This window comes from Microtus pennsylvanicus, chromosome 1 (genome assembly GCF_037038515.1).
Source record: "Microtus pennsylvanicus isolate mMicPen1 chromosome 1, mMicPen1.hap1, whole genome shotgun sequence".
Lineage (NCBI taxonomy): Eukaryota > Metazoa > Chordata > Mammalia > Rodentia > Cricetidae > Microtus > Microtus pennsylvanicus.
The window spans coordinates 106,101,245-107,254,677 of NC_134579.1; the positions used below are offsets into that span (position 1 = coordinate 106,101,245).

The 1,153,433-nt window shown below is 45.8% G+C and overlaps 7 protein-coding genes, 1 long non-coding RNA gene and 2 pseudogenes across 18 annotated transcripts in view; 5 read left to right on the forward strand and 5 right to left on the reverse strand.

Annotated features, from left to right (window-relative positions):
- The window catches only part of Galnt17 (polypeptide N-acetylgalactosaminyltransferase 17), a 422,314-nt gene extending 64,509 nt beyond the window's left edge, over window positions 1-357,805 (forward strand). Inside the window, exons 2-11 of one of the 2 annotated variants that reach the window (XM_075977683.1) lie at window positions 96,615-96,798; window positions 134,509-134,675; window positions 160,408-160,582; window positions 166,281-166,478; window positions 270,813-270,930; window positions 326,653-326,838; window positions 333,119-333,256; window positions 336,768-336,863; window positions 351,949-352,116; window positions 353,373-357,805. In XM_075977683.1, coding sequence (XP_075833798.1) covers window positions 96,615-96,798; window positions 134,509-134,675; window positions 160,408-160,582; window positions 166,281-166,478; window positions 270,813-270,930; window positions 326,653-326,838; window positions 333,119-333,256; window positions 336,768-336,863; window positions 351,949-352,116; window positions 353,373-353,501 — 1,559 coding nt within the window. In that variant the 3' untranslated portion in view covers window positions 353,502-357,805. The remainder of the gene's footprint in view (window positions 1-96,614; window positions 96,799-134,508; window positions 134,676-160,407; window positions 160,583-166,280; window positions 166,479-270,812; window positions 270,931-326,652; window positions 326,839-333,118; window positions 333,257-336,767; window positions 336,864-351,948; window positions 352,117-353,372) is intronic. The other variant, XM_075977693.1, reaches the window with a different exon arrangement.
- Window positions 357,806-386,264: 28,459 nt separating this feature from the next.
- Window positions 386,265-880,578, reverse strand: Caln1 (calneuron 1). 5 transcript variants are annotated; one of them, XM_075977723.1, is made up of 7 exons: window positions 880,399-880,578; window positions 827,792-827,981; window positions 728,907-729,031; window positions 618,819-618,962; window positions 564,607-564,719; window positions 407,891-408,047; window positions 386,265-393,978 (listed from the first exon to the last, which is right to left on the reverse strand). In XM_075977723.1, the coding sequence occupies exons 2-7, from the start codon at window positions 827,908-827,910 to the stop codon at window positions 393,851-393,853; spliced, it is 786 nt and encodes a 261-aa protein (XP_075833838.1). In that variant the 5' UTR covers window positions 827,911-827,981; window positions 880,399-880,578; the 3' UTR covers window positions 386,265-393,850. The 5 variants fall into 5 exon arrangements, with proteins under 5 accessions (XP_075833838.1, XP_075833828.1, XP_075833820.1 ...); XM_075977713.1 differs by lacking the exon at window positions 880,399-880,578 and adding an exon at window positions 862,996-863,123; XM_075977705.1 differs by lacking the exon at window positions 880,399-880,578 and adding an exon at window positions 862,996-863,118 and having other exon boundaries at window positions 827,737-827,981.
- LOC142852670 (uncharacterized) lies at window positions 863,254-866,220 on the forward strand. The gene is made up of 3 exons (XR_012910977.1): window positions 863,254-863,394; window positions 864,196-864,269; window positions 865,536-866,220. It is a non-coding gene; the product is annotated as an uncharacterized LOC142852670 (long non-coding RNA).
- A 32,314-nt stretch (window positions 880,579-912,892) lies between the features above and the next one.
- On the reverse strand, window positions 912,893-991,495 carry LOC142852678 (S-adenosyl-L-methionine-dependent tRNA 4-demethylwyosine synthase TYW1). 2 transcript variants are annotated; one of them, XM_075977752.1, is made up of 16 exons: window positions 991,225-991,495; window positions 989,617-989,747; window positions 986,464-986,586; window positions 982,550-982,651; window positions 980,910-981,104; window positions 980,111-980,380; window positions 974,715-974,837; window positions 973,305-973,422; window positions 971,939-971,991; window positions 966,105-966,223; window positions 964,735-964,844; window positions 958,192-958,369; window positions 957,433-957,568; window positions 933,176-933,286; window positions 922,433-922,600; window positions 912,893-913,449 (listed from the first exon to the last, which is right to left on the reverse strand). In XM_075977752.1, the coding sequence occupies exons 1-16, from the start codon at window positions 991,226-991,228 to the stop codon at window positions 913,228-913,230; spliced, it is 2,163 nt and encodes a 720-aa protein (XP_075833867.1). In that variant the 5' UTR covers window positions 991,229-991,495; the 3' UTR covers window positions 912,893-913,227. The 2 variants fall into 2 exon arrangements, with proteins under 2 accessions (XP_075833867.1, XP_075833868.1); XM_075977753.1 differs by having other exon boundaries at window positions 980,144-980,380; window positions 991,225-991,364.
- A 1,635-nt stretch (window positions 991,496-993,130) lies between these two features.
- Window positions 993,131-1,000,134, forward strand: Sbds (SBDS ribosome maturation factor). The gene is made up of 5 exons (XM_075977754.1): window positions 993,131-993,485; window positions 994,437-994,566; window positions 997,206-997,406; window positions 997,645-997,809; window positions 999,440-1,000,134. Exons 1-5 carry the CDS (start codon window positions 993,358-993,360, stop codon window positions 999,566-999,568), a joined length of 753 nt encoding a protein of 250 aa, XP_075833869.1. The 5' UTR covers window positions 993,131-993,357; the 3' UTR covers window positions 999,569-1,000,134.
- Window positions 1,000,135-1,002,539: 2,405 nt separating this feature from the next.
- Tmem248 (transmembrane protein 248) lies at window positions 1,002,540-1,023,342 on the reverse strand. Its single transcript, XM_075977755.1, has 7 exons — window positions 1,023,212-1,023,342; window positions 1,016,892-1,017,069; window positions 1,014,435-1,014,720; window positions 1,009,354-1,009,504; window positions 1,007,997-1,008,180; window positions 1,006,026-1,006,169; window positions 1,002,540-1,005,057 (listed from the first exon to the last, which is right to left on the reverse strand). The coding sequence occupies exons 2-7, from the start codon at window positions 1,017,048-1,017,050 to the stop codon at window positions 1,005,037-1,005,039; spliced, it is 945 nt and encodes a 314-aa protein (XP_075833870.1). The 5' UTR covers window positions 1,017,051-1,017,069; window positions 1,023,212-1,023,342; the 3' UTR covers window positions 1,002,540-1,005,036.
- Window positions 1,023,343-1,041,664: 18,322 nt separating this feature from the next.
- Window positions 1,041,665-1,044,004, forward strand: LOC142840714 (splicing factor Cactin pseudogene; annotated as a pseudogene).
- A 4,916-nt stretch (window positions 1,044,005-1,048,920) lies between these two features.
- On the reverse strand, window positions 1,048,921-1,100,062 carry Rabgef1 (RAB guanine nucleotide exchange factor 1). Of its 5 annotated transcripts, none has more exons than XM_075977758.1 (9): window positions 1,099,955-1,100,062; window positions 1,080,614-1,080,799; window positions 1,076,596-1,076,762; window positions 1,068,066-1,068,235; window positions 1,058,220-1,058,301; window positions 1,057,061-1,057,193; window positions 1,055,856-1,055,947; window positions 1,053,705-1,053,961; window positions 1,048,921-1,052,656 (listed from the first exon to the last, which is right to left on the reverse strand). In XM_075977758.1, the coding sequence occupies exons 2-9, from the start codon at window positions 1,080,790-1,080,792 to the stop codon at window positions 1,052,258-1,052,260; spliced, it is 1,479 nt and encodes a 492-aa protein (XP_075833873.1). In that variant the 5' UTR covers window positions 1,080,793-1,080,799; window positions 1,099,955-1,100,062; the 3' UTR covers window positions 1,048,921-1,052,257. The 5 variants fall into 5 exon arrangements, with proteins under 5 accessions (XP_075833873.1, XP_075833876.1, XP_075833895.1 ...); XM_075977761.1 differs by having other exon boundaries at window positions 1,099,980-1,100,059; XM_075977780.1 differs by having other exon boundaries at window positions 1,068,066-1,068,232; window positions 1,099,955-1,100,048.
- Window positions 1,080,823-1,081,542, forward strand: LOC142850820 (eukaryotic translation initiation factor 1 pseudogene; annotated as a pseudogene).
- Window positions 1,100,063-1,113,839: 13,777 nt separating the features above from the next.
- Window positions 1,113,840-1,129,095, reverse strand: Kctd7 (potassium channel tetramerization domain containing 7). The gene is made up of 4 exons (XM_075977791.1): window positions 1,128,503-1,129,095; window positions 1,125,575-1,125,744; window positions 1,119,615-1,119,793; window positions 1,113,840-1,119,178 (listed from the first exon to the last, which is right to left on the reverse strand). The coding sequence occupies exons 1-4, from the start codon at window positions 1,128,644-1,128,646 to the stop codon at window positions 1,118,802-1,118,804; spliced, it is 870 nt and encodes a 289-aa protein (XP_075833906.1). The 5' UTR covers window positions 1,128,647-1,129,095; the 3' UTR covers window positions 1,113,840-1,118,801.
- Between the last annotated feature and the right edge of the window lie 24,338 nt (window positions 1,129,096-1,153,433).

The following is a 1,153,433-nucleotide window of genomic DNA, read 5'->3' on the forward strand; positions in this document are numbered from 1 at the left end:
AAATTTATTTGCATGTGTATATGTGCAAATGCATATACAAAATATATGTATATTTGTGTGTGCACATGTGCATAATATATTTGTGTGTGCATTTGTGTATGTATGTGTGCATATGTATTTGCGTGTGTATGTGTGCAAATGCATGTGGCCACTGTGTACATGTATGTGTGAATGCCAACCTCAGATGTTATTTCTCAAGCCCTGTCTGTCATAGACTTTGGAAACAGTTTCTCCCACTGATGAAGAACTTGTCAAATAGACTAGGCTAACTGGCTAGCAAGACCTTGGAATCTACCCATCTCCACCTCCCTAATAGTGGATGGGGTTATAAGCATGAGCTACCAGGCCTAACTTACTTCACATGGCTCTAGGTATCCAACTCAAATACTTCTGCTTGCGAGGCAAGCAAGTTACCATCTACACTGTGCTTCTAACATATGATAACATATAGTTTATATTTTAATGTCAAGCCTCCATACTTCAGAATGAGACTGATTTTTGAAATAGTGATTTTAAAGAGGTAATGAAAGTTAGATGAAGTCATCAAGGTGGGCCTTGGTGTGATCTGAGTGTGAAATGTCCCCACAGGCTTGTCTATGTGAGCCCTTGGGCTCCAGCAGATGGCGCTGTTTTGGTAGGCTGTGGAATCTTTAAGAGGAGGGGTTTTGCTGAAGGGAATGGATCACTCTGGGGTGGGCCTTGAGGCTTTCTAGCCTGACCTCACTTCCCGTTAACATTCTGCTCTCTGAGTGCAGAAACAATGTGACCACTGCCTCACACTCCTGCTGTCACACAGTCTCTTAAGCTGTGAGTCAGAATAAACCTTTCTCCTTCATGACATGCGTGGTTCAGGTATTTGGTTACACAAAGAGAAAAAAACCTAGTGCCAAAGCTAATCCATAGAGGGCATAGCTAGGCATTATGATGTACACCTATAATCCCATAACTTGAGAGGCAGAGGCAGGAAGATCAGGAGTTCAAGACCAGCCTGAGCTACCTAGTGAGACCCTGTGTAAAAATAAACAATGGGAACTGTGTGGGATAGTATGTGCCTGTAATCCTAGGAACTCAGAAGGCTGAAGCAGAAGGCTTGTGGGTTTGAGGCCAGCCTGTCATACGTAAGGCCCTGTTTCAAGAAGCTGCACATCCCAGAAATAATAATAATAATAATAATAATAATAATAATAATAATGAGGGAGGAAGGAAGGAAGGAAAGGAGGGAGGGAGGAAGAAAGAAAGAAGGAAAGAAAGAATGAGGAAAAGAAAGGAAAGTGGACAGGGAAGAAAAAAAGAGAGTGAGTCGGTTGAAAGAGGAAAGTAAAGAGTAGGGAAGATGACCTACTTTTTACTATATGACCTTTAGGGGGCTGACCCAAATCATAGAAGCAACAGCAGAGGACTAGGGGCATACCCATTCCCCATTCAGACTAGCAACTGTGCTTTTAAAAATGCTACATGTATTTATTTGTGTGTACACTGTGTGCATATCCATGGCTTATGTGGAAGTCAGAGGGCAACTTGCTAGACTCTGTTCTTTCCTTCTACATTTCAGGGATTGAATTTAGGTTGCTGTGTTTCATAACAAGTGCCTTTACCTGCTGAGCCATCTCGTTTGCCCCAATGATGCCCCAATGATGGGGGTTTCTCCCCAACTCCACAACATTCTCTCACCGTCTGAACCTCCTCCAGGTGATCCTACACATGAATTTGCATCTCCCTCTGCAGTCCACTGGGTCCCTCTCTGCTGCTCCTCCACCAACCCTTCTTTGAAAACTCCTCTCTGAGCCGGGTGATGGTGGCACGCGCCTTTAATCCCAGCGCTCAGGAGGATCTCTCTGAGTTCAAGGCCAGCCTGTTTTATAGAGCGATTTCCAGGGCAGCCAGAGTTACACAGAGAAAGCCTGTCTGACTCCTGTGTGTAATCTCTTCTTCATTTTCTCTGTGTCAGTGGTGTCAGGGATGGAGACAAAGCTCCATGTTGTCATCTAAAGCCATTTGGAGGTCAGAGGACAGCTTGCAGAAATTGGTTTTCTCCTTCTACTATACAAGTACTTGTTGGGGGCCTGGCAAGCCTCATGGCTGGCAGGGAAATGGTCCGCATGAGATGAAGAATTCTCTGTCCTGCTGGCATTGGGTCGAAACTTCCAGAATTTGACCTCAGGATTTATTTTGTATACATCTCACCACAGTAAAACTTTTGGGAAAAGGTTTCCACATGACAGTTATCACAAGAAGCTCTAGGCATAGCTACGCAGAGACTCCCTAGTGTCGTAACAAAACACCCATAGCCTTTACAATAATGTTCTATTACCTATACAGTATGAGTTCTATTGACTGATAAACAGTGCTCAAAGAAAGGATTTAAGGAGGAGGGGTCTATAATAAGCATCAGGATAGATTCTACTGGTGGGGGATGCCATGTAATCGGGACCTCTTTCATAGGGACAGGTCCTTTTCACTGAGAGACAAAGCTCAGGATTGGGGCTCAGAATGAGAGGGCAATTCAGGAAGGCTGGCTCCATAGACTAGCCAAAAGACCACCAAGTTGTCAGACAGTATTCAATTCAGCATCCTGGGTGACCAGGCATTAGTCATGTCCTTCCTTTGAGCTGCGCCTTCTACAGGTACTGGGAATCGAATTCGGGTTGTCAGGCTTGGTGCAAGCTCTTCCCGCTGGCCACCCACTGAGCAGCCTTGCTGGTCCAACTTTGATAATTTTGAAGGGAGCTGGTTGGGTTTCTGGTCACTATGACATAATGCAATCCTTATTTCTGATGTCTTCTCTCGGTATGTGTCGTTTTCTCTTCTGCATTCCGTCATGAGTTGAGATAAGATGAGGTCCTCCCCAGATGTAGCCACCTGATTCTAGACTTCCCAGCCTCCATAACCGAGAAAGAAACGTCTTTCTTTTTCAAGCACTTAGCCTCGGGGTTGCAGCAGAACATGGGCTATGACAACAGTGCCGGAAAGGAGAACCACTGTTTCCAGTTTAGTCAGCCTTTCCCCCCCGCAGTGACAAAAAACTGCTGAATACAACGAAAGGATGGGTTTCTTTCGCTCACCAGACAGGCTCCATTGCTCCTGGGCTCAAGCAGAGGCAGAATAACATGGCAGGGAACACATTGCAGGGCACAGCTACTCATCTCATGCTGGCCAGGAAGAGGAGAGAGAGAAAGATAGATGGCGGAGGGTGGGTTGGGGGAGTGAGAAAGAGGAAAAGAGGTTGAGGAAGAGGAGGGTTCAGAGAGGAGAGATATCCTTCCTTCCTGGACACACGCCATGACCATGCCCTCAGCAGAGGAGCCTTGGGTGGAGGACGCTTCACATCCAAACCCCAACACTGTGATAGGAGCAACAAGAAGACAGGTCCCCCCTTTCCTAGGGCGATGACGTGTTGAAAACAGGGCAGCTGGCTCCGTGGCAGCCACTCTGTCATTCTGAGTTCAGAGAGAAGTCATCACTGTAGTATCTCTGGGAAGAGCCTGGGAGTGAAGCCAACCTTGGTTGAAGGAAGCAAACCCAATGAATCTCTCTGGGTTTTGTTTGAGTTACTGCTATAGCCTCCTTCAACACAGCCCACTCATGGACCGAAATACTCCCTTTATGACTGTAGCCAATTTGCAAAGCTTTCCTGGCACCTTTGTTAGTAACTAATATGGTTTTTTTTTTAATGTGCGTTTTTACCTTAGGTTTGCAGGCAGAATGCGCGATGGTTTATTATATCTGAATCGATCTGCAAATATTTTGAAGCAAACACATCTTATTCTCTTTCTGTGCCAGAAAGAGCTTTTTGCTGCTTAATGATGGCAAAAATTACATAGGAAACTGCCTTTGTTTGACATCTGAGATGTTCAGGGTTGTAAACTCCCCGCCACAGGCCTTCTCTCTGTTAGAAATGCCGATTAAGTTCAGTCAATAAATAAGGCTGCATGGTAGTCTCCACGCACAGAGCAGCACTGTACTGTGGCGCTGAAGACGCTTCTAGAAATACCTTGTTGAGGTGAATAACACAGCTTCCTTTAGATCAAGACATTGTATCTTGGGAAATTATTTCAAGAAAGTCAGTGCATTAGGACTCTGTAGAAAAACAGAAATTATTAGAATGGATTTATCTATCTCTCTACCTATCATCTATCCATCTAGCTATATCTATATTTAAATATAAATCTATAAATAGACGATAAAGATAGATATAGATAGAAGATAGATAGATGATAAATGATAGATAGATAGATAGATAGATAGATAGATAGATAGATAGATAGATAGGAGAGAGAGAGAGATAGGACTTATTAGAATGACTTACAGGCTGTGATTCAACCAGTCAGTCCAACACTGTCTACCAACAGAAGGTCCTAGAATCCGGTTCAGTCTACAAGGCTGGATGTCTCAGCTAGTCCTCAGTATACACCAGAATCCTGAAGAAGGAGTGAATGCCGGTGCCCATGAAGGAATGGACTTGCTAGCAAGAGCCAGAGCAAGCAGGAAAAGAGAGAACCATGGTCTTCCTTCTGTATCCTTTATACAGGTTGCCAGCAAAAGGTGTGGTCCAGATTAAAGGTGGAGCACCATACCTCAAAAGATGTAGATGTCATAGGTCAGATAAGAAGTGGGTCTTCCTACTTCAAATACTTAATTAAGACAAACTCTTTCACAGGTGTGCCTCGTCATTTGGGTTTTAATTAAGTCCACATGTAATTCAGTTGACTACTGAAAACATCTGTCACACTAAGTATACAGTTGTGTTACACAGGAGGGAACATACACAGGCTACTCTGGTGCTAATAATACCCGGAAACATTTGGGTATTGGGAGAATGTGACCAATAAGGGCAGTTTGTTACATTAATTACCACATATTCATGTGTGGGTGTACAATGTAGCCATTAAATGGTGATGTTGATGTTTATTTTTGACATACCAAACAATGTTTATGGCATTCTGATGTGTTAGAACAAAGACAAGTTATACCACGGTAAGAAAAGTATGACAGCATCTAAAAGAACATTGTGTAGGCCGGGAGAGATGACCTAGCAGGTCAAAGGACATTACACTCTTGCAGAGGACCCAGGTCCAATTCCCAGCACCCACACATGATTCTGTAACTACAGTCTATAACTGCAACTCCAGGAGACACAATTCCCTCTTCTGGCCTCTTTAGGCCCTACCCTCACATGACCATACCATGCCCCCCCCCAAGTAAAAGGCTTTCGAGTCCTCCCTGTGTGTGTGTGTGTGTGTGTGTGTGTGTGTGTGTGTGCGTGTGTATTCACAAGCACATGTGTTCACATACCTATGGAACCGTGAGGATGACCCCAGGTCTTATTCCTCAGAAGTAGTGCGTACCTTTTTAGAAGAAAAGGTATTTCCCTGGCCTGAAGCTCAAAGCCTTGTCTAGTCTAGGTGGCTGGCCAGTGATAGTCCCTGTCTTCACCTCCCCAGGATGGAGATTATGAGCTCATGCCATCGTATGTGGTCTTCTCACGTGGGTTTTAAGAACTGACCTTAGATCCTCTTGTAAGACAAGAACTTTAGAATGACCCATGCTTCACCCAAACCCTTTTTATGATTTTTGTTTTTAGTTTTTCTAAGTCAAATTTATATTACTTATGAAATATTGCATATTAATAAAATTACTTAAGATAAAACTAGTTCTATGATACTATGGCACTACTCTGGAAACCTAAACATTTTTACAGCAGTGGGCATGAGGTACCTCATTAATATTATATAAGTACCAGTACATTCTTAGAGATCTGTGGTTTTGATATCGTATCTACCCCACTCTGCTCTGGGGTCAAGATGGCTTGCCCTCACCAAAATTCATGTGGAGGTTTGGTTCCTAATACAGCAGTTTTAGGGAGTGGGCACTAGTGGAAACTGCATGGAGACCATGGGTCAAGTACTAAGGAATGGATTAATGCCTTTCTTGTGAAACTGGGTTGGTTACCTCAAGAGTGGGTTGGTATGTTTTCTTTCAGTCATAAGATTGCCATTTTGGAGTAGAGAGTACCATGGCCTTGTAACCATGGCAATTAGGTCTCTAAATGAGACCTACTAGAGGCATCTCAGTCTACAGTAATAGTAATGGAGCTATTGACACTCTCAGGTAGATCCAGGAAAATTTAAATGACCCTCACAGTTTTCAGTTATTACTCCTTTGTACTGCAAGGCTGCAAGGCATCTTGGCAGATATTAAAATATCTAGGAAGTGGAAGGTTAATGGAAAGGGGGACTCCAAAGTGCATCTTTCATGAGATCATCACCAATGATGGGGTGGGACTAAGTGGTGATGTAGCCACTTTGGGGTCACCCACATACCTGTACGTGACCCCTTCCTCATGCTCTGTGCATAAACCCAATAGGCTCATTCACTGGCTGAGTTGGATTTTGGTGGAGAGATTACTTTGGTCTGTCGTCAGAGCCTTATCCGTAATGAGTAGATGTTTGCGAATGTCTCCCCAGGAAAAGTTAACCCTGTCCTTGTGTTCTGTTACCCTCTCATAGTCCAGCTCATCCTTACTACCTCAAGTTGAAGCCACACCTGGACCTCAGCAAGTGCGGCTGTCTCGTCTTGGGCTTCAGGGCCTACAGACTGTGGAGCCTAAACAAATACCTATCTTAAAGATTACACCCAGGCATTCTGTTAGAGCAATGGCAAACACACAAAGACACACTCATCTTGTTCTTCCCAAGGGCTGGCCTGGGAACTCTGGGGTGCACATAGATTGTTTTTGAGACAGCATTGAAAAGTCTTTGAAACCCACCAAACTTTGAGTTCATGATTGCTTAGGTTGGGGAGGTTCTCACTGGAGTGCTTTCATTTCATTTTTTTCCTTTCCTTTCTTTTTTTGACAGGGTTTCTCTGTGGCTTTGGAGCCTGTCCTGGAACTAGCTTTTGTAGACCAGGCTGGCTTCGAACTCACAGAGATCCACCTGCCTCTGCCTCCCGAGTGCTGGGATTAAAACCACTGCCCAGTGAGCGCTTTCATTTCTAATCATTATCAGTCCTATATCCTCTCAGGACAAGATGAAGTGGGCTTCTCCTATTCGGTACCTATGCAATACTAAATGACTTATAATGTGCCCCGTGAGGTCATCAGCTATGGTGGTTTCCCTGTGAAATGTCCCTCATAGGCTCATGTGTAGGAGGAACACTAGGTTCTCAGCTAGTGGTGCTGACTGCAGAGAGGATGGAACTCTTAGGGGGCGGGGCTTAGCTGGAAGAAGTGGGTCTTCAGGGTTGAAGGCTGGTTCTCTGTCTGGTCCCAGCTCTCTCTTTCTGCTCCCTAACAGCTGCTATGACGTAATCAGCCACTTAAGTCTGAAACTGCCCCTTGAGCAACTTCTGCCACCAGGATGGACTGCATCCCCTGCACTATGAACCACGATGAATCCTTCTTCCTTCAGGTGTTTCTGTCACCGTGAGACCAGTAACTAAATAAAGGAGACAGATGGGGAAGGGTTTCTGGTCCTCTCAGGTCTCGTTTGGAAATGAAGCTGGAATGTCTTCCTTTGCCGCTCATCTCTCTGAAGTCAGCAGATGCACACAGCTTTGTGTGCTGGAAGCTGGAGCGGAGGGTGCGCATGTCCCTCTAGCCTGGGAGACCCGCCTCGGGGTCTGTGGTTAACATCTTCAGGTGTAAACACTGGGGAATCCCCTGGGCTATCTGGATGCTGACTTATTCTTCCATTAGATGCTCTGAAGAACCACCTTTCTGCCGTTTTTCTCCCACTCTCCTGTGGACACACAGTTAGATGCACTCGACTCTTTTTCCGTAAGCCATTGATTATGCCTCTTTGGCAAGGGGCCTCCGTTATCCCTCCTGCTCCTTTGCCTGATGGCTTCATTCTGTCGGCTCCCACCATTTGATTTGATTTGATGGCGTTGCAGCATGAGGCTTCCCACATCATTTCTGCCTGTTAAGCAAACATGTATTTCTGGGATGGATGTTTTTAATTGAATGAAACACAGTCTAATGAGGGTCAGCTGCAGCCGTGAATTTTTTATAGGCCATTTGCTGAGCAGCACATCCACTGCAGACTTCTGTGTTTGGCCAAGAGAGTCAGGTTGAGTCCGTATGGTAGCACGTTGGTCAAGGTTTTGCTGGCTTTGGTGTGCTGGGATTTCTGGCTGTGAGCCACCATGGTGATGGCCCTGTGACATGCCTTATTCTCTAGGCTCCCCTTTTCTTGGTATAAACAGGAAGTAATTCACTCAATAGAGGAGAGACAGTGGTCCTGGGAGACCTCAGTTTGGAACATGCTCCAAAGTCCTCCTCCAAGATACAGCTGGGTAAGAAGGGAAGACCTTGCTTGGTGTGTGTGTGTGTGTGTGTGTGTGCGTGCGCACATGTGTGTGCACATGTGTGCATGTGTATGAAATAGGTGAGTTTCAGAAGGTGAGTTGGGAAATACTCTCTCCTCACCATTTCAAAATGTATGTGTACCCACATGTGTGCGTATATGAAATAGGTGTGTATGTGAGATAGGTGTGTGTATCAGGAAGTACTATGAGACTAAGTATGCATCAGGAAATGAGGTGGAAGACTCTTCCTCCATGGTCTCAGTGTGCGTATGTCTCTGTATGTTTGTGTATGTATGTGTGAGTGTATACACATTAATATGAAATAGGGCTGTGTCAGGAAGTGAGGAGGGAAACCCACCCCCTTCGTAGTCTCAGTGAAGGAATCTGAGGCCTTTATTTCCGATTTAGAAGCCATTGTATAGGTTTCCTGTAGCCATGGTAACCAATTACCACATGCTTTGTGGATCAAATAACAGAAATGTATTTGCTCATAGTTTTGCCAGAAGCCCAACTTCAGCACCGCTGTGTGAAAGCCAAGGTGTCCCCGGTGTCACATTCCCACTGCCTGCCATGGAAGGGAATCTGCTCCTTGTCTCTTCCAGCTCTTAGTGCCCAGGCATTCCTCAGCTATCGCCCACATCGGTCAGTTCTTCAAGGCCAGGGTCTTCAAGTCTTGGCTTCCTCTTTGCCTGTTTCCTTTTCCTGCGGGTGTCTATTGACTTCTTCTCTCTTTAGAACAGCATAAGATCACATTCAGGGCTACGTTAGTGATGTTTTATCACAGTGACAAACATCTGACAGAAGCGATCTAGAGAGAAAGGAAGGATTCTTTTTGTGCACAGTTCCAGAGGCCTTGGTTACCATGGTGCAGAGGTCCTAGCAAGGCTCTTGTACACTGTAAAGGTTTGTCACTCATATTGGTTTAATAAAATTCTGATTGGCCGGTAGCCAGGCAACCAGACAAGGAGAATTTTGGGAAGAGGAAAGGCAGAGACACAGTCGTCAAACAGACACAGAGGAAGCAAGATGAGAATGCCTTACTGAGAAAAAGTACCAAGTCACATGGCCAAATATAGAATTATGTATAATTCTATAGTTGTAAGAACTAGTTAGTAATAAGCCTGAGCAATAGGCCAAGCAGTGTATGATTAATATAAGCCTCTGTGTACTTATTTAGGACTGAACAGTTGTAGGACTGGTCAGGACAGAAACATCCATCTACACAGGGCCTTTCACATCATGGCAGACAAGAATCAGAGAGCTTGACAGGAAAGTGCGGGTGTTAACACACCTCCAAGATCATGCCCCCAGTGCACTACTTCCTGCAGCTAGGCTCACCCTCCTTGAGTTTCTAGAACCTCCCAAGATATCACCACCTGCTGGAGACCACATGTTCAACACATGGGATTGTGGGAAACATTTTGTATTTAAACCATTAGAAGAGTCCACACAGCTCAGGCAAGTCAGTCCTGTCAGCCAAGGGCCTTCATATCGCCACACCTGAACTGACCGCTTCCACATGAGATGACTCTGACAGGCTCCAAAGGTTAGGACTAGCTCTCTTTGGGTGGCCGTTTCTCAGGGTATCACGATCCACCTTTATCTTTAGCCAATGCAGGTTGAATAACCTTTACACTAAATTACTTGGGATTAGAACTGTTTTAGACTTTAGATTGTTTTTAGATTTATATTATTATTATTTTGGTTTTTTTTTGTTTTTTTAGAGACAGGGTTTCTCTGTGTAGTAGTCCTGACTGTCCTGGAACTAGATTTTGTAGACCAGGCTGGCCTCGAACTCACAGAGATCTGCCTGCCTCTGCCTCCCAAGTGCTGGGATTAAAGGTGTGCACCACCACCACCCTGCTAGATTTATTTTTTTATATTTTGAATATTTGCATATACACAATGAGAAATGATGGGGCAGGATACACATTGAAAAGACACAGTGCACTAATGTTTCATATACATTTTACATATACATGCAATGTTTCTTATATGTGCTTCAACACAACACCTATATGTTGCTGGAAGGTACTTTCATTTCTTTTGTGTATGTGCATGTGTGTATGTTGGAGAGAGAGTGTGTGTGTGTAGGTAGGTATGCATGCATGTGTATGTTTATATGGAGGCTAGAGGCCGACCTAGGACACTGTGCTACCCTGTTTTCTGAGACAGGGTCTCTCATTGCCCAGAACCCATCTCTAATTCACCAGGCTGGGATGAGAAGCACATGCTACCCTACCACGTGCATCTTCTTTACAGAGGTGCTGGGTTGAACCAATGTCCTTGGGTATGTAGCGGGCCCTTGACTGACGGAGACGACTCCCCAGTACCCCCAGAAGATAAATTTGCATACTACTTTTAGTTCACCTGGGTTTGGGTTGTGAACCATCACAGGAGAGCAGGTGTGGAATTTTCCACTTGTGGAATCGTGTTGACCTTCAGAAAACTTTTAATTTTGGAGTATTTGTGGTTTCACCGTTTCAGGATAGAGATGCCCAACCTATGTCGTGTGTGTGTGTGTGTGTGTGTGTGTGTGTGTGTGTGTGTGTGTGACAGAGAGAGAGTGTGTGTTCATGGCCACTTTCCTGGCTTACATGGCTCAGTTCTGACCCATGAGATGGAAGCGCAGTTCATTGGCGGGGACCCAGGACATACTCCCTTCCCTGGCAGAAAAAAAATTGAGAGAAGTTCATACCATCCACATATTTAACCATATATATGTTCTCTCTGTGTGCACACGCATGCACGTGTGGAAGGCAGAGGTGAATCTCAGCTGCTATTTCTCAGCACCATCCTCATCATAATTTTTGAGACAAGCTTTCTCATGGGTCTGAAACTCAGCAAATAGGCCAGACTGGTGAAGCCCGGATGTCTGCTTGTCTCTGTCTCCCAGTGACCAGTGTACAAGCTCCACCATCATGCCTGGCATGTTTACAGGCGCATGGACTCAGGACCTCATGCTCTCAAGACCAGAAGCACTTTCCCGACTGAGCTGTCTCCCAGCCTCACCTCTTCCTCAGGATCTCCGTATCATTACCAAGTTCTATTTTCAGGCCCTGACTTGATTTCCTTATTTTGTTCAGCTCTTGGTTGTGTGTTTTCTCGAGCTTCAATCAGTTTGTCCCTGTCCTCTGTCTCCGTTCACCCAGAAAGTCTGTTTCTGGCCTCTTTAGCTTCTCTGAACATGATTACAATCACTCTATTAAGTTCTGTGTCTTAAATGCCATCTAAGCCTGTTCTCTTCGGGAACCCTTGCTTTTTAACTTGTTTTCTTGCTATTGCTTGCATTTCTCAACTTAGACCTGGACATATGAATTTAGGTTGTTGCTTTTGCCTTTTGCTATGTGTTTTCAGCCCATCTGGCCAGGCCAATGCCTAGAGGTAGCTGGTGAGACTGTAACATTTAAGGGAGGATGGAATGGAGAAAGAGTTTGTTGCCGACAACTCTCTTGCCAGGTCTCTGCTAGCCTGGGACAACTAATTGAAGATAGGCTGTAACAAGCTCCTAAGGCCAGATAGGGTCACAGGCAGTCTGTGCAGAAGGATTTTACCTAGTCCCTATTGGGTCCAGCAGAGCTGCATGGGGCCATTCATCTGGGGCATCCTTCCAGGTTTGTGGAAGAGTGGTGGACAGTGAGGGTGGATGATTCCATCCAACACACACATGCACACACGCGCACGCACACACATACATCACACACATATGCACGCACACACACATGCGCACACACACATACACACATACATCACACACACATGCACACACATACGCACACACGCGCGCACACACACACATACATCACACACACGCACACACACACATGCATGCACGCACACACACACACATACATCACACACACATGCACGTACACACACACACACTTCATTTTTCATAGACAAGTTTTTACTTGTAACTCATGCTGGCCTTGAACTCAAGATAGATCCTCCTGCCTTAGCCTCCCAAGGCCTGGGATTTCAGGCTTGGGCCACCGTAGGAGTTCACATCTTCCCTGTCTTCTTGTTCGGGTGCTGGGAGTGATGTAGCCATTTTACATCTATGGAAGGTGACCAGGAAGATCACCCAGAATCTGGCCTAACACCCAGTGCTGTGACTGAGTCCTATCTTTCTGGCTTATGCCACAGAGAGTCAAGAGTTATAGTAGAGCACTGTTAACTGACTCAGGCCTCCCTTGGAAGGCTCTTCTTGTTTTTGCTGGCAGGTGGTATTGGTCTGAACAGGCTTGGGGTGACAATAAGACAGGCCCAATCTGGGCCCCTGAGTCATCTCCCAGAGCATTTTCTGGCACTGCCTCAGTCACAGCAGATTTAAGCAGCTGCTGGCCCCACCATTTGGCCAAAGCCCGTGCTGTGAGCTCCACACTCTGGTAGCCAGTGGGTTTTGAAGAGCAAGGTCAAACCGGGGAACTTCATCTGCATGCGACCTTGGGGACATCTATGATGTGTTTCTGTTCTGGCTGTGAGTCTAGCAACTGCCCCCAATGATCTTGATGTTTTGGTGCAACAGAGGCACAGGGAGGCTGGAATCTACTAAAAGGTCCCAACTCAATTTAGCAGTTTAAGTCTGTGCACGCAGTCATCCCTTAATCACATCTGGGACCCATGAGAATGTAGCTCAGGCTCCTGAAGCATTCAAAGGCTCAGCAACCTGTGTCATTATGCTAACTAAAGAGACCAGTAGGGCCTGGGAGATGACCCAACAGTTAGGAGTGTATACTGCTTGTCTGGAAGACCCAAGTTCAGGTCCCATCATTCATGTCAGATAGGCTCACAATGTAACTCTAGCACCAGGGTCCCTCTGGCCTCTTCTGGACTCCACAGGCACCTGTGCTCATACATGCACATACCCCCTCCCCACATATACATATAATTAAAAATAAAATAAATATAATCCTTTAAGAAAGAATGGAACTGGCTTCAAATCTGTGGAACCCATGTACATAGCCAGGGGCCACATGTCTATAGTCCCCGGTACTGGAGAGGTGAGGGGGCAGAGGTAAAAGCATCACTGGAGCCCTTCTTAAAAGATGTCAGACTCCAGATTTGTGAGGGACCCTGTCCTAAAGCAATAAAATAGAGTGTGATAGAGCAGGACTTCCCACGGCCCTCTCTGGCCTCTGTGTGCACACGTGGATGTCCACCCGCACATTTGAACGCTTTAGCTTTTTTTTCTTTGGTGGAACGCAGATGCCTCTGGCCAGCATCTGTGACCTGATGCCACCCAGGTCTCCAGCACCCCAATGTCTCACATGCCAGCGTTGCTCTGGCACAACTTTCTGATGTTTGTATTTGCTAAGGAGCTGAGGTGACTTGGATAGAAGTATGGCTGGAATAAATGACGTATGAAATGAGAAATCTTTGTCCAGGGCCGACAGGTGAGGAGAGACAGAGAGAGAGAGAGAGAGAGAGAGAGAGAGAGAGAGAGAGAGAGAGAGAGAAGCAGGGGAGCCCCACACAGAAGCGATTGTTTGGGATTAGTCTCTCGATGGTCAGAAGCTGCTCAAGGAAATGATAGAGTCATCGGTTTGCTTGTTTGTTTTTACATTTACTGAAAAATCAGACATTTGTCAATACCCTTTCACTGCTTTCAGGCTCCCAGTGGTGGAAAATAGACCTTATACCAAGTGAAAAACTATCTCCCATCCAGTCCAGCCCAAGGTCTGTGTGCACAGAGGTGAAGCCCAGGGGAGGATCAGCAGGAGATGTTTTCTAGGTCTGGGCCCCTCCTATCCCTTCAGGGTGACACTTCCTTCTACTTGTTTTTGAGTAGCCCCATTCTTCTGGTCTTATGCACTACTTAAAATTTTGCTGTCAGAGAGCCACAGATATTGTTCATTTGGTAGAGTGTGTGCCAGGCATCCAGAAAGCCCTGAGGTCCATCCCAGCACCATATAAAACAGGCATGGTGGTATATACCTGTAAACTCAGCATGTAGGAAGTAGAGGCAGGAGGATCGAAGTTCAAGTTGTCTTAGTTAGGGTTTCTATTTCTGTGAAGAGGCACCATGACCACGGTAACTTTTATAAAGGGAAACTTTTAATTGGAGTGGCGCTCTTACAGTTTCAGAGGTTCAGTTTTAGTGCATTACGATCATGAAGGGAGGGATGGAAGCATGCGGGCAGATGTGGTGCTGGAGCTGAGAGTGCTGCTTCTTACAGGCAACAGGGAGTTGACTGAATCACCCTGAGGGAAGCTCGAGCAAAAGAGACCTTAAAGCCCGCCCCCAAAAGTGACACACTTCCTCCAATAAGACAGCATCTCCAAATAGTGCCACTCCCTTTAGGGGCCATTTTCTTTCAAACCACCACATGGGTCATACTCTGCCTCATATCAAGTTTGAGGTCAGCTTGGGCTACATGAAACCTGCTTCAAACATCAAAACCAAACAAGAAAAAAATTATGTGTTAGCTTGGGATATGCCTCAGTGATACAATGCCCTGAGTTTCATCTCCTGCACTGCAAAATAAGCAATGAAAATCCAAGAAACAAGATAAAGATGAACTTAATAAGATGGTTCAGATGAAGGTACTTGTCAAACCTGAGGGCCTGAGCTCAATCCTTGGACTCGTGGTGGAAAGTTCTACCTTCCAACTCCTGAATCCGGCTTCCGTGAAGTTCTGTTTTGGAACCTCATGGACTATGTCTCTGATCTGCAGCAACAAATCCAGGCCATCCCTCAGCAGGAGCCCCCTCCCCACCCCGCCATCCTTGGCCTCTTTGGCTATCAGCTCCAGAAAGGTGTCTTGCGCTCTGCACATACATGCATGCACACACGTGTGTGCGAGCACACATACACACTAGTTGTTTAAGGATATAGCTCTCGGATAGAGTACTTGTCTAGCATGTACAATACCACAAATTCCATCCCAAATGGAATGGAAGGAAAATTTGTAGACAAAGGGATTGTTGTTGAATGGTATGAAATTGAGTTCTGGGGCCAAGTCAGGAAAAGAAGAGCTTTGTGTAACAAGAGAGAAGGCTGAGCTGGGGGTTTTGTTAGGTGATAGAGCACTTGCTTGGCATGTCAAGGTCCTGGGCTCCATCCTCAACAGAACAATACAATCCCTGAGTGGGGGCTGGACTTCCTGAGCGCTGTTAGCCATGAGTTTCATCACCTGGCCATCCACTGCACGCCTGCAGCCTCGCTGCTGCTGGATGGGCCACATCTCTTTGTCAGGACTCTGAACCACACATCCAAGTTAGTAGCTCTTCTTCCTCGGGGTTCCTATGGCTGCGATGAAACACCATGACCAAAGACTAAGGTGGGGAGGAAAGGCTTAATTTGACTGATACTTCCACATAGCTGTTCGTCACCAAAGGAGGTCAGGGCAGGAACCTGGAGGCAGAAGCTGATGTAGACACCATGGAGGAGTGCTGCTCACTGGCTTGTTCCCCATGTGATGGAGGAAGGTCATTGGCTAATAAAGGAACTGCCTTGGCCCATGTTATTGGTTAGGACATAGGTAGGTGGAGTAAACAGAACAGAATGCCGGGAGGAAGAGGAAGTGAGGTCAGACTCGACAGCTCTGCTCTCGGGAGCAGACGCCTCAGAGAGACGCCATGCCCCGCTCCCGGGAAGACGCACGCAATGAAGCAAGCCGCCAGGTCAGACATGCTGAATCTTTCCCGGTAAGACTGGTGCTCACAGATTATTAGAGATGGGTTGATTGGGATATCAGAATTAGCCAGTAAGGGCTAGAGCTAAGGGCCAAGCAGTGATTAAAAGAATACAGTGTCTGTGTAATTATTTCGGGGCATAAGCTAGCCGAGCAGGCGGCTGGGGTGTTGGGGACGCAGCCCCGCCACTCCCTATTACTACACCCATGCCTTACCTGCCTTTTTATCGAACCCAGGACCACCAACCCTGGGACGGCCCCACCCCCACTGATCACTAATTAAGAAAATGCCTTATGGCCAGATCTTATGAAGGAGGCAATTTCCTCTACTGCGGCTCCTTCCTCTCAACCAATCTAGCTTGTGTCAACAAGAATCAGCCAGTCCAGTTGCTATTGCCAGGCTACCCTTTTCCCTGCAGTTCTGCCTTGCACCTCCTGCATCCTGCTTTTGTGCTGAAGCTCTGTTTTAGAAGTCATGGACTGTGCCCCTGATCTGCAGCAACAAATCCAGGCCATCCCTCAGCAGGAGCCCCGTGCCCTTGGCCTCTTTGGCTATGCTTCTGAGAGGTATTTGCAAAACCCCACTTCGGCTGCAATTGCTGACAGTTCACATTCGAGAAAACGGTCAACGGAAGCCTCAGGAGGAGAGAAGCAATGCAATCCAGGCCGCGGAAGGCACTATGAGGCACTAAGGGAATGATCCCCATGAGGTGTTATCTTTGTCTTGGTACAGGCTCATGGGGGTGTCCTTGAGGGAGTTGCCTGACTGTTCCATCTCCATTACTGTCCTGGCAGAAGCACTCACGCTGTTTGCCAGGCTCACAGAGGATCCCATGCTTCTCTGACAATGTATGAACACACTCTTAGGTTCTTCTAGGGGTTGGATGCTGAGACCAGAAGGTAATGTTCTAAGTCACAAGAGGAATGGTAGTCTTCAAATCATAGGCCGATTGTGACCTTCAAATCACTGCCATTTGGAAGTAGCTTCATTGACTCTGTTTGTGACCCACATAACCTTATAGACTGCCAGTAAAAGAAATAACTGGAACTTACTGACTGCCTACGGTATATACTTACTTAAGCATAGCCATTCCCTTGGTCCCCACCCACACCCATTGTAGTCCAGGTTGGCCTGGAACCTTTAATACTCCTGTCTCACTTTTCAGGGTACTACAATTAAAAGCATGCATCACCACCTCACTTCTTTTTATTTTGTTTATGTTTATCCTTCCTTTGATATAGTGTGTGTGTGTGTGTGTGTGTGTGTGCGCGCACGCGTATGTGCATGTTTGTGTGAATTTGTGTGCATGCATGCGTATGCATGTATATAGAGACCAGAGGTTGACACCGGTTGTCTTCCTCAATTTTTCCTCTGCCTTATTTTTGAGACAGGGTCTAACCCTGAACTTTGAGCTCATTTAAGCAAGGCAGGTTGACCAAGAAGCTCCAGGAATCTTCCCGTCCCCACCCGTCACCAGGGCTGGGGTTACAAACACGCACCTTCAAGCCCTGCTTTTATTTGGGTGCTGGAGATTTGAACTTGGGTCCTCACGCTTGTACAGCAAGGCCCCCAGCCTCTGAGCCATCTTCTCAGCCCCTAAACTCTAAGAATTTGGACCAACTCTTTATGCAGCAATATAAAAGAAACATACAAGTCTCTTCTCTTCTTGCATGAAGTCATGGCGATAGTTTAACCTCTTACTCCCAGGAGCAGGGCAGCCTGCCCCTCGGGAACATCAGCTCAACCGAACAGTGCTCAGACATGGTTTCACCGTGAGCCTTAGACTAGGGACTCAGACAAGCTGGGACACAAGAGGAGGCTGTGAAAACAGGTTTAAAAATAACTTTGCCGGCTCACACTTTGAAATTTAGGCCATCCATTCCGGAAACGCCGAATGTCGTTCAAAAATGGACTTTTTTCTTTTTTTTACATTATTACTCTTCAAGAACAAAGTGGCACGTGATGGAGGAATAGGAGGAAGTGGTTGTGCGTAGAGTTTATTAAAAACAAGTTGTCGTCTTCGTCCTAGATTACATCTGAGGCCCTGGGAGTTGTGACTTGGCTCTGTTATATTGGCATCCTTTAAGAGACCCCGAATATACAGAAGGATAGCATCCAGTTGCACAAAAGTGACATTTTGCAATTTCTCCCCTTAGAGTCTGGAATCTGTAAAGCTTTGTTAACTCCTTTGTGTTCCTCTTAAGAGGTCACAAGCCAATGGGGGATGTTCTCGAAATCGACAGGTTTCGATCGATTACATCCCGCCCCAGCCACCTCAGCAGACAGGCGCTATCAACTGTGTTCGTTTACCATGCTTTGTGTTGTTGATGTAGGGTCTCCTGTAGCCCATACCAACCTTGAAGTCTCTACTAGACAAGGATGACCTTTGAATTTCTGATCCTCCTGCCTCTGCCTCCACCAGTGCTGGAATTAGAGACATGCACCACCATGCTTGGTTTAGGAGATGCTGGGGTTGGGACAGACAGAGCTTTGTGTATGCTAGGCAAACTCTCTACCCACTAAGCCACACCCCCAGCCATGTCAATTATATTTAATTAAGGCATATGCACAGATGCCAAACTCACTTTTTTTCTTTTCTACTTCTTCCCCAACCCCAGTTTCCATTTTATTGTATTGGAGATGGAACCCTATTGTTTGTGTGTGTGCTAGACCAACATTCCTGTGCTAAGCCAGGTTCCCCGCTCTTCACTGGGGCAGTCTAGGCAAGCCTTCTACCACTGGGCCACGAACCTAGAAACAGCTGTGAGTGTCTGGAGGTTTAACAGTCTGTGGACCGTGGAGACTGGTTCTGGCTGGTTGGGTTATTTTGGATGTTCTATGTTTTGACATTCTGATGGGCCAGTACGATGAAGATCAGTAGTAGCAACAGATCTGTGGCTCAACGAATATCTCAGACTAGTTCTGGAGACGGGATATTTTAAAAAGTACCACCTGAAAACAGAAATCTACAGGGACAGGCTGGCATGAAATTATGAGAAATTGTCAGAGAGATTTTTTTTTTAGGAATCTGTATTTTCATCCCTGTCCAGTGTGGCTGAGGTCCTGCCTGGGCCTGTGGGCTTCCAGCTACCTGCTCTTCTGTGTGATGTGGTCAGTTGTACATCAGAAATCCATACCATGAGTCATGGAAGCATCGCATTCCTCTGAACTAGTCATTTGTCTTCTGAGGGCTTATCTTAGGGACATCAGTGTCAAAAGAGAAAAAAAAACCTGCCCGATTTTAACACCAAGAGTTTAGGAACCCCTAAAGGCCAGTAGGTGTGATGTAGACATTTAATGATACCTCGTGGGGCTGGAGAGATGGCTTAGAATCTGAGAGCATTTGCTGCTATTGCCCAGAACTGGATTAGATTCCCAGTACCTATGTCAAGCACTTCACAACTGCCTGTAGCTCCAGAAGATCTGACGCCCCTTCTGGCCTCTGTGGGTACTGCACTCACAAGTACACACCCCTGCCCCATATATATAATTAAAATAAAATAAACCTTTAAATTCTGATAGGTTGTATTTGCCATCACTGCATTATGAATTCCCTATGAAATCTATTTGAATTAATTGCCTTTTATAACACAAATGAAACAAAACATAATGCAAAATGTTGTCTTCTCTGATTTATATATAAAATATATATGTACACACAGGTCAATCACAGGGGGACACATCTGTAGTCTTAGTATTCTGGAAGCTGAGGTAGAAGTACTAAGAGTTTGTTGCCAGCCTAGGCTACATGGTAAATTTGAGGCTAGCTTGGGCTGTATAATGAGACCCTATGTTGAAATAAGTAAAGTTAAGCATGATAGTAAACTTTTGTAATCCCAGCACTCTGGAGAGGGAGGCAAATAATCAAAAGCTCAAGGACATTTTGAGCTACATAGTGCATTTAAGGCTAGCCTGGACTACATAAGACCTTGTCTTGAAAAACAAACAAGACAAAAAAAGACACATAAAAATAAACACTAACAGGTAGTCAGCACATGTGCACACACAATATACACACAGAGAGACAAGGTCTGGAAGGAACACACACACAGAAAAGGAGAATGATTGATGGGCCCCTGTGGGGACAACAAGAGCGAATTTCTTTCTTTTTAAAAATAGATTCAATTATTGTTGTAATGGCTCTGAAAGTCAAATCCTGCCTTTGTTTATGAATTGCTTTGTTTTTTGCAACGGATAAAGGGATATGATAGTTCATATATTAGCAGCCTGTTTCCCTCTAGCTTGTATAGTTAAGCCTGCCTCTATACTGGCTTGTTCAGTCCTTCCTACCTTCCACCTTTCCTCATTTAAGTTGATTGTTATTTTTAATTTTGGCTGTGTGTGCATGCATGTGCAAATGTGTGCGTATGTGTATGTGTGTATGCATGTATGCATGTGTGTGCACATGTAGGTATGTATGTGTGCATATGTGTATATGTGTATGTGCCCTCATGCGGACATCAGAGGACAGCTTCAGGTGTCTACCCTCAAGCAGTGTCCACCTTGCTTTTTGAAACAGTGGCCTGGAACTTGCCAAGTCACCTGGGCTGGCCAGCAAGCCCCAGGAGGTTACCGGTCTCCACCTCCCTGGCTCTGGCTCTACCACTATCCCACACCCCAGCCCCTCACTGGGGGATTCTAGGCTAGGGCTCTACCACTGAGCCATACCCCAGCCCCTCACTGGGGGATTCTAGGCAGGGGCTCTACCACTGAGCCACACCCCAGCCCCTCACTGGAGGATTCTAGGCAGGGGCTCTACCACTAACCCACATCCCAGCCCCTTACTGGAGGATTCTAGGCAGGGGCTCTACCACTAATCCACACCCCAGCCCCTCACTGGGGGATTCTAGGCAGATGCTCTACCACTGAGCCACACCCTAGCCCCTCACTGGGGGATTCTAGGCAGATGCTCTACCACTGAGCCACACCCTAGACCTCTGGGTGAGTCTAGTTAGTATACACCACTGCTCCCAGCCTTTTTCATGTGGCGCTTGGGCCTTGGGGGTTCTCATGCCTTCAAAATTTGATTTTTACTGACCAAGCTGTCTCCCCAGACCTCCATCCCACCCTCCTCGGTACTTACAGACAAGCTAGAGAGCTTAGCCACCTTGCAAGGTTATTCCGAGCAGATCTGGGCCTTCAAAACGCGTGGCTCAACGCTGAAGGTGACGCGCATCACACAACGTCCCATGTGTTCTCCTTGCCCCTGGCTTAGCTGCCTCTTTCCAGATGTGCTCTCAGTATCAGATAACGCGCATCCCCCGTGGGCCTGGCATTTAGCGACAGTCCTGCTGATCGCTATCCGCATCATCATAACATTTGTGTAATGGAGTCACGAGAGAAAGCAATGAAAGCAACATTAGTGCCAGGAAGGTCGCAGTTACAGTGAGTGGAGCTCAGAGCTGGTATCTCCAGGCACGGGCCTCGCTTTAATGGGTTTTTAAGGTCGATTTTGAAGTTAGAACATATATTACTGAGCTACTCTCTTATGGGTTAGATGTGTCTCTTGTGATGGAGATGCCGGCTTCCCAGTTCTGTAGAACTCCCTTTTCTATTAAACAAGTATTTTGCATATTTATTCCTTTGCTCATTAGCATGGTGAGATGTGTGGGCGGTTTCCAGTTTTACCTATTTCTATTTTCCCCCTTATATGTTTTTTCTTTTCTTTTCTGTTCTTTTTTGTACACTCTACTGATAAATTAATATTAATTAATACATTTTGATCTTTTTCTGTTTTTGAGCCTAGGACCTTAGACATGTTAGGGAAAGACTCCACTACTGAGCCACATCCCAACCCCTCACTGGAGGATTCTAGGCAGGGGCTCTACCACTTAGCCACACTCCAGCCCCTCATTGGGGGATTCTAGGCAGGTGATCTACCACTGAGCCACACCCCAGCCCCTCACTGGAGGATTCTAGGAAGAGGCTCTACCACTAAACCACACCCCAGCCCCTCACTGGGGGATTCTAGGCAGGGGCTCTACCACTAAGCCACACCCCAGCCCCTCACTGGGGGATTCTAGGCAGGTGCTCTACCACTGAGCCACACCCTAGACCTCTAGGGGAGTCTAGCAAGTGTTCTGTTTCTAAGCTAAGCTCTGAGTCCTCATTTTCTTTCTATGTATTAAGGTTTCATTTAGTTGTACTGAACTGAATTCATTCTGTGGTACTAGCTACCAGTGAACTTTTTCTCTTCCTGCCTCAGCTTGTGAAGTGGCTCCTATGTCAGGCCTGCACCAGCAGGCTCTATTCATGTAAACTTTTGAGTACATTCCTTCAATACCTACATATTTGCTTATTTATAAATTATATGTGTGGGTCATTAGTGGATTATACATAAGAGAACAAACTGAAAAGATGAAGTGAGGCAGACTGACAAAGTGACTTCTGTCATCTATTCTTTAACGGCACAGAAATCCTTTTGTGTTCTCTTTACAGTGCAGTTACTGGTCATATTTTCAATGAAGGCCATCTTCATGAATATGCTTTATTATGTTTGACAATCTTAATGTAATACTGCCTGATATAATAGTCCAAATGTCTGGCTTCAGTGCACTAGTTTTTGCTTTTAATAGTGAGAAAGAAACCCACTAAAGATATATGGATCTGGGTTGGAGAGGTTTGAAGTTCATGGTACTAACTAAATTGTGACAGTCAGGTTTTTCAGCACCATGCATGGATTGTGCACAGATTCGGTGGAAGGAAATTCAGCTAGCAAATTTCCTTTTCTCAGGATGCAGCAATGAATGCCTTTCATTATTTTTTTTCAGACTAACTTTTAATTTTTTTATGTGTGTGTGTATGCATGCCATGTATGTAAGTATATGTATGCCATGTATGTAAGTCATCCCTCCAGCCCCTCTATCAGTGTTTTTAACCAGTGAGTCAGAACTTGCCAACATTCTTTGTTCGAGCGGCACTGCCGAAGCCACACAAAACCCTTTCCAGGCTTTGTAAATATACACACGTGAGTTTTTAGTAAGCCGTATTCCAAAATTTTCCAGAATAAGTCATTAATCAGTCATAGACATATTTTTTTTTCAGAACACGTCTCTGACGGTACAGACTTTCGTTCTTTTTCTCATCCATTCTTAAAATGCCATCCTTGGGGGAGATGGCTTAGTGGTTCATGGCACTTGCTACCCTTACAGAGGGCTTTGAATCCCACTTCCCATGACAGGAAGCTCACAACGTCCTGTACCTTTCACTCCAGGACATCTGATGTTCTCTTCTGGACTCTGTGAACATCCCCTTCCCACACGAACATACACATAAATAAAAATGAAAAATTAAACCTTAAACATATTTCTAAAGTGCTTTCTCTTCCTTGAAGAAAAAACACGTTTTTATTTTTTTTTCTGGAACTATCTGCTGGATGCTCTATGCATATTTCTATCTGCCTGTCTTCTTCTTAGGCTATCAAATTATCTGCTTAATAAGAATGCCAATTACTGTTAAATTTGCAGAGGTTCTGAGTTCTTTGAGAGATGACCTGCAATTTCTGCATGTTTCCTAACGGATATAGGTTATTTGTTAAAGGAAATGTATAGCATTATGACTACATATTAAAGTACCTATTATATGATGGGAGTCAGTTTTAATTGTCAACTTGGCGTAATCTCAACTTGTTTGGGAAGAGACTCTCAATGAGGGATTATCTGGATCAGGTTTGTCTATGAAGGGTTGTCTCTATTACACTATCTGGGGTGAAAGGATGTGCCCACTGTGGGTGGCACCATTCCCTAGGTTGGGGTCCTGAACTGTATAAGAATAGGGAAAGTAAATGGGGTGCAAGCAAGCATTTATTTATTTGTTTCTTTATGTTCTTGACTGTGAATGCAACTAGCTACTTTGAGTTCTTGTTGTCTTGATTTCCCTTCAATGTCGGTCATAAACCCATTCTCCTTTGAGTTACTTTTGTTGGTTACTATATTTTTGCCACAGCATCAGGAAAAGAAACTAGTATCGTAGCCTCCTGTGCTCTTTGCTCCAGTAAGTTTCTGTGCTAGTTTTTTGTCAACTTGACACAAATTAGAGTTACCTGGGAAAAGGGACCTGAGTTGAGGAATTGCCTCCATCGGATTGGCCAGGAGGCAAGTCTGCTGGGTTTTTTCTTACTTAGTGATTGATGTGAGAGAGTTCAGCCCACTGTGGGTGGTGCTACTCCTGGAACCCTGGTCCTGGGTTGTACAAGAAAGCAGGCTGAGCCAGCCATGAGGAATAAGCCCAAAAGCACTGATCATCTGTGGCTTCTGCTTCAGTTCTTACCTCCAGGTTCCAGCCTTGAGTTATAGCCCTGGCATCCTTCAGTGATGGACTCTAAACTATAAGTCAGATAAAACCTTTCTTCCCCACGTAGGCTAGTTTGCCTGGCCAGAGAGCCCCAGGGATCCTCCCTTCTCTACTTCCCAAGTGCTGACATCACACATGTGTGGCACCATGGTCTGAATTTTCTTTGTGGGCTCTGGGAATTGAACTCAATGCGTGTGTGTCAAGCACTTAATTGGCTTAACTGACTGATTCATCTCTCCAGTCCTCTGGGGATTTTTGTTTTTATTTTTGTTTTTTTTTTTTAGTTTTTGGTTTTTTGGTGTGTGTGTGTGTGTGTGTGTGTGTGTGTGTGTGTGTGTGTGTGTTGAGGCCAGGTCTTCCTCTGTAGCCCAGGCTGATCTCAAATTCATAGCCTTCTTCCTGCTCAGCCCTCTCAATGGTTGGGATTCCAGATGTAAGCCACCGTGCCTGGTATGTTAAAAAGCCATTTAGTTTAGCATGTAAAATTTCCGCAAATCTTTTGTTGATGACTCATAAAAATAGCATTTAATATATGTCATCGTAGAGATGGAATCTAGCAAGTAACTCAGGTTCCACCAGCAAGGATGCCGTGAGCATCGTGTTCACGTGCTCATCCTCTCTGTGTGGGGCTCTACCGGATGTTGTTTTCTAGGGAAGGAGCACATCGAACTCACTGCCAGGGTGTTCTCTGTGTCTGGATGAAGCCTAGTCTTTTCTCTCATGTGTCTTCTGATCTTTTGAAGTCAGCTGGGAATCTTGACAGAGAATTAAAATGCCCATTGTTTAGTTTGGGGAACAACTGGAAGTTACTGAAATCACTTCTGGTATGGTGATAAATGTTACTGGAGAGAACAGCAATTGTTTTTCCCTTTCTGTTTTGTTTTAAAATGCCACGGTAGGCTGGGGACATGGTTCAGTGGTTAAACTGCTTGCTGTACAAGCGTGAGGATCAGAGTTCGGGTCCCCAGAACCCATGTAAGTGCTGGGTGCGCATGGTAGCCCACCAGTAAGAACCAGCCTAAAACTGTCCAGAGTCAATGCATATGTGTAATTAGAATATACCATCTTTAAAAAATATAAAATATTGATTTCGAAACCTGCCTGGGCCCAGTTCTTGGGCATAAATCTGACCCTCTATGTTCCTCCCACTGCCCTGTGGATTTTTCTGGAACTCATCAGTATATAGCAAGTATATAGCGATAACCCTGACTCCCAAGAGAGTTGTAACTTGTTCTAGAGATCTGGAAACTAGAAGGCCAGTGGAACGCAGCCACAGCTGTCTGTCCAAGTCACACCACACTGCTAGTCTGAGAGGAAGGTTCTGGGTGCGGCTTAAAGCAAGAGCTTCCCTCACGCAGTCCAGATAGTCATAGTCATGGACTTCCGCCAAGCGAAGTCTTCACTCCCTGCCAGCATCAGCTGTGCGAGGCAATGTCGGCGAGCGGGGGGCGGAATCACAGACTGTCATATTAGTACGTTTGTCAATGTATTACCATCCCTGTCACTCACCCATCCCACAACATATAGAAAGGACCTGGGCCAGGAAGGAGCTCAAGCTGAAGTTCTTGAGATGCAAATAGCCTGCTGCCATCTTTCCGCCTGAGAGCTGTGACAGACAGCACATTGCCCCGATGCGGTTCAAGTCTGCGGCAGTGGATGTGTGTGACTGCGTTAGCTACTTGGCTTGTTATTCGTGTTCCTGCCGCTGCTGTTGTTTTAATAGAATATCTTTTTGACAATTCTGTGCATGTATGGCATGTATCTTGATCATCTCCACCCCAAACCCTTCTACCTACCCCCCAACACATCCCCTTTTCCCATTAATGTTTTCTTTTTGGTTTGATTAGTACTGTCTGCTAGAACGTTAAGTGATCCTGATCTTGTGCACGTGACCATAGCTGAAGTGAGTTTGAGTTCAATGGCCTTGGCGTGCCCAGAAGAAAGCACATCACAGCGCTCCTCCCTAGCCTTCAGTGCTTACATTTTATTCCACCTCCTCTTTCATGATACACCCTGAATCTCGGAGGGGTGGGGTTAGTATAGATGTCCCAGTTCAGCCTGAGCACCGAGTGGTCACTATCTTTCAGCACTTGGACCAGTTATGAGTTTCTGCATTCACTGCTGACCACTTCAGAGAGAAGCTTTTCTGGTCAAGATGTGGCTCATGTTTTGAGGAGACACGCTCCGTCACAGTGAGGAAGACCTGGCAGTGGGAGCAGCTTGGGGCAAGAGCAACAGCAGCAGCCACATGGGGTTGCTTGCTAACATTTTATAAGACCAGAAAGCAGAAAAAAATGAATAGTAGAATCCAGTTGGACTCTTCTGTTTCCCACACATGAAGGCGGGCTTCTGGCTCCTGTCAATATCTCTGAATGTTTGCATCACAGCAAACACACTATTTCTCTAGGCTGTCCTTAATGCAACCAAGCTAGTAATTAAAAATTACCATCACATGGCCTTACAGTGGACTGGGGAGAGGAATCCCCACCGGGAGTGTTATCCACAGTGTGGTCTCAGAGAAGGTAACTCCTGAGTGGGAGCTCAGAGGTTAACCAGGACTGTTCCAGCTGAAGGCCATGCTGGTTGAAGGAACAGCGTTGGCAAGGGCTTGATCTTGTCTACTTAGCTCAGCATCCTCAATCTTTCTGTCTTTTTTTCTGATATTGAATAAAAATTTATTCATTTCAGATAGTTATAACATTTTATTTATTTATTTTTATTGAAAAAAATTTCCGCTTCCTCCCAGCCTCCCATTTCCCTCCCCCTCTCCTCACTCCTCTCACCCCCTCCCACTCTTCTCCCCCTCCCTCTCCAGTCCAAAGAGCTGTCAGGATTCCCTGCCCTGTGGGAAGTCCAAGGTCCTCCCCCCTCCATCCAGGTCTAGGAAGGTGAGCATCCAGACTGGTTAGGCTCCCACAAAGCCAGTACATGCAGTAGGATCAAAACCCAGTGCCATTGTCCTTGGCTTTTCATGAGGCCTCATTGTCCGCCATGTTCAGAGAGTCCGGTTTTATCCCATGCTTTTTCAGTCCCAGTCCAGCTGGCCTTGGTGAGCTCCCAATAGATCAGCCCCACCTTCTCAGTGGGTGGGTGCACTCCACGTGGTCCTGACTTCCTTGCTCATGTTCTCCCTGCTTCTGCTACTCATTTGGACCTTGGGAGCTCAGTCCAGTGCTTCAATGTGAGTCTCTGTCTCTATCTCCATCCATCGCCAGATGAAGGTTCTATAGTGATATGCAAGATATTCATCAGTATGGCTATGTGGATTCAGATGAGGATGAACGAGGTGGGGGATGAAACTAGGTTGAGCGTTGGGTGTCTTATCCCTTAAGCGTTTGTCCTGAGGGGTGTATATATTTCTTAGTGTTCTGATACTGCAGGCCAGCCTGGCCTACAGAGGGAGTTCAAGGCTAGCCTGAGCAACTCAGTGAACCCCTGTCTCAAAGCAGTATTTGTAAAAGGGCTGGGGGCATATCTCAGTGGCAGTGTGTTTGCCTATGTGGGCATGACTCTAGTAGAGAAGCTAAAATCCCCCAGTGAGGGACTGGGTGGTATGACTCAGATAGAGAACATTTCAAAGCATCAACGAGTTTCTTTGAAAGTGTGACCCCTGCCCTGCATTGCTGTAGAAATTCCTGAGATACCATCTGTGTTGGGTGGCTGAGCACGCAGCTTGGCCACTTCTGGACTATTTGATTAACATAGAGAAATTAGTTCTTTTGTGTGGCTCAGAATTTGTAGGCTCCACTAATTTGAAGAGCTGATATTTAAGGACTCTGGTGTAACTCCAACTTGTTCTTTTTTGGGGGGGAAATGGGTGCAGGATATTTCAGTTTAATTCATTCTACCTTCTCATTTTTCACACCAGTTGTCTTATTATTCTTAACTATTATTAAAAGGAATGATAAAATGTAATTAACCATCTGGGACATATTCCTGCTTCCTATTAGTCAGGGCATCTATTATAAAACCTCTCTAAAGTTCAGCTTTGGAAATAAATTCTCTAAGTAGGTGGATTAGCTAATGAATTTTTCTTCTCTAAAGATGATTGGCTACTTTTTTTTTCTTCACCCAAGATAGGACTTCCAGTGGCCATTCATCAAAGTGGGGAAAAGTAGAAGCAAAAAAAAAAAAAAAGGACCAAGTTGTCCGTATAATATACTGTGTAAAAGCTGTGGCTTTGACATGATTTTTATAAGGCTTCTGTATCATGCTTTGCCACTCATATTTATGGATTTAGCAGTTAACCTTGGCTTCAGGGAGATAAGTCTGTATTCATACAGAATGCTTGTGTGAGGTCCCTGAGCAATCAATATTTTTATTCATTCCCTTCTGTGGGAGTGGGAAGACTGAAGATGGCTCTGAACATTGGAGATGTTGGAGATCCCTGTTATTTCGTGGAGTTCCCACGGTTGATTTTAGGCTTGTTTTGAGATGTGATCAAGAAGGAATCATATCATGGGCTACTGTCTCCATGCCATCTGTTATGTGACTTTTCTTGTGGAGGTGTAAATGAATGTCTATTTACCCCAGATAATACATCAATGACAGACCCAAGAAATGAGTCCAAATGCAGTGAAACAATGTGTTTATTTGACTTATTCACAGAAGGATTGATGAGGGGTTTCTTACAAGAGTCTCACTGGGGGATTCTAGGCAGGTACTCTACCACTGAGCCATACCCTAGCCCCTCACTGGGGGATTCTAGGCAGATGCTCTACCACTGAGCCATACCCTAGCCCCTCACTGGGGGATTCTAGGCAGGTGCTCTACCATTGTGTTACACTTACCCCCTCCTTTTTTTTTTGTTAGTTTGAAACAGTCTCTTTAAGTTGCTCCTAGTAGACTTGAAGTAGGTATGTAGCTGAAGCAGCGCTGGAACTTTCCAGTCTCCTGCCTAAGCCTCCTAGTATGAAAGGCCTGTACCACCAGGGCTTCACTATCCTAGTGAAGGGTTGCCCTGGAATTCACATGAATTCAGACCCTAAATCCTTTCTTGTCTCTGTAGGTGCTTCTTCTAGGGTAGAACACATGATCATGTCTCCTAGAATCCAGAGGCTCCTGCCCTGTCCCCTGTCAGAAGAAATTTGTGACTTTTGCCTGCTCCATCTGAAGCTGTGTGCTGTTCTCTGGGATCCCCAGAGCACGATGCCGAGTCGTGTCCAGGAGAGGGCATTTCATGCTCCGTGAACCCTTTCATGACTTCTCATTAGCCTGATAAGGTTTAATTCATTTCTTTTCATGAAAGCCCTGATAAAGGTAGCTTACAAGTCGGCTGTGTTCAACACATAAAATCCCTTTTGTGTACCAAGCCCCACACTAGACTCTGAAGACCCAGGAAGGAGTGAAGTATGAACCTAGAAGTTCTCCGTGCTCGTGATAAAGACAGCTATGGGCTTGTAGTAACAGCACTGCTCACAAACGAATCCGCTTAACAAAGGGTTTATATCATGGTGGGGAAGGTATGGCGGTAGGAGTGTGAGGCAGCTGGTCACGTGGCAACCACAGTCAGGAAGCAGAGAGGGATGGAGGCTGGTGTTCAGCTCACTTTCCCCTTTTCATTCAGTCCAGGAACCCAGACCGTGAGATCATGCCGCCCACATTCAGGGTGGGTCTTCCTCCCTCAATTTAAACTGTAGAAACATCTGCACAGACACACGCAAAGGCTTGTGTCTTCAATGATTCCCTTTCCTGCTGCATTGACGGTATTAACCATCATGGAGGATATCAGAGGTCCCAGGACTTAGGAGCCTGGACAAGTCCCTTTGGAGGCATGGGAAATTTCAGAGAGGTGCCGTTAGTGCTGGGATTTGATGTCCTCACAGGTATTTGACAGGTGAAAAGCCAGGTGAAGCAATGGGGAAAACACATAAGATCGAAAGGACATAGACGAAAACATGACTTGGTGGGTCATGGGGTAAGGGCACTGGAACTATGGCTCAGCAGTTAGCAGAGTATATTGTTCTTCCAGGGGACCCACGTTAGATTCCCAGCACCCAGTTTGGGCAGCGCACAGCAACCTACAATTCCAGCTCCGGGGACCCACACTTTCTTTGGGCCTCCGTGAGCACCTGCAGTCACATTCATATGAACACATACACTACATCCATAGTTACAAAAGATAAATAAATCTGTAGGAAAAAGGAATGCCATACATGGGGATTCGTGTTTTTCTTTCTATGTGTATGTGTGTGTGTGTGTGTGAGACAGGCTGTGAGGGTGGAGCGCAGGGCACATGTGGAGATCAGAGGACAGCTTAGCATGTACATTTTTGTGTTTCCACCCTTGTATGGGTTCATAGGATGGAACTCGGCTTGTAGGGTGAACGCCTGTACTTACCGAGTTACCTTGCCCGCCTTCATGTGCTTCTTGCCCCTGATACTCAGGCCGTGAGTCCCCAGGACATAGGAGAGGAGGCTGAGCAAGAAGCCCCTCCTGGTGATATTTTACGTTAGAGCACATGCCTTAGACTCCAAGCCTGGGATGCAGGGCTCAGTGCAGAAGCAGCAGGGAGTCCCCACAGGTGGGGCGTCTAGGAACTTTATGCTCAAATAAGTGTTGAAAGCCAGGAATTAAATAAAGCTTCAGGTGTCTGAGTAAGTGGGATATGGAATTTGGAAAACACGAAATGTGTTGTTTTAGCCACAGAACATTGGTTGTGTTTCTCTGTGCCTTCATATGTATGTATGCAAGTGTGTGTGTGTGTGTGTGTGTGTGTGTGTGTGTGTGTGTGTGTGAAGTTGGTTCTGTCCTACTATGTAGTTCTGGGGCTCAAACTCAAGTCATCGGTCTGCTAACAAGTGCCCTATCCACTGAACTATTTCACTAGAACCCTGCTTGTATATTCTTGTTTTGTGCAAGGAAGCATTTTCTCTCCAAACCGAAGGAGGAGAAATGGTGTCTGGCTGCCATTCCTACCCAAGATTGACTAGACAGCATCATCTTGCACCGGTTGCCCAAGATTATAGAAATTGAAGATAACAGCGTGTGGATACACAAAGTGTGTCTCATTAGAGTGTTCAAGGAGGCCAGCAGTGATAACCTGTCATCCCAGCTACTCAGGATCACACGTTCAAGACAAGGTTGTGATAAAGAGTGGGTTCAAGACTAACCTGGACAAGTAGTGAGACTCTGTTTCAACATAAAAAATGAAAAGAGGCTGGGCAATGTAGCTCAGTGGTAGGCACTTCTATGGCTTGAAGGAAGCTGCATGGTCAATCCTTGTAAGTTCAAAACATAGAAAAATGTTTATGCAGAAGAAGAGTCCTGCAGCCTCTTATTTTGTCCTATGTATAAAAATATTAAGATGAAATGCCAAAATTAACACTAACATTAAGAGAAAATGGGAAAGACATCTCTCTCTACTTCTAAGCCATACATCCAGGCCCTCCCTAGGGAATTCTAGGCAGGGACTCTACCACTGAGCCACACCCAAGCTCCTCACTGAGGGATTCTAGGCAGGAGCTCTGCCACTGAGCCACACCCCAGTCCCTCACTGAGGGATTCTAGGCAGGAGCTCTACCACTGAGCCACACCCCAGCCCCTCACTGTGGGATTCTAGGCAGGTGCTCTACTACAGAGCCACACTCCCAGGTCTTTAGATATTTCTAAGCACAAGAAGAATTCTTCTTGCCCTGGTGGCCTTAGGGACAGTCACAGAATGCAGTGGAATGGTTCCCCTTGAACCACTGTTGTTGTCTAGTACTGTAACAGATTGTTCAGAAAGAGTGAAGCTGCCTACATGGGGAGGTGAAGACATTAAGGTCATTGTCAAGGGGATTTGTTTCTCTTGGCTGTGGGTTCCACCCAGTGACTGGCCATGTCTATACCCATCCAGAACGTCAACAGATGTCTTCATTCCTCTGTCATTCTCCTTTCCACATGGCCTCCAGGATAGAGCCTGATCTGGGAAGGCACCAGAAGTTAGTTGAGTAGGCAGCTGATTGACAGCCAGCCTCTGCTTTCATTATTTCAGTGGGCGGGATCTACCTGCAGGCTAATTTGAGGAAAGTATTTTTAGTAAAGACAGATGTTTTCCAGGGACCTAGGTTCCTCGAAATGCTCTGCTCCTCCTCTTCTATGTCAGACTTGATCATTGGGTAACCTTCCCTCCCTCCCTCCCTCCCTCCCTCCCTCCCTCCCTCCCTCCCTCCCTCCCTTCCTCTATCTCTCCCTCCCTCCTTCCTTCTTTTCTTTTTTTCCTCCCTTGTTCCTCCTTCTCTGTATCTCTCCCCTCTTGCTTCTCTCCTCCTCTCCCCTCCTCTTCTTTCTCCTGTCTTCTTTCCAGTTCTACCTCTCTCGTTACTCTTTCCCCTTATGCTAGGACTCTCAGCATCACAGCTGTTGAAACCACGGCACCCTGTGGAAACCAGCATGCCTTCACTAAGTACTACCTCCACCTCTGAATCATTTTCTTTTTCAGCTCTACACGAGTTCGATTCTAAAGGGTTTTAAACCATGGTGTTACATTTTAATATCTAGGGCTAGACATGGTGGCATACATCTGTAATCCCAGCATTTGCGATGCTGAGGCAGAAGGATTGCTGTGAGTGCAAGTTCAGGCTGGACTATAGAGTGAGCTCCAGGCCAGCTTGACTGTATGACAAACCTTGTGTCAAACAAACAAAAAACCAACAATGTAATAAAAAACTTTCAGTGTATAAAGACAACATTCTGTTGAGTGTCAAACACCCTAGCCAGTCCTGGTAGTACAGACCTAGAATTCTGCCCAGGAGACTATGGTGGGAGGATTCCAGTCTCAAGGCTAGCCTGGGCTAAGGGTGGTGTTCAAGGCTAGCCTGGGCATCTTCGTGCGAGCATGTCTCAACACAAAACGTAGAAAAGAAGAACTGAAGATATAGCTCAGCGGTGGAGTGCTTGCATTACATGCATCCCTGGTACGGTAAAAAACAACAATGCAAACCCTTCCGGTCCCTGATGGGCTATCCTGGGAATGGTTCTCCTATTTGTCTGTGAGTACCTCAGAGAGTTTGATAAATTCCCATGTCTGGTTTCACCTTGTAGTATCAGACCATAAAATTGATCTTTGAGAGCATCAAAAGCTTTGAGAGTGCTTTCTGTGATTTCAACTTGCTGCCCACTCCAGTCCCCCAGCCAGAGCTAGTTGGCCTCAGTTCCATTTTAGGCTGTAAAGAGGTTGAGCTGTGCAGCTTCCAGGCCCAGCACCTGCAGGCTGAGTGCCCCAGGGAGTGTTTTGATCCTCTGGAAATAAGCTCTTTTTTAAAAAAAAAATATTTTTCGGTGTGTGTGTGTGGGGGGTCTGTGACCTTGTGCACATGAGTATAGTGTCCACTGAAGCTTGGCTTCAGGTCCCTTAGAACACTCAATGTGGTTTCTGCAGGTCCTCTGCAAGAGCTCTTATCTGCCAAGCGATCTCTCCAGTTCTAGGAGCACTTTTAAGCTGATGTCATAATCCCCGAGTCCTCGGAATGGTGTCTGGTCTTTCAGTTGTGACAGTAGTAATAATAGTGGTGATGACAGCCAGGATCCTTTTCGAATCTAATTCTGTTTGCACTTGGCCTTCTGGTAGGGGTTGGTCTAAACCAGTGGTTCTCAACCTTCCTAATGCTGTGACATTTTAACATAGTTCTTCATGTTGTGGTGACCCCCAACTATAACATTGTCTTCATTGCTACTTCATAACTGTAAACTTGCTACTGTTTTGAATCATAATGCACATAGTTGTGTTTTCTGATGATCTTAGGCAACCCCTGTGAAAGGGTTGATGGACCCCCAAAGGGGCCATGACCAACAGATTGAAAACCAATGGTCTAAACTCTCTTACTTATTGTGAGAATGGGCCTCCTGTGACACAAGGCTGGCCTTGAACTCCTAATCCTCCTACCTCCACCTACTCAGTGCTAGGATTATAGGAAGCACCACCATGCTCCTTTTTTATACGGTACTGGGGATTGAACCCAGGACGTGGTACATACTAGGCAAGCCGTCTAGCAGCTGAGCTGCTTCTCTAGTGTTGTTTTTGGCTTTGTAAGATGAGGTTATCCTCAAATTCATATAGGGCTAAGGATAGTCTGATCCCCTTGCTTCTACCTCTTAGGTGCTGCAATTAAAGGCATGCCCTACCAGCCCCGGCATGCTCTGTGATCTTTGCACCTGAATTCTGTTTCCCTCTCTGAGAAGCCATAAGCAGTGGTTGCTATATTTATCTCAGCTTGGTCCCACTGACACCTGTGTGGAACTCAGTGACATTTGTGTGTCGTGCTGGAGTAAAAGTGAGGCACGGGGTGATGATGAGAGAGTCTTCCGCTCCATTCTGGGAGCCCTGGGCATGGATGGGGTATTCCTATTATTCCAATTTACACCTAGGGAGATCCGCCGTCCGCACACAACGGTGATGAAGAAAAAGTGCATGACGGGATTGGTAAGACGGTTCAGTGGATAGGAAGGTGTACTACTCTTTACAGACAGGACCCAGGGAGCTCGCAGCCAGTGGTAACTCCAGCTCTAAGGGATCCAATGCCCTCTTCTGGCCTCTGAGGGCACCTTATGCTCATATGCTATAAAGAATTTTTTTCCATGCACACATCACTCACCATGACAAGAATATAGAAGTTGTTCCCAGATGGGTATGGTTTTGATTCTCAGATTCCGTCTCTGCCCCCCAGGTGGCATTCTCTGCAATGTATCAAAGTCTCAACTTCTAGGTCCTCACAGAATGTGTTCGTTTTTTGTAGGTGAGGTCTTTAAAGATGGTTACAGTGAGACCCCTGGAGTGTGACTGGCATAGCTCTTTTTTCATGACAGATCTGACTGTTAAGGACCTTTTAGAGCATTGATGAGACGCGCCTCTGGGCTGAGCTGGGCTGGGAGGGTGTTACCAGAAAGGTTTAAATGAACAGGGCAGACACATGCTAACTGTAGGCGGTGCTTTCCCGTGGGCTGGATCCCTGGACTGAATAAAAAGGCAACTGTGAGCCAAGCAATAGCATTCCCCTCTTGTTTCCTGGTGGTGAATCTAACGTGACTATACGCCTCACACTCCCACCACTGTGCCTTCCCAACCAGGAGGGACTGTGCCCTTCAACTGTGAGCCAGCACCCTTCCTTAAGTTGTCTTTATCAGGTAATACAGCACAGCACTGAGAAGAGTAACTAACCCAACTGGCCTCCTTTATCTTGGTCAAGCCCACCAAGAGAACAAGTTCCAGGCCTTCAGTCAAATGTAGTCTGGCTTAATCTCCTGGCCTTTGAAACTCTGGAATCCTTCTCCGGCACAGAGATGTCTGTACTCACCAACAGTCACCAAGTTTCAGAGTCAGGCTTTGATACATAGTTGTCATCCGTTAGTCTGGAAGTCGCTAGAATATTGTGTACGTGTTTGCCAAGGGGAGACGTTAGCTCTGGGGACTTCATCGATTCACAGGTAAACATTTGGGTGTCCATGATGAGGTCAGGGAGCCAGGCAATTGTCTGTTGCTAGGACGCACCCTCTCCCTGCTACCCTGGAATAACAGTGACTCTGTTAACCTTGGCTAAGCTTGGTTGATACTTTATTTCCCTCTCTTCTGAGAGGCTGTCGAGTCTTGAAAATGGGTGTAGCTCCACCTCAGAGCTGGAAATGACTCTGAAATAATTTATGAGGGACGAATCATTGAACTGGAGATATCAGGCAGCAAGCTCCTTGCCTGTGTATCACCAGAGATGGGCTTTTCTTAAGGTAATGGTTCCTGTGTCTGTTCCAGTAGCATCTGCTGATGGAGTTTGTACCTCTCTGTCTCCTGTGACTTCTGCAGTGTATGCTTTAAACAATATTATCCTGTTTATTCTTTATGACTTAGAAAACAGTAGATTTCTATGTTTAACAAGCGGTCATTCCCGAAAAGATGGCTCTGTTGTTAAGTGCTCCTCGTGTCACTTGAGAAACTAAGTTTAATCCCCAGTACTCATGTAAAGGCGAGAGCAGTGGCGTGTCCATAATCCCACAGCTGAATAAGCAGAGACAGGAGCCTCCCTGGGGCTCCCTAGCCAGCAAGCCTAGCCAAACAGTTAAGTCCTAGGTCCCAGTGGGAGACCCTGCCTCACAAAACAAGGTGGACAGTAGCTCAGAAATGACCCTTGAAGGTAATCTTTGCCTCCACACTTATGTGAGCACTCGTGCATACAACTCCCCACCCCACCCCCCACGCACACTTGTTGCCCAACCAACCTAGGCCAATGGGTGAGCTCCAGTTCTCAGAGACACTCTCAAAGGTAAGATGGATGTCACCTAATGAATGACGCTTTTACACACATGTACACACACACACACATACACAGATGCAGTCACGGCACACACACACACACATACATACACACACACCACATACACACACACCACATACACACACACAGATGCAGTCACCACACACACACACACACACACCACATACACACACACACACTCACACACACACACACACAGATGCAGTCACCACACACACACACACATACATACACACACCACATACACACAGATGCAGTCACCGCACACACACACACACCACACACACACCACATACACACACACAGATGCAGTCACCACACACACACACACACACCACACACACACACACTCACACACACACACACACACAGATGCAGTCACCACACACACACACACACACACTCACACACACACACACACACACACAGATGCAGTCACCACACACACACACACACACACACACAGAGACCTAAAGCCATGCAAGTTCGGAAAATAGCATGATGGAGTTAATCTATGCATTACTGAGCCTCAGCAATTCTCATGCCTTCCAGCACGCCGCATGCTTCTTTCTGCCTCTTTCAGCAGATTTGTTTGAGGTAGTAGCTGTTTGCTGAGTGGACAAATAAGGGAATTAAAAAAAAGTGTTAAAGAGTAATTGCCATTTGATCTATAACAGAAGGCCTCGGCTTTCTTTGGTTTAAGATACTCCTTCTGAACACACTCTGAAGTTCAACGGAAGAGAATAAATAAATGAAAAGAAACTTAAGTAAATTAAAATCTGCATGCTGAGTTAGTTTTGTCCTTGTCTTATGTGACCATATTTAGTCAGGCCAAAAAAAAAAAAAGAATCAAAAGAATGCAAGACATGTCCTTGATTTTTTCAGAAACAGTTCTTACATAAATATTTTTTGTGTTTTATTTTTATTATTTTAGTTATGTGTTCTCCTTACAAACAATGCAAAAGAGTCGTGGTCTGTGGACCCAAAAGTCCTCTAAGGGGAGAACTGATATCCTCTTAGGGTTTTCCAGAGCTGTTCATGGTGATATGCATTTGTCATTAATATGCATTAATGAGGAGGCTTAGGCAGGATTTGAAGTTCAAGGCTAGTGTGGGCAACGTAGTAAGACCTGTCTCAAACTAAAGAATCAAAAGAAGTTGCAGGGCATGGCTCAATAGTAGAGCATCTGCCTAGAATCCCCCAGTGAAGGGCTGGGATGTGGCTCAGTGGTGGAGCACCTGCCTAGAATCCCCTAGTGAGGGGTTCAGGATGTAGCTTAGTGGTAGAGCACCTGCCTAGTATGTCTCATCACCAGGGGGACGTTGACAGTATATACAACTGAGTATCTATGAGCACAGTTAAGATACAGAACAGCTAGGCTTGTAATCTTAGCTACTTGAGAAGCTGAGGCAGGAGGATGGTTGAAATCTTGCTTGGGCTATATAATGAATTCAAGTTCATATGGACAACTTTGTTATTTCCTTCCTTAAAAAAGAAAAAAAAACCATCATTTCAACCCTTTTATATATGTAATGCATATGTTTTCAGAAGTGTCTGTGGTAGCTTGTTTCTATATGACTTCTCTGAAAGGTCTTTAAGTGTTCATTATCCTTCCCAGTGTTCCTTCTTATCCCCTATCCAAATTTAACCCTTCTTATTCCATTACTCCCTTCAGCTCTTTGAGGCTCTTTACACCACTGAATTCTTTGGGAATCCCTCTCTACAGCACCCTCTATAAGTTTCCCACCCTCCATGGGTATCCTAGACGATGCATATACATCTGAGAATTCAAAGCTAATACCCACAAATGAGAGAAAACATGCTGTGTTTGTCGTTCTGGGTCCTGGGTTATCTCACTCAGACTGATGGTTTCTTGCTCTATCCATGGGCCTGTTAATTTCACTGTGATCAAGGTGCAGAGAATGAGACTGGTATGCTTGGCCCTAAACCACACACACACACACACACTCACACATACATACACATTATACACATACACACGTATACACACATACATACACATATACATACATGCATATACATACACACATACACACACATACATACACACGTACAGACACATACACACATATACACATACATGCACACATTCACACACACACACACACACGCACACACGCACACACCAGGGATCATTTGAAAGAGGCAGAAAGACTGTAAAAAACCAGAGGCAGAGATGACTACAGGAAGGCAGTGTTTTCTGGACACCGCAGGCCAGCTGCATGAATGGAGTCTCAGTGGTTGTGGCAGCATATGCTGCACAAGACCTGCCCAAGCTCAAGCCAGGCAGAATGCCAGCAGGGACAGAGAGACGAGAGCGTGAAGTCCCAGTCTTAGCTGAGGAGCTCTTGGCAACGGAAAGCTGCCGAGAGAGGGAGAGGCAGGTTTCTTTAAGGATGTGGCCCCTGGCAGGTCAACCATGCCGCAGTAGACACCACACATTCCAGAGTATAGAGGCAACACAAAGTGGAATCGATCGAGTGAAATAAGAAAGAAGAAAGAAAGAAAGAAAGAAAGAAAGAAAGAAAGAAAGAAAGAAAGAAAGAAAGAAAGAGAGAGAGATGGAGGGAGAAAGGGAGGGAGGAAGGGAGGGAGGGAGGAAGGAAAGAAGGAAGGAAGAAGACACAATGTTGTATGGGTAGAAAAGAATCTGGGGCTGGGAAGAGTTTGGGAGGAATATCATTAAAATACATTGTATGAAATCCTTAAAGAAATAATTAAAACTTGCAAGCAAATAAAAAAGACCGAAGATGCCACTCATTTGTAGGGTGCCTATGACAAGTGTGGGGTCCCTTCCCAGACACCCCTAGAAACCTATTTCTCCTGCTAGTTTCTCCCTCCATTATCAGAAAGTGGGCAGCAAAATCTCTGGGCCCGTGCCTGCTCTTTGCCACTCCTCCTTGAGGCTCTTCAACCAAAACCTGGGTTTGAGGGCCAGGCACAGTAACAGGGTAGATGAAAGATGTGATATGCTGGGAAGAATGGGGTGAGACTCTCCCCTACTCATTGCAAGCTGGTCCCTGCTTCTTCAAGCAAGTGCCCTCTCTGGACCACCCTGCTGGAGAGTAAAATAGCCCTCACAGGAAAAATTCAACCCAGGGAAGAAAGGGCATCGTCATTTTCACTGCTCTTGAGTTCTGCTGGCTCCAACCTCAGGACCAAGTAAAGCCTCCTTGTGATTGCACTGAAGGCTGAGGAAACTGTTCCTTTACTCTCTCTCTGGTTTTTGTTTATTTCGCGTGTATATAATCACACAACCGCGCGATGAAGACTGCTCAGGAGAGCAGCTGAAGGCCCGCCTGGGCCACTGGGATTTTTAATATAGAATCTGTTCTTGCGTCTCACAACATCCTGCGGCCTCCCTCCCCACTTCCTCGAATCCAATCCCCTTGAAATGTTATTGCAGACCTTGATCCAATTTCAAACACTGTCAACTCTTGCTCATAAAAGAAGCTGTGTATATAGCTTCTAGATTGTTCCTGTCCCCCCACCCCCGCCTTGGACCATTCATTTTTACAGCTCAATGCTATTCCCAGTTGCCTCCGACAGGAAAAATGGGAGATGGTGAAATGGAGAGGGCATTGCTTTCTCCTGGTGAGAGCTCGGATGAAATTTTGGCTAAAATGTAGTTTTTTGGGCCTGTTCAGGGATTTGAATTATCCTTGCTCTCCCTGCTTTTGACTGTGAGCAGAGTCAGCAAAGGGTTGGGTGAAGGTGAACAATGGGGTATTTCTGTTTGTGGTCTGTGGTTTCTGTTCTCTTAGACTGCGTTCCGAGTTTCTATGGAACAAAAATTCTTAGGATCTGAGTTCTCACTTGTATTTTGGAGCCAACAAATGGTTCTTTTTTGGGGGAAGTGAGGGGATAAAAGGGGAAGGAAATAAAGAGCCTTTGGCAGAGCATTCCTTTGATCGGGCATGAAAAGTTTTATTGTTACTGATGGTCAAATACAGTAGTGACATTTCTCAAAAACCTTCTCCAACGATACAATGTGCGTGAGAGTGTGCTTGCGTGAGAGGGGACGGCGATATGAATCAGGAGCCTCCGCTGCCTGCCTTCCACTTTTCATTTTCCGAGGTTTGTTTCAGAGATGGATACCCACTGGAAAATGCCTGGTTTGGAGGCCTCGCAAATGCTGTGGTTTGTGTTCATGGGGTTTAAGTGCTGTGGTGTCCATGTAGTAGCTTTGGCACGGCTGTGAGGCTATGCCTTGACCATTTCTAGGATATCAGTCTTCCCACCATGCTCTGTTTTAAGCAGTGCTGTTGGGTAATCACTCTGGGGCTAGGGTGAAGGCATGCATTGGTTATTTCTGACTTTGCTAACTTTCCTGGTATAAGCAGTCCTAAAGGAGGTCCATTATAAGCTGTTCTGTGTTGGTAAGCAGCTTTGGATCTCAAGTTAGGGTGTGCACTGGTGATGTGTAGCTTTTTGTCAATGTCCCTGGTGTAAATACCCCCACCATGGTCTATTTCAAGCTAGCAATGCTTGCCAATGTCTTTGCATGTGGCTTGAACATGTGACTGCCAGCTCCAGCGTACCTTCCCCCCACGACATTCTTCCACTTCTTACATGTGATTTTCCCCACACATCCCTTGTAAGATACCAAGGGTGTAGCATCTATATTAGTATACACAGTAGCATTATAAAATGCATCACGAGATGTGGCCTGGCGGCTCCAGATCTCTAGACTCCTGTGCGTTTGTGCAGACTCACAGACCTGCGGATGCTCCAGGTCATAGAAAGAGGCCCTCAGTAGAACGGTCTGGGTGACTGATAACTCTGGATTTCTTTCTGACTTGAATTTCAGAGTGAGGATGGCAACTCTTTTAAAGCTAAGTTAGTTATTCAGCCAACAACAGCGTCACGAGAGGGGTGTGCTGGGGACCGCGCTTCCCCCTGGAGGTATAAAGAGGAACAGAGCCCAGGCCTTGTCCTATAGCCCTTGGCTGATATGGGGTCGACATGTTATGTCTGAGAGCAAATCTTCCAAATGAAGTCTGTGCTGGAAGGTTTTGCCTCTTGCCATCTCGGTCACTGGCTCATCCCTAAGATTTCAGTTCCCTCCTGGGTCAAGGAAGTATAGCAGCCTTTCCTTTGTAGCAGGGTGTAGGGGCCGTCCCTGCCATAATACTTGTCGAAGGTGTGATTTCCAGAGCCCCACCTCAGTTTCCAAGATTAGAAGCTCTGGGGTGGGCTCACCCGTGGGCTTGTGTTCAACAAGTCCTGCAGGTGATGCTAATGCTGTTGTCAACTTTCTAGAGACTCACTGAGGCACAGAGCTCGTTAGGGTTCCAGTAGGGGGATTTATAGACACAGCCCAGCTCCTGTCACATAAACTGTTCCATGTTATGACAGTTCCACCGGGATGCAAGAAAGCAAAGAGCAGTGTGTATGTGTGTGTGTGTGTTCACCCGTGTTCACCTGTGTATATGTGCCTGCATGTGGAAGCCAGAGAACAACCTCGGGTAACATTCTTTGGGTTCCGCCCACTAATTGAGTTTATGTATTTATTTTGATATAGAATCTCTTACTGCCCCTGGAATTTACCAAATAGGCTCTGGTCAGTGAGTCCCAGAGGATCCACCTATCCCCACATCCCTAGCTCTGGGATTACAAGTGTATGTAATCAAGCCCAGCGTCACCTCCCCACAATTTGTGTGTTTGTGTGTGTGTTTGTATGTGTATGTATGTGTGTTTGTACGTGTGTGTATGTGCGTATGAATGTGTGTTTGTATGTGTGTGTGTTTGTATGTGAATGGGTATATGTGTGTGTGTTTGTGTATGGGTGTGCATGTTTGTATGTGTGTATGAGTGCGTGTGTGATTCCATGTGTATGGGTGTGTATGCACCTATGCACGAATACCTATGAAGGCCAAGGCTGATGCTACAAATCATCCTTCCTCATTCTTCCACCTTGTTCACTGAGGCAAGGTCCGTCAACCAAAAACCAAACCCTTAGAAATCCCTAGTCTTACTACAGCTACTGCATGTAGCTCTCGTATGTCTTCGTCTTCCAAGGCTGGGGTCACAGGCAGGCTGCTGCACCTGCCCTGCATTTGAAGTGATTGTGTGGAAAGGGTTTTAACCACCACATTATTGTTCTTGCCCATGCCGAAACTTTTTTACATTGTTTGGGGGGCGGGGAGTCAAATTCGGTTTCTTATGCTGCCAGGCACGTGTAGTGAGTCCTCTCCCCAGGCCCAGCAACAGACTGTTCACAGACTTGCTGCTGGCGAGTTTGCCTGAAGTTGGTGAGGGAGAGAGAAAGGGAAGCAGAGTTGCTTCTTCAGCTCATAACTAACTGGCTTTGCGTCCATCACTCCACTTCCCTCGCCTAAAATGGGACCATTTGTTTGCCTGGATTCTTGCTTTTGAGACTTTGTCTTCCTGAATAGAGGAGGAGTAATTGAAGTAGGTGCTGGATTCTTCTTCCTTGTACAGCTGCATCCAGTAGCTCCCTCCCTGCGCATGGCCTTTGTAACACTTGTTAATGCAGCAACTTAATGCCTCTGTACTATAATTCACACTTATCTTCGGCTTCTCTGGTCCATCAAACCATTAACACACGGAAGCAGAGAGCATTTCTAATACTGTCCTCTCCAGATGCTTTGACTGACAGCCAGCCCCTATTAGGCCGTAGAAGGGCTTGGCAGCTGGGCAAGTGGAGGGTCACTGGAGAGTCAGGGGTCTGAGGTTAGGCGTGGTCCAAGCCTATAATCACAGCACTTTGGGAGGGTGAGTTTGAGGCCAGTCTAGGCTACTATCAAGAATAAAACAAAACAGAACAAAACAAGGATCTAGAGAGATGGCTCAGCAGGTAAGAGTACTTGCTGCCCTTGCAGAGGAGACCAGAACTCAGTTCCCAGTACCCACATCAGGCAGCTCACAACCAGTTCCAGTTCTAGAGGATCTCGTGCCCTAGCTTGTCTTCTGTGGGCACTCGCATACATATGATACACACACACACACACACACACACACACACACACACACAGAGAGAGAGAGAGAGAGAGAGAGAGAGAGAGAGAGAGAGAGAGAGAGAGAGAGAGAGAGAGAGGTGGGAAGGAAGAAAAAATATATATCTTAAACCTAAAAATAAAAAAGAAACGGAGCAAAATTAAACAAAAGGTATATGGTATTGGGCAAATCTGGACTCATTACAGATATGCTGAGAGGGTCAGAATGAGTTCCACAGTTTGCCCAAAAGTTCTTTGGAGTTCTCGAAGCTCCAAGAGAGACCATTAAGAGTAGACATCTGTCTCAAGGAGCAGGGGGCATTTCCCTTCTAGGAATAGTGACTGTTATTGTCTTTATCACCCCAGTGCCCATCTGTGGGCTCTCTCTCCCACTTTCTGGCATGCTACTTCTGCGCTGCGGGTGGCCCTCCCTGCAGGAAGACTGCCAGTCTTCAGGGGAGAGGGGAAACTGGAGATCCGCTGTTGCTTTGCAATTTGGAAACAAAATCTCCGTGCAGAATCTGTACTTAGAATCTCCTCTAATTGAACATTTGCTTTGTGCTCCTCTCTGAAGATGCTTGGGAGAAGGTCAGACACGGAAGCTCAGCTGAGCTTTGCGGTGTGCTCAGGGGAGGAGGATTAAGGCTACAATAATAAACCATGTAGAGATTAATCCTGATGATCAACTTAATTGGATCAAGAGACCCCCCCCACCTCACTCCAGGATATGTGTAAAGTATACTTCTGGGTATGTCTATGAGGCTGTTTCCAGGGAGGATTATGTAGGTAAAGGTGGAAGACCCGCCCCGAGTGTGGATGGGATCATCCCTTAGGTTGGTAGGAGAGGGCCAGAGATGGGTCAGCGGTTCAGAACACTTGCTGCTCTCAGTAGACCTGAGTTTAGTTTCCAGCACCCAGCAGCTCACAGCTGTAACTCCGGTTCCAGAAAATCAGACACTCTCTTCTGGTTTCCACGGGCACCAGGCATATACGTTAAACACAGACATCCATGCAAGAAAACTTTATATGTATAAAAAGGGTGGGCTGGGGGAGGAGAAGGTCAGCCAGCATAAGGTCAGAGTTCTCTCTGCTTCCTGGCTGCTGTGAGGTGAGCTGCTCTGCTTCCCAGAGTTCACTCTCTTTGGATGCCCTGAGTGCTGGGATGAAAGGCATGTGCCACCATGCTTGGCTTTGATGGTACCAAAGTCTCAGAGCCAGCGGACCACGTACCAACCTTCTCAAACCATGAACCAACCAAAACAAATCCTTTCTGCCTTAAATTGTTTCGTATACTTTCCACAAGAATAAAGAAACAACCCAAATAAGAACAGCTACAGCAAGAACAGCTGCTTCTTTTGTGTTCGTTATCATGTTTCTGCTTAATCTCCATAGCAGCCCTATCAACAGGTTCAGAGGGACACACACGTATTCTGTGTGTATGTGTGTGTTCATGTTGGTATGTGTGGTACATACGTGTGTGCATGTATGCGGAGGACAAAGGAAGATTGCACGTTTTGTTTCTCAGAAGCTGTCCATCCTGTTTATTGAGACAAAGGCTCTATTGGCCTGGAGCTCACCCAGTAAGCTCGGCCTCCTCCCTAGTGAGCCCAGGGATAGCTGTCTCTACTCCCCATCACTAGAAGTGATGTGTCACAAAGCCTGGATATGTTTTTGTTTTTTGCATAGGCTCTAGAGACCAAGCTCAGGTCTCTGTGTTCATCAGGTGAGCCTTTTCATTATGAAAGTATCTCCTCAACCTGTCAGAGACGTGTATTGTCTTGCCTCAGGTCACCTGCACCCTTGTATTAATTTCTCAGGTTGTTTTCCACAAATTGCCTTATTGAAAGCTGAAACTACATGGCTCCAGGAAACAGAGACTTCTGTCTTGCTCACACGTTCTAGAACTTAGAAATCTGAAATCAAGACCGGCATAGGACCACATTTCCGCTGAAGTTTTCCTAACCTCTTCTAGCTTCTGGTAGTTGAATGTCTACATTGGGTTGACTGTCTACATGTCTGTAGAGATGGCTTCAATTAAGTTAATGTTGTGGAGAGACCCAGCCTACTGGGGGTGGCATCATTCCCTAGGCAGTGGGTCTTTAACTGCTTAAGACCAGGAAAATCTAGCTGAGCGCAAGCAAGCCATCAGGGGAGCACCCAAGCATTCATGTCTCTGTGGATGTGATGTGACTGTTTGACTTCTAGTGACAGACCATCACCTGGGCTTGAGAGGTAAACTATGCTCTTTCTCCTTCCCTAAGTTGCTTTGAACAAAACTTTATTTTTAAAATTGTGTGGTTGCACATGCATCATCTGTGTGGGTGTAAATATGTGAGAACAGTGCCAGCAAAGGCAGGAAGAGGGCGTCCACTGCCCTGGAGCTGAAATTACAGGTAGTCGTGAGCCACCTGATATGGGTGCTGGGAACTGAGCTTGGGTCTCTTAACCACCTAGCCATCTCTCCAGTTCTCTAAGTTGCTTTCTGTCAGGGTATTTTTATCACCGGAATGGAACTGAAACTAGGCCGTAAGGGAAGAGGCAGAGAGAACCCTTGTCGTCTGTGGTTGTTGTTGGATAAAAGAACTCACCACAGCTCTCCAGCTCAGTTATCAAACCAAGGAGGCAGAGGTAAAAGATGCCATTTGGTTCCAGCTCCTGTGGAGGCAAGCACATCATCACTCTACTGGCCTCTGCAACCCCCAGATGCACGAGATAGAGCAGGGCTTCTCAGCCTTCCCAGGGCTGCGACCCCAACCATAAAGTTATTGCCATTGCTACTTCATAACTGTAATTTTTCTACTGTTGTGGATAGCATTTTAGGAGATAGAGGTTTGCTAAAGGGGTCATGACCCACAGGTTAAGAACCACAGATCTAGAGAAAGGAATTCCAGGGCCGTGGCTGCAGATGTGAGTGCAATTGGTCCCCGTGTGTTGTGGTCCCCAAAGTGTCATTGGACTGATGAACGCCCTTACTATAGAACAAAAATAGCAACAAGCATTGTGTAGAAATAGGGAGACTTCCTTTGCCATCTTCTGACACCTCTCACTTTTGGCTTTGTGACCTCATCACTGAATCAAGCCCTTTCCCTGAAGCCATGGCAGCCCCTACATGTTGCCATTTCCTGATGCTGGTAATTGCACCTGTAATTTTGAATTTGTGAGAAAATTATATACATTTTCTGATATCTGAAAAATCCATTTTGACCTAACCACCTCTCAGTGGAACTATTTATGACTCTCTACTTGATGTTTTGAAAACTCATTTGAAAGATACAAGAAAAAAATGACCCATAAATTTCAGGTTAGCTTCCTGGGATAAATGTGGCCTCCCTGTCAGAGACAGTTCTGTCCAGGAACACATCCAATCCCTTCCCACCTTACTACAGCCCAGGTCATAGGTTGTTATCCTGTGAATTTTCTATGTCTTCCCCACCCAGCTTTTGCCTAGGTGGTAAATGAGAATACCACTCCATGTGGCTGCCTGGGATATTCCTTAAAAATTGCTTCCTTGGAGTGTATTAGTTATTTTTCTTATCACTGTGATCAAATATCTGACCAGAAGTGACTTAAAAGAGGATTTATTTAAGTTCGCTGTTTGAGGGGATACAGTTCATCACAGCAGGTGTTCTAGTTTAATTTGGATTGCTGTGATTAAACGTCTTGACCAAAAGCATCTTGTGTGTGTGTGGGGGGGGTTATATTGTTTACAATCCCAGTCCATTGCATAATAATTACAGTCCATTATTGTGAAATAAGTCAAGGCAGGAACTTAAAGTACCTCATACAGAGTTAGGAGCAGAGATGCAATGAGTGCATGGATCTTAGCTTGCTTGCTCCCACCTAGCTTTCTCCTGTCATAAACAGTTCAGAACCTTTCACCTAGGGAATGGTGCTGCCCACAATGGACTGCCTCCCCAGCATCAATTCGCAACCATACTATAGACATACCCACAGGCTAATAGAATCTGGACAACTCCTCAACTGAGGAACGTCTCTCAGATGATTCTAGGCTGTGGCAAGCTGGCAACTAAAAACTGACAGCGGGGAAGGCATGGAAGGCTTCTCGCTGTGACAGAGGGAGCTTGCCCATGTCTGGGTGGATCAGGAAGCAGGGACAGAGATGATTCTGATTCTCAGATTGCTTTGTCCTTTTCCCTTTCATTCAGTCTGGTACCCCAGCCCATGGGATGGTGCTCTTCCTGCAGGGTGAGTCTCCTCTCTCCAGTTTAGCCTCTTTAGAAGCAGCTTCACAGACACCCCAGAGGGATGCTTTATGAATGCCCTAATCTAGTCAAGTAGACACTCGGAATTAACCATCATCATATGAGACAAATCCTACAAACATCCGTGGGTTTCAGGAGGCTCCGGGAAAGCCAAAACCCATTTTGTAAAATGCTTTCTTGCTTGAGCTAAACCCCTGACAAAAGCCTGTTTCTCATAATGACAACTGGCAGGCTCCTGGCTCCCGACAGCGAGAGAAGGACCTAGGTGGCCTGCCTGATTTTCAGTTCAGCTTAACAAGCATTCGGAGTTTGGGACGCAACCAGATGGAGACCTTTGTGCTTGGTGGGATCAACAGTAATCGAATTCATATAGTGAAGTGAAGGGGGATCAGACACTAGAGGCAAAAGAGAGGGTCTTATTATTCCTTGCCCCTCCATCACTTAACCCTCTGCTGTGCACTAGTAGGTGCTCGCTTTCCATTTTTAGGATAGAGGAATGAAAAATCTTTTAGCAACTCAAAGAGCTTGGTGCATGGTTAGCAAAGGGCTTGGTGCATGGCTATTTGACAAAAGGAGACTCAGCGAAGGGAAGAAAACTGTGAGGGTCAGCTGGGGTTGAGAAATGATTCCAGGAGGTGCAATGATTGAGGGATGAATATCTCAGCTTCAGGAGAGGCCAAGGAGCCCCTGGGCATCTGTTGGGTTTCACGGGAAGCCAACAAGGTGGTAGAACTTTCCATGGGAAGATGCCAAAGCTACCAAGTTGCACCTGCTGTGAGAGTGTGTTTGTGATTTTTATCATTGCTGTAATAAAATACCTGGCAAAAAGCAACCCAGGGAAGGGGATTATTTCTGGCTCATGGTCTAAAGGAATACAGTCCATCATGGCAGTGAGTTCCCAGCAGTGGGAGCAGGAGGCAGCTGGTTGCATTGCCTCTGCAGTCAAGAAGCAGAGAGACATACATGATCCTCTCTGTTTTTTCTTCTTTGTATTCAGTCTGGGCTGGCACCTCCTTGTTGAGGGTTTAGTTAGACCCCTCTGGGAACTCTCTCACAGACAAACTCAGAGCTGTTTAACATGCTCCCTCTAAGTCCAGTCAAGATGACAATGGAGATCTCTGATGGAGATCTTAGAGGTGACCTGAGACCGCTGGCCAGGAGTCATGAGGAGACTTGGATGGTGGGTGAGAGGAAGCTCTGGGCCACAGGAATGTGGGATTTGGGAAAGGCAGACATCAGAAGAGTGGCCAGGAGACTCAGAAAATGGTGCTTGAGCTGAGGAAATGCTCAGATTTACAGATGTTCTGGAGGCACGTGGCTCCCAGAACTCACTTCTCCATGAGGCTCCCAGAACCCAGTTCTGCTCATAGCTTCCAGAGCCCAGCCCTCCATTGGCTTTGAGAACCAGAAGAAAAGAATCATGCCCACGTTCCCTGGAGCTGCAGTTACTTTGTGCCAGGAACTAACTCTGGTCCTCTGTAAGCGCACACAGCAAGTGCTCTTAAGCACTGAGCTGTTTCCCTGGCCCATCTTCAGAGTTCTTAAAAACCCTTCTGTTAGGATGGCCTCTGATCCTGTGGGGCTTTGGTTAGGACCCAGTTCTAGTAACTCTAAACACTGGCCCGTGAAACTGATTGCCCGGCTGCGATCAGTCTTCTCATCTACGAGCAGTCCGTGCTTCCTCGTTGCTTTCAACACTTTATTTCTTTCTAGACGTTTATTGCTTGAGGTATTCCTGGATAATTATTATGTTAATATTTTAGCTTGTATTTTTTTCTCTCATGCATTCTAATTGCTATTTCTTTAGGAAAGTCGGTGGCTTTCATTTTCTGTGTTCTACATACCTATCTCCATATCACTGGATTTCTATACTTAACTTCCAGAATTATTTTGATTATTCCATGCTTTCTAGGTATTTAATCACATATTTGAAATGCAAATCATGCTAACATTCTTTGCCGTGATAAGTTTGAATTTCCAAATGATCATAGTTTTTTTTTCAACTTTTAACCATTTCTTTTACTTTATTCTTCTGTGTTTTGATTCATTAGGTTTTTTTTTTACCCTCACTTTTCCTTTCCTACTTGCTTTCTTTATTTCTTGGCTCCATCAGTAGAGAATGCTGGGTTCATTTATTATAATATTTTCTGGTTTAATACCAAACATAATTAAGGCTGTGAATGTAACTTTGTCATAGATTATTTCCTATATATTTGGATGTCATATTTTTATCCTCGTTTGTAACTAGATTGGATGAATCATTTTCCCAATTTCTTTTTTCTGCACTGATGTCATGGGAGAGGGAAATCAATAGCAAATAAACAGTCTAGAAATTGTCACTAGAGAGCAAGTTTCCCAGCCAGGCTGAGAAAAACCATGAATAGGAACAGCACAGATAGCCAAGAGGTATGGGGTTGGATCTGAAATGCACAATGGGCTCGTGACGTTTCAGCTCTTCTTCTCCGAATCATGGTGTTCTTTTAAAGGCTGTGGCACCTTTAGGAAGTGGAGCCTAGGTGGAGGAAGTAGGTAACTGGACTGGGCTCATGATTATACCCAGCCCTGGCTCATGCCATGGTCAGCCCGATTGGCCATGGTGTCCATAAACACCTGCTTCACGCTCCTGCCACCATGCATGAGCCACTCTGCATGGGTCTCCCACCATGGTGAATTGAGACACCCGAACCGTGAGCCAGCATCCATCCTCCCTCTCACGGTGGTTTCTATTGTGGGTTTTGTCCCAACAGCGAGAAAGGGAGTTGGGCGAGTAACTCAGCAGAGCGCTTGTGCTGCGAGCGTAAGACCTGAGTTTGGATTCCTGGAGCCCACAGCAATCTGAATGTCCTGCTTGTGCTTGTACTCCCAGGGATGGTGAAGCAGGACATAGAGACAGGCAGATCCTTAGCAGTTCCTTGGCTAAATGGCTTAGCTGACCTGGTGAAGCCCCAGGCCAATGACAGGCCCTGTTTCAAACAAAAGATGGAAGGGGCCTGAGAAATAACCCCGGGGGTTGTCCTCCCACTTCCACACATGTTCATGCATGTGCTGTTGCTGTGATCACACACCCTGAGCAAAAACAACTACAGAGGGGAAAGAATTAATCTGGCTTATACCTCCAGGCCACAAACAAACAAAAACCAGCCGGACATCAATTTAAACAATTAAGCAAGAAACCTATCAAGTAACTAACTATCCATCCAACCAACCAGGAAGTAGAAAAATTTTTCTTAATGGAGGGAGTACTTCCTACCCGGGGATTTTGTCTACTTGGAATGTCTTCTTCCAACACATATCCATCACCAGTGTGGCTCTCATAAATGGTTTATTTCTTCTCTCCAAAATCTCCTTGTAAAACCTATTACTGGTGGTGGTAACAGTGTATTTCCAGTTTACTGTCTGGCTGTGCTGGTAGTGGCTTAGGGAGTTTGTTTTGCTTTTTGGCTTGCATCTGTAACAGCTCAATAAATCCTTTGCTCTAAAAACATCTTAGTCTCAAAAGTCTGAGTTGACAATACAAAATAATAATAATAAAAAGAAATATAAAGGGCTAGGCTCTGGTTCAGAAGTTGAGGGGAAGTTTTGACACCTCCAGGGGCTGTTCCTAGATAGAAACTCTTTCTTTTTGTTTCTGGTTCACAGCCCATGACTCCCTCTGAGCTGGCCTCCGAGGACCTCTAGACAGATTGTCCTGTCTTTTCCCTGTCTTATTCATAGGTGGCTGCATCTTTCTAGTTCCAAGAGCAAAGTTGTGTTCTGCTCACTATATATAAACTTTATTTAGTTCCTTCAGTTTCATGCAACATCCACCTACCCCTCCTGCGCCCTGTAAGATTATAGGATATTGGTAGACATTTATTTTGAATGAAAAGGAAGCTTATAATGATTAATCTGGATTGACAGACTGATTGGGTTAAGAGGCACTGCCCTAGTTTCCTTTTATTGTTGCAACAAACACGATGACCAGAAGCCACTTGGGGAAGGAAACAGTTTATTTGATTTATACATCATAAGTCACAGACCATTGAGGGAAGTCTAGGCAGGAGCTGAAGCAGAGACCATAGCAATAGACTCCATAATGGTTTCCTTCCGTGGCTTGCTTATTCTGCTTTCTTGTAACACCCAGGACTTCCTGCCCAGGATCTGCATCATCCCCTGTGGGGCTGAGCACTCCCACATCAATCATTGATCAAGAAAACGCCCCCACAGGCCAATCTTCTGGAGGTGTTTTCTCAATGAAGGTTCTGGTTTCCCAGATGGCTCTGGTATGCGTCAGGTGGATAAGAGAGCTGACCATCATAGTCTCCCAGGAGATTCAGAAAGCACCCCTCTGGGCACGACTGTGGCCATGTTTCCAGAAACTGTTCCATCCTGGAAGATCTTGTCTCCCTAATCAGTGTTTCCTCTTGCTGGTGGATGGGACCATGAGCAGACTGTTGAGAGGTGCTCTGACTATGGAAAAGGGGTCCTGGTTGGAGGAAATGATTCTTTGTGGGTGTACCTTGGAAGTGTATTTCTTGGCCTTGACCCCCTCTTGTTCCTTCCCTTGGAAACCATTATACTATCTTCATTTCTACGCAAGGCCTCCCATGATGCTCTGACTCAGAGTGGTCAAGAAACTTTGTATCCAGTTGACCACAGATGGAGCCTTCTGAAACTAAGAGTCATATAACATTCCTCCCTTTAATTATGTTGGGTCCTTTGTCATAGTGTCATACAGTCCTGCAGGAGGGGGGGGTCAGCTGAAGGACTCGTGAACTCTAACAATAGTACTATAATCTCTAAGCAGCCTACCTGCCTGAAGGTTCCAAGCTGGTGGGTAGTGCTGTGGTGTGGGACAATTGTCTATATTCTGTCAATTATGTTTTAAATAAACACTGATTGGCTAGTAGCCAGGCAGGAAGTATAGGCGGGACAACCAGACAGGAAGTAGAGGCGGGTCAATGAGAACAGGGGAATTCTGGGAAGGAGGAAGCCCATTCTTCCCCAGTCCTGTCCCAACCACAGAAGAAGGAAGATGTGATTGCCCCAATAAAAAGGTACCAAGCCATGTGGCTAACATGGATAAGAATAATGGGTTAATATAAGTTATAAGAGTTAATAAGAAGCCTGAGCTAATGGGCCAATCAGTTTATCATTAATATAGACCTCTGTGTGATTTCTTTGGAGCTCAATGGCTGTGGGACCTGGTGGGAAGACAGAAACCAGGCAGGACAGAAACCCAGTCAACAGTGCTGACAATGCCCACTGGGTTTGCACCTCTCTGTAGACAGGCATGTAAGGGCATGTGGACAGACCATGAGCTTGCAGAACCAGCAATCCCCACTCAGGTTATTAACTAGTAAAGTTATTACCATGTATTAGGGGTATGGCTTACAGCAAGCAGCTGAGAGGCTAGGTAGGTTCCTCCTACAGTGAGGTTGGGACACCAGTAGGTTCACTTCTAAGACCTCATGAGCCCCCAGTTAGCTAGGATATCCCTGGCTGACTTTTCATGTGTGTATATGTGTTCATGTGTGTGTGAGTGAATATATCCATGTATGTACACATGTTTGGAGGCTACAGGTCACCCTCAGATGGTATTTCTCAAGAGCTGCTCATCTTGGTTTTTGTTTCTTTTTTCTTTTGCTTTTCTTTTTATCTTTTTTGAGACAGAGTCTCCCACTGACCTAAAAGCCATCAACTAGACTAGGTGACCAATAAGTCCCAGGGATCCTCTTTGTGTCTTCCTCCCTAATTCTGGGATTACAAGCTTGTGCCACCATGTCCAGGTGTTTTCACAAAGATGTGAGAATTGAACCCAGGTCTTCTTGCTTACCAAAGCCCTTCATCAAGGCCCTGTCATCTCCCCAGCACCATGGTTATTTTTAACACCAACATTTTCATGTTTCTTCTGGACAGCATTTGGAGTCCTCTGGTCTATGATGTTCTGCCACAGTGTGTGAGAGTATGGGAGCTACTGTTTATGCCACTTTATCTTGGTAATATGGCTAGGAGGCCTAAAATAGTTGTGCCATTGTATAGACAAGGAAACTGAGGTTTATGCAGTTAGCACTTGCTATTTTGCATATTGGAAAGTATTGGCTGTGTGCCTGCTATGCGCAGTACACTACGATACTGTCTAGGATGCATTAGTGTGTGCACGAGTGTATGCCTGTTTTTCCTATGCTGTCAACGATAGCATAGCATGTGCCTGCCATGACAGGGTTAATGATGAAGTCTAGGACTTGTTAATGTGCATACTCATTTGTCCTATGCTGTCAGTGATAGTATGTGCCCACCATGGCGGGGTTAATGATGAAGTCTAGGACTTGTTAATGTGCATGCTCATTTTTCTTATGCTGTCAATGATAGCATGTACCCACCATACCGGGGTTAATGATGAAGTCTAGGGCTTGTTAGTGTGTGTGCCCATTTTTCCTATGCTGTCAGTGATAGCATGTGCCCACCATGACGGGGTTAATGATAAAGTCTAGGGCTTGTTAGTGTGTGTGCCCATTTTTCCTGTGCTGTCAGTGATAGCATGTGCCCACCATAGCAGGGTTAATGATGAATTCACTTGGTTAAACACTGTGCAAAGCAACTTCAGGAAGGAAGAGTTGATTTTGGTTCACAGTTTGAAGGTTCAGTCCATCCCAGCGGAGAAGGGATGGGGGAAAGGTATGTGATCAATTGGTCACACTAGGTCTACGTCAGGACACAGAGAGACAAATGCTGGCATTCAGATCACTTTTTTTTTTCTTTTTATCCGGCCCAGGTCTCTAACCCATGAAATAGTGTTATCCAAATTTAAGAGAGGTCTTTCCTCCTCAATTTATCAATTCTAGAGACTCTTCCATTGGCCTGTGAAGAGACTCGTCACCTAGGTGACAGTATATCCCATGACATTGACACTTAGTGCTAACCAGTGACAGGACTTAGTCTGGGAAGACCTGGATAGTGAATGAATACCATGGGTTACACGTGCTGTGTGTCCAGGTGTCACACCGTACTGTGTATCCATGGGTCGGCGATTTTTGACACCCTGCAGGCCTGAACACTGGAAAGCTGGTCCCTCCTTCATGCCCAACCATGAGAGTACAAATGACGGCTGTGTTCCCTACAGCTTCTGAGGAACGATGGGAACTGCTTTGATGCCGCCTCTGGGAGTGGAGACTCCTTTACTAATTCAGGATGGAGGGAGCGTGCTCTCGTTAAATCAAGGAAGCTCTGGGCCTGGGGTGTTTTTCTCTCTTCAAGGGGATTTGAGTTTTAAAACTGAGGCAGTACCTTTTGGAGTGCTGGAGATACCAGGAGAGAAGTTTTCTGTCCTGAGTTTCTCTCTGCCAGAGCAAAGATAGCTGATATTTTTCTGAGTCACCAAGTATTGGAGGCTCATGAGTTTAGACAGGGTAACACATGGAACTGGACTATTTTCTGATGATCATAAGTGGGAAACAGCTGTTCTTCCTAGCTTCAGAGATGCTGTTTGCTTTTCAAGTGTGTATGAGTGCGCTCGAGCACACGCACACATGAGTTATCAAAATGCTGTTAGAAAAATCAAATATTGTACACAACTTTCCTAAAAGGAGACACACAAAAAGAGTCAGGAACCCAGCCATGCGTCTACTCACAGAATAGACCTTCTGCTCGTATGTCCAGGATCCCAGCCATGCGTCTACTCACAGAATAGATCTTCTGCTCGTATGTCCAGGATCCCAGCCATGCGTCTACTCACAGAATAGATCTTCTGCTCGTATGTCCAGGATCCCAGCCATGCGTCTACTCACAGAATAGACCTTCTGCTTGTATGTCCAGGATCCCAGCCATGCATCTACTCACAGAATAGACCTTCTGCTTGTATGTCCAGGATCCCAGCCATGCGTCTACTCACAGAATAGACCTTCTGCTCGTATGTCCAGGATCCCAGCCATGCATCTACTCACAGAATAGATCTTCTGCTCGTATGTCCAGGATCCCAGCCATGTGTCTACTCACAGAATAGACCTTCTGCTCGTATGTCCAGGATCCCAGCCATGCGTCTACTCACAGAATAGATCTTCTGCTCGTATGTCCAGGATCCCAGCCATGCGTCTACTCACAGAATAGACCTTCTGCTCGTATGTCCAGGATCCCAGCCATGCATCTACTCACAGAATAGACCTTCTGCTCGTATGTCCAGGATCCCAGCCATGCGTCTACTCACAGAATAGATCTTCTGCTCGTATGTCCAGGATCCCAGCCATGCATCTACTCACAGAATAGACCTTCTGCTCGTATGTCCAGGATCCCAGCCATGCATCTACTCACAGAATAGACCTTCTGCTCGTATGTCCAGGATCCCAGCCATGCATCTACTCACAGAATAGACCTTCTGCTCGTATGTCCAGGATCCCAGCCATGCATCTACTCACAGAATAGACCTTCTGCTCGTATGTCCAGGATCCCAGCCATGCATCTACTCACAGAATAGATCTTCTGCTCATATGTCCAGGATCCCAGCCATGCGTCTACTCACAGAATAGATCTTCTGCTCGTATGTCCAGGATCCCAGCCATGCGTCTACTCACAGAATAGATCTTCTGCTCGTATGTCCAGGATCCCAGCCATGCGTCTACTCACAGAATAGACCTTCTGCTTATATGTTCTGGATCTGCAAAGCACATTTGTGCAGGTGTACTTGGGATCTGCTGTGACGTTGACCTTCTCCAGGCTCTGTTCCCTTCTGACCACAGCTAAGGAAATAGCTAAGGAAATGCCAGCCTTTGGAACAGCCTCAGCAGCAGGACTGCCTCCTTTTTTGTTGTTTTTCCCAGGACTCTTTCCTTCTGTTCTCCAGAAGCCATTTTAAGAATGAATAATACCCAGCCCATTGCCTTCTGAAGTATTAATAGTGAAGGACTTAACACTGTCTTTTTAGTCTTTGTTTTCTGTCAGTTTAAATATGGAAAGAGGTCTTCTGGGGCTGTGTTAGTCAGCTCTCTGTTACTATAACAAATGCCTTGAGGTTTTCTACTTTTTGGAGACGCCAGCCCATTGGCAAGAGGCTCCATTGCTTTGATATCTGATAGAGAAGCTATGTGGATACAAGAGAAGGAGACAAAACCACTCACACCATCAGCCAGGAAGTAAAGAAAGGGCCTGGGGTCCCACAGTCCCACCTGAAGGCATGTCCTAAGTGGCGTAAAGACTTACCATTGCTGGGCAATGGTGGCGCATGCCTTTAATCCCAGCACTTCAAGACCAACCTGGTCTACAAGAACTAGTTCCAGGACAGGCTCCAAAGCTACAGAGAAACCCTGTCTCAAAAAACCAAGAAAAAGAAAGGAAGGAAGGAAGGAAGGAAGGAAGGAAGGAAGGAAGGAAGGAAGACAGGAAGGAAGGAAGGAAGCAAGCAAGCAAGCAAGCAAGCAAGCAAGCAAGCAAAAGATTTACCATTAAGGTCTGTCCCTTAAAAGATCCATTTGCCAGGATGGAGAGATGGCTCAGTTAAGAGCACTGACTTCTCTTCCAGAGGTCCTGAGTTCAATTCCTAGCAACCACATGGTAGATGGCAATCATCAATAATGAGATCTGGCACCTTCTTCTGGTGTGCAGGCATGCCTACAGGCAGAACACTGTATACATAATAAATAAATCTTAAAAACAAAAGAACCATAGCCTCCCTATGGTGCCAACTCAGTACTGAAGACTTGGCTTGTCAGGATTTCTTTCTGTTACTTCTATTTTTGTTGTTTGAGAATTTCATTCACAGTTTGATCCTTGAGACCGGGTCTCATTATGTAATATCCAGGTTAGCCTTGAATTCTTGGTCTTTCTGACACACTTTCCTAAGTCCTGGGATTGAAGGCATGTGCTGCCACACCTTGGGAGACCCATTTTTTTTCTTAAAGCATTTGTATATGTTTATGATTTCAGGGCTGACCACTTGGTATTAGGTAACCAGTTCGGGGACCTCATCCCTAGAGGAGACTATTTCTCTGGTTCTCAGCAATTCTTAGTTGCCTGTGTTCTTTGACTATGGGTGTGGCTCTGTGAGATTTTTCTCCTTCCACGTGAGTATGTCTATTGGCATTGTCCTTGTTCAGGTCTTGTTTAGGAAGCCATATTGCTGAGGAGTCATGGGTGGAGCATCCCTGTCATTTCCAGGAGACACAATCTCACAGCAGATTTACTGGTCCTAACAGTTTTTCTGCCTCCTCTTCCACAATGTTTCCAGAGCTTTAGGTGTCAGAGTTGTGTCCATTGGGGATGGTCACCCCACAATCAGTTGTTTTCGGGATTTCTAACCAGTTGTAGCCTTCTGTAATAGTCTCCATCTGTTGCAAAGAGAAATTTGTTTGATGGTGAATGAGAGCTCTAATTACCTGTGTGCGTGAGAATGATTATTTAGGATGCAGGTAGGAAGTGGTTTAGTAAAGTGGCTTCTGCCCTGAGGTCCATGAGCTCACTAGCCATGGGGAGCTGGCTAGGTTTCCAGTACCAGGCATGATCCTGCTGAATGAGTCTTAAGTTCCATTAGACAAATGTTGCTTACAGACAGATAGGAGACCCAACTCTAAGCATCTGTACCTTTGCCCGCCAGTTACCCAAGCCATAGCAAATGTGAATAGAGTTTCTCTTGGGCACGATGGCTTCGTCCTAGAGATCTGATGAACAGTCTGTCGTTGACAGTACAGTGCTGTGCACTTGAAAAGCTATGGAGAAGGCAGAGTTCACGTGCAGTGTCCCGCGGACAATAAAAGGAAATGAAAATGCATGATGAAAAGTTGAGGCGAACTGAAGAGTACACACAGGCACAAAAAGAATGTCACTGTCTATTCCATTAACCTCTTCTGAATGGCTTCTCTGCTTTTAACCCAGAGGAGGAGGCACAAAAAACCGACCTTGACAATGACTTTGAAAAAATCATTTAAGTAGATACAGGAGCAGGATAGTAAACCACGAAAGCTTGTTATTAAACACCAAGGTTTGTGTTTTGGAGGAGAGTTGTAGCACGGTGAGATGGCTCTGTGGGTAAATGCGCCTGTTTCCAAGTCTGATAACCAGAGCTTCATCCCTGGGACTCACATGGTGGTGGGAGAGAGCGGATTCCTGAATGTTGTCCTCTGCCTCCACATGCACAGATTGGCAAGTGTACACACACACACACACACACACACACACACACACACACACACGCCTGCACTCAGTGAATAAAATGTTTTAAAAATAAAAGAGTTCACCAGGCATGGTAGTACACTCCTTTAACCCCACTCCTTGGGAGGCAGAGACAGGTGGATATCTGTGACCTAGAGACCAGTCTGGTCTACAGAGTGAGTTCCAGGACAGCTAGGGCTGTTACAAGAGAAACCCTGTCTCAGAAAACAAAGTAAAACAAAATAAAAGAGTTCTGTAATTTTATACAAACAAAACAAAAGAATTCTGTAATTTTATTTTGTGTGTGTGCGGTTGTGTGTGTTTGTGCGTGTGTGTGTGCACGCGTGCCCATGCATGTGAAGATCAGAGGATAACCGTGAGTATTTTTCAGCTGCTGTTAACCTTGTTTTTTGAGCCAGGGTCTCTCACTGACCTGGAACTTGCTGGTTCAGCTCGGCTGGCTGTCTTGTGATCCCCAAAGATCCTCCTCTCTCCCACCACCTATGCAGTTCTGGCATTACAGGCCCGTGTCACTGTGCCCAGCTTTTTTTTTTTTTTGATGTGGGTTATGGGGCTCAGTTCAGACTCGTACGCTTCCACAGCAAGTACTTTACCAAGTAAGTTGTCCCCTCAACCCCGAGTTTTACAGTTTTAAATGCTCACGTAGGAATCCTGGACACCCAATTCAGAGCCTGAAAGATATGAACTTGCTGCTCTTGCAGGGAGCCTGGGTTCATTCTCCAGCAGCCACTTTGGCTGTGTCGAAACCACCTGTTGTCACTCTGGTCCCAGGTACAATGCGCTCCTCTTGTCTCGCAGGTACTGCATACGCCAAGATAGACACACCAACAGATTTAAATACACTTTAGAAAACCGTTTCTTCATTGTCCTCGGCACTGTCCATCTGACTTTTGCCGCTGAACCTTGATAATATGGTATCCTAGAAGGGCAGTGTCGTGCCACTTGGTGGGGAGTCAGAAAAGATCTTCTACTGAGCCTTACTGCAGCATCCCTTTCAGGAGAGTAGCAAACCTCTGCTGCAATTGATGAGGGCTGGAGAGGAAGCTCAGCAGCTGAGAGCCCATGGTACTCTTCTAGAGGGCCTGAGTTCCGTTTCCAGCATCCGTATCGGGTGTCTCCCAACTGTCTGTAACTCCAGTTCCATCGTATCTAACAACATCCTCTGACTTTTGCGTGTGCACACACAAACACACGCAAATTAAAAATTGATAGAATTCAGATCCTAGGCAGGGCACTCAGTTGTTACAGGAATAGTGATTGCCATGCGTGTTATTAATAGACTAAAACCCTTACACATATGCTCGCTTCAGTGGTTTGGACGTTCTGAACTTACTCGTACCATTTCGTTGCTTTCTTTTCATTTTACTTAGAAATTATTTGCAAGAAAAATTAGCCAATCCATTTTGAAAGAGGGAATCCCTTGGTCGGGGTTAATCGTCTGGTGTGTGGATGAGAACTACGTGAAGAGACAGCAAGACTCTTGGCGGGAAGGAGGCATGGTCAGGCACAAAGACCAAGTGCCGGGTCCTGAATGGGGTGGTGAGTGTTGGTAATCCACCCGAGGCAGGAGAATTGTGAGCTGGAGGACAGCCTGGGCTACACTGTGAGAGTCTGACTCCCAAAGAGGGGTATGCGTCCGAGGAGGCAGCTCGGTGGATACAGTGCTCGCCACACAAGCTTTAGGAACTGAGTTTGACTTCTGAGAACCCGTGTAAAAGCCAGCCACTATGGCATGTGTCTGTAATCCTCTCACTCCTACAGTAAGAAAAGCGGGGAGTGGGGATGGGGAGCAGAGACAGAAGAGCTCCTGGGAGCTCCTGGGTAGATAGCCTTACGTATACAGTGGCCAACGGCAAGAGATTCTGTAGCCAACAAGGTCAGAGGAGGAGACTGACATCTGAGGTTATCTTCTGATTTTTGACTCTTGCACTGTGGCTTGCACACCCCCTGCCCACAAGCAGCAAAATAAAATAAAAACCTCAACTAAGGGACTGAAGAGATGCATCAGGAGTTTTGGAGGGAGCATTATTCTTGAAGAGGACCCAACTTTGGTTTTTAGTAGCTTACAACCACCTGTAACTCAGCTCCAGGTGATCCAGCGCCCTCTTCTGGCCTCTGCAGGCACCTGCATTCATATGCAAATACCCCCACACAGACATAAACATACACAAAATTAAAAATAAAATAAAATCTTTAAAAGTTAAAAATAAAGTCTTAAAAAAGAACCCAGTTGAATTTAATATACTTCTGACTTATGCCAGGAAGATGTCAGATCCTGCCTCTAGTGTTTATTGTAGTGATTTTACATACTTAGTGTCATTATTTATTCATGATTGTTTCTTTATTTCTTTATGGTAAGCGATTCCGCTGTTCTGTGTTGTTGGGAAATCACCGTCGTTGTTTCTTGGTGACTCACAGTGACTGGAGTCCCAGCTAACGCAGCTCTTCTGTTTGATAAAGACCCACATTCCATGGAGGACTTGACCCCGAAGATTTCACAGTAGCCCTTGAAATCGCTCTTTCCCAGAACTCTGACAACACAACGCTGCATTTCTCTCTGCGGTATCCCAGTAGCAACTAACTCCCCGCGGGCAGCAGTGAGGCAAATATCTTAAAAACAGCCGTGCTAAACTTACCCCAGGACTGGGAACCGTAGACGGCTTTTATTTCTCCACCCGGGATTCAAGGTGCACGTGCCTGTGTTTGCGTCTACTAATCTGCCTCTCAAGAAGGGACACCGTGTTTCCCCCTCCAGTTTCCCAACTCCTCCCTCACCCCCGTTAGCACATCTCATTGCTTCGGATGAAAACACACGTTTCTGATCTTTAATCAGCCCTGTTATTGATATTTGAAAGCATTTCAATTCAGAAGATCGGGGGGTCTTCATTCGTTCAGTGATTCATTGGTTCTTTGACCCACTTTCAAGAGTTTGTGGTGTACATGTTTGTGGACATGCTTGTGCATGTGTTTGTGTGTGGAATGGCCATGTATGTGCATAGAAGCTAGAAGTAGCATGGGCTCTCTTCCTCTTGGTCTATATTATTATTATTATTTTGGAGACAGGATCTGTAATTGAGACTGGAGCATGCTTTTGGCCTAGACGAGCTTGGCAGTGAGTCTAGGCATCCTCTTGCCTCTGCCACACCAGTGCCGGGAATACAGGTGGGCCCCACTGTGCCCGGGTTTTACTTGAGTGCAGGCAATTAAACTTTGGTACTCATGCCTGGTCTGCAGGTGCTTTAGAAACTGAGCTGTCTCCCCAGTCCCACATGGTTTGGGGGGCAACCTCACGTGTCTCCAAGCTGGCCTTGAACCTGATACAGTCACACTATGTAGTCAATTGTGATTTTGAACTTCTGATTTTCCTGCCTCTGCTTCTTTTATGCATGCATGCATGTATGTGTGTATGTATGTAGTCATTCATTCACTTACTTTGTTGTGCTACTGGTCAAACCCAAAACCTTGTACATGTCAGGGCTATCAGATTCTTCATTGCTGTAGTAAAGGGTTTGTGTTGGTTCATGGTTTCGGAGGATACCATAGTGGGGAAGGCAGTACAAACCTCTACAGAGCAGGAAGCAAAGAGGCATACCCAGGGCTGCGATATAACCCTTAAGGGCCTCTTCTAGCATCTTACACACTCCAGAAAATCCCTGCTTCCCAAAGCTTCAATACCCTCCCCAAAGAGGTCCACCCACTGAGAACCCAGTGGTTTAAGACATGATCCTATGGAGGACAATGCAGACCTAAGCCATAGCACTAAGAAGAGCCCAATCACTGTGTCTGGCAGATTTCTGTGCCTATGACTAAATACCTGAAGCAAACAACTTAGAAAAAAGAAAGATTTCTTTCAGCTAGAGATTTCAGTGTCTAGTCACTTACAATGTATCTGAGTCTGTAGCAAGGAAGAAGATGGTAGATAGAAGGTGGTTAAGCTGCTCATGGAAGCCAGGAAGAAGAGGAGGGAAAGGAGAGAGACAGAGAAAGAAACACACGGAGAATGTGAAACAAGTAGAGACACAGAGAGAACGAGAGTGGGAAAGATAATTATAAGGAGAATGAGAACCAAAGATTAAGAGGATGAGAGGCAGAGGCAAGAGAATGAGAAATAGAGATCCAGACAGACAGCAGACACTAGAGACAGAGTGTGACCTGCAGAGACACTCTCAGCCACCCATTTCCTCAAACTAGGCTCCACCTTCCCAGTGCCCCCTTAGGGTGACTCCATTACTACATCCATCCATGGGTGAGGTTGGAACTGTTAGTATCCAGTCACTTCCCGCAAAGTTCCACTTCTCATCCCTACTGCCACCGGGACCATGTCTTCACCAATTGACCTTTGAGGGACCCTCGTAAATCATACGAAGACAACCACTGAACACCATTGGTGGTATTTCTATTGAGTAACTTTTGAGTCATCACAAGCACCAGTGTGGATTGTTCTGTGTGTGAATGTGTGAAGCCAAATGGGAAGGGATGCAGGGATGGAGAGGTGGCATCCAGATCAATCAGGTGACTAAAGGCTCAGGGGAAATGAGGACTTGCTTGATAAAGCTTATATCGCTTAATTGGGATTCTTTATAAGTCTTCTATAAATGTTTGGCAACATCCAATGGATGGAAAAGCCACTGAAGATGGAATGCTACCTTCAGTCCTGTTAGGACATTCTCTGAGGGCATCACTGTGGGGCAGCATTGGTTTCAGTCTGTGGGGAGCTGTACTACTTCCTGACTTTTACCATCATTGTGAGAAACTGCCTGACAAAAGCCACTTAAGGACGGAAAGGTTTACTTCACCCACTGTTTGAGAGATAGCTGGTCCCATGGCATCCATTGCAGAAGAGGCACAGAGAGATGAATGCTGGTGTTCAGTTCACTTTCTCTCTTTTATTTGGTACAGGACCCCAGTTATGGGATGGAGGTGCCTAAATTTCGGGTGGTTTTTCCCTCCTTGGTTATTTCTCTCTGAAAACCCCCTTACAGACTTGGCCAGAGGTATCTGTTCTAGGTGATTTGAAGTCTAGCCAATCCGACAGTGAAAAGTGGCCTACACAATTAACAAGATAAAAATCATAGGCTAGAGAGATAACTCAGTACTTAAGAGCACTTGCTGCTCTTTTAGAGGACCCAGGTTCAAATCCCAGAACCCATGTGATGCCTCACAACCATCTGTCACTCCACTTCCAGGGAGATGCAATGCTCCTCCAACCTCCAAAGGCACTGAGCGTGCCCATGGTGTGCAGATACACAGCAGGCACTCACACATACATGCAAAATCAAAATAAATACATCTCTTCTAATGGTCTGTGTCTCTGCGCTAAGGGTGTCTTCACAGCCTGAAGTGCTTGTATTTCTGTTCCTTACCCCCATGTTTGGGTTGGGACACCATCTGCTACGTGAGACCCAGTTGCCAGTTTTACCTGCAAATCCAGTATTTCACTTATAAACCGCTGGGAGAAAAATCAAAAGGATAGGCTTGGGATGGCGTTAGATGAGATATACCTAGGGGCACAGCTATAGATGGAGTTATGGATCATAAAATTAAATGTCTGAATCCCTAACTCGGTCATGTATCTTCTATCGAATGTAATCCGATTTTAAGGCTTGTAATTTCTCTTGTTCCTTCGGGTTCTTCCCCTTCACAGTCTCGCTTGTAGGATTAGGAGTGAATTTTAATATAAATTTTCTTATACTAGCCAATTTATGCATTCGTTCTTCCTGAGGGTTATTCTACAGAAATTGTAGAACAGATCCAGCTGCAGGCTTAAGTACTGTAATTTTTATCTAGGGATGATCCATGGCTAGAATCCAATTTTCTATCCCGGAGGGCAGGGTGGCAGAGTGTAACTAGAACGTTCTCTAGAGTGTAATATCATTAGCAGGTATGTGTTGTGGAATATTATTTTAACTGTGTAAATATGTGTTACATTTGTTTATGCTACATTTGTTTGATGATGTAAGGATGTGTGTTTAATTATGTAAACATGTGTTGCATTTGTTTTACCTTGCCTGCTTAAGGGCACCTGATTGGTCTGATGAAAAGCTGAATGGCCAGTAGCTAGGCAGAAAAGGGATAGGCGGGGCTGCTGGGCAGAGAAAATAAATAGAAGAGGAAAAAAGAGAGAAGAAGGAGACAGAAGAAGAAGAAGAAGAAGAAGAAGAAGAAGAAGAAGAAGAAGAAGAAGAAGAAGAAGAAGAAGAAGAAGAAGAAGAAGAAGAAGAAGGAGAGAGACACACCTGGGGCCAGAAGCCAGGCAGTCACCAGCCAGCCAAAGATAGCATGAAAGTTAAGACATACAGAGAGAGAGAGAGAGAGAGAGAGAGAGAGAGAGAGAGAGAGAGAGAGAGAGAGAGATAAAAATTCTTGATGCAAAAGGTAGATGATAAAGAAAAGCAGGTTATGTTTTAAGAGCTAGCACGAAATAAGCTGACTGAGCATTCTTAACTAAGAAGCCTCTGTGTCATGATTTGGGAGCTAATTGGTGGCTAAAAAAAAAAAGGCCTGGGTCAAGTATGTTGGCGGGTATTTTTATTTTACTTTTGTCTTAGGACTGTGTCTTATGTAGCCCAGGCTGCCTTGGAACTTACTGTGTAGACAAGGATGGCCTTGAACTCCTGATCCAGCTAGTGCACGAATTGCTGGAGATGGAACTTGGCAGGCACTCCACCAACTGAGCAGCGAGCGGCTCTAGAACCCTCATTCGCAGGTTTCTTAAAATCTGGGTCTGCGGTCTATTCTGCTATGTCTCTAGTGTCTATGTGGAAACAGAAAGTCCGTGAACCCGTCTCCTCCCTGCCTGGGCACTTGGTGGATAGCAAACAGCACCAAGGAGCAAGGGAAAGGCCCTCTTGGATGCTGGCCTCACTGTTTCCAGGGCCGATAGTTGAAAAGCAATACTGTTTGTCAAGCTGGTAGCCTGGTGTCTCAGGAGTGAAAAGGTGTCCATTTATAACTAGAATGTTCAGGAGATTAACTAAGAGTTCATCAACTGATGGCCTGGAAGTGTTTCTTCTCTTATTTTTTTCTTAACAGGCAGCCCTGGGAATGCATGCATGCTAGACATGTGCTTTACCACTAAGTGACACCTCAGTGCCTCCTGGGGGATTCTAGGCAGGGGCTCTACCACTGAGCCATGCCCCAGCCCCTCACTGGGGGATTCTAGGCAGAGGCTCTACCACTGAGCCACGCCCCCGCCCCTCACTGGGGGATTCTAGGCAGAGGCTCTACCACTAAGCCACTTCCCAGCCCCTCACTGGGGGATTCTAGGCAGGCATTTTACAACTAAGTTGTATCCCCAGCCTCCTTCTGGCCTTTTGTTTTGGCAAGGGATCCCACTAAGTTGCCCAGGCTGGCCTTGAACTCAGTCTATGGCCCGAGATGCTCCTGCCCCAGTCTCCTGAGCTGCTGAGACTCTAGACCTGCACTGCAAGACCCAGCTGTTTTGACACTTTAAAAAAATTGTAGAATTTGTAGAAAACTGCTGAAAATTTAAGCAAAGGAATATTGAAATTTGTCTCCATTAAGAAATAAACCATGGTAAAATACCCACAACAGAATGTAGCATCTTCCCTGTTTCTGAGAATGTAGGTTGGGAGGGCTGAGGGTATTCGCTGCTGTGAAGACATCTCCAGACGCTTTCTGTCTTAGAAGAGGAAACTCTGCCAAGTCACAGCACCTTGTCCTTTGTCCTCCCAGAGCTGGACAACCACTCTTCTACCCCCTTTCTCTACACATTTGACTACTCTTGGTATTTCCGATAAAGAAAACCCCAGTGTTTGTCCTCGTGGGACTGGTTTCTTTCTTCAACTTAGAATAATGTCCTTGAGGTTCATTCTTGTTTTCACGAGTCAGGGTTCCCTTCCCTTTTGTAGAGCTGAATAAAACTGAATTATATAGATGTATCACTTCTTGTCTGTCCGTCTGTCTGTCACCTCTATCTCTTGGTGTAAACAGCTCTGCTATGATCATGAGTGTGTAGAAACATGTCCAAATTTGAGCTGTAAATTTTATTTGGACATATACCAAGATGTGCAGTTGCTGGGTCATGTGGTCTTTTTTGTTTTGTCCGGAATATAATCGTATTTGCCCCAGAAGCTGTATTATTTCACATTCCCCTCATCAGTGCACAAGACAAACATCCTACATCTCTACATCCTCACTATCGTAATTTATTCTGTGTGTGTATGTATGTATGTGTGTGCGTGCATAGGTGTGTGTATGTGTATGTGTGTGCTTTTGTGTGTAGCACAGAGGACAACCTTGGGTGGTGTTCTGTCTTATTTTTTTGAGGCAATGTCTCTCACTGATCCCAAAGCTCATTATTTGGCTAGATTGCATGGGTGTGGGTCCCAGGGGAGTTTGTACATGGGGACAAGTGTCTGGAAGGCCCAGTGACCGGGTGGCAAGTCAGAAAAGAGATTCCCAGTTATGAAGACCTGCCTTTTAGGAATGGTGCTGTTCTTGTCCCGGTGACTCCCACTTCCCAAGTTTTCAAGGATCCTTACAAAGGAAGAAGGCAGCCAGGAATGGCGGTTTAGACAGACGAGGGAGCCATCTGGCTTCCAGGGTCTGTGGTCTCACCTGGGGTTCGGAGGCTTTATCTCCATACCCAGACCAGCTGGCTATTTCCATTTGCATTCCCCTGAGTCGCCTCTTACAGCACACACAACCTTCATGCCTGAGATGGGGTGGGGAGAGAAAGGGGGAAGAGGAGAGGGAGAGGAGGGAAAAAAGGGAGAAGGGGGTTAAGAAAGAGGGGAGAAAGAGGAAGAGGAAAGAGAGAGAAAGAGGAGGGGGGAAGAAAAGAGACCGGGAGGAGAAAGAGAGAAGGAGGGAGGAAAGAGGGAAGAGAGGACTCATTTTTTCCCATCTGGGACCCCAGCCAGCTGTGTGGTACCCACATTCGGTGAAGTTCAGTCATTTCTAGCAAAGAGTCTCTCTTCCCTAGCAATTGCTGCTGCTTTGTATAAGCTCAGCGAGGCACCTTGTGCATATTGTAAGTTTCTGCTTTCTGAGACTTGTAAGGTTTGTGTATTTCCTGAGCCTTCTAGGAAGACTTCCCTCCAGGAGAGATTGCTACACAAAGGTGTGTGTTGTGTTTTGAATGAAGTGTCCCTCATAAAGGTCACATGTTTGAATATTTTGGTCCCCAGTGGGTAGTGCTGCTTTGGGAAGTTGTAGAACCTTTGAGCTATGGGACCTAACTGTCTGTCCACAATGGTGGGGTTTCTACCTACATTTGCACTGCTATAGACAGAGCGGCTCCTGCAACCATGCTCCCCCTCACCTCCTGGATGGACAGTACCCTCTGAGACTGTGAGCCAAGACAAACCCTTTCTCTCCTACCTTGATTCTACCAGGTATTTTGCCATAGCAGCGAGAAAAGTATGTATTCAATACAATTGATGTTCTCTCATGTGTTTGACCTGCAGTTGGCAGAGCCTGGCTGGGCTCACAGAGCTCATGCATGGGTGGGTCACCCTAGATGTACTTACTCACCATCTCTTGTGTGTATGGGGCAGAAGTCTGGGAAGTATCTGTTTTATTTGTGGCTAAATTTCTAGGTCCAGGGTATAGAAAGAGCACACATTGTTTGAAGTATAAACGAGCCTTTTATGTTCTGTTGTATTCGCTGCATCCTTGTTTCTTTTTCCAGACCCCTTATTGTGACGTTCTCCTCAGTGGTGCTCACTGAATGCTGTCGGGCCTTGGCAGGTGAGGGCACTCCATAGAGAGAGTTGTGAAATCTCAGTGTGGCGGAGAATCACAAATTATTTTCCTTTTAAATGTGTATGCATGGGGATGGGGTGGGGTTGTTCCATTGTATGCTTGTGCCCATGAAGGTCAGAAGAGAGTCATTGACTCTCTGGAGCTACAGTGATAGGTAGGTGTGAGCTACCTGTGGATGTTGGCTGACAAATTTAGGTCCTCTGCAAGAGCAGCTAATACTCTTAACCAGTAAGCCATCTCTCCAGCCCCACAAATACTTCTCCATTTGTTGCACTCTTTATTTCTGCTTTTTGTTTTTATTTGCTTGTTTGCTTTTATTTTTTGAGACAGGGTTTTTACGTGTAGTCCTGGCTGTCCTGGAACTTGCTTTGTAAACCAGGTTAGCCTTGAACTCACAGAGAGCTGCCTGCTTCTGCCTTCTGAGTGCTGGGATTAAAAGTGTGTGCCCCAACCACCTGGCATTTTTTGGTTCTTTCTCACCATGTATGGCTCTTTCATTCTGAGCCATATTGACCTCTCAATTCTCATAATAAAAATCATCATAAAAATTATCCTCAGGGGCTTGCATTTTTTTTTAAACCAGTTAAGTGGTACAGATATATCTCAGGTCCCGTCTGGACTGTAAATACCAGGCCGTCATGGCTGCATCTTCCTGGGTGCCTTTACTCTCTAGATATTTATTTGAGTGATTACAAAGACACTGTTTTAGGGTGGATTGAAAAAAAAAAAGCAAAGGAAAAAGACACAATCAGGGAAGGGCAGTTTCCCTTGTACTCCAGCCAACTACCCTACCCAATGAAGACACTTAGCAGACAATGCTCTGGCTCCTTGTTAGGAAAGAATGATTACCAAAGAGAAAAGCAGCTTTGGGGAGAAACAGAAATCTTCTGTGTATCAGGTTGAATTCCTGTAAAGGGGACTTTTGACCCTAACAAAACAGTGAGCCAGTGCTTAATAGGAGCTAAGTGGGGAAGAGGGCAAACTGGCCTGGGAAAAAATGTATATTAGACTTCGAGCAGAGTTTTGCATAGGAATGCAGTTTGCATAACAATAAAGGTGTCTAGTTCCAGCTGTCACTGTCCTGGGAGCTAGGCCAGAAGAGTCACACTGTGCCTGCCCAGCCCCTCAGAAACCCAGCTTTAAAAGGAAATTAAATGTGAAGGGTTGAGTTCTGTAGTTGTTAGTCTTGGGAAGGGATGGGAGGGGACATTTCTATGGCTTGGCGTGCAGTGCCTGGGAAATGCGTGAGGACAGCATTGGGTTTTCTGCTTGGAGAAGAAGTGTTCCCCTAATGGATTTTGAGAAAAAGATTATTTAGTATCAGGTCCCCACTGGCCTATGGGAAGGGAGGGAGGTGGGGCTTTGCATTCATCCTCATAGATAAGCTGAGTGTTGTTGCCTTTTGGAAGTCTGAAGTATTTATTGCAATGCCTATTTTTGTCTGTAATCTATTGCTCTGCAGACAATGGAATGGAAAAGCTGTAATAGTTAATTATTCCTGGAGAAGAGAAAATTGGGTGTGTGTGTGTGTAGCCATGACACCAGCTGCTTTCAATTTGTTTGAACTAAGCAGCATAAACAGAACACCTAGAAACTTGAGTTCAATGAGGAATGTATGTATTAGGTGTGGATAGGTGTGTGTAGGCATTATGGGTTGATAGATGTGTATAGATCATGGGTAGATGTACATATAGATTATATGTATATATGAATATATATTTCTGTATTGCAAATAAGTATACTTATATACATGTGTGTGTGAATGGATAGATAGGTATATTCATGTATGGATAGAAGATAAATGGATAGATGAGTGTATTTATGTATGTATATACAGTTATATAGGTGGATGGATGAACAGTAGATTATGTATATATGTATATATGTATGTATATAGGTGATAAGTGGACGTATGAATGTATGTGTTCATGTGAGGATGGGTGCACACATGTATGATATGCATATGTGTGTGCATACATGCCTGAATGCATAAATAGATCAATGAATGGATATAGATAGATAGATAGATAGATAGATAGATAGATAGATAGATAGATGATAGATAGATGAATAAATGTATGTATGGATCAATGTATGTGTGTGTCTTCAAGTATAGATGGATAGAAGAATGGATGCTGGATTAATGGGTGGATAGATGGATGGATGATTGAAGGATGGATGGGTGGATTGAAGAATGGAAGGATAGATGGATGGGTGGGTGGATTGATGGAGAACAGAGTTATCCAGAGTTGGATCCCCAACGAAGACAGAAAGGGTCAGGGGTTCCTGTGTTAGTGGAGACTTTTTTTTCCTTTTGAGCTCACTGAGTCTGATTAGTGCTATCTGTTAGAATGGTGGCCGATTTTGTTGGCTTGGTCTTGCGCAGGTCTGTTTCTGAATAGAGACATTCTAAGTACACTCAGTCATTGTGGCTCTTTGGGGCTGGAAACTGGTGTTGCTTGTTTTTTTTTTCCCCCAGCATTGAAGAAAGGTGTCTATTGAAGATAAGGAAACACATGCACACAGCGGACATACAGACAAAAAGGCCCTCTACAAAACCGAGGGGGCCTTGAAAAGCTGAAAAGTCTAGTCTCTTCTCCGAGGCTGGAGTTTTAAAGCCCTCGAAGAGTCTTCCTCCTCTAATTTAGGGTTCATCAGTTTTAAAGAAAGAGGATAGTTGATTGACTGGCAACTATTGGGTATCGTGTCCTGATCTAGGCTTGAACTTTTTTACGCCAGCCCATCAGCAGAGGACCTGCTGGTGGGAGACAAATGCCAACAAGCTTTGTTTTATTGTTTATTTTTCTCTATTTTTCTTTTATATTTTTACTCATACAATATATGGAAAAAATTTCCCCTCCCCCAACTCCTCTGAGAGCCTCCCATCTCCCCTCCCATCCAAATCCACACCCTTCCTGTCTCTAGTTAGAAAGCAGGCAGACTAAAGAGTACTAATAAAATGAAATAAAACAAGAACAAGCAAACAGTAATAGGACAAAACAAGCAAACAGAAGAGAAAGACCCAAAGAAAAGGCACAAGAAACATGTATAGACACAGAGACACACATGTTTGTATACATAGGAAGCCGATAAAAGCGCAAAACTGGAAATCATAATTATGTATGTGTGTATATATATGTACATACACACATCTATACACATATACATATGTATGTATATATACACATACACATATAAACTGTTAGGATTCTAGCATTATACTGACCCCGCCCACTGTCGGCTGGCAGGATCTGCCCACTGGCATTCAAGTAAATACTTAGCCCAGAGGCCCTGGAGCTGTGTAGGATACACCCCGCGATGTGTGGCTCTGTCGTAATTGCGTGGCTGCGTAAGGCTCTGTAAGCATCCGCGCACAAAGTTTCCCTTTTGATCAAGCTATGCCTACCAATTCCTTGACTTCCTTTCTCCATCAGTAGCAACAACACTCTCTCACCCCTCCCTCTCTCTAATAAATTTCCATGTGGGTTTGTTATACTTTGTGACTCATTCCTCACCACCTCAGCCAAACAACACACACACACACACACACACACACACATATTTGCATGCAAAGGACCTGTAAAGCTTTTTTAAAAATGCCCTGAGACAAAGTCACTGGGTTTGTTTTGTGTTGGTCATCTACTGTTGGGCGTGGGGCCTATTTTTTGTTTGCCTCTTTGTTTTGTTTTCTTTTTGAGACAGGTTTTTTTCTGTAGCTTTATGGAGCCTGTCCTCGAACTTGCTGCGTAGACCAGGCTGACCTTGAACTCATAGAAATCCTCCTGCCTCTGCCTCCTGAGTGCGTAGCATGATAGCCTGTACCACCACTGCCTGGCCTTAACAGTGGTGAGTATCCCCAGTGATACTCCGTAGGAGAGAACTAATTTTTCCTTTGTAAGCTATTATCAGTTGGAGATAGCTTCTGGTTTAGAGTGCTGGCTTGTGTCCACATGTCTCAACACTGGGACCGCATTTGGGGCAGACTTATGCAGGCCCTGTGCAGGCAGCCACTGTCTCAGTGAGTTCATATGTGCTTTGGTCCTCTCACAATTAGACGGCCTTGTTTCTTTGGTTTCTTCCAACCCCTCTGGCTCTTAACAATCTTTCCGCTTCCTCTTCCACAGGGTTCCCAGCCCTGAGGGGAGGGATTTGATGGAGGCATTTGTCCAGTCCTTTTAGGACTAAGTGTTCCAAGGTTTCTCACTCTCTGCACATTCTCTGGCTGGGTCTCTGTGTTTATTCCCTTCTGCCACAGGAGGAAGCTTCTCTGATGATGCCTAAGGCACTGATTTATGAGTGTAGCGGAACATCGTCAGGAGTCATCTTACTTGCTATGGTCCTTTAACAAAAACGCAGTACTTGGTTTTCTTCTGGGTCCCTGGCCTATCTGGTCTCAGGCTCTTGGACATGTGAACAGTGTTGGGGATGGGTTCCATCTCACAGAGTGGGCCTTAGAGCCAATCAGATATTGGCTAGTTACTCCCACAAGCTTGGTTCCACTGTTTCACTTGCGTGTTATGTGGGTAGGTCGTCCTTGTGGATAGAAGAGTGTGTAGCTGGATTGGTGTTCACCTTTCTCCATTGTTAGCATGCAGAGTACCTTCCAGTACTGTGAACTGAAGGGGTAGAGTCTCCAGATAGGCATCATCTTAACTTCTGTGTTCAATGAGTTGCTTAGGTGTTATCTTCAGCAAGAGGGCCTTACCATAAACTTGTGGAGAGCCACCGACAGCCTTGACAATACACTAGGTTGTTGGGGGGATCCCATGGACCCCTTTGGCCAACAACTCATCAGATGTTAACACAATCCTGGTACTGGAAGCTTTATTTGATGACAAGCAATGTTTGGTTTGGGTCCCATCTCCACCATTATTCTGCGATTTCACTTATATCAGCTTCATGTATGTATATAATTTAGGAAGCTTCTACTGTGTTGGGTGAAAACTGGCATTTCAATATGGGCTTCTCAGCATGATTGTGTTCTATAGGTCACCAATCCCCCACAGGCTTCCAGAACCGCTCCAGCCAAGCACAAGAAATGTGGAATGTTCATCATGGGTGGTTCCACAAATCCGGACCCTCAAGGTCATTCGCTCAGAAGTGGGAGGGTGTTGTGGTTTGAATGTGAAATGGCCCCCACGAGCTCACATGTCCCAGTTGGCAGCTGTGGTGAGTGAAGTTGCAGCCCCTTCGGGAGTTGGAGCCTTGCTAGAGAAGTGTGTCACTGGGCTAGGTTTGGGGTGTTATATGGCCCAGCCCTGCTCTCTCTATCTCCTGCTTATGTAGTGATGAAATGGGCTCTCTCTGCACCCTGACTGCCAGGCTGGCCTCATGCCTCTGTGGCCATGTCTTCCCCACCATGAGAGATGGGCATCTCCTCAAAAACTGTAAGCCATAATAAGTCTTTCCCTCCCATAAGATGTTTCTGTTAGGGATCTTAACACAGCAACAGGAAGGAGCCCAAGAGAGAAAAAGTTCTCCTCTCTGTATCCTCAGGAGTCTCCCGGGGGTGATGTATCCAAAGGTTCCACTTATTTGTTCATTTAAATTCATCAGCAAGTGAAGAGAGATGAGAGGAAGGCATGAGTGTTTCTTCCTGGAATTCTTACCTCTAATCTGTCTATGTTTTTATCATCTGGTGCCTCCAACTGTGGAAGGTCATGATGTTTAATCTTGATTGACAACTTTGATGGGATTTAGAATCACCATAGGAACAAAGGATACTCCCTGGGTTCCATCCGTCTAAGTTTATTGAGGTGGGAAGTGGTACCCTGAATGTGGTACATCACTGTGTGCTGAAATTCTGGACTGAGTGAAAAGGAGAAAGCGAGCTGGGCACCAGCATTCGTCTCCTAGGACAGCAGCATTTCCCCTGCCTTTATGCACAGAAGCATAGTGAGTACGGAGCAGAGGGTAGAAGCCAGCGCGGCCTCTGTTTAGAGAACACATGAAGGCACTCCACGGAGAAGGCTGCTTCGCTGCGCGAGGCTGGTTCCCAACCTGCAACACTGTGGAAGACAGACGCATTGCCAGCTCCAGCACCAGAGTGGCCCATTCAGCAATCTAAGAGCCTGGGTGTTTGTGTGCTTGCTCATTTTGTGTTTCGCTAGGGCATTATTGTGGCTCCTCTTAAATTTATCAATTCTCCGAGAAATTGGATTTCACCATTCGTAAATCTGGTGGATAAATCTTAGGCTTGTGCTTATATTGCCTTGTCTGGGAACCCAAATAAGGAATTTTGTAACAGGCTAGGGATGTGCTTCAGTGCTTGATAGAATGCTTACGTGTCATGCAAAGAACACTGGGGTGGGGCTAGACAGGCAGCTCAGAACTTGCTCTTGCAGAGGACCAGCACCCACTCACACTGGCTATCGCATAACCATCTGTAACTCCAGCACAAAGGAATTAGATGCCCTCTTCTGGCCTCCTTGAGTGAGGGGCCCACCCAAACACACACACACACACCCCACATACACACATTTGGAGACCATGTCTCAAAAATCAAAAACACGAAAAAGGCTTGTTTATTTCAACTCAATAATAAGGACACAATCAATAAGTGGACTAATGAAGTAAACAGACAGTTCTCAAAAGATAAAACATACATGGCCAATACAGATAAGGGGAAAAGCTCAACTTCACAGAAGTCACAGAAATGCAAATTAAGCACCCACCAAGTGTCCATCTCACCACAGTCAGAATGGCAGTCATTAAAACAACAGGGGTTGCAGACTGTTATGCCCAAAGTCCAGCTCCCCAAAACATCACCGTAAGATCGTATCAGATGCAAAAGCAAAGAGTCTTTATCGCAAGTTAACTAGGGTTCCTTTGTCTGTCGGACGCAGCAGCAGTAGCAGTGACAATGACTGTGCAATAGAACAGTGTAGGCGAGACACCCGACCCCCCAGCAGCAAAAGGTGGGGGTTTATATAGGGGAAGAGACTTGGGGCATTCCAAGTCCCTGGGCTTGTGATTGGCTGCCTCTATAACATAAGGGGGAATTCCAGACTTCCAGGCTTGTGATTGGCTGCCTCTGAGTGGGATGAGGGGAATTCCAGACTTCCAGGCTTGGGATTGGCTGCCCCTATGATTAAAGGGATTTTCAGGCCTAAGGAGAATTCCCAATTACCAGTAATTGCTTGAGGGGAATTTCAAGCCTCTAGAGGCTCGGTGATTGGCCCTTTTTCCCTGCTCAGGGATTGGCTGGTTTTGTGTCAGGGGCAGAGATGACGCTGATTCTGGGGCCAAACTGTGTTTCTTTCTTTGGTTCTTTTTACCTTTTTGGACTCTAGTTTTGGGACCAGGGAAAATATCTTTGGTACACTCTGAAGCTAGGGGCTTAGTGTGTTCTTTTGGTTCTGTTTTCAGATGAAGCAGAACACATCAGATGGGGGAAACACGAATCAAATAATCCCACACTAGCTCCAAATAGGGTTTTTCTTTATTAAAAGGAAAACTCATGGATCACAACAAGGAAATAGGAATGAGGTCCGACATCCATATATAAAGCACAGGAAGAGGGATGAGTGGGCAGGACCATCGCTTTTCGATACCTAAAGCCACACCACCTGGTCCAGCATCTCAAAGGTCATTGGCTGAAGGAGTTCTCCATCATTCAGGCTCTGGGAATTTTCCTCCAGTTCTAGGTTCTGAGGCAAAGTGTCTCTTCCTTGGGCTCTGGTCCCATTCTTAGGGTGTGTTTCTTTCCCTGGCTCTGAACCTGGAGCCAGGCTGCTCAGAAGTTGTACTAGGGCTATAGACTCGCTGAATCTGTGCCAGCCTGGGATTCTCAGAGACATGGCTTGATAGTTAAGAACACCGGCTGCTTTTGCACTGGACCTGAGTTTGGTTCTGTGCTCCCAGGTCAAACAGTTCATCCATTGTTGGAAATGCAAACTGGTCCAGCCACTATGGAAATCAGTACAGCCATTTCTGGAAAAACTAAAATTAGGACAACCATATGACCCGACTGTACCCACTCCTAGGTATTTACCAGAATGACCCCAAGTTGGTGCATCACATAAAAACACATCACTGTCAGTTGCAATGTCACTACAGCCAAATTGTGCAAGCAGCCTAGGTGTGCAAAAATGAAGGAGTGGATAAGGAAAAAATATGATGTATGTAATGGGCATGCAATGGACTTTTTCCTACTTTGTAATATTTTAAAATGTGCGAATGTGTGTACACATGTATGTGAGGATGCAAACATCTATGTGCATGAGAGTGGATGCAAGAAGAGGTGTTGGGGGTTTTCCATTTCTCTCCCTTAGTACAGGTCTCTCAATGAACCTGGAGCTTGCCATATTTTGTGTTAGAGTTGAATATGACCACTCTTGGCTTTTCACATGGGTGCTGGCTGGGTATCTGGAACCAGACCCTCATGCTTATACACCAAGTCCTTTTTACTCACTGAGCCATCTCTCCAGCATCCCACAGTGGATTTTTTTAAATACATACAAAAACAAAGTTATGTCATTCATAGAAAATGGATGTAACTGGTGATGATCATTAAGTTAATTAAGCCAGTCTCAGAAAGACACATGTGATATTTCTTCTTTCATTTGTGGTTCCTAGATCTTATATAGATACCATAAAATCACAACTTGAAAGATCTGAGGCTGTCTGGAGAGGACGAGGAACTAATGGGAGTGGGAGGGGCGAGAGAGGAGAGAGGAGGTGAATTTGGAAGGATGTACAATCCATGTAATGTGAAGATGTCAGGATTAATTCAAAGAGGAACTTGTTGTTTCTCTGTCATGACACAATGTTGGGAGGCGTGAATCCAGGGTTGAGACCTCATGATTTCCCATCTGTCTGGGTCACAGGGAGTCACAAAAGAGACAGCTTTCAGAGAAATCTGCTGATTTCAGACATGCACTTGTATGATTCCACACGTTTCATCAGCTGACAAATGAGCCCTTGAATCTTGAGTCTGTCTCCTGTTTTCACAGGGGAGCCATAGGGCCAGAAGAAGGAAGGGTTCTAAGGAGGCTTCCATCTTTTTGATTTTGGTCTCCATTGGAAGCCTGCACTTTGAGGAGAGTTCTGTCTGCAGCTGTTGTCTGAGCAGAGTGGAACAGGGCGGAAGGGTTCAGCCTGGGATCTGGGTTTCTGGACCTCCTGACTCCTCTGTGCTGCTGATGCTGATATTAGACCACTCCCGACCTTGCTGAGCTCTGACCTTCTTTCCTGGTATTTGTTTTCCCAGAACACTGCTAGAATAGAAGCGGTTTCCCCCACTTCTGTTGTCTGTGGAAGACTCCTGGGGAAAGCTATGGACATAGGCTGCTTTCTCATCTTTTAAATAATGTTTTGGAAATTGTATTTTATTTATTTGTTGTATGTAATGGGCTGTGGACAGTGCACATGGAAGACAAAAGACCTCTTGTGGGAGTCAGGAGTCTGCCACGTGGGTCTCAGACATTGAACTTAGTTCTTCAGGCTGGTCAGCAAGCACCTTTATCCATTAGCTCACCTCACTGGCCCTCCCTGCCTTTGCTTTTTTAACCATCTCTCCTCTGCTCTCCTCACCTCACCTCTCCATTCCCTTCCCCTCTGCTTCCCCTTCCCTGCCTCACTCCTTCCCTTTTCCCTCTTTTTCTTCCTCCCCCTCCCTTTTCCCCCTCCCTCCATCCATGCCCCCTCCCTCTCTTCCTCCCTCCCTTCCTCCCTCCGTTTCTCTCTCCCTCCCACACTATAATGTTTTTATTATTATTTTACCCAGCACTTCTTCAAGTGGTGCTTATGAATGCTTCTTTTAGAGTGGGTGTTTTATTGTTTCCAGTTCTATAAGTCAGTGAGGAATGGCCTTGGTTATGTGTGACACAAATGGCTTAGGGAAGAAGGCAACAGAAGCTCTGTCCTCGGCTGCCTCCCTTCCCTTGTCCTTCCTCTTCCTCGCTGGGTCAGAAAATACTCCCCGTACTACAATTCTCATGCCCCTTGTTTTTTTGCCTGGGACCAGATGTGTTTCCGTTTTCATAGTTTTTCAGATTTACAAATATTTGTATCCACGTTATCAGTTCATTACCCCTAATCTGAAAACTCACAAAGAAAAAGGCATTAGGGAGGCAATGGTGGCACACAGCGGGGATCCCTGTCTTGGGAGGTGGGAGACCGATCAGGGCCACTCACTACTGCCATTGGGCGACCTTTTCTGGGGAGACGCCAATACATATTTGCTCCACACAAAGAAAGAATAACAGCCTAAAGAAAAGATTTTACCCACATCTGGTTGGTGAACCAGTCTATTGAGGTTACTTAGCCGCATAGGTGAGGGGTTACTGACAGAAGCATGAGAGAGAGGTTACTCCCACTAGCTCGTGTGACTCAAAGGTAGCTGTGTCCCCCATAGAGCCCAGCCAAGCATGGGTAAAGAGTCTGGCTTCCCTGGAGTTCCCTGGACAACTTGCAAGCAGCCCCGCCAGTCTCTTTCTCACCCACCCTAGAAATTGTTACTGTGTGTATAACTCTGGGGAGAGACCTTGTGAATCTTCTAACTTTCTCAAGTTCCTGAGTCCAGAAGTTTGAGTCTTAATCTCTGCTCAAGAGGGAACGCTTCACTTCAGAGCAAATAGCTGTGTGACAGCTACATAGGAACTGATGCCAATCCTGGGCTCTTTTTTTTTTCATTCAAAAATTTAGACTTCCTCCCCTCCTCCCATTCCCCTCCGACTCCCCTACTCTCTCTCCTCCCTCCCCCACCCTCCTTAAGGAGTCCAAGGCCCTCCCCCCTCCATCCAAGCCTAGGAAGGTGTGCATCCAAATATACTAGGGTCCCAAAAGGCCAATACATGCAGTAGAAACAGGTCCCAATGCCTTTATCGATGGCTTCTCAGTCTGCCACCATTGGCAGCCACATTCAGAGAGTCCGATTTGATCACACGCTTGTTCAGTCCCGGTCCAGCTGGATTTAGTGAACTCCCATTAGATCAGGCACATTATGTCAGTGGGTGGACCAACCCCTCATGATCCCGACTTCCTTTAATCCTGGGCTCTTAGCATGCTTATATTACATACTTTCGGTTGCCATGACCAAGGCAACTTATAGGGAAAAAAGAAAAAGGTTTATTTGGGCTTGTCATTCTAGGGGTTGAGGTTCATAACAGGGGGGAAGGGACAGCATGGCAACAGGCGGCAGATGTGGTGGCTGGAGCTGGAAGCTGAGAGCACAAACTGGAAACAGAAAGTGCATCGGGAATGGTTTAAGCCCACCCTCAGCGACAGACTTCCTCCAGCAAGGCCGCATTTCCTAAACAGCGCCATCAGCTGGAAACTAAGTATTTCAGTATTGGAGCTGATGGGAGACAGTATCATTTGAACTGCCACAACCCTCATTTCAAAATGCAAAACCCGCAACAACAAAACAAAATTGGATTTTTTTTTTGAGCATCTTCTTGGCATTCACAAGGTCTCATATCTCAGAGCACTTGGAATTTTCAGATTAGAAATGACTGTCACTCATATGTGGATTTACATATATGCTAATAATCTACTGATGAAAACTAGTGTTGCTCGCACACAGGCATCCCTACCTAACCTCTCTCCCCAGAATTAAAGCTAGTGTGTTACTGCAAGGGAGTCTCCTCCGGAGCTCGTGGGACTGGGTGGTGTTGAGCCCATCTGGCATATGTGTGTGATTACACACGCACGGACACCTGCAGATCTCTCACGTCCAGGTAGAGAACTGTCTTCACAGCTGCGTTTTCCTACCCTGGCTCAGTTCTTTTCTCCCTTGTACGCTTCTCTAACCAACATGAGGCTAAGCGATACAATTAACCTGTGTGATACAATTAGCCTGTATGATCCATGTTCTTCATCCATCTGCTCCCAAGCAAGGCCCGATGACTGCCAACCTCTTCCTCTCTTCATTAGAAATATTCATTTCACCCACACACTTGGCAGGTTGGCAGCCGGAGTAAGCCAGAGGCATATGTTAATCACTTTCACACACAGGGTGAGGCGGGAGGGGGCATGTTTGTGCCAGCGTTTGCTTGGCAATGAGAGTGAAACTCAGACCCTTTCGGTCCTCCACATCACAGTCAAGAAAAAGCTGAAAAGTTTATTTCACTTACCATAATGATCTGCAGTTCCTTTTATTTCCCTGCCAAGGACCAAATTTTGTTTTTGAATGAAACTCATCTGTGTGGGTACACCCCATGCATCTTTATCTATCCATCCATTGGTGGGCATGTTGTCTGGTTCCCTGTCTTGGTTATGGTAACCAGTACTGCAATAAACAGGAGTGTATAAATCTCTCTGTGGTGTACTGACTTAACTTCTGTCAAGCGTACACTCAGGAGTGGCATAGCTGGGTTATGTGGTAGTGTTATTTGGGTTTTGATTTCTACAGTTGCTTTGCTCTGTTCATACCAGCAGCATGCAATATTATTTCTACCAACATTTTCACAGTGTATTTCCTCCCTCCCTCTCTTCCTCCCTCCCTCCTTCCCTTCCTCCCTTCTTCCCTCCCTTCCTTTCTTCCTTCCCTTTTTCCTTCCTTCCCTCCCTCCTTCCTTGCTTCCTTGCTTCCTTCCTTCCTTCCTTCCTTCCTTCCTTCCTTCCTTCCTTCTTTCATCTCTTTGGTTTCCCTGAGATAGTATCTTGCTACATATCCCTGGCTGGCCTGGAACTCACCATGTAGGCTAGCCTTAAACTCACAAAGATCTGTCTACGTCTGCCTCCTGTGTGCTGGGATTAAAGGCATGCTCCATCCTACCCGCAAGAGTACATTCAATTAAAACTTTTGTGTGTCTATCTGTTTTGACAGCACGCATTTCTACGTACCATATGCATGCCTGGTATCCCAGAAACCAGAATTGCATGTCAGATCTGCTGGGATTGGAGTTACAGATGGTTGTGAGTCACCATGTGGGTCCTTGGAATTGAAGCCAGGTCTGCTAGAAGAACAGCCAGTGTTCTTAATCCATGAGCCATCTTTACCATCTCAAAAGTGCATTTTCTTAAGATGCACTTGATGAGCAAATACAGAAACCCAAGTTCAAGATCCTGGCTAAGTAGCTTGAGTGACTTCACCATATTTCGTATCCTCATGGACTCTCAACGTTCTCACCCACTGAATGAGGATAAAATGAAATAATCTTTGTCGCAAGATTCCAGGAAGTACAAAGTTCATAATACATGTAAGACATGCCATTTTGAATAAAACAGCAGTTTGGGAATTTATGGACGGTTTGTTCCAAAGGTACTTGGAGCACATCACAGTGATTCATCACTCCTGGAACGGAAAAGGCTGCGTGAACAGCTCAGCTAATGGACAAAAATGTACTTCTAGTGTTCCGAGCTGCAGGGGATGCACAACCAGGGAACCTATTATTCATTGTGCTGTCTTCTAGGCCACAATCCAACAGTGCGTGGCCATGTGTTAGCAACTGAATTTGTCCCCCCTCAGATTCTGCGGTGAAGTCCTGGCTATCAGTGGGACAGCATTGTGTGACTGTTTTTTGAGACGGGAATAAGCATCTATTCATCTCAGATGGGCATTGACAATGAATCAAAGAAATAAGCTAATGCAACCAGAGCTCACTGAACCGTGAGTTTTGGGGGTGGTTTATAGGAATGTGGATATGGTGACTCAGAGGCAGCTGCATCATTCCAAACCCCTCCCTGAGCATGAGTGACAGCCCATGAGAGCCTTATCCCTGAAATTCCCTGAACAAGCTGTAGGCAGCTCAGCGGTCAGAGAGCCCTCTCTCCCCAATGATTGTTACTGTTTTAATAGTCTTGGGGAAGTGTGGTAGGATTTTTTTTCCCCAGCTCACAAATAATGACATGGAGACTAATAATTAATTATGAAAACTTGGCTTTAGCTTAGGGTTTTCCCCAACTAACTCTAATAAATAACTTAAATTAACCCATTTATATTGATCTATGTTCTGCCACATGGCATCACCTTTCTCTGTATTGCCCATCCTGCTTCTCCTAGTCTGATTGATAACTCTGCCTCTCTTCTTCCCAGAGTCCTCTCTGTCCCCGGAAATCCCGCCTAACCTCTTCCTGCTTAGCTATTGGCCATTCAGCTCTTTATTACACCAATCACCGCAGTACATCTTCACATAGTGTACAATTATCCCACAACAGGGAAGGGCACTGTGAATACTGTAAGTTTGGGGGACTTCCTCTGTTACTGTTGTGTTAGCAGTTTCCTCTGAGATGAAAACCTTCCTTCCTGGAGTTCCTTCATACATTGTGTTGGTAAGGAGGGGAAACAATAAGGATGTTTAAGCTTGGGAAGCAAAGAAAGCAAAGCAGCTCCAGGATGTGCATGAAACATGAAACTCCCCCACCCTCGAGTCCATATATGAGCAGTAAGGATGGCTTATGTCTAAGCCTGTATATGAGAAGCAAGGACACTCTTAGATAAGCTGACCTCCATGGAAGAAATAGAGACCACGTGAACTGCCTAGAACAGAGGTCTTCAGTCTGCCTAATGCTGCCACTTTTTAATACAGTTCCTCATGCTGTGCTGACCCCCAACCACACAAAATTATTTTTGTTGCTACTTTGTAACTGTAACTTTGCTACTATTATTTTGTTTGTTGTTGTTGTTGTTATTTTGTTTTGTTTTTTTGAGACAGGTTTCCCTGTAGCTTTGGAGCCTGTCCTGGAACTAGCTCTTGTAGACCAGACTGGCCTCGAACTCACAGAGATCCTCCTGCCTCTGCCTCCCAAGAACTGGGATTAAAGGTGTGCACCACCACTGCCTGGCTACTATTATGAATTGTAATGTAAATATCTGTGTTTTCTGATGTCTGGAAGGGTCTTTCAACCCCCAAAGTGGTTGCAACCCATAGGTTGAGAACCACTGGTCTAGAAAAAAAATACAGAGCAGATAAGCTGCCTGAAGAAGGCACTCTCCTGCAGTCTAGGTGGTGCTTCAGGTCCAGTTTTATGAACTATCATCCATGCTGGGGTGGGCTTTGGTGATACAGCTATCTTTGAGTCATTGCTGTTCCTGTAAGAAACCCCTCACCCATATTCCTGAAGGTTGCCTTAAAACTCATTGATTCATTAAGTTGGACTTCAATGATATATGTACTGCTGTTGATTCCTTATCTTGGGTGAGTAGACAGTTATTCATATCTCCACAGGGATGGTGTCACACAACACTTGTGAGTTTTATTTACTTTCTGAGTCTTAACAGAATGTTTTACATTTTATGAAATAACAGCAGGACAGATGGTATTTGAAGGCTAGCCCCTTGGGAATTTAGAAGGTATTGATGGTGGAACTAAAAAATAGAGAGGGAGAGAGGCAAGTGACTTAGTGGTAGATGCGTGATAGGATGCACGAGGCCCTGGGTTCATAGTTTGAGGCCGCAGTCCATCATTGTAGGGACAGCATGGTGGCAGGACCATGAGGCTGCTGGTCACAACGCACCCGCAGTCAGGAAACAGACGAGAGATGAATACTGCTGTTCTGCTAATTTTTTTCCTTCTTATTCGGTCCAGGATCCCAGCCATGGAGTGGTGCTGCCCTTGTTTGGGATGGGTCTCCCTACCTCACTGGACCCAATGTAGAAACTCCAGTGTTCTTAGAGATGATTCTAGATCCTGTCAACTTGACATTAGCTGTCACAATAGCCCAATTTAACCAAGGCACAGTGGCACACACCTGTATCCCAGAATTAGCAAGCTGAAGCATGAGGATCATGAGATTGAATCCAGCCTGGGCTACATACTGAGGAGCTTTGGGTCAGTCCAAGCAGTATAGAGCAACCCTATTTCAAAAATAGTCAGAACCATAGAAAATGAAAACAAGACCAAAATCTGCCAGCAGCTTCAGGTGTTATGCTGGTTGCTTTTTTTGCCAATTTGATACAAACTTAGACATACCCGGGAAGAGGTGATCTTAATTGCAGAATTGTCTGCATTGAACTGTCCTGTGAGGCCTTTTCTTGATTAATGATTGGCATGGGAAGGCCCAGCCCACTATGGCAATGCCATCACACAGGTGATCCTGGGTACAAGCCGAGCAAGCCACAGAGAGTAAGACAGTAAGCAGCATTGCCTCATGGTTCCTACCTCTGCTTTTGCTTGCTTTCCTGCCCTTCCCTCACTCAATAATAGACAGTGATTGGAGTGTGGAAGCCAAACAAATCCCTTCCCTCAGCAACTTGGTCTTGTTACTGTTTTATCACAACCACAGAGAAGCAAACTGAGGCAAGCCTCTGGAACCATGAAGTACTAATGAATACCTTAAGCCAATAATATTGTTATTGTAGCCCAAGCTGGCTCTACCATCACAGGGCACTTGGTAACACATGAATATCAGGATGAAGTTTAGCCTGGGACCAGAGCAAAGATGAGAAGCCATATCATAGTAATGGCTTAGATTGAAAATAGAAAAGAAACTTTAAATTTTAAAGTTGTAGAAGACCACCACATAGATGAAAACAAGGGGTGTTATTTTAAGGGTAGCCCTTTGGAGCTATGGTACAGAATCTATTGCACAAAGAATGAGTGCTTTATCCTTGGCAGAGTGCAGTGCGGTAGGTATGGCCACCTGTCTGGAATTGCTCCACCAGATGAGGTGCCCTGTTGGCTGGTCAGCCCTTCCTCCCAACTCAAGAGTCTATGTTATACCACAGATGTGCTGTTGTCTTTGCACATAAAGGACATTTTGCCTAGTTTTCTTTCACCAAAACAGTGCTTGGTACAATTGGCTTTTTTAATTAAAGAGGTTTGTTTTAATTGTTAAGTGTGTGTGTGTGTGTGTGTGTGTGTGTGTGTGTGTGTGTCCGTAGAGGCTAGAAAAGGGCATTGGGTTCCCCTGATGCTGGAGTTCCAGCTGGTTGTAGGCCATGTGATGTGAGTGCTGGGAATCAAACCCGGGTCCTCTACAAGAACAACAAGCTCTCTTAACTGCTGAGCCATTTCTCCAGGCCCCAGTTAAATTGTTTTCGTTTGCATGTGTATTTGTGTGTACATGTTTATGTATGTGCAGATGCACACACATGTGTATGTACTTGTGTTTGCACACGGAGACCAAAGGTTGACTTCAAATGTTGTACCTTGGTGCTGTTTACTTTTTTGGGTCTTGCCTGTTCAATGAGGTTGGCCAGTCAATGAGCCTCAAAGATCTGTCTGCCACTGTCTAGTGCTGGAATTGCCAGCATGTACCACGACACCCAACTCTTTCTTAAGTGTTGATTCCAGGAATTAAACTCAGGTTCTCCTGCTTGCAGAGCAAACATTTTACCAACTGAGCTATCTGCGCAGCCTGTATTTGAATTTTTATGACTCCATTCGTTCTATTAAGGCTAGGATAACCTTCGGACATCGCAGCTAGCAAGCTGGGAGGATGCAGGATGGAAATGTCAGAATCACCATCATCACGCAGCTGCCAACAAATGTCAAGATCACTGTGCTAATATATGAACTGGGGGAGATCAATGATCTGACTGAGTTCATGAAGTGATGCTGGCTGAGTTCTGCTGTGTCACCAGGACATTTTGGTGTCAACCTAGATTCTCAACCTTCCGAAGGCTGCCACCCTTTAATACAGTTACTCATGCTGCGGTGACCCCCAACCATAATGTTATTTTTGTTGCTATTTCATAACCATAATTTTGCTACTGTCACAAGTTGTGATGTAACTATCTGATGTGCGGGATAGCAAATAGGCAACTCCGAAAGGGGTCAGGACCCACAGGTTGAGAACTGCTGACCTCGAGCATGGCGATGTGTTTCACCAGTCCAATACACAGAGCACTCATTCACTTCTTCACAGACTTGCTTTGCTAATTCAGCGGCACATTCATGTGCATAATATATGTGCTTGCTGTGCACCAGGCTGTGTGCAAGACACCAAAGGATCACTCCTCTCTGTAAGGGCCCTGCTCCTATGTGCATGACAATCAAAGGCTAATAAATAGCTATCAGCCACACCATTTGATTGAGACTGAGAATTCATTGCACCGTAGAGCACATTTTGATAGTCTAGATTGAGGGGTGTTCAAAAATGGTGACAAGCTAGGCCTACTGCTGCAGGTCTATCAATCCCATTTTTAGGGAGGCTGAAACAGGAGGATTACAAATTCCAGATCTGTCTGAGATACATAGTAAATTCAAAGCCGGGCTGGACAACTTAGTAAAAGTCTGTCTAAGAAAGAAAACAAAGGCTGGGCATGAGTCCATGATGGAAGAGTTGGCTAGAACCCTCCAGTGCAGGGTCGGGGTATGGCTTCTTGGTAGGGTGTTTGCCTGGCATGCATATGAATCCCTAGATTCAGTTCCCAGTAGGCCTCAGTGTTGGGTGGAGTCATTGGAAGTTTGTAATCATCAGGAGGGCTTGGGATAGTTTAAACAAAGAATGAACTGGAGAGGTGAGTTAGACACAGCACTGGGGGTCTGCTAATTGCCACTTCCAGTATGTGGACTCTTTCTGGCTGTCTTCCAAAGGCCACATGAGTGTTACTCAAGTAAAAATCATGTCTGCATGCTGAAAGACTTGTTCTGTAGATCACTTTGAGAGCCAAGGGTGGTAACTTGAGCAAGAGCTTTTCCAAGTGGAGCACAAGTGGAGAAGAGGAAATAAGTCAAGAGACTTGTTGGGGTTTGGAGAGATGGCTCAGAAGTTAAGAGAGCTTGTTGCTTTTCAAGAGGACCTGGGTTCGGTTCCCAGCACCCTCATTGAACAACTCAGAATCAATTTTGACTCTAGCTCTGGAGTATCCAATATCTTCTTCTGGTCTCCTCAGGCACTGAGGTAGATTCACACACACACACACACACACACACACACACACACACACACACAGAGCAAAAACAAGGCGACACATCTACAAAAGGACATCTGATCCTTTTTGACACATTGTATGACACATGGTCTTAATGCCACCACATTGGCTGTGAGTTGGAGCCTGCCTAGGCAACATAGTGAATTCCGGCCAGAAGGGGCTACAGAGAGATCATGTCTAAAAACAACAACAACCAACAAAACCAAGCCTAAAAAAAAAAAAAAAAAAACAAGACAAAAGACACCAACAGAAAAGTATACTTTTGGACTGCAGGGGTAGTGGTAGAGGCCCTGGGTTCGATCCCCAACACCAAAATGAATGAATGGCTACTTGACTTAAGTAGAGAATTTAAAATATTTTGCCATACATGCGTGCATGTGGAGCAAGCAGATTAGACTATGACACTCTTGTGTATGTTCAGCCCGTGTATTAAAGTACCATTTGCTGCTGTGTGTATAATAGACTCTTGTCAATTGAATTAATTATCACTGTTGTTGGTATCCAGAATGTTGCTAAACACTCTGGCAGCAATATTTCCCGACTCGCTTTTCTGTGTCTCCATCTTAATTATCAGAGCTGTTCCTTATGCTTGATAGAGAGGGCCGTAAGCTTCATTTCCTTAATCCATTTGTGTGTGTGTGTTTTGGAGGCAAAGTCTCACATATTCCAGGATGCCTTCAGACCTGCCGTGTAGCCAAGGACAACCTTGAACTCCTGGTCCTCCTACCTCTACTTACTGAGTGCCAGGAGTACAGGCAGGCATCACCATGCCTGGTCCATGCGGTGCAGGGGATGGAACTGCAGGCTTTGGACGTGCCAGGAAAACACTCTACCAACCGAGTTCCCCTGCCTTTACTGCAATTATTATTCTGGCTTCTGAAAATAAAAGGCTTCTCCTCATAAAATAGTGGAAATTGGCCAGGAATAAATGTGGAATTCTTGCTATTATGCACACAGCTGTGTTTTCCATGGTCTATCATGTTCCAAATGCTTCAGCGTAGGTGGAATCTGTCCCGGCGCTGGGACTGAAGGGGTAGCGGAGTCTCTCCTAAAGAAACATGTTTAATCTGTGGAATTCAACTGAACACTGGAACTTGACATGCTTGGCTTACTGACTAAGCATGTTAATGTGGTGTGTGTGTGTGTGTATAAATGCACATTTATAAGGGCATGTGGAAGTATACATATGTACATCTGTGTATAGATGAGTGTGTGAATATATTTTTGTGTAGGAACGCATGCATGTGTTTGTGCATATGGGAGTGTGTATAAATGTGTCTGTGCACTTATGAGCTGAGTGCATACAAATGTTTTAATTGTTTTTGTATATGTGTGCACGTGTGTGTGTGTGTGTACACGTACTGTTCCGGCTGAGTTACTTTGTGAGCCGCCAGGGCCCCGGATCACACCAGCTGTGTAGTCTCTAGTCTGGAATGTGTGTTTGTTCTAAGTCTCTTTCCTATTTCTGGAAGAGTAATGCTGCCTATTGTAAACACAGAAGTTTCAACTGCAGTCCCCAAGAAAACAATGTCCTCGAGTGTGCGCAGGGCGGCGATGATTTACACTCTGGGCTGTTTGTGTTTGCCGCCACGCTAGAGCTGCTGTAGCTCGTTTGGAATCTATGGCCAGTGTGGACTGGGAGGATTTATTTTTCGCTGAGAAACTGTAAAGCCTTTGGACCTCACAGGATTTCTGGACCCTGTAGGATAGAAGGACCCAATCCATCACCTATGTGAAAGTAGTCCTGGAGGGCTGGAGAGGCTGCTCAGTAGATAGCATGCTTATCTAGTATGCCCGGGGCCTAGGTCCCACCCCGGCACCATGTTAACCTAGTGTGGTGGAGCGTGCCTGAGATCGCAGGACTCCAGATATGGACACAGTAGGCCGAAGGTTACCGTCATCTTTACGATGTGGTGAGTACAAGACCAGCTCTAGAAGATGTGGGACATTTCTTAAAAAGTAAGATAGTCAACTGGGAAACATCTTTAATCCCAGCACTCGGGAGGCAGAGGCAGGCAGATCTCTGTGAGTTCAAGGCCAGCCTGGTCTATAAGAGCTAGTTCCGGGAGAGGCTCCAAAGCTACAGAGACACCCTGTCTCGAAAAAACAAAAATAAGATAGTCCCTGATCTTAATAAAAGGGAGTATCTTCCCTCCCTCTCTTCTTTCTTTTGTTTGCTTTGCTTTGCTTTCTCTGTGTAGACCTGGCCATCCTGGAACTTGCTCTGTAGACCAGGCTGGCCTCAGACTCAGAGATCACTCTGTATCTCCCTCCCTAGTACTAGGACTAAAGATGTGAGCCACCACTGCCCAGATTCTTTTTTCATTCTTCTTTTCTCCTAATATTTCAAAAGTTTAAAGACTTTACTCTCATTTTTACTGTTTCATGTTTGGTAAATATCTGAGAAAAAGAAATCCCTTGGGCTGGTGGTGGGATGGCCCAACAGGTAAAAGCAGTTGCTTGAGCTCCATCTCTAGGATCCCCGTGGGGGAAGGAGAGAACTGAAGACTGGAGGTTACCCTCCGTCCCCCATATGTGCTCCACGCCATGGGTGTATATGACTATCACGCAAACTAAATAAAGAAATGTAACAGGAAGTTTAAAAAGAATGATTTTCAAGTCTCACTTCCCAGCAAGCGTTTGAATGTCTTAGCACTGATCAAATGTGTATTAAATGTATTTGCAAGACTGTGGTCAAAGCATCTGCAAAGCAAACTAGAACAGGGAAGATTTTTGGGGGGCCCCGGATTTCAGGAGGTTACAGGCCGTGGTCGCGGGAGCACAAGCAGAGCACCATGGTGGTGGGGGCGTGTGGCAGAGAGAGTGTTCACTTCCTTTCCAACAGGAAGCAGATCAAAAGAGGTCTTCAGCTCAGTTACAGTCTTCAAAGTCATGTCTGAAATGACATCCTCAAGCCAAGCCCCACTCCCTAGAGTTTCTAGAACCATCCAAAACAGCACCCCTAGCTGGGAGCCAAGCATTTAACCCCAGCAATCCTCCCGTCCCAGCTCACTGCAGGGCTGGGGTTGCAGACTCATGTGCACTTATGTCTGGCTGTTTACCTGGGGGCAAGGATCCGAACTCAGGTCCTCTGACTTGCACAGCAAGCATTCTAGCCCATAGACTCATCTCCACAGCTCAATTTCTCTCTTTTGAAAAAATACAATTCTTCTTACCGTTACCTTATTCTAAGTTAATCTTACTACCCTTTATTGTCTTCTCGACTTAAGTAACAGCACTAGCAAAAACCAGCAGAGACTGGAGAACTGGCTTGCTAGTTAAGAACATGAACTACTCTTTTATAGGTCCTGAGTTTGGGTTCCAGTACTCATGTTGGGTGGCTTGCAATTGTCTATAATTCCAGTTCCAGGCATCTGATACCCTCTGCTGTTCTTCACCGGTACCTGCACTTTTATGTGCATACCTACACAGATACACATACTTAACAATTAAGGGGATGCTGGAGAGAGAGCTCAGAGAGTAAAGGCACTTGCCACCAATTTGAACAACTGAGTTCAATCCCTAAGACCCATATACTAGAAGGAGAGAAACAAACTGTCACAAGTTGTCCTATGGCTTCTACACCTACACATGCCACACTCACACACACTCTCTCTCTCTCTCTCTCTCACACACACACACACACACAAATAAATAAATTTAATTTTAAAAGATTAAGAAGAAATTGGACTTGGAGTACAGCACAGTATGAGTGTGATTGCCCAGCTAACATGCGCAAGGCTCTGAATTCAAATCCCATCACCCTTCCCAGGGAGGGTAAGTTGTATTGTATAGTATTGTATGCTCCTACTGCTCCGTCTTCCAATTAGGAGACATCTTCATTGCCAGTTTATGTAGGTTGCTTTTTATTCCCCTTAGTAAAATGTCCTTGTAGTCTTATTGGTTATTGCTGGAGCTGATGCAATATTGTTGCTGTTATAAATAGGTCCCCTGCAATATCATCTATTCTGGTTAGTTATTGTGGGAATAAAAAGCTCTTGTTAATACAAGATAGTTACATCTTCCACCCAGGCATCCTCACTGAGAGGCAGCGTTGCTTCCTCCTCCTTTTCTTTATTACCCTGGGGATACTTCCCTCCCTAGCAGGGCTGTCTTTAGTGCCTCTAAAGTCCTTTCTGCAATACCCAGGTGGCCTTTTTTAAGCTTGATTTCTCTGTGTCACTCATTAGTGGCTGTTCTCTTCTTCATGAATATAGATTCATTATTATATTTACTCTTAGATGACTTCTTCAGGGTTACTTAATGTGAGTGTGTGTGTGCAAATGTGTGTGGAAAAAAAGAGATCGAAATCAGATGTTTTTATAGAGACAAGGTCTCATTAGCTTGAAACTGGTCAAAAAGTCCAGGCTGACTTGCCAGTGAGCCCCAGGGATTCATCTCCTCAATGCTGGGGTTATGGCTGTGTTCTGCTGTGCTGGCCTTATATATGAGGGTTCTAAGGAGCAAACTCAGGTCCTAGTGCTTTAAGTGCTTTATGCCAAAGACCAGGGGGCCCTTTTGTCCCTTTGAAAAAGAAGCATCTCTCTCTCTCTCTTCCTCCCTCCCTCCCTCCCTCCCCCCCCTCTCTCTGTATTGACTGATATTGACCGTCAGGTCAACTTGACCTTATCTGGAATCACCTAGGAGACACACTTCTGGACGTGTCTGTGATGAGGTTTCTAGATTGGGTTAATTGAGGAAGTAAGACCTTCCTTAAATGTGGATACTACAATCCCATTGGATGAAGTCCCGGACTGAATAGAATGGAGAAAGTGGGCCAACCTCTGTTTCCTGGGGATACCATGTGTCCAGCTGCCTCACACTCTGGCCACCATGCCTTCACTTCCTGGCAGAGTGTACTCTCAGCCTCTAAGTCAGAATAAACCCTTCTTTCCTTGAGTTGCATTGGTTAGGTTCCTTCCTTGAAGCAGCAAGGAAGTGACTAATACAATGGGGTCATCTCCACAGATTCCAGTGACAACATCCTGGGCCCAAGACTAACGTGGCCTTCATCCTTGGACTTGAACTCTTATTTGTCTTTGCCAGTGGTTTCTGGGAGTGTGCTAAGTAAACACATTAAAATTCTGTGGAAATTTGTGCTGCCTTGTTGCATATCTCTGGCAGATGAAATTGGGGGGAAAATGGGAACACATGGACCACGAAATATATAATTCATAGCTTTCACATTGTGCTGGGTGGCATGGTGTTGCTTTTGTGTGTGTGTGTGTGTGTGTGTGTGTGTGTGTGTGTGTGAGTTTGCTAAGTGGGAGTGTTTCATCCTGGGAAGAAATCATTCCCCAGTGGGGAGGGACATTGCATTAGGAACCAAATTCCCCGCATGTCCTTAATTGAATGGACATGTATTCTTAATTTTATTTCTGTTATTTTGTATGTATATGTCTGTGTACATGTTCACGTACATGCGGTTGTATGTGAATGGCAGAGGTCAGCCTTGATCATCATTATTGAGGTGCTATGAACCTTGATTTTAGAGACAGGGTCTCTTACTGGGGCCTAAAGTATACCAGTTTGGCTAGCCTGTCTAGTCAGTGAGTTGTGCCCCCATTCCTTCACTGAGGAATTCTAGGCAGGTGCTCTACCATTAAGCTACATGCCCAGCCCCTCACTGAGGAATTTGGAGCTGATACTTTACCAATTGGCCATGCCCCCAGCCTCTCTGGGGGATTCTAGGCAGATGCTCTACCACTGAGCCACACACCAGCCCCTCACTGGGGGATTCTAGGCAGGTGCTCTACCACTGAGTCACACCCCAGCTCCTCACTGGGGGATTCTAGGCAGATGCTCTACCACTGAGTCACACCCCAGCCCCTCACTGGGGGATTCTAGGCAGGGGCTCTACCACTAAGATATACCACCAGTCCCGAACTGACAGATTATAGACAAGTATTCTATAATTGAGCCAGATGCCTGCCCAGTTCTTTTACTATAGTAATAATGATAATGATAATAGCAATAATAATAATAATAATAATAGCAGCAATCCATGCTTCCTTTCTAAGTACACTCTAATGAAATCCTGATTTTTACAGATACATCTGTTTAAGTTTTATTTCTCCAGGGAACTTGGAGTCCCCCCACTCCATATATCAACCTTTAGTCAATGATTAACTCATCTTTCCTTTCTCGACAGACTGTCTCCATTTTATTTTTAACTCATTCAGGAGTTTCCCTTTCTTACAAGCGTGGCTCTGCATTTTACACAATTTAAAATCATTTTATTGAGTGTTTCTTTGTTTCGCTGGAAAGTTTTTATGTGCACCCTTACATTTTGTCTTGTTAGGAACAGAATGGCTGTTTTTCACAAGCTGTGTGTTTATGGCTTTGTGAGGGTGTTTTATAGATCTGCAGTATTCAGCTATTGGAAGTGTCCTGTGATCCCAGCTCTCAGGAGACCATGTGGCTCTGCTGCACCCAAGGAGCCTGCCTTCCTTCTTATATATATGTATATATATATATATATGTGTGTGTGTGTGTGTGTGTGTGTGTGAATATATAATTATATGTATATACACATATTTACATACACATATCTGTGTATGCACATGTGTATATATAGAACAGCTCTATCATCTATCATCAATCTATCTATATATCTACATAGCTACCTAATCTCCGTTGATCATGTATCTGTATTAATATATCTGTGTTATTTTTCTACCTGTCAATCACATATCTATCTACTTATCTATTATCTCACTTCTATTTTTCTGTTGCTTATCATCTACATATCAATCATACCCCATCATAACCTATCTGCCTATTTAGCTATTGTCTGTCATAGCTATTATCTATCATCTATCTATCCAACATATGTCTATATGTCCAACATCTATCTATCTATCTATCTATCTATCTATCTATCTATCTATCTATCTATCTATCTATCTATCTTCTATTATCTATTATATCATCTATCTATTTATCATCTTTCATATATAGCATCTATCTATAAATCATATATAGATGTATTCATCTAGACAGGGATCTCTGTCTCCCTATTTATCTACTATAGGTAATAATATAAACCACCACGCATGGACACTTTATTCTTTTTTTGCCTAGTACTCCACTGTATGCCAACGTTACAATTCACTTACACTTGAGTAACCAGCTATGAGCCATTGGTTTGAGTTTTGTGTGAATATACATATTTATTTTGCTTTGATGTACACCCAGGAGAAAGCCCCTTGGTCTTATGATCACTGTGTTTGGCATTTTGAAGAATTGCTCAGTTCTTTTCCATTTTCCATTCCTCTAGTATTGCTCTGTCCCTAGTGACTTATTTTATTTATTTATTTATTTTTCTGAGCCAGGAAACTGAAGTCATGCTCCTCCTGTCTCCACGTCCTGAGTGATGGGATGGCACGTGTGCACTGCCTTACGGGCACTGCCTTGTGTGCACTGCCTTGTGTGCACTGCCTTGCGGGCACTGCCTTGTGTGCACTGCCTCCTGTGCACTGCCTTGCGGGCACTGCCTCCTGTGCACTGCCTTGCGGGCACTGCCTTGTGTGCACTGCCTTGTGTGCACTGCCTTGTGTGCACTGCCTTGTGTGCACTACCTTGCCTTGGCACCATAGGATCTTAAACTCAAACCCTTAAGTGCTTGAGTTTGACTAAGGCAGCTGTTTGAGCATGGCGAAGATGATGATATCTGGATCTTTTTTTTCTTCATCAAAGTGGAGTGTGAGACTGATGAGGAGGACGTAGGTAAGAAGGGAAGCTCTCAGTTGATGAGGTGTCTTCTGGGATGGGGGCTAGGAGCTGAGAGCCCAAGTATGAGAACCATAGGAACCATTCACAGGCCGCACAGTGCTGCCCTGGGCTGAGCCATGCTGCTTTGATTTTGACGTTGCACGAATGCATTCCCGTTTGCAGCGATGCCTGGAATAGACGGTGCACCCTGGTGGTTTGTGATGTTGAATCCCACACGGCCCAAGAAGAATCGTTGGCTTTGACTTGCCCGAGGATGTCTTCCTGTGAAGTTTGGGTCCACTTGAGATCAGTAGCTGCCGACTTTTAAAACTAAAGTGATCTATATTCGTGCTATCCGTCACAGAAATGAAGGGCTGGGGATGTGGCTCAGTGGGCAAGCGGTTGTGTGGAATCAGCTGCTGAAGGACTAGAGACCTAAACCAGCAGGATAGAGCCTGCCTAGAATCCTCCAGAAAGAAACTGAATACGTGATTCAGTGATAAAAAAAAGTTGTGTGTCAGAGGTCCTGATTCAGTTCCTGGGGCTCCAGTGTGCATGTGTGTGTATAAGTGGCTCGTATATTTACAACCAATGAGAGCCATAAGCACACATTTTCCTAGCTAAGTAATTTAACCTCTCAGAGCTCTGCCATCTATGCTTACTCGTCATGGTCTTTATGGGATTCTACGACAATGGATAGGGACCTACCATCATCCTGGGGGCTGCAGCTGCTCAGAGACGGTTGCCATGGAGGGCTCCTTCCTTGTGTATTGTTGGTTATCATACTTCCTGGCATTTTTTCTCTTCTTTGCAATTTGTTCTCAAGCACTTTGTGTTTCCCTTTGCCACTGAGATGGAAGTTAAATAAAACCATTAGGCAAAGAGTCACGTCAAGACCTAGCTTGTGCTTTTAGCTCATGGTGAAATTAACCTGTTTTTTTTCCTGGTTCAACTGCAGCAATTCTCATCCCCCCCCCACACACACACACTGAACCCATCCACCTGCTGCCTGGTGGTTCCCTGATATTTATTAAATGTGTTAGGTTCCCGGAACCTTCTCCTTCCTGCAGACCTAATCTGGCTGTGACTGTCCCAAAGAGAAAGGGGAGATGGACATGGATAAGGTCCCACATTCATTCCATTTCTTGGCTTCCTCTTGGTTTTTATTTCTCCAACTCTCAGTGGTCTCTGTCTCCAAAAGAAGCATGAGGCTCCCAGTAAATATTCAGATGTGAACCCCAGAGCTTGGCATAGCCTGGGCCTCTCTCTTCTTTGAAATATCCCCACTAACACATGAACTGGATACTTGAGGTACAGCCCTGTAATGCCAGGACACAGGAGGTGTGGAGGCAGAAAATTGGGAGTTCAAGGTCATCCTCAGTTACGTAATGTGCTCAAAGTCAGCCCGGGCTACAGCAGACCCTACCCCTGTATACATACCCTCCAAGCATATATACAGACTGTGTAAACTGAGGTCATAATTTTTTATGTGCTAAGATATGTTAAAATCTTAATCGAAGCTCTATCGGAGGTCACATGATGTATCTAGAAGAGGTGTTTTAGAGTAACTCTTTGTCCTTCTTGTTTGTAGGGTTATCCAAATCACTTGGACTCATCGAAGGGTATGGTGGGCGGGGCAAAGGAGGCCTTCCTGCCACCCTTTCCCCCTCGGAAGAAGAAAAAGCCAAAGGACCTCATGAGAAGTACGGCTACAATTCCTACCTCAGCGAAAAGATCTCCTTGGATCGGTCTATTCCAGATTATCGTCCAACTAAGTAAGTTCCAGCTAAGCCCTGGCAAGGGGCTGGCTAGCTTTGTCTTGATCTGTGATACGTTCTCATCTATTTGTAACCACAGAGGGATCTTCTATTTTGAACTCTCTCTTCTATAATCAATCAAGGGCTCTTGTTGCTTAGGAAATACTGGCTAAATAAAAAGTTAAGGGCTGGTGATGTGGCTCAAATGATGTTGTACTTGCCTCCTATGAGTTCTGGAATGAAGCCCTGGGTTCCATCACAGACACTTCAGGAGTGGTGGCACAGCCCCTGAATCCAGCACTGGACAAGTGGAGCCAGGGGTATCAGGAACTCAGGACTGAGGTAGGAGGCCAGCATAGGCTACGTAGTTAGTTTGAAACCAGTCTGGGCTACATGATTCCATCTCAAAAAAGAAAGAGTACCACTGTTATAAAAGTAATAAAAATATAGAAAGATACTCAATATAAAAATTCTTAAATTTAAAATACCACCATGGTATCCTTACCTAAGCGTGGTAATTGTTGATGTTTTGATGTCTATTATCCTTTATCCATCATCTATCTGTCTGTCTGTCTGTCTGTCTGTCTACCTATACCTGTCTATCCTCTATCTGTTGAACTTTATATTTTGTATTTGTTGGTTTTCAAGACACTGTCTTACTGCATGTAGCTCAAGCTAGCTAGAACTTACTATGTAGCCCAAGTCAGTCTCAAACTCATAATCAATCCTCCTGCCTCATCTCCCCCCCCACACCAGATGATGGGTTTACAGACATGAGTCAGTATGCCTAGCATATTGATAATATCTATCACATACTATCACATACTAATACATGATAACACTAAAATATTACCATTGAGTCTGTTTTCTATAGATTATGAGTGATGTATCAGTTTTGTCTTTTTGATTTGATATCATAACACAAGCGCACGTGTAAATGTTTATATATTTATGTTTGTATATTTGTACACATATGTGTGTAGGGGGTGTACGGGCAAACATGTGCATGAAGATGTGGAAGACAGAGGTAGATGACAACTATCCTCTCCTACCTCTCTCCACCTTAGTTTTTGAGACAGGCTCTCTTACTGAATATGAAGCTTCTGATTCAGCTGGGTTAGCTGACTGGCCAGTGAGCCCCAGACTCCTGCCTCTGTCTTCTCAGGGGTTGTAAGAGCATGCTGCCAGCCTTGGCACTTTCATGGGTCCTGGGGATCAAATTTGGATTCTCATGCTTTCACAGCAATTATCTCTCCAGCCCCAAAAGCATGTGGGTATAGAGACAGCCACTGGGGCACAGGTAACCTACAAGTTCATATACCCAAAGGATGGTGACTCTCCCACCCTTAGCAGCCACCAAATTCCAATAGCTCCTCCACTAAGGGTGGGCTTGACACCCTCCCCCATTGAACTAGAGCTTCAAAAGTCCCTATTTACTATGTAAGAGCTCACTCTGGTTTCTCAAATCTCCATTTTCTTTAGATTTTCAATGTCTCCTTTTTATTCCCATTTAGAATGTGCCCTCGCTTGCGGTAGATTATTTCTTTTTTTTCAAATGGGTTTTGTGCAAATCAGTTAAGTATCCTGGTTACTGAGAAAAATAAATTCAAGATAAAGAAAATTATCTTAAATGGATTTAAAATTACAGCATTAGCCGAGAAACCCGTTAAATCTCTCTCTCTCTCTCTGCCTAATAAGCGCACATTCATTTTGAATCACTGGGAAAAAATATACATCACCCCCTTTGCATGCTATTTTGTCTTCCTGGACTTGTGTTCTCAGAAAACATCTGGCGGTTTTCACTTCCTGGTGCTTTCTGATTAGCCTTTCTTATTTCCATGTTGGCAAATAAACACGGCCCCGTGTTTCACTCTCTGATGAGCCTGGAAAGGCCTCCAACATGTGGTGTATTAGAAATGGCTCAACTGAACAGATGTCGATGAGTATCTATGATGCACCCAGTGACTGGCGGCACCATGGAGATGCAATCTTGCAAGGGACATAGTCTTAGTTGACTGACTTCTTGTCTGGGGAGGGAAACAGGCAAGCAAGGCCGTCATTCCAGTGTAAGGTGACCTATGTGGTATGAGACCCTGTGGTACGACATTTTGTGGGGAGCTTGACAAATGTCTGTTCTCTCGAGATATGAAGGCTTTTCTTGTTGCTGTGGCAAAATGTCTAATAAGATGTTTAGGGGAGAAAGAATTCATTTTGGCTCACAGTTCAAGGGTACAGATCATCATCATGGGGAAAGCATGGTGGCAGGAGTGTGAGACAGCTGGTCACATGGAACAGAAGGGGGGAGAGAAAGGGAGAGAGAGACAGAGACACAGAGAGAGACAGAGATGTAGTGAGGGGGAGCTAGCTGGTCAGATGCCATGGAGCCAACCACCAGGTCAGACATGCTGAATCTTCCCCGGTAAGCCACCACTTCATGGTGCTACACAGATTATTAGAAATGGGTTAAGCAAGATGTGAGAAATAGCCAATAAGAGGCTTAAACTAATGGGCCAGGCAGTGTTTAAATGAATACAGTTTGTGTGTTGTTATTTCGGGTGTAAACTAGCCTTGCAGGAGCCGGGTGGGACGAAAAGCAGGCCCGCTCCCCTTCACTACAGAAAGATGAATATTGATGCTCACCTCACTTTCTCCTTCTTATTCAGTATGGAAACCCAATTCATGAGATGGCCCCACCCACATTCAGGCTATGTCTTTCCACCCTACTTAACTCTGTCTAGAAAATCCTTTGCAGACATGTCATGAGAATTGTTTTCTATAGTCATTTTGAATCCCATCAAGATGGCAGTAGAGATTAACCATCCCAGGCACTAATGTCAGACCATCAATGCTTGGTGCACAATGAGATTACTTGATGTTATTTACAGGAGCATGGGTAGCCTCCAATGGCAACACTACCAAAGAAAATGCCTCCCTTCCCCAGCAACCATTAACTACCAATAGATCCTCAAGGAGGAGTGGGACCTTGTGAGCCTCTCCCCCCAATGATGGAACATTAATCCATCCCATCTAACACCAGTCTCTTGCAGGGAGAATTCAAGGAAGCAACACGCATGCCATTCCTGGAGAACAGTAGCCTACAGTAGCCATGGCAACTGTACGCACAGGGAGTGGAGGGAGGGTCTGAGCATCTCTTGCTTGAGGTGATATCCCCAAGCTAAGGAAAGCTTGAAGGATACGTGGGATGAAGCATCTAAAGAGGAGAGTAGGATAAGAATGGACCAGACCAGGAGGACAGCAAGCTAACTTTGGATGTGGTTCTCTGCAGTAGATTGTCTCAGCATCTCCTAGTGGTGTAGCTTGGTGGAGTGAACCCACATTCACTTCTGGATCCTCCTGAAGCGGCTAAAACAATGGGAAAGAGGCTCAGAGCACAGAAAGCGAAAACTATGTAAGATCATTGGTGTGGCAATTTGAATGTAATTGGCCCCTGTAGGGAGTGCCACTATTAGGAGGTATGGTTTTTATTGGAGTGGGAATGGCCTTGTTGAAGGAAGGGAATCATTGTGGAGGTGGAATCATTTGAGGTTTCCTGTGGCTGGGATACAACCCAGTGTCTCAGTCGACTTCCTGTTGCCTGCAAAATGTAGGACTCTCAGCTACAACTCCAACGTCACTTCTGCCTGCGTCTTACCAGTCTCCCTGCCATGATGATAATTGATTGAACCTCTGAAACTGTAAGCGAGTCACCACAATTACATGTTTTCCTTTATAAGTGTTGCCATCATCGTGGTGTCTCTTCACAATGATAGAAACCCTAAGACAATTGGTGGCATCACCCAGCAAACACATACAGGACTTTGGAAGATGGAAAGAGGATGGATAAATGGTAGTTAGCAGATAGATAGAGAAACCGAGACCTAACTTTTCACGTGAGACGCATTTAAGTTTGCTTTAGTTTTATTTCTATGGCTGTGATAAATAACCTTGCAAAAAGCAATTTAAGGAAGAAAGTTTTTTTGGCTTATAATTCCAAGGCACAGTGCATCATTTCAGAGGATTTAAGACAGGGACTCAAGCAACTAGTCATGTCACATTCATAGTCAAGAACAACAACAACAAAAATTCATTCTAGCTAGCTTATTTGGTTGATGGTGGTTCTCAGCTACTTTTATACACCCAGAGTCCAGCCTAAAAAGTACTGCCCCTCATATTGAGGGTGGGGCCTCCCACCTCAATTAACAATCAAGACACTCACACACATGCCAACCTGATATAAGCAGTCCCTCAATAGATTATCTCCTAAGGTGACTGATTCTACATTGTCAAGTTGATAGTTAAAACTACCACTCACCAGACTGTTAGAGCAGAAGAATACAACCTGATCAGATCACCAGTGACCCTCTGTTGTAATCGCTTTCCAGGAGAGACACGATATGAACAATATCTCCCATCCTACGTAGGTCTATGACACCAGGCTAATGATTCCACTGAACTCCAACTTGGGCAACTGATGAGTATTTTGGGTGTAATTTCAGAGCACAGGTGACAGGCGACTAACAGGGCCATGAATGACCCCAGAGCAGCTGTTCCACCAAAGCCCATCTCATAACAGATGGCAACCTCAATAGATGCTGTACCATGGAGACACACCTTCATCTTCCACTTCCGAGATAGTCTAGCATCCCTCGCAGCTGGTGGTGAGCCAGGAAGAACAATGGCCAGGATCCCTGATGATGGTCCCAAAAGCCTCCCCTCCCTACTTCTGTTAGGAAGTGCTAACTTCATTACTACTACCACAGACCTAGCTATCTATCATCAATCACTGTGTTTTTGCTCAAGCTGTTGTCATAGCTACCAGGGCAAATATTGTCTCTACTTCCAAAGGAAGACAGGATGGTCATATGATTTCTGGAAGAAAAGCCATGTACTACCACCCAGTACCTGGATGGGCGAAGACAGGTTTTTCTTTCGACTGGATGTGGGTAGGAATGGGAGGATTGTAGTCGGGTCCCTATTTTCTGTTGTTCTAGTTTCTTTTCTGTTGCTACGATCAACCATTCTGACCAAAATCAGCCAGGAAGAAATGGTCTATTTCATTTTACACTTTCAAGTCACAATTTATCATCTCAGGAAGTCAGGGTAGAAATCCAAGGGAAAAGCTCAAAACAGAAACCATGAGGAACACCACATGCTTGATTATTGGCTGTTCATACTCTTTTAGATACAGCCCAAGACCACCTGTCTAGGAATGGTGCCGCCCACAGTGGGCTGGGCTCTCCTACCTATATCAGTGACTAATTAAAACAATCCTCCCACAGACTGCCTCCCCCCACAAGCCAGTCTGATCTGGGTGATCTCTCAATTGAGGCTTTCCTCTCCTAGGGCTCTAGGCTCTGTCAAGGTGACAATTAAAGCTATCCAGGACACCTGCCTTCACATCTGCATAGCCAGAACCTGTTCCTGTCCTTTGACCTCCAAACTCTATTTTATAGAGGTAGCCTACGTCAGAATACACTCAATAGCTGGGTGGTGGTGACGCACACCTATAATCCCAGCACTCAGGAGGCAGAGGCAGGCAGATATCTGTGAGTTCAGGAGCAGCCTGATCTACAGAGCTACTTCCAAGACAGCCAGGGCTATTACACAGAGAAACTCTGTCTCAAAAAAACAAACCAACAAACTAGCGAACAAAAAAGAATATACTCAGTGTAGACACTTTCCAGCCTTGTGATCTTTCCAGGCTCTCACACTTCTGTGTGTTAAAGTTATGGAATCCACTTGGCAGAAATGAAGCCGACTTAAGGAAGAGGCCAATGGATGACAGAAGGGGTGACTCAACCTGTTGTTAAACTTCATCTTTATACGGCGTTGCTTATTTTTTGTTTGTGATGTGTGTACGTGTGTGTGTGTGTGTGTGTGTGTGTGTGTGTGTGTGTGTATGTGTGTGTATTTGTGGATGATGCAGGTCAACCTCAAGTCTGGTTCCTCAGGTGTTTTCCGCTTGTTTATTTGAGGCAGGATCTGTTCCTGGGACCACGGCTCACCTCTATAGGCTGACTAGCTAGCAAGCCCCAGGGAGCCTCTTGTCTGTCTCCACTTCCTCAGTGTCCCATTACAGGTGTGTCCACTGCCCCTGAGTTCCTGTGTGGGTCCTTAGAACCAGACTCAGGTTCTCAAGCTTGCACGGAAAGCACGGCACTGACTAAATCATCTCTCCAGTCCTAGCACACTTCCTCTGAGACAAGAGAGATAAACGCCCCAGACATCCTTTCAAAGAGTCCATTATCAACAAATAAACAAACAGCAACAATGGGGGGAGGGGGGAGAAGCCTTAACAATAATAACAAATGGCATTTGGAGGAAGCGAAGAGACTCAAGGCTTTAAAACTATAATTGACTCCCAGGGATCACAGGCTGCTTTGTTTACGAAATGAGAACATTTCTGCTACAGAAATAACCATAATCAAAATAAATCCCATAAGTTTAAAATTGAGCAAAAATAGGCAAGTCTGCGAAGGGCTGGAAAATAGCACCGAGGAAATCATTTGGATAAGTAGCGATAAAAGAAGTTGGGAAAAATGGAGAGGGGGTAAAATGTAGTTCTGCCCACCTGTATCACCCATCATTCAAGGCCTAGGGAACGTGGCGGAAAGGGGTAAGGAATGTAAGAACTGGAGGATGGGGAGAAGTGTTGTAAAATGCTGTCTTGTGGACAGGAGTTGGCTGCTGTGCACACAAGTTCACTGCGGTTCTGGTTATTTGCAGACCAACAAGCCAACACGAAGTCAGATTCCCCTGGGCAGCAGAAAGTAAACTCTTTGGGTTTGAAATAGAAGGAAAGGGAGTGAGGTCAGGTGCATGTGGAGGGGGTAACAGACTTGTTGCTGGGTGTTCTCGTTTCATGTTCGTTGTTGTTAAGAAACACTCTGACTGAAAGTCACATGGGTGAAGAGTGTTTATTCAACTTACAAGCCCAGATCATCATCTGTCACTGAGGGAAGCCAAGGTGGGAGTTACGGTAGGCTTTCTTATTATTCTATATCTATATCTGTTATTGCGTCTTATCGAGACACTTAACAGCCAACAATTACAGAAGAAACCATGGAGGAATGCTGCTTACTGGCTTGCTTGCATGGCTTGCTCAGCCTATTTTCTTATAGCAGAGCCAGACCAGGGGTGGCACCACCCATAGTGAGCTGGGCCCTCCCGCACCAATCATCAATCCAGAGCATGCACCACAGACGTGGCTACAGGCCAATCTGGTGGGGATCTGTTCTCAAGTAAGGTTTCCTCTTTCCAAATAGCTCCAGTTTGTGTCAGATGGATGTAAGACCCTGAACACCAGAGAAACAAAGTAAAGCCAGGGCTGGAGAGAGGGCTCAGTGGGTAACACAATTCAGATCCCCAGCACGCACCCAGATCTGGGAATGGAGGCATGCATCTGGATCCAGGGAGAGACCCTGTCTTCAATAGTAAGGTGGGAACTCACAGAAGACAATCAACATGGATCTCTGTCCTCCATCTGTGCAACCACACTTTTGCACACATGTGTGCACACACAGAGGTTTTTTTGTTAAATAAAGTAATAGCAAACAATCAAAAACAAGAAATGGCACCTGAGTCATTGTTGTTCGGAAAAACAGAATACAGAAGTGATATGAAATAGTCTATGCTCTGTTTTAATAAAATTAAAGTTCTACTAAGTCAAAATATGTCTGCAGAATTCCGTGAAACTGTAATAGAAATGCAGTATGTATAAATATGATATGTGGGCTGGCAAGATGGTGCATGTAGTAATGTCACTTGCTCCCAAGCCCAGTGACCTGGGTTTCATTCCTGCAAGCCACCTAATGGAAGGAGAGAACCAGCTCCTGCAAGCTGTCCCCTGACTTACACACACACATAAATTAATAACTGCAATTAAAAGTAAAGATGAATATTATATGCAAGGCAATTAGATACAGTGAGGGATGCTAAAATTTTTATTGAACAGTGCTATCCCATGTTCTCTTGTTTATTTTTGGAAGCTCTTTGTGGGATAAATCTGAAAGTGGAATTGGGGTGATTTGGAGAATTGTCCACAGGCTATATAAGATAAAGTCACCCTTTGCAAGTTCTGGGAGCCGCACAAAAAGTGACCAAATTAACCTGTGTTGTCTGCAAATTAGTCCCCCCTATCAAAGAGTGGCAAGGGGCTCTTTGTGGAATAAGCTGCTCCAAAAATGAGTCCTGGGGCGCAAGAGAGAGAACTGCCTGGGATTCTAACATCTTCTCTCTTCTAAGGAAGTGGTCTCCCAGAGGTGGCGTCCTGTGTTAAGTCCCCTCAGAACTCTCCCAAGGATCCTGTTTGGGGAGCGGATTAAAGTAGATGGATTTTATTAGAGTTTTAAGCAGAACTCCAGTTGTCTTCATTCTAACTGCACTTGAGAAAACCGTTTTCCTAATACATATGAACGATATCGAGGGTAGTTGCAAAATTAACCCCTTGCTTGTCAAATCTCCTTCCGGAATGTGTTTCCTTTTTTTCCTCTTTATTTGAATTCTACAGATCTCTTCCTATGGCTTGGACAGGCACTTTAAATTCGTCTGAATCTGGAACTGTCAATCTTTGCATTTTTTCATTTCCCGAGTGCTTTAAAGCTGAGGAAGATAGCATCCCTCCCAAGGCTTATAAATATTCCATTCCGGCTCGGTCGTCTCTGATTGTCTTACGTTTCACCCTCCATCCACACAGAATTTATTGTAGAATGTGACACAGGTTTGGGAGCTTTTGTTCCAAATGTCTGTACTTATTTATTTATTTACAAAGTGGCCTTTTCAGAGTAATTCTGCAAGCAGTCCCCTTTCCCTCCTTGTGGGGGAAGAATGCATTGCTTTTCTTTTTTTTTTTTCATACAAGTGGTTATTTTCCAGGTTGTACGTGTATTCTTTTGGCCCATATCTCTTATTTTCCTTTTCCATTTTTATTTGTTTTAAAATAAATTATTAAAAATGGTTGCATGACTGATGTCCCCTGATTGTCACAGAGGAGCAAACCTCTGATGTCCTAGGTCTGTAGGACATCAAAGATGGTGGGAAGGCAGGTATGTGGGCTGTTTAAAGTGCTTTGGGCCAGGTCCAGAAAGACAAAGATAAGAGACCGAGGGGTCCTGGGAGCAGAAGAGCCCTGCAGAAATGACCTTTATTTTTCCCATTGTATCTTACTTATTTAATTCTGTATTCAACACAATAATCATTGTGTGTTTATGGAGTGTGGGATAATAATTAGATGCATGTATACGTGATGATCAAATCGGGGTAGTTGGGATTTCAGATTCATTAAACGTTGCGCATGTCTCAATGGGATTCCCTAGACTCCTCTTCGCTGGCTCTCCATGAGATGTGTACCAAGCCACCACTTCTGGCCATTGTGCTGCAGCAAACCAGTAATTGTGTGGAGATGGGACTGGAACCCAGGGCCTCACACATGCAGACAAGTGTTCTGCCAAGGAGCTGCATTGCCTGCACTTGTAGTGGCATTCTTTAAGGCTCTGTGTGTGTGTGTGTGTGTGTGTGTGTGTGTGTCTGCCTGTCTGCCTGTCTCTCTCTCTCTCTCTCTCTCTCTCTCTCTCTCTCTCTCTCTCTCTCTTCTCTCTCTCTCTCTCTCTTTATTGTTCAGGATTTAACCCATGGATATGTGTGCACACACAGGTGTATGCATGCGTGTGTGTGTGTCTGTCTATTGCTGGGGATTTAATCAATGGATATGTGCACACACACAGGTGTGTGTGTGTGTGTGTGTTTGTGTGTGTGTGTGTGCATGCACATGCTCGTGCGCATGTGCATGATCAAAGGACAACCTCAAGTCTTGATCCTCAGTCTCCACCTTGCTTGAGGTGGACTCTCTCACTTTTCTCCCCATTAGCTGGCCTTGGAGCGTCTGAGAATTCCCATCTTAGCTCCCATCTCACCTTAGGTACACTGGGATCACTGACAGGTACTGTAATCTAATCCTGAACCACACTCCTAGCCCCACACTAGGGGATTCTAGGTGTGTGCACCATCTCTGAACTACACTCTTAAACCCAGCTTTATATGATATCTGAGGATTTGAACTCAGGTCTTTAGACGTATGCAGCAACCCAACAAGCCACCTCTTTAGCCCACTTGACTGAAGTTTTGGTTATTTCATTCATTTATTTGCTGACTGTGTGCACACGTTTGCATCATGGTACATTGTGAAAGCCAGAGGATGACTTGTGGGTGCTGGTTCTCTGCACAGTCCTCATGCAGGTCCTGGAGATTGAACTAACTCAGGTCATATGCCTCAGCACCTTTCCCCAGCCTCTTTATTAAGTACTTTCGCCCTCCCTATTTGATGAGGCCACACCCATGTATAATTGAGAACATGTAGTATTTGCCTTCCTGAATCTGGCTTATTTCTCTTGACATGCTATTTTCCACTTCCATGCCTGCTGTAACCATTAAGGGAATTTGATTTTCTCTCTGGATGCATACTACTCCACCATGTAGATATATTACATTGTCTTTATGTACTCATGATAACGGATAGCTCTGCTGCTTCCATGTCTTGGTCCTCTGCAAGAACAGCAAGTGCTCTTGACTACTGAACCATCTTCCCATCCCTCTCCTACATTTTCTTTCAGTAGATGTGTGTTTTACAATGAGGCCGTTGATTGATTTTCATGGATATTTTTTGTATGCGATAAGAGAGGGGTCTCTAACTTCATTCTTTTGCACGTGCACAGTGACCTCATTGAAGATATCGTCTTCTCTCCAGTGTATATTTTTGACACTTTGGTGGGTAGTCAGCTCTGCCTGGTGCTGCATCCCAGCCACTGAGGAGCTGAAACAGACAGGTAGAAACCTCAAGGACTGCCAGACTTACAAAGTGAGTCCTGGGACATATGGGGAAAATAGTAAAACATTGTCTCAAAATAAAAGGAAAACAGGGTTTGGAGTGTGACTCAGCAATAGGGCACCTGCCTAGAATCCCCCAGTGATGGGCCAGGACTTAATCTTAGAGTTGTACGGCATGTGCACAGCTCTGGGTTCCATCCCCAAAGCTAAAAGATTTGGAGGAGGAGGAAGAGGAAGAGACTTCCACGGAATCAGCAAAAGGCAGCAGCTAACTGGATATGGATGGGAGGTGCATGTAGCAGTTTCTCGAAAGGTGAATTTGCATTTGTGGTACTGCGGATTGAAATGCGGGTTTCCCATGTAAAAAAGCAGGCACCGCAACACTGAGCCATCATCCCCTCTTGTGATGGTTCAAGCTTGGGGGTGTACAGTGGAAGTAATTTTCCTAATTGGGAGTAAGGATTCTCCCATGGTTCATATTTCATAGAGAAGATGGTACCTCTGCTTGACCACGGATGTCCATGGTTACAATTTCCTTGAGATGACCACATGATGTACATCTGTCCAGCTTCGTTTACTGTTTGCCAGTGTGTATGAGTGAGGGTGATGGCTCCAGCATCCAGCCAAAGCTTTCTAACTCCTGGATCCTATCCCTTGTCGTGATGTACCATTCAGGTGATGCTGTGTTTGTTATCTGGGTGTTCGGTTATCCCATAATCTGGGAGAGAGACCACCTTGGTGAAGGGAAGTCTATCTGCTTATTAGAGCTATTACTGCGACTCCTGTGCAGGCTTTAATACCACACCTCCCTGCTCAGACAGTGTGTGTTATTGGTGAGCAACTCCTGCTGTTGTTATCGCCAGTTTCTCCTCTGGCCTCCTGTTTAATAAATCCACATGGCATTCATTTTGATTCACCAAGAAAGGGTCCTTGTCTTTTTATCCCTCTCATCGACCCTGGTTCTAGCCAATCATATCGCAGCAATGTCTCTTCTATGCACGCGTGTGTGAGGCATCTGTGGGATGCCATCATGCTGAGCTTGGGTGCATGCAGGTCGGGTCTGGATCAAGCATGGGGGGATGCAGTCATACTGGCAAAAGTGGCTTGTCTCCTTAGTGTGACAAACACCTGACAAATACAATTCAAGGAAGAAGGGTTTATGCTGGCTTGTAGTTTAAAGAGACAGCATGTCATGGCAGGGAAGGCTAAGACACAGGAATGTGAGAGGCCTGATCACAGAGCGTCCATAGTTGGGAGGCAGAGAGAGATGGATGCTGGTGCTCAGCTCACCGTCTCCTTTCTATTCATCCAGGGATCCCAACTCATGGATCCTATACACTATACACTAAGAGTGAGTATTCCCACTTCAGTTAATCCCATCTAGACCCTCACTCATAGGCATGCCCAATGGCTTGTTTCTATGGTGATTCTAGAGCTGGTTGAGCTGACAACCTCTATTGACCAGGTATTTTCAGTGGCTTCTCTGGGCCTATGTGGATTGCGATGCTATGTTTCAATGGGATGAGACTTTCCAGATTTTCCTCCCATGAAAGAACAAAGAACATGCATGATCATTGGTCACATGACCAGACCCTTTCTATCTGAATCATATCTCTGATGATTGGTATACCTTGGTTAGTTTCCCTTTGCACTCTCTCTCTCTCTTTTTCCTCTTTCTCTCTCTCTCTCTCTCTCTCTCTCTCTCTCTCTCTCTCTCTCTCTCTTTCTATTTGAGTATTAGGGGATTCTAGGCAGGTGCTCTACCACTGAGTCACACCCCCAGCCCCTCACTGGGGGGATTCTAGAAAACTCTATGAAGGTACTCCACCATTGATCTATGCCCCAATCCCTGGTTTTCACATGGCTTCAAAGTGACTTACAGAAAGTGAAGCATCCTAGGTGCGACTTTCTCTTTCAAAGACACTCACCCAGAGGGAAGCTGTCCAATAAATACTCGCTGGTTGAAATAATAAATAGGTCCAGGCTCAGGAGCCTGTCTGATTCACTGAGCACGATAATTATTCCCTTTTATTGACTGCCTTTTATGTTTTTGTCACTGTGCTGCATGTTTTATTGATCTCATTTTAATTTAACCACTCTCTGAAGTAGCTGTTCCCATCTCTGTTTTATAAATGAGGCCAGGGGGGCTTGGAGAGGTTCAGAAGCCTGACTTAGGTAACATAGGTACAGTGGAGCCCTGACCCATGCCCACCTGTGTGCTGTGTGACTATGCTCACAGCTTGTGGATGCTGCCTTTCCCATCATGCATTCTCTCTAAAGATGCCATGCCTACCCTCACCTCCCCCATCTGCTGAATGGAACCTTTTAATCACACTGGTATTGATAACCTTCCATGCCTGCAACATGGACTCTTCTACTCACACTGGTAGAATCTCTTTATTTCTATGTCTCAGACTGTCTGTCCCTCTGTCTCTCTGTGTGTGTTCGTGTGTATGTGTGTGCCTCTCTCTCTCTCTCTCTCTCTCTCTCTCTCTCTCTCTCTCTCTCTCTCTCTCTTTGTGTGTCTGTTTCTGTCTGATCCCTCTCCCTCCATCCCTCTCTCCCTTCGTGTGTGTGTATATTCCACTGCTTTAATTTTTTGTGTTGATCTCCTTTATGTCATCTAGCTAGCATCTTAATACCAAAAGGGCTGCATGTGAAATCTGATGAGTTATATGTAGTTAAATGAGTTATGTGTAGTATATGTAGTATGTTGTATGATAAAGTTTAAACTATTTACAGGGCATGATAATTTTTACTTAGCTCTGGAAAGAAATTTACAATAATACTAGATGTAGGAAATGTTTTACAGTGGAATTCATTTAGCCAAGAGGTCTATGATTTGTAATCTTCATTGTCAACGGGATTTAGAATAGCCAAGCAACACATCCTTGGGAGTGTCTCGTTCTAGAAAGGTTTAGCTGAGGAGGAAATGTCCCCCCTAAAGTTGAGTGGCGCAGCTCCATGAGCTGGGATCCTGAGAGAGTGCAAAAGGAAAAGTGAGCTGAGTGTAAGCTTTCATCCCTCTCTGCTGGTCCAACCTCATGCACCTAACATGTAGCCTTTACCGCAGAGCTAGGATTGTCAATGTATTTTTCAGCTGACTTCAAACTGATGCTCGAATTGAAAGTAGTGGCTAGCCTTGTGTCTGTAGACCTTTAGTACTTGATGGCAACATTGCAGGCTGTTGTGTAGCAATTTTTACCTTATGTCCTGGAGGGAGACTCATCAGGATTCAGGAAGTTAACAATTTGCTAGTCTCAGGAAGTTTCTGAAACTTACAACTTTGTATCCATTGAAGACTGCTGAGGAGAGGAGAATCTCCCATCATATCCACCCTGCTTGCAAGGAGCTCCAGGGCTGCCGCTTTTGCAAGTCATCACCCCTTCTTGAGTGGGTTTTACAGTCACAAAGGCACCTGTGAATTATGTGTGCTTTTGTAAGTAACTCTTCAACCATGCTCCCATAAATAACTTCAGAAAACTCATTCTTGTGCTTTGGTAGAATTTTTTGTTTGGTCTGTCATTGGTGCCCTGTGTGGTACCAGGAGATGTTTGTTCAGGTCCTGCTCAGGAAACGTACTCAAAAGATGGATTTGCCACTGTGAGAGGGTATTCAATCCTAAAGTTTTCTCCTGATGGGTTCCTGGGGAGTTCCATAACTGGTGATTCGAGGGGTGGGTGGGGGTTCTTAGTGTCTCGTTGTAGTGTTAAGCTCTGTGGAGGGGGGGGGGACTTGATCCTAAATTAGCGATCATGTGTTTACCTCCCTGCACCTACCTAAAAGAGTAATGATCTGCTCAGTGAAGAGCTAGGTGAAGGACTCTCCCTCAACCATGTATCTCCTAGTTTCCTTTCTGTTGCTGTGGCAACACCATGGTCAAAGGCAGCGCAGGGAAAGGAGGAATTTACTTGCCTTCCACTTTCAGGTCATAGGTCGTCATGGAAGGAAGTCCTGACAGGAACTTGAAGAAGGGATCTGAGGGGCAGAAACCACGGAGGAACACTGCTTGCTGGCTGTCTGATAAGGCTCAGACTTAGCTAGATTTTTTTTCTTTTTTAATGCAGCTCAGGACTACATGGCTAGGGAATGGTGCCAGCCACAGTGGGCTGAGTCCTCCCGTATTAGTCAGTCACCAAGACAAATCCCACAGACAAGGCCACAGGCCAATCTGATCTAGGCAATTCCTCAATCTAGACGTTCCTTTCAGATGACTGGAGGCTGTGTCAAAATGACAATGAAAGCCAACTGGGTCAATACCTTTCTCTACCTAGAGAATAATCAATAGGCCCCAGTGTCTGCCAGCATGACAGACATTTTATGTATAGAGACCTCCAGTCTTTATGATCTGCAAGTACCGTGGAGATTCCTCAATGTGACAGCGAGAGAAAACCATGGAGTGCTGTGGAAAAGATGAGATCTGCATCGGAGTCAGACTGGACAATAAGGTGGGCTTCTGCAAGAACAGGAGAGATGGACTAAATTCATGCATTCATGTGAACACCCTTAGTGTGACACACATGGAGAAGCAGGCACTTTACACTGCAGATGGCATGTTCTTTTAGTTAATTTAGAGAAATAAAAAACCTGATCAGCCAACGGGGCTTTGAAGATGAACACAGGGGGGAAATAAAAGATCAGGGCATATGGAGAGAACATATTTGTTCTTGGAAAATCAGGAGAAAATGTTTAATGTCATCCTAACCTCATCTGCATAAAAATAGTCTTACACGGTGAATCAGAGGAAAGCAAAAGAAGACTATGTGACTGAACCCGTCCTGTTCCGAGCATCGTCTCATTACCAAGAGTGTAAGTAATTCAGCTGAATACATAAATTCAAAATCGTGTCGAGGAGATGTCCTAAAGTTATTATGCCTTAGGGATTTCTTCAGTGATGATAACATAATGTGATATGTTTGCAGGGGTAGCACTTTTGCTGCAGGCTTGACCCCTGGTTAAACAAAATAGCTTGTTCTAGCCTCATTTCTGTTGCTGTGATGAAATACCCTAATTAGGAAAGAAATGGTTTCTTTCAGCTCACAATTACAGTTATTGTGGGAAGTTTAAGTTAATGTAAAGCATCACCCTTTTCTTGTCAACAGCAGGGAACGAAGAATGAGAGCAGGCATCCTTGCTTGCCTCACCTCAGCTGGCTTTCTCCTTTTTTATAGAGTATCAGGACCACTTACCTAGGGAATGATACCACCTACAATGGGCTGGTCTTTCTATATCAATTAATAATGCAGACAGTCCTCCACAGATATGCCAGCTTGATTTAGGTAACTCCTCAGGAAGACTCTCTTCCAAAGGAACTCTAGGTTGTGTCAAGGGACAGTTAAGACTGGTACCAGGCTGTCTGTAGCTCTCAAGTGGTTTCACGAGCATGGGAGATTTTTACTTGCACAGTCTCATTTATACCACTGACTCTGAAGAAGTTTTACATCAGCCCTGGCTGATCCATGACGTACGTAGCCCCACTCTGCACATAGGAACAGCTGAGGATTGAACTCAGGTCATCAGTCTTGTTGCCAAGCACCTTTAATCTGGCTGTCTCACTAGTCCCCTCAGTTGCTTTGGTGGATGTAGGTCATTTACACGATTCAAAGATAACCTGTTGCCCACAGGCCCTAGTGTGATTTCGTTAGTGGGTGTCTTTGTGTGTTTGCGGAGGAAAAAGAGTACTGATACTTGATGTTGGGTCTGTGTGGCTATTTAGGATTCACTCAGGTTCCCCTTTATTTGGTTTTCCAGTCCTGCTGTGTGTCCATAGGCTGCCTTTTCTGTCATCTGGTCCTCTCTCAGTCCAGTGCCTCTAATGCTCACTCACTTGCAGGCCATCATTGCTGCAGGTGCTTGACATACCAGGGAACTCCATTTTTTTCACATTGTCACACCTGAACTAGACTTTCTATTCATTCATCCATCCATCCATTCATTCATTCATTCATTCATTCATTTATGATCCATCCTGGCTTCTTGCTAGATTCCATCTTTGTCCCATACAGGGTTTCCCCATCTGTCCTTTCTCTGTGAAAGGTGACAGGAGGGAGTAGGGGAATGAACAATTACTCGTAGTCTATGATTATTTTTCTACTTACATTTGAGGTTTTAAGGAATCTATATTTTATCACAGTGCTGTAGTTTGGGGGGAGCTGTTTTTTGTTTGTTTGTTTGTTTGTTTGTTTTGTTTTATACCTGTGTAATGTGTTGAATTTATGGACCAGTAATTTATCATTATTGCTTAAAAAACAAACATTTGTTTGTTCTCTCTCTCTCTCTCTCTCTCTCTCTCTCTGTGTGTGTGTGTGTGTGTGTGTGTGTGTGTGTGTGTGTGTGTGTAGGATTTGGCACACACATGTTATTACACACTTGTGGCAGTAGAGGACAACTTGCAAGAGTTAAGTTCATTAAGATCATGTATGTGTGCACATCTGGGAGCCACAGGACAAGCTTGGGTGCCTTTGTCATTCCTCAGCATGCTGTTCAGCAGCTTTTTGTTTTGAAGCAGAATCTCTCATTGTCCTGGAATGGACCAAGTAGGCTAAGCTAGCTAGGCAGTGAGTCCTGGATACACATCTGTCTCCACCTCCTCAAGACTGGGTTTACAAGCATGTGCCATCATACAGCTTTTTAATGTGAGTTCTGGGGTTCCAGCTCCCAAGGACAACCTTGAACTCTTGATCCTTCAACTTCTGCCTCCTGAGTGATGGGATCAAAAGCATAGACTCAGTGTATGTGGTACTGAACAACAAGCAAGCACTCTACTGACTGAACAACTCCTTTCTTTCCCTCTTTTTTCCCTTTTTCTTTTTTTTTTTGAGAGCTATGTAAACATTAATCTTTATTTATTTACTTTTTTTTAATTAATTAATTTATTTATTTATTAAAGATTTCTGTCTCTTCCCCGCCGCCGCCTCCCATTTCCCTCCCCCTCCCCCAATTAAGTCTCCCCCCAGCCCGAAAAGCAAACAGGGTTCCCTGTCCTGTGGGAAGTCCAAGGAACCCCCACCTCCATCCAAAAGAAAGTTTGAGGCAGGTTCTCTCGATGTCCAGGCCAGCCTCAAAATTTCTAAGTGGCCAAGGGTGACTTTGGGCTCTTGAGTTTCTTGCCTCCACCTCCCAAATGTTGGGTAACAGGCATGTACCACCACGCCCCACTGGACCAATTCAGTTCAAACACTGGAGATCACAAGAGGTCTTTATATACAACTATGGTGTTGAATTGTGTTCAGTAGGTTAATGTCAGTGCTGTGTGGCTTCCATTGTATCTGACCGCATTGTATGAAATTGCTGGTACTTGTCCCGAAACGACAATTTCATCCAATACAGTTTCCTGCTTCCATCCTTTGACATTTGGCCCTGCATACCATTGAGCTAGTGGCTTCATTAATGACAACAGTCAGGTAGCTACACTCTTTCTCTTCATCATGGGTGAATTATTTATTTAGCTTCAGCTTGTCAGGTTTTTTAAAAAAGGAAGTTCTTATGTCCCGAGGCCAGGTGAATTATTCACATTTAACTGAAAGATCAGTTGTGGCTTTAGCCGTGTCCAAGTGCTTCTTGACTTCTGGGGTCACATTTCAATGAGCCATGGTAAGCTGAATATATCATAAGTTAAAATGAAAGTGCAGGGAAGAGGAGATGACTCAGTGCTAAACGTGCTCGCTTGCTAAGCAGGCGTGAGAACCAGAGTTCAGATTCCTGGAATCCTCTCCATGCTGGGCAAGCGTGTCTGCTGCTTATAATCCCAGCCTTGTAATGGGAGCACAGGAGATCCTCAGAGCAAGCTGGCTAACAAGATTAGCCATATTGGGGGGCTCTGTATTTGACTGATAGCCCCTGTCTCAATGAGTAAAGTGGAAGAGCAATGAAGGCTGATTCTTGACATCAACTTTGAACTTCTACATGCATGTACATGAGTGCCACACACATGCAAAAATTTGTGTACATTCATGCACCTCACACACACACACACACACAAACAAAATGGAAAAGCAAAAAATTAAAATGCATAAGCCTGAATTCCTAATAGTGAGAAGGTTGAAACTGGAGAGTAGGTTTTAGGCCAGCCTGGGCTACATGAAACCCTGTCTCAAAAATCAATTAAATGTAAGGGGCAAGCATTATGAATAGAGTTTTCTCTCCAGAACTCACAAAAAGCTGAATATATGGTGCATATTTACCATCTCAACCATCCTACAGTGAAGTGGGGGGAGTGTGCAGAGTCAGAAGAATCCTATGGAGTCTTTCAGGCTAGGTAACCTGGAACACAACACACAACAAAACCAAGAGAGACCATGCCTCCCAATGGAGGATGATGAGAGCCAATTCCTGAAAGGTGTTTTCTGGCCTTTCTCATGTCTACCATGGTGTGTTTTCACATGGGCAGAGGCCCCCGCACCCACATTGGGAGGCAGAGAAAGGACAGTGCCTAGCAGCTTGGGACCAGGTAGCCTGGCATCCATAATGGTGAGCACTAAGAGACCTGGTCTGAAGCAAGGTTCAAAGTGAGGATGCAATGGTATCTGAGTGCCCCCACAGATCAAGGAGTTCGTGTGCGTGCACACACACACATACACACACGCATGCATGAACGAATGCACACATGTACAAATCTGTCTGTCTGTCTCTCTCTCTCTCTCTCTCTCTCTCTCACACACACACACACACACACACACACACACACACCTACCTCTACCACATGGTACATGAGTCTTGAATTCTAGTTGAGATTTGAGAGGTTGTATGCTTGATCCTCATGGCTTCCTTGGGGAGTGAGCCATCGGAGAGCATCGACTCTCCTTTTTTTAAGCTGACAGTCTGGGCCAGACCCTCTCCTCTGTCTCCTCTGCTCTCTTGTGCTCATCCCCCAGTTTTAAGAACCCTTCTTCAGTGAAGCTGCTGTGCAGTCGACACACTAAGAGACTGAAGAGAGGGAGAGTAAGACGGGCTACCCCAGGGCAGGGGCTTCCGGTCTGTTTGCAGAAGCTTGTGGGTCCGACTGGACCTCTCAGTGGAATGAAAGGACTATGAGCCCAAGATCCCACCGAGCTTCCAGACAGAGACATGCAGAGACAGAGAGACAAGAAAGAAAGAGAGGAGAGGCAGGGAGGAAGAATAGGAGAATGGAGAGGGGAAAGGGGAAGAGAAAAGAAAGAAAGAGAAAGAGAGGAGAGAGAGAGCGAGTGGAGTGTAGGAATGTAACTTGGTCATTTGTTTATGGGCTTGAACTATGGCTGGCATCAAGTGCCGTTCATGCCTTCAAGAATCGGGCTCAAGGAGCAGGGCAGATGGTTCTATGAGCATCACTGCCTGTTATTAAAGCGAAGGACCTGAATTTGAATCCGAGAATCCACATTTTTTTAAAGGAAGATGTTAGGGATGGCTGGCTGCCAGCCTGTCTCCAGGTTCAGTGAGAGGCCCTGTTTCAGGGGAATAAAATGGAGAGGGATTGAGCGGGACACCTGACACTGTCCTCTGGCCTCTGTAATGGCGCACGTGCACACGCGCGCGCGCACACACACACACCCACACACCCATGCACGCACATGCACACACAAACACACACGCACATGCACACACTCAGACTTTGCTCAGGCAGGAGATTGTTATTGCTTTTGTGCTTACACACTTCTGGGTGAGAGCTTCAGTGTACAAACTTAGATTAAGCCCGTGAGCGCATGTGGGCATGCTCAAGCGATTTGATGGCTCCATCCTCCCCACCCTCCGACCACATTACAGCAAATGTACTTGACAGCCATTAGAATGTGTGCGCTCGCTCCGTACACATCTCCCCAGAACACAGAGCTCTCCTCAACAGCAGTCTAAGGAATTCGAAAGACTAAAGCTGCTGATTTGCAAAGCTCGGTGGTTCATTTGCTTCCTGCAAATATCGAGATTAACAAAGAAATTCACTGATCATATTTTGTTCCCTTGGACCGTGTGTGCAGGCCTGAGGAAGCACGCAGACAGGCACGGCTGCAGGGCCCAGCAAGACTCCAGACTCTTTATGGCAAAGAGGTGAATTCACTACCATTCCTCTTAGAAAGGCATCTCGGGAAAACATCTATGTATGTTTATTTGTACAGGAAGTGCTTCAAGCAGCCTTTTTCACTAACACTCATGGCCAGTTTGTGAGCATTAAAGGGACAGCTTAGGTCTTAAAGGCTGCATACAGTTGTCATTGGATGAGTGTTGGCCACACATTGACTCTTTCTCCCAACTCTAGAGATAGGATCCTGAACTAGTTGCTTTCCAACTTTCCTTCCCTGTCTATCTTAATTTTCTTCCTGTTGTTATGACAAAACATTCTGACCAATAGCAACTTGGGGGGAAAGGTTATTCATTTTATACTTCCATGTCACAATCCATCACTGAGGGAAGTCAGGGCTGTCACTTGATGGAGAAGCCCAAGGCAGAAACCATGAGAGGAACCCTCCATGCTGGCTGGCTCTCAGACTCATGGGCAGCTAACTTTTTTATATAGCCCAGGACTGCTTGCCTAGGGAATGATGCTGCCCACAGTAGGCTGGGCCCTCCAACATCAATTAATAATCAAGACAATTTTCAAGACAATCCCCTACAGGTATTCCCAAAGGCCAGTCTGATCTGGGTAGTCCCTCAGTTAAGACTCTCTTCCCAGAAGATTCTAGGCTGTGTGAGGTTGACAATTAAGGCTAACCAGGATAATGTCTAACATGTTAATTTGTTTAGGAACTAGTGTTCTGGGAGCATGAGTGCGTCCCAAGTTGACCGAGGCACAGGTAGACAAATACAGTGGCAATGAGTCAAAGCCCTTGCCCGTAGAGCAGAAAAATGTTTTCCAAATACTTCCTGGTTACATTTAAGAGACCAGTAGCCAAGGATGGCTGCCATATTGGATGACTTTCCTGGTGGAGCTAAGGTTGCCATTGTGTGTGTGTACATGTTGCATGTATTGTGTGTTGGTGTATTCACATGTATTCATGTGTAGGAGAGGAGGCCAGAGGTCTATAGCAGGCATCTTGCCTCAGTTGCTCTTTGTTTTTTATGTGCATGTTTGTGTGTCTGCATATGTGTACGAAATATGTATGCAGGAGCTCAGGGAGGTCAGGAGAGGGCGCTGGGCCCCCTAGAACTGGAGTTCACAGGCAGTGGGAAGCCACTTGGGAACTAAATTGCAGTCTTCTAAGTGAGTCCTTTCAGCTGCTGAACCCCTTCTCACTGGCCTAGAGTTAGGCTAGGCTGGGTGACAAGTGAGCCTTAGGGAGCTGTCTGTCTTTACCTCCACATTGCTGGGGCTATAGGTACAACCACACCCGGCTTTGCACATAGGCTCTGGGATTGAACTCGTAACCTCATGCTTGCAAGGGAAACTCTTTATGACTGAGCCATTTCCCCAGTCCCTGGACATCTTTATAAATGTGTTTCCTGGGAGAGTCAAAGCCGGCTTCCATTCTGAATGCTGAAGGAACTGCTGGTGAAGAGTCAGGCCACTACTTGAGATTTTTTGTTTGTCTGTTGTTTCGTGAGTCACAAGGGTTGCTCTGATTTACCTTCTCAGCTTGAGTTTTCCTCCATTTTCTGACTTCTTTGCTTGTCTTCCCTCACTATAGTTAAATAACTTTTCAGCAGCTCAAAAGTGACAGACCCGAGATTCAAACCCAGGATTCAACCGGATTTTCTGGTCTGCTCTCATTTCCTGATGTTTTGGGTCTTGGTGGTGGTATGTGATTTAGTTCTCCCTTATTCTAAGTAACTCAGGTGAAGTGTCTGGTGAAACCCTCCGTTTCAGACGCTTACTGTCTTCTTACCCGTTATCTCTGCTGGGGCCCTGCGCAGCTCTTCTCCCACAAGACCACAAGGTCTCTGGGTGTGAGGGACACAGGGCCCGAGATCAGCATGGAGTGTCTTCAATTGCTTTGCGTCTCATTTTCTGAGACCATGTTTTTTTTCAGTAAATCTGAGGCTTACATGTTAAGCTGGGCTGACTGGCTAGTGAGCCCAGCCCCTGCCCCTAGTCACCTGGGATTTCCCTGTCTCTGTTTCCAGTGCTGGGTTTACAGGCATGTCCCCCTATGCCTCGCTTTTTACATGGGTGCTGGGGATCTGAACTCAGGTCCGTATTCTTATGCAGCAAACACTTCAATCCCAGAGCCTTCTCCACAGACTCCCCATCCCAAAGTAGTTGTGATCGTATGAATTCAAAATGCGGTGTAGCCTTCAGGGAAATGGCAACCTTTTTATGCCAGCACGTTTAGGTGAGGTGGCAAAATAAAACATTTTAAGGATTTTCTTTTTGTAGTCACATAGCTAAAATGCTTTTCGATGGAGTCCTTCGGCTATCACTTGCGACAGCAGATTTTGAACCACACATCTGATAGGAGTCAAATGTCTTAGGAAGGAAGGCGGCAGAGGTTCCAGCACAGCCACCCTGGGGGTGTCGCCATGCTTCCTGCCTGCACTCTTACCTGCTGGTAGACTGGGTAAAAAGACTCCCGAGCATGGAGGAGTTGAGACAGTGGGGCCTATGCATTGGGACTGAAGACCTGGTGGGGACTCTTTTTGAAACTACTTATTGGGGCTAAAGAGATGACTTAGTGGTTAAGAGCCTTTTAAATTATTTTTAAGTTTTTCATGTGTGTGAGTGTGTGTTTGTGTATGTGTGTGTGCATGCACACATGCATGCATGTACATGCAGGTGACCACAGAGTCCAAAGAGGGAGTTTGGTCAAGGTTTCAGTCCATCTTGGCAGGGAAGGTTGAAGCAAGTGTGTGACAGAGACCATTTCTATTGTGCTAGACCAGGGAGTAAAGAGGAAGTGGCCAGTATGGATGTGATTCTGGGGCTCCAGCCCATGCTAACCTACCTCCTATAGTTCAGTTCTGCCTCCCCTGGATTACCCTGCCTCTTAAAATAGAACCCTCATTTGTGAACCAAATGTTCAAAACTTGAACCTGTAGGGGACCATTCCAAGTGAAACCACAAGGCAGGGAGTGTCTGTTTTCACTTGTTAGTTCATATTCTCTCTCTCTCTCTCTCTCTCTCTCTCTCTCTCTCTCTCTCTCTCTCTCTCTCTCTCTGTCTCTCTCTCTCTCTCTCTCTGTCTCTCTCTCTGTCTCTCTCTCTGTCTCTCTCTCTCTCTCTCTCTCTCTCTCTCTCTCTCTCTCTCTCTCTCTCTCTCTCTCTCTCTCTGTGTGTGTGTGTGTGTGTGTGTGTGTGTGGTATATATTTGTGGGTCTGCATGTGTCATAGAGCATGCATGGAGGTCAAAGGACAATGTAGGGGACTCAGTTCTCCCCTTCCAATACGTGCGTTCCAGGGATTGAGCTCAAGCTATCAGACTTGATGGCAAGTGCCTTTACCTACCGAGCCATCGTGCCTGCCTGAGGTGATATTGCCTTTCCTTGTAGCATGCAGTCTCTGAAACCCCCATTTCTTGTTGAGATTCTGTACTTTTTCTGCCCTGCTTTTGCACAAAGCTCCTTGTCTGTGGAGACAGCCCCCCTTCTCCCAGCTCTCTATTTGCGAGCCATCTCCCCCCTGGAAGTTACCACTGGTGCTTTACAGTCCAGATCATGTTTTATCTCCTGTGTCAAACTTTCCTGGGTCCCCATCCATCTCTCCCAAACAGAAATTAGCTCCCAGAGCCTCTTGAACAAACCTCTTGCGCGGCATTTATCTTTCATTGTCGTGATCGTGACTTACACGCTTCTTTTCTTTTATGGAACCCTAAGCTTTTCCAGGAGGAGACAGTAAAGAAAAAAAAGTAAGTTCTGGAGCCAGAGAGATGGCTCACTGAGCAAAGGACTTGCTACCCAAGGGTGAAGACCTGAGTTCAAATTCCCAGAACCCACATAAAGTTGGACAGGGTGGTGCGTTGCTTGTGATCCCAGATCTCCTAACTGAGAAGGGAGATGGAAGCAGGAGAATCCCCCAAAGCTTGTGGTCTAGCTAATCTGCCATATATGACAATGTGCAGGAGACACTTACCTGAAGAGATAGCACAGCATTCAAGAGCGCTTCTTGCTATTGCAGAGGACCTGTGTTTGCTTCCCCACTTCCACATATGTCAGCACACTAACACTGGTAACCCCGACTCCAGGTGCTGCAAGATCCTCTTCTGTCCTCCAGGGATGCCCACATGCCTGCCTTTACTCACATACACACATATGGACATAAATTTAAAAAATATTTTTTTTAGAGAGAGAGAGAGGGGGGGGGGTCGAGATTGTCTCAAACAAGGTGGGAGGCAAGGTGCTATTATCCAGGGTGCTGGGGCGCTCATGCACCCAGCTACACACAGAGATTGGTGGTGTTAATTCTGCATCCTCAGCACCTTGTAGGTCCATGACAGATGCTAGCTTTTCAAATGTCATGGCAAAGCTAATGTCTGTGGATGATGCAGACATGCCTGTCCTTTGATCTGTTCAAAATGAAGGAACAGGGAGTCCTCTCCCATCTGTGATCAGATTTGAGGCATAGCTGCTCTGTGCCATTTCCTGGGATTTTTTTTTTTAGCCAGTGGGATGAAAACCATTTAGAAATAAATAAAGTCACCATCCCTGGGAAGAGGAGATACTTCCCCAATGATCTGATGTGGCATCTTCAACCAGGCATAACAGGTACCCTGGAGCGGATTTAGTTTTCCTACAATTACAGACCCCTCGTTAAATCTTTGACGTCCCCAAGCTAAATGCTCTGTAACCCATTGCAGGCACAGGCCACCAGAATAGTGTATTAATCAATTTTCTGTCACTGTAAGAAAATACCCAAGGCAAATTGACTTATAAAGAGAAGGGATTTATTTTATCTCAAAAGTTTTAGAGCTTTCCATTTTGGATTCATGGTCCTCATGCGATGGTTTGAATCAGAAATGTCTCATAGGCTTCTGGCTTCTGTTTTGAATGTTTGCTCCCCAGTTGGTGTGGTGCTGATTTAGAAGGTCCTGGAAACTTCAGGAGATGGTACCTGCCTGACAGATCTAAGCCACTAGGGGTGGTTTGTTGGTTGAGCCTATTATCCTAGCTGTGGGTCCTGACTCACTTACGTGTCTGGGTTGCTTGGTGTGCACAGCCTTGGCCACATTCTCTTGTCTGGCAATCAGCCCATGGGCCTTGGGAGGATGTTAAGATCCATTCTCAGGCCAGAATGAAGCTTGGTTGAGAGAATGCTCAGTTTACAATCATAGGACCTGTGTTCCACCCCCAGAGCCCAGTCGAGAAAAAGCCAGTTGTGAGGGTGCATGCTTATAATCCCAGTGCTGTAGTGGTGGATATATACAAATGCACACACACACACACACACACACGCCACACATGTGTGCGCGTACACACATACAAGCACATACGTGTGTGCACACATAGACATTTTATGCATATACATGTACACATGCATGCACACATACATGAGCACGCATGTGCATGCACACACGAATGCACACATGCATGCACAAACATGTGTGCACGCACGTGCATGCACATACATGTGCGTATGCACACATGTGCATACACACGTGCATGTCCATACACACATATGCACGTGCAAGCACTTAAATGTGATCCAGAAAGAGTTTTTTAAAGACAGGAATTGTTAGGGCTGAAATGTGACATTTAGTATTGCCAGCAGGGACCCTGCTCTGTGTGTTTATTACATATTACAGCTTCTCTACCTCCCTTTCCATCCCAAGACATGAGGAGCTGAGTCTTTTCAGCTAACTTCAACTCTGTCTTTGGTGTAACCTGCTGCATTTTATGAAGTAAGACAGCAAGTCCTGGATCATTAAGCAGAATAAAGATTGTATTGTGAATGCATCTTGGGGGGAAGGGGAAGAATTCTTGTAGACAGAAAAACAAGGAGAAATTAACGTGTGTGTGTGTGTGTGTGTGTGTGTGTGTGTGTGTGTGTGTGTGTTCAGAATAGGGCATCAGATTCTCTAGAACTGGAGTAAAGGGTGGTTGTAACTTGCCCGACTTGGATGCTGCAACCTAACTCTGCGAAATCAGCCTATGTCTGCACTGTTGGGCCAGGTCTTGAGCCCCTCTCCCCCGACTCCACTGACAAGCATGGGCTGTACGTCAGGTTGGTGTTTACTCAGACTTCCGTTTCTAACTGTGGTCACAGAGGCTGATAGGTGGTGACAGGGCATGTCTCTTCATGACACTTACGTCATGCCATGTGAATGTCTGAGAGCTCAGTCGAGCATGTCAGGTCCCTGTAATTTTGCATTGAGCCTTTATCATCCATCAATTCATCTGCTCCAGTCATTTTTGCTGTGATATATTGCTCATTATCACAAAGTAAGAACAGAGGCTTGGGACATGGCTCAGTTGGTAAGAGCCTTTGCTGTGCAAGCGTGAGCACCTGAATTCAGATCCCCAGCATCCGCCTAAAATGCCAGGTGTGAGCACACAAACTTTTAACTCTAGTGTGTGTGATGTGGGGGTGGGGAGAAGACCGGAGGATTTCTGGAGCTTGCTGGCCATGAGTCTAGCTCCAGGTTCAGTGAGAGACCATGCCTCAGGAAGGTGGGGGGTGACAAAGTAGGACATTTGACATTTCCCTCTGGCTCCCATGAGTGTGCATCTCCATACACACATGTGTATACCACAATACATACATGCATACGCAGACACACACAGAAAGACACAGGACGAAAACAGAAAACGATACAGAAATGATACAAATGACATAATTTCTACTTGGAGACAAAATAATATTTGTTTTACAGTGGACATCTTATGACCATGGAGGTTTGACCGGCTTCTGTAAGGTTGTTTTTTTAGTTATATCTTCTGCTTCCTCATTTGTTTGTTTAGTCTTTTTAGCTAATAATTCTTTTTCAAAAACATTTATCTGTGTGTGTACATGCCTGTAAGGGCAGTGCCCATAGGGGCAGAAGAAGGCATTCGATCCCAGGAACTGAAGTTGCGGTGTTTGTGAGCTGCCTGATACAGGAGCTGGGAACTTTACTTGGTGCGATTGCTTTACTTTACTCGGGTGCTGTTAACCGCTCAGCCATGTCTCTGGTCTTAATTATGCTTCTTGAATTTTCATTTTTAAATGATGTAAGGCGGTTTTCTCTCCAGCTATTGCTGTAAATTATTTTTCATTTGCAATTTGCTGTATCTTCATTTTCTTTGCGGCGCATGGATCTGCGCTATTATTAACCTACTATGTTTCAACTTGGGAATTCTTTGACATCCAGAATCTGTAGATACTCATATTTTCTCTCATATTTGGAGTTCTAAACTTAGCTTTTTAAGTGTAAAATTAATCTCCGGGTGTGTTCAGAGGGTAGATGCTCATGATTTTATCCGATAGAGACTAGAATCCCAGCACCCTTGATGGATAAATTCTCTCCTTTGGTTTGTTGTCAGTCCTTGACATAGATTATCTGAGACGCGTCTGTCTCTTGGTTCTGTTTACTCTCTCAGAACCCACAATGTAAATGAGGACAACCTTGAATTCCTATCCTCTTGCCTCTGCCTCTAGTGTGCTGATTGCTGGCGTGCACCATCATGCCCCCTTGATGTAGTGATGGCTGTGGAACCCAGAGTTTGCTAGACAAATAAAACTAAAACCGAATCAAACAATAAAACAACAAAACCTTTAGAACGGTTTGGATTCCATGAGAGTGTTGGAGAAGGGGCAGATTTTCTTCCGCTGAAAAGAGAGAGTTTCATGGCATGGCCTTCGTTTCTGGAAGGAACCCGACTGGCTAAGTACGAGGCTGGCTGGGCCTTAAAGCAGGCTATTTATTCTTCCCAGATTGCATCATTTCTTAATGTCCCTCCAGCCCTCCTGCTGCAGTGGGGCCAACCCCCTCCTTCTACTGGGTTTCAAAGGTACCAGGTTAGCTGCCTCCTAGGAATGTTGGGGGCGTCTCTCTTGCCTTGAGTGTGTGGAGGTTTTCTTAGCTCTGACCTAAAACTGTCTGCATCAATTTACTCTTAATTATTTCTGCAGATTCTATTCGTGGACCACTGCTTAATAAAACTCTAGGGGTTTTCTTGTCTTTCTTTTTTACTTTGGTACGATAAAAATCAGCTGTATCAGACCCAGGTGGAATCACCTACTAAACTGAGGGTCTAGTGGCTATTCCCCTACACCCACTGCATGCCTGTGTGTGTTTTCCTTTCTCTTTCATAAGAGAGAGAGTGTCAACTATGGTCAGAACCCAGAATAAAGGTAAATCCACACCCTTTCATTAAAAGAAAGGAAGGGGGAAGGACGGAAGGAAGAAGGGAAGAAAGGAATGAAGAAAAAGAGAGAGGGGGACGGAAGGAAAGAAGGAAGTGAAAGAAAAAGAGAGAGGGGGAGGAAGGAAAGAAGGAAGGAAATGAGAGAAAGAGAGGGGGGAGGAAGGAAGGAAAGAAGGGAGGGAAGGAAGGAACGAAGGAAGGAAGGAAGGGATTCTGCCCATAGAGGTGTGGAAGTTTCTTACCTATACCAGAACCTCCCACTGTACCTTAATATGGCTAAGGTGAGTTGGGTCTCTTGGATTTGGGGACTAAAGATGCTTGTCCTGTCTTTAGAGAAGCAGCTCTTTATGACTCAGAGAAAAATACTTCCTAGGTAGCCATGGAACCAGGAAATGAGCCATCCAAGAATAAAAATACCTTGGGGGAATATTCCAGAATAAATGTTTGTAGGACCCAGGCTGTCAGGGAAGACTCGGGGCTTTGTGTGATCTTAGCATGGTGTTGCACACCAACAGAGGTGTTCTTTGGGCCCTGGTTCAACCCTTCCCAGCATTCTCCAGAACTGAGCTATCTAAAGGTACCGATTCCCTCCCCAGGATGCTAAGACTAACTGCATACTCCCGCAACCTCATGCTTTAATTTCTGGAGTTTCTCTGGGGGTCCCTGGACCCTAAGATAAGCACTCATATGATGGAGTGGACTGAACTTCCGTTGCTGAGAAGGGCATCGCCAAGATGGATAGGGCCGACCCAGGGAGCTCTCGTGCTAGAGTAGGCAGTTTGTCAGGAGGCCTAGCTAATGAGGTATGTGGCTCCTCTGATAGGAGCCGTGGAGCTCCAGAGGAAATTAAACCACCCTGCAAAGTGTGCATTCTCCCCCACCCCCCAATAATGAGAGTGCCAAGAGAGGGACAGCGCGGATCTGTGCTATTCCACCCCAGGTCTCATTTTGCAAAGTCTGCTGTTGCTAAAAATGACACTGTTCTAAGATACAGGAAAGGCTTGATGAGGAGGGATAAGCGTAACTAGAGCGCCCGCCAGGCTGAGGGATGTACTTGACCCAAGCAGCGTGGAGCATTTGAGCCCTGATTAGTAAATCAGGAGAGACAGGAGCACGGTTGTGCCAGAGACGTCTTTTAAGCCTGGAAGAGCTGTCACCCACATCGTAACTGTGGTGGAAAATAAGTGATACCTTTGATCGAGCGAATAGCAGCTGGAGTAAATACAGAAGGGGTCGGGGGAGAGTTTTTCTTCTGCGTTTCATATGGAGTTCTGGGAAAACTAAAAGGAAGAAGATGGATGGTTGCCCCCGAGAGAGTGAGAAGAGCACTGTGGGAAGGGATAGAAAACAGCAAAGGAGAGGCATTGGGAATCAGGATGGAGGGCTAGGAACACTGCTAGGTGTCAGGGCTTAAGGACAGAGGAGTAGGTGGATTGAATGATAGAGTATTTTAGGCAAAGCGAAGTTTGTGTGCACAGAGGGGCAGCATTCCTGGGTGTAGGACTTGTGCATATTTATAGTACTGGGCAGGGAGGAGAGATGGGGTTGGCGAGAAGGGTTGGGGCTCAACCTAGGTGCTGTGTTCAGTTCCTTCTCTGTACTGTGACCAACATCTAACAGAAAGAACCGAAGAGGGGAGGGGGCAGTGTTGGCTCCTGATTGTATCAGTCTTCAGCTAGAGCTTGCACGGTGGACAGAGCATAGCAGTTCACAGCACAGCAGGCAGGGAGCAGAAAGAGAATGCAGGAAAAAGCTGAGATAAAGTCTAGCTCCCGGGAACCTCAGTGACTAACCTCTCCCCTTTCACCACCTCCCTATAACGCCATGGTGTCATGAATCCATCAAGGGACAAAGCCACGTATTAAGACAGAGCCTTCATTCTAGTTTCATTTCATCTCTATTATAAAAAGAAACCTAGAAAGCAAAAACAAACAAAAAAAACTCAAGGCAGAAGAAATTCATATTTTAGCTCCCAATTCCTGGTCACTGCCCATCACTGTGAGGAAGTCTAGGCAGGAATCTGCAGCACCTAGTTACATCATATCCACAGCCAAGAACACAGAGAAATGAATTCATGCATCCCTTCCACTCAGTTCACTCTCTAATTGTAGACTTTTCAGGACTCACCCTAGGGAATGGTGCTGCCCACAGCGGGCTGTGTCTTCCCAAGTCAAGTAATGCCTTCGAGGCAATCTCCCACAGACATGCCCACAGGCCAGCCCTATCTGGACAATCCTTCCTTGAGACTCTCTTTCCAGATGATCCCAGGCTGTATCGAGTTGACAATTAAAACTAACCGTCACACTACTGATGCTCCTGCGGCTACACCTTCCCCTCTTCTGAGCTGACTGAGAGGGAGGTTTAGGGAGGTTCCTTCAGAGGGAAATATCCATCCGGAATGAGAGCTGAGCACCAGCGATCACCTCTCTCTGCTTTCTAGCTGTGGATGCAACTGATCAGCTGCCGTCTGCTCCTCCTGCCATGCCTTCCCCATCCTGAGTATGCCAGGAAAGTGTGATTAAAGTAAACCCCCTTTGTCTGAGGTTGCTTTTGGTAGGTAATTTAGCACAGCAGTGAAGAGTCACTGACACACACGGCAAGGGCTACCAGATGGAGGGAAAAACTAGAGCAGTCCCGGAATTGGAGGTCTAAGAGGGTCTCATGGGAGAAAGGAGAGAAAACTGTTAGGCAGGGAGCCTGTGGTGGTCAAGGCTGAGAGGAGCTGCCTGCAGCATTTCCTGCATGGCAGGGGAGGCCAGTGAAGGCCAGGGGAGTGTGGAGAGGATTGCATTATAGCAACAGTATCCCTAATAAGGTGGTTCTGAGTATTCCTCAGGGTGGGTCAGAGGCTCCAAGGCTCTGAGAGGAAGGAAGGGTTCCAGTGACAGTGTTTCATGAGGTAGGACACTCCAGTCAGTTGCAAATCTCTCTCCCAAAGTAGAGAGCAGTGCGCTTGTCATGGCTCCTCAGAGGAAGGTAAGCAAGAGGGTGTGTATGTGTGTGTGTAGGAAGAGAGAGAAAGAGGATAGGGTATATTTGTATATGACACACAGGCAATGTGGTATGTGGTGTGTGTGTGTGTGTGTGTGTGTGTGTGTGTGTGTGTGTGTGTGTGTGTTGAGAGAGAAAGAAGGAAGAAAAGGAAGTAGCAAAGTGAGAGAGATGGAGAAATGGTGGTGGAAAGAGAGAGATAAGATAGACTGAGAGACAGATGGCAAGAACGGTAAAAATGGAAAGATGGAGTTGGAGAAAAAGACAGAGGAATGTAGAAAGATGAGAAATAATGGGGGAGGGATAAAGGGATGGAGAAAAACAGTGAGGAAGGTAGAGAGAGATGAACAATGGAGATACAGATGCAGAGAGAAAGGAGAGACCAAGAGATCAGACAGAATTAAAGCGGAGGGAGGGAGAAAGATGGAGCAGTAGGGAGATAGAAAGAGGAGGGAAGAAGGGAGGGAGGGAAGGAGGGAGAAAGGGAAGATGAAGAGACAGAGAAATGGAAAGACAAAGAGGTTGGGGAAGAGAGATGGACTCCACCCCCTTTCTGCTTTTTAAGACAGGGTCTCATTATGTAGCCCGGAATGAACTTGAATTTACTATGCACCCCAACCTGGCTTTGAACTTGTAGCAATCCTCCTGCCTCTGCCTCCAAAGTACTGGGGTTGCAGTTTTGTGCCACCATATCCACCTTGAATTAGTTTTTTTCCCTTCTGGTTAAGTTACCATCTTGCCTTGTTTAAGTGCACATCCTCATGTTTTGAAGCAAGGCCACCACTTGTCTCTAGAACTTCTTCCGTCTTGCAACAAGAAGCTCAAAATTCACTAGAGGACTCTATTTTCTTCTATTTCTCCTGTGGTTTGCCCTGGTGGTCTCTCAAAGGAGAGTCTATGTCTAGGTCACCATCAGTGATGTGACTCTGGGCATTTTGGTATCAGGTGAACCAAGTCTGGTGGCTTCCTTGGGAAGAGGAGAAGGAGATGGTGATGGTTAACAGAGTTGATAGTCACATCCTAGGGTCACAGCCAGAATGGACAGGGGCAATGAATGTGCACTGTTCCAGGAGCCTGTCACCAAGTTCTTCCATTGCTACTGTTGTCCAATAATTCCGTACACGTTTATAATGTCCTTTATTGACTGACCCCATTGTCTTTTCTCATTTCACTCCCAATCCCACTCATCCCTGCCTCTTCCCACCCCCACAAATCCATCTCCTATTTTCATGTCTTGTTTGTTTGTTTAGCTTTTTTGTGATCTGCTGAATTTAATTGGTCCTGTTCCTTGTGCATGGTGAGGGGTTATTATAGGGGCTTAAGAAACTTACCAGTGTCTACACTACCAAAGAGAATGTCTCTCCCCCCAGCAAGCCTGTAGGTCCTCAGGGAGGGGCGGGAACTTGGGAGCTCCTCCCCAGTCCATGCTGGGATGTTTCCCACCTTGATCTTGTACAGGGAACCACAGCTTCCGTGAGTTCGTGAGTGCCATGGCCATCTCCAGAGGACAGCATTTCGTTATATTCTTCCTCATCTTCTCTTGGCTTCCTTCTGTGCCCTTTATCTTTCCTTTAGTTTCCTTTCCCCAGCATCATTGGTAATTTATTCCACCCAAAAGTCCCCCATTTTTTGGAGAAGAGAAACTTAGTTTTTACTTTCTCTGGATCCTCCGTTAGGTCTTGAGCATGGATTAAAATTGACCCCTCCCCCCAAACACATGTACTCACTCATGAGTGGTTTTTAAACATAAAGCAAAGAAAATCAGCCTACAAATCACAATCCCAGAGAATCTAGACAACAATGAGGACCCTAAGAGAGACTTACATAGATCTAATCTATATGGGAAATACAAAAAGAGGAGACCTCCTGAGTAAATTGAGAGCATGGGGACCTTGGGAGAGGGTTGAAGGGGAGGGGAGAGGCAGGGAGGGGAACAGAGAAAAATCTAGAGCTTAATAAAAAGAAAAAAAATGACCCCCCCCCCCACTTAAGACTCTGTGATGATTTGAATAAGATGTCCCCCTTAAGTCTCCAACATGTGAATATTTGATCCCCAGTTGGTGGCTATTAGGGGAGGCTCAAGAGGAGTGGCCTTCCTGGAAGCAGGATGTCACTGAGGGTAAGTTTTGAGGTTTCAAAGGCTCATTCTATTTTTAGCTCTCTCCACTTGCTGTTTTGTGGTCCTAGATGTGAGCTCTCTCTGCTCTCTGCTCCAACCTCCTCTGCCTGCTTCCTCTGATGTGCCAACATGGACTCTAACCCTCTAGAATCATAAGCCTAAAGTAAACTCTTTGTTTTCCGAGTCGCTTTGGTCATGACGCTTTACCACAGCCATAGAGAGATAACTAATGCAGATCCCTTCCCTACCAACCATCTCTGTTTACGTAAAGGACTGTTTATTGATAACTGACTAGTTATGGAAAGGAGATACATTGTTTTGGAGAAGAGATTTGAGACCGTATTGGTACAAGTTACGCCTGGCACACTCCGGGATGGCTTCTGGGCTGTTTGCTATTTGTGTGGAGTGTTTTCCATTCCCCATGCTAGTGTCTTAGATTTAGCATCACCTCTAGTTCCCTTTCTGTTGCTGAGATAAAACACCCTGGCCAAAAGCAACTCGGGGGAGGAAAGGTTACAGCCCATTGCTGTAGGGACTTAAGGATTCACATCCGCAGTCAAGAGCAGTGAGAGAATAAATACATGATCTTTGCTTGCTTACTTGCTCTCTGTTGGCCTTTCTCCTCTCTTATACTGTCTGGGTCTCCCTACCTAGGAAATGGTAACTGCTCAGAACATGAGACTCGATGTTTCTGTAGTCTGAATGGTGAAGGCCTAGGGGATTCCTAGAGAGCCACATTAGAAGGCTGAAGAAGCTGATGTCAGGGAAGGGTGGCTGCTGCCACAGTGGCCTGGTATAGATGCACTTGCTAGCAAGGCATGAAGGAAGGCAAACAGTGACGCTTTCCCATCGGAGTTCTCTATATCCGGGCTGCTGTAGAAGGGAAAGCCTGCTCTGGAGAAGCGTCTGCCCACAGAATGTCTCTTAGTTGATCCCAGATCCAATCAAGTTGATATCAATGAACTCCATACTGGAGAACAACCAGACTCCACTGGTCATGGGTAGAGACGGCTCAATACAGAGAGTGCTCTGTCTTTCCTTCTTGCCTACAAGGACTGGAGGCTGTTAAAATAACAGACCCACACTGGGGACATTGCTCGGTTGGTAGAACGCTTGCCCAGCATCCCCACAGCCCTGGGTACCATTCTCAGCACTACACAAACTAGCTGTGGCGGTGCACACCTCTAATCCTAAGCACTTGAGAGGTAGAGGCGGGAAGGTCGAACATTCAAGGTCAACCCTGGCCACCCCGAGTGGCAGGAGACCCTGTATCAAAATTAATATAAAAATTAAAAATGAAGTCAAACAAGACCAAAGAAGTAAGCATGCAGAGCAGCTAGGTGTGAGCTCCGTGGGCTCTCATCTTCAGGATGGAGAGTAATGGGCTGAGATGGAGCAGCTGCCAGACTCCCAGGCTGAGCATGCAAGAAGAAGTCCTGAGAGGCCCTCATTCCTTGGATCACCACCCAGTCAATGAGATGGCTTCCACCAACAGCTCATGAGCCTATCAATGAATGGCCATTCATATCCCTCCTGTGTCCCTCAGCAGTGGATTTATGGAGCCATAGCAAAAATAAGGCCATGTGATCCATGAATCCCCGAACATTCTCTTCAGGAGGCAGGGATGTATATCGTAAGAAAACTTTATTTTCTTCTGAAAATTGTCAGTGTGATTCATGCGGCCTGACACAGCCCAAGCTGTTCGGCATAAAGAAACAGACGTAGCTTGTCCTCCCTCCCCGGCGTGTCCCTCCCACTCCATCCCTTCATCTTATTTCCTTTGTTCAAGTCCTCCACTCTGCCTTCTATGCCCCGTGCCATCTCCCAGAGGCAGGATGAGTTGGATCTTTGTACTCCTTGTGTGCATGTACGTGTGTGCGTGTGTGCATTCACGTGTGCAAGCAGAGGCCAGAGAACAACCTCAGCTATTATTTCTAGGGTGTTGTCTGTCTTGTTTATTTTATTTCCTATTTAATTTTAAAGTTTCATTATGTGAGTGCATGTTTTTGTCTGCATGGATGTCTGTGCACCACATGCATGCCTGAAGCTCATGAAGACCAGAGAGGGTTCAGATTCCATAGAAATAGAGCTACAGACAGTTCTAAATTCACATGGGGGTGCTGGTAATCAAACCTGGCTCTTCTGTAGGAGCAGCCAGTGCTATTGAGGCATCTCTCCGGTGTGTATAGGGTATACTTGTGTGTGTGTGTGTGTGTACATTGTTCGGATGTGTGTGGGTTCATGTGTGTATGGTTGCACATGTATGTGCATACGTGTGGAGGCCTGCTGTCAGGAATCCTCCTTCCTCACTCTTCTACCTTATTCACTTTGGCAGGGTCTCTCAATCAATCCCAGAGCTTGCCGATTCAGCTAGTCTCTCTTGCCCACTTACTCTGGGGATTCTCTGTCTTTGCCATTTGTGCATGGAATTACAGGTGCACTGCCACACCCAGCAGGCATTTACATGGATTCTGGTCCTCAGGCTTGTACTGCAAGAGAGCACCTTCCCAGCCCTTAGTTAGTCCATTAGTTTGTTTTTCAAACACAGTTTCTTACTAGCTGGAGCTCACCAAATAGGTAGTTTGAATAGTCGGTGAACCCCAGGGAACTTTCTGCCTCTGCTTCCCAGCACTGGGATTATAAGCATGGACCACCACACCAAACTTTTTTTTTCTTTATGTGGGTTCTGGAGATTGGAGTCAGGTCCTCGTGTCTGCATGGCAAGGACTTTACCAATTAAGCCATCTACCCCCAAACTGTGGGTTTTTTTTTTAAAATAAACCTCTCAAGACATTAGTCTGTGGGGACATTTCAGATTCCAGCTATAACAGCACAGAAGCATGGATGCGGTGCAGGTGGATGTATTCCCAATACAGGTATTTTCTTTTTCCTTTGGGGTGATAAATTTGGATGTTGTAGGCTGGATCTTTTAACTCTTTATTGCTTGGGGTTATTTCACAATTCTTAGAAAAGAAGACTAAAGGAAGGCCAGACACATAGCACAGTTGGTAAAGTGCTCTTACTGTACACCAAGCCCTAGCTGCACCCCCACAACATATAATCTGGGTCTGGTGGTACACAGCTGTCGTCATAGCACCAGGGGGTGAAGACAGGAGGAAGACCAGTAATGCAATGTTATCCTCAGCTCCATGGTGAGTCTGAGACCAGCCTGGGATACCAGAGGCCTTGTTGAAGAGAGAGAAAGACAGACAGACAGACAGACAGACAGACAGACAGACAGAGAGGGCGCTAAGGGAGAGTGATGGTTTCTTGCCTTGTCGAAACCTGGTGAGAAACTGGCTAAAATCTTCTGTGTTCAGCCACATCTTGTGTGCATTCGTTTTCTATTAATTTTTTTAAAGTTTCATTTCATATGTATGCGTTTGTGTTCCTGAGGGCCTGTATGTGAGCCACATGAATGCAGGTGTCCATGGAAGCTAAGAGATGGCATCAGATCCCCCCCTTGAGCTGGAGTTGCGGACACTTGGGAGTAGCTCCGTGTGGTTCTGGGAACCAGAACCTTGGTCCTCAGCCTTTAACCTCTGAGCCATCTCTGCAGCCTCTCGAGTGCTGGCCTGCTTTCTCTGACAGCCTTCCTGTTCTCCCTTCCCCAGGTGCAAGGAGCTCAAATACTCCAAGGAGTTGCCCCAGATATCCATCATCTTCATCTTCGTGAATGAGGCCCTGTCTGTGATCCTGCGGTCAGTCCACAGTGCTGTCAATCACACCCCCACACACCTGCTGAAAGAGATCATCCTGGTGGATGACAACAGCGACGAAGGTACGGGGGAGGACAGTCTGCCTGCAGGACTCCGTGCCAGCAGGAAAGAAATGCCACTTCGGTTCCCAAGGGAACCATGCTGATGTCCGTGTCTCTTGCTCCCTGGAGCATATGGGAGGAAGGGAGAGTCTTGGCAAATATGGATACATGACTGTTTGGGCCCTCAGTGGATCTATGCTTGCTGGTTTTAACTGTCTGCTTGATACAACCTAGAATTACCTGAGAAGAGAGTCTATTATCTAGAACAGGTTGGTGCATGGGTATATCTATGAGGGATTGTCTCGATTGTTAGTTAATTAGGAGGGACCAGCCCATTGTGGGTGGCACCATTCCCTAAGAAAAGGATCCTGAACTATATAAGCCAGGAAAAAAGGTCAAATGAAAACAATCGAACAAGGTCCATCTGCTTCCTCTCTTGACTGCGGGTAGGATGTGACTAGTCCTCTAATCTTGAATAGGAAGCTAAATAAACTTTCTTCTTCTAAATTGCTTTTTGGTCTTTAAGGAGTTTTATCATAGCAGCAACAACAACATGGAGCTAGAACAGGCTCTTATAAAATTACTAGGTGGATGTCCACTGGGGAGAAATATTAGTAGGTAGAGTGCCTTCCCCACAAGCGTGAAGGCCTTATTTTGATTTCTCAGAGTCTGTGTTTTTAAAAAGCCACGTATGGCATGTTGACACGTGCTTATGGTGCTAGCATTGTGGAGGCAGTGACAGGAAGGTCTCTGGGGCTCAATGTCCACCCAGCCTCACCCAATCAGTGAGCGCTAAGGCAGTAAGAGACCCTGTCTCAAAAAACAGTGTCCAGCTCCTGAGGAATGATACCCGAGGTTGTCCTTTGGCCTCCACACACATCCACATATGTGTGCAAGTGCATTTGTGCACATACAACAAGTGCACACACACACACACACGAAAAATTAAATAAATGGATAAATAAAGTTACTGGAGTTGATCATGATTGCCCATGATACCTCTAATCCTAGCACTTGGGAGCCTGAGGGAGTGTTTTAGACTAAGCTGGGCTAAATGCAAGTTTTTCTCAGCCTGGGCTACATAGTGAGACCTTACCTAAAGAACAAAAGAAAACCAACCAAACAAGAGTGAATCCCTCAGCTTGGATCTATTAATTTCCCTTTCATGTCACCAAAACAACACAAAGAGGAAGGTCTAAATTCTTCCGACTCCACCTTTTCCAACAACAACAACAAAATTGTCCTTAGAACTGGTGAGATGGTTCAGTGTTTGCTGTGAAAAGTTGAAGACCTGAGTTTGATCCCTAGATTCTGCCTGTATGTGAGGCTTGGTGGTGTGCACCCATAATCCCAGGGCTGGTGGAGGCAGGAGAGGGCCTGGAGCTTACTGACCAGTTAGCCTAGCTGAATTGGTGAGCTTCCAGTTCAGTGAGAGGTGAGGTCACAAATGAAAAGGTGAAGGTTGAAGACACTCCACCTTAGCATTTATCTCCGGCCTGAACAGCCCCTCCCCCGTGTATGTGTGTGTGTGTCTGTGTGACTGTGTGTGTGTGTGTGTGTGGTTCTGTATGACTCTGTGTGTGTGTCTGTGTGGTTCTGTGTGACTGTGTGTGTGTGTGTGTGTGTGTGTGGTTCTGTATGACTCTGTGTGTGTGTGTGTGTGTGTGTGTTAAGAACACATTTTATTTTAGAATTCCCCTTTTGGGTCGCTGAGCCTAAAACGGTGGCAGGCGAAAATGTCAGGTCAAAAGACCTTTTGAATTCAGCGCACCTAAAGACAGTGTGTCAATTAAAATAGAAGGCAAGCAGGAATTTTGGTATGATTGCAGGACTCCTAGGATGTCCTGAGACAACATCATACAAAAGTACATTGACCAGGTGTGCAGACATAGGCACTGATAATCACGCTCTTGTATCTGCTCACAATGTGCTCACCACAGGGAGAAATCCCTCTGAGCTCAGGACAGACGTGACAAGTACAGAGTGAGCCTGTCGAAGGCCCAGGAGGCTAATCTTCCAAGTGTTCATAGGATTAGGGGTACCTAAGCCTCTTGCACTGAGTAGAGAGATTACCCCACAAGGTGCTCTAGGGTTTGAAAGAAGATGAGCTCTCTTTGGTCATTTTGGTAGCCTGATCTCCAGGAGACCGGGTCTGGATCAGCCCAGAAGCAGGGAGTTTCCCTCAGGGACACTTCAGAACTGCTGGATGATCCCCAAAGACTTGGTGAGCTGTGCTCCTGGGCTCAGTAATCTGTTTCCTCTGGGTCATCATTCAATGCATATGAGTTGATCACTAACTAGATTTTAGTACTATAGTTTTTCTCCCTTTACCCTTTCCTTCCCTCCCTCCCTCTCTCTCTTTTTTCTTCCCTCATTCCCTTCTTCCCTCCCTCCCTCTTCCTCCCTCCCTCTTTCCCTCCTTCCCTCCCTCTCTCCCTTCCTTCCTTGACAAGGTCTCATGTAGCCCAGGCTTTCCTCAAACTATGTAGCTGAGGATGACCTTGAACCACTGATCCTCCCGCTTCTACCTCCCAAGTCTTGGGATGACAGGCATATGCCAGTATAACCAGTATAGGAAACTTTATGTCTCATAGTCGTGGTAGTAATTTGTGGGTGAGAGCATGGGAATCACATTTTAGAATCCCTGGATGAAATAACCAGTCCTTATGCCTGTTTCTGAAGGTGCTATTTAGGGTGGTGTTTCAGGCCTAGATAAAGCTAGTGGAGGGGCTGGTATAATGTCGTAGTGGTAAAGAGCACTTGCTGCTCTTCCAGAGGACTTGAGCTCAGTTCCAGGGGATCTGATGCCCTCTTCTGGCCTCTATGTGCACCTGCACTCATGTGCACATACCCACATGCAGACATGCACATAATTAAAAAAAATAAATTTTTGTACTAACAAATAATCATTACTAGAAAATAAAGAAAGGAGAGAAGTGTTTGATTGAGTCAGACAATAAGGTTAAGTCCTGTTTATTATCCTTTATTGGCCTCAGTGACCCAGGGGACCAGAATTGACTATATGAATACCATTTCTTTCTTATCATTTCTGGCTTCTAGTCTCCATATTTTCTCCACTCTACAAACACATTTTTCCTTTCACAGAATTCAGTGCCCTCTCTGTTGTGTTTGTTTTACTGAGACATTCTTCATATCTGCTGTTATGTAGATGCCGTATATTTAATAACCCCACATACTATAATAACAATGCTAAATTCCAGCTGAGCATCAGTTGTGTGTGTGCTTGCTTAGATAAACCCTGAGCTGAATGTGTGTTAAGAATCTGAGATAATGATATTTTCAAATGTCCCACAATGACTGCTTCTTTGTTATGGCTCCGGAATAGTGTCTGTTTTTAGCTGTTGTTTGGTAGCTGCAGGTCTGTACCCATGGGCCTTCTATGTCCACCATAGTTTTAGCTTTCACCATTACAGAATGTTCTCTTGACCTTAGAAGCATTTTTTTTCACTTCAAGTTTAGTTCTTCAAGATTCATGGTGTTAATCTCATTTAGCGTCTGTTCAAATTTGATTAAAACATTCTCTGTTTCTTCCAGACTAATAATTGTTTTCTGATATTAAAGTAATAAATATTCTTTGTAAGGAAATGGAGACATATCAAAAAGCAAATATAACTGAAAAAACAGACACTAACCAGAGATGAATTCATTCAAACTTTCTTCCTTTTAAGTGTCGGCTTTATGTAGGTGAGATCTGATCATGCAAACCAGTTAATATTCTGCCTTTTTCACTTCCTCCCTGTGGTGTTAAGTGTAATCACTTCTGTTTTTATTATAAATGTGTCTACAGACATCATTGTAAGGAGGTCTGAGCGGTCCATCATGAAGTTAGCTGGTCTCAGGCAGTAGGGCAAATAAGGACGGGGATACACAGCCCATGTTAAACTGTTTAATTTTTTTAAAAAAATTTATTTCCTTTATGTCTATGGATGTTTCCACTGCATGCATGTCTATGCACTATGCTTGTACCTCAGGCCTCAGAGGCTAGAAGAGGGTATCAGATCCCCTAGAACTGTAGTTACAGATGGTTATGAGACACCATGAGGGCCCTGGGAATTGAATTCAGGTCCTCTGGAAGAGTGGCCAGTGCTCATTATTGCTGAGCCATCTCTCCAACCCTGATTTAAAATTTTTAATTATATTTAATTTTTTTAGAGGTGGCACGCACACCTGATAATGTGTATTTGAAGTCAGAGGAAACCTATGAAGCTGGTTCTCTCCTCCCATCCTGGGACTCCCAGGGATATAACTTGGGTTGTCAGGCCTGCCAGAAGGTGCCTTTACCCGATGGCCTATCTCTCCAGCACAGACTGTTTTATTTTTATGTGAGGTCTTTCTTCATTCAGGATGCGGACTGACACTGTATTAACCTTCAATGGCTTTGTTCATCATTTTGAGAAATTGACAGACTCCCTTACCCCATATCTGCGGTATGTAAGTTCGAGTTGTGTGCAATTCCTGTGCTTGATTTATCACACCAAATCACTCAAGCAAAACGAGTCAATGCTTTCTCCTCGTCAGATCCAGTTTCTGCTCCCTGACCTCATAGTATTTGTTAGTGAGAGCATATGCCTCCTTAAAATAGTTCTCTTGATACCTCCACGCCATTCTGATTCCATAGCAAACATTCATTAGCCATACCAAGGGAATAAGACCTAGGGGAGGCCTACAGAAGACTCCAGGAACAAGAGAAACTGAGGAAGGAGGATTGCAAGTTTAAGGCCTGAATACATTACTGAGCTGATAATCAGCCTAGGCAACATAGTCTTAAAATTTTTATAAAGCATAAAAGATTTTGGAATACAGATAAACAGTAGAACACCTGCTAGAATCCCCCAGTGAGGAGCTGGGGTGCGGCTCAGTAGTAGAGCCCCTGCCTAGAATCCCCCAGTGAGGGTCTGGGGTGTGGCTCAGTGGTAGAGCACCTGTCTAGAATCCCCCAGTGAGGGACTGGGGTGCGGCTCAGTGGTAGAGCACCTGCCTAGAATCCCCCAGTGAGGGGCTGGGGTGTGGCTCAGTGGTAGAGCACCTGCCTAGAATCCCCCAGTGAGGATGGGGGTGTGCTCAGTGCTAGACAGAATTGCAGGAGACACCTAGAAGAAGTGACACCTAAGTAAGTTTACGGGAAGTTCCAAATACTTGGCCATAGAGTTGATCTCTGTACCACTGCCATTTTTAGCTCCTTCCCCTGTCCTTCTGGAAGTTTCCTGCCTCCTCTCCAATGCTTCACCCCATGCCTTTATTCTTCTCCATTAGCGTGCTTATACATGTAAAGCACCACCTCTAGAAGCTTCCTGAGAAAAAGACTTCAAGGCAGAGAAAATCATTTGAGATGCAGGCTAAAGATGGCATTCTCCCTGTCTTCTGTATGATAGGTGGCACAGTGGAGTTAAATGTCACTTTAAGAATTTTGGTGGCTTTGCTCTGGTATTTTCCTTCTGCCGTGTGTGTGTGTGTGTGTGTGTGTGTGTGTTTTAAAGAGGAATCAAAGACATTTTAATCCCTGATCTTTTGCATGCCCCCCCCCCCTTCTTCCTCTCTGGAAGCTTGTAGAATCATTTTCTTCCTAGATGTTTGAATGTTACACACATGAACTGGTACAGGTCAGGTTTAATCCAGAAGACTGGCCCCAGTATAACTTTAGGTTACTTTTTCTTGTCCATTTTTCATGTATGCTTACCATACACACACACACACACACACACACACACACACACACACACACACGCGCTACTTGAGTTTTGTTAGCTTGATACAAACCTAGGCATATCTGGGAAGAAAGTATCTTACCAAGGAAAAATGCCTCTGTAGGATGTTTTCCTAATTAGCGATTGATGGGGAGAGTCCACTGTGGGCGGTGCCACCCCCAGGCTGCTGGTCCTGGATGGTATAAGAAAGCAGGCTCAGCAAGCATGAGAAGCAAGCCAGTAAGCAGCACTCCTCCAAGGCCTCTGCTCCGGTTCCTGCCTCCACATTCCTGCTTCCAGGTTCCTGCCTCCAGAGTCCCTTCACAAGAGCTGTAAGCTGAAATACGCCCTTTCATTGCTGTGTTTCTTTTGAACAGATTGTTTTATCAGATCCATAGAAACTCTAAGGCAGCACATATGTAATGTGTGTGTGTGCATGCACATGCATGCGCATGCATGTATAGGCTCAGGATTGCTGTGAGGGATCACCCTCCATTACCCTCACCTTATTCACTGGGGCAGGGTCTCTCTGTCAAACCCAAAGCTAGGCTGGTCAATATGTCTCGTCTCCTTAGTTAGTTTACTTCAGGGATCACCTGCCTCTGCCTTTCGGCGTCAAATTGCAGGTGGGCTACCAGGGCCACCATGTTGAGCTTCTGGGGAGCCCAACTCTGCTCTTCGTGGGTGTGTGGCAAACACTTTAACTTTTAAAAACCAGTCTCCAGATTTAAAAGAAATAACAATCAATTTTATTTTCATTTGTGTGTGTGTGTGTGTGTGTGTGTGTGTGTGTGTGTGTGTGCATGCATGCATGTATGTCCACATTGTAGGGACCTTGCAGGTAGTCACCAGGGCCACCATATTGAGCTTCTGGGGAGCCCAACTATGCTTTTCATGGGTATGTGGCAAGCACTTCAAGTTTTTAAAGTCTCCAGATTTAAAAAAATCAATTTTATTTTCATTTGTTTGTATGTGCGTGTGCAGGCATGTATGCCCACACTGTAGGGACCCCTCTTAGGCCTGAGAAAAGCTTTGGATACCCCGGGAATGAAGGTATAGGCAGTAATGAACAGCCCGTTGTGGGTGTTGAGAACTTAGGTCCTCTGAAAGAGCAGCAAAGGCCCTTAACCACTGAATCAGCTCTCCAGCCCCTACTTCTTCCCCCCCCCCCCCAGACAGGGTTTTATCCTGTACTCCAGGAAACCCTCATACTCATAGTGATCCTCCTGTCTCTCAAGCGCTGGAATTACAAGAATGTTGACTGTATCTGGGTTGATTGTTTTGGTTTTGAGGATTCTCACTCTGAAACTCAGTCTGGCCTGGAACACCTGGCCTCCTGTCTCTGCCTTCTGAGCACTGTGACACAGGTGTCCATTACCACACCTAACTGGGCCACTTGTGTGTTTTCATTAATGTGTATTAACTGTATGGAGGAATGGGTTTCGTCATACCATTTTCATACATGTAAATAATATACTTTGGTGACAGTCACTGTCCTAGGACTCTGCTCATCTCCCCCTCTCCTCCTTGGCCCTCCCAACACCCCTGGGAGTCCCCCCTCTACTTGTGTCTTTCCCCTGCTTATCAGTTCCACATATGAGTGATTACACCTTATCCTGGTCAGTTTGAATTCTCAACTCAACCCAGCCCATGAGCCTCTGACTGGAGCACCTCAAGGGACAGAGAGCCCAGGTCAGACTGGCCTGTGATCCTGTCTGTGGAACATCTGTTTTGGCTGTTAATTGCTGCACAAGGGCTCAGCCCATGAGGAGAGGCACAGTCCGCAGCAGGTGCTCCTGGACGATATAAGAAAAGTAGCTATGCACAAGCCGTGGTGTGAGTCAGCACAGTGTTCCTCCAAGGTTACTTCAGGTTCATCTCTTGAATTCCCTCCCAGGATCCCTCGACAGCAAACAGTGACCTGGAAGTATAAGGCAAGCTTCTTCCTCCTCAGGATTTATTTTAGTCAGAATGTCTTGTCACAGCAACACATAGCAAACCAGAATACTCTCTCCTTATGTGTTCTTCCAAATCTCCCTTTGCTTCAGCCTTGGATGTCTTACCTCATAGGTTCTCAACCTGTGGGTCATGACCCATGACCTCCTTAGGGGTCACATATGAGGTATGCTGCATAGCAGATATTTACATTATTGTTCATAATGGTAGCAAAATTACAGTTATGAAGTAGCAATGAAAATAATTTGTATGGTTGGGGGGTCACCACAACATGAGGAACTGTATTAAAGGGTTGCAGCATTAGGAAGGTTGAGAAGCACTAACTTAGCTCAACCCTCCAGTTTCCCCATCTTTTCTTAGAAAAGTCCTTTTCTTCTGCTTCCTTTGCTTTTTCGTTCATTTTCTTTTTGTTCCCCTCTCTACCACTGTCTTAAACTTTTCCTGCTCTCATAACGTTAGTTCCCAGTAGTCTTTTTTTTAATTCCTCAAAAGTTCCCTTCTATAACATATTGTCTTGACTTAATGGAAGCGATATGTTTTCTTATTCCCTGCTGGATGGTAATACTGTGTGTGTGTGTGTGTGTGTGTGTGTGTGTGTGTGTGTGTGTTTGATTTTACTTCCCGGACAGTCCTTTCCCACAAATGGCCTTTCTCTCTCTCATCTTTACTTTTTAATCTTCTGAGATGGCAGCTTGCCACAAGTGTCTAAGATGTCTGTTGAGCCTCGTTTTCTACTCATTGTGACCCCTGAAATGATACTTGCACCGAAGTACAGTGAAGGTAAGCGAAGTCATGGAGACGGTAGCAGTTGCTGTACAGCATTCTGTGCTGGTGAACTCAACACTTCAGACAGCTAAACTATGAGCTTTCATGCTGTTTTATCATAATTTTAATTTATTTTTTATTCTTTCTATGGTGCTGAGGATGAAATCTAAAATTTTGCTGTACTATGCCTTCAGCTTCTCACAGGGAAGAGTCTAGACTAGTACTCTGCCCCGAGCCACACCCCAGCTCCTCACTGGGGGATTTTAGGCAGGTGCTCTACCACTGAGTCACACCCAGGCTCTCACTGGGGGATTCTAGGCAGGTGCTCCACCACTGAGCCACACCCCAGCCCCTCCCTGGGGGATTCTAGGCAGGTGCTCTACCACGGAGTCACACCCAGGCCCTCACTGGGGGATTCTAGGCAGCTGCTCTACCACTGAGTCATACCAAGGCCCTCACTGGGGGATTCTAGACAGGTGCTCTACTACTGAGCCCCACCTCAGCCTCTCACTGGGGGATTCTAGGCAGGGCTCTACCACTGAGCCACACCCCAGCCCCTCCCTGGTGGATTCTAGGCAGGTGCTCTACCACTGAGCCACACCCCAGCCCCTCACTGGGGGATTCTAGGCAGCTGCTCTACCACTGAGTCACACCCCAGCTCCTCACTGGGGGATTCTAGGCAGGGGTTCTATTGATGAGCTACTTCTCCAACCTTGATTGTTTTTGTTGTTTTGTTGAGACAGAATCTTACTATATAGCCCAGGCTGGCCTTGAGCTCATGTGTCTCCTGCCTCAGTTTCCCCAGTGCTGGAGTTTATGGGTGTATCCTACTTTATCTAGTGATTATCACACATTTTATAAAGTTGATTAGACAGAATCATGGACTAAAAACTAAAACTGTGAACCAAAATAAAGCTTTTCTTTCCATGTGTATAAAAAAAAGATATGCATTTTATTGCCAGAAAACTGACTAACACCCTATCTGCAACCAGGCATCATCTTGTGGGTTTCTGTGATCGGGTTGGTTATATAACTTGTCACTGACACCTTCTTTAGAACTAGCACACCTGGCGGTGGGTGGCCTCTCTTGTTCAGTTGTGTTCAAAAGTTGAAAGCAGTGTGGCTTGGGTTAAAAAACTTTTTTTTTTTGAGGGAAGGTTCTACCCTCTGGTCTTCTAGAAAGGATTTTGGGAAAGCATCCACCTGGCATTGTTCGCTTTTCTTCTGGGTTTATAATTGCAGTGATAGAAGAAGTCTTATGTTTGGGGGAGATAGCATTCTCCCTGTGTGGGTGAGGCCCTGATTGACAGAGGCAGGAGATGCCCTGTTATCACACAGCTCCATGCTTGGCCAGGCACTCATCCTGTGAACATCACCTACCTTTCCTCCTGCCTAGAAAGAGCTTCCCTAATCATAAACGATTCTCATTGTTGCCCCCCAGCCAGATCACTGCACTATGACAGCTCTTGCTCAGTGGCTGTGTCACCACGGTTAGGTGACACATTTGCATTTCCATACTTGTGCTTTTAGGCTATGTGATGAAGAAAACGGAAAGGACCATGTATATACGAGAGAGAGAGAGAGAGAGAGAGAGAGAGAGAGAGAGAGAGAGAGAGAGAGAGAGAGCCCTAGCCAAAGCCTTCTATGCCACCCGACTCTAAAAAGAAGAATAAGGGCTCAAGAGTTGGCTCGGTGGTTAAGAGCACTTGCTGATCTTGCAGAGGAGCTGAATTTGAGTGGCTCACAACTACCTGTAACTCCAGCTCTGGGGGATTTGACACTTTCTTCTGACCTTCATAGGCATCTGCACCCACTTGTATGCACCCACACACCCACACACGCACATCCCCCCCCCCCCCACACACACACACACACAGAGAGAGAGAGAGAGAGAGAGAGAGAGAGAGAGAGAGAGAGAGAGAGATAAAAATGTTTATTTTTTTTTAAAAAAAGGTAAACTGGACAAATGCAGCAGTAACCAACACTATTTAATTTTGAAGCAAATATAAACTTAGTGAAATGATGCGCTAAGTCCTTTCTGCCTCTAACTTAGTAATGTCTGCCATTATATTCAGGACTTCCATCCACTCGAATTTGATCTGAAGATCTCATCCTGACTTCAACTGCTCTGTGGCTGTTGTGTTTTATTTAGTTCTATTGTGGTTTTCATTTATTTGTTTTTCAATTTCTGAAGAATAATCCCTGGGCTTTGTGAAATCCATCACTGGAAGACTCTATGCCAGTGCTCCACTGCTGAGCAATGACCCCAGCCCCTCACTGGGGGATCCTAGGCAGGGGCTCTACCACTGATCCACACCCAGCCCCTCACTGGGGGATTCTAGGCAGGGGCTCTACCACTGAGCCACACCCCAGCCCCTCACTGGGGGATCCTAGGCAGGGGCTCTACCACTGATCCACACCCAGCCCCTCACTGGGGGATTCTAAGCAGGTGCTCTATCACTGAACCACACCCCAGCCCCTCACTGGGGGATTCTAGGCAGGTGCTCTAACACTGATCCACACCCAGCCCCTCACTGGGGGATTCTAGGCAGGTGCTCTACCACTGAGCCACACCCAGCCCCTCACTGGGGGATTCTAGGCAGGTGCTCTACCACTGGGCCACACCCCAGCCCCTCACTGGGGGATTCTAGACAGGTGCTCTACCACTGAGCCACACCCCAGCCCCTCACTGGGGGATTCTAGGCAGGTGCTCTACCACTGAGCCACACCCCAGCCCCTCACTGGGGGATTCTAGGCAGGTGCTATAATGGTGGGATGTGCACTGAACCCCTTACAGAGAGCTTCAGTTCCTTTGCTGCTCACTTCTGTTGCTGTTTGTTTCTGAGACAGGTCTCTAAGTTGTTAGTGCCTTGGTAAGAGATTAGACTGGATCTCCAGCGCACTCCAGGATACCAGTCTCCACCTTTCCTGGCCTAGGATTCCTATTAAACATTACCATGGCCAGCATTTTTTTTTCAATGTAGATTCTGGAGAATTGGTCCTGATACTTGTAGAGCAGTGGTTCTCAACCTGTGGGTCATGACTCCCAAAGACCATCAGAACATACAGCTATTTACACTGTGATTCATAACAGTAGCAAAGTTAAAGTTATAAAGTAGCAATGAAGACAGGTGGGGGTCCCCACAACATGAGGAACTGTATCAAAGGGTCGCAAAATGAGAAGGGTTGAGAACCATTGTTGGAGAGTAATTATCCTAACAGAGTTCAGCCCCCCCCCATCTCTGTTACATATATTTTTGTGTTTCCCTTCGTTAGAAGAGATGTGTCCATTTCTACAAGCAGTTTATGGAACGCCAGCCATTTATGGAACACCGTGCACCACTTCAGCGTGGACATTTCCTGAAAACTCACTGGGCATTTTGCATAGGACTTTCACTAAGAGCCCAGACCCTCTAACACCAGAAAAGGGGAACTGGTCACATGACTTGCTTTAGTTATTCCATCCTGGACTGTCAAGTGCATTTAAAGAAAACTCAAGGAAGAAGCAGCCTGGTGCTGAGACGCCTCCCTGTGGTCTCGGGAGCTTTTCCTGTCTTTGATTTGTTCTGCTTTCACTCCTTAATGATGGCAACTCCTGCTATTTCAAGGGGAGAGGTTTGCTGGCTTCAGAGCCTTCAGAATCAATATCACAGTAAATAAGAAACATAATGAAAGAAAAACACACTCCAGCCTGTAGACAAATTTTATCGCTTAAGTTCATATGTTGTTAGGGTCGGCTGCAGACACCAGATTTTTGACTGCTTGTGTCCCCCTTCTCCGTGTGTGTGTGTGTGTGTGTGTGTGTGTGAATGTATAGGTCAGAGGACTGGCTCAGATCAGATACCATTCCTCAGGGGCGAACTACTTTTTTCTTTCTTTCTTTGTTTCTTTGTTTCTTTCTTTCTTTCCTTTTTCCTTCCTTCCTTTCTTTTTTCTTGCTTTTCCTTCCTTCCTTTCTTTTTTTGGGGGGTAGTATTTGCTGCTCATCTGGAACTAGTAAACCCTGTAGATCTGCCTGTTTTGGCCTCCCAAGCACTAGGATTACAAGTTTGTTCTGAACATTTTTTTTCTTTAAAAAAAAAATGACTTCTGGGCGTTGAATTTAGGTCCTCATGACTGTATGGCAGGCACTTTACTCACTGAGAGGTCTCCAGACCTTGACTGTTTTTGTGTGGATAGAATGGCAAATGCCATCTTAATTTGTGATAGCCACTTGGAGACGGAATGAGGCTTCCTTGTCAGTTTTTGTAACTTGTACTTATCTACTATTTTTTTTAAAAAAATAAACATGTTTATTTATTTGTGGGCATGCATGTTGCAGAACATGCGTGGCAATCAGAGGACAATTGGTGGGTCAGTTTCCTCACATGGGTGTCAGGTTATTAATGGGAGCAAGTGCCTTTATGCACTGAGCCATCTCACTGGCACCCAAGAGGAAATTCTGAATGGAAGAAGCAGAAAGTGGGAACTTTTTGACAATGGAGTTCAAAGCCACAGAGGTTTTCCTTTACCCAGCATCCCTCTTCATGGATTCACCACTCGGAGTAATGGATTGAGTTCAGCCCTTTGGTATTCTGGACCTCGTGTCTCTTCTATGTCTTCCGTGCCTTTGGATTTCTTATTTCTTTCCTTTTATCTCATCATATAGCATTGCCTGTAAATGCTTTCATATGCCACAAAAAACATTCCTTTTAAACCTTCTCCAGTCTTTTCTGAAGCTTCTGACTCTTGCCTCTCCCCCACTCCCTTTTATTCCAACCCTTTTCTTCGTAGTCAACAAGTACATTATTTAAGATGGTAAAGCTGGGGGATGCTCAGAGAATAAAATATGTGAGATACCCTTCTTCTGTGTTATTACATTCCATGTGTGTGTGTGTGTGTGTGTGTGTTGTGTTATGCATGCAGGTATATACAGGTATATATATATATATATATATATATATATATATGTGTGTGTGTGTGTGTGTGTGTGTGTGTGTGTGTGTGTGTGTGTGTGTGTGTGTGTTCATGTGTATATAGGCACACTTGTGTGTACATGTTCATACATACATATGTGTGTGGGGGGGTAAGAGCTGATGTTATGTGCCTTCCTTGATCATTCTCCTCTTTATTTACTGAGGCAGGGTCTCTCACTGAACCCAGACTCACCAACTCCAGCTAGTCTGACTAGCTAGCTTGCCTCAGACATCCCTTGTCTCTGCCTCCCAAGTACTGCCTTACAGGTAGCTACCATACATACCTGGTTTTTACTTGGGTTCTGAGAATCTAAATTCCAGTCTTCCAGTTTGTACACAGCAAGCATTTTATCTGCTAAGCCGTCTCCACAGTCCAATATCAAAGAGTCATTCCTGTGTGTGTCCCTGCTCTGGATCTACTTTGATTCTGAGATTTCAGAGATGGACACGTCCAGGTCTCAGCAATGGGACTATCATAAGACTTTTGTGTCAGTGTGTGGGTGCACCCCTCGCAGTCCTGAATTCCTTGCTCATGCTCTCTCTCCTTCTGCTCCTGATTTGGACCTTGGGGTTTCCGTCCAGTGCTCCAATGTGGGTCTCTGTCTCTGTCTCCTTTCATCGCCTGATGAGCGTTAATATCCAGAAGGATGACTATATGTTTTTCTTTGGGTTCACCTTCTTATTTAGCTTCTCTAGGATCACGAATTATAGGCTCAATGTCCTTGATTTATGGCTAGAAACCAATTATGAGTGAGTACATCCCATGTTCCTCTTTTTGGGTCTGGCTTACCTCACTCAAGATGGGGATGTTCTATCAGGAATTCACCAAGGCCAGCTGGACTGTGTCTGAAAAAGCATGGGATAAAACCGGACTCGCTGAACATAGCAGACAATGAGGACTGCTGAGAAGTCAAGAACAATAACACTAGGTTTTGTTCCTACTGCACATACTGGCTTTGTGGGAGCCTAGGCTGTTTGGATGCTCACCTTAGTAGACCTGGAAGGAGGTGGGAGGTCCTTGGACTCCCCACAGGGCAGGGAACCCTGACTGTTTTTTGGGCTGATGAGGGAGGGGGAGTTGATTGGGGGAGGGGGAGGGAAATAGGAGGCGGTGACGGGGAGGAGACAGAAATCTTTAATTAATAATAATAATAATAAATAAATAAATAAAATAAAAACAAGACTTTTGTGACATCACGACTCATCCAGTTTGGTGACTGTGAGGTTCCTCTTCATTGCCAACTTGAACGTATTGCTCCCCACTGTTCCCCTTTCTCTGCTTCTGTATCCACTACAATGTGAACAGGCAGCCTCATGCTCCTCCTGCCATACCCTCCCTACTGTGACAAAATAAATCCTTTTAAACTGTGGGCCAAAATAAAGCCCTCTTCTTGTGAGGCCTTGGTCATAGCTCTGAGAAGAGTAACTAACACAGTGGTGTTATCTAAACCCCACAGTGTTCCCTCGATACCCCCAAACTTGTGAGCCATCTTGATTAGCCTATGTGCCACTAGTACAGGAAGCATTGGCTGCTGTTAGCAGAAGGCAACCCAGAAGGGTCAATAGCCACTTCCAATCCAGAACATGAACCTGCACTCCTGGCCAGCATCCTATGAGTGATGGAGACCCCTGTAGATAGAGGCTGCACTTTTGTTTCCCAGCCACCCAGGCCTGAATAATTACACAAAACTTTATTAATTACAACATTGTTGGGCCAACAGCTCAGGCATATTCCTAGCTAGCTCTTACATCTTAAATTAACCCATTTATATTATTTTATATTTTACCACGAGGTTTGTGGTTTGTTACTTCACATCTTGCTTCTTGGCTACATGACATCTACCTGACTCAGCCTTCTTTCTCCCTGCATTCAGTTTAATTTTCTCACCTAGCTATTTTCTGCCATGCCATAGGCCAAAGCCGCTTCTTTATTAACCAATGGTGATAAAACATCCATAGCATACATAGGGGATTCCATATCAGACCCCTATCCCTCTTCACCATCAGGATTTCAGGTTCCAAACGGAGTGCTGTGGTGGTTAGCTTTAATTGTCAACTTTTACAACTTGAATCACTTGTGGGAGAGTCTTAGTGAAGGATTGTCCACAATGTCTGGGCTGTGGATATATCTGTAGGGGGGGTAGTCTTGTTTTTTAAATATCTTATGTTTATTAAAACTTTATTGTAAAGAACTTGCAAATAAAAAACTATCACACAATGAAATTGACCAGACCCAAAGTCTATACATCTCAAAGACAACAATGACAATAGCAAAACTTCCATATAGTTGGAATTCCCATTCTGAAGCTTTGGGACTTCACATTGGATTTGAAACTTCTAATATCGATTATATTTTTATGGCTACCCACCAAGGAAAAGAAACAAACAAAAAAAATGAAAAATCCGTGACAGAGTTAAAACTAGAAAAACAATTCATTTTACATCTTCTTTCATGACTCAATACACATGCCCACCATATGTATTCAGCCCTTCCTTATCACCCAATATTTACCTGTACTTATTTCCTTTTATGCATGTTATATTATACATGTGGGGGATTGTCTTGGTTGTTAATTCATTTGGGAAGACCCAACCCACAGTAGGTGGCACCATTCTCTAGGCAGGGGGTTTTTGAACTGAGAAAGAGTAGAGAAATAAAGTTTGGCATAGGTAGGCAAACAAGCATGCATGCATGCATGTATATGCATGCATTTCTGTCTGCTCTTGACTATGGATATGATGTGACTGGCTAGTTGAAGCAATGATAGACTGTAATCTGGATTGTGAGTTCAAGTAAATCTTTCTTCCTCTAGGTTTCTTGATGACACATGTTTTATTATAGCAACAGAAATATAACTAGGACAGAGGGCATGTATTTTTCCGGGTATTTTACACTCAGTCGCATTTGTTCTTCATATATCCCTAGGTGGGGAGCAAGACAGGACACGCTGGTAATTTCTCCAAATATGCTGCAGAGCCTCTGAAAGGAGTGTGTCCTCAAGACAAATCTATGACAGGTGTCAGAAGGTTCCTATGAACAGAGAGATGCCAAATCTCATAACTTCACAGGAGTAAGATGTGCGCAAATACATCACTTACAAATGTCATAAGCTTGGAAAGGTTACTGGCTCTTTCTTAGCCCCTTTGCACTGCTATGACAAAACCCTGGAGACTGGATAATTAATGGCAGTGTAGAATTTAGTCTTTGTGGTTCGGAGACCCAGGAAGTCCCAGCTCGAGGCACCAGCAGATTAGGTGTCTGGTGAAGGCCTGGTCTGTATTTGTGTCTTTACATGGCAAAAAGGGATCAGCTAGTTTTTGTAGCTCTTTTGTAAGGGTATGATTCTGATTCATGAGCCTCCCTGTTATACATTCATCTCTCATCAAGGAAGATAACGTCTATCGTTGTTGTTACACCACTGGACCTTGAAACAGAGCCTTGTGCATGATCAGCAAGAGCACAATAACTGGGCCACAACCCCAGGTCATCACTGGAGCAATTCGGCAGGTGATCAACCACTGAGCCACAACCTCAAACCCTCTCTGGAGAGTCTAGGCAAGAACACCACTGCTGAATCATGGCCCCAGCCCCTCCCTGGGGGATTCTAGGCAGGTACTCTACCACTGAGCCACACCCCCAGCCCCTCACTGGGGGATTCTAGGCAGGGGCTCTACCACTGAGCCACACCCCAGCCCCTCACTGGGGGATTCTAGGCAGGGGATCTACCACTGAGCCACACCCAAGCCCCTCACTGGGGATTCTAGGCAGGTGCTCTACCACAGAACTACATCCCAGCCCCTCACTGGGGAATTCTATGTATCTTTCTACTTCTGAACTATATTCTTTGTCCCTTTTTAGATTTTATTTTGAGACTTTGTCTCATTATGTAGCCTAGTCTGACCTTGAACTCACAATTCTCTTGTCAAATACTGATGTTACAGACACATTCCACTATGCATGGGCAGGGGTTTAGTTCCCATCTTACGTCACTGGGGTGACACACACCCTCTCTGGGCCTCCACTTCCTTATCTATAAAGTGATTATCAGAACCCTTTTACTTAAACAGAGCTGCCAAGAGGGCAGGAAGAGTTGGAACAGGTAAAGTCATAGTCACCAATGGCCCTCAATAAAGTCTTGAGGTACATTAAAGAAAGAATCATGGCTTGCTAAAGTCTGTGAGACATTCTCATTAGATTATGAAAGGGGGTCTAATCTCATTGAATGGTATATTCTGGAGTCTTTCCTGATTAGCTGACATTTTTACTCAGCTTCATTAGAAATTTGGGAATATAAATATTTCATTAGTGATACATCCAAGCCAAGTACTTGAGATGTTAAAAAAAAAAAACAATGGTTGTCAGGGTAGAAACTCTGTCTTTCCAAAGCCCCTCTCACCAGGCTTACAGTTTTGACTCCTCCTTGTTCAGGATACACTTCACAGCCACCTATAGGTTTATGTATTCTATAAAGAAATTATCTTATTTTATTTTTAAATTATGTGTATGTCTGAGTGGGACATGTGCATATGTGAATATAGGTGCCTGTGGAGGCCAGAAGGGGGGTCAGATCCCCTGGAATTGGAGTACAGGTGATTCTAAGTGTCCTGACATGGAAATAAACTTGGATCCTCTGCAAGAGCAGTGTTCACTTTTAACCACGGAGCCATCTCTCCAGCCCATACTTTTGTAAAAGTATAAAAATAAGAGCTTTTGTTTCTTGTATAAAAAGGAATCTCCCAACGTATATAAATTTCAGTCCCACAAATCTGAATTTATTTATTTTAAAAGACAAAAACAAATCCTAATTTTTAAATATTCTTTCATTTATTTGTATATATATATATGTGTGTGTGTGTGTGTGTGTGTGTGTGTGTGAAGGAGCACTTGTGTGTCAGGATGTGTAATCACACATACAGGAGCGTAGAGGACAACTTTAGCTGTTCTTCAGGCATTGTTGGCCTTGTTTTGATTGTTTTTGAGACAGTGTCTCTCACTGGCTTGGAACACACAATCCACCAGTCTCAACCTCCCTAGAGCTAGAATTATAAGCCACGATACTATGCATACCCGGCCTTTAAAAAATACCAAAATCCATTCTTTTTAATTGTGTGTGTGCATGTGTGTACATGTGCATGTGTGCTCGTGCGTGTGTGTGCACACGAGAATGTGAGTGTTCTTGAAGTCCAGAAAAAGGTGCTGTATCTCCCAGAGCTGTGATTACAGGTAGTTTGCGAGCTGCCTTGTGTATTCTGGGAATCAACCCCCAGTCCTCTGTAAGAACAATACATGCTCTTAAGCGCCGAGCCCTCTCTCCAGCCTCATGCCTGACTTTTTGATCCCCATGAGCTCTGAGGATCAAAATCAGTTCTTTGGGCCTTCACAGTAAGCAGTCCACCCAGCAAGCCGTCTCCGTTACCCCCAACCCCTAATTTTGAAGATAATATTTAGAAACATTGTTATTGGTATATCACAGAGGGGAACGCATGGTGGCTAAGGGGCTTTTAGCTGAGGTGGTCCACACGGTAGCTGGAGGGAGCCTGTCAAATGATAGAGGGCAAAGGGTGGCTCACTCTGATCCGGGTGGAGCAGGAAGCTACGGAAATAGTGCGTCAGCCTTCACCTGGCTTGTTTTTTTCATCTTCTTCCATTTTAAGCGGCCTGCATTGTGTGTGACTTTCCTAGACAGACACAACACATACATCTATTCACTCCAGAAAGAGAATACATAGCAGACCAAAATAACGATTCTACCAAAATCCAACTGGTAAATGAATGAGTTTTCTTGGTGTTATTAATTGGGTTTTCTAGGTGTTATTATTATTGGGTGACTGGTTATGTACAGGGCAGGGATGACGCAGGTGTAGCTGCATCACAACAAGCCCATCCCCAGAGGGATGGCAACTCGGGAAAGCTGAAGCCCCGGAGTTCTCTTGCATGGCTTGCTGGCGATCCAGCGGTTCTCCTCCCAGCAGCTCAACTATCCTCTCCTCTCCCAGTGTTTTTTACTGCTTCTGTAGCACCAACGGGGAAGGGTCTGGTGACTCCTGAGTCTCATGCCCCCTACCTCCTTCATGCACAACCATGGTAGGGTGCCATTACCATTAAAGATGGGCTCCCCCACCCCATCTGTTAATCATCTCACTTCTGGAAATTTCTACAGACATACCCCAAAGATGTGTCTCAGGAAATCTTAATCCAATCAAGGCGGCTGTGAAGATTAGCTAGGCATTGGTCCTGGTTTGGCTGCATTTTTTATAGTTAGTGGGCTGGTTATTTTAGGCATAAAGATCTTTCCTTGCACACCTGGGAATCTAGGATTTTTAAGTCTGTTTTTTTGTAACTGATTTGCACATACATAAGATATGAAAATATCTCAGGAAAAAAATGATGCTCAGGAAATGTAAAGTATCCTGATGAGTGTCTATGATAAAACCGTGTCTTCTGAGCTGAGTGTCCTTGAACCCCGGTCTCGGTGAACGGGGAGCCCTCACCGCGGGTACAATCAAAGGCTGGTATGGGAAAGTTATGAGAGCTAACAAGATGCAGGTACGCAGTGCTGCAATCCACTCACCCAGCCTGAAGGGATTTTGTTTTGAGGCCAAATTCACATAGCTGAGGATGACCCCAAAGTCCTGATTCTTCTGCCTCTACCACCTGAACACTGAGATCTAAGTAGGGATCACAATGAACACTTCCCATTGGAAGGTCCCATTGGGAGGAAGAAGCTTATCTAAGTGTTATATTAGATCCTTCCAGATAGGTGGTAGCTTTTGGGTGACCCAGGAGAGTGCAGAGAGCTGACCAGGAGCAAGGATCGACCATGGAGAAATTGATCGGTAGTGTCTTACTTAGCTTTAACTGTTAACTTGACATTGCCTAGAGCTGCCTTAATTAAGGGACTGTCCGGGTCAGATTGGCAATCGGCATGTTGCAGGAAGGAACATTCTCTTGATTTCTATTGATATAGGAGAGCCCAGCCCACTGTGGGTGGCCCCATTCCCTGGGTAGGTTGTCCCGGGCTGTATAAGAAAGCCAGACAAGCATGAACCTGTTGGAGATGCAGCAAGGAGCATCCCTGGTGATTCCTATTGTACTTCCTTGGCTGAGAGTGAGTTCTCTGGTCAGAGGTGATGCTGCATGGAATTCCAAGCAGGTCTGCTTTCAGGGTTCTGCTTCAGTTCCTGCCTTGGCTTGCCTCAGTGACAGCCTAGGAATAGGAAGTATAAGTCAAATGAATTCTCTCTCCCCTAAGTTGCTTTTGGTCAGAGTGATTTCTTACTGCAACAGAATGAAACTAACACAAATTGGAACACAGGCATGCACGGGCGCACACCCACATATTTCAAGATGATAAAAAATAATTATCTTTTTAAAAGTGACTGAGATGGCAAGACAGCTAAGCAAGGGAAGGTCCTTGTTACACAAGCCGGTGACCTGAGTGCAACCCTGGAGCGCGTATGCAGGTAGAAGAACAGAACCAGCTCCACACCGCTGCCTTCTGGCCTCCCCACACATGTGCCATGGCACACACGTGCGCACACACACACACACACACACACACCTCTCTTCCCTTCCACAACAATGGGAGATAAAATGTCTTTTAAATACTTTAAGAGTGAGCAAGGCTAGCAGACACAAGAGGCGAACTCTGAGGCAGAAAATGGTAATATCAGTGGTCACCAGGGGCTGGGGCAGGGGAAAATGACAGTCTTTAGAACAGTGGTTCTCAACCTTCCTAACGCTGCGACTCTTTGATACACTGTGGTGACCACGCCCCCACACACCAGCTATAAAATGATTTTCATGACTTTCATAACTACTTCATAAGTGTAATTTGTTAGTGTTAAGAATCACAATGTAAATACCTGATATTTCCAAAGGTCTTAGGCAACCCCTGAGAAAGGGTCATTCTACCACCCCAGAAGGGTTGCAACCCCCAGGTTGAGAACCACTGCTTTGGCAGACTTGGGATTTATGATTGACATGATCAAACATTCCTAGGACACTTTGGGTGTGCTTAAGACTACTGACCTAAACATTTTTTCAGACATTTTCAATGGTACCTTTTTGTTATGTGTGCTTCTGAAACTTCCTGTGTTGGCATAAGACCCCTCAGCAAACCCCACTGAGGCTGGCTCTATTACACCAGCTACAAGACAAGCCAGGGAACTTGCACTTTCCCAGGCTCCCAGGTGACTCGGACTCTGAGGATGCCTGGCTTGGAGGCAGCCCCCGTTGTTCTGTTTTCTAATTGGAACACACCATATGCGCTGTTCGCTCAGTCCCAGCTGCCACAGCCCACACGTTCCCAGGGAGCAGCAGGTCCCTTATCTCAGCAGCTGTCGGCAGGGAGTGATGTCAGTAATCAGATGGGGGGGGGCTGATGGCAGCAACAGTAATAGAACCCTGATTTGGGCATGACAGTTGTCACCCACCGCTTATCTGAAATTTTGCATTCTACAGTTTGGGTTACTTTCAGCCAATTACAGTGCAAATATTTTAAAAATTAAGTAGAAACTTCCAAAAACAAATAGTCTGTATATTTTAAAGATTTGTTTTGTTTTGTGCCCATACTCACATAGACACAGACAAACACACACGCACCCAAACACACACACAAACACAGGTGCACGCGCACACAACTTCTCAGGCTGTTACTTAGACCTTCCAGTGACAGCTATGCAAATTCATTCTCTAGAACACTCTCAAGCTCAGACCAATTCTTTATGCACCCACAGGTTGCGAGATCAGAGGTTTGATTATTCTCAGCCTGCACCCCTAACGACTGTGAGGGTGGAGAGGTGAGGTTGTGTGCAGTGTGGATCCATGAACTCCATTCAGTTCCTGGCCGAATGGCCACCTCCCAAGCCCATGTGGCCCAGGACTTCTTGCATTGCTTTTGAAAGTAGGTGGAGTGAGTCTCCTGGGTTAGCTCTTTTTCCTGAACAGGATCTTTTTTTTTTTTTAATCTTTTTTTTTATTGAGAAAATGAGAAAAAAAAACAAGTTTCCACCTCCTCCCAGCCTCCCATTTCCCTCCCCCTCCTCCCACCCTTCTCCCCCTCCTCCCACCCTTCGCCCCCTCCCCCCACTCCTTTCCCCCTCCCTCTCCAGTCCAAAGAGCAGTCAGGGTTCCCTGCCCTGTGGTAAGTCCTAGGTCCTCCCCACTCCATCCATATCTAGGAAGGTGAACATCCAAACTGGCTAGGCTCCCACAAAGCCAGCACATTACGTAGGATCAAAACCCCTTGCCATTGTCCTTGGCGTTTCATCAGCTCTCATTGTTCGCCATGTTCAGAGAGTCCAGTTTTATCCCATGATTTTTCAGTCACAGTCCAGCTGGCCTTGGTGAGCTCTGACGAATATCTTGCATATCATCATAGAACCTTCATCTGGTGATGGATGGAGATAGAGACAGAGACCCACACTGGAGCACTGGACTGAGCTCCCAAGGTCCCAATGAGGAGCAGAAGGAGGGAGAACAAGAGCAAAGAAGTCGGGACCACAGGGGTGCACCCACCCACTGAGACAGTGGAGCTGATCTATTGGGAGCTCACCAAGGCCAGCTGGACTGTGACTGAACAGGGTCTTGAGACAAGGGAATACCAAGGGAGTATTCCGTAACACTGAGGAGCATTAGGAGTCTGGATAGAATTCCATAATAACAACCTCCCTGTTAGTTTGAACCCTTCTTATTTCCAGTTTACACTAAGCCTGGATGGCAGTTGTTGCTTTTATTGCTAAGAAGCAGATGCTCCCCTCTTTGCTCGTCCCTTCTGATTATGGGTGGCATCTGCTTCCTCCTTCCCCTCCCCAACTCCCCCAAATACTGTTTATCAAAACCCTCAGCCACATAAGGATTCCCAAATGGCACCTGGCCAATTTAGTATTGGATTTCCTCTAGTCCTGGAAAGTAAACATTTATCTCTGCAGAAATAGGTTTTTGTTTTCTTATTTGAGTTTGTCTTGAGGAAAAAAGAAACTTACATCAAGTGCTAGTCTTTCTTAATTTATTTTTTTTCCAGTGTTGGGAGTGGAAGTGCTCTACCACTGAGCAGCACCCCTGGTCCTTTTTATTTGTGTGTGTGTGTGTGTGTGTGTATTATATGCATGTATATGCACACATATACTCCTGTGTAGGCATGTATTGAGGTCAAGGGTTGATGCTGGGTGTTTTTTTCCTTAATCTCTCTCCACTTTAATCCCTTGAAACAAGGTCTCTCACTAAACCTGATGCTAGACTGGCCATCAAGGAATCTTCTAGTATCCACCCTCCCCCACCTACTATTGGGATTACAGGCTCATGCCACCATGCCTGGCTTTCTAATAGGTTCTGGGGAGCCAATCTCAAGTCCTCACGCTTGTGCAGCAAGTGATTTAGCACAAGCCATCTCCCCAGGCCCATTTCTTTCTCAGAAGCTATTTTCAAATGAATAGTATTTAATCCATTGCCACGGGCAGGGTTTCCTCTAGGCCACCTTATTAACCGCTTTCTAGTAGGCTTATCATTCTTTGCCCAGGTGAAAGAGTTCACCTGCCCTGCAGTGATAAATTTCTCTGCGTGTCAATGCGTGGTGGAATAAGTGCGTGCACGACCCCCTACCCCCTGCCTATCTTTACCCTGTCTCCCTTAATTCTCCCAATCCAAATAGCTCCTTTCTGTGGCTCGCGGAAGCACTTTCATCTGTGGCCATTTTTTTTTTGACATCTCTGACACGGCTTTCTCAGGCTATCTGCCCAGTTCTGAAACCCCCATTCAGATCCCTTTAAACTGTGGAGGAAAAGAAGAGAAGTAAGCATCATTGTGAGAGGCTAAGAGATGGCTCACAGATAGCAGAGCTTTGCCAGCCAGTGTGACATTTGAGCTCCCTCCTCAGGCCCGTATGCTGGGGAGAGAGAACCCCTTCCTGCAAGTTGCCCCTCCGACTTCTGCATACACACCGTGGCCCGTACTGGAGTGAGGAAGGGTTAGCGTTTAAACAAAAGAGTTTGGGTTTGGGGTCAGGGGACCAGGCGCAGACCTTCTCTTCCTGTCATCCCAGCCCTGACTGACAGGAATTTCCATAACGCTCTGTCTTTTCTTCCTTGCTTCTCCCTGTTCATCAGAACACCCCATCCTCTCTTCTTCCAGGAGCCACAAGGCTGTACCTTTAAGGAACAAAACCCACAACACAGAGAGGCCAGCGTGAAAACACATGCCTTTAAATTGGCAAAAGCTGCTGGGTATCCTTAAGGTGCAAGGGAGGTGCACGAGATCTATACAGTTTCTGCGAAAGGAACTGTTAGAGCACCATACAGCAAAGCCACATTGAAGAGCTGTGTACAGTGGTGCATGCCTCTGGCCTACCGCTGAAGGGGCAGAGGCAGGAGGATCCCCACGTCTAGCTGAATCAGCAAGATCCAGGTTCAGCAAGAGATTCTGTCTTAAACAAGCAAGCAAGCAAACAAACAAACAAACAGAAAGTACAAGGTGGTGGCACACCCCTTTAATCTCAGCACTAGGGAGGCAGAGACTGGCTTCTTGCCGAAGAGGATATTGAGTTCTCCATGGAACATCTTTTCTTCCTTTGCACCCTGTATTAGTTACTTTTCTAGCGGCAATGACAAGATACCTGATAAAAGCGATGTGAGGAAGGAAGGGTTTATTGTGGCTTACGGTTTGAGGGTGCACAGTCCGTCCTTGGGAGGACGGCATGGGAGAGTGGGGCAACTGGTCCCATTGCACCTACAGGCAGGAAGCAGAGAGGGATGAAGGCTGGTACTCAGCTCACCTTCTTGTTTTCTTTCAGTCCGGGATCCCAGCCCATATGTGGTGCCATAGTATGGGGCTTCCCGCTTCCACCAACCTAAGAGGTTACCTCACAGATGTGCCCAGATGTGTGTCTTCCTAGATAAGTCTAGATTCTGCCAAATTGACAGTCAGTGTTAACCGGTTACATGAGTCACAACACAGCCGTCTTAGATGAGGATGTGGAGATGTATTTCAGCTTTCTAACTGCCAGAGAGTTAAAATTCTTCATATGCCAACTTTTTTTGCAATCAAGAAACTTTCTAAAGGTGTATAAATATCCTGATGTTTTATAATATCTATTTTCAATGCTTTTAAGCTATGCATATTTGTATATTTGCGTGTGAATATGTACACATGTATGCAGATGTCGATGGAGGCCAAAAAAGAGCATCGGGTTCCCTGGAGCTGGAGTTTCAGGTGGTTTTGAGCGGCCAGTGTGGGTGCTGGGACCTGAACTCTGGCAGTTTCCTTGAGGTGTTAGGACTCTGAACTACTGAATATCTACCCAGCCCTATTGCAGTGTTTGGCATGCAAGTCTGAGGTGATTTATTCACTCATGTCTTGTGTTTTGTCATTTATAGAGGAGCTGAAGGCCCCCTTGGAAGAGTATGTCCACAAACGCTACCCTGGGCTGGTGAAGGTGGTACGCAATCAAAAGAGAGAAGGCCTGATCCGAGCACGCATCGAGGGCTGGAAGGTGGCCACTGGACAGGTCACTGGCTTTTTTGATGCCCATGTGGAATTCACTGCTGGCTGGTAGGTCATGGGCCAAAACGTATTATGTAGCAAGAGCTGAATCTGGGAGGCGGGGCATTTCACCTATTTCTTCTGGAGTCACTGGAAGAAGGGAGAAGGGATGCGTGGTGAGAAGGCCATTGGGATGAAGTTCAAAAGCAAGAAAATGAATCATGGGCTGGCTTTCTAGACACTGTTATTGTTATTATCAGTCTGTGAGTTACTTTTCTCATCTCTGTGACCAAACATACCTGGCTAAAGCAACTTACAAAAGAAAGAAAGCAACTTTAGCTCCTGTTTGAGGGTGTGGTCCATCATGATGGGGAAGCCACGGCAGCAGGAGTGAGAGGCAGCCACAGTCAGGGAGCAGAGAGAGATGGACACTGGTGCTCAGCTCACTTTCTCATTTTTATTCAATCTAGGGCCCCCGCTCATAAGATTGTGCCATCTATACTGAGGGTATGTCTCCCCACTTTAGGTAACCCAAGTTAGAAGCTACTTCACGGGCATGCCCTCCCAGACATCTGTTTTGGTTCTAGATCCTGCCAAGGTGACAATTAGGATTAACCATTATGATCATTGTGGTGGTTAGTAAATTCAAAGCCAGCCTGGGACACATGAGTCCCTGTCTCAAAAATAAGTCATTTCTCTAAAACAGTAGCAACAGATAGGGACTGGAGAAATGACTTGGTGGCTAAGAGTACTAACTTCTCTGGCAAAGGACCCAACTGTGTCTGGGTTACGTATGGGGTAGAGGGAGCCATGTATGCGTGTACAGATGTATGTGTGCATGCGTGTTGAGGTCAGAGATAACGTCAGGTGTCATTCTCCGGGTGTCGTCCACCCTAGTTTTCAAAGCAGGGTTTCTCACTGCCATAAATCTCACCTCGTAGGCTAAATGACTGTCCAGTGAGTCTCAGGGATCCTCCTATCTCTGCCTTCCCTGGGCTGGGATTAAAAGTGTGTGCCACCACGTCTGGCTTTTTTTACACGTGTTCTGAGGATTGAACTTGGGTCCTCATGCTTGCATGGCAATTTCTTTGCCGATTAATCTATCTCCCCATCCCTTCTGTTAGCTAGAGACTGGCCTCTACCCCCTGCCTGTCAACCAGTCACCTCCCCTCCGTCACTTTCCCTCCTAACCACTTCTCCCATCTGACACCCACTCTGCTGGGACGCCCCCCCCCTCTACCTCGGTGTGGTGCATTCTCAGTCACCCTCAGGAATGCAATGGATCTCTGAATTCATTCTTTGGTGCATTTGGCTACGTAATCCCTAACTGGCCTAGAATTCAATACGTAGCCCAGGCTAGCCTTGCATTTACAGTGAGCCTCCTGCCTTCATCTCCTGAGAGCTGGGATGACAGGGGTGCACCACCACACCTGGCCACTTACTGGATCTGTGACCCTGGTCTAGGCTGGGGACGTGCCTGGTTCAGATGGCTCCTCCCTGGGAATTTCCCATTGTCACACTGAAACAGTCCCGTCAGTCAACACAATAGGCATTCCAAACTGGCAATATTTGGCATCTTCCCTGTAAGGTATCATCTAACTTGGGCCAGCAGAGCCTAATTCCTCTGTGGTCTAATTCTAACGAGGCTCTGATGTCAGCCTTTGCCATGCCGACTTCCTTTCTACACTGCAGCCGAAGGATCCCATGTCCCTTTCTGAATTAAAACCCTTGTGTGTTTTCTCATTAGAGACAGTGTGTCTCACCATTTACTGGGTGAAAAAAACCTCCACAGTGGCCCAGGACACTAAAGATGCCTCTATTCTCCCTGTGGCATTTGAACTGGGTGTTTCTGTGGCTCCGTTTGAATGTCTTCCGTGTCCTTCAGCCCGGGTGTGGAGAGAGAGGGAACTGTTAGTAAGGTGTGCGAGCAGCTGAGTTAGCACCTTAGAACCCAGGTGAAAAAGCCAGGCTGGTCGTGCACACTGCCCTGGGGAAGCTGGGAAAGGAGCTAGCCTAGCCTTGTTATGAGGCCTCAGTAACAAGAGAGATGGGGATGGAAGAATGACAGTTGAGGCCGTTACCTGACACACATGAACATTTACATGTGTGTGCACACGCCTTCTCTGCTGGTTAATTTTTATCAGCTTGACACCAACTAGAGTCACCTGGGGGGAAGGAACTTCAGTTGAGGAGTTGCCTCCGTCAGATTGGCCTACGGGTATGTCTGTAGGGCCATCCCTGGTTAGGTGATGCCCAGGATAGAAGTAGATTATAGGCCATAGAAGAAGGTAGCTAAGCAAGCCAGGGGAAGCAAGCCAGTAGCACATAGCCCATGATAATTTGGCTCTGGGCCGTCAGCATCTCAACTCTCCACAGTCACATGCCAGGGAGCATGTGTGGAGATCCAACAACACCTTGCAGGAACTGGTTCTCTCCTCCTTCTATCTGGGTCCCAGAGATGGAACTCAGGTTGTTAGGCCTGGTGGCAAGCGTCTTTACCCACTGAGCCCCCTCACCAGCTTAGTCATGAAAGTTCTAGACAAGCGGTCATACTTATAGAGTCTCTGAGCCAGGGGAGAGCTTCAGTCCACCCTTGAGACGGCTATCCAAGTTTCCCCTCAGCCCTGACACTGTTACTTATGTCCACATCTCTTTGGCAGAGCAACTCACATGTGGAAACCCCCCATTAGGGGGATCGAGATTTGTTGGGTGAGTAGAGGACACACAGTAGGGTCCCAGGACACTCCAGGATGGAGTTGGGGATCAGGAAATGAGAAAGGTCCTGGGTTGTAGAAACGCTGTTTGAAGGGGATGGGGGATGGGTCCCCTGAGAGAGTGCTTGCTGTGTAAGCTTGAGGGTGTGCATTCAGATCCCCAGCACTGATGCTATTGAAGGAAAAAAAAAAGGCCAGGGATAGCCCCGTGTGTGCCTATAACCCCTACGTTGTCATGGGTGGAGACAAGAGGTTCGCTGAGGCTCACTGGCTGCCAGGCTAGCTCTAGGCTCACTGGCAGACTCTGTTCTGAGTTACTAAGGTGGAAAATTATGGGCAGGACACCTGACGTCCTCCTCTAGTCTCCACTTGGATGCACAGGCAGGCACATCTGCATACACACGTGCACGCGCACCACACACAGAGAGAAAGAGTAAAATGTATTGTCGTCGCGTGTGTGAAAACATCACAATGAAATCCATTACTTTGAAGGCTCACTTAAAATATTAATTTTGTTTTTCAATTAAAAGCACAAAAGAGGGACTGGAGAAATGTTTGGTCGGTTGGGGTCTTGTGATGCAAGCATGAGAATCTGAGTTCTGATTCCCAGCACCCACAAAAAAGGCTGGGTACAGTGGTGAGCACCCATAATCCCCACTCTGGGGAGGCAGAAATGGGCAGATCTCTGCTGTTCACTGGTCATCCAGCCTAGTGGGATCCATGAACTCTGAGTTGAATGAGAAATCCTGTCCCAATAAATAAATAAATAAATAAATAAATAAATAAATAAATAAATAAATAAATAAATAAATAAATAAAGATGGAGGGCCCAGACTGGGAAGATGGCTTGATGGTTAAAAGCGCTTGTTGCTCTCCCAGAGGACCTGAGTTCAGCTCCCAGCACAAACATCAGGCAGCTCACAACCAGCTTTCTCTAAGGCCAGCTCCTGGAGAACGCAGTCCCACACGCAGACAATACACACATATACATAAACAAAAATATCTTTTAAAAAAAACAATAAGGAGAAGGTGGATCAGGATCAAGAATGACACCTGACAGTGACCTCTGGCTTCTGCATATGTGAGCACACCCATGTGTACTTGTACAGATATGCTCTCCCACACATGACTACATACACACAAAAAATCACCACACACCTGCAATACCATATTTAAAAAATTAAGAAGTAAAAAGGTTTTTTAAAAGTGCAGAAAGTGAGCTTCCTTACTTAGAAAAAGGAGGCATGGTTTCTCCAGACAGGTGACATTGGCGCTAAGCTCCTGGTGGCTCTGCTTTCTGCTGACTGCCAAGAGCAGAACTCCCCCCCCCCCCACACACACACAAAGAGAGACTCTCTCCAGTGACGACATGAGGGAGAACACTGTAGAAGCTGAGGGGAATAATTTCCCTCTGGCTTCCACCATGTGTGTAAAAAGTATCGGAGGCAGTCAACGGCCCAGGGTATATTTTATTGCTCATTTTAAATAGAAAGATGAGCTGAGCCAACAGGTAATTCAATAGCTGCAAATGAAAAGAGATTGTTGCCGGCTGTAAGTTCTCATTATTCTTCCAAAGAGCACAAAGAAATGGGATTTTTCCACTTGACTCTTTTCCAAAGTCTATGCTCTGGTCCAAGCTGCAAGATTAATGTCTCGGCTTCCAGGAGCCATCTTTAGCTTCTAGGATGCTGAAAGTGATTCCTTCCTGTGATCAGCCTCACAGACACACGGTGGCTTGACCATCTGCTCTGGGTTAAGCCAGCCAGCTAACACCTTGAAACCCGAGCCTGTTCTAGCCAGGCTGCAGCCTTGCTGGAGGAGGCACAGCTGGGAGTCGAGATTTGCCTGACTCTGGGTTTAATTAGTTCCAAGCCTTCTGCTGCAGACCAATCAGATCCTTTTAAGCAATCAATTAGATAATCAATTAAAACAACAAAAATAGTCGAGCCCACACAAAGAAACTAATGAAGCTGCTTATTAAATCCAGCATGGGAATGACCTATTTGAGGATAGGAAATTTAGTACCAGCAGAAAGAAAAAGAAAAACGAAAAAGACATCAGCAAGAAGTGGCAGACTGTGCTCTGAGAAGGAAACCATATAGAACTGCTGGTCATGCAGAGATGGGAACTGTGTTTATGATGAAAAAATAAATAATATATTAAAACGGCTCGGGGCTGGAGAGATGGCACAGCATTTAGGGCTCTGATAGAGGACCTGAGTTTGGTTCCCAGGATGCACACCAGGGGGCTTACATCCACCTGGAGCTCCCTATTCTGCCCTCCAAGGGCACTGAAGTCACCTGCACACATCCACAAAATATTACTGCCAGGCTTCTCCTGTCCACACAGGCATCATGATAGCGATTTTGCTATGAGTGAATACTGCTCACTTGAAAACACATCCAGACTGTTCATGAATAGGGATCGTTGGTAGAGGGCTTTCCTAATATGCACTAAGTCCTAAGTTCCATCCCGAGCACCATATAAACCAGGCATTTTAAATCAGAGGCTGAGGCATGCTTCTAATTCCAACAGTAGGTAGAAGCAGGAAGATTGGCAGTTCTAGACCAGCCTGGGCTACATGAGAGTTCAGGGCCAGCCTGGGCAACTTAACAGAACAGTCTTAAAATAAAAACCCCATCAGGCTAGGAATGTAATTTGATTGGTAGACTGCTGGTCTAACATGCAGGAGACCCAGGGCATGATCCCCAGGCTTACATAGAAGGGCTGTGGTGGCGGGTTCTTGCTGTTGCAGCACCAGGAGAGTCGAGGCAGGAGGACCAGGAACTCAGGTTCCTCCTCTTCTACACAGCCTTTGAGGCCAGGCTGGGGCACATGAAAGTCTGTCTCAAAACAAACTGGAGAAACCAAACCTAGAAACCGTCATGGCCGTCGCTACTCAAAACTCTCGTCAGTCACATGCTTTGCGTACCTCGGTTTCCTCCCCAGTTCCAACCTTCGGTTTGTCTTCATTTGGGGCAGTTTTAGAAGCCTGCTGGCTGACGCGGGCCCCCAGGGGACAGAGTTTGATGGTGCCTTCTCTGCTTTTGCAGGGCTGAGCCTGTCCTGTCCCGCATCCAGGAAAACCGGAAGCGGGTCATCCTCCCCTCCATCGACAACATCAAGCAGGACAACTTCGAAGTGCAGCGCTACGAGAACTCCGCCCACGGGTACAGCTGGGAGCTGTGGTGCATGTACATCAGCCCCCCGAAAGACTGGTGGGACGCCGGCGACCCCTCTCTCCCCATCAGGTCTGTGGCAAGTAAGCTCTGGCGGGGCTGGGAAAGATCTGCGGGACAGTGAGACCCCAGGCCCAAGGGTCAGCTTGAGCCACGGAGCAGGGCTGGGAGAGGCTGGCAAAGACTGGTGCGGTACTGTGAAAGCGGCTCCCCGAGGAGTGATGGTGCCTTAGGACCATCATTCCTGGCTGAGGGAGACAATTGCAGTTTATTGCAGGAGCTACACGTCTTAGGCGCCGCTTTCATATGGCTGCAATGAAAGTTTAAAATTGGTAATAATCCAGTTTTTCATCCTTCCTCGGGTGTTACATGGCTTCACAGTCTATGATCTTACCTACCCTTGGTTAACCTTTGTGAAAACACTAAATTATCTCAACGACTCGGCTCACCATCGGCAATAAAATCGCATCTGCGAAGGTTTTTCCTATAGTGTTGCATTGACAGGTAATAGAGATCGGGGTACGGCATGGGGGAGGGGGCAGCATTGTTCTACCTAGCGTCACACGTGTGGAGGTCAGAGGACAGCTTTGTGGAGTTTGCGCTCCCCTTTCACCTGTGTCTGGGTTCTGGGATCAAAGGTGGGGTGGATGGCAGGCTTGAATGGGAAGCACCATTGTTTGCTGAACCATCTTGTCAATCCCAAGCTGACACACACACACACACACACACACACACACACACACACACACACACACACACACGTCAGAGGATGTCTGCCATCTTCGTCAGGCATCTTCATTTGAAACAGTGTTTCTTATTGGCATGGAACTCTGCCACGATGCCAGGCTAGCTGGCCAGCGAGCTTCCAGAGAACTCCTGTATGTGTCTCGCATCTCATCGTTACTGAGATTACAACGGTGGTGCCTGGCTTTTATGTGGGCTTTTGGGATCAAATTGGGGTCGTCACTTTTGTGAGACAATCACTTTACCAACTGAGCCATCTTCCCAGTCCCCAACTCTTTTTTTTTATTTGTTTGTTTTGTTTTGTTTTTCAAGACAGGGTTTCTCTGTGTAACAGTCCTGGCTGTCTTGGAACTCCCTTTGTAGACCAGGCTGGCCTCAGACTTGCTGAGATCTGTCTGCCTCTGCTTCCCAAGTGCTGGGATTAAAGGAATACACCACCACTGCCCAGAAGTCCAGTCCCCAACTCTTAAAATAGGATTAATTCTGTCTTCAGTCTTTAGAGGTGGGAAGGGCAGCTTCTCCAAGTCTGACTTTAGTGAAAGTTTTTTTCATATCAAGCAGGAAAGCAAGGTGGGTGCAGGCTCTGTCTTGGTTTGCAAATCTGTGATAAACAAAATATGTTAGTTTTTTAAATTCCCATGACAAGTATCTGAGAAAAAGCAATTTAAGGAAAAAAAGATGTACTTTTTTTGGAGACAGGGTCCCACTATGTAGTTCTGGTTGTTCTGAGACTCACTAGGTAGACCAGGCTGACCTCGAACTCACAGAGATCCTTCTTCTTCTGCTGCCCAAATGTCGGGATTAAAGGTGTGTGCCACCACACATGGCTGGAAAACAAGATTGGTTTTAACTCAGCATTTCAGGGGCAAGTCTGTTAAGGCAGGAGCAGCATGGTAGAGAGGAGCAGCTCACAGCCTAGAGGCAGGAAAGAGGGAGAGAGAGATTGTCTGTTCCAGCTGCCTTTCTCTTCCCACCCCCTTCTATTCCAGCAGGTACCCAGCTTTGTGACACGGTGCCACTCACATTTAGGGTGGCTCTTCCCTCTTTCTCACTTCTGTCTGGAATGCCTTCTCAGATGCATCCAGAGATGTGCTTTAATAATCTCCTAGATGTCTCTCGAGCCAATCAAGTCAACGGCCAAAATTAACAACCTATCCTAGCTAGCTTTAACTGTTAGCTTGACACAGCCTGGAGTCACCTGGGGAAAGAGTCTCAGTTGAGAGATGGCCTAGATTAGATTGGCCTATGGACCTATGGTGGGAGATTGTCTTGATTGTTCATTTGTGTAGTAGGGCCCTGTCCACTGTGGACAGCACCATTCCCCGAGCAAGTGGTCCTGAACTGTGTTAGTAAGCTAACCAAGCATGGACCAATGAGCATGCCAGTAAGCAGCATTCCCTAAGGGTTCTACTTCCGGTTCCTTCTTGAGCCTCTGCCCTCAGTGATAGGCTGAGATCTGGAAGTATAAGCCAAACAAACCCTTTCCTTCACTAAGTTGCTTTTTGTTTGGAATATTTTATCACAGCCACAAAAAGAAAACAGGAGCATCATCACATCGGAGAAAGGGTTTGAGAAGTCTTTTTGATTTTCCGTCTCAAACCAAAAGCTGAAAAGTTGCCCGATAGTGGTACAATCAATGAGCAGGTTCAAGAACCACGAAGGTGGACTTTGAGGGCCATCTCAAAGGAAGCTGTGTCGTAGCCCAGTTCAGCTCTTTCTGCAGTGTTCCAGAATGATCCCTCAGCTGTCTGTAAGTCATAGTGTAGACTCATCACTGAGAAGGCATTACCTGTGAGCCAAGGTACAACCCACAGAGATATTTAAACTTTAACAGAGAGTATGTGAAGACCCAATGACCTTCGGAACTTAAAGACATTACGTTTCATATTTTAGTGAAATGATCCTTCTTCCCTTGTGTCCTTCAGACACAGGGAGAGGCTGGTCCCCCGCTATGACTGAAATAATGAGGTGATAATGGGGGGGGATTGTTCACAGTGAGGAACTTTGATGGCCTAGTACCTTTGTGTGTGTGTGTGTGTGTGTGTGTGTGTGTGTGTGTGTAATAGTGGCAATAGAACAAGGGCTTAAACAAAATTTCTGCTGCTAGCTCTTCACTGGGGTATTCCAGGCACATATTCTTCCTCTCAGCCATGCCCCCAGCCCCTCACTGTAAGATTCTAGGCAGGTGCTTCTCCTGAGTCATGCCCTCAGCCCCTCAATAGGGAATCCTCATAAGAACTCTACTGTTAATCCATATACCTCCAGATATTCACTGGAGGTTTCTAGGCAGGTGTTCTTACACTGAGGTGTTTTTGCTTTCGCCCCTCAACGGACACTTGCTCTGCCTCTGAGTCACACCATCATTCCCTCACAGAAGGATTCTCATCAAAAGAGCTACAGCTGAGCTACACTCATAGCTAAGGTGAATTGGCCGGCAGACATGGGCCCGTCTGCATAGGAAGGCTCTGTGTGAAACAGGACCTGGCATCCCTCAAGTGGCTGCCACATTACCAAATGATTAATATGCGCTTTAAAGACTCAAGAACATAGAGTTGTGATCCTGAGCCATTAATATTACACGAGTTTCCGATGTACAAAATGGAAGCATGCACCAGCGGTCTCCTCTTTGTGCGTCTTTACTTACCAGACACTTAATTTGTTAATGGTTGGTAGGGAGATTTAATTGTCGGAAAGGAGTTTTATGGGCCTGCTGATATTATTAAGCTGATAGAATGTGCTTTCTTAATCATGAGGACATGGTCATTTCTCCTCCATCCAGTAATGCCAAGATGTTAGTGGTTATGATTATACTCCATTGAAGGGTACAGGGAGCCTGTCATATTCCAAATAGCATAGTCTAAATAAAGCATTGCATACTAGATTTCCTGGTAGGGGATGGAGGATAAGAAGTTTCACCCCGGGGGCCAAAGAGCACTTGCTGCTCTAGCAGAGGACCCAAATGCAGTTCCCAGAATCCACGTTGGGCAACAGCTCCAGGAAATCCAATGCACTCTTCTGACCTTCCCGGACACTGTATTCATGTACAAAAACCCACACAGGCACACATCCATGCATGTAAATAAAAACATCAAAACTTTAAGGAAGCTTTGCTTTAGGGGAGCATAGTCCGTTTCTTTTGTTCTAGTGTTGAACACTGCAGCTAGCGCTTCATGAGTACCAGGCAAGGGCCCCACCACCGAGCCACCTCACAGCCCTTTCATTTTATTTTTTCACTTTTTGTTTGGGGATAGGGTCTTTATAAGTGGCATATGCTGGCCTTGAACTTATTCTTTAGACCAGACACGAACTTGTGATCCTCCTGCCTCAGCCTCTGGGACAGCTAAGATGACAGGCCTGCACCACCACACCCAGCCTATTGTCCCCCTCTGACCTAAGGAGCTATTCGCTAAAGTTTCCTGTTGGTTTTCTCTCCTTCATTGTCTACAGCTGAGACTTCAGGTGAGCGTGGGCAGTGACCTCAAAGAAAACAAAGGCCCCATGTAAAAGCTGTAGTTAGGGATGGTTAGAAAACACATCATGCCCAAGGAGGCACCTGCCTCCAGCCCCATGTGTTACTATACAGAGAACCAAAATGACTGGCCCCTAGCCTTTTGAAAAATCTTCTTTTCGTGTGTATGTATATGTTTCTGTGTGAGTTTATGTCACATGTGTGCAGGTGCCCATGAAGTTTAGAAAGGAGCATCAGTTCCCTTCGATCTGGAATTACAGTTGGTTGTGAGCTGCCCCACCCGGATGCTAGGAATGAAATATAGTCCCACTGGAAGAACAACAAGCTCTCTTAACCATGGTGCCTTCTGAAACAGGATCTAGTGGAGAGCTGATCTTGAACTTGCTGTGTAGTTAAGGAGGACCTTAAATCCTTATCTTCCTACCTCCACTTTCAGAGTGCTGAGTTTATGTGATACTGAAGATAGAACCCAGGGCTTCGTGTACGCTGGGCACATGTCACATGAGTTGAGTTATATTCCCAGCTCTGTATTCCTAGATCAGAACTTTTATGAAGGCTTCTGACTTCAAATGTCCAGGACTGCATTGTCTTGTCAGAGTTTCTATTGCTGTGAAGAGACACCATGACCATGGCAACTCTTATAAAAGTGAACATTGAATTTGGGGTGTCTCACAGTTCAGAGGTTTAGTTTATTATTTTCATCATGATGGGACATGTGCAGGCAGATATGGTGCTGGAGAGGTACCTGAGGGTCCTACATCTTGCAGGTAACAGGAAGTAGTCTGATGTCACACTGAGTGAAACTTGAGCAAAAGAGACCTTAAAGTCCACCTCCACAATGGCATACTTCCTCCAACAAGGCCACACCTACTTCAACAAGGCCTCACTTCCTAATAATCTCACTCACTTTGGGGACCATTTTCTTTCAAACCATCACATGTACCATGCTTCAAGGTGGCCTTGTGGAACTGGGGAGATGGTTCAGTGGAGAAAGCACTTGCTGAGGACCTGGGTTTCATTATCCAGAATCCATAAAGCTGGATGCAGAAGCATAAGTCTGTAACCTCAGCACTTTAAAGAAAGACCTACAGACTTTTGATTGTTTTTATTCTTACATGAACGTGCCTGTAGAAGTTTGTGAGCACTATGTCCATGTCGGAGCCTTTGGTGACCAGAAAAGGGCATCAGATCCCCTGAAGCTGGAGTAGCTGACAGATGTGAAAGCCCGACGTGGGTGCTGAGGATTGAGCCTGAGTCTTCTGAAAAAGCAGTAAGCATTCTTAACCTCTGAGCCATCTCTCCAGAACCCCATCCCAGCACTTGTACAGTAAGATGGAGACAGAGAAAGGAAAATCCCTGGATCTTCTTGTGGTGGTCTGAATGAAAATGGGTTGCAAAGGCTCACAGGGAGTGACATTATTGGAAAGGATTGGGACACTTGGTCTTACTGGAGTAAGCCTGGTCTTACTGGAGGAAGTGTGTCACTGGGGGCATTTTTGAGCCAGACCCAGTGACTCACTCTCTCTTCTTGCTGCCTGTTGATCCCGCTGATCTCAGCTGCTTCCCTAACAACATGTCTGCCTGCACACTGCCATGTTTCCCATCAGGATGATATTGGGCTAAACCTCTGAACTGTAAGCCAGCCCCAATTAAATGTTTTCTTTTATAAGAGTTGCCATGGTCATGGTGTCTCTTCACAGCAGTAGAAACCCTGATTAAGATACTCATGTATCATCTAGTCTGGTGTGTGCAGTGGAAAACAACAAAGAGACCTGTCTCAAACAAAACAAAGCAGAAAGTGAGGATTGACACCCCAGGTTGTTCTCTGACCTACACCACACATACACACACACACACACACACACACACACACACACACACATGCATTGATTAAAAAGAAGAGATGGCATTTGGCTAGTTAGGTCTCTAGAGTGAGTATGGTCCTTGCTCTGTGCTTGCCCCATGGATACTGCACCATTCCCAGGATGGCTTTGACTTGTGTTTCTTGTATGGGAGTTGTAGGCTTCTACAATAGTTGATTTATTGTGGGGTTGAAAGATTTGGGAGAAAGGTCACAGAAAGATATAGGAGAAGCATAGTAAGTCTTCTTGGAGGCTCTAGAACCCAATCCCATGCACATGTCCAAAGTCTTTTCTTCTGAGATTTCTTGGTAAGAGAGTTTGTAATGCCCTAGAATAGCTCTTGCATCTGTGCAGGAAAGGTCCAGAATCTCTGTTTTAGTCTCCAGTGGTTTTCCAGAGAGATGGCGCTTCCATCCATGTTAACAGCACCAATGGGTGTAATAAGTGAAGAGCCTCTTTGATAGCTTGATGAAAGTCCCCTTTACCCCGAAGCTGTGTAAGTGGTGAGGACATGGCATTTACATTCCCTTTGGTTTATAAATGCCATCGAGCCAGTGTCCTGGGAAGCTCTGGGACTCCTGAGGTGGACCACCATTCAGTGTTTCCTTCTAGCTTTCCTAGTGGGGTAGCCTTTCCTTATCCACTCATCAGTGATGGAAACATTACAAAGACAGACCCACGGCTGACTGTTGTGTAGCTGGTGCTCTGGTATCTAATGAACACCCAGCACTTAAACATTGGTGGATACATGGGCAAGTGGCAGATGAGGTTCAGGAGAGAGGTCAGGTCTCATAAATAATTAGAAAAAGATTGAGGGCTGGAGGATGCCTCCTTCAAGAAAGTACCTGCCATGTAAGTGGGAGTAAGCACCTGACTTTGGGGAAAAAATCTATTTTTGTTGCTTTGGACTTGTAATCCTAGTCCTGGGAAGGAGGAAGTAGGGAAATTCTTGGGGCTCAGTGTCCAGCCAACCTAGCCAAATGTATGAGCTCCATATTCAGGGAGAGACTCTGTCTTAGAAAACAAGGTGGATGGTATCAGGAAGGACATTTGGGGTTGACCTCTGTGATGGGGGAGGCCCTTCTGTCTGTGTGTTGCTTTTATTGGTTAATGAATAAAGAACTGCTTTGAACCTATGGCAGGAAAGAACAGAACTAGGTGGGGAAAGCTAGGCTGTATGCTGGGAGAAAGAAGGGTGGAGCCGAGAAGACACCATGGAACCACAGCCGTGCTGAAACTTTGCTGGTAGGCCACGATCTCATGGTGATATACAGATTAATAGAATTATCTATTAGGGTTAAATTAATATATAAGAGTTAGCCAATGAGAAGCTAGAGCTAATGGGCCAAGCAGTGATTTAATTAATACAGTTTCTGTGTGATTATTTCAGGTCTAAGTTAGCTGAGCAGCCGAAAACCAACAAGCAGCCCTCTTTGCAATACCTCTCTGGCCTCTGCATGCATGAGCACACACTTACATAAGCAACTACACACCACACACATACACACACACACACATGCAATCCTTTTGAATGAACTAATTCTATTAGTCTTAACATTGTGTGAATGGATGTGGAAAATCAGCCAAGATGAGCGTGGAGGGGAGCGTACGTCTAGCCTTGAGGGTACTAGGCTAGGTACACCATGTATTTACAAACACCTGGCTCAGTTCAGCAGCTGAGTGCCAGAGCTGTCAGCTTTACATCTGCTAATCTGAGAGTCTCTCTCCAGCTGTGAGACCCCCCCCCCCCAAGACTCTCACCAGGAAAGGACCGGGGACCTGAGGTGTTGTGATGTCTGAAGGGAGAATTTCACTGCACCCTGCTTGTGGAGCCTCCTCTGCATACCGCGCCAGGCATTTTCTGTGAATTGACAGTGGGGCCTCCCTGTTCCGTGTTAGGTGACCTTGTAATTAGTGACACTGCTCGTTAATAACCAATTCAAGATGATGAGTAACAATTAGCAATCCTTAATCCAACATATAATTTGATGATAAATTATAAGGTACCGGAGTGTCAGAGCCTGGGAGAATCATTTAGTCGCAAGAATTGCCCTGGGTGTGCATAGCTGCTGAGATTTCACTTTCTGTGCTGAGATATATGTAAGGGGAGAAGGCTACTTTTTCCTTCCTGGGGGAACGTGACAAGCTTACACAAGAGGAAAGCTTTAAGTGACAAAACAGACCTTTTTCTTAAGGCTTTAAAATAGACATCTTTTTCTATGTATCAGCATATATATTTTAGGCATTAACTGTGTTCAGCTTTATGGTAGGTACTTCCTTGGGGACAGTCCTGGTTAAATGATAAGACTCTTATCTTGAAAGGATCTGGAGACTGAGTGGGGAGACGGCTCAGTGGGAAAAGTGCTTGCTGTGCAAGCATGGGGACCTAGGTCTCATCCTCAGAATCCATGTTAAAAATCCCTGGCCTGATGGTGCAGACTTCTAGTCCCAGAGCTGGTGGAGATGAGGCAGGAGGATCCCTAAGGCTTGCTGACAGACCAGCCTACCCATATCAGGAATGGGGGGAGGGGTCAGTGAGAGACCCTGTCTCAGAAAACAAGGTAGACAGCACCCGAGGAATGAAATATGAAGTTGACCTTTGGTCTCCACATGGACATGCACACACATGTACCTGTGCATACCTGCATACCCACCTCCACACACACACACACACACACACACACACACACACACACACACACAGAGCTTGATTGGAGACACAGACCCAAGTTCATGTGATAATCCTGGTTAGTGGGGATTGTGGAAGGAGGGTAGTAGATTTTTGTGATTGTCTTGGAGGGAAATCTCATACGAACCTCATGGAATTTTTGTGTGCAGTGTTTGCCATTTATATAGCAAATATCTCTACCATCTCATGGGTTGAAGGTTTGGTCCCCAGATGTGGCATCATTGGAGAGGTGGTTTCATTAGCGTCATAGATGGGTTGACCTGTTGATGGGTGTGTTGATGAATGGGCTCTTAGGAGGTAGAGGCATTAGGGGTATATTTTGTACCTGGTCATAGTCTTCATAGTCTCTCTCTCTCTCTCTCTCTCTCTCTCTCTCTCTCTCTCTCTCTCTCTCTCTCTCTCTCTCCTGCTCTCACTCATTCTGTTTTTTCTTTGCCTCTCCCTTTCTGTCTATCTCCTTCCTGTATGTACTTGTGCAATCAAGATTTCTTGCCTTCCCCCCATCTATCCCTTCCTTTCCCTCCACCATAACATTTTCCCTCACCACAGTCTAAAACCTAACAGGTCAGTCAGCTACGGACGAAGAGCTCTAAAACTTGATCAGGATAAATCTTCCCTCCTTTAAATTATTGTTGCTTTATAAGAGTGACAAACAAAACAAGACAAAAACAAAAGCCCTAAGTGGCAGAGTCAAGTGTTTTACACAATGCAAATCCACTAATCCCCATAGCATCCCTAGAAACGCTGCTTGCTTGTTTGTTTTTGAGACTGGGTCTTATGAATATGAGGCTGGCTTTCTAGTGGCTGAACTCTCTAGTAGCTGAAGATGACCTTAAACTCCCGAGTCTCCTGTCTCCACCACCCCCAAGTGCTGGGATTGCAAGTATGTACCGCACCCCTGCTTTATGCGGTGTGAGGAAAGAACCCAGGGCTTCTTGAATGTTGGCACAATGCTCTACCCAATGATCCCAGCCCTACTCCTGGTCCTTGTTTCACAAACAGGCCTTCTCAGGTCCTTGCCCATAGTCACTCACTGGGTAAGAGGTACAGCTGGGACTCATGGAGGAGCAGGCAGAACAAGGGATGAGGGAAAGATTCCGGACTGAAATTGAGTGTTACATAGAAGCCATACCACACACTGGCAAGGGCTGTTGGTATTCCTGGTGTTGTGTATGAGGCTGGCCAATCTCAGAGTGGTGAGGAAAGGGGCGTTGACCTGTGCTTAACCAAACGAAGCCTGTCATGGTTCTCCAGATACCTGGATAACTTTTAGCCATGGGTCTAGTCTACCCCGCACAGCGTATTCCACAACCACCTGCTCACAGTGCTCAGAGTGTAGGTGCATGACTTCTCCAATGGCAGTGAGTACCTTCCAAAAGTCTTAAGTGTCAGCTGCAGGATGCGAAAGGAAGAACAGAGCCTCAGGTACAACAGCACATTTTTTAAGATTTTAGGCACATTCATGGGGTAGCCTGGGCTGTCTTTCCACTTATAACCCTCCTGCTTCAGCCTCCTGATAGCTAGGATTACAGGCTTGAAAAAGTAGAAGTTCTTTTAAAAACAAAACAAAATAAAGAAACCAAAAAACCTTACTTGGATGTGCATGAGTGTTTGCATGTGAACATGTGTGCATGTGTAAATGCACGACTGTCATAGCTCTCTCCTACCAAGTAGGTCTTTGGAATCGAATTCATGTCCTCAGGCTTGGAGGCAAGCACCTTTACCACTGAGCCATCTTGGCTGTTCAAAGGAGAGATGGTCTTTAGTGTCAAGGGATTATTGTGCAGGAAACAAAAGGATACCCCCTCCTCATGCCAGCCTCTGCAGAAACTGTGACAGAATGGAGGCGTGTTTGTAGTCATGGTGAAAACAATTCTTTGGGGTGAAGTCAGTTCAATCCCCTGACATCATCTGGTCCCTTGAATCATAGCCCGGATAGCTCACTATTTCTTTTTGCACTGAACATTCGGGCTGCATCTACACAGCTTTCTATTGGAGGCAAAATTCCCAGGCAGTGCCCTGAGGCTACAGCAGCATCTGTAAGGCAATCACTCTTCCATTTGACAAGAGGAGAGGGACCTGTCTTCATCAGCCAACATGGGCCTCAACAGCTCGCAGTAGCAGGTAGATTAATCTGAACCATGTAGCGGCAGAGATGGTCCTTTATCCCAGTAGAGAGTTCTGATGTGGTGGGCTGCCTCAGAGTAGACAAGCTTTATTTAAAACTGAAAGAGTTTTTTTTTTTAAATGGGAGATACTTTGCCTTCAAGTTAAAAGTGAGATTTGTGAGATATAGTTGTCCATAAATTGGGGAAGCAGGGTACCATTAATTTCATCAAGTTGGTTTGGCAGAAGGGAGAGCAGTAGTGTTTAGATCCCTCTCTTGCAGCAGATTGGGAGATGTAAGCTTCAGCTCTTTGTGGGGTTTTTTTGTTTTGGTGTGTGTGTGTGTGTGTGTGCACGAGAGCACATGTGCATGTGTGCATGCCTGTGTGATGTATGTACACATGTGTACAGGTTTGCAGAGGCCAGAAAAAGACATAAGGTATCCCACTCTACCTTGCTTGCTTGAGGCAAGTTCTTTTACTGAACCTGGAGCTAGGCTGGTGACCATCAAGTCCCAGGGATCCTCTTTTCTCTCTCTCGCATGGTGCTAGAATTACAGGCTAGGGTAACAGGCTTATGTGTATCTGCTACACCAGACTTTCTATGTGGGTGCTGAGGATTCAAACTCAGATCCTTATGCTTGTGTAACAAGCACTATTAGCCACTTAGCCATTGTGTTAGCCCCTATAGCCTTTACTTCGTTAGCTCTTCATTTTTTGGTATAGTATTGGGGATTGGACCCAGGGTCTTGTCCCACCAAGTTATGTTGGTCTCTAGCCCTTTGCTTTATTTTGAGATAGAATCTTACTAAGTTTCCCTGCCTGATATCATACTCACTGTGAAGTTCAGGATGACTTCAAACCCTTAATCCTCCTGCCTCCGTCTCCCAAGAAGCTGAAATGACAAGCCTGCACCCTACACCTGAACTTTAATCCCCTTCCCAGATTATTCCAGAATGTGTTATGTTCCTGGCCTTCCCGCATGTTTTCCTTCTCCTTTCTTTTCTTCCTGTTCCTCATTTTTTCCTCCACTGTCAAAGCCCAAAGTGTATGTTTGGGAGACTCTCAGCTTGGGTTCAGAGTAGACTGTAACTTTGACTTTCTTCTTACAAGTCTCTCTTATGAAAGAAAGCTCCTTGCTGAGAGGCTCATGCTTAGATCTAGCTGTCTTACATAGCCCTATATCACCTGCTTAGGGAATGGTGCTGCTAATGGTGGGCTGAACCCTCTTGCATCAATTAACAGTCAAGACAACACCCTGCACACATGTTCACAGGTCATTCTGATGTGCACAATTCCTCACCAGAGGCTCTCCTCTCAAATGACTCTAGGCTCTGTCAAATTGACAATAAATCTAACTTGGATTTCAGGTATTTGGCCCCAGCAACCTAGAAAGCAGCTAACAATCCTCTGATGAACCTTACAGTTGGAAAGCAGGTGTTACAGACACAAAACTGGGTTTGGAGAAGGTATGACCGTTTCACTTCTGTTAGGTCAAGAAGAAAGCAAATAGACCTGGGAACAACAGTGGCACACACCCGTCATGCCAGCTCCTTGGAAGGCTGAGGCAGAAGACTGCAAAGTAGAGAACAGTGTGGGCTACAGAATGGTGTCAAGAACAGGCTATATAACTTCCAAAAATCAATGGATATACCTTTGTAGTAGAGCCCCTGCCTGGACTCCCCAGTAAGGGGTTGGGGTGTGGCTCAGTGGTAGAGCACCTGCCTAGAATCCCTCAGTGAGGGGCTGGAGTGTGGCTCAGTGGTAGAGCCCCTGCCTGGACTCCCCAGTGAGGGGCTGGAGTGTGGCTCAGTGGTAGAGCACTTGCCTAGAATCCCTCAGTAAGGGGCTGGGGTGTGGCTCAGGGACACAGCACATACCTAGAATCCCCTAGCTAGGGACTGGAGTTTAGCTCTGAAATACAGTACCTGCCTAACATGGGCAAGGCCCATGGTTCAATCATTAGTATTGGAAAAGGAAGAAAAAAAAAAGCATGGGGAAGAAAGAAAATGGAGCTTTACTTTAATACCCGGGAATGTGGTAAATTCTGATAGCAGATCTCCCAATGCCTTTTCTAAATAACACGGGCTATTTTCATCCCATTGTCCCAATTGAGTTTTTAAGGCCCAGAAGAGTCCAGCCGACTTTCTCAAGATAAGAAAATGTGGGCTGACACCTCGCAACATCTAGTTGGAATTTTAGGTTATAGTCTCCCTTCTTTCTTTCTTGTTGCCAAAGTGACTCTAAAAATAACTGTTGCTACCAGGCACACGGGCAGTCGGGAGCCGTCTTCTTCCCTCCTTGTGAGAAGCCTGGGTTCCTGTAACATCAAGTCATCCTTCTGGCACGTTCTCAAACCAAAGAAAGACTGTGACAAGCTTGTTTAACATTTAAGAACAGCATAACCACCACACGTACCTGCTTGTGCAGTGGACCCTTCAAAGGGCCTGGAGCACAGGCAGCTTGTGAGGCCCTGGGTAGCTCATCCTCACGGGAGGCCCTTCATAGACTTGGTTGGGTGCCCCGGGGCAGCATTTTGGAGTCTGACTTCAGTGCAAGAAGTTCAATGGTCTCGGGAATGCCTAAGAAGTTCCCCGTTAAAGGAAGAAGCAGAGAAACGTTGCTTCACTGTCTCTCATTAATTGAGCTTCCTACCGCGGTGGCTGTGGTGAGCGTGGGAGGGCTGGGCTTGCAGGTGAGGGGCTCCCAGGTGTGAGCAACACTGAAATCTCCCCAGCGTGGATGAGTTCTGAGAAAGGTTTTCCTCTGGAAGTCGTCTTCGTCTCCAGTCTGAATTCAACCTAGTCCCCTTTGTGAGTTTGATTTCTCCCCCCCCTTTCTTTCCTTTATTTCTTATTTTATTTTATTTATTTGTGTTTGAGTGTTGGTTTTGATGCTGGGTATTGGACTGAGAGCCTTGCACTGCTAGGCAAACACTTTACAGCTGAGCTTTACACCCCCAGCCCCTCAAAGGTGGATTCTACTTAAGTGTTCTACCACCGAGCTGTGCCCCCAACCCCCGCGCTCCCCACACCCCAGCCCTTCACTGTGGTATTCTAGGCAGGTGCTCTACCACTGAGCCACACCCCAGCCCCTCACTGGGGAATTATAGGCAAGGGCTCTACCATTGAGCCACACCCCAGCCCCTCACTGGGGGATTCTAGGCAGGGGCTCTCCCACTGAGCCACACCCCAGCCCCTCACTGGGGAATTATAGGCAGGGGCTCTACCATTGAGCCACACCCCAGCCCCTCACTGGGGGATTCTAGGCAGGGGTTCTACCACTGAGTCACACCCCAACCCCTTACTAAGGGATTTTAGGTAGGTGCTCTGCCACTGAGCCACACCCCAGCCCCTCACTGGGGGATTCATGGCAGGTGCTCTACTACTGAGCCATGCTCTCAGCCCCATATTTGTAAACCTATATCCATAATGCCTTAGAAATTCCGAGCCTGACTCAGAGAGATTCTTGGCCTCTTTGCCTACTGTCTTTCCTAGCTTCCCTAGAAAGCCTTCCTGGGATGTGGGGAATGAGTGAGTGTATCACACCTGTGACCAAAGGGAAATCTCAAGACTTTTGCTTGTAGCATCCTTCCTTCTCTGGGTCATTGTCCCTAGCCAGGCTGGTTATCCTTATGCCGCAGTGTTCCTGGCAGACATTCACAGCTGGCTTCATATGCGACCTTGCTCCAGTCTGATGAGAAATCCTCTCAGTTCTTCATAGCTGCTCCTGTCTGCAGACCCCCTCCATGAACCTCAGCCATGGTCCCCTGTCATTCCATCCTCAGCTGCAACCTCATTTCCCACTCAGGGAAGAGCATCAGCTGCTCCCTTGGCTTCCAGCTCCACCCCCGTCTTCCCTCCCCCAGGAATGGAGCAGGAGGATTAAAGCACTTGGCCTCCTGCCGCATGGCTTCTGGAGCATCATGTTCCCCTTCGTAAGGATGCCCCAGATGGAGGCTGTGAGGCCATCTGTGGGGCGCACTCCATCCACAGCCCCCATAGAGAACAGCAGAATAGCCCACTCTGCTCTGTGCACAGAAGTCACTGGGAGGCGCCTGCATTTCTTCCCATCTGCTTCCTTCTTCCATGGTTCCTGCAGTAGAAGAGCAACATACAAGCTGCCCTTGCTAAAGCACTGACCCCTCGCTCAGTCCCAGAAGGTGAAATAAAAACAACACGGAGGTCTGGCCTCTCCACCTTCATCCTGTGCTACCTCCTTCCTGATTCTGTACAGATGTGTTAACACCCAAGGACCGAGTCTTGCCTCACCTGCCTCATCCCCCTTCAATGCTGAAAGCATGAAGAAGTCATTTTCCTGCTCATGCAGTTACCCTGGATACCTCACGCAGAATCCTCTTGGGCCAGAACACCTCCAGATGAAGACAGTTGTCTGCTCTGGAGACCCTGCATCTGGAGCAAGAGTGGTGGTCTCCCGAGGACTGGTTTATCCTTGAACCACAATAAGAACTTTCTGGAACTACCTTGCAGGGTCAGAGCTGAGACAATGACGATCATACCTCAGTTTGACCAGGACTTCTTAATTATGCCTAGCCCCGCCCCCTCCTGCAACTCTTTCTCTATTTTATTTATCTGCTATGTATATAGTGGTCAAGCATGTTCGCTTGAAGGCCAGAAGAGGGCACCAGATCTCATCGCAAGCTCTGGTTGTAAGCCACCATGTGGTTGCTGGGAATTGAACTCATGATCTTTAGAAGAGCAGCTAGAGCTCTTAACCTCTTGAGCTATCTCTCCAGCCCTATCTCCCTCTATTTTAACCTAAAGCTCAATCAGAACCCAGGGATGAACCTGGACTCTCTGGACTCCTTTATCTGCTCCTCTTCCCGATGTCTTGATTCAGTTTCCTTCCTCTGTGTTTCACTGTTATTCCTGTGTTTAGATGGCCTACTGGGGGAGCTCTGGATTTGGCTCGGTTAATAAAGTGTTTGCCTAACATGCAGGATGCCTTGGGTCCCAAACCTCACATCAGAGTGAGCAGAGTTGGAGCATTCCTGTAATCCTAACACTTAGGAGATGGAGGCAGAAGGCTCAGGAGCTCAAAGGCATCCTCAGCAACCTAGTGACTTTGAGACAAGCCTGAGCCACATGACATCTTGTCTGAAAAACTAACAGCAACAACGACAACAACAAAAGGTAATAGGATATTGGATAGGAGGTGACCCCACGCCTAGCCTCTTGGGGACGCCAGAGTCCTAGCTTTTATCTTATGTCACAATTATGGTTACACAAGAATATTAGGTGGGAAACTGTGGACTTTATCCTCCCCCGAGTCTTAGGTGTGCCACGCCTGTTATTTCTATGTAGGCAGAGCCCTAGGCTCTGGCTTCCCCATCGTTTCCATTATCTCTTAAACGAGGAAGCAAAGGAGGAGACTGGGGAGATGGCTCAGGCAGTAACACGCTTTCCATGTAATATGGGGACCTGGGTTCCAGCCTCCAAACTCCCACAAAAGCTGAGCAGTGCACAATTGCAATGTAGAGCTGGGGGGAGCGGGGGGGGGCTCCATCCCAGTGAGTGAAGCCGAGCCAGGCGCATCCAAGTTCAGTGAGAAACCTTGTTTCAGAAATAGAGGAAGGTATCAGATGCTGACTTCTGGCCTCTGCATTCACACACACACACACACACACACACACACACACACACACGGACAGGTAAAAGAACTGAGAAACACAATAACGAGCTAGCTGTATCTTCGAGCAGAGGTCACCCCGCCCCAACAGAGAAAGTCACATGTACAGCTTCCCAACTGTGGCCTCATTTCCAGACGGAAGAGCAGGATATCCCTGAAGACAGTAGCTTCCCCCAGGCTCCTCTCCAGTGCCAGGGATCAGAGGTAGAGGGGGCACGGCGGTGAGACCTCTTTCATTAACATGACCTCATTCTTTGCCCTGATTCCCAGAGACATCCTCTTTGCTGCCCCTCTCTCTCATCTGCATCCTGTAGCTCAGCTGGGATCCTGGTTAACCATCGATAGGACTATCTCTGACCCTGATGTTGTGAGCTGGGAAGTGGCGCTCATTGCTTCATATAAAACTGGGTGTAGTGGAGACAGGAGGATCACGAGTTCAAGGTCACTCTCAGGTGCATAGTGAGTTTGAGGCCAGCCTGAGATGTATGCTACAATGTCCCCAAAATAAAAACAGTTGGTATATCTATATCGGGATAAGTGATTTTCAAGCCTCGCCTGTTAGGGCAGCCTGAGTCCTGGCTTTTGACACAAAACTGCTTATAAAAGAACCTTAAAAGTGGAAACTCAGGGACTGGGTTTGAGGGCTCACCTCAGGACTTCAAAGCCTTTTCTGCACCAGCATTTTGGTCCTCAGTGGGTCTTGTGTGCAGCGCCCTGTCTTCTTGCAGCTTGAAGCATCTCTTCAATCCCTGGCATCAGCCCCTCTTTCAGGTCACCTGCACTGCGCCTCAGATTATTAGAAATGGATGCATATCCTGAAATCCACATTTCTGAGCCCCGTTTCTTTATCGGTCTGAATGAACTTCTTTTAGTCATGCTTAGGATATAAATAGAAGCTTTAAAGGTTTGGAATTTTTTTTAAACAATTGTTTGACAGCTTCATACGTTTATATAATGAGCTTTCGTCGTTTTCACTCCTTCCCCCTCTCTCTGCCATTTGAACACTTCCACCTAGAAACCTAGTGTTTAAACACATGGGCCGATGGGAGATAGTCACATTCGGACCACCGCACTAAATAGTAAAGTAAATAGGGAATGCCCCTTCCAGGCACAAAGCCTACCTCACCCCTTGCACCTCTGCCAACAAAGAATACAAAGAAGAGAGCCCCTAGGAACTCAGATCTTTCCATATTTTTTTCCATATCTCTCACATCACCTTCCTTGATTATCTTTAACTTACATTCTGGGAAAAGTATGGGTGCAGCTAGCTCAGTGGGTAGTGTTCACCAACATGCATGAAGACATGGGTTCCATCCTCAGCTCTGCATAAACAGGGCGTGATGGCACACACCTGTAATCCTAGCATGCAGGAGGTGGAGGAAGGAGGAACCGAAGTTAAAGGTCAACCTTGGCTACTTAGCAAGCTGGAGCCCAGCCTGGGCTCAAAATTAGAAAAGTATGTTTCTTTTTCTCCCCCATTTCCTTCCCCTAGCACCTTAACCGTGGTGCTCAGAGCATTTGCTCTCCTGGGTCAGTAAGTTAACCTGTAGACTTTTCTTAGTCCACGCCTTCAATTCTTTCATCGCCAAGACCAAGAACTTGCAAAAGGAACTCAGCGTGCCAGCAGGATTGATTACCAGGCTTCATGGGAAGGAGGATGTCTGTACCCTTGTTCATCAAACCCTGTAGGATTTTCTTAGGAGTTACTGTGCACAGGAAATCAAATTTCTCTACAGTCTGTCATCTCCAAGAGACAGGGATACTTGCTTGAAGAAACTTCAAATCGCAGAGACTTCAAAGCTAAAGAAGATGAGGAGGGTGGAGAAGAGACTGACAGCCATGGAATTAGAGCTCCCTAAATTGTCTGTAGAGATTCGGAAAGGGGTGGCTTTTTTTTTCAGATGTCATCTTCCAGGCCAACTGAAAAGAACAAGGGTGGGACTAGGAGCCCAGAGACTTTTAAAATCATATTGTTAAAACGGCTTGTAATGATGTATTCGTTGTAAAATTTATACTGTGTTCATTGTAAGTTTAATATTCATTGTAAAAATTAAAAATACAACAGAGGATTAGCTAATCAGTCACCACGCAGTCCAGTGATAACCACTGTTAATATTTTATGAAGATGGCACATATTTTACATTTTTTTTGCTTCTATAAAAAATTCATGCACATGCTCAAAAGACAAGTGAGTGTTCTCTGAGTCTCTACCTGCTCTCCAGAGGGACAGCTATGGTTTCTTTAATTTGTGTGTGTGTGTCTGTATAGGTGTTCCCAAGTGTACAAGTACGCATGTGCGTATGTGCGGTGTGCGTGCGTGCGTGTGTGTGTGTGTGTGTGTGTGCGCGCACATGCGTGTGTGTACAGGCCATTGTCAACCTTGAATGTCATCCTTTAGGCAGTCTACCTTGTTTTTTGAGGCAGTGTCTCTTAATGAACTGGAGCTTACCAAGTAGACCAAGTTGTCTGTCTAGCCAGCCCCAGGGATCTCCCTGCTTCTACCTCCCCAGTGCGAGGCTTATAAGAAAGAGCAGTCAAATCTAACCTTTTCAGCTGGACTCTGCTGAAGCCAGGTCCTCATTCTTCCAAGGCAAACAGTTAACTGACTGAGCTATCTCCCTAGTCTTTTCCCCCGCCTTAGGTTTCTGAAGCAAGAATTCAGTATGTGACCCAAGCTGGCTTTGAACTCAAAGCCATCGTCCTGCTTCAGCTACTTGAGTGTGGGGACTACAGTCATGAGCCCCTGGGCTGCGCTTTATATGGTGGTTTTGTTCACTTCTGCGTCTCTACCATGGCTCTAGTTGTACATTGAGAGTTAGAAATTGCTTCTGAACTTTCTTCCGTGGTGGATAAGGAATTAACTCTGGCTCTCTGTCTGACACTAATTGGTCTCCCTACGATTCTATTCAATTCTGACACTAACCCCCAGAGTTAGCTTCACACTCCAAAGGTTTAAAGACTCAGTCTCGAAAGGAATGTCTTCATTTCAACACCCTGGATGAGTATCTGGTCTCCAGAGATTTAGCGATGTTTCTGTGTCCATCTTGTAAGCATTCAGGAGTTCCCACATCTCCCTTCAGGCTTCACACTTTGCTAGAGTGATACAAGACTCCAGAAAACAATTCCTGAGCCATCGCTAGTTACTATGAAATACAAAGCCCAAGAAACCAATGGGAGTGATGCTGTTGGGTTTTGGATGAGCGATGGCTTCCATAGGCACGTTCGAACACTCACTCTCCAATGGTGGAACAGTTTAAGGTTGTAGAAAACTTAAGAAGGAGGTAAGTAGATTCTTCCTGGAGGAAGGATGTCACTGGGAGCAGACTTTGAGGATTTGTAGCCTGGCCTTACTTCCTGCTCTTGTTCCCCCCACACACACTCCCCCCCACCTCCATCTGATGGAATATAACCTCTACTCCCTGCCAGGCACAGTTCATTCTCCTGTTCTTATGCTGAGGGCTCTGTCCCTCTGAAACTGTGGGCAGAAATAAACCCTTTCTACCTAAGGTTGCTTTGATCACAGCAAGAGAGACGCCTAGGGAAAAATCTAAGGTATAAGAATGGAGCTTCCATGAGTTTTGAACCTTATCTCAGGATATTTTTAAGAAGGGGTTTCATCAATTATGGTGGGCCCAGTGCATGACAATGTAATGTAATTCAGCGTCTAGCTCCTGTCCTCTCTCTAGAGGCTGGGGAAGGGGTAGATCAGCATATCTTTAAGTAATTTAGTATGTGCCTGTCTGAAATGCTTGAATGACATATTCCAAATCTGAGTGATTTTATCTCAGAATCTGAGACTCTATTCCATTGTGTTCTAACATCACGGCCATCGTGAATTCTAGAGCCACCCTGTTTCCCTGTTATTTGGATGTCTTCTGCCCCTCCCTCTTTTGAAATCCTTTTATTCCAGGTATTCTGAGATGCTCAGTTTTCATGATGATGGGTCCTGGAGTAGACTGTGTTTATCCGTTGTGCTGGGCATCTACTAGAAACATTCCAATGAGAATTTCTACACATTCTTTTTTTGCATCGTGTTTATGTTCGTGTGTGTGTGTGTATTTCATTTTTGGAGCTTAAATTTGAATATTGAACCTTATGAACTGATTGTTGAGTTTTGGGGGGTATTTTTTTCTCTTTTGTCCTTCAGCTGTGATCTGGGGTGTATTGTTAACTTTGTTTTCTAAACATCCTATTTCTGCTTTTGTGTTTTTGTTTGCAGGAGTCTTTTAAATCTCTACTAGTCCTCAGCTGGGGTCCCCAGTTTTTACTTCATGAATGCAGTATTTTATGAAATTATCTGAGGATATGAATGTCATTTTTCAAAACGAATACTATATTACACACATACACTCACACACTTATATATGTGTGTGTGTATATATATATATAAAAAATATCTAATCAGAGAATCTAGGAAGACTTGGGTACAAATGAGTACATAACATAATTTGATTCTTCTTTATAAGTTTCCAAACTCATGTGTCTGCAATTGTTTATGAGTCAGTCACACTTCAATAATGTGCTTTTTAAAAGAAGTAAATATCAAATATAAGACAAAATAATCTGCAGTGTTGGCAGTCAGCGGCCAGGAAATGCCCAGGAGAGGCCTCCTGGGAAAGTAATCCTCTTTGCTTCCTGGCTTTGGATACTGGTTGAAAGCAATGAGTTCAGGCTGTGGAAACTGGAGGATAAAGCACCTGAGGCGTGTTCATTCCCATATACCTGTTTCACTCTAGTCAAAAATCTTTAAACACTTCTCACTCAAGCACCGGGACCTGAGTTCAGATCCCCAGACTCCACATAATACCTGCTCTCCCATAGGGAGATGGGACACTTGAGGGCCAGCCAGTCTGATGATGCCATAGTAAACAACCTGAGGTCCTATCTCAAACAAGGTAGAAGGTGAGGACAGACACTGAAGGTTGTCCCCTGTGCCTGCTGTGGCATGTGTGTACCCACACAGACACATAGGAATGAACATACATACATATACATCCACATACATTACACATACACATTTTTTTTTAAAGGAGAAAGAAACAAGAACTGGAGAGATGGCAGAGGTTTGGTTCCCAGCACCCATATCTGGCAGCTCACAACCACTTAAAACTCCAGCTCCAGGGGACCCAACACCTCTCTCCTCTGCTGACACCGGCAACACAGATAGGCGCAGAGATATACACACATTACATGCTCTAAAAGAAAATAAGACTAGAAAATAGCCTATTTCCCAAACTCTGATTCATTCCAATAATTCTTGTTGTTTTTCTTGTTTCTTGTTCTTTCCGGGAAGTTAATCGCATTATGTACGAATAAGTGTAATTTTCTCCCTCCGTCTCCTAGCATTACGTTTTAGCAGTTTTTGTCTTAACTGCAGTCTGAAGACCAATATTGAGTATTAATGACACCCTCACATCGTCAGCTTGTTCTTGACTTAATGAGGTACCTTGAGTGTGTCGCTGTTACCACCCACCCTGGCTGTTTGTTTTAAATAGACACCAGGTTAGGGAAATTGTCTTTCTAATTTACTACGAGGTGTTCTTGAGAACAACAACAAAAAAAAAAAAAATGGAGAGACTTGTGTGTTTGGGTATTTATTTAACAGATTCTATTTTTCCCTTTATTAAAAGTCTGAATTATGTTAATAGACCATCTAAAATGTATTGTAGCTGGAGAGGTGGCTCTGTGGTTAGGAGCACTTGCTGCGGAGCCAGCTCTCCAGCCACCTGGGCTCCGTCCCCAGGTTCCTAGCACGCAAATTGGGTGGCCAGTAACTCCGGCTCTAGAGGGTCTAATACCCTCTTTTGGCTCACAAACCACCTCCCCACCCCTGCCCACACTCATATATATATACATATACACACCACCACCTCCAACAAGCATACACACATATGCACCCTTCTATACACATACACAAACACACATATGCACACACACACACACACACAAGAATGCTCATGTCCATAACCCATATAAACATTAAAAATTAAAATGTTTTTCTTAAAAAAAGATGTTTCCATTTTCTTCTTTCTTTTCTTACCCCCATGTTTGTATGTTGGGGACAGAGGTAAACATTGGGTGTCTTCCTCAACCTTTTTATTTTATTTTATTTTATTTTATTTTATTTTTGAGATGGGGTCTCTCACTGAACCCCTTTAGTTCAGGAAGCTCCCTAAGCTGCCTGGCCATTAGCTGGGGATCTTTCTGTCTCTGTCCTTCCAGTGCTGGTGTTACAGGTGTGCACAACCACATGGGGCTTTGTTCACCTGTGTTCTGGGGACCAAATACAGGGCTTCACATTTGCAAGGCAAGTGCTATGTCAGCTGAGCCTTCTCCTTACTCCCTGGTCTCCTCTTCTTCCTCCTTCTTTCATTTTTTCCCCGTTTTGTTTTTCAAAGGTGCCTGGCAGCTTTAAATTATGTAGCGTTTTTCTATCTTATGAGAATGGACCTATTAAATTCTTGGTCCCACTGTGTCCAGGGTCTGTGTGCACTGGGATGCTTGACAGCCTCCATGGGAGTTAACGCTTCCCTCTGTGCCCATTTTCTGCTCTCTCAGAATCTTCTGTTTGGACATTTCTTCCCTTATTAAAATATTTGCCTCTTTACGCATGGCTGAAGCTCTCCTCTCCATCCCAGTGGGTATATATATGTATACACGTGTGTGTGTTATGTGTGCATGCACACATGCATGTGTGTGCGCACCCGCCTTTCTCCTCTCTTCTTTTAAAATGAGATCGAATTTTTAAATCTTTCCACGGGAATAACTCTATTTATTCATTCCTCTCCTACTCTGTATTTGAGTTCTACAAATTTGTTTTGTGCCTCCCCCTTCCTCGCTCTACTTTCTGGATTGCTAGCTCACTTTCCACCCTTTCGAATTGAAATCCTGTTTTATTTATTTTCATTTTGTTTTTCTTAATAGCTAAAGCATTTAATGCTTTGGATTTTCCTTCGAGTGCTGATCTGCCACCGCTCATAAGTTTCCACACGGAGTGTTAGACTTGTCACTATTTTTTAAATAGTGTATGATTCCAGGTTTTATTTTTTTGACTTTGAGCTAAGAGAAATTTAAATATATTTTTTATAACCGAATGGTCTGGTTTTAAAATGTAAATCCTTTATTTTTTTTAATTCCTTGCTAACCTTGAGTTATGATGATTTTCTTTACAGTGTTAACAACCATGTGGGGTGTCTAACATTTTTGATCGATTATTATAATATTCTTTTGGGAAAAAATAATGTGTTTGAATTCTATCCATTGGGTAGAAAAATGCGTTTGCATTTAACAAAGTCATTTGTGTTTACTGCCACGGTTTGTCTCCAAGGAGCAGAGAACCGAGCAGGGATACAGTGTTCGTTCTGTCAGGGTGTCCTGTGGAAGGAGCATGGGTGGAGGTTGCTGGCCCAGGAACCCTGAAGCAAGCACAAAACTCCCTGCTCTTTTGTTCCTTCATTTTATTTACTTTCATGTGCTAGGTGAGCACTCTACCCCCTCACTGGGGGATTCTAGGCATGGGCTCTACCACTGAGTCACACCCAGCCCCTCACTGGGGGATTCTAGGCAGGGGCTCTACCACTGAGCCACACTCCAGCCCCTCACTGGGGGATTCTAGGCAGGGGCTCTACCACTGAGCCACACCCCAGCCCCTCACTGGGGGATTCTAGGCAGGGGCTTACCATTGAGCTACACCCCAGCCCCTCACTGGGGGATTCTAGGCAGGGGCTTACCATTGAGCTACACCCCTAAACATAATCTTCAATATTTTTTTTTTGAGACAGGGTCTCACTATGTAGCCTAGGCTGGCCTCAAACTCACTATGTAGACCAGGCTCACCTCAGTGTTATGTCAGTACACATGCCCTGGTCTCCTAAATGGTGGGACTACAGGCCTGCCCTCCTAGGCCTGTTCTGGCTCTCTCCATTCTCCCTCCCTCCCTCCCTCCCTCCCTCCCTCCCTCCCTCCCTCCCTCCCTTCTTCTTTCCCTCCTTCCTCCCTCCCTACCTCCCTTTCTTCCTTCTTTCTTTCCTATCTTCTTTCTTTCCTTCCTTCCATCCTTTCATCCTTCCTTCCTTTCCCCTTCCCTTCCTTATTCCTTCTCTTCCTTTCCTCTGGCAAGCCTTTTGCAGGCTAGCCTTGCCTTTCTGTGTGTTGTTACCTGGTAGCTTTGTTCATGTGTCACCCAGACTTAAATCAACTACCATTTCTGGCGGCATCTGGACCACTCTGGTTTTTAAGATGCTTCTGTCTGGTCTTTCCATGTCCCCATCAACTCGCAGAAGACCTAATCCCAGTTAAGAGGCTCTCAACTTCATTCCAGGGTGGCTTCTAAAGGCATAGTCTTTGCATGTGAGTAGATTGTATTAGGCAGTTGGGTGCATCTCCTGGTTGAATATAGGTGGCTTGAAGAAAGGAGGGAGGTACCACATAGTTATATATATGTGTGTGTGTGTGTTTCCACTCTTCTGATCTTCTGATCCCCCAACTATAAAGTAAGCAGGATGACTGGCGTTGCCAGTTTGACAGAATCTGGAATGACCTAGCAGATGGACCTCTAGGTATAACTGTTGGCAGTATCTTGATTGAATTAATTGAGGTCTAGAGGCCTGTCCACTGAGGGTGGCACCATGCCTTGGTTGGAGTTATGGACAATATAAATGAAGAAAGGTTGCCAAGAAGCAACATGCTTTCACCACTCTTTGTTTTTCGAGTGTGGGTACAGTGTGACCAGCTACATCAAGTTCCTGCTGCACTAGTTAGCCACTGTGATTGACACTACCCTGGAACTGTGGCCTAGAATAAACCCTTTCTCCCTTAAGTTGCTTTTGTTCAGTCACTTTACCATAGCAACAGGAAAGAACCTAAGACATTAAGTAAAATACCCTGCCTCGGGTATTAGGTTATAGTCATAGAGAGCTGATTACCACATTGGCCCTGGATTCTTCATCAATGTTAATATTTTGCATTGCAATATTCATCATTTTCTTTGTTCCCATCTAGAAATATGTGAACCCCAGACTGGAAAAGTCCAGGAAGATGAAGTGTCATGCTTACCTTATTGGTGATCTATAACATGAAACCCATACGTTGGTCATAATAAGTACAGTGTTTCACATTAATTGAAGTGGAGAGAGGATCCCTGGGCTATGGAGAATACAAGCTAGATTTCATTTTGAATGTCATTCATAATTATATTCCAGCTATTCTCTTTGCCTAGCATAACTGAGGCGAAGGGAAAACTGGATTCCAAAATATTCGTGATTGACATTCTTCAACACGTAACCTTTGTGCTTAAGATAGCAAGGCGGGGGCAGATGTGACGGAGGCTGTGAAGTCTCCCGCACATGTAGAATGCTCTTCCCTGCTCCTCTTCTTGGTTGTTTCTCCCCTTTCAGCTGCACCTTCTTCTCCCTTTGCAAAAGTCCTTAGAGCAGATTAAGTATTGTCCTTATTGAATTTCAGTTACTGTGATAAAATGCACCAACAGAAAACAAGTTAGAGAATAAAAGGTTTATTGTAGCTTATAATTCTAAGTCATGGTATCGTTGTAAGTCACGACAGCAGGACATCTTGTGCCTTGTAGCTCATAATTCTAAGTCATGGTCCATTGTTGTAAGTCACGACAGCAGGAGGTTCCAACAGCTAGACATCTTGTGTCCATAGTCAAGCAGAGAAAGAAGGAATGTATGAATGCTTTCATGCTTGCTTGTGCTCCACTTGATGTCTCCCTCTCTTCTAGACCAACATGCTATGCCTAGGGAATGGTGCCGCTCACCATGGGCTAGCAATAGCCCATTATGTTTATAGCTCTGACTCTGCTACATCCCAGCGCTCCACAACCACAAAGTTCCAACCAATCACCCTTGTAGAATCTTTAGTACAGGTGTGACTTTTTACTTGGGAACTGTAGCTTACAAGTCCCCGGTGGCCTATCCGCACTCCCTTATGAGAGATCTCTTTGTGTCTGGGCTCTGCTCTATGACTGACATGTACCCATCTCTTAAATCCATTCATGGTATAATTTAGAAAGTTCATGAAACAACTTTAATGTGTCCCAGGGTATGAATAATTTCCAGGTGTCAAAAGATAAAATTACAATAATTCCATTTTAGAGATCTTAATTGACTTTACCTGAAATCCTAGATCCAGCCAACACTTGTTCCCAGAATGTCAGGCTAGCAGAAGGATTTGATTTTACATACCTAAAGGAGCCAGCCGAGACAATGGAAAGCAGATGGGTTCTTGTAAAGAGAAGGGGGTGGGGAGAATTACTAGATTGGTTGCAGTCAGGCTACATCGGGCTATTTTTCTATAAGGATTAAAGGAAAAGAGACTTTATTAACGTCTTGCTTAATACTGGCTTGTTGAGAGAAATTTGGGTATCAGCCCACTCTTGATTTCTCAGCAGGTCGGGGAAACAACTTAGTTCCATTTTGGTCATTGCCACGGACCACCGAATTACAGTGAGAGCTCAGTGAGAACTTCAAAGGTCAACCCATCAGAGATGCATAGCTCGTGGAGATGGACCTCATTTAGCAAGACGATAAGGGATACCACCACCAGAGATGTGTGTGTGTGTGTGTGTGTGTGTGTGATGGAGACACCGTATGTAGCAGGGTGATTAGGTTACTGCCTTCTGAATGTGCTAGCTGTCCTCATCATGGATTTCTTGTATGAAGAGCTCTTTCCCTCACACCATAGCTTGGGGATTCTTCCCACAGCACTGCAGTGTGTTAACTGTTTGCTGGGCACGATTTCCCCTATGTGCTGATATATTGGCTGACTTCTCCCAGCAATGTGTGATTAGGCAAGAAAGTAATCACAGTCAATAAATACCCTTACGCTCTCAACCAGGTCTTTGTGTAAACTTAGAAGTCTGCCCTCTTGAAATTATTTTCCCTGGCAGAGAGTTGGTCAGTGTTAGTGTCCAGGCAAAGAGACATCTATCGAGAAATTCACAGGAGCCCAAGGACAAGAATTAGAGCATATCTGAAGTTGTTGAGCCATAGCTCCCTTGTGTTGCCATGGCAATGGCTCTGCCCTTATCACTTAGCCTAGGAATATGCTTCTGACCAATGAGAGCTATTCTTGTAACTCCTTCTTTGGCTTCAAGCCTAAAGCGTGTGTGTGTGTGGGGGGGGGGGGGTGTTGAGAGACTAAAGAAGTAGTAGCTGGAGAGAAGCTAACAGAAATGAGCAAAGATGTAAAAGGATAAGAATGTAGGAAAAATATGAATGTAGAAAAATGAAGAAGGAGGAGGAGGAAGAAGGGAGAAGAAGCATGGAGAAGTTAGAAGTAGAACAAAATTATTAGAGTAGAGACAGAACAGTAAAGAGCACATGAACAGAGAGAAGATTCTTTTTCTATAGCCCTCAGACTTTGGTTCTGCTTATCGTAGCCCCTCTTTTGGACCCTGAGTGAAGGCTTTTAAGGCTGAACCTTGAAAGGTTCAATAGGTCATGTATGAATTTAGCATGAATGATCTCATCTTGATATGTTTGGTCTATTAGGGGCTTGCAGTGATCAGTTTTAATCGTCAACTCTACACACTCTACCTACAATCATCTGGAAGGGAGTTTCAAGGAGAAAGCATCTAGATCAGGTTGGCCTATGGTGCATCTGTGGGGGCTTGTCTTGATTGTGTTCATTGATGTGAGGGACCCACCCTGGAAGTAAGTGACACCATTCCTTTGGCAGGGCATCCTGGACTGTATACCATGGAGAAAATGAACTGAGTGCTGGAGTGCATACATCCTTTGATCTCTGTTCCCTGTTTTGGATGAGATATGACCAGCTACCCCAAGCCTCTGCTGTTGTGACTCCCTGGATGTGAGGGACTGTAACTTGGACTGTGAGCCAAAGCAAACCCTTCCTCCTCTAAATTGCTTATGTCGGAGTCTTTTATCATAGCTGCATGATAATAAACTCACCCAGGACACAGTGTAAGAGTCTCATCTCTAACAGTGGACTCCCCCACACCCCCTCTCTCCAGAGTTTCCTTATATAATTGGCCTCAAACTCTCTATGTAGCTCAGGCTGGCTTCAAAATCACTGTATTGACCAGGCTAACCCCAACCTCAAAATCCTTCTGCTTCTACCAACCGAGTGTAGGGTTTATAGGTGTGTATCAGCCCTTCTCAGATAATAGACCCTCAGTTGCCACTGAGCAAACTTCAGTGAGCAGGAGATGAATTCTTATGGGGAAGAGTCTGTTGTTGGAGCTATATTTGAATCTCCTGCACAAAATAGATAGATGGATGGATGGATGGATGGATGGATGGAAGGAAGATAGATAGATAGATAGATAGATAGATAGATAGATAGATAGATAGATAGAGCAAAAGCTAATCGGACTAGATTCCATCTTCTATTTAATTCAATTTAACTGTTTCACCTTTGACCTGGTTAGATCAGCAAACCATTGATATGCATGGAAGTCTCAGGAGAGATCTCCAATGCCTGGGACGCCTGTGAAAGTTCAGCTAAGCACTGTGTCTGAAACCGTTCCTCTGTGTTGTAGGATTCTGCGGACTGTTAGCTGTGACTTAGACTTTTGAAAATCAAGTGTTGGGGCTGGGGAAAAAATGAGTGCTGATGCTGTTGCCTTTACATCTTTTAAAAACAAAGTCTCTTTGTGGAAAGGACACGTTATCCAGGGCCACAGGCATCTACAAGACTAGCCTCATTTCTGTTGCTATGATGGAACAAAAGCAACGTTAAGGAGAGAGAAGGTTTAGTTGGCATACGCTCTCAGGTCACAGTCCACCATTGAGGGACATCAAGGCAGGAACTCAAGCCTGGAACCCGGAGATAGGACTGATTGCTTTCCCACACAGTATGACCTGTGGCCAGGGAACTCATTTCACAACCAGATTAACATGGCAGAAACCATGAAGGTTGCTGTTTGCTGGCTCACTCATAGGCCCATACTCAGCTGGCTTTCCTATATAGTTCACAATCACCTGCCAAAGGAATGGTGCTGCCCACAGTGGGCAGACCCTCCTATGTCAGCTGATAATCAAAACAGTACCCCATAGATATACCCACGGACCAACCTGATAAAGACAATTCCTCAGTTGTGCCAGGTTGGCAGTTAAAATTGATGAGTACAATCCTCACTCAAGATTGCCCACAATTATGATAAATACAAGAAAGGATATCTTAAAGTGGGAAGGATTTTTTGGCTTATTTTTTCAGCTGTGATCTTCTTGGTGCATTATGTGTGGCTTATGCTAAGATAGAGCATAATAGCAGCACTAGTGTGTAAAGGAACATAGCTACTCACTTCATGGGGTTCAGGTACTAGGGGGTGATGTAGGAAGGTCATCTGTCTATGTGTTGCTTTCATTGGTTAATAAAGAAATTTCCCTGGCCTTTTGATGGGATAGCTCTTTGGTGGGTGGAGGAGACCCAACAGAATTCTGGGAGAAAGAAAGCAGAGTCAGGCAGACGCCATGCTTCTCCTACCCAAGATGGATGGTGGTTAGACTCATGGTAAGCCACAGTCAAGTGGCAATACACATTAATAGAAATGGGTTAATCAAGATGTGAGAGTTAGCCTGTACGAGGCTAGAGCTAATGGGCCAGGCAGTGTTTGAATGAATGTAATTTGTGTGTTGTTATTTCGGGTGTAAAGCTAGCCATGTGGGGAGCAGGACAGGACGAAAAGCAGACCTGCTCACCTAGTCACTACAAGGGGTCAAGATTTGCCCTTCAAGGGGGACCCCAGTGACTCACTTTCTCTAAGTTTACTCCACCACCCACAGTTCCATCACTTTCCAGAGTCTGTTTAAAATCTGAATCCATCAATGGATTGAGGTATTGATTAGCCCAAAGCCCTTGTGATACAATCATCTCTGGACATACTCTCCAAGACACTCCAGGCTTCACTTTTTTAAGTTTACTTGTCTTCAGAAAACTTAAGAGATTTATCGAAATCATACAGGTTCTTAAAGGAGATCTAGTTCGAGGGCCAGTGTGCTATGGGGTTGCACTCTGTCTGCTTAATTGGCTTTTCCAAGAGGCCCTAAGGATGCTACAGACTGATTCAAGAGTTGGGCAAATGCCTTCCGTAATAACTTGTTTATGGAATGGCTATGTGTGTCCCCAGCGGTCTATAGATAGAAATCCTAAAGTCAGTGTGATGATTGATACAAGGGGGTGGGCGCCAGCCATGATGAATGAGATCAATGCTCTTCTGAGACAACCCACACAGTTCCTTCATCCATTCTGTTAGGTGAGGGAAGAGAGAAGATGCAATCAGTGAACCAGGAATCAGGCTTTTGCCAGATACCAAATCCATCACATACTTAATTGATCCTTAAATTCCTAGTCTTTCTATTTACAAGACACACAGTACGTAGTTTCGTGGCACAGCCTCCCGCAGTCACCAAGATAACCTACTACATTAAAAATGAACCATAACGGGGATGGGACTGGAGAGAAATCTCAGCAGTAAAGATAGAGCACTGGTACTTACAGAGGGCTGGAGTTGGGTTCCCAGCACTCACATGGTGGCCTATAACTGGTAACTCTAGTTTCAGAGGGATCCAAATACATATTGTGCACACAAACAAATGCAGGCAGGCACACATACACATATGTGTAAATAAAACAAAATAAATAAATATTTAAAATGAGCCACAAGGGGATGGGGATATAGCTCAGTAGGTAAACTGGTAGCCACGTACCTGTGAGGACCTGGAGTTCAGTTCCCAGCACACACAGTTGTGTGCACGGGCAGTCGCGGCCTCCAGGGCAGGCAGAGGTAGGCAGGTCTCTGGGGGCTTGCTGACCAGCAAGTCTGCCTGGAACCAGTGACCTCCAGGTCGGTGAGAAATCCTGTCTTAGAAATACACAGTGAACAATGCCTGAGGACCCACGCCTGAATCTGACCTCTGGCTGCTACACCTGCACACACATGCACCCAACACCTGCACACACACATATCCATAAGAAAGAAGCACAGATCAGCCCTCATGAGTATAGACCTGAAAAGGCACCTGGTGGGAGAAACGCAGGCTTTCCTCTCCTCCTTCGGAATCTAATCATAAAATGTAAATATTAGGATAGAATCAACACACATATGCAAACTGAAAAATAAATACCTATGATGGGAAAAATAAAAGGCTATTTGTTGTCCATAATTTACAACCGCGGAGGAGGGACCACTTAAAGGGTGTTTTGTTTGCTAAATAGGATGCCGAACTTCAAAACTAAGATTGGACAATCCAAGAAGTGACCTGCTTAGCATAAGAAGTTCTAAAAGAAGGGAAGCAGGAGGAGGCGGGGCTAGAGTGGTGGCTACTTTTTAGCTGTCAATTTGATACAACCTTGAGCCACCTGGAAAGAGAATCTTTTTTTAAAAAATACTTATTTATTTATTTATTATGTATACAATATTCTGTCTGTGTGCATGTCTGCAAGCCAGAAGAGGGCACCAGACCTCATCACAGATGGTTGTGAGCCACCATGTGGTTGCCAGGAATTGAACTCAGGACCTTTGGAAGAGCAGGCAATGCTCTTAACCACTGAGCCATCTCTCCAGCCCCCTGGAAAGAGAATCTTAATGGAGAAATTACCTACCTCAAGTTGGCCTGCAAGCGTGTCTACAGAGGAGTGGCAGGACTTTTAGTTGATTAAGGGAAGACTCAGCCCGCTGTGGGTGGTACCATTCCCTGGCCAGTGCTGGGGGGCGGGGGAGCTGAGCTGTATAAAAGAGGAGAGAATATCCAAGTACTTTTGCATGCATTTATTTCTCTCTGCTCATGACTGTGGATATTACATCATCAGCAGGCTTGAGCTCCTGCCAATGTGACTTCTCTATTGTCATGCGCATTAACCCAGGCTTGTAAGCCAGATAACCCCTTCTTCCCCTAATTGCTTTGTGTTGGAGTATTTATCACAGTACCAGAAGGAAGCCAGGAGAGCCAATGAGGAATAGAGCGTAGACTTGGGTAGTTAAGAGCAGCTGTATTTTTGTTTTACTGTGAAGCATTTCCTATACAGCCTTATTTGTCTACCAGAAGCTTAGGCTAAATGCTCCAGATTTTTCTATTTTAAAAGCAATGAATTCTCTTTTTTTATTAATCTTGTTTACCAGTTAGTAGTAATTGTTTGTTTTCATTAAAAATAAAATAAGCCAGGTGTTTTAGTTTCTTTTCTTTTATTCTTTTTCTTTTATTTTTCTTCTTTCTTTCTTTCTTTCTTTCTTTCTTTCTTTCTTTCTTTCTTTCTTTCTTTCTTTCTTTCTTTTTTCCGTGATAAAACCCAAAAAACAGCTTAGGGAAGACAGGGTTTATCTGGCTTATCCTTCCAAGTCACAGTCCGTCATTGAGGGAAGCCAGGACAGGAACTCAAACAGGCAACCATAGAAAAATGCTGCTGGCTCACTTTCTGCTCATCTTCTAGCCCATGCTCAGCTAGTTTTCCAGGACCACTTGCTCAGGGGATGGTGCTGCCCACGGTGTACTGGACCTCCCTTCCTCAATGAACAACTAAGACAACCCCTTCATAGACCAATCCATCTGGAAATTTCCTTAGAAGACACTCCCTTTCTCAGGTAAATATAGACCATTGTCAAGTTGACAGAGCTAGCTATAATACCAGTTATGGTGGAATGTGTAACCAGAGGTTTCTCTCCCGCCCACCAGTTTCTGAACATCTACTCTGAGACTTGATATTAATTACAAACTGTTTGGCCTATTGGCTCAGGCTTATTATTAACTAGTTCTTACAACTTAAATTAACCCATTTCTATTATTCTATATTTTATCACAAGGCTTGTGGCTTGTTATGTCACATTTTGTTTCTCCAGCAGCTGCTGGCATCTTTCTGACTCCGCCTTCTTTTTCCCTTTATCTTCGCTTGGAGTTCCCACCTGGCTCTATTCTGCCTGCCTATTGGCCAAATCAGCTTCTTTATTAACCAATGGTAAGAAAACATATTCACAACATACAGAAGGGCATCCCAGATCAGGGAGGTAACTGCAATCCTACTACTCAGGAAGCTAAGGCAGGAGAACTGTGGGTATTAGGTCTCCATATGCATGTGTATAAACACACACATGAAACAGGGAGACCCAATGATCTCGCTGTGCAAATACATGATAGGACCTAAGTGTTATTCAATGTGTAAACCGCTCACTCTTGCTCTAGATGTTCAGGATCAGATACCAGAGTCGGTCTGTGGTTCCCAAATTCTGACTTTGAGGATCATAGAAGTCCTTGGGTGTCTGTAACTGGAGTTCTCCAGCCTGCTCTTTTTCTGGTTCTTTTGACCTATACCTAGCCACCACAGCAAGAGAGGTGTAGTATCTTCTGCACCTGCTTTGGCCCACCTGTTGCAAGTGTACAAACACCATGTTGGCCAGAGTACCACTTTTCCAGGTATAATAGCTGACTTTGAATACCTGCCAAGAGATGCCAAAGCCACATTCCCCCGTGAGCCCAGGAAATCCTATCTCACGGGTGTTAGACAAACACGTTTACAGATCATCGGAGCAGTGAAGGGAAGGAAAAGGTGGCATGAGGGACCTTACGTCTTTCTTAAGCAAGAAGTGTTGAAATAAATAGTTGACCTCCTGTGCTCTTTTCTCACTAGGAAACCAAGGACTTAATGACTTCTCTGGTAAGTACTCAGGAGAGGGAGGTGATGATAGGAGAGTTTCTCAGAAGCGGAGCATAGCATCCTTCATCCAAAGTGACTCCGGAGACCATGTGAAGAAAGACAGCTGAAGGCTGTGGCTCTCTTTCATGTGTACATTAATTCAGCGTCCTTTGTCCTCAGTGGGGCATAAATATACATCATTTAAATTAATACGGGAAGTCAGAAATAAGACCCCCATTAACATATCCACGGGGGAGGGATGGGTGAGTCCCGCATGACTGCTTGGTTCCTGCTGTTTCCTGGGAGCTGAAACAGGCCAGGCGGAGGCCTCCTGCTGACTGCCTCCTGCCCCCTTGCCTTCTGCGCTCCAGTTCTGAAGGGTCATTCCCAGCCAGTCGCTTTATCTCAGTCTCTCTTTTACACGTGTCCCAACAGGTCTGAGTTATTGTGTGAAGGCTCTCTACCAGCTGGAGACCCTCTGGGGTAGGACATGAAGTGTATCTTTAGTTTGGAATGCAGTTGAAGGTGGCTTGGTTGGCTAGATGATCTATCTTCTTCTTCAAGGAGGCAGAGGGCTGAGAAGGCAGAGCAGATCCTGACACATCATCATAGTGGGTGTGGTTGCCTCTCCAGGCTATAGATACATCTTTCTAGGGTCCACTAGGTCTATTGGCACCAACTGGAGCAAAAGACACAGCGCTATACCTGTAGCAACCTGAGACATTCTCCCGACTTAGGGACCTCCGTCCAAGTAAAGATACATCCTGGACAACAGTGCAGAAAAAAAATTTCAGGACCTGTGAGCATGAAGCAAAGTTAAAGTTAGCAAGCTTATGAAGGAGAGAGAAGTGTTAGGTCCAAAAGAAACAAATGGCTGTGGTACCTATTAGCATACCAAAGCACATGGCAGCCTCCAGCCTTTCAAAGCATCACAAACACCTGTCCATGCTAGCATCCTGGTTCTTCTCACCCTCCCCCTCCCCTGAACTGCTGCTCATGGGCTTCCCTTCCCCCAGCTTTCCATTCCTACACAACCCTGCCATTAAAGCCGTGGGCTCTCTTGGCTCTCCAGGTCCCCCCCCCACCAACCCCCCTTGGTCCTCCTCTCTTGCATTCACCTCCCCGCTCCTCTCATATTCCCTTCCACTTTGCTGGCCATGTTCAGTTGCTTTCTCTCCCTGCTCTGGACTCTTCCAGAAGCCTCTGGCTATGAAAGACTCCCGAAGTGGGGAGACTCTCACTCAAGTCTCGGGATAACACAACCCCCCAAGAACTCACGAGAGACCGTCCTTGCTGCAATCACACGATTGACAGGAACCAGCATGCTGGAGCCGAGACTCATATCCCACGCAGGGGTAGAGGAGTTCAACCTCGAGTAGCTGGGAGAAGGGGTATTTAGGGGAAGAAACCACAACCCAAAAGGGGTAGGAAGGGCTTCAATGGAAAATTCTGAAAATACCAGTGATAATCACAAGGGGGTAACTTCCTGTTTCTCAAAATTATTCTAGATTATAATCTAACTTTATGGTCAGCTAGTTCCTGGAACAGAGTCACTGAACCAGATAACCTAGATTTTTGGCTCTTCTCTTCCTGCTAGATTTTTGGCTCTATTCTTCCTGCTTGAGGGGTCTGGATTTATCCAAGTCTTTCATCTGTACTCTCCCACGTGTCTATAATAAAAACCTTCCCCTCAACCATACTTTGGAGAGGTCATGCCCTTCCTTTATACAATACAGGGTAGAACATGTTTCAGATTTAAATAGGGAGGGAGGAATAAGACAGCACACGTTCCTTCCATACCTGCATGTGGGTTCCTTTAGAGAGGGTTGTGTGTGAAGGAGACGTGGCATCTTGAACTGCTCAAGGGTCTCTAATTGATAAGCATCACAGCCCAGTTCCAGGAGTCCTGAACCGTACAGGATGTCTCATCTTGCAAGAAATCTTTTGGATAAAGATCAAAGATATACCATGCCCAGTCTTGTAAGGCATGTCAATCATCTGGAGATCACTTGGGATCACCAGCTTGTTAGAGACTTTAGAAGTAAGATGAAGCCCATCAAAACTGTAGATTGCCACCATGGTCCCTTTGGCCGTGGTCCATCCTCAGCTCTTGAGAGCCTGCTCCGCTCTATTCTGCCATGCGCGTTCTCTGTCTTCTCCACTGCTCTGTGTGTGTCACTGAGTCCTTTCAATGTCTCTCACAGAGATGCTTCTCTCCTTGTTACTTTCTAAGTCCCTTCCCTTGTTGTCACCTCTCTGTCACCGGGTTTGTTTACACCCAAGGCTTCCTAGTCTCACATTCTCCCCGAGGTCACCATCTGGGTTACCTCTAGGTCAAAGGCTGAATCAGAACAAACTGTTGAGCAGAGTGTATGTTGGCGTTGCAAATACACAGACCCCTTTCTACGATATGAAGGTGAGATTAGCTCTTGGGTTATAGAATGCAAAGAGCCCCTGTCTGCCCTCATTACCATCCCTTCAGGGGATGTGCTTGAGAGGGACCAGCCAGACACTTAATCTGGCAGCCTTTCTCGGATGCCCCCTGCTGTGCTAGCTACTGTTCTGCCTCAGTAGTAAATCTAACAAAAATCTACTTAAAAAAAGGGGGGGGGGTATTTTCCTAGCTCACAGTGTGAGGGTACAGCCCATCATGGTGGAGAAGCATGGCCGCAGGAGCATGAGACACTGTATCTACAGTCAGGAAGCAGAGAGAGAGGGATGCTGGTGCTCAGCTTGCCCCCTCGCTGTGTATCCCTGACTGACCTGGAACTTGCTATGTAAACCAGGCTGGCTTCAAACTCATGGAGATCCACCTGCTTCTGCCTCCTGAATGCTGGGATCAATGGCATGTACCTCCATATTGGCTTACTTTCTTATTTTTAATTCAGTCCAAGTCCCCAGATTAGGAGATGGTGCTGCCTGCATTCAGGACAGAACTTCTTATCTTAATTAACCAGTCTAGAAACGCCCTCACAAACATGCCTGGAGATTTATCTCCTGATGATTCTAGATCTCAGCAAGTTGACAGTTGACATCAGCCATCACACCAGTGTTGGGCAGAGATGTCGTGAACACCTTTCAAGGCGTACCTTGGCTCCCCACCTGAAGTTGGTACCTGGTCTCCAACATCTATAGTGCCAAAGGTGAGGAACTTGTCTCTAGGTTCAGAGTCCTGGAAGGGCTCTTGGAGATGGTCAAGTTCAGAGAACTTGTAATGGAATCTCCAGGTCACTCAGGGTCAGATAAGGTAGGCCCAGGAGCTATGGGATCCCAGGGGCTGCAGGGGGTGAGTCTGTAGTAGCTCTTCTTACTTTATTATCTACGGACTATTTTAATAACCTGGATGCCTCTGCTGTCCATAGAGCATGGAGGTAATATCCCGAGTAGGTCACCAGGGCAATTTTATCTGGAAACTGAGCCATTTTTAAAAAGTGTGAAAATAGTTGATGGTTTTTTACTCCTCCTTGTGTATTTGAACAATGAAGATCTGGCCATGGGTCTTAGGTCATCCACGGTGCTAGGTAGGAGTATGCCATCCTGGCTGCCCCTACCGAGCATCCACTGGAAGCACACCAGAAAACCACTGATGTGTAAGACTCCATTGTCTGAAAATCTTTCTGGCATGAACTGGTTTGATTTCTGACCACAACACATGCATTGAAGTAGATACAGTAAAGGATCTCGTTACTGAGGGGCTGGGGAGCTGGCTCAGCAGTTTATAGTGCATACACAAATCTCACAGAGGACCTTAACTGGGTTCTCACACCCACATCAGATAGCTCACTACTGTTTATAACTACATCCCCGGGAGATATGATGCCCTCTTCTGGTCTTTATGGGCAACTGCATGCACATGCATAAACCCACACATAGGCATACATCTCATTTAAAAATAATAAGAAAAAGAATGTTGTTGAGAAGACTTACTGTGGTATTTTATGTTTAGCCTTACTCTGCTCTATTTAAAGGATACAGAATTCCAGGTTCAAATTATGCTATTTCTGGAAGTTGGGGTTTTAAATTAACAACAGCTATCTTACTTATGAACATAATTTTCTTGTGTGTTTAAGGGAGTTCTACCTTGTGTGTTCTGCCTACTTAGGGCCAAGTGGAAACCAGTCTTTCTGTCTCCCTTGCACCCAAGACCCAGCCTGTGAGCCTGGCTTCTCTAATCAGACCTACATGTATAGAAATAAGAGAGGCTATTAATGGGTTTTCTGCTGTAATAATTGACTGTCTGAGGCCAGATACTTATAAAGAAAGAAGTTTATTCAGTATGATGCCATTTCTGGTGAGGGTCTCTCCTAACTACACCGGACAGTAGTAGATATCATCATGATGACAATGTGTGGGAAGGAGAAAAAAATGGCATGGCAATATCAGGCGACCTTCTACCAAGTCCCAACTCCTACAGAGCCTATCACCTGTCATCTTTGCCACAGGGAGCACCAGGTTCCCAACGTATGAGTCTTGGGGGGCGGGGGGAGGACACGCTGGGTGTGGCCACATCCCAACTATAGCAGAGAGGTTATGGGGGAGAAAGTCTAACTTCATTCGTTCCTTCCAATATTTTCTTATGGACCCGAGACTGACACCACCCTCCACGTTACTGAGGAATGACCTTGAACTTCTGACCCTCCTATTTCTACCTCTGGAGTACTGATGACTGCTATGCACTACTAGGCCGATTTGTACCAGGTTGGGGACTGAACTCAGGGCATCCTGAATGCAGGGCAATTCCTCTACCAACTGGCTGTAGTCCCAGGTTGAAAGGCAAGAGAGACTTCTCCTTAGCGATATTTGGTTTGGGGCCTCCTTCACTGAAGTTCTTTTTTGTTAATTAGGCAGTGTTGGTCCTGGAGACTGTAGCTGGAAGCAATGCCTGATGAAGGAGAGATGTTACCATAGAGACATCTCATAGATCAAGTTTCGGTTTTATGACACCCTTACTGTAACCACCAGACACGCCATTCCCACCTCCTCTACATTGTCTGCACTAACGAATAGGTTTTGAGAGATTCCACCAATAGTCGTGATGTAAAATAGATGAGATGTTGTCCTTTGTAGTCATGTTTGATCAGAGTTTTCCAAAGAAGGGCTTTGCCCAGATCACAGTGGCCAAGTCCATGATGGGGCGCATCACTTTTTAAACGGGCCTCTGCTGGAGAGGCAAAGACAACTGGACCTCTGGAGCTCCCTGGCCAGCCGGTCTGTACTTGGCAAACTCCAGCCCCCGGTGAGACCTGGTTTCAGTGATGGGTTCTTTTTTGCCATCAATTAAAAGAATAAAATGCAAGGAAAAGTAAGGTCCATTACACAGCCAAGTTTCACTGAAAGCAGAAGCGAGTGTGTATGTGTGTGTGTGTAAACACACACACATACACACACATACACATACATACACACACATACACACACACGCACACATACACACACACTGGGGCAGTGAGAGACTTCCCAAGAGTGTAATGGGGATGGAGGTGTGTATCTAGGGGTAGGGTGGCTCCTCCTTCTCCCTCAAAACTAGCTGATTTGGGCTCTATCAGGGAATCAGATAATCTGAAAAAAGGGAGTTTGCTGATTCTAGCCACTGAATCCCACCATCGGAGAGACCCACTGAACAATACCCCTGGCCCTAAATATCCCACCAGATGTCTTGGAAAAGAATCTGGAAGTTAGCTGTCCTAAATGTTTAAGTGAAGAATTCCTTAATCTGCCTAGAGCCTCTTTTCCCTGACTGTCTGCCTGCTGTAGATCTGTTTGTCTGACTCACAGTCTCACGCTTACACACATACACACACACACACACACACAAGCATACACACCAACCACACATACAAGCAACAAAACAACCACACAAACCAATCACACACACACACCAAACACATACCATACACACACACTAACCACATACCATATACCCACCATACACACACACAAGCATACCAACCACACACACCAACCACACACACACCAACCATACACACTCACCAACTATGCATACACACCAACCACACACATACCACACATATACACATAACACACCAACCACGCACAAATACCAACCACACACACACCACATGCACACACACATAGGCACACAAACCATATACACATCAACCACACACAACATACACCAACCACACACACAGGCCTGGGTGTATCTCAGTGTTAGTTTTTGCTATCAGTGAGGTTCTGAGCTCAATCCTTATTATCTCCCCACAAAAAAAAAAATCAAATAAATTAAAAACAAAAACTAATCTCCTACAACCCAGGATATCGCCTTATCAGCCTGTATCTACCCGAAATATCTACTTGCCACAACCTAGAACCACCGGGAAAGAAGTCTCACTGAAGAATTTTCTAGATAGGGGTGGCCTGTGGGCATGCCTGTGAAAGACTGAAGACCCAGCCCTCCATGGGTAGCACCATCCCCTCTGCTGGTCTCTCACCTCTATAGGACAAGAGTAAGCAGGATAGAAAGAAGCAGGCATCCTGGGTGCAGTTTGCTCTGCTTTTGACTATGGATGTGACAGGACTAACGGCTTGGGTCCCTGCTTTGATGTCCCTGAAACGACGCCCTGTGGCCTGGAAGTGTAAGCTGAAATAAACCCCTTGATTTTTCCTTAAATTGTTTTTGTTGAAGGTGTTTTATCACAACAACGGGACTGAAACTAGGACCATTCAGTGGCGGCTATGTCCTAAAAGCTTCTTGGGCAAAAACCACAGAGCCGAGAAGATAGGAGAGACAGATTCCCTGATGAGCGCCTAGCGTGGCTTCCAGCGTCATTCAGGCAGCTAATTGATTCAGGCATGAGAGTTGGCCGCTGATGAATACCACGGCCCTGCCGTTTTCATCTGGCCCTTCAGAAAGAAACCTCTGTAATTCTATTTCAGTGAGTGTCTCCTCTCTTTCTCACTGGAACTCATTTGCTTGCAATGAGAAGGAGGGCAGTACCCCTATCAAAATGCACAGACCAACAGTAAGACTCCTGGATGATGTTAGGAGAGATGGCCCCAAGTTCATGGTCCCATCAGTAAGACAATCGCATTCAGATGGGCCTAGTCTTAAAAAGCTGCTGGTAGCTTCTGAGTCAAGGGTGTCTGGTGTTCCACATCATGGCCGCTGTGGAGTCGCTGTTCTAGGAAGTGTCACGTGGGAAATACCATGCCGAAACTACTGTCCTGGCCTGATATCAGAGTCTCTTGCGTGACCCGGATTGAACCATCATTTCTTTCCTTCTCCTTTGTAATTGTTTCGAACACTTTTAATCAATCTATGGAATGAACTCTTCATCAACTGGAGAGTTCTGACCTTTGAGAAGCTGTCTCTGCCATGGTGTGTGCGTCTGTCACCTGATAATTTTATTCATGATTTCCAGGTCATGGTAATACCAGTTGAGCTGCCAGCTAAAACAGTGTCTCCAGGAACAGTCACAGGTCTAGGATTCTTTGGAAGTGCCTCTACATCTACTCCTAGTGGTATCTCTCTTGGGCACATATATTAGTTATGTTTCTTACCGCAGTGACCACAACACTTGAACATTATGGTGAACAGGAAGTGTACCATCTCACATCATGATGGTGTCTTGGTTAGGGTTTCTATTGCATGAGACACCATGACCACTGCGGCTCTTATAAAGGAAAACATTTAATTGGGGCTGGCTGACAGGTTCAGAGGTTTAGTCCATTATTGTCATGGTGGGAAACATGGTGGTGCATAGGCAGACATGGTGCTGGAGAAGCAGCAGAGAGTTCTACAGCTCGACCTGCAAGTAGCAGGAAGAGAAAGTGAGATGCTTGGCCTGGCTTGAGCTTTTGAAACCTCAAAAACCACCCCCAGTGATATACTTCCTCCAACAAGGCCACACCTACTTCAACAAAGCCATACCTCCTAATAGTGCTGCTCCTTGGTAACCAAGCATACAAAACTATGAGCCTTTGGGGCTATCCTATTCTTAACATCACAGGTGGGCAGGAAGTATATCAGCTCACATCATGGTGGACAGGAAGTAGATCAGCTCACATCATGGTGGACAGGAAGTATATCAGCTCACATCATGGTGGACAGGAAGTAGATCAGCTCACATCATGGTGGACAGGAAGTAGATCAGCTCACATCATGGTAGACAGGAAGTAGATCAGTTCATATCATGGTGGACAGGAAGTAGATCAATTCACATTATGGTAGGGAGAAACAGGCAAGTTCACAGCATGACAGACAGGAAGCAGCTTCTGATGGTGGCCAGGAATCTCCTCTAGCTTCTTCTGCTTCATTTTTATTCCTTCCTGGTTCCTGGCCTATGGTTTTGTGCCACCCACCTTCAGGAAAGGTCTTTCCACATCCATCAGTCTTCTCTAGACTCTCCCTCATGTTGCCAATGGAGATGAACCATCCCAGCAGGTTCTGGAGTTGATCCTCCTGACCTCCAGCATGATACCTTTTTCTGATCTTCTGTTTTTCTGTCCTGTTCCCCACGTGAAGTTCTTGGATGCCATAAATAGCCAGTGTCATAGGTGGCACAATGCCTACAGCATTCAAATCTGTCTGTGGCCCCTAACGATGCTTTGGTGACAACATGTTGGCTGCTACTGAAAGCCCATAGTGTCTCCAGTCAAGGACTCTGTGTCTTCTCAGTGTCTGGTGCCTGCTGAGGCCTTGTGCTTTCAAACCTCTGAAAGAGCTGAAGAGCTGTTTCACAGCTACCTGGGATAGCACAGCCCTTCCTGGAACAATAACGGAACACACAGACCTCCTCTTGAGCGGGCTGTTCACCTCTCTGCATGGAGTCCTCCTACCTTACGCTGCCTCTCAGTGGGGAGCTTGGAATCCCAGAAAAGACCACTGGAGGAATCTTTTCAAAAGACTCATCTGGTCAGGTTGGCTTAGGGCAACTACACTTCCCAGAATTGCCTGCCTTAAACGTTTGCCACTGCAGTGGTCCACAGAGAGAGATGCTAGGGGAGATGTGATGTGGAGGATGGAAGTGAAGGGCAGTTGCTTTGGAACTCACACAGTTGGCATTCATCTGTCCCTAAGCCTGGCTGGTGTGTTCAGCTCTGTGATGAAAGCTCTGGCCACAAGACTCCCAAAGCCATCAAGCCACCTTCCTGTCTCCAGCTCAAGTTTGCGAGTTTCAGTTTGTCCTTATTCCTTATTTTATATACATTGTTCTTGTCCCTTCCTGGATGTTTCCCATGTAGACTGCTAGTGCCAGCATCAGATGAAAAGCCTTCAAGAGGTTGCTGAGATCAAAACCCTGAAGCAGGCGATAGACATAAGCGTGTATATCCCCATAGACGCCTGTACTGTGTGGCTATTTGTATACATGTTTTGAGCTTGTTGGTGCTTTTTGTTCCATATAAAATAGGCACGGATTGCCTGTCGTCTCAGTCACTGTCCTGTTGCTGTAAAGAGACACCGCGACCAAAGAGCTCCCTTATAGTTTCAGAGGTTTAGTCCATTGCTATCTTGGTGGGGAGCACGGAGACCTGCAGGCAGACACTGGAGCAGTAGCTGAGAGCTGCATCTTCATTCACAGTCTTAGAGAGAGGAGAGGGGAGGAGAGAGAGAGAGAGAGAGAGAGAGAGAGAGAGAGAGAGAGATTGGGCCTGGTGTGGTCTTGTGAGACCTCCAATTTCACCTCCAGTGACACACTTCTGGCCAACACCTCCTAATTCTCCTAATTCTTTGAGTCTTTCAAATAGTATCACTCTCTGGTGACTGAGCATTCAAATGTCCCATCCTATGGGGGTGGGGCACATTTTTATTCAAACCACCACACCTACCCACCTTCAATAGGCCATTTAAATAGTCTAATAAGAGTGGAAAGTAGAGCAAGGAGACTGGCAAAGAGATTCATTGAGCCCCAAGTCCATCTTTGAGATACTGAGAAGTGATTTAGGTTTAAGTGACTAGGCAAGAGGTATGCATAACTAAGCCGTCCTGATCAAGGTGTGGTCCCACCCATCACTGAGTACCCATCATTGTCTCAGCCCCAGTCTCTCCTGCAAGGTGGTCTGACAAGTTGTCAGCACTGTGCAAAATCTCTTTCCAGGAGATAAACTCCCGTGTGTTGTCTGGCTCCAGGCATCAGCCTCCACCTTCTCCCCTCATGCCATGCCTGTCAAATGCCCAGTTTCTTGGGGTCCATTGATCCAGTGGTCTGAGAGGCAAAGGGGAGGGCATGGATCTCTTTAGGATACCTTCTTTCCTACCTGGGCTTTGGTTTTGTGTCAGGGTTACAGGGTTATAGGACCTAACACTGCTCAATTAAGGAGTGGCTGGAAAGAGTAGCTGGAGGTGAAAGAATTGGTTAGAGATATGGTTGGTTGTCTTGGGCAGGGTTGTGTGAAGCTCGTGGGGCAGCTTCTTGCAGCTGGCGGCCTTTCCCAGCTAATGATTTGTAGTGATCTCTGTCTTGGCCAGAAAGCTCACGCCATTACTTATGTTTGTGCGCTGCCTTGTTCCCCAGAAGATTTAAAGCAATTGCACACCCCAGAAAATCAATCCATCCTCTGAGCTCTGGGGAGAGCAGGGCTCTGTTGTCAGCACAGGTAGGTCAGCTTGGTTAAACGGTTGTGGTGGACTGGGCCTACCAGGGTAACAGGAAAAAGATTGGCAGGCGGTTGAAGAATTCACGTGTTAGAACAAAATAGGAATGGTAGATTTTTTAAAAAATGATATATATATTTACATGTGTATACATATTGTTGTGCATACAAGTACAGCATCTACAGAGGCCAGAGGTGGCGGGGTACCAAACTTCGAACCACGCACTTAAACACTGAGCCATCTTTCTTTCCAATGGTTTACTAAGTACATTGTAAGAGGGCATCAAGCATGCAATAACTTGAGTAGCAACGACACAGCACAGGGTAGTGGGTTTTGAGGGTCTCCATGTGAGAATGACTCATGGTTAGTGTAATGGTCTGCTCTGTTCCTTTAAGAGACAAGCCATGCCCACTCCCTCCCCTGTCCACCAAGGCAAACTCATCTTCAGCTTCCAGCCTGAGACCTTTCCTTTTCCATCTTTCCCCCTGAAGAGGCAGCTTCTGTATTACCCTGTATAACTTGCCTATCCATCTCTGTCTCTCACCCACTAGAGCTGCAGCTCCCTGCCTGGGAAGCCACTTGGGGGATTGCACCATCCCTGACTGGGACTGGCTGCTCTCAGGACCTGCTGCCCCCTGCCTGGCTGCCTGCCCCTGTGGTCTTGTGGTCTTATGGCCTGCAGGCAGCCCATTGAGACCCTCAGGGAACCAGAAGTATTTTTATTTTTACCATTACAGTTAGGGTGAGTTTTCTTTCTGTGGTTTGTATTCAGTTTCCTGGTATATAATCAAGGGGAGGAGGGCAGTCTGAGCAGCAGGTATACAGTTCTGGGAGGTTAGTGTGACCCCACTGTGCAGGTAATTACCAGTATGCCATCTCTAACATGCAAATGTGGGGTCATGTAAATGAGGACCATGCAAATAAGGCAGTGCTGGTCAAAGTCCAAGGACAAATTACCCACAGTATTCCATGGATAGCAGTTTGGAATTCTTAGATCATGCTTGTGACATTTTCCTAGTGGGAGCAGTTCTATTATCTGCTCTCTTATTTTCTCAACCCTTGGTGCACCCCCCACCCCGGAGTGTGTGCATCTGTGTCTGTGAGTGTGCGTGTGTGCACATACATACACAGACACAGGACAACTTGTGGAGCTTTTTCTGTTCCAGGGATGGAACTTAGCAGCTCAGTCTGTGGCTTCAATCCACCGGGTGCCCCTGGGCTTTCATGGGCTTGTCCAATGGAGAGCAACTGCAGAGGGAGTCTCTCTGCCCAGCGAGGCTATCAGGTAAAGTAGATTGCTACCCAATTGTATGGATGTTTTTTATTTCATATTTTATGTGTGTGCAGGTGTATGTGTGTCAAATATCAACCTATGATGATGTTCCTTTTTGAGGCACGAGCTCTCCCTGGCCAGAGGATGACTGATTAGGCTAGGCTGGTCAGTCAGTGAGGTCCAGAGATCTGTCTGTCTCCACCTAACCAGTGCCGGGATTACAGACACATGCTGCCAGGCTCAGCTTGTTACATGGTGTTACATGGGAATTGACATCAAGTCTTCATGCTTGTAAGACAAGCACTCTACTGACTTCACCATCTTCCCAGCCCTCCGACTCTTTTTCAGAACTAAAACTGGGATTATTAATCCCACAGATATGAAGAGAAAGATGACCGATCCAAATCATTGTGGCCAAATTAATTAAAGCAAACTTTTTTATTTGTAGACATGGGCTGCCCCCTAAAGGCAGAGTTCAAGAGATCAGCCTTGGGCATGGGTAAGATAAAGGTATTTATAGTTCAGGGTAGGTTTCCAAATGAAAAATTTGACAAGCAAATAGGTTACAGAAGCAGAAGATAAGCGTAATAAGTCGGCCATAACAACCCCGTGAAATAAAGACATGGTTGGAAGGTGGTCATTACAAGGTGGTTATAACAACTTTTTAAAACAAAGGCATGGCTGTTTCCTGGAACAGGCAGTACAGAAACTTTTTTGTGCGCTCTAATCCTGAGCCCCATTTAGGAATGTGTCAGGTTGTTTATTTCCAGGGAAGAATGAAGCCTATCAGCCTTTTGATAAGGGTGAGGGGGAGGGAAGAGGCCAAGGATAGACTTTTCTCTGTGCCCTACATCAAACAATAATAATGACAACCAAAAGAAAGAAAGAAAGAAAGAAAGAAAGAAAGAAAGAAAGAAAGAAAGAAAGAAAGAAAGAGAAAAGCTGCCTTCCTTGAGCTCCTACTATATACCAGGCACTTTGCTAACCTCTATGATTCATAACTTAGCTATATATAGCTGTATATCTACCTTCTATCTATCATATCTATCCATCCGCTAATTAGCACATTAGTTAATTAATTAGTTAACTTATTGAGACAAAGTTTTACTATGTAGGCTAGACATGTAATAATCTCCCTGCCTTGCCTCCCCATTACTGGGATTAGAAGCAGGCAGGACCACGTGCCACCAAACTTTTGTAATATATTATCCCTTAAAGTAGTGAGGACTCCCCACCTCTAACCGAGGAGCTGTTGACAGCTGATGGCTCCTAGGGAAAGGGGATCAGTTTTCTCTAAAGGTGTAGCCCCTGGTAGGTCAGCACTCCAGTGGGTAGCCCCACACTCATGAGTATCCAGGCAGAACAAACTGGCCTCAGTTTAAAAGAAGAGGAAGTCTGTGGTGGCGCACGCCTTTAATCCCAGCACTCAGGAGGCAGAGGCAGGCGGATCTCTGTGAGTTCAAGACCAGCCTGGTCTACAAGAGCTAGTTCCAGGACAGGCTCCAAAACCACAGAGAAACCCTGTCTCGAAAAACCAAAAATAAATAAATAAATAAATAAATAAATAAATAAATAAAAGAAGAGGAAGATAAGAAGTTGAGGAAGGAGTGGGGAAGGGAAGGATCGTTCTAAGAGGAGTTGGGGACAGAATGGAGGTGGTGGTGAACATGTGTGAAACTCTCAAAGAATTAATTTTAAAAACCCAATATATTAAAAACTAAGCTAGTGAGGGAAACATAGTCCTTGCATTTTGTTGTTGTTGTGACTTTATAGATGGGGCTGGACATGGTAGAGCAGGACAGCGATACCCAGGTCCAAGCCTGGGGCTCTGACTAGGTCTGGGAAGAGAGTATTTTATCTTAGTTCATCCCTGGCAAGTGTGTATGCTTGTAGGTCAGCAAGGCTGCTTGCCTCTCTACTTACATTTAAAACTGGTAATAATAGAGGTTGGAGAGATGGCTCAGTTGGTAAGAAGAGCCCTTGCTACACAAGCGTGGAGACCTGGGTTCATATCCTCAGCATCCATGTAAATAGCTGGGTATGGTAGCATGTAACTCCAGTGCTGTTGGCTTTTGGAGAAAGAGACAGAGGGTCCCTGGGGGGCTTGCTCAGGCTTCACATGTAAGACCATGTCTTGGGAGAATAAGGTGGTGACTGATAAAGCAGAACACCAGACACCTTCCTCTGGCCAACACACACACACACACACACACACACACACGCACACACTACTTTTCTTGTATCCCCCTTCCCAACTTCTTATCAGGTATGTGGGACTTTATCACTATGGCAAGGAAGAAGCTCTTGGGTGGGTGTATTTTCTAATAGAGACGGATAAAAACCAGAAGCCAGGGACCAGAGTGCCATCTAGGCAAAAGGGACTCCAAGAAGCAAAAATCCCAGTAACGGGGAGGCCTGCCTCTGTTTCCATGTTTTTGGTGCATGAGGACAAGGTTTCAACACATCTTGGAATGTCCATATGAGGGGTATGAGGGGTCTTACAGATGGAGGGGCTAGGTCTCACTGGGATGGGCAGGTGACCACAGGGACCAGGAAGAGGACACCTGACCCGGAGCTGTGCAGCCAGAAGCACTACTGATGGGGCCAGAGAAGGTATCACTGCATTGTCTCTCACTGGTAGGATGGAGAACCTACAGCACCAGAGGATGGTAGACCTGTCTAAGGAAAGCTTCAGGCTGCACGACTCAGCTGGCCACACCTAGGTGAGGGAACATGACATGGGTTGAACCAACAGGAGCCTCAGTGGGGACAGGTCTTCTGTCTGGCCCCAGCATCAACGCTAACTTCAGCCTCTTTCCCTGCCATCTGCTCCCCTAGGACAATCCTCCAAGTGTAGGTGAAGTAGGCTGGATAAATAAGAGAGGCAGAAGAGATGTTTACAATCAAGCACACTTAGCTTTCCTGGTCCAGGAGAAAGCGGTGTGATGGGGGCTTTCATGTAGAACATCCCGCTTCAGTCATTGAACAGAACTTGTGAGCTTGGAAATTTGCCTGTTGAAGATGACAAGGATATGTACCATCTCTTTTAGTTATTTTCATTCTTAATGATACTTAACAAAAGCAACTTAAAGAAGAAAGGCTTTATTTTGGCTCACGTGCCAGCCATCATGGCAAGGTAGGCGTGGCAACAGGAGGATGAGGCAGTCAATCACATTCCACCCACAGTCAGGGAGCAGAGAGAGATGGACGCTAGTGCTCAGCTCACTTTCTCCTGTCTATTCAGTCTGGATCCCCCAGGCCACGGGATGGTGCTGCCCAGATTCGAGAAGGGTCTTCCCAGTTAGAAACTTCCTCACAGATAGTTGACATTCAAACCATCCTCTGATCTATTTAGAAGCAAAGGCTGAAGAAACAGACCCTGTGTGAGAGGACCTGCCCTTCCTTCACACACTGGTGTATGCTGACATCCTGTGGCACCAGTGGCTGTTCTAAATAGTGCATATGCTTCTTCCGGTCTCTGGTGGCTGGAAGTTCAAAATCAAGGTGTGAGGTTGTTGGTTTATTCTGATGCCTGCCTCTCTTTATCACTTGGAGATGGCTGGATTCTCTGTATTTTATATCATCATCAGTGTGTGTGTGTGTGTGTGTACGTCCTAATCTTCGCTCTTTTTTCAAGGGCACCAGTCACATTGGGTTAGTTTATTAGTCTTCTTTCTGCCATTGTGGTAAAATACCTGAGAGAAACAACCTTTAGATTAAGAAAAGGTTTGTTCTGCTTCATAGTGTCAAAGATTTCAATGCATGGTCATCTGAGCGGATTGCTTCAGGCTGGGGTGAATTAGAATTAGCACCATTGGGGTAATCATTTCCTGGGAGGAGAGAGGGGGTGAGGCGGAGGAGGAGGGACAAAAAGAGGAAAAAGATGAGAGAGAGAGAGAGAGAGAGAGAGAGAGAGAGAGAGAGAGAGAGAGAGAGAGGGAGAGAGAGAAGTCGGGGAGAGTAAGGGACAAAATAAAACCCCAGGAACATCCCCCAAGGACCCCCTTACCTTCTGTTTGTCCACTTCCTTATGTCCATCACCTTCCAATAGTCCATCAAATTATAAACCTATGAATGGGTGAATCTTTCATAACATCATAAGCTTCTTGGTTCAATCAGTCTCTTCCCAAAGCCCTGCCTCTGACATCATTTCATTGCGGATTAAATCCTCCATATATGCATCTTTGGGGGACAATTCCCATTCAGATTGGACAGGATCTGCTTTAATGACCTTGTTTTCATTCATTTTCATCTTCCTAGACCGCCCTCTAAATATAGTTCCTCTCTAAGGTACAAGAGACCAAGGTTCCAACATGTACATTTTCAGACTCTACAGTGTAGCCTATAATAGCAGTGAGATAGATACAGGATGAGTCACTGTGGTCCACTGGGAACTGTGCTGTTTTTCTCTAGAGCACACGCAACAGCCTGCTAAGTGTGGTGATGTCTGTTGCTGCAGCCCACACTTATTACAATTCCTGAATCTGAACATGGTCAGGAGGGACAGGCACACCATCTCAGGGGCTCCGACAAGAGCAGGCACCTAGAGGAGGCCAAGTGCCCTCTGTATTCATCCTACAGATGGCTGAGCATGGTGGGAGAGACCATTCACACTGTATCATTGTTCTCCGGAAGGGTCAGTGTGCGAAACAGAAGGTTTAACACAAATCTATTTGAAAAAAGTGTGTCTGTATGTCTCTGTGTGTGTGTGTGTGTGTGTGGTGTGTGTGATCATGTATCCTCTCTTGTCAAGCTAAGAACTATGAGTGATAAGTGAAGACAGTGGTAGCCTGGATCGCAGTGTGAAAGAGGATAAGCAACCACCATTCAAAAAAATATTGTGTGTGGGTATGTCTGTGATCTATGTATGTGTGTGTGTACCGTATATGCATGTGTGTGTGTGTGTGTGTGTGTGTGTGTGTGTATGTGGAAGCCAGAGGTTGGCCCTGGGTGTCTTCCTTAGTCCCTCCCCCTACCTTACCTTTTGAGATAGGGTCTCTCATTTAATCTAGAACTTATCTATTACACTTGGCTAATTGGCCCATGCCCCAGGGTTCCCTGTCTCTGCTTCCCCAGTGGTAGGGTTACAAGAGTACACCACCATATCTGGATTTTTACATCATGGCTGCTTGGGATCTGAATTCAAGTCCTCATGCTTACCAAGTAAACCATCCCTAGCCTGTTTCTGTTTTTGAGTTTAGCAGTGTGCTTTAGTCAAGACCCCATCTCATTATATTACCCAGGATAGCCTCTATCCTACCAGAACTGAGATTACAGGCATATGCCATCAATCCTGGCTCTTAGTTGTTTTTGGTTTGTTTGCTTTGTCAAAGTTTCTCCAACACATTTATACTTAACTTTGTGACACACACACACACACACACACACACACACACGACCATGCTGGAGGTGTAGCTGTATGGGTACAGTCCTTGCCTAGTACCCAGCTCAGTCCCCAGCACCACAGGGAGGGAACGGGTATAGAACAAAGAAAAGGCAAAACTGTAGAGAAAGTGGAGGCTTAGCCTTGCGTTGTATTGATGGAATTTGGATTTCTGCACCAAGTCTTAGATATTAAGAAGTGTGAGGTATGAGTGTAAAAGAGAATGCCCTGCCTAGGGCACAGGTGAACATTCTCTCAGGGTCAAGACAGACAGCATTGCAGTTTGACAGTATCTTGCAGATGCTGAGCTGGAGGGCACCCTAGGTCTATCTGAGAAACAACACAGAATTATTGGGCGGCATCAGAAACCCCCAGAGATGGATGTTCTAGACGGAGAGAGAGGACTGCATCAAAGAGAAGAATAGTATAGGAAGAGGTGACATTTAAGGTCCCTGCTCACCCCGAAATACTGTGGTCCTGTAAAAATGCAGACGCTCTGAGTTAAGCTATCTTTGAGGACACGGTGACATTTGATGCTAAGAGCGTCTGTTGATATTTTCTTTGAAATCTATGCTGTACCGTCTCTACCTGTAAGGGTGACCCACAGGACGGTGGGATGCTTTGTTAAGTCTCCATGGCAACCCTTTCAGCAGCAGTCCATGTGTCTGGAGGGTCTGGAGACGGAAAAACAGCGGAGCATTATTTTTTCATCTCCAAAGCTCACGTAACTACCGTTTGATCAGGCGGCACCATTCTCTTACATCTCTCTATCACCTGCAGCGAGAGGCACCCGTTCTGGCGGGGTATGTGGCGTGTGGCCGCAATGCACTGGTATTTTGCGTGAGCCAATAACATTTCCAGTCTCAGACAGTTTATAGACTACGTTGTCAGTGGGGATAATTAGAGCAACCTGTGCCCAATGCATACCGAATGTAGACTCAGCTCCCTGCCAGGAAAACCACGACCCGATCCTTTCATAGTGAACACTGCGGAGCATTCCAGGAAAGATGTCAAAATGCTCCACTAGTAAGAGTGTGGGCAAGGCCCTCTTGCCCTTGGTCTTTGCCTACTGGAAAAGGACTCCCAATCGGACCCTCCCTAAGACCCCAGAGTGGTTTCCAGTCCACAACCTTCCTCTGTAAGCCAAGCCCAGCTCACTCATTGCTCCCCACTGGCTGCTTTCCCTAGAGAACTTCCCAGAAAGATTCTGGGCAATTCCTTGCAATTTTTTAAAAATAGTTTTTTATTTCACTCTTGAATGCCTGATTTATGGTTTTATGATGCTTCATAGTGTTTCACAGAGTGCTCCGTCCATCTGTCCAAAGCAGCAGCTCAGGGACGCTCTGATTTCTCCAAAGAGCCTTGGTTTTAACTCCATGATTTTAAACTTTGAGACATACTTTTACCTCGGTTTTTCTCTGACCCCCCTTATCACCATTGTCATAGTTATATTTAAATAGATAATGTTGCAAACTCCACACAGTTTAGAATCTAGGATGCAAGCCTCTTAGACATGTCTGTGGGGGAGCTTCTAGAATGTGCTAATTGAGGTGGGAAAACCCAGCCTGAACTCGGCAGCAGCATCCATAGACCACATAGACTCCTACATCTATAGACTACATAGAGCAGAAAGGAGATAGTAAGCTGAGCACCAGCGTGCATCTCTGTCTGCTTCCTGACTGTGGACACAATGTGACCAGCCACCTCACATTGCCGTTGCCATGCCTCCCCCTCCATGATGAGCTATTCTCTCTAGATTGTGACCCCCCTAACAAACACCTCCTTTCTGCTATTTCTGTCATATCACAGCAATATAAATATAAGGCTATAGGTCCCTTGGAGAAGTAGGAGTCTCACATACATTTAGAAGGAGCCAGTAATGGATAAGGAGAAGGAAGAGTTTGCGAACAAGGAGACCCAGGAGGATGTGAGCGCTTTGACTCACCCTCTGTCTTAGTTGGGGTTTCTATGGCTGTGAAGACACACAGCCACCTCTTACAAGGGAAAACATTTAATGGGGTGACTTGCCTACAGTTTCAGAGGTTCAGTCCATAGTGGGACATGGCAGCATGCAGGCAGACATGATGCTAGAGAGTTCTACATCTTGCCAAGGCATCAGGAAGTGGTCTGAGACACTGGGTGTGACTTGAGCATATTTGACCTCAAAGTCCACCCCCAAAGTGACACACTTCCTGCATCAATACCATACCTACTCCAACGAGGCCACACCTCTGAATAGTGCCACTCTCTATGAGCGGATGGGGGCAATTACACTACCACACCCTCTATGTCCCCTGTCTGGAGTGTCTTTCCACCTCTCCCCCCCTCTGCCACTCCCACTTGAGGTTGCGTCACTGGCTTGGCTCCCTCTAGCATTCTCCTGCACACCATGGCCTGCAGACTGGCTCACCGCCATCCCTCCTTGGCGCACTCTAATTTATATCCTACATGGAAATCCCAGGGTTTTGTGTGAGTACAAATTGGATCAGCTCCCACCCCCAGCTTGAGCAGTCTCACACTAAATCCTACAGTGGCTTCGCTTGGCTTTGGGGATTATGAATCTAATCCTTGACTTGGCCCACTGTGCTCTGTGCGCTGTGGTCTAATCTAGTGGCTTCTGGCCCACCTGAGTAGTCTCACCCTTCATTTTGTCTCTTACCTTGAGGCCTCCCTGTCTCCACCCCGCCCACTCCTGCCACAGGGCATTTGCACACATAGCTCCACTGCAAGGTTGGCCTCTGTCCCACCAGTTACATTCTCCTATTCACTCAGAGTGAGACTGTTCTAGAATATGAGCATTCAAAGCCAGCTTCCTCTAGTGTGTGCTGTTAGACATCACATGACCCAACCGAAATTGGTTGGTTATTTGATTACCGACCTTATTAGTCACTTACTTTGTTGTTGTGACAAAAGCAACTTAAAGAAGAGTTTGTTGTGGCTCACGGTTTGAGGGCACACAGTCCATCATGGCAGGAAGGTGCGAGCATTGGGCCAACTGGTCATATGGCATCCACAGTTAAGGAGGAGAGACACAGAGAGAGAGAGAGATATTGCTGGTGCTCAGTTCACTTTCTCCTTTTTATTCAATCCAGGCATGGTGATGCCCACATTTAGGGTGGGCCTCCCCAAGTCCACTAACTCATTTTAGAACCACCCTTGAAGACATGCCCAGAGATTTATTTCCATGGGTGATTCTAAGTACCATCAAGGTGACAATCAAGATTAACTGTCATACTTCCTCCCCCTGAAAACAACTCCCTTGGAGCCTTTCTCTAAGTGTCCAGCTTCAGAGAGCATCATTAAAAATAAAAAAGTGAGGAGCAGAGAGGAAGGAAGGAAATTCACTGCGCGTCTGCAGCACCAAGCACGTATTTCTGAACACTGGGCTGGCATTTCTCTGCACTGAGCCTTCTAGACACTCGAAATGCCAAAGCCACAGGCTCCGTGTCTGTGGAGAATTAAAACAAAACAGGCAGACACCAGCTGGACATAGGCAGGTACCCCAAAAAGTTTAGGGTTAGGTCCTGTGGATTGAATGTGCAACATTCCCCTCCCATAAAGTCTCAGTGCTTGATGTGTAGTAGATGACGCTGTTGCGGGAGGTTATAGAACCTTAGGGATGTGAAACCTTACTGAAGAGAGGGCATCATTGCAGGTTGGAGGGTTTGTAGTCTTACTTCCTATTCTCTCTCTCTCTCTTCTTGCTGAATTTTGGACTAGCCTCACACTCCTGTCACCATGCCCTCCACATCCTTACTGGCTATATCTCCTCTGGAACTGTGAGCCAGAATAGGCCCTTTCTTCCCCAACTTGCCTTTTGTTGGGAGATTTTTGTTTATTTGTTTGTTTTGTTTTTTGAGACAGGGTTTCTCTGTAGCTTTGAAGCCTGTCCTGGAACTAGCTCTTGCAGACCAGGCTGTCCTCGAACTCACAGAGATTTGCCTGCCTCTGCCTTCCAAGTGCTGGGATTAAAGGCATAAGCCACCACTGCCTGGTATTTGTCAGGGTGTTTTTTTATCACAACCGCAGACCAGTGACTAATACAGGTCTCCATCTCTTTCTCCTTTCCTGAATACTTGTTGCTTGGTTTTGAAATTCTTTGCTAATGCTATGTTTTAGACAATAAAAATTAAATGGAGGCACTGACTGGGTAATGTCTCCATAAAGCTTGCTCGCTCGCTCGCTCTCTCTCTCTCTCTCTCTCTCTCTCTCTCTCTCTCTCTCTTTCTCTCTCTCTCTCTCTGTGTGTGTGTGTGTGTGTGTGTGTGTGTTTGGTTTTATGCAAGCATGAGGTTCTCAGTTTCTATTCCCAGTATCTACATGAAATCCTGGGCATGGTATGAATCTGTAACCGCAGCACAGTGGGCGGATGGAGGCAGGAGGATCCCTGGAACTTGTTGACCAGACAGCCTAGCCAAATTGGTGAGCTCCAGGTTCAATGGGAGACCCTGCCTCAAAATCTAAAGTGAAGAGTCATAGAGGATACCCATTGTCCATCTCTGGCACGCCTGCGCGTGCACGCGCGCGCGCGCGAACACACACACACACACACACACACAAATTGTAAAGTAAATTAAATTGAACTCCAATGAGGGAAAGCCAGGAGATATATGAGTTCAACCTGGATGATTTCTGCAGAAAACCTCTTCGATGGTCCCAGGGAATATGGAGAGGGATGGCCCTGACAAAACTGTTGAGTGCCGAGGACACACACAACACTGAGCACACACACAACACTGAGCGCGCGCACGCACACACACACACACACACACACACACACACGCTCCCACAGCCGTCTGGCCTGTGAATCCTTTCTGCCCGATGTTTTGTTAGCAGCATACTAAGAAAACAAAACCGGTGGATGTAATGGGCCCTGAGCCAGTCAGTTGCCCCATTTGTGAGCTGTGTCCTTTTAATGGCTGGCATTTACATCTTCTGATTACCTATTTATTACCTGTCAGATCAAAGAATGACCTAGAACACTGCTCCCCTTTTCCCCCAGAGAAAGAGCTGCTTGGCTGGGAAGCTGTTTGGGAAGAAGGGGAGGTGTCTCCCCCAGGGTAAGCCTAATTGTTTTAAGCAGGGGGAGCCGGGTGCTGCACACCTTGGATCAGCATTCAGCTGGCGGGCTTCAGTTAAGCTCCTATGACAGGATAATCTCCTTTGTTCTGCGCCCAGGGAGGATATTCTCTGCGTTATTAGACAAGCCAATGAAGATAAAACAAAATATTAACTATTTTAAGCCGTGCCAGTCCACCCCAAAGAAATGAAGCCGCCTCACCGTGTGTCGTGTTTCTTCTCCTAATGAGCTGGAGGCAGTGCGGTTGGCTGATGGCTGCAGCGCCCCTGATGGCTGCAGCGCCCCCTGGAGACCATAAGCTTCCCGTCCCAGCTTTCCTGGAGCCCAAGTTTGAGACTACAAAACCAGAGCCCAGCACACACCTTTAATTTCAGTACTCAGAAGGCAGACGTAGGCAGATCTCTGTGAGTTTGAGGCCAGCCTGGTCTGCAAAGCAAGTTAGAGGACAGCCAGGGCCATACAAAGAAACCCTGTCTAGAAAAAACAGCAAAAAAAAAAAAACCAAACAAACAAACAAAACAACAAAACAGAAACACCAGAGCAGGGACAAACACACCCTATGTGGTGGCTGGCAAAGACTAGGCACGTCATGAAGGGGCTGGGCTCTGTTACCCTGTGTGCTGGTTGAGGTCATTATTTCAACTCTCTACCTACATACAGCAGTCCCAAAAAATGGGTCCCACAGGGACACAGCTCCTGCACCAGCCTGTAGCAGAGACTCTCCTCATCTTCTCAGCCTCCACTGTCCTGATGTCCCCACTGGTATATCTTTCGTTTTGTAACTATAAAAAGCCCATGATGGCACATGGTATCGGGGGCACCCTCAGTCTGCATCCCAAGCTGTGGGCACTCATATCTGGCCCTAAATCAACTCGTTTTCTCACTAAAATGGCAACTGTTTTTGTTTTGAGGTTTTTGGTTTCAGAACTTCAGAAGTTTCTAGAAAAAGATTGAGTGCACCTTCCTGGCCCTTGTATAAACACAGGTGTCTGTGTGTTCATCTGTGCCCCGGTATGTGCATACAAGGATATTGCCATGTGTGTGCAGGCACATGTCCGTGTGCGTCTGTGTGTTTCTGGGCCAAGATGTATGCACACAGCCCTCCAGCTTTATGTCCCAGGGCTCCTGTGTACTGGAACCCCCCTTCCTTTTGCCAACCCCAGCATTCAGCCCCACAGGCGGCATTTATCTTTGTTATCTTACTTAATCCACAGTCAGATGTTTACCAAGTGGGGTTATTATCCTGTTTGTGGCCGAGGGAACTTGGGTCTTTCCTGAGCCTTCAATTTACCCGAAGTTACAGGACTTTCAAGATAGGAGCAGAAGCTGGAATGTAGGCTTAGAGCCTATTCCCTGGCTGCCATTGTCCCCCAAAGACCCAGGCCTGGGGATGTGAGACAAGGGAGCAGATCCTGAACAGTGTGCGAGGGCAGGAGAGGAAGATGACGCTGTGGCTGCTTCTAAAGAGGGGATGGCAGCCACAAGTCACCAGGACTCACCTGCCAGGGACCTTGAAAAACTGTGTGCAGTGCCCCTCAGCATCTCCCTGGGAGAGGAGAGGACCCTGGGGATCCTCTGTGAATGTTTCTATTGTTTGTGAAGGTTTGTTTGCTGGTTTGAGGTGGGGCCTGTTGCTTTGTTCTTTCTAGGAGGCTCTATCATGTTGCCTTAGCTACATCAGACCTCACTGTGTAATCCAGGTTGTTGTGAAACTGGTGGTCTTCCTGTCTCAGCCTCCTGAGTGCTAGGGTTACAGCTGTGCACCAGCTAAGCCCTCCTACCTCCTTATTCTTCCCTGTCCCCAACCAAGTGTCCCGTAGTAGCTGTCCTCCAGCTATTCTCTGTCACTTCTTTTAAGTCACTGCTTCTCAGCCTTCCTAACGTTGCAACCCTTTAACACAGTTCCTCAGGTCATAGTGACCCCCCCCCCCAGCCATAAAATTGTTTTCGTTGCTACTTTATAACTATAATTTTGCTACTTTTAGGAATTATAATATACATACCTGTGTTTTCTGATGGTTTTAGGTGACCCCCATGAAAGGGTCATTTGACCCCCCAGAAGAATTGCGACCTTAGAACCGCTGTTCTAAGTGGTGATGAGCCATGTTCTCTTAGGGTGTTCTTTTATTTGCCCATCCTTTTTTAGGTGGGCAGGAGGATAATGCAGAATTGGATCATAGGCCTCTCTGAGTTGAGCCTAAAACAAGGAGATTGCACCCTCCTGGCATTTTCTGGGAACACCCTGAGCTAGGGGATCTAATATGTGGACAGGGAGTTGAAGCTAGCTTAGAATGAGCAAGGATCAGATAGGGAGCTAGAGCCTGGAGTGTGGGGATTCCGGGGAGCAGGATGAAGAGGAGGAGAAGGAAGTGAAGAAATCCTCTACCCATGCTGGGGGTCTGAGGGAGAAGTTTGGGTTTCACCCAGCATCATAGTGTAAGCCTGTAATCCCAGCACTTAGGGGGCATCCTTGGCTACATAGTTCAAGGCCAGCCTGTACTACCAGAGACCCTGTCTCAAAAAAAGTCAGAGACAAGAAACTTAGATATTAACAATGAAAAGAATCGATCACACACAAATAACAGGCCAATCTCATCTGTACAATCCCTCAGTGGAGACCCCTTCTCAGGTGAGTCTAGGCTGTGTTCACTGACCACGAAGGCTAACTAAGACATGCTCCATCTCCCTAACATTGATGAGGTTACCCTTTCTTGCCAAGCTGGACCAGGACATGTGATCATGACAGTAGCTCATTCAGGGTAGCGGTTTCCTTCCTGGCTCCTAGTATCTTTCACCAGCCTAAATGTCTACATGTCACAAAAGGGCTGTAGGTTCCCCCACCATCTTACCTAGAGAGGTACCTGCGCTGGGGGAAGGGGGGACACTTATGTCTATTTTTTTTCATCAGCCAGAATATCCTGGAGGGTTAGCGTTGTTTCTCAGCTGCCTCAGTTTCCCGGCTTGGAATCCCTTTGGAGCCTGGTGTGAGATACCATTGATTTTGATCTTCTTTTGCTGTCCCTTTGGTGGGCCGCTCCTCATCTAGTTGTTGCTCCCAGGCAGATGCATCCCGGAGCCTGGTCCTTAACTCTCCTCTGACACTCTTGGCTCCCCGCCTGTGGGGAGGTTGTCAGTGGACGACGATGAGGTGGTGACCAAGGGGAGAAGCCAGCCTGGGGCTCAGGTCTGCTGCTGGGGGAATATTTCACTCTCATCAAACAGCCCCAGACCCCTCTAGTGACAGCCCTACTTCCTTTTCTGAGCGCTGCCATTTCCCCAAGACAGCAAATGGGAAGTGAAACACTACATTAAATAGCATTTCTATGCAATTAAAACACATTAAAATGGCAATTAAGTTTCGCAAACAGCCTTCTCTGTGTTCTGGGTTGATTGAGCTGTTTGGGTTACTTTCCAAGTGTGCTTGTTGTAACTAAAGGCTGAGCTGTCTGTTTTTTTATGGATGGACTTTTTCCATGGGAGACAAGGGACTCTCCGTTCCAATTATTTTTCTCTCCCGTGGAAATGACACGTTGTTTTCATTTTCAGTTCTTAATTGTGGAAGAGTTCGAGTATGTTTGAAATTGCAGAGCATGGCCTGCTTTGTGCGCTTGTGCGCGCGCGCGCGCGCGCGCGCACACTCACACACACACACACCACATTAGTACTGACAGAATGAGCATCTCTAACTCTTGAATTTTCCTTAAGTGAGCAAAGACTGACCTGAGCCTGGGGTCCCTTATGCAGAGCATAGGGCAGGTGACACGGTGACCTCACAGGTATCTACTACAGGAAGGAATGAGAGGACTCATCACAGGACAGCTTCGGAAAGCTCTGTGAAAGATGGTGTTTGACCCCCTTCTGGGGGCTACAAGACAGCCAGAAAGGTCAAGGCAGGGAGGGTGATGTGGACTATTATCTTCCCAGCATGCATTGCTGGTAAACTCTTGACCACTCAGCTGCTGGGATGGCCCACAGGACACCTGCCATACACTGAGTCCTTTAAAGTTCTGTTATGGATAGGGAGGAGGCCCATGATAGAAGTGCCAACCCTCCCTGAGGATCTGTGAGAAGTCAACCGTTACTGGGAGAGTGGTTTTCTTTTTTTAGTGATGTAGCTGCCCACAGGTTACTCCTGCTCCCATCAGTGACTTCTCAACACCAATACTGTATCAACCCTAGCAGAAGCCACTTGCTTTGCCCTCTCTGAAGTGAGTAGATGTTGGCTCGTGTCTTTCAGCTAAAATTCTTTCACTGGGGGAAGAGGGAGGAAACTTGAGCAGGGAGGAAGTCCAAGCAGGTCATCTGGGCTTCCCTAAAAGGATGAGGCAATGGCGATTTATTCTTGGCCCAAGAGAGAAGCTCCGCAAGGCCTTCAGTGCGGCGATGACACAAGGCAATTGAGTTTACGAAAACAAAATGCATCCCGAGGTTCCCCTGCCCCCCACCTCTTTATGTGTCCCTCTCATTTTCTACAGAGTCTCCTAATTTTCAATTTCCCTTGATTTCTGGAGGAGATAATTATCTGATCTCATCAGCATTGTTCTTAGGGAGTCCTTCGTAGGATCTAAGTTCTAACCAGAATTGCCTCCCCAGGGAACCCGTGGTGGGGGCTCACCCTACTTAACAGCTGTTCTGACCTTCTGATATCTATAATATCATGTTTCCTATGGTCCTCGGTAAACTGTACACGAATAAGTCCAGTGGATACCAATAGTTACTCTAGAGTCACAAGCCTGGCAGGTGATACTCAAGTCAGTATGATTTGAGACTGAGTTCAGGCACATAGGAGTCACTAGGATGCTTTTGTACATTCGCGCGCTCTCTCTCTTCCTTCTCTTTCCTTCCTTCCTTCCTTCCTTCCTTCCTTCCTTCCTTCCTTCCTTCCTTCCTTCCTTCCTTCTTTCTTTCTTTCTGGAAACAGGATTTTTTCTTTTCCTTTTATTCCCCCGAAACAGGATTTCTCTGTGTAGCTCTGACTGTCTGGAACTCACTCTGTATACCAGACTAGGCTGGTCTTTCTTGAACTCACAAAGATCTGCTTGTTTCTGCTTCCTGAGTGCTGGGATTAAAGGCATGCACCACCACTACTGGACTTTTAATTTTTTAATTTTTATTTATATTTTTTTTTAGATTTTTCTTTTTAAAACCAGCTTTCTTCTGAGTACACAATCACCTTTCTTTTTGGTGGAGATTCAAAGGATGGATGCCTAGAACACTGTATATATTCATTTTAAACTTAATTATTTAATGTGTGTGTGCGTGCACGCACATGTGCATATGTAAGCAGCACATGTGTGCAGATACTTGCAGAATCCAGTAGAGGGGATCAGATTCCCCAGAACTGGAATTACAGGTGGCTGTGAACCATCTGGCGTGGGTGCTAGAGATTAGACTCTGACTCCGTGGAAGAACAAAACGTGCTCTAAATCACCGAGTTATCTCTCTGGCCCCCAGTATTTAGAACTCTTATTAGCATATGTCTTAATTGGGCTTACTGTTGCTGTGATGAAACACCACGGCCAAAAGTAACCTGGGGAGGAAAAGGGTTTGTTTGGCTTACGTATCCTGAGTCACAGTTCACTGAAGGAAACAAACGCAGAAACTCAAACTGGGCGGGAACCTGGAGACAGGAGCGGATCTGCATGCCATCGAGGGATGCTGCTTACTGGCTTGCTCAACCTGCTTTCTTATTGAACCTGGACCACCAGCTCAGGGACAGGCACCCCCCATGATGGACTGGGCCTCCCCCAACAATTACTAATTAAGAAACTACCCTACAGGCTTGCCTGCCTATAGCCTGGTCTTATGGATGCAATTTCTCAATTGAGGTTCCTTTCTCTCAGGTGACTCTAGCTTGTATCAAGTTGATATGAAACTAGTTAGCACAGCATATAGTCATTGTATAAACAATAGGCTTCATTTTGATTTTATGTATATTGTAGAGTTTGTTTGTATTTACTCTGTTTCCTCCCACCTACTCTCCCAGTGGTTCCAAAGAGTCTGTCTGTCTGTCTGTCTGTCTATCCATCTACCTACCTACCTATCTATATCTATATATTTATGTATATATATATTTAAAAGTCTCTAGATTCTGTATATGAGAGAAAACATGCCCTCTTTGTCTTTCTGAGCCTGGCTCATTTTGCATAACAAAATGATTGACAGTTCCATCCATGTCCTGCAAATATCCTGGTTTTATTTCTCCTTAGGGCTAAATAGAACTTCGCTGAAAAGACATCACATTCTCTTTACCTGTCCGTATATTGATGGCATCTTGGCTGGCTCATGGATGTCTTGGCTACTCTGAGTAGTGCAACAAGGGACTTGGATATGCAGGCATCTCTGTTGTCTGCTGACTTAGGTTCCTTTGGGTGTATACCCAGCAGTTTTATGGCTGGGTCATATGGTTGGTTTATTTATTCTAGGTCATAGTTCAAGGTTCAGTCCATCATGACAGGGAAGGAAAGGCCAGAAGAGCTTGAAACAGGAGCTTGAAATGAGAGCTTTGAACATCACAGCCACGAACAGGAAACAGAGAGGGATGAAGGCACTGTCTCTGCCAGTTCCAGTCTAGATTTCTGAGCAAACTTTATACCGATTCTCATAGCAGTGACACTAATCCATTGCCCTTTTTTCCCCTGCCTCCTTCCAGCATTTGTTTGAACATCATTTATTTTTAAAATGGTTAAAAACCTTTGGCTGGAAGCTGGAAGATGCTCTGGGTACCAGTAAATAGCCCTGCTTCTTGACTGGATTCAGTAAGTGATTTCATTAGTGAGAGTTGCCAGGTCCTGCCTGTGTTCTCAGGTTCACTCTGTCTGATGGCTGGGCTGGGAAGGAAAAAGAGACCGTTTTTATCTTCAGGAATCTTCAAGGTATTGGCTAAGGAGCATCTTTTATTGTGTGTGTGTGTGTGTGTGTGTGTGTGTGTGCAGACCAAAAGTTGACTCCTTTTTCATTCTTTACCTTACTTTAATTTATTATATTTTATTTATTTATTTGTGCGTGTACGTGTCTTCATATGTATATTTGTGTGCTCACGCACCCACTATTTTATTCTAGTTTATAGTTTAAGATCCAGTCCATCATGAGAGGAAAGGCGAGGCAAGGCAAGGCAACACACTCAGTCATCTCACAATACCTATGTGGAGGTCCGAGGACAACTTTTAGGATTAGTGGCCCTTCTATCATATGGGGCCCAGGGATTGACTCACGGTGTTGGACTTGATGGCAGGTACCCTTATCCACTGAGCTATCTCACTGGCCCGTTACCACCTCATTTTTGGAGACATGGTTGATTACTGAACCCAAAGCTCACCAAGCAGGCCAGGCTGACTATTGAATTCTGCAGAGCAGTGAGTCTCGTGGCTCTTCCTGGCTCTGCCTCTCCCTCAGCACTGGGTTGCACCTATGAGCCACAGAACACACCTTTCAAAAACAAAAAGCAAAGCATGGGTTCCAGGGATTTGAACCCAGATCTCTGTGCTTGCATGGCAGGCACTTTCCTGGCAGCCATAGTCCCTGCCCTTCATCAAGACAGATTCCTAATGAAAATGGTACCTCCCTATGGTCTAAGGGCAGGGAAGGTGAAACAGAACCTGGCATAATACATTTGACTCTCGGGGTATGAGAAGCCTGATCCAGGGCCTAAAAACTCAGTTATAGGAACTCCTATATACACACACAATGATGAAGCCATGGGGATGTGGAATCGGAAATGTCTGTGGCCCTTAGGCAAGCCAAAGGCATGAGTATTCATGAATCCACCTAGATATTCCTCCCTGGAGCAATTTATTGAGTTCTTACTATGTGTGGAGTTTTATAAAATCGAATAGCTCAGCTAGAGATGCTCCAAGCGTTCCTAGAGTTCACATTCAAGGAGAAAGACAAAACGTAGGCAGGTCATTGAATACTGTGAGGTTTGATGGTGACTGACCTACTGACCTACACATTGAGACTCCTAGGAACCTGTATTTGGAAGACCTCTGATCCTGTGTGGGCCTCTTCGTGATCTCTTCCTGAAGAAAATAATGCTAGGGTTCCACATAAAGGGGATTTGAGCTGGACTTCAGAGCAGACGATTCAGCATGGGGGAAGGTATGTTTGGGGGGGGGTGCTCCTGACAGAAACCAATAGAATAGACAGTAAGGAAAGACAGGGTAATGGGGAGGGCTACTTTGTCCTGGAATTCTAGTAGGCTGGCCATTTTATTCTCAGCAAGTGCGGTTCATGGAAAGAAACAGACAGGAGGCTGGGTTTGGATATTGCACAAGAGGATGAAGACCAGAGATGCAGAGACATGGCAGAAAATGCTGTGCAGAAATGGGACAGAGTCAAGCGGTGGTGGCACGTGTCTTTAATCTTAGCACTTGGGAGGCAGAGGTAGGTAGATCTCTGAGTCTGAAGCCAGCCTGGTCTACAAAGCAAGTTCCAAGACAGCTAGGGTTGTTACACAGAGAAACCCTGTCTTGAAAAACAAAGCAACAACGAAAGCAGGACAGGCATAACTGGATATCACCATGCAGATGAATGAAAATAAATCCACATCTATCACCATGCACAGAACTCAAGTCCAAATCGATCAAAGGCTGCAACATAAAACTAACCACACTGACCCTCATAGAAGAGAAAGTGGGAAGTACACTTGAATGCACTGGTACAGGAGACGACTTCTTAAATATAATCCCAGTAGCACAGACACTGAGAGCAACAATTAATAAATGGGACCTTCTGTAAAGCAAAGGACACGATCAACAAGACAAAACAGCAGCCTACAAAATGGGAAAAGATCTTCACTAACCCCACATTAGACAGAGGACTGATCTCCAAAATATACAAAGAACTCAAGAGACTTGACATCAGAAGAACAAATAATCCAACAATGGGTACAGACCTAAACAGAGACTCTCAACAGACGAATCTAATGGCTGTAAGACACTTAAGGAAATACTCAACATCCTTAGCCATCAGAGAAATGCAAACCAAAACAACTCTGAGATTCCATCTTACACCTGTCAGAATTGGCTGAGATCAAAAACACTGATGACAGTTTTTGCTGGAGAGGATGTGGGGTAAAGGGAACAGTCTTCCATTGCTGCTGGGAGTGCAAACTTGTACAACTGCTTTGGAAATCAGTATGGTGATTACTTAGAAAATTAGGAAGCAATCTACCTCAAGACCCAGTGATACTGCTGCTGGGTATATACACAAAATATGCTCAATCATACCACAAGGACATGTGCTCAGCTATGTTCATAGTAGCATTATTTGTAATAGCCAGTACCTGGAAACAACCCAGATGCCCCTCAAGCAAAGAATGGATAAAGAAAATGTAGTACATTTACACAATGGAGTACCACACAGTGGCAAAAAAAATAATAGCATCTTGAAATTTGTATGCAAGTGGATGGATCTAGAAAACATATTGAGTGAGGTAACCCAGACCCAGAAAGACAAATATCATATGTACTCACTCATAAGTGACTTCTAGACATAAAGCAAAGAAAAAAAACCAACCTACTGCCCAGAACCCCAGACAACCTAGACAACAAAGAGGACCCTAAGAGAGACATACATGGATCTACAAAGGAAGAAGAAAAAGATAAGATCTCCTGAGTAAATTGGGAGCGTGGGTGGGGGTTACAGGAAAGGATATAAGGGGAGGGAGAGGAGAAAGAAGGGTAGAAAAATGTATATCTCAATAAAAACAATAAAAATATTTAATAAAAAAGTGGGGCAGAGTGACAAAGAGCAGGAAAGCCAGGGTGGACCTTAGGCTGAGTTTTGCTGGACGGCAGCTGGTGTTCTCTCTGTTCTGGCTCACCACACAGCCTCTAGTTGATTCTACAGATGGGTCAGTACAAGATTTTGGCACTTTGAGATCAAAAGTGTTCTTCACAGGGAGTAAAAGCTGCCCATGGGGAAATCAGCGAGGACCCCCAGGACTCACTGAGCATCTTGGATGTGTGTGTGTGTGCATGTATGTGCGTGTGTGTGTGCAATAAGAGCTGGAGAGATGACTCAGTGGCTCAGAGCCCTTGCTGCTCTTCCAGAGGACTTGGCTTCAGTTCTCAGCTCTCACATGGCAGCTTACAATCACCTGTAACCCCAGTTTCAGGGGTTCCAGCTCCCTCTTCTGATTTCCGTGGGCATCAAGCACACAAGCGATACACAGACATCTACACATATGTAGAAAATAAGGGTTTTTCATTTAGAATATAGAAATAAAAAGCGTTAGAATTATTTGTGTGTGTGGTGAACATGTGTTGGGGAAACACGTGGAGATTCAAGGTCAGTGCTGAGAATCCTCCTACCTTCCTCACTGAGGTGGGACCCAGAGCTCACCAGTCCGGCTATTCTCACTAGCCAGCTTGCTCTGGGGAGTCTCAGTCGTTGACACCCAAGTCGAGAATCACAGGCAGGTTGCCATGCCCAGCCAGGATTTGATGTGAATTTCTGGGGGAACTCTGGTCCTCATCTTTTTGGAACAAGTGCTTATTAACCTCTGAGCCATCTCCCCTGCTCCTAGTCTTTATTTTAGAGACAGCTTTATTTCTATAAACTTTGTACTGGCATATGTTGTACGTTTGGAGTATTGTCCCCATGCCCCCCTCCATTTTCTCTCTCTTTCCCACTCTCTGTAGCTCCCTGTGCTCCCTTAGATAGCTTCAGGTCTTTCATGGTATGCGAATTTTTATGATTTTATGTAGCTGATAAGATCCAGGAGCCACAAGTGATTTACGCAAAGGACCCCAAGCAGACACTTCACAGAAACTTGTGCATCCATCTTCATGGCTGCACTGTTCATAATGGCCAAGTTAAGGAACCAACCTTACTGTCCAGCAGCAGGCATGCCTGCCTACACAATGCCTAACACCACCTATAACTCCAGCTCTAGGGCAGTCTGATGCCCTTCTCTGGCCTCTGTGGGCACCCACACACATATTGTATATACTCACATAACACACATACACAGAATTATTTTTTAAAAAAAAATTAAAGCAGAATGAAGTTTTATTGCTCGAGGGAAAATGGATGCAACTAGAGAAAAATCCTATTAAGTGAATTAAGTCAGTCTCAGAAAGAGCCGTCCTGAGTCTCCACACCTCCTCTGTCAAAACTGCGGTAATACTGTGCCCAGGCAGGGCTCACCTGCCAGCTCCCCTGTTTGCCTTGCATGAGGACCATGGTAACATCAGATCGCCGCTGCCGCTAAACCCAGCTCTGGGCCAGCTGCCCGCTTTCCCTCCCAGCTCCGTTCGTTCTTTCTAGACTTCTACCCAGGCTCAGAGCCCAGCACTTGCTCCATGCTGGCTTGCTCTGCTGATTGCTTCTTGCTGGTACATTGGATGGCACGCTGGATGCCATCCATCAGCCTGTAAGGAAAGGACAGAGATTCCCCAGCTGATGCCACTGTGTTGACGACACCTCCGAAATAGTGACAGATGGTCTGCGTTAAGAGTGTGGCTGTGGGGGCTGGGGAGATGGCACTTCGGTTAAGAGCGCTTGCTTCTCCAGAGGACATGAGGTTGTTTCCCAGCACCCATACTGAGCAGATCCTAACTGCCAGTAACTGTAGCTCTAGGGGATCCGACTCGTCTTTCTGGCCTCTACTGGCACCAATACCCATATTCACATACCACCCCCACCACCCACCCACCCTCACTCATTCGAATACCACCCTCCAAACCCACCTCATTCACATACCGCTCTCCACTGCCTGCAACAAACACACAGAGATACACATAAATCCGCAGGTCTCAACCTTCCTGATGCTGTGACCCTTACTTACAGTTCCTCGTGTTGTGATGACCCCCCCAACCATAACATTATTTTCGTTGCTACTCCATGCCTATAATTTTGCTGCTGTTATGAATTATAAAGTAAATATCTGTGTTTGCTGATGCTTTGAGGTGACCCCTGTGACGAGGTCACGGCCCGCAGGTTGAGAATTACCGAAATAAATAAAAAGAAGAAAGACTTCGAAATAAATGTCCTGCGAAGAGAAACCTCTCATTGCGTGGATTGTTTACCTCGCCCTGAGGTCTGGATTCTAGAAGAAGTCACAGAACATTAGTTCATGAAGGTCCCCGAAAAGCTTTCCTGTCTAAATGTTTCATTTCACAAACAAAGCCCCAAAGCACACTGGGATCGACCGACCTGCCAAGGTCTCGTCTCTAATTAGTGGCAGCAGGAAAAATACAATCAGTGCTCTTTGCACAGAGCCACGGAGCCTTCTGCTCTGTTTTTCTTCTCTTGGAAGAAAGAGTATGCCAGAAACCCACCAAGTTGGCCAGCGCTCCTTAGCACACAGTCGATTCTAGGCTTCAAATAGCCCTCCAGCCTCCCTGAACATCTGAGAATTGCTAGCTTTTTTCCACTTCGTCAGTGAGCTACCGTTCCAGCCCGTGCGTGGAGGGGGGTACACACATGTGTGCACACACATGTTTGCATATGCTATGGAAGTCAGAGGAAGATCTAGGGTGTCATGCTCCAGGTTCAGTTAATTTTCTTATTATGTATCCGTATGTCTGAGTGTTTGTGTGTTTATGTCCCTGTTTTCTAGTGTCTGCAGAAATAAAAAGAAGGCATTGGGTTCCTTGGAACTGGTGAGTGTGAGCCACCCTAAATGGGTGCTGGGAACCAAACTCTGGTCTTGTGCAAGAGCGGTCTGAGCCTCACTCCAGCCCTCCTGCCCACCTTTTGTTTTCTTTTGGAGACAGGCTCTCTCATTGCTTTGCAAATCACTAGAAAGCCTAGACCTCCAGGCTAGCAATCCTCAGGGACCCTTCTGTCTCCACCTCTCAGGAGACCTTTGGGATTATAAGCATGTGCCACCATGTGCCCAGTTTTTTTTCCCTACATGTTCTGATGCATGAGCTCAGGTCACACTTGAGCACCAAGCATTTTACCAGCTGAGCATTCTCCTCAGTCCCAGCCCTTGATTTTTTTTGGGATAGACTCTCAATATGTAGGCCAAGCTGACCTCAAACTCAGGAGCTTCCTGGCTCTGTCCCTTGATCACTAGGATTACAGGAACGTGCCACCAAGTCTGCCTTTTTGGTCATTTCTTGATTCATTCGGGGATGTCGGGCTCACCGAGAGCCTGTTGTGGAGAGCAGCAGTTCTTTAAACTCATGTCCTAGATCATCTTCATGAGCATCCGGAGTGGAGCTAACTAATCAAACTCTAAATGCCGACTCCAGGGCTATAGCCCAGCAGCCTTTGCTTTATCCTGCTGATTCTGACATCGCTTCTGTTAGAGGATCACTTGTCACGCACACCTCGACCAGCAAGGATGACGCGACACTGGAGCTCTTCCTGCTAGCAGTTTATTCAGGACCTTGTCTCTCTTTTTCTCTCTCCCCCTGGGCAAACCTCTCCCAGCCCTTAAAAAGGCACGGGCCGCCAACCCCAGATTGCCAGGTGGGCACTGCCCATAGGTCCATACATATGCAAGCAGCTGACAATCATTGCGTGATCAGGCCTTAGCCAATATTAGGAGCTGATTATCAGGTGTGGCTCCACGCAGCTCTCTACAATCACTGATGGCAGCTCTCCCTAGTAGGTAGGACTCTTCCCATAGTCCATGCATGGTTCTGGTAACAGCCCCTGGTATACCAGATGCCTCTTTCAAGCATTTGATCCTCATCCCTGCTAAAAGATGTCCAAGAAAGTAAATGTGCTTGATCTCTGAGAGGATAACATTTCTGTTTTGAACCTAGGAAAAATGATGAGAGGAACCTGTCTGTGTGCATCTGATTTATATGGAGGTGACAAGAAGTGTATTTTATCTTAATACTGGCTGGCTTTCTTGTTTGTTTTTAACCCATTTTTTTTTAAACCTTTCTATGTCATTTTGATTTGTGTCTGCATTGGTTGTTTGCTTTTTTTTTTTCACTGCTATGGCAAAATACCCAACAAAGCGACTCAAGGAAAGACGAGTGTCTTGGCTCCCACTTTGAGGGAATAGCGTCCATCATGGTGGGAAGGCATGGCAGGGGGATACTGAGGCAGCTGGTCACATGGCTCCCACAGTCAAGAAGCACAGAGAGAGAGAGAGAGAGAGAGAGAGAGAGAGAGAGAGAGAGAGAGAGAGAGAGAGAGAGAGAGAGAGAGAGAGAGGAATGCTGGTTGGTGCTCAGCTCACTTTCTCCTTTTTATTCAGCCCAGGACTCCAGCCCATGGGCTCCACTTAGAGAGTATGTTCCCATCTCCATTAATCTAATTGAAAAGCTCTCTTACACGTGCCCGGATTCCCATGGTGATTCCAGGTCCTGACAAGTTGAGCATCAGTATTAACCATAACAGTGCATATTGTCTGTAAGAAGTAATGCAATTATTGTTTTAGAACTCAGGGTCTTGTAGGTTACAAGTCTAAATAGTATATACGTTTATAGACAAATATGATTAACATTGATCCAACAATCTGCTCTGTCTCTCTTTTTAATTTAAATTCTATTTCTGAGAATCTCATACAATCAATCTAGAACACATTCACTCTCCAGTTCCTCCCAGATCCAACCCTCTTCCCTACCTTCCCCCCAGTTTGTGTTTTCATTGAAAGCAAAACCCAAAAATATGGAGTCAAATTTGTGCTGCCAATATACTCTTGAATGTGACGCCATCACCAAAATGTGTACCTACTAGGATTTGTTTTTCTCTTATGTATGCATATGTGTATTTGTGCCCACTTGTCCGTATGGGCACCACATGCATGAAGATGCCCGTAGAGGCCGGAAGAGGGTGTCGCCTGCCCTAGAGCTGGACTTACAAGCAGTCGTGCGCTGTTCAAAGTTAATACTGGGAACCAAACTCAGGTCCCTTGAGAGAGCAGCGAGCAGTCTTACCTACTGAGCCGTTCATGCCCCGTGCCTCTTTCTTACACATGTCTTGACTTAAACATTTTCTTTCCTTTCGCCTGTCCTAGTTTGGTTTCTGATGCTGTGATAGAACAAAAGCGCTTTGGGGAAGAAATGGTTCATTTGGCTAATAGATTGCAAGCTTGTCATCTAGGGAAGCCAGGGCAGGAGCTGGAGCAGGGGCCATGGAGAAGCACTGAGTACTAGCTTGCTCACAGGCGCACGTTCAGTTCTTTCTTATACAGCCCAGGCCCACCTGCCTACAGGTTGGATGGCACTGCCCACAGGAGGCTGGGCCCTCCTACATCAGTTAGCCATCAGAAAACGCTACACAGACATGCCCATTGGCCAGTCTGATGGAGAGAATTCTTCATTTGAGGTTTCATCTTCCCAGGTTGTGTCAAGTTGACAGTGGAAGCTGATGACGATGTCTTCTCTATCGTCTCTGAAACTTTGGAAAACACTTGTCTTCTTAGAATGTATTTATTTATTTATAAAAAGGGCATCATGTAGTTCAGGATGTACATGAAATCACTATGGAGTTGAGTATGACTTTGAACTCCTGTCCTCCTGCCTCTGCCTTCCTAGTGTACCATCATATACACATTGGGGAGATATATACCTCTGTGCTCAATTTCCACAGTTCTGGGGATGGAACCCAAGGTTTGGTGAATTCTAGGTAAGCACACCGTCCACTGAGCTACCTCTTCACCTCTTATTTTCTGGCACAAACTCTCACTGGGAAGTCCAGGTTACCTATCGCAGCTCTCTGTGTAGATCTGGCTAGCCTCAAACTTATAATCCCCCTGCCTCAGCCTTTCAGATCCCTTTTTCTGTCAGCCCTCTTGCTTTATATTTGCAAGCACATCGTAAAGTGTCTGTATCTTTCAATATATCTCCACTGTCAGGTCTTCTCTATCGCCTGCCTTTGCACTAAATAAAAGTAGTGAGCTGCTGTAAATTCATCCTGCCGTTTCGTCTCCCCCTTCTTTCCCTGCTCTCTTTTGACAAAATATAAGACTTGAGGCTTACATTATTCTGTTAGTGATTAAAATTTACACCCTGTGAAAAATGGCATCGACTTCCATAACTGAGCAGATAATGATTATTAGATCCAGTAGAGGTAGATGTTTTTAATGCCAAACTGAATATTTTCTATAATGCCTCTCTCTCTCTCTCTCTCTCTCTCTCTCTCTCTCTCTCTCTCTCTCTCTCTCTCTCTCTGTGTGTGTGTGTGTTCATATGTGCAGGTGTGGCTAGAGATCTAAAGACAACCTTGGGTATCATTTCTCAGATGTTTTACTTGTTTGTCTTTAGATTCATTTATTTTCTTTTATGTATATGAATGTTTTGCCTTCATGTAAACAACATTTGTGCCCGGTGCCCACAAAGGCTGAAGAGGCATTAGATCCCCTGGAGCTGGAGTTATAGATGGTTGTGATCCATCATGTGGGTTCTTGAAATCAAGTCTGGGTATTCTGCAAGAACAGCAATTGCTCTTAACCACTGAGCCATCTCTCCAGGTCCCCACCTTATTTTGGGGGACAGGGTCACTCCCTAGCCTGGAGCTCATCAAGTAGGCTATGATGGCTGGCCAATGAGCCCAAGAAATCTTCCTGTCTCTACCTTCCCAACCCTAGGTTTACAAGTACATGCTACCATACCTGGATTTTACATGGGTCATGGGGATTAAACTCAGGCCCTTATGCTTATATGCCAAGCATTTTACTGACTGTCCTGGTTAATTCTAAATGCCAACTTTCATGACCTAAAACCACCCTGATAGAGAGCCTCACCTGAGGAACTGTCTAGATGAGGTTGTTGTCTAGACCTGTCCTATTTGGGGGAGACTGTCTAGTTTGTTAATTGAAGTAGGGAGCCCACCGTGGGTGACACCATTCCCTGGGCTGTTCTGATTCTTGAATAGTGTAGGAGAGGAGAAAGCGAGTTGAGAACAAGAAAAATCAGGCAAGGGTATGCTTCTTCTCCCTCTGCTCTTGACTGTGACTGTGATACTTTGAGTTGCTATTCCAAGTTGCCTTCAAGGAGGAATTATAACTTGGAGTTATAAGTCCCTCTGCTCTCCTAAGTTGTTTTGGGCCAAGATGTTTTTATCAGAGCAACATAAATAAAGCAAGAACACTGCCTGAGCCCCGTCCCAGCTCTTCTGTCTTCATTTGATTCTTCCTTCAGAAGGATGTTAGCCATTTTCCCAAGAAGAACATTTTCCCGACTGCCGATTATCCACAGGAATAGAAACAAGGACCAGGCTTATTTCAATTTCTTTTCCTCTTTCAAGAAATTGACTTCATTTTCCAAATCTGTAGCAAATTCCTCCCAGAGAGGTCAAACCCACTCAGAAGCTGGGGAAAGATTTTTCAGATTGAAAATGCAGATTGCAGCATCTCTTTTTACAGTGTGCTCTCCACACGTCCAGATAGTCTCAGGCTGCATGGCTGTCCTGCCGCAGTCACATAGGTCTGAAGTCATCCTGTTGGGGCAGGTAAGATGGCTCAGTGGGAAAAGGGGCTTGCCGCCAAGCCTGAGAACCGAGTTCAAGCCCCAGAACTCACATGGTAGAAATGAAAACCAATCTTACAGGTTATCTCTTGGTCTCTCCAGACACACACACACACACGTGCACGCACACACACACACACACACACACACGATGTAAATGTAATATAAATAAATAAAGTTTTAAATAAAAACCCATTCTTATCCATAATTAAAATATGTGAATAAAATGTTTTTTAAAAATCCCTGGGAAAAGTTTACACTGGCTATTAAGGACTACTAATTAACAGAAGAGGACTATTTAAGCAAATTCGCGAAGAAATGCCCCCCTTTGAAATGAGAGGAACTGCCATGTGCCCAGGATGACGTGAGCTCAGCCCTCTGAGAGTGGCATCGGATTCCCAGGGACCTCAGGAAACCCCTTCAGCCCTGGATTTCAGAGCTGCATTCTCCTCCTCTCTGGCCTGGCTCCTCATGAGCTGGTGGGGAAGGCTGACTTTACTCTCGACTTCCCAGGCCCCTGTCAACTTCTAGCTGTCTTTTCCAGCTGCGCTCATTTCAGAGCTGGTTTGTTAATATTTGCCATCTTCATCCATCTCAAAATGCGGCAAAATCTTACAGTGTTTGCAGTCCAAGTGAGATGGGGAATATGGCTTTTATCCAGAGATCTCAATCTTATTTTCGAAATGCCCATGTGTGTACATACACTTACACAAACACACACTTTCATGGGACACTCACAAGTGCCATACCCACTTTGTATGCACACTGCATGTGCACACACGTTCTGTTCAAAAATATTTCTTTTGTGTGCACACGTGTAGAGGCTGGGATAAGGCATTGGGTCCTCTGCAGCTGGAGTTATAGGTGGTTGTGAGCCCCCTGATATGGGTACTGGAAAGTCAACTCTGGTACTTTACAAGAATAGTGTTCTTAACCACCGAGCCTTTTCCCAGCCCCACACAGAGATTTTCTTCCACAATCCTCTTTCTGTATTTATTTTTTTTTCTTCAGATTGGAATAAGGTTAGTGTGACTGAGGTTTTTTGTTTGTTTTTTAAACAATTTTTTTCTCAGTTCCAGGCAAGCCAGTCAAATCTGGTGCCAAATGTAAAGACTCTTCTTAGGCCAGCTCATGCCTTGCAAACTGTGGCGTAGGATTTCATGCTTCTATCTCTGTGTGTATGTGTCTGTGTGTGTGCTTGGGTCCATACATGTGCAGAGACTGCATGCGTGTGCCGAGGCTGGAGGTCAGTGTTGGGTGTTTTCCTTAATCGCTCTCCACTTTGTTTTAATTTTCTTTACAATACTATGTATGTTTATGCAGGAGTACATCAGGGGGTAGTGGTCCCCACTGTGACCAGAAAAGAGTGTCATAATCCTTGGAGCTGGAATTACAGGAGGTTGTGTGCCTCTTATGGATACTGGGAGCTAAACTCGGTCCTCTGGAAGAGCATCAAGTGTCTTAACTCCTGCGCCATCTCTCCTGCCCTCTCTACCTTATTTTTTGAGGCAGGTACTCTCACTGAATCAGGAGCTCAATGACTCAGCTATACTAACTGGTGAGCAAGCCCCAGGGACCCTCCTGCCTCTGCCTACCCAATACTAGGATTAACAAGTGTAGGCCACCAAGCCTAATTTTTTTTTTAAGCCTAATTTTTTTTTACGTGGATGCGGAAGATTCAAATTTGAAACTGGCATTTCACCAACCGAACCATCTCTCCAGTCTTCATGTTGCTATCTTTCATATCTTATTTCTCTACTATCTGAAAAGCAGATCAAAAAGGGCTGGGAGTTCTTACTATTCTGTGTAAAAAAAAGAAAATCTGTTCTCTTCCATAGAAGACTTTGGTCCTCTGTAACAACTCAGTTTCTCTGCCTTCGATTTCAGACGTGGTATTTCTTGTGTTTATCTCCTCTGGGAGTTAGTACTCCGTTAGATACGGTACTCCCCGAGGTCCCTTTCCATCAGCAATAGAGGTGCAACAGGACAGCGCTTTGCTCAGTTCTGCAGGATCAGCTGTGATCTCCTATCCCCGTGGCCCCCGAGGAAGTGCCACCGTTGCTCTTGTTGCCTGTCACCCACAGGTTGGGGGAGATGCTTTAGCTCTTGCGACGCCTATTGACTGACCTGCTGTCCGTCCTCCGTGACGCTCATTGCTCACTTACTGTTGCAAGAACTCGGGTGGCGTTCCGATGGCTTCCCTGCCCTCTCCTTCCAGGAGGGAATATAAAGAACCTGCAAGCCCCATTGTGATGGACTGTTGGGAGGCACAGCTGATCTCAGGATGACAGCGGCTGCTCAGCACAGCCGCTGCTCAGCATGGAGGCTCACATTCTACAACACTTCCCAACCAGGGAACAAACCTAAAGACCACAAAGATGACTGGTGTCACACCCAGGAAAACAACAGCTCTTCACATAAACAGACAGGAGCAAATTAGAACCAGGCACAGGGGTGCATTTGTAAGTCTTACCTGTAAACAGTCATTGCATCCGTCAGTTCCCCTGGGAACAATCTGACTCAAGAAACCACGTCAGAGCAGCTCTGCTTGGTAAATACCAGCCAGCTCCACTTAGGACTCGGATTGTTGTGGTCTGGCTTCGTTCTGTTGCTGTGACCAATGCCATGGCCGAAAGCAGCTTAAGAAAGAATAGGGTTTCTGCCTGCTTACAGCAGCGGTTCTCAACCTGTGGGTTGTGACTCCACAGGGATCACATATCAGATATCTAGTATATCAGATCTTTACATCACAATTCATAACAGCAGCAAAAATTACAGTTATGAAGAAGCAGTGAAAATAACTTTGTGGTTGGGAGGGGGGGTCACCACCACATGAGGAAATGTATTAAAGGGTCAACATTACAGCATTGTCCTTCATTGAGAGATGTCGGGGCAGGACCATAAGCAGGACACCGAAGCAGAAATCACTGTTTGCTGGCTCACTCTCTGGCTCATGATTAGCAAGCTTTCTCATAAATCCCAGGGCCACTTGTCTATGACTGTCTTCAGACTCCAGTGGGTCAGGCGCTCTTGTAGAACTTGACAGTCAAGACAGTCTTCCCCAGGAGTGTCCATGGGCCATTCTGGCCTGGGAAATGCCTCTGTTGAGACACCCTTCTCAGGTGATTCTAGACTCCAGCTACCAGTTAAACCTGACGAGGACAGAGAGGGTGTTGGAAGGCCTGGTGAAAGTTAATTACCAAGCAGTAGCCTCCCACACAGCAGGGAAAGATCTTTGACTGAATGGGTAGACGAATTCATAATTTTCAGGGGAAAAAATGATGATGCTCTATCCAGGAAAGGCATAGCAACGTAAAAGTTAAGCCATGCGATATCAGGTTAGATGGGAAATAAAGTGTCGGCTCACATATCAAGTGGCTGTATAAGGCTCCAGTGAGTGAGATGCTCCACGTAGCAGTCAGAGCAAAGAGAATGAGAAAGTGCCTAGCCTTCATTTGGTGCCGGTGAGATGTGCAGACGTATATTATGAAGGACAACGTTTGCCTGCTCTGAGCTTCGGGAAGCATTCTTCAGCTCTAGGGATCCCGCAGCATCTTAAGAAATACCTTCTGGAGGAGATTGTGTATGCGGCCTGTGTCTCCTCTGCTGCGGAAGGTTGAGTGCAGAATGTTGCTGTGTAGCCTGGTGATTAATAATCCGTGAATTGTAGTCCTGTTCGCTTCAGTATTTGTAAAGATAATTACTTAATCAAGAATTCATTGTTACCAACGTGTTAAGTTTGGCTCCTGGGGGTTCTCTAGGGAAAGCTTTTGAAGTATAAATACCTACAAAATGCAAATATATTTTTGCTTTAAAATAAAGATTAATTATGATAATTATGGTAGAAGTCTTTCACTAAACAAATGAGATTTATGATTAGAAAGATAAACAAAAACACACAATTAATTAGTTGGTGAGTGTTCCAGTTAGGCCCCACAGGTATTAGGCGACTGGTGGCTCCTCCCACTCACCTGGCCAATCGCTGCCTAAGGACAGGGTTTCAATGAGAAGGTGGGCAAATCCTGGGTCCCTGGTGTCCCCTGACACAATTTTTGCCCCAAAGATTTCAGCTATGAAAGTTTGGTTTCAGTTGGGATTGTCTCTAGCCTTTTTGGTTTCTAGTATGTTGCTTAACATTGAGTTAATTGTATATGTGTCTGTCGGTCTTCTTTGTAACTCTTGCTCTCCTCTCTCTCTCTCTCTCCCCACCCCCCCTCACACATGCACACACACACACACACACACACACATACACACACACACACACACACACACACACACACACACACACACCTATTCTCCAGATTAACTCCCCATTCCTTTGTTACACCCACATAGGGAAAAACAAAAGGATTGGAAAACGCTGTTCACCTTTGCTTTCTGTTGCTGCGACAAAATGCTCTGAGCCAAACCAGCATGGGGAGGAAAGGGGTTGTCTTGTCCATTGCAGGGCTCTGGGGACAGACCAGACTGGGGCAGCGAGGGAATGAAGAAAAGACAAACAGAGACAGACACACAAACAGTAAAGTTGGGGATCAGGTGGTCTGGGGCTCTTTGTTGGGAAAAAAAAACAAAAACAAAAACTCCACAGAACCTGAAACTCTGAATGTTTATTGGATAGAGTTGGGTGGGGAGGCAGGGCGAGTGTCCGCAGCTGAACAAGGAGGCGGGGTTATGACACACAGATAAAGAGGCAGGGTTTATGTTACACGGCTAAAGCAGGGGTTCTCAGCCTTCCTAATGCTGCCACCCTTTAACACAGTCCCTCACGTTATGGTGACCCCCCCAACCGTAAAATTGTTTTCGTTGCTACTCCATAACTATAATCTTGCTACTGTCATGGATCCTAGTGTAAACAAATATCTGATGTGCAGGGTGTATGCTATGTGACCCCGTGAAAGAGTCACTCCACCCTCAAAGGGGTCACAGCCCACAGGTTGAGAACCAGTAAGCTAGATTAAGGAACCGGGTTTAGCTAATCTTTGTAAAGAGTAGTAAATATCCTGGGGGAGGGGTAGAAAGCTATGGTGGACATTTTCTGCACACACTATCAACATCTCTACAAGGACCGGGTGAAGGGTTTGACATTTCTTCACGAGTCTGAGGCTTTAGAGCTCTTGACATGGCCTTCCCTGTGTCAACAATACGCATTCCTTTAGGACTTCACACCCTACACTTCCAGGTCAGTCTGTCATTGAGAGAAGTCAAGGTGGGGATTCAAGGTAGGAGCTGGAAGCAGAAACCATAGGGGTGCTACTCACTGGCTTGCTTGGCCCCTAGACATCAATTGGCAATTTAAAATTTATTTATTTTAGGTGTATTGCATTCTATCTGCACGTACACTTGCACACCAGAAGAGAGAATCAGATCACATCTATCCCATGTGGTGGCTAGGAATTGAACTCAGGACTTCTGGGAAAGCTGCCAGTGCTCTTAACCTTGGCGCCATCTCTCCAGCCTCCTAATTAAAAAAAAAATGGCCCACAAGCCATTCTGATTGAGACAATCCCTCAGTTGAGATTGGTGACTGAGCAAAGTGTGCCCATTACTCCATCCACAACCCATATGAGGGGGAGAGGTAGGACCTCTCAACACTCAAAACCAGGGTGTTTAGAAATATATCTCTCGATGACAATTTAAACTAGTTCAAAGAATCTGAGATTGTCTCTTGACTTCAAAGATCTCCCATAGAGGACAAGCTGAGGAATACAGACAAGAGCACACACAAGTTGGTAATACAATATTACCAACTCATGAATTTATTAAACTATAAAGGCATGCATCTGCCTTCCCTGCCAGAAGCCATAAAAATCAACACGAAGCATAATGTATTAGGAAATTGGTTTGAGAGGCCGTCACACGATGGATTCTTGCATCTTGTACAGATGATGATACACTTTTTTTTCCTCTGTTGCATTTCTGGTTGCTCTAACAATTTCAGAGTTGCACCCATCCCCTGAGACATCCAGAGGAAAGTCTCTTTCTCCAGCAATTGCAGTCTCTTCACAGATTCCCCTCCTCGGGAGAGGTTCTGTGCAGAATAAGGTCGCTTATGTTAGTCTTGGCTTGATGGTGGGAACTGGCTGTTTTTCACTGGGAGCCAAGAGGCCCAACACTGTGTGTAGATCACAGGAGTGCTTCTCTACACTTCCTTCAGGGGCTGTGTGATGTCATCATCTGCTTACCCAGTTTCAAAGGTCTCTAAGGCTCTTCAGGTTTACTTTGCTTGCTTATTTGGGGGTTCTGCAGGTTTGCTTCCTCTGTGTGTGTGTGTGTTGTGTGTGTGCATGCATGTAGAGGCCAGAGGTCAACATCACATGTTTTTCTCAGTTGTTCTTCACACTTAATTTTTTCTCAGACAGGATCTCTCACTGGCCTTGAAGCTAATGGACAAAGCTAGCTGGCTCGTGAGCTTCAAGGATTCACTTGTCTCTGTTCTCTAACTCCCGAGCATTGGGGGTGCCTTCATGATGACTCAGTTAGCTTTGACTATCAACTTGACACACCCTAGGGTCACCTGAGAAGAAAGTCTCAATCGAGGGATTTTCTACAGGAGAATGGCCTGTGAGGAAATAGCTTGATTGTTCATCATGTAGGAGGATCCGGCCAACTGTGGGCGGCACCATTCCCTGCGCAAGCAGTGGTGGGCTATGAAAGAGATAGTTCAGTATGAACCTTCAAGCAAGGGACAAGCCAGCAAGCAGTGTCCTTTCATGGTTCCTGCTGTACTTTGTGGCTAATTTCTTGTTCAGAGGTTGTGCTGTGTGGAACAGCAAGCAGACCTGACTTCAGCATCCTGTCTTGAGCTTTCTTCCCTGACTTCCCTCAGTGATGGACTGTGACCTCAGAGTATAAGCCATATAATCTGCTTCTTCTCCATATTGCTTTTGCTCAGTGTTTATACCATGGTAACAGGAATAAAACTCAACTGATGGATTCTCAGGGTCCATGCCAGGTCCCCATGCTTGCCTGGCAGGCACACTGAGCACCCCCTCCCCCATCGCCTGTTGCAGTTCTTTACATGCATGGTTTGTTTTTTTGCATTGAGTCTCTGCCTCAGACATGGACTAAATGCGACCTTTTCCCTCTCCTTTCATTGGCTGAAACCACTGCTGGGACTTGGGGCACCCCTCCATTATATTTCCAAACTATTGTGATGGGGGGGTGGAGTTTAATGTTTCTATTTTTGCAGTTAGAAGGACAAGTGAGTACAGCTCAGGGTGGTGTTTCCCAAAATAATAGGAGCCAAGATGTCTTAGCTATTGATTTATTTCTTTCCTTGAGCCTCAGAGTCAAGAGAAGGTTAGGTAAGATAGGGACAAATAGAATTTATGCCATCCTCCACAAGGGCAAAGGATGCTGTGGTCTCTTGTGTGGGCGGCCACAGTTGTGTTTCTTCACCCATCCCCACAAATCTGAGGCCATCAGATATTTCCAACAGAACCCAAACTCACACTTTAGAATGACTGGGAAATTTTGTTTCTTCTGCATTTTCACCAATTTTAGCACTTGAAGAGATGGTGGCATGAGTGGTTGCTGGCCAGATGTGACTGAACATCTGGATCGAGGGCCTATTATTCTCTGTCCCTTTGTCTGAAATGTTATGCAGGTTTGCATTTTCTGGGATGTCAAGGAAACTCTAGTACATTTCTTCTATGCTCTGTGTCTCTGTTTGCACATTTCATGTATTTGCAGGTGTGTGTTGTTACATATGCACATATGTGTGCTCCTGATGGTAGAATACAGAGGCTAACCTTAGCTTTTTGTCCCAGGTGCCTGCTACCTTGTTTGCACTAGGACTCAGAACTTGCCAATATCACTAGAATTGGTGGGCAGTATGCCCAGGAATCCACCTGTCTCTGCCTCCCCATCACTGGGATTACAACCATACGTTGCCCAGCTTTTTTTTTTCTTCTTGAAAGAGTGGGCTCTAGGTATGTGCGTGGGAAGAAATTAGGTCCTTATGCTTACAAAATGTTCTAGTTTTCTCTCTGCTGGCATGATAAAACACGCTAACCAAAAACAACTTGGGGGGGGGGATGGTGTATTTGTAGGATACAGTTCATTGTTGATAAAAGTCAAGACAGGAACTCAAGAACTTAAAGCAAAACCACAAATTGCTTTCTTGGCTGTTCTTAGGGTCACACTTGGCTAGCTTTCTTATACATACTAGCAGCCCAGTGAATGTTGCTGCCCACAGTGGGCTGGGTCCTCCTATATTAACAGTCAAGTTAACAGTTAACAGTCAAGACAGTTCCCCACAGAGATGCTCACAGGTGAATCTAACTCTAGGCTGGTAAACCAATAGTTAATACTAACTCGGATATATAACAGCACTTTACCAGGGCCATCCCCTCAACCCCATTTTCCCCATTTCTAAGCATTCACACCTGCAGAATCACACACACACACACACACACACACACACACTGTATTTAAAGACCACTGAGTTCTTTAACCAGTATGACTGGTCAAACAAAGTCAACCCATGTGGTCATATTCCTTTCTGACATATGGCCTGGACCTGGCATTGCTGTCGTTGTCTCCAGAACTCACAGCAAGCATCTGTGCTGGGAATCAAGGCAAGTGTGCAATTTCAGTCCTGTGGTCATGATTTCATTTTATCTGTTCATTCGGAAGACAGATGTCATTTGTGGGACAAGCGTCGAGATCCAACAGGGCCACTTAGCATTTTGACTGCAAGTGGGTAAATATTGAATGTTTCAGCACCGGAGGCTCATCTACCCCAAGGTAATCTAATTTGTAGAAATAGATGCATTTAATTTTCAGTAGCTGGAAGTTTTTGCTCCATGTCCTGCGACACCTTAGCTGTGTCTCTTTAACACCCCAGTCAGGCCATTATCAGGGCTTGTTTAGCAATAAAAATCAATGAATTCAGTGTAGCAACTCGTTTTATGACTCAACTGGTTGTGTTAACAATTGGTCTATTTGGGCATTTAGCTCTCAAAGATTAAAGACCAAACATCGATGAGTGTTCGCAGCCAAGGAGAGTGTTTATCAGTTTTAGTGACTGCTATTCTCTGTAAGCTCTTCTTCTGCAGAGATAACGCTGGCGGCTAATCACCATTAATAGCAGTGTTTACCTGGGTTTCTGATGGCCTCCTATTCTGCAACGGCTTCTCCCTCAGCTTCCCACCCTTTCTCGGGCACAGCTTGAGTAGAGAGAGCTCCAGGCTCCAAACATCGCAAAGACGTGAACATCAGCCAGGGCTAAAAGTGGGAACAGAGGAGGCGAGCCATAGCAGTGAGCTGCTCCTCATTGAATGAGGAAGAGAAAAACAGAAAGTTTGCACTGTGGTCCAACAAGAAGCTTGCCACCAAACTTGACCTGAGTACAATCCCTAGACCCATCTGGTAGGAGGAGAGAAGCAATTCCCACTCCTATGACCTCCAAATATGTTCTTTGGCCCACATACTCTCTCACAAATACATATGCTCACATACAGAAAGAAAATAAAAATATAATAAATAACAATAAAAAGAAAGTTTGCCCTTCGATGATTAGGAGGGGACAGACGGTTAGTACATGGTAGCACGGATTGTTCATGGACTGATGCTGTATGTTTAACCCTATCTTCTCCCTCTCCTTAAAACTAGGACCCTAGGACCCTCTGTTCTTGTCATCTTTTGTTATTCTATATCTCTGGCTATGCCATGTCCCCTGGAATACTCTGTTATAATCCAAGCATACCATGTCCCCTTAGGCTCCTTTGTATGCTCTGGGCACATCATGTGGCCCTGGGTTACTCTATATGCTCCAAAGACTACCTTGAGTTCATCATTATGCTCTGGACACAAGTCTCCTTGGGTTACTCTGTATGTTCTCGGCACACCATGGCCCCTTGGGTTACTCTGTAAGAGCCAGTGACTCCATGTCCACCCAGGCCTCTATTCCGTCTGCTACGGACACTCCATGTCCTCTTGGATTATTTTATACACTCTAGACAGGCCATGACCCTCGGGTTACTTTATGTGTTCTGAACGTGTCATGGCTTCTTGAGTTACACTGAATGCTTTGGACATGTATAGAGTAACCCCTTGTGTTACTCCTGACTCCGTCTTTGCCCGCTTCACAATGCCCGAGGCACTCTCTAAGGTTCAGCCACATTCTACTTCTACTTATGAGCTGTAAATTCAATCTCTCAGAATCAGGAGTTTTCCGTCCATGAAACTTTTATATTGTGTGTTGCATCGCACCTCCATTCTTACTGGACATTGTCTATTAGTTGTTTTAATATAGCCATGACAAAACATGGCAGACGCTACCTGTTGGAGGAAGAACTTATTTTGGATCATGGTTTCAGTCTATTGTGCTGGGAAGGCATGGCAGCTGGAAGAACTCGGGGCAGCAGCAGTGTGTGGTGGAGCCTGTTTACATCATGGTAGATGGGGAGTAGAGGGTATGACCAAAACCAGGGTCCATGTATAAATTTCAGTCCTCACCTCTAGTGGCTTACTTTTATATGTGAAGCCCCAATTTCTTAAAAGTTTCACAGTCTCCCCAGTGTTGCCAGCTGAGGACTAAGTACTTGAACATATGAGACTATGGTGAACATTTCAGATTCAAAACACCAGATGCTGAGTAACAGATTACGAGGGGAATCTCTGTGCAGGCATCTTTGGATACACAGGACTTTGCATAGTGTGGTAGGTGGCATGGTGGCGCTTGGGAGGATTTTCCCATACTCAAATCCACAGAGCCCATGAATATGATTTTGTTTGGAAAGGGAATTTTTTCCTGTAAAAATGATTGGATTGGGGGACTAGGAATAAGAGCATTTCGTATTATCCAATTGGATTCCAAAGCAGATAATAACTATCCTTATAGTGGCCTAGGAAGAAAAGGCTCATATTTAGAAGAGGATCCACGTGAGCATCAGGACTAGAGTTAAGGTATTCCGCCATAAACCAACGAACAACTGGAGTAGCTGGAGGAGGCAAAGACAGAGACTCCTGTGGACCTGCAAAGACAGTACGCACTGCTTATACACTCATATTGGCTGTATCATCTACTCAGAACATATTTCCCCTTGAGACGAGGTTTCTCACTGGCCTGGAACTTGTATAGTAGCTTTGCTATCTAGCTAGCAAGCCCCGGGAGAACTACCTGTCTCTGCTTCCCCAGTGGTGGGATGAGAAGTGTGTGCCACCATGCCTGAATAATCCACCTGAGTTCCTAGAATCAAATGCAGTTCCTCAGGCACATGACCGAACCATCTACCCATCCCCCAAGACAAAACATTTTAATGTAAGGAGACACATTTTGGGAGGGGGTTAAAGTGACCCTAGGAAGTTGTTATTATTATAAATCCCTCAGTAGCTATAGATGGTTGGTCCTAGCCCCTCTCAAAGGTACTCAGATGTATGTATGGATGGCCATGACCACTATGTGAAATGATCAGTTCTACATAGAACCTCAGCACAGATAGGTGAGGTGGAACATGTCTGTCATTCCCAACACTCAGGGAGGCTATGACAACAGGATCGTGAAGTCAAGTCAAACTCAGGCTACAAAGCAAGGCCCTATCTGATTTTTAAAAAAAGGAAAATGGAAGAATATCTGCATGTCTCCCTATCTATTTTCGATTGTCTCTAGGTTAGTTATAATTCCATGTGCCTGTTGTACAAATAATTGGTACCCTGTGTTATTGGGGAGGGGAGTAACAGCAAGAAATACCATGTCTATGCACCCTGTTCACTGTAACATAGTATTTTCTTATTCCAAATTTTTGTTCGTGTAGCCTGAGACAGAGGCTTAAATTTGTGCCCAACAGCTGGGTAAACAGATGTACACCCTAGAGATCTTAGAGGAAGTGATTTGAGGTAGGAGCATTGTTTCTGACTCCCAGTTTGAGAGGATCTTGTCCATCGTGGTGGTAGGCATGGTTTCTAACTCTGACAGCTATAATATGCAGCTGCTTAGTCTCATCTCAGTGGACCTGAAGGCAGAAATAAGTATGGGGCATTCCATTAGCTTTCTCCTATTCCCATTTGTATTCCATCCTGATCCTCAGTCCATAGCATGGTGTGTCCACTATTCAAAGTGAGTCTTTCCTCCTCGGTTCATCTTCTCAGGAAATACCCTTCACACTGGAGGTAATCATCACAGTTACATTGTCTGGGTCTTTTGTTCTGAGTGTTTCTTGGCCTGTGGTTGGTTGAGTCTATGGGTGTAGAAGCTTGTCTTAGTCAGGGATGCTGAGACGGGACACCATATTTAAGAAGCAAGTTGGAGAGAAAAAGGGGTTGTTCAGCTTATGCTCCCACATCGCATTTCATCATCAAAGGAAGTCGGACAGGAACCCAAGCAGGGCAGGAACCTGGAACCAGGAGCTGATGCAGAGGCCATGGAGAGATGCTGCTTAAGCGCTTGCTTCTTATGGCTTACCCGGCCTGTTTTCTTACAGAACCCAGGTCCACCAGTCCAGGGTGGGCACTACCCAGAATAAACTGGGAACTCCCCATCAAATCATTAGAAGAAAATGCCCTATAGGTTTGCCTACAGTCTAATCTTATGGAGGCATTTTCTCAACTGAGGCTCCCTCCTCTCTGATGACTCTAGCTTATATCAAGTTGACATGACACCAGCCAGGACAAAGCTCCATGCTGGGCAGTGTCACGCTGTACTGCGATTGGCACCAAGCAGGCACTCAGCTCTGAAGCGCTTGAATATTGAGCATCTCATGCTTGCCACACATGGAGTGCGTAATGAGAGCCAAGAGCAAAGAGAAATTCTAAACATACCTTCTGCTCTGAGCGCGTGTCTATGATGTTCTGGGAGGCAGTTTAGAGATTCTATTTCAAGCACCCTGCTCCTACACAAGGGATCAGGCAGCTTGCGATTCCCTCGGCCCCGAAGCCAGCAACAAGAAGCTGCAGTGTGGGCCTCTGTGCTCCCGGGTCTCAGCAGGGGTGAGGAGAACCAGCGTTCTACTTCCTGCAGCTTCCTCTGACAGGACACAGCAGATCACAGAGCAGAAGAGCCCAAAGATACCATCAATTAACCTAATAAAACTGATTTACAAGCCTTTAAACTGGAGAGTGAGCTCCGCGGCTGAAAAAGCTCTCTCTGCTACCTTGAAGTGAGGGAATCAAATGGTCAATTGTCCTTCACAACCTTCCATTTTTTTTTTTTTTTGGCTATGCCTTAGCGAGATTACCTCTTCCATTGACAAATTAACCTTTGTTATGCCCAAACATAACAAAGTCTCCTCAAGGCCAACAAGGAAACCAAGTCCCATATGTAACAGCAAAGAGCCTTTATTTTAATCAAATTTGCACACTCTCGGTCTTCCACATGTCCAATGTATTGGAATAACCGGAGAGTGCGGAGCTCAATTATAACTGGGTTTTTTATAGTAGTAAAGGTAGGGGTGAGAGGGTTTCTGAAGTTCAGGACCTCTGATTGGCTGACATCTGTCTAGGAATGTCCTGGTGAATGTGCACTGGCAGGTGATCCTATCTACAATGGTTGGAATGCCAAGCATTTCCTTTGAATGGTCTGTTCTCGAGTGGGAGCAGGTTAATCTCAGCTTGTGGTTCCTCCTGCAGCCAGGTATTGTCTCAGGGTAAACTACCGAGACTCCAGCCTCATTAAATTTATCAAAGGCCAAGTTCTACTCTTGCAAAGGACTTCCTTTGGGTGACCTGTCTATACTTAGCTTATCATGGCTGGCCCCCACACCTTCATTTGGCAGAAGGGTTCCCACAGCTTTGCCTTTTTCAAGTTCCTTCCTGCTGCATCCCCAGCCTCAGGTTATGATACCAGGAAGGGGAATAGTTCTGGCTCAGCAGTAGTTTCGGACTATACTTAATATAAGCTCAAGACCTTTGTCTAAGGAAGCTTTCCCAGAGACCCTTCCTAATGCTGCAACCCTCATGCGGTGGTGACCACCACTATAAAATTATTTTTGGTCGCTACTTCATTCCTGTAATTCTGTTACTGATATGAATATCATGTAAACATCCAATATGTTGGATATCTGATATGTGACCTCTGTGAGAGGGTCATTCAGTCCCACAAATGGGTCATGACCCACAGGTTGAGAACCACAGCTCCATGTTGTCCAGGGTGGTCTGGAACTCATTGCAAAGCCTGGGCCAGCCTAGGACTCTGGTCATTCTCTGGCCTCCACCTCCTGCCTGCTGAGATTATGGGCATGTGCCACCCAACTAGTCTAGACTGAGAGTTGTTTTTTTTTTTAAAAAAAAAGATTTATTTTGTTTATGTGTATATAAATGTGTGTGTTTACAGGTGAGTGCAGGTAGCCTTGGAGACCAGAAGAGGGCGTTAGATCCTCTGGAGCTGAAGTCACAGGCAGTGAACAGTACAGTGTGGGCATTAGGAGCTGAACTTCAGCAAGATACACTCTTCACCTCTGATCCACCTCTCTAGCTCCATAGGCAGAGTTCTTTGAAACATCGTTTAGGTTATAAAAATGAAAAACGTGCACTGTCAAAAGAATTCAAGCCCTTGGGAATTATATAATCTCAGAAAGTCCCTTGTCTCGTTCTCGTCTTCTGAACAGTTTTAGCGATGGCTCTTCAAACCCTGTTCTTTATGTGTTTATAAGTGTGTATGTGTGCGTGTACAAGCATACTTATGAACATGCATAGGACCTTTCAAATATATTCAACCCACGTTTTCAACAGATATCCTTTAATTTTTTGTTACATTTATTCATTTATTTAGTATAAGTGGGTGTGTGCAATCACGCATACCACAGCACATCTGTGAAGGGCAAGGGACAAATCGCAGGAGTCAGATTTCTCTTCCAGCCATTCAGCTCCTGTGAAGATTAAATTAGGCCATCTCTGACCCTGTTCCTTGGGCCCCATCCAGTTTGGCCTCTGGTGCTGACTGGAAAGCCTGGGAGATTCTCAGAGAGCCAGCCACTGGTCTTCAATCTACATTGGAATCCTGAAGAAGCTGGATTCTGATATCAGTGAAGATGATGGTGGCGGCAGTAAAGTAGATGCTCTTACCAACAAGAGACAAAGGCAGGCAGGCACACTGCTTTCCCTCTGCCCTCTTTATATCTGGACTGCTGCGGAAGGTGCCGCCAACACTGTGGGATAGTCTCCTCCTCTTGGTTAATCTCCCCTGGAAAAACCCTCAGAAACCAGAGGTGTGTCTCTCGGTTGATTCCAGATCCAGTCAAGTTGATAGGCAAGATTAACCATTACACTTGGAAGCCTTTTTCAGAGAGAGCTCTGAGAAACATTGCTGGAAAGAATGTGTCCTAAGGAGACCCACTCATTCATTCACCTTAGATGAACAAGATAAAATAGTCCCATGCTAGCTCAGAATGGAGTATAATAAAGGGTTCTTTATTTAGGGGTAGACTCACAGATCTGCATGATCAGGGAACAGGAATTGAATTCAGCAGCCGAAAGAGAGAGACAGGAGTAACTGCACAAGCGTTATATCTGCCTGTATAGTACCAGAGACCACACCCCAGTAGGCTGACATCTTAAAGGCTGAAGGAGTTCCCAGATTCCAGAAATAACTGCAGACCGCCTTCTAAGGGAAAGCCATTGTGTGGAAGGTGGCCACGGCCCTCAAGGGAACTAATGAGAAGAGGTAGGTGGTGTCACGAATAGCTACAGTATAAGACAGGAAGCAAGGAATTCTGAGGGGCAAGACCCTCACATAGTATCTTGAAAATAGAGCCCATAGTTTGAAGGAATTTCATTTGCTTTTCCTTTATTCCTCCTTGTGGTGGTTTGAATGAGAAATGTCCTGATAGGCTCATGTGTTTGAACACTTGGCTCCCACTAGGTGGTGCTGTTTGGGAAGGTTATAGAAGTTTAAGGAGGCAGGGCCTTCTAGAAGAAGTATATCACTGGGGGCAGGCTTACCCTACTTCCTTTTCCTTCTCTGTGCTTCCTGTCTGTGGAGGAACTATTGTCAGCCAGTTTCCTGCTCCTGTCACACGTTTCCCACGTCTGCAGCTACCACAGACTGCCTCCCTCTGTGACTGTAAGCCAGAATAAGTCTTTTCCTCCTTTAGGTTGGTTATTTTATCTCAGTTACAAGAATGTAGCTAGTCATTCACAATCGGGTTTTGGTTTCAATGCTCAGCCAGGAACACGTTTCTTATCTGTGTGCTGCCTATGTGCTAGATGCCGACCTATGCAATTTAATGGGGGAAATGAACTATACATGGCCTCCCCTCCTCCCACCCCCAAAAGTGATAAAAGACCGCTAGAAACTCACATACCGAGAAGCCCAGCTTTCTGCAAATCTTGTCTCCTTCCATTGCAACCGCAGGCTCCGTGTGATCAGAAAAAGGAGGCGCTCAAAACCCAGGCAGGAAAGTCACCTTCTGCTCTGGGCTAGCTTTGACCTGACAAAGTAGAGAATCCGATAACTTCTAGAAGTTTCCTCCATTAGCGCAACAGCATCTACACTCCTTTTTATCAAGGTGAATAGCTATCAGGAGGACATGTAGGAGAGGGAAGCTGTTTTAATTGCCAAGTTCCCTTTTGATTTTCAGTTTCACCCTTGTCAAGTGATACGATTTCCTGAAATCTGTCTGAGCTCAGTGTCTTCTTCCCTAAGATGTCGAACTTAATACCCTTCACCATGAGTGACGTCTACGAGGAGCCAATGAATCGAAGGAATTAACCTCACCGTCCTTCCCATATAAGATACAAAGCTTTGAAGGTGCTGCGTTAGGTAATTCCCATTCCTGTTGACAAGGGGCAGAAATTGACAAGCTTCTGGTGACTTTCAGATGGTATTTCCATGCAAGGATGCAACCTCCCTGGGTCTTTATCTCCTTTTCTTCTCTCCCCATCTCTTTATGTGCACTAGAGATTTCATTGCATCCATTCCTTTATTTCATTTGTCATTTATTCTCCTCAGCTGTGTGCGATCCGCTTGGCTTCCCTTCTGTGCTCGAAATTCCAAAGGCTGCTTTTTTTCCCCACTTCCAGAAATTTTGTTTATTTTGTTTTGCTTTTTTAATTTCTGCCTTTGACCCAAAATATCAGGAGAAATATTGGCATGAAACTGGGTCTCATCTTTCAGCCGCATCAAAGGAAATGGTGTTAAGATTCTGGTCCCGGGCCAGTGAGATGGCTCAGTGAGTAAAGGCACCTGCTCTCAAGCCCAGTGGCCTGGGTTGATCCCCAGGACCCATTAGGTAGAAAGAAGCGACTCCTGCCAGCTGCCCTCTGGCTTCTCTATGTACACTGGTGGCATGTGCTCACCCACACGGCTCCCCCTGTGCACACACAATATATTAAATAGCTGTGAAATACAAGCATGTGCGATTTTGGTGTGTTCGTAATACTGCCATGCTGGGAGCTTGTTTGTTTTTTAACCTTCTTAAAAGGTTATTTGGGAAGGGTATGTGCATGTGAGTGCAGAGCCCATGGAGGCTAAACGTGGGACTTGGAGCTCCTCTAAATGAAGCTACGGGCAGTTGTGGGCTACTCCATGTGGATGCTGGGAACCATACTTGGACCGTCTGGAAGAACAGCAAGTGCCCTTAACCACTGAGCCATCTCTCCAGCCCCTTGACTGCTTGTTCTGGGAGACCTAATACAATAATGAAATTACATCTATAATTAATACTGACCAAATAATGATGTTTGATATTGAGATCTGGGTGGTGATTTTATGGTTACAGTTACTGTGATCAAATTAATAGGCCTTAAAATTGAGGAAACACCTGCTTTCAGTAATAAAAATATATTAGGTTATATAAGGGCTCTGACATATTCTTTTGTGTTATTTACTTATTTATTTTAGTTTGTTTTTCAAGACAGGGCCTCACTATGTAGCTCTAGCTGTCCTGGAACTCACTGTGTAGACCATGCTGGCCTCAGACTCACATGTGCTGGGATTAAAGGCGTGTGCCTCCAGGCATGACCCTCACTATTTTCTATAAGCACTTAACCCCACTGTAATTTTTAAAAGATTATTTCTATTATGAGTAGGTGTGTCCTTATATGGTTTTGTTCAAGCAGTGCAGTACGTACAGAGGCCAAAAGAATTAAGTTTTACACAGTGGCTTCTTGAGGATTTTTGTTCTGATGGTCTGAGTTTAGTTGGGAGAAATGCGGAAGAGGTCTAAGCTCCTAAGGACTGTCAACATGCAAACCTCACCTCAGAGATGACAAACATAAGCTCATGCTGGAGCCAAGTATAGGTGGACCACAGTCTGGGAACACACACACAGGTTACCCCACATTCTGCGTTCCATTGCGGTAGTAGCTTGATGATGTTTCTTTAATAGAAAAACAAAGTCTTTAGTTAAGACACTTTTTCTTTGGAAAGAAGATGCCATTACTTATGCATTTGGATCTTTTGTTTGCATGTTCATCTGCACATCAGAAGAAGGCATCAGACCCATGCTGGTGCAAGGGATTGAACTTAGGACCTCTGGAAAATCGACAGTTCTCGTAACTGCTGAGCCATCTCTCCAGCAACGTCAATTAAGACATTTCTCAAATACATTGCTGGAAGCATGGGCGAAGCAGGAAAATCTCTGTTCTTGGCCTCACTCACACTTAGCCTTTTAATTCGTAGACGTAGTGGTTTGTTAGTACATTTCAAAATGCCTTGCCTGAGATTCAAAATGATGTTAGGACAGACACAGAGGAGGGCAAGGGATGGCTATTTAGAGGGCTGAAAATAGCCCAAGATAAACTGTGACTGGCCCCTGCACCTTCAACATCCCAACCTCCTCATGTTGATGATGTTCTAAAGTACTGGTTCTCAACCTTCCTAATGCTGCAACCCTTTAATACGTTTCCACATGTTGTGGCGACCCCAAACCATAAAACTGTTTTTGTTACTACTTTATAACATTAATTTTGCTACTGTTATAGATCCTAATGTAAATATCTGTGTTCTCTGGTGGTCTTATGTGACCCCTATGAAAGGGTCATGAGATCCCCCCCCCCCCGAAAGAGGTCGCAGCCTTCAGGTTCAGAACTGCTGTTCTAAGGCATTAAATGGCTTTGCAGAAGGCTCACCAGAAGGTTCAGTTCTTTCTAAGGAAATTTGTTCACAAGATTGAGAGTATCCTTCACCACTGTAGTACTTGAGTGGTTGAGAGGCATCACTGCCTTCCTCCACCTACAAATGGAAATAACCACAAGCTTATCTTGGGTTCTCTTGCCAGAAAGTTCCATAGGCTTTGCCCTATGGCCATGGGCCCTGCTGTCACTGGCCGACTGGCGGTCAAGCTTTCTCTGTGATTTTCTCTGTAACTTAGAACCAAGCGTCTTTTCAGCCCTTCTCTTGGACATGTACTTTTTAAAGGGTTTACTTGATTTGTAATTCTGTGTGTCTATGAGTCTATGTATATAGGTACAGTACCTGTGGAGACCAGAAGAGGGCGTCAGATCCTTGGAACTGGAGTTATAGGCAGTTGTGAGCTATGCAATATAGGTACTGCAAGAAAAGTGTGTTCTCTTAAATGCTGCACCATCTGTCCAGCCCTGTCTCTCGCTCATCTTTAAAGAGATTAACTCTGCTGCCTTCTACACAATGCAATATATAAAATATGTGAGCTTTGGAAGCATGGCATTCACTAAAACTGTCAAGAAAATAGATCAATTGGGATATTATACCATCAATATCAGAAAGTGTGTAGTAAGTGTAAGATCGTGAGCTTAACGACTTTCCTTAAAGCAATCATCTTTATTGAGGTATGGCCTAGTTACCTTCAGAGATCAACTTGACACAACCTACAGTCTCCAGAAAAGGCAGCCTCAACTGAACAATTGCCCAGATCAGATTGGCCTCTGGGCATGTCTTGGGGTGATCTTTATTCTTAACTGATGCAGGAGTGCCCTGCCCACTGTGGGCAGCAACATTCCCTAGGCAGGTGGTTCTAATCTTTATTAAGGAAGCTAGCTAAGCATGAGCCAACCAACAAAATTCCTCCATGGTCTCTGCTTCAAGAAATGGCTTCAGTTCCTGCCCTGGCATCCCTCAGTGACAGACTGTGACTTGGAAGTATAAAGTAACCTCTCTCCCTCTACGTTGCTTTTTTTAGCAGTAGAAAGAAAACTAGAACAAGGTATTTTAGTTGATGCACGGTGAAAGCCACATTTGATCTATGTAATTTGGTGACCTTGACATACATACATCTGTGACTGTATCACCACCCCACGGTCAGGGCAATGAATGTACCCATCTTTCCCAGAAAGCGTCTGGGTTCCTTTGGCACTTTGGCAGGACCGTTGTTTGATTGACTTTGCTCTTCTCTTAATGGGTCTCTACAAGGTGGGGCCAAGTCAGAAGCAGTAAGTCCCTAGGGACAGCCTTGCAGGTTACACCTGCCCTCCTCCTCTGCTTGGCTTACACCACCATGTGAACAGGCTTGCATCACCCGTTCCCACACCATGGGTGCAGCACCTCCTGCCACCACACCTTCCCCAACGTGATGAACTAAAATATCTCAGAAACTGCGAGGTCAGAGGTCAGTGGTACCCAGATTGGCCCACAAACTCCAGAAATCTCTTTGTCACCAACACTTCAATGCCGGGGCTGCGGGAGCACACCTCTGCCCCTGGCTCTTTCTGTGAGCGCTGGGGATCCAAACTCAGGTTCTCGTATTGATATAACAGGCTCTTGGCTCTTGGTTGCGCTGTCTCCCCAGGCTCTGTCATAGCAGTAAGCTTTGTAGCCCTAATGCCCAAAGATTGCTCAGCCTCACCACCATAATGCTAAGTTATTTTCCAGAAAAATGTTGGGGACCCAGACTCACTCCATAGTCAAATATGGCCTTGAGCTCTTATGCCTCTTGCCTTTGCCACCCAATAGTGCTGAGATTACAGGTATCTGTCACTCCACCCATGCTGTGTGATGCTGGGGGTGGACCCAGGGCTCTGAGTGTGCCAAACAAGCAGTCTCTGGCTCCCCGAAAAACCCAAGCCCTCCCCCCCGAACTTGATTCTGTTTTTCTTTTATCCATCTTCCTTCCCTTTTTCTTCTTCCCTTCCTTCCCTATTTCTTTCCCTCCCTCGTCCTTTCTCTCTTCCCTTCCCTCCTCTTTCCCTTCCTTCCCTCCCTTTTGCTCTAGTAAAAAAATAAAAAACACTCAAGGCTTTGAACATACTAAGCAAGCAGCTCCTCCACCCCCTGAGCTGCATCCTCTCCCTTGTGACTCCTGTGTCCTTGTCTCCTTGCTTTTCGTGAGTGTGACGATGTCTTGAGCCCAAAGCACAATTTCAATTTCAATCCCAAGTCAGATATATATATTGACTTTATTTCTCCACATCTGGATATGGCTTGCTCTCCAGCTCTCATTTTCACTCATGATAGAAAAAGAAAACTCATCTAGTTGTTTCAAGGTAGCCCCCATTTCTCCAATTGGAACATGATCACTTTCAGGAGAATTGCTCTGTTAAATTGGGTTTAAACATGCTATTCTCTGTAGGCACCATTCTTCCCCCTCCCTATCTTCCCTCTCCTCCCATCTTCAGTAAAGATTACAGCAGAGCAAAGGGAGCTGCTTCTGCCTTGTGCCCAAGGGAAATCTTTTCAACAACAGGTCTTTTTTCAAGGATCTTCCTGCTTCTGCTAGATGACCTCACACCTTGCACTTCGGGTTGCTTTTTCTTTAAAGATTTGTATGATTAATTACATGTCTTTGTCTATGTGGAGGGTGTGTGCAAAGGTCATAGAGGTCATCAGGTCACCTGGAGTTGGAGTGACAGGTGGTTGTGAGTCAGCTGCTGTGGGTGCTGGGAACGGGAATCTCCAAAGAGCAATACATATACTCTTAACTGTTGAGCATCTCTCCAGCCCCATGACTGCAGTTACTGGGGACTTTTTCCCCCCTCTTCATAGCTGATCCCTTGTCATGAACCCCAATATTGATGTCCTTTCATCTCTCCCCCCAGCCTTCTGATTCTTCTCTTGACCCTGTTGAGTTTATTTCCCCCTCCCCCAAGGCTCTGCAGAAACATCAGGGCTCCTTGCATATCCAGAACTCTGTTCTGCTTTTGGGCACTATGAGCATTATTTAAGATCCACTTTCTGCCTGAACATCAATCCCTTTACTATTTCTGCTCTCCTGCCTGGATGAAGACATCTGTCCTCTCCCAGAAGGCACAGCGCCAAGCATCCTGTCTCTCACCTTCCTGTCCTTTAGCCCATTTGCTGGATTCCTCCCCGGTCTGTGAATTCCAGTTTGAGCAGTATAGCTGAGTGGCCTTGTCTTTCTTCTTTCTTCCAAGAAGAAACTTCAAGTTGGGTTTAGAGATGCGCCCTGCGTGTAAGCCTCTCAGCCATGGTTGTACTTCAGATCAAATCTGAATGTGGAGTGGTCCTAGCTGGGTACGGGTGACTTTCGAAGCTCTCCAGACGCCGGGGAGATGGTTCAGTTGCTAAAGTGCTTGCTGTGTGTTCTGGTTTCATTCTGTTGCTGCAATAAGACATCTTGAACAAAAGCACCGCAGAGGAGGAAGGAGTTTATTTCAGCTCACTGTTCCACTCATCAAGGGAAATTCGGGCAGGTTCTCAAGCAGGAGCTTGAAGGTAGGACTGATTGTTATTCTATGCATTATTACCTCAGAATAAGGAACTCGCCCTAGCAAGAGAAGCACAGCTGAAAACCTAGCGGAATGCCGCTTGTTGTCTTGCTCTCGGGATCATGCTTAGCTAGATTCTTACACAGTGCAGGACCACCTGCCTAGGGAATGGGGCCACCCACAGTGGACAGTGCCTTCCTACATCTGCCAATAATCAAGACAATCCCCTATAGACATGGCTACAGGTCAATAGGATCTTGGCAACTCCTCTGTTGAAGCTCTCTTACAGGACTCTAGACTGTGTCAAATTGACACAACTAACCAGGACATTATGCAAGCATAGGACCCCAGTTCAAGCCCCAGAACCCACATAAATAGCCAGGCAAGGTGGGACATACTTGTAATCCCAGCTCTGGGGAGATGGAGATGGGAGCATCCCTCGGACTTACTGGTCACTCAACCTGGCATACTTGGTAAATTCCAGACAAGTAAGTAACCTTGTCTCAAAGGAGGTAGGTAGCATTTCTGAAAGATGGCATTAGAGAGTATTGTCCTCTATTTTCCATACACATGCACATATACACATGTATACACACCTGTGTTTGCACATGTCTGCACGCAGGAATACACATACATTAAAACAATAGTAACAAATCAGACTTCCCCAGGTCATCCTAAGATAAGCCAGTATTGACACCCACTGCGGGGTCATACCCCCCTTTCTGTGACTTCCTGTGGTAGCCATCTTTGATCTGTAAAGAGGATTTAGAGATTTATAAAATACTTCTCTGTGTATTCTCTGGTGCCTGACTCAGGCACTTAAGACCCCGTTGAGACTGCTGCTTTAAAAATCAGTCTCAAATGTTGGCTTTGCAGTCACAATAGACAATCTCCTTCAGTTCCTTCCATCCCAGAGCTGGCGTCTTTATCATCTCAAGGTTGTGGCTGCCTCCAGATGGCAAGGCAGGTGAAGGAGAGAGAAGCCCACACACACCTTTCAAACTAATTGTGGTGTTGTTCCACTCAAACCCCTTTCTTAAAGCGACATGGGCAAGGCCACCTGAGCCAGCGTCTCAAAAGGACGGTATTCAGATTCCGAATACAATTCTTATTCTTGGGCACACAGAGAGCTGATGCCAACAAACACCTAAAGGTTGGTGAAGTTCGTGGTGTTTGCTGAAGACTTTGCCAGTCATTATCTCTTGGACCTCAGTGGGCTGAATAATTGCAACCGTGTGTGTGTGTGTGTGTGTGTGTGTGTGGTGTCTGGGAGATGCACAGCTGTGCAGAGGGCAGAGGTAAACTTGAGTTGTCCTTCCTCAGATGATATCCATGTTGGTTTTTGAGACAGGGTCTCTCGCTGGCCACAAACTCATTAGTTACATCGGGCAGGTGGACACTGCGCCCCAGGGACCCACCCATTTCTTCCTTCTGGATGCTGGGATTACAAGCACACATCACTGTATGCAATTTTTTCTTTTAATCTGGATTCTGGGGATCAAATTCAAGTTCTTGTGCTTGCAAGATGAGCATTTCACGGACCGCACCTTGTCCCAGTCCCAACTGTACCTCTCTTAGAAACATCTTTTAGAGGCGACAGAGGAGCCCAGTGACTCTGCTTGTAGTAGACGTGAGGAAGCTTGGAGCTGAATTTGTGGCTGCGTTGGTTGCTTTCGTCACTGTGAGAAAACACTCAGGAAAAGCAGCCTAGAAGAGGACCCTTTGATGTTGGTCCTCCTTCACTCCTCTCTGGGACTCCTTATGGTAAAACTGGTGACTACAAGGAATGCATTTTTGCTCCATGCAAGAGATTCTGCCTCAAAACAAGGTGAACACGCACACACACACACACACACACACACACACACACACACACACACGGCTTTAAGAAGTTCTGATGGCTGATAATGGCTTCACAGATCACGTCTTAGAACCCACCATGTTTTTACAAAAATACTCTTCAAAGACCTATCAGGGAATCAGTTCCTCAAAGACTAAATCAAATGCGATTAGCAAAGAACAAAAGTGTTATGCTGAGAAAGTGGCTCCGAGGAAGCATCTCACTGGAGAGGGTGGAAATGGTCTTTGTTTCACTGAAACAAGCCTAAGCAAAATCAGTCAGCCAAGGAAGCAGGCATCGGAAACTGACAACTTCAATCCCCACTGAAGGGTGGGTTTTTTTTTTCTTCCTCCATCTATGAAAAATCACACTCGAGGAGAGAGGAGATGAGCCTTTCCTTTATCCCCCCACAAACAAAGGCTCTTAACACCCAGGCAGTCTGCTTCCCCCGTTGGTTCAGAGAAAGTTGTTCCAGGGTGAATTATCTCCCCAGCAACAAACGCGAAAAATGCTCCCTCCATTGAACCGCAAAGCTTTGGCCTTTGGGTCCGATCTGTGAGATATGTGTGTGTCGAATACGGAGTTTGATTTTTTTTTTTAAAGGCAGGGGTGCTAACCCTTCTGGTATTTATATGTGTAGCACAGACAAATGGAACTCTGAGTATTAAATTACTCTCCCGTGCAAGCTAAAACTCTCCAAGCCTGCCAACTCCTTCCCCCAAATTATATTTTTAGTGTTTAGCAGCCCGCAAGTTCCCCCAAAAAGCTTCAGAATGGGACCTGTTGGTTTATGCGGTGGGAGCGCTCTTAGCCGCTGTGGGTTTTAGCTTATCTGGTTGAGAAGGCAATATGTACCAAGGAGTGGAGGGGATTCTGCCACGACCAGGTAGCTCTGGGATCGTCACTGCTCACAGGAATGGAACTGTGCTTGGTCAACTCTTTATTATTACCTCGACTGAAGTTTGAGTTGGAAATATTCCCTAAGTCATGGGTGTTAAAGGCCTCTCCCCAGCGAGCTGGTAATGGAAAGTCATGGAACCTTTAAGAAGTGGACTCTGGGGGCTGGAGAGATAGAGGGCTCAACAGTCACGAAACTTGACATTTAGAATCAACCTGAACAGTCAGTAAATTGCTTGCCATGTAAGCGCAAGGGCCTGAGTTCAATCCTCGTAACCCGTATATGTTGTAGAATGTGCTCGTAATCCCAATGCTGGAAAGGGAGAGACAAGAAGATCCCTGCGGCTACACTGACCAGCCAGCTTAGCCTACTTGGTGAGCTTCAGGCTAGGGAGAGACCCTGTCTCAAAATACCAAGGTGAAGGCTGGAGAGATAGCTCATCAGTTAAGGGCACTTGCTGTTCTTGCAGTGGACCTGAATTCAATTCTCAGCACCCATGTGGCAGGTTTGAACTATCCATAATTCCAGTTTCAGAGGATCAAATGTTCTCTTCTGGCTTTCATAGGTGCTAGGTACATGGTGTACAGACAGACATGTGGACAAAACAGGGTGTGAGTGTGTGTGTGTGTGTGTGTGTGTATAAAAAAAATTTAAAGAAAAGAAATAGACTCTGAGAAGATGGATTTTTTTTTTGGTAAAATACTTACCCTTTAAGCATGAAGACATGAGGACCTGAATCTCACTAAGGACAGACCTAACAATGCCATCCCTTGGGGCTAGAGAGATGTCATTGGTTAAGAGCACATACTGCTCTTTCAGAGGACTGAGGTTCGACTCTCAGTGCCCACATGGTTGCTAACAACCACCAGTAATTACAGGTCCAGAGACTCTTGAGTCCCTCTCCTGACCTGTGAGCACCAGGAAACACATGCGGTGGTGCACAGACACGTGTGTAAACAAAGCACTCTTACACAGTGAAAAAATCTTTTAAAAATATTCTTTTAAAGTGGGCAGCCAAGACAAGTGGATCCCTGGGCCTCACTAGTTAAGCTAGACAACTTGTCCAGCTCGAAGCCAGTGAGAGCCTCTCTCTCAAAAATAAGTTGGACAGCCCCTGAAGAATGTCACCTAAGGTCATCGTCTGACCTCCACATCTATGTGCGTCCGTACACACACACACACACACGTTGTTGGGGGATGCCCTTGGATAGTTTTTTTCCTTTCTTCATGCCCTCTGGCCAGGAGGCAGTTTTTCTCTGCTGTACCCTTGTTATACAGTGCCCTCTGCTGAAGCTGGCCGCCAGGTGGCTCAGCAGATAAAGGGGCTTTACAGCAAGGCTGACAACCTGAGTTCATTCCAGGGGACTCACATGATGGAAAGAGAGAACTGGCTCTTTAAAATTATCCTCTGAGCCCAATAATAGTAATAATAATAACAACAATACGATAATAAATACTAAGAAAGCAATGGAACCACTAAGTATAGGTTGAAATCTTTTAAGCCCAAATAAACTTTTTCGCTTTGTAAGTGAATGATCTTGGGTGTTTTGCTATAGCAAGGGAACACTAGATAAGCACAGTCTCTGAGTGTCAGGTCCCTCGGACAGGAAGTGGGCTTAATAACATCTCTAAAGCAGTGACACTTTGAAGATTAGGAATCTCCCCAAAGTAGTGAGGTTCTCAATAAAGGGCTTTGCTGGACTGAGAAACCTGCAGCAGATAGTTCTCCACCCTCCTCTGTTCTACCAAGCTGCAGCAGTAGAACTCCTGTTTAGAATCCCCCAGGGAAGGCTGGTGGCATGGCCAAGTCATAGCACACTTATTTAGCAGACACAAGACCCTGGTTTCGATCCACAGCATCCTCAGAGCCATCTCTGCGTCCTTAACATCCAGCTTCTGGAACTGATCCCTTCGTGGACCTCACACTGTTTACGGGGTAGCATGTAGAGAATCATTGGGGCATGATGACCTCACAACGTGCACTGTAGTAACTAGGATGCTAACAGCGAAGATGCCTATTGCCAAAGAAGTTGACACGGTGCTCCTTCAGTTCTGTGCCTGGAGGATCAGTCCTAGGACCCATCACCGCTACCCAATCTAGTATGCTCAAGTCCCTTACATAGACAATGTGGTGTTCCCACAACACTGACATCTTCCTAGGCCACTAATCATCTCAATACTGAAAACCTCGGCACGATATCAACGTGCAAGTGTGCGTTACAATCTTAGGGACTAAAGGTGAGAAGGAAGGTCTGGACATATTCAGTACAGATGCAATTTCATTTTCAAGTGTTTCCAGTTGATGAAGAACCAGGTCCATGGGTGTCAAGCCTATGAGCAGAGGGCTGATAACAACTGCTGAAAGCCCCGGGGTTGATAATACTCTGAGAGCAAGAGTCGCTGAAGCTGATGCAGAGATGTCTGTGAGGATGCTGTGGATCGAAACCAGGGTCTTGCATCTGCTAAATAAGTGTGCAGTGGCTAGGCCATGCCACCAGCCCTTTCCTGGGGGATTCTAAACAGGAGCTCTGCCTGCATGCCACCCTGTCCCACTATAATGATAATGACCTAAACCTCTGAAGGCCCCCAGTTAAGTGTTTTCATTTATAAGAATTACCATGGTCAGGGAGGCTCTTCATAGCAGTAGAAACCCTAAGACATCTCCTCAAAGAACACAATTTAGAAACTCACTCACAGACATGCCCAAAGGTTTGTCTCCTAAGTGATTCCAGGTCCCTTCAAGTTAATAATCATTGTGATTCATCTTGGGTTAAAGATAATCTTTTGGCCCATGTGTTAGAAGGTCTCATTTCTTCTATCATGACTGGGAAAACATTGAGGAGTTCATGGTGGGAGTTTGTGATAATAGAGACTCCTTACATTATAGTGGACCAAGAACCAGAGGTTGGAAGTCAGGTCTGAGATATGACCTTCAAAACTCCACCCCTGTAGTGACCTACTTCTTTCACCTGGGCCCCGCCCCCTAAAGGTCCTCTCAAACAGCCTGTGGGGGATATTTTAGGTTCAAACCATAGAAGATGTGGAAGCAAACAGCGCCAAGCTCTTGGTCAAACCTATGAAAAGGACTAGCCTGAAAACCCGGAAAGCTTGAGCCCTCTGAATTCTCGTGGCTACCACCCATTCCTGGCTGACTCTCTCTTCCTTCCCGCCTCTCTCTTTGTCAGCTGGACTGGTTGTGTGTGGTGCATATATTTTGTATAATAGCAACAATAAAAGTGATTGTTTTTAATTTCTGTTCTTCTTCTCTATAATGGAGCGATTAGGGCATTGGCAGATTCCCTTAATATGATTATCATTTTTGAATGATTTTGAGTGGAAATGTTTGTGCTAATGGTAGTAATTGCCGTTGAGTTTGAAAAGATGAGGATGTATGCAGGCGTTCAAGAATCTCATCATCCCCGGCATGCTATTGACTACGGCTCACATGGCTGGACAGGTGGCATGGATGCCTATGGTGGAAGTGAGGCCACACTTTGTTCTCCGCGCAGGATGAGGATAGTTCACCTGACACCGGACACAGCAGGTCTCATTATGTCAAGCGGCAGCTTCCTGCCAGGGAACTGTTTCTCCCAGGCAAGGACAGCTGATCATGTTAAGTCCATTCAGATGGTCCCAGAATAGCAAGCGGTTATGGTCTGAATTAACTGGCAAAGACAATGCTGGCTGGCCCAGCCTCAACTCATTAGCGTAACCTAGGCTGGGTGTGAATTAACTCAGGCTAAACTCACTTAGCACCCTAGATAGGCCTTGTACATACGTTGTGTTCTAGCCTGGCCTTAAGTTCACCACGTAGCCCAAGCTCTCCTTGAACTCACTGTGTGGCCCAGGTTGGCCTTGAACTTATTATACAGCTCAGACTGGCCTTGAACTTGAGGCGTAGTAAAGGGTTGCCTTGAACTCTCTCTGTAGCCAGGCTGTCCTGGAATTCACAAACCCTTCCCATATCCACCTTCCTCCTGCTGGGATTTTAAGTGTATACCACTATGGCCAGCTTGACTGTGTGTCTATCTTTTAGCTACTAAGTCTCCACATCTTTTACCAACTAGTCACAATGTTTGGCTAAGAATGTCACCTGTTCCTAGCATTATGAGGTTACCCCCACAACGCTTTGTTTACATTTGTTTCAAAGGGATCCTGCATCCTGGAGCCTCATCCTAGGGCTCCTTTCAGCCTCGCCTTCCCACAGTCTGTCAGACTCCTTGACACTGTGGCAGATTCCAACCACAACTTCTTCACAAGGTGCTATCAGCAGTGGGGTGACACCATCAGGACCAGCCTCCCAGCCCTTGTCTCCAAGTTCTGATGAAGTACCCAGGATGCAGATGAACAGGACAGGCTTCCTCTGGTCTCCGGAGGACTCACACCTGCCTGAAGAGCTGTCTTTCCTTAGTCCTGTTTCAGTGAGGAGGCATTTCAGCTTTGTTGGAGCAATGTCTCGGATACCCGGAGACACGAGTACTTTCCCCTCTGAGTCTTCTCCCTTCCTAAGACACCAACTTCCATGTGTAGTGTCTCCAGACAGAGCATGGATACTGGATCCTTTGGATTTTGGACTCTATGTTAGTTATTTTACCCATTGCCGTGACGGAACACCTGACAAACACAACTTAAGAAAGGAAGGGTTTATTTGGGCTCACAGTTTGAGGGCACAGTCCATCCTGGCATTGGGAGCACGAGGCTCCTGGCCACACTGTATCCACAGTCAGGAAGCAACTAGAAATGATGCTACTGCTTACTTTGCCCTCTCTTTTTTATTAACACCAGCCCATAGGATGGTGCCGCCCTCCACTTGCGGAGGTCAGATCCTTTCTTCCTCAGTTAAGCCCCTCTGGAAACACCCTTGGAAGCACAACTGTGGGTGCATCTCCTAGGTGATTCCAAACCCAGCGTGTTAACATTGAAAATTAACTGCCTCATATCCTCTCGTTTACCTTCATGCTTCAAGTTTAACCATTCCTGTCTGCTTCCTGGGTTGAGCAGATTAGAGCTGTGGCTCATACTGAAATTCCTTTACACAGTCGCTGGTCCTCCACAGAGTCACCTCTCTTTTGGGAGTACAGTGAGAACCACTCTCCATGTGGTAGATGCAACACCATGCATGAGACTGGTTTTTACCCTATTTATCAGGGTTCTGGGATATCCCTAGTTGCAAACACTTCCTGTCCCTCTGCATTAAAAGGCAGCCTTATGGAGAGATGGGGAGAGAGGAAACCGAGGGCTCAAAGAGGACTAGAGCAGAAATCCCTGCCTACCTTATGAGTGTCTGGGGAAAAAAAAAGAGGTCACCTACCTACACATTGACAATCTTGCTTCTTTCTTTCTCCCACAGGACACCAGCCATGATTGGCTGCTCATTCGTGGTCAACAGGAAATTCTTTGGTGAAATCGGTCTGCTGGACCCTGGGATGGATGTGTATGGAGGAGAGAATATTGAACTTGGAATCAAGGTGGGTAATTTGGCATGCCTTCCTCCTGGTTTGTGATGTGAACTTCATCCTTGAGGTATGTTCCAAGCTTCTTAAACCTATCAAGTGTGGTTTGTTTATCCCAGTCCATTCCAGCGGAGATATTTAAGCAGAGACATTAAGACTTCTTCTTGGGTGTGGATGACTTGGGCTTTCCGTCTCTAAAGACTGACCAGTGTATTTCATGTTTCAGTGACCTGCTCTGGATGCTAAGTAGAAAGCCCGGCACTTTTATCTTTTTAATTTCTTCTGAAAACCAAGTAGTCTCCTGAATTAAAATTTCTATCCAAAGCGTTTTGATGGTGTTGTAGGTTAGTTTTAATTGTCAACTTGATACAACCTAGAATCACCTGGGAAGAATCTTCATGAGGAGTTTTCTAGATAAGTTTGGCCTGTAGGCTTGTCTGTAGAGGATTGTCTCTGGTTGTTGGTGGGTGAAGGAAGACACAGTCCACTATGGGAGGCACTATTCCTTAGGCAAGGGACCCTGAACAGTGTATGAGAGCTGAAGGCAAGCGAGGAATGGAGGGTGTATTTGTCCTCTCTCTGCCCTTGGCTATGGGTGCAATGTGATCAGATGCTTAAGTTCTTGACTTGACTTCCCCCAGATAATGGCCTATAACCTGGAATAGTAAACCAAATAAGCCCTTCCTTCTCAGTATCGATTTTGGTTAGGGTATCTGTCACAGCAACAAAAATGCAATCAGAACAACTCTCTACCTTATTTTCTAGAGACAGGGTCCCTGGCTGAGCCTCCAGCTAGACTAGGCCAGCAAGCCACAGCAGTTCTCCTTGGCCTCGCTTTACACAGTCCTGGAGTTACAGCAATGGCCAGCTTTTTACTTAGGTGCTATGGATTTGAACTCAGGTCTTCATGCTTGCACAAGTGTTCTTACCTCCAGATCTATGTCCCCATTTTTTCCGTGAATACAAGAATGATATGAATATCTGTATACACTCTGATAACAGTGCCAATGAGGGGTAAAAGGTTACATCAGGAGAGAAAGTGTGGGGATGGGGGTGAAGCACTGTCCTTGCAGGAGTAGTTGTGTGGCTGAAGGGGTCACCAGGGACAAGAGGGGCCCCTCATATTTGAGGCCAATTCAGGCTGTTCTCAGTGGCTGCAAAGCATGTTGCTGAAGTTCATTAGAGCGATGCTTCTCTGCCCATACTCACAGACGGGTTTCCTTTCCCTTTTCTTTTGACTCTTAGGTTTTGCTAGGCTCTCCTTGAAGCTGTATATCTTAAAGGTGTTTAGTCTGTGATGTTTTGATAGATGCCCAGTGTGAAATGGCCAGTATCATGGAGCTAATTAACATACCTGCACCTATGGAGTTGCTGCTAGCAAGAGATGAACATAAGATCTGATCTTCATATCAGTGCTTCTCAGTCTTCCTGACGCTACAACCCTTTAATGCGGTTCTTCATGCTGTGGTGACCCCCAACCATAACATTATTTTCATTGCTACTTCATAAGTGTAATTTTGCTACTGTTATAAATCATAGTGTAAACATCTGTGTTTTGTGGTGGGCTTCAGCGACCCCTGTGAAAGGGTTATTTGTCCCTCAAGGGGATTGTGACCCATAGGTTGAAAACACTGTCTTAGAAAATTAGGAGCGTTTTGCTTGTTTGTGGCACCCAGAATGGAACCCAGGGCTTTGAGTGCCAGGCAAGTTTGCTGTCAATTCTTAAACTTTTTTGGTGTGTGTACAATGGACTCATTATAACTATACATAAGTAAACAAATCTTTTCTTTCTTAAATTGTACATTCAAATTTTTTCCATTTTTCATGAATGTGTGTAGCATACATGTTTTTGTATATGTATGCACATGGAAGCCCCAGGTTCATGTATACAATCATCTTCTATCATTCTTCCACCTTATTCATAGAGGCAGGATCTCCCTGTCAAACCTAGAGTTCACCAATGTGACTAGTGTTGCTCGCTAGCTTGCTCTGTGGATCCTCTGCCTCCTCCTTCTGAGGCTGAAATTACAGATGGTCTTCCATGCACACCTGGCATGGGTTTCTGGGGATCTGAACCCTAATCCTCAAGCTCGTGAGCCAGGCTTATGTGAGGTATTTTCATCACGGCAACAAAAAGTAGCTAATACACCAGAGCTCCCTGTTTTTTTTTTTAAATTTATTTATTTATTAAAGATTTCTGTCTCTTCCCCGCCACCGCCTCCCATTTCCCTCCCCCTCTCCCAATTAAGTCTCCCCCCCAGCCCGAAAAGCAATCAGGGTTCCCTGTCCTGTGGGAAGTCCAAGGAACCCCCACCTCCATCCAGGTCTAGTAAGTTGAGCATCCAAACTGCCTAGGCTCCCACAAAGCCAGTGCATGCAGTAGGATCAGAAACCCATTGCCATTGTTCTTGAGTTCTCAGTAGTCCTCATTGTCCGCTATGTTCAGAGAGTCCGGTTTTATCCCAGGCTTTTCCAGACCCAGGCCAGCTGGCCTTGGTGAGTTCCCAATAGAACATCCCCATTGTCTCAATGGGTGGGTGCACCCCTCGCGGTCCTGAGTTCCATGCTCTTGCTCTCTCTCTTTCTGCTCCTGATTTGGACCTTGAGATTTCAGAGACAGAGACCCAAATTGGAGCACAGAGCTCCCTGTTAAGCGAAAGAAATGGATGTGCACTGGTTTATACAGCATGGAGCAAACACTAGCTAAATAATAAATGCCCTGTTAGGAAATCGATTCCCATTCTACCAGGTCTGGTGGTATGTGCCTGCCATCCTGGCACTTGGAAGGCAGAGCTGGGAAGATGATGAATTCAAAGCTAGCCTAGGCTACAGAGAGAGCTTGTGTTGAAAAGAAGAAAGGGCAAGAAATAAAAAGGAGAGAAATAAGGGAAGGAGGGAAGAAGATAGAATGGAAGGAAGGAAGAAAAAAGAGGGGCAGAGAGAGGGGAGGAAGTTGGGAGGAAGTAGTGGAGAACTTTCTACATACACTAATACGATTTTCACTCATTGTACACGTTCACGTGTGTATGTAATTTCACCTATAAAAATTACACAGAGGGCCGGCAAGATGGCAGAGTGTGTAAAGGGGTGCTGCAGGGAGCCTGACAGCCTCCAGAATCCACACAGAAGTTGTCCTCTGACAATCACACGTGTGCCACAGCACGGGCATGCCTCAGAAATAAATCAGTACATTTTAAAAAGGAAGGAAATAGCATAGACTCCCCAGGCCTGTGGGGTATTTTGATGTCTGACTTGCTATGCATTCTACACTTTACAGCATTGTTTGGTATGCGAACGCTGTCTTTTCTTGGCAGTTTTTTTTTTTTTTAAACAGGAGCCAGGTCCTTCTGAGATCTTTCTAAGAACCCTGTGAAATCTGTTCCCTCCTAATCCTGTCCTCGGTGTGTAAGATGCATCAGAACAGGGAGTTTTCCTCTGGTTCAGAAAGCTAAAGGAGCAGAGCTGGCTCTTGAGCGAGCGGTTGCTTCCATGCAAAGCAGCCAGATGCCTGGGACTAAAGCAGTCAATGAAGTGGCAGGGTCAGAGGCAACCAAGACCACACACTGCTCAGGGCTGGGAAGGGAAATAAGAGCAGAATTTGAAAGATTGGGTGTTTTTCCTGAGTAATGTTAATCAGAAACCACTGACAAAATGTGACAACAGCATCTAGATCTTTTCTTATTATATTGTGTGTGTACACATGTGTATGTATATGTTTGTAAATGTGTGTTACGGTGTGTGTGTGTGTGTGTGTGTGTGTGTGTGTGTGTAGCGATTAGAGGACAATTTACAGGAGTTGCTTCTCTCCTTCCACCCTGCAGAGTTCTGGGAATGGAGCTCAGGTTGTTAGGCATCGGGGCAAGCCTTTACCTACGGAATAAGCCATCTCACCAGTCCAAATCTCCGAATCTTAAGAGAGAAAAGATTTCCAAGGAAAGGAGAGATAAATTACTTTTAAATAAGTTGAAATGAGGTGTTATTTGATTTTTCCACTGTATTAGTTAGTGTCCAGAGAAAAGGTATAATGTATAATGAACCCTTACAATATAGGAGTATCACTAAGCCTTGTCCTGCAGCTGTCTCTAAGGGGAAATGGAGAGAGATGGTCACTTCCAGGCTACCAGAAAATGGATGTTTACTATCTTATTCTCCTTTATTCATGAACCTAAAGAACTCTCTCAAACAGTACCACCAGCTGGGGACTCAGTGTCCAATCTCATGGACCCTTGGCAGAGAATTCTTATTCAAACCATTATATATGTTGAAGGAGGAGGGCTTGTTCATCCTGGTAGCCCAGAACTGAAATAATTACACAGAAAATGTATTAATTAAATCACTACTTGGCCATTAGCTCTAGCTTCTTATTGGCTAACTCTTACATCTTAATTTAACCCATTTTTATTCATCTGTGTATCACCACGAGGCTGTGGCTTATCTGGAAAAGTTGCAGCGTCTGTCTCTGGCAAGGCTACATGGCTTCTTCCTGACTCTTCTTTTTTTCTCCCAAGCATTCAGTTTAGTTTTCCCCACCTAGTTCTGTTCCCCTATAGCTCTGCTATAGGCCCAAAGCAGTTACTTTATTAACCAATGATGTTCACAACATACAGAGGGAAATCCCACATCACCTCCCCCTTTCTGTTTAAATAAAAAAGGTTTTAACTTTAACTTAGTAAAATTACATATACAAAACAGGTATCAAGCAAGAATTATAGTTACAATATTTATTTTGTATATATATGTATATATACATATATATACTTTATCTTTTATTATAACTAGGGAAAACCATAACTATAAATTCTTCAACTCCATCAAAGACTCCAAAAGGATATAATATTACCTAAGTAAATAATAAGTTCATTGTAAGCAACTTCCAAAACTCTAGAATTGACAGAGACATCTCACTGTCTGGACAGTCACCCAAAGTTCTTCTGTACCATTGGAGCATCCATCTTCAGCCTACAGGCCCATAATATCCAGCAGACTTTTCTGTGAAGCAGGAAATTTCAAGGACAGTTCTGCCTATATTGGCAGTTTGTCAGTAACTTTCTTCTGTGTCCTGCAGAATGTCTATCAGACTCTTTCATGAAGCAGGAACCCCAAAAGATCATCTCACCTTTAGGCAAGTTCAGCAGCCATTTCTCTGTGGGTCCTGCATGTCCAGTTCATCAAGCAGTCCAGGCAAGAGCAGTTTCTTGGCCAAATGGCCAACCAACTCTATAAGGAGCCTCTTCGATGCCTATCTTCTTCTTGAAGTAGATTGGTGCTGCCAGGTGCAGATGAGTCTCATTGTCATGAAAAGTCCTAAATTCTTAAAACACTTTAAATGCCATATTCTGTAGTCTTTGAAAGATCTGAAGAACCCCTATCCATCTGAAATTCATCTCTGTACATCTAAAAAAATCTAACATGACTACAAGCTTGACTATTATAGATGATTATCTATTAACCTATATTTTTATTATAAATTACATTTTAAAATGAGCTGCACAAACACAATACCTTAATCAAGAGCAGAAATATATATATACATATATGTGTGTGTGTGTGTGTGTGTGTGTGTGTGTATATACAGTATAACAAAATTGACCTTAAGTTTGTATCCATAAAGCAAGATCCATACCAATGAAAATCTCTATAGCATATCTCCCTTTAAATGTAAAGAAACATTTATAAACAATATTTGGGAATATGGGTGTAGTTATTCTCCAAACTGCTTCCTGCTGTTTACTGGTCAAAGTAACTTTTTGAAGGGTGTTCAAGGCAACCTTTCAGGGGGTCTTGGTCCATCAAACTGCATTAGTCTGGGATGATTCCATAGGTTCTCATTCTCTGTGGAAACAAAAGAAGAACCTTTTTTCCAAAGCAAAATATCCTTAGACTCAAATTCTGAAGTCAAGATACCTTTAAAGTATATATGTTGGTTACTTAGCTCCTTTACAGTCAAAAAATTCAAAGAAAACACAATAATTTACATAATCCAGACTCTGTGAATTTTTCATCTTTCGATGGCTTATTTTTCTTTACTCCTTTCAATTTGACTGTCTATTCTTTTTATAACTCTATACTCTTTTTCTTCTCTCTCCCAAGCCTATGTACATTTATTTAATACTGTGACCCATTTAGAGGTTTTTTAAGTCTGAATCTGTCCTATTGTGTATCTGTAATTCTTTACTGTCCAGGAGCACTTCTTAAAATCCTAAGTGCTTCTTAAAAACGTATGATGTGCCATTACTAGAGTATATACGTCCTGCCTGCTTGTTCTGCCCAATCTGACATGGCAGAGGAAGTCTGTTCACTGCCTCTGAGCTGCGCACACCACCCCAGTTCCAAGTATTCAAGGGGTCTATGTCGAGACATTAAGCAGTTTGTAACATGCTGTTACAAACCCCATTTAAATGCTCAGCCTCCTGAAAGAGCCAGAGGTTGTGCTGACAGCACAGCCTAGAAAGCTAGTATTTCAAAATGGCATGGATTTTTTTCTGCTACTGCTGAATAAGGAAAACCTCTCTTAAAGAAGCCATGCCTCTGCTTACTTCTAGCAAACAGATCCCACCCAAGAAAATGCCGCTACCAAGCCATGCTTAACTCTGTTCTTTTGTGTTTAGAATTCCTTTTAAAGCTTTTTCAGGTTTTACATGGATTTAGTCCACCATATTGGCACACTAATTTGTGGAAGGGGGCGACGTTTATGTGTGTGTGTGTGCGTCATACATGCCTGGTGTATAACTGTAATACACACACCAAAGAACCCTGCCTTGAGAGAACTTCCAAAAAACATGAATAAATAGAAATCATTTATAGAACAAACAGGATTCTCTTGGTAGGATGTCTACAATTATGTAGAGTTAGATTTTATTATTTATTTATTATCATGTGTATGAGGGTGAAGCATGTGAGTTGTGGTGTGTGTGTGTGTGTGTGTGTGTGTATGTGTGGAGGTCAGAAGACAGATTGCAGGAGTTGGTTCTCTTCTTCTGTCACATGGGTCCCAGAGATCAAACTTGGGTCATCAGCCTTGGCAAAAAAGCACCTTTATCTGCCAAGCCCTCACACTGGTCCCTAAAGTTGAATTCTAGACCAGTTGGGTATTCCTTCTACCCTGACTGAGTAAATGGATCTAGATTTCTTTGTTTCTTAATTTTCTTCTACCCCTTCAAGATAAATTGTGATTGTGATATGAACTAACTTTCTTCCTTCCTTCCTTCCTTCCTTTCTCTTTTTCTTTCTTCCTTCCTTCCTTCCTTCCTTCCTTCCTTCCTTCCTTCCTTCCTTCCTTCCTCTCTTTCTTTCTTTCTTTCTTTTCTTGTCTCTCTCTCTCTCTCTCTCTCTCTCTCTCTCTCTCTCTCTCTCTCTCCCTCTCTGGTCTTTCATTTCTCTGTGTAGCTTTGACTGTCCTAGAACTCCTCCTGTAGACCAGTTTGGCCTGAATCTCACAGAAGTCCACCTATCTTTGCCTCCCAAGTGTTGGCATTAAAGGCATGTGCTACTAACACCTGGCCATTTCTCTCCGACTTTCTTTCTTTCTTTCCTTCCTTCCTCCCTCCCTCCCTTCCTTCCTTCCTTCCTTCCTTCCTTCCTTCCTTCCTTCCTTCTCTTTTTTGGTAATTTTAATTTATTCATTTAATTTATATGTGTGTTAGTATTTGACCTGTGCATATGTTTGTGTGAGGGAGTCAGGTCCACTGGAACTGGAATTATAGTTGTGACCTGTCATGTGAATGCTGAGAATTGAACCCAGGTCCTGTGGGAGAACAACCGGTGCTCTTACCCACTCTCTCCAGCCTCCATTTCCTTTCTTTTAATTCAATATTTTCTTAGGGAAATTTGAAACACACTAACAAAAACAGAACAATATAATGATTCCAAGTGCATGAATTACTCAAGTTAAATGAATGTCAACATTTTGCTGTGTTTGGGATCTTTTTTCTACTAAATTCCTGGTGTTTTAAAAGCAAATTCACAGACGTGAACCTAAACTACTTTTAGCTCTCTGCTAACATATAAAGACTTTCTTAAAACATAATAGACTTGATGTAACATGACACTTAACAAAATTTAATATTCGTATTTTCACAAAAATATTCCTCAAAATGCTGTCACATTTTCTCAAACAGCACATTGTTTTAACACTTGGTTTGTTCAAATGAGACTTCAAACGAGATCTGCCTACACATCACACTTCCTTGGTGTCTCGTAAGTATCTTTTAATCTCTTCCCCATATAATTACACACTGTTCATTTTTTCGAAGATTTATTTGTTGTTTTTGGTCATGTGTTTGTATGGGGGTACATGCATGTGAGTGCAGATGTCTGTGGAGGCCAGAAGAGGATGTTGTGACCCCTGGAGGTACAGTTACAAGTAGTTGTGAGATACCAGCACGGATCCTGGGAACTAGACATGGTTTTCTGTATGACCATTGAATCATCTATCCAACTCCATTTCTCTTTCCTATTTTCAAAGAAGCCATCATTTGTCTTATAAAGTTTTGCACAATCGGGATTTGGATAAATCGATTCCCCTTGGCGTTTTTAACTGGTGACTCTAATGTCTACTATCTGCAAATCATAAGAAGATGTAGAAAGGTTTTTGCTTGCTACTTCTGTTTCTGCTTTCTTCATCTCCGTTGTATGCCAGAAATCAACCATAAAAACTCTGCCCCTGAGTCATATCTCAAGTACTTAGATACAGAAAGCTGATTCTAGTCATTCTTTCCATTTCTCTCTACTTCCTGTCCCCTTTCCTCCCTCCCTTTCTCACTTTACTCTTGTCTTAGTCTATGTTTTGTTGCTGTGAAGAGACAGTATGACCACAGCAGCTCTTTACAAGAAAGCATTTAGTTGTGGCTGGCTTACAGTTTCAGTTTAGTCCATTATCATGACGGGGAGCATGGTGGCACACAGGCAGACGTGGTACCAGGAAGTAGCTGAAGTGGCTGGGAGTTCTACAGGCTGGATCCACAGGCTTCAAGAAGAGAGACACTGGGTCTGGCTTGGGTTTTGAAACCTCAATGCTCACCCCTAGTGACACACTTCCTCCAGTAAGGCCACATCTCCTAATTCTTCTCAAGCATTGCCACTCTTTGAAGAACCAACTAAGCATTCAAATGCACGAGCCTGTAGATGTAGAGGGGACATTCTTGTTCAGACCCCCACAGTTCTTTCCTCCTTTCCTCCTTCCTGCCTTCTTTCTATTGTTCTTTCTCCCTCCCTCTCCCCTCCTTATACCCCTCTCTTCCCTTTTTACCCTACCTCCTGCCTTCCTTTCTTACTCTTTCTACTCTCTTACTTCATTTCTTCCCTTTATTTCTTCTTTTCTTCCCTCTTCCTTTCTTTACATCTTCTCTTCCTTCCTCCCTCTCTCCCTTTCCCCTTCTCTCACTCCCTCACAGGCCAGCAAACCATAGATCATGCTGCGCTCTTCCTGCCATGCACATTAGTAGAGCTAACACAGTTCCCTTTGTCCTGTTTTAGTGGTGTTAAGATGCAATGCTGGACTCAGGTGTTGTCAGCTTGACTGATGCATTATAAAATTCCCCCATCAACCTTTCATCTAATTAATGGTGTCAGCAGCACCAGCATCTTCCCCTACATCCATTATTTCATTAGTGCCTGGGAAATAGTGATTTTCTTTTTTAACAATCTGCATCCAGTCTGCATTGCTAAGCTGTAACTCTTCATCAGAAAGCTCTCCTCTTCAGATGTTTGGGTAGCTGACACACACTTCAAGCCAGAAAACCTTGGCAAGTGCTCATTCCTTCTTTATACTTAAACAATTTTTAGAAAGATGTCGGTGCCATGGCAACTTCTAAAGTTGACCAAAGAGGTCATTTTATTTCCTGGTAATTTGGTGTCAAAAATTTTTAAATATACTTTTTATGTGTCTAAATCCATTATAGTCATTTTCCCACCCTATATGTATTTTTATGAAGGCATAATTTAATATAATAAAACCACAGTGATTGTCATTCTTAAGTGGAAGGTTCCCACATTTGCATAAACCTCTACAATCATCTCCCAATGTGACATTGAGCATAATCTGCCTGGGAAGAGCCTTCTTTGGCTCCTCAGTTCTTTCTGCTTCCCCAGACCCTTCCATTTAGGCTATAATCTAGGTTATAATGTTCTGATACCCTGTGCTACTGGTCAGTGGAGAAGATGCCAGAGCCCACTGTAAATGGCGTCAGAATATTTAGACCGTATTGTAGCTAGCCACAGTCAACTCAGTTCGAGTTTCTGAGATTCTCGTGTGGTTGCTGCATGAACCAGAAGCTCTATTTTTTAAAAAGACAGGCTCTCACTTTGTGGACCAGGCTAGCCTTGAACGCACAGAAACCCACCAGCCTCTGCTTCCTCAGTGCTAGGATTAAAGGGGTGCGCCACTACATCCGGCTTCGTTCTTTTTTCACTGTGACTTAGGTTATTACTATCATTGTGTTTGTGTATGGGGCATTGTGTACAATTTATGGAGTCAGTTCTCTCCTCTCAAATCTGTGTGGGTTTGGGGGGTTGAACTCGGGTCGCCAGACTTGCTTGATAGTCACCCTTGCCCACTGAGCCGTCTCCACAACCCCTAGGTGGTGCATTCTTTGGATTGTTGAGAAGGAAAGATTTCACTGTGAGAATACAAGGTGACCCTTTGTTTTCATTTCCCTGCTGAGGAACGGTTGGGTCATTTTCAATATGGAATTATTATGAGGATTCCCCTACAAACCTTTTTTGGGTGCATGTTTTGATTTTGCTCAAGTAAACACCTAGGGACTGAGTAACGGGAGTAGTTAAGAAGATGCCTGTTTAAGGTTGTAAGAAGCCATCAAGCCTTCTAAGTTTGCAATTTTTAAGACAAGCATGGTGATACATGCCTATAATCCCACCACTCAGGAATCAGGTACGAGAAGATCAATGGGGCCTGCCTGCTAGCCAGCTTAGTCTAGTGCGTGACCTCCAGGTCAGGGAGACGCTCTGTCTCACACAGAACAAGGAGGACGGTGCCCGAGGAATGGCAACTGATGTTTACCTCTCTGGCCTCCACATTCAGGCACACACGCAAGGACGCTCACATGCATGCATGCAAACATGCAAAAGTCCCGTTGATCAGCACTAACCCTGTGACGCTTCACAGACAGCACAGACTCTTGTGCTTCCAAGACACCCGTTAGTCACTGTGGATCTCAGGTTACAGATGGCAACAGTGGGGTGGACAGACATCAAGTAATTGTCCAAGAAGACTCGGAACTCAACTTGAAGTTCCACAATGGTTTCCACAGACTGTCTGAAATACTTATCTTTTCATGACTGGGGCAACTACGCCAACACTGCTGATATACAGTGATGTCAGCATCTAGTACAATGGTCCTCAGCCTGTGGGTCCTGACCCCTTTGGTCGGGTCACCTATGAGACATCCTGCAAATCAGATATTTACATTTTGATTCATAACTGTAGCAAAATTGCAGTTATGAAGTAAAAACAAAATAATGGTTTGGGGGTCACCAGAACACGAGGAAATGTATTAAAGGGTCACAGCATTAGGAAGGTGGAGAACCACTGATCTAGTAGACACTCAGGGTTAGATAAATATATCTCCTAAAACAATCCTATTTGTAATAGATAGGATAGGATGTTGGCCATCTGCTGTATTCACACATGGCTTCGGAGGCTTGGCCCTGACTAGGGGGGTGAGGAAAGGCAGAAATGACTGACAGACAGACACCCAGAAAAGCTGGGGTGTGGTAAACTGGGCTCTCTGCTGGAGAAGAACCGCACCACCCTGGAAATTCCACCTGTGTATCGTATAGAGTTGAACAGGGAGGCAGGTTTATTACATACAGGTGAACGAGAAAGTAGAGCTCACGTTTTACAGCTGAACAAGGAGCCCGGTTTGGCTAGCTTCCATGGGAGCAGTCTCCAGGCTGTGAATAACCGGGGAGAGAAAGCTACTGTGGACACTGTCTCTACATGCATTCAGTATCCTCACACTGACCAGAACTGCAGGCTCCGCCATGTCCCTCTGAGCCTCACCCCTGAGGAAAAGGCTGTGCCATCCCTCCAAGGGTTCGAGGCGCTGGGGTCCTTGGTAGGACTGATCCCAGATCAGCAACACACTCAGGATTTTCCTCACTCAGGGCTCCCCCTACCGCAGTCTTTATATACAGGCACCGGCATGTGCCATGCCCGCCCCGCACAGTCCGTACCACACACTCTCTTGTATATGAGAACTGTCCTTACGTAATAAACAAAAAATGTGTTTGAGATGGCATGAAATTGGATTTCCTCATCCATAAATTGTGTGATGTTTATGTCTAAGCTATAGTTCAAGAAACAGAACTGCTCTGTTGATATTTTTATAAATGGCGCCTAATGTATTTCTATTAAGAGGAGATACATTTGCTCTGCCAGAATGTGTTATCATAATAGCCACGCCGTTTACTCTACGGCTGGAAAATTGTGTGGGTTATTCTGCTTGGAATTTCCCTCGCCCACTCCCCGGCCTGCCAGATTCGATCATAAATGACCTCGGACGTGTGTGAGTTATTTTATAAGAAGCATCCATCTATTTTTACAACTCCAGAAACTCTGTCACTCTTATTCATCTCCCTGGGAATAAAGCAATAATTTGATTCCCTGTAAACGTGAACTTGAATTTATACCATTCTCTCCACTCAAGACTTCACTGACGGAGAGGAGATTTATACCTGTGTTTCTGGGCCAGGAGACTAGAAGGTGGTATCCTGGTGTGTTTCTTGGCAGTTTAAACGATTTTCCTGGAGAAATCAGAAATGATACTCAGAGTGCTACTGTTCTGTTTTGGATAAAACTATTTTATTTTCTGTTAGTGTAAGCAGCCCTCCATCGACTGGAGAGGATGTACACAGAAACGCTCTGGGCTCACACCCCAGGGGACTTCTAATCCAACTGTTTAAAATCCCAGAGCTTCCTCAGCAAAACAGAGGAATGCCTCGGAGTCCCGTGGGCCTTTGATACCTCTCAGGAAAGCCAATGGACTCCATCTCTGGTGTTCCGTCCGTTGGCCCATGGAGACGTGCTTGTATGAAAAATCCTGTCTCCTCCCTTCTTTGCTTCCTCACTAAGAGGGAAGTTGTCTGTCATGTTTGCAACTGTGAAATGTCTCCCACAGACTCATGTCTTTGAACACTTGGTGACCAACTTGTGGTGCTATCCGAAAGTTTGTGGGATCTTTAGGAAAAGGAGCCTATGTCACCAGACAGGGGGTGAGCCTTGGAGGTGATAGACTTCCCTGGATACCACCTAAGGTTTCTTCCTAGCCCACTAAAATATGAGCAGCCCCAGTCACACACTCCTGCCACCATGGTGGACTGAAGAAGGAGCTGTGGGCCCTTCCTTCTTAATGGTACCCCGTTGCGTATTGTCACAGTGAGAAGACAAGCCACACACACAGTGCCATGTCAGCTGCCTAAGGTCCTGAGGGAGAGCAAGGCTATTTGTGCTTAGAATGGAGGGTTCTCCCAACATTATATTAGTCACTTAAGTTTCTGGCACTCTTTCTACTTCTTAAACTGTAGAACAGAGTCTCAGGAGGTAGTGTAGGTTGTCCTTGAACTTCCTGTGTAGCCCAGGCTGATTTTGAACTCCTTGAACTTACCATGTAGCCCAGGATGTTCTATGTCTTTTTAGTGGCTAGAGTTGCAGGCATACACCACTAGGCCTGGCTGGTTCCTCTTCTTGAGTCCAAGTGCCCCCACCCCACCTTTAAGTTGTGGTCATGGCGACATCTCATGGGTCCATGGTCTAATAAAAGCGACATGAGAATAATTATAACAGAGAGCGACGTGCATCACTCTGCAAGTCACAATGAGACTCTGTCCCATCTTCTCCCTGGCTCCTGGTGGTGACCACCAGACACTTTGTACCCCTGCCTTGCAGCAATATCCCTCCTTGTCTGCTTCTATAGTCACATGTCACTCCCTATCTCTTTGTGTCTCCTCTTCTGTGGTGGTTTCAATGAGAAATGTCCCCCTTAGGCTCATGTGTAAACACTTATTCCCCAGCAGGTGGCACTGTCTGGGGTAGTTGTAGAGCCTTTAGGAGGTGCAACCTTGCTGGAAGACATACATCACTAGGGATGTGCTTTGAGACGTATCTAGCCTGACCCCACTTCTGTTCTGTCTCTCTGCTTCCTCTGTGTGGTTGAAAATGTGATCAGCCAGCTTCCTAATGGCTGTCATGCCATGCCTTCACCACCATGATGGACACTGTCCCTTTGAAACACGTAACTACAATAAGCCATCTCCGAATTGCTGTTGGTTATGGCATTTCATCACAGTAGCAGGAAAGGAGCAAATGCATCTTCTTGTCAGAATGCCAATCTTACTGAATTAGGCCAGCTTCCTCCTGTTAACTTGATTGCAGCTGCAAAGACTAGCTGCAGATAAAGTTGCATGCATAGCCCTCTGAAGTAGGAGGCCATCCTGTCATCTGGGCATCACATGGCAACCCCTGTGTACTATTTCCTGTCTGAACTTATGCTCAGGGAAGAAAATAATTGCATGGGTGGAGTGTGACGCAGCTGACACTGGAACATGGAATAACGTGACACTCATCTTGTCTGTGTCTGTACCCCGGTTGTTGCTCAACACCAGGAGTGGGTTCCTCACCTACTCCAGCCTGGGTGGCAGCCTCTTTCTTTCCCCCAAGCTCTTCTGGTCTTGAAATAGCCTGATGGCTTTAGAACATCCTGCATCTCTCCCTGTCTTACCATGAGGCAGTTTCATTCCTTACTCTGAGGACAGGTGTGGTTTCCTTATTCATAAGATGCTTACATACATACTCCCCTGTGATTGGGCTGTCTCTGTCCTCTGCAGCAAGAAAGTATGTCATTAACACACCATACTTTGGCTCTATCAACTTGACAGCCTGGAGTCAGCTGAGAGGGGAGTCTCAACTGAGGATTCCAGATGAGGCTGATCCGTTGCCTTGGCTGTGACAGAATGTCTTGAATGTTAATTGATGTAAGATGGCCCAGTCCATTGTGGGCAGCACCATACCTATGCAGGTAGTCCTGAACTATATAAGAAAGCAAGCTGCTCACTAATCTGAGATCTGAATTAGTCAGAGGTATCTGACATCATAACAATGACAATCTGGCTGGAGGCTAGATATTAAGTAATTCAATCCATAGATAGTAATAAATAGGGGATATTACCCAAAGGAAGATTACTGAGGGTTCTGGAAAAGAATTTGAGTTTGAGGAGGGGGGTTGGGAGCTGGAGAAATGGAACAGCAGTTAAGAGTGTATACTGCTTCATTTCCCAGAATCCACTTTGGGACTTCATAACCGTCTGTAACTCCAGATTTGGGAATCCAGTGCCCTCTTCTGATCACCATGGACACAGAATTCGAGTTCATGTGCATACCAACACACAGATGCACACACATGCACACAAATAATAAACTCAATCTTCAAATTTAAAGAATGAAATGATAAGGATGGGTGTCTGGGGAGAGACTGGAACATTTGTGGTCAGGAATGACCCTCACTCAGGTGTGACATTGAAGAACAAACCGAAAGGAAGAAGAAAGTACCTGGGGTTGGGCTGATTGCATCCCCTTCACATCTGCCTTAGAGCAACTGCAGAATGGGGCAGGAACAGGCTTGGCTGCACAGCCTCAAATCGACTTTTCCAGCCACCCCATGCCAGGCTGGCTCAGCCAGATCCTTTCACACTTGGTTAGCAAATCCATATGCTCTTGGCTTCCCCTGGGGCCTGTTTCCAGAGTTCTTTCTTATCCTAAACTGGTGATCTTTTCAGGAAAGAATTTTACGATCATCCCTTTAATAACACAGACTATTTCCCTGCCCAAACTATACATCCACAAAAAGCAGGGATGCTATTTCATGTTACACTTTTAAAAGGTATTGCTGTCTTTTCAGACTCCAAAGTTTTAGCTATTTTTATCCTCACATGCTGCAGAGAGAGTCTGGTTTCAGGTCTGAAGGGCGTATCGCTGGGTTAGTGGAGCCCAGACCCTGCCCAGCATGCACTTTAAAACAACTTGACCCTGCTTTGATGGCCAGTGGTAACCTGGGAAGGCTCTAAAAGTTGTGTCTTTGATGTTTTCTCTTTGAAGAAACTTTCTGTGATGTGTGGCTATTTGGAGAATTTCAAATTAAGAGTGGAATTCTTATATAAGTGTGTGTGTATATGTGTCCACATGCGTGTGTGCAGGGGTGTGTGTGTGTGTGTGTGTGTGTGTGTGTATGTACATATGTATGTAAGTGCAGGCATATACATACCATAATATATGTGTGGAGAGACAACCTCTGGTCTCTGTCTTCATATTCTGCAGGATTTCTTATTGTTTGGTGATGAGCACACCAGGATATCCAGCCCTCCAGGTTCCAGAGAATCTCCTGTGTGCCTCCCCTCTCACTGGGCAATAACAGTGCTGTGTTTATAGACACGCACCACAGTGTCTAGATCCACATGGGGGTCCTAGGAATCTGAATGCAGGTCTTCATGCTTGCACACGTGGCAAGTGCTTTACCCACTAAGCCATCAAGAATGAACTTACGCCCATGGAATCTGCAATGTTGGTGTCTCCCAGATGTTTCTTGCGTGTCCAACTCTCTCCCATTTCTCCTCTCCTCCCTTCTCCCCCGCCCCATTTGAATCCATATTGCAGGGGAGACCATCATCAAAGGAGACCATTTGCAGGTTCATGGTAGAGTTCTGTTGGAGAGATTCCCTTGTTCCTTGTCAGCTAGCCGGAGCGCAAACCTCAACAGCAACAAGACATTTGCCATTTTCTCTTCAGTCAATGCCCATGTTACAAGCAAGGACCTGAGTCCAGAGGACATCTGCTGAAATGTGCAGGTCTCTGTGTTCTGGAAGAAAGAAGTGAACCGGAGAAACACGGATAATGAAATAGAGACAGACCTGGAGGAATAGGAGTGGGGTAAAGAGCTGGGGGGGGTAGTGGAGGGGATGGAGCTGCAGATGACCATAACCCTTTATTGGTTCTTTACATAACATCCACCTTTTCCAGTGCTAGTGGTCACTGGCTTTTTTCCATACATGTTCTGGATTTGGGATCCACATTCTTTAAACCAGACCTACTCTACTCTTCAGTGCTAATGTGTTTAACCTTAAAGAAACGTTGGCTTGGTGACAGCATTGTTTAGCCTTCTCTTACTCTTTCCGTTAATATATTTATTGCTTAGTTACAGCAGGGGATTGATTCTGAGATACTTCACCCCTTGGATTTTATCTTTATATAAATCTTATAGAGTTAGGCATAGTGGTTGTGATGTTAATTTTAAAAGCCAAGTTGTCAAAACCAAAAATCACCTGGGAAGATCATACCAATTGAGAAACTGTCCAGATCAGGATGGCCAATGGGCATTTGTGTAAGAGACTGTCTATTGTTAATTGAATACAGTCCACTTGGGTGGTGCTATTCCCTAGGAAGCTGATCCCGAACTATATAAGAGAGAAGGTTAGCTAAGATTAAGCAAGTAAGGATCTATGTATTCATTTTCTCTCTGCTCTTGATTATGGGAAGAGTGCGACTGGCTGTGTGAGTCCCTGCCTTGACTTGAGTCCCCGCATTGATGGACTGTAATTTGGAAGTGTGAGACAATAGGCCTTTGCCTCCCTTATGTTGCTTTAGTAAGGGGTCTTTTATCACAGCAGCAGAAAAGAAACTGGGAAGGGGGGGGGAGATGATATAGGAGGCTACCTAAGAGTTTAAGACTAGCTAGGCTACAGAGTGAGAATTCCTTTCAAAAGAAAGAAAATTTTCTTTGCCTGTATTTGTACGTAACTTCTAACAATCCTCTCATATATGTTTAACCATCTCTAAATTTGTAAATCACATGTAATAGAATCTAAGTATTATGTAAATAGTTATTGTACCATACTGTTTCAGGGGGAAAAAAGGGGGCCTTCTTTTTTTTTATTACTTCAGTTTGAGCTGGGTTGGATCCATGATTACAGAACTGGGGGCTGATTATGTTTACAGAGTAAGAGTGCACCTACAAGGTTGAAAGCAGAGAATGTGGGGTTTTTAAGACATGTGATGGACAGTATTTTATACTAGGCTATTAACACTAGACTTTGGGGAACAAGCACATGGAAAGTTATGGCTTCAAGTGATATGTTTGCATGTCAGGTTGACAAGGAGTGTATCATGCTGGTTAGTTTTAACTGTCAACTTGACACACACTGTAGACTCACCCGGGAAAGAGTCTTAATGAGGAATTTTCTAGATCAGGTTGGCCTATGGATATGTCTGTGGAAGAGTTGTCTTGATTTTTAATTGATGAAGGAAGAGCCAGCCCCCTGTAGCAGGCACCGTTATCTAGGCAAAGGGTCCTGAAACCTAGCTAGCTGAGAGCAAGCGAGCCAACAAGGGAAGATGTGTTTATTCTCTTTGCTCTTGACTGTAGATGTGACGTTACCAACTGCTTGAGTGTGTGCCTCGAATGCCCTTCAGTGATGGACTGTAACCCCAATTTATAGGTCAGATAAACTCTTGCTACCCTAAGTTGTGATTTATCAGGGTATTTTATCACAGGAACAGAAAGGAAACTAGACCAGGATAGAAAGGTGAGGAGGTCCAGCTGGAGAGTGTCATACAGGCTTGCAGTGAGAGCTACCCATGAAGTGGAGGCAGAAGGATGAGAAATTCAGTACCTTCCCAGGAAACTTAGTGCGGCCGTGTCTCAAAAGAAAAGGTATAAACAGGACAGGGATGTAATGCAGGGGTAGGGTGCTTCCTTCAAATGCACGAGGCCCTGTGTTCAACCCCCAGTATCAAACTCTCTCTCTCTCTCTCTCTCTCTCTCTCTCTCTCTCTCTCTCTCTCTCTCTCTCTCTCTCTCTCTCTCTCTCTCTCTCTCTCTCTCTCTCACACACACACACACACAGAGACAGAGAGAGAGAGGGAGAAAGGGAGAGGGAGAAAGGGAGAGAGAGAGAGAACAAAAACCATTAAAGGTAAAGAAATCAAGGGAGAGAAGAAGAAATTGGTGATTACCATGAGGCATAAAGAGACATTGATTCAGGAGTAGGTGGAACTTTCTGTTATTTCAGAAGAGGACTGCAGAGTGTGTGGGATCCAGACTGTATCCCAACTATACCTTCAAAGACCAAGAGGAGGAATGACATTCTGTGGGAAGAAAGACTCATTAAAACTGAGCTCAAGCACAGAGAGTTAATATAAGTTCACAGTGGAACAAGCTCAGAGTTTATGGTCTGCAATTAATTCATTCACGCTACTGCAGACGTTCCCCTCTCTATTGTGGGTCTGTCCTGTGTGTGACCAGTGTGCTCAGATGGTAGGCTCACAGCAGACAAAGGTCTGGGCAGCTCTCAACAGCAATATATTTCAGTGAAATTGTCCCATCTTTCACCATAAGCATGTCTGATTTTATTGACCTTTTGTGGCATCTAAGCTTATCGCTGGGACTAACTGCTCCTTCCTGTCTCCAGGAATGCTGTTCATAGTCATGTCTTCCTGCAGTTTTCCATCTCCTAGTGGGCCTGACACCCTCCTGCCCCTCCGCCTTCTGTGTTGAGGAATACTTCTTGGTAGGCCCTTGGGATTATGGAGTTGATGCTATATCCTCTGTTGCCTCATCTTCCTTAACCCTTCTTCATCCATTTACACACAGACACATACACACACACACACACACACACACACACACACGAGAGACAGAGATATGCACACAGAGAGATACGCACATACACGGGGAGAGACACACACAGATACACACAGAGATGGAGAGAGAGACAGAGATACATACACAGACACATATAAAGGCAGAGAGAGACAGATAACACACAGAGATACACAACAGACAGAGAGAGACAGAAATACACGCAGAGATAGAGAGACACACAGGGACAGATATACACACATAGACACACACACACACACACACATATATAGGGGGGGGACATACTATTTTGATTCATCTGCTCCCAGTTTGGTTACACAAAAGGACAAAATTATACACTAAATATAGTTTAAAGATTCAGCTGAATGTGATAGCTAATGTGATAAGTCTCAACTTGACAGGATTGAGACTCACCTAGGGGACAGGCCTCTGGGCATGGCTATGATTGGGCTAACTGAGCTGAGAAGACCTCAGCTGTGGGTGGCACCTATCCAGTTGACCAGAGTCCTGGACTGAACAAGAAGGAGAAAGTGAGCTGAGCACCAGTGTTCCTCTACATCTGCTCCATGGCTGTGGATGCCATGTGACCGGCTCCTCATGCTCCTGCTGCCACACCTTCCACCACGACACCCTGTTTCCTCCAACTGTGACCCATGGTCAACCCTTCCTCCCTTAAGCTGCTGCGGACAGGTGTTCTCTCACTACAGCAATGGATGCAATCCAGGAAAAGGATCTCACGTCTTTCTGAAAGAAAGAAAAGGATCAAGTGCTTTCATGGATTTTTAATTGCTATGAAGAGACACCATGACAACAGCAACTCTTACAAAGAAAACATTTAGTTGGAGTGGCTTGCTTACAGCTTCAGAGGTTCAGTCAATTATAATCATGATGGGGAACATGGCGGCATGCAGGCAGATGTGGCACTGGAAGAATAGCTGAGAGTCCCGTATCTTGCAGGCAACAGGAAGTTGACTGAAAGCCACACCGAGGGAAGCTTGAGCAAAAGAGACCTCAAAGCCCGCCCCCACAGAGACACACTTCTTCCAGCAAGGCCATATCTCTTAATAGTTCCACTCCCTTTGGGGGCCATTTTCTTTCAAATCACCAGTTTGTAACTCCACCTCCAGGGGTATTTCATGCCCTCTTTTGGCCTCTTCTGGCACCATGCTCATGTGCAGATACCCATGCTGAGATACAAAAGCAAAGTCAAAGTTAACAGCAGAAGCGATTTTCTTACCGTGTTGGCTGAAACTGGTCAGTTTAGGATCTTTGCCTGTTTTCACTCTCTGATTTCCCAGGTCAAACCTACAATTTAACTTTCCCTTGGCACTGTGGAATTTCACCCGTGAATGACTCTGAGTCCATCTGAACCAATGCAGAAACTCAATCCAAACCAATCTCCTTCCATTAGTTTTATTTAAGGAATCATGATATCTCTCATTAGGGTGAGAAGGTTTGATACATCCAGGATGCATGTGCAGCAGAAATGGAATGGATGGTTGAGACAGCTACACAGCTGCTTCTAGATGTCCAAGACGGAGCCATGGTAGAAAGATTATTAAAAAATACTTCGTATGGCCTTAGAATCTAAGAGTTCCATTGTGAACTCATTGAACTCACAATAACTTGTGGGCAAATGGTCTATCTAGAGCCCAGAAAACATTTTATAATTCAAAAAGTACAGTTGTGGGAACTTGAAGATTCAACTAACTTATTCCTAACTCAGGTTACAAATGAGAAACAAGTTATGCATTCCCCATCAGACAGAGAATATTCTATCCATAATGAACATGTGCATTCATAAGAAACAGGGTGGCACTCACCAGAAAGCAGAAGCAGTGCAGGAGAAACTGGGTCCTATTTCTTTGAGTTGCACTGAAGAGTAAACTACTGCTGCCAAAGAGCAGGGGAGGAGGGGCTGGGGCGCTGAGGCAGGGGGATGTGCCAAGTTTGAGTTCACTTTCAGGATGATCACTCATAGTCTCTTTGTATTGACACAGCCATGCAGTCATTTGAATTTCGTGGTGGTGAATCATGATTGCCAAATGGGTAAGCTTGAGAGACGTCTAGGAGATCAGTACACACACCTCTGGGTGTCTGAGAGAGATTTCCAAAAGACAATCAGATGAGGGCTCTGAACTAATCAGTGACTTAATTTTAAATATATTATTGAAAGGGGTGGAACTTCCTACCTGGTGTTCTGTATGAGCCAGAGAATGATCGATGGTAACTATGCTTTCTGCTCTGAATGAGTGAGTTTGTTAAATGTATGGTAAGACTAAATAAAAGAATTAATATCAAAAGAGAGAAGCGAGAGACAGAGAAAGACAGAGGGCAAAACATCATCAGGTTGGGCACTTACAACATCTTAGGAAAACCAATTTGGGAAGTCCCATTGAAACAGTCACCTGAAGTTCCTGATTGGGGGGTGGGGGAGAGAGAGAGAGAGAGAGAGAGAGAGAGAGAGAGAGAGAGAGAGAGAGAGAGGGAGAGAGAGAGAGAGAGAGAACTGTACCCTCGAGTGAGGCATCCAAATGGCAACAGGGCGAGGCAGCAGCCTTAAAATCAAATGTTCACAGCATCCAACAGAACCCAACTGTGGAAGCTGCAGCCGTCAGCTAGATTCCAGACTGGGTTCTCCCTCTCCATGGCTGAGTTTCCCATGGCCGAATGTCCAGCTTCTCTCGCCCACTGCAGGCACTTTTATAACTTTTATATCATAGGACAAACACTAGTGACCTCTGTTGGAAATGGTTCACCTTCTGGCTGTTCTCAAGGACATGATGTTTTCACTCTTGGGCTGTTTTTTTTTTTTCTCTTCCCTTCCTGTCACTAAGTCAAGGAGGCCAGCACTTCCTCAGACAAGGGTGTTTGAAGGACAGTTTGAGACAAACATGCTTAAGTCTGAAATGGGGACCAAGGAAGCAACCTTGATTTCAGGGCCAGCTTTTCAGTGAGCTCAAATATCACGTGGCAGTTTACCTGTATAATGTATGATTACATCTGATTGGAAGAAATAGGTCCCTTTTGTGGGGCAGGCATGTCTCATACTTCCCTGGGCCCCTTGCTGCTATGGTTACATTCTATTCCCCATCTACCCTAATGTGCAGGGTTTTGCCGTGCACCACAGCCCTCCCTTCACTGTGGATAGAAACGAAAGCTAAAATAAATGCTCCCTGCTGTTGCTTTGTCACAGTGGGAATAGTAACTAACAGAAACACCGGGGGCTTTCTGATAGAAGCTATATAGTCTGGGAGGCGCTCACTCCGTGTTCTCTACTACTTGATTGCTCTGTCTCTCTGGCATGTTGGCTCAGAAATAAGTGAATTTATTCTGCATATTTTTCTTGGATTTATTTATGAAGTTTGTGGATTCAGGATCAATCTACACCTGAGAAATCATCAGACATCAGTCAATGGTGTGAGACAATGGTCTGTATTCTGTCAATTATATCTTAAATAAATGCTGATTGGTCAGTAGCCAGGCAGGATGTATAGGCAGGACAATTGGACAGGAAGTAGAGGCGGGTCAATGAAAACAGGATAATTCTGGGAAGAAGGAAGCCCGTTCCTCTGCAGTTGCCACAGAAGAAGTAAGATGTGACCTGCCTCGCTGAATAAGGTACCAAGCCATATGGCTAACATAGACAAGAATAATGGGCTAATACATGTTATAAGAGTTAATAAGAAGCCTGAGCTAATGGGCCAATCAGTTTATAACTAATGTAGACCTCTGGTGATTTCTTTGGGACCTAATGATTGCGAGAACCAGGTATGACAGAAACTCAGTCAATGGTTAAACCTTAAAGATGACTGGAGGTGCAATGTCTCAGTGAGCTTCAACTGCCAATTTGATACAACCCAGAATTATTCAAGAAGAGAGAACTCAATTGAGGAGCTTCCTGGATCAGATTGGCCTGTGGCCATGTCTGCAGATGGATTGTCTTGGTTATTAATTGATGTAAGAGGGCTTAGTCCACCGTGGGAAGCACCATTCCCTACACAGTGGTCCTGAGCTGTATAAGAAAGCTAGCTGATCATGAGTCTGCCTGCCAGTCAGCAATCAGCAACCTCCATGGTTCCTACTGTGCTTCTTTGGCTATAAAGTGAGTTTCTTAGTCAGAGGTTATGCCGTGTAGAAAAGCAAACAGCCTTGGCTTCTGGTTCCTGCCTTGAGCTCTTCCCTTGACAACCCTCAGTGATGGGCTGACTGTGGCCTGGACTTGTAAGCTCAATAAACCGTTTTCTCCACAAGTTGCTTCTGATTAAGGTGTTTTATCATAGTAACAGTTAGGAAACTAAAACAACCCCTTTATATTTATTTATTTGGGATTTTGTTTGTGTTGGTTTTTGTTTTGCTTTTTGACACAGGGTATCTGTGGTTACAGCTCTGGTTGTCCTGGAACACACTCTGTACACAGGCTGGCTTTGAACTCACAGAAATACACCTGCCTCTGCCTCCCAAGTGCTGGGATTAAAGGTGTACACCACTGCCCTGCTAGAACAGCCCCCTTGTAAGTGGTGACCCCTGAAACAGGCAAAAGAGCAACCACCATGGTAGGAAGAGTCCTATATGTCAGTCACCAAAACAATGATACGCTAAGCTGCAAAGTGTTCATAGATAGAAAATGTAGAAAATTTGCAGATATCATTGTCTGATCTCAATATAAATGGATGACAGATGATTAAATACAAAGACCTGTGAGGGGAAGAAGTTCTAGACCTTTGAAAATGTTCCCAGACACTGCCTCCAAAGATAAAATAGATATCCAAACCTATCCCAACAGTACTTAGCAGAGCTAAAGATCTTTATGTGCCAGCTGACTCTCACCATAAATCTTTATTCATATCAGCTCCCCTGTCAGGTTTGGCTTGAAATAGTATTTTTTTTATTTTGTTTCATTTTTATAATACTGAAGATTAAAGTTACTGCCTCACATAAACAAGGCAAGCACCTCCATCCTTCACTGGAGGAGTCTAAGCAGAAGATCTATCACTAGCCACACCCCAGCCCCTCACTGGAGGATTCTAGGCAGGTGCTCTACCACTGAGCCACACCCCAGTCCCTCACTGGGGGATTCTAGGCAGGGGCTCTACCACTGAGCCACATTCCAGCCCCTCACTGGGGGATTCTAGGCAGGGGCTCTACCACTGAGCCACACCCCAGCCCCTCACTGGGGGATTCTAGGCAGGTGCTCTATCACTGAGCCATACCCTAAGCTCCTCACTGGAGGATTCTGAATAAGCAGTCTACCAATGAGCTACAGCCCCAAATCTTTTTATTTTGAGATAAGCTCTCCTTTAAGTTGCCCAGTCCGACCTTGAAGTCACCCAGTAGTTTAGTTATCCCTTGGACTTGTTACTCTCCTGCCTCACCTCCTAAACAGCTGAGATTACCAGCCTGAACTTTCAGGCACAGCTGACACTGTTATAACCTAGACAAATGTGTCTTTCACTTGTCTATTGACTAGTTACTTTAGAGCAGGCCGCCACTGTCTCCATAAATGCCTCTGCTGGTCCTTTGCCCCACTGCAATGCCTGGAGCATAGAAATACAGAACAGGTGTTTCTGGATGTCAGATATTCCTTCTCAGGGCCTTGAGCAGCCATTCGCTAAGGAAAATAAGTGAACAAACAGTATTTCTTTTATTTTGGGTTTAATACATCAACTCTCCTTTCCCAAGAATTGTTTATTTTCCTTTGTGCATGGCTGTGAAGTTATATTGTTAGTCTTTTATTACTATGATAAAAGGCTATGACTACAAATAGCTTAGAGGGAAATGGGTTTATTTTGAGCCACAGTTCCAAAGGGATAGAGTCCATAGTGATAGAGAGTAATGGAAGGCAGAAACTTGCGACCATTCTGGCCATTTGAAACAGACAGATCACATTTCAGCTGTACACAGGAAGCAACAAGAGAGAACAGGAAGTAGGGTGAGGCTACAGACCCTCAAAGCCTGCCTCCAGTGACGTACTTCCTCCAACAAAGCTGCACTTCCTGAAAGTTCAGTAACTTTCTTAAGCAGTGCCCCCAACTGGGCACCAGGTGGTTTAAACATATGAGCATAAAGGGGATATATCACGTTCAGACCACCATAGCAGCACACTCAGATCCAGCCAGAGCTTGGCTTTTCATAATTTCCCTAGCCTTTCTGTTGAAGCAGTCAGGTGCACACATGTTCTGAGGAGATTCAAAAAAATGTCTGCATATCCCCAGATAGGGCATGAAGACTAGAAACAAATTATTCCAACCAAGGGTGACTTGGTGAAACACTGAGTTTCTCTGGAGTTGGCCTTCTAAACAGGCTGTGCATATGGAAATTGCCTGTTAGACACTCAGGACTGGCCTCTTCATAGTCTGCCTGTGGGTTCTTTTTTGTTTGTTTGTTTTAGCATGGGCAGCTGGCCTCCAGCTTCATGCTGTTCTTGCATTTTTTTTTAATCAAATTCAAAGGGAATGCATGGAGAAGAGATCGTGATTAGCAAGCCATTGTGCAGATATTCAGATAAAGCACAGACTGTTCAGCATACTGGCTAGATGAAAGGTATCATTGTGTTAATAAGTTTAATTTGACATAATTATTTCATGCACCAAGAACCTGAAGTGATCCATTCCTTCCAGAACATCCATTGTCCTCCACTGTGACAGACGGTGAGAGAATACATCGCTGCTTCTATTTCCCGTTGGAAAGGAAAGGACATTTGGGCTGTCACGTTGATGGAAAACCAGGATAATTTCCCTCTGTGATTCCTTTCATCCCTTCCCCTGCCCGTGTAGACATCAGCTGGGTTGGGGGAGACCTTCTGCCTGAGTTACTTGGCATTCTCTGTTGGCCGGTCCCCAGAAACGACAAGCATTTTTTTTTCAGGTCAGAGAATGAAAATTCTATTTTCCAAGCCATCGGGGTCCTCAGGTATGAAGAAATCCTCCCCTGGGAGCCTAAAGGTGGATGACTCTAGTCACCCCACTCCCCTGTCCCTAGACCAGAGCAGCCATTGCCGATGCTGGGAGGCCCCCCTGCTCTGAATCCAAGCCAACCCTGGTTGCTGGTTCCAATTAAAAAGCAATTGCATTCCCAGCAGTTCAAGACTACAGCCAAAAATCCAGCCTGTTCAGAAAAAGCATGATCTTTTTTTTTTTCAGAAGCAGTTATTCCACAAAAGGGCTAGATGCTACTCACGAGAGCCAGCGACAACACAGACGTCGTGTGTTGCACAAATTTTAGACGTTCGGAGACAAAACCAAAACAGAGATGCCCTGGATTCTCTGGTGACTGCCGTGAGACTTTCTGTTGGTCTTGGTGGTTCTTTTCCCCCTAGCCTTCCCCGTTTATTAGAGAATAAACAGGAGCTGACCTTTTGTCAGGCAGCAAGGAGCCAGAGCAATCGAATTAAGGAAATCAAAGGCGAGAAGGTCAGGGGGTCAGCATTAACCATCCTGGGGAGTTGTCACCCAAGGCTGCCTCAGCCACGTGGGCATCCATCCCTCCAGGAGCAGTCTGTGCTGGGAGCAGTGAGCAGGCAGAGCTGGGAAGAACACTGAAGACCACGTGTTCAGCTTTCTTCGTGGCTGGGATGGTGGCTCCCAGATTCCAGAAAAGCCAGGTATTAAAACGCCCCCACTTAGAAGTTAAGAACCCCCAAACAGATATGCGTGCCTGCTTGTAAGGTCAGCATGTGGGAGGCAGAAGCAGATGGATTGTTAGTTCCATGTCAGCCTAGGGTACGTAGAAATACTGTTTCAAAAGGGAGAGGAGAGAAGGAGAAAGCCGGTGTAGACAGAGGGCGGTAGAGGAGGAGAAAGAGGACCAGACAGAGGAGGACCAGACAAAGGAAGTCTGTGTTTATTTATTGGTGATATGGGTTGAACTGGTCTTATCATAAAAATCCTAGATCACTTAGATGAAAAATAAAACTCTTGATGCTGGAACAACGGCTCAGAGGGAGTGGTTCTCAACCTGTGGGGTCACGACCCATTCAAATAGTTACATTATGATTCTAACAGGTAGCAAGATTGCAGTTATGAGGTAGAAACAAAAATAATCTTTGGTTGGGGGGTCACCACAACATGAGGAACTGTATTAAAGGGCCACAGCATCAGGAAGGTTGAGGTGCTCCGGCTTAGAGGTTTATAAAACACTTGCTGCTTTCTTTTCGTTTTTTTTTTTTTTTTTTTTTTTTTTTTTTTTTTTTTTTTGACAGGGGTTTCTCTCCCTGTCAAAAAAAAAAAAAAAAAAAAAAAAAAAAAAAAAAAAAAAAAAGAAAGAAAGCAGCAAGTGTTTTTAACCTCTAAGCCGGAGCACCTCAACCTTCCTGATGCTGTGGCCCTTTAATACAGTTCCTCATGTTGTGGTGACCCCCAACCAAAAGATTATTTTTGTTTCTACCTCATAACTGCAATCTTGCTACTGTTATGAATCATAATGTAACTATTTGAATGGGTCGTGACCCACAGGTTGAGAACCACTCCTCTGAGCCGTTGTTCCAGCATCAAGAGTTTTATTTTTCATCTAAGTGATCTAGGATTTTTATGATAAGACCGTTCAACCATATCACCAATAAATAAACACAGATCATCCTATGATCTGTAATTTGGGAATGGGACTCACTAAAGTTCATCACCCCCTTTGTCTTCGTCTGGAAAGGACACGGAGATTGGGCATGGGGACACACTTGTAATCTCAGCTCAGAGGATGCAAAAGCAGGAGAATCATGAGTTCGATCCAGCCTGGGCTCTTCAGGAGAGCAGGAAACCTTGTCTAAAATCAACAACAAAAAAAGGAAAGAAGAAAGAAAGCCTTTTATTTATGCATTTTCCCTCTTTGAGACAGGGTCTCATTATGTAGCCCTGGCTGGCCTGGTACTTGTTATGTAGATCAAGCTGGCCTCAAACTCAGATAGATCAATCTGTTTTTGTCTCCTGAGTGCTGGGGTCAAGGGTATATGCCACCTTGCCTGGCAAGAAGGAAGGGAAGAAAGAAAGAAAGAAAGAATGATTTATTTTGGCTCAGTTTCAGAGGTCTGGTTCATTGGAGAATGGCTCCCGTGTGCTTGGGCAAAACATTGTGGCAGTGGAATGCGTGTTGAAGTCTCTTCTTTCCTCTTTAGAAGACAGGAAGCAAGGAAATGGGATACACAGAGGAACCAGGGCAAAATATAGTTAAGGCACACACTTCCAGTAACCCACTTCTTACAAAAGCCCCATCTACTTACCACTACTTCCCAACAGCATCATCATTGGTTGTTACCATGTGTGAGAATGGACCACAAGATACACAACGAAACCCACTTTAAGAGTTGTATTAATAAAGAGAAGGAGGAAAGAAGGGCGCACACAGGCCTACTTGAAAGCAAGCTAAGGCGAAAGCATGGAGCGGGCGTGCCGGTTCTTAAAGGCCATCTAGCTCATGCGCATAGGGGCTTACATAGCCACGTCACGCATAGATTACGTGATGACGCTGCACATAGATTTAGTAGGGCGTAAGGCCCTAGGGTGACTGGGTTTTTTTTTTTTTTTTTTGCCTGAATGCTGTTGGCGCCTGCGCAATTGTGAGACCAGGAAGTGCTAACGCCTGGGGTGACTAAGCATTCTGCCTGAATGCTGATGGCTGTGGGACCCCGGATGTGATGGACAAAGCAACAGCCACGTTATAAATCGTTCAAGGAATCCGTTGATTAGCTCAGAGCCCTCATGATCTTTCATTGCCCTTGCCGTTTTCCTCATAGCCACACCATGAGGGTGTGCTTTACTGATCACCTAGGTATTCCTGGTCCAATCAAATTGATCAGCATATGCCCTTTGAAGAGGGCACCCTGCTTATCTCCAGCCATCACGCTGACATAGCCTAGAGTCATCTAAGAGGAGTCACAGTCAAGGGATTTTCGAGACCAGAGTGGCCTGTGGTCATATCTGTGAGGGATTCTCTTGATTGATAATTGACTCTGGGGAGCCCAGCCCATTGTAGGCGGCACCATTCCCAGAAAGATGGTCTTGGCCTATCCAAGCTGAACAAGAGAATGAGACTGAAGCAGAGAGCGTGACAGCAATCAACGTTGCTCCACAATTTCTACCTCCGTGTCCTGGCCCTGATTTTCCTTGATAATGGGATGTGGTCTGGCTGTGGATGATGAAATAACATCTTCCTCCCCTAAATTGCTGTTTGACACCGTGTTTTATCACAGCTGCAGGAGAGGAAGTAGGACAGAGAGAAAGCTGAGCCCAGTGCATGGCCTATCATGTGTTGTCCATAGACACATCCACCATCCACAGCATTCCCTCTTGTGTATGGATGCCTTCTGGACTGTGTGGGGAACCCTGGACTCTGAGACTCCAAGGTAGCCTTACAGATTCTCTATAGAGTCATCACGTTCCCACACTTAACAACGAAAGAACAGCAAACGCTATGTTCAGCAGATTCTCAACCCTCAGTGGAGATTGTACCTATGGGTTGGATACTTGAACCATCTCGCTGGCCACCATAGTCATTCTCTAAGAAACGAATCAGGAAGTTGACCATGGTCAAACAAGAAGACCTTCTCTTAGGCCTCCTCTGCCCAGGAATGTGAGCTGAGGCCTCAGCCATGTTCCTTACTTTTCTTGTCTCATTTCTGTGCTGTAATAAAGCACGGACTAAAGGCAACTTAAGGGAGCAGAGTGTTTATCTTCATTTTTGTTTTCAGGTCACAGAGCATCGATGAGGGAAGCCAAGGCAGGAAGCATGCAGGAAGGATAGCTTGCTATTTGAAGCAACAGTAGCTACAAGCAGGAAACTCATTCAGCCAAGGAGTTAGAGCAGAAAACATGGAGGAATGCTGCTTGGTGGCTCAGTCCCAGGCTCACACACAGCTTGATTTCTCATGGATCTAAGGCCCATCTGCCCAGGGAATGGTGCCGCCCACAGTGGGCTAAGCCCTCCTACAACAGTTAACATCAAAACAGAAACATGCACACAGGCCTTCTCCTCTCACATCTATCATTGTGTGTGTACGTGTGCTCATGTATGCGTGTGGCTGACAGTCAGTGCCAAGTGTTTCCCTGTGTTGCTCTCTGCTTAGTTTTGAGATGAGGTCTCTCAGTGAACCTTGAGTTCAGTGAACCTTGAGTTCAGTGATTTGAATATTCTGGCTGCCAGGCACTGCAACCCGAGAATCTTGCTGTCTTCACCTCCCATAACCCTGGGATTACATCCACACACCACCGTACCCAGATTTTATATGGGTGCTGGGGATCTGAACTCAGATCTCACCCTTGAATAGCAGGCATAACAGACTAAGCCATATCCCCATACGTCCTTATCATTTCGTAGGATGAAGGAGATTCCAAAGAAAGGGGTGAAGTCCCATCTATTTCTCCTTGCTCCTAAGCTTTGTTGGGGCTGTCACGTGACGCTGTGGCCGATTGCTTCCCTTTGATCTTGGTGTTCTGTGGGAAAGGAGCATGGGAACTGATAGCTTTTATCTCCCATTCATGCCCTGATTGTTTTACACAATTTCTGAACTATTTGCACCTGGGAATCATTTTTAAAATAAGGTGAGATTTGTAGGGGTTGGGTCAGAACATTTTAGCAGGGGAAAAAAACATAACTGCTAGGAGCATAAAGCTTAGCGTGTCGCCTTCCTGCTGACCTCTTCTGTTCTTCTGGCTGTCATTCTTTTCTGAAATCAGCAAGGACTTTTTCCACTTTGGATAAATACCAGGTTTATCCCCGAGTCTCAGTTCACACCGACTTGCAAATTCAGATCACACTGAAATCCAAATGACTGCCTTTGAGACAATGGCCTTTGTGTGGTTGCTAATGGAGGGCTTACTATACAGCTCCAGAGACAGGATTTGGGTCTGGGATTTCACTGGGTTGCACTTTATTGTGAACTCAGTTAATTATGAGCTAAAGTCATATATTCAAATGCATATGCAAGAAATACAGCCTTGCTCTATTTTAATTGAATCTTTCCATGAAGAATTTTAGCTGAGTTTTCATGCAGTCTGAACAACTCTGCTGTTCCTCTTTTCTGAGCAGCATTCTTCTCTCTCTCTCTCTCTCTCTCTCTCTCTCTCTCTCTCTCTCTCTCTCTCTCCTCTTGCCTTATGTCTGTGTTCCCACAGCCCCCTTTATGTCCCCTTTTCTTCTCAGTGTACTTAAAATATTTGTAATTGCTTCATTAGCTCCTTTCTCCTTTGGATTACAATAGAGAACCTCTGGTGAGTTTGTTCATCCGTTTATCTCCAAAGTAACCTACCATGGTTTCTAGAATATTATCGGTCTTAAAGAAAACCATGTAGGATGGATGGATGGGTGGGTGGGTGGATAAACAAATGACTTGATAGATTAATGATTGGGGTGATCAGACAAATGGCCATATAGTTGGGTAGACATTTGGATGGCTGGATTATTAGATGGCTGGGGGGTAGGGTAGACAGATGGATAAATGGGTGGATGAATGAATGGGTGAATGCATAGATAAATGGAGAGGTGAATGAATGAGGTGATCAGATTGATGGGTACGTGAGTAGATGGATGATTGACAGCAGATGATGGATGGATGGATGGATGGATGGATGGATAATGAATTGGTATCTGGATGAATATAGATGCACAGGTAGATAGGGTGAACGGGAGCGTCGATGGACAGGTGGATAGATGAGTGAGTGGATGGGTAGATGAAGAGGTGTGGATGGCTGGATAGATGGATGAACAGGTAAGTAGATAAAGGGATAACTGGGCAGTAGATGAAAACAAGCATTTCCCTCTTGTCCCTTTCTGACAGCATAGAACACAACACCCTAGGACAACATTACACCCTTAGTCATGCAGTTAAAGAGGACCTTACTCTCCCTGTCTTCCACACTGGTCATATACTGTGTCTCTAGGAAAGAACTCTTGTCATCATTCCTTAGAAGTTCAAAAGATTACCCTTTCTTTGATCATGATCATTGAAGCACTTTTTATTTGTTCTTCCTGAGGGGCCTGTTTATCTTCCATTCCTTGGAAACGAGGGGCCAGTGGACCCTGCATTGTAGTCTAACCAATTCCTTTGCTGTAAGAACTTTACTCCTACTTGATATTTTGAAATCAGGGTCTTTCAGCAAAAGAACACGGTGGGCAGGACCACAGGCTTCACATCTTTGGAGTGCAACCTACAGGAAACAGGGGTCCAGTACAAACTCTTTATGCATGGGTGAGGACCTCAGACTACTTCAGCATGGCATGCCATGCCACAGGGCAGGCAGAGGGCCTACTCTTGGGCCAACACTAGGAGACCATCCATTGTATTAATTATGCTTCCCTGGGCATTTATTCCTGGGGCCTTCCTCGCCTTGAAAACAGGAGCACACTTCTCTAAGCTTGGAGAGCTTCAAGGCTTGCTGAGATCAGTAGGAACGTAGGTTCTTCAGAAGTCCTGTTGTCCTTGGGATGTGCAGCCTGGCCTGTGACTCCTCTGTGGGCTCATTCTCATTCACACCTGCGCTTTTGTGAGCTTCTGAAGTCTCTACCACATGAGGTGCCCTTCCGTGGCACATTTGCACCTGATACTTCCGGCATGTGACATCTCCCAAGAGCTGACCTGGCTCTGTTGGATTGTCCTTGATCACTCTGTCATCATGGCAATGAAATACCTGGCAGAATAGCTTAAAAGGATGCTGTGTTCCTTTTTGCTCATGGGTCCTATTCAAGGTCTTTTAAAATGAAAAGTCTTGTGTGTGTGCACAGACATCAGGTCAGACGGAGGGGGCACGTGGGTAGCATACGCTCATGTGGAGATTAGAGGAAAGCCTCCGATCATCTCCATCTTGTTTGAGGATTAAATTAAAGTTTCTTTGATTGTTTATAGCTAATGCACCATATATGGGCTGACTGGCCCATGGGCTTCTGGGGTATGCTAGTTTTTTTTTTTTTTTTTTAGTTTGACCAAAGCTAGAGTCATCCAGAAAGAGGAAACCTCACCTGAAAAAATGTTCCCATCAGATGGCCTGCAGGCATGATTGTGGGATGTTTTCTTGATTAATGATGATGTGGAGGCCCCGCCCACCAAGGGCAGTGCACCGTGTAGGCTGGTGGTCTGGGTGATAGAAGAAAGCAGGCTGAAAGAACCATAGGGAGCAAGCCTGTGAGCAGAGTTGTTCCACAACTTCTGCTTCAGTTTCCCGCCTTGATTTCCTTTCATAATGGACTAAAATCTGTAAGCTAAGATAAACCATTTCCTGCCCAAGCTGGTTTGCATCATGGTGTTTATTATAGCAATAGAAGCCTAGCTATGCCACGGGGGTTCTTCTGTCTCCCCCTCCCACACCATCACGGGAGTACTGGGATTACAGGTGGCTCTTCTGCACAGATCTTAAGGATTCAGGCTCAGGTCACCATGCTTGCTTTACCCACTGAGCCGTCTCTCCAGATCCAAGTTCTTTCCTCTAGATGTGTGCAGTGTGGGATCCACAACAACATCCATCCATCTCCCTGTCCGACTCCCTTGGTTTGGACCTTGTCTGTCCTTTACTTTGGAGGTCCATGCTCCCTGTCAAAGGATCTCACATTGTCCTGTGCACAGGGCTGGGGTGAGCACCAGGATTTCCGAGTACAGCACTTCTCCCTCTGTGGGTTATTAGCTGTGTGGCTTGGAGGAACGTTACTTCATATCCCAGTGCCTTTTCCTCCTGAAGATAAGGAGGTTAACAAGAGCACCTACTTCCCAGGAAGCTCCAAGAGAGCATAAGCTGCTGTTATAGCTCTCAGCAGTAGTACATCTCAGCAGGGATGCACTTGGGAAATAAGAGCCTTTCTTGTGAACAAACGTGCATACTCAAACGCATGCCAGCTACTCTGGGTATAGAACCCAGGGCCTTCTTTGTACACTCTGAGATATCACCCTACCCCTGAGCTAGATCTCCAGCCACCATCATCATTTTATAATTTGGGGAATGGTACCCAGGGCTTTGCACACACTAGGCTAAGGTACACCCTCAGTCGTCACCACCACCACCACCACCATTTTGTAATGCTGGGGATGGTACCCAGAGCCTCGCATATACTAGGCAAGCACTCTTATCTCTGAGCTACATCCTCAGGCATCATCATCATCTTCTTCTTCATTATCATATTATTATTATTATTATTATTGGTAATGCTGAGAATGGTCCTTGGTTGTACGTGCCAAGGAAGCATTCTACCACTGAGCTCCATCCCCAGCCTTTACTTTTAAACTTTTATTTTGTCTTGGGATCTCATTATGTCATCCTGGCTGACCATAAGCTCTGTAGCCACTAGTCTCAGCCTCCTAAATAGCAAAAATTACAAAAGTACAAGCACCATATCCAGCTGCAGTGCTAAAAATGATGGAGGATCCCAAGGCTGCGTTGTGTCCATTCTATCAATATCTGTTACTTTACATTATAAAATTTTTATATTAAATTATCCAAATCTAATAATTATAATTCATGTCAGTATTACAGCACATTTTGTCAAAAAAAGTAACTTTTTTAAAACATAAAAAAGAAAATTGGCTAAGCCAGGTAAGCTAGCTCATGTCTCTAATCCATGCTGCACAGCCAGACCCCATGTCAAAAACAAGAGAAATTAGAAGGTGTGCTGGTTGGTTTTAACCATCAGCTTTACACAGCCTAGGACACGGGGACACAGGGACTCTATGGAGGAGTTATCTAGATCAGATTGGTCCATGGGCATATCTGGGCAGGATTATTTTGATTGTTAACTGATGTAGGAGGACCCAGGCCACTGTACACAGCACCATTGTCTAGACAGAGTAGCTTGAACGTTACCTGAGAAAGGAAACTAAGAGTAAACAAGCAAGGATCCCGGCATTTATTCTCTGTCTGCCCTTGACTGTGGATTTAATGCTTTATGTCCCTCCCTGATTTCCCACAATAATGGGCTACAGCCTTGAATTGTAAGCCAAGTAAGGCCTTCCCTTCTCTAAGCTGCTTTCTGCCAAGGTATTTTATCATAGCATCAGAAATGAGACTAATACAGAAGGAGAGTAACACCGTTTGATCTTGTAAAACTTGGTTTAGCCTTGCTACTTCATATATTCCACTCATCACTACAGCAGCGACATTGTCCCACATGACAGTGGTATCTAGAAGATTCTACTATTAGCCCATGAGACAATGAAAGTTCAAAGAGGGAAACAGGTGGACCCTTTCATTTATGTCATTTTCCTTTATTTAACTTTTGGAGCTGGGGGATCTTTGCTATGTTGCCCAGAGCTGATCTCACACTCAACAATCCTTCTGCCTCAGGCTGCTCGGTGCTAAGATTACAGGCACGTGCCATCACACTGGCTTCAAGAGACCCTGTCAAAGGTCTGTGATCCCGTGGGCTGTGCTTTGACAATTGCAGAGCACAGGCGTACTAATGTTGCTAGGTTAGCTTTTGTAAGATTAGGAATTGAATATCTGCCTCATCTTCGGGGCACTATGTATTCATTTCTCCATTCTTTCTAAATTGCTAATCACCTTTTGGCGGCTTTGCGTTCTCACCAAGGGCAATGAGGAGGAAAAAGCCTAGCAGGTGCCTAGGAAAATTTCTGAACAGACACCCTCGGGAACACTGGGTTTCAGCCTTGAGCCCATGAACTGGGTTATTGTGAGCAAGGTGCCTTTCCTTTCTGGACCTCTTTGTTTCGATAGATGAAATAAACGAGTTCAACAGGCCCCAGAACCCAGTCGTCTGCATTTCTTAGAGACTCTAAACCTTCCCCATCTGATGCCTTTCCCATCTGTTACAGGATAATTGTGCCCTCCAAAAAATGTCTGTGTTGAAGCTTTGCTCTCTAATTTCCCATAATGCAACTGTATTCAGAGATAGGGTCTTTAATATAAAATAACGTCACTAAGGTGGGTTCCAATCCAATGTAATGGATGTGATAACCACACACACACACACAGAGCCACAGCCACAGGAAGGCACAAAGGGCACAGTCAGACAGAAACCAAAGAGAGAGACATCAGAAGAAACCAACCTATCTACCAGCCAGTTATGTGGCAGGGTAAGGCACGAGGATCACAGTTCCAAGCCTACCCTGGGCCACAGAGGAAGCTCCATGCCAGCTTGGATAACTTCGTGAGACCAATCTCAGCACAGACTGTTAAAGGATGAGAGAAGGTCTGGGAGACAGCTCAGACTAACCCCCAACTGTCACTCTTCTTGCCTTGTAAGAATCAGGATCTAAGTCTGATCATCAATTTCTGTTTAAAACGCCAGTCGTGGTGATTAATCATTGTAGTCCTTGAGCTGAGGGAGGCATAGATAGGTGGATCCTAGGGGCTCCCTGGCCAGCGAGCCCAGCCCACTTTGTGAGCTTCAGACCAGTGAGAAACCCAGACTCAAAAGACAGAGTGTCCTGTATCTAATAAAAGACACCCAAGGTTGACCTCTGGTCTCCTCATGCTCACATATATGTGCACCAGTGCGTACAGTTCTCCACACGCACACACACAGAAGCTTAGAGCAATAGGATTTGGGATGCAACTCACTAGATGTGACTGTATAGCTCATTCTCTGGCTGCTAACACAGGGGACCAAGAAAGTGAGAAATTATGGGTGTATTAGTTATGCCTTTTATTGCTGTTGATCTTAATCTTCAACACCATAGAAAGAAAGGGTGAAGGAAGGAGAGGAAAAGAAGGGAGGAATGAAGGAGCAGAGGTTGGCTGCTGACACATTTATTATTTTCTCGGGCTTCTCTGCTGTGAGAAAACACACTTCTGTTACATAAAGCCACCAGTCAGCAACATTGTGTCATGATGACCCTGGAACAGGCGTGCGCTGTCCATGTATTCTGCTGGCCTGAGACTTGGCATCATCTCAAATCTGTTACTGTGGGCTCCAAGCTACCTCTTTGTTTTCAACATAATTCCCTGGGGGAGAAAGAATGATCACTGTGTAAGGACATAATCGGAAGAGTCTTCTAGAAAGAATCCACAGTCTGGGCAGCTCATGATGTGTAGACACTAAATTGTGACTGTAAAACTCATTTTCTTTGGCTGCGAGTCAAGGCAGGGAGCAAGTGGGAAATTATGGGTGTATTGTTTACTTTTTTCAATACTGTGGCAACTGACTGGAAACAACTTAAGGTTAATTGAGGCTCACTGAGAATACAGTCCAACCTGGTGGGGAGGCATGGTGGCAGGAGTGGGGGGCATCTGGTCACATGGTATCCACAGTCAGGAAGTAGAGTTTAAAGACCAGTTTTATATGGATTTGACACAAGCTAGTGTCATTTGGGAACAGGGGCTTCAGTTGAGAAAACGGTCCCACCATATTGGCCTATCGGCGATGGGCATTTACTTAATTAATGATTGGTGTAGGAGAGCCCAGCCCATCGTGGATGACATCACTCCTGGGCAGGTAGTCCTGTGCGGTATACGAAAGCAAGCTGGGCAACACACGAGGAGCAATCCAGTCAGCAGCACCCCTCCATGGTCTCTGCATCAATTCCTGCTCCAGGTTCCTGCCCTACTTCCCTGAGTGATGGAGTAGAGTTGGAAACTTAAATAAACCATGTCCTACCCAAGTTGCTTTTGGTCATGGTGTTTCATCACAGAATTAGAAACGCTAAGTCAGAGATGAATGCTGGTGCTCCCTTTCTCCTTTTTATTCATCAGTCTGCAAACTGATGAACAGTGATTTGCCCAAGGCCACTCGCTCAGAACCAGAATGTTGCTGAGATCTCTCAGGATCACTACATATTTGTACAGAATGTGAAAATGAGTTAGCCCATGGCCGTGGACCCAGAGAAGCAGCTGGTAGAATTGGCCATAACCAACACACAAGTGCTCTTCTAAAAATACAGGGGGCACCCCAGAACTCAAATGGCAGGCCCAAACCTCCAGAGACGGAGACCAGCAAAGAGCAAACATGTTTGGATCCTTCAGAACAAGCCAGAAATTATAGAGCTGAGTCAGGTGCGAGCTGAAGTTGCCAGGGAAAATCAGTTTATTGTAAAAGCCTTGCCTGTGTTAAAGATCCCGCAAGGCTGGTTGATTGATTGGAACTTCTGTGATTGTGGAGCATTAGCATGTTTCGGATCCAGAACCGCATTATCTCAGGCTGTCTCTAGCCTGCTTAATCCGCCCCTCATTGCATTGCCCACCGTTGTGTGTGACCTAACCATTGTGTGACTGTTAAATAAACCCTTTCAGAAATGTACAAACAGGCCCTGGGTGTCCACCAACTCAGAAGCTAAGAACATCATCAGACAGCGTCTGACTTGGCGCTCTGCTGTAGCCCAACTACCTGAAGGTCCCACCAATGCGTTTCTTTAAAGTACTTTGGTTTGCGATTTTCTTTCTCAATTACTGCAAAGGTTTCATGAAACTATTACTCCATTTGGGGAAACCAGAATCTGTGCTCCTAGGCCATGGTCAACATCTTTGGATCCAGAATCAACTAACTCCTATTCCCTTTGAGGCAGGAATTTTTCACATCAGCACAAGGGGAGGTACCGTTCAGGATTTAATACAAGCAAATCAGATGGAGGCAACATGGTTGGATTTCAGTGTAAGAATTCTGAGTCAGTGATGAACTCAGCCAGATGCACTTCAAACCTCACACTGAGCTAAGAGTTCTGGCCGTCTCCACCAGGCTGTGCTCTGGCACTGGGGACGCAATGTGGGAGAAGAGCGGGGCAGAAAGAGAGAGAGAGATCAAATCAATGTGGAAAAGCCTAGTTACGGGGCGGGGGGGCAACTCCTTCCCACCAAGGCTAATAATAAGGGGCAGAGCATGCACGAGAAAAGCAAGTGGATATGCAGATATGAGAGCAGGAGACACTATGCAAATGACCCATAAAATGTCATGATGCTGCCGGGAGCAGGGATGCTGTTGAGCTCTGACCTAGTCCATCTCTCCAGTCCACTTCCCTTCTCAGGAGTGTCTTTGTCTTAATAAATTGCCTGTTTTATCACTATCCATATGCCGTTGGTCCAGTTCTTCATCCAGGGCACCAAAGGCTGGAAATGCCAGCCTGTGTCCTCCATACTCACATCCCTGAACATAAAAACAGGAGTGAACAAAACAGGCCTAGGCTGTGGAGGAAGAAGGCAATTGATATATAATTTGAATTAGGGAGACAGATGCTGGAAGTGGGGTAGATTGTTTTAAATGGCATGGGCAGGAGTGAGGAATAAGTATTTATGTAGTTGATGAAAATGAAGGCAAAGCCATGGATTTCAGAAGGAAGACTATCCCGTGCATGTTGTCTGAAATTTCTGTCCTGTCGGATTCCCACAGTCATTAAGTCCCAAAGAAATCACACAGAGGACTACATTAGTCATAAACTGATTGGCCCATTTGCTGAGGCTTCTTATTAACTCTTATAACTTATATTAGCCCATTATTCCTGTCTATGTTAGCCATGTAGCTCGGCACCTTATTCAGTGAGGCAGTCACATCTTGCTTGCTCTGTTTCTGGGTCATGACTGCAGAGGAATGGGCTTTCCTCTTTCCAGAATTCTCTTGTTCTCATTGACCCACATCTACTTCCTGACTGGTTGTCCCTCCTATACTTCCTGCGTGGCTACTGGCCAATCAGCGTTTATTTAAAATATAATTGACAGAATACAAACCATTGTCCTACACCGTCTTCCATGGACAGACACATGAATCTCAATACTTGGTCTCCAGTTGGTGGTGCTGTTTGGGAAGATTGAGACCTCTAGGGGCTGTAGCCTTCCTGGAGGAAGTGTGTCATTGTGGGTGGGCTTTGGGGGCATATATCATGGCCCCACTTCCTGTTCTCTCTGCTTCCTAAATGCAAATGACTTCCTAGCTACTAGGCCAGCTTCATGCTCCCATGGCTATGCTTTCTCCACAGTGATACACTGTACCCACTCTCTGGAACTGTGAGCCAATAAAATAAAATAAATAAAAACCTTTCTTTCCTAACTTGTATCCTTGTCAGGGTATTGTGGCAACAAAAAAAGTAACTAGTAAATATAGAAAGCACAGCCAGTGCAGACATTGTGTGGCCCGGTTGTGGAGTAAGAGAGAAGCCAGTGTGGCTAGACCCAGAAGGCTATAGAAGGATAAAAGACCAGATAGTGGAGGAAGGTTCCCAATAGGGAATTTTCACCAGCATGGTCCAGAAATCTCAAAAGCTAGCCAAAGGATGCTGTAACCTGGCACCACAGAGTGGCAGTCCTTCATGCTGTGACCATAGCTTTGGACCGGGACTGAGCTCTGGTTTGCTTTGATTTGCATGACTTATTTGCATAGCTCATATTTGCATCGCAGAGATTTACACAACTGGAGACTGTGCGCAAACAGCTCATGCTAACCTCCCAGCACCGTACACCTGCCAAGCTGGACTGCCCTTCTCTACACTGAGGGAATTACTGCACACAGACAAACTCACCATGCTGTATTCAGCTCAGCTACAGCTTGAGAGTCCGCCCTTTGCATGGGGCTGGCAAAATGGCTTGTGGTTAAGAGCATGTCCTGAGCTTGCAGAGGATCCAGGTTGGGTCTTGGCCCCTCATTGGGTGACACACCACCACGGGTAACTCCAGCTCCAAGGGATCTGATGCCCTCTTCTGGCCTTTGCAGGCAATTACACACAAGCACTCATGCATAGCCTCACACAGATAAACAGGTACATATAATTAAAATCAAATGTAAAAGATTTAAATTATAGGAAGGGACATTCAAATCATGCTCCCTTGTACTGATGCTTTTAGAAGGCCCAGGCTGAGAGTCATGGGCGGACGTCAAGTGTGCTGGTGTGTTTGGGTAGCACTCCCCTGGCATCTCTCTGAATAAGGAGGAAAGTTCTTTGACCAGGCAGTGAATGTTCAAGGGGAAAGGCAGCTGAGGAAATGAAGGTGGCGGCCAGTATTTACCACCTCATCATTTATTTATTTGGAAAGATTGCCTGCTCTCGCTGCTAATCTTCATATAACATGCCTCATTGCCCTCTACAGGCCCCCGGAGGACTCGCCTAGCATTTGTTTGCTTGAATGCGTTCTCGAAGTCCTGTTTTCTGGTTGCTCGTTACTTGCTTGCCTGGAAATGCTAGAGAGAAAGTGAGCAACGTGAGAACCGAGCCTTTAACTCATTCGTGCCAGCTGGTGACAGAGCCAGGGTGCAGCTGGCATTTGCAGTCCAGAAGCTGAACAGAAAACCCCATTTGTATGCTTGGTTTGGAATGGCATGATCATTTCTTTCTCTATAAGTATGAGAGCAGCCTGCTCCAAGTCTGGTAGTCAGGTATTCCTCAAAAGGCAAATACCCAAGCGGGGGTGGGGCTGGAGAGGTGGCTCTGCAGTTAGGGGTGTTTGTACTTTTCTGGAGGACCTAAAATTGTTTCCCAGCACCCACGTCAGATTGTTTACGACTGCCTGTCATCCCAGATCCAGGGCATTCGATGTCCTATTCTGGCCTCGTGTGCATTTACATGTACATGTGCGCGCGCGCGCACACACACACACACACACACACACACACACAGAGAGAGAGAGAGAGAGAGAGAGAGAGAGAGAGAGAGAGAGAGAGAGAGAGGTGCATGCTCACACACTTAGTCACGCGGGATAAATCCTTCCAAAAATGAAAGAAGCACTCTTTTCCTCAGAGATCTACTTCTTCCAGCTAGATCCCACCAGGCATCTTCTCCCACACCCCAGGTTATGAACCATGCAGACAGGTTATGAATCTGTTAGTAGACGAACCTATGGATGAACTTGGAGCTTTTATGATCTAATCACCTCCAAAGATTTGATTAACCTGCTCAGAATCAACAACCCACGAGCCTGCCGGGGCCATTTCGTATCATACTACATCAGAAGGCAAAGTGGCACTATAGGAATAGAAGTTTGTGTGTAGGACCTAAGCTCGACCCACACAGGGCACCCACATCACAGTGGAGTCTCCTTAAAGGGCTCCTCCCTCTCTTATACTCGGGTCATCGGGTCTCCCCTTCCCCACCACTGGTCTTAGCATCCACCCCAAACTCCAAATCCCAGTTCCCACCCGTATTGGTTATTTCTCTTGTTGCGGTGACAACCTTCTGAACAAAAGCAATCTTTCTTCAGAAAGAAGGAAAGGTTGAATCCAGGCTCACACTTCAAGAGTACTGCCGTCCATCCTGGCAAGGAAGTCACGAGAGCGAGGCATGTCGTCTCCTAGGTGACTGTAAATGGAGACAACTCCACGAGCTCCAGTCCTTGCCCTCTCCTTCCTTAGGGAGCTGCATCCTTAGGTTCAGCCTGTTTGCTTCCTCCAGTGTTTTATATTCTTTTCTCTTAGGTTTATTTCCTATGTATAGTGTTCCGCCTGTATGTAACCCTGCAGGCCAGAAGGGGGCACCAGATCTCACTATAGATGGTTGTGAGCCACCAGATGGTTGCTGGGAATTGAACTGAGTTCGATTCCCACGTCACAACCACATGGTAACTCCAGCTCCAGGAGATTCAACACCTCGGGTCTCCTCAGATACCACAGTACTTAATGTGCATATCAATACCTAAAAATAATAACTCTTTTTCAAAAGAGTCCAGTGGAGCTAGGGCGATGGCTCAGACAGTAAAGGACTTGCCTTGTGAGCACCTTCAGAACCCACAGAAGCATGATGGTAGGTGTTTGTAATCCCCATGCTGGGGAGGTAGAGACAGGGAGATCCCCGAGACTGGCTGGCTACTCAGCAATCCTGGGTGTCTCAGCAATCCCAACGTGGGACCAAATATTTGAAGGGTTCCTAGAGAGACACTCACCTTCAGGCCATGTGGGAAGCCCAAAGGGGTTTCTAATAACAGTGGAGTTAGTATAGCAGTAACAGGATAGGTGGACCCACCAGCAGGAGTGAGCACCAAATGGACAAAGAAACAATGATATCTCCTTCCATGACAGAGGTAACACCCAATTTAAGGAAGGGTCTTCCCTGTCAAAACAGCCCCCTGCCCAGAGACTCTCTCTTCACATGATTTTTCTCGAGGTGACAGAGCTGTCCATCACAAATGGAGAGAAGAAATAATCCCACTTTAAAATGGGCAGGTGATCTGAATGGATTTATATCCAAAGAAGAAACTAAACCGCCTAATAAGACTATGAGAAAAATCCAAAGCTTCACTAAACCTGGGAAACACAAGGCAAAAATCACAGTGAGGGACTGGAGAGATGGCTCAGTAGTGAGGAGCACACACACACATGCACACAGACTTATAACCACCAGTTATAATCCAGTTCCAGGAGATCCAACACCCTCTTCTGCTCTTATTATGTGTACAGACATAATGCAGGCATAATGCAACACATCCATACTTAAATAAACAAAAATTTAAATAAAACCACAGTGAGATAGCACCATCCCAGTAAGTTATAATAGTAGTCTACTTTTATCTCTGTTGTAACAAATACATAGGGCAGAAAGGGTTTATGTGGCTTACAGTTTCAAATTGCAATCTCTCACTTTGGGGAACTCAAGGAACCCAAACAACAAGCCGTATCACATCCGCAGACAAGAGCAGAGAGAAGAAGTTCACATCCTTGCTTGCTGGTGCTTCACAGCTAAGTTCCTCCTCTTGTATATTGTCCAGGGTCACCTGCCCAGAGAATGGTACCACCCCCAGCGGGCTATGGTACCACCCCCAGCAGGCTATGGTACAACCCCCAGCAGGCTATGGTACAACCCCCAACGGGCTATGTTACCACCCCTAGCGGGCTATGGTGCTACCCCCAGCGGGCTATGGTGCCACCCCAGCGGGATGGGCCCTCCTCCATCATTTAATAATCAAAGAAATGTCCATAGGCCAATCTTATAATTTTTAGGCCATCTCAGATTAACAGTTAACATTAATTAGAACAGAAGTAGAGAGAGAATAGGAAAAGGAAGGGAGAGGGGAGACCACAAAAGGCCATAGAGGGTATGTAGCATTCCAGTACACTATGTGTCTATATGGGAGTATCACAATGGAATACCTTACTCTGTCCAGTTAATATACACTGATGATTAAAAGGAAGGCTGAGTCAGTGAGCTTAGTTGGTAAAGTTCTTATCGTGCAAGTATGAAGACCTGGGTTCGAGCCTCAGACCCCTTGTAAAAACAAGGGCGTGCTTCTAATCCCAGCGATTGTGAGATGGGAAGTAGAGACAAGCAGATCCCCGGAAGCCTGCCGGTCAGCTAATGTGGCCTACATGACCAGGTCCAGGACAGTGAGAGACCTGTCTCGAAAGAAAACTGGAAGACACCTGAGGAATGACCCCTGAGGTTGTCTTCTGGCCAACACACACACCATGACACACACCACTACATGCCCCCATACAAAATTATTAATTAATTTAATTAAGTCCAAAGACGAGTACTACTAGTAAAGATGGAGAGCTATAGAGAAAAAAGGTTGTTTTTGTTTTTGTTTTTGCTTTCAGTGTGTGCATGCACGTGTGTGTGCTGTGGTAAACATATTCAGATCAGAGGACAGTTTTCAGGATTCAGTTTGCTCTTCTGTCAGATGGGTCCCAGGGATGGTGCGCTTCAGGCCATTGGGCTTTAAAGCGAGGATTGCTGAGCTTGCTCATGATCCCCAAGCCAAGGGATGTCCAGCACACTGTAATGGGGATGGGAATTTGTAGTCACTGTGGGAACACCATGAGTCAGCTGACAGTGAGATGAGACTTCCGAGAGCCCCTCCCATCCGTGGAGTCTTGCTCTCCTCTCTCCTGCCCGCCGCAAAACCCACCATTTAGCAAGGCTCCGTTTTCTCCCAGAATGCCTCTGCAGTGCCCGCTCCTGTCCCAGAAAAAAAACAGATGCCCATCTTCTTGAACTGGTGTCTCAACTTTGCCTCCAGAGACTCCCACGCTGAGTAAGTTCAAAAGGGCAACTCAGTGGGGGTACGGACACAGTTCATCTCCGATATGTGAAGCCGAGTGCTCTGTCCCCTCAGCCACACAATGGGTCCTGGTGACCATGGCGTATAGCTGAAAACAGCCTGCAAGACATGCATTAAGTTATCAAATCCTTGTCACGTACACGGAATCCCATTAACCCCAGGACGGATCAAAATGCTAGCTAGAAGTAGCCAACCCTCTGGCGACCCTGAAGAATCGGTCCTCCTTGTCGCATGGAGATTTCTGTTATGGGTCCGCCCACTGGAACAATTTTCTTGGCGTCTCAACAGAAGAGACAAGATCTGACAGGATGAGGAATGGACATTGGCTGTGGGAAGGCTGCAGCCCGGTCCACGCACCGCACCGCTGGCACCATTTTCTCTAAGTCAGGGTAATCACGCTTTACAACCGAGAAACTACGCTATTTAGGAAATTAGGGTACTTATGAAAACAAAGGCAGGATGGGGAGGGTGAAGTAGTTGCCAGAAAGATAAACCGTGATTCGTGCTTCCTGGCGGAATTGTTGAGACTTTGGATTCCGCTGGTTATTCATCAATGCAAATTTGTATTTTAATTATTATTTAATTTTTAAATTATGTGTCCATTGGCACATAAGTACAGTGCCGGTAGATAGAGGGTGTCAAATGCCAGGCATCTCGTGAGTTGCCTGATGGGGGTGCTGGGGACAGAACTCACGTCCCCCGCGAGAGTGGCACATGCTCTTGACCCTTAAGCACGGAACCATCTCTCCAGACCCCGATGTAAACTATTAAGCCAATCCTTTATCACAAACCCTCTGTAAAGAATAGAAAAGGCTCAGCCTACATATAGTGGGGAGGGCCTTGGTCCTGCCTCAAAGCAATGTGCTAGACTTTATTGCCTTCCCACTTCTCTGAGGAGTGGATGGAGGTGAGGTGGGGTGGGGAGGGGAGGAAGGTGGAGGGAGCAGAAGGAGGGGAGGGAGTGGGAACTGGGATTGGTATGTAAAATGAGAAAAGATAGTTTTTTAAATAAATTAATTTTTAAAAAGGATAGAAAAAGATCAAAACGTCTGCAGACTTCACAGCTGGATGAAGGTCAGGGGCCTCTTTGGCTTGTTCCCACCTCGTGTAAAACAATAACAAAAATCATGTTTGTGAGGACAGAAAAAAAAATCTCCCGAGATCTGAACTCAAAGATTTGTAAATAGAGCTGAGATTGGTGGAACAGGCCTGTTGTTTCCATACTCAGAGGTTGGGGCAGGAGGATTGCTGTGAGTTGGAGACCAGTCTGCGTTACAGAATGTAACAAAATTTTAGGGTCTGGCTTGATAGCTCAGCAAGTAAAGACATTGGCCACCAAGCCTGAGGTCTTGAATTTGATCCCAAGGGTTCAAAGGAGAGGGTCAACTCTTGAAAGTTGTCTTCTGACCTCCCCGTGAGTACTGTGGCGCAAATATACACATATATTTACACGCCCGCACACACATAAATAAATGTAATTTTTAAAATTCTGAATACAAAAAATACTGCCTAAGCTCAAGCAAGCGTATTCATCCTTTTTACACAAGGAAAAATGAAAAGTATTACACCAAAGAAACTAATGCAGCATCCTCCCTGGGTCCGCTTTGAGCCTAGGAGCAAAGTTTGCCGTTTTGATCATGCTGGCTTTCATTGTCAAGGAGCTGTCTGTGAGTGGATGGCACACCTGTGCTGTCCACCTCTCAGACACTGTGGGAGCCAGACGGTCAGCCCTTGGCAGCGGCAGCAGCAGCAGCGGCGGCTGTCTGTACGCAAGAGATGACATTTCGGACCCCCGGTCCTAAGAGATACACAGGACACAGTGTTAGGCGAGCCAAAACAAGACAGCACCAGAAAGAACTGTTTAAACATTTAAAAGACCGTGTCGCCTTCAGCAGCCTTGCCACAGGCTGCCTGTTCCAACAGATTTCTCAGTGTGAAACTGGTCCCCAAGCAGGTCCAAGAACTGAATGGAATGGGAGAGGTCAGGGAAGTTGGCAGTATCCTAGGGCAGGATCCCACTTCCACGGACAGTGGGGAGCAGATTGCTTTCCAGGAGAAAACCAAATGAAATGACTCAAAGTTCAGTGAGGCTGTTTGCCTCTGGACACTAAATCCTTCAAAAGCCAGGGGCTTCTCAAATTTCAACAGCTTGCAGTTCAGAGTAAGGACTGCGGAGTGCCTGGGGCAAACCACTCAGGTCCCTGGAACATGCTCAATTCCAAATCTCCTTGGTTTAATGTGGAAAAAAAATCTGGGCTGGAAAAATGGCTCAGGAGGTAAAGGTGCTTGCTGCCAAGGCTGACGATCTGAGTTCGGTCCCTGGGACCCACATGTTGGGAAGAGAGAACCGACTCCCATACATTGTTCTGTGACCTCCACATGGGCACATTCCTCCTCCAAATAAATAAATAACAGGTTAAGAATCCATGGTGAGGCTGAGCTCGTAGCTCAATGGAGAAGCTATTGCCCAACATTTATAAGCAAGGCCCTGCATTTGGTTCCCCAGCACTTAAATTCATGGAGGGGAGGGAAATATGGCTCAGTGGTTCCATTACTTGCCTTGTCATTAAGAGGTCCCGAGTCTGGGTCCCTAGCACACATTCAAACAATATGAGCATAGGGGCTGGAGAGATGGCTCAGAGGTTAAGAGCATTGCCTGCTCTTCCAAAGGTCCTGAATTCAATTCCCAGCAACCATATGGTGCCTCACAACCATCTGTAATGGGGTCTGGTGTCCTTTTCTGGCCTGCAGGCATACATGTAGACAGAATATTTGTAGAAGGAGCTGTGGGGCTGCGTTCCTGCCACCCAGCTCCTGGCTGCCTGGCTAGCTTATGACCCGAAATAACAACACACAAACTGTATTCATTTAAACACTGCCTGGCCCATTTCTATTAATGTGTGTAGCACCAAAGTGTGCTTACCAGGAAAATTCTAGCCTACATCCATCCTGGGTTGGAGCTTCATGGTATCTGCCCCAGAGAGGAGACTATCGAGTCTGAGCTCACTTCCTCTTCCTCCCAGCATTCTCTTCTGTTTACTCCACCCACCTATGTTCTAACCTATCAGGGCCAAGCAGTTTCTTTATTAATTAACCAATGACCTTCCTCCATCAAATATTGTATACGTAATAAATAAATTAAAAAAATATGAGCAGGCAGTATGTGGTTGGAAATCTCAGAGACAGGATGCTCTGGTGCGGCAGATAACTGTGCAGACAAATCTTGAGAACTCATTGACCAACCAGTATAGCTAAATAAATGAATTGAGGGTTCAGTGGGAACCCTGTCTCAGAACAATAAAGTGGAGGGTGATCAAGAGAGACACCCGATTAGACCGCTGGCCTCCACATGCACACACAAACATACACATATATACATGCATATGCACACATAGCCACACTTAAAGACATACATACATATACCACGCAGGCCCAAAATACAAGTTCATGATAGATATTGGCAGGGAACCTAACATGTGATCATTAGAAGGTCTCAGCTCCTTCCTCACTGTGGCTCCCATCCTTCAGTGGGTAGCTTCTGAGTTTGACCATGCAGTGGGGAACGGGATGGAGTCTTTGAAGCCACAACGCTGTCTTCAAAGCCACCGATGGTGAATGATGAAAAAAGAAGAGCCTATGGCCAAGCCAGCTAAAAGGGAGGCTGAGAATTGGGTGCCCAGGAGACTGACGCCCACACTTTGGTTGCTGTCACTAGCCGGAAGCAGACACTGCCTGTCACTAATAGAAGGCATCGGATCCTTACACAGCTTGTCATATGTTGCTAGACTGGCTCGTAGATGGAAGGGCATCACTGAGGCCTATGCTGGCTAGTTTTCTAGATTGGAATGTGGGTGTGTGTATGGGAGATTTGACTTGTTAGTTAACATAGGGGGACGCAGCACATTACGGGTGGGTACCAGCCTCTGAGGAGTTAATTCTCTAACCCCCACTGCACACTTTGGAGGCCATGGACCATAGGAGTTACAAAATCAAGCTGATCTGGGGTGAGCGTGCGCTCATTTCTCTCTTTGCTCTTGGCTGCGGATGTGATGAGCCTGCTTGAGTTCCTCCCTTGACTTCCAGGAAGCGGTGGATTGTACCTTGGGGAACTCTAAGTGGAAATAAACCCTTTCTCCCTTCTCGGCTTGGCAGAACGTTTTCTCATAGCAACAGAAATACGGCTAGAACGGGGACCCAAAGTGAAGTTTCTACTAAATAAAGCGACTGGGATCTACCATAGTCTCAGGGTAGGAGGGAAGCACCCTGTTGAGGGATGTGTGAGTCCCTGAGAGGTTATGACATCAACTGATGGAACTCACCAGCAGGGGGCGTAAAGCCACTAGACCCACAGCAACTGAGGTCTTAGAACAGCTCTGAGAATCCAGGCCTGTGGGAAACCTGTACTGGTCTTTGCTTCAGCTGTGGCCTTTGGTTTGAGAGGACATAGTCCACTGTAGGAAGACATGGCGGCAGGAGCGTGAGACAGCTGGTCACATGGCATCTACGGTCAGGAGGCAGAGACTCCTGGTGCTCAGCTCACTTTCTTCTTTCTGTTCAGTCCAGGACCCCAGCCTAGATAAGAGGATGTCACCCTGATTCAGGGCAGGCCTTCCCTCCTCTGTTAAGGCTCTCTGGAAACATGCCTGCAGACACACTCAGAGGTGTGTCTCCAACTGTCCAAGTTGGCAGTGGCGATTAAACATCACACACTGTCTAAAATCTCTATGGAAACGGGGACCGGAGAGATGGCTCAGTAATTAAGATTGTAAATGCTCTTATAGAGGACCCAAGTTCTGTTCCTAATTTCCGTGTGGGGCAGCTCACAATTGCCCAATATAACTTCAGATTCAAGAGTCCTGTCTATCTCAACTGGCCTCTGGATATCAAACACACACACACACACACACACACACACACACACACACACGAGATCAGTTTTTTAAAAAATGTAAATACCAGCTTCCAAGTCCCAGCATACACTCTCAAAGCTGTGGCCTTTGGCGTTGAAGATGGAATTAACAATAATTCACTCTCCTGTGGCTGAGCACAGATTATCTATAATTACACTCTAACAGCTGCTTTCTAATCCTCAGCAAAATGCACACTAAATGGCGGTAGAAGGGACGATAATATGCATAGATAGGAAAGCGAATACAATGTCATCACCCACCTGCCTTCCGGAGACTTCCATGTGAAGGTGTTAAGGCAGCTTGCAGCCCTTTCCCGACATTTGCTGTAGCGTTCGGCACTGAGGAACCGGTGAAGGTTGTGGGCTCTGTCAGTGGGCTCCTTGTTCTCTCACCTTCCTGGCCCTGGCAGCATTTCACTCAGAATTCTGGCCCTCATAAACCCTATGGTGTAGGGTTCCATGACGGAAGGCAAATTGTTGTAAGTTTACCATCAGGTTCTGGGAACACAAAGAGCAATGAAATGCTTCGTGTTGCTGTAGGGGAAGGGAGGAGGGTCTGTTTGGATGGACGCCCTAGTTACTCTTGTGCGGCTGTGATAAAAATACCTGGACAAGGGCTGGAGCGGTGGCTCAGCGGCTGAGAGCATATACTTCTCTTTCGGAGAACCTGAGTTTGTTTCCCGCAACCCATGTTAGGTGGCTCACGACCAACTGTAAATCTAGATCCAGGCAATCTGATAACCATCCGCTCACCTCTGCCCAAGCACACAGACACACATAAATATTAAAGTTAATTTTTCAAAATAGCATAAAAAGAGCAGTCTAGGGAAGTATTTTGACTTACATGTAGAGAAACATTCCACCATGGTGGCTAAGTCAAAGCCACAAGGCACGTGGCAGGCAAAGTCGGGAAGAAGAAAGCAGTGAAGGCATGTGTTCAGCTCACGTTCTTTGTCATTGTTCCCTGGCCCATGGTCAAGATGCATCTTCCATACATCAGCTGAGCCCATCAGGACCATCGCTCACAGACAATCTCAGAGCTAACCTTAGTCTAGAGCAGTGGTTCTCAAGCTTCCTAATGCTGCAACTCCTTAACGCAGTTCCGCATGTTGCGGTGACCCCCCACACATACCACACACACCCTAAAATTACTTTCATTGCTGCTTCATAACTGCAATTTTGCTACTGTTATGAAACAGAAAGTAAATATCTGATATACAGGGTATCTGATATGCGGCCCCTCTGAAAGGGTCATTCACCCCCCCCCCCCCCGAAGGAGTCGCGACCCACAGGTTGAGAACCACTGAACTAAATGATGCCTCAGGCATGCCAGGAGGCTTATCTCTCACGTGATTCTGGATCCCATGAAGATGGCAATTATTAAGCATCACAGTGTGGATTCGAGTTCCGAGCAATATCAATAATGGTTTTATGTTTTTGTGTCCAAAATGAAAAAAAAATGTACTAGAGATACACAGTTAAAAGTAGGAATAGAGATGGTTTATTAAGAAAAGGGATCCAGGCCAGTGAGATACTAAGATTGTAAGGACACTTGCTAACAAGCCTAATGCCCTGAGAACAGTCTCCGGAACTCAGATGGTCGAAGGAGAAAATCAACACCCACGAGCCATCCCCTGACCTCCACCTGTACTGTGGGACATGTGTAAGGACACACGCATGCACGCACACACACACACACACACACACACACACACACACAATAATTTTTAAAGTCAATGGTACTCCCGAAGCTGAAGGTGGTCTATCAGGATGGACAGAGGGTATCCACTTAAACATGCTGGTCCAGGAGGCGCAAGACTCATTTCCTTCAGAGCTGCCTCTCCAGTGGGCTTTTCTCAAACACTCTGATCCTCATAGCTCAGGTGGGAAAGAGATTCCAGTCTCTGCCAACTGCTTCTTTCGTGGGCTGATCTTAAAGTTTTATTATACTTTATTGACTCTGCATGTGTGCACAAGTCCCACAGTGTGTGCGGGGGTCAGTGGACAACTTGTGGAGTCAATTTTCCCCCTCGGCCTGTGGGTCGCAGGGAATGGAACTCCTGTACACAAATGCCGTCAGCTACTGAGCCATCTTTTCAATCCTTCGTATGTTAATAATCTTGATGCTGTTGTCCCCGGTCTCCACCACAGCACAAAGAGAAGAAGGGATTTGAAGCAGGAACGGGATTGTAGGCGGGAGAGAAGGAGGGAATGGAACAAAAATGAAGGGATTTGAGGAAAGAGGAAGACAGAGCAAATAGGACTTAAACATGCATAAAGATTACATGGGATTTTAACTGGTAATAAGTTCAGGCCAGTATGATTCTCCTCTCTCTCATATAGCTTGTCTTTTAAATACAAAAGCAACAAAAATAAAAAAAAAGAAGAAAAAGAAACCCTTTCAGTCCCTGGTCTCTGCTCAATGAATCTGGCTGCTTTCAATAATGCCTTTCTTTCCTCCTTGGAATCTCATGTCACTTACCAAGGTTCATTTTAATTCCTCAGCCTGTGCGAAGAGAAATGGCTTGCATCGACCCAACCGGCAGTAGAATCTAGATGTTTAGGGGTTCTCGCCGCTGCAGTACTTAAATTGAGATATGTCTCAAGATTTGCATTTGTAAATCCTGTTTCTGAGAAACTGTAATAAATAAAGCCCCAGATTGAAATTGAATTTTTGTAAAAAGGAACGTAGGAGGAAAGCTACGGCGCATCCATCCAGGTGTGGAAGAGAAGATGCGTTTAAACGGGTCCAGGGGAGACACAAAATACTGGGGGTCATTACCAGTGGCAGGGACTGGGATTGGCAAGTGTTCCCAAGGAGTCCCGAAGAAGAAAGGATGAACAAAACAAACTATTTTCTTAGCCAGATACCTAGTTATTTTTTTAGTCATATTTTACCAAAGTATAGAAGGCTAAAATTTACCTAGACTTAGATGACCCAATGGGATTATCTGTTCATGAGTTTTGCATTGAGAGATCCATCGATGTTACTTTCTATTGTTATTGTTACTAGTGTGTTGTTGTTTTGTCCATGGCCCAGGACCTGGTGCAGACGATGCAGCCGCTTTACCGCCAAGCCCCACCCCAGCACTGAGGGGATCGCAGGCAGGTGTTCTGCTACTGAAATACACCCCAGCCCTCTTACATTTTACTTTGAGGAAGTCTCACTAAGTTGCCCAAACAGTACTTGGAACTTGCTGTGACCTCTCTGCCTCCATCTCCCAAGTACCTAGGAAGAATAAAGTGTGCTGCTAGGCCCCGCTTGCTGTTGCTTTGATCCGTAGAGATGAATTTAGATGGATTTCAGAGTGACCTTATCATGGACACAGACGACATTTGGGAGAGACGGTCCTCAGATTTCAGAAGTGCACACCCTTAAGGGAAGGAGGAGAAAGCCCTGTGTGTGTCAACAGCCTCAGAGACCATCTTTAGGGCTAGTGTGTGAATGAAGAACCTGAAGAAGGTGGGGTGAGCCCCACACTGTTCCCAAAGTCTCAGTAGACTGTTGTAAAGTCAGTGACATCCTGTGTGTCGCACAAACACCAAGAATGTCACACAGGCTGGGCATAGGGCTCAGTGCTAGAACACTCACCTAGCCTGCACAGGGCCCCAGGTTCCATCTCTCACACCTCCAAGAGATGAGGTGTTCATTACAACCTGAAGCCCTTCACTATTACTTAGTTCCAGGAAATGAATGAACCCCCCCACACACACACACACACTCACCTTTCCTTAAGAACTGAGCGTGATATTCTTTATAAGTTTAATTTTGTGTGTGTGCTTGTGTTTATGTTCATGTATGTGCCTATGGGTGTGGAGGCCAGAAGACAACCTTGGGGTGTCCACCAGATGTTGTCACCTCTTTTGTGGGACAGAGTCTCTCAGTGGCTGGAGCTAAGCAAGGAGGCTGGGCTGGCTGGCCAGTGAACACAGGGGCTCCTCCTGCCCCCCACCTCCCCATAGTTGGGATTGCAAGCACAAGCTGTCAGGCCTGGCTACCCAGGGCTGAACTCTGCTATTCATTCTTGCATGGCAAGTACTTTCCCAACTCAACAACTAGCCCCAACCCTTACATTTATTAATTCCTTAAAAAGACATATTTTTACTGTTTTTATTTATGTATTCACATGTATTCATATATGAGTGAATACCACTTTTGTGCAAGTGCCCACAGAAGCCAGAAGAGAAACACACACACACACACACACCACAAAGAAAAAAGGGGGAATGAGAGAGATGACATCAGAGGAACCACAGCCAAGTTCTCCCAAAGGCCTGAGCTAATAACAACAACAATGTAGCCGAAGGAGAAATTGGACAAGCCAGACATATTGAAATGTATTAGTTACTTTTTCATCGCTGTCACCAAGTACCTGACAAGAATCAACTTTAAGAAGGGAGGGTTTATTGTGAGTCACAGGTCAGGGATTCAGTCCATCGTGGCGGGAAGGCGTGGCGGCAGGAACATGAGGCAGCTGGTCATGTTGCTTCCTCAGTAAGGAAGTAGAGATGAATGCTGGTGCTTGGCCACTTTCTCCTCTTTATCCAGCCCAGGACCCCAGCCCATGCAATGGTGTCACCCATGTTCAAGGTTAAGCCTCTCTTCCTCAGTCAACCCAGTCTAGAAACTCCCTTACAGCCATGCCCATGGGTTTGTCTTCTAGATGACTCTAGGTCCATTCAAACTGACGGTTGTATTAAATGTCCTAGTGAGCTTTGACTGTCAACTTGCTGCAGCTTAGAGTCTGTGAGAGTAGAAGCATCAACTGAATAATTGCCTAGATGAGACTGGGGGATTGTTAATGTAGGAGGGTCCAGTCCACTGTGGGTGGCACCATTCCCTAGGCAGGTGGTCCTGGGTTATATAAGAAAGCTATCTAAGCTTGACCCTGTGAGTGCACCAATAAGCAGTATTCCGTGTTTCCTACCTTCAAGTTCTTTTTTTAAAATATTTTTATGGTTTTTATAACTTTATTTTATGTGCATTGTGTGAAGGTGTCAGATCCCCTGAAACTGGATCTTTAGACAGTTGTGAGCTGCCATGTGGGGTGCTGGGAATTGAACCTGGGTCCTCTGGGAAAGCAGTCAGTGCTCTTAACCACTGAGCCATCTCTCCAGCCCTGCTTTCAAGTTCTTGCTAAAGTTCCTGTCCTGACTTCTCTCAGTGATAGGCTGTGACCTGGAAGTGTAAGCCAGATGCACCCTTTACTCCTTCAGTCGCTTGGTCAGAGTGTTTTATCACAGCAATCGAGAGGAAACTAGGACCTGTGCTAAATGTGTTCAATCACTCTGGGATATCCTCTGCTGCACTGATCAAGTCTCTTGCCTCCAGGTGTGGCTCTGTGGCGGCAGCATGGAGGTCCTTCCGTGCTCGCGGGTGGCTCACATCGAGCGGAAGAAGAAACCCTACAACAGCAACATCGGCTTCTACACCAAGAGGAACGCGCTCCGGGTAGCCGAGGTCTGGATGGACGACTACAAGTCTCATGTGTACATAGCGTGGAATCTGCCTCTGGAGGTAGGAGCAGGCGCCTTTCCCTGTCAACCTAGCCCTATCAGCTTGGCACTCAGGCAGACCACAGATCTCCTTAAATAAGCCAACGGTTCTTCCACTGCCAAGGCTAACAGACGCCTGCGTGTTAGATCCTCTTAGCACCAGGGCAGCAATAGGAAGGCATCAATCCACTTACAAAGACGGACAGGTCTTGTTGCTGTGTTAATCCAAATCTGCCAGCGACAAGCCCTTACTGAAAGCTGTGACTCTTGCTTCCAACCTTACCTCTCTCATACATTCTGCCTGTGGCTCCAGGAAAATCCCTGGCTACTACAGGCTCTCAGCAGGCACCCCATGGCTGTGCCCACCTGCATCTGAATCCCACCTCTGCCTCTTGATGGATGAAATCGTTGCTGACCACTTCTCAGAGAGTAACAGTAAAATGGGATGTTGCCAGGTCTTCCTTCCCGTTTCAGTAGGCGGCAACAGAGCAAGAGTACAGTTGAATGTGTACAAGGTTTGAGTGAAAGATAAACACGTATAAATTGTATCATTGTTACAGCTCCCCTCTCCCCAGTACCTGTGGTTGAACCTCGGGCTTCTGTATGCTAGGAAAGCACCCTTCAGCCCCTCCCTGGGGGATTCTAGGCAGGGGCTCTACCACTGAGCCAAACCCCAGCCCCTCACTGGGGGATTCTAGGCAGGGATTCTACCACTACACCACACCCAGCCCCTCACTGGGGGATTCTAGGCAGGGACTGAGTCACACCCCAGCCCCTCACTGGGGGATTCTAGGTAGGTGCTCTACCACTGAGCCACACCCCAGCCCCTCACTGAGGGATTCTAGAAAGGTGCTCTACCACTGAGCCACATGCCAGCTCCTCACTGGGGATTCTAGGCAGGTGCTCTACCACTGAGCCACACCCCAGCCCCTCACTGAGGGATTCTAGAAAGGTGCTCTACCACTGAGCCACACCCCAGCCCCTCACTGGGGGATTCTAGAAAGGTGCTCTACCACTGAGCCACACCCCAGCCCCTCACTGGGGGATTCTAGAAAGGTGCTCTACCACTGAGCCACATGCCAGCCCCTCACTGGGGATTCTAGGCAGGTGCTCTACCACTGAGCCACACCCCAGCCCCTCACTGAGGGATTCTAGGCAGGGGCTCTACCACTGAGCTACACCCCAGCCTCTCACTGGGGAATTCTATAGAGGGGCTCTACCACTGAGCCATGACCTCTGCCCCTGGTCCTGGGGAATTCTAGAGAGATGCTCTACCTCTGAGCCATACCTCCAACAACTGTTTTTCATTTTGAGACAGGGTTCCACTAAATTGCTCAGGTTGGCCTTGAATCCCTCACCAGGCCAGGCTAATCTTGAACTTTTGACCTTCCCACCTCAGCCTCCCAAGTAGCTAAACTGACACTGTACCCCCATCCCACCTCACATTACAGGTGTTGAACTCCATCCTGAAGAGTTGCTTCCCCCTCCTTTCGCACTGCATCATCATTGAACGTGTATTGCCTTTACATATGTTTATCTTACTCTTATTTACATAGGGGAAAGGATGCGACAGTGGCATTGTATGGAGGTCAGAGAACAGCTTGTGCAAGAGGGCTCTCTCCTTCCACCAGGCTGGTCCTGAGGTGGACCAGGGGTCATCAAGCTTGGCAGAAAGCCCTTCTACACACTGAGTCATCTTGCCAGCCCAAGCTTTCACATATCCCTGTTATGTAATGTTAGGTAACCTTTGATGAGCCCTCAGTCCATCCCAGATGCTTGATGAATTTCTTATTTACAACAGCTCGTTTAACCTCACGACAATGAAGAATTCTGCCTAGATTTTCTACATCTGTAGAACATTAATTGTTCAGTTGTTCATACTCACCCCACAGAGCCCCAGTGGCAAACAAAAGAAGCACAGAATAGCGCTTAGGCTGTCTTAAACAGTCTGTAAATGCGCTGTTCTGCCCATTTTACAGACAAGAGACTTGGTAGTTTGGAAGTCTCGTGGCACTTGTTTAAGGTCTTACACAAAGCTCAAGAGCAAGAATGTGAGCTCAGGGTCGGAGAGATGTCTCAGTGGTTAAGAGTGCTGCAGCCCTGCATAAGACCAGACAGAGTCTAGTTCCCGGTGCCCATTTCAGGTAGCTCTTAATCACCTGTTATTCCAGCTCCAGAGGATCTGTTGCCCTCTTCTGGCCACCGGGGGCATTGCACTCATGTACATATTGTCACATACATACATACACATTAACTAGGAGTAAATTTTCTTAAATAAGGAATATGAGAATATTTACTCAAATTATCAGGCAAGGGAGTGAACTCATACCCCTGGTGAGTCAGCGTTAGGTTATTTATGTTTTCTAGAGAAAACTCTAGAATGATAAGTTTTATCTGTCTTACGGGTTACTATTCCTTTTCTAGAATAAAACACCCAACAAAAGCAACTTATGGAAAGATCTTGTCAATGTTTTGTCTGTTTCTTCAAGGCAGGATTTCTCTGTGTAGCCCCCAGTTGTTTTAGAACTCACTTTGTAGACCAGACTGGCCTCAAACTCACAGACACGCCTGCCTCTGCCCCTGGGTGCTGGGATTAAAAGTGTGCACCACCACATCTACTTTAGAACGTTTACTGTGGCTCAAGAATGTAAGGGTCTAGTCCATCACGTTGGGGAAGGCATGGTGTCAGGAGCCTGTGGCAGCTGGTCACGTGGCATCCACAGTCAGGAAGCAGAGAGAGATAGATGCCGGTGCTCAGCTCACTGTTTCCTTGGTATTCATTATGGAACTCCAGCACATTGGATGAAGCTATCCACGTTCAGAGTGGGTCTTCCTTCCTCAAGTGAACCCAGTCTAGAGACTCCCTCACTGACATGCCCAGAAGTGCTGTTCTAGATCCTGTCAACCTGACAGTCAATGTTAGCTGTCACTCTTCAAGTCACAAGAGCCGAGTTCTGGTCACTCTTGCCCAGTGCCGTGTCCTACAATCCCTGCTTGGCCCTGGGGTGCTTGGAAGGAAGTTTTAAAGACTAGAACTCATACACAGGACTGAGCACCCCGGTGAATACCTCTTGAACACCGTGTTCAAAATAACAGACTTGGGAGAATTTGGTTTTCACTTGAAGGATGTTCAGCCAATAAAAGTTATACAAATTATTCTGTGGTCCAGAAAAAAATTCTAAATCTTCTTTTGGGGGAAGCATTGAGGCTGTCTCATTATGAAATGAGCCCTGGATGGTTGGGAACTAAATCCTAAATCTGAACTGAAATAAAAACACATCTGGTCCTAAGGCATTCTCTTCATCTTTCTTTTACTTCCTTCCTCCTTCCCTCTCTCCCTCCCTTCCTTCCTTTCTCCTCTTTCCCATACTTACTTCTCCTCCCTTCCATCTGTACCTTCTTCCCCTCCTCCCACCTCTTTCTGTGCTTTGACAAGATCTCACTGAACAGCCCAGGCTAGTCTCAAATTGTGACGCTCTTCTCTCAGCTTCCCGATACTGGGATGACAGGCCTGTGCCACACTCCCAGCCTAAGCACTGGGACAGATGAAACACATGCACACTGTAGATGCTGCCCCCCCACACATACAGACTATGACCAAGTTTTATTTATAATAACTTACATAATAAGAGACCAACAGCAATGTCTAATAACAAGATAGCATGATCAGAACAAAATCCTTTGATGAAATTTACTTCAAATTTATAAATTGTTTGCTTCTGGAATTTTCCATTTGGAATCTTTGGACTGTGATTGATCATAGGTAAGTGAAGTCAAACAACATGGAAGAAGAGTTGGTTGGCTGGTTCCAGATCACTAGGCCATAATTATGAATGTTATCTTGCCATGTTTTAACAAATTACTCATTTCAGCCAAGTGTATAATCCCTACACTGGAGAAATGGAGGCACCAGGATCAGGAGTTCAAGGTCATTCATTGACCTTGACGTACAGACAGTTTGAAACTAGCTTAGACTACTTGAGATCCTGTATTTAAAAAGGGGGGAGAAGGAGGGAAAGAAGGAGGAGGAGGAGAAGAGAAGAAGAAAAAGGGCCATTTTCTGCTAAGTATGTTGGCACCAACCTGTATTGGATGAATACAGAGGAGATGAATCAGGGAGGGTTATGAGGTCAAGGCTAGCATGGTCTATATTTTATGAGGTTATGACTCAAACAATCAGACTAATAAATTAATCATGGAAAGTATATTCAAGCAAAGAGCTACATATTGTTTTCAGGCTTGCCTTGAAGTATTCATAAGTATGATATTTAAAGAATTTTTCTAGAGATTGTTCCATGGGTAAAAAAGCACTTTTACTGTGGCAGAATGAGGACCTGAGTTCAAATCCCCAGCATCTATGTAGAGCCAGCCATAGCCACTCATGAGGACCTGAGTTCAAATCCCCAGCATCTATGTAGAGCCAGCCATAGCCACTCATGAGGACCTGAGTTCAAATCCCCAGCATCTATGTAGAGCCAGCCATAGCCACTCATGCCTGGAACCCCAGCATTGAGGGGAGGAGACAGGCAGATCCTGCAGTTATTTTGGCCAGTGGGCTTCAGCTTCAGAGAGATTATGTGTCAACACAAGAACAGAAAGATGAGGTTGAGAATGATAGAGAAAGACAACCAGTGTTCTGCTGTTGGCCCTGCATATGATGTATAGGCACACAAACCACACACACACACACACACACACACACACAACAACAACAACATAAATATACCCTACACAATATAAACACACCAGCATCTATATACACACACAAATACACACATACTTAAATACATTCACAGACAAACACACCCCTACACACAGACATATACATGTATACACACCCACTTAAAATCCTTATCTGAGGACTGAAGAAACCTTGATAGAGTTACCACTTAGCTGTTCTCAGTGCCCCCAAATCCCACCTGACTTCCCTTCCCAGCCTGGCCGGTGTCCTTTGACTCACAGTCGTCTTGGGGCTGAGACCGAGGCTCATATTTCAGATACTTTATTTCCCCTGTCATCATCCAGCAACCCATTACAGGTTCATTTCAATAAAAGCAGAGTGAATTATTCATCAGAACATCATCACACGGAAAATTATTTTCTCCTCTGCATATAATGAGCTTCGCAGAGTGCCCACAAAGAGGGACGTCACGCGCAAGGGAAAGACGAAGGAGCCTAGACACATTTATTTTCTTGTCACCCAAAAACAATTCCTGCAATAATTGTCTTGGATAATCACCCAGGGCCTGTGAAATAGAAGAATCCCAGAGGGTGGGTTGTTGCTATCCTTTGTGTCCTGGGGTCCTTAACCCCGGGGGTGATAAATATGGAGACCTGTCTAGAGATGTCTGTCCAGTCTTCCTACATGTGCTCCATGGGACAGGTATATAATCTCCAGCTTAGGTTTAAGAGACACGGCGCATCTGCTGAGGCCAGCCTTCTGAGCACTACTGGGCCCTGGGCAGGGGATGTAGCTTAGTCGATTGGGTGTACGCTAGAACACACAAAGCCCTGGCTTCTTTCATTTATGCCGCATAAACCAGGTGTGGTGGTGCACACTTGTAATCTCAGCACTTCAGAGGTGAAGGCAGGAGTTCGAAGCCATCCTTAGCTATATAGCAAGCTCTAGGCTAGCCTGAGCTACTACACAGGACCCTATGCAATGGTTGGTTTTTAATGTCAACTTGAGACAGTCTGGGAAGAGAGTCTTAATGGGGTGATTGTCTAGATCGGGTTTGCTTACAGGTATGTCTGTGGGGGGGCTGTCTTGATTTTTAATGGAGGTAGAAGACCCACCCTGGAAGTGGGTTGTGTCATTTCCTGGACTGGACCGTGGACTATGTAAGAGGGAAGAGAGCTAGCTGAGGCACCATGGACTGTGTAAGAGGGAAGAGAGCTAGCTGAGGCACCATGGACTGTGTAAGAGGGAAGAGAGCTAGCTGAGGCACCGTGGACTGTGTAAGAGGGAAGAGAGCTAGTTGAAGCAGCAGGGATGCATTGTTTTCTTTGCTCTGTGGATGTGACTGGCTGCTGAGTCCCTGCCTTGACTTTCCCCCAAATAAAGAATGATAGCCTGGAGTTATAAGCCAGATAAGCCCTTTCCTTGCCCAAGCTGCTTTTGGTCAGGGTGTTTTATCACAGCAATAGAAATAAAGCTATAACACTCCTCAAAAAAGAAAACCCAAAAACCAGTACAGGCTCCGCTCCAAATCTCCTAGATTCCTCTCTAAAAGTAACTCTGTCGGCACAAGCCCCTGGCTGGCATTCCATGCTACTAATGCCCTTTGTCTCTTTGCTTGCAGAATCCAGGGATCGATATAGGTGACGTCTCGGAAAGAAAAGCATTAAGGAAGAGTTTGAAGTGTAAGAATTTCCAGTGGTACTTGGACCACGTCTACCCGGAAATGAGGAGATACAATAATACTATTGCTTATGGGGAGGTAAGGTGGACCACACTCGAGGGACAGCAGAGCCTTCCTCCCTTCCTCTCCTCGGTGATGCCTGGAGGTCCAAGGCTCAGGCAGGGATGGGTCTGTGGTTGTCTTCTCTGCCCAAGAGATGATGGTTTTGAGATGTTTGGACACTGAGGGCTTCTGGGCCATGTAAGTAGAGACACTGAGCAGGAAGCTGGACACAGCAAGAGCCAGGGAGCAGAGGATATGGCTCAGTGGTAGGGCACTGGTTTAGCATGCTCTGCTTGATTCCCTGGGTTAAATCCCCAGCGACAGACAGACAGACAGACACATACACAATTGTGTGTGTGTGTGTGTGTGTGTGTGTGTGTGTGTGTGTGTGTGAGAGAGAGAGAGAGAGAGAGAGAGAGAGAGAGAGAGAGAGGCAGGAAGCTGGGTGTGATCTACATACCTATAATCCTAGCAAATAAGGACACTGAGGCAGGATTGCCATGAGCATGGGTTATATATTGAGTTTCAGGCCAGTTTAGATTATTTAACATGACCCTATCTCAAAAGAGGGGAGGCTGGTGTGAAACTAGAGTTTCTATTCCTCACTGTTGGGGGCTGGCACCAAGTAGTAATAAAGAGAAGAAGAGGAAGGGAGGAAGGAAGGAAGGAAGGAAGGAAGGAAGGAAGGAAGGAAAAAAGGAAGGAAGGAAGAAAGAAAGAAAGGAAAGGAAAGATGGAATTCTCAGATTTTCTGTTTTGAGGCATTTAACATTCCGAAACAGTTGGGCATGTTAACACATGCCTTTAATACCAGCATTTAGGAGCAGAAGCAGAGAATCAAGAGTTCACAACCTCAGCTACATAGTGAATTTGAGGCTAGCACTAGCCACACAAGACTGTACCATCCTAGACAAACTCAACAACGACAAAAACATGTCTTTTGCGCTAAAGGCTAGACTCCCGTTCTAGTAAGTTGTTGCCAGTCACCTGGCTCCTCCCAGATTTCATTTCTTAGTGTATAAAAGCGAGTGGAATGAAATGGGGGTGCTGGGCAGAACGATGAGCCCGGTGTGTAGGGTCTGTAGACCCACAGACAACATGTGGCAGTCATTGTTAATGCATGCTAACATTCCCCTCCCTTCTCCGAAATAAAAGGGTTTGAAGGAAGATCAAGTGTGAAGGAGACATCAGAAAATGAGCAGGGATTTGTCTTAGTTGTGTAAACGGCTTAGCTCTTTGTAAAAGAAGCCATGGCTGGGGAGGTGGCACAGTCAGCGGAGCACTGACCCCACACATGTGGAACCCTGGGTTCCATCCCCTGCGCTGCATACACCAGCATCACACGACTGTAATCAGTTTGAGGTTATTGCCGGCTGCATTGTGAGGTCAAGGTTGACCTAGGCTACAGGAGATCCTGTCTCAAAGCCTCCCCCCAAAATAAAGATATGAAAACAGTCATAAAGCCATGGAGATAAATCTGACATATCCAAATGGAGATGGGCTCTCTAAGAGTGAAAGCTGTAGGAGGAACAGCAGAGAAAACAGATAATTGATCTGAGCTCATAAAGAAATATAACCCACACTCCAAATGTGGAAATGTTCTGCCAAGCTGAAAATTTATACATCACAAATCTTACAAATGAACAGTAATTTATGTAGTAGTAGTGAGTGAGCCCTACAATTCAATTTAAATAAAATAATTGATTTAAATAACAAAAAAATCCCCCAAAGAAAAATTGACCAGCTGTCTTAGTTATTTTTCCCAGTGCTGTGAGGAGACACCATGAACAAGACAACTTAGAAAGGAAAGCATTTGTCAGGCAGTGGTGGCACACGCCTGTAATGCCAGCACTCAGAAGACAGAGACAGGTGGACTTCTAAGTTTGAGGCCACCCTGGTCTACAGATTGAGTTCCAGGACAGCCAGAGCTACACAGGGAAACCCTGACTTGAAAAACAAAAAATATAAAGCAAACAAGAGAAAGAGGAAAAAGAAGAGAGATCATTTCATTGGGGGCTTGCATACAGTTTCAGAGGGTAAGTCCATGACATTGAAGAGGAAAAAGAGGATGTTTAAACCAGCCCATCACACTCTGACCCTGGGCTGTTGTCACAGGACAGACTGCAGAGAGACACAGCCGCAGCTGTTGCCCATGGCAGACCTATAAACTGTTTGGGTGGGGATTTGAGAGTTTTGTTTTTAAAGATTTATTTATATTATTTTATCTATTTGCATACACGCAAGTAAGTGTGTGCAGGTGCCTTCAGAGCCAGAGAGAATCAGATATGGGTGTCCTGGAACTGTAGTTATCAAAGGTTGTGAGCTACCTGATGTGGTTGCTGGAAAGCAAACCCAGGTCCCTTGAAAGAGCGGTGTGTGCTCTCAAATGCAGAGCCATCGCTCCAAGCCCTAGCAGTTTTTTCATAAATACCATTTTCACAATATTCTTGTGATAACTTCATAATTAGAAGGAAAATATTTTTTAAAAATCCAAGATTGACGATGAAAAGTTGGGGTTAGAGAGGCTAGGGAGATGGTTCATTTGGTGAAGTGATTGCCTGAGTTCGATCCCCAGAACTCATGTAAACAAACAAGATCAAACATAGGGCATGGTGGTGCGTACTTTTAATCCTTGCAGCACTGGGGAGGCTGAGACAGGAAAATCCCTGGAGCTCAATGGTCTAGTTTAAGTGGCGAGCTCCGGGTAGTTAGAAACCTGGTCTCAGTAAATATCACCTGATATAGTCCTCTGGTGTCCACAGGAATGTGCACATACATGTGCACCTGCACATTCATGAACAGCACATGCAGAGTTCTCTGATATCTTCTTGTTAAAGATTTATGTGCTTTTATTTTATATGTATGAGTGTTTCCATGCATGCCTGTGTACCATGTGCATGCAGTGCCTGCAATGGCCAGAAGAGGGCACTGTAGATCCTCTGGAACTGCAGTTATAGATGGTTGCTATCTGTTCTGTGGGTGCTGAGAGCCAAAGCTGAGTCCTCTGCAAGACTTACAAGTGCTCTTAACTGACAAATCATCTCTCCAGCCCCTGTCTCCTTAAAAAAGATTATTTTTTTATGTGCATATGTGTTTGTGTGGGAGTGGGTACATGCATGTGAGTGCAGTGCCTGTGGAGACCAGAAGAGGGCAGCAGGTATCCTAGGCTGGAGTTACAAGTGGTTGTGAGCCATCAGACTTATATTCTGGGAACTAAACTCAGGCCCTCATTAAGAGTGGCTAATGCTCCTAACCACTAAGCTATTGCTCTAGTCCCCTGACATGTCCCTTGATGTAGGAGATGGCAGAGGGTCAGGGGTGGAGGTCAGGCTTTCCAGGACCCAGACACGGGGCTCACACCCAAGACACCCACTGCATGGCTGTGGGACTTATTGGCTCACAGATTCAAGCACCAATCTTTACTTGGAAGGACTGTGCGTGGCTGCTCTATCATGAAATCACAGCCAAGGGACGGTCAAGGTGGTGGCTGGGAAAATGCATTTCTCCTAGATGGTTTCTGATGGGTACATTTCATCTCCTCCTGCAGCTCCGTAACAATAAAGCCAAGGACGTCTGCCTGGATCAGGGGCCACTGGAGAACCACACGGCAATCCTGTACCCATGCCACGGCTGGGGACCACAGGTAGGACCACATGTCTGACCAGGAAGTAAAATCAACAACCCCAGGCTCATAGGACTTCTGGAAACATCTCTTTGGGAATCACCAAAGAGACAGCCCTCTGGGTGTGTCTGTGAGGGAAGTTCTAGAATGGGGTAGTTGGGTTTGAAGGCACACACAGGAATGTGGACAGCACCATTCCATGAGTCGGGAGTCCCAGGATGAGTAAACTGGAGAAAGTGAGCTGAGCACCAGCATCCATCTCCCTCCCCTTCCTGACTGTGGATGTGACATGACCAGCTGCCGCAGGCTCCTGCCACTGTGCCCTCACCATCATGATGGGCTGCACCCTCAAACTTCGAGCCACAGTAAACCCCTCCATTCTTCTTCCCTTCCTTCAGCTGCTCTTGTCAAGCGCTCTGTAATGGCAGTGCTAAGAGTAACTACATATCTAGTCACATCCATACACATGTCCAGGAGGTCGATGTGTCAATGTGTATGTTACAGATAGAAAAGAAAACTATGATAAACTTTAGAGTCATTTGCTAACAGAGAGAGATGTACCATATTGTGTCATTCAAATCAAAATTACCTACCTACAACCATGAAGAAACAACAAGGACCCTTCTTAATTATTTTTGTTTTTCAAGACAGGGTTCCTCTGGAGACCCTTTAAAAATATGTGTGTGTTTGTGTGTGTGTGTCTGTGTGTTTTTTAGTATGAGCACCAGGGCCTGCAATGCCCAGGGAGGTCAGGAGAGGGCATCAGCTCCCTTGAACTTAGAGTTAAAGGCAGTTCTTAGTTGCACAACATGGGTGCTTGGAATTGAACCTGGGTTCTCTGCAAAAGTAGCAAACACTCGTGTCTACTAAACCAGCTCTTCAGCCCCACAGAGACCCTTCTGAGAAGCCAGCTGCCATGCCCACCCTGAAAGTCCTTCCCTACTTTGTTGGGTAAATACTAGTACAAGGGCAGAGCCCTCACTAAGAAAGAAGTGTTCTCAGGCTGTCATAGAACACATAAGGCAGCTTGAAAGGGGACAAAATGAAGAGGCTGAATAAATAAATCCCCCTTGATAACTTGGCGTGAGAAAGCAGAGAAAAAGCATGTGTGTGCGCGTGTGTGTGCGCGCGCGTGTGCGCGTATGTACGCGTGTGTGTGCGCGCATGCATGCTACCTCTAAGGGCTTGGCAAAACTTCCCAAAGAACAGGGAGGAAATACATACCCAAACACCATTAGACTTGGCTTTCACAGACAGACTAAATGTTCTGTCAGTCAGCCATCACAAAAGGCAAGTTACAAACTGGGAAAGCGTTCATGCTCCCTTCCTGAAGACCGAGAGTCAGTGCTAAGTTGACGTATTAGTTACTTTTCTCACAGCTGTGGCCAAACCCTGACAAGAAACCATGTAAGAGCTAGAAAGCTAAAGAGAGGGTCCCTGGTGGCTTTCTGGACAGCCAGTCTGGCCAATCATTGAGTTTCAGGTTTAAAGAAACCCTATCTCAAAAGACAAGGTAGAAAATGATAGAGGAAAAAAAGCCCAATGGTGACCTCTGACCTCACACGTATGCACACACCCTCACATGCACACAAACTGCACACAGAGAAAAGACTGTTCGGTGGTAGATCATTTATCTAGCATGCTCAAAGTCCTTAGTTAGATACACTGCACCCTAAATGATACATTTTAATTAAAACATACTTTAAAGAAGGCCTAAGTAGACCCAGACATGGTGGTGCATGCCTGTAATACTAGCAGCTGGGAAAGTCAGGATCTTGAGTTTGAGGCCAGCCTGGGTGACATAGGAAGACTACCACCACAACAAAACAACAGGACCTCATGAGATGGCTCATGGTTCCTAGCAGATTTTGCTTTGTGGAGTTTGGTTGCCAGCATCCGTGTGTGTCAGCTCACAGCTCCGGCTTCAAGGGAGCTGTCACCCTCCTCTGGCATCCGTGGGAAAGTCCATTCCCATGTGCACATCCCGCGTCACCCCACAGACCAATAAATAAACATTTACAAATGAAAGAATGCATCCAGGTGGAAATGGCCATCCACATTCTCCTCCCTCCCTCATAGGAGCCGGAGGAGCCGGGCACTGCTTTTCCTTCCTTGTAGAAGGTGACTGGCGGGGTACAGTCCCAGGGCTTCTGTTGTGAAGTAACTAGACTTCATCTTTCGTCCATCCCACCTGTGAACGTGATGTCCCCGTCACCTATTTGATTGCTGAAGAGCACTAGACTTAGACTTAGAGCACTGCCATCACTAAGCCACCCTTCTCGGGTGAACTCCCCTAACAACATCGGCTGCTTCTCTGAACTGATTTTGAAAGCAGGACTAACGGTGTTTGCAGTTCCTCCTGCAAGCTCTGAGTGTGTGTTTGGCTCCGTCCTCCAGCTGCCAACCAGGCTGAGCCTCCGCTCCCCACTTGAGGTTCTCTCTTTCCTGTTCAAAGGTGTTCCTTCAGATCGAGGGGCTCCCTCTCTCCCTACCAGGCACACTGGCATCTTCCTCCACTGCTCCATAAATACCACGGGCAGGGGCTGAATCATGCTTCCAGACCCAGGCAAGTCCCAGAAGACAAGACGGGCGTTCCACGGTCATTGTTAGCTTAATTAATGGACTCTATGTTGTAATTTATTATCAAGCAGCAATTAAACAGAGATAAAACAGGCACCATGGAGGATAATTTCCTGTCTTGCAGCATGTGTTTATCAACAAGATGGAAGTAGTTCCTGGCCACTCAGAGTGCCTGCTTGCTCTGAAGTGTCTGCTACAAGCTCATTAAGACGCTCATTTTTGTCTGATTAATAATTTGCATTAGACAAAGATCCACATTGTTCTTGAGCCTAAGCTTTTTCTAAAGATTTAAAAAAAAATTATGTGCATGCCTGCGTGCATACGTGTGTTTGTGAGTGTGCCTGCCAGTGCCCTCACGGGCCAGAAGAGGCTGTCAGATCCCCTGGAGCTGGAGTTACTGGTGATTGTGAGCTGCCTGATGTGGGTGCTGGGGACCAAGTATGTGGGAGATATTTCAGATTCAAGTCATAGCAGTAGGCCATAGATCCCACCCTTATGCCAGGACCAGGCTCATGTCTAGGGTGGTCACAGGAAAACCCAACAAGAGTACTAACTGACCACGATGTTGGCTTCATTTGTACCCTCTTGGTGTGTGTGAGTGTGTGTGTGTGTGTGTGTGTGTGTGTGTGTGTGTGTGTGTGCATACATGTGAATAAATACCTGTAGAGAGCAGAGGTCAACTTTGGTATCATTCCTAAGGTGCTGTCCACCTTGCCTTTGAGACAGGCTCTCTCACTGGCCTGGAGTTCACCCAGTAGGCAAAGCTGCCTGGATGTTGAGACCTGGGGATCCTCCTATCTCCACTTCCCCAACACTAAAATTACAAGTGTGCAACATCACACCTAGATTTTAATATATATACATATATATATCTTATTTATTTATGTTGTATATGTGTGAAGGTCTGTCTGTGTATGCATCATGTGTACCCAGTCACACAGAGGTCAGAAAATGGCATTAGACCCCCGGAAGTAGAGTAACAGGTGATTGTGAGCCACTTGACATGACAGTAATAGGTTCTGGTATTGAACTCAAGTCCTCATGCCTACACAGCAGATCAACTCGGCCATCTCCCTAGCCCCTTCTCTGTTGCTTCTAGTCTAGCCAGTCCTCCTTCCCCAGTTAGAGTCTCCAATTACCCTGAGAGGCAGGTCACTGCCCCCAGGACCTCAGATCTTCAGTCTCCTAGGGCGTGCAGGTTGCTCCCTCAAATCCCTCCAGCTTAACCAGGATGTTCACAGAATTTGCCTACACACCCAAATGCATGGAAACTGAAAACATCACAGAAGGTTGTGAAGAAGCCCCACAGACAGGGCATGTCCATCCCTGGTGGGATTTTAGACTGGCTTGATCCTGTGTAGGCAACGGTAGCTGCTGGGAGATCTTGGGTACAACAGCCACGTCATATCCAGGGGATAGCATTCTGAGCTCTCCTCCCCATCCTCTGGCTCGCGTACATTCTTTCTGCCTCCTCCACTTTGGAGGGAGGGAGGGAGGGGGATAGAGCTGTCTCATCGGTGGTTTAGTCTCAGAGACACACGTTCTCAGCGTTTTGACTAATTGTGAGTCCCTCCATCCACTACTGCCCACTGTGGAAAGAGACTGGCCATTCTAAAAGCAAGTTTGCATGGAATTGGTTCCTCTTTGAGGGGTGTGCAGCTCTGCCCTGGGGCGTGAGGGGCAGGGGACGACTTTCTGGTCAGATGGAAAGAGGGGTTTACTCTGACTCCAGCTCAAGGGTACCACCCATCATGACGAGGAAGGCATGGTGGCAGAAAGGGCTGTGGGAGGTGGCAGCGGGGATGTAAGATTGTTTATTCACTTCTTGGTGGGTCTGGAAAAAAGAAGGGGAATTACCAGTCTCTCTCTCTCTCTCTCTCTCTCTCCCTCTCCCTCTTCCTCTCCTACTTGTAGGAATTGTGGGAATTTGTATACATGTGTGTATATATATATGGAGAAACCCCACCCTGTCATCATGAGGATTACAGACTTTTTACGTGGGTTCTGGGGATCAAACTCGAGTCCTCATGCTTGCATGCATGTGTACTAAGTGAACCACCTCCAAGGCCTAACTATCTTTTTATTCCCACTTTAATTCCCTCTGGGACCCCAGCCTATAGGTTGGTGCTGCCCACATGGTGGATTTTCTCTCCTCAGTTAACAACCTTCCTGGGCACACCCTTCCAGACAAACATAAAAGTTTTCCTCATTATTGCCCTTGTCATTTATTTATTTATTTATTTATTTATTTATTTATTTATTTATTTTTACTGTGTGTGTGTGCACATGCACACGCATGCCTATGCGCTCATACACAGAGTCAGAGGAAAACCTACAGGAGTCATTCTCTCTTCCACCTGGACTCCAAGAATCGACTCAAGTCCAGAGGCTTGGCAGCAAACACCTCCACTAAGTGAGCCATCTTGCCAGGCCCTTTGGCATTGCTTAATCCAACTGAGCTGACAATAGGAATCAGCCATTCTCAGGGCCAGGTCCATCATTGTCCCCTTTCCTGTCCTCTCTGTTGATGTGCCTTACTCTCTCACCCTTCTTTTCTGAGACACTCGCGTTCCTTCTCTCAGTTAATCTGTCACCGGAATGACACCTAAGAATTCTTTTTGTCCCCTAATTAAATGTAATCTGATCTTGGACTCCCTTTTCAGTGGCTTCATCTTGGAAGCGATGCATCATATAAATGCCTTGTCATGATGATGCATTGTGCCAATAAGACATTCACACCCTGGTGGAATGGCATGGCCCAGTGAGCTATTAGCTCAGGGAAGGCAGAAGCAGAAGCGAATGACAGCCAGAAGGCTGTTGCCTTTCAAATACAATCCTGTGAGTGCTGAGGGAAGGAGACAGACGTGGAGAGAATGGTGAAGCAAGCTCCCAGGGAAAGATGCTTTTGTACAGAAAGTAGCCTTAAGATGCCAGGACTATGCCTGTGCTATTTGGTAACAATAGATGTCCCTTTTGCCTGGGACATGCCCACTTTATGCTTGCTTCATTTTTTAAGATTTATTTTTTTTAATTGTGTGTGTGTGTGTGTGTGTGTGTGTGTGTGTGTGTATGAATGAGTGCAATACCTGTGGAGACCAGAAGGGGGTGCCAGATGCCCTGAAGCAGTCTGGCAGTTGTGAGTGGCCTGACATGGCTGCTGGGAACCAAACATTGCTCCTTGGGTTCTCTGTAAGAACAACCACTGAACCATATCCCCCCCACCCCCACCCCCAGACCTATTAACTTCATCTTTAAAAATGCATAACCTTATCTCGGTTTTATATAATTGCATCTTGAAAGTTTTTTTCAAATAAAATGTAGTCTTTATGGTGTGTGTGTGTGTGTGTGTGTGTGTGTGTGTGTGTGTGTGGTGTTCCTGTGTATATATGAGCATTTACGTGTTGGTGTGTTGGAGTGTGCACAGACATGCATGTGAAGGCTTGTGGAGGCCAGAGATCAGCCTTGGATGCTTTCTTCCTTATGTTTTGGGGTTTCTCACTGGCCTGGGGCTCACCAAGTAGGCTAGGCTGTCTGGCCAGGGAGCCCAAGGGATCCTCCTGTCTCTATTTCCCTAGCCCTGAGATTACAAGTGTTTACCGCCAGACCTGGCTTTTTGTACATGGATTCTGGGGATGGAATTCAGGTCCTCATGCCCACAAAGCAAGAACTCCACCAACTGAGCCATGTCCCCAGCCCTAAAATGCACTCAAGGCAGAAACCCGGAGGCAGGAACTGATGCAAAGGCCATGGAGGGGCGCTGCTTACCAGCTTGCTCCCCCTGGATTGCTTCATTTATTTTCTTATAAACCTCAGGATGAACAGCCAAATAAGGACAATTGCCACTCATCTTTTTGGTTGTTGCTATTGCTTGACTGGTTTCAATTTTTGTTTTGTTTTGTTTGAGACGGGGTCTTGCAATGCAGCCTCATATTTCGGGTGACTCCTCTTACCTTTGACTCTAAAATGGTGCCATGACCACTGAGTCCCAACCCCAATGGCTCATGGGGGATTCTAGGCAAGTACCATAACCACAGAAACACACCTCCAGTCTCCATCTTCCTTTTTCATTTGAAATAAGGCTTCACTAAAGCTAGCTGTAAAATCGTTCATCATAGCCTTGGCTCATCTTGAACTTGAACCTGCCTCAGATTCCTGAGTTGGTAAGATCCCAGGCCTGTGTCACCAAGCCCGTATCTGTGCGAGGATAATTTCCAAAGACCTTATTCATTTGAAATGGAAAGGGTTTGAGTCCGCAGCGAATCGGGATGGGTCCTAAAAAGGTTGGTGCTGGTCATTTCAGCCAATGGGTTCCCACCAGACGAGGCCATTGGAAGAGGAATGTGACCGCTACCTGTAATCCGAGCATTCAGCACACAGAGACATAGGTGCCCCAGAACAAGGTGGATAGCTCAACTCTGTTCAGTATGAAGTGGAGGACAATTGAGGAAGACTCCCAGCATTAATCCCTGGCCTCTTCATGCATGCACACACAGATGTGCCCGTAAACATGCGTACACACATGCACATGAAAAATGAAAACCAGAGACATCCAGTAGCAGTAGAGAGAGATCTGGTAGGAGGAGAGTAGGGGCAGAGGGACCTGGTGCAAAGCCAGCCCACACATGCAGCCTATAAGTGCCCAGTGGGAGGGAGTCATTGGAATCTGCTGTCCTGCAGGGCTGGTGAGGCACGTGGGACATCAGCTCTTGCACAGGGGACTTTAGGCCAGAGCAAGAAACTCAGAGTGTCCACGTGCAGCTGGGAATGCTCCAGAGCTAGGAAACACCAAACATGTGAGGCCACACTGCCATCTATGAAGACAATAGCTAAATGACGAAATAATCAAAGTGTTGGGCTGGAGAGATGGCTCAGAGGTTAAGAGCATTGCCTGCTCTTCCAAAGGTCCTGAGTTCAATTCCCAGCAACCCCATGGTGGCTCACAACCATCTGTAATGAGGTCTGGTGCCCTCTTCTGGCCAGCAGGCATACACACAGACAGAATATTGTATACATAATAAACAAATAAATAGTTAAAAAAATAATCAAAGTGTTTAGTGAAATAGAAGCAAGGCTCCCGTTCTCCAATGGTATGTATTATTGTTTTAATGCTGAACCCAAATGTAAATAGTGCCCAGTGTAGAAAGTTCCTGTCCACTGCTAGCCTGCCACTTCCACTTCAGAGCAGTTCAGGAGAGGTTCTGGAGGGACATCTCAACATTCACAAGAGTCCTTGCTGCTCTTGCAGAGGACTCAATCTCAATTCCTAGCATCCATATTGGGCAGTACACAGTTGCTTATCACTCGGGCTCCAGGGGATTCGACGCCCCCTCCTGGCCTCTATGGGCACTGCACTTCGGTGCACATATACATGCACATTACTTAAAAATAAAACGTTAGAAAAAGACCGGTGCTGGAGAAAACCATTTCTGTATTCAGGATAGACAGTCACAGTCGAAAAGAAACCATTCTTATCACATCTCAGGTGAGCACTAAGCTCACACAGTGGCTGAAAGAGCAGGTTGGAATCAACAGGACACACCCCCATCTCCTGAACAGAAGGTACACAGTCTTCATTCTTCGCTGAGCCTGGCTCTCCATGCTGACTGTGCCTGATTTTAAAGTGACGGGAGGGCCCCTTAATGGCCAAGGCTTTGCGAGCCACGTTTTTATCGGCCATTTAATGGATTTTTCAATGCGTTCCAGAGCCATTTCGCAATTATTGTCAGATTTTTGTTTATCTGGCTGTAACCTGAATATTTCAGCTCTCCCTCAAGGCTGCTAAATCTGGGTTAATAGTTGTGAGTCTCTCTTAGATCATCTCAACTAGAAAATGCTTTTCCCCTCTAAATGAGAATTAATTGTATTTGATGGTGGAGGTTTTGGTTTTTCTCATGCATTAGGGTTGTGGATAATGGTGTTCATTTCTTCTCCTGGGCCCAGCAGGCAAATCTAGAGTGATCCTACCCCATTCAAAGGTATTTAGCCAGCATTGGCTCTTTGTACATACTTTTCTTGGTGCTCATGGTATTAAAAAATGGGAGGGATGTTGTTAGCTTAAAAACTACCAGGGCTGGGGAGATGACCTCATCACTGAAGTGCTTGGCACACAAGGACGAGCACCTGAGTTCAACCCCCAGCACCCACACCAAAGAACCAGGTGTGGTGGTTCATGGTTTTAATTTCAGCACTGGCGAGATGGATGCAGGGAGAGCCGTGGTGTTCATTGGCCAGTCATTCTTGCCTATTCCGTGAGTTCTGGGAAAGTGAGAATCCAATCTCGGAAAGTAAGGTGCATGGCACCTGAGGGATGACACCCCAGGCTGACCTCTGACCGCCACACGTACGTGCACACATGTGCATGTGCATCTGCACACAAATGCGTGCACCCGCATGAACACATGCACACGGAGACAATATGGTTATACCTGTGGCTAGAGTAGAAACATGAACTGGTCGAGAACGGCTCACGGTCTGCATAGTGGGGCCAGGGGGTCGAGAGCAGAGAGACTGGGAGAAGGTGAGTGAGGCAGATTTCGACGAACCGGAAGAGACCGTCTAAAACAAATGGAAACAGGGCCCAGGTTGTGGGGCAGGAGACTGCAGGGCAATGGTATCCCCTGCAGGTATGGAAGAGATGCCATCTAACAGAGTCATGAGATGACGATGAAGCTGACGGAGACCCGGGCATATTTGGGATGTGAGTCCGTGTGGATCTGCTCAGTGGGCCTGACCATACCCTTCAGAAAGCAGTCCTTAAGGAAACATGCAGAACCCATTGTTCGGTGTGGCCATGAAATCCCAGAGGCCTGACTGTGCTCAGAGAAGCTGTCTAGACAGCAGCTGTGCTCGAATGGTAAAAATCCTGGCAGTGGAATGTAGAAAAAGAACAGCAACAAAGAGCAAGGGCTGCCGAGATGGTTCAGCAGGTGACGGTGGTTACACCAAACCCAACAACCTGGGTTCCATCCCCATGACCCACATGGTGGAAGGAGAGAACTGATACCTGCATGCTGTCCTCTGACTTCTTCTAGTCACTCCTGTCCACTCAAGATTAAATACAATGCTAAATTAATAAATACATAAATAAGAATAATACTAGCTGCCGCAGCATTAAAAAAAAAAGACAAAATGCTTGAGAATAAATCCAACCAAAGACACACAAGACTTATCCACTGAAAAATATAAAACATCATAGAACGGCATTACAGCCCCAGGAGGAAAGATCTAGAAGCATGGAGTAGAAGAACAAACACTATTAAAGTGGATCCCCTCCTCCAAGACAGTGCCCAGGTGCAATGCAATCCTGCCAGAATTCTACCTACCTTATTTTTTCCGAGAAATTGAAAATGCAATTCTAAAATTGATTTGAAAACATAGGAGGCGCAGCATAGACAAAACAGTGTTGATTGCAAGGAATTAAATTTAAAACATGCACTCCAGTTCTGAACTCACTCCAGAGCTGTGGCAATCCACGCTGTGAGGGCCAGAGAAGTGGGCCAGAGGTGAGAGGGCTTTCTGTACAAACGTGGAGACAGGAGGTCAGGCTCCCAGAACCGCAGAAAAATGCCAAGTCGACATGGTGATCCATTTGTAACTCCAGCCTCAGAAGGCAGAGACAAGCAGATCCTCAAAGCAGGCAAGCTCGCGAGAGTAGCCACATCCGTTTTGACTAACAGACCCTGCCTCAATGATTAAGACAAAATGCAATCAAGACAGATGCCTAATGTCAACATCAGTCCCTCACATGTATATACCTTCAAACATACCCTATAAATGCAAAAACATTCATGCATACGCACATAACACACACATATGAACACACACACACATACACACAGAGGCGGCTATAATGGAAGAAAGACCCAGAGATCAATGGAATGGCATTGAAAGCCCCTAAGTAAATCCTTACATTCACAGGCAACTGATTTGTGACAAGGGTGACATGAGAGTCTTTTCAACAAATGGCACCGAGACAACTAGACACACACATGAGAAAGAGCGGATTTGGACGCTTCCCTTAGATCATCTGGAAAAAGAGCTCAAAATGGATCAAAGGCCTAACTAAATATAAGAGCAAAAATGATGAAAGCCATAGAAAACACAGGGAGGGATAAATGCTCCTGACCTTGGCATTGTCGATGGTTTCTTAGATACATCAAAAGTGCAAACAAACAGAGAGAACAAACATTATTACCAAAATTAAAGACACCCTGCTTCAAAGGACACTTGTCAATACAGTGAGAAACTCACAGGACGGAGGGAAGTGTTCAGTGTTCCGTCATCTGAAAAAGCTCGAGTGTCCAGATGAGTGAGGAATTTTTGCATCTCATGGAAGAAAAGGAAAGAAGACAGGAGAGGAGAGCGGGAGGGAAGGAGGAAGAGAAAAAGGAAAGGAAAGGAAAGGAAAGGAAAGGAAAGGAAAGGAAAGGAAAGGAAAGGAAAGGAAAGGAAAGGAAAGGCAAGGCCTGTGGGATGGCTCTGCGAGGGAAGACGCGTGCTTTCAAGTCTGGCTAATTGTATTCAATCCCAGGACTCACGTGTTGGAGTAGAAAACCTGTTTGTCCTTTGACCTCTGCTCACCCATGCACATGTGTGCATGCACACATGCACATACACATGCACACATGCACATACACATGCACACATGCACATACACATGCACATACACATGCACACATGCACATACACATGCACACACACATGCACACATGCACACACACATGCACATACACATGCACATACACATGCACATATGCACATACACATACACATGCACACATGCACATACACATGCACATACACATGCACACATGCACACATGCACATACACATACACATGCACACATGCACATACACATGCACACATGCACATACACATGCACACATGCACATACACGTGCACATACATATGCACACATGCATATACACATGCACACGAAGAAGCACAACTCAGACAACTCATTTTTAAAGCAGACAGAGGTCCTCAGTGGGCATTTTCCCGAAGAATATATGAAACAGCCAATATGATGTTTAACCCTGTAAATTAGCAGAGAAATGCAAATAAAAACCACAACGGCCAATTCTCGCTCTCTAGGATGGCTAAAATAAAAATCAAAGCAGGCAGTCACAAGATGGGGTCAGTATGTGGGAAATGTGTACCCCAGCTTGTTAAATGGGAGTGTAAAGTGGTGTCGTTGCTTTGGGAGACAATTAGACAGTGATTGAGATTCCACAGAGAGTTGCCATATGACCTCAAATGAGCAATTCCAACTACCGCTATACACCTGAGAAAAGGGAACATCTGTGGCCTGTGTCTTACTGGGGAGATGTGAGCAGACTCTACCCACCCCAGATAGGGGTTACAAGAAACCAAAGAAACTCTCGGTGAGCCAGTGAACCTTTGGGGGTGACTGCAGAGTTGCCGATGAGTGGGTACTGCCAGCAAGACACCCACCCACCTGTTTGTGTGATGGCTCATGAAGTCACCGAGTCCAACAAACAGGCAGCTCAGCTGGTTACAGGCTTTCTTCTCCATTGTCTGTTACTGTTCGTATCATCTCCCTGTCCCGCTTTGGAGTCTCCTGAGTTTCGGGAGCTTTCTGGAATTTCTATTTTGTTTCTTTCCTGAGTTTTAAGATGCTTCCTTGGGAGGAAGGGATGTTTTCAGTTTAGAGAGAATTAGTACACCACATGTAAAGACCACACACACACACACACACACACACACACACACACACACACACACACAATGACATTCCATGCCAGTGAGAGTCATAATGCCCAGAGAGGAAACAACCCAAATGCCATTGAGTGGTAAGTGAAGGCAAAAGACTGCGGTTTAATCACATCTGAGAAGGAGGGACCAGGGTGCCCGGATCCATGCGCACCCAAAGAGTTGTGGCCGGAACAATGAAAAGATTCAAGGAGGAAGAGAGAACCACACAGGGGGCTTGGCTTGGGAACGTGAAGCCGGAACATTCTGGAGGAAAGCCAAGGAGTATTCTGTCCAAGCACAGAAATATCTGAAGCGATGTCTTAAAGGCGGGGAACCACAGCATGAGGAATGTGGGTTAGAAGCCACAGCAGTAGGCAGTCTACACCAAGATAGCGCCCAACCTAGGCCTGAGACAAAGCAGACTTTGACAGCGGGTCCTGGGTCCTCTACTCTCCTACCTTGCAACAGAAAAGTAGACAAAAAGTGGGTCTGATGACATCGCTTCCTTTTCTCATCTCTGCTACAAAAATACCATCCACAAACGCGGTAGTAGATGGATTCGTTTTGACTCATGGTTTCAGAGGGTCTTAGGGCATCACCATGGGAGAAGCATGGTGGGGCAACTCACATCCTGGCAGATGGCACACGTAGAAACCGTCTACGTCATGACTGACCATAACCCAGCGTGAGGTAGCAAGCAGTCAGGGATAACAAATCTGCAAAGATGTGCCCTGGTGACCCACTTCCTTCCTCTGGCAATGCCCCTACCCCCTAAATGTTTGACAAGCTCCGAAAATGGTGTCACGAATGGGAGACCAAAGCATGAACCCCTGAGTCCATTTCAATCAAATCCGTAACATCTACCATCTTTCAGGCCATGAAAGCATTCTGGGTAATGGCCCACGAAACCAGCAGAACCTCTGTATATAGATGTGAAAATCCCACCAAGAGCTTATCTGAACTTAACTGTCTGCTTGGCACAGCCTAGAGTCGCCTGAAAAGGGAGTCTCATTTGGGCGGGGGGGGGGGGTTTGCACATATTTTATTGGCTTGTGGGTGTGTCTGTGGGAGACTGCTAATGGATGCAGGAGGGCCCAGCCCACTGTGGGCGGCTCCATTCCCTCGGCAGGTGGCCCTGAACTGAGCACAGACCTATGAGCCGTCCAGAAAGCAGCATTCTTCCGTGGTTTCTGCTTCAAGTTCTTGCTTGAGTTTTTGCCTTACTCCCCTCAGAGATGAACTGTAACCTGGAAGTATAAGATGAAATAAACTGTCTTCCCCGTGTTGTTTTCCCCCCTCTTCTTTCTTTTTTGGTTTTGTTTGTTTTTTCAAGACAGGATTTCTCTGTGTAACATCTTGACTGTCCTGGAACTTGCTTTATAGACCAGGCTGGCCTCGAACTCACTGCGATCCACCTGCCTCTGCCTCCTGATTAAAGAGGATGTACCACCACAGCCCGGCTCCTTAAGTGGCTTTTGGTCAGATTTTTTTTTCCCCCGCGACAGCAGAAAGGAAACTAGAACACGGCCCCCTTGCCTGCCCTCTCTGGGGCCAGCATGGCTTGGACTAGTATCTGATTTTCACTGGTTGTAGTACAGTGGGTCTGTCTGTCATTCCCTAGCAGTCCTCAGAAGGGAACCTCTCACTCCGAGCCGCATTAAGCGCTGCTCTTTAAACATCTGGGTCACAGATATGCTCAGTTAATTAATGTTCTTAGCGCTGCTCATTTGCCTGCTGGATAATAGATTGATTCATAATTTCAATAAGCAGCTGTGTATATCTTTCCCTGGAACATAAAGGCGGCCTGCTGTCATTCATCAATTTGCATTTGGGTGAATTGAAACCTACTAGGGGCAATGTTGTTTGGGGAGGGGAGGGGAGGGCTTCTGAGTTTCCCACCACTTTGCCACGAACAATTACTCTGATTTGGAACTAATTTGCGTGTAGAGCACACATTCATAGCATCTCTCTCAAGGACACTTAATAAGCTCGCTATTGCCTGTGCGAGGGGAGCAGCAAGGCTCCCATTGGGGATCAGAGCCAAGGGTTTCTGAGTAGCATTCACCGAGAAATGAGAACCCCTCCGGGAAATCTCAGCACCTGAGAAGAGTCGCTCCCGCTTCTGCGCACAGTTCTCATGTCTGGTCCCTTCGCTCACTGCTGTGACAAAAACACCTGACCACAAAACATAAGGAAGAAAGGGCTAATTGGGGCCCCCAGCCTAAGGGACAGTCATGCTGGCAATGGTGTGATAACAACGGGTCACATGGAATCAGGAGTCAGGAAGCAGAGGAAGATTGGATGCAGGGGCTCGGCTCACTTTCTCCTTTTTCTTCAGCTCAGGATCCCGATCTTAGAATGGTGCCACTCACATTTAAGGTGGGCCTTCCCACCTCAGTTCACTCCCAGAGAAACCTTTACGGGCATGCGCAGAGGTTTGGGTTCTGGATGATTCTAGATCCTGTCAACTTGCCGTTCGATATTACCCACTGTCTCTCCTACTATCGTCTTGGCTGATTCCTAAGCAGAAACTCCCAGGCTCTATAGAAGGTTCAGGGGTTTTCCAGAAGTCTAAATAGTCACTTCTGCTGAGCTATAGGGCCAGGGAGGGAGGAGTTGTTGTGATGTGGTGTATCAGTGTCTGGGCGCAGCTAGCTCATGGTTCTCCTAGAGCAGGCTGTCCTGTGTGTTAGGCATTCTGGAACAACTGTGGAATGGGCAGAGAGTTGAGGTAAAGCTGGGGACCTGAGCTATGGTGCCTCTTAGGGCCTCACCCTTTCCCTCTCTCTTGCCACTCTCCCTCCTTCACAGCTTGCCCGCTACACCAAGGAAGGCTTCCTGCACTTGGGTGCTCTGGGGACCACCACGCTCCTGCCTGACACCCGCTGCCTGGTGGACAACTCCAAGAGCCGGCTGCCACAGCTCCTGGACTGTGACAAGGTCAAGAGCAGCTTGTACAAGCGGTGGAACTTCATTCAGGTGAGCTCTCTGGGGGCAGGGCTGAGGGAGGAGCAAGATCCTACCAACCACAGGGGAGGGGGTAATGGTGCTATGTCCCCAAGGCTCCCCACACCATGCCACTGGGGAGTCAGCTCTGCCAGTCCTGGGCCAAGCTCACAGACTCGTTTCCAGGACCACTGGAGGAAGGGTTTCTGTGAGAAGTAGCCTGTCTGATTCCATTGTCAGTGTTGGGGCTGCTTTGGGTAAACCCATAGAGAGGATTCCTGAATGCTGCTATGCACTCTCAAGCAGGGTTGAGAAAGTCAGCTCTCAGATAGCTTTGGAAATTTCTGTGTATGTACACACACTCATGTATGCAAGTATGCATACATATACATACTTATAGAGGTCAGAGGGGAACCTTCAGCTACCTACTACCTTGATATTTTTAAGATTTTATTTTATTTTCAATTATGTGTGTGCGCACATGAGTGCCCTGTTCATAGAGGCCACAAGGAGGCGCCAGATCCTCTGGAGCAGAAGTTACTACAAATGGTGGGAGCTGCCCATAGGGTGGGCTGGGAACTGAACTTGGATCCTCTGGAAGAGCAGCAAGTGCTGTTAAGAGCCTTTTCTCCAGCCCCTCCAACCCCGACCCTAGTGGGTTTTGTTTTGTATTTGTTTTTGAGACAGCGCTCTGACCTGCTTGGAACTTGCCAAGTAGGCGAGCCTTGCTAGCCAGTGAGCTCCAGGGATCTTCCTGCTTCAGCCTCCCCAGAACTAAGATTACAGATACACATCGCTATGCATAGCTTTTTAATGTAGGTTTTGAAAATCAAACTCAGGCCTGCATGCCTGCATGGCAAACATGTGCACGTGCATACACACAGGTACACACACACACACACACGTGCGCGCACGCGCACACACACACAGCTGCCAGAAGACAATCTGAAGGAGTTAGCTCTTCTCTTCCAAGATGGACTTCCAGTCATCAGGCATGGCAAGCTCTCTCCCCATCCTGACCTCAGGAAATCTCTATCCTGCCTCAGTCACCACCAGTTTCCCCCACCTGGTTCAGCCACTCGAACACAGTGGCTCCCATGTTCCCTTCTACTGTGGGAGAATGTGGGTGGAATTTGTTCCCTGACAAGAAGTCCCAAATACAGGTGCTATGATGGTAAAAGCTCTGTCTGACACTCTCTCTCTCTCTCTCTCTCTCTCTCTCTCTCTCTCTCTCTCTCTCTCTCTCTCTCTCTCTCCCCGCTTGTTTTTTTTCTTTTCTTTCCTCCCAGAATGGAGCCATAATGAATAAGGGCACCGGGCGCTGCCTGGAGGTGGAGAACCGGGGCTTGGCCGGCATTGACCTCATCCTCCGAAGCTGTACGGGACAGAGGTGGACAATCAAGAACTCCATCAAGTAGATGGAAGGGACGAGGGCATATGGAGCCCAGAGCCAGGATGGGGCCTGGCGATCCTCAGAACCAGCCACATGGTGGAGAGACAGCAGGCGCCCAGAGAGTGCTCAGCGGACCTCCCAGGGCTCCTTCAGGACAGCCCTGGATAAAGATGCTAAGTCCCTCTCAGGCATTCAGCCTGTACACTTCAAAGATCTCCCTTCACTCTTGTCTGGGAGACCAGGAGCTGCATCTGCTGCATACCAAGGGGCGAGACTGCTCTTCTCTCTCTGCCATATCATCTCCCACCCAGCGCCAGCAGCTGGGTCTGGCAGGGTCTCTCTCTCTCTCTCTCTCTCTCTCTCTCTCTCTCTCTCTCTCTCTCTCTCTCTCTCTCTCCCCCTCCCTCTCCCTCATCTCATTCTTTGCTGCAGCTGCTTGTGAAACTCACCCTGGCCCTCCAAGAAATGAGGGGTGGGCATTGGGGCTTTAAACACATCCTAGCTCCCTCTTGGAGAAGGAGGAGGCAATGAGACCCTGAGACTTCATTTCTGCTGAGGACACTTTGGCCCAGATACCCGGTTGTATGCCAAGGCAGCCACTACCCAGACCATCCCAGCAAGGTGGATTTGGGACAAGCATTCTGGACTTCTCTGGGTTCCTCATGAGGCTCCCTGTCTCCGTCACCTGGAGTCCCAAATATGAACAGCACCTGCCTGCGTCTAGAAGGAGCCAAATCGACTAAGCATGCAAGATGTTCCCAGTACCTAGTCAGTACAGCCAAGGCCAAGGTGTCCTGATTTCAGGGAGCAGCAAGGGTCCTCCGTGCAGGACAGAAGGGCTGAAGAGTCAGCCTAGCAAAGGGCACAGGACCCTCTGCGATGCTTAGCCCTCAGCTCATATCACCCCATGCTCTGCTGGCTGATGGGGGACAGAAGCAGCAGTCTCCTCTTGTAAGAGTGATGGCTGCTTTCCGATTGCCCTCTGGTTAGGGTGCACTTATAAATCAGAGTTAATATATGGATGTGTCTGCATGCGCGGGAAAGCGAGAGTGCGTGCCTGCCTGGGCGATGCGTGTGACTGGGTGCCGTGTTGGTGTGCCTGAGCGCGTGAGTGTGCTAGCGCAGAAGTAGCAGTGTGGTCTTGGGCTTGTGGCTTCATTGCTGACTGGATGGGGATGAGGATGCCTAGATGTACGGGGTGGGTGGTCCCATGTCCCTGGATCACTGGCCCAGAGGACGTGGCTGGGTTTTGCCTGCTAGGGTACCCCTTCTCTGAATCCCCACCCCCATCCACTCCTGCCCTTGGCCAACTCCTGCCCAGAGCCAAATCCTGTAGGTGCCCAGTATGGGATCCAGTGTCTCATTTGGTGGTATCTCTGTTGGGGATCATTCCTCAACCCATCTCCCCTCCTTGTGAAATAAATGTGTTAGCAATCCCACAATGCATACGTCAGCCTCCCCTGCCTTTTGGTTTTCATGTTGGTGTTTGCTTTTGTTATTATTTTGCAATTGTGGATCACATCCAACTCAAGCACTCCACCCTCAAACTACATATCCCCAACACTTAGGCTTCATTCTTTCCATACCCAGTGACTGCAGGAGAATTTCTGAGACATAGGGTGTTTCTTTGGCTTAGAGGCAGTTAAGTTTGGTTTAAGACAAAGCCCTGCTCTATAGACCAGGGTTAACATCCTCTGACAAAAAGTACATTCGGGAAGGAAATGCATAAGTGGCTCACAATTCCAGGTTACAATCCGTCATTGCAGGGCAATCAAAGCAGGAATCTGCAGCAGCTAGTCGCCTTTATGCCCAGTCAAAATCAGAGAGAAAGGAACGTAGGTGTGTTAACTTGTGCTAAACACAGTTTCTCCACTGTCATATAGTTCAGGACCCCCTGCCTAGGGAATGATGCTGCCCACAGTGGGCTGGGTCTTCCCACATCAATTAACTTGAGACAGTCCTCACAGACCTTCCCATCGTGCAATGCAGTATAGACAATCCCTACTGAGATTGTCTTCCCAGTGTCAAGTTGACAACTGAAGCTGGTCACGTCTGGGTTTGGTCTTACTAAAGATAAACAAACAAACAAACATCCTCACATCTAGGTTTGAGACAAAGCCTGCCTACTCATCCAACATCTATTCAAACCTGCATAGAACTTGACTTTTAACCCTGGCTCACCCCCACCCCCTTTGCTGACCTCAGGTTATGAGGTCAAGTTGTTCTGGCACTGCAGACCTGGCCTGGCCACCTCACCTTCCCCTTCTATTGCCTCCAGCAACTTCCACCGTCCTTGGTGCACAGAGCGCCTACCAGGCATTCATAAAGAAGCTGAATCCCACAAGATGCCTTGTTGTGGTAATGGTGGGCCCTGTGTCATGACTCTTTTATAGGAAGAAACCAGGAAGGACTGTCTTCGTTAATGTAGAGAGACAGAGAGAGGGAGAGGGAGAAGGAAAGGGAGAGAGAGATGGATGTAGCAGTTACCATATTCCTAGTGTGTTCTTTGAGAACTGGGCTCTGACTGTAGACTCATGGAAAATGTTTATCTTCAGCTGTCACCTTAAGTACCCTTGTCTCAGGGTAACTGAAGGGCAAACAGCTTGAGAACTTTGGGTTTGGGGAGCGATGGAGAAGGGGAGAAGACAGTGGCAGGCCAGAGACCATGCAAGCTTCACTGGACTACTGTACAAAACCTCCTGAGGCAGCATCCGTGTGGGGAAGAACGGCTGGTGTCCTGGAACTTCAGTGCCGTGAAGCATGGGGCAGGGTTGCCGTGTGGTGGTGAATGCTGGGCTTGGTCTCCTGGGAGGTGAATCTCCTATGGGCATCAGCACCCAGGCTTTAAATCTGAGCAGTGGTCTTTGGTCCCAGGGTCCAGGAGCCAGGATGGCAATTTTCATAAGCACTATGTCATCAACTTCCTCCCAAAGCCTGGGGTCAGCAGCCAGGTCATCCTGTGGTTCTGCCCAATGACACAGGTTGCAAGCGGCTGGAGGTCAAGGGAGAAAAGAGGAATTGGTGAAGCCGGAAAAGGGGGGAGAGAACAGAAAGATCGGCTGAAGTGGATTTGAATGGGAAATGTCCCCCAGAGGGTCATTGGTTTGAACACTTGGTCCACAGAAGGTTCTTAAACCTCAGGAACTAAGACCTTGTCAAAGGATATGAGCCACTGGGGACAGGCTTTGAGAGCTTTTGTTCTCACTGGTGTGTGTGACTGTGCAGAGGTCAGAGGACAGTCTGAGTGTTAGACCTGACCTTCTACCATGCTTGAGGCAGTGCCTCTTGCTGTTCATATGCCAGAATACCTGGCATGTGAACTTGTGGGAACTCTTTTGCCTCTTCTTCCCGGCTTACTATAGAGTGCTGGGATTACACACATGTGTTACCACAACCAGTTTTGCATGGCTTTTGGGGAACCCTGTACTGCATTAGCTATCTCCCCAGCCCTGTGATCCCGCCCTCCTGACTGAGCTTCTTCTCTGTGTATACCAGGCTGGCCTTGAACTCAGACCCTCCTGCCTCAGCCTCCCAAAGGCTGGGATTTAAGGCGCATGCCACCACACCCAGCTAGCCCAGCCTCTCTTCTGGTACAGACCTCCCTTCAACACTCTGCTTCTAGACTGTGGATACAATATGCCCAGACCGCTCACAATCCTGCAGCCATCCCTTTTCTACCATAATGGACTATACCCCTTCTCAAACCATGAGCCAACATTGCTTTTAATCAGGTGCTTTGTTGTAAAAAGGGAAAGTTGAGTGAATCTTTGATCCCAAGTCCTTTGGGAGTGTGGGAATATCCCAGTGACGCCATTTTGCCCAATAACAGCAGAGCAGCAAGCTCCAAGCACTCAGCTCAAAGAGAGCATGTGGTCTTCCACCAAAAACTTGTGCGTGGCATAGTCAGAGACACAGCATATTGGTTTCTTACTGTCACCCCATCTTGGCCTCAGAGGTGGCTATGGCAGGGGGTGTTGGACTCTAAATCCCTTTCACTGTCCCCTTCTTTCTTCCCACACTGACCACACACACACACACACACACACACACACACCACACACACACAGACCTGTTTTCTTTTCTCCAACTGATCCCTTAATCTCATAAATAGTACTTCTGAGAAAAGCCCAAGCTGTCAAAGCCTGTGCCTTTGAATCTGTGTGTTATGTAGCAAATATCTTCATTATGGCTGTGCTTAACTCTGGGGCCTAGAAAAGGGACAACATGAAGCTGGGCATGGTGACATAGATCTGTAACCCCAGCATTCAGGAGGCTGAGCCAGGAGGTAAGCTGTGAGTTTGAGGCCAGATATATTGTTAGTGCTAGGTCAGCGGGGAGACCAAGTTTCAAAGGCCATAGAGGAGAAACAATAAAAGGGAGGGAGGGAGGGAAAAAGGGAAGGAGGATGAGAGATGGAAAGAGAAGGGAAGAGAGAGAAGAAAGAGGAGAGGAAGAGGGAGAGGGGAGGGGAGAGGAGAGGAGAGGAGAGGGAGAGGGAGAAGAGAGGGGAGGAAGGGGAGGAGAGGGGAGGGAAGAGGAGGGGAGTCAATGCCATTTGACAAGTGTATTTAATCTCTTCTCCTGTGAGGGAGAGGAAAGGGGAGGGGAAAAGAGGGAGAGGAAAAGGGAGGGGAAAAGAGGAAGAGGAAAAGGGAAGGGAGGAGAGGGAGAGGAGAGGGGAGGGGAGGGGAGGGGAGGGGAGGGGAGGGGAGGGGAGGGGAGGAAAGGGAGAGGAGAAGTAGAAAAGGCAGACGCAGCAGCGTGGAAACTGGCGGTCATCTTGCCATCTACTGTGATTTCTAAGCCCACTTCGTTCACCTGCTACATTTCCCGCTATACTTGAAAAAAATCCTGTTTTACAAAGTGAGCCCCACAAGACCAGGCCACGCTGCTGAGACTGTGCAAGCACCCGCTGTCCCCAGTTTCTACGCCATGCACCTTTCTTGAGCTAAATGATAGCTGGCTGGGGCCAGGGCTGTTGGAGCCTGCTGAGGTAGCCAGGTGCCCAGAGCCTGCTCAGGGCCAGCCTCCCGTTCTGATCTGGGCTCCAAATCACCAGCTCCCAATCCTCTGGCTTCTCCTCTCCTCGTTTGAAAACTGCCTTTTCATTGATCATGTAAGTTTTCTAGATCTGAGTTAGGGGCCGACGGGAAATTTTTCATTCTGTAACACCACTTCAATGCCATTTGACAAGTGTATTTAATCACTTCTCCTGTGGGGGAGCTTTGTGCAATTTCTTCTAGAAATTAAAGCCGGGCAGTGTTGGTGCACGCCATTAGTCCCAGTACTTGGGAGGCAGAGGCAGATGAAGATAGCTTGCTCTACAGAGAAAGTTCCAGGGGCAGGCTGGGCTACACAGAGAAACCTTGTTTTGAACAACAACAAAGAAAGCTAAAAAAGACATGTACAAAACACACACACACAGAGAGAGACAGAGAGACAGACAGACAGAGAGAGAGAGAGAGAGAGAGAGAGAGAGAGAGAGAAAGAGAAAGAGAGAGAGAGACGTTAACTGATAAAATGTTTAAGGGACTGGAGAGATGGTTCAGCGATTAAGACAACTTGCTGCTCTTACAGAGGTTTCAATTCGCAGTACCCACGTGGCAGCTCACAACCACCCATAACTCTAGTTCTAGGGGATCCAAAACTGTCCCCAGCCTCTGTGGTGTTGTATGTATACAGTGCACAGACATATCTGCAGGCAAAACATTCACATATATAAAATAAAAATTGTTAAACGTTTAAGATAAACCCCTGTATGTGTGTGCATGCATTGGTGTGTGGGTATGAGCATGTGACTACAGGTGCTTGCAACAGCCAGAGGCATCAGGATCCCTGGAACCGGTTGATGCAGGTGGTTGTGAGTCATCCAATGTGGGCGCTGGGAACCAAGCTCAGGTCCTGTGCCAGAGTACCAAACTCCCTTAACCATGGAACCATCCCTTTAGACCCTATTATTTTAAATACAAACCTAGGCATACCTGGGCATGATGGTGCCCACCTTTAAACCCAGCACTCAGAGGTAGAAGAAGATGAATCTCTGTAAGTTTGAGTCAGACTGGTCTACATAGTTAAGTTCCAGACCAGCCAAACATACATAGTCAAGCATCATCTCAGCAAAACAAACAGAAATCAGCACACATAGTAATTTGTTCTTGTAATTCCGCACTGGGAAAGAGAGAAAAGGTTCCCTGGGGCTTGTTGGCTGCCAATCTGGCCTTTTCAACAAGTACCAGGTCAATGAGAGTACTGCCTCAAAACCATAGTGGACAATACCTGAGGAACTACAGCAAGGGTTAATCTGTGTGCCACTTACACATGCATTAATATGTGGACATATATGCACCTGCCTACACACACACACACACAAATTTGTGTACTCTTAATTAAAAGTGAAAGAAAGAGCAGAAAGAGGGAAGGGGAAAAGAAGGCATGTGGGAAGGATAAAACCACAGTAAAATGTATTGAGAATTTGCAAGTTGTGATGACAAACAGATGTCAATATCTCTGTCTTTTGCAACTCATATCTGAGGGGCTCGAGAGAGGGTTCAGTGGTTAAGAGCACATTGCTGTTCTTCTAGAATTCATGAGTTCAGTTCCTAGCACCCACATCAATCACCAATCAGTTCACGACAACCAACTCCATGGGATCTGATGCCCTCTTCTGGCCCCTGGAGGCACTGCACTCATGTGAACACAGCCCGTGACATGTATGTAATTAAAAACTTTAACAGCTAAAATCTTTAGAACTCATACTTGAGAGATAAAAACAGATGCAATTACTTAAAGTTCCTATTCCAGGGTTGGCATGGGTCTGGAAGGAGGAGGGGGAATCAACCTAAGCATTCAACATCAGCAGATTCTCTTACTCTTGCCCCTGAAAAGGCCAATTGATGGGTCTTGCACATAGCACTCTCAGCTTGACGCCTCTGCTTCCAGTTGACAGTGGCTCCCAATGCTCATTTCTCAAGCAGAGAAGGCCAAGGAGTAGAAGAAGAAGCCAGAGGGGAAATGTGGATACTGCAGGTGTTTTCTAAACTCAGAAGGCTGCCATCCAGACTCTTGTTACCACTGTCCTTAATAAATTATCAAGGGTTCCTATTACCACAGGATCAAAATATCATCTAACTACCCACCCTGTATTGGTTTCTCTCCTTGCTGCTGTGACAACATGCCCGACTGAAGCAGTTTAAGGATCTGAGGGCTTGCCGTGGCTCTCAGTTTGAAAGGATACAGTCCCTCATGGGATGGTTGGCAGCTGGTATTTAAGGCAGCTGGTCACATGGCATCCGCAGTCAGGAAGCAGAGAGAGATGGATGCTGGGGCTCGTTTTCTCCTTTATATTCTCTCCAGGACCCCATCCCATGGGATGGTGCCACTCACAGTTAGGGGTGGGTCTTCCTCCCTCAGTTAACCCAGTCAGACAACTTCCTCAGAGATGTAGCCAGAGGTCTGTTTCTATAGTGATTATCAACCCTGTCAAGTTGACAAAACTAACTATTATGTTCCCTGTGTGTGACTGCTCACCTGTCCAGGGCCAGCCTGTCATATTCTGGAGACAGGTTACTTTAGGGCAGAAAGTCTTTTCCTGTCAGGAAGCTGAAAAGGGTCTCTTCTCACTGCCCAGTCCTCTGTGGTACCAAGGCCTCCTCAATTTGTCAGTAATTCACTGAGGCCAAAGCAGGCCAGATGTGATGAGATCCACTTGGAATCTCAGCACTCAGAAGGGTGAAGAATAGAGTATCAAAAGTAAAAGTCCAGCCTGAGCTACATAGTGAGCTCCAGGGCATCCTGGGCTATAGAGCAAGCCCGTGTGTGTGTGTGTGTGTGTGTGTGTGTGTGAGAGAGAGAGAGAGAGAGAGAGAGAGAGAGAGAGAGAGAGAGAGAGAGACCGTTCGATGTGAAGTGTCTCCCATAGGCTCTTGTGTGTGAACATGGGAGTCCCAGCTAGTGGTGTGTTGGGGTAAAGTTGTAGATAGAACCCTTCCAGCATGGGATTTGCCCAATGGATGGAGGCGTTGGGGGTGAGCCTGGAGGTTTGTAGCCCAGCCCCATTCTGGTCCCAGTTTTGGTTCTTCCTCGTCTACCATGGGAGGCACCTCCACCACCTACTCCTGTCACTATGGATTCCACAGTGTGTAGTATGAGGCAAGCAGGCTGCATCCTGCCGCCCGGCTGGCTTAACCCCGAAATAACCACACAGAAATTGTATTAATTAAATTATTGCCTGGTCCATAAGCTCTATCCTCTTATTGGCTAACTCTCACACATTGATTCAACCCATTTCTAATAATCTGTATGTTACCACGAGATCATGGCTTACCGGGAAAGATTCAGCATGTCTGACCTGGCAACTTCATGGTGGCTCTCTCTGTCTATCCTTCTTCCCAGCATCCAGTTCTGTCTACTCCGCCTACCTAATTGCTGCCTTAGCAAAAGGCCAAGGCAGTTTCTTTATTCAACCAATGAAAGCAACACAAATACAGAAGGACCTCCTACACCAACAGTGTCTTCCCTACTGTGATGGGCTGAAGCCCTGAGCCAAGATAAAACCTTGTCCCTTTAAGTTGCTTCTGTGAGGTGTCTTGTCAGACTCGTGACAGAAGTAAAGCAAAAAAGGAATGCTTCAAGGCTGGGTGTGCCTTTTTCAAGCCACTGCCCATACCTGGAAGGGAGACAAACTGTTCTACTGACAGCAAAACCATCAGGGCATCAGTCTGCTTCTCCCCCGTGGAGAAAGAGTTAACTGTCCTTGATAGGAAAGCCACCTGACATTTCCTGCTGGACTAAGCAGAGATGGTGGAAAAGTTTTAGCTGAGTTTCTTAATTGAAACAGAGTCTGTGCTTAGACTCGGTTTCCCAGCAATGGAAGGCCTGGCAGGGGGACTGGAGAGATAGTTTATCAGTGGGAAGTGCCTCCTGCTCCTGAAGAGGAAGTGAGTTCAGTTCCCAGCACCCTCAGGAGGCTCACAACCACCTGTGACACCACCCCCTGCAAAGGAATGGTTGCCCTTTTCTGGCACACCTGCATTCACATGCACACACCCAACCCCCACCCCAACCCTCCGAGCACACCTGCACTCACGTGCACACACCCAATCCCCACCCCTCTGAACACACCTGCATTCACATGCACACACCCAGCCCCCACCCCTTGAGCACACCTGCATTCACATGCACACACCCAACCCCCACCCCAACCCTCCGAGCACACCTGCATTCACGTGCACACACCCAATCCCCACCCCTCTGAGCACACCTGCATTCACATGCACACACCCAGCCCCCACCCCTTGAGCACACCTGCATTCACGTGCACACACCCAACCCCCACCCCACCCCTTGAGCACACCTGCATTCACATGCACACACCCAACCCCCACCTTTAGAGCACACCTGCATTCACATGCACACACCCAGCCCCCACCCCTTGAGCACACCTGCATTCACATGCACACACCCAACCTCCCACCCCTCCGAGCACACCTGCATTCACATGCACACACCCAACCTCCACCTTTAGAGCACACCTGCATTCACATGCACACACCCAACCCCCACCCCACCCCTCCGAGCACACCTGCATTCACATGCACACACCCAACCCCCTCACCCCTGCCCTGTATACATAAATAAAAATAAAAACAAATCTTTTCTTAAAGCAAGAGAAATTTAGCTGAAGATATGAGTAATTATCTTGTTCAAACACAAAATGTGGGACCTGGGGAGAAGGCTGAGGAGGCTAAGCCACTTGCTAAGAGGCCTGGCAATCTGAGTTTGATTCCCAGAACCCCCGCGGTGGAAAAGAGACCACCTGAAGGCTGCCCTCTGACTCCACGTGTGCACTGTCACAGGTGTCACCCTTCACACACAAAACACATAAATAGATATAAAAAACTTTTGAGATATGTTCACACATGATTTTTTATGTGACTATATAAAGTCTAGGAACCACACATCAGGAAGGACATATTTATTAGCTGTCTCTCTGAGACTGAGTTCACTTAATGATTCTCCTCCATGGCACAGATGGGATCTATAAGGAATAGAAAAGTAAATAACTCACAATCCTCAGGTCAGGATTGACCCTTACTTATTATTGTAATGTCTTATATAAGCACAAGATGGCTTCTGCTTCTAGGTCTGTGACACCTATCAAATAAAAATAAATTTGCAATTGAATACAAGCATTGCTACAACGCTAACAGAATTCAAATTAGCAGCGTCCATTACACCTGCCTGCATCGTGACTCGTTGGAGCCAGTTACTTCTTATGCCATGAATGTGGTACCAACCAATGGCACCAGAGTTTCCTCTATGCCTGGTGATAATGGTTCTTCCCCCACTTTCCCACAGCTCACAGATTTTGAGCATTTATTTATTGAGTGTCCACTATCCGTCCATCGCATGGCTAAGGATAATGGATAGGCATGTCTCTAATGGGACAGAATACATTCTCATATTGTACTGCTAAGCAATCGTGTCATTGTGCATATGCCCTGAAGTATATGTAAACACACACAGCAACAAACACAGCTGCAATGTCTGCAGGAGAAATTAATTGGTCACATCTTTGCGTGAATATGGTGGTGAGGCGAGTAAAGGGAGTGAAGTGGACAGACCCTGGTCTCTGGGGATTTGTCTCTAATGGTGTTTGTTTTAAATGAACACATTTGTATTGCAACCTCCACTCTCAGGCTGGAGAGATGGCTCAGTTAGGGTGCTTCTCAGTTCTTTTGTCAGCTGGACATGGGCTAGAATCCCCAAGAAAAGAGAACCTCCGTGGAGATAATCCCTCCATCACATTATCCTGCCAGCAAGTCTGGAGTGGGCATTTTCTTGACTGGCCATTGATGTGGGAGGACCCAGCACACTGTGGGCTTTCTGTCCCTGAGTTGCATAAGAAAGCAGGCTGACTGGGCACGAGCACTGGGTGCTTTGCCAGAGGACTCGGGTTCAATCCCAATCATCTCTGTGATGGCCCACAGCCAGTTACATCTAGTTCCAGGGTGATCTGACGCCCTCTTCTGGCCTCTTTTGGCACCCGACACTGAAGTGATAGACAAACACAAAGGCAAAACAGCCATACACATAAAATAAAAACAAAATTAAAGCTTTTTTAAAAAAAATTGTTTGAAGAAAGAAATGAAGGCCAGCGGGCTGAGCAAGCCATGGGAAGCAAGCCAGTAACCATGCTCTCTTGTTTCAGTCCCTGCCCTGAGCTCCTACTTCAGCTTTCCTGGAAGCCAAATAAACTGTTTCATCCCCAAGTTGCTTTTGCTTAGTGTTTTATCACAGCAACAGAGACACAAAGTAAGACAGCTGGTAAGGTTCTTGAGGGCCTGAATTCAAACCCTAAAACACATACAAGAAGCAGGGTATGCTATAGGCCCAAGCTCCGCACATATGGGTTGGAAGAACAAGTGAGTGAAGGGTCTCCCACCTGAACTGCCCCAACCTCCAGGCCCTAAGCCAGGGTACATCCCGTGCCCCTCCCCCTCCTATCTCAGCCCCAACAAGGCAGCTGAACCCTGCCCTCCACTCTGGTGGACTCCACTGCTCTTGTGCAGTCCCCAGCAGTTGAAAGACCTCCAAGCAGGCTGCACCACCACTGCGGCCACCCATTGGACACTGTTTCCACAAGACCCACTCCACCACCCAAATCCACCTACCCCAGCATCCTCCCCATGGGCAGCCCTTCCCTGCAACATCAGCAGACCCTATAGGTACAAGTACTACCCACACTAGTTGGAAGAACAGTTCCCAGCAGCTGGTCAGCCGATCCTACAGGCACAGATACCACCTACACCAATTGGAAGAACAGGTGGAACAGGCACAAACCACAGCAGTTGGAAGAACAGACTCCACAGGCACAAATAAAGACCACATCAGCCAGAAGAACTAGAGGATACGATGGATTTAGGCACCCAAATGCTCACGAACCTCATCTGAGACAACCTTACTGGACCTGACAACCAGCCAATCACCAGAACTCTTGGTCATTCAGGCCAAAACACAATAAATGAGACAAATAATAAAGGAACAAAAGACCCATCCAACAAAGACATTGTAAGAATCAACACCTGTGCCTATAATTGCCCCAACCCCAGATGGGTAAATGCCAGTGTAAGAATACATTCAACAGGGCTGGAGAGATGGCTCAGTGGTTAAGAGCACTGGCTGCTCTTCCAGGGGTCCTGAGTTCAATTCCCAGCAACCACTTGGTGGCTCACAACCATCTGTAATGAGATCTGGTGCCCTCTTCTGGTGCAGGCATACATGTAGACAGAATATTATACATAATAAATAAATAAATTTTTAAGAAGAATACTTTCAACAACATAAAGGGTGGCATGGAACCACCATACCCAGTAGTCCTACAACAGCAAGACTTGGACATCCCAATGCAGTCAAAGCCGAAGAAAAAAGCCTTAAAACTAACACTAACTTGATGATGATAATAGAGGCTCTTAAAGAAATTAAGGAAAAGACCAAAAAAAATTGGAAGAAATCAATAAATCCCTTAAAGAAAGGCAAGAAAAACACTCAAACAGATGAAGAAAACAGTTCAAGACTTGAAAATTGAAATATAGAGGCAATATAGAAAACACAAACTGCCGGGTGGTGGTGGCACATACCTTTAATCCCAGCACTTGGAAGGTAGAGACAGCTGGATCTCTGTGAGTTCGAGGCCAGCCTGGTCTGCAGAGTGAGTTCCAGTACAAGCCCCAAAGAGAAACTTAACCAAAAAACAAAAACAAAACACAAACCAAGGCAAGTCTGGAAATGGAAAATCTGGGTAAGCAAATAGGAACTACAGATGCAAGCATCACCAACAGAACACAAGAGATGAAAGAGAAAATCTCAGACAATGAGGATATGATAGAGGAAATAGATTTATTGATAAAAGAAAATGCTAAATCTAAAAAATCCTTAACACAAAACATCCAGGAAATCTGAGACATCATGAAAAGACCAAATCTAAGAATAATAGGGATAGAAGAAGGAAAAGAAGTCCAGATAGTTCAAAGACACAGAAAATATATTCAATAAAATCATAAAAGAAAACTTTCCCAACCTAAGGATGGGCATGCCTATAAAGGTACAAGAAGCTTACAGAGCACTAAATAGATTGTACCAAAACCAACAACAACAAAAAAGTACCCTCGCCACATAATAATCAAAAATAAAATAGCCAAGTAACATATGAAGGCAGACATGTCAGAATTACACCCAACTTCTCAATGGAGACTCTAAAAAGCAAGAAGGTCCTGGACAGATGTTTTGCATACACTAAGGGACCACAGATGCCATCCCATACTTACAGATTTACAGCCAACAAAACTTACAATCATCACAGAGAAAACAAGATATTCCATGACAAAACCAGATTTAAACAATACCTATTCAAAAATCCAACTTTCCAGAAAGTACTAGAAGGAAAACTCCAACCCAAGGAAGTTAGTTAGCTTCCCATGAAAACACAGGCAATAGATAATCTCACACCAGCAAAACCCAAAGAAGGGAAACACACACATACCATCACCAACAAAACCAAGAAAATAACAGGAATTAACAACCACTGGTCATTAATTTCTTAATATCAGCGGACTCAATTTGCCTATGAAAAGATACAGCTAACAGAACGGATACGAAAACAGGAGCCATCCTTCTGATGCATACAAGAAACACACCTCAGCCTCAAAGAAGAACATAAAGGGTTGCAAAAAGATTTTCCAATCAAATGGACCTAAGAAGCAAGCTGGTGTAGCTATCCTAATATTTAACAAAACAGAATTCAGACTAAAATTAATCAAAAGAGATGGAGAAGGACATTTCATATTCACCACAGGAAAAATCCATCAAGATGAAGTCTTGATTCTGAACATTTATGCCACAAATACAACGGCACCCACATCTGCAAAAGAAACATGGCTAACGTTTGATCACACATCAAACCCCATACACTAATAGTGGGAGACTTCAACAACCCACTCTCACCAATGGAAGGATCTGCCAGGCAGAAACTTAACAGAGAAATAGGGAACTAACAGATGTTATGACTCAAATGGACTTAGCAGACATCTACAGAACATTTCACCTCAACACAAAAGAATATACCTTCTTCTCAGCACCTCATGGAACCTTCTCTAAAACTGACCGCAGACTCTGTCACAGAGCAAATCTCAACAGATACAAAAAAAAATTGGAATAACCCTCTGTATCTTATCAGATCACCGTGGGTTAAAGTTAGAATTCAACAACAACACAAACTACAGAAAGTCTACAAACCCATGGACACTGAACAACTCCCATCTGGGTCAAGGAAGAAGTAAGAAAGAAATTAAAGACTTCCTAGAATTCAGTGAAAATGAATTCACAACATACCTAAGTTTATGGGAACTATGAAAGCAGTGCTAAAAGGAACGGTCATAGCACTAAATGTTAAGTTTTTTTCAGCCCAACAAACCTCTCCTCCAATGCAATAATCCAAATCAGACCAAATCAAATCAAATTAGAAGAAGCCCAGGTTTAACAGATGCCAGCACTCTCCAGGAAAATAGGAAGGTGGGGGAAGGAAAACCAGGAAGACCACATATTTGTTCGGGGGGGGGGGCAGCTTAAATAACCCATGGGAGTGGTCTTGAATCTCCCTGGGGAGGGTCACCATTTGGCCGGCTTTCTTGGAGGTGGAGTCTGGACTGTGGCAACTCCCAGGGGAGGGGGGCTTGGAACTTTCCACCAAACATTCCAGACTCCTTGTGTAAAGGAGGTGCTAGGGAGCTGAGGTGTTGCTTCCAACCAAACACTAAGTGCCTATATAAAGAAAGTGGAGAAATCTCACACTAGTGACTTAACAGCACACCTGAAAGCTCTAGAACAAAAAAGCAAACTCACGCAGGAGGAGTAGACGGAAGGAAATAATCAAACTCAGGGCTGAAATCAATCGAATAGAAACACAGAGAACACTACAAAGAATCAAGGAAAAAAGGAGTTGGTTCTCTGAGAAAATCAACAAGATACGCAAACCCTTATCTAAACTAACCAAAGGGCAGAGAAAAAAAAAGCTGAAACTAGCAAAATCAGATGTGTTCCATCATACCCAGTTTTATGCAACACTGGGGATCAAACCCAGAGCCCTGTACATGCTAGGCAAACACTCTACCAACTAAGTAAACTACATCCCCAGCCTGGACAGATGGCTCAGCGGTTAAGAGCACTGGTTGCTCTTTCAAAGGTCCCAAGTTTAATTCCCAGTAATCATCTATAATGGGATGAGATCTGGTGCCCTCTTTTGGCCTGCAGACAGAACACTGTATACATAATAAATAAATCTTTGAAAAAAGCCGAGCAATGATGGCACACGCCTTTAATCCCAGCACTTGGGAGGCGGAGGCAGGCAGATCTCTGTGAGTTCGAGGCCAGACTGGTCTACAAGAGCTAGTGCCAGGACAGGCTCCAAAACTACAGAGAAATCCTGTACCGAAAAACTAAAAAAAAAAAAAAAAAAAACCTTTGAAAAAACAACACAACAAAATCAGAAATGAAAGGAGGGAACATAACAGACACTGAGGAAATCCAGAGAATCTTTAGGTTATACTTCAAAATCTGTTCTGCACAAAATTGGAAAGTCTACAAGACATAAACAATACCAAAATTAAATCAAGACCAGGTAAACAATTTAAATAGACCTATAACCCCTAAGGAAGTAGGCGTAGTCATTAAAAATCTCCCAACCAGAAAAGCCCAGGGCCAGGTGGTTTCAGCATAGAATTCTACCAGAATTTCAAAGAATACCAATACTCTTCAACAGAAACAGAAGAAACATTGCCAATTCTTTTTATGAGGTTACAGTTACCCTTATACCCAAACGACTCAAAGAAAGAGAATTACACACTAATCTCCTTCATGAACATTGATGCAAAAATACTCAATAAAAACCTGGAAAACTGAATCCAAGAGCACATAAAAGAAAATCATCCACCACGATCAAGTGGGCTTCACCCCAGAGATGTAGGGATGGTTCAACACAGGAAAATCTGACAATGTAAACCACCATATCAACAAACTGAAAGAAAAAAAAAACATGATTATCTTAGTAGATGCTGGAAAAGCCTTTGACAAAATCCAACATCCCTTTCTCATGATGAAAGTCTTGGAGAGATCAGGAATAGAAGGAACATACCTAACCATGATAAAAGCAATATACAGCAAGCCAACAGCCAGCATCAAAATAAATGCAGAGCAGTATGAGGGGAGGTGGGTTAAACCAGTTGATCCAGGTGCCTCCTCCCAAGGTAGTCAGAAGGAAATACAGCCTCTGATGGGTGCTTGGGGAAACAAAGAAGCAGGACATTCTCAGGTCTGCTGATGGGGGCACCACACCTGCCTGAGCAATCTCTGTTTCCTGATCTCATCACAGAAACGTTAGGACAGATAGAATACCTGCATAATTAAATACTACATATAACTACAGAGGTCAGTAATACACCGCTATTACGAGGATTAAGTATAACAGAAGATGATTTGGGGCTTTGATTTGCAATATTCCAACTCTCTCCAATCCCAAGTCAGTCATCTCTCAGCAGTCAGTCATCTGCAGGATATACAATACAAAGGTGGTCTTTCCAGAGAACTTCAGTTCCCAGAGGCTAAAGATGAATAAGTAACTTTACAAAGAGGTGTGTCTAGTTCCACGGGCTTTTAATCTCAGTTACTCCTACTCAGGAGGGTGAGGCAGGAGACGACAGGGAATTTTCAGCCATCAAGAACCCTGCAGAGGATGTAAGCTCCTTTCCTAGGTCTCACTTTGGATGGCTCACAACTGCCTGGGACTCCAGCTTTAGGGCATTTGATGGCTCTGGCCTCTGAGCACACCTGCATTCATGTGCATGTACCAGACATAGGCAGGCACATATGCCCAATTTTAAAGAAGCTAACAAGAAAGAAGAAGAAGAAGAAGAAGAAGAAGAAGAAGAAGAAGAAGAAGAAGAAGAAGAAGAAGAAGAAGAAGAAGAAGAAGAAGAAGAAGAAGAAGAAGAAGAACAAGAACAAGAAGAACAAGAACAAGAAGAACAAGAACAAGAAGAACAAGAACAAGAAGAACAAGAAGAACAACAACAACAAGAACAACAACAACAAGAACAACAAGAAGAAGAACAAGAACAAGAAGAACAAGAACAAGAAGAAGAACAAGAAGAAGAAGAACAAGAAGAAGAAGAACAAGAAGAAGAAGAAGAAGAACAAGAAGAACAACAACAAGAAGAACAACAAGAACAAGAAGAAGAAGAACAAGAAGAAGAACAAGAAGAAGAAGAACAAGAAGAACAACAACAACAACAACCTTGGCTGCAGAGTGAGTTCAAGGCAGCCTGGGGAGGACTCAGTGAGACACTGTCTCAAAAGAAAAAGGAAAAAGAAAGTTGGAGATGAACTCAGTGGTAGAGCATGCTTAGTACGTGGGGAGCTTTGAAGTCCACCCCTAACACTGGAGGAAAGGAGGAAGGGGAGAGGAAGGGAGGAGAGGAAAGAGAAGAAAAGAGACGGGAGAGGATATGGAGGAGAGGAGGGGATGAACAGAGAAGGGAAGAGGAAAAGGGGAAGAGACGGAAGGAGAAAGAAACCTGAGAAAGACAATTTCCCTCCCTGGCTCGGCAGACATCTGCCTGCTCACCGGCTCCCCCTGTTGGACACTCATGTTATTTTCAACCGCATCCATCTAAACCCCACCAGCTGCAAAGCAGAGCACGTGACCAGAAGCTGGGTCTAGTCCCGAAGTCGGGTGCAGTGTGGAGGGTACCAAGGAAGATGATGCAGTGTAAAATGAAGGGGCGGTGCTCAGTCCTCCTTTCTAGGGACTCGTCTCGGGAGCCAGAGGACCACGCGCTAAGAGAGAGATGGGTGCTGAGAGCTTGGGGCAGCCGAAGGTTTGAGAGTGAGTCTCTGGCACCTCCTGCTGGCACCTGAATTTGATGTCTGCGGCTTCCTTTGCTCTTTTAACTTCTGAGCCACCCCTCCAGGCTCCGACTTTGGACTTGGGACTTTAGATTCTCCTGCCTCATTCTCCTGAATAGGAGCAGCTGAGATGAAAGCCCGTGGAACTAGACACAGTTCTCTTTAATTTATCCATTTGTTTTTAGTGCCCGTGAACGGATCTTCACTAAAGAAGCCGCCTCTGCGTTGAAAAGCCTGCAGGCTGACATGAGAATTTTGTGACTGTGCAGAGTTGTAATATTGCAAATTAAGAATGAAATTATCTCGAGTTATTCGCAAAAAAAAAAAAAAAGCCTGGTGGTTGCGATGCCTCCTGGATGGTTTCTGGAAGGGAATGATCTGTGGAGAACAGAGCCAGGTGGGACCTCGGTCTTGGGCTCTGACTGAGTTGATCTCCAAGCATTTATGGAAACCTTCAGGCATACATGCACATGCCTCGTGTGTGTGTGTGTGTGTGTGTGTGTGTGTGTGTGTGTGTACATGTTTATGTGTGTGTGCGCATGTTTATGTGGGTGTGTGCGCATGTTTATGTGGGTGTGTGCATATGTGTGGAGACCAGAAGTCAGTATCAAGTGTCTTCCTCTATTGCTTTCCAGCTTATGGTTTTATTGTGTATGTATGTATTGTTATATGTGCATGTGTTTATGTGTTGTATGTGCATGTATGTATGTGTCATATATGCATATGTGTGTACCTGTTGTGTGTGCCTGTATGTGTGCAGGTGCATGCATGAAGGTTCAGTAGAAAATGTTGGGTGTCCCGCTCTATCTACCTTATCCTTTCTTAAGACAGGACATCTCTCACTGAGCCTAGATGAGGCCAGCAGCCAGCAAACCCCAGTGACATGACACCACCCCCCACCACCCCCATCTCTGCCCCAGCTCTGGGATTACATGTGGCTACATCAGGCTTTTTCTGTGGGTGCTGGGATCTGAACTCAGGTCCTCACACTTGTGCAGTGAGGTATCTCTCCCCCAGCTCCCAGCCACCTCTCCAGCCCCTCCAACTTATTTGAGATAGCATCTCTTAGTGAATCTGGAGCTCATTGGTTAAACTAAACTAGCTGGGCCCCAGGGATCCTCCTGCTTCTGTTTCCAGGGATGAGGTTACAAACGAAGGATACTGTGCCTGGTTTTGTTTGTTTGCTTGTTTGTATTTGGACCCCGAGGACCACAACTCATGACTGCATAGTAGACACTTTACCATTTTACTGTACCATCTCTGCTGGTATTTTCAAACATTTTTAACCTTTTCCATACCATAGACACTTTGCAAGTCTGTTGATGCCTATAAACTACCTTCTTAGAAAAACTTTTTTTTTTCATTTCCTAAAATCATAGTGGCCTTTCTTCTAGACAGAATTGGTACTCTATAGCTCTTATGACAGGGAGTGCATCTACCTGGGAGTGGCTCTGGTTATTCTTCCACCCCAGCGTGGGCTCTGACTTTCTGCCTGTGTAGACAGAAGCTTCTGTCTTGCTCAGTCCCACAGTCATTCAGTTCCGACAAAATACCTAGAGGCTTATATTAATTATAAACTCTTAGCTCAGACTTACTATTAACTAGCTCTTACAATTTAAATTAACCCATAATTCTTATCTATGTTTAGCCACGTGGCTTGGTGCTTTTTTTCAGTGCAGTCTTCTCATCTCGCTTCCTCTGGTCAGGGTGGTAACTGACTCTCTGCCTTCCCTCTTCCCAGAATCCTCCTAGTCTTGTTCCACCTATACTCCTGCCTGGCTACTGACCAGTGTTTTATTAAACCAATACTGGCCAATCAGCATTTTATTAAAGCAATACGAGCGACAAATCTTTACAGGGTACAAGAGCCTGTCTGCAGCAATAAGTCTCCTAAAGTAAATGGTAAGTAAAAAGAGAAGCCAGGGGTCTCCTCACCCCTAAGCCTGGATTCCTCACACGCCGGAGGTTGCATGCTGCACCTTTTGTCCACTAGATGTCGCTGCTGTGACATTTGTTCCTGGAGTAAGGAGACCTTCTGATCTGCAGTTTAAGGCCAAACCGAATTACATAGTGAGGACCCACCCCCGACACACACACACACACACACACACACACACACACACACACACACACACAGAGGGGGGGAGGGAGGGAGGGAGGGAGGGAGAGAGAGAGAGAGAGAGAGAGAGAGAGAGAGAGAGAGAGAGAGAGAGAGAGGCTTTTAGTTTATGAGCCTGGGGTTGATCAGTGAGCTGGTCAGAGTGAGTAGCTAGTTCTTTGAAGGTCCCTTAAGAGAGCGGGGAGGGTGGAGAAGGTGTCTTGCCTAAAGGTAATGAGTGGGGCCTGCCACCATCTAATGGGACTTAGGGACTTTCTTGGCTCTCTGGCTGAAGCCAGTGTGGAAACGGTCCTGAGGGTACTTCTGGATAGGGGCATCCCAGATAAGGAAACGAGCCGAGTCGAGTGACTAGATTGTTCTCTCTGCAGCTCTTCTTCGTTTGTCTGGAAATACTGGATTAGGGGTAAGGTTAACAGTGGGTGGATGAGACTTACCTGTTAAATGATGAAGAAAAAAGGAGGGGAGGGTAGCCGTCATCCGTGAGGCTCCTTGCAGCAGCTAGAGAGGCTGTGACCTAACATGCTCCGTGGCTAGAACAAGCTGCCTGGGATCCCCACAAACAGGAAAGTGCTTCAGACCCACCTACCAGGGTGCAAAGCAAGCCCACCAATGAGGGCAGTCTTCCGGGATTTGACTTCCTCCAGACACCGAGGGCCACATAGTTTACGCTGAACTAAGAGAAGAATAGTGGCGCCCTGGTGGAAAGAGGGGGCGAGCGATAGATAAAGGGCCCAGCAGCCACAGTAGACAACTGGGGTTTCATTCCAAGAGACACACCACTAACATCGTTGCTGGAGCTGGGGCTCACCACCAGATGTACGGTGGTACACCTGGTCAGTGAAGCCCGAACTCAGGTCTTCTCACGTGTGCAGTGAGTGCCTTACTCACAGAGCCGTCTCCCCAGTTCTCTCTCTCTCTCTCTCTCTCTCTCTCTCTCTCTCTCTCTCTCTCTCTCTCTCTCTCTCTCTCTCTCTGTCTCTGTCTCTCTCTCTCTGTCTGTCTCTCTGTCTCTCTCTCTCTCTCTCTCTCTCTCTCTCTCTGTGTGTGTGTGTGTGTGTGTGTGTGTGTGTGTGTGTGTGTGTTTTCTTTCCATCTAGACTCCATGAATGAGATAAAACTATGATGCTTGTCTTTCTCAGTTTGGTTTATTTCACTTAACTTGATGATTTCCAGTTCTATCCATTTTCCTGAGAATGGCCTAGAAATGCCTCGCTGAGCCTGTGCACTGCGTCTTTTTATCCATTTATCCATTTAGCAGTCACTGAGTATCTTGGGTGGTTCCGCATCTCCATTATTATGATGCTGGTTCTCCTAGAAACATCACTGAAACAGTTCTGTAATAGGTGGGTGAATCACTATTAATAAAAACTCAGAGACAGAAACTGGGATTCAACCTGAAGGTCAGAAAAGCAAAGCAGCCAGCCACTGACTCTTGCCTCAACCTCAATCCAAAATGGCGATCCTGCCCCCAGGAATCTCAGAATGAGACTCTGACTAAGAGCTGTCTCTTCCCGTTTTATAATCCTCTCTAGTTCTGGGATTAAGGGCAGGCACCACTACTGCCTGGTTTCTATGACAAGCTAGTGTGGCTACTGGCATTAAAGGCGTGTGTCATTGTTGCCTGGTCTGTAAGGCTGGCCAGTGGAGCTGTTTTACTTTTCTCATCTTCAGGCAAACTTTGTTTATTAAAACACAAATGAAATTCCACTTACAGGTGGGGATATTTGGCTCCAGAAGAGGCTGGGAAGATGAGTTAATGTGTTTGGGTGGCAGGGGTGGAGCCTTCGCGGCTGAGTACACACATGCATTCACACACACACACACATACACACACACATACACGACTGCGTGTTCCAATTATCCAATTACTTTGAGAGTGGTTTTATAATGTGAGCCAGCCTTCACAATATATGCATGCATATATATATATATATATATATATATATATATAGAGAGAGAGAGAGAGAGAGAGAGAGAGATCGATCGATTGATCTACTTGTTTTTGAGACAAAGTCTTATCCTGAGACAAAGTTGGCCTAGGCTAACCTTAAGCTGGTGATCCTCCTGCCTCAGCTACCTAAATGCCAGGTATACAAGAGTGCACCATGATGCTCCTTCCCTCCCTCCCTTTCTTCCTTGTTTCCTCTCCCTCACTCCCACCTCTACAAAACACACTTGTGAACTCAGGTGATCCTCCTGCCTCAGTGCCTCTGAGTAGCAGGGATGACAGGTGTGTGATACCACGTCTGGTGTGTCTGGCCTCCGATGTGCCCTCTCGCTTTTCCACCTTTGCCCATAGTTGAAACAGAATGTGATTGGCGCAGCAGGAATGAGGATATTATAAAGAGACCCTGGCATCTCAATCTGACTGTAAGACAAAAAAAATGTGAATTTCTCCAGGAATCTCACGCTGGGAAAAGGAAGAGGCACCAGCCAGAGGAGAGCATCTGGGAAGAGACTCATAGAGCTAACTTACACCGTACAGGACGAGACTGAAGCCCAGACAAGGATGGGTCACTGGAGGACAGGACCACACCTTGGCCGGGACAACTTAGGGACTCATACCCCTAGCTCTCTACTTAAGCTTAAATTTAATTCAGAAGCCCAAAGACGGACATGAGGCGTCCTAGTTAGGTTTCTATTGCTGTGAAGAGACACCAGGACCACGGCAGTTCTTATAAAGGAGACCTTTTAACTGGGACCGGCTTACAGTTCAGAGGTTTAGTCCATTCTTGTCAAAGTGTTCCCACTATGACATGGTGGCCTTTGGGCATCTGGGTCCTCAGGCAGCAGGAAGAAACAGTGACACACTGGCCAAGCCTGAGTCTGACACTTCAAAGCCCACTCCAGTGTCACGCTTCCTCCAACAAACCACACCTACTCCAACAAGGCCACAGCTTCTAACAGTGCCACTCTCTAGGGCCTTTGGGGGCCATTTTTATTCAGACCACCACAGGGGCTCACCAGATCTTTTTATCCTTCTTCCCAAAGTGTCCACATTGAATAAATATTCCTTTTCTGCTGCTTTCCACCAAAAGTGTGGCTGTCTTAACTGGCTTATTGAAGATATGGATTGGGGCACAGGCTGTGTTCCCCAAGTTCAGGGTCAAGCACACAGTCCTGGTCATTTGTACCACCTCACCATAGACCCCCCAACCCCCGCCTCCCCATAGACCCCCCATCCCCCACCTCACCATAGACCCCCCATCCCCCACCTCACCATAGACCCCCCAACCCCCGCCTCCCCATAGACTCCCCCAGCCCCCACCTCACCATAGACCCCCCAACCCCCACCTCACCATAGACTCCCCCAGCCTCCACCTCACCATAGACTCCCCCAGCCTCCACCTCACCATAGACCCCCCATCCCCCACCTCACCGTAGACTCCCCCAGCCCCCACCTCACCATAGACCCCCCAGCCTCCACCTCACCATAGACTCCCCCAGCCTCCACCTCACCATAGACCCCCCAACCCCCCGCCTCACCATAGACTCCCCCAGCCTCCACCTCACCGTAGACTCCCCCAGCCTCCACCTCACCATAGACCCCTCATTCCCCACCTCACCGTAGACTCCCCCAGCCCCCACCTCACCATAGACCCCCCAACCTCCACCTCACCGTAGACTCCCCCAGCCTCCACCTCACCATAGACCCCCCAGCCCCCACCTCACCATAGACTCCCCCAGCCTCCACCTCACCATAGACTCCCCCAGCCTCCACCTCACCATAGACCCCCCAACCTCCACCTCACCGTAGACCCCCCAACCTCCACCTCACCATAGACCCCCCAGCCTCCACCTCACCATAGACTCCCCCAGCCTCCACCTCCCCATAGACCCCCCAACCCCCACCTCACCATAGACTCCCCCAGCCTCCACCTCACCATAGACTCCCCCAGCCTCCACCTCACCGTAGACTCCCCCAGCCTCCACCTCACCATAGACCCCCCAGCCTCCACCTCACCATAGACCCCCCAACCTCCACCTCACCGTAGACTCCCCCAGCCTCCACCTCACCATAGACCCCCCAGCCTCCACCTCCCCATAGACCCCCCATCCTCCACCTCACCATAGACCCCCCAACCCCCGCCTCACCATAGACCCCCCAGCCTCCACCTCACCATAGACCCCCCAACCTCCACCTCACCGTAGACCCCCCAACCCCCACCTCACCATAGACTCCCCCAGCCTCCACCTCACCATAGACTCCCCCAGCCTCCACCTCCCCATAGACCCCCCAACCCCCACCTCACCATAGACTCCCCCAGCCTCCACCTCACCATAGACTCCCCCAGCCTCCACCTCACCGTAGACTCCCCCAGCCTCCACCTCACCATAGACCCCCCAGCCTCCACCTCACCATAGACCCCCCAACCTCCACCTCACCGTAGACTCCCCCAGCCTCCACCTCACCATAGACCCCCCAGCCTCCACCTCCCCATAGACCCCCCATCCTCCACCTCACCATAGACCCCCCAACCCCCGCCTCACCATAGACTCCCCCAGCCCCCACCTCACCATAGACTCCCCAACCTCCACCTCACCGTAGACTCCCCCAACCCCCACCTCACGTAGACTCCCCCAACCCCCACCTCACCATAGACTCCCCCAACCCCCACCTCACCGTAGACTCCCCCAACCCCCACCTCACCATAGACTCCCCCAGCCCCCACCTCACCATAGACTCCCCCAGTCTCCACCTCCCCATAGATCCCCCATCCCCCACATCACCATAGACCCCCCATCCCCCACCTCACCATAGACCCCCCAACCCCCACCTCACCATAGACATCCCATCCCCCACCTCACCATAGACCCCCCAACCCCCACCTCACCATAGACCCCCCAGCCCCCACCTCACCATAGACTCCCCCAGTCTCCACCTCCCCATAGACCCCCCAGCCCCCACCTCCCCATAGACCCCCCAGCCCCCACCTCACCATAGACTCCCCCAGTCTCCACCTCCCCATAGACCCCCCATCCCCCACCTCACCATAGACCCCCCAACCCCCGCCTCCTCATAGACCCCCCATCCCCCACCTCACCATAGATCCCCCAGCCCCCACCTCACCATAGACCCCAACCCCCACCTCACCATAGACCCCCCAACTCCCACCTCACCATAGAACCCCCAACCCCCACCTCACCATAGGCTCCCACAGCCTCCACCTCACCACAGACTCCCCCAGCCTCCAGGACCCAGGCACGAGACACATCCCTTTCCACCACCAACTTCCCAGTCTGTGACAGTAACAGGAAACAGAGTGGGAGGAGTGTACCCAGAGCAGTCCCTGGTGGCATCAAATACTTTGTAGCATTTCTTTCGCCCTGGTCTTCAATTCTCGAAAGCACAATTACTAAGAAGTGAGGAGGAGGGTGTGTCCACCCCGTTAGAAGTTAGAAATGGACGACAGAGAAACTAAGTCTCAGCCCTGGCTGCATTGGAGCTGGTTGGGCCACGTGTGTGACTCAGGCAGATGGGAGATGTTCTGTTCTGTGTATTCTAAATGAGATCTGTGGGTGTGTCTCGGAGTGGGTGACTTCTGTTTGAGTCAGAAAACCTCTGTCTTGATTTCCTCTGTGCCTGCCTCTGTACCAGGTTTTTTCTTTTGGGCCACCAACCGGCTCCTAAATCATGACACCGAGACTTATTATTATAAGTTATGAATGTTCGGCCTCACTTAGGCTAATTTCTGGATTGCTCTCTTTAACTCAAACTATCCTGTTTCTCTTCATGTACCTTTTGTCTCAGGGCATTTTACCTTTCTCTCTTTCTGTATGTCTTACTTTCCAGCTTCCTCCAGTGTTTGTCTGTCTGGCAGCCACTTGGCTTCTGGCCATAGGCATGTCCCTCTCTTTTCCCATTGTTATTTTCTCCTTCTCTCCTCTCTAAAATTCCTCCCATTTATTCTCTCTGCCCCCCAGCACCACCCATCCCTCTCCGGTCTAGCTATTGGTCATTGAGCTTTTTATTAGTCCAATCAGATGCCTTAGTCAGGCAAGGTACAACAGCAACACACCTTTACATAATTAAACAAATGCAACACATCTTTATATAGCTAAAGTGATATTCAACAATATGCCTCAGATCTTCTGGCAGGGCCATTCCATCTCAAAGGCACACCAGTGTTTGTAGGTAGGTAGGGGGCAGACAGCACAAATATAGCATAATCCAATAAACCAGGAATGATCGGCATTTAGGGGTTGGATTCAGAACATAGCATGCGTCTCCATAGCTGATCTCCCTTTGGTCCTGAACGGCTTGCAATCCCAGTACTCAGGACCTTTGACCCTCCTGCCTCCCAGAACATGGCATTTCTATGCTGGACACACAAGAACGGTGACCTCCACATGACAGAAGGAGGCCAGGACCAACGATTAAGAGAGGCCAGGGGCAGGCTCTCAGGACTGAGGTGCAGACAGAACCTTGCTCATTGTGTTCCCAGAGGTTTGAGAGACCAGAGATTCATGGGAAGGGACTGGGGGAGTTGCTCATCATAAATACCTGACCACCTGTGTTCCATTCCCAGAACCCACATGGTGTGAGGGGAAAACGGGCTCTCAAAGGTTATTCTCTGACCTCCGTTCACATACACAGACATATAATAGATAAATAACTATATAGACAGATGATAGACAGAGAGACAGATAGTCAGAAGAACACCTGCATACGGCACTGTGGAGGTCAGGGTGTGTCAGAGGGCACGACTCTGTAATTGGTAAACACTGCACATTCTGATACACTGCTCCAGTCTAGGTTAACCAAATATAATCCTCTCTCTGCTTTGGGCTGCAAACTGGTTAAAGCTACCCCCCAGCACTCCTGTGATTATATCTGCAACCTGGAATTCTGATTTGCCTTAACTGTGAAGTGTTATTTAATAACTGCATTAAATAAAAGTTTCCAAAGCTCTGCTAATGAAATGCAGTAAGAAGCAGCGAGAGCCTGGAATCAGTCCAGGGTAGCGTGTTTCTTGAAGACTCTTCAGCATTTCCAGCCCTGAGCTCCGCCACAAGCAGCCAGTCCCCCACTCAGAACAGGCAGAGGGATTCCGCAATGACAGCTCTGTGCCACCAGAGGGCTGTCGACATGCGGCGTACAAATGCGTCGAAGCTATCGGTAGGGGGCGCGCGCTGCCTGCAGAAAGTTCCCCAAACAGGCCAGAAAGATTAGTTGTGTAACCCTCAGACAAGCGTCCCATCTTTCTAACTTTATGTTTCATCTGCAAAAATTCTAACTTCAGGACTATGATTTTCTGAGTCTCTGGGAAGACCTAGGAGGGTGAGTTTTGGATGAAGGCCATTTCGGGAGTAAAGGGAAAGAAAAAAAGAAGGAAGGGGGAAATGAAAAGGGAAGAAAACAGTAGAAAGTAGGGAACAGAGAGATCCACTCCAGTCACCTCAGCTACTTGGAAACCTGAGATTGAGGCTAGCCAGAGAAACTTATATGCCCCTCCCGCCTCACCTCCTTCCCCCCTTCACCAGGCCGTGTGGGACCGAGGATGAGGCTCAGCAGTAAGGGGCTTGCCTAACATAAACAAGGCACTGAGTTCGACTCTCCACCTCCACCAAATAAAACAGAAGCAAGAGAGAAGACACCTCCACCGACAATCTAACCCTGAGTTAGATGTGGTGCTCACCTGTCATGCCAGCATTCTGGCTTGAGGCCGAGAAAATAGTGAGTTCAAGGCCAGCCTGAGCTACATAGGAAGGTCCTGTTTCAAACAGCAATAAAACTTTAATCCTGGCGAAGCCCCTCATGGTGGCATCATGAAGATGCAGTGGTGAATCTGGAAGCTTCTTTTTAATGCCAGCTGTTGGCATTTCCATATGCCCCGCCCCTACACACACCAAGTCTTTTTTAGCATCTCCTCCCTCAGTACCGCACAGCCAGGGCATCCAGATCCAGTCCTGATAGAAAGACAGTGTGGTCCCTCCATAGATTCCCTGGCCTCAGTTTCCCCATCTGAACATAGAATAAAAAACCAACTCCATTGGTTTTTACCGTCCTTTCTTTTTGCCTTGGCATTTCAAACAGTCAGGGTCCTAACCTTCCCCCAGCTCAGACGTTAGCAGTGCTGGGGGAGTTTTAGACTATTATGACCTAGACACTCCCCCCACCCCATCCCTGCAGAGCAGAGGTAATTGGTCTGTGGTGGAGCAATGCTGCAAAGTTGTTTTTTTGGGTTTTTTTTTTTTTTTAAAAAAAGGTCCCTGGGTGACTCTGGTGCACTACTGAGTTCAGAACCTCTGGCATCAAATTCCCCTGCTGGGAACTCTGCAAACTGGTGAGTCCCTGTCCAATGCATCTCCTGTGTGGAAACACAGCCTGGGATGGATGCCAGCAGCAGGGCGTTTGGAGGGCACATTTGAGGGCAGCGAGTGAACCAGTCCCGGGGCACCCAAAAATAAATCGGCGTCAATTGGACAGCCGTGGATTTGGTCTTCCTACCTGAGGATTAGATTTTCAGATTGAACACCGTGGTGCATGTGTGTGGTCCAGGAAGTCAATCACCTTGCAGGAGTTGATTCTCTCTGTCATGTGGTTCCCACAGTCCAAAATCAGGTCACCAGACTTGTGTGATAAGACCCTCTGCCCCTGAAGCCATCTTACTATAGTTCATTTCATTTCTGAGACTGGGTCTCAGGTAGGCCAGACTGACCTCAAACCTGATATGTAGTAGACACTGACCTCGAACTTCGGATCTTCCTGCTTCCACCCTCTATGTGCTAGGGTTACAGGCTTGCACTTCCATGCCAGTTTTATGTGGTTCTGGGGACAGAACCCAGGATTTCTGCAGGGACCCTGCCTGGTAAACCGGAACCCCTCCTCCACATAGCATGACCCTGAGTGTGTCTATACTGAGAAGTGACTGCAAACGGAATTTTGAGTCATTGGATGTGTGAACATGCATTTGTCATGAGGACACTTAGAAAATCTTCCCGGGCTCTGTCAGAACCATGCTGAGAGGGAGCAAGGGGTGGGGGGCACTGTGGCCACACTGATTCAGCCGGAGACATCTTTTTGGGCTTTGTTATTCTGTTTTCTGGGGTTTGTTTGTGTGCTTTTGTTTGTTTGTTTTGTTTTTTCAAGACAGAGTTTCTCTGTGTAATTGAGAAACTGGCTATCCTAGAACTTTGTAGACCAGGCTGGCCTCAAACTCACTGAGATCTGCCTGCCTCTGCCTCCTGAGTGCAGGAGTTAAAGGCATGGAACCCCCCCCCCCCAACACACACACAGGGTTGTGTGTTTTTAGCTGTGTGTGTGTGTGGTGTTTAAACACCTGGGTAGAAAATTCAGCTATGTTTTATCCTCCAACCTTCTTCCCCAAAGCCTGAAGAAAGTTCCTCTAATGATAGACTATTTGGCTTTTCATTTCTTGGGCAAGATTTTTTGTATGGGTTGAGCTGAGACTTTCTTGCCAATCGGCTTGGATTTAAGTGGGCCAGCTGACCTTGGGGTTTTTGGAAGTCAAAACAACCAAACTTGCCCCAGTCCAGGCTGTGAGACCTTCCAGAAACCACAGAGAAAACTCACAGGGGGGAAAAAAGCCAAACCACATGAGATCAACTTCATCTCAGTCCTGGAAGTTCCTGGAACTCATGTAGGAAAGCCCAGGTTTGGCAATGAGTTGGTTCAGCTACTGAACGAAAGGTCACACTTAGTTCCACGCAGGCTGGGGCGGCAGGAGGCTGGTGCCACACTGTGTAGCCATGTGAGGCATTTGGAGGACTTAAGATTATGCGGCCCCAGGTCCTTCTCAGAGTTGAGCTCTGTCTTGTCTGGGCTCGGTTCTTAGAGCTTACTGAGAGAGGCCCTTGCTATGTAGGTCAGGGGAGCTTGGCGTTCATCATGCAACCTCATTTGGCCCAAGCCCGTGGTTCTCCAGCCTCCTTCTCCAAAGCATATCCTTGGCCTTTGGGGTGAAGGCGTGACTGTTACCAGGGCAGGCCTACCAAGCCGGGTTTGGCCACTTAGTTCAGATGAAATGCAGAGAACAGACATTTATCCAAAGAGGGACAAAGAGGTCCAGTGACCCCCACCGAGTTCAGGGCCCTGACATGAGATTTAGATTTAAAGAGAAGGCTAGAGGGCTGGGCGTAGATCACTTAATGGGTAAGAGAGTTCACTACATAAGCATGTGGCCGTGAGTTCTAATCCCCAGCACCCAAGAAACAAAAGCTGGGCATGCTCACGCCCGTGCCTGTTGCTTGTAGGGCTGTGTGGGGAGAGATGGGAGGTACTCTGGGCTTGCTGGCTGTCATCTGAACTCCAAGTTGAATGAGGGACTCTGCCTCAAGGGAATAAGGTAGAGAACGGGAGAGGACACTGGACATTGTTCTCTGACCTCCAAATGCATGCATGGGCGTGTCTGTATACACAGATGCACACACACACAACACACACACAGCTAAGCAGTTCTTGGTCAGGTGCAGTCTCCCTCATCGCCGGCCCATCTTTGCTCCAGCTCCAGTCTCTCCGGTGCGCGCGCACACACACACACACACGCATGCATGCACACATACACACAACTAAGAAGTTCTTGGTCACATGTGGTCTCTCTCATCGCTGGCCCATCTTTGCCCCAGTTCCAGTCTCTTCCGCAAGGTGGTCTGACCATTTTCAGAACAGTGTGTAATGTCGACCTGGGAGACAAGCTCCCCGTCTAACTGGCACCAGGCATCAGCCTCTTCCTACTCTAGCTTGAGATTCCCTGTGGGAAATGCCAATTCCCTGGGGTCCTTTGTAACAGTCCACTAACCAGAGGAAGGGCACGTGTCTCTCTAGAATACCTCCTGTCCGATGGGGAGGCTTACCCAGCTCCCAACTCTGCTTGACGTGCTGAGTCTTCTTCACCTCGGTAAGTCTGTGACCGCAGAGAGGACACTAACAGCCTTAGGTTCTTCCCTGAGGAGGCACACAAGGTCAGGTGCCTCCTGGAACTAACCTCCTCACTCTTGGGGGATGACTTTGCTTTGATCCCTACCATGCAGGCTCCCAAGGATCCCTGGTGCCTTCCTGTACTCTCTGTTCGTGAAGAGGAAGGTGACAATCTATGGTAAGAATCTACACACGCCCCTGCAAGGGGGAGAAGGGAGGAAGATGTGGACAGTGGACACAGACTCGAAACATGAACTCTGAGACTGAGGACATGGCTCAGTTGGTTAGGTGCTCACCTGGCATCCAAGAAGCCCCAGATCCCATCGCAGGGTTCTAGAAACCAGGCTGGGTGTCACATGCTTATAATCATAGCACTATGGGCAGCGAGCAGAGGGGTGACACCCAGGAGATCATAAACTATAGATGATCCTCTGAGGCTCCATAGAGACTCTGAGAGCTGCCCGGGCTACATGAGATCTTGCCTCAAAACAAATAAGCTTAAAGCTGGGGGCCATGACACGTGCCTACTAAATCCAGGTCTGGGGAAGCAGGGGTAACAGGACATCCTTGGCTACATGCAAGTTCAAAGGCAGCCTGAGCTACACACAACCATTTCTGTAAATAGAAAAATGAAGCAAACAGTCTCCAACTTTTCTGGTTGGTTGCAGTTCCCTCTTGTCGCTGCTTCCTGCCTCTCCTCCGGCTTCCTGGTCTGCTGCGATATGGAGAGACACTTCACAAGACTTCACACGCTGCTGCTATCACGCTGATGCCCACTCAAACACACAGGGCTGGGCCGCCAAGGATTGAGCCCTTTAAAACCAAGAGCCAAAACAAAAGTCTCTCCCTGGAGTTGTCCCTGGCAGGTTCTTTGGTGACAGGAATGTCAAAGTCACGAACACAAGGCCCCACTGGCTGTCCTCTCTCATCCTGTTTTGAATCGGTCTTCCTGTGTGCACCCTATTTCTGCTGGGTAAGCTCAGACACCCACTGTGTCTCTCATGGTCTCTTCATGCTGTGCCTCTGTATCTCCACATACGCTGATCCCCTGCCTGGTAGTCGCTGTGCCAGCCTGCCTTTCCAGGAAAGCTTGCCTGTGGGTAGTCTGTCATAGTGAGTTTAGCATTGTGTGTGTGTGTGTGTGTGTGTGTGTGTGAGAGAGAGAGAGAGAGAGAGAGAGAGAGATAGAGAGAGAGAGAGAGAGAGTGTGTGTGTGTGCGTGCTACACTCTCACCCTGGTTTGTGTGTAGTTAGAGGACACACTTATAGGAGTTCCTCTCTCCTTCCACATGTCTGTTCTAAGAACTGAACTCAGATCAGCAGGCTTAACCTATTGAGCCATCTCTCTCTCTCCCTGGCCCTATTATTTGAGACACATCCCTCACTGATCCTAGAACTCATCAACTCACCTAGAGTACCTGACCCATGAGCCCCAGGCAGCCTCCTGTCTCCATCTCCCCCAGAGTGGAAATTACAGGCATGGGCCGCTAAGCCCTCTTTCTGATTTAGGTGCTGGGGATGGCTCAGGTCCTCATGTTTATACAAGCGTTTTACTGCCTGAGTCATCTCCCCAGGCCCAAGGTTGTCTTGATTACCATGTCTGCTCTGAAGCCAGGAGACAAATCATATTTCCTACCATATGTTCCGCCACCGTCAGTTTATTTTCTGGATGCCAATCATCCCGCTTCAGAGTCCCTCCGCTCAATAGGCTGGGCCACCTTCTGTACCCGCTGCTCCTCAGATTTGTGGAACTGTCTCCTATGGGGCCCTGGGAACACATCTCAAGACCCACTGCAAACCAGATCGTCAATAATGAACCGATTCTCTCATCAAAAGGAAAAAAAAAGAACTTTTATTTTTTTTCTATTGCATAAATAATGGTAAATTAGACTCTTTTTAAATAAGATTATATATTTACAGACAAGATTAGTTACAGAAAACACCTGGTACATATATGGCAGTCATTTTCCCTTTATACAGTAAGATAACATGTGAATAATATCGCTTCATTGGATCACTTATGTTGCATGCCGAGTTCATTTATATTAATATTTACATTTGATATAAAGATAATTTTTTTTATTTCACTAACCTGCTGTCTCACCACTTAATAGCAGAAAAATCACCAAACTCACACTACATGAAGGAAACAAAAGAATGTAAATGAGGTAAGGTGGGAAATCGAGATGCATGATTGACATCTGACTGGAACATTCTGGAAGGAGAGGCAAGAAGCTCCTGTTTAGAACAGTCTTTACCTGTGCTTCTGAGACACCCGGCATGTAGGGGTCCAAATCCCAGCCATTTACATCTGTGCTTTGAAAATTAACTATGTCAATGACCTGTCCCCACCTGTGGGCTAAGCTCTCCCATACCTGGCAGGACCAGTCCTTCAGAGTCTGAACAGCTTCTGCGAACATGACCTTGGATCAGTCCTTGGCCAATTAGCTTCTTTCTGAATTCAGAATTTGGGTCAGAGAAATCACACACACACACACACCCAGGGCCTGAGGAGCCACTGGACAGCTCTCAAATGGTCCCAGAGTTTTCCATCTATGTGAACTTGTACCAGGAGCTGAGTGAATCTTTTCTCAACAGGTCTTTTCAGGGAAGAGCAATGGGGTCGCCTGTGAGCATCAACTGGATCTCAGACTGCTTCAGGGATCAAGAACTAAGAGCAGGAAGAAGGAGTTTATTATTCCCATGGTTTTGTTTAGGAGACAAGGCCACCTGCTTTACCCCTGACCTGGAACTCACAGGCTACTCTGGAACTTGCCACACTCTTCCTGCCTCTGCCTCTGCTCCCATGTTTTGGGATTGTGGGTCTACGCCTCTGTGCCTGGCTCAAACAGGCTCGGAGGTGGCATGAAGAAGAAGGGACAAAGACTTGGGTACCCGCGAACTGCTGTGTCCCTGCCTAGGTCTCTTGCTATGGTTGGAGCATTGCTGTGGCAGGCATCTATGTCCAACCCCAGTCTTGGCCATGTAAAGAACAGCTTCAGATCGCTGGTCCTGCACCCCAGACTTGTCATTAGAGATGGTAGCTTTCTGCCCTCTGCAGGACCACATCCTCCTAAACTGCTTCCAAGTCCAGTGGCCAGGGGAAGTCAGGTGGTAACTAATGGTGGGGAGACAGCATGGGCATGCACACTCTTTATTTGGGGGAGTTTCCAATTAGACATCCTCAGAGAGATTTTGGTAGCATCGTTTTTTTGGAATCTGGATTTTATCTCAACCTACAATCTCATAAATTCAGATTCCATATAACCTTTATCGGGAACCAAAGCTCCTTCATTGTCAGGCTGGAAGACAAGAAGACATAGAAGCTCATCTTGATTCAGCAAACTTTTGGACAACAAACAAAAATGCATCTCCCCTGTGTGTGACATGCGACATGTTGGCTGGGAACCAGAGGGCACAGTTTCCTTCACAGATAGTAGACACCGACAGGAACACACAGCTGCCCTTGGGACTCATGCCACAAAACAAGCTACCCAGAACGATATAACACACAGGACTTCGCAACCTTCTCTACTGGAGATGGACTTTCCCCTGGCTTCTAGCAGCAAGGATCCTATTTCTGGTACCCTCCCTTTGGTTTTTCTATTCTGTTTTCTGGCCTTTGTTCACAGGTTTCAGAGCCTTGGGCAAGACCTGCTGAGGCTGGCAGGAGTCAGCATCCACCCAGAGGAGGTACTACCCTCCTATTGGTGGCATAGAGCTTGTGATTTGGGAACATGCTAATGGGAGGTGCATCCCTTGGACATTCCCAAAGTAGGCCAGATATACAGGGCCTAGAATCTAGCAGCCCTTAAAGAACATTCTCTGTCAGGTCCAAGGATGGAGCAAACATCCGGGTGAAACCTGCATTCTCTGAAATATTCTTTCCCAATTAGCCCATACTTTCTGGAAAATTCTAGTACCTGCCTACTTTCTAGATATCCCCTCCCTCTCCCTGCCCCTCCCCCCACTCTGTGTTTGCACTCGTAGCACAGTCCAACTTGTTCTGTAGAAGAGGATGTCCTTGAACTCCTATTCCGAGTTCCTGCACCTCCCAACCGCTAGAATTATAGGCATGCCCTATTAGCCCTGCTTGGATAACTTCTGAAAACATATGAAGGACTGGTTTGGAAGCCAAGACATCCACCTGAAGAAAAGGTTGACCCTATAGCCAGAACGTGGGATGTCTTCTCTTGACAAACTCCCCAAGGGAGGAGCTGGATAAGTAATGTTGAGATACAGGGGGCTGTTTTGTGAAACTGATTTTTCTTTCCCCTTTGAGTGGGAAGGAGTCTTATTGTGGTAGCTCATGCTAGCCCAGAACTCACTATGTAGCCCAGGCTTGCCTAGAGCTTAACTATTTAGCTCAGACTGGCCTTGAACTTGCTCCACAATCCAGGCAAATGTTGAACTTCAATCCTCCCACTTCAGTTTGTCAACTGCCAGGCCCTGCAAGCATGTTCTCCTGTGTCTGGCTGAATCCACCACTCTTTGTAGTATTTTTAAGACAAAACCAATATTAAATATAAACCATTGGCATTAACATGACGGTGATGCATTTGCAGGAAGCAAAGGATCCAAGGAGAACGCCTAGTTAGCTGGTCCACCGGTCCCCTTCCTCCAAACCAACTGTGCGTGGCAAAGGCCACATAGCTGAGAACAGTCCCCTGAGTGTTAGTCAAAGCGTGGATGGAATGAAGCTAAGCAATTGTGACATTTACATGATCGTGGGGATGGGGTGGCCTAGCGTCTCCTCTATTCTGTCCTGACTATAAATAATTCAAGTGAAAAACTCTAATGGCTGCATAGCTCGTCTACTGCACATGGATTTTTCTCCTCGTGGAGGAGGGGGAACCGGGGAATTAACATGGAGGGAAGAAAAATGGCTGTGAATTCTGGACTCTCAGCCCTGCAGGGCATCCTGGAAGAGGCCAGTGAAAACTGCTGATCTGAAGTTGTTTGTGACGGGTGCTTCCCAGGGAATGGAGTTCTGTGGTCTTCCAGATCATTATAAACAGTATGTGCCAAAGTCTAGAAGATCCATCGGAGCTCACCGGTTATCGTTATCATAGCGTTATATAAAAATAAGGACCCTTTTCATGAGAAGGTTCCAGACTCTCTATGCATCTTAGGTAACAGGGTAGATCGAGTCACTGTGGACCGTTAGTGACATAGTATAGGGACAGGACCTATTATGGTTTGAGGTACAAAACTTAGCACTGTCATCAAGGGCACACGAGGAAACAGTCCACATATGACATGCAGCCAGACATAGCCAAGCCAACCCAACCCAGGAAGCACACCCAACAATCTCCTTGTTCATCTTCTCATGATGCCCTCATAGGGTCCCGGGGACACTATCTTAGATTCAAAAACAATGTACACAATACTCTTTGATTTATGACCTGAGTCTGGATTTGAGCCCATAGCAGGAGACTGCAATAAAAGCCAGTTGTTCCTCTCCCTGCTCTTAGATTTTCCAATCCCTTTGAAAGTCCACTGACCTGGGACAATGAGGACTGGGACTGGGACTAGTTGCTGGGGCTAGAAAGGATGCTCTCCTCAACATTCTCTGCTTGCCTTCCTTCCTTCCTTCCTTCCTTCCTTCCTTCCTTCCTTCCTTCCTTCCTTTCTTTCTTCCTTCCTTTCTTCCTTTCTTTCTGATTCCATCCTTTCAGATACTAGGTCACCTGTCATGTAAACTTTGAGACAGGAGCAGGTATGGCAGACACCTAGTTGATGTCCTGGTCCCTGCATATAGGTCACCCAGAACGTCTTGCAATCGCTGAGCTTGTCCAAGAACTCCCGAGAACTGTGGTTCACTTCAATTCTTATTTCTAGCTTACAGGATGGGAGCGCGTCAACAAGCAAGCAAATGCTATTATTAAAGATTACAAACTTAACGTGTTTTGGCCCGCCAGATGATGTAGGGTGGTTTTACCCCTCCCATATGGAGACAGTCTTGTTCTTCAAGGTGAGATAAAGGGTAGAGGTGAGGAGGCTACCCATGCAGGGCTTACTCCTTTTCTCCTGAGTTGGGGCAAGGACTCTTTCAAATACAACAGGGAAAGGTAGGGAAGTCATGCATATTCTTAGGAGGTTAATTCTCCATCCCAGCGGGAGATGGATTCTGGGAGTCAGAGTGCAGGCAGGTAGGATATACAGTGTCTTCTAAGAAAGTGTTCCCTATGTTTATATACCTTAGATGCAATGTTTCCATGGCAATCTCTTATAGTTGTCATGTGGAACTTGTACACTTTCTGGAAGCCATCGTTAACAGTTCCAGGGTGGAGTCCTGACTGGGGATTCCATCTACCTCCAGGGACAGTGAGGGGGATAGCTTGTTTGAAGGTGACAGGGTTCAGAGGCAGCCTGTCTTTCTGTCCCAAGTCAAATGCTGTCCTACTGTCTGACATTCATGGAGGCCTGGGGGTGTGGAGCTGAGCTGGTAGCAAGTATGAGCCAGTCACTGAGTCACCTCATGGCTGGGCAGCCTCTGTCACCGATTCCTAAAGCAGCAAAGGCTGAGGCCCCTGCCTCTCCTACAGAGGGTGCCTTAGCGAGTATGGGAGACAGAACTTTCTGGAACCATCAGCCAACCAGCTCCTCCTTCCCAGTTACTGTCCTGAGAATGTTAGGGGGGTCATGAACCTCGGGGTAGCATTTGTGTGAACAGACCTGGGAGTGGGGCTGCCTGGAAAAGAATCCCGACACCCTAAATACGTCAAAGGCAGATAATACAAGCAAAGCAGTTAGCAGGCAGGCCAACGAAATGCCACTAGACCTGGTTTCTTGCCCTGCTGTATTCAGTCGCTGGGTGCCGCAGATGAGGAGGATGCTGGGAGACTAACTTCTGGGCCATCGGAGAGAATCTGATGGCTGTTTTCCTATCATTTCTTCCATGCAATCGGGAAAGATGCTGGAGGGTTCGGTTTTGCTTTTTGTTTTTAAAGGGAATGGGTGCTCATGCCCTTTATATTATTACATCTCCACTCATTGCTGAAGGAATCTAAACTCTTCATCTTTGGGGATCAGCCTCCTTCGGTATGGGGCAGATGTTTCAGAAAGCAACATTTGAAGACATCTGTATGTCCCCCCTCAGTAGCTAATCTCAGCTGCAGCATGGCTTCCGCCCCCTTTCGGGTCCTTAGAATCCTGTACTTCCAGATGCATTCGCCTGGCTTCTCCAGCATGCTCCCGAGAGGATGCAGTTTGGAGTTTCAACCATCAGCAAGCGATAGGGAAGCATGCCACTGCCAGCTTCTCGCTCACACCCGGCAGAGAGAAGGCGATGGCTCCAGGAAGAAACTTAGGGGGTGGGAAGTTGTGCGGTGTATTAATATTCTGTGTCTCTTCCTGTTCTAGTGCATGAGTCTGGTCCTATGGGGACCATGGTGACTCAGCCTAGGGAAGAAACGGAAAGGGCAGGTTTGCAGAGGGCACCGCGAGAAAGGCAGGCAGGCTGCTGCCTGGATGTGCCAGACTCCAGGCAGTTTTAGGAAGTGACTCTGTGCCCCTTTGGGCTCTTGGGACCTCTGACTTGCTCTCTCTTGCCTATGCTATGGCTCAAACCTAGTTTGACTTGTGCTCTTAGTGAATATTCACACCCTACAGTGGGAAAATATCACCAGCCGCCCTCCACACTACTGGGCGGAGGGCTGTAGAGGTGAGCTAGAGGAAGACCCTAGAAGGAGAACTTGCATGATCCAAGTCTAAGGCGGCAGTAAGGAGGGAGAAGGGAGGGAAGCTAAGCTAGAGGAATATGCATCGCACCAGAAAAACCCTACCCGGCTGCAGGAGAGAGAGAGAGAGAGAGAGAGAGAGAGAGAGAGAGAGAGAGAGAGAGAGAGAGAGAGAGAGAGAGAGAGAGAGGCTGTTGGCCTCAGTGTGGCTGGAAGAAAGGGTAAGGAAGGAGGAAGGAGAATCAGGAAGCTTCCGCCTGAGATCCAAAGAAGCAGGGGCAGGACGATATCACTACAGAGATAAAGACTTGGGCTCAGAGAAACACAAAGGGAACTAGCACATCTATAGATGACAGGCAATCTGACCACTCACACTTGAATTCATAGTGAATCTAGGAAAACTGAAAGAAATGAGTCTCAGCCTGCTGCTGAAAACAGACCCCAACAGAAGTGTCCTGTGATCAGGAGTCAAGTCTCCATCACATCAGCCACGCCTACTAAACACCACGCGCTCTCTCTCTTTTTTAACGAGTCACTGGCACAATCTGAATATCTTGAGATATTAAGCAAAATCCAGCCCATACAGCCAAGTAATCCTTCCAGCTTTTCTGCTCCAGGTTCTAGGTCTCTTTCTTTTAGCTGGGGAAAGACTCACTAAGAAAGTCCGAGATGAGGGAAGGGTTTATGTGTACACCAACCTTAACTTACAGATGTTGTCTAGCATGGAGACTCAGAGGGGCTCTGTTACTTTGGATGCCCGGGGTGTGGGCCTCCTTGGGACCAGGCTCAATTCTTCCCCTCCCCCAGTAGCTTCACCCTTTGCTCCCAAGAAGCAGGGATGGGTGTGAGTTAGAGAACAAATTCCCGTCCAAAGTAAGCGGTTAGGGAAGAACAGCATCAAACACGGAGAAGTCTCTTGTCTGTCTATGCTTCTGGGTTACAGACACACCCGGGCTATGAATTTTATTTTTCTTTTCTCTAATGGTGGCACAGGCAAGAAAAGCTGGGAGCCAGGCTCTCTGCAGATTCCAAGATGCTGGTGCGGGATGGACTTCAGAAACAGAAAGCCAAGTGCCAAGGAAACCAACCGAGAGCGCCCCAGCTCTTCCGACAGGAGTCCTGTAGAAAAGGCAATTAAGACCAGCAGTGCTGCAAGGAGCTTGAGCCCTGCCTAATGGCTTTCCCCCTCATGCCTTGGGGGGAGGGGTCTCCACGGGGTGGAGGAAGGAAGCCAGGGTGAGATGGAAAGTCCCCTTTCCTGTCGCAACCCAGAGGTCAACCTCAGCAGGGAGTTTCTTTGGGTCCCTGGGTTGAAAGAATCGGGGCATGGATGGAGGTGAGTGTTGTTCATACTTGTCTTTTCTTTCTCGCTCTGTGATGCCACCGCGATACTTGGATGGCTACTGGAATTCCAAGACGAAAAGAAAGCAGTATTTTTTTCCCCCTTCGGAGTTGCTACTGGCGGTTGAAGCAATAATTGAGAACTCCCGGGTATTTATTGCATTGGGAAACAAAACCATGAAAGCATTTGAAGACAGCCCTTTAGTGTCCCTGCCAAGGAGATGGAGTTGATCCGTGATCCCGGTTACCCTGCAAACTTGAGTTCTTTACTGAACTGTACCAACGACTGCATCCATCCATAGGTCCAGATCTCCGGTGTGGAGGAACAGAGTCTGCCCGCGGGGCATGCACATGCGCAGTGAGCTGGCAACGCGGTTGTGGCTGGTGGGAGGCTGCTACTCCATGCCGCTCCGCAGGATCTGGTTGGCTGCAATCAGCATGACGCTTATGATGAAGGCCATGGCGAAGGCGCATATGAGGCTCTTGCGGACGCAGGTCTGCCGGTTCTGCTTCTGTGAATGAACTGGGGGAAGGGGTGGGAGGAGAGAGAACAGAGAGATAGCTTGAGACAGCTGTATGTTTTCTACACAGCATAGACTGTGGCTGGTCTAACCAACTCAGGGGATGGATACTATGGGGCTCTTAGCAACTGCTGAGCAGAAACTTCTGGCGAAAGGTATATGATGGTAAACCATCCCTACCAGAACCGTGGTCCATGAGATGTTTAGAGAAAGGTTTAGACATCTGGATATAATAGACCTACAGTGAGTCTCAGAGACAACGATTTCTGTAACATTCTAGAACGAGTTTCCGAAAAGACACCGTGCAGCCATTATCACCCCCTTTCTGTAACCAGCACTGATAGAATGAGGTCTGGAAGCTTTCCGGCATATGGTATGTGTGTGTCTTGTTTGTACCTGTCACATGGCTGCCCAAGAGGACAGTCCATCTTGTTTGTTGATACACTCTGACCAGCTGGGAATTTGCCTAGTAGCCTAGGCTGGCTGTGTAGCGAGCCCCCCAGCAATCCACCTGTCTACCTCCTCAGTCCTGGGATTATAAGCACACGCTACCACAGCTATGTGAAAATCAGGTTCTCCTGCCTGCAAGGCAAGCATTTTACCAAACCAAGCTTGCTCCCTGGTGTGCTTTTGGAGACTCAGTCACCCCTCAATAGTGCCACCACTTGGGGACCAAGTCTTCAACATAGGAGGATCAAGAAGACACCTCCTAGCTAAACAGGACATGGTGGGAGGTTGATCCCAAAGGTGCTGTCCTGTTCATTGTGGAGTCGCTGAACCAGGTCACCGGGAGGGAGTCTGGGAGTTCGCATCTTAATAAGCTCTCCCAGGGTCTGGGCAACTTTCGGTTGATTTGATAGGCCTGGATGGAGGTCGGATTGCCAGAGACAAAAGAGGGGTGTGTGAGCATGCGTGTGTGAGTGCGTGTGTAGTGTCTGTGGTTTTTGCTTGGGCTGTTGGGAAACATGGTCTTTCAGATTTACCTGCTAAAGAAGACAAGGGACTTGGGATAAGACTTGGCTAGGAAAGTGTTGGCTGTGCAAGCATGAGGACCTGAGTTCGATCCCCAGCAACCACATAAAGAACTGGCCATGGTGGCAAATGCTTGTGGTCCCAGAGCTGAAGAGAGAGAGGCAGGTAGGTCCTGGGGCTCCCTGGCCAGCCAGCCCAGCATACTTGATGAGTTCCAGGCCAACCAGGCGGGTGGCCTCTATGTACTTGCACATCCACACAACACACACTCACATACGTGTGCGTGTGCACCAAGAAGGCTGGCAAAGCCAGATATGGTGGTGCATTACAATGCTAGCCACATGAAGGCAGTCAGGAGAATTGTGAGTTTGAGGCATGGGTTGGCTACATGGTAAGACTCTGTCTCAAAAAAAAAAATAAAGCACTTTTTGAAAAGTAAGAAAGAGAGGGAGGGGAGAGAGAGAAGAAGGAAGGGAGAGAGAGAAAGAGAGAGAAGGAGGGAGGGAGGGAGGGAGGGAGGGAGGGAGGGATGGAGGGAGGGAGGGAGGGAGGGAGAAAAGCAGGCTAGCAAGATGGCTCATGGGTAAGGAGCTTGCCATCTGGCCTGACCACCTGAGTTTGCTCCTGGAGACCCACATGGTACAAGAGTGACAACTGATGCCTGAAAGTTGGCCTCTGAGCACCGCAAGAGCGACCTCCCCCACACCATTAGCACAATAAATTAAATAAGTAAATAAATAACGTTTAAAGGAAGCAAATACATAGAAGACTGGAAAGAGGAATGGACCAGTCAGGCCTCTCAAGACCACGAAGCCCAGTGTCATGCTCCGGTGTCTTCCGCCGTGTTGGGACTCCCCCGGGCCCTGTGGAAATAACAGACTAACGAGTAGGAATCAGGCCATGTTTTCAAAGCCAAAAAGAGCCTTCCATGGGAGAAAGGGCCCAAGGGTTTATGAAGGATCTCTGAAAATTACTGTCAAGCCAGATTCGCCATGAGCCTGTGCCCCCAGCCATGGCTCTGGTTCCCTCTCCAATTTGCCGAGATCCTCTACCCAGAATCCCCTAAGTCTCGTCTTGTTATCGTTAATCCTCCTGGATCCACCGGGCTTGTGCTTCCCCTGGGTGATTTAGGAGTGTTTCTGTGGTTCGATTCTCCAATTCCTGATTAACTCTGGGTTTTAAGCTCTTAGCTGAAGGAGGAAGTTTTGTTTGGTGTGGAGATGGGCTTCTTCTGGGAGTGGGCACACTGAAGGAACAAAATGCCAGCTCTTAGGGCAAAGGAGATGGCGTTTAAGAAGGAAAGGATGGGGCTCAGTTGGTGAAGTGCTTGCCCAGCATGCTGACGCCCTGGGTTCCTCAGTGCTGCATTAAGAAAGGGTGGGGTGCACACCTGCAAACTCAGCACCCAGGAGGTGGAGGCAGGAGGGTCAGTCGTTCAAGGTCATCCTTGGCTATGCATTTGCAGTTCAATTTTTTGTATTCCCGGGGATACAGGAGACCCTAGCTAAACAAATGATGAACCAGGCCAAAAAAACCAAACCAAACCAAACAAAAAAACTGCAAATGTGTTTGTGGCTTGTTGAGGACCAGCTGAGGTATTCTGGGCCTGTGTAAAAATTTCCTGCCACACTCCATCCTGAAGGTCTGTGGAAACCTTCAGCCACAGAAAATGCTGGCCCAAGGGGGAATGTGTTCATAAAAACCTCTCTTTTTGAAGGATACTCGGGAAACAAAGTAACAGGCGACAGGCTTTTATTCCCCTGTTAAGTTGTGTCTATGATGTGTCTCCTACACACTGATGTGTGTGAACACGTGGTCCCTTGCTGGAGGTGCTGTCTGGGGACCCTTCGGAGATGGGAGTGAGTCACTCAGGGGGTGGACACAGCCACACTTCCTATCTTCCTGATCCTGTCCTCCCTAAGCGAGGTACTCATGTCTGCAGTGATGAGCTGCCTCTACCCGGAGCCCTGCCCCTCTGAGAGACTGTATTAAACCCTGAGACCAAATAAATCTGCTCTCCCTTAGATGACTTCCTGTGAGGATTCAGTCACACAGAAGAGAAAGGTGACTAACATATTCCACCAGGGCCGCTTCCTCTTTGATCTCGGAATCCTTCAAAGCCTGGGAAGGGAGAGATAAGAGATGCCTGAGAATCCAGACAGGCGTGTCCAGCCTTCTGACACCCTGGAACAATGCTGTCATCTATAAAGTTCATGCTAGACAACTGTGCTATTCGTTGTTGTTGTTGGTTTGTTTTTTTTTTAAATCATGCCCGCAAGCGATACAATGTTTTAACTAACTTCACAGTTTCGTGTTGGGCTGTGTCTGTAGCTATCATCAGTTGCAAGCCGGGCATGCCAAATAAGGTAGAACAGCTGCAAACTGGGCATGCCACAGTTAGAACAATGTCCTATAAGCGGAGGAGGCCTTCTAGAACATTCTGAGGCCATAGTAACTTGGAAACAGATCTGAACTGAAACCTGTAAGTCCAGCTCAGTATTGGGTGGAAGATTGTTTTGCAGTGAACCCGGACATCACCAGAGCAAAAATATACGGTGGAGCAAAAATATAATGTCTTTTGTGGCTGGACCTAACACTCAATTTCCTTATCTATAAATTGGGAATGATAAGAGTCACCTTGGAAGAGATTTAAAGACAAGAAAGAATTTAACATCGAGAAAGGATATTGCTTGTGCCCAATTCCAGCTGACTTTCTTTTTTAAAAACCCAAGCTGGTTTATTTCATACGTGTGGGCATGCGTGTGTGTGCACTAGTGTTTGAACAACCACCTTGGGTGTCTTTCCCCAGTACCACTCACCTTCTTGTTGAGACAGGAACTTGTCATTTAGGTTAGACTGACTAGTCGTGTCCCTACTTCTGCAGCATGGGGTTACAGGAACATGCCACCATGTCCTGCCTAGTTCACGCAGATTCTGGGGTTGGCATGTAGGTCCTTATACTTGCAAGGCAGATACTCTATAGACTGAGCCATCTCCCTAGCCCTAGAATTCATGCTGAGTTATTGGACATCCCTCAATGAGTTGATTATTGTGCTGATTTTATGTGCATGGTGCATGCAGAGTAGGATCTCGCACAGGCTGAGTGTGGTGTCTTTCGACAGATGCAGGGCCTTCAGGGTCAAACAGCAAACGCCAAAGGCATTTGACAAATCACAGAGATGAGATTTGAACCCATGATTTGCTCTGCCTTACAAGCTCAAAACCTCTGTATACACTCTCCCTGACCCTCTGCTTGGTGACAGCGAACAGGTATCAGAGACTTGGTGTGGCTGGCAGGGGCCTGAGCCAGGACCTGGTTCATTTTCTTGCAACTCTCTTAAGGCCCATCATTGGCAATTTTATATTTGCTTTGCATTATATTGCATCAAATAAATATTAGGTATTCTTAGTGTCTATTCTTTTCTTTCTGAGTCCTGGCCTTGAACCTAGAGCCTCTTGTCTGCTGGAGAAGTCACTGCCGCTGAGCTACAGCCTCTGAGCCACAGTTTCACTCCTTGCTTGTTTTACTTTGTAACTTGATATCATTGTTTTGGAGACAGTATCTATCTTACTATGGAGTCCAGGATTTCTTTCAGCTTGCAGCAACTGAAGCCAGAGGCTGCCTCAGCCTCTCAGACTGGGATTTAGGCACGAGGCACCACAGCATGTTTATTTACTTAAAGATTTATTTTTGTTTTATTTATGTGTATGCCTGTGTATAGCGTGTAGTTGTGAGTTCCCAAGGAGGCCAGAAGAGGGCGCCAGATCCCTTAGAGCTGGAGTTGCAGGAAGTTGTGAGTCACTCAGTATGGGTGCAGGGAACTGAACTCCTTTGCAAGAGAGCAGCATGTCCTCTTAATCGCTGAGCCATCTCCCCTGTCCTTTTCTTTAGATCTGTACTTATTAACCTTGCTATGTCCCCAGCAGGCTTTGAACTCACTGTGTCTCTCAGTCTGGCACTTAGGAGCTCTGAAAAGTCTAAACTCTGAACTTTAGTTTCCTTTTCTGTCAAAGGAGCTAACAGTAGGAGTCCTAGGCACTAACAGAATTATTTCAGAAGCTGGGGACATGGTTCATTCCATCGAGTGCTTGTCACACATGTGTGAGGACCTGGATTGAATCACCAAAACCTATGTAAAAAGCTGGGCCGGATGGCACCTGAAGTCCGGTTTCACAGGCCTGAACTCCCAGTACTGGGGAGGCAGAGACAGGTGCATTCCTGGGGCTCACCTGCCAGTCAGTGTAGCTGAATTGCTAAGCACCAGGCTAGTGAGAGAAACCTAGCTCTAGAAAGGTGAAGATGAAACCTTAGGGTGACCTTTGGCCCACACACATGCATAAAACTTAAAAATAATCAAATCGTCTGGGCAGTGGTAGCCCATGCCTTTAATCTCAGCACTCGGGAAGCAGAGGTACGTGGATCGCTATAAGTTTGAGGCTAGCCTGGTCTACAGAGTGAGTTCCAGGACAGTCGGAGCTACACAGAGAAACTCTGTCTCGAAAAGCCAAAATAAATAAAATAAAAATAGTGAAGCAAAACCAAATCACCACAAAGACTGCTGAGCTGTCCCAACTGAGAGCTATGGCCCACCATGAGTGGCTAGAGAAACACCAGCCTGCCTACTTGTCTCCCTTGGGGCTGAAGGAAATGCCTGCTTCTTTATTCTCCCATTCGCTGAGGCTTCCAGTGCAGAGCCGCGCACACCTCAGATGCTTGCAGGCCTCTCCCGCACTTCTTACCTTCATCAATTCTTCCTGAACTGCCGCCAGGCTCACCTTCCCAGGGCCCTGCTTGGTATGCAGCCCCGCTCCCTGCAGACATCCTGCACATCCCTGCGCTGGCTGCCATCCCAGGAGTTGCAGTCTCCAGCTGCCCCGCTCAGCTGGAAAGGCCACTTCTCACTCCTAGACCCTTCTTGCTGACTTTCCCGCATCCCTTCCCTTCCCTACTCCCTTTCTCCTTTCTTATCCTCTCCTTCCCTTCCTTCTTCCCCTTTTCCTTTCCCTTCCCTTTTTTACCCTCCCCTCCCATTCTCCCATGTTACCGTGGTGCTGGACTACTGAATCTGGGGCCCCACACATCTTAAGCACACTCCGTACCATCTAGCTCCCTCCTTGATTTTAATAATCCGATGCTAAATATCTTCTTATTAGTCTAGCTGCATAGTTCACACATCAAAAACCACACACTTCTAAAGCTGTGTAACCATCCTCACTGTTTAACACAGAAACATTTCCGCTACCCGAAGGAGAGACCCAATGCTCAGGAACATCACTTATATTCTCCTCTGTCCCCAGCCCCAGGCAGCCACTGACCTTTCTGGTCCTGTGGATTTTTCTGCTGCACGGGTTGTTGCGTGGCAAAACACTGCAGACTATGGACTCTTGTGTCTCCTTCTGTCTACTTTACAGACTGGAATTCTGTCCGTATTGGGGGTTGCCTCAGCATTTCATTTTTTTAAAACTTTTGAGACAGTGTCTCATGTAGCCCAGGCTCGCCTCGTTCTTGCTATGCAGCCAAGGATGACCTTGAACTCCTGATCCTCATCAGGTCTGGCATTACGGGCATGAACCTATATGCCTGGCATCATCCCATTTCTTTCTACTGATTAATAATATGACATGATACATTTTTTTTAAGTTCATTATTTTAGGGCGTTTGGATGGTTTTGATTTTTTTGGTCTATTTTGAACATTTATGTACATGGGTTCTTTTGTGTGTGTGCTTGTGTATGTATGTGTGCAAATGTACAGGTGTGTAGGTGCTTTCTGTTTGAGGGCCTGTGCACATGTGTTAACATGCACATGGATGCTCCAAGCTAATATCGATTTCTTGGGAAGCATTTTATCCACTAAATCATCTTCACAACCCTCATGTACATGTTTTCAGATAGCCCTGCCTTCTGAGGTCCCCTGGCTACACACTTAGGAGTAGGATGGCTGTTTTATATACTAATACCATGTTTGACCTTGGCTCTGTCAGGGGTCATGCTATATAGACTGTTTTATGTCCATCTTCCCCTTATATTTCAAGCATTCTTTTTAGTAATTGACAGATCAAGTGAGCAAGTGGGCTTCAGGAGGCTGTGCAGGGTGTACCAGTTGAGCTTCTGTTTTCTTATCCCCACCCCTATCCCCCAACTTGTTAACCAGCTCTATAAACCAATGGACTCTGTCTGCTGGCAGGACCTGGGTTTGCAAGGGTGTCCTTTAGAGACAGTCTGTCTTTGCACTTCTTATTTCACACCAACTCACACAGCTCCACTTGGCAGATGACAGGGTGGCTCTGGGATTCTTCCCTTGGACACAGGAGTCTGCACAGATGTTGACATTGGCTAGCTGAGCAACTTACAAGGTCTAATGAGTTTGCAATCCCTCTGGTTCAGTGTGGATGCTGGCAACTGGGCAGCTTGTCTGTAGAGCTAATGGCTTGAGGGTGAGGGGAACTGATTCATGAACCTGGTGCAGATCTTCCGCACTAGCATTCCAGTAGGAACTCTGAGTTTCAGGAATGGGTATACGAAGTGGGTGAAACCAATTCCAGCTCCTGTGATTCTCAGGATGAGCAGGGACCACCCAGTTTGGAAGCTATAATTGCTTTCGGATCCTTTTGGTTAGATACTTTGAGTGTCCTTGAATTTTGAATGTGAGATGTCCCTCACAGGCTCTTGTGTTTGAACATGTGGTCTCCACTAAGTGGTGCTATTCAATCTGGGGGAGAGTGTGGAACCTTTAGGAGATGGGCCTTACAGGAGGGATCGAGTATTGGTGGGAGGAGACATGAGGTTTTGAAACCAAGCCCCACTTCCTGTCCACTCTCTGCTCTTTGGTCTATTGAGATATGAGGTGTCTCAGACACAGGCACCTACTAACATGAACAGCATCATGCCCTCCCCACCCTGGCTCTTTAAACTGTGAGAGAAAATAAGCCCTTCTCCATCAACCTGTTTTTTCTCAAGTGTTTGATCACAGCACTGAGCAAAGTAATACCCGGTTTAGGAAATTGGCTCTTGACACAAATGGAGCAAACTGAAAGGGACTTTTCTTTTTACTTTTAAAAAATAATTTATTTTTATTTATGCACCTGTGTATATGCCCAAATGTGCAGGTTGTTAGATCCCCTGGAGCTGGAGTTACAAGTGGTTGTGAGCTGCCCTCAAACTTGAGCAGTATGTGTCCTTAACCACTGAGCCATCTTTCCAGTAAAGATTTAAAGATTTATTTTGTGTGTGTGTGTGCGCGCTCACGCGTGCATGCGTGCATGCGTGCATGCATGCCTTTGCACACAGAGGCCAGAGGAGGGCATCTGATCCCTCAGAGCTTGAGTTGCAGGTAAGCATTTGGAGCCAACGTGTTTTGGCCCTGGGATCTAAGCTCCAGTCCTTACGATTCCACAACAAGCTCTCTTAACCACTGAGCTATCACTCCAGCCCGGGAAAGGGAAAATAGAACTCTATCTTGATGATATTAGGTAGCATTACCAGGGGAGACCTGCAGGGGGAGATAGAGGATGGAATTGTAGGGTGTGGAATGAGGTTGGCGTTTTATGATGTTTTTGTGCATCATAACCTCTGCTTGTACAATTCAAAGCCAGTTCACTTGGTACCACAAAACCTCACTCTCCTCCTCTTAACTCCTATGCTGTTTAAATAGCTGTGCCTCACTTCTGAGGGTCCTACCCTGGGCTCCTGGTGTACAAGTAGCACTTTGTGTTGACCTAACTGTCCTTCCCTTCCTGTTGATGGTATCTTGCACATTCTGTTTCTGGGATCTGTACTGCTCCATGCAGTGAGACTCTCATCCCAAGACTTCACCTTCTACTCCATCACAAGCCAGAAGGACAGAGAATGGTACACAGCTCTGGGGGTGGACATGGGGGTCAAATAGGTTTGAGAAAGGGCCCTTTGGGGGGATGAGGAAGAGTCCTGGGAGGGGGAATCCTGTTATCTTCTGAGCTTGGCCAAGAATGAAGCCAATAGAGAGGAAGGAGAGGAAGAAAGAGTGCCAGTAAGAAGATAAGATACAGGGAAGGAGGGGGGAGAATGGAGGAGGAGGAAGGGGGGGGGGAGACGGGGAAAGAAAACAAATGAAGTTACGGAAGATGAGGGAGAGGAGCTGTTTTGCATACTTATCAAAAACAACTCTCTGGGTCTTTGGTGTCTTAGGATCTCAATTGGTCCTCAGAAAATCTGTGTACAAAGTTGTTGTAGAAAACCTAGTGGGGTCCCAGATAGAATAAAAATAAAAATTCCTCACTCTCCAACTGACACCCTAAGTCTGTTTTCAAATATTCCTTTGTAAGTTTTCCACAGGCTACCAGGGTCAGCTTCACATTTACCTCCTGCTCAAGCCAAAGGCTTAGGTTTTATTTCAGGAAAGTCACAGGGCAGGCCAACTGGAAGCAGATGGTCTGGGTGACATCTTGTGCCCTTTTCATTTGGATGGGCCCAGCGCATCCATAATGAATTCCCAGGTGACAAGGGAGGTGGCATCATCCAGGTGAGCACTTGCTGACCGGACAGGAACATTGTGACTTCAGAAGGGATGACTGCCCTGGTGACCTTGGATTTGACTACAGAATTCTCCCTGATCTCCCATTGTGCCCGACATGTTTGTATCTAAGTATAACTGCCACTGTAAAATATTTGAATTGAATAGATAAAAAGAAACAAAACTCAGAGAGACCAAATGACAAGACCACAGAGCATATTTCATTCCTCATCAGTGTGACTATGCTGGCTAATATTTATTGTCACTGGATCTCCAGTGAACCTCTGGGCACACCTATGAGAGATGCTCTTGGTTATGTTAATTAAGGTGGGAGGAGTCCTAAAAGTGGGTGGTACCATTCCCTGGGCTTGGGTTTCATAAAGAAGGGAAAAGCTAGGAGAACAAGAGCATCCATTACTCCCTGCTTCCTAACTGCAGGTGCAACATGTCCAGCTGCCTTGCGCTTCTGTTGCCTAGACTTCCTCAACATGGTGGACCGTACCCTGGAACAGTGAGCCCAACCAACCCTTTCTTCCTTAGGCCGTTTTGGCGAGAATATTTTACCACAGCAACAGAAAGTGAACCAAGTAGCCAAATGTCTGACAGAAACAAAGAAAGACAGGTTAATGGTGGCTCCTGGCTTTGGAGACTTCGGTCCACAGTCTCTTGGTCCCCCATGCTCGGGCAAAACATTATGGTGTTAGAAGTTATGGCAGAGGAGAGCTGATCACATCATAGCTGATTAGAAGCCCGGAGTGAGCCAGGAAATGGCCAGAGATAATATACTCCCAAGGACCCAACCCCGGTGACATACTTCCCTTTATGTCACGTTACCTCAGGTATGATGTCCCAGACTACAAACTTTCTAGAACTCCACAAACAACATCACCATCTGGGGACCAGTGTTCAAATTGTGCGTCTAAGCCAGGTGGTGGTGGCGCACACCTTTAATCGCAGCACTCAGGAGGCAGGCAGATCTCTGTGAGTTAGAAGCCAGCCTGGTCTACAGAGTGAGTTCTAGAACAGCCAGGGCCACACAGAGCAACTCTGTCTCAACAAACCAAAAACCAATGAAAAAAAAAGGAATAAATAAATAAATAAGAAGAAAATCATGAGTCTATGTGACCTTCATGTTCAAGCCGTATCACAGCCAGGACAGAACTGTGTCCGAGTACTCCAGAGATCTACCTTCCTTGACCTTTGCTCCTCTTTAATCAGATGGAGACTCAGGGGCACAAAGAGGTTCAGCCATCTCTTCCCCAGAAACTACTTATTTCTCAGTGTCCTAATTTCATCTCTGTTGCTGTGACAGATACCTGCAGTAAAAAGCAACTTAGAGAAGGAAGGGCCTGCTTTGGCTTCCAGTCCCCAGTTATAGGCCAGTGTTGTGAGGAAGTTGCAGGAGGCACTCGAGGCATCATATCTGCTATCAAGAGCAGAGAGAGAAAGTGCCTGGGTCCTTGCTTGCCTGTTCTCAGCTAGCTTTCTTCTGTTTTATAGTTCAAGACTCCGTGCCCCAGGAATGATGCTGCTCACAGTATCTGGGTCTTCTCCTACCAGTTGGCTTAGTTAAGACAATCCCCTGCAGACGCCTGACTAGATAATCCCACACTGAGAATCTCCTCTCAGGCGACTGTAGGTTGTGGCAAGTTGACAATTAAAAACTAACCAGACGGGACAGAGGTTTAAGAACGTGTACTTCTACACTACAGTTTGACCAGGCAGAGGTGATGCACACCTTTCATCCCAGCACATGGGAGGCAGAGACAGGTGGATCTCTGTGAGTTCGAGGCCAGCCTGGTCTACAGAGTTCCAGGACAGCCAGGACTGTCACACAGAGAAACCTTCTCTCGAAAAACCAGAAAACAAAACAAAACCAAAAAACCCTACAGTTTGGTTCCAGCACCCACATCAGGTAGCTGCCTGTAACTTCAGGGGACCAGATGCCCTCTTCTGGCTTCCAAAAGCACTCTACTTATATGCACACAGATACACACACAATTGGAAATAAAAATATTAAAAAAGCTAACCATCGCACCCAGGCGGTGACTTTTGTTTCGCTTCCCCTCCTGTGCCTGTTGTCAGAATGTCTAGGGGAGTTCTGCAAGGTGGGACTCCAATGACAGAAAACAGAGAGCAGGGAACCTTTCCCGAGAGGATCACACAACCCTGCTGCTCTTCTCTACTTGGCTTCCAGACACCATTTGGTTCCACCAGCCGTAAGATGGAAAACGGAAAAGGACGATGGGATGCTACTTGACAGGGAGATTTGGGAATGTCTGGGGCAAAGGACCTCTAGGGACAAATGAAGAAACCAGGGGACTGGGGAGATGGCTCGGTCAGAAAAGTTCATGGAGACCTGAATTACGATCCCCTAAGACCCATGGAAAATGCCAAGCATGACAGCACACATCTGTCATCCCGCTGCTGAGGAGAGACACGGCAGGATCTCTGGGGTTTGCTTGCCAGTCAGGGTAGCTGAGTGAACGGACTTCAGTTTCAGCAAGAGACTCTGACCCAAAAATAAGGTGGATAGTTACAGGATGTCAATACCTGGCCCCCACATACACACACGTGCATGCACAACTCCCCTCCATGCTCACATACACACATACAAAAATAATATTAATTAAAAAATTAATCAACCTCAAGAAGCCTCAGCATTGAGTATGTAATAAAAACTCTGCTGATGGCTAAGTATGATATTTTAATGTAATTACCACATACCAGTTTGCTTCTATTCATTAGACCAGCTGTTTTCCTCTAAAATACTTTTTTAGCTGTGTGTGTGTGTGTGTGTGTATGCGCACGCGTGCGCGCGTGCAAGTTTGTGTATATGTGTGTGCGGGGGTGTGTGTGATGCGAGCACAGGTGCCCTCAGAGTGCACAGGAAGGCCTTGGATCCACTGGAGAGGAAGATACAGGCGGCTGTGATACACCTGCTGTGGGTGTTGGAACCCAACTTGGGACCTTTGCAAGCACCATGTCTTCTTAGACACTGAGCCACCTCTCTAGCCCCCCAAACAGTTGGTTTTCAAAGCCTGAAACAGGGATAGACTTTTAGCTTCCCAGGACCTCTTGAGTGACTAGGAAATAAGCTTTGTGTTCCCCTCATTTTTTTTTCATGAGGCCAAGAAATGTTGACCCTCCCTGTGTCTCTTCTTGGAGTTCAGATGACTTGCTCCTTCTGATAGCCCTTTGGTCAGGTTGCTGAAAGGGCTCCATCCCTGAGCTCTTTCTGCTCGATGCAGCTGAGAAGCCCAGAGCTCATCCTTCCCAGTGATTCTGTGAGGCAGATGTAATTAGCCTGACATATGTAGATGAGGGAACACAGAGGAGCTACACAGCCTGCCCAAGGTCATTCAATTAGCCAATGGCAGATTCCACGGGCTCCTTCCACCATCCCTGAAGCAGCTAGCCTCCGGTGAGCAACAGCAAATCTCCCCAAAGCCACAGAGCCGACTCCAGACTCAGAATGATCCCAGAAAGGACAAGGTCCATACAAGATCTTCTGAAACTGGAAGTCTGAGCCCTATATAGTGGGATGTGCAACAATCTGAGAGCTCTAGGGTTTGAGACAGGAGAATCTTGAGTTTGAACGAGTCTAAGTATAACCTAGGCTACATATGGAGACTATATAACACAAGAATGCCAGATAGCAGCAGCAGCAAGAACAAGAAAATCTAACAAAAAGGAGGAGGAGAAGGGAGAAGAAGAGGAGCAGGAGGAGAAGAAAGCAGGAGGGGCAAGAAAGAAGGGAAAAGGAGGAGAAGAAGGAGATGAAGAGGAGGAGAAGAAGGAGGAGGGGAAAGGAGGAGAAGGGGAAGGAAGAGGAGGAGGGGAATGGGAAGAAAGAAGAGGAGGAGGAGAAGGAGGAGGAGGAGGAGGAAGAGGAGGAGGAGGAGGGAAAGAGGGACTAGAGCGATGGCTCTGTGTTGGCTTGAGGTGCCTGCTGTATAAGATGAGGACCCGAGTTTGATCCCTAGCAGTCACAGAAAGGCTGGCCCAGCACCACAGGTCTCTAACTCCAGCACTGGTGAGGCAGCGAGGGTTGGGCTCTAGGAACTCACTGGTCAGAACCAACCACACTGAAACAGTGAGCTCCAGATTCAGTGAAAGACCCTGTCTCCCTAAACAAGAACTTAATAGCGGAAGGTGCCTGGCACCAACTTCTGGTCGCCACAGGAATGGGCGTTTGTATTCCATTCTCATGCACCTGCACACATGTGTGTACACGACCCCAACATCTGCACACAAAAGGAAAAAGAAAGGAGGAAGAAGTGAAAACAAACCCATAAGGCAGAATTAGAGACACTGTATGTTCTCTGAGCTGATCTGTTAACTTAGCCCTGATTTTTTAAACGTTGGGACAAGGCTGCTTTTTGTCCTGAAGACTGGTAACTATAGGGCATGTGGAGGCCCTGGGTGAGCCACCCAGGCAGGTTCACCTACCTCCTTCGAACTCTGTCTGGCAATTCCCCGAGGTCTCGTTCAGACTCTCCTCCTCGTTGATAATGATGTTCTCGATGTCCTTCATCGTCAAGTGGTCCCGGAAGGCGTGGTACAGGATGTGCTTCAGCTCCTCCAGGGTGACCCTTTGCATATCAAACTGCAGAGATAAAGAACCGGAAGAGGGCTGTGAAAATGGGTGCAAACTCAGCTGGGGTGCCATCGGCGTGCCCGGAAGCTCCCCCAAGAAAATGAGTTTCGGGACACCAGATGAGCAGCATTCCGTCTGCTCGGCTCTCAGCATATGTGAGGTCTTATTGGGGACAGAGTGAGTGAAGTATAGCGTCCTTCATTTAGGAGACAGAGTAAAAGCTACTTGCTGGCTGGATTGATCATCGGCCAGCCATCTGTGTCAACCCTCCGCATTTTAGGTACTATAGCGTGGTGCCATACTTTAGACGGCGCATATGTTTCTAACATTCTATCATTTCGCAGGAAACCAGCCATTCCCATCTTGAGTTTCCACTTTGGACAATGCATATGTTTCCGTTTTTTTTTCTCCATCATTTCCGAAGGAAGCAGCAATTCGATTTTGCTTTAAAGTGTGAACTTAGACATGTCTGCTGGGGTTTGACTGTGAATTCCCTCCCCACCATCCCTCCAACAGCATTACGTGTTGGAAGTCTTGGTGCTATGGTGCTGAGGTAGGGAAAACTTTAAGAAGTGGGACATGGGGCTAGAGAGCTTGTTCTGTGTTAAGAACACTTTCTGCGTGTCCAGAGGACCTGAGTTTGGTTACTAGCATCTATGTTGGGCAACTCACCACTGTCTGCAACTCCAGCTAAAGGGAATCAGGTTCCTTCTCCTGGTCTCTGAGAGTGCATGCTCACGCATGGTACACATGCATATATTGAGGACCACATACATACACAGATAATAAAGACTGGATATTTTAAAAAAAAAAAAGAGGTGGGACTTGGTGACTGGTTAGGTCACTGAAGGGTGCCTCAGTTCCAAGCTAGTCTCAGGGTTTTTTTTTCTGGGTGTGTGTGTGTGTGTGTGTGTGTGTGTGTGTGTGTGTGTGTGTGCAGGGATGCACACAAGTGAGTCTATGTATGTATATATATGCACACACATATATACATGGGTGCACATGCATGTGGAAGCCTGATGTTGTCTGGAGTCATCCTCCACCACTTTTCCACCTAACTCACTGAGGCAGGCTCTCTCAATCAAATTCAGAGCTTGCCAATAGGGCTAATCCCCCTAGCCAGCTTGCTAGATTCCCTGTCCCCACATCCCCAAGGCAGGATTACAGGTGTGTATGCCACCATGCCAACTGAGCATCTCCCTGGGTACTAAGGCACTGGACACTGGTCTTCAGGCCTGCATGATGAGGACTTTAACCACTGAGTTATCTCCCCAGCCCCACAAGTATAACTGTTATAAAAGCCCGAGTCACTTTCTGACCTCCTGTCTTTCCATATGATCTCTCCTGCATGTGTTCCTGCCATTGTGATAATGTCTACCTCAAGGCCTTCATTAGGGGTAAGGGAGCAGCGGTACCCTGCTCTTGCCTTCCCAAAGCTAGAGCCTGCATCAGTGTCTCCTCTGCAGAAGGGATTCCACTAATGACCTAATACAGTAGAGTCATTATTTTTCTCACTGCTATGACCGAACACCCGGCAAGGCGACATAAGGAAGCATTGGTTTATCTGAGTTCACAGTTCAAAATGACACAGTCCACCAAGGTGGGGGGAAGGCACGGGCAGCAGGAACTTGAGGCAGCCAGTCACTTTGCATCCAGAATCACAGAGAGAGGGATGCTGGTGCTCAGCTCACTCTCGCCTTCGTATCCAGTCTCAGATCTCAGCCCATGGGATGGAAGGTGGATTCAGCTCCATCAGTGAACCTGACCTGGGAACTTCTTCCCAGACACGCACCAGAGGCTTATGTCCTGTGTGAGTCTGCATCCTATCGAGTCGGCAGTCAAGATTAATTAACCATCACACGAATGGGGATAACGAGGGCCCATGGTTGAAATGAGTACAAACAACACTGAAAGCCAAGTCCTACACATTTTGCTCTCCTTCCTGTCTTTTCAAGCATTTAAGAAGCATGCACCTAGTTCTAGGAAATTAAACTGAGTTACTGAAACTTGTCGGGAAGGTCAAGATGATTCAAGTCGAAAGCCCTGTATGAGTCAGAGCAACAGATGGGCATTTGGATGTTGGATGTCACAAAACTAGGCACAATGTCCCCCTTCACATTGGATAAACGAGGAAAGTAACCCATGTGCAGGAACGAGGCACAAAGAAGGCAGAGGAGAATAATTCTGATGCGGAAATGGGATCCTCCTGTCTTAGTTAGGCTTAACTGTCAACGTGATACAGCCTAGAGTCTCCTGAGAAAGGAGTCTCAAAGGGAGGGATGGTCCAGATCAGATCAGCCTGTGCAAATGTTTATGGGGAACTGTCTTGACTGTTAATGTATGGTGTGTGTGTGTGCGCGCACACACACACACACACACACACACACCACTGTGGGTGGTACCATTCCATGGATAGGTGGCTCTGGGGCTATGAGCAAGCCCAGATAAGCCCTTTCCTATCTAAGTTTTGGGTCAGAGTGATTTATCAGGGCAACAGAATAAAGTCAGAACAGCTCCTCTGCCATGGTCAGAGATGAGTAATGTTGACGTCAATCAGATTCTTTGGGGGAAGAAATGAGTCATTACTTCTTAGAAGACCAATGCAAGAGGTAGAGTGCTGCCTGGAAAAAAAATTAGACTACTTTTAAGAGCTTTCTGACATTCAAAAACTAGGCAAAAGGATTGACCAGAGGCTAGGAGATGGGAAATAAAGATACAGGTTCCCTGGCTCCACTGTTTAGTCTGAGTCTTATAATCATTAGAAAATACTGTGGCATGCTGGGCAGTGATGGCATGTGCCTTTAATACCAGCACTTGGGAGGTAGAAGCAGGCATGTTTCTGAGTTCAAAGATAGCTAAGGCAGCAGAGAGAAGCCTTGTCTAGAAAAACAAGACAAACAAAATACACTGTGGCTTGTAAAACAAATGTTCCTCAGCAGCAATGGGTAGAAGACTTGGTATCCAGCTGCTGGTTATGTTGAGAGGAGACTGGACATGAAGGCATTGACTTCATCAATGGATTAATCTATTAATCAGACCACAGCTGAATGGATCCTGTAATGTGAGGTGTGTTTCTGTATATGTGTTGCTTTTATCGGTTGATGAATAAAGCTGCTTTGGCCTAGGGCAGAATATAGCCAGACTGGAAGAGATATAGAGAGAGAGTAGGTGAAGTCAAGGAGGTGCCATGTAGCTGCTGAATGAAACAGACATTCAGCAGCTACAGAAACTTTGCAGTAAGCCACAGCCTCGAGGCTATACACAGATTAATAGAAATGGATTAATTTAAGATGTAAGAGTTCGCTAGAAATATGCCTGAGTCATCAGTCAAACAGTGTTGTGATTAAAATAAAAGCAACTGCTGAACTTTCCAAAAGATGGGACAGTCCTTCGGGTTCCTGATTCACAGAAGAAACTGCCAGACATTCTGCAGGACATAGAAGAAAGCAACTGATAAACTTTACAAGGTAGAATAGATCTTCAAATTTCCTGCTTCGTGGAAAAGTCTGCAGGATACTATGGGCCCATAGGCTGAAGATGGATACCCCAACTTCACAGAAGACTTTGGAGAATTGCCCAGGCAGTAAGATGTCTCTGTCAATTCTAAAACTTTGGAAGTTGCTTACATTGTACTTCCTGTTTACTCAAGTAATATTATTTCCCTTCTCAGGTCTTTGATGGGGTTGAAGACTAAATAGCCATAGTTACTTTCCTCTCATGACTTAGCCAAGTCATTTTTAATATAAGACTTAGACTCCTTAGAATAGGATACTAGAGTATATTTCTTGCTTGATGTTATTCATACTGGCTGTAGTTCTAATTTTATGTATGTTTTTGCCTCTTCTTTCCCTTGGACAATACTTTATATTTGTTCTTTTTTAAAAAAAATATTTATTTTATGTACATGAGTGACCTGTCTTCATGCACACCAGAAAAGGGAATCATGTCCCATTATAGATGGTTGTGAGTCACCATGTGGTTGCTGGGAATTGAACTCAGGGCCTCTAGAAGAGCAGCCAGTAGTATTCTTAACTATTGAAACATTTCTCAAGCCCCTTTTTGTTCTTATTGTATATAGTTTCTATTAAGCTTAGACCTCTCTTATTTAGACAAAAGGGGAGGTGCTGTGGGGATTCCTTCAGCCAATAGCCTTTAAGATACCGGCCCACTTTGAGTGTGGTCTCATGTACTATAAATGCAGACAAAAAGCGTGTGTGGCCCTCTTGGCTGCTGGATTGGATTCCAGTTCCCAGTGCATTCAGAGGACTGTGGGTCGCTACCCCTTCTGTGAGTTTATCCCCAGATAAATAAACCTTTGTTATACTCTGTTCTGGCCTATTGTGGAGCTCTTTTGTATGCCAACAGCCCTGCTTGGTGAGTCACTGGAAGTCTTCTTCTGTGAGTTTCTGTCTTTCTCTGTATTTTCTTCTTTAAGTCTCTGTGCCCCCTCTCTCCCCATTCCCCCCCTTTCCATCTCTATCTTTATTTCATGTTCTCTCTGTGTGTCTATGTTTACCGTTGTTTCTCTGTCTCTGACTGTCTCTCCCTGTCTCTGTCTATCTCTGACACACTCTCTCTCTTCTCTCTTTTCTCTTTCTCTCCTGGCCATCATGAGGTGGGCAATATCCATCTGCCACTCTGCTCCAGCTTCATCTCAAGCTCATATTAACAGACTCAGGGGATCATGAACCGAAACACTTTCAACCTCAAGCTCAGACAGACTCTCCTCCTTACAATAGTGTCTCTTGACTATATTTGTCACAGTGACACATGACTGTCTAACATAGGGTACGAACACCAAAACATACCTGGCAGAGCAACTTCCCATATTTCATCTATATTGGCAGGGTACCACTCATCTCTTAATTTTTTTTCTTTTAACAAACTTTAAAAAGTTTATAGAACAGGAACATGGCACCAAGAGGTTCTTCTCCCATGATGACCCACCACTTCAGTTTTCATATTTTTCTTGAGTTACTTTTAGAATTTTATCCACAAGCTTCTCATTATTTTTAGCATGTCATTATGCACAGTAGACCCATATTTTAAAATTCCTCTCAAGACTGACAATAGCATAGTGGCTGTGGCACAGTTGGTAGAGTCCTCACTTAGCATACACAAAGCCCTGGGTGCTATCTCAGCACTTCGTAAATCATGTGTGGTGCCCAATCTGCCCATAACACCAGCACTAGGGAAGAGAGGCAAGAGGATCAAAAGTTCAAAGTTACCTTTGGCTACATAGCAAGTTTGAGGTCAATCTAGGTAGCATGATTTTTTTCTAAAAAAAAAAAATCATTTATACCCTATCTCTTATAATTTTATGTGTTTCTCTTTTCTATTTTTGATGTAATTGTGTTTTGTTTTGTGGCTCATAGAGAATGCAGCCCTTACATATTCATGCTTTGGACAGTTAAGGCATTTTCCATTATAGTAAATCTCTATTAAACTAATTTATAATAATTATTTTATCTTTACTAATTACATTATGTAGTCATGAAATTGTACTCGTTCCTTCCCATACCCTTATTTTTATTTACATGTTTATCAAAAACTGTAACATTTCATAGCCTGTGAAAAGAAATGCCTGCCCATTAATTATTCTTCTAGTCATAATACTGTTTCCAATGAGTTTGTCCTTAGTGTGAAATTTTCGCCTTTAATGAAATGAACAGCTATGGAGGATGGCACTGATATAGAGAAGCAGATGTTTCTGTTGCAAGTTATAGAGAAGCAGATGTGAGCAAGTCATAGCAAACCCTACTCACAAGAAAATTTAAATTCAGATTGGTACACATTGTGACAAGAATGGATGGATAGCCCCCAGTAAGTCAGAAATGAATCACAGAAGGTTTCTTAAAAATGTATCTGGAATTGAAGACCCAAAGTAAATGTTCAGAGGGAGATGGCTCGGCCCATAAAGTGCTTGCTGCACAAGGGTGGGGACCTGAATCCAAACCCCAAGACTCATGTTAAGAAATGGACACAACGGTTAGCTTTGTCAACTTGACACTAACTAGAGAGGTGGTCTTACTTGCGGAACTGTCCAGATCAGGATGACCTATGGGTATGTCTGTGGGGCTTATCTTGATTGTTGACTGGGATGGAAGGACCCAGCCCACCGTGGGTGGCATCATTCCCTAGACGAGGGGGCCTGAGCTGTTTGAGAGAGGAGAAAGCAAGCACATGAGCATCCATGATTTACTTTTCTGTGCTGTAGACTATGGGTGTGGCATGACTTCCTGCTTCCCCTAAGTGATGGACTGTAACCTGAATTGTGAGCTAAAATAGATCCTCTCCCCCCATAAGTCATTGTTGGTCAAGTTATTTGATTACAGCAATGAACAATTAAATGGAGCAGTTGGACACAATTGTGCATGTAATCCCAGCACTGGTGAGGAAGTGCGTAGAGACATGAGGCTCACCCAGTTAGACTGCTGGGTGAGCTTCAGGCCAATGAGAAAGACAACTGAATGAAATGTATGTCCTGGCAATGCTGAGGCATGCATGGCAGCTCGTGTATGGCGGTTCTGTTGAACCTGTCCATATTGGGCTTCATGGTCTAAGTTGATGAGGATAACTGACCAGGTCTCTCCTCCCAATAGGAAACCTGGTGGATGGTGTTCCTGAGGAAGGACATGAGAAGTGGTCCTCTGACCTCCATACATGTGTGCACGTGTGTGTGTGTGTGTGCACGCACACACACACACACACACATAAAAGCAGGAAGGAAAGAAAAAAGGAAGGGATGAAAAAATGAAAGGAAGAAAAAAGAAGAGAAGAGAAAAGAAAAGAAACAGAAAAAGAAAGGAACAGAAAAGGAAAGAATAGAACAGAATAGAATACAAAAGAAAAGCAAGCAATTAGAATTCCAGGTATGTTAGGATGGGTGGCACACTATTTATCTTCCATTGTCCTCTTGACACACCTAGAGTCTTTGAGTCCCCTGAGAGGAAAGCCTTGCTGGAGGACTGACCTGAGCAGTCGATCTGTGGACATCTCTATAGGGACTATCTTGATTCTTAGTTGATGTAGGGCCCAGCCCACTGTGGCACCATTCTCTGGACTGATGGTCCTAGGCTGTATACAAAGCAATTGGCTGAGCATGGTCTTTGATCAAGGATGCTCTATGGTTCCTGCCTCCAGTCCTGAGTTCCTGCCCTAATTTCCCTCCAAGAGGATTATGACCTGCAAGTATAAACTAAAATAAACCTTTTTCTCCTGTGAGCAAGTTGCTTTTTTTGTAACTGGAGGTTTCCCTCCTGCCTGCCAGTTCCAGAATAACCACTCTGAGACTTAATATTAATTACAAACTGTTTGGCCTACTAGCCCAAGATTATTATTAACTAGTTCTTACAACTTAAATGAACCCATTCTATTTCTCTATATTTTACCATGTGGTCATAGTCTTACCTCACATCTTGCTTCCCCAGCTTGCTGGCATCTCCTTGACTCCACCCTTTTTCTCCCTGTATCTCTGTTTGGATTTCCACCTGGCTCTATTCTGCCTGACCATTGGCCAAATCAGCTTCTTCATTAACCAATGATAATCAAACATATTCACAGCATACAGAGGGCATCCCACATCACTTTTTGTCTTTTGTTTTGTTTTGTTTTGTTTTTGTGGTTGTTGTTTTAAGGGGGGGCATCCCAAGACCCAGTGGTGCAGAAGCCTGGGCATAGTCACTGACTGGTCAAACCTGGGTCCACATATCCCTCAAAGGCCCATGTGTTAAAAGCATGGTTTACTGTCATGATGTTATTGAAAGGTGTTGGAATATTTTAAGAGATGGACCTCTAGTAGGAGGTCCTCTGGTTACTACAGAGGGATTACAGTCACTTTAAGAGGATTGCAGGACTCTAGGCTCTTCCCTTCCCTTTTCTTTATGACTATGGGTGGGCATTTTATACCACTACCTATTCCCTACCATGACCAGCTGATCTTCCCGCAACCACAGAAGTGCCAAAAGTACAAAAGTGTACTGGCCTTAAAGGCCACTGAAGATGGACCCCCACCTCCTGTGTCTAGTCCCCTGGTGACATTGAAAAGGTCAACATCACAGTTGCTCCTAGGTGGAGGAGTCTGAGCTGTGTTGAGGTCCATTAGGACAAAGCTACTTCTTCCTGGTCAAAAGAACGATATCTGGGTGCTGGAGAATGGTTCAGCTGCTAAGCATAGATATGCTGCCCTTACAGAGCACATCGGTGAGGAGGCTCACAACTCCCTGTAACTCCAGCTGCAGGGGTTTGATGCCTTCTTCTGTCCTCTTCTGGTACTGCACTCGAGTGCATACATAAATACAACTAAAAATAAAAATAAGCATTAATTTAAAAAAGAATGAAATCTAGCTCTGGCCTTAAGCAGAGACTTTATTTTGAAGCTATTCAAATTATTATTTCATGCTATTGTTTTCTCTTTTAAGAGTCCAAGCTGGGAGATGGTGATGCATGCCTTTAATCCTAGCACTTGGGAGGCAGAGGCAGGCTAAGGAGATGAGATGAATAACTATCCCCTTCGTGAGGCCTAGCATCCCCATTCCTTTCTCCATACAGTTGCTCTCAGAGCATCCTGTAGCACTGTGGCTGACCTACTTTTCTGAGTTACTTAGAAAAGTGTAATTTTTTCTTTATCTTTGAAGATATAACTATCATCATTAGTGTTTGTGTGTGTATATATACCACATGTTGTATGGATCCCCATAGAGTCAAGAGAAGGGCATTAGGTCTCCTGAGGCATGTTAGAGGTGTCTGTGAGCTACCCAGTGTGGGTGTTGGGGCACAAACTCTGATCCTCTGTAAAAGCTGCCTGTGTCATAACCACTGAGCCATCCTTCCAGCCCCCACCCCTCTTCTTCTTCTTCTTCTCTCCTTACTTCCAGAAAATGACCAAAGCCTGATCATGTTTCCCCACACACTCTCCTCTCTCATCCTCTGCCTCTGACTTAGAGAGGGGTGACAAGGTAAATTTGGGGGGTGTTCCCTGGCGCTCCCTGAGCGACAATTCCCGCATAACAACTAGGGGATAGAGTGTAGACGTGACAGCCTAATGATACAGATTTGGAAGCCACTTGTGTTAGGTTGACAATAAAAGTCACCTGAAGGATGACTACCCCGAAGAAGAGTATATGAGCATGAAGATGCCTGGAGAAGGGCTCAGAGGTCACAAAGGTCAGCAGGTGAGCAGCCTCCACCACAGAACATTCAGGGAGTGTCTTAGATGCAACACAAAATATCTAAAGGTTTCTTGAAATGACCTAGGCTTTTTGCAAAATGCTACACTGACATTGGGACAGACACGTTGTTTTCTTTCTGTATGAATTTGTTGCAGCCAAGCTTGACAAGTTCCAGGCTGTGGCAGAAAAGCAGACAGCACTTGAAGAATGACAACTAAGGTTGTCCCTTTTCTGGTTCCCAACCTCCTCATGTGTTTTACAGGCATAGATTTAGAAAGAAGAACAGCGTTCATATAATAAATTGGAATTGGGTGTGGCTGCCGCTAAGTTAGTAGAATGTTTGCGTAGATGCACGGAATCCTTGGCTCTATCCCTAGGACCCCATAAGCCAGGTTTCCTGACACTCACCTGTAACCCCAGGCCCTGGGATGATCGGAAATTCAAGGTCATCCTTAGTCTGAGGCCAACCTGGGTTATGTGGGACCTTATCTGCTTAGGACACAGAACTCAGATTATTCTAGCTGGATTGAATCTGAAACCACCTTCCTGAAGTCTAGCTTTGAGAGTACCAGACAGGATTGTGCAAGTTGCTAAGGGAGGAGAACAGTTAAAAGTCCTATCCAGCTGTGACACCTAGGGACCACATTAATGCCCAGCATGGCAAGATCGCCACAAAGGCACAATAGTGGCACCCGCATGCTGGCAGTAACCAACAGTTGCCTAAGTGGGCTTAGGGTCGGCCCAATAGGAAAGGAATTATGCCAACCATGACCAGCATCACAAGATTACCACCAAGGCGCAATAGTGGCACCTACATACTGGTGGTAACCAACAGTTGCCTAAGTGGGCTTAGGGCCTGCTCAGTAGGAGGGGAATTATGCCTGGTTTAGTCAACTCCCCAGGGCTAGTGTGGTCATGGACCTTAGAAAAGAATCTACTATTGCCACTTTGCTAGATGAGTATAGTTATTAACTACATCCTAAATCTTATCCTTATACCCACAGATACATATAGCTACCACCTTCCATCAAAGAAGTCTTTTTGTAGCAAATGGAGACCATCCCAGAAAACTACAACTGGGGACATCGGGAGTCAATGTGTTGTGGGGTTCCCAGCCCCTATGGATACATCTGCAGCACAGCTCCTGCATCTACGGCTCAAGGAAGGAGAAGGGGACAGAAGTATGAGGACATCTGCTGTGTGTCTTTCTCTCTGCACAAACAAGGCCTGAACAATAACAATATCAAAAGACAGACTAATGGGAAAGTGGGGACTCTCACAGGGTCTCAGCCCTACATAAAAATACTGCAAACAACCAATAACTGCCTAGAGAGGAAAAGTTCACCTCTCCCAGGGATGAGCCTCTTGATTGGTTATCCAATACGGAGTGGTCAGCTCTGAAATCATGTATGTGTGTGTGCACACAAAATAACAAAAGTGGACTCAGCAGTAGGGTTTATAGATTTGTCCACACATATATGCATATATATGAATGTATAGGTAACAACCATAGTGATAAAGGCTATCAATCTGACAGCATGGTGTGTGGCGGTGGGAGAAACATGGGCGACTGAAGGGAAGAGAGGGAAGTGAAACAGTGACAGAATTATAATTTAAAATGTAAACTAAACACATTAAAAATTAGCCTTACATTCTCTGCTTCCCAATAATGGGAATGCATGCCATTTTCAAATATTAATATATGCACGCTTGGTTCTACTTTGTTTGCTTCTTCCTGCTTGCCAGATTTTCCCATCCTTATGTCTTCCTTTTTCTTTTGTGCACAGTGCCTATGGCTGGCTTCATTTTGATTAAACTAGGAGGCCTCTTCCTGGTTATCAGATAGATGGCTTAACTGGCAATTTCATAAGATCAAATGCAGGAAAATGGAATTGCCTCTTTCTCCTCCCTGTGTGAGACGAGAAGTTTCACTCCCCTTACTTCCAGACTTCTTCCTGCGCCTCAGCCATTGGGTTTGACTCGAGATTTGCTATGACACAGTGAGGGTATTCCTGCTAGCTGGGCATGGTGGTGCATACCTCCAGTTCCAGCATTCCGAAGGCTGAGGCCAAGGCAGGTAGGTCTCTATGAGTTTGAAGCTAGCCTGGCCGACATAGCTAGTTCTAGGACAGCCTGGTCTACATAGCTCATTTCAGAGCAGCCAGGGATATATAGTGCATTCCTGTCTCAAAATAACACATCTCACCCCAAAACATACCCCTTGTGTCTTTTTTTGCAGAAAAATACTGATTCTGCACTGAATTTGGGGATGCAGTTTATAACCACGGGCTGCTATCTCAAGATGCTGAATGGATTGCATCCCTCGCTTCCTTTTGTCCAAAACCGTCCCACCTCAGGGCACCCAACTCTCGTGGTATTAAAAACAACTACAAAGGGGGCATTTGTGCATGTTACCTCTTCTGAGAGATCTCATAACTATTTAAACATTTTGTTATCTCTACTAGTTAATTAACTTAGCGTGTTTATGTGTATGCATGCACATGTGTCTGAACACAACCTAGAGGAACTGGTTTTCCCCTTCGAACACGTGGGTCCTGAATATGGAGCTCAGGTCACTGGGATTGATGGCATGTGCCTTTACTCCCTGAGTCATTTTTTCTGACCTAAGACATTATGTTTTTCATGGTATCTTTCAAAAGTAATATGGGTGTTTTTTTAAAAAAACTATATAGGTGTATTAGTCCATATGTACGTCAGTGTATCATGTGCATGTCATGCCTGGAAAGGCCAAAAGAGGGCGCCAGATCCCCTGAGACTGGACTCACAAATAGCCGTGAGCCACCATATACATTCTGGGAATCAAACATGGGTCCTTTGGGAGAGCGACAGGTGTGTTCAACCTCGAGCTATCTCTCCAGCCCTACAATACTTTTTTCCCTCCAGTCTCCCGTGATAGAAACTTTGTCTTAGAATAACATCCTAGAATTGCCCAGATGTCCCCTCACTGATGCCTGAAGAGGTGGTGTGGGTACAGCTGAGTTAGTAGATACCACATACTTGCACACACACATACACACACGCACACCACACGAGATGCACACTCAAAGTTGAGCTGCTATTTCTAGCTCTTTCTGTTTGGCATTGGATGATTGACCCAAGTTTTCTTCTTCCATATCCTTTATCCGTTTTCCAACCCCAGTAGGGATGTTTATTTGCCCTTGAAATTTAAAAACACACGCGCCCTCTGTGCCATATTTGGACACATGTTTCTGCATTCATCTTGGCTTGAGCTGAGTCAGGGTTTTTCATCTTTATACCAACATTGTGTTCTGCTTCCTGTGTGCTTCCTCGCAACCATTTCAACAACGGCTTCCCCTTTGTTTGAGTTTGATTTTTCCTCTGGAACACAAATTAGTCTTAATTAGCTGTCTGTCCAGTGCCCCCACACGTTTCATCTCTTCCCTAATCATTTGCAAGACTTTCTTCTGGGTGGTACAGTTCTTTTTTTTCTCCCTCCCCATAGATCATTCAGCTTCTTTAAGCTTTTTATTTTTATTTATACATATATGTGTATACACTGTGCGTGTGTGCACGTGTGTGTGTGCGTGCATATGTGAATGAGCATGCACTCAGATGCCCTCAGAGTCCAGAAGAGGGCATTGGATCCCTTGGAGCAGGAGCTACCAGTGGTTGTGAACCATCCAGTGTGTGTGCTGGGAACCAAATTCAGGTCCTTTGCAAGAGTATTCCATGCTTTTAACCAGCGTGCCATTTCTTCAGTTCTTTCCTTTAAAAAAAAGGTTGATATTATATTTACCAATGTGTTCATGCCCCCTTTGTGTGTGTGTGTGTGTGTGTGTGTGTGTGAGAGAGAGAGAGAGAGAGAGAGAGAGAGAGAGAGAGAGAGAGAGAGAGAGAGAGACTGCAGTACCCATGAAGGCCAGAAGAGGGCATCAGAGTCCTAGGAGCTGGATGCAGGTGACTGTGCTTCCTTGATGTGGGCGCTAAGCATTTATCCCTGGTTCTCTGAAAGAGCCATGAGTAGCCTTTCTCACAGAGTCATCTCTTAAGTCCCTCATTCTGCTTTTCATTGGTTGAGTCAAAGACCAGCTCTGTGCTTTTATTTTGATTCTGTGCATGCTTTCTCTGGTAATCCTAGTCTTCTTTTCTTGCTCCAAAGTGTCAACATTTACTGTCTTTCTATGTTTTTCTTTCATATAAATACATGGTGGATACACATTTGTGTGTGCTGATGCACATGCCCTCAGGCCAGAGAAGGAATCTCTTGTCTTGCTCGATCACTTTCTACCTTATTCCCTCATGGCAGGGTCTCTCTCTGAACCTGGAACTAGACTGGCAAAACCTGGTGATTTTTCCTGTCTCTATCCCCCCAACAGTGTTGAGGTTACAGGTACACATGGCCCAGCTTTTTACGTGGGTGTTGGGGATTTGAACTCAGGTCCTCAAACTTTCATGGCAAGTGTTTTTATCTGCTGAGCCATTTCCCCTGCCCTCTGCCCCCCCCCCCCCCCACATAAATTCCAAACAGCTTTTTATGCATCATCTTTTCAGGTTAAAGTGTGAAAAGGAGCCATAAGGGTACCTTCTGCAAGTTCTCCCTTGATTCAATTTTATTTTGCTTTTCTATTAATATAGTTTTAACTTTATTCATTTATTATTTCTATACATATGTGTGTTTTGCCTGTATATGTGTCTGTGTACCACATGGCATGCAGTGCTCACAGAAGCCAGAAGAGGGTGCTGCATTGCTTAGGATTAGAGTTACAGATGGTTGTAAATTGCCATGTGGGTGTTGGGAAATGAACCCCCGTTCTCTGGAAGAACAGTCAGTGTTCTTAACCATCTCTCCAGCTCTCTTGATTTAATTTTCAAAGGCAAGTAATTCTTTTTCTCTGGGACATAAGTGAGGTGTGTGTGTGTGTGTGTGTGTGTGTGTGTGTGTGTGTGTGTAGGTGCACATGTCTGGAAACCAGAGGAAAACCTTGGGTTATTTAAGAACAGGTGTTACTCCACAGCCCAGGCTAGCCTGGAAATCACTCTAAAAGTCCAGGCTAGCCTCAAACTCTCGTGCTAGGATTACAGGCTCAATCACCATCCCTAGCTTTCAAGTAAATTTTGTTTGCTTCTGTGTCCGCCTCTTCCAGTTACTGAAGAGCCCTGGGAAGATATGCACCATCTCTAAAACAATGCCTAGTCATAAGCATGCAGACACACCATATATGTTTGTTGAATGAATACATGTTAGCCTTCCATTTCTTCTTCCTCCCTTTCCTTCCCCTGCAAATTCATCAGGAGGCCAGGAAAAGTATCTTCTGCAAGAAGACTCCCAGTGGAGACTCACAGTGGAGAAAAGAAATTGAACTCCTGTTCTCACTGTGATAGGAGCCTCAGGGGGCCCAGGCTGCAGTGAAGTCCTGAATTCTGAACAAGATGAAAGCCAGGCCACTAAAAGGACAAAGCCTGAGGCTCGCGACAGGCTGCCTGTGAGGTCTCCCCCATCCCTGACTCCCACAGAGACCAGCACTGTGGGGGATCGCATCTTCTCTGACCAGCTTTTAGGTTAATCCTCCACTGGTTCCAACTTTCATGGGCCTGGAATTTACTTCATGGCGCAATTTAATTCACCTTGAGGGAGCTGGAGACAGGGGTCAAATAAGCTCCGGAATATTCAATAACCTTTGTTCTTCCCTCTGCCTAGTTAAAAAGGTGATATTCTACTGTTGTGTGGTAATAAGTTCTTCCAATTGGAACATTTCCTCTCGGAAGAGAAGCTCATGAGACTCCGGAAGTAAGTAAACTTCACATATTTGGGGAAGCTGGATTCTGGTCAGCAGCTCCCCACAGTTTTGGAAGCAATGGCCAGTGCTGGGGAGAAGACTGTGACTATCCCAGCGACCTGGAGGAGATGCTCTAGCATGTCCAGCTGCCTGCAAATCCTGCAGAGAGAGCTCTGGGGCTTCAGCTGTGCTGTCAACCATGCTGGGGTGGGCGTTTTGGTGACGTGGCTGTTTTTAAGTCATCCCTATTCCTGTAGGTCACTGCTCACACATACTCCTGAAGTAACCCCAGGGAACTCATCTGTTCTCCAAGTTAGACTTTGGCGGCATCATTACTTTGGTCCATCGTGGGCTCCCTACCAGGGCTGAGCAGACATTTTTCTCATGTCTCCCGGTGAAAAGCCTCACCTACAACATCCATCTGCCAAGAGCAAGAGCTGCCCAGAAGTTCAATACGACAAAACACCACCCCTTGGAAGCAGGGCTCTTTCCAACCCACTGTAATGACCTGTAGTCTGGGCATACTTACAGTACCTGGGGCAGCTGAGTGCCACCCGCGTGGCTGAGCCACCTCATAAGTTTACCCCGGCACAACAAAAATGACTTAAGAAGAAAAGTGTTCCCCAAGCACCACATAGGTCATTTCACCCACATTCTGTGGTCTTCCGTTCATCCTTGGCTACACACCGTCAACAGCACACATGCCTCTGCTACACATCTACCCCACTGTTAACGGCTCTCTTCAGCCAGCACAGGAAGCCCCAGCATGTTCAAAGGAGCTTCCAGAAGTTTCCCTAGCTCCAGGCTTTCCCCAACACAGAGCATTAAGCATTGAGCCTGAAGTGAAAGTATTGTGAAATCTCTGAGTTTATGATTCTCACCTGATACCCAGCAGGAGCAACTTAAGCAAGGGTTGGCTTTGGCTCACAGTTCAAGGGCACAGTCCGTCATGGAGGGGAAGGCATGGCAGCAAGATCTGGAGGCAGCATTGTGCTCACACTCAGGAACTGTAGTAGGGGGACTTGGGGTTGGGCTATAAAACCTCCAGCACTGCCCCTAGTGACCCATTTCCTCTAGTCAAGCACCACCTTCTAAAGGTTACAGAGATTAAAAAAAATAAATAAAAATAGGAAAACAGTGCCATCTGCTGGGTAACAAGTGTTAAAACATGTAAGCCTGTGGGGGACATTTGAAATTTAAGCCATAAGACTCCTTTGCTGCTAAGAATGAAGACATGGAGTCACAAAACGCCTATAGCCCAAGCTGTTTAGTCAGACCAATGAGATGAGGGAATTGAGGGTTGATCCTGAGAATAATTAGAGTTGGTGCATGGGTCTATCTGGGCTCAGGTGTGTCTGTGATGGCCAACTGTGTACTGCCAACCTGACAGGATCTGGAATCATTTAAAAGACACTCCTCTAGGTGTGTCTGTGAAGGCACTTCCAGAAAAGGCTTAACTGAGAGGAAAGGAGACCCACCCTGAATGAGGGCAGCCCTGTCCACTGGGCTGGGGTCACAGACTGAATGGAAAGGAGACAGTGAGCCGAGACCAGCATTCATCTCTCTCTGCCTTATAGTGGATGTCATGTGACTAACCGCCTCATGCTCCTGCTGCCATCCCTGCCTCACCACCCTTGAGCTGCGAGACACAACAAACCCTTCCTGCTTTCTGTGGCTTTTGTGACAGCGATGAGAGACGACACTAATGAACCATCTCTCCCTCACCTGGCGTGGGGGTACATGAACAGAAGGACAGGGACATATTGTATTCTTTGACCCTGCTGGGTACCACCAGCTGAATGGGATTCAGTTCATGCTTTGGCCTCTGCCAATTCCCCCAGTGCCCCAGCAGGTGATAACAGCTCTGGGAAAGAAAGACTCTCCATCAGACCCAAACAAAGATTGAGCACCTATTGACTGCCACGGTCTGGAAGAAATTTCCCACCAGCTACGAGGCCCATGGAGCAGGCACATCATTCAGAATCTTCGGCTGACACTGGAGGTGTGAAGTTTCCCTCAGAACATCATTTGAGGGAAAGCAAGGGGGAGGCTGCACTGGCCTCACCAGGCCCCCAGTGAGGACCACTGAGGTAAACTCATACGGAGATCCAGTGTGAGCTCTGAGCCCCTCTGAGTCGGCGGCAATACTTCTTCTCTTCCACAAGAGAGCCTTGGTCAAGGTGACACTGCCCGACAGTCCCTGAGGAAGTGGGGGTGAACTGATGCCTCCTGGAGGTTCGGATTTCTTTATGTGAGTGTGGGAGGGGGTGCCTATGCACACATGTGCCTTCATGTGGAAGTCAGAGGTTAACATCATTGGTCTTCCTCAATCATTGTCTACCTTGTCCTTTTTCTTCAGACGGGGTCTCTCAGTGAACCCGGAGCTTACCAGTTTGGCTAGACTGGCTAAAGAGAAGCCTCAGGGATGTTTCTTGTCTTCCCGGTCCCCAAGAGCACGAGGGTTACAGACAAGTACTGTTAAATTGGAAGTGTAGACCCCAGCCTGTCGCATCTATCCCAGCCCCCAGGCCTGAGAGCTGTATTGGTCTGGACTCCAAATCCCAGCATGCCAGGGACCACTCCCATGGGTACTTAAGTGAACTCCCAAAAGAGGAACACGTGGTCCCTTTTCCTTCCTCCTGGTGGTCGCATTCTCGGCCTCCCGGTTCCCCCTTGGGGCCATCCAGGAGCGCAGGAATCCCATTAAACCTGGATATTTCTTAATTTGGTTTGTTTTGATTTGGCTTGATTGGGAATTTGCGTCGGCAGAGAGCTTGCATTCCTAACAAGTACCACCAGGCCTGGCCCTAGACTGTGTAAGGGTGAAGAGAGCTAACTGAGAGCAAGCGAGGACACACAGATGTGTTGATTTTCTTCCCCTCCATTCTCGGCCGTGGACATGATGTGGCTAGCTGTCTGAGTTCCTGTCTTGACTTCGCTCACCAACGGCTGACACTTGGCAGTGTAAGCTATTAACCCCTTTTCTCCTTTAAAACTGCTTTTTCTCAGGGTGTTTTATCACAGCAAACAAATGAAGCTAAACGGCAGAGAGATCCACTTACAATCCTGACACTTTGGCAGTTGAGGCAGGAGGACTACCCGGAGTTTAAGGCTAGCCTAGGTGATACAGTAAGATCCAGGCTAACCCCAGTCAGTGCTATCAGTACCAAGTTTCAATCTCAATGAACTAAAATCTACAGGAAGACAAGTTTTGGTCACATGCAAATAGTGGACCATTGTGTTAATAAATAAGAGGCTTGAAGAGCTAAAGATTTCATCAAAGGGCCAGTGAGAGGGTTCAGGAAGTAAGAGCCACCAAACCTGGCCACCTGAGTTCCATCCCTGGGGCTTCCATGAGGGAAGGAAAGAACTAACTCCTGCAAGTTGTCCTCGGACCTCTCAGACACACTGCGGATGTACGCATGCCCCTCAAAAAAAAATACTTAAAAAAAAAAGATGAATCCCTTGACAATTTAGGAGGGAGACAAACGTGTATGTGAAACTCGTAGGTCCTACTTGCTATAGACAGTGCTGGGACACTTCAGGAAATAAAAAAGAGAAAAATACTTGTTCCCTGCAAACCTTACAACACAACTGGGGAGACAGAAAATACCCAAAGAAACACCTAAAATAGTTTGGCGTGGTGGCACATGTCTGTAACCCAGGCCCTTAGAGAGCTGAGGCAGGAAGACTACTGTGAGTCTGAAGCTAGTTTGGACTGCATAGTGAGACCCTGTCTCTTATTCCATGATCCCCCAAAAACACACAAAATGGTGAGACAGGCTTAGGGACAAAAGGAACCATAAAGGACACTAGGAGAACCTGGGCAGCTGTTTGAAGGAAGGAATTCAGACACAGGCTATGAAAGGAGTTGACTTGTGGATGTGGGAGTTCCCGCTGTGTGCTGTGATTACCATTAATGAATAAAGAAACTGGTTTGGACCTATAGCAAGGCAGAACTTAGGTAGGCAGGGAAAACAAAGCTGAATGCTGGGAGGAAGAAGGGCGGGGTCAGAGCTGGAGATAAGCGCAGTAAACTTTACCTGGTAAGCCACAGCCACGTGGCCATATACAGATTAATAGAAACGGGCTCAATTAAGATGTAAGAGTTAGCCAATAAGAAGCCAGAGCTAATGAGGCAAGCAGTGATTTAATTAATACAGTTTCTGTGTGATTATTTCAGGTCTAAGCTAGCCTGGCGGAGGGGAACCAACAAGGGCTCTCAACTACAACAGACTTGGAGTGCGGGTTGTTGGAGCCAGAGAGGAGCACACATTCCCACCGAATACGCAGCACTAAAAATAAAACAGAAGTGTCTTCTTTGGAATTAGAGCTAGAAGCACTATGGAGGAGTGTCCCGGTAAAGCAATAGGTGTAGTTTGGGAGTACCGGTCAAAGGGGAGGCCCGTTACAATGCTCAGTGCTCAGTTTCAGCGGCTATTTATGATGGAAGCCAGAGAGCAAACTAATAACTCACTAACATGTTGTCACTTTGCGCAGCACAGCCTGTCTCCCTGGAGGGTGTGGTGAGTGTGCAAGGCGACAGAAAAGGCAGCGGCTTCCGTTCTCTCGAACTCCATTTGATGACGGGCTGAACTGTGACCCAGAAGATACCAACATCCCAACCCCAGGAGCCTCGTTTGGCATTCGGTTAATTTTATTCTCGCTTGCCACGATCTAGAATCTCCTGGGAATGGTCCCAACGAGAGACTGTCCAGGTCAGGTTGACCTGTGAGTGCGCCTGGAGGGGACAACTGTCTCGTCTGCTAGTGGATGTGGGAAGACACAGCCTGCACAGCACCACTTGTGGGCTTGGGTCCTAAACTGGGTTCAGAGCAGAGAGTGAGGAGCACCAAGCTTGCTCCTGACTATGGGTGTGGCTGTCCCAAGCCCTGCCACTGTGACTTCTCTGCAGGGATAGACAGTAACCTGGAATTTTGAACTAAGATAAATCTTTCATCTTGAAGTTGCTTTTCCTTGGCGACATCTCACTCTGATGCTCAGGTAGCCCTGAAGGTCACCGTGTAGCCCATGAGGTCTAGAACTTACTATATTGCTCAGGTAGACCTAGAATTCGATTATGTAACCCATGATGGTTACAATCTTACAAACCTTGTGACACAGCTTTTCAAGTACTAGGATTATAGCTGTGTACCATCACACCTGGCCAAAAAAATGGGGAGGCACACAGTTTTCTATAGCATGCAGATTTTGGTACCCTGGCTTTTTGTTGGATTGAGACCCACAAGTGAAAAGTTAAGGGTAATCAAAACCACTTGGTTAGTAATTTTAGAGGTAACAATGAATGAATGAATGAATGAATACATACATACATACATACATACATACATACATACAAACAACAAAAACTCCTGATAGGTCTACACACAGTATTTGTAGAACACGACTTATGTGTGTGGTATATTAACATGTATTCTATGTTTAAATGTGTTTTGGGGGTTATAGCTCTATTCCTGGTTATATCTGCTTGACTCTGTGGTTATAAAAATGTCTCTGACAAGATCGCCTGACAAAATTGGGAGCATGAGGGTGAGGGGAGAAGGAAGGGTGGAAAGGGAAGAAGAGAAGAGAAGGGGAGGAAGGAGAACTTGAGGGAATGGGATAGTGGAGATGGAGGAAGGGCAGAGATGAGAGCAAGGAAAGAGATATCTTGATTGAAGGAGCCATTATGGGGCTAGCAAGAAACCTGGCTCTAGAGAAATTCCCAGGAATCCACAAAGATGACCCCAGCTAAGACCCTAAGCAACAGAGCAGAGGGTGCCCAAATTGGCCTTGCTCTGTAGTCAGACTGATGACTATCTTAAATAACACCATAGAACCTTCATCCAGCAACAGATGGAAACAGAGGCAGAGACCCACATTGGAGCAATGGGCTGAACTTCCAAAGTCCAGTTGAAGAGTGGGAGGAGAGAGACTATGAGCAAAGAGGTCAAGACCATGATGGGGACACCCACTGAAACAGCTTACCTGAGCTAATGGGAGCTCACCAACTCCATTCAGCCAGACAGTGAAGGAACCAACATAGGACCAGACTAGAACCACTGAATGTGGGTGACAGTTGTATGGCTGGGGCAGGCTGCGGGGTTATAGGCGGTGGCACCAGGATTTATCCCTACTGCTTGTACTGGTTTTTTGGGAACCTATTCTCTTTGGATGGATGCCTTGCTCAGCCTTGATATAGTAGGAAGGGTCTTGGATCTTACTCCAAAGCAATGTGCCTTACCGTCTCTGAGGAGTGGATGGGTTGGGGGTAGGGGGATAGAAGAAGGGGATGGGAAGAAGGGAGGAATTGGGAACTGGGACTGGTATGTAAAATGAAAAAAAGATACATTTTCTTTTTTAAAAAAATAAAATAAATTATAAAAACTCTCTCTGCATACAAGCTTCTGGTTTCAACTATACACGAAGGACTATGGAACTTACTACAGTGAAGTCCACTATGACACATTAAACCAGTTGATGGGGGCTGGAAGGATGGCTCCGCACTTACTAATACTTGCTGCTCTTGCAGAGGACCCAAGTTCGGTTCTAAGGATCCACATTAGGCAGCTCACAACCACTTGTAATTCCTAGTCCAGGGGACTTGATGTCTGCTTTTGCTCCCTGTGGACATTATTCTCTCTCTGTCTCTCATCTATATATCTTTATATCTCTCTCTTTCACACAAACACACACACTCTTTTAATTTTTTTAATAAACCCCAGCTGATATTCTGATCCACACCCAGAGTCCTTTCATAACACCTCAAAGGACAAACATGGCAGTTCCAGAAGGCGAGGTGACCTCCCTCAGTCCTCAGCCTCCCCACGCAGATATATGCAGGGGAGGTCAACAGGTGCCTGCTGGGGGCGAACAGACTCACAGCCGAGGAAGGGTCCTTCTGTTAACTACCTGGGTATCCCCTCACAACTCGCGGGTCATTTCCCAGCTTAGATTCTGTAACTCTATCCACTTAATAGATAATCAGAATAATTTTTTTTTAAAAAAAAAGAATATGGGGTTGGGAGGATGGCTCACAGGTACAGTGATTGCTACACAGATGTGAGGAGCTGAGTTAGGGTGAACCAGATGTGGTGGCGCACATCTGTAATCGCAGTGATCCTTTAGAGAGACAGGAGGCAGAAATAGGAGAATCCCTGAGAGCTCGCTGACCATATGCAGAAGATAATGGAGACCGTGTTTCAAACAAGGTGGAAGGTAAGGACAGATACCTGAGACAGTCTTCTGACCTGCAAACACATCATGATGCAGGCATGCTAGTATTCACAGACACAAGAGCACACACACACACACACACACACACACACACGGATAAAGAAAAAGAATAAGAATAGAAATAATAAGATAATAGAGTAATGGTGTCTTCAGTCTTACAAAAACTTGATAAGGCTCAAACACAATGAGAAATCTTAAAGGACATAAAAAATGTCAAGCAGTACAGATAAAATATGCAGTTTTAATAATCCGCTGGTGACAGGATAGTCAAATTCATCTCTTTTTAACTATTTTCTAATTTTTATGTGTATGCGTCCTTCCCTGAATATGCGTGTGCATCCCATGTATGCAAGTATCTGCAGAGGCCAGAAGAGGGCGCTGAATCACTTAGAAGTGAAGTGAGCCGCCATGTGGGTGCTGGAAACCGAACCCAGGTCCTCTGCAAGAACAGAGTGTTCTTAACCACCCAGTCATCTCTCCAGTCCTAGGAAAAACTCAATGCTATTTATTCATATGTGGATGTGCCTGTGTGAGTTTCTGTGCATCCTGAATCCACAGGCGCCTGCAAAGAGCAGAAGACGGCATTGGGTCACCTGGAGCTATCAAAGGAAGTTGTCAGCTGCCGGGTACCAAACTCGGTGCCTCTAAGAGCAGTGAGTGCTCTTAACCGCTGAAGCATCTCTCCAGCCCCTTCTCTTCATACCTGTGACTGTATCTTTCCCCAGAAGACCAAGGGATTCAACAGAGAATTTTCTCTGAGAATCATGAAATTTAAGCTCTTCTGAGTGAGAAAAGACCTGCTTTTACCTCCTTGAAAGAATGTCATTCATACTTTGAGGCTTTTCCTGATAGTTTCTGTCTGGCGCTCCACACGGCGGCAGGATGGATAGCTCAGTATTGCCTCCTTCAGCACATCCCATTTCCCCGTCATCCAAGACAAGCAATTACTTCTGAGATGGCTCATCTTAAGTAGTCTGGACTAGACTTGAATTCAAGAACCTCTTGCCTTTTTTGGCATCATTGGTGTCTCCCTCTCTCTCTCCTTTCTTCTCTCCCTCCCTCTCCCCCTCTTTCTCTTTGTCTCCTTGATCCCCTCTTTCTTTCTTACTTTCTTCCACATGCATGGCAGGTGCTCTACCACTGAGCCATGCTCAGCCCCTCACTGGGGGATTCTAGGCAGGTGCTCTACCACTGATCACACCCCAGCCCCTCACTGGGGGATTCTAGGCAGGTGCTCTACCACTGAGCCACACCCCAGCCCATCACTGGGAGATTCTAGGCAGGTGCTCTACCACTGAGCCACACCCCAGCCCCTCACTGGGGGATTCTAGGCAGGTGCTCTACCACTGAGCCACACCCTAGTCCCTCACTGGGGGATTCTAGGCAGGTGCTCTACCACTGAGCCACACCCCAGCCCCTCACTGGGGGATTCTAGGCAGGTGCTTTACCACTGAGCCACACCCTAGTCCCTCACTGGGGGATTCTAGGCAGGTGCTCTACCACTGAGCCACATCCCATCCCCTCACTGGGGGATTCTAGGCAGGTGCTCCATCACTGAGCCATATGCCCAGTTCCATATCAGGAGATTTTAGGCATGTTCTCAACTGCTGAACCACGTGCCCAGTCCTCCTTTTGCATTTGAGGCAGGGTCTCACTAAATTGCCCAGGTTGATCTTGAATTTGCCATCCTCCTGCCTCAGTCTTTAGAGGTGCTAGGATCATAGGTTCATGTCTCCAGGGCAGAGCCTACAGCTAACATTTGCTGAATAAATGAACACACCGTCTTGGAAAATGTATAAAATATCCAATATATTGTGAAAAAAATTCTCCTTATAAAAGAAAAACAAACAGCAAATGGAAGGGCCCAATGGAATGGGTCACAATGACGTAAGAACATAGAAGATGGCCTCTGGCTGCTGATAATGACGTCAGAGTGATAGCGACGACACCAGGGTGACACCAGAAACAGGAAGTGGATAAAATCCAGTGACAATCGTCAAAACATAGAGAATTCAGGAGTGCATGATATGGACTCTGCATGAAGGAAAAGAAAAAGGGACCACACAGAGTAGAAGGAAAAAGAAGACTGGACAGGATGGCTTTTTCCACTCCAGGCTGGGTGGAGGAAGAACTCCCATATGGAGCTGGAGTTCTGTGCATCTTATCCACACTCCAGAAATGCCATCAACTGTGTTAAAAATGAGAATAAAGTGTGTGGTTCTGAATTAAAAATTGAGACGAAGGGGCCAACGAGTGGGTAAAGGTGCTTGCTGTGAAGCCCAGCGACCCAAGTTCAATTCCTGGGAAAAGAGCCCTGACTTCTACAAATTGTCCTCTAACCTCCACATGAATGCCCGGACACACACGCTCACGTACATATGCATAAGAAATAAAATATACCAGAGACGGCTCGGTCAGTAAAAGCTTGCCGTGCAAGAGTGAGGATTTGACTGTACACCTAGCGCCCGTGGCTCCCATATAAAAGCTGGGCATGGCAATGCCTGTCTATAGCTTCAGCAGTAAGGGGCAGATGGCAGGGCCTGGGGGCTCTGGCCAGTCAGTCTGGCAGAACCAAGGAGCTACAGATTTAGGGTGAGATCCCAACTCTAAGAAAGAAAAAGTAGTAAAGTCGTCAAGGAAAATACCCAGTGTTGACCTCTGAGGCTTCCCATGCATGTTCATAGGAGCAAACACACACATACACACACCCATGCACACACACACACACACACATACACAACACACCCATGCACACACACCCTTCAGAATGCAAAACCAACTTGGCTATGTCTTTTCTTAGAACCCAATCTTAAGACTATGACGCCATCTTGGTTCCCAGATGGAACCCCATGGGGTCAGCAACCTGTCTTTCTGGCTTCGCGGTGGCCCTCTGATCTTACCGGGCCATTAACGCAGAATTGGTTTTAGTCACTGAAACACAGATACTGCATGAGGGAACATGGCCCAGTTCTCTATTTGAGGAACCCAACCACAAACATGGCCCTTGGTGGCTCCCTGCCCTCTGCTTCTACGGTATAACCCATGGCTGAGCTGTGCCACTTCCTGTTGTTGGAACCAGACTTGGGATCCAGCATGCATGCAAACGATTGTCACTTCTGCTGGCTCCATTGCTTCTTGAACAAGGCCTGTGGCTAGGAACAGAGATCTTGTGCCTGAAGGATGATGTCAGAAACATAGCATGTGGGAAGCAGTAGAATTTGTCATTTTTGAAACAAGATAAGAAAATCAGACTTCTGGGTAAGTTATGGTCTCATCTGTGTGCATGTGTGTGTGTGCAAACACACACACACACACAGCCTCATGGGCCCAGAAGATGACTTGGACCTTGGGCTGCTACTGAGGAGTTATCTGTCTACTTTTTATGTACAAGATTTTGTAAATACTTAAGTATTTAAGTATGATTTATTTATTTAGTTAGTTTTTTGAGACAGGGTTTCTCTGTATAACATTCCTGACTGCCCTGGAACAACCTCTGTAGACCAGGCTGGCTTCAGACTCAAGAGATCCTCCTGCCTCTGCCTCCCAAGTGCTGAGATTAAAGGCATGTACCACCACCACCTGGCTAAATATTTTTTACATATAAGATTTTTTTTTAATCAACCTGGAGCTCACCAATTGGCTAGAATGGTTTGGCTAGTGAGTCCCAGGTATTCTTTTGTCTGTACCTCTCCAGCATTGGGGTTACAACCACAGTGCCTGACTGTTCACATGACCCCTCTGCTTGGATAACAAGCACTTCCCTGCTGAATCATCCACAAAGTCCCTAGCCTGCCTCTGTTAACAAACAGGTCATAGCCACAGCAGGTGGCATTGCATCTGAGATCCCGAATTGTGCCTGAGGCTAAGCTGTATAATGTTGTATTTATTGGGTTCTATTACACATCCTGGCCTCATCTTTTTAAGTTTTATTTGTTGCCTGTGAAATTTTAATCAGCTACAGCAAAACAAACACATTATAAAAGCGAGCTAATGGAGGCCATAAAACCAACAGCTCCATATTAAATACTTAAAAATAAAAAGGAAGGCTGTGATCACATCTAGAGTGTCAACATGAAGGGAATTATGGACGAAATGCATCAACTCTGACAGATGGGGCATTGTGAGGGCTTCAGAGTCGCCATGGGGTAGACTGAGGACCTTTCATCTCAAGCTGCTGACACTGTGTATCGCTGCAGGGGGAAACAGCTGGGAGTTATAATTTGGAAGATAAACAGGATGGGCACTATTTACCACCATGTTGACAGGATCTAGAACCATGGAAGAGATAACTCTCTGGACATCTCTAGAAGGGATTATCTAGATTAACCTGTCTGAGGTAGGGCGACCCACCCTAGCTGTGGGGGGACCCATCCGATGGGCTGACATTGTGTGACATCATCAAACAGAGAAAGGAAGCAGCACTGTGCCTCTTCCAGCTTCCTGTAGTGTGACCAGTGATGTCATACTGTAGTTGCCCTCACATCCCTCACCATAATGGACTATACTTTCAAATTGTGAGCCAAAATTAACCCATCTTTAGTTGCTTTGGTCAAGTGTTTTGCTGTAGCAGTGAGGAAGGAAAGTGACAAAGCCAGGCTGTTGCTGTCCCATTGGTACTGGGCATGACCATGTGACTCTCTTTGGGTGATGGCGTATAAGCACACTTGCCTTGGGCAGAGGCAGTGGGTGAATCCTCTTGCACCAGTCATGTCTCCATGAGAAAAGTGTTCCCTGGATCTCTCTTACTGGGCATCAGAATAAAGTCATGGAGGCAATGAGACCCAAGGAGCTCTTGAAGAAAAATGACCCAGCCAAGCCCCCTGGGTTCATTTAGTTTGCAGATCCATAATCATTAGAATAAATGCTTCTTGGGACAGTCTATTGATTACTACAGTGATTCATTGCACAATATCGTTCTCAAGGTTTGTATGTGTAAGGTTGCCCACAGGCTCCTGTAATGAACAGTTGGTCTCCAGCTAGTGGCAGGGCTTGTGGGAGGTTCTGGGGTCTGGATGGAGAAGAGGGGGCAATCCTTTGCAAAGCCTAACCTGGTCCTTGGTTCCTCTTATCTTTCCCTGCTTCCTGTAAACCACGAGGTGAACCACTACGCTATTGCCGCCATTATACTCTCTCATCACAGACCCAGAAGTGATGCCACCAACTGGGATCTCCAAAATGGTGGGCCAAATTGAATCTGCCCTCCTTTGAAGTTATGCCAGGCACACTTTGAGACTGAATACATCTATTGATTAATTAATCACTCAGTCTTCTTTACTTGATGAGTTCCAAGCCAGTGAGAGACCCTGTCTCAAAAAACAAGAGGGACAATACCCGGGGAATGCTAACTAGGGTTGGTCTCTGGTCTCTATAGGCATGTATACATTTCTTCAGCACACATATAGACACATTCGTGGAAAAACTCCTGGCTTACTTATTTTGTATGATGGAAAATCCTATACCATCATTTAGTAAAGCTCATGTACACGAAAATAAGTGAACACAGAGTTTGAAATCAATGCAGGAGATTTAAACCATCAAAACCGCAGGAAATTGAAGGCCTTTGGAGACGAAAGAGACCACGTTTTGAAAAGCAAATCTAGGAAGTAAAAGTAGACATGACATAACAATTGCTCTGATGGCTACACACACGATTAATCCTTCACACATGTGCACAACCCTACACACGTGTACACATACTCACACGGGTGCATACGCACACACACAGGTTACTTTTAATTGATGACTTGACACAACCTGGAGTCACGTGAGAAGAGAGAGTCAATGAGAGGCTGTCTAGATTGGCTTGGCCTGGGGCATGCCTGTAGAGTTGTCTTAAGTAAACCAAGGGGAGACCCAGCCCATGCTGAGTGGCATCACTCCCTAGGCAGGGGCCCTGAACAGTGTAACAGTGGAGAAATTGAGCTCAGTTAGAGAGTAAGCAAACAACCAAGCAAGCACACACTCACATCTCTCTGCTCCTGACTAGATTTGATGCGATTAACCTTGAGGTTCCTGCCTTGACTTCCCCACCATCATGGCCCGTATTCTGGCCTTTTAAACTGAAATCAACTTTCTCTCCTAAGCTGCTTTTGATCAGGGCACTCTTCCACAGCAGCAGAGCTGAAACTAGAGCACACGCACAAATGTGTGTGTGGGTTAGAAAGAAAACTAGTTAATATATAAGAAGCGATGTATTTTAGAATCCAAAGGAAAGCAATAGCAGAGCCGAGAGCCAGCGAAGGAGAAATTTACAGCTGAGAAAATAGACTCAGTGCCTCGGGTGGCAAAATAAATATCATTAGTTCTGTCGGGCGGAAAAGAGAGATTGAGGGATAAGAAGATATAAGAACAGATGATAGGCATGAAGAACTCAGGATAGAAACGTAGGGAAGATTAATCTCTCTGAATAGCTGTGTTGAAATGCAATAGAAACAATACCCTAAAATGTCCTTCAATTGAAAAAAAGAGTCTCCGGGGCTGGGAAGTTGGCTCAGAGGCTAAGGGGGAGGTACTGTCCAATTCTCAGCACCCACGTCAGGAGTCACCCGCCTGCAACTTCAGCTCCAATGGATTTGACGCCCTCTTCTGGCATCTGAGCAACTGTATACTATATAATTTTTTTTTTAAAAAAAGATCCTAAAACTCTGCCTGTCAAGTTTTTATTGCTAATTAGGTCACATAACTTAAAAGACGTCTATCTTAAACATATTTTGAGGATTGAGATCTTTGTAGACCAGGCAGGCCTAGAACTCTCAGAGATCTGCCTGCCTCTGCCTCCCAAGTGCTAGGATTAAAGGAATGCATCACCACTGTCCGGCAGATTGAAGTCTTTCTAATGGAAGAAGAAAAACTTCCTCAAATATATAGATATAAAAATGGGCTGTCATTTCTCCCCTTATGGCTTCTTCCAGGGCTGCTACATACAGCGGCCAGCTGCCAATTTCAGAAGATGCCACCCCATAACGATTCGAAAATAGGGTGGGCTTTACCCCCCAAAGAAGGAGCAACAGTTTTTGACGGTGTGCCTGTGTAATTTTGGATGCCTTCATGTGATGGAGAAGGGGACTCCCTCGGGACCTCAGATCTCTGGCAGCAGCGACTTTCAGCATGTAATGTATGCAGGGCCTCTGACATGAAGTTCCTAATTAGAAAACTTCAGCTCAGGTGGCAAGAAAGGGTGGATTCACTGGGGATGGGGAGATGGTTTCGTGGGTAAAGTGCTTGTCTCGCTACACTGGGACCGGAGTCTGGATCCTCCACACCCATATAAGGTCCAGGCACAGTGCTGGCAACCTCTAACCCCAGCACTGGGGAGGCAGAGGGAGGTCCCTGGGAGCTCACTGCCCAGCTAGTCTAGTCTAATCGGTGAGTTCTAGCTTCAGTGAGAGACCCAATCTTCCCAGATGAAACGCAGATAAGATGACTCTATGCTACCAAGCCACCAAGCCTGAGTTCAGTTTCTGGAACCCCCATGGTAGGAGAAAACTGACTCATGTAGGTTGTCCTCTGGTTCCCCCATATATACTACAGAACACACACACACACATGCACACACATAATACCACACACACCACACACGCATAACACATACACACCTATCACACACATACGTGCACACACACACACATAACTGGATTCACTATAGGATAAGAAAAGCTTTCTTGGACTTCTCCTTGGCATGCCTACATCGTAGGAACCAATAGAGAGAGAGGCCACTGAGATTTCAGTAGGAGTGTGGCATCTGGCAAGGTGATGATTCAGCCACAGAGGACAACAGACTATGACTCAGTCGTGCACATGGTCACAAAGCATGGCGTGCATCCTCTGCCCGGCCTCTGCAAGTCATATAAAATGTGCCGTGGCCCTGGGGGAGATGAATCAGCATAGATTCCACAATTAGTGGGAAGCCTGGCCTGGCGGTACACGCCTGTTATCCCAGCTACTGGGGGAGGTTGAGGCAGGAGGATAGAAAAATTAAAGCCAACCCTGTCAACACAGGGAGCCACAATTTCAGAATAACGAGTGAAAAGAGGTTTAGCTGTTGCCTAGCTTCTGCCATGCTCTGGGTTCAGTATGTAATGCATTAAGAAAAGGGTGTGTGTGTGTGTGTGTGTGTGTGTTGTGTATATTGTGTATGTGTGTATATGTGTGTATGTGTGTGGGGTATATATGTGTTGTGTAAGTGCATATGCGTTGTGTATGTGTGCATGTGTGTGGTGTGTGGTGTATATGTGTGCTGTGTGTATGTATATATGTGTTGTGTATGTGTGCATAACATGCTGTAAGAATTTAGAACCATTGCAATATATTATTTAATTAAATGCTAAAACTGAGAGTCTAGGTGCAAATAAGATGGAAATGTTTTGAAAAGGAAACATACCATGAAAACCCAATAACCATGGTTCAAGGGCTCATTTAGTTAGCCACAATCAATCACCAATTCCAAGATCAATGGCTCCCAGTCCAACTTAATCAAACAGCTACCCTCAGTTCTGAAACATCAGAAGATAACACCTGCCTCACCCTTTTCTTAGAGGGGCTATGGATGGCTAGATACATCAAAGACTTCCTTGAGTATGAAGGACAAAATTATTTGAAGGACGATGTTGGAGTTTAAACATGAAACGTCTCCCATAGGCTTTTGTCTCTGAAAACTGGTCCCCCACGGGTGGCACTGTTTGGGAAGGTTGCAGAACCTTTAGAAGGAAGTGGGCCACTAAGGGAAGGCCTTAAGGGTTTATAGCCCAGCTTCACTTCCTGTCTATCCCCTGCTTCCAGACAGAAGATGTAATATGAGCAGCTTCCCCTACTCCAGCTTCCCCTCCATACTGATGATTAGATTCTCTAGAACTGTGGTCCAAAAGAATGCCTTCCTCCCGCAAGTTTCTGCTTCTCAGGTATTTCCTCACAGCAAGGAGAAATGTCACAAAACAGATGAGAGTGACCCAAGGTAGCACGGAATTATAGCTGGGCCACGGGGAGGGGGATATTAGAAGTTGTTAATGTCACTACATGAGAAGGGGCTCTTGCCTCCACAGAGTTGATTCCCTGTGGCACCCTTCTAGAATTCTCCTCTGCTTCTCCCCAGCTGTCATCTTGCCTGAATTTTCAGAAACCAAGACCCCCATTCTCTTAGGGACATGGCATTCGTTTTATAAAATGAGGAAGGTGGACAAGGCTATATGCTGCTTTTCCCTGTGGCTTAGCCAACTGGGAAGCTGGTAGCCTGACTAGTGGGGCCCCAAAGCGAGATATCCAGTTACAGTTGATGCTAAATTCAGAAAACCTCTGTGTTACCTGGAGCCCAGCTAGAAGCAAGCAGTGGTGCATTCGCTTCTGAGCGGTGCATCCACTCACTGTGCAAGGATGCTGCAAGCTGTGTCTGCCACTCATCCCTGGATAACATGCTGATAACCTCAGAGAGGCAGGGTTTCTTGGAGCTTTCCCCTCCTGGACCCTATCACTGTTTAAACTTCCGTATGTAATTCTCCAAAGGAGAAGATAGGTCAATTCTAAAACCTCAGTATTGCCGAAATTTGGAGCTATAGGTTCTCCTCATAATGCCACTCAGATCGCTAACTTGATTAAGTTAGCGATGACACTGCACTTTAACCCAAAAGTATTTCTGCACTTTATAATGCCGTTTTGATAATTGGCGAAGGAAAAATTTTAGATCTCCAGAAATCTAGAACAGGAGGAACTTACTTAAGTTTTTTTCTCAACTCTGTGTTTGTTTATAATGGTAGAAGCCAAGTGTGGTGGTGTGTGCTTGGAACCCTGACACAGGCTGATGCAGGAAGATTGACACAGTGGAGGTCAATTTGAGTTAGGTAGTAAGACCCTGTCTCAGAACCATCATAAAGAATACGTAAATAAACAAGTACATAAATGCAGAGGTATGAGCGTGCATACCAGACATCTCCAAAGGAATACATGGGACAAAATCCAACTGGGTAGTGAGGAGATTTCCCAGAGGTTAAAACGCTTGCTCCACAAGCATGAAAACCAGAGTTCAGATCCCAGAGTCAAGTAAATGCTTGGCAAGTGGGCTATCCTGCCTGTAACCTCAGTACTCAGGAGGCAGACACAAGACATCTCCAGAATTAGTTACGCTAGCTGGATGGCCGAGTTCCACTTCCAGCAAAAGACACTGTGCTCACATGCCTGCTCCCATGTTCCCCATCATGATGCTCATGGACTCACCCTCTAAAACTGTAAACCCCAAAGACACCCTTTCTTCTATGACTTGACTCTATCATGGCATTTTGTCATAGAAAAGTAACCAAGATAGTGATAGGGGTGCAGAGATCCTGATAGTACAGAATCGAATGGTTGAAAGCAAAGGTTCTTAACCCAAATATCTGATTATTTATGTATGTATTTATTTTGTATTTGTAATACTGAGGCTTTAGAGCAAATACCAGTCAAACTTTCCTATATTTGAAAAATACTTCCATTTTTAGAGTCTTTTAAAGGACTACTCTCCTAACTCAGACATCTGGGTGGGGATGGTGGGCAGGGTCATGAGGACTTGTGTTCCACCCCCAGAAATCACATAAAAAAGTCCGAGTGCATAACAAGCTCTTTACACACTAAGCCATTTCCCCAGTTCTAAATATTATATTTTTTAAAAAATTATGTGTTTGTGCACATGAGTGCAGTGTCTATGGCCGGAAGAGGACGCTAGACCTTCTGGGGCTGGAGTTACTGGTAGTTGTGAGCCACCCGTGAGGATGGTGGGAACTGAACTTTGGTCTTCTGCAAGAGCTCTTAACTGCTGGGCCATTTTTCCAGGCCACCCTTAACATATTAGATTTTTGACCATGCATTCTTTATGTATCTCCCTGCCTTAACACCATTGAAATCAATGCTGCATTGCTCCGAGTTAAGAATTCAGTGCAGGAAGATGGTGAAACACAGTTAGAATGAGAATTCAGTCTGTGAGTCAAGGGAATTTAGTGTGTCTGGACGTGTTGAATGGGTGCTATAGCTCCCATTTCTGATTGCTAGTTCTGCCTTGGGCACTTTGCAGTTTTTAATCTATCTGCAAGTCTTCAAAGGAGGTTTGCTCTCACCATCCCTTCATTTCCATCTACAGCCAACTGTCTCCTGCGTTCCTTTGTCCTCTCCTCCTCCTCTTGGCCCAGTTACCCACGCTCACTTAATCAGGCCAGAGGCTGAGGCAGAGACAGGCCGATAGCCCCAGGCAAAGGCTATGTGATTCTTCATTAACATTAATGAAAAAATAAGCTGCTCTCCTCATTCCTTCCGTTGGAGAAAGGTCCAAGGACCAAAGGATCCTTCACTGAGATGTTTGATAAAAACACAAAACAATAATTAGAAATGGAAAAGGGTGGACTAAGTAATAGTTATTTTCCTGATGATTCAGTGGCTACGAGGAGAACGCCACGTTCACAGGAACACTGGCTCCTGCATTCACGTTAGCGAGGAAGCGAGCCAAGGAGCTGCAGAGTCTTGGCATGTAAGAATTCACATCAGAATTTTACAGGCTTCAACTGAACAAGCCTACTCGAGTTCAGAGCAGAAGTGCTTCTCAAGTTGGGCATCATTTTTCATTTGTTTCTTTGTGTCCCAGTTTAAATACGAAGCGCCCCCAGGCAGTCACATGTCAAAATATAGGGTCCTAGGGGGTGGAGCTATTTTGGGAGGTCACAGGAACTTTAGGAAGTGGGGTCAAGCTAGAGGAAGTAGTTATCTTGGAGGGGGGAGCAGGTCTTATCACAGGCCCCCTTTCTGTCTTGCTCTCTTGATACCCTTTTTACCATAGGTGTAGAATACCCTCCACCATATGTTCCTGCACCATTACGTTCTGTCCACGCATGTAAGTCACGTGATCATAGACAAATTCTCCAAAATCATGAAGTAAAACAACTCTTGGCTCCTATAAGTTGCTTCTGACAGGTATTATAATGATAATAGTAACCTACACATATCGAGCCTCACCTGAGCTCTGTCCTGTGCTTGCATCACTTGCAGCTATCCATCTGATCCTTCTATGGACTGTGATTTCCCCTTCATCTTCGGACCCCTGGTTGACCTCATGGGTACATGAAATCAAGACTCTTAAGTGTTGATATCATCCTGAGAGACTCCAAATTCATGAGATCTCCCGGGTCCTCCTCTCATTCCAAACTTGACTATATATCAATGAAGGATGTTTGATGGTCAATAGTGACTGTTGACTTGACAACCATCACCATGGAAACCCACCACTGAGTCTGTCTGCGAGGGATTATCTGAACTAGGTCGACTGAATAGATGACCCACTCCTGCGGCTGGTTTTAATGTCAACTTGCCACAAATGAATCATTTGAGTAGGGAGCCTCACCTAAAGAATCATTCTGACTGAGTTGATTGATGTGGAAATATCCACCCCAGTTTTGGATGGTACCTTTTGGTAGAAGTACAGAGATAAAAGAGTTTGTCACGAGGAAGGTTATTTTGCCTTCTGCTTACTTGACCTTGCTCTTGCCACAGAGTGGAAGTTCCACGCTGCTGCCGCTATTCCTTCACTGATAACAGAATGAGAGTATCCAAGCTTTTAAAGGGGGCTAGAGGACTAGACTCTATGATTCTGTTCCTCCAGAGAACCCCGGCTAAAACACTCACCATGAATATGGGCGGCACCATCCCACAGGCTGGGGTCTTGGACTGAATAAAAAGGAGAAAGTGGGCTGAGCATCAACATCCGTCTCTCTCTGCTTTCTGACTGCAGAGTCAAGGTGAGCAGTTGTCTCCTGCTTCTGCTGCCACGCCTTTGCCCACTGCGAAGGGCTCGATCCCCTCAAGCTGTGAGCCACAATAAATCTGCCTCCCTCATGTTTTGTTGTTGTTTGGTTTGGTTTTTGGTGTTTGTTTGTTTGTTTGAGATAAGGTTTCACTGTGAAGCTCTGACTGGATTGGAACTAACTACGTAGATCAGGCTGACCTTGAACTCAGAAAGGCCTGCTTGCCTTGCCTCTCTAGTGCTAAGATTAAAGGCTTGTACTATGTATGCAGTAAATTATTTTTTGTTGGGCATTCTGTTGCAGCAATAAGGAAAATAACTATGATAGATGTCAGACCAGAACCAATTTTTCCCCAAAATTATCTTTTCTGGCAATCTAATCCTGGATCCACGTGAATGCATTTGGGTGAAGAGAGGATGGAATGACCACCCTGGGTCCTAATTGAACCCGTAATGGTGACATAATAGTCCCTATGACATAACATACCAAGCATGCACCACGCGGGTAGTCAAGAATGGGTCAGCAGGCCAGCATCGTGTCATGAAACGTTTAAGGACACCCAGGCACTGCCAAAATGGAAAGGCAGAAGGCAAGGGGTTTGGAACAATCTCCCCAAAAAGCCTCTATCCAGAGAACAAATGGTCACAGCCACAGATGAGCAAGCATGGCTGGCCCCATGGAAACACAGGCTGACACGGAAGTAAATCCTCCAGTTCAAGGTTGTCCACCCATCCCGTGTGCATTGCTGCAGAGAGGAAAGAAACACAGGGCATCTTTGTGACCCTGTGTGTGAAGATGGCCTGGGTCAGATACAAATTGCTGCAGAGAGGAAAGAAACACAGGGCATCTCTATGACCCTGTGTGTGAAGATGGGTGTCTGACCTTGAACACAGGACACCACTTTCCATGAAGGACAAAAAGTGCTACCTGTATACATATGTGCCTACATATGTATGCATATTACATCAAGAAAAGAATATTTGTGACAGTTTTGTCATTTGGACACAACCTAGAATCACCTGGGAAAAGGGTCTCAGGGAGGAACTGTCTAAGGTCAGGTCGGTCTGTGGGAGATTATCTTGACTAGGCTAATAAATATGGAAAGACCCAGCCTGAAAGTGGGTGGCCCCAGACTGTGGAAGAGTAGAGAAAGCTAGGCTGAGCATAAGCATTTGTTTTCTTGTTGCTCTTGGCTGTGGTTCCTCTGTGACCGGTGGTACCAAACTCCTGCACTGTTATTGCCATGCAGTGATGGACTGTAACCTGGAATTATGAGACAAAGGAAACTTTTCACTGCCTCAAAACTGCGGACATTTCTCATTCAGACCACTGTTGCCTGTAAGTTGCTGGCTTATGGCATGTGCCTGACTCCTTAAAGGTTGGTGAAACTTTACCTACTATGTGACTTTCTGCTGTGTCTCTGACTTTGGGGATCTAGACAAGAGAGTCCTAAGCCCGATTTTGCTTCTTATAGCCAGCATAGGATCGGCTGTAAGCCACCTGGGCTCCCAGACTTGCTCTGTTCCTAGACTTCTAGGGTAGAGCTGAGAAAAGATCAGCTTATATAAACAGCTCTTAAAAGAGGGAGGACAAATGCCAATGAGCAGGAGAGCAAGTGTTGGAAATGCAAATGAAAACTCCACTGAGATTCCATCTCACCCCAGTCAGAATGACTATCATTAAGATAATATACAGTAAATGCGGGCAAGACGTGGGAATGAAAACTGCTAGTGGGAGGGCCAGGGACTGAGATGTGCCTCAGAGGCAGGAGGGCCTGTCTAGAGATCTCCCTGTGAGGGGCTGGGGCCTAGAATGAAGGAGACAGCAAGAGGGAGGAAGGAAGAGAGAGGGAGAAAGGGAGGGAGAGAGGAAGAGAGAGAGGGAAGGGAGGGAGAAAGGGTGAGAGGAAGAGAGAGAAAGAGAGGGTGGGAGGGAGAGAGGGAGGGAGAAAGAGAGGGAGGGAGGGAGGGAGGGAGGGAGGGAGGGAGGGAGGGAGAAGAAGAGAGAGGAAGGGAGGAAAGGAGAAAGGAAGGGAGAGGGAGAGAGAGGAAGAGAGGGAGGGGAGGAAGGGAGAGAGGAAGGAGAGAGAGGTTGAGGGAGGGAGAGAGGGGGAGGAGAGAGGAGCGGGGAGGGAGAGAGGGAGGGAGGAGTTCAAAGACACACAAATGCTTAAGGAGATATTGATAATTAATGGATGCTAAGTATTTACTAATTTGATCATTATGCATTATGTGCATAAAATATATTTGTAGAGAATTACCACCATACCCCATAAACATCTATAATTAATATATAGCAATAAAAAATTAAGCAACTGAAAACAAAGGTCACCTTTAAACGGATCAGAAAAATGCAATTACAATTACTTCTTTACATCTGCCTTGGTGTGAAATGTTTCCTAACTAAAGATTAATTTTTAGGGGGGAAAAAGGTAAAATGATGAAATGTCAACAGTGGCTGTCTTTGAGGAGTAGAATCCTTTTTCCTTCTACCTCCTCGTTTTCAACATCTTTCAAAAACATTGAATCTTCGTTACTTTCATAATTAGGAAGAAAACACAAACTCCATTTTGAAAAAGTCATATAACCAATCAACCAAGGCAAATGGGAAAGTACTCAGGAGAAAAATGGATGAGGGATGCCTCTGATGAAACGGAAACAGAAAACACAGAAGATTTGGTCAAATCTCATTAACTGGTGCTTTACTTATTCTGAATTAATTAGTGGGCAGTTGGGTTAGGGCCTTGCACTGTCAGCAAGGACAGATTATTTGGTACCCAGTGGAATTCCAGTTTTAATGACATTTAAATCCTGTAGTTTGATGACATGTGCTTTTTCTTTTAATTAGGTTTTTTTTTCTTACTATGTCACCTTGGGTATCCTTTAACTTGTGATAAGCCTCCTGCCTCAGCCTTCTGAGTGCTAGAATGAGAGAGGAGTGCCACCATACCTAACTGAAAACATACAAAGCTTCAATTATGTGTCAAACAAAAAGCACTTTTGATTTCTTACAATAATGATAGCAAATCCAGGACCCTGTGTGTAAGATTTAATGCAAACACTAGAGTGGTACACCACTGAACAACACCTGGCTTCTCACCGGGGATTGGAGGCAGGGCCTCTACCACAGAGTCAAACTCTCAGCCCCTCACTGGGGGATTCTAGGCAGAGGCTCTACCACTGAGCCACACCCCAGCCCTTCACTGGGGGATTCTAGGCAGGGGCTCTACCATTGAGCCACACCCCAGCCCTTCACTGGGGGATTCTAGGCAGGTGCTCTACCACTGAGCCACACCTCCAACTCTCACTGGGACATTATACATTATTCTACCACTGAGTCATGCCCCCTAGGCCTTTAACCGCGTGTGTCTTTAAGGCAGGGGACATGCTTTCTTCACATTCGTTTCCTCTTTCCATCCCTCGGTCTAGACCCTTGACTGGCGGCGGAGAATACACACCTGTTGAAAGGATGATTAAGCCAACAAGGTAAGCAAAACTGCAGGGAGATTTGTGATTCACTTAAGAGAACAAACTCTTTAATAGCTGTTGGCTCATTAAGTGTTGAAGTAAATATTGTAGCTAATTAAATACAGCTTTATTTATTCGCTTTCACAAGACCCAGCAGAACATCAATTACCAAATAAAAATTTAATGAATCAAACAGCTTTAAAATTATTCAATGTATTTGCTAGTGCTCACTGACCACCTTTTCCAATTAGTGTGCAATTATCATAAAGTCTTGTTTGCCAAGGATCTCTAACCTATGGGAGTTTTCTCAAATACTGGCTACATCATTCAGGTCTTGAGTTATTCAGATCTTTCACCCACCATACCTAGATGTAATGGGAGAAGAATCAGTCCACTGGTTGAACATATGCCTGTTTTAATTTCCTTGCTGCTGTGAAAGAAAGAGAGGGGGGGAGGGAAGGAGGAGGGAGGGAGGGAGGGAGGGAGGGAGGGAGGAAGGAAGGAAGGAAGGAAGGAAGGAAGGAAGGAAGGAAGGAAAGAAGGAAAGAAGGAAGGAAGAAGACCCTGACAAAAACAACTTGGGGAGAAAGGATTTATTTGGCTCACAATTCCAGATGTAGTTCATTATGGTAGGGAAATCACGGTAGGAGAAGCCAGGACAGTTGGTCACATGACAGGCAGACTCAGAAGACAGCAATAAATGCACACATGCTTACTACTGGGCAGCTCCATTTCTCAATAAAAAGATTATTTTAACTTTGTGTATTTCTGTCGGTGTGGAGTTTGCGCCCTTGTGTTCATGGGCATCAGACTCCCCTTGGCGCTGTCTGAAGTGGGTGATCGGAATTGAACTTCGGTCCTTTTGGAAGAGGGTAGGTGAAACTTGAGCCAATCTGGAAAACAAGGACTGGATCCTTTAAGAAAGGCTGGTTCTGGTTCCTGGGTCTCCAGAGTCCTCAGGAGATGACCATTGTTACAAAGTGACCCAAAGGGGTAAAAGAACATATCCAAGGGAGCATTCTCTGGGCAGGACCGATCAGGGAGGAGAGGAAATCTGGAGCGATAAGGGAGTCTAGAAAATGTCTTACCACAGCGGAGGTGGGGTCCATACTTCTGTGGCTCCTCCCATGGCTGGGGTGGGAACTATTTGTTTGTTACAATAAAGTCTATCATTTTGTTCTCTTTTATCCTCCTGTGTTGACTGGTATTTCTCAGTTCCTGTCAGTTTGCAACTGTTGCTTTCATCCCATCAATCATGCCCAGGATCTGAAACTGTCGCTTTCTGTCAGAGACCTTCTGCTGGGGGCCTCTGCTCTCACGTCCCCTGCCCGAGGTCTCCATGTGTCACAGTCTCTCGGGGGTTTACTCTTCAACTATCACTTTCCTTTGCTGCTTGAGTGGCTCTTAGTTCTAGAACATAAAACTCTTTGGGTGATACCACCGAATGGACTGGACGGTACCACCCTCACCCAGGATCCCCATAATACTGCAACAAAGGTATTTTATATCAATGCTGAGCCAAATCGGATTTCTCCACTCTAATACAGTCCAGGATCTCTCGAATAAGGAATGGTGCCATCCACAATGGGCCAAGTCTTTCAACTTCAATGAACATAACCAAGCTAATGTTCCTTAGGCATGCCAAGAAGTCCTCTCTCACGATTGTAGATTCTGTCAGGTTGACAACACTAAACGTCACCATGACATTGTAAATCCGTTGTCTCATCCTCCACAGTGCCCTCGCCACTGCCCAGCCATGAGATCATAATCAGACGTTATTCCCAAAGCCTCTCCCTTAACAACACAGCTCACACAATCTCCTGCCCCCTACGCCTACTCCACTCCACTCTTCCACCCTTTTCTTCTGTAGCTAACCAGGGCCTTCTATTTTGTGGAAAAACATTAAGTCACCTTGTATACATTTACCTGCAAATTTGTCAATGCCTCAGCTATGAGATGTGTCCCCCCAAAGCTTTCTCTATTAGAAACATGGTCCTGAACTTTAATTCAAATGTGGTTTGTGCACCCTACAAGGCAACATCTGTCTAATGGAAGCTTGGTCCCCAATGTGGTTGGTGCTAGAGGGAAGTGGGGAGGCTTCAAGAAGAGTCCATACACAATGAAATCTTATTCAGCTACAAAGAAAAAGGGAATTCAGAATTTTGCTGGAAAAATAGGTGAAATTGAAAAATATTACATTAAGGGAGTTGGCCCCAGGCTCATAAAGACAAAGCCCACAGCTTATCTCCCATATGTGAATTCTAGCTTCTAAGTTTTATATATGTGTGTTTTTGTGGGAGGCCAGGAAACTAGAAAGGGATCAATGAGAGGGAAATAAAGAGGCTTAAAGAAGGGAGGTGGGGGATGGAGAGCAGAATATCTGACAGAAATATTTAAGTGGAGATGAAGGGCAGGAAGGTGATGAAGACGATGGACGGAGGAGTCAATTAAAACAAAGGAAATGTTATACAGACTCATATCTTGTAAGATAATTAAAAATAAAAAGGAAAAGGGGTGGGGAAGAAGTGGGGCCTGGTGGGAGGTGCTTAGGAAATAGGGTGTACACTACTTAGAGAGCTTCGTGCTGATCCCACAGCATGAATTAGTACCCCAGAAGGTGAAGTCACATAAAAGAGCAAAATGGGTAAAATGGATAAAGTGGCTATTCAAACTTGGAGAACCAACTCCAGTTGGTTGTCCTCTGACCTCCACACACATGACATTGCACAAATAAGCAAGTAAATAAATAAACAAACAAATGCTATGAGACGGTAACAACAATAACAAGCAAATAACAAGGATGGGGAGATGCCTCAGCAAGTAAAAACATCTGCCCAGATCCCTGGAGCCTATCTAAAAAGCTGGATGCTTTGTCAAACATCTGGAATCCCAGCACTCCAAGATGGGAGGAAGAAACAGGAGAATCATGGGAAATTGTGGTCTGTCAAGCTTTGAGTATATAAAGCAGCAAAAGAAAAAAGAAAACAAAACAACAGGAGACCCTGCCTCAACAAGGTGGAAGTTACAAACTGACTCTTCGGTCAGGGAATCCTGATTGCTCTTCGAGCTGATGAGGGAGAGGGACTTGATAGGGGGAGGGGGAGGGAAATGGGAGGCAGTGGTGGGGAGGAGGCAGAAATCCTTAATAAATAAATAAATTTAATAAAAAAAAACAAAGTTGTTTTCTAACCTCTACATATGTGCCATGGCATGTACATTCCTCCCTCCCTCCCTCCCTTCCTCCCTCTCTCTTAAAAGATTCACTTGATTTGCAGGTCTGTATGGTGCATGTGTCCACTGAGGCCAGAAGAGGGCATGCATCCCCTGAAGACAGAATTTCAGGTGGCTGTGAGTTGCCCAGTGTGGGTGGTAGGAACCAAACTTGGACCCTCCTGCAAGAGCAGGAAGTGCTCTTATCCACTAAGATATGTCTACAGCCCTGAATAAATAAATATGAACAGGAGCAATACCCATCCTTTTCTGCTCCCTGGCTGCTTCTCTTGCTGCAGAGTCTCTTCATCTTGTACAAGTTCCCACCATGGTGCCACCTACGATATTGTGATGTGTGTGTGTGTGTGTGTGTGTGTGTGTGTGTGTGTATGTGTGTGTGCCTAAGTTTGAATTTTGTTCCACCAAAACATTAGGATCAAGCCTTCGTCATGAGAACTCTTAGAGTTCACCCAAATACGGCAAGGATCAAGGCTTCAAGACAGCACTTTGCCATCCCTTCTTCACGTCCTGCTAGACCCAGTCTTCCCTTTCCCTGTGAGACAACTCAGCCTTACTTGTTCCTCTGGAGTTCATTTTTCTTCCCCACACCATCGGCTCTCCCCTTTACTGGGTCTTCTCCATCAGCATACAAATGAGCTGTCATTTTTCTACCATTTCAAGAACGAAAATAGAAATTTAAACTCCTCGTCACCCTGTGTCCCTTCCCATCCTGCCTTTCTTTTGTCTCACCTCAACAGCTAAATTCACCCCAAGAATTCAGGGTGCTTATTGTCTGACGAGTCTCTCGCACATGTAACTCATCACGACACCCAGAACTCTTAGTCGAGGTCATCAACGAACTCCATGGTGATATGCAATGGTTTGTTTGTTCTTCGTTTGTCAGTAGGTAGTAGGACCAGTAGCTTAGCTTCTGGTCCTCTCTCTGTTTCCTGCCACAGCCACCACAGCGGACCACATCCCCTCAAACCATCAGCCAAAACAACTTCTCCTGCTGTAAGTGACTTTATGTTAAGTATTTGGTCACAGCAACAAGAAAAGTAACCAGTAGAAGTTACATTGAACTTCTAGCTTTTCTTACCAAGTCCTGGCAGCTCAGTGAATTCCAAGTCTGTCTCCGCAGTTGCTCAGGTGCAAATTTTAAATTTTAGTTTAGTTCAGCCACGACTCGCTTCTGTTAGATGCTCTTATCTCTTTCCAAATGTATCCAGCATCTGGCCATTCCTCCCTACCTCATTGCTACTCTGCGTGCTGGACCAATTTCCTCAGAATGGAAACATTACTTCCAGGAGGGAGGCCTATGAGACTCAGAAAGTGAGCAAATGCCCCAAGTTCAGTGAAGCCGCAATTTTATCGATGATCCCTGAGGGCATCTCAAGGTCATAGAAGCAGCTAATGAGCTGGGCAGGAGACTCCAACCAGCCAAGCTGCTACAGGTCATGCAGGGAGCTCCAGGGACACAGCTCTTATGAGTCAGGACTCATGTTGATGTGGGTGTTTCATTGATGCAGTGGAAATCGCCACTCCTCTAACTCTTCACCCACACTCCCACCTGTCACCCCAATATAAACCCATCGGTTCACCAAGCTAGATTTTGGAGTGATTGCTGCTTTGGTCTGTTGTGGGTTCTCGGGCAAGCAGCTAAGCGTGTGTCGGATCTCCTCGGGAAAAGTCTCACATGACACAATGCTGGTTCGAGTCACCAGCAGCTCCCGTTTCAACTATACTGTCAATGATGTCTGATGGGTCCCCTGCTACCACTCAGAGTCCCTCTTAGTCCACAAAACAGTGGACAGTTAGAGTGATCCTGTTGGTCTGTGTCTAGTTACGTCACTCTCCTCCGAGCAGTGGATTTCCTTCTCTAGCATGAGATGAAGTCCTGCCCCTGAAAGCCATTTTCCCCACCTTATACGTCTAACTCAGTCTAACTCATCAGCTTTCTCAATTGGTCAATGCTAATTGATTTGCATTGAGCTTTTAATTTATATGTAGCTTGTGGTCACTGTATTGGTCTCATTAACTCTAGAACTTATTTTCAGAACTTATTTTTGTTTGTTTGTTTTGCTTTTTTGTTTTTTTCGAGACAGGGTTTCTCTGTAGCTTTCAAACCTATCCTGCAACTGGCTCTTGTAGACCAGGCTGGCCTTGAACTCACAGAGATCCGCCTGCCTCTGCCTCCCGAGTGCTGGGATGAAAGGCATGTGCCACCATAGCCCTGCTAGAATATTATTTTTGAAAATAATATTGATGGCAGACTTATCTCCTTCTTTAGAATATGAAAGTCTATGAGACGAGCCCTCTTCTGCTGTGCCAGCACACACTGGGTGCCCAGTAAACATCCGCTGAACGGATTTTCTTTACCTTGAGTGTAGCATTTTAAGAGCCAAAGTTTGCTTTTATTTTAATTTTGTCATTAGAATTATTTAACTTCTGTGTGCATGAATATATGTGACCATGTGGGTGGGGGGCACCATGTGGCACAGTGTATGTGCTGTGGAGGTCAGAGGACAACTTGTGGGAATCAGTCCTCTTTTTCCACCATGTGGTCCTAGAGACTGAACTCAGGCCATCAGATTTGGTGGGAGGAGCTTATCCACTGAGCCATCTTGTGGGCCCTGTCTTTATCCACCGAGCCATCTTGTGGGCCCTGTCTTTATCCACTGAGCCATCTTGTGGGCCCTGTCTTTATCCACTGAGCCATCTTGTGGGCCCTGTCTTTATCCACTGAGCCATCTTGTGGGCCCTGTCTTTATCCACTGAGCCATCTTGTGGGCCCCGTCTTTATCCACTGAGCCATCGTGTGGGCCCTGTCTTTATCCACTGAGCCATCGTGTGGGCCCCGTCTTTATCCACTGAGCCATCGTGTGGGCCCCGTCTTTATCCACTGAGCCATCGTGTGGGCCCTGTCTTTATCCACTGAGCCATCGTGTGGGCCCCGTCTTTATCCACTGAGCCATCGTGTGGGCCCTGTCTTTATCCACTGAGCCATCGTGTGGGCCCCGTCTTTATCCACTGAGCCATCGTGTGGGCCCTGTCTTTATCCACTGAGCCATCGTGTGGGCCCTGTCTTTATCCACTGAGCCATCTTGTGGGCCCCATCTTCTTCTATTTTAAATATTCTCAGAATTTGTTCTCTGCGCTCTCTCCATCCTCGCCTTAATTCATTATAAAATCTACTGTTTCCCTGAAACAAGAAATGTCACTTTTCTATATTAAATTATGTCACAAAAATCGTGTCATTAGAGACAGTTAATGTCATCCTTTCATTAAGTGTACCAGATTGCTGGGCTTTTATAGTCTGTCTGCCAAAAGACTGTTTATCATGAACTTTTCCTTGCTGACGTCTCCAGGTTCCTTGCTTGATTTTGAATAAAAATAACTGCAAGAGTTTGGAGAGTTCTTCTAATCTCCCAGAGAGATGGACGAGGTTTGCAGCACCTTTCTCTGTGGGCACATTCACAGTGTGGTCAGCCATTGCGTGGTATTATAATTTTGTTCTGTTGCTGAGTTAATACACTATGGCTGTGAATGGCTTGAGGAGCAAAGGGCTTTTGTTTGTCGTCATCTACTTTCAGGTCCCAGTCCATCACTGAGCTGGGTGAGGGCAGAAACTCAAGACCAGAACCCAGAGGCAGCAACCACAAAGGCATGCTGCTTCCCGGCTTGCTGTCCACCTCACACACGGTTCATGCTCAACTGGCTCTCGCATCTAGCCTAGGCCCGCCTGTCTAGGGATGGTGCTGCCCACAGTGGGCTGGGCCCTCCACAGCAATTAACAATCAAGTCAAGACAGTTCCACGCAGTCATATCCACAGGCCAGACTGGTCTAATCCGGTCCTTAACTGTGGCTGTCTCCTCTCAGAGGACTCTGGGCTGTATCACGGTGACAAGTAAAGCTGACGGCACACTTGCCTATCGGTGTCCTCTTCATGGACCCCCGCAGAAACAAAGACAGTAGTCAGTGGCCCTCCTTCGAGCGCACACGTGAAAACAAACAGAAGTCTGGTTTGGGGAAGACAGCTCAGTGGAGATATGAATTTGAATACCCAGAATCGATGTAAAAAAAAGGAATGTTGAAGGGAAGCCGAGTCAAGAGACTCCTCAGAAGCTCTTGTGCCAGCTAGCCTGGTACACGTCACAACAAGCAAGGGGCCCTGCTTCTAACATGGTGGATTCTCCTCCGACAGCTACATATGCAGTATGGCACCCATGCATCCCCCCAACACATCACACACATGCTGCCCACATACATGAATACACACACATACACACATGACCACCCCCACACACATGCCGCCCACACACATGAATACACACACATACACACATGACTACCCCCCCCACACATGCCGCCCACACACATGAGTACCCACACATACACACATGACTACCCACACACACACACATGCCGCCCACACACATGAGTACCCACACATACACACATGACTACCCCCCCCACACATGCCGCCCACACACATGAGTACCCACACATACACACATGCAAAGACAAAAGAGATTTGGAAACCTGAAGCTACTGGGCTGGAATTAAAATCCAACTATTTGCCTCTGAGACCAGGCGTTTCTCACCAAACGCACCTTAAAAATGTGCTAAAAGTGCAGAAACATGACGGGCACAATGACTGAGCAGGTAAAGGCACTTAACACTGGGCCTGATGACCTGAGTTCAATCCCAGGACTCGGTGGAAGGAGAGGGCTGATGCCCATAAGTTGTTCTCTGACTGCCGCTGCACGCTGTAGCACAAGGGCACCCTCACACACGTATACAGACACAAAGAAACGGACGTGATACAATTTTAAATACGTCAGCAACTGGGGGTCCCTCTTAGTGGTGCTGTGGACAAAACCAGGGGCTCACACACACACCTGGCAAACGCTCAACCACTGGGTTACAAAACTATGTGATACTTATTGAAAATTGGCATCCCCAGGCTTCTCTTTAGACCTCCCAACTCAGAACCCTGGAGGGTTCAGAAATCTATAGCATGAACACACAGTAGACTCAGAGACCCACCATGCTGCCTACTTTGTGAAGAGAATACGATACTACATTCATTCCTCTGTATCCATAGCAGACGGACCCAGAAACACCTGTGGAGACCTACTGTGATGATGCTTCCTTTTCCAATAAAAGATCTATTCTTATTTTTAACTGTGTGTGTGTAGGAGGGTCTGTACACACGAGTGTTGGTGCCCAAGGAGTCCAGGAAAGGGTGTTAGTTCCCCCGGATCTGGAGTTACAAGTGGTTGTGATCCACCCAGCGTGGGTGCTGGGAACTAAACTCAAGTCATCTGGAAGAGCAGACGCGTTCTTAATGGCTGAACCGTCTTTCCAGTCCCCCGAGGACGCTTATTTATACAAAATGGTGTGAATTATCTTGCAGGGTGCGTATCCTCCCATATGCTTTAAATTATCTCTGTATAACTTATTACAGCTAATGCAATGTAAATGCGATGCAAATAGCTGCTATACTGTATTGTCTAGGGAATAATGACAAGAAAAACTGCCTGCGCACGTTGAGTACAGACATAATTATATCTCGGGATATATTTGATGCATGGTTGGTTGAACCTATGAATACAGAACCCACAAATACAGAAAACCAACTGTCGTCTCTTGAGATTTTATTCCATAGGGGAAGTGATACTACTTAAAAATTTTTTTAATTGTGTTTATTTGTTTTGTGTCTGTGTACTTTGTGTGTGTGTGTGTGTGTGCGCGCGTCTATGTGTCTGTATGTGCTTGCACACGAGTGTAGGGGGAAGTGTGCATGCCATGGAGAACATATGAAAGGCAGAGGACAACCTGTGGGATTCTTTTCTTTCCTTCTACCATATGAGTCCCAAAGACTGAATACAGGGCATCAGGCTTAAAAAGGAAGCCTTACCCACTGGGCCATCCTGCCACCCGAGACTATCCTCTGTTATTGCGGTGTCCCTAACTTACAGCTGCTACACGGTGGAGAGCCAAAGGATGATCTTAGTCAGACAGACTCACATGCTGGATGAATCTGAACTACATCACAGCTGAGCTGTGATCAGTTAACAGACGCATTCCATCTAACACCAAAGGAGGTCAGAGGGATGTGGGGAAAAGGGAGCCTCATCTGCTGCTGGTCGGAGTGCAAACTAGTACAGCCATTGGGGAAATTGATATGGAAGTTTTTCAAAAATACAAATAAAAATTGAACTATTATATGACCCAGTTCTACCAGTCCTGGGCATACAACCCAAGGGTTCCATATCTTATAACAGAGATACTTGATCAAGTACCTAGAACGAAAACACCTCTGTACATTAAATAGCACCAAAGCATAGCTATAAATATTATCACAAGTTGGAAAGGGAACTAGGAAGGCTCAATTTTATTTTGCTTTTTTTATTTTCAGTGACATCTGGAGGGTCTAATATTTATTAGAAGCATGTGCTAGCTCGCTTTAACTATCAATTTGATGCATAGAGTCATCTGAGAAGGGAGTCTCAATTTTGGAATTGTCCAGATCACACTAGCCTGTGGACATCTCTGCATGGGATTGTCTTGATTGTTAATTGATGTAAGAGGGCCCAGTCCATTGTAGGTGGTACCATTCCCTGGGCACATGGTCCTAGGCTGTATAAGAAAGCTACACATGAACCAAAGAACAAGACAGCAAGCAATGTTCCTCCATGGTCTCTGCTGCAAGCTCCTTCTTGAGTCCTTTCCCTGACTTCTCTTGATAAAAGACTGTGACCTGGAAGTGTAAGCCAAATAAAATCCTCTCTTTTTCTAAGTTGCTTTTGGTCATGGTGTTTGTCAAAGCAACAGAAAGGAACCTAGAACACATTAAATAAACCAAAAAGAAAGAAATACAGAAGAAGAAATAAAACTATGTTTTTGTAAGCCAGGTACAGACGGCGGCACACACCCTTAATCCCAGCACTCAGGAGGCAGAGACGGGTGGAGCTCTGAGTTTCAGGCCAGCCTGGTCTATAGAGTGAATTCCAGGACAGCCAGAGCTACACAGAGAGACCATGTCTCAAAAACCAAACAAACAAACAAAACAAAAACAAAACAAACCAACCAAAAAAAACCAACCAAACAGGGAACCAGTCCCCTTGCCCTTCAAAAATAACTATGGTTTTGCTTAAAATGTCCCCACTAAAGCATGGCATTTGAATAAGATAAGGTGGTATAAAGCAACACAAATACTTAGTTTACCTTACATTTTCCCTTCAATTTTAGAAACAAATGCATAGAGATATAATGGAAAAATTACTTAATATCATGAGCTAAAAGAATAAATTACCATGAATAAATTGGCAGGAAAGTTGACATTATGAAAAATGGCAACAATAAAAACATAATTGATGGAGAAATGAAGAAGCATTTATCCTCAGACATAAAGACTGAATGTCATTTTTTAAAATTCCAGTTTTTGAAGGGGGCGATGGCTTGGCAGGTAAAATTTGCCACCATGACTAACAATCTGAGCTTGGTCTCTGGGAGCCATACAGTAGGAGAGAAACAACTCCTGAGAGGTGTCTGACCTTTGCTGGTTCTCAGCTGCACAAGTGCACTACTCCCCCACATACATAAATAAATAAATGTAAAAAATATCAGTTATTTTAATGTTAATGTAACATTAGTCTTCATTATCAACTTCACGTGTTAGAGAGTCCCCTGGGAGACACACCTCTGGGTGTGGCTATGAGGGTGTGTCTGGAGTCCCCTGGGAGACACACCTCTAGGTGTGGCTATAAGGGTGTGTCTGGAGTCCCCTGGGAGACACACCTCTGGGTGTGGCTATAAGGGTGTGTCTGGAGTCCCCTGGGAGACACACCTCTGGGTGTGGCTATAAGGGTGTGTCTGGAGTCCCCTGGGAGACACACCTCTGGGTGTGGCTATGAGGGTGTGTCTGGAGTCCCCTGGGAGACACACCTCTGGGTCTGGCTATGAGGGTATGTCTGGAGTCCCCTGGGAGACACACCTCTAGGTGTGGCTATAAGGGTGTGTCTGGAGTCCCCTGGGAGACACATCTTTGGGTATAACTATGAGGGTACCTCTGGAGTCTCCTGAGAGTCTGGAGTCTCCTGGGAGACACACCTCTGGGTGTTGCTATGAAGGTGTTTCCAAAGAGGTTTAGCACCAGAGCCTATTGGAAGGATAAGTATAGCAAATGGGACAACTTGGGCCTCCTCTCAAACACTGAAAAGAGTCTCATAAGACCACAGCTCAGAGACAGAGTCTGCTGAGGTTTCACACCTACCTGGTTGCTAAGTGTTCACCATAAAAGGGAAGGGAATGTGTTGGGTGTTCTTTACTCCTAGAGATTGGGAGAAAGAGCTAGGGTGACCTCATAATTCTTTACTCAAAATAGGATACACTTAAAAACTATTCATTCTCTCTCTCTCTCTCTCTCTCTCTCTCTCTCTCTCTCTCTCTCTCTCTCTCTTGTTTAAGTTGTCCTGGAATTTGATGTGTAGCTGAGGATGACCTTGAGCTTCTGATCCAGGTGGTGGGATTACAGGCATGTTCCCCCATACCCCACCATACTAGGGATTGAACCCAGGATCTCACACATGGTAGGCAAAAACTCTACCCTATGAGCTCCAGTTCCCAAAAGAATACATTTCGCGTGAAATCATTATAGCTGGACGAGAGAAGTTTTCCATGAACCAGACCACTCAGGTGGCACTCTCCAGACCATCACTGAGAGAGTACCACATGCCTCAGGGGGAAGCTGTGGGTGGCACCAAATCCTTAGAGGTTGCAGCAGAGGGAGGTGACCGGCTGGAACAAAGGTGGTTCTCACTGGATGTAGGAGGCTGTTGGAAAGCAGTCCTGAGCAAGTGAAGGGTAATGAGTGTCATTGAAAGTGTGGAAGTACCCAGGTGAGAAAGAGGTGACCTTAACCATCTGCCAAGCACAGAGAGCCGGGACACTGGATCCTCACAGCGGTTCATTGACTAAGAATGATGACCACCGTCCCTGTCCCTGTCCCTGCTGCTGTCCCTGGGGTGGGTGCTATGGAAACCACAGGTTTGGGGGCTTCAGGGAGGGCAGGAGCACTGATGAGGAAAGAAAAACCAGTCAACCAAGCCTGTTCAGACAAACTGGGGAAGGGAGGGCATGCGGGCAGCAGTGAGTTCTTAATGTGTGGTTTTGCTCGTGACACACTTCAACAAGTGATCGCAGCAGAATGTGTATGCTAGTGTACGTTCATGTGTGTGTGTGTTCATGTGTGTGTGCTGGTGTACGTTCATGTGTGTATGTTTATGTGTGTGCGTTCATGTGTGTGTTCATGTGTGTGCGTTCACGTGTGTGCGTTCATGTGTGTGTTCATGTGTGTGTACTGGTGTACGTTCATGTGTGTGTTCATGTATGTGTGTTCATGTGTGTGTTCATGAGTGTGTTCATGTGTGCTTTTGTGTTATGTATGTTCGGGTATGTGTATGATTATGTGCATATATATGTGCATGTTTATATGTCCCCCTGTGTGTGTGTGTGTGTGTGTGTGTGTGTGCGCGCGCGCGCAGGCCAGAGATCATCCTTGAACTCATTCCTCAGGAACCATCTACCTTGTGTCTTGAGCAAGGGTTTCTCACTAGAATATGGGGCTTGCCGGTTCTTCTGGTCTAGCTGACCAGATGGGTCCCGGGGTCCCACCCTTGTCTCCCCCTTCGCCCATGCTCTAGGATTGCAGGCGCACACCCCCATGTCTGGCTTTTGCTTGCCTATCATGCTGGAAATGAAACCTGGGTTTTCAAGCCTGTGTGGCCAGCACTTTACAGACTGAGCCATCTCCCCAGCTCACAAAGAACTTTCTTCTCTTTATTGCAGACGTATAGGCTGTGTGTGCAAGCCCCAGCAGGCATTTAAGGGCCAGGCCACGAGTGCTGAGGGACCATGACAACTTTTGGGGAGTAGGTTCTCTTCCTACATCACGTGAATCCTTGGCAGCAAGCTCTTTTACCTGCTGAGCTGTCTTGCTGGCCCACAGAGGACATTTTCATTACCCAACTGTGACCTGAAAGATCTGAGCATGCAATCATTTGATGAAAGGGTTAAAGGAAAATTAAAGGAAAAGACAAAAATAGAGTTGCTTTATTCCAAGAAAGCACTTGTTCCGTCTAAGAATTATGTAATAATGTAAGATATTTAAACAAATAACAATTGGAAATTGTTATTTCCAATAAATAAAAGTTGGAAATACTTGAGGAGTGCCCCCCCCATAAGAAAAATGTTTTCTCTGTGCTCAGAGTAAGGGACACCATGTCTTGGGCCATGCTGACTAGTTTTGGTACCTTAAATGTCATGGTGGGGCGCTCACAGGATAGCCTAGCCAAATTCTCCTGTAAGATGTATGAGAGGTAGGAACTTCCTTAGAGAGGGACAGAGGTACTTTCCAGGAGGGGAGAGGAAGGGGCAGGGAGACAGTTCAGTGGGTAAGGCACAGGACCTCAGTTTGATCCTTAAAACCCTTGTTAAAAACAAAAAAGCCAGGCATGGTGGGACTTGTCTGTAATTCCAGCACTAGGGAGGCAGAGACAGTCAGATCCCTCAAGCTTGCCAGTCAGACAGTCTAAGCTTCTTTGCAAACTGCAGGCCAGTGAGAGACCCTGTCTCAATAATCAAATGAAGAACAACAGCAAACTCTGGCCAGCACCTAAGGAATGACACCTGAGGTTGTCTTCTGACCTACACATAAACACACGCACACAACAACGGGAAGGTAGTGAGATGGCACCTGTCACAAAGCCTGGGAACCTGCATTGCTCCCTGAATTTACATAATAGAAGATTAGAACCAACTCTTAGAAGTTGGCAACTGATCTCCACACCTGGGCTGTGACATGTGAGCCACTTCTATGCATGTGTGGATGAATAAATGCAATAAAATTTTGTTTGTTTTTGAAACAGTTTCTCTGTGTAGGCTTGGCTCTCCCAGAACTCACCAAGGAGACCAGAAGTCTACCTGCTTCTGTCTCTCGAGTGCTGGGATTGAAGGTGCACTCCACTAGCTTCCTTTGCTTGTGAGGTTTCTGAATGTTATAATAACCCAGTCCCTCCCTTGGCTATTTCCCCAGAAGCATCAGGAGAATAAGCAGGCTGATCAGTCCTCAAGCTCAGAAAACAAATGGAAAAGATGTGCTGAGGACCAGCAGGGTTTGAGGCATGTCAAAGAGGCAACATAGCATCAGCAGCAGCAAAGGGCAAAACAATTACCATGGCAACCTCTGTAGCACTCTGGGTACCACTCTGATTCCTACACACCCCTAGGGATGAAACCTGAGTCAGAATTCCTTGCCACTCTGCTTAGGGGAATGTAGAGGTGGGCAGAATTTGGCTGAAGAACACCGTGTATTTGGGCTATAAACATCTACGCACCACGAGGCAGATCTGAGAAAAGCGGGCATTCGAGATTCTTGCATTTCCCCACAATTGCTCAAGGTTGATTAGTTTGATCCCTAAACTGTGCTCATCAGTGTTAAGGTGAGACTTGAGGGAAGAATTAGCCTAACTTGGTGCTAATTCTACATTCTAGAGCATTCTCCTCGGGTCAATTCTATTCCCTCTGCCAGCTCGTCTTCCGGCTTGGGAGGTACATGATTACCTCCTCATTACTCTCAAGTGTACTCTGATCTGCCTGTCTGTGCCCGCGTGTCCCCCAGCTGTCCTTTAAATTCAGAATCATCCGAGATTCACACACATCTGTTAGCATTCTTCCCCTTGGCCTCTCCTTCCCTCCGTTGCTCTCCCCTCTTTCAGTTTTTTTACAGCAGGATCTCACGTATCCCAGGGTGTCCTTGAGCTCATTATGGGTGAACGTAAACTCCTAATCCGCTGCCTCCATCTCCCAAGTGCTGGGATGACAGGTGTGCACTAACACACCTACTTTAGCTTTTGCTGGGGACTGAACCCAGAGCTTTGTGTGTGCCAGGCAGACATCTCATCAGACATTTAGCATATGCATTAACAGTTGCATCCTCAGTGTCTAGGAAAGTACACGGCCTAAGACAGGGCAATCTAATGTATCAGTGCATTACAAACATGTGATCGAGGTCATGGTTAGCTAGAGTGTGTGTGGGTTGAGCAAGAGCTGTCTTTAAGGGTCCTACAACAAGAGCTCTCTTAGTCTCTAAAATGTAATTTTCTTTCTTCTTCTTCTTCCTATTAACTTGGGAATACAAAGAACAGGGAAATGTCCATGTTTAACTCTTGAGGTCCAAATCTTGGAAGATATGAGCCCTCCACAGAGCCACTGGACATGGCTGAAGATATCCCCTACCCTCTGAGTTAGCCGTAGCAACTTGACAGAGGCTAGACTCATCTGAGAGGAAATAGCTCAATTGAAGAACTGCCTGATCAGATGGGTTATGGGCATGTCTGTGCAGGATCATCTTGTTAATTGATGTAGGAGGGTCCAGCCCACTATGGGTAGCAACATCCTTAACTAAGTGGGCCTGGGCTATGTAAGAAAGTCATCTGAAGATGCGCTAGCACGTGAGCAGCAAGCAGCATCCTCCATAGCTTCAGCTGCACTTCCTTGGCTGTGAGTGAGATCCCTGGTTAGGGACGATGCTGCCTTCAGCTTCCTGCTTGAGTTTCTGTCCCAATTTCCCTCGATGACCTGTGACCCAGAAGCAGAAGCCAAATAAGTCCTTTCCTTCCCTACATTGTGGCCAGGGTGTTTTATGACGGCGTCAGGATGAAGCTAAAAAGCATACCAAATGACAACACCTATGGGAATTTAAAAAAAAATTGGGACAAAAGCTACAGAATCTTGGAGGAGAGGCAGTGGACAATGAGGAGTCACTAGGACCCCAGTTTGAACCAACTGGTCTCGGGGGGGGGGGGGGTTGGTGTGTGTTGGAGACAGTTGCCTTTTAAAAACAAACGTGTTTTTCTCTTAGAAAGTGAGTTCTGTGTGGGCTGGAGCGGAGCACTCAGGAAAGTGCTGATCTTAGCACATGAAGTCTAAACAAAAACAAGCATCCGTGATCCGCTGGACTGGAGGAAGGAGCTCATCTAGTGTTGTGGATGATCACACACTGGGGTGGGCTGGCTCTGCGATTCTATTTTCATCCTGTCTCCTCTTCGGGGAGAGATTAGCCAGAGCTCTGCAGAAGTTGCCCTTCAGCCTAAACCTGGGGAAGGAATTAGAAAAGAAACAAATCCATCTCCATGGTAACAGGCAGGTGACCGCCCTGGCCAACAGGAGCATGAGACGACTTGATCCACTCCACATCATAGATTCCTGGCTTTAAAACGTTGAGAGGTGAAAAAGAAGCTCATTCGAGGGTCCAGGAAAGGCAGCCCAGAAGAATTCAGGATGGGTTCCAGAGCCTCACAAACAACCCAACACAACTCCAACAGGACGCTCAAAGAAAGTAGCAAGTTCTCTCTGCTCTGATGGGAGCCAGCAATGCCTCATTCCCAGGTGACTTACAAAGCCCTTACTCCCTGTGGCTAGATGTCTTCTTTGAAAGACTCATCATTAAACCCAGTTGGATCCAGCTGACAATCAGGAAGTCAGAGAAATACAAAGAGATTGTGTAGTCTGAAGTGCCCCAGAAGGGAAGGGATGGGGCTGAGGCAGCTCATCCATCAGCATCAATAGTGGGAGCCCATGTAGGTTCAACTGCCTGGTAGATACCCATGGTCCTGTACGTAGCCCTAAGAAATCCACTGGTTCACTTATGCTAGACTGGAATGGAATCATTTCTTGGCTCCGTTATCTGTGCTCATTCTGGGGCAAACAGATATTTGTCCACGTCTCTGCAGGAAGTCACAGAACAAGGTGCAACGTTCCGGCTGCTCCTGTCCCTTAGCATGCCATGTGCCTGCTTTAAAAGAGTCAAGGTGAATCTTGTGGGCTTTGTCCATTCTTATCAACAGTGACCGCATGCTTGCTACCTTAGAAGTGTGGTGTCCTGCCCTGAGGGTCCCTAGGGACTGAGTGTGAAGGACTGTTTGTTCTTGAAGCCATTCTAGCCTACTGGAGGACAAAGATATGCCTCCAAACCACAGTTCTGTGAACACGACAACACAGCATTAGATAAACAGTGAACTTAGAATTTATGAGACAACACAATGACTCCACCACAGTGGCGAGGAGCTGCTTTCAAGGGTGAGATTTTGCTATGGGAAACTTATAACAGAGAAAATCCTTTGTTTTTTGTCCTTTCAGATCCACTCCCATCTCCCAATCTCCACTCCCTCCCAACTTCAGGTAAACTTAAAAAAAAATTCAGCCAGTTGAATCCATGCTGTCCGTATACTCATGGGTGTGGGCTATAGCTGGGGAGCGCAGTTGAACCACCAGGGCCACCACCTTAAGGAAAATTGACACCCCCTCTCCTAGCAACCATGAGCTGCCCATAGAGCCTCAGTTAGGGGTGGTGGTTCATGAGCCCTCCACTCTCCATGCTAGAACTCTGACTGGCTTGATCTTGTGCAGATCTTGCATGAGCAACCACAGCAGCTGTGAATTTGTTCGACAGTCAAGAAGATAATGTTCCCCTCAGGTCCTTCCTTCCTGACCTCTGGCTCTAACGCCCTTTCTGCTCCCTCTCCTATGAGAGTCTTTGCCACTTGGGAGGAGAAATTCTAAATATGAGATGTGATGGTTAATTTCCACTTGGCTGGATTTTAGAAAGGCCTAGTAGTGAGGCACGCCTTTGGGTCTGTCTTCCATCTTGTTTCCAGGAAGGGTTAACTGAGGTTAACCCACTGTGGGAGGGCTGCAGGAGTCAAAGCAGGAGGCACTTACAAGTGTGGGTTACGGAAGTTGCTATGCACGTGAGAGGGAGCAGGGGCAGGGAAGAAGGATCAGAGAGGTCTGGGGTCAGCTGGAGCTGGAGGGGTGAGACAAGGATGATGAGGCCTACCCCAGGTGATGGCGACCCATTATGTAACCCATCATGTGTGCACACGAGATGGGCTGCCACTGAAGGAGGACACTGTATAAGTTACCTGTCTGCTGCTGTGAGAAAACACCCTAACGAAATTAACTTAAGCAAGAAAGGAGTTCCTTGGGCTTACCATTCCAGGGGGATAGAGTTTATTCTCGTGGGAAAAACAAGGCAATGGTAAAAGAAAGCATAATGCCAGAGCAGGAAGTTGGCTGAGCACCTTTCCACGCACGCATAGGAAGCAGAGACAGAGGCAGGAATTGAGGCCAGGCTATAAAACCTCAAAGTCAGTGCCATACTTTCCCCAGCAAGGCTGCACCTCCTAAAAGTTCCATAGCCTTCCCAAACAGCGCCACCTGCTGGAGATCAGGTATACAAATACATGAGCCTATGGAGGACATTTCTCATCAAACTACAGCAGCTGCATTAGTTACTTTCTTATTACTGTGACCAACTACCTGGTAGAAATCATGTATGGGGGGATGATTTTGGTCGCTTTACTTAGCTGGGTACCATGACCATGGGAGCACAAGGCAGAGGAAAGCTAACAGGTAAGCAGGGACTCAGGCAAGAGGCAGCTAGGGATAATATCCCCCATGACCCACCCCAAGCGACCTCCATCCTTCAGCTGGGCTGACCTTGTAGTAGACGTTCCATACTTCCCCAAATAACTACAGATCAAGCATTCAAAATACAAGCCCTAGAATATTTTATATCCAAATCAGAGTAAAGGGTTTGTCTTATAGTGAATGGATTGGAATGTCTATGGAAAAACTAGTGTCAGTATGAGTATCTTGAATGTACTACAGCAAGCATAGAGTTGAGGTCTCAGGCTAAACACTGAGCCAAGGGAGTTTTAGGAGTTAGTCCAGTGTGAAGCAACAAACTTAGATAAGAATCCATCCTTCACCCAACCGGGAAAGGCCATCTTTAGCCATTGTGATTATCAATCACTAACTCACAACACCTGCCCTGGGCCAACATATGAATGGCCATGCCAACAGTCACAGGAGGAGGAGGAGGGCCTCATGGGTCCCTGTAGCCAGATTTTGGGAGAAGGGATTTAGTCATAGGTCCATGGTTGAGCCTACCAGCCTCCAACATATTGCTCTACACTGTCACACAGATGCCCCTGGTTAAACCCAATGGGTCGTAAAACAAAACGAACAGACATGAACATGAAAAAGAAATTCATAAGGAAGTGGAGTAATAGACGGGTGGCAAGAAGGCAGGTAAGGTGAGGGATATGAGCTATCTGTATGCATTGTGTACACACGTAAAATTATCTTTGAAAGTTTAGTTAATACAATTTTTAAAAATTATTCCTAAAGTGTGGAATGACAGGTTAAGGACAGTATCAGAGAGTACAAACAGGGAAAGTGGTGTTGAAAACTATTAAAACTGTTAGTAGGAAACAAGAGCAATAAGCAACAGGCAGATGTTCCCAGAAAACCAAGAAAGAAATGTCCACGTTTTAACAACCAATGAAGTTGCCAGGCATAGAATCACATGCCTGCAATCTTAGCAGTTAGAGAGAGTCTCCGGTGGTCACAACTTGAGATGCTCTTGGCAACTAGGCAAGGCTGGGGTACCACTGAACACTTATGAGTCCTCGCAAGCCTCGGGCACAGAGTTGTCCAGAGCAAATGCCAAATAACATGAGGTCAAGAAACCTGTTTGAACCAGAAGAGGGCACGATTGTTGAAATGAGAAGCTCGCGGGAGGCCAAAGCTAGGTTGGAACGACAAAATAAGACTGCGACACACTATTGCACCCCCATCGCTGCTCTTTTCTTCTCAGGATTGGGGCGGTGGGAACAGAAGGGCAGCAAAGGGGAAGGAAAGGCCAACGTGGAGGATCTGTGGACTATTTTTTCCCCTTGTGAATCAGTCTTCGATTGCTTCCCGTGAGGACGCCCCAGCAAGACATCGAGAAGCCGATACAATCTGCCAAGATTCATCAAGCTTGGCAGAGCCTGTCTCCTATCCAGCCAAGCTCCCCAAGAGCCAAATTCCCATAGCTACCGAAACTGCCTTCTAGAAGCTACTTGTTACTTGATACCCCGATGCTCCAAGTCCTTGTGAGGTGATCTTACTGGCTGGAGCTCTTATTTTCACAGCTAGTTAAATTCTAGTTTAATTCGTCATTCTATCTTAAATTGCTTTTGTTATTTTAATCTCAGCAATAGGAAATGAAGCTAAGACAGCCACATTGATTTTAAAGTGTATTTTGTTTTCATTTATGTGTACATATGTGTACGCCATGTGTGAGCAGGTGCCTGAAGAGGCCAGAAGAGGGCATCATAACCCCTGGAGCTGGAGTTAGATGCACCCCACTTTTACTTTAATTCCCACTGTAACTCTGAAGCTACAGAGCCTCCCACTGTGGGTGGAGGGAACTGAACGCCTGTCCTCTGCAATAGCAAAGGGTCTTTTAGCACTGAACCATCTCTCCAGCCCCTGAATTCTCTCTTCATCCCAGTAATTACCCGGAGTGCGTCTCTTGCTGGCCATCTCATTTTAATTGCTCTGCTTGCCCTTCCCCTTTGTTCTCAGAAGTGCTTCCATCTTGCAAAAGACTGTAACTTTTCATTATTTAACAATGGTTATTTGGGGTTGAACACTATCATATTTAGATTAAGGGGATTTTCCTCACTTCTTAACAAAATCTCCAATTTATTGTTATTGGGGTTAAGCTTTCTCTGATGTCAATGTTGCATGCAACAAATCTCTCCCCAAGAACAGAAGAAGGCCAGCAAAATGATACAAAGGACAAAAGTGACTTTGTTTACATTTGTGTGTGTGTGTGTGTGTGTGTGTGTGTGTGTGTGTAAGAGAGAGAGAGAGACAGACAGAGATGCAAGAGATGCATCTGCAGAGATCAGAGGACAACTTGAGTTGTTGGATTCTCTTCTCTCTTTCCACCACATGGGTTCTGGTGCTCGAAACCATACCCTCAGCATTTTAAGTAAGCGCCTTTCTCCACTGAGCCATCTCTCTGGCCTGAAATGCCCTTTAAAGAAAGGCAACGTAGCTGGGCCGTGGCACGTGCCTTTAATCCCAGCACACAGAAAGCAGAGGTAGGCAAATCTTTCAGTTTGAGGCCAGGTTGGTCTACACAGTGAATTCCAGGACAGCCTGGGTTACACAGAGAAACCCTGCTTCAAACAAACAAACAAAAAAAAAAAAAAAGAGGAAGAAGGCTGGCAAGCAAAACTGTAGATGCGGCTTGGTCAGTGAAGCCCCCTAGTGTCCACTCTCCGGGATGCATAAGCCAGGTGGGGTGGCTCACGCCTGTGAGTCCAGCACTAGGGAGGCAAAGATGGGGCCATCAGAAGTCCAAGTCACCCCCAGCTTGATGTTAGCTGGGGCTACATGAGACCCAGATTGGGTGTGGATGAGGAGAAGGAAGGAAAGAACCAACTAGCCAGATAACCGTGAGTGTGCGCAGTAAACTCCAGAGACTAGAAACCACACCTAACCAAGTCCCTGGCCTCATCATCTTAGATTCAAAATAAGCTGAAGATATGCTAAACATTCCAATTGTTAATAAACTCGGCACCACGCTGGCCATGAAAAAAACATATTTTAATGTGCCTATTTCCTGAAAGAATAAGGGCCTCAGTAAGTGATCTAAAATAGGCAGGGAGCTGCCTATATAATGACCCGTGTCTTAGAGGCACACGAATTCTACAAGGGGACCAATTATTCTGAAAATGACACACACACACACAATTATAGATACGTTAATGTTTTAAACAGATCATCCATTCAGAGTCATTGCCCAGATGTGTGAGAACGGAGAGGTGCCCCGGTTTGGTCTGTCCCTCTCCTGCGCAGGCCTCAAGCCTCACACATGGTGAATAACAGGGAGTCTGTGATTTCTCTAAGTTTAACAACCGAGGGCTGAATTGTCACCGAAATGTCCCCTCTCTTTATTAATTCAACATGTTTCCAGAGAAGTTCTTTCTCTCTTGCAAGATCAGCACTTCTTCATGTTTAATAAAACATTAAGTTTCTCTGCACCAAAAAGAAAAAAAAATAGCTGAGCAAGTTAGAATGGAGCTGTGGGGCTGTGCCTATAAAATCGGATGCAAAAACTTTCCTAGAATACTTCCCAAATAACAACAACAAAAACAATCAACACTGAACACAGACCACAGTCTTTGTATGTTTGTGCCGAAGGAGATGTGTTTATATAGACCAGAGGTCAACAGTCAATCAGTCTCCACTGTATTTTTTTTTTTTTGAGACAGAATCTCTCACTGAACTTGGAGTCCCCTGATTCAGCTAGACTGGTTGACCAGTAAGCCTTAGAGATTTTCCTGTCTCTCTTTCCCCAGCATTGGGATTATGGGTAGATGCAAAGATGCCGAGTTTTTTATATGGGTATAGGGATCCGAACTTGTGTCCTCATGTTTGCACAGCAAGTGATTTAAGATCCGAGCCCTCTCCCCAGCCCCAGGCCCAGTCTTGAAGGACTTCACAACTAGAAGTTCTATGGTGCTGGGTTAGCACACATCCTAGGAGCCCTGACTCAAACCCACTGAGCTTCATTCCCCTGTAAACACGGGCCAGGCATTGGAGGGCCTTCAGCAGCTCTCCCAGACCCTGGAAGCCGAGACTGAACCATCAAGGATTGTGAGCCCACACATCTCAGTGGAGCCAGCCCCAGGACTGGCTGTTCTGCCCCAAGTCCACACTTAGCCTAGCCTGTGCTATAGTTTGAATATGAAGTGTCCCCATACTTAAGTGTTTGGTCCTCAACTATTGTGGAATGTGGTTCTCTATACGAAACAGCTGCCGTCTTCATGAGACACGCTATGCCTTCTTGAAAGAGCACCCCAAAACTATGCTTCTTGATTCTTGACACTGAAGGAGGACATGTGGAAGGCCCCTGGAGATTCCAGTCATTCCTCCCAAACATTTGTGTGCAATTCTGCCCCGATTGCATTAGGCTTCTTGGTTTAGGCCAGAGGATGGCATGGGAGGGATGGGGGACCTCGGAGGTGAGCATATAGGTAGGGGAAGGTAAGTTGAGGGAGCCCCAACATTGTGCCTCTGGAGAAACAGTCACCCACACTCTATAGGCGAGTCTAATAGACTCTGGCTCCCCAGAGGGAGCTTTATTTTGCCATTGGGACTTCATGAGGAGGAAGTAGATGTCCTTGACATCTATATCCCTTGGGGAAGAGTTCTCACCACGCCAGCTGGTAGTACTCTTGTGAGAACTTGAGAAGTCAGTTTGCCAGAGGTGGATCATTGAGGGTGTGACCTTGGGGGGTCTGGCTTTTGAGGGTCACATCCTGGCCCTGTTACCAATCCTGTTCTGTTCCCTGGTCCACAGTCTTAATGTGAGCATCACACCCTCCTTCAGCCGGGAAGCTGCTGCATCATCTGCTCTATGATGGCCTTTGGTTTTGGTTTTGAGACAGATTCTCCTTTCCTCCAAGCTGATCTTAAACTCACTAGGTAGCCAATGGATGACCTTGAATTCCTGATCCTCCTGTATCCACTTCAGCCAAAGAAAAATAAGCTAGCTTCGCAGAAACAATAGCTAGATTGGCAGCTGACAGTTGACCTCGGAGGAGCAATACGCAGTCAGAGAGCAGTTATCCCAGCAACAGTCCAAGCAAGAAGCCAGTGATTAACAGCAGTTTCGCCGTGAGTGGGGAGGTGATTATTTGCCTGGGAATTCATTCCGGATATAAGGGGCATCACCCTCAGAAATTAGAAGGCCAAATTACTATGATCAACTCTGTAAGATTGGACATCTCTAAATCCAGCTGATTAAGATCCAATAGGATTGGTACAATTCAGCAAAACCCAGTGGCTTCTCTACAAATGACACTAAAATACAAAGAAACCCTACTCCCAGCACACACAGAGACACAACGCAGACAGAACAGAAGGAAGGTGAGATGGAGAGAGAGAAAGAGAGCCTTTCTCAGAATCTCCTCACCCAAACATATTACTCTACACCTTTTACGAAATGTCAAGAAATAAGGCTAATAAGAAATGTATGAAGTGCTTAAGGAAATGTGAGAAAAACCAATATTGAAATTTATAAAAGAAAAATAAATATTTCAAGACCTATCCCCCTGTCCCTGGATTGCAAGAACCTGTATCTTAAAGTTCCTCAAAGGGACTTAATAAACATCTCTATGATATTTATTTTAGAATCAGAAAAAAAACACGCTAAAGTTCATGTGAATAAGTAAATAGGGAAGGGGCTGGGGAGGTGTCTCAGTGGTTGGGAACACGTTCCTGCTCTTTATTTTTTTTATATAAACTTTATTATATAAAAACATCTTGCAAAATCTGAGTTAAGTTCCCAGCACCAACCTCAATAACTCCAGTTCCAGGGGAGCCCAGTTTCTTTTTTTTTTTTTTTTTTTTTTTTTGGTGTCAGCCATCCTTTTATTACCTCTTCCCTAGATATGCGACTGAAATCAGTGAAAACTTATCTTTGTCAAGGCTGACCGTCTAGACGGAAGCATTCAACAGTCACAGTCACTGTGGATTTGGGGACTTCCGTAAAACAAGTTAGTGTTTATTAAGGGTCTTTTATTTTTTTTTATTTTTTTATTTTTTTTAATTTATTTATTTATTAAAGATTTCTGTCTCTTCCCCGCCACCGCCTCCCATTTCCCTCCCCCTCCCCCAATTAAGTCTCCCCCCAGCCCGAAAAGCAATCAGGGTTCCCTGTCCTGTGGGAAGTCCTGGGAACCCCCACCTCCATCCAGGTCTAGTAAGTTGAGCATCCAACCTGCCTAGGCTCCCACAAAGCCAGTGCGTGCAGTAGGATCAGAAACCCATTGCCATTGTTCTTGAGTTCTCAGTAGTCCTCATTGTCCGCTATGTTCAGAGAGTCCGGTTTTATCCCAGGCTTTTCCAGACCCAGGCCAGCTGGCCTTGGTGAGTTCCCAATAGAACATCCCCATTGTTTCAGTGTGTGGGTGCACCCCTCGCGGTCCTGAGTTCCATGCTCATGCTCTCTCTCCTTCTGCTCCTGATTTCATGAATTTTGCATACAAATGGATGGAAATAGAAAACACTATCCTGAGTGAGGTAAGCCAGACCCAAAAAGAGGAACATGGGATGTACTCACTCATATTGGGTTTCTAGCCATAAACCAAGGACATTGAGCTTATAATTAGAGATCCTAGAGAAGCTAAATAAGGAGAACCCAAAGAAAAACATATAGGCATCCTCCTGAATATTAACCTTCAGCAAGCGATGAAAGGAGACAGAGACAGAGACCCAAATTGGGAGCCCAGTTTCTACAAGCAATGTACTTGTGTGTACAAACACATACACATACAGACACGTAATTAAAAAAACAGGAAGAACCATGTGGCAGAACTAGACCCCTGAATACTAAAGTGTATAAAATATAGCAGTCCCCTTCTAGGCTCAGCTACATCCCAAGACCGACTGAAACCACAGGTTGTACTGAATCCTCCAGATACTTTGCTCCTTTCTGGGCATACATATCCATGGTAATCTTTAACATCTGTTACGGTTTGTGTGTGAAACTTCCCCCTCTCCCCCAAGCTCATGTGTTTGACACTCAGTACCCAGTAAATGGTATTGTTAGGGAAAGCTGTGAAATCTTTAGTGGGTGGACCTGTGCTGGAGGAAGTAGGTTATTAGGGTGGAGCTTGATGTTTTATAACTGGCACCTACTTCCTGTTCAGCCTTTGTTTCCTGAATGTATAATGAGCAAGTCAGTCTCCTGTCACTGTCATGTCTTCTTCATCATGATGAACTATATGACTCTGGAACCATGAGCCCCAAACTCATCCTCTGTCCTTCAAGTTGCTCTGTCGGGGCACTTTACCCAGCATTAAGAAATTAACTAAAACATCAGCTGATGTAAGAAACCACATTGGTTGGATTATCAAGTGTTACTCAGTCCTCAGCCCCCAGTTCCTTTTTCTTTCTTGGCTTCTTTTTTTTAAAAAAAAATATTTATTTATTTATAATGTATACAATATTCTGTCTGTGTGTATGCCTGCAGGCCAGAAGAGGGCACCAGACCCCATTACAGACGGTTGTGAGCCACCATGTGGTTGCTGGGAATTGAACTCAGGACCTTTGGAAGAGCAGGCAATGCTCTTAACCTCTGAGCCATCTCTCCAGCCCCCTTTCTTGGCTTCTTGTCTACCATGAGGAGAAAAACTGTCTCCACTGCACAATTGGGCTGATGTGATGCTCTGCCCAATTCCATGGTGCCAAGTGACCATTGGTCAAAACTCTATGAAATGATGAGCCCAAATGTATTTCCTCTTTAAAGCTGTCCTATCAAGTACTTTTGTCCTGACAATGATAACTAACTGTCCTGGTTAGTTTTGATTGTCATCTCCTTGAGTTGTCAAGTTGACATAGTTCAGCATCATCTAAGTAGGAGTATCAGTCGAAGGATTGCACAGATTAGATTGACCTGTGGACATGTATGTGGTGGGAACATCTTGATTGTTCATTGACGTGGAAGGCTCCAGCCCACTGTGGGCGCCATCATTCCCTGAGAAGGTGGTCCTGGGCAGCATAAGAAAGCGAGGTGTTCTTTAGTCTGAATGAGGCATCAAGCATCTTTTTTCTTTGGATTTTGCTTTAAGTTCCTGCCCCTAACTTCCCTCATGGACTGTGACATGCAATCTCAAATAATCTCAAATAATCCCTTTCCTCCAATAAACTTTTTTTTGGGTCAGGGAGTTTTTAATCACAGTCACGGAATGAAACTAGAAGCGCACGATTTAGCTTTGTCAACTTGACACAAACTAGAGTCATTTGGGAAGAAGGAACCTTAGCTGAAGAGATGTGGACACCAAACTGGCCCCTAGGCAAGCCTGTGTGGGCATTTGTCTCGACTCATGATTGATAGAGAAGGGACAGTGTAGGCAGTGTTATCCTTGCTCTCGTGCTCCTGGGTGGGATAAGAAGTCATGATGAGCAAGCCTTGGTGAGCAAGGCAGTAAGCAGTGGAATATTTTTGGAGTACTGGATTGGAAAAGTCATTGAGTTCTCAGAACTTAATGAGCTATATTCTACGGGAACTTGGAGGCAAGGATACTGAGAGCAATGTAAACCATGGAGGCCTGGCATGTAGGTTTGTGAAATTTCAACATCCTTTCAAAACTCTATTAGGAATTTGTATTTTTTTTGTAATAAGTCTCTGTGGCCTCTGGTCAGCTGGGGCAGAAGAACCAGTTGCAATTAACAAAAGACCACCAGCACCAATAAAGTGAAACCTTGGATTTATTGGGACACTTGATGTTGGTTCAGCTAAGGCTGAAGAAGGAACTGTGATTGACAAGAGACCAGCATCACTGAGGAAAATCTTCTTCTGGAACACTGGGCACACAGAAGCTGTGGCACAGAGTGGACCAACACTACATCCCCAGATGGTAGTGGAACTTGGTAATATGTGAGGGTCTCCCAGGCGGTACTAGTCCTAGTGGCAAGTGGGCTGGATGGAAGAACTCATAAAAAGTGGACGAGGTAAATGACAGGATTAGCATACCTGCAGAGAGGTTGGGAGGCCTCTGGTGAAGGTGAAGCCTGAGTTGTAGTGGAGGCCCCAGGATTTGAAAAGGTCCTGGAGAGAAGCTGAGGCTTGTTACCATGAGTCAGGTCCCTGAAGAGAGCCCAGGAGAGGTTTCAGTGGACATCCCAGGGTACTAGAGATGTTAGGATTCTGGGATGACCACCAAGGACAACTGAATGTATGAAAGTCAGCCTGAATTTATGAGATGAGCTACATGGGCTACTAAGAGCAGAGCTGGCCCTTTGGAGCCCAGAGGACAGTGAGTGAGTCCCAGATGTTGTACACAGAGCTATAGCGATTGATGTACACTGCTGGAAATTGTTTTCTTATAAATTTGATTGTTACCATGTCCTGGTACAACCCTTATAGAGTAAGAAATCTTTAACATATTTTATTTTAATTTATAGGATCCCACAGTTGAGAAACCTTGGCCATTGAGAATTATATTATATGTTTTACTGTATTACTCATATGAGATCTTGGAGGTGAATGATGAAGGAAAGGTTATGGGCTTATTAGTGATGTGGTTGTGTGTAGGGTTGACAAGAGGTCAATGGTGCTGGTTAGTTTGTTTTGGTCAACTTACCACAAGCTAGAATCATTTGGGAAGAGGAAACCTTACTTAAGAAGATGCTTCCATCAGATTGACCTGTAGTACCTGATTGACAACTGACATGGGAGGGCCTAGCCCACTGTGAGTGGTGTCATTCCTAGGCAGATGGTTTGGGTTGCTGAAAAATCAAACTGAGCAAGCATAGAGCCTGTTTCCAGGATCTCTGCTTCTGTTCCTGGGTACTGGACTCCAGGCTCCTCCCCTGCTTGAGTTCCTGCTTCGACTTCCCTGATGATGAACTGCAAAGAGAAAAATGAAGTAAGCCCATTCCTTGGTTACGCTGTTTGTCACGGCAGGAGAAATGTAACTAGGACACCAGCATTGAAATTAGCAATAACGGAGTGAAATAATTATAATAATATATCATAATCATAGTTACGCAGATGTCTCCTTCCTCAAGAAACTCAAGAGGAATAATATTTTCAGACCATGATTGTCAATGAGTAATTGGATTCTTGAACATAAAGTCTCATATAAGGAGCAGGTCGTGTATTTGAGTATAATTGGGACAGCGGAATAATGAAAAAGTAGTCCACATGTGTATCAAATGGCACGGAAAATGTGAAGACAGGAGCTATAGGAATGGCTTCATAGCTAAGAATGCTTGTTGCTCTTGCAAAGGACTCAAGATTGGTTCCCAACAGGGAATGCAAAATCCTCTTCTGGACTCTGTGGGTACTATACATGTGACATGCATACACACACACACACACTACACATAAATAGAAATATATCAAATATATATGACCCATTATTTATAATAAATATATAACCCATTATATATTATATATATAATAACCCATTTGGTTATTTGATTTTCTGCGAGATGAAATAATGCAATTTTCCATGACAAGGGAAAAGGAGGACAGCCAGAGTTAAGCGAGCTTCTAATTTACAATTCGAAGTCCAGCTACGCATGGTGGTTCACATCTGGAAACCCAGCACTCTGGAGCCTGAGGCAGAAGAATGATGAATGTGAAGACAAAGTTGGGCTACAGAGCAAGCTCTGGGCCAGCATGGACTATAACAAGATCTTGTCAAAAACATACAAACAGGTGTTGGAGAGATCAGTGGTTAAGATCATTCACTGACTTTGTAGAGGACCTGAGTTCAAGACCCAGCACCCATATTGGGTGATTCACAATCTCCTATCACTCTAGATCCAGGGGATCCAATGCCTTCTTCTGGTTCAGGAGCACTAGGTCACAGGGTACTTGCTCAGGCACAGGACAAGTTCACATGATCTCTTTCTGCAGATAAAATTACCCATATGTGCTTTTGTGTTGTTTCCCTTTGCTGAAACAAACCCTCACTGTGTAGCCCAGAATGGCCTAGAACTCATGACCCTCCTGTCTCAATATTTTAAGTGTGCACCACTGCATTCACTACATGGATAACTCTGCTCCCTTTACTGCCTCCTACATTAGATTTGGGGGTGTCCAGGCTGGCTTGAATAACAGAGGAAGAGTGGCGGGTCTGATGCGGGCCTGGTATCTGTAATGTGTGTCCTTTCTTCTTGAGCTGCTTATGGAATGAGTGTATGAGGTACAGGCTTCCCCTGGCTTCTCCAGCATTGAATAATTGAACATTCAAGTGATTGTTCCACTTCATAAACCAGGATCCATGGAGGCACTGTGCAAATTGCTAAATCAAATTAGTCTTAAGCAGGAATGGGGTTTTATTTATTTAAAAAAAGACAGAGAAATGAATTGAATGAAGCCTTGATTTGCTCCATGACAAGGATCTGAAGAACACAGACACACACACACACACACACATGCACGCACCAGAGACATAATGGTCACTCATGGTTGGGAAGTATACTGGTTATTTTTCTCATTGCTATGATAAAAATATGGCAACTCAAGAAGAAGGGCTTACTGTGGCTCACAGTTTAAAGGTACCACTAATCATGGCAGCAAAGGCATGGTGACAGGAGGGTTGGGGCAGCTGGTGGCATTGCATTCAGCCAGGAAAGAGAGAGACAGAGCTGGTGCTCTGCTCACTTTCTTGTTTTTATTCAGCCCAGGACCCCAGACTGTGAAACAATGCCAGCCACATTAAGGTCTTTGCACATCAATAAACTCAGTCTAGACATGCTCAGCTATTGGTTTCCACAGTGCTTCCAATCCTATGATGTTGGCACTCAAGATGAATCATCACCACCAGCTAGCCTGAAAAAAATGCACGTCATGTCCCAGGTATAACTTCTGATGCCCAGTCTGTCAACCCTGAGACACAAACATCCCTTGAAGGAAACAATTCTGTCTCAGATGGTGGCAGCGGCCAGATGTGGCAGCACACACTTATAATCCAAGCATTCTACAGACTGAGGCAGGAAGACCATGATTTTGAAGCTTACTTGGGCTGAAAATAAGACCCGGTCTCAGTGTTGCTCTCCTTACCTCCATGTTAGAATTGGCATTAGCAATGTATTAGTACATATTGCTCACATTTGTATCAGTTTATAAAGGGACACATTTGAAAGAAAATGGCCCCCAAAGGGAGTGGCACTAATAGGAGGTGTGGTTTTGTTGGAGTGGGTATAGCCTTGTTGGAGGAATGTCACTATGGAGGCAGGGCTTTGAGGCCTCTTATATGCTCAAGTCACACCCAATATCTAAGACCACTTCCTGTTGCCTGTGAATCAAGATATAAGAACTCTCAGCTCCTTCTCCAACACTATGTCTGCCTGCATGCTGCCTTGTTTCCTGCCATAATGATAATGGACTAAACCTCTGAACTATAAATGAGCCACCCAAACTGTTTTCCTTTATAAGAGTTGGCATGGTCATGGTGTCTCTTCACAGCAATAGAAACCCTAAGACAACATTATACCATTTTGTGGTCAAACCATTATTATAAGAGATAGGTTAGTTATTAGAGAAGGGGGTTGATTGCTCCCTTTAGAGTGGGCTTTGTTAGGGGAGAGGGCCACAAGGCCACTAGGGGCAGGGTGGCTATGATCAGGACATGAAGCTCGGGAGCAATGAGGAAAGCTCTCGTTTCATTCTGTCCCTATGACAAACCACTCTGGCTGAAGACAACTTAGAAGAAGATTTAGGTAGCTTACGCTCTCAAGCCAGTCATTGAGGAAAGTCAGGGCAGAAACTCGAGCAGGAGCTTGGAGCAGAGACCGTGGAGGGACATTGCTCGCTGGCTCACAGGCTCACACTTAGCTACCTTTTTATACAGTCCAGGGTCACCAATGCAGGGAATGGTGCTGCCGATAGTAGGCTAAGTCTGTCTTCATCAATTGACAGTCAAGGCAATCACCCCACAGGTTTACCCACAGACTAACTTATATAGGTGTGTGTGTGTGTGTGTGTGTGTGTGTGTGTGTGTGTGTATGAAAGTCACTTGAGATTCCCTTCTTAGATGATTCTGAGCTATTTAAAGGGGAAAATCAAACTCAAAGCTACCTAGGACTGGAGGTTAGAGATGTGTGACATTCCTTAAATGGAGAGAGAGGCTTCCTTTCAAAAACCTGGAGAAGAACTGCATTAAGAGAGAAAGACAGCTAAAGCAAATGAGTAAGAGAGATGACCACCATGGGTAACTGGCAACAGGGAGTGTGGGGTGCACTGAAGGAGACAGTCTTCAGAGAAACCTTCCAAGCGACAAAGACGGCCGACGTTTACAACCCTTTAAAGGGAGGCAGGAAGTTTCATGTACCCCGCCCAGCCTTGAGATTTAGCCTGGCTTATCTATATGACAAGGAGCACGGAGGATGGAGGGACTGGGCTGGACCATCTTGCAGTTGCCAGGGGGACAGATGGGGAGGAGCTAGGCTTGGGCTTTTCCACAGAGATCCACAGAGATCTGTGTCCTCTAACCTTCACAGCAGGAGCTGTCCTTGTGTAGGGTGTGGCCTGATTTAAGAGAGAGAGAGAGAGAGAGAGAGAGAGAGAGAGAGAGAGAGAGAGAGAGAGAGAGAGAGAGAGGAGAAAGGGCCAGAGGGTCTGTGGTCTAATACAAATGTGTTCACTTTGATAGGCTAGCAGAAAAGTGCATGCATGAGCGCACATCTGCTCATGTGTGGGAAGCACAGGCACGTGTGGATGTGCAGACATGTCAAGTTAGTGCACTCTTGAACCAGCAGTCTGTTACAGACTATCATGGGTTGGCCGTTGAGATTTCAGTTGATTGCCCAAAACAATATTCCTTGGTTCCGTTCCTAATCGGACAAATGCTTTATTATTTTTTTTCTTCTTCTGACTTTGTACTTCACGTCTACAGTTGATTCAGAAGAAATTCTGTCTTCTACGATTTAGGGAGTTACTCCATAGTCCTCGGCGACCCCCCAAAAACATCCGTGTTTTGATCCTTCACTCTCCACATTTGAGTTTCAGCAGGAACTTTACACTTCTTCTACAATCACACCATACACTCTTTTTTTAAAAAAAAAAAGCTGTTCTATTTTGGGATTATCTTTCGTCTAATTTAGACCTAACAACAGCGTGCAAGTGTTTGTCAGGGTTAGCCACTTTCAATGTCAAGCAGAGACAACATAAATCAAAAAGTTAACATCGAAAGGTTTCCAAGGAGCCTGGAGGAAAACCGAGCTAAAAGGAGTGACTGGGAAGGTTGGCTGGGAGTGGGAGATAAAAAACCATGCTGTTTAATTTTCAAAGTCCACGGGTACAGTAGAAAAGCAGGCGCATTCAAAGGACACATTGGGATGCATTGAGAAATAAACACACCAATGCATAAGCAGGCTGTTCTTATTCAAATCCTTCTCTGCTGTGCCTGAGCTGGTGCCTTTGCCACACTCCCAGGAAGGAAGGAAGGGCAAGCAGAGCCATGTCATTATATTGAAAGGAAAGTTCAGTAGATGCCCCTATGGTGGTCAGTGTGTTGACAGCTTGCAGGGGACCCAGAAACCCAACTGTGTCTAAGTTTAGAACTAATGAGCTAGCTCGGTCTTTTGATTCATGTAAATTGGGAATATGCATTACAGAGACCCAGAAGCTTCTAATAGTATGCTTCTCTCTCTCTCTCTCTCTCTCTCTCTCTCTCTCTCTCTCTCTCTCTCTCTCTCTCTCTCTGTGTGTGTGTGTGTGTGTGTGTGTGTGTGTGTGTGTGTGTGCATATGTGTGGAGTGTGTGCAGGTGCACATATAAAAATGCAAATACAACATATGCAAATATAACGTTGGGTGTAGTTCCCCAGGTGCCGCCTGAGACAGGATCTCTCACTGGCTTGATTAGTGATTTGGCTAGACTGGCTAGCCAGCAAGCCCAGATCTCAGGAGACCCACCTCTCTCTTCAATGCTGGGATTAGAAGTGCATCCTGCTGGGCCTAGCTTCTTTACATGGGTTCTGGGGACAGAACTTAATCCTCAACACTTGCACAACAAATACTTTACTCACTGAGTCTATACTCCAAGCCAGTGGATTCCCTTTGAGATGATTCTCTGCTCCAACTTGGATCAGCAACACCTCCAGGATGGTCTGTCTGTTGAAGGCTTAGTCCTCTGCTTGTAGCTACTGGGAGGTAATGGAGCACTTAGGAGGCCTGGTAGGAGGCTGTGATGCATTGGGGTGTACTCCCAAAGGAGATTATGGGGTGTTAGTCTCTTCTCCTTTCCATGCAACGTGGGGGGGGGGAGCTTGTTCTGCTATAACAAGTACTCCAGTCAATCTGTGCTGTCTGGAACTAGCTTGGAAGTGAAAGGGGACAGCTAAGGCACATGGAAGCCTCTAGAACTGAGCTGAATTTTTTTCTCTTCTTGAATTGATTTATCTCAGAGAATTGTTTCAGTAGTGAAAAACGGATGTGTGTGTGTGTGCAAGTGTATTGTATGTGTATGTGTGAGTATGTGTGTCTTTAGTATTGAGGATCAAGCCCAAAGAACTGTGCACATCCCTCTCTGGGGGATTCTAGGCAGGTGCTCTACCACTGAGCCACACCCCAGCCCCTCACTGGGGGATTCTAGGCAGGGGCTCTACCACCGAGCCACATCCCAGCCCCTCACTGGGGGATTCTAGGCAGGGGCTCTACCACTGAGCCACACCCCAGCCCCTCACTGGGGGATTCTAGGCAGGGGCTCTACCACTGAGCCACACCCCAGCCCCTCACTGGGGGATTCTAGGCAGGGGCTCTACCACTGAGCCACATCCCAGCCCCTCACTGGGGGATTCTAGGCAGGTGCTCTACCACTGAGTCACACCCCAGCCACTCGCTGGGGGATTCTAGGCAGGTACTCTATCACTGAGCTACAACCCCAGCCTTATTTTTACTTTTATATTTTGAGACTAAGTTGCTCAGCCTGGTTTTTTAAACTCACTGGTAAACCTCGACTGTGTGGTCCTCCTACCTCAGCTTCCCAAGAAGCTAGAGTGACAGGCTTGAACCACCAGTTCTGGCTTGGGATCCTTTATATAGGTCAGTTTGGTACCTAGGAAGCATAGGAATCCAACATCTATACAAGTCTGTGACCTAATAATCTTAATATAAATTATCTTAGAGCCCAGATCATCATTGATGAGTAGGATACCAAGAGCTAGAGACTGAGAGAGAGAGAGAGAGAGAGAGAGAGAGAGAGAGAGAGAGAGAGAGAGAGAGAGAGAGAGGGCGCACTAAGCACCTCTCTGCAGGTGGGTGCACAGATGAAAAATGAGATGACTTCTTCTGAGAACGAGTTTCACCTCTGATTAAAATAATTCTGCCTAAGACGGAAGAATGATGTTCTGAGATAAGAATGACTCACTAAATCAGAAAGCCCTCTCTGCACACATTATTCTTCCCACTTGCAGCCATGGTCGTCTCTCTCATATTTATATAAAAAATTGTTTCAAAAAATGTGCATGGTGACTCACATCCATAATCCCAGACCTGGGGACACGGACACAGCAGATTTCCACAAGTTCCAGGCTGGCCTGATCTACAGAGACCTTGTCTCTATAAAAAGTATTTTTTAAAGGTTATCTTATCCTGGTGAAGTATAGTTAGTACGAAGGGTTTTTCTAAGCTTCAGAATGTAGATCCAGGGAGATGGCTCAATGGGTAAAGAGTTTGCCTTGCAAGCATAGTAACCTGAGTTTGATTCACCCATAACTCAAGTAAGGATAAAAAGCATATGGGCATATACTTGCTAGCTCAGTGTCCAGAAGGTAGAGACAAGTATAACCCTGGGGTTTGTTGAGCAGTCAGTCCGGCCTTCTTGGTGATCTCCAGGTCAGTGAGAGACATTTCAAAAAACAAATTGGGTGTTGCCTGAGGAATGACAGCTGATATTGTCTTCTGCCTCAGTGTAGAGAATCACCTAGAGAGGGGCTGGAACTGTAGGTCAATGTAGGGCACCTGCCTAGAATCCCCCAGTGAGGGGCTGGGGTGTGTCTAAGTGGTAGAGCTCCTGCCTAGAATCCCCCAGTGAGGGGTTGGGGTGTGGCTCAGTGGTAGAACACCTGCCTACAATCCCCCAGAGAGGGGTTGGGGTGTGACTCAGTGGTAGAGCTCCTGCCTAGAATCCCCCAGTGAGGGGTTGGGGTGTGGCTCAGTGATAGAGCACCTGCCTAGAATCCCCCAATGAGGGGATGGTGGTGGGTCAGTTGTAGATTATGCATCTATGGAAAGTTTGTATATTCAGCAATCTCCTAGGGAACATATTTCAGCTGAGGAGATAATCAATCCGCCTAACAGGTACAAATTTCAGAACTACACCGGCTTCATCTTCTTTAAATGTTTTTCTTTATACAAGAGAAGGATGGCAGTGATAATAATCCTTCCATCTACAGAGAGCAATGGAAGTGATGATAATCTCAAGCATGCTGGCCATTGGATTGTTTGCCTGTAGGACATCTGGGGTGTGAGTCATTGCCCCTGTTTGATGGATGATGAGATGGAGTACAGAGGTCAGGTGACCAGGAAAGACAACAAACAACCAGGAGTCAGAGTTAGATATCATTACTACTATTCTCAGAGGAAAAGAAGTATTCTTAAGATGCTACAACAGCAGCATGACTGTGGATCGGTTACTTTTCTCACTGTTTTAACAAAATATCTGATAAAGAAGCTTAAGAAAAGAAGTGTTTATTTTGGCCTGAAGTTGAAGGTATAGTCCCTCATGGTGGGTCAGGGATGGCAACAGGAACGGGAGGTAACTGGCTACATTGCATGCATGGTCAGGAAGCAGAGAGAGAGTTGAATGTTGGTTCTCTTTGTCCAACTTACTAAGTTCATAGCCCCAGCCCAGGGAATGGTGCCAGCTATACTCAGGTAGGTCTTTCCTACTTTGGAAACATTTTCACAGAGGTGCCCAGAAGTGTGTCTCCTAGGTGACTCCAAATCCAACTGCGTTGACTGTGGAGGTTAACAACCACAGGTGAGAACAGGAAAAGCACACAACCACTTCTTTGTGGAGCTAACGGGAGACTCAACTAGAATTAGTTCCTGGCAGGAAAGCCTTCCACTTCACCTCAGTTTTCCCCTCATTGCAACCTTAATTCTCTGTCATAAGTGAAATCACACTTACTCTTGGGTTCAAGCTTTTTAGCACAATAAGGGCCCTCGCGAGGGTGTCATTCCCAATGACACCTGTTCTTCCTTAGAACTGAGAAAATAAATGAGGCCATTTCAGCTCACTGGCACTTCCTTTCAAAGAGAGAGGAACCAATTTGGTTTTTGACAGCCTCTATCTTCCTTTTCATTTGTGCCTCTCAGCCTAATCACACGAGGCTCCGAAACCAAGTGTGTCTTGTGGGTGTTCATCAATGACAAAGTATAGATAAGAGAAACCAATCTGACAAGGGTGGAGTAGGGGATCTGAGGGTGAGAAATCACTTTCTGGACACCCTGCTGGGGATTCCATCACCAGACAGCTTATGTAACTTGTCTTTCCAGTGCTCAGAAACAAGAGACTCTGTGGTCATTGACAATGTTCATGAACCTGTGGATTCAAGTTTCTCCTAGTCTGGGGACTAATAAAGCAATTGTATGCTCTTTTCCTTTTGTGATGGTTTAGTATGAATTGCCAGACTGACACAGCCTAGAATCACTTGGGAAGAGTGTGTGCTACGTTGGATTGGCCTGTGGACATCTCTGTATTAAAGTTAATTAATACAAGGAGACCGAGCCCATTGTGCTTGGCACCACTTCTTAAGCAGGGGCTTCTGCAATACAAGAGAAGAGGAGCCAAGGTGATCATGGGCAAGCAAGTATATGAGCATCCATGCATTCATTTTTATCTGCTATTAACTGTGAATACAATGTGACTGTTGGAAGTTCTGATTTGACTTTCCCACAATGACATACTCTATATAGGAGTTGTAAGAGGAAATAAATCCTTCCCTACATTGCTTTTTGTCAGGGTATTTTATCACACCTGAGACGCTTCCCTTAAATTCTCCTTCCAGCCCCATCCTCATTTCTAGTGTGTGTGTGTGTGTATGTGTGTGTGTGTGTGTGTGTGTGTGTGTGTGTGTGTGTATGTAGGAGGTTGAAGGTCATGAGTGGATATTAGATGCCTTCCTCAATTGTGCTTGCCTTACTTTTTTTGAGACAGGGTCTTTCATTGAACCCAGAGCTCATGGACGGGCTAAACTGGTTGATCAGTGAGCTCAGAGATTGACTGTGATGACTAGTGTTACTACCATGCCTGGGTTTTTAAAAACCTTTTTATTTATTGTTAGTTTGTGCATGTATTGTGTGTGTGTGTGTGTGTGTGTGTGTGTGTGTGTGTATGTGTACCTATGGAAGTCAAAGGGCCATTTACAGAGTCTGTTCTCTCCTTCCATCCTAAGGTAGGTTCCAGAGATCAAACTCAGGTCACCAGGCTTGCATGCAAAGTGCTTTACCTACTGAACCCTCTCACTGGCCCCAAACCTGAATTTTACTTTATGTAGGGCTTTACCTAGTGTCCTCATGTTTGAGCAGCAAGCAACTTAGTGATGAAGCAGTCTCAGCATTCTGATTTAATTGAATGAAATGTACTATACTATTTTGAGACATTGCCTCACACTGTCTCATTGTGGCCCTGCTTAGTCTTGAACTCAAGACCTCTGTGTCTTAGCCCCAAGACTGCGAGGAGTACAGGTTTACGTCACCACACCCGGCTCATGTGCGTGCAAAGTGGGTACAGAGCCAGAGATCTGTGGCTGCCAGGCAAGTACTCTACCACCTGAGCAGCACCCCCAGACCCTGCTTGCTTGCTTTTGTACATTAGTAGTGGAACGCGAGATCCTAGAGGAATAACAGGTAACCCTAAACCTGAAACTCGGGAATTAAGTCTGGGGGACAAAAGACACCTACCCTAACCTTGTCAGGAAGAAAATCCCTATGTCTAGAATAGAGGTTAGCCTAAACAAGCTTACACCAAGGGTACTGATTGAGAAGGATCATTTATGGTGATCAACAGGAAGAAGTCCAGCTACTTTTCTGCTTCAAAACAGGGTCTCAAGTAACCCAGGCTAGCCTTGAGCTCTTGGGATCACCTTGACCTCCTGATCCTCCCACCTACAGTTCCCAAGCATTGAGATTACAGTTGTGAGGTACGATGACTGACTTCCAGACATTCCTTTCTGTCTTTTCTTTTACTTTTAAAAGATGTACTTGTTTTCATTTGTGTGTGTCTGTGTGTGTGTGTGTGTGTGCGCGCGCGCGCGTGTGCGTGTGTGCTTGCATGTATGTCTATACACCACTTGATTGCTTGGTACCCATAGAGGCCAGCAGAGGGCATTGGATCCTCTGGAAGCGGGGTTTCAGATGGGTGTCAGCTACCACGCGGGTGCTGTGATTCAAACAGGAGTCCTTTGGTAGAACTGCTGAGCCATCTCTCCACCCTCTTCCAGCCATTTCTTAAGTAGGCCTCCTCACTCAGAACCCAGTCAGGACTCTTCCTTCTCCCAATTACTTTCACTCAGTACCGGACATCTTTATAGTTCATCATATTTTATTATTTGTGTGCATATTAAACTTTTCTTCATTATAAGACCCCAAGAAAGTAATATGTATTTAGCCAAGGAATCAAGGAGCCAAGGAATGCCATCTAATTTGAGTTCAGCATCACACAGTCCCCTGAACTACTTAGACCTCTATACCATCTTCTCAGAGCCTCCTTGGGGAATTTATTGGTTGGTCCTTTTACTTATTCTCTTTTGTATATGTTTTTCTTTCTATGTTAAATGTCTATTCTTTTGTCCTACCTTACCATATCTTTGATAAAACCTAAGTTCTGGTCTCTCTCCTCCACACTGCAGGCTAACTTAGTATCTTAGTGTCCTTCCGATACCCATGATAAAATACAATGGCCAAAGCAAGTCGAGGGAGAAAGGATTTCTTTGGCTCACAAACCTAGGATGCAGTCCATCACTGTAGAAAGTCAGGGAGGCAAGAATAAGTCATATCACATCCATATTCAAGTGTAGAGAGAATGAACATACATGCTAAGTTCTCAGCTCAATGTCTCCTTTTCATTCAGTCCAGGACCCAACCTCTGAGACTGTGCCTCCCGTATTCATTATGGATCGTCTCACTCAACTAGCCCAATCAAGATGATTCTCCATAGACTTGCCCATAGCCCAATCTAATCTAGACAGTTCTTCATTGATACACCCTTCTCAGATGTGTCTAGGTTATGTCAAGTTGACCTATAAAACAAACCATCACACTTGAGTATTGACTCTTCTATATTCCAGTTTCTCTCAGATCGAATGGTAAGATTCTCTGCAGGCAACTCATCAGATGGTGACTGTACTGGTCGACATCCAGGACTGGGTCATTGTTGTAGAGAGAACTCTACCTCTGTGCACAATGCCTGGCCTATCGTGGATGCTCAACCAATGGTTACTGGGTGGATGGATGGATGGATGGATGGATGGATGGATGGATGGATGAGCAGAGGAATGAATGAATCCATTGACGATACACCAATCAGAATCATGCATTTGGAAATGTGTGGGCTAAATGAGTTTTGACCACTGATTTAAGCTGAGGTATCATGGCACACGCATACAGTCCCAGAACAGGGGAAATGGCAATAGGAGAATCAAGAGTTTGAGGTCATCCTCAGTTATAAAGTGAGTTTGAGGCCAGGCTGAGCTACATGACTCCCCGTCTCAAAACAATCCAAGAGTCCATGACTGAACAGGAGCTGGTTTGTGCGGAGCTTCCCAGTAAAACTTTGACAGTTTTACATTACCATGTAGGCAGTGGGAAGCCTGTAAAAGGTTCTGAGTGGTAAATTTGAATAAGGTGGTTTACGACGGCATTTAAAGAAGATGAATGGGAGGCCAGTCTGAATGTAAGATCGGTCTCTGTCAAGAGGCACTGCAGCCTGCAGATGTCAGGTGCTTGCCGGCAAAGATATTCTCCATCACGTGTCTGTAGAACAGACTTTCGGTGGATGGCGGATTGAGAGAATCGATGAGTCTCACCAAGAAAGGAAGATGCATTCTGCAGCAGTATGTGAGGCTTCACTTGGGGGACAGTATATCTTATTTCGTATTTGTTTAGACTTCTGTCCTGTCTAGTTGCTTTGCGGACATTTAAGTTAATACTTTTAAATTAGCTAGTATACAAGGTGCTTTATGCCACTGCAATATTTTCAAATAGTTTCTTTAAATTCTCCTTCCTTTCAGCTCTTCTATCCCACATCACCCCTGATTCCCTCCTCCCTAACCATGCTAGTTAATTTTTATTTTCAACTGAATTCAACCTGGAGTCCCCTAGGAAGAGAGAACCTCAGCTGAAGAACTGTCTCCATCAGATTGGGCTGGGAGCATGTCTGTGGTGGGGAATGGCTTGACTGATGATTGATATGAGGGTCCAGCCCACTGTAGTAGTGATACTCTCAGTATCACTGATTTGTTTGAGAGTACTATAAGACAACAATGGCAAGAATGTGGAGAGAGAAGCGCATGTGTACAGCTCACAGCAGTCTTGTGAACAGCTCAGCTGACACCTCAGCCAGTAGGAATAAATGGGCGTTCCTTTAATAGACACCACAGTTGGCCTTATGGAGTCCATTGAACCACTCTGAAGAAAGTTTATTTTATGTCCTTTTAGAGTCACGTGAAGTATCCATCAAAGATGCTAAATAACTTGTCCAAGGTCAAACAGTAACTGCTCTGGTTTCCCTTCTGTTGCTGTGATAAAATGCTCTGACCCAAGGGGAAGAGAGGCTTATTTGGGCTTACAGTTCCTTGCCACACAACCATTGAGGGAAGTCAAGGCAGGAACTTGGAGGCAGAACCCACTTGCTATCACACACAGCATGACCCCACGTCAAGGAACTCACTTCACAGCCAAGAACTAGAATAAGGACCATGGAGGAGAGTGCTCTTTAGCTGACTTGTTCTTAGATTCGTGCTTTGCTGGCTTTTAAAAGCAGCTTAGAGCCACCCACAATGGGCTGTGTCCTTCTAGATCAACGAACAATTAATACAACCTCTCCATAGATATAACAGATCCATCTGATCTGGGCAACTGAATCCATTGAGGTTCTCTTCCCAGATAATTCTAGATTCTGTCAAGTCGACACAACTAACTAGGCCCCGCTTGGTAGCACAGGCCTTTAATCCTAGCACTTGGGAGGCAGAGGCTGGTGGATCTCCAAGTTCAAGGCCAACCTGGTCTATAGAGTGAGTTCCAGGACAGTAGAGACTACATAGAGAGACCCTGACTCATTAAAACAAAATCAAAACAACAAACAGAAAAAGCTAACTCAACAGTGCTCATAAGTCAAATCTTTCAGAAGATGTCACTGTGAATGAAAAATAAATCTTTGCTCATTCAAATTGTTTGTCACAGATAGCCTGTCATAAAATGGAAAACCAACATTGTGTGTGTTTCACTTTTACCATGCAATATCTAGGCCTAGAAAAACGAGTCATTGGTCATTGTATTATAATTCTAGTCCTTCATGGCTACCATCTTCATCCACATAAGTGGTTTCACAGTTGATTTTGTTGTTGTTTTTGTTTTATGCCACACAGTGTAGAAAACACTATCTACAATCATTTGGTCTCCCTGACAGAAAAAAACCAGCAGCTAGCCTCAAGAATAAGTATGCCTGCGCGCTGTTGATATGTGGTTTTATTTGGCTGTCTGGTTCTCTCGGAGCTTGTTAAATCACAGCCACAATAAATGTCTTCAACGCAAAGCCAGCTAGAAGGAAGAACGTACTGGATCTGGGAGCCGGTGGCCTCCCCCTGCAATTGCGATTTAAACGGGGAAAGGAAACATCGAGGCTTGATCCAATTAACCTCCGCAGCATGCTGTTCAAGCAGGGCCCAGACACAAGTCTCAGTCTATTATCCCAGAGCCTTCATTAAACCAATTCCGTCTGCAGCCAGACACTCTCCTCCCTTCCTGGTGTGCTCTCGTGATTACTTAATTTAAATAAAGAGCTCACTCATTGTGTTTCCTGGGTGTCGAGAAGATTCAGAGTCATGACCCGAATCGGGGATAATATTCTCAAATAATTTTCAGAATCTATGAAAAATTAGTAAGTTCACATCAGGACAGAGTATCCGTCATGCAGACCGCCAGACAGGGATGTGCGCATTTTTGTTAAGGTGTCGGAAAATATAGCCCCAACCGTCCTCCTGGTTCCCACCGTGTGTGTGTATGTATGTGTATACATGAGTACGGATGCACATGCATGTGCGCCCATGTATGTAAGGAGGCCAGAGGTTAATTTAGTAAGGCAGCGGCTCTCAGCCTGTGAGTCTCGACACCTTTGGGAGTCGAACAGCGCATGTCAGATCGCCTGCACATGGAATATCTACATTACAGTTTATAACGGTAGCAGAATTACAGCTATGAGGTAGCAACGGAAATAATTTAATGGTTGGGGGTCACCACGACATGAGGGACTGGATTAAAGGGTCATAGTAGCATTAGGAAGGTTGAGAAGCACCGGTGTAATATATCTTGCTTAGGTACTGACCACATCAGTTTTTGAGCTAAGGCCTCTCATTAAATCTAGAATTCCCCAATTCAGCCAGGCTAGCTGCTGTGAAAGCTGCAGACTGGCCCCCCACAACCCCAGATGCCTTCCCAGTACACGGGGCCATACCATGACATTTGCATTAGGATCTGAACTCGGAGCCTCAGCCTCAGCACGCACTTTTCCAGCTGAGCCCTCTCTCAAGCTGGGGTTCAAAGCATGCCTTATCACTCCAGCTGAGTGGGTGTGGCTTCTGGGGATGGAACATGGACGCTTGCACCTTACTGAGTCCTCTCCGCAGCTCCAATATCACGTTTTTAAACACTCAGCTTGTCTGTGCTGGACAAACCAGGGCTGCGCTCCGGATTGGGTTCCTGGGACAGCAGTTTGCAACTTGTACCTTAAGTAATGCCCACCACAAAGAACTTTAGTTTCCCAAGGAAGAACATTGTAACCTTCATTGGCAAGGGTGGGGCCCATCTCTGGTGTGTGTTTGCCAGAATGTTTCCAGGCAGGACTAATCAAGAAGGGAAGAGCCAGCTTCATTCGGGGTAATACCATTTCATGAGGGCACCAGTGGAATTGACTGGATCTAATTGATTAGTTTATTTGTAATTGTGTGTATATTTGCGTGGGGGTATATGTATATGAGTACCTATAGAGACTAGAGGAAGGTATCAGATCCACGGAAACTGGAGCTAGAAGCAGCTGTGAGCCACTCAGTGTGGGTGCTGGGAACTCATCTGGGGCTCTTCAGAAGACCAGCGAGAGATCGGAACTGCTGGGCCACCTTCTCCATGCCCTCTCCATCAGAATGTAAAGCTCCCATTTCCCTGCCTCCTGGCACCACATTGTGAACGTTCTCAAACTGCAAACTGCTCTGCTCCACGCCATTCCTCTCGGTTATGATGGGTCAACCCCTGGAACTATAAACTACACAACCTCTCTTTTCTATAGCACTGATCCAGCTTCTGCTATTCTGTTCCAGTAGCAGAAAATGAACTGTTAGAGAATTGTTTTTAGATCTGTAGTCCCATGATGTCAGGGATAAAACCAATCTCCATTTGCACGTTGAGATAAAGAGAAGAGGTTTAGACAGTAATGGTTTATAAAAATGAAGGAAGAACCGGTGGCTATGGGTGAAGAGAGGATTGGTAAGAACAGTTTATTTGACTCACAAGGCATCAGCTGCAGATGAGGGGCTGAAGAAGCCCCTCTTGTCTCTTAGCAAGAAGCATTGCTTCTCTTTGTCTGTCCCTCCCCATCCCACCCTATCTCGCTCAGCTGTGAACGAAATGAAGAGACCCAAGCCCGTGGGCAATTAAGGTTTCAGGGTCCTCGGCCATAAAATGCAATAACCAGGTGAGTGGTAGCCCCCGTGAGCATCTGCCCTTTCTCAGTATTTTCCTTTAGCCTCCTGTTGACACACAGGCAAGTGGGGAGTGTCGGGCCCATCAGTGTAGTGCAGGATCCCAGGTGTGCAGGGTGAAGTCGAGCAGAGGAGTGGGGAGGTCTTAAAATAATACCCTTCGAGTTCTTCTCTGCGTGACCAGGAGCCATGTCAGGTCTCTAATGGCATAGCCTGCTGAGTTAGAAAAAGGCTTCCAGAAAGTGCCGGTTTAATCTCACAATAAACAGCTTCTAGGGGCCTCTTAGGCATGGCTGCATAAATCTGACTGCTTAAAATAGTTGCACACAAAGCTGCCTTCTAGTTGCAGGCACCATATGCTGAGCTAGAAGGGCCACCAACAACAAGGGGATTATCCTGGGGACCGCTAGGATCTTCTGGTGGGAGACCAATGTCAGCGCTGAGCCACAAGGCAGGAGGACTCTGCTGGTTAGGGTCAGGCATGGGCTGCAGCCAAGACTCAGAGGGATTGGGTCTGTTTAACTAAAATTCTCTCGCTTCCAATGTATTCTGCCCTCTGTCTATTTCCCTAGATTTCATTCCCAATTCTAAACTCTACCAGCGTGACATTTTGACTCTAAATCATTCCGTGAAGGCTCCTGCGTTAAAAGTTTGCTCTCCCAGAAGATGACGTTTGGAAAACAATTGTATCAAGGGCACAGTGACCACAATGATCCACGCCTGCCTTGACAGAGTCATAAAAGGATAGTTAATCCTGATCTGTGCCTTGCTGCCATGAAAACACTCTGAGAAAAAGCGGCTTGGGGAGGAAAGGGTTATTTGGTTTATGAGCCCAGTGCACAGCCCATTTCTGCGGGAAGTCGGGGCAGGAACCACAGAGGGATGCTGCTTGCTGGCTCACTCCATGGCTCCTCCATCGGCGTTCATGTCAGTTTGCCTTCTTATACAAACCAGGCCCGCCATTCCATCCTGGACTGCAGAGGGTCCCAGGAGGAGTCACCCGTCACTGAGAGGCTATAGGCGGTCACCACTCAAGGAGCAGGCCTGTCATATTCTTTAAAGGTGTAGTCCTTGTTCCACTGAATAACCTTCCATCGGCTCAGGCAAGGGACTAATTAAACTCTGTGGGCCGCACACAAAAGGCAGACATCAAAGTAAGGAGGGCTTATGGAGAATAAGGAGTCCCAGTGGAGCTGGGGAGATAAGGGAGGGAAATTGGGGCGAAAATGATGGAAATTCATTACATAAGTGTTTTAAACTACCAAGCAATAAAAAAAAGGAGCTATGGGATTTGGATGTCTTGACATGTTATATTTTCATTTTCATTTGGTTCGGAAGACTTGTTAATTTGAATACTTCTTTTTGATTCACGATCTTGTGGCTCGAATGAGAAATGTCACCCATAGATTCATGTGTTTGAACACCTAGACCTCTGCTGGTGCCACTGCAGAAGCTGCGGTCCCTTTAGAAGGTGGAGCTTCACTGAAGGAAGTGGGTCATGATAGGTGGGCCTTGACACTCTGTTTCTGAACCACAGATGAAATGGGGCCTGCTGCCACATTTATAATCTTTCCACATCAGTGGATCACACCACCCCCTAAACCCTTGGCTAAAACAAACCCTTCCTTCTTTCCATTGCTTTGGTCAGGTACTTGGTCACTACATGGAGAATTGTAACTAATACGTGTGGCTTCACTTAAGAGCAGATGGGGATTTAACATTTTATTCGTTTCCGAGCTTAATTCCACGTGGCCAGAGAATACATTTGATTTCAGTCTTGAAATGTATTGAGGTTGGCTGTACCATCCAACATATGATGTATAGAGTGGTATGTATTCCATGTGTATTTGAAACCAAGGAATAATCTGTGGTCATTTGATGTAGTGTTCTCTGCTAGTTAAGATGGTCAGGCATCTTACCTCCTCGTTTTCATTTGACTTGTTTTTCTACTAGTTACAGAAAAACACTTGTTAAGGGTCTGTTGAGATGGCTCAGTGGTTAAGAGAACTGGTTACTCTTCCTGAGGGCCCAGGTTCAGATCCCTGCATCCACATGTTAGCTCACAACCATCTGTCACTCCAGAGGTATCGGATGCTGTCTTATGACCGTAATGGGCATGAGGCATGCATATGATGCACACACACACACACACACACACACACACACACACACACACACACACACGTAGACAAACTCATCAAAACAAAAATTTTTTAAAGGGGAGAAAACATGCTAAGGTTTACAAATGTAACATTGGGTTTATTGATTTTTACTTTTTATTGAGGCAGTTTTGTTTTATACATTTTGAATCTGTGTTATTAGTTGCATATAGGTTTAAGATTGTTACAAACTTTGGCTGAGTCAGACATTCCGCTTAGGGTTATGACCCTTGTCTTTACAAATCCACTCTGATATGGGTATAATTACACCACCGTTTTTTCCACTCACATTCCCCAACCTCTTCTCCCTCTCTTCCCTTCCTCCTTTCTGTGCCTCTGTGTGTGTGTGTGTGTGTGTGTGTGCATGTGTGCACATGTATGTGTGTGTGTGTATGTGTGTATATGTGTGCGCGCACGTGCGTGTGTGCAGGCATGTCTATGCATGGATACCACGGTTCATATGTGGAGGTCAGAGGACAACTTTCCAAAGTCAGTTCTCTCCTTTCACCGTATGCCTGCTGGGGACGGGCCATCGGGCTTGGTGCCTCTACCCTCTGAGCCATCTGCCATTTCCTTGCCCGATGTTTTGATTTTATGTTCACAGCATTTCTTCATCTGAGCCTGAAAACTCCCCTTCTCTAGGCTAGCATATTCCTCCCCATCAGCTACTGTGATTAATTGATGTATCTGAGCTTAAATGTACCTTGTTAATCTCACCCTAGAGGTACAGATGATCCCGAATTAGCGTAAGTAGCGTTGGTGAGAAGATGCGAGGGATTTCAATATTTTAAGCCACATGATCTCCGTTCTTGTTGTTTTTATCATCGTCAAGTTTTAAGTGTGTATACCTTAAGCTCTACACTGTTTCTTATCGGCTTTAGCATTCAGTATGCATTATGTTTAGCCATCTCGACCACATTTTAAATCTCTTTAAGCTGCCTTCATTCCTTCCTCAGATACGGCACTTCCATCTGGAATCATTTCTTACCTGCCAGGAACAGCTCTTCTTGTGACTCTGTCCCGAAACAAAACAAGTCTTTTAGGTTCTAGGGGACTACAAATGTCTTTATTCAACTACCACATCTGAAGGATGTCATTTATGGTTATAAACACTTACAGTAAACTTCATTCTTTATTAAAAACTTTAAAGAGTCTATTGCCTTCTAATTTGTACCATTTCTACAGGAAAGTAAGCTGTAGTCATTGGAAGTTTTTTTGACTGTGATTAGGAGTGTGTTGTTGTTTGCTTATTTGTTTTCCAAGACAGGGATTCTCTGTGCAGCCCTGGTTGTCCTGGAACTCGCTCCGCAGACCAGGCTGACCTGGAACTCATTGAGATCCATTTGCTTCTGCCTCCCAAGTGCTGAAATTAAAGGTGTGTGCCACCACTGCCTAGCAACTGTTTGGATTTTAAGATTTTGTTGGTCTTAGTTTTCACTAGTTACTATGATCAACTATCTCATTAGTGACTTGTTTCGCTGCTGTAACAAAAGACCTAACAAAAGCAACTTAAGGAAGAGACAGTGTACTGTGTCTCACAGTTCAAGGGCACAGTCCATCACGGTTGGGAAGGTGTGGCAACAGGACCAGGAGGCATCTGGTCACCTGTCATCCCCGGTCAGGAAGCAGAGAGAGAGGAATGCTGGGCTCAGCTCACTTTCTCCCTCTTATTTCTTCCACGAACCCAGCCCGTAGGATGGTGCTAGCCACATTTAGGGTGAGTCTTCCTACCCCAGTTAACCCGACTTAGAGAACCCCAGCATCTACATGCCCAAAGATTTGCTTCCACAGTTAGTCTGAATCCCATCAATCTGGCAGCCATGATGAACCACAACCATGAGGCTCACTTCCCCCATCATAATGACCAATACCTATGAGAACTACAAACTAAAGGAAGAAAGATTCGTGGTTTATGGAGCAGAGGCTTCAGCTCATAGTTGAATGGTTTCCATTGCCAGGGGGCTGAAGCACCATCAGTGAACAGGAAGGCAAAGGAAAGTTGCTCACCTCACGGCAGCTAGGAAGTCAAGAGAGAGGAGGACATGTCCAGAGATGAGAGGCAGCCTTCCAGAGAAAGCCGCCATAGACTTGCTTCCTCCAATCAGATTCCACCCACAAGTTTCCCCGCGCTTCCCAGCAATGCCATCCAATTACGAATCTACCGATGGGTGATTCATTAATTGGGTCAGAGCCCTCGTGATCCAATCACTGAAAGGTTGTTAGATCCTCTTGCTAGCGACCAGGCCTTTCATACAGGGAGAATGTTATCCTTTGGATATCATCAACAGCCATCATCTCCATCAGAGAAGCTGGGGCCATATGTGAGAGGCCCTCATGATCAGCCTCATTGTCTTTTGACATTCCTTCATAGAAGGACTGGGGAAGGTCACTGGACCCTCGGGCCACTCACTCAGCACCTCCTGGACATCTGTATGCAATTCTGCCCTAACCACATATGGCCCCATGGTCTCGGGGAAATGCTAATATATTGGGTGCAAGGAGACCTGAGCAGGGCACTCCATCTGTAAGGAGGTTGTCACCCAAGCTAGAATGACTTTCTTTACAGGAAGTCAATAGGAACTCACTGGTTCTGCAAGACTTGGATGAAATCATACTTTGGCTTGGCATTGGAGCCATATAAGGCACAGGTAGATGTGCTCAAAAGGGCAAAACAGGAGCCAGGGCTGTAGCTCAGCAATATAGAACCTGTGTAGATGGCCCCCTGCCCAGTTCATGAAGGGTTGTGGGTGTTGGCTCAGTGGTTAGCACCCCCTTAAGATACTTCAGTGAAGGGCTGGGGCATGGCTGAGGGGTAGAGTGTTCACCTAACTTATGCAAAGTCCTAGATCCCATCCTCGGTACCATCAGTGATAACTCTCATGCTACCTGCAGCCCTCATTCTCTGAGGCCATATTTCAAGGGTCCCAACTAGAAGCTTGGGATATGCATCAGGGTCCACCATCCCCCTGAGATCCTGAATTCCATTTTTGTCTCCCTCACACTCTGAGCCTGATGTTAACAATCTAATGAGCTTCCCCTTTTCTCCTTAGACACAAAGATGCCCAAACTGGCATATTTCCAAGTCGACAAATTGGTGAATGCCTTGTGGTGAAATGCAATGGGTTCCTTCCTTCTGGGACCGAGCCTTTCAAGTTCAGTCTGGCTTGTTAGCCATGGGCTCCAATTCTGTGTGCTCATCCCCAGGAGACCAGCGCAGCATCAATGCCAATCTCTTCTGTCTCCTCCAGGTGCATTGCAGAAAAAGTCCTGAACATAACGATGCTCTGACAAGTACCAGGGAGAGTTCGACACATCCTCCTCTCTGCATACTTAGAAGCCCTCATCGTCATGGGTATCTTCTAGATCCCTCAGAGGGTGGTCTTGTTTTCATGCTACTTTTAGGGCTCTTAGTAGAAGTGTAGTCTGATATAAATTACTTTGTGTAACCAATAGTAGATGTCTAAGGGACTTTTTTGTAAAAAGTTCAAATGATGAAAAAATAAATAGGTATAATTACACTATATTGCCAATATTATGGGTTTTCTCCTTCTCTCTCCCTCCTTCCCCTACTGCTTACATGTCACTACTTTCCTTCTTCTCTCTCTCCCTTCTTCCCCTCCTCTTTCCTTTCTTCTATTTTTCCTCTTTCCCCTTCCTTGTCTTTCCCTTCCTTTCTACCCCCTTCCCTTCTCTTCATTTCACCATGTAGCCCAGAATATCCTCAAACTCACGATTCTCCTGCCTCAACTCCCCGAGTCTAGGATTAGAGCCACACATCAGCAATCCGGGTAGAGATTTCCATCTAATAAAGGACACCATAGATGAAATTAACTGGTGAGCAGAAGCTTAGAAAGTCAATATTATATTCCTCTAAAATTAATAGTGTATCTAGATCACAAGGTTGGTCGTATAATTTACAAACTGTTTGACCCTTAAATATTTATGGAATGGAAGTTTGGTTGCCAGTGTGTGGTGCTAGAACCTACAAGAGGTGGGGCTTAATGGAAGATAATTTAGTCATGGCTAAGGAATGGACTGGTTTGTGGAGTTTGCATTAGTCTCCCCCAAAACAGGCTATTATAAAAAAGCAACCATGGCCCTTCCATGGTCTCATCCTTTCTTGTCCTTGCCCTGGACCTTTTGAGTGTGGACCACCCCCCTTTTTGTTTCTGCCATTTTGAGACATATGCTGCTTTGGACATTCTGGCCCCTGAAAAGTAAGACAAATAACTGAGCATCACGGGGATACAAAACAGATGAAGATGGAGACTGGAGAAAAAGGGCAAAAGTCACAAGTGCACAACAGCGGAATCAACCAGAGGAACAGGTTCATGAGAGATGCTCTGATCCACGAGCAACTAGAGAACCGTGAAGGAAGAGCACTTGGGATACACTTCCTACCCATCAGCCTGGCCAACGAGTCATTAAGCCAGAAGCATTTGGAGAAAGAACCCCCAACCATCTTGTGGAGGGCTTGGTGTCTCTTGGTTGTGATTGCAAGTCGTTAGATCTCAAAAACAGAATGCAGGATCAAAATTAAGGCAGAAGGGGATATATATATATATATAACATACACTGGCCCTATTTATAGCCTGTAATTTGTTTTTCACTATTTCCTCTCTATTCATCCCTAATAATTTTCTTTCGACTTTTGTGATTCTATATGAGAGGAAACACAATGTATTTCTACTACAATCAAGAAAATGTAAATGAAACATTATACATAATTTTATCTGTATATTTAAAATACGTTCATCGACATATATTAAAACTTGTTGGGAGCTGGAGACCTGGCTCAGTGGTTAAGAGCACTTTGCTGTTCTTGCAGAGGTCCTGTGTTTGGTTCTCCGCACCCACATCAGGTAGGTCACAACAACCTGAAATTCCAGCTCCAGGGTCTTGGATGCCCTTTTCTGGCCTTCATGGGGAACTGCTCTTATGGTCATATACACATAGACAATGACATACACATAAATAAAAATAAACCTAAAAAATTTAAAACTTGCTGAGTGAGTGTAGCATGGTGGAAGATAGAACCCCATCATTCAGGAAGCTCAGTTAGGGGGGTCATGAGTTCACGGCCAACTTGGCCTACATTGGAAAACCAAAGTCTGTGGTGTGGCTCAATGATAGAGCTCCTGCCTAGGATGCTGAAGGCTGTAGGTTCCATCCCCAGCACTGCAAACTAAACAAAAGAGCAGACCAAGGTGGTGGGTCATACAGATTCCATTTCTAATACAAGCACTTTCTGCATCTTCCTTCTGAGTGGAGACCTAGAGGTTCTATGACACATCTTTGGAATTCTACAGCCTTGCTGAGAAAAGCCATGCAGTCATTCCTTTATTGTGTCTGATTGAGTTGTCCTTTTAATAACTTGCTCCTGTTAATGTGCTAATGGCTAATTATGAATTAATTACCGGATAAGCCTCCAAGTCAAGGAGCCACTGTATTTAGAAACAACGGTGGGCCTGGGGTGATGGCTTAATGAGGAAAGCACTCACTTCCTAAGTGCGGAAACCTGAGCTCAGATCCCTAGAACCCACATAATGGTACACACTACATTGTGTGTCCGTAACCCCAGGGCTCCTAAGATAGCGGGTAAAAACGGGAGAATCCCCCAAATCTCATGGACCAGATAGGTTGATGTAGGCAGTGGCAAACAACAAGAAACCTCATCTCCAACAAGGTGGAAGCTGAGGAGAGACCCCTGAGGTTGTTCCCTTCCCACTGAGGCACATGCATGTCTGTACTCACACAGATCAACGCATACACATGTACACAATCACATACAACACACACAGACATGCACTGCAGAGGGGGCAAAGGGAGAGGGGAGGGAGCAAGGGGGCAGAGAGACTGAGTCTGGAGATGTAGCTCACCAGTTAAAGCTCTTGGCCTGAAAACATGGGGACACAATGCACAGATCTGCAGAAAAATCACATAAACGCCAGGTAGGCTAGTCGGCCCTCAGGCAATTCCAGTGTCAGAATGTAGAGACAAAAGCCCCCAGACCAAGCTAACTAGTAAGACTAGTCATACTGGCAAGCTCTGGATTTGACTGAGACACTGTCTCAATAAATAATGTGGAGAAGTGATGGAAAATGATGTAGACATCAACCTCGGGCCTGTACACACATGGGAAATATGCATACACACACACACACACACATACACACACACACACACACACACACACAAAGAGGAGGAAAAGAAACGTGCTAGCCTCCATCAGAACTTGTGTTCATGAAGAGATTGGAGCCCATTTGGTATATGCCTCCTGGAATCCTTGGGAAAGAGTTGGGGGAAGCTGTGAAACACTTTTTATGTTTTTTTTTATGACAGAAGTGAAGCACAGTAAACAAGATATACACATAACCAAAAGCTCAGGGCATCAGGGAGGCAAACACACACACACATTCATGCACACATATGCACACACATACACACACATATGAACACATGCATACATACATACACACACCCTCATCCACACACATACACACAGATGCACACTTATGCACACATATGCACACACAGAGACGCACACACATACACTCATGCACACACACACGCACACTCATACACACACACACACACACACACTCCACAGGAAAGAAGCACCCTTCACACATACGCATACACACATATATACACACATACTCATGCATATATATATATATATATATATATACACATACAGTTACACATATGCACACACACATACACACACATACTCATGCACACACGTGCACACACACACACATACACACTCCATGGGAAAGAAGCACCCTTGAGGCAGGAAGCTGTCCTGCATGGGCTTTCAGGAGACTTTTCCTGTGACAGAACTCAGTTGAAGAGAGGCAACGAGGAAGGTCACCTTGGGGACAGCCCCTGGCAGCTGCCCGCTCCACAGCTTTTGTAGATCAGTGAGACAGTCAGATTTCAAAAACAATTTTAGAAATCATAAACTTTAGGGAAATGGTTCATTTTCTTTTAATTAGCTGAACAACCTAACAAGAGGGTGGGGTAGGGGAGTCCTTCCAAAGGAGAGAAGTCAAGGGATCTTCGTATGTTTCTATTTTTGTCTGTTTGCAAAAGATCTTGAATAATAAAACCCAGTATAAAAATAACGATGATGAGGAAGGAAGCCTGGGTTTGGGTCTGCCTTACCTCCAGAGGCTACAGGAACTTTTTATATGCGCAGGTAATTTTTCCACACCTGCCTTAGGAGAAAGCCTGTCAGAGCTTTATTTCCCCCTATGACATGGGAAACAGTCTGGATAGAATAGGGTGGGGGTTACTCAACAGTCCACAGCCAGGTTTACTGATATCGAATGCAGGATTACGAGAGGTGGACAAGGAAGTGCCCCTGTTTTACTCCTATGACACCTCAGATGTGACCAACCTTTACTAAGTGTCTAATATAATGCAGTACACCTCTGCTAGGAGGTCTTGAGTATGTAATCTCAGCTCATGTTTGGAACTTAAGTCATCATTCCAGAATTAACCTGCTTAAGTTAAAATACAGTCTCATTCAAGTGGCTGAGGTACCTTATCAGATAAAGGTCCATGGCCACCAAGCTGGACAGTCCCCAGGATCTGTTCAAATTGTTCTTTGACCTCCACACATGCACCATTGTGTACACATACAAACATACACGAAGATGTGTGTGTATGTGCATGTATGCACACACACACAGACACACACACTAATAAACAAATAAATGCAAATACAGTGTAGTTTAGTTTCAACACTAACCTGTTATTTGTTTTTCTTGTTGCACTGTTAAAATATCTGGCTAGAGGCTCGAGAGATGGTTTGTTGGTTAAGAGCACATGCTGCTCTTCAAGGGGAACTGAGTTTGGTTCCCAGCACCCAGACTGAGCAGCTTACGACCACATGTAACTCCAGCTCTAGGGGATCTGATACCCTCTTCTGGCTTCTGCAGGCACCTACACTCATGTGCACATACCCACACAAAGGCACACAGACACATAAATTAAAAAATAAAATTAATCTAAAAATGTATTTGGTTAGAACAACCTAGTTAAAGAATTTATTTTTGTCTCACAGTTTACAGAGAGACAGTCCATCCCATCACGCTGAGGAAGGCATGGTAACCGGATCAGTTTGAGGCTGCAGTAGTGTGAGTAGGAGACTGTTCACATCTCAGTGTCTGACTAGAAAGCCAACTCAGACTATAAACCAAGCAGGACTATAATTCCCAAGCCCCTCCTCTATGCTTCCAGTCCTTCCAGCTACACCCATATACAACAGGCTGTAAAACCTTTAGAAAACAGCACCACCAGCTGGATAACAAGTGTTTGAACATATGAGCCTGTGGGGGACATTTCATATCCAAACTACAAGAACTAGAAATGAGAATTAGACCAGACATTTAAGCCTGAAACTCTCCCACCAGCAACCATTGTTATCAGAGTTGTTTTGGGGGACTCTGAAAAGATAATTGGATTTAAAAATGAGGGAAATTGTACTGGAAGTCTTTTTTTCTTCTTCAGCTATAATTCTCTGCACAAATTGTGTCGCCTTCTAACTGTTTTCATGATACAGTTATAATTAGCTACATTCCCAGGTGTAAGTGGCCCTACACGGCTCAGTTCACCTCTTTGGCGAAGTTCTCGGTGACTCATTTCTGCTGAAATGTCACTGGTTTTCAGGGCCAACGTTCAGACAGATTGAGCTTGCTTTTCTGTGTTCTTGTTTTCAGACAGGGTCTTGTTAGGTACCCAGGCTTGTTTCAAACTGTTGTGTAAGTCTCCCAAGGGCTGGGGTTACTAATGTGCGCCACACCCAGACATTCTAGATTCACTCTGTTGTTGTAAAAAAAAATCACAGTGACCAGAATTAACTTAGGAAAGGAAAGGGTTTAGCTCATCTTACAGGTCACGCTCCATCACTGAGGAAAATGGGGCAGAAACCCAGAAAGGAAACTAAAGCAGAAACAAGGCAGGGGTACTGCTTTTTGGCTAGCTCCTGGCTCATGCTTATCTGGCTCCCTTATACAGCCCAGAACCACCTGTCAGAGGAATGGGGTCACCCACAGTGGGCTGGGACCTCCTCCCACTACAGACATGCCTACAGGCCAAGTGTGACTGTAGGTTGTGCCAAGTTGAGAATAAAAGCGAACCAGGACACCAGCTATGCTTGAGAATTTCTTAAAGAGACGTGCCATGTAGCCTATGCTGCCTTCAAACTCTCTATGAACAGATTAGCACTGAACTCATTCTTCTTGCCAAGTAGCTGAGCTCACATGACTCGATCGCTTCCCGCAAGCAAGGCAACATTGTTGATTGCATTCCTCCATCTTCCTCCCCTCTAACCCATCGCTAGCATCCATCTTAAGATTTGCAAGCATGCCTTAAACCTGGCCTCTCCTCCCCACACACATTGCTACCACCCTGAGTCAAAGCGACTCACACAGGCCAACTGCCTGACCCAGAATAGTCAAGATTAGTCTCGCTCTTGCTCCTTGAGGCCCTACTGCACACAGTCACCAGAGTCAGCTATTGATGCCACAAAACCAACTGGAACGTATGTCTGTTTAAATGTATGGCATCTGCCCACAAACGATTGACCCATCCTCCTGGTTCCACTTTCTACACACCTGCATAGCACTTGCCCCATCGGTCCTTACTCACCGCCCCTCACCATGCTCTACCCGCACCTGCTGACTTGCTGTTTTAGGACCTTGTGATGGTTAACATTGATTGTCAGCTTCACAGGAATAACAAGATAAGCTCCTGAGTGTATCTGTGATGGTATTGCTAGGTTAAATGACGTGGGAAGACCACCTTGAATGTGGGTAGCAATGCCCCATGGGCTGGAGTCCTAGACAGGATAAAAAGGGAGAGAGCGAGCCAAGGGTCAGCATTCATCTCCCTCTGCTTCCTGAGTGCAGAAGTAATGACCGATGTCCCTGTGACTAGATATGCTCCTGTTGCCATGACGTCCCCACACTGTGGACTGTACCCTCGAACGGAGCCAGAAAAGCCCTTCCTTCTTTAAGTCGTTTCACCAATGTTTCGTCAGAGCAATGAGAAGTCATACGCAGACTCCACATCCATTGCTCCTTCCACACATAGGCCATTCCCGCTGCACTTCATCAGATCACATCTATCCTGTCAGTGGTTCCCAGACAAACCACCATTTCCCAACAGTCTTCACTCAACAGCTAATCCCAAGCATCCTCTAATTGTTACACCATCCTACAGTACCATGTTTGACTCCCCCCACGGGACTTATGAGTTAGTGATGTTGCTTTCTATGTTAGATTGTCTATATTGTCTATTTCCATCATCTCATTGCCAAGAGCTTGAAACCTGTCTGGTACACAGGACTCTTAGTAGATATCAGTTTAGTTACACTAGGCAATAGTCACTACTGTCAGGGCTAGAGAGATAGCTCAGTAGTAAAGGTGCTTGCCACCAAGCTTGTCAACTTAACTATGTTCCCAGGAATCCACATAGTGAAAGGAGAGAATCTAAATCTTCAAACTGTTCTCTGACCTCCATACATGTATAGTGGGGTGTGTGTGTGTGTGTGTGTGTGTGTGTGTGTGTGTGTGTGTGTGCATGTTTGTGAGCACACACACATGCATGCACAAACAGATAGAGAGAGAGAGGTTGATAGAAGAGAGAGAGGGAGAGGAAGAAAGAGAGAGAGAGAAAGAAAGGGAGGCAGGTAGAAAGAGATAGATAGATAGATAGATAGATAGATAGATAGATAGATAGATAGATAGATAGATAGATAGATAGATAGTGACCATGTAGTTACATGTGGTTGTGAGTCACTTGACATGGGTGCTGGGAACCAAAGTTGAGCCTTCAGCAAGAGCAGATGCCAGGAATCGAACCTGGGTCCTCTGCAAAAGCAGCCAGCGCTCTTCTCCACCGGACCACCTCTATAACTCCCCTTGTTTGATTCATCTGCTAGGATTGTTTCCCTTTATAGATTTCACAGATGCTTTGGATGATTTTATGTTTCACTGTGGTACACTTTTGACCCTAACTGGTGGGCACTGAAACGTCTACTTTCTCTACTTAATCTATCTTTCTATTCTTCATGGAGCCTTATGCCCTGTGCTGTTTAAGTCATTGCTACAAGCACAACTTATATTAAATCCCTCTTTCCCTCCTTTCTACCCTGCTTTATACGAGGCTTTTGTGAGCACCTATTGTACACTTGAATATATAGTCTTTCCCAAATGCTTTGAGCTTTCTGCGGTACTTTCACATGTAATATGGCATTTTCATTTTCCTAATAACTCTCCTAAGAGGCAGGCAATGTGCTTTGGAGACAAACATGCATGGCTGAACAATGGAGATACATTCTGAGAAACGCCATGTTGGGTGGGTTCCATCATCGTGGGGCTCTCATAAAGCAAACCCAGACACCCAGATGGTGTGAGTCGCTTACTCCACAAGGCCTCTCGACACGATCGAGAGAGGCTGTAAGCTCAGACTGTGGGAGGCAGCTGCTGGCATCGTAACACACTGCTTTACCGTCAACGCTTATGAGTTTTGCTAAGTAGAAGGAATATGTGCTGAAATAACAATAAAAGTACAGCAAATATAGAGGAGCAACAGAATCTTTTATTATAATTACCAAGAGTTATGTGCTGTGCACAACTGAGCAGCCCCTACTTGCATACTGCCGGTGGTTGGATGGCTGTGTTTCTACCAGCATCAATAGACGTAGAAGTGATGCAGTATCCTAATGTGTATGTAGGATGTCAGTCAGTCACAGGAACATTCCAGTTCCGTTACAGTCTACACAACCACCACTGTATACACTGGTACTGTGATTTAGGAAAAAAAAATTCTGACAAAAGCAACTTAAGGGAGCAAGACCTTATTTGATTCCTAATTCCAGCTTAGAGTCTGTCTTTATGGGGAGGGCCAGGAGCAGAAACAAGCAGCTAGTCACATCACACCCACAGTCAAGGGCAGATAACAATGAATACCTGCATGCAGGCTGGTCCTTGGCTCACCTTCTCCGTTCAGACAGGATGCCTGCCTAGGGAATGATGCTGCCTGTGTGGGTGTTCCCACCTCAATTCCCAGTCAATCTGATTCTCAACAGATATGTCCACAGGCCAACAATCCCACAAGGACACTCTCACGAGGTGACTGTAGACTGTACTGAGGCACTGTACTGTCTGTGACTGGAGCAAAGAGACATCCAGGGGTGAGAGCTTTTCACCCGGGAAAGTGGGTTTCCACCGAACGGGCACTGCTAGCCACAAGTCTTGCTCCCTGCTCCCTTCCCTGCCTCTTGCCGGGGAATCAGTGTTATGAGAAGGGACTCCCAACTCTGGCGGGTGGGCCTGATTCTCCTTAGCGCCCCCGCGATGCCATCTCTCTGTGTCCCTACCATTCTGTCACCCTCCTGTTGTCTGTCCATGATATTCGAAATGACTCATCCACAACATTCCACTCAGTGTTCCACTGGACCCCACATCTGGAACTGCTCAGAGATGTTCTAAATGCTAGCATTCTTGCCTCTTTTTAGATATGAAGGTTGTACAAGGCACTACCCCACCCCTTCGGCTACCTTCTTTATTGGTACTCAAGGAGATATTTAAGCTATCGTCTCTAAATGCAAGAAGAACAGAATTCTGATAGGAGCAAGAGTCTTCTGCATTAGTAACAACGATGGTGGGCTGAGCACTTCATGCATGGGCAGCAGTTTCAATTGTGTCGAACGTGTTTTTATATCTGTTATTATGCTTCTTCCTCACGGTGTCTCCAGGAAATAGTCATGAGGTGGACTTTCCAGCTCATTTACTTAAATGAGACCATTGGGATGAAGGATGCCAAGTTCTCTTTCCATTTAGCAAAAGGGACCCATGAAAAACAATTCCATATTACAATGGACGTGAGCGAGCTCAGGAGAAAACTGACAGAGGGGAGGGTGGAAATGAATGCCCGGGTGGGAGGAATGAGGGAGGCGCTTGTAGGTTGGAGCGCACCGACGCACGCCTCTGCAGAGTGGGAGAGAAGAGCTCAGACGGTCCAGCGGACCCAAGTGACTGAGGATGGGATATCTAATACAAGGAATTCCAGAGGCCAGAGAGTTCACTCCACGTGTAAAAACACTGTCTGTTCTTTCAGAGGACCCAAGCTCAGTTCCCAGTACCCACATGGCAACTTGACCGTCCAACTCCAGTCCTAACGGATCTGATGCCCTCTTCCGGCCTCACCTTGAGCTATGAACTAAAGCAAATCCTTTCTTCTCCCCTTCCTTGAAAAATATATTTTAAAATATATTTTATTCATCCTTATAAACAACTAGGTGTGTTTTCTCTAGTGTCCATTTACTGCAAAGAGTCATGTGTTTCATTGTGACATTTCATACATAAAGCAGATGTATTTTTATTATAGAGCCTCTCTCTGTATCTCTGCAATGCCCTAGCCCTTTGGCTCACGTCATCATCTTCCAAAATATATATCACACTTATGTGATATATATATAGTATGTGTGATGTATGCGTGTGTGTGTGTGTCTATCGGCTGAAATACACGGGTGGGTGGGTATACATGCCTGTGCTTATGTGCAGAGGCCAGAAGAGGGCATCAGGGGTCCTCTTCCGTCGCTCTACATCTAATCCCCTGCGGTAGCTTCTTTCCTGAGCCCAGGGTTCACATCTAAGCTAAGCTGGAAGCCAGCAAGCCCTGGTGATCCCCCTCTGTTCACTCCTCATCAGAGCTGGGGTTCGAGGTACTTGTGAGGACCAAGCATACTACTTGGGTGCTGGGATCTGAACTCCAGTCTTCATGACCGTGAGGCAGCCCTTTTAATGCCAAGCCATCTCTCCAGCCCCTGGAAGGACTTATTTGTCCAAGGTGAGACAAAGTTCGTCATGGTGGGAAAGCATGGAGACAAGAGCATGGGCCTGCTTGTTCACATCTCAGTGGATGAACCAGGAACCAGAGTAGGGACTGCTGGTGGCCAGCTCATCCCCCCGCCCTTTGGATGCAGTTTGGGATCCTAGTCCACGGTACGGTGCCACCCACACCGAGGGCTGGTCTTTCCTCTTCAGTTAAACCTTGTGGAGACAGCCTCACAGATGGGACCAAAAGAGGGCGTGATGCTTTGAGAGAAAATGGCCCCCAAAGGGAGTGGCACTATCAGGAGGTGTGGAAGACGTGTGTCACCGTGGAGGTGGGCCTCTTTTCTCAAGCCTTACTCAGTGTGACAGTCGAGTTGACTTCCTGTTAGCTCTGAGTCAAAGTGTAAGACTCTCAGCTCCGTCACCATGTCTGCCTGCACGGCGCCATATTCCCCATCCTGATGATGATGGACTGAACCTCTGAAACTGTGAGAGAGCCATCCTCATTAAATGGTGTCTTTACAAGAGTTGCTGTGATCATGGTGTCTCTTCACAGCAATAAAAAAAAAACCCTAAGACAGCGAGTCTCACCTCTCACCTAGGCATTTCTTAGTACAATCAAGATGGCCATCAGGATTGAAAGACAGATGTTCAGCCTGTGCCTGGCTAGTCGTGTCCCACCCCCCCTCCTGTGATCTCTCCACAGGCAACCGGCAGGCTCTAACTGTGACGTGTGGGCTGAGCAGTGTGTGCTCTCGATCTGAGTAACAGACAAGAACCCTTTGGGGGGCTGGCTAGGGGCACATGTATTCGCTGCGAGGGAGGACCTGGAGTCGAGGGAAAGATTGCAAGTGTGGGTGCTGGAACATTATTATTCTGTGTTATTCTAATTTAAAGTTCTGGGTGTACTAAGTAACTCAGAAAAGGCAAGCACACAATAACCCAGAGAAGCTTCTATCATTATTATTATCATTATTATGACAGCTTGTTCCCACTGCCCCCTTCCACAGAACTTTATGAATCGGTGGAGAACGGTGGAAGCTAAGTAAGATTCCGAAACTCTGAAATTAATCATTTTGTTTTTTATCTCGGCGAAAGACAAAGCCTGGATACAAGAGCTATTTCCCAGGCACCTGGCTCAAAGCAAGATCTCTTTTTGTTTTCTGTGAGGGAGAGAATTGTGTTTTCTCAGGAAGGTTGGCATCAGCTGGGTAAGACTGTGGATTCGTGTTTAAGCCTAATGTTTTCCTTGACTATTAGAATCCAATTATTGATTCGAGAAAGACAGAATTGGGCTGGAGGGATGGCTCCTTGGTTCAGAATGCTTCCTGCTCTTGTACAGGACCTGGGTCATCCATGTTGGGTTGTTTACAACTGACTGGAACTCTGGCTTCAGGGGATCTGATGCCCTCTTCTTGCCTCTGCCAACTCCTGCAAGCAGGTGGTACACATTCATGAAGTCACACACACACACACACACACACACACATTAAAAAATAACTCTTAAAGTAGATGAAATCAATCTCTTTTTTTATTTCATCTTTTTTAAGTTTAGTGATTTATTTTTTGTTTTTGTTTGTTTGGTTGGTTTGGTTTTTTGATTTTTCGAGACAAGGTTTCTCTGTAGTTTTGGGACCTGTCCTGGAACTAGCTCTTGTAGACCAGGCTGGCCTTGAACTCACAGAGATCCACCTGCCTCTGCCTCCTGAGTGCTGGAATTAAAGGTGTGCACCACCTGGTTTTCAGTTGTTTTCTAATGGATGTAAAAAAAAAGATGAAATCATAAAGAAATTAAATTTAAAAAAGCACAGAGACAAGAAAGTTTTCAGTACAAAACACATTCATTCTTTGGTTGTGGGAAACTCAACAATGAAGTATTTCACTGTTCCAAAACACAACTCTCATCAAGACGGTGGCTCCCAAACCTTGACACTCCTCCACCCTACTGTGAAATTCTCAGGCTGCTACTGCCACCTGCACTGATGAACCAACACTCGGTGCCCCATCTTTAGCTCACAAATCATAGCATCTGCGACTTAAAAGACACACCGTTCTATTCCCCAAAGTAACTGTAGCCCTCAGATGTGTTGCTAGAATTTATAGGAGCTGAGTTAGAAGTCAATCGAGTTGATTCTGTAAATGTGCTCTTGTTGAATAAAGGAATAACAGAGGCAAATTCTCATTTTTCACGGCAGGAATCTTTCTTCAAAGCAAACAGGGCGCCTTTAGATGTGGAGGTGTTAGATCAGGTAATACCGACTGTCATGTGTTCCACTGTACCCTACAGTATGTCTTTTTCATTGCTTCATCATATTCCAGTGGGTGGCTACACCAAAGCCTGTTTCTTCCTTTGGTTCAAATCTTGCTTTGATAGATAGCTGGGTTGTTTCCAGCTTGATGCTGGGATGGTACCTCTCTGGGCTCTCGAACATGGATCTTGGCACTCCTCTGCAAGTTCCATGAAGGCAAGCACTCTCGTGCAAAGGTTTTTATAACATGAAGGAAAGGCACAAGAGAATTGCACACAGAGATACACACAGAGAATTAAAATAAAATAAAACCTCTAGAAAGAAAAAAAAAGCAGTCAGTCTCTTACTTTACATGACTTTCTCATCACCACCAGTCACTAACCTTGGAACTGGACGTCACACCAACTGGACCGTCCTAGAGTATTTAAGTGAACCGACAAATGCTCAGCCCTTGACAGCAGACACTGCGCTCGAATCTGGGTATAGGATGGTGAGGAAGGCAGATGAACTGGAATCAGAGTTCACCTTGCCCCTTCCCACAATGGGTAAATTGTGGCTGGCACGTAGTTTAGTTGGTAGAATGCTTGCCTAGCAGGTATGAAGCCCTAGGTTGCATCCTTAACACTGTACGAACCAGGCATGGTGATGCATGCCTCTATAATCGAAGCACTCGGGAGTCAAGGAATAGAGGCAGAGGATTAGAAGTTCAAAGTCAACCTCAGCTATACAGCCAGTTCAAGACCAATGTGGGCTACAGAAGATCCTGTCTCAAAATAATACACACACACACACACACACACACACACACACACACACACACCAGAACAAGGCAATTAAAACTTTATAGAAAATTACCTACAGGATGAATTTATAAATAGAACCTATTAGTGCTCAGTGCTAGGACGTTAGAGTTATATTTGTGGAAAATGTTGGCTAGATTTCTACCTTGGGAGACTTTCTCACAGACCAGTAATTCCTAATCTCTTTTCTGCCCTAAGACACACAGGGGATTATGTTCACATTTGTACGGCAGCTCCGAGGGGACCGTTACAAGGAATCCTCAACCCTCTTGCTCTCCTTATTAAACAGGAGAAAGAACACAGAAATGTGTGTTTGCACCTCTGTATGAGCCATCTTCCCGCTATCATGGGCCCTGGCTTGCCAACCTCTCTGGGCTGTGACTCTGATACAGCTCTCTTGGCTGGCTTTGGGGTGGGTTACGGACATGAAGAGAAGAGCATGCAATCTTAGTGAAGGCACAGGTCTTTCTTTGGTGTGGTTATTTTATTTATTTATTTTATTTGAGACAAGACGCCACTCTGTGACCCTGGTTGGCCTATATATTAGTATGTTTTCTGTTACTGTGATGACGTAGCTCGACAGAAAGCAGCTTGGAGTTGAAAGGGTTTGTCTCAGCTCAGAGGTCCAGAGGGACAGAGTCTCATGGTGAGGAAGACATGCCACCTGCAGGGGAGATGTGGCGGTAAGAGTACGCAGACCTAGCTGATCACAGTTCATTTGCACTCAGGAAGCAGACAGAGAAGCGGATATGAGAGCAGGCTATACACATCTAAGCCCACCCCCAATGCCATACTTCCTCCAGCAAGGCTCCACCTCCTAGAGAGTCCACAGCCCTCCCTGCTGCAGGATATTTCATTACACTGTGAACCCAGCGATTGCTTTATTTACTGGGGGGGAAACCTGTTTCTAGTTGTGGTGTGGCTCAGCCCTAGCACACACCTTTAACCCAAGTGCTTTCTGCTTGATTGTGAACAGGATTAAGAAAAGTCAACCATAGGTGAAAAGGTGGAACAAGCAACCAGTTGACAGGAAAAAACCATAGAGAGTAAGAGGGAGTCAGAAGGATGGATAGAGAAAGATACATAGGGAGTAGAAAGGAGGGACATTGAGTTTGAAAGGTTTTGGTTTGAGAGTAGGAGAAAGGAGAAGCTTCTGGGATGTTGGTGGAGGAGGAAGGTTAGCTGGGTTCTTTCTCCACCTCTCTGAGCTAGCAGGTTTTTACCCCAGCATCTGGCTCCTGAGCCTTTATTGGTAAACTCAAATGATTGAGATTTTGATAAAAGCAACACTTCCCAAACAGTGCCACCTTCTGCAAACACAGTGTTCAAACACGTATATGAACATACATTCAAACATCAACAGCCTAGAATAGACTATGCTGATCTCAAAACCACAATCCTCCTGCCTCATTGTACCAAGGGCTGGAATCACAGGTATGTACCACCACCATGCCCAGTTTGAGCTTTCTTGCCTGATTTCTTCCATACTAAGTTTATTCTTGGAACATTTTTAAAAAAGATTTATTTTATAGTTCTTTTTTATATTTATATTTTTCTCTGAGTGTGGTGTATGTGTATGTGTGTGTGTGTGTTTCTTCAGCAATCATATAGGGTGTCAGGTCCCCTGCAGCTGGAGTTACAGGTAGCTTTGTGAGCTGCTAGATGGGGGTGCTGGCGGTTGAACTCAGGTCCTCTGGAAGAGCAGAAAGATCTACCCTATGAGCCATCTCTCCAGCCCAGCAGCAACTTTTCTTTCAATGTTGATTTTACATCCAGTACTTTACAGAATGTGAGCATCCACTCTGATAGTCTTTTTGTGGGGCCTTTGGGTTTTCTCATTGAGAATCACATCATCTGCAAATACGAATAATTTGATTTCCTCCTAAAATGGTGAGCTGTATCTCAAAACGCCATAATGAATTATTTCCCCTCACCTACAGCCACAAAACAACAGTGTGAGTGATGGAAAACTACTCTCCCGTTGCCTTCTGGAGATGCTTTTGTCTTGGCAGCCTTTGAATGAACCGATCAGGGTCTCCTTCTGCTTCGGTGTTTAGAAGACTGGGCTATGGTAGTCTGAAAAGCAGCTTGGATGCTAATTTTCCCCTTTGTGTCCTCTGTAGCTCGGGGTGACATTGAGCCCCTTATCTTCCTGATTTCCCCTCTAAGTGCTCGGATGACAGGCATGCACCACCATGGCTGCTATATGCCATGCTGGGGAAGGCTTCCTGCTGGGCAAGGCACTCTATCCATCAACCAAGCCACGCCCCCAGCTCCTCTGTGCTTTCCGACCTGATTTCCCTCTGACAAACTGTTTCATCTCAACATGATCTATGTTCTCTTCTGAGACGAAGTATGTCTTAATAAGATGTAGCATACATCACCAGGCAAATGTATACATAAAGCAGATGTATACAAGGGCATCTTCACCTGACACGCATAATAAGAGTAGGGGCCACAACGCTAATTCATTCAAGCCCGCCACCATGCTGCATCTAACATGTTTTATTCATTTCCGGGCTTTTCTCTTCGTGAGGAATAAGGACTGAACAGCATCACGAGAAGAAAAGACTTCTCCAGAAAACAGAAGACCATGGAATTGTATCTCACAAATGAGCGAAGATCATGCAGATGTGACCACTGTCTTCAAATACTTCATAGATTGCCAAGTAGACAGCAATAAATTAACTGACCTTCTCTATTGGGTTAGAAGCGAGGCTAAGCATTGCAGACTATCAAGGACCATGTGAGCCTTCTTGGGAATGTATTTCTAATGGGGCATGGCTCAGAGGCAGTGTGTTCTCTCAGGGAAGATAGAGGCTCAGGCATTGATGAGAGTCACAGAAAAATTCACTTAGGAAACAAAAATCTTAAATGGGGCTCGTAATTTGTCTCAGTGGTTAAGAGCACTTGCTGCTCTTGCAGAGGGGGCCCAAATTCAGTGCCCAGTGCCAACACCAGGTGCCCCATGACTGCCTGTTACTCTAGCTCCAGGGGATCTGACATCCTCTTCTGGATTCCCTGGGTACCCGCACTCATTTTCACAAACCCACACACAGAGACCCAGACACAAACACATAATAATTAAAAATAAGGCCAAGCAGTGGTGGTGCACGCCTTTAATCCCAGCACTTGGGAGGCAGAAGCAGGCGGATCTCTGTGAGTTTGAGGCCAGCCTGGTCTACAAGAGCTAGTTCCAAGACAGGCTCCAAAAGCCACAGCAAAACTCTTTCTCGAAAAACCAAAAAAAAAAAAAAAAAAAAAAACCACCCAAAATTGAAAATAAAATAAAACTTACAATAAGACCAAAATTCATATAAATAAAACATTGTGCCTTATAATCCCAATACCCATGATTATATTTTTAGCTACTTTTCCCATCTCTATAAGCAAACAGTAGACAGGAAACAGCTTCAAGGGAAGATGTGGGCTCAGAGTTTGAGGGTACAGCCTATGGCTGCAGAGGAATGGGGGCAAGAGAGTGAGGGTGGCTGTATGTTCACATGTCAGGAAACCAGAGGGCATTGGAGGAGAATTCTGGTGCTCAGCAAGCTTTTCCCCTTCTAATTTTTTATTTAGCTGGGAATTCTACTTTGTGGGGTGGTGCTGCCCACACGGAAGGGGCTTTTCCTCCTCAGTGAAACCTCTCTAAAAACACCCCAAAGACATACCCAACAGTGTGCTTTGATGGGCATTTTTTAGAAAGATTTTTAAAAATTATTTTTATTTATTTACTAGTGTGTGCGTGTGTGTGCGTGCGTGTGTGTGTGCGTGCGTGTGTGTGTGTGTGCGTGTGTGTGTGTGTGCGTGTGTGTGTGTGTGCGTGTGTGCGTGTGTGTGCATGTGTGTGCGTGTGTGTGCATGTGTGTGCGTGTGTGTGCATGTGTGTGTGCGTGCATGTGTGTGCGTGTGTGTGTGTGCGTGTGTGCATGTGTGTGCGTGTGTGTGTGTGCATGTGTGTGCGTGTGTGTAGGGAGCTAGACAAGTGCATGAATGCAGCAGCCAGCAGAGTTGAGTGGAGTGGGAGTCCCCTTAAGCTGGAGTTACGGGCAGTTGTCAGCCTCCTGATACAGAGTCATAGGACTTGAACCTGGGTCCTCTGGAAGGGCAGTATATTCTTCTTGCTTTTTTTTCCTTGGTTTTTTGAGACAGGGTTTCTCTGTGGCTTTGGAGCCTGTCCTGGAACTAGCTCTATAGACCAGGCTGGTCTCGAACTCACAAAGATCTGCCTGCCTCTGCCTCCCGAGTGCTGGGATTAAAGGCGTGCGCCACCGTCGCCCGGCTGCTAACTGAGCCACCTCTTCAGCAGCTCCTAGGCATCTCTTAAGCCACAATTGAAATTCAGCACACCAGTTCTTTATACCTATGAGTAAATTTCCAATAGCAAACGAACTTATTTTGACTACCCAAACACTTACTGATTTTATTACGTTACAGCGACTGGGGGAAGAACGGAGCACAATGAGATTGTTCCAACTATTTTAGGATCAGGCCCTTAAGAAACGGAATTGCAGCCCAAATTTCAGGGATTGTAGTTTTGAAATATCCCCATCCCCCGTGCAGCCAAGCTGCCCTTCTTTGCCCTCTGGAAATAAGCAGGCATTACAACATTCTCAGGATGAAGGTTCGGGCGATTTCCCACTCTGCCCTTGTGCTTTAACACTTAAGCAATAAAGCTCACGACACTTTCAATAAAGAGAAGGAAGGAAACGCTCCTTGCAAGGAACCGCTCCTTATTCATGAGTGCTCACAAGCCCCGCCATGCACAGCTTGACAAAGCGCAGTTAAGCAGCCAGACCTGAGACTTCAAAATCGCTCCCTTCACCACCGGGGAACTGAGTTGATAGGTTATGCAAAACTGACAGCCAATTTCATGCCAGCTTGAATGCCTAGATGCCAGGGCTGTGTTGGGATTGCTTAGTTTTCCCAGTACAAGCAAGCAAGGCCCTAAAGATATCCGTGTATGTGTGTGTGTGTGCGTACGCATGTATGAACCATATACACATGTGCATACGCTTGTGTGTGTTGGTGCAATCATCATGTAAGTACATGTGGAAATCAGAGATTGACATCGCAATGTCTTCTTCAATAATTTCTCTCCCTTAACTTCCAACTATCTCATTTTTTTATTTGTATTGTAACTTACTATCATCTAGTGTGTATGCACACAAGAGTTATGGTGGAGGTCAAAGGACAACTTCCAGGGCTCTCTTTCCATTGTGAGTTTCAGGGATCAAACTCGAACTTTCTGGGGTTTGTGGCAGGCTCTCTTATGCACGGAGTCACCCCACTGGTCCTCCTCCTAATTTTTTGAGGCAGAATCTCTCAGTGAACTTTGTCATTTTGGCTAGAGAGGGTGACCAGCAAGTACTCGGGCTCTGCCTGTCTCTGTTCTCCACACTGAGGTTATGGACATACACAACTTCTCCAGGCTTTTACATTTTAACTTTTAGTTAACTTTTAAAAGTTAAGGTGCTGAGGAATTGAACGCGACTCCTCGTGCTTGCTCAGCATTTTCCATACTGAGACATCACCCCAGACCTAAAGATATCACAAGTATGATAACCTAACTAGAATAGAGCAGAGAAATGAGAAAACAATACACCAAAGCAGAGATGAGAATTGAAGTGTACGTCTGTAAAGAAAGTATCAGAGGGAGGGCTCTCCAGTTAAGAGGGCTTGCTGCTCTCACACAGGACCCAAGTTTGGTTCCCAGTACCCATGTCAGACAGCTCCTAACCTCCTGTAACTGCAGCTCCAGAGGGATCTGAGATCTTCTTCCAGCCTCTGAGAGCACCGCACTCATGTGCACAGACACATAAACATAATGAAAACAAAAAATAAATGTTTGAAAAGAAAAATCCAAGAGTGAGGTTGGAGCTTGGCTGTGTCCCTGGGAAGTAACAGGATACAACACCAGAGGAAAGATTCAGCTGATGACCTCTGTATGAGCCCAGCTACCATACCCACCCCAGCCCTGCACCTCTCCCATATCCAAAAGGAACTGATCCACATAGGACATGTTTGATGTTGATAACTCTGTGATGTAAAAGGAGCGGCAGGTTGTGTCCCCGCCACCCGGCTAGCTTATGCCCAAAATAATCACACGGAGATCAGTAGTAATGAAATTGCTGCCGTGGTAAGTGTTTGCAGTCTGAGCATGAAGACGGGGTTCTGAACTCCAGAAACTGATGTCAATGATGGGTGGTCTGGGGGGATGCCTATAGTTCAAACCTCAAAAAGCAGAGGCAGGAGAGTCTCCAAAGCAAGTTAGCTAGCAAACGTAGCCATATTGATGAACTCTGGGGCTTGATTAAAAGACCCTGCATCAATGAATAAGGGAGAAGAGTGACTGTGTAATTTCCGACTTCAATCTCGAGGCTAACCACAAGCACACACACACACATGCACAAACACCCACGCAAGAACCCTTCTACCATGCAAAAATATGTGTATATGCATACACAAACATGCACACCATATACATATAAAAGTGGAGAAAAAAGTAAAGAAACAAAGCAAGGATGTCCCACCACAGATGAATATTTTAAGGGTTTCTTAAGAACTGCTCAAAACCAACAAATGTTAACTAAGCACTTACTATGTGCTCAGTCCCAACTATTATACCCCATTTGGTCCTCACAAAAATGTGCAGTCAGGGATGTTCTATTCTCCCCATGGCGTGCCTGACAATAAGGAGGTTCTGGGAGTTTACACCATTTGCCCAAGTTCATCTCATCTCAAGAGAAGAAATATAATTTGAATGCCCACAAATGGATCCAACAAGCACACACCAAATAAATGGGCCTAAGGATAGTTGAATCTTTGTATCACTCCAAACCCTTTAGCCCAGGGGTATACAGACGAAAACTCAATGACAGCATCCAGCTACATGTAAGCATTCCAGATGATGTGAATCAAGGGCTGGGGAGATGGCTCAGCTGACAAAGTGCTTGCCTTGTAAACATGAGGACCGGAGTTTGATCCCTAAAACTCAAGCCAAAAATCTGGCATCGTGGCATGCTGATAATTCATTCCAGTGGCTAAGAGGCAGAAGCAGGAGGATCCCTGGGGCTCACTGGCCAGCTAGCCTAGCTCAGTGGTTAATCAATGAGAGACTCAGTCTCAAAAAAGAAGATGGAGAACACCCGAGGGATGATGCCCAGCGATGTCCTACGGCCCCCACATGCATGTAGACCCATGTGCGCATGCACAAACAAAACATGATAAGTTGGTCCAAGGCCCATCTCCTTCTCTGCTAGTATTTTGATAAATGACATGGGACAAGATTGTCAGATGAGATTAAAGGCCTTCAGGGAGAAAGCCATCCCTTTCCAACGTAGTGAAATTAATGTATTCTAATGAGTTACTCTGTGTTGAATAGCAAACAGCTTTTGACTTTGCACCTCCCTCACACATGTGCCCGGCAGTGACTGACAGGCATTTCGCCTCTCTTAATTTGATTCCCATATAGCCAGCTGTCACCAAGGTGACCAGGAACAAGTGATTTGTAAGCTTCTCAAAGGATGTGGGCACAGGAAGATCTCGAAGCACCTTCTGTGATAGAGACGGAAGGAGAGGGAGAGAGGCAGAAAGTAATGAACGCAAGAGTCATGTGTGTGTGTGTGTACTATGTATGTGAAGGCTAACAAGCATGTATGCCGTGCTTCAGGTACCGCCCAACTTCTGTTTGAAACAGTGTTCTAGTTTTATTCCATTGCTGTGTCACATATCATGGCCAAAGGCAACTTGGGATAGCAGAGGGTTGATATGGCTAATACTTCCAGCTGACAGGAAGTCAGGACAGGAACTCGAAGCAGACTATGGAAGAATACTGCTTGCTGGTTAGGTAGTAGGTCTAGGACCACCTACTCAGGGAATGGCGCTGCCCACAGTGGGCTAGGTCCTCCAGCATCAATTAATAATCAAGACCGTGTCCTACAGACACATTCATAGGCCAAGCTGGTCTGGCAACCCCCCAACTGAGATTCTCTTCTCAGGTGACTTTAGGCTGTGCTCATTCAACAATGAAAGTTTAAGTAGGACAGATAGGGTCTCTTTGTCCTGGAACTCACCACGTAGACTAGGCCAGCCGGCCAGTCAGGGAGCTCCAGGAATCAACCTGTCTCCACCTCCCTAGGGCTATGACATGAGCCATTTATTTTTTTATGTGGGTGCTGGAAATCAAATTTAGTTCATCATGCTTGCACAGCAGACAGTTTAGCAACTGAGCTCTCTCCCTAGCATAACAATGTAGTATTTAAGAAACTATATGAAGCTACCGGGATATCTCAGTGGGTAAAGGTCTCTTCTGCCACGCCTGATGGACTGACTTAACTCCCATGGCCTTGAATGGTAGAAGAGATCCAGCTCCAGTAACTTGTCCTCTTTTGTCCACATAGTGACAGAAGCACCACCCCAACTCTCTCTCTCAATCAATAAATAAATGTAAATAAAACATATTCTTCAAAATAAGTACGTAATAGGTGCACTTTCTGAGATCTACATTCTGCTGGAAGTGTTCTCTGCACCACATCATAGATAGAATGGTGTTGCATGGCACTGTCCTCTGAGATAAAACCATCCATCTTAGAGGAAAGCTTGTTAAGACACAGGGATATTAAAGGGAAGATGAACCAACAAGATGCTCTACGGTGGAAACCCCTTGAGATGCAAGAGGTTAGCAGGAAGATGAAACAAGATGGTCCAAGGGGAGGTGAAACATCCTACCCTCTAGGGACGCTCCTTAAGCTCGGGAAGTAAGCAGCTCCAAAGCTTCAGGGAGTCCCTGAAACTAGATGGCCTTCTCCTTCCTCTGGCACATGTGAGCTGTAAGAACTGGGAGACACTCTCAGACAAGGTGTCTGCAAAAGGCGTAGGTCTAGCCTGTTGAGCTGCCTGCAGTTCTGCAGAGTGCCAGGGAGTGCTAGTTTCCGTGAGCCATCTCACCTGTGCTGAGATAGGTATTTCATGATATGGCTTTTTTTAAAGTCAGTTCTGGTCCTGTAAGCAACCCCTCACTCCTATGTCAGTAAATAAGCCCAGTCAAACTCACTGTTTCACCCAGTGGGATTTTGGAGGTCCTTGCTTTGGTCTGTCACTGGTCCCCTATAGGGGATGAGTAAATGTTTGTTCACAAGTCCCCAGGGATAGTGTCATGCAATAAATAACTAAGTCAGTAGATTCAGGCCTGTAAGCCGGTACAATTGGGTCTGCTGTTGAGAGCAGAAATGAGTCTGCTCCTTGCTCATGATAGACACTTGCAAAACCGAAGTACATTTGTTAACAACTCATTTAGAATTTGGGGTCAAAGTTGGGCAAGAAAGATGATTCAGTGGTTATGAGTGCATACAGTTCTTTCAGAGGACCTGAGTTCAGTTCCTAGCAAAACCATAAACAGTTTCCAACTATTTGTAACTCCAGCCTCAGGGGATCTAATGCCCTCTACTGGCCAGTGTGAGCACTGCGCTTCTATACTCATGCATATACCTACACACACACACACACACACACACACACACACACACACACACACTTTCTAATAATAAAAATGAATCTTAAAACATAATTTTAGCAAAATTAAAATGTATAATTAGTGGATGCATCTAGGGCCCTAAGACTTTATGTTCCTTATCAATGAGACAGAGAAGCCTGGGCAAACAAACAGAGTAAATAAAATGCCAAAGCGATGCTTAAGTAACTACAGAAACAAAGAAGACTGCCAAAGACTTCAGCAATTTAATTAAGGGTGTAAAAGCATGGTAATTACCAACGTGTCTCAGTGCTTCCATACACAAACACTTTTTTCTAAAGTAGCACTTAGTTCCAATTACTTTAGATACGCAAAGCTGTGGAGAAATACTGTAATAAAGCCCATGTCTTGAAAAATGCCTCAATAATGAGATTTATCTAATTCAGCCAGTCTGGCCTTCCCTAAATAGTCTGAAGTAATGCAGTTTAATCAAATATGTAGTAAATACAATAAACTTTATTAATTTGAATCATCCTTGTAATAAAGACAGAGATGCTGGGCTGGAGGGCGTGACTCAAATGTATAACACTTGCTTAAAATACCCCAGTGAGGGGCTGGGGTGTGGCTCAGTGGTAGAGCACCTGCCTAGAATCCCCCAGTGAGAAGCTGGGTGTGGCTCAGTGGTAGAGTCCCTGCCTAGAATCCCCCAGTGAGAAGCTGGGGTGTGGCTCAGTGGTAGAGCCCCTGCCTAGAATCCCCCAGTGAGGGGCTGGGGAGTGGCTCAGTAGTAGAACACCTGCCTAGCATGTGTGAGTTACTAAGTTCAATCCCTAGCACCACAAAAGAAGAGAACAAAACAAAAAGTCCTCCTCAGAGGTCCTTGGGGGAGTGTGGTGGGCAACTGTGACACTGAGATCTGGGTGAGTGGACATGATGTACCCAGGGAAGTCTGAGGAGCAAGGCCATCAGCAGAGACAGCTGTGACTTAATGGCGTTTGTTCTTTCCCCTGGCCCTGCTGTCACGTGGAGAGGATGCTCTGGCTCTCGGGGAGAGGCGAGTCGCTCACCACCTGGTCCTCAGCTCTCCTATTGGCACTGCACAGCACCCATCCCAAGAGGGCAACAGTCCTGTCCGGCTCAGCCATGAGGCTGGGAACCAGCACTGGCTCTGCATATGGGCCCTGGTCCTCAAACGTGGGCCAAAGCCTCCCAAGACTTCGCTCTCTGTTCCCATCAACCTTCTGTCTGGGAAACAAAGTCCTATGCTGCGGCCAGAAGCCGACAGCAGGACTTCATGTGGGTCGCCCAAGCCCACCCAGCCAGATGGGACTTTCATTAGATCCAATTAGTCGGTGGCTTCATTTCCTTCCTGGGAGGGAGGGATTGGTGTATGCAGATGTTTCCCTCTGGATGAACCCACTCCAAGCAAGCAGGTTTGGAGGCGACAGGTCCCACCACAGAGGCACATAAGCCAGGTTCCTTCTGGTGCCACCAACTCGACATTGGCTACTTCAGCTGGTGGTGTCTATATTCTAAGAGTAAAGTTTCAATGTGTCCAACTGACCCACTTAGAACAAGTGATTTAAAAAAAAATGTTCAGGGAGAGGGATTTTACAACTTAATTTTTTTTCTCTTTTATTATTTCTGCTTATAACTATATCAGGTCGTGCTATTATAGCATTATTTAAAATGTAGACTGTTTTGCTATTAATAAAATAAAATCTAGTTTTTCAATTGAAAAAATAAATGTTTTAATAAAATATTTAACAACATAAAATGGGGGAGAGAAAATTTAAGTGTAGGGTTAGAGAGACGGCTCAGTCAACAAAGTGCTGGCTGTTCAAGCTTGAGTTCCAGCATTGGCACCCATGGAAAAAGCCAGGCTAAGTGACCTGCACTTGAAATCCCACTGCTGGGGAGGGAGAGCTGGGGAGGTGGAGCCCAGGCCCTCACTGGACAGCCAGTCGAGCCTCATCAGTGAGCTACAGATTCCAGTGAAAGACCCTGTCTTGAAAAATAAGGTGGAGGTGGGGCACAGTAGTACACAACTTGATCCCAGAATTCTGGAGGCAGAGGTAGGTGCATCTCTGTGATTTGAGACCAGCCTGGTCTATATAGTAAGAGCTTATCTCAAACTATCCAAACAAAAACAACACAAGTCAGATGGTTGGTTCCTATGGATGATACCAAGGTTGATCTCTGGCTTCAACGCATGCAAAACGCGTGTGCACACATACCTGAATAGTCACATGCTCTTTCATGCACACACACGCACACACACACTGAAGTTTTAATACAAAATGTCAGGGTGGGTTTTTAAAACACTCTTTGTCCGTTTTTGTCTGGAAAGAACCATCATGATCAGTGTCTCCATAAGAGATACTTGTCTTCTGGAAGATTCTGTACTACTAGGTCCCTCATATACACACAAACTTTGACTTTCTCTCTCTTTGCAGCATCCCTTCCAGTACATAAAGACTTATATATTAATATCTTTCTATTTGTGATCTCAGATACTAATTATGCCAGATGCAGGGCTGGAGAGAGGCAATTTTTAACTGTGTACAATCGATGGAGAGGGTTCTCTAGATAAAGAGGTTTTTTCCTTCCTGGTAATTAGACCTGGGTCAACCACGGAGTTTGGAGATGGCCTTTAGTCAAGAAAAAGGGAGCTTTATTGGAAAAATTGAAGATAAACACCAGGTTAGGCAACAGTGAGACTGACTACTTCTTCCTGGAGAGAAGCGAAAGGTCACAGACAGGGCATGTCCCAGACAGAACTGGCTGAGAAGCTAGAAGGCAAGCCAGTGTAGAGATGATGTCCCGTGCTGAATCTCACAGGTGACTACCATGGAGATGATCTTAGGACACACATTCCCAGGGCTGAACTCTGCCATTCTTCCAAAAGCATCCCTTCCCTAAATGCAGGAACCACACTATCATCTTTAGGGAATCTAGTGCCCTCTTCTGACCTCCATGAGCAATTACACTCACATGCACATGCACACAGAGACGTGCATTTATTATTCACATAAACTAGAAATGAAGTTTGACTCAGTAGATCAGACTGAGCCCAGCTATCCAACTACAGGCTCCTGGAAAAGTATAAGGAATGAAATAAGAGAGGCAGAGGCATCACCAGTCTCAGGAATGTGGCTCATCTTCTGACCAAGGAAGGGAGACTGAGTTCTGGAATGATTGACAGCCTGTGTCCCTCCCTGTTCTTGCTCTCCACTCTGGCTGGAGCTGAGACAGAAGACAGATTCTCAGCATGCTAATCCTTTGTTTTCTCTGATTGCCAGCATGGTTTAAAGACTTCAGTCCTGGTTTGTGAGTCAGACAAGAGGAAACTGGCCACACAAGGTCTCCTCTAGCTGCACCCACTGTGAGCAACAGACATCATTTGCATCCAAATGGCTGTCACTGCTTGAGATCCTGTTCCCTCATAGGAAGGGCCTGGGTGGGAAGGGTCGCTGGCCCCTCTCCTGATCTCAGTCACCCCTGCATCTCCTACCGCTTGGGTGTAACTCTGTCATAATTGCACTGGGACTTGTGGTGTCTGTGGTGCTAGTGTCTATAAACCGTAGGAGGTTAACTGTATCAGGGACTCCATCTATGCATCTATGGGGAGATTGTCATCCATGTCGGGGTGAAATGACATTCTTAATGACGTTGACGCTTTGGATCCATGCACACTCTTGGCAGTTCCCTCTTAGCTATGCTCCGTAAGCAAGCTCAATAAACTCACTGGTTCCCCAGCTGGACTCTGGCGGAACTGAACTCTGGTTTGTTGTTGGCGTCTTATAAAGAGTGTGTACATGTGAGTGTAGTTGCTTATATCCATAAAGACAGTCCTAAAAGTACATACTCCTCCTCCATGGAGCCCCAGCCCAGGCTCCATCCAAGGGGGGACTGATGAGGGATGTGTGAAACACTCCCAGAGATGGCAGGTGAAGGAGGACTTGCCTTGACACTGAGGATTGGCAGGCTGACCGTTCTGCCTACTTCTTCCCACCAGACCCGATAGCCAGGGGCTGGCACGGGTCATTCAGCTCACTACCACACCTGTCCCTTTGTATAGCAGCCTCCCCAGAACTGAAGCACTCCTGCCAGGAGGGAGGGGGTGCTCCTGAGACTCAGGAGGTAAACCACAGAGGAGTCTCCATTGGGGATTGTCTACACTGGGTTGGCCTGTGGCATGTGTGTCAAAGAGCCAAAGACTATTTTACTTACCTTAACCTCTGTGGGAAGAGTGAGCTCCATTCTTTAGGTGGGAAGGTCCTGAACTGAGAGGAGAAACTGAGCTAAGCACAAACAAGCAGGTGATTATGCATGCATTCAGTCTCTATTCTTAACTAAGGATGTGATGTGACCAAGGCTTCAAGTTCCTGCCTTGACAGCCCTGCTATATATGATGAACTATAACCTGGAAGTGTTAGCTAGCATAAATCCTTTCTCCCCTAAGTTGCTTTTCATCAGGATATTTTCACCTCAGCAACAGAACCAAAGCCACGACACTATGCCGGTAGTCTTTCTTTGCTTTTAAGTCTATCCTGCATCTCTAGTGACTTTTATGATTTTCTTGTGCCTCTGGGATCCAGGCTGAATAAAAGGGAGAAAGCAGGGTGAGCACCAGCGCTCACCTCTCTGCTTCCAAACTGCAGCTGCAGTGTGACCAGCTTCCTCAGCCACCTTGATGACATGTCTTCGCCAGCAGGAAGGACTGTACCTCAAACTCTGACTCTGTTTGCCTGGTGACATCCTATGTGAATCGGGGCTCATGGAAACAGTTAAAATGATGCCACTGTGGCTGCTACTTGGTCGATGAGGTCCTTTTCTTTCATCTGGGGATCTCATGTTTTCTACGGCATCCATGAAACCATGAAGGCTAACCGGTTAGCTTGCAAGTCGTGAGATATCTTATACACACTGTAAGTCTTCCAAAATGATGTGTATGCATGTATGCATGCATGTATGCCAGGCGTATGTCAGTGCCCTGGGCCTGGAGTGACAGACCCGTGTGAGCAGCTTGATATGGATGCTGGGACACCAACATGGGTCCTCTGCAAGAGTAATATGTGCTCTTAACTGCTGAGCCATCTCCCCTGCTCCCACATCGTACTCCTTGTAACTCCTTTATAGGATGCTCCTAAGAAGGAGAGCCGAATGAGAGAATCAATTCTGACTTCCAAGGGATGCACAGAGCTGCAGCTGTGCACCAGCCACTAGGAGAGCGTGCGTAGAACACCAGTCCCACCTCATCCCTACAGAAACAGGGACAAGGAAAGGCTTGGTCCAGCAACGAACAGATGGACTGTGTCTTGAGGCCCAAAATGGACCTGACGCAAAAAAAAATTCCCGAAACTAGTAGGGTCAGCTGGTGGCAGATAGAGAAGTAGAAACAAAAATTTGCTTCTCTCCTGCTGGGGAAAGCTCTGAAATCATCCAGTGTGAAAGGAGGAACCTGGGTTCACAGCTCAAAAACAGGTACCAAGAGCAGGTGTCCTAGCGCTCTCTTCTCCAGCCCTGCGTTGACACAGAGCTAATCACAGCGAGGCAAAGAAAGCGGAGAAGCTCATCCCAGGGCCAGGGATGAGCTGCAGCTGGCGCTCTGTCTATGACGCCATCAGGGTCGCTGACGTGGCAAACAGCAACAGTCGAGAGTGGGAAGGTCATCCTAAAGATGCAGAGTAACTCTGAACTTGATTTCAGACCAGCTATAGCACATACAGGTATGCGCGCATGCACGTGCGCACACACACACATGCATGCACGCACACACACGGTGGACACGTAGGGTGGATGGTGCTAGGGTTCAAGCCCCTTGTATATGTATGGTAGTGGGCTCCATCACTTAGTCATGTGCCCAGTCCCTCACTGGAGGGCTAGAGGGAGGCACTCTATTACCAACTATATTCCCAGCTCCCAAAACGTCTACTTTAATCATAAGAGTAACCTCTAAAATAAGACAAACACACTTTATAGCTCCCAAACCAATAAAGAAAAAGAAGTGGGGCTGGAGAAGGGTGTATTATAACTACTCAGCAGACAGACAATGCAAACCTATCTAATGGAAATCAAAATATACAAAGTAAGATAGTATTGATCAGGTTTGGTGGTCCACTCATAACCCCAGCACTTGGGAACCTGAGGCAGGAGGCTGCAAGTTCAAGGCCAGCTTGGGCTGCATAATGATACCATGCCTCTAAATAAGCAAATGCAGAATAAGAGGAGGAGGAAGAAAAGGAAGAGGAAGAGGAAGAGAAAAATCACATAACAGTAAGCAGTATAAGATGGCCCAGTGGGCAAAACCTGATGACCTGGGTTCCACCCTCATATCCCATGGTAGAAGGAGAGAATCAAGTTGTCCTCTGACCTCCACACACATATTATAGCACTCAAATACCTGTGCATGTATACACACACATACATATACTTACACATACATACACATACTTACACACATACACATAAATAATAATATGTATTACATATTAATATATCATATATATTTTATTATATGAAATATATTAATATGTAAATGTTATTATTATTATTAAAACAGAAAGTAAGTGACAAAGAGGGATGGATCTCATTCATTTTCTAACAACCTTAGCAGAACTAACCCAGGGGTCTCATGAGAATTAGCTTAATCCCTTCCAAGGACCTGGGGACCTCCCACTACCTCCCAACCTCTGCCCACCGAGTACCAGTATTCCAATACATGAATCTTGGGACACACTGAAATCATATCCAAGCCATAGCCCAGGGGGAGACCTCAGGGACTATATAGAGGGTTCATTTGTCCTCGTTGCTTCCAGGATCTGACGGGGCTGTGCCAGTGGGCTCGTCTGTTTTATTCAGCTCCACCATGCTCCATTCTGCTACTGGGGAAACACGAACGGCCTCTGTCTCCTGGGGATGTAATGAGTTGGCAGCCATCTAGGCAGGCTGCAGCTAGAATATTCCACCTTTGCCGCGGCTCAGGAACACTGAGTCACCCAGGGGCGGGCAGACAACGATGAGTCAAAAACAAATCAATAAAAGACAGACACGCTAGCAAATTAAAAACTTGGCAACGACTAAGAACAGGCAACACTCCAGGGGGCAGGGAGAGAGAGAGAAGAGGACAGGAAGCAAGGGGGAAGTGGTCCCGACTTCAGCAGGAAAGGCAGAAGAAACGAAACAAAGCAAACATGAAATACCATAACCCTGTCAGAATTCGGGCGAAGAACAGGTGGCAATGAGGCGGATGGATGCTGGGCAAGACGGTATATAATTGTGATCTCAGAACTCCATATGCAGAGGGAGCGGGATCACCAAGGGTTCAAAGCCAGCCTTGGTTACTGAGGAAGAAGCTGGCAAGGAGAGGAGGGGAAAATGTGAAGGAGAGATGAAGGAAGGGAGGTGAGGAAAGAGGAAGGAAGGAGGAAAAAAAAAGTAAATCATTGGACAACTCTTCGGGTTGACCTTTGGTTTTGGTTTTTGAAACATTGTCTCACGTATCCCAGGCTGGCCTGAACTCTGTTGCTCAGGCCTTAGGGGTTCCTCAGTTTTCTGTGGTGGGGTGGATGGAAAGGAAGACCTTCCCACATGTTAGGCAAGCAGTCTCTGATTCACCAGGTCTTCGTGGATGCAAGTGTGTCCACACTCCATAATGTAATAATTCCTGCTCCCAGGCATGTACCAAGAGCATCTCACGCATGAGCACATAAAGAGACTTGAACTGCAGTACCACCTGCAGTGACGAACACTTGGGAGCGATACTGAGTGATCAGTAACCCAAGACTGAATGTATCAATGACTACACAAAGAAGTTCGCTTATCCCTCTGTCTGTGGGCTCTTCCTCTATGAGTTCATACTACAGATAGACATGATCTCTAGTTTTCCTTCTTTTTTAAAAAAATTATAAGTAGCACCTAATTTGGGCATAGTAGCACACACCTCTAATCCCAGCACTTAGGAAAATATGGGAGGAGTGTTGTGACACCGGAGTCTTTCTGCCCTGGATGGTGTGAGCCTGTCTCAAAAGAATAACAAAAGCTGGAAACAGTGGTGCATGCCTGCAATTCCAGCAATGGGGAGGGTGAGACTGGAGGATTGCTGTGAGTTGAAACCCAGCCTGGGCTATATAGTGAGTCCCCATATATAGCTCAGACTGGGCTGCATAATTCCAGGTTGCATTAGACCAGAGAGTTCTAGGCCAGCCTCTGCTAGATAGAGAGTTCTAGGCCAGCCTCGGCTAGATAGAGAGTTCTAGGCTAGAACAGCCAGACCCTGTCTCAAAAAGAAAAACAGAACTGCACCTGTACTCAGTGTGAACAACTTATTTTCTCCTCGTGATCTTGAAAACAATGCAGTATAAAGTGTTAACTGCACAAGGTCACGCCTGTCATCTGAAGATGATTTTAAACACACGGGGGCTGTACAGAAGCCCTGCACAAACACTCCACTCCACATAAGGGGTCTGGGGATTTTAGTATCCACCTGGGTCTTGAGACAAACAGCCAGGCATGACTGTACCTTGCAGCATCTGGAATAACCTAGATAAACACCGTCCAAGTAAATAAGCTTTGGGAAAGCATTTATTTTTTTCATACCAGGGACTGAATTCCAGGAGCCTCACATATGCTACCCAAGTGATCTATCTCTTAGCCATGAGCCTTGCCCCTCACCAGGGGATTTTAGGCAAACTCTTGTTGAGCTCTACATTTTTCTCTGTTCCCCTCCCTGTCTCTCCCCTCCCCATTTCTCTCCTCCCCTCCAACCCTCTCCCAAGGTCCCCATGCTCCCATTTTACTCAGGAGATCTTGTATTTTTCTACTACCCATGTAGATTAGATCCATGTATGTCTCTCTTAGGGTCCTCATTGTTGTCTAGGTTCTTTGGGTTTGTGGTTTGTAGGCTGGTTTTCTTTACTTTATGTTTAAAAACCACTTATGAGTGAGTGCATGTGATAATTGTCTTTCTGGGTCTGGGTTACCTCACTCAAAATGGTGTTTTCAAGCTCCCTCCATTTGCCTTCAAAATTCAAGATGTCGCTGGATCTCACTAAATGCCTAGGCTGGATCTCACTCTGTATCCCTTTAACCTGCGTGCCCTCCACTCCTCTGAGTACCAGGATAGCTGGTAGGCACCAACACTGCCTATCTCAAATTTGTCAGTTAAATTAGAATAGGATCTTGTCAATATTCACTGTGAGGGGAAAGATGCTGAGGCTGTGGGTACCACTTCCAGTTGAAGCTTCTGTGTAAACCAGTCAAACATATTCATTACTGTTTACAGTCCATGTATGCAGAGTTAAAAGACAAACACATGGCTAGAGAAGATACGAAACCAGCGTTGGCATTGTGAGCTCATGGGACGCATGACCAGGCAAGCAAGCAAAGTCAGCACTACATTGTTAACGTCTCCAGAGATTCTAAGTCTTGCACGCTGTTTGTGTTGGTTCACCATAAGTGGTCAGTTTATCATGCAGCCTTCATTACATTTGCAATGCGCTCTTCTATATGACTGAAATACTTCATTCTGGGACTGGAGGGCTGCTCAGGGGTTGAGAGCACATACTGCTCTTGCAGAGGATATGTTCTCTGTTCCCAAGGACAGGAGATCTGTTCCCAAGGACATGAGATCTGTTCCCAAGGACATGAGATCTGTTCCCAAGGACATGAGATCTGTTCCCAAGGACATGAGATCTGTTCCCAAGGACAGGAGATCTGTTCCCAAGGACATGAGATCTGTTCCCAAGGACAGGAGATCTGTTCCCAAGGACATGAGATCTGTTCCCAAGGACAGGAGATCTGTTCCCAAGGACAGGAGATCTGTTCCCAAGGACATGAGATCTGTTCCCAAGGACATGAGATCTGTTCCCAAGGACAGGAGATCTGTTCCCAAGGACATGAGATCTGTTCCCAAGGACATGAGATCTGTTCCCAAGGACAGGAGATCTGTTCCCAAGGACAGGAGATCTGTTCCCAAGGACATGAGATCTGTTCCCAAGGACAGGAGATCTGTTCCGAAGGACAGGAGATCTGTTCCCAAGGACAGGAGATCTGTTCCCAAGGACACAAGGACAGGAGATCGGTTCCCAGCACCCATGTCATGTGCCCTACAACTCTTGTAACTCCAGCTCCAGGAGATCTGATGCCCTCAGTTGGCCTCTGTGGACACCTGCACGTATGCACATGCATGGGCACACACACTCACATGTGTATGTGCACACAGAGAGAATTAAAGTATTTTAAAATAGAATTTTTAATCTTCCAACTCTACTTGACAAAATAAAAAGACTCAGGCTTTCCAGTCTTTCCATTTGTTTTCATTAATGATCTCGTGCATATGTCTGTGTGAGTGTATGCCAGGTGTGTGTGTGTGTGTGTGTGTGTATCTGTGTGAATATATGCCAGGTGTGTGTGTGTCTGTGTGAATATATGCCAGGTGTGTGTGTGTCTGTGTGAGTATATGCCAGGTGTGTGTGTGTGTGTGAATATATGCCAGGTGTGTGTGTGTCTGTGTGAGTATATGCCAGGTGTGTGTGTGTGTGTGTCTGTGTGAGTATATGCCAGGTGTGTGTGTGTCTGTGTGAGTATATGCCAGGTGTGTGTGTGTGTGTCTGTGTGAGTATATGCCAGGTGTGTGTGTGTCTGTGTGAGTATATGCCAGGTGTGTGTGTGTCTGTGTGAGTATATGCCAGGTGTGTGTGTGTCTGTGTGAGTATATGCCAGGTGTGTGTGTGTGTGTGTCTGTGTGAGTATATGCCAGGTGTGTGTGTGTCTGTGTGAGTATATGCCAGGTGTGTGTGTGTCTGTGTGAGTATATGCCAGGTGTGTGTGTGTCTGTGTGAGTATATGCCAGGTGTGTGTGTGTCTGTGTGTCTGTGTGAGTATATGCCAGGTGTGTGTGTGTCTGTGTGAGTATATGCCAGGTGTGTGTGTGTGTGTGTGAATATATGCCAGGTGTGTGCGTGTATGTGTGAGTATATGCCAGGTGTGTGTGTGTGTGTGTGTCTGTGTGAGTATATGCCAGGTGTGTGTGTGTCTGTGTGAGTATATGCCAGGTGTGTGTGTGTGTGTGTGTGAATATATGCCAGGTGTGTGTGTGTCTGTGTGAGTATATGCCAGGTGTGTGTGTGTGTGTGTCTGTGTGAGTATATGCCAGGTGTGTGTGTGTCTGTGTGAGTATATGCCAGGTGTGTGTGTGTCTGTGTGAGTATATGCCAGGTGTGTGTGTGTGTGTGTGTCTGTGTGAGTATATGCCAGGTGTGTGTGTGTCTGTGTGAGTATATGCCAGGTGTGTGTGTGTGTGTGTGTGAATATATGCCAGGTGTGTGTGTGTCTGTGTGAGTATATGCCAGGTGTGTGTGTGTGTGTGTCTGTGTGAGTATATGCCAGGTGTGTGTGTGTCTGTGTGAGTATATGCCAGGTGTGTGTGTGTGTGTGTGTGAGTATATGCCAGGTGTGTGTGTGTCTGTGTGAGTATATGCCAGGTGTGTGTGTGTGTGTGTCTGTGTGAGTATATGCCAGGTGTGTGTGTGTCTGTGTGAGTATATGCCAGGTGTGTGTGTGTGTGTCTGTGTGAGTATATGCCAGGTGTGTGTGTGTCTGTGTGAGTATATGCCAGGTGTGTGTGTGTCTGTGTGAGTATATGCCAGGTGTGTGTGTGTCTGTGTGAGTATATGCCAGGTGTGTGTGTGTCTGTGTGAGTATATGCCAGGTGTGTGTGTGTCTGTGTGAGTATATGCCAGGTGTGTGTGTGTCTGTGTGAGTATATGCCAGGTGTGTGTGTGTCTGTGTGAGTATATGCCAGGTGTGTGTGTGTCTGTGTGAGTATATGCCAGGTGTGTGTGTGTGTGTGTGAATATATGCCAGGTGTGTGCGTGTCTGTGTGAGTATATGCCAGGTGTGTGTGTGTGTGTGTCTGTGTGAGTATATGCCAGGTGTGTGTGTGTCTGTGTGAGTATATGCCAGGTGTGTGTGTGTGTGTGTGAATATATGCCAGGTGTGTGCGTGTCTGTGTGAGTATATGCCAGGTGTGTGTGTGTGTGTCTGTGTGAGTATATGCCAGGTGTGTGTGTGTCTGTGTGAGTATATGCCAGGTGTGTGTGTGTCTGTGTGAGTATATGCTAGGTGTGTGTGTGTCTGTGTGTCTGTGTGAGTATATGCCAGGTGTGTGTGTGTCTGTGTGAGTATATGCCAGGTGTGTGTGTGTCCTCGGAGGCCAGAAGGAGGTGTAGGATCCCCTGTGGGTGCTGGGAACTGGACTCAGGTCCTCTGCCACAGGATCTAGTGCTCTGAAATGCCGAGCCATCTCTGTCGCCCCAACACGCCAGTGTCTTTATCTGGGACAGAGTAAATTGATCCTGGCTCAGGACACAGGAAGACAGGGATAAAGTTGGGCCTTGATGATGTTGCAAGTTGCGCTTGCTCAAATCCTTTATACATAGAGATTACTGGTTGGGGACAGCAGTCCATGTGTGGTGACATAAGCTCCGAAGGACACTGTGGGGCTTTGGGAGAGTGTCCTGTAAGGGGCCTGGCAAGCTGCTCGCTCCTGGGCCAAGGACAGAGAGGGGCAGTAGGCTCTCACAGGGGTGGGAGGAATCAGGAGAAGGCGAGAGACACAAGGAAGATGGGCAGACGTGAACAGGCAGAGGGGTGAGTGGTGTTGGAAGCGTGTGGGGTCAGTTTCGTAGGGTATTGCTGGGGATACTGCTCTCAAGACAGATCATAAAGGGTTCTGTAATTTGCACTCTGTCCAGAGGGAGATGTGGAGTCTCCACAAGATTTCTAAGCAGACGATGACCTTGAAGGAGCCTCCAGTTCTATTCCGTGCCTTGGGGCAGATAAATGTCTAAATCTTTCTGAATGTCGGCTTGTCTGTTTTTTATGTGTCCAAGGACAGAGAGTCTATGGTCCCCATCCTTCATCTTTTACAAGGTAGGGCAGGCGTACTCAGGTGTGGGAAGGTGACCACGAGGGCATGGCAGATGGGCAAGGGAGCAGGTGTCACTCCGGGGATCCAGTTGGCACAAGGGGAGCGGGCAGAGTCAGCGTCAGTGACGGGTGGAGGCTAGGGCAGGTGAACGGGAGCCGGGGTGACCTGCTGCTGAGATGACAGGAGACAGCATAAGAGCCACAGCAGGAGAGCCGAGAGCAGTGGTGCTGACAGTGATGACGGCCACAGCTCCCTGAGTCACCATGGCCATCCTGGTTGTCACTGCCCTGGACACTGAAAGTCAGGAGATAGTCTGAGTGCTGTGCACAGTCCCAGTAACCCCACAAGGAAGACATTTCATGATATGCATGGCATTATTATTGTTGTTGTTGTTGGTGGTGGTGGTGGTGTGTGTGTGTGTGTGTGTGTGTGTGTGCGTGTTCGTGTTCATGTATGTGGAAGTACCTGCACATGCCGGTGGGAGGAGGCTAGAAGTCTATGTCCAATGGTGTCTTCCTCAATTACTTCTCCGCCTTAGTTTTTGAAGCGGGATCTTCCACTAAAACTAGATCACAAAATGGCAACACTGACTGGCTGGTGAGCCCCGGGGCCCTCCTGTCTCTGCCCTCCCAGTGTGCACTGGGATTCTAAGTGTTTACAGGCACACCACCTTGCTTCTCATGCCCATAGTGGCGACTGCACTCAGGTCCTCACGCTTGTGCAGCAAGAACTTCACCAACTTAGTCATGGATGTAGTCAGTCCCAAGACCCAACTTTTTTTTTAATATTTATTTATTATATGTACATATTTCTGTATGTATGTATGTCTGCAGGCCAGAAGAGGGCACCAGACCTCATTACAGTTGGTTGTGAGCCACCATGTGGTTGCTGGGAATTGAACTCAGGACCTTTGGAAGAGCAGGCAATGCTCTTAACCACTGAGCTATCTCTCCAGCCCAAGACCCAACTTTTTATGTGGGTGCTGGGAATTGAACCCAAGTCCTCGAGGGCTTTCCCAACTGATCAGTCTCCCTGGACCAATAACCCAAATCCTAGTGACTGGAAAAGTTAAGGAGATAGGATCTGAATATGGTCACACAGCTTAGAAGGGAGAGAGAGAGCGATCTGGGATGCAGAAGCAGCCGGTGGCTCCTGAGTACGATTCTAGCCACAAGGCTGCCTTTTGAAAAGGAGTGTCTACAAGCCAGAGCCAGTGGTGAAAATCTACCAGTACTCCCAGTACTCAAAAGGTAGAAGCAGGAGGACAGAGAGTTCAAAGCCATCCTCGTCTCCATGGTGACTTCAAGGCAAAGTAACATAGGAAGACCCCAAGTCTACATGGGTAAAGCACCAGTAAAACAAATACGTCAGAGGACTCTTAGGGATGCTGAGCATCCAAAGCCCACAATCCAGGCAGACTATATCTGAATAAGGAGCAAAGCCCTTACTCTGAGAATAGAGCCCACATCTAGGTCTCTGGTCTGGACCAAGACATCCTGGCTGGTTGACCAGAAGTTTAATGCTTGACTGTTTCTATACAACACATCAGCAATGAGAGTGAAAGACATGGAACGACGTGGCCCCGAGTGCACCACACACTGCACTTGCTCTAAACAGCATTAGCATCTAAGATTCAGACAGACACTGCAATGGAACCAGCTCCTTCAAGCTCCTGTGACTTCGATTTCCCTACCATGAACCACAAGCTAATCAAGTCTTTGTTAACTTACTTTGCTAGGGTATTTTTTATCAGAGCAATGAGAAAATGAACTACAACAGTCAGTAAAGTGTTTTTCCTGTTATTGAAGGGATCTCAGTTCAACCCCCAGAACCCAGGTGGAACAAAAGTCTGGATGTGGTGGTACAGGCTTGTAATCTCAGTGCTGGAAAGGGAAAGAAAGAGGATGTTTGGGGTTCTGAGAACAGCCAGCCTAAGATGCTTGGGGTCTAGTGAATGACCAGCCTGGCCTACCTGACAAGTTCCAGGTCAGTAAGAGACAGTGTCTTGATAAACAAGGAGAAAGTTGCCTGAAGAATGATGGAAGGTTATCTCCTAACCTCCCCAGGCATGCATGCATAGAGTGCGCGCACACACACACACACACACAGAGAGAGAGAGAGAGAGAAAGAGAGAGAGAGAGAGAGAGAGAGAGAGAGAGAGAGAGAGAGAGAGAGAGCATACACATATACTACAGAGGCAGAGCCGTGGATAACTTATAAAAGTCCAGTACTTTTTTTAAAAAAAAATCTGTTTCTATTATTCGCCCTGGGAATTTTCCAAATAGCCATCAACTAGATGTGATGGCTGGCTTGGAGTCAGCTAGACATCTGTGCTAATTTCCCAGAAGAATTCCCACAGAAGTATAGATTTGTACGTGCCAACAGTAAGCCAAAGATAAGAGAGATTACCGGCCAAAGTGTGGGGAGAGTTTCCATTAGTGGTCACATTCCTGGGAATGATCTAGAAAGAAACCAAGCACACACTCTAAACCACAAGAGGAAAACATAGCCCTGGAGAAACTGAAAACTCACACCAAATATCTGACCTTTGGGCTCTGAAAGAAATTCCAGAATAGTAGAATGACATGAATTGGGGGGAGGGTGGAGAAGAAAAGAGAACATTGCACTTTTGAAATGAAGGTAGTTACTGCCGAAAAGTAAACATTACCCTGGACCAGAAAAGCAAAAGAACTTTGATAGGTACCACATGCAAACCACACGGAAACCAGCATCCAAACATCTCTGTGAAGGGACGCGGCGACAGTGAACAGCGCCGTGATACCACGGGTGGCTTTGGTATGTTGACTTTGCTGCCTTTGGATGTGTAGCACAGGAGTGGGATGATGGGTCTGTTTGGAAGAGCCAACATTTTCATAGCGGGAATGATTCATTCTAATTCACCCCTTGAGGATCATCGTGAGGGTTAGCTTAATTGAAGCCTTCCTTCGGGATCCTGCTCAGGGCTGTTTAGTGTACTGTTTCTCGGGTGATGAAGTGGCGGCAGTGGCATTCCTTTCTTGTGCTTTTCCTGTCAATACAACGAGCCCTCTGCGGCCACGGATTCTTGTTCTGGTTTTGTGTTAAATGCTTTGACAGACACCGTGAGACACAGCAATACAGAAAAAGAAAAGGGTTTATGTGGTTTCCAGTTCCAGGTTATAGTCCGTCATTCCAGGAACTCATGCAGCTGGTGATATGCCATCCACAGCCAAGAGCAAAGAGAAAATATCTCAAAGCTGACTTTCTTCACTCCCACACAGCTCAAGTTTTCTTGCCTAGGGAATGGTGCCGCCTGTGATGGGCTGGATCTTCCCACACCATTTAACAATCGAGACAGTTCCTCACTGACATGCCCAGGGGCCAGTCTAACCTAGGCAATTTCCAATTAAGACCCTCTTCTCAGGTGATTGTAAGTTGTTTCATGTTGACACTAATTACCCTGTGGTTTCAGGGCACAGTCTATCAAAGGTAATTTAAAAACTCCATGTGTAAGGAATACGTATGAACATAGCACTTTTGTTCTATTGGGAATTATAGACCGCCTAGAGAGTTTCTTTGAGACAAGGACTTATGATGTGTGGATCTAAGCATAGTTAGCCAAGAGGACCCAACTGACACATATAAAATACCTCTTTAGTAGCAGAAACAGATGTGTTTTATAAAGTGTCCCTGTATGGGCCTGGGGAGTCATCCAGCTGCATAGGACCTAGCATGGGTAGGGGTTGGGTTTAGTACCCAGTATTAGAAGGAAAAAAGGATAAGTCATCCTTAACATTCACCAAGACTGATCATATAGGAGGGTATAAAATAAACCACAATATAGCAACTAAAGCCACAGAATATGTTCTTTGGTCAGGATGGAGACAAGCTCAAAACGAGTGACCGAAAGACACAAGAAGTCCAGTTATTCCAGATGTTCTGAGACTGGGACAGGAAAATCTCAAGTTCTAGACCAATCTGTACCACAGAGTGAGTTCAAAACCACACTGAGAAACTTAGGGAGACCCCGTCTAAAGAAGAAAAGAAAGAAAGAAAGAAAGAAAGAAAGAAAGAAAGAAAGAAAGAAAGAAAGAAAGAAAGAAAGAAAGAAAGAAAGGTGATGAAAAGTAGCCCGGGACAACAGCCCAGCGGTAGAATGTTTACCCAGCAAGTTTGAGGAGAAGAAAGGAGAGAGAGAAGAAACAGATGACAGAATATTCTAGACACTAGGAAATTTCAGATTTGGATAACATTTCTAAATGCATGGTCCAAAGGACCCATCTAAACATAAATAAATACAGATAGTTGAACGGAAGTGAGGAGACTGCATCAAGTCAAAATCTAAGTTTCTGCCTTAAACAGGAGAGAGAAGGGAATGAAGCTTAGGAGGAAAGAAAATACTAAAGACAAAAAGAAGTTCATAATAAGGGTAGGAGCCCAAAAAATGAGGGAGACAGAGAAAAAAAATTCTTTGAAAGAAATAAATAAAATTGGCAAACTATAATCAAATATACAGAGAAAAACACACCAACCACTAATACCAACAATAAAATGTATTTTCATTCAATTTTTTGTTAGCATTCAGAATAATGAGACTCATCATGCCATGCCACATGGGAAAAATCATCTCAACCTTGCTCAGAGACTGGGAACACCGCAGTCAATCCTGCAGCCATTAAAGGGGTAAGGGAATTCTGTGGGCCATTTTATACCCAGAAATTCAATAACGTAGCAGAATTGGCCGGTTTCTGCAGGGGAACCTACTAAAACTCAAACAGACGAAATGGCATAATCCGAGGGGTACCATAATCATCAGAGAAATTGAGTTCGTCGTTTCAAAGTTGCTGAAAAAGCACCATGAAAAGCAGTCAACCCCGGCTGCCTTCTGTGAGGAAGTTGTCCATTCAAATATGAATTAACACCAATTTAATGTAATTTCCACCATAAACAATCTTCTACGATCTCCCCAACAACACAGTAGAGGCAGAAATATTTCTCAACTTATTTTATGAGACCTTATAAAAACCAGGCAAATAGTACCAAAGGGAAGAAGGGGGAAAAAAAAGAATGGGAGGGGAAGGGAAAAGAAAATGAAGGGGAGGAAGGTAATAAGGAAGAAGGAAGAGGAAAGGGAAGGAAGAAAAAAGAAACAAATGGAACAGAAAAAGAAAGGCAGAGGAGAGGGAAGGAAAAGGTAAGGGAAGAGGAAAAAGAAGGAAAGGGAAGAGAAAAAGAAAGAGGAGAAAAAGAAAAAAGCCAGCTGTGGTCATTATACCAACAATCCTAGTACTCAGGGGACATACGTGCGCGCGCACCCACCCACCCACACACACACACACACACACACACACACACATAAATCTTTTTTTAAGATTTAAAGGGGCTGGAAATAGCTCAATGATTAAAGCTCTTGCCACACAAACATGAGAATTCAAGCTCAGATCCCCAGAGTTCACATAAATATCAGGTAGTCGTGGTAGCCCACTTTCAATTCCAGCCTCAGAAAGTGGAGAAGAGGGATCCCTAGGACAAGCTAACTAGTGAGACTAGCCATATCAGTGAGCTCTGGGTTTGATTGAGAGATCCTGACTCAGGGAATAAGGTGAAAGAGTGATGGAGGATAATTCCTGACAACCTTGGGCCTCCATATATCTATATACACACATGTGCACACACACATACACACACACACATGCATGCACACACACCCATGCATGCATGCATGTGCACCCACAACATACATACACAAATGGAAAAAGAAAGACTTATTGTACTACATGAACCAAGATTAATAATGATACTCATATTTTTTTAGTTGCTAAGACAGTAGCTCTTAAATTACTTTAATCACTGAACAATGTTAAATAGGGAAGGTTAAGTCAGCTAGCTTAATTTAGACATATCAAAATGAGTGCCTCTGCGTATGTAGACAACACACATGTATTCATATATACCGTATATATCAGATCATGAACACTGTAAGTTGAATTGTACATAATTTCATTTGTCAGTTAAAAATAATTCTCTGGTACCAGAGAAATGGCTCAGTTGGTAAAATACTTGGCTCACAAACCCAAGGACCTGGCTCAATCTCTAAAATCCATATTTAACACAAAGAAACAAACAAAAAACCCAGGTATGGTATTGGGTATTTATAACCCCAGTGCTGCAGAGGCTCCTGGGGCTAGCAGGCCGGCCAGCCTAGCCTTCTTGGTAAGTCCCAAGGCAATGGGAGAACCTGTCTGAGAAAAACAAGGTACATAGTATCTGAGAAACAACATTTGAGGTTGCCCTCTAGCCTCCACACCCCTACACACACACACACACGCATGCGCACACACACACACACACACATCCCAAACAAATAAAAATATTTTCTAAAATTCTGAACATAGGCCTGGGAATATAGCTCAGCTATATGCAGCATTTACTGTGGACAAAGCCCTAAATACTCAGCAACATCAGGCAAATTGGATCAACACAACAACCAGGTACATTTCTATTTACAAAAGATGACCAAGGTACATTCTACAAGGAAGACTAAATACTTAGACATAAATGTAACAGTGTAGCTATAGGATCAGTGTATTCAAAATCATAAGATCTGAATAAAAGATATCAGAGCCCTAAACAAACAGAATAATAATCATAAGTAATAAGCACACAATTCCTCCAACTTTATCTATATGTCTATTCCCATTAGTATCCCAGGAAAAATTTTATGGACAAAGTTGAAAGAGATATAGAGTGGGCAAGTTCACCCTAGAATTCACATAGGAAGACAGACCTTAAAATGGTTAAAACAACCATGATGAGGAAGAAGAAAGTGGGTGGAACCACTTAGCTGATATGAAAACTTAATATATAGCTACAGTAACTTAAGCTGCACAGAATCGGCAGAGAGAGCTGTAAGAATCAATGAAACAGAATTGAAAACCCAGAAATAGACCCATATACATATACTCTATTGATTTTACTGCAAGACTGTCAAAGCAATCTTATAGAGAAGTGGCAGGCTATTTCAACAAATTGTGTTGAAAAAGTAGGCATCCATAGACCCTCTCCCAAAAAGAACCTTGACTTAAACACACCTTATACAGAAATTAACTCACAGACAGTGTCTGCTGTTGGGGAGTAGTTTAGAGCATCTACTGCTTTTGCCGTAGACCGAAGTCTGATTCCCAGTACCCAGTTGATGGCTCCCAATCACCTTTAACCCCAGCTCCAGGGGATCCGATGTTCTCTTCTGACCTCCACAGGCACCTGCACTTGTGTACAAATTCTCCCACACAAATATACATGCATATACTTAATTAAAAATAAAACACTTTTTAAAGAAATGTCTGGTAGGGGTCAGGAGAGATGACTCAGTGCTCAAGTGCATTCCCTGAACTTCCAGAAGAGCAGAGTTCACTTCCCAGCACCCATGATAGGTGGCTCACTCCTATCTGTGACTCCAGTTCCAGGAGATGTCTCTGGCACCCTCAGGCACCTGCCCTTACACGCACATACTTACATGTGCAAACACACACACCTATGCATAGTTAAAAACATGAAGAGGATTTTGTTGTTATTGTTTAAGAAATGCCTAGGAGAGCCGGGCGGTGGTGGCGCACGCCTTTAAACCCAGCACTCGGGAGGCAGAGGCAGGTGGATCTCTGTGAGTTCGAGGCCAGCCTGGTCTAGAAGAGCTAGTTCCAGGACAGGAACCAAAAAAGCTACGGAGAACCCCTGTCTCTAAAATTAAAACAAAAAAAGGAAATGCCTAAGACATTGGTGAAACACGTCTCTAGGGATGCTTGTAAGGACATTTCCAGAGAGGATAAGCTGAGTACAGAACTCGCTGTGAACATGGGAGACACTGTTACATGTGCTGAGGACATGGGATAGAACAAAACCCAGATGAGCCCCAGAAGCCCCGTCCCCTGCTTCCTGATCCATCTAGATGTGAGCAAACAGCCCTGTATTCCCACCGCCACCACCAAGAGCCACTCTGCCCCTTCCCTTCCACTTTACTCCTAAGCAAAAGAAAGCTCATCCTTTTAGATCACTTTAGCCAAGTATTCACAGCAGTGAGTGTGTAACAGAAAAGGCCAGAAATTCCAGGAGAAAGTAAATATAATTTTATTTTAAAAAGGCTATGCCTTACTACAAAGGAGTAGCTTTTCCTTTGGCAAACCTTGTTAACGCAAAACAAAACAACACCAACAGAGACTAGCTTTCCATGTCTCTACTCTGATGTAGCCTGTTCTTCCTATAGGAAGCTCCATGTGTGTCAACAGAGGTGGACCAGGGCCCCGGTTGACTTTGACTGTCCATTTGACACAGTTTAAAGCAACCTGAGAACAGTCTCGGTTGAAGTAACGCCTACTAGAGCATGTTGACCTGTGGGTTTGTCTGGGGGTGGGATTTCCTTGATTGTTAATGCTCACTGAGGGCGGGCCCCATTCCCTTAAGTTGCAAGTGTTTGGTCGGTGTGTTTTCTCAAAGCAACAAGAAGAAAACTAAAACAATCCAGCAAGCCCAGATCATGTGTGCTGGCCCTCACCCCACTTCCCTTGGTGTCTTCCTTTTCGTATTCAGTCGGAGACACAAGGCCATGTGACAGTGCCATCCATACCACATATGATTCCTCCTCCCTCAGTCAGTACCCTCCAGAAACACCCTCACTAAGGCTCCAGGCATTGCCTAATCTAATCAAGTTGTTGTAATTAACCATCACAACGGCAAAAGGTACCACTAGTGATTCAGGGGCGAGATATGCTGGCAGTTAGACAGGACTCTCCGGTAGAGAAATGAAAATTAAAATCCTATTGAACTATAACTTCCGAGCTATCAAAATGACAAATTAGAGAATAAAGAAAGCATGATAATACCAAAACTAGAAAAGAAGGGGAGGCGCTGAGGCTGAGGAGATGGCTCAGTGGTTAAGAGTATGCGCTGTTCTTACAGAGGATACCAGCACCTACACTGAGCAGCTCACAGCTGCCTGTAACTCTAGCAGGGGATCTAACATACCCTGGTGGTTTCAAGGGGTAACTAAGTGTATGTGTGTGTGTGTGTGTGTGTGTGCGTGAGTGTGTGTGTGCATGAGTGAGTGAGTGTGTGTGCATGAGCGAGTGAGTGTGTGTGCATGAGTGAGTGTGTGTGTGCACGAGTGAGTGTGTGTGCATGAGTGAGTGTGTGTGTGCATGAGTGAGTGTGTGTGTGCACGAGTGAGTGAGTATGTGCATGAGTGAGTGTGTGTGTGCATGAGTGAGTGTGTGTGTGCATGAGCAAGTGTGTGTGTGCATGAGTGAGTGAGTGTGTGCATGAGTGTGTGTATGTGCATGAGTGAGTGTGTATGTGCACGAGTGAGTGAGTGTGTGCATGAGCGAGTGTGTGTGTGCATGAGCGAGTGTGTGTGTGCACGAGTGAGTGTGTGTGTGCATGAGTGAATGAGTGTGTGCATGAGTGTGTGTATGTGCATGAGTGAGTGTGTGTGTGCATGAGCGAGTGTGTGTGTGCACGAGTGAGTGAGTGTGTGCATGAGTGAGTGTGTGTGTGCATGAGTGAGTGTGTGTGTGGATGAGCGAGTGTGTGTGTGCATGAGTGAGTGAGTGTGTGTGCATGAGTGAGTGTGTGTGTGCATGAGTGAGTGTGTGTGCATGAGTGAGTGAGTGTGTGTGTGCATGAGCGAGTGTGTGTGCATGAGTGAGTGTGTGTGTGCATGAGTGAGTGTGTGTGCATGAGTGAGTGAGTGTGTGTGTGCATGAGCAAATGTGTGTGCATGAGTGAGTGTGTGTGCATGAGTGAGTGAGTGTGTGTATGAGTGAGTGAGTGTGTGCATGAGAGTGTATTGCATGAGTGAGTGTATTGCATGAGTGAGTGTGTGTGCATGAGTGAGTGAGTGTGCATGAGTGAGTGAGTGTGTGTACATGAGTGAGTGAGTGTGTGTGCATGAGTGAGTGTGTGTGCATGAGTGAGTGTGTGTGCGTGAGTATGTGTGTGCATGAGTGAGTGAGTGTGTGTGTGCATGAGTGAGTGAGTGTGTGTGCGTGAGTATGTGTGTGCATGAGTGAGTGAGTGTGTGTGCATGAGTGAGTGTGTGTGTGTATGCGTGAGTGAGTGTGTGTGTGCGTGAGTGAGTGTGTGTGTGCATGAGTGAGTGAGTGTGTGTGTGCATGAGTGAGTGTGTGTGTGTATGCGTGAGTGAGTGTGTGTGTGCATGAGTGAGTGTGTGTGCATGAGTGAGTGAGTGTGTGTGTGCATGAGCAAGTGTGTGTGCATGAGTGAGTGTGTGTGCATGAGTGAGTGAGTGTGTGTATGAGTGAGTGAGTGTGTGCATGAGAGTGTATTGCATGAGTGAGTGTATTGCATGAGTGAGTGTGTGTGCATGAGTGAGTGAGTGTGCATGAGTGAGTGAGTGTGTGTACATGAGTGAGTGAGTGTGTGTGCATGAGTGAGTGTGTGTGCATGAGTGAGTGAGTGTGTGTGTGCATGAGTGAGTGTGTGTATGCATGAGTGAGTATGAGTGTGTGTGCATGAGTGAGTGTGTGTGTGCATGAGTGAGTGTGTGACATGCATGAGTGAGTGAGCGTGTGTGCATGAGTGAGTGAGTGTGTGTGTGCATGAGTGAGTGTGTGTGCATGAGTGAGTGAGTGTGTGTGTGCATGAGTGAGTGTGTGTGTCCATGAGAGAGTGTGTGTGTGCATGAGTGAGTGAGCGTGTGTGCATGAGTGAGTGAGTGTGTGTGTGCATGAGTGAGTGTGTGTGTATGAGTGAGTGTGTGTGTGCATGAGTGAGTGAGTGAGTGTGTGTGCATGAGTGAGTGAGTGTATGTGTGTATGAGTGAGTGTGTGTGTGCATGAGTGAGTGTGTGTGTGCATGAGTGAGTGTGTGTATGCATGAGTATGTGTGTGTGTGCATGAGTGAGTGTGTGTGTGCATGAGTGAGTGAGTGAGTGTGTGTGCATGAGTGAGTGAGTGTATGTGTGCATGAGTGAGTGTGTGTGTGCATGAGTGAGTGTGTGTATGCATGAGTGAGTGTGTGTATGCATGAGTGAGTATGTGTGTGTGTGCATGAGTGAGTGTGTGTGTGCATGAGTGAGTGTGTGTGTGCATAAGTGAGTGTGTGTGTGCATGAGTGAGTGAGTGTATGTGTGCAGAGTGAGTGTGTGTGTGTGCATGAGTGAGTGTGTGTGCATGAGTGAGTGTGTGTGTGCATAAGTGAGTGTGTGTGTGCATGAGTGAGTGAGTGTATGTGTGCAGAGTGAGTGTGTGTGTGTGCATGAGTGAGTGTGTGTGCATGAGTGAGTGTGTGTGTGTGCATAAGTGAGTGTGTGTGTGCATGAGTGAGTTTGTGTGCATGAGTGAGTGTGTGTGTGCATGAGTGAGTGTGTGTGTGTGCATGTGTGTGTGTGTGCATGAGTGAGTGTGTGTGTGAATGAGAGTGTGTGTGTGCATGAGTGTGTGTGTGTGCATGAGTGAGTGAGTGTGTGTGCATGAGTGAGTTGTGTGTGCATGAGTGTGTGTGTGTGCATGAGTGAGTGTGTGTGCATGAGTGAGTGTGTGTGAATGAGAGTGTGTGTGTGCATGAGTGTGTGTGTGTGCATGAGTGAGTGAGTGTGTGTGCATGAGTGAGTTGTGTGTGCATGAGTGTGTGTGTGTGCATGAGTGAGTGAGTGTGTGTGCATGAGTGAGTTGTGTGTGCATGAGTGAGTGCATGTGCGTGCATGTGTGCATGAGTGTGTGTGTGCATAAGTGAGTATGTGTGTGCATGAGTGAGTGTGTGTGCATGAGTGAGTGTGTGCATGAGTGATTGTGTGTGTGTGCATGAGTGAGTGTGTGTACGTGCGTGTGTGTGCATGTGTGTGTATGTGTGTGCACGCGCACGCGTGTAGGATCTCATACACATATATTTGCAGTACTAAGGGCTGAATGCAGGGTCTCATGCATGCTAGACAAGCATTGCGTTCTAAGCTCCATTTCCAATTATGCTTATACAAAAGTTGTGAAATTTACATAGGCCAGGAAGATGGCTCGGTCACATCATTAAAGTACTTGTCATATTGAACTATAACTTCTGAGCTACCAAAATGACAAATTAGAGAATAAAGAAAGCATGATAATACCAAAACTAGAAAAGAAGGGGAGGCGCTGAGGCTGAAGAGATGGCTCAGTGGTTAAGAGTATGCGCTGTTCTTACAGAGGACCAAGCTCAGATACCAGCACCTACACTGAGGACTTGAGTTCAGCCCTCCAGCTCCTACATAAATATTCCAGGCATGGTAACACATACCTGAATTAATAACACTGGCGAAGCAGAGACAAGAGGATCCCTGAGCCTCACAATCAGCTACTCTTGCCTAGGAGGTGAGCACCAGGTTCAGTGAAAGATCCTGTCTCAGAAAAAACAAGGCAGAGAGAGACTGAGAAAGAAATCACAATCAAGATACTGAGTCACTTCGTCACTGTAAAAGCAAGGGTTCCACATGTCACCCTTGAATAAATAATCCATGCCACTGGGACATGAGCAACCTACCAGTGGCCTTCTCCCCAAGGGAATATGGCTTTCCCTTCCTGGACTGCAGTCATCAACTGCCTCTCTCTGCTTCCTGATACAGTGTAACCAGCGGCCCTGCTGCAGAGCTTCTCCCACAATAATGGACTGTGTTCCCTTGAACAGAGAGCCAAAACCAACCCTTGCTCTTTCAAGTTACTTTTGTCAGTGTGTTTTATCAGCAGCAGGGGGAGAAACAAACACAGATAACATTAAAGGACATACTGTAAAGTAGACAAGGCTCCTTCTTGCCAGCACAGATGAGTCTACAGCATTTCAGTTTTAAAAAACAGATTCGGAGTTCGAGACCAGCCTGGTCTACAAGAGCTAGTTCCAGGACAGGCTCCAAAACCACAGAGACACCCTGTCTCGAAAAACCGAAAGAAAAAAAAAAACAGATTCGGGGTGGGAACAGATAAAGTAAACTTAAGCCAGATTCCTTTTAGGGAATTGGAAGCTATGTTTGTTTGTTTCTTTTCTTTAACTAAGAAAAATGTAATTTTAGACACCTATTTGACAAAGTTAAAAACAGGCAACTGTAAAGGGATTATAGCAAGGATTGCTAGTCTAACTAAGTTAAGAGGATCAAATACATAAAGCAATTGATAAAGCCAAAGACAGGAAACAAAGAAACCAGCTTAAAACAAAGCTATGTCCATGAAACATCGAATCTTGAATAAACGGTAGATATGAAAGAACTATCAGGGGATTACCCCTCAACTAGAAGATAGACTGTCCCACACAGGCTCATAAAAATGAATCCGACAATATGAGTCCTACAAAGAAGACTGAGACCAAAAAATGTAGAATTATTAAAGGAAGTAAATGGATAAAGGTTTGTCTACCCCAAAAAAACTAAAAATAAAAATGGATTTAGGTATGATAGCTATTAAAAAAGAAATATTCATAAAAATATGTGGGTTAAAAGGGCTAATTTTGGGTTTGATAATAATAGATACGTAATAAAAATTTTTAATGTATTTTATTTAGCGACTCCCTCTCAATCCTAAGACCTGTGTTTGTCCTCTTTGCACCACAGTTGGTTCTGTCCAAGGGAAGCCATTCAGGATTTCCCCCCAACCTCTGGCACACATATGTAAGTCACATCTAATCCCTTAGTTAGTAAAAATTAAATAAATTAATCCTTTAATAAGAATCTTAGGGAAAACTCACAAGATAAAAAGATATGAGGACTGAGTATAAGAAGATAAATGTTAAAGATATCAGAATAGAAAACATAAAGGAAAAAGAATTATTTATTAATTAGAGGAGCATACTTTCTCCAAAATCACTAAAATCAACAATCATTTTGATTAATAAATATCATAAACATGAAAGTGTATGCTGTGCTAATATATTAAAGTAACTTTGAGAAAATGCTGACTTCCTGAGGTTAGCATGCCTTTTCAAAACAGACTGAGGAATAGCTAACTTTAAATGCTTATTAAAAGGGTAGGTATAGCGGCACACACCTTTAATCCCAGCACTCTGGAGGCAGAGGCAGGTGGATCTCTGGGAGTTCAAGGCCAGCCTGGTCTACAGAGTCAGTTCCAGGACAGGGCTGTTACACAGAGAAACCCTGTCTCAAAACAACAATAAAATGCCTATTGAAGAATTGTTTCAGAAGGTGGCCAGCTCACACCTGTACTCCCACTAGCTAGGAGGCAAAGTGTGAGGTCAGCTGAGCTACACGGTGAGTTCCAGGCCAGACACTGATTCCAAACAAGAAAAGAAGTACACAAGTTCAAGGTTAACCTGGGCCGCATATGGAGGCCTCCTCTGCAAACAAAAATCGAACAAAAACTGTAACGAAGGAACAATGTTTCCAGTAGAATGAGGCCCTGTGTGGAGCTGCTCAAAACCAAGTTTGTAAAGTCCTCAGTATATGGAAATTACTATAGATCACAAAAATAACTTTTAAAAGTAAACAAATTAATTTTATCATGCTATGATAACTATGGCTTAAGACTAACTGATGACACATTAATTATGAATATGGATGAAGAAAAAATCAAAATCAATGGTAAATCAAAGTTTTAAATTGCATTATAAATTCAATGTTAAGAAATGACCTGGTGAGTCTTATCAATCATAGCAATGTTGAGTTTATTTAATATTAGGAAATTAGTTGGCTACTGCATCATGTCAATTAATTGAAGCAAGAATAAACACATGCTCCTGTTATCACGGACTCAAAGGACATTTGATGGGAGCAATCACATATTCGTGATTGCAAAGTCTACCGGGGCCCAACTCCAGATGAGCGTTTTTGAGCTCAGCATTTATCAGAGACGCTTCCAGCTCCAACAGCTGGTGTTTAGCTCAGAAACCCATAACTGACCAAAGCTCTGAGAATAAATGTTGGTGGAGTTTCAGCTCTAAATGAAGCAGCTATATCATCACCCTCCAGGGCTCAGGGAAGGTCGTGGAAGGAAGGAAAGAGAGAATGTAAAAGCCAGAGAAGGGGAAGATGTGCAGTAAAAAGGTTCTTTATAAAAGTGGCACAACCATTGCACTCAAGAGTTCTGCATCTGTGCTGATCTGCAGGATACCTGTGCAAACTGGGACAGGTCAACATTTCATCAAGGATTGGGGGAGGAGGGGCACAAGGCTTCACCCCTTCCCAGGGAACTATGGGCAGTTAGTGGCTATTGGAAGAGGAGCTTCATTTCTTCAGTGATGGAGCCACTGATGAGCTGCCTTTGCTTAAGTCAGCAAATCCTCACCAGCTCCCAAGCAAGAAATCCTAAGCTCAGCGTGTCATTTAAAGAAGATATAAAATAGGAGGGGGCCTGCTGAGGGTTCTAGTGGAAGACAGAGGGCGATGGAAGAGAATGGGTGTGGGGGGACATGACTGAAGTTCAGTGTACAGGTATAAAACTATCAAATAATAATAATAAAACCCGTGGGTTAGAAGTTATTTTACTAAAAATCAAACATCCCCTTATATTTTTTGTAATGAGCAGATTCTCATCAAAACAACTGGAACTAAGGTGTGCATTGCCACAAAGACACAAAGCACTACACTTTGGAGACAAAGTCATGCCAGACACAGAGAACCTAACCCCCAAACATTGTGTGTGCTTTCCTAAATGCATTTATTGGAACTCCATCCACCATGGTGCTTATTCTGGGATGCCAACTACTGGGATGTCCTCACGTCATGAGGGTAGAGTCCCCACAAAAGACATCCCAGTCCTTATAAAAGAGACTCGTGTTTGCCTTGCGAGCATGGGGATGTTGAGTTCGAATCCCAGAACCCACAGTAAAGGCTAGTGGGGTGGCACATGCTTTCAATCCCAGAGCTGGGAAGCAAGAGAGGAGGATCCCTGGGGCTCACTGGCCAGCCGGTCTAATCAAACCTGCAAGCTCCAAATCCAAAGGGGAAAGAGAGAGAGAGAGAGAGAGAGAGAGAGAGAGAGAGAGAGAGAGAGAGAGAGAGAGAGAGAGAGACTGTTTCAGAAAGCAGGAAGACACCTCTGGCTTCCACATATGCACATATCAGGCTCACCCTTCTCGTCTTGTGAGCGCTCAGGAAGTCAGCGCTCTACACCCTGCAAGAGGGCATCAGCAGAGCTTGATCGTGCTCCGGGGCAGAGAGCACACCTTCTGTGTTTTCTAGCCTACCCAGCCGGTGGTATTTCTGCCAGAGCAACAACAGACTAACACTTGCTGATGTAAAACGATTCAGAAGGTGGCCAGAAAAAGTCCCGATTCCCAAAGTTCTTCCTACGACACTAGCAAAAAAGAGTTATAAGTATGCCCTGAAAAATTAAAGTAATCAAAGGCAGAAAAATAAAACACTCTTAGCACCACAAGACAGTGTGGGGTCTGCAGCTTTGTTTCAGCTTGAGAGTGTTTAGCTGCGTGAATCCCAACCAGTTTCCCACAGGCAACTGACTCTTTTTCCTCTGACTCCTGAGCATAAACCATAACTAGTTCCAGGACAAGACAAGATTCTCATGCTGTCTCTGTCTCTCTGTCCCCACCCCCACCCCGCCTCTCATATTTTATGTAGGGAAGAATTTGATCATTTTTGCTTTTGTGAGGCTGGGTCTTATTATGTAACTGTCTTGGAACTCACAGCAATCCTTCTGCCTCAGCTTCCCAAGCAGCAGGATTGCAGGCATGCACCACCTATTTGCATAGTCTCCATGAATATTCTGTGCCTTCTAGAAATCTTATTTGCATGACACACTGTGTGCCAGGCACGTGGAGGATATGACACACTGTGTGCCAGGCACGTGGAGGATACGACACACTGTGTGCCAGGCACGTGGAGGATATGACACACTGTGTGCCAGGCACGTGGAGGAGATGACACACTGTGTGCCAGGCACTATGGAGGATATGACACACTGTGTGCCCGGCACTATGGAGGATATGACACACTGTGTGCCAGGCACGTGGAGGATATGACACACTGTGTGCCAGGCACGTGGAGGAGATGACACACTGTGTGCCAGGCACTATGGAGGATATGACACACTGTGTGCCAGGCACGTGGAGGATATGACACACTGTGTGCCAGGCACTATGGAGGATATGACACACTGTGTGCCAGGCACGTGGAGGATATGACATACTGTGTGCCAGGCACGTGGAGGATATGACACACTGTGTGCCAGGCACGTGGAGGATATGCCACACTGTGTGCCAGGCACTATGGAGGATATGACACACTGTGTGCCAGGCACGTGGAGGATATGACACACTGTGTGCCAGGCACTATGGAGGATATGACACACTGTGTGCCAGGCACGTGGAGGATACGACATACTGTGTGCCAGGCACTATAGAGGATATGACACACTGTGTGCCAGGCACGTGGAGGAGATGACATACTGTGTGCCAGGCACGTGGAGGATATGACACACTGTGTGCCAGGCACGTGGAGGAGATGACACACTGTGTGCCAGGCACGTGGAGGAGATGACACACTGTGTGCCAGGCACGTGGAGGAGATGACACACTGTGTGCCAGGCACGTGGAGGAGATGACACACTGTGTGCCAGGCACGTGGAGGATACGACATACTGTGTGCCAGGCACGTGGAGGATACGACATACTGTGTGCCAGGCACGTGGAGGATATGCCACACTGTGTGCCAGGCACATGGAGGATGAGTAAGCTGAATGAAAGAAATTCTTATGTGCTTTTCCCCAGAAGACTAGAAAGTGACTTTCAGTATAACTTGGGAATGTTTTGGTTACTTTTTCTTCCTCTGCCAAAGCCACTCATCAACTTATTCCAGCCACCAGCTTAAAAAACAGTCAATATTTATTTTAAATGGATTTTTTTTTACATTGCCTTCCCCAACTTTGGAGGAAGCTGGCTTCCAACCCAATTTGCAGGCAGGATAACCTTAAATTTCTGATCCTCCTGCCGCTACCTCCCAAGCGCTGGGAGTGACAGGCATGTGCCAGCATGCTCAGTTTATCCATGTTATTGGGGATTTAACCCAGGGCTTCTTGGTGATAGATACGCACTCTCCCAACTGAAACACAGTCAGAGCCTTTAGACAGCTTTGAATCCCTCTTTCGATTAGAACGTTAGTTCAGACAGTCTCCTAAAGTGTGAGTTTGCCAGCACATTCCTTGGGTATGTGTGGAGCCCCATCTGTTCACTTGGCAGTGGGTTTGCCGTGGCCTCCACAGCTGAAGGCCACATAGCAGCTTCGGGTGGGCAGCTGCCACCGAGCCAACGTCACTCAGTACCTAAACCTTCTTCTCTCCTGGCATCTGGTGGCTGTGATTCATTTGGATTTCGTGTTTGCATGCTTGGACATCGATTTTGTGCATTGGGCACCACACCCACCGCGTGGGCTTCACACATAAGACAGCCCTTCCTATCCAGCTCCTCTTTATTTGGCCACGACAGACAGTTGTTTTATAATGCAACTCATTACTTTGGGATTTCTTTAACTTTATCAGAAACAAAGCAAAACAGAATTGCCAGGCATGCCCATAATGCCTGAACTTGGAAGGCTGAGGCAGGAGGACCCCCAAAAGTTCGAAGCCAGCCAGGGGTATATAGCAAGGCCTTAATTTAAAAAAAAAGGGGGGGGGAGTCTGCGAGATGACTCAGCGAGTAGACACTTGCTGTAAAGTTGACGTAAGGGCTGGCAATATGACTCAGCAGGTAAGGGTGCTTGCCCCCAAGCCTGAGCTCAAACGCCAGGACCCACAAGGAGCAAAACCAAGACTGACCCCTAAAAGTTGTCCTCTGGCTTACGCACATACCAGGGTGCATGATTCCCTCCCCAAATAAATAGATAAATGTAATGGAAAAAAACAAAACAAAATATTCCATTCTGCCTAATTAGAGAAAGTTTAGGAAATTAAAACCAGTATAAAGAACAAAAACGATCTTCAATTTTATTGATATAAATAACAATAAGTAGCATTGTATTTATTACATTTCCTGCAGCTTTTCTCTATGACTATAAATGGATTTAACAGATGACTATAGAGAGTTGCATAATAGATGAATATAAATGAATTTATAATAGCGGTAGAACATCTATGTAATTACACCATAAATCCAATCTCGAGAGTGGCTTCTCCAGTGACTAAAAGGTGATGACATTATTTTTAATAATTGTACAATATCCCATCCTTACAGCTGCACTTGCTGACGGATTTGGGGTGATAGATCTGTAGACACAGAATTAATTTTACAAGATTTATGTATGTTTTCTTTTATCATTTATTTGTGTGTGTGTGTGCGTGCACACACAGGCATGCAAGCATGCCTGTCCAAGGAGGCTGGAAGTAGGCGTCAGATTCTTGGGAGCTGGAGTTACAGGCCTTCGTGAGCTGCCAGCCAGGGTTACTAGAATTCAAGCTCCGGTCCTCAGGACCGAACAGCAGCCTTTCTTAACAAGTGCAACTGCCTGGTAGTATATGGGTTTGCCCATTTAACTCATTTAAAAACTTATTGGATTGTTACAGTTATTTACTTGTGTGTAGGTGCACACGTGCAACTGCGTGCCTGTGGAGACACGCGGATAAAACCTCGCAGAACTTTGTTTTTCTCCTTCTGTTATGTAGTTCCGCGGGGTTGAACTCAGGACAGCCTTGGTGGCAGGCACCCCTACTTGCTGAGCCATATTGCCAGCCCTTAACTCACTCCTAAGAGCAACTGGTGGCGCAAAACCAAATCCCGGAGAGGATGCAAGTGTGGACCACATACCCACGTTACGCAGATACAGTCACACCGGTTAGAACTAAATCACAGACACTGAACTTTCATGGGCTGCAAGAGCTCCTCCCCCAACAGCAAATTAACTGGGTAAGCTGACATCAATTAATGCTAAGCTGTAAATAATTGACCAGCTGGCTGATGAAGTTTCAGCCAATTGTTTTCCACACTCCACTTCCTGTTGCTACGCCACGCTTCCAGTTTTCCACACTTCTTTTCTGGTTTTCCGTGTTCTCCCACATGCCCCCCCCCCACCTCTAGATTTTCTACCTGCTGTTTGATGGCATTCTTGGCCGGAGTTCTCAAAGCCAGCGCTAGTTCAAATGGCTGTCCCACACCTGAATCCCAGTTTTATGTTTGTTCACACACGCTCTACTCAGTTTAATTGGTCAGAGGAATCTTCTTTTTAGCAGTGATTAAGGAGAAAACTCTTATCGTGTTATTTTTCGATTATTGCTTTTTCGATACTTTTGCCCTTTCCCCTGCCTCAGCCTGGCAGCTGCTGGGAATACAGATGCCCGCCAACATGCCCAGCTCACGGACTGTTGCCCGCTGTATCTCATGGACAGGGGTTGTTGCCCTGTGGATAGAGCGTACAACTGGATTGCATGAAGTCCTGGGTTCCGTCCCCAGCATCTCATATACCACAAGGGCTAAAATGCTGCACCCCTGTAATCCTAGCACCCAGGAGGTGGAAGCAGAAGGATCGGGAGTTCAAGGTCATCTTTGACTACACAGCCAGTCAAGGTTATCTTGGAATACATGAAGACTTTGTCTCCAAAACGGAGAAAATTTCAAAGGAGGTCTAGAGGGATAGCTCAGTGGTAGAATGCTTGGCTAGGATGTGTAAGGCCCTGAGTTCAAATGCCAGTGTCACAATAAACAATCTCCCAGTGGTCCTTTGTTCCTACACGCGTGTCCCTATTGTCCTAGTCTCCATTTTCACATTGCTTTAACAATGCTCTTTACATATGACTTATTTATATTTATCAGTTGCTGTGTTCCGGTCTATTTGTTTTCTGTTACTTTTCAAGTATATAATTTTTATGTCCATCACTTCAATGCTTAGAAAGCCATTAACTATTAGAAGGAAAATTATGTCAACCAATTAAACTTGAGTTTAAGCAAAGAAAAAAAACACAGTTTATAAATTAAAAAGGTCAAAGATCAGAGCTCCTGCCTCATCCTGCCAGGTGATGGGCTTATAGACACGTACCAACTGCTAATAAACTATTTCCACATATGTATTGAAAGTATCTCATGGGCTGGAGATGTGACTCAGTAGGTTATGTATTCGGTTTTGAGTTAAATTTTTGGTCATTGGTCAGAATCTTTTTACTGCTGCCAGTTTTCTTTTGTCTTTTTGTGATCCCCACATGCAGTGGACCCCATCTAATGCCATAACCCACAGTTTGAGAAGTGGTAAGTCTATAAAACACGACAGTCGCAAACTCTTGTTTTTTAAAAATATTTTAAAAATTGTTTTTAATTAACTCCAGCCAAGTGGAGGTGGTTGCCAACTGGACAGTGTTCATAGAAAAAAAATGGAAGTGAGACAGAAAACAACTGAACTGGCTACAGCTTATTCAATTAAGTAGCCAGTTGGTTATAGTTTAATTAGCTATGCGGTTGCAGGACTTCCGGCAAGCAACCACATCAGATATTGGTCTGGTCTGTGGGGCCTAGTTCTGTGCCAGCACTGAGTTCAGATCTATGGCTCCCTGCTCATTTTTCTTTAACCCTTCCCACCAAGAAACTAACGAGAGAGCTGGGGAGATGGTTCTGTGGTAAGCGGATGGCAGCACAAGAATGAGGACCTGAGTTCGAACCCCAGAGCCCACCTAACAAAGATAAAATTTAACCTAAAGAAGCTAGGCATTGTGATGTGTGCTTATAATCTCCACAATGGGAAGATACAAACAGGAGACTCCCTGAGGGTTCCTGGCCAGCCAGCTCATCTAGCCGGGGAGCTCCGAGTTCAGTGTGAGAGTGTCTCAGAAAAGCAAGGTGGGCCGGGCGGTGGTGGCGCACGCCTTTAATCCCAGCACTCGGGAGGCAGAGGCAGGCGGATCTCTGTGAGTTCGAGGCCAGCCTGGTCTACAAGAGCTAGTGCCAGGATAGGCTCCCAAGCTACAGAGAAACCCTGTCTCGAAAAACTAAAAAAAAAAAAAAAAAAAAAAAGCAAGGTGGACTGTGCCCAAGAAATGACAAAGTTTGTCTTCTGGCCTCTAAAGTCATGCATATACATATGCAAATGAGTACACATCCATAGGTATACCTGTGTACAAGAACACACACAAACATACAAGGTTAAAGCACACTGTCACATAATTTCTCTATACTTTAAAGCCAAATTGGGAGGCTGAAGAGATGGCTCAGCTGTTAAGGGCACAGACTACTCTTACAGGAGCTCAAGCCCCAGCACCTACACTCTAGGCCCCTCGTGGTCATCTGTAATTCTAGCTCCAAGAGATCCAATACCTCTAGCCTTCCAAAGGGATCCTATAATCACACACACATATCCCTACACAAACACAAATAATGCAATTTTAAAAATCTTTAGACAATACAACCATATGAAACTATTGTGTTTTATAGACTCCTGGTTCTCAAACTGTGGGTGTGACACTAGATGGGGTCAACCGTATGTGGGGACCACAAAAAGCCAGCAACAGGAAAAAGATTCTGACGAGACAACAGCCAGAAGATTAATGCAAAATCCAACCCATGATCAGCTCCATGTGCTTCTGGATGCATCGATCCGGGGTGGGACTTCCCTGAAGCCTTGGTTCTGCATACACCAAGCATGCACCGTGTGTGCCATCACACCGCAATCACCAACCTCCTGAGAAGCCCGGGCTCTGACCGGAGAGCACGGCGTGTTATGGACAGCAGCGTTTGCACTGTGCACGCAAAGCCTTCTGCTCTTCCAGAAACATAATGGCTTCATTACTGCCGAGAAAGATCTGTTAGATTTTCCAGTGTCACTCCTCAGCACGCACGTATCTAATTAGTATACGCTGGGGTTGTAGGGTTCTAAAGCATTGGATTTTAAAAATTGATCTTCACGTTGATGACTTAAATTTCATTTCTTTAAAAAAATGCACTGAATTTTGGCTTGGAATTAAGACAGCCTCCAGCAGACTTCTCTCCTTCTGAATGACATGTTGATGCAAAGTGGTGTTCCTATCACATATCAATTCTGGAAAAAAGTTTGACACTGTGTCTTGCGGTGTCAAATGCTCACATAACATTTAATCCTTGTGTAAAAACAAACAGGCACATTTATCTCATCAATATGCAAATTTGCCTTTCCTTTAATAAACGGTAAAGTGATTATGTACAAAAGTTGTTTTAAAACACGTTTTTTTTCAAGATTTAATTTTAATTATTTCTATATTTGGCACGGGCACGTGTGCACAAGTGCTTGCAGAGGCCTGAAATGGGTTTGTCCCCTGAGCTGGAGAGCCAGGCAGTTGTCAGCTCTGCAGAGGCCTGAAAAGGGTTTGTCCCCTGAGCTGGAGATCCACGCAGTTGTCAGCTCTGCAGAGGCCTGAAAAGGGTTTGTCCCCTGAGCTGGAGATCCACGCAGTTGTCAGCTCTGCAGAGGCCTGAAAAGGGTTTGTCCCCTGAGCTGGAGAGCCAGGCAGTTGTCAGCTCTGCTGGGAAGCAGATTCCTCGGCAGGAGCAGTCAGTACAAGTTCTTACCACCACGCTAGCTCTCAAGCCCCGTGGTGCATTTCTTCAGGATGTACCTCATAAACAAATGCTTGATTTGTACATTTCTTTCACCCATCTATATACACGGTGCACATAAAAATAGTTGAGGAGATGACAGCCTGCCTCTGAGGCCCTGGGACCCACATGGTGGGAGGAGAGAACGCCAGAGGGGCTGTCCTCTTACCTCTACACAGTGTCAAACACATACCTAAATTTAAAAAAAAAATCACTTAATCCATTAATTGAGGGGAAACCCTCTTAGGGGAGAAGGGTTAATGAGTAGAAACCCCTTAAGAAGCCTTGATGCTCTTAAAATGTAGTAAATAAGGAATAATTAAAATTACCAAGCTAGAAGGAAGCTATGACCACATTACAGTAGATAAGGCTGGCTACTCCATTCCTTGAAAATCAGAGCCTCTCAGCTCCATCACCTGGGGGCTGCAGACACCAAGCTCTCCGGTTTTCCGATGCTGATATCCTGGGGTGTAGGTTCAGGATATTTGCCTTCTAACAAGTCCCAAGTGATGATGCCACTGCGGCTGCGCTCAGAACACCACGGTGGGAAATGTGCCATTTCAGACACCTCCCATTTCCCTAGTTCACACCTCAGAGAATTACTTTGGGCACTCGGGAGATTGCCGTCGGTCTACCAGGCGTGGTGACGGACGTTGCCGTGGAGAGATACTCGGGCACCATCGGAGGAAGAAGGAAAGAGCTGCGGTGTGGAAGCAGGACTCGGAGAGAGTGACAGGTTGACACAATATTAGAGGAGAAACACCCAGCTGGTGCCAGATGTGAGGAGTGAAGGAGGTGCTAGAAAAAGCTAAGTTAATTCTAAAGAGAAAAAAATGAGGCCATCGCAGCAGCTCACTCCTGTCATCTCAGCTACATAGGAGGCCAAGGAAGAAGTACCCCAAGATTGAATACAGTCTGGGTGCAGAGGGAGGTCAAGGTCAGTTGTAGCAACTCAGCCAGGCCCGACACAAAGAGTTGGGGATGTAGCTCAGTGGTGGATGGCTCACTCAGCATGTGTGAGACCCTGGGTAAATCCCTAGCACCCTCCACACAGACAGAGACAGAGACGGTCAGAGAGACAGAGAAAGGAAGGAGAAGAAAAAAGGAAGGCAGGGAGGGAGGACAGAGGAAGAGAAGAGAGAAGGGAAGCGGAAGGAAGGAAAGGATGGAGGTGAGGAGGAAGGAGGAAGAAAAGAGGGAAGAGGAATGAAAAGGGAAGAAGGAAGATCTAAAAGAAATGTTCTGATGTTTTCCAAGCCTTAGGTCCATGCAACAAACCCTTCACAGAAACGAACACCCGTATCATATCACACGCCTATTTCCCCTGCATCTCCCTCAGCAGCCAGCCTCAAGCAGGTAACCTCTGGTCTTACACATAAAAAACCCACATAGCTATTAATAGACACGACTAGCTGGAGTCTGCTGCTTCTTTCCTTTAACTTTTCCTCTCAATTATGGAAGTAACATATGCCCACTGTTGAAATTTTAGAAAACACCTCCATCCTCCTACCACAGAGAATGTCACTGTCAACATCTTAGCCCATATCCATTCAGCTCTTAAAGGCAGAGCAGATTTTTCATGTTAATTAACATGCAGCTTTGTAAATTGTTCTTACATTTCATGAACACTGCGCCTTGGGAACTCTTAGCTGCCTGTGAGTCAAAAGTTCCGAGCAAAGTTTCCACTTATGTCTACCATAGCTATAGAGACAGCATGTCTAAGATCCCAGGCAGAATCAAGGCTAGGGCTTGGGAACATTTGTTTTTTAATTAGGGTTTTAAAAAAAAGATTTAATTTTTAATTGTGTGTATTAGGGCGTGGGTATATGTACATGTGAGTGCAGTGCCCATGGAGTCCAGAAGGTGTCCAATCCCCTGCAAGTGGAGTTACAGACAGTTGGGAGCTACCCAACATGGGCGCCAGAAACCGGACTCTGGGTTCTTAATAAGAGCAGTACACTCTCTGAACCATGGAGCCATCTCTCCAGCCCAGTGGGTTTGGATTACCACAAAGACCACGAGTTCAGGACATAAGCAGAAATGGAAAGGTAGAGGAGGGGTAGAGAAGAAACAAGACAAAGCGATACTTGGGGAAGGAGGGATAGAAGACAAGTCTTCTTGGGGAGCAGGTACAGGTACTATACGATTTCCCCACAGATGGGGAGGGGTGGGTAGCTGAGAGAGGCATCAAGCAGTCCTGTGGTTAGGTATTCAGGCATAGAACAATCAATTTGGTAAGCAGGTCTTGTTTGATCCCATTATCTAGGGATTGTGATTTGGGCATGCATATGAGGGGGTCAGAGGTTACTCTCAACTGTCATTCCTCGGATGCTTTCTATCTTGTTTTCTTCAGACAGAGTCTCCCACTGACCAAGAATTCACCAAGTAGGATAGGCTGACTGGTCAGTAAGACCCCAGGGATCCACCTGTCGCTGCCGCCCAGGGCCCAGGATGGGGTTACTAACCACTATGCCAAGTTTTGTTTGTTTGTTGAGACAGGGTTTCTCTGTAGCTTTGGAGCCCGTCCTGGAACTAGCTCTTGTAGACCAGGCTGGCCTCGAAGTCACGGAGATCCACCTGCCTCTGCCTCCCGAGTGCTGAGATTAAAGATGTGCACCACCACCGCCCCGCTGTTTTTTTTTTTTTAACATGGGTTCTGGGAATCAAACCTCATGTTGATATAGCAAACACCCTACTGACTGAGTCATCTCCCCAAGCTCCAACATGTACACTTTTATGCTAGGACTTTGTCTTGGATACTGCACAGATCTGTATAACAAGCTCGACATTGTCACAATCTAAGAATGAATGTGAACCCTGCCCACTCCACCCTCCCCTCGCCCCTATCCCCACCCTGCATCGAATGTTGACTGCTCAGTATCCTGTTGGTGGTGTTATTTTGGCAGGATCTGGAAAATAAGGTCCCTGGAGGGTCCATTAACTCTGGCTACTTCCTGCCTCATGTAGAGATTACAGGTGTGTAGCACTAGGCCTGGGCTTTTATGTAGTGCTGGCAATCGAAGCAAGGACTGCATGCATGCTCGGCTAGTTCTTTACCAGCAAAGCCACGCTTCCAGGCCCCCTGTTCAACAATTTAAGTCCCACAAACAACTGTCTCCTAACTCAGTGTAGAAGCCTTGTCTCCTTTTCTTAAGAAAGAAACCAGACTGAGGGGGCAGCTATGTGACCACTGGGGTCAACAGTGTTGTTTAATCCACTGAAGACCTTGTTGTTATCCTTCTGACTGTTTGTCATCTACAGACTAGTAGAAAATCCCAGCCCAGGTCCAGAGGTCAAGAAGGAGATAATGTAGAAGGCTTCTTGTAACAAAAAAGCTCATATAGACACTGAACAGTAACTGGCTCTCCCCTTCCCCATCTAAGGGGCATCTCTATGAGACATTCTAGCCTACAGCTGTGGTCCTGGTGCATGATGCAAAGGATATATTAGTATCAATAGTGGAGTGCTGAGGACCACATCCCTCAGTGGTCACAAAGCAAACAGCCTTGTCTTGTAACCATTTCCCTCCTGGAGGGAAGCCTCTTAACGGGCAGGAAGCAAAGGAAGCTTACAAGGCTCAGAAAGTTCCTGAGATTTACAAGATTCACAAAGCCTCACTACTCAGGGTTAAATAAACAGTAACAGTTGCAGGAGAGAGGAGTCTCTTTACTCCGCTGAGCTGCTTGCAGGTTCTGAATGGAGTTCCAGGGATGCAGCTTGTTTGAGCGGGTTTTCCACTAACACAGGAGCCTTTGAGCTTTCCATGTCCCTCCCCCACATGACTGAAGTAACCCCAGGAAGCTCATGAGGCTGCTAAGTTGACTTTCATCTGCCATTGGTTCCCTGTCTGGGATAAGTAGTCATTTGCTGATGTCACCCCGGGAATGCTGAGCATGAGGGCCATCCTACAGTCCTGGATCCAAAGCTTTTCAGCCTCTTCCTTTCTTCCTTCCCATCCCTGCAATGCATCAAGCCCCAAGGTCAACTTCAAACACAATTTCACATTTCCTCCCTCACAATATCCCGCAATAACCTAAAATACCCTGAAATCTGATACACGGAAAGGGGAAGACTACAGTAAAGTTTCCAAAGTTCTCAGCTCAGTGTGGTGGTAGGTGTCTATAATTCCAGCATTCGGGGCTGAGGCAACAGAATTAGATACACATCAGGACCCCGTCGCCAAAAGATAACAAAAGCTCTGGCAGGGGAGATAGCTCAGTTGCTAAAGCATTTGCTGTGCAAACAGGAGGACCAGAATTCCACTCCCAGGACCCTTGCAAATCTCCAGGTGTGGTAGCAGGTGCTTGTAGAACCCCAGCACTGAAGCAGCAGAGACTCACTGGCCCATTAGCCTATGGTGATTGGCAAGCCCGTGAGAGACCCTGTATGGGGACGGGGGATGTAGGACAACACCCGAGGTCGCCTTTGGGCTCTATATGTATACAGCCACACACATACACCAGTTTTACAAGTTATAACTTGCTATCTAAGAGGGTCCTATACTGGATGTCAGGGACTCCGAGTCTCACACACAAGCACAGGATACCCTCATTGGATTAGACAGATCATCTAGAACATGACTTGCAGGCTATGACCTTTAGGAAGGAAGCCGTGGGTAGAGTAAGTTACATCCCACCATCACCAATACCAGTTCCCTGCCCAAATGCAGCAATGCAGTACGTCATAATTTTAGGACTATTACCAAGTGATAAACAGTTGCTTTTTTTTTATAGAATCATACTTGATTTTATTTTACCCTTGGCAATGTAGGCTAGAACACCAGGAAGGCAAGAACATCAGAAAACAGATTTAATTAGGAAGCTGAGCTCAGTGCTTACTCAGACTTCTTGTCCAGGATGTAGAGAAGAGCATCCCTACCTTTGGGTGTTCTCTAAGGTAGGAGGAATTCAAAGCTTGAGAGAAAGCAAGGCTTGTGGCAGCAATATCAGATCAGGAGTGGAAACTTGGGCTGGGGGATAGCTCAGTCACTAAGTCCTTGCTTAGCAAGCCTGTGGGCCCCAGATCACTTCCCAGCAGTCATGTTACACATTAAAAGCGGGGCAGGTACGTCCTTGTGATTCTGCGATGGGGGAGGCAGGGACAGGTGGATCCTTGAGACTTTCTACCCAGTTGGTCTAGCCTAATTGATAAGCCCCAGTGAGAGACTTTGCCATATAACTAAGTGGCCAGATGCTGGGGAACAATGCCTGAAGCTCACTTCCAGTCTCCACACACATATGTGCACACTGGAACACATACACACATGTGCACACTGAGAACACATACACACATGTGCACACTGAGAACACATGTGCACACTGAGAACACATACACACATGTGCACACTGAGAACACACGTGTACACTGGGAACACATACACACATGTGCACACTGAGAACACACGTGTACACTGGGAACACATACACACATGTGCACACTGGAACACATACACACATGTGCACACTGAGAACACTTACACACATGTGCACAATGGAATGCACACACACTAACACACAAACTAAGTCTTAAAGTCCGCACTGCACTCTCTTCGACCCTCTCTTTGCTTTAAGAGAGGCCAGCGTCACGTCAAGATGCTCAAATGGCACAATGGAGAGGCCCTTTGGTGGGGACCTGAGGACAGGTTGCCAGGTAGGGCATCGAGGCAGCCGAAAGTACGTCCCTGTGCCTCAGCCAAGCCTTCTAATGACCACCGCAGGCATCCCGAGGGCAAGCCACTGAGAGAACCACAGCCAAAGTACCCAGCTGGGCTACTCGCAAATTCATGACCCACTGAGACCGTGCGACTTGCCAGATACTCATTGCAATCTTCTACTCCTCGATTATGATGCCATGTGAGGAGCCACGGCTGAGTCCAAGTACCTTTGCTTCTGTGAGAACTAGATACCAGATACCAGCTATGACAGGAAGAGGTGCCAGTCTCTTGGCCTGGTGTCCTTTCTACAGCACTACCCCATCCTGGAATACTAGAGGCAGAAACCTGCCTTTCTGCTCCTTTCTTAGACTATCGACCATTGTTGTGGACTAGATAGATACATTCATGCAGACGTACCATTTGTGTGTGCACACAGGTGCATGGCCTCGTCTTAATGCCCCCTCCCCTAGCCACCCAAGCGTAAAGGCTGTGAGCATCTCTCCCCGCAGGGATGGCTGTGGCAGCTGTTTCACAGTTTCCTCATGTGACTTCTCTCAGTGACCGGGCAGCGAAGCATGGCTGTTGGGGACCGAAGTCTGTTCCTCTGCTTGTTTGCTAGTTGGGGAAGTAACTGCTGGAGAGGGAAGACATAATCGCAAGCCTCAGCATGCCAGGACCCATTTAAATATTACAAAGTGGGGATGGGGAGATTGGCTTGGTTGGTAAAGTGCTTGCCTTACAAGCAGGAGGACCTGAGTTTGATTCTCAGACTCCCCCCACCCACAAAACAAAGCAAACAAAACAAAACAAAACCTGTGTATAGTGTCCTGAGTTTATAATCTGAGCAACTGGGGGAGGCTGAAATAGGAAGGTCCCGAGAGCTTGTTGATGGTCAGGCTAGCTGAATCAGTGAATTCCAGGCCAGTGAGAGACCAGCTCCAAAGAACAAAAGTCAATGGCTCCCAAAGGACACTTCTGTTCACACACACTCACTCGCATGCAGTCACACAAAATACATAAAATAAATAATCTTAGATACAATTTCCCCCTTGGTTCACTTTGCTCACCCATCTTATCACTCCAGGGGTGGAAGACCTACGGTGTAACAAACCCATAGATAATCTGCAATCATATTAGCTAGCATGGCAGGACCATGCTAAAGAGAGTCAGTGTCCCGTCAGAAAATGTGGCCATGGCCTGGTCCTGGAGATGCCACACTGTGAAGAATCTGTGGAGAATTGGGGCCTCCATGTAAGATATGGATCTGCTCCCACAGTTCCTTCCTTCCTCTCTGAGATGGCTCTATTTTAGATGTTATGGGATCTTGAGAAGATAAGTCATTAGAGTAAGGTCCTTGGGGGACATGATGCCCAGCCCCTTCCTGCTTTGCTCTCTGCTTCCTGTCCCTGTAAAGTGAAGGAAAATACCTCCTGTGCCGTGTGCTCCCACGTCCTGCCCAAACACAGAGAGCCAAGTGGCCATCTGAATCCTCTGAGACAGGGAGCCAAGTGACCATCTGAACCCTCTGAGACAGGGAGCCAAAGTGAATCTTTCTTCCTCCAATTGGGTCTGTCATCTATTATTGGCACAGCCAAAGGTATTTGTATACTTATTGCCTGTGTGATAGATGAGGAGTACCAGAGTAAGAAGAGAGATGGGGAAAAGGATTGCTAATCTGTCTTAGGAAAATACAGTTACTGAAAAAAAAAAACTCTATTAAGAAATCAAAAAAATGCTGTGCTCGGATGGTGCTTGTATTTTTTTAAAATTTACTCTTTCCTAATTTTTCTTTTTGTTTGCTATTATTTTAGTTTGGTTTTTGGTTTTGGGAGACAGAGTCTCACACCCTGTAAACTTTGTAGCTCAGGCTGGCTTCAAATTCATAGCAACCCTCCTGCTCCAGTCTCCTGAGTACTAAGACTCCAGGTATATTCCACACTGCCTGGTTTCAGTCGTGTTTTAGACACCTAAAAAGAAATTCAATTCGATTGAACTTGACAACTCGTCCGGCTCATGTTTTAAAAGCAAAGATTAATAACTCATTCCCCCAATTCCATAACCATGAAATAACGGTTACATTTTAGAACAGAGAAGTGATGTAAAAGTGATTAAGTGGCACTCTAATAATTAGAATGTAGGCATCAGTAATCTCCAACCAGAATTCACAAGACAGTAAATTGACAGCATTGGAAGCAGGCCCTTAGATAAGGCCGTCACGTCATATGAAGAGCCTCAGTGCTGATGGGATCCAACACGAGCTACCAGATACACTGTCAGCAGGGAATCTCAGGGTAAGCTCACCTGCACACACCTCAAAGCTGCTGTAGAGGAAACGAAGCCACCATGTTGTGATCGTCTGAGAAATCTGCAACCCTTCTTTCCCAGAGGAAGTTTACTGAACACCCTAAGCAACCGGACACTACAGGAATCACGCCCAATGTAATGGGCACACAGTAACTAGAGAGACCAACTTCTACCACTGAGGCAGACACAATCTGACTGCGAGCATATGCTACAAAGCCCTCAGCGAGCACATGGCATAGGACCAACACCTCCACTCTGGCTCATGGAACCAAATTCTCCTCAGAACTCCTCTAACGCCTGTTCACCTAAGGCGTTAGCAACTCTCCCAATGACCCTCTTACCTAAAAGGATAACCTGTCTCAGTGTCTCTCTTGAACCCCTAAACTGAGAACATTCAGGGAGTTAACCCAAAGAAAGAATTTTCATAGATACCACCAATGTCCCCTTTTCAAGGTCCCCAAGACAAAGCCTCTCACGAGTTGGACTTGGAAGAACTTCACTCCCACAAATTCAGACTCTCTCTGCTCCAAGGAAAAGATACAAGGAGACAGCACACTTCCCTAAGCCCGAACTGAGAATGGCGTAGACTTCAACTGAGACATCCGATTCGAAGAGCACCCATCACTCCAGTCCAAGAGAGGTCACTTCAGTCTGAAGAGACACTCAAGACTTCATAGTCAAAGTCAGCTCATCCTAAAAGGCATGGTACTGCCAGACTGAATCGTATATGAATATCTCACTTACCTGCCAGAAGATGCTGTCTATCGTATTTCCAAGGAAACCATCACGACCTTCTGATGACACCAGCTTGGGCCCAAGAATTGTCATGAATTCATCAAAATCCACCTGCCCGTCTCCTGGAAGAAGAAAAGAGGTATGAGTGGAAAAGTACCAGAAGTGTGATCAACAGCCTCTGATGCAGCAACACCTCTGCTTTTTCTCCTTGACATGACCTAAATATAATAAAAACAGCTGGTGATGTAAATGATAATTGTTTAACACTGGTTAATTTTTTCCCAATTTTGGCAATTGAACCCAGATGCCCAAGCATCCTAGGAAGGTGTTCTACCACTGAGCCCCTAGCCCCTCACTGGGGGATTCTAGGCAAGTGTTCACCCCTAAGTCACAACCCCACCCCCTTACTGGGAAATTCTAGAAAAGCATTCTACCACTGAGCCATAACCCCAACTCCCCACAGAAGGAATTTAGATAGGTACTTGTCCTAGGTAGGTGAAATTGTTGCTGTTCACTTGAATCAAGCTTCTTTGGGAAGAGAAAACAATTGAGAAAATGTCCACAGAAGATAGGTCTGTAGCCAAATCCGCGAGGCATTTCCTTGATTAATGGTTGATGTGGGAGAGTTTACCCCACTGTAGGTGATGCTACCCCCTAGGAAGGTGGCCCTGGATGGTATAAGCAAGCAAGCTGAGCAAGCCATGAGGAGCAAGCCAGTAAGCAGCACTCCTCCGGGTCTCTGCTTCAGTGCCTATCTCCAAGTTCAGGCTTCTTCCCTGACTTCCCTTCATGACTGATTATGATCCCGACATATAAGTTGAAATAAAACCTTTCTTTCCCAACTTATTTTCGGTCACGGTGTTTTATCACAGCAATAGAAACCCTAAGACTATACTAAACCAAATTCACCCACATATTCCAGGTAGGCACCACCCTACCTCTGGACCACAGCCCTAGGCTCTCATTGGAGGATTCTACATAACCACACAAGAGCTGAGCCACACCCCAATTCCATCCCCTCTATCTCTGAGCAGCATCCCTAGCCCTCTTTATACTTTTTGTTTAGAGACATGACCTTCAACTTGCAAGCCTTCAGCCTAGGCTCATGAATAACAGGTCTTCACTACCAATGCCCGCTTTGTTTTAAAACATCAAAGTATCACAAGAAAGTGGCAAGAAATAGTATATATAATAGTATGAATTTCCACTCCTCTCTTGAAAAACAACCTGTAAGATTGTTGTTGTTGTTGTTGGATGTCTCATGTAGCTAGGACCGGCTCAGACTTAGAATGGAGCTGAGGGTGACACTAATGTCCGCTCATCTCATCCCATCCCATTCCCCAAGTGTTAGGAGCACATGTGTGTGCCATCATGCTGAGTTTACTCGGTGCTAGGGCTGGACCCATGGCTTTGTGCGTGCTCCACAACAAGCTTGGTGGGATAATGCAGTCAAGAATCAACACCTGCATTTGGGATTATGACACCATAATGCTGTCTCCAAACCTAATCTTCCATAGAATTGGAGGTTACTTTCCCCAAAGATAATTCAATACTGCTTTACAAACTTCAGTGATAGTTTGACCTAAAACCAAGAAAAACACCTCAACGTAACCGCCAAGCCTGCTTATCTCTTTAGTAATCCCTCCATCCCCACCATTGCATAAAGAGTAACGTGTTGCTTTCACCGTTCCATGTACCGGTTGCTATGGCCCCTGGGGATGTCTTTACCCATGGTCCACCTGGCACCTTGTTCTCAGAGGAGGAGCTATGATGCTCAGTTGTTTTATTGTGCTCCAGTTATGGACTGTGGGACTCGCACCTGAACTGAATTATGTAGGGAAAGAGACCAAATCAGTTGAATAACTATTTCCTCTGAAATGAAACATTCCCTCTAGGAGGGAGAGTCATTAAGACTAGAAGAAGTCAACAAAACTTACATGGCAAAGAAAGTCCCTAGAACTTACAAGACTCAAAAAACCCCTGTCAATGTTACATAAGCAGTTCCTAGGCTGGGGCAGGGCATGTTTCCAACCTGTTAACTGAGTGCAGGAGCCGCAGGGATGAAGCTGTTATGAGTCCTTGCCCATGCTGGGCAGACTTTTGGTGATGCAACTGCTTTGAGTCCCTCAAGCTCCTGTAAGTAATCCCAACTCACTGGTTCCCAAAAGTAGACTACAGTGGAATCAGTCTTTGGTTTGTCATCTGTGCTCCATTTGGGACAAACATACTGTTCATGCCTCACCAGGAAAAGTCACCCAACAAGGCTTGAGACATCTATGCACATTGATTGCCAGAACAGCTATTCAGTATGTCCTTGTAGAATAAGTAAGCGATGTCTCTTGTCTTCCCTTTGGTCAGCTAAGTATCACCCGTGTTTCTCCATGCCAGAGCTGATGCTAACCAGAGGGTGCTGTCAAGTCAACTTCACAGGCCAACGTGAACCTTCAGGGCATTGAGTGACCCTCAGCAAGTTGTCAGCATGGCATTAGGGACCCTTAGAACTGTTTAAACTGGTGACACAGCCTTATCTTAGCTCCAGATAGTGAACACACACATAGCAGTGTGCCAAAATTCAGAGTCGAAGATTAATCTACTCTCCGAATATCTGTGTATCCAAAGAGCACTCATTCAAAACCTATGCCCAAAGGCCAGGTGATTGTCATCATCAAGATGTCAATAACTCCGTACAGATAGTCCAGGAACACATTTTCTCATAGATGGATCTTCTGGGAGGATCAGGGAGGTGTGGCAAGCCGGCGGGAAAGGGAAGATTAATCCACCAAATGAGGTGGAGCAGTCAGTGAACTGCTGAGTGGAAATCATTTTTTCTCTCACCATTTGACAAGACAGAGGGAGCTGGGATTTCACCCTTGCTGGTGTGTTAAGGATGTGCACACAAACAAGGAGTTCAGATTAGCAAGTACTTCTAAACAGAAATCTCCCCCAGTGCTGGCCAAGACACAGAACGATGCCTTCTGATGCATTCCTGGTATATTTATTCTTGGGTATAAATAGGATCTATCAAGACAGCAAGAGAAGAAACAAGAAGAGAGGAAAGGAGGAAGAATGGAAAACTGAAAAAGAGGAGAAAGAAGAAGCAGGGAAAAGGTTAGGTAGGAAAAGAGGAAGAAGAAGAGTAAGGAAAAGGAAGAAAAGACAGGAGAGGAAGAAGGCAGATGAAACAGGAGGAGGAACTGGGAAGGGAAGAGGAGAAAGAAAAGGAAGGAGGCGAGTATAGTATGAAGATTAAGGAGGGGAGAAGAAGATGGAAGAAGAGAAGTAGGAAAGAGCATTAAGAAGCACTGGCTCCAACATTCCCTGTGTAGACACAGCTCAGAGTCACCATCCTGACTCACCCAAGGTGAGCTCTGACATTTATAAAGTCTTTAAGCATCAGCTCAAGGACACAGGTCTCTTTGTGTGCAGACCTTACGAGATCTTAAGATGCTGGACAGTCACATCCCTGTTCATGGGCTAGTGGGCGCTGTTCTCTCCCACTTGCAAGGCCAACAAGGTGGCTGACTTGCCCATGCTTCTCATCCTGGGGAAAATAAAACTGTTTGGAAAATGCACCTTTCGTTTAAGAGAGGAGGGACCACCTACTTCTCCACCTGCAGCAGAGGATCAGAGGAGCAAAGCACTGTGCATCTCAAGGATCCTCTGGGAGTGCTGGTCCCACTCACTCCAGCACCAGGCAGCACACGAGTAGATGCTATTTGGGGCCAAAGTCCCCATCCGAGCAGAAGCCGACCAGTAGAAGTGATGTTTCTAAGCTCTACCTTGGCCCAGGAAAAAACAAGCAGCTCATTTACCACTTACAAATCGTAGTCTGCCTGGAGGAACTAGAGATGGCTTAGTAATTAAAGTGCTTGCCTTGCAAGCATGGTGTGAGTTTGGGTTCCCAGAAAGCATGGCTGCCTAAGCCTGGGAAGGTGAAGACAGGGGTTCCCCAGAACAAGCTCAGCACAACCTTGCACTCCCCAACATGCAAGAACACACACATACACACACACACACACACACACACACATACACACACAGAAATGGCTGCCTCATGGGCTGGGAAGATGGTTTAGGGGTTAAGAGCACCCACTATTCTTCCAGAAGGCTTAGATTCAGCCAGCAACAGCCAAAGCAGGTGGCTCACAAACAGCTTTAACTGGAGCTCCAGAGGATCTGACGCCCTCTTCTGGACTCTGAGAGCATCTGCAAGCATGTGCACAGGCACACTCCTGCCACACACACAAGTGTACAAAACTGGAATACAAAATAAATCTTTGAAATGACTCTTATTCCTATGGGTTTTGCTTACTCATTGAAAAGGGTAATAAGAAAGAGGAGATAGTTGTGTGGCATTTTCTAGATGCCCGGTATACGAGTATTACATAAACTTATTTCAAATCCAACACTATGAAGAATTCTCCCAATTCATTTCTTACCAGTGGTAAAAATTAGGCAAGAAGGGGTTAAAAGTAATGAGTGGAAAGATGCCAGAGAGACAGCACACGACCGACCTACTGAGCAAGGGCTCATTTAGGATGCCAGTATTAACTCTGCAGCAGACCACACCCCCTCTGCATCAGAGACCCCAGCATGCATCTTGATAAGGTTCATGTTGCTCTCCAGAATCTGAGAGTTATAAGGTTTTCTGCTCTTAGCCCCAAGGAAAGGTTTTGATGAGAAATTGGGAAAGGTGACCTTTGGGAATTTTAATGTAAATGGCCACTGTCTAAAAGCCACATGCTCCCCAGATTGCTCTGCCTGCACAGAGCATCCTTAGCCATCCTCACAGATGGTCGGTTCCCAGAGGATCCAGGACACTCACGCACAAGCCAGTGCACAACTCAAATTTCTTCTACCCCGAAAAGACTTGGTCTGATAAACAAGTCTAATGAGGACAGGGTCACCGCAAACAGCCAGTATCGGGTGTCCCCAAAGGTAAGTGTGGAATTTCTAGACCAGTCACCTTTTCTGAAGTGCAGAAGGTTCCCGTGCAGGTTTGTATGCATGTGTATGGTATATGTGTATGTGTGTGTGCGTGCATGTTTGAGGAGACCAAAGGCCAACGTCGATGTCTGTCCTCAATTTATCTCCACCTTGTTTATCTGAAACAGGGTCTCTCACTGAGCCTGGCGCACCCCAGTTCTGCTAGACTGCCTGGGATCCTCTGGTCTCTGCCTCCCCCATGTTGCCGTCACTCATTGCCTGCCCTGTGTTGGGATTACAACCATTGATTGCTGCTTTTTATATTGGTGCTAAGGATTCAAACTCAGATCCTGGTGGCAGGCACTTTCCCAACCGAGTCATCTTTCCAGGCTACATGGGGATTACCTATTTATTTATTTATTAGCATATAATATGCAAAATAATAGAGTCACCTTGAGACTTTTCAGACACACATAAGATGATTGCCCTCCCCTCTCCTCCTTCTGGTCCAGTTTCTCTCACCAAATAATCTCCGTCTACTTTCATGCCTTATTTTACAAATCTAGATTCCACGCACAGGAGGGCCAGGGATCCAGATTTAAAAAAATAATAAGAAGGTATACAAACAGACATGAGACAAACCTAAATTCATCTTATTTTGCCTTACAAAGGATTCTTAACTGTAATATTTTAAAAATTGCATTTGAGGGGAGCAGAGTAGGTACCCAAGCATGTGTGGAGGTCAGAGGTCAGCTGGCGGGGGCCAGTTTCCACCCTCCCATCATGTGGGTCCCAGGAGTCAAACTCAGATCATCAGGCTTGGGTGACTCACACCTTTATCCACTGAGCTATCTCACCAGGCTAGTGGTAAGTTCTTTTACTTAGCAACAGCTTTATACAATCTTGACTAAGAAAGGAAATGCAGAAAGAATGAAGCTCACTCATTCCAAGCTGGTCCTCCCTTCAGTAGCTTCCCCTTCCATCGTGATCCACTTAGCAAGAGGTATGGGAAGCCAGCCAGCCGAGGACCGCATCTTCTGGACTCCTACCGCTATGTGAGTCAAAGTAATAAACTTGAACTAGGGCGCGAAGCAGCGGGGGTGGGGGGCAGGACTGCACACTGCTCATTAAAAACAGCCAGCTGAACTTTCCAGGAAGATGGAAAAGAATCATAAACTCACTGGAAATATTAAAGGAAGGAAAGGAATAGACCGAGACCAAAGTTGGTGAGCACTGACGGGTAATGAGGTGACAGTGGAGAGGGACGTGTAAAAGACGTGTCTGAGTATCCATTCCAATCTGTGAAATCCGCCCCAGGGTGACAAATATGTACGGTCGGCATATTCCTATTCCAGGCTGTAGAAGCTTAACAAGCCACTACTTAGGACCATGGAGGATCCGTAAAATCACTGTACTGCTGCCACAGGCTCCCAAGATGCTGTCCGCAATAGTTTTCAATAAACCGTCGAAGGGGTAGGAGCCTAGCAAGCTGTAAGGGAAACAAGGTATGAGGGCCAATCTTCATGGTCAACTGAAGCTTACTTGAGGGACAAAGTCTTTACTTTGGCTTGTAGTCTAAGGGGATGTGATCGATGAGTCTTACGGGGAAAGGCACGGCAGCTAAGACACACTTGATTCTAGCAGCCAGAGCTTAGAGTACAGCTTTCTCACACCGAGGCGGACCAGGAGATAGAGAAAGGCTGGGCCTTGTACAGGGTTATAATTTTCAAAGCCTAAACCCGGTGATGGCTCAACAGCCATGTCTTGGCTCTTAAAGGTGCCACAACATCCCCAAACAACCAAGTGTTAAAACACATGAGCCAATTGGGGCCATTTCATATCCAGACCCTAACAAGGGGAGAACGCAGAACTGGATCCCAAGATAATCCAGAATGAGTCGGACCATGGATTCTAGTCCCCTTCTGTGAAGGGCTCAAAGGAGATGGGGGTGGGCAGGAACTAAGGTGCAATGCATGTTGGGTGTTCTCGCTCTCTTTTATATGTGTGTGGAGTGGGGGACAATGTATGTTCCCGTGGGGAGGTACGCATGTGTGTGCGGATGCACATTCACAAACATATGTGAGTGTGAAGGGCAAAAGTTGACCTTGGGTGTCTTCATTGATTGGTCCCTACCTTATAACCTGAGGCAAGGGCTCTCAATAAAGCACACTGATTTTGCTAGTCAGGGTAGCTTTGGGCATTCCCCTGCCTCTGCCTACCAAGTATTGGATTATAGGTAGGTCACTGTACCTGTCCAGCATTTATATGTGTGCCGGGAACAAACTGCGGTCTTCCTGTGTATGTGACAAGTGCATTACATGCTGAACCCTCTCCCTAGCCCCTCTGTTTTAATATATTGCTTATCAATATATAAATCTTAACCTATCATTTAATCATAACCCTCCTATGTTATCAGATTTAAAGAACTGACAAGTGGAAGATGGGAGAAAAATCCTGTTGAGAGCTCTGTGTTGTGTGTGTGTGTGTGTGTGTGTGTGTGTGTGTGTGTGTAGGCATGTGGGTGAGTGAGTATGTGTAGGGAATGTAGGTGTGTATGTATGTGTGTGAGAGTTAGTGTGTGTGTGTGTGTGTGTGTAGGCATGTGGGCGAGTGAGTATGTGTAGGGATTGTAGGTGTGTATGTATGTGTGTGAGAGTTAGTGTGTGTGTGTGTGTGTGTGTGTGTGTGTGTGTGCACGTGTGTTGGAGACAAGGTCTGAATATGTAGTTCAGGACATCCTCTAACTCACAATCCCCTTGCCTCGGCCTCCTGAGGGCTGGGATTACAGACATGTGTACCACATCCCAGCCAGCATTCTTTTACTCACTACTTACTAGCTACCCCCAAGCAGCTATGCATGCTACAACCCAACAGCTGGATCATTCTAAGACCAACAAGAGAAGGAAAGATGGTCCATGATAAACACACTCACCAGTGGTCAGTCTATGGTCAACCTCGTCTTCAGGTAAGCAATTGAAAACAGAAATAACACAGAGACCAGTGCCAAAGAGAGGAGAGGCACAATGTATACCTGAATACAATAAAAATCAGCTCCCCAATTACTCACTCCCAGAGGAGAAGGCTTAAGAGACATTTGGATGCTGGGGATGCAGCTTGGTTGGTAGAGTGTTAGCCTAATATGTACAAAGCCCTTGCTTGTGCCATCAAAATTATGGAAACTGAGTGTAGTGGTAAGGCCTCTTATTCTGGCATTCTGTGTAAGGAAATCATTTAGAACCTCGCTTCTGCTGAGCTCACACTACCTGTGGCAACTCTCCCTCCTTTCGCAGACACCGCACACTCTCTGTGAATCTCCAGCTCACAGACATTGTAGGAAGTCTGGTATTGGTGGCCGTACATCCAGCTCCCAAGGCCCTTCCTTCCCTCCTGCCTGGGAATCAAAGTGCCTGGCTGTGGGCTTTTGCTCTGAAACCATCCCCATCCTCAGAGTGCAAAAGCACTTCTGCCATCTAAACTTTGATTCCTCCCTTAAGACATCCCATCATGCTTTCTGTTTCTGAGGCCGGGGCCTGGACTCTTCTTGGTGCACCCACCATGCTCCCTGCCTGCATTAATATCTTTAGTATCAGCTGCATTAATAGCTTTTCTAAAAATACTTTATTCCCTAGTAATCCATCTCAGGGCCCCTCTTGAACACATGCCCCCATCCAAAACCTAACACCCTGGGAGACAGAAGCAGGAGGGTCAAGAGTTCAAGGTTCTCATAGGCTACACAGTGACTTTGAGGCTAGCCTGGAATACTTGAGATTCTATCAGAAAGAAGGGAAGGGGGAAGAGAAAGTGAAGAAAAAAGAAAAGAAGAAAGGGGAGAGAGTGAAAGAGGAAAGAAGAAAGGGAGGGGAAGAAAATGAAATGAAGCACTTCTAAAGAACAAAGGAGAAGAGTTTAGGGTCAGACTGGAAGAATACAGCCCTCTGTGAATGAGGGTATGTCTAGACACAGAAGGCTGCAGCTACTGGGAAAGATAGAAACAGACAGAGTGGAAGAAAACGGGGCCTGGCTTCCACATGGGGCAAGGCAAGGGCACCATCAATGCGCTGGCATTGATATCCATTGTCAGAGAACTGCAACTTCTAATTTAAATTAAAAAATACACAAACCCATTACAAACCAGCCATTGTGCCAGACCCTGGGGACACTGCAGGGGACAGGGAAGGCATAGCTGTCATCCTTTAGAAATTAAGTTGGGAGGAGAGACAACCGAGGATTTAAAATTCAATATTCAGATATCTGTTATAAGAAGGGAAATGGCACAGCTGCAAACAGGCTGTCTCAGACAGTGAGTCTCTAAGGTGTAACCCCACTGTGGAATCACACAAACCGTCTTTCAGAGCACGGGCCATGGCTGAGATGTGAAGTACTTCTCCTAAAGGCATGTAGACCTGATTCCCACACTCACGTGAAAATCCAGGATTATGGCACTGGGGAAATGGGGACAGACAGGAGCATCCCTAGGATGCATTGGCCAGTCAGTCTACTCGGCTTGGAAAGTTCCATGGCAAAGAGACAGTGCCTTTCAGTTCTTTCTAACTGAACTGTGCTTAAGAAAGGACAGCTAAGATTCTCTCCTTGTACGTGTGCACACACAACCACGCCACAGCTTAAAACCCGCAACCCCCTGTCTCGCCCTCCCAAGTGCAGGAGGACAGGTGAGCATCACCACACCCAGCCTCGCCATGAAGCTTCAGGTCATTTGGAAGAATAAGCAGGCAGAAAAGACTTGAAAAATAATTAAGGATGGAAATCTATATCTGATGCTACCGTGTATTATAGAATTAGCATAATGAAAAATGTTCTCAGGTAAGAATGGGTAGGAGATAACAGTAGGCGGTTCGGAAATAAGCCACAGTAAATACAGATAATGCAACAAATCACCGAGTGGGGGGAAAGGCTTCTTTCACAAATGGTACTGGGAAGATAAGGATTTGGGGAGGAAAAGGGGTTTTGCTCTTCACTGGATTTTATTATAAAATATTCAAAATATAAGCCACTCGGCATTATGAAGAAAAAGATCATAAGTTCAAGGGCAAACTATTAATTTAGTAAGACACCATATCAAGATGAAAAAGTAAAAAGAAGGCTAGAAATAGAGCTCACCATGGTGCCCTTGCCTAGGATGCCCCAGTGAGGGGCTGGGTGTGGCTCAGTGGTAGAGCCCCTGCCTAGAATCCTCCAGTGAGGGGCTGGGGTGAGGTTCAGTGGTAGAGCCCCTGCCTAGAATCCCCCAGTGAGGGGCTGGGGTGTGGCTCAGTGGTAGAGCACCTGCCTAGAATCCCCCAGTGAGGGGCTGGGGTGTGGCTCAGTGGTAGAGCACCTGCCTAGAATCCCCCAGTGAGGGGCTGGGGTGAGGTTCAGTGGTAGAGCACCTGCCTAGCAAATACAAAGTCTTAATGCCGCTAGAAAAAAAAACACAAAAGAATAAACCTTCATAATGCACTGTGCATGTTAAATAATGACGAACTAAATTAAACATTTAGCAATAAGCTGGCGCAACGCTATGCAGAGAACCTGGCAGTGGGCTAGCATTTTTCAATGCCAAAGGACTTCATTAGAAGATTAATATAAAGGATGAGATCAGACAATTCACAAAGGAAAAAACATAAACATGAAACATAGGGAAAACATCCAAGTTCAATAATATGAAAATAAATGCAAATGAAAGCAGTAACAAGAGCATTTCCCCACACACCCAGGAAGCTAAGGTTTTATTAAGAGAGGAAGGGGCTGTTGGCTGAGCCTTCTCACACTTCTGGGAACGGGCATTGGCGGGGTCTTCGTGATGACCGTTCTGTTTGTGCCAAGAGTTCTGCTCTAATGTTATTTTCCTTTGATTTGGCCATTCTTTTTCTGGAATCCGTCCTAAGGAATGTGATTAAGAAATTGGAAAGATTTCTACACTGTGCTGTTCATCACAGCACCGTTTATAATAGTGGGGGAATTTAGGGGAGAATAAAGAACAAAAATAAGAAATAAAAGTTCAACCCAATACCAGAGATGAACATCAGTGGATCACCTTGCATTTTCCTATAAATCCACACATTTAATAATTAAAATAACATGTTCCTATCCATTTATTTCATATTGCTCTTTTTCATTACTTGTTTGGGGAGAGGGGTATTTGAGTGTTGAACACTAGACCTAGGGCCTCAAGCATGCTAGATTGTTGCTCTATTGCTGAGCTACCTTTGCAGCCTTACTGGGGGATTCTAGGCAGGTGTTTTATCACTGAGCCACACTCCAGCCCCTCACTGGGGGATTCTAGGCAGATACCACTACTGAGACATGTCCCAGCCCCTCAGTGGAGGATTCAAAGGCGAGTAGTACACCACTGAGTTATATCCCCTAGCCCCTCACTGCAGGACTCTAGACAACTTCTCTACCCCTGAGTCGCACACCTAGGCCTCTTTTTCACATTTTAATTTTGAGGCAGGATCTAATTAAGTCACCCAAGATAGCCTTGAACTCACCCTGTGGTTTATTCTGGCCTTGAACTTGTGAACCTCCTGCTTTCCCTTCCAGAGTAGCCTCCCATGCTTTCAGAAATGTCATTCAACACATTTGCAAGGAAAACAGTAAGCTACTTCTCCTTTGCTATGCTTCAGCATTTATGTGGAATAATCCCTGGGAGGTCATAGTTTTTCTCAGGAAGGTATTAGCTGGACCCTGGTGACTTCTCCTAGGATCTGTAGCTTTAGCAATCATACAGAAGCTGTCATTTGGTACTAGCTGATATCACCCAGGATGTTATACAACTGTCTTCCAAAGTGTTCGACGTGAAATAGAAAGGTAGAGAAAACAGCTTTTTCAGGAGAGCCTCTGTGATAATGGTGTGCATAAAAACAAATCAGGCATTTCGGAGAGATGACTCAGTTTAGAGTGCCTGCCTTGCCACCTTGATGACCTGAGTTCAATCACTAGGACTCATGTTGCTAATCATCATCATCACCATCATCATCATCATCACCACCATCATCATCATCATCACCACCATCACCATCATCATCATTATCATCATCATCACCACCATCACCATCATCACCACCATCATCATCATCACCACCATCACCATCATCACCACCATCATCATCATCATCCTGGTGCTTTGGCACACACTTGTAATAATAGCCCCTGAGAACTGATGGCAGACACATCCTTGGGGCTCACAGTCATTCAGCCTAGCTTACTTGGAAAACTTCCAGGTTGGTGAGAGACCCTGCCTCAAAATAACAAGACCACTAGCACCAGAGGAATGACACCCAAGGTTGACTTTTGGCCTCTACACAATAAACACAGGAGAAGGGGAGATGGAGAAGGAGAACAATGAAAAGACCAGCATTGTGCAAAGCCAGCTGCCATTCTCAATAAAGAACACACGACTGGCAAACGGGCAGCTCCCAGCCCCAGCAGAAGGCATTGGAATCACCTTGAAACTAAATATTTGAGCTTTTAAATTTGGATTTAAGCATCATACTTTCTAGTGTTGGGAACTGCAGACCACCAGACCCTGAATTTCTTGTAAACAACTTGTTTTCCTCTGCTCTGAGCAGCCTGCAGCTGCTCTGAGCACGAGACCCTGATGGCAGGGGGAGTGGGTTCTGGTGAGCAGCTGAAAGATCCTGAGAGAGCTGGGGCATGACCAGAGCCCTATATAAGCTGCCCCTGAACACAATAAAGTGGGCATTCTTGGCACTCTTGTGCCAAGGACGACCCGTATCCCCATGTCTCTCTCTGTCTGTGTGTGCGTGTGTTTTTAAGTCCCCAGCTTAGTTCCTGGCTTGCATACGGTCCAGCAGTGCAGGCACTACATCCTGGATTTTGAATATCCAAGTTTAAATGTATTTTTAAACCAATAAAGGAGAAGTAGATTAGGCAGTTCAAAGAGATCTTTTTCGGAAGAGCTAGACAGTCACTTGAAAGTCTTCAGAGGCTGGAGAGCTGGCTCAGCGGTTGGTTAAGAGCACTGGCTGCTCTTGCAGAGAACCCACATTCAGTTCCTAGCACCTGTATTGGGCAGCTCACAAACACTGTAACTCCTGGTCCAGGAGATCTGATGCTCTTTTTTTTTTGCCTCCATGTGCATCTGTACCGGCATGCATTTATACACACACACACACACACACACACACACACACACACACACACACACACAAACTAAATCCTTTATTTAAAGAAGTCTTTACCTAGAAAATAAACAAAACACTCTTTGGAATGTCAAGGAATCTTTCTGTCTGTCTGTCTGTCTGTCTCTCTCTCTCTCTCTCTCTCTTTCTCTCTCTCGCTGCCTCTCTCTCGTGGCTGTGTGTGTTTCTCTTACACATGTGTGTTCATACTTTTCAAGGTTTACAACCTGTCATGTTTAGTCTTCATTGTGAACTTGACAAAGACAGCCCAAAAGTGTGCTTTATTAATGCCTCAGATATGTCTTAATCCTCATCTTTTCCTTCCTCCCTTTATCAGCTTTTCCCCCTCTCTCACCTCCCTTCTGTCTTTCACCCCTCCCTTCTCATTTACCCCCTTCACCTCCTTTCCCTCTCATTCCTTCTGCTTTAGACAGGCCTCACTAAACAGTATCAACATGAATCCCACCACATTCTGGTTCTTAAATATTGCCACCCTGGTCATCAATGTTTTCCATAGAGAGACCTGGGCTAGATAGACCTGACTAGGGAAGGGAAAGGAAGAGGGGTGAGAGTGGGGAGGGAAGACGAGAGAGGGCAGGGAGGAGGGGTGGAGAGAGACAAAAAGAGTTAGGAAGGGAGGGCAGAAGGAGGCAGTCAGGGAGGGAGAGGGAACCCAAGGATGCAGCTCATCAAGTAAAAGCACTTGTGTAAATCTGACATTGGGTCTTATCCACAGAATCCTATGTAACAGCTACATGCCATGGCACACATGATAACCCCAGCACTCCTACAATGAGATGGAGGCATGGGCAGGAGAATCATGGAGAAGACCATGAGCCAGCTGGTCCGAAGCCCTCAGAGTGGCACAGACAAGAGACACTCTGACTCCCGCTTGACAGGGTGGAAAGAGAGAACCACCTCCTAAGTTGTTCTCCGAGTTACATATGTGTACACCTGCACACACGTACAACAACAACAATAAAGGGCGAGAGAGAAAAGAGGGATGGCAGACAAGCATTTTTGGGCACACCATAATCAAACTGTCCAAAAGCAAAGTTGGTGAGAAAAAAAAGCCCCGAGAGCAGACAGGAAAGAAAGGATGTGTTTCCAGTGGGGAAGGGATGGTTTAAAAGTCTGCAGACTTCTTCCCATAAAGCACAGAAGACAGAAGGAAACGGAATAGCATTTTTTTTAATGTCTACAGAAAACTGCCAACCCAGAATTCTATATCCAGTGAAATCAACCTTCTAAAACAAAGGTGAAATAAAGACATTTTCAAATGAAAACGGGAGGAGGGGCACAGAAATTCATTGCCAACAGGGTTACTGTTAAACATTTTTTAAAAATGTTCTTCAGAAAGAGAGAAGTTAGTATCAAAATGGAGCTAACACCATTGGGAATGGTCAGTACTATCACTTCATCAGAAATACATCCAATTTAGGCCCTGGGATGATGGCTTCTTTAGCAAACTGCTTACCAGGACCTGAATTCAATCCCCAGAACCCTGACATACAGTAAAATAGTTTAGGATTATTTTATCTGGTATTACGGATACACTTCTTTAATCCCAGTACTTGAGAGGAAGAGGCAGGTAGATCATTGGGGTTCAAGGCCAGCCTGGCCTACATAGCAAGTTCCAGGTCAGCAAAGGCTATACATGAGACCCTGCTCCAGAAACAAAACAACAACAACAAAAAGACAAGTATGGTAGCACATGCTTATAATCCTAGCACCAGAGATGTAGAAACAGGCAGATCCACGGTCTCCCTAGCTGGAGTGCCAGTGAGAGACTCTGTCTCTAAGGAACACCCCTTTGGTCTGAGCATTGGTAGAGTTAAGAATTCTTTAGTAGCTGATTGCACTGCTTCTCTGATCTTTCAGATTTCGCCCCTGATAGCTGACTCTGGGTTTTTATTATTAAGACCAATTAGAATTCACGCCACAGTCCTATTAAAGAAATTGCAGGTAGAGCAAATAGATTTCCCTGGGTTCTAGGACAGTCTGGTCTATACAATGAGTTCCAGGACACCCAGGGCTACATAGTGAAACCCTATCTCATCAAAATAAAAAACAAAACAAAAACATCATCATAATTGAAAACACTGAAAAAATAAATCTTGAGAACCAGCAAGATGATTCAATGGATAAAGGTGCTTGCCACCAAATCTGATGGCTGAAGTTCTATCCCTGGGATCTACAAGGTCGAAGGAGAGAACTGACTCCTGAAGGTTGTCCTCTGATCTCTACATATGCCCTCCCCCAGTGTATATATGCACACGTATATACACACCACACACATGCATACATACAAAGAAGTGAACAAATAAAATTTAATGGAATAAATCTTGGGCCCCAGAGAGCTTCATTAGCAAACTTTGCCAAACACATTTTTTTTCTTTCATGCATTTTTCCTCATTTGTAAATAACACCAATTCTACACAATCTCTTCTAACAAATTTTAAAAAGAGACAAATGTGCTCCTGGTTTATATGATGAGACTTACATTGTCATGGTTACAAACCAAAGAACAGTACCAAAAAAAGGACAACCAATAGCAAAAACAAAAATAGAATCCAATATTCTTCATGAACTTAGACACAAAAAGGTGAGCGGGTTTTCTTTTTGTTATTTCTTCTGCATTATGTAGATGCTCTCTCTCTCTCTCTCTCTCTCTCTCTCTCTCTCTCTCTCTCTCTCTCTCTCTCTCACACACACACACACACACACACACACACACACACACACACACACGACTCCATACTGTATTACCCACAGAACAATGTATTCCTGTTATATTGCAATTTCCTCTAAATCAAAGCCTTCCATCCTAAACAGCAGCTCTTTAATATTCAGGAAGCTCTAAAGAGTGCCTTTTTAAGAATCAGGAAGTAAACAACTCCCAACTCTCAGGAAATCCCAGAAACCTACCATATTCACAAGACCCTCCCTCCCCAAGGTTATATGAGCAATAAGGACTGCTGAGGAGACTGTCCAACTTGTCAGGGTGCCTGCAAGTCATGAGGGAGACTTCCAGGACTGCAGCTTTTCATAACACATGCTGGGATGAGTTTTCAGTATAACACACGTTGAGATGAGTTTTCAGTGAAGTAGCTGTTTTCAGTCATTTCCACTTCTGTAACTCACCCTCACCCTTGCTCACAGAAGTAACTCCAGTAAGTTTATTGGTTCACCAAGTTGGTCATTAGTGATATCAATCCTCTGGTCCATTGCCGGTTCTCTATCTGTGGCAGGGAGGTGTTTGCCCACATCTCCCCATGATCCATTAGCTGGGCTCTATATTTTTTGGTTTCCATTTGTTTGATTATTTTGTTGGCTGGTCAATTGGTTGCTACAAGGTCTTGCTATGGCTGGTTATATTTAAAGTCATGGCATTTCCCAGAATGACCTCAGACTTATGGCGTTCCTCTGGTCTCAGCCTCCTGACTTTTGAGGTTACAGGTGTGCACCACCACACCTGGTCTACATGTTAGTTCTTAAATTGTAATTATTAGAAGAGGGTGGGAAGAATGGAAAAGCTGGAAAACGGGAGGAGCGTGCTGTGACATGCTGTCGGCTAGACATGTCATGGCCGTCTCATGCATGAACTCACAGGAGCTACGGTCACTGCACAAAACCAAGCCAACAAGGAAGGCCAACATTCTAGCAGGCGGCATGAACTACACGGCCGCTCATAAGAAATGAGCAAACCAACCAAGGCCAAGAGGGCATAAAGAGAGGAGGAGCATGAACTGGGGGATGCTCAGGGGGAGAAGAAGGGGGAAGGTGGCAGTATGAAGATAAATTTTATGCATAAGGGATTTTCAAGGAATAAATAAAATACTTTTTAACTAAAAAATGCAATTTTTTTTTATCTCCTACAGCCTGAGGGAATAGCTTAAACATCTGCAAAAACAAACAAACAAACAAACAAAAAAAACACCAATGTGGCCGCCTTCCCAAATGGTGTACAGTGTGATGTGATATAAGGGAAGGGATTTGTGACAACTGGGAACTTTTCTCATTTCTTTAAAGGGGGACAATATACTATTGGGCATCGTCCTACGAAGATGTGTGACATGGCAGCCATCTGCATCTAGGAGGGAATACCGGGGGAATTTCAGAATTCTTTACTTACTTTCTAATTAACTTGTTTATTTACTTACCTACTTTATTTACTCTTTGTCATGCGCCCATGCACTAATGTACCGCAGTGCAGGTGTGGAGGTCAGAGAACAGCTTGCAGGACAACTCCCCTTCCACCACGTGGATCCCCAGGATCTAAAGCAAGTCATGCAGCCTAGCAGCAAATGCTTCTACCCACTGAGCCATCTCACCGGCTTCCCATTCCGTCAAATGAACCAGCCAAGAACTTGTACCTCTTCTAGACCCACCACGAGAGTTCACAAAACTATGTCATCTCACTCACGCACTGGTGGTTGAAAAGATTAAAAAAAAAGTTAAAAGCATATTCTAACACTCCAGAGTTTCTACGGGTGAATGAACGCATGTCTCCTTGTGCCCGCAAATAAGAAAAAAATAAAAGTTCTTTCTGTGAAGAATCTGTGACCCTTCAAGGTGTGGTTGAACTACTCGAGCAGAAATATACTCAGAATATACTAGGGCAACACAAAACTGATTGCTTAGGGCAGATGTGTCTTCATTGGATGCAAAGTTGTAAAAAACTCTACTGTAATGTAAGTCACACGGTTACTTGGTAAGGGTTCAGAGCCTGCTTCTTTCAACATGCTATGGTGATATGATCCCACGGGAAACTGTATTTTCCAGAAAATATTATTTCACACACACACATGGGTATTTATTGAACGTTGAAATCTAATCTTTTAAGTTATCTCTTTCATATCCCATGATCCTGGAGCCTCATCTTTCCCAAGTGAAATTGCTTAGTCCTTAAGGTAATCCCAAATTCATCTTTAAAAAGAAAAACAACAAAATCTGAGTCCTATTTTTTTTCAGTGCTGGGGATTGGATCAGGGCCAAGTTCATGCTACGTAGGTACTCTAGTAATGAATCTCATACCCAGTCCCTCACTGGGTGATTCTAGGTAGATGCCCTGTCACTCATCCATTCTCCCAGCTTCTTACTAGGGGGACGATTCTTTACAGGAGGATTCTAGGCACGTGCTCTACCGATGATCCATGCCCACTATGGGAGTCTGAGTAAGAATGTTCCTCATAGGCTCATACATTTGAGTGGTACTATTTGAAGTGATTAGAAGGATTGGGAGATATGGTCATATTGGAGAAATATTGCTGCAGGAAATCTTACAGCTTGTGGTTACCCGCCTACTGGGGTGTGGCCTCTTAGACCATATATGCTGACACAGAGCCTGCGTCCGTCCCTTTTTCCTTTTTGCCAGCTGTTCGTTCAGATTGTTAGATTGCTGGATTTGATCTCTGTCCACCATTTAAGCATAAATAAATAAATAAATGAAATAAGGGGTGAAATTGGATAGGATAATAGATTGGTATGAGCTTACTCACACTAATAATAATAGCAAGTAATAGAGTAAATACTTGTGAGTTATTATTTATAGGCAATTACATTGATATCGATTTTTGTATATTGATACAAAGTTAAATTATATTGCATGTTTAAAACCTCTGCTTAAAACATTTTTATATATTGATATAAATTTATTATATTGCAACGTACATTTCTACCTCTGATCAAGATACTTATACATTGTTTACATTTGGAGGCCATTGTCCTCATTTATTGCACAGTTGTTTATTGTCTTAGTCTTTAAGTTAGATAGGTATTAAGAATTGTAGATCAATAGTCATCTATGTTTGTCATACCTAAAGTTAGACTAATCAGGTTCTTTAGATACATAGAGATTATATTCTGCAGAGATAGATAATCTTCAGCCACTTTAAAGAGCTGTAGAAAATGGCATTTAAATAACTTAGTGTTCTGTTGAAGTGAGACACAATTGCTCCTGGCAGCACCGATCTATTCCTGAGAGAATGTTGAGCACTGAAGACACTCTACTTGGAGTTTGTTTTCTTCTTGGCAAAACTGGCCTTTGGGCAAAGAAATGCCCATGCCCAACCACTGACAAGATATTCAGTATCCAAAAATGGATAAGCAGGACTGTCAAATCTTGCCAAGACAGGGTAGGATGGTTTTGAAATTTTTCCTGCCTTTAAAAATAATCTGTCACTTATTCTAGGTCTTAGCCAAAGTTGGTTGCTTCAAAGTTGCAAGTGAGACTTTGGGTGGTTGCCCAGGTAACCAGTTGTCTCTGTCATTTGTTGCATATTTTGGAAGTTGCCTGATTGCACTTCTTGCTTACTCAAGTAATAGTATTTCCCTTCTCGGATCTTCAATGGGATTGAAGACTAAATAGTTGTAGTTACTTTCCTCTCATGACTTGGCCAAGTTATTTATCTTACAAGACTTAAACTAGTTAGGATAGGATAATTATTGAATATATTTGTTCTTATTATATATAATTTTGTATTAGGTTTAGAACTCTCTTATTTAAACAAACGGGGAAGGTGCTGTAGGAGATCTTACATCTTGTGTTTACCCGCCTACTGGGGTGTGGCCTTTTAGACCATATATGCTGACGCAGAGCCTGCGTCTGCCCCTTCCTCCTTTTCGCAGGCTGCTCGTTTGGATTGTTGGATTGCTGGATTTGATCTCTGTCCACCATTTAAGCAGAAAATTCTGATTTGTGAGTTTACCCCTAAATACATATCTATTTCTCAATTCTGAGCTAGTGTTGGATCTCTTTTAAGTGTCCACTCATCAAACTGTGTCACTAGAGGTGGGCTTTGAGGTTTCAAAAGGCCCATACCAAACCCAATATGCTCGCTCACTCTCCCTACAGACCCAAATGCAGCTTTCAACACTACTCTAGCACCATGTGTATTGCCATCACCATGATGACAATGCACTAAACCTCTAAAACTGGAAGCCAGTCCCCATATAAAGGCTTTCTTCATGGGAGATGTTTTGGTCAGGGTGTCTCTTCACTGCAATAGAACAGTGACTAAGACACCCCCCTCCAGTCTTCTGTGCCTTATTTCTGTGTTATGTTAGGAACACTATTGAGCAGAAACACACATGGCTCCCATTTGCACACAGAAAGACTTTATCATTTGTGCATTTGGGATCTAAAGAAGAAGAGATCACCTTCTAACCATCAGTCCACCAGTCCGATAAATCCTGGCCAGCTATCCAAATCTCAGTCTTATGCCTGCTGCCCATTCCTACTGCAGTCTAGTCTGTTCACATCTAGAAGTGTTAGTGTTCAAGGGCTTACAGTTCAGAAAACACTGCCTTTATGGTAGAGCCTTCTATTCATCGACCACTGATAGAATCTAGCATTTGTATATTCTGGAAGCATGTAAACTCTTCCATGTTGTGAAAACCTTCAAACATGAAACAGTAACAGAGTGTATCCAAAGGAAACATGCTGCCCCCATTAAAGCGGCCATCCGTGGTCCCATCATGACTGTCAGCTTGACTGAAGTTAGACTCAACTAAGAGCTACACTTCTAATGGCTCTATCAGGGCATTCCCAGGAAGCCTTAACTAGAGGGAAGACACTCCTCAGCGTTGGCAGCATTTTCCAGCAGAGAAAAGCAGCTCTGCTTTGCCTGCCTTTACTTCTTGCTGGTGAGTATGTCTACCCAACTGTTGCTGCCACTACTACTACTACTACGACAACAATAATGTCAGAACCCCTAGTGTTCAGCCTTTATACATGGACTGGATGCCAGCAGCTCTCTGGAACACCTCCAGGCCTTCAGCACCAGGTTGGGGCTGCTGAGATCTTCGAAATCATGAACTGTATATCTACGAGCCTCTCTGTATCACTAATATACAGGTAATTACTATTGGACAGCCAAATTCATATTGTGTAAACCAGTCTTTTACTATATATATATGTATATATATATATATATATACACATACATACATACATACACACACACATATGCTCTCTTGACCTTGAAGGACAGTAGTGTAAATTTGCTTAACAACAGAGCATTCTCTTCGTTCTGGTCCTCAAGATTCTGGTCCTCTAGAACAGTGATTCTCAACCTGTGGGTCACCTTTGGGGGGGTCAAACTACCCTTTCACAGGGGTTGCGTATCAGATATCCTAATATCAGACATTTACATTATAATTAATAAAAATAGCAAAGTTACAGTTAGGAAGTAGCAACGAAATCATTTTATGGTTGGGGATCACCACAACATGAGAAACTACTGTGTAGCAGCATTGAAAAGGCTGGGAACCACTGCTCTAGAATAGCTCGCATGGTTAAGAGAGTAAAATAGGACCCGCACTTGACCAAGGTCTAAGCAGAAATGGTATAGGAGACAATTGTTTTTTTGTGTTGACACTGTCTCTATCAGGACAGTCCTGGGTGACTTTACGCTGGTGACAGTACCCTCATAACTGCGAATTCACACCAAATCTGGTGGATGCCATTTGCACCTGTGCTGAAAAAGAAACTCAACCCATTCCCTCAATTCTTTGCTCTTACTGTTGTTGTAAGCTCGGGCGTTTGCACGAGTTGCAGACAGTACCACTGTGCCTGTTGCTCTCACCTCTTGCAGTCAGCCTTACCAGCCCAACCTGTCAGGATCTGCAGATCCTCACTGCATCATGCAGTAACTTCAGCAAATCATCGTTCATATTTCTGAACAAAATAAAACTGGCAACCAAGTCCTAGGGAGGTTACAAGAAGGTTTCCCTTGGGCGTAACCAATAATAGCTATGCACGGCTGGATTCTCCTTTGTAGACAAACTATGTTTAATTTTTAACAAGAACTCAAATTTTTGATGAATGAGATGATAGAACCCTTAGGTTCAGTGAAGGTGTTGGAAGGTGAGCATGGCTCTAAGGCCCTGGGTTTTGATTTTCTTGGAGCCTGACCACCCATCACTAATCTTCGGGTGTCGTACCTAGTGGGAAATAGGAGTGGGAGGTTCTCAGGACCAGAGGTACTCAGGATGGTTCAGCATTATCTCTATCATCTGTTTGTCTTTCTACCTATCTACCTACCTATCATCTGTCTATGTATCTACCTGTCACCTATAATTTACCTATGTATATATGTATGCATCTATCTATGTATGTATCATCTATCTACCTACCAATCATATATCTATACATACATAAATACATACACATTTATGTATTAGCTATTTGTCTTAATTTACTTTTCTATTACTGAGATAAAATACCACAATTAAGGCAACTTATAACAGAAAGCATTTATAGATGTCCACATGCATTAGAATTAAATGAGATCTGTATCTATTAACTGCCACAAAAATTATGTGGACCAAAGGCCTCAATTTGAAACCTGAAGCACTAAAATAGCTGTTCATCATCCTTAAGAGGGAAATACAAATTAAAATAACTTTGAGATTTTTATCTTACTGTTGTCATTATGGTGAGGATCAACGAGCAATTGACAAAAAAAAATGTTGGCAAGGTTGTGGGGGGGAAGGAGCCTCATTCATTGTTGGTAGGCATGCAAATCAGTATGGAGAGTTCTCAAAAAATCTAAAAGTAAATCTACTATATGACCCAGCTATACCACTCCCTGGTATATGCCCAAAGAGTTCAACACCCTTGCACAAATACTTTCTCAGCAATGTTCTTCGCTCCTTTATTCAATAGCCAGGAAATAAAAATAGAATAAATACCCTTTAACAGCAAATGATTAAAATATGCCAGTAGACACAACAGAATATTAGTCAACTATAAATAAAATTGAATTCTGCAGGTAAAAGGATGGAACCATAAGAGATTATATTGAATGAGATAAGCTGGTCCCAGAAAGGCAAACATTCCCTCTGATCTGTGGTTCCTAACTCCAAACCCTCAGACATGAGTATACAACGTGGAGTAACCACAGAAGCCAGGAAAGTATGGAGGGACCATAGACATGGGGATTGTGAAGGGGGAAATATCAGGATACACCTGATAAGAAATGGGAAATAAAAAATGAGGAGGGGGCTCCAGCTGTGAAGGAGAGAGGGAGGACAGTGCAGAGGGAGTGATGGAGAGACAAATAACACCAAGGTTGTTGGATAAAACCTCAAAGAGGGCTGGAGAGATGGCTCAGAGGTTAAGAGCATTGCCTGCTCTTCCAAAGGTCCTGAGTTCAATTCCCAGCAACCACATGGTGGCTCACAACCATCTGTAATGAGGTCTGATGCCCTCTTCTGGCCTGCAGGCATACACACAGACTAAATAAATAAATATTAAAAAAATAAAACCTCAAAGAATCATATCATATTATTTTATATCTACCCAAAAATTATAACACACACACACAATAATGGGAGTTAAGTCACTCCTGACAAGGGCCACAAACTGACATAAACCCCAGTAGATACAAGAAACCTCCTTTGGAACGACTCATCATGGCAGTTCAAGTGACTCCCAGAACAGTACAGATTATCCCTGAGGTGCTTGGATGCCCATCAGAGGTTGAGACAACACACATTTAGGATACAGGACTCATTTAGGATACAGGACTCATGACTTGAACTGGGTCTGACTTGAAAGTCTCCTACCTTCTACTCAGTCTCTAGGGTATCAGAAAATATTATGCATGTTGCCAAGGGAAGGATGCAATTAAACAGTCCTACCCAGCTGTAGCATCTAGAACCAAGACAACGACTATCATGACAAGATATTCATAGAGGTGCAATAACGGTAACTCAGATGTTGGTGATATCCAAAAGCTATCTAAGAAGAGTTAAGGCCCACTCAACAGGAGTAGAAGCATAGCTGGTACTGAAAAACCTTGCTAGCTTTCCAGGGATAATGAAGTCATGGACTCTATAAAAAGAATCTACTACTATCACTTTGTGAGACCTGAATTAATTCCTTACTACATTCTAAATCTTATCCTTATAGCCACAGCTAAGTGTGGCTACCACCCCTCACCAGAGAAGCCTCTATTTACAGCCAATAGAGACCGTCACAGAAAACCACAACTAGACGCAATGCAGAGACCAATAGATCTAGGGACATCCAACCCCAAAAGATGTTGTATATCACAGCTCTGGCATCTATGGTTCAGGGAGCATTGTGGAAGATTATAGGAGCCAGAGTACTAGGAAGACTGTGGTGAAACAATCTCTCCTAGTAATGGCTGCATACACAACACTGGCATAATGAGAATATCAATGGACATATTACATGGAAGAGGGGAAAATTCTCATGGGGCCCAACACTTAGAAAAAGAATTACAGGCAACTAATGACTTCTGAGAAAAGAAGAATTGGCCTCTTAGTGGTTGTTTAATGCAGAGTGGTCAGTCCTGAAACCATGCACACACAAACAACAACAAAGAACTCAGTAGATTTCACACATAACTACACATACACGTGGGCATGCACACACATACACTCCAATAATAATAATAATCAAAGAGGTTATCAACTTGAAAAGGGGGCCATATGAAGGGTAGGAGGGAAGATACCTGGTAGGAGCTGATGAGAAGAAATGGAGAGAGAAAGTGATGTAATTCTATGTCAACTAAAAACATATTTAATTTAAAAAATAAAGAGTTAGAGCTTATGGTTTCACAGTGTTAGAGCTCATGATGCCAGATCAAAGGCAGAGTGGTAGAAATATCTGGACCCACAAACAGGAGGCAAAGGGAACACACTAGGAATGGAATGTTTTGAAATGTTAGATCTTGCCCACAATGAAACATCTCCTCCAATAAATCCACACCTCTTAATCTTTCCCAAACAGTTCCACCAAACTGGGTACCAAGTGTTCTGAGTATTTGAGCCTATGGGTAGAGATCATCCTCACTTAAGCCACTACATTCTATCTCTGTCATCTATTTTCCATCATTTATCTTTTGTATCTCTATATCTGTATCTATATCTGTCATCATCTCTCTATTAACTATTACCTATCATTTATTTTCCATCTATCTATATGCCTACCTATACATCATCTGTCCATTATCAAGCTACTGTCTTCATATATATCTTGTATAAAACAATCTATCATCTACACATCTAACATCTATCCACTTGCCTATCAATTATGTGTCTGTCTTTCAGTTGAAAGTCCATCCATCCATTCACCCATCTATCCATTCATCTATCTGCCCACCCACCTGCTTACTCACCTACCTTTATTGGGTGCAGGGATAGCAATACTAAGACATCAATTTTTCTGAATTGGGCATGAGACACTATTCTAAGAAGATTGAATGTCTGATTCACTTAATCCCAATGAACAACTTCTAAACCGATGCAATCTTTATCTCTTTCTTTATAGGATAAGAAAATTGGGCACGCCAGCGCTAAGAGCCCTGAACAGAGAGCTATAAACATAATTACACTCATGTAAAATTGGTAGGAAACTGCAGGAATTGCTTCATCATGTTTATATAGAATAATTGAGAGTCAGAAAACAAGAATGAAATGCAATCATGTCTTCACATTTCAGAACCAAGATAGGTTCCACAATACTTTCATAGGACTAAGATGCCACAGAAATATTTTTGTAGCTAAAAAAGTATATCAGAAATTGGTCAATAAATTATAAGGCTACTTTTCTAAAGAGGAGTCCATATGTGAGCCATGTTTGATCTTTCTTTGTTTGAGACAGAGTCTCATAGAGCCCCAGGCCAGCCTTGAATACCTATGTGTCTGAAGATGACCCTGAACTTCTAACACTCTTGGTTTCCTTCCTTCAAGTTCTAGGATCACAGGTATACACGGCATGCCTAGCTGTGTTTCTGTTGTATGTTATGGCTCTGCCATGTGTCACTGGAGACTATCTACATAGACTCTCAGCTCACCATCTCCCGCCTCCCTCATCCACATAAAATGGCACACCTAAACCAGAAATAAAGGTCAAGAAAGGTCAGGTAATTGCTGTGTCCCATCTTACAAACCTTATGGAACATTTTCATTTTTCAAAAATGAACTCTTCCATTTGTTTCTGTGTCTATGGGCATTGAGTATTAGTCACTGTTTGTTTCTGCCCCCTCCCGCTCGACAACGACTTGAACAAGACCAATTCAGTCATCTCATGATCATCAAGCAATTTATGTTCACATGTGTATGTATAAACAGCATCGTGAATTAAACGTCAGTCATCATTCTCCACCAAAAAGGACAAGGGTGGGGAAGAACAGTCATTTTCCTCGTATGTCCAAAAATGTATGTCATTATATGTCTTCATCAGGGAAAAGTCTAAAAAATACATTACATACCATGTCCACAAGTTATACATATACACTATTTATTCATCAAATATGAACAAAACTCATTTAAAATTAATTTTTAAATGAAAAATACATAAGGGGAAAACTCTAGTCCTTTCTGCATGGTACTCCAGTGAACTTTTTCTTCTACTCGCCGCTGTGGATCCTGGTGCTATGGAACATGATGTGGTAGAAGGGATGCTAGAATGTTGGACTGTGACCATGGCTTAATGAACTGAGCCAAGTTACTTGCTTTTAGCCTCACTTCCCATATTTGAATGCTGGACTAATAACACTACACAGGGCTGGGGGCATGGATTCTGCCAAGAATCCTCCCAGTGAGGGCCTTGGGGTTTGGCTCAGTAGTAGAGCACCTGCCTAGAATCCCCAGTGAGGGGCTGGGGTGTGGCTCAGTGGTAGAGCCCCTGCCTAGAATCCCCCAGTGAGGGACTGGGGTTTGGCTCAGTGGCAGAGCACCTGCCTAGAATCCCCCACGGAGGGGCTGGGGTGTGGCTCAGTGGCAGAGCCCCTGCCTAGAATCCCCCAGTGAGGGGCTGGTGGCATGACTCAATGATAAAACACTTGCTTAACATGAATAAGGCCTTGGGCTCCATTGTTAGTACTCCAGGGTTGGGAGGGGAGGGCTAGCATTAACAAAGATAGTCACACACAAGCTGATTAAGAAAAGAAAGCCCCTCCCCACCATGATAGCCATGCGAAGTAAAAAGATCATTCATATCACAGTGAATGTACTGACTGATGACTGTGGAAAAGCCAGAGGAAACAGGCACAGTGAAAAGTCTCAACAGTATCCTCACCAACCCATGTCCTCCACATATTCCTAGATGGCTTAGTTTCCCTGCCTCAGCCCTCCCCTACCTGTGCTGTGTCTGCCCTCCCAGGCCTAATTCAGGCTGTGCAGTCTGTTCGCCAGTGAAGCCAGGTGAGTGTTCCAGATCCCCCACCCACATCATCCCCATACTCCCAAGCCCAATGCAATTGGTGATGCTGCTGCTCCAGCCCAGCCAGCCCCTATGAGAACTCACTTTTGCATGCTTTCTCAGTCACCATTAAATTGGAATCACCCTCCTCCAATCAACAAAACAGAAATCAACACTGACTACGTGAGGGACTGACCTACCAAATCTCTGTACTTGATCTGAAATCAATGAAGCTCTGGTCACTGCAAGAACAGAGACAAACTTCCCCTCAGTGAAGACTGGATAAAATCAGCAGACACACAACCTATGAAAGAAATCTACAAACCCAAACTGTGTTGCCCAAACACAGGCAACGTAAAAGGCCAAAACAATAAAAATCACTGGTCCTGTTGAAATGTTCTCCAACATTACCTAGAGAATCCCAGAATACAGATTTTTCAGGAACAGTCATAAACATGATCAAAGGATCTAAGGAGTTTAAAGAGGGCATGAACAAATACTTCCATGGATTCAAAGATGGTGTGAATAAACTCCTGGGAGAAATCCATGGAGATATACCTATATAGCCAAGTGAAATGATGGTGACAATTCAGGATGTGGCAAAGCAAATTCAGTAAAGAGAAGTACTGAAGAAAACTCAAGCTGAAATGAAGATGGAGGTGACCAACTCGATAACTCAGTTAGAAAGCTTGGGGAAAGGTCTTCCTAGTGGAATGGACCAAAGAGAAGATAGAATATCAGGATGTAGGTTTTAGAAAGATGGTTCAGCGATTAAGAGTACTTATTGCTCTTGTAGAGGTAACTCCTGATCCAGGTGATCTCATGCCCTCTTCTGACCTCCACAGGAACTAGGCACATATATGATGCATAGACACATGTACAGACAAAACACTCACATACATAAAAATAAAATAAATAAATTTAAGACAATTTTTAAAAAGAATATTGGGATTTGAAGATAAGGTAAAAGTATTAGATCACTCAATTAAGAATATAATAAATTAAAAAAATGAAAGAAAAATAGAGGAAGTTTGAGATGCCATGAAAAGAACAAACTATAAATTATAGCCATAGAAGAAAGAGAAAAATATCAGGCCAGTGGCATAGAATGAATCTTCAACAAGATTGTAGAGGAAAACATCCCCCAAGTTAAGGAAAGGAAAACCTAAAGAGATACAGGAAGCACACACAGAACACCAAAAGATAGGACAATAAAAGACATGTCATACTATAGTTAAACCGCTAAATATACAATACAAAGAGATGATAATGAAAGCTGCAAGAGAAAAAGTCATGAGTAACATGTAAAGGAAAATTCATCACAATAGCAGCTGATTTCTCAATGGAAATTTTCAAAGCAGAAAGAGCACGGAGCAATGTACTTCAAGTTCTAAAAGACCACAGATGCCAACCCAGATTTCTGTACCCAGCAAAACTATCTATCACTGTTGAAGGAAAACAAAAAGCTCTCTATAACCTGAACAGGCTATAAGAATTTGGGTCCACCAAACCAGCTTTATCAAAAATTGTGGAAGAAAAGTTTTGGACCTTAGAGAGGAGTAAGCACATCCAAGAAGCTACAGAAAGAAAACAGATGAAAATATAATGACTACTGAAATATAAACCAGGACTTAGAACACAAATGACAGCAAAACACCCAATAAATTGAAAGCAATCAACACATATCTTTCAGTAATAACTTTAAATATTAACAGCCTCAACTCTCCAATCAAAAGACAAAGGCTAATCAAATGAGTTAAGAGACAAAAATCAAATTCTTTGATGTCTACAAGAAATTCATCTTATCTTCAAGGGTAGGCACCACCTTAGAGTGAAGGGATTGAAGAAAATATTCCTAGAAAATGGGACCAGAAAACAAGCAGGTATCCCTGGTCTAACATCAGATAAAATAGACATCAAACCAAAATTAATCAGAAGAGTTTTTTTTTTAAAAAAAAAGATACTTCATTCTGATCATGGAAACAATTAACTAAGATGTTACGATCCTTAACAAATGTGTATCAAACTCTGGCACACCCTATTTGATGAAAAAAAACATACTACTGAACTTTAAGACACAGATTGATCCCAGTTGAGTAATAGGTAGTTTCAATACCCACCCTTTCCAATATGTGGGTCACCTGGACAAGAAATAAGCAGAGAAACATTATATTTACATGACATTATACATCAAATGAACCTAACAGGTATCTACAGAATGTTTCACCCAAACACCAAGGGCTAGACAGTCTACTCATCAGCTGATGTGAGTTTCTCTAAATAGATAACATACTGGAACACAAGACAAATCTTAATAAACACAAAAAATATAAGTAGTTCCATGTATTCTGAACATTGTGCAATAAATGTTGAAAGCAACAACAAAAGAATCTGGAAATTATAGAAATCCATGAATAGCTAATGACTTACTACTGAGCAATAAGTGAGTTAAAGAAACAAAGAAGGAAATTAAAAACTATTGGAAATAATGAAAATAAAAACACACACACCAAAATGTCTAGAAAATATTAAAAGCATCCTGAAGAGAACTGCAGAATTTTAGGGCTCTAAGTACCTAGGTTAAAAAAAAATTCTAAACAGCACAAATCAATGGCTTTTTAATGATATAACTCAAAAATTTGGAAAAAAAAACAAGAACAGACCAAATCCAAACGAAGTAGAGAAGATCTAATAAAAACAAAAGAAGAAATTAATGAGGCAGAAACAAACATCATCAACAAATACAAAGAACCAATAACTCTAAAAGCTGTTCCTTTGAAAATACAAACAAAATTGACAGATCCTTAGCATAACTAACCAAAGAAAGAAACAGAATATTCAAATTAACAAAATCAGAGATCATTATAATCAGAGAAATATTATATAAACACAAAAACTAGAATATTTGAAGGGAATACTTTAAATACTTAAGCTCATTAGGTTAGAAAACCTACAAGAAATGCGTGAATTTCCAGGCTCATCCAAACTACCAAATAGAACCAAGAAGAGAACAACAATTTAAAAAGACCCATAAAAAAATAAAGTGATCGGAATGATAACAAAACAGTTTCAAACTAAAAATAATCCAGGTCCAGATGGTTTCACAACAGAATTCTACCAGCTTTTAAAGGAATACAACCAATACATATTGAACTGATTTAAAAAATGGAAACAGAAACAGCATTTCCAAGCTCCTTCTATGAATCAAGTTTTACTCTAATAACAATACCAGGTAAAGGCACAACATAAAAAGACAACTTAGGCCACTTCTGTATATTGCAAACTGAGTATAGGCATAGATCACCATTTATATGATATAAACAGACTTAAAAGATAAAAAAAAAATCACATGATCATCTCAATGGTTCTGCATCTTTCTTGGTTAGGGTGTCCATTGCTGTAAAGAGACATCATGACCATGGCAACTCATACAAAGGAAAACATTTAATTTTGGCTTACCTACAGTTCAGAGTTCAGCCCATTATCATTATGACAGGACATGGTGCTATTGAGGTAGCTGCTACATGTTGCTATGCAGACAACAGGAAGTAGACTGTCTCACTGAGAGTGGCTTGAACATATATGAGACCTCAAAGCCTGCCTCCACAGTGACACACTTTCTCCAGCAAGACCACACCTACTCCAACAAAGCCACACCTCCTAATAATGCCACTCCCTATGAGCTTATGGGGGTCAACTACATTCAAACTACCACAGTATCTCAAAGATACAGAAATGGTCTTTGACAAAATTCATGTCTTCCTGGTAAAAGTCCTAGACAAAATATGCATGAAGGAAACATACATTAACATAATAAATGTCATATATGACAAATTCAGAGACAACATTACCCTAAATGGAAAAAAAAAAGCCTTGAAGCAATCACATTAAAATCAGGAACAAGATAGGGCAATCCACTATCCCCACTCCTCTTCAAGACAATGCTTAAAACACCGATGAGAGAGAACAATGAGACAAGAGAAGGAAAATTGGGGGAGGGGAGAAGTCAAGTTATCCATATTCGCAGATAATATGACATTAAATGTAAGATATCCCAAAGATTTCACCATAAAACTTCTAAAAATAATCAACACCTTCAGCAAAATGGCAAGATACAATATCAACTTGCAAAAATCAATAGCCTTTCTAAACACCAATAACAGACATGTTGAGAGAGAGTTCACAGAAAGTCTTACCTTAATAATACACACACACACACACACACACACACATACACACACACCCCTAAGAATAAATTAAAGCTCCAGTTCAAGTCCGTCAAGGAGAGGGTGGAGACACACAGCAGGAGCGGCTGAGCAATGTGTTGGCAGGCATAAGGAAGGCCGCTAAGAAGAAGGGCTGATGGTCCCATCCCTTCCCCCAATAAACATTTATGTTGCGCGTACACACATGGTATGGGAAGTACTTCTGTATATGTGTTGTGTTTATTGGTTAATGAATAAAGAAGCTGCTTTCGGCCAATGGCTTAACAGCATATAGCCAGGCTGGAAGAGATATATAGAGTAGGAGGAGTCAGAAGACACCATGAAGCCACCAGAGGAGAAAGACACAAGCCTCTAGTTGGAACCTCACTGGTAAGCCACAAGCCTCATGGTAAAATATAAAATAAGAGAAATGGGTGAATTTAAGAGATAAGAGTGAGCTAGAAATATGCATAAGCTAATAGACCAAGCAGTGTTGCAATTAATACAGCTTCTGTGTGGTTATTTTGGGGCTGAGTAGCCGGGAACAAACAAGCAGCCTCCTACGACTCGCACACACGCACACCCCTCTGAAGAATGAAACTGTAAGAAGACACTAGAAGATGAAGAGATCTCCCATGCTCATACATTGGTAGACTCAATATTGTAAAAATTAAATCCTACCCAAACAATTTATAGACGCAGTTCAATCCCAATCAAAATCTACATAACATTCTTCACAGATAAAATTCACACGGAAGCACAAAAGACCCCAGATAGCCAAAATAATACTGAGCAAAAGGAAGCATCCCAGAGGGACCGCCATGCCAGATTTCGGGCTATGTTACAGAGCTATAGGATAAGGACAAAAACAGTTCAGTGCTGGCACAGAAACAGATATGCAGATCAGCGGAACAAAACAGAAGACCCAAACATGAGTACACATAATCACAGACATCTGATATTTGACAAAGACACCAAAAATACACGCGGGAGAAAAGGCAGCGTCTTCAACAAATGGTGCTGTGAAAACTGGATGTTCACATATAGAAGAGTAAAATCTGACCCGTAACTAGAGTTCTGCCCAGAAACCAACTCCAAATGGAGCGAAGACATGGATGTGAAACTTGAGATGCAGGAACTGCGAGCAGAAACATAAGCAGTGCCCTACAAGTACAGGAAAGGACTGTTCGAAAGGGATTCCATTTGCCCAGGAATTAAGTCCAACAGCTAGCCAATGGCACCTTATAAAAGTAAAAAAGCTTTTGTCTAACAAAGGAAACAACCTGTGGAGTGAAGAGAAAGTCCATAGCGTAGCAGAGAATCTTGGCTGGGTGAATTAATATCCAGAGCACATGAAGAACTTAAAACAAAGAACCAACGGATCAAGAAAACAAACGACCTAATTACAGAATGGGCTATGAATCTGAACAAAAGGTTCTCAAAAGAAGAAATAAAAATGGTTAAGGAGCCATGAGTGGGAGGCGCCTTCAGGAGAGGGCTAAGACATGGGCGGGATGAAGAAGGAAAGGGGCAGGGGGTGGGCTTTAACTGGGAAGGTAGGAGATAAGGCAATAGAGAGGGGACAAGAAAGAGGAGAAAACACTGAGGGTGTTCAAAAACACAATAGACAAGCATGTTTATAGTTACAGTGTGTGTGCGTGTGTGTGTGTGTGTGTGAATGTGTGCACATGTGTGCGTGCATGTGTGTGTTTTAAAGGAGTTATGCCTCATGGGGTGATAATGTTTCTCCAAAAGCCATCGTAAGGAAAACCTCCCTTTCTATTGTTGGTTGGAAGGGTGGTGTCCAAGAGACTCCACAAACAATATAGGACATTGCCATTGACCTTGGCTGTCTGCCAGAGTTTGAAAGTAAGACCCAATTGCTGAGACAGCACACATTTCAGATACAGGACTCGGAGGAACTGAGCTGGGAATGGCCTGGATGTCTCCTCTGTGAGGATTAGGTCTCATAATATTGGAAGACATGTAGGCTGTCAAAGGATAAAAGCAGCCACTGGTCCTGCCCAGCTGGAAGGCCTATGAACCACAACAGCGACCAGTCCAGCAAGACACCCCTAGTGATGCAATAGTGGCGCCGTCAATCCTAATTGGACCTAAGACCCAATCAACAGGAGGGAATTCCTGCCTGTACTGTAAACCTAGCCAACTCCCTCTAGCTGGAGAGGTCATAGACCCTAGAGGAGACTTCTAACTGCACTCTAAACAGATCACATACTCACAGATAAATGTAGCTATCAGCCTCTCATCAAAGAGCTTTTTTTTCTTTAAGAAGATATAGGTTATTACAGGTACTGACAATCAAAATGCAAAGAATAGGTTATGGTGGGGTTCCCAGCCCTCGTTGCTACATCTACAATGCAGCCCCTACACCTAAGACTGAGGGAACATCGCAGATGGGGAGGGAAAAGGCTTGTAAGAACCAGAGGACCAGGGTGCCTATTTTGCAAGAATGTCCACGAAAACTGGACAATATGATTATCTAAAGAAAACCTGTATAATGATAACGTCAATAAACATGCCAATAAGAATAGGTGAACGTTCACAAAGTCCCACCCATAGATGAAGAGCTATAAGCCATCAATGAGCTTTAAGAGAGGGGGAATTAGCTTTCCCCAGGGACAAGTCCCCTAAAGGGTTCTTCAGTCTCCCATGGTCAGTCCAAAATACATGGACATTTGAATAAAACTAAATGAACCTAGTAGGTTAAGAGAGAAATGTTATAAACACAGTGTTCACAGAAGTAATTCTCAAAAAATAAAAAAATGAATAGCAAAATATTCTCAGCAATGGACTGTCTCTACATTGCGGTAGCGGTCGGAGTCATTTTTTGAGTATAATAAAAATCGCTTGTCTATCAAGGACAGAGTGCCTGCTCATCCAGACATCAGCGTCCTTAGAAAGGGCAGTGAGGTGGACAGGCAGGAGCCCCCTGAGATGAACTGCTGACTTCATGACAAACACCCAGTTGTCAGAACTCCCTGTCACAGGAAAAAACAGGTCAAGGAGAGCCTGCTCAGGCAGACGCAGTCATGGCCAATGTCCCCTCTAAGTGGGACATCTGCCCAGGTCAAATGCGGGTAGCTTTCATAGGACACTATATTCATCAGTTTACCAAGACATGGGTGATGAACTATACATTTTATGACAACCCATTTTTTTGAAATGGGCAATAAGCTATACATTTTGTGGCAATAAATTAAAACTGCAACGTTAAGGCTGGTAAGCGTGTAAGCGTGCTGCTGCGTAGCATGAGGACCAAAGCTAGGATCCCCCATGACTCACATGTAAGTCTGAGCATGGTGGGGCATGCCACCCCAGCCCTGAGAGGGTACAGGCAGGATGAAAGCTGACTGGACAACCAGTCTCGCCAAATGAATGAGCATCAGGTGCGGTGAAAGACCGTGACTCAAGGACGTTTGCTAAGGTGGGAAGACCAAGAAAGAGACATAGTAGACGATAAAGAGGGACGGACTGCAGAACAAAATCCACAGGAGTCACGGAAGAAGTCAGACACCAAGCTGCTTTTTTTCTAATTTCAACCCCATCGTGGTCCACGCCCCCATGGTAGCCGCGTAAATTCAACATTCTGGGTTTTAAGTGGAACGAACCATGTTTGCAGTGCTACTTCCAATCCTGTCTCTGTTAACCCTTTGCGTGGTGATTGTGAAAATTGAGCTTTCCTCTGACAATCAGTGCCCCAGGGACTGGCCATGAGTAGTCCCTGAACACAGCTGTCTGTCACACTGCCCAACTTGGAAAAGGCAATTTTAAATAATATATAGATTAAAACCATATCAAATCATTCTACTGTAGTATTAGTTGATCTGTAAATTTTATTGGTATATAGAAAGTATGATTTAGAATTAATTAATTAATTAGCTGATTACTTAAGGACGTGGGGAGTGATCAAGGAGAGACACTGAAGTTGACCTCAGGCCTCCATACGCATGTGAACACACATACATAACCCGTACTAACAAGTACATACATGACACATGCACAACACATCACACACAGAGAGTAATTTGAATTTTTTTACTAACTTTTTTATTTTACATCCCAGTTACAGTATCCTCCTCCCTCCTCTCCTCCCAGCCCCTCTCCCCACACCCTCCTCTGTTCCCACACCCCCAACCCACTCCTCCTCCATTTCTGTTTAGGGAAGGACAGGTCTCCCATGACTATCAACAAAACATGGCCTAACAAGTTGCAGGAAAACTAAGCACCTCCTCATGTATTAAGACTGGGCAAGACGAGCCAGTATGGAGAGTGGGGTCCCAAAATCCAGTAAAAGAGTTGGAGCCAGCCCCTGTTCCCACTGTTAGGAGTCCCACAAGAGGGCCAAGCTACACATAACATATATGCAAAGTGCCTAGGTGAGTCCCATGCAGGCTCCATGATTGTCAGTTCAGTCTCTGGGAGCCCATGGGAGCCCAAGTTAGTTGATTCTATGAGTTTTCTTGTGATGTCCTTGACCCCTCTGGCTCCCTTTTCTCCCCCTCTTCTGCAGGATTCCCCAAGCTCTGTCTAATGTTTAGCTGTGGATCTCCACATCTGTTTTCATCAGTCACTGAATGAAGCCTCTCTGATGACAACTGGGCTAGGCACCAATCTGGCCACAGGAGATGGCCAGTTTCGGCTACATATCCGTATTGCTAGGAGTCTTAGCTGGCTTCGTACCTATAGATTCCTAGGAGATTAAACTCCTTTGTACCAGGCGTTTACCTGACCTTGAATTTCCCTTCCTTTCCAGTAGCCCCAGTGCTCTCCCCTCTGCCCCCGCAATCTGATCACTCATGTTCCCATCCCCACCTGCCCTAAGTCCACTCATGAAATCTCTTCTATGATTTCCCAGAGAGATCCAGGCATCCTTCCGTGAACCCTCCCTGGTACCTAGTCTCTCTGCGTCTGTGGACTGTAGCATAGTTATTCTTTGCTTTACAGTTAATATCTACTTACGTGTGAGTACACACCATGTTTGTCATTGTCTGGGTTACCTCACATTGCTGGTAGGAGTGCAAACTTGTATAGTCACTTTGGAAGTCAGTGTGGCAGCTTCTCAGAAAACTTGGAATCAATCTACCACAAGACCCAGCTATACCATTCTTGGGCATATACCCAAAGGATGTTCAATCATACCACAAGGACACTATGGTATGTTCAACTATGTTCACAGCAGTTTTATTTGTAATAGTCAGAACCTGGAAACAACCTAGATGTCTTCCAACTGAGGAATGGATAAAGAAATATGGTACATTTACACAATAGAGTATTAGCTGTTAAAAACAAGGACACCAGGAAATTTGAAGGCAAATAACTGGAATTTGAATCCTTCCAAAGTGCTGGAGAGTAGAGTTCTAAAATCAGTACCTACAAGTCTAATTTAAGAATATTTTCTCTCCAGGTTCTATCAATTTATTCCTTGTTCCTTCTGTCTGTGTCTGTTACCTTGTTTATGGCCACATTACCCAATCTTGGTCACAATCTTCACATGACCAGCCCGCGTGATTCAAATCTCTTGAAAAAGTGTGATGGTTAACTTTGAACCTTATTTGATTTAGAAGTGCCTGAAAGACTAGCAAAACACATTTCTGGGAGTCTCCAAGAGAATTTTTCATAGATGACTAGAGAGGGAAAGACACACTCTGATTATGGGTGGCACCATCCCCTAAGCTGCAGGACTGCGTGGGATAAAATAAAGAGGCAGAAGCCAGTCAGCATAGACATTCTCTCTCTGAGGCCTGGATACTGTGATGTCAGTCATTCTACCCTCCCACACCCTTACCATAAAGGCCTGAGTCCTCAGAGCCTGAATCCTCCTCCTTTCGACTATCCTTTGAGAGAATTTGGTTGCTGCCAGGGAAAGCTAAATGACTTGGGAGAATAGTGCAATCACATTTAAGGGCACCAAGATGCTCCTCTACCCAAGACTCTTCAATTTAGCTACACTTGCAAAGACTTTTTCCAAATTAGTTACCATTTACAGGTTGCAAGGATTGGATCCTGATGCCTTTGGGAGGCTGGGTTCAGCCCTCCATGACAGTCCTACAAGTCCTGTATCCTATGACGCTGAGACTCCATGGTATGTTATGTAGAACACCAACGGCATCAGGTTCAAGTAAAATAAAGTGTTGACTTACTCTTTCTCATCACTGTGGTTAGACAAGCCGCTTAAGAAAAGGGATGTTTATTTTGGCTTACAGATTAAGAAGGGACACAGCTGATCATGGTAGAGAAGGCGTGGCCACAACAATATGAGGGAGTTGGCCATATTGCATCCATAGTCAGGAAACAGACTGGGCAGAAAGTAGCACTTGCCTATAAAACTTTGTTTTTCTCCCATGACCCACTTCTCCTGAGAGTCTACTTTTTGAAGGTCCCACCAGCTCCCCAAACAGCACCTGCTGAGAACTAAATGTTCAAACACACACAGCTATGGAGAACTATCTTAGGTAGCGTTCTGTTGCTGTAAGGAGACACCAGGACTAAGGCAACTTAAAGAAAAAAGCATTCAATTGAGGGTTTACTTATAGTTCCAGAAGGCTAGCCTATGCTCATCATGGTGGGAGCACGGTGGCAGGCAGGTATGCGTGCTGTGCTCAGGCTATTTAGCTGAGAGCTTACATCTGATCAGCAAGTTTCCGACATGGAAAGAAAGCAAAACCGGCCTAGTGTGGGCTTTTGAAAGTTTAAAGTCCACCCCCAGAGATGTACCTCCTCCAACAATGGCACGCCTACTCCAACAAAGCCACACCTCCTAATTCTACCCCAACGGTTCCACTAACTGGGGACCAAGTATTCATGCATACGAGCCTAGGGGAGCTAGTCTCATGCAAACCACCGTGACACACTTCGCTTTCAAAACTAGTATATAAATGATACACTAAATGCAAAAGCAGTCAGCAACAGGAGGGAGAGCCCAGTCGTGGCCTTATGGATGCGCAGAGGCCACCGTTGCAAGAAATCATTTCCCATCAGCACAGCATCTACCTACACACCCAGGAGAGAACACTGGTGATTGACAGTCTCCAGGCATCTCCCCGCCCGAACCTGACCCATCCCATTCTTCGTACCAGTGTTCTGTTTTAGGGGAAAGCCTGTTACTCTGAGGAAGACAGCCTCTCTGTCAGGACCGCTTTTGTCAGACAGCTATCACAACCTTTAGAAAAGCCAAAGACAGAGCCTGGTGAAACACCACGAAGAATTCAGAGCAGCTGTCACAGACCCCTCTCTTTCCTTCCCATAACGGAAGGGATATTTACAGTGGGGCGTGGCTGGACAGCATTCTCCTCTGGATTGAAACACTCCCTGTAGGAGTGGGGCAGGGAGCTCATGAGACTCAGGTCAAACAAGCTTCACATGTCTGGGAAAGCTGAAACATAAAAGTTTATTTTATTTTATTTTATTTTGGTGGGTTTTGAGACAGCTCTGACTGTGGTGGAACTCACTTTGTAGACCAGGCTGGCCTTGGACTCACAGAGATCAGCCTGCCTCTCCCTCCGAGTGCTGGGATTAAAGGTGTGCGCCACCACCACCCTCCCTACTCTTGGAAGATTCTTTAGGCTCCTCCCAACTGTAGAGCCATGGTGTCCTAGTTTCTGCTCTAATATTGTAATAAAATATCAGGAGCAAAAGCCGCTCAAGGAGGAGAGGGTTTATTTCAGATCTGGCTGGCTGGCTGACTCCAAGCTGTAAGGAAATGTTTGGAGTCGGAGCATTTGTAAGCTGCCCTCAGGGTTAGGGTGGGCTTTACAGAGGTGTGGTTGTATTTGAGTTGCTGTTCTCTGTAGGCCTGTTAACAGAGCAAGAAAACCCTATTGGCTCACCATGGTGGACTTCGGTGCAATCACTACTCTCGGATTCCATGGGTTCCCTGTCTGGAATGAGGCAGATTGCATCTCCCCAGGTAAAGCCTCATGCAACAGTCTGCTTTTATGTTGCCACCTCAGCAGTCCAGAGCAGAAAACATAAAATATGTTCTGGGCCATAAAATGTGTCCAATTACCTCACGTGCATGAGGCTCTGTGGACTCCGTGTTGAGTTGGTTATACATACGCTCCAGAGACACAATCACACGGTGGCCGTCCAGGGCACTGACAAATAGGAAAGACATCATCTCCACTCTCCAGTTATGTGAGACTCAGGATTCTCCACAAACTTGTTTAGAATGAGTCTTTTCTCTGCTGTTTTTTTTCCCTTTCCAAGACATTGATGTTTGACTATGAAATGTCCCTCATAGACTCCTATGTGGAATGCTTAGTCCCTAGCTGCTGGGCTATTTGGGAGGTGTCATAGTTGGCTTTAGCTGTCAATTTGACACAGCCTAGAATCACCTGGGCAGAGATTCGCAATGAGGGACCATCTAGATTAGAGGAACCATGGGAATGCCTGTGGGAGATAGTCTTGTTAATTGACGGGAGGATCCAGCTCACCATGGGCGGCACCATTTCCTAGGCATGGATGGGGTCCTAAAATGTCTAAATAGAAAAACCAAGCTGAGCGCACTCAAGCAAGAAAGGCTGCATCCATCCATTGTTCTCTGCTCTTGACTGTGGACATGATCTGACTGGTTCTGAATGCTTGCCTTAACTTCCCCCACAGTGATGGACTATCACCAGGAATTGCAAGATGAAATAAACCATTTCTCTCAGTTTCTTTTTCTTAGGGTAATTTCTACAGCAACAAAAGCGAAACTGGCTGATAAGTGCTCTTCAGGAGATGGAGGCTTGACAGAGGGCACGCGTCACTGGGGGTGAGTCCTTGGGAGGTGGAGACTCGACAGAGGGCACCAGTCACTAGGGGTGAGTCCTTGGGAGTGTATTATGCAGGACACCTTCATGCCATGTCCTTTGCTGTCTGTCTGCCACAGCTCCTGTCATATTCTCCCATAATGCTGTGCCTCACAACAGACCTAGAAATATGGAGCCAAGTAACCATGGACCAAGTAGCCATGGTTCACTCCGAAACAGAGAGAAAAGTAAATCTGCCCTCCTTTCAGGGGTTTCTGTCAGGCATTTTGTCATAGTTACTGGAAAAGTAACCCAAGGGGTGAGAGTTCCTTCAGCACGCTAAGATTCTATGAAGCAGAACCTAGGGGTTGTTTTTTGTTTGGTTGGTTTTGTGGTACCCAAAACCTCTCATTTAAGGCCAAGGGACCACAAGGGATTAACTTACAAATCTGCTATATAATCCCAAATCAGAGCTCTGCAGTTATATAGATTTTTTCCCATTCTCTGTCCCCTTTTCACTAGCAGGTGTGTGCGTGCGTGTGTGTGTGTGTGTGTGTGTGTGTGTGTGTGTGTGTGCTGACTGTAGACATAATGTGACCAGCTCTTTTAAGATCCTGATGTTACTTATCCGTGATCATGGACTGGGACCTGGAACTGTAAACCAAAATAGGCCCTTTCTCCCCAAAGTCGCTTTTGTTGGGGTGTTTTATCACAGCAACAAGAAGAGAAACTAAGACAGACAGTCACACTTGAGAATCTAGCTCCGTGTTCTCCTGTCCCCCCTCTCTCTTTAAACTGTGTCCCCCAATACCATCTGGATGAAGTCTGTAGGGAGGGCGTGCATTCCTTCATCTGTACGTCTCACGCAGAAAGAAACGTGTCTGTGGAGATAAACGACACGGAGACACTGCCGTCGGCTGTTGTGTAACTTTCCATGAGGAGCTACAGAGGCACCTATTTATCCAAACTAGTGCACCAAGGACAGACTAACGAAGCAGTTCCACCCAAGTCTTGCTAGGTGAGCCCACGAGAATATTAGCATCCCTGGAGCTCCCTGGACAACTTGCAAGCAACTCCACACACACCAAAAAAAAAAAAAAACCAAACCTCTCCCAGCAATTCTCTGCTGGTTCTATAAGCTAAAGGAGGGACCCTGTCAACCCCGTAACTCTCTACACTTAGTCGGCTTCATTAAATCCCTGAGCCTTGTCGACAAGTTCCCTGGCTTTATGGGTGCCTCTTCATGAGTTTCCTAGGTTCCATGCTGTCTCTCCCCCCTCCCACAGGGAATGTTCCAAAGAAGAGAAAGAGTCTGCGCCACCTGTTTTTGCATCTGGCCATCTTGCTATAGGGACAAGCAGGCAGGGGAGCAAAGCCACCACCACTGTTTGAGCTGTCATCCGGTGAAAGACGTTCCCTAACTCATCAGTACCTAGTAATCGCCACAGACGATTGGGAAATTCAAGGTGCCTGCACCCCAAAATACCCCTGACTTGACAAGCTCTGGTGGAGTAGTGCAAAGCTTCTAGACACTTTCCAAAATGATGTTGTGCTGAACCCCAACTCTCCGGCTCTGCAAGGTACAGTTGCCATGGCAACGCCAGCTAATGAATATGTATGCAAATGAGCAAAGAATTTATTCATCATTTGACAGTTGTTCTAGCTGCTTTGCTCTTTCCGAGACTTGGAGGGCTGAAGGGCGGGGCATTAGAAAAGTATGTGTTTGGTAAAACATTGGTTGAGTGTTTGTTTTCAGAGCTCACAGGGAGGAGGGCTGTCAATCTTTCTTTTTTTGTGATATATACATAAAGTGGATTTCTCTGCATCTGTTCTAATAAACAAAACCAAAAGGAACAGGACACAAACGCTCTGGGTCTCTCAGGGGAAAAAAATGCAATGTGTGTATAACAAGCAAGGAGCCCATATTTTCCTCTGCTCACTGTTTAGGGCTTAACTCCCAAGCTGTCCTGGAAAAGACTAACAGTATGTGATTTCCCCTTCCCTTGATTCCCCATTAAGTGAACATGGATGTCCATGGCCAGACAAAAGCTGTAAATGACCAAAAATCAAAGCCCAGCATCCCAGAGAAAGTATAAGAAGGGTGCCCTGGCTCTCTAGGTAAGGATACTGAAAAGGGGCTGAGAGTACAGCTGGGTAGGAGAGGCCTCACCTATTATGGGAAGGGGCAAGAACCTGGTTAAACTCCCAGCAGTGGAAGGACGGAGGAAGGGGAAGAGGGAGGGAGGAAATAAGCAACAAGGACAGAGCAGAGGGGGTCAGAGAGAAGGAGGAAGGAGAAATGAAGGAAGGAAGGAGGGAGGAAACTGTGAAGGAAGATGGGCTCGTAATTCAATAGCAGCCTAGGGCTGTGCTTAGAAAGCTGCACACATCCCTGGTTCTGGATCATTTTCTCTTCCCCTTGGTCTGCCACCCTGTGAAGAATGCCAACCTTATGTCCCCACTGCTTAGAAATCCCACCAAGCATTCACCACCATGGTGGGTGGAACCCTCTGAAACTGTGAGTCAAAACAAACCCCCCCCCCTTGCTTCTATTTTGTCAGAGAGCTAAGACAAGTAACTAATACACATTCCAGATTTAATTGAATAGTCTGTGATATTATAAAACTTGGGTCACAGAGTTACAGACTCATATAAAACTCAAGTTACTAAATGGGTCCCAATGGGACCTGACACTTGAAGTGGGAATTTCTAAACAGATCTGTATAATCAAGCCCCCTAGTCTCTGCAATGCTCTGTCAGATGGCTTTGCTGGATTGAGCACCAGGAAGAAGCTCTGGCACCACCAGCTTATGCGATTGCCTTGTAAGGGGGCGACTATTTCTACTGCCTACAAACAAGTTCGACGGTCTCTAAATTCATGGCTGGACTAGAATCACCACATCCCAGGAGGGCACATTCCCAGGAAGGACACAGAGTTGTAAGGCGGTGATGATACATATCAGTCTAAACTTCCAGGATGGGTGTCCTTATGGATTCCAAGGTGTTAAAGCAAGGATGACAGAGAATAACATTATACAAAGTTTCTCACTAAAGGGGTGCATAACCCAGGAATTCTATTGACTTGAGTAGCTGGAAGGGAGTTACACAGCTCTGCTTACACTCAGCATGACCAGCTGTCATTAAGATTGAGGTAGCAGGCTGAGAAAATGTGACCATAAGAGCTCAGCCCCAAGTGGGGCATCTTCATTAACCTATCACCATGGCTCGGGGAACATCATGGAAGAGAAGGCAGAAAGAAGGTAAAAGCCAAAGGATGGGAGGAGGGTCCTGAAATGCCGTCTTCTAGACATGGTGTGGACATAGTATACTATTCCACTCATGAGCTCACCACAGCTGCGATCACGATACAAGGTGAAGACTCTTAAAAATTCTAAGAAAGGGCTGGGCATAGTCATGCACACTTGGAGCAGAGACAGGCAGATCTCTTTGAGTTTGAGGCCAGCCTGGTCTCTGAAGTAAGTTCCAAGACAGCCAGAGATACATAGTGAGACCCTGTCTCAGGCCAAAAAAAAAATATCCAGGAAAGGGGAGGAGCTCTCAAAGCCACACCCTTCACTAAGGAGCTACTACTATCAGATAACACGTGCTGGGGGAGGAGACTCATTCTTTTTTGAGGGTGTAGCTACCCTCAAAATACCCACGCTCCAGTGGCTGACTCCACACCCATGCACACACCTGCAGCATGAACTGGACTAGGTGAAGACATGAAGTGGACTTGGGAGAAAATCTAGGTGAGCTTGGGGGGATAAAAAGGGGTAGGTATGATCATATTTAATTGTATACATGTGTGAAATGCTCAAAGGATAAAAGCTAAGCATTAAAATACATAAACTAAAATAAAGCTAACCATCACAGAAAGAAAAAAGAGAAAAGATTGAGACAGCAGAACTTTCTGGACGTGGTAGCAAAGAAAGAATTGCTTAAGATTATGGGAGTATGAAGATCAAGAGCATCCATTACCATTACACATGCTAAGAAGGCCTAAGATCTTCTCCCTCATCAAGACTAAGCAAGCCACTACCATCAGCTTTGGTACTCCATTTTCCTACTAGTTGTTCCAGTCTCAATATGAATTGTGCCCCATAGGCTCATGTTTTGACTGCTTGGTCCCCAGTTAATGGTGCTGTTTGGGAAAGCTTGTGACCTTTAAAAAATGGAGCACCCCAGAAAGAAGTGGGGATGAGCTAAAAGTTTTGTAGCCTGCAACCCAACGTCCTGTGCCATCTCTGTTCTTAATCTGTGAAAAATGTAACAGTCTGTGCCCATCCACCAACATAATCATCCATACCTCTTCCACCAACAAACAAACAAAACTGTGAACTAAAATAAATTATTTTCCTTCTAAGTTGCTTCTTCTCAGGTATTTGATTGGGTTCAGAAGTAAGAAAACTTCAGAAAAACCATATGTTTCTGGAGATAATTTGAAACAGACATTAGTAAACAAAATATCCATGCACTGATCTGAAATAATGAAGTGTTCAGGGACTGACGAAATGGCTTAGTGCTTAAGGTAATATATTGCAGTTGCAAAGGACCTGAATTCAGTTTCCAGTGCCAATATGGGGTGGCCTACAACTACCTGTAACTCTGGCTCCCAGGTATTGGACACCCTCTTCTGGCCTCCGTGGGCACTGGACTCACAGGCAGGTGAATAAACTCACATCCACACCATTAAAAATAAATCTTTAAGCCATATGTGGTGGCACATGTCTTTAATCTCAGCACTCAGGAGGCAGAGGTAGGCCAGTCTCTGTGAATTCAAGGCCTGTCTGGTCTACATAGCAAGTTCCAGGCCAACCAGGGCTGCATAATGAGACCCTGTCTAAAAACAAAGAAAAAAAAAGTAAAAAGTCCTTAAAAATAAATAAATGTTTTAAAAAGTCTATGAAACTATTCATGTATATGTGCACATCTGTATGCACATGCATGCTACCTTTAGGTTGGATTCAGACTCTCCACAGTCTACCTGCCTCAGCATCCTAAGTGACAGAATTACCACAATCTGCCTGCTTCGGCATCCCTAGTGACATAATTATCAGTATATGCCACCACACATGGGAGTAGTGAATACTTTTAACGAATAAGCAACTGTCCTCATTTGTTTCTGTGTTGCTGTGATGAAATACTGATTAAAACTAACTTGGTGGGTGGTATGTTGATGCCATCTTCCAGGTAATAGACATTCATGGAGGGAAGTCAAGGGAGAAACTCAAGGCAGGAACCTGGAGGCAGGACCTGAAGCAGAGCCCATGGAGGAGTGCTGCTTACTGGCTTGTTCAGCTACCTTCCTTGTGCAGCCAGGCCCACCCACCCTGGGACAGTGCCATAGTAGGCTGGCATTTCTTACACCAATTAGTAATTACGACAATGTCTCACAGACAGGCCCAAGACCTGAGGCCAGTCTGATGGAGGCTGTTCCTCTGCTGAGATTCCCCTCTTTCAGGGGCATGAAACTGACAGCTCTAACAGGAACTCCCAGAGGGTTTCTGTCAATTCACAGCTCCTTTTTCCCGTGACCCAGCCATGGTTCTGTTTCTCATGATCTCAGCGGTTTGCCTCAAAATTGACCCCAGAATGAATTTGCCCACCATAAAAGTAAGCAAGTTCACATATGATGGATATCGGATAAATGACTTTAAATTGAACAGAACTAAAGGAAATTTGCCACTCAGGCAGCGGTGAACCTAAAACAAGAGTACACATAAATAAGCAAAGCCTCCGAACATATCAAGAGACAGAATAAATTCCCAGACTCCTATCGTGTTGTGAAAATGGCACAGAATTAGAATTTAAAGGGACGGGATATAAGTCAGGGAGGAGGAAGACAAATTCTGTGCTGGACTCAAAGAGCAGACTTAGAGCTGGAGAGACGGCTCAGTGGAAAAGTGGGATTGGTGTGCAAGCACCGGGACCCGAGTTTGAATCTCCATAGCCCACAGAAAAAGGAAGGCATAGGAGCGTGTGACTTTAACCCCAGCATTGGGAGATGGAGACAGTTGGATCCCAAGAGCTCACTGGCTGACTGGCCTCACTGAGACAGTGAGTTCCCAGTTTGGTGACAACTATGTCTTAAGCCATCCTGCGCTGGCATCCACATGCATGCACACGGACACAGGAACTCACAGATGCACGTGCATATATGACACACATGCACACACACACACATACACAGCCTACACCCCAAATTCTCCTTTGTAAAGCAAATCTTTGTTCTCTAACCACAGGAGAAAGAAGGGCCATTTGGAAGAGAGAGTGTCACACTGAAAATGTGAGCAAGCGGGGGAAGGGCCATGGGCTGCTGGATCTACTATTCCAGAAAACTTCCCTCCACGTGACCAACTTGTCTTGTTGAAAACACTAGGAATGTAGAAAGTGGTCAAAAGTATCCCTTAAGTCTCGAAAATACCATGACCTTATGCCCCAGGGGAACCTGCAGGAGCCATAGCAGCAGCTATGAGGACGGAGACATGAGAGAAGTGAATGAGGACACTGCAGAGCTACAGGGACTCCAAATCAGCATTCTCCACATACCACTATGAAATAATTTAGCTCTCCCCCCCCTCATCCCTCTCCCTCTCTCCCTCTCTCCCCCCTCTCTCTATGTCTGTGTGTGTGTGTGTGTTTCAATGGTGACTGAACCTAGCACCTTGTGTATACTAAGCAAGCTCTCTAACAATTACCTTCAACTTTAGCCCCCTTTACTCCCTTTATATACAGTTGCTCAGGCTGATCTTGAACATGTGGTGTCCCTGCCCCCCGCCCCTGAGTAGCTAGGGTGGCAAGCTGAGGTAGTTTTTAACGGGACTGGTCTGTCAGTTCTTCAAGGATGGGTCATCAGGGTTACGTCACTATGTACACTGCTGTAACCAGACACGTGACAACACCACCTTGAGAAAGACTTGTTTTAGCTCACAGTTTGAGAGCAGACAGTCCATCATGGCTGGGGAGGCAGGGTAGGAGGAGCGGAAGTCTGCTTGCATCTAGCTGGATCGGAAAGCAAGGAGAGAGATGAAGGCTTGGGTTCAGCTGATTTTATCCTTTCTGCCTCTTTTTATTCAGTTTTGGTCGCCAGTCCAGGGGACAATGCCACCCACATTCCACATTCAGAGTCGGGGTGGCCAGAGGATTATCTCCCCATCAGCTAAGTCTCCCTGGAAGCACCACTGTAGATACATATGAACATGTGTCTCATTAATGTACCAGGCATTCCTTTGTGTATGTGTATATGTGTATACATGTGTGTGAAGATACACACAGGCATGCAGGTGCATATGGGTATACATTTGGGTGCGGCCGGAGGATAATCTCCAGTGTTGTTCTGCAGGAAGCCATCCACAATGACTTTTTGTTGTTGGGGGAGGTGTGTGTGTGTGTGTGTGTGTGTGTGTGTGTATTACCATCTGTCCCTCTGTCTGTCTGTTTTGAGACAGAGTCTCTCCCTTTTACCAAAACTTACCAATCTGACTATGATAGTTGGCCAGGGGACTCTAGGAATCCCCCTGTCTCTGCCTCCACAGTATTCCTATTACAAGTGCATGCTACCATGTCCGGCTTTTTAATGTGGCTTCTGAGGGTCAGACCAATGTCCTCATGCTTCTTAAGCAAGCACTTCACTCCCCATATACCCCTAGGCATTTTTTTAAAAAATGCAATCAACTTGACAATCAAAATAATCCATCATAAGGTGAAAACGAGGGGTTGAGTCCAAGGTCCAAGAAAGAACGTTTTCCAGTAAAAGGCCAAAGAAAGCTCTGGGCAATGAACAGAAGCCTTGCGTTTTTAATTATGAATAATAGTTTAGAACATTCACGACACGTGCACGCATGTACACATGCGCACAGACACACACAGGTCAGTCTCAGGACTGACAGCCAGCTGGCTACAGACCAGGAGAGGAATTCCAGACCCTCCTACCAGTCTTCCATTCCACCCTCTGGGACTGTCTGGCTGAACCTATGTGGAAGACATCCAACAAGTTTCCCCGTCCAAAGAGGCTACTGTTCCGGCAGGAGCCAGCAAGGCACCCTGCTGCCTGGGAGCCCCTGATGGGAACCAGATGTGCGGATCTGGCATGCACAGACTTAGCTCAGTCAGCTCCAGCGAGGCCTCCTGCTCAAGGCATGACCTCACTGTCGGGCAAATCAGGAGGCACCCCAGAAAGAGATGGTGTCTGGGGGTGTGCAGATTTGCTCTAATCATGTCCACATTTCCCGCTGTTTCGGATGCCAGGGTCTAGAGCCGAAGAGATGTGGTCATCTTATACTACGAAACCCAGACACTCACTTTTGTCTTCGTGTGTGTGTGTGTGTGTTTGTGTGTGTGTATGTGTGTGTGTGTGTGTCCCTCCAGAGGACAACCTCAGCTGCTGCTGTTCAAATACCATCCATCTTATATTCTCTTTTTGTTTTCTTTTCTTTTCTTTTTTGAAGCAGGATCTCTTGCTGGACTCATCCACATAGGCTAGGCTGACAGGCCAGTGAGCCCCAGGGACCCACCTGTCTCTGTGTGCCCAGCACGGGGATTAAAGTTGAGCATCACTGTCATCGGGTTGTTGGGTTTTTAAATGGGTTCTTGGGATTGAACCCGAGTGCCTCATGCTTACCCGATCATCACTTTTCCTTCCCCATCTCTCATCCCAGCTCCTATAAAGTTACAATTCTCAACTAAAATATGAGCACTTAACAAAGCAGGACCCATTAGTGTTTATTCTGCACATACAAATGTCACTATAGTTTAGGCACGAGCACTTAACGACACCACTATCTCCCCAGCCCTTTCTATTTTACTTATTTTTTTATATAACTTTTGGCGTTGCCCCCATAAAAAATATCGGCCATTGCACATGCTCCACCTCGAAGGGGAACTTAATTAGAGTCAACCTGGGACCAAATTGCTTTGGTGGATACTTGGGTCCAAAAGTCAAGAAGGAAGGATATAAAACTACAGTCTAATTTCTTAAAAGCAGATTGGCTCAAAGGGCCTCATTAAGAGTCCAGTCAATCCGTCCATCTCCCAAACTTGGCAGCCCAAAAACTTCCTGCCCCAGCGTTAGTAATAAAATGCCGTAAGACACGCATTTCCCCCTCCAACTGGGCATTTTTAAAACTTTACTCTTTTCACAGTTAGTCATTATTTTCATATAATTAGCAGCACATTGTTCAGCAAAAAAAATGAATCTTTAAGAAAACCTGTGCCTTAAAAAAATAATTTTTGGGGGAGGAGTTGGTTTTTTTTTTCGAGACAGGGTTTCTCTGTGGCTTTGGAGCCTGTTCTGGAACTAGCTCTGTAGACCAGGCTGGTCTTGAACTCACAGAGATCCACCTGCCTCTGCCTCCCGAGTGCTGGGATTAAAGGCGTGTGCCACCATTGCCCGGCAAAAAAATAATTAATGTAGTTACTTGAACAAGACCTAGCCAACACTATAGGCCAACAATCCTACAGCAGCAGTGATGGAACTGTGGGGGAGAAAAAAAAGAGGACATGAGGGAGGAGGGGGGCAGGTCAGAGGCCATCTGGGAGGAATGGGCGGAAGAAAGTGGCATGCATATGATCAAGATGTACTGTTTATATGTATGACATTGTCGAAAAACAATAAATAGAGTAAAGATACTCTATTAAAGTGATAATAAGGGAAATAAGGGGGTAGAGCAATGCCTTGCTAGCTAAGAGAACTTGGTGCTCTTGCAGAGGGCCTGGGGTTCAATTTCTAGCACCCACATGGTCGTTCACACCCACCGGGAACTCCACACTTCAAGTGGATTGAAAGAACCAGAGCCCAAAATTAAATCAAGTCAAAAGCATTTTATCATGATAGGTGTCCATGAATTAACTGGTTAAATAAGCCTCTGGTTCAGAAAACTGGTAGAATCCCTCTAAATATCTGCTTCAATGTTCTGCCCGCAGAAGTCATGTGATTGGGACAAAGTGCAAGAAAACTGGTGTAAATCGAGAATCTTTACACAGCAGATGGAGCAAATGCCTGAGCGAAGAGTGTCCCACAGGGTCCTACAGGGCAGCGTGTCTTCCTGAGCTCCCCGAAGAGTGTCCCACAGGGTCCTACAGGGCAGCGTGTCTTCCTGAGCTCCCCGAAGAGTGTCCCACAGGGTCCTACGGGGCCGCGTATATTCCTAAGCTCCCCGAAGAGTGTCCCACAGGGTCCTACAGGGCAGCGTGTCTTCCTGAGCTCCCCGAAGAGTGTCCCACAGGGTCGGGGCCGTGTGCCTTCCTGAGCTCCCCGAAGAGTGTCCCACAGGGTCGGGGCAGTGTGCCTTCCTGAGCTCCCTGAAAAGTGTCCCACACAGGGTCCTACGGGGCAGTGTGTCTTCCTGAGCTCCCTGAAGAGTGTCCCACAGGGTCCTACGGAGCTCTAACCCATGTGAAATCAGACAGGATCTTCAATATTGTGAAAATACTCTGTGGACTGGAAGCTAGCAGTTAAGGGGCCCATGCTGCACTAAGTGCTCTAGAATCATCTAGGAGATACATTGCTAAGCATATCTAAGAAGGAGTTTCTAGATTCGGTTAACTGAGGCAGCAAGACATATCCTAAATGTAGGTGGCACTGTCCCATAGACTGGGATCCTGGACTGATGAAAAGGAGGAAGTGAGCTGAGCACCAGCATCCATCTTTCTCTGCTTCCTGACTGTGGATGTCATGTGACCAGTGTCCTCACACTTCCTTCCCCACGCCTTCCCTACCAGGGTGGACTGTGAGCCAAAATCAAAATAAATTCTTCATTCCTTCAGTTGCTTTTGTCGGGTACTTAATTATATCAATAATTCATATGTGCACATGTGTGCGTGTGTGCACATGCACATGTGCACGTTCACACATACAAACACACACACATACACACACACACACACACACACACAACTTTCCAAATATCAATTTCCACAATACTAGGGCAAAGATCTTATCTCAAAGCAAAATTTCAAAAACAATTAAAAGCCAATCAAACCATCTTAATTTCATAAACAGAGGTATTGGTTGAAGTGTTTAGCAAGGCAGAGTATGTTGGTGCATCCCTATAATCCTAGCCCTTAAGAGGGTGAAGCAGCAGAATGGCCCTGAGGTCAAGATTAGCTCGGACTCATAGCAAGAGTTTGCCAACAAAAAGACCCCTTCCAGTGTTTTTTTTTTTTAAAGATTTAATCATGTGCATGTGTTTGTGTCTATATGGATACACATGCACATGAGTTACAGGTAATGATGGGCTGCCCAATGTGAGTGCTGGGAATCAAACCCAGGTCCTCGGCAAGAGCAGCAGGCATTCTCAACCGCTGAGCCATTTCTCTAGCCCCGGGACTTCTAAAACTAAAAAAAAGAAGCAGCAGCACCTTCTTAGATTTATAAACAGCGATACCCGTTAACATTTTACTAAGGCAGGCTCATTGGGGTGTGTCATCTGTAATCCCATGATTCCAGAGGCTGAGGCATAAGGGATTATCCTGAACTTGAGGCCAGTGGGGATACAACCTTGCAAGGCCCCGTCTCCAGAGAAAAACAAAAATTAAAATAAAATAAAAAGCATTCAGTAGGAAACTGTCCCTCAGTGCCCCCCCTGAGAAGAGGATGGGAGCAAACGAAAGAGAGGTTTTGCTGGAGGCTTTTAGCCCTGGCAGTTTCAGAACTGTGGCTAGAAGAGACAGCATCATCGCATCAGGCCTGCGGAGACCCAGTGAGTCATCATCCATCAGAGACTGTTTAGACAATGTGTGCCCCTGATCCGGTAGCTCCGTGCCGAACCAGAGAGAAGACAAGCGGCATCCGCAGCTGCACCTCATTCACCATATGGGTCTCCATTGTCGCTGTCCTCCTAACACGTCATGCAGGGGACAGGAGAAAGGCAAACAAAACCCCATGTACAGACTGCGCAAGTAGTCCCCTACCAGATTGTTCTGGTTCCCTGCATGTCGCTGTGATTCAAAACAGAAACAACCCACTCTCATCAAAAGCAGGTTAGGGGAGGAAACTGCTTGTTTCATCTTACACTATGAGGTCACGGTCCCCCACGGAGGAAAGTCGGGGAGGGAGCTCAAAGCAGAAACGTGAAGGCAGGTGCGTGGGTTAGTGACTTGTCATCTGCTGTGATGAGACACTGTGAACAAAAGTGACCTTTGAAGGAGTGTTTGGGCTTATGGTTCAAAGAGATAGGAGCCCATCATGGTGGGAAGACATGGAAGCAGACAGACCTATATGGGAGCAGGAAGTTGACTGACCATATCTTGAACCACAAATGAGAAGTAGAGTGAACAGGAAGTGGGGCAAGGCTTCAAGCTTTCAAAGCAGGTCCCCAGTGACGTACTTCTTCCAGCAAGGCTCCACCTCCTAAGGGTTCTATAACCACCTCAAACAGCGCCACCTACTGGAGACCAAGTGTTCAAATACGTGAGCCTATGGGGACCATTTCTCATTCAAAGAGCCACAACTGGACAGCTTATGATTCCACAAAGCAAACTGTGACTCTGCCATCACCTTTCCTCAGCCTCCTAAGAGCTGGAATGACAGACCGGTTCCAACAGGCTTGGCTGGAACAGTCGTCTTTTTAATCTGGCTTACTGTGCTTACTGTCGTTGCTTCCTCCTCACAGAAACACTTTCTGGAGCAAGGCTCTTGAGACCCAGGAAGTAAATAAAACTTGCAAGTCTCATGAAGTTCCTGAAGCTCAACAAGATTTACAAGGCACCTCCCCAACTTTATATAAGCAGTAACAACTGCTGGAGAAAGGAGACTCTCCCACCAGCTTTGTTGCCTATAGTTGTGGTAAGAGCTACGCTCCATGGGTGCTTGGGGAGTGGGAGGCAGTTTGGTCAATGAAGTACTTGCTTTGCAAGCATGAGAATAATAGTATGGATTGTCAGGATGAAAGCTTGAAAAAAAAAATAAAGCCACAGACATTGAAGAATAGTTTTGTAATCCCAGCACTGGAGGAGTGGAGACAGGAGCATCCCATGGAGAATGATCACCCGTCATGAATCCTGAGTCCTAATGAAAGACACTATCTCAAAAATTAAGGTGGGTGGTGCCTAAAGAGTGACACTCTGACCTCTATATATACATATTCAAATGTGCTTACATACCCACACGTGCAAACCCCATGTATACACACGGGCAAACACACATAAGCTGATTTAAAATGGGAGTTAGGGGCCACAGAGGTGGGTCAGTGGCTAAGTGCTTGCCACCAAGCAAGAACACCAGAATTGGAATCCCTGGGACCCACATAAAACATGCATGGGTGTTGTGGCCTGTCACTCTGGACTCAGAAGGTAAGGATGGGATTCTCACAGCATGTGACTCGCTAGATCAGGTATATTGGGAGCTCTGGGTTTGCTTCAGAGATCCTGCCTCGGGGAACAAGGCAGAAGAACAATCAAAGATGATTCTGAACATCATGCTGAAGCCAACACACATGTACACACACATATGCCCATAGACACATGCACACAAACATACACATGCATGCACACCATATGCATGAAAATGGAAATGTAAGATTTATATTATTTATGAGTCTCTCTCTCTCTCTCTCTCTCTCTCTCTGTGTGTGTGTGTGTGTGTGTGTGTGTGTGTGTATGTGCACATTAGTGCAGCTTCTGAAAGAGGCAGGAGATGTCAGATCCTCTTGGAGCAGGGCTGAAAGATGGTGGTGAGCCATCCAACATGGGTACTGTAAACAGAATCTTAATAAAAGAACATATGTTCTTAACCACTGAGCTCTCTACCCTTAAAAATAAGGAAACGAATAAAATAAAATGGGAGGGAATGGAAAGGAGAATCTAATTTTTTAACCAACCAAAGCAGCTCTATCTCTCTAGTCCTGTAACTGTGCCAAAGCTGCCCCGCTCACACGGTCCTGTTGCACAAACCCAGATCAAGTTCAAGCTTCTATTCCTAACGTGTAAACTGAGCGGGGACTTGGGCGGGCGATTGTACACATCCCAGACCCAGGGAAGGAGGCGGAGGCGCAGCTTGGCGGTACTAAGCAGGTCTCACCGTCCATGTCCAGACGCTGCATGATGATAGCCAGCTCCACTTCACTCGGCATGTACCCCAAAGAGCGCATGGCCATACCCAGCTCCTGCTTGGAAATGAAGCCGTTCCCATCTCTGTCCAGAACACGAAAGGCTTCTCGGATTTCTGCAAGGAAACAGCAGAGAAAGTTCACCAGTCAAGTGGCCACTTCATTGCCATCAAACCACGAGTGACTAACAATAGCATCTTGCTGTACCAGTAGGAGGCTTGCTGCCTTCCTTGTTGCCGTGACTAGACACATGATAAAAAACGATTTCAGAAAGAAAGAGTGTAGCAATGAGGCTCAGTTGATAGAGTGCTGGCCTGACATGCACGGAGCCACAGGGTTCCAACCCCAGCACTGTGTAGACTGGGCATCCTGATGCTCAGTAGTAACCCTAGCCCTCAGAAGGAAGGGTGGAAGCAGAAGGACCAGATGTTCAAGAATAACCTAGGCTTATGTGCTGCTGTGGCAAGACACAGGCCAGACTCAGCCACATGTAATTCTGTCTCAAAATAATAAATAGATAAATGGAAAAATAAGGTGGAGAAATAATTGAGGAAGAACCCCAAAGTCGATCTCTGACCTGTAAATCTCTGACCTCACACATGTGCACATGCGCTCACACAAACACACACATAAATATTTATAAAATAAAATTGTAGAGAAAGAGAAGGGAAGAAAAGAAGATCCAGGAAAATAAAGGAGGGAGAGAAGAATGGGAGAGAAAAAGAAAAGCAAGAGGCAGTTTGCCCTAAATATCTGTACACGGTGCCGTAGGCACAGTCAGGTGGGGACCCCAGCAGAAAATTGCCTTGATAAAGGGAGAGACTGTGTGAGCTTCGCAGAAATGACGGGGGGGGGGGGAATGTGAGAGTCCCCTGCTGCTGCTTCTGGTGACACGCAGCGTTTAATAACCTCAGAGGACACGAGGTGAGGCTCCCACTGTTTCCATTTCGTCCCTCTAATCTGCAGTTGTTTTATAAACAGCCACAGCTCAACACCAATGTCACAGAGCTTCACGACAACTTTAATCACTTTCTCCCTGGTCTGGAAAAGAACTGGGCTCTGCTATCCCCTCGAATCACTTCACATGGCAGGAGGTCTCCTGCTCTTTACTCTGGGTTCCACCTACTCCCCATCCCCCCGCCCCGAGCCTCCAACGCTGGCAGTCTTGGATTAAGTGAACATTTCTCATCATGTCCCCCTTTGCAAGGCATGAGAAATTCAAGGTCAGAGTTTAAAGAAAAGAGGTCCATCCCGGGTATCAAAAGAACATGGGATCTGCAGCCGCTTGGAGTTGCTCCAAAAAAAACTCCAGCGTAGGGCGGCTGCAGGGAAGGCTCAGTGGTAAGAGTACTGACTGCACAAACATGGGCACTGAAGTCCGTGATATTTGTCTCTCTCAGCCCCTCTTATTTCAGTTAACTTAACCTTCAGCTTCCTGCAAACACATAACTCGATTCTTCATTAAGGCACCATAACACCCTATTGTGTATAGGTACTGCGTTTCCTTTATCATTTGTAGACATACATAGAGATTGGGCCAACATTCAAGCGATTGTGCCAAGCGCAACCATCATCACAAGTGTTCACGTGTAAATGTGGTATACAGGCTTAGATTTCCATTCCTTTGGACAAATACCCAGGAGTAATAACACTCAATCATAAGGGAAGTTATGAATAAGTGGGGTGGGAGGAATGTGTGCAATGTGTGCAGGTGCCATAGGAGGCCAGGGGGAGCACCTGACCGTCCTGAGCTGGAATGGCAGGCAGCTGTGAACTACCCAGTGTGGGCACTGGGTATCAAAGTTAGGTCTTATGGAAGAACTGCATGTGTTCTTCGCCACTGAGCCATCTCCCTAGCTGTGTCTTTCGTTTGTGGGGGACCCACGGTGCCTGCGACAGTTTGTATTCCCACCAACCCACCTCCCTCTTATCTGAACATCTGCATTTGATTTGGGAACCACCCAGCTCATCCAAGACAGCTCATATTTCAAGAACCTTAACTCAATCACACCGAAGAATTCTTTCCAGGAGAGCATTTGGGATTCCAGGGGATTAGACCTTGTCATCCCTAAGGCTGTTTCCCGGGTAATCATACTCTTCCATCCTGAGATTCTTCCTTAAACAACTTCCTTTTCTCTTTCCTCGCCAAAGACACATTCGCCCTTTGAGGTCACTCCTAATTTCATTTCTGTTGCTGTCATCAGGCACCCTGACTGAGAGCAATGGAAGGGAGACAAGGGTTTGTTCGGGGACATGGCTTCAGGTCAAAGTCCATCACTGCAGTGAAGTCAGGGTAGGACCCCAGCAGCTGAACATATCCACAGTCAAGAGCAGAAAGAAAGGAATGTGCCCATGCTAGCCATACTTAGCTGGCCTTCTTCGGTCTTCTATTGCTCAGGGTCCAGCCCATGAAATGGTGTCACCTACACCAACCAGGCTGTGTCTTCCCACATCAATCAACAATCAATTAACAATTAGCAATCCCCCCAGACACGCCCACTGGCCAACTGCATCTACATGAGTCCTCACTGAGACGCTTCTCAAATGAGTCTATCATATAGAAGTTGTGCAAGGTTCATAGTTATGTAGATTGCAGAGATTACAGCTTACATAGACCCCAGAAAAAAATGTCTCACCATTCACAGACATGCCTGTCTCTCAGTCTGCTAACTATTCAGTAAGCCATCACCCCTTTTTCATGACATGCAGCACAGCACAGCACTGTGGGCAAAACTTGGAGAATGGTTGAGGCTTGCTGGCCATCAGCCTAGATGCAAGTTTGGTGAGACACCCTGTCTCAAGCGAACAAGGCGATAGGGATAGCGCAGGACACCTGGCCTCCGTGCGTGTGCACAGGCATGCACAGCAGTGTGTGTGCAACATGCATGTGCACACACTCTTCTCCCAACTGTCTCATCATAGACTTCTCATCTCCATGTGTTCCCTGCTCATACTGTAGGGGGCGCTAGACAGAGAGTGAACAGATTGCTGCAAGTGCATCAGTATCAACAGAGTAAATATTGTAGTACTGAAAAGCTGGAGAGATGGCTGAGTGGTTAAGAGCACTGGCTGTTCCTGTAGAGGGCCTGGGTTCAAGTCCCACTATCTACATGGCAGCTCACAATTGTTTGTAATTCCAGTTTCAAGGGATCAGATTCCTTCTTTTGACATCAGTGGGCACCAGGCATACAATTGGTACACAGATACACAGGCAAGCAAAACACCACATGCATTAACTAAATAGGATTAAATTAAAAATAAAAGAGAATTATAGGGCTGGAAAGATGGTTCCACAGTTAACAGAGGACCCAAGTCCAACTCCCAGCCCCAAGGTTGTATGACTAACAACCACCTATAACTCTAGTGCCAGGACATCCAATATCAGCTCCTGGCCTCCAAGGGTACCTGTGCTCCTAGACATAAAAGCATATATATTACTAAAAACAAAAGTAAACCTTAAAAAGTAAGAACCAAGTCTTACTAGTGATTTCTAATCAGTTATTAATACTAGCTCATCATGTGGGAATGCTTTCTGCAAACACACGTGGATCCAGCAAAGAGAAAGACCAGCCTGCAAGCAATGACTCCAGGCTCCCGGCCAGGCTTAGTAGCTAATTATGTCGGCAGCCAAAACCAGAGGTCTCAATTTGCTCCTGTGTAAAATGAGCTGGGTTGGCTATGAGGCCCCTGCAGCTCCTGACAGCCCTCCCTTCTGTGGATCCACGAACATCGTTAAGACTTCGAGAGAACAGGAAGCTCGTGTCTCTTACATCCTTATTAATCTGCCCTCCACTCCAGCCTCTCCCTTCCTTCCATGGAGAGAATAAAAACAAGTTTTCAGTCAAATCCAAATGCTTTGTGTTTTTAGTCCTTTCCCATCGCACAACACCCAAGCCTTCTGAGTTATCATACCCGGTCCTATATATCCTGAAAAAAAACTCAGTCTTGGCAGAGAGCACTGAAGAATACCAGAGCCTCGTGCAGCTTGACTTCAGACACTGGAGATGGCAAGATGCGCAGGCAGGATCTCCTGAAGTGTTTCAAGACAGCTGGTCCAAACCCCAGCATCACTTTCCCCAACTAAAAAGGGCACGGCGTGCTCATTTTCATTCTGTGACTGGGACCAAACACTTTGATCAAAAGCAATGCAGGGGAGGGAAGGGTTGAGTTGTCAACACCTCCAGGTCCCAGTCCATCCCTGAAGGAAGTCAGGGCAAGAACTCAAACAGGACCTTGAAGTCGGAGCCGTGAAGGAATGTTGCCTGCTGGCTCAGTCTCAGACTTAGGTTTATTTAGCTTTTCCTATGCAACTCAGGACTACTGCCCAGGGAATGGTGTCGCCTACAGTGGGCTGAGCCCTCCTCCATGAACTAATCTAGAAAGTGCCCCCACAGACATGGCCTAATATGATCTAGGTAATTCTTGTTAAAGACATCCTAATCAAATGACTCCAAACTATGTCAAGTTGATAGCAGTTAAAGCTAACTAGGACAGCAGGATAAGGGTAATCTCCCTCCAGGCTTGGTAGTGACATTATAAACTTGGTAACAGAAGAGTCCATAGACCAGAAGACAATGTGAGCTATTGCCAGGACTCACGGCTGGAGTTGTGGATAGACAGTTTCCAATCGAACTCCTCCTTCCCTGAACTACTCCTTCACGGGGGATTATCTCCACATCACATCATTTTCCCCTGATTTTGCACATTCTTTGAGGAAGCCGAGAGCACCAAACACAGTAGTTCCCGTCTGTGGTGGCTAATATTATCACTTGGCAGCATCCAGAACCATCCAGGCTCTATATACATCTCTGGAATTGTCTTGAAGATGTTTCTAGATCAAGTTAATTGAAGTGGGAATCACTGTTGGGGTATAATTCCATGGGCTGGAGTCCTAGACTAAAGAGGAGGAGAAAGGAGGTGAGCACCAGCATCCCCTTCTCCCTCCCTCCCAACAGTGACCAGCTGTCTCACACTCCTGCCACCATGCCTCCCCTATCACATGGACGGTGACAGCAGAACGTGACCAGCAATAAACCTTCCATCATCAAGTTGTTTTCAATCAAGTTGATTTTGTCCCAGCAATAAGTACCTAGTACACCTTCCATATTAGTAAAGTTTGGTTATCACCATGGTCAAAAGCCTTCAGGGGACATAGGATTTAGTTGGCCTCACCTTTTCACAGGTCACAGATTTTTTGGGGAAAAAAAATCATGGTGGCAGGAGTGTGTGACAGATGAGACTTCTTCACTTCTCAGCTATTCGGAAAGCAGAGCGTGAGACACAAAGGGGCCAGGCATAATATACCCACTAGGATCCTGGGCCCGACTCCCTGCCCCCAGTGACCTACATCTTCTAACTAGGTCTCACTTCCTAAACTTTCCAGAACTTCCCCAAATAGCATCACCATCTGGGGGTACATTTCATAGTTATGATGCTGTCTGTTGCAGAGCCCCACGTTGCTTCTGTGGACTCTGCACGTCCAGCTATCACTGTGAACGTCGGCCTGTATCCTTAACATTGTGTGTCTGTGGCCAGAGGTCAGTAGGTCATTGCTGTTCTTGTCTGAGACCATAACCGTCTTGGCAGGAGGGAAACTGTCCCAAAGAAATACCTCTCTCTTCAGCTACCAGATTATTGGAACAATGAACTTTCTCCAGGAGTCCTCATGCTGGGGAAAGGGAAAGCTGGGGCCCTGGTACCAGGCAGTTCTGACTATTTGTCAAACAACCATGCAGAAGATTGAAGCCTAGAAAAGGAGAGGTCCGTGATGGGTGGGACCACACCCTGCTCTCTGCATCCCCTCTATTTAAATCTAAGCCTCACGTCACGATCCTGAAGAGGGACTTGCAGGTTCATTGGACCCCTCTGACCTCTTCTGAGTGAGGCTATTATAGTCAAAAAATCTCCCTTTTCTCTTTGTCACCATTATTGGGACCTTTAATTAGAATGTCGGCTGGACCTGGCTAGTCAGGGGGACTCTGAGGACCCAGGCAGTGACAACTGTGGCAACAACTACATAAGATACCTGCTCCTGACTCCTAACTGACCAAAGTGTGGTGTATATGCATCATGTCTACAGTTTGTTGTATATCTGTGTGTGGGTGGGTGGGTGCATATTCATGCATGCCTGGGGGAGCATGCAATAACTTCACTAGGTTTCAAAGGAGCTGAGAAATGGGGGGAGAAAGCAGAATACAAAGCTAGAATCCCATCACGGAGCTCTGGAAATTCAATCTTCCCAGGCTAAAGCAAGCCAGACTGGCTGGAAGAGACAGGTAATGTGCCTCTTTTTATTCTTATTAGCACAGCATGGTATGGAACAATGCTCATAAAACCAGCAGAGACATCAGTGCAGACAGGACCCCTTTGTGTCTGGCTCGCAGCACCAGTGGGCTCTGGCTCTACTTCTTCCATGCAAAGTGGGGACCACAACTCTAGCATTTGGGAATAGGCCATGAGCATGTATTATTTACTGGTATTCCTTCTTTGATGGCAGTATGAGTATGTGTAAGGGGGCATGCATACGTGTGTGCGTGCACGTACGCATGTGCATGTGCGTGTGTGTGTGTGTGTGTGTGTGTGTGTGTGTGTGTGTGTGTGAGTAGAGGGGTTGAGGTTTCTTGCGCCTCAGAGTTAGGTGAACATGCTGTCCCAGCATCTTGGATTCAGTCTTTAATTCCCTTCCAGTCTTGAATGCATGGTTGGGCTCAGTGAAACCCCAGCACCTCTAAGATGCCTTCATAAGCTGCAGAAGCAATGCCTGGGATGGTTATAGGGGACTATTCTTGTTTCATTTCTGTTGTTGTGATAAAACATCCTGACCAAAAAAACAAACAAACTAACAAAAAACCTTAGAGGAGAACACGGTTAGAGGAGAACATGGGTTTGTTTGAGCTCACACTTCCAGGTGAGGTCATAACCCAGAGAGGACATAGCAGCAGGAGTTTGAAGTACTAGCGACATCACATCCACAGCCAAGAAGAGAGCAATGACTACATAAACACTTACTTAGGCTTAGCTCTATCTCTACATTTTCACAGTCCAGGACCCAAACTCAGGGAATGATGCTGCCCACACTGGGCACTTTCCCCATACATCAATGAACAGAATCAAGACAATGTTCCACGGACCTACCCCTATAGGCCAATCCTATGTAGGCAATCTTTCATGAGACTCTCTTCCCAGATTTCCCAGAGGATGCTAGGTTGTATCAAGTGGATAATTAGAAATAACCATCAGAAAGGAAGATGGGCCACTTTATAATCTACATTGTGAAGAACATTGTGTTTCAGAAAGAAATCTGCATGTGAACACTGCATGTAGCCCAGCAAATACACACTGCTAACTACTTGTTTGTTCTGAGTTACCTTTGATAGATATAATTTTGAAGGGAAATGCAAGACTCGGTAGCTTTGGCATTTGCCAAGCCCCTGCTACACAGAAAGAGAGGGTAGTAAGGGAGAAAGCACCAACACCCTGAATCTCAGGGGTAAGACAGTCAGACAAGACCAGAGGGGAAAGACTAAACTTTGGGACAACTGTGATGGGTAGTGTTCAGAATCGTCAACTTGATGTGACCTAGAGTTCCCCGGGAAGAGACTCCCAGTGGGGGATTATCTAGGTCAAGTTGACCAAGAGGCAGGTCAATTAGGGGGTTATCCTGATTGTTAAGTGCTGTCAGGAGCCCCAGCCTGAAAGTGGGCAGCACCATCCCCTGGTTTTGAATCCTGGACTATATACGAGGAGAGAAAAACAGCTGAGTGGAACGCAAGCAAGCATCCATCGGTCTCTGCTCTTCACTGCGAGTGTGACAGGCTGCTTCAAGATCCTGCCTTGACTTCCCCTCAATGCCGTAAGTCATTTTAATCAAGCGTCATCACATCAGTAGGCATGATACTGGAAGACTACCCGAGTCCACTCCCTCCCTACATTAACTGCTAATCATGGTGAGACAGACCACAGGTCTTTTAGGATGATAATGCCTTCCCAGCTGTCTGAGTCTCTGAATAAATCTCAATTCTCAGATTTCAATTACTGTCTCTGCTCATTGCTTTCTCAAAGAATTGGGCAACACTCATGCAATCCCAGTTTCAATATCATGCTGTCCCCCTGGCACATGAAATATAAAAGGATATACAATAAGACACTCCCGAGAGAAGGAATGCAATAACCCTGCAGGGTTGTCCAGAGCCAAATCTCCATTCCCATGGGATCCAGCCGGGTTTCTCCTCCTTAGAGTGATGCTCATGGTCTTGAACCCAAAGAGCCTTGGATAGGAAGGATCTTGCTGTACAGCCAAAGAAACCGACTTCTTGTTTTGCAGTAATTGATTTTCCTTAAAATTATCCTGCTATGGAGAAGGAAGGGCTTACAAGGCTTCTTCCCTTGAGGGTTTGTAGAGAATCCACGGTGGCTTAGAGGAGGGGCTTATCATGCCTCACCCCTCTCTGAGGATACAGACAGCTTACAGTAGCTAGAGAAGTCATAAGGCTCTGCTCCTCTAAGGATTTACAGGAGGAGGGAGCGACAAGTCTTCAGTGGTCGAGTCAGCTATGATGCCCGTGCTCTAGGAAACAATCCTACCCCCACCCCACCCCAGGAGCCTCTGCATAACCCTAATAAAACTCACTGGGTCGCACATTACATGAAGGTAGAAGAAGGGAGGAATGGTTGGGGAGAGGGAGGAAGAGAATCAATAGGAATCTAAGTGAGATAGAAAAGGGTAATGTGGGGTAAACAAGATCAAAATGCATTAGACATGCATATGTCATGCTGAAACCCATCAATGTGTACAATTCACATACACTAGCAACAATATTTTAAAATTACCCATGACCAGCACTGAGACCCAGATTCAGTGTTCTGGCCTCAGATCTACACAATCTTCATAAAGATACAACCAGGTGAGGCAGGGACCAGGAGAAAGGTCTACCTATCACAGTGAAAACAGACTCAGAAAAAGATCAGACCTCAGCCATTGGGAATGTTATTGCTAACACCCTGACTTTGGGAGCCAGCTGCCACTTGCAACCCCAATTTGCAACTTCACATTAGTCATGAAGAACATCTAATTTGCTGGCACGATTCCCACAGGATGCAAAAGTCTACTCATTTTCTGTATCTTCAGAAAGAATGTGACTTTTCATTTGTGTGTTGAAGGGGTTGTTTATGTGCTCATGTGTATTCATGCTTGTGATGTGGATATGTATTTGTGGGTATGTATGTAGATGACAGAAGTCAATGTCGGATATCTTCTTCAACTGCATCCCACTCTGTTTTATCCATACAGGGTCTCACTGAACCTGGAGCTCACTGACTTGGTTAAACTCGCTTGGCAGGGAGCAGCCTGAAGCTACCTGTCTCAGTCCCAGTCCATCAGTGGGATCATAGATGCCTACCACCACACCCAGCACTTATATGGGTGGCAGGGATCTGAACTCAGGTCTTCAACTGGGCCTTCTGAGTGATCTTCCCAAGCTTGAATGACAGTTTCCACTGCATGAAGTGATAAATGGAAAGCATGTGTTTTGTGGGTACACATCGTTGAAAAATTACAAAACTGGAAAGATCCAGCTCCTAGGTGAGGTAACTATGACCCAGAAGATTCAAGATACAGATGTGTAGGTCTTTACTCACAATAAGGCATGGACTGACTGATTTGGGGGTCTGGAGAGATGGCTGACTGATTACGAGGATGTCCTGCACTCTTGTAGAGAACCTGAGCTTGGGTCTTAACACCCATGTCAGGTGGCTAACAACTCTGTGTAACTCTGGGAGAATCTATCGTCCTCTTCCGGCACTTCACTCATACACACATCCTACACACTGACACACAAAGTCAAATGCAAGTTTAAAATAAATATTAAAAAAGAAAAAAGTTAGGAAGCATTTCTACCTTCTCAAAGGAAGGTCAAGAAAGAAAAAAAACAGATTTGGAGATGATTAACATAGGTATTCACTTCACAAACAGCTGATGTTTACTTACTATCTATCAGATACATTAGGAGACATGGTTAGTGAGTAAACCCTTCAGGCTTCAAAAATCTAATCTAGATGACAAAAAAGAGGTTGACCAGATGTCCATTGGCAAGAATAGCAAACAGAATGATTCAAGATCCCACAAAATTCTTTAGGATGGAGGCAAACTCTACAGAAAAAGTGTTGTGTCAGAGTTGGTGGCAAGACACAGCCCAGCCCAGGAGTAATCTGAGGAGTTCCTTCTCCCTTAGGCACTTCCACTCAGGTAAGGCCAGAATCTTGACTATACTGCATAAAAGAGTACCAAGGTGAGTATTCTACTTTCATATATTTTGTTGTGATAAAAACACGCTGAGCCTAAGGGACAAAGGGAAGAAAAGCATATAGTCCACCACTGAAGAGAAGTCACAGTGGCAGAAGATTGGAGACATCTGGTCTCACCATACCCACAGTTTACAGTGCAAAGAAATGAACCAACATTTCCTGGAGTTGTTCTCGCTTAGCTTTCTCTGATCTCATACAGTTCAGGCCACAGCCTACGAAATGGTGCTGCCCACATTCAGGAGAGGTCTTCCTGTATCAGTTAACAATCAGGGCAAGTCCCCACAGACACGCTCACAGGTTAACTTGGCCTACATAACTACCCATTAAGAGAGTTAAGATCTCTTTCCAGGAGATTTTAGATTGTGTCAAGTTGATAGTTAAAACTAGCAAGCACAATGAGTCAGAGTGACACAAAGCTAGTGAGTTTATTAATAGAAGAGAGAGTATACATTTTGGCTGAAGCAAAAGAATTTAGAGAGGTACAGACAATTAGGAAGAGGAGAGTACACATTAAACACATGGACATAGAGTTCTCGAGAGGGAGAGTCGCACTTACACATCTCTGAATGGTAGGTATTGGGGCTGGGGAGATGGCTTAGTGGGAAAACAGCTTGCAATGCAAGCGTGAAAATCTGAGTTTGGGTCCCCCAAACCAATGTAGAAGATAGGCACTGTGGTGCACATTTGCAACCCAAACACTGGGAGGCAAAGACAGATACCGGAAGCTCATTGGCTAGGCAACTTAGACATACTGATAAACTCCGGATTCAGTGAGAGACCCTATCTCAAAAACTAGAGAGAGAGAGATAGACGAGGACATTTGAAATTGATTTCTGGCCTCCCATGGACACATATAAGTACACACAAATGATTTTGCAGTTTTGTAAGTTATTTAATAATTTACAGCAAGGGTGCAATTTACAGCAAGATTTAAAGATTAAGTCTAAGCATCAAGGAAGAGTATAGATGAGTTGTTTTACTTGTTTCTCTTAAAGAATTCACCCTTTGTAAATGAAAGTATAAGGTTTTACAGGGTGTATTGTTTAGGTTTAGGGATGAGAGGGGAATGTTAACACACTCGTGGCCACCACACACAGTGTGACCCTAAATAATCACAGTATGTTGACACATGCCAGGCTCATTGAGAATATGTCACCATAAGACTGACGTGTAGGGAAGTCTGTGGGGGCATTTTCTTGGTCAGTGCTTGATGTTGAAGGGCACAGCCCATTGTGGGTGGTGCCAACCCTGTGCAGGTGATCCTTAATGCTATAAGCAATAGGGAGCAAGTCACTAGGCAATGTTCCTCCATGGCCCTTCGCTTCCATTCCTGCCTCCAGGTTCTTGCCTTGAGTGTCTGCCTCTCACTTCCCTTCATGATAGACTACAACTGGAAGGTGAAATAAACCCTTTCCTCCCAAATTTGCTGTTGGTCATGGTGTTTTTCACAGCAATAGGAAGCTAACTAGGACAGTCATGTTAAAACATCCTTGCTTGAGATACCTCCAGGAAAACAATCATTGTATTGCAGACAGTTTCGATTTTTTTCTTAAGATTTATTTTAATTGTGTGTGAAGGGTAGTACACAGGAGTGCAGGTGTCCTGTCCACAGAGGCCAGAGATGACTGATCCTCTGGGGCAGGAGTTTCAGGTGGTGTGAGAAGCCAACGTGAGTACTGAGAATGAAATTCAGGTCCAATATGAAAGCAGTACCTGCTCTTAACCAATGAGCAACCTCTCCACTCCCTGGCAATTTTGTTTATCAATTGTGCTGAAGTCTTTCACTCCCAGCCAGATTCCAGAGAGAGGGTTGTTTTTTTTTTCCACATGCTGCCTTTTTCCTCTTTTTTTCCTGGCTCAGTCGGGAGTCACACTTGAACCTTTGAAATCTTAAGGTCAACAAGGCAGAACGGAGAGATTGTCAAGACACAGCATGGCTATATTATTGTCTACACAGCTGGAAGAAACCGATCTAGAAGTGATGGTGAACTGCCAGTACCACTTGCATAAGGCCTCCGCAGTCTCTGGGCTCTACCCTGTGAGCCATGTTCTGACAAAGGATGCTCTAAGCCTCTATTAACAGAGGACTCTGAGAACACAGATGATCCTATTCAGGGCTAGTGCTGGACATTAAGAAGTAAATACCCTGCTGACCATCAAGAAGTGAGGGTCTATGGCAGAAGGAGAACTTTCAAGTTGTCTGCCCCCCCCCACCCGTCTCTCTCTTTCCCCACTCACCATCTGTCCATATCACTTGGCTCTCGGAATTTTGTCTCTTGCCATTTTACATAGACACTCTCTAGCCCAGCTCAACTCATACATATTTAAAATCTCATTTCCCCTACCTCCTTTCAATCCGGAATGCCAGCCAGGAGCATTCAGCCCTTTTCTGGCCTTGGTGGACTTCCATGGTCAATTTCTAGTCTGTTTTGTTTTGTTCTTTTACTTTCAGGGGCAGGGGTTCCATCAGCTTTAACCTACCTGAAATGCTAAACTCAGTTTAGCTTTGTTTTGTTGGCGTATAAAATTTTGGACGAGGTTACCTCTTTCTAGTATATTTCCAAAATTTTATTCATTGCATGCCTGAGTGATTTGCCCATGTGCTTCTATGTGCGCCACATGAATAGTTAGTGCCTGTGGATGTCAGAAGAGGGAATCAGATCCCCTAGAACTGGAATTACATTTGTGGTTCAAACCCAGGTTCTCCATATGAGCAATAAGTGTTCTTAACTGTTGGACCATCTCTCAAATGCCTCTTCTAATATTTTTGCGAGTTGATACTGAGAAGGTGTATATAGTTCAGGGCTGGTTTTGACTTTGTGGTGTAGCCAAGTATAGCCTGGAATTCTTGATCCTCCTGCCTCAGCTTTACTGAGTGCTGGCATTAGACATGTCTACCACCATTCCTGGTTCTATTTCTCTTCTATTTCTTTTCCTCTTCTAATGGGGAGGGGCTAGAGATCAACTTTGGCTATTGTTCCTCATTATTGTCCACCTTGTGGTTTGAGACAGGGCTTATCCCTGGAACCCGGAGGCGGGAGGCCCTTGATTAGGCTAGGCTGCCTGGCAAGCAACTGAGCCATGGAGCTCCACCTGTATCCATCTCCCCAGTGCTGGCATTAGAAGCATGTACCACCATACTGGGCTTTTTTGTTTTAACATTGATTCTGTGGATGGAACCCAGATCTGAATGTTTACAAGGCAAGCATGCTGACTAAGCTATCTTCCTAGCCTAACAGTTCTTAAATCCTTAGGAATGCCCCAGTTTTTCAGCTGTTGATGTCGCCAGTATCTAAAACAGATAAGACTATTCTTCACATCCTGACTTACCTGTTTAGTCTCTTCTTGTCAACACCACCAATTCTTTAGTTTTTAAAATCATGTTCTTTGGCCATGATGTAGTAAAAAGGGCCAGGAACTTGGGGACAACTGAGATACATAGTAGAAACAAATGACAAAAATCAGGATATAAGCCTGGCATCTCTGCCTTTATTTTGTGTCTGTTTCCTTGACTTTGGTTCAGAATCCTGCTTGACTCAGTGTTAGCATGGTTAGCTGTTCAAGGGGTGCCTGTCTAATTAAACTAACTCACCTCCCTTTGAAGCTGAAGATGCCAGGATAGACCTCCTCCTAAACCTGGAGTCATCTTGGATTCCAGGAACAGCAGAAGTTAACAGAACCCCACCCCACCCCACCCCCAGATGCGGATGATTGTCCATTATGTTGAGGCCACATTGGGAGCAGGAACAATCTCCCCAAAACTAGCTTGTCTCCCCACCCCAAGCTATAAAGACTTCTTTGGGCCACCATACAGAGCCAGAGTTGAGATAATAATTGGCACATCTGAACGACTGCTTAATTATGTACACTTTTCCCCCCTTAACTTTAGTCTCATGTCAGTACCCCAAAAGTGAACATGAGTTCACCGGACTCCTCTATCCGTTCCCCTCCTCCTGTGTGCACTGATTAAATCTCTTCTCTCTGCTTTTCACCGTTATTTATCTCTCTAATTAGTGCATTGGGGCAGGTCACTGAGTGTTCTAGTTTCCTCTCTGTGGCTGTAATGAAATACTCAGGCCATAAGCAGCTCAGGGGAGGAAAGGACTTATTTGGCTTCTGCGTCCACGTCACAGTCCATCACTCAAGGAGGTCAGGGCAGGAACTCGAGCAAGAACTTAAGAAATAACCATGGAAGGCTGCTGTTTGTTTGCCCACTCTCTGGTTCTGAGGCTCTTGCTTTGTTATCTTTCTTTTATATCTTAAGACCACTAGCCTAGGGAATGGAGCCACCCAGAGTGGGTTAGGCCTTCCTACATAAATGAATAATCTAGAACATGCCCCACAGACATGCCCACAAACCAATCTGAAGGAGGTAATTTCTCAACTAAGATTCCCTTCTTGGATAACTCCAGGGTATTATTGAGATAACAGTCAATACTATCTGGTCAACCCCACTCACTGTCAGCTTAACTCACAGACGTGTCCATTGCCTGGCTATTCAACTTCTTGTCCTCCAAGGTCTCTTGTTAATATCATAAAGCACAGTCTGACTTTAAAAATGCCACTGCTTAAAAAAATCCCAATGCTTTAAAAGTCAGTCAGGAGGTAGTGGCTCATGCCTTTAATCCCAGCACTTGGGAGGCAGAGGCAGGTGGATCTCTGTGAGTTCGAGGTTAGCCTGGTCTACAGAGCTAATTCCAGAACAGGCTCCAAAGCTACAGTGAAACCCAGTCTCGAAAAACAAACAAACAAACAAAGAGGTCTCTTAACTGTGGGCACGTGTAAAATTAAAAGCAAGTTATATATTTGTTTTTATTTATGAGAGAGAGAGAGAGAAAAGAGAGAGAATACAAATACATGAGGACGCCAGAAGAGAGCATTGGACATCCTGGGGCTGGAGTTATTGTGAACAACAGGATATGGGTGCTGAATATCAACTCAGGTCCTCTGAAAGACCTGTCCACATTCTTAACTGCTGAGCCCTCAGCCCCAGGTCACATACTTGTTATTCCTGTTGGAGCTGAGCCTTTGGTCCTAAACCTCCAGTGAGAGTGTTTAGTATTTTCTTAATGTGAACCTCTCCGCTGATGCAAATAATCCCAATCAGACCAAATAAGACTGAATTAAAAGATACCTAGGTTTAATAGATGGCAATGGATGACAAAACTCCTGGGTGGTCTTGGGAAACAATGAGAGACCACGGGTAACCCAGAGAGCATGGGTTCATTCTCTGGGGGACAGTTTAAATAGCCTGTGGGAGTGGTCCCAACCTTCCCTGGGGAAGGGTCACTGTTTGGTGGGCTTTCTTGGAAGTGGAGTTTGGACTGAGGCTACTCCCAGGGGAGGGGTCTTATGCCAGGAACTGGGGTGAAGGCCCCAACCAAATAATCCAGATTTTTTGTATACAGGGTGCCAGGGAGCTGAGGTGATGCTTTCAACCAAACAGGATCAAGGTGGTTAAGTCTGCAGAGGGACTGGACGTGAGTAGGTGGCACAGTCTAAGGGGAACACGGGGAACCTGAAGACATGTCTGTACCACAGCCGAGGACCCTGGAGTCAGTGGCAATTTCTAAGACTGAGAGGACAGCATTCCAGCCAGGCTCAGGGGTCCAGGTTTGGGAAAGGCGGAATTGTGAAGAATTCCTAATTTACTCAATGGGCAAGAGGGGATCACATGGAGAGAGAGACTCTAGAAGAAATACAGACTGGGCCAGGATGAGTTTTAAAGGCCCAAGTGACAACATCTGTGATCCCTTCTATCAAGGAGATATAGGAGCAGCAGGCTATAAGGACTCAGGGGATGGGGACCTGTCCTTGATTGACCTGCAGGAAGTTATGAACAGTAAAGCCAGAGCCATCCTGACAGGAATAAAAATAGTTCAAATAGACGCTTGTGCCCCCATTTGTCTATCAGGTTATTAATACAATGGACCCCAAGGAATTAGTATTTATTTCCCTAGGAGCCTTGTACTAGGAGAAGGAAAAGGCAGATGCCTTGACACTAGCCAAGGAAGGGGAGTTGTCTCCCAGGGAGACACTTCACAGTGTTCTACCAACTTGTCAAACCATCTTTCAAGAAAGGCAATGATGGGTCAGTGATGGGCAGGACCACACCTTGACAGGACTGCTTAGCTTGGCTCGCTCTGTAGCCCTGACTGGCCTGGAATGTCCTATGGCTCAAATTTAGAGATCCACCTGCCTCTGTCTCTCGAGTACTAGAATAAAGTTATGTGCCACCACGTCTGGCTCCTGCCTTCTATTCAAATGTAAACCTCATATGGAGACACTGAAAATGAAGGGGGCGGGGCAAGCAAGAGAGCTTAGAACTTCTTGGTTTCTCTTCCAATGTGACCATATTGAATAAATCTTCTTTTCTGACTTTCATTATTGCTGGCTTAACTAGCTTACTGAGGAGTGGCAGAGGCTGTCTTGTTAAGGAGATGATTACAGCCCCGGCTCCAAAGGCATTTCACAACCGGTATAGGTCCTGGTCTCACAGAGGTGCCGAGGAGACACCCATGGCCACCACAGTAGCCATCTTCTGACCACAGAAGCTGGGACTCGGTGAAGGAAGACATATGGGAGGAGGAGGAAAAGGTGGAGCAGGGAGAAAGAGGAGGGGGGTAGGATGAGGATGGGTAGGAGGAAGAAGAGGGAGAGGAGGATGGAGAGGAGAAAAGAAAGGGAGGAGAGGGAGGAGAAAGAAGGGTGGAAGAGGAAGAAGAGAAAGAGAGAGGAGTGGAAGAGCAGGGGAAGGAAGAGGATGGGGAGGAGGAGGGGGAGAACAAGGAAGTAGAAGAGGAAGAGTAGGGAGAAGGAAGAGGAGGGGGAACAGAGAGGATGCAGTTCCGGGATCTCCAGACCATTGCTGGGTCTGGACAATGTATAGTTTGTTCTAAGAGCTGATGGACCACCTCCATGGCACCAGGAGTGGGTTCCCAGCAGCTTCTTTCTTCTATAAAGGAAATAGAGAAGCCCCTACAGAAAGCCTATCTGAGAATCTCTAACTCCCAAACAGACTTCTCAGGTACAGGATTCAGGAGACTAGCCCTAACTCTCACTTCCCCAGGGACATTCCGAGGTTCAAGCTGCCAAACTCCAGGACATCAGAAGGCTATCTATACAGTGTCTACCCCTCCACTAGGTGAGCCCCCTCCCCCTCAACATCCTTTCTGGAATTCCTCTTCCTCCCTCTGCAGCCCAGCAATGAGGGACTGGCTGCTGCAGGCCTTGGTGGTGAAACATCCATCTCATCCCTGAGACCCATAAGAAGGGCCTACACTCCACCTCGTGGGCCTGAACTCTCCTTAGGTCACCCATCACGCCGCTGTCTGTCTGTCCATGCCATTAATAACTCCACGGCTCCGCTAACAAATCTCTTACCCCCAAATAATAATCCACCTCAGTGTCTGCCTCAGAGTCCCCTCGCGCCCTCAACTCCCTGACCAACCTTTCAGAAGCCAGGTGCTGCCTCACAGGCCTCCAGTTCTCACGCTGCACCACGCACCTGCTCGGGGAAAATTAGGCCAATTGCTGAGGACGGAGAATATTAATTGCATCATTTGGCTCCAAAGACAATATTAGAGGAGCCCGCAAGGAGCAAATGGAGTGGAATTTATCCGCAAACATCAGGGTCATAATCGATGCGGTTAATTCTTCATTCAATCATTTCATTCCTGAACTTGGGAAGTTAATAGCTAAATGTCAGAAAATAACTAGCCTCTTTGTAAATGAAATTGTCTGGTGGGTTTAGTGTGGATATGAAAGGCAGAGGAGCCGAGCGGTGGTGGCGCACGCCTTTAATCCCAGCACTCAGGAGGCAGAGGCAGGCGGATCTCTGGGAGTTCGAGACCAGCCTGGTCTACAAGAGCTAGTTCCAGGACAGGCTCCAAAACCACAGAGAAACCCTGTCTCGAAAAACCAAAAAACAAAGGCAAAGGAGCAGAATCCATGTTTCAGAAACAAGCCAGCAGCAGCTGATAAGAGAGAAGAGAGGAGACGGACTATGTGAAACTCCTAAGGGCACAGCGTGTGTATCAGGAACTGAAGGGTAGTCTGGTGGGCATGAGGCCCCGAGTTCTAATCCCAACATCATCACAAGAAGAAAAACACCAGGAGGTGAGAAGATAGCTCACAGAGTCCTCATAAGGGTCCTCAGAAAGTTGAGGACCCAAGTTCAAATCCCCAGAATCCACCTAAAGGTTGACATGGTAGGGTGTATCTATTATCCCAGTGCCCCTATGGAAACAAGGGAGGCAGAGACAGGAGATTCAATGAAGGCCCTGGGTGGCTAGCCTGGGTTAAGTAGCAAGAGGCTGAAGCAGGAAGATTGCATGTTCCAGGCCAGCCTAGGCTCCACCTAGGCTGTTTCACACCCACTCCTACACACACACACACACACACACACACACACACACACACACATCAGCATATGCTTCTCATCTCAGTATAAAGTAACTACGGAGCAAGCATTCCTGCATCCCAGAGAAATGCTATCCTCCCAAAAGATAGCGAAAAGACCTTTCCTTTTGTAGCTGCCAGACTTCCCAACCATAACATAAAGCAAACACTGAGGGAGAGATGTAATACACGCAAGTCTCAAAATTCCCAGCTATACCTCAAGCCTCAAGCCACCAGTCACGGACAACCGGAGCCACAGGTCAGGTAGCACTGAGGCAGGCTGGAGTTGTTTTGCTTGCCTAAGGTACCTGCCAGTGTCGTGAACTGATTCCAGTAGAACAGATGACATGAGGGTCACACATGCAGAGCCTGACACTATTCTTCACTTGCTCCCGTTAGTTGCATGTTATATCAAGATAGCATGAGAGGAATCGGCAAGATGGCTCAGCAGCTGAAGGCACTTTCTGCCAAGCCTGATAAACCAAATACAATTCCCGGGACTCACATGATGGAAGGACAGAACTGACTCCCGTAAGTTCTCCTCTGACCTCCTCAATCTCTGTGGCTTGCACGTGACCACATACACACACACACACACACACACACACACACACATACAATACACAAAAATACAAAAGAGTGTATTTTTAAAAATTAAAGAGAGCACAAGTACATTAAGACAAGGGCCCGAAAGACAAATAGCTGCCCAGGGTCAGCAGAAAACCTGGGCAGCTCAGGCCACAAAATATTTTATCTTAAACAAAACCTAAAACAAATATGTGCCGGGCTTTTTCTTTGGGGCCACGAACCAACTCCCGCATCATGACATGGAGACTTATTTACGTTTTGAACACTCAGCCTAGGCTAGGCACTTTTCTGGCCAGTTCTTCTCACTTTGACCTGTTTCTCTTTCTCTACCTTTTGCCTGGAGGCTTTTTACCGTTCTTCTGTGCATCTCACTTTCACTGCTTCTCTGTGTCAGTCTGGCTGGAGTCTGCCTGGCTCCTTGCCATGGGCGTGTCCCTCATTTTCTCCTCCTTCCTCTCATTCCTTCTTTTTCTTTTTTTTTTTTTTTTTTTTTTTTTTTTTTTTTTTTTTTTTTGATTTTTCGAGACAGGGTTTCTCCGTAGCTTTTGGTTCCTGTCCTGGAACTAGCTCTTGTAGACCAGGCTGGCCTCGAACTCACAGAGATCCGCCTGCCTCTGCCTCCCAAGTACTGGGATTAAAGGCGTGCACCACCACCGCCCGGCCCCTTTTTCTTTTTCTTTTCTCTCTTTTTTTTTTATGAGCCTAGAGTTCTCCTATTTATTCTCTCTGCCTGTTAGACCTGTCTACCTTTTCTCTGCCTAGCTATTGGCCGATCATCTCTTTATTACACCAATCCGGTGCCTTAGGCAGGCAAGGTAAACAGATGCGGCACATCTTGATGTAATTAAACATATATCCTTACATCATTAAACAAATGCAACATAAACAAACGTAACACACCTTTACACAGTTAGAGTAATATCCCACAGCATAAACAAACGTAACCCATCTTTGCCTAGTTAAAATAATATTCTACAATACAAATGCTTGTGAAATCGTTGGCCCACCAAGGCAGGAGGATTGCTGTGAGTTGAAGCTGACTTGACCTATACAGTGAGTTCCAGGCTAGCCTAAGCTATGGCACAAGGCCCAGTCAAACAAAGCAAAACAAAACAAATGCTGTCAATAATTTAAGGCACCAAGCCTCAGGTTAAAAGGACAAATGCCAGGGTACAAAGAACCAGGTTCAAGTCCAGAACTGAGAACCTTCCTCTTATTGATTTTTCAGTGTTATCGTATAACCATTGTCTCCTTTCTTTTTTCACATGTTGTCAATATGTCTCAAATCACATTTCTGATTTGTTGTTAAAAAAACAAAACAAAACAACAAATGTGTACCTCTGATCCCAATAGTCAGGAAGCTGGGGCAGGAGGATTGCCAGAAGTTTCAGGCCAGCCTGGGCTATAAAGTGAGACTCAGCCTCCACAATCAACAAGACCTAGGGGCGTAGCTAACCAGTAGAGCACCTGCCTAGAATCCCCCAAGTGAGGGGCTGGAGGGTGGGGGTGACTGAGCAATGGAGTATTACCAAGGGTCTCTAAGGGCAGCCCCTGGAGTTGCTGCCTATTAAAACAAAAAGTGGTTCTGTGGGGTTTAGTGATACTCTGGGGTAAAGAGTGGAAGGCCAAGGCGCAGCTGGGGAGGAACCGTGGCATTTTGGGCAAAAGCAAGAGAACCTCCCAGTGAAGCTCTCTGAACTCCTGCACACCAGCCCTCCCATTCATCCCTGTCCAGTTCTTTCCAGTCCATTCTGCCTCCTGAGGCCCCGCTAAAAGGCCTGCTTATGAAAGCCATTGTTCTCCGCTGCAGGCTGCATGAATGTCCCATTATCAATAAGAAGTAATTTATTCGCTTAAAATGGACAACTCTCTCATTTTGTTTTAACAAGCTGGCTCTCTCGCCAAAATAAGTCCGTGCTGTTGAAAAGACTATTTTCAAAGCCTCACGCCAGCTTGAGAAATAAATCTGAAATCAACCAAGGCAGGCTGACCTCATCCCCACACTCCAACATCAAATGGGCAGCTCAGAGGAGGGAAATAATTGCTTTCCGAATTCATTCGGGAAACTTAATCCTAAAGGGGACCGGAAGTTGTCCTCTGAACTCTGCAGGAGCACCTTGGCACACAACCACCCGCACCAGAAAACAAATCAATACAGGAGTAAATGAATAAATGTAATTTAAACAAAATTAAGTCGGAGATAAGAGGGGAAGGAAGGAGGAGGGGAAAGGAGGAAGGAAGTGGGGGAGAAAAGGGAGGGGGATGGACGGGTATCCAGGAAGAGGAAGGAGTAGAGGAAGAGGAAGAGAACTAGGGGAGGGAAAGGGCGGAGGAAGAAAGGAGGAGACTAGAGGAAGGACATAGAGGAGAGAGAAGGAAGGAGATGAGGGAAAAGGAGAAGGCAGAAAAAAAGACAGAGGGGCCAGGAGTCAGGGAAGGCTCCCTGGAGCTCAATGGTGACAAGGTCAAGGGTTGTGCTGCTCTTGCTGCTGTTGGGTGTGTTCAGTGATCCTGCAATAAAAACACTGCTAGGAAGCCTCTCATTTTGACCTTGCAATTCCATCAGTCCAAGTTCAGCCTAACAAATGAGAGGGTGTGAATGACTTATTTATAAAGACATTTATCATAGCCTTTTTGCATAGCAACAAAAAGGGGAAGCCACTGGCTTCCTTTCAGGTTATTCCATTTAAAATGGTGACACTATCAGAAAATGCCTAGGTACACAAGGTTTAACATATGATAAGGATTACTTTTTCAGATAATATACAAAGAAGGGGTCAATAAATGATGTCAGGCCAATTAGGCAGATATGAATAAAAATTGAGAAGGGGCTAGAGGCCATGACTCAGTAGTTAAGAATACACAATGCTCTTCCAGAGGACCCAAGTTTCATTCAGAGCACCCATGTCAGGTAGCTCATGACCCGTAACTCCAGCTTCAGGGAATCCGATGCCTCTGGACTCCATGGGGCCCTGAGCTCACAGGCACACATCCACGCACAGAGACATACATATTATAACACCGTTTCCGGGCTTCCATTGAGGACTACACTCACATACACATGCCAACACACAGACACACACACATATTACAACACCCTTTCCTGGCTTCCAGTGATGACTACACTCACACGTACACACCAACAGACACACACACACATATTACAACACCCTTTCTGTGCTTCCACTGATGCCTACACTCACACACACACCAACACACAGACAAACACATATTACAACACCCTTTCCAGGCTTCCATTGACATCTGCACTCACATGCACATGTAATTAAAATTGAATATTTTTTTTTAAAAAAATACTCTTTCACAGAAACAAACGAACAAAAGCCTCACAGTAAGCTTTGTGAAAATTCAGAAACCAAGAACCTCAGTGACCTCTCTCTGCTGTGCACTCCTCTGACATAAGCAACTTATGGGAGGAGATGTTTGTTGGGACTCAGACTTCAGCTGCACCCCATCATGTTGGGGACAGCACAGCGGGAGTGTGCAGCGGCTAGTGGACTTCAGCTGCACCCCATCATGGCAGGGACATCACAGCAGAAGTGTGCAGTGGCTGGTGGACTTCAGCTGCACCCCATCATGGCAGGGACATCACAGCAGGAGTGTGCAGCGGCTGGTCACACAGCAACCACAGTCAGGAAGCAGAGAGAGAGAAGAATGCTGGCGCTCAGCTCACTCTCTCCCGTTCTTTCAGTCCTGGTGCCCAACCCATTAAATGGTGCAACCCACATCCAAGGTGGGTCTTGCCACCTCAGTTGATCTAGTTCAGAAAGTTCCTTACAGACCTGCCCACAGGTTAATCTGACCTAGGCAGCCCCTCCTTGAGACTCCCTTCCCAGATGATGGATTCTGAATTCTGTGAATGGACCAATTGGAATGTCAGTGCTGTTGGGAATTTTGTGGGTGCAGGTGATCCATGCTGTGTGTTAGGCTAGTTTAGTCTTCTGGGGCAGCCATTCCTTGTCCCACTCTGGATCTGAACTGACACCTCGTGATAATAAAAAGAGAAACCTCTCAGAAGCCATTACCTTAACAGGACACCAGCTTCCACCGATCCAAGAGCTAAGAGTGTCAGCAGACAGCATCTTGGCCCACAGAACGGCCCCTCTCATCATGTTGTCCTCATCACTTTGGTGCACCCATCAACGGAGTTTAGAGCTGCCTTGATTTATGACTGCCTTGGTTCTGTAAAGCCATCAAAACCCCCGTGAAACTGATTCCACGTCAGAACGTGGAACATGGAGTAACCCAGATCTGTCTTCCCGGGTCATGGTCACTCAGAATAGCTCCAGAATGAACTAGCTCTTACTCCATTTAAGATGAGAGCTGTGGTTTTTATGTCAACATAATGTGTCGCAGAAGCAGGGATGGTTTTACTCATAATTTTAAGTTTGTTGTCAAGCATGGTGGCACATACTCGTAAATCACAGCCATGGGGAGACTAGGAAAGGAAGACCATTAGTTTAAAAACTGCCTGGGCTACATGGTGAGACCTTATCAGAAAGAAAAATGGGTGAGGATGTAACTCAGAAATAGACCACCTGCCTAGAATCCCCAGTGAGGGGCTGGGGTGTGGCTCAGTGGTAGAGCACCTGCCTAGAATCCCCCAGTGAGGGACTGGGGTGTGGCTCAGGGGTAGAGCACCTGCCTAGAATCCCCCAGTGAGGGGATAGGGTGTGGCTCAGTGGTAGAGCACCTGCCTAGAATCCCCATTGAGGGGCTAAGGTGTGGCTCAGTGGTAGAGCCCCTGCCTAGAATCCCCCAGTGAGGGGCTGGGGTGTGGCTCAGTGGTAGAGCCCCTGCCTAGAATCCCCCAGTGAGGGGCTGGGGTGTGGCTCAGTGGTAGAGCACCTGCCTAGAATCCCCCAGTGAGGGGCTGGGGTGTGGCTCAGGGGTAGAGCACCTGCCTAGAATCCCCCAGTGAGGGGCTGGGGTGTAGCTCAGGGGTAAAGCATATGTAAAACCTTGACTCCACCCTTCTTCACTACAGAAACAAAACCTTGTATAGAGCAGCAATGAAAGGGCTAGCATATCTACTAAAGAAAAATGTTCAGTAAAAGAACATGAGCAGGCAGTTCCCAAGGCAGGAATTACAAAGGACTCTTAAGTTCAGAAAGCTCTGTTCAAACCAAATTGTAAAGAGAGAGAAGCAAAGGAACAGAACCTTAGGGTAAACACGTTTTACCTGGAAGGCAGGTGAAGCTCAGGACATTAGATAGCTCAAGGCAGGGGTGAAGCGGTGAAGGAAGAAACTGAATGGAGGAAACAGGAGCCTGCATATGCTCTTTGAAATGCAATTTGGCAAATCACACTCAGATTAAAACGTTCTTTCCTGTGCATAAACTCCACCTCTCAGAATGGATCCTACAAACATAATTGCATACGTGTAAAATAATATAGGAGCCTTGTAAGTGTGTGCAGTATTGCTTATATACCTAACCACACCCACATCCACCCACACACAAACATATCGAGAGAGAGAGAGAGAGAGTTTTTAAAGAAAAACTCATGTAGACCAGCTAGGTAGCTAAAGATGACCTTGAACTTCTCCCTCTATCACCTGCGGAGCCAATTCTCCAGTCCTGGGCACTTACATTCTTAAGTCATTTGGGGTTAGAAGTTATTTTGGCGAAAGTGAAAAAAACCTGTAAATGACTTATCAAAGAGCTGATTCCCACTCCAGGCGGCGACATCCCACATACTCTTCTGGTGTGCTGAGCTGGGGCAGGCAGAATGCTGAGCAAGCTCCGTCCCTCACGATGGGCAGGAAGAGGCAGAAGCATAGACAATGACAGCAAGGAAATGAGCAGGATCGGGAGAGGAAACTCATCTAGCTCTGGAATAGGCAAGAACCTTCCAGATTGATGGTAATTCAGTATTAACCAGTAATTGATCTGCTTAACGTCAGTGATGGATGGTGACCCCCCACTTACCCACCCTTGGTTTCTTACTTAGGCTTTTATTGCTAGAATAAAACACTGTGACCAAAAGCAACGTGCACGGGAAAGGTTTGGTTCCACTCCCACCTCACAGACCAGCCCAGAAGGAAGTCAGGACAGGAACTCAAGGCAGCAACCTGGAATCGGGAATTGATGCGAAAACCATGGTGGAAGACCGCCTACTGACTTATTCCTGAAAACTGGCTCAGCCTGCTCTCTCCTATAGCTCAGAACCGTCTGTCCAGGCATGGCACCACCCACAGTATGCTGGGCCCTCCCAGAGCCATCATTAGTAAAGACAATGCCTCTACAGACTTGCCTACAGGCCAAACTTAGGGAGGCATTTTCTCAATTGAGAGTCTCTTTTCCCCAATGACTTTAACTGTGTCAGCTTGACATGAAACTAGAACATTTGGCTACTGGCCATGAAAAACAATCCCTAATTACCTGCTTAGATCCTCCAGTGTCGGGCTAACTAGCCGACTTTTCTCTTTGTGCTTGTGGAGTTTTACTGTGTGTCAGCACAGCGGTTCTGTTCCATTCCCAGGACCCTGCAATTGTTCGAAGTGAATCTGATCCCTTCAACAAATTGCTTTGCTGAGATTTTTTTTTCCATTCTATTTATGAAAACCCACCCAGAGTCATATTCTGCACCACACACACACACACACACACACACACACACACCAACTCCCATTCTAAAATACTGTATGTGCATGTGTCTATACAAGCTCATGTATGTCCACATATACATGCTCAACGTTAGGTGTGCTGGCTAGTTTTATGTCAGCTTGACCCATGCTAAAGTCATCTGAGAGCAGAGAACCCCAATTAAGAAAATGCTTCCATAAGATCTGGAAAACCTATAAAGCATTTTCTTACTTAATGATTGACGTGGGAGGGCCCAGCCCATGGTGGGTCGAATCAGCCCTGAGCTGGTAGTCCTAGGTCCTATAGGAAAGCAGGCTGAGCAAGCTATATGGAGGGTATGAGTAAGCAGCATTTTCCCCATGGTCCCTGCATCAGCTCCTACCTCCAGGCTCCTGCCCTGCTTGAGTTCCGTCCTGACTTCTTTTGATAATGAACAGTGATGTCTAACTGCAAGCCAAATAACCCCCTTCCTCCCCCAATGCTTTGGTCATAGTGTTTCATCACAGCAATGATAACCCTGACTAAGACATTAGTCATTATGGCTAGGTGCCTCCCTCCATCTCTCTTCACATTGTTTGTGAGAAGAAATCTGTTACTGAACTTGGAACTCATCAGTTGAGCTTTGCAGAGCTGACTGGTACCAGAATCCACTGATGTTCAGTTCCCTTTAGCTCTGGGATAATAGATAACCATATCCAGCTTTTTGTTGTTGTTGTTGTTGTTGTTTGGTTGCTTGCTTTTTTTTTGTTTTTGTTTTTACTGTAGTGTCTTAGTTTCTCTTTTGTGGCTGTGATAAAATACTCTAATGATGTGGAAATCCTTCTGTATATGTGTTGCTTTTATTGATTAATGAATAAGAAGCTGCTTGGGCCTATGACAGGGCAGAATAGATCTAGGTGGGAAAACTAAACTGAATGCTGGGAGAAAGAAGGCAGAATCAGCGGGATACAATGTAGCCACTGCAGGAGACAGACATGCTGGAACCTTGCTGGTAAACCTCGAGCCTCATGGTAAAATATAAAATGGGTTAATTTAAGATGTAAGAGTAAGCCAGAAATATGCTTAAGCTATTGGCCAAACAGTATTGTAATTAATATAGTTTCTGTGTGGTTATTTCAGGTCTAGGGCTGGGAAACAAACGAGTGGCCTCTGGCACTCTTAACAAAACAAACATAAGAGAGAAAGGGTTTGTTTGGCATATGGTTCCAGACACCTCTATCATGGTGGAAAAGACATGGCAGCAGGTACGTAGGGAAGGCATGGTAACTTGAGCTTAGAGGAGCTGGGTCACATTGTACTCATAATCAAGAAGCAGAGAGAGATGAATATTAGTTCTCAGCTTGTTTTCTCCAGTTTATATAATCCAGAATCCCATCCTAGGGAATGATGCCACCAACAGTGAGTGAGTCTTCATAACTCAATTTTAATTTGCCATGGGAACCTCACAGGACTTTCTCCCATGTCAGTTTAGATTCCGTCAAGTTGACAATACTATCGAATGTATTTAGTATTGTCTGTGGGGTGTGTGGGAAATGTTAGGAGGAAGAGGAGGATTAATGGTTACAGGAGTATGGTTGGAGAAGAGGGAGATGTCCATATGTTCTACAGCCTGTAAGAAAACTCTGTGTGACCATCATAATGGCAAAATAGCTAGCCAAGAGTATTTTGAAGCTTCTCAGCACTTAAACAATAGCATTTCAAGTGACAGATATGCTAATCACCTCACCTAACCGTTAAACATTCTGTACATATCACTCCATGTTTAATCAACATGCACAGTTAAATGTGTTCATTAAAAATAAGCAAAGTAGCCAGATTAGTTGGTGCAAATCTGTTATCACAAAGACCTTGGAAGCTGAGGCAGGAGAACCACAAGCTCAAGATCAGCTTTGAAAATTTAGTGAGACCCTGCCTCTAAACGAGAAAGTAAAAAGGTGACTTGAGATATGGTTCATCGGTAGATGCCTGCCTAGCATCTTCCAGGCAGGGTTTGGAGGTGTGGCTCAGCAGTAAAGCACCTGCTTAGAATGCCCCACAATCCCCAGTCAGTGATAGAGAATACGGCTCAGCAATAGAGCTCTTGCCTAGCACACAGGAGGCGCTGGCCTCCATCCCCAGTACTTAATACTGCCATTTGTGGGAGAAAAAGCAAGGAAGACAGACAGAAGGGAAGGAGTGGGGAGGAAGTCAAGTCTAACTATTATAATTAAGGGAAAAGGCAATAGATACATTCTCAAAACATCTTTGTAGAGTCTATCTTCAGACCTCTGACAACAGGGTCATGAGCCAGTGACGACCTAGCCACACGTCCCTTGGTGTTTGCTCTCTGGCTCCCCCTCTCTGGTTTCTCCCTTCTTTCATTCTTCCTGCACCTCCCTAGAGACATCAGGTCTCCAGCTTAACTCAGGCTCCACCTCCCGGCAACGCAGCCTTCGATACTATGTATCCTACATCCCTCTCATCCAGAGGCATGAGCCTGAAGTCTTTCACAAGTATACTTTTTTTCTGTGAATACAGAATGTCCTAGATAATGATACATTGAACTCCTCTGAGCCCACAGAAATCTTATGCTTTCCCATTATGATTTCATTTTATTTTGGAAAAAAAATAAGAGAAAGAAACTAATACACATGCAAGTGACATTCTGCGTTTCTCTTCCCATCCCTTGCTCTCGCTCCCCAGATATAACTGCCAACCTTAATTCGGTATTTATTACTCTCACTCACACCTTTAAACCCATTGATCACATATCCTAAGACATTCCAAACCTAAGAGTCCATAAAAGAGAATGTTATGTAAATGGGTGTTTATCTAACCCAGTGTTTTCAAAGCTATAATTATTTCACACGTCCTTTCAATCTTTTTTTTTAAATACTTCATGGAAGTATAATTTTACTACTGGCATAGTTTGGAGCCATCAATACACCTCTTTATTTTATTGCTCTCCTTCCGGCTCAGTAATAACCACTATCATAATTGCAGAACTTATTATTGCCTGAAAGACTTAAAATTTTTTAAGCTGAGCGTGTATCTCCATATGTGTGTGTGTCTGTACAAATATTTTAAAGACTTTTAAAAAGGTTTTTAATTGTATATGTGTGCAAATAGGCCAGAAGAAGGCAGGAGAATAGGTTGCAATGAATACCTTCATGTGTGTTTATATATAAGTTTTAAAGATTACATACATGAATAAAACACTTAATATATTATTTTATTTTTGTTTCTTAATGACTTTATGTTTTACTTGTGTGTACCTTGAGGGCCTGTGTGCAAGTTTCTGCATTTAAGTGCAGTGTCTGAAGAGGTCAGAAGGGGGTGTTAGATCCCCCGCTGCTGAGTTAAAGGCAGTTGGGAGCCACCAGATGTGGATGCTGGAAACCAAACTTGGATCCTCTGCAGGAGCAGCAAGTGCTCTTAACCACTCACCCATCTCTCCAGCCACCAAAGGTATTTTAAATATTGCCAGGGTTTGAGTCTGAAATGTCCCCCACAGGCTAATATGCTTATACTTAGTCTCCAGCTGGTAGCACTTTTGGGAGTTCATGGAACTGTGAAGAAATGGAGTTTCCATGGTCACTGTGGGGCATTATAGGCCAAGCTTAATTCCAGCTAAAGATCTCTCTACTACTGACCCACCACGATGGAACCAGAGTTCTACTATGCAAGTTACTCCCACACATGCTTTCTCCACCAAGAGGGACTGTATCCTCCAAACTGTGAGCCACAGAAAATCCTTTTCCCCTTAACCTCAGCCAGATATTCTGCCACAGCAATAAAAAAGAGTTAAGAATATGCAAATATCCTGGTGTGCACACGTATGTGGAAGCATGAGATTGGTGTGGAAAATCATCCTCAATGACTCTTTTACCTTATTCATCAAGACAGGCTCTCTCAGTCAAAGCCAGAGTTCACCGGTATGGCTATACCTAGTTAGCCTTCTCTGAAGAACCCCAGGGCTGCTCCCTGAGGCTGGAATAACAGGACGGCCATCACACCCCTCCAGTATTTACATGGGTTTTGGGAGCTCAGAACTCTGGTCTTCACATTCTCCCAGCACTTTAACTTGTGAGCCCCACAAATATATATTTATACATACAAATCTATACACTATGAACATATAACTAACTAGAATCAGTTCTATACACTCATAATAGCTATTTATATATAATGATTTTAATTGTATAATTTCCACCAAACCATGAGGAGACATCAGACAAAAGCAAAATGGGACATGCTACAAAACAGTCCATCTGTGCTTCATCTTAGTGGAAATGGGAAATGATGCAAAACATGATACCTATAGAATCCTTTCTGGGTCTGAGGAACTGAACAGACATCAGAAAAAAGCCATAAATACAATCATGGAGTAGCTGACTTAGTGGTAAAGAACATTTGTAGAGTGTCTCTACAGTAGGATTCAGTGCAGAGACTCTACAGTAGGATTCAGTGCAGAGTGTCTCTACATAGGATTCAGTGCAGAGTGTCTCTACATAGGATTCAGTGCAGAGTGTCTCTACAGTAGGATTCAGTGCAGAGTGTCTCTACATAGGGTTCAGTGCAGAGTCTCTACAGTAGGGTTCAGTGCACAGTGTTTCTACATAGGGTTCAGTGCAGAGTCTCTATAGTAGGGTTCAGTGCACAGTGTCTCTACATAGGGTTCAGTGCAGAGTCTCTACAGTAGGGTTCAGTGCACAGTGTCTCTACATAGGGTTCAGTGCAGAGTCTCTACAGTAGGATTCAGTGCAGAGTCTCTACAGTAGGGTTCAGTGCACAGTGTCTCTACATAGGGTTCAGTGCACAGTGTCTCTACAGTAGGATTCAGTGCAGAGTCTCTACAGTAGGATTCAGTGCAGAGTCTCTACAGTAGGGTTCAGTGCACAGTGTCTCTACAGTAGGGTTCAGTGCAGAGTGTCTCTACATAGGATTCAGTGCAGAGTGTCTACAGTAGGATTCAGTGCAAAGTGTCTACAGTAGGATTCAGTGCAGAGACTCTACAGTAGGATTCAGTGCAGAGTCTCTACAGTAGGGTTCAGTGCACAGTGTCTCTACATAGGGTTCACTGCAGAGTGTCTCTACAGTAGGATTCAGTGCAGAGTGTCTCTACATAGGATTCAGTGCAGAGTGTCTCTACAGTAGGGTTCAGTGCAGAGTGTCTCTACATAAGGTTCAGTGCAGAGTGTCTCTACATAAGGTTCACTGCAGAGTGTCTCTACATAGGGTTCACTGCAGAGTGTCTCTACAGTAGGATTCAGTGCAGAGTGTCTCTACAGTAGGGTTCAGTGCAGTGTGTCTCTGAGAAATACACTGTAGAGGACATCATGCCTGCTGGGGACTCTGCAAAGGTTTAGAACAGATAATGTTCCACCTATCTATCATTCACATTTACCCTCACCTAACACATTTATCTATAAATCATCTCTCACTTATCTTCTGGCATCTATCATCTATTATTTTAAAATCTATCAATCTACCTGTTTATCATAGACCTCTTTAATTTGAAAGATAGACCATGAGTAAGGAAAAAAGAAGAAGGAATGACAAAGGGAATGGTCTCAAATGTCACTTATCAGAGAATCCGAGTGAATGATATATAGACGTTCTCTTTACCATCCTAAACAGAGTAGGAAAAATAACACACACACACACACACAAACACACACACTTCTGGATGGCAACTCAATTACAGTCGCATAGTACATTATGGCCAACAAGAAAATGTTATTTATTAAATTACATGACAAAACAAATGTTATCAAGGTGACAGGATATAAAGCTGTTTATATCCTATGAGGTTTTTTGTTGTTGTTGTTGTTGTTGTTGTTGTTGTTGTTGTTTTGGCTGTAAAGACATATGTTCCAGGAAAAACAGACAGGAAATATCTGAATCTGTTTCTGCTGCCACAACACAAATACCCAAGGTTGGGGACTTGATAAAGAAGAGTGGTTCTTTTGGTTCTAAGGGCTCAAGAGCATGACATCTGCTTGACTCTGGTTGAAAGTCTCAAGGTAAATGGCTTCGCTAAACCATGTCACATTCAAAAGCTGGAGCTGTGTGTGTTAAATGAGAGACCGGCATTACAACTCATCCCCATAGCAACTAACCCTCAGTCTCATGTGAACCACATTGATCTCCTCCAAGAAGGAGGTAGGTCCTCATGACTACTAGACCACGCCCCTTAAGGAGTTTCCCCACCTCAACACTGCCACCTAGAGGGCATACAAATCATATATTGTAGTGTGACTTTTTTCTCCATGATGCCAAAATGGGGTAAAGATAATGTGGTCTTATAGCTATGGCAATGAAATAAACAAAACAGTACAGAAATAGTTAGATTTGTATCAAAGGCAGTGGAGTTGCAAACACTGTAGTAGATGATGGGATGAGGGTCTCAGAACCCTCACCCCAGAGTCTGACCATGGCTCCCTCCTGTCCTCTCCTAGCAAGTGGGATGCTAGAAGTTACTGGAGTATATAGGAAACAGAAAGTTATGAAAGGGGCTCTATGATACAGCTTCCATGAGGTCGATATCTATGTTGGGGTGGCTCTGTGCAGTGATGCAACTGCTTTGGGGTCATCCACTGTGAAGGTCGGTTTTCATTTCACATTCTGACACAATGTAGAATTACCTGGGGCTTCTATTCAGTGAGGGACTGTTAAAATCAGGTTGGCCTGTGGGCATGTGTATAGTGGTCTGTCTTGCTTTTGCTAACTGATGTGGAAAGATAGAGCCCATAAGCAGGGAGCAACATTACCAGGGTTTATGCCCTGAACTGCCTAAGAGAAGAGAAAGTCAGCAGAGTGCTAAGCATGAATACGTTAATTCTCTCTGTGCTTTTGACTCAGGATATGATAGGCTGCTTCCAGGTCCCCGCCTTACTTTCCCTACAATGATGGACTATAACCCAGGGTTATAAATCAAATAAACTCCTTTTCCCTTAACAGCTTCTTGTGAGGATGTTTCATACAACAACAGAAATGAAACTGGATATCAGGCTACTATACGTAGATTCTTACCTGTGCTCTATTAATAATCCCAATAAATTCTTTAGTTTGCTTAGTTAGACTTTGATGGAGTTGTATTTGATCTACTGTCGGCTCCCTATGTGTGGAGTGAATAAATACTTGTTCACATCACCCCCGGAAAAGTCAGCACAACACCACGGGAGGAAGAAAAGACCAAAAGATGTAAAGATGAATTACGATAGACTACAAATATGAATGGTGATTGTGTACAGAACAAAGAACAATCAAAATGCTAAACAAAACCAAAATAATGGATGATGTGAAGGTGCGTCAGTTATGCTTTGTGTTGCTGTGACGAAAGACCTGAAGGAAATAAGATAAAGGAGGAAACATTTGCTTTGGCTCATAGCCTTAGAAACACTTCATCTTGGTGGGGATTGCATGCTGGTTTATGTAGCAACAAACTATGAAGCCAGAAGAACAGGACCAGTCTGTAACTTTCTGAGTCCCACCCCTAGGGACCTACTACCTCCAGTCAGCTCCCAACCCTTAGAGGCTCCACAACCTTCAGAACAGTGTCACCTGCTGGTGGACAAACTTCAAAGCATGAGTCTGTGGGACACATTTGAGATTTAAACCAAAGCAGACCACTCAACCCCATACTTGGTCTATATTCTAGTGGCCCATGCCCTCCAAGACAGTTCAAAATCTTAGTTTAGAATATTCAAAGCTTTTCTTGTCATATGAGACTCCTCTGGAAACTCTTTTCTCCCACTGACTATCCATCAATTCATCTACAAGGAATAAAACAGCCCCAGACACTGACCTTCTCGGGGCTGTCGAGGTGTGGATTTTAACCCAGACTGAGAAGTGAGTTAGCTAATCTTCAAAGACGGTGGCAGCCAACCCAGTCAAATGCTATGAAAAGCAATTTGTATAGGGGAAGAAAAGCCATTTCAACATGAAAATTGGTTTTGTGACAATACACTTGATAAAAAACAGCCCATAAAGGAGCTGTTGGCAGCCCCATCTTCCCTGGTGCATGGGCCCCGTAATCTTACTCATTACCCTTTCTATCAAGCATGCCACTATAATGGAAAATGAGGTTTTCCCAATGGAAAATCAACCTGGGATATTTTTTAAAAATCTATGAAGCAGTAAAGCAAAACTGTTCACACGTTCTATGGAAAAAAAATAGAACACACAAAAACGAAGCCTCTGGTCATTGCCTGGTTTCTACCTGAAAACATGCCAAAGGTTCAGAACCACGATTTGCTGTTCAAACTTGAAAATATTTACCCTCTCCTTTTCTTATTGATGATATCCAACACTCAGAGTACCACACACTAGAGATGTCATGTCTAAGCACTTTCTACTTCATCATCAAAGTCCTCTCTATGGTGAGATATTTGTACTCTGTGTGAAAATGTATTGCTGTGATTGATGTAATAAAAGGCTAAACAACCAATAGCTAGGCAGGATGTATAGGTGGGACTTCCAGAAAGAGAGAGAATTCTAGAAAGAAGAAGGTGGAGTCACCAGCCAGGTTCGGAGGAAACAGCATGAGCCATACAGAGAGATGAAGTAACTGAGTCATGTGATAGAACATAGATTAAAATAATTGGGTTAATTTAAGTTATAAGAACTACTGAGACAAGCCTAAGCTAAGGCCAAACTTTCATAATTAGTAAGAAGTCTCCACTTTGTTATTTGGGCGGCTGACCGGCTCATTACACCTTTCTGCCTTCCACTTGTACATGAGCTCAACAAGTCTTTATAGGTTGGCTACCCAACAATATGACTACAGAGACTACATTTGAGGGTCTGACAAAATTGGGGACACCCACATCTGTGCATTTCTGAAGTCCAACTTTACTCCCCTGCTGTTCTAGTTTCATTTCTGTTATTATGATAAAACACCCTGACAAAAGCAACCTAAGGAAGAGATGGTTGATTTCAGTTCAAATTCCAGATTGTAGTCCATCATTGCAGGGAAGTCATGTAAGGAATTTGGGACAATTAGACAGATCACAGTCACCATCCGGAGTAGAGAGAAATGAATGCATGTATACCCACTTGCTTGCTTGTGCCCAGATAAATCTTTCCACTTTACAAAGTTCAGGACCTTTTACATAGGGAATGGTGCCACCCACAGTGGACCAAATCTTCCCACATCAATTACCTTAGTTAAGACAATCCCCCACAGGAATGCCCAAAGGTTAACCTGATATAGACAAACTCTTATTGAGACACTCTTCCCGGGTGATTTAATATCTTGTCAAGGAAACAATTAAAGATAACCAGCAAATATTCATGAGTAATGACACCATCTGCTCTATTGTGACAGCGCTTTTGTCTCCAAACTAAACTATAAAATGTTTTGATATTCAGAAGGCCCTCATTTCCTTGAAACTCTTCTGCAAATGACAAATAGCTATTTATTCTTTAAGAAAAACAGCCAGGCCCATGAGATGGCTCCATCAGTAAAGTGTTTGCTTTGGAAGCTTGAGGACCTGAGTCCTAGAAACCACAGACAAAGGTCAAACATGGTGGCACAGATTTATAATCCCAGTTCTGAATAGGCTGGTAGAAGAGAAGTCTTGGTATTCGCTGGCCATCCAGTCTAGACTACTTGCTGAGTTCCATGCAAATAAAAGATAAAAAAAAAAAACAGGTGGATAGTACCTAACAGAGGACAGCCAGGTTCATGTTCATGACAGCCATATTCTTTGGTCTCCAACCTCATGTTTCCTAATAAGATTCTAGAAAGGAAAAAGAGGAGAGGTACCTATCTCCTCTGTTAATCATGCCAGAATATTCCAACAGAGTGATGGGAAATGCCTACTCAAGAGGTCCCAGATGTTTGTGTCAACTCTACCAGAAGATCAACTGGAAGGAAATCTTGATGTGGGCATTCCCCTCCCCCATTGCTCAATGAAGAACAGACAATGGGGAACATGCCCTTGGAGGTGACTCTCAAGACTGAGTGGCTGGGATCAGCTGGTTTTGTCTAGAACTATGGCTGCGAGTACTGATGTCAATAACCTCTGACCCGAGACACACATACAATAAAATTATGTTCCTTGACTACTCTGTAGGTTTTATTGCCGCTGAGACTATGTTAATGAGAGGCTGGGAATATGGCATAGTCATGGAGCTCCTGCCAAGAATTCCCCAGTGAAGGGCTGGAATGTGGCTCCATGGTAGATCACTTGCCTAGAACCCCAAAGCTGAGGGGGTGAGGGGGTAACTCTCCAAAAGGAATGGGACATGGAGGATGGGAGTTGAATCTCTTTCTAGAGACCAATACATAAAGAAAAAGAGCCAGAAATGAAGTCCTAGGTGTAATGTAACCTGGCTGGGTAACAGCCTGTGGGAAGGCCATTAGAGGGTGAGTTTGACATCAACCCAACAAAAAGAATGCTAATGTGCCAAAGATGGTTCGGTCAAGCCTTCCTACTACTTGCCGATTACCTACTGCTGTACAAATCACTACTTTCATTGTGTCTAGTTTTTTTATCTATGTAATGGGAATTTTATATCAACCTGGTAGGACGTAAGGACTCAGTGTCCAATAAATAACAGCTGTGACCCAGGTATGATGATGGTACACACCAGTAGTTCCAGTATTTGAGAGGTGGAAGCAAAAGGATCATGAGTTCAAAATCATTGCAATGGTTAATCTTAACTGTCAATTTAATAAGATCAAGAATCATTTGAGAAATGGGCTTCTAGCAGGCCCTGTGGGGAATTAATTATCTTCATTAGGTTAATTGATGTGGTAAGATCATAAGATCTGCCCACTGTAGGTAGCACCATCTCAAGGCATGAGATCCTAGACTACATGGAAAAAGAGGTAGTAAGATTGCAACATATATTCCTCTCTCTCTCTTTCTTTCCCTCTCTCCTTCCTGAGTACAGATACAAGACGACCAGTCATCCTCCTACTTCTTTAGCCATGTCTTTCTAGCCAGATGCCAAGTTTATGCCACCATGAAGAAGTTTATCCCCCCTGAATTTTAAGCAAAAATATATCCTTTATGCACTTAAGTGGTTTTAATCCAAGTATTTCATTACATCAGTGGAAAAGTGACTAAGACAGTCAGTCTTGGTTACATAGCCAGTGTCAGACCATCCTAAGGGATATGAAACCCTGCTTCAAAAAATATTTACTTTAGCAAGCAAATGTTAGCTGATACCATGATAAAGATGGTGTTAGTAGTTGTGATGCTGCTGCTGACGGTGTGATGGTAGTTATGACCACAGTTTTAATGGTGGCGGTGGTAACAGTGATGATGGTGATAATGATGACCACGGTGGTAATGATGGTGATGTTAGAGTTTTTAATGTTGCTGGCAATTACGGTGATGATGATGGTGCTTCTGATGTTGATGGTGATTGTGATTAAGATGTTAGTGGTGATGGTGGCAATGATGATGATGAGGATGGCAGTGATGATGGTGTTAATAAGAATAATGGTGGTGAAGATAGTGATGGTGGTGACAGTTTTAATGTTGGTGATGATAATGACAATGATGGGGATGGTGGGAATAGTAAAGATGATGGTAATGATTATGGTGATGATGACGGTGATGACAATGGTCACGATGGTGATGCTGGTGGTGGTGACAATGACAATAATGATGATGACAATATCACAGGCTTGCATTGTGAGGATAGCATTCTCAGTGACAGAAAAAATAAATACTATCAACCAAGTAGACCATACTACCATCGTCAGCCAACGCTGCCTTCCATTTTCCTTAGCACTGTCTAGTTGGAGTCTTCATCACCATCTGCAAGAGCCCATGTACATCTAGGAGGGTTTCTGAACAATCCTTATGTGTATCTTGTTAAGTATCTATTACACGACAAGAAGAAAATAATAATAAATACAGTACTCCATCCATATCCAGTAAGTAGGAGCAGGTTTACATGACTTTGACATCACCTATACGGAATGAAACTGTGCCCCACACTGAATCACTCATTGCAATATTTTTACATTTATTTATTTATTTATTTACAATGTACACATATTTCATGGTATATGTGTGGATATCAGAGAAAGGCTCTTAGAAATCAGTTTTCTCCTTCTACTATGTAGTTCCCAGGAATCAGGCTTGGCTTGGCAGCAGCCAACTTTACCTACTAAGCCATCTCACTGGTCTAATGACTGCATCTCATAAAGCAGCAGCTTGCTCTGTTTGACTGTAAACACTGACACAGAATGACTCGGCACCTTGTTTTGTGGAAGCTAAAGCTGTCACCTATCCAGCACTAATCACCCAAGTATAGACTGATAAATATCTTGTCCATGGAAATAGAATGTGCCCACCTGCGCATCTATCAGCTGCAATCAGGAACATCTGGACTCATGGGCATATCAAACACCGTATCAGAAAAGCCAAGTTTATGAAGTTGTCATTGAGCACACCAGACTCCCCGACCTGTTGTATAAACAGAGAAGTACCTAACACTGAGGTCGAATGGCACCCACTGGATCCACCCTCAGTCCACTTTGGACACGTGTCCTAGAATAGATAATGAACTCCCAAAGCTGTCTGTAGGCCTTCAGCTTAGCACAATACCCCTGTTTGACACGGCCCAGTGGGACTGCCACTAATCAGGACACAGCTCTGCACTTTCAACCAGCCCTGCAATGGAAGCAGCTCTGTGACGGGGTTCCTTACATAATGCCTTATCTGACCATCTGCAGGGGGTCTCTGCATCTGTATCAGCTGTGTTCTTGCCTTTAGTAATCTTCTGTCATCTCTTTAACCCTTTCATTGATATTCGTCATCATCACCACTATCATATATATACATGTATGAGTGTGTGTATTGCATATCTATATTTTATATATCTCTATATTTATGTGTACATAATGACGTATGAATTATAATGTATGATCTGGGAGTTAATGTTAACAATTAAGACTGACATAAAAAGCTGAGAGTGGTGGCTCAATCCTGTAATCTCAGTTCTCAGAAGCTGAGCCGAGAAAGTTACAAGGATTCAAGGTAATTCTAAGAGACAGTATGAGACCGTGTCTCAAAGAGTAAAATTAAAAAGTTCTGGGAAGATAGCTTTGATGTGGGATTTTTCAATGTATGCTCTGAAATGTTGTATTGCCATTGGTTAATACTGAAAAAGATATAGAGAAAGTAGGCAGAGTCAAGGAGAGATGTCATGTAGCCACCACAGGATTCAGATGCCAGACAGAACCTTACCAGTAGGCCACATGGCGATACACAGATTAACAGAAGTGGGTCGATTTAAGATGTAAGAGCTAGCTAGAAATACGCTTAAGCTATTGGCCAAACAGTATTGCAGCTAATACAATTGCTGTGTGATTATTTCAGGTCTGGGCTGCCCGAAACGAACAAGTGGCCTATATAGATTATTGGGAAAAATCCTTGGCTTGCAAGCACAAGGACCTGAGTTTGATTCCTGGAATCCACTTTAAAAACATCTGGGCACAGTGGCACACATTTGCCATATCAGTGCTAGGCACGCAAAGGCGGGTGGAGCTCTGCGACTCACTGACCAGCCAGCTTAGCACAGGCAGCAGCTTCCAGGCCAGTGAGAGACCCTGTCTGAATACCAAGGTGGCAATGCCTAAGGAAGGGCAACTCACACACAGGCATACACACACATGTACATGCACATATATGCATACATTAAAAAAAGATTGAAGTATGATTACCAAATGAAATTGGAATTATTTGCTAAGCTAAAACCAATAAAATGAATGCAGTTTGAGCATTCGTTATTGATAAATTCAGAGAACATGAAGTCATAGATGTGTCTGTTTCCCACGTAGCTCACTGATAACTGGCATGCAGAACCTCTCAGTCACTCTAGGTGCAGCAGTGCAAAAGCCCAGACACAAGAACCACATGGAGAAGGGCATGGCTGTGGACTCAAATGCAGGAATGAGTCTACCTAGGCACTGGCAAGATGGTTCCATGGGTAACAGCACTTTGCTAAGGCAGGGCCCATGTGGTATAAGGAAAGAGTCCACTTCTGAAAGTTGACCTCTGACTTCCACATGTACCCAAGATATGTACACACACAGTACACACACACACACACACACACACACACACACACACACCACATATAAATAAGTAAATTTTTAAAGGTTCTACTTACCCAAGTCATGCACATATGGCCTTCAACCTAGTAAGAGACCCCCAATAAAACCATGGTTATCTATCCTCAACTCCCTCCAACTAGCCAAAAGGACAAGAAGGGACCCAGACAGAACAGGAACCTTTCCTAGTCTGCCATTACATTCTTAATATATGGAGAAGTGTTCCTTGGGCTAGAAGGAGATTGTTAGACTCAGGGGAAGCTGATTTGAGTCTTTCAAAGATGGAGAAGGTTATCTAAGGTTGTGGTAATGGAGAGGTATAGAAAGACTAAATAACTCCAAATAAGGACTCATTGTCCCCAAACTGTCCCAGGATACCTGGAAAAATGAACTCAAGCTAAACAGCTGTTGTTTGGATGTCTGAGTCAATATCCCTTCGAAGCTTAATATAAACCAGGCACCTACCTCAGCAAGATCAAAACTCTCCCCTCACGGGACTTAAATCGCTTTCTCCATAAATCAATCTCAAGCAGTAAGCCTGCTTATTCCTGCCCACAAGTCTAGAACTTCATTCCCAGGAGTGTAACCAACCTAGTGACAATCTAAAGAGATTCCATGTCTCCCAGACTGGCTGTCACACTTTGAATGGTGGACCCCAAAAGACATGGGAATTTCCTCAGGAATCTCATTCTGGGAGAAGGAAAAGTTACCAGTCAGGGAGGAGGGGGGGGGGGTCTCACTTCAGGACCCTGGAGAGGAACATGAGAAAGAGTGGGGAGCCCATGGCTCTCTTTGTCCTCCTTCCCATTGAGAACCTACTGAATAAATCGCCTCTGTGTTTTACTATTAATTTGGCTGCTTAGATTGGCTTATTGAGGATGGGCAGCCTTGTCTTGACTTCCTGGGTTACAGACTGACTCCAAATTTGATAAGAAAGGTAATTTTAATGAGCCATCTCTAACACCACTGGGTTACCAAAGTCTAGGCAGGCAATGCCCACTGCCACGGTGACACAAGACCTAGCTGCAGGGAACATGCCCACTGTCCCTCAAGACACCTCTGTGGTAGCGGCGTCCGGATCCTGATGCAGAATTGCCCACAGTCTGTGTGACTCGGTGTCTGGAACACTGCCACACACAGGCTTTCTTGGCACAGGGATGTCTCTATGGTACTCTGGCTGGATGCCCGTCTTCACAGAATGTCATCACTGTGGCCACTGCTGCTGCTGCTGACACTTGAAGGAGGCTTCAAAGCACTCTGCTTGGCATCTAAGAGCTGGTTTTCGTGAGCCCAGACTGTGATTCAGAACGTTTTCTGACCAGGCTGGAGAGATGATTCAGTCGGTAGAATACAGAACACGCTAACATGGAGATGTGAGCTCCATGCCCAGAATCCATGGGACACAGAGCTGGGAGGATGCCTGTCACTCACTGGCTAGCCAGCTTAGCCTAATCAGTAAGTTCAAAGCCGATGAGATGCCTTCTTGACTCAAAAGACAAGGTGGACAGTACCTGAGCAATGAATGACACCTGAGGTTGTAGTCTGACTCCACAAGAATATGCACACACCCATGAACATATAAACACACAATGAAAACATCAGCAAACTGACATAAAATTCAGGTATACATACTCACACGTGAATGAATGAATGAATGAATGAATGAATGAATGAACGAATGAACGAACGGTCAAGTTTGGAGTTTCTACATTTACCCTTGCCAGAGTGTAGTTCCACAAATATTTGACTTTAAACCCCATCACATGCCAGGTTCTCATACAGCAGTGACAGAACCAACCCAGAGCAGAACCACACAGCTTGGTTGCCATTATATAAAGTGTCCAAACAAGGTCCAAGCACAGAGACTGCAGGTGAGCTGTACAGGGCTGGAGGTGTTGGAAAGAAAAGCAAGGAATTGCAGTGGGTGTGTGTAGGAGGGTGGGACGAGGTGGACATGCTCTCTGATAGACGGGTAGTGATTGGTCAAGTCTGTGAATGGTTTTACAGTGAATGAACTGTGTACTTTATCTATCTCTTTATCATTGTTTAATTAATGTATTTATTTTTGTGGTGCTGAGAATAGAACTCAGCCAATCACATTTTCACTGAATTAGCCCAACTCAGCCCCTCACTGGGTGACTCTAGGCAAGAGTTATACCACTGATCCACACCTCAGCCCCTCACTGGGGGATTCTAGGTAGGTGCTCTCCCACTGAGCCACACCCCAGCCCCTCACTAGGGGATTCTAGGCAGGTGCTCTACTACTGAGCCACACCCCAGCCCCTCACTGGGGGATTCTAGGCAGGTGCTCTACCACTGAGCCACACTCCAGCCCCTCACTGGGGGATTCTAGGCAGGGGCTCTACCACTGAGCCACACTCCAGCCCCTCACTGGGGGATTCTAGGCAGGGGCTCTACCACTGATCCACACCTCAGCCCCTCACTGGGGGATTCTAGGCAGGGGCTCTACCACTGAGCCATACCCCAGCCCCTCACTCGCTGATCCTAGATTAATGTTTTGCCTCTGAGCACCTTCCCCAGCCATCTTAATTTTCACTTTATTTTGAGACTCAGTGCCATTAAGTTGCCTGGTGTCTTAGTTCAAGTTTTGCTGCAGTGAAGAGTCACCATGATCATTGGAACCTTCTATAAAGGAAAACATGTAACTGGGGCTGGCTTACAGTTCAGAGGTTTAGTCCACTATTGTCATGGTGGGGAGCATGGCAGCATGCAGGCAGGCACAGTGCTGGAGCGGTAAATGAGAAATCTGGATCAGAGGCATCAGGAAGATACTGAAACACATGCCTTGGCTTGAGCATCTGAGACCTCATAGCCCACCCCCGATGATACACTTCCTCCAATAATGCCTTATCTATTCCAATAAAGCCACACATCCCAATAGTGCCAGTCCCTGTGAGCTTATGGGGCCATTTTCATTTCAAACTACCACACCCAGGCTGGTTTTCCACTCACTCAGTAGCCCAGGAACACCTTGAACTTGATCCCCCTGCTCCTGCCCCTGTCTCTTGAGTACCTAGAATGCCAGGCCTGTGACTCCATACCTGGCATGACCCACACACTTTAAATAGTGAATTAGCAATAAATATGAGACACAGAAGCATTCACAAAGACATGATGCCATCTGAGATAGCTAGTGTCAACTGTCACCTTGACAGATCTGCAATCGTGTGAGAGACAGGCGTTTTGCCATGTTTGTGGGGGATTACCTTGATTGCAGTCATCGTAATGCAAAGACCCAGACAACGTGAGTGGTTCCATTTCCTGCCTAGGATGCAGGACTGTATAAACTAAGAGAGACGGCCCAACACCAGCATGGATCTCATCCTCTGCTTCCTGTGAAGACAATGTAACACCTGCCTCCAGCTCCAGCTGCCGTGACTTTGCCACTACAATGGACGACCCTAGTCGACGATGACCCCAAACAAACCCTTCTATCCTTAGGTTGCTTTTGTCTGGAAGGAAACTCAGACAACACATAAGATGGAGACATCTGGACTGTGGCGGGAGAGACTCAGGGGCTTCCAGCAGCGTCTAGTGAGAGCAAAAGCTGGGCCAGTTCCCAGAGGATGTGACATCTCTGTGAAGACGCACTTGGCAGGGAGGGATGCAGTCAAGCAAAGTGAGAAGCTGTCGTGGTTCAAGGAAGAGTGGAAAGAGAAGAAAACACGTGGTATATTCTGGGGAAAGAATCCCCAAGGTCCTCAGGCTTGCGCAGCAAGTCTCTTTCCCCAGTGGGCCATGTCACCCCTTGCATGCAGATGTCCTATGCTGGGAATTCTATTACTGCGACCAGTAATAACATGGGTGATTTGACAGGCGGTGCCAAGTTTCTGTCAGTGGGCATTATGAAAAGTGGGTAGTTGCAGAAAAATTTAGGAGGAATTGAGTTGATGGGACATGGTGACTAACTGCCACTGGAGGAGAGACAGGCAGATGTCCAGGAAGTGTGTGACCACCAGCTTGACAGGAGCATTATCAATCATGGCAGTAGGGGTACATAGGAAAAGAGGCAGTCGTGAGTGATTGCGAAGTCCCTTTGTGATTTCTGAGAGAAGGCAGGGAAAGGACAGAGGCCTGGGCTGGGCAGGGCACCCAATGCTAACTAGTGCAGATGGGACTCACCCATCCTGCCAGCTGACATTACAGGTAGCAATGCAGAAAGAGAAACCAGTGTGATTCTGCTGCCAAGGAACCCACAAGAGACAGCAGCGTTGCAGAGTGACCGCTCCCCTCGGAGTTCTGATGATGGGAAAATGAGCGATACCGGTGTGCTCGCCAACGTGACAGGAGAGCCTACAAGGTCTGGTAAGTTGTACAATGTGGCAATTTCTTTAGCCACTTTAATCATCAAAATTAACAGAGTAGATTCTAGGATGAAAATCACAGGTAGAATTAAGAACAGGGTATGAAACATGCCTGTCATCCCAGAACTTGGGAGATGCAAAGTGGATGGTTAAGTCTGAAGTCAGCCTGGGCTAGGCCTGCCTGGCATAGCACCATCTCATTAAAAGTGAAAGTATTAACCTGGCATTCCTGTAATTCCAGCCCTAACAAAGGCAGAGGCAAAAACTGTGAGCGTAAGGCCAGCCTATAGTGAGATCCAATCTCAAACAATAGCAGAAACAACAGTAATAATAACGTTCTCTTGTTCAGCCTAACCTGCAGATAGCTCTGGCCACGTATTACACTCCTGGTAAATAAAAACACCAGAAGGAAACTGCTATCCTCAAAGGGTCTCAGATATTTTCCCCTGCTTGTCCTTGAAATCTAAGACTGTGGTGTGATGGCTGGACCAAGGCAGCTACGGTGTGACCACAAAACAACAAGGCTAGTGACAAAAGCCAGCAGCTACCTGTGGCGGGGGTAAAAATCTGGAGAGAACGAGATACTCGGAGGACATGGTTACATGGCTGCGAGCATCATCGTTGCTCCAAAATCTGGTTTCTTGACATGTCGACAACATCTTCCATGGTGATGGAAACCAGTACTCGTATTTCCCGTCAAATGAATTTCTCACTAAAGCAGGTGGGGGTAGCTCAGCCATAGAGCATTGGCCCAACATGCACAAAGTCCTAGGTCCAACCCCAGTACTGCTCTCCCCACAAAAAAAAAACACAAAAACAAACAAAAAAATCTGTCGGCTTTCCTATTTAACAGGAAACATGGGACATAGAGATGATGGCATCTGAATTATAGATGTGAAATAAAAGTATTTCATTTTTAAGATTTTTAGATAGAATCTCAAGTAGCCCTGACTGGTCTCAGAGTTAAAGGCCTCCTGCCTCAGCCTCCTGAGGCTTACAAGTGTGCACCAACAGATACAAATCTAAATATTCTTAATAACGTTTTGTTTAATTAATATGTCTGTCTGTACCTGTGTATGTAGCGAGGGAATGACTTTCAAAATTCAGTTTCCTCCTTCCACCATGTTGGGTTCTGAGGATCAACCCTGGGTCATCAGGCTTGGCCGCAATCACCTGTCTACCTGCTTAGTCACCTTTCCAACTGGAACCTCCGAATGTTCTTTATAGGCTAAAAGCAGATCCCATTCCTAGCTGGCAGCCTCTAGCATAAAAATATCACCATGAAAGTAAAATAGCTAATAACAGAAGAAGGTAGGGGAGGCACAACTAATAAGTGCCAGTGTTTACTGATGCTCCACTGGTTCTAAGGGATGCACACATAATGCGTAATAAACTGAGATGGAAGTCCCTGTGCTGTCCACAAACACAGGAAGATGGCAAGTTCAAGACTAGCCAGGGATATAGAAGGGGACCTTGTATAAAAACAACGGGAGCTAGACGGATGGCTCAATTAGTAAACACTTGCTGGGCAAGCTTAATGTCCCGGGTGTGATAAAGCCGGGCATGGCGGTGTGGGAGCTGCAAACAAGAGGGTGCCTGAACCTACCGGACAGCCAGTCGAACTGAATCTATGAGCTCCGGGTTCAGTGAGGGACCCTGTCTCAAAAAGTAAGGTGCGGAGCAATTTAAGAGAATGCCTGAGGTCAACTTCTGATGCCGCATGCACTGTGCACACATACTCAAGTACCTGTACTAACACATGCACACACAAACACACATACACCCGGAGCCAGCAACAAAAGCTCAGGCGCCCTGTAGCATCAGGTGAGTAGCTGGGGATCCTCCGCCAGCTGACCCACAGAGATGAGAATTGCAAGAAATCAGCACAGGGACACTTTATGTTGCTGCTGCTCCTGTGCCCTGCAAAGCGGAAGACACTTGGGATCTCTGCAGTGCTTTCTCACGACTCTTGGGAGAAAACAGGCCACGGGGTCCACGTGATGGCTAACATTCCGTCTGGGTGAACTAATTCATCTGGATCAAGATGGCTGACTGGATAGGTAAGAATTCATGAAATATTTGTGAAGCGCCACACAGTCATGTCAAGGAGACTGTGACAACTGAGCATCCCAAGCTATGTAGGTATGGTCAGAGTGGTACAGCAAAGATGAGATTCTGAGAAGGATAAGAAATCATGAAAGGTCCTTTCTGGGCTGAAGAGATAGCTCAGTGGTTAAGAGCATTGCCTGCTCTTCCAAAGGTCCTGAGTTCAATTCCCAGCAACCACATGGTGGCTCACAACCATCTGTAATGAGATCTGATGCCCTCTTCTGGGCTGCAGGCAGATACACAGACAGAATATTGTATACATAATAAATAAATAAATAAATAAATAAATAAATAACAGGCACCAGAAGGAAATACATTTTTTTAAAAGTTTCTATCTATCTATCTATCTATCTATCTATCTATCTATCTATCTATCTATCTATCTATCTATCTATCTATCTATTTAAACAGGGTCTCATGTAGCTTAACCAGCCCTCAATCCACCACATAACCAAGGATGACCTTCACCTTCTGGTGTTCCTGCCTCCACTTCCCCAGTGTTGGATTGCCATGGTGCATACCACCATGCCCAGCTTGTATGTTTCTGAGAACAAAACCTAGGACTTCAAGCCTGCTGGATGTGCATTCTACCAACTGAGCTAACCCCCTAGTCCTTCCTAAGAGTTCTCAGCATACTAACACGGTCACTGTGAGCTTAAGGAATTACGGTCTAGGTAAGACACAGGTTTCTATTGTTCCTTTATCTTTGTTTGCTCTCGCCCACCTTTTGTTTATTAGAGACAGGTCAGAACAATGAACAAAGTACACTAACTTATGTAGCCCAGGCTGGCCTCTAACTTGAGGTGTTCTTCCTGCCTCATCCTTGCAAGTGTAGAGACTACAGGCTGAGACATTGCACTGGGCTTGCATCCATGACAAGTAGTCCCCAAACTGTTTTTTTTAATCCGATTTCATGATGAAATATAATAGTTATGGGGGGTATTGTTTTTGGTTTGGTTTGTTTTCATTTACATAGTGCTGAGGATGGAAGCCAGGGCCTTGTACATGCTATGCAAGTGTTCTACGACTGAGCCATGTCCTCAGCACACAGCAGATTTAGTTAGATCAGAAAGGGGCCTCAGATCCCTTGGCGCTGGAGTGACCATTGTGAGCTGCCATGTGGGTACTGGAAACAGAGCCTGAGTTCTCTGCAAGAGCAGTGTGTGCTCGTAGCCCCTGAACCACCTTCCCACTCCCCACAATCATTAAAACAGCAAATCACATCGCCCCTGAAGAACAATTTTTCCCTGCATTATGTTTTGTTTACATTTTTCTCAACACATACTTCTTTTGTTTCTCCAAACAAAGACTAACTTGGGCCACAAATGGAGAGAAGGTTTTTTAATGAAATATTCAGAAAACACAGCCACGAAAGTCAATAATCTCCAGGGCAGGGCAGGAAAAGTTGACGATTTGTGAAGCAGACGGTGAGTAATTTTTTTTTAAGTTATTCAAGCTTCAGGAAATTACACGGGCTCATATTTACGTTTGGCCTCCATAGTAAAATCACATTTTCTTCCAGATCTACAGCTCTGGGCTCTAAAATATAGAGCTATTAAAATGCACCAAGTAAAATTCCAAGGATTACAAGAAATATTTTATTTATAATGTTTTCACAAAGCTAGACACTTCCCCATCTGTCTTTTCCAATATATTTTCAAAACCCAATTTGTAGAGTATAGCGTCAGGAAAGTAAGAGCGTGTGTGTTCTGAAGCCTTCCCAGTATGGCCGAGTTTATTGTTTCATTTGTCATAAACTGTTAACACTCTCTACCAATCCTCCGATAATTTGCTAGTTTCCTTGTGGTGAGTTTTGCATATCCCATCTCTGATGGATTCTTCAAGGATGCAGACAGGATAATCTAAATTTTCCCACCTTTTCCTTGCATATATCTGCATGTGTCTCTACAGCTACAGATTGATATAGATAAATGCAAATTAGATAGATAGATAGATAGATAGATAGATAGATAGATAGATAGATAGATAGATATATGATAGATAGATAGACAGACAGATAGATATAGACATATTTTATCTATAAACAGTAAATAAATAACTGTTGAATGAAATTACAAACCTCTTATCATGCTGGCTCACTTTCTATTTAGTTTTTTCATTCTTTATTTTTCTCTTACATGTATGGATGCTTTGTCTGTGTTATGTTTGTGCACCATATAGATTCAGTGTCTAAGGAGAACAGAAGAGGGAGTCTGATCCTCTAGAGTTGGAGTTACAGACAGTTGTTAGCCCGTGGGTGGGTGCTGGGAATAGAACCTGGGTCCTCTGCAAGAGCAGCTGGTCTCTCCAGTCCTGGTTCTCTTTCTTATGAATGACTGGCCTCAAACTCATGATCCGGGCCCCAGCCTCAAGGACTGGGATTCTGGGTGTGCCCCCACCACACCAAGCCTCCATCTATTTCTTTGTCTCACTTTCGGTTCTTGCCTATTTAAGGTTTTACTGACTCTAATGTTAATTAAGAAACCACCCCATAGTGTCAAACTGCCTCCTATGTACACATTGGACCAATAAACTGTTGTGGCTGTCAGACTTCATCAGAGAAATGATGCACAATGGGTGGTGATCAAACCAGAAATTCACCACTGGTCAAAGGGCAAAAGTAAGTGTCTGTGGAGTGCTTAAGCATAGTGAGACATCTACATCACATGCACACATGTGTGTGCATTTGTATGGCAGAGACAGACAGAGAGAGAGAGAGAGAGAGAGAGAGAGAGAGAGAGAGAGAGAGAGAGGTTAGTTAGTTCAGGGGTCATCCCTGAAGAAGAATCAGAAAGATCATGAGACGGAGGTTAAGGAGGACTTGAGTGAAATAATGTCTCTTTGACACAACGAGGCCACTGTGTTCCTGAGTTCACAGCAGCTGTTGGTCCCTGCACAAGACCTGCATGAGATCAAACCAGTCAGTGTTCCACATGAAACGTGGGGAGTGGGGAGACAGTCGATGGTTTATGAGGAAGAGAGAGTTGGTTTCCATTAAGGCTGTGGCTCTGGTAGGTCAACCACGCTCCAGTGGCTCCCTCAAACCCATGCACGTATAGGAAGAACTAATTGTATTCAGCGGGTGAAGGAGGAGGGGTATTAAAAGGGAATCTGAGTCATTCTTCCAGAGCCATTTATATTTAATGCACACCATTCAAAACAGCTGAACTGTGTAGATAGCCTGCCTCAATAGACTCATGGATAAAGACATTAAAGGTAGGTGTGTACACACACACAGAATACACTCAAAAGAGTATCATTCATCCACAAAGAAGGATAAAGTTATATCATTTGCAGGGAAATGAATGGAATTACAGATCATGCTAAATAAAATAATCCAAACGGGGACAAATACCACAGTTCCTCACTCATGCTAATTCTAGGCTTAACATATGTGCATATGTGTGGCTTAGTTATTGTTTTATCACTGTGAGGAGACAGGATGACCAACCAACTGTTATAAAAGAAAGCATTTAATTGGAGTTTTACCTACAGTTTCACAGGGTTAGTCTATGATCATGGCAGGAAGCAGACAGGTATGGAGCTGGAGCAGTAGCTGAGAGTTTACATCCCGATCCACAGCGTGAGCAGAGAGAGACTGGGCCTGGCATGGGCTTTTGAAACCTCAAAGCCCACCCCCAGCAACATACTTCTTCCAACAAGGACACAAGTCCTAATCTTCCCAAATATTTCATCCACTGGGGGCTACAAATGGAAATATAAGAACATATGGGCACCATTCTAATTCAAACATCCACAGCATGTGTGTGAATGTGTATGTGAGTGTGTGTGTGTGAATGTGTGAGTGTGTGTGTGTGCACGCACGTGCATGCGCGATATTAGAGCAGAAGGGAACTATTTAGGAAAAGTAAAGAGACAAGAAATAGGGGAAAGAAGAATAAGAGACGGTAACAGGGAATGAACAGGATTAAAAATACATGTTATACTACATTAAAACGTCTCAAAGAAACTTACTGTTTTATACAAAGACACCAATAAAAGGAGTAAGAAAGAGAAAGAAAAAGTTACTGAGCTTTTAAAGGTAGCTCATCCAAACTCTCAAGAATGACAGGCTAGAGGCTGGAAAGATGGACAGAATTTTAATTTCATTTTATTATTATTTATTTTATGCACAGTGATATTTTTCCTGCCTGTACATCGTATCCCTTAGAACTGGGGTTACAGACAGCTATGCGTGCCATGTGGGGGCTGGGAATCAAAGCCAGTAACACTGGCTGCTCTTCCAGAGAACCTGAGCTTGGTTCTCAGTACACGTGTTGGTTGTTCATAACTGTCTATGTAAGTCCCGCACTAGAGGATCTAATGCCCTCTTCCGGCACTACACTTACATAGTCCTACATAGACACACAGACACACCCACACATGATATGTAAAATAAAAATCATTTGTTTTCTTGTACCAATACCACCTGGTTTCTACAGTAAACTATTGTGGCTCCTGGGATTAAAGATGTGTCACTACTATCTGGTCTGTAAGGCTGACCAGTGGGGCTGTTTTACTCTCTGATCTTCAGACAAGCTTTATTTATTAAAATATAAATAAAATGTCAAAAAAAATCATTTGTTTTTAAAAAAGACTATCATGCTGAAAGTTGGACTCAGGGACATCATCCCCACAATCCACTGCCCCCCAAAAGATAGACACAAGGAAAAGCCCACAATTCTAAGTTCCTATTTAGGTCCCCAAATGATCTCCAGCTGGTTTTAAGTCCTCCATCTTTGCCCTGTCTTCATCGGGCAGTGTCGCATGTGGGAAGTGATTCTTTATGCTGTATTACACTGAGAAAGACAACTATTTGATGTGTTTTCACATAGATTTGAAATAAGCTGAATACTAAACAAAGAAGAAATTCTGGAAGCATGTAGGAACTTTGAGACAGAATAATGAACAGCGAGAATTTCACATACACAAGATTAAGAATAAACTGGTTTAAACTGGCCTCCCAACCTCCAAAAGGCACCCAGTGTTGCCCTGATTACCTGGGAATAAAAAGGTTGGTTCTGTTTTGTTTTATGGTTTGCTTGCTTAGCATCTCCTGCAATCCAGGCTGACCTAGGACGACCTTAAACTCCTGACCCTCCTCGCTCAACCCCCCAAGTGCAGGGATTACAGGTGCTCCTCTATCCCCAGCTTAGGTTCAGTTTTATTGACTGCTTCTCATTTCTTCTGATTCTCAATAAAGATCCATGAAAAGACTGTCACAGTGTGGGGGACGGGAGGAGTGTCGGTTTTTCTCTGCTTCCAGGAATCTTGGTTGCTAGGTAACTGAGATCTCAAATTTGGAAACCAAATTTTTTTAATTAAATTTAAACTTTTTGATAAGCCCATATTAATTTTACATAGTAGTGGGGTTAAAATGGGGCTCCTTGTGATACAAATGGGGCTCGGGGGATATTTTGAAACATGGACATGCTGTGGCAGCCTCTGATTTCAGGGCTGTTCTTGCAGGCATGCTGATCATTCATAATTTACCATCAACGGACCATTAAAATTTAAAATTGTGGAGGCAGTGAATATTTGCTATCCCGTATGTGTTTTAAAAATGGAATCTGAATGTATTCATTTTGATGTCTTCTGAAGGCATCAATATTTACAGATACATTTGATATTAGTGCTGGATGCATAGCCCAACTTAGTGAGTTTGCAAATGGAGTCGTGTCCCGTTGACCTCATGCTTAACCCCAGGATCACCTCTGCTTCTCATTCTTGCACATCTCCCATTTCTTCTCTCTCTCTCTCTCTCTCTTTCTCTCTCTCTCTCTCTCTCTCTCTCTCTCTCTCTCTCTCTCTCTCTCCCTCTCTCTCTTTGTTTTTCAAGACAGGGTTTCTCTGTAGCTTTAGAGCCTGTCCTGGAACTAGCTCTTGTAGACCAGGCTAACCTCGAACTCACAAAGATCCGCCTGCCTCTGCCTCCCCAGTGCTGGGATTAAAGACATGTGCCATCACCGCCCGGCCTACAGCTCCCATTTCATCACTCACTGAGGACTTTTCAGTGTCACCTTCCTCTGAGGTCTCTACCCCGGAGCCACAGCCATAGCCCCTCACTAGGCTATGACTGACAGCCATAGCCCAGGAAATTCCATGATTCCAGAGAGGTACCCTCTTCTGTACTATGCCTCCAACCATGCTGACAATCTTCAGGTATGAAGGGAGATGCCTTTTTCAACTGGCTGGTCAGGGAACTTCCTGTATCACAGCTTCAGACATAGTCCAGGATACTATTCTACAAGAAAGACTTCTCTAATTATTTCTGAGTATGCCTTAAAAGTATTTATTAAACTTTGGATTCAAAATCTTGATTTCCTGGTAGAACAAATTTAGTATACTGATTTGTCAAAGTTCCATAACAGCTTTTTTTTTTTTTAGATACCATGGATATTTGAAAGGCTACACCATCATTGTCCCATGTGCCTTGTGGGATAAAGTAATATTTGATAACTTTTTATGAATTCTGGGTCCATGGGAAATCTTCTCATTGGCCCTATTTATTCTGCTGGCTGGAAATAGTTTGAGCTTTAAAAATTCTCACCTTAACTTAAAGATTTATTGAGTTCATTTTCCTTTATGTGTATTTGTGTAGGCACACACAGGTGCGGATACCCATGAAGGACAGAAGAGGGTGCTAGATGCCCTGGAGTTGTGAGCCATCAAATGTGGATGCTGGGAACAAAACTCTGGTCTCCTGGAAGAGCATCAATCACTCTTAACCACTGAGCCATCTCTCTGCAGCCCCAGTTTCAGGAGGAAATCTAATTAGCATTCAGCGGAATGCTCTCATGTTTGCATATCTGTTATAGCAATTACCACATGCACATTCTCACTTCTAATTTTGTCAGATCTTTTTGCATTCGTCTGCTACAGAGAGCTGGAGTGTGATCGTATAGTAGAAATGAGGCATGGGAATGAGTAAGATGCAGTTATTGCTCTGGCAGATCATGAAACAGCATGAAAGACAGATACACAAGCAGTGTGTTGCAGTCCCCTGACACAGGAGACAGAGATCAGGGAGAGCTCTGTGTGGTGCTCCGTGCCTATAATCCCTGCGCTTGGGAGGCTGAAGCAAACGGATTGCTGTAAGTTTGAGGCTAGCTCAGCTTATAGAGTGATACCCTCTCAGAGAGAGAGAGAGAGAGAGAGAGAGAGAGAGAGAGAGAGAGAGAGAGAGAGAGAGAGAGAGAGAGAAATAGATGGAGACAGAGAGAGACACAGAGATAGAAAGAAACAGACAGGCAGATATAATGACAGAGACAGACAGACTGACAGACAGACAGACATAGCATCCTGTGAAGGCAAAGGACAACTTTGGAGAACTGGGAATTCTTCGAAGCCTTCAGGTCCTAACAGATGGAGAGATGGCTACACAATAATTCTGGAAGGAGCTACAAATTGTTCAGAAGAGAGGCGGAGAGACAGCATGGGGGATGCATTTGTTGAAGTCTAAAGAACGAAGAACGTGGGGTGGGAAATAATCCTTAGGGAAGGAACGAAATCAGCTTGAGTCTCTATGAGTTTCTTGTTGCCGCTGTAACAAATGATCATACACGAGGCTAGGGAGATGGCTCTGTGGGTCGAGTGCTTGCCTTACAAGCATGCACACCTGACATGATCCCCAGAACACACATAAAAGGCTAGGCATGGTGGTAGGCGTGTGCTGGGGAGGCAGAGACAGGCAGAGCCCTATGGGTTGCTGGCCAGTCAGGCTAGACTACTTGGTGAGTTCCAGACCAATGTGAGATACTGGTTCAAAAAACAGGCACGGGGGGTGGGGGGGTGGCCCTTGAGGAATGGTACTGAGGATGTACTCACAACCTTCACAAGATGTGTCTGTGAGCGCATACTCACACGTGCGTGCATGTACACACACACACAAACATGCATATATATACCAAAAAGAAGTATCATACACTGGCGCCTAAATCGACATGAGGTTATTATCTTATACCTCTTTGTTTTGAGGTCTGAAATGTATCTCAAGTGGCCAAAATAAAAGTATCAGCAAGCTACACTCCCTCTGGGGATCCTAGGGGTACAATCTAGTTCCTCACCATTCTCTCTGCTCAACCTGAACTCCCTGGTTATATATTGTGCAGCTATTTCCTCTAGATAGAAGCATCCTTCCTAGGGGATTCTGAGAGTTAAGGAAACCCACAAGGCCCAAAATGCTCAGAAAGTTACAAGACTCAAAGAGAGAGGGAACTCTAATTAATCTGACCAGATATTGTGCAAGAAGCTTTAGGGATGCAGCTTTGGTGGGTTATCACCCATCTATGCTGATATGAGCTTCTCAATGATGTTGGATTTCCCCTCTGTATGCTGTGAATACCATCATTGGTCAATAAAGAAACTGTCTTGGACCCACAGGGAATAGAGGTAGGCAGGGAAAACTAAACTGAATGCTGGGAGAAAGAAGGACAGCATGAGAGAGAAGCCATGTAGACCCACTGGAGACAGATGCCGGAAATTTAGCTGGTAAGCCACAACTATTTGGTGATATATAGACTAATAGAAATGGGTTAAATTAATATGTAAGAGTTAGCCAATAAGAAGCTAGAGCTAATGGGTCAAGCAGTGGTTTAATTAATACAGTTTCTGTGTGATTATTTTGGAACTAACTAGCGGCCGGAACTAACTAGCAGCCCTATGACAACATTTCATTGATGCAGTCACCTTTGAGTCATCCATACTCCTAAAAGTAACCCCTCACTCCTTCTTCCAAAAACAACACCCATAAACTTACCAGTTCACTAAGCTAGACTTTGGTAGTGTCTGAGTTAAGCATTAACTCTCAACTTGACACAGTCTAGAGTCATCTGAGAAGGCAGCCTCAGTTAAGAGATTGTCCAGATCAAATTGGCCTGTGGGCATGTCTGTGGGGGTTGGTTATTTATTGATACATGGGGGCTCTGCCCACAGTGAGCAGCACCATTCCCTAAGGAGACGGTCTTGGGCTATGTAGGAAAGTTAGTTAAGCAAGAGCCTGTGAGCAAGCCAGTGGCTGTTCCTCCATGGTTTCTGCCCCAACTTCCTGCTTGAGTTCTTGTCCTGACTTCATTCAGTGATAGACCTAGAACTGTAAGCCAAATATACTCTCGGCTCTCCAAATCACTTTTGTTCCAAGGGGTGTTTCAATCACAGCAACGGAATAAAACTAGAACAGGCAGGGTCATTTGTCTTTGGTCTGTTCTCCATGCCCTCTCTAGGTTAACAGATGTTTCTTCAAATCTCCCAGAAAATGTCAATCCAAACTGTGGCTGCCGTCTTTCGGGCCAAGTGTATAACATCTGCTCCCTCTGATCTTGTCCCTCTACTTCCGTCATCACGTAGACCTTTCTTCCACTCTCTTATGAAAAACCCTGGGGTTATTTTGGAAAGAAACATAACCATGGTTTCTGGGAACTGTGCAAAGCTTATTCTGTCAACTGCAAGATCTTGTCTAAAGTGTGTGGCCTCGGTGCTGCAGGCAATCGGGAAAGTGGAAGACTTTTGAGCAAGAAAGTGACCTCATGGAACACGAGAGAGAACTCTGGGCAGAATGCAAAGGACAACCTGGACCAAGTCAACGCAAGGACAGAGGGATGCAGACATGGCATCCCAGTTACTCAGGGGTTGAATCGCAAGGGTCACAGGTTCCAGAATAGCCTGGGCTACAGAGCGAGTTCAAGGTTAGCCTAGACAACTTAGTGAGCCCCTTTGTTGAAATCGGAGGTAAAAAGAGAGCTGTGGTGTGGGTCAGCGGGAGATCTCTTGCCTAGAGTCCCCCAGCTGGGTATTGGCATGCAGCTCAGTCACAGATGACTTGCCTACCATGAACGAGGCTCTGAGTTTGTTCCTACTACCACATAGAAACATCAATGCCCTTCATTTCACGGTCTGACATAGTCAAGTTTCTCGAAAGCCCCATGGTCTCTCCAGAAGAGAATTCTTCCCTTCTTTAGATGTGTTTAAGACTCCCCCAGTCAAGTAAATATATTTTATTGTCTACAGCCTTTCAAAAGAAGAACCTCTCCAAGATCTCAATAATGCATTCTTAACGCAAGCAGCCCACTTAGGAGTAGGGAAGGAGCCTGAGTTGCCCCTGGCCAGGAAGAGCCCAGCTGTTTGCCGTCACATTTTCCACCAGACTTCCTGCTTCCGATTCATCCCATAATGAACGGCCACGGAGTCAGAAATGCTCACGTGAAAGACTCGGCTTCCTCGGCTTTCTAAATAATCAGCCTGACATTTCAGATTTTGGCAAAGGATCCTGGGACCTTTGCTTGATTTAGCGCCTGATATTAGATAAAACCATTACCGCTGTCAAATCTGACCAGACTTCTCCTAGATATAATGTGGAATCTTTCAAACTAGGGGCCATATGCTAGGACTTGACATGGGTCTCCTAGACAGAATTAATATGTTTTAATTTTACTGGTTGATTGTTTAGTAGATGATCTCACTATGTGGCCCAGGTTGACCAGGAACTCACAACACTCTTCCGGCATCCGCCTCCTCAGTGCTGGCACGACAGGCCAACCCCGCAAGTATTACACAGAAATTCTTCTCGTTCTGTCACTATCACCCCCGTTCACCCCCCTCCGGGAACACCCCCTTAAAATAACTTACTCCCACCAATTTTGCATTTACCAACCACGCTACATATAACTTAAGACCAACCTAAAAATGAAAGCAAGATTTTAAAAAAAAAGAATTTACAATCAAAATCGGGTCAGAGCTGGAAGCGGAGGAAGGAAGAGACAGAGGCAGGAGTGTCGCTGCGAGCTCCAGAGCGCCTGCGCTATCAAAGATGCCGTCTCAACCACAACAACAAAAGTGAGCAAGCAAGAGGGCAGGACAGGGCTGGGGAGGTGGCTCAGTACAATGCTTGCCTTGCACGGGGGAGGACCTGAGTTCGATCCTCAGCACACGTGTAAATAAAGGCAGTTGAGTGACGTGTGTTCACGTCCCAGCTCTGGGGAGGGGTTAGTAAAGCTATCAGGGGGGTTGCTGGGACTCACTGGCCGGCCAGCCTAGCTGGGCTAGCAAGTTCCAGGCAAGTGAGAGGCCTTGTCTCAAAAAGACGAGGAAGACAGTTCCTGAGGCATGGCCCTGAGGTTGTCCTCCTGCCTCCAGAGTTCTTGATGAGAGCAGGTTCAAGGATGTTCTACATGAATGGCCCATTGCTTCTGGGTTTCGCCTGTTTTGCAAACACTATCTTATACTATCTCATTTAATTTTCACAAAGTTTCCTGGCACAGGTTGGCTCGGACAACTGAAGCTCAGAGAAACTCAGTCCACAGCCCAGGGGAATGGGTTAAATAGAAGAGTTGGGTCTTGAGTTCGAATGCTACTCAGGGCTGGTTATGGCTGAGTCAACACGTGATGCTCCCTTCCCTGACAGGTGGGGACCGCATCGTGGATTGACAGAAATAGCAACTGGGATAGAGGTCAAAACAGGACCAGAAAACCAGTGAGGTCAGAAGGAGGCTCGTGATACCAACCGCCATTCCAGGCAGAAACATCTGGAACTGGATTTGGGGCATTCCCTCCAGCCTCGCGCAAGCCGGGCCCATGGTGGAGAGCGAAGCAGCCCATATCCGAATGCACATGAACCAAGGACAAAGTTGCCTCGATGCAGTTTGGAAATAGAGTAAAACTACTACAGAAATTCACCCTGATGATCTGGAGAAAGAGCTAGCCCATTTAGGACAGCCGGAGGCAGATGGATTTCACAAGACAGGATCAAAAGTGAGCAGCCAAAGAGCCCCACCCCCGGGCTGAACAGGTGGCTGAGTGCTGAAGATACTTGCTGCTCTTGTAGGGGACCCTAGGTCTGTCCCTAAACACTCATGCCTAGTAGGACACAGTTGCCTATAATTCCAGCTCCAGAGGCTCCAACCACTCTAGCACACACACACGAGCATATGCGCGCACACACACAAGCATATGCACACACACATGAGGGGAGCATACACACAGACACACACAGCATACACACATACACACAGAGAGAAAGCATACACACAGATAAACATAGAGATACACATACATATATACCTGAATGAAAAAAAATAAACTTTTGAAAAAGTGATTTAATTATTTCTGCCATTTGATGCCAAATAGAGTTTCATTTCTGCCAAATGAGGCCATTGGATGCCAAATGATACAGAGTCTCATTTCTCTGTCCCCCAAATGGCAGTATAAATTGAAAAACTATCCTTATTACCAAACAACCTGAGGTCTAATTTTCAACTTCTTTACTACTTATTAACAGGGTTTTATTTTGCTAAATGAAGACGCAATGCATTGCATGAGATTAAAAATAAACGCAGACATAAAAGCAGAGGCTGGGGAGACGACTCAATTGGTACAGTGATTGCTTCGTAAACATGAGAACCGGAGATTAGATTGCCAGCCCTGTAGCTGGGAAGATGCTTTGGTAAAGCGAGCACCAGGAAAGTGAAGACATAAGGACTCCAGATGCTCATGGATAGTCGGTTCAGCCAAACTGGGAAGCTCTGGATCCCCTGTCCCCAAAACTAAGGTGGAAAATGATTGAGGAAAACACGAGCCATTGACATCTCCTCTCCACACACACACAAGCACACCCACAAAGAAGGAAAACGTTACCCACAGGATAAAAGAAACACCACAGAAAGTTTCAGATTCTTCCCAACACAGCACGGCTCATACACAACACTCATGTGAGAGTTCTCCTTTTAATAATGACATCTAAGTCTAGAATATGCACCTTCATCCGTTCCTAAAGTATCACAGAGGTCCCACAGGAAAAACTAACAACCTGAGGAGGGCAAGATGGCTCAGCAGATAAAGGTGCTTGCCACCAAGCTTGATGACCTGAGTTCAAGCCCTGGGACATGATGGAAAGAGAGAAGTGACTCTCGCAAATATTCCTGTGACCATCACACATGTACCATGGTATACACACCCCGGACACAGATAAATAAATGTAAGAATAATGTTCAACAGCATCACTTTGGAGGTATCCCACTCCATGAGTCATCTGTGACTCACTGATCTCAGTTGTTGGACTGCCGTTTGGAGCAGCGCAGGAATAATATTGCACTCAATGCGGTAACACAGTGAAAGGCAGTTCTGAAGTGCTTAGCTGGGGAAGTCAAATTTCCTGACATCAAATCCCTGTCTCACCATTTATTAACCATACAGTGTTAGGCAAATTAACTGAACAGTATGTGCCTGTTTCCTCCAAAGCACAACAGACTCATAATTCTTTAGCTCGGAGAATGGCGTGGATTAAGTGAATTAATAGAGGTAAGGCTTTGGGGTATTCAAGCAATGAAGCAAACAAAAGTACTTAGACATTTAGGTTGGTTCCAGTTCTTGGCTGTTGAAGGTGGAATGAATCATCTGTTCTCTACATATACACATACATGAGTGCATGCGCGCACACACACACACACACACACACACACACACACACACAGTTGTACTTCCAATCATTGCAATTATTTTTTCAAACATATAGCCCATGCTAGCTTACAACTGGATATACAGCTTACAGCTGAGGCTGGTCCTCCTACCTCCACATCCCAAGTGCCAAGATTTAAGAATGAACCACATTTCCTGAGCTTGCTAAGGCAGCTACATCCCCAGCTCATCACTCACTGTCTCTAAGAGATGCATGACATCGCACCACTGATGTGCACGCCCGGCCTTGGTTCACTGTGAAGATATTTCATTTGTATTTTAATAAATAAAGCTTGCCTGAAGTTCAGAGAGTAAAACAGCCTCATGGATCAGCCTTACAGACCAGGCAGTGGTAACACGCACCTTTAATCCCAGTAGCCACACTAGTTTCCCATAGAAACTGGACAGTAGTGGTGCATGCCTTTAATTCCAGCACTAGAGAGGAATATAAGATGAGAGGAGACATCTCTCACCACACCGTCTGATTCTGAGATTCCTGGAGGCAGGATCACCATTTCGGACTGAGGTAAGAGCCAGTAGCTGGTTGTTTTTGCTTTTTCTGACCTGCAGGTTGAGCCCCAATTCCTGTCTCTGGGTTGTTATTAATCATGTTGCAGTTCATCGCTTAAACATGGCTATGCATCTCAACTAAACTTTACAATCAGCTTGTACAACTGTACCAGACCAGCAGGGAGTATAACAAAGCTCACCTCATACAGCACCGCCAGCAGACAGCGTCTACTTTCTTTCCCCAACTTGTTAAGACAATAAACGAAAAGTGACATTTTCTTGCCATCTCTTAAATCTGTCACCAAAAAGATGGGCTTTCTTTTCTGCAGGCTTATTGATTGTTTCAGTTGTTTTTAGTTTGTGCACTTTCCTCTGGCTTTTTCGAGAATGTTGTTCTATCGACTGACAGAAACATTTTATGGATTGGAAATAAATATTTATAATACATGGATAGTGTATGGATAAGACACGTGCAGGGGTGCACACCTGTAGTCTCAGCACTCAGAATTCAGAGGCAGAAGGACCAAGGATTCAAGACTAGCATGGGCTACAAAGTGAGTCTCAAAAGGGGGGAGGGGCTGGCAATATGATTCAGTGGGTAAAGACTCTTTCAGGAAACTCTGATGACCTGGGTTCAATCCCCAGGTCCCAGATAGTAGAAAGAGATAACAAACTCCCAAAAGTCATCTTATGACTTATACATATGTTCCATGGCAGGTATACACAGACACACACACACACACACACACACGCACACACACACACTAATAAATTGCATGTGTCAAGCTTGGCGGCAAGCCCCTTTACCCACTGAGCCATCTCACCTGCCCTGTGTTCCGGTCTTGTCTCTCCCTATTTTTGACATGAGTATCATCCTTCCTTGTCACCAAGATTTCTACCTGGATTTTATCCCTGAAATCACTAGGGCTCAGCCACAACCTTGTTTTGATTATTAATGATTTAATTGGCCCTGCTCAGCCGTTTGCTCTTCAGATGAACTTTAGAACCATGTTGACACATTCTGAAAAGCCCAGCAGAGAACGTGTCGCTGTTCTATTTGAAACACAACAGATGTTGCTCTGTTTGCTTTGGAATCTTCTTCCAAAATATAAATCCTGCACACGTCAGCTTCTACGCTTACAATCACCCAAGCCACAGAATTCCTGCCCTTGACCTCCACATCTGAGGTGTCCTCCCAGACTCCTCTTCATCATCGCTAAGGAAATTCACTGTCACTTTGATTCTACCCTGTACTGTCTCCCCAACCCCTGACAAATGTGACTGGAGATGGAACACAGCGACCTGTCTGCGCTAGGTTAGCCTACGGCTGAGCCACACCCCTGCCCCTTACTGGGGGATTCTAGGCAGCTATTGTTGGGCTGCACTCCAGTGAGCCATAACTTCTACTTGAAGACAGGATATCACTAAGTGGCCCAAACTAGCCTTGAACTTAGGATCCTCCCACCTTGGTCCCCCGAGTAGCTGGAATGACAGACCTGCCCCCACTGCACCCTCCCCTTACTGGCTTAATCCTAGATGTGTTTTTCCCCCACCACGTGACTTGCCTACTCCACTCACTTCTAGCCCTGCCAGACTCCTTCTCCTCCTCAACCACTACTTTATCAGACAAGCTTTTCTTTCCTGTCTTTGGTGCTTTTGTTCAGAGACCATGGTTTCTTGAGTTTCCTCAAGGCTACAGCAGATGGTGTCCAAAATATGTCTGTCAGCAGGACATGGTGACATACAACTTTAATCCCAAATTGTACTTGGGAGGAAGGGGCAGGCAGACGTCTGTGAGTTTGAGGTCAGCCTCATCTACACAGCAAGACCAAGAATCAACAAAGAAAATGTTAAAAATAATTTCTTTTATGAAGAAAATTTATATAATTTTTATAATTTCTCTTTATAATTTGCTTTATCTCTTGCAGAATGTCCGTGTCCTTTAACACCACTGATTGTCTCTGTGTCCCATATGGATGCCTTTGCTGTCCCTTCTTATTCATCTTTTAATAAGGACTGATTTTGTCTGTGAGGACAGGTGTCCAACCTGGCCACCTGGAAGCTGAGAAGTCGCACTCGTGGGATCCTGATGAAGGACTTGGACTTCATATAAGCAACAAAGACCTCTCCTGTGATCCCAGCACTCAGGAAGCTGAGGCCGGAGAACCAAAAGTTCTAAGCCAGGATGGGCTATATAGAAAGATCCTGTCAAAAAGAGGAGAAAATGAAAGTGGGGTTCACAGGTCTGCTCTGTCCCTACACATTCCCATAGCAGACAACTTGTCTCTCCCAGGTCTCTCTTCAGAGGCCCCTCCCCTGAACACCCCACTTGCTCACATTACTCCTATCTCACCAAGCCTCGGTTTTACATGTTTCCTGGGTGCCCCTCCTCCATGTCAGAAAGAGTGCCTAGGGCTTCTTACATGTCAGGCGAGCACAGTTGCTGAACCAAAACCCATCTATTTTCTTAAGCGTATTCACAACTAGTTTGCAGAATCTAGTTGATCGGTTTTCTAATGCATGCATCTCCCTTTGCTGGAAATATAAGCCCTGGGATAGGGAGGTGGCTCAATGGTAAAGTGTTTGCCTAGCATAAACAAGATCCTAGGTTCGATCCCCTGCCCCAGATGATTAACTCTTGTTCTTATTATCTTTAGTGTGCATAAAGACTTCCTCTGTCCAAGATCTGGAAGATTCACACAGATGTCAGACACGTAATGGATGTCTGGTGATTTCACCATGGTTATGCTAGGCCTGTGGTTTTTCTTTCTCTAGTCTAAATTTTTACAAATACATGCTTTTCATAGTTTTGAAAAGTCTATGCAATCTTAAATATACTGACAGTCATCAAATATTTTAGATGCAGTTCATTTCTGTAAAATCCTCCTGGAATTACCAGTTTATAAGAAATGAAAGCCATCTTTTACTGTGTTCAACTTCTTTTCATGCATTCAGCTACGCTAATTCCTTCAGAAAAAAAATCAGCCAATGAAACAATACAGGTTCTGAAGGAAATGTTTTAATTTTAAATTGAGACATGTCAATGAATTATTCCAGTTAACAAACGCTTCCGATGATATTCTCTTATCTTAATTTAGGCTATTTACATTTGCACTAAAAGCAAAATGAAAATTCATGTCGAATAGAAGTCGCAGGTGCTAATGTGTTTTAAAGATTCAAGCAGAGGCGATGGGGGAGAGTTTTCTGTCAATAAATTCTCACCCTGGTCATCTCCTTTTAAGGTAAAAAAAATCATTTTATAGCAAAGGGGTTCAAGATCATGGCTGGGAAACCCACAGAGATAGCTGACCCGAGCTCGTGGGCGCTCACAGGCTGTAGACCAACTGCTAGGGAGCCTACATGGTATTGACCTGAGCCCTCTGCATGTGGAAGACAGTTGTGCAGCTAGGTCTGGTTGTGCGGCCTCTGTCAATGGGACCAGGATCTGTTTGTGGTGCATGAGCTAGCTTTTTGGAACCTGCTTCCTATGGTGGGATGCCTTGCTCAGCCTTGGTGCAGTGGGAGGAATTTGGTCTTGCCTCAACTTGATAAGTCATGTTTTGTTTCCTCCCATGAAAGTCAGCCTTACCTTTTCTGAGGAGTGGATGGGGGTATAAAAGAGCTGGAAGGGAACTGGAGGTGAGGAGGGAAGGGAAACTGTGGTTGATATGTAAAGTACATTTTAAATTTTTAATTAAAAATTATTTTATTTATTTGCTTTTTATTCTCTCTGTGTATATGTGAGTGTACATAGCATGTGTGTGTGCAGAATGTGCATGCGTGTGTGCAGAGTGTGTACTTGTGTGTGAGCGTGTGCTCATATGTGCAGGGTGTGCATGTGCAGAGTGTGTGTACTTGTGTATGTGTGTGTGCAGAGTGTGCATGTGTGTATGCAGAGTGTGTGTGCAGTGTGTGTACTTGTGTGTGTGCAGAGTGTAAATGTGTGTGTGCGGAGTGTGTGTGTACTTGTGTGTGCATATAATGTGCAGAGTGTGCATGTACAGAGTGTACATGTGCTTGTGTGAGTGTGTGCTCACATACAGAGGACAATTTGAAGGTGTTGGTTTTCTCCTTCCTCCATGGGGTTCCCAGGAACTGACTTGGGTCCCCAGGCTTGGCAGCAAGCACCTTTACTGACTAAGTCACCTCACCGCCTTCACACTGGTTATCTCTAATGAATTCAGTTTTGCTGCACTTGTGTGTTATTTTTTATATATTATTTTATATTATTAACACACTAAATACAAATGACACACTGCCTATAAACAAAAGCAAAGAAGCGTATCCCTATAGAGCTCAGCAGATACCCTCATTTCTAAAGATGCCATCCTCTCCGTGGACACCTCTCTGCATTCCTCTCAGCTTTCACCAACCACCCACCTTTGCCCTACTGGAAATGACAGCCGTGAATTACAGATTGTTAGCAATGGCCTCTTCACCTTCCACACACTTGGGCCACCACCCCCTGTCCAGAGCCCAGGGCTTTAGGGTTAAGACCCTCTGCAGAGTGCATGTCCTACCGCCACCCCCTGTCCAGAGCCCAGGGCTTTAGGGTTAAGACCCTCTGCAGAGTGCATGTCCTACCGCCACCCCTACTCACACACCGCCCAAAAACTTCTCTTTGCCCTCTATCCTTGGGGAGTCTCGCCGAATACAAAGAATAAATTATTTTGTGTGAAGAGATCCCAGGCTGTTCCATTGATCTTTCTAAAATGAAAATGTGATTGTTAGGGCTGTAATGAAATCTTGCCAGAGACTCTTCACTGCAGAAGAAATTAACTCAGACTCCCAGAGGCCTCCTGCTCCAGGGTGTCCCTGACCTTCTCGCCCCTGCAGACCTCTGGCTCTCTTCAGGCAGCTTTCCCTGCCCTGTCCATGGTCCTGATAAACTGAGCCTGTTCTGGTTTCAACTTTTGTGACTGTGATAAAATGTCCTGACAAAAGACAGCTCAGCGGGGAGGGGGTTTTGATTGCTCACAATTCCAGATCACAGTCAATAATTTCAGGGAAGTTATGGCAGGAGCTTAACATATCACATCCACAGTCAAAAGCAGAGAGAATAAACTCACAGATCCTCGCTCGCTTGCTTGCTGTGCTTGCTCAGTTGGCTTCCATTACTCAGGGTGCAGCCTAGGGAATGGTGCTACTCACAGTGGGCAGGGTCAATTAACAATCAAGACAACTCCCTGACTGCTAAACTGTCCTAGATAAACTAAAAGAACTGCTGGCTCCCTAAGGCAGTGCAGACTAGCTAAGCAACTGGAACATCCACTCTGATTTTTATTCCAGAAGACACCACAGGCAAAATGTCTTTCCCTTGTCTTCAGATTCTGATCAGGTTGGTTGAATCCCCTTCATTATGGTTGACAGATTTTAAAATTTGCATGTATGTATAGTATATGTGCATATACATTTTTGCATGTATAGAGGCACACACATGTGTCTGTGGTTGATATTTTTATGTCTGTGTATGTGGTGTGTATATGTGTGCTTGTTTGTGTGTGAACATGCATGTATATGGCGGTGAATGTGTATGAGTGTGCATGTGAAAGCCCAGGCTGACATCAGGGTTTTGGTTTGATTTGGTTTAATTTGGTTTGGTTTGGTTTTTCAAGACAGGGTTTCTCTGTGTAGCTTAGGTACCTGTCCTGGAACTAACTCTTACAGACCAGGCTGGCCTCAAACTCACAGAGATAAACCTGCCTCTGCCTCCCAAGTGCTGGGATTAAAGGCGTGCGCCACCACCATGACCACCCGACTGGCATCGGAGTTTTCCTCATTCTCTTCTATCTTATTCATTGAGGCAGGGTCTGTCAGTTGAGCCAGGACTCCCTTCTACTGACTAGACCAGCTCTCCAGCTCATCCTGTCAATCACTTTCAATCTATCTGTCTCCAAGCGCTGGAATTAAAGGCAGGCTGCCCTGTGGCATTTGCACTGATGCTGAAGATCCAAACTCTGGTCCCCAAGCTTCCTCAGCAGTAACTATCTGCTAAGCCAGCTCCCCAGCCCAGTGGTGGATATTGATTGTCAGTTTGACAGGGTCTAGACTCACCATAGAAATAAACACCTTGACATGTCTGAGGGGATTTCTAGACTAGGTTGACTAAAGAAGGGAGACGTGCCCTAAATATGAGTGGCACCCTCCCCTGAGGTGCCAGACTGCATCCAAAAGAGAAAGCAAGCCTAGCACCAGCACTCATATCTCTCGGCTTCCTGACTGCAGATGCCCTGATGATCAATCGCTATATACTCCAGCCAACACGCCTTCCCACCATGACGGACTGCAACCTGAGACACCATAAACACTTCCTCCCATAAACTACTGCTGCCACAGCAAAGAGAAAACTAACTAATAACAATAAGCCAAGGGAACACAACATCCGGAGAGAACCACAGACATAGATCACGTGACCAACCATCATCTATTCAGAATGAAAACCACTCCCAGGAAATAAGGGCTGATCTGGCAGAAGGCATTATACCATGAAGGTACGCATTCCATCATGCCTGTCTTAACTAAAAAATAGCCAACATCTGCTAACATTCTGCCTGTGATGTCCATCCGCAACAGCCTAGGAAGTCGGCCGGGATGGTAGCTCATAGTCAGAGATCAAGTCTAACTTTAGAGATCACTTGCTTGGTGCCTTACTCTGGGTTTTTCTAAAGGGCAAAGCCTGGAGCAAAAGCTTAAGAGAGGAAAGGAGAGGAAAATTTGCAAAAGCAGAAAGTTTAGTGGTTGCCTGGGGCTAAATGTGGAAACATGGAGTGACTGCAGATGGGCCCAAGGAGCATTTTGGGGGTGACCGAAATGTTCTAGAAACGGATGTTGAGGATGGTTACACAACAATGTACATTTTATGATGTAGGAATTATGCTTTTGCAGATTATACTTCAAAGAATGAGGGGATGGTTCAGTCAATACAGCTCTTACCTTGCAAGAACAAGGACCTAAATTTGTTTCCCAGAATCCATGTCAAAAATCCTGGTGCAGTGCTATGTGCTTGTCATCCCAACACTAGGCAAGGGGAAGCAGGCATAACCATGAGGCTCCCCGGCCAGCCAGCTTAGTGGATTGCTGGTCTAGCTCATTAAGCAAGCTCTGGGCTCATGGTGGCAGCTCCTCCCAGACTCCTTAGCATGTGAGAACATCCCATGGTTGCCTTTACATCATTCTCTTGTGTCATACCTCACGGAGGCCCTGAGTCACAAGAAAGTTCTTTAACCATTCAGGGCTCATATGCAACAAGACAGTGTGGGTCAAATAATGGGAGATTTTGGTTCCCCTTGAGCAGGTAACATCTATATCCACAGCTAGCAGGGCTCCGCAAATGGCATCTTTGGAGGGGGTGACATCTTACTTGTCATAGGGCTCATCCCAAGTGAAGATGGCCTTGGCGCTTAGGAAGAGAGGTCTCAGCAAGGACTCTATTGAGTTGCCGTCCTTGCAGCTGTGACAAAATCCCTGTCAAAGGCAATTTAAGAAAGATGTTGTTTGGCTCACAGTTCAAGGAGACAGACCACTGTGGTGGGGAAGGCATGGAGGCCGGAGGGTGGATTCTCCCTTTATGTAGCATCCACAGTGGAGAAGAGGTAAATGCTGGTAAGTACTCGGCTCGTCTTTCTTCTTTTTTTAATGCAGAAACCCCCAAACCATCAAATGGCACTGCTCACATGCATGCTCCTACCTCTGTTAAACAGAAATTCACCCAGAAGAGTATCTCCTAGGTGACTGCAGATCCTGTCATGTGAAGCAACACAGAGCCTCAAGAGGGGAAGTCTCCATTTTCTGACTCTTGCTGTCTCCTTCATGTGTTTCTTCACTTCTAAGTTCCAGCATGAGATGAGTCAGAGCAATATCTCTGGTGGCCACAGCACAACAGCTGGACCAGAGGCAGCTCCGAGACTCAGCTCCTTGCAAATATTCAGGTTTCCACCTCTGGAGTACTGGGATGAGACACACGCCACATGCATCACCACACCAGGTTTCTATGGCACTGGGCAGAGGACCCAGGGCTTCATGCATACTACATAGCGCTCTACCAGCTGAGCCACAAACATCATCAGAGAAAACAATGCTGTGAAGCCCATGGCCATGACAGTAAAGCTCTCAGGAGGCCTGATGTCACTGTTTCTATGGCAACCAGAGAAAAATGTCAAAGACTAAAAAGCACAGTCAGAACTGAAGACAAAAGTTATGCAAGTGGCTGAAAGTCAGTCAAAGTTCAGAGGTCATCAAAGTTCAGAGGTCATCATTGAAGAGGGTCTGGGGGAAGAAGAGATGTCATAGTGGTCCCTGGGGTCCAGACCAGTGTGGTGAGGAACAGTGAAAGGCCGCAGTGGGCTGTGATGTTTTGATTTGTTTTTAGGGTGCTTGCCTAGTATCTAGGAAGCCCCAAGTTCCATCCCCAGCAACACAGACACAGAGAATGTGGAGCACACCTGTAATCCCAGCACTCTGGAGGTGGAGGCAGAAGGAGCAGGAGTTCAAGGTCATGCTAAGCTATGAAGCAAGTTTGAGGGCCAGCCTGAGCTACCTAAGGTCCTATGTTTAAAAAAAAATGAAACAAAAAAATTAAAATTGGTGGTTTAATGTAGTCCCTGCATTAAAGAAGCTCAGGCTATTACTAGATTGAGAGTTTAAGCCCAGCCTGGGCCACATATCAGGACTTGACTTTATCTCTATTTTAAGATAAGTAGGTGATAAATAACCGATCAAGTATTCTTCCCATCAGCAGATTCTCCTCTGGAGGTTCACTGCTCTTATGGTCTGGTCATCATCCTGTCCCTGCATGGGAAGTTGAGAAAATTCCCAGACGGCCCTAGAGAAGGGGGCGAGGTGCACGCTGTACAGTCCCAAGTGCAGCCGGGCCAACAGAGCAGCCCATGTCCCAGGTAGCACATGAGTGGAACAGAACGCTGCTCCCCGTCTGGATTTCCCGACTACTGACTGAGTCTAAAGGCCGCGCATTTGTTGAGTGTTCATTCGTTAAATGAGATCTCAGGCATTCCAATTCTTAATCACCTAATGTGCCTCTGACCACGAGCACAGAACATGAAAACCTCATCTCCAGTGACAGCATTGTAGGTACCCAGAGTTAGGTCAAAGGCCACTTCATTGAAAAGTCCAGTCATCTCCAGGAGCAGTATGGGGGAAAAAACCTGTTGTACAGCCAAACCCAGCTTCAAGATAAAATCTATGACATTCTGCATACACGCTGAGGCAGACAGAAAGACACACATGCACATATATGCAATTGGAAAGGAAATTGGAGGTTGGGAGTGTAGTTCAACTGGTAGAGTAAGTCCCCAGCATGTTTAAGCCATGAGTTCAACCCCCAATAAACAAACTGCCAGGGTACACACCTGTGGTCTCAGCTCTTCAGCTCTTGAGAGGCAAAAGCAGGGGTTCGAGATCATCCCTGGTTACACAGTGAGTTTGCAGCCAACCTGGGCACTGGGAGACACCGTTGCCAAGAAAAGGGGTGGTTGGAACAAGAGAGTGTGTGCAGCAGTTAAGAGCATGGACTGCTCTTGCAGAAGACCTGAGTTCAGTTCTTGACCCCCACGTAAGCAGCTCACAACCAGTTTAGGGGGTCTGACACCCTTGTCTCCTTCAGCTGGCACCTGCAATCATGTGTGCGCACAGGCGGGGCACATACACACATACACATAATTTAAATATTTTTAAATATTAAGAGATAAAACCCTGGCACAGACTAAAGCCACTTTCTCCATCACAACCATCTACGTGATATCAAAGAAGACAGAAAAATACTTTGGCTAACGTGCACATAGAGAAATAAATTCACTAGGAATGAAGGTAAAACATGAACACCATGTTATTTTTGCCAACATTTTCTAAGATCCTGAAGATGATACTGGTGGTACTGTATGAAGTGGAATTTTCTTTTTTTTATTATTGATTTTTATTGAGCTCTACATTTTTCTCTGCTCCCCTCCCTGCCTCTCCCTTCCCCCCTCCCCCCTATAGCCCTCCCGCAAGGTCCCCATGCTCCCAATTTACTCAGGAGATCTTGCCTTTTTCTACTTCCCATATAGATTAGATCTATGTAAGTCTCTCTTAGTGTCTTCATTGTTGTCTAAGTCCTCTGGGATTGTGGTTTGTAGGCTGGTTTTCTTTGCTTTATGTTTAAAAACCACCTATGAGTGAGTACGACAGCCTGCAGAATGGGAAAAGATCTTCATTGACCCCACATCAGACAGAGGTCTGATCTCCAAAATATACAAAGAACTCAAGAAATTGGTCATTAAAAGAACACATAATCTAATAAAAAAAATGAAGTACAGACCTAAACAGAAAACTCTCAACAGAGGAATCTAAAATGGCTGAAAGACACTTAAGGAAATGGTCAACATCCTTAGTCATCAGAGAAATGCAAATCAAAACAACTCTGAGATTCCATCTTACACCTGTAAGAATGGCCAAGATCAAAAACACTGATGACAACTTATGCTGGAGAGGTTGTGGGGAAAAGGGAACACTTCTGCATTGCTGGTGGGAGTGCAAGCTGGTACAACCCCTTTGGATGTCAGTGGGGTGATTTCTCAGGGAGTTAGGAAACAACCTTCCTCAAGACGCAGTAATACCACTTTTGGGTATATATCCAAAGGATGCTCAATCATGCCACAGGGACATGTGCTCAACTATGTTCATAGCAACTTTGTCATAGCCAGAACCTGGAAACAACCTAAATGCGCCTCAATCGAAGAATGGATAAGGAATTTACACAATGGAGCACTACACAGCAGAAGAAAATAACGACAGCTTGAATTTTGCAGGAAAATGGATGGAGCTAGAAAACATTATTTTGAGTGAGGTAACCCAGACACTGAAGTGGAATTTTCTTTGTTGTTCTTTTTTCAAACATGGACTTATGCAGCCTGGGCTGGTCCCCAAATCACTGTGCAGCTGAGCCTTAAACTCCTAGCCTTCCTTTGCCCACCTATGGAGTGCTAGAATTATGGGTTTGTGCCACCATGTCCAATTTTATAAACATTCTGTTTCCTGGTTTTACACAGGTGGAGAAAGAGGGGAACCTTTCAAGAAGGGATTTTGACAATTAAATTGAAGGGCTAAATGGTACCTTAAACCACTGACCCAGTGTCTTCAGAAGGATGAGTTCAAGATTCTAAAAACTAGCCACAAATACAGGCAAGTATCCTTCCCCGGGCTGCTCCCACGGCATGCTTTAAGATCAAAAAAAAGACAGGAGAGGAGACAGTGGCTGTCGAGGGGGGAAGGAGGGTGAAAACGGACGTGAAAGCATTGCTTGGTGCTCTGTGCTCTCCTGGTGAGTTCTACCCACTCCAACCTGCCATTAACCTACATCCACCACCACCCCACACCCCACTGGACTGACTCTCACCCAAATAGATCATTGCCTCTGCTTGGGGCTGAAGTAAGTCCAAGCAAGACGAGGGGTTTATTTTCTGAATATAAAGCAAATTACGTAACCCGCGGCAAAATGTCCCAGGGGAAATGAGTCTAAGAAGGAACTGGAGGACAGAAGATATTGAACGAGCACAGAAACTTCCTCACTTAAGAGGACTGCCCTTCTGGTCTTCCCAAAGGCCCGTAAGACTTGACTTCTCCTACAAAACTAAATGTACCAAAATAAATAAATAAATAAAAATAAAGAGGCTGGGAGATGGCTCAGTGAGTAAGGTGCTTGCGAAGCAAATATGAGGACCCCAATTTGATCCTCAGAACCCAGACATACTTGTAACCCCATAAAAACTGGTGCATCCTTGTAAACCCAGCACTGGGAGGGGTTGAGACAAGAGACTGCTTGGGGCTGACTGGCTAGCTAGTCTAGCCCAGTTGATGAGCTCTGACTTCAGCAAGAAGCCTTGTTTTCAAAAGAGCAGGGCAGGATGGACTGGCTTAATCTTGTAGCAGACTTGTTTGGACAGTCATGGCTGCTGTGAGCTCATGAATGCACTGATGAGGAAGGGGCTTACAAGACCCCCCCCAGCAAAGGAGCTACCACAGCTGATGTCTGCTAGAGGAGGGAAAATCAGTTTCTTTCAGGAGTGTGGTCCCTTGGTAGGTTGTCCATGCTTAAGTAGGCATTCCCAACACCCATCTGTATATGGATTAATGGATCTGGTGATTTATATATTAAAAATAACTAGAAGAACATGAACCTGGGAAGGATTGTGGGTAGAGGGATGCCTAGAAGGAGGTGTGTGGAACAAGAGGGGGGACAGTATAATTAAAATACACTGTATAGATATGACATTACCAACATGTGAATGAAATATTATATTAAAAATAATAAGGTAGAGCTGGGCAGTGGTGGCGCACGCCTTTAATCCCAGCACTCGAGAGGCAGAGGCAGGTGGATCTTTGTGAGTTTGAAGCCAGCCTGATCTACAAGAGCTAGTTCCAGGACAGGCTCCAAAGCTACAGAGAAACCCTGTCTCAATAATAATAATAATAATAATAATAATAATAATGTAGAAAACAATTAAGGAAGACACCACCTAATGTCTACATCTGGCCTGCACTCTAACACACATATGTGAACACGCACCTGCATATAACTACACGCACACATAACTACATGCACACACACGGGAATAAATAAACAAAATAATGAAAGGGCCGAGAGTATGGCTCAGCAGCAGAGCACCGGCTTGGCATGAGCAAAGGTACACATTCCATCCCCAGCACTTCAAAAGAAAAGAATGGAGGATGAGAAAGGGGGCAGGAAAAGAAGTTGTCACCCGACCGCAGGGAGGGATTTAATTATTACGATTGAGGATGGAATTTAGTGCCACCGTGCTAACAGCCCAGGCAGGGCTGCCGGTGATAGAGTTTTTATTGCACTACAGGAAAATAAAAACTGAGGGCAGAGCAGTTTCACTGGGGAGATGAGTTATTATCCAGTATGGAAATAAAACACAGGGCCTGCTCCTCCTTCGCTTACGACTTGAAATAAGTAACCCGAGCACAGGGAGCTGGCCAGGCTCCATCTCTTCCTCACGCAGCCGAGTCTTCAGACATCTACACCCTCAGACAGGAGACTGGAGAGCTGGGCCTGTCTTAGTCACCCTGCCACCTGTGCGTGTCCTTCCTCACAGCAGAGCTGAGAAGAGCCAGGAAAGGTCACCAGTGGGAAAAGCAGGCGGCTCTCCAACCAGACTGTCCGCTCCATGTGAGTCGCATGGTGATGAACTGGAAAGTCCCCCTGGCAGTGCATTCAAGCTGGCCATGACAAAGGCAGCCCAGGCAAAGGTCATCCCCAGGAATGGTCCCCAAATACTCGCCAATCCTTATGTGTCCTTACACACAAGCCATGGGGAAGACAAGAAGATGCCGAAAGGGCTTTTCTGCAAAGTGGTGGGTTTAGAGATAAGGACTCATGAAGCTTGGGCTGACCTCAGTTGCTACACAGTTGAGGATGACCTCAAACCCTGATTCTCCTGCCTTCACCCCCCAGGTGCTATGAAAACGAGAGGGCATCACCACACCTGGCGCTGGGACCCAGCATCAGAAGCCCAGCAAGCACTGAACCGAATGAGCTACTGCTCTTGCCCACACGACCAGTTAACTGACAATCTTTACAGAGTGAAAATAGAATCAGCATCTTCAGGTAGGCATGGTGCCACACACCTGAAATCTCAGCTCTGAGGAGGCTGGGGCAGAGGGATGGCCACAAGTTTAAGGGCAGCCTTAACCAGTCCCAGGCTAGCCTGGGTTACAGTGGGAGACTCTGTCTCAAAGGAAAAAACTAAAAACAAATCTAAATGACAGGAACAAAAAGAGAGAAGAGAGAGAGAGAGAGAGAGAGAGAGAGAGAGAGAGAGAGAGAGAGAGAGAGAGAGAGAGAAGAGCAGAATTTTCCCAACACTTCTCTGAACTTGGTCTCTCACCCGCCCACCAAGCATGGAACAAAGAAATTACCACAAGCCGTGTGCTCGGTGTTTGATGTATTCTCATCATAGGCAGGAAGGATCCTGCACTGAACCCGGGGAGTTCTTATCCGAGCTAGAAGGGCAAATCAAAGGAGGAAACAATGCCCAACTTTTCATGTCCTCCTTGGCGCTTCCTCCAACCGACTTGATCCTCAGGTGCCAATTACCCATCCCGGGAACAGGGAAAAGGAAGTAGTACCCCCAAAGGGCCACATTAAAGAAACAAGCTGTAGACTTCAGCCCCGCGGATCTTCAAAGATTGATCTTCAAAGAGCATCAGCCAGGTAGGGAAAGGGGTCATTTCCAGTTTTCTGTGCCAAAGACAAGCTCTCAATAGGAAGATCACACACAGCTCTGTCTCTGAACGTCTAGAATTCCTCGTGTTCTATTTTAAAGTGAAGCCCTCGGTGCTACCTTGATTTTGTAGAATTTACACCAAAAGGGCATAAAATGTCACACCATCTTGAGCGTTGTTCGTTTCCCATGCGCTCTTTGCGAGAAAGTCAAGCTAAGCTGTTCCCGAAGCCTCGGCGAGCACTCGGGATATCTGCGGCACGCAATTCCAACTGTGTGTGTTTTCTGTGAGGCGAAAGGGTAGACGGAAAGAAATAGGAGCCGAAATCTGTTCGCGAAGCTGGGTGCAGTGGCTCATGTTTGCAATCCTAGAATTCCAGAGGATGGGGAGGAGGGTTGGGGCCATTGTGGGCTACATAGTGAAAGCCTGTCTGGCAAACAAAGTCGACGACTGTTCATGAACCTGGGATGCTGACTAAACAACAATCTCCTTGTATGCAAAACAAGGAGGCCTCCCTCACAGAGCGGACGTACAGCGTGTTCTACCTGGGCGCTTGAGACAGCCTGGTGGAGCAAATTCCTCAACTTGAAGCAACCCTTCTTAGATAGAAGAAGGAGGCTCTTAGGACTCAGGAAGTAAACAAAACTCACAGGATAAGAAGGCAAATAAAACTGAGAAGGCTCAGAGGGTGTCTTGAGGGTTCTCTGGCTGTGATAAAACACCATAACCAAAAGGAACTTGGGGAAGAAAGGGTTTATTGCATCTCACATATCCCATGTTAACCTGTTGTGGGATGTTTGATCACACAGTGTGAACATGTGTCTCTGTCCTTCCTCGCCTGCCTAAAGCGCCTTGTGATTGATTCAATAAAGAGCTGAACGGCCAATAGTTAGGCAGGAGAGAATAGGCAGAACTTCCAGGGAGAGAGAGGAACTCGAGAGAAAAATCCAAGACGGGATTCACCAGCAAGACAGAGGGGAAGTTGAACATATTGTATGGAGGAGAGGTTGAAAGCCACATGGCAGAACATAGATCAATATGAACAGGTAATTTAAGTTTTAAGAGCTAGTTGGGAACAAGCCTAAGCTAAGGCCAAGCTTTCATAATTAATAAGAAGTCTTTGTGTCATATTTGGGAGCTGGTGATCCAAAGAAAGCGCGACTACATTAATCTCATCTCACATATTAATCAAAAAAATGCCCTTATAGGCTTGTCTACAGACCTGTCTTAAGGAGGCATTTTCTCATTTAACATTCCCTCTTCCTGGATATGTCTAGGTTTGTGTCAAATTGACAAAAAACCAGTCAGCACAGGAGACAAACAAACTCACAGGGCTTAGGAAGCTCCTGAAACCTAGAAGAATCACAAGGCCCCTCCCAAGGTGATACAGAGTAGCAGTTGCTAATGAAAAGAGACTTTTTGGTCAACTGGTCAACCTGTGCTGCACAGGGAGCTCTAGAGATGTAACTTTTGTCATCACCCATGACGAGGCAACTGCCTTTGGGGCATCCACACTCCTGTATGTAACCCCTTGTCATATGCAACCAAAATAAACCCACTTGTTCACTAAGATTAGATTTGAGCGGTGTTTATTTTGTCTATCGACACTTCCCTCTCTGGCTGAATGTTTCTCCAGGGAAATTCATACAACACCCCAGTACATTTGTAAAATTTTTCTCTTTCTTTTTGTCGACCTAAGCTTTCTTTCCTCTCAAATTTCAAGGATAGGTCAAGAGGAGAGACGGCCACATGAGACGAACCAGCTTCCACACTCTATACCATGAGGACTTCCCTTCAGACGCCTTTCCTTCAATGTCAACCTCCATCACGGAAGGAAAGAGTAAAAGTTATCAGAACACCTGATAACAAAGAAGAGAGGGGGAAGTTTCTGAACCACTAAGAAGGTGAAAAGTGACAGCCCCAGCCTGCTGTGCTAGCCTATAGACTCCATGCATCCCATGGCCTTCTCTGCCTATCTTTGCTCTCCATGGGCCATGACCACTCTGCTATCAAGCTACACCCCTAGTCACCAAACACTATTTTTATTTGTTTCTATATCTGGGATCTGTTTTCACCCATATGTGTTAAACAGATGACAATTCTGATTTTTTTTAAATGACGGAGCCTGTGCAGTGGTGCACTTCAGTGATTCCAACGCTCGGGAGGTGCAAACGAGAAGATCAGGGTACCAGACCGTCTTTGACAGGATAGTCCTTTGAGGCCAGTCTGGGTTACGTGAGAGCTTATTTCAAAAAGCAACACCAACAATAGAATGGGGAGCATAGAACTGTTATTCCAGCACACGCGGGCTGAAAAGGGAGAATCAGTGGAAGTTTGAGGCAAGCTCAGACTGCACAGTAAGAGTGTGTCTGTGAATAAGGAAATAAATGGAAGTTAACCTTCTGTCTTAGTTATATTTCTATTGCTGTAATAAAACATCATGACCAAAAGCAACTTGGGGAGGGAAGGGTCTATTTCATCGTATAACTCTCAGGGCAGGCCCCATCATTGAGAGAAGTTAGGGCGGGAACTCACATGCAGGAATTGAAGTAGAGACTATGGCGGAACTGTGCTTACTGGCTTGCTCAAAGTGCTTTCCTTATACAACATAGGACCACCTTCCCAGTAGTGGCACGACCCACAATGGCCTGGGCCCTCCCACATCAACCATTAGCCAAGACAATGCCTGCACAGACTTACTTACAGGTCTCATGGAGGCATTTTCTCAGTTAAGAGTCCCTCTTTCCAAACATATCTAGTTTTGTGTCACATTGACAAAAGCCAACCAGGACACCTTCTCTGTATATACCCAGACTCTAGGTATCCATAGATTTCCAATAACTGTTTAATGAAGGGTGAGAAGGAATGAGAAACAGGCCATCGCCATGGCTTCAGGTGATACTGTTTACAGGAAAATGGATGCAACTGGAGATGATCGTATTAGGTGAATGAGGCCAATTTTAGAAAGACAAATAGCATATGTTTCCTCCCATTTGTAGTTCCCAGATGTTATAAAGATAGATAAAGTCATGTATGCATGTATAACATGAAAACAGAACCAAAGCTGACTAGGGGAACAAAGGGGCCCAACAGTGGGGGGATCAAAAAAGAAAGTGTAGTGAGGTACATAGGGAAATGTCTTTAACAGGCAATATATACATCTATGACAGTTTAATGTGTGTGTATGTAATTTTTAAAGAACATAAAAATAATTTCACCTAGGGAAAGCACTCTCTGTTGAAGGCCAGCTATAAAGAAATAACCCCACAAGGTAAAGATGACCTAACACCAGTTCAGAGAGGCTTGCTGAGGAAACCCTATGTGGTCCTATCAGAAAGTGTCCCGCCCTTGGATGAAGCAGAAGAGGATGCTAAGTGGCCCTCAGTGACTGGGCTGTAATGCGTGGAGGACTTTCCTCAGGGGATCTAGCACATTCCGAAGTGTGGAAAGCCTCTTTGCTTCTCTGTTAGCCCTGGGCTCTACGACATCGCTCCTGCTGGTATCAGATGCTGTTATTAAATCTGTCAATCACTCCTCTGCCTTGTCTCCCAACTTGCTCATATGACCCTTGAAGGTCAAGTTAGAATCAGCTGTTCCTGTGATCCTGCCCCTAATTCCCCAATCTGTACTTGTACACGTCCAAGGTAAATAACGACCCCTGAATAAAACAGTGTCCGCATGAAGATTAAGTCTTAGAATACATACGTGCTCGCGCATGCACACACACACACACACACACATACACATACCGTAAGTTTCAGAGGATTTGGTCCATGCTTACCTGGCCCCATGCACTTGAGGAAAACATTACAATGATGAAATTGAGCAGTGCAGTCTTCATTACATAATGCACTGGAATTAGAGACTAAAGAGGGAGCTATTGGCCAGGTACAACCTTCAAAGGCCCTCGTTGTCACCTATTTCTCCTTATCATGCACAACCCCCTAAAGCAGACACATCCAATAGGCAGTCCATGGGTCACATGTACCTCAGGGTGGCTATCAATGTTGTCCAACATAAAACCACAAACCTACTTATAACGTTATAAGATTTTATTTGCAATTTCTTCTGACTGGATTACACAATTCTCTATCATGACTTTGTAGATGACGGCATTAGATCTCAATGACATTTGAGGGAGCACGGGATGAAGCAATCTTCCTGCCTCTGCTCCCTAAGGGCTGTGCACATAGACAGGCGCTATCACATCCAGGCAAAGATGACATTGAGAGAAGACAGAAGGGCGACCCCTGAGCCCCGATTCACACCTCTATGCTAAAAGGTTTCATGAACTCCCAAAAGAGCAGTAGCAGCTTCAGAACAAAGGTTAAAAGTAAGAGCCTATAGAAGACACCACAATTCATGATATTGTCATTATGTGTTCTTAAAGGGCCCAGCCTGTGCCTGTTTACACTGAACATCTATCTATTCTTCAAATCCAAGCTTAGTCATCAGACCTTCTGGAGTCTTCCTTGTGGATCTCTCGCTAGCCTCCACTGAGGGCATGGTTTACTTCCCCCTGATCTAATACATATAGAGTTCTGCGTGGACCAGGCTTCATGATGTCTACCTTTGTTCCCTCCGTGTACCAGAATAAAACCAAACAATTTTCAGTCCACCTAGCATTTACAGCTCTGTCTGGCACAGAGTTGGTTCTTCCTTTATGTTTGCTGAACTTGAATATTTTAGCTCAAATGGGTTGCCTTGAGATTTATTCAAGCTATTTTATAATAAGCCTAATATAGCTAGATAAGTTGTTACCTATTAAAAGTATAGCATCCTAGTTTGCCTTTACTGTCAACTTGGTATATCATAGAGTCACTTGAGAAGGGAGTCTCACTGGAGGGATTACCCAGGACAGGTTGGCCTGTGTGTATATCTGTAGAGGATTGTCTTGATTGTTAATTGATATAGGAGGGCCCATCCCACTGTGGGCAGCACCATTCCCTAGGCAGGTAGACCTGGGCTAGCTAAACACGAGCCAGACGTGGTCAGCAAGCACACTCCTCCATGGGTTCTACTGTACTTCTTTGGCTGTGAGTTCCTTGGTTAGAGGTGATGTCTCAAAGAGACCAGCCTTGGGGTTCCTGGTTGATCTCCTGCCCTGGTTTCCCTCAGTGACAGACTGTGACCTACCTGTAAACTGAAATCAATCTATTTCTTCCCATACACTGCCTTTTGGTCCTGATATCGGTGATAGCAACTGAAAAGAAAAAACAAATTGTGGTAGGTACAAATAGGACATTTCTTAGATTTGTTCTTTGCAGTTGTTGGCAGTTGGATTCATTTGAAATAATTGTTTGTTGTTCTTGGTATTTCGAGACAGGGTTTCTTTCTCTCTCTCTTTTTTTTTTTTGAGACAGTGTTCCTCCCTAGCTGTGGCGCCTGTCCTGGAACTAGCTCTGGTAGCCCAGACTGGCCTCGAACTCACATAGTTCTGCCTGCCTCTGCCTCCCAAGTTATGGGATTCAAGGCATGCACCACCACCACCCGGTCCTAAAATAATTTTTAAAAGTCAAAAAAAAAGAAAAAAAATCATCAGGGTTTTTTCCTTCCATAAAGCAGGTTCAATATACATCTCACACCACACATTTAAATGTCCAAAACTATGGAGATTGGAATACTGCCATGCTACTAAAACTAATAAGCTGAAATAAAGTAAGCTATAAAAAATAAAGCTGCTGGGCTGGAGAGATGGCTCAGTGATTTAGAGCACAAACTGCTCTTGCAGAAGGACTGGCTTTGGTTCCCAGCTCGGGCATCAAGTGGCTCACGGTTGTTCATCATTCCAGCTCTAGGGAGTCCGACTCTCTCTTCTAGTCTCTGCGTACACTTGCCAGCATGTAGTATGCATACCCACTGTGGGAGTTTGCATATAATTGACCCCCCTTCAGGGAGTGGCACTATTAGGCGGTGTGGCCTTGTGAGAGTAGTTGTGGTCTTGTTGGAGGACGTGTGTCACTGTGGAGGGTGGGCTTTGAGGTCTCCTAGACTCAAGTTGTGCCCAGTGTGACACTCGGTTCACTTCCTGTTGCCTGGCTTGAGACATAGAATTCTCAGCTCCTTCTCCAACACCGTGTCTGCCTGCACACCACTATGTCCTGCCATGATGACAATGTTCCAAACCTCTGAAGTTGTAAGTGACCCCCAGTTACATGGTTTACTTTCTAAGAGTTGCTGTGGCCCTAACTAAGACATTCACGCTACCCTTTCCTCTTCCTGTTCCCCAGCCCCGTGAGGTGAAGCAGTTTTCTCCACCACAGGCTTCTTCCATGCTGTTCTTCACATCATGGCCTAAAACCAAAATGCCAAGGAACTCTGGGCCCAAGTAAATGCTTCCTCCTTTTCAGCTGTTCATTGCATGTATTCTAGCGCAGCCACAAATGGCTGACTGCACAAACATGATTTCAACTGCTCCTTCCCTTTCTCAGACAGAGCTGGCTCGGGCCCTGTGGTATGGGTGACAATCTGCGGCACGGAGACATCCCCTGGCACGAGATGTGCCTTCTCAGAAGACTGAGGGTTGGCCTCACGGGCGATTGATGTCCTCACCCAGGCTAATATTCGGTGAGTCTGTGCTCCGTAAGCAAAGTTTATGCAAAACATAAACGAGTGTTATCAGATTCTCTTGGGAGACAGGGGCTGAGAGGAGACGAGGGTTTGTATTAGTTCCGTCCGTGTCTGTTTACTTGACAGAAACTGTTTTAAGAAGAGAACGGCTTACTCACAGGGTTTGGTTCACCGTGGTGGGGAAAGCATGGTGGAACAGCTCACGGGAGCTGGGGTGTGTGGCCGGGTCTGTTCACACGATGATAAACCAGGAAGCAGAAAAGCAGCATCCAAGATATGACCTTCAAACCACCCACACAAAAGGGCCCACTTCCTCCAGCTATGCGGCACTTCCTAACGGTTCCTCCCAAAACTGTGCCACAAACTGAGGACAATTATTCAAAACATCAGTCCAAGGGAGTCATTTCAGACTCAAATTATAATTGTAACAGAGTGATGAGAATAGAATGACGTTAAAGCCCAAAGAGGGCAGCGCAAACAGAGAGAAGCTGGAGAGATACCTCCGCTTTTAAGAGCACTCGACCTAAGAGGACCCAAGAAATGAGAGCTCTGTCTTTAGCGTCCACGTCAGGTGACTCATGTTCTCCTGGAACTCTAGTTCCAGAGAACCCAGTGTCCTCTTGGCTTCTGTGGGCACTTTACGCTCTTGTGCAAACACACACAATAAAAAAAAATAAAATCTTAAACATCACCTGAGACCTGGGAGAGTCTACAGTAGACCATGTTGCATTGCTGTGGGACACATTTCCGGAAAGATGCTTTTAAGGTTAAAGCGTCTCAAGATACGACAGAAAGGCAACAAATTCTTCTTAATCAAGGGAAAGCTAGACAAAATAGTGAGAGATCACATGGTGGACTGCGTAACAATTTCCTTCACTAATGGGATATTGGAAAACCACAGGGACCGCGTTCCCAAACAGAAAGCTCACAGGGATCACACAGAGACATGCTCATGGATCCCTCCGCCTTGAGTGAGAACCAGCCTGGGTCTCCCCTGTCTGGTTTACTCTTCCTGCTTGCACAAAGCCAAAGTGCTACCTATTCTCCAGCCATGAGCCTCAGTAGCTCTATTTTCCTGTGAAAAAAGATCAGCCACCAGCATGAGCCCAGCTGTTCGACCCCGTCACACCCCAGAAGAGAAGCCGGACAAACAGTGCCAACTTCCTTTGCCCGGTAAAGGAATCAGGGTTGGGCTAGTCATGTCGCCCATCCCTGTAATTCCAGGACTTGGGAGGCTGAGGCAGGAGGATCCTAAGTTCTAGGATAGCCTGAGCTACTGGACTGACTCAAAAGAACTGGGGATAGAACTTACTGGTGGAGTACTTGCCTAGCATGTGCGAGATCTTAGATTCAATCCCAGCTGGAAGGAAGGATGGAAAGAAGGGAGGGAGGAGGGAGGGAGGGAGGGAGGAATAAAAAAGGGAAAAAAGAATGACAGAAGGAAAGGAAGGCAGGTGTGGTGATCAGTTTTTGTCACCAGAGCCACCTAGAGAAAGGGACCCTCAGTTGAGAGATTGCCTCCATCAGATTGGCCTGTGGGCTGGCATGTGGGACTTTTTAAATTAATAACCGGTGTGGGAGGGCACAGCCACTGTAGGTAGTGCCACCCCTAGGCAGGTGCCTGTGGGTTATACAGGAAAGCAGGTTGGGCAAGCCATAAAGAGTAAGCTAGTAAGCAGTGCTCCTCCACGACCTCTGCTTCTGCACCTACTCGCTTTTGAGTTCCTGCCCTGACTTCCCTCAGTGAAGGGCTGTGGTCAGGATGTGAAGCCAAATAAACCCTTCCCTCCTGCAGGTGCTTCCGGCCACAGTGATTTATCACAGCAACAGTAAAGCAAATGAGGACTGGGAAGTAAATAGAGGGAAGGAGGGAAGAAGAAGAAGAAAGAGAGGAGGAAGGGAAGAGAGGAGGGGAGTGAGGAATGGAGGCTCAAAGAAGTCAAAACCTAGGAAGGTCCCAGGCTGGGCAGAGGAGGCAAAGCTGACCCAGCAGTAACGCTTCCCTGAGACCCACTCCGAATCTTCAAACAGTAAAACAAGACTTCCGCGAACAGTAAAACCCAAAGTCTTTCCTTCAAGGCCAGTGTGTCCAGGCACATTCTGGCAATCCCATCTTCCTTCAGAATCCCTCCTACCCTCCCGGAACCCTATTCTGTTCCCTCCCCAAACTTAACCCAAAACAATTCACCATGAGTACATTTGGTCTCTCCACTGTGGAGGGTGGGGGAGGCAGGTATGAGCAGGAGAGCAAGAGATGTGAGGGGTTAAACTGGATACTCAGAGCAGGGCAGCCAGCACTGACCAGCTACTGTGTAACCTTGGGGCAGGCACTTAATCGCTGTTAGCTTCTTGAACAATGGTACTAGGGACGGCCAGGGTCTGGTTGGACAGCCATGAGAATCAGAAGATAGCATTCCCAAGCACAATGGGACCCACAGGATATAACACACACCGACTCATCTTTGGAACTACGCTTCTCCATCTTCTCAGAGATCAAAGGGTTGGCTCTTGCAAATAAAATGATCATTATAGCGTGAGCGAGTGTATGATGACGTGTGTGAGTGCAGGCACGGAAGCGTCCTGTGTGAAGGTCAGAGGATGACTTTGGGAGGTTGGGTCTCTCCTTCCACCTTTACATGGTATCCGGGGTTTGAACTCAGGTTCTCAGGCTAGCGTGGCATGCACCTTTACCCGAGGACCATTTTGTCCGACAATGTCTATCTTTAGCCTTAACTGGCAGGATCCCTCTGCTCACCCATAGCTTCCTTTTGCTCACCCCATTGAAGACGCTAGACCTGGAGGAAACTGTTTGGAAGGCAGGCTACATCCTGAGCGCAGAAGCTCCGAACATCCCCCAACAGCCCGCACTGAAGTCCAGCCTCATTGACTCGTGGCCTGGATCATGCGGAATTCTAGCTCTCCTTTACATTTTGGTGTTGGGGATAGAATATGGCAAGTCAGGTACTCTACCACTGGACCACACCCCCACCCCACGCTGGGGGAGGCTAGGCTAGCATAGAGCCCCTGAGTCATGTCCCAAACTGCTTGCTGGGTAGGCAAATGCTTTACCATTGAACTACATCACCAGCAACCTTCCTATTGATTTTGAGACAGAATCCACCTACCTTTCCCAGACTGGTCGTGAACTCCCTTTGTAACACAGGCAGGCTTGGATTTTTATTCTCCTGTCTCAGTCTTCTGAGTAACTGGGATAAAGGCCTGTACCCCGAGCCCAGCTTCAACCCTACTTTCTCGTCCACACGCTTTTCCTCATCCACTCAGATTATAGCTGATGGAATCCAGGGCTTATACATGCCAGGCAATCACTCAACCAACTGAGCTATGCCTTTAGCTCTAAATTGTTTTTTTTTTAAATAAACATGCATTCATTGTTTAAGAAAAAAACACAAAAAATAATGGATTTCCTGATGACATTTTTATTCGTGTTTATCATGTATTCTGTTCACATTCACCCTCCCTTCATTACCCTCTCTTTTCCCTCCCCTCCTGTTCTAGTTGAAATTCTATTGCTTTGATGAAATACCCTGACCAAAAGCAAATTAGGAGAGAAAGGAGTTTGTTTCTGCTTACAGTTCCAGGTAACAGTTCATCATGATAGTGATGTCAAGCAAGGCAGGCACTGGAGACAGCTGGTCACAGGCTTCCACAGTCGAGAGCAGAGAAGAAGGGAAGCATGTGTGCACATTGGCGTGCTTGCTTGTTCTCAGCTCGATTTCTCCACCATGTCATGGTTCAGGAGCCACCCTGAGTAGGGAATGGCGCTACCCACCGTGGGTTGGGTCCTCACATATAAACAATCAAGACAGCCCCTTACAGAGATGCCCATAGGCCAAGCCACTGTAGAGAAGACTCTTCCCAGGCGATTCTGGGTTACACTAAGTTGACAAAGTTAACCCTTACACCTCATTAGTGATCCCCTTGCTCTCCCTAAATAATATCCATTCTACTATCAAGACCTATATTTCTTTTTTTAATAACATAGCAAATTTTATTTTACATTCATTTAGTTGTTTTTTAAAAATTTTTTTAAAGATTTATTTATTATATATACAGTGTTCTGCCTGCAGCATTATGCCTGCAGAACAGAAGAGGGCACCAGATCTCACTCTAGATGGTTGTGAGCCACCATGTGGTTGCTGGGAATTGAACTCAGGACCTCTGGAAGAGCAGGCAGTGCTCTTAACCTTCGAGCCATCTCTCCAGCCAGAGACATATATTTCTTAATCTAGAGTCCACAGATGAACAAAAGCAGGAGATATGTCTTTCCATGTCTGACTCATTTAACTTAACGTGATAGCTGCCTGACCCATCAGTTATCTCTCAAACGAACAACCAACTTATCACCATGTACTGCATATCACACCGCAAGAGCCAAAGTTGGACCAGGTGTGGGAATTCTTCTGCATTCTTCATTATATTAAAAAGTGAGAACGTTGTCGATATTCAATACATGTTTGCTGGATGGATGTCCAAATGATTGGATGAATTATACTGGGATGATTAGTACTATCATCACCTTGACAGGACGTAGAATCACCCAGGGGACAGCTTATGGGTGTAGTTGTAAGGGGTTATTTAGATTAAGTTAGCCCCTGAATTTGTCTGTAAGGTGTTATATTGATTGGGTTAACTGAGGTGGAAGGACTCACCTTACGTGTAGGTGATACTACCCCATGGAATGGGGTCCTAGACATGAATAAAAAGGAGAAACTGAGATAAGCATCTTTATTCATCTTCCTCTTCTTCCTAACTATGGATGCCGGGTGGCCAGCTGCCTCAGGCTCCTGCCACCATGCCTTCCCCACCATGATGGACTGTGTCCCCTCAAACTGTGAGCCAGAACAAACACTTCTTTCCTTAAACTGCTCTTTTTTTTTTCAGATATATTGTTGCAGCAATGAAGAAAGTCGCTAATACAGATACCATGGATTTTTTTAAATTTCAAAACCCTGTGAAGGGGCTGGAAACCTGATCTAGGTTCAGGGAACTTGCTGCACAAGAATGAGTGGAGTTCAGAGCTGTGAGCCCACCAGACAAGCAGAGTGTGGTCATGTGCATGCTTGTCACTGCAGCACTGAGTAGGGTGGGAAAAGGAGGGTGGCTGGGTTCTGCCAGCTTCCAGCCAGCCAGAAAGCACAAGCTCCAATTTCATCGAGAGACCTTGCCTCAAGGAAGTGAAGCTGGGGCAGCAAAAGAGGATGCCCAGTGCTTTCTCTGGCCTACACAGATGTGCCCACACCCACACTCGGATATATGGATCTATACCACACGCGCGAGCATATGCATGTGCACACATATACACACAAAAACACACATGAAATAAATGCTATTGACTTTTTACACGTTGAAACAGATTCAGAGAAGGCCCCAGAGGCCCAGGAGAAATGGGAACCACAATTCCCTTATTCTGAGGCCATGTTTCCATCCCTCCTGTTCTTCCTTACAGTGCTCTCTTAGGTGGTCTCTTAGGGACAGGATCTCCATCAAATGGTCGTTCTGTCCGTCTGACTTTTATATGCTCATCAGAGTGCTAACATATTTTAGGATGTAATGAAAATTTATAAAATGGATGTAACTTTTTAATCTGTACCAAAATACAATTCCAGGATCTGAGGAGCGGCTCAGGTACCAGGCAAGCATGAGGAACTGATTCCCGCCCAGTGCTGACAATGCAGAGACAGCTTCTGGAGCTTTCCAGCCAGGCAGCCTACTTGGTGAGCTCCAGGTCTGTGGGAAGCCCATGGCAAAGGAAGAGGATGGTGTTTCTGAGGATGAGTCCCAAGGCTGTGCATATGTGCACCACAGCCAGCAACAGTCCCCATTGTTTCGGTGATGGTCTCCATCCTAACTCTTCGTCGTTCTAACTCCTGTGCCACAGTGCCCAGTAGAAAGTTAGATCTATACCTACCCAGAACACTCAGGATCCCCTCAGCCTCCTTGGTGGCATGCTGTCTTCCTTATCCTATATGCCCGCATGTTCCAGAATCTTACTCTGACATTTCTCTTCCTGTGTTTGTTTCTGGCGATGGGCAACTTTACAGATGCCTCCCCTGTCCTCTGCAAATGTTCTGGATGGTGTGTGTGTGTGTGTGTGTGTGTGTGTGTGTGTGTGTGTGTTTGCTTAGAATTTGAATCAAATCAGGGAAGGATGCGGAGCGCAGGGTGTTGAGCAAGCCATGTACCTGATTTGTCTCTGAGTGGTAATTTGTTAAGGCCACGAAGGGATGACGTGATGTATGCATTTTCACCCTGAATCTAACAGCCACTGTCCCCACATATCAGCCTCCCAAGTGACTGTGCCTGTCTCCAGCACACGCACTGAGTCACCAGCTCAATGAAGACAAATGTGTTTTCCTGTGAGCAGGCAATGCTTTTGTGCCCCAAAACACATTATAATCAAAAACTATTATCAAAGGCTCAGAAGGAAACCGGCTTGGAGCTGAACAGACAGAGAGTCTGTTTATGAGCTCAGAGCAATGGTCTGTGTTTCATATCAACCCGGGGCCATTAGCACTTGCCCCGATGTCTTACCTCCTTAAGTAAATGTTCTTCCAAGACAAATGGACTGGAGAGATGGGCAAATCTCAAGATTGTACCACTAGTTCGGACATTATTAGTGTCATAAGTAATAGCAGGTTTTATCACCTCTATACTTCAAAAAAGACAGACACCCCTGCCAGATACGGTAGCTCAGCCTCCAATGCCAACACTCTGAAGGCTGAGACAAAATGATTACCATGAGTTTGAGGCCAGCATGGACTACTTAGTGAGTTCTAAGACAGCCTGGGTCACAGAGAGAGTCTCCCTGAAGAGAGAGAGAGAGAGAGAGAGAGAGAGAGAGAGAGAGAGAAAGAAAGAAAGAAAGAAAGAAAGAAAGAAAGAAAGAAAGAAAGAAAGAAGAGGAAATTTATATAAGCCCTTTAGTCCTAAGAGTACCCTTCTTTCTAGAATTTTCCAAACCAGAATGTTACTGAAATTAAAGGAGAGGGAAGGAACTGGAGAGATGGCTCAGCAGTTAAGAGCATTTGCTACTGTTGCAGAGGATCAGGGTTTTGCACCCAGCATCCCAAGGTTTTGTACTCAGTTCACAACCATCTGTAATTCTAACTTCAGGAGATTCAACACCTTCTTCTGGCTTCCATGGACACTGCACACATGGTGCACAAAGATAAACTCAGGGACGGGGACACACACACACGTGTGTGTGTGTGTGTGTGTGTGTGTGAGAGAGAGAGAGAGAGAGAGAGAGAGAGAGAGAGAGAGAGAGAGAGAGCGTGTGTGTGTGCGTGTGTCTGTATGGAGGAAATGGAAGCTAACTCTATGAGGTAACAATAGTAACAACCTCCAAAGGCTCCCAAGGCTTGCCTCTTGTGACTATTTCTGCCAGTGAGGCCTCACCTCCTATAAGTAGTAAACCCCCCCCCCAATAGCACCACCAGTTGAAGGCCAAGTGTTCAAACACATAAGTCTGTGGAAACATCCCACATCCAAGTCCTAACAAATGAGTATTACTCTTTTATTTAAATCCCTTTAAGAATATGACGAGGGGAGATTGCTCTGTGGGTTGAATGTTTGCTGTGCAAATGTGAAAATTGGAGTTTGGATCCCTCGAACGCACATAAATGACAGATGGGCAGGGTGGCCACCTGTTATTTTAACACTGAGGAGGCAGAGACAAGGGATCCCTTAAGAAAAGTACCTAGTTAGACTAGCCATAACAGTGAGCTCTGGGTTTAATTGAGAGACTTTGTCTTAATGAATAAGATGGAAAACAAGAGAGATCTACTGACATCAATAGTGGATCTGTGTGTATTACACACACACACAAATGCTATGTGTCTTAGTTATTTTTCTATTGCTGTGATAATGCACTATTACCAAGGCAACTTATAAAGGAAAGTATTTATGTGAGGTTAACAGTTTCAGAGAGTTAGAATCCATGACCTTCATGGCAAGGAACATGGCAGCAGGCATGGTGCTGGAGCAATAGCTGAGAGCAAACATCTTGAGACATAGCCACAAGGCCGAGAGAGATAACTGGGAACAGCATGAACATTTGAAACCTCAAAGCCCACCCATAGTGACACACCTCCTTCAATACGACCACACCTCCTAATCCTTCCCAATGAGTCCCCTTCTAATGAGGACCAAGTATTCAAACATCTGAGCCTTGGGGGCCACTCTCACTCAAATCACCATATGTAAAAAAAAAAAATTTAAAATATAGCTCTTCTCAAAAGAAAAAAAAACACTACCCACAAACACAAACTATTCCAAGTTCCATGGGGTACAAAGACCCAAGGTTGGAGTCTTATCCATTGTCCAAACTTACTCAAAGAGATTCAAATTTGAAACATTGTCTCTCCTAATTTACATATTCATCCTACTCATCTCAAAAGATAAATCAATACCCCGAAGAGTCTAAAAGGGAATAACAAAATTATGATCAAATATACACCTCAAACTGACTTTTTTTTCCCCACCAAGATGTTGGCTGAAACATTGCACACCACACAGGTGTAGGAAAAGCTGTGTTCTCAGGTTTGACTCTATGGCTCCCCTTCCCCACACTGTTCCTCCAACCCAGGCACCAGATGATATCAAGACTTAGCCTTCTAACACATCCTACAAATCAAACAGGGTCCCTGGGCCAAGAATTTCATAGTGCCTCCTTCCTGCCATGCTCCAAGGCTCAAACATGTTAACTGGCCCTTCCAGGGGATCGAGGTTTCCAATCCATCCTGAGCTTATTTCACTGGGAATGAGAAGAGCAGCAAAAGCTACCCTAGCTGGTACCAGCCTACGGACCACACCTATAGCTGGGCTAGCAATTATTCTCCATGCCGGGACAATTAATTTTAGTAGTTTCATGAGGAAAAAAAGAACCAGTTTCCTCATGCTCACCAGGAAATGTTGATATAAAAAACAAACTATTAATACTGATATTGAACTAAGTATAGTGGTGTATATTTCTCATCCCAGGTGCTGTGAATGAGACAGGAGGAGCACACGATTGAAGCCTTCCTTCTGCTACAGAGTGAGCTCAAGGCTTGCTTGAGCAACTTAAAGAAACCCTGTCTCAAAACTATATATGATAGGTAGATGGATGGATGGATGGATGGATGGATGGATGGATGGATGGATGGATGGACGGACGGACAGACAGATAGAATAGTTGGTTAATGATACATACAGGCATATATAGATAGATGACAAATAGATTATTGAATGAAAGATATATACATGCATACAGATAGATAGTTGATAATATATATGTATATATAGACAGATCAGACAGACAGACAAATAGGTAGATCAGTGGTAGAATGTTTATCTAGCATATGCAAAGCTCTGGTTTCCATTCACAGAATTTCAACAACAAAAAAGTCTAAAATTGATGTTTAGGGTTCAGGAAGAAAAAAATCATAAAAACTAAATGGTTTTGGATATTGACCATATGTTAGGGGAGGGCTAATCAAATACTACCTTTATTTCATTCGTTCTAGAGTTGTTCTGCTTATTGAAACAGAAACTGGGTAGGCTGCTAATCTACGTCATTCTTTGGAACACTATGTTGGTGAGCCAGTACTAAAGGTCCATACAAGTCATGCCATTAGAGATATTGCTTTGTCTGTGTTGTGTCTGCCTCACCTTTGGCATTCGATGCTGCCACCTGGTCCCTGCTACTCTGGGCTCAATTAAAACCATAACAGTTCATTTGTCCAATGGAACAGCGGTGTCTGCCATCCTGAGGTCTGGCACAAGCAGAGTGATGGCAGAGCTCTTCAAATGTGCAGGTGTCCCTCCCATTTTCCATCTCAGAGCATTAGTGAAGGGCATGTCTTCTGCATGGTCCCATCCCATTGTGGGGGATTAGATTTTAAAAGGCGAATCCACTCCAACACTCCAATTTCCCCGAGTCTCAAAATCCCTCCACCAACACTAAGCCAAGGACTATCAGCCACTCCAACTTCTTCTTGGTTGGCCATCCTTTCATAAACACTCCAGCCAACCAATCAAATAACTTTTGGTACTTTTTCTTTAACTGTGTGTGTTTCAATACTAAACCTAAAATGTCTTCTCAATAGGCCCTTATAGATAAATTCAGTCTGAATTTATGCTCCTTCTACCATTATTCCACACCCTGAGAATTCATCCCCATACACACCCCAGACATCTGATTAAGTGAATTCAAAACTCAAGCTGTTGAGGGGTGTAGCCCTGCACCTTCTGGACCACATGTCCTACATCACCTCTAGAGGCCTGCTTAGCCTTGAGTCTAGTTATAGGTCTAGAGGCAATGGTTGGTGGTCTCTGATGGGGATCCACATTGTCATGTCTGACATCTCCTTTAGGGAAAGTCATTGCCTCCTCTCCTCATGAGGCAGAATTAATTCCCTCAGGCAAGGGTAGTGTTATGGTTTGAATGTAATTGGCCACCATAAAACCACAGGGAGTGGAACAATTAGGAGGTGTGACCTTATTGGAGTAGATGTGGGTTTGTTGGAGAAGTGTGTGCCTGTGGGGGTAGGTTTTGATGTCTCCCATGCTCAAGATATATCCAGTGTCTCAGTTCACTTCCTGTTGCCTATGGATTAAAATGTAGGACTCTCAACTCCTCCAGCACCATGTCTGCCTGCATGCTGCCATGTCCTACTATGCAGATAGTGACCTAAACCTTTGAACCAATTAAATGTTTTCCTTTATAAGAGTTGTCATGGTCATGGTATCTCTTCACAGCAATTGAGATCAAAAAAGGTAGCAAGTCAAACTTCAAAAGAGTGGGGATGATTCCTGCCCGTCTTAGTTAGGATTTCTACTGCTGTGGTGAAACACCACAACCAAAAGCAACATGGGAAGCAGAGGATTTGTTTCATCTCACAACTCTCAGGGCACACTCCATCACTAAGGGAGGTGAGGGTAGAAACTCCAGGCAGGAACCTGGAGGTGGGAAAAGAAGTAGAAGCCATGGAAGAATGTTGCTTATTGGCTTGCTCCTCATGGCTTGTTCAGTCTGCTTTCTTACACACCCCAGGACCACCCACCTAGATGTGGCACCACCCACAATGGGCTGGGCCCTGCTCCATCAACCCCTATTTAAGAAAATGACCCCACTGGCCTGCCTATAGGCCAGTTTTCTCAATAATGATATAAACAAACAGAAACAAACAACAAATCAGGACACCATCCTAAATTACAGGGTCCTGTTCTTTTCCAATCAGTTCCCTTGCTTTAACTGACACCCTCCATGGCTGGGAATTAGCTCTGCACTGTAACTCTGCTACTGAGCATTTGGATTAGGTCTGTGGGAACTTGGGCTCTGTGGCTGCTGGAGAGAAGAGTCCCTTCCAGGGCACACTTAGAAACCACTCGAATGTTTACAGTGCATCTGGAGATGCTCAGTTTTATCACTCAGCTCATTTCTTTTCTTTGTCACTCTGCCCAAAGATGCTAAAAAGCCAGCATCGTTATTTTCCTACAAATAATCAAGGGCTTTTATACACAGTCACTACATTCCTTTTTCTTCACAAGAGGTAAATCGGAAGCATCAAATGCACACATCTCAATACATTCTTTAAGTAGTCCATACATGGGCTTCCAGTGCCTTCCAAGCTACTAGTAAAGTCCTAAGTGACTGTGGGTTCCATCCAGTTGAAGAAACAGATCCAGATACCACTGTAAGAAACACTAAATGTGATCCTCTCTGTCAAACGCTATAAAACATTTTAGGGCAAGGAACTTGAATCTTTTTATCTCTCCCACCTTGTAAGACCTTCATGCAAATGTTCTAACCACCACTGTGTGAAGGGTTTGCTTACACAAAAGCTCTGCTGCATCCAGTGACCTGAGTGGCCCACCCTTTCTCACTTTGCTTCCTTTCCTTTGCACTGAGTCTTTTAAAATGAGCCAATCAGGAAAGACTGTGAGGTCAAGCTCCAGTCAGTGGGGACAAATCAATCTTCACCCTAGTGGGAACAAACACCAAGTGACCTTCAGGGCCTTGTGAGCCTGCTCTTCTGCTTTGGGAAGTGTCAACCCTTTTGGTCAAGAGTAAAGTCTGGCCTTGTCAAGACACCGGTTGGAGAAAAGGCCCCTCTCCTTGGGAGCCCCAACTTCTTTCTAAGACCATGAAGTCCACTAGAGAAATTTATTTTTTCCGTGTCTACAGAATCACTCTGAATACCACAATTATATGAGTCAGGGTTCTCTAGAGGAACAGAACCAATTTTTTAAAAAAGCTATATTTTTATTATTAAATCAGCTTATATTAAAATAGTAACAGTAATTGTCTCGCCCTAAGAGGCTGAGAACCTGGGAGCTGCTCATTCCTTGAGGCTTGGTGTCTCAGCAGTCAGAATAGTCCTATAATGGGCGTCTCTCCCTGCAAACACCCAGGACCTGGCAGTTGCTCAGTCCACAGGCTGAGTACCTCAGCAATCCCAACCTGGTGCCTAAAACCTTGAAGGATCCTGGAGAGTGTGCTGGTCCTTAGTGAGTGATGGAAGCTGGTTCTGACACCAGCAATGGAACCAGTCACGGCAACAGGGTAAATCAACTTGGCAATGAGAAGGAAAAGGCAAATGCCATAACCTTTTTATCTGAGTTGCTACCAGAAGGTGGTGCCCACATGAGGGGTTGGTCCTCCCATGTCAATTTAAACAATCAGGACAATCCTTTATGGAGTCTCTATACTCAGGTGAGCCCATTTGTGGCAAACTGACCTTAAAACCAATCATCACACAGTCTCTCCACCGCCCTTTTGCCACTTCGTGACTCGAGGAACATTCTCAGCCAAGGACTTGGAAGATCTGGTTTTCAGGCACTTAGAGATATTTCTCCCATCAAACCAAAGTCTTAAAGGAGCCTGATTTCATCTCTAGGGGCAGCCCTAGCAAGTGTAGTACTTCTAATTTCCCCCATCTGCATTCTCCGGCTAGCTGTTCATTTGTTTAGGTGGTACTGGGGCTCACATCACCAGCTCCGTGCAGCCTACGCCAGCACCCGACCACTGAGCTACATCCTCACATCCTCAGCCATTGGTTTCTCAAGACAAGTTCTCCCCACACAGAACAAACTGGCATCAACTCCTGCTCTCAGCCTCGTAAATTCTAGGGTCCCAGGTATGCATCACCAAGCCCAGCTTTCCTCTGTCAGTTTAGACTCTTATCCCCAAAGCCAATGAAGGACAGTCTTCAAAAAATGAAGTTCTAAGGCTGGAGTGCTGGAAGGGGAGAAGGTATCCTCATGGAGTTGGAGGTAAAAGACAAACAATCCCGGTGGGATGCAATGCTCTTTTCGTGAAACCACAACCTCTCTAACTAACAGCCTTATCATGCTCAAGTTAGCCTGTCAGGACAGGACACTAACGTAGGATGCTGGGTAATGTTCCACGTCATCCTGTAAAGACCTAACGCTTGCTATAATATGGAGTGATAATCCTGTGAGGTATTGTCATGAAGATGATAAGAATAATAATCATGAGATTCCATGGTGCTGCGCACCTGTAATTCCAGCACTGTAATCCCAGAGATGGAAGCGGAGGATTGCAATCCTGAAGCTAACTCTGGTTGCATAGTGAGTTGGAGGCCAGCCTTGGCTCTACAATGAGAGTTTGTTTCCCAAAACCAAAAGAAGAAGAAAATTAAGGAGTATGAGAATCAGAAGATCAAAAGCCAGAGGGAACAGGGGAGGAGAAGTAGGAGGAGAAGGAAAAAGACACAAAATTACTGTGGCGGTGGGAGTCGGTTGTGCTGGCATGAACACACATGTGAGGCACTAGGAATGGAAACCTTGTATGTGAAGTAGGTGCTGAGCCAACCCTAGGTCCTCACTGGGGGATTCTAGGCAGGGGCTCTACACTGAGCCACACCCCAGCCCCTCACTGGGGGATTCTAGGCAGGGGCTCTACACTGAGCCACACCCCAGCCCCTCACTGGGGAATTCTAGGCAGGGGCTCTACCACTGAGACACACCCCAGCCCCTCACTGGGGGATTCTAGGCAGGGGCTCTACCACTCACTGAGCCACACCCCAGCCCCTCACTGGGGGATTCTAGGGAGGTGCTCTACCACTGAGCCACACCCCAGCCCCTCACTGAGGGATTCTAGGCAGGTGCTCTACCACTGACCTACACCTCCAGCCCCTCACTGGGGGATTCTAGGCAGGTGTCCCCAGCCCTACTGCTGCTACTCATTGGATATTTGCTACATGCCAAATTTATATTAGTAACTCACCTGGCTGTGCTAAGAAATCTGTGCTGTGATCCACATAATATAAACCAAACTCCAGTAAGCACTGAATGTCATCAGAGGTCACCAAGCCTCTAAGCCCACTGTATCACTTACCTGCATCAATGCAGTCCCATCTCGTTAGAGAACAAATCATCAGGAGCACCCAACTAACTCCCTTTGCACAAATTTACCCAGAGGACCCGGGGTTCCTTTAATCAATATGCATTGGGGTTTTTTTTAAGATTTTTTTTTTTGAGTTTTGGACATAATATCTTACAATGAAACCCACACCTTGAACTTATCATCCTCGGCCACCTGAGTACTGAAATTACAGGCCCAGCCTTGAAAACACCATCTTGGTAGGAAAAATATAGATATATTGTCAAAGGCTACATCCCAACCCATCACCTGCTTTTAAATGACTGAAGTGGTATTGGAAAAAGTGGAGATGGGTGAGCCAGCCCTCCTAAACATGTTGCTAATATTATAGCCTTGATTGGTCCCAGAACAGTTGGACTTAGTGATAGCCAATTAGCATGAGAAGAAATAACTCAGTACCAACAAAGCCAACATCAAAATGATGGGTTTTGGCAAACTCCCTTCTGTATCCAGATGGATAATGTTGGACAATTCTACTCAGCAGGTTAACTCATTTCGTTAGATAGAGCATTTAATGACCTCAGGAGATCAATGAGGAGACATTTCTGCTGAAAAGAAATCTTTCCCTGGGAAGACTCTAAAAGTAATTTTGGGAGAAATAGTTGATAAGTCCTTTTTAAGCGTGTGTGTGTGTGTGTGTGTGTGTGTGTGTGTGTGTGTGTGTGTGAATGCAGGTGCCTGCAGAGGCCAGAAGAAGGTGTCAGATGTCATGGAGATAGACAGTTGTGAGCATCCTGATGCGGGTGCTTGAAACTGAGCTCAACAGCTCAGCCATCTCTCCATCCCAATTGATAACATTCCCTTCTACTATCTCAATGTTAATGTTTTAACATTCATATCAAGTTATGTCATTTTAATTCATTTATCACCCAGTTTCTCAAGGACTAAAGGCTTGATCCTCAGTTTGGGGCTATTGGAAGGTGATAAAAAAAAAAACCTCTAAGAGGTGGGGTCTATAGGGAAGTTTTAACTTATTGGGAGTGTGCCCCAGAAGGAAGTCTGGGATGTTGGTCTCACCTCCCTCCCCTTTGCTTCACAGCCACATGAGCTCATCAGCTCACTCCAATGCACAGTGCCACCATGATACCCTCGCTTGCCAGAGTCCGCAGCAATGAGACCACACACACATGAAATCATAAACCTCTTCATTTAAAAATTATTTATTTTTATGGTGCAAGAATGCATACTTTGCTTGCATTATCTCTATGTACTATGTAGAGAGCTGGAGTTATAGACGGTTCCTGGCTACCATGCAGGTGCTGGGAAGTAAACCTCTGTCCCCTACAAAAGCAACAAGCACCCTTGCCTGCGGAGCCATCTCTCTGGCAACATCCTTTCTTCTTCTCAAGCTGATTGTCTCAAATATTTTGTAATGATAATGACAAAATGAAAAGGCTAACATGCTGGGACCTCTACCCCGCCGGCAATCTGCAGCAGGGACATAGAAATAAGAACCAGAGAAACAGGTGATATTAATAACACTTGATGAAAGCCTTTCTACATTGTAATTTCCCCTTGTTTCTATGTATTTAGAGGTCTAGAATACTTCTCTCATTGAGAATCACCTCCAGCAAACCATCTTTAAATGGAAACACAATTTAAAATACACCTAGGAATTCATGACTAAGGCGATGGCTCCATTGGTAAGTACTTGGAATGTAAGCATGAGGACCTGATTCCAGATCCCTAGCACCCACATATAAAGCCAGGCGTGGGAGCACATGACTGTAACCCCCACACTGAGACGGTACAGACAGGCAGGTCCCTTGGGCTCATCAGCCACCAATCTAACCAAATCAGTGGGCACCAAAATCAGAGAGATACATAGCCCGTCTCAAAAAAAAATAAAAGTGGATGGAGAAAACTATTTAGAAACAATGCCCTCCCCAGAGAGACAAATAGCATAGGTACTCACTCATAAGTGGGTACATAAAGCAAAGAAAAACACACCTACAATTCATAATCCCAGAGAACCTAGATAACAAAGAGACCCCTAAGAGAGACATATGTGGATCTAATCTACATGGGAAGTAGAAAAAGACAAGATCTCCTAAGTAAATTGGGAACATGGGGACCACGGGAAAGGGTTAAAGGGGAGAGGAGAGGAAGGGAAGGGAGAGGAGAAAAATATATAGCTCAATAAAAATAATGAAAGGTAAATAAATAAATACATGAACAATAAGAAAAGAGAAAGGAAGGAAGGAGGGAGGGAGGGAGGGAGGGAGGGAGGGAGGGAGGGAGGGAAGGAGGGAAAGACAGAGAGAGGGACAGAGGGAAGGAAGGAAGGAGGAAGGAAGGAAGGAAGGAAGGAAGGAAGGAAGGAAGGAAGGAAGGAAGGAAGGAAGGAAGGAGGAAGGCAGGCAGGCAGGCAGGCAGGCAGGCAGTCCTCTGGATATAATGTGGCTGCTGCACTCATGAACTCTTAGCTGCTGTGGTTTCCTGGACCAGATCAAGCAGTCAACATCCCAGCATGGGTGGAGGAGAGGAACGTGAACTCTCACTCCACCTAAAGAGCTACTGGCAATTGACAGCTTCTAGGGAAGGGGAAGTCGGTTTTCTCCATGGTTTGTCACCCATGCTCCAGGCGAAAATCCTGTACCATATAGATAAGGACAGCACTAATCAGAGTCAGTAGGGGAAGAAGAAGAAGAGGAAGAAGAAAAGGAAGCAACGGCAATTGGGAGGGAAGCTTGTTTTGGGAGTCCAGGAGGAGTTGGGCATAGATATGTTTAAAATAATGTGTATTCATCTATGAATGCTCACAGAATCAAATAAATAACAATAATGGAAAGAACAATCAAAAAAGACATTTGACATCGATCCCTATACATATCTGCACACATATATACATAGGTACATGCATGCATGCACACACGCATGTACACAAACACACCCTATCCTCGAAAACTTAAGAGTGAGAAAAAAAGAAAGTATCATTGACACATCCCAAGTGAGGACCCAGAAACACCCTCAGACTTGTCATTTTGACTGTAGAACAAACGAGCTCTGTGTAAAACCCTGACGAGAAAACTGTGGCTGCAGAATGCATTAGGGCCATCTTTAACGAAGGTAATTCATGTTAACCTTTTAATCTACACCCTCTGGAGGTCCAGAGTTCATTGGGGATCTTCAACAATAAACTTGTTTTTATAGTTTTTATTACTTTTATTTATGTGTGTACATACATATGTACACTTCATATACACACACACACACACACACACACGTACGCGCATATGGCTACCTGCAGAGACCAGACGAAGGTGGTACTGAGTCCTCTGAGGCTGACATTGCAGACAGATGTGAGCCATCAGGCAGGGGTGCTATGAAAAGCAGCGAGCATTCTTAACCTCTGAGCCATCTCTCCAGCCCCCACAGTAAACTTACTAAGTTTAGGAGAGTGTCACATTTTTTTTCCTCCTCCTTGCCTCTATGTGAAATTTTGTTTCTATTTCTATTCTGACAGCTTTTGTGGTTCATGATTTTCCTCTTTTATCATAAGATGTCTCAATCACTCCTTTGGAAGCACGTAGAATACCAATGACAGATGAAGAAAGTCAGAGTGTGTGGGAGAATACTCAAATCTCCTTCCTGGCCACAGCTATCAGATGCTTTCGCAAGCAAGATGCAGGAGACATCTAGGAGTCTCTGGCAGATGTTTCTCAAGAGTTATCCCTAGAAGCAAGCACCTCAGAGACAGCCCTTGTTGTTAGAGTTTCTACTGCTGTGATGAAACTCCATGACCAAAAGCAAGTTGGGAAGGAAAGGGTTCATTCAGCTCACACTTCCACATCACTGTCCATCACTGAAGGAGGCAGGGACAGGAACTCAAACAAGGTTGGAACCTGGAGGCAGGAGCTGGTGCAGAGGACACAGAAGGGTGCTGCTCCCCCTAGGTTTATTCTACCTGCATTTTTAGAGAACCCAGGACCACCTGCCCAGGGATAACCCCACCCACATTGGACCCATCCAGTCACTAATTAATAAACTGCCCTACAAGCCTGCCTATAGCCTGATCTCACTGAGGCATTTTCTCAATGGAGGTTTCTTCCTCTCCATTGACTCTAGCTTGTGTTGAGTTGACATAAAACTACCCAGCACAGCCAGGCAGTGGTGGCGTTACTTGGGAGGCAATGGCAGGGGGATCTCTGTGAGTTCAAGGCCAGCCTGGTCTACAAGAGCTAGTTCCAGGACAGGCTCCAATGTTTCTGGAAAAATCATGTCTTGGAAAACAAACGAACAAACAAAAAACTCCCCAGCACAGACCTCTTCTCTTGGGATAACACGGCTCCACAACCCTCCATGAAAGACATCTCTCAAGGCTGAGCAACTTGAGCTTCCAGAAGACATGGCTGTAACACCATCTCCCAGCTCTGGAGCAGGTCTGCCTATCCAGCCATCCCACTCAGCCTGGGAAGATGGGAATTATTGTGTGGCTTTTATGGAGACAGCACAAGCTGTCATCCTCTCAGAAAAAAAAAAAACTGTCATCTTGTGGCAATGGTGTTTGTGCCTACTTAAGTTCTCTCTTCAATGATCTCTCCCTTAAGACCCCCTCTTTAGACTCTAAAGTTTAGAGGGCAATAGCCCCAAAACTGACAAGCAGAAGGTGTCTCTGGGTTCCTTAAGTCAACCATTCAAAAGAAGAGTATAGCTCAGTGGTTAAGGGTTTTTGTTGCTCTTTCAGAGGACCCAGGTTCAGTTCCCAGGACATACATCATGGCTCACACTGTTACCTGTGACTCCAGGAGATCTGATGCCATCTTCTGACCCCTGCATGTACCAGGCACCCACAAGGTACACATATATCCGTGCAGGCAAAACACTCACGTGCATTATACATAAAATAAATATATCTTTTAAGAAGTGGAGGTGGGATCGCTGGGCAAAGTGGTAAAAAGCCTGGCATCCTATCCTACTAAAGAGGTTAAGGAGGAGGATCATAAGTTGAAGGACTACCTATGTTACAGCATGAGTTCAAGCTCAGCCTGAGAAACTTGGTGAGACCCTGTTTCAAAGTATTAAAAAAAAAACAGGACTCGGTAATAAGAGTGCTGGTCTAGAATCCCCCAGTGAGGGGTTGGGGTGTGGTTCAGTGGTAGAGCCCCTACCTAGAATCCCCCAGTGAGGGGCTGGGGTGTGGCTCAGTGGTAGAGCCCCTGCCTAGAATCCTCAGTAAGGGGCTGGGATGTGGCTCAGTGGTAGAGCCCCTGCCTAGAATCCCCCAGTGAAGGGCTGGGGTGTGGATCAGTAATATGGTGCTTATATAGCATACAGGAAACCCTGGGTGTAATCCTTACTTCCGAAAGAAGGAAAGGAAAGGAAGGAAGGAAGGAAGGAAGGAAGGAAGGAAGGAAGGAAGGAAGGAAAAAAGGAAGGAAGGAAGGAAGGAAGGAAGGAAGGAAGGAAGGAAGGAAGGAAGGAGAGAGGGAGGAGGAAGAGGAAAGATAAAATGAGAAATCTTCATTATAAGAAAATACAGGGCCAGTTGAGACAGTAGAGGATGCTGTCACAGCTCGGTGTGGAGGAGCCAGCCTTCTCCCTCCCATCCCTGTCCTTCACAGCCCACAGTGCTCTGCTCCTGGTCAGGAGCACACTGGGTTCATCCTGAGCTTTAAAAATATCTCTCCGCCTACTGAAAGTTCGATTAATCAGCCAGTGTTCACCTGTGTGTCACCAGGGTGGCAGCGATGTGCATGTCAGCAACGTGACGTTTGCAAGGAAGACACAAGGGCCTCATCGAGCAGGGAGGAGGATTCGGAGCATCGGTGTTCAAAGGGGAGGGGCTCTGAAGCTGGGCAACCCTTGAATCCTCCTTCTAACAGGTGCTGTTCAGATGACTTTGGACAAGGTCAGTCATCTCACTTTTAGATTTTTCACATTTACCAAAAACTAATAATAATAATAATAATACTTTTAAGACATCTGGCCATGTAAGGTGGCTGGGCAGGTAAAGGCATTTACGACCTAGCCTCATGATCTGAGTTTGATCACTGGAATCGACGCAGTAGAGAGAGTCTGCTCCCCCGAGTTAGTCTCTGACTTCCAGATTTGCACCCTGTCATCACTGCAGACCCCCATACGCACAGAGAACACAATCAACATAAGTATGGGTTCGTTCCTACAGAGGACTCTGTGGTCCTGGGGGATGGGGGAGAACCAAGAATTTGGAATGTGCTGTACAAGTACTCTAAGGCTGAACAATCGCTGAGCCTCTTTTTGGGTTTGAATTTGAAATGGTGTCTCAGTGAGTTGGTCTTACAGCCCAGGAAACCTGCCCTCCTCAGTCTCCTAATCTCCTAATTGCTGGAATGACAGGCAAGTGGACCACACCCACATTCAGCTTGTGTGTGTGTGTGTGTGTGTGTGTGTGTGTGTGTGTGTGTGTGTGTGTTAAGAGAGGAGAATAAAGAGAAAACTAATGCTTTGGAATCTTAAAAAATAGGGGAAAGGGGCTAGAGCGATGGCTCAGTAGTTAAGAGCACTTGCTGTTCTTCCATAGGACCCAAATTTGGTTCTCAGTATTCACGTCAGGCAGCTCACAACCACCTGTATTCCAGCTACAGGAGAGCTGATGCCCTCTTCTGGACACCATGAGCACCTGCACTCATGTGTGCATACCCACATAGAGACACCAGCACACACATACAATTAGAAATAAGTCTTTAAAAATTTGGTGAAAGACCCATACCAACTCATTGCATTTTTCATTATATTTTAACCTCTGTAAAATGCAAATATTAAATTTTTTCAGTTTTTCGGGCCAGGGTTTCTCTGTAGCTTTGAGGCCTGTCCCGGAACTAGCTCTTGTAGACCATGCTGGCCTCAAACTCACAGAGATCCTCCTGCCTCAGCCTCCCAAGTGCTAGGCCACCACCACCTGGTGCAAATATTAGATTTTAATGTAGGTATTTATGTATATGAATAGACAAGGGGTTGGGAAGAAACCTTAGCCAGTAAAGGGCTTGCCTTGCAACCATGAGGACCTGAGTTTGATCCCCAGAACTCATATCAAAAAAGCTACATGTAGAGGCATGTGCTTATAACCCCAGGACTCAGGGTGGCAGGGACGGGGGATCCCTGGGGCACACTGGTCAGCCAAATCTATTTCTCTTTCTTTGTTATGATAAGCCACTCTAACCAAAATCAATTGGGGGGGGGAGGAAATGGTTTATTTAGCTTATACAATCTATCATCAAAAGAAGTCAGGACAGGAACTCTAGGCAGAAACTGTGGAGGAACACTGCTTACTGGCTCGCTCCCCAGGGCTTGCTCAGCTACAACCTAGCCCCACCTGCATGGAGATGGCTCTACCCACAGGGGACCCATAGGCCAATATAATGGAGGCAATTATATATCCTCCTCAGTTGAGGTTCCCTCTTCCCAGGTGTGTTTGGATTTGTGTTATCAAAAACTATGATACCATCTGAGCCTTTTTGGTGAGTTTGAGCTGGCAACAGACCCTGATCTCAAAATTCAAGGTATAGAGCTTAAGAAATTGATTCTCAAGGCTGACTGACATGGGCTGGCCATGCCCCTATGGGCCCACACAAACACACATGCATACACAATACACACACACACACACACACACACACACACACACACACACAAAGAAACAGTCATTTTGGATGGTATGCCTGAATATGATCAAAATACAATACACATGTATGAAAACATTATATGAAACCCATTAATTTGTACAATTAATTTATATCAATCCTTAAAGAAAATAATAAAAATGCCATTTGGGGACATGAACACACACTGGAAGTTCAGAAGAGATTTTGTTTTTCTAATTACAATGCCAAAGATGTCAGAAAATTTCTGCACGCTGTTGGAACTCCCATGGTTCACAGAGAAGAAAGACGTTGGCTCGCCACCATTGTCTGCCCCATCAGGAAGCTGAGCTCAGCTAATCGAGCGGCCACAGTATGGTTGACAGCAATGCCTTCAGGAGCTTCCCAGCCCATGTCAGCAGCTCATGTGGGGAAAATAAGTCTGGGATTAACCACAGCCATGGTTGCCGTCTTCAATACAGTGTTCTTTCCAGACCATAAAGAGAAACTAGGTTGCTCCTGTGCTGAGCGGATAGCAGAAGCCCAGAGGAGACAAAAGGACGGAAGGGATGGACAATAAAGGGTGTAGACAACCTTGTAGGGAGGGACTATGGGGACCCCAGCCCCACCCAACAGGCATGAGCACCTTCTGGAAAGAGATGACGTCAGTTTACTGAGGACAGTTAGTACACAATTTATGAAGATCTCCTTTGTAGTGAATTTTGGATGTAACTACATCTAAGAAGAGAAGTCGTTCTCTGGTTTCCCACCTTACCACACGATCCTCCCATCCCACGTGCTTCTGCCACTCCGCTGCCGAGCACCACGGGGACCTCGCTAGAACCAAGCCAATGCTGGGGCTGTAGCATTGAAAACTCCACAACTTTGAGGAAAACGAACTCCGGGAACTCTGTTCTAGCACCAAAAAAATAGAGTCATCTAAATAACAACGAACGACTAGGTGGCACCCAGTGAGGGAACGAGAGTCCCCATGAGTCCATGTTTCCTGTTTGCTGAGTAATTTCCAACTCCATTTTGGCCAGTTTGGTGCATTATTCTCTCCCAAACTTGTTTAAAGAGAAGAAAGAGAAACTGTAGCTGAGGTGACCTGTGAAGTCTGTGAATTTTTTTATCCCCACACTTTAGTCACAGAGAGGACATTTTTGGCTAGAACATGGAAAGAAAGAGTCTATCACTAGTGATAATCTTCAGCAAGGGGAAGCTCTCTCCATGGCCACCCACAAGCAGGGGGCTGCAGCCGGTGTGGTGTGGAGAGGTGGAGAGCAATCGTCCTCCACCGCCATGGCTTTGGATATGCAATGTAACCAAAAAAAAAAGGGGGGGGCTGGTGCATTCAATGTGTGGTCCTCAGCTGGTGGCATAAAAGCCACAGAGTAAGATCTATCACAGCAATGATCACAGAGATACCAACTTCTGTTGTGAAAAAAGATTCACTGACCAAAAAAAGAGTTTAGAGGAGAAAAGGGGTTTATTTATTTCACCTGAGAAGCCTGAGTTACAGTGTATCACTGAGGAGTAAAGGGGGGGGGGGCTTCCAAGAGCTCCGCTCCACACATTACAACCTTAGTTAAGAGCAGAGAGGAGAAGAAGCATCCACACCCACGTGCCTGCTCATGCTCAGCTTCATTTCTCCAGTCATACAGTTCAGATCCCCTGCCTAGGAAGGGTGCCACCTACGGTGGGCTGGGTCTTCCCACATCAATAGACTTATTAAGACAATCCCTATAGGTCAACTCAGTGAAGACAGTCTCTTGTTCAAGCCACCTTCCCAGGTGATTTTAGGCTGTGTGGAGCTGACAATTAAAAGTCACCATGACAGGGAGGGTCTAGGAACACCAGGAGGTAGGCCTAGGCTAACATAAGCAGGTCACTGGAGAAAGGTCATTGGTGGTCAATCATCCCTGGTTCTGTTTTGCTGCACTCTATGCTTCCTGAATGCAGAGATGTCCCCTCTGCTGTGCAGCGCCCACCCCGACATGATGATCTTTCATTTGAGACCATGAGCTGAAATAATTCTTTCCTCTGTTCAAGTTGCTCTCTAAACGTATTGTGCTCACAGAAACAAACAAACAAAAAAAGTAATATAGCAACCCAGCCAGATCATGGAGGATACTGTGATGACTATCAGTGTCCAGGGTACCAAGTCCACGTGCCATAATGCCTGTCTCCTAGGGATACATGAGTGGCCCTACGCGGGAGAAGATTTCACATCAGGCAGCCCACAAAAAGAGTAATTACACAATAGCTTGGGAATTCATCTTCCCCAAGATCCAGTCTGCAGCCTGGTGAGCCAGCTCTTGCCAGCTGGTGTTCAGGCCCTGCCTGCCTGCTCTAAACTCAGAGCACATCTTCCCTGTCATGCCCGGAGCCCCTGGATGCTTGCAATAAAGCAGGAAGAGCCATAGCTCAGTGTTCACCTTGGAAAAATAAATAAATAAATAAATAAATAAAAATGAATCTTCCATCAGAAAAATAAATGGCCCTTCTGCCGGCAGAGCGTCTGGATTACCATCCTGAAGGACAAACACATCATCTTCACCAGTCAGCCTCGAGTCATAAAGCGCTGGTTTCTCTCAACCAGGGACCCCCCCCCCCATCTGTACTTAAGAGGGTAGTTACAATTCCTGCCAGCTCCTGTATCTCCTCAAAAGGTACACTCAGGTCCAGTTCAGAATGCCCAGGCCTGGTTTAAACAGCAGTACACTTGTTTGTTTTATAGCCTGCTCAAGAATGAGGAGGGCATCTCAGCAAGGAGCCTATATAGGAGACAGCGGGGAAGAACAGCCCAAATCCAATCAGCAGTCTTTAGAGCCGTGAAGAGTTGCTGTAGCAGGGCTCAGATGAACTGCAACAAAGTTTCTGCTTGCTTTAAATCACCTAGAGGTTATCTCCTAATTATTAAGGGGATAGTTACAAGAGACCAAAGGGAACCAGATCCCTGGAGCTGGGTGTATAGATTGTGATCTGCCCATTGTTGGCGCTTACAAAGTTGAAGTCATAGATGACTTTCAAAATTCACCAGATTAGTAATCTCAAACCCTGCAAAGGTCACCCAAAATGGGGCTGGGGGCATAGCTCAGTCAAGGAGGAGGAGAAGGAGGAGGAGGAGGAGGAGGGGGGGGAAGAAAGATGACATGGTGGAAATGGTGGAATGTCCTGGGGAGACAGAGACAGGAGAACCCCCAGCACTCGCTGGCAGGACAGCCAGCCTACCTGATGAGCTTCAACCAATAAAACACCTGTCTCAAGAAAACAACATGGCTGTATTCTAAGAAGCAACACTTGAGGCTGTCTTCTGACTTCTATGTGCACACGTACACACAGGCAAAAACACCCCCACAATGCACATGCAGCTACACACATACACACACACACACACACACACACACAAGAACTACCCCAAAATATATAGGTAGTGTTGTCCAGTTCCCATGGCCAGGTTGCTTACTGTGGATGTTCCAAGTTCCTAATGCAGCTAAGTCTAGGGGACTGTGCCTTCATGCCCCTACAGCGGGATTTCAGTCCACATGACAGTGAAAGATTGATGGAGCAGCTCAGCTCACGACAGTGGGAGTGGGGGAGTGAGGGTACTCATGTCATTGTGGATGAAAAGATGGAACGATAAGAACCAGTAGGTGTTAGTGGTCTGCCCCTATGATCTGCTTCTGACAACCAGGCTCCACCCACTAAAGGTCCCACATCCTCCCAAAACAGTACCACAGGCGGAGAATACAAACTCAAAGCACAAGCTCACAAAGGTGCAATAGTGTCTTGCATTCATAGGACCCTGGGTTTGAACCATCACTAAAAAAAAAAAAATACAATTATTATTTGGACTTGAATCCTTTATTTAAATAGCTGTATAACAAAATAGCTGAAGCTGGAGAGCACTTTCTGATCTTGCAGAGGAACCAAGTTTAGTTCTCAGCACTAAAACCTGGGTAACTCACAACCCAAACCTCCAGTTCTGGGGATCTAGTGCCCTCTTCTGGCCTCCACAGGCACCTGCACATACATGCATATATACACAAGCACACATATATACACACACACACACACACAAACAAATAGAGGGGGAGGGGGAGGGAGGAAGGGATAGAGAGAGGGAGAGAATAAATCTTTTCTTGGGTGGTAGGGGGTTGAGACAGTGTTTCTCTGTGTAACAGCCCTAGCTCTTGTAGACCAGGCTGGCCTCGAACTCACAGAGATCAACCTGCCTCTGCCTCCTGAGTGCTGGGATTAAAGGCGTGTGCCACCACCACCTGGCCCAAGAATAAATCTTAAAAGATAAAATACACTGACACATATTTATACTCACAGATACTAGAAGGCAAGGCGGCAGCAGCTTCTACGAACCTTCTTAACCAACTGTGGTAAAATCATCAACACTCTCCATTCTCTGTGTAAAACCTTCCGATAAATTGCTGAACATGTACCTCTAGTTAAGTGGATTTTTCATCAAATCAGTACATCTGCTTCTGCTCCCATCAATTTACCAAGAATTAGTTATGTTTATATACTTGCAATAATTGCAGTTAATTAAATACTACATCAACCAATGAGATGCTGAACATGAGCAGAAAGCTGGGTCTAAAAAACCTAGTCAAAGAATCAGAACCAAAGGCTAGTTACAAAACAAAAGCTTGATCCATATGGGTGAACTAACTGTAAAAGGTGGGCCAGGGTACTGGGATGATACAACGCTAATGAGTCATATACCTAGGATCTTTTACAGTTATTTTTATTTTATAAAGCAAAATAAAATAGTTAATGTAACAAAAAAGAGGGGGAGAAAAATTAAAAGAATGAGCTATTGGGGAACATTTTATAATCAAACCACCACAGGGCCTTGCAACAATCTCCCCCAGACCCATGTACCATACCATCTCAGTCATAAACTTCCAAAATGGGACAAAACTCAGACTTCTCTTTACCTTCAAATATACCTCCTATGTTCGTAATGTTGTGTTTCCCCAAAATTTCACCTACATAACGAGGTGGGGTGTTCTGGTTAGGTTAGCAAAAGGACAAAGCCCTCACGAATGGCATCGGTGTGCCAACAAAAGAAGCCCAAGAGCATTAATTCGCCCTCTGCTGAGGATGCACGGATATCACCATAATATTCTAGCCCTAGCTTCCCAGGCTATGGGAAATAACTCCCTGTCATTTACAGATCAACCTGGCTGTGGCATTCTGTTACAGCAGTTTCAAATGGACTAAGACACCGTGATGCAATCATGGAGTCTTCTTGTTGTGGTTACAAACCTGGGCCCGCTCTGGAGACGGCAGGGCTCTCCTCCTGCCTCTACGGAGTGCATCCCTACACATCCTTTCACCAACAGAAGGTGAAAAGATCCCGGTATGACTCACCTCTCAGGCCAACAGCCTCTGTTCAGATACGGAAGACAGATGTGGTCCAGGAGTGGGGGCGGCGGGAAACACGGGAGTGTGTGAGTGTTTTGGTGTTGATGTATATGCATGCGTTTCTCCTCCTTTCCTCCCCGCTCTCCTGGCTAATTCTCTCTGCAGTGTTGAGCCTCAAACCCAGAATCTTCTCCACAGTGAGCAACTGCTCCACCCCTGAGCTACATCCCAAACAATGCCCACTTTTCCCAACTTTCCCCAGGATCACCATGGATACAACCCACGAGTCCTGCTGCTTCATTGGTCATCTGCGTGGAAAACCAAGCATTGCCCTAACCACGCGAACAAGACAGGTAACAGAAGGAAAATCTCTCAATGGCCTGCCATCGTTACATTCCTCACCCACTGCCATACACAAGCCACTGTACCTGTGTTGGCCCAAGAAAGTATTAGTGGAAAATTCAGCTCACTAAGAGACACATCTAAAACGCCACAGATCTGAACCTTAGAAGCAAAGATGTGGTCCACCCGGAGTAGTTGCAACTTTGCTATAATCAAAGCAAAATTCAAGTTGATTTAATAAGGTGGTATTGCTAGAAGACAGCATTAAGAAGCCACTCGGAACCCGATTCTGGTTTGGTCTCTGCAGGCACCATCAAACGAATCAGCCTCGCTCTCTAGTTGAGAGTAAAGGCTTTACTCCCTTTGATTTTTAGTTTGTGTTGTTGGTGCTGTTGTTTTAAATAAGAGTGTGAGTTCATCCAAACTGCAGTGGGACGCCATCCTAAGATGAATTTGGGCACTGCCTTGCCAGGGCTAATTTCCATCCTAAACCCTTGTCCTGGGCACTGGGGGATGTGCCGGGTTATACAAGAACAAAGACACTTAAGGTAATTGCTGCCTGTTCCCACCTAGATGAAGCTTCCAGATGATTCTTATTTGGGCACTGTTCAAAGCACCATGGCCCCAAGTCAAGAGACAGCAATAAACAGGGCTTAAGCCTCCCCGGCAGATGGACTCCACCATAAATGGCAATAAAGAAAACAAGGTAATTCTGGCTATAAAGACCCTGCCAACTATATACATAATACGTCTTTTGTTTTGTTGCTTTGAGACAGCATCTCATTATATAGGCCACAGTAACCTTGACCTTCACTACGTAGTCCTGGCTAATCAGTCCTCCATCCCCCTGTCTCAGTTGAGTGCTGACAGGCATATGCCATCAAAAGAGGATCCCAACAATAGATTTTAAGAAAAAAAATTAATCCATCCCCCAATCAGAAGCCAAGGTAATCACATTCATCATAGATTTTTCAGGCTACAAGGTCCATCCCACACAAAGAGGTCATTTAGACCAAAGTTTGTCTCTCAACTCTTTCCCATCACTCCATACCTAGTCCCAACTGCCAGTGGCAAACACTCTCAGCTCGCCAATGTGCAAAACGGCTTCCCAACAGCCTGGGGACTTTCCCAACACCCAATACAGCTCCCCAATTATCCAAAATGGCTTTAGGGAGGGGGATAAGCCCCGTGTAGGCAGCTCCTTACCATCCAGTTCTTCCACAGAGATATTCGCCAACTGCTCGCTGTCGCTGCCTGCCGACAGAGATCGGTTGAGGTAATTCCCCTTGTACAACAAGCCAGCGGTCACATGGTGGAACGGCATCTTCTCCCTGCTCCGAAGACAACAGAAGAGAAGGAGAGAAGGACATCACCATTCGTCCATTTCATCATTGTTCCCTTGGAGGATTGGCTCTGTTGTTCAGATGGCAAAATTAAGTAGCCGGGGCAGGTGGGACGGCTCAGTGGGCAAAGGGACTTGCTTCTAAGCCTGACAGTCTTGGTGCGAGCCCTGGGGTTCACATGACAGAAGGAGAGAACAGAATCCTACAAGTTCCATCTGACCCCCACACATGTGCACATCCACACAACACACACACACACACACACACACACACACACACGCACACACACACACACTAAAAGATGAAATTTAGAAGGACCTTGGGTCCACCTTCATCGCAATTTTACATTTCCATTTCTCCAATTTCATATGCATTTGAGCTGCAACGTCCTTGTAAACCACAGAAATCATGACAGATATCAAACTACTTCCTTTCATTTTTGTTTTGTTCCGGTTTTTTGTTGCTGTTGTTATTGTTTGTTTGTTTCATATTTTATGCAGTACAGCATAAATATCTTAGACAAGCATTCTGCACTTGAACTATATCTCTGGTCCACTAGCCCTTTCTCTCATGGGACAGAGCCCTGCTAATCTCATTCCATAGCCCAGGCTGCGCTTGGACTCACCATGTAGCTTGGGGCTGGCCTGCATCCTGCACTCTCACCTCGGCCTTCTGAGTGGCTGGGACTACAGACTCAACACCACCAAGCCCAGCCTCACTGCTGCATCAGAAAACAAGAACAAAAACAAAAAAAACATCCTTCATTCTTTTGTGGGCCTCAAATATTATCCCTCCGTATAGGAAATCATGAGCGTCCCAGAAATGCCGACCTTTCCGGCAACAGGATGTCTTGGCTACACTCAAGTGAAGCTGTAAGTAGTCACAGTCCCCAGGGAAAGTGGGTGTCCCAGCCATACAACACTCGAGGAAGGCAAGAAGTGTGCAAAAATCTTCAGGTTTTTGATTGAGAGTTTAGGGGGCTGAGAAGTCAACTCAATGGGAGAGGTTACTTCTGAATAAGTATGAGGTCCTAAATCCTCAGCATCCATGTAAAAAGCTGGGCATATCCATGTGTGTGTGCCTGTAGCTTCAGTGTGGGAGTTCAGGATGGAGACAAAAGGAGAGCGGAAGCTTGCTGGCTGCCACCCTCTTCTAGGTTCAATAAGAGACCCTGTCTCAAGGGAATAAACAATAGAGAAGGACACCTGATGTCCTCCTCTGGCCTCTTCATGGACATAAACACACAGACGCACTTATACTTTTGCATACATGTGTGTACACACCACACACATACAATCCAAGAAAAGAAACTGAGCTCCAAAGCTGACCCCAAACTCACTACATAGCCCAGACTGGTCTTGAACTTGAAGATGCCCTGACTCAAACTCCTGAGTGCTGGGGCTACAGGGAGTCACTACCATACTCAGCTCCAAGTTTTTACAACTCCATGCATGCAGGGGAATGTAAGTCTGAGATGAAGACCCCCACCCACCTCCCTCAAAACTGATTGGGGTAAAGAGGTTACTTTCAGAAACAGCTTCCCATGAAGAAAGGTGTTCAGGAATGAAGAGATTTAGGGCACTCTTAATGAAGTTAAAGGCTCCTCAAGGCCAGACTCACATGCTGTCCAGCCAAAATCACTGCCATTACTGGGGCATAGTGGGTCTCCCAGCACAGGGGAGATAGCTTGGTGGGTAAGGTGCTTGCCTTGCCAACACGAGGAACTCAGACTGAACCTCAGAATCCACATAAAATTAAATCAGATATATTGGTGCACACTGCTAATCTCAATGGGAGAGGTGGACCCCTTGAGATCTCTAGTCTGAGAGTTTAGGTTACTCGGTGAACCACAGGCCAGAGAGAGAGAGACTCTGCCTCAAAAGACAATGTGGGTGGCTCCTGAGGTACAAAACCCAAGGTTTTCCTTTGGTGTCCACACACACACACACACACACACACACACAAGTTCTCCCCCTAACATACATATACAGGTCTATTGCAAGGTGTTTCTTTAGACTAAGTGATAGAAGGGGTAATCTCCCAGCACAGGTTCAAGGCCCTGGTCCACCTGGAAAGGAATGCCTCTACACACATCTGTTATCTCTGGGTAAGTAGCGTGCAGAATCCTTTTGGGCACTAACGTTTGCATCTGCACTGTTACCCTCTGGGTCCTCTGTGAAGTGCGCACCCAAGGGGGGTAACAGACAACTCAATGTTAATCCCCAAGAATCACTGTCCAAAGCATTCTGACCCTGATCATTTGAGAAATCCAAATGAGGAGCGGCATGTGATCATACTGCTCTAAAGTATAAAGCAGGAGAATCACCAGTTTGAAGCCAGTGACACAGCCAAGTCAAGACTAGCCTGGGCTACATAGTGAAATACAGAATAAAAAGAGAAAGAAGTGAAAAAGGGAAAAGAAGGGGAAAGAAGAAGAGGCAGAAAAGAGGAAAGAATAGAGAAGGAAGAAGAGGAAGAGGAGGACAAAAAGGAAGAGGAAGAGTAGGAGAAGGAGGAGGGAAAGAGGAGGGAAGCAAAAGACTCATGACTGTGTCACCTGCACACTGTCCGGCACCGGGGACCTACCTCTCTTCTGTCACCTTTTTCCTTTCACAGAACTAAGTGACAAAGCCAGGCAGACAGCCCCCGCCCCCATGCCCCTTCAAGTCTAAGACATGCCAGCAAGAATGCTGCTTAGCCTTGGAGCTGCTGTGCAGTCAAACAATGAAATCCCTAAGAGGGGGACTGGACCACAGCATAAAGCCACTTAGAGGGAAACGATAAAAACAGTTCTGCAACACAGGCATCCGGGAGTTATTTAGACTCCCAGCCCCAGCTAAGCGCCAGGCACTTCCATCCGGACGTCAAGCCCTCCTTTCAAATTCAAAATGTCTAAAAATGAATTAATCATCTTCCCACAAATAGGTTGCGCTTCCTGAGTCCTCTATTTCCATCAGAGGTTCACTCATCACGGCAACTGGGACAGCCCTCACCAAAGCTCTGGGCCCCAAAAAGTAAAACAGACATATGGCTGAGGCAGGAGCCAACTGTCACTCTCCCTTCACTCCGCACGTCACTAACAGAACGCTTATCCGTAGGAAGACTGCAAATGGCAGGCCACTGGCTGCAGTCTCTGGGTGAGTAGGTAGAGTTGCTGCCAGGCAGGGACGGAGATCTGAGTTCAACCCTTCGAGTGCACAGGGGAAAGCCAGGCACGTCCTGTAATCCCAGAGCTGGGAAGATGAGCCAGGAGGATCCCGGAGACTTGCTGCCGGAGCCTGCCTGGCTGAATCAGTAAGATCCAGAGCAAGTGAGAGCCCCTGTCTCCATGAAACCTGAGACGGACTTCGAGCCTCCACAGGCGCACATACAGTGCATGCACACCCATACGTGTGCACCTGCACACAGGCACGCCGCATGCTTGCAAACACATGGGCACATGCATCTAAATATTCACACTAGTTACATTTAAAAATTAATGGCAGGACACTAATACAAAGAATGCACGCTTTTGACGATTATCAGGGATATACCTTCAACTAATTATGTTGGACTTCTACAAATCTACACATATATATTGATTATATATTATATTATATGTGTGTATATGTATACATTATATATACATATGGAGTAAAGCAATTTTCTTCGGGTGTGACATGATCATTGGTCATCACAGAGCAGGGACTGCCATGACACTTCCACAATGCTTGGCCCACAGTTGTGGAAATAATACAAGCATAGCAAAACTGGTAGATAAGGCAATGGTAATGGGATGACCAGTGTAAGAGAGGAAGACTAGTCCCAGGACCCTCGGTTGGGATTCCAAACATTATTCCTTTCTACACCCCAGCTGCATGCAGTCTTGGGAGATGCTGGGGTACAGAAGAGAGGGAGGGCTAACTGAAGGGGGCATTCCGAGTGGTCACCCGTGGTAGGTGGGACCTTGAGATGATGCAGCCATTTCTGAGTCACCCACACTGCTGTTAAGTAAAGCCCCATCTTTGTTTCTGTAAGTGACCCCAACAAACTCATTGGCTCACACGCCGGGCGTGCACTGTACCCATCTCTCTCAGACATCACAGGGCCGAATCGAGAGTGAATGGAGGCTTGTTCATCTCTCCCCAGGAAAGGTCACACAGCACACATAAAAGGAAGACAAGAACCCTTTCCTTTTGTCTGGAGGCATTACCATCCCTGACTTCAAACTCTATTATAGAGCTACAGTATTGAAAACAGCCTGGTATTGGCATAAAAACAGAGAAGTCGACCAATGGAATCGAATAGAAGACCCTGACTTTAACCCACAAACCTATGAGCACCTGATTTTCGATAAAGGAGCTAAAAGTATACAATGGAAAAAAGGCAGCATTTTCAACAAATTGTGCTGGCAAAACTGGAAGTCAATCTGTAAAAGAATGAAAATAGATCCATATCTATCACCATGCACAAAACTCAAGTCCAAATGGATTAAAGACCTCAATATCAGTCCGAACACACTGAACCTCATAGAAGAGGAAGTGGGAAGTACTCTACAACACATGGGCACAGGAGACCACTTCCTATGTATAACCCCAGCAGCACAGACACTAAGGGCATCATTGAATAAATGGGACCTCATGAGGCTGAGAAGCTTCTGTAAAGCAAAGGACACTGTCACTAAGACAAAAAGGCAACCCACTTACTGGGAGAAGATTTTCACCAACCCCGCAACTGACAAAGGTCTGATCTCCAAAATATATAAAGAAATCAAGAAACTAGACCATAAAAGGCTAATCAATCCAATTATAAAATGGGGCACTGAGCTGAACAGAGAATTCTCAACAGAAGAACTTCAAATAGCCAAAAGACACTTAAGGTCATGCTCAACTTCCCTAGCGATCAGGGAAATGCAAATCAAGACAACTTTAAGATACCATCTTACACCTGTCAGAATGGCTAAAATAAAAAACACCAATGATAGCCTTTGCTGGAGAGGTTGTGGAGAAAGGGGGACACTCACCCATTGCTGGTGGGAATGCAAACTTGTGCAACCACTCTGGAAAGCAGTGTTTCGGTTTCTCAGGAAATTCGGAATCAACCTACCTCTGGATCCAGCAATACCACTCTTGGGAATATACCCAAGAGAGGCCCTATCATACAACAAAAGTATATGCTCAACTATGTTCATGGCAGCATTGTTTGTAATAGCCAGAACCTGGAAACAACCTAGATGCCCTTCAACGGAAGAATGGATGAAGAAAGTATGGAATATATACATATTAGAGTATTACTCAGCAGTAAAAAACAAGGACTTCTTGAATTTTGCATACAAATGGATGGAAATAGAAAACACTATCCTGAGTGAGGTAAGCCAGACCCAAAAAGAGGAACATGGGATGTACTCACTCATATTTGGTTTCTAGCCATAAATAAAGGACATTGGGCTTATAATGCATGTTCCTAGAGAAGCTAAGTAAGAAGGTGAACCCAAAGACAAACACATAGGCATCCTCATGAATATTAACCTTCATCAGGCGATGAAAGGAGACAGAGACAGAGGAGCATGGGACAGAAATCTCAAGGTCCAAATCAGGAGCAGAAGGAGACGGAGCACGAGCAAGGAACTAAGGACCGCGAGGGGTGCACCCACACACTGAGACAATGGGGATGTTCTATCGGGAACTCACCAAGGCCAGCTGGCCTGGGTCTGAAAAAGCATGGGACAAATCCGGACTAGCTGAACATAGAGGACAATGAGGACTACTGAGAACTCAAGAACAATGGCAGTGGGTTTTTGATCCTACTGCACGTACTGGCTTTGTGGGAGCCTAGGCAGTTTGGATGCTCACCTTAGGAGACCTGGATAGAGGTGGGCGACCCTTGGGCTTTCCACAGGTCAGGGAACCCTGATTGCTCTTTGAGCAGATGAGGGAGGGGGACTTGATCGGGGGAGGGGGAGGGAAATGGGAGGCGGTTGCGGGGAGGAGGCAGAAATCCTTAATAAATAAATAAATTGGAAAAAAAAAAGAACCCTTTCCTTGAAAAACATCAATCCCATTCCCTTCTGTTCTCCAAGTTAATTTCCAGAGCAATGGGGAGCCACAGAGAGAACCACATGTATGAATTAGGACCGTGTGGAAGTGAAGCCCAGACCTGACTCTCAGAGTCATGGCCGTGGTCACGGGAGTATGGGCTAACTTTCATTTTGCAGTCCGTGTGTAGTTCAGGATAACAGCCCATTAGAATTACTTAAAACATTATGAAGTGGCAGGGGCTTAGCATTTAAAAAAAAACTTAAATGTGCAGTTCTCAAGTGTGAGCTTTATAGACGGCCGTATAGCAATGCCACACTAGGACACATTTGTGAAGAGAAGTCCACCATGGGACTCGAGATGGTTTAACGATGAAGGGCACTTGCCGCCAAGCTTGGTGACCTGAGTTCAATCCCCAGCTCCCCGTACAGTGGAAGGAGAGAAGTGAGTCTCTCGAGTTGTCTTATGATCTCCATACACACGCTATGGCATGTATGTACCCCCCCCCCACACACACACAACAAATCTATAATATATGAAGCAAAGAGAAGTCCACCCTGGCACCCTGGCACCCTGGCTGGTGATTCCTAAGTGGTATTATCTTTGCTGTCACTACCAGCAGCAGCGGGATGGGATACACCCACAGCAGCTTAGGGAGCTCTTTCAGAGAGATGGGATTCTTAATTTCATCACAAGAGAAATGAATACATGAATGAATGAATGAATTTCGTGGAAAGCCAGCATGTAGAAGTAGAGTCAAAGTTATTGTGAGGAAAGTCTAATGTAGCATGGGGCTTAACAGGTTCTTAGGATGGGGAGAAAGCACACACCCAACAGGGTCCTAAGGGTTGCAGGGGGAGGTGCCTTCTTCCTTGCTGGAAAGAGATGCTTAGATTGCTTGTGAAGTTCCCTGAGACTCTCCGCTCTACATCCAAGAAAGGAACCAGGCTAACGCTGAAGGTCCCGTATGGTCAAGCCTTAACCATGGTCGGTTGCTATTTCAACTGTGATTTGAAAATAATCTCTCTGCCAAAGGACTGCTGCCTCTGTGTTGGCTACCTTTACAGAAAATACTGACTCCACGCTGGGCTGGAATTCTTCACTCTCAGCTGGTGAGAAACTTCAACCAGACCTTGGAATAAGAGGCCCCTCTACTCCCTTCCCACGTTCCCTTAAATCTCCCAGTCGTGTTCCTCGACACTGAAGCCAGCATTTAAGGACCTGTTATTTTAGCCCACATTTAAGTCTTTATAGATCTAAGGAGACATCTTGCCTGATCATCACTAATTTAATTTTCCTTATAGGAACAGACTCACTCAAAGTTGAAAGCACTCCCTCCCCACAGCGGGAATCCCTTGAGTTGCTTTGTGTTTGGGAAATGACCCGCTATCATCTTTTACCTGGAGCTTTGAAGCTTCAGATCCGCCACACAAGTTTTCATAGCTAAAGACATAAAGAAACTTTATCACTATCTTGGGGCAGGGAGGGAAGGAGAGTGGGAGAGAGAAAGAGATTCAGGTGAGTTTATCTCTGATGGTTCATCTTCGCTTGTCAACTTGTTTGGATTTCGAATCGCCTTAGAAACAAACCTTTGGTCACATCTGTGGGAGGGTTTCAAGACTGTGTCGATATGGAAAGAGTCACCCTGGGTGTGGGTAGCTCCATCCTATAGAACGTGCTTCTGGACCGAAAAGAGAAGAGAAGGCCAGCTGAGCATTGTCATCTGTCTCCCTCTGCCTCCTGACAGAGGAGAAAATGTGACAAGCCACCTCTCGCTCCTGCCTCCAAGCCTTCCTTGCACACCCTAAAGCTCTGAGCCAAAGTAATCCTTCCCTTCTTTGAATTGCTTTTGTTCAGTATTTTGTCAGAGCAAAGAGAAAAAGCAACTAATACAGGATCCAATCCATAGCCCAAATTCAGCCCCAGAATACACAGCAAGTATTTTGCAGCAAAAACTGGTTACCGGGGAAGCAGGCAATCAGGAAAGCTGTGTCCAAAATATTCAAAGTCTAGTGAGAAAGAAACTATGCGTGACTGGACCATCCATAGTAATAAAACCATATTCATGATTGGACCATCCCTGGTAATAAAACTGTTCAACAAGTGGAAGAATATTGGCTCAAGGAATCCCAAAGCAGCTGCTGCAATATAGTACTAAATTTTTCTCCAAGATGCTTGAGGAAGCCCAGGCTGTAGGATGCTCTGGTTGACCAAGAAGATAAATATGAAAGTCCAGAAGCTAAGGTGGACTTGACTTTAAAGCTAAAACTTCAAGTTGGACCTGAATATAGAGAGCAACAGTGAAAACTCAGCATCTTCATAAAGGCAACCGCTGGAATATGTATGATCCCTCCCGACTCACACGCTCCAACCTCACAGCCAATAGCATTAAGAGGGGAGGCCGTGGGCTGGGGAGAGGGTTGAACTCACAAAGGGTTTTCTGTGCTAGCATGAAGACCTGGCTTTGATTCCAAGAAGCCATGGTTTTGTTTAGAAGAGGATGAGGAGGAAGAGGAGAAACCACTGGACACAGCAAAGCATCTATAATCACAATACTGGGGAGACATAAACAAGAGGATCTATGGAGCACTCTGGCCAGTGAGCCTAGCTGAACAAGCGAGTTTCAGGTTCTATGAGAGATCCTGCCTTAAAAAACAAGGCGGAGAACAATCCAAGAAGAAGCCCAGTTTTGACTACTGGCCTCTGCACATGAACACACACACATATACAAATATGCACATAAGATCTTTATTTAGAAAGCAATTATTTCATGTGGAAAGACCTTCAGGAATGGTACTAATACTAATAATTTTTTTAATGTTCAGGAAACTTTGAGACCCCCCTTTACTCTTCTATGGTACACCATAAGACGACAAAGTGACAAGGCGCCATCTTGGAAACAAAGCTTACCGTACACCAACTCCTCTCTCATCTTGGTCTTGGACTTCCTGGGTTCTACAAATGTAAGCAATAAGTTTCTGTTGTATATGAATTACTCAGCCTAAAATATACTGCTACCGAAAAATTAATCAAATAAGACAATATGGTTTCATGGATTAAAAAAAAAAGAATTTTTCTGCCCCCAAACAGTATTCTGGGGCATTGGTAAGTGTAAGTACTTGCCTTGCAAACAGGAGGACCTGAGTCCAATCCTCAGAACCCATTTAAAAAAAAATAAATTAAAAAAAAACGACAACAACAAAAATTTAGTTGTGTCAGCATATTTATAATCCCATACAGAAACAGACAGAAGCTCGGGGCTCACTGGCTGGCAAGCCTTCTTGGTAAGCTACAGGGCAATGAGAGACCTGGACCCGAAAAGAAAAAAAAAAAAGGTGGCTAGCACATGAAGAATGAAACCTGAGGGTATTCCCTCTGGCCTCTTTGTATACGCATGCATATACACATACATGTGCGTGCACACACACACATACACACACACAATTTTCTTTTTCAGAAGCTCTTATACTTGAAGCCTAGGTTGACCTTTGTTAGGCCAGTAAGTTAGTGTTAATTGTCAACTCAGCAGACTCTAGGGTTGCCTGGGAGAAGGGCCTCTCAGGATATCTGTGAAGAGTGATCTTGGCTGTGTTCGTTGATGTGCAAAGTCACATCTACAGATGGGACCCTCTCAGGGCAGGCGGGCATGGGTGGAGAAGTGGAGAGAAGAGGGCAGTAGGAAGCTGTTGCTCTCCTCTCTGAATGTGTGTGTTGTCTTAACAAGCTGCTTTGAGGTCCTGTTGCCTTGAGCCATGCACCAAAAGAAACCCTTTACCCCTTAGGCTGCTTTTGTCAAAGTATTTTAGCACAGGAACAAGGGAGAAATCAGTTTTGCAGGCTGTCTTAGGACAGCCTCTACCAGCCTCGTCTCTCTGATACATAATGAAGAGCATCACTGACAATCTTAAGGAAGAGAAGGCATAAAAGAGCTATTAAAGCCAGACAGTGGTGGCGCACGCTTTAATCCCAGCACTCGGGAGGCAGAAGCAGGAGAATCTCTGAGTCCGAGGTCAGCCTGGTCTACAAGAGCTAGTGCCAGGACAAGCTTCAAAGCTACAGAGAAAAACTGTCTCAAAACACATACACACACACACACAAGCTATTAAGTATCATCAGTAATTATTAATTATTTACAAAGCATTATCCAGGGTCACTTCATTTTACAAAGCTCTTCCATTAACTTGACTTTCTTACCTTGTCCTCTGCATCTGAATAGCTGTTCTGCACACAGGACCAGACGAGCAGGCTCCTTCCCTCGCCCTGCCAGCAGGAGTCAGAGACAGCCTGACAGCAAGCCTATACTCTGAACTACTCATCAATCAAGCAGCCTCAAACCTCCCCCTTCCTCTACAGCAGTGAGTCTCAACTGTGAGGGCTTCCAACAACCTTTGGGGGTGTCTAACAACCCTTTCATTGGGGTTGCCTAAGACCAACAGAAAACACAAGATGGTTAATTACGATTCATAAAAGTAGCAAAATTACAGTTAAGAAGTAGCAACAAAACCAATATGGTTGGACTGTCTTAAAGGGTGGCAGCATTAGACAGGTTGAGAACCGCTGCTCTAAAGTACATCAGTGACATTCATTCTGCCCTGAGGGGCCCTACTACGCTGCCATCTGTCTATGACATTATAATCTCCTCTAATAATATCTTATTAAAAAGTTAATCTGTTTCAGTATCCCCCTTGAACTCCATGCCTGAAATCTTTTACTAAGGATTCGATGAGACGCAACGTGAAAGGAAGCCATGGTGTGTTGAGTTGAGATGGCATATGCTGGGTTATAAAGAGGCATGTCAACAGGACATGGAAGAGGGGGGTGTGCCACCATGCTGAGGAGACAGGTGTGAGCACCAGGCTTCCAGAACTGAGGGGCGTTGGCAAGCACGGGGGTGTCATGACAAGGGGGCTGTTTGGATGGATGTTCGGTTGTTGTTTTGCTTTTTAATTTTTTTTATAATTATTTCTTACAAACATGTCAGTCTGGTACCAGGACTGAAACCTTAAAATACTCAAAAATGATGCTTTTTAAGCACTTTAAGCTAAGCGTATTTCTGATAGCGGAAACTGGGCAGAGGAGAGGAGAAAGGGAAGAATAAAGAGAGGGAGGGATAGAAGGAGAGAGAGAGAAAAAAGGGATGGATGGAGGGAGAAGGACTAAAGAAAGAAAGGGAGGGAGGGAGGGAGGAAGGAGGAGGATGAGTTAGGCAAGGATGTGGAAGAAGAGGAGGAAAAGAGAAAGGGGGAAAGGGAGGGGAGCGAAGAGATGGCAAGATCATCTCAATACTTGCTAACTTGACCCTTGAAAGTCTATCAAACACTTTGAGACTTTTTCAGCATCTTAGATGAGCATTTGAAAGTGGTTGAAAGTCCTTGAGTCAATCTTGAGCACCCTACTGAGAGTCTCTGCAGGTGAGGCAGCACCAGCAGCTGGGAGATTCCTGTCCTTGACTTTGCAGGATACCCAAGGGGCAAGGTCAACTTTGCACTGTAAAGGTTAAAGGGTAGCACCATCCGCCCCCATCCTCACCGTGGAAATATCCTTTCTAGAAATATCCATGAAGACACATAAAAATCAATAGCAGCAGTGCCAGGGTATGGAAGACATTTCTACTACATTGGCACAGTCGCTATTAGAGTCATAAATCATGGTATGGCCCCGAAGCCAGAGATAAAATAATAATAAATTAGTAATAGTAAATATAAAAATATAAATTAGTAAATAGACCAGGAAAAAAATAACATATGTTAATCATAATAATTAACTGTAGTTAATTGGTATAATTATAATTAGTAATATAAATTATGTAATACATTATTGTTACATATTATATGTAGTATAATATATATCCCTCAGAGTTAAAGAGCTATGTTATGCAGACAAGAAGACCTGATCTTACTCCAGCAAAGACACCCAAGGCCAGCTAGATACCAGGCATTGGCCTATAAGAACTTACAATGCAGTGTCGTCCCTCATTAAAGCCCTGCCGTGGCAAGCCAATTGGCAAACACTGGGTTTGGATGGATCTCGGGTCAGACGAGAATGAGTAAGCAGGAACACTAGCGCGGGGGTCTGTGCAAACTTTTCCACTCTCTGGAGGCTGGTGTCCCAAGGCAGATTGTCAACAGCCATGGGATATCAGCAAGAAGTACAAAACTTACATTTTATATGGGGGAGGGGGCAGAAGGAGGGGGGGAGGAGAGCACCAAGAATGTAAAATCTTTCTAAAGATTTGTTTTTACATGCATACATGCGGAGGAAATATTGCATGGTGGTGCAGGTGTCTGTGGTAGCCAGAGACCTCTCATCTCCTAAAGCTGGAGTTACAGGCAGCTTTAGGAACTGAACTCGGGTCCTCTGCTAAAGCAGCAGGTACGCTTAAACAATGAGCCATCTCTCCAAGCCCCTGCTTTCTTTTCTTTTGCCGTGTTACCCAGATTGGGCTAGAATGTTCTGTGTCAAACTCACCATCCTCTTGCCCTGGACTCCTGAGCACTGGGGTTCCAAGCATATACCACCGAACCCAGTTTCTATCAGGGGTTTTAAGAATATCACATTGGCTCCAGGAGATGGTGCCAGGGAGGGGGAAGAGAGGGAAGGTGGAGCACTTGCTGCCAAGTCTGAGGACCGGAGTTCAACTCCAGGAGCCATGTGGTAGAAGGAGAAAACAAATGCCTATAAGTTTTCCTCTGACCTCCACACACACACTGTGACACACACAAGCACCCAGCAATAAAAAAAAACTGTTTAACACAAAAACAAAACAAGGCAAGAGCAAAAAACTCATGATTCTTTTAATAGATGAAGAAGAGGACTTTGAAAAAATATCAGTAACCCTTCAGAACAAAAGCCCTAAAGAGGCCATGGATAGAAGGATCATTCCAAAACCAAACAAAGGTTTGCATGACCCAGCTCAGCTGGGAATGGTGGTACGTGACTATAATCCCAATGCTACAGAGGCTGAGGCAGAAAGATTACAAGTCACCCTGAACTACATGAGTTCCGGGCTAGCCTGGTCTATCTAGGAGATGGAGGAAGAAAGGGGAATACTGATATTCAACATTATACTGAGTAGAAATATTAAAGAAAATATTTCATCTAAAACAAGGAACAAGACAAGAATAGGCATTCTCAGTGCTTCCATCCAATATGGTACTTGAAAGGTTAGCCAGAACTGAGGCAAGAAACGCACTGTTTTATAAAGCACCAAGCCCCAGGCTCGTTGTTAGACAACAGCAGCAAAGGTTAGCTAGCGAGAAGTACTCTGCAATGGATATCTTCATGTGTGTTTCTTTGTACATACTATAGAAATTTCCCCAGACTATAGACATAGATAAAATACTTATTATGTTGTTTTATTTTTGTTAAAGATTTGATTCCTACATTTTAATGACAAGTCCATGTGTGTATTTGTGTGTGGGTTCATGTGTGGGTGTGTAGTGACCCTGGAGGCCCTGGAGGCAGTCAGATGTCCTATAGTCTGAGCTGTGAATGTCCTGAGGTGGATGTTGGAAATGTCAGTGCATCCTCTGCAAGTGCTCTTAGCTGCTGAGCCATCTTCCTATGCCCTGGTTTTGCTTTGTTTCTGTGAGACAGTATCTTAGGCTATAGCCCAGACTTTCCTTAAACTCAGAGCGGTCTCCCTCCAGGGTCTGCCTGCTGCTGGAATCACAGACGTTGACAGCCAGACCTGCCTGGTTACCATGGTATTAAATACATAAACTTTTATCCTTACCGGATGTCATCAGATTGCTCTTCCGGGTGAGTAGGCTCATTATGTATTGCTGTTTAACAAATTATCTGAGAACTTGGGGACTTGAAAACCACAAATATTTACTACCTCACTGGTTTTATGGGTGAAAAAGCAGGAGTTTCTTAGCTAGGCTGTCTGACTTAACAGGCCTTGGATGGCAAAAAGCTATCATCATCAGACAGTATGGCAGGAGCTCCGTTCCCAACATGGTATACTAACAAGGCTAGCCACAAAAGACCAAGATTTGGAGCTAGGCTGGTGAATGGGCAGATACACTCATCACCACAACCAATAAACTGAGCCTAATTCCTAGGACCTGATGTGGGAGTGTCATATCAATCTGTTGATTTCATTGGTTAAGTAATAAAGAAACTGCTTGGCTGGCTCTCATAGGTTAAAACATAGGTGGGAGGAGTAAACAGAACAGAATGCTGGGAGGAAGAGGAAGTGAGCTCAGACTCGACAGCTCTCCTCTCGGGGGCAGATGCCTCAGAGAGACACCATGCCCCGCTCACGGGCAGACAGACGCAATTCAGCTCCAACCCAGAATGGACGTAGGCTAGAATCTTCCTGGTAAGCACACCTTGGGGTGCAACACAGATGATTAGAAATGGGCTAAATTAATATGTGAGAGTTAGCCTAGAAGAGGCTAGATAGAAATGGGCCAAGCAGTGTTTAAATGAATACAGTTTGTGTGTTGTTATTTCGGGCATAAGCTAGCCAGGCGGCCAGGGTGCTGGGATGCAGCCCCGCCGCTCTTATTACTACAAGGACCCACACAATAGAAAGAGAAAATCAACTCCTCAAAGTTGTCCTCTGACCTCCACACAGACGCTATGTCCCTCATTAACACGCATGTACATACACACATATCCCAAATGAATAAATAATTAAGTATTTTTAAAACCTTGGGCTTATTGAACTGTTTTATTTTTCTTACTTAGATTTCATTAACGGTCCATTCAAGCAATCTTTCTGAATGGCTGTCAGCCATTCTGACTTCCTTTCCTAAGAATGGATTTGCTTTCTCTCCTTTCTCACTGATAGGTTCTGGGAGCTTTTGCTATAGAAGTTGACTTTCTTAGCTATTGCCCTTTGTTGCCATGACAAAGCACCTGGTAAAATCCACTTAAGGGAGGAAGAATCAGATTTGGCTCGCAGTTTAAAGGGACACAGTCCACCAGGATAGGGGAAGCGTGGTGGGAGGAGCAGAAGAGGTGTCTGGTCACGTGGCATCCTCAGGCAGGAAGCAGAGAGAGACGGATGCTGGTGCTCAGCTCACTTTCTCCTTTTCATCAGTCCCAGACTCTAGCCATAGAGATGGCGTCATCCATATTCAGGGTGGGTCTTCCCATTTCTGCTAAAACTCTCTAGAAACATCCTCACAGATACACCCGGAGGTAGGCCCCCTCTGTGACTATGAGTCAAGTAAAGTTTACCATCAATATTAACCATTATATAACTAGAGTTTACCCAACAAGCTCACAGTCACAGAATATCCAACTAGCAACCACATTGGCACAACTAGAAGTTCAAAAGACATTTCTGAATTTCAAAAGTAAAGCCCTCTCCATACCCAGGGCGACATTACACATTACACACAGGGGACCAAAATAGGAATGGGTGCCTTTAAAACAATAAGCAGAGACACGTGTGAGCTCATGTCTGTCATCCTAGCACTCAAGATGCTGAGGCAGGAGGATTACCATGAACTCAAGGCCAGCCTGGGCTACCTAGTGAGTTCAATACTAAATCAGGCTACAAAGTAAGACTTCTTCCTGCTCACTCTCTCGAAGCATTTTCAACGTTGTGCTGAAATTTGAATATATTCCCTTAAATACTTCCTAGGTTAAAATGAAAGGTTATATTTGTAACAGAAATGGGCTGGATTGATGGCTCGGTTGTAAGAGTGCTTACTGCTCTTACAGAGGACCTGAGCTTGGTTCCTAGAACCCATCTGAAATGGGTCACAACAACATATAACTCCAGCTCTAGGGGATCTGATGCCCTCTTCTGGCCTCCGCAGGCATGTACACATACCCACACATAGACAAACATATTACATATAAATAAAAATAACAAAAACGGAAATGATACAAACGTCAAAATCATGCATTATGTAATAAAGCAATATTCTGGTAAAATATTTAAATACTGTAGATATTTTTATTATCCCTGAAAGAGAAAAAGATGGCCTTCCACGCTAACGTCTGACTTAGAAGACAACAACAAAAAGAGTTAATGAAACGATGAGCAAAAGAAAGATAATAGAAAGAGCCAGTTCTCACAAACAAAAGCAATAAGCCAGATGAACTGCTGGCAAACTTATTAAAACAAATAATGCAGAAGTCACAACTAAAGCAATGAGGTCAAATATGAGCATTCTACAGGCAGCCCTAGCCTAATGAATAGTAGGTACTCATTAAATTAGCTATTTTTATCTCAAAACACAGAAATTAGATTTAAGTGAAAGCAATAAAATTTACTATAATTTGTGTTCATGAGAATAAATTCTTTTCTTCCTCTTTCTTTCTCTACTTATTTATTAATTTTTATTTTTATAAATAATCTTATTTAGGAAACAGAGGTCTCTCTCTATGTAGCCCAGGCTGCCCTCCATCTCCCTGCCTTAGCCTCCTGAGTTCTGAGATTATAAAAACATATCATAACCCCTAGCTATCACAAATCTTGACACTCAGGCTGGTGAGATGGCTCAATTCAAGTCTGGATTCAGGTCTGAAGCCCTGAGCTTTATCCCCGAAACACACATGGTAGAAGAGAAAACTGACTCCCAAGGGTTATTTAGGCCTTGACCACCCCACTTGTGCCCACAAACAAACACTAATATGGGTGCCACCCAGGAGTACTCACACAAAGAAACGCAAAAAAAGTCAACATCTTCCCACTCTCTGACACAATTTTCGGGATAGAAGTTTTGAGTTCACATTTTATCATGAGGACTTCATAACTTAAAACGCACCTCAGAGAAACAGAGACCCCAGCAGAAATAAAGCCGCCGGTTGCCACGTCTCCTAAACCTCAGCCCTCATTCAATTTTATCTGACAAGCATGGCTGGGTTTCAGCTGACACCAGGATAATAAAATTTCATCTTCCCTAATATCAACCAACGCTTTTTCAGAACTGATTGAAAGTAGTCGCTGAACTGATGGGCCCTAGGAACATTCCATCTCTTCATTTGGAGCTTTTGCCAGCAGTTGGGAGAGCTGACAGCTGACAAAACTCTTCTCCCGGACTTAAAAAGAAGACATGTTTATTTTTAAGTATGCGCACGTGTGTGTGCCCGCATGAGTTTTCTGTGCCTCGCATGCATATGAGTGTCCTTACAAACCAGAAGAGGGTAGTTGCATCCCCTGGACCCGAGGTTACAGGCAGTTCTGAGTCAGCACGCGTGAGTGCTAGGAACTGAGTCAAGGTCCTCTGGGAAAACACATGCTATGAGCCTCGGATCCATTTCTTTAACATCTTATTCTCCAATTACTGAACTTCACAGGCCTGAGCTGTATCAATAAAGCATTTACAGCATCGTGTGTGGGAAGCATGTGTACACACATGCACACACAAGTACACACATGCACACACAAGTACACACATGCACACACAAGTACACACATGCACACACATATACACACATGCACACACAAGTACACACGTGCACACACATATACACACATGCACACACAAGTACACACATGCAGGCCCACGCCTGCACACATGTGTATGCATGCATGTGGAGGCCGGAGGATAAGCTCCAGTGTCATTCCTCCAGCGTCATCTACCATATTTGAGACAGGGTTTCTCACTGGCTTGGACAGCAAATAGACTAGTCTGGCTGGGCCATGACCTCCAGAGATCTTGTTGTTTCTGTCGCCCCAGGGCTAGGATTACTGATGTGCCACTAAACACGGACGGCCTTGTTGTTGTTGCTGCTTTGCTTTTTATATATGTGCTGTGGAACCTCAACTCAGGTCTTCATTCTTAAAAGACAAGCGCTTTACCCACTGAGCCGTCTCCCCAGCTTTCTTTCAAAGACAGTTGAACATCACAGGCTTGACTTCGTAGATAAAGCACTCAGACTCATGTCTTTTAGCAACAACAACAACAACAAAATTCACATTGTGGCGATAGCATTCCCAATAGTCCACTTGCAAGAATGTCCTTTCTATAGCATGAGTTTGCTCTGAAAAGACAGGTGTTTTTTTTTCAACTTTGTAAAAATGTCTTAAGTGTTTGAAGCCAACCGTAATCTTGCTGTCCCATGAGATCTGAAAATGTAGACCCATGTCTGCTGTGAGCACACTGACTTTAATTGTCAACCTGATCCAACCTAGAGTCATCTGAGAAGAGAGGCTCAGTGAGGGACTGTGGGAGTGTCGGGGAAGAGTTGTCTCGATTGCACTAATTGATGTGGGAAGACACAGCTCACTGTGGGCGACACCACTCCCTACGAAAGGGGTCCTGGACTGCCTGAAAGAGTGGAGAATCTGAACTGCTCATAAACAAGCAAGGGAGCATCCTTGCATTTATTGTCCCTCTGTTCTTGATTGCAGCTGTGCTTGGACTAGCTGTTCGAGGTTCCCGCCTTGACCTGCCCCGTCGTGATGGTCTATAACCTGGAACTGAAACGTAAAAGCAAACTCCTTTCTCTTCTAAGAATTTTTCCCCCAGAGCATTTTATCATAGCAACAGAAATGAAACTAGGACATCTTCCGAGGACAGGGAGTGTGACTTCCTTAGGCTTGACAACTTTTTAACTTCTTAGCCACCAAAATAAACCCGATGTTTTATCATGATAGACAAACTATCTCGGTCATCTTCCATCTGATTTCAGATTCGGGCTGAGCTTCATTATTCATGAGAGTGGATGCAGATGCACATTTCCAAGAGTCTCCTTGGAGTCTTTCAACTGTGCCAACTTCTGTCCAGTCTGGCAGCCTTGGCAGTATTCAAACTCATTAGCAACCAAGGAAGGGTTCCTTCAGGATACACTGGAGGTTTCGGCTCGGCCATTGTGTAAAGGGTCTTGAGATTCACTTGAGTCTGCTTAATTGGCATGGCCCAAAAGCTTGATTAAGTTCAGAATTGTTTAGTTAACTTTTATTGAAGTGCTAAGGATGGAACCTGCAGCCTTACGCATGCTGGGCAAGAGCTCTACCACGGAGCTATCTCCCTGGCTCTTTATGTGTGCATGTGTGTGTGCGCGCGCCAAAGTATGCATACCACGACATGTGTGTGGAGGTCAGAGGACAGCTTTCTCCTTCTGATTGTATTAGTCCCCAAAATTAAACTTATTATCATCAGGCTTGGCAATCAGTGCCTTTACCTGATGAGACATCTCCCTGACCTGAAGCCGTCTTTTAAGTTGCCTGAGATTGCCTTGAATTCACCCTGAAGCCCAGGCTGATCTCGAATTTGCTGTCCTATAGCCTCGGCCTCCCTAGTAGCTAGGACGACAAGCATACAATACCAGGCTCTCACTAAAAGCTTGGTTTCCTTAGAATATATTTGCTGAGTTCATGGCAAGCAGCTTTCATGCCAGAACCAGGAAGGCAGAGGCACAAGAATCCAAAACTTGAGGTCAAATCAGGTACATATTGAGTTTCAGGCCAGCCTGGACTCCATGAGACTCTGCCTCAAAAGCATTTAAATGGTAAAAGTAAATAAACTAAGTCTTATCTATGAACTGCCTAACTAGACCTGGATGCTTCAAGTCACTTAGCAAGTGTCTGAAGGACCCACTGTACCCAGCAGCAGGTCTGTGATACCCAGATTTCCTTGAAGATGTCGTAACAAAGCCTTAGAAACGGACTGTTATCCTTGACCTTGGATGCTCTTGTTTCTTCCATTTCTGTTCTTTACAAATATCTTAATCCTGCCTTTGAAATTCACACACACACACACACACACACACAAACCTGTTATCAAAATGAGAGGAAAGGGGACTGGGGAGATGGTTACTGAGTCAAATGCCAGGCACAAAATCACGAGAACCTGAGGTTGGATCCCCAGCACCTATGTAAAGCTAGACACAGTGTCACGCATCTCTAATACCAGCCCTCCTGTGACCAGATGGGAGCAGAGACAAGAGAATCCCAGAAGCTGGTAGCCAGCTAGCCTGGCATAGGCAATGATAATAAAACAAAGTGACTCTGTCTTAAACAAGGTGAAAGGCCAGGGCAGGCACCCAAGGCTGTCCTTTGATCTCCAAACATGAGCTGTGACACATGTGTGCCCATACTCCCGTGTGCATACACACACACATACACACTTTTTAAAAAAAAATATAAAGACAAGACACCATTCTTCTCATTATTAAATGACAGTATCCTTGAGTCAATTTAATGCAGAAAGACACAAACGAGAGAAAAGACTATTTAAAAGAAACAGGATAAGAGCTGAAGAGATGGCTGAGCAGTTAAGAGTACTTACTGCTCTCGCAAAGGACTGGGGTTTGACTGCGCAGCTCACTTTAGCTCCTGGAGACCTGCCACCCTCTTCTGTCCTTCTCAAGCACCAGCACCCACATTTACACACACACACACACACACAAATAAAAATTAATCTTTTTTTAAAAGAGCAAAACATCAAATTAAAAAAAAACAAACCAGAGTTAATATACCATATTTATCTTATCTTTCATGGCTAAGGGACATTCAGAGCTTTAACAAAAGAAATTACAAAGGAAAGGCATGACCAGTATAGAAACATAAACTTCTCGACGCTGCTAAGAGCATAAATAAAAGCAATCAGCCAGCAAGGAGAGCAACGGAGAAGGCACAAACAACCCATGAAGAGGAAAAGGCCAACAACCAAGAAATCCATGAAAAAGACTTGATCTCATCAGCATCCAAAACTGGAAGGTGCTAAAGATGCTGTTAATTGAGAGAAGTGAAATCCCAGCACTTGGGAGGCAGAGGCAGGAGGATTAGGAGGTCATGGCCAGCTTCACATGAAGGAAGATGAGGAAGGGAAAAGAGGAAGAGAAAAAGAAAGGAGAGAACAGGAGGTGGGAGAGAAGGGGAGAGAAAAAGAAAAGGGAAATAAATTCCTTGGATAGAAGTCCTCATTGAGGGACTGAGGACATGAGTCAATGCCTAGAATCCCATTGCTGTCGGCAGTGCCAACATTCCCATGGCTCTCTGCTCTCTCCCTAGTAGTAAAGGGGGAAAGGGAGGGGAGGGAGGCGGGGGGGAGAGAGAGAGAGAGAGAGAGAGAGAGAGAGAGAGAGAGGGAGGGAGAGAGGGAGCGAGGAAGGAAGATAGAGAAAGAAATGAGGGAGGGAGGGAGGGAGGGAGGGAGGGAGGGATAAAGGAAGGAAGGAGGGAGGGAGAGAGGGAGGGAGAGAGGGTGAAAGGAAAGAAGGAAGGAGGGAGGGAGGAAGAAGGAAGGAAGGAAGGAAGGAAGGAAGGAAGGAAGGAAGAAGGAAGGAAGAAGGAAGGAAGAAGGAAGGAAGAAGGAAGGAAGAAGAAGCCCCATTTCACAGAGGAGATGATGAATACATAAGCTGCTTCATTTGAAGTGGTTTCAGCCCCCCAGAGACATCACCAGTCATAAAAAGTTACTGCTGCCTCCGGAATGTTGAGCGTGGCTGCTAGGGACTCATACTTTTTTATTTGTTCTTATTTATCTTGTGTTTTATTATCCTAACCTATCTCTGTATTCCTTTTATAATGTTCGTCCATAAAATCATAGGTACAGAAGGGTAACAGCTATAAAAACATAATTACCTAGTCATATGCATATATTCTTATCTAGAAATATATGTGTGTATTTACATACATATATATGACATAGCTGTGTATGTTCTCGAAGGAAAATGAGCCAAAATATAAATAACAGTTATGGCTAAACAATAAATTGACCGCAACTGTGCAGCACTATGGGTCTATTTCACTTTTTAAAGCTTCAGAGAAATTAACATGAATTTAACAACTAAAGAAGTTGATGGCTCCAGGGAGCTAATGAGCAAGACCAAGGCTGCCACAGGCCAGAGATGGAGTGACCTGCACAGCTCGCATCTGACCTTGGAAGTGAGAACCTTGCCTGGAGACCTTCAAGGGCAAGTGTTAACAGCTGACTGTGTCAGCTGGAATAGCTGTTTGCCTTCTACACCAGTTTTTCCTCTCTTTTGAGAGCTGAAGAACAAATATAGGGCTTTGCCGTGCTAGGCAAGCATCTTCCTGTTGAATGATGCTCCCAGACCTAGGCAGGCACTTTGCCCCTGAGACACAGCCCCTGCCCCTTACTGGGGTAATTCTGTGCAAGGCTCTAGCACTGAACCATGTCCCTAGTCACTCGCTGGGAAAATCTAAGCAGATGCTCTATTACTGAGCCATAGTATCAGAGCCTTACTGGGGGATTCTAGGCAGATGCCCTCCCACTGAGCCATGCCTCTGGGCCCCACTACTATCCCAATTTTGATTTTAAGTGTTCTTGTCTCTCCGGGAATGGCATGTATCTTGGAGCATAGGTGATTGGATGAATGTACCTGCTGGAAAGAACGCTACACCAATATCAGAGCTCAGCCGTTCACCAGGCAAGACGTAGGTCTCACAGTATGATGGGAGTTGGTCTCTCTGAAAGTAACTAGACAAAACGTTTGGCTGCTTTTTAACCCTCTTCCTTAAAGCTCTTTGTATCTGTTTCAGCAAATAAATTGAATACGGAATAATGCATGTTTGGGTCTTTTCTTTGTTTCTTTCTCTTTCACAAAGACACAGTCTTACAGTGATGATGATGGGTTGGCCTAAAGCTCACGGTAATCCTCCTGTCTCATCCTCCTGAGTGCAGAAATTACAAGGTTATACCACCATACCTGGGTGGAAAGATACAATGTTTTTAATTTTTATGTAGGAACAAGGAACGTGGTACAGTTGGTAGACAGGTAGAGTGCTTGCCCAGCATGCACAAAGCCCTGGCTTCCATCCCCAGCACCACTACAGCGAGCTTTATGCACACCTATGATTGGGAGATGGAAGCAAGAGAATGTAGTTCAAGGTCATATAGGGAGTTTGAGACCAGCCTGGGCTCCATGAAACCCCATCTCGATGATGATGATGATGATGAGGAGGAGGAGGAGGAGGAGGAGGAGGAGGAGGAGGAGGACACTATGTGGTTTCTCTTCATATTCCCATGTAAGGCTATCTTGCCACCTTCACAAGATGTGTCTGAATGGGTAACTATTGGTGTTACACCAAAAGTCTTAGACACTTTACCTCAATTATTCCGTCACTATCGCTGACAGGCCTCTCCCAAAACAGTGGAAGGTCAAGGATCATTGTGTCTGGAGGCACTAATTACTCATGGTACCCACTCAACCTTGATTCTAGAGCATTCTCCAGAATGACGCTATCAAGTTTGCACTGGCAGTCCCTGCCATCCCAGAAGACCACACTTCTGATGCTGGACCAACAGGAAAAATGTTAACAGTCCTGGAGGTTGGAAGTTCACAATCAAGGTAGGAGCATGGCGGAATTTGGCGAGCACCCTCTTCTGGGCGTATGCGTACCTAATCTATATCCTCACACAAAATAGTGGAGTGGAGATAGATGAACTCTGAGCATCTGTATTTAGAAGGGCCACTAATCCCATTGTGAAGGTCTCAGTCATGGGATCTCACTTCACAGAGGGTTTCAGGAAAAGACCCTGTCCCAAAAAGACAAGGGGTGGGTCTAGGGAGATGGCAAGTTAGCTAAGTGCTTACCACATAAGCAGGAGGGCATGAGTCTGATCTCCAGTGCCCCACTGCAAAGGCAAGTGTGGTGACATGAAGTCTGCAGCATCAGCAATGGAGATGTACAGACAAGGTGGCCTCGATGACTTAGGAAACCACAAGTCTCAATGAGGTACCTTGTCTCAGAAAAGAATAAGGTTCAATGGTGCCTGGAGAGTGAGATCTGATGGGATGGGGCTGGGGAGAGGGTTCAGTGGTTAAGAGCACTTATTGCTCTTCTGAAGGACCCGGGTTTGAGTCCCAGCGCCCACATGTGGTTCACAAGCACCCCACCTATGACTCCAGATCTAACGCCCTCTTCTGACCTCCAAAGGCGTTGATGTGACACAGGCAAAACACTCACACATAAAACAAGATGAATATAGCTGATTTTAACACTGTAAATAACATATTAGGTTGACTTCTGGCATCCACATGCACACACAGACACACACACGAACACACACAAATAATAATAATAATAAAAGAAGGATAAGAAATACTATTTGGTGAGAACTTCCCTGGTATAAAATTCCATCCCTAACACTGAAAAAAAATAAATAAGACAACCTTGGATTAACCCTATCTCAACACAAGAGGTTTTTGACAGATTCGGGAAGAAAAGCATACAGGACCCCTGGAGATCAATCGCTTTCATTGAGGCTCATTTACATAAAATGAATAGCCTGGAAATTGGATTCACTCACTCCAACCTCGAGTGGGAAAACAGCTTAAAATTCACCTATTATTCCTGAGTCAACAGGGTGAGGATGTTTGGAAATAGATCTTAGCACTAAGGATAAGGACTTCACTTGTCCTCTTAAGTTTCTGTTTTATGCTACTTCAAAACCGGGGGCATGCCCAAGGAAGGCAGGTGCTGATTCAGGTGGGAGAGAGGGCAGCTCAACTAGCCAGCAGGAGTGCAGGGGGAGTATCAAAATGTGCTGTGATTCATGGATGCTATTGCAGAAGTCACAGCAGGGGCTGGGCAATGTTTCCTGGGGAAGCATAAGAAATCTACGCATCATCAGACAGGGTGCCAATGACAAAGCAAGGAAATGATTCCGCCGACATCAAGCTTGGTAAACTTATTAACTTACTAGCACTTCTTAAAGGTGAAGGGGTGAGTGGTTACCCAGCACTGGTGACTCAAAGGCAGGAGGACAGGGTGGAGAAAGAGGTCCAGAAAGCTTTATAGAATTAGCATATGAGAAGAATGAGTGTGGGCTGAGGATGTGGCTCGGCTGGTGGGGCGCTGGCCTAGAATGCAAAAGGCCCTGAGTTCCATGTCCAGCACTGTATAAGTCAGGCACGGGGATATATACCCAAAGTACTTGGGAGGTCCAGGCAGGAAGATAGTGAGTTCAAGGCTAGCCTTGGCTACTCAGAAAGTTTGAGAGCAGCTGAGCTACAGGAGAGCCTGTCAGAGACAGACAGAAATAGAGAGAAAGAAATTAACAAAAAGAAAGACAGGAAACCCCATCTGAGAGAAACTAGCCAAAATGACACCAGAGGCATGGGTAAGAGGTAACTCCACAGTGTCAGAAGGTGTCCTGTGACTTACTGAGACACTAAAGCATAGGTAGGTACTTAAGCTATAAATGAGACATTTGATGCATGAAGTTGTATGTAGAACTACATGTAACAGCATACAAATGAGCCTTGCTATGCACATAAGCCCAAAAGCTGGTGCTGAATTAACACAAAAGTTCCAACTCTGTAACAGGGCAGTTGAGTTGCTAAAACCTCTCTCAATCTCTCTCTCTCTCTCTCTCTCTCTCTCTCTCTCTCTCTCTCTCTCTCTCTCTCTCTCTTTCTCTCTCTCTCTCAATATCTCTCAATATCTATCTCTCTCTCTCTCTCTCTCTCTCTCTCTCTCTCTCTCTCTCTCTCTCTTTCTCTCCCCCCCCCCCCTCGTGTCTTCTCCTAACCATCCTGATTGAAAAATCTACCCTTTCTTTATAAGCAAACCCTCTCCCTTCGGCTGCTGTTTGCTTTTGTCCTCTTTGTTCGTAAATACAATAACGGCATCGGGTTCTCTGACTATGACATCTCTCAATGTCAGCGCCATCAGTGGAAAACCCACCCCCGTATGGGGTGACCACTCACCAAAGCTGCAGGCCCGCTGCAGCGCACTCCAGACAGTTCCACTGAATAAGGTCTGCTCTCCCCAGCAATTGTTTACTGTGCCTATAACCCTGGGGTGGGACCTGGGGACTCCTAAAATTTCATTAGCTTCCTGAATCTTGCAGGGAGAGGAGGCTGTGGGTATGTGTTCTATGAACGTTTTTATGTGGGTTGCGCACATATTATGTGCAGGTACACAGGCGTATGCGTGCATGCAGAAAGCAGAGATCAGGATCAGGTGTCTTTCTCTATCACTTCCCACTTGGTTGTTTGAGACAGGCTCTCCCCCTGAACCCAGAACTTACCAATTCAGCTAAGCTGGCTAGGGATCCTTTATCTCTGACTCCCCAGGACTAGTACCACAGTGTACACCACAGCCCCTGGCTCTTTTATGTGGGTGCTGGGGACCTAAACCTGGGCCCTATGATTACATGTATGGTAAGAACTTTACACATTGAGCTCTCATCTTCCCGGTCTTAGGTTCCTAAATCTTGTGAGCCTCCTACCTCCCTTCAGTAAAGAATTTTTCCATTGGTTATGGAACAGCCAAGACATGAGTTCTGGAAACTAAATAATGCCTGGTCTGTGTAGGCACCCGAGAATAATGCAAGGTCAGATGGACCTGGCTGAGCCTCTGGTGCAGGTGCACGGGGAGATGAGACAGGCCAGACAGGCCCTGCCAACAGCAGCCAGGATGTCACAATTGGGCACAGAGTCATCCCAACAGCCTGGCACAGGACAGGGAATGCAGAAGGCACTGCTGGGTGTCGGCTGGTGAAAGACGTGAACTGATGGGGCGTGCTGACCGGGAAGCAAAAATGAGCCTAACCTAAGACATCAGTTCACCTGAAGGGTGCATCAGGAAAGCCTGTCCCTCGCTCCCTAACCTTCACAGAGGCATGGGGTCAGGGTAGCATCTGTTGAGGGGAGGGGGATTTTCTCCGTTCCAGATGAAGAAGAGAGTGGAGGGATGGCTCAGTGGTTAAGGGGCTTGCTGGATAAGCTTCAGGACCAAAGTTCAAATCCCCAGGAACCCATGTCACGCTATGACAGCCAGCCTGACATTCCAGCTGGGAAGGGAACAAAGACAGGATTCCCCAGAGCAGGCTAGCTAGTGACAGTAGCCATAGCGGTAAATTCTGGGTTTGACTGACAGACTCTGCCTCCGTAAAGAGAGAAGGGGGTTGATTCCTTGCATCAACCTTAGGTCTCCACCAGGTACAAACTCACGTGCATGCATGTACACCCACACAAGGGTGTGCCCTGAAACATGCAAAAATATACATACATTCAACATGCAAACCACATATATTAAAAAATAGAAAAAGAAGGTGATTAAAAAAAAACCACAACATCAGACATGGCCCATCTGTGAATTTTTGGGGATGCCAATCAGGAATCTCTGATGCCATGTTCACCTAACATGAGCTTGGAACATCAGGAATGCTCAAAAAAAAAAAAGTATTGAGCAGAACACAGGGATGTTTGCCTATAATCCCAGAAGTCAGGAGACTGTTGCAGGAAGCCAGCCAGGCTTAAATAGAAAACCATGTCTAAAATAAAATAAAATAAAATCAACAAAGAACAGTAGCTGGGAAGATGGCTCACTTGGTAAAGTCTTTGTGACACAAGCACAGGGGCCTGAGTTTGATCCCCACCATCAATTAAAAAGCTAGATGTGGTGGCAGGCATCTAAAAGCTAAGAGCTGGAGAGGCAGAAATGGGAGGGTGCCTGGGCCTTATGGACAGTAGTCAACCTAGCTTTCTTGGCCAGTTCTAGGCCACTGAGAGACCCTGCCTCAAAAAACAAAGGACAGAGCCTGAGGAACTACACGAAACATTGTCCTCTGACTTCAATACATACATACCAACATATAAGTACACACACACACACACACACACACACACACACACACACACAGGCTAGGAGCATAGACCAGTGGTTGAATGACTGCTTAGACTCCCCCAGTAAATCAACATGTAGAAGAATGAAAATAGATACATATCTATCACCATGCACAAAACTCAAGCCCAAATGGATCAAAGACCTCAACATAAAGCCAGCCACACTGAACCTCATAGAAGAGAAAGTGGGAAGTACACTTGAACGCACTGGCACAGGGAACCACTTCCTAAATATAACCCCACTAGCATAGATACTGAGAGAAACAATTAATAAATGGGACCTCCTGAAACTGAAAAGCTTCTGTAAAGCAAAGGACACAGTCAGCAAAACAAAACAGCAACCTACAGAATGGGAAAAGATCTTCACTAACCCCACATCAGACAGAGGTCTGATCTCCAAAATATACAAAAAACTCAGGAAATTAGTCATCAAAAGAACAAATAATCCAATTAAAAAAAATCCAGACCTAAACAGAGAACTCTCAACAGAGGAATCTAAAATAGCTGAAATACACTTAAGAAAATGTTCAACATCCTTAGCCATCAGAGAAATGCAAATCAAAACAACTCTGAGATTCCATCTTACACCTCAGAAAATTAAGAAACAACCTTCCTCAAGACCCAGCAATACCACTTTTGCATATATACCCAAAGGATGCTCAATTGTACCACAAGGACATGTGCTCAACTATGTTCATAGCAGCATTGTTTGTCAAAGCCAGAACCTGGAAACAACCTAAATGCCTTTTGACCAAAAAAAGGGATTTACACAATTGAGTACTATACAGCAGAAAAAAATAATGACAAACCTGAAATTTGCTGGCAATGGATGGATCTAGAAAGCATCATATTGAATGAGGTAACCCAGATCAGAAAGACAATTATCATATGTATCCACTCATAAGTGGTTTTTAAACATAAAGCAAAGAAAACCAGCCTACAGTTCACAATCCCAGAGAACCTAGACAACAATGAGGACCCTAAGAGAGACATACATGGATCTAATCTACATGGGAAGTAGAAAAAGGCAAGATCCCCTGAGTAAATTGGGAGCATGGGTACCACGGAAGAGGGTTGAAGGGGAGGAGAGAGGAAGGGATGGTAGCAGAGAAAAAGTAAAGCTCAATAAAATCAATAAAAAAAAGAAACCCCCAGTAAGGGTCTGGGGTATAGTGTAGGCTCAAGACCCAGTACTAAACAAAGAAAGCAAGCACTCATTCATCCAATTTTTAAAAAGCATTAATTCGTCCTAAGGGCAGGTCCCGAATTTCTACTCTTGCTTTATTTCCAGTTCATCACTGAGGCAGGAATTCTTGTTTTTGAAACACACACACAAAGTGAGCATGGTAATTCACATCTATTATGTCAGCACTTGGGAAGCCGAGGCAGGAGAGTCTGCAAGTTCAAGGCCAGCCAGAGTTATTTTGAGTTCCATCCTAGCCTGTGCAACACAGCAGAACCCTCTCTCAAAAATAAGAGAGAGGGCTGGAGAGATGGCTCAGTGGTTAAGAGCACTGCCTGCTCTTCCAGAGGTCCTGAGTTCAATTCCCAGCAACCACATGGTGGCTCACAACCATCTGTAATGAAGTCTGGTGCCCTCTTCTGGCCTGCAGACAGAATACCAAGAATACTGTATATGTATACATAATAAATAAATAAATCTTAAAAAAAATAAGAGAGAGACGAAGAAACACATATAGAATTTTGTCTGCAAACAAATACACAGGGGTCATGGGAGATTCAAAGATATCCCCGAGGGAGTAAAAAGTAGTCCCTGTCCTGTGACAGAGCATAGGCATTAAGAAGGTGGTGTCGAGGGGGCAAACCTGGGCTCCACAGGTGTCAAAGGCCCAGTAGAAAAGATTCTAAAAAGAAGCAAGAGGACTTGAACAAGGTGGAGGCACGTGTCAGTGAAGGAAGGAAGCCACCTTGAGGAGCCCTTGTCTGAGGACACCCGAGGGACACTGGTACAACAGAAGCAGCAGTCAGGGAAGGGGGCCAAGAGGTGATCAGACACCACTGCAGCAAAACTCCCGGCCAGTCACCATCTTCTGTCTCCACACCACCTCCCTGTCCCCAGCAGCCAGGAGAGACAACACTGGACAGTGTCCCACAAGCCACTCCACTCCACAAAAGACAGCCTAATTTAGTCATCTCCCCTGAAACGACCTTAATCGTCAAGCCTGGAGAGACGCTGAGCTGACATGGCCAGCTGACTGCATTTCCTGCCACGAGGTTCTGAGGGGCCACGGGGTCTCAGAATGAAGCACCAGGGAAAAGTGGTGCCCAGTCGAACGGCTCTGTCGTGTGGCATTCGTAGGGGGCACCTGCCAGCACTCTCAAACCTCAGGATTCCATCCTGTCCCGTTGTCCCTGGTAATGCCCGCCCACTGTCCTCTACATCATTCTTTAACTGCTGTTGACGTCTCTTCAGGGTCCTATTCAAAGACTTGCAGGCCTCAAAATGTACAGAGTTGGGCATGTTGGCACACTCAAGAGACTGAGGCAGGGGGATTATGAATTCAAGACCAGTCTGGGCTACATAAGTTCGGGTCTAGGCTGGGCTACCTGTCAATTACAAGCCTGAACTATGTCATTCAAGAGCCATTCTGGGCTATACAACAAGACCTGTCTCAAAAAAAGCGGGGGGACATCAAAAATCAGAGTAACTCTGGCTAGACAAAGGCATCTAACAAAGTAGCATTTTATCCATGGATGGATGATTCAATAATACTAGGGAAAATTAATGCCCATTTTTTTAAAAAAAACATAGCAAAATAGTTAATTCTGTATATCTTAGTATAAGCCAAAAGTAACATGAGATGGATTTAAAAGTTTGATGAGGGTCTGGAGAGACAGCTCAGTGGTTAAGAGCGTTAAGAGCACTTGCTGCTAGATTTAGTTCCTAGCACCCACATGCATTCAGAGCCATCCATAACTACAGTCCCAGGGGATCCAGTGCCTTCTTCGACCTCAGCAAGTACCAGGTGCACATACATACATGCAAGCCAAACACTCATACACATAAAATAAAAATAAGTCTTTTAAAAAAGTTTGAGGGTGGAAATATATAGTAGACGTCTGGCTAAAAATTTGCAAACCAAAAAAAAACACTTACTTCTCTTCTCTCATTCCTAAAAACACTGCTAAAATAAAAATGAAAGATGGGTGAGTAGGGGAAGAAGGCCCCTTTAAGCTGCAAGGACAAAGAATGAGTAGAGACCCCAAAGGAGATGTGGAGGGCAGGCTGCAGACAGACTGGTGACCGTGGGCTGTGATGAATTCTGTGGCTGTCCAGGGTTGTATCAGGAAGGACACAAATATGGGGCCAAGCACCGAAAGGCACACTGAGCCCTATACTTCACCTTCAAGATCAGTGCCTTCTGCTGTCTGTCCTCTCTCCCCAAATGGCCCACAGACCATTGAAAGAGAGGATGAGGAAACGTAGATCCAGAGAAGTGCCTTCAGAGGACACCAGCTTGGGGACCATTCTGTGCCCAGAAGAAGGGTATAGCTGGGCCACCCTCCTAGGGCTGGATCGCAGAATTCCAATAGCCAAGCTATTCCCAACTCCGTGGCTTCACAGCACAGCAACCTCGAATTCCAGAAGGCTGACCCATGTGTTCAAAGTCATTTAATTTAATACCAATTGCGTTTTGTAGTTATGTACTATGTTATAAAGGCAAATATTATATATGCACTCCTGAAAGGGGATATGCATTTTTGTTTGTTTTGCGAGGGTGTTTGTTTTTGTTTTCTTTTGGTTTGGTTTTGGCTTTTAGAGGGATTTGTTGTGGAATCTGTGTGTGTAAGAGAGGAAGAGAGAAAGAAAGAGAGCTATGTAACCTGGCTGACCTGGAACTCACTATGTAGACCAGTCCGACCTTGAACTTACAGAGCTCTGCTTGCTTCTTCCTCCCAAGTGCTGGCATTAAAGGTGTGCATAGGTGTGATCCCAAACTTTAACTCTATAAAAGGAAAGGACTGAGCGTCTTATTGCTTTTTTTTTAATCAGTAAATTAGCACTGGGCATGATGAAGCATGCCTGGAATCCCAGCACTCCATAGCAGAGACAGGAGGATTACAGATTTGATGTCACCACAATTGGTTTATTTGATGTGTGTGTGTGTGTGTATGCATTCACATATTCCTGTATGCATGTGTGTGTTCTTGTGTGTGCATATGCGGCTATCATGTGTCACTCAGAGGTGGATGGCATGTGTCTTCCTCAATGGCCCCCCACCTTATTTTTGGAGGGAGAGTCTCTCATTGTACCTGGGCTCACACATTAGGCACAGGCCAGTGAGCCCCAGGGGTCCTCCTGTCTCTGCTCCCAGTGCCGGGCTTACAAGTGCACACCACCCTAGCTGGCTGTTTTTCATTTAAGTGCTAGGGACAGAACCCTGGTCCTCAGGCTTACCAAGGATGCAGTTTACCATCTGAGTCATCTTCCCAGCCCCTTATCTGCTCATAATGAAGAAAAGAAAAAGAAATGGTGTCAAGCTTGCAACCCCAGCACTGGGGAGGTGGAGGCGGAAGTACCCCTGTGACTTACCGGGCAATCGACTTGATGAGTGCCAGACCAGTGAGAGACCCTGTCCCTAAAAGGACAGGCCAGTGAAATGGCCCAGTGGGTAAAGGAGGCCTTGCCAGTAAGTCTGACCTCCTGAGCTGGATCCCTAGGATGCAGGTGACGGGAGGAAAGAACCAGCTCCTGCAAGTTGCCCTCTGACCTCCATGCGCATGTCCAAACATAAAAATAAACAAATGCAATTAAAGCAAAACCTTAGGTCGGCAGGACCTGAGAACACGTGGGAGTTGTCCCCTCTCTTCCATGTGTGTACATGTACCTTCACATACATGTCTACACATGAGCACACTCACACAAGCAAGGGTAAATCCCCACGCAAAAGAGGATCTCCCTCTGAGAAAGAGGTCAAATTCTGTTTCCCAATGATCTGCCTTGCGGTGCCAGCCTGCTTGATGCTGTTTGTGATTGAACTTTGAGGACCATTTATACAAACCGCTTTCTCAGCCCACACCTCTCTCTGATAAGAATTGAATAATCTAGAAACTTCACTCAACCCAGGAGAGGAGTTCTTGCCTTAAAGGGCCCTATCATGAATGATAGCATTTCAATGCTGCTGATGGTTTCCTTATTCATCTGTTCAAATTCCTTAATGGGCCCCTTTAAGAAACACCTTGATTTTACTTTGTCTAGCCTTGTGCTTCTTTGTCTAAAGAATTCAAAGTACTGAAAGAAACTGTTCAGTGAACATTCCTTCCTTGCCGCCCACCCCTCCAGTCAAAGAAGCACCTATTATTATCTCCATCTTCTCCTGCAGATGAGGAAAGATGACGTGCAGCGAGAACACCCTGCAAACCAATATAAGTTGCTTATTCCCACACTGACATCCAGGTTATATTACTCCAGAACACCAGGTCTTCAGACCAATCCCTACAGTATTGACCTCCAACTGATTTAGGATTTGAATATGGAATGACCCTCATAGGCCCAGGTGTAAGCTCTCAGCCTTATGTTCCAGCCACCATGCCTGCCAGATCCACCATCAAGGACTCTAACCCTCTGGAACTGTAAACCAAAGATGAAGGAGGAGGAGGAGGAGGGGGAGGAGGAAGAAGAAGAAGAAGAAGAAGAAGAGGAGGAGGAAGAGGAGGAGGAGGAGGAGGAGGAGGAAAAAGAAGAGGAGGAGGAGGAGGAGGAGGAGGAAGAGGAAAAAGAAGAAGAGGAGGAGAAGAAGGAGGAGGAGGAAGAGGAAAAAGAAGAAGAGGAGGAGAAGAAGGAGGAGGAGGACTCTTTCTTCTATAAGTTGCCTTGGCCATGTCTAATCACAGCACTAGAAAAGTAACATGGAAATTGGTACCAGGAGTGGGGTGTTCAGTGACAGATCTGACCTTGCTGGTTTGGATCCAAACATGTAAGACTTTGGAACTTTGGACTGATAGAGTGGTTGAATTTTATAGGCAGAGCTCAACAGGCTGTTCTAGCAAGAAATTGAAAGGTATTCAGTCATTCTGAGGAACACGGTAAAAATCTCCAACTGCCATCCCCCTTCTTCCCTTTGACCAGCATGTCCGTGCCGTGTACACAACCCCCTCATCAGCTGCTGAGTGCTGCCCCAGTTTTCAGGTTACTGCTGTAGGGCACATCCACACTGTATATGCTACCCTCCCGTTAATCATTTAGTAAATATCTCAGCTGTCAACATCACAGTTGCCGCCCAGCATCTCCGTGCTATGTGTATACCCCGCTGTTAGTCACCAGCAACCATCTCAATTGATGAGCCATCTGTGAAGCACATCCACACCGTCTGCGCTACCCTTTTGTATTAGTTACTTTTCTGTTTCTGTAATGAAATACCATGACCAAAAGCAACTTACGGAAGAGCTTGTTTCGGTTTTAAGGTTCCAGGGGGAGGGGCAATAATAGCCAAGAAGGCCTAGCGCAAGCGCACTGGCCGAAGGGGAAAAAAAAACGGGCCGATCACATTCCATTCATGCACAGGAAACAGAAAGAAAGCAGGAAGTGGGGCCGGGTTCTAAACCCTCAAACCCCCAGGGTTATACATTCTCCAGCCAGGCTCCACCTCCTAAAGGTTCCCAAAACAGCGCCACCATCTGGGGACAAAGTGTTCAGCAACACGAGTCCATGGAGGATGCTTCTCATTCAAACCACTACACCCCTCCATTAGTCGGCGAGAGGATAACTCAGTTATCCCATCAGCTCTCATCAGAGTACCCATGACGTATTTACAAACCTCTTCCTAGTCATTCAGCAGACAGGTCAGTTTATAGACTGATTGCTGTTTAACGTGTCCACATTGTATATACGAGCTTCTCATTAGCCACTCAGTGACTCTCAGTTACCAGATTGGCTGCTGTCCGGTGTCTTCACGCTGTGTTTCTTACCTGTCAGCTGTTTATTAGCCTCAGGCTGTAGTCATTCAACATATCGTGCTCTGTGTCGTCCTTTCCCAATAATCACGCAATAGCCATCTTGTTTATCAAACTGACTGTCCCTCTGGAGTTATGCTACCATCATTTTACTTAATGGCCTCCAAGTGCCGCGCTGGTGACAGCAGCAGCTTGGCCTTGCCGAAGGAAAGCCACATTCTACTTCTCCTAAGTGAGAAAGTAGAGGTCCTCCACGCCATAAGGAAAGACTAAAAGCAATACATCAAGGGGACCAAGAGCAGGGTGCAAACGGCTCTTTCCCGTGAGACTGAGGAGGAAGAGAGATCTGTGGCGTTTCCACTGTTGCCAGTCAAACTACAAAGCGTACGGCCATAAATGCGTAAAGGGCAAGTGGACCTGGTGACAGCGACTTGCCCTTTACTCATCCCAGTTAGTCAGAAGGATTGCAAGTTGAAAATCAGCCTGGGCAAGATGGAGTGTTCAAGGTCAGCCTTGGCACCTCAGTGAACCCTTGTGTCAAAACACAAAGTAAAAACCTTGACTGAAGTGTAGCTCAGTGGTACAGTGTTTGACCAGCAAGCACAAGGCGCCATACTGAATGTCCAGAGCCAGAACAGAAAAAAAAGAGTTAAATCTGTGGGTAGAAGACAAGAAAAGAAAGAGTGTTTGGGTGGTTATCATTGTTCTTTTTTACTGGTAGTTATATTGATCTCTCAGTGCGCATTGAGTTACATGTTATCAATGCATGTTTACAAAAGAAAAAAAACACACAAGCTCAGTATGATCTGCAATTTCAGGCATCTCCCGCATTTGGGGGGTCTTACAACAAATCCCTCAAGGTAAGTGAGGGCTGTCACGCGTAAACTTCCCACAGTTCTGTGTCCACCTCTATAAAAACAGTGGTTACCGCGGTATCCGCCTTGCAAGGTTGTTAAAGGGATTAAATGCTCTAATGCATGGGAATTACTTAGAAAAGACTGCTTATGTAACCAGCTCCAACTGCACCATCATCATCCCAAAGCCAACTTCCACACGCCTCCTAAGTGTCCTCTTCCTGCTGAAGAGAAAAACACCCAGCCTGCACCATTAGAGTCCCCAGAGTTCACCCTCCCCATCTTTGTCACATGTCAGTTTACAAGAAACGGACAGGAAAAAAATGCCCCTGTCACTGGCATGGTGGCACCTCTCTTTAATCCCAACTTTAGGGAGGCAGAAGCAGGAAGGTGGATGGATCTATGTGAGTTTGAGGCCAGTGTGGTCTACATAACATCTCAAGGCCGTTCATGGCTACATAGTGAGATACTGTTTCAACAATAAACTGTCAATTATTACAGACTCAAGTTGAAGGGCGTGTGATATGGGGAAGGGAGTCAGCAGTTAAGAGCACATCTTGTTCCTGCAGAGGACCTGAATTCAAGCCCCAACCTCCCAGGTCAGGTGGTTTACAACTTCCTTTAACTCCAGTCTCAGGGGGATCTGACGCCCTCTGCTGGATTTTGTGACCACCCGCAGGCGCACGCGCGTAACTCTCACGAAGACACACATCCATCTAGTTAAAAATAAATGTCTAAAAAAGACAAAAAAGTGGGAGGAACAGGTCTGCTAAATAGGCCTTTATTAGTCATCCCAGGCTGAGCCCATCACGGCTGGGTGACAAATGCCAAAGGGCGTCAGCAGGCGCTGTTCTGACAAGGGGGTTCATAGATGCGCAATACTGATTCCAAAGGGCGTCAGCCGGCGCTGTTCTGACAAGGGGGTTCATAGATGCGCAATACTGATTCCAAAGGGCGTCAGCAGGCGCTGTTCTGACAAGGGGGTTCATAGATGCGCAATACTGATTCCAAAGGGCGTCAGCAGGCGCTGTTCTGACAAGGAGGTTCATAGATGCGCAATACTGATTCCAAAGGGCATCAGCAGGCGCTGTTCTGACAAGGGGGTTCATAGATGTCAGCAGGCGCTGTTCTGACAAGGGGGTTCATAGATGCGCAATACTGATTCCAAAGGGCATCAGCAGGCGCTGTTCTGACAAGGGGGTTCATAGATGCGCAATACTGATTCCAAAGGGCGTCAGCAGGCGCTGTTCTGACAAGGGGGTTCATAGATGCGCAATACTGATTCCAAAGGGCGTCAGCAGGCGCTGTTCTGACAAGGGGGTTCATAGATGCGCAATACTGATTCCAAAGGGTGTCAGCAGGCGCTGTTCTGACAAGGGGGTTCATAGATGTCAGCAGGCGCTGTTCTGACAAGGGGGTTCATAGATGCGCAATACTGATTCCAAAGGGCGTCAGCCGGCGCTGTTCTGACAAGGGGGTTCATAGATGCGCAATACTGATTCCAAAGGGCGTCAGCAGGCGCTGTTCTGACAAGGGGGTTCATAGATGCGCAATACTGATTCCAAAGGGCGTCAGCCGGCGCTGTTCTGACAAGGGGGTTCATAGATGCGCAATACTGATTCCAAAGGGCATCAGCAGGCGCTGTTCTGACAAGGGGGTTCATAGATGTCAGCAGGCGCTGTTCTGACAAGGGGGTTCATAGATGCGCAATACTGATTCCAAAGGGCGTCAGCAGGCGCTGTTCTGACAAGGGGGTTCATAGATGCGCAATACTGATTCCAAAGAGCGTCAGCAGGCGCTGTTCTGACAAGGGGGTTCATAGATGCGCAATACTGATTCCAAAGGGCGTCAGCAGGCGCTGTTCTGACAAGGGGGTTCATAGATGCGCAATACTGATTCCAAAGGGCGTCAGCCGGCGCTGTTCTGACAAGGGGGTTCATAGATGCGCAATACTGATTCCAAAGGGTGTCAGCAGGCGCTGTTCTGACAAGGGGGTTCATAGATGTCAGCAGGCGCTGTTCTGACAAGGGGGTTCATAGATGCGCAATACTGATTCCAAAGGGCGTCAGCCGGCGCTGTTCTGACAAGGGGGTTCATAGATGCGCAATACTGATTCCAAAGGGCGTCAGCAGGCGCTGTTCTGACAAGGGGGTTCATAGATGCGCAATACTGATTCCAAAGGGCGTCAGCCGGCGCTGTTCTGACAAGGGGGTTCATAGATGCGCAATACTGATTCCAAAGGGTGTCAGCAGGCGCTGTTCTGACAAGGGGGTTCATAGATGTCAGCAGGCGCTGTTCTGACAAGGGGGTTCATAGATGCGCAATACTGATTCCAAAGGGCGTCAGCCGGCGCTGTTCTGACAAGGGGGTTCATAGATGCGCAATACTGATTCCAAAGGGCGTCAGCAGGCGCTGTTCTGACAAGGGGGTTCATAGATGCGCAATACTGATTCCAAAGGGCGTCAGCAGGCGCTGTTCTGACAAGGAGAGTCATAGATGCGCAATACTGATTCCTGCACATACAAAATTTTTTTTTATTTGTTTCAACGATGGGAGAAAATATCTGGGGTCCTGAGTGCGCATGGTGGTTTTGTGCCGAGCAAGGCACCCTACTTCATCTGCAGACTAGCTATGGAGCATCTGCCAAGGTAGCAGGTCTAAGCAAAGTGCTTCATTGTGTTTAGGTGGGTGGGGTTGTTGGAGGGAGGAGATGGGGGGAAAAATCACAAGTGTAATTCACAGAGATGTGTGTCTCCAGTCACAGGTACCTGGAATGTGACTACACCCAAAGTCCTTCTGGATGTTTCTGTCTCACCCTTCCCTGCATGCAGAGCAACAATGCAGGGGAGCTGGTGTCCCCCCAGTCTTCACCACAGCGTACTTACTCTGATCCAGGTTGAGCCTGGTTTGATGGGCTCTGGGCCTATTGTGGGTCTATTTCTCTTGGTAAAAACCAAGTAGTAGGCCTAGCATGGGAGCACAAGCCTTTAATTCCAGCGCTCGGGAGACAGAGGCAGGTGAGTCTCTGAGTTCAAGGCCAGCTTGGTCTCCAAAGTGAGTTTCAAGACAGCCAGGACTACATAGAGAGACCTTGTCACAAACAAACAAAAAATGTTTCTAACATCCTGTCCTCTTTCTCTCTCTCTTCCATGTTCTGCACTAGATTGGGCCCATCAACATTTCCATCATGGAGTAGGGTGAGGCTCATGAGGTCCCATCCCCCCCTGAAGATGCATACACAGTTAATGGTTGCTAGGGAGAGGGGATTATGGAGCACTGCCCCTCCTGAAGGATCTGTATAGTTAACAATACCTAAAGCGAAGATACTCATGAGGCTGAGGATAGTTAGTTAGTTATAAGTAGTTAATGGTTATTGGGTGTGGGAACTGAACCTAGGGCCTCCCCCATTCTAGAAAGGCATTTTTTCCAGCCACTTAGTGCTGGATTCTAGGTAGGGGCTCAAGTGATTTGGAAACAAGGTCTCAGATCCAGGCTGGCCTTGAACTTACCACACTCTTGCCAAGCTAGCCTGATGCATCTTGATCTCTTCATCAATAAATTGCTGGATTGGGGAGGGGGGGTAGTGAACATATTAGACAGGGTAATGTTCTTGGAGCTACTACGATTCTGTGTGCCTTCTCGCCAGATATAAGACGTGTTCTTAAATACATCTGTATAAAATGAATCATCGAGCCCAGATCAGATTTAAGGCAGAGCAACTGATTTTTCAAATGAGCATCAGGAACGCCAGAGGCTGCAACACGACATCAGTGTGCAGTACAGATGTTTGCGGCTATAAAGATGTTTACACTGTAATTAGGCCTGTTATCAGTACACACACAGATTAGGCTTGCGGAATGAATGAAACTCGCAAACTGTCCCGTTTTCCATCATATTTGAAGTGCCTCCCTAATTCTTGAGTTTGCTAAAATAAATCCGTTTTACCACTAACCGAATCACAGGTGAGTGGGGAAAAAAGGAAGCTGCGTTGGAGAGCGGACTTACATGAGCAAATGCATGACACTTAATCATAGTGTTCCTCGTTTTCCCCTCTACACTGTGTTCCCTTCACTATAAAGTAGGGAGATGGTTCGGCCATTTAATGGATTGCCACACAAGCACAGAGACCCGAGTTTGATCTCCAGAGCCCACATAAAAGCCAGACCCAGTAGCATCCATAGGTCCAGTCCTTCTACAGCAAGAGAGAGAGAATTCCAGATGCTCATCGAGCAACCAGCCTGCTGTGTAACACGACAAGCAAAGAGAACATGCATCAAAACAAGGCTGAATGCGGGGACCCCCAGCTCAGATTGTCCCCCGACCTCCCCATGCTCACTGTGGCATGCTCACACCTACACACACACACACACACACACACACACAGAAAGAGAGAGAGAGAGAAAGAGAAGGGGGGCCATCTCTAACAAGTTTGCTGTGCTGTGATGGTCAATATTGTTTGCCATTTCCCCAAGATCTAGGATCTCCCAGGAGATAAGCTGTAAGCCTCCAGGCCAGCCTATGAGAGAGTTTCTTAAGTGGGGTAGGATGACCCACCTTGAATGGTGATGTCACCACCACATGAGCTGAGCTCCCAAGCTAACAGAAAGGAGAAAGTGAGCTGAGCACCAGCATCCACCTGATTCCTGACTGTGGTTGCCATGTGACCAGCTGTCTCACCGTCCTGTTGCCATGCCTTCCCCATCATGATGGACTGTGCACCCTTAAACCATGAACCACACTGAACCCTTTCTTCCTTGAGTCGCTTTGGTCAGGTATTTCGCTACAGCCGTGAGAGACACACACTCGTTCACTCTTCCCTTAAGCAAGACACTATGTGTGGGTTCTAGTGACTCTTCTATTGCTGCAACAAACATCACGACCTTTCCTGCCCACCTCACAGCCCGTCATCCAGGGAAGCCAAGGCATCAACCCAAGGCAGCCGCTGAAGCAGAGACTGCAGAGGAACACTGTTCACTGCCTTATTCTCCATAGCTTGCTTTGCAATGCAGCCCCGACCCACCTGCCCAGGGAATGACACCACCCGCGATGGGCTTGGCCTTCCCACATATCCCACAGGGGCTTGAGAGATGGCGCAGTGGTTAGGAGGGTACACTCTTCTTGTGGAAGACCTGGGTTCCGTTTTCAGCACCGACATGATGGCTTACGTCTATCCTTAACTCCAGTTCCAGAGGATCCAGCACCTGCTCTGGCCTCCATGTATACTAGGCAAGCATATAATGAATATATATACATGTAGGCAGAGCACTCATACGTATTAAATTAAAATAAATCTTTTTTTTTTAAAGAAAGAAAAAGCCCCCACAGAATCGTCCATGTGTTTGACTAATGGAGACAATTCCTCAGTGAGGTTACCTTCTACTTTGCGCCAAGTTGACGAAAACCAGCCGTCACAGTGAGTCTTTTTAAAAAGACTGGGAAAGCAAAGGGTCAGCCTGGACTCAAAATCTCCCCCATGAAAGTTCCCTCTGGGGGCGGGGCAAATCTCCACAACAGGGAGGCTCAGCGTGAGCCCACTGAGGCTGGCCTTGAGAATTACAGTTCCACCAAGCTGTTTCTTGGTCTGCCAAAGTGTGAGAGCAAGACAGACTAGGAGACACACCATCACTGATCAACACCGGCCACCATGCCTTCCTGGCCAAGCTAGGCTGTTCCTCACACACAGTGAGCCAAACTGCTTCCGTCAAGTGTTCGGTTGGAGTCCAGGACCCGAGAGCAAGCCTCCTTGCTACTCCACGAAGCATTACCTCTGAGCAACAAACTTGCTCACACCAAAGGAAGTAAAGAAGAAACCATGAAGGATGCTGGGGCAGTCATACTAAGTTAGCTTTCTTATACAGCCCAGGCCCACTTGCCTAGAGAGTGATGCCGCCCGTGGTGGGCTAGGCCCACCATCAGTTAGCAGTTAAGGCATCCACGGCCACAAGCGGAGCTTATCTGTGCAATTCTTCAGCTGAGGTTTCCTCTTCCTGGGTAGCAATACTTTGTATCAACTTGACAGTAAAAAATAACCAACATACCTCCAAACCTACCTAGTATGTCCTGATACTACAGTTATCACGGGACAACAGATAGATCATCCAAAAACACACCCATGTTTCCAAGTGCCAAGCTGTATTTTTTCCTCTCCCTGTTTTCCAAAGATAGTATTCCACTATAATAAATATGTCAGCAATATAATTAGCTTTACTACCTAATTTGTTTTCCTATTGCCAAACTGTTGTTAATAAAAAAAATGCCAATGATTTGTAGCCACGATACCAACTTTGGGGCTCCTGTACAAGAACAATAAAGTGCAGTGTTAAAAGATGAGTTTTTAATGAATATTTAATTGCTCTATTCTTTATAAGTATAAATTATGCTTTCAGTGAACACTGTGAGTACTGAGAAGGTAAAAACTTTTTCCTTCTCTCTGTGAAGTTGTGCTTTTAAGTTCCCTAACCGTTCGTTTCAGGGGTGAAAATCATCTGTGTTTCATAACCTTCTAGGAAAGCATTCCAGAAGTGATTTGGGGGAGGGAAGTAACTTGCTATGATAAGCTTCTAAATTGATGACATCATGGTAGGAGGAGTTTTCAGATATTTGTTCTTTTTTTTTATTTATAATGATGTGTGTCTACGTGGGGATGTGAAGGGTGTGCACCTGAGCACAATGTCCTCAGAGGCCAGAGGAGAATGTCCGATGCCCTGGAGCTGGAATCACAGGAGGTTATGAGCTGCTCGTTGTGGGAGCTGGGAACCAAACTGAGGTCCTCTGGGAGAGCAGCGAATGCTCCTAATCACTGAGCCATCTCTCCAGCCCCACGACATAAGGCGTTTAATATTCACACACACAGAACTACGATCTAAGTACCTGAAACGCTAATGGTCTGGAAAGGGAATATGAAAAAACTACTTTCGTTTCTTAGTGGAATATCTCTCCACTGTCTTGATTTCTATTTAGAAACAAGAGAGGGTCTAGATTTAAAAAGACTTCCTGAAAAACAGGGGTGATCCAGTTGTGATGGAGCTGGCCTGAAATCAATCCCAGCACTTGGGAGATGGGGGCAGAGGGATCAGAGGGTCAAGGGCAGTCACAGCTACCTAAAGAAAGTTCCAGGGACCTGGACTATGAGAGACCCTGCCTCAAAAAAAAAGAATATAAGTAAATAAATAAGATTGTTGAAATGGGAATTGTGACCTATATCTGTAAGCCCAGCACTCAGAAGGCTGAGACAGGAGGATCAAAGGTTTTGTGTCAGCCTGTGCTATGTAGCAAGACCCTGACTCAATGAAAGAAAAGTTTATTTTACATGTTTATGTTCACTCATGTGGAGGCCAAAAAACAGCCTGTGCTATCTTTCTTTTTTTTAAGGTTTATTTATTTATTATGTATACAGTGTTCTGCCTGCATGAATGCCTGCAGGCCAGAAGAAAGTACCAGCTCTCATTACAGATGGCTGTGAGCCACCATATGGTTGCTGGGAATTGAACTCAGGTCCTCTGGAAGAGCAGCCTATGCTCTTAACCCCTGCGCCATCTCTCCAGCCCCTGTGCTATCTTTCTTTAGGTTATTTTGTCCAGTTTGCTTTTTGAGACAGGGTCTCTCAGTGACTGACCTAGAACTCACCATGGAGGACAGTCTGGCTGACCAGGGAGCCCCGGGCATCTTCCCATCTCTGCCTCCCCAGTGCGGTGATTACAAGTGTGCTCCACCATACCTGACTCTCTCACGGGAGTTCTGGGAATTGAACTCAGGCATTTTAACAACCAAACCACCCTCCCAATGCAAGAAAAGTTTACTTTTTAAATTAAAAATAATTTCTAAATAGATAAAATAAAACAAAGGACCACGCACTGGGGAGCCAGGGCAACATTAGTGCTGTGTCTTCAGTCCCCTGAGCTTTTGACACTGGGTTTTCAGAGCAGACTAAAAATAGACGGCTCGGTGGGTTCGAACACTTGCTGTGCAAACAAGAAGATTCAGATCCAGATGCCCAGTTCACACAGAGAAGTGGGGAATGTCACCCCAGAGCCATCAGGTGAGAGGCAGGCAGGCACTAGGTGCTTACTAATCAGGCAGCCTCCTCTTCAGGCCCTGTCTCAAAGACTGAGGGAGAGAGCAACAGAGGAAGGTGCCTGATGCCTCTGGCCTCTGCATACGTGTACATGGTGGATGCACCTATACACACAGTACACATACCCACACACACATGCACACACAAATAAAAATATATCTTTTTCTAAAAAAGAATTTAAAAGAGGCCAGGTGTGATGACTCACAAGGAATCTCTACACTTTGGGAGGTGGAGTTTAGAGGTTACAGCAAGTTCAAAGTCGGCCTGGGCTACATGAGAAGACCCTGATTCCCCCACTGCCAAACAAAAGAATTTCAAAAAATAAAATTTCCAATTATGAGAGAAATGTGACTTCGTTGTCTTTTAAAATGGAGTCGTTGATTGCATGCGTATGAATGTTTTGCCTGGATGAATGTATGCACACCACCTGGTACCCATGAAGGTCAAAAGAGGAGGTCAGAAGAGGGTCCTAGGATTAAAAAAAAAGTTGTGAGCTGTCATGGGGGTGCCGAGAACCAAACCTGGGTGCCGAGAACCAAACCTGGGTGCCGAGAACCAAACCTGGGTCCTCTACAAGAACAACAGGTGCCCTTAACCACTGAGCCATCTGTCCAGGCTCGGCATTCATTTTCAAAACAAATAAAATTTCAATCATTCACTGTACCCGCACCACTGGGCCAGCTGGGTTAACATTTTCAGTCCATTTCTTTCCATTTGTACTTTTATGCCATTTTTTTCAACAGAACTGAAATTGTACTACAAATGCATCTTTTTTCTGTCCCCACATTTAATTGGCACAGTAGAAATCACTAAATTAAGGTCAGCAAAGCATTTTCTCTCCATCTGTCACTTGGTAGCACTGCGATCCGTAGTTCTCTGTTAGGAGATGGAGGCTGGGTTTCCTGAAGGAAGGTGGTGTGTGCGGAATGCGTTTCTGCTGGGGAGCTTGGGAAAATACAAACCGAGACAAGGAGTGTTGCTGGTACAGGCATGTGATTCCAGAACTCGGGAGGCTGAGCTAGAGCAGTCTGGACTACCGAAAGAGACCCTCCCTGCCTCAAACACACACACACACACGCACACACACACACACACGCACGCGCGCACACACACACACACACACACACAGAGGCCTGTAGAGATGATCCAATGGGTAAGAAGAGCACTTGCTGAGCCATGAGGGAGCTAAATTCAAATCTCCAGCGCCCGTGTATAGAGTGTAGTGTGTGTCTGTCTGTCTGTCTGTCTGCTTGCCTGAGGCAGGGGGCAGGGTGTGCCACTGGGGATTATTGGCTTTCAGCCCATCCCCAGGTTCAGTTAGAACAGGAATTCCCTATTATCACAGTGCTTTAATATAGTTCCTCAGGTTGTGGTGACCCCACCACTATAAAATCATGTTCATTGCTACTTTGTAACTGTCATTTTGCTCCTGTTATAAACCATGAGGTAAATATCTGACATGTGAGATATCTGATATACAAAACCTCTGTGAAATGTTTATTCAAAACCCCCAAGGGGTTTCTACCCACAAGTTGAAAACCAACGAGTTGGGGAACCTGTCTCAAGGAAATAAGGGAGAGACAGGAAAAACAGGACATCCAACATCCATCAGCTCACCTACACATGTGTACATACAACACACACACACACTAAAAACTAGGAATGCAGCTACCAAATGGCCCAGTCTAGCATTCCTACATATATCCCAGCGCTCTCAAAAGCAACACAATCACAAGAGTCGAGACACAGAGCCAGCGAGACGTCCACCAGCAGAGGAGTGGGTGGAGAAAGCGTGATGCGTGTACACAGGGAGGTTTTATTCAGTCGCGAAGAAGCCTGAAAATATTCTCACCTACCTGAGAACGGTTAAGTTAGACTCAGCAAGACAAACGCCGCGTTTTCTCCTGTGTGTAAAGCTTAGAGTTTATAGGGCTGCATAAGACAATTGCTATGACATACAAAATACAAAAGCAGAAGAGAGACCAGGAGAAGGAAGGGGACTGAGGAGGGAGAAGACGGGAACAAGAGAGAAAGGAGAGATGGGGATGAATATGGTCAGAGCACACGATGTACTTGAAAGAAATTGTCTTGTGAAATCTGACATTGTGTGTAGTCACTACAGTTCAATTAAAACCAGAGCAAAGAGGATCATCAAGATGACTCAGGTGATAAAATTGCTTACAGCCAAGCCCAATGGCCTGAGTTCAATCCCTGGACTCAGACGGTGAGAGGAGAGAATGGACCCCTGACTCCTACAAGCGATCCTCTGATTTCCATGTGCACATAAGCTAATGAAGGATTTCAAATAATAGCGAGCAATAAATAGCTATGTCACTGACCTGTTTAAAACTCTCCAGAGCCCCCTCTCTCAGTATCAACTCCATATAGTGCCACTCCACACACCCCACAAACGGGTATCGTGTCCCTCTAAGCCCATCTCCTGCTACACTAGCCCACCCGCTAGTCACCTGACATACCCAGCAGATTCCAACCACACGACCTTGGCACAGGCTGTTCCCACCTGTTCCACGACCCTTTGTTTTGTGGCTTCAGACAAGGCTGGTGTCTGTGTAAATGTCTCCCTGGGAAGATGCTTCTTGTCCACCCCTGCGACTCAGTGATATCCTATTATTAATTCTATTTAATTTTTAAGACAGAGTCTCCCTGTGTAGCCCATGCCAGCCTAGAACTTGCTACAGAGCCCAGGCAGACCTCAACTTCACGGCCACCATCCTTCCTTGGCTTTCTAGGCGCTGGGATGATAGGTGTGTATTGCCACCCCCTGTTTCTGTAACCTTATTTCTCTGTTTTACCTTTGCAGTGTATCTTACACCTCCAGGGCACGAGAGCACCGCCTCTCCCTGAGGAGTTCACAGTTTTCCCCCAGAGCTGGTGAGAGACTCTTTGTACACACCACCGGTTGGATGAATGAAGGAGTCTCAAGCACCTGAATTTGTGGGGCATAAGATAAAGCAACCTACTTTTAACTGGCCACATTCACAGCCACAGAGATCCCTAATGAGGCGTTTTTAAAATAGGTCACTACCTTCTCCCACAGTCTAGGCCTGGAGACCAGCTCGCAGACCTGTCTACAGGCAAACAAACCAATTATGCAGTCTTGGTGCGAGTACTGCTTCTCTGCCCTGTCACCTAAGCCAGCCACCCACCGGTCCTGGCTATGTTAGACCTGCCTCTGCCTCCTACTTCAAATGGAAATCAGGAAAGCTGGTGTGGTGAGGCACACCTGGGGAGACAGCAGGGGATCAGGAGTTCAAGGTCATCTGTGGAGACACAGCTGAGTTTGAAGTCTGCTTGATCTATACACTAAAGACACAATTTCAAAAGATGGAAAAGAGGGAGGAGGGATGGAAGCAGGGAAAAGGAAAAGAAATGGAAGGAAGGAAGGAAGGAAGGAAGGAAGGAAGGAAGGAAGGAAGGAAGGAAATAGAGATTGTTCCAGAAAATGACTTCTTATCCCCCCACCATGACCTTTAAGAAACTTACCCCTAACCAAGCACTGCCTTCGGTTGTGCCCTCAGGTGTCAAACATGCAGACCGAGCATCCAGTCATCATGGGTGCAGATGAGGCTGGGCAGGGCCTGCGGAGATGTCTAGATGGATAAGGCAATTGCCAAGTAAGCTTAAGGACCAGCGTTCAGATCTCCGGAACCCATGTGCATCCTTGGTAGGTGGGGCTGGCCACCCAGAATGACAGTTCTCGGAAGGCAGACAGGCGACCCCTCCAACAAGATAGCTAACGCAATCAGTGAGCTCTGGGTTCAATTGAGAGACCATGCTTCAGTGAATGAGGTGGAGACCCTAGAGGAAGACTCAAAAAAACCTCTCAGGGCCCCCCCCACACCTGTGTGCAAGCCCACCTGTGCACACACGCACACAACACACATACACATGTAAAATGTTGGGGAAACCCAAGAAACGGTTGGAACCATTTTCTTCCACACACCGAAAGAGAGGAGGCCCAGGAAAGTTCTAGCCTCCAGGATCCCTTTGACTGCCCAGCTACCATGGGTCACAAACTAGTTCTCCAAGAACATCCCAACCCCAAAGAGTCCCCCATCATCCCTTGCAGGTCAGGCTGACAACCTGAGTCCACTCCTCGGGACCCACATGGTAGGAGAAAAGAGCAGATTCCTCTGGGCTTCATCTACACCCCATGGTTCACAGGCTTGTCCGCATGCAAAGTAAATAAACAGACAAAGCCCAGGCTCTGCAGCTAAGAGCACTTGCTGCCTCTGCTGAGGACCCGAATTAGGATCCTAGCACTCTTGCCAGGTGACTCACAACCACCTGCAACTCAGAAAGGGATCTCATGCCTCTGGCATCCGAGGGTGCCAGCATCCACATGCTTAAACCTCCACACAGACACACATGTGTTAACATAATTTAAAATGTTATTTTTTAATAACCAACAAAAGCCTTACCACAAAAAGAACAAGAGCTCTACAGACCACATATGTGAAACACCAGTGCTCCTGTCTTGGCATCGGTCTCTCCCATAGCTTGCCTAGTCCACAGCATTGGCCAGGGCAGCGTCCAGACCTCTGGTGTTTCCCCTTCAGTATCTCTCAGTACATTCAAGCCCTGATGGAGAACTGGGTCCTAAGCAAAGACTCCTGCCTATCCCCCGACTTCTTCTCTCATTCCTCCCTTGCCTCAATCTTTAAGCTCGAGAACGCCAAACCCTCCCTTGCTATCTAATAGTGTATTCTGGCTTTAGAGGTTCGAGACAGGATCTCACGTGTTCCAGGCTGATCTCAAACTCACAACACAGGTTAGGGTGACCTTGAACTCCTGATCTCCCTGCCCCCATCGCCACCTCCCAGAGTGCTGGGACTATAAGTGTGCACCACCGTGTGCCTTCTGTGAAGTGCCGGAGATCTAAAGAGGCTCTGTGTGTGCTAGGCTAGCGCTCTACCAGCTGAGTCGTATCCCCAGCCAATGTGGGATGTGTAACAATTAAAAAGATAAATCACTTTGAAAGCGCCAGGTCAGAGGCAGCCATTGCATTTGGAGTCTCCTCCTTTCCGGCTGCGCTGAGAAGCGGCCTCAACTGGAGCCTTTAACCCAGGAGGAGGGCTTCGTGGCTTGAGAGTCAGGGAGCATGCTGTCTTAAAGCATGAGCAGCTATTGCAGATTCTAACTACAGGCATCTAAGCCTCAAGTGAAGGGCAAAGAGAAGCCACCCATCCTGTACCCGTGTAGAATGATCTACAATAACAATGATGACAAGGGGTGGCGGGGACCAGAGAGGAAGGAGAGGGAAGGAGAAAGAGGGGGGAAAAGAAGGGGAGGGGGAAGAAGAAGGGGAGATGAAGAGTTGGAGGAAGAGGGAAATGAAAAGAAGGATGGGGTCTAATTGGCTGAGGAGGTGGCTCAGGAGGTACAGGGTCTGCTAAGCTTTCACAGAGTTCTGGGTTCCATCCACAGTCCTGTGTCCATGGGGCATGGTAGCTCATACCGATCATCCCAGCACTCAGGAGGCCGGGGCAGGAGGATACAAGTTCGAGGCCATCCTGAGCTACAAGATCTTGTCTCAGGGGGTTAAAAAGAAATGTGGAGTGGGAGTTAAATATCTGAAGGTCATCATCGGAGCCAGAATTAGCTAATGAGAGTCAGTTCCCAGCTTGGTCCCCTCCCACAAATGTGTCGGTACAGTAATGGGTTCACCAGCTTCCCAGTGTGCACACAGTCCCAAGGACCAGTTCACAGAGACACTCCCATGCTAGTGACCGCTGGGCACACTGACTCCTCCAAGAACACACGTTATGCTAAAGCAATTTTTAAGCTGAGTCTGGTAGCATGGGCCTGTAATTCCAGCACTGGGGAGGGAGAGGCAAAAGGAGCAGGGGTTCAAAGTCCTCCTCCGCTCCACAGAAAAGCAGAGATAGATCATAGATCAGCCTGAGCCACTGAGATCCTGTCTCAAAGAAAAGGAAGCGAGGGGGAGAAAGAAGAAATTCTAAATGGGAACCCTTCCCTGCCCTGTATTTAAGTCCTAATCACAGGCTTTGTAACGAGAAGGTAAATGCTAAATCCAAAAGAGTAGATACTGGGCTAGGGAGACAGCTTGGTCGGTGAAGGACTTGCTGTGTAAGCACCCATGAGAACCTGAACTTGATCAGGACGTGGTGGCACACACTTCGAATCCCAGATCCTGGAGGATGCCTGGAACTTCATAGCCAGCCTCACATATTCAGCAAGCACTCTAGTCCACACACACACACACAATCTAATAATATTCAATATAATAAATTTCAATATTTTTTTAAAATCCAAGAGGGATAGTACCTGATGAATGACAGACAAGGTTGACCTCTGACCTCCACACTTGCACACCCACACACACTGGCACACACACACAAACATGAATACAAAAAAGGAAAAAAGGAGCAGCTATCAGACACCTCCACCCTGTCCCACTGCCTACTCATGTCATCCACAGAGGAAGAGGGTCCAAGGGTCCCCCGTTAAGACTGATCTGTGATTTTTTTTTTCTCAATGGTACTAGCTGAGTTCAACTATTTCTTTCTCTGTGCATTTGTTTTGAGTCAGAGTAAAAATAACGTGGATGGTCGATTGGTTGATTTAGACACAGTCTCAAAATACAGCCCAACCTGGCCTCAATCCTCCTGCCTCAGCATCCCAAGTGCTGGGAGTTACAAGCCTTGGACACCATTCCTGGCTACTTAGTTTCTTTCTATAAAGCCTCTACCCCACACTCTCAGCGAAGGCTGGGTTGGTGGCAATAGTCACTTTCAGGGTCTGAGGAGAGGTAACATTTTGGTGAACAATCCTAAAATGGTTTTTAAAGGTGCCCCAGCTGTTTCGGTTAAACCCCAAGCAAGCTTCCACAGACTCTAAAAATGTCACCTTTCTGAAGCCACTCAGCTCCGGGACAGCTTTGGCATCTCCCAGGACCCCCTGTATTGCTTAGAGAAGAAGCAAACAAACCCCATGGCCCGAGCCCCATGGGTGAATGCTGAACTAGGCACAAGGGAGCTGCCTGCCTAGAGGCCTGAAGGGTAGAGTCAGACTTCAGCCAACACCTCACAGTGCAGAATTAGCAAATCAAAACCAGCTCTAGGAGATGGGGACTTCACTCAGTGGTAGAGTACTCCCTGTATATGTATGCATGGCCATGGTTTCATCCCCAGTGATGCAAACTTAAAAATCAGGGCTAAAGAGATGGCTCAGTGGTCAAGCCAAGTGTTCGCTGCTCTTGCCTGGAGAACCTGAGTCTACTTCCCTGCGCCCATGTCAGCTAGCTCACAACTGCATGTTAACTCCAGCTCCAGGGAGATTCCATGCCTCTGGTCTCCAACACCACACACACACACACACACACACACACACACCGATATATATATATAAAAATAAGAAATTGATAAATAATAAAAAAACAATTCACATTCTGCTTGCCACCTTACATAAATAAATAAACAAATAAATAAACAAACAAATAAAAATGTTAAATCGCCCCCTCCAACACTCCAACAACCCGGACGACAGCCGGAGTCTTGCTGTCCTGTTAAAAGGGACAATGTGTCTTGCTCCACCCTGTAAGAAAATTCCACACCAAACGGCTTTACAACCTCTGCTAAGCTCCGATTCTGGTGGTTTTGTGTGTGTGGTTTGTTTGGTTGTTTTTTTTTTTTAAGTTGATCTTTGCAACTGGGAGACAGCAGTTAGATGCAGAACACGAGTCTCCCCACGTGCAGAAATACTGTGGTATCAAGCACACGCACGGGGGTTAGCACAGCCCCCGGTTCTTTCTACAGGTCTCAGGAACTCCGCAGCCCAGGCTGCACCTGGCCACTGCAGATGTAGTTAATACCACAATTTACCAGACTTCACAGCCACAGACCACAGGGTCTCTCGGGTGCTATGTTTTGAACCCAGGAATGTCTCCTTTTTATGTTTAAAAAAAAAGCAATTAAAAGAAAAAAAAAGAATAGGCTGGGGCCTTTGGGATGGCGCCCCAGTCTTGGCACCTAAGGAACTGCATGCAGACACCGCTTCCCTGGAGCTAAGGAATGAGGCGCAAATGGGATCTCACAGGCTCCTGGTGCAAAGGAACAGCTTTGAGAAGAAACGCCCCGGATGGGGGCCGAAGGTGCACGTGGCCCGCACTGTGGAATCAAACCGCAGTGCCGGGTCCCGACTTAGCACCACCTGCCAGTGGGTCGAAGCATCCTGGGGACCTCCAGAGCCCTGAGACAGGACTAGAACTACCTGCTGCTGCCCAGGCGCCCTCAGACCAAGTCTGAGGAAGTTCACTCCCCGGAGCGCTGGTCTGGAGAAGCTGGGCAACCCAGCAAACCTGTCTTGCACTAGAGAGGCAGTCTACCTCTGCCCTGGATCTGGATTAGTTCCAAAGCTTGCCACTCGGGGTCCCGGTGGGACTGCCTGGAGCCTCTAGGGTCACCCCATGCGTTCCAAAACCACCAATCCTGCCCAAGGGGGCGAGCTTCAGGGACAGGGGACTGGAGATGGCGTGAACCATACCTCCCACCTCCCCCTATAGATCGCCATGACTCCAGCTTCCCGGAGACCAGGAAGACACCAAGGACTCCCACTTAGACTGCTATGCAGATCGGATCCCTGACACCCAGAGCTCCCTTTCCCACAATCTGGACGTCCCTGGGGGACGCGCAGTCCGGTAGCCACTGGCACCCAAGACTCCACGAGCTGGCACAGTCCCGGGATCCCCAAGAGTAAATCCAGGCCCTTCTGCAATTCCAGCGTCCCTCACCCACCCTAAGCATCAAGAGAAATCGAGGTGGCACGGGTGATACCCCGGCCCTGAGAGGTGGGGTGCTTAAAGCGGGGCCAACAGGTCCGGGAGGCGCTTGTGGGCAGCACACCCGCCCACTCCGAGGCGCGCTAGGGTAGGGGCATCCGGGAAGGGACCATGGAAGCAGCGAGGGAGGCAAGGATGCAGGGAGGATGCGGGATGAGGACCGGGAGAGAGCAGCACTCACCTCTCTTGGAGCCCGGGCTCCGCTGCCCGGCTGCCCAGGCACCTCCTCCGAGGCCCGCAGGGAGGGGGCGACGCGAAACCGAGCGCTCAGCCTGGCGCTCACACGCGTCCCCGCGCGGGCATCCTTCCTCTCTGCCGCCGGCTCCCACGGCGTCCCCCACTCCGGTTGGGAGGCAGCTTTGCCCAACCCAGTGGCGCCCGGGTACCCCGTGCAAGTCTTTCCCTTGAGTCTGCTGATCTTTGCAGAGCCCGCGGTGATCCAGGCTGCTCCTTCCGACCCTGTCCTTGTCCTCGCCTCCCGTCTAGGGAAACGTGCGCCCCGCACCCCCTGCACCGAGCTCGCCTCTACCCCTCCCGCGCCCGCTGGCCGCGCGGGCTCAGCCCATGTGCGCGGCTGCCTCCTCGCTGCGCCCCGGAGCCCAGTGGCCGAGGCCCCGCCGGAGTTGCGCGCCCCAGAAACTCCATGCAGCTCCGGCCTCCTCCCCAGTACCTCCCTGGCTCCTCCGAGGAGAAGCCTAGCGATCTCTAGCAAAACGATCCCCTTCCACTCTTGCCCTATTCCTCCAAGCCTGGTTATTGGGCTGACTTGGCCACCCCAGTCTCTCCCGATTTTCTCCTGGGATTACGGAGCTCCCACCCCCACCCCCCAAAGCCTCTCCAATGGCTCCCTCCGTTTCCAGGCAGCGCAACCTGAGGAACGCCTCGGTGCGCGCGCACTCTCCTCTCTCTCTCTCTCTCTCTCTCTCTCTCTCTCTCTCTCTCTCTCTCTCTCTCTCTCTCTCTCTCTCTCTCTCTCTCTCACACACACACACACACACACACACACACACGTGCACGCTGCATACGCAGGCAGACACACGCGGGAGGTGGCAAGCTGCAGCTTAGCAGCTGACCCTCCTTCCTCTCCACCCCAAAGAAGCTGCCCACGTTCACTTTCGCCAATTGCTTGTTTCTGTTAAACACCTCAACCCCAACCCAAGCATGCCCACCCTCCCCTTAACTCCTTCTTTCCCGGTGCCCACAGTTAGACCAGGGTCACCAAAATTCAAGGGGGAAGAGGTGTCGGCGGCGGAAAGGCTGCTAGTCAAAACTGGGATGAGAGCAAAATACTGCGGGTCATGCCTTCACAACGTCTAGGAAAGGCATAAGCATGCCCACCCAGCTCTCATCCCACATCTCTAGAGCCTCAGAAAACGCAGCCCGTCCCCACTTCTACCAAGGTCATAGTATAGATTTCATAAGAAACAATAGGCACCTTGACACAAGGTGTGGGTTGAAAACTTCACAGATGGTTTGCAGCCTAACCTGGAGTTGACTTCCTTCGAAGTCTACACCCAGACAGGATTCTGGACCTCCCTTGCCTGGTACTTGAGGGACAACAATTAGCTTCAAGTTACCACTTAGCTTTCCAGGAGGCCATCCAAGTGTCCAGCTCCTGACAAGACAGTCTTGCTACCAAGGGTAGTCTTATCAAAAAAACGATCAAAGTTCCAAGCCCCCCCCACCACACACACACCTACGCAAAAGGCTCCCATTGCCCCTTCCTGGTCCTGGTAGGGTGAGACAAGAAAGATCCACCACCAGGCTGGTGCTAGCCAATCTTTCCTGGCATCACCTTTCTGCCCAAGCTTCCAGGGTCTTACTACTCCCTTCAGGGACCATGAATCCCTGCTCAGCAGCCCACACTATCAGAATCAAAGATGTGGGAGACATTCTTGCTCCCATCAGGAACAAAATGGAAAAAGTCATCCTTAGCATTTCACCCAAAAAGCTTAGTCATCAAGTCTCCATTGGCTGCTCCTGCTGCCAAGGGAGTTTGGGCACTGGGGCTGCCACCCAGTTCCACCAGTTCCTGAGGATCCCCTCCCCCGTCTGTGCCTCAGTTTTTGAGTCCCCAAGGTGCTTGCTCTTGGTGGCACACCTTTGACATTTAAGATTTCTTGGCATTCTAGATGGTGATGGTGCATGCCTTTAATCCCAGCACTCGGGAGGCAGAGGCAGGCGTTTCTCTGGGAGTTCGAGGTCAACCTGGTCTACAAGAGCTAGTTCCAGGACAACCAGAGCTGTTACACAGAGAAACCCTGTCTTGGAAAAAAAAAGGGGGGGGGATTACTATCTTTTTATGTCCCAATTTTCCCTCCCAAATTGTCTTGTAGCATTATTGAGAATATCTCTCTCTCTCTCTCTCTCTCTCTCTCTCTCTCTCTCTCTCTGTGTGTGTGTGTGTGTGTGTGTGTGTGTGTGTGTGTGTGTGTGTGTGTGTTTCATTGATATGTATAGAAGGGATTTCCATTGAAAGCGATAAATAAGCCAGGTGTGGTGGACATCTGTCATCCCAGCACTCGGGAGGTGGGGGCGGAGAATCTGAAATCGGAGGTCAGTCTGCCACTACTGAGTTTCCAGGTCAGCCCTAGCTACTATGTGAAGCCCAGTCCAAAAAAAAAATGGTACCGCATAGAGTGGGGGAAATCTCATCACATCTCTTTGCGTGAGGGTGTGTGAGTGTATATAAGCATGTGGAGGCTAAGAGGACCCCACGGACGCTACTTCTCAGTTACCATCCACCTTGGTTTTGAAACAGGGTCTCCCATTTTCACTTGTTAGCTACACACTGGTTGGCTGGAAAACTCCAGGGATCCCTGTCTCCACCTTCTTAGTGCTGGGATTACAAGTGTATACTGCCGTAACCACGCAGTTTTTTGCATGAGTTCCTGGGATAGAAGTCAGGTCCTCTCCTGCCTGAGAGCTGCCGTGTGTCTATCTAGTGGGCATCTCCCTATGTAACCGGTCCATGAATTGCTGCGATCACCCTGCCTCAGCCTCCTGTGTACTAGAATGGCAGGTGTATGTCAGCACTCCCAGCTGAGAGCTGTAACCATCTGTAGATCTTTTAAGAAATTGACTTTCAGGATGGAATGCAGGTCACCAAAGCCCAGTGACAAAGCTACACACACACACACACACACACGCACACACGCACACACACACAGAGAGAGAGAGAGAGAGAGAGAGAGAGAGAGAGAGAGAGAGAGAGAGAGAGTTCCTGGCAGGGGGTGGGCATGAAGAATCAGTCACATGACCAGAGTGAAACACACCTGACAAAAATTCTCATTCTGTCCTCCCCACTGCCTATGGACAAGTTATTTGTTCTTTCTGAATCTTGCCGTTCTCATCTGTAAAATGGGAACAATACTGGCATCTAGCCCTTTAAGGTCTTTGTAAAGGATAAATGCCACCCTGTGAACTAACCGTAAACTAAGAGTCACTCAGCGCCAAGCCTAGAGTAAGCGTCCACAAACCTTACCCTGGGCCCATCTGCCCCCTCCTCACATTGTCCCAGAGTTCACCCTGGGGAACCAACGACTTTATTGGACCTACTTAAAACGCATGAGTGAGGGGGTAACTGACAGGACTGTGGGGGACCCCAAAACATTCATAGCAAGGAGTCTTTACCCAGCTTAAATGAGGATTTCCCTATAACTATACAAATGGAGCCCCCATTTAATTAACTCTCCCTAGACTATACACTCTAGGACAGTGGTTCTCAACCTTCCTGGTGCTGTGACCCTTTAATACAGTTCCTCCGTTGAGGTGACCCCCAACCATAAAATTATTTTCATTGCTACTTCATAACTGTAATTTTGCCACTGTTATGAATCATAATGTAAATGTTTTTGAAGCTAGAGGGTTGGTGGGGGGGTGTGACCCACAGGTTGATAACCACTGCTCTAGCACTTTTGAGATCCCATAGACAACCCAAAGCTAGGGCCAAATGGCATACAAATAGCCCCTGGGAGCAGTGGTTGGGATCTCAGAAGAGAGTTCAATGGCCCTCCTGGAATGGAACACCGGCAGTTAACAAGCACACTCCTGCTCACGAGCACAACTGATCTGATTAAGAGGGCAGCTGTTTTGCACATGTTTTACAAGTCATGTTTTACAAGGAGTTAACACATATCAAAGATGGGACCTGGAGGGAAGAGGAGTCAGGGACTGCCTCCTCAGGATACAAAGACATCAAGAACTGGAGGAAAGTAGTAGACTTTGGGGATCAGGGTGAAGGTGACATTTCTCACTGTCCTCACCAACTGCAGCTATGGCAAGAGCTCCAAGTTAAGGCAGAAACTGGGCCACAGGTCTGGACACTTGTTTAGCTTTTATTGTATAAATAGAACATACATAAATGTGTAACACACACACGCACATACACATTTTCTAGTAAAGTAAGGACTGGGGACTTGGCTAAACAACAGAGCCTAGAATCCCCCAGTGAGGGGCTGGGGTGTGGCTCAGTGATAGAGCCCCTGCCTAGAATCCCCCAGTGAGGGGCTGGGGTGTGACTCAGTGGTAGAGCCCCTGCCTAGAATCCCCCAGTGAGGGGCTGGGGTGTGACTCAGTGGTGGAGCACCTGCCTAGAATCCCCCAGTGAGGGGCTGGGTGTGGCTCAGTGGTGGAGCACCTGCCTAAAATCCCCCAGTGAGGGGCTCAGGGCATAGCTCAGTGGTGGAGCCCCTGCCTAGAATCCCCCAGTGAGGGGCTCAGGGCATAGCTCAGTGGTGGAGCCCCTGCCTGCTATGCACAAGACCCTGGCTCCATCCCAGTCATAAAGAGATGTTTTGCCAATTGCAGAATGGAGGCTGAAATCAACACAGAACAAAATGAATGGCAGGGACTTGGTTTCATCACACATTTGAAGCTGCAGTTAGCACTGAGCATTGTCCCCAGTCTGTAGAAATACAGCCCTGAAGGAGAGAATAACTTCCTTGCTTTGCCTGGCTTTGGGATTCTGTGAGGTACATGCGACACCAGACAGTTGGGACAATCTCAGCAAACACTGCACAATCGGGACGGTTCTCCCTCTTCCTTTGTTTGGTCTTATTTTGTTTTCCATTGACTGGCAGATCTACTCACAGTACTGCAGACAGTCAGGAGCAGACAGCAATGAAGGGGTCTACCAGGCTCTGAACAAAGTAATTGGAAATTTTAAAAAAGAAAACTCAGACCATGGAAATGGACTACCCAATAAAGGCATTTTGGGCCAAGTCTGATGACCTGTGTTCAATCCCCAGGCCCAACAGGGTACAGGACAAAAAAAATCTGACCCCTAAAAGTTATCTTCTGACACACGTCATCCTGACACACGTTATCCTGACACACGTTATCGTGACACATGTTATCCTGACACATGTTATCCTGACACATGTTATCCTCTGACACACGTTATCCTGACACACGTTATCTTCTGACACACGTTATCCTCTGACACACGTTATCCTGACACATGTTATCCTCTGACACATGTTATCTTCTGACACACGTTATCCTCTGACACATGTTATCTTCTGACACACGTTATCCTCTGACACACGTTATCCTCTGACACACGTTATCCTGACACACGTTATCCTCTGACACACGTTATCCTGACACACGTTATCCTCTGACACACGTTATCCTCTGACACACGTTATCCTGACACACGTTATCCTGACACACGTTATCCTGACACACGTTATCCTGACACACGTTATCCTCTGATACACGTTATCCTCTGATACACGTTATCCTCTGACACACGTTATCCTCTGACACACGTTATCCTGACACACGTTATCCTGACACACGTCATTCTCTGACACATTATCCTGACACACGTTATCCTGACACACGTTATCCTGACACACGTTATCCTCTGACACACGTTATCCTGACACACGTTATCCTGACACACGTTATCCTCTGACACACGTTATCCTGACACACGTTATCCTCTGACACACGTTATCCTCTGACACACGTTATCCTGACACACGTTATCCTGACACACGTTATCCTGACACACGTTATCTTCTGACACACGTTATCCTCTGACACACGTTATCCTGACACACGTTATCCTCTGACACGCGTTATCCTCTGACACACGTTATCCTGACACACGTTATCCTCTGACACACGTTATCCTCTGACACACGTTATACTGACACACGTTATCCTGACACACGTTATCCTCTGACACACGTTATCCTGACACACGTTATCCTCTGACACACGTTATCCTGACACACGTTATCCTCTGACACACGTTATCCTCTGACACACGTTATCCTCTGACACACGTTATCCTGAAACACGTTATCCTCTGACACACGTTATCCTCTGACACACGTTATCCTGACACACGTTATCCTCTGACACACGTTATCCTCTGACACACGTTATCCTCTGACACACGTTATCCTCTGACACACGTTATCCTGAAACACGTTATCCTCTGACACACGTTATCCTCTGACACACGTTATCCTGACACACGTTATCCTGACACACGTTATCCTCTGACACACGTTATCCTGACACACGTTATCCTGACACACGTTATCCTCTGACACACGTTATCCTGACACACGTTATCCTCTGACACACGTTATCCTCTGACACACGTTATCCTCTGACACACGTTATCCTGAAACACGTTATCCTCTGACACACGTTATCCTCTGACACACGTTATCCTGACACACATTATCCTGACACACGTTATCCTGACACACGTTATCCTCTGATACACGTTATCCTCTGATACACGTTATCCTCTGACACACGTTATCCTCTGACACACGTTATCCTGACACACGTTATCCTGACACACGTCATTCTCTGACACACGTCATCCTGACACACGTTATCCTGACACACGTTATCCTGACACACGTTATCCTCTGACACACGTTATCCTGACACACGTTATCCTGACACACGTTATCCTCTGACACACGTTATCCTGACACACGTTATCCTCTGACACACGTTATCCTCTGACACACGTTATCCTCTGACACACGTTATCCTGAAACACGTTATCCTCTGACACACGTTATCCTCTGACACACGTTATCCTGACACACGTTATCCTGACACACGTTATCCTGACACACGTTATCCTGACACACGTTATCCTCTGATACACGTTATCCTCTGATACACGTTATCCTCTGACACACGTTATCCTCTGACACACGTTATCCTGACACACGTTATCCTGACACACGTCATTCTCTGACACACGTTATCCTGACACACGTTATCCTGACACACGTTATCCTGACACACGTTATCCTCTGACACACGTTATCCTGACACATGTTATCCTGACACACGTTATCCTCTGACACACGTTATCCTGACACACGTTATCCTCTGACACACGTTATCCTCTGACACACGTTATCCTGACACACGTTATCCTGACACACGTTATCCTGACACACGTTATCTTCTGACACACGTTATCCTCTGACACACGTTATCCTGACACACGTTATCCTCTGACACGCGTTATCCTCTGACACACGTTATCCTGACACACGTTATCCTCTGACACACGTTATCTTCTGACACACGTTATACTGACACACGTTATCCTGACACACGTTATCCTCTGACACACGTTATCTTGACACACGTTATCCTCTGACACACGTTATCCTGACACACGTTATCCTCTGACACACGTTATCCTCTGACACACGTTATCCTCTGACACACGTTATCCTGAAACACGTTATCCTCTGACACACGTTATCCTCTGACACACGTTATCCTGACACACGTTATCCTCTGACACACGTTATCCTCTGACACACGTTATCCTCTGACACACGTTATCCTCTGACACACGTTATCCTGAAACACGTTATCCTCTGACACACGTTATCCTCTGACACACGTTATCCTGAAACACGTTATCTTCTGACACACGTTATACTGACACACGTTATACTGACACACGTTATCCTGACACACGTTATCCTCTGACACACGTTATCCTCTGACACACGTTATCCTGACACACGTCATCCTGACACACGTCATCCTGACACACGTTATCCTCTGACACACGTTATCCTGACACACGTTATCCTCTGACACACGTTATCCTGACACACGTTATCCTGACACACGTCATCCTGACACACGTCTTCCTGAAACACGTTATCCTGACACACGTTATCTTCTGACACACGTTATCCTCTGACACACGTTATCCTGACACACGTTATCCTCTGACACACGTTATCCTCTGACACACGTTATCCTGACACACGTTATCCTCTGACACACGTTATCTTCTGACACACGTTATCCTCTGACACACGTTATCCTGACACACGTTATCCTCTGATACACGTTATCCTCTGACACACGTTATCCTCTGACACACGTTATCCTGACACACGTTATCCTGACACACGTCATTCTCTGACACACGTTATCCTGACACACGTTATCCTGACACACGTTATCCTGACACACGTTATCCTCTGACACACGTTATCCTGACACACGTTATCCTGACACACGTTATCCTCTGACACACGTTATCCTGACACACGTTATCCTCTGACACACGTTATCCTCTGACACACGTTATCCTGACACACGTTATCCTGACACACGTTATCCTGACACACGTTATCTTCTGACACACGTTATCCTCTGACACACGTTATCCTGACACACGTTATCCTCTGACACACGTTATCCTCTGACACACGTTATCCTGACACACGTCATCCTGACACACGTCATCCTGACACACGTCATCCTCTGACACACGTTATCCTGACACACGTTATCCTCTGACACACGTTATCCTGACACACGTTATCCTGACACACGTCATCCTGACACACGTCTTCCTGACACACGTCATCCTGACACACGTTATCTTCTGACACACGTTATCCTCTGACACACGTTATCCTGACACACGTTATCCTCTGACACACGTTATCCTCTGAAACACGTTATCCTGACACACGTTATCCTCTGACACACGTTATCTTCTGACACACGTTATCCTCTGACACACGTTATCCTGACACACGTTATCCTCTGATACACGTTATCCTCTGACACACGTTATCCTCTGACACACGTTATCCTGACACACGTTATCCTGACACACGTCATTATCTGACACACGTTATCCTGACACACGTTATCCTGACACACGTTATCCTGACACACGTTATCCTCTGACACACGTTATCCTGACACACGTTATCCTGACACACGTTATCCTCTGACACACGTTATCCTGACACACGTTATCCTCTGACACACGTTATCCTCTGACACATGTTATCCTGACACACGTTATCCTGACACACGTTATCCTGACACACGTTATCTTCTGACACACGTTATCCTCTGACACACGTTATCCTGACACACGTTATCCTCTGACACACGTTATCCTCTGACACACGTTATCCTGACACACGTTATCCTCTGACACACGTTATCTTCTGACACACGTTATACTGACACACGTTATCCTGACACACGTTATCCTGACACACGTTATCCTCTGACACACGTTATCTTCTGACACACGTTATACTGACACACGTTATCCTGAAACACGTTATCCTCTGACACATGTTATCCTCTGACACACGTTATCCTGACACACGTTATCCTTACACAAGTTATCCTCTGACACACGTTATCCTGACACAAGTTATCCTCTGACACACGTTATCCTCTGACACACGTTATCCTGACACACGTTATCCTGACACACGTTATCCTGACACACGTTATCCTCTGACACGCGTTATCCTCTGACACACGTTATCCTGACACACGTTATCCTCTGACACACGTTATCTTCTGACACACGTTATACTGACACACGTTATCCTGACACACGTTATCCTCTGACACACGTTATCTTGACACACGTTATCCTCTGACACACGTTATCCTGACACACGTTATCCTCTGACACACGTTATCCTCTGACACACGTTATCCTCTGACACACGTTATCCTGAAACACGTTATCCTCTGACACACGTTATCCTCTGACACACGTTATCCTGACACACGTTATCCTCTGACACACGTTATCCTCTGACACACGTTATCCTCTGACACACGTTATCCTCTGACACACGTTATCCTGAAACACGTTATCCTCTGACACACGTTATCCTCTGACACACGTTATCCTGAAACACGTTATCTTCTGACACACGTTATACTGACACACGTTATACTGACACACGTTATCCTGACACACGTTATCCTCTGACACACGTTATCCTCTGACACACGTTATCCTGACACACGTCATCCTGACACACGTCATCCTGACACACGTTATCCTCTGACACACGTTATCCTGACACACGTTATCCTCTGACACACGTTATCCTGACACACGTTATCCTGACACACGTCATCCTGACACACGTCTTCCTGAAACACGTTATCCTGACACACGTTATCTTCTGACACACGTTATCCTCTGACACACGTTATCCTGACACACGTTATCCTCTGACACACGTTATCCTCTGACACACGTTATCCTGACACACGTTATCCTCTGACACACGTTATCTTCTGACACACGTTATCCTCTGACACACGTTATCCTGACACACGTTATCCTCTGATACACGTTATCCTCTGACACACGTTATCCTCTGACACACGTTATCCTGACACACGTTATCCTGACACACGTCATTCTCTGACACACGTTATCCTGACACACGTTATCCTGACACACGTTATCCTGACACACGTTATCCTCTGACACACGTTATCCTGACACACGTTATCCTGACACACGTTATCCTCTGACACACGTTATCCTGACACACGTTATCCTCTGACACACGTTATCCTCTGACACACGTTATCCTGACACACGTTATCCTGACACACGTTATCCTGACACACGTTATCTTCTGACACACGTTATCCTCTGACACACGTTATCCTGACACACGTTATCCTCTGACACACGTTATCCTCTGACACACGTTATCCTGACACACGTCATCCTGACACACGTCATCCTGACACACGTCATCCTCTGACACACGTTATCCTGACACACGTTATCCTCTGACACACGTTATCCTGACACACGTTATCCTGACACACGTCATCCTGACACACGTCTTCCTGACACACGTCATCCTGACACACGTTATCTTCTGACACACGTTATCCTCTGACACACGTTATCCTGACACACGTTATCCTCTGACACACGTTATCCTCTGAAACACGTTATCCTGACACACGTTATCCTCTGACACACGTTATCTTCTGACACACGTTATCCTCTGACACACGTTATCCTGACACACGTTATCCTCTGATACACGTTATCCTCTGACACACGTTATCCTCTGACACACGTTATCCTGACACACGTTATCCTGACACACGTCATTATCTGACACACGTTATCCTGACACACGTTATCCTGACACACGTTATCCTGACACACGTTATCCTCTGACACACGTTATCCTGACACACGTTATCCTGACACACGTTATCCTCTGACACACGTTATCCTGACACACGTTATCCTCTGACACACGTTATCCTCTGACACATGTTATCCTGACACACGTTATCCTGACACACGTTATCCTGACACACGTTATCTTCTGACACACGTTATCCTCTGACACACGTTATCCTGACACACGTTATCCTCTGACACACGTTATCCTCTGACACACGTTATCCTGACACACGTTATCCTCTGACACACGTTATCTTCTGACACACGTTATACTGACACACGTTATCCTGACACACGTTATCCTGACACACGTTATCCTCTGACACACGTTATCTTCTGACACACGTTATACTGACACACGTTATCCTGAAACACGTTATCCTCTGACACATGTTATCCTCTGACACACGTTATCCTGACACACGTTATCCTTACACAAGTTATCCTCTGACACACGTTATCCTGACACAAGTTATCCTCTGACACACGTTATCCTCTGACACACGTTATCCTGACACACGTTATCCTGACACACGTTATCCTGACACACGTTATCTTCTGACACACGTTATCCTCTGACACACGTTATCCTGACACACGTTATCCTCTGACACACGTTATCCTCTGACACACGTTATCCTGACACACGTTATCCTCTGACACACGTTATCTTCTGACACACGTTATACTGACACACGTTATCCTGACACACGTTATCCTGACACACGTTATCCTCTGACACACGTTATCTTCTGACACACGTTATACTGACACACGTTATCCTGAAACACGTTATCCTCTGACACACGTTATCCTGACACACGTTATCCTCTGACACACGTTATCCTGACACACGTCATCCTGACACACGTCATCCTGACACACGTTATCCTCTGACACACGTTATCCTGACACACGTTATCCTCTGACACACGTTATCCTGACACACGTTATCCTGACACACGTCATCCTGACACACGTCTTCCTGACACACGTTATCCTGACACACGTTATCTTCTGACACACGTTATCCTCTGACACACGTTATCCTCTGACACACGTCTTCCTGACACACGTTATCCTGACACACGTTATCTTCTGACACACGTTATCCTCTGACACACGTTATCCTGACACACGTTATCCTCTGACACACGTTATCCTCTGACACACGTTATCCTGACACACGTTATCCTCTGACACACGTTATCTTCTGACACACGTTATCCTGACACACGTTATCCTGACACACGTTATCCTCTGACACACGTTATCCTGACACACGTTATCCTGACACACGTTATCCTGACACACGTTATCCTCTGACACACGTTATCCTCTGACACACGTTATCCTCTGACCCCCACGCGTGTGCCAGAGCACAGGTCCTGGCGTGAACATGAGTTAAGCAGGAACCTGTGTTGCTGTGACATGATGGAAGTCCTCAGTGTCATGCCCAGATCCTGCCTCCTCTTTTGCCCTCACTCTTTGTCTTCATCTCTCGCCCTATCCCTCCCAACCTCTCTGCTCTGATCATGCTTCTCTCATGGCCAGATTCGGTCTGCTGGCCATGTTCAGTCAACTTTCCCGCTCTGCTCCAGACCATTCCAGACGCCTCTGGCTGTGCTCTCCTTCATGTTTATAATAAAAACCTTCATACCATGGAGCGGTCATGTCTTCAGGTCATACACTCAGGAGGTCATCAACACTGGATTCCAAGTAGGACACAGGAAGTGAGTTTGTCTAGATGCTTATGTAGGGAGAGATTAATTAAGAAGCTACTCGGCTTGGAAAGGTGGCTCGGTGGGTATAATGTCTGCTGTGCAATAGTGAGGACCTCAGTTCTGATCCCCAGAGCCCATGTATCATGTCTGTAACCTCAATGAGACTCCTACCATGAGATGGGAGACGAAGACAAGAGAATTCCTGCAGGATCACAGGGCAGCTAGCCTGGTGGACACTGCAGCTAGCACCAGAAGACAGACTCTGTCTCAAAAAAGACAGAAGGCTGGGAACTCTTGCCTCCACCCTACACAAACACAAATGTATAAGTGTCTACATAAATACACATGAAGACTGTACATTCACACTTACCCAAATGTTTATGTACTTACACAAACACACATGAGAACCATACACATATACATACGCACGCAGATGTATATGCACATACACAAACACACATAAAGACCATACACACACAAATGTTTATGCACCTACACAAACACACATGAAGACCATGCACACACACACAAATGTGTTTGCATTTACACAAACACACATGAAGACCAAACACACACATATGCATACACACAAACATACATGCACCTATACAAACACACATGAAGACTATACACACACACACAAATGTACATGCACTTATGCAAATACGCATGAAAGCTGTATTTAAATTTTTTTCTGGTTTGGTTTTTGTCCAGTTTTCACTTAAAATTATTTTATTTCTATTGATGTACATGTGTTTATATGTTTGTGGTGCCTGAGGAGACCAGCGAGGATGTTTGGTCCCCTGGAGCTGGCGTTACAGACTGTTGTGAACCACCCAACATGGTTGCTGGGAACAGAATTCAGGTCTTCTGCAAGAGCAGCAAGCACTCTTAACTGCTGAACCAACTCCTCAGTCCTGTTATGTTCTGTCCTTTTTAACTTAGGGGGCATGCTCACACATGACACACAGTGAAGGTCAGAGGACAGCTTGTAGGAGGGGTTAGTTCTTTCCGTCCTCCATGTTAGTTCCACAAGACTACTCTGTGACAAGACAGTTAGTGAAGGGGCTATATGGGCACAAATGCAGACAATTTTTTTAACTTCTAAAATAAAGTGTCATAGCACATACCAGGAATCCCAGTGCTTAGGAGGCTGAGGCAGGAGGATTGCTACAGTTGAGGTCAACTTGGGATATATAGCAAGACTGTGTATACAAAACAAAGAAGAAGAAGTAGGGAGGGGAGGAGAGAGGGGATGTGGAGAAAGAAGAGGAGGAGAAGAGGAGAAATGGGGGGAGGTGCTGTGGGAACTCCTTCAGCCAATAGCCTTTAAGACACTTGCCCACTTGGGGCATGGTCTTATGTACTATAAATGCAGACAAAAAGCATGTGCAGCCCTCTTAGCTGCTGGATTCAGTTCCAGTTCCCAGCGCACGCAGAGGGCTGCAGATCGCTACCCTTTCTGTGAGTTTATCCCCAAATAAATAAACCTTATTATACTCCATTCTGGATTATTGTGGAACTCTTTTATACGCCAACAAATTGGCACCCAGCATGGAGCCCAAACCCATGACCCTGAGATTAAGAGTCTCATGCTCTACCGACTGAGCTACATCAGGGGAAGGAAGAGAATAAGAGGACGAAAACTTATTACTTACCTTAAGACTGCGTGAATTCCTTCTCCTCCTCCCTCAACCACCCAAGTGCTGGGACTATAGGCATATGCCCTCACTTGCAGATAGAAATGCTTTTCCTAGGTGCATCTGGAAGTTTTCATCCATGCTCACATGGTGAAGACTGTTTTCCTTCACCACAGCTTGAGGTCTGTGTTACAGTCCCAGTACCAGCATGCTTGGCACGGTATTAATTTCAGTGGAATAATAAATTCACACATTCAGCCTTCTTCTCAGTAATTAAAAAAGGGAAACAGAATCCAAAAATCCAAAATGACATAGTGATTGTGTGTTTTTGCGTATATATGTGTTGTATGTGTACAAGGATATGCTTATACATGAGCCCATGTGTGTGCCCATGGAGACCAGAGAAGGACACCAGATGCCCTTTCTCTCTCTCTCTCTCTCTCTCTCTCTCTCTCTCTCTCTCTCTCTCTCTCCCCCCCCTCCCTCTCACTCTCACTCTCCCTTATTCCTTGAGGAAGAGCAGCTACCAAAACCTGGGCCTCATGGGAGATTTTTGCCCAGGGAAGTCACGACATCCTGGGGTTATATGCACACATGGGAACATGCCTGAGTGCTGAACTCAGAACTCAGTTCCTGCAGACATTGCTGCCCATTGAGCCATCTCTCCATACTCCCCCCACCCCCACCCAGTCCATATTGTTTCTAAAAAACATCATACAGGGCCAGTGAGATGGCTCAGTGGGGGGAAAGTGCTCACCGTGCAAGCCTATTGGCCTGAATTTGATCCCTGGAACCCTCATCAAGGTAGATGGAGAAAACCAACTCCACAAAGTTGTTCTCTGATCTACAGACACACACACACACACACACACACACAATGGCATGAGTCCATACATGTTGCACACAATTACAATAACAACAATAAATATTTAAATTTTAAAAACATTTTTGTAAAGGAGGGGACGAAGGAATAGTGGGTTTTCTTGTGGAAGAAGGCATTTTACTTTTTGATTGCTTTTTTGGGGTTTCCTGCATGTGTGTTTGTTTTTGCTTTTACATGCAGAAGGATTCAGCAAATTAATGTACAAGACATAATGGAAATTTAGAATCATTATTTTTCAACCTCAAAAGTAGTAACTGATGTGTGCAAAAATTATCCATGGATGCAAACATCATGGGTAGGGAGTTACCTACTGGCTATCTATTACTTAAAGTTCTCTGCTGCAGAGTTACCTTTAAATTGTCTAATGGTTGGGATGAAAGAGAAGAGAGAAGGGGAGAGAAAAAGAGAGAACAGGTGAGAGTATTTGTGTAACCTCCCAAAGTTTAAAATGCACGGGTATCAAAAAAATAAAAATAATTTCAAAACAGTGACGGGGCTGGAGGGTTAAAAGCACTTGCTACTCTTCCAGAGAACCTGAGTTCAGCTCCCACACCCATATAAGTTCTTACTACAAAAGCCTGTATGCCACAAAACTGGAAAATGCAAAAGAAATGAACATTTTTTTAGATAAGTACCATATACCAAAGCTAAACCAAGACCAGGTGAACGATCTAAATAGACCTGTTAGTCGCGAAGAATTAGAAACTGTTATCAAAAATCTCCCTTCCAAAAAAAGTCCAGGACCAGGTGGTTTCAATGCAGAATTCTACCAGAACTTCCAAGAAGAGCTAATACCTATACTCCTTAATGTATTTCACAATATAGAAACAGAAGAGTCATTGCCAAATTCCTTTTATGAAGCTACAGTTACCCTGATACCAAAACCACACAAAGACCCAACCAAGAAAGAGAATTACAGGCCTATCTCACTCATGAATATCGACGCAAAAATTCACAATAAAATACTGGCAAACCGAATCCAAGAACACACTAGAAAAATTATCCACCATGATCAAGTAGGCTTCATCCCAGAGATGCAGGGCTGGTTCAACATACGAAAATCTATCAATGTAATCCACCATATAAATAAACTGAAAGAAAAAAACCATATGATCATTTCATTAGATGCTGAAAAAGCATTTGACAAAATTCAACACCCCTTTATGATAAAAGTCTTGGAGAGATTAGGGATACAAGAGTCATACCTAAATATAATAAAAGCTATTTACAGCAAGCCGACAGCTAACATTAAATTAAATGGAGAAAAACTCAAAGCCATCCCACTAAAATCAGGAACACGACAAGGCTGTCCACTCTCTCCATACCTCTTCAATATAGTGCTTGAAGTTCTAGCAATAGCAATAGGACAACATAAGGGGATCAAGGGGATTCACATAGGAAAAGAAGAAGTTAAGCTCTTGTTATTTGCAGATGATATGATAGTATACATAAGCGACCCCAAAAACTCTACCAAAGAACTCCTACAGCTGATAAACACCTTTAGTAATGTGGCAGGATACAAGATCAACTCCAAAAAATCAGTGGCCTTCCTATACACTAAGGATAAGGAAACAGAGGAAAATTAGAGAAGCATCACCTTTCACGATAGCCACAAATAGCATAAAATATCTTGGGGTAACTCTGACCAAGGATGTGAAAGATCTATTTGACAAGAACTTTAAGTCTTTGAAGAAAGAAATTGAAGAGGACACCAGAAAATGGAAGGATCTCCCTTGCTCCTGGATTGGGAGGATCAACATAGTAAAAATGGCAATTCTACCAAAAGCAATCTATAGATTCAATGCAATCCCCATCAAAATCCCATCAAAATTCTTCACAGATCTGGAGAAGACAATAATCAACTTTATATGGAAAAATAAAAAACCCAGGATAGCCAAAACAATCTTATACAACAAAGGATCGTCTGGAGGCATTACCATCCCTGACTTCAAACTCTACTACAGAGCTACAGTATTAAAAACAGCTTGGTATTGGCATAAAAACAAAGAAGTCGACCAATGGAATCAAATAGAAGACCCAGACATTAACCCACAAATCTATGAACACCTGATTTTCGATAAAGGAGCTAAAAGTATACAATGGAAAAAAGAGAGCATCTTCAACAAATTGTGCTGGCACAACTGGATGTCAACCTGTAGAAGAATGCAAATAGATCCATATCTATCACCATTTCACAAAACTCAAGTCCAAATGGATTAAAGACCTCAATATCAGTCCGAACACAGTGAACCTGATAGAAGAGAAAGTGGGAAGTACTCTACAACACATGGGCACAGGAGACCACTTCCTACGTATAACCCCAGCAGCACAGACATTAAGGGCCTCATTGAATAAATGGGACCTCCTGAGACTGAGAAGCTTCTGTAAAGCAAAGGACACTGTCGCTAAGACACAAAGGAAACCCACTGACTGGGAGAAGATCTTCACCAACCCCGCAACTGACAAAGGTCTGATCTCCAAAATATATAAAGATCTCAAGAAACTAGACCATAAAAGGCTAATCAACTCAATTATAAAATGGGGCATTGAGCTGAACAGAGAATTCTCAACAGAAGAAGTTCAAATGGCCAAAAGACACTTAAGGTCATGCTCAACTTCCTTAGCGATCAGGGAAATGCAAATCAAGACAACTTTAAGATACCATCTTACACCTATCAGAATGGCTAAAATAAAAAACACCAATGATAGCCTTTGTTGGAGAGGTTGTGGGAAAAGGGGTACACTCATCCATTGCTGGTGGGAATGCAAACTTGTGCAACCACTTTGGAAAGCAGTGTGGCAGTTTCTCAGGATATTCGGGATCAACTTACCCCTGGACCCTGCAATACCACTCTTGGGAATATACCCAAGAGAGGCCTTATCATACAACAAAAGTATATGCTCTACGATGTTCATAGCAGCATTGTTTGTGATAGCCAGAACCTGGAAACAACCTAGATGCCCTTCAATGGAAGAATGGATGAAGAAAGTATGGAATATATACATATTAGAGTACTACTCAGCAGTAAAAAACAAGGGCTTCTTGAATTTTGCATGCAAATGGATAGAAATAGAAAACACTATCCTGAATGAGGTAAGCCAGACCCAAAAAGAGGAACATGGGATGTACTCACTCATATTTGGTTTCTAGCCATAAACCAAGGATATTGAGCCTATAATTAGTGATCCTAGAGAAGCTAAATAAGGAGAACCCAAAGAAAAACATATAGGCATCCTCCTGAATATTAACCTTCAGCAGGAGATGAAAGGAGACAGAGACAGAGACCCACATTGGAGCACCGGACATAAATCTCAAGGTCCAAATCAGGAGCAGAAGGAGAGAGAGCACGAGCAAGGAACTCAGGACTGCAAGGGGTGCACCCATACACTGAGACAATGGGGATGTTCTACTGGGAACTCACCAAGGCCAGCTGGCCTGGGTCTGAAAAAGCCTGGGATAAAACCAGACTCTCTGAACATAGCGGACAGTGAGGACTACTGAGAACTCAAGAACAATGGCAATGGGTTTCTGATCCTACTGCACACACTGGCTTTGTGGGAGCCTAGGCAGTTTGGATGCTCAACTTACTAGACCTGGTTGGAGGTGGGTGGTCCTTGGACTTCCCACAGGACATGGAACCCTGATTGCTTTTCGGGCTGGGGGGGGGACTTAATTGGGGGAGGGAGCGGGAAATGGGAGGCGGTGGCGGGGAAGAGACAGAAATCTTTAATAAATAAAAAATTTTAAAAAAAACACCAATGATAGCCTTTGCTGGAGAGGTTGTGGAAAAAGGGGTACACTCATCCATTGCTGGTGGGAATGCGAACTTGTGCAACCACTCTGGAAAGCAGTGTGGTGGTTTCTCAGGATATTCGGGATCAACCTACCCCTGGACCCACCAATACCACTCTTGAGAATATACCCAAGAGAGGCCCTATCATACAACAAAAGTATATGTTCAACTATGTTCATAGCAGCACTGTTTGTAATAGCCAGAACCTGGAAACAACTTAGATGCCCTTCAATGGAAGAATGGATGAAGAAAGTATGGAATACATACATATTAGAGTACTACTCAGCAGTAAAAAACAAGGGCTTCTTGAATTTTGCATGCAAATGGATAGAAATAGAAAACACTATCCTGAATGAGGTAAGCCAGACCCAAAAAGAGGAACATGGGATGTACTCACTCATATTTGGTTTCTAGCCATAAACCAAGGATATTGAGCCTATAATTAGTGATCCTAGAGAAGCTAAATAAGGAGAACCCAAAGAAAAACATATAGGCATCCTCCTGAATATTAACCTTCAGCAGGAGATGAAAGGAGACAGAGACATAGACCCACATTGGAGCACGGGACATAAATCTCAAGGTCCAAATCAGGAGCAGAAGGAGAGAGAGCACGAGCAAGGAACTCAGGACTGCAAGGGGTGTACCCACACACTGAGACAATGGGGATGTTCTACTGGGAACTCACCAAGGCCAGCTGGCCTGGGTCTGAAAAAGCCTGGGATAAAACCAGACTCGCTGAACATAGCGGACAGTGAGGACTACTGAGAACTCAAGAACAATGGCAATGGGTTTCTGATCCTACTGCACACACTGGCTTTGTGGGAGCCTAGGCAGTTTGGATGCTCAACTTACTAGACCTGGATGGAGGTGGGTGGTCCTTGGACTTCCCACAGGTCAGGGAACCCTGATTGCTCCTCGGGCTGATGAGGTAGGGAGACTTGATTGGGGGAGGGGGATGGAAATGGGAGGCGGTGGTGGGGAGGAGGCAGAAAACTTTAATAAATAAATAAATTATAAAAAAATAAAAATAAATAAACCACATTAAAAGACAAAAAAGGTGGCTTGCAATTGCCCGTTTTTTCCAGCTCCTGGGGAATCTAATGCCCTCTTTTGGTCACTGAGGGCACTGCACTTACAGGCATGCATATGCACACACACATATGCCCATATCATAAATAATAATTTTTAAATTGAAGTAAATCTTTAAAACACGCAGGTACTATCTGGTCTCTTACAGAGCTGTGTGCCTGCCTCTGAATTTGGTAAAAGATGCCCGGAGGATAGGCGTGTTAGTTTACCATTATGGTGGCAAATAGCTGAGACACAGTGACTTTAAAAAGCTAGAGGTCTGTGCTTTGGCCCACAGTTTTAGAGGTTTGTGTCCATGGCTGCTATGGTCCTGTTGCTTTAGGTTTGTGTCAAACAAAGCTATCATGGTGGCCAAGGATGCCTGCTTACTTCATGGCCAAGTATGAAAGAGTAAGAGATGGGGACTGGGGGTGTGGCTCAGTGGGTAGAGCACTTACCTAGTGCGAATGAAGCCCCAGGTACCATCCCCAGCATCACATTAAACAGGAATGGTTATGTGAGCCTCTAATCCCAGCACTCCCGAGGCAGAGGCAGGAGGTTTTGAAGTTCAAGGTCATCCTTAGCTGCACAGTAGGTTCAAGGCCATCCCGTCTCAAAAGAGGAGGAAAAAGAAACAGAAGTTGTGAGATGGCTCAGCGTGTAAGAACTCTTGCTAAGCAAGCACGAGGACATGAGTTCAGATCCCAGCACCTGGGTAAAAAGTCAAGTGTGGCCTTGCGTCTCCTGTAATCAGCTGTGGGTGGGAAGGGGAAGAAACAAGGGCTTTGCTGGGGCTTGATGGCCACCAGGGTCGCTCCAGACTCAATGAGAGCTTCCGTTTTGAAGACACAGGCAAAGAGGGATTGAGTAGAATGCCCACGGCCTCCTCTAACTTCCATGAATACCTCCGTACACACGTACACACACACCATCCACACAGACGCACACACACACAGACACGCACACACATGCCATAGTATCACACAGTGGGACAGTGATTCCACAGTTACATTTTCGTGATTATATAATTTACCAAGGTCTATCAGGGTGTCTCGGGGACAGTCGACTGGGGGAAAGGAAGAAGAGAATACAAGCAGAGGGTTAGGCAGGTCTAGGCATCGTGGGAACCTCAAGAGGAGCCTGGACTAGGAGGATCTTTGCGAATCTGAGGCCAGCCTGGGCTACACAGCATGACACACTGGGAAAAAAACAAGAGTTGAGCAAAAGTAAAGCATCCTTGTTTTGCAGAGGAAGAGGCCCAATAGAAACAACTGCATTTCGAAGTGTTTAACTGGAAGAATGCAAGTTCAAACGTGTGAAACTGTGAACCGACTTTATAATTAAAGTGGAACTGCAATGTGCACACAGTATATATTAGAATTCACCAGAGAGGGAAAAAAATGAAAAGAGCATATAATTTCAAAAGACAAATACATATAAAATTCACTTTTAAAAAGACAAGTGTACCGGGCTAGGTACAAGAAATGTAATAAAATAAAATGACTGCCGGCAGCCACTCACTGAGGGGAAGATGTTGCTGGAGGACCCCCTGAGGAAGCATCCTGGTGCCCACCTGTCGTCCAGTGCACAGGAGGCTGAGGCAAGATGATCCTGAGTTGGAGGCAAGTCTGGGCTGCACAGCGAGTTCTGGGTTAACTTGGGTTACAGAGTCATCTCAAAAACAAAACTCAACTAAAAGAACACCAGTAATTAGCTGAGCAGTGGTGGCACATGCCTTTAATCCCGGCACTTGGGAGGCAGAGGCAGGCGAGTTCAAGGCCATCCTGGTCTACAAAGCAAGTTCCAGAATAGCCAGGACTGTTACACGGAAAAACCCTGTCTCGGGGGAAGAAGTAACTAATCTGGTAATGACTTAATTAGTTAGTCAATTAATGAATCGGTTAGTTTGTTAGTTAATTTAATTAGTTTTTTTGTTAGTTGGAAAATTAGTTATTTGGTGGTTGATTAGTTATTTAATTGACTATTTGTTAGTGAAAAGTGGAAAATTCCTTGTAAGACATGTTAAGAATTAGAATGCACGCGTCTTTGCATCGTTACATTGGTTTTATAAGAATGTATTTTAGGGGCAGGTGAGATGACTCGGGTGCTTGCCACCAAGCCTGACAAGAGTTCCATTCTGAAGCCCACAGAGTAGGAGAAAACTGACTTCTGCAAATTGTTCTCTGACCTTTACAGAAATGTATATAAGCACACACTCATTATTACATATATATGTGTATGTATATAATATATATTACACACATACATACACCATAAATGTAATATGTGTGAATATATATATGTATGTAATACTCTGTGTGTGTGTGTGTGTCTGTGTCTGTGTCTGTGTCTGTGCGCGTGTGTGTTTAAGGATGCATCTGGAGCTAGAGGAATGTCTCAGAAATTAAGAACATTGCTGCTTTTGCAAAAGTTCAATTCCCATCACCCAGGACAGAAGATTCACAACCTCCTGTAACTCTAGCCCCAAAGGATCTGGCACCCTCTACTGGTTTTAGCAGGCATTGCATACACGTGTACGTGTGTGTGTGTGTGTGTGTGTGTGTGTGTGTGTGTGTGTGTGTGTGTAAAAATTAAAATAAAAAAGCTGAAAGTGCATTTTACATATGTATCTGCAGAAAGATGTTCTTGGAAATATTGTGATTTCTGAAAGAATAGAAAAAAATACTGTTAATAAATATAATTCCTACTAAAATCTTCTCTTTTAATAAAATGGTTGAACATACCACAAGCAAGATTACAGGTAATAATGGTTCCTATGAAGTGAAGTGTAGAGATTCCAAACAAACTAACTAAAAAGAGGTCCTCTCAGCAGTGTTAAATGCACATATAGCCTCCTGTTTACAAGGAGCTTCAATGAAAAAGCTTTCCAGCCAGTTCTTTGGATTTATGATGTATGTGTGCACACTCACGCAACAAGTTGACTTTTCACTCTCAATATAATACTCAATAAATTCCATGAGAGATCCTACAATTTGTTATAAAATAGGATTTGTGTTATACGATGATGCGGAGCAACAGTGTGATTTGGGGGTTCAGGAACACATTTCCGATAAGTAAACCAGGTTAAGCTGTGATACGCCTTAAATTAGGAGAATTAAGTACAGCTCCCACTGAAAACATTTTGAGCATGTGGAGGGTTTATTAGGATGCGCAATGGCTGGTTTTAATTGTCAGCTTTACACAATTTAGAATCGCCTGGGAAGAGGGCATCGGTGGGGTATTGTTCTAGATCCGATTAATTTGTGAACACGTCTGAGGGGATTGTCTCAATTGTGTTCATTGAACTGGAAATGCCCTTCCTACGAGTGGGCAGCACCATTCCCTAGGCAGAGGATCCTGGAGTGTCTGAGCGTAAGAGCAACCTGAATCCAGACATCCGTGCATTAACCAGTTTCTCTCTGCTCCCGTCTGTGAGTGTGACTAGTCCTTCAAATTCCTGCCTTGATTTTCCCACCGGGATAGACTCTAACCTGGGACTGTGAGCCAAATAAACTCTCCCCTAAGTTGCCCTGTGTCGAGGTATTCTATCACAGCAATAAAAATGAAACTAGGGCAAGAGGGGAAGCCATTGTAAGTTGAAGAGCACCTGCCATCCCATGGCACAGAAGCTGCCCAATTTATATGTTTCTTTTTATATGCACAGAAAAACCAATTCTAGAAGAACATTAACTCAACTTTAGCAGTGGCATTCCATGGCCTGCAGAACTGGGCAAGGTATCTGTGTGTGTGTGTGTGTGTGTGTGTGTGTGTGTGTGTGTGTGTGTGTGTGTTGGGGATGTATATAAACAGTTTCTGTATTGCTACATTTTTACACAATAAAGAATTTGTTTGGTTTTTGGCCTGAATTTAATTTTAGTTTGGTCTTGGAAGTGTGGGGGATGCGGAGAGGTGAGGCCAGAGAAATGATTCAGCAGATTTAAGCATTTGCTTGCTCTTGCCAACACCTATGTTGAGCAGCTCACAACTACTGGTAAATCCAGTTCCAGGGATGCTAATGCACATACAAAAAAGTAGACACACACATACCCACAATTTTTTAATTAGTTGCTTTTTAAGGGGTCTGCCATGATGTGAGGTATCAAGTCCCCATTGCCCACCACCATGAACTCTGCCATATCATCCCAGGCAGAACTGACCACAATCCTTCAAACTGTGAACCAAAATGAAATCCTTTCTTAAGTTGTTTGTGGAAGGCGTTAACCATAGCAATGAGAAAAGTAACCTATATGCAACGCAAAGGAACTATTGACCAAGTGAAACTATGTATCAAAGCTCAGTAGAGCTTCCTGGCTGCTGAACAGTATCACATGCGGAGACAGTAAGATGCCCTGATACTGCTGGGCCATGAAAGCTCTCTTCACAACCTCCTAGATTTCATGCTCAGGTCTCACTGAACAGGGTCATTCCTAAATTGTCCCCTGATGTCGTACTTCCATTTCTATGGATGAGTTAACACACTGATGAGGAGCAGTTTAGGGGAAAAAGGCATTTATTCAGCTTCCAACTCCAGATGACAATCCACTGTAACTGAGAAGTTAGAGAGGCAGGAGCTTGAAGCAGCTCACTCTAGCATATTCACAGCCAAGCTCAGAGGGAAACAAATGCACCCAGGCAGACTACCTGCTAGCTCTTGCTCAGGCGGCTTTTTCCATTAACTACAGTTAGTATTTTGCCTAGGGAATGGTGCCGCCCACAGTGGGTTAGGACTTTCCATATCAGTTATCAAGTTAGACCTCTACAGGTGTGTACATACGACAACCTTATCTAGACAATCCTGCAATAAAGACTTTCTTCCCAAGGGATTCTAGGCTGTGTCAAGTTGACAGTTAAAAACTAACCCATCACACCCGCAGTCCTAAGGACAGTGGGTACCTGGGTTCTGTGAGTCACTTGTTGACTTGAGGGGATCATGAAAACCCCCCAAATTCATAACAAGTCTGTCAATCATGTAAGTGGCCTGAGAATCTAAACTTGACATCCTGCATTTGTGGGAACTATGCTAACAGTTTTGATTAATGTCAGAATCGAGTCACAGGAGACTTGCAGGGGCTGAAACAGAATAACAACCAGCTACTTCTTTTGAGGTAGACATAATAGTTTTCAGTGAAAGAATAGATACTGTAGACCACTTCATATAACAAGATGATGGATTATACAATGTAAATATCAGACAAAATATAGTTCAGGACAAGAGTTATTAAACAGGACAGAGAGTCATTTAGTCTGGGCAAAAAGTGCAGCCAACCATGTAGATTTCTAGAATGTACCATTCTGCAACAAATAACCTAACAAGGAATCAATTGGAATACTATTAGGAACCATATGGGAACTCACTTAAATATCAAGTTACAAAAATATGTATGCACCAAAATCAATACCTTTCTCACCTATGAAAATAACAAGGTGTAAAATATAATGAAAACCAAGGGTTTTTTCATTTGCAATAGCAATAGAATGTTCAGTCTATATGGAGAGAAATTTAAAACTCTCTTAAGATACATAAAAGGGCCCTTGAACAAAAGGAAAAGAGAACAAAGGAGCATACCTTGCTGCTAATACTTTTAAAACAACAGCAGAGCTCCCTAACTTCAGAGCGATCACAATTGAAATCCCAGTGGGATTCTGTGAAGGTCCATGCCTATGGTTAACTTGAGAGCTCTACAGTCACCTGAGAGATGAACCTCTGGTTACATCTCTAAAGAATTATCTTAATTAAGTTAACCGAGATGAGAGGACCCTGTCTGAGTGAGGCCAGCATCATCCCATGGGCTGGTGTCCTAGACAGAATAAAACAGAGAAAAAGCAAGCTGAGCACCAGCGTCCATCTCTCTCTCTGCTTCCTGACTGTGGATGCCACGTGACCAGCTGCCTCACGCTCCTACCGCCATGTCTTCCCCACAGTGAGGGACTATACTCTTGAACTTTGAGCCATAATCAATTCTTCCTTCCTTAAGTTGCTTTTGTTGGGTGATTTTATCATAGCAACAAGAAAAAAACTAAGATATTCATGTCAGAATCGGCTCAAAAGTTTCTAGAATTCACCTGTAATATTCAATATTTATGAAGATGTAACATAAGCACAGCAGAAGGATAAACTGCACTTGCTATTAAATATACATTAATTCTATGGCAATTAAAATTATGGATCTGTCTATAATTGTCATAGTAATTCAGGAAAAGAAATAAAAATATTTGGGATTTATTATCTTGTTCTACATCTCCTTTTGAAATGTGATCTCTGAAAGGAATGGACACTCTCCCTTTCAATCTCTATTTCTTTTTTCTCCCTCCCTCTTTTTCTCTCTCTTTTTCTCTTCATCCCTCTTTATTTCTCTCTCTTTCCCTCTTTGTAATTCCAGCACTCAGGAAATGAAGGCAGAAGGAACAGGAGTTCAAAGTCACCCTCTACTACATAGTTAGCTTGAAGGCAGCCAGGTTACCTGAGATCCTGTCCCAAACAAACCAAAACACCAGTGATAAAAGGCCAATGTAATAATTGGCTAACTATATAAAATGAAAATTAAATTTGTTTTTAAAAATCACTAATAATCAAAGAACTGTTAATATGAAATATTAAGATATCCCATTAGATTAACACAATTTAAAACTATGGAGAAAATCAAGTATGAGAATAATATATGAGCATGTACCCTCTTATACAATAATGGTCAATTGTATGTAATCATGTAAAAAGAGAAATGTGCTACTTTTATCATTGTGACAAAATAGCTGTCAAAAGCAACTTAAGGAAAATGTTTGACTTTTGGCTCACAGTTCAAGGTGTCAATCATGGCAGATGAGGCAGCTGGTCATATCACACCCACAGGAAGTGGAGAGAGATGAATGCTGCTACTCAGGAGACTTCTTCCTTTTAATTTAGTTCAAGATCCCAGCCCATGGGATACTGCCACCTACATTCAGAGTGGGTCCTCACCCCTCTGCTAATACCACCAGGAAACATCTTTATAGACATGCCCAGGGATGTGTCTCCTAGGTGATTCCGAATACCATCAAGCTGACCCATCGAGATTTGCCATCCTTGTGTATTAGTATTTTATCAACCCTCAACAGAGAAGCTTGTGTTTGCAATGGAAAGCAAATGGTGCAGACTCAAGCAACTGCTCAGAGTGCAGAAAGTAGACTATTGAGTTCCCATCCATTATGGGGCATCTATACACACACCCCAAGATTCAGGGACCCTTAGAGAAGCCCGAGGGAGCTGGAAGATTGTTCTAGAGAGGGTGCTGCCATGAAACAGTGTCTTTACATTCACGAACTCACAGAGTTGTAGCTGCCTACACAAGAGCAAGCAAGGAAACATTCCAACATGGAGGGAGTGGGGTTCATGAGCCCCTGCCCCTAACTGAGGTCTTATGGTGACAGCTGCTATGTTTGTTTTTAGACGTGTGGTCTATAGGTTTGCCATGCCTGTGGGGGAGTGGGGCGTGAGGATCAAGGAGGACTGAAGGTAAATATGATCAAAATAGATTGTATTCAACTCTCAGTGAATAATTTTTAAACCCTGGGATATAAATCAAATTTCAAAATAGCTTGTCCAACCTAATACCTTTTATTCAAAATCATACTTAACATAGTTAAGTTTTATGCAGATGGCCCAGAAATTTCTTTCTTAGAATAACCGGATAAACAAGGTATTTGAAGGTTCACAAAATATATATCCTAAAGTATTTACAGAGTGTTATTGAGGATAGTTCCAAACTGGAAGCTACCCAGGTGCCCATCAACAAGAGCCTGGATAAATAAATCATGATATGAACTGAGAACATGCCGCATCAGTAGTGAGGAGCCTGTAAACACTGGGGGATCTTTACAAATTGAATGAAAGAGAGGTGATAAAGCCAAATTCATCTTTATGTTCATACTTAACAAAGTTACAAGCAAAACCACAGCGGTCTATGTCACCAGACGTCAATATAGTCTCATGGCTTCCACTGATGGGATTGGCTGCTTTTGAAACAACACAAAGAAGGCTTGGAAGGGTCTGGATGAGAGTTCAGGAGATAATTACTTAGCACCCAGGTCAAAAACAAGTCACATAGTGTTATGCACTTGTAATCCCAGCACTGGGGAAATAGAGACCGGGGGCGAGGGGGTTCCTGGGGCTCACTGGACAGCCAGCCTGCCTGACTCAGCAAGTTCTAGGCCACTGAGAGACTGTCTCAGTAAAAAGGAGATGGGGGCACCTCAGCCCCAATCACTCCACACACATACACATATCCAGCTTAGGATGCTGGAGATATTTTCTTAGCTAATTGGTGCTGGTAGCATGAATCTTTGGCTTATGAAAAATTACAGGATTATAACCCACATACTTTCCGTTAACATTTATTCTTATTTATATGCATGTACATGTATCTCTGTGAGTGGCTGTCACACATGTGTAGGCATGTGCAGAGACCAGAAGAAGGCATCAAATCCCTTTGAACTGGAGCTGCATGCAGTTATGAGTTACCTGCCAAGGACATTGGGGACCAAACCACTGTGAGGGTTCTCCAGACTAACCTGCGCACTTCCCTGTATACCCCCTGCAGATAAAGCATATATAAGCCCAGAGAGATAACAGAAAGGGTGGCTGCAGAAGTTAGTAATGGGTTGTTAAGTGGAAGGACAGGGGTCCAGCATGATTTTGGCTTCCTTCTGTTTGTCTGAATCATTGAAATTTTCCCAGCTGAGTGCATGGTAAGATTACATTCGGAAAGGTGGGAACAGGTGGATGCCTGGAACTCACTGACCACCAAACCTGACATAAGCAGTGAATCCCAGGACAATGAGAGACCCTATGTCAAAAGACAAGCTGGATGCCAACACTCATTCACCATTTGAGATTATGGCTTGGCTTAGTCACTGTTCTATTGTCGTGAAGAGACACCGTGACCAAGGCAACTCATCAAAGAAAGCATTTGATTGGGAGCTTGCTTACAGCTTAGTCCATTTTGTAGCACGGTGGGGGGCATGGCAGCACACTCGTGTGCTGGGGCAGAGCTGAAATAGAGGAGAGGTACATTCTGATTCATAGGCAGAAGGGGAGGGAGGAAGGGAGGAAGAGGAAAGAAGGAGAGAGGGGGGAGGGAGGGAAGGAGAGGGAGAATGAGAGACAGAGAGAGAGAGATACTGGGTCTGTAGTGGGCTTTTGAAAGCTCAAAGCCCATACTCAGTGACTTCCTCCAACAAGGCCACGCCTCCTGATCCTTTTAATCCTTTCCAATAGTGCCACTCCACGGGTGACTGAGCCTTCCAATATATGAGCTTATGGGGGGGGGTTATTCTTATTCAAACCACCTTCTGTTCTTAGCCTTCATTAGAGCAGCTTCCTATGGAAGCCAGAAGATGGGGAGATGCACAGCGAAAAGATGTCTTCTGGAAGTAACACTGTCACTATGCTCATGAACTCACTGCAGCTGTGATGATCCGCACAAGACCCGCACAAGATCAGGCCATCAACATTTCCCCAAGGGTGGGAGAGGGGTTCATTAGACCCAACTCCTCCCCCGAGGGATTACCGCAGTCAATGGCTGTTGGGTGACACACACACTTGGACAAAAGTGCTCACACACACATGCACTCAAATAAAATGAGTCTCTGGCTGGAGAGAGGGTTCCATAGTCAAGGGCGCAGCTTCCCAGCGCCTACATGAGGTGGCTCCCAACCCCCTGTAGCTTACTCCAGGGACCTGTGTCCTCCTCGTCTTCTCCGTGGGCACTGCATGTATGTATGTACAAACATTCACTCGGACACATACACTTAAAGTAAAATGGATGAATATATCTTAAAAACAAAACAAATCTCTCTAAAAAGTTAGAAAATAGACCACAGTAAGGGAATAGAATCAATTGAAAGCAAGCACTGGAAAGACAACGGGATGACAGGGAGCCAGTCAGAAAGCTACGGATAGACTTTCCTCTCCAAAGACTGCTAACGAACTCATGTGTATACAAAAAGAAAATGTGAGAGACAGCCCTCTGCCCACAGGCTAAAGTGCTGGGTAATTTCTGCTGATTCTGTTACTGCAGAAGCTAATCCCAAAATCCACTTTAAGAAATGGATTTATTAGAGGATTGAAATACAACAAGCTGCATGTAAAGTTCTAGACGTCTTAAAACTAAATCCGTACATATATATATATATGTATATATATATATATGAGCAGATAGGTAACAAGCATTATATATATATATATATATATATATATATATATATATATATATATATATATAATGTTTGTTCCTGGGCCTAGAGAGATGGCTCAGTGATTAAGAGCATTTGTTTTTCTTGCAAAGGACCCACGTTTAGTTGCCAGCACCAACAGAGGGCAACTCACCATCATCTGTCACTCCAACTCCAGGGGATCCAACACCCTCTTCTGGCACCTGCATTCATAGACACATACCTACCGACACACACACACACACACACACACAAATAAAAATCTTTTCAAAATTAAAAAAAAAGTGTTCCTACCCACGAGATCGGTGGCAAGAAAACAATGATGCTGTCGCAGCTTTCCTCGACATCAATAGTGTCACTTCTGACGGAGTGGGTGTAAACAGCTAGGTGGGCGGCGAGCAACTGGTCCTGCTGTGCTACCGTTTGCACATTAATTCCAGTTCCTAGTGCACAGTTGCAGTCTGAGCACGACCAGGGGAGCCTTGCAAGCTTGACAAGCTGAGTTTGAAGCCCAGCATCTACCGTGCCACCTATCAGAAGTCACAGAGAGACGAGACAAAGGGACAAGAGCATCAGGACAAAGTTCAAGGGCCAAATAACTCAAAGGACACAGTAGAGCTGCAGACATAAGGCAGAGAGATGCTGCCTCAATTGAGCTGAAGGAGAGAACATGTAAGAAGCATGTAACATGTTAGAAGCATGTAACATGTAAGGTCAGCTTCCACCCTATATATTTACCCAATTAGAGAATGTGTGCACGCAAAAATCTATGCAAACGTTGACAGCAGTATTAGTCCCTTTTGATTTTAATCCCATTTATTTATTTACATGTGAGGGAATGTGTGTGTCATGGTACACTTACAGATAAGTGAACATCTTGCAAGAGTCCTCTCCTTACACCACGTGCGTCCTGGGTATCAAACTCAGGTTGGCAAGCTTAGCAACAAACATCTTTACCCACTGAGCTGATCACTAGCTTGCAGCTTTGGATCTAATCTCCAAAAATAGAAAGCCAGCAAGGTGTCCTTTCCACGAGCAGATAGTTAACAAGCAAACTGTAGCGCACATATAAATTGTAATGCAAGCCAATGACAAAAAGGGATGAGGAGAGAAACGTTAAAGAGGACACAAACTTGGGTGAGCAGGGAAGGATGGGTAAGATCTGAGAGAGGCTGAGAGAAGGGAGTAAATGTGAGCAAAATACACTGCCTAGAATTCCCTAAGAACGGCGAAAGGAGGAGAGAACTGAGGAATCAAACAGTCAGGACATGGGCCGAGGACATGGTTCAGTGGATAAAGAGCTTGCTGCGCAAGCGTAAGGACCCGAGTTCAAACCCCCAGCACATAGAAAGCCAGGGTGGTCACATGTGCCTGTAACTCAGCACTGTGGGAGGGAGAGACCGGTAGCAGCTCCAGGGTCAGTGAGGAACTGAGTCTCAGTGGAACAGACGGAAAGTGACAGAAGACACTTGCTGGCTTCCAAACGTGTGCACACAGGCACATGCACTCCCACAAGCATGTGTGCATGCGACACATACTACACTCACGTATGAAGACACTAAATCTACACATACACACAAAGACATGACGCAAAAGGCATTCATGGATCGTGAATGTTACATGTACACAAGGGGAAAGAAACCAGCCTAAGACTGGAGAGAGGGTTCAGCAGTTAAGTCTCTTGTTCTTCCAGAAGACCTAAGTTAGTTCCCAGCACCCAGGTTGGGTGACTCACAACCACCCTTAACTCTAGCTCTAGGGGATCCACCGCCCTCTCCTGGCCTTCATGGACGCTGTGCTCACATGCGCATACTCATACATAACATAAAACAAATCTTTAAGAAACCAGTCGGAGACGGCTACATATCATAAATGATTCTGTGGGAAAGGCAAAACTCTTAGAGCTCTGAGATCCAGAGACAAGGAGAAAGTGTGACCGGGTGAAGCAGGGGGAACTTCTTCAGGACAGGGAAAGTATGCTGTATGCTCCTGTAACCGGGTGCTCATAACAATAGACATTTCTAAAAACTCACCAAACTTCACCCAACAAGTTTACCTGAATGGGTGCAAATTTTAAAAGTTGTTTAATACATGCCTGCAATTCCAGCACTTAGGAGGAAGAGGCATGAAGACCATTAGTTCAAGTCCATCCTCAGCTACAGAGGCTGAGGGCAGCTCGGGCTACATGAGACACTATCCCAAAGAAAATAACAAACAATAAAGCATTTAAGAGCTCAAACAAATCCTAGACTGGAATGCAAAATGGAACAAACTCATTTGTACTGCAGCCATATAAAATGACCTCACTGAAGAGGACAGGGAGAAACTGCAACTCCAATGGCTTTGGAAACAGACCCAATGTGTCTAAAGCTAAATGCGGTGAACTCTGGACACAAGCGTCACCGCTGATGAGGTTGCCTCCTATGGGTTGATGACATCATGGTTCTCATGACATTGTGAATATTTTTGGCCTCATTAAGTAAATGGATGGCGGATGGTCAGAGCCAAATTGTTCTACGTTATAGTTTAGCGGAGGATTCCAGAACCATCTGTGTGATAGTAGATTAGGAAACAGCATAGATCAATATTTAGGTTAGGATAGATAGATGTAGAAATCTATATATACATGTAGATTGTATATATTTGGGCATGATATATATGTATATATTTCAGCCTATCAACTGAGAGGGCCTAGACGGTACAATTGTCCCATAGCAACAAGGATACCTAGCACCCAGCTCTTAGCTTCTGACTCCGTTCTCGAAGCAAAGAAACAGGACATCTGGAGAGTGTTTGCTATGAAGCGTGAGGACCTGAGGTTGATCCCTACAGCCCACATAAAAGAGGTGGGCACGATGGTGCAAGCTTGTAATCCTTCTTATAGAGAAGGATACCCCCGGGTTTGGCAGCCAGCTAGCTCGGCTACCTGGTTAGTTCCAAGACAGTGAGATACCCTGTCTCAAAAAAAAAAAAAAAACATGATAAAAGGCATCTGAGGAACAGCACCTCAGGTTGAACTCTGACATCCACAGGCACATGAATAAGTGCACACCACACACATGAGCGGGCACACACGAGAACATACACACCAGAAAAACAAACAAACCAGGCTAGGAGTGTGTAAGAAGAGGCCAGGATAAACATTGCTCTCCAAGAAGACGTTCCCCTTCACACTGATAAAAACAATCAGAAAGGTAGATGCTCCCCATCAGGCTACAATGTATGAGCTGCCTTTGCACACAAATCTTGACTGTTAAGTCCAGTCTGTCTCTAAGAAGTCAAATAATTATTGTCATTAGCACAGCCTAAGAAATCTCTTGATGTGGTGTTATGAGATTGCCTTGTGAAACCCAGAGACAGTGTTAATAAAATCAACCTTGGATCAGAGGGACCGAGAAGCCACTGACTGATTTTCCTGCAAGAGAACATCTCTCCATTTGTCCCAAACAGAGAAGACCTTGAATCTCTAAGTCCCTCCCTACTCCTTCCTATGTGTCTCTCTATCCATCTTCCAGGGTTCTCTGTACTCTCTCTGGATAATTCTTGTCAACTAGTTGCTAGCTCCGCCCCCTGATTCAAGGTTGATTTTATTAGCACAGTCTCTGGGGCTTCACAGTGCGATTGAACATTCTGTAACAATATGTGTGGGCTCAGCTTATGAACAAATTTCAATGAAAGGGGAGAATTTGAACCAGGCAGAGTGCTGACCTGCAGTCCTAGCACTCAAGAGATGGAAGCAGAAGGGCCAAGAGTTCAAAGTCATCCTTAGCTACATGGCCCAGGCTACATGCTGCCCTGTCTCAGAAAACCAAAATAAATAAATTGTAAAATTAGCATTCGATCTAATACTTTCCAAAATATGATTCCTAAGATATACTGTTGGGGTTTGTTGAACTCTTTGGGCAACAGAGGGAGACCATTCCTGTGGGACACGTTTCCTAAAGAAGAGTGATGGCTGTGACTGAGACAGGCGTCAGATAGTAAAACGGGGCACATATCTGTAATTTCGGCTCTCAATTACCACAACAGGAGGATTGTAAGTTTGAGGCCAGTATTAGCTATATAGTAGGACCCTGTCTCAAAACAGGGAGAGCTGGAGGAGGGGAGAAGGGGGAGCCATGAGAAGGAAAGGGGAGGGGAGGGAGGACTGGCTAGCAGATACATCCATGATGTTGCTACTATTTTCCCATCATCTCAATTTCATGCATTATTTTTAAATACTGTTTACCCCGAGCTCCATGGTTCCTCAAATGTGTGACCGTCCCCATGCCCACTCCTACATCTTATTAGTTAACTTGCCAGCAGAGATGCGCGCATCCTATTGTGCCACACATTTGTTTAATGCTTTGAGACAGCACTAGACCACAATTGATTTTCTTTGCTATTATCTTAAGTGTTCCACTCTGTGTTTGGGAGATATAATTCACAGGCCTTGCTAGACTTGCCAAAGAAATCCGTGCATTAAAAGAGTCTTGAAAACACGTTTTTGCTCTTTTCTGAGGCTAACAAAATTCCTTTTGCTTTGTTTTGCTTTGGTTTTCTTAAGACTAGGTCTCATATAAACCAGACTGGCCTCAAACTTGCTATGTAGCTAAGGGTAACCTTGAATTTCTGATCCCCCTGCCTCCACCTCCTGAGTGTTGGGGTTTCAGGGATTTCACCAGAGCCAGCTTGCTATGATTTCTTGGTCACTGAAATATTTCCCTACATTGAAATGCTCCAGCTATTCCCAAGTCTGGCAAATCTCTCTCTCTCTCTCTCTCTCTCTCTCTCTCTCTCTCTCTCTCTCACACACACACACACACACACACACACACACACACACACACGAACACACACATACACACACACACTTCCGAGGGGTAATGGGATCAATTAATCCCTGTTCAGTTAGGAAAACACAGAAACACACATTCCAAACACCATGCTATTCAAAGGAACCCACCCAACTCTGAAGCCACATCGCTGCAGTAACAGGCTAAGGTAAGACAAGATATTCAAGAAGAATGTAAGAGTCGGCTGCTGCAAAATCATCTTCTAAAACCATGGGACCATTGCACACAGACACTCCCAACCGCGTGGTTGCCGGCATTAGACCCACACAAGAGCAAGCCAACCAACTTTGCAGCATGGACATGGAGCCCAGCCCTACCGGAGGAGCTTTGGGAGTTACAAGATGTCGGGGTAGGGTATGTCCATTTTCTTCCAGGAATTGACCCCCATTAGGACAGCATGGAATAGACTCCGTGGACTGTGAAAAGAGGTCATCAAGTTGGGAAGAGGGTGTGGTGGGCTATCTGAGAGGGGCTGGATAGGAAGTAGAAATTGATAATGATCAAAATATGATCAATACAAATCAAAGTATCAAAGAATGGAACAAACAAACATTTTTTTAATGCATTGTAGTTGGAGAAATGGCCTGGTTGTTAAGAAAACTGGCTTCTCTGACAGAGGACCTAGTTCAGTTCCCAGCACCCATATCAGACAGTTCACACCGCCATAACTTCAGCTCCAAGGTCCTCTGCCAGCCTCAGTGGACGTCTGCCCTCATGGGGACATCCCCACAAATACACATCATTTAAACATTTTTTTAAAATCTAAAAAATTCCCATCAAAATCCCAGAAAAATTCTTCAAAGACCTCAAAAGAATGGTACTCAACTTCATTTGGAAAAGAAAAAAAACCCAGGATAGCCAAAACAATCCTGTACAATAAAAGAACTTCTGGAGACATCACAATCCCTGACTTCAAACTCTACTACAAAGCTACAGTACTGAAAACAGGCTGGTACTGGCATAAGAACACACAGGAGGACCAATGGAACCGAATAGAAGACCCGGATATCAATCCACACATCTTCAAACACCTGATCTTTGATAAAGAAGCAAAAAATATCAAATGGAAAAAAGAAAGCATATTTAACAAGTAGTGCTGGCCATAGCTGGATATCAAAATGTAGAAAAATGAAAATAGGCCCATATCTATCACCATGCACAAAACTCAAGTCCAAATGGATCAAAGACCTCAACATAAAGCCAGCCCCACTGAACCTTTTAGAAGAGAAAGTGGCAAGTACACTTGAATGCATTGGCACAAGGAACCACTTCCTAAATAGAACCCCAGTAGCACAGACACTGAAACAATTAATAAATGGGACCTTCTGAAACTGAAAAGCTTCTGTAAAGCAAAGGACATGGTCAACAAGACAAAATGACAGCCTACAGAATGGGAAAAGATCTTTACTAACCCCACATCAAACAGAGGTCTGATCTCCAAAATATACAAAGAACTCAAAAAATTGGATACCAAAAGATCACATAATCCAATAAAAAAAATGGAGTACAGACCTAAACAGAGAACTCTCAACAGAGGAATCTAAAATGGCTGAAATACACTTAAGGAAATGTTCAACATCCTCAGTCATCAGAGAAATGCAAAGCAAAACAACTCTGAGATTTCATCTTACACCTATAAGAATGGCCAAGATCAAAAACACTGATGACAACTCATGCTGGAGAGGATGTGGGGAAAAGGGAACACTTCTGCACTGCTGGTGAGAATGCAAGCCGGTACAGCCACTTTGGATGTCAGGGTGGCTATTTCTCAGAAAATTAGGAAACAACCTTCCTCAAGCCCAGCAATACCACTTTTGGGTATATAGCCAAAGGATGTTCAATCGTGCCACAAGGGCATGTGGTCAACTATGTTCATAGCAGCTTTGTTTGTCATAGCCAGAACCTGGAAACAACCTAAATGTCCCTCAACCAAAGAATGCATAAGGAAAATGTGGTACATTAACACAATAGAGTACTACACAGCAGAAAAAAATAATGACAGCTTGAATTTTGCAGGAAAATGGATGGAGCTAGAAAACATTATTTTGAATGAGGTAACCCAGACACAGAAAGACAATTTATCACATATGTTCACTCATGGGTGGTTTTTAAACATAAAGCAAAGAAAGCCAGTCTACAAACTATAATCCCAGAGAACTTAGACAACAACGAGGACACTAAGGGAGACTCACATAGATCTAATCTACATGGAAAGTAGAAAGTAGAAAAAGACAAGATCTCCTGAGTAAACTGGGAGCATGGGGACCTTGGGGGAGGATTGAAGCGGGGAGGGGAGAGGCAGGGAGGGGAGCAGAGAAAAATGTAGAGCTCAATAAATACCAATAAAATAAAATAAAAAAGAAAGGCAAAGACCAAGAAGAGGAGTATGAACCAGAAGGTCAGGCTTAGTGGCTCACACCTCTAGTCCCAGCACTCGGAAGGCAGCAGTGGGTGGATCTCTGTGGTTTAAAATCAGCCCCATCTAAATAGGAAGTTCCAGCCCAGCCATGAATGTACAGGGAAACCTTGTCTTAATAAAACAAAACCCTAAAAAATTAAAAAGTGGACTGAGGTGAAGAAAAGACTGATGAACCTGGGTCAGGGAACCCAGGATGCGGTAGAAGGGTAATTCCTGGGCTAAGACCAGCCATCATGTGCTCTGTGCAGCTGAGGACTCACACCTTGGAGACACTCGTGGTCCTGCTGTTCATCAAGGATGTTGCTCTTGACCCTGCACGCTCCTGCGTTGTTTCCTTTGAGATCAGCTCCATTAACAAGTGATTTCAAGTGCTTCCTCTCGCTAGTCTCCCGCGTCTCCACTTCTGTGTCCCCTGTCCTTAAAAGCCCTGTCCTGCGATGAACCAGGACAAAACTGTTCTGCAGAGCAGAAGAAGGTGTGTGTGTGTGTGTGTGTGTGTGTGTGTGTGTGTGTGTGTGTATGTGTGTGTGTGTGTATGTGTGTGTGTATGTGTGTGTGTATGTGTGTGTGTGTGTGTATGTGTGTGTGTATGTGTGTGTATGTGTGTGTGTGTGTGTGTGTGCATGTGTGTTAGTCCTAGTATGTGTGCATGTTCACATCTGTGGATGCACACATGTGTGGGGGTTGAGCACACGTTTGTAGACATCAACCACAGATGTCACTCCACAGGTGTCATCCACCTTGTACGTATTTCTTTTTTAATTTTTAAATTACAATTATTTATTTACTGTGTGTGTGAATTGGTCATGGCTCTCCTGTGGAGGTCAGACAACAACTTGTGCAAGTCACTTCTCTCTTTCTACCATGTGATGTCCCTGGGACTGAACTCAGGTCATCAGACTTAGCAGCAAGCCCCTTTACCCACTGAACCATCTTGCCAGCCATCTTACCTTGTTATTATTCTTATTACTGTGGCTATTGTTGTTGTTGTTGTCTCTCCCTAGACCCAGGGATCACTAAGGAGCCTGACCAATGAGCCCCGGGGATCTATTTGCCTGTCTACATAGCTCTAGCACTGGTGTTATTACAAGCATGCACCACCATACCCAGCTTTGGTTGAGTATTGGAAATTTAATCCGGGTTCTCACACTGGCATGGCAAGCACTTTACTGAGCTAACTCCCCAGCCCCAGGGTACACGTTTTTACCCAAATATTTGATCTTTAGTATATATGCACAAGTTCATAAGGATAGACTTACAAAGATGGTAATTGCAGTGTTGCTTGTGACAGGGCAGGAGTAAAAGAGCAAGAAAGAATGAGAGAGGTGACATCAGCAGACACCAGTGGGGCTTGATTAACTAAATCACTATACAACAGAAAGGGAACCCACGAGGGGCAGGGAGGTGGCTCACCATGCACACTCAAGGACCAGAGTTCAGATCCCCAGAACCCACATAAATTCTGCACGGATGTGGCATCCTGCCCATAATTCTAACCTTAAAACATGAAGACACGGGATCCCCAGAGCAAGCTGGTTAGCAAAACTAGAGATATGAGTAGCCCCAAGTTTGATTAAGAGACCCTACCTCGAAGAGTAAGGTAGGAGAGTGTTGGGAGATGATTCCTGACATCAGCCTTTGGCCTGCGTAGGCATATGCACACACACGCATGCACACCCAAATACACACATGTTCTCATGCATGCAAGCGTGCATACACATTTATATCCCTAAATGAGATCCAGACACACCTTGTCTTAGGGTCTCTACTGCTGTGAAGAGACACCATGACCACGGCAACTCTTACAAAGGGAAACATTTGTTCGGTCAGGGGCTTGCTTACAGTTTCAGAGGTTCTGTTCATTATCATCGTGGGGGGATCACAGCAGCATGCAGGCAGATGCGGTGCTGAGAAGGGGCTGAGAGTTCTGCATCTTGCAGGCAAGAAAAAATGGTCTGAATATCACTCTGAGGGAAGCTTGAGGACAAGAGACCTCAGAGCCCACCCCACAGTGGCGCACTTCCTCCAACAAGGCTGCACACTTACTTCAACAAGGCCGCATATCTTTATAGTGCCATTCTCTATGAGCTTATGGGGGCCAGTTGCATTCAAATGACCACCTTGATCCTGGACTCACCCTGATACATAAATTCTATTCTGAGTATGAATCCATTTCCCTCCTGAGCTTGTAAAATGATGGGAGAACATTTATTCAACTCTTCTCTTCAACATCCACCTAGATCCAGATCCACTGACAAATGGTACCCGAACGAACAAGAGTGTGTGAACGCTCACCAGAAAAGAGGCTATGGTTGTTTACTCACTTGCTTGAGATAGGTCTGTGACAGGTAGTTGTCATTGTCACCTTGATACAGCCTGGGATCCCCTGTGAGGAGAGACCCAATGAAGGATGGTCTAGATGAGGCTGGCCTGTGGGCACACCTGTGAGGGACTTTCTCCGTTGGGATCACCGGAGTAAGAAGACCTACCTTGAATATGGGCGGCAACATTCCATATTTGCAAGCTTCGAATTGTATTTTTTAAAACGTAGAAAACGCTGGCTGAGCAGTAAGCAATGACTCTTGACGATGCACATAAATAATATGACTAGCTGGCGACTTCAATACCCTACTGCTGTAACTGCCTCCGCAATGACGGACTGCAACTCGAAATTGTGAGCTAAGTCCAGATATTATACCATAGGAACAGAAGTAAGACAGGTGCTTACTCTGTAGCCCAGGCTAGCCTTCAAATCATGACCCTTTTTCTACCACAGCCTCCTGGTGCTTGGACTGCAGGTATGACCCACCCTGCTCAGCTGAACTTACAAATCATTTTTTTCATTTGTGTGTGCGTGTGTGCGTGTACACGGGTGTTGTATGCAGGAGTGCACATGTGTGTGGGTGCATGTGGAGGCCAGAGGTTTATGCCAGGTGTCTTTTCCTTTTCGGGGGGGGGGTGGATTTCAAGACAAGCTCTCTCTATATAGCCCCGGTTGTCCTGGAACTCACTATGTAGAGCAGGCTGGTCTCAAACTCACAGAGATCTGCCTGTTTCTGCCTCTCCAGTTTTGGAATTAAAGCTGTACACCACCATGCATGGCATACTACCTTATTTTTGTAAGACAGGGTCTCTCACTGAACCTGGAGCTCACCAGTTTGGTTCGGCTAGCCCCAGGGATCCTCCTGTCTCAAACTCCCCAAAACTTGGCTTACAGAAAAACACTATTATGCCCAACTTTTTACATGGTTTCTGAGGACCTGAACTCAGGTCTTTGTGCTTATTGAAGGTGGGGGGTGTGGAGAATCAGGAGCCTTAGCACAATGTATCGTTTTGAGTGTTCTATCTTCCTAACACGTGTGTTCATCTCTTACTGCCCTTCATCTAGCATTGGAGTTTATCGTACATATTATGTGTGGTCACACAGCAAGGCCAACTGCTGTCATGTTCTGCAACCAGAGTATACTCCAAAACCATGAGCCAAACCATTACTATAATAAGTATGTCAGTCTCGGTTACACAAAAGTAACTAACAAAACCTCTAGCAAATCATCTTGCTGTCCCTCAGGCCCTCCCAGGGAATGGGGGATCCTCCTTCTCAAACACACACACACACACACATGCACACACACACACATGCACACACAGCTCCAACCAGTGTCTTTGCCTCTATTTTAAGTACTAGAATTTCTTCTAAGGCTTTAGAAAACTCTTACCTAGAACATCAGTGTTCCGGGGCTGGGAGTTTAACTCAGACAGTAAAGAGCTTGCCTGGGATGCACAACCCTGGGTTCCACAACCAGTAACTCCATAAGCCAAGCTAACCCTAGGCCTAAAGCAGGCATGGTTTATGCAATGCGCACTTGAAATGCCAGTAGTTGAGAGGCAGCAGTAAAAGGATCAGAAATTCGAGATCATCCTTGGCTACGTAGCACATAGCAAATTTGAGGCTAGCATCGGATATACAAGACCCTGTCTCAAAAGTTAGTTAGTTAGTTAGTTAGTTAGTTAGTTAGCTAGCTAGTTAGTTAGTTAGCTCGTTATTGCTGAGACAGGGCACTCAGCGAAGTGCCTATAGCCTTGCAAGCATGAGGATCAGAGTTTGACTCCCTAGCACCCACAGAAAAAGCCAGGTGTGGTGGCATGGCCACGCAATCCAAGTGCAGGGTGGTAGAGATGAGAGGATTCCTGGGGCTCACTGGCCATCAGCCCAGCCTAACCAACAGGCTCCAGGCAAGTGAGAGATTCTGTCTCAAAAAACAAGGGGACAGCTCCTGAGTAATGACTCTTGACATTGTCCTCTGACCTACACAGGCACATACACAGAGAGAGAGAGAGAAAGGGGGATGGGCAGGGGGGAGGAAGAGAAAATGGAAGGGAGGGAGGGAGGGAGGCAGGAAGGGAGGGAGGAAGAGAGGGAGAAAGGGAGGAAAGAAGGGGGGAAAGGAGAGAGAACTCCAATACCCAGACCCAGTCCTTCCATTAAAATCCAAGGATGAGCCAGAGAGCCCACAACCCCATCTTACTACAGTGCCTCGTGTTACACGCTCTCCCCTGAAACCAGCTGCCTCAGAGACGCTCAATGCTGCAGCAGCCTTCTTAGGTCTGATAAGTTGAGTAGCAATGAGCAAACACTGGGAGAAGAGAGCAGAACCCAGCATAGGGACCATGGAAGTGCCTGGGGTCTCATGGGGGAAGGGGAGATACAAGAGGAAAGACAGGTGGCCTTTTCAAGGGGCTACTTGGGTGGTTGACACCAACCTAAGAACCAAAGCCATCTGAGCAATGGTGCAAGGAGAAGCTGAGTTCCCTTCGCCTCTTGCTGAGTAGGAACATAAGGCCACGGGGCAGTTTGTGGGACCTGTTTATGGAGAGATTCTCCAAACTGTTCAGAACAGGGGTGGGAGGGAGAAACAGAGAGAGAGAAATGCCCTTTGAATTTCCATTGCTTTGAGAGTCGGCAATTTAATGAGTCATACATTCTAGATCCCTGCTTTGTCTACACATTTTCATTTCAAAATACTTAAAAACACTTTGTTTGGAAGATTGGTTATTTTTAGCTTATATATCAATAGTGCGCATTCACTTCTCCCCAGAGAGAACAGCTTCCTTCAGATTGGCCCGCAGCACCACCCCAGAAGAGTGGAGCTGTTTACTTGGCTGTGTTTTGACAAAACTAAGTGGGCGGCTCTGTCCCAGTTTTTGAGGTATCCAACTGCACTGATGACCACCCAGGAGTCACTCAAGACCAATACTCTGACAGTTAGCTTTGTCAACTTGACACAACCTGGCATGGCCTGGGAAAAGAGTCACAATGAGGGACTTGCTAGATCAAGTTGGCTTGTGGGCGTATTTGTGGGGGATTGTCTTCATTGCTGTGGGATGATCCAACCTACTGTAGGCAGCGCCATTCCCTAGGTGGAGGTCCTGACTGGCGTAAGAGTGAAGGACTCATGTTCGCTTTCATTTTCCTCTGCTTTTGACTGTGGATGTACTGTGACTATTTGAAGATCATTGGTGTGTCAACAAAGATGAACTATCAACCTAGGATTGTGAGCAGAAGTCAAGCCCTTTCCTCTCAGTAGTTTTTGGTCACAGTGTTTTATCACAGTAACATAGATGGAAGTGAAAAGGCATCCCAAGATTCCCCCAGATCCCAGAGCATGGACAGAGATGGAAGAGCATTCTTTAAGCTTCCAAATAAAGGAGCCGGGGCTCTTACAAGTCAGGACTGCTAGCTCTCCAGGCATCATCTTTGTAAAGGGTTGCAGTTTAGATCTCAATAGAGCAACTTAGTATTGGCCTTGGCGGCACACAGCTGCAATTCCAGCACTCAGGAGACTGAGGCAGGAGGATCATGGATTTCATATCAGCCTGGAATACAAAGAAAAAAATGTAAAAAGGATAGAGGGTGGGGAGGAAAGAACTTGCTTTACTTAAGGTAGGAAACCCCACTTATCTACGGGTTGCGCCATCCCAAAGATTGAGGTCCCGGACTGAATAAAAAGAAAGAGAGTGAAGCGACCACTTCCATCCATCTCACTCTCTTCCTAAGTGTCTACCAATATGCCTTCCCCACATGGTGGGCCATAGCTCCTCAGTCAAAACTAGGACTGAAATAATCGTCTCTCCTTGAAGTTGCTCTGTGTTGGTCTTTTGCCACAGCCATGGCAAAAGTAATCACACACTTGACCAAACTTCCCACACAGCCATTCTGAGCCCACTCATAGATATAAGCTGGCCTCTGGTTCAGAGTCCTAAGTCCTGCATGTCAAGACACTCTTGGCCAAGAGTTTCATCAGCTCCTGCCCTTGAGATCTCAAACACTGAATTGTCTGGGAGAAGGTCCAGAATCTAGATAGAGCCTAGTCATGTCCTGTGCCTGAGATCTCCGTGCTTGCATATTCACAGTTCTGGGGAAGCATTATGAAAAGTCAAGAACTGCATCACCAAAAATATTCCCACCTCCCCCAGACACCAACCGTGAACACTTTCCACCTCTAATAGGAGCTGGGATGGAGCATGCAAGAGACTCCATGACCAACAGCCTTAGAGAGATCATCTCAGAATAGATCAACTTAAAGAACTTATCATTTAACCTTTGATGCCAGTATCACAGAGATCTAAAATTCCCTTCTATGCAAAACCACTCTTGAATTTCTACAGCCAGGCATGGGTGGATTCTAATGCAAAGAAAACGAGTAAGGTCAAAACCCAGGGAGTTCCGTGGCTTGGTAACACCCTGAACTGACCTCTCCTATACACAGGGAGAGGTGAGGAGGAACAGAAAGGAGGAGGACAGAGGAAGGAGTAGAGGAAGGAGGAGGAGCAGGAGGAAGAAAGGAAGAATCACAGAAGGAGGTTAAAAAGGAGGTGGAGAAAGAGGGAGAGAAGGGGGGAGTAGTAGGGTGGTAGAAAAGGAGGTGGAGGATAAATGAGAAGGAAAGAGAAGAAGGAGGAGGAGGGGAAGTAGACCCATAACTGGCCTTAGAGGGACTTGAGTGATGTGGGATTCTCCTCTGTATGTTGTAATGCCATTAAAGAATAAAAAAAAAAACGGCTTGGCCTGATAGGGTAGAGTAGAGCTAGGTGGGAAAAACTAAACTGAATGCTGGGAGAAAGGAGACAGAGTCAGGGAGAAGCCATGGAGCTGCAGCCAGAGACAGACATGCTGAAACTTTGCTAGTAGGCCACGCCCTCCTGGTGATGCACAGATTCATGGAGATGGGTTAAATTAAGATGTAAGAGTTAGCAAATAAGAAGCTACAGCTAATGGGCCAAGCAGTGATTTAATTAATACAGTTTCTGTGTGATTATTTCAGGAGTCTGGGCAGCTGGGAAATGAACAAGTGGCCTCATACAACACTTGGGTAGGAATTCTGGGTTCTCCTTTGTCTGAGCTCAGGCCAGTCACTCAGTGTTTGTTAACACTTTTTCTCTTGCAAAAAATGCACTTGCACAATTAAGCCTGGCGATGCACACCTAGTAGTCCAGCTACCTGGGAGATAGGAGCAGAAAGATTCCAAGTTCCAGGACTATTTGGATTACTGAGTGGGTTTAAGGCAAGGCTGAGCAACTTAATAAAACCATGTCTCAAAGTAAGAAAAAAAGAAGACGTGGAACATAGTATCATGGCAGAGCACCTGCCTAGAATCCCCCAGTGAGGGGCTGGGGTGTGGCTCAGTGGTAGAGCACCTGCCTAGAATCCCCCAGTGAGGGGCTGGGGTGTGGCTCAGTGGTAGAGCCCCTGCCTAGAATCCCCCAGTGAGGGGCTGGGGTGTGGCTCAGTGGTAGAGCCCCTGCCTAGAATCCCCCAGTGAGGGGTTGGGGTGTGGGTCAGTGATAGAGCACCTGCCTAGAATCCCCCAGTGAGGGGCTGGGGTGTGGCTCGATGGTAGAACACTTGCCTCAAATCCCCTTATGAGGATCTACACATCACTAGTCTAATACCTACAAGGTCCAAGGTCTTAGGTTCAATCTCCAGTACTCTTCACACACACATACACACATACACACATACACACACACGCACGTGCACACACACACACCCTTGTGATTTAAAAGATCCTCGTGGGAATGTTTTTTGAGAATTAATTAAAATGACCTATGTAAAGGTCATTTTTCCATGCTGTCACTTGCTCTGCATTCTGCAAGTTACACCTGTTTCGTGACAGCTCACACCCTCTCAAGCCCAGTATTGACAGTGAGTTTGCAACCACACCCTCTTGCCTTGAGTGTGAATCTCGAATGGAGTCCATGGAAACCCACCTCCTCCAGCATCCATGTAAACTGACGTAAACTGTCTCCTGTTGGAAAGCTCATCCTTTAGGAAGCCCCCGCCCCGTGGACTTCTCATAGATCCCCCCCCAGGCATCACAGCTCTCAGACCCCACCCCACTCCCCTACCTGGGAGTTGCAAAGCAAACTAGGTCCAGGGATTTGGGGTTGGGGGACGACTTGCCAGGTGGGGAAGTCAGGGGCTGGGCTTCTCCGTGGCTCCTCTCCCCCTTCGGGGCTTTCTTGGTCCCCCTTTGTCTCATTCTCAGCCTTCCCATCTCCAGGTTGCTCGGGCAGCCGCATCAGGGGTCCAGAGTGACGTGGTCAGAGATTTGGGGGCACATCAAAGGAACATCAGCGAAGACATTGAGACTCTGCAAGGAGTGGACAGAAACTTACTGCCGGAAATAGCGCCGAGCGGTTATTTACTCAAAGTCGGTTGCCTAAATAATTCACACCTGCCCTTCCATGTTTACTCAGGACAATGGGAGATACAACTGTGGCCCAAGAAATGTAATTATAGTACTGACAGATGTTTAGTTATTAATACATACTCAATGTCACCAGAGAGCATTACATAACAAACAGATCTGTGCCTCTGGAAGCAACTTTAATCTTTCTAGGTACTTTTCCATTCACACCCTCAGGCTTTGCCTAAGCAATATGAAATGAACAATAGCAGATACCTGCTTGAGGGCTACTTATAAACAAGCCCAGCACTTCACATGTAGCCCTGGTGTTAGGGGTGGAGCTCAGTGGCAGACACTAGCACCATATGCGTCAGACCCTGGATCCCATCCCTACCAGCCTTGCCTTCCTCAGTCAAAGCGAAATTATTGCCAGGCTCAATGGAGTAGAGCCAAAATCCCGGCTACCTGGGAGGCTGTAAGCAGTAAGTTCAAGGCCAGCTGGAGCTACAGAGTGAGACCCTGTTTCGAACTGAAACGTAAAACAAGGGGGCAGTGAGATGATTCCGCAGATAAAGGCGCTGACTCTGCAACCTGAGTTCAAGCCTTAGAGTTCACAGTGCAGGGAAAGAACTGCCTCCACCAAGTTGTCCTTTGACCCCTGCCTGTGCTCCATGGCTCGCATGCACCCCCACACACATACCATGCGTGCATACAGGGACATCATGCACATATACAATAATAAAAAACAATAATTTCTAGACAAAAAAAGAGCTGGAGATATAACTAAGTGGTTGGGCTGCAATGTCCCTAAGGATGGGTCTACAGGAAGCCCTTTCTGGGAAGAAGCTTCGCAGGTTTAGATTACTAAACAAGGTGTAAGTGGTCACAGACACACACACACACACACATACACCAGCACTGATCTATAGACATTGCGTTTGTCATGTGCTCCACCACTGGTAATTGCTCGGGAAAACCCACTTAAGCAGGAACGGTTTATTCTAGCTCATGGCTTCAGTGGCATCCGTCTATGGTGCTCAGTTTGTTGCTTCTGGCCCTGTTGTAATGGCTGGTGGTGATAGAGCAAAGCTGCCTACCCCATGGTGGACAGGAAACAGGAAGAGAAGCAGGAAATGGCCGGAGATATGGCATATCCTTCAGAAACCAATCCCTAGTGATGTATTACTTCAGCTAATCACCACCCCTTTAAAGGCACACTGCTCCCCAATAATGTCACCAGGTTATGATACTATCGCTGGGTTAATACATTCAGGAAATGAAAGCCTTCAGAATTTGATCATCTCCAAAAAAAAATTTCACCTCTGAACATTGCTGCCTAGGAATGAAGCCTTGAACACAAAAGCTTTTGGAGACAAACTTCACAGACAAGCCATAACACAGTGTTATATAACAATTTCCTCTGGGATGAAATACTCCAGTTCCTGGAGAAAAGCTCCTTATGACTCAGGAAGTAAACAACCTGCAAGTCTTAAGAAGTCTCTGAAACTTAGCAGGCTCACAAGGCCGTTCAATCTCAGTTAGCTTTAACTTTCAACCTCACACAGCCTGGGGTCACCCAAGAAGGAAATTTTAGTTGGGGTTGCCAAGGTGAGGTTGGCCTGTGGACATGTGTTTAGGAGATCATCTTGACTGTTAATTTCAGAAGCACCAAGCCCACCATGGGCAGCACCATTTCCTGGGTTGGTGGTCCTGGGCTATGAAAGTTAGTTAAACTCGGGCAATCAGCAGCCAGCATCCCTCCATGGCTTTTGCTTCTCATTCCTGCTTAAATTATTGCCCTGGTTTCATTTAATAATAAACTGCAATCCGGAAGTATAAGCCAGGATAAACGCTTTGCTTTCTTAAGTTTTGGTCAGAGTGTTTCATCACAAAAACAGGAAGAATACACCTCCCTCTTCCTCTCCAAATTATTTAAGCAGTTAGAAGCACGGAGGAGAGGGGGCTATCTAACCTGTTGAGCTGCCCGCAAGTTGTGCAGTGAGTTTTGGGTCCCAGCTTTCCTGAGTCATCACCCATGCTAGGCTGGCTTTCACTGATGCAACTGTGGGAGTCACCCACGCTCCCGTAAGCAATATATTCACTGGCTCACTAGGTTGGACTCCGGTGGCTTGGTTGCTTTGGTCTGTCATCGGCTCCCATCTGGAGTGAAGAGACCTTCACACTTGTCTCCCCAGGAATAGTGTCCCACCAGAGGCACACACAACAACCCTGAATCTCAGACACATGGTCACAGCACACACCGGCACGGCTCTTCAGACACACACACAGACGTGATGGAATTCAGATGCCCACACGTGTCCAGATACGTCCAACGGCCTCCATTTCTGCACGCACGCTCGTACAACAGCACTAGGAATGAACCCCAAGTCATGTCCACGCCACCTCAGACCGGACTTTCCCGTGTCAGGTACCCTTATACCCCCACACCGCGCAGCCACAGCTGACGCCACTGCACACGCGGTCCCCACCTGCACAGAGTCACACCAGTCTCTCATATGCCCCTGTGACTCACTGCTTCCCGTGGGCTGACACCCACGCCCCACGCACGAGGCATGCATCTAGACTCTCTGCGTCGCCTCTAGTCGTCTCGTGAAGTTCAACAGGAAAAACAAATTTTCCATGTGCTGACAGTAGACATTTTTTAAAAGTGACATTTTATTTTCAAATATGGTTTTAGTTGCCAAGGGAGAGCTAGCACCACGAGAGCTGTGAGTGGTAGGAAGGACAGAGTTCCAAAGATTTCCAGTTGGCTCCCTTAGGCAAAATCCTTCCCCATCAGGCTCCTCCAGGCAGGGTGGCCACCAGGAGAGGGCTGTTAATATAATGGAGCTGCAGGCCTGGCCGTAAAATAGCTCAGTGCTCTCTGGCAAGGCTGTCCAAGCTCACGGGCATCAGGCTTGAGAGCTCAATCCATTTAATAACTTGGAGTTTTCCCATGGTTCCTCACGAGCGTGGCCTCAGAAGAGGCAGTTCCCCATATGGAACAATTGCTCCTGCAGCTCAGGTGACCTTAGATGTCACAGAAGCACCAAGCCAGGAAGCCCAGGACAGCAAAATCTTCCAGACAGAAGCCATGCCCTCACAATTCCCCTCTTGCTGCCTGCTCCAAGCACAGTCCTGGGGAGACGGCTCAGTCAGTAAGCACAGTGTTTGCCATACAAGCGTGAAGACCTGGGTTCGACCTCAAGAACCCAAATTTAAAAAGCTGGACATGGGCTGGGGAGATGGCTTAGCAATTAAGAGTACAGTTAAGAGCTCATCCAGAGGACCTGAGTTCGATTCCCAGCACCCACATGGTAGATAACAATCACTTTAACTCCAGTTCAAGGGGATCACCACCCTCTTCTGACCTCCATAGGCAGCGAAGGCACTGTGTGCGTACAGTGCATCCACATCCAAACAGGAAAACAACCCATACATACACCGTTCAAACAATGCAAGAGGGGCATGGTGACATATGCCGGTAACCCCAGCACTGGGGTAATAGAAATGGGAGGATCCCTGGGGTTCATGAGCCAGCTAGTAACCTACTTGGTGAAGTTCTGGTTTGGTGAGAGGTCCTGCCTCAAAGAACAAGGCCAGGTCAATGAGATTGCTCTCAGAGTAGAGACGCATGCGTATGGGCCTGACAATCTGAGTTCAACCCCTGAGTCCCCCACAAGGTGGCAGAGAGAACAATTCTCAAGGGTTGTCTTATGCCAACCACAGCATGCATGCTTGAACTCTCTCTCTCTCTCTCTCTCTCTCTCTCTCTCTCTCTCTCTCTCTCTCTCTCTCTCGTGCAAAGGACATATGCACACAGAGCGGATAAATAAATTAGCCAATTAAAAAAAACACAAGGTGGGCCAGTCATGGTGGTACACACCTTTAGTTCTGCCACTCAGGAGGCAGAGGCAAGTGAATGTCTGTGAGTTCAAGGCCAGCCTCGTCTACAGAGCAAGCTCCAGAACAGTCAGAGCTACATAATAGCGACACCCTGTCTCAAAAACAGAACAAAACAAACAAGCAAAAACCAGACAGGGCAGACAGGACCTGAGGAGTACAACCCAGGCCTGTTTTCTGACAGCCATACTTGCATGCATACACATGCGCCTGCTCTCTGTTTCTTTCTTTTTTGTTGCTTCAGTAAAATACCCTGACAAAATAACTTAGAGGAGCTGGGTGGAGGTGGCGCACGCCTTTAATCCCAGCACTCGGGAGGCAGAGGCAGGCGGATCTCTGTGAGTTCGAGACCAGTCTGGTCTATAAGAGCTAGATCCAGGACAGGCTCCAAATCCACAAAGAAACCCTGTCTCAAAAAAACAAATAATAATAATAACTTAGAGAACAAAGGGTTTGTTTTGGGTCACAGTTCCCAAGGGCACCGCCCAGCATGGCAGGGAAGGTCTGCTGACAGGAGCAATATGGTAGTTTGAATGTCATTGCCCCCACAATCTCATAGGGAGGGACACTTTTGGGAAGTGTGGCTTTGCTGGGGTGGGTATGACCTTGTTGGAAGAAGTGTGGAAGTGGACTTTAAAGTCTCATCTATGGTCAAACCACTTCCTGTTGCCTGGGGATCAAGATGTAGGACTCTCAGCTCCTTCTCCAGCACCATGCCTGCCTGCATGTCGCCATGATGACAATGGACTAAACCTCTGAAAATGTAAGCCACCCCAATTAAAGGTTTTCCTTTATAAAAGTTGCCGTGTTCATGGCGTCTCTTCACAGCAATAGAAACCCTAACTAAGACGGGCAAGAAGCTGACTGGTCACATTGAAATCATACTTAGGAAGCACAGAGAGAGAAAAGGAAGTGGATCAGGTTATCAAACCCCCCAATTCTGCCCCACCCCCACCCCTGGTGAGGTACTTCCTTCATGAAGAAGGTTCTGCCTTCTAAAGGTTCTGTTAGCTTCTCAAATAGTGGTACCAGCTAAGGACCAAGTGTTCAAACATATGAACCTGTGTAGTATAGTTCTCATTCAAACCAGGACAGAAAGAACCAGAAACAGAGACCTAGACAGATGGAGAGATGGGGAGACAGAAAGAATGGTAAAAGCCAAGACACCCTTCACGGTCCAGGACTGACCACCCATGAGTACCGAGGGAAACACCCAGCATAGGTCTCTGGAAAGAATGGAAGATCAACCTTCAACCCCCTTTCCCCCATCTATCTAGCTCCTTCTCCTTAGCCCTGAGGAATCTCGTGTACTTTGGGGGACCTACAGTTAACTCCTAATGAAAATAGTTCTGTCTCTGAAAGGGCCAGTGACCTCACTTCCTGAAGAGGTTTCTGAGGACAATTCATTCCAGGATTTATCCTGAAAGTCCATCTGTCAACTTCCCGTATCATCTCCTGGAAGAGAAGCAGGTGCTTGTGCCCAAATCTTGAAGTTTGAGTTCTGTGATAATGGCGGAGTGCCCGTTATCATCCTTTCTAGTTGCTTGCTCCAAGAAGTTATCCGCCCACGTCCTGAAGCACCTAAAACATCCCAGGATGCATTGGCTGGCCGTGCAGGATGAGTGGGTGTTGTTCTAAACTGCACCCCCCAAATGGCATTATATTGGGTCTGCCCCTCAGGTGCTTCACCAGCTCCATCACTGTGGGTGTTTGCACGTGTGTGTGTGTTGCGTGTGTGTATGCACACGTGTGTACATGCTTTTGGAGGCTAGTGAATGTTGGGTGTCTTTCTCAACCTCTCTCTGCCTTATTTTTTCTTTTAAATTAAAAAATATATATATATATAACCCCATATATATATATATATATATATATATATATATATATATATATATATATATATATAGAGAGAGAGAGAGAGAGAGAGAGAGAGAGAGAGAGAGAGAGTCTGTGTATGCACATGCACGTGTCCCAGGGATTAAACTCAGATTGTTAGATTTGCCGGCAGTCACCTTTATACATTAAGCCATCTTGCTGGCCCTCCATCATATGTTTTGAGGCAGGTATTTCACTGAAACTATATATCAATTACTAATTAAGTTTTAGGTTAGCTGGCCAACAAGCCCATTATCCTGTCCCCACACCTCCTCAGAACTCAGCAGAATTACAGACTCACACAACAGCACCCAGATTTTTACATGAGTTCCGAACTCTAGCCTGCACCTCAAGAATAAGGTCCTTCTGTCAGTAAGGACCCTTGAGAGTCTAATTCATACAAGAGTGTAATACACCGATGGTCTCCTTATTATAAAACAGGGCGTGTATGCTTTGTTGACATCCATGGCAGGCCTGCGCCTTTCTGAACAAAGACAGAGAAGTGGATGAGGAGGTAGATGGGAGGGGGGATGGGAGGAGAGTAGGGAGGGAAAATTGTGGTCAGTATGTAAAATAAATGAAAAACATTAATAAAAATACAGGGCATGTTGACCCCAATACCTCCAAGGGCAGTAGGATAATATAAAGGTGCCAAGCTGCCACATGTCAACGTACGGGGTAACAGGAAACTGTCTCAAAAGGGAAGCCACAACTGGCTACCTACTGATTATGGCTGGAAAGGAAGTTAGTGCAGCAATGTGATACCTACGGAGAAACTGAAAACCCAGACTCCCAGACTTATCAAAACAACAAACAGCTGGCTTCATTAAATCCTGCCAATAAAGACCTTAAGGTTTTAAGAGTCCTTGTGAGAAAACAAGAGCAAATTCAGGCATAATAGCACCCTGCTGTGATTGCAGCTCTCAAGAGGTGGAGGCAGGAGGATCATGAATTCTAGGTCATCCTCAGCTACAAGTTTGAGAACAGCCTGGATTGCATGAGACCCTGTCTCAAATAATTGATAGGTAGATGAATAGATGATAGATTGTTAGACAGACAGATACATAGATGATAGATAGATAGATAGATAGATAGATAGATAGATAGATAGATAGATAATAGATACATACATACATACATACATACATACATAGGTATATAGACAAGATAAATATAGAGAAAAAGATAGATAGATAGATAGATAGATAGATAGATAGATAGATAGATAGAAGAAAGCAGATAAATAGACAGATAGGTAGATACATAGATATACAGATGATAGGTACATACATACATACATACATACATGCATGCATTCATAGACAAGATAGAGAAAGAAAGATAGATAAATAGAAAGATAGATAGATAGATAGATAGATAGATAGATAGATAGATAGATAGATAGATAGATGATATGTCTTGGGATTTCTATTGCTGTGAAGAGATAACATGAGCACAGAAACTTTTATAAAGGGAAATATACAATGGGGTGGTTTACAGTTCACGGCAGGGCATAGCACAATGCAGAAAGACACGGTTCTGGAGCTGAAAATCCTACATGTTGATTGGCAGGAAACGGGAAGTAAACTGAGACACTGGGTGTGGTTTGAGCATACTGAGACCTCAAAGTCCTCCTCCACAGTGACACACTTTCTCCAACAAGACCACACCTAGTCCAACAAAGCCACACCTCTTATTATTGCCATTCCCTTTGGGGGCCATTTTATCATAAACCATCACATGGAAGGAAGGGAGGGAGGGAGGGAGGGAGGGAGGGAGGGAGGGAGGGAGGGAGGGAGGAAAGAAGGGAGGGAGAAAGGGAGGAAGTAAGAAAGGGAGAGAGGGAGGAAGGAAGGAAGGAAGGGAGGGAGGGAGGGAGGGAGGGAGGGAGGGAGGGAGGGAGAAAGGGAGGAAGTAAGAAAGGGAGAGAGGGAGGAAGGAAGGGAGGGAGGGAGGGAGGGAGGGAGGGAGGAAAGAAGGAAGGGAGGGAGGAAGATGAAGGAGAAATTAGATGATTGGTTGAAAGATGACAGATGATTATGGATAGATGTAGATGATGAATGGTGGATGATCAACAGACAAATAGATATTAGATGATTGACAGATATAGGTAGATGATAGACATATGATAGATATAGATAGATAGATAGATAGATAGATAGATAGATAGATGATAGATAGATAGATAGATAGATAGATAGATAGACAGATAATAGATAGATGCCAGATAGATCATTTAAATAAGTGAATGTATTACTAACTAAATATAAACTCCATTCCTATTTACATAACGGAGTTGCATCTACTGAAGTTGACCTCTGACAATCACCTCAGCCCCTCCTTCCAAACTGGTGACATGTCCAGTCAACCCCTGCACGCTGGTATACAGTTAGCTCCTGCTGGGCTGGTATAGGATTACCCAGCGCCAGAACGCCACAGGAAATTGAGGCCAATGCCTGGTCCCAGGGCAGGTCAGTGGGAACAAGGTGCCCTTAGCCAAAACATACTTTGGGTACCAACCAGTTCAGCTGTCAGAAGGAAAACTAGCTTCCTGGGGTTACCCAGGACTCAGGGTCTCTCCCCAGGAAACTAGGGGAACAAGTTAAGTATAGTTGGAAGGTTTCCAGCTGGGGCCTAGCTAAGCTGGGGTAATAGACATTTTTGTTCCCTTCCTTCCTTCCCTCTCCCCTTCACTCTCCCCTCCTCCTCTCCTAACAGTGTCTCACCCATCCTGTCCTGGAACTTGCTGTGTAGCTCAGGCTGGTCTTGAATCCTCCTGCTTCAGCTTCTCCAGGACTGGGATCACAGGCCAGTGTCACCAGCGCCCACTCCCCCGCTGCCTCTTTACTTCCTGAACAACGCGGAAAGGAAGCTGGGGAAAGCACCCTGAGCTTGTGTGGGCCGAGCTGAGTCAGGGCACCGAGAACAAATGAGAATCTAAAACAAAAGTGACCAGGAAATCCATTTTGAGCCTGCCGCTGCCATCCCAACGCTCACACAGCGGCTCCCTTGGTTACCAGCCGGGCTCCTTCACCCTCTCTGGCTCCCAAGCGACTACTTAAGCAAGCATTGTGCATTTGGATGTATTCATTATATTTTAATATGATTATATCCAATCCAGTAGACTGAAACAGATTCATCCAGATGTGTAATTAGTCTCTAAATGCCCATTATTCTTGGTGTCAACTTGGCAGAGACTTTGAGAACGGAGGCGCCATTCACACTCCTTGTTTGTTACTCATCCTTGGGGTGGGACTCACCCATGTGTCAGGGGTCAGGGGTCAGGGTCATCTATGCAGTCCTGAACTCCGTGGGCACATTCGTAGGAACCCCCAGGTCTCCTGTCTCTGCTTCCCTGCTCTTGGTCTTTGAGAAGGAGCTTTGGGAGATGACGGGTGACTGGCACCCTCTGAGGCTCCGGAGAATGGGGTAGCCTCTACACTCGTATGATGCCCACAGAGTTGTTAGGCACACAGTCAGCCAGAGCGAGTGTCTTCCCCAGCCTGTCTCCCAGCTTGCACAACAATCCCTCAAGTCCACAAGCTCCTTCTGTGGGGGTTACATCTTCAAGTCAGCCCTGCTGGATGTGACTCCCAGAAGCTCAAACTTTTATGTCCCCAAGTTGTCACTATGATGGTTTTTTCCAATCTTTAAATTATATTTATTCATCTGAGTGCCTGGGGTGGATGGGGCATGTACCACCGTGTGTGTGTGGAAGTCTGAGGACAATCTGTGAGCACTGGTTCTTACCGTCCGCCATGGGGTTCTCGAGATTGGACTCAGGTCCCCAGCCTGGGTGGCAATCACCTTTACCCACTGAGCCACCTTGCCAGTCTGCCCAGGAAGCATCATGGAGAGGGGATGTAAAGATTATAAAGTACTAGAAGTCCCAGAACATTAGATGGAAGCAATGTCCTCGGAACATGACAGGACAGCCCCACACAGGAGAAGCCACGGTTGCCCGCACAAGGTCTTCGAAAGATCAAGGCAGTGAAAGACCCTTGTCTAGAAAACAGGCTGGGATGGTAGAGAGGTGGCCCAGCAGGTAGAGGCAGATGCCTCCAAGCCTCACAACCTGAGTTTGATTCCTGGGACCCACATGACGGAAGGAGAGAACCAGCCCCTCTGCAAGCTGTCCCCCGATCTCCACATCCACATTATGACACTCGCATTCCCCTCTCTGCACAAGAAATAAATAAAATGTAATGAAGAAAACCAGTATTTAAGTTAAAGTAATTGAAGAATACACCTGGTGTCAGCTCCTGGACTGTACATGCTAATGTAAACACGTACATGCATACCTTCACAAACAGGTACACAAGCATGTAGTTAACACACACATGCAGAGAGAGCCCTGCAGGACTGAGACCCTGTGACTTCAGGGAACCTCTTGTTACCCCACGAACTGTCTCTGAACAGCAGCTACCAAGCTCACCTTGGTCTTTGGCTCTGCGATGGGGCTCAGTGGTGCTCTGCACTGACCCCTGGTGGTCACGGCTCACACTGCAGCACACTGTGCTGGCTCATCACTATCTGGGGATCTGTCCGGCTCCCTAGGGTACCATTCAACTTTCTGCTTTCATCTTATGGTCTGCAGAGCCTTCCTTTTACTAGAGCATAACACAGAACACAATCAGTAGCTTATTAAAAACCCTCTCGTGGTTTGTCATCCCCTACCTGCTACCCCCAGCGGCTTCTGAGGTCATCCGCTGTTAACACGGTTTGGTCCCTGAATCGCTTCAACCAGTTCATGAATACCTCAGGCATCCATGGATTGAATGCTTCTGCTGGGGTGTTACCTGTGTCCAAGACATGCACATCGCCTGTCTTTCAGATATCAGCCCAGGAAAAATGGACTCTTCCTATCACCCAGCCTCTCTCAGCTCCCCTGGGAGGACTCAATCAGGTGCACACTTTATCTTCCGGGTCTCCACTCAGTATGTACTTAGGCTACCCCATCTCCCAGTCTTCAGCTCAAGGCACACATGGCCTCTCTAGTCGGCCAGACCTCAGTTAAGGGCATCAGCAGCCTCTCTAGCCCTCCGGCACACTTATCGTCTCTCATCTACTGTTTAGCACGTGCTTCTGAGGTTTCAATGTCACCTCCTCTTCCAGGCAATTTCCAGTCCCTGCAGTCCAGTGTAACTTTCTAAACACAACTTCCGCGTGCTCCGCCCTCCTATCAAAGCATTTATCTCTATCTAAAATGACCGTAATCCATTCATCTCATTATCGCTTGATAAGTCTTAAAATATCACAGTAGCTCATATTTTACCAACTCTCCTACAAACAGCAGCCATAAATTCTGCACAGTATATAAAAGACAATGTTCCCAAAGCCAAAGAGGTGTGGCCAGAGGGAGAAGAAATAAAGAGGGAGGTAACTTATTCAGGGGCTGCCTGGTCTATGGCTTTCACTCATGGGGGGGGGGGGGGGCGGGAATTCTGGCTCTGAACAATCAGAACTCTGAGTTGGGGCTACAGGTGGCTCAGCAGTTAAAAACCCTCACTGCTTCTGCAAAGGACCAGTTTGGCTCACAGAAGAAAGAGCTCACAACCACCAGATCCAAGGGACCCAAAATCCTTTCCTGGCCTAGGCCTGCTCTCTCTCTCTCTCTCTCTCTCTCTCTCTCTCTCTCTCTCTCTCTCTCTCTCTCTCTCTCATAAAACAAATTTGTTTTTGTTTTGTTTTGGTTTCTGTTTTTGTTTTTCGAGACCAGGTTTCTCTGTAGCTTTGGAGCCTGTCCTGAAACTATCTTTTGTAGACCAGGCTGGCCCCAAATTCACAGAGATCCGCCTGTCTCTGCCTCCTGAATGCTGGGATTAAAGGCATGTGCTACCACTGCCCAGCTAATAAATCTGTTTTTTAAAGAATCCAGAGCTGAAAACAACACCAGAAACTAGAAAGTGGGGTGACATGCTAGGAGCTGTCACCATCCTGGCAGGAATGGATGACAGTCCCCACCCCCGCCCCACAGTGTAGGTGTCTGTGTGTATGTTCACATGCTTGCAGACACACGTGTGTGCGTGTGCATGCTGAGGTCCACAGTTAACACCCATCATCATCCTCAACTGCTCTTCACATTTTTATTTGCTTATTTTATTCTTGAAACATTTGTTTATGGTGTGTGAAAGAGGAAGCGAGCACGTGCATGTGTTTGGCTCATGCGTGAAGATCAGAGGACAAGTCAGTGGGGTAGTTCTCTCCCTCCACAATGTGGGTCCTGAGGATCAAACTCAGGGCATCAGGCTTGGCAGCAATCACTTTTACCCACTGAGCCATCCTCCTAGCCATATTTACTGAGGCAGGGTCCCTCACTTGAACCTGTGATGGATAATGTTATGCTTTAAGGTTACATGACTATGCTTAGGAGATCTATAAAACGGGGGCTAAGAGATGGTTCAGCAGTTAAGAGCACTGACTGCTCTTCCAGGGGACCCAGATTCAATTTCCAGCACCCACATGGCAGCTTACAACTGTCTGTAACCCCAGGATCCAACACCCTCACACTGACATATATATAAATTTTATAAAAATCCATAAAACAAAAATGCCTCTAACCCAAAAGCCCTACTTTCCCAAGGACAGATACCTTCCTGGACTACTGGGGGCTGCTGATAACAAACCATGTGGTTTCACTTCCGTAAACAAGTTTGGTTACCCCAAAGATCACAGGATGTGTGCTTGATGACATGTAGGCAGGAAGTACGTCTCTGATTGTACAAAAGCAGGAAGCATGTAGTCTTATGAGTTTTGCCTATATAGCCCCTGACTGGTGTAATTCATAGCCACACTCTGGACATGAGTCTCGGGTATGGTCCTGGCCAATATTTAATAAAACCTATTTATTAAAGTGTATTCATTGTCAGACTGGTGAACATCTGATGACCCCAGGCCCAGAGCTGCCAAATTAGTCTAGCTAGCTGGCTTGTTCTGGGGAGCCCCCTACCTCTGCCTTCCAAGTGCTGGAGTTATAGTGGGCCAGCAAACCTGCCTGGCGTTTCTGTAGATTCTCAGAGTCTGAACTCGAGTCTTCATGCAAGTGTTTTATCCACTGAGCCATCTCCCCAGCCCCAGGAATAAAATATTCTAGAGACATGTATCCATCCTCTTGGCTATCAAATTATTAAAACAATAGATTCCCTCCCCATTCCTCCCAGTTTTCAAATTCTCCAAGAATCTCATTCTGTGAGAAGGAAAAGACAGAAGCCTGGAGCCAGCCAGAAGGAGTCACTCATTTCCCAGAAGGTGATGTCACAGAGTTCTCCCACTTGTCCAGACCATCTTGCAGGAGAGACTGGAGCTAGAACCACACCTTGACCAGACTGCTTAGTTATCTCTCTCTCTCTCTCTCTCTCTCTCTCTCTCTCTCTCTCTCTCTCTCTCTCTCTCTCTCATGTGTATCTGTATGTGTTTATGTGCACACGTGAATGCAGGTACCAGAAGAGGCCAGAAGAGGGCGTTGTATCTGCTAGAGCTGGAATTACAGATGCCCATGAGCTGTGAGCTGCCTGATGTGGGTGCTGGGACCCAAACTCAGGTCCTCTGTAAGAGCAGTCTTAACCATGGTCTTGTTCTTTAAACTGAAATCTCATGTCAAGATCCCAGAGATGAACTGAGAGGGTAGGAGGGAATGTCCCTGGACCTCTTTGTTCCTTTCTCAATATGTCCACACTGACCAAATCTCCCTTCCCTGCTTCTCACCATAACTTGTTTGTTTAATTGACCTACTGAGGTCCAACGGTGCGCTTAGCTCTTTATGGCTGATGGAATCCCAGCTCTGTCTCTCACAACTGTGGTAACGAAAGAGAGAGCTACAGGAGATGGATGCACATTTTGTTATAGGAGCAACCTTTGCCCATAAAGTATATAAATTAGGCAAGCTCTAAACAGCCTATCGGGGCCCAAGGGAGCAGCACACCCAGCTGGGTAAACAGGCCTCTTTAGGTACCCCAGCACACACTGGGTGGTGGTGGCACACGCTTTTAATCCCAGCACTCGGGAGGCAGAAGCAGGTGGATCTCTGTGAGTCTGAGGCCAGCCTGGTCTACAAGAGCTAGTTCCAAGACAGGTTCCAAAGCTACAGAGAAACCCTGTCTCAAAAAAATTTTTTTTAAAAAGAAAGAAAGAAACCCAGCACATGAATCGACACTGTTCAGATGCACCTGCAGAACTCGGAGTTTGCACCACATAGCGCTAGTCCACAAAATTCAGGATCAAAGCAAATTGTTGTGTGCAAAAGAATGAAGGAAAGGAGAGACAGACAGACGGGTGAGATGATTCGGCAGGGAAAACACTTAACAATGGCCTTAGTTTGATCCCTGGCACCCGCACGGTAGAGAGAGAGAGAAAGTCTCCCCCAGGTTGTCATCTGGCCTCCACACCTGCCACGCCACATATACACTCAGAAATAAATAAACAAACGAGTAAATAAATGTTTAAAAATTTAAAATAGTCAGGCAGTGATGGCACATACCTTTAATCCCAGCACTCGGGAGGCAGAGACTTTAATCCCAGCACTCTGGAGGTGGGATCTCTGTGAGTTCGAGGCCAGCCTGGCCTACAGAGCAAGATCTAGGACAGGCTCCAAAGCTACAGAGAAACCCTGTCTTGAAAAAAAAATTAAATTGGATTTTAATTCTGTTTTGTTTTGTTTTGTTTCTTTTTTGAGACAAGGTCTCATATAGCCCAGGCTGGCCCTGAACATCCTTCCTATGTAGACAAGGAATGCCTTGATTCTTGATTTCCTGATCCCTCTCCCTCGACCTCCTGTTTACCTGGGATCACAGGCATGCCCCCACCACACCTGGTTGGGTGGCTCTGGGAAACAAACCCAGCCCTTCGCTCACGTTAGACAAGTGTCCTACACACAGAGCTCCATCCCCCAGCCCAAGGGACCCGCATCTTCTAGAAGAATCTCTCAGCCTGTTACAGTCAACAGCCTGTAGAACATAGGTCATGACCAATCAAAACGGACACTGTCCAGGCACCTACAAACCACATGGGATGCTAAGGCTCAGGAGGAAATCTGCTGCTGGCTGCATCCCAAACAGTGTTGCACCTCCTGCTCTCCCAACTGCTAAGGCATATGGGATCATACCCAGCCAGCAGCCCTCGGCAACTGCCCTCCAAATCCTGTCAAGAAGAATTACCTCAGATTCCATTGCCTGGTGCTCACGCTGCGGTGAGGACAGCTACCTATAGAGATAAGTCCCTCTATGTGAACAGTAGCTTGAAATCTATTAGCGGTAATGGAGATCCCTTTCTTCAAGTAATATCTTTAGTTAAATTTCTATTTTATATTTTTTAAGTTTAAAAATATTTTTGGAGACAGGGTCTCACTCTGTTACCCTGGCTGGCCTCAAACTCTATGTAAACCATGCAGGCCTAGAAGCCTGGATGCAGGGTTTAAATGCATACACCACCACACACAGCAAGATTTATTTTATTTCAAGTGATGAGCCTGTGGGGGGGGGGGTATGTGCGCATGTGTGTGCAGTGCCCACTGAGTCCAGAAGAGGGTGCTGTATTCCTGGAGCTGGAGTTATAAGCAGATGTGAGCTGCCTGACGTGGGTGCTGGGAACTGAACTCAGATCCTCTACAAGAGTTGTAAGCACTCTTAACCACTGAGCTATCTCTCCAAGCCCTCAAGAGACAATTTATTATAACCCTCAATAAGAAAAAAAAATGACAGAGTTTAAAATGCAGGGATTAATATACCTACCTGATCAGTGCACCCAGTGTTCATATATATGCATGAGCACACATACATACATCAAAATCCTACAGCAACCTCAGCCCATTCCTCTGGGTCAACCTTGATAGGCAGTCTGTCACAGGAAATCTGAGTTCTCATTAATATTAACTCAGACTTAGTACTAAGGAAGTAACTCAGTCAGTAAAGTGTTTGCCATGCAAACACAAGGACCTGAGTTTGAGTCCCCCAAACCCATGTAAAAAATAAATCAAGTAGGCTGGGGAGATGGCTCAGTAGGTAAGAGCACTTCTTGTATAAGCATGAAGACCTGAGCTCAAACCAATAGCACCCACGTAAAAAGCCAAAGGTGGTATTGCTGGGCCCTGAGGTAGATTGATTCCCACTTAGTTCTGAGAAACCGCCATACTGATTTCCAAGTGGCTGTACAAGTTTGCACTCCCACCAGCAATGGAGGAGTGTTCCCCTTACTCCACATCCTCACCAGCATAAGCTATCATTGGTGTTTTGATCTTAGCCATTCTGACAGGCATAAGATAGTATCTTAGAGTTGTTTTATATCCCTGATAGCTAAGGATGTTGAGCATTTCCTTAACTATCCTTTGGCCATTTGCAATTCATCTGTTGAGAATTCTGTTTAGATCTGTACCTCATTTTTATTGGATTATTTGGTAATTTGGTGTCTAGTTGCTTGAGTTCTGTATATATTTTGGAGATCAGTCCTCTGTCCAATGTGGAGTTAGTGAGGATCTTTTCCCATTCAGTAGGCTGCCATTTTGTCTTAGTGACTGTGTCCTTTGCCTTACTGAAGCTTCTCAATTTCAGGAGGCCCCTTTTATTAATTATTGCTCTCAGTGTCTTTGCTACTGGAGTTATATTGAGGAAGTGGTCTCTTGTGGCCATGCATTCAAGGCTACTTCCCCCTTTTTCTTCAGTGATGTTCAGGTGTTCATAGCAGCATTATTCGTAATAACCAGAACTGGAAACAACCTAGAAGCCCCTCAACTGAAGAACGGCTAAAGAAAATGTGGTACATTTACACAATGGAGTACTACTCAGCAGTAAAAAAAGAAAGACATCTTGAAATTTGCATGCAATTGGATGGAACTACGGAAAAAAAAGCATCCTGGGTGAGGTAACTCAGACCTAGATAGAAAAACATGGTATGCACTCACTCATAAGTGGATATTAGACATAAAGCAAAGGATAACAAGCCTATAGTCCATGATCCCAGAGAAGCTAGGTAACAAGGAGAACCCTAAGAGAGATATATAGATTCCCCCCAGGAAGGGGAAAGAGACAAGACCTCCTGAGAAAATTAGGAGGGGGAAGAAGGGAGGGTGGAAGGGAAGGGGGAGGGGAGAAGGGGAGAGTAGAGGAGAACATGAGGGAATGGGATGCTCATGAAAGGGGAAGGACAGTGAGGGAGAGAAGGGAAAGAGATATCTTGATTGATGGAGCCATTAAAGGACTATCAAGAAACACAGCACTAAGGAAATTCCCAGGAATCCTCAAGGATGACCCCAGGTAAGAAGACCCTAAGCAACAATTGAGAGGATGCCTAAATTGGCCTTGCCCTATAATCAGACTGATGACTACCCTAGTTGTCACCATAGAACCTTCACCCAGAAACTGATGGAAGCAAATATGGAAAGCTACAGTGAAGCAATGGGCTGAGCTAACTGAGACCAGCCCAAGAGAGGGAGGAGCGATAATATGAGCAAAGGGGTCAAGACCATGATGGTGATAACCCACAGGAGCAGCTGGCATGAGCTAATGAGAGCTCACTGACTCTGGAGGGGACAGTTGTGAGGTTTGGACAGTCTGTGGGACCAGGATTTATCCCTAGTGCTTGGACTGGCATCCAGGAGCCAGTTTGGAGGGATACCTTGCTCAGCCTAGAAATAAGGTGGAGGGCCTTGATTCTCCCTCAAAGTAAAATGTCAGTCTTTGTTGACTCCCTATAGGAAGCCTTATCCTTTCTAAGGAGTAGATGGGGAGGTGGGGCAGGGGGATGGTGGAGGAAATGGGAGGAGGGAAGGGAGTGAGAATGGGCATAGCTATGTAAAATGAGAAAATATTGTATTCTAAAAATTCTTAATAAATAAAAAAAGCCAATGGTGGCCATGCACACTTCTACAGTCCCAGTAATGTGGGGCATAAAAAAAGGGGGAAGTTCAGTGAGAGACTCTGTCTCAAGGGAATGAGGGAGGACACCAAGTATCCTCCTCTAGCCTCAGCATATGTGACCAGAGGCATACAAAATTGCAAACATGCATGTGCAATACCATACATACATACATACATACATTCATACACACACACATACAGGCGTGGTAGTGTACACTTGCAATTCCAGAACTGGCGAGGCAGACAAGCAGTTCCGCTGAGACCGTTGGCCAGACAGTCCAGACTACTAAACAAGTTCCAACCCAGTGAAGGACCCTGCACCACAAGGAAAAAGTGCACAACACTTGAAGAATGACACTGACTGTCCTCTGGCCTCCCTATGCATGTACATGTATGCACATGCATGCACACACACATGCACATACTTCTGTGTGCATCAACACCTGTGTACACGCAAAAGATTTAACTGAGACCTCCAGAGAACGTTTGGGAATCAAACTCTCCCTAACCACTCTTTGTTGTGCTGTGCTGTGAACTTTAAACATCGCCCCCCTCCCCCACGCACCCCACAACCCCTGCAAAGTTCATATTTGAAAGCTTGATCCCTACCTATGACATGATTGGTTGATGGTGAAAACCTTAGGAGGTGGCTCCTGGGAGGAGGATGTTAGGTTATGGGGGAGGGGTGTTTTTGAAGAGGATGAGGTGATTCTCATTGCTCATTTGCTCCTCTCTCTCTTCTCTCTCTTTCTTTCTCCCCATCTCTCCCCATGTGTCGTGTGTGTGTGTGTGTGTGTGTGTGTGTGTGTGTGTGTGTGTGTTGTGTGTGTTTTCTTTCTCTGTGTCTCTTTTTCTTTCTGTATGTCCTCTCTCTCTCCCCTCTCTCTCTGTCTCTGTCTCTGTCTCTCTCTCTCTCTCTCTCTCTCTCTCTCTCTCTCTCTCTCTCTCTCTCTCTGCCCCCCTCTCTCTTCTTCCTTGATCCCACTCCCAGGCATCACAAGGACAGCATCTTGACTCCACCAAACCCTCCCTACCACAGTATTCACCATGGGCTCAAAAAAATGAGTCCGGCTGACCAGGGATTGAACACTTTGAAACCATGAGCCTAAGTAAGCCGCCCCTTTTAAGGTGTCCACCTCAAGTGTTTTGCCACGACAACAAAGAGCTAGCTGACATATCTCTCCACCTTGACAAATTCTACAGAGGCAGCCCTGTCAGGGTCCCTGCAAGGTGGCCTAGGAGGGAACTTAGGGCGCACTGTTGCATTACGTCCTCGACATAGAGAATTCATGGAGGGCATTTTTCTCTGTCTCCAGAATCAGAAACAACTATGCCTCTCATGAGCTGAAGTTTCGGGGGTGGGGGAGTCTGTCACACATGTGTCAAAGATTCTACAAGGATGAATGGCTAATTAGGGCCCTGGGATTGCGCAAAGTTGGTGTATTAGAGGCCCAGAGTCCAGTTATCTTGGGTTATCTTCAGATCCCTTGAATAACCTTTCTACCGTCAGCTTAGTCTATGGAAAGCATTCACCTAACGGACCCCTCGCTTCCACCAACCCATAAGCTAAGAATACCAACAAATGTGCCAGTTAAGTGGCTCAGCCAGTAGAGGCGGCTGTCACAAAAGCCTGGTGACCAGTGACCAGTGTTTGATCCCCGCAACCCATGTAAAGGTGGAAGGAGAGACCAAATCTACAAAGTTGTCCTCTGACCTCTGCATGTGTGCCATGACTCACAGACACACATGAACACACACTATGGTCATCATCATCACCATCATCATCATAATAATAATAATAATAATAAAGTTTTTAAAGAATGTCAACAAACATCATCTGAAGTTTTAGCAGAGACTTCCCAATTTGGCTGCCACCTGCCTAACTGATTGATGTTCCCAAAATATCCTAAGAAAATGCCTTGATTTCTTTGGTCCTGTGACGACAGAAATCCATGCAGCCACTGCACAGTGGAATGGTTTTCAGGGAAAGTAGACTCCACATGCCCAAGCCACAGCCACTTGAGTTTGCCTCAGATTAAACCCTCTTATTCTCTAGGAGGTGAGAGCTGTGTTTCACTGTGATCCTGAGCCTGGGACTTTACTTCCTGGAAGGCGGCTCTGTAGCTAGAGCTCCCTCATTCTCTAGACCAGCAGAAAGAGAAAGCTCAGGGTTAACCCAAGGTCCACCTCCAATCAACACCATTCCTGGCTCCCTCCTCACTTTCCCAGTCTTTGGTTTGTCTTTGTTTATTGTCTTTGTCCACTTATTTACATAATCATTTAATTATGCTTCCCAATTCAGCATGTGTCTCTGTAAGCCATTCTGGAACCAGGCGGAGATATCTAAGCGGAGCCCAAAGCTTGCGATCTTGCGGTTTGCCGCAGCTGTACTGAGTTAGCCTTTCCGGGGCCCTCTTTAGCAATCACCAGCTATGACAGCAGCCATCCCACTGTCATTTGAAGCTAGGAAATCTGCCTAGCTGGAAAGACAGTGCCGAGGAAAGTAACCAAATTCCACTCTGTTAAGCATTCGTGTAATCTTGTTAGCCTCTTTGTTCACAGCACAGCAGTCCCAAGGGGCAAGAGAAAGAAATGAAGCCATCACTGTGTCTAGACCAAGCCTTTGTTACTCTTCCTGCAGGACCTGTGGGTTCCCCTCGGGTTCAAGAGCAGAGAAGGACAAACTCAGTATGTTGGTTAAGGTCACTGGAGCTTTCGATGGCTTAAGTTCCCACTGGGACAATTTTGTTTTCCTCTAACTTGGGGACTAAGAGGGAAAACAGAATTGTGGCACCTGGAAGTTGCTCTCAGAGCCAGGGGCAGTGGTGCACCTATAATCCCAGTATTTAGGAGGCTGGGGCTGGAGAATCCAGTTCAACCTGCGCTACGCACACATCCAGACTAGGATGGTCAGTGTTGGTTGTCACTTTGACAGGATCTAGAACCACCTAGGGAAGCATCAGGACATGACTGTAAAGGACTCTCTAGATGGGCTAATTGAGGTGACAAGATCCAGCTTAAATGTGAACGGTTCCATGACCGGGGTCCTGGGCTGAACCAAAAAGAGAAGGCGAACTGAGCACCAGCATACGCTCTCTCTGCTCCCTGAAAGCAGGTGCAGTTTGGCACATCTCCTCAGACTCTTGACACCCTGCTGTCCCCATGGGCGACTTCCTTGAACTGTGAGCCAGAGGAAACCTGCCCTCCCTTAATACTTCTGTCAGGAGTTTTGACACCACAGCTAATAAAAGTAATGGTCCCCCAAACAACAAAGAAAACTAATAACAGCATTAAGAAGATAAGCTTCCATCTTCCCTCACAGAGAGCAAACTGTGATTCCACAGATGACCCCCCTGTGCAAACAAGAGAAGTGTAGGGTGTCCAGGTAAGCGAGTACTCAACCAAGGGCTAGGCTCTCCAGCTCTTCCTGGGAGACATGATGCACTCTGAAGTCAAGGTGCAAACAAGCGGAGGAGCTCGGTAGTAAACTCCCCACCCAGCATGGGCAAGGCTCTGAGTTTTCTATCCAGAATTGTAAATAAGCCAACAAATAAATCAGATAGGCTAGCAGACAGAAGATCCCAGAGGCACTATAAAGTCAGGCTGGAGAAATGGCTCAGTTGGTAAAATGCTAGGCCTTGCAAGCACGAAGACCTGAATCCAACTCCCAGAACCAATGCAGAAAAAGGCCAGGCATGGCAGCAGAAACAGAAAATCTCGGCACTAAAGAGGCAGAGTCTGCTAGGCCTCTGGGGCTCACTGGCCAGCCAGCTTAGCCAAATGGGCAGCAGAGTGCCAGGCCAGCGAGAGAACATGGCTCAAAACACAAGGTGGGGCTGGAGAGCTGATGGCCTCGGTGGGCAGTAAGAACTTGAGCCAGAAAACCAACACTAGCCCTGTTGTTGACTCAAAAGCACACCTGAGGAGGGAGGAACCAGGGTCCAGAAAACAACCTAGAGCTAATTTAACCTTGGGACTGGGGATGCAGCTGAGTGAGTTAAGAACTCACTTAGATCTGGGCTCAGTTCCCAAGAATACAAACTGGGCACGGTACAGCATATTTGCAATCTGGTACTTGAGAGAAGTTTGCAAAAGGACCAGGAGAGTTCAAGGTCATTGGTGGTTATACAGGAAGTTTGAGGCCAGCCTGAGCTACGGGATAATCTGCCTCAAAACAAACACAACACAAACAAAACACACTGTGATCTTAATACAGCAGGAATCCAAACACTCCGGAGTCTGAGGCGGGAGGATCACAAGTTCTAAGCTGACCTGGGACACAGCACCTTCCAGCAGAACCTGAGCTATACATAGTAAAACTGGGGCAAGATAGAAAGACAGGAGGAGGAGGAGGAGGAGGAGGAGGAGGAGGAGGAGGAGGAGGAGGAGGAGGAGGAGGAGGAGGAGGAAATGGGAAAAAAATGAGGAAATGATGCAGGGGACATGGAATGGGAAAGCAGCCCGTCACCCTGGGATCTTGTCTGTCTTTCTTGCTATGAGTCAAGAAATGTCAACACAATGAATAACGTCAAAACCGCCCCCGGAGATAACATGTCTTTTCCTATCTCAATATAGAACATCTGAAATGGGATGTTCAAGACAGTAAGTGAGGACTGGGGAGATGCTCGGTGGTTCAGAGTGCCTGCTGATCCTGCAGAGGGTCCAAGTTTAAATTCCCAGCACCTACGTCAGTCAGCTTACAACGGCCTGCAACTCCAGCTCCAGGGACGCAACACCCTGCTCTTTCAGGCACGGCACCTGTGCGGCACATGCCCACACAGAGACACCCGTGAATGGTACCAGCTTATAGCCAGAATGTGTTTGGCCCCAAACTTGCCTGTACTCTGCACTCTGCTCATCCCCAAAGCTAAGAGTGCGTCTCAGACAACCACCGACAACTTCACTGACGACAAATGACTTAAGATAAAAGAAATAAGTAAATGAGCTCACAAAGCGTAAGTCTGAGTTTTCAACTCTGGTTAATCTTGAAGTTAATCATTGTAACTTACAGCACTGCTCCTTAGACAAACCACAGAATCAGGAGCGGTGAGGTACTCATCACGTATAAGAGAGAGATGGCCACCAAGCCTGGCGGCTTGGGTTCAATCCCCAGGACACACACGATGGAAGGCAAGACTGGGCTTCCGGAGGCTGTCCCCTGACCTCCGCGCACACGCGCGCGTGTGGACACACACACACACACACACACACACACACAAACATACGCACTATACACTATAAAGAAGAGATATGTGCATCACCACATCTATTGTGCTTTATCCACTACAGCAAAGACCCGTAATCAACCTAACTGTCCATCAACAAACGAGTGGATGATGACAATTATATAGAGAGATACACACACACACACACACAGAGAGAGAGAGAGAGAGAGAGAGAGAGAGAGAGAGAGAGAGAGAGAGAGAGAGAGAGAGAAGGAAGGAGGGAGAGGGGGAGGGAGGGAGGAAGGGAGAGAGAGGGAGAGAGAGATGAATATTATTCAGATCTAAAGAAAAATGAAATCACAAAATGTTCAGGAAAATGGATGGACTTGGAATATTAAGGGAGAAGGGAAAGTACATGTTCTCCCTCAGACGCGGAACCTAGCTCATAACACATGCACACGTGCAAACAAGCGCGCGTGTGGGCATAGACTAGCATGTAGAAAGAGAACAAGAAAGACTAAATACTAGAGGAGGGGGAAGATCTGAATGCAGGAAATACAATGGAGTTACAGAAGAGGATATAAAGCTTATTGATTTTCCAACTCTGCTTCCGTCGTGAATGTTTTGTTTGTTTGGGTGGTGGGTAAGTGCATAAAAACATATTTGGTAGTGGAGTATAAAACCCAGTGTGAAGCTCCGTATCTTCAGAATGACTATTCTAACTGTTTAGAAATTTTTAAATGTTTTTTTTATTCATTTTACATACCAACCACAGTTCCTCCTCCCTTCCCTCCTCCTTCCCTCCCCCCTCTCATCTACTCCTCAGAGCGGGTAAGGCCTCCCATGGGGAGTCAACAAAGCCTGGCATATCAAGTTGAGGCAGGATCAAGCCCCTCCCCCTGTATCAAGGCTGAGCAAGGTATCCCACCGTAGGGAATGGCTCTAAAAAGCCAGCTCATGCACCAGGGATTGAGATATAATGACTTCAGCTCTATTTAACTTTGGTGTGTCGTATGTATTTGCAGGTTTTTTTAAAGAATAAAGTTTATTTTAAAAAAATTAAAGAGGAAAAGAAAACCATAGAATCATATACACTGCCATTGTAAATACAGCCAAACTTGATTCTCCCTCTTGAGAGAACTGACCCACGTCTTGGGCATGGCTCTCTCTTCTCTCCTGAGTGTCTATCCCCCTGCGCTGCTCCCTCTCCCCTTCTCTTTCTGCCAACACTTCCGTTTGAAGAATGTACCCAGTCCTATCTCTGCTTATCGAACTCACTAACTGTGCTTCCGTCGAGCCCATTCAGGAAATCCATTCTGTAACACAGTCAAGAATCTGGCTTCAGCTGAGTGGAGGTCCCCCAGGAGGAAAGGAACTCTGTAGGCTGCTGCTGGTGGTGTTGGGCTATGTGTCCCTGTCTTCCAAGAAATTGGAAGATGGCGGGGGCGGGGAGGTGGAGGATTTGGTTGCCCCCCAGCCTGACAGATGAGTTCAGTCTCTTGGGTCCACACAGTGGCAGAAGAAAACAGAACCCCCCGAGTCGTCCTCTGACCTCCACGTGTGTGCCAGAGCATGTGTGTACTCACACTCAGCCCTCCTCAGACACATAAATGACCACAACTCACACTTTCAATCGGAAAAGACCCGGTCCCCTCCACCCTGCTGTCCTATCAAGCTTCTTGCTGCACAGCACAGGACACCCAGTTCCCAGATTCCCTTAGAGTGCAGCGGCAGGGAAAATGGTCTCGCCTCATCTCTAGGAGACCCAGACCATCGTCCCAACAAGGGACCCATTGGGAGGCAGCCTCGGCTGAGGTAGGAAAACTTGGCTCTTTCTTTAGGTTCTGAAACGGTACAGAAGGGAGCAGGCCTGGGGAGAGGGCAGAGAGGAGAGTGCGGCTGAAGCAGATCTGTGGCAGCTAGCCTAAGCGCCAAGGACAGGTACCAGGATAGATGGGAGAGGCTGGGTGACCACACCTCAGAGCATATAAGTTTGGGGGTGGGGGATAAATGGAGGACCTCATTTATCTAGGGCCTCAGTGATATAGCCAGGCTGGTTTCTTTCTCATAGGACCTAAATGTACAGGGTTCAAGCCCCGAGGAGGGAAAACAGCTTCAGGGACCTGGCTGGGCTCCTCGTGAATGTGAGAATGTGTTGTCCCATTTGGAGCTCTCTAGAGAGTTCTGAGGGCCAAGTCTCCCGGCCTTGCTTTGACAAGAGTCACTTTTCATCTTCCGTGGCTCCGGGAGCCAGCCAAAGCATGTGGGTGAAAAAAAAATCAGTTAATAACTATGCACATTTTATAATAAATTTTAACAATTTAAGAGTACAGTACAGCTTTATTCTCGTTTTTATTCCAGCACACTAATTCAGTGCATAATAACCTGCCAGGGACACAGGACCCACCTGACGTATGGTCTGAGCACCAGGAGAAAGGAAAGAGCTGTAGAGGGACTTCAGGTCGTGCCCAGCGCAGCAAAGGAGCCATAAGGGGTGCAGTGTTGAGCTGCTGCGAGGAGATGCAAGCTTGGAGATGATCCAGCACGGGTCTCAGTGGCCATCTTCTGTGTTGCTCTGTCCCCCATGGAAGGGCCGGCAGAGGAGGGAGCAAAACCCATGGGTGGGCTTCTGCGTCTAACAACAGCCTGGCTCTCCCAGTATTAGCCTCAGGGATCACTGTGTTCCCTGGATCTCTTGGGCATTGATTACAAGGTGGAGTGGCTGCTCTTCCCCTAACTGGCTATTCCCACCTTTCAGGCTTGAGCTGAGCCCCAAGGATATGTCCGCAGAGACACAGAGTTAAAAGCAAATAAATAGGGCCTGGAGAGACAGCTTGGTGGTTAAGAACACATCCTGCTCCTTCAGAAGATTCCCCCATCAGTACCTATACCAAGCAGTTCATAATTGCCTGTGACTCCAACTTCAGGAGAGCTGGCTCCCTCTTCTGGCCACTGTGGGCAACTGTATACATGTGCGCAAACACATACACAGACACAGACACACACATATACATATATGTGAAAGTAAGATTGAATGGTTTTTAAAGCAAAAGCAACATCCTGCCTGCAGTACCAATCTTCCTCAGAACTGACATCCATGGGACAGTTTCAGAGCTTTGGGGAATTGTCTTTAGGTTCCACTGGTACCCAAGGCTTTTGTCTAGAGCAGTGGTTCTCAACCTTCCTAATGCTGTGATCCTTTAATATTACTATGTTGTGGTAACCCCCCCCATCATAAAATTATTTTCATTGCTATTTATACTGTAATTTTGCTACTGTTCTGAATCATAGTGTGGATATCGATATGTGACCCCAGAAAGTAAGAACGGCTGCTAACTGATGCTAAAATAAATTGGTTGAAACGGACTGTCAGCAGTGGTTGGGGAAGAGAAAGCCTGTAAGGTGCACCAGCAGCCTGAGACTTTGTTAATCTTTTAGAGACTTCTTCCCCCAGATAAAGCCAGATCCTTGACTTTACCAGAGAAAAGAATTTCAGGGTAAGCCAGCATAAAGCAGAGTTGGAATTTGTCAAAGAATGCTCTTTTTTTTTTTTTTTTTTGGTTTTTCGAGACAGGGTTTCTCTGTGGTTTTGGAGCCTGTCCTGGAACCAGCTCTTGTAGACCAGGCTGGTCTCGAACTCACAGAGATCCGCCTGCCTCTGCCTCCCAAGTGCTGGGATTAAAGGCGTGTGCCACCACCACCCAGCTGGATGCTCATTTTTTTATGCAAGGAATTTATTTTAAAGGTTAGTTTATTTAGGGTGAGTGTGTGTGTCACAGTGGATGTGGTAAGGTCAGAGGGCAACCTCAGTGGCAGTCCCCATCTTTCACCTTGTTTGAGATGAAGTCTCTAATTTGCCACTGCACAATCAAACTCTGGCTGGCTGTCCCACAAGCTTCCGGGGACCCGCCTGTCTCTGCCTCTTCCCCATCTTGCCAAGGACCATTGGCATCACAGACGTGAAAACCACCCCAACGTGTACACTGTTTCTAAGTATCTGAACTCCGGTCTTCCTGTTTGTACAGAAAACACATCTTCCTCTGAGCCATCTCCACAGGCCTCTAAAAGGCATTTTCAATATAGATCTCAGGCATGCGGTTGATAGAAAGATAGGTGCTTGGGCAGAAAGCAAGGCATACCTGAGAGCTTGGGTGTGGACTTCTCAGAGGAGAGTTTTAGTGTCAAAGTGTCCCAGTGATTACTATATCCAAAGCCTTCTTTAACAGCTGCTCCCACCCCACAATTTCCCTATCTTCACTTCCTCTTTTATAACTCTCTCTCTCTCTCTCTCTCTCTCTCTCTCTCTCTCTCTCTCTCTCTCTCTGTCAGATCTCTTTCTCTTGGGACAGAGTTACAGGTGGTTGTGAGCTGCCCATCACCAGTGCTGAGAGCCAAAATCAGGCCCTCTGCAAGAGCATTAAGTGTTCTTAACTGCTGAGCCATCTCTCAGGCCCTTCATGCCTCTTTTTGATAATAAAAGTGGCTCCAAGGGGTCTGGCATGGGATTGTCATCTGAACACAGCAAGCGCAGGAACTATCAGGGCCTCACATTATCCACCTTGGTCTCTGAGGGTCACTCACTGGGATTTCCAAGTATGCTAAGTTGCCTGGCCAGTGGACTCTAGGGGCCCACCTGTCCCCTTCCAAGTGCTGTGACTTTCATGCAAGTGCTGGGGCCAGAACTTGTGACCTCTTTGCACAAGGAGAGTCGGGGCATGACCCTCAATGCAAGTGGAGTTTCCTGTGAGATTCTTCGAAATTTGCAGGTTTGCACTGAAAGGGAAGAAAGACCTTAAGCAGTTATTAATCGTGTTGGGAGTTCTTGCTTCTCCACTCGTGAGCATCTACAGGCAGACTCTGCACTAAAGGGCTTCTTTCCTCTCTCGTGTTCCCTCTGCTCTCCCTGTATTTCTAGCTTGCCTCTCTGCAGGATATGGAAATCCGGATACATGGAAATAGTATCTATTTCCATCACACATTCAAAAGAGCATAAGCAGATGTGTGTATAAAAATACAAAAATATAAACGAAGGATAAAAAGACAGGCTAGCTTCCAAAGCCTATCCAGGGACCAAGACGCTGCAGTGGGGGTGACTGGGTGATGAGACAGTTTGGGAGGGTCATCTTTGATTGATTAGCCCTATTGCTTTGAGATTACATGGCAGAGGAAAAAAATGGCATGCCTCATGAGCAGCTATCAAAATGGAACACCCCATAATTGCTTTTCAAGGGCACACCCCCCTCATGACCTAAAGACCTTGCCCTCTAAGGCTCTGCTTCTTAAAACCTCTCCCACCACCTCCTAATGTTCCCAAGCAGGCGACAAAGCTTTTGACATGTAATACTTTGGCGAATGTTCTAGAGCTAAGAAAGAGCATGTCTTGAACAGGGAGACACAACTGCTCAACTCCCTTCGTTAGCTCTTCCTTGTGTCGAGACTCCCGGTACCGCTTGTACCCAAGATGACCCTCAAAGCTGCCTTCAAGACTGGGGCGATGGCTCAGCATGTAACGTGCCTGCCTGATGAGCAAGCATGTTCTGGGGACAGAAGTCACAAGTTCTGTCACCAGCACCTGCATAAAAGCCAGCCCTGGTGGTGGACTTTCACTCTCAGCACTTAGAAGGGGACAGGTGGATCCCTAGAGCCCTCTGGCCAGGCAATTTAGCGTACTTGCAAATCCCAGTGAGTGACCCTCAGAGACCAAGGTGGACAGTGCGCAGATGGACGGCCACGGTTGATCTCTGCTCGCCACATGCGTGTGCACACACACAAACACATGCAAAATGCTGCCTCCAACTGAGGTTTGACCAGTCTCAAATCTGTCCAGTCCCCGTTTCCCCCTGGGAGCCTCCGCAGATGTCTCCAAGTAAAAATGAGAAACCCTCAATTGCTACTTTCCTCCTGGACTTGCTCCAACCACAGGGTCCCCATCTCAGGTCACAGAAACCTGAGTCATACTCCACTCATCCTTTTCTCCCAGCTCTTGCTCAATCCACCCACAAAGCCCATATGAAGCCAGTCCTGCCTAAAAAGAAAAAGAACAGAAGCCCAGCACTTCCCACATAGCCTCAGCGACCCCTTAGCGGGGCATCTTTCGTTCACCTAGTGTCCTGGTTTTAAGGTCTGTTGCTGTGATAAAATATTTCATCAAAAAACAATTTAAGGACGAAGGAATTTATTTGGATCCCAAGTCCAAGTTCATCACTGAGGGGATATCAAGGCAGGAATTCAAGCAGCGAGCCACATAAAATGGGGTCAAGAGCAGAAAGAAATACATGCACTGATATTGCCTACTTCCAATACTCAAGTGTTCATGACCCCTTGCCTAGGTAATGGTGCCGCCCACAGTGGGGATGAACCAATTAACAACCAGGATAATCCCTCACAGACACGTCTAGAGGCCAATTAGATTTAAACAATCCCTCAACTGTGGCTTTCTTCTAAAATGGCTTTAGGCTCCATCAAATTGACAGCTAAAATGTCCAGCACACCTGGATTATAAACTCAGACCACAGCTAGTCTGCCCGCTTTCATCTTTGCCCCTGACCCCCATCAATTTCTCTCAACACAGGAATGAAGTCGATTGTTTCAATTTGCTTGTGCTTTTGCTCAGAGTTCAGTGGTTGGGAGAATTCCTTTTCCAAGGAAATATAACCGATATCCACCCCCTCCTCATAAGGTCCCGATGAAAAGCCGTGGTACAATCCCACCACAGTTCATTCTGGGGAGCTAATGAATCTCTAGGGCTTACTTACAGAGCGTGGGGGGTGCATGACACAGGACAGAGATATGTGTAGCTCAGAGGACAACTTGCAGGAACTGGTTCTCTCCTTCCACCATGTGAGTCCCGGGGTTCTAACACAGTTGCTCAGCTTGGTGGAAGTTCCTTTACCCAATGAACCACCTCACCAACCTCATGAACACTACTTTTAAGAAGAAAAATGAGCCAAGTGGTGGTGGCATGCACCTTTAATCCCAGCACTCAGGAGGCAGAGGCAGGAGGATATCTGTGAGTTTAAGAAAGAGTGAGTTCCAGAACAGTCAGGGCTACACAGACAAACCCTGTTTCAAGAAGAAGAAAGAGAAGGAGGAGGAGGAGAAAAAGAAGAAAATTGATGGGTGGGGATCTAGCTCAGTGGGTGTCGTGCTTGTTTGGTGTGCATGAAACCCTGGGTTCCACCCTGCTGAAAAAAATCCCTCCCTGTAGAAGCACAAACAACATCTGCTTCCTTTTCTTAAGATTCCAACCACAAAACAAAGTATGAGTCCACCAAAGTTCACCCTGGAGAACCAATGAGCTTACTGGGCTTTCTTGCAGAACAGGGGTGAGGGGTTGCTGGCAGAATGGGGTGGGTGAACCCCAATGTCGCTGCAGTGAAAAGTCTTCACCCAGCATGGATGATGGCGTCCCCATATCTGTAGAGATGACCCCCTTCAATTAACCTTCTCCAGCCTAGGTACTCTAGCGCCTCCCAAGACCCCAGGTCACCTGCAACAGGGGCAGAGTTTCATATAAGGAACCTCCCCCACCCTCTCCTTCTAAGAGGGAATGTCAGCAGTCAGCAAGCTCCATTGTGGATTGTGGTGGACTCTTGCGAGCAGGCACAGGCGATCTTCTGAAGACAGCAGCTGTTTTCCCCAGAGGCCTCCATTCTGCACCAGCAGCATCTCACTCGGCCTCAAGATCACAGTTCATAGGGGCCTCCAAGAATCAGCAGCCCAGGGGCAGGGATCATCTTGTCTTGTCTGTTTCTGAGACAGGGTCTACTGTAACCTCCATTACCTTCAAACTGCCTATATAGTCAAGGATAACCTTGAACTTATGATCCTCCTGCCTCTACCCACCAAGTGCTGGGATAACAGATGTGTACCATAATACCCACTTATGAAGTGCTGGGGATGGACCCCAGGGCTTCTGCATGCTAGGCAAGGACTTGGTCAGCTGACCTAGATTCCCCAGTTCAGCCCCCTCCACTGTAGTGTTGAAACACACACACACACATGCATGCACACGCATGCAGGCATGCAGGGATGCACACACAGAGGAAGGATGCAGGGCTGGGGGAGGGGAGGACCTTGGCATCCCCTTTAGAATAAAATTCTTCCCCTAACTGACAAGCAAGACCCTTTGTAATCTGGTCACATCTCCAGTCTCCTCTCTCACCACATGGTTATGAGCAACACAGCCAAATGGAATTGCTACCATCTACTAAAGTGGTTTGTTCACTTCTGGTCCGTGCATGGACTCCTTTATAGGTTTAGAGTATTCTCTCAGTGCCAACTCTTTGAGAAATCAATTTGGGGGGTCCTTTACTTGAAGGAAGACTTCCTTGGCCCCAAGTTAGGTAGATTTCCGCGGATTTCTCTCCAAGGTTCACTGGATTTGGGCAACTTACAATCTCTTTTGTCGATTCTCCCCTTTATAAAGCTGTTTAGCTTCAGGTATTTTCTTACAGTAATGGAAATCTGAGTAAAAGAGACATCCGGAAAGCGATATTTATTGGATCAAAAAAAAAAGATGTTGAGTGCCTATATACAGATCACAGATCAATTTGTTGATTCATTGACTAATAAATTGGTGGCCTTTTTCTACACAGAGAGGCAACCGCTTAAACAGACCTTTCTATTCAGAGCCATTTCTCTTTTAGAGCCCTTCTTCAAAGCATGAAGAGGAAGAAATAGTTTATGACAGGGGAAGGCATCCATCACATGACTGCCCTGCTGATCAGAACGGCCTAAAGGACACCCAGAGCTCACAGTCATCTGGGACAAGTCTCAGAACAGGAAACATTTTTTTCTTCCTACAATTCAAATTTCTCCACCAATGGATTTGCTTTAGCTCATATTTCTTACTGGTGTGGGATTTTTCTGTCTTTCTGACTCATCTGTATTCTCTCAGTAAACTGAGTGGGATTGGCCGTGCTCAGGCATTAAAAATCACCTATGTTTGGTGGAAAAATGCCCACAGAACATCATGTATTCATTTAATTCACTTTTATGAAGCAGCCATGCCTGTCTAGGTCCTGCTCTAGCCTTTGGGCGGAAGGTAATGACAGGATAGCATCGAAGAGGTCATCTCTACCCAGCACAGCCCAGCAGCCGGAGGAGGAGCCATTGTGGTTATCCAAATGGCTGGGTCCTTGTGTTAGTCTGTATTTAATTGATGGCAGCTGACACAGAAGGTCTCTCTGTACCTATGACACATTCAGACTTCGGCTCCATTATCTCATTCAATCCTGACAACTTTAACATATTACAGACCACAGGCCAGGCCACACACTGTCCTCATACGCGCTGAGATCCCACTGAAGGTCCATCAATCTTCAAAGGTCAGGCCCTTTCCATCGCACCACCCTAGTCATCTGAACACCTGCCCAGGTCATTCAGTGAATACTAATGGCTACGTATGGGGATGCTGATCTGTAATCTTAGCACAAGGGAGGTTGAGGCAGGGGGCTCACCGTGAGCTTGAGATCAGCCTGAACTATGTAGGAATGCTTGCTCTGCCATGGAAGAAAGAAAGAAAGAAAGAAAGAAAGAAAGAAAGAGAGAGAGAGAGAGAGAGAGAGAGAGAGAGAGAGAGGAAGGAAGGAAGGAAGGAAGGAAGGAAGGAAGGAAGGAAGGAAGGAAGGAAGGGGGAAGGAGGGAGGGAGGGAGGGAGGGAGGAAGGAAGGAAGGGGGAAGGAGGGAGGGAGGGAGGGAGGGAGGGAGGGAGGGAGGGAGGGAGGGAGGGAGGGAAAGAGAAAAAACAGCGGATCTGGGAATGTGACTTGGTTGGTAGAGTGGCTGTGTATCATGCACAGAGCCTGTGTTCAATTCCCAGCACTACGTGAGCCAGGTGTGGTTATACACACCCGTAACCCTGACACTGAGGAAATGAAGACAGATCAGAAGTTCAAGGTCATTCGTAACTACATAGAGAGCTGAAGAACCTAAGTTGTATTCCCAGAACCCACATGAAAATGCCAGGCCTGGTAGCATGCACCCGTAACGGTAGCGCTTGGGACACAGAGACTGGATGATCCTGGAGGCTCTCGCCAGTCTAACCTAACTGGTAAAGTCAGGCCAGTGAAAGACCCACTCTCAAAGGAGATTGACAGCATCCCATAGGTTGACCTCTGACCTCCAGGCATATGCCAACACACGCATGCATGCACACACCTACTAAGAGAAGATAAAAGAGTATTGAAGGATGAAAAAGCCATACCACCACGTTGCCAGATCCGAATAAGTCCCACTGGAAGCTTTACGCAGCAAAGCCAGCAGACATCAGCAAATTGAAAACAAACGCACACACCATTAACTTGCAAAGAACAATTGATGATAAACAACGGCCCTCAGATTTACTTATTGTTCATGGGTCCCTGCCAGGACAAGGACACCATTGGGGATATCCATTCCGGGCCTCTTTTGTCAAACCTCAGAAAGCTGGACGGGACTGTGGACACTTGAGCACACAGAGAGAGCGGCCAGGGAGCCTCTGGCTTCAGGAAGCACAGAAGAGGTACCCTGTGGAGTGCCCTCCCTCATGGACCTTCACCTCTGAACCCTCCAGCTGTGCACTCTGAGGACTATAACCACGGTTTCTTTGCAGTCCCCAGGGAGGCTGCATGCAGAGGAAATGTAAGCATGGCCTTGGGCAAAGCCCTCAGACTTCCCTTCCCTGGGTCCGCTCTCCATCTTGCATGATGAAGCCCCCTGTCACTGACTTTTGGTGTTCTTCCTGGGTTTTCCTTCAGGGGACTCTTCAAATTGCCACACAAATCCACCAGGAGTCACAGCGACTGGCAAGTTCACCATGTGCTACATTCTAGGGCTTTGGGTCATCTCCCCTAACCAGAGAGCTTCAGGGCTGTGGAGAACTTATTATTTTACTCATACGGATTGCCACGGACCTACAGTGTGTGGGAGGCAGACGGATCGCCTTCCACGCTTACCCCAGAGGAAATGGCCATCCTTCACTAGGGACCGGAGAGGATTCCACACACAATAACACCCAATTTGTTCAAACAAATACTCTGTTTGTGCCAACAATGGAGGGGTGGGATTCCCTACTGACATAACTGGGTCGTAGCTCCCTCCTCCCAGAACTTCGGAGTGGTGTTCCTTACCCAGCAGGATTTTTTTAAAAAAAAATTATTGAGGGAAATCAGCAAATCCTTTTTAAATGTGTCTCCCTGGTAAGAAGTTAATATCCCCATGGGAATCCCTGCCCCCAGGCCATGTGAACCCAGGAAGGGGACTGTTACTCAGAATAAAGAAGCAACTGTCTGCTGGAAACTGGCTTTCAGGGTCGTCTAGGGAAGGTAGTGAAGCTGACGGGAAGGAACCCTTTTCCTTGGGTCTGAGCTGAGAGGAGCCGTTCAGGAGGCTGTGGGGGTGGAAAGACATCAATGTAGAATTTGTAGATGGATGTGTGCTCTGGACCCGTGTACAATTTACAAGATGCAATGTGAAAAGAAAATAAATTTCCTTTCTCCCTCGCTCTTCCTCTCTCTCTTTCTCTCTGCCAGGCTCCAGCAGATTCTTAAACCAAAACAACTCTTTAGGAGAGAGCCTGGGACTCGGCTAAGAAGTGAGTTTCCTCAAAAGGCATGAGGGAAGGGGTGAAGGGTCTTTAGGAACAGATAGCAAGCATTTTTTTTAACCTAGAAGCATTCAGAGTCCAGGGAGTGGGGACACCTGGGGACAGGTGTTAACATGGTGCGCCTCTGGGACGGTTTCTGGAGAGAAAGTTGTACGGCTTGCACGGCCATCTTCAGTCTGAGTGGCAGATCATAGGTTTCTTTCAGAAAAGCAAACTGAGTTGGGGTGATGTCCTTTCTCCTGATCACCGAGGCGGGGGGGTCAAGGGACCCAGTCAGGACAGAATGCTTTTGCACAAGCCAGAGCTGAACTAACGACGCTTTCCCCGATGCTGCAGACCACCTGAGCAGCCAGGTGAAGCCAGGGCCAAAACAAACAAACGAGGAGCACCCTCCAAAGCATCCCTTCTCTTCCCTTCCCTTCCTTCCCTCCAAAGCCCAGGGAATCCAGACTTGATTGGTCTCAACCAGATCCTGAGCTGAGGGATGGGAGAGGAAGAAGAGGGGGAGAAGGAAGCCCCGAGGGGCCAGGCAACGTCCATGCAGTTAGTGTCTCATTGATTTAGAGCCACAGGAGCCTGAGTGCGAGCGTTAAGGACCATACCTCCTGCTGATCTCGGGAGAAGTGCTCCAAGATCCATGGCTGTGGAGTTGGGGGAAGAGTCGCTAAGCCATCTGAAGGAGCAGAGCACTGCAGCTCCTCAGCCTGACGGGCCAGGGCGAGCTTTAATTAACAGGGTCTGATCCCTCTTCTTTTTTGGTAACTGAGCAGATTTAAAGGGCTAGAGACCCAATTTGAAGGGTGCTGCTGCTGCTGCTACTCCGGCTGCTGCTGTGGCTGCTCCTGGCTGCTGCTCTCGGCTGCTGGAAAGGCTTTCTGCAGATTGCTAGTTCCAGCGAGGAGATGGAGCCAGGAGGATAGGAAATGGGGGCTGTTCGTGCAGGGGTCTCCTGAGAGATGAGGTTGGAAACTGGACCACGGACTCAGGCACAGTCCTCACCAGTGAGTACCAATGTCCTGGCTGCTGTCCTCTTTGCCTAGGGGGAAGGGCTGCACTGGGCTGGGGGGGGCGGTTGCAGGTAGCATCAAGGGCACCCTGACCCCACATGAGCCTGGACAGGACACTGGCCAGGGAGAGCAGGAGACAGTTTCTGTTCTGAGAGGATTGCTTGAGGACAGCCACTGTAGAGGACAGCCACACATACATACACAGGGCAGCCTATGCACACACAAGCCTGTCCATGCACACACATGCCTGCCTAGGTACACACACCTGTGTACAAACACCTACGTGGGCTAGAAAGACGGCTCGGGATGGCTTATCTGTTCAAGGCTAGCTCATAACCAAAAAGACATATATCTGTGTGCACACATACGAGTCCATGTACACATGTTTATGTACACACATACCTACCCATGTATACTTACCTGCCTGGGTACAGGTCTAACCAAACACATGCACACACACTCATACATGTCCATTTAAGCACACACATGCATCCACTCACATACAGTAAGTACATGCCTCCCCACTATCATCCAGTGTCAGAATGTTAGCCAGGTTCATGTCCTTATAACTTACAGGAATATGACCAAGAAACATTGACACCAACCGTAGCCATGAGAATAGCCTGGAGTTAGACATCCACAGGCATGAGAAAAGGAGCAAGCTGCAAAGAATGTTCCCTGCGTGCCTGCTGCTTCTCAGAGAGCAGGGACTTCATTGGGGACCATGCTTTTTGTAAAGATTTGTTTTATTTGTATTTTCCATGAACATTCGCACATGTGTGCATATGTGTGAAGCGGCTGCAGAAGCTGGAAGGGGGCGCTGGATCCCTTGGAGCTGGAGTTATAGGAGGCTGCGAGTCCTTTTTAAGGTGGGTGCTGGAATCGGAACTCGGGACCTCTAGAAGAGCAGGAAGCACGCTTGGTTGTGGAGTCACCTTTCTGGCTCCAGGAGCTTAGCTGATTTTTGAGACTATCTCAGCAGAGACATTTTGAACCTATGACATCCCCCCACCCTGCTCTTGCTAAGGCAATCTCTAGCCTCTCTGGAATCTTCCCCCGGCCAGTTGATGCCTCAGTTGATTTCCTTAGTCAGTGCAGTTAAATGTGCCTTGCCAGAAATTTTGCCTGTGAATGTGTATGGAGGGGGTTGCACGCATGTGCGGGGGGGGGGGGGTATGGGATGCTTGCAGAGTTAAAGCTCAAGGTCCTACCTACATTTTCCTTTGTTGCTGTCCACTTTGTTGTTGTTGTTGTTTAATTTATTTAAATTGATTTTATGTGCACTGGTGTGAAGGTGTTGGATCCCCTGGGACTGGAGTTAGAGACACTTGTGAGCTGCCACGTGGGTGCTGGGAATCGAACCTGGGTCCTCTGGAAGAGCAGCCAGTGTTCTCAACCACCAAGTCGTCTCTCCAGTCCCATCCACCTTATTTCTTTAAGACAGGGTCTCCTCACTGGCCTGGAACTCAACGCTTTGACTAGGCTGCCTGGCCCATGAGCCCCACAGCTCCTCCCATCTCCAATCTTCCCAGTGCTGGGATTACACGTACACACCACCATGCCTATCTTTTCAGACAGGTGCTTGGGATTCAAACTCAGGTCCTCAAGCTTACATGGCAGGCACTATACCAATCAAGTCATCTTTCCAACCCTTGCCTGGGATTTTTAATACTGTGCCCCCTGGTAAGAACGCAAAGTAAATTAAGCCAATCGACATTCAGTATCTAGCAGTGTCTAGAGTACATCTGAGTGAGGGATAGGGATATAGGGATGTAGGGGGCCTCGGATACCTCTCTAAGATGCTGCAGTCAAGAGAAGAACCCTCTTTTCCTCCTAAGACTGCCTCTGTAAATTGTAATGACATGGTCGAACTAAGCCAGGGATGCTCGTGATGGAAGTAGGGAACAAGGAGGAGACAAGGACTTTACAGACACACATTCAATTGTCACAGCACTGAGTTTAACCAAACTCTAGATCGTTGTTGGGGTTTCTGTCCTGCCCAGTTCCCACAATCGTTAAGTCCCAAAGAAATCACACAGAGATCTACATTAACTATAAACTGATTGGCCCATTAGCTCGGGCTTCTTATTAACTCTTATAACTTATATTAACCTATTATTTCTTATCTATTTTAGCCACGTGGCTGGGTACCTTTTTCAGCTGGGCAGTTACATCTTGCTTCTTCTGTGGCAGGGTCACAACTGCAGAAGAATGGGCTTCCCTCTTCCCAGAATTCTCCTATTCTCAGTGACCCACCTCTACTTCCTGTCTGGTTGTCCCACCTATACTTCCTGCCTGGCTACTGACTGATCAGCATTTATTTAAAATATAATTAACAGAATACAGACCATTCTCCCACACCACTAGATGACTGGAACAGCCTGGTGAAGAAAGCATGCACTTAAAAAAAGAAATCAAGAACTACCACGGAGGCCTCCAAGTAGATGAGGAACAGTGAGAGGTGGACAATGTCTCCCTGATTCCCACCTCTCCCCTGAGAAATGGTCCCTGCCTCTGGTCCAGGCTGGCCAGAGAGGGAGAGAGTCACATTTGAAACTTCACCTGGGACTTAAGCAAAGTCCCTGCACTTCCCTGCAGTGAAAGTCTCCTCCTCTCTGCTTGGCAAACCACTGGCAGATCTCTGCAGCACCTTCACCTTTGTTCGGGCCACAAAGAACTCCTGACGTTGCCTTTCTGGACATAAGTTCCGTGCACATCCTTGCCCTGTGTCTCCCAAGGAGGCTTACAAGGTGTCTCTTCTCTCCTGTCTACAGAAAGCAAACCTGTGGGATGCCATGGGGCTATGATCCCAGCACTTATAAGGTGAAGGAAGGATAATCAAGTGTTCCCAGGCTCATCTGGGCGAGAGAGAGAGAGAGAGAGAGAGAGAGAGAGAGAGAGAGAGAGAGAGAAACAAGGGAAGAAAGGGAGGGAGAGAGGGAGGGAGAGAGGAATGGAGGGAAGGGTAAAAGAAGGGAGGAGAGGAGAAGAAAAGAGGGAGAGGGAGGGAGGAAGAGAGGGAAGGGGAGGGGAAAGAAAAAATGGAGAAAGAAGAAAGGGACAGGGGGAAGAAGAGAAAGAGGATGTCTTGGGGTTTCTCTTGCTGTGCAGAGACACCATGACCATGGAAACTCTAATAAAGGTAAAAACGTTTCATTGGGGTGGCTTATAGTTTCAGAGGTTTAGCCCATTATCATCATGGTGGGACAAGGTGGTGCACAGGCAGACATGGTGCTGGAGAAGGAGTTTAGAGTCCTACATCTTGACCAGCAGGCAACAGGAAGTGGTCTGACTCACCGGGCATGGTTTGAGCATATATAACACCTCAGAGCCCACCTCCACAGTGACCCACTTCCTCCAACAAGGCTACACCTCCTAATAATGCCACTCCTTTTAGGGGCCATTTTCTTCCAAATCAGCACAGGAAGGAAGGTAGGAAGTAAAGGAGAGAAAGAAGAAAGAAGAAAAAGGGAAACAACCTAGATGCCCCTCCACCAAAGAATGGATAAAGAAAATGTGGTATATTTAGACAATGGAGTACTACTCAGCAGTAAAAAAAAACAATGACATCTTGAAATTTGCATGCAAATGGATGGAACTAGAAAAAACCATCCTGAGTGAGGTAACCCAGACCCAGAAAGATGAACATGGTATGTACTCACTCATAAGTGGATACTAGCTGTAAAGCAAAGGATATTGAGCCTGTAGTCCATGATCCTAGAGAAGCTAAGAAACAAGGTGAACCCTAGGAAACATATGTATATCCACGTGAAGGAAGGAAATAGATAAGATCAGGTGGGTAGAGAAGGGCAGAAGAGAAAGAGGAGGGGGGAAAGGGAGGGCGAGGAGAACTTGAGGGAACAGGATAGATGAGATGGAGAAAGAACAGAGATGAGAGCAAGGAAAGAGATATCTTGATTGAGGGAGCCATTATGGGGCTAACAAGAAACCTTGCTCTAGAAAACTTCCCAGGAATCTATAAGGATAACCCCAGCTAAGACCCTAAGCAATAGAGAAGGGCCCGAACCGGCCTTGCCATGTAGTCAGATTGATGAATATCTTAAATGTCACTATAGAACCTTCATCCAGCAACTGATGGAAACAGAGGCAGAGACTCACAATGGAGCACTGAGCTGAACTCCCAAAGTCCAGTCCAAGAGTGGGAGGTGTGAGAATATGAGCAAAGAGGTCAAGACCATGATGGGGACACCCACTGAAACAGTTTACCTGAGCTAATGGGAGTTCACCAACTCCAGCTGGACAGGGAAGGAACCAACATAGGACCAGACTAGACCCTCTGAGTGTGGGTGACAGTTGTATAGCTTGGACAGACAGCAGGGCCACTGGCAGTGACACCAGGATTTATCCCTGCCGCTTGTTCTGGCTGTTTGGGAACCCATTCTTTTTGGATGGATAACTTGCTCAACCTAGATATAGTAGGGAGGGTCTCGAACCTTCCCCAAAGCAATGTGCCTTACCCTCTCTGAGGAGTGGATAGGGGAGAGGGTTAGGGGTAAGTGGAGAGAATGGGAGGAGAAGAACTGGGAACTGGGATTGATAGGTAAAATGAAAAAAGATAGTTTGTTTTCTTTTTTAAAAAAATAGAATATAAAAAAGAAGAAAAAGGAGTGGGGGCGGTGAGAAAAAAGGAAGAGAAAGAGAAGGGAGGAAGGATGGAGAGAAGGAGGGATGTAGGGAGGACTAAAGATGGAGAAAGATCATTGATAATGTGTCCTTTCCCAGTGACTGACAGGAAAGACTTCCGACCCTCTCCACCCTTATCTGTGGGAGGTTGCCTACTACATTTCCGTGAGTTAAGCTCATCACAACACAACCCAGGTGCGACACACCATTTCCCACAAGTTTGGTAGGACTATCTCTATCACGAGGTGACTGTGTTAACCTCTAAGGGTCACTGCAGTCACAGGATGAATACCTTCTCTGAGACAGGAGGGAGGGTCTGCAAACCTCACAGGACCTTCCCCTGGCTGTCCCAGGATTCCAGGAGCCGGTCCCCCTGCCCCAGCTCTATACTTAGAAGTGCCGGTGCACTGAAGAGGCGGAAGGCTCCTAGGCCGGAGCCTCTTCTCGCAGTTGTTAATTCCCGGGCTAGCTCAACTCTTCAATTTCTGTGCAACCAATCCCACGTGTTAAGGACCATCTGTTTGGAACAGCTAGTGTGGTTTTTGTTTTCCTGACTGGACAAGAATTTTTTTTTCCTTGGAAATCCCAAATTGGAATGTTCTAATAGTCACGATTAAGCCTCAGTCAGAACGTTCTGGCACAAAGTACACATTTTGGAGTATGTTAACACTTACCAATTAAATGAAATTATAAGAGAATAAAAAAATAGCTGAGCTCATTCCTCACATCAGAGGCTGCTGGCACAACCCCGTGGTATCTATTTATCATTTATGATACCAAATTTATAGGCATCGAGAAAGAAAAATATTCCCATCCTAATTTTAAATCCAATGCATTCAGGACCAAAAAAACATTAAGAGGCAACAGAGAAATTTGGGAATTGGCCTGAATGCCACCGCAGCTGAGAAAAGACAATCGATACGACATGTGCACAACTGCCATGCTTATTACTGAGCTATGTTCAGTGTGTCGGGTCAATGTTAACACGTTGTATTGATATTTTGGAAATTAGCATAGTTGTGAGGGAATTTGGGGGACTGAACTCATCTCTTAGTACACCCCACATGGGGTCTATACTCAGAGGTAGATAGATGGGTGAGTGGGTGTGTGGGTGGGTGGGTGGATAGATGGATGGAGGATGGATGGATGGACAGACGGACGGACAGGGACACACACACACACAAAATCAGTCACTCTGGAAACAAAAGCGTGTAGGGCTCACCCTGGAGAAACTTCTCTAAGGCAATGTCTGCGGAGGCCTCTGGCATCTTCTCCGACACACTAAGGAGAATGAATGAGACTCTTTGTCATTACTGTAACAAAGTCACTATGGTTGGTGGCCTTGGAAAGAAGAGATTCAGCTCATGGCTTTGGAATCTTAAAGCGCAATGCTGGGCGACCTCAGGAGTTAGCCCAGCTCCAGGGCCAGTGAGTTGGAAATACGATGGAACTGATGATAAACCAGAGATCAGAATGAGGGGTGGGCCCTGGTCATTCCTTAGCAGTCCCCTTGTGAGACCAACGCTGGGCCATCTCCATTGGCAGTTTGGTAAGATTGAAAGATGCTTAGGAACTTAGTAAGGCACACTTCTAGGAGCATCCAAGAGGGCATTTCCAGGGATGACTGGCATGTGGAGGAGCCAATGAGAGGAAGGCTAGATCTGATGGCATATGGGACACACCATCCAATAGGCTGGGAATTAGGATAGAGAAAAAAACAAAAGAGGAGAAGGAGGAAGCTGGCCAGGTTCGTGAGCTCTGCTCTCCGCTTTTAACTGTGTCAGCTACAGCTGCCATCGTCCATGAACAACAGACTCCAGCTACTTCAGTCTTTGATGATGTACCTGACACTCTCGCAGAAACCTCCAGGCCTTCAGTGTCAGACTAGGGTGGCATCATTGGTCCACCCTAGAGAAAGATGGTGATGCCGGGATGGGGAAGACAATGGGTGTCACTATGGCTTCCAGCTACTGGGTTCTCTGTCCAGCATGAAGACGGTCATTGTGGGACTCTTGGTCTGCAATCATATAAGCCAATCCAATAAATGTCTCTATAGTCATTTTAAAATGGCATATATCACAATATATAAAGTGTATGTATCACATATAAGCTCCGGTTGGCTCTGTTCTTCTAGAGACCCCTATTATAGGAACGAAGCTATATATAACTTTATTACTTTGCAAGACCAGTGCCACCCTCACATGTGCGCCACATGGAAACATGTCTTCACATACATGCATGCCACACACAAAAATGGAATTTGACAAAAAACAGTTGCCATGGAGGCACGTGTATAAGAGAAGGAACACAGGGATGTCGCAGGTTCTACTCATAGGAACTGACCTCAGGGTTAGAGGCGAGCCTGGGGTAGATGGCGATGCTGGCAAATATAGGATGATGCATGTTGCTGAGGTAATGGGAAAACCCTGCTGCAAACACACAAAGTTGGGGGTCCGAGGCTCCCAAGCAAAGTGGGGAATGGAAGACAGGGCAATCAGTTCTGGTCGGTGAGATAAAATATTCCTGGTCAGACCGGAGAGGGAAACTGAGGTGCACTATGACAGTCTGCGCCTCATGGGGAAGGAGAGGAGTCGCTGCAGGGCTGATCTAGGTCGTGTCCCAACAAGCTGCCCTTGAAAGAGATCCTTCAGCTCTAAGACGGATCTAATAGGCCACTGGTCAATTTAAACAGTAAATAAAACATAGGGGGGGTTGTAATTGGAGAACAATTAGAGCAGCCTTTATAAAAGACAAACCATGCCCCCCCCATGCCATTTCAGAGAAAACTAATCAAACTCCAGTCTGTCTTAGAGGCTCTCTCTAAACCGCTGGCAGGAAGTTCCCTCTCATCACCTCTTCTCCTTCCAGCTCCTAGTGACGAAAATAGTTCCAGACGCACAGAAGCACGCTCAACGCCCGGAAGAGGCTAGCTTCGCACAATCTGGCCTCTTCATGTTCTGCCAGCTTGGGGGTATCTGTCCTTGGCCCCCAGTAAATTCAGAACTATCTATCAACACCCTACATAGATGGAAAACATCCCAGCGGTCAGCTTCTCTGAAACTCTCTCTTCTCCATCCACCAAGCAGAGAAGGGAACCCACTCCTCTTATAGCAGCCAGCCCACTGTGCAGACATTTTATTTTTCCCCCAGAAGACAGTTTCCCACTCTATAAGAGCTAGGCACTGCTCCATAAGAGACAAATGTCCCCTCCTTCCATAAGGGACATAAGTCTCTCACCATTGTACACTTAGTCTGCCTATTACAGGGCTGGCACACAATAACTTTTTAAATCTTATTTATCTATAATTATTGTTATTGTGCTTGTACATGTGTGTTCATGTGTGTGTGGGTGTGGGTGTGTGTGTATACAAGGTGGGATACACATGCCACAGCACGTGTATGGAGGACAACTTTGGGGAGATGTTTCTCTCTTTCTCTGATTAAGTGGGCTCTGGGGCTCGAACTCAGACTGTCAACCTTACGTCGCAAGCATTTTACATCACTGAGCCATCTTGCTGGCCCAAAAAACTTTGATTAACATGAATTGATGCCCAGGTATGGAAGCTCCTGTAATCTAAGCACTCAGAAGACTAAACCAGGAAGGTCAGCCTGGGATAGATAGATAGCCCACCACCATCAAGAAAAAAGATGCTTCCATCTTAACAAGAGAGCTTAGCTCCTTAGCATAAATGAGAAATCTGTGAATCTCACCCCAGTGAAGTGGTACTGAGACATGCAGATCTATGATGCTGCCACAGGGAGCGAGTTACCCAGTACACAGAGCTGTGCTGTCTGTCAGGAGAGTGCCGAGACTCAGAGTATAGCTTGGTGGGGCAGCACTTGCTCTGCATGGGAAGTGTGAGGCCCCAGCACCACCAAGAAGGAGAAGAGGAAGGGAAAGGGGGTGGAGAAGGAATGGGAAAAGGGGAAGGAGAAAGAAGAAAAAGAAAAGAGGGGAGGAAGAAGAGGAAGAAAAGGAAAATGAGGAGGGAGGAAGAGGAACGGGGGAGAGAGAAGGAGGAGAAAGAAGAGATGAAGAAAGGGGGAAGAAGAGGAAAGAGGAGGAGGGATGAGAAAGAAGAGGAGGAGAAAGGAGCAGGAAGAGGAAGATAGGAGGAGGGAGGAGAAAGAAGAAGAAGATAGGAGGAGGGAGGAGAAGGAAGAAGAGAAGCAGAAACGAGAGATGGAAAAATGGGGTGGAATGCCAAATTGGAGGAGAGGAGGAGAAAGATGTCAACCTCTGTCCTTCCCTTCTGCTGAGCCCACAGACATGGCCACACCCACCCAAATGCAGGAACCAAGGCTCCTGGTTCACCCACTCTGTCTACTCTTGCTCAAGTCACTAATGTAAAGGACAAATAGTAAATTTAAAGTTAGTGTACAGTCAAGTTATCATAAATGTCTACATAGACGTTATTTATGAAGTGGAAAGTGCAATACGTTCATGTTTCTTATATAGTAAATATTTATAAATGCAAATTATTTGTACATCATGTATATATTTATTTATGTAGAAATTATAGAACCTGGGGAGATGACTCAGTCAGTAAAGTTATTTGCCATTAAGTATGAAAATTCTGATCCTTGGGACTCACAAAAGAAAAACAATGTGATGGTTCTTGGGAAAGGTCACCTGCGGTTGGGATGCACACAATCACACACACATGTACACACGTGTGAAAGTAAACTTAAAAAAGGAAAAGATAACTCAGCAATGTGTCCTTAAAGAAAAAGCAAGATGGAATAAATATGGCCAGTGCACAGCTGTATTCTGGCACTGGGGGGCCAGGAGGATCGGGAGTTCAAGACCAGCCACAGTTACTGTTCCAGGTCCATCTGAGCTAGAGGAGACTCTGTCAGGAAACAACAAAAATCCTTCCCTTAAATAAAGAGAAAGGAAAAGGAAAAGAAAGAAAAGGTACTCCAACAGAACACAGCTGCCAGGACTACGGAATGTGTGCACATTTAAGGTACAGACCACAGCGTCAGACCGCACCGTGGTAAAGCGTCCACCTTCAGACTGCCCCACAAGAGTAAAAAGCTGTTTCATCTTATGAATGACAACATAGGGAAGACTGTGTGTGCCCTTATTGCCCCTGGGTATGTGTGTGAAGATGTGTGTAAATTCTATGAAACCAAGGCAAAATCTCACCCCAGAGCCAAATCTAACTTTGGGATCAACTCACGTCTTTTTTTAAAAAAATTGTTCCTGGTCCAGGACATGTGTACACACCTATGCATACACACAAGGCAGAGGAGGACATCAAATGCTCTGCTCTCTCACTCTCTTATTCTTTTGAGGTGGAATTTCTCACTAAACCAGAGCTAGGCAGGCAGCCAGCAAGCCCCAGTGACCCACTGTCTCTGTCTCCCGTAGTGGTGAAGTCACAGGCTCATACACAGCCGTGCCTGGCTTTGCAAACGGGAGTCAGGAGCTCGACCCGGGTTCTCATACTTTTCCAGTAAGTGTTCTTACCCACTGAGCCATCTCACCAGCCCCCAAAATTGTATGAATAGCCTGGGCTAACCTTGAACTTGCAGTGATTCTATTACCTCAACTCCAGAGTGCTGGGTTACGGGTGTGCACCGCCACACCCCGCCAGCTCCCACGTCTTCTCGTGATCAACCATCATGACTCTAGTGGAGGCAGCTTTGGGAGAGGTCCCCACAAAGGGTTACTGCTTTCCTTGTGTTGAGACAGAGAGCTTTCCCTGCCGGAATCCCTGTCAGTCTGGCTTCAGCATCCTGTCCCTTAAGTTTAAGATTCCAAATGACTTGCAAGTGACAGAAATAACATGCTCTTTGTGTGTCCCCAGCCACCTCCCATCTCCCTCTCTTCAGTTACACACTTGACTTCTTCCTCCCCCTACCCCATCCCCCGGACTAGTTAGTGGGGGATGGCAACCCATGGAAGGGCATGACACCCCCTAAAGTACAAACTGTGTCATAAAGGATAAAGGTGTCTTTTATAATATTTGTCCCCTCAGCATAGGAATTCTGAGACTGAGAAGGTGTTGTGAAAATTCCCTCCCTGGACAAGTGTACCTTCCTTCCTCAGAAGGCTCCAAAGACAAACTGAAGTACAATAACATCAAAGTTCACCCTGGGGGACCACTAAGTCTATTGGGTTTACTTACAGAGAGTGAGGATGAGGAGTTACTGATAGGAATGTGGGGGACCCCACCGCAGCCGCACTAGAAAGTCTTCACCTCGCCTCCGTGATGGTGTGCCCATAGCCACACAGATGAAGCCCTGCTCTTCTTCAGCTGATAAACGGTAGCCTTCCCTAAGACCCCACCCCCACCACACAAGCAATCAAGAAAAATTGTGTACAAATAACTGAAAGGAAGGGCTGGATCTCAGGTGAGGGTCCAGGACCCTCCCCATTGCCTCTCTGAGGGACTGTCAGGAATACCAGGGTTACTCCTGGCAGAGACTTACAAGCAGGCATGGCTGATACCATGAAACTGGCCACTGTATGGCTCGGAAGACAGCACCTTGGGACAGCAGCTCCCTCTAAATCTAGGCACAATGGGGTGATTACATAGATGCTGGGCTGCTGTGGTGCTTTCTGGGCACCACAATATTGGGGAAAGGCCAGGAGGTACCCCCAAGGGGCCCGGGAGAGATAAAGGGCTCACAAATGGCTTGACACAGTGCTTTGCTCCATCTGGAAACCTTCGGCTCCACAGAGCTCTGTGTGCAGCCTGTCCCTTTGAATAGAACCCCCCCCCAACACAGAGTTCTGGGTGCTCCAGATAGTGTATGAATGATAGTGTCCTTCCCTAAATCAGGCTGCTGTCCCGCAGCAAGGCCATCTTCTGATGCTCCAAGGCTTGATATCCTTTGAGCTCAGCCTGAGAAGATGCCAAAGTCAACAACGATGCCATTGCTGCTGGCCTCTGAGAAATCACGTCTGTCAGGGAGCCTGTGGTATGGAAACAAGCTGAGGCTCTGAAAGAGTGAGTCTGATGCCATGTCCGCAGCCCTCGTATCCTGGATCTATACCCAGAAAACCCGCCATGAAGACAGAGCTACAAAATGACTATAAGAGTGGAGAACAGATGGATCCTGAGCAGAGCAGGCCCAGCAGGGGGTGAACGGCCACCGCCCAGCCCCTCCTGCCATGTCACAGAAGCCACGTCAGGAAGCTTAAATAGAGAAGGGTTGGAGGCATCTAGGATATCTCAAACGCCCACTCCCCTTCCCTAAACATGACCCTCTGTGATGATTAGCATCATCCTTTTGATAGAATCCAGAATCACCTAGAAGATGCTCCTCTGGGCATGTCAGGGAGGGAGTTAATTGGCTTAATTAAGACTAGGGTTAATTGAAGTGAGGAAACCCAACCTAGATATGGGCAGCACCATCCCATGGGGTGGGGTCACAGACTGAACGAAAACGAGAAAGTGAGCTGAGCACCAGCACCCATCTCTCTCTGCCTCCTGACTGTGGATGCAACCTGACCAGCTGACTCATGCTCCTGCCACCATGCCTTCCCCACCGTGATTAACTGTGTTCCCTAGAACTGCAAGCCACAGTAAACCCTCCACCCTTAAGCTATTTCTGCCAGGTATTTGGCCACTGCTATGAGAAAAGAAATTAATAGGTCCCTGTCTACTATACATTGTTCCAGCCCAACTATTTGGACTCGTTTACTTGGGGATTGGACTTGATTTCTGTTTTGGTTCGTCATAAGCCTTGTTCATGTATGTGCAATTACACATGCATCATAGAAAATTAAAAAGCACAGAGAGGTGAGGCCAAAACTGCCACAGCCCACGAGTCATCTATGTTTTAAAGTTTATCTCTGTTCATTGATAACAAGAGGGGTCTGCAAAGATGGTTCAGCAGCTAAGGGTACTTGCTGAGCAAGTCTGAGGACTGGAGTTCAAATCCCAGCACCCATATAACAAGCTAGGTTATGCATACACACGCATGCGCACACATGCAGTGTTTTCAATTGCCAACAAGAAAATATCCAGTCCTTAATACCTGTTTGTCTATGCTACTGTGATGACCATCACCATTCCGGTGACTGTGAACCACTGAATCACTAATGAAAGACCCAGCCCAGAGATCCAGAGGAGACAGAGGCCATGCTGTCTTGTGCTTAACACCTAGACAGGTTGCCATGGAGGCTGAGACTAGACCCTCACTTGCCTTCTCAAGTGTTACACTGACTCTCTTGGGTAGCCATGAAAACTAACGGCGATTCACTCCGAGTAAGGCACCAAAACCCAACTCAGCAAACTTTACTGGATGAGTTTACTGAACTCATTTGCAGAGCACACACGACGGATAACTTACAGGGTAAGATGTGACAAAACAGCTGTACCACTGCAAATTCCCGCTTCAGCATGAATGGTGACCTCGTGGATGCTGCAACATGGAATCCTCGTCCAGTTAATGTTCTGCTTCCTGTCTAGTCTAGCATCTCCCAGGATCTTTTGCAGCTTCTGGAGGGCAGGACCAAGTAATGACTAGGATCCCAAGTGAGGGTTCCGTGACTCTCTACCTACTAGGGAGTGTCAAAAGCTCCATTTCCATTACCACAGACCTGGCTATCACTGTCTAGTTGCCATGACTACTGGGTCAAGTTAATCTCTACTCCATGATGGCAGTATGCTATACCTGGAGGGAAAAGACCATTCTATAACACCAGGCTTGGAAAATCAGCCTCTTCTCAGGAGGTAAAGACTACTCTTGGCGATCTTGGTTATTTTCATCATCTCTCTAACAAAACACCTAACAGAAGCAACTTAAGGAAGGAAAGAGATCATTGGTTCATCATGGAATGGAGGGCATGGTGTTACAGCTGGGTCCATGGCAATGGGTGTTTCTGTCTTGCTCACAGTTTGGTGGGTTTTGAAGCAGAGCCGGGATATGACTTTCAAACTCCATCCCTTGGAGTCTACATCCCAGCTAGAAAATACATCCCAAACATTCCACAACCTCCCGAAACAGCACCGCCATATGAGGAGCGAGTGTTCAAATGGTTTACACTCAAATTGTAAATCAGCCAAGTACCACTTATCCCAGGGACTCAAAGAACTCCAAGAAGCTAGCTCAGCAGAGAGTGAGAAATATCTGCATAATGTGGAGGCGAGGGGACCAAGTCAGAAAAATAAAAATTGGAAGGCACTGAAATTGCTGAATCTGAACTGGAAGGAATCAGGTCTATTGACCACACTACCCAGACGTTGATGAAAGCCACCCATCCCCACTTAGCTTATGCGAAGGTAGTAAATATTTAAGAGAGTGGTGGTGGTGGGACACTGGAAACGTGATGTCATGGTTTTTATATGCAAAATGTCCTCCCAAAATTCATGTTTTGAAGGCTTGGTCCCCATCCTAGTTAGCTTTAGTTGCCAACTTGATACAGCCTAGAGTCTTCTAAGAGGAAATGATTGAGGGATCAGATTGGCCTGTGGGTATGCCCGAGGAGAGTTGTCTTGATTGTTAATTGATGTAGGAGGAGGGTCCAGCCCACTGCAGGTGGTACCATCCTTAGGTAAGTGGTCCAGAACCGTATAACCAAGGTAGCTGAGCATGAACCTGTGAGGCTCCATAGTTCTTGCCTTCAGATTCCCACCTTGATTTCCTTCAGTGATGGAAGTGTGCCCTGAAAGTATAAGATGAAAGATTCCCCCCTCCCCCGCCAAGCAGCTTTGGTTTATTTATCACAGCAACAGAACAACACTACCACAGTCCCCAAAGCAGCGGTGGGGCTCTTAGAAGTGATTAGGCCATAAGGATGCTCACCTTTTTAGAGGAAGTATGTCATTAGAGGGCATGCATTTGAAACGTCTACTTTTCTTACTCGCTGTTTCCAGGACACTGTGAGGTGAACAGTTTTTTCCCCCCCGAATGACCGCAACCCTGATGTCTCTGCGTCACCACAACTGAAAAGCAATCCACCACAAAATGAGCCCTCCAAAACCATGAGCCAAAACCTTCCATCCTTTACATTCTTTCTCTTAGGGGACCAGCCAGCAAGATGACTCAGAGGACTAAAGTGCCTGAAACACAAACCTGAAGGGCCACATTCAGTCCCCAGAAATCACATTTAAAAAAAAAATCTGGGTGTGATAGTGTGCACTTGTAATCCCAGAGCCCATGAAGCAGAGACAAGTGGCTCCCTGGGGCTCACTGACCAGCCAGCCTAGCTCCAGGCAAGTGAGAGACACTGTCTCATAGAATGAGGTGGATGGCATCTGACAAATGACACAATGCCACCCAAGGTTGACCTCTTGCCCCCACATATGCATGAACATGAACATATACATACCATGTACCTGAGTGAACCTCTCCCCACTCACCTTCTCCCCGCCCTGCCAATTGCTGCATCTGGGAGAAATGAACAGTGGGAGCTAAGGCCAGAGCAATAGAGGAGGGGTTTGTAATCCTACAGCCAAAGTCAAGCGAGAGACAGAGACTCGCCTGGCATAATAACGTCCAGAAATTATGCCAGCAGGAAGCCATGAATCTTCTCTGTGGATCATCGCGATCTGTGGGTAGGAGATGAACACTTGCGCTGCGAGGTGTCTGATTTGTTGCTTAATATAGTTGGAGATGAGCTCAGTAAACAGAGAGAAACAGAAACTTCCACCCAGAGTGGAGGGCTCTTTACTTCCGTGACTGGTAGGCTCCAGGTCTTCCTTGTTCCGAACTGCAGTAAAATGGATGAGGACACTAATAGTGATGAGGGATGGAATAGCACAGATAAAAAATTAAGTCCAACCTGAGAAAACAGATGGACTGGAAGAAGAACGGGAAAATGGAAGCTGGAGAGATAGGTCACTTGGTACAGCACTTGCCTTGCAAACACAAAGATCCAAGTTTAATTCCCAAAAGCTATGTTAAAAAAAAAAAAAGCCAGGCATGCTGGTGTGTGCTGGTGATCCCAGCATGGAGGAGGTGGAAACAGGAGAATCCCTGAAGCTCATGGACCAGTGATCCCTAGGGAAGGAGTTCCAGGTCAGTGAGAGACTGTGTCTCAAAAAGCAAGGTGGGGCTCAAGAGAAGGCTCAGCTGGTAAAAGGCTCCAGTTAACGGCCCAAGTTCCTTCCCCAGAACCCACATGGTGGAAGAAGAGAACTGATTGCTTCAAGAAGTCTTCTGGCATCCACATGTGTGGTGAGAGATGCACGCCCACACCACACACTCAGAACACACGCAAAATAAAGAAATGAGAGGGGTGAACATGAGATTGTCCTCTGGCCTCCATGTAAGCGCACACACACACACACACACTTACACCTGAACACATACATATACACAGAAGAAACAGAGAAAACAGGGTCTGATTGGGAGACCTGCTGGATGTGGTGTTACCAATTTGAAATCAAAGCAGCCATGTGGATCTGCACATGACCCCTCTGAAGATCAGTCCTGAGACAATCAAACTTTTGTTCACCCCAGACCAAAGGAATAATTTCACCCAAGTTTATCTTGAGGAACTAGTGAACTTATTAGGGTTACTTACAGGAGGGCAAGGGGTTGGCCCACAAACACCTGCTTCATTAGCATGGGTGATTAAGTCTCCAAACTGTATAGATAGGGTCCCCACGTCAGTCAATCTTCTACCATCGTAGAACCAAGCATGCCGCAAGAATGCACTCTCTGCTGCCGGTGTGGGAGGGCAGGAAGGAGGTTTGGCTGGACTCTGGGGTGAGGGTCTGATGACTCTCCCCAACACCTCCATGCCGGTTAATTTCCAGCTTTTTGAGAAGAGGGAACCTCGGCTGAGAAAATGCCCCCATCGGGTTGGCCCGTGGGCAAGCCTGTGGTGCATATGTTTGAGTGATGGTTGATTTGGAAAGGCTCAGCTCCCTGTGGGCAGTGTCATCCCTGGGCAGGTGGTCATGGTGTGTATAAGAAGACGAAGTGAGCAAGCCATGGGAAACAAGGGGTGGTATTTTGCCCTATCAGGCACCCCAAACACTACTAGGATCATTTACATAAGGGTGAGTGAATCCCTGGGGGAGGACCTCCCCCAACCAAGGGATTCTAAAATCTAGAGCTATAGGTGTAGATTTGGAGGGTTTGCTGCAGGTTCAAACATTTACAATATAAGAAACAAAAAAAAAATCACAGTATCCTTTGAGGGCTGAGAGAATGGGTTTCTTGCGGCCTGGGAAGGCTTTCTGGAGGAGGTGGTGCTAATCTTTGAGTTCTGAAGATGAAGAAGTTAATAAAGAGCACATCCCTGGTCCACCTCCCACCTCCACTACCTGGGAACAACTTCAAGTAACCCTGGAATCCAAGGAAAGGTCACGATTGCTGAGACGCACGCTGTCATTGGAGACAGACTGTCACCCCCGAGTCCCCACAGCTCTCAAGTCCTCTCACCTGTGTTCCTGGTGTATTCCTTGGAGCTGCTTCCAGAGGGACTCTAATCTGACTGCTGGGGCTGTGAAGGTGGATTAGCCACGCAGCCACAGCTAGGAGATCTTCCATATGGAGCTGGCCCGGTCCTCGGAGCCCACTGAAAGTGTGCGGGACCCTGGCTACGGTGCCCTCTCCAACTGCGGGGCCAGGGAAGTGTGCCCGAGCTCCCTGGAGCCAGGCCAAGCCCAGCCGACCTACCAGGCAGATGGAGGTGGAGCCCAGGAATCTTGGCAAAATCTCCAGTGTCACATTAACTCCCAACAAGCCACAGAAGCAACTGGCTGAGGGCAACCGAGAGCCCAAGGCCAGGACCCGCCCTACACTGCTCAGGCCTCATGGTGGTTCACTCGGGTTCTTATAGTCTGGTCCTGGTTAAATTGGATGTGTTAAACATCAGTCAGAGCTGGATGCTCGGCCCAGTTCCCAACCCACAAACAAGATACCTTAGGTAGACTGGAGTCCTCAGCTGAGAACTTTAGGGCTTGACTTAATTTTTCTTAAACTCCAAAAAATTGTAATTAAAATCCACACTGCAAAACAGTTATTTCCCTTTAGATTTCATTGTTACTTATTCATTTGACTTTTTTGGATTTTATTTGGTTTTAGTTTTGGTTTTGTTTATTTGTTTGGGTTTTTTTTTTTGAGACAGGGTTTCTCTGTGTAGCTATGGTGACCTGGAACTCGCTCTGTAGACCAGGCTGACCTTAAATTCACAAAGATCTGCCTGCCTCTGCCTCCTAAACGCTGGGATTAAAGGTGTGTGCTGCCACAACCCAGCTTGCTTTATTTTTCTTTAATGGTACTGGGGGTCAAACCCATGACTCTAGTTCTACCACTGAGCTACAGACCCAGGCCCTCACTGGGGGATTCTAGGAAGCACCTTGAACTCATCACAGGTCCCCAGGACCCACAGTCTCTATCTGAAAGATAAAGCCATGAATCTTGCTTCAGTTTTCAACCAGAATGTGGGTTCCTGCACCCCAAACTCTCTAGCTTTCCACTACAACCAAGCCTGCTCTGTGTATCCTGGATGGTGGCCAGCTTGTAGACCGCTCTTCCCTCAACAGATTTATACATAGAAATATCTGGTGAGGAGACTGTTTGTGTACCTGGCCTCACTTATATTCCTTGCTGCAGAGAAGGCCTCCTGCCTGTTCCCATCTGTCAAGTCAGAGCTCACACAGGCCTCCAGCAAATCCCATATGCCTACGCTAAGGGAGTCAGTGCCCTGTCCCTAAGGCCAGTGTTGACTATTTACCATCAGCGAGAGCCATCTAAAGTCCCAGAGAACTCACGTGATGTGAAATATCCTTCACAGGCTCAGGTGAACCCTTAGTTCCCAGCAGGGGGCACTTCTGCAGAGGTTGCAGGGACCTTTAGGAGGTGGAGTCTGGCTAGAGGAAGTGGGTCACTGGAGGTGGACCTTGAGACTGGCTCCACTTTCTGTTCATGCTGTACCTCCTGACTGTGGATGTAGTGTGGCAAACTGTCTCATGCTCCTGGCCTGCCTTCTCTACCGTGGTGGACTGCACCTCCTTCAAACTGTGAGCCACAGTAAGCCATTCCTTCCCTTGCATTTCTTCTTACTGGAAATCTGGATGGAGCAACAAGTAACTAGCACACATTCCAAAGGTTAACAGCACAGTTTTTGTATGAGTTTAGAATGAACATACAACAAAGATTTATGTTTAACTTTAAAGTTGTATTTATTTATTGTGTGTGTATAAGTGAATATACATGATCCCATGCATGACACAGGAAGAATCATAGGACAATTTGTGTGAGTGGGCTCTCTCCTTCTACCATGTGGACCCTGGAATCAAGCTCAAGTCAGGCTTAATGGAAAGCATCTCCACCCACTGAGTCATCTCACCAGCCCATATTTAAGTTATTAGTGAAAGGAACAAAAAGCTGCACATAACTGATTTCAGCAGTTACAACCGTCAAACACCTGCCTTTAATCTCCACACTCAGAAAGTAGAGGCAGGTAGATCTCCATGTGTTCAAGGCCAAACTGATCTACATAAATAAGTTCCAGGCCCCACAGTTAGATTCTATCTCAAAAAAAATTTTTTTTAATTTATAAATACCAAGCATGGTGGCACATGCCTATAACCTCAGTTCTTAGTAGATTGAGGCATTGGGATGTTGACAAACTTAAGGACAGCAAGGCCTATATGATAATGGTATGTCCTGTCCCTTTAAGGGACCGGCCCCGCCCACCCACTGAGGAATGAGGAAAGCTGAACTTTGGCTTCCAGCCTGAGCTCCTCTTCCTTTCCATCTCTTTCCCGAAGAAGTAGCTGTTGTCGTGACTCCTCTCCTCTCCTCCCCCCTCCATTTCTTTCCTTGTCCCCCTTCTCCCTCCCTCTCCCCTTCCCTTCCATAACCTACTAAATATCCAACCTCACACCGTGCCTATTCATCTGTCTCACCTACCATGGCTGCGGCTCCTCATGGGACTGGGGACCCCACCAAGGCCTCTCACCCACCATTCGGCTCCCTGCCTGGGACTCGCTGCCCCTTGTGGAAGCCCACTCGGGGAATGGTGGTGCCATTTTACTTTTACCATTACATATATATCAAGACTATATCTCAAAAAAAATTATAACTAAAGCTGTTGCAGGATATTTGATCACACTGTGAACAGCAAGATTGCATCAATTAAATAAAATTAACCCTAGGTCAGGAGGCAGAGCAAGTAACCAGTGACTGGAATTAACCGTCAAGTGTGAGGGGAAGTCTGGGAGGTCAAAGAAGGAGAGGCACAGGAAGTAGAAGGGAGGAACATCCGGTTGGAGGAGTTTTATTTCCAGACACCGTCTCTTTCTGACAGGGAGACTGAGGAAGAAGGTCATTTGAATAATTTCTCTGCCTCGTGAGCTAGCAGGTTTTTACCCCAGCATCTTGTTCCTGAGTCTTTATTGGTAAAATAAAAAGATACAGACTTAGTTAAAATGACATTTGTCTCCCTACAAGGAGGCAGCTGGAGCAGCCAAGGATCTCTAGGCTGTGGACACATCAGCAAGGGAGATAGAGGTAGGAGCAGGTGTAGCCACTGAATAGCAGAGATAAAAACAACATAAAGTTGATTTAAAAAAAAAACATTTCAGGGGCTGGAGAGATGGCTCAGTGGTTCAGCGAACTTGCTGCTCTTCCACAGGACTCAAGTTCAGTTCCCTGTGCCCTCACCAAGCAACTCACAATCTCCAGAAACTCCATCTGCAGGGGATCCAACACCCTTCACAGGCACCTGAACACATATGCCCATACACATACACATATACAAAAATAAAATCTCTTTTAGAAAGTATTTTGGCTGGGTATAGTGGTGCATACCTATAGTCCCAGCACAAAGGATGAGTTAAAGGCCAGCCTGAACTACATAGGATGGCCCAGTCTTTAAAATAAATAAATAAGTAATAAAAAAGCAAGCCAGGCAGTAGGGGCACATGTCTTTAATTCCAGCACTCAGGAGGCAGAAGCAGGTGAATCTCTGAGTTCAAGGCCAGCCTGGTCTACAGAGTGAATTCCAGGACAGGCTCCAAAGTTACAGACAGACCCTGTCTCGAAAAACACCAAAACAAACAAGCAAACAAATAAATAAATAAAACCTTAGCTACAGAGATTGCTCAAGTCAGTAAAATGCATGCTGTACATGCTGAGGACCTAAGTTTAATCCCCAGAATTTATATAAAAACAGGGCATTCTGTTGCTTGTCAGCGCTGGAAAGGAAGAAAAAAAGGGGACCCTGGAGCTCCCCCGGCCAGCCAGCCTAGCTGAATCAATGAGCTCCAGGTTCAGAGAGAGACCCTGTCTCAAAAAGAAAGGAGTTGAGGAGGACACCTGACATTAACCTTTTGCTCCCCACGCACATGAGCAAACAGAGCACACCACACACATACCCAAAAAGCATTTGAATAATGTAGTTCCAACAAGTTTATGGAAAAAAAGAATAAAGCTGTTAGGCTAAATACTAAACAATTTAGTGACCTTATCAGACATTCTAAGGCCATAACAACTGGAATTATCCTTTCTACCAACCAAAGGTTAATCCTATCTCCACCAGGGGAAAAAAATTATCAGGTTAACATGTGAAACACAGTGTCTGAACTTTTCATCAGTGACAAGTAGCGAGTCTAAGACAGGTACATTCCTTTATTAGTATCCTTAGCAGGGGGCAGGGCTTCTTAAACAGCATCCATTCCACGTGACGCTGGAGAATACCTTCCTTTGCCACATTCTTGTAGCATGGATTTTACTTCCCTTAACTCCATGAATTGGCTGAGAAGCCAAGAACTACAGAAAATGCCTTCAAGACATGGATCTGTGGTGTTTAACGTTCTGAAGCCATACCTTACTCCTCCCAGCAGGAATAGTGCCCACCTATGGGGCAGGAGTTTAAAAGCTACATAAGGGGTTGGGGTTGTGTAGACCATCTGGAGGGTAATGGCTGACCATGCAGGAAGCCCTGAGTTCAGTCCCCTCCACTACTAACAAGCGTACATGGTGGCATCTCAGCATTTCAGAGACTGAGGCAGGAAGATCAGAATTTCAAAGTCGTCGTTGGCTACGTAGTGAGTTCAAGGCCAGTCTGGATTATAGGAGAGCCTGTCTCCAAAGGAAGAGGGTCAGTGAGTTGTTGAGCATCTTTCCAGCCCATCTCCTGACACATCTGCAAATATGTATGGCATTCTGACCTGAAAAGTTTGATGGTGGCATTTTCTTTCTTTTAATTTTTTATTGTTTTTAAATGAGCTATACATTTTTCCTACTCCCCTTCCTTCCTCCCCTCTCCCCTTCCACCCTCCCCACTGTCCCCCACACTCCCAATTTATTCAGGAGGTCTTGTCTTTTTCTCCTTCCTGGGCGGATTCATGTTTGTGTCTCTTAGGGTCTTCTTTGTTGTCTAGGTTCTCTGGGGTTGTAGACTGTTATTCTTTGATGTATGTCTAAAAGTCACTTATGAGTGAGTACATACTATATTTGTCTTTCTGGGTCTTGGTTACCTCTTCAGTATGGTTATTTTCTAGTTCATCCATTTGCCTGCAAATTCCAAGATATCATTATTTTTTACTGCTGAATAGTACTCCATTGTGTAAATGTACCACATTTTCTTTTTCCATTCTTCATTTGAGGGGCATCTAGATTGGTTCAGGTTCTGCCTATTATGAATAATGTTGCTATGAGCATAGTTGAGCAAATGTCCTCAATGCAATACCCATCGAAATCCCAGCAAAATTCTTCATGGGCTTCAAAAGAACAATACTTAACTTCATACGGAAAAACAAAAAACCCAGCATAGCCAAAATAATTTTGTACAATAAAGGAACTTCTGAAGGCATCACCATCCCTGACTTTAAACCCTATTATAGAGCTACAGTTATGAAAACATCTTGGTATTGGCATAAAAATAGACAAGAGGACCAATGAAATTGAGTCAAAGACCGGATATCAATCCATACACCTATGAACACCTGATTTTTGACAAAGCTTAAATTATGAAATGGAAAAAAGAAAGCGTCTTCAACAAATGGTACTGGCATAACTAAATATTAACATGTAGAAGCATGCAAATAGATCCATATCTATCGCCATGTACAAAACTCAAATCCAAATGGATCAAAGACTTCAACACAAAGCCAACCACACTGAACCTCACAGAAGAGAAAGTGGGGAGTACACTTGAATGCATTGGCACAGGAGATCACTTCCTAAATATAACTCCAGTATCTCAGACATTGAGAGCAACAATTAATAAATGAGACCTCCTGAAACTGAGAAGCCTCTGTAAGTAAAAGACATGGTCAACAAGACAAAACAGTAGCCTACAGAATGGAAAAAGGTCTTCACCAACCCCACATCTTACAGAGAACTGATCTCTAAAATATGCAAAGAACTCAAGAAACTAGACATCAAGAGAACAAATAATCCAATAATAAATGGGGTACAGACCTAAGCAGAGAACTCTCAACAGAAGAATCTCAAATGACCAAAAGACATTTAAGGAAATACTCAACATCCTTAGCCATCAGAAAATGCAAATCAAAACAATTCTGAGATTCCATCTTACACCTGCCAGAATGGCTACTATCGAAAACACCAATGCTGGAGAGGATGTGGAGTAAGGAGAATACTACCCCATTGCTGGTGGGAGTAAAAACTTGTACAGCCGCTTTGGAATTCAGTATGGCAATTTCTCAGAAAATTAGGAATCAATCTATCTGAAGACCCAGCGATACTATTCTTGGGCATATACCCAAAGGATGCTCAATCATACCACAAGGACATTTGATTATGGTATTTTCTTACTGGGTTTTAGATGTTCTTTATAGAGGGTGGACAGATGACCCATTAGATAAGGACAGTTGCTGCTTCTGCAAAGGGCCCAAGTTCAGTTCTTAGGACCCAGTGGTTCACAACCACCTGTAACTTCAGCTCCAAGGGATCTGATGCCTCCTTCTGGTCTCCATGGGTCCCTGCATACACACATGTAAAAATTCACACATGTACTTGTAACCTTCAAAACTCTTAAAATTCCTGTATATTCTGAATGAGAAGGCTTTGTTACTGTTATTTGTTTTGTTGACAGTCTTATGTAGCCCAGCTTGGCTTTTGAGTTTGCTGTGTAGCCGAGAATTACCTGAGTTCCTGATTCTCCTACCCCAACCTCCAGAGTGTTGGGGTGTTTGGTGTGTGCCACTGTACCTGGCAGGATATAAAAGTTCTATAGCATATGCTTTGTGAATATTTTCTCCGACAAATGACATTCCCATACCTTGGCTTTTCCTTCTCTCCGGTATTTTGTAGCGAGATGAATTTTCATCTGGGTGGATTCTGATTTATTTGTTTACCCTCTATGTTCCTCTACCCTAGAGTGCTTTCTTTTCACAGGGCTCTGCACCAGTTTTGATAGATTCCTTGAGCAAATGCACGTTATGGCACATGCCCCCTTGTCCAACGTATCCAAGACCCACTGAACTCAGATAAGCCTGCTTCCCATGGGAAGACATCAAAGGTGCTGTAACAGAGCAATTATGTGTAGATGATTGACAGCTTCTAGAAACTCTGGGGTGACTTCGTAAGACAAATTGCAGTCCATGGGCCAGGTACAGTGGTGGGAGGTACATCTTTGTTGGGGCCTCTTGTGGTTCTTAGAGACAGTGAATGACCACATCACACCTCAGCCTGAATCTGCTAACATGCCGGGGTCATGCCTGTCCAACCTCCCAGCTCTCAGATGGCATCTGTCTACAGGATCCCACGGCAGCTTCCCAGGCTGCCCTTCTCCTTTCTGTTTGTTTCAGTTACTTTGTTTATTACTGTGACAAAGTAACCGAGCAGAGCAACTTAAGGGAGGGTTTATTGAGGCCCAGAGACCCAGAGCACAGTCCACCGTGGTGGGGAAGGCACAGTGGCAGGAATGTCAAGACTCTGGTCACATTGTATCCACAGTCAGGAAGCAGAAAGATGGGTGCTCGGCCCGCTTTCTCCTTTTCATTCAATCTTATGCTGCCCACATTTATGGTGGGTCTTGCCACCTGAATTGCCATAATTTAACAAAAAAAAAAACCTTCAGAAATTTGTCTTCAGGGTGAATCTACATTCTGTCAAGCTGAGGATGAACAGGAACCAAACTATTTATTCATTCCACAGAAGAGTATTAAACCCCTGCCATATGCCAGGAGCTGTCTAAGGTGCTGGAGGCAGAGGACGTTAGCAAGAAAGAAAGTGGCTTCTGGCAATTGTTAGCCTCTACAGGGGCAAGAGAACAAACTAGAAGTGTGTGCATAGCTGTGAGGTTATAGTTGGGAGCTGGAGGAAGGGCTCAGCAGGTAGAAGTGCTTACAGCACAAGCCCAAAGACCCGAGTTCATGTCCCGGAGGTCACAGCGAAAGGAGAGAACCAACTCTACAAAGTCGTCTTCTGACCAGCCCCATGGCAGACGCCTGTCTGCTCACACACATGTTCACACACATGCAGCCACAAATGCACACACATGAACACATGCGTGCTGAGAGAGAGAGCAAGAAAGAACAGCTGGGATAAATGCAATAGGGGAAAGTTGATGGTTGGGTGTGGCGGCACACACTTGTAATCAGTGTAGCTGGCTTTCTTGGACCACCAGCCCCCCCCCCCAATTATGACACAGAGATTTATTATTAATAATGAATGCTTGGCCTTAGCTTAGCTTGTTGCTAGCTACTTATTTTAAAACTTAAATTAGCCCACTCCTATTCATCTATGTGGTCTCCCGAGGCTCGCTCACCTCATCTGCATACCTCCCATTCTGCTTCCCTGCCTCCTCCATGTCTGGTTGACTGGCCCCTGGCTGGCTCACCTCTGGCAGGCTGGCTGACTGGCTCCCCTTTCCCCTCTGCCTGCCAACCCCCACTATCCCTCTTCTGCCTGGCTATTGGCCACTCAGCTTTTGATTAGAACAATCGGGTGCCTTAGGCAGGCAAAGTAAAAGAGCAGCACATCCCTACATAAACACACGCAGTATAAGCAAAAGCAACACGCCTTGACATAGTTAAACAAATATTCTATTCCACAGCATCACGGCACTTGAAGGACGGCGCTCAGACGACTGGAGGTGCCAACCCACCCTGGCTCCAGGGGAACCTGTCTCAAAAAACTAAAAGAACAAAAGCAGGGAGGACATGGCCTGAGAGTGTGTGTAAAAGGGCTCTGAGGGCTGAGAGTGGTGGAGTTATCACGGGGACAAAGAGCACGTCAGACTGAAGCCACCAGATCGTAGAACAAGGGCGGCAAACTGCTGCCGCTGGAGGTCACAGTTTTCTCCTTCTCGTTGTATTTTCTCAACTCTCCTTCCCTACTCTCTTTTTGTTTTGAGACAGAGTCTCCTGCTGCCCCAGTTGGCCTTGAGCTCACATCTGGCTGAAGATGACCTTGAACTCCTGACTCTGCCCCTCCAGAGTGAGGGGGTGACAGGGACACCACACTTGGCCCATACTCTGCCTTTTTATCCCTTTCAATGTTTCTTATGGAAATAAAAAGTTTTTGTTTTGATGACTGTCAATGAAATAGAATAAAACCCCCAGAAACAAACACCACATCTATATAGACAATTACATTTCAGGGAAGAAAAAAGAAAGCAATGGATGAACGTGAGGCTGGGCTTTTCAATAAATAACACATTATCTTAATTACCGTAGCTTTATAGTAAGTCTGGGAAGAAATAATTTTCCAACTTCAGTTTTTCATTTCCAATATGGATGTCTTTTATTTCTTTTTATTATCTTATTACATGGACCAGAACTTCTGGTAAAATATTGAACAAGAGGGCTGGAGAGAAGGCTCGGCATTTAAGAGGGCTTGCTGCTCTTGCAGAGGGCTTGAGTCCAGTTTTCAGCACCCGTAACTCTAGTTCCAGGGGATCCGGTGCTGCCTTTGACACCCACACACATGACAGACACACACATGTAAGGAATGAATTACACATTCATGAAGTAAAATATAAAACAAAATTTTGAAGCGTACACTTTCTTCTTGTTCTAATTTTTGTTGGATGCATGGATGCATCTTCCAGGTTAAAGACCTTATCTTTTATTCCTAGCTTTTAGAGAGTATTTTTCAGGAATGAACAGAGCAGTGAATGAAAACTTTTGAGCTATGTTTATTAAGGTTGAGGGCTGGGAAGATGGCTCAGTGGATAAAGTGTTTGCCTCAAAGGCACAAGGACATGAGTTCAGTCAGTAGCACCCACAGTAAGCCAGGGGCAGCAGCATGTGTCTATAACCCTAGCATCCTACAGCAAGATGAGAGGTGGAGATGGGAGATGCTCTAGAAGGCCCTGTGGAGTGGGCAACAATCAGCACAGGAACCCTGTTCTGAAAAAGGAGAAAGTCAGGGACCAATACCTGAGGTCGTCCTTGGATCTCCAGACCCATACCACAGAGCACACACACACACACACACACACACACACGCGCGCGCGCAATACATTCACTGTGAGCATGTGGACACTCACATTACATGCTTAAGAAACCTTACTTGGGTCTAGTTCCCTGATTCCCTCTAGAGAGGCCAGAAAGATGCTACAGTATTTCAGATTGAAGCTGGTGTCTTGAACACTTGGTTTTCGATGCTCTTTGCCTGTGCACCTGTATGCATGTGGTAGCCAGAGGTCAGTCTTGGGTGTTGTTCTTCAAGAGCACTCCACTTTGTTTCGGAGACAGGATCTCTCACTTGCCATGAGCTCGCCAATTAGGCTAAGCTGATCGACCAGTGAGTCCTAGGCATCCACCCGTCTCTACCCCCTCAGCAGTAGGATTACAGGTGTTCCCCACCACATTGGTTTTTACATGGGTTTCACAGGGACTGAGCTATTGCGTTAGCCCCACAGGGCTGCTCTGAAAGCTGTGGAGCCTATTAGTGCTAGGACTTCACTGGCAGAATTGCGTCTCTGAAGGTGGGCCTCCTGGCTCCTCTCCTCTGCTTCTTGGTCAGCCTTGATGGGAATACCTTCTGCCTCATGCTGCCACCATATGGAGACACTTCCATGGCCGTGCCTTTCTATAATGCACATATATTGATAAACCGCCATTGTAATGGTCTGTCCTGTCCCTTTAAAAGAGAAGCCCCGCCCACCCACCCCCCAATCCTCTGAGGCAAGTAGACTTCCTTTTGCTTCCAACCTACAAGTCTTCCTTTCCATCTCTCTCCCAAAGAGGTAGCTGCTTCTGTGTCTCCTCTTGCCCTTCTCTCTCTCTCTCTCTCTCTCTCTCTCTCTCTCTCTCTCTCTCTCTGTGTGTGTGTGTGTGTGTGTGTGTGTGTGTGTCCTCTCTGCTTTTCTCCCTTATCCCCTCCCCCCTCCATAACCCACTAAATAAATATCCAACCTCATTCTGCATGGCATGCCTATCCATGTTTCTGTCTCTCACCCACCACATGGCTCTCTGCCCAGGACCAGCTGCCTTCAGAAACCTGCAGCATGATCTCATGGCACGTCTATCCATCTCAGTCTCTCACCCCACCATGCCTCTCCCTGCCTAGGCTCCCTGCCTGGGACTGGCTGCCTTCGTGGCCTGCCTTGGTTTCCGGACACGCTGCAGCCACTCAGGGAACGACATCATTTTACTTAAACCATTACATTGATGCTTGTAACTTGGACAGGCTCTTTCCACATTCCCTCTGGGGAAACATGAAACCCTGGGCTCTGGAACCAGGTTTCTTTACAATAGCTCCACATTGTACCTGACTTACCAGCGACCTCTACGCACACCAGCAGCTTCAGTGGTGAATTTTCCCCTTCCAGCCCCCAACCACAGCCTTCATGGCTACGGTTGAGCCCTTCACTAACATTCATCTCTGGTTGTTCTCTGTAGCTAAAAACGTGACCAGACAACCCATGGTCAGTCCTCCTGAGCTAGCACTGCACACGCTGTCCTGAGCATTCGATTTGGGGGCCCAGGTCCCTCAGATTTTTTTCTCTCCTTGAGGGCTCCCTGCCTGGGACCTGTTGCCTTCATGACCTGCTCTGGTCTCGGGACCTGCTGCCTGCCACAACCAGTCAGGAAACCTCGCTGTTTTACTTAAACCATTACAGCATGTGTTGTTTGAATTCTGAAAAACTGACTCTGGAAATGGGACTGCACACACACATCCTGCCATTCCAGACCCAAGCATGTTTCTCTCAAAGTGTCCTCCAAGGTCTGGGACTAGGCTGGCCTCCAAAATTCCATGACAGGGAAGAGAACAACAACACCCCACACACACCCCAAGAGTAAAAACACTGTGTCCCTGAGAACAACTGGGATAGAGCCATTTCCACGGAGGTCACTAGTGTTCACCCACAACAACTAAAAGTACCTTCAGTGGGAGAGAGAGAAATTGGATGCCCAGCCATGGGGAGCCCCACACAGATACACACACACACACATTCCAGGGTGAATACACACATGCACACAAATAAATAATTTACAATTGAAAAAGCGAGTGTGATCTTGCACACCTGTAATCCCAGAACTCAGGAAATGACATTAGGAAGATCAGAAGTTCAAGGTCATTCTCAGCTACATAAAAAAATTCAAGCCCTAAACTAGGCAGTGGTGGCACATGCCTTCAATCCCAGCACTCAGGAGGCAGAGGCAGGTGGATCTCTGTGAGTTCAAGGCCAGCCTGGTCTACAAAAGTTAGTAACAGGACAGGCTCAGAAAAGAAAGGAAGAAAGAAAGAAAGAAAGAAAGAAAGAAAGAAAGAAAGAAAGAAAGAAAGAAAGAAAGAAAGAAAACGAAAGAAAAGTTCAAGCCCAGCCTGGGGTACATAAACCCCACACACACACACACACACACATACACTTAACAAGGAATAAAGCATCCCCCTTCTTTACCAAAAATTACTATCATAGCATTTCCAAATTAAAGATAAACTTGCTCAGTGCCTGTAATCAAGGGTGCTATGGAATAATCCCTTTACACACTGTGAAGATTTGTCTCTGTGATTGGTTTAATAAAGAATCTGACTGGCCAATAGCTGAATAGGGTAAGGTTAGGTAGGAGAGCCAAACAGAGAATGCTGGGAAGAAGGGTGGGATAAGGAGCATCAGCAGACAGACAGAAGCAAGTTGAGCCTGTTGTACTGATAAAAGATACCAAGACATATGGCAAAGTATAGATAAAAAAATATGGGCTAATTAAAAGCTAATAGCTAGCACCAAGCCTGAGCTATTGGTGGAGCATTTATAATTAATATTAAGCCTTTCTATGTTTATTTGGGAGCTGCTGGTGAGACAGAAACTTCTGCCTACACAGGGGTCTCCTGACACCATCGCAGCTGTAAATACACTCAGAAGTAAGAGAGCAGAGTGCAGAGCTTCCTATTTTTTCTTCGTGTCTTCTTTATGAGATTTTTCCCAGAGCTTAAGTCTGATCCCTTTGAGGCATGAGAGATTAGTCCGGGACAGTCAAATCTCTGAGAAGAGTCGACCTCGCTCAAATCCACTGAGCCCCTTCCTGCTGACGCACCTGCTGCAGGTGCAGGATTGCTGCTTCCTGGCAGTCAGGCCCCAGGGACATCTCCTAAAAAAAACACCCTTTTCTGATGTCTCTAAAACTGGAGGGCGCGGGGCAATGGTGCATTTGGTAAAGTGCTCACCTTGCAAGTGTGAGTGTCTGATTTCAATCCCCCAAAACCCACAAGAATATTCAGAGCATGAGCTGGTGGGGTGGCTCAGCAGGTGAGGGTGCTGCCTGCTAAGTCTGATGACCTGACATTGTGGAAGGAGAAAACAGACCTCTACAAGCATGCTGTGGCATGCACCCGCATACATACACACATTCACACACATACATGCATAAACACACACGCATACACTCATGCACACACACATACATGCATGCACACATGTGCGCGTGTGTGTTAACTAACTAAATGTGATTTTTAAAAAGCTGAATACAGTGACACATATGATTTCAGTGCTGACAAGATAGAGACCGGCAGATACCTGGAGCTCATGGTATTTAGTGAGTTCCAGGTCCCGCTGAAAGGAACTCTGGAAAATAATAATAATAATAATAAAAAGGTGGGCAGCACCTGAAGCTAATCTCTGACCTCTACATGCATATACATATATACCTATAACACATACGACTGCACACATACAAACATACACACACACATACGTACATACATACTATGTGTATGTGAGCTCACAAAAAGGCATTAAGAAAAGTTGCGAGGGAAGGAAATGTTCAATGCATGCTCCAGAACCAGCCTTCACATGCACGAGAATGCAAAAGAAGGCATTATCATGTTTTTGGGTGCTGGATCCACTGTAACCCCACTCCATAGCCCTATAACATGGCCATAGCTGGTTACATGCAAATTTCTTCATGATGGAATCTGAACCCAGAGCCTTGTTTAGCAGTCCTCCCTTCAGAGGCTGCTGGCTGTTTTCGATCCTAATCTCCTTAAGGACCGGTGAGTCCACACACAAGGTGATCTAGCTCTCTACTTATCAATGGACACCGCCCCGATAAGGTTTCCTCTCTTAAGGGAGGATAGAAGAGGGCCACAGATCTAGAGCTGGAGTTACAGGAAGTTATGACAAAAAGCGCCGTGAGAAAGGGTGGTTTATTGTGGTTCACAGTCTGACTACAACATGGCAGCAAGAGCAGGAAGCAGCTGGCCACGCTGCTGCGTGCAGTCAAGGACAATGGATGAATGCTGGTCCTGAGCTCACTTTTTAAATCCAGAGCAGGACTCCAGCCCATGGGATGGTGCTGCCCATGTTCAGAATGGGTCTTCCTATCTCAATAAAGCCAGTGTAGAAACTTCCTCACAGACATGCCCAGAGACGCATTTCCACGGTGATTCTAAACACAATCAAGTTGACCTGTGGTGGTCTGAATGGGAATGGCCCCCTTAGGCTCATGCATTTGAGTGCTTGGCCCATAGGGAGTGGCACTATTAGGAGGTGTGGCCACATTGGAGTAGGTGGCGCCTTGCATGAGGAAGTGTACCACTGTGGAGGCAGGCTTTGAGGTCTCCTATGCTCAAGCTACACTCAGTGTGGCAGTCTCCTGCTGCCTGCAGATCAAGACGCAGAATTCTCAGCTCCTTCTTCAGAACCACATCTGCCTGCACAGCACCATGTCCTGCCGTGATTAATGGACCAAATTGTAAGGCAACCTCAGCTGAATGTTTTTCATTTATAAGAGTTGCCATGGTCATGGTGTCTATTCACAGCAATATAAACCCTAAGATAGTGACAATGGAGACTGGTTTTCTAATATTTTTATTAGTTTTGTTAGTTTTTAGTTTCTAATATTTTCTGTCTTTCTAGGCAAAGAAGTTGCATACAGAGCTGTAAGGAATTTTGACTTGTGGAGTATGATAGTGGATGCCTGTAACCTCAGCACTCTGAGGGCCGAACCAGGAGGATCATGTGTTCAAGCTACATGGCAAAATCCCATCTCAAACAACCAAATTAATAACAAATAATAATACTAACAAAAGAGAGACAAAGGCAGAAGACTGAATAGAGGCCATACCTTTTCCTGGAAAAATAGAGATCTCCCATACTGATGGAGTAAAATGAAATCTTTCAGCTATGGTTTTGTCCGTGTGTGGATCCTGAAGAGACCACAACAGGAAACCCCGAGGACTTGGGGTTCTGATGAGTGGAAGACCTCCAGGAAACATTGGTACAGTGTGATCTCTACTAGGAAAGGATGAAACAGGGAGTTGGGGAAACGACTCCACTGGCAAGAGCACTTCCTGGTCTTCTAGACCTGAGTTCAATCCCAGCATCCATACTGAGTGATTCAGAACGGCCTGTTACTCCAGCTACTAGGGGATCCAGTGCCTCTGGCCTCCATGGGCACTGAACTCACACACACACACACACACACACACACACACACACACACAATGCATGCACAAACACACACAATTTAAAAAATGAATATTTTTTAAAAATAAAAAATACTTTTAAAGAAAGAATAAAACATTAATGCAGTCAGCCGTGAGAGTGCATATCTGTAATCTTAGCACTTGGAGTTTGATGTCAGCCTGGGCTACACCAGAAGACTATCTCAAAAATAGCAAAGCAACACAAAGACACAAGAAACAAGGAAAACAAATAATTAGCTGAGAGAACAACCATAAATTGCGAGCAAATGTTAACCAAAACTGGTCCTGTAGAGCAACACCTCGAGTTGGGGAGATCTGACTTTACCTTTTCTCTATTGCGCTTCCCTGAACACGTCGTCCGACCTCTCTGAACCTGGAATCCCCTCTGCATTAAGAATGATGACGTCTAACTCACAGTATTATTCCGAAGGCGATGCCAGAGCCTCCGCCCACCTCCAAGAGCTATCTCATTTAAACAGAATGGTAAAATGGCTCAGTCAGCAAACTGTTGGCTACAGGAGCACGAGGTGCTGAGTTCAATCCGAGCACCCACGTAAAACGCTGGGCATGGTCTTCAGTATGTGTAAGCCCAGTGCTGGGGAAACAGAGGCACTGTGAAGCCCTGGGCTCACCGGCCAGCCAGCCTAACCAACTCAGTGAGTTTCAGGTCAGTGAGAGACTCGGCCTCAAAACAAAACTGAAGGCAGACATCCCATGAGGAGGTTGACCTCTGCCCTCTAAATGTAGGTGCACACACATGTGCACACAAACGAACAGACCCACCCACCACACACCCTCCCCCACACCAAAAGAATGGGTGTCTTAGGGAACCCAGAGGAATCCTGGAAGCTATGCAGTAACCAAACTGCCAAAGCCGGGAGTGAGCTTTCTAAGAACTGTACCCGTGAATTCTGAACTGGGTCCATTAGCGTTTCCAATTATTCTAGTAAACATTAGAATTGCTTTTTAATCACTAACTACTGCTTCTTTGTCAGTACTCAAGACCTTAAGATTTATTTGAGTTCCACACTCGTAAATAATTCAAATTTATTTTTATACTGTGCAATTAGAAGAAGTCGTATAGCCTTAGGATAGGAAGGTCAGAATGTTGTATCCTCTGGGGTGGGTGAGATGGCTCTGCAGTTAAAAATGCTGCCGCTCTCAAAGAAGACCCAAGTTCCATTCCCAGTGCCCACAGTGGGCAACTCACAACCACCTGCACTACAATTCAAAGGGGTCTGAGGCCTTCTTCTGGCCTCCAAGGGCATTATACTCAGTGTACCACAAATCCACATACGTATCTAAAATGAAATAAAAATCTTTAAAAATATTATATGTAAACTTATGCAATCACTACATAAATCAGTATGGAGGTTTCTTTAAAAACCACCTAACATTAGTACTATATATGACCCAGCTATACCACTTCTGGGAACGTACTGGAAGGACACGGCGTCAGCGGACCACAGAGACATCTGCACATCACGTTCACTGCTGCCGTATTCAGGATAGCCAGGGATGGTAGCAGCCTAGACGCCATCAGTAGACAGAAGGTCAGTATGGTGGGTGCGTGTACACAGTGGAGTGTATTCAGCCAGGGAGAACTGAAACCACATTTGCAAGGAAGTGGATGGAACTGGAAATGACTGTCAAGTGAAGTAAGTCAGGCTCGGAGACACCCAGATTTTAGAACCCAGATTTTATAATGCATTTGGTTTTTAGGTTTGCTTTTGGTTTTGGGGTTTTTTTTGGTGGGGGGGGTCCTCTGTGGCTTTGGAGCTCGTCCTGGAACTAACTCTGTTAGACCAGGCTGGATTCGAACTCACAGAGATCTGCCTGCCTCTGCCTCCCGATTGCTGGGATTAAAGGTGTGTGCCACACCGCCTGGCTTTGCCTGTGTGTGTTTTAGGTGAATATTATATTCTCTTTGGCATACTGTTTATGAGGGTATTTTTTCACTTACATACAATGTGATTGAAGTGGTGGATTTAGAATCTTTGGAAAATCTTAGGACTAAAACCTTGACAGAGGATCAGGAAGATGGCCCCGTGGGTGAAGGCACTTGACCACCGGATAGGGAAAACGGCCCCGAACTTGATCCCCAAGACCCACATGGCGGAAGGAGAGAACTGATTCCCACGAGCTGTTTTATGATCTCCACATGTACATCATGGCATGCTACATGATATAGATAAACATTTAAATTAATAATTATATAGTATGATTTATTAAATAACCGGACATTTTAATTGATTTGTTTATTTCTTCTTTTGTAAGTACTGGGGGTAGAACCCAGGAGCCTGTATATGCTAGGCAAGTGCTCTCTCACTGACCCACACCTCCAGACAACGACGTATCTGTTAGACAATGACACACTTCCCAACCCTTCTATGCACATACATAGACACATGCATGCTATATCCATACAGATGTCACACTCTGCTGACAATTATACCTACATTTTTTAAAATGAAGATCAATGGTGACGATCCAAATCCCTCCCCCCCCCCCCCCAGAGCTCAGGGGACCCTGTGGAAGATTGTGAGAGCCAGAGCGGATGGAGGACACCAAGGAAACGCGGCCTTCGAAACACAACAGGACCAATGTGCCTACGAATGCACAGAGACTGTGGCTTCACGCACAGGGCCTGCACAGCTCTGTTCCAGATGGGTCCCAGCATCGAGAGGGGAAGTGGACAAAAGCCCCATCCCCCTAACCCAGCAGCTATCTCTGATCGATAACCACTCAGAAAAAAAAAAATGGTTTTCTCTAACTTCGTCTCACTGAGGATAAGAATCACTCTTCATCGCAGGCCCCGTGCCCAGCGTAGATGCCAACACAAAATGAACTCGAGGGCATCCTTGGAGGTTCTTTGTCTCAGATTGCTTTGTTGGGGCCTTTTCCCCCCCATATATATTATGCTTCAGGTTGTGTGGTTTTTATGCGATTTCTAATGTGTGTGAACATATGTATCTCTGTCTCTATGTGTTCCTTGTGCTTTTTCTCAGATTCTTTTTCTTCTGATTGCTTATTTTGTCCTAGCCCAGTTAGTTTGTTTTTGTTTTTAGCTCATTTTATTTAATTTTATTATTATTTTTAGGTTCCTGTTTGTTTTTTAATGAGAAAGCAAAAGAAAGAAGGGGTGTGAATTTGCATAGAAGGGGGTGGAGAGAATCTGGGAAGAGTTAGGGGAGGGAAAACCATAATCAGTGTATAGTGTATGAAACAATATAATTTCAATAGAAAAAATAGGAAAATAAAATAAAACAGAAGGGCAGGGCAGTGAAATGGCTCAACCGGTAAAAGCACTTGTCATGAACTCCTAGCAACCTGAGCTCAATCCCTGGAATTCACATAAAAAGCAGTAAAAGCCCAGATACAGTCGTGGGCTTCTGGGAACCTGGCTCTCTACGATGAGTGGAAGGCAGAGATGGGAGACTCTCAGGGAAGTGTGAAGTTGCTCCATGGCAGAAGCGAGCAAGACTCTTCCTCAACATGGAAGGAGAGAAGCAACTCCAAGGGTTGTCTCTGACCTCCACACATGCACCTGAACACAAACACTCACTTCACTCACACACACACACACACACACACACAAACATACAATAATATATCTTTTAAAACTTTGAAAATAAAATAAAAATAGAAATCTTAAAGTCAAAACCCCCACTGCACCGGCTTCTAGCTGTGTGTTCAGGTGCTTCTTCTCATACTACACAAGGTCATATTTTTCTTGAGAATGGGGTCCATGTAGCTCAGGATGGCCTCACATTCCTTATGTAGCCAAGGATGGCCCTGAACTCCTGATCCCCTTGCCTCTATCTCCCAAGTGCTCAGATTACTAGCAAGCACCACTATGCCTGATTGATGTGGTACCTTCACGCATGCTCGGTTAGCACTCCGCCAGCTGAGACCCACACCCAGCTCCACACTCTGTTTCCTGATGTCTCTGATATCAGTTACTGACCTCTTAGGCCATCAAATGACAATTAGTGCTCACTCTATTTCCTTCATCCTAATTTTATCATTTTTGACTGAAGCAATATTTATTAAGTTCCCCTGTCAATATTATTCACGGATGATCGGTGTTACAGGAATACCCCTCATTTCCGTCACCTTGGGGTCATAACTGACTCATTATCTCATTTGCCTGTTTTCTATACTTATCCTCAGTATAATATATATATATATATGTAATATACTATTATAATATATCATATTATATATAATTATATAACCTGCTACGAGCTGTTCTAGATGTCAAGTCGAGGTCAGAGACTGGAAAGCAGGGATGTCTCAATTTGTTCACTTTTACCCAAACTTCCTCTTTTCACTATGGGACCCTGACCCTCATGTATTCAATGTCCCTAAGTTCAGGTTCTACTCAGGCCAATCTTTTCAAGAAGGACCCCGCCAGCATTCTTTCGCTCAGGTCGCCAGTCCCGGTGACTGTGGTGCTGGAGAAGGAACATGGAAACCCAACTTCTCTTCTTTTTAAAGATGTATTTTATTTTCAACTGTAAACATGGAGGTAGGGACCTGAAGAGAGCATCAGATCCCCTTAGAGCTGGAATTACACGGAACTGTGAGCCGCCCAGTGTGGATGCTGGGAACCAAAGCAAACCAGAGAACCTCGGTTCAGTTTTCAGCACCCACCACACTGGGTGGTTCACAACCACTTGGTTGCGCATGCCAATCCTCCAAGCCAAACAACCACTACTTCGGGGAATTCAGACAAGCCTACTTGCAAAAGATCACCCCAGCTGACCTTCTTGGCTGTTTGTACCCCTCAGAGAAGAGAAGGGAGGATGACCAGACCCTCACCTGAGCATCCAGCCTCTCCCTACCTCCTGCTGTATGCAACTCTGCCCTATTGTGGCCTTGGAGAAGGCATGGATTAGGGGATCCAAGCTCCATCTATGTAACTTCAGGAAGGTCATCATCCCTTTTGGTATACCCTTGATGGGGTGCACCCACACTCCGGTAAGTAACCCGTCTTCTGTGCCCTATGGAAGCCCAAGAAACTCTTTGGTTCCCCGATTGTGGAATCGTGCCTCAGTTTGGAACATTGCTAACATCAACACCTGGAAAGGAATCTCAGCAACACTTAAATCTTAGCTTTAACTTCAGCTCCTAGGGATCTGACGCCCTCTTCTGGCCTCCTCAAGGACCTGCATGCATTTACACACCCACACACAGACACACGATACACATAACTAAAAATGAATCCTTTTTAGTGCCATAGTGATGTCTAATACTTTGTACGCTACTTTAGTAAATTAAAAATGTATCCTCAAAATATTCAAGGGCAAATCTGGAACTGGGGTGCATATGTCTATCATCCCAACTATTCAGGAGGCTGAGGAAAGAGGGTGAAAAGTTCAAGACCAGCCCTGGCAACTGAGCAAGATTCTAAAGACGAAAAATAAAGATAGGTCAGGGACTTCAGCCCAGTGGTAGGGCACCTGCCCAGTAAATGCAAGGCCCTGGGTTCTATCCCTGGTATGTAAAAAAAAAACCTGTGACTTCTCTGCCTGGCTGGATAGGTCATAAGTCCCATGCCATTCACCCTTCTTCCTGCTCTCTCTATGATGAGACTATCATCATAATGGAATATCTCACAGGCCCAGATGGATGATGGATAATTGAATCTATAAGATTAGCCCTTCAAACTGGATTGAAACACAGAGGCTTCGAAACGGATGACTCTCTTTTCCTCCCCTTTTCCTTCTCTGCCCTCTCCCCGCCAACAGGGTCTCACTATGTGTAACCTTAGCTGTCCTGTAGACTTTCCTATGTAGACCAGACTGGCCTCGAACTCACAGAGATCCACCTGCCTATGTCTCCTGAATGCTGGGATTAAAGCTGTGCACCACCACGCCCAGCCCTGACTCCCTTTTTAAGCAAGATTTTAAGCCCAATGTCTTTCCATGAGCACAGATTGTCTCTTAGTTCTTCATATTCCTTTACCTGTCTGTCTGTAAATCCCTGGGTGATGGCCATCAGCCTTATCCCACCGCCCCCCTCCAACATACACAGAGTGTTTGGAAGTTTAAATGAGAACTGTTCTCCCACAGGCCCATGCAGCTGAGCACTTGGCTCCCAGTAGGTGGCGCTGTTTGGGAAATTATGGAATTTTTCCCAACTTTGTTGAAGGAAGTCTGTCACTAGGGGCCGGCTTTGAAATTCGATAGCTTGGTTCCATTTCCTGTTCTCCCTCTCTCCCTCTCTGTTTCCTGTGTTTGGATCAAAATGGGACCAGCCAACTTCCTGCTCCTGTTGCCATGCCATGCCTTCCCAGCCATGATGGACTATAAACCGAAAGAGCCCCTTTCTTTCTGCAGCTGCTTTTATCCAGGTATCCTGTCCCAACAATAAGTAGCCAGTATGGCGGGGGCCAGCACCACAGCTCTGAGGTCATGGAAACGGAGTGAGGTGACAGTTATTACCAAAAGATATCAGGAGAAAGACTAAGCCAGATATTGTGCAAATGAGAAGCAAGTAAGGCAGATGCCCTAGGTCTTTGGTTTTCTAGGGGGGATTCAGTGTCAGTTTGGGGTGAGGCTGGAGAGCTGGCTCAGCAGACAGGAATGGTTGCTGCACGCAGTCATGAGTACTGTGGTTTGGATCTCAGCAGCCATATAGAGCCAGTGAGATGGCTCAGGCTATAAAACACCCACTGGATAAACCCAACCTGAGTTCAGAACCCATGTCCAGGTGGAAGGAGACACTGACTCCCCCAGAACCCACATGCACTCAGACATAAATAAATAAAATATTTGAAGCTAAAGATGTCACTAGCAGCCAAGAGGCCCTGGGTTCCATCTGAGTACCACATCGGGCTTAGGGGTGCCCAGCTCTAACCTTAGTGCTTGGGAGCTGGAGGCAAGAGGATGAGAAGTTCAAGGTCATCCTGGACTACATGGGGAGTTCAAGGTCAGTTTGGGTTTCACGAACCCCTATTTCAAAAACCAAAAACAGGGCTGGGAAGATGGCTCGGTGGGTAAAGCTGCTGGGTGAGCCTAGTGGCCCGAATTCAGATCCCGGGAACCCATGTACCTATCATCCCAACCCCGCTTTAGGGACATGGGAGACAGAGACGGGAGACTGTGGAAGCTCGTGGACCAGACATCCTGATGTACACACTGGTGAACCCCAAGAGGGCCTGCTTCATGATGGAAAGAGGGGACCAACACCTGAGACTATCCTCACGCCTCCTCACACACACCATGGTGCACACACACATATCAAATAACATAGAAGTTTTTCCAACTGACTGGCGCGTTGGGACTGTGGAGGGTGAAGAAGTGGGTCACTGGGTATCTGACTTGAAAGAGGGTATCGTCCCCTGAGATCCTCCTCTTGGCATCCACTTCCTGGCTGCTCTGAGTTGAGGCACTCTGGTTCACTGTAATGTTCTCCTTCACTGCAAGCCCAGAAGCATGAAGCCAGCCTATCCCAGGGGCTCCATCTAGCCCTGGTTCCTTCCCCCAAAGACTCTGCTGTGCTTCCTGACTGCCACAAAGCAAAGAGCTTTCCATCCATTTCCCCCTGCTGTGCAGTTCCACCCCATGCTAGGGTTCAGCCACAACCCAGCCAAGGACTGTGAACTGACCTCTGAAAGCCTGAGCCAGGTAACATGAACCCACCCTCCCCTTAAGTCGCTTCTCTGTGCATCTGATCTCAGGGATGCAGTGCTATGGATCACAGGTGCACTAAAAGGCAGTCTGTGAAGCATCTGAAGGCATGGCTCAAAAGCTGAAAAGGCTTTTGTGAGTGTGTGTGTGTGTGTGTGTGTGTGCGTGTGCGTGTGTGTGAGCAGATGCACACTTTGAAGACTTCTCTGGGATATTTATATGAGCTCACATACCATTGGCCACAATGAACCAAACAGGGAGAGGGACCGGAAGGAGAAGGTGTGCAGGTCCCTATGGGAGAAGCAGGGAGGATGCTCTAGCAACTTGTCAGAGCAGGCGCTGTGGTATTGGGGACCAGTAATATAAAGTACTTACATGATCTGATCTGCTGACCCTACATATCAGGAGAGAAATATTAAAGTGGGCTGGAGAGACAAGTCAGCAATGTGCTTACCTTGCACTCCTGAGGACCAGAGTTTAATTCCCAGAACCCGTGTGAAGAGAAAAATGAAAGTCCAGCACGGTGGCGTGTGCTTATGACCCCAGTGAAGGAGGCCGAGATGGATGGCTCCCTGGGGCTCACTGGGCGGTCAGCTTAGCCTTCTCAGTGAGTTCCAGACTGGTGGGAGAGCTCGTCTCAAAAAATAAGGCAAAAACATGAAAAAGGAGAAAGTGATGAGGAGGGTCAGGGGGTAAAGGCATCTACCACCAATCCTGATGCTCTGAGTTCGATCCCCAGAAACAGCGTGACAGAAAGGAAGAACTGACTCTTCCCAGGTGTCCTCTAATTACCACATGTGCACCACAGCTCGTGCACAACTCCACGTGTGTGAGTGCACATACGCACACGCGCGCACACACACACAGAGAGTAAATCTAGTGCCATATTTTTAAAGATTTGGTTATTTTTATTTTATGTGCTTGGCTATTTTGCCTGCACATATATCTGTGCACCACATGTGTGCACTACCCAAGGGGGCCAGAAGAGGGCATCAGTTCCCCTGGAACTGGAGTTATAGATGTTTGTGAGCTGCCATGGAGGAGCTGGGAACCAAACCTGGGTCCTCTGTAAGAGCAGCCAGTGTTCTTGACTACTGAGTCACTGCTCTGGTTTTGTGTGTATGCGTGTGTGTGCATATATATGTGTGTAATTAGATGGAACCTCACAAAAGACACCGAAAGTTGTCCTCTAGACTCTACAAGCACTCATATACGAACACATGTACCTGTACACACAAACACACCTGCCCACCCCCACACATACAAACAGAGGGAGATGCGACCCACTGACCCCACAGAGGGAGGTGCGACCCACTGACCCCACAGAGGGAGGTGCGACCCACTGACCCCACAGAGGGAGGTGTGACCCACTGACCCCACAGAGGGAGGTATGACCCACTGACCCCACAGAAGGAGGTGTAACCCACTGACCCACATATCAGAAGAAAAATATCAAAACGCAGAAATGTTTTGAATTGTCTGGAAGCAAACCATGATGGAGTGTTCTGACTCACTCCCAAATGGTCTCCCTGTAGAATTAATATATCTTAAAAGAATAAATTGGTCTTGATCAAACTCGAAAAACCACTTAGAGCCTCTCAGAACCAAAAGAGATGCCGAGGCATTTTGATAAGGGCCATCAGTAATCGACAAAGCAAGTTACCTCTGACTTATTTTTTTTTAAAGGAGTGTTTTTTTTATAAATGAATCCATTACCAAGTGCTCATGAGATTATTAGAGCCCTGATAAGTGGTTCCCTGATAAGGGAAAGGAAGCTAATTAAGACAGGAATCTGTTATTTTGTGAGCTTGCCAAAGAACCGATTCCTTCATTCATCCTTCTGTACATAGCTCATAAGGCGTCTGCATGAGACCCACCCTTGATGGGGTCCAAAGGAAGCTGATGAAGATGCCATCCTCGACTCATAATCTCCCATCTGGGACAGGGAGAGAGGTGTTACAGGCCTGATCTTCAATGCCCTCTATTAGGTTTGAAAATAAATACCCACACAGGTTCACAGCTTACTCACTTGTTCCCCAAAAGGTGGCGCTATTTCAGGAGGTGGTGGGGCCCAGCTGGGGGAAGGGGAGGGGACCTTGGAAGGTAATATCAAGTCCCTGGCTCCTGACCCTCTCTCCCCTTCCTGGTCCATTGAGCCGTGAACAGCTCCCACCACAGGCTGAGTTGCTTTGCCATGCCTTCCCTGACACTGAGGGACTGATATCCCTGAAACCAGCATCCTTCATTTATTTCTGTGTTTCACCCACATCAATTCAAAAATTATACCATGTCCCCCAAATCTTAATCCTTGACATGGCACTATGGAAGGTGGTAGAAACTCGAAGAGGTAAGGCTTAGAGAAAAACCTTTAGGTCGTTGGAGATTATATTCTTAAGTGGATAGTGGCCCCCATCTTCCTCTTTTTTTCCTCTTTGCTCCCTGGCTCACACCTCTAGGGTCTGGTTTTGCTGCATCCTGCCCTTCCACCATGATGCCCTGCATCCTCACAGATCCTATTCAATGGGGCTGACACCAATTGATCACGGACCAAGACCTCCAAAAACTGTGAACTCACATAAACCTTTCTTCCTTATAAACTAACTGTATTGGGTTATTTGTTACAGTAACAGAGCACTGACTAATGCAGGAAGCAAATCTTTTAAGCCAGTAAACTACAACACCACACGCTATGTCCAGTGCACAAGGTTCTAGGTTCCAACCACAGTAACCCCCCCCCCACCAAAAAAAAGCAAAAAAAATAAGTTTTCTTTTTTTAAGAGGGACATTTCCAGTTTTTATGGAAGTTATCTAAGCATGTGAGAAACAGCGATAGGGCTCATGGAGAATCTGCAAGCTTTTTTCCCTGCAGAAGCAGGGTGGTGGAGGAACCCCAGGGATGCCGAGGTTTGCCTCTGTCCCCAGCTGTCGGGCACAAGGCTACCCATACCCCCTGCTCTTCCCCATCCTGGAGATCACAGACTGGCTGCTGGGTTTCTATTAGGCAGGGGAAGTGACCCATTAATGGGATAAAGTGTAAACACATCCTTTATTTTATGTTTAGATGTGTCTGACTGATGTGGGAACGGGGAGGGTATTTTCTTATTTTCACCACTGAATTAAATAAACACATTAGCTCAGGTTAAGAGAGCCCAGTGAAATGAGCACCCTGGAAGGTATAGTTAAAGATGTTTCAGCTCCTGCAGACAACCTTGGCACCCCAACTTCCAGGGCAATATCGCTAATAGAAGCCATTACGTCAGCATTTCCTGTCCCCTGGGAACAACAGGCTGAGTCTATTGGAGGGGGACGCTGAACAGATGGGACAGGATGTGGTGGCCAAAGGGATGGTCAGTTTGTGACTCTGAGTCATGAATTGTCATAATCAGGAGGCAGACAGAGTGTGAGGCCGTAACTGCTGCTCTGCCTTCCTAAAAGGGTTGGAAATTAAAATAATAGGCTTTTACAGGAGCCACCAAGGACTCTGTCTAATGGCCACACTCTGCATTAGCCACGGACAGACCCAGACGGGCCGGTGACAAAAACAAAATGTCACCTGTCCTCCCCTCCAGGAGAAAGAGACCGAGAAATGGGAAATAGGGTTCAGTCACTGGATCAGGTTGAGAAAGGGGTCCCAGGAAAGCTGCCCACAAGATCAGGGAGTAGGGATGACCTGCTGGAAATGTCTTTTCCACTACAAATCAGATCACAGGGCTGGGGTGTGGCTCAGTCAGTGGGAGAGCACTTGCATAGAATCCCCCAGGAAGGTTCTAGGTGTGGCTCAATGAAACAGCAGCTGAGGGTGTCTCCTTAGTCTCCACAGGCTCACACACTCGTGTGTCCTCACAGAATTCACTTCCCATGGACAGATGCCGTCCTTGCTGAGCTCCAGTGGCTACCCTGGTAACCCCATTTCCTGTGCTGCTACTGCATCAGGGCCTGGTACTTCTGCTCTTGTGTTATACTCTCTGCTTGGGGGAGCTCAGCCTGCCTCTTTTATATTTTTTAGTATTTATTTTTATTATGTATATCTGTGCATTTGAGTGCAGTTGCCCATGGAGTCAAGAAGACCTTAGGTTCTTGAACTAGAGTTATAGGGTATAATTAATCTGTCCTGTCCCTTTAAGAGACAAGCCCTGCTAGTCCATTACAGAGGGGATTGGGAACTACCAGAAGTGGGTCCTCTCCAAGAGCAGTTTGGACTCTTGATGTTGAGCCATCTCCCTAGGCCCATTCCCTAGGTTTTGACGGTAACTCCCAACGTGGATGATTGATACATTTCTGTCTCCCCATAGGTTCTCTCTATACTTGAGTGTCCACTTGACCTTTGCCCTCGAGAGTCCTACCAACATCCATCCTAGTCTCAGGCCAGGGCATGGTGAGCCAGCACTGACCTTTGAACTCTCTCCCCACCCCATCTGACCAGTCTGCAGCTGTATGCACTAAGCATTACCTCATAGACCTCTCTCAAGTCCATCCGCAGCTCTCCAACCCAGCTGTGCAAATGTCACCCCAAACACAGACACAGGCAACCCCAGGGGCCTTCTAGACTGTTCTATGAAAAGTGCTTACCAACTTGTGTCTTTCCCCTTTGGCCCCTCCAAGCCATTTGAAAACCTGCAGCTCTGGTGAGCTTATTAAAATGCAAATCAGTTCAAGTTGTTCCTTAGCATAATTGTTCCTAGGCCCAGGCCTGAGTCATGGACCATTATGGCCTCTAGGCTTGGCTGCCCCCACCCCTGGGGTGTGTGTGTGTGTGTGATTGTGTGGGGTACCCACACTTGTGTGTGCAGAGGCCAGAGGACTGGGTGTCCCGTCCGATCATTCCCACCTTATTCCCTTGAGTCATTGTCTCTCACTAAACCTTCAGCAAGTGTTCAAGTAAGAAATGTCCCCATGGTCTTGGGCCTTTAAACACTTAGTCCTGAGTTGGTACAGCTGTTTGGGAAGGTTGGTTTGCTTTTTTGTGCTGTTTAAGGCGGTACCAGTGGTGCAGCCTTGCTGAAGGAAGTTTGCCCCTGGGGACAAGCGCTATGATGAAAAGCCTCAGGCCGTTTCCAGCTCATTGTCTCTACTTTGTATTTGTGGTTCAGTGTGAGCTCTCAGCTTCCTGCTCCAGCTGCCACGCCTGCTTGCTGCCATGCTTCCCAGCCATGGTGGACTCTTAGCCCTCCAGAACGGTAGTGTTTTATCAGAGCAATAGAAGAGTAGTTAATACAGCTAGGCTGACAGTTATCAAGCTCCAACTATCCTCTGGTACCGGCCTCCCATAGTATTGGGGTACACAACCCCAAAGGTGGGTGCACAGCCGTACCCAGCTTTTTTTATGTAAGTGTTGGGAACTGAACTCAGGTCTTCTATTTGCAAGGCAAGCTCTCTTACACTGAGCCATCTCCCCAGCCCCTTTTCCTGTCTGTTCTACATCACCTTTCAGCTCTAGGTACTGGGGTGGACTCTCGCCCTTCCCCCCACACCCCTCTCTCCTCTAGAGCAGGATTCTTCCCTGAGATGATGGCTGTATCACAGCACACGTCTCAACCCACGAGTTGAGAACCACTAGTTTAGGCTGCATAGGGAGCAGAAGGCCAGCCTGTGCATCATGTAACAAAGGCCTTGCCTCAACGGGAAGGGAAGGGAGGACAAGGGAACTGAGGATTAAACTCAGGTCCTACTTGGTACTGTACTCTGGCACCTCCACCCCAAGCCTTTTCTATACAGACTGCAGCTTTGCTTCAACTACAAAAGGGAGGTGAGAGGGAGGACAAAGGAAAAGAAGTCCCCCCACTCACCCGAGTTCCGTAACTGGACCCTCGGTATTCTCAACTAAAGAATGTCTTTTTTCTCTCCCATTTTCTTTCTTTTTTTCTCTCAAGACAGGGTTTCTCTGTGTAGCCCTAGCTGTCCTGGAACTCACTTTGAAAACCAGGCTGGCCTCAAACTTAGAGATCCACCTGCCTCTGCCTCCTGAGTGCTGGCATTAAAAGCGTGCACCACTACACCTGGCCTCATTTTCTTTTTAAAAATTTTAAAAAGTGTGTGTGTGTGTGTGTGTGTGTATACATGTCTGAGTGCAGATGCATACAGAAGCAGGAAGAATATGTCAGATTCCCTGGAGCTGGGGTTACAGGCAGCTGTAAGCCACCTGAGTGGGTGGTGGGAACTGAATTTGGTCCCCTCCAAGAGCATCAAGAACTCTTGGTTGCTGATGTGTCTCTCCTGTTTTCTTGTTTTTTTTTTTTTTTTTTTTGTTTTTTTTTTTTTTGTTTTTGTTTTTTTTGTTTTTGTTTTTTTTGTTTTTAAATATTTATTTATTATGTACACAATATTCTGTCTGTGTGCGTGTCTGCAGGTCAGAAGAGGGCACCAGACCTCTTTACAGATGGTTGTGAGCCACCATGTGGTTGCCGGGAATTGAACTCAGGACCTTTGGAAGAGCAGGCAATGCTCTTAACCACTGAGCCATCTCTCCAGCCCCTCCTGTTTTCTTAATAAGTCTACCTTGTGCTTTTATTTTTCTTTTTAAGTAGCTTGACTGAATGCAAAGTGTGGTAGCTCATACCAGTATCCCCAGCCCTTAGGAGGCCGAGGCAGAAGGATTGCCATAGATTAAGGGCCAGCCTGGGCTATACAGCACAACCTGAACTGCATGTAAGCCCTTCTATCAACAGAAAAACAACCAAAGATAGGGGTTGGTCAGGTAGCTCAATGGGTGGGAGCACTTGCTACGAGGCGTGTGGATACCAGAGTGAATGCCAGCACCCAGGTAAGCTGGGAGTAGACGGCAACCCCAATGCTGGGGATGAGGGTGAAGACGGGAGTCCCCCATGACTGCTGGACACCAGTCTGCCTCAAGGCACAGTCAGGGATCCTGAAAATGACAAAGCGGTCCTGTCCTCCTCTGGGCTCTGCACATGTGTGCAGGTGAGCACTGGGGATACCCATGTGCATATACACTACACTACACACGCTCACACACCCCCAAATGGGATGCGTTAGTGAGCGGATGCTGCCTGAGGCTAGCACACAGATGTCAGAGATGCTGCAGACAGCTTGACCCCAGCTGAAAGCATTGGGAAGCGTGGATAGGATGTCGTATGTGCACACTGAAAATCCCTGTGCTCTCCCCAGCCACTCAAGAGTCACTGACCTTAACTTTTGTCTCTTACCTAACGTTCTCCTGAGGGAAAAACCTCAGAACATATCCAAGTTAGGGCATGCCTGCCTCCTACCAACCCTAACATGGCAAGTCTGGAGAAGACATCCCACCCTGGTGTCACCAGCCTAACCTGCTGTCCCCTCCAGTGCAATTCCCGTTGAATGCACTGATATATGACGTAGTTTTTGTTCCAACAATAAAATGCACACATGTAACCTGTTCCCTGATGGGACACAGCACTCGGCCCCCAGCAGGCAATTATACGCGCCTCTGAATGCATGATCTAGTAACTCAGGCTTTTAAATTTCATAGTTTGGGTGGTGGTGGCGCACGCCTTTAATCCCAGCACTCGGGAAGCAAAGGCAGGCGGATCTCTGTGAGTTCGAGGCCAGCCTGGTCTACAAGAGCTAGTGCCAGGACAGGCTTCAAAGCTACAGAGAAACCCTGTCTTGAAAAACTTAAAAAAAAAAAATTAAATTTCATAGTTTATTTGTGTGTTTGTGCACGTGTGTGTGTGAGTGCTGCACTGGAAGGACGAGGTCAGAGGACAGCTTATAGAAAGCCAGTCCTCTCCTTCCAGCATGGAGAGGGTCCAACTCAGGTCACAAAGCTTGGGAACAAGCACTTGAAGCAGCAACGCCATCTTTGTCTGCCCCTAATATTTTAAAGATTAATCTATGTGTAAGTGTGTGTGTGTGTGCCTGAATGAGTATACATACTCCATGCATGTAGGACCTCCAGAGGCCAGAAAGTGAGGTCAGACCCTCCCCACCAGAGCTGGATTGCAGGTGTTTGTGAGTCACTTGATATGGGTTCTAGGAACCAAACCCAGGTCTTCTGCAAGAGCAGTACACACTCTTAACTACCTAGCCATCTTTCCAATACACCTACCACTTTTTTTTTATTTTCATGAGCAGGTGTACGTGTGCGTATGTTCATGTGTGTGACTGAAGTTCATGTGTGTTACCTGTGACACAGTGTGTGAAGGTCGGAGGAAAACCTTGGCTTTAGTCCTCCTCTTCCATCTAGAGACAGGCTTTCTCATCTGTCGTATGGAAACCCAGGCTGGCCGGCCCTGGAGCTTCTGAGGAAGGGGTCTCACGGGACTAAAACTCAAAGAGCAGAAGGAGCTTTAATCTATGGACATAAAAGAATGCTTGTGCCCTGGGTCTGTAGGAAAGATTATTGTGTTTTAGATAAAAAAAAATTTAAAGTAACTTCAATTACTTAAGAAAAAAATTAACTACAATAGTTCTGGCTAGAAAAACTTGAAGCTGGGCACAGCAATGCACACTTATAATGCCAGCACTCAGGAGGCAGGGGCAGGAGATTCAAAGTTCAAGGCCATCCTCAGCGACAATGTCATTTTGGGGACAGCCTGGGATACATGAGATCCTGTCTCAAGACATGTCGGGGGGGGGGGGGAAGGAACAGAAAACTTAGGTCTTAAAGGACAGATTGATTGTGCATAGCAATGAGGGCAGAGGTAGAAACAGAGAAACATGGAGAAGAGACAGAAACGCGCATGTGCATAAGAAGTCTCAACAGTGATTCTGAACAGAAAGACAAGGAGAGACCCTGTCCCACACGTCTGCTGCACTGATGACAACATTTCTTCCAGAAGGGACTTGGACTCCCATCTAGCCCATGTCACCTGCCATGGTAACCTGGCTGGGACAGAATGAAACACAGGCTGGTCTAAAGTTTAAAACAATTCCCCCAAAAGCTGTGAACATGCAAAAGTTTAAAGTGATTGATTTAATATCTTAAAATATTTGGAAGAATAAATAACATTTGTAACTGGAGGGATGGCCCAGGAGTTAAGAGCACTGCTGCTCTTCCAGAGGACCTGAGTTCAGTTCCCAGCATCCATGTTGGCCATGCAAATGAGAGCTGTGCTCGTGGAGGCCAGGATAGGGCATCAGATCCCTGGAGCTGGACTTACAGGTGGTTGTGAGCCGGCCAACATGGATGCTGGGAACACACACACCTTTGAGAATTGGGAACAATCATTTTTAGGAGGTGGGACTCTTTAAAATTGAGAAAAGGAATGGAGCCCTTACCTTGAAAAGGGCAGAAAGGTTTGGCTCAGTCACTGTAAGCTATATATTGGTGCTCACTCTGGAAAGAGCCAATAGCTAAGAGAGCGCAGCCGGTGCCACCGCCTGGTAATCCCAGCCCTCAGCAGACTGAGGCAGGAGCACTGCCGTGAGTGGATGCCAGCCTGCGCTACCTAACCAGAACAGATGTAAAGAAAAGAAAGAAGGTCGGGGAAAAAGCCAGTAGCTCGGAAGAAAGAGGAAGAAATATTTATTCCCTGTGTAACACCCAGGAATAGCACTTAGGAAAATTACTAAAATAAAATTCAAAACTATTAAAAATCCAAGGGTGACTGTCACCTTCACTGTCTCAAAAATCAGCTCAGAGAAGGGCCTGCGCTCTGGTGAGAAGCACTGGGCCGAGTGTCCGACCCTGACGCGGGTGCTGCATCTGCAGCCCAGCTGCCTGGTAGTGTCACTCTGGAACACAGCTGCCAAGTTCTGCCCTTGACAGGGTGATGGGGACTGAGAATCTTCTGGGGCCGGGCGGCTTTGTCTTTGGAGATCCTTAATTCAGATAAGCTCAGCATCCAGAAATGTCCTTTGCTTTGTTCTTCCTCTGGTATCTTGTGTCCTTGGGATCAAAGCCTCTTTCCCTGGCCCCGAACAGTGCCCACCGCGGAGTTCTGGCCATGTAATCGCTCGCGCTGAACGTCTTTGCGCCTCCACTCTCTTCATACCGCAGCACGAGCTCTCGGAAGCGGCTGTAATCGATCCACGTCCACCACTCTCCACTGACCTTAAACTGCAAAGAAAAGTTGTCAGTCCCACATGGATGACTGTGGTAGGTAGCTGTGCTGCCTACGTTTATGACAGTCTGACCCAAACTAGAGTCATTTTGGAAGAGAGAACCTCAACTGAGAAAAATGCACCCATCAGACTGGCCTGCGGTGTATTCTCTTACTCGATGAATGATGTAGATGTCCCAGTTCACCATGGGTGGTGGCATCCCTTGGCTGGTGGTCCTGGGTGCCTAAGAATGCAGGCTGAGCAAGCCATGGGGAGCAAGCCAGTAAGCAGCACCCCTCCATCGTCTCTGCATCAGGTCCTGCCTCCAGGTTCCTGCCCTGACTTCCTTCAGTGATAGACTGACTACAGCAATACACTGAAATAAACCCTCTCCTCCCCAGGTTGCTTTTGCTCATGGTGTTGATCTAAGCAACAGAACCCTAACTGAGACAAACAGCATGAGTTTGGACTGGAAAGATGGCGCAGGCTCAGCGGTCAAGAGTATTGTTCTCCCAGAAGACTAGAGTTTGTGCCAGCACCCATGATGGGCAGCTTACATCTTCCAGTAACTCCAGCTCCAGGAGATCCAGTGCCCTCTTTTGACCTCCATGGGCAACCTCCCCCAACCCCCACCAGCATACAAAAATAAAAATAAATGTTTTTTTAAAGATAAAAGAAATGTCAAAAAGTTCCGAGTGCGAGAGCCAAGAATGTGTCTGTGTTGGTAGACTGCTCTCCAAACACGTACGAAGCCTTGGCTTCCATCCCCAGCACCGCACAGGCTGGACATGGTGGTACCCGCCAGAAACCCCCACATTCAGGAGATGGATCAGGATGATCAGAGGTTCAAGGCTAGCCTGAGCTATATGTGACCCTTGCCCAAAACGATGTTTTAAATTGCTAATCGGCCTGGTTCTCCTCTGGTGTCACGGTCTCACACGTTTTTAGAATGCTTGTGTCCCTGAAGCCCACTCCACCCCAGACACAGACGGCCCGACTGTTGATAAGGAATACTTCCTGAACGGGTGCGGTGGCCCAGACCCTGGGAAACTGAGGCAGAAGGACCATAAGGCAGAGGCCAGAGCAGGTTGTATTTAGGGATACACATACATGTACATCATATACAGACAGCCATTAACAATTCATGAGGAGGTCAGAAGTTGAAGGAGTACAAGGAAGGACAATGGGGGGCTAGAGGAAAAGTGGAGGGGACAAATGCTAACTGCACTATAGTCTCAAAAATAAAAGAAGAAAAACACAAAGCCTTAAAAAACAGAGAACTTATATGAACGGGGGAGGTGGTCAGAGGCCAAGCCAGCCCACAGTGAGAGTCCCTGGAGCAGGGATGCAGAGGACCAGAGAGCTAAGCACGGGTCTCACGCTGCTTCAGACTCGCCCTGCTGTGGCTGCTTTTATCCGGTGTGTTTTCACCCTTCTGTTAGCAGAATGTGTGGAGGGCTTCTTATTGCTAAACTTTGCTTGAGTAAAGCCTTAATCAATGGCCTCTAATTCCGAGCTGCTAAATGACTCAAGCTAGCCTTTGCATCCTAACACGCATACAATATCTCATTAGCAGAAAGCCTCGTTAAGAATTTCAATTCAATAATGGGAATAATCCAATTTGTACTCTCTTAAGTAAATTGCTTCTCAAAAGTCATTGTGGCCGTGAATGAAGAGAACAGAGAGGCGACAGAGGAGGGGCCAAGGAGACTCCTTTTGTGGGGAAGGCTTTTCATCCAGAGCCTCTGCCTGGCATTCACGTGTGTAAAGTTACTGTTGACTGGTAACCTGGAAATAGCCAAGTGTTTCTGTCCCAGGCAGGAAGAACAAGAGGTCAAGGGCAGCCAGGGCCACACAGTGAGAGTCTGTCTCAAAACAGAGCAGCCTGGAGACGCGGCTCAGTGGTTAAGAGCAGGCACTGCTCAGGCAGAGGACAGACCCTGCTGAGGTCCCGGCACCCATGTTGGGTGGCTCACAACCACCTATAACTCCAGCTCTAGGGTACCCAACACCCTCTTCTGGTGTCTGAGGGCACCTATGTGTGTGTGTGTGTGTGTGTGTGCGCGCGCGCGCGCGCACGCGACACAAGCCCTTTCAAATAAATCTTGGAAAAATGACAATAAAAGCCTAATTAATTCTATGAACCAATTACCAATTGAAGGAACAGTTTCCAGTTACAGCTGAGAAAAAAGTATTGAAAATGAAAAACATCTTCTTGGAGTTAGGATACTTATTGAATTTAAATGGTTTGTGGTTTATATCAGTTAAGAGCTTTCTAGTAGACAGGGCCAAATGTATGTAAAAGCTTAATTGGTCTGTTGATGAATTATGAGGCCCAGTCTTTGAAATGCCGCTCCAAGGCTTCCTGCATCCTACAGCCCAAGGCCTAAACTCCCATCTTCACTTTCCCTCCCAAGACACTCCCCACAAGTGCTCTCCAGCCAGGCGCGTGGTGCACGCTAACCCAGTGACTCCGGAGGTAGAGGCAGGAAGAGGAGTTCAAGGTCATCCTCACCACGCAGTCTCCAAAAAGAAAAAGGAAGGAGGGGTGCCGGCTGGGGAGATGGCTCAGTAGTTAAAAGCACTTGCTTCTCTTACAGAGGACCCATGTTTGGTTCCCAGCACCCACACTGGGCAGCTCATAGCCACTTGTAACTCCAGATCCAAGGGACCTGAGGCCTTATCTCCACTGGCACCTGCATACACACACATACCCCTTACCCCCACACAAATATATTTAAAAATAAATCATTAGCAAAACAAAAAAAAGTAAGAACTAAGGGATTCCTTGTCATGGATAAACTCAGAGAGACAACGGATCTGTTTAGATTAGAGCGCCAGTTCTCAGCCCATGGGAACACAACCCCTTTGGCGGTGGAGCGACCCTATCACAGATATCAGATCCTGCCTATCAGATATTTACACTATGATTCATAACAGTAGCAAAATGAAAGTTATGATGTAGCAAAGAAAATAATTTTATGGCTGGAGGGGGTCACTACAGCATGAGGAACTGCATTAAAGGGCCGCGGCATCAGGGAAGTTGAAAAGAAACTGAATGAGAACTATAACCCCGTTCTTTTAGCCAGGTGACATTAAGTATATATATATATTAGAGTTGAGTCTCTGCTCTCTCTCACAAAACACAAGAAGCTATCCGCAATGCCTCTCATCTGCAATCCCAGAGGCGGTTTGCAAACTCAGGCACCGGAAGCCATGCTAACCGTCCTCTAGAACTGTGCTCTGGTCCAGACTGAAAAAACCACCTGCACAGAATGGGCGATTAGAAGCTAAGAGTGACAGATAACATCCAACTCCCAGTCTCTAAGGACACAACCGGAAGACCAAGCTGATGTGACGCAGCGTGGATCACCGCGACAGGGCACCTCAGACGGGGCGGCTCAGCGACAGAAATGTTTTGGAGGCGTAAGCCCATGGTCAGGTCCCCGTGAGCCCGGTCTCTGGCAAACAATGCCTTCTTTCTCACTGTGTCGACACAGGCTTTCTCCCTGCGTGCAGGCTGTTCAGTGTCTGTCCAATCGGTGCCCTGTTCTCACGACGTCATCCAACCCTTGGAAGCCCCATCTTTAATACAGTCACACTGGGGGATCAGAAGCTCAACACAAATGAATTTGGGGAGTAGGAGACATAAAATTCCACCCACAGTATGGGTGACTCTAAAACAATGCGGAGCCACCAGGCCGCAAGGATCAAACAAATCTCCGCACTCCTCAGGACAAACTGCGGGAAAAGGAGCTCAGAGAAGTTCAACTGTTTCATGCAGAAAGTAGAAGCTAAAAGGGCAGCATTTAGCATGACTGACATAAACTGCTGGAAGACAACTGTACTGACGGGGAAACAAAGCCCCAGCTCTAGATGTGAGGGAAAGTGTCCTAAGACATGGGGTCACCATCTCAAGCCCCATACTGAAGAGAAGAGGTAAATCTATGCAGAATTATGGGCTAGCTACAAACGCCACAGGCAATCCTGTGACAGTGTGAGGAATACGGTCTGGACTGAACAGTCAGGCCGCTCTAGACGAGACCAGCATGGAAGCTGCCGCACGGGCATGAGCACCTACTGTGAGGGGAAAAAAGATCGCACAACCTCATCTAGCTATTATCTGACCCCCACACAGGGAAAATCCCCTAAATGACACGACAGCATAAGATCCCTTTCTTATTAGATGGCCAGACATCTAAGCCTGGATCCCAACACCTTGGCTGGGAGCATATTTCTCATATTTTGATTACTGTTATAGTATTTTAAAATATCTATTACATTTATTTATTGGGGGGAGGAGGTGCTTGCGTGTGGAGGTCAGAGGACAACTTGAAGCAATCAGTTCTCTCCATCCACCCCGTGGGTCCCAAGAGTCAGGTCATCAATCCCGGGGGCAAGTGCCTTTACCCACTGAGCCATTTCTTGGCCCCAGATTAATTTGTGTTTGATGTCTCTGACCTTGCTGGCTTAAGGTGACGCATCCAGTTGTGAGCCCAGAGGGAGACAAGTATCAAAAGAGACTGCTTCACAGAAAGCGGGCCACATTTCTGCTTCCTCCACCACACACTGGAGTGCATAAGATCCGCCCCACCAATCTTGAGGAGGAAACACACCAGGAGATACGGAGGCAGAAATAATATGGCCTGGGATTTCATCCCACTCCGTGTGAGCTTCTGGACTTTTCTTCACAGGCATGGATACCATGTGTCAGAAGAGAGCTCAGCGGAACACCACAGTAAGCTGTTTCAGAGGGAGGCCCTGGTGTTGGATGTCCACTGGACTGAGAGCTCACAGTCCTTTTACTTGTATCACAGCAGACAGAGCTGTGAGGCTTCCTCCCGGGGCGTGGGAATAGCTGTGGGTGGGGTTTCCTCTGCTGTGCAGCTAAACACAATCAACCTGTCAATCACTATCTCTCTACCCTTACCCCCTCCTCCCTCTCTGTTTTTGAGCTGGAGTCTCTCTACATAGCCCTGGCTGGCAGGAACTTGCTATATAGACTAGGCTGGCTTCAAACTCACAGAGATCCTCCTGCCTCTGCCTCCCAAGCGTGCACCACCAGTCAGCTTCAAGCACAGCCTCTCTGAATGTGCTGCCTGAAGCCTTTCTGGAACTTTTTTCTGGTCTTTTCCCATGGGTCCTCAGGCACATAAATAAAAGAACAAACACTAAAATACCCCAGTGAAGGATCCCATCCGCTCCTGAGAACCTGGAGAGCAGGTTGATGGTGCATGCTGGGAGCTGAACCACCTACCCCACGTAAACAGCTTATTCGCTCTCAAACTTCTCACTGTCTGTCTCACAACTCAGGACATTCCCACGGTGCTTCTAAAGCGCAGGTCTATTCTGCGCGGGATGTACTCGGTGGCATGTGTGCGGGTGTATGTGTGTATGGAGGGAGACAGCAACGTTGGGTGCCCTCAATCGCTCTCCACCTTATTCTCTGACAGTCTCTTACTGAACCTGGAGCTCACAAGCCGGCTAGGCTGGCCAGCCAAGGGGCTTTAGGACCTACCTGCCTCTGCCTCCCCAGCACTGGGATTACACATACATGCCCACCATGGCCAGCATTTCCACACGGGCTTTGAGGATGGAGCTCAGGGCTTCATCTTTGCACAGCAAGCACCTTCATGACTTCATGACCCTCAGCCTCCTCCCACGCCCATTTGACTACTGAGAACCCTCTGGCAGTGCCTCCCCATCCCCGCAGGATGAATAATACTAGGACTGCATTCAAGTCTGTCTCCATCTGGTTCACCTCAGCGCTCTCCTCCCCCCGACTTCCCCCCCTCTGTGCCCTCCTGGCATCCAGCCCCCTCCCCCCCAAACCCTGTCTCACAAGTCTCCCCAGGCCTCTGCTCGGACTGTTTGCTGCCTAATTCTTCCTTTCTTGGCCATTTTAGGACCAGTCAGAACAGCAACTCCCCTGCAGCAGCCCCTCTGTGCTCTGTCCTATTCTGCCACCACGGCCCTTTAACATCTTTAACATTTTTCCCCCTTTAACATCTGTCTTGGACTGGGGGCTTGCTTCACATGGCAGAAGGGAAGAAATGGGTACCCCAAGCTGTCTTCTAAGCGCTGTGATGTGTGCATGCATGTGCACATGCTCAGTCTCTCTCCCCTCCCCATTCTCTCTCTCACACACACCTTTTAAAAGCAATGCAATTAATAGCTGTCTCTTTCTGCTGGAGCACCTTGAAGGCAGGGGCCCTCTTTCACCCCCTCCATATTAATTTTGTTGTTGTTTGTAAATGCCCGCACGAATGCCTGTACCTCCAGGACAGAATCTGGGGTCTGGTCCCTTGGACTGGAACTATAGGCAGCTGTGATGTGCAGGGATTGACATAGGGTGCTCCGAAAGCTGCCCCCCTCCACACACACAAAAGCACTTGACAATCAGGAAGGCAGGACAGGCTGAGGCTCTGTCCTCCTAGTCTTTAGGACTGACCTTGGCAATTCCTTGGAGCTAAGGGCAGACTGTTTTCTGTATCTTTGACCCTTTATTCTCCCAGGATACATTCTCTTCTAAACGGCCAAGTCTGTGACAGACCAAGGTCACAGGTTCACAATCTAACTGCAGTCAAAACACAGGGGCCCATCAATCTCAGGATTGAGACTGGAGTGGGTGAAATTTTTACTGGGGGCTCTATGTGTCATTAAGGGCTAGAGAGATGGCTCAGAGGTTAAGAGCACTGCCTGCTCTTCCAAAGGTCCCGAGTTCAATTCCCTGCAACCACATACATGGTGGCTCACAACTGTCTGCAATGCGATCTGGTGCCCTCTTGAGAGACCTGGTCAGTTGATAAACTTAGACCATGAAACTCAATATGGACAAGTTCAACAGAACCGCCATACACAGGCTGCCCACGCAGCTTCAGCACTGCCAGGGCAGGGTTCATTTCATTTTCATTTTCATTTATTTGTGTCACTAAGCTGAGCAGATGCTCAGAGCCACTGAGGCCAGGGAGCAGGGAATCCATAGGGAGCTGGAGAGATGACTCAGAGGTTAAGAACACAGCTGATCTTGCAGGAGGCCCAGGTCCTGTTCCCAATACCCATGAGGTGGCTCACAACCATCTGTAACTTCAGTTCCAGGAGCCCAGCTCCCTCTTCTGGCCTCCAAGGGTACCAAGCAGACATGCTGCAAACACTCATACACATGAAAATAAAAAAAAAATCTAAACAAATAAACAGAAACCTTGAGAGAATCTATGGGAAAGAGGTATTCTACACTTGGTCGTTACCACTTTTCTGATAAGAAGCCTGCTCTTATTACATGATAATTTTGTTTTGACTTGATTTTTGTTTGTTTTGGTTTTTCAAGACAGGGTTTCTCTGTAGCTCTGGCTGTCCAGGAACTAGCTCTTGTAGACCAGGCTGGTCTCAAACTCACAGAGATCCGCCTGCCTCTGCCTTTTGAGTGCTGGGATTAAAAGCATATGCCACCATCACCCAACATTACATGATGATTTAATCATATAATTCAGTGGTTTTTAATGCAGTGACAAAGTTGAGTGACCACACAATTCCAGAAAGCTCCCATCACCCCAAAAGAAGCCCCAAACCTGACCAATCCATTCTTTCTTCAGCCTCTGGCGACCATTTACCCACTTCCTATCTCTGTGGGCTTGGCCTATCCTGTGTATTTCCTATGAAGGAACCGTACTGTGCCACAGTGGTATCTGGTGTCTGGCATGGTTCCCTTAGGTCTGGTCCCATTCAAGGTTCAGCTACCACACAACAATAAGCTCTATGACGGAGCTACACCCTCAGCTCTACATCCATTTGTTTTTTTAAGTTTAGTTTTTCAGGGTTTGTTTATGTAGCCCTACCTGTCCTAGAACTCGCTCTGTAGACCAGGCTGGCCTCAACTAATAAAAGATCCACCTGCCTCTATCTCCCCGAAAGCTGGGATTAAAGGTGTGCACCGTCACCACCCAACCTGTTTTTTTCTAAAGAGGGGTATATTTTGGGTAGTGTATATAGGTACACGTGTGTGTGTGTGTGTGCATGTGTGTATCTGTGTGTGTGTGTGCGCGCGTGGGCATATACATGTAAGCCAGAGGGCAATCTCAAATGGTTTTGCTCAGGCACCATCCACCCTGCGTGTTGAGACAGGGTCTCTCATTGACCCCAAGTTCACCAAGCAGTCAAGCTCGCTGGCTAGCAAGCACCGTTCAGCTGGCTCCACCTCCCCGGCAATGGGATCACAAGTGTGCACCACCACTCTAAGCTGTTTCTACTGGGTGCTGGGATCAGAGGGGCTTAGGCCTTAACCAACTGAGCCATCTCTGCGGTCCAAAACAGGCTTTCTTTAATGAAGAATCTGAACAATGACTTCGGCAGGGTGGCACCATGGGCCTCCAGATTCACCTCAGCCCTCTCACTCACACACCCAGGACTTCACATCACTGAGTCGAATCACAGATTATTTCTTTGTAAATATTTCAGGAAAGACATAGTCGTCATGACAGTTCATTACACTGGGGGTTTAATGAAGACTTTCTTCCAGTGTTAGAAGTGTACCTACCACAAAATGGAATCCTCCATTTGGATAGGATTATATTTTTTATTTAAAAAGACATCAGAGACTGGAGAGGTGGTTCAGCATTTAAGAGCATGTACTGCTCCTACAGGGGACCCAAGTTAGGCAGCTCACAAAAGGATCCAGTTCCCAGAACCCATGATTAGGGCAAGAGACTCACAACCACTGGATATGACGCCCTCTTCAGGCTTCCGAGGGCACTACACTCACGTGTACATATCAGACACACACACATAATTAAAAATAAAAGTAAACCTTTAAAACCAGAGCTTAGGGACTCCCACCGTGGAATGGTGTTCTCTGTTTTGTTCAGGGCATTCTTAATGTGTGCATTAGGGAAGACAGCAGACAAGTGAACATCCACTGTGATCAAGGGAGGGCGAGCCAGAAAGAGAACAGAAGCAAGGGGAAGAGCAGGGGGGCAAACGCACACACACTGGCATCCTCTTACCTTTTTGTGTCCGATCAGGAGGCAGTTGGAGTGCTCATGTTCACACGCAATTTCATAGTCGGGAAGCAGAGCCACCAGCTCCTGGACAAACCGGACCACTTCCTCGTGCCAGGGTACGTTGGCCATGGTGAGGCTGCTGGCTGCGCTCTCGCCACAGTAGGTCACGCCCTGCAGAAGGACAGCAGTTACAGACACTCTATGAGAACGTCTCCAGAAAAGGTCAACTGAGGTGGGACTCACACTGAATGTGGGCGGCACCATTCCCTAGGCTGGGGTCCTGGACCCCATAAAAAGGGGTCAGCATCCATCTCTCTCTGCTTCCTGCCTGCGGACGCCATGTGACCGGCGGCCTCACAGTGCTGCCGTCATAACTTCCACACCGTGATGTGATCTTTCCTTTCTTAAATCATTTTGTAAGGTATTTCCCCACAGCTATAAAACGAGTAACTAATACAGATCCCACTGAAATTCTCTAAGGAGATAGCAAATTTTTCTGACAGTCTGCCTATATAGCCCAGGCTGGCCTAGAATTTGTATAGTAGTCCTCCTGCCTCTAAAAAGGTACTGGGATTAGTGTGTATCACCATACCAAAATTGTGGTATGTTTTGAGTATGATTTTTTAAAATAATTCATTTATATCTCATGCATGGAAGTATTTGCCTGCATGTATTTATATACTCCACATGCAGCCTGGGGCTTGTGGAGTCCAGAAAAGGATGCTGGGTCCCCTGGAGCTGGAGTTACAGGCAGTCATGAACCATCAACATGAGTAGTGGGAACTGAAATTAAGTCTTGGCAAGGGCAACAAGAGCTCTTAACTGCTGAGCCACCTCCCCAGCCCCATTGAGTGTGAATTTATAAAAATAAAGTATGAGTTATTATATATAGGTTATATAATATATTAAAAACCTACATATAATAATGTATTATATAAAATATATATATAGTAATGTATTGTATAAAAACTTTTTATATGTTATATAACCGATATAATAATACCCATATTACATTATATAGTAATAACCCATACATTATATATAAAATTACATATAACGTATAACATATAAGAAAAAAACAAAAATATAACACACAAAAAACATGTGTATTATATATCTATATAATGATATATAATAACCTATATATAGATTATATTTAAGATATAAAATCTATATATATTTTATATTCATATAACAACAATTAATGAAAAAAGAGGCCATGAATTTGAAAGTGAGCAATTAAGAGTATATGTGAGAGCTTATGGGGAAAAAGGAAGGGGGAGTCACGTAGTTATAACCTCAAAAATAAAAGAATTAAAAATAAATATTACACCAAAGAAGAAGCATTTGTGGATTTACCACTAGCCTTACTTATTTTACCAACATGGAAGTTCCTATTAAATACAACTGTAGTGAGGTAAGTTGGCATCTAATTCTCGACCCCTCCCTGTGAACCCAGATGTAACCTCCAAGTCTCCTCCTCAGTTCTCTACTTGGCAAATACAGAGTGGGAAATGATTCTGTCTCCTCAGACATCTCCAGATCAGATCTCTCTGTTGTGCTTTAGAGATGCTGAGGTAGCCTCAATTCTGCAGCCTGATGAGCCTGCACTCCTGATTCCGCCTCCTGAGCACTGGGATTCCAGCCATGGCCACCATGCCCAGTTCAGAGTTGGACTTTCTCAAGAGCTAGCTTCCATAGCCTAGAGACAAGCAGCAACTGACACAGAAGGGCATGCGCGCTATTGACGCCCCTCCTACCCCTTAGGCCAGCGATGGCCCACGTCTTTAAACTTTAACCCCAGCACTCAGGCAGAGGCCAGCCTGGTCTACAAAGTGGGTTCCAGGACAGTCAGGGCTATTACACAGAGAAACCTTGCCTTGAAAAAAACCAAAACCAAAAACCAAAAAAAACCAACCAAACAAAAAACAAGCCCCTGTCCCTACACACACACACGGATTCAAACACAGACACATATGCCACACGTACACAATGCACACAGAGACAACTATGCACCAATACAGAGACACACATCACATATACACAGGCATCGCAAATATATAGACATTGCATAGTAAGACACTGTGTACACACACATACACACTACATATACTGTGTGAGAAGCACAACTCATCACATTAAAAAGAAAAGTCGATCCTACAGATGAGCCTTAGGTAACCCGCCCCTAAGATGGCACAGCTGGGACTTGGCCTGAGACAGAGGAGCGCTGCAGACCCTCGCTGCAGAAGGCTGAGCGCTGCAGACCCTCGCTGCAGAAGGCTGAGCGCTGCAGACCCTCGCTGCAGAAGGCTGAGCGCTGCAGACCCTCGCTGCAGACGGCTGAGTGCTGCAGACCCTCGCTGCAGAAGGCTGAGCGCTGCAGACCCTCGCTGCAGACGGCTGAGCGCTGCAGACCCTCGCTGCAGAAGGCTGAGAGCTGCAGACCCTCGCTGCAGACGGCTGAGCGCTGCAGACCCTCGCTGCAGAAGGCTGAGCGCTGCAGACCCTCGCTGCAGAAGGCTGAGCGCTGCAGACCCTCGCTGCAGAAGGCTGAGCGCTGCAGACCCTCGCTGCAGAAGGCTGAGTGCTGCAGACCCTCGCTGCAGACGGCTGAGCGCTGCAGACCCTCGCTGCAGAAGGCTGAGCGCTGCAGACCCTCGCTGCAGACGGCTGAGCGCTGCAGACCCTCGCTGCAGACGGCTGAGCGCTGCAGACCCTCGCTGCAGATGGCTGAGCGCTACAGACCCTCGCTGCAGACGGCTGAGCGCTGCAGAAGGCTGAGCGCTGCAGACCCTCGCTGCAGAAGGCTGAGCGCTGCAGACCCTCGCTGCAGACGGCTGAGCGCTGCAGACCCTCGCTGCAGAAGGCTGAGCGCTGCAGACCCTCGCTGCAGACGGCTGAGCGCTGCAGACCCTCGCTACAGACGGCTGAGCGCTGCAGACCCTCGCTGCAGACCCTCGCTGCAGACGGCTGAGCGCTGCAGACCCTCGCTGCAGACCCTCGCTGCAGACGGCTGAGCGCTGCAGACCCTCGCTACAGACGGCTGAGCGCTGCAGACCCTCGCTGCAGAAGTCTGAGCGCTGCAGACCCTCGCTGCAGAAGGCTGAGCGCTGCAGACCCTCGCTGCAGAAGGCTGAGCGCTGCAGACCCTCGCTGCAGACCCTCGCTGCAGACGGCTGAGCGCTGCAGACCCTCGCTGCAGAAGCTGAGTGCTGCAGATGGCGGTTCACAGGTACTGCAGACACTGCACCCAAATGCCAGCCACTGAGTGTTAACTACCCACAGCCCTGCTTCCTTAGGCTAAATGGGGAAATGGCCTTTGTTTGCTCGGGGATTTGGAGAACTCATTAGGATGAGCTTCAGTGGATTTTCAAAAGCAGTGGTAACAGAGTTCAAGACATCATTAGGAAAATCAAGCTGGAAAAGTGTGCTCCTAACCGAATGCACACAAGGTGGTGAGAGGGCTCACACGCAGGTCATCAGGTTTCAGCGCTGCCTGTGATAGGAGAGGTATGTGATTGTGGGGAAAAGCCATCACAAAGCAACTTTTCGTTAATATTTAAAAGTTCCCCGAAGCACAGCGCTCTCAGACACGCTCTTATATTCATAACTATGATCGAGGAAGATATTTTAATATTTTATTATGCAGCAATAACAAATCACGAGCTGCTAAGGAACTCAGTGTGAAGATGGACTGTATGCTGCAGCTCATTAAAACCTTGTGTGTCTCATGTAGCCCAGGCTGGCCTCCATTCCACTGTAGCCAAAGATGACCCTAACCCTCACCCCTCCCTCCCACATGCTTGGCTTACAGGCAGCACCGCAGATTCCGGTTCAGGCAGTGCTGGGGACGGACAGGGCTTCATGCCTGCTAGGCAGGCTCTCCACCAGCAGAGCAACAGCCGCAGCCCTGAACTGCCTACTCCCTAAGGACCAGGAACCAGCAGTTAAAAGGGAGATAAGATTTACCTCAACTTGGCTGGACTCACAACCACCTCCAAGACTGACCCCGAGGTGTGTCTCTAAAGGTGCTACCAAAACGGTTAACTGAATGGGAAGGCGTGACCATGGGTGTGAATGCGATGGCACCATCCTGTGGGCTGAGGACCCAAACTAAATGAAAAGGAAAAGCGAAGGCCGCCAAGACGGCTCAGGGACAAGTGCTTTGTCACCAGGCCCAAAGACTGGAGCTGATCCCCAAGTCACACAGGGTAGGAGCACGCTAACTCCCAAAACAGTCTCTGCTGTTGGAACACGGCCCAAGAATGGAGTCGGGCGAGGGGAGTTCTGAGTGCTCGGGAGAAAACTCCAAGAAAACAAGATGACTGTCTTATGACCTCAGTTTCTTCAAAAACACCGAACGGTTCTTGGAATGGGTTTTTGCGCCCCTCCCAGGTGAAGCTGATAGGTGTGAGTTTACTCAGATCCCCGGAACAACTGGCATGCAGTTGTCTGTTTATGTGCCTCTACGGAAGAACATGTTTTATCATGTACAGCTTGTCCTGGTGTCATGCAGCTTGAACTCACGTGACTTTCCTTACTCCTCAGAGTGTATATAAACTGTCTGATGCTCTGAATAAAGTTGGCTATTGCATGTGACTTTAGTCTGCCTCGTTGTTTGGCTCTATTCTCCCAGGTTCTACTGTCTAAACACTCACGCTTTCAAATGAGTCTCTCTCTCTCTCTCTCTCTCTCTCTCTCTCTCTCTCTCTCTCTCTCTCTCTCTCTCTCTCCCTCTCTCCCCCTCCCTCCCTTCCTCTCTCTCTCACACACACAACATAATCTTTTTAATGAAGAAAAAAATGGTTGAGTGTGGTAGCCCACACCTTTAATTTCAGACTCCGAAGGCAGAGACGGGTTCTGTGAGTTTAGAACTAGCCCTGCATACACAGTGCATTCCAGGCTCGCCAGCGCTACACAGTAAGACCCTTTCTCCAAAAAGGAATTAATAAATGAATGAATAAAGATTAAACTGTGATCAAATTAAAAAGGAACAAAGGAGAACGCCATCAGAATGCTAGAGCTCATCTTTTTGCTTACTGATCCACCCAGATGAAAACAGGCTTTTCTTGCACCAGAGCACCCCCTCCCCCGCAAAAAAAATCCCCGCCCTCCTGTAAATGGCCTCTTCTGGAGGATTTGGATGCAGGAACAAGAAAAACAATAGATACGGCAATGCAGGCTGAGTAACTGGCAACCTCCTGACCCCAACTCTGTGTGGACAGTGAGGGGAAGTTGCTCACCCACTTGCTGGGTCTGGGAACAGTTTTGGTGCTAACAAAGGGTGGCTCTGATAACATCCCAGGACAACAGTAATCACCATCCCTTCCTGGGCTCCGCAGAGAGCGCAAACTCAGGACTTCCTACAAACGGGCTCCGTGATGCAGCAGATGTTTACACCGTGAAGCACGTTTTTACCCACAGCAGACAGATGATGAGGGCTGAGAATCTCGGGCTCACAAATGAAGGTCCCATTTAAGCCTAACGAGGCTAAAATGCACGTTAATTTACAGGGAATATAAAAGAAAAAAATATTTTACCAGACTGGCAATGAAAGGAAAGAGGAAATCAATATAATGAGGAGACAGCATCTACTGATTTATTTTAAATACAGCGCCTAATGGAAGGCAGTCTCAACATTTACTGGATCCTGGCACAGATCATCCCATTGAATTCTCAAACAAACAAACCTCTTGAAGGATTACTACTCTAGTGCAGGTGGGGAGGGGGTGGTGCACACCTACAATCCCAGCACTCGGGAAGCTGAGACAAGAGAGCCTGGGCTCTGCAGCCAGACACCTGCCTCAGAGAACAGGCGCCATTGTCGCTCTAAGATCAGGACGACAGCTCAGTCTGAAAGGCTACACTGGCACAGCTGACTGTGTGTACGGAAATGTGCGCAGGACGCAGGACGGCTCAGCGAGCAAGGGTGCTTCCTGCCAAGCCTGAGCACCTGAGCTGGATCCCTGAAACCCACACAGTGGAAGATGAAAACCGGCTCCTGCCAGTTTTGGGCTGACCTCTGCATGCACCCGTGGTTAGGATGGGAGACACACACACATACATATGTACATTAAAAACAAAGACAAAACCTGTGATGCATGCCCCACTCAGCTTCATAAAGAATGAAAAGACAGAGAAGGTAGGAAAAAGACAGACAAAACATCTCTTAATGTGGTTCAGGCAGTAAAACAAGACATACACTAAAAAGAAGTTTTGATTAGGAACCATGCTAGAAACACATCTGAAAACACACATGCTCTACTCTTCGGGATTTATTTGTGTGGTCATTGCGTGTGCACGGTGGAGGTCAGAGGACAAGTGGCCAGAGCTGGCTCTCCTTCCACCCAGGGTCAGGCTCAGGTCACCAGGCTTGGTGGCAAGCGTTGTTACCTGCTGAGACATCTTGCTAGCTCCTGTTTTTGCTTTTGCGTTTTTGAGACACGTAGTCTAGTTTTGCCTGGGATCACGGTAGCTGAAGGTGACCCTTCCGTGTTGACCCAGATGCTGGGATTCCAGTGTGCACCATCATGCCCAGCTCGTGTCTGCCTTAGATTCCTGGGAAGGAATGTTAAGAAAACAAGCAGACTAACTCAACTACGGGGGACAGGCAGGGTCAGCAGGGCGGGTGCATGTGTGAAGTCTGACGGACTGTTACACTTGAACCAAATCTCCCCTGGCTCAAAGGGAGACTTTGCCCTTTTGCAAAGTAGGGGTGGACAGGACTCAAGGCTTCTCGGTGCTAGGCTCAGCCCGTGGAAAAGTGTTCCTTCGGTACACCGCCCTGCAGTGAAAGGCTGTCTCCTGTGCTTTAGGATGGGGTCCCTCCTGAAGCAACGGAGTAGGATGCACACCCGCCCGTCCTCAGGCTCTGAGGGTGCCACTTGCAGACCTGACATTAAGGCATCTCATCTAACAGAGATGTGGATGAGGGCTATCACAGCCTGTCACACTGGTTCTCAACAAAGGAGTTTTAGAGAGCCTTCTTTCTCCCCCCCACCCCCCTTTTTAATGTCTCCTTAGCCTCCAATGGCTTTCCTTCGAAGGTTTTATCTTTAATGATATAAATGTGTGCCCGTGTGTACCTGAGTTTAGTACCTACAGATGCCAAAAGATGGTGCCAGATCCCCTGGAGCTGGAATTAACAGGGCTGCCAGACGCTGGTACTGGGAACTGAACCCGGGTCTTCTGCGAAAGCTGCGTGCACTCTTAACCACTGAGCCGTCTCTCCAGCCTCTTCCACTGGTTTTGTTTTTGACACCGAATCACCCTGCAGCCCAGGATGACCTCGAACTCTGCCTGGGCCCCCCAAGCACTGGGATTACAGGCGTGAGGCCACCATGGCAGCAAACAGATTGCCTTGCAGACATAACTATTTGAGTCTCCTGAACAGAGAAGCTACCGGCTCACTCACTAACCTATTTTTAATTGGTTGCTGTCTGTGCACTTAAGTGCTGGGGACAGAAGCCAGGGCCTCATAGATCCCAGGCAAGCACTCTGCCACCAGGCCATGTCCTCAGTCCCGTTTCAGTCAGAGTTTCCAGTGGCGGGATGAGCTGGTGCACACCTGCAACCCCAGCCCAGGGGAGGCTGAGGCAGAGTACTAGTAAAGGGGGTTAACCTGGGCTACAGAGTGAGGCCAAGGGCAGACTGGGCAACTTTGCAAAACCCTGCTTCAAAATAAACAGCGAGAGAAGGACTGGGGACAGTTCAGTGATACTAATCTCTACCTGGTCTCCATTTGTCTTTCGGGGAGAGCATGTTTGCAGCCAGCCTGTTCCTCGCGGAACCCCAGGAGGAGCCCCAGGTCTCCACAGAGACAGTCACATGTCCACGCCTACTGCAGCAGCATTCGCAACAGCCAGCATGTGCAATCAGCTCAGCTGTCCATCAACGGATGAACAGGTAGGGAAATATGGCATAAGGAGAGGGGCTGGCGGCATGGCTCAGTGGGTAGAGGCAATTGCTACCAAGTCTGACAGCCTGAACTTGATCCTAGAATCCACATGGCAGAAGCAGAAACCCGACTCCTGGAAACCGTCCTCTGCCCGCCACTGCTGCTAGACGACAGACTTCTCTAAGAATTTTACATGATCACCTCATTTACTGTTATGGCCTTCGGTACAACATCCATGCCTCCAATGCCCTCTATCAGTTGTCTCAGTGAGTGTTTTAGTGAGGCTGGCACAAGCCGCACCAGACATACTGGTAAGCACGGGGATAAAACAACCAAGTAGGAAGTCATCTGAAAGAAGCCATGAGCTTGTAACACAGCTTTCTCTATTCCAAGTCAAGAGAACAGGTGTCAAACACACAAAGCTCCCAGCAGGGGAATTCACTGTCTAATAAGCAGTCATCTTTATCTAAAACCCAGCAGTTACCACTATCAGTAAGTAATGACTGACCGACCGCCAGTACCGTGGCGCCCATAATCCCAGCACCAGGGACTCAAGTCATCCTTGGCTGCACAATATAACATCTATAGAAGATCCTGTTTAAAGGAAAATTATAATAATATTTGCCAGGTTTTTTTTCCAAATTGTAAATGTTCATCATAGGAAACATGACAAGAAAGGGCGAGTGAGCAGAGGGAAGGGAAGCGGGAGGGGGAAGAAGGGAGAGAAGAGACGCCCATTATCCAGCCAAGCACAATAAAAACAAAGATTTTACTACCATATAATTTGTAGCAACATTTTTAATAGTTAAGCCATAAATTAAAATGCCACTAATCTCTGCAGTTGGCAAGCTGTCCCTGAACCGGACATATATTCTCAGACAGTTGGTGTTTGTGCGTCATTAAAACTCCTGCCAAGAGAAACCTTTTGAACTCAAGAGCAATTTCAAAATCAAAGAGTGTCTGTGGCCTGACCAGAGATAAACTGATAATGGCTCAGAGAGCAGGAGCCCTGGTGTCCCCCTCCCCACCCCTCCTTCAGAGAGCTGAGCAGGAGCCCTGGTGTCCCCTTCCACACCCCTACAGAGAGCTGAGCAGGAGCCCTGGTGTCCCCCTCCCCACCCCTCCTTCAGAGAGCTGAGCAGGAGCCCTGGTGTCCCCCTCCACACCCCTCCTTCAGAGAGCTGAGCAGGAGCCCTGGGTGTCCCCACTTCTACCCCTCCCCCTTCCCTCCAGAGTGCCTACCTCCAAGGGAGCAGGGAAACGCTACAACTCCCCCACTTGGGACTCAGGTAATACTCAGACTCAAAACTGCACACCGAGAAGCAAGAGCTGGCCTCCAGAGAGGGGATGTCCTCCTAGCACTCAGTCCTCTTCCGGATGCTCTCTGGCCTCCAGAGAGCTAGCTACTCTATGCTCCACCTCAAAGGCAGGGCTCCCACTGTCACTTCCACTCCTGCCTTAACCCCCAAACCATTGAGTTCTTCAAACTCATTCTTCAATATTTAAAAGATACCCTGAATTTAATATGGCAACAGGGAACTCAGAAAATGTCTCCCCTAATTTCCCTGGTTTTCTCTACCTCAGTAAACCATTCCCACCTTCCACATAACCAGTTAGTCAGGCTTCAGTGCAACACACACACACACACACACATACACACACACACACACACACACACACAGTTTTTTTGAGACAGGGTCTTATGTAGCCTATGCTTAACTCAAACTCATGTACAGCCGAGGATGAGTTTGAACTTGTGATCCTGGGTACTGGCATTACATGCCTATGACATTATGTACAACCAGTGGTACAATTTTTTTTCAATCTTTGTTGCTTGTGTGAGATGATATCAGTCCCTTGCTTGAGAAAGGGACTCATTATTGGCCTCCTGTGTATGCCAGGCTAGCTGGCCCAACGTCTGGGCTACACAGTGTATCCCAGGCTAGCCTGAACTACAGAATGAGACCCTATCTCAAAAATCAAACAAGAACTAAGTAAATGAATGGATGAAATGGAGAACTGCTCCTTTAACTTACACAACTTAGGGGAAAATAAGCAGGGATAAGAGCAGGAAAGGGGTAGCAGTTGAGCTGAAATTAGACTACCCCAGACTGGTCTCCTGCTGGAGGTGACAAGTGGGCGGAGCTCATTAGACTACCACCAACATCTGGAATAGGTCTGAAACATCTCACAGTAAGAGATTACTAATTACTCCAGCACAACTTCCTTAGCTCGTCTCATGTTATCTACCTCCCATCAGAGGAGAAGCTCTCAACGATTTTTTTTAACCCAATACCAAATATCTAAACTGTCAGAATAAACTGACCACATTGTATGCAGCACTGACATACTGTAAAAATAAATTGGTGAAATGGTTGATTTTTATGAACTGGCCAGTTCCATAATTAACTTATTTTCTACTCTGAAGAAAGAAAGATTTAAAAAGTGTGTGTGCGTGGTGTGTGTGTGTGTGTGTGTGTGTGGGTGTGTGTGTGTGTGTGTGTGTGTGTGTGTGTGTAGACAGTGCCCTCAGAAGTCAAGAGAGCACTGGATCCCCTGAGCTGGAGTTACAGATGGTTGTGAGCTGCCCAATAACTGGGAACCAAACTCGGGCCCTTGGGAAATCAGCAAGTGCTCTTAAACACGGGACCATCTCTCCGGCCCCCAAAGGAGATGCTTCTGAAGACCAACAGCTTGGTCTCCTTCACTGCTGCTCCGATGACCAGGACAGAGACAGCTTCTCAGTGAGTCTGTGTACCAAATGACCAGGAGTTCTGAAAGCTTGTCCCCGGGCCTCGGCCAGTCATTCCTAAGTCACAGCCTGCCCACCACCAGCCAGCAGAGCTCACCTTGACCTCGATGAAGTCGGGGTTCCCCAAGGACACCAGTTCCGCATAGGCCTGGAGTTCATCCACGTTCCAAGACTTCACAAGTGTCAGTCTGTAGACTGTTCGCTGTTGCTGAAACAGGGAAAAAGACTTGGTTTAAAACTGAGCCGAAGTCACAGATTCACCCAAGAGCCCTGGCCGACACTTGACTCCCAGAGAATGCAGGTCAGGTGAAGCCCCTATGGACTTTTACAAACTGAAGTTACTTTTGAAAAGAAGACGGTTGCTCAGCTAGCTCAACTGGTCGAGCACAAGGCTCTTAAAAAGATTTTATTTTTCATTAATTGTGTGCATATGGCTGAGTCTGTGTGTGGGTTTGTGTACGGTGTAATTCCTTCTGAGGTCAGTAGAGGGCATCACACCCTCCCCTGCAACACAGGTGCCGAGAATAGAACCTGGGTCCTCTGGAAGAGCAGCAAATGCCTTATCCACTGAGTCATCTCTCCTCTCCAGCCCCTGAAACTACATTTTGCAGACAGATGGAAAGTATCAGTGATAGAAAGATTGTCATACACCTTTCAGAAGGCACAAATTGCTAGCACATGTTTTCCCCACGCCCTCACCCCTATTCCCAGTATCTACAACCATGTTAGTCACCAAACAGCTGCCTGACACACACACACACACACACTGAATTAGCTTTAATAAGAGCAAGGGGGCTAGTGAGATGGCTCAGTGAGTAAAGGCGCTTGCTGCCAATCGTCACAACCCGAAATTGGTCTCTGGGACCCACATGGTGGCCAGTGAGAACCAGTTCCGAACCAGTTGTCTTCCTCACTCACATGTGCTTGCAAGCAGACACACACTAAATAAACAAAATGACTATTGAAAAAACAGTAAGATCCCCGCTAGTGCAGGCACTGATAAGTCACCAGCCATGTTCCTGTAAATAAACAACCCCTCTCCCAGTGCTAACAGAAGAAATCATAATTAAAGTCATGGTGAGCTGGAGAGTTGGCTCAGTGGTTAAAGCACTGGCTGCCCTCACAGAGATCCTGAATTCAGTTCCCAGCACCCTCATGGCGGCTCAAACCATCTGTAACTCTAGCTCCAGGGAATAGGACTTTGTCTTTCTGATCTCCATGTCGCGTGTGTGTGTGTGTGTGTGTGTGTGTGTGTGTGTGTGTGTGTGTGTGTGTCATAAAAAAGGGGACATTAAAATAAAAGGGAGATTTGCTAGGAAGATGAAGAGGATTATGAGGGGATGAGGAGGACAGAGGGCAGTGGAGGGTGAAATTATCTGAACACACATGAGTAAAAATAACAAAATGAAACCCATTATTAAGTAAATTCATACACGCTAATAAAAATTTTAAAAAGTAAGCAATAAGTTGATTAAATCACTTTAAGAGAAGAGAAATTAAATCAAATAACCCTTGTGTGTTCAGACAACAATCCTGTGAACTGTAGATGAATCATGGTTCTTTTCTTCCCAGTTTTCTTGTTAGTTATAATCTCTGGCATTTCTTGTTCCAGGAAGTCACGCTCATGGGTAATCACCAGCATCTACCACAAACCCAAACTGGTGCAGGCTTTTCAAAAAGCATTAAGATTGTAGTCACTAAAGGCTATGAAAGACATATAATCCGAGACTCGGCTACCTTCTGGCCCAAAATAAACAAGTAAGACTCGAGGATGTACTGGAAACCCTCAGAAGACCATTGCTGATAGCTTAAAGTCCAATGCTGAGCCCTGGAGAGGAGCCAACCTGGGGGACCTGGGGGACCTGGGGGACCTGGGGACCTGGAGGACCTGGGGGACCTGGAGGACCTGGGGGACCTGGGGACCTGGGGGACCTAGGGGACCTGGGGACCTGGAGGACCTGGGGGACCTGGAGGACCTGGGGGACCTGGGGGACCTAGGGGACCTGGGGACCTGGAGGACCTGGGGGACCTGGAGGACCTGGAGGACCTGGGGGACCTGGGGACCTGGAGGACCTGGGGGACCTGGAGGACCTGGAGGACCTGGGGGACCTGGGGACCTGGGGGACCTGGAGGACCTGGGGGACCTGGGGGACCTGGGGGACCTAGGGGACCTGGGGACCTGGGGGACCTGGAGGACCTGGGGACCTGGGGACCTGGGGGACAAATTCCCAGGTATCCTAAAGAGCAGGGCTCAAATAATGGAGAGAAAAGAAAGAACTCCAAGTATCTACCTCTATGTTTGGGGGAAAGCATAATTCACAGAAGGAAGAGACACTTGAGAGCATTTTGTGATTTTTTGAGGTAAGACTCCTGCAGCCCAGGCTAGCTTTGAACTGACTCTGTATCCAAGCATGACCTTGGACTTCTGATTCTCCTGCCTCTACTTCCTGGGTGCTGGGATGAAGGCTGCCCTACAGCACCTGCACGCTTGAGATCTTTCACAGAGCAGGCTCAGAGATGAATAGTAAAGGGCATTTGTCAGGTACATCAAGGGCATCTCATTCCTGTCTACTTAGCTCTTTACAGAGGATTTTACCAGGGAAGAAAAGACAGGAAACCTCTAAACTCCCTTTAAACAGCTACCAGGTTCCCACCACCAAATCAAAGCCATCTGGAGTCGGGCTGGAGAGATGCTGCAGGAGTTAAGAACACACTCTGCTCCTGCAGAGGACCCGCATTCAGGTCCCAGCACCTTTGTTGATCAACTCACATCACCTAGAATTCCAGGTGATCTGATGCCCTCTTCTGGCCTCCGTGGACACCTGCACTCTCACGCATAGATACACACACACACACACACACACACACACACACACAAAACATATAATTTAAAAAATAAAAGGGATATTCCCAGTTAGACTCACAGAAGACTGCCTATCCTGTTTTAAAGTTTTCCTGAAGGCTATGATCAAATCAAGGCAGCCAGGGCAAAAATGACTGACACGCACACAAAAGCAGTAAACTATGAAAAGTTACAAACTAAAGAAACAAATGCAAGGAAAGAGGCTAGTCAACAAGCAATACTCACCATCTCTCCTAGCCTAGAGCACCAGTGGGCTGAAAGAAACTCGAGGTAGGATGGGATCCAGAGCATGCACGCTTCCTCGGTATGGTCAATTCCATCTTCGTAAAATAGGCTTTGTGCAGGCTTAGCAATGCTAACCCAGCAAGCCCAGCACTTGGAAGGCCATGGCAAGAACTCAGCAAGTTTAAAGCCTCGCCACACAGTAAATATCAGGCCAGCCTGGCCTATACAGTGAGTGCTGGGTCAGCCCGGGCCACACAGTGCAACTCTTGTTTCCAAACAAAAATGTGGGGTTGGTTTGTTTCTTTCTGTAGGACTTAGCATTCCACTCTATATTACTTAGAACCAAGCCTTGTAGAAATAAATCATGTCAAATACCAGGGATTGGTTTAAAAAACCCAGTGACAGGCTGGACCATGTTAGCTCACGCCTTTAATCCCAGCACTTGGGAGGCAGAGGCAGGTGGATCTCTGGGAGTTCAAGGCCAGCCTGGTCTATGGAGGGAGTTCCAGGACAGGTGGGACTGTTACACAGAGAAGCCCTGTCTCAAAAAAACAAAACAAAACAGTATTAAAAAAAAAAAAGCCCACAGAAACCCCAGCCAATGACCAATGACAGAGCTGAGAGGCTCAGTATGTGAGAATGCATAGGATACAAGCCTGAGAACGTAAGTTCTGATCCCAGGGCTCAAATAAAAAGCCAGGCATGGCCACGCACACCTGTGACTCTAGGACTGGGGAGCTGCAGGGTGTGGAGACAAGAGGGTCACTGGCTGCCAGCCTCACTCCAGGGTCAGCGTGAGAACACATCACAAGGCAATAAGGCAGAGAGGGACCCGGCAGGACATCTGCTCTCCGTTCCCTGGCCTCCGCACGCAGCATAGGCACCTGTGCCTCTCCCACACGCTCACAAAAATACATCACACACGTAGACACCATACACTTCCACACCGAAACCAGCCCTAAGAGAGGAATGGTTCTACGCCAGCAAAGACCATGTACAGAATAGAAGGCAGAATATTCCATTTCAACATCTCTATTAAAAACCCAATGATTCATTTATGAAATTACATGTAAAAAAAGGTAAAAATAAATAAGTAAGTAAAATATGTTCCTGGGAGACCTAAACAGAACTCTGCCTCCACAAAAAGGGGGGGGGGGGCGCTCCACAAATCCTCTGAACGAAGAACCTGGCGAGAGAGCTAGCAAGAGAAACGAAGCAAGGTGAGCCAACCCTTGCCAGGCGCCAGATCAGTCGTCCAAGTGTTTTGTGTCTTTTCAAGATTCTTGGATCTGTCTAAACTTCAGAAAGAATCTTACCAGATTTGTGTGATTATGATATTCATTTGACAACTATAAAATCTGGGCCCAGAGTAAACAGGGCAAGTAAACTGCCAGAAGCTACATGGTGGCCAAGCAGGTGGTCCAAGATGGGCTCCCCAGCAACACAAGCCCTAGCAACTGGGCTTGCGTGTACGCTTGCTCTGTCTCCCTGTCTCTGACTCTATCTGCTACACCCTGTAAAACAGCGAAAACCACAAAGAAAGGCTTAGGGTGTGACTTGGTGGGTAGAGTGCCTGCCTACCCTACAGTGAGGCTCCGGTCCACCCCCAGCACCATAAAACCAAGCAGGGCGGCTCACAGCTGCGATCCCAGCACTGAGGAGAGTTCAAGGTCATCCTGAAACACGCAGCAAGTTTGAGGCAAGCCTGAAGTATGTGAGACCCTGACCCATGACAAGGTATGAGGGCACATGAGAATGGCTCAGTGGTCAAGGGTGTTCACTGTTCCTACAGAGGACCTGAGTTTTGTGCTGCACACCCAAACTGGCAGGTTTACAAAAGCTTCTCTAACTCCTGCTCCAGAGAATCCAAAACACTCTCTTCGCCTCTGAACTTGCATGCACATAACCACACAGAGACACACATAATAAACATCAGTTAAAATGTGTAACTAAACTCATATCCATATTGATCTTCCATTGTAATAAATATAATAAAGCCTGCATCTAGACCTGAGGGTCTCCCGCTGGCTCTCACAGCTTTTCCAGTCTGTTCTGCTGACCCACTTCCAGCTTACACTGCTAACACTGTTGCAATGACAGAGTCTGCTATCCTGTAGACGTGGTGGCTTTCAACCAGGGGCAGCTCTGCAACCCTGGGGCTATTCTGTTCCAACATTGAAACTTCCTTCCACAGGGTGACACCTTGAGAGCCCTTTCCAGATTCCCTGAGTGGGGGTGCTACTGACATCTAGTGGGCAGAGGCCAGAGTTGCTGCTGAGTAAGGTAAAATCACAACAGAAGTCCTGTTAGAGCGGGAACTCCCATGCCCATTAAATGGCTGTTCATGGCCATTTGCTTAGTGTCTATGTTTAGGATCCAACTATCGCCTTCCAGAAATATACAACACCCCTTTGTGAACTTAAACATAATAAAAATCTATTCATTTAAGTGTGTACATGCACGTGCCACAGTGTGCTGCAGAGGTCAGATCAGAGCTTAAATTCTGGGATTCAGGAATGCACTACCATGCCCAGCAGAGTCGTTGCCGATTGCTAGAAGTGATTGTGGATGACAAAGCCTGAGCTGGAGAGAGCTTGGACTTCTTCCTGAAGAAGCTAGGTAGAGCTGGTGTTGGTTCTTCCTGGAACTAACTGCTGAGTCACCCATGAAGCCATCTGGGCCCGCAACTCTCTTTGGGCGGGTTTTAAATGATCAAACCAGAAGACTAGAGAGACGGCTCCGTGAGTGGTTAAGAGCATTCACTGCTCTTCCGGAGGACTGTGCAGGTGGATCACCAGCACCTGCAACCCCAGCTGGGGGGGTCTTCTGAACTCCAAGAATACTGCACTCCACACACACACACATACACACACACACACACAGAGAGAGAGAGAGAGAGAGAGAGAGAGAGAGAGAGAGAGAGAGAGAGAGAGAGAGAGAGAGAGAGATTAAAATAAACAGGGTGTGGTGGTGCGCACCTTTAATTCCAGCACTTGGAAGGAAGAGGCAAGTGGATTTCTGTGACTCTGAAGCCAATCTGGTATACATAGTGAGTTCCAGGCCAAGCACGGCTACAGAGTTGAGACCCTGTCTCAGTAAGTAATAAATAATAAAAGAAAATCATTTGTAAACTCCGTTATAGTTGCTTTCTATTACTGCGATAAAACATCAAGACCAAAAGCACCATGGGGAAGAAAGGGTTTACTTGGCTTACAGGTCACAGTCCATCACTGAAGGAAATCAAGCAGGAACGCAAGGCAGGAACTAAGGCAGAGACCATGGAGGGATATTGCTTGCTGACTTGCTCACCTGCTTTCTTATACAACCCAGGGCCAGCCAGGTGGCACCACCCACAGGGTGCTGGGCCCATCCCCAGCAATTCATTATTCAAGAAAATGCAAGCCTAGAGGCCAATATAATGGGGCATTTTCTCAATTCAGGTTTCCTCTTCCGGAGAAACCCCATCTTGCGTCAACGCTAGTAGAAATCTGGCCATTACAGACTCAAGCACCCTAGCTTTTTCTTGTGCTGTTTTTCTAGCTTTGCTTCCTAAGAATTTGTACATTTCATCTAATCAGCACAAAGTCATTAAAAATCTTATTTTTTTCTTTTATACATATGCAAATATTATATATATATATATATGTATATAAATTTGTGAGCATGCATGAAGGCAGTCATACACATGCCACAGCATATGTGTGGAGGTCAGAGGCCACCCGAGACTGACCATCTTCACCTGCTATCTTTTCTGTGATGGATTTCCTTGGTTGATCACTGCTGCCTAACTCAGGCTGGCTGACCCATCTCAGCTTGACGGGGCACGGAGACTCAAGGTGAGCACTACTCAGTCTGGCTTTACATGAGCTCAAGGGATTTGAATTCAAGAGCCTGAGCTTTGTGTATGGGAAGTACTTGGCCCACTGAGCCACGTTCTTAGCCTCCCTAGAGTTTTGCAAACTCTCGTGGTGTCCAGTGTGGTGTCTGAGTGAGAACGGCCTGCACAGGCTCACGTATTTGCATGCTGGAACTGCATGAGGTCTTGCTGGAGGAGGCGCATCACTGTGGAATGGACTCTGAGGTTTCAAAAGCCCACACCAGGCCCAGACTCTCGCTCTCTGCCTCCACTCTGCAGGTGAGAGGTAAGCTCTCACTACTGCCCCGGCACATGCCTGCCTACAGTCATGCCCCCTGCCATGACGGTCCGGACTCACCCTCTGAAACTCTAAACAAGACCCCATTAAATTCTTTCTTCCATAAGCAGCCTTGGTCATGGAGTCTCTTCACGGCAGCAGAACAGTAGCTCGGCCCCCCAAACGCTCCCTTTTCATCCCCAATACCGCACATTCGTCTTCTCTCGCTTCACTGGCTGACTTTGCAGTCTTCTAGGCTTTTCGGACAGAGCCAGCTTTGGTTTTTATAATCATCTCTATTCCAGGGATGTTCTTCTGTCTCATTAACCTCTTTATTCCCTCCCAAGGGCTTACTCTGTAGGTAATTTGCGGTTCATTTCTAACTTCTTAATATGTATTGATCTTAAGTCTTCCTTTACTAAAATAGGGACTTTGTCTCTGCAAAAACATTTGTTTCTTGTCATGGGGAAGGAAGCTCAAGACTGATAACCCAGAGAGATGGCTCAGAGGATAAGAGCACTGGCTGCTTTTCCAGAGCACCCAGCTTTGACTTCCAGCACCCACATGATAGACAGCTCCAAACACTTGTAACTCTGGTTCCGGAGGATCTGACACCCTTTGACTTCCAGCACCCACATGATAGACAGCTCCAAACACTTGTAACTCTGGTTCCGGAGGATCTGACACCCTTTGACTTCCAGCACCCACATGATAGACAGCTCCAAACACTTGTAACTCTGGTTCCGGAGGATCTGACACCCTTTGACTTCCAGCACCCACATGACAGACGGCTCCCAAACACCTGTAACTCCGGTTCTAGAGGATCTGACACCCTTTTCTGGCCTCCATGGGCACCAGGTAATAGTGCATAGACACACACTCAGGATAAACACCCATACACATAAAAAGTAGTAAAATAATTTATCTGCATCTGTTTCCATATTACCAAGTCTGGCATGGAGTCCCAAGTAGGCTTGGTCTCCCTCAGTATCCCAAAGGCGGAAGTGGCAACAGAAGACCCTCACGAGAAACAGAGCAGGAAAAAACAACTTAAAGAAAGATTTTTATTTATTTATCTATTTTGAGGCAGCACCTCATGTTCCCTGCATTGGTTAATGCCAGCTTGACAGAATCTAGAATCATATGGGAGGTGGGCCTCTGGGCATGCATTCGAGGGATTGCCTTAATTTCATTAGCTGATGTGGAAAAAGACCCTAATGGTGAGGAGGACCATCCCTTGGCTGGGATCCTGACCTGCAGCACAGAGAAGATGCTAAGCAGCAGCATGTATTCACTGTTCTGTCCCTGACTCTGGAAGCCATGTGGCCAGCTGCTTCAGGCTCTTGCTTCCTTGATTTCCCTGTCCCCTGCTGCACTGTGCCTTCAACTGTGAGCCACAATAGGCCCTTTCCCTGCCACTTACCATATTATCCTGGCAACCTGCATTCTATCTACAGAACCCATATAAGAAGCCAGATGTGGAGGCTCACATCTGTAACCACAGCATTCTTATTGAGAGATGGGAGACAGAGACAGGAGGGTCAGCTGGCACCCAGGGGTCAGCTATCCTGGTGTATGCCGCACACCAGCAGAAATAAGACAGATACTTCCCAACAAGGTGAAGAGAACCCACCCCAGGAAGTTGCTGACTTCACCGCATGCGCCATGGCATGCGTACACATGCATACACCACTCATACATACACACACACACACACACACACACACACACACACGCACGCACGCAGGCATGTATGCAGGCATATACGCACACCCCCAGCAAAATAAATAAATGTATGTAAATAGCAGCATAGACACTGGGGAAAAGCTCGAAAGGGTGAGATGGAGAGGAAACTGTGAGAAAATACAGCTCAGCAACATTGTCAGGACTCCGTCACAGGGAAGCTGAGGAAGTGGCCAGGCAGTCAGTGAGGGAGGCTAGCGGCACTTGCTGCCAGCCCGACAGCCTGAGTTCAATTCCCCCAGACCCACACGGTGGAAGAGGAGAACCTATCCCTCCCACAAAGTGTCCTCTGCAGCCCCTGAGAGAGAGAACAAATGTACAGCTTTTTTAAACTGAGTAATATTTAAAAAATAATTGGCAAGAGTAACAGGAAAATCTGCTGTTGTGGACGGAACAAATGAGGAGAAAACAACATGGAGACTGGGGACAGAGAGGTGACAGCAGAGCATCATGGGATGGTTACTATCGGTTTACTAGAGTACTTGAGAACCAAGGAGTCAACGGAGTCAACAGCAGCACCCTACCCCTCCAGAGCATGGGGAGCACCTTGTGCTTAAGAGGTCACCGTAATGCTCTTAGCAAAGACAAAGTTAATAAAAGAAAACTACAGTTCAGTTCATTTGAACAGCCCTAATTAAACCCAGATGGGTACAAAAAAAAAAAGCATGAAAGTTGGGGGGGGGAGCCCACATGGACATGAACGGGATTGCTGGGAAGGAGGGCTTCAGTGGGAGTAGGGGGAACTAAGAGATGAGTAGGGGAATATGATCAAACTACATTATATACATATATATGTGTGTGTGTGAAATTGGGAAGGAATAAATTTTTTAAATGATTTCTAATGGGGCTGGAGAGATGGCTCTGCTGTTGAGAGCACTGGCTGCTCTTCCAGAGGACATGAGTTTGATTCCAGCAACCACATGGCAGCTCACAGTTGTAAACTATTCTAGGTATCCAAAGCTTTCTTCTGGTCTCCTTGGGCACGAGGTGCATGTATGGTGCACACACTTGTATGCAGGCAAAAGACTCATATGCATTTTTTTAAAAAAGGAATAAAATAATTTTAAAATTAAAAAAAAAGTTAAGGAAGGAAATCGGGGTTAGAATGATGGCTCAGAGGTTGCTTGCTATTCTTAAAGAGGACCTGCTTCAGGTCCCACTGAACCATTCACAAGCACCTGTACCTGCAGCCCCTCGGGAAGACTCCCTCTTCTGGCCCCCAAGGGCAACAACATAACACATAAATGAAAATAAATCTTTTCAAAAAAGAAAAAGAAAATTATAGTTCAGCATCTCTCTGGAACACAGAAACAGCTTTTAAATTTTAATACGCAGAATAGCCCAATAACACAAAATAGATATACAGCGACAGGCTTATTTCAGAAATGAAATGTGGCCTGGTATTTGAAAATCAGTGCTATTCACCATATTAGCAGAAGAAAAGAACAGAATCTACTCAACAGAATGAGAATGAGCATGTGAACTCAACAGTTACTCATAATTTAAAAAAATCATAAGGCGCTGGGAACAAAAGGAGCTGTCTCCAGAGTAATGACAAGAATTTGAAAAGTCGACAGGAAAACTCATCGGTGAGACACCAAAGGCTCCTCCTGAATCCAGGAGACGATGGGGAGGCAGTGCGAGGACTCTCCTAGAACCTGCACCACACAGAGAAACTGATGCTCCACAAACAACCAAAGGGTACCACAGGCTGGCGAGGTGGCGCAGTGGGAAGAAGTGCTTACCACTGAGCCTGGCAACCTGAGTCTGATGCCTGGGACCCATGCCCGCAAGCCGTCCACCTCCACATGTGTGATGTAGCCCATAAACTACGGTATGCGTGTACCAGCACACGTGCGCATACTCACATACGCACACAAACACACTTAGAAGATCTTTTAAACATTCCATATGACTTGAAAAACAAAGAATTAATCATTTTAGAAGTATTTGTAATACAAAGTAAGTATCCAAAAATCTAATTCCTGAATATATATAATAATTTTTGAAACTGAAAAAATTAAAGTCGTTTACCAATAGTATCCAACACTATATATTTGTAAATAAATCTTACAAAACATAGAAATGACCTCTACAGAGAAACTGTAAAATGCCACTTAAATAAAAAATTAAAAGATCCCCACACTTGGAAGACTGGAGAAAGATCTCAAATTCAAGCCCGACCTGGGCTACAGGGTCAGTTCAAGGCCAGTCTGGGTTACAGGAGACCCTGTCTCAAAAAAGACAAATTGTGTCAACACTCTAATCAATCAATTCTGGCCCACAGGCTGAATGTGGTCTTCCACTTGTTCTCCTTTGGCCTTGACCTAAAAATGGATTTTATGTCTGAACAATTACAGTCTCATAACTGAGAACAGAAACCGTGAAGTCCAATTAAGCAAAGCACACCACACCTCAACAGATGTCAAGGCATGGGCCCCTCAGCAGAAGCAACTGGACACTGTGTTCAGTCTTCACTGCTGTGGTCTGGACCTCTCAGGTGTGGTTTATAAAGCTCTGACGTCTCCCTGCCTACAGCATCCCCTGCACACAATCCCTGCACTGCTTCGATGCTCTCTTTTGACCTCCATGGGTACCAAGCAGGCACATGGGGAACAGACATACAGAGACAAACACTCATACACATAAAATAAAACAAGCAGATCTTAGAGTATGGCCTTGAGTTTCTGTAGGCCCCAGGATGAAGTCCAGAAATGGAACACCTGGTGTGCACATGAGGTCACCAGACCACCAACAACAAAAAATTAAAACAAGTTTTCACACCAAAACACAGAACTGTACTGCCCTCTCTCTCAAGAATAATTCCTGCACATCTACCATGATTTTTGAAAATTAAAAATCCAATGCACAGAAATGCAAAAGTCTACTTCGACCAGTAACACAGCAGCCGACAAGACTAGTGGCAGCCTGGGTAGGACGCAACTTCCATACACAACCTGCTGTTAGAGCACAGACACACACAGCTCAGAAATGAGCTGCTGCAGGGGGACAGCTCAAAGTAGAATCTCCCAGGGAGGGGCTGGGTTGTGGCTCAGTGGTAGAGCACCTGCCTAGAATCCCCCAGTGAGGGGCTGAGGTGTGGTTCAGTGGTAGAGCACCTGCCTAGAATCCCCCAGTGAGGGACTGGGGTGTGGCTCAGTGGTGAACTCCTCCTGTAGTCTAGAAATCACAGGCCCTAGGTTCTTTCCACAGTACCACAAAACAGACAGACAGACAGACATAATTTACCTACTACAGGTGAACGAACACAAAACAAGTACACACCGTTCCTACAGCGAGTGTTAACAAGCATGTATGCATACCCAGACATATGTATCAGAATACTGTGACAGCTATTCTCAATAGAAAAAATCATCAGAGCCGGGCGGTGGTGGCGCACACCTTTAATCCCAGCACTCAGGAGGCAGAGGCAGGTGGATCTCTGTGAGTTCGAGGCCAGCCTGGTCTACAAGAGCTGGTTCCAGGACAGGCTCCACAACCACAGAAAAACTCTGTCTCGAAAAACCAAAAAAAAAAAAAAAAAGAAAGAAAGAAAAAAGAAAAAAAAAGAAAAAATCATCAGGACCGTGAATATTTGTCAATAACAGAATGGATAGGCTATGGCATATTCAGACACTGAGATATGGTAATGAAAATATAGTTCCACACATCCAATAGATACACATAAAGGAAAAGTGTAGGAATAGTCCCAAAACCAAGTGAACTGCCCTGGTTCCATTTGCAAAAAGTTCAAAATGAGGCAAAGCTCCTGGTGTTGCTTGGTGTCTGTCAACTTGACACTAAACTAGCCACGCCTGGGAAGAGAAGCTCTTAGCTGAGGAAACGCCTCTACATCAACACTGGCCTGCAGGTAACTCTGTAAGGCACCTTGCTTAATGGTTGATCTGAAGGGCCGAGCTTGCCCTGCATGGTATAAGAAAGCGGTTGAACAAGCCATGAGGAGTGAGCCAGTCCGCAGTGTTCCTCCATGGCTTCCGCCCCCCGTTGCTGCGCTGGTTTTCCACAGTGGTGACCGCTAGTGGAAGTGCAAAGGCAAGAGTGGATTATCAAGTTGGCACAGGTTGTTTCTTTTAAATAGCAGTACTCAACGCTGCCTAGACAGGGATATCATTCCCTGCGTGGGACTGTGAATCCACGCACACATTTTGGAAGTAACGTGGAAATGTGATTAAGGAATCTAGAGTATCAAACTCTGTTGACCTGGAAATTACACTTCTAAAAATTTAGGTTATGGGAATGATAAAGCTTACAGCCCAATACTGAGGCGCAAGACTATTCAGCCAAGCCTCTCTATCATGCTGAGACACAGAGCCACAAGAGGTTCAATGCCAAGCAACAGTCCACGCATCTATAGTGCGGCTATTCAGTCAACACCTTTGGTGGCATTTCAGGTGACATCTGTGAACTCTACGGCTGAGGAAGATATTCCTGATGAGAGCAGGGCTCGGCGTAGACAGGTGGGCTAGTTGCTTGTCCTACGGCTGTGATAAAAATGCCCTGACAAAAGCAGCTTTAGGGAGGAAGGGTGCCTTGGCTCCCAGTTCACGGGTGCAGTCCATCGCGGTGGGGAAATCAAGGCAGCAGGGCAGAGGCAGCCAGTCATATTGCATCCACAGTCAAAAGGAGAGAGCAATGCACGCTCACATGCTCACACTCAGCTAACTTACTCCTTTATATGCATTCCAAACCAAGCCCAGCGATGGCGCATCCCAACTGTAGAGTGGGGCGCCCACCTCAGTTAACCTAGTAAAGAGAAAGCCCCCCCCCAAGGCTTGTCTCCTCGGTCCTGCCAAATCAGCATTCAACATTAGCCATCATGGCGGGATTCTCAAAAAGGGAGGGTGAGCAAAGGTTGAGTGAGTTTGTTTTCTTAGACCCTCGTTCCCACCAAAGCCTTGGAAAAACCTGTTCTAGAAGAATGCTAATGCCAGGCAGAGATCTTCATGTTGGATTTGTAAGAAGCCGTGGTAACAGGTGGGTGTGGAGACAGACACTCACGACTGAAGATCGCTGCCACCAGGTGGAAGAGGGGGTCCACAAAGAGTACTATAAAGAGGTCAGAGACCAGTGTCACCAAAACCAGTAAGTGGCTGCTCACGGTGCGATCCTGCCCAGATAGCACGCCAGTCCCCATGACTTACATCTGCACACTGACTTGTATGTCTGAAGATACGGACAGAGAAGCAAAGCCCCCGGCAGTATTTTCAGAGACACAGCCCATCCATCATTCCTGCGGTAAACTCACATGAACAGAAGTGGCTGATCCCAAGGCACATGGAACACAGGGTATGGGAAAAACACCCAACGTAAGCATCATCGGTCTCCCCAAACTACCACAACAGGGCCAGTTTGACAAGAATGCTGGGTGACTGGGAACCACACGTCCTCATATCAAACTGATAAACTCAACAGCAGACTGACTTTCCAGAAATGCTGCGTAAGCCAACCCAAGTCTGCGTCCCAAATAGTAAGAAAACAACTCCCCCCTTCCAGGACTTGGTTGTTTAAACGCAAGACTTTGGAGGTCAGGAATGTTTAGATTCGTTAATAAAACTAAAAAGAAATAAAAAAGACCGATTACAGGTGACCTGGCCCTTAACTGAAGCTGATCGAGTTCCCTCTCTGGAACACTAACTAGTGACATGTCCTGCAGGGACAGAACTCACGTCTGTTGTTCTAAAGTAAAATCAGAAACGACAGCAAGTCGGACCTGCCAGAAGAGGCAGGGCCGGGGAGATGGGATGGCAGCTAAACACACCTGTTCAAGTCTGGAGATCTGCCTTCCATCCCCGAGACCTGGAGGGGGAAGCAAAGAACCAACTCTACAAGGTCATCTTCTAAGCTCTACATGTGTCCTGTGGCACTCAAACACACTCAAACACACACACACACACACACACACACACACACCACACACCACAGTGACAGGCTAGGGCTGGATTGATGGCTCAGCAATTTAAAAAAAGTGTACTGCTCTGCCAGAGGACCCAAATTCAACTCCTAGTGTCCACAGCAGGTAGCTCACAACCATTAGCAATTCTAGCTCCATGGGATCTACACACACACACACACACACACACACACACACACCCAACACGAGTACACACAGAGAACCTATCAGGCCAGGGCTGCAGCTCAGGCAACACACGGAAGGAGCAGTATGCTTGTCTGGCATGCACAAAGCCCCTGGCTTCCATCCCCAGCACCGCATACACTCCAGGGATTGTTCTTTATGCAAAACTGAACATTTCTGACTGGTCCCAGGAGCAGCTGATTTTCCCTAGTGTATGGCTGGATTTAGGAACACAACAAGTAGCTGGATATAAATGGTATTTATTCTAACCCAATACCTTAAGGACCAATTGAGTAATTCTTCTGTTCCTCTGAAGGCAAAGGAGTCTCTCCCACACGTAGGGCCTTCTTGCAGGCCCTCATCAGAGGTATGAGTTATCTTTAAATCGTCATAAATCAAACAGACCCCAAATGGTCTCTAACATCTTTATTTCCCCAAAAGTGCTAAGAAAGATTTTTCAGATGTCAATTTGAGAAAGTGCTTCCTTCCTCCTCCCGGCTTTACTAGTAAAGACATTAGCTCCTGATCATTCCTTCTAATGCCCCTTTCCTCTCAAACTCTGCTTTTAATAAGTCAAATATGATGATTCTCATAAAAGATTTCGTTTGTCATCTCCAAAATGGGGATGGCTAGGCTCGAAATTTAAAACAGACCTAGAGATGAGCAGCCTTGAAGGATCCCACTGGCAAGAAAACTAAAGAGAGCTCACCGGCATGGGGCAGAGGCCCTCCACTCAAGTCACCAAGACAGCCTCAGGGGTAAAAGGGTCTTGCAGGCAAGAGTCACGATTTGAGTTCAATCCTCAGAACCCTCCACATGGTGGAAGAAGAGATGTCCTCTACCCTCCAAACAAGTGAGCGTGTACACACACACATACACACCCACAGAGTAAATAAATGTAAAAAAGAAATTTTCATGGCCACTTTAGTGGTGAAGGACCAAAATTTGTTACCAGCCTTGCTAAGACTATGAAAAGCCTCCCCAGAGGTGCAGCCCATGCCCCTTATCCCAGGGTAATTCACTCCCTGACGCCCAGGCACACCAGAGACGGTCACAGTGCAGACCTCCAAATGTGTCTACCACACACATTCAGTGCCTTCTCTACTGACACCCCACACCGGGGCATTAACTTTTGCACTCTGAAGGATGATAGTAAAATGAGAGATCATGGTTCCCTTTCTTCAGCTACACAGACTGGTTCCCACTGTAGAGGGCATGCCTTGTTCCCACTGTAGAGGGGCATGCCTTTCCACTTCCCAGCTAGGTCCTGGGCTGATCTGAGTCAAGCAGCGTCACTGCCTGGGGTCCTGTTCTAGCTTTTGCTCTCTGGTATGATAAATACTCTGACCAAAAGCAACTTAGAGTAGGAAAAGATTTGGCTTAAATTTCTAGGTCACAGTCCATCACTGAAGGACATCAGGGCAGAAACTAGAAGGAGAGGAAGGAAAGTCAGAAATTCAAGGTCATTCATGGTTACAGAGCAAGTTTGAGGCCAGACTGGGTTACATGAGTACCTGCCTTAAAAGAAAAAACAAACAAGCAAACAAACAAATTTTTAAAAACCCAAAAAATGTTAGGTAGCACATATCTTTTAATTCCAGGACTTGGGAGGCAGAGGCAGGGGATCTCCATAGAGTTTGAGATCAGCCTATTCTATAAGCCAATTTCAAGCCAACCAGGGTTGCATGGTGAAACTATGTCTCGATAGACGGACGGACAGACGGACGGATGGATGGATGAATGGACAGATGGACAAATGGATGAACAGATAAATAAGAACACACATTAAAAAGTACTCCATCCTGGAAGCAGAAAGTGACAGACCTCTACAGAGAACCACCCATCCATCAACCATCATACAAAAGCACATGTCTGTCTTAGTTACTTTCTCACTGCCGACAGCTACAGGAAAATAACTTAAAGGGCTGGGGCTGGAGAGATGGCTCAGCAGTTTGCTGCTCTTGCAGAAGACTCAGGTTCAATTCCCAGCAGCCACCGGGAGGGTCACAACAGTCTGTAACTTTTGTTAAAAACGATTTGGTGCCCTCTCTTTGGGCACTGTATGCACGTGGTACACAGACATACAAAAAAAAAATACTCATGCATATAAAATAAATAAAAATAAGTCATTTTTTAAATTTTATGACTACACTCTGTCTACCATCTCCAACACACCACTGAGATGGTTTCAGTAAAAACCTTATGTATTTCCAATGCTTAAGTATCTACTTTTCCCCCTTAAATGAGTTGATTCCCTCTTTCCTTTTGATTACTTCTTTTGTGGGTACACATATTTATACATATACACATATGTACACTCATCTGCGTGGTGTGTACACTCATCTGCGTGGCGCCTGGGGTAGCCTTGGGTGTTGTTTCTCAGGTGCTATCTACCTTTGGTAGGGAGAGTAGACTTGTTCAGATGAGGGCAGTGCCCACGAAGGCACTGCCAGAAGAGAGCGCAGAATTGCTTGGAGCTATGAGCCACCTGATGTAGGTACTGAGCTGGGACCTACTGGGGTCCTCTGGAAGAGCAGCAAGTGATCAAGTAGGTGTTCAACCATCTCTCCAACTTACATTGCATTTATATTTTTGGTGTTTGTTTGTTTTGAGACAGTTCTCTCAGTGGCCTGGAGTTCTCCAAGTAAGCGAGGCTGGCTAGCCACTGAGCCCAGGGATCCACCGATATTTGTTGCCCCAGTGCTGGGATCCCAAGAACATGCCACTATGCCTAGCTTTTTATATGGTGCTGGGATGTGAACTCAGGCCCTCACCCTTGCTCTAAAGGCACTTTACCGATGCCACTGGCCACCCTTCTCTATTATCTCTCCTTCTTCCTGACCTCCCTGGGCTCTTTGCCCCTTGCTCTTAGGGCTGTTTGTGCACTGATTCCCTGGTGGTAGATGGCAAACCACCTTCAATCCCAAGCATGCTTCCTCCTCCTAAGCAGTCTGCTTGAGATACTCGGTTTTATGTAACAAGCCATCCAGAAAAAAGAACACATTTTCCATGCTTCCTTGAGCAGAGTGTGGCTAAGGAACTGAGCTTGGCAAACAAGATACCAATGAAACAGTTATATAAATCACCCAAAGAGATGGAAAGATGGCTCAGCAGTTAAAAGTGTACACTGCTTTTGCAGAAGACGCAAGTTTAGTTCCCAGCATCCATGTCAGGTAGCTCACAACCTTTCTGGTCTGTACAGACTCACATGCACATACCAGTATATATAGACAGACAGACAGACACACACACACACACAAACACATACATACATACATATACATACACACACACACACACACACACACACACACACACATAATTAAAAAAATAAAAATCAATCTTTAAAATTTGTTGAATGTTGCATGCCAAGGGAGAAAAGAAGGAACTGGAGGCTGCATTCGAAGCCCTTGCTCACCTACCCCAGGTATCGATCTCACACATCTCAGTCTCTGTGGAATCTGCACTGTGCAGCTGATCTGGATCCACGCCACCCTCCCCTTAGGCTTGAACCTGGCTCTCCATGCAGCATGCTTACTTTCACTATTTCACAAGTATCTTTGCATGGTGCGTGTGCGTGTGTGTGTGTGTGTGTGTGTGTGTGTGTACGCGCGCGCGCGCGTGTGCGCATGGGGGGGTGTGCGTGCGTGTGTGGGGTGTGTTGTGTGTGTGTGCTTGATTTTTTGTTTGTTTTTGTTTTTCGAGACAGGATTTCTCTGTGTAGCCCTGACTGTCCTGGAACTCACTTTGTAGACCAGGCTGGTCTCAAACTTAGAGATCCACCTGCTTCTGCCTCCCGAGTGCTGGGATTAAAGGCATGTGCACTACAAATATCTGTAATGGTAGCTTCGGAACCTTTAGCATTATCCATGGTTAAGAATACTTGATGTTAATCCCAGCACTCGAGAGGCAGAGGCAGGCAGATCTCTGTGAGTTCGAGGCCAGCCTAATCTACAAGAGCTAGTGCCAGGACAGGCTCCAAAGCTACAGAGAAACCCTGTCTCGAAAAACAAAAACAAACAAACAAAAAAAAGAGTACTACGGGCGGTGGTGGCGCACGCCTTTAATCCCAGCACTCGGGAGGCAGAGGCAGGCGGATCTCTGTGAGTTCGAGACCAGCCTGGTCTACAAGAGCTAGTTCCAGGACAGGCTCCAAAACCACAGAGAAACCCTGTCTCAAAAAAAAAAAAAAAAAAGAGTACTTGATGTTTTTCCAGAGAACCAGAGTTTGGTTCCCAGCACATACATAGGGCAGCTCTCAACTGCCTGCAACTCCAGCTCCAGGGAACCCAAGCCCTCTTCTGGCCTCCTCAGACCCCTGCACTCATAATGGCATACACACACACACACACACACACACAAATAATAAGAAAAAAATTAAGCTGAATGTCTGAAATCCCAGGCCTGAGCTTTCTTTGCTGGTACTCATCTTGGTCTTGCCAGTAAGAAGCCATGCTGGGCAATAAACTCCATACAAACGCCTCTCTCCTTCTATCCTGAAGAGAGCAGGGGCCTCCACTGCCTTGTGTATCACTGCCCTGTGGCTAGGATTAACCTTACCAGATATTAAGCAATTAATAATTAGTTGTTGGACAAAGTGACAGTTGAAGTGTTGTGTAATTGGGACATTTGCATTTGTTTATGGACAGGTGTGCAGAGCTGAGTAGCCCAGTGGCAGAGTGTATGCTTAGCAGGTGTGAAGCCCTGAGCTCAACCTCCGTCATCAAGAAAAACAAAAACAAAAACCACAAACACATAGAGAACCCGTCTCGGAAAACTGAAAAAACAAACAAAAAATACAAGGGAAAGGAAGATCTATAAGTGTGAGAAGAAGGCAATCCATTTTTACCAAAAACTACTATGGCATGATTCTAGCATAAGAAAAACACACATACATACATACATACACATACATATAGTATGATTACAACAACATATGCACCCAAAACCCAAGCTTAAGTGAGGGTCAGTATGTGGCAAGTTCAAAGCCAGCCTTAACTACGAGACCCTGAGAATCAACTGGAAAAATTAAAATGGGTTATATATCAATTAAAATACTCTGAAGAATTTCTTAAAACTAAGAGATAAGATTACTACACGTGAAATAACAATTGCATAGATCTATACAACAACATGCAAACAACACTTCCAGGCCTAACATCAAAAATAAAGGTCAGCCGGGTGGTAGTGGTGCACAGCTTTAATCCCAGCACTCGGGAGGCAGAGGCAGGTGGATCTTTGTGAGTTCGAGGCCAGCCTGGTCTACAATAGCTAGTTCTGGGACAGGCTCTAAAGCTATAGAGGAACCCTGTCTCGAAAAGACAAATAAAAGTGTGGAGAGATGGTGCAGCAGCTAAGAGCACTGGCTGCTCTTCCAGAGGACCCAGGTTCAATTCCCAGCACCCACATGGCAGCTCACAACTGTCTGTAAATCCAGTTCCAGGGAAACCTGACACCTTCACACCAATGCACATAAAGTTTAATAAATTTTTAAAAACAAATAAAATAAAATAAAGATCAGTAGCAGCTGCTGGGCATAGGGTCGCTGTGCCAGCACCAACCAGGAAGTCCTTGTCTTGGTGACATCTAGTAATCTGGCCACTCCAGATTCAACTGACTCCAGCGGTCCATCAGCTGTATCTACAATGCACACAGTTCGCAGAAAAGAAACATAAATTTTACCCCTGCAAACATCCATTTAAAACACTGTGTTGAAAGATCTGTATGCAAAGTCAAATTTGGATATTAAATTTCTGTTCTGCTGGAAAACCAGCAACCTCCAGGCAGAAGATCTGCAGGGAGCTGCCTGGATTTGGGAGGCATTTGGAAGATATATGGATGCTAATATTCTTTATACGGTATGTGAGCCAAAAGTCAAAGAAAGTACATATAAAACTCTATTACCTTGTGGACAGACAGAGCTTGAAGACTATTTGTCATTTTTAGACAGTAGCCACTGCTGCTCAAGCCCCAATCTTCTCGAAGCTGACCTCAATATACAACTAGCTGGGAGAAAAAGACAGTTTACTGAAACAAAAAAATAAGTATTGTTTCCTGAAAGTCACCCTCTGTTCTGTGTATTTATAGTCAGCTAGCTCATCAAGATGTTCTGGAATCAATTTTCTAGTGCTACAAAACAACCATCATCATTTCAGCAAACTTCCAAAGATAAGTAACAATTACAAAATATGGTTATTTTATGTTGGGGACTTCGATAGGGAGGTGGCTTTGTTTTGAGATACAGTCTCCAGAAATAGCTGGGGGGGAGGGGGTTGGTTACAGAAGTGTGAATGGGGAAGGTGACCTCAAAACTGACGGGGGGGGGAGAGACAGAGAGAGAGAGAGAGAGAGAGAGAGAGAGAGAGAGAGAGAGAGAGAGAGAGAGAGAGAGAGACCACACACAGAAAAGGTTAGGAAAGACCCAGTCCCTAGAACGCATGCCCTGTGACCTAGTGCCTCCAAACAGGCTCCGCCTCCTACTTGCTGCTGCAGCCACCACCACCAATGTCATCACCACAGGAAGTGTCTTCCCATTAGGTCAGAGCCCTCGGGACCCAGCTGTCCCTGGATCTGTCCTCACTGACCCAGTCAGAGGTTATATTTTATTCTCTACCATTTTCTCCTGGCAGTCTCTCAATCCAACCAAACTGCCAATCAGGACTAAGCATCAGCGGGCTGAAGAGATGGGCTCAGTAGTTAAGAGCACTTGCAGAGGACCTGAGCTCAGGTCTCAGCACCATGTCAAGCAGCTGACAACCAACCGCCTGCAATTCCAGTTCCAGAAGGTCTAATATTCTCTTCTGGTCTCTGCAGTCAACCCTACATGTGTGGCATCAGACACACACACACACACACAATAAAACTAAAAATAGCTTTAAAATGAAAGTTAATTAAAGTTACAGCCGGGCAATGGTGGCCCGGGCCTTTAATCCCAGTACTCAGGAGGCAGACGCAGGTGGATCTCTGAGTAGGAGACCAGCCTGGTCTATAAAGCAAGTTCCTGGATAATCAGGGCTACACAGAGAAACTTTGTCTCAAAAAAGAAAAAAATAAAGATCACATCTCATTTCTTTACTCGCTTCTTTGTAGCTCTCTTTATTAGCCCTCAGCTTCAACATTCAGCCCGTAACATTTTCACGGTCAGAGATGAGCAGGGCAGCTATTAAATGTTCATCTGCGTGAATTGTGGGCCACTTCAAAGACTGGTTAGTTTAAACAGTAGGCACAGGTTGGAAAGATGCCTAAAGTCTGTAAAATGCTTGCTGTACAAGCAGGAACACCTGAGTTTGACCCCCAGAACACACAAAAGAACTAGATGTGGTGATGTGTGCCTGGAACCCTAATGCTTTAGAAACTCTCTGACCACTGTAGGGTCTCAGGTCAATGAAAGACTGCCTCAAAATAACCTGGGGAGCAGCCTCTGAGGTTGACTTCTGGCCTGCATACAGACACATGCAAACACAAATAGTAACTCGTATAGAACACTCCCTTAACGAGTATGTGATTTAACTCCCTCAAGCCATCCCAGCACCTGGAGTTTGCCAAGCTAATGTTTGCTTTTGGGTTTGGGGGTTTTATTTTTTTGTTTTGTTTTGAGGGGAACAGGGTCTCACTATGTGTCCCTGGCTGGCCTTGAATTCACAGAGAGCTAAATACCTGGGGCATAAAATTCAGTGACAAAGAACTTGACAAACATATATGTGATCTCGGCTTCAATTCACAGCACAATGAGAGAGAAAAAGAAGATACACACAAGGGACAACTGTTTCCAGGAAGACATTAAAACTTTTTTAAAGATTTGTCCTATTATTTATTTACATGTATGTTTGTGTGACTCTGTGTGTGTGTGTGTGTGTGTGTGTGTGTGTGTGTGTGTGTGTGCACATGCACGCATGTGCACAAGTGCATAAGACTGCAAGCGCCCACAGGAACCAGAAGAGACATCAGATCTCCTGGAACTAGAGGTGCAGGTAACTGGGAACTGCTGGGAACTGACCTCCCTTCCTCCGCAAGAGCAGTGCAGGCTTCTAACCACTCAGACATCTCCCCAGCCCCAAGACATTAAATTCAGATGCTCTGACTTCAAATTACTCAGGAGCTCACACTGACACTCGGTTACTCAGGAGCTCACACTGACACTCAGGAGCTCACACCAACACTCGGTTACTCAGGAGCTCACACCGACACTCGGTTACTCAGGAGCTCACACTGACACTCGGTTACTCAGGAGCTCACACTGACACTCGGTTACTCAGGAGCTCACACTGACACTCGGTTACTCAGGAGCTCACACTGACACTCGGTTACTCAGGAGCTCACACTGACACTCGGTTACTCAGGAGCTCACACTGACACTCGGTTACTCAGCTCACACCGACACTCGGTTACTCAGGAGCTCACACTGACACTCGGTTACTCAGCTCACACCGACACTCGGTTACTCAGGAGCTCACATACTCAATTCCAAAAATGTTTGGAAATCAGCTTTATACTTAAACGAAGGTTGTCTGTTGACATCCCAAGTAGGCATGCTGAATGCTGCTACCCAGCACACTGCACTATGGACCTTGTGGAGATGTTATTCTTTTTAAATGCATGACAGGAAGAAGACATCAAATGGACATAAAGTCAACACACTAAAGAGAAACCTGGTAAGAGTCATCACATGGGAAATACCCTTTACACCTCAAAAAAATCTGAAGATTTTCTGAGCCAGAAAGTAAGTAAGCCAGAAAGCCAGTAAGGCTCAATGGGTAAAACTGAGAAATCCTTCCTCAATGAAGTAGAAGGAGAGAACCAACCCCAAATACTGTCTTCATGACTTGATATGCGCCCATACACGCATATCACCCAATAATAATAAATACTTAAAAACTGAAGGTGTGGGACTGGAGAGGGTTCAGCAGTCAGCAGTACTTGCTGCTCCTGCACAAGTTTGCCGTCCAGTATCCACATGGGGGGCTCACAACCGCCTGCTACCCTCCTCTGGCTCTGAAAAGACGGCTCTGTGCCTTGGAGCACTAGTTGCTCTAGCAGAGGCCCAGATTCAGTCCCTGTCACCCACACGGCCGGGGTCTCACACCCTCTTCTCAGCTCGATGTACAAGGCATGCACACAGTATACATGCAGGCAAAACACTCACACACATAAATTTTCAAAAAATAATATAAAGAAAAATCCAAAAGAAAAGCAAGTATTTTAATCTTTCCGTATTTTAAAGAAAGACGAAGTAAACACAACTCCATTCATTTCCCTTCCTTATTTACTCCTTTTTAGGATGACGACAGAACTCTTACCTTTGCAGCTAAAGCTTTCAAACTGTCTAGGAACCGTTGCCAGAAATCTTTGAAGAGCGGGCGGTCGATCTTCTTCAGGCTGTCTTTGGTGCTGGCATCCACGCTCACGTACAACTGAGTAACTGGTGTGAGGTTCCTTGGTAATGAAAAAGGAAACAAAAGAGAAAATACTGCCTCCATCAGATCCCATGACATAAAATCTATCGTCTGGAAGAGACAACTCAGCACTGCTCTGGTCTAGAAGGGTCCATCTGGCCCACTTGTCCAAAGCACCTATTTTGTTTTCTTTCTGGCAGAGCTAGGAATGGAAGCTAAGGCCATGTGCAGCTAGGGAAGACTCCGCCCCTGAGCTACAGCCCAGCCACAGTGACTTCAGAATGCGACACAACGGGAAGTGTAATAAGCTGAAACATCACACTAATTATTTGAATCTGGTCCATCTTTGAACACTAGGTTTCAATGGGAAGATGAAATGAAGCCTAGTCCGAGACTTGCAGCCGCGGTGTAGCAGTTGGACAGTTAGACAGGGTCTCCTCATGAGTTCTGCCACGCGCTCATGCAGGTGGAAACTCCTAACTGTGTCCTGTCTGGATCAACGGGCCACCTGCATCCCCAGGTCACTGGAAGAATCTCCAAAGGACAGGAAATGCACCCAGCCCACACACCTTATGTGAAGAGCACTGAGCCACCACATCCACGCTTCAGAAGAAGGAATGGGTGCCTCTAGCCTCACCTAGGCTCAGACGCCAGGCAGCTCACCTGATTTCCTCGGGGAACTGTGCGTTGGTGACGAGGAAGCTGGAGATCCCTTGCTGGTGGAGCAGCTTCAAAAGTCGGTTGATCTCTGGGTACATTATGGGCTCCCCCACAAGTGACAACGCACAGTGCTTGACCTCCATCCCCTCTTCAAAACGCTCTGCCTTGAGCCCTGGCACACCTGAGAACCCCGGGAAGAGCCAAGTCAGAGCAAGGCATAGACACAGCGTGACACTTCCGCCACCAATAGCGCTGTGACTTTAGCGGAAACTCCTTCCCTATTTTTTGAAATGGGAGCTCACTTTGTGGCCCAGGCTGGACCAGAATGCTCCTGCCTCAGCCCCAGAGCCGTGGTCACAGAAGCAAGCCACCACACCCACCTTAACACTCAATTCTCACCAGGCGGTAGTGAGAACAGGCCTTTAATCCCGGCACTCAGGAGGCAGAGGCAGGTGGATCTCAGCTGAGTTTGAAGACAGCCTGGTCTACCAAGCACATTCTTGGATAGCCAGGACTACATAGTGAGACTCGGTCTCAAGAAAACAAAACGCTGGGGATGCAGAGACAGGAGAGTGCCTGGCTCAATGTCAGCCAGCCTCACCTACTTGATAAGTTTCAGGTCCCTATCTCAAAACAAACAAACCAAAAAAATAAAATAAAATAAAAATAACAGGATGAGCAGAGCCTGCGGAAGGACAACTGCTTGTGAGCTCGAGCACGCACAGGTGTACACACACACATACACAATCAGTGAGTATTGCCACTACCACCCCAACAATAACCAAGAACAGAAAATGGACTTGGAAATAAAAACATGAAGGTCCGCGCCCCGCCCCCACCTGGGATCTAATCACCGCAACGCAGGTCAAAAAGCTAAAAGTGACAGATGGCATCTGTGTGCCCGACACTCTGCATGTGCATTTCCTGTCAGGATTTCTGAGTGAGAGTTTTTCTTGCGTTATCAAAATCTAAGATTTAACTCAAATAAATCCAAGTTTTAAATAAAACTTGATCCTTAAACTCAGTCTGTGTTGCCAAGACAACCTAGCGCTGAGCCTAACGAGCCTGGTTAACTTTAAACTCCCCGTGAGCAGCAGAAGAGAAGGTGGATCAGCCTCCGACTCTGCCTGGGGAACAAGGAAGTGCTGGCTAGGCCTTTCGGGGCAGCACACACACACACACACACACACACACACACACACACACAAACAAAACAAAAATAAATAAGCAAAAATGAAGGCTTGCTGGTGACACGGAGCAAGACGGTGAGAGTTGAGGGACCAGGAATGTGGCTAGTGTGGTGTGAGCTGAGTCTATGTGGAAGGTACAACCAGCACGGGTTCTGCTGACCGGACATGTGCAGGAGAGAATAAGGAGGCCCACAGTGCGGTGTAGAGTGTGTGGGCAGAGCAACCGAACCCTGACCAAGAGACAAAAGCAGCAACCAAACCAACAAGGTAACCAGAAACCTAACTGACAGAGAGAGGGGAAGTACGCAGAGTGTTAAAAGTCAGACATGAAGCTGAACTGTCTGTCAGACAGCTGAGTGTATACGAAGTGTACAAACGTGGGCTCTAAACGACTCTAAAAGAGAGGATGGTTTCCAGAAACAGCATGCACACACACACACACACACTCCAATTTACAAAATCTTAACCCTTCCGAGTTTTCCCAGTTTGTGTTGCTAAGCAACTTCTGCACCGCTCCCTCATCCCCGCCAGCTTCCTCATCCTGAATCGTCACCAGAAAGTTCATCAGATGAACTAGGGAGCGAACTGAAGCAGGACTTCAGGATTCACCTGATGTTAGAACGGGCCACACGAACACAGCATGGCACAATGACACACTGCTCCCAACACAATATTCTTATTTCTTCTTGGTTACTTCGGACAGGGTCTTACTGTGAAATCCAAGCTGGCTTCAAACTGTGAAGCCCAAGGTGTTCTAGAACCTGCTATCCTCCTGCCTCAGCCTCCTGAGTACCAGGTGAGTACATCACCATGCTTGGCTCAAGTATCTCCATATCTGAAGTCAGGGCTAATAGGAAATGAAACATTCTCTTCTTTGTTCTCACAATGATAGAGGTCCTGGCTAAACATCTTGCTGGGAGCGACAGCCAAGACAAACATTTGATGGAGACTTCTCAATGTCACAATGTCAGGTGTGTGCACGTGTTTGCATTGGTTGCACATGTAAGATCAGAGGGCAACATCCTCATTCCTCAGGCATCGGCCCTTGTATAGAAATGGGGTCTCTCACAGCCTGTAGATGCCGAGGAAGCAAAGCCCCAGAGATCCATCTGCCTCTGTCTCCCCAGCACTGGGATGACATGCACATGCCACTGTGCCCAGATTTCTTTTGTCGTTTGTGGGGATTGAACTCGGGGTGTCAGCTTGTACAACAAGCATTGAACTATCTCCTCGGCTCCTACAACGTCAGACTTCTGTGTTCTGCCACTCTCCAGCCCTTTCGTAAATCACTTTCAGAAGACAGGGACTGGAGAGATGGCTCAGAGGTTCAGAGTACTTGCTGCTCCTGCCACGGACCTGGGTTTGGTCTGAGCACCCACATGGCAGCTCAAAACCCTCGGCAACTCCAGTTCTGGGCAGTCAGGATTTTCTATCATAAAGGACAGACCAAGGAAGCAAGCTGCACATGCTCTCTGCACCTCCGTGCCGCTGTCCAGTGTGGCCTTCAGCAGCCTTTTGTGTGTCTGTTCTAAGTACAAACAGGAACTCTAGCAACAAGTGTCTATTTCATCTGCACCTTAACCAGGACCCAGGACGTGCTCAACAGTGCAGTTGCCCACTTGGTGGCCCAGGGCTCACTTCCCAAGACTGTACCCGCCCATCAGGGTGGTGTTCAGCAGGGACAGGGTATAATAATGCGAGCACAGGCTGAGCTGCATTGAAGTCCTGACCCACTTTTGATCAATGTGCGATTAATTGTGCTTGTGTATAAAGATGCCAACAAGGGATGTGAGAAGAAAGCCAGCTTAATGCCTGGGTGGAGGAAGCTGAAGAGACAATGATTGCCCACCCAACCCAGAGCACAGAAGGGAAGCATCTGAAGAAGAAGGAAAAAAAAAACACAAAACAGCTCTAGGCTGGTCAGTGTGCTAATGTTAGAAAACCAGAGACAATGGGCAACAAGACCCATGACCTCAAAAGCAAAATCAAGAGCTGAGAGGCCAGGCCTACTGGAAGGAGTGGGTGCCTCCCCAGCAGGGTGGGGAGCTGCTCTAGAAAACAAAGAATCTCAAGTCAGGATAAAAGACATTCCTTCTGTTGTTGTTGGGGTATGTTTCTTTGTTTTTGAGACATGGCCACATCTAGCCCAGACAGGTCTTGGATTTAATACACAGCCAAGGATGGCTTTGAACTCCTGACCCTACTGCCTCCACTTCCCCAGTGCTGGGACTACAAGTGTGCACCACCACACCCAGTCTAGGGCTGGAGCCCAGGGCTTCATACGCGTGCCAGGAAAGCCCTCTCCTAGCTGAGCCACAGCTCCAGGCTGACGTGCTATCTAAGAGTGTAGCTGTAGAGATAGGCTGGGGTGGAGGAGCCCCGATAGCTGCTAAGAGGAGAAAGGAGGACCTCAAGAATGGATATGCATGGCGGGTGATAAAGAGGAGGAGGAGAATGAAGCAGAAGAAGAAAAACTGTTTCTGAGAATTTCTGGTTACAGCATACAAATGCCATATTAATCTGCAGAGCCTAAATGACACTAATATGCTCCCTCTCTTCCCTTCTCTGTCTCTGTCCCCTCCACCCAGCTCTTTTTTTCAGTTTTATGAGGCAAGTCTCAGACTCACGATCCTGCCTCTATCTCCTGCAGGGAGACGGCGGGGCAGACACACATGCAGGCAACGATTCTACTCTGATGTCTCCCAATCAGCTTCTCCTATTGTTGACTTAGGAAAGGGCGTAGTTCTAACAAGGAGGTGAGCACACATCTCCTTTCGGTGCGGTGTCTGGAGCCGTGGGTGCGGTGGGGCAGGGAGAGGAGCAGCGATCCCTGAGGCCTGGGCATTACTCTACACCTCAGGAAATGAGCTCCCTCCAGGCCAGTCTCCAGGGACAGTGAAGACCCAGGGAGACCAGAGCACAGACCCTTCCTGGGCTCAAAATGAGACCCAGAGCTTCATCTTTAAGGGCAAGCTGTGAACCTGGATGCACGTCTGGAATCCCAGCATTTGGCGGGAAGCTGAGGCAGGAGGATGCAGTTCAACAACAGCCTGGCCTACATGGTGAGAATTTATCAAATAAATAACTAAAGCAAGCTGGTGCAGACTTTAGTCTCAACACTCAGAAGGCAGAGGCAGGCAGATCCCTGAGTTCGAGGCCGGTCTGGTATACACGGTGAGTTCCAGTCAGCCAGAGCGGCATAAGACCTTGTTTCACAACGACAACTGGGTCAGCAAGATGGCTTGGCAGGTAACAAGCCTGGCAACCTGCATTTAAACCACAAGCCATGTAAAGGTAGGAGAACTGCCCATGCACAGACAGGGGGCCTTGGAGGACACGTCATACAAAGCCATCGAGCTGCAAGACCACCCATCTGCCCACAGCAGGCTTCAATTCTGCACCCAAGTTCAACAGCACAGACTCCTGGAATCCTGTGAGAAGCACACAGGTGCTGGCCACAGCGACTCCTATCTGCCATTCCAGTACTCAGGAGGGTCAGTTCAAGGCCAGCCTGAGCTACACAGCAAGGCCCTCTTCTCAAAAATAGAAGAGAAGAGAAAGCAAACAAGAAGAGAAAGAATTGTACATTCACAGGCTGCGGCTCGCTAGACTTCCTCTCTGGAAGGAGCAGCCGTCAGCGTGTGAGCAGCCCCAGATGGCTCTGACTCACAGGAGGGTCTGGAGCCAGCGCTCGCCAGTGGAGCCAAATATATTTAAGTATTCGGCAGAACCGAGCTGGGAAGCTAGAAAATGAAGGGCAAAGCTTCTGCCGCCTCAATGTGGGAAATGTGGAAGGTATTTTATTAAGAGCGCCCACTTCTCACGGGCCATTCGCTCGGAAACCCTTTCCCAGACAACTCCACCTCAATGACCATATCTTTTTTTTAAATGTGATTACTATTTTTTTTTCTCAGACTCACTATGTAACGAGGCCTAGAACTCCAGCCTGGCCTTTAAATTCAGAGATCCATCTGCCTCCACCTCCTCCGTGCTGGGATTAAAGGTGTGTACTACCACATCTACCTTATTTTCAGTTTTAATTATGAGTATGGGTGTGTGTCTGGGGTAGAAGAGATATGTGCACATAAGTATAGTTAGTACCTGCAGAGGCCAGAAGAGGGCACCAGAGCCCCAGAACTGGAGGGGGGAGAGGGTTGTAAGCCACCTGAAGCGGGTGATGGGAACACACCTCAGGGGCACACACCAAACCACTGAGTCCCTTTCTCTAGCCCCACAAAAAATGTCCACAGACCAAAGTATCAGCTCAGTTCACACAGCCACCTCGTGATCACCATGAAGCAAGAGCAAAGGCTTTGAGGAATGAAGGCAAGTTGTCTCTAAGAGAAACTTCGAGCCGTGTCTCACAAGGGACTAAGCTGTGCCTGGAATTATTTAATTCTTCCATCTAATGGAAATAAAAAAGTTACAAGGGCCAAAATATCCATCAACTACTTCTGTCACGGTTTGGCCTCCACAAAGACTTACAGTAGAGTAGGAGACATTGGATCCTTGTGCTCACGGATGAATAAGCACAGGGCAAACAGGAATGTTAAACACACAGGGTTGTATCTCCAAAGGACGAGATATAAACCTATTTCCAACCAGAAGGCTAGGAACAGAGGCGGTGAATAGCCTGGTGACCATTTGTGTTGTCTTATGGCCAGGCCACACCAAATCCTCCCCCAGACCCTGTCGTGAGCTTGTTTATCTTGAGCCCGCTTCCTCAGTTACTCTATGGGACCCATCTTTATGGAAGAAGTCACTGTATGTTACTACTGTTCCCATACAGTCATGTCTTAAGCTTTGCTGTGCACATGGGACTGAGTTCCTTATCACCAGGAAACTCTTTTCAAATTGTGCTGTGCTCAATATGACTAAAATAAACTGCTCAGGGTCAGACTCTAGAAGTCTGAAACACCACTTCCTGAGTCGAGTCGTGCTGAACTGAACGGCCTTATCTTTCACCGGTCCACTGTGCTAGCCTTGGTGTTTGTAAAGACCCCGCATGGCAAAGACAAAAATCCCACTGGAAGAGGAAAAGAGGCTACTCTTCCACCATGTGGATCCAGGCGGTGCCGACGGGACTAGCATTCCTTTTCAGAGAGGATGTGGCTCGGCTGGTGGAACTGGTGGAATGTTTGCCTAGCGATCTGAGGCCCCGCTTCCATCCTCAGCAGGGATAAAACCATCTGTGGTGATATATGTACCTGTAACCCCAGCACTCTGGAGACAGAGGCAGGAGGATGAGAGCGCCAAGGTCACGCTCCACCACATAGCAGGTTCAAGGCCAGCCTAAGATGAATAAGACTCTGTCTCAGAAAAAGAAAAAGAAATAAACAAACAAGCAGGCAAATACCTTTGAACTGTTTAATCATGTTCTGATGGTTCTCGATGGCTTCCTTCACAATCAGTTCTGGCTGGTCCATCTTCCACCGCCATTCAGTGCCCACAGGATTGGTGTGGTGCCTGTAAGCACAATGTGGAGAGCTAAGGCCTCCCACCTGCTGTGACATCACAGCCCATCCAACAGAAAGCCAGAGTTGGTGGTCTGATAAAAGCCCCTCTGTTCAAAAGATTCTCCCTACTTTGAGTCACGGCACATGGCAGAGATGGGCGGACAGAGGTCCTAGAGGTCCCTTGGCAACCTGCTCAGCTCTCAGCTCATAGTCAATGTCAGGTACAGGTAGACCAAACACACTAACCTGATTCTGATTACTTATTTATAGGCATGTCTGTGGGTGTATGTGCACCTGTGTTGAGGTGTCCAAGAAGCCCGGGACAGGGTATCAGATCTCCTGGAACTGGAATTATGGACAGCTGTGAATGGCCCAACATGGGTGCAGAAAAACAAACTCTGGTCCTCCGAAAAGGGAATAAATGCTCTGCTGAGCCACCTCCAGCTCCTCTTTCCTGCTGTTACCATGCTAACTGAAAACAGACGCCAGCATGAGGTGACCTGTGGCCAACACGATAGCAGTGTGGACTGACCATTCCTAAACCACACGAGAGCAGAGGCGCTCACGGTTTAGAAGGTACAACCTACACCAAACACTGAGTTTCTCAGGGAGAGTGGGTGTGGCTTTTAGTTCTGTACTCCAGACTTTCATTTTGAGACAGACTCCCATGTAGCCTTGAGTTTCTGATCCTCCAGCCCCCATATCCCCAGTGCTGGAATTACGGTGTGGACCACCATGTGTGGTTTATGCAGTGTTGGGAATGGAACCCAGGGCTTCATGCATGAGAGACAAACACGCTACCACCTGAGCCACACCCACAGCACTTCTTACTCTTAGGCAAGTTCTTTTTTCTTCACTGTTCCTTAGAATAGGCAAAACATATGGGCATCATTTTTTCCAGTTATGATATTTCTCTGTGTATATCTGTGTGTGGTTACGTAAATGTACAGATGACCTCTGAAGACCAGAAGAGAGCATCCTATCTCGCTAGAGCTGGAGTTCCAGGCCAGTGTGAACTGCCCATGCGACAGCTGGGAGCTAAACTCAGTCCTCTCTCAGAGCAGAAAGTGCTCTTACCCACTAAGCCATTCTCCAGCCCCTAGCTGTAATGTTTAAGTACGAATTCGGTTAACACCCTGACGACAGGACTACATGGGCTGACATGCTTCTGAGGAATTTCCTGGAGACCGCGCCACAGCACAGGGGCTGCATCTGGCACACCCGGGGCAGTGCGCAGCATCTGGTCACCACCCTGTGCGTCCCCACTTACCGCCAACAGAAGACACACTTATTTGCACATGCCAAACTGGGGGTGGCCTCCATGCAGCGATGGCTCTCGATGCCATAGAACGTGTGCTTGTAGCAACCTCCTCTGCCCCGCAGCATTGACTGTGACAAGCAGGAAACGCGCCGTGAACGAACAGAAATGCAAGAGCAGGGCGCTGCTTCTTTGCGTGCACGCTTTAGTCTTCTCACTTATCATTACTGTGTGTCAGATGTGGGGGAGAAGGCTCAGGCAGATCACAACACACAAAGGTCCAGAGACAGCTTCGAGGAACTGACTCTTCCTCCTCCATGTGGGTCCCAGAGATTGAACTCAGGTCACCAGGCAAGACCTTTACCCTCTGAGTCGTCTCGTCAGCCCAAAGACATCATCTTAAGATGACACCGTAGGGCAAGATGGCTCTGTGGTAAAAACACTCAATGACTTGAGTTTGCTCCCCGTGACCCAGACGGTGGAAGGTGAACCAACGCCTCTAGGTTGTGCTCTGACCTCCACATGTGCTGTGGCATGCTCGCCCACACACACACCAACTTAGTAAGTTCTGCTTGTGCTTTTCCCAGCGTGTGTCCCCACTGTCAGCCCCACTCTCTCATCCTCGTCCTGACCCTCCAACGGCACAGATGTTGATTGAGTAGCTCATTAGTCCACAAATCCCCAAGGCTCCACTTCCTGTTTTGCTTGCTTCATGTTTAATCTACTTTGATCTCTGTGGTCCAGACTGGGTAAATCCTATTGACTAGTCCTGGGTGCAAACTGTCCCATCGATCTGCTGAGGTCAGAGCACACAGCCCGCCACCCCGCCTGACTGCTGAGCCCTCGGGAAGCCGTTTTATTCGTTTTTCTGCTTTCCTGTGGTATTGGGCCTTCCCCATTGTTTTTCTAGCCTTGCTCTTTGCTGGTCTATTATTCGTTCGTTTGTTTGAAGACCACTGACGGCCGATTGCTGTAGCTGCCTCAGCCTGGCCCGTGCATTGACGCCGCCGCTGCTGACAGCAGCTGATTACCTTTCATCATGACTGTTCCTGTCCTGGCTGTGACAGGTGATTTTTCTGTAGCACCCTGGGCATTCTGTCAGTGAGAAGACTCTTGACCAGTGGACTCAACCCGTAGGTCTCAACCCCTTGTAGGGGTCAAGTGATCCTTTCACAGGGGTTGCCTATCAGATATTTATATCACGGTTCATAACAGCAGCAAAATGGCGGTTATGAAGTAGCAATGGAACAATCCTACGGTTGGGTCACCACAGCATGACCTGTGCTGACGGCTCCCAGCTCTAGGAAGGCTGAGATCCACTGTTCTGGAGCCCTTCTCTCACTCACTTTCCACAGCGACTCAACTTCCCTGGCCTTTACAGAGTGTGTTAAGTGATCTTGAGGAAGCCCTGGCCCCTGCTGGTCCCTGCTGCTGAGGGAGCAGGGTATCCCCACCCCCCACCACCACCCTGTTGGCCTCTCAGCCTGGGCTCTTCTGCGGTAGGGCTTCCTCTGTGAACACTCTGCAAAAAGGAGACTCTCGGTCTCCTGAGGACCTAGAGGCTGCCCTGACTGGACACTCAGGTGGCATCACCTTCTAAGAGACAGCTAGTTACCATGGCACTGCTATGGTACCACGGGGGAAGAAAGTGTCAGGCCAGCAGGGAAGGAAGCAGATCTCGGGCTAGGTACTTTGTGGAGAATGGTCTCTTCTCACTGCGACTGACTGACTGGTATCTCCAGACAGCATGGGGACTCCGGGCCCAGCTGGACAGAAGAGCACACGCCTTATTTGTTGCTAGTGGGAATCCCAGCGCCCTTTGTCAGGAGACCTGGGCTTCCTAACTCAGCTGAAGCAATTCGCCTTCACGCCAGAAAGGAGTTGAGCCTGACAAGGCTCACTGTGAGGCTGAGGCGGCGAGCACTGACCTCCATCGCCTTCTCCTTCCAGGTGGAGGAGAAGAGACTTCCTGCTTCTGTGACGTCCCCAGTTCTGGCGCCCCAACCCAGACAGCTGCCCCCCTTTTTCCACCCCTTTCCCCAGCACACCCGAGAGCCATGCTTCTCTGGCTAAGGAGCCCCGAACTGCCCAGACATAAGGCCCAAGCCCCACTGGCATGCTCTGAGACCCAGCCAGGCTCCTAATCTTTCGGGCTAACAACCCAAGACAACGGCAGATCACTTGCTTCTCTCAGCAAGCGCATCTCCATCCCTCTCCACAGCGCTGCTTTGGGTCAGGGCTTCTCCGCCCCACAGATAACTCACATTTTCCAAACAAGCAGCAACCCATGACCCTGCAGTACAACTATCTAGTGCCACCCAGGTCAGGCCTCGTGACTTAATACAACACCGAGGCTGAATTACGGACTGGGCCACTCAGTCACACACTGCGATCAGGAGAACTAAGCTGTGGTCACTCATGGAAGACCTCGCTTGGGTCTGTGACAGCTGCTGATGCTGGCCCTCACATCATCCCTCTTTACCTGCTGTCCTCCAGGAAGTCAACAAAGGAGCTTTGTTCACTTGTTTGTTTGAGACAGGGTCTCACATGTAACAGGACAGTCCTACACTCTCTATGTAGCCAAGGATGGTCCTGAACACATCACTCCTGAACACATCACCTTCTGAGGATGCTGGGGTTCCCAGGGTACACCACTATACCAGTTTACCCAGTGCTGGAGATGGAGGAACCCAAGACTTCACGCATGCTAGGCAAGCACTCTTCTAACTGAGCCACACCCACAGCCCCACAGACTTATTTATTTGTGGCTTCCCTGCTCGGTTAAATGATAAAATGTTTTATTGGAAAACCATCAGCATAGTCTTATAAACCTGGTTCTCTCCTTCCACCACATGGCTCATGGTTCCTGACTCAACCAGTCAGACGTGGCAGCAAGCACCCTCACACTGAGCCTTCCTGCCAGTCCCTGGGAATATCTGTTCACAAACAGCGATGAGAAAGATAAAGAGACGGGGATAACTGATCGCTAATTGGAGAGGAGGGTGGCAAAGCTGGGAGAAGAACGAGCCACTGAAGGGCAGGAAAAGTACGAGACGCCAGCACAGATCCACACTGCTGGGCAAAACACTGCCAGTTTCCGAGTCCCGGGGCATCTTCAGGCACAACAGCTCATGGAGTTGGGCTGCAAGGTTAACCTGGCCAGGTGTGGAGGTGTGCATCTATAAACCCAGGACTCAAGGGGATAGGAAGTTCAAGGCCAGCCTGGGCTACTTAGTAAGACCCTGTATGAAAAAATGTCAAGAAATAAAACGGAAAAAAAAACTGCCAGTAGAATTCTCATTAATGTAATTGCTCTAAAAATTACTGCTGATATCACATAAATTGTTAATAATTTCCATGACTAAAATGAATGAATGAATGAATAAAAATTAGCCTGTAATACTCGTGTGATAAAACTGCTGTAGGGTTGCCTATCCACGTTCTCTGGAACCGTCACCACAGGTCTGCCATCCACCTTAGATCAGCCCTTTTAGGGCTAATTATCCCTGTTCTCAGTACATCACCTATCCTGGGAGGAAGAGCTTAAAGAAGACCATCTTCAAATCAGACACAGGGCTAGAGAGATAGCTCAGCGGTTAAGACCACACGGTCCTCTTGCAGAAGCGCCAAGTTCCGTTCCCAGCACCCACATGAGGCAACTCACAATCACCTGCAACCCCAGCCCCTGAGGACTCGATGCCCTCTTCTGGCCACTGGGGGCACTATACTCGTGTGAACATATACACACGCACACACAAACACAAACACATACCCTATAAAATTAAAATAAATAAATTAGAAACAAAACATGGGCCTTAACAAGTAATGGGGCTTCAAAGCAGAAGTTCTATTTTCTGTGGCATTCCATCCCAAGCCCCGACCAAGTGACATCTCGGGACTCTACACACCAATTCCAATTTATAAACGAGGCCTGAGTCCCTGTTAGTACAGACTCCGTTCTCACCTTCCCCACTGGGACAGAATCCCTGGGACTCTCAGGCCTACTTGAGGAAGGAAGGGCTGCTTCCATCTTTGTCTCATTATATACAAATAAGCCTGGCTTTTTCATTGCTGCCCCTGCAGAGTAACTTCAAATCTTTCTCAGTTTAAATGTGTCCATTTAGGTGGACGGGCTGTGAACGTGATAAAATGCTTGCCTGGCACATGCAAGGCCCTTGGTGTGATGCTCAGTAGCACACACGGAAGGAGGAGGAGCAGGAAGAAGAGCAAAAGGAGAAACAGCAAGGGACAGAGAAAGAGGAGGGGGGGGGAAAGAGGGAAGGGGAGGAGATGCAAGAGGAAGAGGAGGAGGAGGAGGAGAAGCAAGCGATCCAGACTCAGCAGCTGGCCCCTCCCCAAGCCATCCACACTGAAGCATCACAGCATTTTTGCACGGAAATACATATTTAACATAAAGTGCTTCCTCTTTCATTTCATTACAGATTGGATGAAACACCAATTTTCAAAATTATGCTTGTGATTTACTATGTGAAAATTGAATTTAGCAGTAGTAAGAGGGACGCTGCACACTGCTGGCTATGCACAGACGGCACCGAGTCTGACATGACTGAAAATCACTGGACTGGAAAAAAAAAAGTGGGGAACGCAACATGTGGGACTCATTAACCAATGCGCAGCCTGAGCACGCCGTCCCCAAAGGTAGTGGGAAACCAGAAAGGATCAGAGGAAAAATCTCACAGAATATTTGTACCTTAAGGAAGAAGGAAAAGGAAAAAAAAATAGTCTCTTCAGGGTGTGGATCAGCGGGTGGAACGCTTACTCAGCATTTACCCAGTGCTTAGGAGTCTCTGGGTTGGAGCCCTAGGACCAGACAAACCAGGTATGTAATTCCAGCATTTGGGTGGTAGAGGAAGAAGAATCGGGAGTTCAAGGCCATTCTCAGCCACATAAAGAGTTTGAGGCCAGCCTGGACTACATATGACCCTGTCTCAAAAGTAAATAAATAAATCAATAGGCTGCGGCAAGAGAATCATGAATTTGAGACCAGCCTGGGTTACAGAGACAGACCCTGAGAAAGGGCTCGTGGGACTGTGGAGAGTGGTAAGGGAGAGGTCCCTCCTTACACTGCTGCTACAACCACTTTGAAAAGTAGAAAGTTCATTGAAAGAAAAAATGTTCTAGTTACTGTGATCCAACAATGACACCTGGAAGTGCGCACACCACACAAAGTCCTGTACACGGAGCGAGGCCCCCAGCAGCACATTCTCAACATCCAAAGCACACAAGTGACCCGAGTGAGTGCCCACCAGCTGCTCAGTGAACAGACAGGGTGTGGCACACAGTGTTCTCGAGTAGCACGGATGTGCCACAGGAACAGCACAGAGAGTGACAGAGTCATCTGCAATATCGAATCGGCCACTCAATGTAGAGACAAAAGGCAGATCAATGCTTCACGGGAGCCGGAGGGAAACTCAAGAGTGGAGACCGCTGAGGGTGCGACCTTTCCTTCAGAGGTAAGAACAGCCTACAGTTAGACTGGGGTGAGGGCGATGGATACCCTATGGATACGCTAGGATACCCTATGGATACGCTAGGATACCCTATGGATACGCTAGGATGAGGGAGTTATGCTGCAGGTAAAGCACAGTTCATCAATGCCACTGACAGGGCACGGGGAGTCAGTGACATGTTCAGAGAGTAGAGGCCCTGCTGCCAAAGCTCACGACCTGAGTCCAGTCCCCAGAGCCTACAGGGTGAAGGGGAAAACCAACTCCTGTAAGATGCGCTCTGACCCGATGTGTACACATACATATGCACAAAATAAATGGAAATAAAAAATAAGTTGCAGAAAATAGCAATGATATTGGAATAAAACCAATAAATACCTTTGTCCATCTGCAAAGCTTCACACCAGAGTGGCTGCCAATCAACTGGTACCCTACATGGAAAACCAGGGAACAGAAAGAGAAGTGAACACAGAGTCTCATGACAAGAGGGGACACTTCAGCAAGGCCACTTTTCTTTACAATAGTCAACAGCTCTGCTACAGAAAACAGTTTAATTTGCCGAGGTGAGAGAGCTTTCTTTTGTCGGTTACTAAGTCTGACTTGTGACCAGGTCTCACTGAGTGGCCCCAGTCCTCCGTAAAGTGTCGAGGTGGTGGGCTGTGAGCCACCAGCCTGACTACCAGGAGAAACGGCTAAAATCTACCCACGGTGAGCAGGAGTTCAAGGGCATCCTCAAGTCTGAGGCCAACCTGATCGGGACTTCCTTCCTTAGGTGACTTTAGGCGGTATCAAGTTGACAGTTAAAGCTGACTAGGGCCTGCGCAAGAACACACTGGTCTCAACGACTACAGAATACATGTGACAGTGTGGATGAGCTATGTCCCCCAAAGGCTCACATAAATGACTCTGTATATCCATATAAAATGTGGAGTCCACATATGAGAGGAAAATGCCATTGTCTTTCTGAGCCCCGCTTACTATAATGATCTCAACTGTCAACTTTTCTACAGACATTACAGACATATAATTTCATTCTTCTTTAAGAGTCAACAAGATATATATGAACAATTTGTTTCCCCGTTCATCCACTGACTCCTGGCCAGGCTCCATCCACGTCTCGGCTAGCTGGCAACTGTAGCCCTTGCCGACAGAACTATGGTAGTCACGCTCGAGCAGGAATCTGTGGTCCTGACTTGAGAGTCCTTTGGGTGGGGCTGGCAAGGCGGCTCAGCAGATAAAGGCATTTGCTGCCAAGCCTGAGTTCACTCCCTGAAACCCAGATGGTGGAGAAACCTGACTGGAGTGTAGCTCTCTCCTGTTTCCAAACTATCTACTTCCCACTCTGAGGTCTCTCCCAGGCAGTCCTGCTGCCCCGAGGCTCTATCTCACTACAGACCCGGAAACATGGACCACATGAACACGGGTCCCATGAGCATGGCCGCATTAGCATGGACCAGATGAGCACAGGTCCCATGAGCACGGGTCCCATGAGCACGGGTCCCATGAGCATGGACCAAAAGGAGTCGCATGAACACGGGCCACACAGACTAAGCATCTGAAACTTGGTCTCCCTTATTGTTTTTCTCAAGTCCCAGAGCCCTAAGTTCCAAATAACACACACTGTGACCCAACTGACACACTAACCAGCAAGAGACTTTCTCTTTGTCCCCTTAACAACCCTGGCCTATGCTTCCTGTCCTGGGCACCGGAGAGCAGTAAGGTCCCAGTCCCGGCAGAGGGTCACCTTGCTTAGTCAGGGCCTCTCTGAGGGCAGGCGTTATCATGGCTCTTCCTTCGCTGTCTTCATTCCTCTCTGAGCTCCTCCTCACGCCAGCTTTCTCCTCCTGGGGGGCCTTTTCTCTCTGTGTTGAATTGAGAAAGGAAAATCCAGAACTGGCAACAATCAAAGCTCCTTAGCAACACCAAGGTTAAGGCCAGCCTGGGCTACATCTGACTCTCTCAAAGAAACAGTAACAACAACGACAAAAAGGCGAAAAGTGGGGATGTATTCAGGCTGCAATTCAATATCACAGTACAATATACACAGGAGCCCCCAGGGTCAACCCACAGCAACACAATAAATTAAATATACACATGTAAACACACACACACACACATACACATATGAAGAAAAAAATGGTGACTTATTTCCAGGTCTAACTAAAGATGAAAAACATGCACAGAAACCTCCATCTGATGATTTTTATGAGAAAGCTAAAATACTATACACTGACAGCTTCAAGGCATTAAGTTTTCATTTCTACATTCTCTGGCGGCCTCTACTGGCCACTAGATGAAAAGCAAAGAACTGTAACTAACCTCATAGGCAAAGCTTTAAGGAAGGCTTAGTCAGGTAGAAATTCCAGGATTCTATCTAAATCTGCAGCTTCATTTTCTATTTTAAGGCTGTTTCAATAAATAAAATTAAATTTTTAGTCAAATGCCAAAAATTACCTCCACTGTACACAGTTTCACTGATTTGGGGAAAAGACTGTGAAAGAACAAATGTCAGAAAGAGGCTGGGGTGGGACTCAGGAAGCCCTGGGTCCTGCTTAAGTACCCCAAAATCACACTAGACAGGAGTTCAAAGTCATCCTCAGCTGCAAGGAGAGTTTGAGGCCACCCGAGTTACAGAAGACCCTGGGACTCAGGACTAGGGAGGACTCAAGAGGCTGTGATGACATGCACGCAGCACTAAGTCTGCTCCATCTGAAATCTTAGCGATAAAGAATCCTCCCAGTCGGGCGAAGCACACCTTTGATCCCAGCACTTGGGAGGCAGAGGAAGGTGGATCTTAGTGAGTTTGAGTCCAGCATGGTCTACAAAGCGAGTTCCAGGACAGCTAGGGCTGTCGCTACCCAGAGAAACCCTGTCTTGAAAAACCAAAAAGAGAAAAAAAAAAAAAAGAAAAGAAAGAATCCTTGAGGATGGTCAGCCTCCACAGCCCTGAACACCATCTCTGAACCAGCTGCCCTCTACCTAGGGCATGTGTGCCCCAATACACAAATAACACACAAAATACATACATACACACATGAAATGAATGCCATTTTTAATGTTCAAAGTTCATCCCCTGCAAACCAGAGCTGTTCTGTGACAGAATCTGAGAGGTGACTGGACCACAGGGTCCAACTGCAGCTCCCCCAAACAGTACCTTTTCCTTCTTCATGGGGCTCACGATGTTGCCGAGGTCCTCGACATCAACCACAGAATTTAGGCTCTGATAGTCCTGGCCCCCCGACTCCTCCTCACTGCTGCTCTCACAGGGCTCCTCCTCCTGCAAGGCAAGAGCTTCAGAACCCCACACAAGCCGATCCCTCGCTTCTCCTTCCACAGGGGACCTGATTGCTTTATGGTATTTGGATGACTTTGTGTTGCTGCGGATGCATATTCTGGCCTTTCACAATACTGAGCAGGTGCTCTGCCACTGAGCCACACCGAAAGCCATCTTTACGGTGTTTTTGTATGACTTTTGTTTCCTGGATTTTTTTTTACATTATTATTTAATGTGTGTATGTGTGTGCGCGTGTGTGTGTGTGTGTGTGTGTGCACAAGTACCATGGTGTGCTAGTGAAATTCATTCTTTCCGCTGTGTGGGTTCAGGGATAGAACTCTGATCATCAAATTTGCTGGCACATGCCATTACCTGCTGAGGCACCTTGTTAGTCCCCCCTTTACAGTATTAATTTTTAAAAGTATAAACCACCCTAGATCTTTGGCCTCAGGGTCATCCCTGCGAAAAGGCATGACAGAGTGGGTCTGGAGAGATGGCTCAGTGGTTAAGGGCACTGAATGCTTTGCAGAGGACCCAGGCTCAGTTACCAGCACCCACATGGTGGCTCACAACTGTCTCTTATGTTGGTTCTAGGGTATCTGGTGCCCTCTTCTGGCCTCCATGGGCACTGCATCCACATGGTGTACATACCTACTTGCAGGCACTCACCAACAAAAATAAACCTTGAAAAAAAACTCAGTGACAAAAGCTAACACCTCAGCAAACCTCCCATGTGAAAGCAGAAGGGATGATGCTCAGAGGAAGAAACTGCCAGAGAGAAGGTGGGAGCAGGGGGTTGTGGGGTACATCGATATGACAGCCCTTCACGTATGACTTGAGGCCAGGTCATCATCAGCACTAAGAGCAGAGAAGATGGGGCCATAGGCCGGCACAGTGACTGAGGGTGCCTGCCACAAAGCCGGAGAGCCTGGGAGGAGAGAACGCACTTCTGCCAGGTATCATCCGACTTACACACAAGTGTTTCAGCATGTGTGCACACGCTCACATGCACACACATACATACACACACACACACACACACACGCACAAAGAAATATTTTGGGGAGGAGGGTAGGGACTTGTTTGCTTCTAGATGACAAAATGTGTCACAAAAAATGTCATTCAACAGCAGGCCATGTATATTTATACATACACACACACATACACACACACATACACACACACATACATACATACATACATGGCAGCGGCCCCAGGAGTCAGTATTGCCTGTAACATCACAGCCCTCTCAGTTCCTTTTAGTGTATGTGGTAAAGTTCACCAACACTGAACAGCCTGGAAATCCCACAGCTCAGAAAGTATCTTGTGGTGATGTGTGATGTGCCCGGGACTTGCCTCTGCAGGCCAATACAGAGGAGTAACTTAAGGTCCTGCTGTGGAAGGGCCAAGAGTGAGTATTTCCAGCACGAAAAGCAACCCCAGCCTCAGCTATATCTGCCACTCCCCTGCATCAACACAGAGGGAACGAGCACAGCTGCGACCCTCAAACCCTTCAAGAAAAGTCTGGTGATGTGGACAGACCAACAGAGTACATACCCACATGCACAAAGCCCTGAGCTCCATCCCCAGCACTGCACAAGGCCGGCATGGGGATGCACACCTATCATCCCAGCGCGCTGAAGGTGGAGGCAGGAGGCTCAGACGTTCAAGGTCACCCACACTAGGTATCAGTCAATCAATGCCCCCTGAACTACTTGAGACCCTGTCTCAAAAGTAATCAATTTAATTACAATTTGAAAATGGGCAGCAGGTGGCATTTAGCTCATGAGACCATCCTGGGCTCTTCTGTAACTTACGCTCAGAATCACATCTCTGACAGAAATGAATTCACTGCCTCTCAGAGAACCTCATTTCATGGCCACATAAAAACTAATCAAAACTGCCATTAAATTAGTTCTGTGACCTTCAGAAAGTCTAAAACCTGTCTTCAAAAGGAGATGAATGCAGAGGACTCGAGAGATTGCTCAGCCGTGAAAAGCTCTAGCTGCTCTTGAAGAGAACCTGGGTTCGGGTCCCAGCACCTACACAGTAGCTAACAATGGTCTGGAACTCTACTTCTAGGGGATCCCACGCCCCCTTCCGCCCCCCACAGGCACTACACGCAGGTGTAGCACAGACATTCTTGCTGGCAAAAGACCCATACACATAACATTCTTAAAAATAAATGAACTTTTAAAAAAGAACAAATAAAAAGTTAAATGTAATTCATGGAAGCCACTAGGGTTATACAATTAATGTGAAACACTCCCTTCCTCTCCAGTTCAATTATAGCAACATAGGGGAGCAGGTCTATAGAGAGCTCACGCTGTGGCTAAAGGTTTAGGAATAAGTAGCCACAGAAGGCTGCCTCCATCACGGAACAAGTGACCAAACATTAGGAAAGCACAGCTGTAAGGGTGGATGGGGAAAGTCACCTGAGTTGATAGAAGGTGGACACAGCAACAAGAAGCCCCTGGAAAATGACCAGCAGATTGGGAAGCTAGGTGTGGGGTGGGGAAGAGATGTGGGCAGATCGCATCCTGGAGGCAAAGTGGCTGAAAGAGGTGCGGGAAACTGTTCAGTGGTTCAAGTCCCTGCTGTGCAAACGTGAGAACCAGAGTTCGGATCCCTAGGATCTATATAAATCGTGGGTGAGCACTGACTGTCCGGTATTCCAGCCTGGCAGGAATGCAGAGCAAGCTGTCTAGAGAGACCAGGCATATCTCTCTGAGCTCTGGGTTTGATTGAGATACCCTGCCTCAGAAAATATGGCACAAGAGTGATGAAGGATGGTTCCCAGCACCAACTTCCGGCATCCACATGAGCATCCACACGTGTATGTATACCCAAACACATATATATGCCCACAAGCATGCAAAAACAGCATACGCACACACGCACACCACACACACATATGAAGATGTGGGGGAAAAAACAAATTCTGAAACTATTGCCTGAAAAAAGCACGCTAGCTCACGTATACCTGGACCACAAGAAACCTGAGTAGACAGACTACAGACGGGAGCAGCTGGAACAACCTGCTACAGAACAGGGAAGAAGGATGCTGGCCCAACCCAGGGGACAAGAGAGCAGGTGCCTGGCGCTCAAACTCACCTGTCACTCGACACCTATGCTCGGCACCAAGGACACCAGTGTGGCAACAGCCTGGTAAGGAAGAGACGGAAGAGCGGGATCGAGATGGAGAAACGGAAGGGTGACCAGGTGCTGAGGTCAGTAAGGTGAAGGAGTGGGGTTTCAACTCTACAGTACTGGGAGAGTGTGAGGCACACCTTTGACCCCAGCGCTCGGAGGCAGAGGCAGGTGGAGTCACCCCGGTCTACACAGTTCCAGAATATCAAGGGCCATATAGTGAGATCATATCTTTTCTTTTTTCTTTTTTTGGTTTGGTTTTTTGAGACAGTTTCTCTGTGTAGCCCTGGCTATCCTGTAACTTGCTCTGTAGACTAGATTGGCCTCAAACTCACAGAGATCCTCCTCCTGCCTCTACCTCCAGAGTGCTTAAATTAAAGGTGTGCATCACTATGCCTGGCCCTGAGATACTATCTTTAAAAAAAAAAATTATTCTTTGCCAGGTGTGGTGGTGTATCACTGTAATCTCAGCTGTTGGGAAAGAGATCACGAGGTCTAGGCTAACCTGGGCTACACACTCAGTTCCAAGGCAACTGGGAGCACAGAGGAAGGCCCTGTCTTTAAAGGAAAAACCAAACCCTAATGGCAGACACCTGTAATCCCCACTTTTCACGAAACTAAAACAGGAAATGATCAACCTAGGCTGAAGAGTGAGTTCAAGGCTAGCCTGGACAACTTGATGAGACCCTATCACTCCTCCCCTCAAAAAGGAAGAAGAAATCAAGATGGATCCCCACGTGATCTCACCATACTAGGCAAGAATGCTTTCCTCAGCTATGAGTCAGGTTCAAGGCCAGCTGTGTAAAACCCAGTCTAAAACACGTAAAGAATGGCATGCTGGAGACACACTGGCGAGACCTGAATCCTGGTTCAATCCCCAGTGCCACACACTGGGAGGAAACAAACGCCTCTGGCCATGAGTGGCTGCCCCTGGGAGGCTGAGACAAGGGGACTGTGTGTTTGAGGCCAGTCTCAGAAGGAGACTGCATCTGAAAATCAAAAAGAAAACCCTGCACCACCCTGATGGAGGGAAATGAACACAGCAGCATGGCTGGGGGAGTGAGGGCTGGGGCAGTCAGCCAGGGAGAGGGGCCGACCATTTACTCGGACACTGAAGCCTCGCCTAACGACTGGAACAAAAGTGGAAAAAGATACAGTAGGCCAGCACTCAAAGCTGAGCCTGACAGATGTGGCCAGGACGACAGTCAGAAGGTCCCAGCTGTGACGACAGCCACTGGACAGCCTGAAGGCAATTCTAAGGAAGTGGACACCTAAAGAATCATCAAAGTTTAGAGGCTAAGGGGGTGGGGTAGACAAGTGAACCCAGCTGGCCTGTTGCTCTAGTAAGAGTGAGTCAGGAAGGATGTGACCCGGGGAGGTATATGCTCAGACTAAGACATATGTCACTCCTCTTAGCTTGACCTGAGGAAGATGTTAAAAATCTGCCTGACTCAGCAATGCAACAATGAAAGGGACAAGAACGAGTGTCACGCCCTGAGCTTCAAGACCAGTGCTTGGAAACTGAGGTTAGCTTCAGCTAGGTAATGAGTTTCAGGCCAGCCTGGGCTACACAGCAGAGCCTGTCAAACAAAGACAAAGGGAAACATGGAAAAGGATAAATGGGGAAGGAGGAAGGAAAGAAGGGAGGGAGGGGGACAGGAATGGGGTGAGGAAGATGAAGAAAAGAAGAGGAGAGCAGGAGAAGAAGAGGAAAAGCAGGAGGGAAAGGAGGAGAAGTGGAAGGGGTTGAGGGGGAGGAGGGGAAGAAGAAGAGGAGAGGAAGGAGGAGAAGGGGAGGAGGGGGAGGAGACAGAGAGAACAGGGAGAAGGGGAAGAGGGGGAAGAGTACATATCTAGTCCATGGCTAGCACACGGTGAAGTCACGAGCTGCTCTCTCTCTCAAACAGCTGCACCTGAGCTTCAGATCGTCTAATTAGGGCAGAGGTAAAGCCAGGTATCTTCACACAATCACACAAGGGCATACAGTGGACCGACACATATGCTCGTTCTCTCTGTCTCTCTCTGTCTCTCTCTCTCTCTCTGTCTCACACACACACACACACACACACACACACACACACACACACACACTCACTCACGAGTAAGAAAGGAACATAGGCACACACCTCAGCATCCCTGGGATGCAGGTGTGAGCGCACCTCTCCTGAGCCAGGCTGCGAGGACTCGCACTTCCCTCTCTTGCAGTCCCCACTACAGGCCGTTTTCTCCCCGCTCTGCAGGGCCTGCAGCCGGGAGGTGAACTTGGTCTTCCAGGCTGTGAAGTCAGCCTCGATGCTGCCATGTTTGCTCTGAACTGCGTTGCGGTCTCCCTCGCCTCGGGTGAGCACCCGCTTGGCACCGAGCATCCAAAGCCACTTGTCAACATTCGTGCCGACCTTTAGGGAAGAGAGAGACTGAAAAAGCCACAACCCACAAACACACAGACTGAAAATCCCAGACTGCACTACAGAAACCCACTGACCTAGCCAAGTGGTGGTGGCACACACCTTTAATCCAAGCACTCAGGAGGCAGAGGCAGGTGGATCTCTGTGAGTTCCAGGACAGTCTTCAAAGCTACAGAGAAACTTTGTCTTGAAAAAAAACAAAAAAAAAAAATTATTATTATTATTGGGGCTGGAAAGACTGGTTACTCTTCCAGAGGACCACATTCAATTCCCAGCACCCACATGGCAACTCCTTCATCTGTCTGTCATTCCGGCTCCATGCTATCCAATGCTTTCTGTGCTACACAGACACCCAGGCAGGCAAAACACCCATACACATACGGTAAAATTGAAAAAATAATGATTTAAGCAGCAAAATTTGTAGGTTCGTTCTCACACACATGGCATGGGTGAGGACTTGTCTATCTGCTCGTCTTTTCGTTAAGGAAGGGCCTGGCCCTATAGCTCACCGAGCACCCACCTTGTTGAAGTGGCTCTGGTAGGCAGAGTCTCCCAAACCAAACACTGCGTATCTCAGACCCTTCAGGTAAGTCTTGCCGAAGCGGAAGTCATTAGCCGCTTCCTCCAACCACTTGCAGAACCACTCCGCACTCTCGGTAGGGCGGCCGTCCGTGTAAGTAGCAACCAGGAAGGCACAGACATTTTTACTAGTGATCTAAATAAAACAGTGTTTACATCAGAAGGATATAGAACTAGGAAAAATTACAAGAATATTCAAGACACAATGGAAATGGCTTAGTGGTTAAGAGCACCTGCTGCTCTTACAAGGACCCAGGTTCTATTCCCAAAACCTACACGGGGGAACAGAACCAGCTATAACTTCAGTTCAAGGGTGATGTGGGATGTTCTTCTGTATATGTGCCGCTTTTATTGGTTATGAATAAGGCTGTTCCGGCCAATGGCTTAGCAGAATAAAGCCAGACGGGAAATCCGAACAGAGATAGAGAGTGTGGGAGGAGTCAAGCAGATACCAGCCAGCCAGCAACCAAGGAAATAAACCAGGTAGAAAATGAGGTAATGCCACGGGCATGTGCAATACATAGACTAATAGAAGTGGATTAATTTAAGATGTAAGAGCTAGCTAGAAATATGCCTGAGCCATTGGCCAGTGTAATAATTAATATAGTTTCTGTGTGATTATTCAGGTCTGGGAGGCCGGGAAACAAAAGTGCAATCTCTGCCTACATAGGGGATTCAACAATGCCCTCTTCTGGCCTCCATGGGCACCAGCTAAGTACATGGTTCACTTACAGACAAACACTAATATTCAAAAAATATAAGCTGGGTGATGGTGGCACACACCTTTAATCCCAGCACTCAGGATGAAGAGGGAAGTGGCAGCAATTAAAAAAAAATACACCTGAGCCGGGCAGTGGTGGCGTACACCTTTAATCCCAGCACTCGGGAGGCAGAGGCAGGTGGATCTCTGTGAGTTCGAGACCAGCCTGGTCTACAAGAGCTAGTTCCAGGACAGGTTCCAAAGCTACAGAGTAACCCTGTCTCAAAAATAAATAAATAAATAAATAAAAAGATATAACAAACCTGTAAAAATAATTATATACAAGGTATCAATTACCTAAGTGAAGTTCATTTCTTAAACACTGGTATTGGAGCTGAGCATAGTGGCACACCAGGAATCCCAGCACTCTTAGGAAGCAGAGGCAATAGGACTGCCTCGGTCTGAGGTCAAGCCAGGGCTACAGGGCAAGAGCTTGACTCAAAACCAAATAAATCAAAGTTTCTGAGTCATAGTGGGAAAGCTTCCAGTTGAAATGGTTCAGCACGAAAATTCAATTCATTCTGGAGAGTCTAATAACCCCATGAGACAGGTGACCAATTAGATTTGGATTTTAAAGTTTCATTTTAGTTGTGTGAATGAGTGAGGTCTGTGCACATAAATGCTATGCCTGAAGAGGCCAGAAGAGGGCACCACATTCCCTAGATCCAGAATGATGGGCAGCTGTGAGCCATCCAAGGTGGGTGCTGGGAAACCAACTGGATCCTCTTCAAGAGCCATACGAGTTCTTAACTGCTGAGCCACCTCTGCAGCCCCAAATTTGGGGTTTTAATTGAAGAAAAAACATAAAGGCAGCTACCAACCTCCCCTATCAGATTGTCGTCTGGATCGTATTCCTTCAAGTTAACAATGGCCACAGGCAGGTCCAGAGAGGTAACTGCTTCGGCAAGAGTCACCGCAAATCCCTAAAAAGAGGGGAAAAAATGAAAAATAATTCTTCGGTGTGCCAAATAAGGAAAATTGTTGTTCGCTTCAGCCGTCAAGGGAGTACGGTGCCAGTCATGGTGGATGCTTCTCCAGCAGCTTTGTCCTGAGTGTTCATCATCAGGAGCAGGGTATTCTCACAGAAATGAGACACTAAGTCGTATTCTCAACCCATAAAGGTGTGCACAGGGCTAAACCCACACTGACTTCAGTTCTTTGCCAACAGGAACAGAAAAACTGTAAGGAGAGTGGAAACTAGAGAAGCTGGGGGCTGGTGAGATGGCGCCGTGCATAAAGGAAGGCACTTGCCTCCGAGTTTGATGACCTAGGTTGGATCCCAGGGACAAACATGGTAGAAAGATAAAACCAACTCCAACAAGTTGTCCTGATCGCCACACACATTCATGTGAGTACATACACACACACACACACACACTCACTCACTCTAAATAAAAGCAAAAAATTATTATCTTAAAAAGAGAAGCTAGACTGGGGTGATAGCTCATAGGGTTAGGGAGCTTAGCACATAAGCATGAGGACCTGAGTTCAGGCCCCTAGGACCCACGTAAAGGCAGACACAAGAGCACACACTGGAATGCTAGTACTCCTACAACACGATGGGACTTGGAGACAGGAGAATCCCAGAAACTGGTAGGCTAGCTGAGGTCCACAGCCTTCAGCAACACAGACCCAGTCTCAAACAAGGTGGAAAATACGGACAAACACCCAAGTTTGTCTTCTGAGCTCCACTTGTCCATTATGGCACGTGTACACACACACGCGCGCACACACACACACAAATAATGTTTAGACGAGGAAAAGAAGAAAAAACCAGGCATGATGGTATGTATTTATAATCCCAGCATTCAGGAGTCAGACACAGGTGGCTCCCTGGACAGTCAACCCAGCCTATTTGGAGATTCCCAAGCCAGCAGGACGCCCTTTTGCCTCTGAAGAACAACGTCCAGGGTTTTTCCTTGGGGGTAGGTGGGGAGGGCTGCAAACACCAGGGCCAGCAGGGTCAGTCCGAGTGAGGCGAGAAGGAAGTCCAGCTCCGCACGACTCAGGAGCCAGTTTTGTTTCAAACTAGGAGTTTGACCCCAGGCAGTTTATTTTAGCCATATTTAAGCAGAGCATAATTTTGGAAAATAACTTTCCTGATAACTAACTCAACCCCATGTGTACGACAAAGCTCAAAGACATTGGCACTCTTTTCAAAGGGCCTATGGCCTCTTCCATAGACAAGATGCACTGACTGGTCAGATGAGGCCTGGGAAGGAAGAGTCTGGGGGAGTCGAGTGGGGCCTGGCCCACAGACAGCAGGGGTCATGGGGCTATCAACCACATCCATTCCCAGCCTGCCGGGTGGAAAACAAGTTAAACATTTATTCCTCGAAGAGATAACCCTACGTGTTTGACATTCCCAGCTCCCTAGTGCGCATCTGTGAGCACAGGAACCTCATGTGTGCTTATCTATGTAAAGATGTGTTGGTGTTCTACCTCGCCTGCCTAAGGCACCTGATTGGTCTAATAAAAAGCCGACCAAGGCTAGACCGTGTCAGCCTCATTCTGGGCACCATTACACCGAAGCCAACAAGAGGGACAGAGCCCTGGTCCTGAAGAAGGCGTCTGGCTTACTGGATGAATAGACAAGAGTCAGTAAAACCAACCAGACGGAGATGAAGAAAACACACTCAGAGGAGTGGGCAGAATCCAGGCTGGGCAAGGTGCGTGCCACACAAGTGCACTGCGCATGCACACTTGCACAAGTGTATACAAGGAAGGTCTTACACAAGTGCACTGCACGTGCACACTTGCACAAGTGCATACAAGGAAGGTCTTACACAAGTGCACTGCACGTGCACACTTGCACAAGTGCATACAAGGAAGGTCTTACACAAGTGCACTGCGCGTGCACACTTGCACAAGTGCATACAAGGAAGGTCTTACACAAGTGCACTGCACGTGCACACTTGCACAAGTGCATACAAGGAAGGTCTTACACAAGTGCACTGCACGTGCACATTTGCACAAGTGCATACAAGGAAGGTCTTACACAAGTGCACTGCGCATGCACACTTGCACAAGTGCATACAAGGAAGGTCTTACACAAGTGCACTGCACGTGCACACTTGCACAAGTGCATACAAGGAAGGTCTTACACAAGTGCACTGCGCGTGCACACTTGCACAAGTGCATACAAGGAAGGTCTTACACAAGTGCACTGCGCGTGCACACTTGCACAAGTGCATACAAGGAAGGTCTTACACAAGTGCACTGCACGTGCACACTTGCACAAGTGCATACAAGGAAGGTCTTACACAAGTGCACTGCACGTGCACACTTGCACAAGTGCATACAAGGTCTTACACAAGTGCACTGCGCGTGCACACTTGCACAAGTGCATACAAGGAAGGTCTTACACAAGTGCACTGCACGTGCACACTTGCACAAGTTGATAAAAGTGCGTACGTGAGAAAATAAGCAGCCGATCTATGTTACCAAGCACAAAGTCTCTGAACCCCTGAATTCACTATCGTGCCAGTGATAAGACTCACCAGAGAGCCCTTAGATGGCTTCAGGATAGAGAGTGGCGGCCAGAAAAACCAACCATGTGACTAGAACTTAATGACCAATGACCTCCAATTAAAAGGAGTCATTATGTAATTAATATGTCAAGATAACGCCTAAGAATTATTCAGCAAAGGTCATTTTCTGGTACAAAGAGAATCTGAAGTCAACTTGGCATAAAGAAAAACTTGTCTGAAAAAGAAAAATTAAGGTTCTGAATGGAGCCAGCGAGACGGACGGCTCAGTGGGGAAAGGCACTCGCTGCCACAGCTCATATCCAGAGTTTAAGTCCCATCCCCAGCCCACACGGGAGAAGAACTGACTTCTGCAAGATGTCCCTCTGGCGTCCACATGTGTGTCCACATACACGCTCATGCACACACTAAAATAAATAGTTTTTTAAATGAAATAACAGTATTACTCTGAACAGGACACCTGAGACTGTCTCAAAACAAAACAGCTCTTCTGCATAATACCCACAAGAGGGCAGCAGAACCCTCTTCTGCAGCACACAAAATAACAGCCCTTGGTTTTTTGCTTTATTGGGTTTGTTTTTTTAATTCATCCTCACGGCAGCCTTCCTGGGTCTTTTCCTGGAAAGAATTCAACAGCTGTGACCTCATTCCAGGGAGGCCAGTGACAGTGGAGCCAAGAAGAGAAGCTGACAGCTCTGGTCACACATCTCCAGCTGGGGTCTACAACCTTCCCCGGCTTTGGTACACTGATTGCACTGAACAGATATGTGAACTTGCAGAGATGGGACCCATCCCTAACAACATCACGGTGATTCACTTTTCTTGAGTAGGCACCCCAAGGAAGCTATAAATGCAGTCCTCAAAAAAAAAAAAAAAAACAAACAAAAAAAACCCCACAGACTTCCTTCATTACCAGTGTTCCACAACTTTCTCCACCTCATTATGAGGGTCTCACATAGGAGATTGCAATGTCATGTCAGAACGTCACAGGGTTGGATGTGCCTGAAGTCCACGTCCTGTCCCCACAGGTACAATCTCCAACCTCCAGAGACAGACAGGCTTCGGGGCCCTTCAAACCCAGGATGCACGGACACTGGGCCCAACAGAAGGAAGCCACCCAACATATACCAGGAAGGAAGAGAGGCTAGAAGGACTGGAATACTGACAAAACTCACTGCTGAAGGAGGGTTTCTAGAATCTTCTTTAAACGCTGTGAAACACTGAGAGGCATTGTGCAAAGCCCTCACCTTGGCAGTGCCGGTCTGCGACCCGTAGAAAATCTTCACTCCAGATACGTGGGTCTGCTTCTGCTGAAGGGAGGGAGAGCCGTCGGGGGCACCTGGGAAGCTTCTCTCCGGGGAGCGAACGACCTAGAAGATGAACAAGGGAAGGGAATCCATCAAGATTCTCCCTCACTCTGGGAGAATGAAAATGAGCGCAGACTCTTGAGTCTGATTCTCTTCATCCTTCCGGGTGTATCCTTCAACTCATCCTCTTGATCTAACTAGGTCCTTACAGGACCCACCTTTTTTATATGATGTCCAATACCTGCAGAAGGAAGCTGTAACCTACCTGATTATGGAGACCTGGTTCCAAGACAGACGGACACACACAACGGCAGGACCACTTCCCTTAGGGAGATGCGCACAATGTCCACCCCTCCTAAGAGGACTCCAGCAACAAACCATTCCACAGAATCCCACCCTGGGGACCTCAGAGCCGCCGTACCACCTGAGAATGGAGGGTAACTTCCCTACAGCTGCACGGATGGAGCCCTCTGCTCGGGTAACCTCACACAATCCACAGACTCCAGCACCGTCCAAGACCACAAGGCTATGTGCAATCAGACAGATATTACATACAACTGGCCAAGAGGAATGCAGTTGGGGGAAGCAAGAGAATCTCCTCTGGGTCACTAGCTGCCCCTCTACCTGTGAGGGAAAGCCATCAGTCACCAAGTCCAATCTCCAGAGGTCTCTTGCAAGCAGTCACAGGTTCTGAAGAAGACAGCTGTCATACTCAGAGGAAGGCACGTGTGTGTACACACACACATCAACAACAATATTCAAGTCATTTTCTTTTGCTTTTTTTTTCCTTGGGGGTGGATTTTGTTATTTTGAGACACAGTCTACCTGTGTAGCCCACACTAGCCTCAAACTAATCATTCTCCTGCCTCAGCCTGCAATGTGCTGAGATTACAAGTGTGCTCTCTCCAACCTGGTTTCAAGTCCCTCATATAAAAATGGCCTAGAATTTACGTAGAACCTACACACATCCTCCCAGAGACTTTAAACCATCTGTAGACACTTACATTTGATCCAATGAAAATGGTATACAGTTTTTACACCGTTTGGGTTTTGAGAATGGTATTGTCAACTCTTTTCTCCAAACTAAAACCTCCCTTGTAAGCCGGGCGATGGTGGTGCACGCCTTTAATCCCAGCACTCGGGAGGCAGAGGCAGGTGGATCTCTGTGAATTCGAGGCCATCCTGGTCTACAGAGCGAGTTCCAGGACAGGCTCCAAAGCCACAGAGAAACCCTGTCTCGGAAAACCAAAAATAAATAAATAAATAAATAAAACCTCCCTTCTAGCAGGGAGGCTCAAGAGGGGCATGAAACTCACCAAAAACTTAGAAGACTCGAGAAGCCTCACAGCAGGGTGGTGGCATACACACCTCTAATCCCAGCACCCAGGAGGCAGAGGCAGGTGGATCTCTGTGACTTCGAGACCAGCCTGGTTTACAGAGAGGGTGCCAGCCCCAACTCAGCTGTGTAGGCTGTAAGGACTGCTAGGGAGACGCCCCCTGCGGAGCTGCCTACAAGAAAAGCAGCAGCCTTCAGAGATGCCCAGTCATGGGCCATGTTGGAACAGGACTTCCAGGTGGCACAGCTTCCCAACTGGCACTGGCACTGCTGGGAGTAACCCCGCAATACACTGACTGGCTCACAAAGACGGCTGGGAAGAACCATTTCTTCAGTCTGACCGCTCTCTCCTGGGGTGGACAGAAACAGTATCTGAGGAAAAGTCACATGACAGGGAGAGAAGTTTGGCTGGTCATGTGACGCGGGTGCTGGGAGTGGAGCTCGGGCCCTCTGAAAGAGTAGCACATGCTCTTCGCAGCAAAGCTGGCTCTCCAGCCCACATCCAGCTTTTTATATGGGTTCTGGGGCCTGAACGCAGGTTGTCAGGTTTGCATGGCCAAAGCTTTGACCAGCTGAACCGTCTCCCCGGCCCATTTGCCAAATATTTTCTATTCTTTGGCTTAACCTGAAGACCACCAGGATATGGAGGGCAAACTGCACGTTTTAAGAGTTCTAATCTTTTTGTTTATTTGTTTGTTTTGGTTTGGTTTTCCAAAACAAGGTTTCTCTGTGGCTTTGGAGCCTGTCCTAGAACCAGTTCTTGTAGACCAGGCTGGCCTTGAACTCACAGAGATCCACCTGCCTCTGCACCGTGGGTGCTAGAATTAAAGGCGTGGGCCACCACCGCCAGCTAGTTCTCTTGATAGGTCAAAATTCCATTATAAAATATTCTCGATTCTTAGTTCATTATAACATAGTCTCTAAAATCTTAAGAGAAAAAAAAATTAAGGAATCAAAATAAACCATAGACAGTGGGGGAAGGGATGGGAGGAAAGGAGAAGGAGAAATTGCGGTCAGAATGTAAAATAAATTAATTCAATTTTTAAAAAATCTAGAGAAGGCTCCAAAGCCACAGAGAAACCCTGTCTCGAAAAACCAAAAAAATAAAATAAAATAAATAAATAAATAAATAAATAAAAAATCTAGAGAAACAAAAATGTGATTTAATGTAGGAAGGGTAATGCTTGCTGGTAATCTTAGCATTCAGGAGGTGAGGCAGGATGACTATCCAGATGCCAAGGTTAGTTGGCTACATAATAACAGGACTCTCTCTCACAAGCTAGACGGGTAGGTGGGCAAAGGCCCTGTGGCCACGCCTGACGACTAGAGATCAATCCTAGAACCTACACGATAGGAGGAACCAACTCCTGCAAGCATGTACTCCTCTTGCAGGACCCCAGATTGGTTCCCAGCACCTATAACTCCTATTCCAGAAGATCCAACGCCCTCTTCTGGCCTCCACAGGCACTGCACTCATGTGCATATGCCCACATATATGCACCTAATTAAAAAAAAAAAAAGTCGGGGGCTGGAGAACTGGCTCAGCAGTTAAGAGCACTGGCTGCTCTTCCAAAGGTCCTGAGTTCAGTTCCCAGCAACCATATGGTGGCTCACAACCATCTGTAATGAGATCTAGTGCCTTCTTCTGGCCTGCAAGTATACACGCAAGCAGAACATTGTATATGTAATAAATAAAGATTTATTTTTAAAAAATGTTTTAAAGGGAGAGGTAGAGAGAAAAAAACTATGGCAATTACCTGTTTTTTGATGACAACCTGGACACAGATCCAAAGGGTGACTCCCAGAGCACAGCCCAGGTAGATGTAGAACCTATTCATCCATAGTAGCAGTAAAGGCGAAGAAAAGTCCCACACGTCAACAGGAGGCCCTGCGTTCAAAACAACACATAGCTGTAACAACACATGCAGCCACAAAGATGCCCACTGATGGTTTAAGAACTAAAAGCAACCTGGTGGTGGTGGCACGTGACTTTAATCATAGCACTCGGGAGGCAGAGGCTGGTAAATCTCTAGTTTGAGACCACCCTGGCCTACAGAGTGAGTTTCTGGACAGCCAAGGATACACAGAGAAACCCTGTTTCGAAAAATAAAAAAGAAAGGAAAGAAAGAGTTGAAATCAAACTTCATATTCAACAATTAAGAAATTTCAATGGCTGATTTATTTTTTTTGTTGAAACAAGATTTCATTATGGAGACCAGGTCACCCTCAAACGTATAATAATTCTCCGCCTCACTATCCAATCAGCACTATGTCTGCCTTTTTCTGTTTGCTTGTTTTGTCTTGAGACAGGATCTCTCTAGCTCTGGCTATCCTGGAGCTCATTTATGAAGACCAAGTTGGCCTCAAACTTATAGAAATCCACCTGCTTCTGCCTCCCAAGTGTTGAGACTAAAGGCCTTTGCCACAGTAACCGCCCTGATTTCTTTTATATATTTTTTTTACTTTTAGTTATGTATAGGCCGGTGTATCTGCTTATGCTCATGTGCACACGTGCAATAAGCCCTGCAGGCCAGAGGTACTAGATCCCTTGAAGCTGGACTTACAGGTATCTGTGAATGCTAAGAACCGAACCCCAGTTTTATGGAAAAGTGGCAAGTGTTCTTAACCACTGTGACATCTCTCCAGCTCACACCTGAGTTTTGGGGTTTTTTTTGTTTTGTTTTTGGTTGTTTTTTTTGTTTTGTTTTGTTTTTTTTACTTTGAGGCTTGCTTAAACACTGAAGCTGAAATTTCAAGGGACTTGAAACCTGAAATTTAGGTTTACAGGTGCTATTCAATAGACTCAGAAGTCTCGAAACATGTGTTTAAGGAGGAAGCCATTTTTTTCTTCGAGGTTAGGCCAGTTTCCTTCAAAACATATCCCTTAGTCCCAGAAAGGCAAAAACTAGTCAGGAGAACGATCAGTCCTCCCTGTTCCCAGTAGTGACAGCCTCCTGCTATTATGTGCATTCAGTAGACTGAGGCAGGAGGAACACTGTAAATCTAGAGGCTAGCTTGGGCTACATGCCGAGTTTCAGGCCAGCTTAGGCTACATAACAATTTCCTAATCCCCCTGGGTAGTAAATTCCAAGTCACCCTCAACTACATTCTGAGTGCCAAGCCGGTTGCTACACAGATGAGTTCAGACCTAGACTACATGGTGAGTCCCATTCTCCTGGGTTACACGGTAAGTTCTAGCTCAACCTGGGATACAAAACAAGGAAAAATATAATGAAACGACAAGGGGAAAAATAAAATACAATAAAAACAGAAAGTAAAAGATCGAGTGCAACACCTACGCCCCCTGCGCGGGAAGGGAAGCTGTTTCCTCCAACCCGCCCGAGACCCTGGCCAACCCGCCTCACCCATCCTCCGCGGAGCCCAAGCCCCGCAGGTCACAGCAAAGTCAGGGTGCGCGGGCCTGCGAGCACACGGATCGGGGTCACAAAACTAAGGCACCATGCCGCCAGCAGGCCCGCCCGCATTGGCCACAGAGGACAGAGGCGGGCCCAGGGGGAAGACAGAGCTAGCGGAAGTTCAAAGGCTGATCTCTGATTGGCTTAGGTGAGGAGGGGGCGGGACCAGAGAGAAGCCCAGCTCGTAACGCTGGGACAGATGCTGGAGCGTTTCCTCTACGTCTCGGATTGGCTCAGAGTAGGGAGGGGGCGGGCCTGAGGGGAGCTCCGCCTAGAGGTGCAGAAGAGAGCATGCTTCGGACTCCACTCGGTTTGGCTAAAATGCAAAAGGGCGGGACGGAGGAAAGTACTGTCTAGAAATGAATGACGGCCTAGCCTGGTGGTGCAGACCGTTGTTAATCCTAGCACTCAGGAGACAGAGGCAGACGATCTCTGTAAATTCATAGTTCGAGGCCAGCTTGGTCTACGTACTGAGTTCCAGGACATACGTAGGCCAGGGCTATGTAGAGAGACCCTGTCTCAAAATAAGTAAGTAAATGAATGAAAGAAATGACTGACAGCTCAGTGACACAGGCCTGTAATATCCAGCGCTTTTGAGGCTGAGGCAGGAGAATCACGAGATTCGGGATAGTTACTCTTTGAAACAAGAGTCTCATGTGTATCCCTGATTGGCTTGTAACTTGATTCGAATTAACAAAGCTTGCCTGTGCCTCCCGAGTGCATGGGCCACTATGCCAGGTCAAAAGAAATATTAAGTGAGAGGAAAAGAATCTTAGGAGAAAAAAAAATCAGACTACAGGCTGTCAGGCATAGGAGCGCATTCTTCTGATTCCAATACTCAGGTTTTGCTGTTGTTGCTGCTGCTGCTGTTTGTTTGGTTGGCTGGTTTGGTTTGGTTGGTTTTGGTTTTTCTAGACTGGGTTCCTCTGTATAACAGGGCTAGGTGTCCTGGAACTCACAGAGATCCACCTGCCTCTGCCTCCCGAGTGCTAGGATTAAAGGCGTCCGCCATCACCATCCAGCCTAAACCCAATATTCGAGAGACTGAGTCAGGAAGATCGGCCATAAATTAGAGACCAGCATGGATTACATAGTGAGACTTCGTTTCAAAATAACAAAGAAAGGACATTGACTATAGTATGCGGTCCAGGTGTGTGGGCTCATTTGCATCTTAACTGTAACAAATCGACTGTAACAGGCATTGTTTGGGTGTAGTACATAGACTATAAAGTGACTATCAGATGATATTGAGGTTTTTGAGTAAATGTATGTGGGAGTATCTGCTAAGAGTATATCCTTAAGTATTTAAGGCTAAACCATACGATGATATGCTTTGATATGTGTGATGAGACAGGGTCTCAAGGCTACCCTCAAACCCTCCGTGTAGGCGAAGATGACCTTGAACTCCTGATATCCTGTCTCTACCTGCAAAATTCTAGAATTATAGGTGATTAGCTTTAACATGATACAATAAAAAGAGGGAGGATAGGACGGGCAGTGGTGGCGCACGCCTTTAATCCCAGCACTCAGGAGGCAGAGATAGGTGGATCTCTGTGAGTTCGAGACCAGCCTGGTCTACAAGAGCTATTTCCAGGACTGGCTCCAGTCTCAAAAAACCCAAATAAATAAATAAAGTAAATAAAAAAAGAGGGAGGATATAATTATTGAAGCAGGATGATGGAAGCTCGTTACACCTTTTTCTCCTCTTTAAAAGGTTAAAATGAATGCAGTTCCTGAATTCCGCAGAACTGTTCAACTAGAACACCATGTTTCCACTGGGCCAATAAACATTACTCACCAGCCACTAGGAGTTGCGCGCGCACGTAAGTGACGCCATCGAACCGCGCCTTCCTCTAAGGATGGGGATCGGTGACATAAGAGTCACACAGCGCAGGCGTAGTTGCTTTCTTTTCCTTTCCCTGGCTAGTGCGCCACCGGACGCAGGCGCAGTAGGGCAGTCGGGTGCGCAGTGTCTACTGCCCGAGCGTAGGTTAGGGAAGAGCCTAGCAGTTCTGGGGTTCGCGTGCCGCGGGGTCGTTACAGCCGAGCGCTTGGAGAACCCGCGGTCTGGGAGCAGCCGCCATGTCGATCTTCACCCCCACCAACCAGATCCGACTGACCAATGTGGCGGTGGTGCGGATGAAGCGGGCAGGGAAGCGCTTCGAAATCGCCTGCTATAAGAACAAGGTCGTCGGCTGGCGGAGTGGCGTGTGAGTGAGTGATCCTGTGCCCAGAGTCCAGCGAACCGGCCACCCCGAGGCTGGCTTCCCTAACCACGGCCCCTGACAGCCATGGTTACCTGTCAGGCCTGGTTTGCTGGATTCGGACTGGCCTCTGGTTTGGGATTTTGTTGGTATCAAAAACTGACAACTAGAAACTCCGTCATAGCTGGGCCAGGCGGCCTAGACCTGTAATCCCAACGCACAGGAGACAGAGGCAGGAGGATTGCTGCGAGTTCCAGGCCAGTGTGTGAGACTCTGTTTCTTTAAAAAAAAAAAAAAAAAAAACCACAAAGCTGAAGCCAAAGAAGCCCCGAAATTAAGTTTGGGGGTTGGGGGCATCTTGGATAAATGATTAAGACGGGAATCCGATAGTCCAAATACTGTCACGAAGAAATGAAACTTACTATGGTCATTTTGCTGGAATACTAATCGGGAAAGTAATGTGTCACACACCCCTCAGAATGCCTAGTTTTATCAAAGTGCGTAGTGTCTTCACTACTGCCATCTAGGGACAGATATTCCAGGGTGGAAGCTTCTGTACCACACCCCACCACACCCTCATGTAAAACAATGACGTGTTTGGGTTTCCTCCCCGCCCCCCTTCTTGATTAACTGAGAAAATACAGATACTGTCCCGAGTTTGAAATTGTTCCTGACAGAAGTCACCTGGGAGAGAGGTGGGGGCGCATGTGTGTTCCGTTTCTCGTTTTTTAGTTTTGGTTTTATGAGTCAAGGTTTCAAGTAGCACAGAACCCCACTAGATAGCCGAGGCTACCCTTGAACTCCCAATGTCTGCCTCCCTCTCCTACGTGGCCGGGATTACAGATGAACACGCCACTCCCGGCTTGCAGCACTTGCCATCTCTCTTGTGTTTAACTGTGAATGCATTCCCAGCTGTGCAGTGGATTCACTGAGGCCTCTCTCTCCCGCCCTTTCAAGGGAAAAAGACCTCGATGAAGTTCTGCAGACCCACTCAGTGTTTGTAAATGTTTCCAAAGGTCAGGTTGCCAAGAAGGAAGACCTCATCAGTGCCTTTGGGACGGATGACCAGACTGAGATCTGCAAGCAGGTAGGTTCTGCCGGTCGCAGCGTAACGCATGGCCATGTTCGTTCACAGGCAACATCAGGACCTCTGTTTTTCTTGATCAGTTTTTGTTTGTTGTTTTAGCTTTTTTTTTTTCTCAGTTCATGTTGGAAGATTTGGGAGGTTCATACAGTGGGACATCAAACTCAGCTGGATAGCCATGGAACTTCTAATCCTCCAGCATCACGCCACTTTACTCAGCTCCAATATAACACTGGGGGTTGGGGAGGGGAGACAGTATATTACTATGTAACTCTGGCTGACCTAGAACTCATTATGTAGACCAAACTGACCTCAAACTCACAGTAATCCACCTGGCTTTGCCTCCTGAGTGCTAGAATTAAAGGTGTGCACCTCTGTGCCCCGCTGGTCTGGGTTTTTTGTTTGTTTGCTTAACCTGTATCAACAAACGAGTGTGCACATTTGTGCAAGGTGCCTGTGGAGACCAGAAGACAGCACTGGATCCCCTGGACCTGGAGTTACAAGCGTTTGTGAGCCCCTGGCGTGGGTTCTGGGAAATGAACCCCAAAACTCAAAAGGAGCAGCAAGCTCTCCACTGTGCCTTCTCTCCAGCCCCTCCAGTATCACTTCTAACACAGACTCTCAACTTCTTTATGCTGCTTTAATTCCGAGAAATACCGATTACAGTATTAGTAGGAGTCTACTTACTATGCATACACACCTTTATTAAAACAACATAAACAAGCCGGGCGATGGTGGCGCACACACTCCGGAGGCAGAGACAGGTGGATCTTTGTGAGTTCGAGGCCAGTCTGGTCTACAAGAGCTAATTCCAGGACAGGCTCCAAAGCTACAGAGAAACCCTGTCTCAAAAAGCAAAACAAAACGAAACAAAACAGAAAAGTGGGGTCTCTCTTAGGGCAAAGCAAGCCTAGAAAAGTGTTTGCCGCCATGCTGTGGTGGTGCACACCTTTAATCCCAGCACTTGGGAGGCAGAGGCGGGCGAATCTCTTGAGTTTGAGGCCAGCCTGGTCTACAAGAGCTAGTTCCAGGACAGCCAGGGCTGCACAGGGAAATCTTATAACAGGTGACAGTTCAACATCCAGGTTGGAGGAAATGCTGGGAGGAGACAGCAGTGGAATAGCTTGCCATGGTAGAAAGGGCCTCCTCATAGGCAAGGGGGCTGCATGTGCTGCAGCTTCTCAAGTCCCCTCGCCTTGTTCAGAATGGTAAGGGTTACCCCATTCAAGAGGAGGAGTGCAGTCTGGGCCTCTTCAGGCAGGTGAAAGCACTCGAGATGCAGAGCATGGAAGGAAAAGAACTTTGCGTTTCTGGGTAGGCGCGACCGAATGCAGGAGCAGTGCTTGGTACCTTTCAGTCTTCTTGATCTTTCCACAGTGAAAGTTGGCTGTGTTGTTTGAGGGGTCTCTTAGTCTTCAGGCTTCCCCGCAACTGCTGAATGTTCTCAGAGCATCTCTGGCAGGTTTAGGCAAGGCTGCTGGGCATTGAAACTTGCAATTTCCGTCCTAAGGCCTTGACACTGGACCCTGCTTCAGCCCTTCCTCAGAGCACATGACTGCCGGGTTTTCCATCTTAACAAAGCCAACTAGCCGTCTTGGAACCCTCCAAACTCCTCGGGGTTGTTTTTGTTTTGTTTTTGGAGACAAAGGGAACCACCAGGTCCTGCTTCTGGGTTTTTTTTTTCCTGGATATTTAAAATCAAACTTTAGAAATTAACTTTTCTAATAAATCACCTCTTTTACCTCACTGTGCTTCCTACCCCCCACCCCAGATTTACTATGCAGCACGTGCTGGCCTGGAATCTGCTATGCTCACTAGGCAGGCCTCGAACTCAGTTTGTTTTGTGGCGGTTCTGGAGACTAAACCCAGGGCCTTTCCTTTTTTTGTATGTCATGCCTCTAGAGCAGTGGTTCTCAACCTTCCTAATGTATTGCATTCACGCTTAAATACTGTCCCTCACGTTGTGGTGACCCCAACCATAATAAAAATATTTCATTGCCACTCCACAACTGTAATTTCGCTACTGTTAAGAATCATAATGTAGGCCGGGCGGTGGTGGCGCACGCCTTTAATCCCAGCACTCAGGAGGCAGAGGCAGGCGGATCTCTGTGAGTTCGAGACCAGCCTGGTCTACAAGAGCTAGTTCCAGAACAGGCTCCAAAGCCACAGAGAAACCCTGTCTAGAAAAAACAAAAAAACAAACAAAAAAAAAGAATCAATGTAAGCCTGGTGGTGGCGGCTCTCGCCCTTAATCCCAGCTCTTGGGAGGCAGATGGATTTCTGTGAGTTCTGGGCCAGCCTGGTCTACAAAGTGAGTTCCTGAATAGCCAGGACTACGAAGAGAAACCCTGTAGTCAAAAAAACCATGATGTAACTATCGGATATACAGGATATCTGATATGGGGTCACGACCCACAGATTGAGAACTGCTGCTCTGTATGGATTTTTCTCCCCTTTGTCTTCCTTACCCAGAAGCAGGATCTTGGAGCTGCTCATAACCCGGTGCTGGGTTTAGGCAGCACTTGGTTCTCATGAGCAGCTGCAGAGAACAAAACTTCATTTCCTCCCTGCTAACTAATTCTGTGCAGTAGAAAAAGGTAACTAAAACTGATGGAGACTTTCTGTATGTTCTGCCGTTTTAGATTCTGACCAAAGGAGAAGTTCAAGTGTCAGATAAAGAACGGCACACACAGCTGGAGCAGATGTTTCGGGATATTGCAACCATTGTGGCAGACAAGTGTGTGAATCCAGAAACAAAAAGACCCTACACGGTTATCCTCATTGAGAGAGCCATGAAGGACATCCACTACTCGGTCAAGCCCAACAAGAGCACAAAGCAGCAGGTAGCAAGCGCTCTTTGTCCTCAGAACTTCCCCAGCCTTTGACCGTGCTTTCTTCCAAAGCAAAGAACTACTTTATTTCCATTTCACAAAATGAGACGTCTCACTTCTCTCCGTCTTCCTGGGATTGCTTGTGTGGCCATTGGCATAATGCAGCTATATGCAAACTGTTTTGTTGATATTCGACATACGAGTTAGTGCATATATTAAATAACAAGCTCTCCCCATTATGTCTTGAAAGGCTTTGGAAGTGATAAAGCAGTTAAAAGAGAAGATAAAGATTGAGCGTGCCCACATGCGATTGCGCTTCATCCTGCCGGTGAACGAAGGAAAGAAGCTGAAGGAGAAACTGAAGCCGCTGATGAAGGTCGTGGAGAGTGAGGACTACAGCCAGCAGCTGGAGATAGTAAGATGATGGCGGTGGGGAGCCAGTGGTGGACTGGGCCCCAAGATTATAGTTAACACATTCTTGGCTTCATTCTACCAGAATAACTTACTGTCTGATCATTAATACTGTATTTTTTCTTACTTTTGCATAGCTGTAACCCAAATGCGTGAGAGAACAGAATAAGGTTTATTTCAGCTCAGTCTGAGAGAGTTCGGTCTGTGACTGCTTGGCCTCGTGTAGTTGGGCAGAACCGGAAGGAGAGGGAATAGGGGAAACGGTGGAAGCTGGAAAGATGGCTCAGCGGTTAAGAGCACTGCCTGCTCTTCCAAAGGTCCTGAGTTCAGTTTCCCAACAACCACATGGTGGCTCGCAACCATCTGTAATGAGGGAAGATAAGACGAGGTGTACCTTACAGAGAGAGCCCCTTCCCCCCGAATCTACTTCCTTCATAGAGACCTCACCTCCTCAAGTTTCCAGACTTGGCAAATTAGTACCACCAACTGGGTATAAAGCTTTGAACACATGAGCCTGTTGGGGACACTTCATACCATGAGGCAATATTAAGAAGTTGTAGGCTAGGCTAGCCTGTCAGATTGTAAATAGAACACTGCAGTTAAACACAAGATGTTATTTGCTCCTTAGTCAACTTATTGACAGTAGATTTGTTTTGGTTGTATTCGTTTTCTTTGAAATAATATATTTTCCACTGAGTCTTCTATGATGAGACAACCAATAATAGAGGTGGAGCCCCGTGGTACACATCTGTCACCCTAGCGCTCTGGAGGTGGGGGCAGGAGAGTTGTGAGTTCAGCTACAACGTGAATTTGAGACTACAAGTTACCATCTTTCCTTTTAACCAGAACATGTTTTAAGCATTAGCGATGAGAGGATTTGTTCCTGGGTCATGGGTGGTTCCCCTAAAGAGAAACAGTTGTGCCAGCACCGTGAACATCTGCACTTTTCAGAACCCACCATGGCTTCTCAGTATGTCCCAAGGGTCTGCTTCACAGGTGGAGGTGACCGTCACTGACCTATAAGAGTCTAATGCAGTGGTTCACAACCTTCCTAATGCTGTCACCCTTAATACAGCTCCTTATGTTGTGGTGACCCTCCCCCAACCATAACATTATTTTCATTGCTACTTTGCTACTGTTGTGCATCACAATGTAAATATCTGTTTTCCAATGGTCTCAGGTGACCTGTATGCATCATAATGGAAAAAATCTGTTTTCCGATGGTCTTAGGTGACTGAAGGGGTCATGACCCACAGGTTGAGATCTGGTGGTCTAATGCTAGATTCCAGCCTGGAGACCATAGTCTGTTACAACCTGTTAGTTTACAGCTGAGGAATCTGGGTATGTTTTTAAGAGGAGTGAGATGCTAGGGATTGAACCCAGGATCTGAATGCTAGGCTAATGCTGGCTCTCACTGTGAGTTGCAGCACCAGCAAGGTGAGTGAATGCCTTTCCCAAAGGCCAATAACAAGTGTTTAGCATCAAGACTGAATACCAGATCCAGCTTGCTGCCCTGGTCTCCACTGTGTTAGCAATACCTAGAACACGGTCTGATCTGCCCTGAGCATTAAAACTGAGTTTAATCTGCGCTGTTATCAATCCTCCCTTGGTAAACAGCTACATGATCATTACAGGTGTGTCTCATCGACCCAGGCTGCTTCAGAGAAATTGATGAGCTAATAAAAAAGGAAACCAAAGGCAAAGGTTCTCTGGAAGTGCTCAGTCTGAAAGACGTGGAGGAAGGAGATGAGAAATTCGAATGACACTCTCCAACTCCTCAGCTGGAACAAGACAGAGGACATTTGTCCCCTGCAGCAGCTTGTTTCTGTGACCTGCCAAAAGCCCTGCTCAAGCAACGTGCCACTTTCCAATCTTGTGTTAAACATTTACCTAGGTACTGGGTGTTTTTGTTAAATTGGGGTTTCCAACAAAAATGACAAACCCAAAATACAGCGTCCAGAACAGCTTGCTGTCTATGCCTTTCTAGTTCCACAGGAAAGATCAGACATTGGTGGATAAGAAGGTAGAGTCAGTATGTGATACATCATTAGAGAGGGGTCTGTATAACAAAAAGGAGTGTTTGCTGGGATGAAGATGTGGTACTTTTGCATAATGAAGTCCAGGTCTGGGGTGTGAGCTGGTTCCCTAAATTTAGATATATAATGACTAGGGAAAATTTGAATTTTTAATTTTCAACAAATGTGGAACCACACAACTGACTTAGATTATTCTTGGTAAAATATATAAAGTCATTTAATACTAATTCTTAAAAGTTTATATGTTAGTATAGCTAAAATTATACATAATCAATAAAACTTATTTTTATTAAGCTCTGGCTTGCATTTCTAGACAGCTTCCTTTTTGTTCTGGTTTTGTAGCAGGGACTTCCCTCACTAATGAGATGCCTGAAAAAGCATGTTCAGGAAGGGAAGGTTTACCTTAGCTCAGTTTGAGGAGTCCCCGCCCATCATAGCAGAGAAGGCATGGTGACAGAATCATGAGGTCATGCTGCGTCTGCAGTCAGGAAGCAGAGAGAGATGGATTCGGATGCCCAATCTAGAAACTCTGACAGATGTGACCAGAGGTTTGTTCCCCTGCTAATATTAACCTCACAATGGGGGGGGGGTGTTTTGAGGGTCTTAATCAAAGGCCTTTCTTTACTCCCAGCACTGGGGAGACAGAGGCAGGTGGTTCCGAGTTCAAGGCCAGCCTGGTTTACAGAGTGAGCTCCAGGACAGCCAGTGCTACACAGAGAAATCCCATCTCAAAAAGGGGGAGGGGGGCTGGAGAGATTGCTCAATGGATGGTTCAATTCCCAGCACCCACATGGCAGCTCACACCTGTCAGTAACTCCAGTTCCAGGGCTACCCTCATCCAGACAAAACAGGCAGGAAGAACACCAATGAACATTAAATAAATATCCAAGAGCATAATAGACTTTGACAGATTTTTGGGTTTGCCTTCAATTTTTTCTTCTCATTTAGAGTCAATCCTCCTGCCTCCTCCTGAATTTTAGACCTGTGCCCAACCCCTATTTTTAAGAGTTCATCCATCTGCAACTAACATGGCACAAGAAATTTAGTTTTCAGAGGCTAAAAGGCCAGCTATCTCTGTAAATGAGGTTATCTCTTTCTGGGTTTTGTTTTTGGATAGATTCTCGGGCCAGCAAGATGGACACTAAAGGCCCATACCCCCAAGTCTAATGACCTAGCCCCAGGACCCACACAGTAGAACAGCTGACTTCTGCAAGTTCTTACCTCCCTCCATTCATGAGCCATGGCACACATGAACCCATATACATACACACAATTAAAATAAATGTAACCGGGGGGAGGGGCGCATAGTGGCACATGGCTTTAATGCCAGCACTGACCTACATAAGAGTTCAGATCAGGGGCTGGAGAGATGGCTCAGCAGTTAAGAGCATTGCCTGTTCTTCCAAAGGTCCTGAGTTCAATTCCCAGCAACCACATGGTGGCTCACAACCATCTGTAAAGAGGTCTGGTGCCCTCTTCTGGCCTTCAGGCATACACACGACAGAATATTGTATAATAATAAATAAATATAAAAAAAAAAAGAGTTCAGATCAGCTAAGGCTACATAGTGAGACCTGTCTCCAAAATAAATTCTTTTTGAAAAGACAGGGACTGTAGCCCAGCCTCGCCTTGAACTCCTGATCCTTCCTGCCTCACTCTCCGCATTACTAAGACCACAGAGTGTGCATCACCACAGCTGCCTTATGCACACAGTGAGCTTGCCCTCTGCATAGCGGTCATCTCACTTTCCTGACTGTGAGGGAACCTAACGCATAATACCACCACTCAGTGCTAAAGATCTTGTACTACAGAAGGGAGACATGTTTCTTCTCCGTGTGTTCATTGGTGTATTCTTTCCCAGTGGAGATGAACAGCATTCTAAGCACGGTGTTCCAACAAAAGGTAGGAGGAAGTGGAGGGAAAGACAAGAGCCTAATGCCCATGCTTCTGTCAGACCTTACCTGTACAGCAGTGGGCTGGTTATTTTTCCCCCCAAAAAACACTGTGCACACAGGCTAAAAGAGGCGTATAACCCCTGGAGCTAGAGTGCTAGAGACTGAACTCAGGTCCTCTGAGAGTTGAAGCACGAGCCCTGTCTCCAGCCCATAGCCTGGTTTTGTTTTGAAGACGGTTTTCTCTGTGTAATAGTCCTAGAGTCTAGCTGCCCTAGAACTAGCTCTTGTAGACTAGGCTGGCCTCAAACTCAGAGATCTGCCTGCCTCTGCCTCCCGAGTGCTGGGGTTAAGGGCATGTGCCACCACTGCCTGGCTAGCTGAGGGCACACTAAGGATTTAGGTAATTGGCCAGGGTATCTTTAGCCTATATTGGTTCACTGGTTGTGTATCCTGTGTGTTGAGAATAGAACCCAGAAACCTACTGCTTAGCCATGCCCTCAGCCCCTCACTGGGGTTTTCTAGGCAAGAGCTCTACCACTGAGCCACAGCCCTGGCTCTTACTAATGTCTTCTGGTAGAGTTTGGGCCAGGTCAGTGAGCACTTGTTGGTCTCATACAGTACAAGGTTTTACACTGTTTGGACAAAGACTCATGGATTTGTTGAGGTCACCTTAGTAGTAAATACTGGCTTCATTCTCATGGCAAGTGGTACTTCAAAAATCAGCCTACAAAACCCTCTAAGTGTTCTTGCCTACACTTTTTGTTTAAATCGCTACCAGGCTGGAAGAAAGAAGACAAACCAAGTAAACCCAGATGCTTTATTCTGTAAAGCACATATGCACATACTTCAAACACAGAAAATCAACGAGGGAGGGACGCCATTACAGATCAGCTAGTGACCATCATGCAGCAAGGGACGGAAGATGGATCTACTGCCCTCGAGTCCCACAGTGCCTGCAGGAGGGTCAAAACACAGGAGGCTGGGTTCCTATGCACTGCCAAGAACACAACAGAAACACCAGGTTCCAAATGATGAGAACTTACAAATAGAATCAAAACTGATTCAAGTCATACCGTATGGTGAAAGGACAAAAGGAAAGAGATCAATATGATCTGAAACAACCATTCACAGGAAGTCACTGACTTCTGACTGCAGCCCCAGTCTAGGACACCTGAGGATAAGCCAGCGCTGCTGGGGTGGGAGTCTCCAGTGGCCCAGCCTGATACTCCAATCCTCAGGTTTACCAGCAAGGAGCAGCTGAGGACCAGGCCTTGTGTGGAACCGCCCCACAGTGACAAGTTTTGTAGATGTGTCTCCAGGCCGCTAAACACAGTCACACCCTCCTCCCCCACCCATCTTCCACCTGTCCACCTGCTCCGGTGAATACTAGGCTTGAGAGTATGTATCTGGCCTCAGGATGGGTGACGTTCCAAGCACTTTGGCACTTCCTCTCCGCAGGCCTGTGTTCCTCCCTCCCACCCCAATAGATCCCAGCCACTGCCTGTCACTAACAAGGGTGACTAAGAGGAACACAGCTGAGCTGAGCAGAGCAACGGAAGTGGCTCCTCTCATTTGTCTTGCTCTACTTCTCTGGGTTTTATTATTCAGCAGCTTAACCTGGAACTTGATGGTCCCGATAACAGATTTATATCAGCCAAATCACGTGGCTTTTTCTTCATCCTGCCTGACAAGGATCTCATTTAAAGACTAATTAAATTCACACATTAGCCAACTAATAAGCAACTCACCACTGGTTTAAAAAACAAAAATAATGCATCATATAACTACAGTGATTAACAATCTTCAATTTAGAAACTATTGTTTTCCATGTAGAATGCCTGGAAAAATCTCTACGCCAGTAAGGTTCAAAATCCATCGAATTAACTCGAATTGAGACAGACTATAGACCTACAGTTACAGAACTAAAGTGCTGATGGACATTTTTTTTTTAAGAAATGAAGATGTGTTTTCTTTTCAAAAAAAAATTATTTTTGCATTCATTTTTTTGTACAACACACAATTCCAGAAAGAAAATGACTGCTTTGAGAGGCAGAGGATCAGTATGGAGCCCAGGCTGGTCTTGAGCTCGAGATTCTTCTGCCTCAGCCTCCAAAGTGCTGGGCATACATGCATGCGTCCCCACACCCAGCAAGGCTGGAACACTGCATTGGAGCTGTTAAGGCAAAGAAAGCGTTGATAGAAAAACTGAAAATACAAACAAAACAGGGAGTGGAAGAGATGATGGCTTTTTAAATGGAAACAGGCAAAGGATAGAGAAACCAGATGATCAAAATTTCCTATGAAAAATGCTTCCGGTGCTGCTCAGTCAACAGCCATCAGCACCTCACGCCTTCTTTCAGACCTCTCCACCAGCACCGTTTCCACATCACACAGCTCATAACAGCCATTTCCTTCTGGAGATGTGTGCTGTACAAAAAAGGAATGCAAAAAAGAAGTTAAAAAGAAAACATCTCCTTTTCTTAAAAAAACGAAGAAAAAAAAAAAAGAAGGAAGCCCTCCTGTTTGTGACTGTTAGACCAAACCTTCATTCTCTGAGTGCTATGCCCTGCACTGTGAAGTCAGCCCCATGTGCCTCTACTACACAGCTACTTCACCAGGAGCAGACAACAGCAGAGCACTCAAGTTCCTAGCCGCCGGTGTGCAAAATGAAACTTTGATCTTCACTATGTAAGTGACTTTTAGATGCATAACCTTTTACCTAGGACAGATGAACACGTCTCCCCTAAACAGAGGAATAGTAATATGTGACTATTTTTTTCTTTAAAAACAAAACAAAACAAAACTTCCTTGCAAGCAAACAGAAAACAAAGGTATTACTGCTGTCACTATGATCATTAAGCCACAGACATGTAAGAGCCACAGGAGGGAATGGTGGCTTCTGAAATGCAGAATCCTAACAAAGGTGCAAACCACTTCCAATACTGAACACATCAGGCTGCAACAAGAACCACAGCAAACATCAGCCCACTGGCACTGGAACATGACCTGCTCAGCTCGGGCAAGACCCCCACATGCCCCAGCACTACACAGAAGGACCTCCTTCCCCCAGTGAGGGTGACGGGTTCAGGCTGCATTCAGGGCAAAGCACGTGCATCACAGGACCAATTTCCAGATCAATGTTTATAAATATGTACAAATCAGTTACAGGCACTTGAAATGTCTTTGGCTGGAATAACCCAACATTGCAAGATCGTGTATTCACAGAGTGGCCAGGCCCTGGCCGGTTCAGCAGGCAATGATCATGGTTCTTGGTCTCTCAGAAAATGGAGAGCTGTAGGATTAGGCATCAGCCAAAGCCACCTAGAAGATAGTAAGCAGACAAGTCAACAGGGAGCTACTGGCACCTAGCCCAATACCACAAGGTCGTGCTGACTGAACACGTATTATCTTTTGGCAAGGGAATTAACAAGACCTTAAGGAGACCATCTCACCTCAAGGAGGCAAGAAAGAAAACCTCAGTTTGTAAGCAGTGGCCAACCTGTAAAACCACTTATGCTATTTTATTTATTATTTATTTAGTCATTCATTTTGATGACAGGGTCTCACTATATAACTCTTGCTAGCTTGGAACACTCTATGTGGACCGGGCTGGCTTTAAATTCACTGACTGCTTTGCCTTAGGTCTGCCTCCTGAGAACAGAAATTTAAGATGTGTGGACCACCTTGGATTTGTTCTTTGAGACAGGATTCATGTAGCCTCAACTGGCCAAAAACTCACTATGGATGACTTCGAACTCATGATTCTCCTGCCTCAACCTCCCAAGTCCTGGGATTGCAGGCATGTACCACCATGTCTGGTTTATTTGGTGCTGAAGACTGAACCTATGGCTTCATGCATGTGAGGCCAGCATTCTACTAACCAAGCCACATCTCTAGCCACAGGAAACCGCCCCGACAGGCACTCTGCTGCATGACTCCTGTGCTGAAGGAAGGACTGGAGGTAGAGAGGCACCCAGGAACTCTCTTTTTTTTTTCTTTTAAATAGTTATTTATTATGTATACAATACTCTGTCTGTGTGTATGTCTGCAGGCCAGAAGAGGGCACCAGACCTCATTCCAGATGGTTGTGAGCCACCATGTGGTTGCTGGGAATTGAACTCAGGACCTTTGGAAGAGCAGGCAATGCTCTTAACCACTGAGCCATCTCTCCAGCCCCCAGGAACTCTCCAACAGAGATTTCAGAACAGCTATCACAATGCCAGGACCCCCCTTTTTTTTCTTGAGAAAGGCCTGTCACCAGGAGCCACACAGACCCACCCACTGCTCACCTTCTCAGGACAAAATTCAGGATTGTTCTGACGCAATTTGCTAGGTCTACCTTTGATAACTGCGTAGCAAAACATCGTTATCACCATCACGAAAAGGAAGTAACTGGTGTGCATGAGATGCAGGTTTATTAATGAACGGTCGTCCTAATGAACAAAAGGAAAGAAACCAGACACATATTGTGCATTAATAACAACTTTTCAAACATCAGCCTCTGTGCTTGCAGCAACTTAATCTGTGGTACTCAGAACTGAACCCAAGGCCTCGCACACACTAGACAAATGCTCTACCACTGAGCTACATCTCCTGCCCAATATTAATTCTTAAGCTTGAACAGGCAGTCTCTCCATTTCTCTCCAAAACCAAACTAGGTTTCACTGGTTAGACTAGGAGCTTCTGTGCAACCTTGTTTAAGGAGCAACCACTGCTTCTTCTACTGTGGCTTCTGTACCTCACACTGCCAGAGCCCCACCAGCCTATCTTCTACGGGGAGGGCTGCTCTTCTCTGGACACGGTCCTCGTGATCCCACAGAACAGCTTGTCTGCTATCCTCACCTGTGCGTCTCCTCAGATGGACAGCTGGTACATCCCGCCAGACAGCATCCCTTCTCCTTCTGTTTTACTAAGTCCCTGGCTCGAAAGGATCAGGCTGGCCTCATTTCTGAGACTGACAGGCAACCACAGGAGGAGGAGTGTATGAGAAACCCTAGCTACCTCCCGTGCTCACAGCCTCACAGCAGAGAGTGGGTTAAAGTCTTTATTTTAGAGACAGCCTCACTCTTGACTACAGCTTGACCTGGAAGTCACTATGTAGCACGCAGTGGCCTGGAACTCTTCTTGTTTCAGCCTCCCAAGTGCCCAGATCTCAGGAATATATACCAGACAAAACAAGGTTTTCTTCCCCTTAGGATTTTGTTTTCACTTATGTGTGTATGTGCCATGTGTGTACAGGTGCCTATGGAAAATACATGGGGTCCTTTGGAGCAGGAGTTACAGGTGTTGTGAACTGCCTGATACGGGTGAACTCTGGTCCTCCTGCAAGAGCAAGTGCTCCCAGCTGCTGAGCCATCTCCCTAGCCCCAGTCTTCTTAAGGGACTGCTTTATAGTGGCCTGACATAGGTAGTGAGGGCCCTCCCTGCTGGAGGAGACAGGTGAATGCATGGCAGGGAAGGCTCTGGAATCTGAACTCCTCATCATGCAGCCTTCCCCTCCACCCCACGCCTGAGCTTCCAGGCAACCAACTTCTAGAAGTGGATAGGGAAAAATAAGAAATCCATGCAACACACTCAGGAAGGAAAGCAAGGGTACAAATCACTGGTGTGGCAAACTGTAACTGCTGACAGCAGAATTAACTGCTTCCTCTTTCCTCCAAAGTTAAATGATATGCAGGCCCCACTATCAAGTCAAATACACATCCTGGACCAGGCATGGTGGCAAGGCTTATAGTCCTAGCACACAAGAGGCTGAAGCACTCAAGAGGATCACGATTTCCAGGCCTGCCTGAGCTACATAGTGTACACTGTCTTAGACAAAGCAAAGATTGCCTCTTCCTATGAACTGCTGTCTCCTTTTTACATACTACTGGCAGATACTTTGCATGTAAGACCACAGAGGAATAGTGACTGCAACGGGTTACAAATGCAACAGATCTCAACATATCCTGCTGAAAAACACACAAAACTAAGGATCAAGGCTTTTCTTAACCACAAAGGTACCATGATTTTCACAGCTCTACTGTCTAGTCTACCAAACCAGGTGGAAACCTTAATTGGCCTGGACTGAGCAACCCAAGATGTAAACATTCATACACTTATAGTTCCAAGATGCATATCTCTCTCTCTCTCTCTCTCTCTCTCTCTCTCTCTCTCTCTCTCTCTCTCTCTCTCTCTCTCTCACACACACACACACACACACACACACACACACACACACACAGAGTCACAGTCACACAAACAGAACTTGTTTCACTTACATCTGGAACAATAACGGTGAGTTTGGGATTTAAAGCATGGTAGACTTTTCCGATGGCGCCCTTATAACACCAGAAAGGATTGTAGTCTTGAGCATATTTTGTGTTGGCATCTCTGGCAGTTGTGAAGATCTTGTACCAGAGTGTGGCGTTGCTGTATGTGTCGGGGACACAGTGAGGTGGCTGACTACAGGGGAGGGAAGGAAGCCAGCTCAGTGACTTGAAACATTTATTTGAGCTCCCTCTACACGCAGCCCCTGGCAACACTGAACAGAGCAACATAACGAAAGGAGAAATAAGACGTTTTTAACAATTACCATAATTCTCTGGGATAAGTGCCATTATGTTTTGATAGTCTGTTGTTATTCGTATTTTGAGACAGGATCTCAATATAAGCAGAGGCTGGCCTACAAATGCTAGAATTACAGGTGTGCATCAATACATCCAAATGTTTTGTTTTTTGAATAAACACATAAGGAGCCAGGCATATAGTTGCACACCAATAATCCCAGAATTCCAGAGACAGACAAAAAGATCAGTTCTTGCCAGGTATGGTGGCGCATACCTTTAATCCCAGCACTCCAGAGGCAGAGGCAGGTGGATCTCTGGGTTCAAGGCCAGTCTGGTCTACAGAGTGAATTCCAGGACAATCTCAAAAGCTACTGAGAAACCCTGTCTCAGTTAAGAGCACTGGCTGCTCTCCAGAGGTCTTGAGTTCAATTCCCAGCAACCACATGGTGTCTCACAACTCTTCTGGCCTGAAGAACACTATATAAATAAATCTTTAAAAAGAAAATCTAAAACAAAAATTAATTTCTGGGTCACAGATGAACAGAACCTTTCCCCTTAGGCAGCTCTGGAGGGGCCTGGCTCCTTCCTGTGCCAGTATGACTCAGCAGGAAAGGCATCTGGAGAGCGGCCGCATCATGTTCACTACCTCACTCAATCACTAGCTCTGGGACGGGGCTTCTTTCTGGTTTTGTTTTGTTTTGTTGAGACAGGAACTCATGTACCCCAGGCTAGTCCTGACCTCACCATGGAGAGGAAGATGCCTTGACCTTCTGATCCTCCCACCCAACCCTTCCAGTGCTGGGACTATGGCGTGCTCCACCACCCCCATTTATTCTGTGTGGGAAATGGATCCCAGAACTGCATGAATGCTAAGCAAACAACCCCAGCCCAGCACATTTGTATATGTACAAGTTAGGATTTCAAATCAAACTTAACAGTCCTGGAAGTCAACATGATGGCTCAGAAGTTAAAGGTGCTTGCCACCAAGTCTAACAACTTGAGGTCCACCCCTGGAACCCACACAGGAGAGAAGTGACTCCTGCAGGTTGTCCTCTAGGTCTCCACTTACACAGTGACAGGGAAGACTCCAGAGGCAGCTGTGAGGGTCATGCAGGCTGTGAACACCACCTGCTCACAGTGGCCATGGAGGGCACAGTCATCAGCGTTCCAGGCAGCAGGCAGGGTGAAGGTGATGTTGATCTCTTCGTGTGCTTCCCTGCCTGCAGAAGAATTAGTGGCTTATTGGTGGGCACGAGCAGAAATTCAGACTGTTCTCTGGTACTCCAATGAGTCTGAAGTCAAACTCAACAGCCACCCATTGGCCTGCATACCTGCCCTATGGGATTTCTGGAAGCTACAGTCCTGATCTGAACAATGACACCTGATTGACTAGTACAGCTCACAAAGGCTACTGTGTGTTTCAGTCACGATAGAGAGCCATTCCAGAGCCCAGGCAGGAACAGAGTTGAACAAACTGAGTGCAGTAATTTTCTGTACCGATGTATTACTTCATTCAAAACCTACCATGCCATGAATGTGACCCAAGCATCTCTGTACATGTACACACATACACACGCAGAGAGAGAGAGAGAGAGAGAGAGCGAGAGAGAGCGAGAGAGAGAGCGAGAGAGAGAGCGAGAGAGAGAGCGAGAGAGAGAGCGAGAGAGAGAGAGAGAGAGAGAGAGAGAGAGAGAGAGAGAGAGGAGAGAGAGAGCGAGCAGAAGTAGCGGGTCTAATAGACTTAGGAAAGACCTTGGGACCAGAAAGTGAAGTCTGCACTGAATCAAGATGTTCTAAGGTCATAAGGAGAAAAGGGTATGTTTGCTTCCTGGAACAAACAGGAGTGGTTTGTACCCTTACTATCATGGCATCAACTTTCCATTCTTAATAGCCAAAGGCAACAGGTAAGACCTCACCAGCCCCTTGTGGTCCAAGGGACCAAAGGTTTTTCTTCCAAGGCTCAGCCTGCCCTCAGGATGAACAAAGCCTTTCCAGAGTCTTCCAGCTTCCACTTTCAAGGGCTCCCAAGCCTTGAAAGGCTTAGCACATACAAGCAGGTATGGCCATATGCCATGGGATATTATTATTATTATTATTATTATTATTATTATTATTATTTAACGAGGTAGTTTGAGTGAGAATGGCCCCCATAGGCTCAAATGTTGAACACTAGTGCACATTTGGTATAAGTATTTGAGAAGGATTATGAGGCACAGGAATAGGATTTAAAGCTTAAAGCCTCCTCCATTCCCAGTGTGCTCTCTGCCTCCTGCTTTGGATCACCATGTGAGCTCTCAGCTGCTGCTCCAGTCCCTGCAACCCTACCTGCTCTACCATCAGTCATCATAAAGTCAAACCTCTGGATCCTTAAGCCCAATTAAGCTTTCCTTTATAAGTTACTCTGATCATGGTATTTCATCACAGGAACAGAAAAGTAAATACATTTAACAAATCTCTAGATAGCATTTCCTCTGTGCCAGCAATTATTTTAAGCACCTTGTAAGTGTTAATTCATAGTGAACTGTCTTAGTTAGCCTTCTATTGCTGTGATAAAAACAATTTGGGTAGGAAGGGGTTTGTTTGTTTATATCTCTCAGGTTGCACTCCATTGCATAGCAAAGTCAGGGCAGGACCTCAAACAGGGCAGGAACCTGGAGGCAGGAGCTGTGCAGAGACCATAGAATAGAACTGACTACTGGCTTGCTCCTTTTGGCTTATTCAGCCTGCTTTCTTATTGAACCCAGGTGCGCTAGTCCAGGAGCGCCCTCACACATAAATCACCAATTAAAATTAGCCCACAGGCTTACCCACAGATCAATCTAGTGGGAACATTTTCTCAACTGAGGTTTCCTCTTCCCAGATGACTCTAGGTTATATCAAGCTGACATAAAACTAGGCAGTATATAGCCGGGCGGTGGTGGCGCACGCCTTTAATCCCAGCACTTGGGAGGCAGAGGCAGGCGGATCTCTGTGAGTTCGAGGCCAGCCTGGTCTACAGAGCTAGTTCCAGGACAGGCTCCAAAGCTACAGAGAAACCCTGTCTCGGAAAAGAAAAAAAAAGAAAAGAAAAAAACAAACAAACTAGGCAGTATATAGACTTTAGCTGCTGTCTGGTTTATCATTTACAGTACTGGCAACTGAACCCAGGAACTCAGACATGCTAGACAAGCCCTCAACAACCCAATTCCTGTTATTTTTGCCTCTTGTATGACCCCCAAATTCCAAGGATCTGAGGTTTTTTCTAGTTCTTCCTGAAAGTTAGCACATTGCTAAATAAATGGTGGGCATTTAAAACTGTGCAGACCTGGGGCAGGACAGATGCTCGGTGGTTAAGAATCATTTACAGAACTCATATGGCAGCACACAACTGTCTGTAACACCAGTCCCAAGGAAATCCTGTTCCCCTGGCCTCCATGATACCAGGCCACACACATAATTTACTTTTTTTCCTCAAAGACAGGGTTTCTCTGTGTAACCGCCTTGGCTATCCTGGAACTCACTCTGTAGCCCAGGCTGGTCTAATCACAGAGAGATCCATCCACCTGCCTCTGCCTCCTGAGGGCTGGGATTAAAGTGTGCACCACCACCACCACGCTTAATTAATTGAAAATTTTAAGTTAAGAAAGGGCCTGAAAGAGCACTTTTTTTTACATCCACAAAGTCTTGGTTCAAATTTCAGCATCATAAGCAATATTAAAATAACCAGCATGACAGTGCAGTGGGCCAAGAGCAAGGAAGTCCCATGGTGAAGGAAGAATAGTCCTGGGAACCCACGTATAGAAAACCAACTACCGGGGAACGACCTCAGACCTTACATGTTACTGTACATACACACAAAATAAATAAAAATGGCAACGTATTACAAACCCTAGAATACACTATTCATAGATGTTTGTAAACACACTGTGTCTTGAGCAACATGGTATTCAGGTGCTGGTTCCCACATAGTTCAAAAACTGAGTAGAATTCCTGACTCCCCAGACTTAACTACTAATTTTGCCTGATGCTGACTGATAACATCGATAGTCAATCAGCACATAAATATTCATTATCATAAACAAGGAGAAATTCACAACAGCAAACCCACTGACTGCTGTGTGCCACTGTCACTGACTGGACAGATGAACTGCGCACACAGTGGTGACTTAGCAAACTAAGATGTTTTAAGTGGACACTCATGCAATCAGAAGCTGGCTACAAAGCTATCACAGAAAGACTGTAGAATATAGTTCATTTTGAGCTTCTACAATGTTTTTGTGTTTTATGTGTTGCACAGACTGGCCTCAAACTCAATACTGATAACCTTGAACTTACAATCCTCCTGCTTCTACCAAGTGCCACCAAGTCTTTTTCTTTTAATCCTCCAGGCTTTTTTTTTTCTTGTTTTTTTGTTTTGTTTTGTTCTGTTTTGAGACAAGGTCTCAGTATACAGCCCAGTTGTTCTGGACTTGCTGTAGACTAGATGGCCTCAAACTTGCATAGATCTGCCTGCCTCTGTCTTTTGAGTGCTGAGACTAAAGGTATGTGCCATTTGCTTTTTTTTTTTTTTTTTTTTTTTTTGGTTTTTCGAGACAGGGTTTCTCTGTGGCTTTGGAGCCTGTCCTGGAACTAGCTCTTGTAGACCAGGCTGATCTCGAACTCACAGAGATCCGCCTACCTCTGCCTCCCGAGTGCTGGGATTAAAGGCGTGCACCACCATCGCCCGGCTGCCATTTGCTTTTTTGTTTCTGAGGCAGAGCCTGAAACTCTAATTCTACTGCTTCACTCTCCACAGCTGGGATTATCACTGCACCCAGCACACCTGGTCCACAGCCTTCATGACCTAACACAGCATCTTCACATTTGTTTAGACTTCTCTTGGTTTCAAATAGAGAGCTGGAGAGATGGCTCCAGCTAAGAGCACTGGGTGCTCTTGTAGAGGTTCACAATCATCTGTACCTCCAGTTCCAGAGGATCTAAGGCCCTCTTCAGCCATCTGTAGACACCAGGAACACACATGGATGTACATACATCCATACAACATTTATACACACAAAAGTTTTCTTTTTCTTTTCTTTTCTTTTTTTTTTTTTTTTTTGGTTTTTCAAGACAGGGTTTCTCTGTAGCTTTGCAGCCTGTCCTGGAACTAGCTTTTGTAGCCCAGGCTGGCCTCAAACTCACAGAGATCTGCCTACCTCTGCCTCCCGAGTGCTGGGATTAAAGGCATGTGCCACTACCGCCCAGCTTCACACAAAAGTTTTCAATAGGGGCTGGAGAGATGGCTCAGAGGTTAAGAGCATTGCCTGCTCTACCAAAGGTCCTGAGTTCAATTCTCAGCAACCACATGGTGGCTCACAACCATCTGTAATGGGGTCTGGTGCCCTCTTCTGGCCTGCAGGCATAGACGCAGACAGAATATTGCATACATAATAAATTAATTAATTAAAAAAGTTTTCAATAATAAAAAAAATTAAAGTATAACTGGACCTGTGCAAGTAAAACCTATGCTGGTCAAAGGTCAATTATACTGAGGTCAGAAACAGACCTTGTACCTTGAAATTCTCTCTCCTTTTCCTCCCCACTCCCTCTCCAGTGCTATAGAGGAAGCCAGAGCCTCACACACACAAGCTCTAAGACTGAGCTGTCCCTCTGGACCCAGTGCTGACTCTGAGAAGCTTTTGTTTATTTTAAATTTATGTGCATTGGTATGAAGGCATCAGATCCCCTGGAAGTGGAGTTACAGACAGTTGTGAGCTACCATGTGGGTGCTAGGAATTGAACCCAGGTCCTCTAGAAGAACAGCCAGTGATCCTGACCACTGAGCCATCTCTCCAGCCCCTCTGATTGTGTATGGCCAGGTGATGGTGTGCATACCTTTAATCCCAGCACTCGGAAGACAGCCGTAGGCAGATCTTTGTGTTTGAGGCCAGCCAGGTCTACAGAGTGAGTTCCAGGCCAGCCAGGAATACAAAGACAAACCCTGTTTCAAACAACAAACAAGAGACTCCGTATGAAGCTTTACAACCCAACTGAGTGAAGGCGCACAGCAACCACTCCTTCTGGACCTGAGTAAATCCAAGTCTCAAGAGGAGAATCACTCACAAACAAAACAGAACCCTGAGTCTATCTCAGTTGCTGCCTAAAGCTCTGAAAGGGAAGAAGCTGACACACCTGAGAGTCCAATCTGATGTCCAAGGATGGTGGAGTACAGGTGTGTGACGTTTCGAGAGTACCCTCCAAAGGGCTTGAGAGGGTCCAGAGTCAAGGTAATGGCAACTGAGATATTGATGGGGCCTGACTCCTCCAGGGCCTGGGGCGGCTGAGTGGATGATCTGGCCTGCCCAATGGTCATGGTGCTCTCAGGGGTGGTGGTGTCATTGGAGAGATGCTTCAGTGTCTCGTTCTCTGATACACACAAGTCCAAATCATTAAAGCGCAGCAGAAAAGTATTCCAATCCTTCAGCAAAGTAAAACAGAGAGACAGATATGAGGCCCCAGCATCTCCAATGCAGGAATAACAATGATCCTTAACTGCTACCACAGGACAAGAGGAAAAAAGTGACTTGACAGTGACTGTCCCCAGTCATAACACACCACCATCCTCACCTGCAGAACAGGGTGATGTAATCACGTTAGCCCTGGAAACCTCAACTGCACACTCTACACATTATCTGAGAATCCAGCAGATTATATGGAAGAGAAAACCAACTAGCCTCAAGATCAAACTCAAAAAGGGATCTCGAGGGCTGGAGAGATGGCTCAGTGGTTAAGAGCATTGCCTGCTCTTCCAAAGGTCCTGAGTTCAATTCCCAACAACCACATGATGGCTCACAACCATCTGTAATGGGGTATGGTGCCCTCTTCTGGCCATACACACAGACAGAATATTGTATACATAATAAATAAATAAATATTTAAGAAAAAAAAGGGATCTCGATGGGCTGGAGAAATGGCTCAGTGGATAAGACAGCACTGCCAGAGATTCCTGGCCCCACAGGGCTGCTAGCACTCACTCTAACTCTAGGTCCAAGGGACCTGACGCCCTCTCTTGGCACTGCACACACATGGTACAGACATAAATGTGGGCAAACATCCATACACATAAAAGAAAAGTAAATAAAGGAAAAACAAAATAGGCTGTGAGAGCTGCCGAGAACTCGGTGGTTAAGAACACTTGCTGCTCTTACAGAGGAACCAAGTTCGGTTCCCAGCACCCACATGGTATCACAACAATGTGTACCTCCTGTATCAGAGCATCTGATATCCTTTGTTCTCCTTGAGCACATGATACACATATTTACATGCAGGCAGTCACTCATACACATAAACTAAAAATAAATATTATAAAAAAAAAGGTGGATCTCTGAGTTCCAGGACAGTCATGGCTACACAGAGAAAACCTATCTAGACAAAAACAAAATCCAAAACAAAACAAAACATTTTTAAGATTTATGTATTTATGGCTGTGTGGTGGTGGCTCATGCCTTTAATCCCAGCACTCAGACTCACAACATCTGCCTGCCTCTGCCTCCCAAGTGTGGGGATTACAGGCATGCACCACCAGCACCCGGGGTTATGGGTTCAGCACAGCATCTCACACACATTTCACTATACACTGTTTCCGCTCATTCCTTCTCTACATCCTCTGACCACTTCTACATGGTGCCCTGGTCAATAGGACCCCTTATCTAATAAAAATACCACCTGTACAAATGAGAAAGGCAGAAGGTGGCTCTGCGTCCTTAAATGTCCCAGTCACAACTTCACAATCATGTAACATGACTCTCAGAAGAAGTGGACTCCCTAGCTCAAGCACTCTCTCTTCTTTTGAAACAAGGTTTTACTACATGGCCCAGGATAGCCCCGACCTCACAAGCCTATGCCTCAATCTCCCGTTGTTGTATCATAGAAGTACGCCACAATTTACAGCCTTCTTTTGACTCAGGTTTTTGTTTTATAAATACACTATCCCAAATGCATCTATTTCTCTACTGAAATAGTCTACACGAACTGATACTACTATTTAAAACGACTACGTAAGCCAGGCGGTGGTGGTGCATGCCTTTAATCCCAGCACTTGGGAGGCAGAGGCAGGCGGATCTCTGCGAGTTCGACGCCAGCCTGGTCTACAAGAGCTAGTTCCAGGACAGGAACCAAAAAAGCTACGGAGAAACCCTGTCTCGAAAATCCAAAAAAAAAAAACAAAAACCACTATGTAAGTATACCCTAACAAAGCATTCACAAGGAAAAAGACAGGAAATTCTGTACAAATACGTATCTTTTGCTGGATGGATCTGTGCATTTGAGAAGCAGAGGCAAGAGAATCTGGAGTTTAAGGTCAGTATATGCTACATGAGACCCTGCCTCAAAACAAACAAACACAACAACAACAACAAAAACACACAAAAAAAACCTCTAGGTGTGGTAATACACAACAAATAATAGTATCCCAATATTTTTCATAAAGCTGAGGGAGAAAGATCACTTCAAATTCTAGATCAGCAAATATATAGTATGTTGCAGACCGGCCTTTGCTTCACTAGAGTGAGACCTCAAAACTATAAAAGAGCTGCCCCCACTTAATACAAGGTCCATCCAGCACAAGTGGAAATTAGGAGTATACTGTACCTCGGCCATTTCTGGAGACTTAATTTCCTTGATCTTGAAGAAATAGCCCAGGGTGAGAAAGGCGATGGCCATGGCGCTGACGCTGATCATGAAAACCACCAAGGGCGGCCGGCTGCTGATGTAGAGCTTCAGGTTCTCCAGGGGGTTAATGCTGAACATGCTTCTGATCAGCTGCGACCTGGAACGGACACAGCACATGAGCGGTGGCCTGCCTGCACAAGGGAGCTGTAGCTCTCACATCAGTTTCATATAACAGTACTGTGGGGCAAAGGCTGAGTCTCAGTCTCAATGAATTCATTCAGAAGACTAGAAGGAGCCAGGCATGGTGGTGCACACCTATGGCCCCAGGAAAGAGATCAGGAGTCAAAATGTATCCACAGCTACTAGCAAAGCCAGCCTGGAATATATGAGCGACTGTGTTTTAAAACAAAAACAAAAACTGGTGTGGGACAATTGTCTGTATTCTGTCAATTATATTTTAAATAAAAGCTGACTGGTCAGTAGCCAGGCAGGAAATATAGGCAGGACAATCAGACAGGAAGTAGAGGCGGGTCCATGAGAACAGGAGAATTCTGGGAAGAGGAAAGCTTGATCTGCAGTCCTGATCCAGTCACAGAAGATGTGACTGCCTCACTGAATAAGGTACAGAGCCACGTGGCTAACACAGACAAGAATAATATAAGAGTTAATAGCCGGGCGGTGATGGTGCACACCTGTAATCCCAGCACTTGGGAGGCAGAGGCAGGCGGATCTCTGTGAGTTCGAGGCCAGCCTGGTCTACAAAGGGAGTTCCAGGACAGGCTCCAAAGCTACAGAGAAACCCTGTCTCGAAAAACCAAATCAATCAATCAATCAATAAATAAATAAATTATAAAAGGTATACTCTTTTTTTTTAAAAAAAAAGCGTTAATAAGAAGCCTGAGCTAATGGACCAATCAGTTTACAACTAATGTAGACCTGTGTGATTTCTTTGGGACTTAATGACTGCAGGGACCAGGCGGGACAGATAACTCAGTCAATAAAAACCAAAGAAAAGGTCAAGGGGGAAGGGTGGAGCTGTTAGCTCAGTTGGTAGAGTGCTCGCCTGGCATGCACAAAGCCCCGGATCCCAAACCAGCACTACATAAAACAGGTATAGTGGCACACGTCTTTAAGACCAGCACTTTAGAGATAGAGGCAAAAGAATCATGAGTGCAAGTTTATCCTTGGCAACACAGGACCAAGCTCGGCTACAGGGCACTCTCTTATCCACAGAGTACATCAGTATTATTAGACTTTTACCCAGCGATCTGACCTGCAGAGGTACGCAAGTGCTCTACCACTGAGCTACAGCCCTGGCCTCCAACGCTCTTGGTTCTGGACACTTTGCTCACATATTTTAAATTCTAACTAAGCTGTCTGGGACCTCTCTTTGGTGTCACAGTTAGTTACACTGTTGAAGAACAAGTGCATTAGTAGTAATTCTTCTTTCCAAATCCTTTTATCTTTTTTTACTACTTAAATGAAATAGCAATAATAGCTGTAATAAAATTCTTGCCTCACTTAAACTTTAGCAAAAATGCTTTGTAATGATTCACTATTAAATCTGGGACACAACATAGGCTTCTGATGGGAAGCTGTGCTGGCTAGTTTTATGTCAACTTGCCACAAGCTAAAGTCCTTTAAAAGGGAGCCCTGACTGAGAAAATGTTCCCCATTAGACTGGCCAGAGGGCAAACCTGTGGTGCATTTTCTTGACTGAGGATTGATGTGGGAGGGCTCAGTTTGCTATGGGCGGTACCATCCCTGGGCTGGTAGTCCTGGGCTCTATAAGAAAGCGGGTTGGTAGCTGGGCGGTGGTGGAGCACGCCTTTAATCCCAGCACTCGGGAGGCAGAGGCAGGCGGATCTCTCTGAGTTCGAGACCAGCCTGGTCTACAAGAGCTAGTTCCAGGACAGGCTCCAAAACCACAGAGAAACCCTGTCTCGAAAAACCAAAAAAAAAAGAAAGAAAGAAAGAAAGAAAGAAAGAAAGAAAGAAAGAAAGAAAGAAAGAAAGAAAGAAAGAGGGTTGGTCAAGCTATGAAGAGGACTCTTCCATGGCCTCTGCATTAGCTCCTGCTTCCAGGTTCCTGCCCTGACTTCCCCAAGCGATGGAGTGTGCCCTGAGAGGAATAAATAAACTCTTTCATCCCCAAGTTGCCTTTCGTGATGGTGTTTTATCACAGCAACAGAAGCCATAACTACAACAGAAGGCTTCTTGATTCTGGGTATTTAACCCAAGATCTCTTGCTTGCTATGGATCTACTGAATTCAGTCAAATACTACATTCCAATGGATGCCACGTGTGCAATGTCCAAACCATCAGTTTCTGCCTTTTAATCTGCTGACACAAATAATCTGATTAATCTTTATCATGCTGATTTCACTGTTTGAATAATTTTGGCATGACGGAAGACGGAAGAGCATTATTTTGGTGCTTGGGGGTGAACACAGCCTTACAAAGGCTAACCACCTGCCAGATCACAGCTATACCCCAGCCCCTGATCAGGATTTTTATTTCTTATTTTTTTAAACTTTTTTTTTTTTTTTTTGGTTTTTCGAGACAGGGTTTCCCTGTGGCTTTGGAGCCTGTCCTGGAACTAGCTCTGTAGACCAGGCTGGTCTCAAATTCACAGAGATCCGCCTGCCTCTGCCTCCCGAGTGCTGGGATTAAAGGCGTGCGCCACCATCGCCCGGCTAAACATTTTTTAAAAATATTTATTTATTTATTTGTTATGTATACAATATTCTGTCTGTGTGTATGCCTGCTCTCCAGACGAGGGCACCAGACCTCATTACAGATGGTTGTGAGCCACCATGTGGCTGCTGGGAATTGAACTCAGGACCTTTGGAAGAGCAGGCAATGCTCGTAACCTCTGAGCCATCTCTCCAGCCCCCCAGATCAGGATTTTTAAAAACTACTCTGCTTTCAGTTTTTCTATGTATTCATAAATGAGATTTTTAAAAATGCTTACCATTCTGCATGATTATCTTTTTATTTTATTATTACTATTATTATGGTTGTTGTTGTTGTTGTTATTAAAACAAGGTCTTCCTGTGTAGCCTGGACGGCCTGAAACTTGCTATACATATCAGGCAGGCTCCAGACTCACAAAAATCCACCTGCCTCTGTTTCCCAAGTGCTTGGTTAAAGGCCTGTGCTACCAGGAATAAGACACACTTCTACTTCTTAGGAATTTGATTGACTTTAAACAGAAAACCAGTTGAGTCAGCCAAGTATCTATAACTCAAAACTCCTTTCTACCATTCACAAACATTTTCAAATAGGAAACTAAAGGCTCTGATTAATGTATTCATTCTTCAGCAAAGAGATGCAAGGTTTCTGAGTCAGGCACGGTGGCACACACTGTAATCCTAGCACTCAGGAGGCAGAGGCAGGCCACACTACAGACAATTGGAGCAAAAGGCAGCTAACTGTGGGGACGTCACTTGAAAGGACAGGGGACAGCTGTGTGACACTCACCAGAATTAACTGTAGCACACCTTCTGTGTCTGCAACTCTAGTTCCAAAATCTTAACCATGACTAAAAACATAAAGGTCTAACTACTGATCTGCTTGCCTAGGAGTGTTTAAAATAGTAAAATATTAAATTAAAAACAGCCTGCTAAGACCACTCAGGGGGTAAAGGTGTCGCCTTGCAAGTGTAGTGGCTGAGTTTGACCCCTGGAGCCCACATGAATGTGGGAGGGGAGAACTGACTCCACAGAGTTGTCCTTTCAGCTCCGTATGCACACCACGGCATGCACACACGCAAATACAAACTAAGTAATGTGACCGAAAATGAAGAGAAATGAAAATAAAGATGTCAGTAACACTATGTAAGAAACTCTCAAGAGTAACAGAGGCAAAACCAGATTACAACAGGGTAAGGAGAAAATAACTACTTACTACATGCCAATGAGCTCAGCACATAACTGCTTAGTATATACCGAATGGGTGTTCTAATCCTACCAACACTGCTAGGTGAGGATTCCTAGCCCTAGCTTTCTTTTTCTCTGTTTGGGTTTGGGGGGGGGGGTTCAAGACGGGTTTTTTTGTTTTGTTTTTGTTTTTTGTTTTTTTGTGCAGCTTTGGAGCCTGTCCTGGAACTTGCTCTCTAGACCAGGCTGGTCTCGAACTCACACAGATTTGACTGCCTCTGCCTCCTGAGTGCTGGGATTAAAGGCGTGCACCACCCACCAATAGGCAGTATCCCTATCTTACAGAAGAGGAAACCCAGTCAAAATAGATTAGGTAATTGACAAGGATGTATGCGGGCATGTAAGTGGCAGAGGCTGATTCTCTCTTGACTCACTGTTATCACACAATACCAGGGCCAGTGTGAGGGCTTCACATGCTATGAACGCACCAACTACATCATTATGGACAATAACTTTAATAAGCACACAATTAGGCCGGAGCGGGGTGGGGGTGGGGTGTGGTGCACACCTTTAAACCCAGCACTCGGGAGGCAGAGGCAGGTGAATCTCTGTGAGTTTGAGGCCAGTCTGGTCTACAAGAGCTAGTTCCAGGACAGTCAGGTTACACACAGAAACCCTGTCTCGAAAATCAAAAAAATAAAATTAAAAATAAACCATTAAGAACAAGTTTTGTGGTACTAGAAAGAAGGCTCAGCTGCTCTTCCAGGGGACCTGGGTCAGGATCCCAGCACCCCAGTGGCAGTTCACAAGTGTCTAAGATTACAGGCATGTGCCATAGGCCTGGGCCACAATTGGAATTCTACAGATTTTCCACAATCAAAAACCAGCTTGTAGGTCCACCATCCCTACACTATGCTCTACTGCCTCCCCCATCAGGACCATGTCTCCTCAGCTGTGTGTTCAAGAGGAGGGGAGCACTAAAGACGAGACGGAAGAAGCATGACGTAGTAAGTTGATGCTCTCCTGAACATGTCTGCACAAAAGCAAAGACTGAACCAGCGTCGGCCTGGGAAAAATCACAGTTCCAGAGCTGTGATGTGCCTTCAGTTTAATTTCCCGAATGTTAAACCCACACCTGGATCCAGAGACTTGGAGCTGAATGCCTCAGTTATGTGGAAATCATGGACATCATCCCTTGGTTTGCTGTGTCAAACTATGACGGCAGATAAGAACTGACCTCATTCCCTAGCCTTGCCAAGCAGGCTAACACTATAGGGTTTCTGCATAGGGCCTGGTGGCACATACCTATCATCCCAACTATGAGGCTGAGACAGCAGGATCACAACCAAGCCATACTGAGAGTTACGGGCTAGCCTGGACTACATAGTGAGACTGTCTCAACAACAAAGAAAACACTTTTTTTTTTAAAGCCAGGCTTAACTGGCATGGCAGCGCACACCTACTATCCCAGAACTAGGGCTTCTGAGACAAGAAAATCGGGAATCTAAGGTCAGCATCAGTGAGTCTGAGCTGTCCGAGGTTTCATGACACCCACCCCCATCTCCAGTACTCCGAAGATTAAAACCAAAACAATACCGTTATCACCCTGTCAAGCGTGGCAGGCTGGTACACACCTGTATCTCAGAACTAGCGAATCTAAGCCAGGAAGATCAGTAGTTGAAGGCTGCGTATGGAATTCCAAGCCAACCTAGCTGGAAGATATCTAAGATGACAGCGCACAGAATTTCACTGCTTCGTGTTGGGTTTGTGCGGATGGGTGGCTCCCTCCCACCTTCTCTCCAGCCGGAGAATGTCACCAACAACCAAAGTCAAAAAACCTAAAACTGGTGTCTCTCTCTCTCTCTCTCTCTCTCTCTCTCTCTCTCTCTCTCTCTCTCTCTCTCTCTCTCTCTCTCTCTCTCTCACACACACACACACACACACACACACACACACAAATGGAGAGTGGAGAGATGGTCGCGAGGGTTAAGAGCACCTGCTACCCCAGGGGGCCGGAGTCAGGTTCTCAACCCCCACATCATCAAGCAGCTAACAATGGCCTCTACCTCCAGTTCTAGGAACACAACGCCCTCTTCCGGATTCTGAAGGTACTTGCACTCACGTGCACAAACAGACACAAACGCAACGTTTCTAAATTTTCCAAAACAGAATCTTTTTTTTTTTTCCTTCTTTCCTAAAAATTGCAAAGCACGTCCACTCGGCCGTATCCAGACGACCACAAGCCTTGGCTCCGGGAGCCAGGACTCTGCAGGCCTCAGGCCTCGGGAGGATGGAGCGGGCCGGGGAAACCAGCGGAGCTGAAGCGGGCGGAGGACCCCGCGCAGCGCCGCGCACCGACCGCCTGGGGTCCTGACCCCCGCGCCCGCTATGCCGACCCCGACCGTGTCCCCTACTCACCGCCCCACACAGCGGCGGCTCCGCGGACGCCCGCAGCCTGGCCCCGGTCACTCGCGGCGGCGCGCGGCGGGTCCCGGGCTGCCCCGCACCATCCTCCCCGCCGCTCCGGAGACAGCGAGTGGCTCCCCGGGGCCAACGGGACGAGCCGGAGACAGGCCAGAGCGCGCCGAGGAGACGCCGGCTCCGCTCGCCCGCCGCGAACGCCGGCCTTTCCGGGTGAGAGCAGAAAACCACGTCACCACAAACGCCGCCGTGACCTGTGACCCCCCCCCGCGCGCGACGGCAGCGCGGCAGGGACAGAATTGCTCGCGCTCGGGGGCGTGGCGTGCGGGGAGGGGGCGTGTCTTTAGTTGGATACCAGGCCGGGAAAGGTTAGGTAGGGACCGTGGGGCTGCCTGAAGGGTTTAGCTCACGTTCGCGGATCGCGGTGAGCTTGTTCGGTTCCGTCCGGGAGTGCATCTGCGTGTGCAGTGCATGGTGTGTACCGGGTGAGAGAGTAAGGAGGGCACAATTTTCGTTCATTTCTGTTGGCGTTCTGGGTCGATTTTAAGACACCGTCTCGTGAATTGCAGCCCGGCTTCGCAATTTCTAAGGAACCCAACGTAGGTTCCAACTATGTTGCTTAGCCTGACTCCAAGTAATTGATGGGAAAAAACAATAATCTCAAAACTGGGTGTGGCAGCGCCTAACTTTCATCCCAGAGCTCGGAAGCTCAGGCAGGCGGGTCTCTGAGTTGAAGAAGAAAAAGAAGAGGAGGAGGAGAAAAGGAGGAGGAGGAGCAGGAGGAGGAAATAGATCTCTCTCTCTCTCTCTCTCTCTCTCTCTCTCTCTCTCTCTCTCTCTCTAGGAGAAAAGGAGGAGGAGGAGCAGGAGGAGGAAATAGATCTCTCTCTCTCTCTCTCTCTCTCTCTCTCTCTCACACACACACACACACACACACACACACACAAAACCGACATAAACAAAATGAAAGTATTCCCACAAGGCAATACGTTTTCGTAAAAGGGGTGAACCCTGACCCAAACCAAAGCCGATGGGCTGAACCCTCCTTAGCTTGCTGCTCAAGCCGCCGTGCCTGCCAATTACTGCCACGCTTCCCGGCTATCATGGACTCGAACCACCAGGAACCGTAAACCAAAATCAGCTCTTTCTTCCATCAATTGCCTTGGTCATAGTGTCTTCTCACAGCAACAGGAAGGCTAACACAGCCCTCCTCTCCGTAGACACGACTGGTTTAGAACCTTCTGCACGGGGTCTCTATTGCCTCCCTGGAGAACGGGACATTTCATTATTTCATGTCTCAGTCCTCTGGAACCTAGTTGACCTTTGAAGAGGCAAAATTATTATTTTTTAATCCCTCTGACCACATTAATGCAGACCTCCAGATACAATTATTGAAAACTTGTACACTTGTGTGGTCTTGTCTTTTTTTAGAGAGAGAGAGAGAGAGAGAGAGAGAGAGAGACAGACAGACAGACAGAGAGACAGAGTGCCAGGGCAGGGCTTTCTCTGTAGAGTGCCTGCACTGGGGCTGCACAGAAACCCCTGTGTGTGGTGGTGGTGGTGGTGGAGCAGAGAGATGGGAGACAAGATCTTGCTGTACAGCCATGGTGGGCCTAAAACCCAATATGTAAACTATGCTGGTCTCAAAGATCCACCTGCCCCTGCCTCCCATGTTCTGGGATTAAAGGCATGTGTTACCAGACTCATAGTCTTGTACTTTTAATTACTGTGTAATCTTTCGAAAATAGTTGGGCAAAAACAAAACACTTTAAACTTTGTATTGTACACTCATGTCCTTTAAGCCAGTCTCTAAAATTATTAGAAAGAGAGCAAACCAATAACTTCATTGATATAAGAATAGGTTTGGTATCAAAGTATTAAACTTTAAATCTTTTTTAAAACTTTTGTTTTAATATCAAGGTTGGAAAGATGGCTCTGCAGTTAAGAACACTGGCTGCTCTTTCTGGAGACTCAGATTGGATTCCCAGTGCTTATAAGGCAGTAGCAACCATCTATAATTCCAGTTCCAGGGAGATGTACTGCCCTCTTCTGGCCTCTGCAGGTACTGCACACATGTGGTGCACAGACATACATGCAGACAAAACTTCCATACACATAAATTTTAAGTTTTAGTATCAGCCAGGCGGTGGGGGTGCATGCCTTTAATTCCAACATCGGGAGGCAAAGGCAGGCAGTTCTCCGAGTTTGAGGCTAGCCTGGTCTACAGAGTGAGTTCCAGGACAGTCTCCAAAGCTACAGATGGAAACCCTGTCTCCAAAAAACAAAACAAAACTGAGACTGGAGTAGCTATTGAGAGTTATTTTAGGCAGGGGATCCTCTGTATCCTCTCCATGGTCTGACTTCAACAGTATTGTTACTTTTTATTTAGTACCTATTACCTAGCAAATATTGTAGTGGTTTGAATGAGAATGGCCCCCATAGGCCCATATGTTTGAATGCTTGTGCCCCAGTTAGAGGAAACATTTGGGAAGGACTAAGGGTATGGACTGTGTAGGTGTGGCCTGGATGGGGTGGGTGTGTCACTGGGGGAAGTTTGCGAATTTAAAAGTCCACGCCAGGCCCCAATATCGTCTCTCTCTGCCCACGCTGTGGATCGGGTTGTAAAGCTCTCAGCTACTGCCTCAGTGCCATGCCTGTCTGCTCCTGCCATGTGTTGTAATATGGAGCGGCGGCAGGGCTGCGTCCCCAAACACCCCAGCCGCCTGCCCTGCCCGGCTTCGGCTAGCTTATGCCCCAAATAATTACACGGACACTGTATTCTTTTAAACACTGCTCTGGCCCATTTCTAATAATCTATGTAGCGCCCCTAGGTGCGCTTACCGGGAAGATTCTAGCCTAAGTCCATCCTGGGTCGGAGCTGGGGCATGGTGTGCGTCTTCCCTGGAGCAGGTAGCATGGCGTCTCTCCTGCGTCTGCTCCGGAGAGCGGAGCTGTGGAGTCTGACCTCACTTCCTCTTCCTCCCGGCATTCTGTTCTGTTTACTCCACCCACCTAAGGGTGGGCCTATCCAATGGGCCTAGCAGTTTCTTTATTGCTTAACCAAGGAAATCAACAGATTGATATATGACACTCCCCCATCACTTCCCCTTTTTCTGTTTAAACAAAAAAGAAAGGCTTTAACTTTAACATAGTAAAATTACATATAACAAAACAGTTATCAAGTAAAAGTTACATCAGAAACATTTATACATATAACAAAATTGACCTTAAAATCCATACCAATGCAAATTATTCATACCTATATCATTTCCCCCTTTAAATGTAAAAGAACATTTATAAACTATATTTGGGAACATGGGCGCAGTTTTTTCTCTCCAAACTGCTTCCTGCTGAATGGGGGCGTCGTTAATCAGATTATTTAGGGTGTAACCTGTGTGCCAGGTTTATCTCAGTTGGCAGTTGAGCAAAGCAATTTTCTGAAGATGTTCACAGCAACCCTTCAGGAGGACGTGGTCCATCATACCAAATCGGAATAGAAGAAATCCATAGAGTCTCATCCTCTGTGAAAACAAAAGAAGAAACTCCTTTCCAAAGCATCATGTCCTTAAACCCAAATTCTGAAATCATAATACCCTTATATCCATTCTGGTTTAGCTTGGCAGCCCATGTAATGAAATATCTCTCTGTACTTAGCTCCTTCACAGTCAAAAATTTTAAAGAAAACACAATAATACAAAGAATCCAGACTCTCTGTGAATTTTTCATCTTTACGCGGCTTATTTTTATTTATATCTATAACTATCTGTACTCTGTCTCTTTAAAGACTTTACTTTTACTTTTTTCTTTTTAAACCATTAACTTTATTCTCTATATTCTTTTTCTTCTCTCTCCCAAGCCTACGTACATTCATCCAACAGTGTGACTCACTTAGTGGTCTGAATCTGTCCTATTGTGAATCTGCAATTTTTTACTATCCAGGAGCACTTTTGATTTAAACCTTTAAATCACTAGGCGCTTAAGAATCTAAGCTGTGACATTCCTACGTTAACTTTTTGCTTTTTGAGCCTATATCTTTGACCTGTAGACCAGGCTGTCTTTGAACTCTCAGAGATCCGCCTGTCTCTGCCTCCCAGGCATTGGGATTAAAGGTGTTTGCTACTACAACTTGAACTCACAGAGATCTGTTCGTCTCTGCCTTCTAGGCACTGGGATTAAAGGCGTGTGCTACCACACCTTGAAGTCATAGAGGTCTATCTCCCTTTGCCTCCCAAGTGCTGGGATTAAAGGTGTGTACTAGGACACAAAACAACTCTCTTCCTTTTTTGTTTTTTTTGCTTTAAGAACTTCAACTTTCAGCTTGCATATATTTTAACACACTTTAAACCATTCAGAAATTTTCTCTGTCTTTGACGCTCTCTTTACTGTATATCTCTCTTTTTCTGACCACAAGAGCCTTTAATTTACCAAGCAATATCAGTAGGACTAAAGGCGTGGCTTTGCCAGCTAGATCCAGTCCATTCCTTAGCTTTTCAGCCTCATGGCTGAGGTATTGGCTGCAAGGTCCCTGCCAGCCAGTGAGCTACAACAGACAACACTCAAGTCTTCTCTCGGTAGCCGGCCCTCCTGCCTCAAACAGTCAGAATTTTCCCTGGCAGGATGGCCCAGAAAGCCGGCATTTTTAAACGTGCAGCTTTTTTCCTGCTACGGCTGAAAACCGAAAAGCATGTGTTCAGCTTTTTGTCAACACCATTTAAGTGTTTCGTGGCAGGACCTCTTAATGAGCTGCAGGCTTTGCAGCTAAAGCTGAGTCAGGAAAATTTCAAAATGGAGGACGTACCATTTTGTGCTAGCTCTGGGGCCGCCAGGTAGGAGCGGCACTCAGCACTTTAATTCTGAGACTGAGCACACAGCACAGAAATTCTTTTCATCCAAGTAACATTCAAATCTGACACGCAGAGCACTGCGCAGTCTGAAAACATGTCCCTGTATGGCGGCAGGAATCTTCCATGCTCTTCCGCCTGCCTAAGCCTGATTCTGCCTTCTTCCCAGGAGCAGGCGGGGAGCTCTGAGTCATCGCATGGTCTCAGAGCACTCTCCTTCAGATCCCAAGCGGGAACACAAACATAGTCCAGAGTTTTCACTGGCGGCACAGCCCCAGGAAGCCACACTTTAAAATAACGCAGCTTTTTTTCTGCTGAATCAGGAAATCTCTCTACAGCACGCCACCAACAAACAGCAAAAATCTGTGTTAAACTCTCTCTCCCTTATTTTTAAGCCTTCTCAGGTTTTGTAAGTGGGTTTAGTTAGCCACACGTCTGGGCGTCATTTGTTGTAATATGGAGCGGCGGCAGGGCTGCGTCCCCAAACACCCCAGCCGCCTGCCCTGCCCGGCTTCGGCTAGCTTATGCCCCAAATAATTACACGGACACTGTATTCTTTTAAACACTGCTCTGGCCCATTTCTAATAATCTATGTAGCGCCCCTAGGTGCGCTTACCGGGAAGATTCTAGCCTAAGTCCATCCTGGGTCGGAGCTGGGGCATGGTGTGCGTCTTCCCTGGAGCAGGTAGCATGGCGTCTCTCCTGCGTCTGCTCCGGAGAGCGGAGCTGTGGAGTCTGACCTCACTTCCTCTTCCTCCCGGCATTCTGTTCTGTTTACTCCACCCACCTAAGGGTGGGCCTATCCAATGGGCCTAGCAGTTTCTTTATTGCTTAACCAAGGAAATCAACAGATTGATATATGACACTCCCCCATCAGCCATGGTCATGGACTAACCCTCAGAAACGGTAAGCAAACCCCAGTTAAATGCTTTCTTTTGTGTTTCCCCAGTGGTGTGTCTTCATAGCAATAGAACAGGTACCTAAGACAAATACAGAAAACAGAAAAGCAGCTCAAAGAAATGTAATGAGATGGCATCACCTGTTCTTTCTCTGTAGCCTGTGTTTGTCACTGTGACTGGAAATGAAAAACAAAAGCAAGGATCCTCAGGGTGCAAGGAAGTCAGGAGTGGGCCACTGGAACCAGATTACAAACATAAAGCAAAAGGAGTCTTAAGGGGAGAGAAGTTGGGGATTGTGCTGCACACCTTTAATTCCAGCAATCAGGAGGCAGAATGGCAGCTCTCTTTCTAAAGTCAAAGCCAACCTGGTCTAGAGTGAGTTCCAGGATAGTCAGGTCTGTAACATGAGAAACCCTGCCTCGAAAAAACAAAACAAAAGTGGGGAGGGAGAGGAAGGAACTAGTTTGGAGACTGTGAGCTGAAGGAACAAACATTAGGACCCAGCCAAACCAAGCATGGTAGCTCATGGGAGACTCTCTGCGGTTCCAGAGTGTCTCCAGGGCTGTGTTTTTATTAAGGGCAACTACATACAAAGACACTATAATCCTTAAGCCATGTTTATAAGGAAATCAAATGTTCTACTTGATTAATATCAGGGAGAACAAAGACGAGGAAGTACAGGAAGAAAAACATATGGGAACAGAACACGCTGTCCATCTTAGGGAACAGATCGTCGAGTTGGTAATATCTGTTATAAAGATCATTTCCTTCTGTCCTTAGAATGTCAAACGTCAGAGCACTCTCAAACACTGGGTGAGTTTCCTTCACAGATGAGGCTATAAAACGCATAAACAGAAAAACCTTGAGATACCGCACAGAGGTGGATCAGTGCGTTCGAGGCCAGCCTGGTATATAGAGTGGGTTCCAGGACAGAGACAGTTACACAAAGAAACCCTGTCTCAAAAAGCAAAAACAAAAGCAAAAAAATCTAGCATTTTCTAGCTTTCTTGAGCTGAAAAGCCTGTCGTACAACTGTTTCCCTCTGTCCTGAGCGTGCCAAGGAGCAAGGTGCTGCTTTCAGATGGAGAATGTGTTTCTTTCTCATTAGGTTCAACTCCCTCTAGGGTGGTTCTTTGCACTCCGAGCTCAAATGCTTTGCCTTGTCCATCTCTGACTGACCCCCTCTCAGGTTGGGGTCCTATGTTAAGTGCCTTTTTAAAATAATTTTTAACAATTTATTTAACTTCATTTTTATGTGCATTGATGTGAAGGTGTCAGATCTTGTGGAACTGCATTTTCAGACAGTAGTGAGCTGCCGTATGGGTGCTGGGAATTGAACCCAGGTCTTCTGGAAGAGCAGTCAGTGGTCTTAACCGCTGAGCCATCTCTCCAGCTCCTGTTAAGTGCTTTTAAGAAACAGGCATATCGGGGACTGGAGAGATGGCTCAGTGGTTAAGAGCTCTGGCTGCTCTTCCAAAGGTCCTGAGTTCAATTCCCAGCAACCACATGGTGGATGCCCTCTTCTGGCCTGCAGGGATACATGTGGGCAGAGCTCTGTATACATAATAAATTAAAAAAAAAAAGAAACAGGCATGTCGGTACAGTCCTAGTCCTCCAGTTAGCACGGCCAGAAGCAAGCCTGTATGAAATCACCAGGGACAGCCATGGAGCTTTGGATCCAGACCCTGTCCTCACTTCAAGCCAGAGACACCTCCACCCTTATCCAACCTCCAGAAAATCCCAGCCCCATAGTGCAGTGGCCATTATGCATTTCATAACTGGATCTATACACAGACTTTCCTTGGATACCGTGGTGTTTTCTACTTTGTGAATCCTATCCTAGGATCATTGCCAATACCAATTCAAAAGAGTGTCGATCACCTGAGCCCCTGTGTGCCAATGCAACAGAGCCATGGGACACATCTCCCCTCAGGGAGAGAGGGTCTGAGCACTCCCCTAGATGGACTTGAAATCTAAGATAAGCCATCAACTTGTTGGGGAAATAATCTCAGTGTCACACAAAGAAAAATACAAAGTGACAATGACCCAGCAAAGGAAATTTCCTTTTGTATAAAGAGTACATTTCAGGACCCTAAAACAGGCCAGCAAGCACACCAGGGCAGGAAGTTCACTTGATAAAGATTTTTTAAAATATTTATTTATTAAAGATTTCTGCCTCCTCCCCGCCACCGCCTCCCATTTCCCTCCCCCTCCCCCGATAAGTCCCCCTCCCTCATCAGCCCAAAGAGCAATCAGGGTTCCCTGCCCTGTGGGAAGTCCAAGGACCACCCACCTCCATCCAGGTCTAGTAAGGTGAGCATCCCAACTTCCTAGGCTCCCACAAAGCCAGTACATGCAGTAGGATCAAAAACCCATTGCCATTGTTCCTGAGTTCTCAGTAGTCCTCATTGTCCACTATGTTCAGCAAGTCCGGATTTATCCCATGCTTTTTCAGACCCAGGCCAGCTGGCCTTGGTGAGTTCCCGATAGAACATCCCCATTGTCTCAGTGTGTGGGTGCACCCCTCGCGGTCCTGAGTTCCTTGCTCATGCTCTCTCTCCTTCTGCTCCTGATTTGGACCTTGAGATTTCAGTCCAGTGCTCCAATGTGGGTCTCTGTCTCTGTCTCCTTTCATTGCCTGGTGAAGGTTAATATTCAAGAGGGTGCCTATATGTTTTTCTTTGGGTTCACCTTCTTATTTAGCTTCTCTAGGATTGCGAATTATAGGCTCAATGTCCTTTATTTATGGCTAGAAACCAAATATGAGTGAGTACATCCCATGTTCCTCTTTTTGGGTCTGGCTTACCTCACTCAGGATAGTGTTTTCTATTTCCGTCCATTTGTATGCAAAATTCAAGAAGTCTTTGTTTTTTACTGCTGAGTAGTACTCTAATATGTATATATTCCACACTTTCTTCATCCATTCTTCCATTGAAGGGCATCTAGGTTGTTTCCAGGTTCTGGCTCTTACAACAATGCTGCTATGAACATAGTTGAGCATATACTTTTGTTGTATGATAGGGCCTCTCTTGGGTATATTCCCAAGAGTGGTATTGCTGGGTCCAAGGGTAGGTTGATCCCGAATTTCCTGAGAAACTGCCACTACAAGTTTGCATTCCCACCAGCAGTGGGTGAGTGTACCCCTTTCTCCACAACCTCTCCAGCAAAGGCTATCATTGGTGTTTTTTATTTTAGCCATTCTGACAGGTGTAAGATGGTATCTTAAAGTTGTCTTGATTTGCATTTCCCTGATCGCTAAGGAAGTTGAGCATGACTTTAAGTGTCTTTTGGCCATTTGAACTTCTTCTGTTGAGAATTCTCTGTTCAGCTCAGTGCCCAATTTTATAATTGTGTTGATTAGCCTTTTACGGTTTAGTTTCTTGAGTTCTTTATATATTTTGGAGATCAGACCTTTGTCAGTTGCGGGGTTGGTGAAGATCTTCTCCCAGTCAGTGGGTTGCCTTTTTGTCTTAGTGACAGTGTCCTTTGCTTTACAGAAGCTTCTCAGTCTCAGGAGGTCCCATTTATTCAATGAGGCCCTTAATGTCTGTGCTGCTGGGGTTATACATAGGAAGTGGTCTCCTGTGCCCATGTGTTGTAGAGTACTTCCCACTTTCTCTTCTATCAGGTTCAGTGTGTTCGGATTGATATTGAGGTCTTTAATCCATTTGGACTTGAGTTTTGTGCGTGGTGATAGATATGGATCTATTTTCATTTTTCTACAGATTGACATCCAGTTTTGCCAGCACAATTTGTTGAAGGTGCTCTCTTTTTTCCATTGTATACTTTTAGCTCCTTTATCGAAAATCAGGTGTTCATAGGTTTGTGGATTGAAGTCAGGGTCTTCTATTCGATTCACTTGATAAAGATTTGATCTGAAGAAGAGACACCTCTTAATTAGAAGAGATGATAGTTCATCAAACAGCATGGCCATTTAATCTGTACTAACTTATAAAGCTAACTTATAGCTTTTCATTTGATCAGTTATAACTTGCCAAAAGAGAATCTCCTCGAAATTAGTGTTGGGGAAGGGTTTTGTTTCTGTATTTTCAGGAGAATAAAGGCTTTCAGCTAAGGAATCTAAACACCACCAGACAAATGAGACATCTGAAGAAAACGGGCAAATCATCCAGAAAAAGTGTCTCAAAAAAAAAGAGTAAACTGGCCTATTAGTATATCACATTTCCAACAGGATAAAATTTCATAAATCTTCCCAAATGTTTGTTTCTGCTGCTGTCTACAGACATATATGCAAATGGTCTTGTTGTCACCGCCATCCCAGTCCAATTAAAGATTAAAGCTGGCTTTGGAGCTGGAGTATGGCTCTCTCCTTCTCTAAACCCAAGCATGCTTATTAAGTGAAATCTAAAACCTCTGTGTCATGTCAGAAAAACCACCTGATATGGGACGGAAGAAAAACAAAAAATTAAAAACTATTTCATTGCTACTAATCCATAATCCTTTGTTTATATACTGATTATTTAGCAGCTTTTTTAAGGTAAGATTTATATATTTATAATTTATATTTTTTATATTTTTAATATTATATATTTATATATTTAAATATATTTATATTTTATATATTTTTAATTTTTGTCGTGATATTAATAGTCATATAGAGTACTAACTAATTTTAGAAAAAGGTTTCATCTCCCTCCCTGTACATGATTTCAGGTTCGAGTCTCTCTCAGTTTTCTGCAGCAAACCATGAACACACCTCACGGCGATCTTGGAAGTCTCCAAAAGGAGGATGGGGCCCCCAATGACAATCCCTCCAAGACTAAGATAACACCACTAAGCTGAAAAACACAACCTAAAGATTGACTTTGGACTACAAACTGCTCAGAACAATCTCGAGGTGGCTAGCTGAGATGATCCAGCCTAACAGACTACTCTAGCCAGGACCCGAGACAAGCCCTACAGTTTTACATTACATAGAGACTGGACTACAAATGATACAGCTACCTCTCCCAGGACTTGTAAATTAACCCCAATTTTTCTTTTCAGAATCTCCTAAATGTGCTGTCACCCTCAGGCAATAGGAAGTAATTTTAAGAATATGATGCCACATTCCAAAGAGGTGGGGTGGGTGATTTTTGGTCATTCAATGAGTTATTGATATTTGTCACTGTTTAGGGGGACTGGTTACAAGTTGTTATTGGTAATGGTCAGGAAAAAAGATAAACAAAGGTAATTAGATTCAAGGTTCTTGTTTTGAGAAGAAAAAAGTGAGGATATATATATGATAAGATAAAAAGGTAGATTATCAAATCTACTTTTAAAAGCAACTACTAGCTTTAAAATATTTACATTGGATTGGATTTTTGTATATTGTATACAAATTTTGTATATTAATGATGTGGGAGTGATTACTTTCTAATCTGCTGCTTTCATTGGTTAATAAAGAAACTGCCTAAGCCCATTTGATAGGCCAACCCTTAGGTGGGTGGAGTAAACAGAATAGAATGCTGGGAGAAAGAAGCTGAGTCAAGGAGTCGCCATGATTCTCCCACTCCAGACAGACGCAGATTAAGATCTTCCCTGGTAAGCCACCTAGTGGGCTACACAGATTATTAAAAATGGGTTAGATCAATATGTAAGAGCTAGCCAATAAGAGGCTGGAACTAATGGGCCAGGCAGTGTTTAAAAGAATACAGTTTCCGTGTAATTATTTCAGGGCATAAGCTAGCCATGCGGGCGGCCGGGTGCCGGGGACGCAGCCTCGCCGCTCCTACTACAACATATTAATACACATTTGAGATTAATTTTGTTAGGACATTTCCACTCTTTTTCAAGGTATTTTACCTATACAACTCATTTACCAATGTAATGCAAATTTATGGTCCTTGAAAATTATTATTACCAACTGTTTAGGATAATAAGGAAATACAGGATAGTAGTTAATCACCTGTTTTAAACAAACTTGTAGTCACATTAGGTATGTTTTCTTGATCAAATAAAGATATATTTTAGATAGACAGGTCATCTTCAAACACCTCAAAGATCTACAGAATATAGCATTTAAGATGTTTTTATAGCATAGGTTATTTTTTCTTTTTTTTTATGACAATGAGGCATGTCTGCTCCCAGCAGCACCAACCTACTTCAGAGAAGATGATGGGCACTGAAGAAATGCCACAGGGAGTTTACTTTCTTCATGGCAAAATTAAGCCACTGGGCAACAAAATGCCCTTTCCTCAACTCATGACAATATGTTGTCCTAATGGGACAAGAAGGACACAGAAGACAGTGACTGCCAAACCTTGCCGAGACAAGGCAGGTACAGTCCTTCAAAAACTCTGCCTCATAGAAAAGTCTGTCAGATATTCTAGGCCTGTAGGCCAAAGATGGATGCCCTAACATTGCAGAGGAACATTGGGTGACTGTCCAGACAGCCATCTGTTTCTGTCATTTCTCACATTTTTTTTGAAGACCCTTGCTTACACTTCATGCTTACTTAGTTAATATTATTTCTTCATTGGGTCTCCGAGGTAGTTAAAGACTAGAAAGTTATATTTTTCACTGTTTACAAGACTCAGAAAAGAAATATAAAGTATATAAGATTGAGAGATATCAAAAGATAGTTTTAAATAGTAGTGCAAGTTATGAAAGAAAGTAAATTAGGCACAAGACTTTGGACTTGCCAAGAGAGAATGGATATGGAGTATTTTCTCTGAATTTGTCGAAGGCAAATGGACTAGACATTGTTGATGTATTTACTGCCTGTATATATTGCATATGGTATTGTACTTAGTATATAAAGTTTTTCTTATATTAGTTATAGCCTTTTTTATTTTAGACAACAAGGGGAAGTGTAGTGATATTTCATTTGTATCTTAATAAATAAAGCTTGCCTGAAGGTCAGAGAGTAAAACAGCCACACTGGTCAGCCTCACAGACCAGGCAGTCTAGTGACACATACCTTTAATCCCACTAGCCACACTAGTTGCTATAAAAAAAAAACAGGTGGTAGTGGTAATGCCTTTAATCCCAGCACTAGAGGAAGATAAAAAGGAGGAGACAGGTCTCAGGCTCAGTTTCATTCTGAGAATTCCTGGAGGCAGAATGGCCATTTTGGTCTGAGGTAAAGGTAAGAGCCAATGGCTGGCTGCTCTGCATTTCTGACCTTCAGGTTTAATCCTAATATCTGTGTCTGCTTTTTATCATTCATGCTATATTCTGTTATGTTATAGCATGGTGTAAATAGATTTGGGGCACCATTTGTTGTCTGAGGTTTTCTGGGGTTTCTATCCTGCCCGGTTCCCACAGTTGTTAAGTCCCAAAGAAATCACACAGAGGTCTACATTAGTTACAAACCGATTGGCCCATTAGCTCAGGCCTCTTATTAACTCTTATAACTTATATAGCCCATTATTAGCCCATTGAGCTGTCTGACTTATTAGGCTAGCTAGGGTCAAAGATACAAAACAGCCTGATTGTTGCTAGGTCTGGTTAATACCAAACGCAATGATTAATTCCTTATACCCACTTTTGCTCTCAATCTCCTGATATAAAAAAACTATCGATGAGTGGGTATGTTTAGCAAGCTAACAAACTTTTGACAGGAAAAAAAACAAAACAAAACAAAAAAACCAACTAACAATTCCCCATTATACATTTTTTTTTCTTTAAACCTGGCCAGCATATGCAGTTTTTAAAGTTGCATAAACAAAAATAATAGTATTATGATAAGTTACTGGAATCATTTGGTGAGACTGTTTTATTGAGCCTCTGGAAAAGGGCCCTAAGACAAGAAATTTTTTTTTTTTTTGGTTTTTCGAGACAGGGTTTCTCTGTGGCTTTGGAGCCTGTCCTGGAACTAGCTCTGTAGACCAGGCTGGTCTCGAACTCACAGAGATCCGCCTGCCTCTGCCTCCCGAGTGCTGGGATTAAAGGCGTGCGCCACCACCGCCCGGCCCGACAAGAAATTTTTCATTATTCTCTCTCTCTGTTTTTATTTGGTTGGATGGTTGGTTCCCCCGCCCCAAAGCTCTTGTCAATTGGCCAGACCCAGCTGGAATGTTGGGTCCCCACCCAGGCAGGAGATTCTGTTCCTTAGAGAAGAAAGAGTTTTCTCTTAACAAGCCTTACCTGCCTACTACTTTAACATCTCCTCCTCTAAGGAACTAAACTACTGTAACTGACCTCTGAGCCAAGCAACTGCCATCTTTGAGCAGGCTGTGTGCCTCCCCCTTGCTAAACAGAACCTCAGATGGTTTGATGAGAGTTTACACCCCGCCCCTAAGTATCCAACTCCTCTCTACTATCTGGAAACCTTGCACGGCCTGGAGGAAGACACACACACGTGCACACATACTCATACACCATTGCACATATGCACAAAACACACACACAAACACACACACAAGCAAAGAACAGAGGGCACAGCCTCCAGCTCAGCTGCGACTTGACCTGACACACACACATACATACACACATTAGAGGGCACGGCTGCCAGCTCAGCTGAGACTTGGCCTGACTTGCAGCAAACAGGGAAGGAAGAATGGATAGACACACGTGTCCTGAAAAGCTGGAGTCTGGTGGGCCAAGGCCACTCTGTGAAATGGCATCACGTACAGAAACAACCCAGAACCTCACAGAACAGCAGGAAGCAGGAGCTAATCTCCTGTCTGTAGTTGACCAGCCGCAGGCTGTAACGTCTGGGAGAAGGAGGCTGCAATTTCCACGTGTACTTTGCACGCACTAATCAGTCCTTCCTAAGTATTCGCGTTTGCACACATGGTCCACATTCACACTCCAGAGGAAGGCCTTGATGTCCCTCTGAGCCTCACCCCACAGAAGACTGCCAAGCCCCGTTGGCCTGAGGCACTGGTCCTTGATTTGACAGTGAACACCTGCGCATTTCCTCAGGACCTCGTCTGCTATTTACACAGCCACATGGGGCTTCCTCAGTTCCCCACAAGAGGGGCTGGGTTGTTGGGTTGGCAGGGGGGGAGGGGCTTCATCTATGTGGGTATGGGAGCCCTTCTTCCTACCGGGTAAGGCTTTTCAAATGTGGCTCATAAGGAAGGAGGCCCACACCCCAGTAAGTAAACCCTCACAGATGCTGTGTAAGGAAGTCTGATAAATACTGAACTTGGATTGACCTGTGCCTTGGTTTCTCAGGGACCTTAGAGGTAGACAGAGCTAACCTCTCCTCCCAAGAAGAAATGTTAGCAACATAAACCCTAGAAACATTTAAGAACCAGATCAGAGGGACTGGAGAGATGGCTTGGCAGGTCAGCACACCGATTGGTCTTCTAGAGGACTCGGGTTCAATTCCCAGCACTCACATAGCATCTTACACACTGCCTGTAACTCTACCTCCAGGGGATCTGACAGCCTCACCTGGACACACATGCAAGCAAACCATCAATGCACATGAAGTAAAAATAAACCATCAAATAATAAAAAAAGAATCAGATCGGAGTTCAGACACCCCAAACACTTTTGGCATCTCTGGGCCCTTGGTAAGGATGCAGATGCCCATGGCATCTGGCTTTCACTCAAGAGAAAAACTGGTTGCTTTTTTTTTTTTTTTTTTTTTTTTTTTTTTTTGCTTTTTCGAGACAGGGTTTCTCTATGGTTTTGGATCCTGTCCTGGAACTAGCTCTTGTAGACCAGGCTGGTCTCGAACTCACAGAGATCCGCCTGCCTCTGCCTCCCAAGTGCTGGGATTAAAGGCGTGCGCCCACCACCGCCCGGCCTGGTTGCTTTTCTTTGGGATATTTTTGTGCTAAACTGCCTACTCCAATCTTACCTCCTGCCTTCTTCTCCCCTCCCTTTCTGAACAGGTAACCTTACCTGCTATTATGGAGTTGGTGTACTGATGTAGCACAGAGAAACCCTGTCTTGAATAAAAAAACAAAATAAAATGTTTTTCTCTATTTATTTAAATGTGTGTGTGCACATGCACAATGTCCGTGCAGGAGGCTAGAAGAGGGTGTCAGACGCGTGGAACTGAGATTACCAACTACTGAATGAAACCCAGGTCCTCGGAAAGAGCCCCCAGTGTTGTCAGACCCTTAGGTCACCCCGACTTGACGTTCTGATTGGACGAAATGATAGGTTGATTTGTTAGGAAACAAAGTTCGGCCCCATTCCTACCCCGTCCTTTGGGATCATGGGACGGCTTCTAAAAAGCGTCTTATTTCCATGCATGTTTGGGCTGTGGCTCACATATGGAGGTCAAAGGACACTTGCCTTCCACCATATGCATGAACTCAGGTCGTCAGGCTCGCAGTGAGCACTTATAAGCCACTGCCACCATGTCACCTGTCCTCATGGGTGGTTAATAAAGCCAGCAGTTCTCAACCTTCCCAAGATTGTTGGGAACCACTTTAACGTGGTTCCTCATGTTGTGGCGACCCCACACCCAGAAAACAGAAAGTGAGAGTAACCCAGCAAAACCAATTTACTTTTGTCTAAAGGGTACATCCCTGGACCCCAAAACAGGCCAGCAAGCACACCAGGGCAGGACGTTCACTTCCTTCTGATTCTACATGAGACCGCAGACCCTGAAAGGACTTTTGCTTTGCTGTGCCTTTACAAGCTTGCTGTGGCTCTGTCTCTCTCTCTGGTATCTATCATGGTGTGCGTAGATGTGGGGAGATCTCCACCGCCTGTAATACCGTGTGTTTATCTCGTGGAAACATCGCCTTCTACTGGACATTTTTACCTGTGGGTTGTTAAGAAGGTGGATGACCTCTCCCTAAGCGGTACTGTCTACTTTGATAAGAATAATAATGAGAACTTTGATGAATACAATAAAATAAAGTAAAAATAAATGCAAGGGTATGTTTCCCAGCTAAGGCCTATGAGTTCCACATTGGGAGCTGCTCGGGTTAATGTTTAAATGGAAAGCACCTGAATCCACGAGCCAGGATGGCTCAAATTCTCTTCCTGCTGGAAAGAGGCAGTCATGTGGCACTAAGACAAAGCTTCCAGATAACGTCAGGTTAGACCAGAGGCCTTGCTAATAATTTTCAGAGAAATAGCCCCAGAAAACTAGCTAAGGTTTACAAGGACGCACAGCTGAGCTGTCTGACTTACTAGGCTAGAGTCGAGGATACAAAATGGCCTGATTGTGGATAGCTCCCTTGCTAGGTCTGGTTAATAAGCTAAGGCGATGATTAATTCCTCATTCCCATTTTTGCCCTCAATCTCCTGATATAAAAAACTATTTTTTTAAAAAAAATTATTTATTTATGTATGTATGTATGTATTTATTATGTATACAATATTCTGTCTGTGTGTATATCTGCAGGCCAGAAGAGGAAACCAGACCTCATTACAGATGGTTGTGAGCCACCATGTGGCTGCCGGGAATTGAACTCAGGACCTTTAGGAAGAGCAGGCAATGCTCATAACCACTGAGCCATCTCTCCAGCCCTATAAAAAACTATTGATGAGTCCCTAAAGTTTTAAAGTAGAGCTGACTGGGGCTGCAGAGATGGCTCAGTGGTTAAGAGCACTGCCTGCTCTTCTAAAGGTCCTGAGTTCAATTCCCAGCAACCACATGGTGGCTCACAACCATTCTGTAATGAAGATCTGGTGCCCTCTTCTGGCCCAAAGGCATGCTTGCAGACAGAATACTGTATACACAATAAATACATCTAAAAAAAAAAAGTAGAGCTGACTGATCTTTTCACACATAAAAGTTTAGGTTTGTAATTCCCTTAAGACTCTCCATAAGATTACATTGCAAGATAAGTAATAAAGTAATTGGCCCTTTCTTTATGACTTCGAAGTGCTGCCTGCCACTGAAAGACCAGACCAGAACACCTTGCTTGCCATGCGCTTAATCTGTGCCAAATTGCTTGGCTATGAATGTATGTGGGTTCTTGATGTAGTGATATTTTGTTTGTAATCTAACAAATAAAACTTGCCTGAATGCCGGGCAGTGGTGGCACAGGCCTTTAATTCAAGCACTTGGGAGGCAGAGGCAGGCAGATCTTTGTGAGTTCAAGACCAGCCTGGTCTACAAGAGCTAGTTCCAGGACAGGCTCCAAAGCTACAGAGAAACCCTGTCTAAGAAAACAAGAAAAAGCAAAACAAACAAACAAAAAAACCAAACAACTTGCCTGAAGATCAGTGTGCAGAGCCAAGCCACTAGTTAGTCACAGAAGCAGTGGTGGCACACGCCTTTAATTCCAGACTGGCAGACAGATCTTTGTGAGTTCAAGGTCACCCAGGGTTACTTGAGAGTAAATCCGGCCACAAGAAAAACAGAAGTCACAACCTTTGATCCCTGCATTTAGGTTAACACACCTTTAATCCTAGGACTCAGGAGGAGGCAGAGGCAGGCAGATCTCTCTGAGTTCAAGGCCACGCCTTTGATCCCAGGATTTGGGATGACACACCTTCAATCCCAGCACTAGAGAGGACTCTATATAAGGCTGTGGTTCGGCACAGTCTCCCTGCAGTCCCGGGTTTGGTGGAGACCCTTGCAGTCTGCAGTGACACAGCATAGCTAGCCCCTTTGTCTGAGCCTTGGTAGCGTTAAGAACTCTCTAGTGATTTGGCTGCTTTGTTTTTCTGATCTTCCACTTGAACTCCAATAACTGTATAACTGTATGTGTTTTTTTATTAATTGTGCTACCTCGGGGTCTATAAACTTGCGGGGGGGGGAGTATAGGATAGAAAGAACAAAGAAAGAAGCTAGAAAGAACACAAAAGAGTAGAGAATAAAGAAGGTAGCCATCTGCTAAATGGGTAGCAACACTCGCTCACGCTCAAGGTCCACAGAGAGCAGGGGTCGGAGACAGCGAAGGCAGAACCAGAGCCACAGCCAGAGCCATGGACAGAGCAGGCAGTGGCATCAGGAGTACGAGGGGAGGCATAAAGACAGGCGGCACAGCCGGGGGCGCAGGTCAGATTTAGAGGGAGACCTGCTGCAAAGGTCTGGGAGGCGAAGCAGGAGCCCTCGACCACCCCGGTGGCACTCACAGGACCAGTCCTCAGAGTCTGACTCCGGTGAGGAGCGGGCACGCAGTTCCTGGGCCCCGCAGAGTGGCAGGCGCTCAAGGTCCCCAGGGTCATGGGCATCTAGTTCTGAATCCCCTAGAAGCTCTCCGAGCCCTGGGGCAGCTGACCTGGCCCGGAGCCAGCCAGGGAACCTGCAGCAGCGGCTGCGGCCCCGTGAGAAACAGAGGCAGCAAGAAGAGCTGCTCAAGGCCTTTGAGACGCCAGAGGAGAAGCGTGCAAGGCGACTAGCCAAGAAGGAAGCTAAGGAGAGCAAGAAGAGAGAGAGGATGGGCTGGGGTGAGGACTATGTGGGCTACACCAACGCAGACAACCCCTTTGGAGACAGCAATCTACTGGGCACCTTCACCTGGCACAAGGCACTGGAGAAGAAGGGCATCAGCCACCTGGACGAGAAAGAGCTGAAGGAACGCAACAAGAGGATCCAGGAGAGCAACCGGATGGAGCTCCAAAAGGTCAAACAGCGGCGGCTGGAGCGCGAGCATGCGAAGGCCATGCTGGAGCAGGAGCTGGAGCTGCTGCAGAGGGAGAAAGATGCCGAGCACTTCAAGACCTGGGAGGAGCAGGAGGACAACTTCCACCTGCAGCAGGCCAAGCTGCGTTCCAAGATCCGCATCCGAGCCGGGCGGGCTAAGCCCATCGACCTGCTGGCCCAGTACATCAGTACAGAGGACGACGACGACCTGGCTGTGGAGGTGCATGAGCCCTACACCTTCCTCAATGGCCTCACGGTGGCGGACATGGAAGACCTGCTGGAGGACATCCGGGTGTACATGGACCTGGAGCAGGGTAAGAACGTGGACTTCTGGCGGGACATGACAAGCATCACGGAGGATGGGATCTCCAAGCTCAGCAAGCTGGAGGCCTCAGGCAAGGGCCCAGGGGAGCGCCGCGAGGGTATCAATGCCTCGGTCAGCTCCGATGTGCAGTTGGTGTTCAAGGGGAAGACATACAACCAGCTGCAGGTCATCTTCCAGGGCATCCAGGGCAAGATCCGTGCAGGTGGTCCCAACCTGGACATGGCCTACTGGGAGAGCCTGCTGCAGCAGCTGCGTGTGCGCATGGCCAGGGCCAGGCTCCGTGAGCGCCACCAGGACGTTCTGAGGCAAAAGATGTTCAAGCTGAAACAGGAGCAGGGGGTGGAAAGCAAGACACTGTGCTCCATCCTCAAGTCCGAACCCAAGGCCATCCACGGGCCTGGACCCTCGGCGGACCCCGCAGAAGCCAAGGGGGCTCCGGTACCTGGGAATGGGGAAGCGAAGAAGGACATGGAGGGCGAGGCGGTGCTGATGGAGGAGGACCCGATCCAGGAGAGCCTGGCAGACTTCTACGATGCTGGCCTCTACAGCCCGCGGCTGCTAATGGTACACGAGCTGCCGCTGGACGCACACGTGCTGGAGCCGCAGGAGGACCTGCAACGCCTGCAGCATTCGCGCCAGCAGCTCCAGGCCACAGGCGACAAGAGCGACAGTGCCGAGGACATCCTGTTCTTGCAGCGCGCGCGCGAGGGCATGGGGCAGGACGAGGCGCAGTTCAGCGTGGAGATGCCGCTGGGCGAGCGCGCCTACCTGTGGGCAGACAAGTACCGGCCGCGCAAGCCACGCTTCTTCAACCGCGTGCACACAGGCTTCGAGTGGAACAAGTACAACCAGACGCACTACGACTTCGACAACCCTCCACCCAAAATCGTGCAGGGCTACAAGTTCAACATCTTCTACCCCGACCTCATCTGCAAGCAAGCCACGCCGGAGTACTTCCTGGAGGCCTGTGCGGACAACAGCGACTTCGCCATCCTGCGCTTCCATGCTGGGCCGCCCTACGAGGACATGGCCTTCAAGATCGTCAGTGGCGAGTGGGACTACTCGCAGGGCCATGGCTTCCGCTGCCAGTTCGCCAATGGCATCTTCCAGCTGTGGTTCCACTTCAAGCGCTACCGCTACCGCCGGTGACACCCGAGGGGCAGGGCTGGCCCAGGACAGGTCCATGGGTAGGGAGCAGGATGGGAGCCTGCCTCAGCATCCTCTGGGCGCCAGTCCCAGGCACTATGCCTGCGACAGCCCCCTGGGATCACAGTCCACCTGGAAAGGATTTTAATTGTTTCTCTGAAAGAACTGCTTCAGGTGGGAAAGATATCTTGTTCTCGTTTCCACGGACTTGTTCTACCTGTGGGACTCCTTTGGATTCCTCTCAAAGCCCTGTGCTACTGGAGGCTGCTCCCTACCCTCAGACAGCAGTGGGTCAACGTGTAGGATGGTGATGTTTCCATGGAAAGATGGAAAACACACAGAGAATCTGGATAGTCTATTTTTATTGTGTTGCCTTTGAATTATTAAGATGGCTGAGGGAGGAGCAACAGCTGCTAAATGATATTTGGTTTATAAATGCTACTCAACCCAATCTATATATTTTGAAAATGCCTTGACTTCAGAATTTAAGTAAAAGATATGTCAAATAGAAGTTGACTTACTGCTTTCTGCTGGGTAGGGAGCAGCCTCTAGTAGCACAGGCTTTGAAAGGAATCCAAACGAGTCTGCTAAGTTAAACTTTTCTATCTGAGGAGGTTTTAGGAAAGGAAACAATCAAAAACTCTCTTGATAGCTTCCCTCTTTTTTTTCCCCCTAGAATAAGCTTCCTATTAAACGTATCAAAACCACATGTGGTCCTGCAGGTAGAAGTCGTCTGTGGAAATAAGAACAAGAACTGTTACTGCGGCGAGAAAGCCTGTGGTCCTGCTTTCCCCGCCCCCACAAAGAGGAGTGTCTGATCTGTGGGACCTGCCATTCTGCACTGAAGGACGCTGAGCTGCTTCCAGACATTGGGGACCCACATGTGACAGAGGTCCTGCTACAATGACCGCGATGACTGTAGTTTTCTGCAGTCTGAATCCTGTTGGCATTGGAGGAGGACTAGAAATGCAGGCTGAACATTTGACTGTTTTAATCTTTGGGACACAGAACTCATTGTGATTATTGGAACTGAGAACTAAGACCTAAACTTTCCCCTCAGGGGGAGAAATGCTCTAAATAAGGAGTGACTGAAGCACTTAAAAAGGGGCAGCCTAAGGGTATAATGGCTGCTCAGAGACCGGAACTGGTATTTGATAGCAGCAATGCCATTGGACTCTCACCCATCAGAAAAAACTTTTCTTGCCTTTTAATTAGAATGGATTTCAGAAAGCCGTGATATGTTAAATTGTGGATTTATTGTTAATTCCCATTTTAGAATTATGGTATTGACCTGGTAATGTTTGGAACTGCTTATAAGATGTTGAGAATAGTTTGACATGCCCTGTAAATGTTTGGATTGAATGTATGTGTTAAGAGTTCTAAATTTTGATACAGTATAAAATTGTTAAGAGGTGCTCTAGACCAGCTGAAGAAACACTTTAAACTCAGGCGACCTCCTCTCCTTTAAATAGGAGACTATAGTCTTTAGGAGCATGACTGACTATCTTTAAAACATGATCTCTCCAGGCAAGAAAGTACAGCTGTGAGGCACAGAGCCCAAAGGTATCTCTCTCCCTCAATCTCTTTTGTTCACAGAGGTCGGCAGTCCGAGACGGGTTTGAAGCTTCTTCTCCCCAGATACCCAAGATAGGAACTCACATAATTAGAATGCCTGTTCCAAAAGTGGGTAAATCTGAGTAAATGAAGGAGTCTTTGCCTAAGACAGACACGATCATCTGTCCTGTTGCAGAAGCACAGGTTTGTTAAAATTAATAAAAAGAGGGAAGTGTGGAGGCCAAATTATGCAGGCCCATATTCCACATAGTCTGGCAGGCAGAGAATTCTGAGCGACCTGCCACAGAGGAGGTGGTCGCCTGGCCTTTTGATAGTGAGACATCCTGACACCATCCTACCAAGTGGTCAGGTTATGCGAATGCTAACATTGTTCTGCTCCTTCTCTTGTGAATTAGGAGGTCGCCTGGGGAAGAGGTGTTTTCAGTCCAGGTGACAAAATAGGCATGGGCAGGACTTAAGTCACTCCCCTGCTACCTAGGAATTAATACTAAGGAATTGTGTGTTACCCACCCCCCTCACTTCACCTTGATATAAAAGCTGTTTGGGAAATAAATGCAGGTGATTTTAGGATTATATATTTTCAGGATTTGAATGATCCCTGAAACTCCCTCCTGATACTGTGGTGTGAACTGTGTCTCATTCACATCTCTGCACTGGGTATGAGAAATGGTTTATCTCAGGCTGGTCCCTGACATATTATTACCAAGGGTTTACGATAATAAGGAAATGCAGGTTAGTAGTTAATCACCTAGTATAATCGAACTTGTAGTCACATTAGGTATGTTTTCTTTTTTTCTTTTTTTTTTTTCAAATGTGTAGCCCAGGCTGGCCTCGAACTCGTGATCCTCCTGCCTCTGCCTCCTTCAGCAAATCCTACCGGCGTGCGCCACCACAACCGGCTAGGTATGTTTTCAAGGGCAGACAAAGATATATTTTCGATAGACAGGTCATCTTCAAACACAGATTTACCGAATATGGCATTTAGGATGTTTGTATAACATAGGTAATTTTTTATGACAATGAGATACGTCTACTCCTGGCAGCACCAATCTACTTCAGAGAAGATAATGGGCACTGAAGAAACTCCACATGGAGTTTTCTTTGTGGCAAAAGTAAGCCATTGGGTAAGAAGATGCCCCTGTGTTGATGGCTTACAGCAAGCTGTCCTAATCGAACAAGCAGGACATAAAATATCCTGCTTCACAGAAAGGTCTGTCAGATATGCTAGGCCTATAGGCTGAAGATGAATGCCCCAACGTTGCAGAGGAACTTTGGGTGACTGTCCAGGCAGCCAGCTGTTTCTGTCATCACTCACATGTTTTGGAAGTTGCTTGCTTGCACTTCCTGCTTATTCAGTTAATATTATTTCCACCTTGGGCCTCTGAGGTAGTTGAAGACTAGGTAGTCATGGTAATAGTCTCCCTTGTTTACGAGACACAGAAAAGAGATTCACTAAAGAAACATAAAAGGATGAGAGATATCAAAACAGTTTTGGATGGCAATGCAAATTGTGGTAGAAAGTAAACTAGGTACAAAATTTTGGACTCACCAAGATAGGATAGATGTGGAGTATTTTCTCTGAAATTGTCAAATGCAAATGGACTAGATATTGTTGATGTGTTTATTGCCTCTATATATTGCATTTAGTTATTGTACATATTGTGTATAATTTTTCTTATATTAGTGTTAGTCTTTTTTATTTTAGACAACAATGGGAAGTGAAGTAGCATTTTAGTTGTATTTTAATAAGTAAAACTTGCCTGAGGTTCAGAGAGTAAGACAGCCCCACAGGTCAGTCTAACAGACCAGGCAGTGGTAACACACACCTTTAATCCTAATAGCCACACGAGTTGCCACAGAAACTTGGCGGTGCATGCTTTTAGTCCCAGCCTCAGAGAGGATTATAAAACGGGAGGAAACAGCTCTCAGCCACAGTCTCATTCTGAGATCCTTGGAGGCAAGATGGCCATTTCAGACTGACATAGAAGTTAGAGCCAGTGGCTGGCTGCTTTGCTTTTATGATCTTCAGGATGAACCCCAATTTCTCTGAGATTTTATTAATCGTGCTTCAATTACTTTGACAAACAGAGGGACACAGGCACAGGAAGTTGGGCCTCCTAGTGGAAAAACTGCAGTAACCTGGAAGTGCCATGTGTTTATGATATAGTCAAACAGGGAGGCAGGGTTATTGCATACAGCTGATCAGGGAGGTGTGCACCTGCGAACACACACACACACAGAACAGAGGACACAGCATCCCGCTCAGCTGAGACGTGATCTGACACACACACATACCAGAGGGCACAGCTGCCAGCTCAGCTGAGACTTGGCCTGACTTGGAGCAAACTTTTCTTTGGGATCTTTTTTGTCCTAAATCGCCTACTCCAATCTCACCTCCTGTTTTCTTCACCCCCTTTTCTGAAGTTGTAACCCTAACTGCTATTATGGAGTTGTGGAATAGCACCTTTGTTAAGATGTATTAAATTTACATTGCAGAATAATTGTTTAACCATGTAAAGGTGTGTGGCTTTTGTTTATGATGCATTTGTTTATCTATGTAAAGACGTGTTGCTGCTTCGCCTTGCCTAAGGCACCTGACTGGTCTAATAAAAAGCTGATTGCCCAATAGGTGGACAGTAGAGACACAGGCGGGACTGGTGGGCAGAGAGAATAAATTCATAGGAGGAGGAATCTAGGCTGGAGAGAGAATGGAGAGAGGAGGGCAATGCCTGGGGACAGGCAGCCACCAGTCACCCAGAGAGAAGAAGCAGGAAATTGGGACATACAGACTGAAAGAAAGGTAAAAAGCCCGAGGCAAAATAGGTGAAGAGAACAGGTTACTAGAAGGTGTAAGAGCTAGTGGAAGAAGCTTAAACTAAGGCTGAGCATTTGTAACTAGTAGTAAGTCTTCACGTCATGATTTGGGGGCTGCTGGTCCGAGAAAGTCTCAGACAGTATCCAGCCTACCTCTCCAGAAGGCCCATCTAGAGCCCAGAAAGTGTTCTCCTAGTCCTAGCCACATGGAGAGGACAGGAAGTCTTTGGTGCCTGGAGAGTTGTGAGGGGGAAATAACAGCGGTGTGAAATGTCCACACAGACTGATGTGTGGCCACTTGTTCCCCAGCCCATGCTGATGGTTTAAGAGACTGTGGAGCCTCTTAGTGTTGGGGGCTCCCCTCGTGGAGTGGGTCAGCACTTAGCATTCCGGCTGCTGCTCCCTGGTCTGCCACCAGGTTAGGAGCCTCACTGTTGTCACAACAGACCAAGACTGAACCCAGGAGCCAAGGTAAACTGCCCTCCCGTGAGCTGTGATGTTGGGTCTTCTGTCACAGAAACAGAAACAATACAGCTGTCAACCACTGTTTTTGAAACCTCCCCACGTTTATTACAGAACTAAAAATATTACTAATTATGTGTATTCCTGCAGTGAGGAGCCAAACAGCAATCTACCTGGAAGAAGGATGGATCATAAACTTTTATTGATATGGACATCTTTCCCAACACTTGATTAAATCACATTCACAATACATAAATACCACACTTTCTTGTTTAGAAAACAATCTCTGGCCGCCATCCTGATGCTGACTGAGGAGAAACATAAGCCTCTACCTGAGGCATGAGACATTATCTCCAGCACTGGACCAACATGACATATCCACAGAAATTCAGTGAACAACCTGCAAGAAACGCAGCCGTCAGCTTTTGTGGGAGGCTGACGGGGAATTCTTATTTTGTTTTTGTTTTTTTGATACAAGCTGTTATGTAGCCTAGGTTGGCTGTGGGCTCCTAATGTAGCCAAGGCTGACTCCAAACTATTATTCTGTTTGTTTATACAGTGCTGGGGATCAAACTGAACTTGGAATCTGTTTTTATCCCACCAGCTTTGATATCATTCTATTTACCAATGTACAACGAAAAGAACTAGATGTTTCCAGGAATTTTAAGACTATGTGGGCCTGGATTAGCACCTAGAAAGGAGAGAAAATGAAAGTGAGTCACTGAAATCTCCTGGACTCACGTCACTGTGAGAGACGATCCCGACTGGTTATATGTGTATGTGGAAGCCAGATCAGCCTTTAATTTAGTTCCCCTGGACAAATGCTACTGACTTTGCTTTTTGAAAATACAGTATCTCTCATCGGCTTGGAACTCCCCAAGGAGAGTCGGATGGCTAGCCAAGGAGTGCAAGGATCCTCCTGTCTCCACTTCCTCGGGGATGCGCCAACAAGCCAGGTTTTTTAACATGGGTTCCGGGGATTAAAAACAGGGTCTCATGCTTGCAAAGCTAGCATTTCACCTACTGAGCCATTTCCTCAACCCTTTCAGGGGCACTGAATGTAATTCACCGCCTTGTGGTTGAACCTGGGGACAGCTGATTCAGCTGCTCTCTGTCTTTAGTGACAGTCGATGTGTCAAATTTGGTATATTTAATACCAGCTTAAATAAAGCATAAAGTTTTATATTCATGCTGGAAAGATGGCTTAACAGTTAACAGCATATACTATTCCTGCAGAGAATCTGAATTTGATTCTCAGCAACTACCAAGTAGCTCACTACCAACTCCACCTATACCCCTAGGTCCAGTGGATCTGATGCCCTCCTTCTGTCCTCCACAGGTAACTGCATTCACACAAACATGCACACACAGAGACATACACATAATTAAAAACAAATATTTTAAAAGTTATATACTTGTCCTACTTTTATTCCAAAATTATTATACTACATATTTGTAGTAAACATTTAGGAAAATATGTTGAGAAAGGAAGAAAGCCTTTCTCAGCTGCTTGAATGCCATGACACTGTTCAAGAATGGTGTCCTGAGGAATTCCTAACTCCACAAGGGTGCTAATAGAAGAAGAGTCATCCATCCATGGTATAACCAGGTTGTAAAAAGTTCCACAGGATTAGAGAAGGTTACTGAAGGGCCTCTCTGAGGGAGACATCAAGTAGCATGATACTATATAATCAATGCAATATTCTTTGGTTATAGCCTATTAACTAACTAGCAGGAGCATAACCTCCTTGCTTACAAGAGACTGGTGATTCTTACTTAGCAGGGGCTAGCTCTGTCCCCCAGGAGACATTTAATAATGCCCAGAGTCAAGTTTATTTTTTCTTTCTTTCTTTGAGACAGGATCTCCACAGCCCAGGCTTATCTCAAACTCACTGTGTGTATAAGGATGGCCTGAACTCCTGTCCTCCTGCCTCCACCTCCCAAGTACCAGGATTATAAGCATGTGTCATCACATGAATGGAAACCATTAGCCCACAAACGTGGGGTGCTGCTGGCATCTACTAGGCACAGAAAGGAATGTTACTCACATATCCCACACTATGCACAGCAACAGAATTCTCAGGCCACTACTGTCAGTTCTGAGGTGGGAATTCTGAAAGGTTTACTTCACCTGTTGCCTACTACCTGTTGACAGTTCATTCCAACTTCCATCCAAGACTAAGTCTTTGCATCGCACAGCTCAGTGATGTGTCTGAATGAGCTGTGTGGTGGTTCGTACATAAATCCCAACAATGGGAGGTTGAGGTAGGGCGATCAGAAGTTTGAGGCCAGCCTGGGTTACATAGCAACAGCCTGTCTCAAGAAACAAAACAAACAAACAAAACAACAAAAAAAGAAACCAAAGAAAAAAACAACAAAAATGCAACAACCACCACAGCAAGTGGAGAAGTTGTTGGATGATTAAGGGGGAGGATGCTACGAGCACAGTTCAAAGTCAACCATACTAGCTAGCAACTCTGTATGTGATATGTTTGTGTGTGTGGTACACACGTGTGCACAGGTACACAGGCACATATGTGGGCATGTGGAGGCCAGAGGTCAACCTTGGGTGTCATTTCTCAGGAGCCATCTGTCTACATCTGTTGTTTAGACAGCGTCTCTCAGTGGGACCTGGAACTCGATGGGTAGGTGAGGCAAAGCTTGCTAGTCAGCAAGTTCTAGGAACCTGCCTGTCACCGCCTCCCAGCAGTGCCATCGCAGGTACATGTCACCATGCTGAGCTGCTGACATGCGTGCTGGACATTGAATTCAGGTCCTCACACCGGTGTGGAAAGTGCTTACTGAGCCACCTCCCCAAGGTCCCAAAACAATACTTCATGTGACCTAAAAGTTGGTGTCACATTTCCTAATGTGTACCTGAGAGGACCTCAGAGTTAGGGCGGTTAGTGCTAATGTACTGTTAAATGTGAAAGCACAAAATATTTAGATTATTTTCAGTAGGACAAAAACAAATAAAATTGTGCTAAAGGCAAATATTCAATATATTTCATTTTCACCTAAAAAAAATCAGCATGTGAAATGCCATGCACGCAGACACCATCCCTCCCCAAGTCCTATTTTTTACATATTTACAATTTTACATATTTACTTATTAATATATCTTCTATCTTTACAATTATAAAATTACTTCACACTGGGAGAGTGTGGGAACATTAAATTCATTTCAACGAAGACTTTGTAGAATCTGTTTATCCTTTAAAAGGCAGTATTTGCCCAAAACAAATAACAGTGTCTACCACAGAGGAAGCCCATGGGAAAATCAGAAAGGACATAAAAGATTGAAACAGAATTCATACAAACCTACTTCACCCACTCAAATAAATAGTGCATTATTATTTACTAACTTCCCTGCTAGGAAAAAAATAAACAAAACAATCCCTAAAACTGTACCTTAAAAATACTCTGATGTTTTAAGCAGTTAACTTGTATTCCGGACCTCAACAGTGGAACACAGCAGCTCTCTGAAATCAGCCCCAACTAAACATGGCCATGAGCAAGACATCACCCTGCGTACACCTGAGGCTGCAGCGGGGGAGGGAGCTTGTCATTCTCCACATTCTCAGAGTCAATGGCTGCTAAGGGTTGGTTTGGAGGCTTGATCTCAAGTGGGTATTTCTCAACAATGTCTTGAACTTCCTTGGCAATTCCATCTGTCCAGTCGATTAAGTCTTTTTCAAGCTTCTTGGCTTCATTCATGATCCTTTCCTGCCGTTCATTCAGCTGAGACAGGAGGTCCAAGTTCTTATACATTTGCTTCACGCCTAAGCAGGCTTCGGGGGACCAGCTCTCGGGCTCCTGCTTCCTCGGGGAGGTCTGGCCAGACATGTATCGGTCAAAATCTTCCTGACTTAAATTCAGAGACTGGGCATCTAACTTCTCAATGAAAGCCACAGCACAGCACTGCAGAGGACAGAGAACAGCAGGGTAGTCAAGGCAGAAAGGCCGCAAGAGTTCAGAAAGATTTTTTTTTTTTAAACTTTATTTTATGTGAACTGGTGTGAAGGCGTCAGGTCCCCTGGAACTGGAGTCACAGACAGCTGCAAGCTGCTGTGCGGGTGCTGGGAATTGAACCCGAGTTCTCGGGAAGAGCAGACAGTGCTCTCAACCAATAAGTCATTTCTCCAGTCCTCAGGCAGATTTTAAACTCTTTCCCTACACCAAGTATTGGGGATTGTACCCAGGGTCTCATGCATGCTAGGCAAGTACTCTGTTATAAGCTACATCCCAAGCCCTTTCTTGTGTTGTTGAGACAGTTGGTAGCCCAGGCACACCCTAAACTCACTCTATAGCTATGAATGATCTTGAGTTTCTGATCTCCTGGATCCTCACACTCTGTTTTAGAGTCTGAGATTACGGGCTTGGGCTGCTGGGCTTGCTCTTTTTTTAAGACATGGTCTCACTATGTAACAGAAGCTGGTGATCTACCCACCTCATCCTCTCGGCTGTGGGCATGTGCTAACGTGCCCTGTTTTCTGAACACTTGATTTTCCCTTTGTTCAAGAATTTCTTTAGTCCAGTGGCATCACAGTTTCACTACTTCCTGTTCCCCATCCCGTCATCTCTGTTATCTCTCCTAGCTGTCCCCCTAGGAGCATTCATAGGCCTGTGCTGTCTGCCTTCAACTCTCCCTTAGCTCCAGTTACTTAATACCTGTGAAAGACATATTCAAAACAAAACAGTTCCCATGTCTAGTGAACCTTCCTATCCCAATATCCCTATTCATGGCAGTGGCAATGCTGAATCTCCCCCAGGAAGTCAACAGCACTGGAAGCAGGGGGTTCCTCCTTGCAGCAGATCACGTGGGACCGTAGTGATGCTGATGCCAAGCAAGCCTCAGATCTCAACTCATGAGATGACCTGCTCTGAGTAATGTGCACTCCTGGAGAAGTGCAGGGAGGCAGAGGATGTGCACAGGACCGAGTCACATCCCCCAGGAGTGCACTCTTACCAGGTTGGTGAAGTAGTAGCCGTCCTCGCCCGTCATAAGCCGGCTGGGGTTGCAGAAGCGAGTGATGTACTGGATATTAGACTGCAGGCGAGGGGGGTTGCCCTTCAGGACGATGTAGATGAGGGTGGGAAGGAAGTCATCAGCAGAGGCCGGCTCATTCTTGGTGATCTTGATGGCGTTGAAGATGTGCTTGCTGCATCTGGTGATGCAGGCTAGCTTGTCCCTAGGCACTCGCTTTGAGTCCATCTCAATGATGTCTGTGAAGCAGAGGGACAGCGCCATGAGGCAGTCACCACACCTGCCACCCAGCAGAGGCTGCTAAGCAGGAATACCGGAGACCTTGTTTTTATCTTGAGGGGGTTGGGCAGGACTGGACTAAGTATTTTTAGTCTTTCAGGATCTAGAGTTGCCTCATTACTCACCCCTCCAGCAGTTAACTTAGTATAGGAAGAACTTAGATACCCAAAGCAGTAAAGACAAATTCATATCCACAGAACACAGCATGAACCAGGCATGCCACCTTTAAACCATCCATCAGTGGGAATGACACAAGTTTGCCCAAGAAGCCCATGGGAAAGCACCCCTAAAAACTAGGCTTGTAGTGATAGTTTATTTTATTTTTATTATTTTATTAGTTTATTGTATTTTAATAAATAAAGCTTTCCTGAAGATCAGAGTGCAAAGCTAAGCCACTAGAGGCCAGGCAGTGGTGGCACACACCTTTAATCCCAGGACTCAGGAGACAGATCTCTGTGAGTTCAAGGCTACCCCAGGCTACAGAGATAATTCAGAAACAGACCCAGGTGGTAGTGGCTCACACCTTTAGTCCCAGTATTTGGGAGTCACACACTTTTAGTCCCAGCACTAGAAAGGTGGAGACAGGAGCGATACTACTGGGCAGAGGAAGGAATATAAAGGGGAAGAGACAGGAACTCACTGGAGTGTGGAGTCTGCGGTCTGGGCAGTCTGAGCACTGGTAGAGGTAAAAGGTTTCTCTAATGGCTTTCTGCTCTGCTTCTCTGTTCTTGGGCTTTAACCCTTATCTGTCTCAGAGTTTTTACTATTCATGCTACAAAGGCTTTAAAAAAACGTTACACCGTTTCTTTCTGTTTGCTTTTTTTGTTTTTATTTTTGCAACTGGAGCTTATATCTATCCCAGTCTGGCCCCAAATTCCCTGTGTAGCAAGGATAACCTTGACTTGACCCTTTTAGCACTACCTCCCACGTTCTTCGCTGATGGGTGTGCACCACCACACCCAGTTAGTGCAGTACTGGACAGAACCCCGGGCTTTGTTAACTGAACCCTATCCCCAGCCTCTTCAAACATAACGAGCCCCATTCCCAGCCTCTCCTAGATACCTTTAAACTCAGTTTAGAAACCTTGCTTTTCAGGGATATGGCTACCAACAAACTATTTCTTAGACAAAGAAGTCAGAAGAGTGGTCTTAAGTGGGTTAGAGTAGTAGCCATTGTAATATCTAGTTGTATTTGACTTTAGTTAGGTCAATGATCAAATAATGGACTTTGGGCCAGCAATATTGGTTGGTATGTAAAAGAACTTGGCAGTTACTCCTGGCACACATTGTGGAAGGAGAGAACTGGCCGCACAAATTGTGCTCTGTCCTTACACTCTAGATGTAGTATGCTGTCCCAAATAAATAAACAAACGAATAAATAAGTCATGTTACTTAAAAAAAATTATCAAAATCATGGGCTGTAGAGATGGCTCAGCAGTTAAGAGCCCTGGCTGCTCTTCCAAAGGACCTGGGTTCAATTCCCAGCATCCACATGGCAGCTCACAACTGTCTGTGACTTCAGTCACACAGACATACATGCAGGCAAAACGCCAATGAACATAAAGTAAAAATAAATAAATCATTTTTTAAACATCAAAAGCAGTTCAAGTAAAAAAGAGAACACTTGGTCACAAAACAAGAAGGGGAAAGAAGTTTACTTGCTGTAGTGTGTAGTACCCAGCCTGGTCTTCCATAGCAAGTTCCAGGCTAGCCAGGGTTCTATGAGATTCTGTCTTAAATGAATGAACAGCAGTAAGAAAGAAAGAGGGAGAGAAGAGAGAGAATGATAGATTTCAAGGGCGTTCCTATGGTTACTGCTGCAGCACCATGCTCATCTACGGCGAGGCTCACTCACCTGTGATGGCTTTCACCACCATGTCAGACACTTGAGGGATTTCCTCATTGACAGGGACACAGAGCATCTGAGGTGTTACCCAGTGTAGAGCCCTGCAAAGAGAGGAGTGGTCAGGAAAGTCCGAGAACAGAAGGCAGGCTCTAATCTTCTGTAAAAGGAGGTAAGATCTACCCTAAATTTCAGTGGTGCCATCCATGGGCTGAGGACTCGAGCTGAAGAAAAGAGCATGGTGGGAATGCCTGGAATTAATTCCTTGGGAGGCAGAAGCAAGAAGAACAGGCGATTAAGGCTAGCCTCAGTTACATGAGACTCTATATCAAAAGGGGGGGGCACTGGAGGGATGGCTCAGAGGTTAAGAGCAATGTCTATGCTTGCAGAAGACCTGGGTTTGGTCCTAAGCATTCATATGGAGGCTCACAACTATTTGTAACTCCAGATTCAGGGATCCAATGCTTCTTCTGACCTCCATGGGTTCCTGTGCGTACATGGCACACCTAAGATACACTCAAGCACACACATACACATATAAAGTATGTTTTTAAAGGAGGAAGAGAGAAGGGGTTTCCATCAGGAGTCATAAGAAGCCCCAGCTGTATGTTACTGCCACAGGCCTGCCTGCCTTCCCCACCATGAGGGGCTATACCCTCCTAAACCACAAGCCAAATAATTCCTTCTTTTCAGCTGTCTCTAGCAGGCATCCCCAACAATGCACAAGTAATCAACTAAACCAGGTGATTGGCTAGTAAGTAAGTGTTCCACTGCTGCAGAACTGCAGAGCCTGGGTCACTCAAGGGTTACTCCATGATTCCCTAAGAATGGGTCAGTAATCACCAGTTTCAGACTGGCAAAGATGTGCCTGCAGGGCAGCCTGGAAAATATAACCCAACAGGGTGGGAAGGAGGAGAAATAACATCCATTGCCTTGAGATAGGCAGTCACAGCTTCCCTCCCGATGAGGAAAAAACAAAACAAAACAAGAAATCAAGTCCTTATGTTCCTTGAAAATGTTAGAGATCTAGAACAATCTCAACTATCCAACATGGGTCCCATCTGCAGCCAACTGAGTCAGACAGAAAAGCAGGTACCATGAGCCTGGCTGAGAAGCTCACACACTGCACTGCTCAAGGTTGGACGCTCATACACACTACTGCCCACATGCTATCATTCCATTCTAGAAAGCAGATAAAAGACAGGCATGCCAGCCACCTGATCCTCTTTTGAATGGCAAGATCTTTCTTCTCATCATCAGTGGTCTCTGGGCAGAACACGAATTTATAGAGACGAGTCATGATGTGCTTTTCGATCTGATCCATTATCTTCTCCACTTTCTCTGGAGGCACTGGAATACACAGATGGGCAGAAAAGCTCAGAAAAGGTTTTTATAGTATTTTCCACACAGAAAAAAAATAATTTAAACACACCCGGTAAAGAAATTACAAATATGACATTAAAAATCCCCTTTAAATATTGACAACTTTTTTGGGCTTAGGATATGGTCCAATTGATACAGAGCTTGCCTAGCATGCAGGAAGCCATGGGTTCCACCCCCAGCACTGCATAAACCAGGAATGGTCTAGACATATATAAACCTCTCAAGCACTTGGGAAGTAGAGGCAGGAGGATCAGAATTACAAGGTCATCTTTGGTTATAACCAAGTTAGAAGCCAGCCTGAACTATGTGAAACTCTGTCTCAAAACAACAACAACAAAATTACAACTTTTTAAACTGCATCTTACAGAATCCCCACCTATTTGTTAAACTTTCTCTGGGATCTAGCAGGTATATGCCCTACCAAGTAGGAAGACTTTCTGTAGGTCCCTCTTGATTGCTACATTGCTAAAACACTTGGAATTCCCAAGGCTGCCAAGTGCTGACAAATTCCCATTCTTCTGAGCTTTCCCATACCCACCATGTTCTCCCTGAAGCACATACATAGCCATCATGCATACGTGAAATGTATCCTAAAGTACAGTATTAATGGAAGGCCAGTCCCAGAGAATCGCCACAAACCCAAAGGTCTAAGATGGTCTCAATTTTTTTCTGCCTCAACTCCCTTAGGATTACGTCATCGTGAACAATGACTCATTGAAATGGCAATTCCAAGGTGGGGAATTCATACAGAAAATTTCCTGAGCACTGTTGATCTTCCTCACTTTACCCATAATATAGGTATTATAGCACTCAAAATACCACTCAACTGTCCTGGTCATACATAGGAAGTAAGACATTCAAGGGTGTAGTGAGCTATGAAGCAGCTGTCAGACACCAGCCAGGCCAATCAGGGGAGCCGAGGACAGCTACCTTGAGCTGGCTGACAACACCATATGGTGACAGCACCAGAACAGCTGGCTGACAACACATTACCTTTTCCACGAGTCTGCATTCTTTCGGCCACATTCTGGTAAAAGTCCTGAGTACACTCTGACTGCTCCTCGATGCTTAAGTCCTGGAATCAACAGTCAAGAGAATAGTGAGCAGCTGAAAAGTTTCAGGACACTAAATTTTATCAAGTTTCTAAAACACACTCCTTACATTGAGCCAATCCTAAAAACACTTACAAATTACACACATTCTACAAGAAAAAAATCCCCTGTTCACGATTTTTACATTTCACTATATGTACATAAAATTTGTGCACACTGCATTTATTTCACTTACAGCATCACCTTCCTTATATATTATTACTATTGTTGTTGTTGTTCAGGGTCTTGCTGTCTAGACTTTAAAAAAAAATTTATGTATTTATGTGTTTTGTCTGCATGTATGCCTGCAGGCCAGAAGAGGGAACCAGATCTCATTACAGATGGCTGTGAGCCATCACGTGGTTGCTAGGATTTAAACTCATGACCTCTGGAAGAGCAGCCAAGTGCTCTTAACCTCTGAGCCATCTTTCCAGCCCCCACATTTCCATTTTTCAAATTTATTTTGGGGTGCTGAAGAGAGGGCTCACTAGGTAAAGCCCATGCTGCCCTAGCAGAGGACTCAAGTTTGGTTCCCGATACTACCCATCAGGCAGTTCATCACTGCTGCCCTATAACTTCAGCTTCTCTTTCAGACTCTGTGGGCAACACACTCATGTGCACATATCCACCGCCCCCCCCCACAATTAAAATAAAATCTTTTCAAGCAAAAGAATTTTTAACTGTGTGTGTGTGTGTGTGTGTGTGTGTGTGTGTGTGTGCAGTGTCAGCAAAGGCCAAAGAGGACATTGGACCTGTTGGACCCTGTGGACCTAGTTACAGATGGAGTTCCTAAACCTGACGCAGGTGTTACGAACTGAACTCGGGTCCTCTGGAAAAGCAGTACACTCTCTTAACCTCTGAGCCATCCTCCAGATCCAGGAGAGCCCCAGTACTAATCAAGTGTTTTTCTCAGTTGCTCTCTAGGAACTACAAATTCATGGGCACTGTGATATTTCTATCCAAGGTGCAGTGAACAAATCGCGGCACCTAGCATGCGATCCTAGACTTGTCAGTGTGCTGTGCCAGGAACATTCCAATTCCTTTCCCCTCGTTATTTAGAAATACACCGTTGATTGTCAACAACCACAGTTTTCTACTGTGCTGAAGAACATTAAAGAGGCTGAAGAAGGTCATTCAGAGGTTAAGAGCACCTGCTGCTCTTCCAGAGGACCAGAACTAAGTTCTACCATCCACATTAGATGACTCACTCACAACAGCCTGTAGCTATAGCTCCTGAGCTCCCACACCCTCTGCTGACCTCTTTGGGCTGCTTACAAGTACACATACTGACATGCAGACACACACATACATATACAAATAAAAATACCCCCCCCCCAAAGAACATTGGCGGTTTCAGCTAAGTGCACCTTGTACTTGTTCTCCTTTGCTCACCCTCTGCCTTGCTGCCCTGTTCTGCACTCTACTTCTACAGTATGGACTTTTTCAGCTTCTGCTTATAAGTGAGAACACACTGCTTCTAATTTTAAAACTAAGTCTGTACTACTTCCTCCCAACTTCCTCAAGAATTAGAACTTGTGCTGATGAGTCTTTCTTTAAACATACCCCTCTGGTTTCCCACAGTGACCAGGAATGGCAAACTACTGTTTGGATTAGAACACTGACATGGGTGTTGGCAATGTGGCTTTGTGAGTAGAGAGCTCAACTAGAACGCAAAAGGTCCTGGGATTGATTCCCAGCACAGGGCACACCAGGAGCAAACACAGGAGGGATGTCATCTTTCCATTTACTCTGTGAAAGTGTAAGTGAATGAAGATGCAGCCCCACTTTAAACTATAATCTCTTCATTAAACAGAAAAACACCTTTTCCATAAACATTAATACCAAGCAAACTGTAAGTTAATACAAACTAATCAGTAGCAATTATTTTGTTTTGTTTTTGTGAGACAGGATCTCTCTACATAGCCCAGGCTGTCCTGGAACTTCCTATGTATACCAGGCTATCCTCAAATTCAAGTGATCCACCTGCCTCTCCCTTCCAAGTGCTGGGACTGAAGGTGTACATCACCTTGCCTGGCCATAGCAAATTTTAATAGCAAGACTGTTATCATAATGAAATGGCCAAAAGGTCCTATGTTATGCTTGATTACTTCCTTAGTAAGAAAAGTGAGGTTACACAGTAGCTGCACATACAGAAATTGGGTTGTATTTTATTTTATTTTATTTACTTACTTACTTACTTACTTACTTACTTACTTACTTATTTATTTATTTATTTATTTATTTATTTATTTATTTATTTATTTATTTATTTTGTTTTTCAAGACAGGGTTTCTCTATGGCTTTGGAGCCTGTCCTGGAACTAGCTCTGTAGACCAGGCTGGTCTCGAACTCACAGAGATCTGCCTACCTCTGCCTCCCGAGTGCTGGGATTAAAGGCGTGCGCCACCATTGCCCGGCCTGGGTTTTATTTTTAAAGATTTATTTTTATGAAGCTTTGTCTACAAATACGTATTGTACCACATGCATACGTGGTGCCCTCAGAAGCCAGAAAAGGGTGTCAGATCTGCTGGCAGTGCTGAAACTGAGCCTGGTCTACAAGAGCAGTAAGTGCTCCCTCCTAACCAGGGAGCCGGCTCTCCAGCCCTAGGGAATTGTGTCTTTAAAACCTGAATTAAGCGTCTAGAGAGACGGCTCAGTGGTCAGGGCACTGGCTGCTCTTAAAGAGGACCTGGGTTCAGTTACCATCCCCCACATGGCAGCTCCCAGTCATCTGTAATTCTAGCTCTAATGCCCTCTTCTGATCTCTGTTAACACAGGGCAATCAAGTGGTGCATAGTCCTACATGCAGCCATAGCGTGTGCGCGCTCCACACATACACACACAAAATAAAAACTTTAAATTAAGAAAAATAAAAAAAAACCTGAACTGAGCAATGAGGTGGAGGTAATGCAGGCTACGCGAGACCCTGCTCAAAGAGCAGAGATGGAAACAAGCAAGCAGAGGAAAAACCTCGAATGAGAAACTCAGAAAATAAGCACAATTTCAAAAAGATATTTGGGTTTTACTGCACTATTCAACAGACTAAAAGGCAATGTACACTGAGGATGTAGAGGGCAGGCTGTTCTTTCAGGATAGGCAGAAAGTAAGGACCTATTTTTAACTTTTTTTTTTTTTTTCAAGACAGGGTTTCTCTGTGTAGTCTTGGCTGTTGAGGAATTCGCTCTGTAGATCAGGATGGCCTCGAACTCAGAGATCCACCTGCCCCTGGCTCCCGAGCTGCTCCACACCTCACAGTACAGTTCAGGCCATCCTCTAACTCACTCCACTTGTCCTTTAAGTGCTGAGATTAAAGTCATATGACACTATACCCAGCTTGATTTTGGGTTTTGAGACAGGCTCTCATTGTTTTGTCCAAGCCAGTCTCAGATTTGTGGGCTCAAGTAGCTCTCCCACCTGGGCCTCCCAAGTGCTGCAGGTACAGGCTTACACTAACACGCCCAGCCTAATAACATGTTCTCATATGGACAGACTTGAAGAAAACAATTCCTCACCACGTCATGGACCACATAAAATCAGGTTACACGATTTTCTACTTAGGAATGGGAAAGATTAGTGTCTCTTTGTATCTCCCATGCCTTTTCTCTTTCTTTCTTTTTGAGATGAGGTCTCACTGTGTAGCTCTCACTAGCTTGGAACTTTACATAGACCAGGCTGGCCTATAACTCAGAGATACAACCCATCTGCCTCTGCCTCTTGAGTGCAGAGATTAAAGGTATACACCACAATGCCCAACTTTTCACCATACTTTAAAATTACTGTTGAAGGACTGGAGGGACGGCTCAGCAGTTAAGAGCAGTTGCTGCTCTTCCAGAGGACCCAGTTTTGACTCCCAGCACCCATATGGCAGATCACAATTGTCTCCAACCCCAGTTCCAGAGGATCCAATGCCCTCCTCTGACATCAGTGGGCCCTGCATGAAATAGGTACACAAATATGCATGTAGGCAAAATACCTATAAAGTAATAAAGCACAACAAAGAAAGCTATAGATCCTATACTGCACGGGTGACCACAAACACCCTTGAACCCACAGTCATTGTTTTACCCAATTAAAGCTTGAGTCTCACAGTAAGACTATTTTTCTTAATATTTTATTTTTAATTATGTGTACAAATGCATTTGTGGAGGGGGATGTGCATGAGCACAGAGCTCGCAGAGGCCAGAAGAGGGCAATGGGTCCTCTGGAGCTAGAGTTACCAGCAATTGTGAACACCCCAACAAGGATGTTGTGAACTGAACTTCTGGTCCTCAGAAAGTGCAGGACCAGCATACTCTTGATCAGTGAGTCATCTGAGATAGTCTTTTCTACTAAGACTGTTCTATTCAAGTAATGTTATACAACTAAGAAGTACAAAGAAGTCAGGTGGTGGTGACACACACCTTTAATCCTGGTAGGAGTCAGAGGAAGGTGAACCTCTGTGAGTTCGAGGCCAGCCTGATTTACATAGTGAGTTCGAGGCCAGCCACGGCTACACAGAAAACCCTGTTTTGAAAAACCAAAACTAAAGACAAAACAAAACAAAACAAAAAAGGATAAAGAAACCAAGCATAGTAAATTCTAGCTTCTTTTGTAACTTTCCTCCATTGACTTTCCTTTTGCTCCCCCCCCCCCCCTTTATTTAGGTGCTGGAGGCTGAACTCAGAACTTTGTCAATTGAGCTATATCCATGGCCTCTTCTCCACTTTCTGTGGGGGAGAGTTGGTTTTTGTTTTTTTAATGTAAATCCCGGTCTCCAGACTCCATCTTTGGAGACCCCGTCCCTGTGCTCCATGACACCACCCCGAGGAGGGTCAAGGTAGCCCACCAAACTTTGAGCCCTCCCCAGAAAAGGTAAAGACTACTCCCCCAGGCTATTTAGACTGCTCCCCCCCCAAATAAACATGTGGTCCCCGTGTGCTCCCCATCATCCCTTCCTCCCCGTGGTCGCGTTGGTGGCTTTCTGGTTCCCCTAGGCGCCACCCAAGAGTGCAGGAGTCCAATTAAACCTGGGTATCTTTTAATTTGGTTTGTTTTGATTAGGCATGATTGGGATTTTTGTGTTAGCAGAGAGCTATGTTAGAAAATATTCTTAATTTCCTTTTTTTTTTTTTTAAGACAGAGTTTCTGAAACTCACTATGTAGACCAGGCTGGCCTCAAACTCAGAGATCTGTCAATGTCTACTTCCCGAGGGCTGGAATTAAAGGTGTGTACCACCATGCCTGGCAGACCTTCTCCAATTTCTTTCCACAGCACTGGGAATGTGTGCTAGGCAAGCTCTCTGCCACTGAGATATATTCCCAGACTATCTCCTTTGTTTTCTTAATTTTAAAACATTTTTGTGGCTGGCTTTTTGAGACAGAGTTTCAGGCTTACTAGAAACTCACTATGTAGTTCAGGCAGGCTTTAAACTTGGTGATTCTCTAGCTTAGACCTCCCAAGTGTTGAAGATTACAGAAGTGATTCATGCAAGAATGCTGTGTTAATTATGAGGCTGCTTTTCTCATTGCAATAGAAACATATCATTCTAAAGACTATGAAGAGGTTCGATAATATGTATTAAATCAGATAGCTAATAACAGAGTTAGATGTGGTGTGACACAGTTACAACCTCAGTATTCAGGGGATTACAAATTTAAGGCCAGTGTGAACTACATAGCAAGACCCTACCTCAAATGAAAGAGAACCCAGTAGGTACTAATACGTTAAAAAGAAAAGGGGGAGCCAGAGAGATGGCTCAGAGGTTAAGAGCACTGGTTGCCCTTCCAGAGGTCCTGAGTTCAATTCCCAGCAACCACATGGCGGCTCACAACCATCTGTAATGAGATCTGGAACTCTCATCTGGCCGGCAGGCATACATGCAGACAAAACACTGTATACATAATAAATAAATCTTTTTTAATTTTTTTAAAGAGGGGTTGCTGGAAAAATGGCTCTGAAGTTAAAAGGTACTTGCTGCTCTTGTAGAGGATTTGAATTCTGTTCCTAGCACCCACATGGCAGCTCACAACTGCCTATAACTCATGCACCAGGGGATTCAATGCCCTCTTCTGGTCTTGTGCAAATACCCACATAAAGAAAATTAAATCTTAAAGGAGAAAAAAAAATGACTCTCTAAGAGCCTCCCCCCCCAAAACACACACTAGGGTGTGTCTTTCTCCTGAAGAGCCCTCAATCCTTGAGCTTAAAATCTATTTCAAAATATTTCAAATAAACTAATTCTGCTTTTTAAAATGGAGGTAAAATAAAAAGACTTCAGAAAAATATTAGCAAAAGTTGTTGGCCGGTAAGGTATTACCATATAATACTGTAGTGAAATATGTAGGTGCTGAAATTTTAGTCAAAAGGGATAGTGTTTAGGGATGTTTTTAAAAGTCTAAATGCAGATTAAGTATTTCCTAACAAAGATCAAATGTCTGGGAAAGACATTTAATGCAACTCTGAAAACAACTGTCTAATCAGAACAGGTTGTGCAACCCTGGCATAAGCTAGGACTGGAGAAAACAGGAACGATGCAGAGTCAGACAAAAGCAAGAGTGCGCCATGTTCTACACCAGCAGTTTGGGGAAAGAATCTGTACAATGGAACAGGAACAAAGATTGATTTATATCAATGGTCAGTGGGGCTGTTTCTACAGATAAGAGTTATTTTTCATGCTGAGTAGGCCCTTAGAGCAATATCAAGAAAGTTTAAATTGGGTAAAGGTTTGTGAGCACATTTGAAAAACTCAATACAGAATGCACCTTAATCTACAGTACATTTCAAAATCTCCAGGAACTGTTCCCTACGTTATACTTAATAAATTTATCTAATTAGTGTCTTAAAGCTAGAGTATGTGAGTTCAGGCATAAACAGCAAGTTTTATGACTCGGAGTCAAAGGCCAGTAGGGATTCCTTCAAGCCCCTGGTATTAGATAAAGGTACTTGCTACCAAGTCTGGAGGTCTAAGTTTAATCCCTGGAACCCACATGGTGGAAGGAAAGAACAACTGCCCACTGGCCTCCATACATGCATGCCTATATACAAGCATACAGATAAATAATAAATAAATGTACATAAAAAATAAATCCATAAAAATGTATCAGGTATGTGGTCCATCATCCTAGACACCAAAGATACCCAGGACGCATGCGTTAAGACTGGGACCCTTATCACAAACAGTTGGCGCTAGTGTAAAACATAAATTTAGTTGCACAGTAGTTTTTAAAACAGGAGGAATGAGTCTTATCATGGTCTCCAGTGTCAATTAGTGGTGCCCTGAACACACAGCACGGTGGCATCTTTAATAGCTGCTTACTTTTTTTTTTTTTTTGGTTTTTCGAGACAGGGTTTCTCTGTGGCTTTGGAGCCTGTCCTGGAACTAGCTCTGTAGACCAGGCTGGTCTTGAACTCACAGAGATCAGCCTGCCTCTGCCTCCCGAGTGCTGGGATTAAAGGCGTGCGCCACCACCGCCCGGCCCACTTTTTTTTTTTTACATGTATTTACTTATTTGAGACAGGGTCTCACTGTGCATCCCTGGCTGGAGCTCACTAGGTAGACCACACTAGCCTGTCTCTTCCTCCAGGATGCTGATATTGAAGGCATGCATCACCACATCAGGGTTGCCTCTTTATTTTCATATTCACTAAATGGTTAATTAAATGAATACAGAACACGGGTACATTATACTTCTCATAAGAAAAACAAACCCAAGCCGGGCGGTGGTGGCGCACGCCTTTAATCCCAGCACTTGGGAGGCAGAGGCAGGCGGATCTCTGTGAGTTCGAGACCAGCCTGGTCTACAAGAGCTAGTTCCAGGATAGGCTCCAAAACCACAGAGAAACCCTGTCTCGAAAAAAAAAAAAAAAACAAAAAAACAAACCCAGCTGAGCAGTGTTTCTGTAAATACAATATAATCTACGGCATATATTCTGTACATACTGCAGCATAAATGCAAAGTTAGTAGAAACCATTCCAGCCCAACAACAAAAAACCCTCAGACTTCGCTTTTTCCACATTAAACAAGCCTATCATTGCTTCCCTCCCTTCTCCCACACTCAAGTCTCACCGGTGGTAGCTTGCCTTAACTTTAAATGTCACTGTTTCTTCACAAATACTTAAAAGAAACAGTTGCCTGCTAACATAGGGTCACAACACCCCTGAAGAGCAAGAAGGAAAGCTTCCCTTTGGAGAACTGAATCTTAGGAACACTGAGAAATGTAGGACACAGATCCACACTTCCGAGGCTAGATGTGTCTAACCAGAGGGCAGTTAAGCAGCTCTGCTTCCTGATTACCATTCCCTTCTATGTAAGCTCTCTTCACCACATAGAAGACCTACATTGCTGTGGGACAATGGTCTATACCCTGTCAGTTGTATTTTAAATAAACACTGATTGGACAGTAGCCAGGCAGGAAGTAGAGGTGGGGCAATGAGAACAGGAGAATTCTGGGAAGAGAAAGAGTCGATCTGCAGATGTCACTCAGACACAGAGCAAGCAAGATGTGACTGCCTCGCCAAAAAAAGTTCCAAGCCACATGGCTAACACAGACAAGAATTATGGGCTAATATAAGCTATAAGAGTTAATAAGAAGCATGAGCTACCTGGCCAACCAGTTTCTGACTAATGTAGACCTCTGTGTATTTCTTTGGGACTAAACAACTGCGGGACAGGGGAGGACAGAAACCTCTGTCAACACATGAGTTTAATGCTGCAGAAGATGAAAATACTTCATCTTTATTTACAAAATGAATTCTTTCACAATTAGTCTTATGAATTATGGAAACTGAAATTACTGATAAATTCTAGACTAAGACACAGGTGTGAATGAGCATGGTGGCACACAATACCTACAAATGTCAGCAGCATTCCAGAGGCTGAGGAAGGGGGATCGAGTTCAGTCTCAGACATGTGGCAAGTCTGAAGTGGACACAGACTACAAACATTGAGACCACACCTCAAAAATCCACAAAACAACCCCCCTACCAGGCATTGTGGTATGTTCCTATAATTCCAGCACTGTGAAGGCTGAGGCAGGAGGTAGGGAGCTAAAGTCTAGCCCGGGCTACACAGTGCCATGCATGTGGAAAACTGAGCTGTAGCCAAGCACTGGTGAGAACCCTAACGAGTGAGCAGACAGCTCACTCATTCTCTTTGGTTTCATACATCCTGCATCTACAAAGCAAAGGGACTGAAACTGTAGCCGCCAAGCTGACAGCTGCAGCTTTCAATGTCTACACTTTATCGGTTTTTTCCTCTAAATGAACATGGAGAAGAACATTAAAAACCTAAATATGCACCAGGCATGGCGGTGCACACCTTTAACCCTGGGAGGCAGAGGTAGGCAGATCTCTGTGAGTTCAAGCTCAACCTGGTATATATAGTGAGTTCCAGGCCAGCCAGGGCTATACTGTGAGACCCTGTCTCAATCAGGGAATACAAGGTGGAAAAAGGAATGATTCAAACACAAAAAGTAAAACAAGTAATAACAAAATCTATTTCATTCTACTGGCTGCAGAGTTGAGCTAAAGGTCCATGGAGGCAGGCTACTCCATTACAAGGTAACTCTCTAACTTCAGAAGTCCCACAGAGATCACCAGAGCATGGTGGAAAAGTACTAGCCAGGGAGTCAGGTGTTAGCTGAGCTAAAAGGCTTGTCTTAGGTAAATATCACCTTCTTGTTGTCAGGTGTAAAATGACAAGATTACAGTTATCTCTAACCCTCCCTAAAACCACAGCTCTTATTTCCAAGGGGTTAGTCTCAGCCTACCCTTTTGTAATGCATTGCTTCCAAAAACATCTTCGTCTGTTTATAGACTTCTTGCCCTGTCTTGTGGAAGGTCTTGAGAAAGTCTATGAACTCTTTAGTCACTCGATCCGTCTCAATGCTGGTTTGCCGGTTTATGGAGGGACTGGGAGCTTTGGCTTCCTGAATTTCTGCTGAGAAAATTAAACACAGTAAGTTTGTTACCCAGAAAACTGATGTATGGAATTACTCTATGTAGTTAACAAGATTACTGAAATTATGTTTAATTAAAGTTAAATTTATATCATTTTATATTTAAACATTTGGATGAGTGTCCTTAAAGTATGGAAAATTTGAAAGTCTAAGCAGATAAAAACTACACGAGCTGAAACATATTCAGCTGGACTGGAAATGTGGCTCAGGTGGTAGAGTGCTTGCCGTGCATGTAAAAATCCCTGGGTTCCAGCCCAGCAATGCATAAACTAAGCATGGTGGCACACAACTATAATCCTTGGGAAGTGGAGGCAGGAGGATCCAGGTCAGTTTAAGGTCATCCTCAGTTACCTAGTGAGTTTGAGGTCAGTCTGGGCTTCATAAGACCCTGTCTCAAAAAAACTTAACTGCAGGATGGCCAGATGGATCAGCAGGCAAAAGAGCTGGATGTACAAGTCTGGTGACTGAATCAATCTTCAAGACACACAGAGTGGAAGCAGAGAATGACTCCTGATTGTAAGAAGTGAATTAAGGCATAACTATTCTTAAAAGTACAAATACAGGGACGGGCATGGTGGCAACAACCTTTAATAAAGGCAGAGGCAGGCGAATCTAAATTGAGGCCAGCCTGGTCTACATAGTGAGTGCCAGGCCAGCCAGAGCTACAAAGTGAGATCCAGAAAATAAATAATCAAATATTAAAAGCAAATCAAGTAATAACAAAAACTCTCAAATTTGTGCTATCAGTCTAATGTGTTAAAGTGAGTTAGAGAGGTGTAAGAAGGCAGGATACTGATAGAAGGTAACAGGCGAAGGGGGCCTGTGCTCCCTGAAGTCGGAAGTTCCACAGAGATGACCTCTGAGTGCAGTGGAAAAAATAATAGCACACACCCGGCCCCAACATAATAAAACGTAAAAAATAAAAACCAAATACCCATGGGCCAGAGTAAGATGGCTCAAAGGGGAAAAGAGTTTGCCACACAGGCCTAGAGATGTGTTTTATCTCCAGAACCCTTATAAAGTAAAAGTAAAAAACTCCACAATGTAGTAATATTATATCCACAGGCGAACGGACACACACCCAACTCATAAATTTTTAATTTTTTAAACAAACAGAAAACAAATAAAAAATACTCAATAGAAGCTGCTCCTTAGCATTCTTTTAGCCAAAATACACAATGCATTAAGCTGTATTATTAATCACCAATTCTGAATTGGTACCCTTTTTTGAACAACTTCCTTGATGATCACCTAAAAATTACCAAAGTAACCATCAATGGGAGTACAAAGGCATCAGGTAACACAAAGCGTTAGAGAACTTCCAAATCACACTTCACCTGCCAAATAGACAAAGGCCAATTTATTTCCCCACCATTCAGCTTGCAAGTCACACTGCTCATAGTAAAAAGGCATCCAAGCTGGGTGCACTGGCACATGCCTGTAATTCTAGCACTTTGAGGCAGGAGGATCAAGTCCTAGGTCAGGCTAGATTACACAATATATGTGATACCAGCTTATGCTTTATAGCAACATTCTACCACTCTCTCTCACACACATCCCCCAATAGACACTGAGTAAAAGGTTTTGTTTGTATTTTCCTTTCGAAACAGGATCCTTCTGCGTTGGCTTCCTAAATGCTAGAACTACAAATGTGGACCACCACATCCCACAAGAAAAAGAAACTGAAAGGCATTGAAATCGACCAACTTCACACTATTATTTTATTGGTCTTTTTATGAGACAGGGTCTCACTATATAGCCCTTGCTGGGCAGTGGTTAACAGGGAAGATGGGCACTTCAAGAATGACAAATACACAAATTAAAACCACAAGAAGATGCCATTCAAAAAGGTAACTTGCTGGGTATACACCTTTAATTCCTATACTTGAGAGGCACAGGCAGGTTCTCTGTAAATTCAAGGTCAGCCTAGTCTACACAGCTAGTTTCAGGACTACACAGGGTGGAAAAGAGGGTAAGAGTGGGGAGGGGAGGGAAGAGAGGGTAGGGGAAGAGAGAGGAAGGAAGGGGAGGGAAGGGGAGAGTAAGAAAGGAAAGGGAGCCGGGCGGTGGTGGCGCACGCCTTTAATCCCAGCACTCGGGACACAGAGGCAGGCGGATGTCTGTGAGTTCGAGGCCAGCCTGGTCTACAAGAGCTAGTGCCAGGACAGGCTCCAAAGCTACAGAGAAACCCTGTCTCGAAAAAAAAAAAAAGGAAGGAAAGGGAAAGGAAGGAAGGAAGGAGAGAAAGAAAGGAAAGGAAGAGAGAGAGGAAGGAGAAAAAGAAAAAAGTTAACTTAATGATTTAGTAACAAAATAATAATCAAAATTATAAAAATCTATGGTAGTTTGAATAAGATGGTCCCTATAGGCTCATATATATGCATACTTAGTTCTCAGTTGGTGAACTGTTTGAGCAGGATTAGAAGAATTAGAAGGTGTGGTCTTGTTGGAGTGAGCCACTAGGGGTGGGCTTTGAGTCTCCAAAAGCCCATGCCATGCCCAGTGGCTCTCTGCCTGCTGCCTGTAGATCAGGATGTAAAGTTCTCAGTTATTGCTCCAGCACCATGTCTGCCTGTGTGCCACCATGTTCCCCACCATGAGGAAAATGGACTAATAATAGCCTCTGAACTATAAGCAAGCCCATAATGAACTATTTTCCTTTTTTAAGAGTTGTTTTGGTCATGGTACCTCTTCACAGGAATAGAAACCCTAACTAAGACAAAATCTGAAATTTGATCTTGACAAGAATGTAACAGTCGCTAACACTGTGCAGATGGGATACAAGTGACAGAACTTTAAAAGGAGACCGTTTAGGAATAACTACCAAAGTTAAAACCCACTGTCCTGCTGGGCATGGAAGCTGCACAGCAATCCCAACACTCAGGAGGCTGAGGCAAGAGGAATGTGGATTCCAGGCCAGGCTGGGCTACAAAGTGAGACCCCCATGTCACAACAACAATAAAGAGGCTAAATTGAGACACTAAGGATAGGAATAAGAACAGTCAAAGAATCAAAAAGAAGTTCCTCCCAACTAACAAGACGGACATTATACTATGAAAAGTCAACTCTCCAAGACACAACAGTCCTAAATACATAATTAACAACACAGCTTTAAAATGCACAAGGGGCCAGGCGGTGGTGGCGCACGCCTTTAATCCCAGCACTCGGGAGGCAGAGGTAGGCAGATCTCTGTGAGTCTGAGACCAGCCTGGTCTACAAGAGCTAGTTCCAGGATAGGCTCCAAAACCACAGAGAAACCCTGTCTCGAAAAACCAAAAAAAAAAAAAAAAAAAAGCACGAGGGAAAAACAGAAATGTAAGGAGTGAGAAACAAATCACAGCTGGAGAGTTCAATCCTCCACTGACAAGACAGGAGGTAAGACAGTAAGACACAACAGAGTTTACACATGAAAGGAGAAAAATAACTCTCATACATTGTATCTGACCATCACATACTCACCATGGCCTACACACTCATTCACATTCTTCCTACGTATATGTATATGTGTGTGTAATAAAACACTTTCTTAAAATCCCACAATATTGTGCAATACTGTGGATACACAAGCCTAAACTAAAATTTATAGAATGATCTACAACAGAAACACAACATTTCTTCCATGTGACAAGATAATAATGGCAATGACTTACTGTGAGTACTACCGTATGCTGAGCGCTTCTACAAGACCACTGTGCAACCCTCACATACACCAGACCGTATCCCTACAACTGACAATTGAAGTAGCCAAGGCTTGAAGGTCTTTAGAAACTGAACTTCAGCTGCTTCTGTGGTTAAGGGCAGAACTGAACTAGGGTCTGACTTCTGAGCAGATGTTTCCCTATACAAGAGGACCCTCCAGAGAATGCCAAGCCCTCAGACTGAAAAGCTTCAGGGACTGAAAGCTTCGGGGTTAAAAGCAGGGAAAGCCCAGTTATCTCCTTCACTGTTTCACTTCTGTACACTCCTCTCCAACAAATACTTCAGACTAAACAAAGAGCGGAAAAGTCCTCAGCTGAGCAGCCCGGTTCTCAGCACTTTCAAGGTTGAAGCAGGAGGTTTGTTAGGAGTTCAAGGACACCCTGGACCACAAAGTGAGATCTTGTCTAAAAAGTCCAGCCTACCCCAAATTCCCCTCTAAAATGTAAGCAGAGGGGGTTGGAGTAGAGCTCAGCACTAAAAAAGATAGGGTTGGCTCTACCAGTACTCTCCAGACAACACAAAAAGCTTTCAACATAACAAGAAGGGAGATGGAAAAGAACAATCTAGTCACGCTACAGCTAGAACTGTAGGGACCAAGCAGCCAGAGTTTACACATCTACTTATATTCATTTTGAGTTTCTCAAACAGAAACACAATTTGCGGTTCAAGTCCATCCAGTCAAACAGGATTCTCAAGCTGTCTATCACCCAGCTAAAGAGTATACAAGGCTTTCCAGCTGAGCAACCCTGGGCCAAAAGGAAAGCCGCTCCTCAGCTATCGTTCAAGGAGCGCTTAGTAGGTGCCAGGCACTATGCTCATTAACCACTCATTAATTCTTAACAATTTCACAAGGTGGGTGATAGTACCACCTTACAGATGAATCTTAGCGAACTTACCACTTACCTGTCCAATGCCACATGCTAGTAAAAGGAAGAGCTGGGATTTGAAACCAGATTGGAATCCCAAGCCCAGGCAGGTTCTTTATAAGTACACTGTACCACCCTATTATTATTGCAGCATCTGCTATTTCAACCTAAATAGTCCTGGAGGAGCTAAAAAAATGGATTGGGGCTAAGAGCACACACTGCTCTTCCAGAACACCCAGTTTAGTTCTCAGCACCCACACTGAATGGTTCACAAGCACTCATTACTCCAGTTCCAGTGGACCCAAGGCCCTCTTCTGGCTCCCTGGACATGACACTCACATGCATACACTCTTACACATTAATAATAACAACACCACCAAAGAGGAGGGTAATGTATGCTGTATGCTGTGAATGCCACTGGTTAATAAAGAAGCTGTTTTGGGCCTGTGCAGGGCAGAATAGAGCTAGGCAGGGAAAACTAAACTGAATGCTGGAAGAAAGAAGGTGGAGTCAAGAGACACCATGTAGCCACCAGAGGGGAAAGATGCGAGCTGCCAGCTAGAACCTTCTGGTAGGCCATGAGCCTCATGGTAAAATATAAAATCGAAATGGGTTAACCAAAGATATAAGAGCTAGCAAGCAATAGGCTTTAGGCTTAAGTGATTGGCCAAGCAGTGATCTAAATAATATAGTTTCTGAGGGGTTATTTCAAGTCTGGGTAGCCGGGAACAAATGGGCAGCCTCCGCCAACAGGAGGGCACAAGTGTACCAGCATGCCAAGACAGAAGGATCACTGAAGTCCAGGAGCTGGACGAGACAGTAGGATCACTGAAGTCCAGGAGCTGGACAAGACAGGAGGATCACTGAAGTCCAGGAGCTGGACAAGACAGGAGGATCACTGAAGTCCAGGAGCTGGACAAGACAGGAGGATCACTGAAGTCCAGGAGCTGGACGAGACAGTAGGATCACTGAAGTCCAGGAGCTGGACAAGACAGGAGGATCACTGAAGTCCAGGAGCTGGACAAGACAGTAGGATCACTGAAGTCCAGGAGCTGGACGAGACAGTAGGATCACTGAAGTCCAGGAGCTGGAGGCCAGCATGGAGAACACAGTGAGATCTTACCTCAATCACTCAATAAGTCAGTGAGCAAGTCACCTGCTATGTATGCTTGTTAGAAGGACAGACCAAATATTATGTCAAACTTAATCTTTGATATATGAAGAGAATAATACCCTTGCTAATTTGATTTGAATGGTTATGAAGAATAAAGGCAGCCTGAGAAGGTGGCAAGGGTTATGTATTTGTAGAATAATCATGGAAACCTGAATTTGACTCCCAGTACCCACTAAAAAACCAGGTGAAGTGTCATGTGTCTGTAATCCCAGCAATAGGATGGCAGATATAGGAGATCACTGCCAGTCAGTCTGTCCAAAGTGATGAGCTCCAGGTTCACTGAGTGACCCTATCTCAAATAGTAAGGTAAGAATAACGAGGAGCTGGAGAGATGGCTTGGTAGTTAAGAGTATTGGTTGCTCTTCAAGGGAACCTGAGCTAAATTCTCAGCACCCACATGGCAGCTCATAATTGTCTGTAACTCCAGTTCCAGGGGATCTAACACCCTCACACAAATGCACATAAGATAAATTTAAATAAATTATTAAAAAGAAGAATAATGAAAGATACTCAATGTTGACCTATGGTTTCCACACCCACTCACACACAAATGCACATACCCACACAAACATGTACACTTACCACATACACACAAATTCTTCAAATCCCTTAGGAGATTGTGTTTGCTTGAACCACACTCTCTTGGCTTAAGAGCTTTCTTTTGTACTACTAATATAAATAAACTAACAGGAGCGCATATAGAGGAAGTAAAATACAGTCACAGAATAACAAAGTTGACCATGGGTCTAGACTGCAAGTTGAAGCTGCCCCTATTATCAGCTGAGTGTACTCACACAAAGGCCAACAAGCAAGCAGGCTCAAGTGGAAAGCTTGCTTGCAAACTTACCTAAGTAACCTGTGACCCAATGCCTTTATTTAGAAATGAAGGATTTTTACAGACTTTGAAGCTTTCTTATTTTATCCCCCCAGACATGGTTTCTCTGTGTAGCCCTGGCTGTCCTGGAACTCACTCTGAAGACCAGGCTCGCCTTGAACTCACAGAGATCCGCCTGCCTCTGCCTCCCAAGTGCTGAGATTAATGGCCTGTGCCACCACAGCCTGGCTGACTTTGAAGCTTTCTACCCACAAAAACAGCTACAATGTTAAAGGCTAAAGTCTAACTCCTAACACTGAAAAAGCAAAAGGCAGATGTGGTGGTGTGTGACTCTTACTCCAGCAGGTGATGAGGGCAGAAAGATCCCAAGTTTAAAGTGAGCCTGAGCCACACTGTGAGTTCAGTAAAGTTCTCTGCTGCACAGTATGAGAATCTCAGTTCAACCCTCAGAGTTCACACAAAAGCTGGGCATGGTGGCACAAGCCTATAATCCCAAATCTTGGCGGATAGACAAAGACCCCTGGAACTCAATGGCCAGCCAGTCTAGCTAAATCAGGGAGGTTTGGGTTCATTAAGAGACTCTGCCTCACAAAAATAAGGTGGAAACCAGTCAGTGGTGGTGGCTGCGGCAGCGGCGGCAGCGGCGGCGCACGCCTTTAATCCAAACACTTGGGGAGGAGAAGCAGGCGGATCTCTGTGAGATCGAGGCTAACCTGATCTACAGAGTGAGTTCCAGGACAGCCAGAGATATTACACAGAGAAACCCTGTCTCAAAAAACCAAAAAGAAAAATGAAAAAAGAAAAACATAGAGAACAATCAAAGATACACAATGACAATCTCTGGCCTACACAAGTATATGCGCACACACACACTCAAGTAGATGAATGAGGAGCTGGAGCGATAGCTCAGTGGTTAAGATCACTGACTGCTCATCAAGAAGACCCAAGTTTGATTCCCAGAACCTACATGGCAACTCACAACCATTGTAACTTCAGTTTCAAAGCATCTGACATACCAGGCACAAAGCAGTTCACAGACATACAAGTAAAAAATAAACAAATAAAAATTTTCAAAATAGATGAAATAATACAAATCCATCTATAAGAAAATATTTAATATGAGTTACTCAAGAGCCCCAAATGAGCCTTCTCCTATCTGTATGTTCCCTACTAGCATAGGAAATAAACTTTGAGAGAAAAATTTCTCAGGTGACTTTCGATCCCAGAAAGAGCCACTTCTGATAATTTATAAACAGCGGTTATTACACATGGAAAACAAGGCCAAAAAATGGAGGAGGAGGAGGAGGAGGAGGAGGAGGAGGAGGAGGAGGAGGAGGAGGAGGAGGAGGAGGAGGAGAAGGAGAAGAAGAAGAGGAGGAGGAGGAGGAGGAGGAGGAGGAGGAGGAGGAGGAGGAGGAGGAGGAGGAGGAGAAGAAGAAGAAGAAGAAGAAGAAGAAGAAGAAGAAGAAGAAGAAGAAGAAGAAGAAGAAGAAGAAGAAGAAGAAGAAATAATAGAGAGCTTTATAAACAGAGCTACACAGTTCAACTCCCTTTAGTTCTCCTGTGGAATAAATAGCTTCTTTAAAAGACAGTATCTTTGAGTAAAAGAGAGTATATTTCATGTATTGTTTGACCATCAAACTAGATTTCTGTGTTAAATCTGAACTAGAATTCTCTTAGGCTTACAGATGTAAAAGACTGAGTCCACCTCTTTCTAGATCTAGTCTGTTGTTTATTTAGTCACACAAGAAGGAAAGAGAAAATTACCTTTCTTGGATCCCACTCTGGAAGAGGCGCTGAAGAACTTCTTCACTGTGGTGACCTTCCGGGTCTTCTCATTGGTTTTCTTTTCCTCGAACTTGGAGAATGTGAGGGACTGGGCTCCTTGGCTGCTCTGGCTGCTAGCAAAGGCCTCTTCCTCCTCCCGCTGAAGCCTGAAATTCAGGAAGAGGATTGTGAATGACTGGAGTCTCCTCTCCAAGCTTTCCCAGGGTCTAAGAGATCCTGTTTAAATGACTGAAGAGGAGCTGAAGACTTCATAAACAGGAGCTAAATATACCAGGTGGGTCTGAGCCATTGAGCACACAGCTGTAAGATGAAATTATATAGCTGCTGAAGATCCGATGTATAGGTTTAACACCCAGCACCTCAAATAAATAAATAATAATAATAATAAATCAGGTTTTACACTTTTAATCTCTACATTTGGGGAGGCTAAGGCAAGATTGCTGAGTTTGAGGTCAGCCTGGGTTACAGACTAGGACCCTGTCTCAAATTTTCATATTAAGAAACAGAGCTATAGTTGGGCAGTAGTGGTGTACACCTTTAATCCCAGCACTTGGGAGGCAGAGGCAGGTAGAGATCTAAGTTCCAGTCCAGCGTGGCCTACAAAGTGAGTTCCAGAACAGTCAGGACTACACAGAAAAACTCAGTCTTAAAAAAAAAAAAGAAAAAGAAGGAGGAGGAGGAGGAAGAAGAGGAGGAGGAGGAGGAAAAAAAAGAAAGAAACAGGGCTAAAGGAGGTTGCTAAGATCAATGTAGGAGCTGGACAGGTGGCTCAGTGTCCAAAAGTACTTGTTGCTTGTGTAGAGGATCTGGGTTTGGTTTCCAGCACCCACAGGGCAGCTCACAACCTCCTATAACTCCAGCTCTAGAGAATCTGACATCCTCTTCTGGTCTCCTCAGACACTGGACACATGTGGTATACTTACATACATACATGCAAGCATCCACATACATAAAAATAAATCTAAAAAAATATAGAAAGAAATGTAATTTTAAAAATGTATGGCTTAGGATGGCGCTCAGTTGACGACTGCTTGCCCAACACTCACAGAGTTCTGCGCTCGTCCCCTCACTGCGTACACGGTGGCACACACTTGGGGGTAAAGTCCAGGGTCATCCTTGACACAGTAAGTTTGAAGTCAGCTTGGGAGACAAGAAAGAGCCTGCCTCAAAACATCAGCCAACAAGGTAGTTCAGTAGGTCAGATAAAAAGGCTCGTGCCACCAACCCTGATGACCTGAATTCAATCCCCAAAGCTCATAAAGCAGAAAGAGAGAACCTCTGACCTCTATATATGGAGACAACCCCTCTCACAAAACTAGACAGACAGACAGGTAGATAATTTTTAAATTATAAAGATTATGAAACGTATGTATGTTATGGAGTTGGAGCGATGTCTCAGCAGTTAAGAGCACATACTGCCTTCCAGAGGACCTGAGTACAATTCCTAGCACCCACACCTAGCAACTCACAGGGAATCTGATGGCCCTGGCCTCCTCAGGCGCTTGCTCTCACATGCAAATACACAGAAACACAATACACATATGCACATTAATTAAAAATAAAAATAAGTTATCTCTGTGTGTGTATACATTGCATATATACATGTGTCTGTACATATACACATATGCATAAATGTATATATGTAATATATATTATTTAAAAGATAAAAGCAGGCTGGAAAGATGACTTAGAAGTTAAGAACACTTCCCGCTCTTGCAGAAGACCCAAATTCAGTTCCCAGAGCCCATGTCAGGAAACTCACATTCACCTATAACTCCAGCTTCAGGGAATCTGACTACTGCTTCTGGCTTCTGCAGGTCCCCATACACATGTCATACACTCACAAATAAAAACTGAATCCATCAGCGGTGTTGGACAATAGGAGAGACGGCTCAGATGTTTAGAGTACTTTTTCTTTCAGAGAACCTAAATTCAATTCACAGCACCCCACATGGTGGCTCACAAACATCTGTAACTCCAGTTCCAGGGGAATCAAACGACCTTTTCTGAACTCCATAGGCACCAGGCACACATACATACATACATGTAAGCAAAACTTCATATTAATAAAACAATAAATCTTTTTTTAAAAAAAGCTTTCATGGTTGGGCAGTGGTAGTACACACCTTTAATCCCAGCACTCAGGAGGCAGAGGCAGGCGGATCTCTGTGAATTCGAGACCAGCCTGGTCTACAAAGCAGATGCCAGGACAGCCAGGACTGTTACACAGAAAAACCCTGTCTAGGAAAATCACAATAAATAAAGGAAGGGAGGAAGGGAGGGAGGGAGGGAGGGAGGGAGGGAGGGAGGGAGGGAGGGAGGGAGGGAAGGACCTTTCATAAACAAAGAAGGAAATGGTCTTGCTGTGATGGATGCAGCTCAGAGGCAGAGTACATGCCCAGCAAGCATGAGGTTCAGTCATCAGCATTGAAAATTAGGGATGGGATGATGTAGCTCTTTTCCCTAATTGAGAGGGACACTTTCTAGAGCAGAGTGTTAAGCAAGTGCTCTTGGAACACAGGATGGAAAAACTCCACCAGAGGAGAGGTCTAAGGGTCTACAGTGGTAACACTAGGGGCAGGTCTACAAGATGACTAGGAGTCTACTAAGCGAAAGGACAGTTTTCAACAGGAAATTATAGATAAAGTGTGGCTTCTAGTCAGGCATAGTGGCTTACACTTGTAGCCCCAGCACTTGGAAGGCAGAGACAGGAGGATCATTGATGATGAGATTGACTGTGTGCTGGATATAATGGTCTCCAGATGATGAGGAACTCTGACTGCAAACCAACTATCATTCGGGAATTCATTGTGGGGCAAAGAACCCATAAAGATTATAAACCCAAGAAGTTACCCTGTTAATATCTATACTTTCGCACTAATGTAAGTAGCTATATAAAATTCAAGAGGCTAGAGATGGCTCCACAGTTAAGATCACAGGCCATAATTCTCTGAGTTCACCCACCACAGACGAGAACGTGAACAGAGTAGTTATTCAACAAATATTAAGTGACTAGACAAGGAAAAGCAGCAAAAGCTAGCGTTTGGTTTGACCATATTACCACAGTCTACAGGATATCATGGCAAAGGGTAGGCTTTCTTCCTGGCATTTTCCAAGCCCCTGAACACACCAGCATCATCCCTGGCTGTCCTGAACTTGCTCTGTAGACCAGGCCAGCCTTGAACTCACAAAGATCCCCCTGCCTCCCAAGTGCTGGGATTAAAGGCGTGCACCACCATCGCCCGGCACCCACTGCACTGTTTTACAAAACCTATGTGGAGGATGACTGAATTACAAATGTTACAGACCATTTAGTTTGTTTTGCTTTTTTTCCCTAATGATTTATTTATTATGTGTACAATGTTCTGCCTCCATGTGTCCCTGTAGGCCAGAAGAGAGCACCAGATCTCATTACAGATGGTTGTGAGCCACCATATGGTTCTTGGGAACTGAACTCAAGACCTTTGGAAGAGCAGCCAGTGCTCTTAACCTCTGAGCCATCTCTCCAGCCCCTTACCAGCACTTCTATCTTTTAATCTTTGTCATACTTGTGTTTAGAGACGACACAGCTACTTCAGAGTAATCTGGTTTCACAAGAAAAATCAAATGGTCACAATTTCAGGACCATGTACATAAACTAACTAGTACTGACTACTGTGGGTAAGTCAGAAGAATGAGGAAAGCAATTCTTGAGAGCCACCTGCCGAGCCCTGGAGGCAGCATATCACTCATCTTCACCACAAAGGATGCTTGCCTTCATAAGAGGTAAGAATAGCACACTCAAATGGAAAATCAACAAACACAAAATGGAGAATCCACTAAAAGAGATTTAGTAAGTGTTGACCAGAGAGCAGAAAGAATCTTCTCTTGATGATGAGCTGACCTGCTAATAGCTCTTGATAGAAGAAAAGCATGGCTAAGCAATGACAGGACCTTGTACCTGGTTATGTCACTGGTAGCCATACCCACCTCCAGCCAGCCAGTGAGGTCCTTTTACCTTTCTGCCAGTTCCCAGTCCTCTTGGATCTGCTTCTGCCGGGCCTTGTGGTACTCCTCTCTCCAGCACTTGGAGCAGAACCCCTGCCAGGCAGGGTTCCCATAGTAACCACATCCTTTCTTACACAAGAGCTCAGATTGATCCACATGAATTCCCCGGCGTTCAGACTTTAGGCTCATCTTCTTCCTGATAAAAAGAAATGAGAAAGAATGGAAATTAACTTGTATCATATTACTAAAATACAACACTCATGTAGAAAAATTCAAGTGAGTCAAGATCTTCAAGCCATAGGGGAGAAAAGAAGAGAGGAAAGGAAGACAGTGTGCAAAGCCCAAAGTATAACATAGAAAGTTCAAGCAGAATCATACTAAAGAAAGACTTTAATCTGATGGCCTGAAAAACACAGTGCACCTCAAGAGACTAATACTGGCCCCAGTCACTGAGCCGCTGCCGAGGACTCAGCTGCCTCCCCCTCGAGTCCCCTCGCTTCCCTATGCTCTCCCTTTCCCCCCCTCCCCTTCCCCCCCCCCCCCCCCCCCCCCCGTCCCCCTTGCCCTTCTGCAGGCCGTTTCCACTGAGGAAAAGGAATAGTATCGTATCAGAACCTCCACTCTTTCAACCCCTTTGCTGATGCAAGTAAGGATGATGACCTGCTTCCTGCTGGCACTGAGGATTATATCCATGTAAGAATTCAACAGAGAAACGGCAGGAAGACCCTTACCACTGTCCAAGGGATCGCTGATGATTACGATAAAAAGAAACTAGTGAAGGCGGTTAAGAAGAAATTTGCCTGCAATGGCACTGTAATTGAGCATCCAGAACATGGAGAAGTAATTCAGCTACAGGGTGACCAGTGCAAGAACATATGTCAGTTCCTAATAGAGATTGGACTGGCTAAGGATGATCAGATGAAGATTCATGGGTTTTAAGTGCTTGGACTCTAAAGCTTAAGAGAGGATTTCCTTCCAATGAGTAGAATTTCCCTCCCATCCCTTGTCACAAGTTTAAAAACCTCACAGCTTGTATAATGTAACCATTTGGGGTCCACTTTTAACTTGGACTAGCGTAACTCCTTCATGCAATAAACTGAAAAGAGCTAAAAAGAGAGAGAGACTAATACTGGATTAAAGACCTAAGCATAAAGTTTTAAACTCCTAGAGGAAAAGCTGACAAGGACTTCGTCAATAGGTCCACAATATGGCCTTTAATGTTTTAACAACTTAGGGTTTTTCATGACAATGAGACACTCTGCTCCTGGCAGCACCAATCTACTTCAAGAGGAAGATGGGTATCGAAGAGGATCCTTATGGAGTTTGATAGTTCAGTGAGGGACCCTGACTCAAAAGTTAAGGTGGACTGGTAAGATGACTCAGCAGGTAAAGGTGCTGGCTGCCGACCCTGATAACCTGAATCCTATCCCTCTAACCCACATGGTGCAAGGGAAGAACCAACTCCTAAAGTCCTCTGATCTCCACAAGTATGTGGTGACAAGCACACTCACCCATACTAAGTAACTAATTTTTAAAACTTTTATACAGGGTTGTATTATATAGCTCTGGATGGCATGTAGTCCAGGCAGGCTGGCCTCCAGCTCAGAGATCTGCCTGCCTCTGCCTCCTAGGTTCTGAAAATAAAAATGTGTGCCAGCACATCTGACAAATAAAAATATTTAAAAAAAAAATAAGGAGAACAGCAATTGAAGAAGGTGGTCTACCCGACTTTGACCTCTGGCTTCCACACATGTGTACCCATCTACACACTCATATGAACATATACATACACCATACACAAAAAAGAGATGAAACTCGCACCCGACTAGTGGATCTGTGTATGTGCCAAAGCATGCACTCAGATTTCAGACCATCGTATGTTTTCTGGAGCCACCTCATGTTGTCTCTATATACACAGGTTCTGCCGCTCAGAACCAAAGCCCTACTAGCCAGAGAGGTTTGAGCACAACCTCACCCTCTGATTGAATATTTAGGTATGCAGACACTAGGTAAACCTCAGAAGGAAGTCAGGCATAACCCAAAACCAAAAGCAGACCACAGAGATGAGTGGATGCAGAGAAAAAGACCTGACTGCCACGTGAGCTGCAAAGATAGAGAGGGCACACTGAACACTCTTCTGGGGATGCTCAAAAGTGTGTGCGCGCGTGCGTGTGTGTGTGTGGGGGGGGGGGGTTATGGGGGGGAAGGGGAAGGGGATAAGGGAGAAGAGCAGAGAGGCAGAGAAAGAAAGAGAAAATGAGAATGAATAAATATGTACGGGAGAAAACCAAACCCTCAGTGAGATTGCCATTTCCCTAGTCCTGAAACGCAGGAAAAGTTCAAGTTCTGGCTAAGCAGGAGAAAGGCACAAGGGAAACCTTTCTCCTCTACTGTGTCTGGTGGTGGGTGGGTAGGGGGTATGTGCATGTACTCACATGGAGGCCAGAGGTCAACCTCAAGTGTCATCCCTCAGGATTCTGCCCCCCCCCAAAAGGCAGGGTCTCCCACCAATTAGGCTAGGCTGACTGGCCACTGAGCCTCAGGGGCCCTTCTACTTCCTCAGTGCTGAGAGTACAAGTGGGCCTCCCCAGGTACTTTCCTGACTGAGCTCTCTCTCCAGCCCCTACTTTACTGCCATTCCCTTTTCTTAAGCCACAGGGACAAACAACCCTGTGCATTTGCAGCAATGGCTAGAGCAGGAGCCAAACTCGGGCTCTTCTGGCTGTGCTTCTCCTAGGTGGTGCCAATGTGGGGATACTTGTGGGAGTATAACACAGAGCAGAACAACTAAATCCAGTCTCCTGGACAGAAAAAAAAAAGGAAAGACAAGCCCCTAGAAAACAAAAATTACAGGAAAAACTGCTGAGGCAAAACTCTCAAGAAAGAACTTTCTAAGCTGGGCAATGGTGGTACACACCTTGAATTCCAGCATTCAGGAAGCAGTGGCAGGTGGGTCTCTATGAGTTTGAGGCCAGCCTGGTCTACAAAGTCACTTCCAGAACAGCCAGAGCTATTACCCAGAGAAAAACAAAAAGAGAGAGAGAGAGAGAGAGAGAGAGAGAGAGAGAGAGGGAGGGAGGGAGGGAGGGAGGGAGGGAGGGAGGGAGGGGAGGGAGAGAGGGAGGGAAAAGAAAGAAGAAAGAACTTTCTGTCCAGGTATTGGGGTCATCCAAGTACTGGACAGACTGAGGCAGTAGGTAGGATCATGGACTCAAGGGCAGCCTGGGCTACACAGTAGGTTTCAGGCTAACCTGAGCTACTTAATAAGACTCTGTATGGGCTAGGGCTGGCGAGACAACTCAGCAGGTAGAGCTTGCTGCCCAGAGTCTGAAATGGTGGAAGGAGAGAATGAACTCCAACAAGTTATCCGCTGACCTCCACACATAGAGTATGATATAGATGCATCCACAAACATATACAAAATATAACTGGAAATGTAAAAAGAAAAGAGATCAAAGTGTTCTTGTTCAGAACAAGGGGAGAGGCTATTTACCATGCATTCGAATGAGTATACCGGGTGGTGGTGGCGCACGTCTTTAATCCCAGCACTCGGGAGGCAGAGGCAGGCGGATCTCTGTGAGTTCAAGGCCAGCCTGGTCTACAAGAGCTAGTTCCAGGACAGGAACCGAAAAGCTACGGAGAAACCCTGTCTCGAAAAAAAAAAAAAAGTCGAATGAGTATACCATGTCCGTCCCCGTAAAAGTCAATAAGCTAACAAAAGTCATGAAATCTGAGTTCCTTAATCTTGAACCCCTTAGCTGTGACTCTGCCTTCATGGGACTTGTGGGGCAAAGGTACACTGTACATAAAGCCTATTCTGCTGATATCCTGGGTGGTGGGTTCCTTTGTTCCTGATGCAGGAGTCTCAGGTCTTTTGCCTGCGTCTGTCAACTTTGGCAGGCTTATTTGCTACTTATAACCAGGGCAAAAGCTCCAGTCCTTCACTGTCCTTAACATTTTCAGCAAGCAGTCCACAGAAAGCCATTCCCATCCATAGTCAGGAGATGAGGCTAGGGGTGTAGCTCAGTGGTAGAACACTTGCCTATTTGCTCAACGCCCTGGGCTTGATCCCAGAAGTGCCAAAAAACAAACCAAAACTCCACCAGCGTGAGGCACCACTCACACCTATCAGAGTGACACAAACAAGCACCGATACTACCAACAGCATTCCTGTACATTCCGAGGGGATGTGAGATAGTACAGCTCAGAGTCGATAGCTTCTTTTCTGGTGTTTTAGTTTTCTGACATAGGGTCCCACTCTGAGGTCTATACTGATGTTAAACTCATAGCAATTCTCCTGCCTCAAGCTCCTGAGTACCGGCATTATAGGTGTGAACCACCATATCCAGCCACATATTCTATAGTGTTTACTCACTGGATCAACAAATATTCTTAATACTGGCAGATACCTGGGCTACTACCATAAGCAAAAGCTCTGTGGATCTTAGTGCTTAACACAGACAGTATATAGCTCAGAGACTGAATGAAGAAACACTATTGAGTATTTTTTTTCTCTTTTGGTTTTTCTAGACAGGATTTCTCTATGTAGCCCTGACTGTCCTGGAACTCTGTAGACTAACTCAGAGATCCACCTGCCTCAGCATCCCAAGTACTGGAACTAAAGGCCTGTGCCACCATCTCCCCCACTTAATAAATTAATCTTGAAAAAAACTAAATTTTATGAACCCACGTTTAAGAAACAAGTGAGATATGTGTATATGAAATCTATGGAACTCCAATAATTGCTGAATAACAGATATATAATGAGATATATTAATTATATATTATATAATAATATCATGATATAATATATAAAATCTTACAGTAACATCAATATGCAAAAACACCTAGGAAATATTATAATAAAAAGTTATGTAACTGATGTAAAAATTACTGATATATAAGAGATGGTGAAAGATATGCCTATACTCCTTGTACTTAAGAGCTTGAGGTAGGAGGAGTCCACATTCAAGATCAGCCTGGACTACAAAAGATAAAAATAAAAATGAAGAAAGCTTTAATAGTAAGGCTATAACGAGTAAGAGACACTGAATAAAATACATATAAAGCTTTAGTAATGACATAGGTTCCAAAATCTATAAATTTACTACAAATGAAAATAAAATTCTTAAAACTTTTTGGAACTTGAAAAATGATCCTATATTTCACCAGAAACAATAAACAGGGCAGTTTTGCTAGGTGATGGTGGCACAAGGCTTTAATCTCAGCACAGAGGAAGCAGAGGCAGATTGATTTCTGAGTTTGAGTCCAGCCTGGTCTATAGAGTGAGTTCTAGGACAGCCAAGGGAAGAGAGAAATCCTCTCCTGAAAAACAAAAAAACAAAACAAAGCAAAAACTCCACAGGATAGTTTTTAATTTTCTAAATTAATTTTCTGAAATTTTTTCCTGCAAATTAGTTAATACAGAATTAACACAGACAAATCACTAAAAAGTACAAAACCTCCAAATGAATCCTAATATGCCATAAAAATAATATTAAAGGAAGGGGAAAGGAATGTTGTAAATAACCGGCCAGCAATCTGACATCCCTCAAAATAACTGGAAAGACCTGTTAAAGAGGCTAGAGAGATGGCTCAGTGGTTAAGATCACTGGCTGCTCGGCAATGTAGCAGGATACAAGATTAACTTGAAAAAGTCAGTAGCCCTCCTGTACACAGATGATAAGAGGGCTGGGAAAGAAATCAGAGAATCAACACTCTTCACAATAGCCACAAATAGCATAAAATATCTTGGAGTAACTCTAACCAAACAAGTGGAAGACTTGTATGACAAGAACTTTAAATCTTTGAGGAAAGAAATTGAAGAAAACACCAGAAAGTGCAAAGATCTCCCATGCTCTTGGGTAGGCAGAATTAACATAGTAAAAATGGCAATCTTACCAGAAGCAATCTACATATTCAACGCAATGCCCAGCAAAACCCCAGCAAAATTCTTCAAAGACCTCGAAAGAACAGTACTTAACTACATATGGAAAAGCAAAAAGCCCAGGATAGCCAAAAGAATCCTGTACAGAAAAAGAACTTCTGGAAGCATTACAATCCCTGACTTCAAACCCTATTACAGAGCTACAGTACTGAAAACAGTCTGGTATTGACATAAGGACAGACAGGGGGACCAATGGAATCGAACAGAAGACTAGGATATCAATCCATACATCTTCAAACCAAATGGAAAAAAAGAAAGCATATTTAACAAGTGGTGCTGGCATAATTGGATATCAACATGTAGAAGAATGAAAATAGACCCATATCTATCACCATGCACAAAACTCAAGTCCAAATGGATCAAAGACCTCAACATAAAGCTAGCCACACTGAACCTTTTAGAAGAGAAAGTGGCAAGTACACTTGAACACAGTGGCTCAGTTAACTACTTCCTAAATAGAACCCCAGGAGCACAGACACTAAGAGAAATAATTAATAAATGGGACCTCATGAAACTGAAAAGCTTCTGTAAAGCAAAGGACACGGTCAACAAGACAAAACAACAGTCTACAGAATGGGAAAAGATCTTTACTAACCCCACATCAGACAGAGGTCTGATCTCCAAAATATACAAAGAACTCAAGAAATTGAACACCAAAAGAACACATAATCCCATAAAAAAAAATGGAGTCCAGACCTAAATAGAGAACTCTCAACAAAGGAATCTAAAATGGCTGAAAGACTCTTCAGGAAATGTTCAGCATCCCTAGTCATCAGAGAAATGCAAATCAAAACAACTCTGAGATTCCATCTTACACCTGTAAGAATGGCCAAGGTCAAAAACACTGATGACAACTTATGCTGGAGAGGTTGTGGGGTAAAGGGAACACTTCTGCCTTGCTGGTGGGAGTGCAAGCTGGTACAACCCCTTTGGATGTCAGTGTGGTGATTCCTCAGAAAATAAGGAAACAACTTTCTTCAAGACCCAGTAATACAACTTTTGGGTATATATCCAAAGGATGCTACAAGGACATGTGTTCAACTAAGTTCATAGCAGCTTTGTTTGTCATAGCCAGAACCTGGAAACAACCTAAATGTCCCTCAATCGAAGACTGAATAAATAAAATGTGGTACATTTACACAATGGAGTACTACACAGCAGAAAAAAATGACAGCTTGAATTTTGCAGGAAAATGGATGGAGCTAGAAAACACCATACCGAGTGAGGTACCCCAGACACAGAAAGACAATTATCACATGTACTCACTCATAGGTGGTTTTTAAACATAAAGCAAAGAAAGCCAGCCTACAAAGCACAATCCCAGAGAATTTAGACAACAATGAGGACACTAAGAGAGACTCACAAAGATCTAATCTACATGGAAAGTAGAAAGTAGAAAAAGACAAGATCTCCCAAGTAAATTGGGAGCATGGGGACCTTGGGAGAGGGTTGAAGGGGGGAAGGGAGATGCAGGGAGGGGAGCAGAGAAAAATGTAGAGCTCAATAAATATCAATAAAAAAAGATCACTAGCTGCTCTTGCTGAGGACCTGGTTTCGATTCCCAGCAGCCACATGGCAGCTTGCAACCACCAGTTCCAGTTCCAGGGGATCTAATACCCTCTTCTGGCCTCCACAGGCACCGCATGCAAGTTGTGACACATGCTGACAAAACATGAAACCCCCACACATGAAACCCAACAATAGAACGTCCAGGCTGTGCTGGGTCATATGAAAACTTGTCTCAAAAATTAAAAACAAGCCGGCGGTGCTGGCACAAGACTTTAATGTCAGCACTTGGAAGGCAGAGGCAAGCGTATCTCTGTGAGTTCCAGGAGATCCTGGTCTATAGAGCAAGTTCCAGGGCAGCCAGGGCTGTCACACAGAGAAACCCTGTCTCCAAAAACCATAAATAAATGGATGGATGGATGATAGATAAAAATAAGATGCTGCAGAGAGGGCTCAATAAGATTATGTTCTTACTGCTGCTGCAGAGGACCTGAATTTGGTTCCCCAAATCCACAATATTTGGCTCAAAAATGCTTATAACTCCAGCTCCAGGGGATCTGGTGCCCTCTGGACTCCATGGGCACCTGCACTGATGGGTACACATAAAAAATATATGCACAAAACTAATGAACTCATAGGGATCCACCTGCCTCTGCTGGACTAAAGGTGTGCACCACCACATCCGACTCTTTTTTCTTTTGTAATGAGGGAAGAGATGACAAAGCTTCCAATTTGTCACACTATGTAACCCAAGCTGGCCTGCAGTCCTCCTAACTTAGACCCCCATATGATAGGACTAAAGATGCCCACCATCATACCTGGTACAACTTAAAAAACTTTCAAGAGAGACAGAAAGATGAAAGACATATATTTATGGAACGTCTATACCTAGAAGCTACAGGAAAATCAAAAAGGAAGTAAAATTTGAATATACAAATTCAAACGTCCATCTAGTTTTTAAAGACCTCACCTGTGACCAAAATAGATGGGCAAAAACAGAGTGGAAAATAGCATTTACATGTGACAATGAGGCATATTCTTATAGAGAGAGACAGTACTAATAAAAAGCCTGAGACTGGTTGGCAGCTGGCAGGACAAGGACACGGGCAGATTCTCTGCAAACTCTGAGCAGCCTTCTTGACACAAGTGGAAAGTCCCAGTGCATGCACCTGACATTCTGACACAGGCCTCCAAATGGGCCTCAGAAAGGTGCCTGCCGTCCCACTCCCGGGGTAAGGCAACCTACTTCCCACAGCCTCTGACACAGCGTTAGAAAACTTTAATTTTTGCTAGTCAACATGTAACCAATGTTATTGATATTTGTCTTTAAAGATTTTATTTTTAACTAGATGATACATGTGCGGGGGCGGGGGATGTCCACGCACACGTGAGTGCAGGTGCTCAAGAAGGCCACAAAAGGGTATCGGGTCCCAGGGGGCTGGAGCCACAGGTTCTCTGGGATGGCGGTGTGCGCTCTTAACCGCTGAGTCCTCTCCTCAGCACCCTACGTGTTATTGGTATTTGTTACCACCTGTACTTTTTTCAAATAAATTAACCACTGATATTCACTGGTTTTATGTCTCTATCTCTAAATTTTCCCTTTGATTCGCAAGAGCTCTTTTTGAATGATCGTTTAGCCTTCTTTTTTTTTTTTTTTTTTTTGGTTTTTCGAGACAGGGTTTCTCTGTGGTTTTGGAGCCTGTCCTGGAACTAGCTCTTGTAGACCAGGCTGGTCTCAAACTTTTATGTTATGAAGGCACCATCACATAAACACATGGCATTTCAAATCTGTATACAGGTTTTATCAACTTCCCCGCCTGAAGCACTCCTTCTAAAAGCAGTATTTCTTGTATACGACTGACGTCAGGTTTCCATTTCACTGTTACCAAACAAAGTATGTAAACACTGCTCTGTCCAAAGATAATCAATCCCGGGGGACACAATTTAGATGGAGCAGAGCCAGTGCAGCGGCATTCTTCAGGACTTCCAGGCAGCTGTGCTCTGCTCAGCCACATCCTCCTCCCGTGAACAAAGTTAGAGCTCTGGAACGCCATTTCTAAGGCTCACAGTTATGCAGCTGTGCTAGCCCAGTCAGCACCTCCTCTCTCAATACTCTCCAGAGAAGCAGCCAGCACTCAGATGGGCAACTGCTCGCCAAGTGTGTAAGCAAACAGACTCGGCTCCACCCGAGTAGCAGTACTTTGTGATACATAGAGCATCTCCACCCCAGGAGGGTTGTTTTCAGTCCTGTCTGACTCAGTTCTGCTTCAGCCATTTCACCTTTTCTCATATACTTCTAAGTCACAGTGTGAGAATCTGAGTTTATCTAGGTCCTAAGCGATGTTACTGGGAGCCACCTTGGATACCACGGCTATAAAGAAAGCACCACAGGTGTGAGGCCACTCATCTCGGCTCCTGACCCCAGGAGGGGGTGCCTTTTTCTTTTTTTCAATTATTTTTATTTTATCCATATTGGTGTTTTGTTTGCATGTATGTCTATGTACCACGTATGTGCCTGGTGCCCACAGAGGCCACAAGACAACACGCTCTCTGGAACTGCAGTTACAGGTGGTTGTGAGCCCAAGTCCTTGAAGATCAACAAGTGCTCGTACAGGCTGAGATGCCCTTTTCTGAGTACGACAGAAGCCTGCCGATCTCCAGCTAGGAAATGGAGAGCTAGAAACAGCGTGAACTATTGGTGTTAAAGGCACTATCCCAAATGCACCAAAGAGCTTCTCAAGTACTTCACTAGGAGGGTCCAGATCCCGGAAAACGGGGAACAGTATTATAAAAGGAGGTGACTCCAGCAAAAGGCAAAACCCAGAATGTGGGGGGGCTGGAGAGGTGGCTCAGCGGTTAAGAGCATTGCCTGCTCTTCCAAAGGTTTTGAGTTCAATTCCCAGCAACCACATGGTGGCTCACAACCATCTGTAATGAGGTCTGGTGCCCTCTTCTGGCCTATCTATACATACAGATAGACTATTGTATACATAAAAAATAAAAAAAAAATTAAAAAAAAACCCAGAATGTGCTTATGGAGGAATAGAGGGAAATTTGGGAAGAGGTAAAAATCAAAGCTTGATGCTTGGAAGGCAGCAGTCGATGAGTGCTTGTCTAGCATGGAAGAGTCCAAGGTTCCGTACAACTTACACTAGCACCCAGGAGGTGGAGGCAGGAGGATCGGGAGTTCAAGGTCATCTTCAGCTAAGCAGTGAATGGTGACTAACCTGAGATACATAAGACCCAGTCTCAAAAAAAAAAAAGAAAGAAAGAAAGAAAGAAAAAAAGAAAAGAGGGAAGAAAGCAAGCAAGCCACACAAGCCTATAAGCCTAACATTCAGAAGGCCAAGGCAGGAAGATATAAGTTTAAGGGCAGCTTGATTTAGCTAGCAAAACTCTTGTCAAAAAAACAAAAAACAAAAAACAAAGGCTGGCAGTGGTAATTAACACATTTATTCTCAGCACACCAGAAGTGGAGGCAGGCAGATCTCTGTGAGTTCAAGGTCAGCCAGGTCTATAGAGTGAGTTCAAGGACAGCCAGGGCTGCTCGGAGAAACCCCGTCCCCAGAAAAACATCAAAAACAAATGATATAAAAGAAGTTTTTAGAGTCTAGTGAGATAGCTCAGTGGGTGAAGGCACTTGCTGCACAAGGTTGATGACTTCAGTTCAATTCCTGGAACCCACATAAAGGTGGAAAGAGAACCAACTTCAACAAGTTGTCCTCTGATCTTCATATGCACTCGCGAATACACACGTACAAATACAGTTTGTATTTTAAAGAAGTTATTGGGGGGCTGGAGAGATGGCTCAGCGGTTAAGAGCATTGCCTGCTCTTCCAAAGGTTTTGAGTTCAATTCCCAGTAACCACATGGTGGCTCACAACCATCTGTAATGAGGTCTGGTGCCCTCTTCTGGCCTGAAGGCATACACACAGACAGAATATTGTATACATAATAAATAAATAAATATATACATATAAAAAAGTTATTGGAAGGGTTGAGTGATGGCTTAGTGGAGCCATCCTGATGGCAAGAGCACTACCTGATCTTGCAGAGGACCTGAGTTCTGTTCCCAGCACTCATATGGCAGCTCACAACTGCTTGTAATCCCAACTCCAGAGGATCTTCTGACCTCCTCAGGCACTGCATCCACATACATGTAGGCAAGACACCCATACACACACAATAAACTTATTTTCTAAAAAAAGAAATTACAGGGGAAACGGAATAAATGTGACGTTAATGTGTGTGTAGCTGGGGGTGCAGTGCAGCACCTGCCTAAAAAGTATGAGGTACTGGGTCTGATCCCTAGCGCGCGCGCGCACACACACACACACACACACATATATGGCTAAAATATGGTATTTAAACGCTGTCTCTGTCACAAAGCATGCTATTTTGTGGGGCGGGTAACAACAAAGTTTTGCAGAAGAGTCAGTGGTTAACATATGGGCGTGAAAGCAATTTTGCCATCTGAATGTCTTCAATAGTATTAAAGGTGATATAGTCATGACTAGACAATATTTGAACTCCACAAACTACACAATTGCCACATTAGGTTCCAACTGTAGTGGCTAGAAAATGTTCGAAGACTGAAACATAATTAATTTGCTACATAGAAGCCAAGCACATCTCAAGACACTAATAATAAAGAACTTTAGTGTTTTTTTCCTGTCTTTCTTTTCTTCCATGGACTGCTGAAGATGAAGGCCAGAGGTCTGTGCACACTATGAACATACAGCATCACTGCACTGCACACCAGACCCTGTGATAGATCTTAGTTAATCTATCTCATTAGCTTTCAGTCCTGTTTCTAGAATTCTCACTTGTTTTATCCTTATTATAGTCAAATCTTCAGTCACTGGTCCAATTCATTCTTCAGGACACATTTAAAAAACAATGTCAAAAGTTGATGGAAAAGCAATTAAGGAGCCACAACATTACACAACTGTATTTAGGCAAGGACGGTCCCATCTACTGTTACTAAGGGTAAATAAGAACAGTCTCCTGGCCACACCAACCATGCTGGCACTCTAGAAATCCTAACTATTATTACTGAAAGAACAAACTGCAGTGACTTACTGGCTATGTACCTAAGATGAGTGGCTATGTTTCCACCTTAAACATAAATCCTACAAGTGGGCTTTTCAAGCTAACAATCTGTGCTGAAGCTGGGATTTCAAAACTTACTTCTAGAAATGAATCCTTACTCTGGTTTTGCTATCCTTTCAGTCAATCTCATGTTCCTGTCAGCCTTTTCTATATAACACACACACACACACACACACGCACACACACACGGAGTTCTGACTGCCCAACAACACGAAACAGATCTACTGAAGATCTTTGTGTGCTTTCCAGACAGCACAAAAGCAAAGCAAAAGCTGATTTTTACTTCTGAGGGTAGCGTGCAGACTGGATCATGTGAAAACAGACCCTTGATTGAAGGGTAAGATCAAAACTCTTGGATCACATGAGGCCAGAAGTAATTCAGCTAAGACAGGAGAGAGCACACAGCCCTCCCAAAGCACACGGAAATTAAAGGGCAGAGCTGAGGAGTTTCTGATTATCTTTCAAGGTCACTAAACCTTTCTGTTCCTTTCTCAACTGGCTGCTGAAGAGCACAGCCACCTCTGTAGCCTTCAGCCAGAAACTTCAGACTCCGGCCCAAGCACTGGGTACAGAGCTGGTCTTGATCCCACCTTAACTCTCCACCTACTCCAAATCACTCATCCACTCACTCATCTCGCTTGCTATGTTAGCAATAGCAGGTTGGGCAAGTCTTCACAAGTCATTAAGAATCCTTTCTGGAATAAGATGTGTTACCAGAGATAGGGTCTACTTAAGAAAATTATGGCATAATACAAAGAGAGTGTCATCCATTAATAAATGTTTCAAGTCCAATCTCTAAAAGCATCTTTAAACTGTGCTCCAAAGTGCCATCTAAACGGGAAGGGGGGGGGACTGCTCTAGCAAACAGCATGCCTAAAATTAGAAAATTCTATATTCACTGCTATAGAGAAAATATTGTCATTATGTATTTTTAGCTTGAAAACACACAGAAAATAGTAAATGTATCCTAAGCAAAAATACCACAAATTATGAGACATGTATGATAAGGTCATATGAAATGCATTACTTTTACACTTAAAAAGGTATATGGTGGCATATACCTTTAATCCCAGTGAGGCAGAGGCAGGCAGATTACTGTGAGTCTGTTCTACACAGTGAGTTCCAGCACAATCAGTACTACAAAGTGAAGACCTATCTCAAACAAACTAACAAAAAGAATAAAAATAAAATATAAAACCAGCACAATTTTCATATAAAGAACCAATGTTACTTTTTAGGTTACAGAAGTGTAAATTAATATAAATAAATACTTTTATCAGAGAAAAAAAACACAGAGCTACCTGTGTACATGCTAAAATCACAAACTACAAAGACATCCAGATTCCCTGAGACTAGAGTTACAGATGGTTGTGAGCTGCCACGTGGGTGCTAGGATTCAAGCCTGGGTTCTTTCCAAGAGCGGTCAGTGCTCTTAACCACTGGGCCGTCTCTCCAGCCCCCACCCCATTTAAAAACTTTAATCCCCACATTTAATTTTAAAATACCATAAATTTAATTACAATGATTACACTGAATGGCAACTCAGCAGACTAGTTTGAAAAGTGATCCATAGACTCTACTTAAGAACCTGGTGTGGTGGCACAGTCTACATGGTAGGGAGTTCCGCGACTGATGGAGGAAGGTCATTGGTTAAGCAATAAAGAAACTGCTTGGCCTCATAGGTTAAAACATAGGTGGGAGGAGTAAACAGAACAGAGTGCTGGGAGGAAGAGGAAGTGAGCTCAGAGGCCATGCTCCCCTCTCCCGGGCAGACTCACGCAATGAAGCAAGTCGCCAGGTCAGACATGCTGTGAATCTTTCCCGGTAAGACCGGTGCTACACAGTTTATTAGAGATGGGTTGATCGGGATATCAGAATTAGCCAGTAAGGGCTAGAGCTAATGGGCCAAGCAGTGTTTAAATGAATACAATTTGTGTGTTGTTATTTCTGGTGTAAAGATAGCCGGGCTGTGGGAAGAGGTCCGCAGTTCCTACTACACGCAACAGCCAGAGGTACTGGGGAGTCCCTGTCTCCAAAACAAACAAAACACAACTTTACTCAGTTCGCTCATTGCAACACTCCCTAAGGTTAGAGCCCTCAAGGCTCTGGCTATTTTCCTGCTTCAGGTCCTTTAACAATCGCCTCTGTATCATTTGACGCCTCAGGAGAAGGTAAACCAGTGGTACAGTACTCGCAGAGCACGTGCTCCAGGTGACCCAATACCCCCTGCCAAGAACACCAGCCAAAGAAGTCCCACCTCAACAGGTAGTGTCCTATGGTTCCTACACAGGGAACAATGCTTGCCCCTCTGATTGTAATTTAGGAGTCTGTTACATCTAATTAACTGATCATAATCACAATCATCGGCTGCCCTGGAGAACAAAAGTCTGTAAAGTATGTTACAGAAACAAGGAAAAAGCACTCTCCTTTACCATCGAAGTTATACTTCCCACTCCAGTGGGAAGAGCTTCATTAAAAACAGAAATCTTGCTGGGCGGTGGTGGCTCTCGCCTTTAACCCCAGCACTCAGGAAGCAGTGGCAGGCAGATCTCTGTGAGCGAGTTCCAGAACAGGCACCAAAGCTACAGAGAAACACTGTCTTGATAAAACAAAACAACAAAAACCAAACAAACACAAAAACCAAACCCAGAAATCTCTGAAAACAGACATGATGCTGGAGAGATAGCTCAGGGGTTAAGAGAAAGTACTGCTCTTGCAGAGGACCCAAGGTTAATTCCCAGCAACCTCCAACTCTGGTCTCTAAGCGCACACCGTGTGCACATACTCACACCCACACACAAATACACGCATACACATAACTGAAAAAAATAAATGCAGCCATCAGAGTCTCCAGCATGCCAGGCAAGTGCCCCACCACTGAGTGATAATGCAGGTCTTCTTTTGCTATTCTGACAGAGTCTCACTAAGCTGTCAGGCTGTCCTGCTCAGGGAATCTTCTACACAGCCTCTTCTTTTAGGAACTTTATTCAAATATTAGAAAATACCAGTTAAGCCAGGCATGGTGGCACATACCTTTAATTCCAGCACCTGGAAGGCAGAGGCAGGCAGATCTCTATGAGTTCAAGGCCAGCCTGGTCTACAGAGTGAGTTCCAGAACAGCCAGGGCTACAAAGAAACCCTGTCTCAAAAAACAAAACAAAACAAAACAACAAAAAACACTGTCTCAAAAAAAAAAACTAAACAAAAAAAACCAAAAAACAAAAACAAATTAGTCAGTGTGATAGAAGTCAATTTCCCTGTACATACTACTTCTCAGTGTTGCCTGCTAAAGGTGATCACAGGTTAAGATTCACAAACCATTCCATTTCCATAAAACTCTCCTTTTTAGCGTTGTAACTGCATTATTAGACTAAGAAAGCCATTTAGCAGCATTTCTACTGACACGCAAGTGTTGTCTGCACAGATAACCTCTACTAGAGATGCTTATCTCACGGCCAATAAAAATGAGTGCCAGGATTTAACTGCACACAGTCGAGATTTAAAATTCTATAGTATCTAGCCAAAGACTGGGAGAAGTTCATGGAGTGTTCTCATGCAGTCAGCAAGTACTTATTGGAACCAATAAATGTCCACTATAAATTGAGAGTGGAGAGATAAAAGTAGATTTCCCGTTATTGGATATTTATAATGGAGCCAATCTTAGTAAATGAGTACACAATTCAACCCAAATACTTAATGACCAGAAAAGACAGCTATGCAAAACAGTACCTAACCCAGCACTACATTGGACACAATCATCTTCAAACACACAGCAACAGCCTTTGTGTGATAGCTGCTGCTTAAAGTTTATCTTAACCGCAGGATGACCTTGCTTCATGCCCTCCCTGGCCCTGTCACCAGCATAGAAAAGCTCCAACTGGCATCTCCGCCCTGCATATTCCATCAACACCCACTCCATATAGTTGGGTGGCCTCTTCTCCTAGGTCCCTGCTCCCCCAACACTTATACATTCACCTGCTTCCAAAATTCCTGCTCCAGATTGTTGGTCTGAATTGTTACAAATTCTTCAAGACTAGGGAGGTATTCCCTGATCCCTTCTTCTACCTTCCACACTTGACAAGGCTGACTTGTGTTTTAATCCTCAGTGCTCCATGATAAAATTATACTGAAATATTTTTGCTACTTTTGTTTCTTTGTAGTGCTGGGGATCAAACCCTGGACCATGCTGCAAACTAGGCAAACACTCCACACTTTCAAGTACTTTTACTGTTTACCTTTGTATTTTTTTTTTTGCTTTTGTTTTATGATTTTTGAGACAGGGTTTCTCTGTAGCTTTAGAGCCTGTCCTGAAACTAGTTCTTATAGACCAGGCTGGCCTCGAACTCACAGAGATCAGCCTGCCTCTGCCTCCTGAGTGCTGGGATTAAAGGCATGCGCCACCACTGCCCAGTGATTTTTTAGAAAATGTTTTAATTTTCATGTGTGAGTATTTGCTTGCATACATGCATATGCACCATGTGTGTGCCAGGTGCCCTTGGAGACCAGAGAAGGATCTGGAGTTACAGACAGTTGTGAACCACCATGTGGGTGCAGGGAACCAGACCTGCAAGAGCAGCCAGATCTCTTAACCACTGGGTCAACTCTCTAATCTAATTTTTTTAAGCAAGTAAAAATTCAAATCCTGACTACATCTTAACTGTCTGATTAAGAATCAGTAAATTGCCAGGAGGTAGTGGAGCACCTTAATTTCCAGCAGAACTGAGGGCAGGGGCAGGCAGATCTCTGTGAATTTGAGGCCAGTCTGGTCTACAGAGCAAGATCAGGACAGTAAAGGCTACAAAGAAACCCGGTCTTGAAAAACAAAACAAATCAGTAAATCTTGGAGACTCTCTTGAGATGTCCACACCCGTGCCCTGCAGGTGTACTGTCCTTTTAAGTGTCTCTCCCTCTCCTTAACACCTGTGCCTAAATCTATAATAAAATTGTTTCTTAATAAATTCCGACTTCATTTTGTCAAAAACAAAAAGCAGGGCTGGGGAAACAGCAAAATCTACAAAGCACTTGCCACACAAGCATGAGAACCCCAGTTCAGATCCTCAGGACCCACTTTAAAAAAAAAAAAAAGTGTGCTTTGTCGGTAACCCCGGCACTTGCAGGCAGGGACTGGGAGATCCTGTAGCTTTCCCGCCTGCTATGGGTCTAGCCAAACCCGGTTACAGGTTCACTGACTCAAAAACCAAGGTTAGTAAGAAACTAAAGAAGATATGCAACATTAGCCTCTGGCCTCCATATTCACACACCATGAACACACATACCAAAAGAAAAGGACAGCAGGCACTGCCCCACACCTGCAATCCCAGCACTTGAGAGGTGCAGGCAGGAGGATTGCTCTAAGTTCTGAGTCTTGCCTGGTCTACATATGGAATTCCAGGCCATCCAGGACTGCATTATAAGACTCCGCCTCTCTCCAAAATTAAATAAATAAGCAAATAAATACACAACCTAGATAGACAGACAGACAGACAGACAGAAAAGCCCCCAACAGTTCTTCTAAAGACTGAAAGGAAACTGGTTAAACTGGTCCTATCAAGCACGTACGTTTAAACCTTAAAGTCGTAAGTAACAAGTGTCTTCTCTCTCATTTTTCTTTTGGTTTTTCGAAACAGGGTTTCTCTGTAGCTTTGGGGTCTGTCCTGGAACTAGCTCTTGTAGACCAGGCTGGCCTCGAACTCACAGAGATCCGCCTGCCTCTGCCTCCCTCCCGAGTCCTGGGATTAAAGCCATGTGCCTCCACCGCCGGGCTATACCAAGCTTCTTGACAAGCCAATTTTATTTGATACTCTTTTTTTTTCTTTTAACTGCGACTGGAGGGCGGGGGTGGAATTTCACTGGGTAACTTAGGCTGGGCTCAAACTAAGTGGCCCTTGCTGATGTTGATGTCGAACTCCCGAGGCTGTTCTGCCTCAATTCCCAAATACTGAGAAAACTGAAGTGGGTGACTAATTGGGTCTTTCTTTTAAAAGTAGTTTTAGGTTTGTAGGTTAAAAGGCCCAACTGTTAACTTTCAGGTAGGGCGGGGGGGGGCGGATTTCTTAACACAAAACCAGGTGATGCTGTAAACTTCTGCTGCCCAACCGTCCCATCTAAACTCCACAGGCTGACGGAGCCTACCGCATCCAGCCCCACATTTCCCAACCACAGAGATTGGTCATCAGCTCTGAGACACAGCCAGCTGCCAGTGACCTAGTCTCCAAGGCGCTTCCCTCTTTGGAGTGAACTTCCGCGAGGGGATGGAGGGACATCCCCTCGGCTCTTCTCAACAGTTCGGCACCAGGGGCTGCCTTAATTCATTTCTTTTCTTTCTTTCTTTTTTTTTTTTACCCCATAAGAGGCTCTTGCTATGTGGCGGGGACTGACCTCAAAATCGCGGCACTCCCCCTGCCTCAGCTTCAGGACTTCTCATTCAGAGACACACATAACCTCGGCCACTACCACCTAGTAGAAGTATTCAAAACCCCGCGCCACAGCAGCCCGCACCGTCCCCGAGAACCCACGCGGGGTCCGAATGTGACCCTCCCGGCCGCAACCCCAGCTCCGAACTCGACGGGACGAGAGCGGCGGTAGACGACGGGGAACGGCGTCCTCCCGTGAGCCCGAGTCCCGCCGAGCTGGGACGAACTCGGCCAAGGCGGAGAGGCCGAGCGCTGAGCTCCGGCGGCCTGGCCCTCCGTACCCGCCCTCCCGCCTAAGTGGCGGACCCGAGCGACCCGGGGTCAGCGCGCGGCCGGACGCCGCCGCCGCTACCCGGCTCCGAGGGTAACGCACCTCCGTAGCCCCCGTCCCTCCGAACCTGGTCCGCGGCTCCGCCGGCGTCCGACAGCCGCTCCCAGCGCCGCTCCAGTCAGTCGGCTCCCTGCCCCGCCCCTGCCCCCGCACGCCCCGCCCCCGGCACCACCGGCACGCGCGCGTTGCGTACGTGTTGCGTCACTTCCGCGACGCTTCGGATTTCCGGGGTCTGGATGTTGCAGCCGGAAAGGATTATTGGTGACCAGAAAGGCTTTGGAGACCACGCTTGGGTTCTTGGCCCAGCGAGTGTCCGCCACTCGCGAGAAGTCGCTGTTCCCCCTGTCATTACTTACTCCGTGCTTTCATCTTCTGCTTGCACTAGCCTGAGGGCGACAGGAAGCCCTGAGGACAGTCGTAGCGAGGAATGGGACCTCCGAGTCTAAGAGGAACCCGTAGTCCAGGAGACGTGTCCCGGATCGTAACGAAGGCGGCCGCCAGAAGATGAGGAGTTAGCAGGGACTAGATAGTCAGAGAAGAGATCAGGGGAGAGATAACGCGGGGCTGCCGGACCGGAAAGATAGATAACAATCCCACTCCACAGTTGAGACGCAACGTCACCGCCTTCGTTATCTCCCCGGGCCAAGAACCGGCCGGATGGAGGAGATAAGTAATAGAAAAGGGGAGGAAAGAATAGAGAAAGAAAGTAAAGAAGATGAGAGCCCTTGAGCCCTACAAAAGATCAACCCGGAACTATTAGACAATCTTCCAGCTCTGGAAAAACCACCCTTCCCGACTGGCTGAATGCTTTTTTTTTCTGTCTCATTTAATGTTTGTCATCTCTTCTGAGTCTTTGTTGTTGTTGTTTCTGGGCACTCAGTTCTTGATCACCTCGAGGAACCCACAGAACTGACACTCCCGGTTTGCCTTCACAGATCTCAGGACTTTAAATGGAAGGGAATTAATCTAAGAGCAACCAGGCTGTAATGCCAGCACTAGGATGGTGGAGACAGAATCAAGAGTTCTCATCCCGGGTTTCTTGGCCTGGGCGACTCAGACCCTCTCTGGGAATTAAAAAGCCAGATGTGGTGACGTATTACTCTAACGTCAAGTAACCCTGTATTTCCCCCACCTCCAAAAAAAAGGAAAGGAAAGCTGTGGGTATACCTTCCTAGCCAGAGCACATGTGGATGATGCAGGAGTTTTGTGTGCTATTGATGGCCCAGTTGTACTTGACACAAGGACCTAGGGTACCAGACATGATCAAATTAGCCTGGGAAAATGGCTCCAAGCCAGATGGGTTGTTTTGTTTTGTTTTTGTTCAGTTTTTCGAGACAGGGTTTCTCTGTGTCACAGCCCTAGCTGTCCTGGAACTCGCTCTTGTAGACCAGGCTGGCCTCCAACTCACAGAGATCTGCCTGCCTCTGTCTCCCGAATGCTGGGATTAAAGGCGAGCGCCACCACCTCCCGGTTTCCAAGCTGGATGTTTAAGGTCTATGAAGATTAAAGACACAGGCACTTGCAGGAGTGAGATGAAGGCAAGTTTTATTAAAGAGGATGGCAAGTAAGATAGCCAAAGAGATAGCTCAGTGAGGAAAGACTGGCCGTGCAGGCTTGGCAACCTGAATCCAAATCCTGGAACCATCATAAGGATGGAAGGAAAGAACCACTCACAAAGTATGTCACATGCATCCACACACAAGAACCATGATTTCTAAAAGTTTAAAAGAGGCAAAGTGAGGGAGACTCCCTATTTACTCCCTATTTACTAGAGCAGAAAAATACCACAGCATCAGCAAAGCAGGGCAGGATTGTTAGCAGCCATCCTACAATTTAGTCTGCTGTAATTAGCTGCATTAGAGGGGGGGAACTAGGCAGTGGTTGCGCACACCTTTAGTCCCAGCACACAGGAGGCAGATACAGGAGGATCTCTGTGAGTTTGAGGCCAAGCTGGTCAAGACAGCCAGGGCTACACAGGGAAACACTCTTGAAAAACCAAAGGGGGGACAGTAATAATGACTAGCATTATATATTGTATATCCATCAGGCCAGCTGACACTGACCTGGCTTCATCGGGTCCCTTGGCTATCTCATACCTGACTTCAAACTTCCTTGTTTCTCATCCCTAGTGTTCGTGGCTTCCTTGCTTAAACTAATCTCTCTGTTTCTCTCTCTGTCTCTTGCTCGCTCGCTCTCCCTTTCCTCCCCCCCCCCACTTGTCTTGTTTGTTTTTTGAGGCACTTTCTCTGTGTAGACCAGGCTGGCCTTGAATTCATCGAGATCCACCTGCTTTGCCTCCCAAATGCTGGGATTATAGGCGTGCGCTACCACCACCCGGCTGGTGCTTGAACTCTTAACAGTCTTTTAAACCTTAGCTCCATTTCACTACAAAATGTGTGAGCAACTTGCAGTTATCACCACAAACCCTTTTCCTTCCCTACCTTTTATAGAAGACTAGCTCCTGCCTGCAGAGGACATAGGTTCAAGCCTCAGAAAAAAAAGAAAAAAAAAGATCTGAGTATAACTGAGACCTAAGAGTTAAATAAGCTAGCCAGTGCTATACAGCATTAATAGTGGGGGCACAAACAGAACCTAGTCTGAATTCCTGTTTCAGGAATGTCAGAGGCAACAGAGCAGTGTTGTCTGCCTTGGAGTGTGTTCTAAAAAGCTACACTTGGGTTAAAGATCCTGTAGACTGATTTTGGAGAGTTGGAATGTTGTAGATCACATCTCAGACCGATTGTCCTTCGGCTTGCTTAACAGCCACTTATGACCCGCTCTATCTCTGGCTCCTTTTGACCGTCGGGTAAAATCTTTGGAATGTATTCGCACATTCCAACCATAGCTTCCACCAGTCCGAAAGCTGGAAATGTCAACAGATGTTTAGGAGCCAGAAGCCTAAAGCAGAGATTTCCCTCACTTTGCTCTAATTCCCTATCCGGTGTCCCCACCAGTGTGTTTGGCATTTCATATATGACTTACTGACTATGAAAAGTTCACATATAATGATGGTGCGTGCCTATAATCCCAATACATGGGAGGCTGAGGCAGGAAGATTAGGAGTTCAAGTTCATCATCAGCTACGTGGTGAGTCTGAGGCCAGTCTTCTCTACATATCTTTAAAAAAAAAAAGTTAATGTAACCACCAGCATAGTGGATAAATACATCATCTGGGACAATCTGAAGGCACTCGAAGGGCCATGGTCACTCACATTTGACTGCAAACACACCCCTTTCCTGTGGAGTGATGGCTGTCCTGTGTCCACAGGCTCGGTACAAGATGCGTGTAGCGCATCCGAGTGCAGTCACCAAACGCCAACCTGAGCTGCAGTCCCTGGTTTCAGGCTAATCATTTATCTCACCGTTTACCTAGTGGGGGTTCCTGGACTCCCCCCTCAGGTTTTCCTTAAGTGCCTATTGTTCAACAGATTATAGAACAAAGGTCCCTCTGGTGAGGAGTTCACTTCTAAGGAACAGGGACAAGGAGATGGCTGACTTGGTAAACACACTCTACCAAGCCGGATGACCTGAGCTCAAACCCTGAGACCCAGATAGTAGAACTGGTTCCTGCAAGTTGTCCTCTGCCCTGAGTGTGGGGTGGCATGCACACGTGCAAGTACAAACATGTGCGCACACAGAAATGTAATGTCTTAAAAAAAAACAGGCATGGTAGTAAACACCTTTCATCTAGCTAAGCACTCGGGAGGAAGAAGCAGGAGGATTTCTCCAAGTTTAAAGCCAGGCTGGTCTACCCGGATATTTCCAGGACAGCCAGAGAAATGGTGAGACCCTGTCTCAAATTAAATAAAATTTTAAAATTAAAAATGAGTCAGGCATGACAGCACACGCTTGTAGTCCCAGCAGTTGGGAGGCAGATGCAGGATCTATATGAGTTCAAGGCCAGCCTGGTCTACAGAGAGAGTTGCAGAACAGCCAGAGCTGCACAGAGAAACCCTGTCTCAAAATGTAAAATAAGAAAAGAAATACTGTAAATTCTAGGTGGTGGAGCCAAAAAGAAATTTACATTCGCTGGTGATGTGTGAGGGAAATGATGCAGGGAAGGGGAAGTAATGCAATGGAGAAATTGGCATCTGGGGCTTGAGTCATAGCCCAAGCTGGTAACACTCGGTGGCTGAAGCAGGAGAATTGTGAGTTGGAGTCCAGCCTTGACTGCAAAACAAGACTCTGTAGGAAGGAAGGGTGGGCGGGCAAGTGGACAAGACCAAGGTCAGCATGGGAAGGAACTAGCTGGAGCATGGGCCCTGGAAGCTCTGACTCATTGAGGCCATTAGTGGAACAATCTACCCTCGTGTCTTATCGCTCCTCTGCCAATTCTGATGTTGCTCATTGATTTAAAGGGGAAATTGTCACACTGAGCACTTTTTGCTCCAGTCACGAATGGAAACCTGATACTAGGTTACTATTTTGTATCTTCGTTAAAGTACTGGCTTAGTCCCAAAATTATTAATCTGGATGGTGTTCATAAACTTTCCTTGCCCTGTCAATTTTTTTTTATTTAATTTGTATGTTTATGGGATTTTGCCATGCAGTGTCTCCAGAGGCCAGAAGAGGGCACCAGATTCTCTGGAACTGGGGTAACAGAAGGTTGTGAGCTGTCCTGTGGGTTCTAGGATTTGAGCCAGGGTCCTCTGGAAGAACAGCCAGTGCTCTTAACCACTGAGTCACCTCTCCAGCCCCCTGCCCCAGCTTGTCATTGGCGATTACGATGTCTGAAGCTCCACATGGTCATGTTTCATCTTACACTGGTGTCCACTGGCCTCCTTTGTCTCCAAATTTGTCTTGGTCTGAAACACAAGCTAGGTAGGAGGGAAGGGGATAGAGAATTATCTTGGAAAGAAAGGCCTGTGGAGTTGGTTTCATGACTTTTCTGGGAAGGCATGGACAAATGTCTCTTCCCCACAGATGGACACAGAAAGCAGATCAAGGACACCATCCCACCTAAGCCTGCCTTACTGACCCCTATGTTTAATTAGCACTCCCTCCATAAGAACAGTAGCATGGACAATTTATGGACAGCCACGACACTGAAGAGCAGACCTCACAGCACACCCTCAGCATTTTTTTTTGAGACAGCATCTGATATCCAGACTGACCCCAAGTTCATTATGCAGCAGAGGTTGACTATGAACTTCTGATCCTCCTGCCTCCACCTCTCTTGTGTTGGGACTCCAGGCATGGATGGGACACCACACCTGGCTCGAGGCCTGTCCTGACTGTGGTTGACATTTTGTAGTCAGTACAATGCACTATTTCTTCCAAAGCCAGAATTCAGGGTCTTGGGAATTAAGGGGACAGAATGCAGAGTGTGGGCCACTAAAGTTTTGCTTCTTGTCCCCATGACACCAAAGTTGGTTTTTTACTATTTTGGATTTGGCCTGATCTCAGTGCCTAACTAGCAGCCCCTGCTCCTATCCTGAGATCACCCTTTAAGGCACACAGCTGTGGAGAGGGACACTGGCCCTCACAAGCCAGCTCAGTTAGGTCTGTAGGAATTCTGCCCGTCTTCTCTCCTGCACACACATTACTCCAGGGGTTTGACGTGGACCTCAGACCAGCAGAGCTCAAGTGTAGATGAAGGGTTCTCAGGTTTCCCTGGTGGTCTTACCTGGTCTGTTCTCAGAACATCAACTCCTGCTTCCTGTCTCCTCGGAATCGCCACAAGCTTCTGCTCGAAGTCGAGGCTTCCCTAGCCCTTTCTTCCGCTCACCCTTCAGACTGCATTTGTATCATGCCAGCTCTGTCTCTCTCAGTGCTGTGATGGAGGGGACACAGTGGAGAGGCGCGCAAGTGTCGGTTTTAGGGTACTATTATGTTTGTAGGAGGCGATGATAAGAGAGAGGAAGTCTCCAGATTCAGGTGAGGAATACCATTTGCTAGGCAAGGCATGGAGTTGGGAATCGGCCTGAGGCTGTGCTGTATCGTGTCTACAGCTTGGCTGGATCACTGAGTGAAAGTGGAACCATATGGAGATAGACTGCTCAAGAGCAGAGGTCACAGGGTTCTTGGGGGTGAGCTAGAGAAACTCAAACTGATTCCAAAACTTTTGGGAAGACCGTGGCTAAAAAGGTGGGCCAGTGATTAAGAGCATTTTGTTGTTCTTACTGAAGACCTGGGTTCAGTTCCCAGCACCCAGAGGATCCCGCACCTTCTGGTCTTCCTGGGAATGGCATGTCTGTATTTATGTGCACTGCCTGGCATCTGTGGCGGGCAGAAGAGGGTGTCAGGTCCTCTGAAACAGGAGTTATAGACAGTTGTTGGCCTTCATGTGGGCGCTGGGAACGGAACACCCTCTTTTGGCTTCTGGAGGTCTGAGGTATACATGCAGTACATAGATGGACGTGTAGGCAAAACTCATCTGCATAGAAACATTTTTAAAAGAGGAAAATAAAAGCCAGGTGGTGGTGGCGCACACCTTTAATCCCAGCATTCAGGAGGCAGAGGCAGGTGGATCTCTGAGTTTTAGGCCAGCCTGATCTATAGAATGAGTTTTGGGACATTGAGGGCTATACAGAGAAACCCTGTCTTGAAACAACCCCCCTCAAAAAAAAAACAACAAAAAAACCCCACCTGGAATCAGGCATGATGGTGCACATGTGTGATTCCAGCATGCAGGGGTTGGGGAGTAGAGGCAGGAGAAGCCCTGCAAGTTTAAGGCTAGCCTGATCTATATAGAGTTCAGTCCTAGCTGAACTATATAGTATGGCAGAGAGGAGTAAAGAGCACCCACATAGACATGACAGTAGTAATACTCAAAGCTGAGGAAAGCAGCCTAGACAAGATTATAAAGCAGGGTCAGTCAACACAGAAATGTGATAGTTATCAACGGGTTGTCTCTCAGCAGCAAATTCACCTTTCATTGCCTTTTTTAGAAGACGGCAATAGAAACAGAAATGGGAGACCTTTCGATTTTTATAAAAGGGATATTCCTCTTTGTCGGTAGTGGGCGCTGGTGAGCCACGGAAGAGTTCAGGCATTTATTTGCCTTCGTGGAAATGCATGGTCCAGCAACAGCACCATTGGCCAGCACACTTCTCCCGTGGTTTTATCTGAAGTGCCCCCCCCACCCAAGCAAGCACCCAGGGACTTCTCTGTCACTCTATAAGCCATGGCCGTGACTTCTCCAACAAGAACTGAGCCTCAGTTTGGAGGGAGAAAGGAATTTTTCCTTTGACCTCTAACCCAACTCTAGGTAAGGCTTAAACTTCCTTACAGTCCTGACCCCTAAGGATAGGCCTTGACATTTTATATGACTGGGCATACGGGTATGTGAAATAGGTACACAAGTCAAATACTTCCTGAAAATAAGTCATTAAAGAATTTATTTTAGGGTAATCCTTTGGTGCAGATATACAATTTTATCATCATTTATAAAAGACAAAGGCAAATTTGCCTTCTAGTAAGATGAACAAAGAACTAAATCTTAGCTGACTATTCGATGCTGCAAGACAGAGCATCTCCAGCGGCATTTCAGAGCTAACTGATTTTGTATAATCCTCAGTGCTGAGAACGCTGCTTCACATGCATGCATAGCACAGAATGGAGGGATGCACAGGTTTATTTAAGAAATTGTAGCAGGGCCAGTGAGAGGGTCCTCCTGAGAACCCCAACACGCCGACAGTCTTCAGGCTGCCCCTGACCCCATGTGCTGAGGTGCAAGTGTGCCCGCACCCAGTGAATGAAGTCAAAGCAAACACAACGGCATTGGGGTCTGAATGCGTGTGGTGGCACATGCCTGCAATCCCAGCTACCTGTGAGGCTAGCCTAGGCTACATGAAAGGCCTCACAAAAAGAGAAGTTTGAGGTAGGAAGAAGGCTGCGGCTGCGACACGGAAGCCACGTGTTCTGTCCCCAGCACTGTATAAACTAGGAAGGTGGTTCATGTCTGTAATCCAGAAAGGAAGCAGAGGTGGGAGATTAGGAGGTTTGCTTTGCTTTTTTTTTTTTTGGAGGGGGCTATGTCCTTTTTTTTCTTTTTCTTTTCTTTTCTTTTCTTTTCTTTTTTTTGGTTTTTCGAGACAGGGTTTCTCTGTGGCTTTCGAGCCTGTCCTGGAACTAGCTCTGTAGACCAGGCTGGTCTCGAACTCACAGAGATCTGCCTGCCTCTGCCTCCCGAGGGTTGGGATTAAAGGCATGCGCCACCATCGCCCGGCGCTATGTCCTTTTTTTGAGACAGGGTTTCTCTGTGTAACAATCCTGGCTATCCTAGAACTCGCTCTGTAGACCAGGCTGGCCTCGAAGTCACAGAGATCCACCTGCCTTTTAAAGGTGTGCACCACCACCGCCCACAAAAGAATAGGAGTTACTGATCATCCTTGGCTACCCAGTGAGCTTCAGCCCTGCCTGGGATACATGAGACCCTGTCTAAAAACAAATTAATGGTGAGGTATGATGGATCATAACTGTAATTCCAGCCTTCAGAAGACTGAAGCAGGAGGATCGCCATGAGTTCCAAGCCAGTCAGGGAATGTGAACCTGTATCAACAAAAATAAATATAAAATAGAGGAAGGTGCCAGGCGGTGGTGGCGCACGCCTTTAATCCCAGCACTTGGGAGGCAGAGGCAGGCGGATCTCTGTGAGTTCGAGACCAGCCTGGTCTACAAGAGCTAGTTCCAGGACAGGCTCCAAAACCACAGAGAAACCCTGTCTCAAAAACAAAAAAAAAAAAAAAACAAAAAAAAAAATAAAATAGAGGAAGGTGTAGTGAGACCTACTTGCCTGGAATATGGAAGCAGGAAGATCCGGAGCTCGAAGTCACCCTTGGCTATACAGCAAGTCTGAGGCCAGGCGAGGCTATGGGAGGGAAGCTCAAAACTAAAACAAAACCCGAACTCAAAATCAAATCACAGGCTCTAACACAGCAGGAGATTCCTCTAGGTCATGCTCTGTGGAAGGGGGAATCATATCGTGGAAGGCAGAACACTCTAGAAAATTTGCACAGAATCTCCTTCCGGTTTCCACCCTCGAGGCATGGAGTATTTCTGGATGGTTCTGAGTCTTTCACACAGTTGGCTGGATTTTCCTTTGGCACACAAATGCCCTGTTTCCATTTGGTGGTAGGTGGGAGAAGATTTTTAATGACACGCCGTGGACCTTCGGTGTCTGTTAGTGACGGCTGGAGGCAGGCCTGGTACCTGGCTGGGTATTGGCATGCAGTCACAATCCCACTGTCTCTAGAGGCTGGAGCAAGAAGAGTGTTCGATTCCACGGGTTCAAAGCTAGCTGGGAGACTTGGCACTACTGAGCGGTAAAGGAGCCTTTCAGAGGTAGGGCCTACCAAGGGGCATTAGGTTCTCAGCCTTCCTAACCCTATGACCCTGTAATGTAGTTCCTCAAGGTGTGGTGGCCCTCCCCACCCCCAACCATAAAATTATTTTTGTTGCCGGGTGGTGGTGGCGCACGCCTTTAATCCCAGCACTCGGGAGGCAGAGGCAGGCAGATCTCTGTGAGTTCGAGGCCAGCCTGGTCTACAAGAGCTAGTTCCAGGACAGGAATCAAAAAGCTACAGAGAAACCCAGTCTCGAAAATCAAAACAAAAAAAAATTATTTTTGTTGCTACTTCATAACTGTAATTTTGCTACTGTTATGACTCGTAATGTGTTTTGAATCGTAATGTGTTAGGAATCGTGTTTTGTACTGTTATGAATTGTATTGTGTTTTCCTCTGGTCTTGGGCAATCCCTGTGAAAGGGTCATTTACCCTCAAAGGGGTTGAGACCCACAGGTTGAGAACCTCTGTTTGAGATCCCTCAAGACAGATTCTAGGGCCCTGATCTCTTCTCCTTCCCAACCATGTTGTGAATGGCTTTGCTCCACCACAGGCTCAAAATCAATCTTTTCTATGAATTATCTCTGGTAGTTTTTATATTTTATTCATTCATTCATTCATCCATCCATTTGAGTGTGGACATGTGAAGTGCATGTGAATGCAGGGGCCCAAAGAGGCCAGTACCCAAGATCAGATCCCTTGAAGCTAGGATCACAGGTGGTTGTGATCTGCCCGACATCTGTGCTGGGACCCAAACTAAGGTCCTCTGGGAGAGCACGATGCGCTCCATCCCAGGTAGTTTTTGCAGAACACGAAGTTGATCCCAAGGTGGATCCCAAGATCTTTGGATGCTTTTTCTGAACAACTGTGTTCCGGCAGAAATCCTTGCCATTCAGTCGTTAAGCCACCCCAAGCTAAAGGCTACTCTGGCTGTGATTTTATATTGGGGAGTGTGAGATTTTGGAAGAGGAAGTACAGTTCTGGCTACTGGATCAAGTGGGTAACCCCAATGTATGAATTCTACAGTAGCATTGTCTTCACTGAAGGCAGAAATGAAGCATGTTAGCCCCCAGAGAGTAAGAGCCCCCCAAAGTGACTGGGGGAGAAGCAGCTGCTCAGGTTAACAACCTTCATCCGCTTCCTTCTCACACATGGGCTTTGTTTCGAGGTCACATGAGAGGAAGGTGGCACGTGTCTGTTATTCCAGCACTTAGAAGGCAGAGGCAGGGGGATTGTTGCAAGTGTGAGGTTGGCCTGGGCTCCACAGGAAGCTCCTTTCTCAAACAAAACACCTATCAAGCAGGGATATAGAGAAGTGAAATAGGAAGAAGGAAAAGGAGGGAGGTGGGGAGAACGAGCGAAAGAACATGACAGGCTACAAAGAAGTGAAGGAGTCCTGCTGTAAATAAGACAAACCAAAAATGAACTGGTAGGTAAATTCAGTCAAGATGCCTCCACTAAGCCAGAGGTCCGCACAGGAGGGTAGAAAGCCTGGGTCTAAGGCCACGAGCCGAAGCCAGACCTGGAGCAACTGAGCATGGAGCTCGGCTCTTCCAACCCCACAGGTCCCTGGAAGAGAGGCCATACCCTGAGATAGCCCCTCACATGTGAAATGCCCAGTGTGTGTGTGCAGTTAGCTCCAGAAGGCTGCAGTTCCACTAGCGCAGGCTTTCCCAGACCCAGGGCCCAACCAGCACGCCATCACTAAACAAGGAGGTCATCCTGACCTCGCCGTCCCAGGACAAGGCCTTCCTCCACCTCAGACACTTATCTCAGTCACAAGGACAGTCAATGTCAAGGTGGGACCCACAAGTGACCTCAGAACTCGGGAGGCCGAAGCAGTGGAATTCCAAGGTTAAGGCCATATTAAGCTCCATGCTTCAAAAGAGAAAGAGAGGGGCTGGAGAGATGGCTCAGCGGTTGGGAGCACTACCTGCTCTTCCAAAGGTCCTGAGTTCAATTCCCAGTAACCACATGGTGTCTCACAGCCATCTGTAATGAGATCTGGCGCCCTCCCTCTTCTGGCCTTCGGGCATACACGCAGACAAAATATTGTATAAATAAATAAAAGAGAAAGAGAAAAATTTAAAAATGGCTATAAATTGGGGGGTTCTTTAATGTTCTGAGTTTAAGATCTCCTTCAATTAAGAGTCAGGGTTTTCAGAGACTTGTACCAAGTAGAGCTGACTGAGCAAAAGAGAATAATACTGTGTGATACTGGGTGAATGAAGAGGTGGAAAAGATGGAGCGAAGAGGTGTGTGTGTGTGTGTGTGTGTGTTTTAATTGGGAGAGGCACTGCAGGGGGTGGGAGGATATGGAGGAACTGGAGGTGAGTGGAATTAGTTTGCATGATGTAAAATTCCCACGGGTTCCTGTATCAAAGAAGCTGTCATATGTGCCTTTCAAGGTTCCGTGCTTAGGCCCCAGAGGCAGCTACTGATCTGCACGAGGGAGCCTGGCTCTGCCCTGTGGGTTCACCCGGAAGCTCATTTCCAGCGGCTAAGGTGTCGCATCACCAGCGGGCCAGGGAAAACGCTCAGCAAGGGTGAGGCACAGCTTTAGTTAACAGACGGACCAATCAGAGATTTGAGGGAAGCAGAGATTAGTGGTTCTCAATCTTCCCAATGCTCCAACCCTTTAGTACAGTTCATGTTGTGATCCCTAACCGTAAAATGTTCATTGCTACTTCCTGTGATTTTGCTACTGTTATGAATCGTAATGCCAATATCTGATACATGCATGATCCCTGTGAAAGGGTTGTTTGACTCCCCCAAGGGGTCGCAACCCACAAGTTGAGAACCATTGTACTAGACAGTTGTGCAGCCCAGAGACTTCAGAACTCATCTGCATGGTTAATCCAGGAAATGATTCCAAGGAGTGTCCTGATGAAGTTAGCCAGGGAGGTGCCACACTCTGCTCTCAGGAAAAACAAATTCCACTCACTTCCTGGGGGGTCTTGGACTTAAACACTCAGGCTCATACATGCTTCGAGCCACTATTTCTCCCTTGAAAAAGTGGTGACTGGACAGAGCGTTCTCCCCTGGGCACTTTCAACAGGGACTGAGCGGTGCTTGTACTGGCGTGGGCATGCTCCTGTCTGAGCTCCCATAGGGCCTTCTCAGGGTGACTTCCCCTCAACTCCATTAGCCCAGAAGTCCAGCACTGGGGTTATTATTTTATTGTGGCATCCCCAAACACCAGATCTAAAGCAGTGGTCAAGACATTTGCTGGCAAAGCGGAGACGACCTCAGTCAGTAAAGCAAGGCACAGCACCCAGGTTCTAGTTCTTGATTTTAATGTCATCCAACGGAACCGAGGCTCTATATGCAAGAGTAGTCACAAACAGGTATGCTATTGAACACAGGAAGTGTTATAGTCAGTACACAAAAACAAAATTATGCAAATGAAGACAATGGATCCAGCTGACCTCCCACACTCAGGCCATGTCTGTTCTGACACCCAATCTGTTCCCACACTCCCAATCTAACCCTCCCCACTACAGACATTTTCCCCCAAAATTGCCTCCCCAAATGTCTCTTCCATCCCAGTTCCCAACATCTTGCCTTTAGATAAGGGAAGGCTCCCTTAAGAATAACGGGCATCCCCTCCAGGCAAGAGCCTGCACCGAGAGAGCTTAACTGTTTATATTACAATCAAATATGGTTTAAAACTATGCAGAAGGACACTTGACATTCTTCCTAGGATCAAAATGCTTTGTGGGAAAAGTGTGCTGGGTGACGTCTGTCTCAGGACTCAGCCCGGCATCACACGACACCTCCCCCCTACCCCGCTCCCCACTGGCTCTGTGTTGCAGGTGTGTGGTAGTCCTCCAGAGAGCAACTCAGAACTTGATCAGCCCAAGACACAGAGTTCAGGCAGTTAGTTCCCAGACAGCCCAAACCCCAAGAGAAATGAACAGGAGGGTCCAGAGTATTGTTGGCTTTCAAGTGTTGGAAGTACTGGGCAGCCAGGTGAGCACACAGAGAAAGGTTACGGATGGTGATGGTTCCTTTATTAGATCAGTAACAATGAACCCCTCCCCCCCACACACACCTTGGAATATTTTGTTTCAATGTGGCTCTCCCTCAGTCTTCTCTGCCTCGACTCTAACGCTGCACCATGTGCCGCTATCAAATCTCTCACTGTCCCGACCAGTGAGCATGTCACCCAGGAGAAAAAGTGCCCAGAGTCAAACAGGAGGGAAGCTCAAGGCTAGGCACTTGGGTCTGCTTCAGCAACAACTGGTCTCATTCACACCGCGAAAGGCATTGACAAGGCGCACAAATCATTTTGAGGATGGACCTCTTGTGGATCAAGGAAAAGCTTTCCTTGCAAATCTTTTGGTATGGGTCTAAGCAATTGCAAATGGAAAGGGATCAAACGGACAGACGGAGGTAATTTCCACAGACATGACCCCTTCATTTGGAAGCCATCCGCAGCCACCACGTACAACAGCGTATTTCAGAATAAGCTCAGCTTCTCATTAGAGAGGGCCGCCAGAAGAGGCTGATGAATTCTTTTATTCCATTTAAGAAAAGCTCCAAGAGAGTAGAAGGTGAGTGTAGAGCCCCAAAAATCAAAGATATAGTTTGACATGATGCTTGTCTTTTTTTTTCTTTTTTTCCTTTTTTTTTTTTTTTTGTGGTGCTGAGAAGGGAACCTAGGGCATTGTGCATAGTAGGTAGGTGTGTTCTCTTATGAAACCACACCCCAGATCCCAATATATATTGCTTTATTTCATATTTCACTAGTCAAGGGAAAATTATAATAAATATATTTTATAGTACAAAGAAAAGTTTCTGTGCTGCAAGAAAGTACAGAAGTCACTGGCTTAAAAAGGGTTTTGTTATTTAAAAAAAACACATACACACAAGAAGATTTGGCATACGGTCTGCCCTAATATTGCAAACATCAAGTCAACTATTTAAAAAATAATAATAAAGGAATTGAAAGGGGAGGGGAGGGAATTCTGAGCTGGTTATCTAGTGCCCCTCCTCTGTCTGCTCCAGTGGCCTGGAACATTCTCTTGCCACAGCGGTACAAAACCTATCATCCTGAGAATAAAAAAGGAGACGGAGAAACTGTCTCCAGGAAGTACAGAGACAATGTCTTTCCCCAGCATCTTTGTATTAAGCAATCAGTCTGGGCCTGGTTTTGAGCAGATCATTTTTCCCTCTGTCTTATATTTGTGGACTCTAAATTTCCAAGCACTGAAGGACTCTCTAGCAGGAAGAGAAAGGGTCCCAGGCCTAGTTACTAGAAGTCCCCCGCTCAATTGTCAGCTCTCTGCTGATATGGACAACATTCTCAACAGTGTGCTTCACTAACAGTTTAAAAATGGGACGATCAGTTCTTCACTCCATTGAGCACTGGCATTAACACTGACTGCCCTAGTGTTCCAACTTTCACTTCCAGTCAGGTTTAAGATGCATCCTTGACACGGCAAAATCAAAACCATTTGGGGGCAGATCCCACTTCTCATTCTCCAACCCAAGAGGACTTCGAGCTGCATAGCATATTCAACTTCAGGACACAACCAGTGGAATCCTTCACACCGGGCCCCAGAACCCACTGAACTATGACTACAGATAATCCGCGCTATACAGGCTGGGGTTGAATTAGGGGACTTATTGGACAGCTGCCTGTTGACTTTGCACACCCAGCATCCCTAAGAAGGAAACTCGGGGAATTTTGAGCAAAGGGCAGCCAGACGTTATCTTGAACAGCACAGACTGGTTTTCTGCATCTTAGAAAATAAGACAACCAGCAACTTGACTGAATTTTGTCTTGACACAGGGCTTGGCAGCTGAACACAACAAGCCCTCTTAGCTCTTGCCAGCAACCATAATGAACATTGGAAAGTAGGGCAATTTCTTTCTTCCTGTAGCCTGGTTTTTACCGAAGCTAGTTGTAGGTGAGAGGGCATGCCTGGAAAAAGTTCAGTGCCAAATACCCGTTCATGCTGAGCAGGGCCTAATACAACATTCCCAGGGTTGGAACACTCCCGGGTTCATGATGGTGATCTCTGGGATCACGCAGGCCAGCTTTACCTTCAAATTCATGTTGATCCATCAAGGAACCAACGTGGAAGCGGGGCATGATTCTGCTAGCAGTATTTCCAGTCCGGTAGCCCAAGGAAGATGCTCAGGTCTCTTGACGGTTAAGACTGTTTAGACCACATCTTCCGCAAAGAAGGCAATCAGATCACTCTCTACTCTTGTCTGGACAGTAATGGTTCAAGCAGAGGTTGACATTTTCAAGCTCGCATTGCAGGAGCTGGCCAAGAATATGCTCCATCCGCACGGAGTCTCAATCTCTGAGGAGTCAACAGCCTGGAACACGGACTGTTTCCCCAGTTGTCAGCCGTTGCACCGGGCACAGCTACGGCTCGTGGTGGTACTCTAGTGGGTGTTACTGTTGGAGAACAATACCAGCAATTCTGACAAGCCACCAGGAAGGCTGAGAGACGCCCAAAAAAGCATGCTGAAGAGCAAGAGATAGACCAACTAGACCTTGATCATGCTGAACAGGGAATCCTGGTGGACTTCCATAAAAAAAAAAAAAAACCCTAAAAACCACAACATTGGACATCAAGGCAGAGATGACGCTTGCAGCAAAGAGGGGGAAAAATCCAACAACTTGCAGCTTTGGTTCACACTGCAAATCAAGGGAGCCCAACACCTCAAGGCTCTTCTATGTCAGCACCCCAGCAGCCTGCCCCTTCGAATACCTCTACTAGGGGCCCAGATGATCAGGAAACCAGTGCCAGGGAGTAAGGCCTCCAACACCTGGATGATTTAGCTGCTGGAGATAAAGATCCAATAATAACCCATGGCAGAGATGTGCAAGACCATGATCCCTCTTTTCAGATCTTAGATGCAAGCTCAGATGATGAGTATGAAGAGGACTATGGCTCACTCATTGCCACTCCTGGTTTTCTGGTTGGACCTCACTGGTCACGCAAGAGCCCAGTTGATGAGACTAAGCAACCTGAAGAAAGAAGCTCCCAAAACGACTCAGTGGACACTAGTCAGCAGACACCCCAAGATCAAGCTTTTCCTATGAGACAACAGCAACAACCTCGGGGTTGCAGGAAAGCCCAGATGCTTCAGGGCAAAAGCTTCCACCTGCTTTAACCAGGGAAAACCTCACTGCAATCCCTGAAACCGGATAGAGTTGGACCCATTCCTACTTCATTGAGCCACCACCTCCCCCAGTCTATCCTTCTTTGGACATTGACAAGGAAACATCTCAATCACCCCAAGTAGATCCTTTAGAAATACCCTAAAGTCCCCAACTGGTGCTCCCTCAGTAACACCCAACTTGACAACTGAGTAGATCAGTAAAATGGAACAGGAGTACCAGAACATAATGGCCAATGAAGGCCTCTGGGCGGGGCAATTGTTTCACCACAGGTGAACTGGTAGACCCAAGGATTTCCCCACTTCGAATGGAGCCATTCTCCAGTTCCCAACAAGCCTAACAGGGGCCACTGCTCCAATAAACAATCAAGAAGGGTGGCACTTTGGGACAGATGGGACCATCGCCATGGATGGGCAAATGCTTTGATGGTCTGACCTTGACCTGCAGTCACGACTTGTGTATATTGCATTGATTATTCATAAATTCCCACAAAAGGAACTTAACTACCTCCATATTAATTGGTCTTACAAGGTGAGTCCATTTCTCAGGGATAATTTTGCAACCTCAGGGACAGAAAACCAGAGTTTCAAATATGTTTCTTGCCCTGTTTTCGTCATGAAGCTAATGGTTTAAAGTTAAATTTGTATATTCTGAGTGAGTTAAGCATGAGTAGTATGTTGTAATGCAAACAGCTGGCTACTCTGCAAACTCTGTTTATGTTATTAAGAAAAAAATGAACACAAGAGCCAGGTGTGGTGGGACATGCCTATGTCCCCCAGAGCTTTGGAGGTAGAGGCAGGAAGGTCAAGAGTATAAGGTTGTCCTTAGCTATAGAGCTAATTTGAGGCCAATCTGGGCTACATGAGACCCTGTCCACAAAATAAAAATAAAACCTATTTAAACAAAGAACTTCTTTGCTAAGACAAGGCCAGAGCCACGGTGTTGGGCTAAGAGCCAAGCAGGGGCTTCATGACCCCAGAAGATCCTATTGTTTGCTGAGGACCACAGAGAGAACTCTATCCTGGAAGACGGCTGCTGCTCCCTTGCTCTTGGACCTCAGCCTCTACCTCTGTTACACTCAGAGTGAAGCACAAGGTCAAAACCATGTGTTCTCCCAGGAGCCCCGGAAAGTCACCCCCTCCACCTGCACTGAGAAGTTCAGCTCAGAGCCCAGGGCTTGGCTTTCTGGTCCTCTGAGGCTCATGGATACCTCTAACCCCCAAGTGTCTGACTGGACCACTCTGACCTTACAGGACTAATATTGGGGGTGCTGCCAATTCCTTATATATATCTATTTTTTTTTAAAAGTTTAATTAAAAAAATACTATCCAGAAACCGTCAAGGATACCTACGATTACATAGAACCCATTGTGCAGTGTGGACATGTAATGCTCTCAGAAGAGAGCTACACATCTCTCTCTTTGGGGGCTACATGCTGCACCCTGACCTCTGAGCAAGAAATTATTGTGGACTGTTTTCTCTTTTTGAAGCAGGAAGTAGAACACACACATTTACTACAATCATCTTCAGCTCCTAGGATGGCCGTGCCTCCACCTGGGACTTACTTTCCTTTCCCTCAAGCCCAAACAGTAGATTCCAAAGAAAGAGAGTTTCCGTGCCAAAGAGGTTCACCACACTGGATCCTAACACAAGACTTGGCAGCAAGCCATGATCTCGGCCTCTGGAGGGATGCTACATGTTATGAGTTCCTAGACTCCCTGTCTGCCTAACTTGGGGAATCTTTGGAGAGAACCTTTGAAACCTTCCAGTCCTATAAAGAGTATAACTCTGCAAAGAATGCAAAGCCAGAGCTCCAGGGCATGGCTGTAAACATTGTGGTTTTCTAAGGCTCAACTGGTACATGGCTTTGGCAGCTGTGGTTAATCTCAAAGAGAAGGTGACAGGCATGTTCTGGAAGTGCGGGACATCTGTTTCCACATCCTAAGACAAGGTACTATAGTCACTGGAAGAGCAAGGAGCACATTGGGGAGAAAAGGACTCTTTCTTCTTTGGCCAGGGCTACAGGGTGGACACTTGGGTAAATCCCCTACCACACTCCTTATTCTGACTGACACACTGAGCACAGGAATGTTCAAACAGGGTGAGGAAGTGATTGACACCTTCATCAGCGACATGGCTCTAAAATGGGCAGATGCTCTCTTGCAAGGTGTCAAGAAGGTATCAAACCTCTCCGGACTTCCGATGATATCCCCACTAAATTCTGTGGCCTCCAGTGAAGACTCCATGCCTCGAGGAAAAGATGGGGTGAGTGCAGATTGAGTCCCCAAGGTAGACGAGCCAGGGGGGCTGCAGCAGCACCCGTGCCTTTGCATCTGTGCCTCAGCACACTGTCCTCACCTCAGGAGGTTCGGGGACAGTCAGCAGCTCCTCTGGGGATCAGATTCCCAGAGCCGCCCGAGAGGATGGACACCTCTTTCATGGGACTTGGCTACTGGTACTCACCACCATGTGATTTTGAACTCATAGATGGGGCGTTTGCAGTAGTAGTGGTTGACAAGGTGCTTGTCACACACCCCGATGCACTGGTGATCCACTGTGAGGCCTTGGGCTGAGAGGTCCGTGACCAGACAGTGTAACAGGTCATATACATCAGCCACTGCCTCCCAGGGCCCAAAAGACACATCTACTTCACAGTGGTGCTCAAAGAGCTGTCCGTCACTCTCACTCCGCTCAAAGCGAAGAGAGTTGAGGAGGGGACACTCATAGGGGGTGATGGGCATCTCTTCCTTGAAGACACAGACTTTGAGCTTGGCAAAGCGGGCCTTCCGCTGTACTGCGCGCAGCCGGGCAATCTCCACAATCCGCTCCAAATGGTCTATAGAGTTTAACACAACAGCCGTCAAGGGGCAGGGTGGAGTAGGAGGGAGAAAGAGAGATACAGGCAAACAAAAAGGGACAGACACCTAGTGACAAGATGCAGAGGGGAAGAGGCTGATTTCATGAGGGGACTCCATGGGCTCAGCAAGGGCACACTTCAACAAGGCCCACGGTATTCCAAAGCTAGGAACCCCACACAGGGTGAGGGCTATCCTCTTGAAATGTTATCTAGCTGCTGGCTGTCCTGAGAGGACTGTGGGAATGTACGGGAGATGTCCTTCCCAAACTTGAAAAGTCCCAGCGTTACTGAAAGAGGGGAACATTTTCTCCTAATCTGGATGAATTCTGGACCCACCCACTTTTGGGAAAGGCCTGGAGTTGAAAGATGCCTTGCAACCCCTTTCCCCAGGTGTGTAGGGCAGCTGATCCCTCACCTTTGTAATAGGGCATGAGCCCCAGAAAGGCCTGGCGCACTTTCTCGCCCTTCAGCGGCTGCATGTTCTCCAGCTGCTCCAGGAGGGGCCCAATGGCGTAGTACTGGGCCTCTTTGTGCACGGCTCGCACATGCTCCCGGGGTGGCAGATCCCCTGAGCGCAGGAAGTTCAGCACATCTCTGTGCAGGAAAAAGGGTGAGAAGGAGATAAGGATCATGGGGGTGGGAGGTGAGTGGGTGGGGCTGTCAAGGTGGCTGGAGAAGAATCTGGGCCACATTGTCAGCTGTATAACTTTGGTACGTGAACTTGGCCTTTGTGTGCCTTGGGTGTCATCACGTACAAGATGAAAGAAAATAAGAAAAGTACCTCACAGGATTGTGGTGGTGCACACCTTTAATCCCGGCACTTGGAAGGTGGAGGCAGGAGGATCCCCTTGAGTTTGAGGCCAGCCTGGTCTACAGAATGAGTGAGAAAACCTGTCTTTTGAGCAACAACAAAAAGCTCACTCATAACATAAGTGCAGGCGTAGTAGAGTAACTGAAGCTTTACACGCCCAGTGCTAACAACAAACTCTCCTTGTCCCACATCCTCACCATTAGTTGTTCTGTAGCTCTATGGAGAAGACAAAATACCTAACAACATGGAAATTAACTGGTTTTAAAACTAAGGAAAGTCATATATAGTTTCTTAGACAGGGTTTCTCTGTGTAGCTCTGTGGCTGTCCTGGAACTAGCTCTTGTAGACCAGGCTGGCCTTGAGCCTCTGCCTCCTGAGTGCTGGGATTAAAGATGTGCGCCACCACCACCCAGTCATATATAGTTTCTTAAAGTACATATTCAGTCCTTTTATTTATTTATTTATTTTTGAGACAGGGTTTCTCTGTGTAACTATCCTGGCTATCCTGGAACTTGCTTTGTAGACCAGGATGACCTCGACTTCACAGAGATCCACCTGCCTCTGCCTCCCTAGTGCTGGGTTTAAAATTGTGACCAGCACTGCCTGGTATATTCAGTCCTTCTGATCCTCTTCAGACTCTCTAGCTAGTGCTGAGAGTAACATTAGTCAGGCCTATTGCCGTGGTTATGGAAGACAGTAAGGAAACCCTTAAATTAGTCTATTACATCAATAGTTAATCTAAATTGTAATATGACAAGAGCTAACACCATTTTTTGTTTTGTTTTTTCAATACAGGGTCTCCCTCTACAGCCCTGGCTGACCTGGAAACCACTCTATATAGACCAGGCTGGCCTCAAACTCAGAGATCTTCCTGCCTCTGCCTCCTGAGTACTGGGATTAAAGGTGTCACCACCACTGCCCAGCTTAACACCAAGTATTAATCTGCATTAGCCACTAATCACATGCCACCCATTTGATCCTTTTAATGACATTCTAGGGCAGGGTCTCTCTTGGTTCCTGTCTATAAATGGGGCCTGGCTGGGACCTAAGAGGTTATGGAAGACACTTGTTGAAGGAGCCACAGCCGGCAAAGGCTCAGCTCTGGACACAACTGTGTTGCGGGAGGTCCTCCCACTCCTCCAGCCTATCGCCGCTGAGATACCAGCCCCTTGGGGCGTGGTCTCTCTCCCTTTAAAAAAGCGGCCACTTCCCTCTCCTCTCTCTCTTCACTTCCTGCTCCGCCGGCGACTAGACTCCTGGTCGCGTAGAGGGCTGTTGCCTGGGACAGTGATCTGTAAGTTTTTCCCCTTTAAATAAATATCACCCTATTAATTATAATCCCAACTTGGTGTGGCATTGTTTGTGACTTACGCCTTCATTTGGCGCCCAACGAACAGATCTCTGTGAGTTCAAGGTGTGGTAGCACACACCTTTAATCCCAATGCCTGGGAGGCAGAGACAGGCGGATCTCTGAGAGTTCAAAGACAGCCTGGTCTACAGGTCAAAGATATACACTCAAAAAGCAAAAAGTTAACCTAGGAATGTCGCAGCTTAGATTCTTAAGCGCCTAGTGATTTAAAGGCGCAAATCAAAAGTGCTCCTGGATAGTAAAAAATTGCAGATTCACAATAGGACAGATTCAGACCACTGAATGAGTCACACTGTTCGATGAATGTACGTAGGCTTGGGACAGAGAAGAAAAAGAATATAGAGAATAAAGTTAATGGTTTAAAAAAAAAAGGTAAAGTCTTTAAAGAGACAGAATAAAGTAAAGTGATAGAGTAAAAATAAGCCGCGTAAAGATGAAAAATTCACAGAGAGTCTGGATTCTTTGTATTATTGTGTTTTCTTTAAAATTTTTGACTGTGAAGGAGCTAAGTACAGAGAGACATTTCATTATATGGGCTGCCCAGTGGAACCAGAACGGATATCATGAGGGTATGATATCAGAATTTGGGTCTAAGGATATGATGCTTTGGAGAGAGTCTTCTTTTGTTTTCACAGAGGACCAGACCCTTTGGATTTCTTCTATCCCGATTTGGTATGATAGACCACGACCTCCTGAAATGTTCCTGTGAACGCCCTCAAAAAATTACGTCACTCAACTGCCAACTGAGATAAACCTGGCACACAGGTTACACCCTAAATGATCTGATTAACAGCGCCCCCATTCAGCAGGAAGCAGTTTGGAGAGAAAAAACTGCGCCCATGTTCCCAAAATATTATTTATAAATGTTCTTTTACATTTAAAGGGGGAAATGATATAGGTATGAATAATTTGCATTGATAGAGATTTAAGGTCAATTTTGTTATATGTATAAATGTTTCTGATGTAACTTTTACTTGATAACTGTTTTGTTATATGTAATTTTGCTATGTTAAAGTTAAAGCCTTTTTTTTGTTTAAACAGAAAAAGGGGAAGTGATGTGGGAGTGTCATATCACTCTGTTGATTTCATTGGTTAAGCAATAAAGAAACTGTTTGGCCCTGTGGGTGGAGTAAACAGAACAGAACGCTGGGAGGAAGAGGAAGTGAGGTCAGACTCCGCAGCTCTCCTCTCCAGAGCAGACGCAGGAGAGACGCCATGCTACCCGCTCCAGGCAGACGCACACTATGAAGCTCCAACCCAGGATGGACTTAGGCTAGAATCTTCCCGGTAAGACTGGTGCTCACAGATTGTTAGAGATGGGTTGATTGGGATATCAGAATTAGCCAGTAAGGGCTAGAGCTAAGGGCCAAGCAGTGTTTAAAAGAATACAGTTTCCGTGTAATTATTTCGGGACATAAGCTAGCCGGGCAGGGCCGGCGGCTGGGGTTTTTGGGGTCGCAGCCCCGCGCTCCTTATTACTACACAACTGACGCTGATCTACAACAATGGTCCTGACTTCATTAGAAACAGCCAAACCAAAGTGCTGTCCGCACAAGGAGGGACTCCCCCCAGGCCCAAGCAGTCCCCATGATGGTAGTGTCGATGCATGAACTCTGCCAGCAAAGGTGTGTGTACCCTTCCTAATACCCTGGCCTCATACTGTGAATCTTTGAAGAACTCTATCTCCTGCTGATAAACTAGACTACTGGGGTCCAGCAGCCCACACATCAATGCCTACATCTTGCTTTCTGCTATATTTTGGCCACTTTCTAGCCGAGGCCAACAGGGCACTGGCATATAAGCCTTAATTTGGATCCTGTTCTTCCTCCCCACAGCCCTTTTCTCTTTTTTTTGGTACCTGCACCCCAGAAGAGGGCACCAGATTTTATTATAGATGGTTGTGAGCCACCATGTGGTTGCTGGGAATTGAACTCAGGACCTCTAGAAGAAGAGTTAGTGCTCTTAACCACTGAGCCAGCTCTCCAGCCCCCCACAGCCCTTTTAAAGATTTTTATTATTTTTCACTGTCTGGTGTGTGGGAATGGATGCGGGCACAGAGTGCAGGCGCCCTGAGGAGGGTAAAGGTACCAGACCCCCGGGAACTCAAGTTCCAAGCTATTGAGAGCCTCCTGACATGGGTGCTGGGGCCTTAACTCAGGTCCCCTGCAAGAGCAGTGCACGCACTTAACCTCTGAGCATCTCTCTAGCCACTCCCACCCCCTGAAATTCAGTCCTCTGGGATTGTCAATAAACCCTTATGCACTCTGACAAACAGAACCCTGGGCCAAGCCCAGCTAAGAGCTGCCAGCTGGGGCCAGCACTTTCCTCCCCAAATGCCTGCAAACAAAAATCTTTTTATAGTTACAGGGTGATGTGACACTTTGTTTCCTCACCACCAGAGGCAGCTGATAGCCCACTGGGGAGAACCAGACACTGCAAAACAAAGAATTCAGCCAGAGGCTCCTTCCTAAGGACAAAAATGGCCCTTGTAGGCAAACCTTACTGGAGGTCAACGCAAAGACGTATAGATCAGTTGAAGAGTTTCCGCTTCACCGCCATTGATTCAAGGTCAAAGGCCATGCCAATCCTCTAGTCATCTCTACAGCTAGACCAAAGGAACAGAGGGCTCCAGCCATGTGCTCTGAAGATGTGACCTAGCTGAGGCCACATACAGGCTCTTTACTTAACCCTCTTTGACAAGCCCACCAGACAGCTACAATTATTTCTCATATCAACAAGGAAGTAGATGGCTAAGATGTTAAGAGCACTTGCTATTCTTCCAGAAAACAGTCCTTACCACCCACAATGGCAGCTCACGACTGTTTGTCCGTATCCGATACACACAAGAGAGACACATGCATAAATAAAAATAAATCTTAAAACAAAACTGTGTTGAGCCAGGTGGTGGAGGCACACACCTTTAATCCCGGCACTTGGGAGGCAGAGGCAGGTGCAACATCTCTGTGAGTTCAAGGCCAGCCTGATCCACAAGGAGAGTTCCAGGACAGGCACCAAAGCTACACTGAGAAACTCTGTCTCAAAAAACAAACAAAAGCAATTAAGTTGAGACATTCTTTATAAGGTTTGCCAGAAGTGTTTTCATGGGAAGGTGTATAAATCACACATGCATTTCTTTAGAATATATATATCAAATACATTGAGACTGTGGTGTGTGTATGTGTGTGTGTGTGTGTGTGTGTGTGTGTGTTGTTAAAATCTCAGGAACAATACAAGTTTGCTTTTTAGGGGTTTCTTAGCAAGATAAAGGGGTAGCTATCCGGCACCAGCCTTCCCCTCACCCTTTTTGTTTTAAGCCACTGCAAGCCTCAGAACCACTGGTAGAGACCAGGCCTCATCCATGTTGCGGTAGGTGTTGTTTGTTGGGAGTGTTAAGGGTCTCCTTATGTAACCCAAGCTGCCCTAGAAACAACTTGCAATCTTTCTGTTTACACCTCTCAAAAGCTGGGATTATAGCTGAGTGCCACATACCCAACTTGCATGGTATTATTGAGCCCCAGAATCTAAATGTACAGGTGTTCTCCAAGATGCTTTTTGACATTCTCTGACTCCAAATGCATTCTTCTCCATAGAGATAACTCCCCAAGTCTCGAACTGAATGAGATGGGAAAAGTTCCATAAAATCCTGCCAGTATTAGAATTTATTGGCTAGGCAGTGGTGGCTCATGCCTTTAATCCTAGCACTTGGGAGGCAGACAGATCTCTGAGTTCAAGGTTAGCCTGGTCTACAGAGTGAGTTTCAGGATAGCCAGGGCTACATAGAAAAACCCTGTCTCCAAATATTTTAATTTTTTTTTTCTCAGAGCTGGAGAGATGTCTCAGCAGTTGAAGCTCTGGCTACTCTTTCAAAGGTCCTGAGTAAAATTACCAGTAACTACATGGTGGCTCACAATCATCTGTAATGAGACCTGGTGCCCTCTTCTGCCCTGCAGGCATACATACAGGCAGAACACTGCATAGATAATAAATAAATCTTTAAAAAAACATGTTTTTCTCTTGCTTTCTTCACTTCCTCTGGCAAAGCAACTAAGTGTTTTAGTCTAAGTCAATAAGAACATTTATTAAATCCCACCACCAGGCTATCTCCTCTGGTACCATAGAATATGGCAACACTCAAGACCGAATCCCAGGCTACTTGCTTGCTATGACTATGGGGCTGATTGCAGAAGAGACATACCCAAAGTGCGTGCCATCTCGGTCAATGAAGTACCGGCCCTCAGAGTCTGTAGGAATGTAATGTCGCCCGCTGAACATGGCAGCCAACATGGTGTCTTCATAGCGCCGCAGGGTAGACAGGCGTGTGGTAAAGTGAGCCCCTCCAATGTTAAGGGGGACGACCTCAGGAAACTGGAAAGGAACCCGCACAGCTTTCAGACTGGCAGTCTGCCTAGGCTCGTTAATGTCACACCTCTCAATCACCCCAAACTTGGGGACCATCTGAACACTCTTTTTCCCCGTCTCTCCTCTTCTCTGGAGTCCTGCTCATTCTACCTAACAGCTCTTACACCAGGTCCCTCTTCAGTACAACCCTACACTGCTCAGCGTTCATCCTCTCCCCATTCCTGAACGTATCATCCCGATGTCCTTATCCATGCCATCTCCTTGGCCACAAACGCTCTTACTAGCCTCCTCCTGTCCAGCCAGCCAATGAACTTGCCAAATGTGGTGGTATAGGCTGTTCACCACGCAAGCACCTGGATGAGCATCACCTACCAACCCAGGTGTGTGCCCTTTTCTAATTCACACCAAGGCACGAGGTCAGCTGGCAGCACTGGTTTATTCTCTAAGGTTCTGTGGCCACTCCTGCTCTGTCCTCCCTCACAGGTCCCCAGGACAGAATTCTGTATCTAGTCCTCCATTATGTCTTCCCTGCATGCCATGTTCTCCTCTGTTACAGCACCTGGAACAATGCAATGGCAATCTTTTTCCTCTGTCAACTCATTTTACCAGATGCCAGGCATCCTAACGCGCATCCTAAATGCGCAGAGACTGTGTGTGCTTGCCGGTGGTTACCAGGGACCAGCTGTGTTCCAATGGCCCGAGGCATCCGGTCCTCATCCCTTTCTTACCCAGAGACCTCACATGCTACGCAGGGCACCTACGGCTGAGCTTCTCTCTCTCAGCATCCCCATCCCCATCATCCACTGCACTCCACTCCTCTCCTCTCAAACCAGAGTGACTTATTGGTTTCAAGTCCCCTAAGGTTTGCATGGCAAGGCTAAGTGATGACAGGAAAATGGCGGTAAAGGTTAGCTGTGGGACCCTCACAAGGGTCCCTTCCTGAAATGCTTGAGAATTAGAAAAAAAAATTTCAATGCTCTATTTTCTCTAAACTATATATGAAAGAACTGTTTCCGATCTAACTTTCCCATAGACTGCCTCCAAATCAACTAAAATTTTATCCCAGCATAACTGTTATTTTTCAATGTGATGACATCACTCTAGCTATGGTGAAAATCCTTTGCAAAAAAAAAAAGGCACAGCTAGGCACGGTGGTGCAAACCTTTAATCCCGACACTTGGGAGGCAGAGGAAGAATAATCTCTTTGGGGCCAGCCTGGTCTACAAAGTGAGATAGGCTAATCAGGGTGCTGCATAGAGAGGCCCTGTCTCATAAAAAGAAAGAATGTAAGTGATGAAATAAAACTTACTTACTTAAGACCTGCCTTATAGTAAAAACGGAAATCCACAAAATCAATTAATGAAACACACAGGATGTACAATTCTAAGTATGTACTCAACTCTTTTTTTTTTTTTGAGACAGTCTCACTATGTAGTCCTCATTGTCCTAGAACTCACAAAAATCCATCTGCCTCTACCTCTGGTGTGTGGGGATTCAAGGTGTGCAGCACCATGCCCAGCAAATTTCAACCCTCAGTGCAAAATGCCTTCTACGTTTCTACAGAAACTCTAAATCCATTCTGCGTGTGTGCCAAGACTCAAATGTCGTCTTGGTACAACGCTTTGCACTTCGGGAGTCTGTGTTAGAGGGAGTTCATACTCATCCACTTCTTTGAACCACATGTGAGAGAAAACACTGAAGAGGGTTCTCAGTATTGCATGGAGGGATGTGATTCATAGGAAGCTGGGACTGAACACCTGGCCCGCAGTCTGGGGAGTCGTGCCCTTTCCTTCAAACCACATCTTTTATCCAATGACAGTGCACACACACACACACACACACACACACACAAAAACACCCCTCCACTGTATCTCTATTGGCTCTTTTCCCTGACTGCAGTTATATCTAAAATTTTGCTTATTTTCACAAGTTTCCCACGATGTGGGCAATTCAGGGCTCCTAACCGGAATGCAATACTGGCTGCTGCTGCCTGAGAGCCTCACCCAGCCGGCCCCTTCAGACAACTCTGTGGGCTGAAGTCTCCACTTCTGTACCCATCTGCCTGCTTGTCTCGAGAGTCATTGCTGGTGCAAAGTGTCACACCCATGAAGGACTACTAACGAAGTCACCGTGTGCCAGAGCACAGTAGCAGATGACTGAGCAGGCCAATCCCACCACCTCTGCTCTAGAGTTCAAGCCTTCAGTGCCCCCCTGCTAGTTCCCGAATTTATCACCTTTACGCCCTTGTTCGTGCTGTTTTCTTTGCTCCCGATGCTCTACCATTCATTTCTGTCCATCTAAATGAAATTGCCCCGTGTGGTGATGGAGATTGTTCACTGCATGAAAGCAACTGGATGGGAGAGGTTGCTCCGCGCGGGTGTGTCCTTTCCCCAAATCATACCAAGGCACCATGTAGGTTATCTGAGCACAGCTTCCTACACCACTGTCTGGACTGCTGGAGAATACACCTGGGCAACCCAGGGCCTCCTTTTGGATTGTATGGAACGTGCTATGTGTTGAAAAGTCCCGAGTCCTCCTCTAGCTGATAAAGGGGGAGATAGGATACAGGAGTGGAACTGGACATCCTGGTAGCTACTGATTATAGGAAGGAGGCACACGGGGTGCAGGTGACCCCGGGCAGGGAGGACACACCTCGTGCACCAGTGGCATCAGTGGTGGACAGCTCCTTTGGAGGCTCACCTCCCAAGGTCAGTTCTAAACGCACCAGTCCTCCCTTCCCCCCTCCATCGCTCGGTCCAGGTACCTCCTGGGGCAGCAGGGGCAGTCCGTGCCCCGCTTGCGTGGCCGTCGGAGTGGCCGGCTCCAGGAAGTCGTCCTCGGCTTCGGAGCTGGACATGGCACCGTCCGAGTGACGGCTGTCTGGCTCCCGCCCGGTGACTACCACCATCCCTCTGGCTCTGGGCGGTGGGCGCGGCTTCGGGTAGGCGGGTGGGCGGAGGCCTGGAGAACTAAAGCCAAGCAGCGCCTGACATGACGAGACGGGACGTCGGCGGGCGCCCGACGCCGAGGGCCAGCGCGCAGCAGCAGGCAGGACGTCGCGCGCTGCCCTTCAACCGTCTAACGACCACCGCGCCTACAGTTAGTCGTTGGTCTGACCTGGCCGCCTCCTGCTATTGGCCGAGCCTCCGCTAGCTCCGCGTTGATTGTCGGGAGGTTCGTCCAATCACAGAGCAAAAAGCTCGACCTGAAGCCGAAGTGGCCGCTGGCCTGCCCAGCTCTGATTGGCTCGCTGACGGACGCGCGCGCGCGACGCCGGCTTGCTCGAGGGTTTGGCCAAGGGGAGGCGATCTCCGGGCGCCGACCTCGATCGGCCACCACCGCTGGACCCTACGCCGCAAATCGGAACCAGGCGCTTCTTGCTATTGGCCGAGACTTCACTGGTTCCTGCTGTGATTGGCAGGGGACTCGTCCAATCAGAGCGGAAATACGCTTGGTCTCGAGGCGGGGTCGCGGGTTCGGCTTGTTCCACTCTGATTGGCTCGCTGACTAACGGGAGCGCTGCCTCCCCTGGTCCAGGCCGCTTACCTAGCAACCGCGGCGCAGGTAGCATCTCTGCCCCGACCTGGCCGCCTCCCGCTGTGGACGGAGTGTGATTAGCCCCGCCCTGACCGATAAAGGTCTGGTCCGACCTTAGAGAACACACGTTCGAGCCTGGAGCTAGAGTGACAGCTGACAGCCGGCTTGCCGATCGCCCCGCTCTTTTTGGCCATCTAACTAACGGGCACGAAGCTCGCTCATAGGGGCAGCGCCTTGGTCCGGCTGGCATTGGCTCTCTGACTAGCGGGCGCGAAGCTCCAAGCCACCTTGTCTTCACCGGCCGCAAGCACCCAGTACTAGCTTGTTTGTCTCCATAGTAAAGAGAGGCCTGGGCAGGCTGTCTCTGAGGATGCGCTGAGCAGGGCTGAGGGCACCGGCGGTGTAGAAGATGGAAGTAGAGCCCTGCAACAATGTGGTTGGCCCTTCTTGAACCGCAAGGGCATGGCTGCTGTGCTAGGCTTTTTCCGTGGACTCACACAGAAATCTGAAGAAGAAAAAAAAAACCAGTCTTAGTGGCATACACTTTTAATCGCAGCGACTTGGGAGGCTTAGAAGGATTTCTGAGAATTCAACTCGTCTCTAATAATAATAATAACAACAACAATAGAGTTGGGCATGGTGTCTCACACTGTAATCCCAGTACTTGGGAGAGGCTTGGGAGTCAAGGCCAGCCTCGGCTACAGCATGTTCGAGTCCACCTTGGACTGCATGATGAAAAAATATACTTAAAAGGAAAAAATAAAATAAAAATCATGGAGGAAAAAAAAAGAAAGAAAAACCAAAATAGGACCCAGTGAGATCAATGAATGATAGCTTCTCCTGACAGGTTGGCAAAGAAGCCCTATGGGTAGACAAGATGGCAAACAGATCAGGTGCTTCACCAAGAGCAAAAGCCAGCAGTTCAACACCACCTCTACCACCCTACCTCCACCCCTGCCAGCAGGGTTCCCCTTCTCTCTTAGACCTGCCCATACATAACTCAGCTTTCATAACGGTATGGGTTATCAGCTCCCTCCTGTGTGTTTAAATTGACCAATCAGAACCAAGGGGATGGAGATCCACCCTATACCACGAAAAGACTCAAGCCCACCTTTATGCTGGATTTCCGAATCCCTTCTCCACTGGCAGGGAGTGTGTCTTTTGCTATGTGTATGACTTCAGTAAAACTTGGCTGACTGCTGAGTCCTTGCCGTCCCTGCTGTGTCATTCTCTATACCTGCAGCTCTAGATGACCTCACCATGATGGCATCGTGACCTCTGCACCAGGACACAGTTGGAAACAAGCTCTTCCAGAAGGATCGTCCCAGATAGCCAGATGACCTATTGACGCAACACACCTCAGTCACTCAGGGACTGTGTGACCTGTTGGGGAGGCTGCTTCAGAAAAAAAAATACAACCCTGTACCTTTCAGCAGCTCCGACAGGCTTTGTCACCCGTTTCAGTAAACCACTTAAAGAGAAAACCAGAGAGTTAATCCACGCAGCCACACTGGGAAGAGAAAATGCTAAAGGACTCCTGTTACCTCCAAGTTCATCTAATAATTGACGTGAAAGTGGGGTTTAAATAGATGATGGATTGGGGCAGAGGAGACAAGATATGCAAATAAAGCAGCCCCAGTCAAGTGGGTTGTCTTGGTTCGGATTCTGTGAGGTGGTCCAGAGAAATCCTTTCAGCTGGAGACAAGCTGATTAGGATCGCTCCTGCTTCCCCTGTGGCCTTGCCATCGTGGACAATGGCCCCCAGGGGGTTGTGGGTGGGTGTCTTTGCTGTGAGTCTCTTCTGTTCCGAGAATCCACCTGGAAGAGGACAGTGTCAAGAGTGGACAGTAAGATGCCTCAGCCACTTGTCTTTTTGCCCATCCTGAAGGGATAGGTTCAGGCAGATGACTCAAATGATAAGCATACCTATGTAGAATCAACCAGGACTTTGAGACAGAGAAAACCGGGACAGAGAAGTCAGTCAGGTTTTTGTCCTGCCTTGTGTGTGAGTATGTACAGGCGCCCTTGGAGGCCAGAAGAGGGCATCAGGTCTCTGGAGTTGGAGTGAAAGTGGATCTAAGCTGCCCCAGTGTGGGTGCTGGGATCAGAACTCAGGTCTTCTGGAAGAGCAGTCAGTGTTCTTAACCACTGAGTCTTTTCTCCAGCCCAGACTTCAGATTTTAAACTACTTTCTCACTGAGTTCCTCATATACTCTCATACCATTGACAGAAATGGAAAATGAAGCCAGGGCGTAGGGGCATAGACCTGTAGCGCCAGCACCTGGGAGATGGACACAGATGGTCATCCTCAGAGATATAATGAGTTAGAGGGTAGCCTGAGTTCCCTGAAGTCCTGTCAGGGGAGCACAAGCTAGCAAAAGCCGCCAACTCAAACAATTTCCTCTCTTCCTTATGACAGAGTGCTTCCATTGCAAAAGAAATTGCAACCAGATTTTGGTTTAGGCAACAATTTTATCATACATAATAAGACATCTGAGCAGGCCCAGGTTGGTTCGCTGGATCGATTTTCCTTGTTTATCCACTCTGCCAGAGGGCCTCTCCCCTCTTAGGAGTCTGCGCGAGAAAGACATGTGGCTAAGGAGCATGGGGAAGACATTCTGAAAGGCTGATGAGGATCTGAGTGGGGGTGGCAGTCACCTGCAACCGCTGCCCTTGGGAGACTGAGGCAGGAAGAGTTTGAGACCAGATCGGGATACATAGTGAGACCTAAAAAACAAATGGTTGACGCTGTAGTTTTGTTGGTAGAGTTCCTACAAGGAACTAAACCCTGTGTTCCACCCCCAGTAATATATTAACTGGATACTGAGACAATAATCAAAATAAAACTCGGACTGATGAGGTGGTTCATCAAGTCAAGGCACGTGCCACCACCCTGTGTGCGAACACTGAAGCCCATGTGGTGGGAGAGAACCAACTCCTGGAAACTGTCCTCCAACCTCCGCACCCACACCATGGCATCCACGTGAGCATGTGCGCACAAACACACAAAGAAATAAAAAAACAAGACCTATAACTCCCAGCACCATGGAGGTAGAAACAGGATCAGAAATTGAAGGTTATTCTGACTAGAGAGCGGGTTTGCGGCCAGGTTGAGCTGTGTGAGACCCTGTCTCAAAAATGAAAGTGGACTGGGTAGTGGTGGCTCACACCTTTAATCCCAGCTCTTGGGAGGCAGAGGCAAGTGGACCTTTGTGAATTAGAGGCCAGCCTGGTCTACGGAGTGAATTCCAGGACAGTCAAGGCTACACAGAGAAACCCTGTCTCAAAAGAATAAAAACAACAACAAAATCTAACATCAAAAAAAGTGGGAGTGGGGGAGAGAAAGAAAGAAGAAAGGAAACACAGAGCCCCAAAATGGCAGGCGGGACAATGCCTACGTAATCATTTTTATGTGCTGGAGCTTTCTTCTATTTTCTGCCAAGAATTTCCCTTAGGAATGTACTTTCCCTCTTGGTTTTGTTCACACGGTTTGGGAAATCCAAGGTCAGCAGCCTGGAGTGAGGGCTGTTGGGAAAGTAGGAAGGCCTAAAGGAGACGTCTGGGATGGACAGTTTGCTTGCTGACCCTCCACACCACTCCCAGCAGCTCCCAGAGGCTGTGCAGAAGGGTCAGGGAGCGCTGAGGATGGGCTGGGTGGGTCTCCTCTCAGAGAACAGAGGCTGTTAGTTCCTGGAACTCCCCCAAGAATCGGATAAACAAGTCATTTGACATCAAGCCCTGAAATTAGGCACTCAGTGCTATTGTTTTGCCCACTCTCCACAAAGAAAAAAATTTTTAATAATTTATTTTTACTTTACATACATTGGTGTTTTGCCTGCATGTATGTCTGTGTGAGGGTGTCAGATCCCCTGGAACGGGAATTGCAGACAGTTGTGAGCTGTCATGTGTGTGGAGAATTGAACCCGGTTCCTTTGGAAGAGCAGCCAGTGCTCTTAAATGTTGAGCCGTCTCTCCAGTCTTTATTTTGAGACAGGGCCTCACATATCCCAGGACTGGCCTACAACTCCTTTAGCAGCCCAGGATGACTTTGAACTTCTAACCCTCCTACCTCCGCCACAGGCATATACCATCACACCTGATTTACTAGCTCTTAAGTTCTGGTGTTTATTTGGAACTGAATTCAGCTGAACTCTTTAGGTTGGCTAGAAACTTTCAGGCACTGGGAAATACTAGTCCCAAGGCGATATAGGATTAAAATAGCAAGAGTGTATGTTGGCCAGGTTTTCCTGCCCAGAGCCACAGAGCCAAGGTTTCTAGGTTTGGCAAGCCTTTTGGTATCTGTCCATGTAGCAGGAGAACAGCCACAGACAAGACCGAAATAAGTGAGTGTGTGGCCAGATTTGGCTCCCTGGTCATCTTTTACCACCGCTGTAAAAGGAAACCATAAATCTTAGCCTCACTGTGTTCTCTCTAAGCCAGCTCCATCTGCCTTATGGACAGGAGACTGTTTCACCCTTAAGTCACCGTTCAATGATCTAGTGAAGATGGAAAAAGAGCCATGTCTTGACAGCATCAATATTGGTAATCTTAGCTCAAAGGGGCAGGTTAAGTAATAAGTCATTAGAAAATAAATGTGTTGCCGGTGGTGGTGATGGTGCACACCATCCACATTTGGGAGGTAGAGGCAGGCGGGTCTCTGTGAGTTCGAGGCCAACCTAATCTACAGTGTGAGTTCCAGGAAGGCTCCAGAGCCACAGAGAAAAACAAAAAAAGCAAAAACCAAAAACACCACCCCCACCCAGAAAAAAAAAGAGGCTCATCGCAGTGGACTTTTTTTGTAGACAAAACTTTCTCCTTTTTGTTAATTTTTAAAAATTTTAAAGATTTGTTTTTCTAAATGTCTAGCCCGTATGTGTATTATGTATATGCACCGAATGTCTGCCTAGCGCCCGCCTGAAAAGTTGAGAAGAGGGCGCCGGATCCCGGAACTGGAGCTACAGACAGTTGTGAGACAGAGGGTACGTGCAGAAGACACCCGGGTCCTCTGCAGGAGCAACAGGTGTTCCCGACCACTGAGCCGCAGCTCCAGCCCCGCTTCCTCTTTTTAAAAACAATCCCTTTCATCTCTTTATTTGAGGACAACATGCAGGATTCAGTTCCTTCGCTCACCACGTGAGGTCCTGGGATAGAACTCAAGCGGCCAGGCTGGACAGCAGCTGCCTCTACTCGCCAGCCGGCTCACTGGGCGCAAAGTAGACACAGCTTTCGACACATTCTGATTCGTCTATTTCTGAACATCCCACAGTCATTCCATGTTTAGCCATCAGAGGGCACTTTAGGCTTTTCCACCAAAGCCCACAATGAGGTCATTTCTACACTATGTAACCACAAAACAGAGGCTTTGCTGTGAAAATGAACCAACGTTAGTTCTTTAATAACCCCGGAGAAAATGAGACTCGTTTAACAAGACAGGGCCAGGCATGGTAGTGAACTCCTGACACCTAGCACCTGGGAGGCGGAGGTAAGAGGATGGAAAAGTCAAAGCAACCTTGACTATACAGAGAGTAGACCACCTCAGGAAACAAACAAAAAAAATATTAAAATAAGCCTTATACAAGTGCCCCCCTATGCACTCAAAATCACAAACTATTTTGTTATAATTTAAACTTTATAGAGCAAAAGATACAAGAATAATTAAATCAACCAAACCTTAAGGAGAAAAAGAAATTATGAGCTCTAAAGGAATAAAATTTACCTCTCTCTCACAGTTCCACATATGACAGTGTTCTCTTGCAAAGACACAAAGTCCTGGAAGGCACACAGGGAACAGCGACAATGTAGCAGCAGCAACTCGACATGGAGAGCCCTGCAGATGGGACATGGTTTTCAATCTTTACAAATACAGATGTATAGTGGCATGTTTGTAATCCCAGCACTCAGGAAACTGGAGCCAGCCTGGGCTACACAGTGAATCCTGTTTCAAAAAAAACCAAACACTGCTCTTACAGAGAACCAGACTTTGGTTCCCATTTTATGTATCAAGGGGCTCACAAACAGTTTTAACTTTGGCTTTAAGGGATCTGACGGCCCCTTCTGGCCTCCATGGGCACTGAACTCATGTGTGCCTGCACACACACAGACACAATTACAAATTACAACCTTTAGAGGCTGCGGAGATGGCTCAGAGGTTAAGAATGTTTGCTGATTTTCCAGAGGATCTGGTTCAATGGTGGCTCACAACTATCTGGAACTTCAAGTGGATCCCACACCCTCTGCTAGCCATTATGGCACCAGACATACAAGCAGTACATAGGCATGCATACAGGCGAAAACTAAAATGAGTCTTTAAAAACAAAAAAAGACTCAAAATAATAAAAAACAAAAACCCAGCCTGATTTTGAAGCAAAAAGGAATGTCTTGCCTGGCCCATCACCTGCCGGCCATTTTTTTTTTTTTTTTTTTTTTTTTGGTTTTTCGAGACAGGGTTTCTCTGTGGCTTTGGAGCCTATCCTGGAACTAGCTCTGTAGATCAGGCTGGTCTCGAACTCCCAGAGATCCGCCTGCCTCTGCCTCCCGAGTGCTGGGATTAAAGGCGTGCGCCACCATCGCCCGGCCTGCTGGCCAGTTTTTGAGAGCTAATACTATAAGTTTGTCACCAATCTGCTTACAGTAGGTGGCCAGTTAGAACCCGGCCCCCCCCTCCCCATTGCTAGAAGTCTTAGTTGGGGTCATCTTTGTGGGTCCCTGGCAAAAGCCACCCCCATCAAGATGGCGGTTTTGTTCCTCTTCCCCTCCATCCTGCCTTCAACCCACGTCCTGCACTCAGCCCACCCAACCTGCTCCCTGTTGTACTCATCATTCCATCCCCCCCAGCCCCCACCTCTAAGAATTATTACGTAACAATGTTCTGTCACCATGTGCGCCTGAGGACCAGAAGAGGGCACCAGATCAGGACCTCCGGAGGAGCAGCCTCTTAACCTCTGAGCCACCTCTCCAGCCCTACAGTAAGACTTCCAACAGCGAGAGCAGGACCTCTCCCTGGCTCTTAGCTGGCTTCTGGTAACCTGTTCCCCACGTTGGATTACCAGGCCCCGCCCCAACCTCGAGGGAGGAGTTTGGTCCTGCCTCAACTAGAAGTGCCTGGCTTTCTACCGGCCAGTGGGGGGCCTGTCCCTTTCTGGATGGAGGGAGGTGGAGTGGATGGGGAGGGGGCAGATGGGGAAGGGAAGGGATGGGAGGAGAGCAGGGAGGAGAAACTGGTAGGTAAGTAAAATAAGTGGAAAAAAAGTTATTTAAATAAGAAAAAAAGAAATACGGGTTTACATATGTTTTCCTTGATTTCCACACTGTCTTGAAGTCCTAAAGACAGTAATCTACCTAAAGCTCTGAGTACACAATCATGGCTGTCAAATTACTAAGTCTAGGGTGGTATTTAAAAAGTCCTCGGAAGTACTAATGATGAGTAAGGGGAAAAGTCGTGTTTGAAGATGGTCATTGGAAGGTGATGATTAAGACCCAGGCTCTGGGTCCAGGCTCCCTGGATTTGTGCTCCACCCCCAACAGTTACTCAGTGGGCAGCGTTGGGCAAGACACTTTATTTCCCTGAACTTATTAATTATCTTGACAAACATATGTCTCAGCACAGCACTCACCCACTGAGAGATCAATCATTCAGGCCCCAGCTCCAGGCAAAGTGTCTCCCACTGGGCCTTGAAGGAACTCGGTAATCCTTCTCAGAATGCCTGGTTAAGGCATTGCTATATTTTTCTCCTTCCTTTCTGTTTTTATTTTTAAAAACTATTTTTAAATTTTATGTGTATTAGTGTTTTGCTGTATGTTTGCATGTACACCATCTGGGCTGTGCTGGATGATGTCAGAAAGGGTGACAGCTGGGAGTCACCTCATGGGTGCTAGGAACTGAACTTGGGCTCTGTGAAAAGGCAGTATTCTTAAACACTGAATCATTTCTCCAGTCCTTTTTTATTTTGACAAAGATCTCATGTAGCCCAGGATGGCCTCTAATTCCAAATACTCCTTTACTGACCTCCCAAGTGATGGAATTACAGGCATGTATTACCACCCATGAGATGGAACTACAGGCATGTATTCCTAAGAGATGAAATGACAGGTATATATTACCAAGATGGATTTACAGGAATGTATTACCACACAACAGATGGTAATACAGGCATGTATACCACTCACACGATGTAATTAGAGGCATGGATTACTAAGAGATGGAATTACAGGCATGTATAACAAAGAGATGAAATTACAAGCATGTATGACCAACATGAAATGACAGGCATGTATTACCGATATGGAATTACAGGTATTATTAAAATCACGAGATGGAATTACAGGCATGTTGTATAATGAGATGGAATTACAGGCATGTATTACCAAGAGATGTCATTACAGGCATGTATAACTGAGCTGGAAATACAGACATGTATTATCACAAACGAGCTGGAATTATAGGCATGTATTACTACCCATGAAATGAAATTACAGGCATGTATTACCAGCCACGAAATGGAATTACAGGTATGTATTATTACAAAGAGATGGAATTACAGGCATGTATTACCACCCACGAGATGTATTTACAAGCATGTACTCTTACCAAAATTTTGAATTATAGGCATGTATTACTTAAAGATGGAATTGCATGCATGAATTACCAAGAGATGGAATTATAGGCATTAAAACCAAGATGGAATTGCAGGCTTGTACTACCAGCCATGAATGGAATTACAGGCATGTATAACCAGGATGGAATTGCAGGCATGTATTCCTACCCACGAGATGCAATTAGAGGCATGTATTACCACTCACAAAATGGAATTATAGGCTTGTATTACTAAGAGATGTAATTACAGTCATGTATTACTGAGAGATGGAACTACAGGAATGTATTACCAAGATGAAATTACAGGTATGTATTACTACCCACGTGATGGAATTACAGCCATGTATTACCACCCACTTAATGGGATTCCAAGCATGTATTATTATCAAGAGATGAAATTACAGGCATGTATTACCAAGAGATGGAACCACAGGCATGTATTTCTAAGATGGAATTATAAGCACGTATTCCTACCCACGAGATGGAATTCCAGGCAGATATGACTAAGGGATGCAAGTACAGACATGTATTACCACCCTTGAGATGAAATTACAATGATGTGTTACTACAGACGAGATGGAATTATGTTTTTCTCAGGGGGTCTTGATTACCCAGGGGGTGTTTATTAAGCATTTCTTTTTTTCATTTTTTCCCTTTTTTTAACTGATATTTATTGAGGTCTACATTTTTCTCTGCTCCCCTCCCTGCCTCTCCCCTCCCCATTCAACCCTCCCCCAATGTCCCCATGCTCCCAATTTACTCAGGAGATCTTGTCTTTTTCTACTTTCTACTTCCCATGTAGATTAGATCTATGTAAGTCTCTCTTAGTGCCTGTATTGTTGTCTCTGGGTTTGTGGTTCGTAGGCTGGCTTTTTTGCTTTATGTTTAAAAACCACCTATGAGTGAGTACACATGATAATTGTCTCTCTGTGTCTGGGTTACCTCACTCAAAATAAGGTTTTCTAGCTCCATCCATTTTCCTGCATAATTCAAGCTGTCGTTATTTTTTCTGCTGTGTAGTATTCCGTTGTGTAAATGTACCACATTTTCCTTACCCATTGTTCGATCGAGGGGCATTTAGGTTGTTTCCAGGTTCTGGCTATGACAAACAAAGTTGCTATGAACATGGTTGAACACATGTCTTTGTGGCACAATTGAGCATCCTTTGGATATATACCCAAAAGTGGTATTACTGGGTCTTGAGAAATGTTGTTTCCTAATTTTCTGAGAAATCACCACACTGACATCCAAAGGGGTTGTACGAGCTTGCATTCCCACCAGCAATGCAGAAGTGTTCCCTTTACCCCACAACCTCTCTAACATAAGTTATCATCAATGTTTTCGATCTTGGCCATTCTTACAGGTATAAGATGGAATTTCAGAATTGTTTTGATTTGCATTTCTCTGATGACTAAGGATGTTGAACATCCTTAAGTGTCTTTCAGCCATTTTAGATTCCTCTGTTGAGAGTTCTCTGTTTAAGGTCTGTACTCCATTTTTTATTGGATTATTTGTTCTTTGGATGACTAATTTCTTGAGTTCTTTAGATATTTGGAAGATTAGACCTCTATCTGATATGGAGTTAGTGAAGATCTTTTCCCATTCTGTAGGCTGTTATTTTGTCTTGTTGACCATGTCCTTTGCTTTACAGAAGCTTTTCAGTTTCAGGAGGTCCCATTTATTGTTTCTCTCAGTGACTGTGCTGCTGGGATTATATTTAGGAAGTGGTTCCCTGGGCCAATGTGTTCAAGTGTATTTCCCACTTTCTCTTCTATAAGGTTCAGTGTGGCTGGCTTTATGTTGAGGTCTTTGATCCATTTGGACTTGAGTTTTGTGCATGGTGATAGATATGGGTCTATTTTCATTCTTCTACATGTTGATATCCAGTTATGCCAGCACCACTTCTTAATTATGCTTTCTTTTTTCCATTTTATATTTTTTGCTTCTTTATCAAATATCAGGTGTTCGAAGATGTGTGGATTGATATTCGGGTCTTCTATTCGGTTCCATTGGTCCCCCTGTCTGTTCTTATGCCAGTACCTGGTTGTTTTCAGTACTGTAGTTCTGTAGTAGAGCTTGAAGTCAGGGATTATGATGCCTCCAGAAGTTCTTTTACTGTACAGGATTGTTTTGGCTATCCTGGGTTTTTTGCTTTTCCATATGAAGTTAAGTACTGTTTTTTCAAGGTCTTTGAAGAATTTTGCTGGGATTTTGCTGGGCATTGTGTTGAATCTGTCGATTGCTTTTGGTAAGATTGCTATTTTTACTATGTTAATTCTGCCTACCCAAGAGCATGGGAGATCTTTGCAGTTTCTGGTGCCTTCTTCAATTTCTTTCTTCATAGATTTAAAGTTCTTGTCATACAAGTCTTCCACTTGTTTGGTTAGAGTTACTCTGAGATATTTTATGCTATTTGTGGCTATTGTGAAAGGTGCTGATTCTCTGCTTTCTTTCCCAGCCCTTTTATCATCTGTGTACAGGAGGGCTACTGATTTTTTTTGGGTTAATCTTGTATCCTGCTACATTGCTGAAAGTGTTTATGAGTTGTAGAAGTTCCTTGGTAGAATTTTTGGGGTCACTTATGTAAACTCTTATATCATCAGCAAACAGTGAGAGTTTGACTTCTTCTTTTCTGATTTGTATTCCCTTGATCTCCCTTTGGTGTCTTATTGCTCTAGCTGAGACCTCAAGAACTATATTGAATAGGTATGGAGAGAGTGGACAACCTTGTCTTGTTCCTGATGTCAGTGGAATCGCTGGGAGTTTCTCTCCATTTAGTTTAATGTTGGCTGTTGACTTGCTGTATATTGCCTTAATTATATTTAGGTATGTTCCTTCTATCCTGCTCTCTCCAAGACCTTTATCACGAAGGCATGTTGTATTTTGTCAAATGCTTTTTTGGCATCTAATGAGATGATCATGTGATTTTTATCTTTCAGCTTGTTTATATAGTAGATAACGTTGACAGATTTTCGTATATTGAACCATCCCTGCATCTGTGGGATGAAGCCGACTTAGTCATGTGGATGATGGTTCTGATGTGTTCTTGGATTCGATTTGCTAGTATTTTATTTAGTATTTTTGCATCAATGTTCATGAGTGAGATTGGTCTGTAATTCTCTCTTAGTATTGTCTTTCTGTGGTTTGGGTATTAGGCTAATTGTAGCCTCATAAAAAGAGTTTGGCAATGTTCCCTCTGTTTCTCTTGTGTGGAATAATTTGAGGAATATTGGTATTAGTTCCTCTTTGAAAGTTTTGTAGAATTCTGAGCTGAAACCATCTGGTCCTGGGCTGTTTTTGGTTGGGAGACTTTTGATGACTGTTTCTATTTCTTCAGCAGTTATAGGTCTGTTTAATTTGTTTATCTGGTCTTGATTTAATTTTGGCAAGTGATATTTATCCAGAAAGTTGTCCATTTCCTTTAAGTTTTTCAATTTTGTGGAGTACAGGTTTTCAAAATATGATCAGATGGTCCTCTGTATTTCCTCCATGTCTGTTGTCCCCTTTTCACTTCTGATTTTGTTAATTTGGATATTCTCTCTCTGCCTTTTGGTTAGTTTGGATAAAGATTTGTCTATTTTGTTGATTTTCTCAAAGAACCAACCCTTTATCTCATTGATTCTTTGTATTGTTTTTTTTGTTTCTATTTTGTTGATTTCAGCTCTTAATTTGTTTATTTCCTTTGTCTAGTTCTTTTAGGTGAGTTTGCTTCTTTTTGTTCTAAAGTTTTGAAATGTTCTGTTAATTCACTAGTGTGGGATTTTTCCAGTTTCTTTATGTAGGCATTTAGTGCTGTGAAATTGCCTTTTAACACTGCTTTCATTGTGTCCCATAAATTTGGGTATGTTGTGTGGTCATTTTCATTGAATTTTAGGAAGTCTTTAATTTCCCCCTTTATTTCATCCTTCACCCATTATGATTCAGGTGAGCACTGTTGAATTTCCATGTGCTTGTGGGTTTTCTGGAATTGGTATTGCTGTTGACTTCTAGTTTTAAAGCATGGTGATCTGATAAGGTACATTGGGTTATTCCAATTTTTTGTATTTGTTGAGGCTTGTTTTGTTACCGAGTATGTGGTCAATTTTTGAGAAGGTTCTATGAGGTACTGGGAAGAAGGTATATTCTTTTCTGTTTGGATGGAATATCCTATAGATGTCTGTTAAGTCCATTTGAGTCATAACATCTGTTAGTTCTCTTATTTCTCTGTTCATTTTTTTTTGTCTGATTGACGTGTCCAGTGGCGAGAGGGGAGTGTTGAAGTCTCCCACTATTAGTTTGTGGGGTTTAATATATGATTTAAGCTTTAGAAGTGTTTCTTTGACATATGAGGGTGTCCTTGTATTTGGGGCATAGATGTTCAGTATTGAAATTTCCTCTTGATGGATTTTTCCTGTGACTAATATGAAATGTTCTTCTTTGTCTCTTTTGATTGATTTTAGCTTGAAGTCTATTTTGTTACATATTAGGATAGCTACACCTGCTAGTTTCTCAGGTCCATTTGATTGGTATATTTTTTCCCAACCTTTTACTCTGAGACGATGTCTGTCTTTGAGGTTGAGATGTGTTTCCTGTATGCAGAAGAGGTATGGATTGTGTTTTTGTATCCAATCTGTTAGCCTGTGCCTTTTTTATGGGTGATATGAGTCCATTTACATTAAGGGATATTAATGACCGGTGGTTGCTATCTCCTGTTAATTTAGTTTTCATCGTTGGTGATGTTAATTTGTGCATGTTTTCTTCTTTGGGATTTGCTGTGATGAGATCATCAATTGTCTGTGTTTTTGTTGATGTAGTCATCTTCCTTGGGTTGGAATTTTCCTTCTAGTATTTTGTGTAGGGTTGGGTTTGTGGCTAGATATTGGTGAAATCTAGATTTGTCATGGAATATCTTGTTTTGTCCATCAATAGTGATCGACAGTTTTGCTGGGTATAGTAGTCTGGGCTGGCATCCATGGTCTCTTAATGTCTGAATAATGTTTGACCATGACTTTCTGGCTTTCATTGTCTTCACTGAGAAGTCAAGTGTAATTCTGATAAGTATACCTTTATATGTTACTTGGCCTTTTTCTTTTGCAGCTCTTAATATTCTTTCTTTAGTCTGTATGTTTAGTGTTTTGATTATTATGTGGCGAGAGAACTTTTTTTTTTTGGATCCACTCTATTTGGTGTTCTGTAAGCTTTTGTATCTTCATAGGTATATCTTTCTTTAGGTAGGGAAAGTTTTCTTCTATGATTTTGTTAAATAAATTTTTTGTGACTTTGAATTGAACTTCTTCTTCTATACCTATTATTCTAAGATTTGGCCTTTTTATATTGTCCCATATTTCATGGATATTTTGGGTTAAGCTTTTGTTAGATTTAATGTTTTCTTTAACTGATGAGTCTATTTCCTCTATTTTTTCTTCAGCACTTGAGATTCTCTCTTCTATTTTTTGTATTCTGTTGTTTGTACTTGAGTTGTGGTTCCTGTTCTTTTCCTCATGATTTCTGTTTTTATAATTCCTTCAGCTTGTGTTTTCTTTATTTTTTCTATCTCAGTTTTCAAGTCCTGAATAGTTTCTGTTATATGTTTGAGTTCTTCTTCTTCTTGGTTTTCTTTAAGTGATTTGCTATATCTTCCAATTTTTTGTTTTTTCTCCATTTCTTTAAGGTGATACTGTTGGACTCTAGCATCCAAACACCAAGAAGGAGTCGCCCCCAGAGACCATCTTATATATTACAGCCGATGAAAAAGCATGAGGATTTCATTAATTCTGTCATCACAGGGTCCCCCAGCATTCGGGAAGCCGAGGGACCTCGAATAGCTAGTACAGTATACTTTTAAAGGGGCCACAGAAGCAAGGGGGGTTGTTCTTTGACTATTCTGATTGGCTTATTTGAAAGGGCTATTACCAATAATTGACTGGAGAGCTGTTGTCAGATCAGATGAGGTAAGAGGTCATTTTGACCCCGTTTCCCAGGGGACCGAACCAAAGCATACCTATATGGGTAATTGTTCAGGAACTGAGTATGTGCGAGTGTAGCTGTTAGGTCCTTGGTTCCCAGGGGAGGAGGGGAAGCACTATGGCACAGAGGCTGAGAGAATTCAGAATTGTCAAAAATGGCTTCAGGATTGTCTTAAAGTCTTAGATTCCCTCCTCTTATTTGGTCAAATATCTCAATCTTGAGATATTAGTAAATTTGGAGGACCAATTGGATCTGTACACAGAGATTAACAAACCAGTGTTCTTTTTTCATAATAGGGAGGTCCTGTTGACAAGCATAGCCAACAAGATTGTGTCAAGCTGGGGTCAGCACTATTTAGCAAAGAAAAGGCTCCCACTATCAGATTAAACAGTTGCTGGCCTGTATGAGAGCTTGCCAGCAGTGAAGCAGGAGTTGTAGAAGGGTTTTTAGGACTGGGAGTGGAGCCCAGGGCCCTGGAAAAGGGGGGCTACCTCAGCAGGGGCTAGCTGGCCCTGGTCAGGTAATACTATGTTGGGCCCTAGTATTATGGTCATTGGAGGTGTTATAATAATTTATAGGGTGAACAGAATCCCTATGTCTTTTTTTTGATTATATAATTATAAATTTTAAGTATTGTTTGTTAACTGGTTAGCTCTTTTTTTTCTAGTGAAAGTGATTGTGATTTTAGATTTTTTTTTTCTGGTGTGGTACGGGTGAAAGAGACTAAGTCCTTTTTGTTAACCCTCAACCAGGAGACATTGACATTGGTTTTACATCCTCAGGCAGCATAATAAAATATTTTAGCCCCCCCCCACCATACTGCAGAGTTTGCTTCCCCCCCTGATAAATATATCATTTAGAATATTTATATACAGGATAAATGTTTTTTGGGGTTTGCTCAGTATCCTCCCAAAAGTAATCTGCTAAACACAGGTCAAAAGTTAGCTGGGGGAACCAGGTATTTAGGGGATGAACTTCAGTGGCTAGCCTTAAGGCTTGCCCAGTCTCAAAGTTAGTCAGGGTCCAGATTAAACATCAGGGCAAAGATCAGCAAGCCTGGCAGAGTCAGGCCTCCTTGAGAGGATTTTGGGTACGCTGAAGCTTTTGTTTGGATGGTCTTGGGTCATCCTGTGAAGGTGCAGGCTTGACGTGAGACGTATGCATCCAGGCTGCAATACCATCCACTTTGAGGGTAGTAGGTGTAGGGTCCCTTTCAGCGAGGTTTAAGGTTTTGGGATCGGTGTCTCTGAACATACATAGAATCGCCAACCTGGAACGGGTGTGAGATTTCCGGGTGCCTGGGCTGGTGTTGGGAGGTGCCAGCAGAGAAGCAGGGAGAGTAGCTTAGTCCAGCGGGCAGCAGCAGGGATAGCTAGGGCCCCTTTAGGGAGGGTCTAGTCTGGCCTGCAGCAGCAGGCTCTGGTTAGATAAATACCATTTTATGTCCCAAGTCTTTTCCGACATCCATGGAGACAGTCCCGCTTCTTGCCCCTGGGAGACAAGTGGGGGAGATGTCTGAACCCCCGTGTCTAAATATTTCTTCCAGGGGAAAATTTTTTGCCAGCCTCCAGGGGCAGCTGTGGGGGATATGTATCTCGGATATCCCAGGAGGCTAGCTCTGCCACTAGTTGACAGAAATCAGGGGTAAGGGCAGGGGTATCAAAGCAAGGGCTTGAGGAGGCATGGATTGCAGGTATGAGCGGGCAGCTGCTGTTCTGGCTGTGGGGTGCTGTAGCTTTTTTCATGTCCCTCCGGATACACCCCAGCCGTCAATTTTGGAACGAATGCGAGATTTCCAGGTATCAGGGTGGCCAGGGGTCTCTATGCCTGGGCTCGGAGATCTGGAGAGCCTTTAACCGTGCCTGTAGATGGGGTTTGTGAGCAAATGGGTCATGAGGGGCCTTAGGAAACTAAGACGGGGGTCCCCCATATTGGATCTCATAGGGGGTTAGTCCAAGCTGAGACGGGGTGTTTCGTACATAGAACAGGGCTATGGGAAGGAGCTGTATCCAGCCTTTAGTGTCAGATTTTAAAGGCTAATTTGGTAAGGGTCTTTATTTATTCTTTTTACCTGTTTTGAACTCTGGGGTCTGTATGTACAATGTAATTTTTTCCAGTTTTATCTATGCCCTGACTTTTTTGAGCAACAAGGCAGTTTTATCATCAACCTCAATTACCTTGAGCAGGCCAAACCTCAAGAAGATTTCTTCTTTGATCTTCTTAGTTCTGGTAAGAAAAAGCTTTTCTGTCATCCAGGTGATGTCCCTTTAAGTAGGCTGCTCAGCTCATTTATTATTGCTGCCCTGTCTTTTTATCAGCATGTACCATCAAAACCGGATCTGCTTGGGCATTGCTATACCCCAAGCTTCCCACAGCCGCAGTCTGGGAGCTGGGGGCAGTTGTTCTCTGTGAAACTTGCAAGCAGCTCGGGAAGGATGTTTGGAATTGGGCTCCAGCATCTCCTGGGCCCCTCCTCGCTTCAGTCAGTCGCTGCCTGTGCTGCCTGCCAGGGCAGGTGGCTGTAAGCAGAGTTTTTAGGCTTGGGCTGACCAAGGCAACTGGGAGGAGGATTTAGCCAGCAGTGGCTGCAAAGCCTTTTTTAGAGAGGTGGGCATGGCGAAGGCAGAGAACAGCCTGCTTTTTTTTTTTTTTTACAGCCCTGGAGAACAGTAGGGGAAGTCAAAGTCTTTAACAGGTCTTTTTGTAATAAACGTGTGGGACACTCATCCTTGTGTCCGTAGTTAAATGCTTTAGACATAGCGAGGGGGAACTCCTCCCCCTTCCCCTCCACTCCGTACACCCCAGAATCGGACACCTGGGTATACAGTGTAAACAAGGGGGGGGGGGAATTTTAGTACTGTCATTGTGGCTATTGCGTAGGCCTCTCAGGTGGGCAGAGCATTGTTTCAGTAGCCGGCTGTGCTCAGCAGCTGCTTTGGGAAGTGTCTTGAGCCCAATGTCCTGTAGGGCCATTTCTTACTGAAGTCTGCATTTGGCCATTCAGGGGCTGCTCTGTCTGAGGTGCGCAGTCTCTGCAGCTGTCGTCTTCTGTTGCCTCCCTATCTGTCTAATTTTTTTTTTACTAAGTTTTGGAGGGAGCATCTCTGTAGTCCCTCTATTTTCTGTAACTTGTTGTCTGATGTTGACTGGCCTATAAAAGACATTATTACATTGGCTTGGCGATCTGCTGCCATGGGATCAAAATGGGTGTACATCCTGTATCCCTCCAATAGTCTTTCTAAAAATCCTGTAGGAGTACTATCAGACCTTTGTACTATTGCTCTTACCTTAGCCAAATTAGCAAATTAGTGGGGTGCTTTGAAACCCCCCTCCTTTTTTTTAGACCCGCCAACTGGACTCTGGCAATAAAGACGGAGCTGTTCCTTACCAGCTGGAGTATTGAAGTCCCATCCTCTATCTTGTCCGGTGATTGGGTTGGCTTGCTGTCAGCTCCTGGGACATTTTTTTGAGCTTTAAAGAGAATTTATTGTTTTTTCTGTGGTTAGGAGCACCTATAAGAGCTGCTGGCAATCATCCCAAGTGGGCTAATGAATAACCAGAACAGATTCTATAAGCCCAGTCATGGCCTGAGAGTCCCAAGAGAAGAAAAGGGTTAGAGGCAGAAAAAGGCAATATTGTAATTGGCCTGCTACTGAGTGAAGGGGAAATGCTTGGGAGGTTATTCTCTTCCTAGTGGACATTTCTCCCCTGTCCCAGCATAGATGCTGAGTACTGAAGTTTTTAGGGCTAGGGCCCGACCAGCGGGGCTCCTCAGGAACGAAGTGCTTCCTCAGGGGAGGAGGAGGGAAAAGTCTGCCATGCTCAGCTGGATATCAGGAAGAACAGGAGGTGCCTGGATTCTGGGTATCTTTTGCTCCTGTACAGGAAAGAGAGAAGACAAAGGGCTTGGGGAGGGGCAGCCATCACCTCCTCCAGCAATGGGGCTGCTTTCGGAATCAGGGAAACTGATGATGGTCAGGGGGCCGGTGCCAGGTTTTGAATTTCTGCAGGTGGATTTTAACAAAGACAAACCGACATCGACATACAAAAACAAAAAATACAAAGAGACAGACATAAACTCAAAACCAGAAGCTGGTGCTCTCATCACCATTCTGGCGTAGAATTGAAAATACACAAGAACAGAAAGACAGACATAGACTCAAAATCAGAAGCCGCGCGGCAACAGATCCAAAAATACAGATGGAGGATCATATCTCCCCTGGAGATTAGGGCGACCTGGTCGCCCCTTCTTCCCATAAATGCCCATGAAACGTCTTTCAGGGCTAGGGCAAGGGATCTCAGGACACATCTGCCTCCTCCCTTAGCCCCGTTTCAATATAGACCCTGCGCAAGTACAATTTTTAGATTATTAATTTACAATTACACAGAAACAGAAACACAATATATAAACAGACAGATATAAAAATGAGCTTGTTTTTTTTTATACCTCTAACTGGGTCTAGAGTGTGTCTGGGAGCGACTCGATTCCAGGTCAGGGAACCAAATGTTGGACTCTAGCGTCCAAACACCGAGAAGGAGTCGGTCGCCCCCAGAGACCATCTCATACACCACAGCCGATGCAAAAGCATGAGGATTTTATTAATTCTGTCATGACAGGGTCCCCCAGCATTTGGGAAGCCGAGGGACCTCGAATAGCTGGTACAATCTACTTTTAAAGGGGCCACAGAAGCAAGGGGGGTTGTTCTTTGACTATTCTGATTGGCTTATTTGAAAGGGCTATTACCAATAATTGACTGGAGAGCTGTTGTCAGATCAGATGAGGTAAGAGGTCATTTTGACCCCGTTTCCCAGGGGACCGAACCAAAACATACGTATATGGGTAATTGTTCAGGAACTGAGTACGTGCGAGTGTAGCTGTTAGGTCCTTGGTTCCCAGGGGAGGAGGGGAAGCACTATGGCACAGAGGCTGAGAGAATTCAGAATTGTCAAAAATGACTTCAGGATTGTCTTAAAGTCTTACAATTTCTCATTTCATCTTTAAGAATTTCAAACATTCTCTTGAGGTTATTTTTTTGATCATTTTCTTCTGGTTCATCTTACTTTTGTAGGGTCTTTAGGTTTTACTGGTATTGTGTTGCTCTTTGTGGTGATGCATGTGATCTTACCTTTTCTACTCATCTTTTCCTCTAATAGGTGTGGTTGGGGCTGTCTGAGTTTCTGTTGAATAATCTTCTAGGTGTCAGTGAATCCAAAGCTCAGATGGATGTTCCTCGTGGTACAGTCAGTGTCACAGTTCTAGTTACCCTGTTGGTTATTCCTGTTCCTGGAGGTAGCTCAGTGCTCCTGTGCTTTGGTCTCCTCCCTTGAAGTTTGCTGTCTCAGGTCTACTTTGGCCTAGGCTGCTGGCTTTGATCTGTTTCTGTAAATCTTGGTCTGGATCTCCTCTTGCAGAAGTCTCTGGTTTGGAGTTAGATCTGTTCTGGTGGCAATCGCTGACTCTGGATCTGGTCGCTGGTTCAATCCTGATCTGCCCATGTCCTGGGACTGGGTTTGCTTCTGCTCCTGGTGGAGCTTTTTCTCTCTGTGTCTTAGGTAACTGGTTCAGTCCCACTCCAGTTCCAGTGGAGGTCACAGACTTTGAGTCAGGTCTTTGACTCAATCCTGGACTGCCAGTGTTCCAGGACTGGGTTGGCTCCCAGGGCTGGGTTTACTCCTTCCTGGCTTCTGCTCTAGGTGGAGCTTATTTCCTCCAGCTCTCTCTATCCTAGGAGTCTCATTCAATTCCACTCCTGTGTTTTATCCCAGGCCTTTTCAGTCACAGTCCAGCTGGCCTTGGTGAGTCCCCGATAGAACATCCCCATTGTCACAGTGTGCCTCGCGGTCCTGAGTTCCTTGCTCGTGCTCTCTCTCCTTCTGCTCCTGATTTGGACCTTGAGATTTCTGTCCGGTGCTCCAATGTGGGTCTCTGTCTCTGTCTCCTTTCATCGCCTGCTGAAGGTTAATATTCAGGAGGATGCCTATATGTTTTTCTTTGGATTCTCCTTCTTATTTCACTTCTCTACGTCCTTGGACTTCCCACAGGGTAGGGAACCCTGATAGCTCTTTGGGCTGACGAGGGAGGGGGACTTGATTGGGGGAGGGGGAGGGAAATGGGAGGCGGTGGTGGGGAAGAGAAGAAATCATAAATAAATAAATAAATAAATAAATAAATAAATAAATAAAACAAAACCAATTCCACTCCTGTGGAATTTGTTGCCCAAGGTGGAGTTCCTTGCCTCAGGGCAACTTTGGTTTAGGTTACCAGTTTTGACCTGTATCTGTAAATTTTAGTCTAGATTCTCTCCTGCAGAAGTCCCTAGGTTGGAGTTGGACCTGGAAAGGTTTCTGGTTCTGGTCTACTGCCTGAAAAGTTTTAGGCTCGGGTGTGCCCTAACCTGCAGAGGACCTGCTTACTTCCTCAAAGGTCTCAGACTCATGCTGGGACCCACAGGGGTTCCAGGTTCCTGCCTATTCCCTTTGATGTCCCAAACCAATGCCTGAACCCACAGAGGACCTGGCTCAGGTCTACTCTCTCTGAGGTCCCAGACTTGCGCCTGGCCCCGCAGTGATCTCTGGTTCCTGCCTATTCCCTCGGAGGACCTAGGTTCACTCACACCCATGCTGGCAGAGGTCCTGGCTCTGGCCAAGTTCCTGGAAGGTCCTAGACTCTCCACTGGACTCCATTTTTTATTGGATTATGTGATCTTTTGTTGTCCAATTTCTTGAGTTATTTGTATATTTTGGAGATCAGACCTTTGTTTGATGTGGGGTTAGTGAAGATCTTTTCCCATTCTGTAGGCTGACCGACAAGATGGAATTACAAGCATATATTACCACCCATGAGATGGAATTACAGGCTTGTATTATTACAACAAGATGGAATTACAGAAATGTATTACTACCCTCAAAATGGAATTTCAGGTATGTATTATTACAAAGAGATGGAACTATAGGCATGTATTATAAAGATGGAATTACAGGCGTGTATTACCACCCACAAGATGTATTTACAAGCATGCATTCTTACCAAAATTTTGAATTACAGGCATGTATTACTGAGAGATGGAATTGCATGCATGAATTACCAAGAGATGGAATTATAGGCATTAAAACCAAGATGGAATTGCAGGCATATATTCCTACCCATGAGATGGAATTACAGGCTTATCCTATCATCCACAAATGGAGTTACAGGCATGAATTACTAAGAAATGGAATTACAGGCATGTATAACCAAGATGGAATTACAGACATGTATTCCTACCCACGAGATGCAATTAGAGGCATGTATTACCACTCACAAAATGGAATTATAGGCTTGTATTACTAAGAGATGTAATTACAGTCATGTATTACTGAGAGATGGAACTACAGGAATGTATTACCAAGATGAAATTTACAGGTATGTATTACTACCCACGTGATGGGATTCCAAGCATGTATTATTATCAAGAAATGAAATTACAGGCATGTATTACCAAGAGATGGAACCACAGGCATGTATTTCTAAGATGGAATTATAAGCACGTATTCCTACCCACGAGATGGAATTAGAGGCCTGTATTACCAGCCACGAGATGGAATTCCAGGCAGGTATGACTAAGGGATGCAAGTACAGATATGTATTACCACCCTTGAGATGAAATTACAATGATGTGTTACTACAGACGAGATGGAATTATGTTTTTCTCAGGGGGTCTTGATTACCCAGGGGGTGTTTATTAAGCATTTCTTTTTTTCATTTTTTCCCTTTTTTAAACTGATATTTATTGAGGTCTACATTTTTCTCTGCTCCCCTCCCTGCCTCTCCCGTTCCCCTCCAATCCTCCCCCATGTCCCCATGCTCCCAATTTACTCAGGAGATCTTGTCTTTTTCTACTTTCTACTTCCCATGTAGATTAGATCTATGTAAGTCTCACTTAGTGTCCTCATTGTTGTCTAAATTCTCTGGGCTTGTGGTTTGTAGGCTAGCTTTCTTTGCTTTATGTTTAAAAACCACCTATGAGTGAGTACACGTGATAATTGTCTCTCTGTGTCTGGGTTACCTCACTCAAAATAAGGTTTTCTAGCTCCATCCATTTTCCTGCATAATTCAAGCTGTCGTTATTTTTTCTGCTGTGTAGTACTCCGTTGTGTAAATGTACCACATTTTCCTTACCCATTGTTCGATCGAGGGGCATTTAGGTTGTTTCCAGGTTCTGGCTATGACAAACAAAGTTGCTATGAACATGGTTGAACATATGTCTTTGTGGCACAATTGAGCATCCTTTGGATATATGCCCAAAAGTGGTATTACTGGGTCTTGAGAAATGTTGTTTCCTAATTTTCTGAGAAATCACCACACTGACATCCAAAAGGATTGTACAAGCTTGCACTCCCACCAGCAATGCAGAGGTGTTCCCTTTACCCCACAACCTCTCCAGGATAAGTTGTCATCAGTGATTTTCATCTTGGCCATTCTTAGAGGTGTAAGATGGAATCACAGAGTTGTTTTGATTTGCCTTTCTTTGATGACTAAGAATGTTGAACATTTCCTTAAGTGTCTTTCAACCATTTTAGATTCCTCTGTTGAGAGTTCTCTGTTTAGGTCTGTACTCCATTTTTTTTATTGTATTATGTGATCTTTTGGTGACCAATTTATTGAGTTCTTTGTATATTTGGGAGATCAGATCTCTGTCTGACATGGGGTTAGTGAAGAGGTTTTCCCATTCTGTAGGCTTACAGACAAGATGGAATTACAGGCTTGTATTATTACAATGAGAAAAAATTACAGGTATGTATTATTACCCTCTAAATGTAATTACAGGTATGTGTTATTACAAAGACATGGAAATACAGGTATGTATTATTATAAAGATAAGAATTACACGCATGTGTTACTGAAATGAAATTACAGGTATGTATTACCATACATGAGATGTAATTACAGGCATCTATTATTACCAAGAGATCGAATTACAGGCATGTTTTACCAACCAATCATGGAATTACAGGCATCTATTACAACACACCATATGGAATACAGGCATGTATTACTACCCACCCAATGGAATTACAGGTACATATTAATACTACCACAGGAAATTACAGGCATGTGTCACCAAACACCAGATGGATTTACAGGCACAGAATATCCCCAATGAAATGGAATTAAAGGCATGTTTTACCACCAACAAAGTATAACTACAGGTAAGAATTACAAGCCAATAGATGGAATTACAGGCATGTATACCAACAACAAGAAGGAATTAAGGCACGTATTACCACCCAATTGAAGGAATTACAGGCATGTCTCTAAAAACACCAGATGGAATTACAGTCATGTTTTAATACCGACAAAATGGAATTACAAGCATATATTACCACCCTTGAGATGGAATTAGAGTCATGTATTACAACTGACTAGATGGAATTACAGGTATGTATTACCACGCACCAGACGGAATTACAAGCATCTTTCACCACATAACGTATGGAAATACAGGCATGCATTAACACTGACAAGATGGAATTACATGCATGTGTTACCACCACCAGATGGAATTATAGGCTGTATTATCACCAAATTGATGAAATTACAAGCATGTATAACCACCCAATTATGAAATAACAGGCAGTA

What these genes read in the sequence shown, in the direction of transcription:
- Rabgef1 (XM_075977758.1), bottom strand. Translation starts at nt 1,080,792, where the DNA reads ATGAGCCTAAAGTCTGAACGCCGGGGAATTCATGTGGATCAATCTGAG. An exon ending in GACTGGGAACTGGCAGAAAG is followed by an intron (nt 1,076,763 to 1,080,613) that starts GTAAAAGGACCT and finishes CCTGAATTTCAG; the next exon opens with GCTTCAGCGGGAGGAGGAAG. An exon ending in GCTACTACTTCACCAACCTG is followed by an intron (nt 1,052,657 to 1,053,704) that starts GTAAGAGTGCAC and finishes TGTCCTCTGCAG; the next exon opens with TGCTGTGCTGTGGCTTTCAT.
- LOC142852678 (XM_075977752.1), bottom strand. An exon ending in CATGATTAAACAGTTCAAAG is followed by an intron (nt 958,370 to 964,734) that starts GTATTTGCCTGC and finishes CGGGGTTCTCAG; the next exon opens with GTGTGCCAGGGCTCAAGGCA. An exon ending in TCCTGATCGGACACAAAAAG is followed by an intron (nt 913,450 to 922,432) that starts GTAAGAGGATGC and finishes TTTTCTTTGCAG; the next exon opens with TTTAAGGTCAGTGGAGAGTG.
- Kctd7 (XM_075977791.1), bottom strand. Translation starts at nt 1,128,646, where the DNA reads ATGGTGGTAGTCACCGGGCGGGAGCCAGACAGCCGTCACTCGGACGGT. An exon ending in TGCCCCTGCTGCCCCAGGAG is followed by an intron (nt 1,125,745 to 1,128,502) that starts GTACCTGGACCG and finishes GTTCCTTTCCAG; the next exon opens with TTTCCTGAGGTCGTCCCCCT. An exon ending in GCTCATGCCCTATTACAAAG is followed by an intron (nt 1,119,179 to 1,119,614) that starts GTGAGGGATCAG and finishes TAAACTCTATAG; the next exon opens with ACCATTTGGAGCGGATTGTG.
- Caln1 (XM_075977705.1), bottom strand. Translation starts at nt 827,885, where the DNA reads ATGGGAAGGCTGAGAATGAGACAAAGGGGGACCAAGAAAGCCCCGAAG. An exon ending in CTCTGTGGAAGAACTGGATG is followed by an intron (nt 618,963 to 728,906) that starts GTAAGGAGCTGC and finishes GTTTCCTTGCAG; the next exon opens with AAATCCGAGAAGCCTTTCGT. An exon ending in GCAGCGTCTGGACATGGACG is followed by an intron (nt 564,720 to 618,818) that starts GTGAGACCTGCT and finishes TTCTTCTTCCAG; the next exon opens with GAGACGGGCAGGTGGATTTT.
- Tmem248 (XM_075977755.1), bottom strand. Translation starts at nt 1,017,050, where the DNA reads ATGTTCAGCATTAACCCCCTGGAGAACCTGAAGCTCTACATCAGCAGC. An exon ending in GGAGTCTTCCCTGTCACTGT is followed by an intron (nt 1,008,181 to 1,009,353) that starts GTAAGTGGAGAC and finishes CCTCCCCTGTAG; the next exon opens with TCAGCCACCTCACTGTGTCC. An exon ending in TCACCGTTATTGTTCCAGAT is followed by an intron (nt 1,006,170 to 1,007,996) that starts GTAAGTGAAACA and finishes TTTGTTCATTAG; the next exon opens with GACGACCGTTCATTAATAAA.
- Sbds (XM_075977754.1), top strand. Translation starts at nt 993,358, where the DNA reads ATGTCGATCTTCACCCCCACCAACCAGATCCGACTGACCAATGTGGCG. An exon ending in AGACTGAGATCTGCAAGCAG is followed by an intron (nt 994,567 to 997,205) that starts GTAGGTTCTGCC and finishes CTGCCGTTTTAG; the next exon opens with ATTCTGACCAAAGGAGAAGT. An exon ending in ACAAGAGCACAAAGCAGCAG is followed by an intron (nt 997,407 to 997,644) that starts GTAGCAAGCGCT and finishes ATGTCTTGAAAG; the next exon opens with GCTTTGGAAGTGATAAAGCA.